At 37.0% G+C, this 1,153,433-nt stretch overlaps 3 protein-coding genes and 1 pseudogene across 23 annotated transcripts; 2 read left to right on the forward strand and 2 right to left on the reverse strand.

The window, feature by feature from the left end:
- Positions 1–2,764: 2,764 nt before the first annotated feature.
- Lin7a (lin-7 cell polarity scaffold A) lies at positions 2,765–134,016 on the reverse strand. Of its 4 annotated transcripts, none has more exons than XM_087902198.1 (6): positions 133,733–134,005; positions 89,629–89,747; positions 48,680–48,751; positions 46,260–46,469; positions 17,593–17,811; positions 2,765–7,858 (listed from the first exon to the last, which is right to left on the reverse strand). In XM_087902198.1, the coding sequence occupies exons 1-5, from the start codon at positions 133,812–133,814 to the stop codon at positions 17,593–17,595; spliced, it is 702 nt and encodes a 233-aa protein (XP_087758324.1). In that variant the 5' UTR covers positions 133,815–134,005; the 3' UTR covers positions 2,765–7,858. The 4 variants fall into 4 exon arrangements, with proteins under 4 accessions (XP_087758324.1, XP_087758326.1, XP_085539497.1 ...); XM_087902200.1 differs by lacking the exon at positions 133,733–134,005 and adding an exon at positions 48,528–48,604; XM_085683371.2 differs by lacking the exon at positions 48,680–48,751 and having other exon boundaries at positions 133,733–134,016.
- A 149,166-nt stretch (positions 134,017–283,182) lies between these two features.
- On the forward strand, positions 283,183–444,879 carry Acss3 (acyl-CoA synthetase short chain family member 3). The gene is made up of 16 exons (XM_087902008.1): positions 283,183–283,779; positions 316,069–316,213; positions 343,835–344,023; positions 348,128–348,262; positions 352,349–352,489; positions 372,108–372,188; positions 372,271–372,366; positions 391,328–391,479; positions 399,978–400,081; positions 414,636–414,731; positions 417,520–417,583; positions 426,322–426,403; positions 428,475–428,597; positions 440,939–441,038; positions 441,128–441,303; positions 442,250–444,879. Exons 1-16 carry the CDS (start codon positions 283,484–283,486, stop codon positions 442,316–442,318), a joined length of 2,049 nt encoding a protein of 682 aa, XP_087758134.1. The 5' UTR covers positions 283,183–283,483; the 3' UTR covers positions 442,319–444,879.
- Positions 444,880–447,024: 2,145 nt separating this feature from the next.
- Positions 447,025–852,029, reverse strand: Ppfia2 (PPFI scaffold protein A2). Of its 18 annotated transcripts, none has more exons than XM_048418908.3 (32): positions 851,889–852,029; positions 847,628–847,878; positions 771,884–771,937; positions 610,101–610,202; positions 600,688–600,852; positions 597,922–597,996; positions 567,459–567,575; positions 551,940–552,161; positions 542,130–542,276; positions 540,998–541,132; positions 535,660–535,743; positions 535,259–535,390; positions 534,078–534,140; positions 529,364–529,455; positions 523,113–523,248; positions 520,128–520,348; positions 514,719–514,956; positions 512,627–512,656; positions 511,287–511,417; positions 509,227–509,381; positions 504,722–504,815; positions 479,732–479,813; positions 476,198–476,398; positions 469,523–469,585; positions 468,381–468,410; positions 466,660–466,835; positions 464,203–464,300; positions 456,876–457,051; positions 456,216–456,284; positions 450,658–450,817; positions 449,370–449,461; positions 447,025–447,418 (listed from the first exon to the last, which is right to left on the reverse strand). In XM_048418908.3, exons 2-31 carry the CDS (start codon positions 847,874–847,876, stop codon positions 449,403–449,405), a joined length of 3,756 nt encoding a protein of 1,251 aa, XP_048274865.3. In that variant the 5' UTR covers positions 847,877–847,878; positions 851,889–852,029; the 3' UTR covers positions 447,025–447,418; positions 449,370–449,402. The 18 variants fall into 18 exon arrangements, with proteins under 18 accessions (XP_048274865.3, XP_048274863.3, XP_085539483.2 ...); XM_048418906.3 differs by having other exon boundaries at positions 466,660–466,853; XM_085683357.2 differs by having other exon boundaries at positions 542,130–542,288.
- Positions 852,030–1,074,524: 222,495 nt separating this feature from the next.
- On the forward strand, positions 1,074,525–1,074,642 carry LOC125390141 (small nucleolar RNA SNORA40; annotated as a pseudogene).
- The last annotated feature ends 78,791 nt before the right edge of the window (positions 1,074,643–1,153,433 follow it).

The following is a 1,153,433-nucleotide window of genomic DNA, read 5'->3' on the forward strand; positions in this document are numbered from 1 at the left end:
GTGTTAGAAGAAGCTAGAGTTACTGAGACTTGTCCTGGATTTCTTTGTGATATGACAAGTAAGAGATATTAAAGTCTTGAAATATGAAAGTAGTTGGTACTGAATTAGATATTTGATACCTAGTAAACACTCATACATTATCAATTTATGTTGTGATGACAGGCAAACAAGCCTGTCACTGTCGACGCAATCTTCAGTTCACTGTCCCTTCTGACTTCCTGAAGGTGCTGTATTCCGATATTTGCATTGTATAAGAGCTTCTCGATGATGGCTTCCTTATTGGTCTTCCGTTTAAGCTGCCACGCTTAAACACAGAATAACTTCCCAGCTGATACCACCCAAGATAGGTGGCCTTCCTTGTTATAAGGCAAGGTTTGTGGTCCTGAGGTTCTTGCAACCAATGTCTGCCCAGTGCTAATCCAGCCCTCCTTCATACATGGCAAGCCCCATTTAGTTTGAAACGTTTTATTTTGTGGCTTCTGTTTTAGTCGATCATTTATCTTATAGTGATTTGTTTTAGTAAGAGACCAGAACCAAGGAGTGTCATTCAGAATCTTCCTATAAGATACTGACACCAAAAAAGAAGAATTTGCTTTTTTCTTTATTTGTTCATGCATCATTTTTAATCACATATGAGTATGTGCCTATGTGAATGTGAGCGTAAGTGCTCAAGGAAGCATGAACCCTCAGGTCTCTGGAGCTAGAGTTACAGGCAGTTGTGAATTGCTCAGTATGGGTGCTAGGAACTGATCTTTCTTAGCCTCTAAGGCCATTTCTCCAGGCCTCAGTTTTGCTTTTAAATTCATAGCTATGAAGTTATAGGCCTGATTCTCCTGGGCATAGGAGCATGACTTGTAAGGGGAAAAAAAAAAAAAAACTGTAGCAGAACAAAAAAAAAAAAAAAAAAAAAAAACCAGAAAGAGGAGAGATAGGCAGACCTAAGGAGAGGCATGGATAGTGTCTGCTTTGGAATTGATTCATTCTCTCTTTAAAACTTGGAACCCGCTGCTGGTTTTGATTACTTGCAACAGAAAAAGAAAATCCCATCAAATCATGTTGTGGATCGAAGGAGGTTAAACTGACCCTTGGTCACGCTGTTATTTCTTCTGTGTGGGTTGACCACACACTGTGTTCTCTCGGCAATGAGGCACTTCTGGGAAATGAAGGGGACCAGTAACACTGAGCCAAAGTGCAAGTTTCAAGTGGAACTCTTTTTCTCAGTTTCTCAGAGAAAAGGCACGGTCCAGGTGAGGACTGGATTCTGAATCACCCTGCTACAAGGCACGCCCATGTGCAGCCCCTCCACGTGTCTCTGCCCCTGTGGCAACCAGTCTGCCTCTCGCTCTTCCACACCTTTTACTATTTTTTGTTTTTTAAATTATGGTGCAGTTAATAAACAAATGCTCACGGGAAGCTTCCAGGTAACAATGGGATTCTTTGAAATGATACTCATGGAAGGTGTTTTTTCTCTTGGTAATCTAGTTTAATGAAAACATATAGGCTGTAATCCCTTGTGTGAGTATTTCCTTTTGGGTATTGTAGGTTTTCATCATTCAAGTGAACGAAAGAACCAAAAGTCCCTTATGCCGACTCAATACAGGTACTATTTGTACGTGTCAGCCACTTTTGTTGTCGCCATGACTAAATATCAGAGAGAAACCAATGCATAAAGAAGGAACGTTCACTTTGATCACGGTTTTGGTGGCGTCAATTTATGGCTGGTTGGCCCTGTTGCTTTGGTCCTAGGGTGATGCAGCATTGTGATGTGTATGGGGTAACAAACCCATTGACCATGTGGTTAAAATGTGAGAAAGAAAAGGAAGGGGCTGGAGACCCAGTACCCACTTTCAAGGGAGTTCAACAACATCCACTAAGCTTTGCCACCTCCTAACAGACCATACTGGCTACTTGATCCTCTATGGGATGCTTGTCTAATTTATACTACAAAATAAATACTAATCTCAGGTAAAGCTTAATGTTGGCAACATAATAGAAAGGGTAAGGCTGAGTAAATGGTTTGAGTTTTATTAGTAACTATTTATTAGTCACTTTTATTCACCTACATGTATAACCAAAGCAGTTAAGAGAATGGCTATTAGGCCGACAAGATCTCACAACTGGAGCAGGGTAGGAGAGGCACCCTATAGCTGAGCTGATAATTTGAAATCCACTTTACTTTCTTGGAATTTCTCCCATGGAATAATGTGTTTGGGGAAAGTGGGAGATGGTGAGGGTGGGTGTGAAAAATATTGACACAAACCTCCATGCTCCTTCTGAGGATGAAAATCAGGTCAGGAAAGCTGGATGAATACGAGATAAATCTCTGTCTGAGGACCCAGAGAATAAAGTGCTATATAATCAAGAGAATGTGAGTTCAAATCCCCAGCATTCATGTTAGAAAAAAATGGCTAGGTGCGGTTGCATGGGCAGGATACTAAAACTCGGGGTTACTTCTCTGTAGGAAGCTTAGAAAGCTGTGGCATATAACGTCCAAAGCAAGTGAGGAGATTTCAAAAGTCATACTGGTACTGGCATCCACTTGTAGAATGATTTCAACAACCCCACTCTAAAATCCAGTCTCTGCAGTGAAGGGGAAAAGGGAAAGGAGACACTTGTGTTCTCTCTTTCTGAAAAGAATCTCAACCCTACACAGCAAGATCACAACTTGTGTTAGGAATACGCATAAGAGACTTCACATCCAAAGAAACACATGGCTCAGCATCCAATGATCCCAGGAATATTAATAAAAACAGTACGCCCAGTCTGGTGTCTAATACGTTTACTTCCCAGCAGCATAATACCACTTTGGTCAGGTTGAACCACTGCACACTTTTGCAGCTCTTTCGTCAAAACAACGAAAACAATTGGAAAGACACGATGTACATGCAATGCAACGGGGGAAAACGGAACAATTGGCCAATCCTTCCCTATAAAGATGAAATATCCTTGGTTCATCTCTGCACTGTGTATGTAGAAGCCCTTAGAGCAGGGGTTTTTGTTCTTTCGGTTTTTTTTGTAGCACCAGATAGACACAGTGGCTGACAATAAATAAGTCTGAAGTCATTGAAACGTTTTCACAAATAGAAATTTTCTGGATCTGAACCTGGATGCATGTCCCTGACTTAAAGTACTGTTCGTAAATGTATGCTATGAAGGAAGATTCAGTTCTAATCCTGTTTTGTTTTTATTTCTGATGTGAATTGTTGACTATCATGAGTTGTCATTTACTAACATCTTTTATTTGCTACTTTGCAAATTCAGGGTCTTTCTATATAGAATGACTCATCCATTTTAATAAAATAAGGCTCCCCAAGCCCACAGATCATGGTTAGGCACATGAACTATTGTGTCAGACTTCATGGGTTCAAGCCCCAACTCCACCAGCTAATCAGGTGACCTTGGCAAAGTCATGCAGTCTGTGCTTTCGTTTTCCTGTGTGTAACTAGAGCCTAGTGGTTAGAGCTGTCCTGGGGAGGTGTTTGGGAAAGCACTCGGCACAGAAGCTGCAGCCTGGTAAGCACTTCTGCGTGGTTAAGACTGTTACAACTGCTTCCGTCACTGGGTGGTAACTTTGCTTTATGGCTAAACGATGTGGCACAATTAAATTGTATGTTCAGAAAAGCAAGCTCACATAAATTATGCAGGAAATATTTCACGTCTCCCATGGGGTGCGGGTTTGTTGTTGTTCTAATATGTGTGAAGAGGACCCAGGGATTTTTGACCAGAATAAGCGCTAAGGAGTCCCTCACCGTGAACATTAGGATGGCATTACATTTGTCTTCTTTCGCAATGCATTTCCAGAACCTAGCAGGCACCAGTGACACAGGAATATCTGTTACATAGATCCATGGAGAGGTTTGGGGGGTGACATGGGAGCAATCTGTAGCCCAGGTACATTCTAGGAATCAAAGATGAAGGATGTGGTCGTGGAAAGCAGAAAGTTTAAAAACGATGTTTGCATTGACCATGGACTTTTGACAAATAGAAATACCACAGGGCAATCAAATATGCGTGACAATATAACTTTTTTTTTCCAAAAAGAAGCTAAAGCATGGTCTCCTGTAAACTTTGGAAATGAAGTTCTATATTTGAGGCTCCCATGCCAAGTTGTCCGAGTGCTTTTGTAAAGAACTGGGGAGATTTTTTTCTACTCCTATAAATTTCTGTAAATCTGACTTCCCAAGCACTGCCCCTGACTTAAAGGTCCTTAAATCTTTGAGATAGTTCATGTAACTTGATTCCAGATCCTATCTTTGAGAAAATCCTGGCTCTGACTATAACACATGATACTCTAGTGCCAATTAATATGCTCGCCAGGTTAAAATTAATTCATAAATCCCCTCATCAATCATTCATTTACTCAGCAAATATTCAATGAGTGCCCCACAGTGTGTCAGTCCATCCACAGGGCTGCAATCACATCCCTTGGTCGAATAGATTTTGGGGTCTAAAAAAGGACAGGATGGAGGGGAGATCTTACTCAAAGGGTTCCCTGAATCCTCAGAGAATGATTTTTATCTGTGTCACAATTTTGTTGGAAGCTATTCTTAAATATCGTCTATGAGTGCTTATAAGCAAAACCACCCTAAAAGGTGAAATATTAAAGCACTCATTCACACACCCACAGATAGTAATAGATGTTGAAAGCAATGTACCACATTTGGTGCCCTGAACGTACACCCACATAAAGGAAATAAGATAAGCTTGTTGTCACGTTTGAGGACCTCCTTTGTAAATGGGCATAATTTGTCTCTAAGTTCTTTAGATACAAGCTCCAGTTTTTAACAAGCCCCTGGATGCTAGATTTTTCATTTAGATCTTAGCATTGTCTTAAAAGATAGTGGTGGCTCTCCCCGCTAGAGAGTTCCCTATTGATTACATGATTGAGGAAGACAAAGTCTGTTATTCTTCCAAAGTCGATTGTAATTTAGGCTCATTATCCCCCTGCAGATGTTCCGTTGTAAACAGTGACAGAATCAAAATGTAAATGCTCCAATGAAGAGGTTCAGTGATTCTTTTACCTTCTGGGCTTGCCTCGGAAATTGCAGCAGGGAAAACGTGCAGAAGAAGTTTGTTGCACTGCCTAACCATCTTGACCCAGGGAAAGAACTGAGATTCACTTCATCAGATCTCTGTTGAGAAGTCACAGCTATTTCTCCCTAACTATTCACAAAGCATTTATTATATTTGTATTGAGTGGAATGGAAGAGTAGTCTATTCTGCCTTTTTCTTTGAATGGATGACATCAGCTATGGCATTGACTCTATATGTGATTCTTAGGAAGAGAGACTGTCAGGTCAAATTGTGGCAGATTTGTCCTTTCTTTTCAATCTTGCTTCATTGAAACTTCAGAGACCCATCAGTGTAAGTCTTTGAGGATGTCACTCGTGATTACAATTTTAGGGAAATGCTTGCATTTCAACAAGCTGAACTTCACTGAAGTAAACCAGCCATTTGTATGTAAGACCACTAAGACATATAACCTATCCTTGGCTTCTGTACATATGATGGACTGCTTCATCTCAACAAACAACCTGGTATACACTTATCGGCACTACACATTGTACGAATGAAGCATAAAATACAGAGACTTCCAGAAAACAACAGTGGAAAGCATCTGCTTACTTCATAGCTGCTTCTGACAATACACGTATTGATGTGAAACCATATGTTGACTTCGAGATTAACTAAACGCTTAACAGCTATGTGGAAAACGTACTCACTTTAAGCTCCAAATTTATACAATGTACTGAAACTCATTGGAGTGACCATTTTCTCACTTTTAGGGTAAGATGACCTCCTTTTATGAGAGTGTTGTGGCATCTTCTGAATAGCTTTAATATTTCTTTGTTAAATGATAACTAAAATATATGTTTATTATTTTTTTCTTATAAAAATGAGAACTATCTTTCAAACTGAATAATATTCATACAGTCTCCACTTCATCCTTTCTGTCATGCTTGTCCCTTTTATTGACCTATTTTATATAACATTCTGGGTTCTTGCTGATGCCTCCCCCAGCCTCTCTCTTGCAAAAAAAAAAAATGATGTTTTTCAGGATGGGAACCTGTTACTGCAACAGGATTGTGTTGAAATAAATTGCTGTAGCTCTTCGGTTTCTCACTCTTTGTCACCTGGTTGGTGATGTACTGTCTAGAGCAGTAAGACATTTCTGTTGAACAGCGCCACCCAATAGTGTGAAATAAAACGTGCTGGGCAAATCTAATTGGTTTTGTTTAGTTTCAAAAAGATGGCTTGTAAGCGACGCTTCAGAAATTTTTTATGTTGGAGGACTATCTGAAATATCAAATTTGTTGTGTCTTGGTGGGGAACCATTTTCTGTTTGTAAAATTGGACATAGTAAAATTTCTGACTCTATTTCAACAGTTCAACTAGGTTTAACTAGGCTGATATTCTTTTGTGTGCATGTGTGTGTATACATTTTTGTTCTTAAGGTACTTACGTGCCAGATAGTTAAAGTTTCCTTCTCATTACATTATGGACAACCATAGTAGGAGCCTATATTTACTCTAAACTAAAATAGTATTGTGTGTACAGGATGCCCTAACAGATTTTTGTGAAAGTTGAAAAACCTTTTTGGGTATTTACAAGTGGGAATATGCAAACTAAAACAGATTTCCCTTTGGAGGAAGCAGCATCTGTCATTCACAATACTGGTGCCACTGGGTTTCACATACCTCAATGTAAGCGGGCCAATACCTTTGTTACTAGACTGTCAAAATTATACAGTTTGCATTTAGGGAAATTAATCAAAACTTAGTGTGATATATCCCCTTGGATGTATATCTATGTGTACCTATTATAATTCAGTTTTATAAATCTCCAAGATTTAAAATATCAAATAGATATTTATGAAAGCACACTAATGTGTGCAGGATGGGTTTAGACTTCTCCAAAGTTTATCAATAAAAATAAATAAAATTTAACAAGAAAATATGAAGGGCTGGTTACATATATCAACTGAGGATGAGTTCATAAAGTGAAGATAATTTCTTACCAGAGCAGTAAACCTTGGCAAACAAAGAACCAAGTTAGAGCAAGTGTAGTCTGGTCTTAAGTATTTTGTGGAATAAATATACATTATACTCTGTTGAAATTAATAATAGATATAAACAATACTTAAATTTTCAAAAAGCACAGCATTGAGTTTCAACTCCTGCTTCTAAAAATTAAAAGTTCATCTAAAATATTCTACTCCGCGAAGACATTCAGAAATGGCTAAAAACAGGAAAAAAGAAAGCCAACTATTTCTAGGTTCTAAAGAGATTATGTAAGACAAGAACTTGCCATTTTCAAGAGGAGAATGGTGGTTGGGTTTATAACTAAATCAAATTCCAATTCGGACAGCTCAGCAATATAGACTATGAAACAGGTGAGGGCGAGGGACAATGGGTAGGTTCCTTTCAAGTGGCCACAACCTTGAACTGATGCAGTTTGAACTATATAGCCTAACGAAGGGTTCGCTAACCTCCGGAAGAGCCTCAGACTAAAGATTCACTTAATCCTAGCCCTGGTGATTTGTTCAAAAGTCACAGACTTTATTCTTACACTGTTTCAGTCTGCAGACTGGAGAAGTCTCTCCCTCAACACACTGGGAGTTTCCACTGCCGTGAATGGAAGGTCTGAGTGGGTAAAAAGCGATGGACAGGGGGCTGGTGCCCAGAGGAGGAAGATGTTGAGTTGCCTTGGGAAAGGATGGAAACAGCACGTGTTCACAGCTTTGTGACGGGGGCAGTCATTGGTGTTGCCTTTCCCTTTTTCTATGTGCTGGGATTCTGGAGCACGGTTCCAAATTTTTGACTGTCTGATGGTTGACCTTGTCGCTTTCCTTCAGGGCCTAAAAATGGAGTGGGGTAGTGGAAGACAGGAGAGAGAAATCAGTGATTAGGATTCATTTTTTAAACTATAAATCGCTAAAAACACCAAGAATATGCACTGCATGATTGTCTTAGGCACTCGTCTATTGCTGTGAAGAGACACTGTGACCAAGGCACCTTATGAAAGAAAGCATTTAATTTGGGGTTTGCTTATAGTTTTAGAGGGTAAGACCATGAGCATGTTTGGGGACAGTATTGCATCAAGGAGGCAGGGATGGCACTAGAGCAGTCACATAATCAGGACGCAGGGTGGCGGGGTGGGGGGAAGCTGGGTATAGTAATCTTTTGAAATCTCAAAGCTCAACCTGTACGGCACACCGCCTCCAATAAGGCCATGCCTCCTAATCCTTCCAAAAACAGTTCTACAAAGTGGCAACCTAACATTCAAACATGGAAGATGATGGTGGTGTGCTGGACAGTATTATGTGTTCGACATAGGCTGGAGGCATTTGAAAGGACGGAATCTCAACTGAGAAAATGCCTCCATAAAAAATCAGGCTATGGGCAAGACTGGAGAGCATTTTAGTGATTGATGGGGAGGTTCCAGACCACTGTGGGTGATGCCACCCCTGGGCTAGTGGTCCTGAGTTGTGGAATATATATATATATATATATATATATATATATATATATATAATATGTTACATATATATTATATATATTATACCTGTTTATGCTATGGAATATTGCTTTAGCTGCATAAAGATGTGTTACATTTACTTATGCTGCATTTGTTTAACAATGTAAGGGTATTTGTTTAATTATGTAAAGAGGTGCTTGCTTAAGGCACCTGACTGGTCCAATACAGAGCTGAATGGCCAATAGCTAGGCAAGGAGAGGAGAGGCGGGGCTGGCAGGCAGAGAGAAGGAACAGGAGGAACAACCTAGAGGCTAGGAGAAGAAAGAGAGAGAGAGAGAGAGAGAGAGAAGGAGGAGGAGGAGGAGGGGGGAGAAAGCTAGGGACATGCCTGGGGCAAGAAACCACACAACTGCCTGCCAGCCAGCCAGATACTGAAGGAAACAGGGAAGTAAGACATACAGAAGGAAAAAAAAGTAAAAGCCCAGAGGCAAAAAGTAGATAAAGGAAAACAGATTAATTTAAGTGAAAAGAGCTAAGAAAAGGAGTCTAAGCTAGGTTGAGCCTTCATAACTAAAAAGAAGTCTCTGTGTCATGATTTGGGAGTTGGTTGGTGGTCCAAAAGAAAAAGCCTGGTACAGTCCTAGGTGTTAAAAAAACAAAACAAAACAAAACAAAACAAAAAAAACCAGGCTGACCAAGCTATGAAAAGCCTACCAGGCACTCCCTGGCCTCTGCTTTAGCTCCTGCCTCCAGGTTTCTGCCCAGTTTGAGTTCCTGACTTGGCTTCCCTCAGTGGACTGTGATTCAGCACATATAAGCCAAATAAACCCGTTTCTCCCCCAGGTGAATTTCAGTCATGATGTTTCATCACAGCGATAATAACCATAACTAAGACAGGGAGGCATTCTCCTTGAAACCACCGCAGTGAGAATGGCTTGGACTATGTGGGGCATCATTGTTCATTCATGGTCCTCCACGTGTGAAAAAAACAAAGCACAACAACAAGAAAACCCTGTTATTAAGGAAGTCATTGATGGACATGACAGGAAAGGCCGTAACATTTCCCAAAATGAGATAAAGAATTTGAGTTTGGAAACATTTCAAATACTTAAACATTTGTTCCTATTAGATCTAGTTGATTCCAGTTCTCTCAATTAAGGCAAAAAAAAAAAAAAAAAGAAAACCCCAAAACCAAAAACCAAAACCAAAACCAAACCAAAACAAAAAACCAAGTAGCATTCATAGTGTGACTCTAACTAAAGCAAAAGCATTTAGCAATGCCTTTCCTGAGATGCAAACCTGCAAAGCCTTTGGCGGAACAGTGGGAAACACCAATATCCCTTGTTGGAGGCAGAAATTAAGTGTCCCCCCCCCCAAGGTCAGTCTGACACCACATAGAACAGGCAGTGTCATTTGTCTGACCAGATTTGGGGGTGCTGCTCCCCTGAACCCCTCCCTCAGAACTGTCACACTTCAGGTAGTACAGAATCATTTCTCCCAATCTCTGTTTTTAAAGATGCTGCTATTTTTGCTTCAGCCAATGACCCCAAATGCACAAAGTAGATTTCCAACAAATTGTTCTGCCTACTTTTCACTGACCCACTGACTGAAAGTCTTCTAGTGATGTGCCAGCAAGCACAGGGGCTACAGAATAAAGAGCAGACGTGAAAGAGGCCACTGGGCAAGAGCAAATTGCCTTCCTGCATTGTATAAAGTATGAATTCCATTAACATTTTAACCATTGCAGTATCAGTAGCAACGGTTTATCATGACTGGAATGTACTAAATGGTCCCTAATTAATGTATTGTATTGACTTACATAGTTCTCCTTCCTTATTTAATCTTCATGAGATAGCATTTTATTCAGAGTTAGACTGATGGCTTCCTAAAGGGACAAAACTAAGGCTGTTTTGTTTTTTTTTTTTTGTTTTTCAAAACAGGTTGTAGCTCTGGTTGTCCTGGAACTTGCTCTATAGACTGGACTGGCTTGGAACTCACAGAGATCCACCTGTCTGTACCTTCTGAATGCTGAGATTAAAGGCATGCATCACCATCTCCTCAGAGATTGACTTTTTTTAAAGTAACCAAATTATCACAGTCATATGTCCCAAAGGGATGGGGATACAAACACATTTTACACCAGCAGAGTCTTTGGATTTCTTGTATATCCAGAAGAGGAAAGAAACTAAGAAATAAACCAGTAGCTAGAACGGTAGTGGGCAAGCAAAGTTGGGGTCAGCATGACTCCTTCTGGGAGGAACCATCTGATCAATTTACCTATTCTATTACAACTCAGAAAATTAGCCATTCATTTTTAAGTGGGTTTATTTATTTGTGTGTGTGTGTGTGTGTGTGTGTGTGTGTGTGTGTGTGGTGTGTGGTGTGTGTGTGTATCTGTGTTAGAGGTCTACTTTGTGGTCTTGGTTTTCCTCTTCCATCTTCATGTGGGTTATGGGAATCAAACTCACGTCTCTAGGTTTAAACATCGAGCTAAAATTGAGCTCAGTTGGGAAAATGTGAGACTGAAAGTCACCAGTGGTTTTTGACAAGTGTCTTTATCAACTGAACCATTTTTGCTGGGTATAGTAATTCATTTCTACACACAAGCTTGGTTTGTATTTTAGCATGAATTTTGTTGAACATATTCCTTTGTCAACTCTCTGAGGGGTCCTTGTGGTCTTCAGAATTAGTCTTTCTATTCACGCCTTGATATGTGTACCTTCTACCTTGCAGGATCTGTGGGTATGAGGGATTACTCAGGTTGTAAATAAAGCATGGTTTGATAGTCAGTTGATGTCAAAACAGAAGGGATTGAAGATCATCAGAATAAGAAAAATAAGCCAGAATAAGAAAGACACATACGGCATGTTTTCTCTCATATATAGAAACCGTGTTGTGCATATATGGTAGATACAACATAAAACACGAAAAAACAGGAAAAAACACAGGAAAAGCAAAAATAGGCACGTGGAATTGTTTGAAACAAAAAAGCTTCTTCACTTCAAAGGAAACAAAAAAAAAATAAAGAGGCAAACAACCAGAAACTGGGAGAAAATACTTGCAAATAATACAGCTGATGGGCAGCTAATATCCAAAAAAATGTTAAAAAATTTGAAACATTCAATAGCAAAACAAAGACAGTTAACGAAAGAGCAGCCAATGCACTTAGATGATTATTTCCCAAAGAAGATAAATAGCCAAGACACACAGGAAGAATAAGTAAATAAAAAGCTCATCATCATGATCACTTGGGGAAATGAAATTTTAAACCAAAATGCTATCTCTTGGTTACTAGAGTGACTATTTAAAAGATTAAAAAAGACAGCATATTGAAAGCAGTGTAGACAAAAGGGAGACCAGTACTGATGGGTATGTCATCTGTGATTTACAACAGCCACTGTGGAGAGACAGCATGGAAGCTCCTCCAGCACCATGCTGTTTGGTTTATCATAATTTTGCTATACATTTTCTCCACAATTTTGTTGAACCATTCCTTTCAACTGTTTGAGTGCTTTTTCTTGGTTTTCTTTAAGGGATTTGTTGATCTTTTCCAATTATTCATTTGCCCTTTCTCCCATTTCTTTAAGGGAATTTTTCATTTCCTCTTTAAGAGCTTCAATCATCTTGTAAAGTTATTTTTAATGACGTTTTCTTCTGCTTCATCTATGTTGGGATGTTCAGATGTTCAGGTCTTGTTGCTGTAGAACTTCTGGTTTCTGATGGTGGTCTATTTCTCTTTATGTTGTTGAGTATATTCTTACCTTACGGTCTACTTGTCTTTTCTTCCACTTGGTTCAGGTGGAGAGCCTGTTCTTCTGGGGTTCCTCTTCCTCCAATTGGTGCAGCTGGGGCCTTTGACGCCTGTGAATGCTCTTCAGTTACAGGCAAGGTTGAGTGTTCCGGTGATGGCTCCTCCATATGTGCATGGGCTCAAAACTCAGATGGTCACTCCTCTTGGTGCAGGTGGGGGCACAGCTCCGGCGATCACTCCTCCAGCTGCAGGCGGTGCTTCGGTTCCAGTGCTCGCTCCTCTAGATGCAGGCAGAACTGGTGCTGAGACTCCTGTGGTTGGATAGTTTCTGGAGACCACTGTTGTCACCACGGCCTGTTGCCTGGTACTGATGCTGTCTCCCAGTGTGGTGTGGCCTGGGCCTGCTTCCTGGTGTTGACACTGTCAAACCTTTTCTCTGTATTGCCTCGTGTCTCTCCTCAGAAAGTTCTTGCTTCTATTGTTTCATAAACATTAGCATTCTTGTTACTTCTGCTCCAGATTTCTTCTTGATGGAATCTGGATTCCTCATCTTTGCTTTTATTGGGCCACCCTATGGGATCTACCGTTCCCAATGGCTGGGTCAGTGGTTTTGGCAGCAATTCCTTGGTATTAACAGGAGGTAGAGAAATATTTTGGAACTGATGAAGTAAAAGGAACAGGTGTAAAGAGCAGATGGTCGGGTCAGTGAGGCAGATGGCAAATGCCAGCTACTATGTTCATATGTGGGGGTTTGTCATGGTTTCATAGTTGATGAATTCTTCGCCCTGTCCTTGCCCAACAATGAAGTGCAGGAACAGGCTTTGGTCTTGGGACATTTCTTGGACTATTAATGCAATGGTTTAAATAAAATGGTGCAGTTCCTCGAGGGGTGGCAGTGGGCGGGTCCCCAGGGGCAGCTGGGTTCCATGAGGATCCCTAGCGGGTATGAGACAGAGATGGATAGGCACACCATGCAGAGTGAGTTTGGTTATAGTTTGTTCAGTAAAAGGAAAGAGGGGGAAAGAGAGAGAGAGAGAGAGAGAGAGAGAGAGATTGCTTGAGGGGAGAAAGAGGGGGGAGAGGAGAAGAGGACTCAGCCACCTTTTTGGAAGAGAGACAGAGCAGAGAGAATGCAGGCTGGAAGAGGAAGAAAGATCTGCTTGCCTTGGTGGAAGGAAGGAAGTAGGAGAGGGCACTTTAGAGACAAACCCTGCTCACTCCCGCTTCCTCTGAGGCAAGTTTATCTTTCTGCACTCTGTCCTGTCTCTCTTCAGAAGAGGTGGCTGGGGTCCCAACCACCCCCCCCTCTTTCCCCCTCTTTTTTTGTTTCTCTCTCTCTCTGCTCTCGCTCTCTCTCTCTCTCTCTCCCTCTCTCTCTCTCTCTCTTCCTCCCTCTTTCCTTCCCTTCCTCCCTTCCTCCTCTCCTTCCTTCCTTCCTCCCTCCCTCCTTTTCTTCCCTTTCCTCCCATAACCCAATGAATACACCCAAACCTCTTTCTGCATGGCATGCCTATTTGTCTCTGTCTCTCACTTGCCACAGCTCCTAGTGGGAATGGCTACCCAGTCTCTAACACACTGTCTCCCACCCATCTGGGACCCACAGAAGCCATGGGTGGTGGGACCTGGCTACCCATCATGGCTCACCACTGCCGCCTTTTGGGGAACTGCGCCGTTTTATCTAAACCATTACAGTTAATAAATGAAAAAGTGTTAGTGTTCCTCTTGTTTTTTTTATTCTTTGAAAATCAGAGTGAAGATCCAAATGTATACATGAAATCGTGTTTTCAAACTAAAAATCTGTATAAGATGAATAAACTCTGCAAGAAGTGCCGTCACATGACAAACCCTATAGCCATATTTTATGTTTAGATTTCTTTCATGTAACTTTGGAATATTCATATATTTACATTTTTGGAAATGATATCTAATCTAATGAGGATGAAAGACAATTTTAGTTTGGCAGAATTTAAAATTCAAGTGGGTATGGAAGATAAACCCTGTCCAACTTGCATTCCATCTGGTTTTCTTTCTTATCCGTTTCCCATTCACAGTGACTTCATAATTTTGAACTTCTCAGATAACATACATTACCTCTGATTTGGAGAATATTAAGTTATAGTTCATCTGGTAAGCAGTGAGACTGTATGTGACAGCTATTCTGATTTGATTATCTGTTCTTGACTTGAATGGCGACAAAAAATTTCAAAGCTCTGCTTCCAGTTAAGTAGATTTAATAAGCTTGAAAATCCTTAAAAATGACTGTAGTATAAATTAGTAAGTGTTATAAATCTTTTCTGACGCCTGAAAGATCAAGGTGATTAAAACATAAACAAGAGCTCATGGGGGTCTTTTTGACTGTATTTGTCATAAGAATCCATGAGTGACATGACTTGGCTGTGTTGTGATTGTCCTTAAAATGGTCACATTTAACCTCAAGGGGATGTCACTGTGTACTGCACTAGCTCTCTTTATGGGCATAGATACAAAGATCATATTCAATCAAAGAGAACTCTCCCACATTCTGTGTCAACAACAAAAGGCACCTGGTGCTTTTGTTTACTGGTAAAATATGCAAGTGGATTTCTAATGAGCAGTAGGAAGTCTTGAAGTGACTTAATGAAGACGGAACAGGGATAAGAAATACAAATGGCTGTATATGTCAACTTGTATATTTCCAAAGATAACTAAAGTAGCAAAACATGGGCAGCTTTCACGGTAAGCTCTCAGAAGTCTGATTGACACATATTATGTTCAAAATATCTCTGGGCAATTTTACTGAGGGCTAACATCATAAATCACCCAGGGGAATAGCTAGGAGCCTGTATTACCAGGAATAGAAGAAACAATAGCATTAGCAGAATGCATGTTAGCGATTGATTAGAGCATCATGGATTTCCTTTATTACCAAAAGGACTTTTTGACAAAATTCTGAGAGTACCGAATCAGTACCTGAGGATGAGGCTTTAGGCAAAATGACTAGTCCATGTCTATTCATGGTATTTATCCCAAGCACATAGTCTATGCCAATCCACCTCTTGCCTGGATCACTGTATTTTAACCTTCCAACTTGTCTCTTTCCATCATAACCCTGTAATTCTCTATTGTCACAGAAGCTGAGTTATCTTTATGGAACATAAATCAAACCATGCCACCTTTTTGCTTACAAACCTTCATCATGTCCCATTGCAATAAAATCTAATTTCTTTAGTAGGATGTGCAGGCTTTCTGTACCCAGTCCCTACACATCTTTTTGACCTCACAGACCACCACTGTCATTATCACTCATTGCTCCCACCTCTTAAGCTCTTCTTTCTGTTCTTCAAATACAAACTGCTCATACACTATCACACTGGCCATTTCTTCTCTTATTATGTCCTTGGGGGCTGCTCCTTGGCATTCAGTTTCATCTCAGATACTTTTTCTTTTGAGGGGCTCTGCATCTTAAGTGACCACCTAGCTAGAGTCCATTCAAACGGTCTCAGTTTAAATTTTCAAAGTACTACTCCCAAAAGGATGTAGACTTATTTTCTTGCTTAGTTATTAATTATCTCCTCTAAGCAGAATGCAGCCCCATGAAGACAAAGTGTTTTGCTCCCTGGACTGTGCCTGGCCACAATTGTGCTAAATGTGGTATTGAATCAAAATATTTGGGGGAAGAAATATAATTTTAAAGAATGTGTATATGTGTGTATTATTTCATTATTTAGTTATTTTATCTTTCATGTGTCTAATTGTCTATATGTCTATTATGATTGTGATGTACTTTTAGAAGCCAGAGGAAAAGAATCAGAAAACGTGGAGCTAGAATTACAGGTGGTTATGAGCTCTGTGATGTAGGTGTTGGGAACTGAAACCAGATTCTCTGCAAAGTTGGAAAGTGCTCTTACTACTAAGCCTTCTCTGCAGTCCCTAAATATACTGGGAGAGAAAAGAAAACTCACCATGTAGCTTTCATTTGTCACAGTGTCACTTAAAAAAAAAGACACATCTAATGTCTTATTCAGCATTTCTTTTAAGCAAACAATAACCAATGCGACAAAATGGAAGCTCATCATCATCTCTATTGCCACTTTTCTGTGCACATCTGAACATCCTCACCTGGACACATTTAAAGACAACATAGTACAAAATACCTCATGATAAAATTGCCCCTTTTCAGTGAATATCTTGGAAAAAAATAACTTTAGAGCATCCTCCACTTGAAGAAGGAGAACCACAATTTCAAGCTAATTCTGAATGGTAGCTAATCACAGCTTTAGACTGCTCATCTCAAAGATGTGGCTTGTGGTGGTTTGAATCGGAATGGTCCCCGTCCACTCATGTTGTTAAATATTTGGCGCACAAGGAGTGGCACTGTTAGGAGGTGTGTGTAGGCCTTGGAGTAGGTGTGGCCTTGTTAGAGGAAGTACGTCACCGTGGGGGGTGGACTTTGAGGACTTATATGCTCAAGCTAGGCCTAGTGTGGCAGTCTCTGCTTGCTGTCTGTGGATCCAGATGTAGAACTTTCAGCTCCTTCTCCAGCTCCGTGTCTGCCTGTGTGCCACCATGACAATAATGACTCAACCTCTGAAATTGTAAACCAGTCCCAGTGAAATGTTTTCCTCTATGGGGGTTGTTGTGTTCATGGTGGTCTCTTCACAGCAACACAACACTGACTAAGATGTGGCTTCAATGTTAATTTCCTTAACATTATGGAAATTAATGTTAAGAATGGGTGGTTCTTCAGAGGCTTAGGGATATGTGGTAAAGGTGTCCTAACACATAATAGATACTTCAAAAGTGATGAATTTTACTATTAACACATTTTTTTTCTTGAAAATATATGTGAAAACTAATTCATCATTTCTTGTTGTGAAGTGGAATTTGGGAGAAGGTAAGAGTCAGATGTATTTCAAACTCTTTGGGATGTCAAATTGTGTTAGCTGTCATTTTTGCTACTTCATTCTTCATGTGGAACACGTTTCCAATACACTGTATCTCTCTTGTCTAAAATATATGTAGCAAGGAATAGCACTATACTGGGTGAAAACTACCAGTCAAGGGGATGAGTGGGCACTATAATCAACTCCCCTTCCTACTTTAGCAAAAAGGATGCATTGCCTGGGTTTATAGAAATGCATCCTGGAGTGAGCATTTACCCCTGCTGCAGGACATTATTTCCCCAAATGCCTTACATATGCAGAGACTGTAGCTGAAAGACACATGGAAATGGGATAACCTGTTTATATTTTCGAAAACCATTGCCTTTCATTTGATTAATCCCTTTGGAGTGTCTCTTATGCCTGACAGTTTTATTTCAGCTGGCCCAGGAGCTACTTTTAGGCAGTGAGGTGCTTGCATGCAGGGAGGGGGGTGGGTCTCACCTATGACATGTGGTTTTGTTGTGGTTGCTGCTGTTGCTGCTGTTGCTGCTGCTGAATGAGCAATTGCTGCTGCTGCCGGCGCCGGGCTGTCCGCAGCTTTTCAAAACGAGCCTCCATCTCTTCCAGGACTTTTGGGGTGTATCTGACGACCAGCTTCACACTGTCCTTCGCAGCCTTGAGTAGCTCCACAGCTTTCTCGTGGTGCTCCCCTTCCACACTCTAAAAAGACAAGGGGAGTACTCATTTATTTCCTTTGGGGACTAATCTGAGATAACTATCCTAGTAAAAAACCAAACTTGGAGGCAGGCATTGGTCTTTTCACAAGGCTGAGATAGGAGGGTTTCGGCGAGTTCAAAGTGTGAGTCTGGACTGCATTGTAAGCTTCAGGTCAGCCTGGTTTACAATGTGAAAACCCTAGTTCGAAAATCAAAACAAAGGGCCTGGCATTGTGTCTCTGTTTGTAGGATGCATGCCTAGCATGCACGATGCTATGTAGTCTGTCAGTATCACATCCAATCAAAGCTAATCCCATGCTCAAGTCACCCTTGGCTATATAATGAGTTCAAGATCAAACTAGGGTCCAGGATATCATATCTCAAATAAAACACAATAATGATAATGATAATGATAATAATAATAATGAAAACAAAAGTTCTCTCCTACAACAAAATCCTATAAAACCACCGGCAAAACATCTGAAGTCTGCAATTTCCAGAGCACATGGCAACTAAGACAACAGCATCACCATTATTATCTGTGTGTATAACTGAACTTCAGGTTGGTTAGACTCTATTAAGATGCAGGGTGAATTAAATGATTTGAGTCAGGAGGGTGAAAGTCAGGGAAGATCTAATAATAAGCCAAATATTCAAACAGAATTTCAGAATTTCACCTGGAAGGGTAAATGAATGAGTCGATAATTTCTTTTTTTGAAGTTAAAAATTGCAATAAAGGGAAGCTCTCTCTACCAGATAATAATCCCCATTAGGCATCTACAGTGGTTGGAGTACTGGAATTTAGACACAAGGCAAAGATTATTAGATAATGATGCCCAAACAAATAAATAATAAAAGTTAATTGATATTCCTTTCTTATACTCTATGAAGAATGTAACATCTTCATTAAGAAACTTAATGCTTTGAATTTCAAAAACTTAAACTAGCCTGGGGGGGGGTCTTTCTTATCTTGCACTGAAAGAGAAGGCAGACTGGAATCTTAAAATCAGATGCCAAGAGTTTAAGTTTCTGTATTTCAAACACTGCCCAAGAAGCACAATAAAGCAGAAAAATGCTGGCAAAACAACAGGGAATTTATCGAATTTTTCACAGGGGGATCTCTTACAAATTTATAAGCAGAGTGGATCAGTTATACATGTGCTTAAATAATAAAATGCAAATGTTGCATAGACCCATGGGAAGGGAAGTGATCCATCTTCCTATTAATCAAAGAAGTAGAGATCAACATCACATATTTTATTGTAAAATTAAAAACAGTAATCTTGCATATAGTATGTAAACAAGGATGTGGGGAAAGGAACTTTGATCAATTTAGTGAACTCTAGCACAGGCTTTCTGAACAGTGCTCTTGTTACTAACTGAAAAAGTGAGTCTATTATTATAATGAGTATTTATCCTAAGAATTGCATTAGATAAGTACCTGCAAGTATGACATCACAAAAATAAAACACAGATGATTAGGGTTTGAGATTTTATTTGAACATCACAGCCTGGACAACGATTGGGAACACGGATTATTTCAAGTGAACCAAGAGCTGCTGAAGAAGACCCTGAAGAGATGCTCTAGGGTGGGAAAAAGATGTAAAAGAGAAGAAAGTTGCATTTAGGTTCATGATGATATAAAGGACACTGCCTGCTACTTCCCTATAGCTAGACAGACAGACAGAAAGACGGACAGACAATAGATAACCCTTACTTTTCCAAAATTTATGTGCAATATCTTTTTGTCTCATTATTTGGATTAGGTGCAGAGGGAAAAAAATGACGGAAACTATAGATAGAGCCTGGGTAAGTCTTAAATATTATCAAAACATCTAAGAGTGATGAAGACAAGGTGACCCTTGGCAGGTTGAGATTTCTTTTCACACCACAAGTATAATAAGAACTGGAGACACATCTATATGACCTACGAAAAGGAAAGAAGCTATTAGATCCCAATTACATCTAAAGAAACTATTAGACTTCAATTATAACTTGGGATTTAATTCAGTCCCTTGCCTTCAGGAGTCTGATGTGGGATGAAAGAAAATAAGTTTGAATTTGGCAATTTGATCAGTTGTCACTGCTGATGGTGGCGACACATCTTGTTTGTTTGACTGCCAAGCAGACAAGATGGGGTCATGATGTGGCCATAGTGAGCGGGACAAACAATTCGTGTAGCTGTGTCCCTAAGTGTGCATTAAACAGAAGGAGAGGCTTTACATGGTCTTTAGGTAGAGAGGGTTTTTATCTCAGGCTAAAGCCCAGGAAAATAAACATGCTTGTTGATTAATTCATTCTTTGGGCAATTCATTCAATCATTGATAGTCGCCAATAAGAGTTTTCTTAAGCATTCATCTTAGTGGTTGTAGTCCACAAAATTTTCAAGGAAATAAAAGACAAGAGAAAATACTGACAACAAAAACCTCTTTTCGGTTTGTTTATAATTACTTCGTAATTTGTCCTAAGGTGATTTATTATGGTGTAGACTGTTGCTTTCAAATGAAAGCTTGATTTGTTTATCCAAACCCTTCTTTATTTTTCCACATTAAAACTTAGATGGGTTCTTGTTATTGTTTGGTTTTACAGAGGTCTTATGTACCACAGACTGGTCTAGATTGCTGTCTGCAGTAGAAGGTGACTGTCAACTTTGGCACTCCTGTCTCTACTTCCAAGGGTAGGATCAAAAGTGTATGCCACAACATCAGATTTTCCTGTTTAATAGCGGCGGCACACCCACTCCTGAGGGCAGCTGCTCCACTGCCAGACTTGTTTTTGTATTTTTGTGTGATTTGCTTTCATTTAGAAAGGTAGAAGATTCTGGGGGGAGGCTCATTATTCGCCTTTCAGCATGATGGTGCTCATTCAGAGGGTAACCAGAGGGCCTAGACACTAAAGCAGGCGCTACCAGGCACTCATGACAGGGGAGGTGGCACAGAGAAAACTGAATCCCAAAGCCCATACTTGGATCCTGGGAACCACTGCCACCATCTCCAATGCCTGGCTCTGCCGTCTCTCAGGAGAACTCACAAAGAGCATCTTCCATGTTCTTCATATCTAGAAACCTGACCTAGATTGTGAGCACAAGTCTTCTTCAGGGGCTTACCAGCATCAGTAAGTCCTTTCGTCCTCTTCCACACCAGACCACAAAGCTGCCTTAGGAGCCGAGGCCTGCACTCTCTTTCTTATTTCTGCTACATGGAAACACTTACAAGGCTGAAAATTTGACAGTTCAGTTGTAGAATGGAAATAAAAGCGGACTCTAGAGGTTAACTAATATAAGTCTGTTTGCAGTTCATTTCAAATACTCTGATACTGTTTTCATCAAATGCCTTCTCGTTTGTCTTCAGGATCACTCAGGACACCACACTTGTTCCTCTGTCTCTGTCTGTTGTGCCTTGGCAGACATATGCTTGTCTCGACTTACCATGTGTTTATCCCCAGAATGCTTTTAGTTCCTCAGTAAACTGTTTAAACGGGAACAAATAGATTGGCAAGCCTCCTTTCTCCTTTTCCTTTTTGAGTTAGAACAAAGAAATGGATCACCATCCTACAGAAGTCTAGTTTTGTGAGTTAAAAGAGGCCAGAACACTTGCTCAGTTAGGGAATGTACCTTAATGTGCACTAGGACTAGGTATGTCTTCGGCCCTAAGGATGCTAAGGTATGTCTTCGGCCCTAAGGATGCTAAGGTTTAGCATCCTTCCTACTTTGGATTTTATCTATTTCTAACTCTTGCTGAATGTATCCATTGTTTCCTGTTAGTTATTTAAAATATGTTTTAAACTGGGATACATTATAAAGTTTATTTTTAAAACAAAACTGTCTATAAAAAGCTCTTTTAATTTATTTGTTGTTTTCTTTTTACAACAGTTGCCTGAAATTTGACTCATGCTGTAAACTTTTGACAAGAGTTTTCTATACAGGTAAGGACTGTGTTTCTTACATACATTGAGGAGAGCTGGAAAGACTTCCAATGTTGAAATGAAATACCTCCTCCTTTAAAAAACCATAATCATATACTTTTGGGTTTTCATTCCCTTGCTTTAAGGGTTTTATTGCATCTCTTTCAATTTGAAACAGTTTTTAGAAAAACTAATTCAACACAAGTCTTCCCAATGGACATCTACAATGAGGGTTTATAAATGTGAATGGTGATTGAGAAGGCATATGCGTATACCAGACATTCAGGAAAGGTTGGAGAGCAGTGTAGTCCTAAAACAGAAAAACACTCAAGGGCAGTGAACATTCACCCTAGTGAATCAAGAATAGTGGAAAGAGTGGACTTCCCAATCCTGAAAACATCCATGTCTGTGTTCAAATATTTAACACTTATAAAAATCAATATAGACAAGTTAAAACAACTTTAGAACTACTCTTTGAAATTCAGAAGGAAGGGCAATAAAATCCTTAATCGGTGAAACAGCGAGTGCTGGGTTTCCTGGAAGGGAAATGTATAAAGGAATGTTTCCATTCAGGAACCTGTGAAAGAAATTAGCTCATCAAATAACCCATCATACACTTGCTTTGTTAGCGATCATGTGCAGGAGAAAGTACCAGGACACTTTAGGGTTTGCTGATTTGTTGGAAACTTAGCAAAGTTGTGGTTGCTAAATGAACCAGCCCTTAAACTCGGGTACATTCTCACCTTTCAATACCTTAGCTATTGCACACAGAGAGCTATCAAAATACTATTTCTAGTACAGTTTATTTCCTAGGTGATTGAGAATGCCTCTAAAAAGGATTGGATTGGGCTGCCTGCTTGAACTTGCTCATTGTATGTGCCTCCGTTTGCGGCACAGTTACATTTTGACCTTGCTTAGATAGCACAGAGATGAGACCCCAGTTCTGGGAAGGAATACCACATATTCTATCTATGCATTATTAACTGTGAAATGCCCATGTTCAAAGTTTTCTTAGGCTTTTCTTTTCTGAAATTAAAATATAATTACATCACTTTCCCCCTTCCCATTCCTCTGTCCAGTCAGGTTTTTCTTATGGAACATATGGTTCTAACTTGACTAAGTGTGTTGTTGAATACCTTCCAGAAACAGTATTCGGTAACTAAGAGGTAGTGTGCCTCATGGGCTGTTTTTGGCATGTCCATGTTTCTAAGTGACATCTGTCATTTGGGTTGGGGGCTAGATGATGCTACCAAGGAGTAAAAGATATGAAATTATAATACCTTAGTACAGTTAAGTAGCTTAGCATGTTAGCTCTGAAGGGGCCCTTAGAAACGTTCTCATCTACCTCCTTGTTCTTTGATAATAAGGAAATAGGGACCAAATCAGGTCCCAGTCAGTTGGGACCCAACTCACTGCAGCAAGCTGTTCATTTCAGGATTTGTTACAGGCATGTGATTTTAAAACAATCCCATCCTACTTTTTACACTAATCCAGAAATGAAGCACATGGCTGGTGTATTTTCCTCTAAGGTAAAAGGATCAGAACTAAGGGGAGAAGAAGGATCTGTAGCTAACTGTGCAAGCTAAACAGTGAGGGAGCAGTGAGAAATGCCTGAAGAGGTCTCTGCTTGGAGTTACAGTTCTCAGCTTTGAAAAGGCCCTACGTGGTCACACAGAAACCAATTCTTTTCCCGCAGAGAGGATTGTGATTTTATTTTCCTTTTTACTCTTTACAGGAATATAGTAAAGTTGATAAAATGTTGAATATTCTAAGTATCATCCATCCAGTTGTCTTTCAAAGATCAAACTGCATGCTTAAGGGTGTCAGGAAAGCCTTTGAAGGTGCCCAAATAACAGGTTTATCGGCGTGTATCAAAATGACTGTTTTATCCTGAAAGTTAAGGCAAACATAGAATAAGGTATTTGTAAGCATCGTTGCAATCCAAACCCTTGAACAATTTCTACACGATGATGGAAGACTGAATTCTTGGGGGTATAAAACTGTGTTGTTGCCATGCGAATAGATCGCTGAATTCTTATGGTTTTATGGATTTGTGTTGCTTTGATGTGGTTACATTTGAATGTGTGAATTTATATATATGAATATATATGCATACATATGTATATTCTAATATGCCTACTTAGTGACAGACCTGTTTTTTGGTTGTTTTTTTAAAATGTGTATTAGATAGATGCACATCTCACAATAAGTATATGAGATAGTTCTTGGAAAAGCTAAAATAGTTGTCCTAGTTTTGGTGGTCAGAAAAACACATGGGAAAAAGCTGACATCTAGCTCTTCTGAGAATCTAAGCACTTCCTTGTGAATTGGCATTGTCAAACAAATAGTAAAAAGCAAATATAGAAGGGCTCCTTCCTTCCTTCTTCCCTCCTTCCTTCCCTCCCTCCCTCCCTCCCTCTCTCCCTCCCTCCTTCCTTCCTTTTTTTTTTTGTAGGAAATTTTTAGACCAGTGATTTCTAAACCATGGCTGCAGAAGTTTGTGAAGAGACATGACTCGATGATGGCACTTTGACTTAAGCATTTGTGAGCATGCGTAAAACTCAGATCCAGTTAGTCAGTCACTGATGGACAGCTTGTGTTTGGATGCCTTGTTCTAAACTATGGCAAACCCAGAAAAAAACCCTATGACCTCTGAAGGGCTTTTCTAGGCCTTTATTTCAGTGTGGCCAGATGTGGGAAATCTACTCATCCTGAGCTTGGTGTAGAGTGCTGCTGAGTTGGTCCTTAATTAGGACAGGAATATCTTTTGAACATTTAAAGGCGGTGTTCAGAAAAGAACTCTACAGTTCTTTGATTCTTCTCTTTTCTCAAATATGCTAATTTTCCTGTTCTAAATGTATTATCTTCTGCTTAAGAAAAGTGGCAAGTGTATGAAGTGTCACATTGATCCCTTGGAAACAATATGCTAATGTTCTCTCAGAGGACGTTTGTTCCTGCCTACATGCTAATATCCATCTCTGTGTAGTACAATTTGTCAGTTCACAATCACACTCTGCTACTTGATTCTCCAAGGGGAGATGAATCTTCTTTAGCAACCTCTGTGCAGGCTTCAATGATGAACCAAATAGTATGCAGTCAATATATCTATCTATCCATTTGTCCATAGCTCTCTTTCCTGAATGTACCATATATTTATTTAGAAATCTATTATTCATGCATCCAACTATCAATGTATCTACCTCCATCTAAGTATCTCCCCATCTATTGTTCATCTATCTATCTATCTATCTATCTATCTATCTATCTATCTATCTATCTATCTATCTATGCATAATCTATCTATCTATGCATAAATCTATCTATCTATCTACCTACAATTTATTTATGCATAATCTACCTATCTATAATATTATGCATAATCTATCTATCTATCTATCTATCTATGCATAATCTACCTATGTATGCATAAATATATCTATCTATCTACAATTTATTTATGCATAATCTACCTATCTATAATATTATGCATAATCTATCTATCTATCTATCTATCTATCTATCTATCTATCTATCTATCTATCACTTGTCTATATTCTACTAAACTAAAGAACCAGTAATTTTTGGGACCGAATTTGAGCTTTTTCATTCACCAGGTTTGTTAACCTGGAGGATCTGCTTCAGATCTCTGGGCCTCAATTTCCTTATTTGCAAACTGAGTATAGGACACCTACTATGTAAAAGCATCACAAACATTTGGAAGAATGCCTGGCATTTGCAAGGCTCCAACAAATAGTAACTCCTTGTTTCATTGCTCTTTCTTTGTCAGTCTTCCTGTATAGCTTAAGGATGGGAAGAAAAATGTAGTTGTACCTTTGAATAGGCAGAAGTTTGCTTTTTATTTTCTGGGAAGCAAAGGTTTACTACATCAATAAATAGAATAGGAGATTTGTTAGAAATGTGCTTAAAACCACTACAGTAAATCCACAGCCTTACTTACCCTCATGTAATTCAACTGCATCATTTTCATAATTCAGTGATGTGCTAATTACATAATTAATTAATATGATACAATACTTAATTACTCAAAAAATACTGTTTCTCTCAGTTCCTCCCTGATGTCATGCTTAGCTAAGGACAAGACGCCTGGGCAAATGATTCTCTTGATAGGAGTATACACAATGTGAGGGACCTTGAGAGAATATGAAATAATTGAACACTAGAAAAGAGCATGGAGGTTAATGGGGGGAGTGCACATAATTATACATATTTTTATCCTCTGAGAGTAGTTTTAAATATAAAAAGTTTTGAACCATGAAAGTGGAGAATACCATATATTATCTCTAGGCCTGGGGGGCAAAAAATCTAAATTGAGCAAGTGCTTCATGAAAAAAAAATCCTGCCAGAAATAAGAGATTCATTTGGTTGATCTCAGTCTGTGTTTCAAATCTGGGGAAGAAAATTGGAAATGTATTCTGCTGCTTCATCTCAGCAGTGATGCTTCCTAGTTACGGTACCTCATAGTGAAACTTGCTAGTAACTGTACCTTGGTTGTGATGCTCATAGTAACTCTATGGCATCTCTGCAGTGGTACTTCACTACCAGAAGGAAGTAGAGTTTTCTATAGTAAAGCTTCATAGTAACTCCACTACAGCATCATAGTCTTGTACTGAAGTCATTCTAGTCAACACTTGAAAGTCTGTCATCCACAGAGTAGGGGGAGTTTCCCAATAGTAATTGGGTTGAAGACTGAATTCTACCCTTCCACCCCCAGAGACTTATCTTCAAGTGTGGAGCTAAGAGCTGTAGACTGAGGTTTAGAAATAGAACAAAACTGCCTCGAAATTTATATTTGGCAATGAGATTTTTAAATTAATGTAACTATTTTCTTTCCCTCTTTTTATCATTATTTTTCAAATTAGCACACAAAGTAATGAGTTTTATTATGTATTTTCATACATATTTGACAATGTCGATATGTTTTGTTCCCCTCTGCCACTGCCCTGCTGCCTCTCCCTCGCTCTCTTCTTGCTAGGTTCCTGCCTGTTCCTAAATTGAATTTCTGCAGTCATTTCATGCGTATTCCATCATCTGTGTTCATTCTCCACTCTCCCCTCCCATTCCGTATAATTTCTGTCTTCTCATGGTTCCCTGTCCATTTCATGGAGCACACACACGAGAGAGAGAGAGAGAGAGAGAGAGGTTTTGATTATCAGTATCACTTTGTACCATTCCTTCATTTTGGTTGACCTGTGACAATTCCTGAAAATACAGTAATTTGGTTTCCAGAAGTAGATCTCTCCTTCCTCTAGATCCTTGCCCTTGCTGTCCAATCAGCCCCTGGTAAAGGCTGACCCTGGAAGTGCCTATCAATGCCCTGCTATTCTTTCACTCACCACTCCCTGATGATTCCCAGCGACGACCAACCTCATTCCCAAATAGGAAACTTGGCAATCACCTTCACTCATTTTTTCTAAAGTGACCAGGTTTCTAGACTTAGAGAACCCCTCCTGCTATATGTATTTTCTTCCCCGAGATGAATCCTGTGCTGTTGTAGAGTCGTTTGTTTTCTGGTCAATGACCTTGCAGGTTACATGGCAGAACTTGAGATTCTAGGAACCTATTTACAGTGGGGTTTCAAGGGAGATTTTATGCTCACCTATGTTCTCCAGGTGCATGTTGCTCAGACACCAAATTCACAGAGATTGCCTTCTGTTTTTATATTTTTCATTTAATTTTTCTCCATACAATGTACCTTTATCATGTACATTTTCTTCTCCAACTCCTCCCAGGTCTTCCCCATTGCCCTACCCATCCAACTTTATGTTCTTCTCTCTCTCTCTCTCTCTCTCTCTCTCTCTCTTTCTCTCTCTGTGTGTGTGTTTGTCTGTCTGTCTGTCTCTCTCTCTTTCTCTGCTAAAACAAAAACAAAAACAACAAACAAAACCTCCAAATACCTCTTCAAGCCTGAAGTCTCCTGATTTCTGATTTCTCCCCTTTGCCTTTCCGGTCTGGATGAACACTGGGACCCAGGGGTGCTGGCAGCAGTGGTGGGTCTCTCTCCACCTTCACCCCCAAGCTGTCTTCCAGTACTCAACACTACTATAGCTCTAGATAAGGAGTCCAAAATCATTTAGGGACAAAATTTAGTGCCCCATGCCTCAATGAGATCACAAACACCAAGCAGAGCCTGTGTGGCAGAGAGAAAGGCTGGAGATTGGCATCAAGACAGCTGGGTGTTATGTTACGAAGATATGCCAGCTTAACTGTAATCTTTAGAATGTGACCTTCCCTCTGTCCCAGTTTCCAGGTTCTTGCTGTCCTGGTTTTAGCACACAAGGATCCAGAGATTCTATTCCAGGGAAACTGAAATGATCACTAGTTAAGACTTGGGAAGATGTGGTAGAGTTGGAACAAGGCACAGCTATATCCGGTACAGAGCATTATTTCATTAATTTGAAAAAATAATTAATGTCCCCCACGGAGATGAAATTTTCAGAGGAGAAGAGGGAAAGCAACTGTTTAGGGAAGAAGGGTCATTGAACATAAACAGGACTGCATGAAGAACAGAGAAGGGCAGACCTATGGGGAAGGTTGAAAGAGGAACTTTGGGCACACCCAAGTCATTTCTGCTCTCTCTGCCAGGGGAGCAAAGGCTGATATAGTAATATGAGACATTATCTCCCCCTCCCCACACCATTCTGAGGATGGTTCGCACAGGTGAGAGCTTTGGAATACTTTGAAGCAATTCTGTAAATCAGATACTGGCTGACTGCCATGAGGCCAAATTAAAAGCTCCAGTTTTTGGTCTTCCCTGCTGGTTTTTAGGGCGAGTTGTTTGCCATTATAATTGGTATAGGTCGAAAGCTGTGAGAGATTCCGCAACCCAGAAAGGAGGGTGGAGTCTTTTGGACATCTCTTTATGACATTCTGCTATCCTAATCAGAACACAGGTCCTTCTGTGTTCTCTCCCACACAGCAGCATCTATTATGTGGCAATGACATCTAGTATTCATTTAATTGGAATTTATTAGTTTTGTCTAACATAACTGCACTCTATCAATCTCATTGAATTAATAGTTTTCTAAAGGGTATCATAGAAACAACCGATGGCTGCAATATTGCAGCTATCCCCATCAAAAGATCCATTTTAATATCTAACTGTTTTGGAATCCTGGATACCCAGACAATTAGCATGGGACATAGGGGAGAATCACAGTGTGTCTAGGCACTGGTTCTCAGAGCCTGGGGTTGTCAAATATATTTCTGGAGAAGTGTATAGCAGACATTTCTGTTACTCCGTAGCATGAATAGCAGCAGCATGTAATAACATTTAATTTAATTTCAGGGATTCAACATTGCAGCTGCCTTCTTGCAGCAGTAAAAATTTAGAGTATATATCAACTCTACTGTACAGCATCGCTTGGCTCTAGATACAAGTGTCTTTTTTGATTAAATGCATAACTACATATGAGACTTGGCATTTCTTGCCATCGATTTATACTAAGAATTTTCAGTTATTTTAAATGTTTTAACTTGCTCAAACTTTCAAAAATTCTTTTCAACTCACCTCCAAGCCTCCTTCTTTAACTGTTCATGTAACAGGATTATGCACAGATGGCATCTTTAACTCCTTCCTCAATTTATACCCAATTATCTCCCAATCTCGGTTGATGTTCATTTATTAGTACACATCGGTCTTTCTGCTCCTCCTCCTATTTTAATTATTTTTTTCATTTCTTCTGAGATTATAACATAATTGCATCATTTTCTCCTTCCCTTTCTTTTCTCTATAAATCTCTCATAACCCCTCCTTGCTCTCTTTCAAATTCATTCCCCCCCTTTTTTGTTAATTGTTGTTACATACATATAAATACAACCTGCTTAGTCTATATAATGGTACTTGTAGGTTTGTTTTAAGGGCTGACCATTTGGTACTGGATAATTAATTGGTGTGCTCTTTGGGATACATTACACCCTCACAGGTAAAGCTTAGGAATCATTTCAGAAGGGGGGGGGAGCGGTCAGAAAGATTTTAAGAGATTAGAAGATTTGCTCTGACAGAGTCATGTCAGAAGTCACACCCATAAAATCTTACCAACAGGACTTGAGCTGCCTAAAGTTGAGCTGAACAAGGATAGCAATAGACAGGATAATCGAGGAGAGCTGGGAGAGACCTAGGAAGCCACAATGCTACACAAAGAACTACAGGTAACTAAGGAATGTGAAGAGAGGGAGGGCTAGTCTGCTCTTTATTTATTTATGTCCTCTCTGAGTCATCTTGTTTTGTATGCTGTGATTTATTTAATTGTTGGTAAGTAATAACAACATGGCCCTGGTAGACACTGTCCCCAGTCTCAGGGATTTAGCTACATTACTACTTTTCCCCTCAACTCAAGAATAGTATATAGTACTCCTCCAGCATTTGCCTACCTAATGTGGAATGTGCTAGCTTTGAAGTGTAAGCCTATTAAATATAGCAAACTCTATGGTACCCTAAGAATGGTGCTCATTTCTAGAAATGAGCATTAAAATATCTTAAAAAATATAGAAATGTCCATAAATTCACTTCCTAATATTCATCTTCCTTACTGATATAACGCCATGTTGATTTTACCATAGAGCTGTAAGATTTCATAATCTCTCAGTTTTAATCATTAAGCCTACAAGAGTCTTTGTTTCCTTGTTTCAGTAAATTCTCACTCAGTGTTCAAATTCCCTTGCACATGATGCTTGGTCTCCACAATTTAACTTTCCTGCTCATCTTAAAGTGCTGGGTTTTCCCCTTCAATCCTAACAGATAAGCAAACAAAAAACCATTGAGAGATAAGTAAATATCCAACAACTGAGGATGGCTGCATCCATCATAGAACTCATGTGGCACAGATTATGCTCTAGGTTAAGGGAAAGTGTGCACACTGATAAAACCAGTTCTCTAAGACTCCTGGTCAAGAAAACCAATTAAAGAAGAATAAATATACACAAAGCCATCCATTAGAAACCTTAATGATAATATTGTCCAACATTCATTGGGTATTTATGATCAGGCACTTTTCTGATGCTTTACATATGCCAAAGGATCTTAACAACTCGGTTGTATAAATAAAGAAACAGATTATGTAAGGGGTAGGAAAATATCCAGGACCTCACACACCTTTAATGAATCACGACTCTATTGCTAGAGCCTGACCTTTCAGTAGTCACTACTCACACTCTCTCCTTTATACACTAACAAAAAAGAAAAGAAAAAAGAAAGAAAAAGAATCTAAAGTAGGAAAAACGTAAGTGTGTATGTGCACACGCATGTGTGAATGTATGTGTGTGTGTCTGTATGTGTGCATACTTCAATGATGTAGGTGGGTCTTGTTTCTATGTGTTGCTTTCATTGGTTAATTAATAAAGAAACTGCTTGGCCTGATAGGTCAGAACATAGGTGGGTGGAGTAGACAGAACAGAATGCTGGGAAGAAGGGAAGTGAGGCAGTCGCCATGCTTCTCCTGCCCAAGAATCCTCCCGGTAATCGTGGTGCTACACAGATTACTAAATATGGGTTAAAGCAATATGTAAGAGTTAGCCAATAAGAGGCTACAGATAATGGGCCAAGCAGTGTTTAAAAGAATACAGTTTCCGTGTAATTATTTCGGATAAAGCTAGCTGGGAGCCATGCGGCGGGAAGTGGCCTGCCGTTCCTTTTACACTTCAATGAAAAAAAAAGTTTGGATAACTATTCATCATGAAGATATTTCCCTAGGGGAGGAGGGAATAAATTGGAGTAATAGAATAAAGGAAATAATAAAGAACTTTATTTTTCTCTAATTTTAGTATTCATGTGTGTGGGTGTGTGTGCGTGTGCGCATGCGTGCGTGTGTTTATCTCTTTGTGAATGTTGAGGAAAACTGCCTGGTGGATCTATAATATCCTGTAGTAAACCAAGGAAGTCACAGCAAATGATGCTGTGGCTTAAACAGTGCTTTTGAGGCTTTGCTTTAAATGAATCTGAAGTAGCAGAAAATTAAAACTGTAATTGCCTAAGCAGTTTGGGGAAAAGGTAAGGACTTCAGCTGAATTCCATCAGGGATCCCGGGTGCAGAAGTGTGGCCTGTGGGGGGGTTGAATAGACTGACTCCGTGACACTGCTTCAACAGTGGCAGCCGGGTCCCTTTCCTCCCAAGACACAGACAGTGACAGGACAGAGTTTCCTCCCGCTGTCGCCGGTGAACTGGAGTGGGGGCATTTTCTTCTCCCGCCACTTCCCCTCAGCAGTTTATGTTTTGCTGCCCGTGTGTCAATAACATGCCTGGGAAATAATTCATACTTGGGCCTATTGGCTGTAAATCCATATTTTTAGGGAATAATGTTTGACTGAGAAATGGTAAGGAGAGACTGCAAAATACTTAATGTTCAAGTTTTTGCTTTTCATTGAATGGCTCCTGCGATGACAGACTGTGGTGCTTTCAATCTTGACGGATGGGAGACGGCAGAGGGAGTTACAAATCAATCGAAGCAGGAATTTTTCTGAAAGTAAAATGAGTCCGCTTTGTACTTCTTTGGTACAACTCATATTGATTCTTTTTCTTCTCTCCCTCCCCTACACAGCATTCTGTTGTAACAAAGAAATACTATTATTTCCTCCATGACAGATTCATACTGAGGTTTGGTTCTTCTCTTAGCATTGAATTCTTTCTCAGCCTGGTTGCCTTGACTCCCTCCAATTTGGACTCCTTCGAGGCCGCTCTGTCAACCCTGTAATCTCAGGAATGACTTAAAGATTCAGATTGGATTATGTGTTATTCTTGCTTAAAAGTGTTCTGTGTCCTGAGGCCAAAATCTACAATGTAGGGCAAGTTACCTATCTAGGTGTGCCTGCACTTGTATTCTGTACACTCAATTGTGGATCCTCAAGAGTCTAAACAAAAGGACTCAGGAATTTCTCTAATGCTGGAATCTCCATGTCTTGACCAGGGTAGTTCCTAACCGTCTTCACAGCTCATCATGTACTTCTCTGTGGAGAACTGTCTGCCCAGTGAACCTCACTTCCCTTGCTTGGCTCAAGGATACAGCTCAGACCTTAATAGTCTTAAAATAATCTGGGTTACAAAGCTGATACGTTTTGTTATCAGTTTCTTCTCCACATCTTCAGGTGAAATCAGAGATAAGTACCTTTAATTTTTATTTCATTCAGTAATTGAAACAATGCCAGGGGTTCCCTTTACCATTTGGATAAATAATAGCTAAACTTTATGGTTTAGTTAGTGCTCATCAATGATTTTGAAACTGACATAGGTGATTACTCTTTCAAGATTCCCATTTGTTCTTAAAACTTCATGACTTCAGCCTTCATTAGGAAACAACAGCAAAAACAAACACAATTTGCTTAGTATTTAGAGTATATTTCTAATTTGCATTATGCCATATAAATATTAAAAGTGTAGAAACTAAGTAGCTACTATTATTATCATCTCCTAGCAACACTAAGATTTAAGAAGAATTGACGATTCATTGAACTCCATGACTTACACTAAGTTTATGCCTTGCAGAGACTGTGTTAGTTAAAGAGCCTGGTGTATCTAGAGTATTTCTCAAGTGACTGGCCTGGTTGATCTCTAAGGAAGTGAAGCCCCTTCTCTTACTTTTTGGTAAATGTTGTTACTACATTTGTGGCAACTTTGTTTCTAAACCTATAGTTAGAGATGTTATCAGTAACAATTTAATGTAGTGGAATATGTATGTAGTAAAATATATACCCCTTAAGCTAATTTTTAAATTAAGTATGTACATACAGGCAACACTAACTAGATTAATTCCATTATATATATATATGTTATCTATCTGTCTGTCTTCTACCTCAATAACAATTCCAGAAGAAGAGGCCTTGAATTTGAGAACTTTTTGCTGAAAACCATTTCTTATTGCTTGAATGTTCTATTACTTTATTTTACTAAAAAAGAATAAGGAATAAAAAATTATTTAAGACAAATGTCAGTGAAATTAGGTTTACTGGTAGAGTGTTTGGCATGATTGGAGCTCTCAGCTCAATTCCTGATATCCTGTCAAACTGAGAATGATGGTGTATGTCTGGAATTCCAGGATTTGTGAGGCGGGAGCAGGAGGATTAGGAGTTCAGTCATCCTGGGTTGAAGACCTTGTCTACGCTAATTAGTTAGCTGACTAGTTAGCTAGTTAGTTAACCGTGAGCTACTATCTGTGAAATACTACAGTTACAATCAGTGAGAACTACATTTTGTCTTTGATCTGACTTCACGTCCGGTTCACTGGCTTCATTCTCACCTCTGCGGCACACAGGTACTCCTCCACAGACATCTTGCTACCCTTTTACTGGGGATGGGATAGTCTTCCTGGCACACTTATGTGGTTTCCTTCACATATTTTGGATCTGTTTTTGTAATAATAGTTTCTTTGCACCAAAGCTGCTCTGCTTTGCTGCAGGATGTATTTTCCTCTGGTATTCCTATCTTCCTTTTATGGTGCTCATTCCTTTAATTTTTTTGGCATTTGTGAACACCTATCAATTTTGTTTTTGTTTTTTGAGACAGGGTTTCTCTGTGTAGTCCTTGCTGTCCTGGAACTTGCTCAATAGACAAGACTGGCTTCAAATTCAGAGACCCACCTGCATTTGCCTCCTGAGTGCTGGGATTAATGGTGTATGCCACCACTACCTGGCTTACGTAATACCTTTATATGCATTCACTTATCTGTTTTTTTCTTACTATTAACCTCTACTAATGCAGTGTAAACACAAAGAAAGACACTTTCCTTCCTTTCCTTTACTGCAAGACCCCAACCGCCTCAAGTAACAAAAATGTAGATTCGTTAATAAATAAATCTTTGTTGAATGAATGAATGGGTAAATATTGAAGCCTCGCCCGGGAAGTAATGTACAGCCATTGTGGCCAAACCTGAGCCCTAAATGATATTTTGTTTGGCTCCATCTAACATTTTCCAAACTAAAAAATTAGTGGAATAGGTGAGCGACTAATCTGTTAGATGAATGAATGCACTGGGCATGACTGTGAGCACCTGTAAGCACAGTGATAGAGGCAGGGACACACCGAAGAATCACTAGGGCTTGTTTGCCAGATGACCTAGCCCTAACACATGGAGCTCTGAGTTCAATGAGAGACTCTTTCAGAAACTAGAGAAGAAAGCGATAGGGGAAGATACCCATGTGCTTCTCTGGTCTCCGTGTTTATAACCACACAAATGCACATGTGCATATATGCACACACACAAAACATGGCACACACATACAAGATACACATGTTAAAAAAGTAAAAGCCAATAAGAATGAAATTGATTTGGCTTCTTTCTGGAAGACCATGTGCAAGATTATATCCAGCACAACTTAAAGAAAATATATTTTAAATATTGGTGCCGTAAGATGTATGATTGACAGTCAACATCATACAGCCATGCATCATCCCCCCCATCAATGGCACCTAATGAAATAGAAGCCATGTAAAAACAGAACATGTACTAATGGTCTTGGGTGACTAGCTACAACCAAATTGTCATAGCATGGGCAACATGACTGGAAGACACCTTCACGTTGTTTAAGAGCAACTGGCAGAATAATCATCATTTTTGATTTAGACTTTGAAAATCTAAAAAGAGCCTGGAATCAAAAACTTCAGGACATGTAGCAGGCTGCTCTGTAGCCTGAATACCACTCTCCTCTCAGACACAATATAAAACTGAACAGCCCAGAGGTTCCCTGTGGACTTTAGTTATTGACTTTATTGAATTTTCTAGACCTGAGCAGAAGGGCAGAGTGGCAAACCTGTGGTATATTTCTTTTCTTGTGGCTTGTTGCCACGATATTTCTACAAATCTTTCAACGTTGAAGGCAAAGCCAGTTATGAATAGTGCAGCTAGTTCTACTCACGAAAAACTTAACTACATGCTTCTAGGGCTCTCAGGTCCAACGAGCTCCTTTTGGGTACAACCTGTTTTCTTTGAACTGTTCCTTTCCCAGTGTCAGGCACAGGGTGTCCTGATAAATCTTGTCGGCAGTCTTATTGAGAATGTTGAAGTGATATTCTCACAGGATTGCTTTCTTCTAGAGATGAAGTCAACAACAAATCTAATCATTGTGAGCTGTCAGTTACTTTGCCTTTGTCGTTCTGGTAATTAGCATCAGTTGAGATACTGGTGTCCACATGGGTATGGACAAGTTTTGGGTGATGATTCTTCCAGAATGGTTTCTATTTGTAGGTTTCTACCTGCCTCAATCTCATGGAAATCTCGTTCTCACGCAACGCATGAACTTAGTAATTCAGTTGCTCTTTGGTTTGTATCAGTTCTTTTTTTTTTTTTTTTCATCTACTGATTTAGTTGACAATTATGGTTCCCAACTAGGCATAACTTTTGCCTGTTGGAGTGGCAGATCTGATGGCACTTTTTATTTGACTCTGAGTGATTGGAGTAAGGTGTGTGTGTGTGTGTGTGTGTGTGTGTGTGTGTGTGTGTGTGTGTGTGTATGTGTATTGATGAAGACCAGATGCGGATGGATGTTGGGTGTCTTCTTCCATCACTTTCTACAACTTGTAGACCAAGCTGGCCTTGAACTCACAGGAAACCGCCTGCCTCTGCCTCCCAGGATGCTGGGATTAAAGGTATGTGCCACCACCGCTGTATTTTTCACAATAGTGTTTGATACAGGGTGTCTCCCCACACACAGAGCTCGCTCACTGGCTAGGCTGTCTGGCTGGGGAGTTGTAGGATCCTCGTCTCTCCACCTTCTCAGTGTTCAGTTTATAGATTCCCAGGACGGCACCAAGCTTTTACATGAGGATCTGAATTCAGACCCCCCTCCTGATTGTGTAGCACCCACTGTACTGGACACACTGAGCTAACTCTTCAGGTCCTGAAGACACTTTTTGATTGGTGTGTCTAGAGGGTTGGGGATGTTATGTTGCCAGGGAGAATGTTCTCCAATCTATAGAATGGTATTTCCAATAAATAATTATCCAGTTGGAAATATAAACTATTTGATGGGTAAGAAATCCTCCAGTGTGTCACATGCTTCCTGTCATGATGATAATGGACTGAACCTCTGAAACTGTAAGTGAGCCACCCCAATTGACCGCTTTTCCTTTATAAGCGTTGCCATGGTCATGGCATCTCTTTGTAACAATAGAAACCCCAACTAAGACAGATACGTAGTGAAGGATTTAAACTGAGCTGAGAAGTTTCCTCTTTCTGTGAGCAAAAATCTAAGATCGGGACAGTCATTGCATATTGTAAAAGTGTATGGCATAATGGTCGCCTGGTATACTGTCTTTCATGTAACCTTCAGGTTACCCTCGCTGGGAAGGCACTGCTTTTGTGTTTTGGATGATAAAAGAGTCACAAGATAAGTGAACAAACTGAAGACTGGGACAGTCTTAAGCTCCCAAGAAACTTTAAGAACCTGGAAATTAATAAGGCCCCTGTGGGATATTGAAATTATCAATTAAGTATAAAAATTTCCAATTTCCATTAATAGTAACAATAAAAGAAATCAATGTTATACCACAGTTATCAGATGCTATACGCTAGTCAAGTGATTTAATCATGCATAAAAAGGAATTTTATTATGGAAGAAATTGAGTAGAGATAAAACTAATGGAATTTATTTCTTAGTGAACAGCTTCAGGGACTCCCAGAAACGTGAAGCACGTCGTGGGGCTTCAGAGCTGATGTACTAGGTTATGATTCTTATTATGCCTAAAACGAAATGCAGGCTTTTGTGCACAGCTGGCAAGGATATGTTGGTTGGACTCAATCTTCTGCCTTATTTTATCTCACAGACTGTGCCCATGTTTCCCTGATCTTCTATTAGTTACATGGGAAGACCCTTGTGACCATGGACTTTCTTATACCTTGATAATTTCATTCAAACTCTCCCACATTCTGGCATTGAATTTCTTTCCCTCTGCAACATCAGTCAGAGTGTTTAATTATGATGCAGTGCTACACCCGGAAATATGAACTTGTGTTCTTCGTGTGTCATTCCTCTTCCTTCACCCTATACCTAGGAAGGACAATGGACCCCAAAAGCCCAAATACTTAAAGCATTTGCCTACAATGTAAGATGATGGCTTCATCTTTTCCTATTCATATTTCATATTACACTGGAGCCATAGGGGGGAAGAGGAGGAGACTTGTGAGTGTCACTGATAAGATGGAAATAGAAGTAGCAAAGCACCCAAACTGGGAAGGAAGAAGGAACTCACCCATGGTGCAGTAGGAAAGACTCAGTACCTGCTGACTTCAAATGGAAAAACAACATCCCTGTGGATGGTAGAAAACTCGTCTCATTCCTTAGTTTGGCAGGGCATTCTGGGTTTGTGATGTTTCCGTGAAATACAAGAGTAGGTAAGGTCTTAGGGATACCATACCGTACTCTTATGCGGGAGAATTGTCTGTATTCTGTCAATCATGTTTTAAATAAACGCTGATTGGCCAGGCAGAAGGTGTAGGCGGGAAAACCAGACAGGAAGTAAAAATGATGCAAGGAGAGCAGGAGAATTCTGGGGAGGAGGAAATTGATTCCTCCCACTCCTGTCCAGATCACCAAAGCAGCTGATCCACATCAGCTGATGTGGTACTGAGCCACATGGCTAAAATAGATCAAAATAATGGGTTAATATAAGCTACAAGACCTAATAAGAAGCTTAAGCTAATGGACCAATCAGCTTTATAACTTATAAAAATTTTTACGTGATTTTTCTTTGGGACTAAACAGTTATGGGAACTAGGCAGGACAGAAAACCCCAACAAACAGGCACCTTCATGTTACACTCTGAGAACCCATAAATATTGAAGATTTTGAGGTAAGTAATCTTGAGATTGTACTATGTTGTCTTAGTGGATCTGAGCTGCAATCATAGGCATTCTAGTTCTGTGGAAGAAGAGGGAGATTGGGTATGGCAAAGAGAGCAATGTTACCACGAAGAAAAAGATTAGAATGGGCCAATTACAAATGGAATAATAAGGCATCCCCCAGAAACTAAAAGAAATAAAACAAAACAAAAAAAAGATTCTTTCCTTGAGAATCTAGGTGGAGTACAGGTCTGTTGTCTGTTTATTTTGGGGCCAAAAAAAACTAATTTGGGACTTCTGGTCCTCAGAACTGTGACAAAAGCAGTTCCTGTCATTAAACCATCAAGTACATAAGTACATGGTGATGTATTACAGGGCCTGTAGGAAAGTAATATGCACACAAAGTTAAAAAAAAAAAAACAAAACAGATTGCTCTGACCAATATGGAGCTGGGCAGAATCTTTGGGGGAACTTTCCTTAGGTTGGGAAAGTTCTGGGTAGCTAGCTCATCATGGTTACATATTCATTTGCATGTATGTATTTGTTTCTGTCACCTATGTCTTCTTACTGTCTGTCAGACAAAGTTCCATGAGGGCCATAGGATGCTTGCTTTCATTCCCTGATCTGTATCCAGGACTCAGCTTGGCAGCTGGCACAGAATAATTGTTCTACAAATAACTGAATGAATGAAAAGCATTGCTAAAATAACAATAGCGAAGAAAACCACAAATAATGAATGGCAAAAATAACTAGGGGAAGGATTAAACCAGACACTAAATTGAATAGCCAGACAAATGCCATTAGCAATGCAAGCTGAGATTCAGCTGCTGTGACCCAGAGGTGCAATGCCGCCTTCATCTGGTGGTTGGGTCTGTAACACTGCCTGCCTGGTCGTATGTCCTGTCACTTTCTACATTTGGTGAGTTTTATCAGTGCAGTCTCAAGTTTTCTTAAGAGGTATGAGGTGGGTTTCCTGATGCTAGGTTTGCGACTAAAGTCATAGGGGAGGTATGGTGGTCCAGGCCTGTGGCTTGCAGTTCCTTTTTCTACTGAGACAGAGCAGTATTTCCTTCTGCTTTTCCAAACGTCATGAGGCGGCTCCTACTGAAGGGGGCAGTGTCAAGCCTGCTCAGTGTTTCAAGCCTCTGGTAGCTCAAACTGCAGTGCCTGTATCATCCCGAAGGTGACTGTGAAGCAACAGAATTGTACATCCCTTGGCTCATTCACAAACGTGAGTGAGGTGTCACATGATGTCATCCTGAGAACCGAAATGTTCCATACGTAACTGAAATGCCAGTCTGCACGCCTGCTTGACTCCAAGCCGAGCAATCGCCCACGCTTGGCTGTCAAGAGCGGTTAGAAACCTGCAAGTGGCTCATATGCAGAGAGAGGATGTGATAATAGCTCCATTTCAGACCTGGGAGCCAAAAGCGAAGTTTGGGATTTTCATGCTGAGCCCTTCGGGAAACTGAGGGTGGAAGCCCTTGGCTCCCCTTGCCAGTCATTGCCGGTCCTGCTAAGACCCAGATCCGCTTGCACAGTGGTTGTGAATCAGTGTTGCTCGCCTAGCTGAGGGAAGGTGATTAGCTGTTCAGGCCACACTGAGATATCCAGTAAAATGTTCACCGATGGGCGAGGAAAGTATGAAACAATTTTAGACACAATCAGGTGGAAGGCTTGTTCCCCACTCCTCAGTACCCAGAGACATTTGAATTAAACTGCACTTGTTTTTCAAAATATTACGACCTTTACTGTGGCTCTTAACTTTGGAAAGGTCAAAAGAAAGCAGCAGAGAAAAACACTTCACCTTCTCCTCACCCAAAGTATAAACCCATAAAGGTTAAGAAGTCTCGATCGTTTCTATATCGTGCGTGAAAGCACAAGTTATCTGTGGCTGTAATATTTATTTACATTTAAATTATATAGGTGGCCTGAGTTGGAACTCAAGCTCTGCCATTCAATAGTCCTAAGGAGCTTGCCTAAGGTACTGGATCTCTCTCTTTCCTCATTTATAAAACAGAAATAGTATTAACAGTGTCTTCCACAAAAGATCACTATGAGGGAAAAAAAAATACATTCATTAAGCAAAGTCCGTACAGTGGTGTCTGGCATCCAAAAATATTTATGGAGCATCATTCAGCAGGCGCTGGGCCAGTTCTAGAACTGGACATGAGACAATGGAGAAAAAATATTGTTGCCCACAGAGCATGGGTTTTATTGTAGAACATCAACTCACAGAAATGCCTTGTGATACATTTCATAGGAATTAAACCCCCGCCCAGGTTATTTTGTAATCTTCATTCCAAGAACACACGGATAAGGGTTGAGTTCAAGTCTTTTTTTCTGCTGGGATGTTAAAGCCCACAGGCTCAAATCTGACTCTTGTTTTGTTCTGTTTCTGCAGGGTGTCAAATTCAGGGCCTGTGTAGACTAGGCAAGTTCTTTAGCCCAGAGCTCCCATCCCAACAGCAGTGCAAATTCTAGATTAATCTCCACTGCCTACCTGACAGCACTCTGTGTAGCTGATTTGAGCTGTGAGTCTCACCTTTGATTTGGCATAGGCTTTTATAAAATGGGGAACAGGCCAGGTACCAAGGAGATTATTTATTCTCTTGCTTTCCCACATTTTTATTCATTCATCTGCTGAGCTTAAAAAGTAATTAGCAAGGTGCACACACTGTATCAACAGCTTGATTTAGGTTTAACTACAGAGAAGTAAATGTCATTGCAATTGTCCTGCCAGGGAGGGCTCTGAGGCAACCTCTGGATTTCCAAAGGTAGCCAGGCCTCATCTCAACAGGGCATGTGATTAGGGTTCTCATGTTTCTGTTTTATCTTTCTTTTTGTCCATTGCTGCATTTGCTATATTTGTTACCTTCCTCTTTCCCCAATAGTACTCAGAGGCTATTGTATTTGAAGGTGACTATTTAGGAGTTTCTCCTTTTTAAAAAATAATATAAACTAATTATAGCTTTATAAAATGATGACAAAGTGTAAGGGACCTCTCCTTTACCTTTACCCAGCTTTGCTCCATATTAACATCTTACGAGACTATAAAATAACAAGAACCCCAGGAAATCATCAGTGATGTAGCTACAGTGTTCATGCACATTTAATTGAGATTGATTTTTGAACAATCACTGTTTATACTCGATAATCAATTAACACTATAGTAAAGACTGAAATTTATTTCTTACATTTATCGTGGGTCTGTGAGTTTATATAAGTGTGATTACTGGTGTGTGTGTGTGTGTGTGTGTGTGTGTGTGTGTTTGTGTGTGTGTGTGTGTGCATGCAGTGCAGAATGTCTTTCTCATTTTGTAAGACAGTTTTGGGCAAACAATAGAAAATAATATGTAAACACGTTTAAAAACTTTAAGATACTAAACAATGACGTACTGTGCCACAAACCTTTAATTCTCTCATTTAAGGACAATATCCATAGATGATAGGTTGTACATACATTCAGCTTCAGAATATATGGTGGTATGTGTGGGGGAACTGGTGTGTACAGCGGAATCAACAAAAATTTCATCTAAGCTATCACATAAGAGTCACAGAGATGGCAAGGACCTTTGATCCTAATACAACAATGCACACATGACTTGTATTTTGAAATACCAAATGGCAGATGGTCTCTAATCTCTGATTGAAACTTCAGACAATGAACATGTACGCTTTATGGGTGGCTCTCCTTCTGTTGAGCTAGCTTTACACACATACAAGGTCTTTGTTATGAAAACGAGGCTCTGTTTTCCCTGCAAGCTTCGCGCACTGGTCTTGGTTCTGTCATTCGGGACCGGGCAGAGTGGAGGTCACCTGGAGAAATCATCATTCTCCTGAGCTCTCTCTCCTCTGGCCAAATGATTTAAGTCTTTTAATAATGTGCGCTTCAGGGAAACATGCTAAGTTATGGTAGCCTTCACTAGGTCAGACTCCAGTAATACATGGACTGACCACAACACCCCACACTCAAGGGCTGCACCAAGATCTTTGTGTCTGTCAAAGATATTGGAATCCATGTTCCTACAAACACATTATCACGGTTTTGTTTTTCTCTTTTATTTTTCATCCCGGTTTACTTTATATTGATTTTAAAATCAATTACTATCCCCTGAGTGTGTTTTCCAAGCTTCAATAGTCAGCCATGTCTCCCTGATTGTGTGTATACATTGTCTCTAGCATCAGAGCAGGATTTCATGAAGAGCCTTCTTAGGTGAAGCCAATTGTGCCAACTATTGAGATTTCCTTTTATCTTGGCTCCATCACTAAATATATTTATTGTTCTATTGGGTCCACCTTGCCTGCAGTCTGTAGAAATTGTCCTTGAGAAAGTCTTGCACATAAAAGGGTGAACAGGAGGCCATTAGAGAGCTATAGATTCTAACTGCAGCATTCTGACCTCCTATTAATGTTAAATTTTAATTTAGAAATTACTTTTTGCTAAGGCTTGACACAAGAAGTGGCTACACAAAATGACTCTGTATTTTCAATGAAGCTATATTAGGTGATTCAATGTCTCATTTGTAAGAACCCCATGGGAAATCTCTTTTCTAGCAGAAATAATAAAAAAAAAGAGTTGAACTGTTATGAGTTTCCTTCTGTTTTGACTTATAAGAAGAAAAAAATCAATTGCTCAATTGCTGTATCCTTTCTTTATTTCCACTTATTGATCTCCCCTCTCTCTGTTATTACCTGGCATTTCATGATATCATCGCTGTGTTAATGATAAATTTTGGCAGAAATATCAAAGCATATCATTTCTAAAAGTAACGAAGAGACAAAAATAACAAAAAAAATGATGATGCCATTAGAAGCATCATTTAAGATTCTTAGGTCCATAGGATAATTTAACATTTAATTAGATCAGTAGGGAATTGTTCTCAGAATGCTTCCTAAAGTGCCTCAACTTTTCAAATCACTTCTTCGAAACATTCACAGCTTAGAGTGCTATTTCCTGAAAATCTTCCATACTTATCTTCCCAAGGAGTACCTTGATTCAAAGCAGGCATTTCCATCACTTGATCAATGCTAACCTTGTCCTTGGTTTGTTTTTCAAGTCTTTCAAGTTCAGGGTCTCCAACCCCATTTTACTGTAAAATATTTTATTTTTGCTAAATACCGTGACCTGCATGAAATTCTTTCTACTGAAAAGACCTCGGGACCAAGAGCTAAGGGCCCAGACTCCTGGGCTTGCATCAGCTACTGTTTCTGTGACTAGGGGCAGGGCAGTAAGCCATGTAATTTCTCATTATAGAAAAATACCTTGAGATGAGCATCTGATAAAATGGACAGAGCTTTCTTTCTGATTTACTTAAAAAATATTTCTTTTTTTTCTTAGATTAATAATTCCTTCCTTCTATTTTCTCTCTCTTGCAAGTCCTCCTTACATTTCCCCTTGCTCTCTTCCAAACTCAGGGCCATTTTTGTTTTCACTAATTGCTGCTCCATAGATGTGTGTATATATGATTTAGTCTTAAACACATTAAAATAGGTGATTGCTACCATGTGTTGTATGGAGGTGCAGTACCGTAAGTTGTAGATCTAAGCTTGATAAACCAGGCTGTGGCGAGGGCAGTGATCTAACACTATATCCGAAGCAACACTCTAGCCAAGACAAGTGTGAGCATTTGTTCGCCTGACCGCAGTGAACGAATGGTGGTTTCTCCTTAACAAACTGTGTCGGAAATTTAACAAACTCTGTTGAAATTAGTGCCTTGTTCACTAACATGATATGGCCAATAAATGGAAACTTCTAGTAAATGGCAGCTTTTAAGTAAACGTGGACTCCAGAGTCGCTGGAAACATAAATGGGGTGTAAGAATACTGTCCATGGGGTTAGCAAGAATGGGAACATAAGATAAAAGTTAAACTGTATGCTTAATAGGATTTATGGTTCCCTTTTTATATAAGGATAAAAAATTAACCCTGGAATATTCCTGAGTCAGATACAGCTTTCTTCAAAGTTCATGGCTGGAACACCGAAATGGACAGAGAAATGGGACCTCACCAGCTTCACTGAAGAGAGGTGATGGCAACTTTCTTATTAATAAATACATGCTAATTTGCAAATGTGCAGCAGAATTTTCTTTAAGGTTTCTTTTCACCACATTAATAAAAGCATACTCCTGGCACTTTAAAAATCTCACTCGCTTCAACCTTCTTTACTGGTCACAGTTACTTACCAAAGGTGCACATGACCAAATCTCACGGGATGATTTCTGGCAGACAGGTGGCCTCACTAATTTTCACCAGGGCTCTTAGAATTAGCAACTATTCTGCCAGCTTGCCTTAGAGATAGCAAAGCTGGGGATTAGACACAATTAGTCGGTAACAATATGGTAAAACTAGGTCTGTTTGATTTCATTGTTACAGTGCTCCCTGCTGCTTCCCAGGTTCACCACAAGGTCACTGCAAGAATAGATGCCTGATTGTGAAATGCTTGGAGCCCACGCACTGTACTCTTCCCAAACACGTGGGCTAAGCAGAGTCTGTTTGCTCCCCTGATAGAGTTCAAAGTCAGTTTACCTTTTGGATTGATGATTGATGTCAAATGGCTATGGTTACTTTGTACAACTACAATGAGTATGCACACATTTGAGTGATATTTTTTTTGCTACCCTTCTTCCTATTTTTAAACCTGCACATTCTTTAGATCTGCAAAGTATACTCAGAGATATGATAAATTAGTAACCCGAGGCCTCGCTTGTTGTGGATCATAATGTTTGACCCTGCTTGGGATCCTCTATCAGAAAGTTGGGCTCTAAAATTATCACTGGCTACAAGCTTAGAAAAGCAATAGTTATTGAAAGGTCAGTAAGACACTTACCTCAAAGCACTCTCCTAGAGAAAGGAGAGGGAGTGGTAATTTGGGGATTGCAATGATGATATCAAATATTCATGGCCTGCTGATTTTGATGTTCATTAGAGAACAGCAGAGTCCAGTGGAAAAGCTTTTGCTAATATGGAACAGCTACTTTTGTAGTATGAAATATGGTTTTATTTTTTAAATATAAACGAATGCAGATAAGAGTACAGATATAAACAGAGAAATTATTCTATAGTTAGCAATAAAAGGTCTCATTTCAGACATAATAGGTGAAGTGTTGTGTTTTGAGCATAAACCAATGCAGCCACGAAGAACTGATACCTAGCTTAAATGTCAAACCTTACGTTCTTTTAGTAAACGTTTATAGGTCAAGGGGTAAGTGTATTTTCATAAATTCAAGCCCTGGAACTTGTGACCTTGGATTGGTTATGTTTGACACAAGTGGAAGATAAAGGAAAATACCTGTTTGTTTCGCAGGATGCTATTTCTTGGGGTGGGGTTGTGGCGTGGGGGTGCAGTACTCACCTATGCACGTGCACAATGCCTAGCATTGAAACAAACAAGCGAACGAACAAACAAAAGCAAAACAAAACCGCAAACCCAACCGCTTATCGGAATTTAGGATGAAAACGACATTGAAATCACATTCTTTTGAACACTAATTGAATAGCAGTATTCTGAGGGGAAAATTCTATGCGAGAATTTCTTGGCATTATTTTCGAACTGTTGATATTTAGTACATGTGTGCAGGATGAAGTGAGACATAAGACTATAGAATTATTGCCTTTATAGGTTTATACCTATTCAATCCCGGGAAAGTAGATGAATATGGGTGTAAAATTACTCTCTGTACTAGATTTTCAAAACTGGCTTCGTTGGTAGGGGTGGGAGAAGGCACGTACGGGGAGAAAAGAATTCCGTGTATTTTATCAACATACCACTCCGTTCACCGAAAGCAGCTGGTCGCCTCTCTTGAGCCCTCCGTGTCTTTCAGCTACCCCTCCGGGGATGATGCGAGAGATATAAATTGGGGAATTCTGTTCCTTTCCTCCCATCACGTTGAAACCCAGGCCTTCATCAGTCTTTGGCAGTTCCACTACCCGAGGGTGGGAGTGACCTTCGCTGGCTGCAAACGCTGCAACTGTTGCCTGAAAGAAAAGACGGTCTTTTGGTAATAAAATGGGAAATAAGGCTACTTAAGCGGTCTTCAGGGAGCAGCTTCTTAGACATCTCTCTAGCTGTCTCCTGTAGAACGAAGAACACAGAATGTCTACTTTTAGATGCTGTATATGACTATTTTCTTTGGTCAATCCTCAGCTAGTTATGTGTACCTTTGTAAGGCTTGTCTACTCTGAAAAGTAAAACTGAAGACAAAGCACTGTAGAATGTTTCAGCGTTCTCTCAGCTACATGGAAATCCTGATCAAGGGCTACACACAGATTCAGTACACATACTACCTAGCAGAACTGTTGAATGCATGTTGACCATTTCATGGGCAGGCTGTACCATGCTTTTGCTATGGCACACAGTCTATGTTTTTGCCTGCACATCTGTGTTCATCAATACCCATTAAATAAGCTGATGAGCACTTTTGTACACATATGGTCATGAAAATACATGTAATCTTGCTATCACTGAAGCATGGGTTTAGTAAGTGTAAGGGTTTTAAATTTTTTCAATTCAGAATTAAGTTCTGGATCAAAAGGTATCATTGTTCTACCAATATTCCATATTACTATGAACAGCGTCTTATTAGGCCTTCGATCATATCTCTCTGAATTCTGTACTAGCATTTCAGCTAGTATAATGACACAGGCAAACTGAACAGCTTGGGGCTTTATACCTAGGTCTACAAAATGTTACGTAACATGGTCATAGGTCTATTTTAAAATTAACGCGTTAGCTTCTTCAAATTCAAGTGATCAACTTACCATTAGCTCCCACCCAATATGAATAACACAGTAGTTTCAATCAAGAAAAGATTCTCTGCCTGCTTCTTGCATCCCACTTCCATTAGCTCGCCTTAACCACAGCTGATTAGATGCCTAGCATGAAGTGATTTGCTCTCAACACTGTGAAAATATTGATTCCCAACGACTGTACATTCCTTTCCCACACACAACATTATCGCATCAACTTAGCATTACGCTATGGCCTGCATTTAATGAAAGACAGTGAATGGCATGGAGATGATGGCTCGGTTTCAGCTGCATGCATTTGCGCATGCAAACCCTGCTGTCATGCAAAGGTTTTAAATGGCCGGCATGGATGCAATGCAGACAGCCCAGAAACAACCAGAAAATATTGTGCTGCTGCAACATTATGCTGCTGTCCTGCTGTTCTACATGAATAAGAAATGAGAATGGTAAAACACTCCATAATTCACTTTCCCCGTAATTAAACCATGTAGGGATCATGTTTCTCTGTGTATTCCACTTCAGAACAAGCAAAGCATGATGTAATGGTAATCACACCCTCTACTTGCCGGGGTTAGGGAGGGGAAAAAGAAACTTAAAAGTCCACAGTATTTAGTCACAGAATGGAAACTGAAAATATCGGGGGAGAAATCAAAGAACAGGTGATATAACGCAAAGGAGTTAAATGAAAGATTCGGAGTATCCTCACTTCTTGGTATCACTATTAGGAAGTTACACGCCCTTTACGAAGAAAGTTACGTTCTGTTAAAACACTTCTGTATGTGTAAAATAGGAGGCATGGAGCTGCAGGAGTGACTTCAGATTACCACTAATATTTCCTAGTGATTTATCTTCCAGAAAATATCACGATCCTCTTTCTGTACTCTTTCCAAGGGGACCTCAGTAATCTCTGGGTTTGATCCTTTGAAGAACAAAAGCGGTACCTGCCACCAAGGCCTCTCCTTTAGGTCAATGTCACTTCCAGCGAGTTACCCATCGCCCAGCGGAATAACAAAGATCATCTCTGGCTCAGAGGTGTCAGGTGAAGCCTTTTGTGTCTATCTTATATCAGGGGCTTTTGACCTGTGCAAATGCGCTCTCATGCTCTTCAGAGGACATGGGTTCTTTTGCATCCGCAGCATGTACCAGAGACCATGTAGAACTTGATACAGTGAAGCAGCAGATTTGCTTGTGCCAAATGGACATTTAGTGAGTTTAATGATGTCATTCTCCTTCCTTAAGCTACAGAAGCAGCAGAAAAAGGTCAATTTTTCCATTAGGATTTTTTACCTGGTAAGGAGTACTGGTTCTAGACTCTGGGCTGCCACTGAGGTCTAAATTCTCTTACAGTGTACACACGAGAATACCTGAAACACACACGCGCACAATCAATTACTACGTCACTGGGGTCAAGTATACTTTTAAAGTTGCTCAAGTCTTACCTTTGCTGTGGCCCTCGCACGGAATTCGGGGCAGCCGTTAACAGTGATCGTTTCATGCATGTATTGATACACCTAAAACAGTCACGTAAGAAAAGAAATGTGTAAGGATGTGTCAGGAACATCAGTTCTTTCATTACTGATAGGGCAGCAAATTTTCACTGTAGAATGATGGGTACTCTCTATTACAACTGGTGAGTCAATTATCTTGATGATTGTGGGAGAATTGTCTGTATTCTGTCACTCATGTATTTTAATAAAACGCTGATTGGCCAGTCAGGAAGTATAGGCAGGTCAATCAGACAGGAAGTAGAGGCAGGGCGATGAGAACAGGAGAAGGCTAGGAAGGAGGAAGCACATTCCTCCATTCTTGCCCAGACCACCGAAGAGGCAACATGTGAGCTGACATATGGCTAATGTAGATAAGGATAATGGGGTAACATAAGTTATAAGAGCTAATAAGTAGCCTGACCTAATGGGCCAATCAGTTTATAATCTTATGGAGTCTTGTGTGTGATTTTCTTTGGGAATTGCCGCCTGTGGGGTGCCAGGTGGGGATAGATACCCCAACAAGCTGGCCCTTCATGCTACAGATGATCTAAACCAAATATACTTTTTACTTTGTGTGTGTGTCTTGGGCCAGGGGAAACAGTTGCATTTAATCAGAAGTTTTTAATCTATCTGTGCATATTTATGAACTGCAACAGCCCTGTTATTTAGGATTTTATAAAACTCTGTCAATATTTTAACGTTTTTGTATGTATGCATGTATGCACACATGTTTGTATATATGTATCACCAGCTAAAAATAAATTATTAAGTTACAAGGACAGTTACTTCTTGAATTTGGCAAAATTTTATAAATAATTTTCTAAATTAAGATCACAGTATTTTACTTGGCTTGAATTCCAACATGTTGGGAGGTATGTTACTATTAATGATACACGTTTATACTTTTGAATGACCAGGGCTAAACATTGCAAGAAGCCAAGAGGATACTCAATTAGTCCCTTAAATATAGAGGTGAAACTGGTATTCTAGAGAAACTGTGAGATAAGAGATTTGTAGAATTAATGATTCGGCTTTCATGATGCATTGGTACTTAATACGTGATAAAACTGAGGTGAAACAGAAAGGGTGAGGCAAGCCTGGAATAAGGAGGTTGTTGAAAGCAGGCAGATTTTCTGTCTCATGGATTTAAGTTTGCACCTCATTGAGGAACCATGAGAGTGTGTGTCACGATACATTCCGCCTCTCTGCCAGTCTGGAAAATGCGTAAGGAATGTTGACTAAGTAGGTTTTAAGGGATCTGGCTCCTAATGGTACTCCTAAAGTAGCAGATGACACAACTAATGGGTGTTTTAGACACAATAGTAGGAGAAATTGTGGGACCACAGTAAATAAAAATAGTTTTCCTTCTATCAGTCTAGTGAGGAGGTCATAAAATATTTCTATCAGTAATAACAAAATTTCTTTGTCTTACGGAAGCTGAAGAATGACAAGTGATTCAATATTATTGTTTGAAGAAGATACTTGGTCATAAGAAAGGTTACAAATGTTGGAGTGTATGCTATACGCTTATTATTTTGAGTTTAAATAATGAAGTTATAAAAATCTATCACATATTGCATGAAGATGAAAAATCCTTTTGTCATTATGCTGCAGAATTTTATTTTGGAGAGAAGAATTAACCATTAATTATCTCCTGAAAGAATGAAGTAGGAAAAAAATTCTGCCATCAAACGTCTAAAGGAGTATTTCATCCTTTTAATTATTCTTATGTTAAATGCCTGAGTCAGAGGTTATTAAAAAGAACCCCAACTTTGATGAATTACCATTCGACAGCCATTTACTAAGATTTGAGGCTAGTCTCTCAGCATGTGTAGCTGGCTCCTTATTTCTCAAATGCATTTGATTGAGTCTCTGTCAATGCCGACTCAGACTAACTCGCTGATGTTCTCAGAGGTAAACTGTTACAGTGGTCTACAGGCTACTAAAATGGCTGCCAAACAAATTTCCATATTAGCCTGGAAATTGCAGCATTTTACTTCCTTGATAGTTTTTTAAAAATTTATTTACTCTCCTAGCTCATTAAGAGGAGGCTCTCTCTCCCCTCACCTGACCCTTCTGTCCATCTCATCTCTCTCTCTCTCTCTCTCTCTCTCTCTCTCTCTCTCTCTCTCTCTCTCTCCCTCTTTAATTTTGAGACAGAGTTTACTCTGTAGTTTAGGAACCTGTACTGGAATCAGCTCTTGTAGACTACTCTGGCCTTGAACTCACAGAGATCCACCTGCCTCTGCCTCTGGAGTGCTGGGTTTAAAGGTGTACACCACCACCTCCTGGCTCCATCTCAATTCCTGTTGGATGCCCTGCCCCTTACTCATGTACATAGACTCACTACCAAGCGTCAAACACCCTTCGCTACAGTCACCTGGTCAAGTGCCCAGCTAACCATGCATTTAATATGTTTTTAGAGGGTCTACTGCCCTCCAGTGACATAGTCAGGCCAGAGATCACCATGAAGAACACAAACTTTTCTTCATCTTGTGTTCTTGGCTCCTGCAATTCTCCAAACATAGCAAACATCTCCCATTCCACTTGTCCAGATCTTTGAACATCCTTATAACTCTGATTAAAACACCTCTCCACCAGGCAGGTATTAATTTATTCCACTGTAACAGGATGTTTAAGGGCCCAATTTAAGTCTCATCTCCTTTGTTAAATCCCCTCCTGCATGCAGCGTTAAATTTTCTTCCCTTTTCACTTCTGAATTCCCTGGACCTCATGTTCATTAGCATTTCCAGGGAACAAGATGTATTGGCTTGCATCCACAGATGTTTATAAGGAACATCACATAGCAAATAATTAAAAGATTGCTGTCAACTGATTAAGACTAAAGGTCATTTTTTTTTGTTAGTGAGTAACTACACATCCTTAATAAATATGGCAAATTAAGAATTTTAAATTAAAAACCGAGGGGTAGAACTGTTAGATATTTGTGTAGGCTCTGGAGGTGGCTTAAGAACAGACCCTGGCTGTGCAGCTTTCCAATTTTGTGATGTTGGTCAGTTAAGTGATTGAATTCCCTGGGGCTCAGTGTTCTCAGTTGAAAAATGTGCTGTACAATGGTACCTTCCAGGTCTTTTATGAGGATTGGATAAGATCATAACTAAAAGTTTGCTAATATCACTGTGGTCATTGTTGCTGTTTATTTGATGTTGCTCATCTTATTTGACCCTGGGGTCTTGAGGGTAAAGTCTCCCAGGATAAACAGTTTATGGACAGCTGCAGCTCTCAACTGGGGACAAATTTGCCCTCCAGACGACCTCTGACAGTGTCTGCTGCCTTTAAGCAAGCAGTAGTTGCAAATGTACACAGGGCAATGCTGTATTCAAAAAAATTCAGCACTCCAAACAAACAGTGAATGAGATAGCATTTTAAGTTTTTAAATAATGCTAACATTATTATTATCTACATTTTTATTTCTGTAAAGCACAACAGATTCTGAATATTTGGTCTTCAAACGTGAAATAGGGGACATAGGGTCTAGTGATTCAGTCAGGTCAAAATTTTGAGGCATTCCTTCTGTTTCCACTGGCTCTATCACCTAAGAAACTTCCACCCGTTTCCTAAGGGAGAAGATGTATCCTTGCATATCTTTCATGTCAAGGACAACTATAAATACATTTGGATATTTTGAAGAACGTTGTCAGGGAAAGACAGTCATTTGCTGGCTACCCAGAGAGTATCCATAGTTGTATAAGTTCCAACAAAAGGAAGTGGGGCTTATTATCCTCTGAATCACCCATCTCACATCAGCTTATAAATCTGAGCTGCAGCATTTGTAGACAAATTCCACTGAGCAGGATAGGTTTCATTCTTAGGAAGGTGAGATCATTGCTAGAATGTTTAGTACGATTTTACCTTCTATTTCAACATTAGCAATTTCCTAACTTTAAAATTCTCACAGATTCCATAACATTTTGAATATTTAGAACTTCTTCCATACTGCTGAAAATTTAGAAAGATAAGTTGATTAGACACAAACAACAAGATGGTGGCGTGTTGGCTCAGAAAGTGTACTGAATCTTGTGTTCAACCAACATTCCTTTCTGAGTCATTCTGTATTTGCTGGCTATACTAGTTTATGAAAAGACAAAGTCTACTCGCAAAACTGAAAGAACATTATTTTCAATACTGATTGGCTATTTATAATTTTTAATGAATATTTTACATTTTACTTTTCTCTGTAGAATTTTATCAATGAGAGGCTAGTCAGTACAAATGAACCTTTACCCTGGCATCAGTTTATCATTGAAGGTCTCCGTTGCATTGCCAGTTAGAGAGGGTAAAACTAAATGGCTAAGATTCTAGAATGAGAAGAGATTTTGCATTTGAACTTTCATTCGTACATAAGCTAAACACCACCATGAAAGCTTTCACTGTACACCTCCCAATCTTGAACATTCTCAACAATATACAGAGGTATGAAAGAGATGTCAAGCCTAGGCTTTGAATTTCTTAGTCTGAATACCTTTTCTAGGAGACTTTAACAGTCTTCATTTGTGAGTCTTATTTTCCACTATGTATCACACAGGCAGATGAAGAAAGACAAAATACATGACTTTGTTGGCATAATCCATGACTTATAATAAGCTGTAGTTGTAGTAGTTATAATAGCTTTTATTTCTATTATTACTAGCCCTTGCATAATTAAAGTCTTCAAAATGAAGTCTTTATTATGTAGATGTTTTGCTGGCTGAAAGCTAAAACTTTTTCTTTGCTTTTGAAATGAGATTTTCATTTTCTTTCTCTTTTTTGATCTTTTACTGTAATAGAAGAATAGTTTCATTGTCTTTTGTTTTTTGATGTTATTTAAATATTTCTATGCTCACCTAACATAATCAACATTTGCTCTCCCCATGGTAGTTTATTTTGGCAACAAAACTCAGTTGTACTCAGGTCGAATTACATTAGAATTAAGTGAGATGCCTCTAGGAGGCTCTGCTCTTTCCCCATTTTCTTCACCAGTGTGCATCTATTCAGTTATGACTGCAGACATCAGCTTCCAGAAAAGGGGCATGACAATGTGTAGACATCATGTGATTGACTGAGAGCCCCCGAGTCTATGGCATGTGTAGCTGCTCCTTTCTCTGCTCGCTCTGATAATGAAAAAATGATCTTGTTGGGGGTATAGGGAAGTTACACGGTGAATGAGAGCATGGGCTCTTCCAGAGGACCCAGATTTGCTACTGAGCATCCACGGTGCTCACAATGGTTTGTGACCTCAGTTCCAGGGCATCTGATGTACTCTCCTGGCATTCACTGGCATCAGGCGCAAGCAAGTCATAGATACTTATGTGGGCAAAATATCCATACACCCCAAACGCAAAATAAAAGTGAAAAATAGCATTTTTAAGTCAAGCCAGCAAAGTTAGATTTTTCTGCTACTCTTGGCTGAAAGAGTTCCCAGTTGCTCTATTTTCCAAGAAAATTTTGTATAGAACCCTGCTATCTCTAGTTACTTTTCTTATATTTCTTCCAATGCTGAAAGTTATGATTCTGTTCATTAGAAATTAGAATTTTCTATTATAAAAGACAAGATATGGAAGACGAACTAAACTATAACTTCAAAGAAGCCAAAATGAACTCTTTGAAAACACTGTTAGGGAAGTGAAAAAGACAAATTGAGTGGGACCAAAAGGTTTGCAAGAATCTAGCTTATCAGACAAAACCTTCTTATCCAAAATGTGTAAGGAACTCTTGACGAGGTTAATAAGAAAAAATCATATTTTAAAAAAAAATCACTAAAATATTTGAGCAGGCATGTCATCAAGGAAGATATACACGCATGTGCGAAAAATATGAAAAGATGGTCCTGAGGGAAATTAAGATTATAATTATAATCAGATCAGTTTGCAGACTCACTAGAATGTGAGGTTTAAAACATACGAACAATATAAAACGTAGGTAAGAACTTCGAACAATGGAAACTTTCAAACATTGCCAGTGGGAATATGAAACGGTACAACCACTTGAGAAAACAAGATAACAGTTTTCTATAAAGCTAAACCCACATGTACTCCAGAAATACATTCATCTACTCCTACCTATTTGTTCAAGACAAATACTAGTTGTATGCACATAAAAATGAGAGGCTTGTGCCAAATAGCTTTTTTTGTTTGCAATTGGCTTAAAGTAGGAACCATCAGAATGGCTTTTGGCAACTTTGTGAGAAATGAACATGACTTTAGACTCAGTTAGCTCATGAGTAGGAGAATTGGAAACTAATATGTGCTCAGCATAATAGGAACAAACGGAGGAGAAGCAGAGGGCACGTGAACAGTGATGTGGTCCAAAGCTCATTACACTGGGGTGTGTACTATCGCTCGGTAGATGTACAGCTTTTAATTAGAAGTGTCAGGAGCTTTTGAATGGAGTTCTTGATTCTTCAGCTTTGAAAACTCTTTAAATTACTTGATATGGCACCCGACTTTAAGGTCTTAAATATTTCTATCGCATTAAAAATAAAATTTGGACTCCATGTATTCTTTTAGAGCTATAGACCAGCTGAATAATCAAGCAACAATCAGAAAACTGAGCCCTGAGGCATTAATCACAATATGTAAAAAAAACTACACATTGTCTGAAAGTATATTTTAGCATGGGGAACATAGCAGACACGAATAACTGACTTACTGTTGCCTCGAAATTTCATCCCATTCAGGAGAGTAGAGTCTGTGACTATAAAATTAAGGCCTTGATATGAATATGCATACTAATTTGATATGACTAGACTATAACTGGGTATATAATGGTAACTTGAATAAAATACACAAAAACCTCAATTTAAGATTTGCACATAGATTTACTGATATATACTATATATCATAAATACAGTATATATGTGACAAATATTAATATTTTATATATATACACACACACACACAAACACACACACATTCACATATTCCAGGTTGGTCTTAAACCCTCTGTATAACCAAACATGACTTTGAATTTCTGATTATCTTGCTTCTGCCTCCAAGCGCTAGGATTACAGATATGGTCTACTATACTACATTCAGGGCTCTGTAGATAATAGGCAAGCACTCTGACCACTGAGCAACTTTCCCAGCCACATTTATGGTATTCTGTGGAAATAATTTCAGAGGAATCGAAAATTGATTCCTCTCCTAAACAGGACATATCCCTAAGGTAGTGATGGTTGTTCTGTCTCTAGTTAGTTCCAGTGTGAAATAAGGGCATAGCTTTAACATTGGCATAAAGCTGTAACTATGAGTTTATCTTTCATATTTATTTTTGCAAATTGTTTTGTACTTGCTGTAATCAATATTTTAAATTACAGTTTTGTAATTCTTATAAACTAAAGAATTTAGGTTATAAATTTTGCTTCCTGGAGCCAGTTCTTATTATTTTTAAGTGGCACACACTGTTTAAAAATCGTAAGTATTTGAGACTGATGTTAAGATTCAAATCAATCTAGAGAAAAGTCCAAGGTAATGAAATTCCAGCGCATATGTTTTAATATTTCTTTGAACTCATTAATATTATTAGAAGCATATCACTTATTGAGACAGATAAAGAAGCAATATCACAGTATCACAATAAAATACACCGAAGTTAAAACCTGACAAAAACATGATGCTTGATACTGAAATCTTCTGATTTGCCTTATAAGTTTTAGCTTTTGCATCCTGTTTATGTGCTTCCCTACCTGCTATGAAAGACAGCGTGCACATGTGGTTGTTCAGCACCGAGCCGTTGTATTAGTCAGTGGTTTAGGTAGTGATGGTGATAATGTCCCTAAGAGTGTATAGTCATGACACAGGATCAGCCAAAGGCTCCCTGCTCGGAAGCAGGTGTGGGCTCTACGGTCAGGTCAAACCAATTAGGTTTGATTCCGGCAGGAAGAAAAGAGAGGCTCCACCCCAGTGCCTGGTCCAAGTGACTTTCTACAATCTGTGTCGTTCCAGAAAGAGGTGGGTTAGAGAAGGGCTGACAAAGCGGCACTCTAACTCTCATTTCCTGGGCTGCTCTCACCTCGCTCCGATGGACTAATGGTGTCAAAGCAGCGAGACAGAATGCGGAAGAGGATGCGAACCCACCCAGACTTCTGGCTACGCTGCCGTCTAAACAACACTGGAACCTCAAGCCGGGTTCTCACAGTCCACCTGTGTACTTCTAAGCTCAGCTCCTTGACTTGGGCACTCTGCTGCAAAGAGGTCCATGCCGTTCACAATTTACTCTCAAGGGCACTAACGGGACTATAGTTGCAGAAAATCTAAATGGAAAACATCCATAATCTGTCGCCAATCTTATGTTTTAGAGTGAATTTGGTTGAAAATGGTGGTCCTAGAATGAAGGAAAATGTAGTCTTAAATTGTAAGTGATCTCCAATGCTGAGATACAGATGGAGATTAGGAAAATGTGGGGCAAAATGATGCTCTTAAACATATGATCATTTGCCTCCTCGATTTACAAAGAAATGATGGCTCTTTTCTGAATTACTAAGTTTACAGATAAAGTTTGTTGAGAAAAGTACATTAAGAAACTTCTCTGGTGTTCTACCACCTCAGTGACAGGGAAGAGATACAAGATTTCTTTGGGATGGTATTGGAGTAAAAGAAGATTAAATGTCCCCTCTAGCCTGGCACTTTGCTTTTAGTGTGAAAATTCAGAAGGATGCATGAGAACTGCAGGTAAGTTACATAACACATTCCTTAAAAATCTCTGCCAATTTGGAGATTTCTGGACGTTATTTATAACACTTGTATTAAGTGAATTAAAATGACTAGGCAATATACTTAATTTTCCAAAGGGAACAGAAAATACTTTGTTCCGTTTTATGGCTTCACAACTAATTATTCTGTTATATAAAAGCAAAATAATTAGTTGTGGAACTATAAAACTGAAGAATGACTCTAATTTTAAGAAAGCGTGCCATTAACCTTTACTTCACTGCTTATTTTTATAATTGGCTTATAATTCCGGTGGGTAGTTAAAACATATCACTTTCCTGAGGTGGCACACATTAATTCGTATGAATAAGTTAATAACTTCAAGGAAGAAGTAGAGAACACAAATAACAGCGAGTTTCTACAGGGTCCATGTGGCAGGTGGCCAAGCCACCAGGCAGAAATATCTTTCCTTGTAGTTCAAATAGAATATTCCCTCGAGGCAGATATTCATGGCCTGTCCTTGTCACACAGCCAGCCTCTCCTGTGACAGGAAATGCCTGAGCAAAATTTTGGGAACATGTCATTTCCAATTAGTGTTGTAGTTTTCAAAGCGAGTGGATTATCTCCACTAGCTTATTTTAAGAGAGGTTTTTTTTTTTTTAAAAAAAAAAAGCTGCAGCTTAAGATTGTTGGTGGATTGGTTTTCATTAAAAATTTCAGTTGGATTAGATGACTAGAAATCTCACCGAGACCCCAAGGCACTAAGATGTTGGTCCAGCAGTTTTAAAATTTGCCAAAAAAATGTTTGTAAGGTCTGTAAAATATGTTCCACTTTAAATACGGCTTCGCCAGGAAAATAATTCAACCATTTCCCAGCCATTAGGTATCTAATGTCGTTGTTGCCGGAGCCATATCAGCTACTCAAATGAAGACCAAGGAAAAGAACTCAGTTATTTAGAACTTGCTTGACGAGTCAGTTGACTGAAATTAAAATTATTGCTAATAAGGCTGTTGGATGTGGCAATAAAATTTCTGGATATCCAATGAAATTGGAACGCCAGACAAGTGATGAATAAATTTCTAGTTCATGTTATGCCATATATAATATTTGATATGTCTATATATTTCATAATTAATACTCCATCACAAATGCATTAAATTGAGAAGGAGAGTCTAGTCAGTTGGGAGGCGTTGGTCCTGCAGTGACAGAAGAATTTGGTTATGAGAGAAGGGAAAGTGAAGAGAGGACCAGCGGGGTAATGGTGAAGGATGTGGGATAACGATGCTAACTTGGACAATGTCATCTGTTTTCTGATCTTTAAGAGATGTTTTAGCAGGCAGCTAACTCTGTAGGTGTGGCACTCAGAGGAAAACTCTAGGTTATAAAATATAGTTTGTGAGTCTTCTGTTTAATGGTCTTACAAACCTCTGTGTCTATGTGATCCTCTCAGGGAAACAGCAAGAAATTGAGTCAAATTCAACGTGTACTTTCTATTAAATAAGCCTAGCCTTCCTCAAAACAAGCAAAGTATTTTTTAAATTGAGATAACTTACATATACTTGCTTTCAACTCAATTGTATTCCACACGAAGAAGAGACAAAAAAAGCCTCTTAAAAAGTGATTTTTAAAGGAAAAATAGTTTACCCACACTACAGAAATTGCCAAACATAGAACTATACAACCAAGAAATTGAAATACTCTCTAACTCCCTCTGAAAGAACAACCAGCAATAGCTTTTGGTTTACTCCTCTATTTCAGTTAACAAGTATCACTTGTTATTATATGCTCTTATAACCTTTAAAAAAATCTTTCAGGGGCTGGAGAGATGGCTCAGAGGTTAAGAGCATTGCCTGCTCTTCCAAAGGTCCTGAGTTCAATTCCCAGCAACCACATGGTGGCTCACAACCATCTGTAATGGGGTCTGGTGCCCTCTTCTGGCCTGCAGGCATACACACAGACAGAATATTGTATACATAGTAAATAAATAAATGTTAAAAAAAATCTTTCAGTGTGCTCTTAGAAATTATGAGATCATGGTATATATTATTGTCCTTTTTTTGATACAAGGTTTCTCTGTGTTACATTCCTAGCTGTTCTAGAGCTAGCTTTTGTAGACCAGGCTGGCCTCCAACTCACAGAGATATTAATGCCCTTTTGACCTAGTATTTTTGTGTTACCACAACACAAATAATCTTGGATTTTACAAATGTTAAGCACTCTTTCTTTGAAAAGCTCTTTGGATGTATTTATCAGTCAAAAGTATCTGCATTCCCGACATTAACAGATCTTGATATATTGTCCATTCTGTGAAGTTTTGCGAACTGCAACAGCATAAAACGATTTCATCTAATCTGTTTACAGATGGCGCTGAATGCAACCCCACTCCAGATGGACAGACCTAGATGATCACCAATGGGTGAATCAATAAAGAGAAGTATAGAATAAATAACTACTCAACAATATGAAAGGGAAGAATCACTGATTCATGTGACAGTATATATGATCTTTATTCTGAGTGAAAGAAATTGGATAGAGAAAGAACAAACACTATATAATTTATTTATGCCTAACTTGTAAGAAATCATTTAACAGAATTTAGTGCTAGATTCTGACTGTCCTTAAATTATAAGAGGAAATGGAAGCAGTGTCACAGTTCACCATTAATAATCGATTAATTTTCAGATTGTCAGAGGTTGAGAATACTCTCCAATATTAGAAATAAGACTATTTTAGAAAATTTAGCATTGAAAGAATGGATGCAAGTAATGTTATTCAAATTGTAAGGCAAAATCTCTCCAATTCATAGTCCAGAGTTCATACTAATCTCTGGGCTTTTGCTTTAGCAAAATAATTGCTGGGACAGCATCTTAAACAACACAATCGCCACCGTGCAGCTGATTGTCTGGTGACTATTTTGTTCTGATGGGATTTGCTTTCCAGTCCTGAAAGAGGTTTTACAAATCCTTAGGGTACATTTGGGTTTGTGAATGGTCCATTCCCTGCAATGTTGGCAGGGACCGATTCCTTCAGAAATCAGAACAGCTGAATAAGCTATAAATATCTTTGAATTTGGATGAACTAATTGGCTTATTCTTCACAAATGGCTTGCAGATTTTATCCTTTGAAAGAGGTAGATTAGGATGTGCTGTGTGGAGGTTCAGAGCCACATCTTGAAGTTCGGGAACAATTTCTGCAGTGTGGATGTTGTGGAAGAAGCTAACACCCTTTCGTCCTTAACTGGGATGACTAGAAATCTGATACTGTGAAGATTCGCCCTATGCTGGGTCTTCTTGACCCCCATCAGAGATTACAATTCCAATAGAAGAGTGTAAAGTCTCCTCTGCCACCTTCTTCAATAGATCTCTGTGTAGCATGAATAATTAAAAACTCAGAGGAAGATATTGGGGTTCAAACTGAAGATCAGAAAAGCAAAGTAGCCAAGCCACTAGAGAACTCTTACTTCTGTGAAATTTTCAGAGGGAAAAGAGAGTGAGTTCCTGTCTCATCCCACCTTCTATTCCTTTTTAGTGCTGGGATAAAGGTGTGCATCAATACCGACTGCCTCTAAGGCTAACTAGTGTGGCTACAGGGATTAAAGGTGTGTGCCACCACTGCCTGGCCTGTTATGCCTGATTAGTGTGACTGTTTTGTGTTCTTTCCTTCAGGCAAGCTTTATTTATTAAAATACGAATGAATTATCATTATACTTCTGAGTATGGCAATTCAGATAGAAAAGACTGTTAGGTCTGTACTGAGTTGCTGTGGAATTTCATTTTCTTCATCAGCCAACCTCGAAAGAACCGAGTCTTCCCATGCCTAAAAGCACATTCCAGATCTCAAAAGTCTAAAAATAATTTCTGCGTCTGGTTCCTCACATTATTTCTGGCTTCTAACGTTTGTGTTCCTTGAACTGTGTTCTGTATGGTCCAGAGAACGATTTAGAATAGCTGTGGTCCACTTCATAGAACAGAAGAGGATCTGATTTGTGCTATTGGTTCCTTATTCTTGCTCTTGATAAAGTGGAAGGAATTTGGACATTTCTGTCCTTCTGGCCAGCTGGATATTTTTCCTGAAGTGACTTTCCTGGAACCCGCGATGGCAAACAAGTGAGAAAAGCTGTTCTTTACATCTACAAATGTCTATCAAAAGGGTGACAGAAGTCATGCCCATATTTGATGACGATGTTGATGAGGTCACTCAGAAAACCTAGACAAGTGGGAGAGATGGCTTTTGTCTGGACACCTACCAGAACTGCCAGTTGGGTCACTTTGCTTTAAATGAAGGTCTTGTGTAAGGTTAGTTTCCTACTGGAAGGCTTAACTCTGCTTGATCTGCAGAGAGAAGAAGATACATCTTTGGATCCCCCTGTCCTGCTGTGCTATTTTCTTGCTTCAACTGGACAACTCAACATTTCTTAGGACCCTTGGTCCTCAGTTACAGAGGGTGGTACACAGAGGAGCTCCGCTTACAACCTGGCATGGTTTGTCTACCAGTCAGGTGACAAGTTATCTCCAAAGGACCAGGATATCAAGCCTAGATAAGCAGTTCTTTTGGTTAGAAATCAGATACAACTCGACGGCGCCCATAGCAGAGAGTTAGGCGATAGGTCTATGAGGTACATATGCAAGAGTTGATTCTCATTTTATCTAGATAGTATAGTCTTATATTTTAAATATAGAAAAAGTGTCCCATGAGTTTGATACTCTTCACATTATCTTAAAAATGGTACCATATTTATTTTATAAATGTGCCATCATGCGTATATGAACAAATAATTGAAAGATGTTTTATTTACTGACTGCTATGGTCTGTTTATGTCCCCTTCTAAAATTCATATATTGAAACTTTATCACTGATGATATTGGGTACACTGAAGGCTGACTGGATGATAATAGTATGCTTTTAAAATAGGATCTTAACATAGATGAATGAAAGATTTGGTCTTCCCTCCCTCCTTCCCTTTCTCTCTTCTTCCCTCTCTCCCTCCCTTCCTTTCTTTCATCCTTCTTTTTTTTTCTTCTGTCCCCTCCCATCCTTCCCCCTTCCTTTCTTCCTCCATTCTATTTCTTTCTGTGTGTAGAGATCAGAGGACAGCCTACCGTATTAGTCCCCAAGAAATGATCATCTTGTTTTTTGAGAAAGGGCCTCCCCTTGACCTGGAACTTTTCAATTGTGCCAGGGTAGCTTCTCAGCCAGCTCCAGTTATTCACAAATCTCCATCTGTCTCTATCTCCTCAGTTCTGGGATTATAAGTCTGTCCCATCACACATAGTTTTATTCTGTGGAGTACAGGAATAAACTCAAATCTTGGAAGACAAACACTCTACTGACTGAGTCATCTCCGTATTTGCTCCTTTTCCAAGGAGCTATCCAATGGCTGAGGTTATAACTGCGTTTACTATGACCAAGTAAACTTTTGCTAGCACTACACTGGGTGAAGCCATACGTCGTTGCAGGACATTTGATCACACTGTGTGAAAATGTGTTGCTGTTTTACCTTACACACGTAGGCACCTTCTGATTGGTTTAATAAAGAGCTGAACAGCCAATAGCTAGGTAGGAGGGGATAGGCAGGGCTTCCTGGGAGAGAAAACTACACTAGTGTAATCCCTAACTACATTCCAAATGCTGTCTTCATTCCCACAGGTAATTGCAGTACTCACCCCTCATCTGGGAAATGTCTCTTGCAATATTTAAAACAACTGTCAATCTAAATACAGAGTAATGGAGTTCTAATGGACACATCTACAATACAACTCCTGTACTGAAGGCCTAGGCATCATTTAGAAGGGTGTGGGAAGTTTTTAAGAGACAGAGGATCAGATCAGTACTATTAAATTGTCCCCATTAAAACATGTCCAGAATTTTCATTTCACAAAACCTCTGCAGAATTTTGTACTTATTTTGCTTTTTAAAAATATTTTTTAAGGCATTATTTACTCAGCTCTCCTTTTATTGTGTCTACCTACTTTTTTAAATCTCAAAAGGTATTCCTACACATAGCCCCAAGAGTACTGTCACACCTCTGTTTACTTTTGTGTTGAAAATGGAGCAGAAGATATAAGGATCGAGATGATGTGGTAAATCTCTTTTAGGAGTCAACTACTAAGACTAGAGCACAATTACATCTATGATTACCTCCACTCCATTCTGGACCTGCATGAGATTTTGTTAAACCTGCTTCCATATCACAGCTAGAGGGGGAAAAAGGGTAATAAAAAAGAAGTCCCTTTATTGATGCAACAGAACTCAGCAAAAGTGATGGTGGAGAAAACAATGGTTGTTTACATTCACCATGATAGGGTGAGGGCATTTGGAATTCTTGTTTGGAAAAATCTTTTCTTTTATTTGCCAGGAAGTAGGCATGCATTTTCATTAGGGAACATTGTTGGAAAATCCCCACGAAGCAAAACATCTGCATCATGATCACAACTGTCTGAAAGATTCCCTGGCATGCAACGCAGTGAGCATGCTTGTCTCAGTCAGTGGAGATGCTAACTCATTAAAAAAAACCAGGCCTGAAAATGAACCAAATTTCATTTAACATTTTGAAGCGATATGCCAGCTTTAATTATAGTATGAAAGAAGAAAGGCAAGAGAAAGCAACATTTTTATATGAAAAAAATATTCCATAGGACGTTGTCTCCCGAAAGATGAAAAGTAGGTCAGTTTTATCAATGCGAATAATGATTTGAATCTGAATGCATTATTAACCTGCCTTTGGGGATGACTAGAATCTGCCTTCATATTTTCATATCTTTCAGATTAGATCATATTTTTAAAAATGGAGTTAGTGGAGAAGAGGTAGAGGGCAGATGTGCTCAGAAAGTTTTAGTGGGGTTGAAGTGTTTCATTAGTTACCTCTTGCCATTGGATGAGTGTTACCAATTTGGGATGGACACCCAGTCTCTTTCAGGCACTGGTGATTCCTGTCACACTGCCCAGTCATTTTTATCTAAGATAATTGTTAGCATAACTCAATGGCAAGGGAAAACAATCTTTGGATTGTACATCTGTTTTACAGTCTACGGTTCCCTTTTCGTATTCTCACTACCCATCTGGATGTACATTTTAAAACCTCGTGTTCAGATGTGTAATATGATTTAATCACTTTTATTATCTATCAGGCAAATTGCCTATTATAAAATTAAAGAAATTGTATGTTGATGTAGCTGAGAGATGTGAAACCTAACGTCTGTATTTTTGAACCGAGTGGTCGGCCCTGCTGTGTGACAGGACTGGGGATGTGTGCTTACTTATATCTTTTAGATTTAATTTCTATTATTATTACTGGCAGAGAAAGGATGGATCCCATGCTTGAGAAATGAAGAAAAGGGATGATATCGACAACACAAGAAAACTATCAAGAAAGCCTTAAAACCAGGGGTTTTGGTTTGGCAGTTGTCAACTTTGAGTAGGATGCGCAATTAGATTATGTGATCACAAACACAGCTGGGATGTGAGCTGTGTCGTTGCTTCCTGCAAACTGAAACATTCGTTCTCTTCTGGAAGAAAGTACCAAAAGCTTAAGAAGGTTACACAGTTCAGAAACCTTCGAAAGTTATAAGATCGATAAAGTCCCTCTCCAATGTTATAGAAACACTAGATTACTGAGGAAGAGAAGAGTACCTGTTGGAGCTGCCTGCAGGTTGGGCAGGGAGCTCTAGGCATGTAGCTTTCATGAAGCTTCCATGACGTACTGTCTGCGTGGAAGTGGACTTTCCACTGATGCCACTGCCTTTGTGTAATTTGAACCCCCTATAAGTAAGCTATCTCAGCCATGATCCTGTAAGAAACCCCAAAGGTCACGGAGCAAGATGGGTACGACCACTTCCTCAGTTGGTGCCTTGGCTGGGGTGAACAGATGTCTGTTTGTGTCTCATCACTGAAAGTCATGTGATAGGGTCATTAGGGTACCACACGTATCAACTCATTGCGTATGCTAACACACAAACTCTCAGCAAGATGTTGGGTCTAATACCTACTAGTGTCTTATGAGGGTGAGGATAAACAGGCAGCTGGGCCTGGAATAAAGAGTTAAGAATTGACACTGTGTGATATTTATTTGAGAGAAGGTTGAGAAATTCCTTAGGGAGTTCAAAGTGTCTCTTCTTTAAGTTGGCTGGGTCTCAGAATTGCTGCCAGTAGTCATTCTGAAGTGTGGGAGTAGTTTTGCCTGTATCCTTCCAGTTGGGATGTAAGCCACAGTGGGCCATTTCAGAGATGGTTTCTTAAACAGGAATTTGTGGACTAAGCAAGGAGATAAATGCTAGAGGGGCTTAACATAGAGTGTATCGGTGATGAAAGAAGTGTGTGTGTGTGTGTGTGTGTGTGTGTGTGTGTGTGTGTGTTGGAGGAATTAGTCACAAATGACAAGGACCTCCTCCTTTTTGAAACTGTAAATAATAGAAACCAGTAATTGTTTCTATTCAATAAACACATTCTTCAAAGACCAACATTAATAAAGATAGGAGCCTCTCGCTTTTAATTATTTTACATAAATTAAAGGTTATTTGGTAGACATAAGGTTTTATAAAAGGAAGTAATCAGTGAGGATTGTCTATCAAGAGTCACAGGTCCTTGATTACATTTGAATATTATTCAGTTCGACTGCTAAGTAACCAAGAAACCCTTTTGAAAAAAAAACTGTAAGTGGCTTCTTGCCTCTTCAATGTGGCTCTTCTTAACAGTTTCTTTCTTGTATCCGGTTTCGCTATTCACACAAATACAGTCTTCTCCTTTCCATGTGTTTTAATTTAAAATTCTCTGTTTGGGTTCAGGAGAACTTAGACAGAAATGAAAGTTTTAATTCGGGATGATCCAAGGCAGATGTTCCCCAAAAGTGGCTGCATAATCAAATCACTTGGAGACCCCTAAAATAGCCCGGAGGCCCTCTGGTTCCAAATACTGACCAAACTGAAGTGGGGTGAGAATGAGGCCAAGATAATCTGAAAGCTTTTCAGTTGATTCTCATATGTGAAAAGGTAAGAACCAGTGGACCAAATACTCGGCAATGCCAATAATAGCAAGAAAGTTCTGCATAAAGCGAATCTGTGTTATTACTTTAGAGCTTTCAACTGTTCAGCAAGGTTCCAGGTGGTTAGCCCAGAGGAAGCCTGAGAATGCTTGCTTTACTTACAGACTTGGTTTTGTAATTGTCTTAAAACTGCCATCATCTCAAAACCCGCCTCTGAACGCCATACCTGCCCTTGAACTTCCATTTCCATCCTGCTGTTTGAGTCAGGACGGCTTGCCTCCCTCTGACCTAATGCTTAACAAGGAGAAAGATACCAAGGTGGCTGCCTCCGATCACGTCGATTACGTGAGGAAGAGCGACCCTCCTTGTTTGCTGAGGCATACTGAGGTCCTGTATAAGAGGCACCAGAGGGCAATCATGTTCTAGCCAACTGCAGATAAGAGTCAGACAGGGTTCCACTCACCAGAAAGCTGGCATTGTTAGTCCTGTTCATGTTTCCCACACTCAATTCCATAGCCTGATACATGCTTGGATAGTCACCCTCTCATGGAAGAATCCTGTTAATTTTCTTCTACTCCTTTTTTTAATATAGTCACCTGTTCTATATTAAGGAGAAATCATGAGAATATCAAGGCTCAGAACAATGTCGCTGGGAAACTTTTACCATTCACTCGAAACTGTGCTTTCATGAGGGCTGAGATTTTTCTAAACTTTGATTTCGTTTTGCTCTGCCCTATGTTGTGTAAGAACTTGCCATTGCAAACATCAACTCTTTTTCATTCACACTTTGTTATATGTGCCAGCTATGAGGTATACTTTCATACCTACAAACATGTAAGAAAAACATCCAAGACGTGTGTTTTATGGTGCCAATTTAATAGGAGAGCATTTCAAATTTCACTGAAGAATATTTAAAGTTTTCAGTCCCTATGGTATCTATCCTTTAAGTGTATGCTTATAGCTGAACAAACTGAAGATTAGGAACAGATGATTTGAGCTTCTTGTGTCAAAATAATAGGTGACGTGACTCATTTTTTTGTTGCGTTTCCTTCCTTTGAAAATGCTTCAGTTGCCACCCATAAGAGTATAGCAGTAATTATCAGAGACCACCTACCTAGTACCGAGGTAATCATTACCAAGGTCTTCTGACATGTCAGTATTTGCATATGCAAGGATGAAGGGACAGTTTTCCTGCTGGTAAGGGATGAAAGAAACGACAGGGGTTTCCACATTCCTCATGTAAGTGTGTTACTTGTCTTTTGATATGGTTCTCAGAAGAAGTTCTCAGGAATTAATTAATCTACTAATCAGAGAGTGACTCATGTCCATCTCATTCAACTGTCTCTGACCTGAGAGATCAGAGATTCTGTCAGCCCAGCTGTTCATCGGAGATCATTTCTTAGCTTTAATTAACAAATTGAGAATACATAACCTTTGGATATGGTCACTGGAGGGCAGGATTTTCCTCAAAACTGGTTTCATAGAAATTTACATTCAGATCCATCCTTGGGAAAATCTTAGCACAGAGACTAGTATTTAATGTCAAATCTAGATATACTACATCTCAAAATGCCCTGTACTTGACACTTAAGGAATGAATAAGCTACCCACTCAAAACAATGTTAGAATTGGTGGTTAGAAGCTAGAGTGTGAAGCAGAAGATAAAGTAAAAGTGAACAGGTCTTCACTTAGGCATAGAAAAGAAAAAGAAGGCATATAATTGCAGTGACATTTCAATTTAATTTTAATACATAAAGACTGCCTTAAGATCTGAGAGTAAAACAGTCCCCCTGGTCAGCAGACAGGTTATGGTAACACACACCTTTAATCTCAGTAGCCGTAATGACACACACCTTTAATCCCAATAGCCTCACTAGTTCCCATAGAAACTGAGCAGTGCATGACTTCAATGACAGTGATGCATGCTTTTAACCTTAGCCCTAGAGAGGATGATAAAACAGATAAAACTAGCTCTCAGCACACAGTCTCATTCTGAGATTCCTAGAGACAGGATTACCATTTTGGTCTGAGGTCGAGGTAAGAGTCAGTGGCTGTCCATTTCGCTTTTCAGATCTTCAGGTTGAACCCCAGTTTCTCTCCCTGACTTCTATTAATCATGTTTCATATAACTGATTAAACATAGGAACATGTCAACTTAATTTTCTTTGGAGGAATATAGTTCATGAGGCACATGGCTGGTCTTATTTAGCTCATATTTAGGCATATGGGAACGCACTTTGATAGTTTAACTCACGTTTTCTGCTCACACAATCAAGAAAATTTCAGTATCACTTGGAGAGTTTTTCAGCAGAGGGAGTTCTAAAGACACCTCAGTGTGTTCTGTTTTTCTAAACAATTTCAGATGCCTAGTTGGGTTGCTTAGTTGGTTGGGGTGGACTCATCTGCAGATAGAATGCATAGTACATCATCTCATCTAAGCACCTAACGTTTGGCCAAGATTCTCCAAGACTTAGAAAGAAAACCATGGTGGTGAAGTTTTTCAGCTATATTTTAGGGGTTCTTAGAATAAAAAGATATTTTTGAAGAATATACCTCCTTTTAATAATTTAATTTTATGTTTATGGGTATTTTGCATAAATATGTGTTTGTGCATCATATGCATGCTGGTACCCATTGCTCTTCTGGTACTGAAGTTACATACAGATAGTTGCCAGCCATGACATGGGTGTTGAGAATTGGAATCAGGTCCTCTGGAAGAGCACCAGTGCTTTTTAATGCTGAGTCATCTCTCCAGCCCAAATAAATATAGTTTTAATTTTCAAAATTGTTAAGAACCATACATTATGTAACAGTTTTCTCTGACGTTGAAATATCCCGTCCTGCAGAGAGAGTCCTTAAATAGGAAGGTAAACAACTCAAAAGTTTCAGGAATTCCCTGAAACCGAACAGATTCACTACTCCTCTTGCTGCCAAGACAAACTATGAAAATCTGAAATTCTATCATAAATGTAAAGAACACTTTCCAAAGAAACAGAATGGTCGAATATCCAAGGCTATAAAGCTATCAATTAGCATTTGGAAGGATTCTGTGTCACAGGCAAATGTAAGGAATCCTAGGCCAAGCATAGTAAGAACTGAGGGGCTTGTGGTTTGTAGGCTGACTTTCTTTGCTTTATGTTTAAAAACCACCTATAAGTGAGTACATGTGATAATTGTCTTTCTGTGTCTGGGTTACCTCACTAAAAATAATGTTTTCTAGCTTCATCCATTTTTCTGCAAAATTCAAGCTGTCGTTATTTTTTTCTGCTGTGTAGTACTCCATTGTGTAAATGTACCACATTTTCCTCATCCATTCTTTGGTTGAGGAACATTTAGGTTGTTTCCTGGTTCTAGTTATGACAAACAAAGCTGCTAAGAACATAGTTGAGCACATGTCCTTGTGGCACGATTGGGCATCCTTTGGATATATACCCAAAAGTGGTATTACTGAGTCTTGAGGAAGGTTGTTTCCTAATTTTCTGAGACATCGCCACACTGACATCCAAAGGGGTTGTACCAGGTTGTATTCCCACCAGCAATGCAGAAGTGTTTCCCCACAACTTCTCCAGCACAACTTGTCATTAGTGTTTTTGATTTTGGCCATTCTTACAGGGGTAAGATGGAATCTCAGAGTTGTTTGGATTTCATTTCTCTGATGACTAAGGATGTTGAACATTTATTTAAGTTGCTGACACAAGTTGGGGACCTTGGGGGATGATTGAATGGGGTTTGGAGAGGCAGGGAGGGAAGAAGAGAAAAATGTAGAGCTCAATAAATATCAATAAACAAAAAGAACTGAGGGGCTGTGTGAGCATCTCATACTGCTTCTGCTTTTCTCTTCCAGCCATTTTGGAGGACAGAGGAAGTGAAAGGAAAGAAGGTAAAGCAAGTTTGTCAGTCCTTTTTGTCTTTTTTTTATATAGGTAAGGGCAAAGAGGGGTCAATAGAGACGAGAAGGGAACAGGAACTGTCACTTGGAATTGGTGTACATCTTTTATTTTCTAAATGACCTGTGACATTAGACTGAAAATGTTTTTTTGAAAGGCAGCATCTGAAACAGTATCTCTAAAAGATTCTTTCTCTATTATCAAAGTGAAATAAGATTTTTATTCAGTTGCTTTATTTTTAATTTATTTTTTAAAACTTTTTTTTTTAAATTTTACATACCAACCCCAGTTCTGTCTCCCTCCCCACACCTTTCACCCACTCTAACCCCCATCCACTCCTGTAAGGCTTCCCATGGGAAATCAACAAAGTTGGGCATATCACTTTGAGGCAGAACCAAGGTCCTTTCTTTGGTTTCTAGGCTGAGAAAGGTATCCCTCCAGAGAATGACCTCCCAAAAGCTAATTTAAGCACTAAGGATAAATACTGGTCCCATTGCCAGTGGTCCCCCAGAGTGCCCCAGTCACACAACTGTCACTCACATTCAGAGGACCTAGTTTGGTCCTATGTAGGTTCTCCCACTGTCAGTCTAGAGTCAGTGAACTCCCACTAGCTCAGGTCAACTGTTTTTGTGGAGATCTCCATCATGGTCTTGACCCCATTGCTCATATTGTCACTTCTCCCTCTCTTCGACTGGACTCTGGGAGCTTGGCCCAATGTTAGCTGTGAATCTCTGCGTCTGCTTCCATCAGTTACTGGGTGAAGTTTCTACGATGACAAGGTAGTCATCAATCTGATTACAGGGGAAGGCCAATTCAGGTACCCTCTCCACTACTGCTTAGGCTCTTAGCAGGGATCATCCTTGTGAATTCCCAGGCATTTCCCTAGTGCCAGATTTCTTGTTAGTCCCATAATGGCTCCCTTATCAGGATTATCTCTTTCTTTGTTCTCCCTGTCTGTTTTCCCCCATCTTGGCCAGTCCGTACCCTCATGTTCTCCTCTACTCTTCCCTTCTCCTTTTCCCTTCCCTCTCCTTCTGCCCTCTCTGTATCCTCCCTTCCCCCCGCCACTTCCAATTTTCTCAGATTTTCTCAGGACTTCTTGTCTATTTCCCCTTCCCCAGGGGATCCCTGTATGTCTCTCAGAATTCTCCTTGTTACCTAGCTTCTCTGGTATTGCGGACAATAGATTGGTTATCCTTTGCATTACATCTAATATTCATGTATGAGTGAGTACAAACTTTCAAATCCAATTAAACAGTTTTGTATATTTAAGTTAGCCATGGGAATCAAGAACCTAAGTTTTTCTCTTTCTCTAGTTATCAGTATGAACATTGATACCAAGCACATTGACATAGAATTCAATAAATGTTTTTTTAAGGGACTGTAGAGATGGCTCAGAGGTTAAGAGCACTGGCTGCTCTTCCAAAGGTTCTGAGTTCAATTCCCAGCAACCACATGGTGGCTCACAACCATCTGTAATGGGGTCTGGTGCCCTCTTCTGGTCCGCAGGCATATACACAGACAGAATATTGTATACATAATAAATAAATAAATATAAAAAATGTTTTTTAATTAGAAAGGAAACTAATAATCAATTTATGAAGATGTATATATAGCTCAATTATTAATATTTTGCTTATAGACTCATGTTTAAGGAAGCATACATTATAAAATAACTTTTAAAACTAATGATGATTTTGTGTAATCAAACATTTTTATAATCTTATAATGCAGTGTAAACATTTTCATCATTGAATAACGGGAAAATGATGAGTAAAGGGAAAATGGGTTCTAATTCCTTTATATAAAATGGTAATGGTTTTTATAATAGAGGCAAAATAATTTACACCAAAATTATGTTTTCACTGTTCACTATGATTTTCTAATGAACATAAAGCTAGGATAAACGTTCTGAAATTGCCTTTAAAGCTATAACTTAGCAGAGGCCTATACTTATTATATTACAGTTCAAGTTTGGGACAATTCACTTGCATCGTTATAGGATCTGATTGTAAACAGTTTAGCTTTTGTCATTTAACCCAGTACTTGGAGTATTACAAAGCCATAATCTACACATTTTCATCACATATATATTCACTATGGCATAATGATGAATATATATATGTGTATATATGTATATATATATGTATATACATACATACATACATATATATATATATATATATATTTGAGACAGGGGTTTTCTGTAGCTTTTTGGAGCCTCTCCTAGAACTTGCTCTGTAGACCAGGCTGGCCTCAAACCCACAGAGATTTGCCTGTCTTTGCCTCTCAAGTGCTGGGATTAAAGGTGTGCACTACCACTGCCCAGCTTTAGAGTTAATATATGAAGGTGACTCTTTATTATCCAAGTTTGTCTTTCCTTAAATAAAAATTTAAAAGTCAAGTATGATTCAGTAGCTTTTTTACTTGATGTCCTAATGTCATGAAAAATGCCTCTCTTGGCTATCATAATGTACCCAAATTACTTAAGGTAAATGAACGCTGTAAATAGGCTTCTTCCTCTTAATTACTGTTTAAATAATTGCCTTTGCTTGACAAGGTATTTTGTATGAAATGTCAGCACAATGATTCGAATCACACATAATTACAACTTTCAACTGCAATAATTAATAAATTATGGTCCTCTCATGGGACTATTCTCAATCATTTTAAATATTTACTTTTGACAAGTCAACTATCCATAACTTTCTATACCATTTGGATGTCTTCCAGTCTTCCTTTCTCTTGGCTATTTTTTCTTTTAATTTCCCGGTAACTAAATGACAAATCTTTATTATAGTTGTGGGAGGGAAGATTTTCTAGCTTGTTTAAGAAAGCTTGCCACTTAATCTCCAGCATTCTTTTTCTCACAGTGAGTCATGGTTGTTGCTTAGACAATCTCTTGCACTGGAAGTAAACACTTTCTTATAAATAAGGGAACTGAATACTGTCAGAGAAATTTCAATGGAAAATACTTAAATTCAGTTTCTCAAGCAAGGAATCAATGGGTCAGTGGGAATCGCGCTCACTTTTGCTCTCTATTGATTTATACTCCTCAGGAGTCAGCTGGGGAATTCTGTGGAAAGATGTGTGTGGTGCCTTTGCCTATGTTTCACCGTTTGACTACTGACATATCAGGTTAAAGAGACCCGATGGTTTCCTGTAAAGAAAATGTGTGAGCTGGACATGGTTAGCGCACCCCTTTCATCCCAGCACCAAGTGGCGAGGCAGAGGTGTAGGAAGATTTCTGTTAGATGCTAGCCTGATTTCATAGTGACATCCAGGTCAACTGAGGCTATGGCAGTGAGGCCTGTCTCAAAAAAAGAACCGTCAAAATGATGTCAAGGAGACCAGGAATATGAGCAAAAAGTCAAGACCATGATGGGTTCATCCACTGAAACAGTCTACCTGAGCTAATGGGAGTTCACCAACTCCAGATGGACAAGCAAGGAACCAGCATAGGTCCAAACTAGTCCCTCTGAATGTGGGTGACAGTTGTACGGCTGGGGCAGGCTGCTGGCCACTGGCATTGGCACTAGGATTTATCGCTACTGCTTGTACTGGCTTGTAGGGAACCTATTCTCTTTGGATGGATACTTTGCACAGCCTAGATATAGTAGGGAGGGCATTGGACCTTCTCCAAAGAAATGTGCTTTACCCTCTCTGAGGAATGGGTTGGGGTGGGGGGAATAGGTGGAGAGAATGGGGGGAGGAGGAGAGGGAGAAGAAACTGGGATTGGTATGTAAAATGAAAAAAAGATAGTTTGATTTCCTTTAAAAAAAATAAAATAAGGATACACCATCCCAGCTACAGAGGAGGAATAACTGTACAACTATACAACTGTACAATATACAACTATACAACTGTACAACTATAGTTCACAACAACATGTATTCTTAATAAAAGCAGCAAGAAGATAAAAAAGAAAGAGTCCTTTTGAGCATGCGTACAGAGCTCTATGCTGCCAGACAGAGCATGACAATCGATGGTAGGGCCTTGGGCTGACTAAGTATTTGCCTGAATACCGGCGCAGGATGAGTGGCTGCAAGACTCTGGGGCAGGCTGTGTATTTGCCTGAAATGCTGACAGATGCATCTTGCCAGGAGTTAGGGCTTGGACCAGCAAAATGCCTGTATGCTAAATGTATTTATTCTGTTCTCTGCCTTTGAAGAATCTTTAGTTTTTTCAAGAGTCTGATGAAATTATTGGCCCCTTTTCCAGAAAAACTAAAGTGTTTAAACATTTTTCTTAAAATTTCAGGGTTTGGGCCAGGCAGTGGTGGCACACGCCTTTAGTCCCAGCACTTGGGAGGCAGAGGCAGGTGGATCTCTATGCAAGAAGATTAAGTTACAAAAGCATAGCATATACCCTGAGGGCTTAGGTCAGACCCATGCAGGCTTCCAGATTTTTGCTTCAGTCTTTGTGTGGCCCTATGGTCGTGTGTGTGTGTGTGTGTGTGTGTGTGTGTGTGTGTGTGTGTGTATGTGATGTGTGTGAATATCTGTATGTGAGTGGAGGCAGATATATACCCCTCCTTTTAACCTTATTTAAGAGTCTCTTGTTTTGCCTTTTAATATGTCAGGATAACAGGCCAATGAGCTTCCACAAATTCGGCCTCCAGCTCCCATCTTGCCTTAAGAGCAGTGGTTCTCTGAGGGCTCTAGGAATTCTAGCTCAGATGCTTGGGCTTAAGTGACAAGCTGTGTGCTCCCTGGGACATCTCTACAGCGCCCATTGTCTATTAATATTAATTACTCTTGTACCTTTTAGCCCATTCCTGCAGAAATATCCATGAGCATTTGTGGTCATCTAATGTGAGACACACGTGCATCATTCCTCAGAGTTAAAACAGGAAATAAGTCAGATGACAATCCATGGGAGGGTAGATTAAGAAGGTGTGTTATCATTCACAGTAGACTTTTAGGTGGCAGTCAAAACAAGTGAATCACCACAAAACAAAAAATATGGCTAAATCTTAGCAGTAACTATTAATTAAAAATACCTGATGATTTCATGAATGTAACTTTTATTACATTTTCAATAAATAAAATCAAAATAAGTATATTTAAAAATAAATATATATCTTAAATGCATATATATATATATATATATTTACACCCATATATATGCCTTTAAATCTGGAGTATGTCCTTTTGAGTGAAAAAGGAAGGGAGGACAGAAGAAAGAAAACAGAAGGAAATAGTTGTTTTGCATAGATTTGGTTAAATATACTGGTAACAATTTTATTTATTTTTTGATATATGTGAATCACTGTTAGAAATAAAAGAAAGCTCGTTGAGGATGTACCGATCGGTAAGCTAGCAAGTTCAATGGGATTATATAAATAGACTTGTCCTTGTCCACGTTGACATACAAACGCATGAAAAGGTTAGGTGATTTGTTCAACAGGGGGAAAAGCACTTGTCATCTACGGTGCTCAAAATAGAAGTTCTGATTCCCACTCCTGTGGTCAACAGCAGACAGAAAGCTCGCTTCCTTTGACTGATATAAAATACAGCTTCTCCAAGGAGTCTATTATTCTGAACTACTGTGTAAGGACATGTAATTACAAGCTTCTGGAACGTACTGTTTATTTTATCATTTGTAATAGCAAATAAAAGCTTGCAGTGAGTATTTACCCAACAGTGACGCTAACAGTCTCCAGTGGCATTGCACACTACTGCGAGGGTCCGTTTAGATAATTTTAAGATCAATGACCCATCAGAGCAATTGGAGTCTATGAAGGTTCCTGCCACACAGACCCTCTTCTTGCTACAAGAAAGGGACATGTTGAAAACACTTTACACATCATAAAAATAAATGTGTCTACTCAAATAAAGAAAGCCGCAGAAACAGAACTACAGTTGTATTTTAGAAATTCTTTTCCTAATGACTGAGGTAATCACTTTCCTGCTGCATTTTCCTGGATGAAATTATGAATCATATCCTTAAAATCAAGTGCAATGAGTACATCTATTCTTTGTTGTTAATACAGTTATCATTTTAATATGCATAGCATTTATGCAAAAACAGAAAAGGAAGCACATATGGCCAGTAATTATAAAAAGGGATGTTCAGCAATTTAGTGATCAAATAAATGCGAATTCTTCCTATAATGAGATGCCGTTGTAGTGGTGGATACTCCAATGCCTTCACTTTCAATTGGTGTATATTTAAATGTCTCACATACAGTTAAACATTCCATTGTGTATGTCATCCCTGTTCCATGCACACACTCACATAATGTTCACATAGTTTTATCATCCACATATGATGCTATCTTTCCATGTAGATGATATATAACCCACATAAAGAAGATTGTGTAACTACAGATTTACAGAATTGGTAAGACTCTAGAGGAGAGTAGTAGAACAATATTGTCGTGTTGATCCCTTAATGTCTTACTGGGGAACCATCTTTATTCTGAGGGTAAAAAAGGGGAAGGTATGCTATGTTTTTCAGAATCTGTTGTGTGTTGCTATGGTATGAATGTGTCCTTCCCAAATTCAAGTGCTGTCACTGTGAGAGTCCCAGGGAATACCACCTTTCAGACTGCTAAGTCATTCTTTATTCATTTGTGGAAGTAAGTCTTTACAAATGAGGCTTCATCTAGCAGACAAGCTAGCCCCCTAGCTTGTCATTCCATCTGCTGACTTGTGGGTATGAAGAAAAAAGACCCAATAGGAGCTAAGTGCTGCCACTTTGCCTCGGGTGTTCTAGTGTTTGTGCCTCATAAACTACACAGTCTCAGCTTTTTCTGTTTTTCGGTAGCACCGAAAAACTGGACTAAAGTATATTTAAGTGCTCATTTATCCCCGGCCCCTGCATTTATCCTTGATTTGTGTCATATACTACAAAGGATTAAATGACTCTTTTTGATAAAAATAGATTATTGCTTCCTGGAGATTAATGAAGCCAAATCCATTAAATCACTTATTTAAAAAGTTTAATTTTGGTTTATAATAAATTTCAGTGAGTAGCACCCTTCATCGGCTTAGTCTGATGGTAAGATTTAGAGAGGTTCCTTTTAACGAGAAATTGTTGATGTTATTCTTAGGATTCAATCACTTTTGTGCCTGTTTCAATAGTTGTGGGTGCTCCAGGTTGCAGCTTAAATGTCTTCTGGTGACAAAGAGGAGCAAATACTCATTACAAGCAGAAGGAGACACTTGAGTTTTCTAGTACACTTCAGTTGAATTCAAACTTTAGCCCATCCTTTGTCTCCGAGGGAAATGAAATCATCTTGGATAGTTGTCATCAACAGCCTTTGTTAGTCAGGAAAGGCATTTAAATGCTTTGAATTTGGATGATCTGAACAGAAGTAACCTTTGACAGAGTTTTGCCCTCTTCCCAGGTGTCTCTAGAGCATCTTGTGGATGGCAGACAATAGGCATCATCCTTTTGGTTTTCCTCTTGTAGCAGGAAAGGCTCTGGAGTTTCTATGTCTACCTTTTCGCTCTAAACATCATGCATTCAGAGTCTTCCAGCAACAGAAGAAACTGTAATTGTAAGGACATGGCACCACTATACCTCAGCTTTAATCCTAACATTTACAAGAAAGTCTCAGCACTGAAATAAAATTCTCTTGTTAAACTGTTCTAAGATTCTTCTAGTCTCAAAAAAAAATAGATTGAGACTTCTGACTCTGGTTCAGTCAAGTATATGAACAGTTTTCCTCTGGGAAAAAACATGAAATTTAATGTAGTTAAAACTATGTACTTAGTTCAAGTTCTAAGTAAAAACTTTGGAACATAATAATTTCAAAGACAAAGCTATGAAATGTCTAGGGCACTTTCAAGGGCCCGGGCAGCATCTGTTAGGAAGATGCAAGGCTTTGACACAAATGCATGCTGATGGTGAAAGCGATAAATGCCCCTGGCTCTATTCACCACACTAAGAGAGCTGGGTTTTAGATGGAGAAATTGTGGATGTACTCCACATACTCAGGCTCTGCCAAGACTTTTCTTTCATTAGGGTTTCTGCTTGATTAAAAAGCAGTTCACTGTTGGAAGAACTTGGCCTTTAGCTGTATCCGGGAAGCATCATGCATGGGCACCGCGGGTCATTAGCCTTCATACGGTACATAAAATTCAAGAGTTTTGCTGCAACAATGACAGTTTTCGCCCAGTTGCACACAGAGTGGGAAGGACACAGCTGTTATTTTCACCACAATTGGCTTCAAAATATTAGCAAAATGTCAGAGTTCGGGAGGAGGGTATGTCAAGTGAGCAGAGGTTCTACTTGAGTTTTCTTCTTTTTTCTGAACTACCCATCAGTTCAAGTATTTCTAGACCACTTGACTTGATAAAGCTCTCTAGTTTACTTATGGGTTCTTTCTCTTGGAAAAGTGTCGAAAGGTCAAATGTAAGCTTAGTAATGCACTTCCTTTTAAAGTGCGTGGATTTTCTATAGTGAAAAAGGAATCTACATTGTGTGATGTAGTTTCGACGGGTTCAGGAGTTTGCTCTCCTAACTGTGTGCTCATTGGTAGGAAACTTGGCATAAAACCATCTGACTTTCATGTTCCATTCTACTTGGCAATGCAAATCAAATCAAAGGAAATGCGCGGGCCATCAACTTTCTTTTCTTTGACACTTTCCAGTTTTAGAGAAGGAGACATGCATAACTATAAAGTCTGCTACATTTTCTTTAATTCTGTTCAATGCAGTGGTATCCTAGATGCTGTCATCCAATGACGATAGTTGTGTGTGAAGGATCCATACCACTTTACCCATACATAAAGAAGAACATTAAAAATTTACTAAACCAGAAAAAACCCAACCCCTACACATTTCACCATGAACAACTGTGGCTTTTGCAAAATAAGGTAAGGAAGCAATACTAAAAGTTAAATAAACAGTGTCATATATGTATATATACATCTATGTGATAGCTCTTGCTTTACATGTTTATACATGACTTTCAGTTTAGAAAAGTTGCTCTTACTGAGAATTCACATATGGCCCAATAATAAATTAGAAAACTCTTTCTCTGTTGAGGGGCTAATGTCTAGAATGTTCAAGAAACTTAAGAGCAATTATTTTTGGTAATTTAATATATTTGCAGGTAAATGGATGGAACCAAGAAAGATCATCCAGAGTGAGGTAATTCAGACCTAGAAAGACAAGCATGGTATGTACTTACTTATAAGAGGATATTATCTGTAAAGTAAAGGATAATTATGCCACAATCCACAGACACAGAGAGGATAAGTAGCAAGGAAGACTCTCTCTCTCTCTCTCTCTCTCTCTCTCTCTCTCTCTCTCTCTCTGTCATTTGGGGGCAGGGGGAATGTATGAATCTCTGTGGGAAGGGGAAATGGATTTATTGGGTTGACTGGGGTGGGTGGGGTTAAAAACAGGAAGCATGGGGGGTGGATAGAGAGAGTTCTCAGAGGGATGACTGGAATGGGGGGCATTTCAGATGTGATGTGGAGACATAATGCAAAGGAAACCCCCTGGAATCTTCTAGGGTGATCCTGGCAAAGACTCCTAAAAACAGAGGGTACAGAACCTAAACCAGCCATCTGTAATAGGCAAGGCTTCCTATGGGACTGGGACATCAGCATAGCCACAAAACCTTTTCAACCTACTGTTTGTCCTGCTTGAATAATGTGCAGAACTTGTGGGAGTGGCCAACCCATGACTGGTCTGATTTGAGTCCCATGCCACAAGAGGGGGTCCACACCTGCATGGATGGCTAGGAACCAGGGGCTGGACAGCCCAGAGACCTAGGATCAAAACAAACACAACTGGGCGAAAACAAAACAAAATAAATCAATGACGTGATTCTTAATGATATTCTGCTATACTCATAGACTGGAGCCTCGCCCAGTCATCATCAGAGAGGCTTCATCCAGCAACAGATGGGATCAGATGCAGAGACCCACAGTCAAACATTAGACAAAGCTCAGGGGACTTTGTAGAAGGATTGTAGGAGGAGGTCAAGGACATCACAAGAGTATGGCCCTACAGAATCAACTAAGCAGAATTCAGAGGGACTCATAGCAACTGAAGCAACATTAAGGGAGCCTGTGTGGGTCTGAGCTAGGTCCTTTGCTTGTATGTTACCGTTATATTCGCTTGGGCTTTAGTGGGACTCCTAACAGTGGGAGTAGGGGCATCTCTGACTCTTTTACTTGCTCTTGGGATCATTTTCCTCCTACTGGGTTATCTTGTCCAGCCTTGCTATGAGGGTTTGTGTCTAATCTTCTTGTAACTTGTTATGCCATATTCAGTTGACATTCCTGGGATGCCTGCTCTTTTCTTAAGGGAAAGGAGGAGGAGTGGATCTGAGGAAGAGGGGGAGGAACGGGAGAGGCACTGGGAGCAGTGGAGGGAGGGAAAACTGCAATCAGGATATAAAATATGAGAGAATAACTTTTCCAAAAATGGGTGAGAGAGCATAGTGTCTATTTCTTAAAGCATGCAAAGGCCATCATCACTAGAGAAATAAATACATGGGAAACCATAATTAGCTACTACATTACTCTAGTTGGCTGGCTGTTATCAGAGTGAGCTAAAAGGTTACTGGAATTATCCAGCATGGGGCAGAGGAGGGTTTATATGAACACTGTTGATAGAAATTCACATTTCTAAAACTACTTTGAGAAATGTCATGAAAGTTCTTCAGAAAATTAAAAATAGAACTAATGTATGATTCAGCATTTCCAGTCTGGGAATATACCCAAAGGAAATTAAATTGGAATGTGAAAGAGATGTCTGTGCTTCTATGTTTATTGAAGGATTATTCACAAGAACTAAGAATTAAAACAAAGCCGGCAAGCCAGTTCAGTGAGTGGGTAATGATGCTTGCCACCAAGCCTGACAATCCAAAATTCAATCCCTGGGATCTGCATGGTGGAGGAAGAAGAGAACCAGCTCCTGTCATTTGTGCTCTGATCTGCACACAAGTGTCATGGTCTGACCCTCCCTGCAAATACATGTAGAGGTTTCCAAAGTATTAAAACAATTCAAAATCTCCAACAAAAGAGGCATATATAGAAAAGATGTGGTACACACATACAGTGGAATAGTATCCAGTCCTAAAAAATGGATGAATCCTATTATTTGAGACAATATGGATGAACTTTCGGGGTGTTATGTTAACTGAAGGCAGCTAAGCACAGAAGAACAAAAGCAGTAGTGAATCTTGGTGGCCAGTTTGATTGGACTTGAAATTAATAGCAGTCATGCCTCTGGGAATATGTGAGAAAATAATGTCCATCCTGAGGGTTGGGGGTACTAATTTTAATTTTGATTGAATAAAAACTGGGAAAAAAGCACAACAATAAAAACAAACAAGAAAGCCCGAGGAGTGCCAGCATTCACCTCTCTGTGTTCTTACAGAGAACGCAAAGTGATCAGCTCCCTCCTCACCTACTGTATTTGGATCACTTGCCTTGTTAAAGCATGAGACCAAATCTCTCTCTTAAGTTGCTTCTTTCAGGTGTTTTGTTAGAGAAAGTAAAAGCTAAGTCTCGCAACAAACGCTGCATAATCACACTCAAATGTGAACTCTAAAAGTGGCTCGTTTGAGGAAAGAAGAAAAACAACATCTGGAGACAGGGGTGCGCAGGGAGAGGGTTACCACAGTCAGCAGAAATAAGGTCTGGTGTTTTGTACAGTAGGGAGCTCACAGTTAACTGGAAGGTTTGCTTTTCCATTTAAGAAACTTTGGAATACTGTCAACACTAATAAACGATGAATGCAGTAGATGATACTAGCCATACTGATTTGATCAATAGACAAAGAATATATGTATCAGACACCAAGTCATGTCATCTCAATAAAAATGAAAATCTCTCTGTCCTAAAGGAGCTTTAAATACATTCTCTTACTTCTGCTGTTGCTATAAGAAAACCCCTTCATTTCAATAGAACCCATTAGTGGATATTTTCATATGTTTTGGTCATTTACATCCTTCATTTGTTATCTGGTTCTTTGGCATGGTTTCTTGTCTCTCCCATTATTCAATCAAATGGACTAACAAGTCTTATGCTAAATATGATTTCTCTCCTTTTGACACAATCATTAGCCTTGCCTTGTCACTTATGACAAGCTATTCAGGTCTCTTACTATGTTACCATTGATCAATAATTGAGAAAATGCCTTACAGCTGGATCTCTAGTAGGTATTTCCTCAATTTGGCTCCTTCCTCTTGGATGACTCTAACTTGTGTTGAGTTGACACACAAAATCCATCAGAACAACTGACCCCTAGTTGGTACCAGAAGTGGGGTATTGCTGTAATAATTCTGACCGTGTTTTGAGGAAGATTGTGGAAGGCCTTTGAAATTTTGGACTAGAAGAGCCATTGGGTATTGAGAGCTCAGTGAAATATTCTTTAGAACCCTGGAAGATAAGAATGTTCAGATTAGTGAAGAAGAAGGTGGCCTGGCTTGTCTAGTTTCAGAGGGATGTTCATAGACTCTATCGGACCATTTGCTATTTTGAATTAAGATTCTATTTTTCTTGTCAGCTGGGACTAAAGAGTCATCCATGATTAATAAGAGACCAGCACCACTAAAGTGAAACGTTTGTGTTACTAGGACAATTGATGCTGGTCTGCTGAAGCCAAGAAATTACTGGTGAGTAAGAAGAGATCAGTATCACCGAGGTGAATTCTTCTGGGAAGTGTTTCCAGAGAGCACGGAGAAGATATGCTCCAGAGGTGGCAGTGGTTGTACCTCGTGTTGACAGCTGGACTTGATATTGTGTAAGAGTCACCCAGGTGATACCGGATTTGAAAGCATGAGGGGTTAAGGAGAGCAGCAGGGGTGGAGTGGAGCCAGCGAGAGCCTAGAACACAAGCCGTGTGTGCTGCAGAGGGTGGACCCAGAGGACTAGACTAAACCAGGCCTCTTGGAGGAGTCCAGAAATTAGTGAATGAATCCTAGATAAATAAACATAGAGTTCTTAATACTGTCGGAGTTTTGCTTGGTTCATATTGTGACTGTGTCCTGATTCTTCCCTTTTGAAGAAGGTATTTAACTTAAACTTGAGTTTTACAGGAGCCCATAACTGAAAGACTTTGAGCTTTTAAAAAAGATTTTGGAATTTTCGAGAGATTGATATTTTAAGGACACTGAAATTTTAATGTGTTTGAATCTGTAAAGACTGTGGAACTTTTAAAGTTATTTACATTTTAATGTGAGATCTTGGAGATAAATAAGAAAGGAATATTTAATAATGATGTGTTTGTTTGTCAAGCTGACAGGGGGTCAGTTGTTCTGACTGGTTTTGTGTCAACTTGATACAAGCTAGATTCATCTGAGAGGAAGGAGCCAAACTGAGGAAATGGCTGCGTGAGATCCAGCTGTAAGGCATTTTCTCAATTAGTGGTCAATGAGAGAGGACACAGACCAATGTGGGTCGGACCATCCCAGGACTGGTGGGCCTGGGTTGCATAAGAATGAAGGTTGAGCAAGCCATGAGGAGCAAACCAGTAAGTAGCATCTCACCATGGCTTCTGCATCAGCTCCTGTCTCCAGGATCCTGACCTGTTTGAGTTCCTGTCCTGACTTCCTTCAGTGATGAACAGCAATGTTGAAGTATAACCCATATAAATCCTTTCCTCCCCATCTTGCTTTTTGGCCATAGGTTTCATCACAGCAATAGAAACCCTAAAATTCATGCAGTGAACCTTTCCCCATTTTGCTATTTACATACTATTTGCTCTTAACGAGGCATTCTATTAATTAAAATATTTAATAGCTTATTTCACTTTATTTACTCTTTCCATGAAATTATTATTCTCTTATTTTTAAAATGGAAGATACAATAAAGACGCAGAATTTAAGTAATTTAACGATTATATAGTTAAGTGACCAAGCAAAGGAGTGAATGTCAGGAAAATTTATCTACAGTTAAACTACCACCCAAGCCCCCTTTTTAATTTAAAAAGGGTGCATGAGTATCATATCAATTAAAGGCACTGGTTATAAACATTTGCCAAAGTAAAAATTATTTGATTAAAACATTTGGTCAGTCCAGATAGCCTTGATTATACTATGGAACAATAATGTTAGGGTTAGGGTTAGGGTTAGGGTTAGGGTTAGGGTTAGGGTTAGGGTTAGGGTTAGGGTTAGGGTTAGGGTTAGCTTAAAGTCTTAAGGACTGGGAGTAAAAGCATTGGTTTCTTGCTCTGGCTATGAGTGCATTAAGGTTGATCAGAACACCTATGTCTCATTCTAACACCCTAGCAGACTGATAACATCATATCACAGCTACCTAGGAAAAGGGACGGGAACACGGCAGGTCATATACTAACTCAATGGCTTTCAGAGAGAAGCAGAGCACAAGGCTTTCTTCCATTTGTAAACCACTGGAAAAAGCAGTCGGGATAACCACGCCCCACTCTAACAAGGGTGGAGAGATCTACCTCTAGGGTGTGATAGGTAGCAGGTGAGAATTAGTATATTTTTTTTCAAACTTATAGAGTATAGAAGAGTATTATACATGTGAAGATGGCATATTTTCTTGCCATTTCTCTATATTAGCAAAATTAACATGTAGTATATGTTGATTGCCTAAAAAATAATTTGGGTGACTATGTAATTGTGGCCTATATTTTTGGTCCAAACATGCATATTACAGTCGTAAATGCTGGAAGCCATCCTCCACAGGATCCCTTCTTGGCAGTGTGTCCCACTCAGGTTTGAAGTACATGATCCTGGGGAGTGGGAAGCTCAAATGCTTTACTACTCGAAAGATAGTCACGGTTACCAAACTGCTAGTTAAGGTTTTTAATTACTTTGGCTACAAAAATATTTTAAAAAAATAAGGGAAATAATTTCTTTATATTCAGTTGCTGAAATTGAATTTCTTTCTCCCTCTCTGCTAATGGTTTAGTTTTATTATTTTTACTCTTTATTTGAGAGTTTAATTTAGTATATTTTATCATATTCTTTCCTGTTTCCCAATTGCTCCCAGATTACCTTCTCTCAACTTCATGTTCTTTCTCCCTCTTAAAGCAAATTCCAAAACCAGAGAAAAAACTTACAAGAACTTATGGAGTTCTGTTTGTGGCAGCCTGCCCTGGAGGGTGACCGCCACACATAGTATAACTCCATTGAAGAAAACTGATTCTTTTCGACTCTCAGGAGCTATCATTTGTGAATAGCTTCTTGGCTAGGAGTAGCACATTATGCCCACTTCCCTGCTTGGGACTGGGATTCTGCCTGACTTGAGTTGTGCCTGTCTTGGGTGTGCCTGCATAGTTTCTGTGTGTCCTTGTGCACATCAACCCTGCTGTGTCTGAGAGCTACAGTTTCCTTAAACACCAGGCAGCTGTGCGTTTCCGGGTTAATTGCCATTTACTTTATGTACAGCTTCTCTGCTCAGGATTGTGCGATGCACTGATCTATGAGGACAGCAATATGACGTGAAGAGTCACTTGGTTGCTGTGTTCATTAAGCAGAACAATAGCTGTAGGTCTCCCCCTGTATCCTATGATCTATCTTGTCCCAGGTTCTTGATCTCATTAACAACGTCTGAGTTCCAGCTTATGGTGGATCTTGAATCCTACAAAGAAGTGGCTCACCTCTCCGCTAGCCTTCATGTACCAGTGGCCACATCTTGCAGACAAATCATCATTTCAATTTGCAGGGTTTGTAGTCTATTTTTCTCCTCTAGGAGCACGTATGGCACCTCCCAAAACTAGGAATGGGTGGTCTCTTTAAGTACGGTTATTCACATACCTTTTTCTTTATGAAATATTAGGGGACAACATATGTCTTTGTAATCATTTGCTAATTTGAAATCAAGCATCACCATTTTGAAATCATGAAATTTGAACCTCAACTTTAAAATGTAGGTCATTCTAGGTAACTATTCAGTGTAGAGCTAAAACACAATGGAGTTACTTTTTAAAAGAAAAAAAAATCACAAAATAAGCAGGTGCTGTACAATCTTTAGTTCATCTCTCATTCAAATTGTTGTGTGAATATTCTCTTATCTACCTGTATAGATGTGACTCATTGTAAAAACATAGTATCACATATTAAACCATTTCTTGGTCGTAGACTCTGAGGTCACAGTCACAGAATGGGTACAGTTTAAGCAGAAATTGGGTTCTTTGAGGGTCTGTCAACAGAAAAGCACAACCAAAAAAATCTGCTGATATCTGTCTGTGTGTAAAGTTTGATGCTGTGTGTAACTTGGCTTATTAGTAAGTATGTTGTACCTATTTACTAAAAGAGCAACATCTTTGTCAGCTGCAAAGGCCGACAACCCCCTATAAGTACTGATGTCAACCTGTCTTGTTTTCAGATTTTAGTATTACAGATTATAGAAAAATAGTTAGAAAAATTTCAATTTTTTTCAGAGTCTTGATTTTTTTTTCACCTGAAACACATGGAGTCTCCTCAAATTTTTTTCCTAAAAACATGGTGCATAAGCCAAGAGTTGATTCAGTAGTATCGCGCTACATGTAAAGCAAAATATGAAACTACCTCATAAATAATAATTATTATTCAATTTATATAAGGCAATATTTACAAAAGCTAACCCTACCCTTTGGTTTTGAGCACTTGTATGACTTATACCTGGTTTTTCTCTGTTAGCTATGACCCATAATGCAGTTTCAATTTTAGGTAACAAATATTTCTGGGAAAAAAAAATCAGATAATTTAAGAACAAAAATCCTAAGATCACTTAAATAAAAAGCAAAGATTCCTTATTCCTTATCAGCCATACAGAGACCAAGAATGAAAGCGCTCTTGACCCAAGATTATTTAGCTTTTGGATATTCATTGCCAGACTTTCTAGAATCAATTTCTTTATTGGCTTTTGATTCCCCTGTCTGGTAACACATGCTCATATTTTATAATGTATTGCTATTGAAGGCGTTTTCCTGATGATACTATTTAAAGCTGTTGTGTTACAACTTTGTGATTGCTTCCCACATCACATGTGGGAACAATAACTACAGACTGTAGACGCGCAATCGGTTCTAAATCACTGCTACAAATGCCAGACAAGATGATAAGTACTGAATCTAAGAACAAAATTATAACTAAGTACTTAGCGTGAACATAAAAATATTCTTAGCAGTTCAGGTTTATGCAGTGTAAAATAGTCATTTTTGCTTACATTCTCTGCTTTATGAACATCTTTTTGTATTTGGGATTGTTAGCATGTATGGGCTGCATAAATAGTGTACTTCATTAGGACATTTTCATGCATGTCTGCCCAATTGTCAAGACCCAAATTCAGAACCAACAGATACTTCTAACTCTCCAACATTATGTCCTCAATTCATCAGCAATCCATTTTCGCTTCGGAAACACATGCAGCATTTGACAGCTTCCTGTTGTACTGCCGCCGCACTCCACCTGTCATTTGACATCCTCATTACTTGGTTTCTGGTTCCTGGTCTCCTGTTTTCACATATGTACCAGTATTTGTGTTAATTTTAAAATAATTAATTAATTATTTTGGTAGTAGCCAGAGAGACCTTACCCAAAGCAAATCAAGTTTGGCCAAAAATCTCCCAGAAAGCCTCACAGAGAGTAAACACCAATGTTTGTATATGACCTAAGAAGCTCTGTGTAACCTGTTCTCCAGATGTTTCTAAGGGTTGTACCTTGCCCATTCCATGAAGACTTGCTGCCTTGTGGAGTATTTATTCATGCATTGAGACCATTCTTGCCTTTGATGTTTTGCATTTGTGATTTGCTGTGCCTGAAACACCACCCTCCTCAGGATGTGTGTGACTTTTTTTAAATATTCAATTGTACTATTCCCCCCCCCCGCCCCGACCTTCCTAAATTGGTCAAGTCTTCTTCCAACCCATTCTGATCCACTTTTCTCCTGCCTATGGCATCGTCACTCACTCATGTTCTATTGTAAGCTTTCCTATCACCGTTTTGTTTCATCAGGAGTGCAGGTTTTGTGAGCACAGAGACTCAGAAATTGATCGTGAGCCGCGTGGTTACTGAACAGAGATACATGTTTTACGTGCCTTGTCCGTGAGTCCCTTCTGCAGAAATCAGAAAAATATGACACAGAAGAGATGCCTTAATTTCTGAAAAAGGAAGAGTTGGCTACAAATTCTCAAGAGATTACACAATCCAAAGGGAAAGGAAAAAGAACCTGGAGAACATAGCTGCTACTTTGACAGCATTCACATGAGGGTATGTGAGGTTATCCAAGGCTTTCTCAGCACCATATACTTTTTGTACTTAGGGGAAAATAGCCATAGAACTAGTACATTTTGAGAAATTTCCTTCAAACCCTTGCTCAACTAATAGGCCGAAATTTAGAACTATAATTATAGTTACTTATTCAAGCTTTGTTCAGTATTAACAAAAAGCAAACAGTGTCACCTGAGAAACTCTAAGCACAAACCATGTAAGTCAAACCCCCGCCAAGTCTCAACCCTAAATGCATGGCAGAGGCTACAGTTTAAATCCACAGAGTATGTGCATGCCTGCTGCAGTTAACTAGGAAGGTCTTTAGGACCTATCAGTGACCCATAAACCAGCATCATCCACTTGCAGCGTTACAAAAGAAGGTTGAAGCCTGGTGTATCTGTCCTTCAGAGGCATGTGCCTGGCACTAAAACAAACTCTTCCTGGTGTTCAGTGGGTTCATATTGCCTTGAGGAAGATACCAGTAGAAGATCCAATAGCCAGGTCTTCTGAAACAACACTATCCTGTATTTATAGACTCTGATTAATTGAGTTTTATCGAGTGAGTGACAGGTGAAGTATAAAAGTTTACTAAACAAATGAGCTAGCTTATATTTCTGAAGGATGCTTCCTTGTGAGCCATTAAATTAATCAGTTGAGTAAGTCGATTTTACCACAATCCGATTCAAGAGATTTAAATTGTCATGTGAGCACAGTTGTTTTTACCTCACTTAACAAAAACACAACTGAGCCAGGAAGCATTATGCAGATTTGCTACAAGGCATGCCAGTCTATTTGGAGGTTCTTTCATTATCACACTAGACATTGATATTTAAGTAGCCATAACTTCAATTGGTAGGAAGTTACTCTTTCAGGCCTAACCATGAAAGATTTACTCAAGTGTACCCACAAGAAATGATCTCATTAATTATGATTATTTCTACTTCAGTCTCTGGGTGGCTTCACGGGACTGCTGAGTAGTTCAGAATCCACACCACAAGGCACCTGCTGAAGCAGATCCTTCTCTGGTATCATAAAATCAACATTTGGTTTTATATAAACGTATAATTTCTGCCTGGGTCTAATTTAAGAGTGTAGCCGACTAAATTATGTTTTATCATCTGTCCAAGGAGCTAAAAACGGAAAGCAAAGATGTACTTCTAAGCTTAACAATTTCAACTGTTTATATGGGAAAACATGCTTTCTACCCAGAAGACATATGGCCTAATGTAGTTGTTAAAAATCTGTGTCCTACCTCTCGGATTGCTGTACAAAACTCACTCTGAAGCACCTTTTTGAGAGACTGTAGCTTGTGCACAGGTACTTCTCCTGATTCTTGAAGCTTTTCCAGTAGTTCAATTGCTCTTGCAACATCTGCGTGGGGGAAAGAAACAATTAACGTGGAGACAGAGAATAAATCATCACATCAGCAAAATGCCATCGTTTCAAGTGAGGGATGGCATCGTCCCAGTTGATAATCAGGTGGAATTAATTGTAAAAGCAGAACCTATAACTTGGAGCTTATTGGTGTCATAGGCCACTTTAACTTTTCAAATGTTAAGTTTCTGCTCATATATTTGATGGCAATTCTTAGCATTAAGTATTCTAAACTCAAGATCTTTCTAACATAGCTTCTTAAATACTGTGTGCCCACCACAACTTTTTCTTTTGAGTTTGTTAGCTCTTTTTAGGTGACATTTATCACAGATGCAAGGCTGCACTTATTAGCATGACGATTTGCTTGTGCAGCGCCTGTCTTTGTCTATAAGCTCTCCGAGGAAGAAATCTTACTAGTGTACCAAGGTTCCCACAGTCTGGTATGATGTTAATTGTACGTATTTGATGGATAAAATTATTTGATCAACTTTCTCCATTTCACCCCTCTTCACTGTTGCCTTGTTCTGGGTCCTCCTTATCTGTTTTCTGCACACCGGAAGTAGCTTCTTCTCCAGCGTCTTTGTTTGTTCTACAATTTCACCTTCTCAAAACAGAAATCTGATCATAGCCTCATCTGCCAGCTTTTAGAACAGTGTCAAGAGAGTTTTCAAATATCAATGTCAAAGGTTAATGGATCAAGACTTATGTTATCTTTTATAGCCAGCAAATCTTAAATCCCTGAATTATTTCACATTGCCAAGAGAAAATAATGCAACGAAAGCCCATTTAAAATTATTTATAGTGATTCCTTCCCACACAGTTGCTGTAGCCCTCATCCTACCGAAAAGTCACTTAGGCATTAAACAGTAGGATATTAAGCTTTCAATTCCTAAGCAACTAGCTACAGAAATATTACATATCACTGCAGTAAGATTACAAATCCATTCATCCAACCATTTGCTCATCCATCTATCTATGCATCTATCAATTAAAATTTCTGTGATACGTAATACAAAGTTTATCAAGAATAATATATTTCCTTTCAGATGTCATGGAATTCACCATCTAACAAGAAAAAGAAATTTTCAACAGCACAGTTACCTATGGGAAAAATTGTTTCGCTTCTGCATTTGGGCAAACTTAGCATGGGTGTGTGTATCTATCTGAAGCAAATTGCCAGGGAGGGATTTTAGAATCTCCCCCTGAAGCAGTTATTTTGCTTGCCAATTGTAGCCCAAAGTAAAACAAATCATGAAATCAATGTGACACTGTCAGTTTCCCAAGTCTGTGTTTTAGAACATAAACTGGAAGACGGCACAGTCAATTGGACAACCCCAGGCACATCGGCAATCAATAAAATACCAGGGGAGACGGCATGCATTTCCAGCACATAAAATACTCTACCCAGATACCCCATGGGCACAGAAAACTCTGTATGTTTAGAGCTGAGCTCATAATTATTTTTTCCTTGAAACCAGCTCTTCTTTTCCTGCGTTGCATATTTCCATTACTAGGACCCCGGGCAGCCTGACTCCCAGGCTGCACTGCGGCAGCATCTTTCACACCCACTCCCACACGCAGTTAGTCAGCAAGTGCTATGGATCCTCTCTACAAAGCACCTTCTGAATGGCGTTCTCCACTTCATTATTTCAGGGACGCCTTCGTCATTTCTCACCTGTGGTCCAGGAACGTACCCTGACTGATCTCCTTTCAGTTAGTCCCTTCATGTTCAGACCACCCACTGCGCCGCTTCTAGGGTAACTCCCCTGGATGACAAATCGAGGTCTTAGCCCCTTGCACATAAAACTCCACTGACATCCTGTTACCTGCTGGATAAAGTGCAGGTCATTGGGCGGTTTGTCGAAGGCCTTAGTAATCAAATTCCTTTCCTGCATTAGTAAATCCCGCCACCCCCAGGCTGTATCTTGGAAATCCATTTTTTTTTTCCCTTTCGAAAACAAGCCACAGAATGTCACACTGTCATAGCATATTTCCTGGCCGTTGGCTTACAGTCCATTCATTCTTCTTGTAATGCTGCCTTTTTCTGTGTGTGAACAGAGCCGCGCGACAGAAGATTGAGTTCCTTCTCTTATTTTGGGGACATGAGCTGTCTAAGGGTCCCAGACATGGGGTAGAGCATGTATGGCAAAGGCATATTTTATCCTGTGGGAGGTCGGACAAGAGTAACACTACAAAAACTCCTAGGTTGGTGGTGAAAACAGGAAAAGGGCGAGGAATATTTTAGGCAAACAGGATCTGAGAAGATGGAAGGCTTAATTAACAGAGTGGGTCAGTTAAGGAACTGAAAGGAACTCAGTGTGGTTCCAGTTGAAACAAGAGGGAATGTACCAAGAGATGGAATAGTGAGAGGGTCTTGTGGAGGATATTTTGGTGATTGTAGGGGAGACCTAGCTCAAAAAGCATCAGGATGTCTTCACGGATACCTGTGTTCCTTTAGTACTCCTTGTTCACCCCTCTGTTACACTAGTCCTTACTATCACTCTGTTTCAGTTTGCACACCTGTCTTCCTCCTTTATCCCTGGGATTTTACACATTTCTTACTCATGTGTTCCCAAGTTTGTGTGGTATTTGTACGTGTTTATATGTACATCCATATGTGTGCTGGTGTGCAGGAGTGTAAGATGGCTGGCCCCATTGGTCTGCAGTCTCAGGAAACAGAGAGATGAATGTCAGTGTTTAGCTCACGCCCTTCTTTCTCTTCAGCCCAGGACCCTTCCCCGGATGGTTCCAATCACATCCAGAAGGTGTTTTCTTTCTTCATTTGACATCTTCTGGAAATAATACCCTCAGACACAGACAGGCATATTTCTATGATGATCTGAGATTGAGTCTCGTTGAGAGTGAAGATTAACCATCACAGCTGTATACTATAATCATCCAGGGGGCTATCAACACAGGTGCCTGGTGCAATCACATGCACGGGATTACAGTGTGGCTGGCTCTGCATGGTATCTGGACACGAGGCTCAAATGCATCCAGGGTAGATACATCTAGATGATCTAGTGAACGTGACATTTTCAAAGTTCCTCTGAGATTATATTGTGCAGCGAGGGCTGTTAAAAACCTGCCACAGTTTAAATGGCTCTAAATATAATTGTTCCTGAGACCACTAAGAGAGCTGACTGAGATGTGGGCTCCTAGCCCTCATCCTCATTTGAGAGATGTTGATTGAGAGGGTGAGAAAATGAGACCTGAGTATCTTATTTATAAAAACTGTTCAAAGTGACCTTGTAAATACTGATTCATTTTTTCCTAAGCAATACACTAGAACAAAGTGAACTTAGTTTATTTCATCCCTAACAATCCTAAAAGCCTTGCATTCTATTATTTTTTGAGGTAGCATATAAAAACGATGCTAAATTGGGTTCTTCAAGGTGTCTCAGAATTACTGATAAAAGCCTAGGGTTTAAAGTAATAGCGTTGAGCGCCACTTTATTTTAGTACCGTAAAAAATGACATGTGAATCCTGACCAATGAACTCCGAATCCCTGAGTAGAATCCACTCTCCTTGTTTTTAAGATTCCAGATGGCTTCTATGGCAATTCAGGCATAAGAAAAATACTGTTCAATAAGATTTCTGAAGGAAACTAGATACACTTCGAGTATGGCTTACTGAATGTTAAGTTGGTTCTGTTATATTGCAGCATTAAATGTTTCCCACTCCTTACATTGGGTACCTGGGTGAAGACAGAACATTTTTGAGGAGATTTTTTTTTTGTTAATTTTTGACAGAATCACAAAACTTTTGCGTCTGCCCCATTAACCAAGGGTAGGAGGTCCCAGAAGAACAACTGGAGATTGTGGAAGTTCTGGGCTAAAGAGAGACTGACATCTATTGGCTGTATAGGCGTGGGGATCATAACCAGCCTGCCTTCTATGTCTATCTGAGCAGCTTCGAGAATCTAGGAGGAAATGGCTACTGGGCCTTGAGCCTTCTTGCTGATATCAGTACACTTGAGTCCTCAGTATGAATTCAGGGAGAAATAGTAGGTGATAAAAGATAAAGGGCTTCTAAGAACCAAACATGGAAAACATTGGGCTCTCCGTTGCAAACCAGGCTGGTGTTCCTGATAAGCAGATATAAAACCTGGACCTGTATACAGTATCCTGATTTTGTACCAAAAAAAAGACCTTCAAGATCAGGATCCTGGAAGGAAGATAAAGAAGTTTTTGAATCCTCTCAATAGTTACAACTACTGCAATGAAGAATGTGGCTCATTTATTAGAGTTCTCTTGAAGTTCTTACTGAACACGCCCCTGTATTTATTTCATAAAACCTGAATCGATTACTGACATAAAAGCTTGAATCTGCTAGTGTATCTTATGTTAGGACAGAAACTGGAAAAGGGCTGAAAGGACTGCTAAACAGCCACCAGGAAAAGAAGACGATCAAATAGTTTTTCTTGCTGAAACCTCTATTTTATCAACTCTTAATCCTGCCAAGCCACCACGAAAAGAGGACACCTGGGAATCACACTTGTATACCCATCCCACTTGTATACCCATCCACCTTATATCTTCAGCTCTGTTCACCCTCCTCTTAAAGGCAATGGCACACTGTCATTGAACATCTGCAATTCGCGACTCTTAGTCCATTTGCAGATGATTTAGGAGACTGCTGCAGACTGGCTAGTACATGAAGAACAATTTATTTCTCGAAGTGATTCTTGAGGCAGAGGAGTTCAAGATCAAAGGGCTGCAGTCTGGTCAGGGCTTTCTTGCTGTATCATAATACAGCAGCGGCTATCGCGTGGGAAGCAAACAAGACCGCGCTAGCTTCTAGAAGGGAGCCACTCTCAAGAGAACAAGACCACATCTACAACAATGGGAAACACTGATAATCACTCATGACTCAACCCTCTCAAAATGTCCTGGTTTGTATTATTGTCACAATGGCAATTAAACTTCAATATTGATTTTACAGGACAATTCAAACCATAGCATGTGTCTGTGCCTTCCTCCCATTAAGGTTCTTCCGATGTACACAATGCATTTTTTCCATCTCAAGAGCTTCAAAAGCCTAAATCCACTCCAGCAACAACCCTGGAGTTTAAAGTTCAAACTTTCATCTAAATCAATTATGGGGTGACATACAACCCATGATTGAACCTGAGACGATTTTCTTTATTGGTAAGATGTATGAACTAAAAATGTAATCTACTTTCAAAATACTGCGATAAGATCAACGTGAAATAGACACAAAAACTCCAAAAAAAGAGAAATAGGGAAAACAGATAAGACTGCAAGTTAATTATACTTTTATCGCAAATTACAAATAAGGCTAAAATGTAATAACAAAAACCACATTGAATTCTGTATTTTTTCATGGGAAGTAAAAAAAGACAGATCTCCTGAGTAAATTGGGAGCATGGGGACCATGAGAAAGGGCAGAAGGGGAGGGAAGAGGAAGGCAGGGGAGCAGAGAAAAATGTATAGCTCAGTAAAATAAAAAAAGTAAAAAATTCTGTATTTTTTAAGGTGAACATAGAGGTATAGAAATTAGAATATTATGTCTACAGGTTTATACTTTCTTTGATTTTCCCAATGTCATGTTGACCTTGGCTCCTTTCTACCCATGATAATCACTTTAGCAGATGGTTGCATGGACATCCCATTTGTATTTTTCCCAAGCAAAATTCTTTCTTTTACACATATAAATTTCAAAGTGGACAAGTCTTTTATTCTGACTTCCAATTTCCTTTTAATTATGTCTTCCATCTTAAGTAACTTATCTGCTATCTCGCAATGTATATAGTTAAAAGTAGCCATGCAGCTGCCTGCCTGCTGCTTAGATGTTTTTTTCCCTGCTAGATATTTTAGAGCATAACGCTCAAGTTCTACATTCCATAAAGCTTTAGCACATGGGCATAATTCCAGCAACTTCTTTGCTGCCGTTTAAGAAGAACGGCCTTTGCTTGAGTCTCCAGCATCTTATTTCTCGTTTTGATCTGAGGCCTCATGGTCTTTACTGTCTGTATTTCTATCAACAGTCTTACCATGACCACAGTAAATAATTCTGAGAAGTTATAAACTTTCCCTCTTTTTCTCTGCTTCTGATCTCTCATTAGAAACACCCTTTGTACTTTGTTCACAAGAACACAGCCTGTTGCTAACCTCTTCCAAACTCTCTTAGACTCTCTCCTTGGGTACCAGTTTTAAAATCTGTCTTTCATTTTCTGAAAGGGGCTGTTGCAAGAGATCCTCATCTGGATACCAATCCAGGGCTGTCTGGTCTCTGTGGCTATAACAGAAACTCATGGAGTGGGCCACTTATAAAGAAAATAAATCTATTTTTCACAGACCGAAAAGCTGCTGAGCCCCTGAGCATGGTGCAGATAACAAGGACTTTGTGTGCATTGTAACATAGGAAGAGGAAAAGCAAGCATCACAAGTCAGAATTCATCCTTACAGTAGACTTATTGAGAATACATAGCTCAATCTCTGATTAATCATCTGGATTCATAAAATCATGGCCCCCATTTATCTAATCACCTCTCAAGGACTTTATTGATTAACATTCGACTGCAATTCATTCAGCAAAAATATGTGTGTGGGGGGGGGCTCAACCTACAGTATAAAGCCATTATATGTTAGTAGTTTTGGAACTTTTAACCCATTTTATCTTCACACATACTTGTAAAAGGAATAAATTTCTATGTTGACGTCAGGGTTATGAAGGGTTTAAGTAACTCACTAGCAAACGGGAAATTCAGTTTGGAATCTGGTTCTGAGCTACACTAAACCCCATGCTTTTAATGCCCATTAGTGTTGTGACTTGCCTTTCAGCAGCTTTTCTTCTTTGACATTCAGGACTTTGACAATAGCTCTGTGCTCTGCAGGTTTTCTTGGTCAGACCCTGAGCTCTTAATTTCTTCTCTTTCAAGAAAGATTAACCCTTATGCATTTACCAGCGTACCTCTCTCAGGTGGTAGCTATTGATCAACAGGATCGCCTAGAGAGCTTTCAAATGACCGAATGGAATGGTTATTAGGCTAGGCACTCCACTGGAATTACCTGAGAATGTTGAGAAAGTCACAGAGGCCTGGCTCCTACTCACATGTATTTCTGATTTCATTGATCTTGTGTGTGACCTGGGCAACAGAATCTTCAGAGTTTCCCTGCTACCATAATGTAAAATCATATTAAGACTCACTGGCTCAGGAGCTCAGTGTATCCTTGTTATTTTAATTACAGTTAAACTCATTCTATAATAAAAAATACACAAATGCAGAGAATAAAACTTGTTCTCTAAGGAAACAGCTGGTCATGAAAAAAAAAGAAATTTGAATCAAGCAACAGTGCTTTAAAATCTGGGCTACATTTGGAATGTGGCTTTGTAGCCAACATCTAGCCAGATGTTTGTATCTGGAGGTTCTACTTTGGTATAGTTAAACATAGATACAAAATAGATTTAGACTTAAAGAATTAATGTATCCCAAATTTATGCAAATCTGTCATTATTCTATAAATATTAGAATATAACAATATTTTGTAGGGCCATTTTATTTATAAGTTAGGTATAATGAGTAACCTTGAGATGATTTAAAGTACACATAAAGAGATTCTCATGTTATTTTCAAACACTCCTCCTGTGACTTCAGTATATGAATTATCTGGCCCAAAACTAAATAACAAATCAATGGTAAAGGTAGGCTTAAAAGATACCAGTATTTAGTTCTGTTGCCCATACACTGTTTATCCCTCTAACATGTTACTTAAAATGGATTGGAAAGATACAGACAAGATTCACACAAAGCATTGTTTAAATATGATAATACCCAACATCACGAGTCAGAGCAAATATTCCTAAGACTGTCTCAGAACGTGTCTTTTCATAGTAATAACACTGAGTTGTAGAAGAAAATGCTCAAGAGTCTATTGATTACTGATAATAGTAATAGGAAAGATTTTGGAAGAGCTCCCAAGGCCCAGATGAAGAGCAGAAGGAGAGAGAACATGAACAAGGAAGTCAGGACCGCTAGGGGTGTGTCCACCCACTGTGATGATGGGACTGATATAATAGGAGCTCACCAAGGCCAGCTGGACTGGAACTGAATGAGCTTGCGATCAAACCAGACTCTCTGAATGTGGCTGACAATGAGGGCAAACTGAGAAGCCAATGATAATTACACCGTGTTTTGATTCTACTGCATGTACTGGCTTTTTGAGAGCCTAGTCTGTTTAGATGCACACCTTCTTAGACCTAGATGGAGGGGGAAGGGCCTTGGACTTTCCACAGGGCAGGGCACCCTGGCTTCTCTTAGGACTGGAGAGGGAGAAGGAGAGGAAGTGGGGGGAGTGGAAGGGAAATGGGAGGAGTGGGAGGAGGCAGAAATTTTTAATAAATATATAAAGAAAGAAAAAAAAGATTTTGGAAACACTTCATTAAAAATATTGGAATTCTGAAAGCAAAATAGCAGCATCAACAAAATTGTGGCGTTTAAGAGATGGTGGAACTCAAGTGGCACAAGCCGCCAGGGAGCTGGAGCACTCATGGAGTCACCTTTCCATCCTTAATGATGACCTTTGGCTAACTTGATTGGCATATGGAGTTTGGGTCATAATCCATCCAAAGTTGGAATGTCGCCATTTAAAGCTAATACCTACTAGGACGGAGAATATGAAGTATCTGCTCCAAAATCCCTTATGCCTTGCCACCATCCACTACAGAAAGCAGAAAATAAACACATTTCTCCTACCAGAATCTATTTTAGTTTTGAGCAAGTTGTTATGAGTACAAAGTCCAAAAAAGGAGTTTGAAATGGACAGATCACCCATGTATGCAGTCAGAAGTTTGAACTTCACTTCTTTCTTCTTTCCCATTTCTCTTGAGAGTGAACTGGTTCAGGTACCTAGAGTTGAAGCAACCATTGTGTGATCCTAAGGATGGCTCTCAGTTTCTAATGATAGGTTCTAAGGCGCCCTAACACTTGATGTCTTTACCCAGATGTTGTATCCTTAGCTGTCTGATCTTATGATTCTTGTCTATTAGAGAAATATATGCTTTACTATTTATTCCTTCGTGGTTTAAAGTCAAAAGTAAGCTGCCTGGTACGTAAGAACTTGACCTCAGTGGACCGTTCTAAATTGCAGGGCTGAGCTTATTGGGAAAATAGTTATGTCACATATAGGGGCCACTTTGATTAAGAAAGTCAAGGAAAGAAAGCCTCTTTGGGAAAATCTTATTTGTATTTGATTGTTTCTATTCACGGCAATGTGAACATGTAAAAGAGTAGACCCCCAAAAGGAACAATGTAAGTAAAGGTCCTTAAGTGACAGAAGCAAAGCACACACGTTAGAAAGTTGGAGTTTTACTGGCTTTTGGTTGTTGTGATAGACCACTGACCAGAATTGATGTAAGGGAGAAAAAAGCTTATGACAGCTTCTAGCAATGCTCCCTTTTTGAGGGAAGCCAAGGCAGGGAACTGAAGCAGAGGCCGTGGATGAACCCTGCTTACTTGCTTCTTCCCCATGGGTTGTCCATCCTGCTTTTTTTTACCGCCAAAGACCTCTTGACCAGGATTGGCACCACTCACAGTGAGATGGGTCCGTCCATATTGACCATTAATGAAGGAAATGCCCCCACAGATGCGTCTACAAAAGAATCTGATGTAACAAGTCCATAGCGGAGAGTCCTTCTTCCCAGATATGTCTTGATGTGTGTCAAGTTTACAAAAACTAGCCAGCACAGCCAGGCAAAGCGTACACCAGTAGAAATTTGCAATGGAAGCAAAGAGCAGTAACAACAGTTGTGTGGGGGTTGACGATTAACAACTAGCTCTCCAGAACAGACACTCAAAAATCCCAAAGGGTTCACTTCTAGCACTCAGTGATTTCTGTGGTGTAAATTCTCCTATCACGTCCTACTCGAAGCTACTGATATGGTATCACTGTCTTGCAAAATTTATAAATATTTAATAATGGTTCTCACAAGTCAGGGAGCAGGAGATTTGGGTAAAGGTAAAAGTCTGAGAAATAAACAAGCGCTCGGGTTCTGTTCAAAGATTTTCCAGTGGGTCTTCTTGTTGTTTCTGATGTATAATTTCTAGGTTGAGTTATTAGAGGTCATTTGGTCAAACAATAAGACAATCTGATCCAACCTTCACAAACATTCCCATGGGTGCTGTCTGTAGAATTAGTGATAATGGGCCAAGGGAGCAATAAGACACTACTTAAAAAGACAGGTATTCAAGCAGCCTTGCCAAAATAGGAAAAGCTTTGGGGAACAGGTAGCAGTGAGGACAGCAAGACATGGAGCTAAAACACAGGTGGGTATGGGAAGAATCAGTGTCTTGGTGTTTGCTACAGCTGTCTGATAAGGTCTCCTGTTAGGCAGAAAAGGATGTATTAGTGAATAGTAAAATATCGTATTAATGCTACCTCAATTATTTTGGATCTTTGGAAATCTGGATATATCTTAATTATTCTAGATGGGCAGACAGTGTCAACAAATTTTGTTAAGTATCAAGAAGGGAAAGCTAGAAGAATTGTACAATCTAAATTGTTTTTAATATAGATGATATCAAGATGATAGGTTCTTGTTAACTTCTTTGTAGTCATAGAAGTTCCTTCAAGTCAGTAAGGGGTTATATAAAGTATTTCATCACTTCATCAATCAGCTGAAGGATGCAATTAAAATCCTAAAACCAAAAAAGTTTCAAAGTTATAACTTGGTAGTACTCACTTTATACAGTTATTGTGAGATCTAAGTGAGAATGTAAGCATATTGAAGTTCTAGTAGACATCCCTGGAATACATCTACATGTGAAATATGCTTCTTATTTTCTCATTATCTCAAATTACTGTGAGCCTTCACTTCCTGTTTTATTTCTGGCAACAAAATGTAAAATTAGAGAATGGAGTTCTTAGAATTGGAAGTCCTAATTGGAAGATGGAGTGACTAGGTATCTTGTTTTAATAGACATATGCCTATGCTTGACTAGCAAAAGTTTGAATGTGACCACTAAACACAACTGTATCTACTCCTAAATTATCATTCACTATAAGGTCATTAATTGGAAAATTGACTATTAGAAATACATTCTAAGAAAAGCATATGAAACACCGCTGATTGCCTTTTTTTTTTTTTTTGATTGCCTTTTTAATATATGAAAAAGCTGTGTCTAAAGTGATCTAGCTAAGCATGGGTATCAACATGAAAAAAAAATCAGTGGTCAACAGAGCTTTGCACTTCCACTGTGGTATAAAAGGAAATCGTGCCAATTGGCAAGTTAATGAGAAATGACAATTAGTGTGTTATCCTCATTTGATACTGTCTCTGCTTTGATTTGCCAACAACTTTCTATGTTTCTTAAATGCAGACTAATTGGTTCACCTCTGGAAGAAGAGGCTCAAATTAAATGAAAATATTCCCTCATTTCGTGGTTGCAAATATTCCACTTCGTACTTATTGTCAAACACTGGGTGATCTCTTCTATACGGGGTTTGGCTCAGTACCGAACTGCTTCGCACATAGAAAAGTTTGACAATATTGAACATTTAAATGATGAATTCATATAATGACAAACCCTGGCTGGAGCTGCTCAAAAGTGTTTGCCAAACCCACTGCATCCAAGGGAACAATTTATGCTACAAAATGAAAAGCTAGAGTTGCTAAGAGATCTTCTGCAATGGAAGGTATCTATTTCATTTGGAAGTGATTACTTTGACAATAAACAAATCTTTAGGTATACAAAGCTTAAAATACAACCTTCTTTGTTAAATTGCTGTTATGTAGTCAGAATGAGTAATGAGTAATGTGTTCCTGGTTTTTCTAGGAACTATATTCAGCATTTTGTTCTTTTCCTCCCCTTTTTACTTAGTTAAAAAAAAATCATCTCGCTTTCTTTCTCAAGAAGCTATAGTTGAAACTTGATTGGCTAACCCTCACCTGGGGACCCAGAAATTCAAGTATCCCCCTTTCTCCTGCATGTATTTTCCTTTCTTATTTTATTGTTTCAGATCTTTCCCTTTCTACGGTATTTCTCTCCTCACCTTTCTAGTTAATCTTGCATCCAAGTCTTCACATGATTGCAGCCCTTCACTATGCAGTCGGTCTTATTCTTAAGCAGCGGGAAGTCAGTTTATTTCAGTGTTCTGTTTTCTGACCTTGATGACATCCATACAAATGCATACCTGATGATGGCATTTTCAGAGTTGAAGGACTGATTTGGACAAAAGCTACCTTGTCTTCACATGTCAGAAAGAAGCTGAACAAATTACTGCTCTTTTTTTATGCCAAACATTATAATACCTGTTGTGTTTCTTTTCTTTTCTTTTTCAGTTTTCACGTATGTGTAGGCATGGTATTTATGCTTAAGTATATTTGGATGTGTGTGTGTGTAGGGGGGGTGCACATGTGATGAATACACATGCATGTAGACACATGTAGGTTGGTATTGGCCTTCATCCTTCATAGTCTTTGCATTATAAGGCAAGGTCACTCAATCAAACCCAGAGCTCCCAGATTTGGCAAGACTCACTAATCAAGTTGCTATGGGGCAGCCTCTATCTCTGCCTTCCAAAGCTGGAATTACGGGAGGCAGCGACACTCACCTGACATTTACTGGGTTCTGGGGATCCAAACTTAGGTCTTCATGCTTGCTCAGAAAGCATTTTAAGCATAGTAGTCACTTCCCTAGCCCCAGAACACCAGAACACTTTTTTCTTTATATTATATAAACACTTTTTCTCATTAGCAGTGACATTGTGTCCAGTTACATTTGCCAAGATTTAGATGACAAAATATAAATTCTGAAACAAAGAAGTCTTAAGGAACTGACATCTGTCTTCCATTAATGACCAAATTTCACCTACAAATGAGAGCATCAATGAGTTTGGCTAGAAGGTAAACCACAGTTCATTTTAGCACTCATGGAAACACCTAGGAAATTCAGTTTTCTAAGCTCAGTCAGCCGTGAATCGGAAGTGCACAGTCCAAAGGACAACATTTTGTAAATAGATGTTTTTGTTTGGAAGTTTCTAGTATAATCTCAAAAATTTACTTACAGAATGAATACAGTGTGGATATATCCACTACTTAAGTGCACTGTGGCTGTGTGGAAAAATGGCAAAACAACATGAGCATGCTAATAGTATGAACGCTCAACAGCGTGCAATCAGCTTTCTTGACTGTCTGTCAATGTTGTTCCTTATTTTCAGGTCCTGTATGATGTCAACTGGTTTTATGCGGAACAAAAACAACCACACTTTCCACAGGGCATAAGTGAAATCTGTGCGTTTTACTTTTAAAGTTTAAGCAACATCTAAGCATGTTACCTTTTCTTCTACAACTTATCTAACCAAGGACCTCTTGGTAAAAAATAACTTACTTGCTGACATCTTAAGATACCAGCACAAAGAGGAGTCAGTTGTGTTATTTTCAAAGGTTAGCAAATACACAGCTAGATACTTTGTATTGTACAGTGATTCTACCTGAGCATGCAGCAAAAATGGTGTGTGTGTGTGTGCATTGTGTGTGTAACTTGGTAAACTCAAATTTCCCTTTCACTGAGCTACAGAAACTAGAAGAGAAACACGATCGTGAATTTGCTAGAGATGAGCAATGAAATTTGGTCTTTTCTGAAAGTTTGCTATAAAAAACAAAAAATTCAACTGTTTTGTCCTCAGCTCTATCCAATACTAGAAAATGGATGAATATTTTTATCTAAACTGACAGTTTGATATATTATTCGGCTATCAAGCTACTTAATAATACGTTTCCTCTTTCACCTTCTCACTACTCTATCATAACGTCTTCTGATCTCTTAGCTACTTTGGGAATTGTGTAGTTGGGTTAATATGGTGTCATCTACGTCTTTAAATGATGATTAGAGGACAAAGCAAAGCTGGTGGTTTCCACAGTAATAGTGAGCGGTGTAAGCATCTTGCTGAGCATTTGCTGATCACCAGGCAGCATCAGCATAAAAAAATAAACAAACAAGGTTTTAAACTTCTAAGTAAAACTATCACCAAATAATGAGATTTTTGTCATTATTCTAGATTCCCTGGAGCCACTTCCTCAGACTTTCTATTGATGTTTCTCTGGCAAATCAAACATTAGGAAGAGAGAAGTAAGAGAAGCAATTGCTTTGGAATCTTTCACATTTGAATAACAAATAACTAATGAACTGGTATTTAACCATGAGCATAGTTTTGTGAAATATTAAATAAATTGTAAACAGTATAAAAATTCACAGGAGTACTTTAAGTACTTTGTTTTCTAATTATAATATAAACTAGCATCTGGGAGTTTTACAGAGTAAATATGAAGCCCAGCCTTATTTATGCTCAAGATATTTCTCTAGATTCACATCTTTCTTCTGTCTATGTTGTCAGCACAATCACCAATCACTTCTTAAAAAAAAAAACAACAAAGGAAAGGCTTGTAGTATAGTTTAAAATAATTTAATTGGATAATTTTAGCTTCACATTAAAGTGCATTTAATATTATTTATTCATCCATTTATTTATTTATTTATTCTTCTAGTACTTTCATATGCTAGGTAAGTACCCTCTCGAAACTCTATTTTTAGTCCATTTATTCTTACTGTTTTGATGCTTTGTTTTTATTGTATGTGTATAAGTGTTTTGACTGTATACATATATTTTATCACAAGTGTGGAGTGTTAGTGGAGGCCAGAGAGGGTGACAGATTTCCTAAACTGGAGTTATAGATTGTTGTGGGATGTCATGTGGATGCTAGGAACTGAACCCACGTTCTCTGTAAAAGCATCAAGTGGTCTTAGTCACTGAGTCATCTCTCCAGTCCCTTTACTATTCATGTGTGTGCATGTTTGTGTGTGTATTGCATGTATATGGTATGTGTATGTGTGAACCCACACTACACACTCCTGTATGGAAGTAGAGTGCCAGAGAGATTGAGTGTCTCTATTTGTTTCTTTGTGACTTAGTACTTTGAGTCAGTGTTGCTCACTGAACCGGAAGCTCACCATTTTAGTTAGGAGAGCTGCCAGAGAGTTTGCAGAATCTACTCATCTCCTTCCCCAGTGCCAGGGCTGTAGTCACATGTAACCATGAGCAGCTTTTGTTTTTTTTATGTGAATGCTGGAGATTAAACACTTACCTAGCTATTGGTGCTGTAGGAAATCCTACAGCCAGTAGTCTTTAAATTACCCACCCACTGGGGTGCGGTCTCTTAAACTATTTATTCTGATGTAAAGCATGTGTTGCCTCTTTTCCAGCTGCTGGATTTGGTTGCTGTTCTTCATTCCAGCAGACGATGTTGATTTGTGAGTCTACCCCTAAATAAATAACCATCTATTATTCTCAATTCTGAGCTAGTGTGAGATTTCTTTTAAGCAGAAGACTTCCTTTTTCATCTGGTGCCCAAAGTGGGTAAATGGTTAATAAAGGGGGAGGGTAAAGTCTTTAAATAGAGTACAGACAGTCATAGATTAAAGGAGTAAAGATAATAAAATGAATATTAAAAAGTAATAGAGTAAGAACAAGCCATGAAAAGATAAAATATACGCAGAAGGTCTGGATTATGTATATTATTGTGTTTTCTTTAATTTTTTTGACTGTGAAGAAGCTAAGTACAGAAAGACATTATAAAGGCATCTTGACTTCAACATTTGGTTCTAAAGATATGTTGCTTTGGAAAAGAGATTCTTCTTTTGTTTCCACAGAAGATGAAAACTTGTAGATTGCTTCCAGACCAATATGGTTTGATGGACCAAGACCTCCTGAAAGGTTGCCTTGAACACCCCTCAAAAAATTACTTCGCCCTACTGCTGACTGAGATAAACCTAGCGCACGGGATACACTATAAAAGACCTCATTAATAGTGACCCCAATCAGCAGGAGGCAGTATGGACAAAACTATATCCATATTCCCAGATATTGTTTAAAATTGTTTGTTTACATTTAAAGAGAGATATGGTATAGACAAGAATAATTTACATTGGTGGATCTTGGCTTATTGATACAAATTTAAGGTCAATTTTGTTGTATGTATATGTATTTTTGATCTTGATTAAGATAATTGTGTTTGTGTAGTTCATTTAAAAATGTAATGTATAATTAAGAAATATAGGTTAATAGATACTCATCTATAATAGCTAAGTTTGTAGTCATGTTAGTTAGATTTTCTAGACAGATATATTTCAGCTAGACAGGTATTCTTCAAAGCTTTCAGAGACCTTCAGAATATGGCATTTAAAATGTTTTAATAACGTATGACTTTTCATGACAATGAGACACATTGCTCCTGGAAGCACAAGCTACTTCAAGAGGATGTTGGGCATTGAAGAGGCTCCTTTATGGAGCTGGTTAGTCATTTGGGCAAGACCCTGCTCTTGCCTGAAGTGCTTTACTGGACAAGTAGGACCTATAGAGAAATGACTGCTGGACTTGCCTAAAGGTGAGATGAATCTTTGGGGTTCCTGCTTCATCAAAGAGTCTGCTAGACATTCTGCAGAACACAGAAGAAAAAAGGGATGGACAACCTGCCCATAAAGGTGGAACTGTCTTTGAAATTTCCTGCTTCATGAAAAATCTGCTAGATACTATGGGCCTATAGGCTGAAGATGCATGCCCCATGGTACAGAAGAACTTTGGCTGACTGTCCAGGCAGCGAGATGTCTCTGTCAATTCTCGAGCTTTGGAAGTTGCTTACAATGCACTTCCTGTTTCTTTAGGTAATACCATATCCTTCTGGAGTCTTTGATAGAGTTGAAGAATTGATAATGATAGTTATAGTTTTCCTTAGTTATGATAAAAGATAAAATAGATATAACTGTAATTCTTGTTTGATACCTGTTTTGTTATATTTAATTTTATTATGTTAAAGTTAAAATTTTCTTTATTATTTAAACAGAAAAGGGGAGGTGATGTGGGAGTCCCCTCTGTGTGTTGTGATTACCATTAATCAATAAAAAAAACTGCTTTGGACCTATAGTAAGGCAGAACTTAGGTAGGCAGGGAAAACTGGACTGAATGCTGGAACAAAAAGGGAGGGAGGGAGAGAGAGAGAGAGAGAGAGAGAGAGAGAGAGAGAGAGAGAGAGAAAAGCCATGAAGCCACCAGAGTCAGACATGTCAAAACATTGCCCATAAGCCACTGCCACATGGCGATACATATGTTAATAAAAATGGGTTAGATTGATATGTAAGAGTTAGCCAACAATGAGCTAGAGCTAATGGGCCAAGCAGTCATGTAATTAATACAGTTTTCTGTGTGATTATTTTGGGTCTAAACTAGCCAGGCATCTGGGACAAACAAGCAGGCCCTCCCCCTACATATTTCTTCAGTCCCTATCTCTTTATTATAGACAGACTGTTTGTACATATTTTTTCATATACCTCAGAGGATATGATACCTCTGCTTACTATGGGACTAAGCCCATCAACATATACTTCACACCTCACCTTAAATTTGTGGTAAAAATATTTACACAAAATTCCAATAATTTGTACACCCAGTCTCTCGAGTTTACTATTCCTCTCTGCTGATATTTTGTATGCTCTGACCACTGTGTGTGCAATACATACCCACTCCCTGGAAAGAACCATTCTGTTCTCTGTTTCTGTATGCTCAATTTGTTTTAGTTTTGACATGTCAATGACATAATAGAATAGTATCTTCTATGTCTGTTTCATTTTACATAATGCTTATCCATGTTAGGGAGGTAAAAGGAGTTCAATTTTTAAAAGCTAAGCAGTGATGATCTATATATAGAGTATATTTCCTTTATTAATTTATCTTATGGACAATTAGTTTGACTCCATGATTTGGTAATGGTGACTAGTGCTGCAGAAAACTTAAGAGTATAAATCTGTCCTCAACACACCTTCGACAATGAGCTACTATCAGAGAATTGTGATACATTGTGCCTCCCCAGACTTCCATTTTACCTTTGAAAAAACTATTATGAAAGGACAGAGTATAATTTTTCTGAAGTTCTGAACACAGAGATATTTAGGGGAACATCAACATTGATTATGAAATGAAAAAAAATTACTCAGGAGAGAGGACCTCAGGCGTTGGGACTAGAAATAATGCTCGATCATGAGAGATGAGCTGTTTTTATACTACACTCATGAGAGTGATAATGTAAAGTTTACCTCCTTCGAGCTCATACATACAAATGAGGCCTTTAAATTTTGAATAGTAATATCTAGGTGCCATTTTAATTTTCTTTCTCCCTGAACACTAATGGTTAAACATCTCATATGCTTAGTCCATGTGAATCTTTCTCAGTAGAATGTCTATTCAAATCTTTGTTCAGGTTTAAGATTTGATTGACATCTTTTCTTGTTGAACTTAAGAATAATTTATATGTTATGATAAAAATCTCTTATCAGATGTATTTTGAAAACATTTTTCTTAGTCTTTTCCTCCTTTCTTCCCTTCCTTCCTTTCTCCTCCCTCCCTTCCTTTCTTCCTTTTTTCATTCCTTCCTTCCTTCCTTTGTTCCTTCATCTTTCTCTCTTTGTGTTTGTGTTTTATTTTGGACATGTGCATAGCACAGCATGAGTTTAGGAGACCGCTAACTGTCCCAGAATGTTGACATTCACCTTGAGACAGGGGCTCTTGGTGATTGCCACTGTGTATACCAAGCTAGTCATTATATAGACCTCCAAGGATTTTCCTGTCTCTATTTCCTTGCCATAGGAGTGTGAGAAAAACAGACTACACATTAATGTGGTCACACATGATTCAGGGGCGTCTAAATTCAGGTCCTCGCATATGCATGGTGACTTGATTGAGGTTACTATTGCAGTGATGAAACTCAATGACCAATTTGGAGAAGAAAGGGTTTATTTGGCTTACATGTCCACATTTCTGTTCATCATTTGAGAAATTTAGGGCAGGAACTCAAGCAGGGCAGGACCCTGGAAGCACAAGTTGATGGAGGCCATGGAAGAGTACTGCTTACTCATTTTCCTCTCATGACTTGCTTAGCCTGACTTTTCATAGCTCTCTGGAGCATTAACCCTGTGTGGTCCTACCCATAATGCGTTAGGTTTCCCCCATCAATCATTAAGGAAATGACCTACAGGTCTGTCTGCTGCCCAAGCTTAGAGAAGCATTTTTTTTTCCCACTGAGGATCCCTCCTCCTCAGTGACTATAGCTCGTGATCAAGTTGATCAAGCCAGCACATATGACATCACTTTTCATTAATTAGTTACAAATATGTATGTGTATGTAGGAAGATAATCCTAAATGCATAAACCGACCTAGTCTGTCTATATAATGTTACACGTATGTATATGTGTTCAGGCTTGTCCATTTGGTATTAAGTAACCAGTTGTTTTGCTCATCCCCGGAGAAAACTATTTCTCCTGCTCTCAATCTTTAGTTCTTTGTGTATTAGTGAGTCCTCAGTACTGCTCCCTAGTCCTCATTACTATGCCTACAGGTGTGTCCTTGCTCAGCTTCTGTTTAGGGAGTTATCGTGGTGAGACCTTATGGGTGTAGCATCTGACATTCCTAGGAAACACAATCTCTTAGGGTACTTCCTTACCTGATCAGAAGGACGGTAGTCATGCCTGGTACTGCAAATCAAACCAGCAACCTTGGCAGGAATACAAAGGAAAACCAACTACTGCCACTTCCGTAAAAGAGTATAATTCCCAGCTGTATCCTTGTCCTTATTCCCACAGATAAGGGTAGCTTCTACCACCAACCAAAGTTGCTTCTTTTTGCTGCAGATAGCACCATTCCAGGAATTCACAAAGTGGCCAAAATGTAGCAAGCTACTGACTGTGCCGTGTCCAAACTCAGTTGATATTTTTTGTTGTTGTTCATAACAAAGATTTTTAAAGCTTGTACTCAATTTACCCCAGTTTTAAATTTTATTCTTTAGACTTATCCCTTGATGAATAATCTGTCTCAGGATCTAGAAATGGAAATCAGGAATGTAACGCTTCTCTTTGTGGATTCTGCTTGCCCTGATCACATCTTTATACATTTGACTGTTGCGCGGGGTATCTTATCAACTTACCTATTTCTACCCATCTTTCTTTCTTCCCTCCTTCTCTCTTGCCTGTATTATTGAGGGTTTTCTAATTTCTATATTTCCACTTGGCTTATATTATAATCTCTTTTCTGTACAAAATACTCGTTTGATGAACAATATTTCCCCTTCAGACAAATTTAGACACTGTGCATTGCTTTTGGAATGAGACTAAACTTTTTTCTTTTTTTGTGTTCAGAAGTAAGTCCTTTATAAGCCCCATCCACTACTCCAACTTTTTCTGGCACCATGAGTTTCTTTAAAGTTTTACAACTTTCTTTTTACTATTTGGTCACCATGTCTTCCTTCTGTTTATCTTTTTTCCTTCCTTCCTTTTTTCCTTCCTTCCTTTCTTTTCATTTTGTCTTAAACATTCTTGCCTATGCTTTTTACCATTTATGATTGCTTATACTTCAGATATTAATAAATACATCACCTTCTTCTTCTACTACTACTTTTTTTTAGAACTTCCTTTGGGACAATTCCCCCCTGTTATCCCTATCATTCAGTTTTACTTTCATATATCCACCCAGCTAATATTTGCTAATGTGTGCCTTAGTTCTTTCCTAATAGCACCTATTTTGGGCTTCACATTCTCTCCTGGTTGCAATTTAACATTTGTAGTCATCATTAGGTGATGAATAACTATCTTCCAGCTTTATAAACTTCTTGAGAACAATAACCAAGAGTATACTTTAATTTTCTTAGTGACTCAGCTTCAAGCCATTACACAGTGAATAAACAAATGAGTCAAGGAAAACACCTGTCCGGAGAATGGAAACAACATTTTGAGTGCTTTTGTCAGACGGTGCCAATCAACATGTGGTGTTATTCAATATTTTTTTCTGTAACTCTGTAATCATAATTCAATCTTTGTAAACATAAAAAGTATTAGAAGGTTTTATAAACATATTTTGAGAAAGTCCCAGGAGCTTCACATTTGGTAGTCAGGAAGACAGCAAGATTGCATAGTTAATTTTACGTTTTATAAATAAAGTATTTAGATGTAAATGCCGACACCTCCTATTCTACTGTAAAGTAATTTAATATTTTCTTGACTGATGAGGAAAAGCTCAACCTATAAACCACTAAATGCCATTCAAATTATACTTGTAGCTTTTCAAATTTATGAGCCATTACGTTCTAATTCACTCAAAATAAACAAGCAAGTGCAATGAACTTACAATAGCTTGTTCAATAAAGTTTTAAACTTATAATAAATAGCTTGGTTTTATTTAATTTGGGAGAAGATTAAAATCATCTTAGATTTGTTTTACCTTTTGAGCAAGATAACTAAGATCCCACTTCTTAATTCATTTTTAAAATACAAGACAAATTACTCATACATAAATCTTATTTGGAAGGCATTAATTTTCAAATGGCTAAAACATAAACCATTCCTACTATAATTTACTATTTTTATCTTATGTTAGTGGAACCAAAGTTGGATATTTAAACTTGCATTCCAGTACTTTGTCACATTTTATCAGTGCATTTATAATTCTGCTACATTTATTGAGGATAACTCTAGCAGATAGGAAAGAAATGTACTATATCTTTCTTAGGAGTCTCTTCTTGCATACATGCATCATGTGTCGGCACTTATTAATTCACATAATGCAAAAGAAAGAGGAAGTCTTTGTGCTGGGTTAGTAAACCTGGATGAGCGGGCTGGCTTCCTATCTTCATCTGACACTTCAGTAATAGAATGCCAACTCAAATGCCAGACGAGTTTGAAAGCGGACTAAGAAAAGCACGTTGCTGACCACATTGTTTATATAAAAGGACAGTATGTTCTTCTCATGCATGGAGAGGTAGGTAGGGAGAAACACCCAATGCAATGCTTGGATGAATGCATTAGAAGAAACTGTGTAAAACGTTTAAGATCTGAAATCCACACAACTATTCTTTCCATTGCTAATAGTACTTTAAAAATGTCTATCCTAAATAAAATAAACAGCGCACTTAAGATTGCAAAGTCTCAGAGGCAGAGGTCACTTAAGCCAGCCTCAAGAGAAGAGCAAAATAAAACTACTGACGCAGGTTTCTTCACTGTGTCTCTGTCTTGATTCTATCTCGTAATAAACTGTAAAATTCAAACAAGCATTTAAGGGACTCTAAAACAATAATTCCATTCTGATCAAAAGCAACCAGCAAAAACACAAGTTTCTTGGAGACAAAAAACAGCATCAGGATTTATTGTTTTTATTTGCAATTAAAATGACAAATGCAAGAATTCACCTGGCAGGGAGTGCATTGAAGAAAACACAGGTGCCTAATTCACAAGCTACAAAAAACAGTATAAAGGTGACCATCTGGGGAAAGCTGGCTGACTTAATTTTCCTATGAGCTTACCGTCTGGCTCCATATTTCTCTTCCAAACTCCAAACCCTGACCTTGAGAATGCATCTGCATGTTTTGCTACATGTATTTTCTGAACAGAGATGCAGGTAGGCATAATTATGCAGTAAATTTAAATACAACAAAAGGGCATTGTGTGTTGCATTTCATTTCATCCCAGTTTGTGTGAATTTTAAAGAAACTAATTTCTGACAATTACACTCCAGCCTTTCAGCCACTACACACCCCTGCCCTTGCCTATGCCTGCAACTGCTGACAGGTAGGGGCTCTAAGCACATGCCACTTCGAATTGGGTGGCACAGAGCGTGAGCCCCAGAGAACGGAGGGGAGAGAAGATGGGAATTTAAAATTGGAATTCAGGTGTTCACAAGGAGGATTGTCATGCAATTAGCACAGGATGGGAGAGCAAGCTCAAGCAGGGAGGCGAAACTGCCTTGTTCCACACACTGACTGCGCAGGTACCCCGAGTGTGCCACGGGTTTAGGAGGAGGTATCTCACTTTACTGACAAGGCATATGGAATTCTTTATATATCTTAATCTGAATACTAAAAAATATGCCCAGGAAGCCCAGAATACTTACTTTTAAGTATTTAAGGAGTATAGAACTGTTACTTCTCAAGATCTGAAGGTAAACTTCATATTGTTATTTTTTTCTTCAACAACACATACTATGTGGTATTTATGCTTCTCCCATTTGGTCCCAGTCTTGAATAGTGTTCCTAGGTAAAAGCCCTGACAATTTATGCCCTGCTTCTGAAGCTCACTCAGTACTAAGCTAAATCTCATCAACTTCGCGAAGCAAAGGGTTTCCTTTTGACATTTTCCCGTCTGTATTTTCACCATTTATTAGTCAGTCTCACATCTCCTAATAGCTCATCTTTCTTTCTGGTTCTCATGACTTCTCAAAGTCTGGCCAGGTCATCCGGATACCACAGGATAATGGTCGAAATCACTGATAATTAAAAGAATAATTGAGCTCATTAAACAGTGTCCCATTGTCTGCATACTGAATACAATCTGGAGACCTACAAAAGTATATCACCGGGTAAAGACACATCTATTAATTTCAGAAAAAGAACTATTTTCTAATTCATTTTATTATAGATATTTCTGTTCAGTGATATTCCTTGAACAAAATCTCCCAGGGTAATTTTTGTAAAAACTTCGATTCTTCACATACTGTTAATCTACTCTGTCACTAATGTTCAAATTCACTGGCAAACATGTATCTCACACCCTGCCCAATTATGGAACCAGCTAATTCCCATCAAAGAAAGTTAGTGACATACATGAACCAGCGTTTCACCATGTCTTTCCTTATTTCATTCATGTCTGTAGCTCCCCAGATGCCTTGGTTAGCATCTGTTATACTACAACTTCCCAGTATCATATTGTATAAAAACGTTCCATTAAACAAATGTGCACCATAGCTCAGTAATGGAGGGACTTTTCACACATAGCTATGAACTCTGGGCAATCTGTTTTGATGAACAGATGCTGTGAAAATGTGAAGCAAATCCTACGATACAAACGAAAGAAACACACTCCTTGTCCTTATCTATGATTTAAAAAACTCTGATAGCTGACGAAAGCTACTTTTCTTGAAGATCTTAAACAAATTAATTTTTCATACTGCATGCTTTTTTTAAAAAAAATAGTGATGGTGCGTAGCACTTACACAGCTGGATCAGTTGGAGAATTGGCAACTAGTTGCAGAAAAATCATATGACCTGTGATTGTATTTCTTCACCAGTGTCTGTCAGTCTGTCTATGTATATATCTATGTATCTATCTATGTATCTATGTATCTATCTATCTATCTATTTATCATCCATCTATATTCCTGTCCAATTTAAAAGAAATGTAAAGGAAACCATCTCATAACTAAAACGTTCTAGGTCATAATTTTAACTTATATTTATTTGTCCAATTTTATGAAATTGAGCCTCTGCTTTGGAGTAGGCATCATACCCAAGAAGACAGACATAGGTGTTACCACAAGATACACCTCTTACCACTACTACAGACAGGAATTTCAATCTGGTTCTGTACTGCTTCTCATCTTGCTGCTTTCCCAATTCTCTTATCTTTGTGAAGAGCATATTATAAGTTGCTTATCTTTCCCCTAACATATGTGTTCTTAGTTCTTGCTACCTCATACCAATGAAGTCACTATATTCCATTTCAACTAAATGTTAGTCCATCACTGACCTATGCACTGCTAGATCAATAATTGATTTCTGGTTGGCATCGTTCCTTCCAATCTCTTTAAAACACTCGTGTTTGGTTTCTCATTACCACTATCTTGGCATTCCTACTGGACAATCTTTCCAATTTATATATGTTTGAACTGCTCAGAAATAAACTCACAAACTTTACATTCTTTCATTCTCCAGATGGTTTTAAATGTCATCTGTATGTTGATAACTCCAGCATTTATGGCTTCGCTCCAGATATTCCTGAGTTCCAGAACGCTGCATAGAGCTGCTAAGTCAGACTCTTCAACATGATATTTTATAGATGTTTCAGCATGTTCAAAATGTATGTTGCTCAACACTGTGGCTACTCCCCACCTATGTCATTTCCAGTCTGTAAGCTGTGGCTTTGTTCTTTTAGATTCACAGACTAGACACCCGATTTACCAAGGCTTCTTTGTTTCTCTCACATTCCACGTCTTCTCTTTCCTCAAATCATGCTAGCTTTGTCTTCTGAATCTATCCAAACAAGGACACTATTTAGTTTTTCTACTGCTACCTTGACCCTCATTAGCATCACCTTTAACACTGCAGCATTTAATACCTTTCTTCTCTGCCTCTGCTTTTTCCCGTGTCCCACACATAGGTGTGAGCTTATGTAAGCATCAGTAGACCGCGAAACTCTCTCACAAAATTCCTCTGGTGGCTCAGTATCTGAGAGACGAGCACACAGTCGTTAAAATAGGAAACCTTGACCTCAACTGCTTCCCCTTCCCACATTCATTCTCTTCAACCCTTAGCACCACCTCAGATCAGCCACAACGATATGAAGTGTGGTGTGTTTATACACTACTCATTGCTGTCGGTCTCTCACCATTCCCCCACTGCAAACACATCCAGGCTGCATCTACTGCACTTACGGCTGTAACATTAGAACCCAGCACAACCACTTCAATATGCGGGAATCTCGTTATTTCTTGAACGGTGATGGAGTGATTTTACAAAAGCGCATTAGAAGGGACTAGGCTAGCATAGGCCAGAAGGCTCTGATTCCTTGATATGTCTGAAACTTAAAAGCTAAGAAGACAGGTTGGAATCTACAAACAAGAGGAAGGATTGTGTGGAGGAGAAAGAGAGAAGGAGGAGGAGGGGAGGAATCCTCCCTTAAACAAGAATTACAGTGCCCAGATCATACATTAATTCATTAAAAAAATTATTAAATATCTACAGTGTGCCAGATGGTTGTTTAGTCATTTGAGATAAAAGTAGTAGGGAGCAAAGGGTAGAAATAAATAAATACTTGGCACATAGTGTAATCACTAATATTGACTGTCAGCTTGACAAGATCTAGAATTAACTAGAAAGCAAGCCTGTGAGAATGCCTGTAGAGGACTATCTAGATTAGGTTAGGCTCTAGGCATTGGTGAGAGATTATCTTCAGTATTTTAAGTGTGATGGGAAGACCTATCCTAAAGGTAGGCAGGAACCTTCTATGAACTGGAGTCCTGGACTGAGTGAAAAGGATAGAATGAGCTAATGATAACATTCATTGCTCTTTGCTTGATGAACGGAGACACACCATGAGCATGTGTCTCAGGCTCCTACTAATATGGACTCAACACCAAGATGGAGCCACAACAAAATATTGCTTTCTTAAGTTGCTTTTGATAGGTATACTGTCACGAAAATGGGGAAAAAAAAACTAGCACAATAAATTAATAACAATTGCAAGAAACGAACGAAGCTATGATAGACAATAGAGAAAGGCAGTGGGGGAGGGAGGAGACAGCTTTACATTGGGTAGCAAACACTTGGGGAGATGACATTCCAAAACAGAGAGTCAACTTTAAAACAAGGTATTTTCCTGAAGAAAAGGTACTCTAAGCTAGGCAGCAGCAAGTTCAGAGGAGGAAGAAGATGCTTATACGTGAAAGGAACTGAAAACGCCGCCATTAGCAACTGATGACAAGGGATGCTGGAGACGAAGCTATCAACCCAGTTGGAGGAAAATGCTGCAGAATGGCCACACCAAGGATGGTGAACACAAGGATGATGCTGAAGGTTCCAGTGTCAGTGGCGGCATTAACAGAACAGATCCGTGTTACAGAAAAGTGAACGCTAACCGGAGCTCACTCGGTTTTAACACTAAAGTCACAGTAGCTCTGCTGAAGGTCAAGTCATTTCAAAGATAAGGCTGGAGTGCTTCACTGCTTAAAGTGCACTTGACTCTTAAGAGGACCTCGTTAGCTGGGGGAGGGTACAGACAAAACAAAATCACGCATAGAAACCGTTTGAAGTTTCTAAAACTTTAACAGACAATTTAATTTCATATTTAAAATACCATTTGGCATTATCTTTTCTTCTGTGTGTGGTATGTATGCACGTTGGCATGTTTGAGAACACGCGTGTGTCGGTGTGTGTACTCATGTGCCCTTTTCAATTTTATCTGTTATTATTTCAACGTTATACACTTACTTTACACCTTCTATTTCTGAAAGTACATATTTTAGTCATACGTATATTTATGCCTCTGACTTTGATTTTTTTTTAGCAGTCTTTGCTCTGAACTTCTGTTGCCTCTGTCTGTGCCACAGGCTCATTCATGTGCTGTTTTTCCAGGCACTGACTCCTGTTCATGTTCTGTTCACCTTCTGCGTATAGATATTTCTGCTGTGATCACATATTTGACAAAGGCTATTTGCAGAGAACATTTGCCAGAACCTGGGGTAGCCAGATGTTCCCTCTTACCTTCTCTAGCCTAGGAATCCTTTGATGGGCATATCTTGAGCAAGCATGTCCAGGACTGCATGGGAACCACACAGACTGTGTGCTTTGTACTACACTTCGCTGAACAACAGTGTAGATCTACCATCTTACCTCCGCTTCTTGTGGCTCATCCGTGAGGCCTATTTTTAAGATGGGGACCATTTGAGCCCTTTTCACCTCCTTCTCTCTGCCTCTCCCTGAATTTTTATATAACTCACACCCCTGCCCTTAGGGCTCTCCTCCCTCATCTCTTCATTTCCATCAGTGGGTGATTACAATTCATTTGTATTCTAAAGTGGAGATGGTTGGTTTTGGGTTGTTGAAATTTATCCGGCCTACCTCAACGTTTGTAATGGAAGAGGTTCTGTGTTAACTCAGCCTGCCACGTTATAGATGTCTAAATTAGTGTCTAGGTTGGATTTTAATTTGAAACACGAGAAACAACATAAATAGCCTGCATATCAAAACAGTGGTTCAGGTGTGAAAATAAATACCTGAGATAAAAAATGTTTTCGCTCTGCCTTCTCAGCTAGGAAACACATGTTTTAACTCTATGACTTGTTGATAGATGATGGCTTAAAGAGAATGGCGTGCATTTTCAAAACGTAATAGTGAAGAGTACAAAAACCCTCCATGCAAAAAGGTGAAGCAAGCACAAGACCCCTCTCACCTATGGCACAGTGGGTAGGAAGAGACCTCAGAGCTGTACAAATAGGCAAGAAAAACTCAGTTTTTTTTTTAAAAAAAAACAAATTGATAGCAATCCAAGTGTGATCCAGCTAATAATTGTAAAGCATCTCTTTTCTCAAAGGGCAGACCCTTAAAAATCTTTTTTCTCCATGACCTTTCTCTGAGTAAGAAAGGTATACCATTAGAGGACTCCTGGTGAGCATGCACTACAACCAGGAGGAGAGAGAAAATCATGTGGTGCCAGGAGGGAGGTGAAAAGGAGGGGGCCCAACATTGTCGTATGTCCCAGATCCCATGGCAATACTGCGACAGGCCTCCTCACAGTAGGAAGAAGTAGAGAGCCACCCCACCCAAGAGGAACTGTAACTGAGCAGCCAAGAAGAAGCAAAGTTAAGGAAGTTCCAAGAGGAGACTCAGCATGAAAGGCCTTGCCTACACGGAGGCTCTTTGTCACTAGTAAGGTCCAAGTGACAAGCAACCGCAGTCTGTTCCTGAATGTAGGTAGATGGCAGGAAGACAGGACCCTCTGTGACAGGTGAGTGGTTAATACTGAAGGTTGAGAGTAAATCTCTACAAATGGCTAAATTGAAAGTAAATCAATACATGTTTATTTCTCTGTTCCATTTTCTCTTTCTTCTTTCTTTATTCCTTTCTTTTTATCTTTCTTCCCTTCCTCCCTTCCTTCCTTCTCTTCTTCCTCTCTCTCTCTCTCCCCCCCGCCTCTGTCTCTGTCTCTCTCTCTTTTTGGTTTCTTGAGAAAGGGTTTCTTTGTGTAGCCCTGGCTGCCCTGAAACTTCCTCTGTAGACCAAGCTAGCCTGGAAGTTGGAGATTCACCTGCCTCTGCAGTGTTGAGATTAAAGATGTAAGTCACAACCACCTGGTTCTGTTCCTTTTCCCTTAACTCCTTAAAAAGCAGGGGCTGTTGAACATCAAGACAGTTTAGGTTGACAGGCTTTCCTGTCTCTGCATCGGCTTGTCGACAGCACACCTGTAGGGTAAAATCAGCCATAAGCAAGCATGCATGGTGAAACACGGTGCAGTTCCGGGGCAGCTTTGCATGTGGAGAGTGAAATGGAAACAATCCAGGTTCGTGTCTCATGAAATAGTGTCTGGAGTTTGCAAGCATTGAAAACGGAGACAGTGCTTATAAGTCACCAGCATATGTAATCTAGAGCTGCAGCTTATGGGAAGGAGGGATTGGAAGTACAGTATGCGTAGTAACACCATTTTAAGAAAAACTTAAGCTGGGCAGTGGTGGCACATGCTTTTCAATCCAGCACTTGGGGCGGGGGGGCAGAGGCAGGAAGATCTCTGTGAGTTTGAGGCCAGCCTGGTCTACAGAGTGAGCTCCAGGACAGCCAGGGCTGTTACAGAGAATCCCTGTCTTGAAAAACTAACAAAACAAACAAAAAAGAAAAAGAAAAACCTAGATAAATTTATACTATACACTCTAGATCCCAGGGCTACCAACATGAGGGGTGCCAAGTAAATATCCAGGAGATTATATAACATCAGTAAAAATGTCAATTCATATAAGGAAATCAATCAGAGGAAGAACTATTTTACATCCAAGGAGTTTGTCATTTACAAAAAGTAAAACCTTTCAAGTCAAAGCACAATCATGCACAACCTTCATTGCTTTCCTCTTCTCCCATTTCACAGTGCTGAGGTAGGGTGTGGAGCTTGAATTCAGGGCCTAATGGCTGTCAGGCAAGAGCTCCACAAACTAAGCTACATTCACTGTCCCCAGGGAAGCTTCTAAGAGGAGACACTCTGCGTGTTTTCTTTTAAAGCTCTGAAAATAACAGAAAGTGGCTCAAGGGAAGCAACTTCCTGAAATGTGTTAGAGCGTGCATGGTGGGTAATTCTAAGCCCAGGATGGAACGTGTGAAGGCAAGAATGTATATCTTAACATGTATACATGTAAAATCGTCATGCCATGGCTAATCTGCTCGGCTAAGTAGGAAAGACTCTTTCTGAGGCTGTTTTCAGAGAAAGAGGAGAACATCATTGTCTTAGCTCTCTCCATGTTATGTTCTGATGACAACTATCCTTCCAAAAGTTGTATTTTGTACCGAGTCATGAGTGTAATGGTATTAGGAGGTGTAATACTCAGGATACAAAGTCACAACAACAAGAGCCCTCATACATAGGACTTGTGGCCTAAAAATAGAGATTCCACAGAGCAGTAGTGCTCAACTGAGTGAGTGAGGACATAAAAATAAAATGCCATCTGTGGGGAAATGCCAGGAACCAAACACTCTACTGGTGCCTTGAACTTGAGAAAGCCTCCAGATTTCTCCTGAGAGCAATGGATGCCTATTGTTCATAAAGTAGCCAGCTTTTGGCATCATGTTGTAGCCTCTTGAATGAGCCAAAGCAGACTACTATAATCAACCAGCACAGACAGTGTTCTTAAAGAGTGGAGAAGTAGTTCTCTGTAGAGCCTGGGGTTTTCTAGATGAAGGTTCTGGCAGTTCTGACCCAGAGACGATCCTCTGTATTCACACAGGAATTTTCTGGGGGTGTCCAAAGGGAGGAGAGTAGGCAGGAGGGAAAACAGAGGTAAAAGGAGAGAGATAAAAAGAAGGTGAAGCAGAGGGGGTTATAACAAAACTGCAGGAGAAAAAGAGAGGAAACAAAGGGAGAAAAGGAAGGAAGGAAGGAAGGAAGGAAAGAAGGAAAGAAGGAAGGAAGGAAGAAAGGAAGGAAGGAAAAAATAAAGGAGGGAGGAAGGAAGAAAAAAGAAGGAAGGAAGAGAGAGAAACAGTGAGAGAGAGACGTGTACACACACACGCGCATACACACACACACACACACACACACACACACAGAGAGAGAGAGAGAGAGAGAGAGAGAGACTGAAGAATATTTGTCTTGTTATAGACCAGAAGTCCAATAGTGGGAACCCCACCATCCTGACATAATATAAACCAAATAATCTTCCTCAAATTCCAACTAGGAGCAATTCACATTGACAAATACGCCTTCAACATACACATTTTAAGGAAGAAAAAACTTTCAGTCTGCCGTTGTAACATTTCCAAAGTGATAGCAATCTTAAGTACGCCTAATTGACAGTATTTAGATGTCTGGCAATAGAAGAAATTGATGTTCAAGTGGCCACAGAATGCAACATTCAGCAAGAGCATATGAATATCAACCTCAACTCACTAAACTACGTTGAAACTGGGGAAATGTGGGACTTCCCTCTGACCTTTCAAAACAACTGTCATCCCTGTTATGGATTCAGCTTTGTTGTCTTACTTATGGTATGTTCCACTATTCACTTAGTCAAAGTCCATTTGCCAGAAAATATATGCCGCAGTGCAGAAGAAAACGATATTAATCTCAGGTGTGTTATAGGAAACAGTTAATGAAAATATTTAGCTTAAAGGACTGGCTGCATGTGGAAGATCGTGTACATGTTCTCAGCACTCTGGAGGCAGAAGCAGAAGGACCGAGTACTACTAATTTGAAGCCAGCCCATGAGTGTGCATACAGTGAGTGTCAGGCAAGTCTGCTCTACAGAATAAGACCCTGTCTCAGAAAACCAAAGCACACAACCAAAGGAGACTACACAAGAACGGTGCTTCGGATTCCTTTAAAGTTGACTTAGATAGAACACCTCTTCCACGTTGAATGATGGACTGTATAGAACGTAGGCCAAGGAAATCCATACTATAACCCCAGAGCATGTATATCAGTAATGATGGGTAAGCAGGGTGTGCTTATGCACCTGAGGATACCCAAAACTACTCAGGAAGCTGGGAATAAAAGATGCTACAATTTTCTTGTTAAGCGTGCAGTTCAGGTCACGATATATCCCCAAATCCACTTTCCTTTTCCTGCTGGGAGGCAACCGCTACAGGAAAAAGAGAACTTCGGGCCCTAAAACCTTTCTGAGAACCTATCAAATTCCAAAATATGATTTTTTTATGCATAAAAGATGACTGAAAGGTCATCTGAAGATTAGTCACCATCTCTTGCCCCAATTGGTACAGTCTAGGAGAAAGACACATGATATTGCTGGTGTATTCCTATAATTCTCTTGGTAGATTCTTTTTCACCCGAAGAATAACTGCTATAAACAGCGAGCGCAATCATGTATTAAGCGCCAGCTATTTTCAAGTATTTTGTTACAATTTTAAAATACATGATTTAAATCAATCTCTCCTAGTTGTAATAGATAATATTTTTGTAAGTAAAGAGCAAATCTTTGCTCTTATTTTCTCTGTGGCTGCTCTGCACTCTCCTGTCTTCCTCTGACCTGTCTTCCTTTTGAAGCCTTTGCAATCACTGCTGCCTCTATTTTTTCCTTACAAGTTCATGTTCCTCGGCGCATGTTACGGACCTATGAACTTGTTCTTGACAATGTAGCACAGCCATCAAACCCAAGGGGTTAAGAATCAATCCAGCTGAACTAAAATGCTCTCTGTGCCTCAACTCCTGATTCTTCAAAATAACAATTCCACTTACCTCACAGGTTTGTTTGACGATTGATTGAAATTAAATTCATAAAGAGCTAGGAATAATGCCCGACGTGCAATCAGTGATCATATATATGAGCTATAGCCATACGACACAAAATGCTTACTCCTAAATTATCTGCCAAGTGTCTCCTCATCTTCAGGTACTAAAATGAACTCTTGACTTGTCAGCTATAAGATGGTAGCCGTTTTCCTGAATGGCTATGTGAAGGAAACAGAACCAAAGAAATGTATGACCATGTAAGGTAGGTGTCATCACTTTTATACAGGGACGCAAGATAAGAGCATGCAGAAATTAAGCACTACTCCAAGTCCATAAACACAGTAAGCAGCAGAGCTGTAGGACAAATACTCATTTACCTAAATCTTAAGCCTTTATACTTATTGCACCGGGGAGGTAAGCATGACCCTGGAAGAAAGGGATGGGGGATACCCCTAGCTGTTGACCATTTCCCGTTTGAGTAGGTGCACATGTACACCTGTTGGTGTATGTCTCTTCAGTTCACTTTTCCCACATCTTAATTAGATGGAGTCTCATTATTGTCAGCTTTACAGAGAAAATGAAAAGGACTGCAGAAAAACATGCTCCAGTTTTCTTTCTGCTTCTGTGATGAACGTCATGGCCCCAAAGAAACTTGGGGAGAAACAGACTTATTCCATGTTACAGCTTGTATGGTTAACGTCAAGGGAAGAAAGGACCCTAGAGGCAGAAACTGAGGCAGAGACCATGAAGGAACACTGGTTACTGGCTTGCTCTTCATGGTTTGAATCTCTCTCTCTCTCTCTCTCTCTCTCTCTCTCTCTCTCTCTCTCTCTCTCCCACCTCTCTTTCTTTATTACTTTTTCATTGTTTATAATTTTACAAAGATTTTTGTTTTACAGAATCTAAGGTATTCTCTTGATCTGCTTTAAAAACTAGACGCAAACAATGGCTTACATTTTAAAATAGACTCCTTGCACCAGTTACGCGAGAGATCTCATGCCTGTACCCAAAGTGGGTGTATCCTCTAAGCCAGTTTTCACCTTGCTTTCTAATAATATAATCCAAGATCAATTGCCTACAGGTGACATTGTCTGTAAGTGGTCTGAGCCCTTCCACATCAATTGTCAATTAAGAAAATGCCCTAAGGCAGGCCCACGGTCCAATCTAGAGACAGTAATTCCTCAGCTGAGTTACCCTCTTCCCAGGAAATTCTAGCTTGTGTCAAGTGGATCAAACCCACCCAGCATGCATAGCTCATAAGCATAATGAGGTGAGGTCCATGACTGTGATTGGAAAGGGAGACTGAACTGAGACTTTGCCGTATGGATGCAGACCTTCTCCTGCGAGCTACCACATTTGCTTCCAAAAACCATTCATCCCTTTAAAACTAAATAGCTGTTTTAAAAATGGGGAACAAAAAAATCACTTTATAACTTTTCTTCTCATCTTCTTAGTACATATTTTTGTCTCTGTGTATGGCTAACTTATACTTAGAAAAACACCACAGAGCATACCCTAAACCATTATTGAGTATATAAGTCTGTTTTGGAAAAAAACAAAGTTTGTTAATTATCCCTTTCCTTTATAATGTTCATGAACATAAGACTTGATAGTTTTAGAAGGCCCTAATTCTAATTTCGATGGAAGCAAAGTTGGAAAATATTTCTGTTTAATAAAAATCTGTCCCCTTGTGTCCTCTCCTCATTTTCTTGCTTAAAATTATGCAAGCCAAAAAAATTATGCGAGCCAAAGCAATAATTAACTCAGTAAATTTTAGGGAACACAAATATGAATTACTATGATACCCCAAAATATACAATGGTACTCCCATGATGAGATGGGAGACAGAGACCGGGAATCCCCTAGAGGCTTGGGGGCCAGCTGGCCTGTAATAGAGACTGATGAACAATAGCATCCAAAACAGAAGGATGTTGTCTCAAATTAGGCAGAAGGTAAAGACTGACAACTCCTCTTACATCCATACACATGTGTGCTCAACTTCACACACACACACACACACACACACACACACACACACACACACTCATCATTCATACATGAATATGAAAATTGTCGATGTTTAGGGTGATAGTTATGCAAAGCAATTCTTTCATTCATCTCTTATAAGTGTCCTAATGGAGTTAGGACATTGATGACCAATCAAGAAATGAACAATTTAGAGGTGTATGTATAGAGTAAGTTATATATATAGGAAATATTACCTTTAGATATCTAAACATTCCAAGAACTTCCTGCAACTTTAAAACCCCCAACTAAGTGTAGTCCCAGGCTCTTCATGCACTATGGTAAAGGAAGCATTCTCTATCCTTGCCTTGTCATTATGTTGGGATCACATGACATCCAGGACTCAGGGAAGAAATGATGACGGCTGTTGAGTATTTATTATGTGTCAGACCCAGACTGAATATGTTAAGCATATTAGAATATTAAAATCAACAAATCTACGTCTTTTGTATTACTTTTACAATTTGCAACTTTGCAGATTAGAAAACTGAAATTCAAAATAGTTAAGCAACTTCTGCGGATGTGGTGGGGTTAGTAAGAAGAAACGCTAGGATTTAAAAGTAGGCAGGACATTCCTGCCCAGAATTCTTATAAAGCATCAGGTTGCCTCTTAAATATCACGGTGCCCTTGAAACAGTAGGGAATGAGGGAAAATAATATTGCCATACACGTTTATAGTCTACGCAGACTTTGCTGTCAATACCTCCTTTGGTCCTTAAAGCAAGTATACCTCCCACTCTACACTCTTTCTCATCTCTTCCCCTCTTTTACTATGCTCTGATTTCTTCTTTCCCTTGCTTTTACTCATCAAAATGATCATCTTTGCGCTCACTTGTTCCTCTTTGTACAGTGCCTACTTCTGCTCTGACGAAGTGTTCTCTTACAGCCTTCCAGGACTCACTGCCGAAGTTGCTCTCATTCTCTCTGTACTTACTGCTGTCTGGAGTCACACTGTTTTCTCGTCTATTTAAATGTTTGTTTCTACCCTAACTGGGAGTCACGCACATCATTGAGAGAGAGACCTCATCCGTCTTTCCTTCCTTCTATCCCCCCTTCTCAAATACGTAGCAGGCATGTCAAATAGGCAGTCAAAATTTATTATTTTTCTTATTCCTGTCTTTTTATTGTACTTTGTTGTTGTAGTCTACCTTTTCATTGACCTTTTAAGCTTTCTTATTTGAATATGAGATTGCTGCTTAATTACTATTTGGATGTGTGAGCACTGATTCATGGGATTAGTGATTATCTCTGGGAAAGTCAGTTATGCCTTCTAATAGCTTTTCAATTGACTATCAAATACTCTGAAGGCAGGCAAATTTGACAGCTCCGTGTTCATAATTTTTGCTTACTTTTATCTACTAGTATTGGTTAAATCTTTTGTATTGTTCTTGAGCTTAAATATACTGTTCCATCTTTCACCTTTAAATACAGCATTCAGCATTGCATTTGATAGCTAATCTTTATCATGTTGAAGAAAACTCCTTCTCACGCTCACTACAAGTGTGTGTCTTAAAATCATATATTAAGGTTGCATTTTATGGCATAGGTAAAGCATTGCAGTAAAGTAAGCCCTACCATTTTGCCATTGTCCTTCGTAGGAGGTTCAAAGCTAAGTGGGGTCATACTTCCTTCCAAGAGGGAATCTTGATATTTAAGTCGTGTTTCTAGTTAACACCTTGAAGCAGGTGGTGAGTTTTAAACAAGCCTTTACCTTTGGAGATTCTAGATATTAAACTATCAACACGACAAGTTTAAGCCTTCTGTTACCCATTTCAGTTGACTAACTTTTCTGTGAGCATGATTGTTTTCATTGTGTTCTAAAACATCACTAACACGAAGAACATACCAAATAAGAGTGATGCCTAAATTTGACAACATTTGTTATTCTTAAAATAATTCCCCATAGATTATGGAATATTAGTATTTTATTATAGCATTGGTACAAGTTTTACATTTAACTTTAAAGAGATTGATTTTTTAATATTTTGATGATTTAATCACACAGCTTGTTTTGATGTTATTAAATTAATTGATCAATATTTTCCAAATCAATTACTCTTAAATAAGATTGTCCCCGTCATGTACCAGTGCCATCAATACGAATCTCATCACATTCTGACTTGATTCCATGTAATGAATGAAAACTACATTGAATTTTATCTGCTTCATTGTAACCTGTCATTTTAGCTAGGTACAATCTTAGAATGCTGATATTGTTGGCTCAGTTATTTCCTGTTTTCCAAATCTGTATGCCACCAACAAATTTGATTAAAATATAATTTATGGCACTCAGCTGAAATCTCAGTAACAATTCAGAAGACTGAGACCCATCCATTCTCAGAGCTTCAATCAACCACTAGAAGACCACTTCACCTAGCTCCATGTTTTCAGCAAGGCCTCTTGCACAGCTAATAGCAACCAGAGGGTGGAACACAGCTGTGCCCTACCTATGAAATTCATCCAATCCATTCTCATCGACCCACGTCGCTGCTGCAGAAGCCCTGCTTTCTTTTCTAGTGGTCCATATTTCATCATTCTAGTAATATGCCTTCTATTATGTTCTGCTAGGAGGTATCACCGAACAGTTGGTTCTGACATTCCCTAAAGCATCCTTATGCATTTTTTTCCGAAGTCATACTACCTGTTCAAGCTACCGTTCTTAAGCATCACTTCCATTAGTCTCTTATTCATAGTGTCCAATCACTCCATTGCTGTTCAATAGAAGCAGCTGTCAATTGGTGCTCACTTCTCCGCCATCTAACCTGGGGGTTTCAATCTTGTAAACATTCTGTGTCTTCTATCAATGTATCCTTTTTTTTTTTTTTTTTTTTTTTTGGTGATGGAAATTCTTTGCTAGAAGATCTTGTGCAGAATTAATGTTACTATGACAACAGTGAGCAAGTAAACAAAAAGAACAGAACCAGGTGGACTTGAAATTGCTCCAGTGTTTCTAGTCGCCGTGATTAGTTTAAACTGGGAGCTCTGGGCTTTCTGCGCAACACAGACAGATGTCTGAGTACGACTTCAAAAGAACTTTCAATCCCACGTGGCTTTTAAGTGGTTTTAGGCATATTTGCTTTCACTAGGCAAGACTTCAAGTGGAGCAAGCACATTACTGAGCAAAACCCAATCTTAAAAACTTCTTGATCCCATTGATTAGAGGTAATGAATTGGTGAGATCATTGTGACTTTTAACGACATTTTTGTCAACAGAGAGTGCTTTCAAAATAAATCTGTCTTAACCTGTCTATCATGTCATAGTTCTCTCATTCATTAATTGGTAGTTGTGAAAAAAAAATCACAGAGTAGCTCATTTTTGCATACTTGGGTGGGGCAGATGATTCTGCAGCCTGCTCTTCACATTAGGAAAGTCTTCATGGTCCTGTTATGTGACTAAATGTTGGGTCCATTCACCAACTAAAACAGTAAGATCAATGCAGAAAATGGAGAGGAGGCTATGAATATCAACAACAGGGTCTCTTATTGTTTCTGGCCATTTGCTGAGCACACAGACAGACAGACAGACAGACAGAATACATGCACGTACATATGCAAACACACACACACACACAAAACTGATAACCTAACACCACCATTGCTTGTTCATTATTTTGTGTAAATTACTCAGGAAACGTTCCTTACACTCTGCTATATGGCTAGGAGGCTTTAGTGAGCCTTAAAAGTACACCCCCCATAACAAACCCACTAATTTCATGAATGGCAGGATCACACCCCCAAAAAAATCATTCAGCAAAAATAGTTTGTAAAATGTTTATTGCTGCCTCCAGAAAATATTTGCTTAAAGTAAACAAATACTTAATGTTTCTGAGTTGAAATGTATCAGGCTGTTGATGTTGGTGAGGCTTTAGAATGAGATGCAACATTCTTGCCTTCCGTTTGTTCTACCAAGATCATCAGGCATGCATCTTGGAAACAGTAGTTAAAATTATCACACCTATTTTTCTCCTTCCTCATTATTTTTTCTGTCATAAAAATCCCTCCAAATGAAAACAAAGATAGTAAACTGAGGTTCAAGGGAAAAAGCAATTTTCAGTTGAAAATGGATTTTATAAAACCTTGTGAATGCAGTCAGGTTGGGGTGGAGCACGCCTTTAATCCCAGCACTCGGGAGGCAGAGGCAGGCGGATCTCTGTGAGTTTAAGGTCAGCCTCGTCTACAAGAGCTAGTTCCAGGAAAGACTCCAAAGCCACAGAGAAACCCTCTCTCAATAAACCAACCAACCAACCAAAAAAGCTAACAAGTGGTGAATGCAGTTGATTAGAAAATCTATAGGTTGCCCGGGACTTGAATTGGAGATACATAAAGAAATGGGCTGTGTATGAAAAGAAAAGAGAAAATGCTAATATGTACCAAATGTAACAAAAACTGTACCACCATGGGATTCTCATTGACGTTCAATATTTGTTCTCATGTTTTCCCCCCATAATATAGAAATCCACAATTTAAGATTTCTTGGTTTCCCAGTAGAAACTTCAAAGGACAAAAGTTTAATCTTTTAAAATGAGGAAATGCACTTAAGACTAATCAATAATTTAAATTATGATTAAAAGAAGCCAAGAAATAGCAGTTTCCATCTCTATTTTTGCAGCTTATCCAAACTGAAGTGGAAACCCAGAAGAGGTAGATGGCGGCAAACTCAACAATTCACCTCACAGGGCACATTGAGATCGGTCGTAACCTATTGATCAGGTCATCGAACACCACTGATTCGTAAATTACGTGATTTTCATTAACTCCTAGAAATTTATTTTAAAATATTTACTTTATTTTCAATTGCACAAACATATTTTTTTCTGTGTGGGGACTATGTCCACATAAGTGCAATTGCCCAAGAGAGCCAGAGGCAAGGATGCCCTGGAGCTGATGTCACAGGTGGTTGTGACCCGCTGGCATGGGTTCAGGGAACCAAATTTGGGGCCTGAGACCAACACTCGCTCTTAAGTGCAGAGTCATCTCTCTAGACCCAGAGAAAAATTAAATTATTCATTTTTTTTCTACCACAGGGTTTGCATTATCACGTTATGGGTCATAATTTTTAAAACCATTTTGCTTTAATGATTTGAAGGGGAAAGGTTAAGCAAAGGTCAAAATTTAACGGGGCTTTGCATATCATCCTCTCTGACCTTGAAATGGGACGTGAAGGAGAGTGGAAGCTACCGCACCCTCGGGAACGTGCCTGAAAGGACTCAGTGTTTAACACAGCGAGGCATCTCCAGGTTCTATAAAGGCGGCAGTATTCAGTATCACGGGCTGCACTCTGTTTTGCTGCCCTGAGTTTAGCTGAAAGTCATTCCTAGTTTTAGAGATTAAAATCTGGCCAAGCCAATCTCTGAACACAGGAAGAGGGTCTGAGGACATTTAAGAGTGGGAAGAGATGAATTTCGCGCTCATCTTCTTATCAGAAGTTTCACGTTGCCACGGGGGTAAATTACATGTACTGCTCTCTACACCGATGTCTATCTAACCCCAAACTAGCCAGCCCTTATCAAGACCGCTGGCATTCAAGATAAAGATTTAAGTATAGTACCATAGAAGCAAGGTTTTAGTGCATTTTTGAAAATCATATTATCATATGATATTATCATCTGGCAATAGAACATAGTGTAAAGCTAATCTGTAGATTTACTTGGGCTATATAACCAAATTTCTAACTCCTGATGTAGCCTTCTGGTGTAATTATTTTTCAGGAGTTTTAATTTTTGACTGCCTTTTTTTCTCTCTCTCAGAGTATTAACTAGATGGTAGCCAAGCAGTAAATGTGGAACTGATATTATGACGTACTTCTTTCGTTATGACTGCCTTTTTGTAAAGATCATAATAATATACTTGAAGACCAACTGAAATTTTCCCTCTCTCAGGGAGCCTTTTCTTATCAACACCAACCAAGTAGCTCTCACGTCCATAATCTCCTCTCAGACAGTTTTCTTCAGAGCATTTCACATTCTCATAGACTCTAACATCATCGTTATGAGCCACGTCATCTGGGCCCCTGGCTACTACCATCAAATACCCATTCGCTACGGCTCCTCTTTTGCGATGTGCTGGGGGCTTCCATTCTTCTTTTTTTACCCATAATTATCAACGAAGCTTGTTTCCTCCCTTTTGTCAGTGGTCTTCTCAGATGTCGTAGTCACAGGGAGTCTTTCCTTGACGTGCGTGCGTGTGTGTGTGTGTGTGTGTGTGTGTGTGTGTGTGTGCGCGCGCGCGCATGCGCGCACGCAGTGACCCGTTGTCATTTGTTCATTTTTATTTTACTCCATCAGCCTCACACTTGTATATGTGTATTCATTGTATCCCTCTCACTAGTGTGCAAACACTGTTAGATATTACCTATTTTGCTCAACTGGCACACCACAGTGCTTTGAGCAGTATTTGGAATAAGGTTGACACTCAGTAATTTTTAGTGAATCCATCCCTTACCATTTGTCTCCTTTAGTAGTCTCTTAAGATTCATAAGGGCAAAAAAAGAAAACTTTCTTCTTGCATTCCCATAGCATCGAGTATGCAACAGGTGATAAAGGTATACCAAAAGAATGGATGAATGCGTTGTTTGTGTGGCTTAAAAAAGAAACCTTTGCCTAGTGGCCCCTACTTATGACAGAAATTAGAATTGGAATTGTCATTTGTCTCATTTCTCAATATACACTTATCTCAAATAAAGTGTGACTTATAGTAGGACCTCAGTAAGTAAAGGAAGAATATCAAGAAACACTAAACAGGAATCAACTCTGTCCATTGCAGACCCACAAGATTGGAAGTGTTGACTAGAGACAGGCAGATTTCTGAGTTCAAGGCCAGTCGGGTCTCCAAGGCAAGTTTCAGGACAGCCTGGATTGCACAGAGAAACCTTGTCTTGAAAAATCAAAAAACAATGGCAAAGCCTTGGTTAGCAGCTGTGGCTGAAGGAAATCCACCAAGTCAGTAGGAGAAAGGTTCCTAACAGCCTCCATATGCGTGCTCTACCAACCCTGTGAGCTCTGCAGTGCTGAGACTTCGTGGATCGCATCTCAGTTTGGTATGAAATCTCCATAACCAACTGATCTTTATTTACCTCAGGTTTTAGTTCACTAACACCAATCTACATTAATGTGAGATTTCCACCACAAGCCATGGACTATGAGGAAATCGAAGAGGAATTCAGAAATGGCCTTATCGCTCAAGGAGCTCCACCCACTGGGGGCGGGAACAAAACTAACAACCGGTTATGAACGCTTCGGAGGGGCCAAAAGACTTTGGTGGACAAGTTTAGAGTTTATCAGACGGCCCCCCAGAGCTTGGTGTGAACTAGTCTCCTAGTCAAAGGCTGAAGCCTAAGTTAGGGTAAAACTGCACAGCAGCGCAACCGTCAGTTCCAAATCCCCAATGAACAACCGAGTTAAGCCCTTCTCAAGGACAAAGTTTAGAATACCACGTTCCATCAATCTAATAATTATAAAATCACTTGCTCAATCATGTTAAGGCACTACCACAATTAAGTAGAGGGAAGATACTTTATTGACAGTTTTCTCACTCATCGAACTTTAAAAGCCAGTAAGGCTAAATGGTTCATTCAAATATCCACCTAGTTAACCTATGTAAATACTTCCTGGGTTATTGTGTGGGTCCAATCACGGACGGGTGCCATTTGAGTCTAAACAAGAAGGCACGTTAAATCTTTGTCTGCCTAACACCTCCCCTGCACAACTGACTGGGACACCTAAGGGCTAAGATACTGCCCACCCCAAAGTGGGACAATTGTCTTAGTAATAGTAGCAGTGAGATATGAACTTGCTTGCTTGGGTATGTGACCTTCTTGGAGTGTTTGCGCCTAACGTAGTTAGAACGTGGACTGTTGAACGCAGTTAAAGTTGGGATGGTTAATGACTGTAATTTAGTAATGGGACAATATAAGAACTCATCACATTAAAACAGGAATACTTGGGAAACCCATCGTTTTTAGTAGCTTGCCATCTGCTTGGCTCTTACCAGCAAAGGATTTATCCTGCTTAGTCCAGACGATATTGGGAGTAAAATCATAGATTAGACGGCGGATTTCTGAGCTCTTCACTGTCATTAATTTGCAAGCGTGTAAACGAACATTTCCCAACACAAAAATCAATTAGGTTTCAACTCTCACCCCAAGTAAGGTTGCTATGGGCACCACAGAATATCTGTTCTGGCACCAACAGATTGAGGTAAAGTCACCAGAGATCTCTCTAAATTAAGAAACTCAAACTGAGTTTACCAGCTTTGCCACTGTGTTCCGCAGCAGGATGCTCTTTTTGCCTTGCTGGGCCCGCTAGTTTAATCCTCCAGAAAGAGAAATTTTAGAGGGACAAGGACTAAATCATTTTCTTTTGAGCACAGCATTTTCAAATGGCTGCCCCGGGTCCTAAGCTCCGCCCGCTTCGGACCAGAGCTAGAGGTGTCCTCTCTCTGCAGAGCAGGGACTCTGGCGCTCTATACCTGGACGAGGGAAAGGAGAAAGGAAACTCCTGCTCACAGTTGGGTACCACTCATGTGCACTACGCAGGCCCCAAGCTTAGAGGAGAAACCAGTAACCAGGCTTGGGAAGGTTTGAGAAAGAGGCAAATGCTGTTTCCCATGCAGCCAAAGAGTAGGACGCGCAGGTCACAGGCTAAAAGTTAAACTGTTACCAAGCCTGCGCTTTGTCCCCGCGCTGTCTTCAGCCCAAGCACGGAGGTGCACTTGGTTGGCGAAGAACAAGGTTGGTTTGGAGCAGGAGACAGGAGTTGCTACCAGCCTGGAACCGCAGGCGGAGGGAGCACTGCAAAGCAGCGACCCAAGCTGTAGCTCCGGACGGGAAGCCGGAGCCAAGCCAGGTCGCCTCCGGGATGCAGCGTCCCCTAGCTCGCTAGGCTGCCCGGGTTCCGCTCTGCCCTTTCGCCCGAGGGCAGCGCCCTGGCTTGGCAGCCCGGCGACGATGCACCCAGCTACCCTGCCAAGCACCCTACCGCCCCGGGGCGATCTCGCAGTCACCGCAGCTGCACAGATCCTGTCTCCAGCGCGGGGACAAACTTCCTCCCTCCGGGTCCTCGGGCCGGCAGTTGTTAGCTGGTTTCCCCACTGGTCCCTTTACTGGTCTGGCTGGGAGAGCTTTCTCTGCCCCCTCTCCAGTTACCAGCGCTCGGCGGTTCCCGCACATCCTCTCCAACAAAGCCGGGGCCCAGAGGCGACCCGGCAAGGGACTAGGATTGGTGGCTGGAGCATCGGAGCCCTGACAAGGCATCCACGCCCCGGCGAGCGCTGCGATAAGGGTCGGCGGGGACGAGGCGAGGAGAGAGGGGTAGAAAGTGTCCTGCTCCGGGCGCGAAAGCCTCCTAGACTGATCGTCCTCGCCCAGTTGCCCCCTAGCCGAGCGCATCCTGCTGTCCCAGTGGGACTGGGCAGGGCGAAGGAAGAAGCTGTGCGGACTCTGTGGCCTGATGTACCAGCCGCTCCCTTACCTCTGTCCAGAGTAAGCGGCTGGACCACTGTCAATGTCGCCATGTCTGCCTTGGGAGCCGAAGTGACGCTCGGCTTCAGCATCAGCAACCGCTTGTAGTGAGAAAAAGAGGAGGAGATTGGGGGCGGGGGTGGAGAGGGAAGACGGAAAGGGGGGGAGGAGGGGGAGGCAGGAAGGTGGTGATGGAGGAGAAGAAAGCTCGGGTGGGTTGGTAGCCAGATGGAGACTCAACTGTTGTGTCGAGGCGAATCTTCAGACGCCGCGCCAAGCAGGGCAGGTATCCGCGAGCGCCTGCATGGCCAGGCGCTGAAAAAGGAACGCTCAGCCCTAGAACTTCGCTCCTCCGCCCATGAGCTCTGGCTGGATGCAGCTGGTTAGGTGTCTTTCAACTTTCCACCCAAGCGTTAATGGTCAAAATGCACTCTTGTACACAGAGAAAGAGGGCACGGGAACGGGAGAGGTGGGGACAGAGGGTTGGTGTTTTGGGGGTTATGTTTTTTGGGGGGGAGTTGGCTTTTCCGGTTAAGAAAATTTTCAAACCTACTAATCCCACACCCCTTTAGATAAAAAGCACCACTGGTAATGGAAGATGCTTCTATATCGTTGTAGTTGCTGTTAATTTCTGTTGAAGCTTTTTTAGAATGTTCCCTACCAACAGTATGAGGTAACTGACTGAGGGCCGGGGTTCTATAGGTAAGTGTTCACTTAGGAGTTGAGTGTATCGCCGAGGAAATAACCTGCCTTTACAAGCAAACTTCCTAACAATGTTTTAAAATGAAAAACCAGTCTCTGTCATTGAAAAAATACCCATCTAGGACCTTTTCACACTAATCTAGCAGAAGCATGTATTCAGGGGTGTTACTTATTGAATAATTAACATACGTGAAAAGAATTGAGCCAAGAGAGTCACATACATTTACTATACACCCTAGATGCATTTTTTCCCTGTGACCTCTGATTAGGAGGGGATAATATTAAAGGGCTTATTTCAAAGTCAGCTGACCAGCATTCAGTTGCTAGAGCATTCAAGTACACTGTAAGCCTCTTCATCTCAACTTTCAGTAAATTTCTACCAAGCCTCATGGCCTTATCAAACGATGAAGAAGCATGGATAAGCCTCCTATGGGCATAATGTAGGTGACTGGGAGAGGTGTCTGGATGACAATACTGCCCATCCCTGTGCCAGCTAACTCATCATTGTGACTCCCAAGGACCTCTCAGGGGCAGACCTTGGGTTGCAGCAAAGTATTTGCATACAATCTATGCCGTGTTCTTCTAATGACACCAAGAGACAGAAGACAGTAGACTTTCACCAATGACTGAGATAGTCGAAGATGACTGACCATCTTTGACTGCTTTTAGGAAGAAGCTTGATCATGAGATTCAGCTCTTTATCGCGCAGATTATCTGACAAACTCACAGTCTCTTGTAGATGCCCAGCCTTCTCACCTGCCAAACAAGAGGAACAACTTCATTCAGTTGCACAGTGATCTGGTAGTAGGAGGAAACTGAGTCTCTTCTGCAAGGTACCTGAGATTTGTGAGCTGCCGACGGGCCTGGAAAAAGAGATAATGCTCCCGTGTGTGTGTGTGTGTGTGTGTGTGTGTGTGTGTGTGTGTGTACATACAACAACGAGAGAAATAGAGACCATGAATTTGAGAGAGAGAGAGAGCGCGCGCGAGCGAGCAAGGAACCAGTACATGGGGACGATTAGAGTGTGGAAACGGGGAAATTATGTAATTATCCATTAATTAAAGCTTAAGGAGAATGGAAAAGAAAAGGAATATACTTTATGGTGCTCAGAAATGGCACAGTAGTTAAAAGCACACATTGTTCTTGCCCAGGACTACAATTCAGTTCCCATTACAGACGCTAGGTGTCTCATAGCTGCCTCAGACTTCATCTCCAGGGGTCTCTGATATCTCTGGCCTTCTCAGGCATCTGCACTCTGGTGAACAGACCCACAATTAAAAGTAAAATAAATCTTGAACAATGAATATACTTTGGGACTAGTGGATTCTATAAAGTTAATTTAGTAGTTACTAAATTAATAATAAATTTAGTAAAGCTGCTAATTATTTATTACTAATATTTACTAGTTTAGTATTATTTATTATTATTATTTGCTAATATATTACCTGGTTACATGATAAATAATGAACAAAGAGTAGAATTCTATGCAGGAAGTGCCTGAAGCAATATCAAAAGCATGGAGACAGAGAAGCAACCAGCAACTCTAAGTGATTAACAGCAAACACAGGTACTAAAGGAGGTAACAGGAAGAAGAAATACAACTGTGTATCTTGAAAGCAGAATGTATTTCAGGGTTTTGCACAAAATACCAAAACTCATTCAATAACTGAGGATGGAAAAAAAAACAATCCTTTGGCCAGTAAAGTAAATCTTTAAATTCTTGATTAGAAATACATAAATCGGCAGCTTGATTCACCTATCTCAAAGCCTTAATTGAACCTATTTCAATATAAGTTTCAGATTGTGAGGTTTATGATGGCAGGATTTTTGACTTTTTGTTTCCTAATGAGTCTCCAGAACCAACATATTATAGCATGTTTCTTAACTTATGTTTGCTAGACCATTTTCTTGTTGTCTCCTTTTTTTTCAGGAACTAAGAGAGGAAGTGTCATTCAGCAGGTATCCATCCGTTACTATTCCCAGTATTGGCAAATTCAGTAACCTTAGCTTATGTTTAAACACTTGTAGAAAACTACTCTGTCAGCATGCATAATCAGCTGTTTTCATTGCATTTACTTGTGAACTAGAATTTGCCATCACATTTCTGAGACACGGGAAGACACAGGAAGATGTCCTGAATTTCCTCTTGTGCTTGGATATATGTGCCCATGATCAGATCTCATGCACAAGAGTCGAGTCACCTCAGTTCCAAACTTTGTTTTATCAAAGTCAGTGTGCTTGACTTATTCATATGCCATTCCTTTTCTGTTGCCAATATGTATGCATGTATGTATGCACCTATATAAAATTACATTTCAGTCCTAGATGTTTGGCTTCCCAGTCACTATATTATTTATTTAAAAGGTAAATAGTGGGTAATAATAGTATCATGTAACCAGGTAATATACTAGCAAATAATAAAAACAATACTAAACTAATAAATATTATTAATAAATAATTATTGTTAATAATATTAATTAATAATAAATTTATTGTTAACTTAGTAACTACAACATTAGTAACTTAATTTAATAAATACCTTATTAAGCACCTTGTATGCTCAATGGTTGGTACTGTGATGTTCTCCCAGTCTCTCCAGCCCTGATAACTAGATATTTTATTCCACATTGGAGATAAGTAAACTAAGCTCATAAGCACATGTTAAAGTACTTATGCAGTAATGGCACCGAGACCCAGGCCCCACTATGGTTTCAGGGAAGAAAATCCAACACTTTACCTTTTTGCACATCTAGTATTTCAGGCATTTCTTTCACAATCGCTGGTGTAAGTCTCCCTCATTGTCTCTCCCCCCACATCCAGCCATTCTTCTCCAGCTTGAGACACAGTCAGAGAGAGGCCGGAATGGATGGAGGCAAACATTCTGTTTCCACTGTAAACCAATACAGCTAATAATAAAACAACTGTCTGCTTTGAAATGTAAAATGTGTTCTTGCAGGAAATTTCATTCAAAGGTAGTTAAATCTTTTTTCCTTAATTGAATCTTTTGAAATTATATGGTAGAATCAAGAAAAGGTTTGTAGAAAGCATTAGCATACTAAGAAAATATGTTTAGTTAAGCTTTCAATGGAGTATAATAAAGCATAGTTTCATATGAGAAAAACAGCACCTTCTAGCTGAAACTCTACCAGTCGAGTGTTAGACATTGTTTTTTGATTCAAGGTATCATGATAGCTTTCCCAACAAAAAGGGTTTTGTCAAATTACTACTAAATGAAGATGGAGAATAAACCTATATTTCAGGATGTAAACGTTTTATCTCATCAATAGAAGAAAATCTGAGTATTTATTGTCTTTTTATTTTGTATTGGTAACTCCTTATCCATTGCCTCAATGGATTCTGGCTATTCTCCAGACACTGTCCTAGGCTCTTGTGATAATGAATGAAATAATTAATCCTATTGTCCCTTACTTTTTATACTACAAAGGAGAAACAGAACCAAGTAATGAGGGACTAAGTACTAAGTAGAAATTGAAAAAGTTGGCATTTAAATTAGTTCTAGAAAATTTCCGGTTCACTAAGCATAGAGGTACAACATACAGCATCTTAAGAGAATAACCGAGCCAAGCCAGGGTGGCAGATAGATATACCTGTCTAAAATCAAGAGTTTGTTGTAGACTATCAGAAATTAGAACCCGTTGAGAGTCAAAAGGTGAAAAACAACATAATTTTAAAAAATGTAATGAACCTTTGCTTCATGCCAATTACCAAACAAATAACAAATGACAAAGAAGGCTAAGGGAAATATTGGTAGCATCTACAATAAAGCTTGATAACACCAGAATGAAGAGTTACTAATTTAGAGTTGGATATCAGAAAATTAAAGATGAAATGAAAATATTAAAAGTCAATTCTCATTATTCTTAATTTACTCCAAATTAATAAAAAAACGTTTTAAAGGGAGGAAAGACGAAATCTGAATCATTATTCTTTAATTGTACGGTCTTATTTTTTCTCACATCATTAACTATTATGTAACACATAAATAAAATATTTTTACTCTGCTTCTGTGTGGGAATAGCATGATTCATAAGTTTAATGCCTTCCTGATTTGTGAATGTTTTATTTACATCTATTTGGTTCACATAATAGTAAATAATTTATTTTAAATTATCATCTTTAGTTTATTTTGTAATTGGCATAAAGTGAAAGGTTGATTTTTGTGCTGGACGTCATGTTGAATTAACAGTTTAAATCATAGGTGATATTTTAATAAAAGAATTTAAATTCAAAGCTTTTAAGTTTCTTTTTTATTATGCATCCTAGCCTCATCTTTTCTTAAATTCATTCTCATATTTTATAGGACATAAAAGAGATCCATTAAACACAAATATATATATATATATATATATATATATGTATATATCCTCTTCTCTCACAGTTTCTCCATATTAATCATCTTTTGGGCCTCACAATATTTAACATAACTTTTATCACTATGAACTTAAAGTTTATAGTTTATTCTGAGTAAAAGATTGGGTTTGTTTTAGTGATGCCGACAATTGGTATAGGGCTTCACACGTGCAAGCCATATTCTCTATGATGGGCCTACCAAGTCCCAGTCCCAGACAGAGTCAAAGATTTTACATCTATTCATGGTACATTAAGGACCTGCTGTATACCAAACACTAATCTATGGCTCTCTTTTAGTCTTGATAAAGGGAGGAAAATAAAATAGAAACCACCAATAAACTAGACACACTTAGGTAGAGGCAATCATAAACATTGACCCTGTAAGACTTGGTTTTGTGAATTTTATCTGAGGCATAGTTCCAGGAATGTCTCACTGGTAATTTTACACTAGCTATGATGACAGCAAATACTGTATGGGAAAGCGCCTCTGTTTTTCCCAGAAAGCCAATGACTCTGCACTTATAACATGGTACATGTAGTGGTTTGAATGAAAATAACACTGCCCCCATAGACTCATATATTTGCATCTTTAGTCCCCAGCTGGTGAACTATTTGGAAGGGTTAGGAGGTGTGTCTTTGTTGGAGGAGGTGTATCGCTAGGGGTGGGCTGTGAGGTTTGAAAAGCCCATACCAGACCCAATGCTGCTCTCTCCTCCTGCCCGCTGAGGGGTGGTCAATGTGTAAAGCCCTTAGCTACTGCTCTAACAACACACCTGCATGCTCCCATCCTCCCTGCCACGATGATAATGGACCAATCCTCTGAAATTGTGGGCAAGCCACTACTTAATTGCTTTCTTTTATAGGAGTTGCTGTGCTCGTGGTATCACTTCCCAGCCATAGAACAGTGACGAAGACTTTAGTCTACAAAAGACTTCTATTGTGTTTGGTAGAACTGAGTTTTGAACAACATATCCATACTATCTTTGATGTAGCCCTTACTGATCAGGACACTGTACTTGGGCTAAAGTAAGAAATAAGAAATCTTCCTCCTATTTGTTGAGGAGTTGATGAGCTAATTGAAAAGGAGGTAGAAGCACAGAATTAGAATATGATGTATTCCCAAGAAGAAATGATACTATAAATATGTATGTTTAAAATGTGTACAGAAACAAAAGGAGGAAAATCTGTCTTTAAAATTGTTTTGGAATTTGTTTCTTTTCTTTCAGGAGAAACTAGGGTATTTTTTTTCTTTCACGGAGACAAGAAGATGATTTTTCCCTTTGAGCATGAAGAGACACGTTTTCAAACTTTGATTAGCAACATCTAATTAAGCAGGCAAAATCTCCTAAGGATTTCATGGGAAACTAAGGAAGGCAGTGAAGATACCTTTGGATTTTCATTGACACTGAGAATTTACCATGGTGACTGTAACTGCTACCTTGATTATTAACAAGGACCTCCAGGCCTTATTTTGAATTTTAGCTTCGTTTCAATTATCAGTACACTTATGCATTTGATTTTGGGGTGTTTATGTGTAAAGGAGCGATATGCAAAAGGTGTCAGGGTGCATGTGCAGAGGTCAAAGAACAACTTGTAGAAGGTTTGTTCTCTTCTTCCACCATGTGGGCCCTGGGGATTGAACTCAGGTCATCAAGCTTGTCTGCAAACACATTCATCTGCCCTAGGAATGAGGGAGAGGGAAGGAATGAAGCAGAATATGATTACTAAGAGACCAACAACCTCCTGTGGATTCAGTATAACTGCACAGGTGCACACACCCTCCCTGCCACACACAGTGAACTCTCTGAATCCCAATTTTAGCCTTATTTAAAAGAGGATTCAAATAGTTTTCTCTTAAAAACTACCTCAACTTGGGGCTTTAACTTTAACTCTGGCTTACCTTATTCCAGCCAGCAGTATAATTTTTCTCTAACATTAGTGCTATCGTATTAATTCAGGATATTAGGAGGAAATGGACACAAAGGCCATTTTCAAATTCTTCTCACATTCTTTCACAATACAGTAATTGGGTAACAGAATTTACACTAGGCATGCTGGAAAACATACATGTCAGTAATTAGCACGGTTAAGAGCTAAATGCACCATTGACATGGACAGCACATTCAGGAGAATCCCACGGTTGGTTTTTAATCCCCTGCTGCTATAGTTTGGAGGGGGAAATTGCTACAGTTCAAACGGGATCCAAACAGGAAGCTTAAAAAATTCCTCAAATTTACTAGTGAGAGCAAATTCTGTTTCCTTAAAACAGAGGCTTCTCAGCTTCCTGGTTTTCTGGTCACAGTTGAGCTCTGTCCATGCAGGCAGAATTTTCTAGAGCTTGATTCTCCTGTATCTCAGACCTCGCTGAGATACTGAAGGCAGAACTGTTTCCCAAGAATGCAGTATCTCTAAAAATTTAGTCTTCAAAGATTTTTTTTGAAAGAAATTAATTCTTGCTCAAACCATTTACTCATGTATTAGATCTGCTTAAGAATTATTATGGCTTCTTGAAAATTTTACAATGAAGGACAAGAAAAAGACAAATGATAGTTTTAACTCTGGGTTAGTGTCTCAAGGTACCTATTATCTGGGATGTGTTCTGGATCAATTATGCCATGTCAAGTACATAAATATTTTTATCTATACTCTCAAGCCAAAGCTGTCCTCCAAAGTAGAGAGAATTGGCAGACCTCATGCCCACATTTAGGTAAAATGAAGTTGCTATGGCATTCTGGAAAGTTTATATTTATCCTGTTTCATTTGGGGGAGTGTTTTGTTTGTTTGTTTGTTTGTTTGTTTTGAGATCAAGTTTCTCTGTGTAGCCCTGGCTGTCCAGGAACTCGCTCTGTAGGCCAGGCTGTTCTCCAGTTCAGAGATTTTCCTGCCTCTGCCTTCCAAGTGCTGGAATTAAAGGCATGTACCATCAATGCCTGGCATAGTCAATTCTATTTCTGATAAGGGCTTTGCTTTGAAAATTTAAGGACAAGTCAGTGCATGTGGTAAACAATCCAAGGATTATTCCAGAAGCCCACTCACCATGAGTAATAACAAAGCTTTTTCATTACACACACATACACAAACACACACACACAATGGCTTGTATGTGTGACACATATAGACAAACAGGTTTACCTACATATAAAAAACACAAATAAGATTCAGATAGATATGTTTTATTTAATTGCAATAATATCGCTACATGTCCATAAGTAGAACCACATAATCTTTCTTGCCTAATTTCAAAATAATTCATCAAAGAGGTGTTTCATGTGTTTTCAGATTATTACTAGGATTTTACTCTCAAATAGTATAAAAAACAAAAATAAACAAACAATTTTTTTTTTTAAAAAAAAACACATCATGTTTTTCTTTATGCTGGACTGGGGAAACGGTTTGGGGTTAAAATTGCTTACTGCCAAACATGAGGATCTGAGTTTGGATCCCAGAATTCATGAAAGATGTGGAGTGTGGGAAGCATCTATAACTGATGACACCAGAGAGGAGGTAAGACAAGATCACTGGGATTTGTTGGCTATCAGCCCAACCAAACAACAGTCAGCCTAAGGTTCCAAGAGAGTCCCTATTTCAAGGGAATGCGGCAAAAGATGATAGACTAAGGCACCAACAGCCTCCTGTGGACTGTGGAAGCACACAAGTGCGCGCGCGCGCACACACACACACACACACACACGCACGCACTCACAGTATCCTTCTTTCTGTTTTCTTTAGGAACATGAGTTCTACTCATCTGTGGCCTTGAATGAGCCCCTTTCCACTCATGTAATTCGGGATCACTGCCGTCTTTCCATATGCCTGTCATTGCATGCTGGTTGACTCCTCCTATCTTTACAAATATCACAGAGATTTTAATTTTTAAAATCTGAAGTAATTAACATGGATGCCGCAGAATGAGCACCATATTTTTTTTGTTTAAAATGTCTATCTTACACCTTCAAGGAATAGAGTATGTCAAAGTGATTGTGATAGCTTTCTGCTAAGAAGCCACTAGTGTAAAAATTTGAAGAAACATAAAATCTAAAAGCTTAAAACTTCACAAAAATTTTAAGCTTACACATAAAATTACATATATTTAGCATGTACACATTATATTTTAAAGCATATTAACATATGGAATACGTGTGTGTGTGTGTGTGTGTGTGTGTGTGTGTGTTCATTCTACCTAAAAACATGTGGACTGTCTCACACAGTATTTTCACAGTTAGAACGTTTTATATCCAAGATCATGGCTTGGGTGAAAAAACATATACTATTTGTCATCAACTTTAATTTCCATATTGTACAATAACTCATAAATAGGTATTTGTGTACAGAAGTGTTTGTATGATTTCTGTAGGTATGAGGTGTTGGCATATGTACATATATATAGGTGCATATATGCTCATGTATGTGAAGGCATGCCTGTGCATACCTGTGCGTGTATGTGTAGGAGGATATCAGATGTCCTACTCAATTGCTTTCTTCTTCATTTCCTCAAGATAGTGTCTCTTATTAGACCTGGAGCTAGAATGACAGCAAACCCAGCATTCTTGCCTTTACTCACAATGCACTGGGGTTATTAAGGAAATGTGCCTGATCTTACCTGAACATTTATGTGGGCACTGGCATCACTGAAGCAGATTTTCATGCTTGTACACTGAACCATCTCTCCAGCGTCTAGATACTGGTTTAGTCGACTATTTATTAGTGGAAACTAATAGAAACATTATAGGTCTGTCGAAAGGACATGGAAGACTGCAGGGAGATGTTGTAGTCCCTTCGTTTTTAAGTAAGAAGAAGCCTGGCTCATTAAGTAGCTAAAATATAAAATTTAAATAATAAGGAATATGATTTTGTTAATTGTAATTCAAAGAACATTTTTAAAAGCTAGTGCATACACTGCTCTCTACTGGCCTTATCGTTATTGCAACCATAACCAGTGACATATTTGTAATTATGTGGGGTGGTGAATTCTCTATTTCAAAGGGCTCATAGAATTTTAAGTTCTATTGACTTATACAACGTGGCCATGTATACATGTGTATATTTGCATAAATATTCCTTGAATTTTTATAGTGAATTTGTCTGAGGAGTTTGTAAATATGTAGTTAACAAACACAAGTAACTATGTACTAAAAACACAAAATGATGGCTGTAGGCTGTAAATGCTAAGGCATAATGTGCTTCAGTTCAGCTAATAAACTATGGCAATGGTTACAATGCTTGCTTGTCCTTTCTTTTTTTTAAAGATTTATTTATTTATTATGTATACAACATTCCTTGCATGCCAATAGATGGCTGTAAGCCACCATGTGGTTACTGGGAATTGAACTCAGGATCTCTGGAAGATCAGTCAATGCTCTTAACCTCTGAGCCATCGCTCCAGTCCCCTTGTCCTTTCTGTCTGGAAACAAATGAAGACCTCTAAAGTGCAGGATGGGTGGCTATGAATATTCAGAGGTTTATGCTGCTGTGGTCACCACAATGGACTCCTGCTTCTCTTGCCTTCTATTTGCATTCTCTCCTTAAATTGCATTGTCTCCCTCCGACAACGTCATTGGTGCTCTTTGAATGCATAGGGGAATGTTTTAATTGTAGCACTTATGGAGAGAGAGAGAGAGAGAGAGAGAGAGAGAGAGAGAGAGAGAATGAGAGAGAGAATTCTTATTCATTGTGTAATCCCATATTAGGTGCTACAACAAGCAATAAAAACAAAACGGCATTCAAGAGTACTGCAGACAGTCAATATCCCAAAGGAATTGTTAGTATTGTTGGAATTATTACTCAGTTAAAATGGTTGCCAGTGCTGTTTAGTCAGGAAAAGGATGTGGTGTAAATTACATCCGTTTGTAATTGATCTGAGGATTCACATGGTCTAGGAAAACGCATTAGGGATTTATGATTTCACCCCAAGAGAAATGGAAGATGATAATGAGGTTATATAGGAGAGTAAATAGGACGGCTGTATTTCAGGAAGAATTATTTGAATGCAATGTGTAGAATGATTAGAGCACAGGGAAAAGGCATGCATTTGAAGAGAACCATTGAAAAAGCTATTCAAAGCCATTCAAGAACTCGGGTGAGAGAGTTTTGGTGTCTTGAACAAAGAAAATGGAATTTAAATTTGGTAAGGTGAGAGCTTACCAGACCTGTTTGGCATCACTGACATGTCTTGGTAAGAGCTTGTAGACAAGATGAATAAATCAAAGGAGATAAGATAGCAGAAAACTTTCCTAGCATATTCTGGCATGTAAGGATGGATAAATAATCTTGAGAATACAGAAGAATTGTTTAGAGAGAAGAGAAAAGATAGTTTTATCTTTGTATGCATGGAGTTTAATGTGATTTTGAGGCATGGAAATGGTTATGGTGTCGGTGATATACTCATTTTGTAGTTTTGAGAGTTCTGAGCTAAAGTTATAAATTTGAAAATAGTAGAATTATTTGAATGGAGAAAATACATAAAGGAAACTGCTGAAATTTAATGTAAAATATATTGTTAATATCTCATGAAGTCCAATAATATTTTAAGCTGTAAAATAGAAAAAAATATCAAATTTGGTCAACATTGGAAAGTAAAACTCAGAGAAAACATGTTATTTAGCTTCCTGAATTTTCCTGGTTAAATCAGAACAGGATTAAGACCATTATTAATAAATAAATAAAGACCATATATTAATAAATCCAGTGTATTTTTATTACACTGCTTTTATACTAGATTTTAAATTATATAAGTAGAGAGACAAAGCTTGATTTTCCAACATATACTCAGTGAATAGACTAGAACTGATATTTAGTAAATATTTGGGCATGAGAAAGAAAATATGTTCCAAAACGATACCATTTAGCAGACTTTCCACATTTTAAATATATTTTTAGTATGGAAAACTGACTCAACATCTTTTGACTGTTCATTTTGCATAAGGCATTTGCTCTACTATATTCTGTATGTATTTACATGAAAAGTTTAAGGAGAACATGGTCCTGCCCTACATACACCTGTCATTATTTCAATTATATACAAAACAGGTGGAACATCATATGTGTCACAGCATAGAAGGCAGAAGAATAAAGTTCATAGTACACAGTGTAACATAAAGGGGACTGCTTGTTGGGGTTTCTGTCCTGCCTGATACCCTACAGCTGGCAAGCCTCAAAAGAAAATCACACAAAGATCTCTATAAGTTATAAGCTGACTGGCCCATTAGGTCAGGCTACTTATTAGTTCTTATGACTTATCTTAACCCATTATTCTTATCTATGTTAGCCATGTGGTTCAGTACCTTTTTTAGTGGGGCAGATCACATCCTGCTGCTTTGGTGATCTGGGCAGGAGTGGGAGGAATCAACTTCCTTCTCCCCAGAATTCTCCTGCTCTCCTTGCACCATTTCCACTTCCTGTCTGGTTTTCCTGCCTATACCTCCTGCCTGGCCAATCGGCGTTTATTTAAAACAGGATTGACAGATTACAGACAATTCTCTCGCACCAACACAGGAGCATGGGGAGGTCTGGGACTGGTTCTAAACACTCAGGATTTCTAAGTCCCCTCAACTTTCCTAAAATATCCCCATATATAATTGGAAATAACTCCACTTCTTTGAAATCATTCTTATTTTTGTAATTTCTCTTATCTCCCAATAATATTAAAACATGGTGCCCGTGAAATCTCAAATAGCTTAGGTGCTGCAGATTTTTAAATTACAAGGCAATAATGAAATTGAAGTATTTATCATTGTGGTTCTTGTTGTTGCTGTTGTTGTTGTTGTTGTTGGTGGTGGTGGTGGTGGTGGTGTGTGTGTGTGTGTGTGTGTGTGTTGCTGAAGATTGAATCCAGAACCTCACATACTCTAAACAAGTAATCTACCCCCAAACTACAGCCCCGTCTTGAAATGGAAGATATCTGGTAGAGGTAGGAGGATAGGACAGAGACAAAATGCTGATACTTTACCAGGAATAAAGGTATTCATTAAGGGGAATATTCAGGGGAATAATGAAAAGGCTGCTTCATTCCAGATGAATGAAGGTAGTTTCATTTTCACTGCAGAATGAAGATGGATTTTAAAATAATGATACGTTCATTCAGTTGAAATGTTTAGAGGAAAATGAACTAGACCAAGAGAGTGTGACTGTGATGAGCCATCCGTTCTGTTGCCTTTACTATTAACACCAATCTTATAATTGCCGGGGAAGCTAGCAGCTACTGAGCCTCCAGTCAGTGAACCCACAGAAACTATATTATCGAGTAGGCATTCTTCAAATTCTACACCTTGAACTTTTCACACGTCCACCATAGTGTTTTTGTGTGTAGAGACTGACATTTTTATTCAGAGTGTTGGAGATATAATCAATGACATTTATATGTGTACAGCATACTTTAAAGATTTATCTATGGGACCTACCTTTCATTTTTATGTAGAGTATATGAAATGTGTGAGATCTTGGGACAGTCCATACATATCTGGTGTCGGTATGACTTCCACATTGTTTGATAAAGTAAAAATATTTAGGGGGTGGAAGAGCGGCAAATGAGTTAGTTAACAGTTCTCTGTAAGTGTAGCTCATAACTACAGTGATGTGAGGAACTAAAGTTGAGTCGACGGAGTGTGGGTGGGAGTGACTGCCAGGTTAATTGCTGCATTCAATATCATTCAGAAGAAAAATCGTGGAGATAAAATTGTAGCATTTATATCCCTGCCTTTCAAGTTTCCTTCATCTCTTTATTGCTTTTATTTTTCTGTTTCTATTATTTGGATCTCATGCTTCATTTTTTTCCCTCTCTCCTCTCCCTGGATTCTTTTGGAAAGAATTTAGTTCATAAAAAAACCTTTCCAGGTGACTTAAAAATAAAGAAAATGACACCCATGTCTTCATTTTCAATATAGAATTGGAAGGATAATTCCAGGGAAGATATTGTCAAATTGTCTACTTTAAGAATATGTCTTTTGAAGGGATACTTGTACTATGAGATGTATCCATGGTTTGTTATGGATACCAGCAGTTCCAAGCCTGTGGGTAATTTACATTATTACCTGACATGTAATTTCTTAGTAGATTTCCAACCATTCAGAACCCACTCCCGTGAGTGATTATGAATGTTTCTTCAAATGTAATCCTTCTCATATTTAAGGAATATTCAGCTTTACAGTGTGACTTGGAGATGAATTATGGTATAATCACGTGTCAAAGACACTATACCCTAACATGATACCAACTCCAGATTGGAAGTCTCCTTCATTTTACTGTAAAATGTTAATTGAGAAGGTTCCTGGTTGCACAAGTTAAAGCATTATTATTTACTGCCTATGTACTTTCTTTCATGTCCTCTTTCTCAAAATACCTCACATCTATGTTTGTTTATATTTGTATATTTGTAATCAGCATTAATGCCGACTTTGCCAATTCTTGCTATTTGAGAAACTCATAGTCTATTTCTGATATGCCCTCAAGGGTCGTGGGTTAAAAGCATGGTGATCTTCTGATTGGGTTTTGGATTGTCATGGCATCACAAGTGCTTTGGAATCCCCAGTGGACTAATTCATTGATGACTAATTATTGGTGGGCTCACACCTTCACGATGTTTACCAGAAGAGGTAGAAACTAGAAGATGGTGCCTAATTGTGAGGCATGGCTTTGAAGGATGTACTTTATATTTAGTTTTAACCTCTTTCTCCTCAACTGTTTCCCAACTGTGATGAGAGCCTTCCTCTGTCATGTCCTGCCACCATGATGTTTCTGCTTTGGCACTGTCCTATGAATTGCAATCTCTGATGCTGTCAATCCACATTGCTCCTCCTGTTTTTCTCAGATATTTTGTTGCAGCAACAGAAAGCTACTCTTGAGTTTGGAAATAGTTTACACATGTGACGAGAGAACTGTAACCAGCAAAAATGTAACAGAAAATCTTGTATGAACTGTCAATTGCTGTATTCCTTAAGTTCAAAAGAGCATTAGGGGCACATTCCTGCCAAGCACAACACCCTCTGTTATTTTCCTTGTTTCTCTGATAAAATACTAGTGTTCAGCTTTTTCCATCCTTTTTATTAAGTTTAGGATCCCAACCCATGGAATACTCCTACCCAATTAGGGCCATATTCTCATTTCAGTTGAACTAAACTCACATAGAGAGACCCAGAGTGTTAATTATGATTTCTTTCCGCCCGGTTCCCACAGCTGTTCAGCCCCAAATAAATTACACAGAAATCTACATTAGTTATAAACTGATTGGCCCACTTGCTCAGGCTTCTCATTAACTCTTATAACATATATTAGCCGATTATTCTTATCTATGTTAGCCATGTGGCTCAGTGCCTTATTCAGTGAGGCAGTCACATCTTGCTTCTTCTGTGGCTGGGTCCTCTCCCCAGAATTCTGTTCTCATTGCCCCACCTCTACAACCTGCTTGGTTGCCCCACCTATACTTCCTGCCTGGCTACTGGCCAATCAATGTTTATTTAAAATATAATTGACAGGATATAGACCATTGTCCCATAGCACTTCCCTCTCATTTTTTTAAAAAACAAGAACACTGAATCTAATATCATTTGTTCATCTTTTCTCCTAACCATTAGCCATAACAACTAGTAATCAACATTCTAAACAAAGGAAAATATCCATAATCTATTTTGTGTTGCTTGTATTGGTTAATGAATAAAGAAACTGCCTTGGCCTGATAGGGCAGAACTAAGGTAGGCGAAGAAGACAGCACTGAATTCTTGGAGCAAGAAAGCAGAGTCAGGGAGAGATGCCATAGAGCCACCGGAGACAGATGCTAGGAATTTTATCTGGTAAGCCACTGCCACGTGGCAATACACTGTTTAATAGAAATGGCTTAAATTAAGATGTAAGAATGAGCCTATAAGAAGTTAGAGCTAATGGGCCAAACACTGTTTTAATTAGTACAATTTCTGTGTGGGTATTTCAGGGCTAAGCTAGCCAGGTGGCCAAGACAAACAAACAAACAAACAAACAACAAACCTCCATACAACATCAGAGGTTTGTTTTTTAGGTGATTCTGGATCCTCACAAAGTTAATATTAAACATCATGGACTATGAGTTCAATTCCAGACAGTACAATTTTTAGTATTTGATTATTGTACCATAATTGTACACATGTATGGGGTAGATGCATATATACATTCTCTAAAGATTAGATCAAGTCATTCAGCTTGTACACAGTCTGAGATGCAAGCAAACTGCTTATTTATACAGCAGCCTTTCAAAGAGTCCATTGGAAAATAACTTTCCATTGAGTTACAAATTTTAGGAGGTATTTTGTGGAAATAAATTTCAAAATAAATCTAGAAAGTTCTGAGATAACGCATATTCAAGATGGAAATTACTTTGCTTCCCAATTATGCTTTTGGACAGAATCAATCCTGTTTTGGAAAGAAATCATTTTAAACTGTGATTGAACTTAGAAGAGCTTGAGTGTTTTCTGGGGTTTGAAATGCTTATATTACTATATTAATTCATTAAGTTCATGGGTAATTTTGTTGACTTTCTTTTGTCTATGGAAGGTGCAATTATTCGGTCATTTTTCTGCATATGAAATGATTTGAGCCAATTAAAATATGCTAAGGCATCTATCTACCTGAGCTTCAGCAATACTGTTATCGGCATGAGGTGAGCTCAGATGTGCATCACTGCAATGAGAATACAAATGTCTTTGTTTTTCTGAAGAAGACATTCAAGTTAAACTTCATCTTCTTGGCATGAAATTCCACTTCCTCAAGAATTTGCTTAAGAATGTCACGGCATTACTCATGTTTTGGGTGTTTTCGTGTGGATAAAGTACACTGGGCAACAAGCCACTGTCTTGTTCTACTTGTGCGGCTGGAATATTGGAAAGTAAAAAATCCAATAATTTTTACTTGAAACACAAATGTGAAAATATAAAAGCAGAACAGAGGCAACCACAACTGATTCCCAAGGTTAACGACAGACAGAATATATTAGAGCTAAACATGCCATTTTAATTATCTCCTCCTAAATGGAAAATACCACAATGACATATTCAAATTAGATTCTTGTACTTCTCACCATGCACTAGAATTTACCCACTGTAGTTCTAAAATCTGCTTATCAAGATATAATTTGATGCATCCGAAATTTATCTGTGGGTTTAAGTAAAAAATGTTTTTATCCAGCACTCGGGTGGCAGAGGCAGATGAATCTCTGTGAGTTTGATGCCAGCCTGGTCTACAAGAGCTAGTACCAGGATGGGCTCCAAAACTACAGCATAACCCTGTCTTGAAAAACCAAAAAAAAAATGGTTCTTAATTATTTGTTTGTGTTTATGAGCGTGTATATACGCAAGTATGTGTGCAGGTGCATATATATATGCATGTGTGTGCATGTGTGCATTTGGTGACCATAGGTCATCCTTAGTATCATTTCTAAGGTGCAGCCAATCTTATTTACTTTTTTAAAATATGATTATTTTGCCTACATTTATGTCTGTGCACCATGCTCAAGTCTGGAGCCTACAGAGGACAGAAGAGGGTGGAGGATTCCCTGGAACTGCAGTTATAGATGGTTCTGAACTATTGTGTGGGTTCTGGGAATGGAACCTGCATCCCTCTAAAAGAGGCAGTCAGTGCCCTTAACCACTGAGCCATTTTCCCAGTCTCCAATCTTCTATTTAATTGCGTGTGTATGTCTGGGTGGTATGTTTGAAGTGTGTATACATACATTCATATGTGAGTGGGTATACCTGCACAAATAGAGGATAGAAGATGATGTCGTGTCTTCCTTGATAATGCTCCACCTTTACCATTTATTTAGCCAGCTATTCTTATGAACCCAGAGCTCTCCATTCCGGCTAGTCTCATTTCTCATTAGCCATCTTGTTTCAGGGGTATTTCCTGTTCCTTCCACACCTGGGCTGGGACTAGAGACCAACGACCATTCCCACACAGTTTTTATGTGGATCCAAATTTGAGCAGCTAGTGATTTACCAGTTGAACCATCTTCCTATTACTCCCTTCCCCCTTAAATACCGGGTTTCTAAGGGGCCTGTAAGTTACCAAAAGTCTGTCTCTGACTCCCTAGTGCTGACATTACAGTGCACACAACTATGATGTGGCTACAAAGTAAATTAGTTCTGGGGTGGGAAGAAGAGTCTGTGGTAACAGTGCTTGTCAGACAAGAGTAAAGACCAAGGTTTGAACTGCCAGAACCCACATAAAATGGATGCTACATGTTGTCTGTAATCCTGATGCTACAAATGTGAGATGGGCAGCTAAAAAAGACAAGAAGATTCCAGACATAGTAGCAGGTAACAAAGTGACCCTTCATCAGATAGGATGGAACATAAGGACTGATCCCAAGTTAGCCCTTTGACCTCACATCTATGTGGCATGTGCACACCTCACATACATCCACCCACATCATAGATAGATTTTTTTTGTAAAGTTAATTCTATTGGTTAACATTTAACCTGATTTTTAAGTGAATCCAATGCTGAATGATAGGAAGGCTTGTTGCCTCAGGAAAGTGAGTGAGATGTTCACAAATATGACCATGTACAGGTTTTGTTTTGCTTTGCTCACAACCCTGCACATGGTTATGAATGAGTTATGAATAGAGTCAAAGAAAGGAAACAGGAAAGAACAAGAGCCAAACAGACAAGTGGACATTTCATATAGCAACAAGTGCTTATGCAGGCTAGTATTACTAAGATGTCTGGCCACTAATTAATTGTTCAGTTATTTGTGATTAATATATCTAAGCACTATGCTAAGGAGCACTGGCATCATCACATGCAACCTGTATGCAATTTTAAATATGAGTAAGATTGCTTCATAGGAGGGTTTATTTCTCAAGTTAGTAAGGAAAAAATTGCTGTTGAAATCCCTCATAGTGCCAAGGAAACTTGAGTTGAACTTTTATATCTTTATATGAGAATGTAAGAATATGTTAAAATTTGAGGTTGTGTCAAAACCATGCTCATTGGAAATGTAGCTTTAAGGGCATCCCTACTTGGGAATGAGTCTGCTTACTGTGAGTCCCTGATCCATAATTTAGTGGCTATGTGGTATTGGTCAAATCGTCCAATATCTCTTGCTTCATTTCCACACCTAAAAAAATTGCAGTATAATTGCACCTGTAGAGTAAGATGCACTGTGGGATCAAATGAAGTAATCTATGAAGTGATTTGATGCAGTATCTGGCAAGCAATGAAAGTGTTTGCTATTCCTCCCAGCTTTACGATGACAATAAAATTTCTAATAGTGGACAAATGATAGATCAGAATTTTTAAGAAAGCTCTGGATGCCTAAAGAATTTACTCTATTCCATTTTAATAAATCACACTGTGTAAACTTAATGAACACATATATAGTGTTTCTTGGGAAGAGGTAACATTGCCCAGTGCACATTGGGCGATGCTTAGTGGGTTTTAATTTGAATTTTGCCCAAGTAGATTGATGTGAACATTATTTGTAGCAAAAAACATGGAGATACACTAGGCTGCTTGCTCCTGATCTTTCTAATCTGTCAGTGTTATTAGGAAAAACCTATCGAATAGGAATCAGCTCCATGGCTTTAGCAATAAAATTCAGATTAAGTCAGGTGAGATTCTCAATCTAGTTTAAAATTAAAATATTCTGAAAGGGTAACTCTACTTCTCTAAGACCAATTAACTGTCCAACTGAAATCTTTTTAGTGCCTTCATTTTACCTGGCCACATATAATAGATTTAAAAATCCCCAAAGGAATGATTTTTCTACTTGTTTTGCTCTGGTGCTTCCAAAGTTTATTATCAAGACTGCAACATGCACACACACACACACACACACACACACACACACACACACACACACACACACACACACAGGCATGTACACACATTTACAGACATACCTGAGAGACAGGCAGACAGACAGATAAATTCTTCCTGTTCTACTCATTGCTGACACTTCTACCTTTTTGTAGGCTTTACAGCTTTCGTTCTGAGGCATTTGTGAGTTCTCAGTCTCTGTTTCTGCAAAGGTAGGGTTTCTCTTTCCCTTCTGGAAGCATGATGGCAGATGTATAATATCATTGGCACAACCAGTCTGATTAGCTCACTTAGTCAACCAAGAGTTGTTCAGTACTGCAATACTGGAGATCTTGGAGCACCCTTAACAAAATAATAGGCGAGCAAGACACAATGATTTCATGATATTGATGATCTGGAAAAGAAATTTTAAAGCATATTAAGAAAACTTTGTAAGACTATATGCTAGTGGTAAGAGTCTGATACTAACCTACTTTGTAGATTGTTAAGAAAAGCAGACATCCTACATAAATATGAAATATCTGTGTGCATTTAAGTATGTATACTACTCTTATTTGAGTGGCAAGTACGGCAATTTGGAAAATAATCATTGCTTCCTTACCCACTTCTGTCTGTGAGGGGAAGGTCAGTAAAAGTCTGGCATGTTTCATTTGTTTTTCTCATCCTGACAGTTTGTTACATGATCACTTAGAGGTCAGCCTATTCTCTTTATTTGAAACAGGACAATGAGGAAAACCTTGTTTCTCAGACACTGACCAGTGTGTCATATTTAAATACGAATTGTTATTTTCCTCATCACTTTTACTCTCACTAATGAATAAGACGAGATCTCATGTTGGCTAGAGTATTGAAATCACTAGCAAACATTTGAGCATTTTAAAAGGTCACAGCAATTTTTTTTCTGAATCCTGGTTTACATTGTTATCTCATAAAACAAGATTCATTACTGACAAAAAAGGTGAGCACTCTAGTGACTGAGGACTTAGCTGGTGTTCCAGTCACACAAAGAGTCTTTCACAGTGTTGTTTTATTTAACCGTTCTTGCATATCTGTGAAGAAGATGACATTCTCTATTTACAGATAAGGAATGCAGTCCGTGGGAGAACAAGGAACGGAGCCACTTTCTCGGGTGAGCCATGTCGCAAAGCGCATCCTATTTCCCTTATCCTTCGCTATCGCATGTTTCAGAAAATTACATTTAAAAATCTATTGTGGACTGGATTAGACAGGGTTTTCTAGAGGAAAAGAACTGACGGAGTCAATACATTTTGTGAAAAGGGGATTTTAAAAGGGATTACAGGATGCAGGCAAAGAAGTCTTTAGAGAGGCCATTTTCACACTGGTGAGACTGAGAACGGACTGACACTGGGTGCCTGTGAAGCCCTAACTTGTCACTAGTGACCTGAAGATTCCAGCAGAGTTACTGTCTGTGGGGGTTGAAGAAGCTGGCTGCTGATGTTGGCGACGATGGCGGAGGCAGCAGTAGATCCTGAGCTGGGTTAATTTTTTGTGAGCGTGACACAAACTGGAAATGTCTGGAACGAGGAAATCTCAACTGAGGAATACCCTTCATCAGACTGACCTATGAACATATCTGAGGGGGCATTTTCTTGATTGCTAATTCATGGAGAGGGCCCCAGATAAATGTGGGCAGCGCCACCCCTGAGTGCTGGTCATATGTAGAAGCTAACTGAGCAGAAGGAAGGAGTAAGGCAGGAAGCAGCATTACTCCACACTTCTCTTTTAGTTCCTGTCACCAGATTCCTGTTTCCCCTCCTGCTCTGGCTTCCTTGGTTGCTGGACTCTGACCTGTAAGTCACTTTTGGTGATGGCGAGTACCACAGCAACAAAAGACTAGACCAAGTGGCTCACCCACCAAGAAGTGAAGCTAGCGAACAAAGAACCCTTTATCTTCTTTTTCCTGTATCTTCTTTTTTCCTGTATCTGCTCTGTTGACAGTAAGGGTTGCCCACTATAGGGGAATCTTTCCCGTATCTTGTTAGTCGTTTGTTGCAATGCACTCACAAGCCCACCCCTTGTTGATGGGTCCCTTAGTAGAATGTGGATCCAACGACATTGACCACTGTGGACAATTTAGCTTTGAACTCACTGTTGAAAAGCCACTTCATCGGACTTCATCACAGCATCGTTTGGGTTAGTTTTTCCGACCCGATTATTCAAGGTTGACAATTGCTTAAAAGTCAGCATCGCGACAAGTCTTTGAATGGCTACTAATACTGTTTTGATTAAAATTCTAATGTCAGTAAAGTAACTAAGCTACCGTGACTAAAACAATGAGACCATAGTTAGATTTATTTGATGCTTCACTATGTTTCTTCTGAAAATTAACACATATATTTTCTTTAGGTTTTCTCACATGTTTATGTAATTATTCTAGGAACCAAGTGGGGGTTCAGGTATACCTAACATACATGAAGAGAAGTGGATTCATTCATCATTCATTTTCACTAAATTGTACCTCTATTAAGCTCCCATGAACAATCTTCAAGAGTTCTCAAAGCATAGATGCAAGGTCTTATATATTACTTCTGCTTTATATTTGGCAATTCCTATTACAGGTAATGGTTCCCTTTCGTTTTTGCTGTCTTGATGCTTTGTTCCCTTCTCCGAATGCCTTTGAAAACTTTGAGAAGTTTGGAAAACAGCAAAGGACCACATGCTTTCATCTTAGCTGGCTCCTTTTATCTTAGTAATATTGCTTGTCCAGTTTCAAAGGGACTTTTGACATATTTTGTTCTCTAAAATGATAGCTGTAAGCCAGTGTAAACCACAGGCATGAACATAGTATCTTAAGGCAGTTTGTTTGTAGCCATTGCCTTTCAGAGCCTCGGGGCTCTATAGCTTTCCTCTTTTATTTTTAATAATCTTTTAAAAATTGTACCTTGTAACTTTATTGTGAAAATTTGTATGTAATAACAGCTTTGAAAATTGACAGAAAAATATCGAATTTGCATCCCAAGTTATCATCTGTTCTATAAAAACAATACATAGAAGTTTAATATGATTTCTTATTTTTATTATGAGTTTATTGATGATTAATTACTATAAATCTAAATTAACTTAAAGTGTACAATGGCCAATTTTAAATGTACCAACAAAGTAGTAGGATTTTTACTGTATCTAACTTTAGATGTTTCATTGTCCACAGTGAAGAGCTCATTCCAATTAGCACTCATTTCTTATTCTTACAGACCCTGGCCCTTAACCCATCTCTCCATCTATATCTGCTCTTCTGAACAGTTAATTTGCATATGGCTTACAGTACCTACATTGTCAAACCCTTTCACACTTACTGTGATAGTATTTTAAAGATTTTTACAATTTCATAATATTTATAATGATGCCATTATTTTTTGTGTGTGACCAAACTACATTCCTTTGCATAGATATGGCACAATTTCAATTAACGGTTCAGTTAGTGGGTTTTTCGGTTGTTTCCGGTGTGTTTGTTACCGGAACAATGCTGCCATGACTATCAATGCATGAATTTTTCTGTGTTTGTTTCTTTAGTTCCCTTGAGCCTAAAACTGAGACTGAAAATTGATGTGCTGTAACACATCCCAACCTACAACATAAGAAGATGCCAGTTTTTCTACCTCTTAGCCAGAGCTCATTAGTGCTATTGTCTGCTTGTTTTATCCACTGATTTGAGATGGATGTGGTACCACATTCTTCTTTCCATTTTCATTTTTCTAATAAGCGTTGATGGTGAGCATCTTTTCATGTGTTTATTGATCATTTATGTACCTTCCTTGGATATGCTTGCGATTCCTTGGATTCAAATACTTTACTTCCTTTAAATTCAAATTTCATTTTCTTGTTTTAATAAGCATATCTGAATACAATTTCCATATTTTCAAACACCTTTTCCCACTTGGGAAATTGTTCTTTATTTTCCTGCTAAAGGCTTTTGAAACACAATTATTTTGTTTTTATTTTGATGCTATTCAATTTACTCTTTATTTTCCTTCTTTCCATCATCACGCTGTTGGTATTACATCTAAGAGACTATTGCCTAACTCAGGCTCACAGAGATTTACTCCTGAGTATGTCTCTAAGAGATGTATAAGTTCAGTTGTTACACTGAGCTCTGTGATCTAAGAACCTTTATGTTCTGCTGTGAACATTTATGTTATGATATGAAGTGTGAGGAGGGGGAGAGTTTTTTACATGTTTTATGACCCCTATACCAAACACTTTGAAGAATTGAAGAACTGTATTTCAAAGTGGCTTTAATATCTCCCCTGCAACACACAGGATTCCAATATCCACACACACTAACCCACCTTTATCATTGTCACTGTGGAAGACAGAAGAGAGTGGGCACTGAGTTTTCAAGCACCATTTGTTCAAAAAGAATTCCTTTCCATTAAATTCTCCTAGCACTCTTGTTGAGAATAAATTGATCATAAATTTGAAGTTTCTTTTTGCCTCCTGGACTTTCTACTCCATTTGTCTGTATTTCTGCTTCGTAAAAAGCATCCTCTCTTTGATTACTATAGTTTGGTAGTGAATGTGGAGGTCAGAAAGAGCAGGATTTCCAACTCCCTTCTTTTGCAGGATGTTTTAGCTTTTCTGTGCCCTCTGTATTTCAGTATGATTATTAGTAATAAGGAGAATTCTACCACCTAATGATTTCATCCATTTGACTCTTCTTCAGTATTCTACTTAATTCACTCAAAGTTCGCATATTTTGTTGATCTTTTTAGGAAAGAACTGTTTCATTCCCTGCTTTGAAATGCTACTTTTCTATTCTCTCTTGAGTTTCCACTCCAATTTCTCTTATGTATTTTTTTCTTGTTATTTTGGCTTTAACTTTCTATCTTGTTTCTCAAAGTAAAAACATAGGCTATTCACTGAAACATTTGTTATTTTCAAATATAGATTTTTACAAATACAAATGTAGCATTAATCAACATGTCAGAATCTCATAAGTTTTATTATGTTTTTTATTAACTGTTGTCTCACAATAATTTCCTTTGGAGTTTCATTTGTGTCAATGGTTGTTGAGGCGTGTCTTATTTAACATTTTTCTAATTGCAAATGTCCTAATTTTCTTCTTTTCTCTTGCTTTTCAATTATGTTTAATTGGATACACAAAATTTGTATGACTTCAGTCTTCAAAAATGCAGAGAGAATTATCTGATAGCCTAGCATATAATGTATACTGAAGAAAGTTTGAGGGTTTTGCTTTGTTTGAGACAGGGTTTCTCTTCGTAACTTTAGAACTTGTCATGGAACTAACTCTGTCGACTAGGCTGGGCTCGAACTCACAGAGATCCACTTGCCTCTGCCTTCCAAGTGCTTGGATTAAAGGTGTGCATCACCGCTGCCTGGTTGAAAGTTTGAGTTTTATTTGAAATAAATGTTCATTTTGCTATTATTTAATGAAGTAGTCTGCATGTGTTCATTGAGTCTGAAATTTTATGGTTATTTTCAAGTCTCCTGTTTTTGGGTTTAAATTTCTATCTTGCTTTTGACAGTGTTCCTTTGAGTAATTGATCTTGTTCCTTGTGCTCCCCTCCCTGTTTACTTATATGCATTGCTGAGAGTTGGATATTGAAGGCCATTGTAATTCCCATTTGTGCAAAGTAAACCTCCCTGTTTCACAAGAAAGGAATAACAAATAGCATGGAAAAATTGGATCAAAATAAGACCCAAAAGTATAAATATTAAATCATTAACACCCTTTCTGGCATTGAGATAAATTACACAGTGGTCATCATATCATGGGAGTTCTAATTTTGGGACCTCACAGTGTGATAAAAAAAATACCTTTTACATTCAAAGAAAGCTGAAACTTTGGGGTTTTGTTTGTTTGTTTGGTTTTGGTTTTTTTCAAATCAGGGTTTCTCTGTGTAACAGTCCCAGCTGTCCTGGAACTAGCTTTTGTAGGTCAGGCTGGTCTTGAACTCACAGAGATATGCCTGCCTTTGCCTCCTAAGTGCTGGGGTTAAAGGCGTGCCCCACCACTGCTTGGCGAAACTGAAACTTTGGATGAACCTCACAACCAGAGTAAATGATATACCTTGAAGTCACTAAACACTTAAGACTGCTGTCCTATTGTATGCTCAGCCTGTTTGTTTAACCTGCCTTTAGAGGAATAATGTAACACTAATCTTGCTTGCCTCGTATTTCCCACACAGCCAACATTTACAAGCTAAACTAATGCATAGATGGAATCTCCTATGACCCTGATGTGACCATTATGTGTATGACAGTCATTTGCTGAAAACAGCAAATGTAGGTTGAAAGCAGTCTTACAAAATGAATATGTACCACAAATGGTAAACAAAACACATGGATATTGCTTGATAAACACCAATATTTGGGGTACTGTTTGTTATCTGGGTCAACTGGAGTCAGTGATTTAATCCTTTGTAAAATTCTACTAAACAGTTCAAGAAAACATTCTTCCTTTCTCCTGCATTTGGTGATTTATGTGCTATTTAGTTAAAGAGAGAACAAAGTCCTTTTTTACAGACAGATATGTTCAGATGTACATACAGACAGACAGTAATAGGCACAGATCTCAGATACAGGAACAGGGCCAGATTCGCATGACAGCCTTCAGGCAGGTACAGATTCAGACTCAAAAGGCAGCCGTGGAGGATGGAGGACACCTGTCGTGCACAGTAGAGAATTTAAATATTGACTCTCTCATTGTTAAATAACACGAAGGGGAAGTGCTTTGATTTCTTTCCTTAATGTGAGGCTAGTGCATTATTGGTGACTCCGGGTTCATTATTAATATGTTTAAAGTACCACATAAAGGAGAGCAATAGTCTTTGCTTTATGACCTTACTGGTAGACAAAGCCAGCTACCTGCAGCTTCCTTGGCAAGAATCCAACATTACTGGCCTGTCCAATTTCCTGGAGCCTCCATTCTAACTTTAAATTTACTTCTACAGCTTCAACATTGTTTACTCAGCCTTCTTGCAGGGCCTCTGACTCTATCCTAAACTGCTTCTTCTTGCTTGTTTGCCTTTGATATATTAGTGAAAGCACGCATGACATCATAATTCTTCCATGCTTCTTATTTGCAAAACCAGAATCACATGGGTAATGCCAATGCCTATCACCAAGTTGAACGATGTTACTAGAGATGTTGGTGTCATAGCTGGGTCTTGGCATCTCTACTCAGTGAGGCTCAGTATCCATGCTCAGTATGCCAGTTATAGAGAAAAGTTCTGGAATCTTTTGTTGTTTGGCTTTTTTGAGACAGGTTTTCTCTGTGTAGCTTTGGTCCCTGTCCTGGAACTAGCTCTTGTAGGCCAGGTGGGCCTCACAGAAATTCACCTGCCTCTGCCTCACAAGTGCTGGGATTAAAGGAATGTGTCACCACCACCCGGTGAAAAGTACTGTTAAAAAGCAGAAAGGGGAAAAAAAAATTCATTCTAACCATATTGAGAAGTATGATAAAGATGCTCAATGTCACTTTCCCTTATATTTTTGTGTTCTAACATAAAGTTTGGGCTTAAATAGTTCCCAACAGCTGAGCAGTCCTAGTTTAGGTACAGTCCTGTCTTCAGTGGCCCAGCATTGTCTCCTGCTCAGTGAGTTCTACAAAGTCATCTGACAAATCACCAGAACTGTGTACAAGCTCCTCTTGGGAGACGAGTTCCTTCTCTACCTGGCCCCAGACTTCAGCATTTTCTTTTTTCTAGAATAAGGTTCCTGGGGAATTTTCAACTTGTTGGTAGCCAATGTTTCAAAAGTCGGAAAACAAGGGAAACAGGCACAAGTAGCTCTTTAGAATGTCTTCATTCCTGCTGGGATAGCTACAGTGTTCAGGCCTATTTGGGTCACAGTTTTATCATTCTCTGACTTTCCCAGTGGCTGAATATGGAGAAATAAATCTTAAGGAACCATGTCCCTGGCTGGCACCATCGTAGCAGGGCATCCATAAAAGTCCTCATCTCAAACTGAAACGGAAATGTCTACATTTTTTATACCACTGAGCTTGTGATATGTGCGGTCTTTTTAATTCATAAGATGTTCTCGAGGTGGAAGGTACTTGGGTTTCTCTAAACTGAGGGCCTGCTTATGAACATTTTAGCCAAGTGTTCTGCCTGCGAGTTCCTGCCTAGCCTTTTTTTTTTCTTTCAGTTTTGAAGCAAGATCCCCATCATGCTGTTCAGGCTCACTTGCTGTGGAGCCAAGAATGGTTGTTTAACTTGTAATCATCTTGCATTGACCTCTCAGTAGCTTAAATTACAGAACTGGATTCTTTCTTGTGGTGCTGATCTTTAGAAACCACGGCTTCTCTGGCTCTAACTTAAGAAGGAATCATCCCCAGCCAAAGAAAGAGAGTCTCAAAAATTTCCACTCAGAATTTTATTCTTGATACTCACCGAACATCTAACCAAAAGGAACCAGCAATTCCCCCAGCTCCCCTTGAGTGTTGTGCTGCCCCGGCATGCCTTCCACCAGATGAACTCACCAGACACCTTTGAACGTAGCTCCCTGGAGACTGAGGGCATGAACAAAGCCGAGCTATTCTTCTCCGGACTGTAACCCAGTCAGCTTTTATTCCAGCTGAACAGCGCATGGCTTCATTTCAATCCGGAACTTCATGAGCAGAGCCTTTATTGTCTACATTGTCATCTTCATTCTGGCTTGAACACAGACCATAGTCACCCCTTCAACTGTCCTTTTCTCTAGTCTGCCCAGAAGCCCCCGGCAAATTTGGAAAGGCTTTGAATCGCATGGCATGGTGTAATCGGAACAACAACTCTATTTCTTCTTATTACTTTTCGGCATTAATTGCCTTTCTGGGGTTGGGACAAAATGCCTGAGATAAATAAATTTAATTGGGGAAGATTCGGCAAGGGCATAGAGATAGATCAGTGGGTGAAAGTACTAGCCATAAAGGCCTTGAGATCTGAGTTTGATTCAGATGTGATAGTGGACACCTGTGACCCCAGTACTGTCACCTCTAGACCGGAAGCAGAAATAGGAAAATGGCCCGAAAGCTTTCAAGTCAGCTAGGCTGTAAAAGCAACATGGCAGTAGACACAAGAGAGACCCTACCTCAACAAGGGCGAGGCCAAGAACCAGCTTCTCAAAGTTGTTCTCTTGCTTCCACATACATGCCGTAGCCTACACGTGCGCACACCCACACACATGCATAGCACAGCAAGCAGTAAATAAATATAATTTCAAAATCTTTACTTCGGCTTACATTTGTAAGTGACCTCAGCCCATGGTTGGCGTCTTGGTGCTTTGCAGTCAATGAAGAGGCAGAACGGTCATGTTAGTGGGAGGATGTACTGGAGTCAGTTCTTCACATACCAGTAAGTAACCTGTACCAAGCACTGAGAGAGGAAATAGATCAGGTCAAACTCTACCTTTCAGGGACACACTGTTCTCCACGACTTTACTTCTGTTACCCAACTTCTAAAGCTTTCGCATCTTCTCACAATACCATCAGTAAATCCAGCAATAGAAGTGTTCTTGAGTGATGCAGGGTGTCCTTCTGTATATGTGTTGCTTTTATTGGTTAAAGAATAAAGATGTTTTGGCCTATGGCAGGGCAGAATATAGCTAGGCTGACAGGGATATAAATATATATATATATATATATATATATATATATATATATATATATATAGCAAGAGTAGGCAGGATCAGGAAGATGCCATGTAGCTGCTGAAAGAAACATGCTGAGATGGTAGGCCACAGCCTTGTCGTGATACATAGATTATTATAAATGGGTTAATTTAAGATATAAGAGCTAGCTATGAATATGCTTGAGCCATTGGCCAAACAGTGTTATAATTAATATAGCTCCTGTGTGATTATTCAGGTCTGGGCAGCCAGAAAGTGAACAAGAAGTCCCTGGTTACACTTGAGGGACCTTTATAGACCAGTGCATGATAGGGATCTTCCTATTGACTGCGCTTGTATGTAAGAATCCTCCATATTCCTGAACTTCTGTTGTTTTATTTTGCAACTTTCTGATACAGCTACACATGTAAAATAAAATAAGCCAGTCACACTCCAGATCTGAAAGACTACTTCATAACTTGGGTCTTATGTTTGCTATTTTTTGCCTTTAAAAATCACAACTACATTTGCTGTTTGTTTATTTAATATTTTTCTTACCTCAGGTTTGCAAAGTTTCTGCTCTTTGTTCTGTGCAGCTTTGGAATTTCTTCTCAGTTAGCTTAGTGATTAGCTAATGATTAAATAGGCATTTCCTTAATGGCCATGAACCAATAGCCAAATCTTTTCTGTATTTACATTGTAGTGGATACCTTCAGTGTCCTAGCATATTTAAAACCTCTTAAATCTTTGTTTCTTGTTTGAGCACAGCATGGGTTTGAATGAAAAGTGAGAGATTGGGACCTTCTAAGGTCATCCCTGGGCAAACATATAACTATTTACTTAAGATATGGTCTCAGTTTCCAGAGATATGTTCCCACCCCAGTGGGCTACTCATTCTCATTTTCCTTTTAAAATATTTTTTTGGTAAATCTCTTGTTAGTAGTAAATGGTTTTATTGCTTCATCTACCTGCAATAAAATTTTATTTCCACCTACTATTCTACTAATACCTTAAGATAAGAGTTATACAGAAAGAATTCTGAGTGTATGTCAAATAAAAGCAAGTCCTAAGACTAACCTTTAATTGGGAATTGCTAGGAAGATAAAGTTAAAATAACTTTCCGGGATGGAAGCATTTAGAATGCTCCAAATCGACTTGCTTTCTTTATTTTCTGCTGGTGTGCTGGCTCTTCCCGTGGCATACTTAAGAACTTGCTGACTGTCAGAGCTATTATGGAATTATGAAGGCAGTGACGGAGGAAGTGTAAGGCAAAATACTTCGATGTAGCTTATCTTTGCATAAGAACAGAGAAGTCGACCTATGGAATCAAATAGAGGACCCGGATATTAACCCACAAACCTATGAACACCTGATTTTTGACAAGGGAGCTAAAGGTATACAATGGAAGAAGGAAAACATCTTTAACAAATGGTGCTGGGATAACTGGATGTCAAGCTATAGAAAAATGAAAGTAGATCCATATCTATCACCATGCACAAAAATCAAGTCCAAATGGATTAAAGACCTCAACATTAATCTGACCACTTTGAACCAGATAGAAGAGAAAGTGGGAAGTAGTCTACAAGACATAGGCACAGGAGACCACTTCCTAGGTAGAACCCCAGTAGCACAGACAATAAGAGAATCAATGAATAAATGGGATCTCCTGAAACTGAGAAGTTTCTGTAAAGCAAAGGACACCATCAGTAAGACAAAAAGTCTACCTTCTGACTGGGAGAACATCTTCACCAACCCCTCATCAGACAAAGGTCTGATCTCCAAAATATACAAAGGACTCAAAACACTAGACACTAAAACTCTAATTAACCCAATTAAAAAATGGGGTGCTGATCTGAACAGAGAATTCTCAGCAGAAGAACTTCGAATGGCCAAAAGACACTTAAGGTCAAGCTCAACATCCTTAGCGATTAGGGAAATGCAAATCAAAACAGCTATGAGATATCATTTTACACCGGTCAGATTAGCTAAAGTCAAAAACACCAATGATAGCCTATGCTGGAGAGGATGCGGAGAGAGGGGAACTCTCATCCATTGTTGGTGGGAATGCAAACTTGTGCAGCCACTGTGGAAATCAGTGTGGCGGTTTCTCAGGAAACTGGGAATCAACCTCCCTCAAGACCCAGCAATTCCACTCTTGGGAATATACCCAAGAGATGCCCTATCACACCACAAAAGCATTTGTTCAACTATGTTCATAGCAGCACTATTTGTAATAGCCAGAACCTGGAAACAACCTAGGTGCCCCTCAATAGAAGAATGGTTAAAAAAGGTGTGGAACATATATACATTAGAGTTTTACTCAGCGGTAAAAATCAATGACATCTTGAATTTTGCATGCAAATGGATGGACATAGAAAACGCTTTACTGAGTGAGGTAAGCCAGACCCAAAAGAGGAATATGGTATGTATTCACTCATAAGTGGATTCTAGCCATAATTAAAGGTCTTTAAACCTATTATTCGTGATCCTAGAGAAGCTAAATAAGAAGATGAACCTGAAGAAAATCATGTAGTTATCCTCCTGGAGATTGGAAGTAGACAAGAGTGCCAGGCAACCTCGGGTGCATGGGGGGGTGGGGGGGTTGTTGGAAGGGGAGAGGGTTAGAGAGAAGGGAGTAGGGGAGGAATGGGGAAAGCTCGGGGGATTGCGATGGCGGGGGAGGGAGGAAGGATGGATATGGGATCAGGGAAGTATATATCTCAACTAAGGGAGTCATTTTAGGGTTTACAAGAGACTTGATTATAAAGGGATCCCAGGTCCAAGGAGAGACCCAGATTGTTCTCTGGACAGAAGAGAGGGTGCCTGAACCGGCCTTGGCCCATAACCATACTGATGAATATTTTGCATATCACCATAGAACCTTCATTTGGCGATGGATGGAGATTGAAACAGAGACCCACATTGGAACACTGGACTTAACTCCCTAGGTCCAAACGAGAAGCAGAAGGAAAGAGAACGTGAGCAAAGAAGGCAAGACCAGAGGGAACCTTTACCCGTTGATGGATGGAGATTGAGACAGAGACCCACATTGGAGCACTGGACTGAGCCCCCAAGGTCTAAATGAGGAGCAGAAGGAGGGAGAACATGAACAAGAAAGGCAGGACCGTGAGGAGTGCGTTCACCCACTGATACAAGGGGACTGATCTAATGAGAGTTCACCAAGGCCAGTGGACTGGGACTGAACGAGCACATGATCCAACCAGATTCTCTGAATGTGGCTAGATTCTCTGAATGTGGCTGGCACGGGGTCTTTCTGAAAAGCCATTGACAATGACACTGGGACTTGCTTCCTCTGCATATACTGGATTTTTGGGATCCAGTCTGTTTGGATGCTCACCTTCCTGGACCTGGAGGGAGGGGGGAGGAACTTGAACTTCCCACCGGGCAGGAAACACTGACTGCTCTTAGGGATGGAGAGGGAGGAGGAGAGGGAGGGGAGAGTGGGAGGGTGTTGGGAGGAGGGGCGAAAATGGAAACTTTTATAAATTAATAAGCTTTTATAAATTAAAAAAACAAAAATATAAAATAGAGTTGCTCTATTCTACATTGTCATCTAAATCATACTGCTTTTTCTAGTCTACCTACCTCAAGTACTAGCCAACATACATATGACTCAGAAGCCAGAATTCTTGAGATAACCTTTCTGCTTACTCCTCTTATTTCCCTTTCTTTATACTTAATCCATTACTAAGTGCATATGATTCTCTAGAAGCTCTTCATATTGACCCACTTTCCTGCATCTTCAGAGCTAACAGCATTGCTGAAGTTCTTATATGCTGACTCCTCAATTCCCTATTACCCTCTGACCTGCCTGAACCCACACCAGCCCAGCCTGCCATTTAGACACACTATACACCCTGGGGCTTTTGTAAAGCACAGAACTGATCATTTGTGATTTTATTAAGTTTTCAGTGCTTCCTGTTTCCTTAAGAGAAAAGTAAGCAATGTTACTATCATCTTTAAAGCTCGTTCACAGTTTCAACTGTCTTCTTATATACAGTCATTTCTTATATATTTCCTTCTGTAGTTATTTTCTTCCTCAAATAGAGGCCTTTTAATTTTAGCTCTAGTATGGATCCCTCAGTAGCCTATCCAAATCTCCTCAGTGAACAACAGAACAGCATACACCTGTCGTTTCTACATCATTATTTAAGAAATTTTACCTTAGTTCACATAGTTAATTCATATCAGAATGGGATATCATCCTGTTAGTTTTGTGTGGGCTCAGACCGTGATTTTCAGGACAGTTCTGGCCTCAGAGTATTTGAACAATATCTGATGCAAAGGCAGAGATCAATGAATGTTTGTGAAATTGGATATTGGTAAAAAACTGTGTCCGGGCTACCCTGAGACAGGCATAAACAATCACCGGAACCTGTCTGTTGGCTTAGTCCTCCATCAGTATTTTCCTCTTCATTGACAGAAATTTCGGGAGTAATTCTTCTTGTTGCTCACTCCAAGCAATGGTATCAGGCAGAAGCACACATGCTTAATTTGTGTGCTCAATTGGAGTTAATCAACATAATCTCATTTTGAGAGTTAGTTTGCCAATTATAGTACAATTACAGATTGTACTGATTTTCTGTTTAATTATCATGTATAACACTGGAGTAATCTATGAACATTTTCTATTTAACATACATCTGAGGTCTAGTATTATAGAATACATAGGTTAAACCACCCTTTTTAAAAAATATATATAAACTACGTGAAGACTAGCAGTGTTCCTAAAATGTATGTTTTGAATCAAAGTCAGAGTGACTTTTGAAGCTTTTCGGTTATGCAGGAGAAGGTTTGAAAGTATTGATCTGTGGTTAAGTATATTCATAACAGCATGTCACTTGGTGGGCATACCATTAGGTTCCTAAGCATTTGAATTGCTTACTTATGTTTCTATAGATTGAAAATGGGATTTCCTGAGGATTGAATAAGGATCCATCTTTTTGTTTCTGACAGCAGACAGCCAGGGTGTTGACGATACCCCTGTCGTGACAGAACTAGACACAGGCCTTCTACAGAATAAGCTTCCATTTTAAGAAGATTGTCAGCATGATTAATTGGCTTAGAATTGGCACTTTATATATGTCCTCATGGATGGCAGCTTTGTATGACTTTCCTTTAACTTTCAAAGCTTTCAAACGTCACCAGTGCTTAGGATGAACTGTGTGTCAATTTTAGGTTTATTCTTGGCATGGAAATATCCCTGTTTTATAAGCCGCATGTTTCTACCAGCCCGCAACAATTTCTCAGGAAATAACTTTGCTTTAAAAGGTTTCCACTTTCAAGCACAGGAATTTTCTCTTTCTTATGCCGATTTCCCTCCAAAATACAAATGAACATGTCATGTCATTGTGTTGCTTGCTATAATTTTTCAGAGGTTAGACTAATATTTTTGTTGCTTTTGAGTTATTTCCAATACACAATACTTGAATCCTTGCGTCCCTAGTAGATATCACCCTACAATCATATCCTTTTCTGTTTTCATACTGCTCTTATGCAGAGTTTCTGAATTACCTTCATGAACCCAGAGCATGACTGTCATTTCCTACTATTTTTGTCTTTTCTAGAAATAGAGTCCCTCATTTTTATTGAATTTTTAGGATAGGAGCCCATTAGTAATAAATAGGAAGAGGGCAGAAGTTTCCCAGTGAAATGGTTTCGAACTCTATATTCATTTCATCTTGCTTTACTAAAGCAACCAAGTTTTTACCTCGAAATATGGAAGACACACTTGCCTAGGTCCAATAAATTTAAATTTCAGGTGTTTTCTGCCAAAATTAAAAAATGAAACTTTAATGTAAAAATAGTTTTAGATTTGCTGACAGATTTAGGTTACAGAAAACAATAGATTTTGATCTGCCTCATATTTATCCTTTCCTATTATTAGCATCTTACATTTTATGATACATTTATTACAACCAATGAGATAAAATACTGTCATGATAACATTATCTAAAATTTGTTAATTAAGATTCCTCTACTACAATGGTCTCCACCTGTGGGTCGAGACCCTTTCAGGGATCAAATGACCTTTTTTAGAGGGGTCACTTAAGACCGTTGGAAAACAGATATTTATGTTGATTCAAACAGTGGCAAAATTGGAGCCATGAAACAGCAGTGAAAATGTTCATTGTCATCAGAGAACCCAGGTGCCAAGGATACCGTTTTCACACCTATATTCAGATAACTCACCATAATAAACTGTTCCACCCATGTCTTCCAGAATGCTAGGTTTGATGTAGCTTTATAAGTTTTGAAGGACTTGGGAGGTTTTAAGGAGTACTTGTGTTGTTAGCGTTCCATTAATAAAAATACCAAAGTGGGGGGGACTATTAAAAAATACTTCTGGTTGTTTTTGTTTGTTTCATGGTTCATGGTTTCAGGGATTTCAGTTCATTGTCCGCTTGTTATATTGCTCATGAACATCACGAGGCAGAAGCATCTGGGAAGAGGAGTGAGCCGTAAATCACTCACTTGGTGACAACTAGGAAGGATAGAGCAAGAGAATGAGGAAAATAACCAGGGAGAAAAGACACATTCCGATGAATGTCCCTAGTGACCTATATCCTTCCTTGTGGCTGTACCTTCTAAAGTTTCTGCGGCTCCCCAATAGCACCACCTGCCAGAGGCCAAGCCTATAATAAACTACTCACTGGGAGACAAGGCAAATGTAGACTTTAACAGCAGCAGTCAGGGATTTTGCATATTGTTTCTTAACTAGGATTTGTCTAATACATTTCTGTTTAATAAACCTGGATTATGTGCTTTGTGGAGAAAGACCACAAATGTAAAGCAGCTCCTTCATCACATCATTTCAAGGGTGTTGGGGAGATTACTTTAATTAGGGAAAGATGTGTTCCATTTGTTTATGCCATGGACTACTCAGCTATGCGAAGGTGTGTTTCATTTGTTTCTGCTGCATTTGTTTAAGTATGTAAATATGTGTTGCATTCATGTCGTCTTCCCTACGTAAGCCATCTGATTGATCTAATAAAAAGCTGAACAACCAATTGCTAGGTAGGAAGGGATAAGTGGGGCGGACAGGCAGAGAGAATAAGTAGGAGGAAAAATTTAGATGTGTGTGTGGAGGGGGAGAGAAAGGGAGGGAGGAGAAGGAAGAGGAAAAGGAAGAAGAAGAAGAAGAAGAAGAAGAAGAGGAAGAGGAAGAGGAAGAGGAAGAGGAAGAGGAAGAGAGAGGGGGTAGGAGAAGGATAAGGAGAAGGAAAAGAAAGAGATAAAAACACACCTCAGGGCAGAAGCTAGGCAGCTGCCAGTCAGACACAGAATAGATATACAGAAAGAAAGAAAGAAAGAGAGAGAGAGAGAGAGAGAGAGAGAGAGAGAGAGAGTAAAGGAAGGAAAGAGAAATAGATAAAAATAAGAGCTAAAATAAGACCAAGCATTTATAATTAATTAATAAGTTTCTGTGTCATGATTTGGAGCTGGTTGGTGGCCCAAGAGAAAAAGCCTGGTACACCCAGGTATATATCGTCAGCCTAATTTCTGTTGATGTTAGCTTTAATCGCCTGGCTGAGACAGTGTCTGTTGGATTTTCCAACTGCAAAGTTACCACTATTTCTTTCCATTCTGCTGAAGTCATCATACCTGGGCATGCTGAGCATGCCCAGTTCAGACATAAGAAGTAGACAGCTATGATTCCCTTTCCAGAAGTCAGACAGTCGATATAAATGAGCTCAGATTTCTATACTGAAATGTGTCTGGTGTCTCTATTACTTCTTTATTCAGTCATTTCTTTATATGAGCATGGGCTCATGAAGATGTATTTATATTTTGAGTTAGAACCCAATATCTTTGAGCTTCAGCATTTCTTTTCTTTCTCAGCTTGGTTCAGCTTTAGCTACTGGGAAGGTTGTCAGTTGTCTCTTTTGTCTTCTTGTTATGCCTATTTCTATTTGCTATTTGGTTTTGCTCCTATTTTGTGGCAGGCTCTTTGTTTTCTGACAGGGGTCCACAGGCAGATAGTGCATAGTTTTTATCCTAGTCCTTGGGTAAGGCATCCCCCCCCCCCCCCCCCGAATGCCCTAGTTACTTTCTTGTTCAAACTGCTAACCAATATCTTGGTATTAGTTACACTGTTACGTATTTCAAGCTAAAGGAAAAATGAGATGTAGGCCGATAGTTTCTAGCATAGTCTAAATTGGAGGTCAGCAAATGTTTCCTGAAAAGTGCCGAATGGCAATTACCATAGATTATGCAACCTTAGGTTTCTATCTCTATACCTAAACAACCTTAAAAGCAGTAGAAACAGCCAGAGTTAATATGTAAACAAATGGATGCAACTATGTTCCAATAATACCTTCCTTGTGAAACCAATAAGTGGTATATTTGACCCGCACTTCACAGTGTGATTCCTCTGGTATTTTTCTCTGACTTCTCTGGATGTACATGAAGGGAATTAGGAGAACAAAGATGAGGAAGAGGATGAGAGAAGAAGGGAAAAGCAAGGGGAGGAGGACAGGACAGTGATGGAGGGAGAGAAGAGAAGGGGGGATTAAGTGTTATAGGTTGGAGATTTAAATGTACTGATTATGGAACTAGTGCTGTTATTTGCTCTCTCTCCCTGCCACTGACTCTTCAAATTACATTCCAGGAGCGACATGTATTTCTCTTTGTCCAGCTTTCAGAAAGTAATAGACTGACTCAAGGAGGTACTAATCTGATATCCCAAGAGGTGAAACAGTGACAATTGCAGTGATTGTACACGCTGCACTTGAATACTAAATCTTTATTTGTATTCATGTGTTGCACTGTCATACACTCTAGTTCATTAATGCAAAGATAAACCTACCCCAAAGCATATTTTCTAAAAATATTGCTGAAAAAGAGTTGTTCAGAGTGCAGGCATCTTCTAGCTAATGGGTTCAATGTCCAGATATTTATAGGTCTAAGTGCATAACAAGGAGCCTGCTATCTGGAAACACAAGCCAGCATAGAAGGTGACAAATTCAACAAATGTGCTCTCCAGAGCCTAATTCGAGAAGACCATGAAGAATGATGGTCACGACAATTTAAAGACACGATTAAAACCTTAAAGAAAGACGAAGATGAGAATCAAAGAAAATGTACAAATAGGCTGATCGCCATAAGAATGTTAATTCAGTTCATTGCTAGGACAAATATACTCCCTTTTCTCAATATAATTTTTATGGAATATTCTCTGAACTATTCTCTAGTCCTAAGTACTCACAATCACAAATACTTATATAAATGTATATTTTGGATGTACAATGTATTCATCCATGTGCCTTTACCCAGATAGACCAGCTATTAGAAGCAAACTACCTTTGCTTTGCTGTGAGACAATGTTATCTGTGCAGTATATATTTTCTCCTTCAAACAGTTATTAGTCATAGCCAATCAATAAAGAGCTGAAAAGACAATGTGTTAAAGGTAAATCACACAATATTTCTAGACAAGTTTGCTTCATAGTACAGAAAGACTCTCCTATTATTGATTATACATCTTTCTAATTGTCTAAAAATCCGTATTCCAAAATGCCAGTGATCACAGACTTATTTAAAATGAACTAAATCTCTCCTCCCATTAGGCTATTGATTGGAGATGAAGATAAACCTACAGGGTAGTTAAATGAAACCAGTTCATGTAACTTTTAATTACCCACTATGGGCACTTCTTGGCTAAGGACAAAATCTCTGCAGAAAAGGCTGGGAGAAGTCGATTGCAAAAGCAGGGTAGGAAGGTGACTCTGAGAGAGCTTTCAGCTCCTGGAAAAGGTTTCTGAGCAATATAACAATACTGCTACGGTGGAAATTAACAGCAGCAGAAGCTGCTGACCGAAGTGTGCAGTCTGAAGGACAGAAACTAGGTATTTCAACTGTAGGGTGAGTTGCTGCAAGGAATTGGTTACAAAAGAGGATAGGATACAGTTATTAGTCCAGAACTGTTAGTATCCCAGGCTTAGTCCTGTTTTGCCATTAGTTGGCTGGAGACTGTCCCAGTGATAGTAACATTACAGGAGTATGTGGGAGCCAATACTTCTGTGCCAATACTACATCTGCCAAAATGCTTGCCAAGAAAAGGTAGCAATGTTACGATTTTCCCTTCTTTCCAAGCTCAGAGCAAAGAATAAATGACATGTAGTCTGCAAGCCATCGCACCTATAACTTAAAGATGAGCATAGAAAGAAAGACACAGTGTTTTTAACTAGAGAAAAACTGATATAATATGCTCAGGCATTTGAAATATTTGTCCTTAAGTATATGAAGACACACAGCAGATATAAACAGATAGATTACCAGCAAGGAAGATAGATAGATGATATCCATTCAATTTTCACAACAAACGCTGTGGAAGATAAGTTTTAATCCATATTTTAAATAATTGGGAAACTGATGCATAAATAGTTTTCTTATTTGATTAAATACCTATAGCTATTAGAATCAGAATTTGTAACTAGGACAATGTGAATGTAGTGTTCATCTTTCATATACTATGCCACAATTGAGTACACACTGATACTTTGCTCTTGGTTGCTTGACTGAAGAAAAAAATCCAACTCTTCCCAGGGCCTTCTCCGAATGTTTTTTTTAAAGTTTTTTAAAATTTATTTATTTATTTATTTATTTATTTATTTATTTATTTATCTATTTATTTATTTTGTTTACAGTGTTCTGTCTGCATGTACACCTGCAGGCCAGAAGAGAATGTTTTTTGATTGTGCGTCTGCTTGGTTATCTCACAGAATTGATGGCCCTCATTTCCTTGTTACTGGCTAAGCTGGACCTGTATCATACTTCCACTTTGAGTACTCAACAATGAAAATAAATAATTCTACATTTGTTTTATCTTCCTCGTCACTTTCCCGGAAGGTATTGCTGCTACCATCATAGGGTCTCCTTACCTAAACACTCACTCTTCTCCACCTTTTCTGTCCATGACTATCACAAATCCCTCATATACAAATGGAGCATCCCCTTGATTTAGTTTCAGGCAGCACCAGTAAAGAAAAGATTATAAATACCTGGCTATAGTTTAATCAGGCCTGGAGAAAATGAAAGTCTGTTCTTGAGTGTCTCAGTCACATGCTTAGTTTCTGCCCTTCCTATACATAGCTGGGGCTGGGTGATAGCTACCTACATGGAATGACTCCATGTCTATGTTTATAACAGTCTTTGCTGGCGATACATGCTCTAGTCATTGAGAACACCCTTTCTTTCATTTGAATATGAGATGGGATTTCCCAGGTCGTATTTTATTTTTCTTACAAAGCATCGGTCTCCAACCTTTGGGGTATAAGATGATGACCATATATCCACCCTTCTCCAAGTTCATTAGATTCTCTCAGAATTCCTATTGATTTGATTTATATTGACTATCTATAAAATTCCAGACTGTGCAATTAGGTTTAACCTTTGGAAAACTGTTCAACTGCAAATGATGTTTGTCCAGTTGAGATGCAAATGATTCTGTCTGATAGAAAAAATAATCCCAAAGGTCACGCTTTATGGTCTTGGTACTAGGGGACATTAATGGGTTTGGTATTTAATTTAGCAATGCTTTCATCCCTTTTATCTTTCTGTGAGTATACAGACTTTTGTTCTCTTTGTAACATGTTGAACCAGTTTGACCTTAGGCACAGTCTCTTATTAAGGTTTTAACTCACACACAGCATGCTTTTGTTTAGATGACTTATAATTCTTAATTTTAGAAAAGTGTTTTTGCCACTCCTAATGATTAGGTAAAAAACAAATGTCTTTTCCCCTTCTAAGCATATCTCAACATCAAGTTTACACCTGCTTCTTGTGCACCCTGGAGACCTAAAATGCAAATCTACCTATTGTATGACTTCATACATGTTATACTGAGATGAAAAATTGCAAAATTCGTTGCATGCTTCTTTGATCATTATAATAGTTAACTTGAAAAAAATGTCTTGAGCACTATGTGTTTATTGTCTTCGGACTCATAACATATTTTAAACTGATAAATATTAAAACTTTAAATTTCTTATGAAACAATAAAAACATCTTTATTTTATTTTAAAGGTTTAATTCTATACTTAAACACATCATATAGGACTATCAGATCTTATTGCATCACAGATCCTATCTACCACAGAGCTGGTCAAAGGTCAAAGGAGAATTGCATCCTTATGGCGGAGTCTCAGTAATTTAGAAAATCTTGGGGAAAACATGGAAAATATTTTGCAATGTTTAGCCCAGAATTCAGAGATTCCACAAATCCCTCATAAAATAGTCAACTGTGCAAGAATCACCTTCCTCAGCATCTGTTGAGTTCAGAGTGTGGCTTTGACATTCATCGTTTAGAAACTTCTGTGATTTTTCTTAATTCCTTTCATGTTTTTAACTTTTTGTAGCATGCGGTTGAAATTGTAGAAGCAGATCACATTTATAATGTGTCTGAGAAAGGTTAGAAAGTATCATTTACTATTTATTTTGCTATTTGGAAGACTATTTTCAGGACATCTATCTCCATGGATAGAATCCTTGCTGTGTAGATTTGAATCTGGGTCCCTAATGCTCACTACAATCTGGTATGCAGCAGCACACATTGTTTCTCCAGAGCTGGGTGAGCATTGGGTGGCAGGCCAATCTCCTCAGCCTGTTGGCCAGCTAGTGCAGCTGACCTGCTAAGCTTTACATTCAGTGGTAAGATAACCTGTCTGAAAAAGTAATAAGGGAGAGGACAATAGAAGATGATACAGATATTAACTTCTGACCTCAAGACCAGCAAACTTATATGCAGACATGCATTCTCTCTCTCTCTCTCTCTCTCTCTCTCTCTCTCTCTTTCTCTTTCTCTCTCACCACACACACACACACACACACACACACACATACACAAACAACATCAACAATAAGAAAAGAAGCCATGCTTCTTTGTAGCAGCTTAAAGAGAACCTAAATATAGAATGACAAGTTTTACTTTCTGGTAATAGTTCTGGAATATATATGTATATGTGAATATTTGGAATATTTATACACACACACATATATACACTAGTCACAACATATTGTGTTATTTTCTCCTTTTCAAATTTGTTTTTATTTAAATATCTTTTTTTTCCATTTATTTTACATACCAATCAGTTGCCATGCCCTCCTCTTCTCTCTCCTGTCCCCTCCCTTTTTCTGTCTATTCGTCTCCCCGTCTGCTCCTCCTCCATCTCCACTTAGAACAGGCTTCCCATGGGTTTGCATAAAGCATGGCAATCAAGTTGAGGTAGGACCAAGCTCTCCTCTTCTTATGTTGAGGTGGGACCAGGTAATCCAGCGTGGGGAGCAGGTTACCAAAAGTCAGCTAAGCAGCAGGGCGAGGTCCTGCTTTCACTGTTAGAAGCCTAACGAAGTGACCAAGCTGCATGATTGTTTGCGACTATTGTGTGTGTGTATGTATATATATATATATATATGTGTGTGTGTGTGTGTGGCTAGTGTATATGTATATATAGTATATGTTATATATAGTGTTCATATACATATATACATATCAGTCACATATTGTTATTTAATAAGCTTGCTCTCAAAAGTTTTTTAATTAATAATTTTAATACTTGAATTAAATCACACATCTGCCTAGCTGTCTAGCTAGGGACCTCTGTATCATACCAATATTAAGTATAGAAAGCAACATCTATATATAGAAATATGCGACACATACGGCATTTGGAAGTTTTTTTCTCAATTCAAAGCAACAGAAATAAAAGGTACAATTAATTTAAATGTATTTTATTCGATCCAAGATAGCTAAGATAATATATTAACATGCAATCAAGATAAAGCATTATTAATATATGCTATATTCTCAAAAGAAGTCTTTGGAATTTCTTGCACTTTGGCTAATAAGTATCATATTGGATAGTATCTGGTCTATACTAATCTACATTCAGGAGCAAATTTAATGTTTCATCATGTTTTCAGCTTCCATCAGTGACTTGGACAAGGACAAGCGACTCCCAGTTGGAAGGTGTCTTTGTAGTTGCAAATTGAAATAAGAAAAAAAACAGAACAGGGACTCTGTGCTCTTGGTACTAGCAAAATGGTGCCATCTAAACCTTGTGGTATAGCTGAGAGAAGGGATCTGGCAGATTCGCTTAACATACCTCTCACCACAGTCTCTACCTTCTAAAAGAGGGTGGGGTGCCACCTTCCTCAGAAGCTTAATGACAATTCTCATTGAATAAAGGGCAAGACTGAAAGAAGCCCTCAGTGGGCTCCAATCAGTGTTTACGAAATGCAAATGGCTCACAAGTGGATTAACAAAGAGAACCCAGATGATTGTACCTGCAAGCTCTGTAACTCAGGCCCTTTATGAAGGAAAAGAAAGAAAGAAAGAAAGAAAGAAAGAAAGAAAGAAAGAAAGAAAGAAAGAAAGAAAGAAAGAAAGAGAAAAGGAAACACAACTGCTCACTCCTAGGTGGGGTGGAGAAGGTTTATTGTGAATGAAAGAGAGGTATAGCCAGAGGCAGGACATCTGGGAGTGTCCAGAGTGGACATGGCCAGTGAGCTATGCCTTGTGCAGAAAGGGGGAAGGGAAGAGAGTGGGTAGACAAGGAAATCAGGTGCAACATCCAGGAGGTCCAAAGGAACAAAAGAGCAGGTAATCAAAATGGTTGGATTATACAGGGAAGAGTAGTCCAGACCTCAGGTCTGGAGAGTTTACGGCAGACAGTGGGTATGCCAGCCAGGTGGGCCTTGTAACAGGCAGGGACTAGATGCAGGGTGGACCTGGTAGCCTGGTTCACTTTGATATATTAAGTAGACCCCTCAGCCGTTTCTTTCAGGTTTGAAAGCTAATACTTTATTTCATGAGCAACCGATTCAACAAAAATACTGCCTCAACCTTCGTGAAGACAGCTAGTGCTGGACATCCTGTCGAGGAGAAAGATGGGATGGGGGAGGTTGATTTTGAACAAAAGAAAGTATGCAGAAATAAAATTCTTCTTTAAAAGACTCAACTGAGCAAGGAGGAGGCAGCATGCTTGCTTTATTTGTGTATTATCAAATACCTATAAAAATCTCCAGTCACGTAAGCTAGGCTTCAAAGTGTGAACTACGTTAGACTACTCCTCGGTCCTTTTCATGCTCCACTCTCTAAATGTTATCTGACATCGGAATACAAGTAGATTTTTCAAAGCCGATAATCTGAAATGGTTAATGGAAAGATTGTTCTACGTGATTCATTTGTAGAAGCACATTTTAAATCGCGTCTGTTCCATCCCAGCTATTATTCTAGTGGCTAGCGGTAAGCGTATACAATCTGTGCTTTTGGTCTTTCAAAATGCCATGTCGTTTTCTGGATTATTTATTGGTCTCGGTGAAGAGATTGCTGTAGATAAGGTACACGGGGAGCACAGAAGGACCTATTAGACAAATGGGCATAGCATCCATTCCCAGAGCTATTTCTCCGGGGTAATGAGAGTTAAATTCAATTCCCCACATTAATCTGCATTCATTTCTGACTATTGGCGACCTTGAAACCATGCATAGACACAATTCAACTTGGGGGTTGACCTCAGCTGGAACTCCCCTTCAATGATGTGTTAAAGCCACAAAGAAGCAAAAAAAAAAAAATTAAATAAAATTCAAGAGCAAGAAAAAAATTCAACTCAGTTACAACTACATAACTGTAATCCTCACAACTGTCCCTACGGCACACACCTGCTTATTCTCTGGCTGGATCAATGGATTGTCTGTGGCTTCTGATAACCTGCCTCATTTCTACTCTTTATTTAGGGGTGAAAAGGGGACTCGAGTAACACCATGAAGATGGCAAAAAAACACAATGGCTTTAGAAGCTAATGCTAAGCATGTAATTTGTTAGCTCTAGACAGCCATTGACTTAAGTAGAGTAAGACATTGTGTTCCTGAGCCTGGGTTCAAGACATTCAAACACGTGCCTGTGAGTCATCACTCTTGATGACTTAATATAGTAATAAAAATTGTGAAGCTGGGAAGAAAAAATATCAGTAGTATTTCTGAATAACCTTAATCGTAAGGTATAATAGTTTACTGATTTCTTTACTGAAAACATTTATGACATTCTATTTAAATAAGAGGTAAATAACTCATTAAATGTTTGTTCTATAGTTGCTCAAAGCAATGTTAGTCAAACTCACATGTTTATATAAATACACACACACTCACACACATATGCACACACATCCTTTTAAGTACTTCAAAGTGTGTTCACATGTGTTATTGGACTGGTTTCACAATAGCCCTAGAGGCACAGTGGGGTTGCTTGTATACAACTCCTTAGAAACAGGGGCTGTGAAATAACAATAGCTTATGGGAACAAAGGCAACCATAGATTTATTTATAGCTTCGAAGGCCTGCAAAATGAAATCATGCTTAGTTTACAGTTTATTTTTTTAGAAATATGACTTCCCAGATGTTCTAAAGGTGATATTTATCACCTTAGTCCTTATCTGATAATTGTAAATTGTAGTGGTTTTTTTTTTCAGTTACTCGAGAGACTCTTTTTATTTTACAAGATACAATCCACCTAAGAAAATAATGCCTGAATGATGTGTAGCTAAATTCTAATAGAATTTTGATCAATAATTAACTAATAGAGAAATTTTAATCATTTCCACATGTGCAGGAACATCTGAGTAATTAATTTATGGATAAATGTCAGCAATGCAATTCGCATTTTCTAGTGAGGCTTTACTATTCTGGACGTGCCTCACATAATCATTCACTTTCAAATGTGTCATATTGAAAGGTTTCATGAGGATGTAAAACGGCTCATATACAATTCAAATTACTTTTATAACCTTGGATCAAATCAAACACTGTGAGAGGGGAGAGTCCAATATATTTTAGTTACAGATGAAACACAACAAAAGCCTAGACAATAAATAAAGAACCTCGAAAACCTTGCATTAATGAACTGACTGATCTTGGAAGGCTGGCCTTGGGGAACAGTTTAATTTATGTCCTCATCTAACGGGGTTCCCTAAGAGGCTTTCAGCCCATGTCCCGTTTCTTCCAGCTCTTCCCGGTATTGACACTGCTTTCTTTACTGACATATAAATATAAGAATTTTTTTTTTAAAGAATCTGATTGAAGGTGACAAAAATCCCTTGTTTATTTGCTCCCTGTACTCTTTTAAAGAAGAGCACATATATGTATTATTTACATATGCTTAAAACATGGACTGTCTCTCTCAATTCGGTGCTTGGGTTGTGCCTAGTTAAATATGTGCCACAAGAGGCACTGAACTCTCTCCTCAGATCTGCAGACTGCCCTCCTGCACTGATTAACTGCACAGACTGCAGCTATGGAGCCTCCACGTCTGTTTCCTAGCAAACACAGCAGAACGACTAAGAACGTGACATGAGGCTCTGTAGAATGACAGAGACCAATGCCTAGGCAAACATGCCATTCTGACATTGAAGGGCACAGGAATAGTAAGTACCCAACATCTTGTCTGAGGAGCACGTTTAAGGGTCTAAAGAAACCTGGTTGCTTTCTCCTTTTTTCCCTTTGGACTTTATATGTCAGAGTATGATCCCTGGCTTGCCTTTCCATGTGTCCGAGGTGAAGAAGGAACAGGTTTAGTTTCCTGTGGAAAGAGGCTCAAGAGCTTTCCTCCCATGCACAGACAAGAAACTAAAACTCACTGTTTGTGAGGGTAGAGAGCTGCATCACACCTACCTTCTCCAAAGAGTTCCTCCATTTGTCATTAACACAGAACAGTATACCTTGGACTCCATGACACTTGAGCTTCATCTGGTTGACTCTTCCTCCATTTTGTTTTGATGTGAATAGCGCTTTTCCTTCAGGCCATTAGGAGAAACACTGAGGTGAGAAAGAGGGTGTCTGGTGACTGAGAGACGGAGGGCATTTTCAGATCTAGAGTGAACTGGCTTTACACGTCTATGTGTCTGGAACACTGCTCAGAGCCAAAAGCAAAGAATCAGATGGGACTGAGACTCACTGCGTCCCTAAAACTCCGTTGTTCTGCTGGAAATTATCCTCACTGGGATTGAAGCAGGACAAATATAAAAATGTATATAATTTAGGTATTTGATATTCAATATTATTCAGAAAGTTGGGATACAGGGAAAAACACCAAAATCCTAATTGGATAAACCACCGTTTACTCCACGCTTGTGTTAGCCTTGGAACTCTGAACATGATAACACAGAGATCTAAATGGAAAGTTTGTGTAGTTTGCCGGTAAAAGCAGTTTCAAGCGGGAGCTTTTGTATGTGCTTTGGCAGGAAAGAGAACGCAGATGTTGGCTGTCCATTCTGAAATTCTATCAAAATCAGGAAAAGACACGTTCAAGTGCTTCTCACGTTTAATGAAACCAAGTAAGCCAACCTGACATCACAGCTTCCAAAGGACGCATTTTTCTTCTTTTTCACGTTCCCATCTCACTTTAGTTTGAAAAATATGTGGCTGGTTAATTGTTGTAGCTAGTGTTTTTGTCGGAACTATCGGATCCCCAATAATGATTCAGAGACTTATTATAATTACAAAGACTCGGCCGATAGGTTGGACTTGTTTCTAGCTAGCTCTTCATACTTAAATTAACCCGTTTTTATTAATTTACATTTTGCCTCATGGCTTTATTACCTCATCTCTGTATAGCCCATCCTGATTGCTCTGCATCTTCTGGCATCTTCGTATGACTCTGTCCTTCTTCCCCAGCATCATCTCTGCTCTGAAAATCTTGCCTAGCTATTGACTGTTCAGCTTGTTATTAAACCAATCCAAGTGACACATCTTGACAGTGTACACAGCGATTATCCCACAACATTGACTCCTACTGTGCACAGAGCATCTACTTTCCTAAATTATAAATCAAGAGGTCGAAGGAGAGCTGCATTGTGGTGGCGTACACCTTTAATCCCAGCACTTGAGAGATGGATCTCTGTGATTTCAAGGCCAGTCTGGTCCACAGAGTGAGTTCCAGGACAGCCAAGGATACACAGAGAAACCCTGTCTCAAAAATCAACACAACAACAGCAAACAAACCAATCCACAGCCTGTGCATCTCAGTTTCACTGCCTATTTGGTGTGTGTGTGTGTGTGTGTGTATGTGTGTGTGTGTGTGTGCTCGCGTGTGTGCGTGCATGTGTATGTCTGAAGACTATTTCATCATTAACACATTGTGGTAACCAACAGCAGCAAAAGTGCTTATATGTGCAATCAAACGACCTCCAAGTGGAAGCCATGTGCTTTTAAGTTTTAAGCAGCTGAACAGTTGAAAATGCAGTTCTGCTCTTTGTAATCATGAGAGATGGCTTGGTTAATCACTTTTTACCAATCAATCACATTTACTTAAGTACATATGCTCATCATTTTGACAGATTGTTTTAATTTTGATGAATAAACTGTTTTTTTTTTCAGCTTTGGTTTAGTGACCACATAAACAGAATCGCAGCACAGGGTGAATACTAGTTAATAAGTCATGCATAGACACTCTCTAGGGTTTTCTCCATTCATAAACATAAATCCTATGTTAAAGACTTTTAAAGTAGAAAATGCAGAGCCTTAAAAATGAGTCTATAATAAAAACAGTAGAATGCACTAATTTATATTTTGACAGACTTAATAATAAAATACAGTAATTGACATTTTAAGGGACATTCCCTGTGTGACAGTCTTTTTGTCAGACAGTCTTATTTAATATTCAGAGGAGTCTTGATGCAGAGAGCATGTCACTATTCCAAAGGTGACAAGTGAAGAAACAAGGTTGCAATAACTCGTGTTAGCGCTAGTGACAGGACCATAATATTTGATCGCAGTAGTAGAGTGTATTTTTATAAATGCTCAAGAAGCAAGAGGTAAGGCTCTTGCAACTCTTCCTATAGAAATCAAATCATATGCTCTTCACAGAGAACAGAAAGCTTTGAGTCAGAATGCCCAGTGGTATTCTGCCTCTTCCAATCACACATTGAAGGTAGAACAAAAATGCATAAAAGATGCGCATTAGAGAAAGCCCAGGAAAATGACTTAGTCAGTTAGAAGGATAGAATTACAAAGAACATTTCAGACAATTCCTTTGAGTCTACCTTTGCGGAGTTGATGTTCGGAAACCATAGGACAATTCTGAGTAAGTTTTGGCTTTCTAATACCTGCTTGTGAAGAGTACTCATAGCAAAAAGAGACTGATTTTCATTGTACCAAAAGAAAGTAAAGCTCTACAACATACTGTATAAATATAGGTTGCAGAACCAACTAATATGAAAAACATAGGGTTCAAAGCCACGCATACTGGGATTGAAACAAGTTTTAACATAATAACCGTGTAACCGTGAAAACATTATATAACATGTTGAAATGCACTTTTCTAGGAATAAAATGACAATGATAACCATTCTTATCCTATGAAAATATTTGATGATTTTAAAAGATACTAGTTATAAAACCATTAGACAAGAACATTGAATACTCTGTGTTGGAAGCCATCAACTTTCTTTACTGTGAAATGTTTCAAATAGTATTAGACACATAGTGTGTCTCAGGAAATGGTAACTTCTTTTTGTACAGACACTGATCTCTCTATCATTCTGATAAATTATTTAACTCAGCCATAGTAGTACAATGTGTTGTAAAGAAAGGATTCAAACACCAGGTTGGAAACAAATACAAATAATAAGTAACCCTTATAAATTAGATTTCCATACAGGAAGAAACAGAAGGCAAGACCCCTTCTCCTCCATGTCCCCATACAAAGCCCCACCCCTCTCTTAAAAAGACCAAAGACCTTCTCACAGGTTGCAGAGAAGGAGCAATTAGATAAAAGCGAAAGCAAAGCGGTGTGGTCTGTGGATTTGGAGTAAAGCCTGACAGTCACTGGTAATAAGATAGTAGCCTTGTAGACATCCCAAATGAGCAATTCTCCCACATTAAAGATGCTACAGAAAACAATAACAGTTATCAAGGCAAGGAAGACAATGTCATGAGAAAGGAAACATGCATGGCAATAACTTCTTATAAAAGTTAACTCAGCCACCATAGCATGTTCCAGCACTGTGAAAGCTAGCCAGCAGAGAAGTTTTCGGGTCAACTCCAACTCGACTTCCTTATGGCTTGCAAACAAAGTGTGTCGTATCTTCAAAAATAAGGTCAATAATGATCTAGCAATGGTGGGCCACCATATCGGTGGTACTAGTCTGTTTTGTTGGGGGGTTTCTAGGGCCAAAAGTCCCACTGAATACTGATATATTTTCTTACTACATAACCCAGATACAGAAAGGCAATTATCACATGTTCTCACTCATAAGTGGTTTTTAAACATAAAGCAAAGAAACCAGCCTACAAATCACAATACCAGAAAACCTAGACAACAATGAGAACTCTAAGACATACATGGATCTAATGTACACGGGAAGTAGAAAAAGACAAGATCTCCTGAGTAAATTGGGAGCAATGGGACCATAGGAGAGGGTTGAAGGGGAGGGGAGAGGTATAGAAAGGAGCAGAGCAAAATGTAGAGCTCAATAAAAATTAAAAAAAAGAAAAAAAGACTCTCACAAAGAGACAACAAGAGAGAAACAAGCAAACAAAGAAACACAACACCAAAACAAAAGCAAAAATGCATCCATAATTGACAGCTCCCCACTAGATTTCTCAACAATTGCGGGGCAGTCAGGAATCCACTATATCTGCTTGCAGCTGCTTGTAACCTCAGGACAGGTGTTTTCTGGAGTATTCCCAGAGGCTCTCACAAAACTTCACATTGATTTTAACTCACATGTATTCCACTATTGCCTCAAGAGCAAAAGACACTTTTAGCCTGTTCTCCAATTTTCATTTCTCACATGAGTGGCTCTTATTGGTGAATCTAGGGCAGTGTCGTGCAGACAAGGGGGAAAAGACAGAAAGTAAGAGTCAAGAAAGGTAAGGTGTGAGCAATGTTACATTAGATTTTTTTTTAATTCAAGTAGTACGCTGTCTTACAACAATCACAAATTTTAGCTGTATGACTTTATAAAAAATGAATAGTGAGATATTTGATATTGATTTATGTGATTTTGACACATTTTTCAGTATTAAAGATATACATGCCCCATAGATGAACAATAAACAAAAACACTTCTCATTGACACTGACAGTGAGGGCAGTCTTTCCAACAAATGTGGTGAAGCAGCTAGACAGTCACCTGCAGACAAGCAAAGCCAAACCAAAACATTGTATGATAATAAAATAAATTTTAAATAGAAAAATGAGTTTTAGAAAGTAAGGTACCAATTGAACTAAAACTCTGAAACATTTTCAAGAAAATTTTTATGGCATTGGATTAATCCATATCTTAAACATGAGAAAAAAGCAAGCTTCGCAGGCTAATGTAAGTAAATTAAAAGGAAAACTTTTATGTCTTTGAATGAATGTATAAGGTAAAATCATCACAGTGGGATCAAATTACACACAAATCATATCTGATAAAGGACTTATAAATTGTGTCTAGAATGTATAAAACTATTAAGACTTCATTATTAATTTGGTAAGTGATTTAAATTGAAAATAGGCAAAGGATTTAAAAAAAAACATATCTCCAAAGAAAATGAATACATGAACATATGAGTGTAAAATTGGTTCAGCCTATGTCCCTCATGAAGGACATATAAACCCAAAACACAAGACAATATCTTTCCATATCCTAGTATGGCTGAAGGGAAAGGACAGAATGTGAAGTGCTGGTTAGTTGGAGAGAAACTGGAATCTGCGTACACTACTGAGGTTGCTGTTAAATGTTCTAACTACATTGGGAAGTAGATTGACCTTTTCCCAAATGTCAAATATAAAACTATTATATGAAACAGCCATTCTTTGTCTCTGTGTATATTCAAGATAATAGAAGACATCTGTTCATAAAATGCATATATGCATGATTATTACAGTTATATTCATGATTCAACCCAAATATCAGTCAATGGAAAGACTTTCAAATAAAATAAAGTTTACTTATACAGTGTTATTTGTTTGGTGTGGGAGAATTGTCTGTATTCTGTCAATCATATTTTAATAAAACGCTGATTGGCCAGGCAGGCAGTATAGGCGGGAAAGCCAGACAGGAAGTAGGGGTGGAGCAAAGAGACTGGGAGTATTCTGGGACACAGGAAGCTCTCTCTCCACTCCTACGCAGACCACCGAAGAGGCAGCATGTAACTTGCCCAGCTGAGAAAGGTACGTAGCCATGTGGCTAATGTAGATAAGGATAATGGGGTAACATAAGTTATAAGAGTTAATAAGAAGCCTGACCTAATGGACCAATCAGTTTATAACCGAATGTAGACTCTGTGCTATTTCTCTTTGGGATTTGCCAGTTGTGGGGTACCGGACGGGACAGAAACCCCAACAAGCCGGCCCCCTCATGTTACATTTGTTAATTAAAAAGAATGCAAAATTGAACCATGCTTCAGTATAAAAGACCCTTGAACATTGTCATATTTGAATGACATCATACACAAGTCTGCATAAATCCATTTTTATTAAACGTCTAGAATAGGTAAAGCCACACAGAAATTAAGTAGTGGTGTCTAGTGAAGGGGAAATGGATGTATAATAAATGATGTAAGATTTCTTTGGGGAGAAATAATTTTTTCTAAAATTACATAGTGATGAATATACTAAAATCGAATGCACCCTTTAAATGATTGAATTTTATGATATATGAATGATATTTCAATGGCTACTGCCTTTATGAAATAGGAGTATTGAAATCTGAAAAGATTCTGAGGAGTATAATGATTTAACTTATGTTAACAAGCTAACATTAGATATCTATGTTGTGAAATGAAGAAAATACCATACAATGATAAAAAGAGATTAAATATATTCATAGGTATGCAAAATGAGGAAAGATTTAGACTGTTTTATACATTAGATAATATACATTAGATGATACACTGGATGATATGTATTATATATAATATACACGTGAACATAGTAGATGACAGGTTGACACAGGACAATGGTTGTGTGCTCTTTTCCCTTTGGTCAATGTGACATCAATATTCTGTGATGATACGTATTTCTAATGGTTCTGCTTTCACCTGCAACATTGTTGTTTTTGGAACAAGAATTGCTAATACTTAGACCTAGCAAAATTAGGGCCCTGGCGGAGGATTCTAAATTTTAAGAAATCCATTACATTTACATAAAATATGCACCATAAAATATGTGCTATAAAAGACATACCATAAAAATGAACTATAAAATAAACACAGGTAAGATATCATAAAATAAGGTCATAAAATGCGAATTTTAAGGTGCAAAAAGAATTACTAAAGTTAACTTGGAGACAATTTCAAGAAAAACATTTTTTCTATTTATTCGTTGTCATTGAAGAAAGTTGCTTCTAAAACAAGTAATAGTTTTCCAACTAAAAACAAGAGTGTGGTGTTACTAACTCCATCAGGAAAGAACAATGAGAATTATTACACAGAAGTGCTTTGGTGTTCTCAGAACATGGTCACTCTTAGTGCAAATAAAATAACCACAGGTCTGAAAGTTAAATATATAGATATTTTGAACACTTAAATTTCTAATTAAATCTCTGATTTTTTTCCCATCAGCACTGTAGAAAAATGTAATTTTCTTCTTCACCAATAATTAATAAATAATAATTTGGATTGTTTCTCTTTGATTGTTGCTTATTTAAAAGTGAAGCCAATCGTGATAGGTAAAAGGATTGTTGGCTACTCTGCCATTCACATGAAACTAATTTAAAAGATAGCTAGTAACATTTTTCTTTCAGCTATCACGATTGTTTTATTCTTTTGGTTCCCCTTTGCCAAGAAGACTTCACTAAAATTTTGGTCAGTTTCTCCATTCTATAAGGCTCCGGGTTCACTCCTTTGATGATAATCTTTGGGTCTGGCAGGGAGTATCCTTCCTGTCCTGATATGACATCAGCTACCCCAGGTAGGCAGGATTTCTCTATCAGGTTAAATGGGGCTGATTGAACTCTTGGTGGTAGAGATTGACCGTCGGTTCTTAGTCTGTCAGCAGACTCATTATTGGGCTCAGCCAATGACTTAAGTCACTGAATACATCTGTCCAAGAATCCCACTGAGTCTAAGTAAAGGAGAGGGTAAACTCACACCCATGGGATTACTGATCATACTAGGGACCCCCGCCACACCTTGAAAAACAGTGAGAGAGTATAAGGGCTTGGAATTGAGACAGTGAACAGAGTAGCTCATTTTCAGACCGCTACCTCAGTGCCTGCTGGGCTCTATGTGAGGACAGAGCAACATTCTTATGAAGCTAGAAATTAAGTTCGCATCCTTAATGGTAGTGATAATGAACCAACAGCCAAAGAAAGGTCCCACTAAACAGTTGGGGCTGAATGATTTTGATTATTAAGCAAAAATGAGGTTATTATGCAACAGTAAGGGCTATAAACTAGAAAATACTCTCTTGAAAACATTTCCTGCCTCTTTCTGCAGTGGGGGAAATTAGTAGGAGATTATAGGATTTTGATATAGATAAGGTTCTAGGGTCTAGACACCCCACCCTGTTAGGACCATAGCAGGGAAGACACCCACTGAGAACAAGGGAGACAGCACACAACCATCAGAAACAAGAAAGATAATTAGTATCAATTATTGCTTCTTAATCACCTTCAGAAGTAATCATAGTACCCAGCCATTTTTCTGTAAGCTATAACTTTATTTGTGTATGTCAGCTTATATAATTTTAAGTGCTGTAATTTGGGAGTGAACAGCCTTGTATCTTTTGTTAAGGTTTAAGAAAATGTCTTGTTATTAAATAACACCCTGATTTAAATAGTTGATAGAATCTAGATTCATTTCTTTGTAGACAGAACCCCTTTTTGTTTGAATGAGAAACCGTTACTACATACCAGATTTGAGGTTGTCATTTAATTGTTGTATATAGGTTCTGAAGAGCCGCAGTAGTGAGTAGGTTACATAACATTTTCAAGTACGTAATTAGCATGCACTGTGGTTTCTTTGTCTGGCTGTCTTCATTTCACTGCGACTGGAGGCCTAAGAAACACATTATCCAGAATGCTTTGCCGGCAGCTTTCTGCATTAGAATCTATTAAATAGAGGCTCAAAACTTCAAAGGGTCAAAGACAAGAAGAAACTTATTCTTCATCCAGTAGAGAATCCTTGTGGGTTTCATCAGATTGTGGTTCTTTGTAACCAGAAACCCTGGGAATTATTCTCCTGCTGCTTCGGTGAACTAAGTGCATTGGGGGAAGATTCCACTGGTTCTGGAGTAATAATAGTCTTCTCAGAGCAGCCAATGAAACTGAGAAAGAGTCAGCACTGTGCGTGGATAGCCTCTGTTTTTCCAGCCCTTCTTGTGTAGCTCTTCATCACCTAGCTTACTCATTTAGTTTTTTCTTGTTTACCATATCAAATGTACAGTTGCTTTTTTTAAACTGAAATTTTCTTTCCTTAAAAAAATGTAAGAGGTTTTACTTTTATTTTGAAAGTTTCATGTATGTGTGTAATGTATCCTGATCATATCTTGTTGTGCACATTAGTGAAATAGTGGCAGGACAATCTGGATAGCCAAAAATATTTCTTTCAATTCATAGCCAGCTCCACAGAAGAGATTTCATGTCTGGTACTGTAAAGGTTGTCAAAAACCCATGGATAGTGTGAACATCAGCCCTTGGGAGGATTCTATTGCTGGCATTTTGGTAAATAATCATGTTGTCAAAAATTCTAAATATGTAAATTTAGTTCTATAGACCTGTGCTGCTTTTAACTTTGATCAGGGATGCTTCTTACTGTAATGGCCACTGGTATTCTTTTCTTAAAACCTAACTAATATAACGGTGTTACTGAAAACAATTTGGAAAATTTGAAATTTGGGAATGGTAGTAAATTCAGCTATACAATTTCAATAAGAATTTAATAGACCAACTTTTCACACTGAGAAGCTTCTAAGCAGGCATTACAGGATGAAGGTGACATAACAGAATGTTGGGAAGTAACTTCAAAATCCTATGCTTTAGGTTGGGGAGATGACTTCTGCCGTAAAGGGCTTGATGTATAAATATGAAGATCTAGCTTCAATTCCCTGAATCCACAGGAAAAAAAAAACAGACATGGTGGCACATTCTTATAACCTCTGTCTTGGGGAGGTGGGAGGGGTGATCCCCAGGGCTCAACAGTCACTCAGCCTAGCCTAATGGGAGGATCCCAAAGTACAGGCAGATGAATCATCAGGAATGGCAAGTGAGGCTGATGATCTTTGGTCTTCAAAAGCACATACACAAAGGATTACATGTACCCGTCTCACACCAGTGCACCCCCACACAAAAGAACATACACAAACCCCTACTCTATAATACAATTGCACTGAATTAATATTTCTTGAGCCCTGATGCAGTGCTAAACTGCCCTGAAATCTTCAGGAGCACTATAATTTAATTTAAACCTCGCCTTGACCCCGTGTGAAAGGTACTGTCATAAATATATGACCACAGAGGCATAAAGAAAGGAACTCATCCTTGTGTATTCCAGGAAATTTCCCTGTCACTGGTTTCTCCCTAACCCCATGCCAGTTCCCTCTATCAAAATATCTCTTTCCTTGCTATCCCTCTCTGTCCCTCCTACAACTGACCCACCCATTCCCTCATGATCTTATCTGCTCATCCCCAATCTACCTAGGAGATCTCATCTATGTCCCCTTTCCCAGGTTTACCCATGCATGTCCCTCTTAGGGTCCTCCTTGTTACCTAGTTTCTCTAGACCGGAGGATTGTAGTTTGGTTATCTTTTGTTTTACATCTAATATCCACTTATGAGTGAGTACATACTGTGTTTGTCTTTCTTGGTTTGTGGTACCTCACTCAGGATGATCTTTTTCTAGTTCCATCCATTTGCCTGCAAATTTCATGATATCCTTGTTTCTTATAGCTGAGTAATACTCCATTGTGTAAATGTGTCACATTTTCTTTATCCATTCATTGGTTGAGGAGTATCTAGGTTATTTTCAGGTTCTGGCTGTAGCAAATAATGGTGCTATGACCATAAGTGAGCAAGTATCTTTGTGGTAATATTGAACAACCTTTGGGTATATGCCCAGGAGTGGTATTGCTGAATTTTAAGATAAATTGATTCTCAATTTTCTAAGAAATCACCGTACTGATTTCCAAAGTGACTGTACAAGTTTGCACTCCTTCCAACAGTAGAGAGTGTTTCCCTTACTTGACATCCTCTCCAACATAACCTGCCATCAGTGTTTTTGATCTTAGCCATTCTGACACGTATAAGATGGTATCTCAGAGTTTTTTTGATTTGCATTTCCCTGATGACTAAGTATGTTGAGCCATTCTTTAAATGTTTTTTTCCCTGCCATTTGAGATTTTTCTAATGTGAATTGTCTGTTTAGAACTGTACCCCATTTTTAAATTGGATTATTTGATATATTGATGTCTAGTTTATTGAGTTCTTTATATATTTTGGAGATGAGTCTTCTGTGAGATGTGGAGTTGGTGAAGATCTTTTATAATTCTGTAGACTACTCTTTTGCCAGACTTGCCATGTCTTTTGCCTTACAGAAGCTTCTAAGTTTCAGGAGGTTAATATTTATTAATTGTTTATTTATTAATTGTTGTTCTCAGTGTCTGTGCTACTGGGGTAGGAAGTGGCATCCTGTGCCCATGCACGCATTCAAGGCTACTTCCAACTTTCTCGTCTATCAGGGTCAGTGAATCTGGATCTATTATGAGGTCTTTGATCCACTTAGACTAGAGTTTTGTGTATGGTGACGGATAAGGATCTATCTGCATTCTTCTACATGTCGATCTTCTGTAATGTCAGCACCACTTGCTGAAGATGTTTTATTATTCCTATTATACCATTTTGGCTTCTTTGTCAAAAATCAGGTGTTCATATTTGTGTAGGTCAATGTCGGGTTCTTTTATTCGATTCCCAATGTAGGGTTCTTCTATTCAATTCCATTGATCTACATGTCTGTTTTTATGCCAATACCAAGGATGACTCTAGCTAAGACCCCTAGAAATATTAGAAAGGGTGCCTGAACTAGCCTTCTTCTGTAAGCAAATTGATGACTACCCTAATTGTCATCATAGAACCTCTGATGTGGGATGCCCCTCTGTATGTTGTGAATATGTTTTATCACCATTGGTTAATAAAGAATCTGCTTTGGCCTATGGTGTGACAGAATATAGCAAGGTGGGAAATCCAATCAGAGACAGAAGAGGAAAAAAGATGGAGTCAGGGAGAAGCTATGTAGCCATCAAAGGAAATAGATGCCAAAACCTTACCAGTAACCCTTTACCCAGTAGCTGATGGAAAAGATACAGAGATCCTTAGCCAAGCACTGGGCCTATCTCTGGGAGTCCAGTTGAAGAGTGATAGGAGGGATTACATGAGCAAGGGTGGGGGTATCAAGACCATGATGGAAAAATCCACAGAGATAGCTGAATCAAGCTCATGAGACCTCACAAATTCTGGACAGACATGTGAAGCCTGCATGGGACGGAACTAGACCTTCTGCATGTGGTGACAGCTCTGTAGCTTGATCTATTTTTGGTGCTCCTGGCAATGGGACCAAGATCTATCCTTGTTATATGAGATGTCTTTTTGGTGCTCATTTCCTATGATAGGATGCCTTGCTCAGCCTTGATGCAATGGGGAGGGACTTGGTCTTGCCTCAGTCTGCTATGTGAGGTTTTGTTGACTCCCTGGGGAATCAATAAAGCCTTACACATTTTACCCTTTATGGAAAGAGGATGGGGGTAGGGTGGGGTAAGGGAGAAGGTGAGGGGATGAGAGGAGTAGAGGTGGGGAGAAACATGGTTGGTATGTAATATGCATAAAAAAGGAAAGGAATTTATGGACATCACATAGTTTGATAGTGATGAAATACATTGTGTTCAGGCATTCTGGAGATGACACTTTTTTTATTTACAGAAGGCAGGTGCCATGTCCACTCAGACAGTGTGGCTGGGATGGAGGTAGAAAGCATTTGTAAAGAAACTCTCCAAGGAAGATGCTCTGATTCTATTTCTCTGAAAACTTTTCCTCCCGATCACTTCAAGGCGCTGCTTTGGAAATGAACTGAAAGTCATCCCAAAGAGATATAATCCATAACAGAGGTGGGTAGGCAACAGTTGTTTAATTAGACACAAAGCCCACTCAACAGGAGGGAAGTAACTCTTAGTGGAAAGGGTAGAGAGATTGAAAGAGCCAGAGGAACAAGGACTTTGCAATGACATTGCCTTTCCTAGAACTGTCAGACCCTATAACCATGAACTCTCACCAGCATGGTTGCCTGAGTATGAGTGAATCAAGGACGACACCAGTCACGGAGAGCAATGCTAATGCAGAAGGAGGAAATAAACTGAGGCCTGAACCCTGCGCAGGAATTACGGGCAGCTAACCAATACTGAGAGCAGGAGAAATCGTCTTCCCCAGGGAAGAGTATCCTAATGGGTTCTCCAATACCACCTGGTCAGCCTTGAAAACACTCACACCAGTAGCATGATACTGACTGAAAAGTTGTATTTAGGAGAAGTGTGTGTGTGTGTGTGTGTGTGTGTGTGTGTGTGTGTGTGGCGATTAAAGAAAAAGAGACCATGAATTTAAAACAGAGTAGAGAAGGCATACATGGAAGAAGAGTTTAAAGGGAGAAAAAGTAAGGGGCGAATGATGTAAATATAATCTCAAAAAATTAAAAGAAGTAATTAATAGTTAAAGTGCATCACACAGGTATGATTAGGTTTTCTATAAATGGAAGCTTCCAGAGGTTGCTTTGGAACATGAATATATAAACTTCCCATTCATCATCTCACCTCCATTAATGCAAGGGATACAATGACAGCTAAGATTTGTGAAGCAAGCATTGGCTAGGCATTGCACCAAGCAATTCGCGTATGTGTTCTGTATCAGCCGCGGTACCAGCTAACCATTTTACAGGCTGAGAGGTGGAGGCTTAGGTGATTTGTTTGCCTGTTCAAAGTGACACAAAAATGATCTGAAATGGTTTCTCAGTCCAGCCAGGGCAAGCCTGGCACCCACTTTCCTGTCCAGCATCCTCCCAAGTCTTTCCCCAAGAAAGAAATGCTCTCTGTTCCTTAGAGAAAGGTCTAATCTCTTCAAGAGATTGAATAAATCCAAATTTAAGTTTCTTTCTCTTTCCCTCTCTATAAATACCTTTGTGAAAAGGAACTCATACTCGGGACCTAAATTAAACTAAAGTGGCAAAGAAAACGAGGACAGTACCCTAAAATAAAATCTACTTTCGGCTTTGTGGATAGTGACTTTATGAGCATCTCCTGGTTCTCAGAAACCCTAGATTTATCTCCCACAGAAAGAAACCTCTATTCCCCTAACTTAAAAGAAAGTGGAATCAACTTAGAGAATGAAAACCTCTATACTTCTAAAGCAGAGGTTTACACCTATCTTGCTGTTCAAGGTAACCGAAGACATTGACTTGTCTCTTCATTATGGTCTTTGTCAAGTGATGTGGAACACTTATTTGAGGAGATGTATGGGGGTTTGTGTCCTGGAAGTCTTTTCTGCTTCACATCCTTGAGAGGCAAAGACGTGTGGTTGTCAGCAGCTCCACCAGGAGCGCATGACCTCGTGTCTCAGTTTGGTCTGCACTGATCACGCTGGCTGGAGTTCTGCCCCATATTCACAGCTACCAGTCTTAATATGGTCGGGTTTTCATCATTAGCTACCTCTTAAAAATCCATTTTGCTTCCTTCCCAGGCAGTTATCCTCCAAGCGCCTCATTACGTGTTCTCATCACTCTCTATGCCACGTTGCGGCGCTTAGCACAATCGCTGTGCATTTATGAAACCATTCATTTCGTAGTTACCGTCTTCTTTGGCCTGGGGATTGCGTTATATTATAGAGCAGGGAGGTTGGCTTAGTCATAATTCCTGCAAGTTAACAGTGGGCGATTATAGACACATAGTAGAATAAAGGGAAAGTGAAGCAGCATGTTAATTTTTTTTCCAGGAGAAAAACTGGGGAATGGAATTTCTTATTTCAGACTCTTAATGGATCCGTAAAATATAAAAGTCATCAGGCTTAGAGCAGGATTTAAGGATAGTTCTGGCCATGCAGGCATTTCACTTATGGACTCTCAACCAACGTAGTTATATAACAAAGTTGCTTGAAATCATTTACTGTGTACACACTCAATTTTGATGTAAATCATCCAGTATTATAAACTGCATTTTACATCCAGATGGCATAGATCGTAAAGGCATTGTCATTACGACAGGAGCCTGAGGAACTGAGTTCTCTCCCCAGAACCCACATGTTAGAAAGAGAGACTCATTTCCAAAAGTTGTCCTCTCACGTCCACACTTCTGCCGGAATAGGTATATGCAATACAATAAATTAAGGCAAAATTTAAAAACCTCACAGTATAAAAACTAAACTTAAAGTAATCTAAATCATAGTCAGATATCCAAAGTTTACAGGTAAGGGGACAAATTCTTCAAATCACAGTTACTAGCTTCGAAGTTGATAGGAAAGATGGTGGATTCTTTTCTGGATCGATTCCCTGTATCAATAAGTAAAAGAGATTACTAAGTATTACAAATTTCTACCAGCCGGATTATAGAAAGTACCCTCTCTAGCAAAAAGGGAAAGTGGACTGTGATTTGCTTTAGTGGAAATGAAATCGGTAGAAGTATTTCAGAAACATGTGAAATAAAATTACTGTGAGCCAGTGTCCTTAGGGTCAATGAAAAAGCAGGCTTGGGTCAAAAACGTCAGTAACTTGAAATCAATTTACCTAATTGCAATCACTTTTCCTTTTCACTGCCAGACTGCAGCATCACTTTCAGAAGTTAGGAATCTACAAAGGTTTAGTGTAAGAAAGGTATGGACAAATCTTTCTCCAAGGTGCAGGTCTAGGGATGAATGGTAACATGCCCGTGTAGAGAAACAGTTAATCAAGCCCATTGTTTGAGCTAATACATGGAGTAGTGAGTCTCCAAGATATGCTCTTGTATTGATACCAATTTGAAAGTTCATTACTTCCTACTTTGTTTAATATTCTTAGCAACAGCTTTCATTTATAATCACTCACATTTTCAGATTTGTTAAGGTTCTGAAATTCCTCATGCTAGTTTCTACTTTAATCACAATTTCAACTCTGTAACCACAACAAAAAAGTCTAAATTGCCCAAGGCAGAATGGATTTCCTTCAGCTTATGATTTCAGGCTGTAGTCTTTGGCTCTAGACTATACTGAGGAAGGTCATTCTGATAGTAGTAGAATTACTCCCCTCGTGGCTGATAGGAAGGAGAGAGAGAGAACGAGAGAGACAGAGAGAGACCCACAGGATAAGATATTTCACTTAAGGTCATGTTGTCAGTGAATTATTACATACAATTAAGATCCACGTTTTAGCTTTTTGAGACTAACACGCTGCGTGCTACACTAAGACAACAAATGAGACTTTGTGAGGAACACATTATATTCAAATCATAACATATATCCCAGGCTCCTAAAAGGCTCATTTACATTTCCTAATGCACTTTGTACGTCTCCTGGAGCCCAGGTAGTATTAATAGTCCCAATAATGTTCAAAACTTTGGCCCCAGGTATCTTTTAAGATTCAAGGTAAACTTAATTATAGGTCCTTGTAAAATTTAAAAAAGCAACTTGGAACATGCAATAGCTCAGAATAAATATTACACTTTCCAAAGGAAGGAATCAGGGCATGAAAAGGAGGGATGGGACCAAAGTAAGATTGAAAGCCAGAAAGAAATATAAATATAAATCTGGAGATCCATATCTGGTGATTGGAGCACAGGGCGGCGTAATGAGAGTCCTGAATGGCATAAACAGCCTACCTAAGTGTTGTAGTTAGGCGGGGAGAACGAACCACAATATACAACAAACCCACATGGGAGTTTATCAATATAGCAGTGTGTGTGTGTGTGGGGGGGGGTGCTGTCCTTGGCAGTCAACCAGCAAGCAGAAGTGGTGAGTAAAGAACCCTTTGCACATGTGTACAGAGCCTCTGCACATGATGGACCCACACAGCGCATGACATAGTGACGTGTAGGGGCCTGGGGTAAGTATTTGCCCGATAAGCTCATGCGCAGCTTTAAGACCCTGAGGCTGTCTAGGTATTTGCCTGAATGCAGGCAAAGCATCCTGCCAGCTGACAGGGCACAGGGCAGCATAATGCCTGAATCCTAACACTAAGGCTTTGCCATTTTAATCCCATTGGCTCTGCTTGTTGCCTGTGTCTTCCTTTGGTAGATGTTCCGCCTTTGTGATGTCTCCGGCTTCGTAGGGTCTTTGACTGTTTCCTCATCACAACTTAATGAGTCACTATGCTGTCTGCATGAATAGCGGCTTTCAAAACGCATTGCCTGGCCCCGTGGGCTGATCCTCGAAGTCTAAGTGGAGCGTCCATAAACCTACAACTTTTAAATTTTGCATACCTGGAAAATAAGCATGATTTGGGTGATGCCAGTGTCTGGTTGGGCTTGAGTAATAGATGGAATAAGACTCAGTGCCTTCGGCATCCTAAATGAATGAACCTGTAGACCATATTTCTTAGAAAAGGTTGCCAAACAGCACTTTCGCCTCAAGGAAAAGTCTTTCAACTGAGTTTGTTATGTCATACCCTTGAATCTGCAATGGGAGAAATTTGACCAATTCTTGACATATGGACAAGGCATCCTTTACATATCATGATGCAAAATCCTTGGTCCCTTTTAAAGACAATATTTTCAGAGCCATTGCTTCTGTAACCCCACTTTCCCACTTTTACATAGAGTTTTCTGACATGAACTTCAAGTTAGTCAGGTTCTTTTTTGCTTTAGTTTCCTAGTTCCCAATGTAAGCATGGATGAAAGCAACTGATAGTAATCACACCATAGTCTAAATGCTGAGTTGCCTTAAAAGACTATCCAGCAGGTTAATTTTTCTCTTGGATAAATCCAACAAGAACACGGTGGGTGATCATTTTGATATATACCTGTATTTGGTTTGCAAGTACTTTTTTGAGAATTTATGAGTCAATGCTCATATGTGATGATGGCTTGTAGTTTTCTTTGTATATTGTATTTTTACACGGTTTGAGATTACAGTAACACAGGCTTCATAGAAGAAGTCTGGAAGTGCTCGTGTTTATTACATTAGTTATTTTTTTCCCTTTTAAAACAATTTAAGAAATACTGCATATGGATCAGGTGTAGGGCTACACACCTTTAATCCCAGCATTCTGGAGGAAGAGGCACATGTATGTCTGTGAGTTCCAGGTTAGCCTGGTTTATATGGTGTGTTCAAGGACAGCCAGAGCTAGTTACATAGTGAGATCCTGTCTCAAGACAGAACTGAACAAATAAAACAACAAACTAACACACAAACAAACAAACTAAGGACTGATTGTAGATCTTCTTTGAAAGTCTGGTAGAATTCTGCTGTGATTCTATCTAGATCTGGACTTCTTTTAGTTTGAAGGCTTTCTACTACGGCTTCAATTTCCTTGATTGTTGTGGGTCTATGTAAGTTGTAGGCATCTTCTTGGTTTAACTTTGGTGGTTTGGATGCATTTAGAAGTTTATTTCTTTAGGCTTTCTAACTTAGTGGAGTAGAGATATTTCACAGTCTTTCATTATGTTTAATTTCCTTAAACATAATTTCATTATGTTTAATTTCTATAGTGGGCTGTGTGGTGTTTCTCTGTTCATCTCTATTTCTTCCAATTCGTGTTTCCTTTATTTTTATTTTGGTTAATTGAGCTAAGGGTCTACATATCCTGTTTATCTTTTCAAGGACCCAACTCTCAGATTAATTAATTGTGGTGTTTTCTTTGTTTCTATTTCATATATAATTTCAATAAGTTAGATAAAGAAAAGTATCATTAAGGATGAGAGGATAGTTCTGTGAGTAAAATGCTCATCAATGTGGATCTGAGTTCAGATTTTCAGCACCCACATAAAAGCCTTGCATTGGCAGTGCCATTTTTTTAATCCTCTAACCAGGGAAACAAGATAAGAAAATCACTAGAGCCCCCTGGCATGTTAGTCTAGATTGTTCAGTAAAAGATGTCATCTCAACAAATAGGATTGAGAATGATCATGGAAGACATCTCATGATGGCCTCATGCCCCTATATATACACATACAGATATGTACAAACACATGCATGCAACACACACACACACACACATAATGGAAAAGTGTGTTGTTACTATTTTGACATGTTTTTCTGTGTTGGGGTGATATTTTCCAAGATATTCTGGTCAACTTAGTTGGAAATCGTAAAGAAAACATCTTGGCAATTTTGTCAACTGTTATTTTTAACAAACATTGATTTTTTAACGATCATATTTATAATTATTTGTGTGTGCGTGAATGTGTACATACGTGTGTGTGTGTGTGTGTGTGTGTGTGAGAGAGAGAGAGAGAGAGAGAGAGAGAGAGAGAGAGAAAGAAAGAGAGAGCCACTTACACTCAGCACCCATACAGAATACAGTATTGGATTCCTTGGAACTGTAATTATAGAAAATTGTGAACCACTGACTTAGGCGCTGGGAATTGAACACAGGTTCTATAGAAGAATGGCAGGTATGCTTAACTAACTCGTCTTTTAAGCCCTAAGTACTTATTGGCTTTATTTCACAGGAGTTATAAGAAATATGACAATGTTATAAATGTAAGAAAAATATCTGAAGAAAGGAGAGCAACATTCTTTTGTTTGTTTTATTTTGGTAAGAACACTTAACGTAAGATCAGCCATCTTGACAAACATTTTGCAGTGCACACACAGAATTGTTTGCAATAGGCATCACGAGATGCAGAAACTCTAATTTTGATGTTGCCAGAGACTTAAAGTTCTTAAGAAAAGGAATCATTTAGTTCTCAGAACAGCTTAAACAAACAGCAAACAACAACTTGGTTACTGTACTCAGGCATGAGTATTCAACATTTGTCTTCTTTTTATAGACAAGAGGGAGATAGTCACAGAATTCCACCATTCATGTTAATTTCCATGCTACTCTGCTAAGATATAAAGCACCCTTTATTGCCATTTATCATGTCATCAGCTTCAAAGATTGGGAAAATTATGTACACTATGCTGCAATCCTGCCTGTGTTTCATTTTCTCTATGTAATGAAATGTGAAAATAGCAAGCTAGTTTAAATGAACTCCGTAAGATCAAGGGACTATGTAAAACCTCATCACACCAACCAGCAGAGTATCTTAATCAAGAAGAATGTGTGTGTGACAAAACACAGCTGAATTCTGACCCAGGAGCTGACAAGTACATAGCCATAGAGAAGTAAGAAAATTTAAAAATGAGTTGTAATCTAATTCTGATTGACTCACAATGGAAATGCTGCAAAGAAAATCAGGTGTGAAATACTGCAAATTATAGTCTAATGTTCCATGTTTTCCTCATATCATGCATCCGTACACATTTTAAGAATTCATTGGTAAGTAAAATAGTATTTGATTGAGGCAAAGTTCAATTCACAAAGTAAAAATAAATCTAATATTACAAAAATCAGCTGTTTAATTTTCCTGTCTATATATTGCAATGAACTTTTATTAAGTGCCTTCTATGAGCACATTCGGAACACATACTATTAAATCATATACCTGGGTGATTAATTCACCTTCTGTACAATGATTTGAAATGCCAATTTGGTAAATGTGTCCCGGATGATTATATTGCAAGCAATTTGATGCAATCAGCTGGCTAAATGACTTATCTCCACCTGGCATATAGCTACTTTCTTTATCCTGTATCAGTCATAAGTGCCAAAATGAGCTATGACACCAGCTGCTTTGATACTGATGCCTCCACCCATTACAGTGTAGAGTGCTTTGTTTCATTAGACACCAAGATGACCCTAAACTCTAAGAACCCAGCTGAACTTGCAGCCTTTGTTTTCAAGCATTACACGTATCAATCAAATATTAATAAGAAGCAAAAATATTTGACAGTTTTCCTTCTATTGATTTTATATATAAAAATATGATTTAGATAATATAACCAATCAAATATAAAAGTCTGGAGGATTTTTCTATTTGACACTCAATATATGTAATGTATTCCAATATACATATAATAAATAATCTACATATAAAATATGCATGGTGAGAAATACGGTGCTTAGAAATTAGTCACAGTTAGGATTCATGAATGGAAACTTTTATCTGGGAGAAACTAGAAGCTTATTGCTTGTACATCTGATTTACTGTTTCACCTTCTTCAAACTCTCAGACTTCATAGCTAGTGTTCACCTCATCATTACACTGATAAAATTCTGCCCTATACACATGAGTCCAGAGTACTGAGGTCTGCATTCTTCTTCTGTTTCAAGAATTTGTTTTTCAAATGTCGCTTAATAAAGCCATGTGTGGGATATAGGAATTTGCAAAAAATCCTGCTTCTGTTAGTAAATTAATTTCAATGCTATGTTGCCTGTTGGTGGAGGCTGTCCATTCATTCCTGGCTGCCCAGACCTGAAATAATAACACAGAACCTAATTAATTACAATACTTTTGGGGGCAATAGCTTAAGTGTATTACTAGCTAGCTCATATATCTTAAATTAACCCATTTCTATCATTTTATGTTTTACCACGAAGCTCATGGTTTACCAGTAAGGCTTCAGCTGGAGGCTCGTGGTTGTGTTTTTCTTCTCTGGGGGCTACTCTCTCCTCCTCTATCTGCTTGGAACTCCCTCCTTGCTCTAGTCTGCTAATCCACTGGCCAAAACAGCTTTATTCCTTAACCAATAAAAGCAACACATATACAGAAGGACTTCCCACACCAGGTACCCAACAAAATAAAAATGTTTTATCAGGATATTCTTCATTACACGTTGATGCCCTCCTCCAATAGTTTATGAATATTTTATCCTATAATGTCAATCTCACTCAAGGATTGATTTCCTGTTTATGCCACAAACTTTTAGTGAGAACCTAATCCATTTAAGAAATTCTCCTAGTACTGGCTGCAAGACCATCAGCAAAGATAGACAACATCCCTGAGGTCATGAAGCTTTATGGTGCTTCCCCTTGCTACTCTTGTGACCGGAGACAGATAATACACACCTCGATAAGGTATACAAAGGGCAATAAATGCAATACAGTGAAATAATTCAGTTAGATGTGATGCATATGTTTTTTTTTGAATAGGATAGCAGTAGAAAGAATTGCTAAGAAAATAAAATATGATAAAGTCTAGAAAAAGAAATTAATCACAATTCATTATTAGTTAATAAGGAACTGAATGACTGTGTGGGGTTGTAGTTGAATTACATTAAATGAAGCATTGTTAACACCATGGAAATATTAGCATGCTAATTACAATATTATATTAATCTTTGTTACAAGTATTGCTAATTCTCATAAACAAGTTTTGTGTGATATTTGCTGGACCTGCGATTTTACCAGTTTTTAATCTCAATTTTGCAGCCTCCATCTTCTAAGTGCTAAATAGACAGGCACCCAATGCCTTATTTAGTATATATCTCAATGAAAAGAAACACACATGGTCAAGGTTCCAAATCTTCGTGATTTCAGAAACAGATTTTAAATGAAGGCAGGATAATCACAAGTTAAGGGAAACCTTATGCTACAGAGCAGACATTATTTAAAGGAAAGAGAGAGATTATAAAATATATTTCTTTTCTTGTTGTCTGGAGGACATTTCTATTTGAAGCTTAATAGAGTCCAAGATTAAAATTTTGATTTTGCCACCCACATATAAATTAGCTCTCTCAAACTCATAAAAGAACTCAGAAGTAGTTCTGTGTGTCCTTTAAATGAAAGACTGAAAAACCTGGTAAAATCTGAGACCAATACAGTGATTTCCTTAGGATCCTAAAAATTGAAAATGTTGAAATAACTCATTGTGGTTTTTTTCTTTTAGATTCATGTTTATTTTTAACCATTATTCTGCAAACGTCATGCAATTCAACAACCACTGTCAGGGCAATTCCCTAAGCATAGGCTCCATTTCACTTTAAAATTTTTTTCTTTTTTTTTGAGTTTTTTTTCCTATTTTTTTTATTTTATTAAATTATAAAAGTTTCCATTTCCGCCACTCCTCCCAACACCCTCCCACTCCCCCCAGTCCCTCTCCTCCTCCCTCTCCATCCCTAAGAGCAGTCAGGGTTTCCTGCCCTGTGGGAAGTTCAAGTTCCTCCCCCCTCCCTCCAGGTCCAGGGAAGGTGAGAATCCAAACAGACTGGATCGCCAAAATCCAGTATATGCAGAGGAAACAAGTCCCAGTGTCATTGTCAATGGCTTTTCAGAAAGGCTCCGGGCCAGCCACATTCAGAGAATCTGGTTGGATCACGTCCTCCTTCAGTCCCAGTCCAACTGGCCTTGGGGAACTCTCATTATATCAGTCCCCTTGTATCAGTGGGTGCTCGCATCCCTCGCAGTCCTGATTTCTTTTTTCATTTTCTTCATCCTTCTGCTCCTCATTTGGACCGTGGAGGGCTCAGTCCGGTGCTCCAATGTGGGTCTCCATCTGTATCGCCATCCAACGTCGGATGAAGGTTTCCTCTGCTCTTGCCTTGTTTGCTCACGTTCTCTTTCCTTGCTCAACCTCCTTAGCGATCAGGGAAATGCAATTCAAAACCACTTTGAGATATCATCTTACACCTGTCAGAATAGCCAAACTCAAAAACACCAATGATAGCCTATGCTGGAGAGGATGTAGAATGAGGGGAACACTTATCCATTGTTGGTGGGAATGCAAACTTGTGCAGCCACTGTGGAAATCAGTGTGGCGGTTTCTCAGGAAACTGGGAGTCAACCTCCCTCAGGACCCAGCAATTCCACTCTTGGGAATATACCCAAGAGATGCCCTAACATACTACAAAAGCATTTGTTCAACTATGTTCATAGCAGCACTATTTGTAATAGCCAGAACCTGGAAACAACCTAGGTGCCCCTCAATAGAAGAATGGTTAAAAAAGGTGTGGAACATATACACATTAGAGTTTTACTCAACGGTAAAAAACAATGACATGCAAATGGATGGAAATAGAAAACTCTTTACTGAGTGAGGTAAGCCAGACTCAAAAAGAGGAATATGGTATGTATTCACTCATAAGTGGATTCTAACCATAAATTAAAGGTCTTTGAGCCTATTATTCGTGATCCTAGAGAAGCTAAATAAGAAGGTGAACCTGAAGAAAATCATGTAGCTATCCTCCTGGAGATTGGAAATAGACAAGAGTGCCAGGTAACCTCGGGTGCATGAGGGGGTGGGGAGGCTGTTGGAAGGGGAGAGGGTTAGAGAGAAGGGAGTAGGGGAGGAATGGGGAAAGATCGGGGGACTAGGATGGGGGGGAGGGAGGAAGGATGGATATGGGATCAGGGAAGTATATACCCCAACTAAGGGAGTCATTTTATGGTTTACAAGAGACTTGATTATAAAGGGGATCCCAGGTCCAAGGAAAGATCCCCAGATTGTTCTCTGGACAGAGGAGAGGGTGCCTGAACTGGCCTTGGCCCACAACCATACTGATGAATATTTTGCATATCACCATAGAACCCTCATCTGGCGATGGATGGAGATGGAGGCGGAGACCCACATTGGAACACTGGACCTAGCTCCCTAGGTCCAAACGAGAGGCAGGAGGAAAGAGATCACTTTAAAAATTTTAATCACACATTAAATAAGCTCAGGGTACCTAAACATTAATTAACTTAAAAGAAACTAGTTGATGAGAAAGTTTAATTGACATTAACTTAGACCACAAGAAGATGCTATAAAAAGTATATTAATATATTTCAAAGAGTAGAAATCTCTGCAGGGAGAAAATATCTTCTTTCTTAGCAAGTGTAATGCATCATAAGTATCCTACAAGCTCAACTTTCCTAAAGTAGTAGCAATGGCTTCTCTTTCCACAACTCTCCTAAAATCAGTATTAAAAATCAAGGAGAGTTTAGTTAAGGACAGAGGGGTTACAGACCTCCTCTCTATAGCGTGTTTCTTGTAAACACGGGGATTATGAGAACTAAGTGTGTACACCAAAGCACATGATGCCCACGGAACCTCAAGGAGACAGTCACCTGGAACAGGGTGTCATGGAAGAACGAGCTGTAATGTTTGAAAACTTGTTAATTTAAAACATTCTCAGTGTCACTGATTGTTCGGATAAAAGATTTAAAAAAACTCCAATCACAGAATTTTTACAGACATAAAAAAAGGTGATGAAGTGCCTGGTACAACCAAATCAAGAAATGACTTGGGGGATCTTATGATCTTAAAAGACAATAATTTTATGATTTATTTTCCAAAAATAAATCAGAATAAGATAGTTTTAAAAGGACTGTGAGAATGAAAGAATCACACAGATTGTTCATCAATAATTATTTTTCAGAAAAATGCATACCGAAATTTATGATCTTGTTTTGGAGAGTAAGAATCAAGAGAAATTGTAGTAAAGCAAAATATAAACTGACAAGTATAATAACAGATGTCACTTTAGGCATAAAAGACACTCCTTTTCATAGCTCCAATGCATTAAAAAATTCAGATGGAAAGACATTTTTCTGAAAAGTACTACTTCTATGTTTGAATCTGAAGTGCCCCCCATAGGCTCAATTTTGAACATTTGTTCAGTAGCATGAAATTATCTAGGGGACCCAAGTAGTGCATTGTAGACAGAGGGACTTTACTTCTGTGGGTGGGATTCTGGATCCAGGAGGGCCTCTGTATCCTGCCTAGCTCTGTCCTTGTTGGTCAACAGACTGCAGTAAGAAGAGACTCAACCACCTGATTGCATTGCTATAAACCGAACTGTTCCACAAACCCTGGCTTCCCCAACATGATGGACAGAGAGCCTGTAAAGTGGGTCTTTCCCTTTGTAAGTTGTTTCTGTCAAATAGTGAGAAACATGAAAGTAACTACTTATATATAGGCTTCAAAACTAAGCTCTGAATACACTAACATTGATGAAGAAAATTTAAAATACTGTACCATTGCTATTAATGATATATTAAAGTGATGTGGGATTCCCCTCTGGGTGCTGTGAATGTGTTTTATTATCATTGGTTAATAAAGAAACTGCTTTGGCCTGTGGCAGGGCAGCATAGAGCTAGGCAGGAAACCTAATCTGAATGCTGGGAGAAAGAAGGTAGAGTCAGAGAGAAGCCATGTAGCTACCAAAGGAGACAGACACACAGACAAAATCTTGCCAGTAAACCACAAGCCTTGTGGCAAAATAAAAAGAAAATAATAGAAATATGTTAATTTAAAATGTAAGACCTAGATAGAAATATGTTTAAGCTATTGGCCAAACAGTATTGCAATTAATATAGTTGTGTGATTATTTCAGGTTTGGGCAGCCAGGAGTGAAAAGCAGTCTCTGCCTACATTAAAGTATGAAAAAATTTTTCCCTAATGACTTTGTTATAGATACACCCGGAGTTATATCATACCACAAAATAAAAAATAAAATGTGTTTCCTATTATTTTTAAAATTAAGATAATTATGAGACAGAAATGTAGAAATTTTTGTATATCATTTGTGTGAACTTGCTTATGAGTAATATACATATATTCATATTCATACAGAAATAAGGAAGCTCATAAAAATTATTAAAACTTTAATAAACTAAAACTTTTTATAGCTATATATACAGTTATTCAAAATTAAGGATAAACTGCTACTACAATATATGTTGATATCATCAATGTCTCTTAGAAAAGCTATTTCAAACCACTTATATCAAAATTTTATCTATGATATAATTACATGCTTAGAAATTATTGGACTAGGAAGAAAATGAAGCAAAAGTGCTGACACAGATACTTAGAGATGCTCGTGTTGACTTGGGAGGAGTGTGATACTAATTTGAAATATGGTACAGACAGAATGCAAACCACTGCCCTGCAGAAGGTGAAACCCTGTAAACAGTAAAATGGAAAACCTTATGTGGTTGATAGCTTCAGCAGAATGCAGGGATAAGAGAAAACAAGGAGAAAGTACTCTAAGGATGTGTGTTCATCTGTGAGATTAACAGATCATAAATGGCTGAGATGGCAGCAAATTTGTAATCTTCCCCCTTTATATTAGTTAGTGTTTATTAACTCTACAAAATAATGAGCCTCATCAGAAAGAACTGTGGTTACACTTGCCCTTCTGGTGTCTGGCTTCTCTTCCCATCTCTTCATATTCCTCAATAGTTCCACTTCTACTTTTATGACATGTTAATTCAATCCATGAAAGAAAACTTTTATGCAGGTCTTTCAGTGCCTGCTCTACTTCACTTAATATAACAATCTACAATTCAGTAACTCTCACCTTAATTATGTGATTGCCTTCTCTTAAAGGATGAGTGGTTACCTCGTTCTGTATACAAGCTAAAGGGTATTTCCTTTGTCCCTTCACTTGTTGATGGACATCTGGGCTAATTTCATAGCTTGTCTATTGTAAATAGACAATAAACATGGGGGAGCAGTGAGCTCTATCATTGGTACGTTTGATTCCTTTGAGTGTATACCGGGTTTGGTATGGAGGAATCATATGATAGTAATGTTTTTAGGTTTTAGTTAAGGAAGTTATATACCTATTTCTACAGTGCCTATCGCAATTTACCATAAAAACTTAAGAAGCTGGCATTGCTATGTGTACCTCTTCCTTGACACCCTTGCCCACTTTTGTTGTTGATTTCTTCCTTTTAATTATTACCATTGTCACAGGGATCAATGAAATCTCTGCATACTTTTTAAATGTTGAAGGTTTTTTATGTATCTATTGCTTTTTAATATTTCTTCATTCGGTGGGACTGATCTAATGGGAGCTCACCAAGGCCAGGTGGACTGGGAGTGATGGAGCATGTGATCAAACCAAACTCTCTGAATGTGGCTGGCAATGAAGGCTGACTAAGAAGCCAAGGACAACGGCACTGAGTTTTGATTCTACTGCATGGACTGACTTTGTGGGAGCCTGGTTTGTTTAGATGCTCACCTTTATAGACTTGCATGGCGCGGGTTGGGGGGGGAGGACCTTGGACTTTCCACGGGGCAGGGAACCCTGACTGCTCTTAGGTATAGAGAGGGAAGGGGAGGTGGGAAGGGAGAAGGAAAAGGGAGGTAGGGAGCAGGTGGAAATTTTTAATAAATAAAAAAATAAAAGCAAATAAATAAATAAATAAAAATAAAATAGCTTAAGGCAAAAAAAATAATTCTTCATTCGAAAACATTAGTTAGTAGTGTTTTTGGTTGATTTGTTCCTTTAGTGGTTAATTTTTTTTAGTTCTTCCTATATTCTTTTGTATATTATGTTTATTCTGGACACAATATTTTGACTTGCTTGTAGCATTAAAGATATTATTCCACTTTCCCCTATATTCCAATTTGATAATAAAGCAATACACACAATTCATGTTGCTTTTATTTTGAATGTAATGTATCTTCTCTATTTTCAAAATACTGTGCTCATTTTTCATTGTCACTTGTGATTTAATTATGTTGTTACTGAGTGTCTTGTCTACATGATTTTGTATTGAATTGCCTTTCCTTTTTTGCACCAAATTTATCAAAAAAATTCCTAATCTTGTCTGCGTTATTGTTTCCACCTCTATTTCTAGAACCTCAGTTCCAGGTAAGTCAGATTTCGTATTTATTAAAATTCACTGAGACTTTTGTGTATTTGATTTTTCCTAAGCCTATTTCCTACCTTTGGACAGCTAATTTCAGTTGCTATGCTCTACTCTCTTCTATTCTCTACAGTCTGTTGTTAGACACCTTGAAAATATGCCCAGTAGCTCCTATGAATCCTTTGACTGCTGTCTCTAACACTGTGACCACCTTAGACCCTTTTACATTATATCTAACATTGACTGACAGTGAGTCACATTTTGTGACTTCTGTGAAAATAGTACATTTTACTCCTCGTTACTCATTGTGCTGGAAAGGTATAGAACTGCCTTGTTTTGTTTTCCTATAATGGTATTTTTTCTAATAAATAGTTAAATTTGTGGTCATTGTGGAGATTTGCTTATTATTTTGATACATGCTTTTAACATCTGAAGTATGTAGGTTTCATGATGACATGGGAAGTCTATCTGAGGGAGGCTGGGAGAAGCTGCAAGAAGAAAAATGTACATTACTCATGGTTTGAAATACTTGAAAACTCTTCTGTGGTCTTCCCCAAGCCTTCTTTCTGCTTTCCAGAATTTGAGCTCCCAGGGTCCAGTTATGGTTTAGAAGCATTATGCTTGGAATAATTCCCAAAATGGAGATGCATGAATTTAGTTAACATTCATTACAATATATTATTAGAACGAATTTTTCTATTTTATTACTAATATTTTAATCTTTATGGCGCCCGGTTTATAAAATAAACTGAATCATAGCTATCCATGGGCAAGGGATAATGCACTACCCAAGGAGGATTTGTGATTAGAGGTTTTGGTCCCTATGAGAGTGTGTAGAATTGTCTTCTGTGAAAAAGGGGAAACTACTGTCCTCTCAAACTGGTAGAAAACCGCAGGAAGCAACGCTCTTGCACTTAACCATAGCGTGTAAAGCAGTCCCTGATATATACAACCCCCATTGCCCCACCCAGACGGTCTGTATATCGTTCTCATTCCTGTTTTGTTCTCCTAACATCAACAGTAGAATCTCATTCATATCAAGGCTGTAAGTTTTCATAAGTGCTCTTTACCGCAGCAGGGCTACTCTTGCAGCTAATACCTTTTAAATGCCACTCTCCTGTGGCTGCTTCAAAAACTTGGCCTGATAAGTTCAGACAGCATTAAATCCTTCACCCTGGGATTTTCCACAATACTTTAAAAGAGTGTCTATTATTGATCGTGTTCACCATCTGTCTTTAGAGGAAGGCTTTTAAGTTGTTCATTTAACAACAACTCTACCTATGTAAGGCACAAGGCCTTGGTCGGCATTCTGAGGGTGAAATGCTGAATGCTTTAGATACATCTCACACACCACACAGTCTCGTAGGAGTGGTGTCTAGATTTTAGGAATGGTGAGATGCAGTCGCAGCTGTGAACTCAGGGAATGGATCTCGAACTCGCTTCCAAGGTATAGAGCTCATCTCTATTTATTGAGCCATGTATCTGTTCATGCCTGAGGAAGTTACTTAAATTTTCTGAGGACATATGTGCTCAGCCCTAAATGGGAAATGTATGTGAAAGAGAAGGTGGAAGGAGAGAGGGGCCAGAGGAAGGGGGAGAGTAAAGTGAAGAGCTATCTTCTGGATATGACATGCCAAGTAATCATAAACATATAACAACTATGACCACCAACATAAGTTATGCATGCACACCAATACACACACACACACACACACACACACACAAACAGACACCTCACATACATGCACAGCTACATAAACACACACACACACACACACACACACACACACACACACACACACACACAGACACGTAGCTGGATTTATTTTACTCTTTGGGGGCCTACCACCCAGCTCCCAAAGAAATACACAGAGACTTATTCTTATGAATGACCGGCTTAACCTGGCTTGTTTCTAGACAGTTTTTCTAATTTAAATTATCCATTTTCTCTTTAACTACATTTTGCCTCTGGTATTTTTACCTTTCTTTATTCTATATATCTTTCTTTTCTTTTTACTCTGTGGCTGGCTGTGACAGAGTGGCTAACCTCTGGCATCCTCCTTTCCTCCTTTTCTTGCCCCTTGTCTTCTCTCTAGATTTCTCATCCTATTTATTCTCTTGCCCATCAGGTGCACCTTTTTATCTCTCCCATCTAGCTATTGGTTGTTTAGCATTCTAATTGTTCAATCAGGTGTTTTAGACAGGCAAAGTAGCACAGCTCTACAGAGTTGAACAAAAGCCACATAAAGAATGTATCACATCTTTGTAGCTTTAAACAAATACTCCACCTCATAAATGAATGTAACAGATCTTCAACTAATACTCCACCTACACATTTACAAAGAATCCAGAGCAGGCCAAAGGAAGAAAAACTAAAGGAAGGAAAAGGATGGACATAAACAGAGGAGGGGGAATATTGTGGAGAAGAAGACTATTATTAGGAGTGAAAAGGGGAGAAGGTGAGTACTGGCTTGGGGTGTGGATACAATCACAATGCATTGTTTACAGTTTATGAATTTGCCAAAGTATATAGATAAATATATAAATAAAAGTATTTAAAACATGGCAAACCTTTTACTTGTTCTTGGCACATAGGGACAAGAGACCTTTGATGGGCTGTCTTCTGTCTCTCTTATGGTGTCTAAATGTGCTGACTACACTCAATGAATGAATGGATGATTATCCATGCTTCTAGACTACAAGGTCATAGGTCAAAGTTTATGTTGTTTAGTGCTCATCTAACTGTGTTTTATACAAGAAACTGTTTAGGAAACACTACAAATGGACAATGACTATGTTGATTTTATTTGTTAAGTAATAACTGAATGAACCCCCTCTGTACTGCTATTTTGTTTTAGCAACCATTCTCTAAATATTCTCTGTATGTTTATCTCCATTGTGAACAAAACAATGTGGTAATCCTTTTCATCCAGAGTTTATAAAATTTAGAAATTTGTATGCTTTGAATTTTACACAACAAAATTAAAAGTACATAAAGAACCAAGATGGAATCCAATAATAATACATTCAAAAGAGCATATAAGATAATTTAGAATTTGTTAGCTTTAGCTGTAATTCCATAAAATTGCTAACACTTTCATGATTTCTCCTATTCATATGAAAGATTCACGTGGACAAAGACAGTAGCAGATAATAATAATATCACACGAATGAGAATAGTGTCAGTTTTAAGAGAGGGAAACCTTAAAATAAGATGAACACTTAAGATTTCAGAAAGAAGACGATTAGACTAAATTAGAAGAAAAAGCTAAGGGGCAGAAAGTGATTTAAAGAAGTGAGCCTTTCAGCATGGCCCTAAGGTATGATCAGAGCACAGCAAGGAATGATCAGAGCACAGCAAGGAATGATCAGAGCACAGCAACTGCACAGTGCACTGTTCATGTGCTCACAAAAATAGATACTGGATGCCATCGATTTAATTTCTCATGGTGTGCAACTCCCTGAAGCTGTGGAGGCTAAAAACAAGTGAACAAATAAACACGGATGTGGTACAAAGGGCAAAATGTCTAAAGACTGGTCATTCCCCAATAAGGAAGTAAGTATTGCTGTAACTGGTAAAACTTTACAGACACAATAGTAATTTCAAACATCTAAGAGTGTGTTCTGTTGATAAGTAATATTTGCTTGTGGCTATTTTGGCATACTCTAAATGCAAAGGCTCATGTGAGTAAGGTATATTTTTAAAGTTCTAAAGAAGGTCTAACACTAGAAAATTCACTTGTCAGCCAGGAAAAAAAACCTATACCTTCTTGATTTACTTAGACTCTTTATTTATTGCAATGCAGCTATATGTCTTGGAAGGTGTAGGTGCTTTTACCCAAATTATTTATTTATTTGTTTTGGTTCTTTGAGGCAGGGTTTTTCTGTAGCTTTGAAGCCTGTCCTGGAACTCACTCTGCAGATTTAATGAATAGGAACAAGGTAGAGCTACAGGACAATACATACATGACTGCTACATGGAATTAAAAACAAAACACTGAATTTAACAGAAACACTTTCTCTGAAGTGTCATGCTTAAAGTGCAAACCATTTGAATGCTTATTAAACATAGACTTTTTCATATTAGGGCTGAATTTAAGCTTTTCTCAAGTGGAAATAATGTGTGTGATTTGGGGGGATAACCCTACTTAGCTATGGGAGAATTTTGATTAGATGTTATATTAGTTTCTATCCTTCAATACTAATATCAATATCAATAAAAATATCAATAAAGATATTCTTATATTTCTACATGACATGGATATACCTATTTGTTTTCAAATAAAATGCCACATGACTATTAAAATCATGTGCAGATTCAGCAATCGTCAAGATAATTATTACTATGACTGACCAGTGCACTATACTATGGTCTATCAGCATTATTCCTGAAGACATCTACAGGGAAAAGTGAAAAACTTTGTGTTAGAGAATGAATGTGTTCTACTATTTCCTTGAGAAGCAACTGGAGATGCAACAGCATTTGAATATTATGAGATATAAACAGCTTTTAGTTTGCCTTGCCAGTTTACAAATAATAACATGATGACTTACTATTAATTAGGAAAGCATGGCCTTGGCTTAGGCTTGTCCCACTAGCTCTTATAATTTAAATTAACCCATTCTCATTAATCCACATTCTCTTACATGCTGTCTATCCTGCTTCTTCTGTGCCTCCTCTCAGTGTCTTTTGACGACTCTGACTTTATTATTTCCAGAGTCCTATTTGTCTCCGGAAGTTCCACCTAACCTTTTCCTGCCTAAGTATCTGACATTCAGTTCTTTATTAAACCAGTCAGAAGGTGCCCTGGCAAAGACACATCACAGTCTAAACAAATAGTCCACAACAATAAGGCCATCTCTGAGCTGAGATAAAGAAAGCCTTGTTCAGCCCCCGGAAATGAGGTATTTAGCTTATCCCACCTTTATACGATTTAAAGTTTTGTGCTGTTATGTTGGAGAAGAGACGCTTGTTGGTTCCTGGCCACCTGGCAAGCTTATACCCAAAGTAATCACACTGAAACTGTATTAATTAAATTACTGCTTCACCCATTAGTTTTAGCTTCTTATTGGCTAACTCTTACATTAATTTAACCCATTTCTATTAATCTGTATACCGCCACATGGCCGTGGATTACCAGATAAGTTCCCAGCATCTGTCTCCAGCGGCTCCATGGCTTCTCTATGACTCTGCCCTTTTTTCTCCTAGTATTCAATTTAGTTTTCTTTGACTACCTAAATTCTGCCCTTCTATAGGTTCAAAGCAGTTTCTTTATTCATTAATTGTAATCGCAGCACGCAGAGGGAAATCCCACATCACTCTTATACTAGATTCACAGAAAATTCTGAGTTATACAGCAACACTGAATGGAAAATACAAAGCTTGTTTTTGCCAGAAAAAAAATGATTGTGTTGTATCTTGCCTATTTCTTTTACTTCCCTATGTTAGGCTTAGCTTTCACAGATGTCCTTTATATTCATAAAAAGATATTCCTGTTTAACTGAAAGTCCTTTAAAATATGGTAGAAGAGAGGATTCTTTTTTGCATATGAACAAATCAAAAGAAGAATTAAAAAGCCATTTATTAGTTTGTTTGTAATGGATAGTTTCTAGTGGATTTCACTTATAAATCAAACAAGCATGTTCATGATAAATTATAAGCAGATTCGTAAAGAATCTACAGGAGTTGTCTTCCTGAGTCAAATGTTTACTCCTAAGCACATCCTTCCACTGTTCCCAGTGTCTTTAATCAAAGTGTTTGTGATCTTTCCCAGCTATTCCTGGAACAATTTCTCAATTGACCCTTTCCTGTAGAACAGCAGAATGCAGTTTAAGGTCTAGTTAACGAGTGATGGATGCGTGCATCTTCTTCTGGGAACTCAAACCACTGAATAGCAAACTGACAACATTTCCACATTATGGTACATTTCAGTCCTGCGTTCTATCATCAGACAAGCAAGAAGACAGCTACAGGAAAAAGCCGCCCATGAGATTATAGTTTTGTGTTAAATTTATTCAAATCTTCTCTCTTGAATTTTAGCACAAATCCCTACTCATATAGACATTAAAACAAAAGATTATATTAAATTTGTATGCAACAAAGGATTACAGTGTATGAAGAGGGCTGTTTGGTAGTATGAAGAATATCCATTATTCTCACCACCTTAAACATCGACAGGTAATTATCTAACAGAGAATGGAAATACTCAAAATGATTTTGATATGATGGGTGATATGTGGCTTTCATCCATAGTTGTGGAATACCAGTCTTGTTTCTGCATTAAACAGAAACCTCTGGTTGAACTAATTCCTCCAATAATTTCCCACATCCTTCAAAAAACCCAAAATAAATGAAGAATCTATCTATCCTTCCCTGTTTTTTTTTTGCCATCACTCTATAAAACTAAGTGAAAAAAATTTCTTTGCATTTTATTAAGGAAATAAGTATCTTTTTTAATTAGATAAGGGGAGAATGTAGTATTTATAAAGCTAGTTTCAAATACACCAAGATCTTAGTACAAATATAGATGTTGGTAATAGATCTTCTTAAATGCATGAGATACCTATGTTAGAGAGATGGATCTGTGGGTAATAGAGTTTGTTGCAAGCATAGAGACCTTATTTCAGATCCTTGAACGCATTTAAAATGTGGAGGACCAGGTTAAGTTAGAGTTCTTATCTCAAAGGGATAAAGCAAAGAGAGAGCAGGCCAACCAATGTCTCTTCTTTGTCCTCTGCACTAATACGTGATCATTTGACTCAGCACACGTGTCTACATATTCTGCCATATGTCACACAGATATACACACGATGTAATATGGAATAGTAAATGCACAGTTTCAACCTTTCTCTCTCTGTTCCAACCAACACGCATTTTAGGGATCAGAGTTCCACCTGATACTCTTTATCTATACATTTGCATATAAGAAAAAATTATTGCTGGAAGACAGCGATAAAGAGGGAAATGTGAGGGAACATATCAAATTTTTTCTTGAAAATTGGTACTATGAAAACTACAATTAATTTAGTAGAGAAATGTTACATTCATGTAACAAAGAGACACAAAGAATATGCAAGACGCTAAGAAGTATTACTAATTTGACTATACCTATCACGAAGTAAATCTTTTATTCCCAATAAAAACTCTTCAATTAAATATGCCACTTGGTTTTGGTAAATGGATGGAAATATTTAACTAGAACCAGACAAAACTTTTGGTGCTTGAAAAAAAATACTAAGCATTAAATTGTGAATCTTCAAACCATTATACTAGCCTTCATTGCCTTCTCTTCTGCTTTCATCGTTTAATTCCACCACTTCCAGAGAGAGAAACAGGCCAAACAAGATCATTTGGCTTTTAAAAAATGTGCATAAAGAAGAAGAACACATAAGTGAACCCATCACACATGTGTTTGTGCATCCATATTTATTGCCTCACTATTGACAATAGCTACAAGTAAGAGTAAGCCCAGTTGGTCATCTGATTGGTAACGAGATTGTGTTACCAATATACAACAGGATTTTACATAGCTGTAAAGAAGGATAAAATATTAACATTCACAGGAAAATGGATGGAACTAAAGATCAAATGAAATTAACCACACTCAGAAAGATAAGTGACCTGTGTGGAATTTGGACATGAATATCTTTGAGCGTGTAGAGCATGAAAATTGCAGGGGTCATATTAGGGCAAATAAAGCAAAATGAAGGGAAGGGAAATCGGGGCATTGTGACATATAGGTGATATAAGCACACAAAAAAAGAACTTCTTTCGCACGAAAGGAGACCAGGAGGAGGACACAGCGGTAGGACACAGCTGGAGGAAGACAAATAAGAACAAAGGGCAATGGAATGTGTTCATGAAAATGCCACCATGAGGCTAGGTAGTGGTGGTGCACACTTTAATCCCAGCATTTGGGAGGCAGAGGCAGGTGGATCTCTGTGAGTCTGAGTCCAGTCTGGTCTACAAAACAAGCTCCAGAGCAGCCAGGAATGTTATACAGAGAAACGCTGTCTTGAAACCTAGCCCTCCTCTCTCCCCACAAAAAAGAAATTGCCACAATGGAATGCATTATTTTGTATGCTTTAAAAATAATGTTTAAAAGTTTTCGAAACTAAATCGTAGACTGCCGAGCATGCAGTGTGATATTGCTTATTGATGTATCTCTCAGTGTTGATGTAAGTTTTCCAGACTAATAATTTTGTAATGTAATGGTTTTTATGTTCGGTGTAGAAGCCATATAATTGCAAACTACTTTCTTCAATTTGCATATTTTTGACCTATTCAACTGTGCAACCAATTAAGAAAGTGACACACGGGCTGGGAGGTTGAGATGGGTGATACACTTTACAAATCATCATATTAATGAGTTACAAAAATAGTTACTTCAGTAACCAGAAATCAGGAATGTAAAGAGGATCACTGTCAGGATGGGGGAGGGGAAGGAAAGCAATAAAGACGGGAATAGTATGGTGGTAATGATCTGATGGAGGAATTAGAAAAATGGAGGGGTTCTAATTTAGTGGGGGAGAGAGAAACACAAAATGGCAAAGTAGCAATCAGAGTGTTTGAAAAAAAATTTTTAAGAAATCTTACTATTAACTTTTAACCTCAAAAAAAAAAACCAAACCAACAACAACCTGTCTCTCTCATACACAAATCTGTGTATAAACATACATATATACTTTAAATAAAAATTTCCCCATCTGGGTTGGTGATTCTTCCTTCAGCAGTCAAAGACCACCTAACAAAAATACCATTACCAAGCAAGAGAATATTCTTTTTTTTTTTTAAATTGTTGGTCAGGTTGACAAGATATTCCGCAAACACTACAGACTAATGCTATTGCCCTTGATTATTCCTCAAGAGATATTCCTGAGGGTTATCCCTCAGTCCCTTTTGCTGAAGACACTATGCATTTCAGAAGCAGGGCCAGAGACATCTGATCCATAACAGTTTTGAAAGCCTCCTCCCTGGGGATTAGCTTTCATGGTACCAAAGGACACCATACAAGTTCCAAAGGAGAGAACAAGCAAGCTATGACTATGAGCCATAACAAACCACAGCCTGGAATGAGAGCACTAAAGGTACAATAGTGGCTTGCATACATTGGCAGCGACCAAGAGATCTCTCATTAGACTTAAGACCCACGCAACCGGAGGAAAATCATGCGTGGTACTGGAAAACTAGCCCACAACTCTGGTCTAGTGAAACCATGAATGCCAGAGGAGAATCTACAACCTACATGTTATTGTATCAAAATAATTCCTAACTACTAATTGTAAACACGTGTCTTTATATCCACAGATAAATGTAGGTCCCAATCCCCATCAAGGAAAATCTCTTTTGAACCGATAGAGAGCATTATAGAAACTACAATCAATCAAAACGCAGAGCTGTGGAACCCACCAACGAATACATCTACAATACAACTACTGCACTTTAAGGCTCACGGATCCTTGGAGAAGATGGGATAGAAAGATTGTAGTAGCTCTTTGAGCCCTAGGGAGTTTACTGTGTGGCTGTGTCTCCTGGTGATGCCAGGAGCTAGGCTCATAAAGTCACACCAACTTGACTGTCTAAACATTAACTGAAAAATAGGCCTGCTAAAAATGGACAGGGGAAAGCTGAGGACGCCTCAGCCCTAGACAAAGAACTACAGGCGACTCAGGAACACTGAGAGTTAGTGAAATAGTCTTCTTTGTGAAGGGACACACCAATTAGTTATACAATACCAAAGGCCAGCTCTAAAAATATACAAGTCTCATAATACAGACTAAATTGTACTTATGTGTTTAAATATATATATATATATATGCATATATATATATATGTAACAACAATTGTTAAAAAAAAGTCAATGAATTGAAAGAGGGCAAGGAGAAGTGTATAGGAAGGTTTAGAGGGAGTAATACAATTTCATAATTATTATAATCTCAAAAATGAAATAATTACAGAAACAGTTAATTCAGAATATTTTGACAGAGAATATTTAAAGCCTATTAAAACCACTAGAATGCATTGTATCATACTTAAGAACAAAAGTGTTATGTTAAATAAATTTGAGTCAATTATTTTATCAGTTTTGCATGTACTGATGAATGACCTTCAATTTGTAACTGTCTATAATCTCACTTGTTTGTATAATGCTCTTGGGCAACATAAATTTTGTTTATTAAAGAAACTGATACATTGTAATGTAGCTTAGTTACTTGGCTGTTACTGATCTGATACTGTAGGAAATAGGTTTCTAAAATAGAACTTTAGTAGGAGGTAGATTATCACCTTGTTGAGCAGAATTCTCAGAGGTCCACTCAAAAGAATAGGGCTATTGTCATTGTTCTTTGGTTCATCTCTAGAGTGAAATGTTAAGACCCAAGTACCAACAGCACCACACAACTCCGGTTACAGCACACAAAGAAATCAAGGTGACACTTAACTGAAATCCCTCTCCTGCTGGCTAGAATTCTGAAAGTCCTGTGCATGCTGTTAGGGGGGAAAATTCATCAGCTGTCTCACTTCGCTGTATACAGCGAGTGTTGTAATAACTAACCACTTGGTGCTTGGATTTGAGGCCAGCTCCACTGGAAAGAATATTCACCTGTAGTATATGTACATGCTCAAAAACTTAGTGCTAGGGAGAGCCTGGATCAAAGGGAGGAGCATACTATCATAGCTCTCCTTAGTGAACATGCTAAACTTCAACATATGTGTGTATGTGTATGTGTGTGTGTGTGTGTGTGTGCATGTGTGCTTGTGAAATTGATTAATGACTCAATGAGTAAGGGTGTTTGTCATTACACCTAATAACTTGAGTTTGATCCTTGGGAGCCACATGGAAGAAAGAATGAATTAACTCCCACAAGTTGTTCTATGACCTCCGCAAGTTGGTTGTGCTGTATGGGCATATCTGCAGACATACAAATGCAAACATACTTGTATACTAAATAAATAAATAGATAGGTAGATGATAGATAGATAGAAAGATAGATAAATAAATAAATGTGATATTTTTATAACAGCCTATAATGTACAAATAAACATCTCTAACAGTTCACTGCAGAGCATGGATCTCACATTATCAAGATTTGAACAAATTATACATAATTAAAATATGTTTCTTATGTTTATGTCTATTTGCCAGTTGTGGTTCAAAGTTTTAGGACAGAGACACTGCTTGTCTTCTAGAGGATGACTGCTAATGCAGAGGCTCTTATCTGGTCAAAGAGTTGAGATTACGTGATTGATGAGCACCAGTCAGATTGGTGGCATGACCTGCTCTCCCAAGCCCAGGCAACACCGCATACACAAGACTCAATGAAACTTAAGAGCCAGAGGCTGGAGAAAAGCATCAGGAAATACTGCCAACCAAATATGGCATTGCCCTTGCAACTATGAACACCCAGCAGCTGTGTGTACATGACAAGTTTGGTCTTTTCCACTTCCCATAATGGATAGACAGATGAGGTCCTGTCCATTCCTCAGAATCAGTGACTATGGATGGTTACTGGAGGATGGGGTGCCACCTCTTTTTTTTTCTAATTGGAGTACTATGTGAAATGAAGAAAGGGTTCAGAGGTGAAAGAAGAGCAATCATAAATGATGAAAGAGGTGAATAGAATCAAAATTCATTTTACATATGAATGAAATGATCCAGAATAAATAAGTCAGTAATACCAAAATCAGAATAAGGGATGAAGACTGCGGTCTCTGAGTTCGAGATACAGTTCGCTGTAATGTAAAGCCGCAGGAGTCTGAAACAGATGCTAATGAAAGAATTCTTGCTTTATCTTTTTTCACTTTTTATTGCTTATTTTTATTTTTTATTTTTCTTTATTCTTCTCTCATAACTGCAGCCTAATGACAGCCTCCCTTCTCTGCCTTCCTCATAGCCCCACCCATTTCTCTTTCACCCATATCCATTGTTCCTCCATTTCCCTTAATAAAAGAATAGGGTTCCTAATGATGTCATGCATAAAAAGATGCAAGAAGACTACCTCCAAAGCCTCATATTAAGGCTGGATGAGGCAACCCAATAGGAGGAAAAGGATCTCACAGGTAGAAAAAGAAAATAGTCAGAGACATCCTCAAATCCCACTCTTAGGAATCCCACAAAACCGCCAAGCTAAACAACCACAACATATTTAGACAGGGATTATTATAGACCCATGCAAGCCCTGTGGTTGCTGCTTTAGTCTCTGTGAGTCGCTATGAGCCCTGCTTAATCGATTCAGTGGATTGTTTTATTCTTTTGTCCTTCCTCCCCTTCTTCTGTAGGTCTCCTTAAGTCCAACTCAATATTTGGCTGTGGGTCTCTGTATCTGCTCCCATGCCCTGCTGAAAGAAGCCTCTTTGATGATGATTGGGATAAGCACTGATCTATGAGTATAGCAGAATGTCACTAGGAATCATTTCATTGATTTTTTTTTTTTTTTTGTCAGTCATATTTGGTTCTACCTTAGTTCTCTGCGCCATCTAGTTTCTGGATCTGCTATTCGGGCAGTGTCAGGTATCGCTCTCATGACTTGGGCATCAAGTTGGATCAGTCATTGATTGGTCACTCCCACAGGCTCTGAACCACCATTGCCCCAGTGCATCTTGCAGTCAGGGCAGGTTGTGGGTCATAGATTCTGTGGCTTGGTTGGTATACCAGTTCATTGCTGTTTGCCTTGGCTTGTTATAGAAGATGTAGTTTAGGCTCCATATTCTCCATTACTAGGATTCCTCACTAGGGACATCCTTATAGGTTCCAGGAAGCTTCAGTTGTGCTAGGTTTTCACAGCATCCCCTCAGTGTCCACCTACTCCAGAGTGACCTACTCTCTCTCTCTGTGTACTTTCTCCCTGTATTCCTCTCTTCCTGACCTGATGATCCTTCCTATTCCATTGCCAGTCTACCTACAAAGTCTGTTCTACTTCCCCTCCAGCTATATCACTCTTAGGAATATACCCAAAAGATACCACATCCTACTACAAGGACACCTGCTCAACTATGTCCATAGAAGCTGTATTCATAATAGCTGTAAACAAACCAGAAGTTCCTCATCTGAAGAATGGATAAATAATATGGGGTAAGTTCACACAATGGAGTATTACTCGGTTTTCAGAAAAAGTAACATCATGAAATCTGTAGGCAAATGGATGGAACCAGAAAAAAATCATCTTGAATGAAATAATCCAGATCCAAAAAGAAAAGCATGTACTCACTTAGAAGTGGATATCTGTTTTAAAGTAAATAATCATGTTATAGTTCCCAGACCCAGAGAAGGTAGATAAAGAGAAGAGGTCTAGGAAGTATACACAAATCTCCCTGCTAAGGGGAAATAGAAGAGAATTTATTTTTTTGTACACTTCATATCTCATGCTGAAGGAATCTTCCTACCTACCGTTATAGCCTGTCTTCCCACAATAACTAACATGATTATGATAATACCTCCAGACATTCTGAAAGGCTCCCTTTAATTTGGATAAATTTTCACAGGTGCATCCAGCGACTTGTTTTCTACGTGTCTAGATTCTATCAAGTTGGCAATTACCACTAATCAAAGCATACGGCATCTTACAAAAGCAGATATCAAGAGCGGAATAGTTCTGAAAGAGATTATTGGAGCATACAGTTAAAGAGCAGATTAGCAGAGAATTCAGACTTGTGGTGATTGGAATGAGAATTATAGAGGGAAGTTTCTACCCCACCTGGTCCCACAGTCATTCTGTCCCAAATAAACACACAGAGGCTTATATTAATTATAAACTGCTTGGCCTATTGTTTAGACTCATTACTAACTAGCTCTTATGACATAACTTATATTGACCCATAATTCTTGTCTATGTTTAACCACATGGCTTGGTACCTTTTCTCAGTGAGGCATTCTCATCTTGCTTCCTCTGTGTCTGGGTGGCAACTGACTCTGCCTTTCCTCTTCCCAGAATTCTCTTAGTCTGGCTGCCCCGCCTAAAATTCCTGTCTGGCTACTGACCAATCAGCATCTTATGAAACCAATATGAGTGGCAAATCTCTACAGTGTCCAAGAATATTATCCCATGGCAGAGAATGTCCCCTTAAGCTTATATATCTGAATAATTTTCCCCTTGGCAGAGACATTTGGGAAGTTCTAGGATGTGTGACCCTATGAGAGGAGGCATGTCACCAAAGGCAGGCTTTGAGGTTTCAGTAGATAATGGACAACACCATCCCAAAGTGTCTCTATACCTTTCTGCCTCCTATTCAGATCGAATTATGAGCTCTCAGCTATTGCTCCAACACCATGCATGCCTGCCTTGACAGTCAAGGGCTTTAGCCCTCTGCAAGCATAAGCCTCAAATTAAATGTTTTTTTTTCTGTCATTCCTTGTTTATGGTAGTTTATCACAGCAATAGAAAATTAAGACACCCCAACTCCCCAAAGACTGAGCTTAATATCTACTGGAGAGGAAGAAAGAGAATTTGGTTAAGAGCTCCAAATTATAACACAATTCCAAGAAAGGTTTGTTCTGGCTGATGAAGTAAGTATTTGTCCTTAAGCCAAAGCTATCAGAAAGAAGAGGCAGGTCCCTGACTCTCACTGGGATGAATCACCATACCCATAATTAGCTACAAACAACCTGAAGGAAGGTCTAAAAGGTTCACATTCATGGCTGGTGTACCACAAATAGTGATATAATTGGTTTATACTTGAAAGATTTGAATGGACAAATTAAATATTCATTAGAGTTTTCATTGAATGTTCGACATTACATTTTCATATTATTTTGATTATTCCTTTGAAACATTGATTTTAATTTTAATACTCCTCTACCTTTTCATTACTACATATGTCAGCAACAATTGAAAATTTATGTGATTCTCAATCATCAGGTAGAGTTTCAGGTTTTTGATTCTCTAATTATGGAATCATTTATATTCATAAACACATCCTAAAGGTGCAAATTATAAACTCATACAAACTCATAACCCTCACATCTTGGGTTTATTTAATCTAATCTTATCATTCCACAATGCAGATAAGGAAATCGTAGCTTGTCTGTCAGAAATTATATATCTCTATAGCAGCACACTTAGGGGCCTGATGTCCAGTCTAGTACTACAATTAGATCAATTCATGGATTATTCAAATCTTACTTAAAACTCAAGATGAATATTCTTTAAATAATTATCTATGTCACAGCAAATTCTATATTCTCCTGGAATTTATATATATTTGTTAAGATCTTAGTACATTTGTGTTTTCGTGCCTTGAGGCACAATTATACTATTTATTTATACTATTATAAAGAGCTTACTTTTAAGATATACTCTACTGAAAGCTAAGTGGTTACTTAGATTTTAATTTTGTCACATTAGGTTAGAATACTTTCATATTATGAAGATAAGGAAAACCTCAATGTAGCATTTTTTGGGGAAATGTATACATCATAACGGATGAATGATGGCAGAGATGGTGAAAAGACCACTTAGGGAGAACTCTTCTGGTGCCATGTAGACAGTCGCTTGAAAGAAAGACTAGCTCATACATTTAAATATTTTCTAACTCTGAATGGTAGTACAAGAGACTTCACTAGTGAAATTTATAGAAACAAAAGCGTTTTTGATAAATAAATTAGGACTGGAACATTGTTCACTAAGCATACAAAAGTTTCTCAATTCTATCTCCAACTTTGGGGAGATAAGGTAGCACACAGAACACAAATGAAAACTTAAATTATTTGATCATGGTTATGTCTAATTAGTTATAACAAGGAAGTCTGTGCAAATAACTAATTAACTTTTTGTTTAAAATTGGAGGTGGTGGGATTTTGAGAAGTCTTTATTAATTTGATTTGATTCAATTAGTTGGAGACAGTTAAGAAATTTGCACTTCATGAAGACTGGAATGCGCACTAGAAAAATTCCTTAACAGAGAAAACTTGAGCAGAGTGGTAGTAGTGCATACCTTTAATTCCCGCGCTAGGGAGACAGAAGCAGGTGGATCTCTGTGTGTTTGAGGCCAGCTTGGTCTACAGAGCGAGTTCCAGAACAGCCAAGGTTCTACTGAAAAAGTCTGTCTCAAAAAACAAACAAACAAACAAAAAAACTAAAACCAACCAACAGACAAATAAACAAAAACAAAGAAAAGAAAATGTTAATTTATCAAATGTAGCACAAATAGTGTCTAAAAGTACTTTATCTGTTAAAGAATTTGAATTTTTAACATAAAAGCCTCAATGTTAAGAGAGTAGTTCTTATTCTAAGTATTCTAACCATAAAAGATAAATCACATACTTATATACAGGAATCTGAAGCAATTTGTGGCCGGTGATGGCTATGTCTATAACATTGAGTGTAGTATGATTGCACAGTATAGGACTATACCAACTTTAAAAATTTGAATACAGAAATATTCATAATTCATTACCTATAAAATTTAGTCTAATAAAACTGCTTAAAATAAACACAGTATTTACAAAAATAAACTCCAGATTTTTTATTGACAAACTCCTTTAAACAAACAAGAAAAATAATATCAAGATTAAAATAAATACCTTTCCTAGGCATTTAGTACTTTGTAATGCATTTTATGAAGTTGAAATAGATTTGGCACTAAAGCTTGACAAGAACCATAAAGAAAAATTGCAGGCCACTATTTTCCTTGACACGAAGGAAAAAATACTACCATGCCAATAAGGTAATATATAAAATAAAGAATGTGCTGTGTAACAAGGAAGGATTTATTCACTAAAGGACGTATTTACCCTCAGAAAATTTATCATAATGACTATCCACATAAGAGAAGAGTGAATAAAAATTACATGATAATCTCCATTTGACTCATTAAGGACAAAATAACTTTTCAAATCGAAGGAAGGAATCTTCCAAAGTCTGATAAAGCATATTCATTGAAACAAAAACAAAAACAAAAAAAAACTACCCTCAAAGGTGCCGGCAAGAGTTCAGTGGTAGAGCAATTTCGTAGCATGAACAATGTCCTAGGCTTTTCTTCAATCCATCTAGATTCAATCTTCCTCTAGAATCCTCAATATTAGCATCATATTTAATGATGAAATATTGAGTGCTCTCCACTAAGACTAGGAACATGACAGGGATGCTGCTTGGGCACTTCTATTATACCTTAAACTGTAGGTTATATACGGTGGGAAAGCCCATATATAAGTCTAGGTGAAGTAGTAAAATGAAATAGATACAATGTTATAGATACCATGTTTTTCATACATACAGAAGCTTCTAATTTCCGCTGCTAAGCTATGTCAATTAATTTAACAACGTTGCTATGCTCCTGGTTCATGTATATTTGTTAAAGAGGACTTAGAAAATAATTATAATGTCACTGATTGTAGCTTTAAAAATTCAAATTTCTAGGAAGAAATATTTCAAGAGAAGCAGGAAACTGATATAAATAAAACTACAAGATAAAGCAGAGAGAAGTTTAAAGTAGCGTTATGTACAGTGTGGTGTTTCTCCACTGGGAGACTACTGCTTTATAGTAGGAAGAATTCCAAATTGGTTGAATGATTCCTTGCTCTTTAGGATGGACAGAGTATTTAAGTTGACTTTACTTATCAGAATATGGCAAAGATGAGGGTTATAAGACACATGGTTAAGGTATGATATACAGTAATAGTGTAGGCATCCTGCAGACATAATAAATGCTTTAAGGAGCTTAAGCAAACAGAAAGTTAGTCTAGATGTGAGTTCTTTCAGGACTGTTTTGACGGCACAGAACAAAGTTAGAAATTTTTGTCTCTTCATCCTGAAGCTGCTGTGAGTTCCATACACAAAAGGTACAAAAGCTGACAATAGTATTTGAGGGTTCACTATTATTCAAGACACTGCTAAAAGTATAAACACAGTGCATGAACTATGGGCAAAGAAACCAGACAATTCATGCCTAGAATTCTGAATGCAGAAAATGTAAGAAAACAAATGAGTATTGTTTTAATATTTTATTTGTCACCGTTTGTTTTTGCGGCATTAGTAAATTAAAATACTAAATATTAAAAACCCTTCCCCAAATAATTCATAAACTATATGCAATACAAATCAAAACCCAAGCATAATTAGTTTTTAAAATTATTAACAGTTTAATTCTAAAATTTGTAAGAAAAGACAAGGGATCCATGGAACCCAAAGAAACTTTGAACAACAAAGTTGAATTATTTATACCACCAAACATGAAAACATCACAAAACTGCTTTAATTGTATGTGATATCAGCCTGAACACAGGCTGGAATTGATGACAAAGAAGATGTAGATTGATCCACCACATATGTTCATCTGTTTTGCGATACACTACAAAATGTCTTATGAAAGCATTATCTTTTCAATAAATGATGCAAGTTCAAATAGATATAGAAAATATGGATATCCATTATGTAACACATAAAAAGTAATTTTCTTGGATCATTGCCCTACATATAAGAGAATAAAGTTTCATGAATAAAATTATGGACAGGTTCCATGTGTTTGGGGTTATATACATACACACATACATACACACAAACATATATACATATATGTATATATATCCGAAACAATTAAATAAAACAGTATATAAGAGAAAGGATTGATGGATCCTCTTTGAGATTAAGAATATATCCTCTATAAAAGAGACTTAATGAGAGTGTAAATATAAGCCTTTGCCAAAAAGATAATGACTTCACATAATGAAACACAGAACTCATCTACAGAATACATATCCCATTCAACTGATAATGAGTTTAAGACCATCAACAAACAAAAAGATAAATCTCAAGTATAGAAGACAATGGTTCAACAAATTGTAAGATTTGGGTGGTCAAATGTCATGAAAACCTGTTCAGCATCACTAGTTCTGAGGGAAATGCAATTTGAAACTGTAATGAGATCTCACCGCACAGACGCTGCAATTGTTGACTAATGATACCAATTCAATATTCTTACACATATTTTCTTTGCCTTTTTCAATGTGAGTATGTGTGTGCATGTGTGTGTCGGGGGAGTCAGAGAGGTAGAGAAAGACAGACGAAGAGAGAAAAAGATTACATGTTCACAGGACGTAGGACATCCTCGCCATCCACCTTTTCCAGACAGGGGCTTACTTTATCTGAATCTCACCGATTAAGCTGAACTGGATACTCAATGAGCCTCCCCTGTGCTGAGACTACAATGGGGCAGCCCATACCTCCATTTTTCTGGGTTTTTTTGGCTCAAACTTGGGTCCTTATTCTTGAGAGTCAAGCACTATCCACTAATCTATCTCCCCAGTCCGTAAACACCCCCTTTCAAAGAAACTGTATATTTGGGATGATTTAGGTCCTTGATTTATAGATTGAGTTTGAACTGGTAAGGAAGATTTATATTCACAAAGCAGATAGTACAGTTGGCTCCCTGAAAGAAACTCAGCCATTCTTCACCTTAACAAGAGACATTGTGGCACTGTTCAGAGTAATAAAAACTAGCCAAGAATAGAAGATACATCCGGGCAGGCACGGGTCACAGAAAAGCCACCCACAGTCGAAGTTAGCTTTTATGAAAGAACTTTTGTGAACATTTTGTCCTAGGAATTGACTAAAGTACTTCTGAGTAAAATGCAATGCATTATGGTTGCTGTTTATTTTTATTCTCTTTCGTGTGTTGATGTGTTTTAAATTAATGAGTATAACAGCAATGTTTCCATGCTTCTACAATACTCCATCTCTCTGCAGTTGTGTGTGAAGGTGGCCACTTACATGATCTTCATTCTGCTGAGTAGAAGGATCTGAGCTCTTGCCCATAAAAGTCCCCATCCTGATATAATGCAATAATCACAGAAAGATTCCTTTGATTCAAAGGATAAGCAACTGAATGAGAATGATTCAATTGGACCCGCAGCAAAATTAATTAATGAACTATAAGTAATTTATAGATTTCCCATGCTCATTACTGAAGCATTTGCGGAGATCTCCAGACATTAGCTAAGAAACTGTCTGTAAAAGAGCTTGCTTCCTTTGTGTCTGACATCAGCTGATCTCGGCATGTCCCCTTTTTCTCCATGCCTCCTAAGCTCTGATGTGATATGCCTTCTTTTTTATCAGAGACCTTGTAACAGCAAAATTAACCAGCCTGTAATATGCTTTATTCTTTAGTTATAAAGTAGAAGATTCATCTTCTTGAACATAGATGAGTGAATCACTCATGAATACTTAACCTCATCTAAAATAATCAAATTTTCTGTTCTTGGAATTTGAAACTATGATTCATGGAGGTTGGCAGTCTGTGTATAATTGAGTCTCAAATTCTAAGCCCTGGAGATGTGGGGTCTCTATATATGGACAATCATAGATATGCTAATTGAAAAGCTCCAGATCTTCAAATGTAGAATATAGTGGGAATGTGCATGATGTGTGTGTGTGTGTGTATGTGTGTGTGTATGTGTGTGTGTATGTGTGTATGTGTGTGTGTATGTGTGTGTGTGTATGTGTGTGTGTGTATGTGTGTGTATGTGTGTGTGTATGTGTGTGTGTATGTGTGTGTGTGTATGTGTGTGTGTGTGTCGTGTGTATTCTTTTGTGACAAAATAATTAAACTGAAATGGAAAGTAATTATGAAAACTGCCTCGCTGTAAATCATGGAATTGCTCAGTGTTGCGCAGTGATTGGTGTACATTGTTGTCCACATTCAAATGATCATTAAAATCTTTAACAATAAATGCCACTGTCGGGATGAAAAGAGTTAATGCATATGAGAGACTTCAGACAGTCCTTGACAAATAACAGACGTTATAGAAAGTGGAGTTGGATGAGGGGAACCAGAAACCTTTGCACTGAAAATAAGAAGAGAGGGAAGAAATAAAGTGGGGAAAATATAAATGACGCTCATCAGAACATACTTGAGAATGTTCTCAGAACAGAAAACAGAACCCCGAGGTAGTCCAGTTCTTAAGGAGATGATTGAGTCACAGTCTAGTAAGGAGTTTTCTTCCTTTCGATTGTCTGAAATATGCTTTTTAAGTTGTTGAGAAGTGCCCATTTTCTTTTAAGAATGTGTCTCAAAATTGTTGCAGTGAAGCCAACTGTGAGCACACACCACTTGAGAGTGAGCACATAAGCTTAGGCAGTGTCTGTATTTGGTACTAACAAGCCAACCGATGCTGAAGGATTAGATTTCATTTTTCATGGAAAATGAATCATGGCTCTGTAAAAACCACTTGAACTGATATCAATAACTTTTTTTTTATTGTAAACCATGTTCTGGACATAAAACAACACCAGTCTAATTTAGGTACCCTGAGTAAATATTCCACACAAAAAATATTTCTCACATAGAGCATAATATATTGTTTTGGGGTCTTACACTGTCACTATTAAAAGAAATCCAAAGTCAAATATCAGAAGCCTATTTAATGTTTATGAATTTTCATTATGCCATAGAATCTCAGCTAAATGTCAGACACAGTGTGTTTGTTTGCTTGGTTAACTGTAACTGCCCTCTGAGGTGGCCTTCAGAGGACATTGATTTCTGCATGTGCTATGGCATTTCTGTCTCTTCCACCATCATTAAGGCATTATGCAGTCCAAAATTAAGCTTACATGACCAACAATAGTATAAACTTATAAGAATACTCTCTCATTTTCATTCTTTCATTAAAATGTTTTTACGGGCAGCTGCCTCTAGACCAGTGGTTCTCAACCTTCTTCATGATGCAGTCCTTTCATGCAGTTCCTCATGTTATAGTGACCACCAACCACAGAATTATTTCATTGCTACTTAATAACTGTAATTTTGCTACTGTTATGGATAGTAATGTAAATATCTGATATGCAGAATATCTGATAGAAGACCATCAAAGGGGTCACGACCCACAGGTTGAGAATCATTGCACTAGACAATTCTATCTATATGCTTTTATTTGACAGTTGAGCAAAAATCAATTTTTCTTATTCTCCAGAGAGAGTGCCATAAGAAGAAGGGCTCAACACAATTACTACCGTTGGACTACTTTGATGACAGTTAGGATTCAGACAGAAATCTAAGAAAGTAAAACCAGATATCACCTGATATTCTAAAAATAGTTAAAAGTCCTGAAAGTTTTATTTACATGGTCAAATGTATTTTGGTTAAGGCTGATTTGAGTTGGATTTTGTGATATAATTAAGCATCACAAATTACATATTATCCTTAGTATGCAGACAAGGAAATGAAAATTCAGAAATGTTAGGTGATCATCTGAGAAATTAGTCATAATCCCTAGATTTAATATTTATATTCTGGAAAACAGCAGAGCTCTGGTATATGATTAGAAAGATGGCATTCCTAGGCCATAAGACACATTGTACTATCAACATATTTAAAGAACTGTTTTTCATTTTTCAATATACTTGAAATAAATTTTATTTGTTCTTAAGGTAACATACAAAATAAAAGATTCCATTCTGATATTTTATACATGGATAGCAGTGTTCGTTGTCACCATTTTCTGTTTTTATGTTTAGTGTGTGCATGCTTTAATCTAGAGTCAAAAGATAGATGAAATGTGATATACATCTTGTTTTTGTCCGCTTGTACACTCTATTTTTCTCCTTGTTAGCCTTTTTCCAATAACTATAGTGCCCAGATAGTATGCCTTCTATTCCTGTGTCTTATATATGCATATATTTTATATTTACATGTAAACACACCTGTGTATGTGTGTTCTGTATATTCTGAATTCCTCATATGAGAATAGACATGTTTATATGATTTTCTGCATTTGTAAAGAAATGTTATTTTTTTCTGAAACTGACTTATTTTGCTTGAGATTGTCATCCCTAGTTCTATCATTTATCCTATAAATGTCATAATTTGTTCTCCTTTGTAACTGAACTAAATTCTAATGTGCATATTTGCCAGTTTGTTAGTGAGTCTAGTTTTAATTTGTTGGAAAGTGAAAGAATTGGTTCAGATAACATATTGGATATTTTGAAATTCAAACACATGGTTGACTCTGTTTTTAAAAAGACAATTCATGTAAAACATCAATAATCAGAATAATATTTCAATTTCTCTGATGGGAAATCACTGGTGTACTCTAAGTGTCTTCCACCATTAATACATCAGGCAGTCTGTTTTAAAAAAAATTGGAAAGTGTGAGTTCAGTTTCTTTGAAGTTTGGAGACCTCTATGTTGATGAAGAATCCCTGAAGGGCTCCATGGTACCAACCAGCTTTGAACTTCAGAATCTCCCTCTGCTATAATTAGTTAATAATATTCAGTTGCTTGTTGGACCACTGAGACATGATAATACAACTCCAAGGAGTAAAAAATAATACCTCAACAAACAGGATCTAAATTATAAAATATTTTATAAAAACTTTGAATGAGAGAGAAATATTTTTAAGTCCCTAGGCAACAATTTTCATAAGTATAAACATTTATATAAATATCATATTTTATAAATATTTAGATAAACATTGCTGACAGTACAGATGTGATTGCTCAACAAAAGAGAAGAACACATAGAGCAAACTTACGTTGGACATATATGCACATTTTTGCCTATCTCTCTGTTGCATGGTGTATTGGAAAGGATTTTGACTGCGTAGACATTCTCTACAGAGTTCCACCCTTAACTCTAGTAGCTACTGAGTACACAAGTTGCTGTTCTCTCTCGTGTCATTTGTCAAAAACAGAAAGTATGTTTTTTGGAATAAATGCAAGGATTAGAAATAGATAACTTTAACCGTAACCTTGGCATAAGGAGACTATGCAAAGAGCCTTGCATACATCAAGAATTGCTTTGAAGTCTGTTCAGTTCTCTCTTCTTGCCTGACTCTCACTGTCATCCCTGCAGCATCACACCTGAATGTTTTTTTTTTATATCTGTAGAAAAGCAGCATGCTCTTAGTGACTGAAATTTATTTTCTTTAAAATTTGAGAAATGTCAGGAAACAGAAACATCCATCTGGAAACATAGTTCAAAGAAAAGTTTAAAATGAAATCAAGAACTATGTCTCTTGTGCTTCTGATACACTAATGAACTTCTGGATAGTGCCAGAAATTGGTGGTCCAAAAACTTCACCTAATCTATAAATTTAGGGCTGCTTGGAAGCCTCTGCAGAATGTTTTTTTTTTCTGAACATTTAAAATCAAATGTTCTAAGCAGTAAACTGCATGAATGATTGAATGATCATTTCATGCGGTTTCACCTCATGTGCATGCTTGCATGAAACTGCACACAGAGACATTCCATAATTTAACAAAACTAAATTACACAGATCTTAAATATCTTTTCATACACATACATTTATATATATATATATATATGAATATTTCACCTTAATAACATAAATAATTGCTTTGCTTCAGGTTTCCATTTTTCATGTGCTTCAGTCAACCTTCGGTTTCCCTCTTTTAAATTAACTTTGTTGGTTCTCCCGGTAGATTATTATGCAGCATATATTAATATGTAAAAATGATACTTTATAATGCATTTTCTGCACCACAGTAAATTAAAACCTCTCAAAGAGAAGAAGGTATGTACCGAATGCTAAGAAGTCACATGTTTATTTTCAGAGCTTTGCCTTTCTATTACAAACAATACTGATTTATTTTTTAAAAAAAGCAATAAAGAAAAAGATAGGCAGAACAAAGAAGTAACTGAAAAGAACATGCGAGCAGATGCAGAGTACCACAATATTCAGGGCAGAGTTATGGCGAGCTTTTCCTGTGGGCATTTGTGGTTTACATATTTAACATTAGCAAAGTGTCTGTGGAAAACTGACTTGAGAAACCAAGCTGGAGGTACAAGCTCCTGCAAAACAGGAACAGCGTGTGGGGACTATCATTTGGCACGTCCAAGATCAGTTCTAACAAGGGACCATATTAGAATGCAGACTCTTGTGTTTTCTTTCTCCAGTTTTTGTTCTTGGAATGAGGTATCCCCCTGAAGCTCATTAAGTCTCCTATCTCTGCAGCTGACACCCCACTCAAGCATGAATAATCAAAGGGGTAAACAGAACGTTGATATAAATATGCAAGCATGTTTGATGAAACATGGTATAATAGATAGCTTAGGCAATAAAAAAATACAGGGACAAAATGAACTTTGTGCTATTATTACATGGAATTCTGGGAAGCTGCATTAGGTGGCTGAAATGCTTGTTGAATTGCATGTTGGGACTCATGATCTGTCAGGCATCATAGAGGTGTCAGGTATTAATCCTGTGAATATTTACAGCAGAGAACTGAGAAGATTCAAATGAATAGATGTAAGTTTCATTTCCTTTATTAGTGTCTGTCACAGTCCTAGGAAGATATTTGAATGCTATCATGAAAGAAATGGTCTTGAGTTCACAAATTTATGTATACTCTGAAGAGCAACTGTTCATTTTGACAAACAATTTTGTTATTTATATCTTAAGGAAACAAAATAATGAAAAAATGACTTCATACAATTGATGCATATTTAATATTTGATAACAATTGCTGTTGAGTAGAATTCAGAGTCTATACATAAAAATGTCGATTGGAGATTTTCCTCAGAAAAAAACTGGCCAGTTGTTAATGGATTTGAAATTAAGTATGGCCTGTACTCCTTCAGATACTTTAATAGATGTAACCACAGAAAATTTGTTCTTGTGTATATAAAGATGTAAGCTATTTGTGTGTGTGTATTTGTGTGCATGTATGTGTGTGTGCATTTGTTTGTTTTTTCGAGATAGGGTTTCTCTGTAGCTATGGAGCCTGTCCTGGAACTAGGTCTTGTAGACTAGGCTGACCTCGAACTCACAAGGATCTACCTGCCTTTGCCTCCCAAGTGTTGCGATTAAAGGCATGTGCCACCACCATCCAGCTAAGGATGTCAGTTGTAGAATTGCTTGTATTAGTGAACATTTTCTTACAATGTATGTAGTATTATTTCAAAAAAGATTGAATCATTACTCACATAGTTTAAATCTGTTCCCCATGAAGGTTCATTTGCAGGAGCAGTCATTGATAAATTGCTACATGATAGATACCCATACATTTTTTTTTTATCGAGCAGCAAAGAAAAAGTACAGAATACAACAAATATGAAAACTTGTCAAAACATACACCATTGACTTTAAAGGGTTTTGTTTTTGAAAGAGACACTAAAAGAAAAACTGCCTCTATCACCCCACACGAAGGTCTGGAAACATCATAGAAGAACCAATTTAAGAGCCAGAGTGTGCGGAGGTTGCTCTACATGACATGACATGACATGACATTGTACTCTTTAACTCAGAGCTGCTGTAATTTGTTAATTTGTTTCAAAATAATAGGTACAGGTTTGGGATTTGTTCTTTGCAAATGTGTATATATAAATGTGAACATGCATGTGTCCGTCCAAAGTGCATCTTTTTTGAGTCCCTTAGTTGTATGGACAGTACATTGTATGGACAGTTCCTTGTAGTTGTCATTTATATTTTTATGTGAAATTACCTTTCTTGAAACCTTGTCTGTTTGCAAGTTATATTTTTCACATTTTGCAGAGCTCCCTCTGCTGTTTCCTGTAAGAGCTTGCTACCTAGGATTCCTGCCTCTAAGACTCCCTGAATTTTACCTGGACATCCTCTTTCCTCCCTTTCTTTGACCTAAGTCGTACATCACTTCCTGGGCCCCTGTCCTGGAATTCTCAGCAGATCATTATCAAACCATAGAAAAGACTACTGCTCAGATCACCTGTGGATTTCTTTACTACAAGTTCCTGTATTTACCTCCACTTGGCCATAGCAAACTCCTTCCAGAGTCATTTTGGATGGTTGCTTGTCTCTCAGTACTTTCAAGAAAACCTATTGGTCCCGAGATTGTTTTTCTTACCTTGATCCCATCCATAAACTTATTGTTTGACTCTCGTTTTTTCTTCCCAGTGCTCATCTTTTAATCCTACCTGAAAACACAAATACACCTAAATTATATGCATCCAGCTGTTTGTAACCTTCCCAGGTAAATATTTAAAAGACATACCACAGAAAGATTTGCATATATATGTTTATTACTTCACCATTCACAATAAGCAAGACATGGAACCAATCTATATGTCCATCAACAGATGGGTGGTTAAAGAAAACATGATATATACACACAATGGAATTTTATGTGGTTTTAAAGCAGAATTAAATTATGACAACTGTTAGAATTTGGGTGAAAATATAGATCCTTGTGGTAAGCAAAGTAAGCTATACTTATAAAGACAAATGCATATTTTCCCTCATATGCAGAATCTAGATTTAAGTGTGTGTGTGGGGGGGTTGTAGGACATGAAATTAGAAATAGGAGGATAAGAGGGAAGCAAGAGATTTAATGTAAGGTTGAAAAACGAACAAGAGAGGATTTTTAAATATAAATTACATGAAAGCACAAGACAGAGAACCAGCAAAGAGCAGAGAATTTGGATGGAACAGAACAGTGGTGGAATAAATTAGAACAAAGTATAATGACTACATGTATGAAAATGTCACAGTGAAACTCATTACTTTGCACGCTAACTTTAAAAGGTAATAAAATTATATACACAGGTCTTGCACCTCCATCTGGTCTACCTCCTATTCACTTGTATTGGGAGTATTTCCTACACCTTGTCTGAGTTTATTTTTATTTCAAAAGTTTCCTATGGTTTCCCAACACACACTTTTCCTGGTTTTATGTAAGAATTTGAGAAGATTGATAAACAAAGCCAGCATTGTAATTGCTAACTCCTCACATATGCTTTAAGTAATGTAACTTTAAAACAATGGAAACATTCAACAAAAAGGAGGCTGAGTTAACAGGTTACAATACACAGAAAATATTGTTACAATTTAAAAAAATGGATTAACTAAATTATTCTTAAATCAACTCAGAGACCTCATTTTTAAATGTTGATCTTTTTATATCAACACGACTGAGTGGATCATCATCATTTTCTTCTGTTCTAAGGATCATTTAAAAGAGAAATTTGAGCTAATGTGCATCTCTTATGTCCATGACAACACAGAACTCAGTGGCATAAAATGGCCATCAGTTATTATTGCTCCCACACCTGCCTGCTGGCCAGGCTCTTCTGGGTCAGTCTGCTCTCTGCTCTGCAGCTGTGACAGCTGTGCTTCGCACTGCAGGTCCTTGTGCCTCACGAGCTTTATCTGCTCTACCTGACCTTTATCATTTCCATAAATATCTATCATTCTTAAATAGCTCTCAAGCCAGGATGTTGCAGCAACTGGCTTAAACAGTAGAGTGTGGGTTGCAAAGACTGTGAAGATCTCAGTTTGCAGCTAGCAGACCATGTCTTTTGTTCTGACACAGTTAATGAAATCAAGCGCCACAGCTGAACTCCAGGTCAATGATGCAGTGATAATAACGAGAGGAAGAATGTGGGTAGAGGAGAATGAGTGAGACCAGATACAAAATGTATCAAAGACATATACTCTATTTTTGGAAAATCTGTGATATAAAAATAACCCATTCCATTTATTCTACATTTCTTGTAAATCTTCCCTCAGCAACTGGGCTCACATAGTAACATTAGGAAATGAACTGGATAAAAAGCAGTATTAGAGAATACAGTAGGTCTCATGTTACTAGATCCTAGAGTATATATATATATATATATGTGTGTGTGTGTGTGTGTGTGTATACTCATTATATATATAATATTATATAATATTATTATATTATATATATATAATGAGTTTTATTCACAGCTTAAATAGTCAGATTCTTTATTTTCCACCATACGTGGAAGCAGATGTCTCTATAATTTTAAGAAGTTGAAGTATAACTTCAAACTAAATCCCCAAAAGTACCAACAACCAGATCAAGATTGTTGTGATTGTACCACTGGGATTGAACGATTCTGCCTCTGTAGACACTAGAGAGCCTACTACTAAAGAGTGGCAAACATTTCATCCCAAGATGAAAGTTTACTACAAAAATGTTAATGTAGGTCACCCGAAGTCATGACTTAACCACTCATTCCTTATTTAAAAAGGATAGAGTGTGACTAATGTTAGCATTACAAAAAATGCACATTAGGACACATTAAATATAGAAAGAACAAATGACATAGTATAACTAATAATTAAAGTAGAAAAGAGATTAAAGCAATCAAGAGAATGAAAGCAAACCAAGCAGAGCAAAGGAAAGATAGAAATCCTGGTCAACTTGGGAAAGAATATAAGTGAGAAATATAAATATGACAGACACTGGGAGACACAAACGACTAAGGAACAAAACATAGGGCAGGAGTTTGTATCAGGTTGAAACAATGTTCAGTTTGAGAGACATCTCTGATGAATGCTATCAAAACAATGAATAGAACAAATACAAGAATGTAAAACTCAATGGAGTATTATTCAACCATAAAGCAGAACAAAATCTCATCATTTGAAGAAAATCTATGAAACAGTACTTTTCAACCAAAGTAAAAATGAAACTAGACCTCATTAAAAGAAAAAAGAATAGCAAAATAACAATCAACACATTTTATGGAACATACTATATTACCTGATTATTCTCATCTGTTAAGAAATGCTCAAACATTCAATAGTGCCTTTTTTGTTGATATTATATGTGGATAGAAATCAGTCTGAAATTTTTATTGTACGATATAAGAAGAACCTATAAATACTAGTGAGAAGTTACACAAGACAGAGATACTAGTTCGATATATTAATTAGTCCTACTTACGACATGAACTTCTAGTGATATAGTTTCTTTGATATTTTTCTCAAACGATGAACATGTTGTCGGATTAATATTTTTTCTCTAATAATGGCGACGTGAACAGACATGTGCTCACCCCACATGGTGCACCCAGAACAGAAAGAAAGGAAACCTGAGTACAGCTAACTGTGCTAGTGACAGAAAGACTATTTAGAGGGGAGTAGACAATGTGTAGACAGCTGCACCATCAAAGAAAATTAGTTCTCTCTTTTAGTAACAATTATCTTCAAACTCTTGGGGAGCAGTGTGGTTTCACAAACCTTATTTTCTTTTAATTCTTGACTACCTGATCAGAGTTAACTATTTATAAATCCTTGGTGGGGAGCATTGTACTGAGGCCTCACACTTTCATGAGGGAAAGTTAATGGGCCCATTTTTTTTTATAGGCCTCCTTCAGGAAATCGTTGCTGCTGACAATTCAAGAGGCCAGTCAATATGGCAGACCCAGAGGGCAGCATTCCTTAACAGTCTTGTTGTAGGCTCTAGCATTACTCTATCTACCTGTCTATCTATCTGTCTGTCTGTCTATCTATCTATCTATCTATCTATCTATCTATCTATCTATCTATCTATCTATCATCTATCTATACAACTGCATGCCAGAAGAGGGCACCGGACATAATTATAGGTGGTTATATGAGCCACCATGTGGTTGCTGGGAACTTAGGACCTCTGGAAGAAAAACCAGTGCGCTGCCCTTAACCTTTGAGCCATTTTCCATCTGTCCATTCCCGGTTCTGATAGTTTAACTGACACTATTGAGAGATCTATTTTTTTTGACATAGGTATATTTTTCTCCTTTGGAATGAATATTGTACAGACTTTTAAATAATATGACAGGTAAATTTATCTTTCTGAAATTATTTTTTGTGATTGTACGTGTGTGTGTGTGTGTGTGTGTGTGATTGTGAGTGTGGATGTAGTGTGTTAGAGTGTATGTACACCCATACACACACAGGTAGTCAAGAATTAAAGTGCAGGTACCAGGTAGGTTTTTAGGGTATTCTTTCTTCTGTTGCTACCTGCCTTGTTTTTTTAAGACAGGGTTTCAACTTAAAATATACTGTCACAGCTAGATTGTCTGGCTGGCAATGTCAATAATCCTCCTGCCTCTGTATTCCCACCTACAGTGCTGGGATTACAGGGATGCATTGTTGTTGTGCCCAGTTGTTCACATGGAGCTGGGGTTTTGAACTCCAGTCCTCATGTTTGTGCAGCAGCCCTTTAACCTGCTATGCCATCTCCTTAGCCCTCACGCGCTGAAATTAAATACAATTAACATTGCATTGCAGTCATATCATATTGAGTATCATATTTCAATTTGGAAATCTCTCTTTAGGTACTATTTATGTCACACATGAACTAAATTTGTATATATATATTGTATCAACATTTGAAAAATTTTATCTTAAATCTTTAATATAGAACATTTAGTATACACATAAATATGTGAAAGCAATTATTGCTTATTATATTGGACATAAAATAGAAGATTATATTCTGCACACATATTCCAAGTGTAAGTTATGAAAATAATGAGCAGTGTACTATTTTTTAATTTTTTTTTGAGAAAGTAATTTTATTAAATTATAAAAGTTTCCATTTCCGTTCCTCCTCCCAACACCCTCCCGCTCCCCCCACTCCCTCTCCTCCTCCCTCTTCGTCCCTAAGGGCAGTCAGGGTTTCCTGCCCTGTGGGAAGTTCAAGTTCCTCCCCCCTCCCTCCAGGTCCAGGAAGGTGAGTATCCAAACAGACTGGATCCCCAAAATCCAGTATATGCAGAGGAAACAAGTCCCAGTGTCATTGTCAATGGCTTTTCAGAAAGACTCCGGGCCAGCCACATTCAGAGAATCCGGCCACGTTCAGAGAATCTGGTTGGATCACGTGCTCGTTCAGTCCCAGTCCAACTGGCCTTGGTGAACTCTCATTAGATCCGTTCCCTTGTATCAGTGGGTGATAGTATCCCTCGCAGTCCTTATCTCCTTTTTCATTTTCTTTGTCCTTCTATGCCTCATTTGGACCTTGGGGGGGCTCAGTCCGGTGCTCCAATGTGGGTCTCCGTCTGTATTGCCATCCTTCACCAGATGAAGGATCTATGGTGATAAGCAAAATATTCATCAGTATGGTTGTGGGCCAAGGCCGGTTCAGGCACCCTCTCCTCTGTCCAGAGAACAATCTGGGGATCTCTCCTTGGACCTGGAATCCCATATATAATCAAGTCTCCTGTAAACCCTAAAATGACTCCCTTAGTTGAAATATATTCTTCCCTGATCCCATATTCATCCTTCTTCCCTCCCCCACATCCCGGTCCACCGAGCTTTCCCCATTCCTCCCCTACTTCCTTCTCTCTAACCCTCTCTCCTTCCAACAACCCTCCCACCCCCCCATGCACCCGAGGTTACCTGGGACTCTTGTCTATTTCCTACCTCCTGGCAGATAGCTAAATAATCTTCATCAGGTTCATCTTATTTAGCTTCTCTAGGATCACGAATAATAGGCTCAAAGTCCTTTAATTATGGTTAGAATCCACTTATGAGTGAATACATACCGTGTTCCTCTTTTTGGGTCTGGGTTACCTCACTCAGTAAAGCGTTTTCTATTTCCATCCATTTGCATGTCATTGTTTTTTACCGCTGAGTAAAACTCTAATGTGTATATGTTCCACACCTTTTTTAACCATTCTTCTATTGAGGGGCACCTAGGTTTTTTCCAGGTTCTGGCTATTACAAATAGTGCTGCTACGAACATAGTTGAACAAATGCTTTTGTAGTATGTTAGGGAATCTCTAGGGTATATTCCCAAGAGTGGAATTGCTGGGTCCTGAGGGAGGTTGACTCCCAGTTTCCTGAGAAACCGCCACACTGATTTCCACAGTGGCTGCACAAGTTTGCATTCCCACCAACAATGGATGAGTATTCCCCTCATTCCACATCCTCTCCAGCATAGGGTATCATTGGTGTTTTTGAGTTTGGCTATTCTGACAGGTGTAAGATGATATCTAAAAGTTGTTTTGATTTGCATTTCCCTGATCTCTAAGGAAGTTAGGCATTACCTTAAGTGCCTTTTGCCATTCGAAGTTCATTTGTTGTGAATTCTCTGTTCAGATCATTACCCCATTTTTAAATTGGGTTAATTAGGGTTTTAGTGTCTAGTTTATTGAGTTCTTTGTATATTTTGGAGATCAGGCCTTGGTCTGATGAGGGGTTTGTGAAGATCTGCTCCCAGTCAGAAGGTAGCCTTTTTGTCTTACTGACAGTGTCCTTTGCTTTACAGGAGCTTCTCAGTTTTAGTAGGTCCCATTTATTCATTGTTTCTCTAATTGTCTGCACTCCTGGGGTTCTGCTTAGGAAGTGGTCTCCTGTGCCTATATCTTGTAGATTACTTCCCACTTTCTCTTCTATCAGGTTCTAAGTGGTCGGATTAATGTTGATGTCTTTAATCCATTTGGACCTGAGTTTTGTGCATGGTGATAGATATGGATCTATTTTCATTTTTCTACAGGTTGACATCCAGTTATGCCAGCACCATTTGTTAAAGATGCTATCCTTCTTCCATTGTATAGCTTTAGCTCCCTTGTCAAAAATCAGGTGTTAATAAGTTTGTGGTTTAATACCCGGGTCTTCTATTCAATTCTATAGGTCGACTTCTCTGTTTTTATGCCAATACCAAGCTGTTTTCAACACTGTTGCTCTGTAATAGAGTTTGAAGTCAGGGATGGTAATGCCTCCAGAAGTTCCTTTATTGTATAAGATTGTTTTGGCTCTCCTGGGTTTTTTGTTTTGCCATATAAACTTGATTATTGTTCTCTCAAGGTCTGTGAAGAAGTTTGGTGGGATTTTGATGGGGATTGCATTGAATGTATAGATTGCTTTTGGTAGAATTGCCATTTTTACTATGTTGATTCTCCCAATCCAAGAGCAGGGGAGGTTTTTCCATTTTCTGGTATCCTCCTTAGTTTCTTTCTTCAAGGACTTAAAGTTCTTGTCAAATAGGTCTTTCACTTCCTTGGTTAGAGTTACCCCAAAATATTTTATGCTATTTGTGACTATCATGAAAGGTGATGTTTCTCTGATTTCCCTCTCTGCTTCATTGTCCTTTGTGTATAGGAGGGCAACCGATTTTTTGGAGTTGATCTTGTATCCTGCCACATTACTAAAGGTGTTTATCAACTGTAGGAGTTCTTTGGTAGAGTTTTTGGGGTCGCTTATGTACACTATCATATTGTCTGCAAATAACGAAAGTTTCACTTCATCCTTTCCAATTCGAATCCCCTTGATCCCCTTATGTTGTCTTATTGCTATTGCTAGAACTTCAAGCACTATATTGAAGAGGTATGGAGAGAGTGGACATTCTTGTCGTGTTCCTGATTTTAGTGGAATAGCTTTGAGTTTCTCTCCATTCAATTTGATGTTAGCTGTCGGCTTGCTATATATTGCTTTTATTATATTCAGGTATGATCCTCATAAACCCAATGTCTCCAAAACCCTTATCATAAATGGGTGTTGAATTTTGTCAAATGCTGTTTCAGCATCCAATGAAATGATCATGTGGTTTTTTTCTTTCAGTTTATTTATATGATGGATTACATTGATAGATTTGCGTATGTTGAACCAACCCTGCATCTCTGGGATGAAGCCCACTTGATCATAATGGATAATTTTTCTAATGTATTCTTGGATTCGGTTTGCCAGTATTTTATTGAGTATTTTTGCGTCAATGTTCATGAGTGAGATCGGTCTGTAAGTCTCTTTCTTGGTTGTGTCTTTGTGTGGTTTTGGTATCAGAATAACTGTAGCTTCATAAAAAGAGTTTGGCAATGATTCTTCTGTTTCTATATTGTGAAATACATTAAGGAGTATAGGTATTAGCTCTTCCTGGAAGTTCTGGTAGAATTCTGCATTGAAACCATCTGGTCCTGGACTCTTTTTGGTAGGGAGATTTTTGATAACAGCTTCTAATTCTTCACGACAGGCAGGTCTATTTAGATTGTTCACCTGGTCTTGATTCAACTTTGGTATATGGTACTTATCTAAAAAAAATGTCCATTTCTTTTACATTTTCCAACTTTGTGGCATATAAATTTTCATAGTAAGATCTAATGATTCTCTGAATTTCCTCTGTGTCTGTGGTTATGTCCCCCTATTCATTTCTGATCTTATTAATTTGCATGTTCTCTCTCTGCCGTTTGATTAATTTGGATAGGGGTTTGTCAATCTTGTTGATTTTCTCCAAGAACCAGCTTTTTGATTCACTGATTCTTTGGATTGTTTTCTGTGTTTCTATTTTGTTGATTTCAGCCCTCAGTTTGATTATTTCCAGTCTTCTAGACCTCCTGGGTGTATCAGCTTCTTTTTTTTCTAGAGCTTTCAAGTGTGTTGTTAAGTCTCCAATGTGTGCTTTCTCCGTTTTCTTTAATTGGGCACTTAGTGCTATGAACTTTCCTCTTAGCACTGATTTCATAGTGTCCCATAGGTTTGAGTATGTTGTGTCTTTATTTTCATTAAATTCAAGGAAGACTTTAATTTCTTTCTTTATTTCTTCCTTGACCCAGGGGTGATTCAGTAGTTGACTGTTCAACTTCCATGAATTTGTTGGCTTCCTGGGGGTAGCACTGTTGTTGAATTCTAACTTTAATCCATGGTGGTCTGACATGACGCAGGTGGTTACTAATATTTTTTTGTATCTGTGGAAGTTTGCTTTGTTACCCAGTATGTGGTCAATTTTCGAGAAGGTTCCATGAGCAGCAGAGAAGAAGGTATATTCTTTCCTATTTGGGTGGAATGTTCTATAGATATCTGTTAAGTCCTTTTGATTCAATACCTCCAATAATTCTCTTATTTCTCTGCTAGGTTTCTGTCTGATTGACCTGTCCATTGGTGAGAGAGGAGTGTTGAAGTCTCCTACTATTAGTGTCTGTGGATTGATGACTGCCTTGAGTTCTAGAAGTGTTTCTTTTACATAAGTAGGAGGCTTTATATTAGGGGCATAGATATTCAGGATTGAGACTTCCTCCTGATGAATTGTTCCTGTTATGAGTATAAAATGTCCATCTCCATCTCTTCTGATTGATTTTAGTTTGAAGTCAATTTTGTTGGAAATTAGAATGGCTACACCTGCTTGTTTCTTAGGTCCATTTGCTTGAAAAACCTTTTCCCAACCCTTTACTCTGAGTAGATGTCTGTCTTTGTGGTTGAGGTGTGTTTCTTGTAAACAGCAGAATGTTGGATCCTGTTTTCATATCCAATCTCTTAGTCTGTGCCTTTTTATAGGTGAATTGAGTCCATTAATATTAAGTGATATTAATGACCAGTGGTTGTTGACTCTGGTTATTATTATTTTTTGTTTGTTTGTTCAATAGAGTTTGTACGTGTCCCTTCTTTGAGTTAAGCTCGTGAAGGGTCGCTAGATGTCTGAGTTATTGTAGGCAGTGTTGGGAATGTTGGATTCCTTGCGTTGTGATTTTCCTTCTATTACTTTCTGTAATGCTGGGTTTGTGGCTACGAATTGTTTAAATTTGTTCTTATCCTGGAATATTTTGTTTTCTCCATTGATAGTGAATGATAGCTTGGCTGGGTATAGTAGTCTGGGTTTTCATCCATGGTCTCTTAGTTCCTGCAGTACCTCTATCCAGGACCTTCTGGCTTTCATGGTTTCCATAGAGAAGTCTGGTGTAAGTCTGATAGGTTTACCGTTATAAGTTACTTGACCTTTTTCCTTTGCAGCTCTTAATATTCTTTCTTTAATCTGTATGTTTTGTGTTTTGATTATTATATGGCGAGGCGATGATTTTTTTTTTGATCAAGTCTATTCGGTGTTCTGTATGCTTCTTGAACCTTCATAGGAATATCATTCTTTAGGTTGGGAAAGTTTTCTTCTATAATTTTGTTGAATATATTTTCTGGGCCTTTGATCTGCAGTTCTTCTCCTTCTTCAATCCCTATTATTCTTAGATTTGGTTTTTTTATTGTGTCCCAGATTTTTGATGTTTTGTGATGAGAATTTGTTGGATTTGCTGTTTTCTTTGATCTGAGCATTTATTTTCTCTATGATATCTTTAGACTCTGAGATTTGTTCTTCCATCTCTTGTATCCTATTGGTTATGCATGATTCTGTAGTCTCTGTTCGTTTACCTAGATTTTCCATATCCAGCCGGCCCTCATTTTGTGTTTTCTTCATTGCCTCCATTTCAGTTTTCAATTCTTGAACTGTTTCCATTACCTGTTTGATTGTTTTTTCTTGGTTTCCCAGTGTATCATTCACGGATTTACTCATTTCTTCAAACTTTTTGTTATACTTCTCATCCATTTCTTTACTCATTTCTTCAATCTTTTTGTTGTACTTCTCATCCAGTTCTTTAAGGGAATTATTCATATCCTGTTTAAGGGACTCTATTGCTTTCATCATGGCATTTTTTTCCAATTCTTCTGAATTAAGAGGTTCAAGTCCTTCTATTGTAGGGTCGTTGGGATCTGGTGATTTCATGTTGTTTTTTAGATTGTTGGAGGAGTTCTTGCCTTGGCGTCTGCCCGTCTCTTCCTTCAACTGCTCTATATTGGATCTTCTGGTACCGGGTCAGGTTCCCTTGTTATGCAGGGACTTCACTGACAGAAGGTCTACCTTTCCTCAGGCAGTCTATTGAAACACAGGCACTCCCTCCTGCCAGGTTGCACTCACAGCCCCGGCCCAGCACGCAAGGTAGCTGCTCTGGGGAGATCTTGTGGCCCCAGGGGGAAGGGGGGAAGAGAAGAAGGTGTACCTGGATGAAGGCTGGGATGGGCTTCGGGAGAGCTCCGCAAGTTGTAGCCACCACTGCAGGGCGACCAGAAAGTCGAGGGGGTGGGGAAAGTCTGAATTCCTCCTAGCTGAAGCCCTCGGGCCAGGAGAAAACTCAACCCTCCTCCAATGGATGTCTGCTAGAAGATCACTGTCTCTTGCTGGCCAGGAATGTGGCTGAGCTGATTCAGGGCCTGCCCGTCAGGCAGGCTCTCAAAGCACAGGAACTACCCCTGCCCGGCTGAGCCCACAGCCCAGGCTCAGAGTGCAAGGGAGCAGCTCTGAGGAGATCTTGTGGCCCCAGGGGGAAGGGAGAAAGAGAGGAAGCTATTTTTAATTTTTTTAGTTATTTTATTGAGTAATGCATTTTTATCTGCTTCTCTCCCTTTATCTCCCCTCCACTTCAACTCTCTCCCATGATCCCCATGCTCCTAATTTACTCAGGAAATCTTGTCTTTTTGTACTTCCCATGTACATTAGATTCGTATACAACTCTCATAAGGTTCTCATTGTTGTCTAGGTTCTCAGGAATTGTAAATTGTAAGCTGGGTTTCTTTGTTGTATGTCTAAAAGCCACTTATGAGTGAATGCATAAGATATTTGTCTTTCTGGGCCTGGGTTACCTCACTCAATATGATGTTTTCTACATCTATCCATTTGCCTGGAAATTTCAAGATGTCATTATTTTTTTATGTTGTGTATTACTTCATTGTGCAAATGTACCACATTTTTCTTATCCACTCTTTGGTTGAGGGACATTTAGGTTGTTTCCAAGTTCTCACTATGACAAACAATGCTGCTATGAATATAGTTGAGCACATGTTCTTGTGGTATAATTGAACATCCATTGGGTATATATTCAAAAGTGATATTGCTGGGTCTTGAAGAAGGTTATTTTCTAATTTTCTGAGAAATTACCACACTGACATCCAAAGGGGCTGTACCAGTTTGCACTCCCACCAGCAATGCAGGAGTGTTCCCTTTACCCCATCACCTCTCCAGCATAAGTTGTCATCAGTGTGTTTGATCTTGGCCATTCTTACAGGTGTAAGATGGAATCTCAGAGTTTTTGATTTGCATTTCTCTGATGGGTAAGAATGTTGAGCATTCCCTTAAGTGTCTTTCAGCCATTTCTGATTCCTCTGTTGAGGTCTGTACCCCATTTTTTTAATTGGATTATTTGATCAACTAGTGTTTTGAAGACACAAACATTATGAAGCCTCCGCAACCCATTCGGGACAATACAAGTACAAGCAGAGAACAACATCGTAGAGGAGAAAGCCCAGAGGTGGATCAAAACACACTGAGGTGTTTATTTTTATAGGCAGCATATGAAGTTCATGAAAAACAATGTATTATTCAGCAACTAGAGCTGTTAGAACTAGCGTTGGGTGTTCTCTTTCCCTTCATGTTACAGTAAGTTCCAGGTAAGTGAAAGATGAAATGCCATAAAAGGAAATAATAAAAAGCGCGAGATGATTTTTATATGTGACATTTTTATTGGGGCTCATAATAGACAATTTTGTTGTTTTAAAATATTCAAAATAAAATTAAAATCCTCAAAGTAATAAAATAAGCAAGTGAAACTGAAGGGCAGACAATAAAGTGAGAAAACATTTTGCAGCGCTCACAATATTCACAAATGACCTAATAAATACAAAAAGCCTTTATTTTAATATGCCAAAAATTGATAATTCAAAATAATGCAGGACAGTATTGATAAGAAAATTACAAATGGATGTTTAAAATATAAAAATACACAGTCAAGGTTGTACTAAAACTTCAATAGGGTGAATACCTGAAGTTCAATAATGTATCAAATGCTCATGTAGAAATGGGCACTTTCTTATGTTCTTTTTGAGAATGTAACTTGCTATACTTTGAGTTGAGAAACTTAGTGGTATCAGTTGAATGCAGAATTAAACAATTGTCAGTCTAAGGAATTTTACTCTGCAGATACAGCCATGCTCCTGCTACAAAGATTTCAGGGCTCCTGCCTTGTATAGGCCCTATGTAATCACAACACTGCGGAAAAGATGAAATCTCTGATTTCTCACGAGTCACATGTGGTGAGAAAGTGATGACATAGGATTTCAAAGATAAGATGACCTAAAAATCCTCTCTCTCCCTCGTTTCCTCACTATTTCATCTATCAGTATATCTATCTATCATCTATCTATCTATCTATCTATCTATCTATCTATCTATCTATCTATATCTGTCTATCTGTCTATCTGTCTATCTATCTATCATCTATCATCTATCTTCTATCTACCATCTATCTATCTGTCTGTCTGTCTATCTATCACCAATATATTTATCTATCATTTATCAATATATCTCTCTATCATCTCTCTCTATCACCTATCTATTTATCTATCATTTATTAATCTATCATCTCTCTATCTATCATGTATCTATCTCTCTATTTATCTATTGTCTATTATCTACTTATCTATCATCTGTCAATCAATCAGTCTCTCTATTTATCTGTCTTCTCTCTATCATTTATCTAACTATCCTCTATTTTTGCTCTCTCTATCACACTTATTTTTTATTCTGTAAATTCTTTCAACAAACATAATTCGACAACAGATTTTTGCCTTAATCAAAACTTTAGATTAAAACACAGGCCTAGTCAGTCTCAAATTACAACCAGGTAGGTGTTACTAAAACAGAAAGAGTTTAATCATACTTCCCTGAATTCTCAGCCAATAGAATTATTATATCACAGAAGGTTATTAGTACACATAGGTAAAAAGTATGTGTTTATACCATATGCATTTTAATAAATTATATTTTTTTCTGAAGGAAGTGAAAAGAGCCTAAAATTCAGTCAATGGAAATTGAATTAAATATTATATGGCCCATTTATCAAGAAAGTAGGAAGATTCTGTACAATAAAGAAAAGGAATTTGTTTTGTGTACTGAAATGAAAAGATAACACACTAAGTATTAAAATTCATGCACAGAACATAACACAAGCCATGCTGCCATTTGTTCACACATTAAAATATCCCTGGAAGAGCACACAAGACACTAGTAGACATGGGTACGTATTGGGAAGGATGAAGTTGGTGGTTGAGATACAGCGGTTGGAGGACTTTTTCTCTAACATTTCTCGCTAATTGACTTCAGAATCACACAATTGGCTTAGGTATTCCACAAACCATTGAAATGCTTACATAAGGAAAGTAATACCTGGGAGGCATTTGCTGTTTTAGAAAACAGAAGTAAACTTTGACTAAGAAAAAAGCAGTTGAATGTTGTGTGGTACATATACGTTTACTGGTGAGCAAATCAGAAAGAAAGGTGAGTGGGTTGGAGAACAGCCCATATGGCTTCAATTACATCTTTTTATATTTTTAGCTTCAAATTGGGTCAGGTAGATAGAGAAAGACTGGTACATGAGTGAAAATACTGATATTTGAGGCAGAGGAATTAATTTCGCCTAGTCATTCAAATATATTTAAATTTTTATTCAATTTATTTACCTATCCACCATGATCAAGTACTTATTTGTGGTGTGTGTGTGTGTGTGTGTGTGTGTGTGTGTGTGTGTGTGTGTGTGTTTGCACATGTTTCCCCCCATAGTTTCCATGTGTAGAGGTCAGAGGAAAACTTTGTAGAATCTGTTCTTCCTTTCACTATGTAGATCACAGGGATTGGGCTCAAGTTGTCTGGTTAGTGACAAGTGTCGTTTACCCCCTGAGTCATCTGACCATCCTGATTCAAGTTTATTTTCTGACTCAATACCTTTAATGTTAATGTGGTTGCTTTAAAAAATTCACATGAAATTTAAAGTAGTCGATAAACTAACGTCATTTTACTGATTTCAAAAAAATCATACAGAGAAACATGGACACTCATGCAAGAGTCTTCAGTTTTGGCAGCAGTGAGAGTAAAAATGTTAGCATCATTAGGACCCATTAGTTACAAATTACACTAACAAAACAGTCACCTTTCATGTTCATAATAAGCACATCAATTTCAAATATAATTAGAGTTGACTTGGTAAAAATGAAACATTGTCAACTCACTCTAGAGAGTAGGAAAGTAAATAAAATTGTTATTTCCAAACATCAAAGAACTAACAACACACACATAGATTCACTTTCACCAACTGGATAAGCTGCCTGATAGCTGGAACTTTGCTGTGCAACATACTAATCCCCAGAGAGAGTGTGTATGACTTTGCTGAAGGATGTTTTCCAGCTCCTATTTCCCCTTGGTTGATCCTAATTATGCCTTCCAGAATCATGCAGAGCAATGTCCGTTTCTCTCCCAGCAGTCCTTCAAACATTCTGGACTCTTTAAAGTGTCTTCTAAGTTTTCTATTTCAAAAAGGGGTTCACATCATTCTTAAATAGTTCTTTTTATGGTAAGTGCCCCAGCCTTTAGTAAATTGCTTTTTTTTCTTTCTTTCTTTTTTTTTTATTAAATTATAAAAGTTTCCATTTCAGCCCCTCCTCCCAACACCCTCCCACTCCCCCCACTCCCCTCTCCTCCTCCCTCTCCATCCCCTAGAGCAGTCAGGGTTTCCTGCCCTGTGGGAAGTTCAAGTTCCTCCCCCCTCCCTCCAGGTCCAGGAAAGGTGAGAGTCCAAACAGACTGGAGCGCCAAAATCCAGTATATGCAGAGGAAGCAAGTCACAGTGTCATTGTCAATGGCTTTTCAAAAAGGCTCCGGGCCAGCCACATTCAGAGAATCTGGTTGGATCACGTCCTCGTTCAGTCCCAGTCCAACAGGCCTTGGTGAACTCTCATTATATCAGTTCCCTTGTATCAGTGGGTGCTCGCATCCCTTGCAGTCCTGATTACTTTTTTAATTTTCTTCATCTTTCTGTTCCTCATTTGGACCGTGGAGTGCTCAGTTCGGTGTTCCAATATGGGTCTCCATGTGTATCGCCATCCAACGTCGGATGAAGGTTTCCTCTGCCCTTGCCTTCTTTGCTCACGTTCTCTTTCCTTCTGCCTCTTATTTGGACCTAGGGAGCTAGGTCCAGTGTTCCAGCGTGGTTCTCCGCCTCCATCTCCATCCATCGCCAGACGAGGGTTCTCCTGGAGGATAGCTAAATAATCTTCATCAGGTTCATCTTCTTATTTAGCTTCTCTAGGATCACGAATAATAGGCTCAAAGACCTTTAATTATGGTTAGAATCCACTTATGAGTGAATACATACCATGTTCCTCTTTTTGGGTCTGGCTTACCTCACTCAGTAAAGCGTTTTCTATTTCCATCCATTTGCATGCAAAATTCAAGATGTCATTATTTTTTACCGCTGAGTAAAACTCTAATGTGTATATGTTCCACACCTTTTTTAACCATTCTTCTATTGAGGGGCACCTAGGCTGTTTCCAGGTTCTGGATATTACAGATAGTGCTGCTATGAACATAGTAGAACAAATGCTTTTGTAGTATGTTAAGGAATCTCTAGGGTATATTCCCAAGAGTGGAATTGCTGGGTCCTGAGGGAGGTTGACTCCCAGTTTCCTGAGAAACCGCCACACTGATTTCCACAGTGGCTGCACAAGTTTGCATTCCCACCAACAATGGATGAGTGTTCCCCTCATTCCACATCCTCTCCAGCATAGGCTATCATTGGTGTTTTTGAGTTTGGCTATTCTGACAGGTGTAAGATGATATCTCAAAGTTGTTTTGATTTGCATTTCCCTGATTGCTAAGGAGGTTGAGCATGACCTTAAGTGCTTTTTAGCCCTTCGAAGTTCATCTGTAGTGAATTCTCTGTTCAGTTCAGTACCCCATTTTTTGATTGGGTTAATTAGAGTTTTAGTGTCTAGTTTCTTGAGTTCTTTGTATATTTTGGAGATCAGACCTTTATCTGTTGAAGGGTTTGTGAAGATCTTTTCCCAGTCAGAAGGTAGCCTTTTTGTCTTACTGACAGTGTCCTTTGCTTTACAGAAGCTTCTCAGTTTCAGTAGGTCCCATTTATTTATTGTTTCTCTTATTGTCTGCGCTCCTGGGGTTCTGCTTAGGAAGTGGTCTCCTGTGCCTATATCTTGTAGACTACTTCCCACTTTCTCTTCTATCAGGTTCAAAGTGGTCGGATTAATGTTGATGTCTTTAATCCATTTGGACCTGAGTTTTGTGCATGGTGATAGATATGGATCTATTTTCATTCTTCTACAGGTTGACATCCAGTTATGCCAGCACCATTTGTTAAAGATGCTATCTTTCTTCCATTGTATAGCTTTAGCTCCCTTGTCAAAAATCAGGTGTTCATAAGTTTGTGGGTTAATACCCGGGTCTTCTATTCGATTCCATAGGTCGACTTCTCTGTTGTTATGCCAATACCAAGCTGTTTTCAATACTGTTGCTCTGTAATACAGTTTGAAGTCAGGAATGGTAAGGCCTCCAGAGGTTCCTTTATTGTATAAGATTGTTTTGGCTATCCTGGGTTTTTTGTTTTGCCATATAAACTTGATTATTGTTCTCTCAAGGTCTGTAAAGAAGTTTGATGGGATTTTTATGGGAATTGCATTGAATCTATAGATTGCTTTTGGTAGAATTGCCATTTTTACTATGTTGATTCTCCCTATCCAAGAGCAGGGAAGGTCTTTCCATTTTCTGGTATCCTCCTCAATGTCTTTCTTCAAAGACTTAAAGTTTTTGTCAAATAGGTCTTTCACTTCCTTGGTTAGAGTTACCCCAAGATATTTTATGCTATTTGTGGCTATCATGAAAGGTGATGTTTCTCTGATTTCCCTCTCTGCTTCTTTATCCTTTGTATATAGGAGGGCAACTGATTTTTTGGAGTTGATCTTGTATCCTGCCACATTACTAAAGGTGTTTATCAACTGTAGGAGTTCTTTGGAAGAGTTTATGGGGTCGCTGATGTACCCTATCATATCGTCTGCAAATAACGAAAGTTTAACTTCATCTTTTCCAATTCGAATCCCCTTGATCCCCTTATGTTGTCTTATTGCTATTGCTAGAACTTCAAGCACTATATTGAAGAGGAATGGTGAGAGTGGACAGCCTTGTCGTGTTCCTCATTTTAGTGGAAAGGCTTTGAGTTTCTCTCCGTTCAATTTGATGTTAGCTGACGGTTTGCTGTATATTGCTTTTATTATATTTAGGTATGATCCTTGTATCCCCAGTCTCTCCAACACCTTTATCATAAATGGGTGTTGAATTTTGTCAAATGCTTTTTCCGCATCCAGTGAAATGATCATATGGTTTTTTTCTTTCAGTTTATTTATATGATGGATTACGTTGATAGATTTGCCTATGTTGAACCAGCCCTGCATCTCTGGGATGAAGCCCACTTGATCATAATGGATAATTTTTCTAATGTATTCTTGGATTCGGTTTGCCAGTATTTTATTGAGTATTTTTGCGTCAATGTTCATGAGTGATATTGGTCTGTAATTCTCTTTCCTAGTTGTGTCTTTGTGTGGTTTTGGTATCAGGGTTACTGTAGCTTCATAAAAAGAGTTTGGCAGTGATTCTTCTGTTTCTATATTGTGAAATACATTAAGGAGTATAGGTATTAGCTCTTCCTGGAAGTTCTGGTAGAATTCTGCATTGAAACCATCTGGTCCTGGGCTTTTTTTGGTAGGGAGATTTTTAATAACAGCTTCTAATTCTTCACGACTGACGGGTCTATTTAGATTGTTCACCTGTTCTTGGTTCAACTTTGGTATATGGTACTTATCTAAAAAAATGTCCATTTCTTTTACATTTTCCAAATTTGTGGCATACAAATTTTCGTAGTAAGATCTAATGATTCTCTGAATTTCCTCTGTGTCTGTGGTTATGTCCCCCTTTTCATTTCTGATCTTATTAATTTGCATGTTCTCTCTCTGCCGTTTGATTAATTTGGATAGGGGTTTGTCGATCTTGTTGATTTTCTCCAAGAACCAGCTTTTTGATTCATTGATTCTTTGGATTGTTTTCTGTGTTTCTATTTTGTTGATTTCAGCCCTCAGTTTGATTATTTCCAGTCTTCTACTCCTCCTGGGTGAATCAGCTTCTTTTTTTTCTAGAGCTTTCAAGTGTGCTGTTAAGTCTCCAATGAGTGCTTTCTCCGTTTTCTTTAATTGGGCACTTAGTGCTATGAACTTTCCTCTTAGCACTGCTTTCATAGTGTCCCATAGGTTTGAGTATGTTGTGTCTTTATTTTCATTAAATTCAAGGAAGACTTTAATTTCTTTCTTTATTTCTTCCTTGACCCAGGGGTGATTCAGTAGTTGACTGTTCAACTTCCATGAATTTGTTGGCTTCCTGGGGGTAGCACTGTTCTTGAATTCTAACTTTAATCCATGGTGGTCTGACAAGACACAAGTGGTTACTAATATTTTTTTGTATCTGTGGAAGTTTGCTTTGTTACCCCGTATGTGGTCAATTTTCGAGGAGGTTCCATGAGCTGCAGAGAAGAAGGTATATTCTTTCCTATTTGGGTGGAATGTTCTATAGATGTCTGTTAAGTCCATTTGATTCAATACCTCCAGTAATTCTCTTAATTCTCTGTTAGGTTTCTGTCTGATTGACCTATCCATTGGAGAGACAGGAGTGTTGAAGTCTCCTACTATTAGTGTGTGTGGTTTGATGACTGCCTTGAGTTCTAGAAGTGTTTCTTTTACATAAGTAGGAGGCTTTATATTAGGGGCGTAGATATTCAGGATTGAGACTTCCTCCTGATGAATTGTTCCTGTTATGAGTATAAAATGTCCATCTCCATCTCTTCTGATTGATTTTAGTTTGAAGTCAATTTTGTTGGAGATTAGAATGGCCACGCCTGCTTGTTTCTTAGGTCCGTTTGCTTGAAAAACCTTTTCCCAACCCTTTACTCTGAGTAAATGTCTGTCTTTGTGGTTAGGGTGTGTTTCTTGTAAACAGCAGAATGTTGGATCGTGTTTTCGTATCCAGTCTCTTAGTCTGTGCCTTTTTATAGGTGAATTGAGTTCATTAATATTAAGTGATATTAATGACCAGTGGTTGTTGACTCCGGTTATTATTATTTTTTGTTTGATTAATAGAGTTTGTATGTGTCCCTTCTTTGAGTCAAGCTCTTGAAGGGTCGCTAGATGTCTGAGTTATTGTAAGCAGTGCTGGCAATGTTGGACTCCTTTGGTTGCAATTTTCCTTCTATTACTTTCTGTAAGGCTGGGTTTGTGGCTGCAAATTGTTTAAATTTGTTCTTATCCTGGAATATTTTGTTTTCTCCATCGATAGTGAATGATAGCTTGGCTGGGTATATTAGTCTGGGCTTGCATCCATGGACTCTTAGTTTCTGCAGTACCTCTATCCAGGACCTTCTGGCTTTCATGGTTTCCATAGAGAAGTCCGGTGTGAGTCTGATAGGTTTACCTTTATAAGTTACTTGCCCTTTTTCCCTTGCAGCTCTTAATATTCTTTCTTTAATCTGTATGTTTTGTGTTTTGATTATTATATGGCGAGGCGATGATTTTTTTTTTGATCAAGCCTATTCGGTGTTCTGTATGCTTCTTGAACCTTCATAGGAATATCATTCTTTAGATTGGGAAAGTTTTCTTCTATAATTTTGTTGAATATATTTTCTGGTCCTTTGATCTGCAGTTCTTCTCCTTCTTCAATCCCTATTATTCTTAGATTTGGTTTTTTTATTGTGTCCCAGATTTCTTGAATGTTTTGTGATGAGAATTTATTGGATTTGCTGTTTTCTTTGATCTGAGCATTTATTTTCTCTATGGTATCTTCAGACTCTGAGATTCGTTCTTCCATCTCTTGTATCCTATTGGTTATGCTTGATTCTGTAGTCTCTGTTCGTTTACCTAGATTTTCCATATCCAGCCGGCCCTTGTTTTGTGTTTTCTTCATTGCCTCCATTTCAGTTTTCAATTCTTGAACTGTTTCCATTACCTGTTTGATTGTTTTTTCTTGGTTTCCCAGTGTATCATTCACGGATTTACTCATTTCTTCAAACTTTTTGTTATACTTCTCATCCATTTCTTTACTCATTTCTTCAATCTTTTTGTTATACTTCTCATCCAGTTCTTTAAGGGAGTTATTCATATCCTGTTTAAGGGACTCTATTGCTTTCATAATGGCATTTTTTCCTGCTTCTTCTGAATTAAGAGGTTCAAGTCCTTCTATTGTAGGGTCATTGGGTTCTGGTGTTTTCATGTTGTTTTTTAGATTGTTGGAGGAGTTCTTGCCTTGGCGTCTGCCCATCTCTTCCTTCAAATGCTCTCTACTGGATCTTCTAGTACCAGGTCAGGTTCCCTTGTTGGGCAGGGAATTCACTGACAGAAGGCCTACCTTTCCTCAGGCAGTCTATTGACACACAGGCACTCCCTACTACCGGGTTGTACTCACAACCCAGGTCCAGCGAGCAAGGGAGTTGCTCTGGGGAAATTTTGTGGCCCCAGAGGGAAGGGGAGAAGAGAGGAAGGTGTACCTGGATAAAGTCTGGGACGGGATTCGGGAGAACTCCGCAGGGAGGAGTCGCCTCTGCCTGGTGACCAGATTGTCGAGGGGGGTGCGGAAAGGCTGAATTCCTCCTAGAGGAAGCCCTCTGGCCAGGGGAAAACTCACTCCTCCTCCAATGGAAGTCTGCTAGAAGTTCACTCTCTCTTGCTGGCCAGGAATGTGATTGAGCTGAGACAGGGCTTGCCTGTCCTCAGACAGGCTCTCAAAGCACCTGAGCTGCCCCTGCCGGACCGAGCCCACAGTCCAGGCCCAGCGTGCAAGGGAGCAGCTCTGGGGAGATCTTGTGTCTCCAGAGGGGAGGGGGGAAAGAGAGGCAGTAAATTGCTTTTGAGGGGCTTAATTTTCTTATAAATCTGGCACAAATAATATAACTGTCATTGAGGCGTGATTTCAGAGTAAAGTATCTTTTTTTTGTTAACTGAAAATAGATCCTTCTCTTGTACAATATATACCAACCACACTTTCCCCTGCCTCCACTCTTCTCAGCTCCCACTTCTACCTCTAGTGTCCCTTCAGAAAAGAGCAGGCCTCTAACAGACAATAAACAAACAGGACAAAACAAGATCCAATAAGACAAATCAAAAGTTCTCATGTCAAGGTGGACAAGGCAACTCAGTGCATCAAAAAAGTCTCAAGAACAGGCAAAAGAATCAGAGACACATCTGTTCCCACTGTTAGGAGTCCCATTAAAACACTAAGCTAACAGTCCCAACACACAGAGGATCTGATGTATTGTAAAATATCTTAAGTGTTGTTGATAGATATTTGAAAGATAAATCATAGTGATAATAGTAAATTACATTGTTGAGAGCTGTCTTTTATACAATTTATAAACAGGATTAGCCTGAGAAAGGAACCATGAGGGTGTTAAAGGGTCATTATGCATGGGAACATTATAAAAAAGGTGAAAAACAGAGTAGAAATTATTAACTGGGAAGCTGGGCAGAGACGAAGGGCATGGGGATTAGAAGGTAATGGGAAGAAGGTTAACCCACGCTAAAGGCTGTATAGAAAAAAGCCATGTGGCAACATACTACTTTGTAATCTAGTTAAAATTTTACTACAAAAAGAGGAGGGGCTGAGGAGATGGATCAATAGTTAAGAGCGCTTACCTGAGTTGAGCTATCTGCACTCATTTTAAGAGGCTCACAACCAACTCCAGATCTAAGGGGATCCCATGTGCTGGCCTCTGAGGGCACCTATAGTCTAGGACTCACACCCAGGTGCATACACACACACACACACACACACACACACACACGCACGCATGCGCGCGCAATTAAAAATAATGTAAATTCCCCCTTTAAAGCAGTTTACAGGGAGGTAGGTGAATATTGCTGATCGCAGACGCTATAGGCTATCAACTGAGAATCCTAGTGCCCTATGAGTTGCTGGTCAGCACGGTCCCTGAAGCACACATCGCCTATTGTCACCACTCAGAACTAGATATAAGACCTACTGCCGAAGACACTTCACACTTCAGTGGCAGAACACCAGGGACAAACAGGAATTGTGCTAGAAGTTTCCTGCCTGCTGGCTAGTTTTCCTGGTGTCAGAAGGCACACTTTGGGTAGTTGAGAGAGAAAAGGCATCAATGGTTTTACTCAGCTGTAGATCCTTGGTATACAAAATTGAATTGTCAGGTGATTTGTGTATACTGGTACAATAGTCCTTGAATATTTTGACTGTAATCATATTTTTTAATTGAATTTGAGGTTTATCACACAAGAGAGCATTTTTGCATGGTACTGTGAACCTGACCAACAGTCTTGAAATAGAACCTACTACTATTGCTATGCTAAACGATTGTGTTGTGCTCAGGAAACTGCCGAATAAATACTTCTGTTTATGCTCATAGACTAGAGATATACTCAGCTTTGGTCAAAGAACCAAAGAATATGTGTCTAAGTTTCCAGCACAGAACAGGATGTCTATATCACCTCGTCTACGGCTCAGGGAACATCACGGAAGAAGGCTCAGAAAGTAGGTAAGAACAAAGAGGTGAAGAGTGCTTCAGAAACACGTCTTCCAGACATAATACGGCTTTTGAAAGCATTAACTTCTAATAGCTATGGTTATCACCATAAAGCTTCCACTCGGATGTGCTTGGCAACATTTTATCACAGATGCTGGTCATGATCGTAAGACCCCACTCCACCATGAAGTATTATATGTATGTAGCTATTGATTGCTGACTAAGTGGGAGACATTCTCTTCAGCTGTATTGCGACTGATAATTTGCCCAGACCCCGCCAATAACCCTTCACCTCATGGTCATGGAAGTAAACCTAATTAAACTGAATGGGTCACTGTCAATAAAACCTAAACTACATAAAGTAGATGGAGTCTAGTTGAGAGAAGAAAGGGTTCTGTTGGAGAAGGGGGTGGATAGGAGAAGGCAAGGCATTGAGTATGACAAATTACATTATGTACACATATGGCATCGTAAACATAAATCAATAAAAGACATTTAAAATGAAAAGAAAACTTAAGTATAATCACACAGTCAGTGGAAGTGTAGTTAACGAAAGGATGGGCAGGGAGCTACAGTAACTTTAAAGATCTTCCCTAACTAGTTCCCTGCAGCTATAGGCTGCTAATTATTTCTCAGTCACCATTCACATCATTTTCAATTTTAGCTAGATATACGACTGTTATTACCTTTCCAGTTAATCACCTGGTGGAATCCTAGCTATTAATAATAAATGTAAGAACAAGGTATTCAACATCCAGTGCACTCAGCCATTTTAACCTCTGTTCTTGCTAGCTAGAATGGGCAATTAAATCTAGAACTTCAGCAGTTACCAAGGGTTATGGATATAGCACTGGACCCAGAACCTGACAGCTATCACCATAAAGCTAAGAAGGTTGGAGCAGAAACCTGTTATCTCATGAATGGGAGAAGTGTTGCCGATTGATTATTCCGTAGCCATTCTTTTTATTGTTTTCTCTTTTTAAACTCTGAATAAATTACTCTAATTCCTTCCACCAGAGAAATGAAGGCAGATTTCTATATTATCTAAAGGATGTCTTTGAACTTTATTATTCTGTAGCATTCAGCAGAAAAATAATTGAAAATCTGTTTGAATAATTGTGTATGTCATAGCTGTTATGAAAACCTTATGTAAAAATATGATAATTCATCTACTTACTCAAGTATTTTTAAAGATATTTCATTCTAAAATGTATGATGTTCATCAAACTTAAAATGGAATATATTGCAATAGGAACGTAAGCACAAAATTCTCCTAGTTTTATTCGCTGAATGTCACACTTAAAATCCAAAAAGTAAACTTTTTATAAATATTCAGAAACTTTAAAATAGGTGACTGACATTAGCTTCCACTAGGCTAATATTTCCCAAAGTGTATTCCTTTAAATTCAAGCCTTAGATGTAAGTGAACAAAATACACACACTAAGATAAAAGAATCTTTAGAACTAAATGCCAAAAGTTGACAAGCAAAATCTGTGTATGTCTATAGAGTATTCTGTGATGTTGATTTGTGACTCTGCTTCTTCCTCAGGATTTTTGGCTGCATTGGTCCACTATGCTGGAGGGAGCAGAAGTAGAAACCAGGGTTCTGATGGCTGTGGGTATGACAGAAACAGTCTTCCAGGAGAGAGACTTGGGTGAATCGGCTCAACTTTATTTTGGAGTGTAAGGAATATATAGGATTGGGGAGCTTGGGTACCAACCCTATTTTGCACTAAGTGATGGGCCTATTACAAAGGCTCCTAGCACAAGTCTTAGTTATCTTATTTGCAGCAAGGAAGTCTTCTAGCAGGAATCTGAGCCAAGGGTCAAGCTAAAGATAAATCAGGTCTCTGGTTTAGAGACAGATTTCAGATAAGGTCAGTCCTCCAGGCTCAGGGATATTCTCCGGAAAAGAGCAGGTAGAGAGCAGGAAATTTTGCTGGGGAGGGAGGGAGTCACCACTTTGCCAAACTTTTGGAAAAAGCTGTCAGGCCATGAAAGCCTGCAACCTCTGGCCAGCAAGCAACGGCTTCCAAGATTGAATGTTTGTATCCAGGGTAGAATAATTAAGCTTTCGCTCACATTTTCTTCAGACAGATACACGTTGTGCACTGGTGAAGGAAGAGCCCCGAGCCGTCTCAAAAAGCATGTAACAGAAGCATTTCTCCATTGCCTAGATTATTTCTACAGCTCATTTATCCATCACAATATTTTTCTTAGAAGGAGACTTGGGAAATGATGTTATATAGCAAGCTTTTCCAGAACCTTCTTTTAAATCTTTCTGCTTCTCCATTTGGGGAAGTAAACAAAGCCCCAAGGTAGCAGCTACGTTTAAATCGGTTTGAGATTTCACAGCACATTCCGCAAGAAAACTGTTTGTAAACCACAGCTTGCGGCTGTCAGAGGAGAACAAAGAAGATGAGCAGGCTCTCTTCAGGCATCTCATGCTCCTTTGCCTTTGGGGCTGGGCTTCTTCTTGGCGATGCTCTCCCGTTGTTTCTCAAAAGTCTCATCATCGTTTTGTGAACCATGGTCGTCATTGGACACACACAGTTTGTGCTTTTATGTGTATGGAGAGATGTTTAAGAAGGAATTTTAGTGATTGTCTTGGGCCTTTCCTTGGCCATACATTCTTACATGAATAATAAAATATTTGGTTTTCTTTGCATCTGTAAAAAAAATGAAGCAAGAAAGAGCAGCACAATTCCAAAATAGACTCAGTACTTGAAACTGTGTTGTTTTTGGTACAACACCATGATTTTTGTTCTTTTAAGCGTGTTGTCTACCAAGAAAACAGAAGTTTTCAACAGAGACTAGGAGATACCATCTGGTAATTTAGTACGATATTACACTACACGAAAAAAGGTCTCTTTTCCTCCATTGTTAATGTGTCTAAAGACTCCTTCTTCTGAGTTTTCACATATTATGTCCATGAAACCAGGATTTTTCTTTTCTGGTTTTGCCAGTTTGTTTTTGTGCTTAAGGCAATAGGCTAAACCACCAGGAAGCTAGGACCTATTTGTTCTTCGAAGTAAAGAAGGAACAGAAACTAAGACACACACCAAGAATCAGAAACTCACAGAGTTGCTCATAGTCCAACACCTTTGAAGAACTGTTCTAAAAATGATGATAAACGTCTCTTTCTTTGGAATTTATGCTACTAAAGATCATTCTCCAGACACATGTATTTTGAATATTTTGAACAGATGGGAGGGTTTCATCATCTCATTGAATTGAATTGTTTTACAAATCAGTGACTCAAACATCTAGTAAAATTTTTATTTTACTCTAACTTGCACTTATAACTACAATGGAGTGTTAAGAACAGTTAGCAGGGCACCTTATAGAAACAGCAATGAGAATGTAGAATTATTGATTCAAAGATATTACTGGGAAGACTCAGAATTCAGTCAATCACAAGGATACAAAAATTTTTCTCAGAAATAATTGGTCAACTTCATGTTTTAAAATATCTGGGGTGAGTTATAGATGTGTTTGTTATTATAGGCACTGATAAAATCTGACAGTTAAAATATTGAACGTAGAAAATGAGGGAGAGAAAATTCCTGTAAGAAATCACATAGCAGGCCGCACCCTATGATTTTTAGTCAAATTGAATTCCATAATAACTTGAGAGGGATGGGGTACTTTGTATTATTTCTGACACTTTCACATTTTACATAAGTACAAAATGAGATGATGCATATATAACCCAGAGTGGAAAATACATTCTGCTGTGGACTACAGGGCTACAATTTCAGACTGAATTCAAATATTACCTTGCCAATAGCAATACTTTGTGGAGCCCTTGAACTTAGGAACCCATCAGTCTACTTGGATAATTTAACACGCACAAGATTGGATTGTTGTCTTGAATAACTGTAAATGAGGGGGCCTGTTCGTTGGGGGTTTTTCTGTCCTGCCCAGCCCCCCAGCTGTTTAATCCCAGAGAAAAATCACATAAGAAATCTCTATAAGTTATAAAGCTGATTGGCCTTTTAGGTCCGGCTACTTATTAGCTAACCCAATCTTGATTAGCCCATTTTTTCTGATCTATGTTAGCCATGTGGCTCAGTACCTTTTTCAGTAGGGCAGCTCACATTCTGCTGCTTCAGTGATCTGGGCATGAGTGGGGGAATCAGCTTCCTCCTCCCCAGAATTCTCCTGCTCACTTTGCATCATTTCCACTTACTGTCTGGTTTTCCCACCTACACCTCCTGCCTGGCCAATCAGCGTTTATTTAAAACATGATTGACAGAATACATACAATTCTCCCGCACCAAATAACTGCTTATGTTAAGACATGTATACACTTCAGAATATTCTATTTTGAAGTCTAGTATAATATTTCATTTCAATATTTATACTTAGCTCTCTAGGAATGATGGAGATCATTACAATTTCAAAGCTTCTTGACTGTATGTGTCTTGTCTTTACTATATGTGGTAGAAATAACCAACCAAAAATATCCTCTTCAGGGGGTCTAGCTGTATGCTATTCTATACTGTCCACTTTTTGAGAAATTATACAATCATAATTAATCTTTGTTAGACTTTAATACCTCTGAAGTAGCCTTTTGCAAACTATCATTTTAAAGATATAAGAACATAAAGGATTCTAAAGATGCAATCAAACTCTTGTTATGGTCATGTACCTGAGGCTGTAAAATACATTGCTTTCACTAAGTGAATTTCATACACAACAAGTTGTTGATGCAAATGTCAAATGTAATATTTAATTTTATCTATGCTACAAACAAATACCAATAAATAAAACAAAATAAATAAAATAAAATCCCTAGACGCTATGATAGATACCTACTGTCTTGTTTTCATAAATCAAAGAAAAATCAAGTGTAAGAATTCAGTACACTGGCTGGTATGCCTTTAGTGACAACATAGTGGGCAGAAAGCTTGAGTGTCTTGATTAGAAGATAAGAGAGAACAACAGATGAATGTGTAGCTTTCTTCCTATCTTGCCTGTATCATAACTAGCATGAAACTTTCCCCAGATCTCTATGCCTCAAAAGTAGACACTGTTTCTCATTCACATTACATAACACATGGCAGCTGTTATGACTCTGCTCTCCATGGAAATGCAGTCACCCTGTAACATGAGGTCCTGCTTGTTGGGGTTTCTTTCCTGCTCAGTTCCCATAGCCGTTTAACCCCAAAGAATCACACCGAAGTCTACATTAGATATAAACTGATTGGCCCATTAGCTCAGGCTTCTTATTAGCTCTTATTGCTTATGTTAACACATTATTCTTTTTTTATTTATAAAAGTTTATTAATTTATAAAAGTTTTCATTTCCGCCCCTCCTCCCAACACCCTCCCACTCCCCCCACTCCCTCTCCTCCTCCCTCTCCATCCCTAAGAGCAGTCAGGGTTTCCTGCCCGGTGGGAAGTTTAAGTTCCTCCCCCCTCCCTCCAGGTCCAGGAAGGTGAGCATCCAAACAGACTGGATCCCAAAAATAAAGTATATGCAGAGGAAACAAGTCCCAGTGTCATTGTCAATGGCTTTTCAGAAAGACCCCGTGCCAGCCACATTCAGAGAATCCGGCCACATTCAGAGAATCTGGTTGGATCACGTGCTCATTCAGTCCCAGTCCAACTGGCCTTGGTAAACTCTCATTAGATCAGTCCCCTTGAATCAGTGGGTGAACGCACTCCTCACGGTTCTGCCTTTCTTGTTCATGCTCTCCCTCCTTCTGCTCCTCATTTAGACCTTGGGGGCTCAGTCCAGTGCTCCAATGTGAGTCTCCGTCTGTATTGCCATCCATCAACTGGTGAAGATTCCCTCTGGTCTTGTCTTCTTTGCTCACGTTCTCTTTCCTTCTGCTTCTCATTTGGACCTAGGGAGTTAAGTACAGTGTTCCAATGTGGGTCTCTGTCTCTATCTCCATCCATCACCAGATGAAGGTTCTATGGTGATATGCAAAATATTCATCAGTATGGTTATGGGCCAAGGCTGGTTCAGGCACCCTCTCCTCTAGAGAACAATCTGGGATCTCTCCTTGGACCTGGGATCCCCTTTATAATCAAGTCTCTTGTAAACCCTAAAATGACTCCCTTAGTTGAGATATATACTTCCCTGATTCCATATCCATCCTTCCTCCCTCCCCCCATCCCAATCCCCCGAGCTTTCCCCATTCCTCCCCTACTCCCTTCTCTCTAACCCTCTCCCCTTCCATCAACCCTCCCACTGCACCATGCACCCGAGGTTGATGGCACGCTTGTCTACTTCCAATATCCAGGAGGATAACTACATGATTTTCATCAGGTTCACCTTCTTATTTAGCTTCTCTAGGATCACTAATAATAGGCGCAAAGACCGTTAATTATGGCTAGAATCCACTTATGAGTGAATACATACCATATTCCTCTTTTTGGGTCTGGGTTACCTTACTCAGTAAAGCGTTTTCTATGTCCATCCATTTGCATGCAAAATTCAAGATGTTATTGTTTTTTTACTGCTGTGTAAAACTCTAATGTATATATGTTCCACACCTTTTCTAACCATTCTTCTATTGAGCGGCACCTAGGTTGTTTCCAGGTTCTGGCTATTACAAATAGTGCTGCTATGAACATAGTTGAACAAATGCTTTTGTGGTATGATAGGGCAACTCTTGGGTATATTCCCAAGAGTGGAATTGCTGGGTCTTGAAGGAGGTTGTCTCCCAGTTTCCTGAGAAACCGCCACACTGATTTCCACAGTGGCTGCACAAGTTTGCATTCCCACCAACAATGGATGAGAGTTCCCCTCTCTCCACATCCTCTCCAGCATAGGCTATCATTGGTGTTTTTGACTTCAGCTAATCTGACCGGTGTAAAATGGTATCTCATAGTTTTTTTGATTTGCATTTCCCTGATCGCTAAGGATGTTGATCATGACCTTAAGTGTCTTTTGGCCATTCGAAGTTCTTCTGTTGAGAATTCTCCATTCAGTTCAGTACCCCATTTTTTAAATTGGGTTAATTAGAGTTTTAGTGTCTAGTTTCTTGAGTTCTTTGTATATTTTGGAGATCAGACCTTTGTCTGATGAGGGGTTGGTGAAGACCTTCTCCCAGTCAGAAGGCAGCCTTTTTGTCTTACTGACAGTGTCCTTTGCTTTACAGAAGCTTCTAAGTTTCAGGAGGTCCCATTTATTCATTGATTCTCCTATTGTCTATGCTACTGGGGTTCTACCTAGGAAGTGGTCTCCTGTGCCTATGTCTTGTAGACTACTTCCCACTTTCTCTTCTATCTGGTTCAAAGTGGTCAGATTAATGTTGAGGTCTTTATCCATTTGGACTTGATTTTTGTACATTGTGATAGATATGGATCTACTTTCATTCTTCTACAGGTTGATATCCAGTTATGCCAGCACCATTTGTTAAAGATGCTTTCCTTCTTCAATTGCATACCTTTAGTCCTCTTGTTGAAAATCAAGTGTTCATAGGTTTGTGGGTTAATATCTGGGTCTTCTATTTGATTCCATAGGTCGACTTCTCTGTTCTTATGCCAGTACCAAGCTGTTTTCAATACTGTAGCTGTGTAATAGAGTTTGAAGTCAGGGATGGTTATACCTCCAGAATTTCCTTTATTATATAGGATTGTTTTGGCTATCCTGGGTTTTTTGTTTTTCCATATAAAATTGATTATTAATCTCTCAAGGTCTATGAAGAAGCTTGCTGGGATTTTGATGGGGATTGCATTGAATGTATAGATTGCTTTTGGTAGAATTGCCATTTTTACTATGTTGATCCTCCCAATCCAAGAGCAGGGGAGATCTTTCCATTTTCTGGTATCCTCCTCAATTTCTTTCTTCAAAGACTTAATGTTCTTGTCAAATAGGTCTTTAACTTCCTTGGTCAGAGTTATCCCAAGATATTTTATGCTATTTGTGGTTATCATGAAAGGTGAAGTTTCTCTACACCTTTCCCTCCTGCTTCTTTATCCGTTGTGTATAGGAGGGCAACTGATTTTTTGGAGTTGGTCTTGTATCCTGCCACATTACTAAAGGTGTCTATCAGTTGTAGGAGTTCTTTGGTAGAGTTTTTGGGGTCGCTCATGTATACTATCATATCGTCTGCAAATAACGAGAGTTTAACTTCTTCCTTTCCAATTCGAATCCCCTTGATCTCCTTATGTTGTCATATTGCTATTGCTAGAACTTCAAGCACTATATTAAAGAGGTATGGGGAGAGTGGATAGCCTTGTCATGTTCCTGATTTCAATGGAATGGCTTTGAGTTTCTCTCCATTCAGTTTGATGTTAGCTGTCGGCTTGCTGTAAATAGCTTTTATTATATTTAAGTATGATCTGGTGCATATGGTGCGAGAGAATTGTCTGTATTCTGTCAATCATGTATTTTAATAAAACGCTGATTGGCCAGGCAGGAAGTATAGGCGGATCAACCAGACAGGAAGTAGAGGCGGGGCAATGAGAATAGGAAAAGGCTAGGGAGGAGAAAGCTCCCTCAGCCATTCCTGCGCAGACCACCGAAGAGGCAACATGTAAGCTGTCACACTGAGAAAGGTACTGAGCCCATGTGGCTAATGTAGATAAGGATAATGAGGTAACATAAGTTATAAGAGCTAATAAGAAGCCTGACCTAATGGGCCAATCAGTTTATAATCTATGGAGTCCTGTGTGTGATTTTCGTTGGGACTTGCCGGCTGTGGGTTACTGGGCGGGACAGAAACTCCAACAAGCCGGCCCACATGTTACAGTGATCCTTGTATCCCCAATCTCTTCAACACCTTTATCATAAAGGGATGTTGAATTTTGTCAAATGCTTTTTCAGCATCTACTGAAATGATCATATGGTTTTTTCTTTCTGTTTATTTATATGATGGATTACATTGATAGATTTCCGTATGTTGAACCAGCCCTGCATCTCTGGAATGAAGCCTACTTGATCATAATGGATAATTTTTCCAATGTGTTCTTGGGTTCGGTTTGCTAGGATTTTATTGAGAATTTTTGCGTCGATGTTCATGAGTGAGATTGGCCTGTAATTCTCTTTCTTGGTTGTGTCTTTATGTGGTTTTGGTATCAGGGTAACTGTAGCTTTATAAAAAGAGTTTGGCAATGACTCTTCTGTTTCTATATTGTGAAATACCTTAAGGAGTATAGGTATCAGCTCTTCTTGGAAATTCTGGTAGAATTTTGTATTGAAACCATCTGTCCCTGGGCTCTTTCTTGGTCGGGAGGTTTTTGATAACAGCTTCTAATTCTTCACGACTAACAGGTCTATTTAGATTGTTCACCTGGTCTTGATTTAACTTTGGTAAATGGTATTTATCTAAAAACCAATCCATTTCTTGTACATTTTCCAACTTTGTGGCATATAAACTTTCATAGTAAGAGCTAATGATTCTCTGAATTTCCTCTGTGTCTCTTGTTATGTCCCCATTTTCATTTCTGATCTTATTAATTTGAGTGTTCTCTCTCTGCCGTTTGATTAGTTTGGCTAGGGGTTTGTTAATCTTGTTGATTTTCTCCAAGAACCAACTTTTTGTTTCGGTGATTTTTTGGATTGTTTTCTGTGTTTCTATTTTGTTGATTTCAGCACTCAGTTTGATTATTTCCAGTCTTCTACTCTTCTTGGTTGAGTTTGCTTCTTTTTTTTCTAGAGCTTTCAGGTGTGCTGCTAAGTCTCCAATGTGTGCTTTCTCCGCTTTCTTTAATTGGACACTTAGTGCTATGAACTTTTCTCTTAGCAGTGCTTTCATTGTGCCCCATAGGTTTGAGTATGTTGTGTCTTTATTTTCATTAAATTCAAGGAAGACTTTAATTTCTTTCTTTATTTCTTCCTTGACCCAGGGGTGATTCAGTAGTTGACTGTTCAACTTTCACGCGTTTGTAGGCTTTGTGGTGTTCGAATGGTTATTGAATTCTAACTTTAATCCATGGTGATCTGACAAGACACAGGTGGTTACTAATATTTTTTTGTATCTGTGGAAATTTGCTTTGTTACCGAGTATGTGGTCAATTTTCGAGAAGGTTCCATGAGCTGCAGAGAAGAAGGTATATTCTTTCCTATTTGGGTGGAATGTTCTATAGATATCTGTTAAGTCCATTTGATTCATTACCTCTAGTAATTCTCTTATTTCTCTGTTGAGTTTCTGTCTGATTGACCTGTCCATTGGTGAAAGAGGTGTGTTGAAGTCTCCTACTATTAGTGTCTGTGGATTGATGACTGCCTTGAGTTCTAGAAGTGTTTCTTTTACATAAGTGGGTGCTTTTATATTAGGGGCATAGATATTCAGGATTGAGACTTCCTCCTGATGAATTGTTCCTGTTATGAGTATGAAATGTCCATCTCCATCTCTTCTGATTGATATTAGTTTGAAGTCAATTTTGTTAGATATTAGAATGGCCACACCCGCTTGTTTCTTAGGTCCGTTTGCTTGGAAAACCTTTTCCCAACCTTTTATTCTGAGTAGATGTCTATCTTTGTGGTTGAGGTGTGTTTCTTGTAAACAGCAGAATGTTAGATCCTGTTTTCATATTCAATCTCTTAGTCTGTGCCTTTTTATAGGTGAGTTGAGTCCATTAATATTAATTGATATTAATGACCAGTGGTTGCTGATTCCGGTTATTTTTTTTTTTGTGTGTGTGTGTGTGTAGTAGAGTTTGTGTGTTTCTCTTCTTTGAATTGTGGTTGTGAAGGGTCGCTAGATATCTGGGTTATTGTAGGCAGTGTTGGCAATGTTGGATTCCTTGGGTTGCAATTTTCCTTCTATTACTTTCTGTAAGGCTGAATTTGTGGCTACGAATTGTTTAAATTTGTTTTTGTCCTGGAATATTTTGTTTTCTCCGTTGATAGTGAATGATATCTTGGCTGGGTATAGTAGTCTGGGTTTGCCTTCATGGTGTCTTAGTTTCTACAGTACCTCTGTCCAGGACTTTTTGGCTTTCATGGTTTCCATAGAAAAGTCCGGTGTGAGCCTGATAGGTTTACCTTTTTTAAGTTACTTGACCCTTTTCCTTTGCAGCTCTTAATATTCTTTCTTTAATCTGTATGTTTTGTGTTTTGATTATGATATGGCGAGGGGATTTTTTTTTTGATCCACTCATTCGGTGTTCTGTATGCTTCTTGAACCTTCATAGGAATATCATTCTTTAGGTTGGGAAAGTTTTCTTCTATAATTTTGTTGAATATATTTTCTGGGCCTTTGATCTGCAATTCTTCTCCTTCTTCAATCTCTATTATTCTTAGATTTGGTTTTTTTATTGTATCCCAGATTTCTTGAATGTTTTGTGAGGAGAATTTGTTGGATTTGCCATTTTCTTTGATCAGAGCATTTATTTTCTCTCTGGTATCTTCAGAGCCTGAGATTCGTTCTTCTATCTCTTGTATTCTATTGGTTATGCTTGATTCTGTAGTCTCCGTTCGTTTACCTAGGTTTTCCATATCCAGCTGGTTCTCGGTTTGTGTTTTCTTCATTGCCTCCATTTCAGTTTTCAATTCTTGAACTGTTTCCTTTACTTATTTGACTGTTTTTTCTTGTTTTCCCAGGGTATCATTCACAGATTTACTCATTTCTTCAAACTTTTTGTTATACTTCTCATCCATTTCTTTACTCATTTCTTCAAACTTTTTGTTATACTTCTCATCCAATTCTTTAAGGGAGTTATTCATATCCTGTTGAAGGGGACTCTATTGCTTTCATAATGGCACTTTTTTCCACTTTTTCTGGATTAAGGTGTTCAAGTCCTTCTATTGTAGGGTCGTTGGGATCTGGTGTTTTCATGTTGTTTTTCAGATTGTTGGAGGAGATCTTGCCTTGGCGTCTGCCCATCTCTTCCTTCAAATGTTCTCTATTGGATCTTCTGCTACCGGGTAAGGTTCCCTTGTTGGGCAGGGACTTCACTGACAGAAGGTGTACCTTTACTGAGGCAGGCTATTGAAACACAGGCACTCCCTCCTTCTGGGTTGCACCTACAGCCCAGGCCCAGTTGGCAAGGCAGCTGATCTGGGGAAATTTTATGTCCCCAGGGAGAAGGAAGAAATATAGGAAGGTGTACCTGGATGGAAGCTGGGATGTCAGGCGGGAGAGCTTAGCAGGGTGGAGCCACCACTGCAGGGTGACCTGGGGGTCTAGGGGGTCAGTGAAAGTCTGAACTCTTCCTTCTAACCCATTATTCTTATCTATGTTAGCCACATGGCTCGGTACCTTTCTCAGTGGGACAGGTCTCATCTTGCTTCTTCTGTGGTCTGGGAAGGACTGTGAAATGCGCTTCCTTCTTCCCAGAATACTTCTGTTCTCATTGCCCCACCTCTACTTCCTGTCTGGTTTTCCTGTCTATACTTCCTGCCTGGCTACCAGCCAATCAGCGTTTATTTAAAATATAATTGACAGAATGTAGAATTGCCCCACACCATCATTCAGCTATTGCGTAGAAAAGTTTCTCATTAAATTCTCTACAGCTAGAGAAAAAAACAAAAAGTGAAGATAAATATCGTCCTCAAATCTTATTCAAGTTTTAGGGAACAGACTCGGAGATGGCACACATCTCAGGTGCACGTTAGATTGACTGCAACTTTATGAATCAGAATTGTGCATATCTAGAAAAAATACTTTAGTGGTAAGCATAGCAAAAATGGATATTGAGGGTGGGGATTTAGACTCTTGTTCATCTGTATAGAAATTCAGGAGACTTGGCTCAAATTCTTGGATTTTTCTGAGAAAGTAATAATAAGATATTATCCTTTGTGAATATTTTGGCTGTATTCACTGTTTATATTTAATCACAATTGATATGAAATTATTTATTGTTAGCTGCATGACAACTTTACAATCTGTGTACATATTGATCTAATACTATTATGATAAAGAAGTTGATTTAATTTTAGTAAAATCAGTTAAGTAATTGGAATTGTATTTAAATGCTGATTTTGAAGAAAAAGAAAAAGATCTCATGTAATTGATAAGATGTCAATCATTTGGTAACAAATTTAACAAGATAGGGCTTCACCCAAGCCTTACAGGTACTGAATCTGACTTGTAATCATATTTTTAGTCTTCTGTTCAGTTACATAGCAAAACAAAATGCCTAGATGGTTCTGAATTTTCAACATGGCATTTATGTTAATCACTACATGTTTCCTATACTCTCAAAATGTTATAATTAGATTGCTGGGGAGATAAATAATTCAGTTGGTAAAATGCTTGTCATGCAAGCATAAGGACCTGAGGTTATATACTCAACACAAATGGAAAAACTGAGAGTGGTGGTGCCTATCTACAATGCCATTGCTGTAGGGAAGGTTGGGGTGGAGACGATTTCTCGAGCCTGTGAGCTAGCCAGTCTATCCAGATCCGTTATCTCCGGGATTTGGTCAAAAATCTGTCACACACACACACACACACACACACACACACACACACACATACACACACACACAGACACACACACACACACACACACACACAGAGAGAGAGAGAGAGAGAGAGAGAGAGAGAGAGAATTTAAATCCAATTCAAATTATTCAAACTTCTGCTTGGGACCTCTAATTTAACTAATTCTGCATTAAAATATTGGCATTTTTGTGATATCCACTCATAATTCATTCACCCAGAGGGGTTAGGAGTAGGAAGTAGGCTTACGTTGTTAAGTGAACTGGGGACAATTTAGGGATACGAAGAAGAAGAGCTAAGATGGTCTGAACCATAAAGGGCATTGGTTAGGTGAAAGTATTTGGAGTCTACTGGAGAACAGTAGGCAAAAATAATTATCTGCATTTCTCTAATTATTCTGTCTCTGGGATTCTCAAGCTTTTTTTTTGGGGGGGGTGTCATAATTTGACTTGGTCACCCCCGTGCAGATGCGGCTATGTTTCTTCTATCATCTTCGTCAAGAGCTGTCTTACATTTACTCTTTTAACCCTCTACTACTGGGTTCAGATTTGCTTCTTTCTGTATCTATTGAACTTCTAGAATTACAGATTATCCCATTTCCACACGGACCACCAGGCTGTCTGCAACTTAAATTGATATTGTTCAATGTTGAGCATTCCATCCATGTGCCTATTTTCTCAGATGCCCGTAAAAAATCCATTGCTATTCTTTTTATCTTTAGGGTCAGGTTAGTATTGCCTAGACAAGCTTCAATTAGGGGAATAGTATCCCCCAAGAAAAATCAGTATGAATACTCAGACACAAACACATACAGACACACAGACATACAAACAGAAAACATGTTCACAAGAATGAAATATATACATGTAAGAACATATATATATATATATATATACACCATTTTGAAACTTTCACTGAGTCCCAGTTACTGTGAAGATGAGTGTCATCATACTCCTTGTGCCTTAAAGAATACTAGTCTCAACTTATAAGTCTAATTACTTTTTCACTGTGCAGATTCACCATAAATGTATGAGATGAGTTGGGCAGGCAGAGGACAAAGAATGCTCGCGAGAGATGTTATAGCATATAAAAAGAATGAGAGAAGAAGTTTAAGGAAACATATATCCAGCTGTATCTATAAAAGATTGAAGTGATTTCCAAGTGTGATTTTCGGTCTAGAAAAATTTTTAGTCTCGCTGTTCTCTGCTGGATCCTTGATCCTTATCTGTTCCTGCAGTCTTATATAAAACCAAACCTGCAAGCAACATTCACTACTTTGCCTCAATTCCCTACCCTCTTCTAGAATGGACATACATTTCCTTCTTCATCTTCTTATTAAATTGTAACTTTGATGACGGGAATCTCGATGCTGTTATATTTGTGTTAGCAACCCTGGTAAATATCTGTTGGATGCTTGAATGGACGTCGACATCAATTTAGCAACACTTTTTAAACTAAGCACTGCATTGACTGGGTGCACGGTCCTCCCCAGATCTCCAATAGTGTCATGGATAATAAGTGTTATTATCCTTACTTTACACATCTCAAGGAAATGGAGGAAATGGAGTTTTTGAATGAGAAACTTGGTCAAAATCACGTGACCAGTAAACTAAAAGGCAGATGTTGAAATTAAGATCTGTATGAAAGGTCTAACTTCTTAAATTTTATATTGTAATAATTCATTCTTGGAATTTGTCTTTATATTTATATCTTGTAGTAATTAATTTACTAATTATGCCTTTACTTTGACTGATCTGGGCTTTTTTTGAAATTCATCAAAAGGTAGCATATCAATGAGAGATTCACACCAATTAAAAAAAGTCTTCTTTCTTTTCTTTTATAAAATTACCTTCACATATTCATGGTGAGTATTTATACTTATTTGTCAATAATATTTTCATGACTATTTGGATTAATAAATAATTATAAAAGATAAGGAAGTTTATTGTGTTCACCCAGAACAGTAAAGCTATAATCATGGGATTGTTGGAAACCTTGAGTCTTCTCAGACATCCTCAGAAATAGAAAAGACAACTTGGGGGAAAAACAAGTTTAATGCCTCTATAGAGAGAGGATGGAATCTCTCCCCACACACCTGGGCCTGTGTGTTTGTGTGTGTGTGTGTGTGTGTGTGTGTGTGTGTGTGTGTGTGTGTGTGTGTGAGGTCAATCTTGACTGTCAACTCGACTGATTTTGGGATCATCTAGGAGACACATTTTTGGGTGTGTATGTAAAAACTGTCCCCATAGTCCTTTAATTCAGGAGGAAAGACTGCACTGAACATTGGTGGTACCATTTCACAGACTAGGGTTCAAGACTGAATAAAAAAGAGCAAGAGCGCTGAGCTCCAGCAGTATTTCCCTCTGCTTTCTGATTGTGGATGCACTGTGAGCGGCTGCCTCCCGCCGCCACTGCCATTTCCCCACTAGGATGAACTGTGTTCTCAAACTGTGAGTCAAATAAACATTTTTTGTCAGTAACAAGACAGGTCAGTAGCACAATATATCTCTGTCATTTGTTGTCATGCGTTTGTGTGTTCATGTTGTGTCTTGAAGCATAAATGTTCCCCCATAGGCTCATGTATTTGGACACTTGTTTTCCAGTTGATAATGCTGTTTGGGGAGGTGATGGAGCCATTAGGGAGGCAGACACCCCTGCTGGAGGAAGCACATCACTGGGGCAGGCTTTGATCATTTACAACATGGCCCAAAATTGTGTTCTCGCTTTTTCCTTCCTGAGTGAGGATGAAATATGGTCTCTCTACATCCTGTTCCTACTGCCTTGCCATCCTTGCCATTATAGACTTTCTCCCCCTGGAACTCTAAGCTAAAATGAACCCTTCCTTTAAAAACCCACATAAATGTGAATAAATGTGATTATTAATCTGAGATCCATGGCACATCAAAATGCTTAGAAAGGTTTAATGCTGTTACTGTAAAAGTCACTTTCTCTGAGTTACTATTTGGAATTTAATAGGAATTGAAAGATTTGATAATGACCTTACAATTATGTAACTGTAAGTTACTTAGAGCAATCATTACTTCCTTTCAATCAGCATGAATGCATGAACATTGTTGAACATCAATATTATTTTTCCTGCATAGAATCTTGAGCTATCACCACAGGCAACACTGTTAAAGTTACGGGGGAGTTCCTGTAACATATACTGCACACAACTACGTAACAAGTCTTAGTTGATTTTCTATTGTCCTGTGTAATCTTCAAAAGGGCAACATGTTATGTTAATAAAACATTCTTTTAATATTAATATTTTTTCTCTTAATATTGTGTCTCATTTGACATTCATATCCTCATTGCTCTCAGATCAAAGTAAGGGCTTTTTTCTGTTCCTATTCATCTAGTCCTAAGACGATAAATTGTAAAGGAGGTGACCTTTTTTTATCTGACTTTCTGCCTCTCCTTCAGCTATGGCTTCCTGTTCATACTCAATATTATCCCATTACAGTGGAGTCATATGGACAAATCATTGCTTTTGTAATAGTAATGGAAATATATATTGGGGTGGATGTAGAAGGAAAGGACATCTTTAATTGGTATTTTTATCTAAGATTAAGATCTTTCATAAGTAGGCTGAATGTACCAAACCGAGAATGTTCATTAAGGGTACTCCAGATTACAAAACAATTAACAGTATGACGGCCAATGAACTCGGGTCGTTAAGCACAATTTAGCCGCTGTTCTGGTTTTTACCAAACCCAATACAACTAATCTTGAAACTTCAAAAGGCCCAAAATTGGGTCTGAGGGAGGTATTAAAAGATCTTCTGTGGATGATCGCTTCCTATTAGCTCCCCATTGTAGGCTTGAAAGGGAAATTATCAAAGATTAAGGATGTTTGAAGTATTAAGTTCCTGTCTAGCCAGTGGGTCAAAAGACAAACCAGGGTATAGAAGAAAGGTTTCCTGTTCTTCAGTTGAAGTCAAGTGGGGAAGCAAGTTTGAACTTCTGTGATATCAGAGCAGATTAAAAAGGGAGAACACGGCGTGATTAAAAAATGTAATTTGAGAAATAGGAACAGCAGAATCATTTAAGTATTAGGTAATGAAAAATATTTCACCTTCTACACTACCTGTAATCAAGAGTGGACCAAATGAGGAACAGAAGGAGGGAGAACATGAGCAAGGAAGTCAGGACCACGAGGGGTGCGTTCACCCACTGAGACAGTGGGATTGATCTAATGGGAGCTCACCAAGGCCAGCTGGACTGGGAGTGATGGAGCATGTGATCAAACTGGAACCTCTGAATGTGGCTGGCAATGAAGGCTGACTGAGAAGCCAAGAACAATGGCACTGAGTTTTGATTCTACTGTATGGACTGACTTTGTGGAAACCTGGTTTGTTTGGATGCTCACCTTTATAGACCTGGATGGAGGGGGGAGGACCTGGATTTCCCACGGGGCAGGGAACCCTGACTGCTCTTAGGACTAGAGAGGGAAGGGGAGGTGGGGAGGGAGAGGGAAAAGGAAGGTGGGGAGGAGGTGGAAATTTTTAATAAATAAAAAAAAAAGAGTGGATGTGTAAACTTCAGCACGGCTATTATACAGTACCTTATTTATGTTTGTACAGCTTTGGGATTGTGACAGACTTCATTCTGGCCTTTACCATAAACATTTGCTCCTAATTTTAATATGTATGATATATCCATTCAACCTAAAGCTAATTTGGATCTGCTAGCAATATTGTCCTTTTAATCTATATTTTAATTTTGTAGAAGCTCAGAACTGGACCTAACTTGACTTTGCCTAACACTCAGAAACCACTCTCAGAATGCATTAGCCTGCCTACTAATCATGTGAACGGCTGAACATATATTTGAGGACAGAGTTCTAATCTCTTAAATTTAATCCTTGTGTTTCGGTATCTCATTTTAGAGATTAAATTTCAGTGAGTTTTAGAGGTGAATATTGTATTCAAACAATAGAAGAAAATAAATTTAGACTTCAGTAGGAAAAAGGGGAGAGAGAGAGAGAGAGAGAGAGAGAGAGAGAGAGAGAGAGAGAGAGGAGAGAGAGAGATTATCTCCTGGGTGTTGGACAGATTGGACGGAAGTGTATTAAGTCAATTCCCATTTCTTCTTCCTCTTCTTCTTTACAATATATTCTGCAATTCAATTTTCTATGACAAGATTCTTATATAAGTACATTGTGATGGTTTGAATATAATTGATACATTGAATGTTTAAAGGATTAGTAGGATTAGGAGATGAGGCCTTGCTGAAGTAGGTGTGGCCTTGTTGGAAGAAGGTGATCTTTGAGGTTTCAAAAGTCCATGCTGGGTGCATTCTTTCTGTCTCTGTCACTGAAAAAGTGAACTTTAGACACTTTAATGAAAAAGAAAATTATCAGAAATTAACCATTATATGTACATATTTTATGAATATTGTGTATGCACTATATATTTTATTATAATTATAATATATATTATATATAAACTTTTACAGTAAGTTTTGAAGGTACAACAATTTTCTTTCAAAAAAATCTTCATATTATATCATGGTACTATAATAGAGAGAAAAAGAGGTGATTCGAACATCTTGAACATTCTGTCAGAGTCTAAAGACATTTCTTGAAAATTCAGAGTTGAAAAAAAAGAGGAAGAAAACATAAGATTGTTTGTTTACTGGTAAGGTATAATTAATTGGTTTTTAATAGATGTATATAGCAAGTTTATAACCAGTTTCAATGTAAATCATAGTACAATTCTGTAGTCAATCTCTATGCACACATAACTCTAGAGAAATAAATCTCATATTCATACCAACATATGCTACTAGCTGAATTAAGAAGACAAATGAAAGCACCAGCAAAAGTAAAAAGATGTGATATTCTACTTTAGATGGAAAGAATTTATTGGAAATTAGAAAATACCCTGGACCTGGTGATGAAATTCACCAACATCTCGTATTGAAACAACAATTTTTAGTAATCTACTAGTGGTTAGCTGCTCAATTATCAAAAATAGAAAATAATAGATGGATCTCAAGAGCCATCTATGTCAACCATTCTTCAACTGATGGATGGGCAAAGGCATCCACGGAGTTTTCTACACTTCAATTTTTCCAGCAAATTACTTTCTTGGGATCCAAGATGTGATGGAATAGTAACTGTTGAGCTATGCGAACCCCAACGGTGTAGTGGTGGCACTAAAGCCTTAGCAGTAACCAACAGCGCTTTCCGTGGACTTAAGACCCACTAAACAAGAGAGAAATCATGTGTGGTACCAGAAATCTAGACAACTCCTTACAGATACTGGAGGAGAACCTACAGCTGACTCTACCAAACTAGAATAATCCGTTATTATATTCTAAATCTTTATACTCATAGATGATATCGTCCTCAGCCCTCACCAAGAAAGCTTAATTCAAACAGGCAGAGACTATTACAGAAGCCCACAGCTGAACAAAATGAATGCTTGTGGCGTGTAATCACAACCGATACATCTACAATGCAACTCCTGCACCTAAGGCTCCGGGATCCCTGGAAGCAAGGACAGAAAGACGGTAAAAGCTAGAGGACTGTGAAATTTGCTGTGAGATTGTGTTGCCTAGAAATATCTGAAGACGCACATCTGAAACCTCCCCCACATGGTCACCTCAGCGTCATCAGAACAAGAGTGACATGAATAGACAAATTAACAAAATAATTTAATTATTTTGTAATAAGGAAAGCTTAGGAGTCTCAACCCTGGACAAAACACTAGCAGCAACTCAGGAGTGCTGAAAGCAGGAGCAATAGTCTTCACAAAGGAAGAAAGGGTGGCTATCTACTACCAAGTGATCGTCCTGAAAGCACACACATATGAGGAATATTGTACAGACTGAGCAGGTTGTATTTGTACATTAAGAATACATACACAGACACACAACCACAACAGCAACAGCAACAGCAATGACAACGTTTAAAAGGCCATGAATTTGAAAGAGAGCAGGGTGAGGGATACATGGGAGGGTTGGAGGAAGAAGAGAGAAGAACAAAAGGATGTAATTATGATTTCAAAAGATATTATTTTTAAAAAGAATAATAACAGGGAGAAACAGATATTAATCTTGGCCAGGTTTCATATCATCCCAATGCCAAATATTTACTCATTTAATTTTCTTTTTCTTTTCCACAGTATTTCCAGTAAGCGATGCATCTACTTTCATTTTCAGCATAAACTAAACCTCTTTATTTTCCCTACACTTCCTCAGATTTGAACTACATTTCAGCTAAGTTCTTTGTCTTGTCTCTGAACCACCCACACTCTTACCCAATTTCGTGTTACAGGTCTTGTTTTGGGAGACTGGTCTCACCCTTCAATTTATCATTTAACTTCATGCATATCCACCTGACCATCAAAATACATGGACATACACACATTCACACACACACTCACTCACACACACACTCACTCATACTCACATATACTCACACACACTCACACACACATATATGTAATATGTATATATACAAATTACTGCTCAGCTATGATTATACTTTACACAACATCATATCAAAGGATGCTCATTTTCTTCTTAATCATTTGCTACCAGGACAGTAAGATCATTTCTTAGGATTACAAGCAGGTTAGTATCACACAGAAATTTTTCTTTGGAAATATGCCACAGAAATAGTCTAATTCTCCAGGAATTATCCTTACGGAAGGATTTAAAGGGACTCTTAATGATGTCGGTGGTTTCATTAAAAATTCATAACTTTTATTGGCCTTCACGGCTACGTGAATGAGAATTCTTTTTGCAGTAGCAAATTGCTGTGCAGAGAGAAAAGAAAACAAACAGAAAACAAGGATGCTAAAAATGATTGGAAATGATACCCAGATGATGCTCCTCATGTTTTTCTCAAAAGGAAACATCCCTATATATTTCTTAAGCACAAATGTTTTTATTGGATACTTTACAAAAATCTAAATAAGGATGGTAAGTATCCTGGGTCTTACTGTTAGAAATATTTCCTAACCACTCCGCCAATGCAAAATAATCCCAATCAAACCAAATCAGATCAAATTAAAAGATATCCAGGTTTAATTAAACACCTGAGCTCCCAGGTGGTCCTGAAGGGACCCGGAAGCTGCCAATGGGACCACCAGAGAGGAAGAGGGAAAACCACGTGCTTATTTACTGGGGAGCAGTTTAAATAGCCTGTGGGAGTGGTGGTCTTGACAATTCCTGGGGAAGGGTCAAGGTTTGGCAGGCTACCATGATCCTCCTGGGGAGGGGTCAAGGTTTGAGGGGCACCAGGGAGGGGCCTCTAAAGATGGAGGCCGAAAGCTGGGATTACGCTTACTTTATTTGACTGAAGGATGAGTTGGGATTTCAGAGTGTCTTCTCATGCCTTGGAAGCTTTCTTGTAAAATAATTCATATTTAGTTCAATGTCTTTAAAAAATAATGAATTCTTTGGGAATTCATTCAAGATATTCTAACTTTATTTACCCTCCCTTCAGCAACTCCTAGATTTACCTCCTCCCTACATATCCACCAAACTCACGTTCATGCTCTCTCTCTTCTCTCTCTCTCTCTCTCTCTCTCTCTCTCTCTCTCTCTCCTCCCCAGCCTAGCAGTTATCAAATGCTAATAGCTCCTCAGCTAAAGGTAGGAATTTATGCCCACAATCTCTCTCTTTGCTAGGTTCAGTGGTTAGTTTGTCAACTTGACACAGGCTCATGACCTCAATTGAGAGAAAATATGCCTCCATGAGCTTTATCTGTTGTTAAGTCTATGGGGGAATTTTCTTTATTAATGATTGAGGAAAGCCCAGTCCACTGTGGGTGGAGCCATTACTGGGTTTTATAGTCCTGGGTTTTATAGAAAATCTGCCTGAGCAAGTCATAGGGAGGCAGCAAGTTAGTAAGAGGCATTCCTCTTTGCTTTAGTTCCTCTCTCTAGGTTTCTGTCTGTTTGAGATACTGGGCCTTTAAATGTGAGTTATCTCTCTCTATGCCCTCCACTACCTTACCCTCCTATTCCCCACCCTAGAAAATCAAGCCTGTTTTATATTCATTATTGCCATTGCTATGGTGGAGAACAGAAGAAAATTTCAAAACTTAAAGTTTACAATTTCATTATATAATCTGTTTCATTTTAGAAATTGGAAAGCTGCTTTAGTTCACAAATGTCAGCATTATTTCCTAAAAATGCGTTGGCGCGTCGCGATAAGCCTTCAGTGTCCCTCCAAGCTTTGATTGCAGCTCACTTCACAGATAAGTGCTTTCAAGAACTGCTTCCGCTCACTGAGTTTTCAGTCTCTCCAGAATAGTAGGCATGTAAGAATCAAGGAACCAATGTTTGCTAGCTCTGATGCTTGCTCTGGTCAGACATTTGGTTCCTGGCAAAGTTGGGCAAAGATGATTTGTGTGTGGTCTAGAAGTAAGGTGTGTGGTATGGAATGATAAAACTGCAATCCCTCTCCGTTGGATTGCGAGTTATCAGTATCTGAGCTGTCTGAGGCCTAAGCATGCTGTTTCTCAGTTCCTTTCTTTCTTTGTTTCCTTCTTTGTATTCTTGTTTCTTTAGACTGAAGCTTTCTTCCTGTTTAAATTTTCATTTAGTTATTTTTTTATATTGTATGGGTATTGATGAGTGTATGAGTGTTTTACATGCGTGGACATCTGTGTACCACACACATGCTTGGTGCCTGAAGGAGATGGTGCTCCTCCCTGTGGGTGACCATGGGAATCGAACCTGAATCTTTTGCAACAAGAGTCCTTAACCACTGAGTTTGCTCTCCAGTCCAGTGTCCTGGCTCTTAAGCTCAGGGTCTGCTCAGGGGTTGAGTCCTCACTGCTCTTCTTGGAGGCCTTGAGCCTTGTAATAAGTTCTCCAGTTGCTAAGCCTCTTTGGGAAACCTGAGGATGATAGCCACCACTTCTTACACAGTCCTGAAACTCTCAGTACCTTACGGCTCTAAAAAAAAAGCTGGTAAGCCCAAGGTATACATGCAAGGTGTGTCAGCAACAGTCAATTCCTTCCTTCATATCCTTCAAACCATCTATATACATAATGTAGGCACTCACACACCCGTTAAGAGTTTGGAACATGGGGATAATTTGGGGTTTACCCAATCTGTATGTCAGAAAGCAGCATTGAGTAGAAAGAAGGAGGGGCAAAGAGATAAAATGGCTTTTGATGTAGGTGACCTACAGACTTCTGCTAAAAGATACCACTTGCTCTAAGAACTTTGGAGGGATGAAAACTACTATGGCTATGTAGGAAAAAAGTGGTTTCCTGCTTCTCAGTTAAATAAAATACCTGAGGTGGGCACTTAAAGCCATTGTTTTTCTGTCTTGCTTTAGATTAATGCCTGCTCGGTCCAGCCTTTATCTCCACATCATTCTCTGTCTTCAGGATCATTTGTTTACAGCGTTAATTTATTATCCATTCCAGGGTCAAGGGCATCCCACCATTTCTCACCTAAGACCTGGGAACACGTTATCTTTACATCTAAAGCTTCAAACAGTGTGGCAGAAGGTCAGAACGTGTTTGGCATGACATTAAAGCAAAAGATTGTGAATTTCACTGACGTGGGCAAGATGACAGACAGAGCCTGAAGAAAGCGAAAGCCAGGCAAGGAATTCCTACCACCTATGTGTCTTGAATTTTCTCAGCCTCTTCCTTCTTTGGATTCAGTTCCTCTTTTGATTTGATTTAGAATAGCTTCCTGAGGCACAACACACACATTGCACAATCCATTCACTTGAGGCCTGCACTTCAGTGGCTCCCAGTTTCTTCAGAGTGGCACAGTGGTTATCACATTTGGTTTAAAAACAGTTTTATGAACTCAAAGAAATTTCACAACCATGTGTTCTCTGGGAGAATGTCATAAAAACTCAAAAAGGGGCAAATTAGAAGGGAAGAAATATCCCAAGTCCTGTGAGCTCCTGCCTCTGTATGGAGAGGTGTGGACTGGCAGGTGCCTCCAGATCCCAGCTGGGCTACCTTCCCCAGTGGCCTGACTGTCAATCACTCTTGGAAGCACTCCCCAACCCTGCCTAGTAACACTCCTTCCACTCCTCCTCTCGGCTGCCAGGAAATCCTGGAACCAACGTGGCCCCGGAGCTGCTTGTGGTTTTTATTAACTAGGGCTTGAGTTGAATTTTAAGCAAAGAAATAAAATGAGTAAAAGAAAATAACACCCCAGGGACCCGGTGTAAAGGGCAGGGTTATGTGATTCTGCTGTGGGCCAGAGACACACATTTTGTTTTAAATAAGTCATTTGGCCCTTTGGCCTTATTCTAGCCGTGCTCGGGCACCTGAGTCCGGAGACGCTCTGCTAAATGACAAGTGACCCTTTGTCATGGGTTGAAAATTCGCACTAGAGTGGAGTTTAAGGGGTGACGCAACACAACTTCTGTAGAGTCCTGCCCCTTTTCCCCAAGTCTCCGCTCCAGCCTGTTGCTTTGCTAGTCGATCCAGGTCGGTTTTTATCACAGACTTCAGTTTGTCTCCCAAACTTCTGGGCTTGGGGGTTCACTTCGGACTTAATCCCCGCCTCTTGCAGGCTCCCCTCAGGGGCTGAGTCTCAGCCTTTGTGACAGCAAGTTCCCGGGCCTGCAGCTGGGGACTGAGAGGAAGAATGAAGCCATCCTGGCTGCAATGTCGCAAAGTAACAGGCGCCGGGACGCTTGGGGCGCCCCTGCCAGGGTCGCCTTCAGCAAGAGGAGCCAGTGCAGCCCGAAGGGCTTTGGTGGCCGGTCTTGGGGCCCGGGGCTGCAGGGCTCTGGCCACCTGCAATGGTGGCGAGTACAAGACCCATTTCGCAGCCTCTGTGGCAGACCCCGAGAGGTTCTGGGGTAAAGCTGCTGAGCAGCTCAGTTGGTACAAGCCCTGGACCAAAACGCTAGACAGCAGATATCCGCCTTCCACTAGTTGGTGAGTGACTCTTTAGTCAATTCCAAAATCTCCTAACTTCTTGGATGCCAAGGGCTGGAAAGTCTTGGATCAGGACTAGCTGGAGTTCTACCAGGAAAGAAAAATCAAAATTTAAGATGCCTTCATCTCTTTTCACTGTTGGTCGTTTCTATTCTCTTAGCTGTCCTACATTCTCCTTTTGAAGTACTTCGTTATCTAGAGCGATCCCAGTTTTGCATGGGCCTTTACTTGAGGTGGTAGCTCTGCTTGGCGGCAGTGGGGATGTTGAGAGGCCAAAACAAAGACTTTCCAAAACAAAGGCTTGCTGCAAGACTGTGCCTACTGGAAGTGACACCATGTAAACAAATACAGAGCATGGACTAGGCTAGGGAATAAGTCCTAGGGGATTATGGACCTGCCAGTGGTGGGAGGAAGAGGACTGAAGAAAGTCTTCAGGAAAATGTTACTGAGCAGGGTTTGAAGGGATAGGATGTTACCTTCTCAAGGCTGACATGATCTAATTATCAAAGTCCAAACACTTAGGAAACCAGCTGGAAGAAGCTGACACTGTAATCCTGTGAGTTGGAGAAGTGAGAGAAAGAGGCTTGGGTAAGAAAAGACTTAAATAGTGGGCCCAATAGGTACCAGTAAGTCAGAAACAGAGGCCTGTTTTGTTTAAGACACTCAAGCAAGGATAGCTCGGTGGCAAGGTAATGTTAGGAGTCATGATAGGAAGAAAGGTTTCCCCCTGAAGTTTCAGTTATAAAAACTTGCAAACCATATTTGTTTTATATTGCAATACACATATACACCGTAAAGGACGTTGTTATGCTATAATGAGTAAGGCCCACAGCTTGTGGAAAACCAAGTGGCGGTTTCTAAGTGTCTATCCCTTTAAGGATGTGGTTGCTGCCATCTGCTAACCATTAGGAAAGAATATATCTGTGAAATCTGGAAAAGCACTACTTGACAGACGAGGGCAATGCCCTGGTCCGGCTGACATTTGGCCTTTTGGTGGATGCCTTTCTTCTCAGAGCAGAAAAGCTGTAGGAAATTGGGTTGAGGAGGCTGTTCTGTGTCCTTGTCATGCCTCCTCTCCTCTTCCTTTTGTTTTGTGGGGGTGTTCCCAGGATGTTTCTTCCCAGTGTGAGTACCTTGCCCTCCAGTTCAACTTCGTTTTTCAGTAGTATTTGATTGACCCACATTTAATGATTGACCTGACATTCAGTACGCAGCAATGGATAAAAAAACAGTGATTGCTCTCGGGGACAGGCTGCCTGGGTTCGAGTTCTTCCCCTCTCAGCTCCTGGACTCTCAGTCAAGTGATGGCACTTCTTGGTGCATCATTTTCTTTTTCTACCTCAAGATCAAATCATTAGTTTGAGGGCTGGCTGATTAAAGAACCAAGGCCAAGGGACCTAGTGGATTAGGCCCCATAATTGTGATTAGAGGAAAAACTATCTTTTCATTTTCTTATTATAATCATTTTGGGAACGGGAAGCGTTTCTAGTGTTCTTCATATCACAACAAAGATTATCATCGGAGGTTGTTCTAAAAGCTCAATGTTCATATATCTGTCGTAAATACTGTTCTCTAATAATCTTATGTGGCTACCTTTACCACAAAACCAATATGCAGAGATTTCAGTTAAGAAGTCACTGGGGCTGGTGAGATGGCTCAGCGGGTAAAGGCTCTAGATGCCTATACTGATGGTTTAGACTCAGTCCTGGGGACTCTTATGATAGAAGGGGAAAACTGACTGCCAAAAGCTTCCTCTGATATCTGTACCCATGCTATGACACTCACACACAAAAGAGACACATACAGAGAGATACACGGACACATGGACATATGTACACAGACATGCATATACACACACAGAAAGGCACAAGCACACACATCACAGACACATACAAAGAGATGCACGCAATGTATATGCACACATACACACACAGAAACACACGGAGAGACACATACACACAGACATTCACATTCAGATATACATATACACAAACACACATACCACACAAATACACACACACACAGTAAATCAGTAAATGCAGTTAAAATAATTTTACGAAGAGACCACTGGGATACTGTAACTAAAAACTGAAGATAAGCAAATAAGTCTAGGGCAATAACAATGAGGGAAGAGACATTCCTGAGGGCTAGTGGGGTCAGCTAAGGCAGAAGAGCAAAGAAAGAGAAAGTTCTTGTGTATGTGCCCAAGGTCACTTAAGATGTCAGATCTCCTCTTAAGTAACTATTTTTCTTATTTTAAACTCCAGATTTTAGCCTAACTTTTAAAAAAAAGTTGTGCACAGAGTATACTGTTTGTTCTTTATTTTTATTAAAATTTTTTCTTTTTTTCATTTTACATACCAACCCCAGTTCCACCTCCCTCCCCTTCTCCTGCCGCTCCCCACATCCCCTCCTTTTTATTAACTCCTCAGAGTGGGTAGGGCCTTTCTTGGGGAGTGAACAAGGGCTGGTATACCAACTTGAAGTAGGACCAATGGCCCTCCCACTCCCGCACCAGTTTCAAGGCTGAGCAAGGTATCCCGTCATAGGGAATGGTCTCCAAAAAGCCAGTTCATGCACCTGGGCTAGGTCCAGCCACCTGCCACCCCCAACAACAGCTCAAGGTACATGATCTCTCACCCACATTCAGAGGGTCTTAGTTTGGTCCCATGAAGGTCCCCCAGCTATCAGTCCATAGTCTGTGAGCTCCCACTAGCTTGGTTCAGTTGTCTCTGTGGTTTTCCCCATCATGCACTTGACCTTGCCCCTCTTATTTATCTGCTTTTAATGAGAACCTTTGACAAAGGTCCTTGTATGTAAATACTTTCAGTACACTGTAGACACCAGCATTTGCTAATGTTGCTCCTGAATTATTCATCTCTGTAATCTTAGAGTCACGCTTTCTTACCTCTTTCATGGCATTCTAGAAGATCAATATGAATAATAAAATTTTTATACTGAGTAAGCTCGGAGGTCTGATTCAGTCTTGCGAAGACATTTGGTGATCAGAGTAGAGTCGAGAAAGGGACAGTGGTGGGGCGCCAAAATTCACTTTCATTCAATAGATGACTTGCGCTTGAGTTACTGTCACTATCCCATATTGTGGTGACACATAATCCTTTTTGGTTAGTGATTTCCAACAATGCCAAACACAAGGAAAAGTGAATGTTCTATGCCCTCCTATATATCTCTGTGGTCTAGGGCACAGCCAGCAGAGACTTTTAAAGACGATAGTCAAATGGTAGTGTTCTTAGATGAGAAAAGTTTTATTGATGTCTTGGAATGACAAATGAATTGATGCGAGGCACTTTCAGCTAAGTTCATCAGCAGAACCGAGAGGGGTTGCTACAGGAACCTGCATTTCCCCCGTGGGAGTTGGCGAGATGGGCGGCCCGCTCTCTGATTCTTGTTGACTTCCTACAAGCCACGTGCATTCTCTTTCACTGCAAGGCCATCTCTTCATTTTCCTAATCTGCAGGTTTTCCTCAACATCTGCAGGCTTATCAAAGTCCTAACACATCTGGCATTGCAGACTAGTCTCTGAAATGGCACAAGGTCTCCAATATCTTACTTGCACAGAATTATGAACGTGGGGGCAAAGATCTTAAGGATCTTATGCAGACTTTGCAGCCTAAGCGAGTGGCCAAATCACTTCTCTAGCGTGGTACTCTGAGGTCTCTGAACAGAAAACACTCGCTGTAAGCTCGCAAAGTATCAACTCTCCTCAGGGTTTGGTCATCACTTCTTATTGACTCACACTTTCTGGGGAGTAAAGTCTCTATTTGAAATACTCATGGGAGAATTGCAGTGACAACTGGAACAAGTAAAAAGTCAGTCATTTCTTAATCTTGGAACACAGCAGTGGAAATTCTTGGTTATTATGCTTTTTTTTTCCAAGGAAGAGCCTTTTTTTTTTTGCCTATCCTGAAATTAAAATTCAACTGTGTATCTCTCTGAAGAATTAGGTGGTGTGGAAGAATTGTCTGTATTCTGTCAATCATGTATTTTAATAAAACGCTGATTGGCCAGGCAGGAAGTATAGGTGGGAAAACCAGACAGGAATTAAGGTGATGCAATGAGAACAGGAGAATTCTGGGAGGCAGGAAGCTCCCTCTGCCACTCCTGCGCAGACCACCAAAGCAGCAACATGTAAGCTGACAGCTGAAAAAGGTACCAAGCCATATGACTAACATAGATGAGAATAATGGGTTAATATAAGAGTTAACAAGAAACCTGAGCTAATGGGCCAATCAGTTTATACTCTTATGGAGATCTCTGTGTGATTGATTTTCTTTGGGACTTACCGGCAATGGGGTGCCAGGCGGGACAGATATCCCTACAAGCTGGCCCCTCATGTTATAATTAGGAAATTCACTTTTCTTGTTATGAATTGTAATCTACTTCCTGGGCCGTCAATTGATTCCTTTCTATAGAAGCACCCCCAACATAATTTTATCTCAGTCTTATAGAAACAACATTCAGTATGAAGATTCTCAGTATCTAGGTGGTTGATGATGGTGGCTCAGTAGGTAAGAGCACCTGTCACCAAATGTGGCAGTCTGAGTTCAATCTCCAGGACCTATTTGGTGGGACCCTGCAAAGTCGTCCTCTGATCTCCACAGGTACATCTTAGCATGTTCTACACTCAAAAAAATATTTATAAAGATTCTCGGGATTTGAATCAAAGTCAAATATGTTTTTTATTATAAACTGAAAATGAAAAGGCTAAATCCATATGACTAGAAAAGTACTTAATCTAGATTAACATTCCTGTAGTGGAAACAGTGAGGACTGAAAAGGTACAAGATCTATTTCCTGCTCAATGCACAACTGTTGAGTCCTGCCAAGCCTTGAACAGAGTCAGAGGAATTATAGGCACTCATTAATCTCTCACTCACTATGTCTACACCACGTAGGCAATGATGGAAAGAAGGTGAAGGGATTCTAGATAAGGCATGAAGTACGCCATTACAAAACTGTACTGGCGAGCACTGGGTATGATAACATGCAGAGGGCAGGGGAGCTAATATGTGCCAAGAACGGCTGATGGGGACTGATAGCCCTGGGCCGCTAGATCTAGTAGAACTCTGATTGGCAGTAAGACACTTTTGTGCCGCTAGCAAAATCCACAGAGAGAAGAAAGTCCCAAGGTTCGTGGAGGATAGTTATCAGTGCACCAGTGGCTTACAGAGATTTTCTCTAAGTCGACAGTGCCTGAATGTAGAAGGTAGCCATAGGATGCCTTTGGAAGGTCTGGATAGGTAGCCAGCAAAGTCAGCTTCCTAAGCTGTCGCTCTTAATCACAGCAACGTCTGTAGACAAGTGTGATGCGCTCAGGCGATGTGTTATTTATGTGTTTGTGTGCATGTTTATTAATTTATTCTTTGGCAATTTTGTATATGTATGTTATAAATCCTGATCACGATCATCTCTCCATCATCGCTTATCCTTTCCTCACCTCCGTGAATCCCTGTTTCTTCCCAAGTCTCTCCATTCTACTTTCATACATTAATTTCTAAATTTTATTCTATAACGCTTCCTTTGTGGCCCACAACATTTAGCCAAGGTGTGGGAACAAAGCTATATCCTGGAGCATCAGTGACGCCAGTGTCTACTTCACTGAAGGCAGTGACTTCTCCTCCTGCAGTGCTTAGCTCCTCCAGGTGGACCAACCCCTTCCTCACTTATCATGGATTGTTTACTGGCTCAGTCTTGTCCTGATGCTGTACACACAGTCAGGGCAGCTGTGAGTTCATGAGTGTGTGGCCATGCCCCATTCACAGGACAACGGACCATCACACTCCTCCCTACCATCTGGCTTTTACTGTCCCCTGGTACTATGTTCACTGATCGTTGCCCAGCCTTCAAGGTGGCGGTGGTTGTGGGGATGGTGGTGCCGGTGGTGTGTTTAAAGTTAGTTTACAACACTAATATATTTTGCTATTTCATCTGAAGTTAAAAATTTTGGAAACAGGTCAATGTCGGAGCCTTTCCTATAAACACCCTCAAACTCTGCCCCTAAGAGACAGAAAGAGAGGAAGAGGGAACAGGGGTAGAAGGATCGGTAGGAGGAGGGGAAAAGGAAGGATGGGGGAAGACGGGAGGGAAGAAAGAGAAAGATAGGAGGGAAGGATGGAGGGAAACACACACACACACACACACAGAGAGAGAGACAGAGAGACAGAGAGAGAGACAGAGAGAGAGACAGAGAGACAGAGAGACAGAGACACACAGACAGACAGACAGAGATAGAGAGACAGACAGACAGATACACACACATACAGAGAGAAAGAGAGAGGGAGAGAGAGAGAGAGAGAGAGAGGAGAGAGAGGTGACTGCATGGTAACACTATTGCATCATATCATGCTCTGCCTGTTCTGGTCATTCACTTTGATCATGGCGAGCATTTTTATTTACTTTGCCTACTAGAGTAGAGTTATCTGTGCCAGTGGGATAAAATCATTATAGGTCAAATTTGACTTCATAGTTCAGTAGCGCTTGTGTGGATGATGACTATAAGAGGTTAGAGCAATCAAAGGAACCTTGACACCAAATGGTCTACCTAGTGAGCTAGAGAGAAGAAAAAAAACCCAGGAGGAATGAAAATAGGAAAGTCAGTAAGGTTAAAGAGAAGAGAACCCCAGGAATGGGAACAAGTTATGATAGCATGAGAAATTGAGTAAAGGATCAAATTGATTGGGTAATGAAAGGCAATCACCTGAAACTATGAAATAATTTTGAATTTTACATTTGAGAATAAATTGCAAAGAGGTGATATTCAAACCATTTAAAGAGGTAGAGAGAAGAAAGGAAGAAAGGGCAGGAAGGGAGAAGTCAAGAGATGGACAGAGGGAAGAATGAAAGCAGGATGGAGAGGAAGGAGGAGAACAGGGAGGAGAGTAAGGAGGAGAACAGGATGGAGAGGAAGGAGGACAGCAGGATGGAGAGAAAGGAGAACAGGGTGGAGAGGAAGGAGGAGAACAGGATGGAAAGGAAGGAGGACAGCAGGAAGGAAAGGAAGGAGAACAGGGTGGAGAGGAAGGAGAAGAACAGGGTGGAGAGGAAGGAGGAGAACAGGGTGGAGAGGAAGGAGGAGAACAGGATGCAGAGGAAGGAAGAGAACAGGGTGGAAAGGAAGGAGGGAAGACCAGACTGAGAGGAAGGAGGAGAGCAGCACACAAGGTTAAACTTTGAGGAGAAGTACAAGAAAGAAATCCTGTGCATGGGAACGGATGGGGCCTGTTTAAAAAAGTATTAGAAAAAGAGACATGCATTTTCATTTTACGATGTATAAAGAAGGGAAGAGATTTTAAAAAGTGGGAAAGTTTGTGGCGGTCAAATGCTCTAGAGATGTTTTAAGGATATTGAATTAAAAATTAGTTATTACTCTAAGAAACACTTGGTGACTTTTCATCAGGTGATGCCCGTGGAGAGACTGCTGCCCAGGGTAGAAGAGTGCATCACAGAGTGACCTGCTAGCAGGAATAGACAGTCTATGGAATTCTTAGACAGTGGCCGGGAAGAGAGAGAGAGAGAGAGAGAGAGAGAGAGAGAGAGAGAGAGAGAGAGAGAGAGAGAGAACTCTTGGAAGTTCCTGTCTCAAAGGAAAGGTAGTTTCTTCACTTGCTAGCCTTTCCCCTCTCTCCTCTGTTAAGAGAAATGTGTGTTTTAAGGCTGAAGTGAAGAAACCAAGAATGAAAAGAATTTTGTTTAATTTATTTTGAAACCCATTGCTTCAGAACTCACTGATTTTGCAAGCTGAACTTTTTGTGGCTTGTTTTTGTTCTTTTCGGTTCTACATGTTCCTGGATCAAACAGGATGGAAAAAGCTACAACATGGGATACAGAGCTTCTTAGAGGATCCATAGGGTTTACTACTGCTACTACTATTGTTGTTGTTGTTATACCCTGTAATTCTGATGAGCATTCGTGATAATAGCTAAGCATTCCATGATAATCTTGACAGAAGTTAAGATTAATAAATAGAAAATAGAGGCAATTAATTTTCATGTTGCTCTCTAAGTCATGAATCTTACAAGACAATTCTCATGTTTTTTTTAAATATCGCTTCCCTGAATGCTGCAGGGTTAGTGATGCCCATGTGCTTTTTACATATGAAGGGCAGGAGCCTGTCTTCCTAGGAAAGTATGAAGCCAGTTAGTGGAACTAACAGTGGTCCTGATCCAGAGCCCAGAATCTTTCTGTACAAGTTCCTAGGCAACCGCTGCCAAGCCCAGTGCCAAATCTTGAATCATTTAAAGGAGACTTTAGACAGAGAAATTATTCTAAATTAAAGCAGAGTAAGAGACCCGAACTTCTTGCAATAGGTCATTGAGAATTGCATACCTCTTGTTATAATTAACATTTTTTAGGATAATTAAAGAACCTAAATGGGATTTGAGGATTATGTGATTGTTATATTTCAGTGTGAGTTTCCTGAAATTGATGGTTTTATTGTGGCTCTCAAGAGGCATATCTTTGTTTGTACTAATGAGGTAATAAATTATGCTGGAGTTCTTTGGCATTGTGTGAGAAAGTCGTTGGGCGGGAAGCAAGCTCTCTTGTGCGTGCAACATTCCTGTGAGTCGGAGTCTATTGCACAGGAAAGCAGAGTAGGCTTCAGAAGGTGATCTGTTCCTGCTAATGGACTCTGATTGTTAAAACAATTCTGATTACCATTAGTGTATTTGGGAAATTCGGTCGTTTATTTTATGTTTTAAATTTAGCCTTATATAAAAGTCCCTCCTATATATCACAGTTTCTTTCCATTTCATATACTATGTCTTTATTGTGTGCACAATCTTCTGAATAATATACAGATTGCAGAGTGACTAAATTTAATTAACATAAATGTTACTTCCCATGGGCTTTATTTTTCTGTGCTAGGTCTACATGATATCCATGCTCAACATTTTTTCGAGAAAATAATATTTTCAAATATTGTCAAAATCATCTTCAATTATATTTTGAAGTGAGAGTTTTATCTGAAGATGAGACCTGTGCCCCCTTTTGACAAGCTTTAAATGGAGTGGATTCATCCATAACAGTACACGTGCACTTAAATTTGAAAATGACCTGTCTTTAGAGATATAAATATAAGTTCAGAAGGCACGTGGTCAGCATGAAAAATCACCTGCTAGAAATAATGTCCCTCCAAATAACCTCATCAAGAAAGACCAATTTTAAAGGATGGGCCCTATTTTGTATTCTGAAGGTCAGCAGCTCGGAATGTGCAGTATCTAATTTTTTCAGCCTGTCACACACCGAACCTCCAGGACAGAACGGGGTGAACTCCAGGAGCGCTGCAATTACATAAGCAAGGATGGATTGCCTGGCAAATGGCACAATCAATGAACAATGGAAATTCAATCAGCTGTGACGGATCAACTCCCAGGTGTTGGGAGAAAATCCAAGCTTAGTGCCTCCTGCTTATTTTTCCTTTGTTCTGCCTCTGTATTGTTAGCTGGAGAAAATAAAAAAAAAAAAAAGTGGAGTGTTTGGAGTTACTTGTTTCGTTGAAACAACAAATTCACTTTCATGGACAATTAGGAGCCTTTTGATAAAGGAGATCACTGCCTTCCACTGTGATGAGTCATTGTAAGAGAACGTGTAGGAGGCTAATGGATCTTGGCAATAAATATATATGAGCACAATAAACTCTGGAAATTACAGTGGTAGGAAGAACATGTGTGTGTAGGACTCAAATCCTTTATCTAAACTGTATAGCGAGATTGTTATACTAAGAGTGGTAATTATATTTGCCTTCTCTGGTATGGATGCTGAATGAGGTAAGTGATGGCGTATAAAAAGAAGGTGCTGTTCTGATAATACACGGGAGAACTAGAGTACAGGAACTCTGGGTGTGGAGTCCAGTTGAAGACAACCAAGAAACAAACAAACAAAAAAAACCCGTCCAAAACATCAGGACTTTCAAACAGTAAGCTAGAGAGGGACGGAGTTTAATTGTATGACTTTTAATTAAGTAACCAAACTTTACTAATTTAAAACAGCGAATAAACCAAGTAGATACAAAACAACTAAAACTGTAAGTTTTGGACAATAGAAATACCTTCTTTCAATAATTGGTTGTTAGAGTAATAACACTTTCCTAGTATAATCTTTTAAGATATACCTTATAAGTGTATGCATCAGTGATTAAATGTGTGTGTGTATATATGTATTATATATGTATGTATATGCTTGATAACACTAAAAAATATTGAAAAGTGAAAGAAAAGAACTTTGCAATCTCTACTGTAGATCAATATAGAAACTTGTAAAAATTTACTAGGATGGAATGATAACACTTTTCATTGTTGAAGAGACATAAAATCTGTTTTATTGATCATTTGCCAAATAACTTTGTGCTAATGAATGCCTGGGCACTGAGGACTAAGTCAACATTTTGTCCAATGTCACTTTATGTTCTCCCTGTCCTTCTTTCTTATTTGATTTCCAATTGAGATGCTAAGTACTATTTTAAACTAAAGGCTCTGACTCTTCATTCAATCAATGCAAGATAGAGTTAGGTAATCTAGGATTTCCCAGATACCCTAATTTAGGTGAATAGTACAAAATGGAAGCGAGGGCCATTAAGTGGTTTAGAATTTGTGATAGAGAACACCGGATCCATTCTTTCAACCTTAATTTGTCCCAAATAATTATGAAATGAGAAAATGGTAAATTGCATATGTGGTGCACCTCCGTGTTTGATGTCTTCCTTTCTCATGTGTTCTTTATCTTAGACTACACTGAATGTGGGCATAAGATTGGGCTTCTATGAACAAAAGTGGTTGTGTGACAAAGTTTGGTTCATATAATAATTGGAGTAAGATTTGTCATTCCAGTGTAAAATATTTCATTGTGACATGTTCAAGCCATATGCCCAGCCAAGCCAGGTTTGCTGTGGGAGCCTATGTAGGGCTGTATAAATGTGGTGACCTAGCAGAAATGAATAGAATGAACGTTGGAGAAAGTACCCATAACTACAGTAGGCAGCATGAATAGCAAACCAATATTACAACATAGTAGCATGAATCGCAAACAAATATCTTGTAAGCCACTGGAATTTTGTAATTGTCACTATGATATAACCTATCTGATTCTTGTTGATTGAGTGGAAATATTTTATAGGACTGCTGCCACTATTTAATGTCTTAATGAACACAACTTTACACACACATTACAACAGCCCACCTTTGGTGTCACACACGGGCCAGGCATAATACTGAGTGATTCAATATGTTCAATGTTATTACAACCATATGATGTAAAAAGAGCTTCTCTTGAATGTGTGCGGAAAAGGAGGTACAAAGATTACCAGAAGTGTGACTGAATGTGAAAAGCTATTAAGTAAATGACAAATCTAGGATTTGAATCCAGACTGGTTTTTGTTCCAAATATACTATATTGCTTCTATAATAATCTTAATTAATTTTAGGGTTTATTTCTTCTTGTGCCTGTTCTCTACTGAAATGGGATAGTACTAATTTATTTGTGTATATAAAATATATTTGTGTATATAAAAAAGAGTGGTATAGGAAGAATAAAAAAAATCTGGATTTGTAGCTCAAAAAACCTTGATAAATATCATATTAGTTGCACAATAATATGTACACTCTGATAAAAAAAACAAACTGTATTGAACTGGGCAAAACATACCCAAAGGCGGGGAGGGAACTTTAAATCAGCTGACAATTACTGTTTCTTGTGCAGGCGAAAGCAATATTAATCTTCTTCCTAAGAATTCCCCATTAGTTTCTGGCTTAAGGAAAATCTATAATGACCACATTATTCATCATGTGCAGTGTGCTTTAATGTTGTTTTTATGAGAAGATGGTGATAAATAGCTTAATTAATTCATCTACTTATGAATATTTGAAAGTTTTTCTTTCTTCTAAGCTCTCATTAAAATGCTAGGACTGGTAGCACGTTTGTAGTTCTGAAAGTTGTTGGTTTGGTTTAATTTTAAATACACTTATATGTGTCCTTCTTGCCACCCATCCCCATAACCCTTTATCTTGACCCAAGCTTTTTTTCTGCACATACAAGAAGGAAGGATTTAAGCAAGACAGACCTTGATAAATGACATGCTTTGTTAAGTACAGAAAGACATTTCTCAGGGATCTCATTACAATCAGCTCTTTTAGCTACAAGAATCTCTATCATCTCTCTGTCTATCTATCTACATCTACCATCAATCAATCAATCTATCTATCTATCTATTTATCTATCTATCTATCATTTATCTATCTTCTATCAAACTACTTTCTATCTATATATGTATCTTTCTATGTACCTATGTATTTATCATCTATCAATATTCTATCAATCATCTGCCTATCATCTGTCTATCTATCTGTTTATCTATCTATCTATCTATCTATCTATCTATCTATCTATCTATCTATCTATCTATCTACCTAGCTAGCTACCACCTGTCTCTCAGAACAAATTGTAGCCTCTATCAATTTTATATGTTATTCAATCAAAATTGTGGCAGTACTGGGGAAACAAATAATCTAAAAAGGTTAAATGCTACATTTCAGGGTGATAGGGATGAGCCCACATGAGAAGTAGGTTAGTAGAGTCCCTAATCATATGCAATTATTGTCTGTTTTATGCTGAGTCACTCCTCTGTGCTGATATGTTACCTCTCAGTCATGACAATCATCACACCATAATTACAACAACAGACAACAGCAAAAGCAGCAATTATGGTGCGCATGTTTTGATCAGCTCCTCGCTAGGTCTGTGCCTTTGTTTTCTTAGAGCTGACTCACGTGTTCTCTTCCTTTGCTTTCTTCTCGTGTGACTAACGATTTTAGCCTGAAATCTTCAGCAGTGATTTCTTAAAAAAAAAAAAACCACATACAATCTTGTTACCCTTTGTGCTAGTTAGCCAAAAAATGCTTTATTATATTTATCTTTATTTAATCAATAGACATCTGTGGTGTAAGCTCATGCCTATTGATGCTCTTCTCACATCAATAACTTAACAAATTAATACCAGGCAATAAGTGGCAGATTCAGATTCAGGTCTAATCATTTCTATATAGATGCTATTTTTTTTTAAATCCACACTGCAAAATGTTCAGGGTACATCAGTAGAAATCATCTTAAAACGCCTTATGTGTATATTTACCTCATTTATCACCTCAGTCATTTGAGCTCCAGTATAAATTTCATGCTGACAGTGTTTGCATTTTCCATTCAACTAGATTTTTCAAATGGTTTATATACCCTCTTGAAAGGTATCAAAGTCTGAAAGTTATGTCTTTTTCATGGGTTTAATCTTTATTCTGAATCTATCGGCTCACTTTGCTCACTGCCCAGCTGGGTTTTAATGGAGAGGGTATTTTACAATCAACATATATTTACTTTCATCAAGACTAAAATGTACCTACCACCTCTCATTTATGACATACAGATGCGGTTAAAAACAAAGAAGGCTTTGCTATAGCCATTCTCTGCCTGTAGCTCAGGACTCCCTCTTACTCTGCAAGTCAGATGTTTACATTATGATTCCAAAGAGTAGCAAAACTACAATTATGAACAACCATGAAAATAGTTTTATTTTAGAGGGGTTACCCCAACATGACAAACTTTATTAAGGTGTCCCAGCATTAGAAAGATAGAGAACCACTGGTCTAGTATGATAGAGTACAAGGGTTTCAGCTAGGAGCTTAGTTGATATTACGTTATTAGATCATTCTAATATAGAAAAGATATCCAATGATTAAAAAGTATGCAATCTTAGTTTACTTTGTTTATAAAATGATTAATTAAAAAAACCTAGGCATAGGGAGGTGAATCTCTGAGTCTGAGGCTAGCCTGGTCTACAAAGCAAATTCCAGGACAGCCAGAACTGTTACACAGAGAAACCCTGTCTCTAACCCCCACCAAAAAAAAGGTTTTAAAACTTTAATAAGGGATAGTACATTTTCTTATTAAATATCCAATTATTCCAAGGACCATAGTCTAGGGAAATAATAGCATTTCTCAGTTAAACTAAATCAGACATGGTGGCGCACACCTTTAATCTCAGAACTCAGGATACAGGGGCAGGAGGATCTCTGTGAGTTCGAGGCCAGCCTGGTCTACAAAATAAGTTCCAGGCCAGCTAGGGCTGCTACACAAAGAAATCATGTCTCGAAAAACCAAAGGACAAGCAAAAATCTCTTAAGCCAGTGGTCTTCAACCTTCCTAATGCTGCAACCCTTTAGTAAGTTCCTCATGTGGTGACCTCCAACCATAAAATTATTTTGGCTGCTACTTCATAACTGTAATTCTGCTACTGTCATGCACTGCAATGCAAATATCTCAGTTTTCTGATGTTCTTAGGTGACCCCTGTGAAAGGGTTGTTTATCCCCAGAGGAGTCACCACGCAAAGATTAAGAAGCACTTTCTTAATCCACAAAAACGAATTTTCTATATCCTTATGTATTTATGTGTGGGCTTGTTTAAGTGCGTATGCATGTTTGTGAGTGTACATTAAAGTCTATGGGATTCAAAGCATATGCTAGGAAAATAGCAATGTGTCTATAGTTCTTTAATTTCTCAAAAAACCGCACCATGTTAAACAAAAATAAATCAGGCCTTTTAGCTAGCTTGCTAGTGATTTCAGCACACAGACAGCAGATCTAGGCTGCATACTCAGGTTTGTTAGGTTGCAAGGTGCATCAGGTTTACTTTGTGTCAGACTTGACTTGGGGTAATCCTATTTTATCCTCATAATAACAATATCATGATTTTTAAAAAATCATGTGCACACATGTGTGTATACATACACATGTGTTTATGTTTGTGTAATATTTATGGGCTTGACATATTTATGAAACTATTTTCCTTGGCTCTGTAATTTACTTCTTCCTTAATTCATTTCTCCTTTCCTTTGTACTCTTCCTTTCTTAAGCTGGTCACTCATCAAATATTTATCAAGCACTTTTATGAGTCAGGTAGTATCCCGGGCGCTGGATCAAAGTCCAAATAGAGTATAAATTTAAAGAAACAATCTCATATATCAAGGAAAAGTAGTTTGTTTATAATAAGGCAGCTTAACAGATAAGCTGTTTAATAAGAGAGGTATATCGTGGTTTATAGGGTCTATCTAGCCATTAGTTTGTGAAATTATGGGTAATGAAGTCCATTTTGTTTTATAACCAGCTCTTCTATAAATTACCTTTGACTGTTGAAGTGTGGATAATGTGCACGGATTTCATTCCGGTGAGCAGTGACTGTTTCTGCAGTAATCAGTCCTTCAGCAGATAACAGAATCAAGTCGTCTTAATCTTACCCTTCTGGGGAGCCTCTCCGTTTTAGGTAGGGGTGCTAACAAAAAGTAGGAGGTAAGAAGGGAAAGTAACAAAACAGAGACTAGAAGGGAAATCATGGCGTTGGTTAGCACCAGCTGGATAATGACGTCTTGGATAATTAAGTGGGCTGCACTGTATCCAAGCTTCAGGTTATTGACATGTTAATGGAAAGTCTTTCCTTTATGAACCTGGTGTGTGGACAGTTAGCAAACATGTAGCTGAGTCCTGCCTAGCATTATTCTCTGATGATTCTGAGGAAGAAACTAGTAAAAACGGCAGGATGCAGAATGTATCTATTTTGCTTAGCAAATTTAACTTACAAACAGTAATTAATCTGGTTGTCTTTGTAACTTGGTTATGTTTTTAATCTGTGTAGAAGGACAGTTCTGTGAGAGGTGGTGGCTGAATGGAAATGTCATGGGGTTTAATTAAAAAGAGGGGAGGTTTTATAAACATAATCTCTTAGGTTTTACTGCTTAGGTTTGACTTAATTCATATTGACATTGCTTTACTTAGAAGTAATCCTGGTTGAAATTTATATCCTTGACTTTTATTCAAGTTTAACTTTAGTATTATTCGAAAATTTATGCTGACAAGCATGAGAAATAAAAAAGCGTTAGGAAAAATCCACGATGCTTCAGTATAAAAATTACTATATATAGTGAGTATTTATTATAATCCTACTCAGCCTTTTTGTTTGACTTGTGACGTTTTATCTTGAAGTAGCTCTAGACTCTCAAGAAATCTCAAAAATAGTTCAGATAGGATAATTGTACCACCACTCGATTTTCTTCATTGGTAACTGCAGTATATTATTCAAACCCAATGTGATTTGGGGAGGAACCCAGTTGGTTTTATACATGTTATGCAGATTCACCTGTTTTTGCACTCCTTTGTATTTTCATGTGTATATGTTTAAGATATATTTTTATGTATGGTTGCAGTGTTTGCCGCTTTCTCTTTCTGTTGATTCCAAAATTATTGGAGCTATATAGTTCTTATCATCTGAAAGCTAAACTTTCTACCTCTAATTAGTTTTTCTATCCCATGAGTTGAGTAAGTTTTTGTCAGATGCTGATCTATGAGTATAGCAATATGTCATTAAAAGTCATTTTTTTTTGGTTGTGTTCCTTTAGCAGAAAAACAGTATTAAATTTTCTCCTAGGCCCATGACCTATCTAGTTGTTTGTATCCATCACCTCTGGCTCTTATAATCTTTCTGCCTCCTTTTCTGCATAGCGTCCTGAACCCCAAAGGGAAGGATTTGATGAAGATATCCTATTTAGGACTGAGCGCTACAAAGTCACTCTGCATATTCCCAAATTATAGGCCTCTGTGTTAATTCCCAATTACTGCAGACATAAACGTCTCCGAGGAGATTTGAGAGTTGAGTAAGGCACTGATTGATGGGGATAGCAGTATGTTAATAAGAGTCTTGCTGTTGTCATTATGGTCCTTTAGCAGAATAAAAGTACTAGGTTTTCTCTTAGGCCATGCATGACCTATCCTCAAGGTCTTGAACCCTATTGCAATGTCAGGTATGGGTTCTATCTCATGCAGTAAATCGCACGGTTTGTAGCTAGAGATATTGATGATTACCTTTAGCCATCTGTTAGTGTACAGAGAGCCTTCTGGTACTGTGAACGCTAGTCATAGGAGTGAAGCTTCTAGTTAGGCATCCGCTTGATTTCTGTGTTTGATGACAAGGAAGTGTTGCCTTGGACAGTAGAGCCTTTCTGTCAGGTTTTTGAGAACAGTCAATAGCTTTGTCAATAGCCTGTGAAGTAAAGCGGTTCCATTGGGCAATGCTTCAACAGATTGTAATTTATTCCTGACACTGAAGGTTTTATTTTGTGGAACTTCCCACAGGGCAGGAAACCCTGACTGCCCTGGGGGACGAAGAGGGAGGAGGAGGGGGAGTAGGGGGAGTGGGAGGGTGTTGGGAGGGGGGGTGGAAATGGAAACTTTTATAATTTAATAAAATTTACAAAAAAAAAAGAAACAAGCATGAGACTAACACACACACAAAAAAAATGTGTAGTTGGGACATTGTCAGCCCTTATATTTGGCGACTCTATTTAAATTCTTTAAATATTTTAGAAAGCTTCTACAATAATATGTTTTCATATGGCTTTTGATATGACCAAAATTGCCCTTCTCCATATTCCCGCCTTTTCTCTTCCCTTCCATCCCTGCTCCTATTTCATCTTTCCACTTTAATTTTTCCTTTATTTCTCAACTTCATCATTCTATTTTGCGTTTCTTGAGAAATTGTCTCCTACCCCTAATACCTTACTAAGCACCTAACCTCTGAGGTTATTGCAGTACCCATATCAAAAGCATAGAAGCTAACATCCATATATAAGAGAAAACATAATACTTCTTTTTGGGAAGGCATAGGTTCCCTCACTCAAGATGATTTTTTTTCTAGCTCTATCCATTCACCCTAAAATTTCATTTTCTTTTTTAATGATTTATTTTTATTTTATGTACATTGGTGATTTGCCTGCTTGAGTGCCTGTGTGAGAGTGTCAGATCCCCTGGAACTAGAGTTACTGACAGTTGCGAGCTGTTGTGCAGGTGCTGGGAATTGAACCCAGGTCCTCAGGAAGAGCAGCCAGTGCTCATAACCATTAAGCCACCTCTCCAGTCTGAAAAGTTCATTTTCTTTAACAGCTAAATAGTTTTCTATTGTGTAAAAGTACCACAGTTACATTATGAATTTGTCAGATATTAATATTCAAGATTAGCTCTCACCATCTTTTATAAAGTATTTAACTATTACAAAAGCAAGAAACCCTGAAAGGATGGCATGGAAAAAAAATCTTCATTCTGTCATGTTTGCCTGGATCTTTTTACTGCAGACAATGAAACAGTGTAGCAGCAAAACTCCTTGTGAATCGTTTCCAATTCTCCATTTTTTTAGGACCAATCACAGAATAAAGTATAAGACTCAAGGGAAAGAGCCATCCCGAGGCATTTGAAATTGATGGATCACATTCTTCTTCCTTAATAACATCTTGCACTCAGCATCTCTCTGGATGTCTCTAAGTAGTGAGGGGGATGAGTTAAGGAATGGGGTTTGCCTCTGGGAGCTTTGGGTGTAGAAGATAGACTCATCAGAATATTGCATTGTTTCCAAGAATATCCTGCCCAGAACCATGACACCTAATGGAATACTGTGCCCTCTCTTTGAATATCACATTGTGTGAACAATGTATCTTTCATATTAGAATTTCTTTGTGAATCTTACCCTGGGAGCAGGAAAAACCTGAAGACTGGGTCCAGTTAGAGTGGGAGTGCACTCTTTGAAAGGGAGTTACCATAATTTTGAGTGTGTGTGAGATCAGTTTTACAAGAGACTAGAGCTGACCTTATGATGGATCAGCCATGAGAAAGACCCCACCTTGATTGAGACCATCTTTTACTTGTTTATTTGTTTGTTTGCTTATTTTTATAATTTATTTTGGATACCAACCACAGTTTCTCCTCCCTTCTCTCCTCCAATTGTGCCTTCTACTTCCTTTCTACCCACCTTCCTCACCAACCACTATTTCTCTGTCTCCACTCAGATGGAGTATGGCCTTCTCCTATGGGACTCAACAAAGCAAGGCATATCAAGTTGAGGCAAGACCAAACTCTGCCCCCTTGCATCAAGGCTGAACAAGGCATCCCATCATAGAGAATCCTTTCTAAAGAGTCAGCCCATGCATCAGGGACAGGTCTTGGTTCCTCTGCTAGGGGCTCCACAAAATTGTCACTCAGATGCAGAGGGCCTAGGTCAGTCCCATACTAACTCCCTAGCTGTTCATCCTGAGTTCGTGAGCGCCCACAAGTTCAGGTCAGCTGTCTCTGTGGTTTTCCCGTCATGATTCTGACCTCAGCTTGTTCATATAATCCACTGTCCCTTCATCTGGACTCCCAGAGCTCAGTTAAGTGCTTAGACTGTTTTGTATTCAAAACACAGCCTTATGTCATGATCTAAAAGATAGATTTCTGGCAGATATCCTCTGGATGTCTCTTTTCTCTGCCTAGTATGGATGCATTGAATAAATTTCTTGTTTCTACTTTTCTCTGTTACTTCTCTGCTCAATTGGCCTTCATTTCCAGGGTCCCTACTGGCAATAACACCTGTGGTCCCAGTTTTTCATGAGTTAAAGCCTTCGAGAGCAAACAATGGTAGGAAAGCTGCACATTCATTAGTAGATCATTTAGTCCATCTCTATATATCTGCCCCCTTCTCACTCCCACATCTTAAGTAGAATATTATAACAACGTGTAAATGGATTGGGCTCCTCTTTGATGCCATTGTTATTGTTTTTCTCATTTTTTCATTTCCCTCTTTCCTTCTTCTTCCCTCATTGTTTGACGATTCTTACTGGCACTGGAATTAAATGCAGGAAGGCATCTTTCTCCTTTTCCTCTGACAAATGTCGGTCAATATTGATCAACATATCTTACCATCAGACCACTTTCCATTTCTCTGGATTATCCTGCAGTTTCTTGTACTCCCACCTTGGGAACCTCTGTGGTAGCCTGAGTTATAGATCTGGTTCTCTAACAACGTGTTATTTGCCTATCTTTACCTCCTTGTGACTTTTTTTTCTGAGTTAGCAAGCAGAAGACCCTTGTTCCTAACACGTCATACACGCTATCATGGAAAAGCTGACTAAAGGAAGAAATTTGCTTGCCTTTAAAAAAACCACGATGTTCATTTAGCTTATATCAATTTTACTAAACAAGCAATTTAATATTTAATTGTATTTCGTCCTCTTATTTACTTCTGACCCTTAATATCAAAGTAACTATAATTTTTCTTTTCCACATTTAACTTAATCTTCTTTTTCTTCAATTCTCAGTCTGATCCTGCATTTATCTGTAGAATGCAAATGAAGCATGAGGAATTTGTGTCCTCCCCTCGTCTCTAAATTTACTGTCAGGCATGACCCACAGCCTGAGACTCTTGAAGATCAACCACTCATGCCTTTTCTCCTCATTGGCAGTGGCTTCAGTTCAGATAGCAGGTCTTGATTTACCGAAAGCCTTTCTTTCTTTTCTTCTTACTTCTGGATGCAGAGCTCACCATTGGCAGTTCATTATGCTTTAATCTGATAGGATCTGGCTGGGGTGCGGATGTGTGGGATGTCCTTTCATGCTGGAGCAGTCTAGTCCACGTTCAGAACTTGGGTGAGGGAGTCTGAGGAGAGAGACTCATGCGAAAGGGATCGGAATAAAGAATATCTCTCTATTTGCACTGGTTTCTTTGCTCAAATAATCATCTGTCTTTCAAAGGGAAGCACTTTCCAAACAATTTCCCACAAACAATATCCTAGTGGTTAAATTAACATAAGGTTATTACTCTGCTCCAAGTAAGCAATTACCCAATTTGAAGGATTTCCTGGAACAGCCAGTTGATACTGCCCAAAGCCAAGAGTCTGCAATTTGGATGGGATGTCAGTGTGTGAATAGAGCCCTCTCAAATCTGCTTCAAATGCTCTCTGTTTGTGTGTAATTGTAGTCTTTTGAGCTGGCCATTGTTTCCCCTCAACATCAAACTTTACCTCATGGGACTCTTTTCTTACTTGTGTTAATGTGTCAAAAGACTACTACTTGATTCACACTTGTAGGGCTTACTAAAAAATAAGTGTGGAACATTTAATGCATGCCCTGGATGGCTCATCACAGGTCTCTGTTTGTAGGAAGCTAAGAATCTAGCAGGGTACCCCGATTACCCAAATCAATACCCAGAGACTTAATACAGGAAAACTGTTCTAGAAATTTAGTTGATGTCTTTGAGCTCCTTCCTCTCTGTAAAGTGGGGAGACCACTGTCTACCTCAAGGGGTGTTATGCACATGAGATAATATAGCATGCATATAAATGGTAGAAGTCAGAACCTATCACATCAACAGCATTAATAACATATTTGTTTCGGCTCTACTTCTAAACGGTTGCTTTGTATCCTTGTTCCTGGTCCAAAAAGAGCATATCAGCTTGACATTTGCAGGCCATAAATCCTTTCTCTCTTTCGTAGCCACCTTCCTTATACTTGTAATTCCTTTGACTGGTCTCTCTCACACCCAGGCTTTTATTTCTCAGTATGACTTTTCATGCTGTTCAATAGATCCTTCCAGATCTCATTTTCTTGTGGAGCTCACGAGTCTTACATCCAGACAGCTCTCCAGGAGTTCGCCCTCAAATCCATTTCTGAACAGCTTTTTCTTCCTGCAGAAAACCCCTTGGTGGCTTTCTGTTTATAAACAGAGTGCTCGGGCTTTGGAGAGGAAGCTCACACATGTCTATCCTGTCCCAGCTTGAGGACTCCAGTCTTAAATAAGCACCTCCGCTTCCGAGCCTTAGAGTGCTCCAACTTCCCGTACAGAAGCCGTTCTTTACCCTATTTATACTGTTGTCTCACTAGACATCGCCACTAGAAACAGTCCATCCCATTAATTTTCAGGCCCTCTCTCCTCAGTATTCCAACTTTCAATTTCTCTTCCTGGGAACGAGGAACTAGACTTGTACACCTTGAATAGAAGACAGGACAACCCACTTGCTTAAATAGGATACCATTCAGGGCCTCAGTTTCTGCTCTTGTGTCTCGACTGTACCATTCTATCTGTGCTCATGGGACAACACAATCACTCTTCTACCTAGAGTGGTCTCCCAAAGATCATCAGTGGTAACTGTTGTTTGAATCAGTGGTTGATTCCCAACATGAACTCTCTTCAGAACCAAGCAGAAGCTCCTTCCTGGAAATTTTCTATAACTGTGATGTTCTATATATAGGTCTAGTTCCCCTCCCCCCAAAAAATGAATAAGTAAAAATTTAACTTCGCTCCTCTGTCATATTTGCTAGGTGTAGTATGGAGCTCCTGGTAAATTGCTAGGGTGGTTGAGGAAACCTATCTCTGTTGCTCCAGAGGGTGACCTGTAGGTACCTGGCCCTTTAGTGATGGGAGAATACGGTAAAGCAAAACTCACTGAGAGAATGCCGCAGGCTACATTGTGAGGTTATATCAAGTTTTGTTCTTATTAAGTAGGGCAGTGTCATGGAGTTGAGAGATAATATATTTGTTCAATTGAACTTTATTCTTTCTTTTTTTGATTTTTTTTTTTTTTTGAGACAGGGGATCTATGTGTAGCCTTGGTTGTCCTGGAATTCACTCTGTAGACCAGGCTGGCCTCGAACTCATAGAACTCTGCCTGCCTCTGCCTCCTGAGTGCTGGGTTTAAAGGCCATTACCACATGACCAATTGAGTTTTTTGTAGCAGGATAATTAATGTCGCAATTTAAATGCTATCATTTTTCCATTGATATAAAAGGCATTATTTTTAGGGATAAAGTTAGAGTATCTTTTAAAATACTTGAATAATAAGTGCATATTTAAATAACAAAGTAGCTTGGAGCACAGGGAATTTGGAAATTGAGGGGTTCAAGGAAATTGGTGGTGACAGGAACCCATGTGATTACTGTTATTGTAGCTTCTTCTTACACCTAACAATCAAGATCATGCAGCTTATTAGGCATGCCATCCCTTTAAAACTGCCTCAAATCCCACCTCATCTTCACTGACTTAGTGCAGTATAGAGAACAAACATACTGTTTGCCCGCTCTTTCTTTCTTTCTTTCTTTCTTTCTTTCTTTCTTTCTTTCTTTCTTTCTTTCTTTCTTTCTTCTTTCTTTCTTTCCTTCCTCCCTCCCTTCCTTTCTTCCTTCCTTCCTCCCTCCCTTCTTCCCTTCCTTCCTTCTTCTCTTCCTCTCCCTCCCTCCCTCCCTTCCTCCCTCCCTCACTTCCTCCCTCCCTCTTTCCCTCCTTTCCTTCCTTTCTTTGGTTTTTCGAGACAGGGTTTCTCTGTGAGATAGTCCTGGCGGTCCTGGAATTTGCTTTGTAGACAAAACTTGCCTCGAACTCACTGAGATCAGCCTGCCTCTGTCTCCCGAGTGCTGAGATTAATTTACTGGCATGCATCACCACCACCACCGTACTGTCTGCCATACTTTTGTGAACAAGGACAAAGTCAAATACAGTAGGAACTAGAGTTGTTATTGATATCAGACAGGTTAGTCAGGGTGAAGAACAGAAGAGTCGGTCCCAATCACGATTTCTGTCCAAGGGCTGAGTTCAAGCCTTTGTGCTAGATATAATCACTAAGGAAAGCTGGGTGGTGGTGGCACAAGCCTTTAATCCCATCACTCCGGAGGCAGAGACAAGCAGATCTCTGTGTATTTGAGGCCAGCCTGGTCTATGCAGAAGTTCCAGGAGAGGGTACAAAGCGACAGAGAAAAAAAAAAAACAAATAAGAAAGACAAAAGGACTCTTGAAAATTGTGTCCAGTCAGAAGTCCAGAAGAAGGGGCTGGAAGGGTGGCTCATTTGTTAAGAGCTTGCTGCGCTAGCAAGGGCATGCGTCCAGTTCCTTGCACCCACGTGGTTGCTCACAGCTGCCTGTAACTCAGTTCCAGGGGTGTGATTCCCTTTCCTGGCATCCTCAGGCACCAGACACACACACAGCATTCGTGCATATATGCAGGAAAACACTCACGCAAATTTTAAAATTTTTTTAAAAGAAAGAAAAATACAGAAAGAATTTGGCGGATCCCTGGAGACCCAGGGCAACACACCTTTCTGCAGTGACCTCAGGCTTCCCTGGCCTGAGATGTTACTTAGTGTCTGATGAATTCCTCTTAATGTATAAAGTATTGCAATTGAAAGCTTCTTTCAATTTGGCAAATGGATACACTTTAAGAGTCCTGTACTTTGACTAGAGAAGGCGTCACTGCGAGAAATGAAGCCGCCTCCAAATCTTCCTTGTTTAGAATCGCTAAGGCATGGCTCATTTATCCTCAAGTTTCTCTCTGGCTATGGAGAACTGTATGCCTGTCGTTTATCCTCACTGGAAAACTGGCTGATGACACAGATGCTTTCTCTTTACTCGCACAACATCTTTGCGTCAGTCCGGGAAGAGAAGTGACATCTCATTATTTTAATGTTCATCTTCCTGGTTGACGCTAAAATATGAAAATCATATTTTGTACTCATTGTTAGTATTTTTTCAAGAAATATTGTTTAGAGGTTCCATTTTTTTCTTTTTTAGTTTTTTGTGATTTTTTTTTGAGAAAATTTTTCTTTGTGAAATAATGCTGGCTGTCCTGAAACTTACTTTGTAGACCAGAATGAACTTGTACGTTCAGAGATTCACCTGCCTCTGCCTCCCGAGTTCTGGGATTAAAGGTGTACGCCACCACTGTTCAGTGGGGGGGTGTGTCTAATTTTTAATTAATTAATGTATACAGATGCTGTAAATCTTAGTGAAATTACAAATGTATTTTTCCTCACACAATTTATTTTGAAAATGTTTTCCTCAAACTCAGTCTTTATGTATGTATGTATGTATATTTTATTTATGTATCTATCATCTGTCTGTCTTTATATCTATCATCTACCTGTCTGTCTAATTTATCTGTTTATCTACTATTTTAGGTAGATATGCACATCTATACATATATTCATATGCGTGTCAAGATGCAGACTTCAACAATATATTTCAGAATCTTAGTGAAGTTTGGACTTAATGACCATACTCTGTTCCTGTGATCATTTGAGAGAAGATTTTAGATGGCCATGTGGCATTCATTGTATTACTGTTAATTCTATTCTACATATGTTAAGTATTTTATAGCTTTCAGAATTCAGAAACTCCTTTATTTCATAAATAAAGTCCTGCTCCATGCCAGAAAACATTTTTATATTTATGTGATAGGATATGATGTGTGTGTTCACGTGTGTGTGTGTGTGTGTGTGTGTGTGCACGTGCACATTGGAGAAGGAGTCAGTTGTCCTTAACTTTTATCCAATACCCATCTGTCTGATTTTGGAATTGTTTGAGAGGGTTATTGAGATGCAGTTCTCTTTTTGTAGCATTTTAGATATTTTTCTGTTTTAAAGAAATAGTAACCCACACATTTCCATGTGGAATAGTTCTGCAGTATGAGATGCTGTTGCTGTTATATATTTCACGAACTTTGGATTTGACAATGTTTTTCTCCCATTTACATCAGATATCAAAAAGTTACCCCTGACCTGAACTAGTAGTGTCAGCATCACTAATTATGCCACTGTTATTAGCAATCTCACATTTGCCTTCTTGCTACAGAAAAACCCAGGACATTGGACATTTGAAGTAAACACTCTAACACCAAACTGAACTTTCTAATCAATATTAATTTAGTTTCAGTTCTGTGCTTTTTTTTTGACTATTCAGTTTTACTATGAAGCACATTCAGATTTCTGTCAACTCTCTGTGAAAGTAATTTGGGGTCAATGATTATGTATCATAAAGGATATGCCTTCTTCCTTTCTTCAACAGAACTGAAAGCTGAACCAGTGTAAAAGAGAAATCAACTTCTAAATCCCTACTGTGAGAACATTCCAGCAGTTGGGTTAGAAAATTTATGTTACTAAAAAGACTTCGGTGTTTTCAAAATGCTGATACATGGGAAGAGAAGAGGACCAAGAAAGAGTGCTTAAGGATTCTTTAAAAAGTGATGCTTGGAAAACAATTATTGACATGTAAAATAATAGTTTCCACATGTATGTAAGGCTATACAGTATGTATGTGTATATATATATACAATAAATAATATAATGCATAGGTGGCATGTAACATATATTGGCTATCGTGTACAAATTGCATCTTTTCCATTTTAATAAATATTGGGCAATTTAGATTTATATAATATATTAAATAAGAAGCTTAGTGTATGAATCTTCTTAGCGAAATGTCACAGAAGATATGACAAAATTATTTATTGTATATATACAATTTTAAAATGCTTTTGTGTTAGAAAACATCACATATTAAAATTAATCAATGTGCTGAAAAAAATCTTCTAGAGCAATGTCAAATGTAAGTTCAATATTCTATAGAAAGTACTTTCAAAAATCACTATGTTGATCTCCTTAAATCTAGCAACAAATAAATAACGAAAATTATTTTAAAATTTTTGTATTAGCTGAGCAGTTGTGGCACACACCTTTAATCCCAGCCCTTGGGAGACAGAGGCAGGTGGTTCTTTGTGAGTTCGAAGCCAGTCTGGTCTTCAAGAGCTAGTTCCAGGACAGGTTCCAAAGATACAGAGAAATCTTGTCTCGAAAAAAACCAAAGAAAAAATTGTATTAAAAAAATTGAGAATAAGCTATTTTTGAAGGAATTTGATGAAGTGAAAATGCAGGTAGTGTTGTTGGTGATGTAAATCGATTTGACATTCCCAGAAACCAATTGGATTATCTGACTTTTATGTATGTATACACACGTTGAACTATAGAACTCCAACCAGAAAATACAATTTGAAATAAACAGCATGGCTAATATGTCTCTACAGGATACTTCATCCTAAGATAATTTACAATAATGATGATTTCGTGCAAGGCAATTTTCATGCTCACAGTTTTAGCTTTATCATGGAGTAGTGATTGAATAGATTATGCCATAATTCAACATGCTTTAAAAAACAATTTCAGATCTTTGGGAGGCTCTAGGTGCAATGCTAAATACAAAGTCATAGTAACACATTATCTGTACAGTGAGATATATTTATACTTTGAAAGAAAAAAAATCCTCTAAAGTGTAATTTTTAGAGCATTCGTAATCTGGAGAGACTCTCATTTAAAATCTACCCTGGGACTTAGAAGTTACAGTAGAGAGACAGCACATAGATTTTCAATTGACCTTTACTGAAATGATTTGATTTAAAGAGATATAAGCATCTTGTCATAGTAGACTAATCAAATCTTCGACCTGAAAAGTCGCTCGCAGTTCACTTGGTCCATCCACAGTCTATCCATCTCTGTATTTGGCCAGTTTGTGTTGCCGGACTCAGTAGCTGTACCTCCTAAGAGCCACAGGCTTCGTTCACCTGTGCAGCTCAGTTCTGGTGCTGCATGTCCTTCCTCATCTTTGGATTTCCTTCCTAACTGCCCCAAAGGACATTATTCTTTCCTAAATTTCTTTAAAGCATATTTTTCAAAGAGAAGTGTTAATAATGCAAATATTAAGCCATTCATAAGTTGCGAACAATTAGCAAAAATCCAAATTTTGTAAAATTTATATAAAAGCCATGCAGTGTTGAAGGGCTTGGTTTTCTTTAAGCTGCCACATTTACATAAAATGTGATTAAAAATAATGGTTCCTTCTTCAGAGGGACTTTTATAATTTTTACTATTAGTATGCTTGTGTGTATGTATATGTGTGTACGTGTGTGTCTAAGTTTGCACATGTGAGAGCACAAATGTGGAAGTCAGATGGCAATTTTTAGCAGCTGGTTCTCTTTTTCTACCTTACTTATGTTCATGAGACAGGAGTATCTCATATAGCCCAGAATGGTGTGAACTCCACCTCCAGAGTGATGGAATGACATGAACATGTCACCATGCCATGTTGGAGATCTAATCAAGGACCTTTTGCCTGTTAGGCAACCATGCTACCAACGGAGCTATACCTCAAGTCCCTCTGCCTTGTTGATGAGGCAGGATTTGTTTTATTTTTTTTCTTCCCAGGCTTGTTGGCCCACAAATTTCTGGACAGTTCTACTGTCTCCACCTTGAATCTCCCGTTAGGAGTGCCATGATTGCAGATACACGACTGTCTTGTTCATGTGTGTTGGGGACTAACAGACTATGAGGCTTTTATTCTCTGAGCATCTCACCAACATTTAGATGTTTTAATGAGTTTGTGCATATGAAGAAGTGGCCCAAGAATAAAAATTAAATAAAACTAGAGCTTTCTGGTTTTGATTCCAGGTAGAAAATACACGTCTCCTTTTCTTTATGTTAAAGATAATGAAAAGTACAGAATTTTATATTTCAAGTGCAGATAAGAAGGACGCTGACAGATGAGGGCAACCAACCAAGAATTCAGGGAACATGAGAAATGGCATAGAAATGAGGTCTCTGGGTTTTCTTTGTGCTTCTGTAACCCAGTCTGGATGCTGGAGAAGCTGACAGTCTGGAAGGATGATGGAACACTCACTTAAAAATGAGCTACAACCAAAGATTTTCTCTTGGAAAAAAGCAGCAGGAAAAGGAAAGCCTGCCTGTACAGAACATGCTAATGACAAGTGTCCTGATCCTTCCCAATACCACAGAAAACACTGGTTTTAACACAGTTCTCACCAGGAAAAGCAGAGCAGAGCAGGCATCAGTTGGTCATGGTGGGGGGAGGGAGGAGGACAGGCTATAAGGAAACGACCCGACAGCCCTGACTTTCCAGCTGATGTCTGATAAGTTATGAACTAGTTAGAACATTCATTCTTACTAAACTAAGGAGGTCAGAAGATGAAAGGTACTGTGGAGACTCCCATCTTCTCACTGTGGACGGAGAATGAGAACATCGATGAAGCTTGACCTTTTACCCCAGCTCATCTCCCAGGGATATCAAGGAATTCTATTATTAATCAGAATTTAGACCTAAGATGGGAATGAAGTGTCTGCCTTTCCACCCACACTGTATCAGCAAAACCCCAAATATTGAAAATTATATTTATATAGGCCACAGCGAGATATAATATATACAATGACTCTAGTCTAGATGTCTAAATATTTTGATTTCAAATATGACTTTCTGCCGTTCCTAAATAAGTGCCCTTGGTGTCCCTAAGTCATAGTTCACTTTATTTTTAAAAGGGGGTAGTAAGTTAACCTGGATCTGTAATGTGAAGAGTTACTGGTGTTTTAATTCATTCATTTGTCAGCTGCTCACTGAGCCCATAGTGAACAGAAATCACACAGGAGATCACTGGGTTAGAAGGGTGCCATGGTCTCAGCTCTCAGGTAGTTTATAATGTAACAAAGGAAAGATACAGCAGATCACTGCTAATATAATGTGGCAAGTACTATTATAGAAAAAACAGATGTAGAGCTTTGGAAATTCTTGTGGTTGGTTGGTACTAAGTGAAGTACAGACATGGAATTAATGACTGGATTTAAGAAGTTACCTATGTTTTTTTTTAAAAAAAATTATTGGTTTTTGAGACAGAGTTTCTCTGTAGCTTTGTAGCCTGTACTATAGTTCTTGTAGAACATTCTGGCCTCAAACTCACAGAAATCCGCCTGCCTCTGCCTCCCAAGTGCTGGGATTAAAAGCATGTACCACCACAGCCCGGAAAAGCTACCTATTTTTTAAAATAATATAATTTGACTGTATAAAATCAGCTGAAGAAAAGTGAAGCAGGGTAGACAAATCAGTTATTTATGTCATTCAAAAATACACAATTTTATCCCCAAACTTAAGGAATAATATTTAATTACTTTAAATATCACTTCATATACAACTATGCTTGGACTGGCCAGTTTGAGAATACTCTTAATGCCTTCTGCATGAATTCCACCTTGGAATATATCAAACTTTTCATATACAACACCAATACTATTCAGTGTTTCCAAAATGTTTGCCGAGACCACATATTGCTCACATGGACACTGAAGTTTCCGCCTTGTGTCTGTTGACCTTGTGATAGGCTAAGCGCACAATCATATGAATGACAAAACAGTCTCCGCTAATATCCTGCCATTAGAGTAGCCTGTGTTCCCAGTGGCACTCTTTTGGAGAAAGCCAAATTTTCATTTGCAAATGGCTATCCACTTGGAGATGGTTCTGGGTTAATGATGGGAGCATGTGTCCACTTCTTTCAGCTAATGACCCCTTCTCGTGCAGACTTTCCTCTTAGAACCACCTTTAGTGTAACCCATAAGTTCAGGTATGTTTTGTGTTCGTTTTCATCCATTTATAGAAAGTATTTACTTTCCTTCTTTACATCTGTTTTGTCCCATTTTTCGTTCAGTAGTGAGCTGTTTAGTTTTTATGAGTTTGTAATTTTTCCGGTTCTTTCTATTGTTCATATCAAGCCCTAATAAATGGTGATCAGATAGGATGCAGGGTATTTCAATTTTTTTTTTTTTTTTGGTGAGACTTTCTTTGTGTCTGATATGTGGTTAATTTTGAAGAAAGTTCCATGAAGTGCAGAGAAGGTATATCCTTTGGTTTGGGTAAAATGTTCTATAAATATCTGTTTGGTCCAGTTGGCTTATAATGCCGGTTAGGTCCAGCATTTCTCTGTTTAGTTTTTCTCAGGATGACCTGTGTCTTGGCAAGAGTGGAGTATTGAAGTCTCCCACTATCAGTGTGTGAGAGTTAATATGTGATTTAAGCTGTAGTAGTGTTTCTCTATGAACTGCAGTACCCTTTAGTTTGCTGTGTAGATTTTCAGAACTGCCATGTCCTTTCGGCAGATTTTTCCTTTGACAAGGATGTAACATCCTTGTAAATATTGTCTGATTAGTTTGGGTCGAAGCCTGTTTTGTCGGATATTAAAATGGCTACACTAGCTTCCTTCTTCGGCTCATCTCTTGGCATATCATTTCCACCCTTTTACTCGGAGGCGACGTCTGTTGGAAATCCTGTTTTATTTTTCCATTTTCAGTTTTCTCCCAGTTTCAGTTTTCTTAATTGATTCAATTTCTTCTTGCAAGTCTTGAGCTGTTTTCATTTCTTCCTGCTGTTTGTCTGTGTTTTCGTGGCCTTCTTTAAAGAATTAATCCATTTTCTCTTTAAGAGCCTGTAACATGTTCTTAAAGGCTATTGGGAAAACCTTGTCTTGTGCTTCGTCTATGCTGTGTGTCCCATGGCCTGCAGTAGTAAGGATGTTTGGCTTTAGTGGAGGACATTTTATTCTAGATGTTATCCTTTCACGCGGCTTCTAAGCATCTGGATTTTTATTGGTTGAAAACTAGGTGCTGATATCTGGTCTTGTTTTTGTTGGGTTGGTATTACATTCCTCTGTTACCCTTGCCTTGTCTGGATCTTAGGAGAGTGTGGTTACTGTGGACTGCCAGGTAGAGAACGCTTCTGAGATTCTGGCAGGTGTGACCACTGCGGTTTTAGTTAGACTGTTTCTTTGAGTTGGGAGCTGACACTTAAGGGTGGAGAGGGGCTAGAAAAGAGTTCCTGAGGGGGTCCACAGGAGGGAGGAAAGCCGGTGGTTACACCAGGATCTGTTTAGTCCCCCGAGAATGGGGGCAGAGAGGAGGAAAGGCCATAGCTAACCGTCTGCGACAGAGCTGAGTATGAGACTGGGGGATTGGGTTTAGAAGAGATGAAAACGAGTGAAAGTCTGGAGGTCAACTACCTGCCTCACTGACCACGTGGCCTCTAGAAAGGTTTGGATTGATGTAGGTTACACTCCATCATGGAGAGAGCCAAGGAAGGAACTTGCAGCTAAGAATTATAGGAAAGGCTGCAGAAGAATCCTACTTATTAGCTTGCTTCCCCTTGCTTGTTCTTGTATACAGTTCAGGTCCATGTGACCAAGGATGGTACCGTCCACAGTGCGATGGATACACCCCTGCTAATTCATAATTAATAAGTGTCCCCAAAGACATGTAAATAAGACAGTCCAATGGGAAAAAAAACCTTCAGTGAATTCTCTCTTTCCAATTGTGTCAAGCTGACATATGAAGCTAACAATGACAATATATTTCCAAGAACTAGCTTTTTAAGTGTTCGTCTATTTGTACCAGCTAGCAGAATGTCCACCTTACATCTCCTATCTCCCTTTGCATAATCTCTATTGCCTCGGCACTACACTTACATAGGATTCATTTTACCTCTATAAATATATTCCTCAGGTACTGTAGACTCCCCTTTCATCTTGAGCAATAGTATCCACAAAGCTGTCAGTTGAAAGTACCAAGTGTGTTTTCTCCATTATACATGACTATAAATCCATATTTATTAAAGTAAAAATGTTCTCTGGGTGTCATTTTAAATATGTGCTTTACCGTCATCCTTTCCCAGCATGAAAGGCTGTAGGAAGCACCATCCTACGGACAACTACAGCAGGTATAGAGCAAAGTGGTTAGACAAAAAAAAAAATGTAGTGTGAAGAGTCACTTATTTTTCTTTCCAATGTGTTTCAGGTTTGTGGAAGGGATGCTCAATATTTGTTACAATGCTGTTGATCGGCACATTGAAAATGGCCAAGGCGATAAGATTGCAATCATCTATGACAGTCCTGTCACAAACACTAAAGCAACTATCACCTATAAGGAAGTCTTGGAGCAGGTAATGTCACAAACTTTCTCACCATGTTGGTTAGTATATAGTATATAGAACATATAGCTAACATATGATCTCATTATGTAGCCATTTTAAATATCTTGGCATGCACTAATGATTCTTTATAATCTTAGAAGAAAACACAGATTTATTCTATTTTTTAAAAGATTTATTTATTTATTATGTATACAACATTCTGCCCGCACATTCTGCCCGCATGTATGCCCGCATGCCGGGGAGGGCACCAGATCTTATTACAGATGATCGTGAACTACCATGTGGTTGCTGGGAATTGAACTCAGGACCTCTGGAAGAGCAGCCAGCGTTCTTAACCACTGAGCCATGTCTCCAGCCCCCGAAAACACAGATTTATATGTGAGCAAATTTTGATTATCTTAATCCTTTAATTCATATTTTATAGTACTAAAAGGGACTCCTTTTACTTGGGAAGACAAGCAAATGTTGAGAATACTTTAAAATGCTCTTCTGTCTTTTGCTGTCTATTGTTATTGTCACCAGAACTAAAGAGGCTACTTCTCATTTTTATGTGATGGATGGTCTCTTACACAGGCTCCTTCTCACCTAGCTCTGTCCATTTTAGATTATCATCTAAATTTTCTTCTTTCTCATTTTCCTTAAAATTTCAAGTTAGCTTTAGTTATCATTTCTCTAACTGCTAAGGATGGTGAATACTTTTAAATTTATTTCTTAGCCATTTTTATGTTTTCCTTTGGGAACTCTCTGTTGAGTTTGGTGGCCTATTTTTAATTGGATCATTTGTTTTCTTGGCTCCTTGTTTTTGAGTTCTTTGTATATTATGAGTATTAATCTCCTATCAGATGTATAAACTGACAAAGATGCTCAAAGTGGGTTTCTTCTTTAATTGGTGATTTGGAGAGGTTGAGAGAAGAATGGGAAGGGAAGAAGTGATGTAATTATATTTTAATTAAAATATATTTATAAAATATTGTCATTTGGTGAGTAAAACCCTGATTCCCATGGCATATAAGACACTTTAAAATGAAGCTACAATGTCATGTCCAACTTCTATTTTCTAATATTCTTAGCCATTTGTACAGTGTCTCTTTTTTCACATTGCTCTTTCTTTTTGTATGTGGTAAATGGATGTGTATGCACATGTGTAGAACCCTGAGGTTTCTTTTGGTGTTTTGCTCTATTCTTCTCCTTATTTTTTGAGAGGAGATCTCTCACTTACTCTGAAGATCACTATTTTGGCTAGATTTATTGGTCGCTGAGCTCCTGGGATCTGATTATCTCCTATTTCCTGGTGGTATGTCCAATATGACATATGCCAACATACCTGACTTTTAAGTAGTTGCTGGGGACATGAACTCAATCATCATTCTTGTGTTGCTATTATTTTATATGCTGAGCCATCACCATTTGTACCTTTGAAGCTCTTTGCAAATCTTCATTTCTTTGTCCCACTTACTCTTTTTATGTGTGGTTCTGCTTCTGTGTGTGGTTCTTAGGTGCACTATAATGTTGACAAATGGATGGTAATACATTTTTATGTTATCGTCAAAGTAGACATAAAGTCCCAGAAATAATTACAAAGATATTTGAGTGGTGCTAAACTTGCCTAAAGTGAGATGGTCCTTAGGGGGTCCCTGTTTCATGAAAGAGTCTGCCAGACATTCTGCAGGACACAGAAGAAAGTGACTGGCAAACTGCCAATGTAGGCTGAACTGCCTTTAAAATTTCCTGCTTCACAGAAAAGTCTACCAGATACTATGGGGCTGTGGGCTGAAGATGGATGTCCCAACGAAACAGAAGAACCTTGGGTGATTGTGCAGGCAGAGAGTCTCTGTCAATTCTAGAGTTTTGGAAGTTGTTTACAATGCACTTTCTGTTTACTTAGGTAATATTATATCCTTCTAAATCTTTGATGGAGTTGAAGAATAGATATTTAAAATTATAGTTTTCCTTAGTTATAATAAATAAAATAAATATAAATATTATAACTGTAATTCTTGCTTGACCTGGTTTTTTTGTATGTAATTTTTCTGTGTTAAAATTAAAACCTTCCTTTTTATTTAAACGGAAAAGGGGGAATTGTGTGGGAAGTCCTTCTGTATATGTGTTGCTTTTATTGGTTAATAAATAAAGAAGCTTCTTTCAGCCAATAGCTTAACAGAATATAGCCAGGCTGGAAAAAATATAGACAGAGAGTAGGCAGAGTCAGGGAGACTCCATGTAGCTGCCAGAGGGGAAAGACGTAAACTGCCAGCTGGAACCTTGCCAGTAGACCACAAGCCTTGTGGTAAAATATAAAATAATGGAAATGGGTTAGTTCTAGATATCAGACCTTCCTAAAATATGCTTAAGCTATTGGCTAAACAGCATTGCAAATAATATAGTTTTGTGTGATTATTTTGGGTCTAAGAGGCTGGGAACGAATGAACAGCCTCCCCCAACAGTTGAGTAATTTAGGTCATGGGAAAATTACTCTAGGTTTGTACGCATTTTACTGTATATGATATTTTAAGGGGAAATTTAACTGTAGAAAACAATTTTTTATGTCACTAATTAACATTTTGCATCAAGTTGCCAGTAACAATCATACCTGGGCTATGATGAATAAATATGGACCCAAACATTGCTAATAATCCTGTGTTGGCAAAATTTCCCTAGATTGTGCAGCACTGACTGAGCCTTCCAATTGGTCAAGCTTAGGTCTCATTAATGGAACCTCAGGGAGTGGGGACAAAACATTTCATCCTCTTGGTTTTATATTCTCAATTGGGACCCTGCTTCATTATAGTACAGTGGTTCTCAACCTTCCTGATGCTGCGACCCTTTAATATAGTTCCTTGTGATGTGGTGACCCCAAACCATAGAACTGTTTTCTTGCTACTTCATGATTATGATTTTGTTATGATTATAAATTGTGATGTAAATATCTGATATGCAGCCTGCATGAGGGGTTGTGACTCACAGATTCTCTAGCTACTCTAGAACTTAAAGAAATTTCAGTCTTGCTAAAAAGACATTACAGGCTGTGTAGCCTAAGACATGGTCAAATATAAAACCAAAAAGGAGTGCTACTATATGGTTTGGTGTATTGGTTGTTGTTCTGAAAGTAGAAAATCTGTATTTGTGAAATGAAATTCCATGCAGGATTGACATTGGAGTCAATGTGTGCATAATTTATGAGTCACGGTGCTAATGTAAGAGGAAATAGAAACTGTCTGAAGTACTGCACTTTTTATTATAGGCTTGCATTTTCACATTTTGGAAGAGGCTTTATCTGTGGTTGAAAAAGTATTCCTGTGATTCTGGCATACTGCCACACTCTCAAATTTGCAAATTTGAAAGCTGACGATAATTGCAATTTTAATTGATGTTAGATTGTGCAGAATACAATGCGTATTCATGCATTTTTAAAGTATTATCTCTGTTGGCATATTCAATTTGGTGAACATATAAACATTAGAGTCAAAGAAATATCTTTGAGGAAAGCTTAAGCAATAAGCATGGTGTCCGTTTCTGCTGCTTTCTCTTCATATTACGTAACTGTTTAAGATCGTCACATGCACATGTTTTTCTCAGAGTCTTTCTGCTAACTCATCTCATTTCCACATATCGAGTCTGGACTCTGAGACTCTTTTGACTTCTGTGCTGGTTCACGGGTTTCAGTTCAGCCTGACATGAAAGTACTTAAGAGGGCCGTTCCTCTCAGCTGCTGTCGGCCTCTGATTTTCTGGGCTTTCTTCTCCAAAGTATTAAAGGAAGAACTGTTCCACAGAGACAGAGAGGCATTGTTCTCTTGCTTTGATTACCTGCTCCCAGCTCCCTGCAGTCTCTATTTTATTGAGTGAGAAAGACAGAGAAAGGTTTAATGAGCAATGCCATTGAGACCAAGCAGAAAGAACAATCACACCAGGACTCATTTCATCTACCTTGATTCATTTTCACTTGGCATTTTGAATAGGTAAAACTTGATTCCAGTGTCTTAATGTTTTTTTTATTTGATTAATAAACTGCAAATTTTAGGCTAACGCTCCTCGGTGATAAGAAAGATTGATAGTTTTAAAGGTGGGGTCAGAGCCTTCCCAAATGGCTATGTTATCTGAACGTCTGATTATTTTCAGCAGCCCTTTGCTAAAGTATTTGTCCAGGGATGAGAGCCCTGTTTAAGGTCAGGCCTCCATTCAGTAAATGTTTACCTTCGTATTGTCAAATTTTGTTTGGAATAAAGGATAACATAACTGGACAAATTTCTTACTGCCCTGTGCTAGGAAAACATACAAATTAAAATTCAGTTGTTATACAAGAGTCGGAGTAGGCCTAGGTTCTGTTCTCTGTAGGGAAAATGTGGAGAAGCATTGGTGTTTGCTATTCATTTCTCAGCAGTATCAATTACCTGTGCTAACTAATTTATTACTTTTATCTTTAATTTATCAAGCATATGAGTGGTTTTGTACATGTGCACACATAAACCTTATGAGGCTGTAAGAGGGCATATCCGGTCCTCTCGAACTGGAATTGGCAGGCCATTGTGAGCTGCCAAGCTTGTAATAGGAGGTGATCCTGAGGTGTCTAGAAGCATAGCCAGGGCTCTTAACTACTGAGACATCTCTCCAGCCAGCCCCTGTGACAACAAATTTATAAAGACAAAAGGTTTATTTTGGGCTTCCGTTCAAGATCACGTGGGCCTATTTCTTTGGGCCTATGTGGCAATGGCAGGGGTCGACACCATGGTGTGGTGAAGCAAACTGCTCACCTCATGGCTGGAAAGCAGAAGAAAGGAGAAAAGTCAAAGGACAATCACCTCTTCTGTAGACACAAACCTTAGTGACCCAAGAAAGCCCCGCCTCCTACAAGTTGAGTTGCTTCTATCCGCACTGTTCCAGAGGCTCAATCTTTTTTTCTTTTTTTTTTATTAAATTATAAAAGTTTCCATTTCAGCCCCTCCTCCCAACACCCTCCCACTCCCCCCACTCCCTCTCCTCCTCCCTCTCCATCCCTAAGAGCAGTCAGGGTTTCCTGCCCTGTGGGAAGTTCAAGTTCCTCCCCCCTCCCTCCAGGTCCAGGAAAGGTGAGAGTCCAAACAGACTGGAGCGCCAAAATCCAGTACATGCAGAGGAAGCAAGTCCCAGTGTCATTGTCAATGGCTTTTCAAAAAGGCTCCGGGCCAGCCACATTCAGAGAATCTGGTTGGATCATGACCTCGTTCAGTCCCAGTCCAACAGGCCTTGGTGAACTCTCATTATATCAGTTCCCTTGTATCAGTGGGTGATCGCATCCCTCGCAGTCCTGATTACTTTTTTTATTTTCTTCATCTTTCTGTTCCTCATTTGGACCGTGGAGTGCTCAGTTCGGTGTTCCAATATGGGTCTCCATCTGTATCGCCATCCAACGTCGGATGAAGGTTTCCTCTGCCCTTGTCTTCTTTGCTCAAGTTCTCTTTCCTTCTGCAGAGGCTCAATCTTGATGCAGATATCTTTGACAGACACCTTTCAAAACCACAGTATTACCTAATGCGGTCAAGAGTAAACAGGGTCAATTAAAAGTTGCTGGTTGACACCTAGATTTAGTCTAGGTGCTTCTTTTATGCTTGAAATGAGTTTTACCCTCTCCGGGTGTCTTAAGTCTCATGTTATGTCTGTTCTATTTTATCATCTCTAAAATCTTCCCTGACCATATTAACTGCACGTGTTCTTCTCCACACTGCTTAATAGCCCCCGTTTGCTTTCATTTTTATTACTTACTATTACTCCTTGGGTTTTATTTATATGCTTTTGAATGATGCTGCCACTTGTAATATGTAAGGTTTGTAAGGAGAGACGTGTTTGCTTAATCTGTAGAAAGTTTCCAGGCACATAGGGAATATTTATTGAATTATGAATGAATGAATGAATGAATGAATGAATGTACTACCATTTGAAATTTTAATGTCTACTATATTTATTTGAATGGAATTCTCTAGTGTACATTACTGGCAGAATTTGGATTTCCTAACTTAATTTTGTTCTGCTTGATCCTCCAAGATGTATAGATTCTTTTTGGGTTCTTCAAAATAAGCATCTGAAAAACCTACATATGGTTATTGTACTCTTTTCATTTTAACTATTTTCAAGTTAACAGACTATCATATTAAGCCTCAGTGAAATCAAATGCATGTGTGTTTGTATGAACACACATATATTATGCAGAATGTCACCAATTTAATGTTGAATTCATCTCTGTGTGTGGATTTTACTTTTTGCTATGCTAGCAATTATGAATTTTTATGTGTATTCACTGGATGAAAAGGTGACCTTCCATGAGAATTTTTTTCATGAACAGAGGTATATGAGGGAAATAGATAAAACAGAATGTGTGTTAAATTTTCCAGATCTAATCCACCTCAAAGTGCCTATTATCTTTATTAAAGGTAATTTTTGCAATAATTATAGCAGTAGTTGTAATTATGAAGGCTTAATAACTTAGCAGAAAAAATTACTCTCTAATCATGGGCTGTGTTTCATGAAAAGTCCACTCCCAATCTGTGCTCTTCAGAACACTCTCTTCAAAGTATGAAATCCATCTTCTCAGAAATAGGTCAGGGGAAAGCAGTCTGATGCTCCCTCATCATTGACACCAATATTATTCTGAAGCAGATACCCTAAAGTAAAGGCACAGTATTTTACATCTCTCCCTACTGGTGATGGTCTTGTTCAGGAGGCAGTATTTTGTCTCTTTTCTATCTTAACGTACCCAAATAAATACTAAAAGTCAAATAAATACTAAAACGACACAAAAAAGTATATGTCTAAGAGAGAAATGATTGTTTCCATGCTTGATAGGTAGATAAGTAAAGCTAATATATGTAAAAATTGCAGTCACTCATGTATTTCCCCCATTGTGGAATGCGTTCAGTTTTATATAAAGACAATATATATAGATTCAAGTAAGAATAAGATGACATTCATATACACTGTTACATTTTTTAAAATAATATTTGTGTATAACTAGATCAGGAAGCACAGTATTTCAAAACTACCAAAAGACCGCATCATTTCTCCTTCAGTTATGTCTCATTCAGTTCCTATATGAGTTATGAGTGTACCTCTGACGCATACAGACCATCATGAGACAAGCCCATGCTTAAACTTTATACAAATCGAATGACATAATATTTTACATATAGAATTTTTCTTTCCCAACTTTCAGTTCATTTCGTCCCCAGAGATCGTGGTTTGGTTATTTGAGAAGTTCGTGTTTAAGAGCCTTGCCAATTTTGGTGATGATATGTATTCGTTTGGATCAGGATACATTTAGAAATGAGGTGTTTGGTTCAGTTCTGTCTCAAGCAAAGGGTGATTTGTTGTTTTACAGTGGCTGCAGCTGTTTCTCTGCCTCCATGCTGGGTGAGAATATAATTTTCCAACACTGTTGACAGTTGCATGCCTATGTGATTTTGTCCTTTTGGTGAAGGTGTGTGCGTGTGTGGCAATTGCACATTGTGGTCTTAGGTCATTTTCTCCAGTGGTTGATGAAGCTGAGCCTGAGTCATCCAAGATGACCCCCCCTTGACATCCTCTTTTCAAGCGTCTTCCCTCACAGTTTTAACCCATTCATGTTTGTACAGAAATGTTGAACTGCCATGTTTTCAGATTGGGGGAGCAAATATTTTCACACTTAAGGGAAAGATTCATTATTTTTTTTAAACTCTTAGAACAAAAGATGTAGATATTTAAAACAAGTTTAATAATTTAAATGACTTTATGAATCTGAAGCTGAGAATCTATTTTTCTCTATTTTTAAAGTAAGTAATGAAAAAACTACACAATGATAGTTCTTTCAACTTGAAAAGAAGTTGAAATAATTTTGACATGAATACTTTCCAACAGACTATCTTAAGAGAGGAAGCAAGAGTTCCGGTGTTTAAGGTAGAGAAAAACAAAAACAAAGAACCCACAATGGTAATTCTGTGTTGATCCTTTCATTAATATTAAAGGGCATCAGATAATTGATTTTGAGTGATCAAGTCCAAAAATTTTTCATATCCTTTTTGTCTTTGTGAGTTTATGATGTAGTGTTTTACACACACACACACACACACACACACACACACACACATGACTTTTAGTAGAAGCACTTGTATTTAAATTAATACAAGTTATAACAAGCTAAATACTAACTTGAATTTCTCCAAAACTCTTTAAAACTAAGAAAAACTGTTAGATTTGGAAATTTTTCAAAAATAAAGGAAACAGTTATGAGCCCGATTTTAGTAGACAACACAGGAAACAACTAATAAAAGGAAGAAGCAATGGTTTAATATTTGCCAGTTTTCCATTTTCAATATTTAGAATCACTTATTTGAAATGAAAGCTGCCTGTTATTTTTACATCAATCTAAAATAGCAGCAATACAACAAACCCCTTTAATTTTCCCAGCTTGGTTTTTGAAGATGACATTATCTGTGAAGTCAAGATTATTGTTTGGAGTAAAAATCAACTTCTTTGCACTTTCTGCTGCACCGGATGCTATTTTACCAGTACGAGGCCTAAAGCACCTTCCTCATAATTTTCTCCAAAGAATATTCCATAATTACAATTCCATAATATTCCATAATATTCTTCCATTTTTACTCCACTTGTTAGTGTCCCAGTGTGATCTCTTGAATGGAGAAAAGAATCCTGAACGTAAGAACAGTATTTTATTCATCTTTTAACCTACACAGTAGCTAGACTAGCCCTCCCACAAGGAAGGATCATATCACACACTGAGAGAGTTCAGGAATAGAACGTTAAATAACGTTCATTAAAAAGTAAAGACAAATCTAGTCTGCAACTAAGAGAATTAATTATTTCTAAAAATATCATTGTCCTCCCACATTTTAATTTCCACATGAGGGTTTTTATTTTTAATAGGGTGAGCACAGTCCCTGTTCCCTAACTTTGAAGATCTATAACATCCTGCCCTATTTAAAGCTCTGTTTATGACATTTTGTCATCTTCAAAATCTGCAAAACTAGTTCATAGTCTCTATTCTTGCATTTTCTTAGTGAATTGTTCCTATTCATTGATAGACCTTACTACATGACTTATCTGCAGGATGGCTCACCTCTGAGCTACAGGCAACTCAATTCAACAAAATCAGGGGGATCTTTCCTTTGGATTCATTACTCTGGACAAAAATGATGAACTAAATGTATTTATGCAAAGCACACATGAGGTATCCCGTACAGTGGCAATTTGGATACATTATGTGTTCCAACAGTGAATGATACTGCCTTTGTACACAGGGTAAACACATTATGGTTGGGAAAATACATTATGAAGTAAAAAGATAATTCACTGTAACAAAATAAAAGAAAAACAATGGCTAGAGAGGGACTTGGGCTGCTCCTTTAGAGAGTTATTTCCAAAGTAGAGGCTTGTCAGCCGCCAGATAAACCTTGAGCCAAGTCATGAATAAAATGTCGTGAATAACATTTGAATATTTACATGAAAATTTTGTTGTGCAGAGACCGTGAAACTGCAGTAGACCTGGCCCGTTGGGAAATCTAGAGGAGAGCAGTAGAAGGTCAGGATTGGAAGACAGACTATGTAGAAATGCACAGACCAGGATCAAGGCTGTATTTATTCTCAGTATAATGAAAACCTTCAGATTGCTAAAGGACTCATTTCATCTTCTCTGTAGAAGTATGCAAGAAAAGTGGGATGTGAGGAGATTACAGTGGTTCGAAGAAGACACTGGTAGGCAAACATACCTCAAATAACCTCAGACCAGTAGCTTTCATTGACATACTGGAGAAGTAGTGTGGAGATGGTCTGCATTATGACTGTCTGGTATGATAATGCAGAGACAGCCTGTGTCGTGACTTTCTGGTGGCTCTTCCACACTTATATGTTAGCTTTCATTTCTGAAAAGATCTGCTACATTTGCAAATATCTCTGATTTCTCAGTTTACTTGCTTGTGCCCCATTTACTCTGATATTTGACGTCTTATTTTTTCACTCTAAAGGGTGGTTTGTTTCTAAGTAATTTTTCATGGAGAATCATTGGAATAATTACTTATTAATCATTTTGTTCTTTTTCTGCCATATGTATCTATACCTAAGTTTATGATAGATTCACCATCATAAACATATAATATGCCTAGTTAAAATAATTTAATTTTTTCTAAGTATTTATGCAATCCATTGGAAAGAAATCTCTTAAATGTTGCTGTCTGAAGGCCAAGCTGCCAAAATTTTAGTATTCAGTTTTCCATTGTATTTGATCCTAAACTCACACTCGTGCTAACACAACCAGGAGACAGTCTTGCTGCCTTGCTTTCCCTACCATGCTCTCAAACAGTGAGAAAGAAGCAATCTTTTCTTCCTCATAAAAATGTAATACTTCAGTAGAGTGGTTGAGTTTCTTTTGACCCACCACAATTACAGTAAATCCTATTGTACCTTCATCCTGTTCTTCATGATTGTCATTTGCATCATTGAAGCTGGAATGAAAGAAAATAAGTCCCACCTCTAAAGAAAAGTGAGAAAAGATATGAAAAGACATAGAAATATCATAGATGGCCTTCCTAGCTCTACCATTTGACCATTATCTATAAAGAAAGCTGGGAAATAGACTGTAGTCAGATGGTTTAGATGGACAGTTATATGTATCAACTACAGGGAATTATTTAATTAATAAACTAAATATCTTCCCTTTAAATAATTATATTCTATTAACATCAATAAATAACGAGTCTTAAATGATGGGTTTCTGAATATAGAGTATTATTTGATGACTGGTTACAAAGAAGCAATGCATTCTTTGGTGCAATAGTACTCTGAGTTATAGTGCAGGTTGATTTTATATCATTAATTATAGTAGGCAAAGAGGTTATAAAGATGGCTATGTTCTAATTCCTTAACCCAATTATTTCATTGTTTTTCTGGTGAGAATTACACAGAAACAGTTGAATATATTGTGATACTTCTTAACAAAGCCATATATAGTAAAGCATTAATACATTATTATCATGAAGAAAGAGCCAACTAAGGTATAGCAGTCCCCCCCACTACAATGATACATCTTTACTATTTGAATCAAGAAAGGTATATGGAAATATGTGCTTCATCCCTAAAAGTCTCCTCTGCAAGATTGTGTTCAGAGGTTGTGAAGATCCTGCCAAGACTCGCCTTTGTCATGTTTAACGATGATTTGCTACATACAATGAGGCTAAAATAGTCCTTGCTGACCATGGTTCTAGGTCTATAAGTACAATAAGTTTAATGGGGGAGGAAGATGTGTGGTTGCTAGAGAATAAAGGAAGAAGATAGGCTGATGTTAATGTTAAAAATGAGCAAAATAAGAAAGAAAAAATTACTTGCATGAGCAGAATTAGAAAGAGTTAGGGATAATTATTCCCTTTTCTGTTGAATAGCACATGTACCTGCTCCACACTCAGCTATAGTACAGCTGAACACCTCAATAACTCAGCTCCTGACCTTTAATAATTAACATGGGAAATTAGAGAATCATTTTGCCTGACATAAATGTCATAAGAAGTACAGGAAAAAGCTCATTAACATATATTGAGCAACACAAAGTGGCTATGGTGAAGAAAATAAAGGTGCCTTTTGAGTGTATGAAACAAAGAATTTTTCATGAGCCTTTTTTAATTAGATAAAATAATAACATAATGGAGATGATGTTATTAAAATTACTTAAATTAATCACACTAAAATTATGTATCACTTTTTATGTTCACATTTATGCACTTTGTAGAGAATGTAGCATAAAGCAAAATAAATTTGACAAAAGTAATGAAAAGTCACAGTAAATTGAATTATTGTCAAGATTATAGATCAGGGGAAATTGATGGCTTATTTTTTTCATGTCATTCATGCTATTACAAAACTATATAATTATATGTGGTTAATATGGGAAATTTAGTATATAAAATATTTATGGTAAGTTCTTACTGCATCTACTTTATTAGTTACTATTTTCTGTTTTATACCTGTACTTTCATCTTTAAATTCTACACAGTCTTTGCTTGAGCGATGAAATGTTATTGAAACATTTGATTACCAAAGTGATACCCTTCACTATTCCATTCATTATTCCTTATATTTTCTGATTGATTTTTATGAGTACTTCACATGTGTTGATTGACTTTTTGGATGTACCAGCAACAAAATCCTGAAGGTTAATGGGAGCTTAGTCTAGTACTGCAAAATGTGATTTGTGTGCTTAAAGAAATAATCTTGTTTGTGGAAGTGCTGGTGTTTGTTTAAATAAATAATCAGAGCATAATTGCCCTAAACGAGAATCATTTCTGATGATGTCATTTGTTTGTTTTATGCCAACCATTTTTTAAAAATAAGAAAAAAATAAAAGAATGAATCTTTTAATTGACATTCTTATCAATCTTTTTCCTTCAAAATTGTGAGACACACAAACATTTTTAAATAAAATGTGTACATTCTTTTCTGTCAGGTTCAGTATGGTTGGATTTATATTGAGGTCTTTAATCTATTTTGACTTCAGTTTGATGCATGAAGAAAGATATGGATTTATTTTTTTATTCTACATGTTGATATACAGTTATGCCAAACCATTTGTTGAAGTTGCTTTCTTTATTCCATTGTATAATAATAGGTTCTTTGTCAAAAATCAGGTGTTCATATGTATGTGGATTAATATCTGGGGTCGTCAATTCAATACCCTTTGTCAACCTTTCTGTTTTTATGCCGGTTCCAAGCTGTTTTCCTCACTGTAGCTCTGTAACAGAGCTTGATGTCAGGGATGGTGATGACCTCCAGAAGTTCCTTTATTGTACAACATTATTTTGGCTAGCCTGGGTTTTTGTTTCTCCATATGAAATTGATTATTGTTCTTTCAAGGTCTGTGAAGAATTGTGTTGGGATTGCATTGCTTTTGATAGGATTGTCATTTTTACTATGTTGATCCTAACTAAGAGCATGGGAGATCTTTCCACTTTCTTCTATCTTCTTCATTTTCTTTTTTCAAAGACTTAAAGTTCTTGTCAAACAGGTCTTTTACTTCTTTTGTTAGTGTTATTCTAAGATATTTCATGTTATTTGTAGCTATTGTGAAAGATGATGTTTCTCTGATTTCTTTTTCAGCTTCTTTATCATTTGTATATAGGAGGGTTACTGATTTTTTTTGAGTTGATCTTGTAACCTGCCATATTACTGTAGGTATTTATTTGCTGTAGGAGTTCCCTGGTAGAGTTTTTGGGGTCACTTATATAGTGGGAATTGACCTTCAATGCATGGGCACAGAAGACCACTTTATAAATAGAATTTCAATAGCACAGACACTGAGAGCAACAATAAATAAATGGGACCTCCTGAAACTGAGAAGCTTCTGTAAAGCAAAGGACACAGTCAATAAGACAAAAAGGCAGCCTACTGAATGGGAAAAGACCTTTACCAACCCTACATTAGACAAAAGACTGATATCAAAAATATATAAAGAACTCACGAAATTAGACATCAAAATTCTAAATAACCCAATTAAAAATGGGGTACAGAACTAAACAGAGAATTCTCAACAGGAGAATCTCAAATGGCCAAAAGACACTTAAGGAAATGTTCAACATCCCTAGCCATCAGGGAAATGCAAATCAAAACAACTCTGAGATACCATCTTACATCTGTCAGAATGGCTAAGAGCAAAATCACCAATGATAGCTTATGCTAGAGAGAATGTTGAGTAACGGGAATATTCGTCCATTGCTGGTAGGAATGCAAACTTGTACAACTACTTTGCAAATCAGTATGGCGGTTTCTCAAAAAATTGGAATCAACCTATCTCATGATCCAGCAATACCATTCTTGGGCATATACCCAAAAGATGCTCAATCATACTACAAACACATTTGTTCAACTATGTTCATAACAGCATTATTTGTAATAGCTAGAACCTGGAAACTACCTAGATGCCCCTCAACTGAATAATGGATAGAGAAAATGTGGCACATTTACACATTAGAGCACTACTCAGCAGTAAAAAACAACATCCTGAATTTTGCATGCAAATGGGTGGAACTAGAAATCACTATCCTGAGTGAGGTAACCCAGACTCAAAAAGATGAATATAGTATATACTCACTCATAAATGGATACTACCTATAAACAAAGGATGTTGAGCTTATAATTCATGATCCTAGAGAAGCTAAGTAATAAGGTGAACCCTAAGAAAAACATATATAGATCCACCTGACTCTAGAGAAATTCCCAGGAATCCACAAGAATGACCCCAGCTAAGACCCTAAGAATTAGAGGAGAGGGGACCCGAAGTTTCCATGCACTGTAGTCAGACTGATGAATATCTTAAATATCACCATAGAACTTTCATCCATCAACTGATGGAAATAGAGGCAGAGACTCACATCAGAATACAGGACTGAGCTGCCAAAGTCCAGTAGAAGAGTGGGAAGAATGAAAATACGAGCAAAGAGGCCAAGATCATTATGGATTCACTCACTGAAAAGCAGTAGACCTGAACTAATGGGAGCTCACTAACACCAGCCAGACTGTGAAGGAACAAGAATAGGACCAAAGTAGTCAGTCCCTTTGAATGTGGTTGACAGTTGCATGGCTGGGGGCAGACTGAGGAGCCACTGGAATTGGCACCAGGATTTATCCCTACTGCATATACTGGCTTTTTTGGAACCTATTGTCTTTGGATGGATACTTTGTTCAGGCTCTATATAGGAGGGACCTTCCTTGGACCTTCTCTAAAGCAATGTGCCTTACCTTCTCTGTTGACTGTATAGAGGTGGGGTGGGGGCTTATGTGGATGGAATAGGAGGAGGGTAGTTAGTGGGAACTTGGATTGGTATGTATAATGAAAAGAGATAGTTTGCTTTCTTTTTTGTTTTTTTTTTAAGAAGTTGTCCATGACAAAAAGAAAATGTACTTTCTTTTGGTATTGACTGACTTGTTTAAATATACAGTCAAATCTGTCTCTTTTTTTTCAACTTTCTACACACACACACACACACACACACACGCACAAACACACACTTACATACAAATCAATCTAATAAGTAGGATAAAAAATCAAACCTATAAACCATTGAACTACTTGCTATATTAATATATTAATTTACCATTGTGAATAATGTCTTCCTACAACTAAATGACTGAAAAAATGCAGTGAGCTTTGGTTTCGTGACATGCTTTCTTTAATGCTTCAATTCCTGAATCACATATTGGAGACTGAACATCAATAAAACTTTTGATGATGCAAGGTTCCATGACATCATCGTCTTAATTTACATGATACAATAAAAGTAGCACACAGTTAATTTAAATAATTGCCCAGATAATACAGAGTATGACTCCCTATTCATTTTTTAAAAAAAGCTTCGATGTTAATGAAAAATGAAAAAAATTAAGATTCTTCCAGAAAACTAAACCTACATTGCTATCGATCCCAGTTAAAGAAACTCTCAATTGAACATTTCGTTAGCTCAAGAGAAGAGAGATTTGGCTTCAACTGGCAGCATAGGTTACTACTTTTAATGGTCTGCTGTAGTTAATGAATGCAGGGTGTGCAGAGATAGAATGTGTTAAGATAATAACTTATAGAGGGTGTGAAGATGACTCAGTTGGTAATGTGGTGTTTGTATTAGAATGAGAACTTGGGGTGACAGCCTGGGCTTTATAACCCTAGAATTAGGGAGTAGAGGAAGAAACGAGAAACTTAGGGATTGCTGGCCAGCCAGTCTAATAAAATAGGCAAAATGTTTAACAAGCAATGCGTTGAGTGAGACACTTTGTCTCAAAAAGTAAGATGGAGTGTGATAGAGGAGCCGTATGTCCTTGGCATTCATACATATGAACATTACATGTGCACATACCTGTGCACAACACACACAAATAAAGTAGATAAGAAGTTCTTACCTTGTTGGTCATATACAGTAACCCTCTGCAACCACAAGCCCCTGATTAAATGTTTTATTTTATATGTTGCCTTGGAGTGACTATATATCACGAGAACCACTTGAAAAGTTATTTTAAGGGCTGGCGAGGTGGCTCAGAGGTTAAGAGCATAGCCTGCTCTTCCTAAGGTTCTGAGTTCAATTCCCGGCAACCACATGGTGGCTCGCAACCATCTGTAATGATGTCTGGTGCCCTCTTCTGGCCTGCAGACACACAGAATATTAAATATATAATAAATAAATAATTTTTTTTAAAAAAGAAAAGTTATTTTCAGAGTTTTGTGTCTAAGAATGCAATTGTTTGAAAAATGTAAAATTACTTAAGAACCCCAGAGTTTTAAAATCAACACATTGATTTTGAACCCTGGTTTTAAATTTTCTTCATGCATTTTCTAATTTCAATCTGTCTGCCCCAAAAACAAATTCTGGGATTCTGCTATGCCTCAGGCTACAGATTATATCCACAAACATCTTTGTTCATTTTAACTCTGTGGTAGTCTGAATGTAATTGGCACCCATAAGATCATGGAGAGTGACACTATTTGGAGGTGTGACCTTGTTAGAGTAGGTGTGGCCTTGTTGGAGGAAGTGCGTCACTGTGGGGGTTGGGCTTTGAGGTCTCATATGCTCAAGCCACTCCCAGTGTCTCAGTTCACTTCTTGTTGTCTTTGTGTCAGATATAGAATTTTCAGCTCCTCCAGTACCATGTCTGCCTGCATGTTGTTCGGTTCCACCACGATAATGGACTGGACCATTATAAGCCACCCTATTAAATGTTTTCCTTTATTAATTTTTCAGTGACCATGTTGTCTTTTCACAGCAATAGAATTACTAAGACACGTCTGTAATGGGGGTCTGGACTGAGCCCCCCAAGGTCCAAATGAGGAGTAGAAGGAGGAAGAACATGAAAAAGGAAGTCAGGACCGAGAGGGGTGCGATCACCCACTGATACAAGGGGACTGATCTAATGAGAGTTCACCAAGGCCAGTTGGACTGGGACTGAATGAGCACGTGATCCAACCAGATTTTCTGAATGTGGCCAGATTCTCTGAATGTGGCTGGCCTGGAGTCTTTCTGAAAAGCCATTGACAATGACACTGGGACTTGTTTCCTCTGCATATACTGGATTTTTGGGATTCAGTCTGTCTGGGTACTCACCTTCCTGGACCTGGAGGGAGGAGAGGGAGGAACTTGAACTTCCCACAGGGCAGGAAACCCTGACTGCTCTTAGGGATGGAGAGGGAGGAGGAGAGGGAGTGGGGGGAGTGGGAGGGTGTTGGGAGGAGGGGCGGAAATGGAAACTTTTATAAATTAATAAACTTTGGAGAAAAAAAGAATACTAAGACACACTGCCTGGCAAAGCTATAGACTTGGATCAGTCCTATTACTTTCCATTTTCACCCAATGTGTTTAATACTTTAGAAGAAAAAAAATAAAAGAGTTTCAGAAGTTAGTTCCCTATACATTCAGGCTCCAAAACCTCCAGGATATTGATGCTGTATTTAGTATGTTTTAAACCCCCTCAAATAAATTTTACTTCTCCCTTCAAAAATCATTTTCAACATCTGACCTTATACCTCAGGCCTCAACCATCATAGGGGAAACAAATTCAAACCTGAGAGCTGTGATCGAAACTTTTTATTATCAAACCTACAGACTTTCTATCTTCTGACTTTCCTAGGCCCACATGGCTCTTTTAATGCTTTCTCTCTGTTCACCATTATTTTGTCCTTGAGACCAGGAACGCAGTCTTTGAGATCTCTCTCTTCTCTTGTTCTGTTGGACTCTTGTAACCTCAATCAGTGCTGACTCTTTTAAAACCAGTCTCATTACACAGGGGGTTGTGCCACGGGCACCTACCATGTAGTGTGCAGCTCTCAAAGTGAGGAGATGGTGGATTTTTTCCATCAGAAAGAAACAGTAAGCGTTTAAGTGTTCAGAGGCATTACCTGTCTTTATCAGTACACAATCTCCACATGATTGAAATATCATATGAAATGTAGTTAGGAAGCAGAATGTGTATGCTCTTCTATACCAATTAAAATTCAAATTTTAAAAATAACTAAACAAAAATATTTTTCTGCTACTCCTTTAATTACTGTTTAATTTTGAAATAATAGACAGTTTTCTTTTTCCTATTTTTATCACATACTTCCTTACAACTCTCTAAAATATGCTCCTTCAGATAAAGTAATCACCATTCTATTATTATTTATACCAGTATATTGTCAATATTTTACATCTTTCCTTCATAATATCTTACAGTCTTGGAACTTCAGCTCTCACTTTTGCCTGCCTTTCTCTCCCCCCTTTTTTTATTTTTTTTTATTTGCATTCTTCCTTTGTTGACTGGAAATACTTTTCTCTCTCTCTGTCCCCTTTTTTCCCCTTCTCTCGGTGTTCTCTTGGCTTTACACATTCTACCTTGGTGTTTATTCCTGCTTCCATGACATTTGTTCACACCAGTGTGATGTGTGAAATTTGTTGTGTCCTGCTCTTTCACACCACCCCATCTCTTTCTCCAAATGCTGAGATAATTTACAGGATGCTGAGAAAGTATCCATGTTTGGTAGTTCATCTTTGCTCAGACGCAAACATGCCAAGCCCATGGTCTCCCTTTGCATCTAAACTTTGGGATTGTTTCAATTTGCATGATGCAATTAAAAGTGAAATCTTTCCTTCTACTTCCCTGAATTCATCAATTACCTTTTCTCATTCTCTATAATGGACATTGCTCATTAATTTTTAATCACAAATCACGCAACTCTAATTTATGAAGAAACAACTACATTTTAAGGATTTGAAATTATTCTTTTTACAGAGTTAGCATTTTGCAATTATTTTACCCTTTGTGTGGTTTGAATATACAGTAGTTAATAGGTCCTTATTTTAAAGGCTTGGAGCCCAGAATGGCATATTGGAAGATGCTGTGTATATTTAGATTGTAAGGCTTAATGGGAGATGATTAAGTTGTTGGAAATGTGCCTTTTAAAGGGTTATTGGACCTTAATATCTTCCTGTCTCTCTGTAGCTTTCTCTACCTCATCTTCCCAATATGCTGTACTATCCTGGCTAGATACCCAAAGCAATGTGTCTGCATATTCTTGGACTTTAAATTCCAGAACGCTGAACTGAAATAAACCCTTTTATTTGCATATTTAATTCTTCAATTATTTAGTTTTAGTAGTTGAAGCTGACTTACACAATGTTGTTCTTAGAACAAGTTGAAAATCAAGAGAACTTTAACAAGTTGCATATTTGGTATATTTTCTGACTTTTTTAACCCTCTCATATCTTCATGATGAACAATTGTTGTACCTATTGGGAATTGCTTTGACTTTTCATTCAGATGATACATACATTGACAATGATTTGGCAGAAGTTGTCATGTGAGCAAAGGTGGGAGAAGGTCATAGTTCCCCAATTACTGACACCTAGAATTCATAAATGCCAAAATGGTTAAAAGACAGAGGAAACAGATGACCTGAATCTGTCCTTACTTTTCCTTTTATTTTTGTTACACACATTGTAGTCATGCTGTTTACGTGATAGGCATCAGTGACCCTTCCCAGTCTTTAGGCTTGGACTTCTCTTTGGTGTCGAATTATTTTCTCTGTCAGTGACGGCCTGCTATGTAAGAGCATTGTTTGAAAATTAGCATGGTCTTGTTTTCAGGATGTGCTACATTCTCATGCTGTAAGTGTAGGTTTAAACATGTGACTTTTAAGAAATGGGAAAATATTACTTTCCAAGATTGTGAGCATGGAAGCCACAGAAATACGAGATTGAACTAATTTTCTGTGAAATGTAGTATAGAATTCACATTAGTGCTGAAAGCACACAGATTATTAAAATTGTAGTTATTTCAAGCTTGAATAAAATGAATTAAATAGTTCTTCATTACACTTTACTTCCAAACACATAGTATTAAAATGACTAAATATTGATAGAAACTTGCATGTGAAGAAAGTAGAAATGAGCAAAATTGTTATTATCAATAATGATATTTACTTCTTCACTGGGGAAAATTACTCTGCAAGAGGAAACAACACAGTAAATGTTTCTATCAGTCAGGTAACTATTTTAAATGTAGGAAAATATTTTATAATTTTTTTTCTTTCAAAATTGAACAGTATCATTCATAAATATAAAGTATTTATTATTTTATGCTTTAGAAAAGTAACAATGAACTTTACTCTTGAACATATATAGTATATTATCAATTATAAAATTGTTATTTTTCTTTATTTAATAACATAGTATTTCTGCTAGAATATCATGATTGCTTGAAAATTATTTCAATGTTGAATATAGTAAATTCCCACTATCTTCAAAAACTACTTTTCTAGAAATTTATAAGAGCAGATATATATGTCTGAAAAATATGTTAGATAGATAGTTTTGGTTTAATTCTGATTTGAAATAGATTTCCAGTAATGTTTTTTTTTCATAGATACTTATATGAATACTCAATTGACACATTATCAGATCATTAAAATTTAATGCTTATGAATGTGCACCTTGTGTGTAGGAATTCAGGAGCAATGATCAATATCTGATTTAAAGTAAAACGTTGGTATTTTCAGTAATTATGTATTATACACACTAGGTCATTTTTTCCCAAAAGCAGCAATATGTGTCTTTAGATAGTGCTTGTTAACTAGTTGTACATTTGGTTTTGATTGGTGAAGGGTTTCCAATATATAATTATTTAAAATGTCCATTCCTTTTTTTCTTTTAAATTCACTTTTCTTTGATTAATCCTCATAATTCATAGACTAATTCTGAGTTATTTTATAGGATGAATGTACTAAATTTTATTAAACTATTAATTGCTTATCAATCATAAGTGTAAATTTTAAAAATTTTACTTTCAAATTACAATGAAAAATTAGTGTGATTTTTGGAAACTATTTAAAAAAAACAAGAATTATCTGCATGGTGCTCATGTCGAACTTTTAGACCATTTCTAGTTTTCCAAAATGGAATGAACTGCAACAAAGTCAAATGTTCTGGTTGCCCAGAATGTATGCAGCTTAAGTTGATGGACTGTCAATCAACACAATTATTAACAATGCAGATGCTTTCAGAAGCCAAATTCGTAATATAAATAGAAGTAGGCAGGTGACTGAAAAATCAGTAATTTGCATGTATCACATCTTTTCTATAGTTATGGAACTATAGTGTAAAGATGACAGCATAAATACAAACAAATGACATGACAAATAATACTCATATTAAATGTCATCAGGTAAAGTAAGTCAATAGCTCAAATACTATCATGTTCAGTTGATTAATATCCTCTAGGACACAGGCCTGGTATTATGAAGCCTTTCCATTTTTGAAGGCATTCACTGGGTTCTCTGAATTTGTATATTGTCTTCATCTATTTTGTATTATCACAAAATATTTGAAGCTAAGTAGTTCATATAGAATAATATGTGAGAGAACAATGCCATGCAGCTGACAGGAAATAATAGATATTCATAGGTCAGGTGGTTTCTTCTTGTATTTGCCTGCTCTCACAAGAACCTGCTTGAAATGTACAAGAACTACATTTATTCCTTCCAAGAGGATACCTCATTTCCTCATCTTAGAACTCAGTGCTTAAAAGTTCTGCCAAGACTCATGAAAACATGTAACACAGTTCTGGTTCTAGGGGTCTTATTTGATAGTATATGATTTCTAGTTTGACTATTTTCTCCCCCATTATATTGTAATATCATTATATACATATTTAGGAAAATTTTTCATTAGTAGATTTCTGTAACTTTTTAAAAGGACTTTAGCCTTTCTGTCTTAACCAGGAACTGGATAATATGACATCGTTCTTTATTACCATAATAATTTAAAGGGAATATAATGACTGGAGTCTTTGATATCCTGCAGATGAAGAAGGAGGATGTACTCAAATTCCTTCCCACAGATGTACTTTCATGGTGGCAACCTTGACTTCCAGATGGAACAGTCCATCTAAAAAATGAAAAAGGATGCTATCTTCATCATAAATCTGAAGAGAATATTGGAAAAAATTGTTCACAGTTCAAGCCATTCTTTCCGTTGAGAAACCTGCTGATGCCAGCTTCATCTCCTCCAGGGACACTGGTCAACTAGCTGTGCTATAGTTTGTGCTTGCCACTGGAAACACTCTAATTGTTGGTGGCTTCACACCTGGAACTGGTACTCACCAAATCCAAGCAGCCCTCAGGGAGCCACTTCCTCTAGTGGTACCTGCTCCCAAGGCGGACCACCAGCCCATCACAGAGACCTCTTATGTCAACCCGCCCACCATGGTTTTGTGTAAGGGATCCTCCTTTGTGCTGGGTGGATGTTGCCATTCCGTGCAATAACAAGGGGTTCACTCAGTGGATCTGAGGTGGAGGATGCTGACTTGTGCGTGGCCAGTTCTTCTTATGTGTGGTCCCATCTTCTGTGAGCCTCCATCGGGCGTTATGCCTCATCTATACTTCTCCAGAGATCTGGAAGAGACTGAGAATGAAGAGCAGAACACGCCTGAAAAGGCTGAGACCATGGTAGAATTCTAGGGTGAATGGACTCCATTAGTTCCTATGTTCATTGCAGCTCAGATAAATAGGGGCAAACTGATCCGAGGGGGATGTACATGTCCTGCACGCTTATCCAGAAGTTTCCTATGGAACACTGGAGTATCCAACCAGTCTTTGAGGACTGGCCGGCAGCTCCCTCTGAAGAGACCACTGAGTGGGTTGGAACCACCAATGAGTGGTACGGAGCTGCTCTGAGGACTCTTCAGGGAAATAAAGAAAGAAGAAGGACACTAAAGTTTCTACAAAATTTTTATAAGCTAGGGGAATAAAATCAAGGTCATTAGTGTTACTTCTTCTTACTTAAATCTTTCCTCCATCTTGCCCTCTTATCCCCTACCCATTTTCTCCTTCCACTCTGAAGTTTATTTTATCTTTTTATAATGCTATATTCTATTTTCCCTTCCTTGGAAGATACTTCCGCCTTGCTGGTCCCTTATGATCTACCTAATCTCTGTGGAGCACATATCCGATGCTTAAAAGAAAGAGACTCGTCATATGGGAATGCGGCATGTCTTTGGAACGTTTGCCTTCCCTTGGGAGCATTTTCTGGGTTGCCTTGTACAGCCATGATGTGATGGTTGTCCCTAGTTTTGTTATAACTTGTTATGTTGTTATTTGGTTCATATCTCTGGGAGGCCTGCCCTTTTCTGAAGGAAAGTGGAGGAGGAGTGGATCCAGGGAGAGGGGAGGTGATAGGGAGGATTGAGAAGAGTGGAGGGGGGAACACTGTGGTCAGGATGTAATGTAGGAGAGGAGAATAAAGGAAAAAAACACAATTAAAAGAACTATCCACATATCAAGGGAAATATACAGTGTATGTCTTTCTGAGTCTGGATTACTTAATTTAGGATGGTTTCTTTTCTAGCTCCATTTACCTGAAAATTTCATTTTTCTTAACTGTTGAGTGACATGTTACTGTATAAATGTACTGACTTTGCATTATCCATTTAGTGGTTGATGGACATATAGGGCATTTCCATTTTCTGACTATTATGACTAGAACAGTAATAAACTTGGGCGAGCAAGTGTCCCTATAGTAATATCTCTCTCTCTCTCTCTCTCTCTCTCTCTCTCTCTCTCTCTCTCTCTCTCTCTCTCTCTCTGTGTGTGTGTGTGTGTGTATGTGTGTATCTCCAAGAGTGGTATAGGTGGATCTTGTGATTTATCAGTTTTCAGCTTTATGAGGATCCTCCATACTGCTTTTCAAACTATTTTGTTTTCTCACCAGCAATGAGAAAATGTTGTCATTTGCTCTAATGATCTTAACCGTTCTGACTGGGATAAATGAAATCTCAAAACAGTTTTAATTTGCATTTCTTTTGTGGTTAAGGAAACATGTCTTTAAGTATTTCTTAGCATTTGCATTTTGTCTTTTGAGAACTCACTGTTTGGTTCTATATTTTGGTTTTTTTTTTAAATTTTATTATTGGTTTCCTGGTGTTCAGGTTTTGAGTTCTGTGTATTGCCCAGATATTAGCCTGCTGTCAAATATGTACTCAGTAGAGATTATTTCCCCGATTCTGTGGTCTGCCTCTTGAATGATGTTGTCATTTGGTGTCATAAACTTTTCAGCTTCATCTTTATGAGGTTCCATTTATTAATTTTTGGTCATAATACCTGTGTTATTAACATCATGTCCAAAGAGTCTTTTCCTGAGTCAATGAGTTCAATCCTATTCTCCACTTTCTCTTTCGTCTTATTCAGCCATCTGATCTTACCTAGATGTCCTCATTCCATCTGGAGTTGAGTTTTATGAATGGTGATAAATATACATCTAAATCATTCTTTCACATTCAAATTAATATATCCATAAGAATAGATATAGATATAATCAGGGTGATAGATATAGATCTAAATAATTCTTTCACATCCATATATCAATAAGAATCACTGTTTCTAATGGTATTACTGACCCTAGACTGTTGGTAAAACCCTGCTTCTGAATACACCACATACTTATTCCATTAAACATGGAGAAATTGAGTTGGTGTTCAAAAATAAGTTCTACTCCTATTGATTAGCATTTATAGTGTAACAATATTGGCCTGTACTGTATTCAGAGCCACTGGTACAAAGTGGCAAATATGGGAGTAATCAACCACTTTTTATCATATATGAGAATAGCGCCCTGAGATAAAACCCACACATGACACTATTAAAGACGCCAAGAACCTGGGACTAGATATGGCGTAGGTCTTAGATAATGCCATATATATAAAGTCTAATAGATTACATATAATTTATGAAAAACATATATGCTAATCTATAGATTAGTGTCTCATCAACCAACATCAGAGAAGTTTCTTCTTCTAAAAGCTGATAATTTACATAGAAATCTACAAATGGAAAATGTGCAGAGAGGAGGAGACCTTGGGGTGCTTACTGCTCAATGGGATCTCTTTGTTATACCCATAACTTTAAGGCTCAGAGATTTATGTGGAAGAGGGAGGCAGCATCACTGTATGTACCAGAGATGGTGTAAGACTCTAAGAAACAGCACTCATCAAACACAACAGGGCCGATGCCCACAAGAACTCAGAGAAACTGTGGCAGTGTGCAGGAGACTTACCCCATCTCAAATCAGACAAATTCCCAACACCGAGAATGGAAAATGGGAACAAAGTCCCATCCTTATCCAAGAATCTATTTTAATTCTTAGCTGATAGAAGAGGGAAAAATCAGTTTTCTCCAATGGTATATATTGGCACTGGGTATATTAACTACACTCCAGGATATGCCTCATTCTCAAGAATCGATGATCAGCACAAAATACACTCACTTGATGCTTTTTGTGTGCTTGCTTTGTTTTGATTTTTAAGAGAGAGAAAGACATGAAGTTAGGCCAAGAGGGAGGAAAGAAGTGTAAAGAGTTAGAGGGAGGGGAAAGAATATGATCAAAATATATTGTTTGAAAATTCAAAAAAATAACTACAGATAGAATAAATAAATAAACTTGGCCAATTCATATCACCACAAGGGGACAAAATTCCTTTAAAGGGCACACTAACTCACACTCAAGTCTAACAAATTTAATAGTTGCCTACTTGTTAATATCTGACCCATTTAAACTCATTATGATGTTGTGTTTGGCCAATGACTTATCTCTATGAGATCTTTGTTTTAAAAGGAAGGCCTTGGGTCTCCTGATTTCATTGCTCTCCATGGACAGAAGCACTGTGGGCTTCTTCCAGTCATTTGTGAGTGAGACTAGAATACACAACTCACAGCATCGTTCCTAGATTAGCTTTCATTTAAAGACTATTTTAATTCAGTAACAGATGTTATTCAAAATTTTAATGTTAAAGTTGTAAACAGGTGTTTTTATTCAGAACTCTACACTAAATGTTTTAATGGGCAGTGTAATGACATGCCACAGTGATTTCTGTAGGGATTACATGCTGAAATGTTTGCCTATAGCTCCCTAGTGTTTACTTCCATTTCTGAGCTGTGTATGGAATTTAAGTTTGGGATATATATTTCCTTTGTGTATTTTTCTTATAACTTTCTTCTGGGCAACACTCTACTATACAGTTTGTAGTATTCGGAAAAATAAAACACAAAGGTTTTTTTTTCTTTTCCATTTCTTTTACCAGAGACCTTAACCTTAGAGAAAAATGGTCAGAATTCAGAATTGTTTGAACTCATCAGAAACGAGAGGTAGAAAGATGTGACGAGAACCCCTTATAGCATCCTGCCCTCTCTGTTCATTTTCTTGAAAAATCAGTTTCAAAAGGCCAGTCACAATCCTTGTGGTTGCCCACTGGGCCTACACAAACAAAAAGGTGGTTTGACAATGTCCATTCTGGTTCTCTGTCTTAAATAGCATAGTCACCGATATCTACTTATTCTTAACCTTCTACAGGTCTCTGCTAAAATGTGACTTCCTTAGGGATGGCTCGCCTGACTATCATTGGCAATTACACCTACCCTTCTCATAAGATTGATAGTATTTGAATAAAACACTTGTACTTATCTTTAAATTACATGTACACCTTCTGCTAAAATAAAATTAAATACTGATAGGGTAGAGATTTCTGTCTGTCTTATTTGTATTATTTTATTTAAAAATCGGATCAATCACATAATAGAGAGGAATAGAGACATAGAATATATATATGTATACATATATATATATGTATACATATATACGCAGATACTGATCCTATTTTGTGAGGAATAATATTTTGTGTGACAGAACAGTTTTAAAGTGATAGAATATTGAAGTTATTGTGAAGTCTGGGCACACAGCCTGCTGTAATTGGGTGCCAAAAGGTTTCTTGCAGCAAATTATATTATGTGTGTGGTTATGATCTGCTTTGCTATATTTTCACTAGAAATTGCAAAAACATGCATTAAGAGGAAAGACATTTTTATATTTGATCTCAAAATATATGACAAAAGTGAAAAGAGTCTTGTATCCTTGGTCCAAAAAATATTACTCTGTAATTATTTCATATAAATATTTAGTATAAGAAGTATAATGAAAAAAATTGGCTTGAGGTATTAAAAAGAACAAAGAAGATGAGGTCAGTAAATGTGACAATTTCCTTGCTATTTCATTTACTAGTCACGTGATGTCTGATTAGCTGTTTCTTACCACTGAGCCTCATTTACCTAGCCTATGAAAGGGAGAAACAGCATAGTAAACTCTCCTTCATTTGATTTTACATATATAGCCATGTTTTCTCTCTCAATGTATTCATTTTCATAGTTAATCCACCATATAGCTAAATTTATAGGTCTTTCATTTTTCCCTTTGCTTGCTTAACAGACTGTTAGAATACAAGCTCTGTATGGCAAGAATCGAGTTTCCTTTTTCATTATGCATCACCAGTTACACATAGCAAGTCAGACATGGTAAGCTGCTGAGTAAATGTGCTGTGTGATGAATGGGTAAGCAATGTCAGCCATGGAGTTTATCTGATAACTTGGAGGTAAATTTTCATATGCAATCGCTTAAAGTGAAGAGACACTATTGTTGTAATCATGTCTAAACCATTATCTTTATTATTAAGTACATTCTCTACACTTCTTTAATTTACCCCAATGTAGATGGAGGCCTTCTAGGTTTACTATTTCAACTTCAAATTTTGTGAAAAAATTTCTAATAAGTTCTGATGATTTCCATAACAGGTCTCGAAGCTGGCTGGTGTCTTGGTCAAGCAGGGTGTTAAGAAAGGAGACACTGTGGTCATCTATATGCCCATGATCCCGCAAGCAATATATGCCATGCTGGCGTGTGCAAGGATTGGAGCCATCCACAGCCTCATATTTGGAGGGTTTGCATCCAAAGAACTAAGTACCCGCATTGATCATGCAAAGGTAAGTGCGGTCTTAACGATCAAGTCTTTCAGTTGCCTATAGCATACCACTTAACAGTCGGGGATCCGTTATCTATTTAACATTGTTTTATGATTTGATCTTCCTTGCACATGGAATACTCAGATTTAATCCATTCTTCCTTTCTTCCCTCCCTTCCACCCTCCCTGTCTCCATCCCTCCCTCTATTTCTCTTTATTCTTTCCTTCTTTTCTCTTTTGCATGTATCTCTTCACCACACATTCATATTGAGGCTTTTGCCATACCAAACATCCTGCTTAGTATTTAGAGGAATACAAAATAGGAGATGAAATGTGTGCTTTGTGTTTTATCTTGTATGTACAGACATGGATAAGATGCCTAAGAAAAACAAGTGATAAATAATGTATTCCTCAGACATCTCTACATCTCTGAAACTTTCCTTGAATCTGGGTAACAAATATCCCTTTATGCATATTCCTTGGAACTTGGTAATAAATTATTATTCCCCAAATTATTCCCCAGACTCCTTGGATCTTGGTAACAAATGTCCCTTTATGCGTGTTCCTTGGAACTGGGTAATAAATTATTATGCCCCAGATTATTACCCAGAGAGACTGACACAAAGGTACAGGGTTAAGAGTGAACGCTTGGAACATTGCTCTCATATGTTTGAATTGGGTACTATGCTAACAAGTTCCGTAAAACTATTGTGAGAGATTCTTGAGGTGTGACCTTAAGTCATCTACTACATGATTTATGGCTTTATATGATACACGTAAAAATGTTGGACATTATCATTTCATGAGTTCAGCAGTGTTCCCCACATATTTTTCTATAATGGCCACAGAGTAAATGTTTTAGGATTTGTGTGCCACCTCGTTTCTGGGGCAGTCATATAGCTGGCAGTGTAGCTCTGGAGTAGCCATAGAGAGTGAACCCTCTGATGAGGATATAGGTGCCACAGTAAAGATTTACAGACATTGATTAGCCTTCTAATTTAGAGGTAGGGACATTTTTTGTTGTTGTTGTTGGGTAGCTAAAGAGGGATTTCTGGAAAATGGACATATTTAAGAGAGATCTGCACTATGATTTCCTTGTTGACCAGAATGAGAGAATGAGCTCCACAACCAATAAAAATGAAGAGTGAGAGGCAAGAAGGAAGAAGCGCCATCATGGAGAGTGCTGTAGATCAGTGTGATTGAATGTAGGAGAAGAGCTCACCTGATAGGATCCACTGAACCTACAGAAATCACAACGCAGTGTTTGGGGTAGGCAAGGTTGTGTTCTAAGTGATGTTAGGAAGACAGCCTCGCTGTGTGGGAGACTCTGAGAACTTGAGCAAGAACATTCAGGAAGTAGTTTATGTGTAAAGCAATTGTGAATGTGTGTGTGGGAGTGGGGGTGGGGGGGGAGAATGTTGGTGGGAAGATTGAGGAAAGGAGGAAAGAGGAGATGGCTTGCTGGACAGTTATCTAAGCCCCAAATGAGACATTCCTCGCAGGGCAAGAAGTTAGCATAGTAAGAATTCCCCCAGGGAGGCAGGCACAGGGTAAGACAGTATATCTTCATCTGGAAATCCATTAGGTAATAGAACTAGGAAATCATTTTGTGAACTAACCACCTGAATTATTTGTGGTTTTTTTGTTGTTGTTGTTTGCTTATCTTCTTTTTAAAAATATATCGAGTTAAGGCTCATAAAACAATCTAAAGGAATTCTCAGTCACTGACCTGCAAATCTGAGGGTAAAAAAAAATTCTGAAGAGGCTGTAGACTTCAGGTTTTAGCCACAGAAATCCTGAACACCATTTACATAAACATACTGGATGCATTACTTAAATATATATATATATATATATACATACACACGCACACATATATGTACACACACACATATATAAATACAGAATCTTTTTGTGCTATGCCTTTGGAGAAGTTTCATTCTGATATGCAGGCACACATGACCAACCTTAATAATGGATTTCAGGAATAATGCATCTTCTTATGTGCAAAGACATTCGTCATGTCAAATTTAACAAACTCAGAGTAGAAATGTCTGATTTTATATCATGTTTTTTTAAAAGAACTAAGAAATACTTTAACAGATAAAGAGAGAAAGGTTGTATTACTTGAAGTCTATTTAGACACCATAAAATCTCAGATACAAGCTATCAACAGGAGCATGAGAGGGTTACTTCAGACTTTCCTATTGGATTAACCTTAATTATTCAAGAGTTATAGGTTTATGTGTGTTGTTCATTTGTTGTATTTGTTCCAAATTCTAATTTTAGGAAATGTTATCTGGTGTTATGCTTACAAATATTAAAAGTACTAAAATGTGAGCCAAATTAAAATGTGTATCATTAGAATATAATAAAACAAAATAAGAATAGTTTCTATTTTCTCTATGTTTTTTTTAATATCAACTTACTAGAGTAGAATAGAAAGATTCTGAAACTATAAAACCAGTTCTCTCTGCTTTTACCACTTCTAACCTGAGGCAAGTTATGTAACTGCAGTGGGCTTCAACTCTATGAGCATTAAACGACGTTCAAAATGCAAAATTGACTATATGTGTATATATCTGACATAGTCTAAACTTTCCATAAATGAACTATATTGTAAAGATGCTACACTATGGCATGATTATCTTTTTCTGATTAATTTATTACATTACTTGTCTTGGAACAATATAATAACAAAAATAAGGGCATGTTTGTTTCTATAAATTATTGAAAAAATTGGCTTAGATTCACAGTTGATATTGAGAATTTATGATGTAGTAAGCAATGTATGAAGCATAAGACACAAAAATAATTGCCATCGTATTTGTCATTGGAGAGCTTACTATATTAAGCCAGGCAGAGTAGAGCAAGGTGGGAAATTCAAACAGAGAAAGATACATGGAGAAAAATGGTGGAGTCAGAGAGACACCAGCAGTCGCCAGAGGAGTAAGATGCCAGACCATTACCGGTAAGCCAACGGGGCACTTGGGGATACATAGATTATTATAAATGGGTAAATTTATATGTAGAGCTAGCCAGTAAGAAACCTAAGCAGTTGGCAAAAAGGTTTGCAATTAATATTAACCCTCAGAGTTGTAATGCAGGAACTGGTGGGTGGGAGAGAAACGTCCAGTTACATGTGTGAATTGTATGTGAATTGGTATGTGAGACACACCAAGCATGTTCCAAAGAAAGAAATTAACACAGACATTCCAGGGATATTTTTCAGCTACACTTAAAATATGCAGATGAGTGTACCTTAATGACAGGAGCAAGTCCTGGACTTAAGAGATTGAAAAAAATTATTTGGGGACCCTTTTAAGAAAATTAATATAAGATAGGTATAGTGGCTCATACCTTTGGCCCCAATACTTAGGAGGGAAAGCATGAAGATTGCTGTGAGTTTGAGGGTAGTCTGCTCTATGTAGTCAGTTCCAGGACAATCATGGTGAGATTTGGACTCAAAAGAATTATAATGATAATGATAATGATAATAAGTTTAAAGCTACATAATATTTATTAACATAATTCCGTATTAACAATGAGGAAAAAAATCACTAAAATCTCTGTTTTGACTGCCTTATTTTACAGTATTTAAGAGTTAACATTTATACAGAAAACCTTACAATACTTGCTACTTGTTTTGTTCTTATCACGTAAGAGATACAATACTCTAATAAACAAAAAGATCGTTTTGTGTGTGTGTGTGTGTGTGTGTGTGTGCGTGTGCGCATGTGCGCATGAGAGCATGTAGGTGCATTTGGGTCTGAAAATATGTATATACCTGTGTGTGTATGACTGTAACAGAGACTAGCATTTCTTTGGATCATGGGAGCTTTATTTGGTTTAATGAATTCTTTGGAAGGTATTTTATATAGCTCATACTTACGAGCCCTTAGCTTCATTAAGTCTATGATTTTGAATAGGGAAGTGAGATTTTATGTGTTAGCAGTTTTAAAAAAGAGGGCTTGCTGATTTTCAGAGCATTGTGTAATAGTGAACAAAAACCATTCGACTATTTCTTTCAAAATATTAAACTGACCGTCAGCACTGAAGTTTTATGATGACTTTAGCTAAGATTATTAAAACCTTTCTTTTCTATCACTTCTTCTTCCTATTTTAGCCCAAGTTGGTTGTGACGGCATCATTTGGCATTGAACCTGGACGAAAGGTCGAATACATCCCACTTTTGGAAGAAGCCCTGAGAATGGGACAGCACAGACCAGGCAGAGTTCTCATTTACAACCGTCCAAATATGGTAATTTGAAACTTTAACCTTCTTCTTGCAGATAGTGTTGTGCCAAAAATAATTTTAGTCATTTGAAAACTATAGATGTAAATGACGAAATATCCTGAAAATGATTGTAATTAAAGGAGCAAAAAAAAATGCACATGATAGTGTCTATGGGAAACTAGGTGAGAAGAACATATAATAAGGCGCACAAATGCAGGTGACAGCAATACTTTGTGTATGCTTCTCCTGGGCTGTCATTTATGACTTTAAGTTTTGTGATAATCTTAGCAAATACTAGCTACCTGCTTACTGCTTGGATTTCAAGATACTATGGATATCTTCTTCAAGATTCAAGCATAATTAAAAACAATCTTCTAAGAATTGTATGAATTAGAGGGTGCTGTTAGTCTTCTTTGAGGAAAAGGAATCATTGTGCATTAAGACTAAGTAACCTGCCTCATTAATGACAGTCCTGATTTGGCCTCCATCACTTGTGCTTTGAATGTGTATGTCATCATCTATTGGAAAGGTCTGATTTGTCATACAAAAAGTATCTTTCAAAAATTAAGGAAAGTGTTTGTTTTCTCATCCAGAGATAGACTATGTTCAGAAAAATCAAACTTGACTATTCTATACAGATGAATTAGTCTATCATTCACGGAGGATGAAAGATTACAGCAATGAAAATATTTTATACTTTTTCTTGTAACCTTGACCTGATGGCCACCTTGCTTCTATACTCAATAAATTCCGCAACTGCATACAGTAGGACCAAGCCAAGTGTTCAGTAGATCATCTTTCTTTTTGCAAAAGATAAATTACAAAATCGCAAACGCTGGTGTGTTGCTTTTTAGACCTCTTGAGAGGATCTCATCAGAAAATACTTAATTGACAAGTTTGGAGACTAGCGTCTTAAGACTGTCATTTTGATGAGCACATAACAAGAATCATTGCCACAATAAATTCCCTTGTGAAGCTTCAGTGCTGTGGTTCACGAACTGTGGCACTCGGTGGATTTAATGTTCCTACTGTCTCAGAGATGAAGGCCAAGATTCTTTCAAGCACATTTTTTTTTAAGAGACACGACTGCCACTTAAATCAAGGAACACAAAGTCAGCGCCTGAGCAGAGTGTAGGTGAGGAGAGGGATGGGACAAGCAGAAATGCTCCCACAGAAACATCCATTTGATTCTACTGTTTACACACAGGTAAGTGTTCACTTAGGAGTTGTGGAGGCCTTGTGTTACACTGGGAACAATGTGAGTTGGTTTCCAGTGCCTTTACTTATTTAGTTCTCACAGGTCAATGAGTTGGATCTTATACCTGGCTCCATTTTGCTGCTGGAGACACTGAGCCGTGAACCAGGCAATACGCAAAGTCTAGCTAATGGATAGAGCAAGGTTTGAACTGTGGTTTGATAACTTTCAAACAACAAGATATATGCTATCTATTCTGTTCTATATAAACACGTGATGTTTAAATATTCAGACTCTTTATCCACATTTTAGTGTTATTCTTCTTTCTTGATAGAATTGTTTTATCGCTTTACCCCACCTTACTGGCTCCCTTTCTTCCTTTTGGCCTTTCCCCAACTTGCCCCTCCAGTGATACAGATGAAATCTTTTAATACATTTTCTCTTTATATGAGTCCTACTATTTAGACAGTAATTAAACCCGGTGGGTTCAGTTTACTTTGAATTTAGAGAGAAACAAATTATGAGGACAGGTATTGTATCTTATTAACTAGTTGCACTTTTGCCCAATGAGTTAAAAGTTTGGCTGCTCCTCCTATGGCTCAAGGAAACTATGACAGAACCAAAGGAATATCACTTGTTTCCATGGCATTCTTTCAATGCTGTGTGATAAAAATTTTAGTATCTGGGAGGACTTGCCAACATAGACACACACACACACACACACACACACACACACACACACTCACTCACACATACACACACACCACACAACATACACACACCACACACTCTCACACCACACACACACACACACACACATACCATAGTCACACATACACACACCAAACACACATACTGCACACATACAAACCACATACACACCACACACACACTCACACACACACTCACACACACCACACACATACATACACACTCACACATACACGCACACCACACAACATACACCACACACACATACCACACTCACACGCTCACACACACATACCAAGGTCACAATACAAACAGCACTCACACATACCACACACACACACATCACACACACTCATATACACACACCACACTCACATACACCACACACACACACACACACTCACACATACACACACACACACACACACAAACACACTTTACACAGTAAATGCCAATATTGCTAATTCTCCCTTCATTTCTCTGGAATCTTTTACACATACATTTTTTCTTAGCCTAAAGAATAACCATTTTTTTCCTAATGCCCATTTCATTAGGGGCTTGTAAAAATCAAAGATGTTTGCAATCACAATTCAGTTTTCACTTTGCAATGTGATGATTTTTACAGTTCTACAGTTAGGATGGTAAAGCTTCGACAATTCGGAATTGCTTATTTTTATCTCATGCATAAAACGAAATGGAAACACAATTTGCTTACAGTTCTCTGTTGTTTATTTAAATGGTATCAGCTGCTGCCTATCCGAGGGCGGCAAGAGATGTCAGCTGTGCTTAAAATACACAAATGGTGCTTAGTTCAGATGTTTATCTACAAAATGAATTTACGCAGACATATTGTATTCATGATATTGCCCTGATGCATAATTTGTCAATGTGTACATGTAAATGAATTAAAAGTGTTTATAGACCTGGTTAATAGTGGAGATCCTAGAAAGTTTGGAAGTGACTTTCTTTTGGGAGTGCCCTGAAGCCTGTGAGCTTAGCCCTGACATTGTCTTGACAAAGTCAGTCGCTGCGTAAGTGTCTGGCTGTGTTGTTCGTTTATTCTATTAAACTTTGCACAATTGGTCTCTGCCTGTGTTTATGTATTTCTTCACTATAAACTTCCTGATATGCCAGGTGTCGGAGTGCAGGCTTTAACCCCAGAACTCTGGAGGCAGAGGCAGGCAAATCTCTGTGATTTTGAGGCATGCCCAATTACATAATGAGTTCCATGCCAGTCAGTGATACAGACTATCAAAACAAAACAAAACAAAAAGCATACAAAACACTCTTCCTGATAAGGATTCCTGGTTGTGAGAAACAGTCAACATGATCTCTTACCTAGATGGCTGTAGTTTCTCATTAAAGTGACTTTTGCTCAACCCTACTCCCTATTTAGCATTTTTCCTCCCACTTAATGCCTTTTTTGTTTGTTTGTTTGTTTTTTGTTTTTCAAGACAGGGTTTCTCTGTGTAGCTTTGGTGCCTGTCCTATAACTGCATAATTTACTTAAAGTTGTATCATTTAGATGACATGACTGTTATCACAAAATTTACAAAACAAAATATTGCTCTTGAGGGAGGAAAAACAACTTTGTTTTTTTTTTTATTATATTAATGATTGAGGAGGAGGAAAACATTCTCGGTGTTGTCACCTGTTCTTTTTGATTTTGAAGCAGGGAACTGTTTCTTGTCTGTGAAGGTGACTTGAGGTGGCCATTAGAAAGGTGACTGTAGTGTGATTCCCAAATGTCCCTGTATAAATAAAGATATTTGAAGCATTAGGTGATATTTCCTGGTGAGGACAGACCTTCTAAATTAAAGGGTCAATTGGAACTTAGTTTTTAGTTACTTGTACACATTCATATTTGGAAACATGTATGTCTGGGTTAATTAAGCTCAAGGACTTAAAGAACACGACAGAATCACTTTGAATTGCTTAGGGTAGTCTTAGAATGCAATAAAAACGTGGTTTTTATCCATGAGATGGAAAGTGACATCAAACCACTGGATTGTGTAAAAAGATAGTTCATTAAAGAATCTGACTTAAGTTGTAACTTTGAGATTTATTCATAAATCCAGTGCTCGTGTCATGAAGACAAGGCTTTCTAATGGATGTTCACACTTACAGGTTTATACGTTCCTTGGCTCTCCTGTAACATAATCTCCTATATTTACTGTGCACATTTTTACATTTTTGCTGTTTAGGAGAAAGTTCCATTGAAGTCAGATCGTGATCTTGATTGGGAAGAAGAAATGGCCAAAGCCCAGTCACATGACTGTGTGCCTGTGCTCTCGGAGCACCCGCTGTACATTCTCTACACTTCTGGAACAACAGGGCTACCTAAGGTATTGGCTTCTTTTGGGATTTCCACCATGGCGGCAGATTTTTGTTGGAGTGAATCTACGTGATTACGGAATGAAAAATTTTCAGGTTTTATCTTGATGATTAGACACAGTTCCTTTATTTCTTTAATAAATTTTGGCCACATATTCTTTAAAAGGAAACACCTTGACGCTCTTTGTTCAAATTTCCCATCTGTCAACAGTAAATAGCTGGTTTGGCGAGCTGATAATTTCAGTATGTTGTTAATCGAATATTGGTCTAATGATATTTTGTTATATATATATATAGTTATATATAGTTATATATAGTAAGTGAATATATATATGTAGTTATATATAGTTTACTGTATATAACACTTACTGTGTTTAATTTTGTGGCACTGTGCTTGAGCAGAAAGTAAAAGATATGTTTGAAAAGATAATTTTATTCTTTTAAATGAGGTGTGTGTTCTATATGCTATAAAATGGATGTATTTACATTTACTTATTTTGAATATGTGTGTTTGGGTATGTAAGGGGTGACCCTGTATGCCATAGCATACATGTAAAAGATAAAGGATAAGACACAAGAGTTGGTTCTTCCCTTGTGTCGTGTGGGTTCTAGTGATCAAACTCAGGACTTCACACTGGGTGACAAGTACTTTGATCATCTGATCCATCTTGATGGCACTCAAGTAGACATTAAACTGAAGATAATTTAATATGTTACTAGAAATTTGAAGTTGAAGTCTAGACAGTTTGAGTCAGAGACTGTTTGTCTATATTATTCAACTATTTAATTTATAAAAAGGAGATACATGATATCCTTTCATTCATCTGTCATGAAAAGTATTTTTGCAAAGCAAAAAATTAAAGCATCAATATTCAAAAATGTATCTGGTTATCGACAAATGACAGATTAGGATGATGTCTTTAATAAGACATCCTTCAAACAACTTCATATTTTCCTTGTGTGTGTCTTAATTAGATGGCTCACTACTCATTAAATGAGAATTTTACAGGGAGATCAATGTTTCAAAATCCTCTCCATCTCTTAGTGCATTTCCTTGTTATAATTAGATGTTTGGAAAATATAATCTCAAGCATATTAAGATATTGATGCCGTTAGATTTACTTTTAAAAAGAAATTTACGGTATTCCATGGAAAAGTTTTCTGTCAAAAAGAAAATATCTGGTATGAGAATATATCCATAGAGATTACGTGTTTTGTTGCATTGCTTTTTTTCATTGTATACTACATGCGGTGGATGCCCATTAATCTTTTGTTTTTTGTTGGTTGTCAAACTAGGTATGTGCATATGCAAAGTGATATTTATATTGAATTAGAATCTAGCACTTTTGTTACAACTCTAGTCATTTGAAAAGTTAATATTTCTTCATTATTGAAGACTAAGATTTTTGGTTGTATTTTAAGCAGTCCATGTGATTTATTCTCACTTCATTTTTCTTATTCATATGCTTCATGCAGTTCAAATGGACATTTCTCCATAAAATTGTACCGGGTTCAGCAAAGCTATGATTTTATATAAAAGTCTTAATATGAAAGAAAAACCCTAAGACTAAAAATGGCATAACCTCATTAAACTCAAGACAGATGATGACAAATATACCACCTTAGTTTGGCAAAAACATCTAACACACACACACACACACACACACACACACACACACTATACTGAGACTTCAGATCACCCTGCAATTCTCTGTTACCTGGATTCCGACTGATCAGAGGAACAGAAGAGCTGTTTCCATCAGAAGACTGATTCAGCCAATACGGAAGAAATGCAGTAAACTTAACAAATAGGGCACTAAATTTGAAAAACGCAGTTTGTAGCTGCCTCATGTTTTCTCTGGCTTAGAGACTTCCCTTATTGATTCTTCTCATGCCTACACTGAAAATAATCTTTGGATGTTTCTTCTATATTCTCTCTGTTCTTACATCATGGACTATCCTGAAAACAGTTTATTTCAATATGTTGGAGGAAGCGTTGCTCAGTTGAATATACATGCATTGAGTGTTCATTCTATGCAAAACAGATAAAATATGAGTAATTCATATTCCTAATCTAGGAGGATGCAAATATGTATGGCTATGAGTAATACGATACAGACAGTAATCAATTTGTGGCAGAGATACTTGACAAAGACGAGAAGATTGTTTTTCAGGCTCTATGGCTTAGCATTTCACTTAGGACTGTGCTGTGGAATAATCCTCTTGTACACTGTAAAGATTTCTCACTCAAATTCGTGTAATAGAATGCTGATTGACTAGTAATCAGGCAGGAAGTATAGATAGGGCATGAAACTAAGGATGATAGGAAGAAGAAGGGCAGAGTCTGGCATTGTCAGCCAGCTGCCGAACAAGTAGGACATGTTAAAAAATGAGGTACCAAGCTGGGCGGTGGTGGCACATGCCTTTAATCCGAGCACTCGGGAGGAAGAGGCAGGCAGATCTCTTTGAGTTCGAGGCCAGCCTGGTCTACAAGAGCTAGTTCCAGGACAGGCACCAAAGCTACAGAGAAACCATGTTTCTAAAAAAAAAACAAACAAAACAAAACCACAAACAAATAAACAAATAAAAACCAAACCAAAAAAAAAAAACAAAAAAAATGAGGTACTAAGTCATGAGATATGTAGCAAAGCAAACCTAGAAATATGGGTTAATTTAAATTTAAGAGTTAGCTAGTAAAAAGCCTGAGCTATCAGCTAAGCATTTATAGCTAATATAAGCCCCTGAATGTTTATTTGGGACCAGGTGGTCAGAACAGGAAATGTCCCTTTACAGGACAGCACAACTAATTGGCATGAATCAAACTTGTCTTAGGAGTGAGACAGAGAAGAAACCAGGAGTTTGAATTTGAGAACAGATAAAAAGGAAAATGGTCTTGATATGGTTTCTGGGGTTGGTGTTGAACATACTGTGTATGGCGTATGTTTGGGATATTAATACTAGTACAGTCAGTCATTGGAAATGAGCCTGATTCCAAGAGCTACCCTGGGAGCTGGATATAGCCCTGTGAATCACCAGTGTGTAGGTCTGGCTTTCAAATCACAGAGTGGGTGGATTTGCAAAGTAAGACATGTGGTATGCTGTTGTATGATTTTTTTTTCCTGGATAGAGGTGAATAAACATCTATTTGCCCCACGTGGGTCACTGAGACAGACACAGAAATTATTCCAGTCAATCTAGAGATCATACTGGCTTTACTTACAGAAACCAGGGATTATAAGAAGGGATTGCTTCAAGGAGCATAATGACGCAAGGCTAGCTACATCACCAAAATGCTCATATCTCACCCCTATTCATAGGAACTCCACTGGAGACTTCCCACTTCTGTGGCAATTGATTCCTGTTTTTCTATCACCCCCAAATAAACACCTTTCAAATTATATACCATTCCAATCATTCTAAGCTTTGTAAGTTTTATCATTCGATGAGCCTCTTATTTTCTAGAACAGGGAACATTTCAATTTGGAGGAAATAACCACACAATGTCCCCTACTGATGCCCAGGCTCTTTTCCCATCCACTCTTCCATCATGTACCCTGAGCCTTGCATGGGTTGATATACTGCTCTGTATTAGTCTGGCTATTTTATTTCATTTATGCTTGAGCATGAGGCCACTGTATCATGACAACAGTCACGTATTCTCTAGAGCCTGCCTTGTTATGAAAGTGCGGCAATCACCATCTGCTGGGGAAATAAAGAATTTTCCCTTCATATCCAACAAACGTTTATAATAATCTGTGCATAAAACCCAAATATTTCGAAGGCAATTAACAGACACCTCACATCCATTTAACAAAATAATAGTGACCAATCACTTTCATGCTGGGATTAACCTCCGGAGACATAGTTATTTTTCTTGGATTGCAATTTTAAGAACAAATTATTCTGTAGGAGGATCCTAAAATTGAATTAGAAAACACTTCATTGAACTTATAACACTCGTCAATGGACACATAATGGTTTGTATATTGGTGGTTTAATGTGCATGGTCCACACCAAGCAGGACAATGGGTGACAAAAGCCACCCAAGTCTTAGAACCAAAACGTGTAATGTGTTTAGCTTTAGGGACCTACTTCTAATTCTAACATAAAATCACACCAGTCAAAGCCCTTCTTTAGCATTGGTCTTTACAAAAACCCAGAAACACCTGTAGAATTTTGGTATACCTTCACCACCTACATAGGAAGGATTTTCTTTCTTTCTTTCTTTCTTTCTTTCTTTCTTTCTTTCTTTCTTTCTTTCTTTCTTTCTTTCTTTCTTTCTTTCCCTCCCTCCCTCCCTCCCTCCCTCCCTTCCTTCCTTCCCTCCCTCCTTCCTTCCTTTCTTTCTTTCTTGAGGCAGGTTTCTCTGTAGCTTTTAAGACTGTCCTGTACTGGAACTAGTTCTTAAAGACCAGGCAGGCTGGCCTTGAACACACAGAAATCCACTGCCTCTCCCTCCTGAGTGCTGGGATTAAAAGCATGTACTATCACCACCCAGTGGATACTTTCTTAAAAATTTCGTGACAGCTGTTTATCTTGTCATTACAAATATTTCCCCAACACTGAAGAATTCAAATAATATAGTGAAACCATTTTTACACAAGTTGGGCAGGATTTCTGAGGGCCCAAAGGCGTCTCTTTTATGCCACCGTCCATCAGCCTTAGATGGCTAGGGAGACACAACACACACACACACACACACACACACACACACACAGAGAGAGAGAGAGAGAGAGAGAGAGAGAGAAATTCCCTGCATTTGCATCATTTGTTTCATCAAGAGTGATATTTGTCATTGATGGATGACACCGGCCCATCCAGCCTTAAGTTTATGTAAATATAATCTACACTTAAGTTTCTATTAGTCTTCTGGCATTCAAATCTTGGGTTACTGCTACAGTGCTTCTACCGAGTGCATCCCCAATCCAGATAATCTTGATGGGGTCAGTTTGTACCTTTGGGTCTATTCTTTGCAGAGAAAGAGAGAGGCCTTGTTCTGATCTGAGTGCCAATAGAGCTGGCTTCCAAGTCTTATCAATACATTTTGGAGAAGTACTACAGTTCTTGCCTTTCAACTATCTACACCTGGCTGTTGAAAGGGCCCTGGGCAGAAGGGGAATATCTATATCCCCAGTACAAGCAAAAAATGTACAGCACATACTGTAATCACCCACACCTAGGGCAAGTTTATTCTCTCCAATTTTTTATTACTTACACAATTTTCCCACTCAAGTCTCCCATGAATCATTGCTCAAAATTTAAAAACTTCCAGATGCTCATTACCATAGCACCTAGCTTTCTGTTATTGTCTTCTCTAGGACTGCCTGGACACAGAATTGCCACATCTTTTTCACTGACCTGGGCTGAGCTCTTTTGTTTTGCCTTTTGATCATTTTTCTCTTTCTCGATTGCTTCAGCACTTTGGGAACCCGGTTTGCCATGCCAGCCTAAATCATTTCGAACTGCTAGAGCCTTCTTACTTCATGAATCTCAAGCCCCAACATGAGACTCAGCAAAGCCACTAAAGCACGACATTAGTTGGTCTTCTTGGTAGTACAAAATCCCTGACCACTCTTCTCCCCAAAAATAAAAACTAAGCAAACCAAAACAAAATAGAACATAAAATATTAAGAATAGCTTCTAAAAAGCCAGGCAAAGCATTAGGGACAGGCCTTGCTCCCACTGCTAGGATTCTCAGAAGTAGACCAAGATACACAGTTATCCCACATATGTAGAAGGCCTAGGCTGCTCTGCTATAGGCTCCCTAACTATTGGTCCAGACTCCATGAGCTCCTATGAGCAGCCTTGCCCAGCCTTAATACAGGGGAGGATCTTAGTCCCACCTCATCTTGGTATGCAGTACGTTGTTGACACCATGGGAAACCTGTCCCTTTCTGAATAGAAACAGAGGAGGAATGGATTAGAGAGGCGATTACAGACACATGCTCTTTAGTAGAGAGTTCCATGAATTCTACATATCACAAGTTAGGTCTTTGCCTGCATGGCAAATTCTTCACCCACTGAGCCCTTGCCCTAGTTCTCTAATAGATAACTTTTAAGCCTTTAACCTTTAACCCTTGTCCCCTTAGAGTTTTAGTCATTGTCGTGGTGGAAAATAAATTCAGCCCAACATCAAAAGGCCCTATAGTCTTTAGCAATCCTAACACTGTTTAAGAGTCTGAAGTCTAAGTCTTTTCTGGGAATTGGAACAATTGCTTGATGTTGAACCTTTATCAAATTAAAAACAAAAATATGTTTTTTTGTTCTATTTACAATGTCACAGACTAAGTATTTCCATTCTAACAGAGAGTAATGGGGGGCAGAACAAGGAAAAGGGAAACAAAAAGAATAAAGCTTGGTGGGTCAAACTCCATATCTTGCAGTACCATGTCAGGCACCAGATATTGTCATGTAATCACCTGGGAGGCTTTGGCTAGCTTCACTCCTCCAGATTTGCCACCTGCTCCACACATAGCCTCTCGTTTGGGCCTGCTGTGCTCTGTGTAACCAGTTTTTCTTGGCAGGCTCTCCATGGCCTTGGCATCCCCAGCATCCTGATATCTCCACTTCAACTTGGACGTCACCATCATTGCTTTGCACAATGACCTCAGGAATTTGCACAGGATAGATCTCTGGTTCACATGGCTTGGTTGCAGTGACCTTATAGAAACTTGGCATATGCTCTATGATTTCATATTGCCCTCTTGCATCTTTTATGCCTGTACACAAGTACCCCGTATGTAGCACTGTCTAGATTTGGTGTCATTTGGGGGTCGAGTCTATCCCCATGGAAACATTTTCTTTGACAGTTGTTTTAAGCATGGAAACCTTGGTTTGGTGGTCTCAGTCTACATTGTCTCTTTTCAAATCCATTTCTATTTTCCATAGCTGGAGCCCTGCAAATATAAGCTCTTGTCCACAGGAAACCTATTCTGTTGTATCAGTGCAGAACAGCAGATTTCTCTTTAACAACACTGAATTCAAGCAAGTGCTTTAGAACATGATTTATTTGTAACTTTGAATTCAGTAATCCATTTTCCCTCGACCAACCACACATTTTAAGTATCTTCTTGTTTTATTCCCCCTCCCCCATTTTCTCCATGTTTCTGTCTCTCTTTCTTTTTCTGCCTCTCTTTCTCTTTTTTGTTAGTGTGGATAAGAGCAATGATCAGTACATATAACATAACCCAAATGTTATCCTGTCTTGAGATTTCTTCAAGACATTTACTTAACTTTTGAATTTAGTCTTGCTAGAGTTCTCACGGAACCGGCAGGATGCAACCAGATTGTTTCCCAGAGCATAACACTGGTCATCTGTAGCTCAATTTCTGATAGCTTCTGGAACCTCATGAATGAAGCCACCCCTATTTGAATTTAGCATGACTTTTTTGTCCTTTGAGACCCCCACAAGAGAGCTGATTAAGCTATGCTTGTGGTCTTCAAAACCTTTTCTAGCCAATGTTCCAGACTCTCCAACATCTCTCCTAAGGCCAAAGAACTCAGGGTTAGGTTCATCACATTCAACAGCTCCAACCACAGGACAGATTTTCTGTTAGACACCTTTCTTGTTACAGTGATAAAATATCCTATTTTTGGAAGCAAATGCTTTTTATCTTTCTCTATTTTTCTCTCAGCGTTTAAGGCTACACTGACCTTAATACCTCTTTATTATGCAGTCCATGGAATGGTAAAAGACACATAAAAGACAATAGGCTTTTCCTATTTTAATTAACCTAATCTAGAAACTCCTTCACAGGCCTATGCTGAAGTTTGTGTTTTAGATAATTATGAATACTGACAAGTTGTCAATCAACGTTTGCCAGTTCAAAGCCCATGCCAGCACCCTGATATCTAATGAATCAACCTCTTCCTTAACTCTGCTGCTGAACACAATCCTATCTAGCACAGTGAAGTAACCATCAAATATATCACCTCTCTCATAATTACTTCCATTAGTAATGACTGTCTTCCTCGCTGGTCTTCTTGTCTGTGATATTTATGGAGAGATCAGTCAGTGATAACCAAGGGTCTCTAATAGCTTAGTCCAAATAAGTCAGTTCATCAGAGACTGATTTCTTCTGTCTTGCCTCTGGTTATGCATTCTTTTTTCTCTAGGAGTGAAGAAAAGTTATATCACTTCGTTTCTCTACCGCCACAGCACTGAGACTGATCCTATTAACCCACATGCCCCACAGTCTTACAAACCAGGCTATAAGAGGTGCTTTCATTCTTTCGTTGAAATTCTTTACTAATTCAAACTGTTCAAAGACAGAATATTCCCCGATTCTCATCGTTTCTTGTACTGAACCATTTTCAAAGCCCTCATCTCCGTATGGAAAGATGGAGTTTTCACTTCCTTTGTATTAAAGGTCAGACCTAAAGGGTATCTTTTCTCATTTCTATCTTATTTATTCTCCCCCTTTTTTATTGTCCAGTTATTCACGTGGGTTTCGAGAATTTAAATGTCAGGAAGGAATCTTCAGCAATGCCTAATTTATATTCTTGCATCTTGTCAGTTTTAAGGAATGACAAACTAACAAGTCAATTTCATCCTCACTTGTATTCCAACCCCACAAAAAATCAGATGCTTATGCAAAAGATATCTTATAAATATCCATTTCCATTGCAATTCTTCCCATATATGGACAATTTTCTGTTTCCTGTGAAGACTTCTCAGTCTTAGTTGCATTTCTTATCCCAATGGCAAAGGACACACAGCAGGCACTATAGCCTGCTTACTGTTCAGGTAGATATATGATACTTTCAGGGATTGCAATGTATTTCCTAGTCCTTCAGGTGTTATAAGGGCATCTCCATGCTCCTGAGGGGGACTTCACTCATGAATGAGGCATGCTACTTCACAACATATAGAGGAAGCTGGCTGTTGTGAGATCCCCTCATTGTGACTCTTTTTAAAGAACTGAAGAATTGGTTTTGATTGCAGGATTTATCATTTATCACAGAGATCATGCAGATTTTAGTTCAGCAAGAAGGCACAACATCCATTACAATAAACGGCAATGCAGCTATACAAACATTGCCTTCACAAATATCTACCCACAGATGAATCAACTTGCATAGCATCTGTAATGGACCATGCATGGACCATGCAGCTTCTCCTCAACAGCTGACCTTTGGTTCTGTCAATAACTGTCCAGGTACCAATTCCATGATGTAACTTTTGGGAAGAAGGTGTAAACAAATGCTTATTTCCTGAGACCGGGCACTGATGATAAAGCAAAGAGTTCCGGCCAAGCCTATGCTGTATAACATATGAGTTTGTTGGAGCTTGGTTATTGGAGCATACCTGATGCAAAGGCAGCTAGCCATATCATCAAAAGCCCACTACCGTGTGAGTCAGTAACAGACGCTGAACTCTTCATCCCTAGAGTTCACTGCACAACTTGTAGGCAGCTCTACTAGAGAGTATCCTTTTCCCTAGAAGTTGCTTACTGCTTGCCACTTTAGGGAAAACCTTGTGACAATTGTAAATTCCTAAGGTCTTGGACCCTTTAAGTTTTATTAGTTTTTCTAACATTATGATCCCCCCCTTCTGCATGGGAGAAATTGTTTCAGTTAGGAGGTAACTAATCCACAACAAATAACAAGATATTTATCTCTCAGATCCTCAAACATATTTTCTTCCCGTAGGGAGACTGACGATTTGCAAATGTCCCATGCCCATCCTCCCAGTCTATACAGGATAACTCTTTTGTTTCCCCTTCCCAGGGAGATCTATGAGATCTCCCTTGGGCCTTGATTGTTAGCTAGCCTCTCTAGGTCTGTGGATTGTGGCATGGTTATTCTTTACTTCACAGCTAATATCTACTTATGAGTGAGTACACTCCATGTTTGTTTTTCCGGATCTGGATTACTTCACACAGGATGATGTGAATTTGAGGGTCCAGGCTCAGGGTGTGCAGAGGGGAGAGTGCTGAGAGAGATTACTGAAAAGGGGTGCTTTACTGGAATGGGTGGAAGTCTGACGCAAGGAAAACTACCAAGAGAGCCTACAGGCTCTGGCTAAGACTCCTGGCAGCAATGAATGCATAGCCTAAACTGGTCATACCCTGTGATTGTATTGGTGACTACCTGCGTTGTCATTGGAGAGCCTGAATACAGTCACTGAGTGTTCGCAGAGGTTTCTGTCCCACCCAGTCCCTAGGTCATTCAGTCCCAAAGAAACACACAGAGGCCTACATTAGTTATAAACTGCTTGGTCTATTAGATCAGGATTCTTATTAACTCTTACATCTTATAGTAACCCATAATTCTTGCCTGTGTTAGCCATGCAGCTTAATACCTTTAATCAGTGAAGCATTCTCATCTTGCTTCTTCTGTGTCTGGGTGATGACTGCAGACTGAGCCATTCCTCTTCCCAGAATTCTCCTGTTCTGGTTGACCCACCTATAGCTCCTGTCTGGCTACTTACCAATCAGCATTTTATTAAACCCATACAAATGACAAATCTTTACAGGGTATAAGACCATTGTCCCACAACTGATGGAGGCAGCTTCAGAGACTTATGGCCAAACCTTGGACCAACCTAATAGAGTCATGCTGAGGAGGAGGAGGAGGGATTTTAGGAGCCAGACGGATCAGGGATATTTGAGGAAAATTTGCAGGAATAGCTAGCCGGATTCATGGGAATGCAGAGTCTGAACTAACAGTCAGGGAGCCTGCTAGGGAATAACCTAGGCCCTTTGCCTATATGTGACAGTTGTATAGCTTGGTCTATTTGTGGGACTCCTGGTAACAGGGGCAGGAGGTGTCCCTGGTGCTTTGACTGGCCCTTGGGAACCTATTTCTCATACTTGTTTGCCTTGCCCAGCCTGAATACAAGGGGAGGTGCTTCGGCCTTCGTACAGCTTGATACCCATGCTTTGCTGGGGTCCAGAGGAGGCTTGCTCCTTTCTGAGAGAATACAAAGAATGTATAGATTGAAGGGGGAGGAAAGGGGAGGTGGGGGAAGGGAATGGGAGAAGAGGAGGAAGGGAGGGAATGTAAAATAAATAAATTACATTAGAAAAGATTTGCAAATGTTTGATACACATTGACATCAGACTTTATTGCCACTTACCTTAATGTTCTTTTTGTATATTAGTGCACATTTTAAAATATATCTCAACTGCTTTCTTTGCATTCTAGCACTGATCTTGGAATTTGACCAAGGCAGGCCTTCAGATTATTTGTTGAACAAATTTTCTGTAGTTGGTGTCTTCCCCAGAGTCCATTTTCATTCCTATAATCATTATTTCATTTTAAAGGTATCATGGAAATTGTTTTAGAAACATTAAACACAAGGGAGATTTTGTGGATTTACCATAATGAAACATGGATGTATAAATTTTTATGTCACCATGCAGCTTTGTTACTTAGAAAACTGATACTTGAAAGTACTTGAAGTGTTTTAAAATATTCCTTCTTGAGTTGAAGGAAGGACTCAGTGAGTGAGTCGCTTGTCAAATAAGTTTGAGGACTTGAGTTCAATCCCCAGAATACACATAACAAACTTACTAGGAGAGCACTTGGGTTTGAAATCTTGGGGTGCCTTTATCTGGAGGAGGGAGGCATACAGAAGTCCTAGATGCTTACACATTTGGAAGCTTGTGGAAAGCATCAATGAACAATAGAGATTGTGTATCAAATTAGGCAGAAGGCAAGAACCAACACCAGAGACTTTCCTCTGACTTCTACACGTTCTGTATCTCATCCATGTCTACACCCACATGCATGTGCACTCACACCATACCCTCCCCCATACTGTTTCCTATATGCATATGTAAGGTATAAATGAGTTAGTCTGTTCCTTGGTGAAATTTGCAGCTATGTGTAGAGGGTATTTGCATCAACTTCTACCACCGTTAGGGGTGGCTGGGAGCTGCATGAGAGGCAAATCTGTTTGCTGCTGCCAACATTCAATCATCTATGCCTGAACTACTTCACATACAAGTTAGTTTGGTTGTGGACTTCATATTCTGTATGCTGTGCCAGACGGTCTTCAGTAGTGTTTAATAATGATCATTTCTATTCTCACTTGGTTTTGCCTACCTCAGAAGAAATCTGGTCATCAGAGAAAGATAAAAAAATATTCCAGTGCCAGAAAAAAATAAAAATAAAAGTATAATAGGGAAGCAAAAGACGAAGGAAAGACTGAAATAAAGGTTGGGAAAGAAGACTACAGAAAAAGGGTTTCATGCATTTAGTACACTTTTGTACCTTTTGCTCCTATTATATAGACTTAGTTTTCTTCCCAGCCCAAAGGGAACAAGAGAGAAAGAGCAAGAGTAATACACACAGATGAGCATATTTTTTCCATCTCTGGTACAAGTCTTGCTGCTAAAATGCTGAACTTGCTACATCTTAGCCTCTTCTCCCAGAGTTGTACAGATCAATAGGTTATTACATAGCTTCTAAAGAATCTTCCGCAGAGGTAGTCTCCATGTCCTCAAGAAGTTGTAGAAAGAGATTTTGATGAAATATCTCAAATGTAAACATTTCATCTTCTCTATGGTGCTCCACTAAGTTCTACAACTTTGAAGGCATCCTCCTGTAAAGGAAAAAAGAAAGTCTTTTTTTTTTTTTCAGACCGTTGTCTCTTTGATACAAGTGATTTCTCACTTCCCTTTTTATTTTCTTATTCACTCAGCAATGAACTAAATGTTCGCTCTGTGGTATACACAGAGCACTATCCTCCCTGCACTCAGTGTGGAAGAGGGACCACACAGAAGGTGATGTCAGACCCTCACCCCAGGAGGAAACTGACTCCTCCTCCCCTAGCAACCATCACCTGTCAGTAGCTCCTACGGTGGGCACTGGGCCTCATGAACCCAGCCCCCATCCAGTCTAGAGTGCTGAGTAGCTTGATGTGTGCAAGTCTTGTTCAGGCAACCACAACTGTTGTGAGTGTGTAAAAGCAAAGGCCAAATGGCACTGTTTCATATCAATCCTGATAAATCTGTCTCTTACCAAACTCCTCTTTCTTCCTATGCGTTCCCTAAGCCTTAAGGGAATGGAAGTTGATATAGGTGTCATATTTTGGGGGTGAGCACAGCACCACCACTGCATTTGAACAGTTTTTGAGTCTCTTGCTCATTGATGTTGACTGAAGAGCGAAACGTCTCTATTGAGGATTGAAAGACACTAATCTCTTGCTTTACAGTATCAGGACATAGAAGACAGTTCTACATTATGCCCATTTAGCAAAATAATAGAAGTAGATACTCCTCTTGAGCTCATGAGTGCTGCAGTCATGGATTCTTGGCTAGGTTTCCAGTGCCAGATACAAGTTTGATCCTATAGAGTAGCTTTAAATCCAATCAGGACTTGGTTGGTTACCCCACAACAACCGTGCTGTTATTGCACCAATAACAATCTTGCCAGGATTGTTGTTGTTGTGATTCCTGAGGTCCACAGGTGGATAAAATTATAATGATACAGAATTTTTTTCAGTGAACCAGAGCTATTTCTTTGGCTTATTAATCTTCCTTCTCCATTAGCAGTTGTATTTCTTTTAAATACAACACGCATTTCCCAGTGCTTTCTTGTTTTAGGTCAGTACTTAGCTGTGTGTGTGTGTATGCATGCTTGAACATGCAGTGGCCGAACAAAAGTGTCAGATCTATTAGAGATGGGCTTACAGGGATTTGCAACCTCCCTGAAATAAATTCTGGCAATTGAACTCTGGCCCTCTGGATTAACGCTAAGTGGTCCCAATCACGGCTCCACCTCTCCAGTTTCAGGCCTTCAGATATTTATAGGACAACCTTGTACCCCCACACAGACACACTATATAGGAATGAAGATCCTATACACTCAGTCTTCCTACACATCTCAGACTTCCTTGTTCTCACCCTTCAACATGCTTATTCCGTTTGCATGTTGCTTTCTCCAGTTGCAGCCAAAGAAACGTTGCACATTTCCTACAGTCTCATTTTCTGTCTCCATTTAACGTTTTGGTTTAGACTCTGTGGCTTTTCGTATGATAAAAAGCATCCCATTAAGTTGTAATTATTAAAGTCTCTGTGATGACTCTTGTCTCATTTCTGGGAGATAAGTAACCGTCCTTGACTTTTATGGAGATTGAGTTTGAATGTTTTCAATTCTTCATGAATTTGTATGTGGTCAAAAGTACCTGCATTTTCAGACTTCCCATTCTGAAACAGAATTCCTTCCTTGTGTTCTTTCTAGGCACTAAGCACTGTAATCACATGAAGGTTTTTCAGCTTCTCCATATCCCGAGGATTATGTTAGAGCCTGTAGAGTTCAGAATGTTGGTACTTTGTGGTGGCTATTCTGAGATTTTGTTAGATCACTAAACCTTTAAGGTAGAGTATAAGTACAAGTTGGAAGTGGTAATAGATGCCAAAAAGACAGAAATACCTTAAACTTAAATTTTAAAGGGGAACATGTGATCAAAATGAACACTCTGAACGTGGCTGGCAATGAAGGCTGACTGAGAAGCCAAGGATAATGGCACTGGGTTTTTATTCTACTGCATGGACTGACTTTGTGGGAACCTGGTTTATTTGGATACTCACCTTTATAGACCTGTATGGAAGGGGAAGAACCTTGGACTTCCCATGGGGCAGGGAACCCTACTGCTCTTAAGACTAGAGAGGAAGGGGGAGGTGAGGAGGGGAGAGAAAAGGGAGGCGGGAAAGAGGTGGAAATTTTTAATAAATAAATAAATAAATTTAAAAAAAATAAAAAATAGAAAAAAATTTAAAGGGGAAATGTTATTCTTGAATAAATAAGTACTTTTAGCTTAACCACAATTTTAAATATATACTAATATCCTCTTTAGAACCAGGTTTGGCAGACACATCTGTAATTACAATTACTTGAGGCTAAAGGCAGAGGAGAATTGCTTGGGCCCAAGTATTTGAGGCCAACCTAGGCTATAGAGCAAGAATCAGTTTTTTAGAAATAGCTCTTTTTAATTTCTGATTAATTTTTCTTCCTTAGAATGTAATTCGACACTTGGTTATTTGAGGATGATTTCTGTGTTCTGAGACTGAATAAGCTTTCTCCTTCACAGTCAATTATCCTTACCTGAAAACCATAGTTAACAAGCAAGGAAAAAAACACTTCTCCTCCTGTTTTAATAGCAAATTAATATTTATAGTAATGTCTTTTAAGACCTAATATTTCTTTCTTCTTTTACTTCTGAACTTCTCATAAAATATCCACATGGAGAATATGAGTCTATATAGTTCCATATTTTTACATCATTAAAAATGCTCAGATGCTTAAAGCCGATGATCTGAATATTTTAGCAGGCCTGACCAAATTGCATAACTATAGTTGATTAATGAACTGATGTTGACTAAATTTTTAAGGCCCATTTTTAAGGGGAGGACTGAAGAACGATTAAAGCAAAAATTATGGCATTGACTCTTGTTCATACCCATTTCAGTTGTTTGTAACAAGAATATCTGTCTAATAAGAGTAAGAGTCTCTAATTATTTAGCACTTGCAGCCACGTGAATTAAACCAGTATAGGTTAAAATAAAAAATGACAAGTTCTAGAATGAAGGAAATAATATTTAAAATTAAATTGAGGCTGGGAGTATAGCTCAGTGGTAGAGGCCATGATTACATGTGCAAGCCTCTTGACAAAAAAATAACTAAGTCTATAAACATTAGCCATTACAGTGTAAATGCATTTTTATGCATGATTTGATTAAATGGATCAGATTCCTAACTTATTTTCTTTTTTTAATATCATAGGCTTAAGTATTGAGTAATTATAAAATAATTGGGAAGCATCATGTCAAGAAGTAGTCATTTGATAATTAGAAACTTTAAATTATTCATAGTTTAAATCTGTCTTCTAGATTAATACTTAGTTGTGAATCTTTTTTTCTTCATGATGTCTAGTCAGTGCATTTGATCATCTAAAATTTTACCCTACTATGATAACAAATAATTCCTTGCTACAATGCAGCAACACTCAGATAACCCTTACATCTTCACACATGGAGAATTCTAGTTGGTTTGTAACTACAAGCTTCACTGCGTGTGTTGTTATTTGCTCTTTTGCCTTTCTGAGGGGCCCACCACCGAGCTCCCAAAGAAATCACATATGGAGGCTTATTCTTAGTTATGAATGCCTGGCCTTACTTTAGCTTGTTTCTTGCCAGCTGTTCTTAAATTATCCCGACTACCTTTCGCTTCTGGCTTTTACCTTTCTCTATTTCTATATACCTTTCTTTCCTTCTTTCCCCATGACTGACTGAGTGCTGGGTGGCTGGCCTCTGATATCCTTTTCTCCTTGGTCTCTCCTTTGCTCTTTGCTCCCCTCATTCTCAGTTCTGATATATATATATATATATATATATATATATATATATATATATATACACATATATGTATATATATATATATCACATACATATTCTTTGCCTGCCAGATCCTCGTATACTTGCTCTTGCCTTGCTATTGCCCATTCACCTCTTTATTAGGACCATCAGGTATTTTAGACAGGCACCATAACGGAGCTTCAAAGAATTAAACACATGCAGCGCAAACAAAAGTCACACACCGGAAAATAATATTTCTCAACACGTCACACCTACTGACTAGGGTGAATGATACCGAAGGCACTCTGAATGCTACCACAGGAGAAAGGAAATCATCAGTATCAACAACTATAAACTCTGTGACCTATAGCAGTGATCTAACTGAAAGTTTTACGGATACAATATAGAATAAAGGTTTGGGGAGTAAGCAGCCAGTTTTCTGTTTGGGGTTAAGGTCTATTCCACAAGGTGGATCCCATAACTGGCACTGCTAACGTGGCTAAGAACTTGGGACTAGATATATCATGAACCCAGGAAAAAGACCAATACTGTTATTCTGCTAAAGGAATGTAGCAATAAAACAAAATGTTTACTAATGGCATTCTGCTATATCATAAAACAGTGCTCTCTCAACCCACATCAGAGGAGCTTCTTCTTGCACTAGGTGGCAATTAACACAGAGGCCCCCAACTGGACCATGTGCAGAGAGTGAAGAAATTTGGATTACTTCGTCCTAAATAGGATAGCTTCATCAAATCCCTTCTCTCAAACATGGATGATCTATGCTAAAGAGGAGATGGAAAGACCGTGAGAGCCTGAGTTAGTGGCTAACTCCAAGTAAACAGCATCTTCCAGAGACAGCAGGACTGCTACATATATGAACGCACAGAGACTGTGTCAGTATACATAGGACCTGGGAAGGATCAAGCTGAACAGGGTCCCAGCACTGAGAGGAGGAATGGACACAGGGTCACACAATAAGCTATTTGCAATCGATACCTACTGACAAATGAAAATACGTTTTCTCCAATAAGTCTCACTGGGTATTACCAACCACACTCCAGAACAGGGCCCATGCCTACATGAGGTTGAGCAACACAAAATGAACCCAATTTAATTTTGTTGACGTTTTGATTCACTTTTCTTTGTTTTGACTGTTTTTTAAATTTTGTTAGTCTTTTTCCTTCTTTGCTTTGATTTTTGTTGTCATGTGCGTTTTTCTTGTCTTTCTTGTTTTTTTTTTTTATGAACTCTCTGGATGGGAGAATGAGAGAGAAAGCAAAAATTGGGTGGGTGAGTGGGTGGCAAGCATCTGGGAGGAGATGGGGAAAAACATGATCTAAATAAACTGTCTTCATGGAATTCAATAAAATAAAAAAGACTTCGAAGACTATCAGGCAAAGTACTGGGTTCCACACATTGATGCTTCTTCAGATAAAGGAAGAAGAAAAAGAAAAGACATTTTATGAATCTTCTGTATTCAAGAATCACAGAGTACCAGCGCTGCTCTCATAAAGCATTTCTTTCCTAGTAAATAAAATGCTGCAAGAGGTGTAGTGACAAGAGACCTCTAACACATCAGAACTGAAGTCGCTGCCGACTGAAATAATGCTCTCTGCTATAATATATGAAAACACACAGGATCTGAAAGAAACTGTATAGGTGTTTGCTTTCCCAAAGACTGAAAGATATTTTAGGAAACAGTGTTTGAAAAACTATTAATACCGAATACAATGAGTTCCTGGATCAGATGGAAACACGTTTTAATTAGCAAAGGAAGATGGGATGGAGTTCATCTAGAGTATTTGGATTTGGTGACTAGGTGTGCAGAGAAAGCTTGCTGGAAAGAGGCTTACCATAGCTAAGATTTCTAAGGTGAGCAAGAGAGCCACTTCATGTTAACCGTATCACAGAACATAGAAAATAGCTCACATGTGCCAATAAAGTTGCTCCTGATGCTGGCGAAGAGACCAGGTGTTGGTGCAGGATGCAATATGTTCTCCAGTTTGATGCTTATGTTTTATCAGAGGAACCCGAGGAGAGTAGCCATAGGAGCAGCTATTGCAAAGTCAGTGTTTCGCCCCCACCCCCATTCTCCTGGATCATGCACTTGTGATAAAACTACAGGGTGGTACAAACATAAGCAGCTAAGAGAACACCCGTTAATTAGGGCATGCTTACCCTTCTGAGTAGAATACTGTTTCGAAGAGAACAGTTCTAATGGTGTGCCCCGAGAGGCTGCAAAGGGCGTGTGAATCTCATATTACTGTTATTACTCAGTAGGCATTTGATGGCCCCGTTCAAAAGCCATGTCTTATTGGCACTAATGACCACTGATATTGATACTGGTGTAATAAATAGACCTAATTATTGTATTTATCATCCGCTCTTATCTTGGTGACTCACATGCCCAGTGTTCAAATATTAATTTTCTATTGAGTTTGGATAAGTTTCCAGTGTAACGGGAAGGTACTGGAAACAGATTTGTGTAATCTATGCCTAATGATGTAGTAGTGCCTTGATTTGCCCCAAATGCAACATAAAACACATCTGTTAGCCTGAAGGCTAACTCATCAGGATTCATTGTTCAGACTTCTGGAAATCATCATTAAAGTTCCCATATCGTGCTATGTGATTCCCAGTTAGCAGTGTAATCAGGCCTTAATTAGAGCACAACTTTGTTTCTTCTAAGCAGCCTGTTGTTATCACCCTTAGGAATAATGTTCTTTTGGATTCTCTATATTAGGCCAACTTCATTTAACTTTTTGTAAAATTTAATTTGGGTACTCTCATTTTTGTTCTGTTAATGCATTTGAAGCTGCAATATTGATACTCTGTACTACCATTAAAATTGCATTGTAGCCCGGCAGTAGTGGCGCACACCTTCAATCCCAGCACTTGGGAGGCAGAGGCAAGGGTATCTCTGTGAGTTCGAGGCCAGCCTGGTCTACAAGAGCTAGTTTCAAGACAGACTCCAAAGTTTCAGTGAAACCCTGTCTTGAAAAAACAAACAAACAAAAATTGCATTGTATATTACTTCATGAAGTTGTATGCTTTCGTATACTGTTAAGAAAGTTATATAACAATGGTTTTCTATAAATGGAAACCATGAACACAAACTCTCTGTGTTTTCTGTTAAAGAATTCAAAGAAATGAAACGTCAAATACCATTATATGTAAGACTACATATGTATGAGTCATTGTAATTTTCTGTTTACAGAATAGTGAATGATCGAAAGCTGTAAATTTTATAGTAGAGTGAAGACAGTGAATCTTTTAGCATGTTGTGTAAATGTTAACTTAATTTTTTTCCCATCTCTTTCAGGGTGTGGTTAGACCCACTGGAGGATATGCTGTAATGCTGAACTGGACAATGTCTTCCATATATGGCCTCAAGCCTGGAGAGGTAATCAGGATTTTACACACTCGGCCACCTGGCATTTCTCTGATAAAGACATGCAATTTATTATCCTTTTTTTTTTTTTTAGGTGTGGTGGGCAGCTTCTGATTTAGGCTGGGTTGTTGGACATTCCTATATTTGCTATGGGCCTCTTCTCCATGGAAACACAACGGTTTTGTACGAGGTAACAAAATAGAAGTGAAACTCTGTATGGAGGTTCTTTAACTTAGTGGGGTCCAGTTCTCGATGGGTAGTCCTGGGTCGCAATAGTGAAGTTTGCATGGTAGCAGGAACTATTTTTACAGCTTCTTTCGTTTTAAAAGTTATTTCAAATAGAAAAAGATTTAAGAGAAATAACTGTTAACTGTCTTAATTGTGTTGAAGAAACAGGTCAGGAAAAATAAAATTCTGGAGAACATAAAATAACAAGCCTTAAATCTATCCCAGGAGATTTCTAAGTGGTGATATCACAGGGATATGGATTTTAGAATCCTAAAAAGCATTATTATAAAACAGTCAACAGAGATTCACGTTTTGTTATTTTGCAGAATCAGTGGATTTACAAAACTATTTCTCTTATTTTAAATAAATGTTTTCCATGGCTTCTAATACAGCTATGAATATAAAAAGAGACAGAAACCTGGAGCTACTAGGTGAAAAGCTGAATGGTTGACCACTTAAAGACTCTGATATATTAATAAATGTCACCCAGAAATAAGGTTTCTATATGTGTATTAGAGAATGCTCTTGTGTGTCTGTTTTCTGTAACCCTACTAGCAGCTTACATGAAGACATATCAACAAACCCAGTTTTACAGTGGTTCTCAACCTATGGGTCACGACCCCTAAAAAGGATTGGAAAACACAGACATTTACACTGTAATTCATAACAGTAGTAAAATTACAATTATGAAGTAGCAGCGATTCATGGTTGGGGGTCACCGCAAAAATGTGAGAAACTCTATTACAGGCTCATAGTGTTAGGATGTTGAAAACCACTGGATTAGAAGATGGCTCTTGTGTAAATGTATGGAGTACCACACAGCAGGAAAAAAAAATAATGACATCTTGGGGTTTGCAGGCAAATGGATGGATTTAGAAAACATCATATTGAGTGAGGTAACCCAGACCCAGAAAGACAATGATCATATGTACTTTGATCATACAATGATCATAAGTGGCTTTTTGACATAAAGCAAAGAAAACCAGCCTACAAACCACAATCCCAGAGAACTCAGATAACAATGCAGACACTAAAAGAGACTTACATCGATCTAATCTACATGGGAAGTAAAAAAAAAAAAAAAAAAAAAAACCAACAAATCTCCTGAGTAAATTGGGATCATGAGGACCAGGGGAGAGGGTAGAAGGGTAGAAGGAAAGGGAAGAGGAAGAGAGGGGAGCAGAGAAAAATGTATAACTCAAGAAAATCAATTAAACAAATTTAAAAAGAAGATGGCTCTTAGGGAAGGTTGCTTGTCACTCTGTCTGATGAGCAAAGTTCAGACCACAGAATCCTTGTGGTAGAAGCAGAGAACTGATCCCTACTGTAAGTGGTCCTCTGACCACATGCACAGCACAAGACAGGCATAAGCATGCTTGTATACATGCTTATGGAAAAAAATGTAGTTTTTAGTATTTTTTTAACATCTGGGTGTGATGACAAACATGAATTTTCCCTAAATTATCATTTAATATGATACTTGGTTTTTTGGGACAATCTAGCAAGATGAAAAATATAGAAGTCTTTACATGCTCCTATTTAAATGGAAGCATAATGAAGTAAGTGGGCCTACAGAAATGACTCAGCAGTCAAGAGACTTTAATGCTCTTGCAGAAAAGTGGAATTTGCTCTCCCAGCAACCACGGCAGGCAGGTCTCTACAGCTTATAACTCCAGTTCTACGGTATTTCTCAGACCCTCTGGTCTCTATGGGTAACTGCACTGTACAAATCCACTTGAATATTCTTTCCTCCCACCCTCCCCCCACATAAGTAAAAAGTAAAAAAAAAATAGATTAGAATGCTTTCAAAACTTACGATAGAGATGAAATAGGAAGATCATTAGTCGTGTGTAGCTTTTGCCTCAAAGCTTCCCACATAATCTCCTATCACTGGAGCGAGCCATTGATGCATTACTTCCAAAGTATTCCCTGTATGAGGTGGCACAATCTTACTTTTCCGCATTTGAATTTTTTTTCCAGTTCACATAAGAGAGACAAAGTAATTAATTAACATCCAGAAAAGAAACGGAGGATTTGCAAGCAGTTCTTTCAAACAACATGCTTAATTTTTTGCATATCTTAAAAGCATCTTTTGATGTTTGAAGAGTTACTGCATTTTTATAGTACTACATATATAGTGTTAAGTCCTCATGATACACTGAGGGGACATATATTTTAGGAATAATCAGACATAAATTTAAATATCTGACATTGTAGTAGGATGGACAGTTTCTGAGGCTGCCTTCCATGCCGTCCATCTCTCACTATGAGATGAAGAATATCCAACTGAAAAATTGGGCATGTAGAGAAAGGTATCAGATTGTCTAGTCTAGATATTTTGTTACTTTAAGAATGGCCCATTCAACAATTGTGAAACAAATAAACAAACATGTGAGGCCATTCTCTACTCTCATGAAATTCTCCTGCACACCGCATTATTTTAAGACTCTCATCATTTTTGCTTGGTTAGTTTACTATCTCTGAAAAAATAAAATAAACTTTGAGAGAAGTGTTAAGACATCTCACACTGTTTCACTTTCCTTACAAGTGTTTTCATATCCTGCAGACTTGAGAGACATTCCGATGTTTGTAATATAACACATGAAATAATCTTGACACATCTGCTCCATCCTAAAGTCCTTGAAGTATTTAAAAAGTTTTTTTTAATCAAGATCATCATTCCTCTTGAAGAAAACAAAATAAATCCTAACAGCAATGTTTACAATGAAATGTGACATTGCCTATTCAAATGTGACAAAGCAGAATTCATTAAGTTTTCATGACTTTCAAGCTGACCTCAGACTTGAAACACTTAGAATAAGTAGATCTGATTTTTCTATTGGCTTTCCATTACTTTTCTTATTTATTTACAACATGTGCTAACTTTGTCAAGAGTGCTTGCCTGTTTATCTTGGAGTGATGTTTTCAAAAACAGGACAGAGGATAGATAAACTTCTGTTGTATGACTGACAAGAAATATTTAAAATGATTCTTGTAAACTCTGAATTTTTCTACTCCTTTCTTATAAGGTCCCATTTTTTTCTGACCTCAAAATAAAACCTCTTTTGGCTTGTACTACTTCTAACTCTTGGATCTTCCTTTTCTTCTGTACAAGCTAGACTCTGAGAAATGGTCCTCTCCAAACCACCTCAGCTTCATGCTCCTTCACCCAGGCTTCATCTTACTGTACTCTGGTTTCAGTCTGTGACACTTCATGGAAACTTCTGTCATCAGAGTCACTGTTGACTTCATAAGTGACAAGGTCAAAGGCCTTTGTCATTCTGGTTTCGTCATCCTTCTCAGCAGCCTGCAACCATCACAACCAATATCTTTCTTCATTCTTATTTATTTTCCCCTTCACTACTTGTGCAATTTATTTTGCCTCGTGTGATTTTTTTCTTTGCCACTTTTTCATGCAAAATATTTTGAGTTGTGTATGTGTGCGTGTATGTAGTGTATGTGTGAACCAATGCATTCATTAAAGTTACTAACCAGATTATGTGTGAGAAGTTAATAGTATGATCAAAGGCTATCCAAAGGCAGCTGCATCACAAAAATGCCCATCCCAACATGGTTGACAAGTTAAAAACCACTGCCTTTCAGTTCCTTGTATGACTCTCATACAAGTCAGCTGGTCAGAGATCTTTTCCATCAGTTATTTTTAACTGCTTTTCTTTCTTTTTCTCTTTACACATATATATATGTATATATATACGTATATATGTATATATACGTATATATATAGATATAGATATCTATCTATCTATATATATATATATATAGAGAGAGAGATATGTAGATATAGATATAGATTGGAAGATTTTCCCCATAGTTTTGGACAAAGCAAGGATGTCAATTTTCATGGTTCTAGTTGACATATTTATTGAATTTATAGTAGTTGAGTACAGCAATATGAAGAAATACAGGGAATAAATATCAGAAAGGGATGACAAAAATCTGTATTTACAAGTTGCATGCTTATGTAAGTGAAAAGTTACACACTGAATAAAAATTCTCTCAGCTGATGATATTAACCCAAAGCTGGAAAACATGTAAATATACAAATACTTGCTGGACTGCTACCTTCTAGCAGTGAGTATTTGTGACTAAAAGGGTCAACACAGATACCAGGGGAGGTAACTCTTGATCTTCACTGCGTCACTATCTTTATTAGATGCGGCAGCGTAGTTTTTATAAGAACTTAATTACAAGAGGCAATGCAAGTAAGGTCCATTGTTTATGTAATATTTCCTACAATTGCTGATGCTGCTACTGTTTTATGAATAGTTGGTCTAGAAGTTAAAACATAAAAACCAAAGCTTCAAAGAGTCCCCATCCCTTTAAGAACATAAATCATTTGCATAATATAAATGATCTATCTTCACAGTCTCACCTACGTTTCCAGTCTTTTCTTAGGTTCCCGGCATCCTACTTTCCTCCTCCAATACACCATAAAACCATGATGTAAATGGGCAGAAATCTGCCAGCAGTTGACTGTTTCCTTCTGCTAAGGCTCCACGTTCATTGTGCTCTGAGAGCACAGCAGCCCTTTTCTCGGGGGACTCACTCTTAAGTATTCTGTATTAAATGCCGCAGCTTATCAGTGTCGCATCTGCTCGGAGATTTCAATTTTTGCTTCTCTCGGGGTGACTGAAGTTATTTTTACTTGATACTTCCATTAAATCATACAGATCCCTTCAGCTTTGCAAAGCAGGACTGTCATTCTGTAAATTCTGTGGGCAAGGTACATTTGTCATCTCTGCCTGGCACAGTGTTTTCTGGGAGGTGGGAGTAAGAAAAATGAAACATTAAAAGATGGTTAACTGGCTCCGTGGTCGTGAAAAATGCAGAGATAGTTTTTACCTAATTGAATAATTTAAACTAAAGTTTTTAAGGTGAAAAGAATCTTGTTGTGTTTTTAGGACAGCAAACGAAAGCAACAAGATTTGTACAACTTGTGCCGCTCTTTTTTTTTTAATTTTATGTCTTTTTTTATTTATTAAAAATTTCCACCTCCTCCCTACCTCCCATTTCCCTCCCCACCTCCCATTTCCCTCCCCCTTCCCCCACTCTCCCTCCCCCTCCCTCTCCAGTCCTAAGAGCAGTCAGGGTTCCCTGCCCTGTGGGAAGTCCAAGGTCTTCCCCACTCCATCCAGGTCTAGGAAGGTGAGCATCCAAGCAAACTGGTCTCCCACAAAACCAGTCCATGCAGTAGAATCAAAACCCAGTGCCATTGTCCTTGGCTTCTCAGTCAGCCCTCATTGACTGCCACATTCAGAGTGTCCGGTTTGATCACATGCTCGCTCAGTCCCAGTCCAGCTGCGCTTGGTGAGCTCACATTAGATCAGTCCCACCGTCTCAGTGGGTGGATGCATCCCTCGCGGTCCTGATTCTTGCTCATGTTCTCCCTCCTTCTGCTCCTCATTTGGACCTTGGGAGCTCAATCCAGTGCTCCAATGTGGGTCTCTGTCTCTATGTCCATCCATCACCAGATGAAGGTTCTATGGTGATATGCAAGATATTCATCAGTGTGGCTATAGGACAAGGCCAGTTCAGGCACCCTCTCCTCTGCTGCCCAAAGAACAAGCTTGGTACCTCTTCTTGGATCTGGGAACCCCTCTAGAGTCAAGTCTCTTGTCAACTCTAAAATGTCGCTCTTTTTTAATTCTAATTACCAGTTTTATAACACATTCTCAGGGTGCCTGTGAGAGAGTGGTTCCAGGATCCCTTGCGCATAATAAAACCCACAGATTCTCAGGTTTCTATAAATAATGATGACATATATGTGTGAAATAATCATATCCTTCCATACATTTTAAATCACATTTATATTTTATGCAATAAATGATATAGTATAAATTTTATGTAAATAGTTATCATTGTGTTATCTAGAGAATAGTGATAAGAAGATATCAGTATGTACAGTATAGATACAATTTCTAGCATATTTGCTCCATGGTTATTTGAATTAATAAATGGATATGAAAAGAGAATTATTTGGTGTTAGTTTAATTTAGTACTATAAGAAACATTTCACTTAGGAAGCCACACTCCTATGTTTCAGTACTAAAACTATAGTCTTTATGCAGAAAGCATAATTTATTAGATCACTGCCATAGTTTTCAGAGTGCTAACTTTTCTTCAAAATATGGATCTATCAGTTAGCATGATCGAAATTTCACTTTTGTGCCTAGTAAACCATATTATTTCAAAGGTGTAACGTTACGGTGAATTGGGGTCCTGGTATATTGTTCTCCCTTAGTGATGAATCCTGATTTAACAAAACTGATGTTCCAAAGTACTAGGAGATTTGCAGTTCATTGTGTGGCAAATCATCTGGAGTACAAAAGTCAATTCACAAACAAAACCTCTTTTCTAATGCAAATAGCACATGGCATTTTACGAATGAATAATCAATGAGCTCTTTTATTTCAAAAAAGATAATCTACCATGCTCTAGAATTTAATTAAAATCTATAAGTACATTAGCTGATGAAATTTTTAAGAAACAAATAGTTAAAACTACATTGGTCCTTTAACATCTAGATATAAGACTATGATCTTCTAGAAAGAAGCCTGTTTCAACAATGACGAATGCAATAGACATTTAATAAGACTTTTTTTAATTCCATAAGTGAACTTATCATTCTATAGCTGCAGGGTGAAAATATAACTGAAAATTTCAGCATCCTGTTGATTTCTACATTCAAAATGCATTACTATGTCCCTCATTAAAATGAACAAACCCCTATCAATTTCCCAAATAGAATTCTGAGAGTAGCAATGGTTAGTACTGCTTTCTGCTCTCTGTCCGTCTCTCAAGGACTGTCTACACTCACTTGCTCTTTTTCCCATCTTCCACCCTGTAGTTTGACCTTTCTCACCGTTGCTCCACAACGACTGTCTTTCCTGGCATCTCATCATCTCCATTTTCCCCAAGCCTGTGGGGATTTTCAACTGTCATCACTTTTGGTAACGATATCATTTCAGAACGTGATCATCATCCCCTCCCTTTAAAGAGGTATTTTTACTTTATTTTTAATTACATGTATGTGGAAGTTGGAAGAGGGCCCTGGATCCTTTGGAGCTGGAATTTACAGATGACTGTGAGCTGCATGACCTAGGCATTGGGCGCTGAACTCTTATCTTCTGCAAGAGCAGTTGGTGCTCTTAACTGCTGAGCCATCTTTCGAGTCCCCAACCATCTCCTCTTGGTTTCTCTTTTCCTTCCTACGGCCTAACCCCATGTCTCTAGTCATCCTTCTGTTCATTCTTGTCATAGGGACTCACATATCTGTCCATTTTTTCCCCCAAACATTTTCCTGTTATACAGCAGATCACATTTCATGTACACTTCCTCTTTGATTTCTTGAATGAGATCAACCCCATTGTATAGTAGTTCAGTAAATGCATCAGGCTGACTTGTTTCTTAGTCGCAGCCCCATTCATTTGTATGTTCTTTTAGTGTGTTTGCTTGTTCCTTTCTGTTCTCAAGGGGGCTAGGGGCATTTGTGTTTTGCAGAGGATCGGTGCAAACTTCAAAGCTAGCTCTTCAAGTTCGTTTGTTTTTCAATAGATAGTTGTTGAACTATCTATTCAGTAATTGAACATTACTGAACAAAGATATCAAAAAATATTGACTTAGAAGATTTGTATTTCCCCGGAAGAGAAATGTATAATTTTAACTTTTTTTTTATCTAAGCAGTTCATGAATAGCTTATTCAGATAGATTGCATTTTTATAGGAAAAGGTTTGCTCTTATTAGTTCATCTGAATATATTTAGAATGCTCAATTTTGAATCAAATAGTTTAAACAGTTCTTTACAATCCATTTTCATATTCCTGAGAGTAAATAAATAATCAGAACTTCTTCAGATTTCTCTTTTATTAATGTTGATTGAAACAGGCTTAACTCCAGTATCAAATGGATGAGGAGAGATTATTTTTTTTATGGTAGCTCAATAACTGACCTCTGTCTCTGTGACAAACTATCTAAGGTAATCAACCTAAAATCCCAACAAAGAAATGTTATTTTTGGCTCTTGATTTCAGAGGTTCCAGTCTGTCATTGTGTGGTTCATTGCTTTGTGCCTTTAGCAGCACAATACAGGATGGCAGGGAGTGCATGGCAGCAAGAAAGAGAAGAAGGGTTCATTGTCACAGTTTCCCCTCCAAGAATGTGATCCTAATGACCTGATTTATTTTCATAAGTCCACCCCCTGCCTGACCCTGAAAAATCAGCGTTGTTTCCATCAGTTCCTATGACAAACATCAGGAGGCAATTGAGCCTTTCTCCTTAGCCTTTGAGTACACACCAGACCAAACTCTAATAACTTAATATTTTCATATAGGAATTTTGATGCCTAAGTCACTCTAATAAAAAGTAGCAGGCATAAATGTATGTGTTGGCACATGTTGATTATATACGGACATACGTTTTGGTCTGTGTTCGATTTATTGTTTGCCTACTTTTCCAGGCTGCCATCTGCAGAATCAAACCCAAGATGATTTATCAAAGACAAACAGTCCTTGTCGACCTTCATCTTGACTGTGCGACAGTTGCAAGTGTGTGTCTTATACACACATTTCCATTTCAGAATACAGGACACCCATGGGTCATCAGTGACAGCAGCAGTGTTGAGTTAAAGTCAATTGACTATTCACTGCCTAAATTATTAGCTAGGTTTAGTGAATAGTACTAGTTACTGTTTATGTTAAATCCATCTTCAGGTTAAGCCATAAACTTGTTAGTATACTTGCTTTTGACAGAATAATTATCATTTCTGTATATTTTTTTGGAGCCCTTGAAAAAGCTGGAGATGTAGTTTGTTTGATATTATATTTATATAGCATGAAAAAAGCTTGGGGTTGGATCCTTGGAACCACAAAAAGCCATCATCCCTAGATACAGGAAGACAATAATATCAATGTTATTCTCAACTTCATAGTGTGTCTGAGGCCAGCCTGGGCTAGCTAAATCCGTCATATAAGCAAATGAACAAGCAAACCTGAAAACAGAACTACAATTCACAAGACCCAGTTTACTCTTGCTTTGCATCTGCTTGCATTCCACAGATTAGAGATCTGCAAATAGCAAATCATTCTTAGAAATTTCTTCAAAATTCCCTTCAGGCTCACTTGAGTGGAAGGGTATTATTGTTAATAATTCAATAATTAACTTTAAAGGAATGCATTGTACTCTGCTTTCTTGGACAGGAAGTTGCCTGAAAAAGGTAAAGGACTTAAGATTCTGAATTATTGTGTAGAAGCATGATTTCTTGTCTGAAAAGTTTAACATCTGCCTTTATTTATCAATATGACCCTGGATAAATTCACCATCTTTAGGAATCCATTTCTCACATATGAAATGAAAAAGTTGGTACACACGCTCTAATTTCCATTTCTGCAACTTTTTTGGATCATTGTATTTTTTTCAGAATGAAATATAATATTTGGTAACATGTTTCAACCTTTATATCTGCCATTCACTCTAGTTACCTTTCCAAAGTCACTGATACTGCTGAATTTATTTGAGAAAATACTTTCGCTCGGTGAAGCCGGATGGCGTGACTCCTGACTTTCTGTGTTTGTTTGGCTTCAGGCAAAAGGCTTACCTGCTGTGACTCAGGTTTCTCATTTATAAGGATTAAGAGTAGCAATCACTTTGATCACTTAACTGATGAATCCGTGCAAAGCATGTCGAATAATTGGGAAATCGTCATAATAAAATTAAATTTCAGGTGGCTCTTGTAAGTCATTACTCAAAATACCAAGTGCCTTTCTCCAGGACAGAATACTAAAATTAAAGCAAAAGCCGTTTATTCTTCTGCGTTCCAGCCATTATAAAATGTGGAGTTTTTAAATATTCCACATGTCTTCCTTCAAAGCCGGTTTGTCCTCACAGAGTAGTGGTCACCGGAGTCCTGGAGGCAGCTCCCTTTGGAGCCCATTAATTCTCTTCTAAACCTAGCCAAAGGAGCAGCACACCAGGCACTGCAAGTTCTTGTGCTACCACCAACTTTGAAGAAAGGGGAGCAGGTGTGGGAAACTTCCCAGTGATCGGCCTGCTCAAGGATCTGTCCTTTACCGGTAGAACTTTTGAGGGAAATAAGCGCATCTTTGAAGCGTTTCATCTAAGAATAACAGCCCTTTGCATGGCTTCACCACTACCCACATTTTTTTATAGCCTCCCACTGGCAGCTGTATTTCTAGTTTGGAGGACTTCGGAACACTCAGCTTGTTAGCCTTCTTATTGCATGCTCTTTTCTGAACTCATAGAAGGAATTTAGAGTCGAGGTGACCCTGCATCCTCTTTTTATAGACAGACTCGCATGAAAATGAACTCTGCATTTTCCCGTATTGCATAGGACACCCCTGGGATAGTGTATGTGAAAGCAATTTAAAACTTCAAAGAAATATCATTTATACATGAATATGATAGTATATACATGGACAGGTAATTTGTGGCTAAATTATGAATAATTCTAATCATTTTAAAGACAATGGCTTCAGGTTATTTTCAAGTATAAAAATTTCATATTTGAGAGTATTAAAGATAAGAACTACTGGACAGATGTTTTAGTAGATGACAAACTTAGTAGCTCTCTCTAACGTCTCTTAGATGACATTCTCTGGGATATCTGTATTGTCCCAGATCTATAATTTCCATGAAGTTATGCTATGCAGTATTTTGCAAAATACTAGTGGTATTTCTTAATCCATCATCCCATCCTGGGCCTTAAAAATACGAGTGTTATCTGCTTGTGTAGTTATATTTCCTACCCATAATTTTAATTTTCACATATATTCTCATTTTTAAATTTTTCTCAAAGATAGAGCATGTTACTTCCTTTTACATGAGTAGCTGTTATTTAACTAACTAGCACAGTTTAAGCAACATACAGGCTTCTTGTTCCACTCATGTAATGGAAAATTCCTTTTTGTTTTAACTGTAGCATGTTGGCATTCTCTTTTTCTGAATGTAAAGTCATAAAAATGACTCAGTTCTTACTGTGACTGGGTTTGTATAATTTTATCTTCTCAAATGAAAAAAATATAAATCTGATGCCAACATCTTTTAGAGTCTTCAAATGGCAATTGGAACAGTGATGTTTGTTTTTGCAATTATTTTCTTTATATATACCTGTGTGTCAAGTATGATGAAGCAAGCAAAACTTTGTAATAACTCAATGTGTAATATTTATAGAAGCATATCAACATTGTTCTAGAGGCTGAAGGGGAGACAGAATAGGTATCAGATATGGTCCTTGCACTATAGGAGTTGACAGTATAGTCAAGGAATAAAAATCAATCTAAAGAACACTAAGTAAGCAAATAAAGACAGCATCAAAATAAGAAATCTCTCATACTAAATGGAAACTTCAGAGAGCTGTCAGCTGTGGAAGGTAGTCCATAATAGACTGATGTGGGACAGAGGGGAATCCCACAATAGACTCTTGAAGTTTAGCTCCAAAGTCTGTCCATCAACTTTTAGGAGAATACTATGTCTTATAAAAGGAAAGGCTTTATGTATAAGAAAGTTAAAAAATAATAAACCAGTGTTATTGATTGAGACATGGGCAATCATTACTTGTGTAAGCACTTTTCTTATCTGAATTCTCACAAGACATCTATGATCATGTACTCTGAATTTTTTGCTTACCATAATAAAAAACATAGCCCAGAGATTTTCCATAACTTTCCTAGTGGCACAAGGTTAGAAAGCCAGGTTTCCATGTCTGCCTGCAGACTAGGCCTCCTTTGCCATCTCTGCAACCTTTGCTGATCCAGTTGCTGATCAGAATGACTGATCTGAGTTGAATGTAAAGGAGTTGGCTGACTGTAGGTGTCAGGTGTGTAACATCAGAAAGGTAAGAAGGACACAGACTGTAGCTGCCATGTCTTCAGCTAGGAGAACAGGCAGAATGGTAGTTATCAAATTATAGCCCTGCCGTAAGAAGAAGGACCAGGAGGAGAGGACCTGATGCTTTCAGACTGAATCACAAGTTTCTGTGTGCTCTTCAGATACGTGTCTGAGACTGAGGTGTCAAATTTGAAGCTGAGGAGAACTTCAACAGCCAGAAGATTTAATAATGTATTTCTCTAAGTTTATGAAGAAACTCAGAGAGAAGAACACTAAGAACATTAGTTGGGTGAACCTTTGGAGGCTTGAAAATGTGAAGTTGTATAAGTAAAACATGAGAGATCTGATAGATATATCTGATAGATATAGTGAAACTGAAAATCAAAATATACTGAGAGACAGTGGGAAACAGCTGAACCCAGATGGAGACCAGCAACCATCGTTAGACAGGTGTATCATGACAGCTGAAGTGAGCTTTGGTGACCAGGGTGTCTGCAGTAGCTTTATGACAAGAATTATGGAAAATTGATGGTGGATTGTTGGGTTGATTTCACTTATTAATACAGGGAGATATAAGCACATTGGAGGCAGTGTTGGACATGGAGAAAGAATATGGCATCGTATAACCTCAGGTACTTCCTGTATCATGCTTCACTGGCCCCATAGAAGTCAGAAAGCGTGATTAGCAAGGAACCATTAAACTTCTCTGTTAATTGCACAGATTCACTGATCACTGTGAATACAGAAAAAAAATCTCAATGTTTCCCTCTAGTCCACGATAGCAGAGTGATTGAAAATCAATTAGCACAGATGAACACAGAGGTAAAAAAAAAATAAAAAAAAGTCCTACTAGAAGCTGTGAAGTACAAGCTGTGCCAAGGATCAATGCTCTCTGTGAATACTGAGCATGCTCAATATGTCAGCTCTCTAATTAGCTTAGCACTGGGGTTACAGAGTTGCCAACTGCATGCTCCGTATCATTTACTTCATGCTAACACTTCCAGAAGTAAGATTCTATTTCTGGAGATGCGTAGATGCTAATCACCTGGATGGAAGCAATGGCTTCTTTCCTGGGGATTAGTCTCATTTTAAGACTCAATGTGCTTAATTCCAAGAGCTGTGACAGGCAGGTAAAGAGGCAAATCATAAAAATTAACAGTGGACAGCTGCAGATATAAAGGGTACATTCAATTTGGGCTGCTTTAACACTATTGCACAGACTGGATAAAATGAAGAAAGCAGATTTCTCTTTCTCACTGTTTTGAAGCCTAAAGAATATGATCAAGTTCCTGGAAGGCTTGTTGTTTATTTCCAACATAGCACCTTATTGTTATACCATAAAGGGCAGATAAATACTGTCCTCAAGTGGCAATAGAATAGATAGGTGAGGGAATAAATCCACTCCTCCAAGCTCTTTGGGTAGCAACATTAATCTATTCATGAAGGTGGCTAGAGCTCCTACCACCTAAACATCGCTTCACAGGTCCCTTCTGCCACAGTCTACATTAGGTATCACATTCCTAATATGTGGCTATTATTCAGATCACATAATACCCCATGTATTTAACATACATGAATGTCTCTCTCTCACACATACACACACACACGCACAGACACACATGCATGCACGCATGCCCACACACACTCAACTACTTCTACATAGAGATTTATTCCAAAGCCCTCAGTGGATGCCGGAAGCCCTCAGTGTAAGTTCTGAACCCTGTGTGTACAATGTATTTTTCCTATAAATACATATCTATAATAAATTTAAGTGTGTTAATTAAATAAAACAAGAAATCATCAACAATCAGAAGACAGAAGGTCACTCAGAAATACTGACATAAACAAGACAAGAAGCATGGCAATATATCAATAGACATCCTGATGTGGAAATGGGAAAATTTGATGGGGTTCTAACTCTAGACAAAGAACCAAAGCAACTAATGACAGCTGGGAGAGGAAGAATTAGCCTCTCACAGGGATAAATCCCCCCAGGTTATTCAATAAACATGGTCAGCTCTGAAGTTATGGAATGATATTCCCAGTCATTAAAGTTCTTTATTTGCTTGTTTTATGTTTCAAAACGTAGACGACAAAGAAAAGTTTATCACTTTACCATTTCCAGATTTTCAAATATATATATATATATATATATATATATATATATATATATATATATATATATATATTTGTGTGTGTGTGTATACAGTAGTTAATTAATGCATTAGCAATATCTTTTCTGTTTTATACACACAGCATTGTAAAAATTAGATAACCGATTCTACATTCTGACGCTTGCCATTAAATAATAGATCTTGGAGATTTGTTTATGTGGTAGTAAATCTCAAGCTTAAATGTTGCAGGCCAAAATCCTCACGCTTTGGTAATGGCAGAGGACATGAAGTAGAAACTTCACAAATACTGTTGCCAGTTCTGTCACTGTTCCGGAATAAACAAGGCAATACTCTGCAGCACCTGTCTGCCGAAATGAAATTCACACTGGAGGGTGAGGAATGCCACTCTCTTCGCCTCAAAACCTCACTCAAAACACGCCTTGGGTGACATTCTCAGAATAGAGTTTCCGAAAGAAACTAGACATATTTCTCATTCTGCAAATACAGAGGCAAGCACTAGGCTCAAAAATATTTATGTCAAAGCCAGAAAACCACAAGTAGCAATGATCTCCACCAGCAAAATCACAGGATTTGTAATAAAGGGCTTCATTTTGTTTTGGGTTCAAAGATTTGACTTGGATATTTATCTTTCTTTGGAAGAGGGTTAATACTTCTCACTTCCCTGTTTAAAGACTTAATATCAACAGTAAATATGTGTGGACTTGTATGGTTCCTTGGTTTTCAAACCAGAACACTGTTATCTGCAGTCCGTTAATAACAGGCTGAGTCACAAAATGGTAAACAAAATTATACAAGAAAGTTAATTTCAAGGATTTTTTAAATAACTGTCTTGGTTTTGAACTGTGAAATGTTACTAACCACATTGTAAGTCTAGCTAATAATAGTAATTGCTGCTTTGTAAAACTGATGTTAAACTTCATGCCCGGTCTGGTGGGTCTGGCAAGATGAATCAGTTGGTAGAGGTGCATGTGTGGATTCCAGAGAACCTGAGTTGGACCCTGGGACCCAACAAGGTAGAGAGACAGAAATGACTCTTAAGGATAGTTTTCTGATTTCCTGAGGCATATACATACCTATCCCCCGCCTCTGACAACCTAAATCAATCAATCAATCATCAATCAATCAATAATACATACACGTAACAAATGAAGCCGTAGAATCTCTTCCTTAAACAAGTGTCAATAACAGTATTGTTTGTCTCATGCCATTTAGGCAGAACCCATAAAGCAGACTTTAATTTGGGTCATTTAAAAGCAAACATTAAAGGAGTATTGACATTAATTTGAGCATAGGCAGGTTTACATTGTGGCTTTTTGCTGCATGTTGCTTGTTTGCTTTTTCAACAGGCCAGTCTTAGAATTGTATTTTTAAATTGAGTGCTTGGCTACTGCTAGTCACTCAAATACAACCTGTAGAATTGGGGTCCTTTTCTACTGTGAGATCAGCATGGTTACTGCATTATTGAGTACATTCGAAAGCCATTACACAGATGATAGGTTGCTTATGTGCACTTGCTTCTCTATGTGTGTGCATGTGCAGAAGGATGTGAGGAAAGCATGCTCAATAAAATCAATAAGGTATTGAAGTCAGTTTCATTTAATGTTCATAAAGAAAAATGCTCCTGGGTTTGGCTTCCTTTTTTTGAACCTACTAGCAGGGAAGAGCCTGGCAATATGACACTTCTGTACTCCATCCATTTATTGTGAACACAGCCTGCAGCATCTGCTATACAATTATTTACAATATGTATACATTTTTCCATGTCCTTTTTGTCAGATTATAACTTATATTAAAGCAGGGCTTTCAGTGGCTTGTAACAAAATTGGTTCCATACTAACTAACCCATAGTACTTGCTCAGTAAATATTTATTAAACCTATGATTAATCTAATACTATTTACCTATAAAACATACAGCTGTGTTAGGTTTTCCAATGAAATGTCTAGTCAGGTCCTGTCTTATATTCACAGAGATATTTACTTACCTGAAGTATTAGTATAATATTTATTATATGCCATTCTAAATATGAATGTTATTCAGCAGGGGTGTTTTAGGAAAACATATTTTCTTTGATTTTGTCATTTTCTTCTAATCAATCTTGAGATGACATGGATATTCTTAGAAATATGTGTGTGTGTGTGTGTGTGTGTGTGTGTGTGTGTGTAATTTTAAACTAGGGAAGCATTTTATTTATAATACTTATTATTTTCTGGAAAAGGCATATTAAAATTCAAAACAACTGAACACTTTAGTCTAATTAATAAATAGAGAATAATGAGATTTTTATATACCACTTCAAAGATTTTAATAATAAGTTGATATGATGGCATTCCATGTTTTGTTCAATGAATACAATATTTTATATTTCCTTGTTATCATCAGAATTGCAGTATAGTTATAATACTGCATTATCCATAAAATGTTTACTTGAGCAACATTTTCATTATTTAGCGAATCATTTTGTTATTTTTAAATCTAGCTAGCTGAAGGCACTATAAAAGAATGAAAATATACCATCTTTTAAAATAGTCACTTATTGCACACTGATTTCATTATGACACAAGTCTTTCATTAGTAGACATAAATACAACGATCAATTTTGGTTCAGTATCATTTTCCTCTGTCTCTGCTGAGCAGTGTGAATCTACTTCAATTGACCAGAGAATCTGTTTCTTTAGTGGAGGTCAAACAATTCTGAGAAATCATCTCAGTACTATTGCCTTATCTAGCAAATATTGACAAAGTACTTTGTTCTTACTTAGGACACACGAAAATAGAAAGATAGTTAGCACAAGTCAATTGCATAAGGATTATTTTATAAATCATTTTCAGGTGGGTGACAGCAGGTCTACCAAGTGGCTATCTAGTACTCACAAGATTGATAGATGCTTAAGATATTTTGAAGAGATAAAAGTCAAGAAAGTTCTCCTTACTTTATTAGAAAGAATAAAGTTGTAATATCCTTCCTGACTGATAGTAATACAGCTTCAGAATTTGAGTCAAGCTATATACATGTGTTGCTTGTTTGTAATAGGCAGCTTTCTGCTCTTTTTGAATTTACTGACCCATATAGTAATGATATTAATGGAGGTTGACTTCTATAGGATAGCTGGGGTCATTACAAAGAACTTCAAGTCATAATGGGTGATATCTTAAGTATGAGAATAAAAGCACTCGAATTCTATAAGAGGTCTAAAAGGTTACTTTTATTAAAGAAAAGAAATAGTTACATAAAAGAACAATAAATGATGATTGTTTAAAAATAAAATCTACACTGTAATTGTGTCATGTCAAATACTTATTGTGTAATAAGAACTGAATCTAAATTATTGTCCAGCTATAACCTCCCTCAGTTTGGTTGTATTATGTTACTGTTTCCATGATAATATATCATGACCAAGACAAGTTATGGAAGAAAAGTTTATTTGGGGCTTATAGCTTCAGAGTGTTAGAGTCCATGACCATCATGGTGGGGAGCATGGTTTAGGGCTGGTATATATGAGGATAGAGCAGTACTTGTCATATCTTGAGTTATAACCTCAAAACAGAGAAAGTAATTTTGGAATACTGTGGGTTTTTGATACCTTAATGCCTTTCCTCTTTGACACATCTCCTCCAACAAGGCCACATCTTCTAATTCTTCCCAAACAGTTCCACCAACTGAGGACCAAACATTCAAATCAATGAGCCCATGGGGTTCATTCTCATTCAAACCACAACATTGACAGTCCTTTATTCATTGTCTGTTTAGAAAGATTTTTGACTTGGCTGTAAGCAAATTCTTTCCTCTATCTGCCTAAATTTAGAACTTGCCATGTGAGTTTTCTAGAACTACGGGAATTTAAGATGGGATTTAATCAGTGGAGCTCCTATAGGCCAAGAATGGTCTATCCTTTGGGAATCTATGATATACTTCAGCATATACAAGGCATCAAAAATGAATTAAGGCAACTACTTTCATTTATTTATTTTAACCTGTACTACTTTTGCTTTACTCTGGGACATGTTTACACTTTTATTTAGCATTAACTAATATTTTCAGCACCTTTCTCTAAGCATAGATCATTTTAGCCATGATGAGAAGAGATGGACAAGGGAAGGCATAGTTTAAAAATGACTGGTTTAAATTTATGATAAATTGTTCTTTAAGTTTTGCCTGTTTATTTTTGTAAAAGCCTCTATTAAAGTGTTTTTGCTTCTCAGTTTTACAATTTCTAGCATTGCTATGATTTATGCATTATTCTTCAATTGATGTGTATATCATTTTAAGATTAAAAGGCATGTATTGGTTGCTAGTCTGTGAGATTTTTTTGTTTAATTTATAGAGGTTTCTGTACTGTGGTCAGACATTTAACTGAAAAGGCCATTGCTCAGAAATCATTGTGATTTCAACTTTTAATTTTTCTCAAACATTTGAGAATTGCACTCATTGCTTTTAATATTTGAATTAAAACATGCTAATGCCAACAGCATAGCTATATTTGTTTATTCTTTTACAAAAAATTCTCTATACATAATATAATATATTATCTAAAGATTTATATTTATGTATAATATATATTCACATATATATTAATATATATTATACATAGATAATGCATAATACACATGTAATTTCTTAACATGAAAGACTCTATTATGTTTCTATTTTCAATGGATATATATTTCCAGTTCTTAATCTTTCAAAATTTTGAAAAAGACTCAATTGCAATTTAAAAACTTCCAAGATCGATCCTAGATAGGAGAAAATAGCCTGGATCATTTTCTTTTATAGTTTTAAATTATAACAGAACAAGGTACAGTTTTAAAATTAAGGTTTGCTGTGAAGCTATCCATGTTGATATTGCTGTGTTAAATGTGTAGGTACTGAACTGTCGATGACATGCGGGACATTTAGCCAGTGACATTTTAAATGAATCTCATCATAGGGAAAACCCGTGGGAACACCAGATGCCGGCGCTTACTTCCGCGTGCTTGCAGAGCATGGAGTGGCTGCCTTGTTTACAGCACCGACTGCAATTAGAGCCATCCGTCAACAGGACCCTGGGGCAGCCTTGGGGAAGCAGTACTCTTTGACAAGGTGAAGTAGAGGCGCACAGGGCAAATTACATCAGAGCCTGCAGCCCAAATATAGCTGAGCATTAGGGTTTGGTTTTGTAATGCCTTCATAGAAAGACGAAAATATTGAAAATGTTATTAAGAGTGGCTCTGTATTTGTAACTCAGATAGCTGAATTAGAAACCTCAATACACATATTTTAAAACATGATAATCCTGTTTGTTTCAATTCAACTCAAATCATAGCACTTCTCCTTTTTCCTTCCTTCTTCCTTTCCTTCCTTTATTTCTTCCTCCCTCCCTCCCTTCCTTTCTCCCTTCCTTTCTCCCTCCCTCCCTCCCTCCCTCCCTCCCTCCCTCCCTCCCTCCCTCCCTCCCTCCGTCCCTTCCTTCTTTCCTTCCTTCCTTCATCTCTCCCGTTATCCCTCTATTGTCCTGGTTACATTTGTTTGTAATGGGAGCAATTATTCCATTTTGGTTTGTAGGAACATGCGGTGTATACCTTAGATGTTTCTATGTTGTTGATTTCCTTAGTTTAATGATAGGTATCTTCAGCAGTAATTATGATTATGCCCTCATGTCCTTTCCCACACTAGTTCTTGCTGAACTCACTGATATAGGTCAATTCTGTCATAAGATAAAAGAAGAGATTTTGATTTTTCTTTTTTCTTTTTTTTAAATTTTTGTAATTTCTCTGTAGTTTTTTGGTGCCTGTACTGGAACTAGCTCTTGTAGACCAGGCTGGCCTCAAACTCACAGAGATCCTCCTGCCTCTGCCTTCCAAGTGCTGGGATTAAAGGCGTGCGCCATCACCGCCCGGCCTGTTTTTGATTTTTCTTCAAGTAAAAGGATGGGTTTCATTAAGAGAGTGAATATTTGATGTCAGATGGTATGGTATTTGAATTTTATGTTTCTGTGGTCTCAAGTAATTAAAATAGGTATCATACACGTAGCTGCTTAGATAAACAAGAAGGTTTCTGTTTGAGCAGGATCTGCTTATTCATCTTTAAAATACGTTTACATTATGAGCCAATAGATCTAGAGTTGCTAAAAATTACATAGATAATGTAAATAATACAGTTTCATTTAACAAGATGCATAATATGACTGTTGCACGACGATATTCTATGTGCCTTCATTTATCTTACTTCAGTTGTCCCAAGTTCAATGTAGAAGATAGAAAATTGATTTTGGCAAAAAAAAATATACCCTGTTAGTTATATAGTATATCTTATCTTAAGACAACCCTAGAGGCTTTGAAAAAGTGTTAATTTAGTTTCTTAAGTGTTTACTTACATAAATATACTGTACTAAGTGTAAGTGTAGGCTGCAATGTTCTTTGTTTTCCTAGAGTACTACTACTTACATATGGATTTTTAATATGTCATCTTTCACACAATAGCGATCACTAAAATCGGCACTTTTTTTTAAATGAATAATTACTCACAGAATAAGGGAATTTATCATAAGCCTAGTGAAAATATCTTTCTCCTCCTCATCTCCTGTCTTTAGGAACCTAAGGCATCCATGTTGACAATTTGTCTGTTTTAAGTTGACATGTAGGAGTGATTAAATGCTTAGTATACTTTATAAACACCCTGATCTTCAAAATGTTCATATTAGTGAGTGAACACACTGTACAAGACACAAGTGGTTCATCATCTCATTTAGCACTAGCACCTTCACATGTAGAATCTGTATACCTTATCTTTATTTTACAGTTGAGTAAAGTTAAGACCCAAGGGCTTAAATATCTCTTCAGGAAGAAACTTATTCAGCCAGTCCCAACAGGGCTCATACACTTATCTTATCCACATAGGTATAGTGTTACTATTTAGAAAAAGTATCACCTCTCATAAGCGGTTTTGACATTCATGTAATAAAAGGCTCTTTCGCTTTTTGTATTTATATGCTACCCAAATAATGCCACTATTGAAGAATTTTGATAGATTCTCACTTGCCAACTGAGAGTCCAGGGGAACCAAGCGAGTTTAAGAAATTCCAACTGTTTATTGCCAACAAAGATTTTTTTGCGGTCTACAAAGGTTAAGTTTTAGTTAAAGGCTGCATGTAGAACACTCCTCAAATATTCTCATACAACCAAATGTGTGACATTAGCACCATGTTAAAGACATTTAATTCATACTGAGTAGGTTAAAGGTAAAATAGAATACTGTTGGACAACACTAACAGAACTTAATTTTAAAGACTTTCATCAGGGAAAACCATGCATGTAGAATGATGGTTAGGGAACCCAAAGTGAGCAGTGTCACAGTGAGAAGATGCATTAGTGAAATTTTGAAACCATATGTGATGCCGTGTTTGAGGGAAACTCAAAATTATGTAAGTAAAGAGTAAAAGAAAATAATGGTTTAGAGTTATTTTCAAATGCAATGATCGTCTTTGTTGTATACTGAGAAATCACAAGAAGCTCTCTTTCACTGTGTGGATGGATTAGTGACCTATGAGATATTGGATTCACTTTAAATCTCTTCAATTTAAGAAAAAAGTATTGTGCTGAGACTAAGTTACGTTCCTACATTATTAAGACAACTTATTCACTTGACAGACAAGTGAAATGGCGGTTAGATGAATGTCGTAGTGTTAACGTTTTTATTAATTTTATTGAGCTGTACATTTTTCTCTGTTCCCCTCCCTGCCTCTACCCTTCCCTTCAACACTCCCCCAAGGTTCCCATGCTTCCAATTTACTCAGGAGGTCTTGTCTTTTTCTCCTTAGACAACAATGAGGACACTAAGAGAGACATACATAGATCTAATCTACATGGGAAGAGTGAACTATTTTAAGTAGGAAAAGTAGTTTATCTCATATAGTAAACAAAAATACATTTAAATTAGTTTAATACATAAAAAGCTATAACAGGAATAAGCTTTTGATGTCTTTCACATGTAATAAATTTTAAAGCATAAATCATAATCCATTAAGGAAAATTTTAATGAAATTTGACGAAAGTTTGAGCAATTCTCCATCAAAAGAATAAAGATTTGTATACTAAGAGATTTTTATAATATATATAATTGTTAAATATATAATTTATAAACCCTCTCACTAAGGAGCAGGCAACTCAGTAAAGAAATGGGTGGGCAACAAAATGAGTTCATGAAGAAGGATACTGAAGCATGACAAGATTTTTACTTTCATAAATACTTTTGAAAATTCAAAATTAAATGAGATTTTATTTTATTCCTACCATAAATTGAAAAGCTAAATTATATATCAGTGGCCTTTTTGATCACTGTTTTTGCATTGCTGGTGAGAGTTTAAACAAGGATCACTAGTAGTATGCTTATACCATGTGGTCAGACCTTTGCTAGTATGGAGGAATGACAGAACAGAACGCTGTTTCCTGCCTTGGAGAATAGGCTGTTGCCAACGGATGCTATTCCAGGGCCCAGAGTCAACGCCATATGTTTGCTCATCTCCCCAGAGTCAGAGCTGCCACTGTGTCTTGTTAGTATTTATACCTGATTTGCAGCTATGCCAGACTCTGCATGGCACAGGCTCTGAAGCATTTTCTTACTTTCCTGTGCCATCCCAGGGCTCTGCTTTATAACGTCCCCTAACACCATGATCAGAACCACAATTCCTTGCTGTCTTCCAGGGTCTATACTGCTGAGGTATGCCACAGACCAACACTGGTGTAGCGTGTGTGCCGTATTCACTTGCGCAAGAATAGGCAACTTGTACCTCTTTCAAAAGTGCTATTGCAATTTACGATATTCTGACTCAAGGAATCTGGCTTCACAGCTTCTTTGTGTGTTTGGATCCCAGTGCTGTTAGCAATGGCTGTAAGCCAAGTCATATTCATCAACAAAGCAACAAGAGACCCCTAAATCCTTTTGCCTAATTACCTATGCAGCCAACATCACTGCTAACAACTGCAGCGTAAATCATCAAAACATTCACAACCATTGCTAACATTATTCTGACCAACCAACCAACATCCTCAGGCTGTAAGAAGAATTCTCTCTGGAAGCCACCCTGTAATGTTTATGCAAAGTAATTACAGCCCCCTCTTTTTTTTGAAAAAAAAAAAAGATATATTTATTATGCATTCAGCATTCTGCCAGCAGGTATTCCAACATGCCAGAAGAGGGCACCATAGTTCATTTATAGATGGTTGTGAGACACCATGTGGTTGCTGGGAATTGAACTCAGGTCCTTTGGAAGAGCAGCCTGCACTCTTTACCTCTGAGCTGTCTCCCCAGTCTCAAGTGACTGCAGTCTTAAACACAGATGTAAGGAGCAGACACAAAGAACATGAAAATCAGAGACACTAGCAATAAAATACAAGATTCTCCAGCAGTTGACCTCAGAGAAACAGAAATTCATGAACTGCTACAGAAGGAGTATAAAATGAGTCCTGTAAAGGAAACTCAACAAAAAATTAAAAAATCAATAGTTCAATAAAAGTAGGAAACAGTTCATGACCTATGTCATGTAATAGAAAGATAGTTTGCAGAACAGAGAAACAATTCTTAAGGCTGAATAATTCAATTAGGTAGAATAAACAATTGAGAGTTTCAGCCGTAAATTAGAGAGAACAAAAGAAAACTTGAAACTGAAGCTGTGTTGCTTTAGTGACTTGGGAACTAAAAAGAAAATAAGAATCAAGAAGAATAAGGGTTAGTAGATGGGCACGGAGAACAGAATGTTATGTTTTTGCCAATTTTAAATATTTGCCAGTCTTATTGTCTTATGATAACAGCATATTAATCCCTCAATTTTCATCTCAGAATGTTAATAATTTTTATTGGCCATTTGAAAAAAGTTTCCATTGTTAAGTATTTAAGAATTTGCAAAGTCTTTCAATGAATCTCTTTATCTATCTATCTATCTGTCTGTCTGTCTGTCTGTCTATCTACCTACCTATCATATCTATCACCTATCTATCTATCTATCTATCTATCTATCTATCTATCTATCTATCTATCTATCTATCTATCATCTACCTATCTATCATCTATCTATCTATCATCTATCTATCTATCTATCTATCTATCTATCTATCTATCTATCTATCTATCATCTATCTATCTATCATCTATCTATCTATCTATCTATCTATCTATCTATCTATCATCTATCTATCTATCATCTATCTATCTATCTATCTATCTATCTATCTATCTATCATCTATCTGTCTGTCTGTCTATCTATCTATCTATCTATCTATCTATCATATCTATCTATCTATCATCTATCTATCTATCTATCTATCTATCTATCTATCTACCTACCTACCTACCTACCTATATCTATCTATCCTATTTATTTTCTTTCTTAATTTGTAGTTGAGTTCTCTTTCAATATCTTACTGGTAGTTTTGAGTCCATGTGTATATTTCCCTAAGCTTTCCTTCCTGTTCAGTGTTTCCTTGGACAGTTTACTACACTTTATACAATCTAATGCCAGGAGGCATTTTTCAATGTCACTGCTCTAGGCCCTTCTGATTTCACTTCTCTAATTTAGAATTAGAATCTGTCCTGCATTGACTTTGGTAAATGACATGAAGAGGAAACATATTTTTCCTTCTGTTCAGTTAAACCGCTTATTCAGTAATTATTCTTTGTCTCCAGCTCTGCATTCTAACGTTCGTTGTACTAGTGCTCACTCATTCATAAATTGGCTTTTAAGTACTTTGGTCTAGTGACTTATTTAACAGCATTTTGATACATTCACATTGTTGTGTCTGTAACTGCCGATTTGTAACAGAATGGTTATACTTCAACTCTGTCTTTCAAATTTGATGTTAATATTCTTGGCTCACTTTATTTGTATTCAGATTCTATGATTTTGCTTAATCATAGAGAGAGGAGAGAGAGCGACAAAAAAAAAAAAAACCAGAGACATTGACAAAGATACACACAGAGACACACAGAGAAACAGAGATGAGAAAGATTTTCTACTGAGAATGTGCTTGGATTCACATCGAATTTATACATGGATTTAGTGAAAACATTTCTTACTAACACATTTCCAAGTCATGATTTTACTGTAACTACCCATTTTGCACATCTTTTCTTAACTATGTCTAAGAAGCTTATTTTCCTATTTTGGTCAATGGTAATTGCTTTGTATTCTCACTTTGTTTTATACTGAACTAAAATTGATCTTCTAAATTATCTAGGTTCTGACGTCCTTTTTCTAGTTGCTTGTTAATTTCAATAATTCATCTATATTTGAATTTTTCCAATAGAATTATGTGCAGAATACCTTTACAATCTTGAATGAGATTGCAATTTTATCAAATGCTACACTTTCTAAATTTAGCTGAATTCAGTTTCCTTGTCACTTGGAAAGTCAACCATTATCATTTATTAACACTGAAAAGAATGATGGTCATCAAAATTAAAGAAAAATATCTGATGAAATCTCAAATATCAGTATAGAGAGGAACTTTGTTATTAAATAGTTAACTCTATACAAAGAATAGAACACTTTCATAATAAAACACTAAAATTTTGAAGGTTACCAGTTTATTTCCCCCTCCTCAGCAACATCATCATTTGTTTAGAAAAGGTCTCCTTGTCAATCCTGGCTCATATATAACCTCGAATTCACAGTGATCTGCTCTGCATTTGTGGGAACTAAAGATGCATCACTACCATTAGACCTTTTAATACCAGTTTAAATCATGATGCATTATGGCAAGGTACTGTCCCTATACTTCTCTGTCTCTGCATACGTTATACACATCTTTCACCACCCGCACCTCACACCACACTGATATACGATAACAACCAAATCTCCATTGATTCATAGCCACCATCACAAGTTTATAATGGAGCTTATTTTTGATAAATATTCTATGTATTTTAGCAAATACATGATGGTATGTGTCTACCATTTTTGAGTGTTTGTCCTTCATTGAAAACCTTCTTTGTCCTCTATTTTATTTTATGTCTCTAAAACTGGGAGATTTTTATTTTTAAGTGAATTATTATTAGCTTTGTTCTGTCTCACGACCTTACCCTGTTTGACTTACTTTGCCTTCCTTTACATCAACATTTAAATTTTTCTCTGATTTCCATGTTTCTCTCCTAATATTTCTTCTTAAATGTTTTTTCTTGTATCTTCCGTCATCTATTCGCACTATTCTCTATTCAATTAATTGCCTTAATCCAGAACTTCTATGCTTTTTTTCTCTCTCTCATACCCAGCTGTGCTCTTTTTTCATGTAAACCAGGTTTACCCATTAAGTCTGAAAACTATGTAGCTGGTCTAGCCCCTTTATGTTATTGTATGCACAACACATTCCTAAAACAATCATTCTAGATTTTATTCTCCACATATCACTATACCTTTGTCCGTCAATTGTGCTCCCGAATCCCAGCCCAGCATTCTTTACTTTAAGAGTCAGTCAAATCAACATAATTTTCACTCATGCCCACCTCCATTCCTCAACTTCTTTTTTGGGGGTGTGTGAATCTAGAAATCCGACAGATCTTGATGGGCATCAAGGTCATAAAGATGAATGTTCAGGAGAAGGAATAAAGGTATTGAAGGAGACGTGTGTATAGAGAAAAGAGGAAGAGAAAGTTCTGAATACAGCAGAAGGCTTATTTAATGCTCTAGGAACTGTTAAAGTCAATTCAGAGCGCAGTGAGACACTGTCAGGAGTAGACTGCATTGTTCCAGAAGAGCAGGCAGGTTTTTTGTTTGTTGAATGTTTTTTCCTTTGATGATAATGAATTACCAGCTCATCCCCACATTCTTCCTTCTGACAGACTGGCCATGAGAGCAATGACCATGAAAGAAAAACAGCCTTTCTTTCAGTGAATCACTAACAGGGTCAGACTAGGTCCATTTCTCTCTTTTGTTCTTTCTCCTCCAGGGCACAGTTTTCTCTGGCAGTGATGTTAATTCTCCTTTACCCTCCAGTAACCCAGATTCCTTGCAATAGGTGTCTGTTTGATCCCAAAGGCTACAATAATACTTCTTTATTAGCCACTTTTTTTTCCTGTATGTGCTTCTCAGAATAGAGAAAATACGTTTTTGAGATCATAGTAATTTCTCCTAAAGAAACTCATGAGAAAGAATCATATATGTGATCAAATCCATTGCCTTTGTGGATATTTAGGCGCATATTTCTGGGTATATTCTTCATAAGAATAAAAGAAGGAAATTAGGAGTTAAAAATTAACAAAGCTAATATCGAGGGGGAAAGGCTTTTCATGTTTGTTCATTAGAGGAATGTGATAGATACATTATAAAATCCGCTCAATTGCCCTTGTCAAGGCTGGGCACCCATCTGTAGTTCTAAGACATGCTTTTAAAGGACCTCAGTGTTGTGAACTGCATGTGGTTACATTTGAGTAAAACCCAAGCAATTGACTTTATTGTCCTACTGTATAATATACTTCTAAAAGGCCATTCTCACTGATGTAACTGAGGTGATTAGATTCCAACAGATTTATATTTAAAAAAAACATAAATGAAACTATTTGATTTAACTTTCAGGGAATACTTGGAATTCACTGTTTCTCTTCCACTCAGGTTCAAGACATTGTTTGTGGCGGGGGAAAGATGTGATGTGGAGACCCTAGAATGGTCCAAAAAGGTCTTCAGAGTCCCTGTTCTAGACCACTGGTGGCAAACAGGTAACTCTTCCATAAACCTTTCCTAAAAGCGGCCGAAATCCCCCAGAGCCCTGAGTGGACTGGAGGAGGTTCTTAGACATGTCAATCAGAATCAACAGTTCTATTTTTTTTTGTAGAAATTAATGCTTTGATGTCACATGGTTAATAATATTTTCATTAGTCATGACTTTCCTCTTAGACATCGATGTACACTACAAAGAACATTTTTTCTATCTCAGCTTTGATTCTTTTGTGCAGAGAGTTGCTAAATCTCAGATTTTTCTTCCTCAAATCGTCTTTTGAATTGACTTTCCAGTTATGAATGCAGAGGCAGCATCTGCCCTGTTTTACCTGTCCTTACCTCTCATCTCTTTTTCTCTGTGCTCTTTAATTTGCTGTGTACACTGCTTCCAAAGTATTTTGTTAAAGCACAGTTCCTGTCATAGGAGACTCTGTCGTCCATGTCTCATAAAAATCTACCTTCTCTCTATCACTTGTACATTAGATACATTAATTTTTTCCCAGACAATACTAATATATGGGTATCTTTCATTTATAAGTTTGGTTATTATATATTTTTCTTACAATAAGTGATTGTTGGGAATGGAATCTTATATTGGGTAAGTAAAATGTAAGCTTTGGAAAAAGAGAACAAGGGAAATAAATACCTTATTCTTTCCTCTCATTATTTTTTATATGGATGATTGGAATATATGTGAGAATGAGTCTGTGGTGGGGAATAAGATTTACTTTTCATCGTTTGCATATATTTTTATCCAACCCTCTAAACATAGCTCTGGGACATGAGGACATGGGGTAGCCTAGTAGCATCCAAATGTGAGTACCCCTCAGTTCAGCAACTTATGTTAAACCTCACACACAGACACACACACACACACACACACACACACACACACACACACACACACATATTAAAGTCAATGCCCTTAACATTTTTTGTATAGAGTATCAAACTTTGCATAAAAATTATCAAGGTTTCCTGGTGAAAATAAATAGTACCCTTAAGGAGAATTTAAACTTAGATGTGACCATCTCTAATTACGGCTACCCTTGCTTGCCTTTGGCTACATACCCCCAGGATTGCTGTATATATAGCCAATTACATTTGTAGATGGCATTGTGTTAAAATGTTGGTCCTCCTCATAGAAAAAAAAAAGTGGAAAACTAAAGGTAAAGTTCAATATTTGGTAGCTTAGATATTTTTAATTTTATACATTAATTTTATTGTCTCTTTGAATGTTGAATTTTGGAAAAACATCATTTTCTATATGTTTTTGTAATATGTAATTTAAAATAATTGATCATAGCAGATAACCTGCTCCCTGCATAAAGGAAAACAATGGGATTTCTGTTTTCTGTAGGTTTATTTACTAAAGGAAAATTGGTTACTGGTGTGCTTAAGAACTCAAATGACAGGACTTCACTTGGAGGTATAATAATACAATATATTGAAATACACTAAACATTATTATAACAACTACAAGAAAGAGTGCTTATAGTATTGGATGCTCCCAGTTATCCCTTTAAAGCTGTTTTCCTGGACATCATTCTAAGATACAGTGAAATTTTAAATAAGTTTTCCTTGCTTGGAAAAAATGTAGATATATGTAGGTAGTGTTTTCAGAAATATGAAAAAAAAACATGCCAAAGCCCATAAAACACACATATTCCTGAAAGTACTAATGACATATATCAATGTAATATCTTTACAATATGTTGACTTTTTTTCTAGCAAGGTATAGGTATAGCCAGTCATATTTAAGAACACAAGCTTAAAAGAAAGATTGCTTGAAGTTGGGAAAATTCTCCATTTTTTCAAGGCAAGAATTTAATGTAAGAATGAAGAACTTTTTTTCTGAAATAGAGGTGAATGCTAGATGATGCAGTTATCAACAGATAGTTAGATTGATGAATGTAAGTGACAGCGCCTTCTTGCTGGACCATGGTTACCTGATGGAGCCAATGAGAAATTAAACCAGGCTGGCAGAGCAAGCCTGAGGCTGTGACAGTTTTATTGAGAGCAATTCGACTTTTATCCCTTTTTCAGAAACAGAAAATACTGGTGATTTTCGGGATCAATATGGCGGTAGTTGCTAGGATAAAATGATGGGTACAAGCTATACAGGGTGCACAAGATTAATGTCTAAGACCAAACTGTCCTGTCAAGCTCCCAGGCCTCCATGACTTCTAAGGAAATATACAGAGAAACACAAAGTGGCCTGGATGCTTCACTGCCTGTGGCATTGCCTTGGTTTCTCAGGAACTGAAAGGCAAACAGGTACCCAAGACTGAGCCGTGGACTTTATCTGAATAATGTATGATGCACGCCTTTCAAGGAGGCTAGGTCAGGCCAGCTCCATGGTTCCCTGTAGATACACAGTCAGAATCTTTAGCATTAGCATAGAAAGTTATTCTTTCACTTCCAAAATTGTATGTTGCAGTAAAGTATAAAGCAGCACTTAATTTTGTAATCTGCCAGCTCTCATTCTTTTAAAAATATTTATTCTAATTTTAGTGTTGTGTTTATATTTTTGGAATTTGTGAGCACATGTGTGCACATTCTAAACAGTTACAACGAGCTATGGGCTACACCGTATGGGTGCTGGAGATCCAAATTTGGTCCTCTTAAAATAGAAGGAAGGGCCACCTCTCCAGCACCTATGTCTCTTTCTTAAAGTGGTATAATAGAAATACTAAATCCACTAGAGAAAAAGACAAATGAATGGGTGATTATTAATTCACCGAGATAGAAAAGGTCTTGATATTTTTAGCACATTGAAAATATTCTCATGTTTTACTCATCAAATAGAGGTTTTGCTTGTCTTCCTGAGAAACCTCCTAGAAAACACCAGATAACGTTCCTAAGAAGGTTAAGCTTTGACCAAAACGTGCCTTTCTTTGTTGTAAATCTCCAGTGTTCTAGAGGTCTTCTCTAACTATATACTTAGAAATTGATATTTTATACACTTATAAGACTTGATGAGACTTCCATATAAATATATGTGTGAAGGACTCATGAATTTGCTCTTTGATTATACTAATATATGTGTGTAAATGAGTTGTTAGAAAATTGTGGCATGTAATTTGAAATTAGGAAGGACTGACTGTGTTAAGTTACTTAAAAATCGATGCATAAAGTTTATTGGATCCTGTGATTTCAGCTGTTGATATGGGATGCCCTTCTGCATTCTGTGGAAAGGTTTTATTACCATTTGACCTATGACAGGACAGAATATAGCTAATTGGGAAATCCGTGCAAGGATACAGGGAGAAAGAGGGGCAGAGTGAAAGAGATGCCAGGGGCTGCCAGGGAAGCAAGATATGAGATAACAAACCATGAGCCTCATGGTAAAATATAAAATGATAAATATTGGTTAATTTAAGTTATAAGAGCTAATTAATAATAGGCTTCAGCTAATAGGCCAAATAGTTTGTAATTAATATTAAGCCTTAGACTGGTTATTCAAGAACTGGTGGGTGGGAGAGAAACATCTAGTTACAAGCTGTAGTTAATCTATTTATATATCCATGTTTTTTTAAATTATTTGTTGCTATTTATGTAGGTTTGTGTGTGTCCATGCGTGCAATGTATGAAGTAGGGGTGTGTATGTGTGTGCACACATGTATTCCTGCAGTGGCCAGAAGAGGGCTTCTGATCCTTTGGGCTTAGAGTTACAGTCGGTTGTAAGCCAGCTAACTAGGGTGCTGGGAGCTAAAGTCTGTGTACAGCAGAAGAGCAGGGAGCACAATTAACAACTGTGTCATCTCTCAACCCTGTTATATTAATCCTTGTCACTCAAGTAGAATTTAAGCTAGTGCCAACAAACCTTGAGTTATGAATATTCTCTTTTGACCTATTAATGGCAATATTCTTTGATGCTTGATTAAATGTCTACAATTAGCTAGTATCTGAAGTATCTGAGGATAGACACAGTTCCTCCCCCCCTCAAAGCAGTACTTCAATGGAGACTTTTGCTGCTCAAGACCAGTGAAGCATTAAGCATCTACTTTACATTATAATAATGTGAACATTTAATGTTATCACAAAGAAATCAGTTTTGCTAAGTCTAAAAGGTTGCATTCATTAGTCTCAATAAAAACTGAATTACCATTCACTTAAATGTTGTATCTACAGTGTAACTTATTTGGAAGATGATTGAAAACAGCTGGATTGTCAAATATTTCATTTTCATTTCAATAGAAATATGGAGGCATTTAAACTTTAAAGGAATAGATAATTAGTCCTTTAAAATATAGCATCTAATGTACAATGAAGCAGTCTGAAGTTTATTATCCTGGATTGTGTAATCTCCAGATCAAATATTGTATTGTTCAGGGTAGTTGTTAGTACAGAAAGGTGCTTTTCCAGAAATCAGGCAGGTAACTTGGTTTTCACAATCAAGGACTGTCCAGGTAGCAAAGGATACCCTTTGTAAGAACCGCTTTTCTGACTCTAGATGAGTTGAGTACATTCTTAAGAATAAATGGCCTAACAAAATTTCCCTTGCACTTTTGACTAACTCTTCAATCCAGAGTAGACCCTGCCCATTTGTAAGGCTTACTTTCCTCTCGTTTTTCCACTTCTGTTTCCCACTTGTAATAAAACATGATAGTGCATTAAAAATGATTACAACATAACATCTCAGCCTCTTACTTTTGACTATTTTTTTTGTATTTTTTGTATTATTGCCATTTTCAAAACAATGACCATTGGGGTAGAGAGACAGCTCAGTGGTTGAGAGGACTTGGCTGAATTTAAAGAGGATGCTTAGCATCCCCGTAGTGGCTCACAACCACTTGTAACTCAGGTACCAGGGGGTGTGATGCAAAACCTTCGTACACATAAACTAAAAATTAAATAAATATAAATATAAAAGAATCACTGACCAGAAACTTGTAACATTCAAGTTCTATAACAACTTTGAAAAGGGCACCTTTGTGAAGGGCTTAGTTCAAGAATTCATAACTCTTTCTAGTTGCTTGGATCTCACTTGTGCTGTTCCCATCAGGAGTTATAATGTTTATAAGAAAAAATGCTTTAATTGTTTTCATGTCTAGCGAGTTATGAATTAACTGAAATGTGATAATCACCACCTCCTTGAGTTTTCTTTCCTAGATAATTTTACTATTTGTTTATTTCATTTTCATCACATCAATGAAGGAATAAAATTCTTCGTAGCACTTGACAATGACTAAGAATTAATTTCAGTGAGAAAATGGTAGTCACCTAATAGACACTGGTAGCAATTAAAATTATTGATTTCACTCTATGTGCCTTGAGCCATCTTTGTTGAGTTCTTTTATCTTGAGTAATTATAGTATTTCTCATCCTATTTGATTGAACTGCTACAATTTAAATTGCAGTTGGAGCTCTAAAGTCACTACAGTTTATATATAGCCTAAATATTTCTCCTCTGAGAAAAAATTTGATCACTGGATTTTATTAAACTGGGGTTAAGATGCCACAGCAAACTTCAGACATGCCAGCACATAAATTCCAAGCATTTCTCTCAATGGTTCCCATACACAGTGATAACATGTTTTTAAAGGCTGTAAAAAGTAATTAAAATGACAAATATATTTTTGCTCAGTTCAGTACTGTGGTGGTTTGAATGAAAAGCTCGTATGTTTGAATATCTGGACACCAGTTGATGGAAATATTAAGGAATGGTAAGCTTATATGGCTTTGTTGAAGGAGATGTATCACTCTGACTTTTAGGTTTCAGAGGACTTGAACAAATTCCAACATGCCTCCTCTATTTCCAACTCATGGTTTTGAAATGGGAGCTCTCAGATGTTCCCAGCATCTTGCCTTCACTCTGCCATTATGGTCTCTAAACCTCATAAACCATAAGCCTAATCTAATGCTTTCTCTCCTGCTGCTGTGCTCATGGGGTTTTGTCACAGCAGGAGAAGAGAAACTCAGACAAGTAGCATCTACTTCCTGAGAACAGACTATGACAACAAGTGTTCTAATGGCTACAGACGGCAAGGCTTTCCAAATCATCCCCTTAGCCTTAAGAAAATGTACAGAAGATTCATTAGGCCAGGAATTTGTGTTTAATTTTAAGAAATCAATGCCTTTTACTTAGAAGAAGCAAACCCACACTTTAATAAGTAATTGCCTCTTGTTAACAAAAATGCTAAACAAAGATCTCTGTGGGAAATGTTGCCGAGAAACTCTTGAACTGACTTATTTATTTTATATATTTATTGAATTACTTGGCTAATATTTAAGGGTTTGACTCATAATGCATCAACATAAATGCCCCTTGTTTTTTTTCCTGAATTATTCTTATCCTTTTTACCCTCATGTTGCAGATACTGTGTCTACACATGTACAGGTTGGTCTACTTATTGACAAGGGACTTCAGCTTTATAGCAAACATTTTAAGTTCAGTCTATTAGAAGAGATGTCCTTCATTCCAGGAATTAAGCTTTGAAAGATTTAGGGTTCCTCTTATTCGCTATATCCCTCCACTCTACCCCTTTGCTGTATGAATGGCTTTCTCTCAGTTTAAACGTACTTATGTGTGTTTGTAGCTTGTGCCCCTGAGAGATCTTGTGACTTTTACTGCACCATCCTGTCCCAGAGCTGAAGCATCAGAGGCTCCTTTGAGCAGATTCCTCAATGAGCGAAGGTTTTATTTGGTGACTTTGCCTTCAGGATTTTATTTACAAATCTATTCTCTGGATATTGAATATCCAGTGCCACTAGCACATGTTTTGGTAGCTGTATATCATGGTGTAAAATGTAGCTCTAAATAATGAGGGCTGCTTTGTAAACTTGTCTTATTAACTCTTTGCTACTTTCTGTATCTGGGTTTTGTCCCATTCTCACTATTATATCAAATTTATGCTAAGGTGGAAATTTCTTCAGTGTAGATGCCTATAAACACAAGAATAGTGTATGCACAGGTGAGTGCACAATGTGTAACTCAAAGACTGGATTGGACCAATATTGTCATTGTCTGTGAACTGGATTATCAAGAAGATTCTGTTGCACTTTCAAATAGTAGACTGCAAAAAGTCTTGGGAAAATACGAATGAATTCCTAATGGATGATTCAACTTTGTCTTTCGCAGTTTCAAGTTCAAAATAGATTTTTGTTTGATTTCCTTAAAAGAAAAGATCTTTCAGATATTATAGCATGATATGTTGTGGTTGGGGAAAAGCAGTTATACAGATCATCTGTCATCTCAGTAATGTGTCACCTCAGAGACTGTGACAGTATCCATCTGGTAAGAGAGAGCCAAAATCTTGATGTCGTCATTGTTACCTGGTAACGGGGATTTTAATGCTGTCTTCATTGTTCAGAGTAGGTAATTTTTACTGATAATTTAAACACTGGAGCTTAGAGGTAAGTTACATGAATTTTGTTTTGAAATCGATAATCTTTTGTGCAATGTAGGACATTCTTGATAAGAGTCTTGTTTTGAAAGTGAATCACTATTTCCAAAGTGTCAATCCTCCTGAAAATGAATTCCCAAACCAAGCAGAAGTTACTGAATTATACATTTTTATCTTTAGAACATTTTAATGTAAAAAGGGCACCATGTATTAAAAAGTATTATCACAGGAATTACCTTTGAGATGTATAATTGTTTCTTAAGAACCTCTTTTTGTGACATTATTGTATTAGTGATAAAGTATTGGAAAGAGATAAAACATTAGGAAACTGATCAATCCTATTGCTACTTGGTCTTTAAAATATCATGTACTCGAATTCTCATGCCTTTGGCAAGGATCTGTTATAAAAAACCTACAAAGACGCGTATCATATCATGTTTATAAAGATGATCACAATAACAAAGGTTTCTAAATCTTCCCTTGAGAAGTCTTCCTCTGGAAATTTGTTTTCTCCCGTGTCACACAACCTTCTGTTTTAACCCCTTGGCCCAACAGAATCCCTCCGGGTCCGCTTTACTGTCATTCTTGCTTTAGGGAAGAGCAGGTGACAATACCGCTTGGAAAGGCAAGGTGTATAGTAGAGGGTGTAGTTGAATCTTAATAGGACAGTGTTGAAATCCAAGTTCCAGCCACGTACTCTACAGCAACAGACTCGCCCTTGATGTTTTGCTCAGTCATTTTCCATTAGGCTTCCTAGAAAGTTGCTCATGAAATGAAACGTGTGTAGAAATCATAATGATTCCCAGTTTACTATTGAAATGCAATAAATATTATTTCGCTTTTCTTTTCTTGTTATGAATAGCCTTCCATAGCTACAAGAATCACCTTTGCCCTTCTTCGCTGTAGGTACTCCAGATTCAAGCACACAGGATATAAGAGCTCTATTAGTTCACGGACAATATGTTTTATTTATGCTTTCTGCCTTTTTCGGAATAATCCTACATGAAAGAAAAGGCCATCTTTAGCATCCTGGCCTGTACATACTTCTAAATCATGAAAATTTAGAATGTAAGAGCTGCACTTAACCGAACAGAATTCTGTAAAGTCCTCGTGGTTTGGACCAGAGCTCCTATTGTTCACTGAGATCTGGGATGCTTCTTTTCTGGGCTTTATCTCATGCTTCCATTAATTCAATATTTCTCATCGAAATGAACTGCAGATTACATGTGGGATTCTCTCACAGTGTATTCAGAAGACCAACCTCATGCCTCCAACGAATGTTCTGCATCCCATACGAAAGTTAGAGTTTTTGGATTTAAGGATTGCAAACCATAACTCTAGTCTCTTGAACACAGAGATCAAACTGATTTTCTTTCACCAGCATCCAGCTCACGGTTTCCACTTTCTCTCTGCTACCAGCCATTCAAGTTATTTATAGCTCACTGTAAAGGTTCAGAAGTGGAGAGAACGATTTCTTTACAAATTGCCTCTTTTCCCACCGTGATGCTCTGATGAATATGACTCAGTAGTAGTCAGCCTGCTGATTGATTTGGCCCCAGAACATCAGCGTTGAACGTAGTCGACTACCAGGTTCTCAATGCGAATTGCCTAACCCAGTGTCTCCAGAGCTACCGGAGGGGTGGAAGAGCAGTTTACCGGATACAGCTGGGATTCTGAGACAAACAACTGGAGTTGTGCCCTTGCCATCTTGCCCATTCTCTTGACTGTCACTCGTGTTTAATGCTGATTGGTGATTTCATGACATAAATTCTTGGAGTTTAACAGACATCTCCTCTTGCTTCTTAATGTCAGCAATTACTGAGGCCTTTCCATTCTGAATGTAACTTAAGTTGGTCTCATCTTTATGGCTGCTCACCTTTGCCTTATTACCATCATACGTCTGATTTATTTCTAAATATTGGGATCGGTAATTTAGTGCTTTGGTTTGCAAGTGCAGAAGGGATTCTCTAAAGTAATTTAGCAATGACTGTCTCCATTAATCTCTGAGGATCCCACTGTCCATGGACAAACGTCCAGATTTCTAAACTTGGCATGGACAGTTCTTTGTGATTTTCCTCTCTCACTTTGCCTTTCATCCTCTCTTTTAATCCACCTGTTCTCTCTGGACTTATGCGCCACTGAACAATTAAAGTTCCAGATAGACTCTTTTCAGAATCTTCACATACGCTGCTATTTCCATTTGGTATGTAATCACACCATAGCATTCCTTTACTCAAAGAAGGAATTCTTCTTGATGAGGAGACAATATCCAAAAAAAAAAAAAATCATTGAATAATAGATCTTTGAATATCACTATTTGAAATAAAAATTATGCAATAGAAATATCTATGGTCTTTCTATTTTTGAAATCTTCAATATCTCTTTCTTCATTCATTATTTTGGGACTACAACCTGGAATTTCCTATTCAGTTTTTAAGATGTTCTGAATTCAATAATGGAATCTAAATCCTAAAACATCAGGAGTGTGCATTTGCTTGTCTGAAAATCTTTCTTTGGAACAATATGAAAAGGACTTGATTGTTTTATTCTTTATGATACAAATGACATGAAAGAAAGGTACAAAGAAAAAAAAGAGTTTGCTTCTGGTCAAAAAGGGAAAATGTCCACATCAAACTCATATAATTGTTTTCAGAAGATAACAAGTCCTCTGCATATATATTATAGCTATTACCTTTTTATATTTATGAGACTCCTAACTGTGATAATGAACAAGTCTCTGACTCTTTTTTCCTGCCCTTTGGGGCTCTATTCTTCCTGATGGGTTGCCATGTCCACCATCAATTTGATTTTTCTTTTTGCTTCAACTTATTATATTTTATTTTGCAATATTTTCAATGATGTGTTCCACTTTTATGTGCAGTTACATTAAAAACTGCACCCCAAACTAGTGACTTAATAAAAAGGACCATATCTCATGGTTTTGTGGATAGGGTCTTCCATATGTGATTGAAAATACAACTAAGTCAGTTCTCATACTGTTTGGTTCTTTCTGGAGGTCCTGAAATGTCTTTCTAACAAACCTGGTGATAACTGGAAGGCTGTACCCATAAAGCACTGTGATACTTTTGTTTGATGGATTTAGGTTTCTGTCCAGGCATCATATATGGTGACTTACGGAAAAATTCCCAGAAACCTTCATAACATTTCTCCATTCCTGGTTAAAGTACTCAAAATGACTTGAAGTTAATGAACAATGGTCAATGCTTAGTCGAGAGAGTGTGGAAGAATTTGATGACTCAAATTTTCTCACTTCAATGGGTACCTCTCAAACTGTCGGTGTAGTGCTCGGGACTCTTTACTACTGACTATTTAAAACCCTGCCAAATATAAGTTCTCTTAATATTTTGATGTGTGTCTTGTCAAGGTTTACTCAAGCATAAAATATCCATGTTGCTAATTATATAATATTTATACAAAAATGCATTTTATTGTACATTAGTTTGGTAATTTTTTTCTAAATCATATTTTATGAAAATAATTCTTTTTTGGTAGACATTCATCTCTGACCTTTGGATGACTTTGCATGATTGTTTGATTGTGACATGATTCCTACTTGCAGAAACTTTTTATACTTTGAATTAGAATATATTTTTAAAAACATCTGGTTATTAAGTATCTATTAGCTGAAAATATTTCTTTGCATCCATTGCTGAAATAAATGTATGAATATATGTGTGCATTTTAAAGTTCTTGTTTAAGGTTTGCTAAATTACTTTTCCATCTACCCTTGTGACCCCTGTCCCATCGACCACCCAAGGGTACTGGTTCTTTTGCCAATTGTAAGCATTCTTCTATAATCATCTATAGATGTTTCAAGAAGCCACCAAAATCTACTGGCCAGCTATTCTTATATACTTTCTATCTGCTTCTATATTCCCTCTTTTTCTCCCATCTGGAATTACACAATAAATCCTGTCATAGCACATGGAAATATGAATATTATGCATATTATGAAGACTTTGAAGGAACCTTATTTAATTCTCCTGTTCATGATCTCTCTGACTTTTTCTGACTCTCTCTCTCTCTCTCTCTCTCTCTCTCTCTCTCTCTCTGTCTCTCTTTCTCTCTCTCTGGTTTCTCTGTAGCTTTGGAGCATGTCCTGGAACTCATTTTGTAGAGAGGGCAGCCTGCCTCTGCCTCCCAAGTGCTGAGATTAAAGGCGTGCACCATCACCTCCTGTCCATTGTTTGTCTTTTTGTAGGAAGATTTGTGTGACTTTATTTTATTATTGCATATGTAGTTCTAAGAATTATCCCTATCAGATACTAAGTACTCAATTAACATTAGATCTAGGTAACTTGTTCCACCACGATTTCCATTTGCAAATATGAGAAATTGGGTTTACTGTCACCAAGACTTTCTTTTTTATACTAAGGTTTATCTTATGGATTCTTCATGGGAATCTCAGATGTTTACATTTTTGCCTATAACATTCATCTACCTTCTGAAATGGCTATGTGAACTAGGATAGGTTACTTAAATGTTCAGTGACATGCATTTTTACTGTGTCCCAGTCCAAAAAAAAGCACTATTTCTTTTGCAATCTTTAGTAGAACTAAATGGAATTATATAAATAAAGAGTAGTTGGCTCTGTATTATAACAGAATTCAAATTTTCAAATTCTATTACATCTGTCTCATATTTGTTTTCTCTTCAGAGTTCTGAGTATTAAGGGAAATTATTTGGTTATTAAGTCACAATATATTAAAATAGTGTGAGGTGGTAAATGACATCCTTTGACTCCCTCTAGTGTGATAAGAGGCAAAGATGCCAATGGACAGTCCTTACATTCTTCAGTCTCTGACCTTCCGCTTCCTGAAGGGGTCTCATCACAGAAATTAATCTAGCAACATGCGGAGCATTTCACTTCTTACTCTCCATATCTTTGTAGCAATTTCTTGAAATGTCATTTCCAATTCTCTTGATGAAAAATAATGTTCTGGTTTATTTAATACAGCTATTTCTTAATCAGAATGTGACATCTGGATTTCCTGGTTCCCCAGATAACAGCTAGGGAGTTAATTATAGTGTCAGTAGCATGAAGCGGATGCTGTCAGAAGATCTTCAGAGGGGAGCTTAGGGGTTGCATTTAAGGACTGGAACCTGGAGGGTGGGAGGTGGAACTTTCTCTAGCAAGAAATCTGCTTTGCATTGGGATAGCTTGATCTACAGTGTGTTCATCAGGATGGGTTGGCACCTGTGAGCTTGATGTTATGGCAGAAGGATAAGTTGTTGCATCTCAAGGTATTCATAGTTACAAGGACAGAAAACTATTAGCAAATCGTGTGTTCTGAACCCCTTCCTCCTGTCTAAGACTCCTTATTACCCTGACAGTCCTAATCACTGTCTTTTGCTGGATCTTATCCTATGCCTGTCATTAGCAGTAGTTCTTTTATTAATCCTCCAATTGAATATAAAATTTCACTAAATAGGATATTTGAATCACTAATGTTCAAAACATGAACTTTCTCTAATTGAAGTGACCAAATGAATTATTTTTTTCAGCATCCTTACTATTCTGAGTAAAATTAGTTATATAGAAAATGTGCTTTCTCTATCATAATAGTAATAATAATAATAATTATAACAACACCAACATGCCAAGACAGCTGAAAGTTGAAAGAGTATAAATAGAAAATAACACAAGCATCTTAGAAGCGTATGTTATCTTCTCATGTAGAGAAGGGTTATTATTTCTTACTAATCCTTTTCTGAATTTTCATTTAAGGAAAATTTTTTTCTTCCATCTTCTTTCAACACCCCTTTCTCGCGTGAAGTGGGAAGACCAACTTGCCGACATTGCTAATAAGATTCCACAGTAATCCCAGCTCCCTGTTACATGCCTTTATTGCAACTGACCAAGTAGGCAAAGGGAGTAAGATATCTGTGAGTTCTAGGCCAGTCTGGTCTTCATCGACAAAGAGAGTTCCAGGCCAGCTAAGACCTCATAGTGAAACTATCTAAAAAGAACCCTATATTGTTATGGTACCAATTACAATTTATTTGTTTTGTTATTTGTCATGGGATTGTTTCTTAGTATTTTAGGACACAAGTACTAGACTTTGGTAGGCACTAGAGACAGCAGGCCCTTTTTTGGATTCCAAACGTGTCTGTTAACAAGCTACACGGGTCTTACATTGCTGAAACCTCTAGAGAGTTTGAACTCTAGTTGATTAGAGTGGCCGTCTTGAAAAATTTTAACAGCAAATACTTTTTCAATTAGATTAATTGGAGCAGCTGAAGTGCAGGTGGAGGCACAGAAACCCCTAGAAAGGTCTGTTCCCTTCCCTAACATGTCCCAGTATCCTGTTAGGTTGTGTTTGTATACAGCACAGAACTTCTGCTTCGCATGCTCCCTTTAAGAATGTAACTCTTCAAGGGTATTCTATCTTTCACATCAGTTATCAACAGAATTGAGGTGACTATGTCTTTAAAACTATGAGGGAGAAAACACTGTTAATCTTCCCAATCATGTACATTTCTTTTTTATCATTGGTTGTATGTTTTGGGGAAATAAAAATAAGATGATTATTTCATGGATACAAAAATGCCATTTTTTGAAAAAAAATGAGATTATAAATGCTACAAAGATATCCGTGAATTCTCTCAAGCCTCAGAAACAGCTAGTCCTTGTTATTGACTATAATAGAAGGGACACATGCTTAGTATCTAAAACCTTAGACCAATGGTTCTCAACTTTCCTAATGCTTTGACCCCTTTAATACATTTCCGCACCTCAAGATGCAGTTCTCGAGACAACAAGCTAAACCTACTAGAAATACAGCACACAAATAAGCTTTATATTGAACAACATGATAACTTTAGATGAGTCTAGGAGGAATATCCTTTCTAGTGCTCTTTTTTCTTTTAGCCTTTGTTGCAAAGACTACAAGCTTATGTACTTTTCCATTCTTCTATCTCCTGTCCTATTACTATCCCCGCAACCCTCTTCCTTTTCTTTAGCAGAAATGCACCATATGAATTACTCTAAATATATCATCTAGTTTTAAAACTGAATGCACCAAATATTGTTGTTTTCCTTTCCTAATAATGTTTTGGGGATTTCTCTCTTATTGTGGTATAAGGATATGTGAACAGGTCCAGTATTAAAGAAACTGCACAAGTACTAAAGAAATGTAACTCAATACTGAAGCGATGTAATAAGCCATGCTTTTCCCCCTAGAGACTGGATCCCCAATAACAGCATCATGTATTGGATTGGGTAACTCCAAAACACCTCCACCAGGGCAAGCAGGAAAATGTGTTCCAGGATACAATGGTAAGTCATGATACTGACAGTTTGAAATGTGTACTGTGAATTTGATGATTTTTTTTGCCTAGTGTATAGAGTACCTGATTTTAAGAATATCATATATTCGTAATGAATACCTCAGTTTTTGCTATGACAAAGAATGCTGTGGTCTTCTAATAACTTCCTTTTAATAACTAAATCAGTCAAGTAAATATCACTTTAAGAGTCTTTTACGGATATAGGTTTGAAATTATGGCATGTGAAGTGCCCAGTATTTACATATATCATTTCATATTTTCTTGATGCATCTTATTTTGTCTGTAGATTCATAAGTATTTAAAGATGAATAACATGAAGAACACAGAAATACTCCACATCATTGCTATAGTAATATAGCGCTTTAGTTTTTCAAGAACATAGAAGTCACCATAGCTTTCTTTGTTTCATGCTTCGTTAACAAAATATCGATAGTTTCTTCCATAATGCTTTTAAAGAATGTTGAAAAGGCTCTTGAATCTTGTTGGCTAAAACTAATTGAAGAGTAAAAGATTTTAAAGGAATATTTTTTACTATGGGATTTATATAGCAATAATATATCCTAACAGTATTGATCTTTTATATTTATAGTAGTGGCCATTTTAGCCAAATAATTTCTAAGGGACTACCCTCCTTAGTTGCAATTTTTTAACTTTTTCAACATTCAATTATTATTTTTCTAAATGTCTATTATAATTGTATGGCTTCCTAGGGCTTGTGAGTTGTGATGTCATACAACCAAGCTGTTGCACAAGCACCACAACACAAAATTAGGAATGAAATCTCAGCTGTTAGTGCCACAAACACTTCAGAGATGCCAGGGAGACCAAATTGATACATATTCAGACATTCAGTGTAAAAAAGGGAAATGAAACATCAAGGTTGTATGACAGAACACACACACACACAATGTGTGTGTGTGTGTGTGTGTGTGTGTGTGTGTGTGTAGGTAATATATAAAGGTTTATATATAATTTACGTATGACACACAATTTTGTGTACTACATTTATGGGGAAAACCCAGTTTTCAGGGACAATCTGCTTAATGTCATGTACTGGCTAGTTTTATTTCAGCTTGACACAAGCTGGAGTCATCAGAAAGGAGAGAGCCTCTATTGAGAAAATGCTACCATAAAATCCAGGTGTAGAATATTTTCTTAGTGATCAATAGGGAAGAGTCCAGCTCACTGTGGGTGGTGCTATCCATGGTGGTAGTCTTGAGTTCAATAGAAAGTAGGCTGAGCAAGCCATGGGAAACAAGCCAGTAAGCAGCACCCTTCCATGACCTCTGCATCATCAACTCCTGCCTCTAGGCTTCTAACCTGATGGAGTCCCTGACTTCAGTTCCTTTTAGAATTAATTGCTATGGACTTGTAGCAAAATAAACCCTTTACTGCCCAAGTTGTTTTGGGTCATGGTGTTTCATCAACACAATAGACAGCCTGACTATGACAGGTTACATATATGTATATTTTCAGGGCAGATGATTTGGCATTGGAAAACCAGTTTATGTGCTATTCTATGGGGAAGACTATTTCTCCTACTCCTGGCTTGCTTAGTTAACTATAGTTCTTTACATCGCATTGAAGCCTCATGAGTGTTCTCTGTCCACTTTAGCTTGCCTATTGCTGTTGCCCTTATTATGGTCATGTTTCAACAATCATGTTGGACATTTTGCTGAGGGCAGATATCTGTTTTATTATCCTGTAAAGCCTAGGCTTCTCTTGCCATGGAAACGTGAAGTCATGTCTACTGAGTCCCTCATCTGAACAGTTGTCCCCCTCATTCTTTGATCAGAAAACTGGCTTTGTGTTGAGACAGTTTTAGGGGTTGCCAATTGTGGGAGATGTTAAACACATTTTCCCCTTAGTATTTCTGTTCCATTTTGATACCCAGTTCTAAGAAAGAGTTAAGCTATGATGCTTCACTTCAATACAGAAACTCCTCATTGTCTGAAAATCAGTGGTTTCCAGAGGACGGTTTCAACTGCTCTAGTTGAGGAAGCATGAATTTAATGGCTGACTTATTTTTGGTTCTTTTTATGGTTATACAGAACTTTGAAGGCATAATATAACACATAGAATTATGATAAAGAAGCAAACTACTTTGGGAAAGGAAAGGAAGTCTTTTTTAGGAAAAAGATGCAGGTGATTAATTTAATCATGTGTCAGTGTATTCTTGTAGCTGTGTAAGTAGACTGCAGAGAAGAGAGCAGCATACAGACTCTACAAAAAGAAGCTAGATAATTATGATTCATGTCTATGTTTGATACACTATAATGTGGACACATGATTTGCTAATAAAACACTTTCCATATTTTATGAGGACATCACAGAAACTATTGGAATGATATTTAGAAATGTAAATTTTCCTAATTTACATGTCACAAATGCATATTTGATTTTATCGTTTGTATATTTGACTGTATTTTTAATCTGCATCCTTTAGTTTATTAAAGATAAACATTTATGGTTAAGATTCTTATGTGGACATAACTATAAAAAGAAGTCTATGGGATTCTTAGACATATTTATTTATTTTAGGGAGGTCCTGAGGAAATTTATTGTCTTACTACATGTGAAATACATGGCCTTTTGTACTTTCATAAAACATATTTTAGCTTACCAATATATCTTCATGGTCTTACAGGAATACAAATAATATTTTGAGCTAGAAACTTCAGGATTGAATTTAGAAAATATGGGAAAATATTTGACGTTTGAGAGTTAGTGTTGTGTTCACAATTATGTTCAGACTTGTGTTCACATTTTTCTTACAGTTATGATTTTGGATGACAACATGCAAAAACTGAAGGCTCGGAGCTTAGGAAATATTGTGGTAAAGTAAGCAAAAATTTTGACCTGACCACTTAAAAAATAAAAAGAAATGGTTATATTCAGGTCAAATTGATTGAACTGCTTTGATTTTACAAGTGGTGAAATATATTTTGCTTTTGCATGATTCCAGCTCAATTGTAATCTAAAATGGAAGCCCCATAACACACAACATATTCAAATTAAAATTTAAAATGCAATTCTTGCTCTTTAAAATAACCCTTTTCTCAATTGACAAGTAATTTATAGGTGATAAAATTATCTTGTATATAAAAAATATAAAATTAAATCAATGGCCAGTCCTAGAAACATGCATACAAGTAACATTATACAAACTGAGCAGGTTATATTTAGGTTATATTGTATACATATATACAATGTTATATATATATATTAACAATGTTATATATATTAACAATGTTTTATATATATATACAATAACAATGTTTGAAAAATAAGACATGAATTTGAAAGAGAGCAAAGAGACTTATATAGAAGGTTTTGGAAGGAAGAAAAAGAAGGGAGAAATGATGTAATTATATTATAATCTTCAAAGGAAAACACAAGACAGTAGTTTATGTGCCCACTTCTCTCAGCAACGTCACACTAGTTGTGCAATGTACAGTCCTGGTGACATATCTACCACTTTGACATCATCTTGGCACACCAGATGGGATGGTGCTCCTGTAGGATTTTCATGCAAACTCCTTCCACATGCTTTTGTCTCTCTAGTGAGTGCAGCACACAAGGGCTTGGGCCATGCTGATGCAAGCAACCTACTAGTATTCTGCTAGTATTTTAAAGTGGATCATTTCCCAGTATGTATAGATTTTTGTATTTGTTACTGTTAAGAGCATCTATGTTGCCAGCTTCTGTATTCCATAACTGTATCATTCATTTATGACTCCAATGTTTACTCGTACCTATAAAGAAAATATTACTGTAAAACAGTTCAGTGTTTTGAAGTGACAGTATATTACAAATGGCATGTTTTATTCTATTAAGAAGACATGTCCAATATTTTATCTATATGATTATGTTTGTGAAAATGAGCTTTATGATGCCGCCAAATTACCTAAGGGTATATACATTTTTAATTATGTTGCATCATTAACCAATTTGTGATAGAATACAACTGTTCATTTTTTGACAAGTTTATATTGTTGACTCAGTAAAAAGTTTTATGAGCTGCAGTTTGCACTTAATCCTGTCTTAAAAGCAGTTTTGTTTTTTCCCCTGACCTTTAAATTTTTTATCTCTATTATGAAACTCAGTTCTTTTTATGCTTTTATGGTTACACATAATGCTGTATGTGGATCTCTTTGGTTTTATCTTTTCTCTTTTTCAGGTCATCTGTGTTGTCTTGAATATTTAATCATATGGAAAATCATTGAATAAAATGTAACATATTATTAAATTGCTGACAACAATAAATATAACAGTTTTTAAAAACATTTTTGCTAATCACCCAGTTAGCTGGCAAAAATACTAAAATTTGAAGTGAAAATATTTCAGTGTCCATTTGTTATAAAATACTGTAAAGCATCATAATATAAAATATGAAATGTAATTGATTAAATTGGTAGCCACATGACCTGTGACATTTAAATAATTGATACAGGCTGCCTTTTGCCTCGAACATAATTTTCACATCCTTATTGATATGTCTGAAATAGTAGACTTCAATGGGATGAGTTGTTATGAGTAAAGAATATCACATGTCAGAGTTAAAACAAGATTTGTCTTAAAATTGATTTCTATTGAATGAATTCTATTACTTGTATTTTCAGATAGTACATGGTTCCCCTTCTTCCATAAAATACACAAATGCTATAAATTTAATTCAAAGAGTTATGCAAATATATTTTTTCATGTAGAATTATTTTAATACCCATGAAATATAATACATTCCTATAAAAGTTTAAAAAATATAAAGTATGTTCTTTTAAAACAAGTCTTTTCTCATTAGACTATCTAAGAGTATATTTCTTCACCTGTTATTACAGTAACTAACTACATAAGGATTATGGAACCTTTATAAATGTAGTACATCCAAAAAGATGGAACATTTTATTATTGAATATTCTGGTTGTATTCACATTTCTTTAAATCATATTAAAAACTAAAAATAGGACGACCATATGCTCCAACTTTCACCCCTGGGCACATGCCCAAAGAACTCTATACCCTATCCTAGAGATAATCACACACCCATGTTTATTATTTATTATTTCTCTATTCATTGTAACAAAGAATTATAATCAACCTAGACATCCGTCAATAGATGAATGGATAATAAAAGTTTTATATATGTAGATATATGTATATAAAGTTCTATACATATGTGTGTATGAATACTAGGTTTCTAAAGAAAGACATATTTCTTGAAATTAATAACTTATTATATAACAACAATTATTATTATATAACAACTCTTACTATTATTTAACAACCTCTTGAGACAAAATAGGGAAAGAGTAGGGTTTGCTAGAGAAAACATGAGCCTGTTTGTGACTGAATACTCTCCAAATTTATGGAAATACATTTTTTAATTTTAAAACTCTCTATCAGTATGCACCTTTATATAACCAAACTTTAAATGAATTATCTCTATCAAGGGGATTTTTCAGAATTTCAGTGATAACATTTGAGACCCTCATAGTTTTAAACCATTTAAATGCCCCTCATTATGAGTGGCTTTGTCATGCATGAATCCATAGGTTCACAAATATAGTAATATTGCTCATGAAGTATAACTTTTGCTTATGACTTGAAGTATTATTTAAGTCCTTGAAGTTAACAGAACTTTTGTGTAAAAGCATTCCATGCTTAAACTGGCACCAGCAAGGAATGGTGTCTTCCATCTGCATCAAACAGAAATTTTAATACATAGATTCTGAGTACTAGATTTCATCATAAATTATAAAGATGTAATGTAGCAAGAAGTGATAGAAATTGATTCCTCCTTTAGTTGATGGTGAAACTATGTATTTGAAAATAAAATATTATAATAGATGAGTAAGGTAGAATAAATGAGAAAAATGGGCACAAAGATGTCTCATTTTTCTCTTTTAATAGCTTTGAAAGTTTTTTGTTAATAAATTTACTTTCAGATTCATATTTTACTAGTCATACCAATCAATTTATCAACTGGAAATTTTTCATGTACCCTAGTGCTTGCTTAACTTGTATGTGTAGGGTGATTCTTGATTAGAAGCAGTGACATGTGGAAAAATCAAACAAACCAAGTTCATACCTTCTGCTCATCTTGGATTCTGCCATTTGTTCTGTACCAATTATAACATTCTAAAAGTCATTTTTGTATGAGTGATATCATCAAAAAGCATTCTAGTGATGTTCAAACTACTGTGGGTCCTAAGACTGAATGATCAATATTCCTGTGTCCTTTCTGTTTGGTGTCAATTAATTTCATTTAGAGAATTTACATTTGTCTTAGAAGAGAAAATCCATGTCGATGTGGCTGTTAGAAATCTTTTGATTTTGAAGCATACTGCAGCCAGCTAATTTGGTGTGACAGTTATGGTGTGTGAGTTGCTATGAATACAAAATGCTCATGAATTTTAGAAGGTGCTCCTGTAATTGCATCCAGAAATCTAATGTGCAGAAATAAAACTGTGAGTCAGTAATTTTCAGACAACATAGAACAGCACATTAAAAAGATTTTAACTGCAGTTGCCTTCCTTCAAAACATGGTGCTCACAGTTATTAAAACCATTGGTCTCTGACTCTTCCTCTCTCAGGGGTATACATCTTTTTTCTGACCAGGTTCATTGCTTCTATGGGAAGCACGGCTTATCTACTTTCTGCTGTGTTCCTCTGACCTTGTCTTAAGGCAGTGATAGGATGGCAGAGACTGTGTGGAATTGTCCAAATGGCTTTTACTTCACCGCCAGCCAATTTCTCATTCTGTAGATACTGAGCTCCTGACTTTAATGTTTGTTCGTGTCGTGACAGTTTCACAGAAGTTATTCATATAGCATGCTCCCATCTGGGAAACCACCAGGAGAGCTTCCTTTGGGGTGTATCCTTTGACTAAACACGATTATGACAGAGGGTTATCATCCTGCTCTCTTCTAAATCTTTGATCCTGGTTTTAATGTGATCTTTTTTTGGCCCTGTGATAATGCTGTCCGGGAGATGAAGAGATCAGCATCTTTCTTAATTTTGACATGAAGCAAAGAGTAGCATCAGTAATAACACAGCTAGGACCCACTCAGTCTTGGTTCATATGGAGAGAAGGGGATGTTTTAGGCTTTCCCTTCTAGGAATAAAGAGTAACCTCATAGTCAAATCCCAAGAAACTGCTAACTGTAGGCACCACCAAGAGGACAAAGATAGTGTTTCATTCCAGAATTCTGCAGGAAACAGAAAAAAAATGCTTCATTTCTGAAGCCCAGGGTTTTTGAGTAGAATAGAGAATAAAGTTTAGGTTTCAAGATGATAAGGAAGCATCATGCAAAGGGGAGCTTTGTATTTGAGATAACTCGGGGCTTGGTTGCCATCTTCAGCAAGTGACATCATGGTTTTGCTTTTTAGTGACCTCATAAAACTCTGACCTTCTCACACAGAAACCGCTGCTGTCTTGGCTATTTGTTTCTCAATTCAGTTTGGCCTCTTTGGAAATGGTGTTACATTAACTGAACCACTATTTTGCAATTAGAGAAATTTAAAAAAATCCAATTCACCCTGCTTGCAAGAGTTAGGGAAAACATCACACAGTAGTAGGATTTGGAGGAGGAAAATAGAACACAACAAGATTGTTTGAATATTTTCTCACCTCCCTTTTTTCTAGCCCAGTGCATTCTTTTTATTTTAACCGTATAATGTATTAATTTTGTAAGACATTTTGTAAGTCAGGAAAATACTCCATTGTACCATTATTACTGAAGGAGGAACTGTAATTTATATAATATTTAATATAATATTTAACATATCAATAAGGTCAAACATGTTTGATTGGAATACCGCCCGAAAAAAAGTTGTCTCTGTCTTGTCCACATAAAAGCATATAACTAACTTCTGTCTGGATCTTTTGTCTCACCTATTATCTGTCTGTATGTCTATCTATCTATCTATCTATCTATCTATCTATCTATCTATCTATCTATCTATTTATCTATCTTTCTTAATGTATGTGTTTATCACAAATAATTTCAGTTTGAAACTTATCTGCTTTCTCTAACATTATAATGAAACTTGTCTCGGAGGTCTCTATTTAGGCACAATTTCAATATTCAAAGAAAAGCATCTGAATTTATCAAGATATCACATCTTGTCAGTGAGGATCAGAGAGCATTCCCTTCCATAATCTTAAAATGGTGTTGGACTTTTGAACACTTAAGCTGTTTTCTTCAAGTATTTAATTGACTTGAGCCAACCATTCTTCTCATTTCTAGTAATATACATCTTATCTTAAGTAGGGATATAAAATTTCATTCTGGAGGCTTCTGGAAATGTAGAGTTCCATTTACTGCTGTAAAATATTCTTCCCAACGTATCTTGGGGATTTTCAGTTTACATTATTTAACTCACATGGAGAAGTGACATAACGTAATAGCCTGTGATTAAAATGTAACATATTATAAATGAAGAAAGCGTTGTTAACTATCGACTTTCTCCTATTTATATTATTGAACTACTAAATGCTTCCATTTCACTTTATACTAGGATCTCCATGCATCAGAGATCATATTTATATCATTGTATTATTAATGCATGACAGGCAGAGTGAGCGGCAGCAAGCACGGAGGAAATAGCAAGTGAAGTACACGAATGAAGGAACTGAAGGTGTGATTTAGCACACGGGTGAATTTGTGAACGAATGTAACAGGTGAATAATTCCCCTGATGCTCTTTCATTTTTCACACCTCGTCTTCTCTCCACAAACTGCTTGTTGCATTAAGCCATGAAGCAACATCTCTCTTGGTTAAACACAGTACCAACATTTATTTCTAGTGTAAGCTGGGTGCGGTGGCACGTGCTTTAATCCCAGCGCTCAGTGGGCAGAAGCAGAGGTAGGTGGAGATCTTAAATTTGGGGTCCGTTTGGCCTGTACATGGAGTTGCAGGCCAGGCAGAGTCACGCGGTGAGACTCTGTCTCATAAAAGCATTCATGCTTTCTCTTCAGACCCTCCTTTGGTTATCCTGTTCATTGCCAGAAATGACAATCTTAAGGTTAGTCATAACATTTCACTTAAACATTAAGTTTCATTACTGAGTTTGGAACCCATTTTAAAGCAAAGTTTGTCCTTCTATTGAGATACTTGAACACTATTAGTATTCTCAGACTTCCTGTCATAGATACTGTGATCACCTGGTTCTAAATCATCCTGGTTTCTTGTTTGTTTCCCTCAGTTTTCTTCTTCCTCGTCTATAACTCTACCTTGGTCATCCTACTCATCCCCAAGCTTTGATACTTACCAAGACACTTATTTCTATGTGGGTTATCTTCAAACGTTTAGACATAGGATTATTATTTGTTTCTTTGTTTTACTGCAATGTGTGTGTGTGTGTGTGTGTGTGTGTGTGTATGATCGTGTGTGTGATACGAACTATTGATTTTCCTGCCTTTATCTTATAAGCGTTTGGATAAAAGACATTAGTCACACTACCTTACCAGACATGGTTTTAATCAGCATCGTAAGTGATGCCTCTCCTTTTGAAGATACTCGTTGAGTGGGGAACTCAAACTCCTTATCTCCTTACATCCCAGGCTAAATAAAATATGAGGAAACAGCAATGGCTGGTCCAAAAAGGATGCTGGTACCTAATTTATAGTTTTCTTCAGAAGTGAGGATTATTGAAGTAGAAGGGTCAAGGACATAAATCAGACTTCAAGATGAGAGGGAGAGTGTTAGACCAAAACACTAGGATATATGTGAAGATATAAAATGATGGCGCCTGCAAAGGAAGAGGGGGCTGTATTTTGAAACCTGAACAGGAGCTTCGTTAGAATAAGAGGGATGGGGTTAGGTGGGTGTTGGAATTATGGGGACGTCATACTGATGCTTATGAAATAGAATTCCTACTTTTATGTGGATACAATAAGAGAAATATGATTGTTTAACAATAGGTTCCTCAGTATGCACCGCTCTCATTACGGGGAATATGCGTGCGAAGAGCCGGGTACACATTCCTCTGTACCAACATGCTTTAAGTCTCTGTTATCCTTCCACCCGGATGGATGCCAGTCATCATTACTTATTCCAGCCTTATTTTCCTTTTTTTTTCTCATAATGTAATGAAGAGAATGTTGTTAAACTATTTGTCTGTCCAAAAAGGATACTAGGAGTGTTAGAAAGGGATCCATACCTTGACATATTTTTGTTGGAAAAATTGACAGAGACCTCATCAATGTGAATCCGCATCGGGTTTATTCTCTTTTATTTAACAGATAATCTGCTTCACCCATTATTGCTGATCCCCTGGTCCTTTGTAGGATTTGATTTTCCACTTAATGTCTATTTTACGTCTGTACTTTTGGCATCTCAATGATGCCCTTAACTTGATTATTGGACGTTGTTATATTAGTGTTATATTTCAGTGTCTGAAATTGACTTTTATTCCTTTTTGCACACCATTAGCATACTGATTTAGAACAAACTGAGAAAGCAAGGATATTTGCATGGCGATTTAGAAAGATCAGTGTAGTAAAGTCATTTGAAAGAGCCTAGGGGTCTTATCGCCTTGGCCTGCTGCCTTTAAACAGATTAAATGATGAACGCTAATGGTCAGGGTTGCCACGATAGCAGTGAGTCAGCGTTCTACAGCTTTTGCTGTTGCCTTGCATTTTGTGAGTGCTAAGTGCTTTTCCCATGCGTTTTCTGCAATTACATAATGTCTTGAAATATTAGCATATTCCTTTTTTTTTTTTTTAAAGAGAGAACTAAAAGTCCTAGTATGAGGGAAGTTGAGCTTACCGTGGGGTGACTGAACGTGGTAGAAAAGGGGAGTGCCAGAAGCGACGCCCACAGAGGTAAAACAGGTGCTCCCACTTCAATTAACATTTTCTGATACATGTGGGAATAAAATTCGGTGTCATGTATTCCTGATGTTGGGACGACCTTGTGACCCCATTACCCCCGTCTCATCAGTTTGGCCCTGAAAACATCGTGTGGGCCATCTCTTTTCAAATAACACTAATTTGATGGTAGAAAGGAAAGAATGCAGTATGGGATTGGTCATATAGAAAAGAAACACAGAACCTTGTATTTTGTATGCTCCATGTTTTCATGCGTTCAGTGGAGTTATAAAATATACAGGGCTCAGTGGTCCTGAAAAGAAAGAAGAGCATTCAGTGAAAGGCAGCTTCAAAGAGGGAGAGGAATAAAAATGATAAAAATGAGGTCATATACTAAGTACCTAAATGAAAATATTCCATTATGCAGACAAAGGTGAAAACTGATATATTGATACTTTGCAAAAAATATTTTTTTTACAATAGAAGTGTTGTTCTTATATAATTTACTTTTCCACTGATATAGTGTGCTTATTAGTATTTTGATATTGTGTAAGTGCTAAAAAACTATAATAATTCTTAAATAATTGTATTATTTTATGGTACTCTACTTGCCCTCAAATTAAACATGATCTTCCCAGCAAATTAATGGTCTGCATTTGAATGAGAAAATGTATCATTTTAGTGCAATGTAAAATATTAATAGCTATTATTGATTGTTTTTATTATTTTATTCATAGTAATTTTATCTTTCCTGTGTTTGTATAAGGCTGCCGTTACCACCTGGGGCTTTTTCGGGACTCTGGAAGAATCAGGAAGCTTTCAAACATTTATACTTTGAGAAATTTCCCGTGAGAACTTTAATATACTTAAATTTTCTGTGCTTGCTATGTTTTTTTGGGGGGGTAGTAATTTAAGCAACATGCTTCTAGGATCATGGATCAAACAGAACTCTTCAAGTTTATACAAACCAGCCTCCAGGTACAAGGATAACAGTGACCAAGTCAGAATTATCCAAACCAGTCATTTGGATGATTACTGTCATTCTCTACACACAGGGAATTTTCATTCACTCTTCCTAACTATAAGTATCAGAATATTTAAAAATTAAATCCAGTAACATTGGGCTCCAATAATTTTGGACATTTTACTGGACTCTTCTGTACGGACTCAGAGCAAGCAGCTGTTCAGAGCTAGAAAGTCATTAATTAGGACAACTCACTACACTTAGTTAATGAGTGAAGTCTAATGTATTTTCCATCCCGTTATCTAGCTTTGGCAGCCTTTCTTAATCTTTTATTTTAAAATACCATTTAAAAATAAGTAAATTTACACATTAGAGACAGTATCCATAAAGCCCAGTTTCTCACTCCTGTGACCCAGGTGACCAAGCTTGGCTTCCTGGGTGTTAGTTTGTCATTCATCTGTGCCCTACCTTCATGGCAACATGGTGAGGGTACACAGCAGCATCTTGCCCTCCCCTCTTCTTTATTATGTGCCAGGGTAAAGTAAAGGAATGATGAGAATTTCATAAAAGCCATGAGTCCGAGTATTTAGCATTCTGACTTTATTGTATGGGAGTGAAAGATGGATGCTCTACTCAACCAGAAAAATGACAAGGATTGAGTAGCTTTCTTTAGAAAGACATCTCAGAGACAAGTGACCTCAGCAGCCAAGATTAAACATTCTCCTGATCAAGTGTGGCAGAAATATTTGTCATTTGTCTTGACTCCAGTCAACCAATTCAGTCTATGTGATGGGCCACAGGTAATTCATCAGAGTACAGATACAATTCATTATCACCTAATGATGGCAAGTGATATGCACATGGGGTTTTAGCAGGATTGCCTTTAAGATCAGAAGTTTCTTCTAAGTTCCAGTGTATGGCTAAATTGCACTCATGTGCAATTTACCTTGACATGTGCCTTACTTCCTGACCTCACCTCTTTTGTCCTCTCCAGGCTTAATAAAAGCATGGGCCAAACAACTTAATCCAGCTCATTCAGGTTAGAAGAGAAAGGGTTGAGCCTAGGACCAACGTAGCCTGCCCTTCCCTGTTACTCCAAGTGGCCTCTCATAAATACTGCACACAGGAAGAATTGCAGTTCATGAGGGTGTGTGTCTACACCCGCCCTCCACCATACACCGCATTTTGTCGAACTTGTTGAAGTCTGGTAAAAAAGGACTGCATTTACTCATTTCACAGAGAACCACAGCAAGTATTAGAAAGATTAACAGATACAGAAGTCATTTATTTGGATTTGGTTTAGAGATTAGGCTTAAATACAAGCGTCAAATAAATTAGACAAATTAAAGACAATAATATGTAATTTTCTTTGTACTTTTTTCTTGATTCTTTTTTTCTATTGCGATTTTTAAACAAAGGTATATTACTTAGAGATTGGTGAAATATTATATGTCAATAATGTTTATTAAATTTCACTGAGGCCTGAGTTCAATCATAATCAAAGTCAGTAAACACGTGATTTTTTTCTATAATTTTTATAGAAAGTTTTTGAAATAGATACAACTTGAAATCTTTATTAAATTTTATTTAATAAATTTTAATAAATTTTAATTTATTAAAATTCTCTTGGTATACCAAAACGTATCAGAAATATTTAGCCATAACTTCTCCATTAAAGAAAGGCTTTGGGTTCACAAATTTTATAATTCCAAGTTCAAATACATGACTTGAACATATATAAGGACAGTTTAAATTATTCCTGGTTGTTAACTGAGCAAAAATATCTAGTTAGGATTCAAAACAAAAAGCAATTTAACCTCAAAGCTTGTGGAAATAGTCAAGTGCTCATAATAAATCAATTTTTGTCCCCTTTTATACTTTAACAAGCGTTGAAAAATGATCATGCTGTTGCCTACCACTGCTTGCTAACTAAATCTATGCATTCTTGCTTTCAGGGATACTATGACACTATGGATGCTGGCTACATGGATGAGGAAGGTTACCTATATGTTATGTCCCGGGTGGATGATGTAATAAATGTTGCAGGCCACAGGATTTCTGCAGGTGCTATTGAAGAGGTATTGATGAATACTGATGTTCTATACAAAGTAGTGTCAATGAGCCATGATGAACTGTTGAAATACTGAGGTTCAGTCATATGGAAACTGACCACACCTTCATTTATGAGAAAAGCTAGGTTCTTCTCTCTCCAACCCCTACCTCTCTCTGTCTTTCTGCCTCTTCCGCTTGTGTGGATTTTTATTTTATCCACACTTGACTCTTTCCTTCCTACATGTTTGGTGAGACATTACAAGCATTTGTACATACTTGTTCCCTCTGCAAATGCCTCTGTACATTTGCTGCCTGCTACCAGATGCTTACCCATCTTTAGCATCACAGTATAGTACTCCTTCATAATCAACCTTGCTTTTAGTCCTCAAGTTATTTAAATTTTTTTGTTTTGCTCTCAATTCCTGGAATTTTTTCAGTGTAATTTATACAAGCATCTGCAATTGTTTTTCTCTATTTAAATTTTTAATGAAATCAGGTAACACTATTGCATTGTACAAACTCTGAGTTTTTATATGTATATAGATTCTTGTATACATCATCAGAAGAAAGAATATAAGTATTTCAACATTCAATAATTCACATGAATTATTTAATATCACTTTTATATTCTGACCCTCATAATTCTTGGCAACCCTGGATTTTTCTTTGCTACTAACATACAATTTTTATAAGTAACATAAATACAGTTTTGCAACCTTTTGGGACTAGAGTTTTTATTCTAATATAATGGATTGGTTATTTATTGGAGTTTCTTTGAACATCCATGATTTTTGGTCGTTTGACATTCTGGTGTAGAATTACACTGTTAGATGCTCTGATGCATTTATGTATCTATTAATCCATTGGACAAATGGATTGTTCTAATGTGGACAATTTTATGAAATAGTATTTTGTTACATGCATTCAATTTCAGGTTTTTTTACATATAGTTAACAAAACATAAAATAGTACTTAAAATTTTAGAAAAGTCACAATATTTACATTTACTAGCAATTAGTATTTGTAAACTACTTCAAGAATATACCCTACTTTCAACAGCCTTTTCATTGCTATAGGCTGTATACTTACAGTATATTTTCTAGGTAGTATGAGAGTACCTATGTATGCTTATAATAACCTGTGAAACTCTTCCTTTTCCCCACTGAATAATCTTAGCTTATCTGCCACAAATCAACTGATGCTATTTGAGTAGTCTATTTTTAGCTCAGCTGTTTCATTAGGCTAGGAGACATTATTTTGTGTTCCCACTGACAACGTTTGGCAATTATTTCTTCTTATCATTTACAGACCTTGGTATTGTTACTCATCTTTAAACCATTAAAATAGATAGATAATGATACTTCATTATGGTATATTTTGGATTGAGGTAACCATTAACAATGTTGAACAGATTTAAGTACTTATTTGTCATATATATATATATATATATTGATGAAATGTCTGAAAAATATGCCTGTTGGTTTGAAATGTCTTGATCGGTGCTTCAGTAATATTGTTTTACCAGTATGATTTTCCTTTTCCCCGCTAAATAATCTTAGCTTATCTGCCACAAATCAGCTGATGCTATCCGAATGGTCTGTTTTCAGCTCACTTGTTTCATTAGTCAAGGAGCCTGCCATTTCTCCAGGACCAGTCTGGATTGGTATTGTAGCCCTGAGGAGGATTTTTAAAGTCAAGTAGTATGTTCCCTGCATTTGCTACTCTTTCTCAATATCATCTTAGCTTCTCTGGCTATTCTACTTTTATAGACATGATGAGTTTTTCTGCAGCTACAATGAATCCATTCACCAATGTTGATTGCTACAGTAAAACCCATATATATTACATTACAGATTGCCTTGGGAGAGTTTATATCTGAATGACTTTGACCTTCTAATCCATAAGTGTTATATCCTTCCTCATTGCTGTAGATATTCTTTGATCTTTTTTTTCATAATGTGTTTTGTAAACATATTTTGGCAGATCCGTTGTCAAGCATTTGATGTTTAGCTGTTGAAGGTAGGGTATATTCTTTAAGTAGTTTACAAATACTAATTGCTAGTAAATGTAAATATTTTGACTTTTCTAAAATTTTAAGTACCAAGCTATTTTTGCTAACTTTATGTAACTAATTCTAAATATTTTTTTAACCTTTAGGTATCTTGATATAGTGTATGTACAATCACACTATCTGAATGTAGTTTCTTTTCTCTTTTTAAATCTGAAGGTAATTCTTATTTTTATGGGCTTTTTGAACTAGATAAAATTTCTTATGTGATACCATTGAGAATGGCGAAAGTCAACAGGATGGCTAGAAGGGTTCTAGAATTGATCATTTCCATTTCTGCATTAGATATGATGTAATCCCTCCAAGTTAAGCTGTGTCAAGGCAGTATTTTGGTGTTTGTTTTGGCCTTTTTTAATATAATTTTTAAACATATTTTTTGTATTTTTTTATAATGTGGAGCTTACATAGAAGAAACTGCAGACTGTCCCGAAACCTTCCAATGTAGTGCTTTTCCTCATTTCATACCTAAAATGTGAGGAGATTTATTTATTTATTTATTTATTTATTTATTTATTTATTTATTTATTTATTTATTTATTATTTTTATTGAGCTCTACATTTTTCTGTCTCTGGCATTCGCCTTTACGCTCAGCTACACAACACAGAAGTTCTGAGGGGAGGGTTCTCAGTAAAATTTTCAGTTCTCAGACCCCTACAGTTCATTTCATGTCTTTCTACATCTGCACTTGGTCCGGCAGAACTTGTTCCAGGAAGGTGTGATTGCCTTTGTCCCCTTCTTACCTTTCCTTTTCCTGCAGTGACTTATTCTTGGGCTCCCACTCTTCAACATATCCAAAAAAATTATTGATTTCTTTACTTTGTCTCATGACTGGTTGCCAGGATAGAGTACTGCCTTTAAAGCGAATGTGGAATCCAAATATCAAGCCTTTATTCACTGTTGCTCTCATTTGCCTTTAATTGGTTTGTATATGATAAACTGACATTTCGCTTGGTCGTTCTATTACTTGGGTTCATTCCACAGTATCCTCATGTATAATATTCACCGGGAGAGAAGAGGTAAGGGTCTTTATGAATCCTGGCATGTCCTGAGGTAGAGCAGGGTGAGTCAGCAGAGATCCATTCTTGGTTTTAATAGGTCCTGATTGGGAATGCAATGAACCGTGAGCCTTTTAGTGTTTTTAGTGTGGAGTGGAGAGACTCCTGTTCTCCCTCCCACAGGGTATTCTGTTTCTCATGAGAAGAAAAAGGTTCAGCTTAGTTGATGTACAATTGGTGTAATGTGGAGAGTCTGGGAGTCAGGAACTAGTCCTGCTTTTTTTTTTTTGTAGTATTGCTATGGAGTGGGGAAGATAAGGCCCCCTTCAAGGCTTCTTCCTCTGTTTCTTCACTTGGGCCTCTGCCAAGGCTTAGCAGGTTTTTCTTGGATCTTTTTCTGTATATACTTATTGGAAGTTCCACCTTTGATAATATGTATTTATGTGGACATATAATATTTATTTCCATATATATCGGGAAATATATGTATATATGCATGTATGTGTATGCTTGGAAAAAATAGGAAATAGAAGGAGTAAAGAGTGTAGATAGGGGTAATGGGAAAGTATAGGAAAGTGAAAATAAGCAAAGTATATATGATGACCATTGAAAATGTCCCTATATGCCTATCTCTGCATATAATGAATAATGGCAATAAAATTTAAAAATTGAAAAAAAAACTGATAGCTTTGAAAAAACTGATAGTTACTTAATTTTGCCATTTTTACAGAAGAGTCTATGACTGAGAAAGGTGTTATGAAACTTCTGGTAGGTATTTTAGCTGATAAAAAGTCACTGTAATAAGTCTCATTAGAAAAGATAAAGTAGATCTAGTTATTTAATTTTTTTATTCCTATAGGAGAACTCCAGAATAGTTCCTATACTGCGTGGAATAAACACAGAAAAATTCAATGAAGGAAAACCTAAAGCTAGCATGATTAACAATTCAGTGTATCAGGATCCAAAGATTCCAAAGTCCCATTTTTCTCCTTTTAATTGGCAGGTTCATCTTCTTTAATGGCTATGCCTGACTTCAGGTCAAACTAAACAACTTAATTTTTCTTGTAATGATGACCTTATTTTTTTTATCTTTTTTTAAATGACATCTTTAGTGTCAGTCAGTGTGATGTTCTTGAATAAAAAATCACACACTGTCTTAAAATGCATGTCCACCATGTGCTATTATAATATCTTGCTATTAAATAACAACGTTTTTGTCATAACTTGAAATGGAAATTTTTGCTTCATGTATTTCAAAGTGCTGGCAAATGCTGGTTCCGCTTGTATGAACTTTTAATTTCTTGCCTCTAGAAGATTAATGCCCAAATCCATATGCTGTTCTTGGAGCCTTGCTAATCAAACTATGAAGGTGATGTTTGCACAGCCCTTATCAGTCAGAGTTCTTAGTTCCCTTACTTTTAGGATGAAAACTATTGTCATAGTCAATTATATGGTTATATGTTATGGATTTTTATGGTCTACTGACATCCTCCTCATTGTGTAGCAGAATTCAGGCAAGCTCAAATGAGCAGAGAAAGTAGAAAAATGAAGAAAGCAGACCTTACTTGTTGATTTTCAACAGAAATATTGTTACAGGGTCTTAGACTATTTCTTAGCCCTTGAATCTAACATGTCTCTTAATATAAATAAATGATTACTTATTATTGAATATTTATGCTTAATAAGAAACTTTATTTCACATTTGGCTTGTTTTCCCTTTATTTGGAATATCTGTGTAATCACTTACTCATAGGCATGTCCCTGTTTCCCATTAAATATCTTAGAAAATTAATATACAACATGTGCGTGCAATGTTCTCTCTAATATTTTTACTCTCTGTTATTGATATGCCCAACCTGATGAGCAAGGCTAGAATGTTGATGCGTCTAGAAGAAGATCATATGTGATATGTTTTAGTGAGAGGTGACTTATAACGCACTCTATATCACATGACTTTTAATGCTATTATATGATTATCTTGTTTTTAAATGGCTATGATTTGTGATAACCAGAAGCTTATATTTTAGTTTATTTCAAAAGAATGTAAGGTCCTGAATCTATTGAAAAATCCATTTCTATAAAAGTAACAGTTAATTGCTGATTTTAAGTATGATAAAAAATGATTACCTTTTTCTAGTTTTACTAATTAAAACTTCTTAAATTTTTTACATCTTATCTTTTTAAATTAAAGTATAGTTACATTGGTTCCTCTTTCCTTTTAATCTATTTAAACTTTCCCATACATTTCTTTTCAAATTCATGGCCTATTTTCATATGTATGCATATATTTCTATATATTCATGGATATATTAATATTCATATATGTATCTTACAGCATCTGTTTATTATTGTTTATGTACATGTGATTTCAGTGTTTACCACTTGATATTAGATAATCAAAGGGCTAAATAAAATTTTAAAAGGGTATTAAATTAGTGAGCATAAAAGCAGCTGATAATCTATGAAAATTACTGCCCAAAATACTTTAGAATACTCTGATCTTTCTATTCTTTGTACAAGAAAATGGAGCTGTCAAATACTTTTTATAAATTTAAAAGGACATTATTCTTGCAGACCCCAGTGCATGAAATAGCCTCCTGTGACTACTTAGCAATAAGATCTATTTTAAACTTTGATTAATCTTTGAAAGCCTAGCAAGGAGCTGGTGAACTGAGAAACTTGGAGGGAGTTCAAAGTGTCCTCATGAAAATTGGGACTGAAAATTTCTGGTTTGGGCTTAGTGAGACAACTTGAGCAGGAACCAGCATGTTCTCTCTTCCTCAGCTCTCTCTTACTGCTGTAGACAGAGACTGTGGGAAAAACACTGGACTCTCAGCCTTCATTTTTCATTTGTAGCAAAAGTTTAAGTTTGTTAATTAATCTAATAATATCCCTGGGAGTATGGGAATCTGCTCTGAAAATGCTGCCTGGGAAGCCTGGGGCAGACTCTTTGTAGATTCTTCCCTTGGATGTTTATTTTGATCAAGCACAATGTTCTGCAAAGTTAGCTATTTTGTTTGTTATTTTAAGGATGATGCCAAGACAATTGGGTCTATTTCCATGTATGTATATTTGCCCATCCTCTCTAAAGACCCCTGGAAATTTCAGTAGGCGCAGAACGTCTGTAACCATGCACTAGAGTACTCCAGTGGCAGAGGAACTGAAAAAGCTTCTCCTTTTTTTCTGACCATGGAGACCAACAGTTCTCATGAAATGACATCGAGGATGACTGACTTGAAATATTTTTTAAATTAAAATAATTTTTTAAATATCTTGTTCAAAATTATATCCTTTCCCCTTTATTCCTTCTAACTTTTTCTGTTATTTCCCTTCTTATTCCCTTCATGTCCCTCTCTTGAACTCTCAAACTCATAGCACCTTTTTCTATGATTATTATTGTTACACACACACGTACACGTGTGCACACATATACACTTCAACATTTAAATACAACCTATTGAGTCTGTTTAACATTGCTTATATGTAATATTTTTAAAAACATAACTTCAAAACTTGAGTGTGTTTCCTTAGAGACTTAATAAAATCCCGTAAATTCATTAAAACATATAGAAAAATGGCCATATTTGGAACAACAATCGCAGATATTTAGCAAGACAGTCATGTTTTATGCTGTACTCCTGTCTTTCGTCTTAAGGCAAGTTTACTATGAATAGTTCATTGACTTCATGTGGAGGCGCTGTGCAGAGAGGGCTTTCATTGTCTTCTCCATAAAATTTTGATCGGCTTCTTTTTCTCAGATATCATCAATGTGTGTTATGATGTTGTTCTTTTAAATTGTGCATTTCAAACTATTATCTACTATGCAAATATTATGAGTACAGCAACCAAGGAATTCTTCTCTCTTCCTTTATAGTACCTATTGAATGGTTGAAAAGCATAATATTCATTGTTCCAGTGAGCTTTATTTAGAGTTGACACCTGTTTATGGAAAACGGCTTTGTATTCTTACAAACTAAAAATTTACCTGAGTAGATAAAATAAAACACTTTGATATTATATTCCAGGGAATTATGTGGTTTATTCATAAATTATCCTTTCAGCTTAAAAAGCAAACAATGATATCCTATTTCAAAATGTGTCACTATTAAAGAAAAAATGTGTAGCAATTAAATGTTAAATGGAAAAAATGTACAGTGTGAAAGCTTTGATATTTATTTTTAGTTGGTGGTATTGCCATACAGACTAGGCAGCAAAATAGCTGAATAATATTTTAAATAAAAATCATTTGAAGAGATTACATCAGCATGTTAAAAAAAAACTAGGTTACAGAGGCTTGGGGCACCAAGGAACACTTCATTGATGACTCTAGCTAGTAAAGCAAAAGAGCCATTTTCATTCATCAAAACAAAATTACGCTATTTTGCCTACCAAATCTATGTGTCATTTGCTCTGAGTAAGTTATTTTATCATAATTGGCAACTGACTATAGTAACTACCAAAAAAATAAAATCAGGAAGTAAGTTATCTCTGCATTTTCAACATATGGAATTTAAAAAAATAAGGTTATAAAAACGGGAAATTTTGAGAAAAGAAACTGTAACAGACTAGAAGTTGTAGCTAAATATGTTGGCTTACAGACTGCATGGTGTATCTGCAGCAGAACTTTTTAGATTTTGGAGACAAAGAAGGAATGGCTGCTTCAAGCACTTCTTTAGCATGCCCCATTCTCTGCATTTGTAGGAGTTAACAGCTGTGTGACCAGAAACACAAGCCAGGCGTTCAGAGAAGGGATATTGTCGTGATTTGTATTACCACTTCCAGTTGGGGCTGTGTGAGGTCACACATTGGATTTGTGCCAAATATCTTGTGTTTATTGAGAGTTCCAAGGGTTTTGAAAAGAGAAAGCACAGTTTTAATATGGTTTCATAAAGGAAATCAATGGCAAGTAAAAATGAACACTTGGGTCTTAAGTGAGCACCTTCCTAATTCTGGTGTGTTTGTTTTACACACATTCCCTGCATCTTTTGGGATTTTTCTACTTTTCCAGATGCTTTTTTTGTGAGTATCCATTAGATGTTAGTGTTCCTTATTTTCTTCAAACTTTCTTTTTGCTACTTCCTCGCTCAATAATATGATCTGTGTCTACATGTGATATTCAGGTCATGAGTGTTCTGTATACAACTTTTATACTTAGGAGTCTTCAATGTATCTGAAGGGACCACCTCGAGGCAAGACACAGTGTTTTTTTCTAAGTCTAGCAATTTCAAGCTTAAAAAAGCAAAAACAAACAAACAAAAACCTGAATCTTTTCCAACCACCTACTCAAGTTCATATCTTAGGGTTTTCTTATTATCTTTACATAATCTCTCTAGATTATTCACACACAGACACTAAATACTGTCACATAAGATTATCTGTTTTGCTTCTTAATGTGATATTTTTACATCTACTACCCCAACATGAGTACACTATAAGACCCTTAGTATGTTACCCTGTCTAAACAGACACCTCCTTCCCTCAATAGTTTGCTATTCTCCATACTGATATAAAAGTTCATGTTTCTCAAAATATCTTCTTATACTTAAGTATAAAAGGTCAATCTGAAAATAGAAACAATGAGGTTATAATTTTATGGTCCTATGAGAAGGAATTGGGGTAGAGCAAAAGGATTAATGTCAAGAAGGGATCATGGAAATGGAGGAGCAATGAAGAGACAGGACATTTGGAAATAAATGAAGCTATTCTGTGTATTGTACAGTGGTGATATATGCCACAAACTGTCTGAACCTATAGATTATAGCAAAGATGTATAAATATGCACATGAGTCAGGCAGGCTGTGTACGCATGAGGGCGTGATCTATGCAGGGAGTTTCCACTTTCTGCTTAATTTATTGTAATTCTATGCCTACTCTAAATATATACCTTAAAATCTCACTCTGACTTTGCATTTCTTATTCCTGAAATTGCTACATTCCTTGCCAGTGCTTCTAAAAGTTGAATCAAATCTCCAAACAGCTCACTTTCGTAAGTAGCAGCCTCTCTTCTACCATCACCATTGTTTGGTCTCTATTCCTCAGCCTCACTCACTTATTTCATGATCTGAATCAATCTTGGGTAGTTTCACTGAGATTTTCCCTTGTCCCATCTTCCTTGACTGGCAAATGCCTACTAATATCTTCTTATTGTCTTATGCTAAGGGAAACTATCTCTGAGGTCCATATCCTTGGGTGATGTTAGCAGCTTTCAGTGTTATCTTTCATTTAGATAATCCTTTTGCAGATACCTTATCCCTTTTTATAGCTACATGGCCATAAAATTAAACATTTATGATGACTTTTTTTGAGACAGGGTTTCTCTGTAGCTTTTGGAGCCTGTCCTGGAACTAGCTCTTGTAGTCCAGGCTGGCCTCGAACTCATGGAGATCTGCCTGCCTCTGCCTCCTGAGTGCTGGGTTTAAAGGCGTGTGCCATCACCACCTGGCTTTATGATGACTTTTTAACAACTTTTTTCTCTGATAGAATAGACTCCATGTCTTAGTTAGGGTTTCTATTACTGGGACAAAATACCATGACCAAAAGGCAAGTTGGGGAGGTAAGGGTTAATTCAGTTTCCACTTTATCATTGCTGTTCACCACTGAAGGAAGTCAGGAAACAGGGCATGTTCCCAGAGACAGGAGCTGATACAGAGGTCGTGGAGGGGAGCTACCTACTGGCTTGCTTCCCATGCTTGCTCACCCCACCTTCTTGTAGAACCCAGGACTATCTGTTTAGAGATGGTACCACCCACCATGGACTGGCCTCTCCCCCATTGATCACTAAATGTGCAAATGTCTTACAGCTAGATCAACAGGAGACATTTCCTCAGCTGAGCATCCTTTTTCTGGTGACTCTAACTTGTGTCATATTGACTAAACTACCCAGTACAACTGACTCCTTATTAACCCGACACACAAACAAATCACACTTCAGTCACAACCCTTCCTTTCTTATTCATCTCCAAGATCTTAAATAACTTCAAAAGTCCCAAGTTCTTATAAATGCAAACATAGTAAAATTTCAACTCCTTTAAAATTGCCAATCTCTTTTAAAAAGTTAAAGTCTTTCAACTGTTGGCTCCTTTTAAAATCAAAATTAAATACCTTCTTCAAGAGGGAAGAACCAGGGCACTGTCACGGTCTCAACCAAGCAAAACCAAGCTCCACCAGAATAAAGAACTCAATGTCCATTTACCTGGGATTCACTCAGGATCTTCTGGACCCCTCCAGGGGCTTGGGTCATTTCTCCAGCTCTGCCCTCTGCAGCACACACAGCTTGTCTTCCAGGCTCCGGCTGGCTCCACTTCACTGCTGCTGCTCTTCTTGTCGATCTTCCCATGGTCCTGGCATTCAAACTGCTGGAGTCCTTGTTGTAACTGGGCTATTCTTTCACCGATAGCCTCTCATAGACTATCTTCATAGTGCCAAGCCTCAACTTCTTTACATGACCTTTTTAGTCCTGGGTCTTCAACGGCCACTGTGGCTGCACCTTCACCCATGGTCTCTCCTGCCCCCCTCGTCGTGCTAAACCTCAAGTGCTCCCTATAACACTTCCATGCCTTCAAAAGGGTTACGCTTACACATTACCAAATCTGGCTGTCAGCACGAGGTACAACCTTGGCCACCTCTGGAACACAGCTTCTCTGTGCTCTCTGGGAACACTTTCCAGAAGAGTTCACCTCAGTGATGCTGGTCTCCCTTATTCACCACGAGTTTCTTAGCTTCAGCTGACCAGCATCACGCATCCCAGCAAAGCAAAATTTTGCATTAGTAGTTCTGGTCTCTTGTTTATTCAGCCCCAGCTAACCGGAACCACAAACAATTTTAATTCACAATACCCAATGGTCCTGATAGAGTCTCTACACTTCCATCTGAAACTTCACAAGCCAGACCTCTATCTTATGCTGTGCTCTCAACATTCTTGCTTTCCAAGCTCCTAAAGAACATCTCACTGAGCTCTTACCACTCAATGGTTCTTCTAGCTCAAAGTTCCAAAGTCCTTTCACAATCCTCTTCCAAACATGGTCATGTCTGTTACAGCAATACCCCATTATGCTGGTACCAATTTGTCTTAGGGGTTCTATTGCTGAGATAAAATGCCATGACCTGACTGACATTTAAGCATTGGTTTCATTCCTGAAAGAAGTCAGGAAAGGATCCTAAACAGCGAAGAATCTCAGAGGCAGGAACTGATGAAGGGGCATGAAGGGGAGCTGTTTACTGGCTTGCTTCCCGTAGCTTGTTCAGCCCATCCCCTTACAGAATCCAGGACCAGCAGCTCAGGGCTGGGCCCTTCGCCACTGATGACTAAATGAGAAAATGCCTGCCAGCTGAATCCCAGGAAGAAATTTCCTCAGCTAAGGCTCCTTCTTCTGAAGACTGTAGCTTGCATCAAGTTGACACACAGAAGCATCCAGTACAATACTTTGTGCATATTTGCTCTTCAGTGAGCCTACTGCAGTAGCCTTGTAGTTTTGAGAGCATCAAGTATTTGTTGAATGAATGAATAGCAGACAGAATAAGCTCCGGGGAATGAGCTGTGCATCAAGATTCTTGACTGTTCTCTCTCGTTAGACATTGGTAAAGACAAATGTGCTTCAGTCTCAGAGGACTTTTGCTCATGCATTTGTGTCAGTCACACCTAAGTAGATAATTTAACCATAGGCATCTCTATTTTTGGTGGTACATAAATCTGTGATCCTAGAGATAATGCTCTTTTGCTCTTTATGACCTACTGACCTTGAGGTGAACACTACAGAAATTGTTCCCTATAGTGGTGATAATCTGGTACCAGGAATTCTCTTCCTGGAAAATCTCCCCTATATTTGGAGAAGCCTCTTTAGGTGGAAGGATCCATCTACGGAATAGAACACTCCATTAGTCCTCAGAAATAAATTCACTTTTTGGGGGGAGTCATCCTTGGATCCACTGAAAAACAGACTTATTAGGTAGACAGTTCTGATATCGAATCAATCACCCCTAAAGTTTCCTGTTAGAGAAGGCCTCTGGGCTCTGTTTACATACAATTTTCTTTATATATTTTCTTTGACGTCATCAACAAGCAATTAAGATGAAGAAACAATCTCTTCACTTTCCAGGGAAGCCAAGCAATTTATCTTTGTTACGGTCAGCCCTGAGTAACTACCGTGGGGATCCTAACTGTTTGCCTCAGTTGAAATGATGCGAACCTGTAGGAAATTGCAGGAAAGCAGCTATGGATTTCACGATATATATATATATATATATATATATATATATATATATATATATATATATATATTCTAAAGCATGACCTTTTTATTGCAGTCAGTCCTTTCACATGGAACTGTTGCTGACTGTGCTGTGGTTGGCAAAGAAGACCCTCTGAAAGGTCATGTTCCTTTAGCCCTCTGCGTGTTGAAGAAAGGTGAGCTGTCTCTGTCGTCCCTGACTGTTTGGATTGGAATGATTGCCATTAGTTTCGCACTTACCAGCTCACTTTTTTTTCCTCACTAGATATAAATGCAACAGAAGAACAAGTCTTGGAAGAAATCGTGAAACATGTTAGGCAGAGCATTGGCCCTGTGGCTGCTTTTCGAAATGCAGTTTTTGTCAAACAGTTACCCAAAACGAGGTCTGGCAAGATTCCACGGTCTACGCTGTCTGCCTTGGTAAATGGCAAGCCTTATAAGGTAAACCATTCAGATTCTATAATGCTGAGTCTTGAAATGATTTTGATCATGGGTGTGGCACAAACAAAATTCTATTAAATTAACATTTTCAATCATGAATTCTATGCCTGGCAAACCTTCATACTTTGAAAGTATGAGAACTTGAGAAAAAAATATTGGTTAAATCATATGATTTACTTATAGGAACTGATGGGTGAACTTTGAATTTATCAGTTTTGTACATTTCAAACAAACTTGAAGAAATTCATCTCTTTGAACTAAATGTATATTTTGCTTCATTATAATTACTAATGACCATCCATGATGAGAAATTGAAGTATTTGAGAAGTCTAAAATGTTCTAGGATATCGGTGCTAATTGATTCTACAATGAAGAGAGACAATTGTCTTAGGAAACTTTAGACTGATTCAAGTACACACACGTTTCAATGTCAATGCATGTGATGGTCATGACCATCTATAAATTCATCAATAATCTTAATATAATTATAAGAATCATTTGTCTGAGGGAATTTCAGAATAAACAAACACAAATTCTAGAGACGCCACGGACATACCAACAATTTTGCTAAACACACTATTTCCTTGACTATTCCTAAAGATTAAATTTTAAGTATTGTACTTGAAGGTCCCTACTTCGCACATTTTGTCTGTTTCTTTTTGTGTGTGTGTGAACTAATTGGTGGTATAAATCATGTGGCCTGTAACCCTAGCATTTGGGAAGTAAAGGCAGGTAAATCAGGAGCTCAAGGCTGACCACCGCTAGGTAAGGTGTTTAAAACCAACCTATACTACAGGAGCAACTGTGTCAAAAAAGTAAAAAATCCAAAGAAAGTTAAAAGCATAACAAAACAAAAAAGAGGAGTGCTAAAGCAAAGTATATCACTGTTTGTTATACAAGAAGTTAAAGGGGATATGAGCATGTGATGTTGTCTATTTCTTTCCAGGTAACGCCTACTATTGAGGACCCCAGCATTTTTGGTCACATAGAGGAAGTGCTGAGGCAGAGCCTGTGATTTTTATCTACTGTGTCCAGTCAGTCTGTCTTCATCTTCTAACTGGATTTAAGTTGTTTATTTTCTATAAGTAAACACTTAAAAATTCATTTTTAACTCAAATGTGAGCCTTAGAATTAATTCAGTCTAATAACCCATGAAAGGGCTGTATTTTATGTTATGTTATGTTATGTTATGTTATGTGAGCCAGTTCATATTGTTACCTCTTTCCTGTAACATGAATCATTATATGCTATCTTGCATATTAAGGAGCATGTCTTTGGTGTACGTTTTTATAAATTCATCTGCCTTACAAACATATTTCAGTTGAAAGCATCTGTAATATAAGCACACTTCCAGGAGATAAGAGTCAGCCACCCTTTGATCAAAATCTAAATTCAAATCAAGGTAAAATATAATTTCCATTGTTATTGTGGAACCTCAGATGTTTAATGTTTTGAAGATGACTATCTTGTTTACGGTAATCATCTAAAGATGATCATGTAAGCAACACAAGGCCGAGAATGGAGCCGTGTTGCTAGGTTCTCAGCAGCACAGGGTCCCAGAATGGACTACCATTTCTAGGTTGTCTGTGACCGGGTAAGGGGAGGCATATGTCTGCCAGAGAAATTAGACAGTTTTCCCTCAAATCTTTTGTAGAATGGAGGCTCGTCAAATCCCCTGCCCGAGTTGATTGCGTAGAAATGGAATGAAGTGATAAAGGGATTATATAAAGAAAAATAGGGAAGTTTTAGTCTTATTCTAAAAATTAGAAGATGTTCTAGATAATATCAATGAGTTCCCCCCATTCTGTTTTGTTTTTTCTTTTTCTTTCTTTCTTTCTTTCTTTCTTTCTTTCTTTCTTTCTTTCTTTCTTTCTTTCTTTTTTTTTTTTTTTTTTTTGACAAGGTGACATGTTTTCTTGGTTGGCCTCACATCTACTATACATGAGTGTGGCTGTCTTGGAAACCCTGGTACTCTAAATCTTGGTTGTTGGGATACTATTGTACTGAGTTCCAAATTAGCGTTTTTGTTTGTTTGTTTGTTTGTTTGTTTCTCTCTCTTATGGGATCAAACCCAGAGCCTTCTGCACATTAGGCAAGCACTCTTCCACTGAGCTATACTCTAGGAGATCAATGAATTTATGGTGGATTCTTGAGCCATATATCCCAACAAGGGATTTTTAATAAGAGTATGAAGCGTTAAGTACTGGAAATCATGTGTTCCATCTAGGAGGCAGCCATAACAGTCCCCAGATAAATCTGGCTCAGGAGGAAGACTGCACGAACCTCTGAGTTTCAAGAGAACCCCAAATGTCTGCTTTTACTGCAAGTTTTAACTTTGAATAAACGTTAACTCATTTACAAATTATGCTCTAACATTTATTTCCATCTACACTTCTATAAAGTGATTGAGCCTTTTCAAAAAATTGAAAATGAGCCTTTAATAAGGTTATAGAAGTATACCCATTAACTAGAGTAGAAAGAAATAATTAACGAGCTTAGAGCTCTACATGTATTATTCATCAGAGCATACATTTAAATCCAAAAAGTATACTTTCATTGAATCATTGAAAGTTTTCAGAATAATTTCTCAGTACTTCAGTTTTTGGGAAATATTATTATGAAGAGCCCAATGTTCTAACATAACCATTCAAATACATGAAATGCAGGTGGAAAGCAACAAATTAGAATTTTCCTGTCATAAAATATGTGTATTTTATATAGCTTTCCTTTGCGTAGATAATAAGTGACTTCTCAAAGGAAACTTTTACTGATTAAACTACCTTCTTCATTGATAAATCTGAAAACAATATCTTTATTCTCTTTAATTGTTTTGGTACCTTGAGTTAAATCAACTGGATATACATATTATTACTAGAACCTGTTCAGTTCTTTGAATTTCCCATTGTATGTGTAAATTTTATACATTATCAAGACTATAGGGTTAAAAACCATTATTATTTTTAATATGTTAGCATTATGGTGCAGTTCATTATTTTCCCCCACTTGAGTCAGATATTTTAACTGAATTCATCATTTTTGTTTGCAAGTTACAAACTCAGGCAAATCTAAGGACTGAAAAAGGATTATCTTCAAATCATTTGTAGATATTCCTCTTTAACAGATCTGAAGGGACACCTCTGCAAACAGGCCTGCATTATTTTCCAATTGTGGGACTCTAAGAACAAAAAACATATAAGCAAACAAAAAGTCAAGTGCATTACACTTTGGATGGAGCTGTTTCTTATATTTCAGTGAGGAACTTCTCCACTACAGTCCAGAGACAGTGGTCACATTTATGTGGATAAAATGGAGAAATGAAATATTTAACATATGCATCAGACAGTTTACAATTTGGGGAGAAAATTAAATGACTTCTTATTTTAAGTATCACTATACTATTTTTGCCAAATTTCAGCTGAAGTTTTTTGAATTGGGTGTGTCTTTGATAGCAATAATTCTACAAAATGTGACCATACTTCTATTTACCTAAATTGGTTCTGTGTAATCTTGTATTTTATGAAATTTTTAAATTTGTAAAACATTTGAAACAAAAATAAATGTACTTTAGTAACTAAAGAGTGTGCCAATTTATTTTGCCCGATAAAATACACTCAACAGATATAAATGAAACTTGTTTTACATGTCAAAAGGTAGGTTTATTTATATAAAATTGTATTTGAAAAAGCTTGGTCAATATTCCTAATGTTGGTGGTCATATGGGAAAAACAAAAAATAAAAAACAAACTACCCAGAAATTTAGACTCAAAACTCAATCCATGAAACTGGTTTTCAAATCTGACTAAAATATCCTAATACATTAAAACATATTTTGCATTTCCTTGAGGCTAAGTAGTTGGATGCAATGTATCACACTGCTAGTACCTAATACATATCACCAGTAATTTTTTTTTTAAAATGTAGTTTCTCAAAAGCAGAAACTGATTTTGGTGACTGAGTGAGTAGTTGCTAGACTTAGCTATGAAATGTCCCCCAAAACTTCTGTGCTGAGTGCCAGGCAGGGCAATGATGATGGGAAAGGCTTAGGTCACTGAAGGGAACCTCTCCCTAGGGGACTGTATGGTTCCATTCCATCAACGTTCTCCATATCCGTGGCTTTGAGATAAGCAGTTTTCTCTAGTACATGCATCCTGTCACGCCGTCTCACAACACTTGATTTCCCAAAACATGCAGATCTGACAATTCTTGAGCTGGATTATCCAAAAATATCAGCCAAAATAATTTTTTCTTCGTTATAGGTTAGATATCGCCTATCTTTCGCTATGGCTCTGCAACCTTAGTTACTGTACTGGTATATAATTTTTATATCTTAGGAGTATCTTAGTTTCTCTTATATTTCATTTAGATGAGTTCATTCTCATCACGAGCTGCTCTTTGCCCCTTTCACACCGGTTTTACATGAGCAACATTTTTTTTTTTTTAAACTCAAAACACTTCCATCAGCTGGTTTAGACCTCCCTCTAGTGGCAGACCTGATTTCAAAGAAAACTGCATTGGAAATCACTGAGTGATTGTCTTTGTAATTCGAGTAAATCATTAAAGTTTATACTACTAGAAAACAAAGCTTAAGCAGAAAACTGGAAGCATTATTTTTTTTTTATTGACAATGGAGAGGGCTTCTGTTACCATTACCTTTTGATTGAATCTGTTCAACAAAAATAGACATCAAAACAAATGTACGTGCAAATATAACAAATTAAAATACAAAAGAAAAAAAAAAGAATTTACTAATGACAGGTCTTGCACTTAATAAGACCAAGCAGCAGGTAAACAGCAGTTCGATCAATGGTATTGTTAAATAGGTTTCACTTTGAAATCTCCCATATAAACTAGAAATAAACAACAGTGACACCACCAAATAAAGCCACAAGAAAGAGATGACTCTTCTCTACGTTTTATACACTATATATTTTCATCATTCTGTCTTTTTTCCTCGGATGAAAATGAATTCAGGGAAGTCACAAAAAAAGTCATTTCAGCTAAAGGCGTAGACTTGAGTAACATTAGACTTCAGTCTGGCTAATGCCCTGTTAACAGTGATTTTAAAAAAGGGGTGGGGAGTGCTAAAGGGTTCAGTTTGTTTGTGTTTTTGTTCCTGGTGGAGATGGGCCTCCGACTCCACAGTGTTAGACACTCACTGTCCAGGGTTAGCTGGCAGTTCGGGTATTTGAATGAACATGTGGGTTCTTAATAAAGAAGGTGTGTGTGTGTGTGTGTGTGTGTGTGTGTGTGTGTGTCTGGGTTGTATGTATGCATGTCTATGTTGTGTGTGTGTGTTGTGTGTGTGTGTTTCTTGGTCCACAGGCAACAGGATTAGACAATGTTGTTTTTTTAATACAAATTTTTAAAAGCATTGCATATGATGCTTGTAAACAGAGTTTGGCTTTTTTGTTGTTGTTGTTGAAAAGGAGATTGAGCCATCACAGTGCTTTTTCGACAGAGAGAGGACATCACATCCCTGATTGCCTTGAAAGGTAAGTTTTGGCTCCAGGTCCAGGTTAAATCATTCTCTCTCTATTTTTTTTTAATTTTTTTTTTACATGATCAGAGGCAGGTGTTCAGCTGTAAGGTTTGACAGACTTAAAGAAGAAGCATGTTGAAGCATGAAACATACTTCTAGGAAACATATTGATTGACTGTAAAAACTGTGGGATGGGAAAATACAAACAGGACTGGGAATTGTTTAATGTTTTCACTCAGGACTCCATGAACCATATATTTTATTTGTTAAAAAAATCATATTTATATCCATTTACAGGAGACTTACACATTTAAAAAGAAATGATACACAGTCATACATAAATGCCTATTATATTACAACATGAAAAAACAAGTAATTCCATCTCATAAAAGCATCGGATGTACAGAATTTATGATGTGGGTGATGTTTGTATTTCAGACGACTTAAGCGTTTTATTACAATCATAATAAACTAACCAAACTTAATATCTGACTCCCCCCAAAAATCCCGTGTTTAACGTTTGGTAAACTGTTACTTATAGTATGTCCTTAGAATTCCAGTCTTCATAAAGGCTTTCTCCGTTTGTCTTCCTAGGCAGTAGTGCACTTTAGGTTGTGTATACTGAAAAGATGACATCTGCGAAGGGAAACGAATGTCATGAGTTGATTGGTAGCTCCTAACAGTGGCTCCCACTGTCCTCTGGGGTGCATAGGTCTGATCTAAAACCTCAATGCAAAGAAAGCTATCTAGCATGTCCCTAAGAGTAGATCAGTGACATTTGCTAGTCTCCACTTATTGCATTTCTGGGATGTTAAGTAGGATTTGTTCAACTTTGGCAAAAGTACGGCTATAATAGAAACAGAGATAGTCACGTAGAATGGCAGCATGCCGTCTGAATTTTTTATAGGTTGCTAATTATTACGTTGGGTTGAAATGACCTATTCCGTAGAATAGATTTAGATTCTAGTTCATATATTTTAGGGTTCTTAAAATGATGCTTTACTTTAGTCATGACAGACCATAAACCATAGCACATTTTGAACTTTCTGTTTCGGCTGTATGTATTTTACTACCAATGACAGCCATGATGTAATAGGAAAATCCCACAATTGCGCTTACCGACACAAAAGATCAATAAGAAATCTGTTTTGACTTTGTTGGTCACAACAGTCGTTTTAATTTCTCACCAAAATAAAAGTAAAGACTGCCTTCAATGAGCCTATTCATATGTTTATTCCCTTTAAAGTTTACTAACTAGGAAATATGAACTAGAATGACATGCACGGAAAAATTGCAAACAGCTCAAGATTAATTCTACGCATGAGCCTAAAGCTAAGCAGCAAGCACTACTATAAGAATTAGTCATTTATAAGCTCGTGAATTATTAAATTTCTGAGAAACTTAGTATGTTATATGTTGAATCTGTTATAAACAGTATTTTGGAAAGTCTCATACTTAGCAATATTTTTATATATTCAAAGCCATGCCTTATGAAACCAAAGAGTATATCACAATAAAAATTATATTAGCATAACATTTTGTGAAATTAAAAAATTTGTCTTATTTCTTTTTTCGGTTTTATCAGTTAGTGACCCATGTAAGGCAACATGTCACTTCCCGTGTTAGTCCTGAAGACAAGACTACACTGTACAGCGATCCTGATTTAAGACAATGAAAAAAAAAAACAGCACAAGGTAGATTGCTGCTCTCTCTTTCCGCATTCTTATCCCATCCCTGGGTACGCATGCTGCTGCAAAAATATTCTTTTCCAAATATCAGCTCATTGGAAATCATAGGGTAGTTTGGTACACCCAAATTTTAGGTTAAAGGAATTTTCAAAAATTTAAAACTTCTAAGTCTAGGAAAGCAGTTTTACTCATAAAAAAAGTTTTAAAAGAAAATTCCATGTTATGTAGATGAAATAATACCTTTCACTGGTTGGTAATTCCTTACAAATGACTTATGTCTTAGGTATATATCAAAGTTTTACACAATTTCTGTTCCCAATTCTTCCAAATTTTGTTTCTATGAATATTTCCCAGATTCTTAAAATTAATACTTGATTTCAACATATATAAATCATGGTGGTAGAGACAAGACATTGGAAATTTAATATTTTTTTTGAAATTTAATATTTTTATTTTCAACTTTGTTATTAATATTAATCCACATCTAACTTCCTGCCTCTTACACTACTTGACTGCCAACTTGCACAAATTCCTTTGTTCTGTTTTGGCTTCCTGCTAGGACAGACACTTGAAGTCTGAGATTCAAATGCCAGACTCATATTAATAAAACTATGTAGGTGTCAACATAAAATGCCACCGAAAATAATTTGCTCAGCAACTCATTAATGAGGAATGACTGAGTGGCAGGCCTAAAGTAGGCAGATCACAAAACACAGAAGACTGATAACGATAGGAAATGCTAGATGAAGGATTAGGACTTCTAGATTCTTATAGGGCCTGACCACACCTCTGTGCTGCTAGGGCCATACCAAAAGGTATGGGGTATATTGACTAGTCTCTGTAAACCCCATCTTTCTTTCTGTCGGTGCCTTGTCACTCAGCCAAGAGACACTACTCACAGCAGGTTAGCGCTGCCTCCTTTGAGTGGCTTGTCAACATGAGTATGTGCGAACAGTGGAGTTGTCTAACCTCTGCAGTCTTGATGACGGAACTGCGAAGGAGAAAAGGGCTTTAGAGGTTCGCACGCGAGAGATGAGAGAGAATAATTTTCTCTGCGAAAAGGGATCCTGGCCGTATTTGTAGACTATCTTTTCTCAGACACGAGCCACTCACGTTCCTCTTCCCTAGCCCCAGTGACTAATAAAAATTTACCGGAGTGCAATTGAGCTGAGCTCTCCAGTTGCAATGTAGTCCTCCTTAGATGAAATCTGTAACAAAGCAACTCCCTAGGGTGAGCCTGCTTTTGCTTTGAAGATTACTCTCAGATAACTTGGTATTGTGGATTGTGGTGTTTCATTTTTTTTCTTCTCTATGTAGTGACAAACTTCCATACTAATTTTAATCATGTTAAATTATTCATGAACCTTGCTAACCAGTTCCAAAATATTAACATGCTAAAGAAATGTGGATCAAAGATACTTTATGCACAGATGATTTTTAATTGCCATAACAGCTTGAAAAGAAATGAAGAGTCTAGATTATTATCTGAATAATAAGAGAAAGACTGCTTTTCCTTGACATCTCCAAAACAGAAATTTGAGGCTCCTGGTTACTATTTCAAAGCCGTCTCTCCAGAATGACTGTTTCTTTTGCGAAGGATGTAGCATAAGTCTAGTGTCCATAGAGAGATGCAACTGGGAAATCACTGTTGGTTTTGTGCATGCTTATTCTCTTTTCATGTCTGTGATTGTTTATTTTAGGCTTTCTGCCTGGTCAGAGACAAAACATATCTGATAAAACTTAATTTGAAGGATAAAACATAAAGTTTGTATTTCAACGTATAAAAGTGCCAATACAGTGAATTCCCATTTCGAGTCGGATTTGATTTCAAATCAAACCTGCATTTTATGTGGATTATTTATTTTGGCAATAGAAGAGTAAAGAAACATAAATCATGCATATGTGTATTGTTTTTTCCTAGATGTAGACGGTAGTGGAACTGTTTTGTGGAGGGCTGTAAATTATTTTTCAAATGTGTATAAAGTCTCATGGAGTCATGCATTGCCAGTTTACACATTGTCTTTTTTTGATTAAAAAAGAAAGAAAGAAAAAGCAAAATGAATTTCAAGCAGAGCAAACCAACTCAAGGAAAGAATCAATTCCAGAAGGCTATGCAAAGTTGAGGAATTATATGATTTTGTCTAAACAAGCTTTTACGCTATAGGCGGAAGTGTAAAGCTACTGTACCATCCGTCGTCATTTTTCTTGACTGCCCAGATGTTGTAGTTAACCTGAACCCAGCTGGTAATGTCTCTGAGGACCCAGGCATCATGCTGATTCCGTGGACTTCACGGGGAGGGAACTGCCTTCGCCAGGTTGAGCCACGTCTGAAATTCTTGTCATCGTTCTGCCAGGACAGAGTTAGAATTGGGTGGCATGAAAACAAAGAAGCTACAGTCCATGCATCTGTGTGCTCAGGGGCATGTGATAGCGTCTATTTAAATTCAGCCTGTCTAGTACACATAGGGATGCTATGCTTCATTTTGAACACCTTTGTTGGTTCCAGAAGGAGACAGTAAATGCGATGCAAACGTTTTTAAGATAAAATTTTAATATGATTTCAAACCTAAAGTTTGTTACCTTTAAACATTCTGGAAATCTTAAAATACTAAAGGTATTTTTTAATCTAAATAGAACATTAGATTTATTTGGTTCCATTTTGCGCTAAAGGATTTTTCAATATGAGCTGATACTTAATTACATCAGATAAGTATAGTGCATCTGAGTTAAATAATCAACAAATATCACTTTTCTATACACAAAAGATCGATAGTATTCAAAAATCTGTATTTGAGGCACACTGGTTAGCATGCGATACAATTAGCTATAATCTTAATAAGAAACGCTTAACATGTGATTTGTTAGATTTTAGGTGATGATGAATTAACTGGATTTATTTATTTATTTATTTATTTTGGAAAATCTTTGCAGCCCAGGCTCCATCCTTTCAATTAGCACACTTGATTTTAAGGTAATATTAAAAGCAAAGGATAAATCTGGTGGATAAAGATTACATACGAACGATGCTGTTCCTAGCTCCCCTCCAGAAGTTGATGTTAAGACCCTGTTGCTGAAAGCACCAGATACATGAGCCCTAAAGCATGGTGAGATTAAGCTGGAATTGTTCTAGAAACCTAATGCCAAGTGGCTAGCTTTTATAGTTCTAAAATGTACTGTGTTGATACTGGAAGAGGAAACAATCACCAATCTGTTTTATGCAGTTATAATCCTTCTGATTGGCAATGATCACTGGCCTGACAAAACATGCCCCCTGGTTCAATGGTGGCACAAACATTACAGGAGTAACCAACCACTTTCAGGTTGAATGTATGTAAGGCCCGCACCATAAGATAGGACTCACACCAAGTACCACTTTCAGGGCCAAGAACAAGAGGATATACAGGATGTGGGGAACCCACTGATCTTACTCTGCTAAGTGGACATAGCATTTAACTTACTCCTAATGACTTGTCTTTCTGCCTACAGATTAATGTAACTCTAAAACCTTATCAGAGATGCCTCTTTGTGCAGTATATAGGAGTTAACCTAAAGACTCCCAACTGGTTGTGGTATAGAAAGTAAGAAAGCATAGAATGTTAAGCCTTATATGAGACATCCATATCACACCCATCTCTTCCAACGCTCGGGGATCATTGTGGAATAAAGAGTCGAATGATTTCAAGAGCTAGAGCTGGTGGGTGACTACAATAATGCTTTCCTCTAGGTACAGACGGGAAGCCATGCATATGAGTTCACAGTGGGTGTGATAGTAGGCCAGAGATCTATGCAAGCTCAAGGCAGATAAAATTCCAGCATGGAGAAAGAGGTGATCCTAATGTCTCACTCATGGCTTGGGAGTTATTGATAACTGATAGTTGCTGGGGAAGTGGGAGAGTTAGTTTTCTCTAAATTTATGGTCTCTGAGAGGTTGATGGCCAAAATATATGGGTATCGCTTATTGGATTCTGTGTGTTTATGAAAAAGAATGAAGACCCAAATTTAGATATATGACTTCGAGGGGATATTTGGAAAGAGTTGGAAGAGAAGTGAATATAATCAAAATAGAGTGTATGAAATTTTCAAAAGAGAAAAAATGATGTAATTCTGGTATGTGTCAATGAAATTATCTCTCCTCTTTCTGTATATACAAAGTACCTGTTCAAAGGCAATTATTTTCATTTGAAATAGTAATCAGAAACATAGAATTCAATATAGTGTGTGTGTGTTTATTTTTAACAAATCTATAAATCATCCCATATAGATATTATTTTCTAAGATCACCAAGACTGAAGCTATATAGTGACATATATGTTTAGTGAGTAAACATATAACTCACTGAGGTAGCAGGGAAAAGTGAAGGGGGTAATGAATCCATCATTTAGACCAGAATAGGAAGAAGAGTTGATGGTACATACTTAGAGAGCAGTAGATTGACCAATAAGTAAAATGCTACCAAAAATACAGGTCAATTTTCTGCAGAGGTCTCCACTTGAGAGATGTCTTTTTGCTGTTAAGGTGTCTTTGGGTTCAGTCACCTGGCACATGATTTGTACTGTGCAAAGGAATATAGTTTTGATAGGGCTGTGTAGTCCTGGAAGGTTAACATGAGCTTCTCTGTGTGTAATTTCCAGTTCTGTACTGTGCCATGTAAAGAGGAACCATGCAAGTCAGGGCATTCCTGGTTAATTATAAACAGGTCAGAGGGTCAGGGCAGGGCACAGGGCACATTGCTGTATCTATATTGTGTCAGGGTACAGTGTTCTCTGATGATCAGTTTGGCATTCTGTGACACTTGTAAAAATGAGAGATCTGCTCCATGTTCTTCTGATCTAACTAGCCCGATTCCTTCCACAACACATGTGTAACTTACTTCACTATCTTATTTATTTTATTCTGATATATAGAGAAATAACTGACACCACCTATTACAAATTGTTATGGCTCTGTTGGAACAATATAACATATCCTTTAGTGCCTGTCAATTTAACTCCCACTAAAGGTCTGTTTGGGAGATAATTTAGATAATTTGCCGATTATACAGAGTTAACATTCCTATTGTCGATATTTAAATTTCATTTTTATTTGCTCGTTTTTAAGCTAAGTGATATATACTATATCAAAATGATTTTGTTTTATATTTTCTCAGATATTCAATGTTCACCGGTGAATGAAGGAAACAATATATTTCAATATAGTATGACCTCTCTGAGTTGTATATATTTGGAAAAGAGGTGTTTAATTTAAATATTGATCAACTATATAAATCCTATCTTACATTTTAAGGCTGTATGACATCTTTAATATACATGTTAAGGTGTTTTTTTTAATTGGTGAGCAAAGAGCCTCAATCATAACACTCTTTAACTTTACTTTCACCACACAAAGCAGTCTCTGCAGAAAATTAATAAATATTCTTGCAGCAATAATGTAAGCAGAATGTTCCAAGAGATACGGCTAATATGTACTTTTTTTTAGAAATGATTTTAAAAAAATATGTGTATGTGACTTTGTCTGTGTGTGCAGTGCCTGAGGAGGCCAAAAATGATATCCAATCCACCAGAGCTGGAGGTAGAGGTGGTTATGAGTTGCCTAGTGTGGATACTTAGGACTGAACTGTGGTTCTCTGAAAGGCCAGTGTATGTTTTTAACAGCTGAGCTGTCTCTATAGCCATTAAAGATACCTTTTTAATTGAAGTCAAACTCTTAGACATACATTAGAACTTCTCAGATTAGTTCAACAGGATCTTCCTCTGGCCAGTACAAACCCAGAAGTAAATTCACTATAGTTAAGGCAAGTAGCTTCAGTAGTTTTGCTCAGATTCACTAAACAAAAGGTGTTACAGGATTGCTGTTATTTAGCCTTGTGTTGTTATTGTGTGTGTACATGTGTATGGTGTATGTATGTGTATTATTCATGTGTCTTTGCACATAACATATGCATTTGTGTGTGAGGACCAGAGTTCTTTTTTATTGTTGTCTGTCGTATTTTGGGAGACAGGGCCTTTTATTATACCCTGAGCTTCTCAACTAGTTTGGGTGGCAAGCAACTCCAGTGATCCATATGTCTCAATCGCCTCAGGGCCTGAACCACAGATGTGTGATGTCTTTCCTGAACTTATATACTGGTAGGGAAAATCCCAACTCAAGTCTTGATGCTTGTATGGCATGTACTTCACTAACTTAACTATATTTTCAGCACTTTAGCTGTGTTTTGAATATACACATTCTGATTAGAGAATATTTCAAATATTTTAGAAGTTGGCTTGTGTTATGTTTATGAATTTCTGAAATTGCCGTTGCACAGGACACCATGGTTTTATATCAGCAAAGTCATCTACCTTGTTCATTAGAATAAAGAATATTTGATGTATTTTATGATTTTCCAAGTTCATTTTGATTTTATGTGTTTTGTGGAACTGGATTAAACCTTGGATCCTGCATTTTTTAGGCACACCCTTTAAACTGAGCTATGTTTTCAGCATTAAATTATTTACAACAACTCTCTTTGTAGGCAAGGAACACCAATACTTTCCATAAGAATTATGTCTCTATTTTCCACTCTATCCCAACATTTCCATTTAATTTCTCCCAGAAATATTTTATTTAAAACAATCTCAGAAGGGCTATCTTAATGTACCTGTCAATTAAAGAGAATGCAAATCTCTCATTCACCCATTCCAGGTATCTTATTACACATTCCTTGGTTTCCAAATCACTTAAACATGTGTGTACCATGCTCAGGGCTTCTTGTACTCAATATAACCATCATAGACTACAACTGTCAAGATGTTTTTTATATTTATTTATTTATTTGGTTTTTAGAGACAGGGTTTCTCTGTAGCTTTGGAGCCTGTCCTAGAACTACCTCTTGTAGACCAGGCTGGCCTCGAACTCACAGAGATCTGTCTGCCTCTGCCTCTTCAGTGTAGGGATTAGAGGCTCATGCCACCACCACCTGGTGATTTTTTTTATTTTTAAGAAAACTAAACATCCCTATATAAAATTACGAAGTTTCCAATTCATTAAAAGCATATTTTCTCTTCCTTATCATTCTTAAATTTCTGGAGCAGATGTAAAGGCACTTAGAATACAAACACATCCCTTACTTAAAAGTAGAACCTATCAATACCAGTGTTTTAGTTGCCTAGAAATTTAAAAAAAGAACCTGTTTTTTGAAACTTTATGGTCACTGTTCATGGATATGTCTTATTTTAAGTCAATTTTTGATGTCTAAGTATCGAAGTGATTACATTCAAGAATCTCGGTGCTAAACAAAAGTCAAGACTAAGAAATGTAACTTAAAATTTAAGAACAAATGAAAGTTTCTAGATGCCACACATAGGACTCGCTGCTTTGCAGCCATTGTTCCTTCAGAGCATGGATGTACTGTCTGTCGTTCTTCCTGTAAGCTGTAAAGTACTTGAAAAATTAAAATATAATTGCATCATTTCTCCCTTCCCCTTTCATTTTTCTACAATCTCTCCTATGCTCTAATCCTCAAGTTCATGGCCTCTTCTTTATTTTTGACATTACAATATAATTGCATTTCTTTCCTTACTACCTCCAAAACTTCCCAAATTGTTATTGCATGTTTCTACATATAATTTGCTCAGCCTGTATAATGGTACTTGTTTCTATGTTTTTAGGATTGACCATTTAGAATTGCACAACTGATTGGTGGGCCCTTCTCTGGGGAAGGCCATTGCAAGTTGTAAGGCACTTCTGAATGTGAGGTGACAACTCACTTCATCCAGTCGCCGCTCCGTTCCCAGGGCCAAGAGGTTATTGTACTCGCGTTCAAGAATCTGCCTGGCCTGTTGATTTAAATCAAAGTTACTGTCATCAAAGTTACATTTTATTCAAACAACATAAAAGTTTTATTTATCTGAAGACACATTACAAAAACACATTTTAGTAGAGAGATGCCCTTGCTTAAGTGGCTGAAATCAAAGAGTTCTTTGTTCAAATACTTATTTTTATTCCAAATCAGCATTTTATGTAAAATTTAAAATGTTAAAAACAAAGTCAAGTTGTATTGCATTGGATTCTATCAAGCTTACAATAGGTAATTCACAAACTTTATACTTTAGGTTGTTTCCCTATTTTTCATTTTGTTTGTTTGTTTTTAACAAAGTCTTATTATAAATACAAATGCTAGGAAGACACTATCCCAGGCTGGCTTTGAACTAGTGATCCCTATGCCTCAGTCACCAAAGTATTAGAATTATAAGCATGCTGCATGTTGCCCAGTTTAAACTTCACATATGTAAGGATTCTTGTGTACTAATTAAGATCATTTTAGTAAAAACAAAAATAAATTCACAGACCTATATTTTCCCAAGAGAAATACTTGTTATTCTATTAATCAAGACCCAGTGAAGTGCGGCACAAAAGGGCTTGCTTGCCTGAGTGTTCTGTGTTGGAATCTGCAACAATAAAGCCAAGCTGCTGTAGTCAAAGTTCTCGTCGAGGGCTATAAGTGAGCCATGCACTCCACTCTCCAGAATATTATTTGCATAGTCTCGAAGTCCAATCGCTTGTATCCAGCGAATAACTCGATCATTGCTCCACACTAAAACATCTAGGAAAAGAAATGTATCATGTCAAGATACAACCATTTGCATGATAACCCAAGTCTTGGCTGAAAGGATAGGTATCTGGCAAGTGACATTTGTGCTGACCTCTCTGATCCCGAGAGTTGTTTACCCCTTTCTGTTACATGAACATGCTGTTCTAATCATCAACCTTTGCTTTAATGAATCTCACAATAATAGTATTTTCAGAATCTTGTTATTACTGAAAGGACAGCATTCCTATCACACTGAACGCCATCTGAAAGTCTTTATTGCTACTTTTATGTCAGGACTCTGGGATCTAGCTGAAGTTGGGTGCTTTTGCCACCAGATGGGGATAGTTGTCCCTCCCTCCTTCTTCATACTCCTAATACTCCCTTCTTCTCCCCTTTTTCTCTTTTTTCTCTCTCTTTATCTATATAGACAAATATATACACACATATACACACATAGTATATATATACATATATACACAAAATACGCATACATATATGCATGTATACATATAGTAACATACACATATATACATATACACATATATAAAAACATACATATGTGTATTATAGACACATTTGCACATTTATCTATATCAACTTTCTGGTTCTAGTGCCGTTCTTTATTTGCAGCGTTTTTAACCACCACTTCAATATTGCATATTGCATAATTAGAAGATCCTCATTTTTCTCCTGATGCTACATGTAAAGGAGAATTATCAGAACTAAAAGAAAGAACCTTGATACTTTGCTATTTTATTATTATTTGAGTTTTTGAGACAGGCTTTTTCTGCGTATCTTTGACTGTCCTGGAACTCATTCTGTAGACCAGGCTGGTTTCCTTGAGATTCGTCTGCCTCTGTCTTCTTGAGTGCTGTGATTAAAGGTGTGTGTCCCCACAACCTGGCCACACTTGGGCATCAAGTCATTATTTTTCCAATAATTTACTAATAAAGAAGCTCAAGCACACAATGACACCGTAAGCTGATTTTTCTTTGTTTAAAGGTGGTATCTCAAGGAAGCACAAAACATTTAACATTAAACCTTCAGAGGAAATGCCAGGTGTGCCTCTTTGAGATAAAACTCAGAAAAAATGTGTTTTATTCATCAATTCTATCATGTCTTTCTGGTGTGGTAGGTCCTTCTGTCTCTGTGTTGCTTTTATTGGTTAATGAATAAAGAACTACTGTATTCTGGGAGAAAGAGGGTTGGGTCAGACAGACAGCATGCAGCTGTTGGAGACAGATGCTGCTCAGAACATTAGCCAGTAAGCCACAGCAATGTGGCCATACGCAGATTAATAGAAATGGGTTAAATTAATATGTAAGAGCTAACCAATAAGAAGCGTGAGGTAATGGGCCAAGTAGTGATTTAAATAATACAGTTTCTGTGTGATTATTTTGGGTATAAGCTAACTGGGAGGCCCAGAACCAACCAACAGCCCCTTCCTTTATGAACCAACAGAATAATGCATAGAAACTATAAAATTATATGTAATCATAATGATTTGTATGAAAAATTAAGGAATTAAAGATTAAATAAGAAAAAAAAAGATTTTCTCTATTTGTAGAAAAGAAATCAAAGTATTTGGAGTGTCAAAGTAAAAGCAGCATTTCTGTAAATATTCTTCTTTCTGAGTAAAATTTACACTTACATATATCTTTATATTTAATATATGTATATATGCGTAAATATATATGTACATATGTGCATACATAGCTAAAGTTTTGTTTGAAAAACTATTATCAAGATGTTCTACTTTGCCTTCGGCATGGGTGTCCTCATGCATGACATTTAAACAAAGCAATATCATGGTGCCAAGCAGGCGCACTACTCATTCCCACAGCCCCGTGTCTCACTCTGGCAGTATCTTGTATTGGCCCTTACTAGTACTTGTCTGTATACCTACATTACTTCTTATTTACATTGTTCTGTTATGGTGAGTCCTCCATATACACCATGCCAATGCTATTATTTTATTTCTGTTTGAAATTCATTAGTTACCACATCTCTATTCCATATTATTACTCAGAATATTCAACTTAAATCTGCCATCTTTATGCTTGTTTTAGCTTTCATTTTTCCTCATCTTTTTAACATTACACATTTTCTTCATAGTTTTACACTAATTTCCTATTACAGTTCTATTTTATAATATTCTGCCACAACAGTCATACCTAAAACTTAAACTATACAATTTGACTCCTGAAAGACTTCTCTATCTTGGCCCTTATATTATTTTATTGATAATATAAAGATCTCCAAATCATTTAATTTCTTTTGCCCCACCACAGTCGTTGTAGAATTTTCAGTTGCTATTTGTTGCATTCTGTGAAAATATAGGCCCCCTAGACATTATTACCACAGGAGTAAAAATAATTGTACAAATACATTCTTCGGGTATGTATCCGCCCTGTAATTTATATTCTCCTCATAGTTTTTCTTTTATCTAAATTTGTGATTCTAGTATTTATGTCCCATTTCAACTTGGTCTCAGATTCTGTTTTCCTGAAAATGTATTAATTCTGCCTGTTCTATTAGTGGACTGGTAGATTCCTAACTATTGGTTATCTCTACTGGGTAGGTGTGGGCAGGTCATACCTTCAGTTTACTTTGACTAAATGCATGATTTTTTTAGATCAATGTGATAAACATTTTTTCAAAATGATAAGAAATATCCATTTTTCAGCTTCCCAATGTGTAGATGCAAATATGTACATAAACATGCTTTTTCATGCTTGGTAGTCAAAGGTATATTAATTTGTTTCTGCAAATGCATATCAGGCAAAATTCCCATCATGCATGCAGTTAAGAATAATTAAATAAAACAATGTATTTATGGCATCGAGACAAACTCTAATTGTAACTTTTCCACTTAGGGACAGCCTCACAGAAATTGTAATATTATAATTATCTTTCATAGCAAAACTATACCCTGGCATTTATGCTTAAAAAGAATCCTCTAGATCTAAACAACAAATGGCTAAATATCAATGTCAGCTGTTTCTTGGCAACAAGTTAAAAGTTAGTACATTCTTGACACCTTCCCCCGTATCAGAAACATGCTTTCTCAGGTCAAGGTTAATTAGCACTTCTGGTTAATTAACACTTCCCATAATAACAGAGGCGTCTAGTCCGAGTTGAGAGCCATGCCTCTAAATGCCATCAGATCAATTGAAGGAAGCAGGGGCTACTTATGATCACACTGGCAGCCACTCATATGTGATTGTTTGTAATCACAGAGAATCAGAGGAGCTTCCTCTCAAGGCTACAGCCTAAGCAGCAACTGCCAAATAATAATAGAGCATTTGCTACTAGGCCAAATGTGCAATTCTCCCCCTTTAGAGCAATCTAACTGGGACCAGGCACAATGCAATCTTGTTGGAAAACATACTTCAGAAAGAACATGAGAAAGTGGTATCCCACGGATAAAATCTACTTATGAAACAAACATCTTTTGTTAGGTCATACCCACATTCACTTCTGGGGTCTGCCCTTGGATCATTAGGTCCCAAATTTTAATTCAACTGTAGAACGATACACTTAAAACAACCTACAATTTCTCAGGGTCCAAAACGAAAGAAAAAGCATCAGGGAACTTGTTTTTGACAAAGAAAGAAAAATGCACTTTTGCTTCTTTGGTAGCAAACTAAATGAAGTGATGGAAGGAACCCAATGTGTATACAAACTGATGGACAATGTAAACTTTCAAATATTCATCTTCACAAGCATTCAAGTGCATCTTTCTGGATGTTATTTAGCGTTCAGAATGGCTCGAGATAAATGTTCTGAAGTGGAAACAAAAGAATGTAAGGGAAGCCTGAGACAGGGAATATCCAACAAAACTGAATCAGAGTTAAATTTTAATAGGAGATGAGAGAGCTATATTAAACCCACCATTTTCTTTTGTAAAATAAGCCTCAAAGGAAGTGAAGATGAAACAGAGTTTTACCAACTCTGAACAGGTAATGCAGCCTAGACCTAGACAATCCCACTCCATATTATGAAATGCTTGCCCGAGTCCGGCCATGGGTGAGGGGAAATGGGACTATACTGATCAATAATTTCTTCTTTGTGCTGAATAACTTTGTGTCAATTTGACAAAACCTAAAGTCATCTGGGAGAAAGTAATCCAAATTAAGAAAATGCCTCCACCTTGATACATGAGCTAGCTTGTTGGAGCCCATTCCCTAAGGTGGGGTGCCATGTTCAGCATTAATGCAGGTGGGAGGGACTTCGTCCTGTCCCAACTTAACATGTCAGATTTTGTTGACTCCCTATGGAAGCCCTTACCTGGTGAGAGGAGTAGATGGGACGTGGACGGGGGGCGGGGGGTGGGAGGTGGTAAAGGAGGGTTAGTGGGACAACTGTAGCTGGAATGTGAAATGAAATTAAAGAAATAAGTGATTAAAAATACCTCCATAAGGTCAGGTGATAGGCAGGCCTGTAAGGCATTTTCTTAATTAGTGATTGATGTAGGAGGTTCCACATTATGACAGGTGGGGCTACTCATGGACTGGTGGTCCTGGGTTCTTTAAGAAAGCAGACTTAGCAAAACATGAGAAGCAAGCCAGTAAGTAGTACCCTCCATGGCCATGACATCAGCACCTGCTGCAATGTTCCTGCCCCATATGAGTTCCTGTCCTGACTTCTTTCAATGATGAACACTGTGATATGGATGTTCTATGACAAATAACTCTTTGCTCCCCAACTTCCTGTTTGGGCATGGGGTTTCATCACTGCAATAGAAACCCCAAGGAAGATAATATTTAAAACTTTCATCAAAAACATTTAAATACATTTTAAAAGGATTTTTCTCCTTTAAAAAAATAAGAGATTAAACAATTTACAAAAACAAAACAAAACAAACAAACAAACAAAAAACACCAGAGGCTTTTGGATGCTTATATTTGTAAACAGAGACTACACTTTCATTTCCTGGTGATCCCGATCAGAATAATCACACAAAAACTATATTATTACTACACTGTTTGGCCAAAGGTTCAGGAATATTCCTAACTAGCTCTTAAATATTAAATTAACACATTTCTATTATTCTATGTATTATCATGAGGCTGTGGCCTACTGGTAATATTCTGGCATCTTTCTCTTTCAGCAGCTACGTGGCGTCTCTTTGACTCTGCCTACTCTCTCTTTCTCTCTATCTCTGCTTAGATTTCCCACCTGACTTTACTCAGCTAAGACATTTGTTGAAGCAACTTTATTCATCAACCAACAGAAACAATTTATATACAGAAGGACATCCCACATCATATATTTTACATCCAAATTGTTTTTATTTAACAATTGAAAAGATCTCATGGTCTCTAACAAGGGAAGGCACGGTGTATTTGATTTTGAAATCATGTTTTCTCCTCTATATTAAGGTGAACAGGTATTTTGATATGTTTTTTTCTGTTCTTGATGCTTGCGATGTCATATAGGATATAATATATGCTAATGATATAGTATAGTGAAGTTAACATAGAAACTTTAAGAGGAAATTTTTGAGGGGTCCTTAGGTTAGCAGTGGTCACTTTCTTTGGCGGGGGGTAATGTGGACTTCCTTCTCATTTTCATAAGGGAGTTGTTGTAGCACAAATAATAAAAACTCAAAGACTGATAACAGGGTTCACCCTGAATATCAAAAGCAAAGCAGTCAGTCACTAGAGAGTTTTCACCTCTACCAAGGCTCAGAGAAACAAAGGGGTGATCCTATTATCCTCAGAGTGACTATAAACTGCAATGTTGTCCACCCAAACTCAGACTGCAGACTGATCTCCTGAGCTCCTGTCTCTTTCCAGTTTATATTACTCTCTTGTGCTGGGATTAAAGGTGTGCACCACCACTGCCTGGCCTCTATGTCTAGCTAGTGTGACTGCTTTGCACTCTTATCTCCAGGCAAACTTTATTTATTAAAACACAAATAAAATGCCATTATAGGTTGTTATAAATGACTCAATCGACGAAGAACTAGAATCTTATCTGGCAAGGTAATTATTTATAACCCCTGTTTGCTTGCTGAATTTTTAGCCACCATGAGGTTATGAGGGCAAAAAAAGATTCCCACAAAAATCTGTGCCATGCTGTGTGGATTTTTCAGCCTCACAAACTTAGAGATACATCGCTTCTTTCGAAACTTATATTGATATTTTGTTATAATAACTCAAAACTGAAAAAAGCATGGTTAATCATTAAATATATTACCTTTCAAATATATGTGCAGCACAGATGGTCTTTGTGCACAGAATGATTACAACAGCTAGTCTCACATCATAACAACATCCTGAATTAAAATTATTAATGGACTGGTGACTTTCAGAGAGAAGATATTTACAGAACTTCCACAGAAATTCCCAATATAATATTTATATTTATGAAAAATTTTCTGAAAATCAAGATGAAATCTATTTCCAACAATTTTTCTTTTACAATTGGAAAGAGCTAATGGTCTCTAACAAACGAAAATCTATTATACTTGTTTTTAAAATCATGTTTTCTCCTGTGTATTAAGGTAAACAGATAAATCTTTATGGTTTTAGTGTCCCACAGATTTTCCTATGTTGGGTTCTTTTTTTCTTAATGATATAAAATATGCTGTATAAAAATATCATTTTTTGTGTGTTATAGTGACAATATTCTTCTAAAAGTTTAACAAAAATTCTACAGAGCCCTTTTTTGTTTTTTGTTTGTTTGTTTGTTTTTTGGGGTTTTTTGTTTGTTTTATTGGTTTTTTGTTTGTTTTTGTTTTTATCGACACAGGGTTTCTCTGCAGCTTTGGAGTCTGTCTTGGCACTTGCTCTATAGGCCAGACTGGCCACCAACCCAGAGATCTGCCTGCCCCTGCCTCCCGAGTGCTGAAATTAAAGGCGTGTGCCACCCTGCCTGGCCCAGAGAGCCCCTTTTAACATGGAAAGAGAACATATGTTCAAAGGGATAAGTCTACTTCTAGGAAGACAAGAGTGTGTCCTCCAAATGATTGAACCTATAATTTGGCAATTTTCTTTTCCGTGTTATAATTAGGGACAAGACAGCAATGACACTTGGGACAAAAAGTGTAATACAGTCTGATAATGGTTGTATTATATACATTATTTTAGGTTTAAGATTAGAGGTATAAAATCTTCCATAGGAAAGACATTTGTTACTAAATGAGGATGTGTTACCTTTTATTTCGTGTTGGCTTGCTTCTCGTCTTCTCTCTAATTCCTTTCTGTCATAGTTCAATCTTTTCAAGCACATAATTCCATATTGTAAACTTGTTCTATTTTAGCAAAGATAAAACACATTAAATTGCATCAGCAGATGAAGAATATTCTGTTAATGATCTACATTACTTTTTAGAAGAGCCCATTTATCAGTTACATCCACAATAACACCCTTAAGTTGGGTAGGATTAAATTTTTAATTATCTCAAGAATAAACACTTTCTAAAACAGAAAATATTTAAAGAACAAGATATACATAATTTTGAAATCAATTAGACATAGCTATCCATAGTTCCATACATCTCCGTATGCATTCACACATAATTATACAGTTATGCATCTGTCTTCAATTTAGCATTTTCTATAGTACATTTTAACGAATTAGTGTTCTATTCCATCATGAAGGAATTAATGTCTCTCTTTAGAGACAGAAACAACTTTATAGGCAATCAATGATTCTTTGACTGATGAAATAATTGAGTGAATTAAGGAGTAAAACAGAGTACAGGATATGGACAAATAGCAAGTCACACTAGGAAAGACCAGCGAGTAAAAAAGACTAAGCCTCCTGAGTCTACTGAGACTGCAGAGAAGGTGCTGTGGAAGAGAAACATCATGGCACTCAACCGAGTAGGATGCAGGAAAGGCTGGGCTACTAGGGAAACAGACCATTGTATATTATACTGCAGTACTATGGATGAAATTTCAAAGATGTGGTGATATTGAGGCACACTAAATTCAGGCTATGAATTAGGTGGCAAATATCATCCCATATGGGAAATCTGGATACGTCCAAGTAAGATTTGCCTTCCATGGATGAGCTGCATTCTGGGGTAATTTTCACAGGGGGAAAGGATGATAATAAAAGGATTTCTTGCCATTTTTGTTTTGCTTAGGGAAGAATGATTCCATAATATGTATGATATAAGGAAATGATCCTAGGAGATAGAAAATAAATAAGGCCTTAGTAAGTATGAAAAGGAAACCTCACAGATACCCAGGGAGAAGAAATAATAAAATTAGACTTAATAATAATAGTTTGATTAATATTAGAAATAAGAGTATGATAGGAAAATAAAAGAATTTTTAGGCTTAAAGTAATAATTATTGACTATCATTATTTTCTTAAATATTTAGCAGTATATTCAGATATGTACAGCAAGCAGTCTATACATTCATACATACACACATACACATATATGTATATATTTCTATGTTATATATATTAATAACTATATGACACAAACTTCTGAAATCCCAGAAAAAGAACACAATGTATATCTCCCTACATGCATATATTGAAGCGTTTACCTCCGTTATCCAGAATTTGGCTATATTTGGAGACAGGACCTTTAAAAGGTAACCAATTTAAACAATGTCATCAAGCAGACCCTAATCTATTGCTATAGGAATAAATAATTTGGAAAATCACAGACAGTAGAAGTGCATACTTATAGAGGAAAGACTAAATGTGGAAACACAATGAGGATGCAAGGTCACCAAAAAAACAGACCTGTCCACACCTTGATCTTTGCCTCCACAGTCCGGAGGAGAGGCTACCAGACTACAACATAGTACTTAAAAAAAGAGTGTCATTCATCATTAGCCCTTGCAAGCCTGATAGAATATAAATGATCTAAATCAAATATTTGTCCCTTATTCTCAAGTTCTGATGGATTTTAATTAAAACATTCAGTAGTTTTTAAAAAACTAATGTGCTAATAACCCAAAATGTGAACATCTATGTAAGAACAAAAAGCACAATTATGTCCTTTATAGAAGAATTTCTTCCCTGTTTTTCTCTAGTATATCTTTAAGTTACATGGCTTATAACCACATGGATTTGTAAAGGGTGAAACTACAAATATTCAGTTGTCATTCATAGAATTTTTCTTTTTTTCTTAGATTTTTTCATTTCCTTTTATGTGTGTTTTGCTAGCATGCATATGGGTGCATATATGCATGTATGTGCTTGATACCCATGAAGGCCAAAAGCAGGCATCAGATCAGTTGGAAATGGACTTAATGACGGATGTGACCCACCATATGGATGCTGGAGCCCGAATCTGGGTCTGCTGCAAGAGCACCTAGTGATCGTAAGCACGAAAACACCATTTTCCTCCATAAATGATTCTCTAACATAAACTGAAAAAGTAATTTTAAAAAATACAAACAAGAAAAACAAAACAAAAGTACACACTATAAACATAACTTATATATGTGCCTTTGCATAAACTTCAGGCATATAGCATAAACATAGCTCTCATTCAGTTTGCTGCTTGAGTACTTCTTCCAAGTAGAATGCACAGACCTCTTGAATGAGAAACACTGACTTTCTATTGTCCTTCTATTTTGTGTTAGTTCGCTGCAGATTGTTTGTGGTTTTGCTTTCATCACTCATTTCTGAAAACCTACCGATGGAAACTATCCACCATTTTTAAATGGACACGAAGATCTTTCTTGGTGAGGTGGTCTAACATTCTTGCATCAACCAAGCATTCCATAAAGTAGCTTCTGTACTGAGGCAACCCCAGGCTGGGAAGCCATTCGTTTCCAATCCATTCGTGATTCATATCTCCATAAGCCAGGGTCTGTAGAAAGACCGGACACTGGAATTGTTTTATAGCAGTCAAGTTTCTTAACCAATAAAATGAGATGGTAAATGGAGGATATTAACGAGTATTATGATCAAACTTCATGAATATGATACATGTGTCAACAAAAAGAGAGATAACATTTAACCTGAATGCATTTCGTTTACTTTAACACAATGCAATCTCTGCACAATTTTATAGAACATTTGCCTGTAAAAATAATGAACTTCATGGTGTATTTTAAAACAATAAATTTTGGTCAAATATGTGTCTTGTTAATGATAAAAGTGAGCATATAGCTAGAGGTAGGGTGAAAACATACAGCTAGAGGTATAATATGCATTTTAAGACCAAAAATTCCATTTCTATACTGGTAGAATTCTGTTCTTTCTTTTATTTTTGAAGTACCACTCCATTTCCCTCTATTAATGATCCTATTGCTATTGTCCCTGTGTCATAGCAAACCCTGAAGTGAAACAGAAACCTCAGTAAACAACTAAAGAAAAACAGAGAGGGTGAAAGACAGCATGCTGAAACTTGGCATTATGCTTTGGAGAAGGTAGTATATTGAGTATCCATTAGGTCCCTGGAAGAATCCTTCACCAGAAATCAGTTTAGACTGTGTGTGTATATCAGGCTTGATCACAAACTAAGACAAACAACCTATTTCTCTTTTGTAATGTAAGGACTGGTCTTGCCACATAGTGTTCAAACAGGTAAAATAAAATGTTAGGTTAACTACCATTATTAAATTTTTGAGGATATTAAAGGATGGATATTATTAATTATTTAAAGGATACTATTTTAAAGAATTGTCTACTTAGTGAATAATTATGCTATGAATTCACAGTTATAGCTAAACTATGTAAATATAGTTAAAATCAGGATATCTTTTTGTTAAGAATTCTGAAATTTGCTTCAATTTCAAAATTGATTACAACCCTATGCTATAGCATGCTGAAATACAGATACTTATAAAGGTGCCAAATTTTATTTACTTTCTCAATTTATTCTCTCAGATTCTAACTTTTAGAAATGCTGAAAAATGTGCACTTTTTTGCACACGCTGAATTATTTAATATAAACTTCTGTCTCTTATGATCAGTTTAATAATTGGGACTGTCCTCATCTTATACTTGCTTTGCTAACACCTGTCCCCAAATACTACCCATGACACCTGAAAGTATATAGAACCTCAAAAAGTTTTTGTAAGGTTTCCTCAGAGATACAAATTCTATGATTATATATCTTGATTATATATCTTACAGAGTAAGTTCAGAGAAATTAAGTTATAGATTCATATTTGGGGGATTAAAGATAAATTACCCAGTTATATATACCAGTTATGAAGTGACATTCATCTTAGTGGCAAAACTTGGTGTAGAGCAGTACACCTAAAGTATATTAGATATAATACTGACATAGGTATATGTAGCAGTCTAATTACTAAGATAAGTGATGTTTTCAAATATTATAACCTTCAGTAGTTTTCAAATTTAAATTGCATATTTTACTATGTCTTAAAGTTTATGAGTTTCCTACCTGGGCCCAGCTTCCTTCCTCAGATTCTTTCTGGGTTAGCAGCAGGAAGTGATTAATAAAGCAGGTAAACATAAATTAATTTCAATTGAATATTGAAAAAATTCTATCAGAAGCATAATAGCAAAACAGTATGTTTAAAGTATGATGACAAAAGCAGACACACGTATACTTACATCCATTCAATTATTCAAACGCAGAGGAGCACACAACAGACTTTGAACTAACTCTAATTTAAACACACATAAACATACTGGAGTTTATGAGTTTTATGAAAAATTGATCTGACTATTTTGGGTTATATTTAAAATTTCATATTTAGTACAAACATAATTATATGTTCCTATACATAATGTAGAAAGGATACAGACTAGAAATTAACGAAGTTTGAATAAGTGTAGCTTTCTGTCAAAGCTTAGGGCAAACATACCCTCAAACAGCCAACCAAGAAAACCAAAGGAAGTATGCAACCAAAAATACAGTGATGCATGTGTCACTGCATTGCGACATTAGCACCATTTCATTCTAGATAACCAAATTTTTAAAGGAGAATTAAAGTGAAAGAACTTTAAAATTAAGTTGTTGAGGTAAAATACATGGTTTGTCCAACTTTGATCCTTCCAGGAAATATGACTCTATAAAACATCACATTTTTAAAGCTGGCAATTTGAAGTCATTTCAAACTGTACTTTTAAAAACCAAATCAATATAACACTTCAATATTCTTTTCCTAAGAGGTCTACTTGTGGGATATTATAGCCCAAGAAACTACATAATTACATTAAAAGTGAGGATTCCATGTAATCTTTTATACAACTGATTAAGTTTGACCATGTTCAGCGGTAGGAAGTTCTGACTATCAAAATTTCCAATGTTTCTAAATTTCCTAAATTGTTTATTACTGTTTTCATATTACAAGAGTAGACCATAGATGCTTAGGATAAGAAGCAAATGACAATCTAACATGACTTCATTTTCAATTGCCAAACAAGCATACTAAAGGAAATCTATAACCAAAATATCAGTTATCTTTGTATGTAACTACATAAATACACCACATTTCTTTGCTTTATAGTATACCAATTCCTGTCTTTTTCTACATATAATTACTTTTGTTTGGGTTCAACAAAGCTTTGAAGACTAACCGTTTTTGCTGGAGCTGCAAGGTTTTCCATTTCTTCGTGGGTCACCCAGACATTGCCTGAAGGCTAGAAAGGAGCCCAAGGGAAGCAGAGCCATCCATGGAGGGAAAACAGGGTAGAGAAAAAGGAGGCACCTCTGTCAGTCAACTGCATTGCACACACTACATCTCTCCTGCTCTACGCATGCATCATAAGTAGGCAGCCTAATGCTCTTTTTTCCCTTACTCAAGGGACTGATTGGACAGAGTCATGCTGGAAAGTTCATATTGGTAACAGTTTTTGGGCTGTTAAACAAAGCCTTCTTTGGCAAAATTTCACATTCCAAATGACTGTGATGATTGGGTTCACTATTGTAAAATGTCAAGCTCAATAAAAAATAATGTAGCTTTGCTCTTTTTCTTCTAACATGATGACCCAATTTGTGCTTATCAAGGGAATTTCATTCATATGCTTTTAGTAATCAGTGCCCTGGGAAACAATAAATTGACTGTTGCAGGTAATCCGTAAACCCCGTAGTCTGGAAAACAGCAACAGATTAACCAAATGTGTTTCTTTTTGTTGTTGTTAATATTTTAATTTGTTTATTTGTTTCGTTTTTTGTTTTTTTTTAATTCAATAGATGTGTTTTTCCCCTGCATTCTTGGAGAAGAAAAAGACCTGAAACATTACTTTGAGATACTTTTGACTTAGAAAAAAGATATTTCTCATCTTCACCAATACTGTCAAATTCCAAAACATTCATTATCTTATCATTCAGCTATATATTATAACCATTTGTTGTGGTTTGAATGTAAAATGTATGGTATAGGCTCATGTGTTTGAATACATAGTCTCCAAATGGTAAGAAACCTGAGGAAGGCTGTGGAATCTTTAAGGGGTAGAACCTCACTGGTAAACTGAGTCACTGTGGACAGACCTTGAGGTCCACTTCAGTCTACTTGTGCTTTCTGAGTATGAACACAGCCAGTCTGTGGTGTGTCTACTACCATGTTTCCCTGCGTGCTGCAATGTCTCCCTCACCACAATGGACTGTATCCCACTGAAACTGTTAGCGACACAAATCCTTCCCCTTTTAACTTGCTTTGTTGGCACCAGAATGGTAACTAAGATACCACTACACTATGCTTTTCTTGGGTATGCGAGGTAAGTGCTCTACCCAAGAGTCAAACCCACACCATGACAGAGAAATACAAAATAAACTGAAGTGTTCTCTACCATGGCCTATCATTTGGGGAAGCCTGTCCTTTCTTTTCTAGGCAAAGAATCTGGTATTAGCTCTGTATACCACATAATCAATAATGAATTTAAAATCACTTACTAACATAATATGATTTAACCTTCCTCCCATTGGATACCGCTTAATATCAGATTTCACATTTTCCCCAGGAAATCTATATGCAAAGTTCTCCAGGTCATGAAACTTTTTAGTTCCTTGTTTTGAAAGAAACAACAAAGGCAATGTCCAAATATCACAAGCTACTCCCAGAACTTTCTACACTTCACCTAAAACCATGTCTAACTTTCCTTATGAAAAATGAATAAGGTATTTTGATATAATTTTAGAAATAATTCTAGGAAAAATGAAATAATGAGTATTATTTGATATGAGAGAAATTTCACATAAATTATATACTAGTAAATGATACATGTTATTCTCACATGTATATCTATATAATAATATGCACAATGGGACTGGAGAGATGATTCAGCAGTTTAGAGCACTGGTTGTTCTTCCAGGGGACATAAGTTCAATTCCAAACAACCACATAGCAGCTCACCACCATCTATAATGAGATCTGATGCCCTCTTCTGTCATGCAGGCATACCTGCAGATAGAGTACTTATACAAAATAAAACAATATGCACAAATACATTTTTATAACAAAGATTTATACATTGAAGGTCCATAATTATAAGTAAATAAATATTAGGAGGGCCAAATATCATATGTATTCACAAAATTCTCACCCTTAACTGCTTCAGATTTTCAATGTAGCCAAGTTTTCTTATAAATTAAGATATGCACTTATGGAACAGATTTACAAGAGTCACTCAGATCATTGATGTGCGCATTTTCTCCATTGATTCTATCACCAAATAATGATGATGATCTTATTCTTTCCAAAAGGGCCTTTGCCAGTATTATCTCTTATCAGGGCAAGCTTTTCCACATGTTTTCTGAAATTCAGTGCTGGGAATTATGTGAAGTGTTCTGGGATTGGTAAGATTCTAGCAGCTATGGTTGTATAATTATCTTCACTTACAAAATGAGCACAGTCCCAGAGCAATTTGTGAAAACGTGATTGCCACACTTTTGCAAGTTGCATGTTAAGAACTTACATTTCGGGTAAAGATTTATTTTCCTAAGATGTGCTTTTCTCAGTTTTCTCTTGTGTGCATGAAACAGTGTGTGTGTGTGTGTGTGTGTGTGTGTGTGTGTGTGTGTGTGTGTGTGTGAGAGAGAGAGAGAGAGAGAGAGAGAGAGAGAGAGAGAGAGAGAGAGAGAGAGAAAGACAGACAGACAGAGAGAGAGAGCATGGGGTAGGCACAAGTTTTCAGTGTTTGAGCAGGTGCATATGTCAGATATAAGTGCTCAGTATCTTCCTCTATGCCCTTCTGTCCTGTTCATATCTGAAACACAGTCTTTCCCTGAACATGAAGCTTGAGCCTTCTTAGCAAGGTTGGGGGTCAGCAAGCTTGAGTGATCTTCATCTGTGCCCACTGGAGGATCTTAAAACATACACAGGATTCCAGGCTTGTTATAAGCTCTTGGATCATGATTCTTGAACTCATGATTATATAGTGAGCATACTTAAACACTGAACCATCTCATCAGCCCATGAAACATACTTTGGCAGAACATTTTTTTTTCATATAATTTAGTGAAATAAACCACATAAACCACTGAATATATACAGTCCACTCAGGTAACTGGCATTTGAGTCTTGGCTTTTATTTTTTGATGGCACCTCATTCTGAAGTCCTTTCCGGTCAGGATCTCACTAAGCATTCTAGACTGACCTTGAACTCATAGAGCTCACCTGCCTCTGTCTCCTGAGTCCTGAGATTAAATGCATGGACTATCATTTGAATACAGCTGAGGTCTTACTGGGTCTATTCAGTAATCAACCCCACATCCAGTAAGTAAATTAGTCAATCAATTTACTTTCTTCCCGGTAGCATAAGAGGATATAGTTCTCATCTGAGTGTGTGTCAATTAAAGTTTTGAGGCTTCAGTGAGGAACAGAACAGCTCACCTACGGGGGCTATAAATAACCAAAACTATCTTGAGCCTTGAAGACAAGGTTGAAGAACAAACCAATAGTGGTTTAAAAAAGAATAAGGACAAACATCAAAGAATCCACAGGTCTCCAAGAAGCGTACCACCAGAGTTACATATGCTCAATTCTCAAACATACATAATCTACAGGACAAAATGGAATAATCATTTTAGTAGTCAACAGTATCTGCCAGGGGACTAATAAGGTATATCCAAATTATTGTGCTGGAAGCTTAAATTCCTGTGTTGCTACTTTTTAGTATTTGCCCTAGAATGATAGCAAAATGCCTTTAAACAGCAAAATCTCCATGTCTTAGGAGGAACTAAAAGTATATATACTTCATGCTGGAAATAAAGGTAAAAGTTTACATCATAACACAAGAGCAGAATAGGATGAGGAAGTAAAGATATTCCATGAGGTTAAATTTAAGAAAGTATTAATTTTCAAAGTTACAGGAAAACATGGTTGGCACCTGATAATACTTGCCTTTCTAAACCTGGTGCTTTCCTTGGTTTGTTCTTCCCTTCAAGTGCAGATGGAGTAGACTACTTACAAAATATGACCATGTGTGAATTAGGAGGAAAATTTCTAGTGGATGCTGCATATTTTAGTCCTTACCTAATTATACCATTCAGGAAGGAACTATGGCAGGAAAATAAATATTCCATTGAATTAAAGAAAACCTCATGAAAGGTAACCATGGGAAATAACTAATTCTCTGACTGTCAACATTCTAAGATGTCAACCGACCAGACCTCAGAATATTCCAACATCTTATATTGCTCAAAGTCAATTTTGTTATTAGTTTGTTCTTTTCACTTTATAGGTGAATTACCAAGTAAAGTCACTTAGAATTTACTATTTAAATCTTCTACAACTATTTTAAAGTTGTGTATGTTTGTGAGCATATATATATGCACATGTGAACCCATGGGTATGTACACATGTGTGTGGAAAACAGTGTCGCTATTAGGATTCATTTTCCACCAGTCTTCCATCTTATTCATTTTTCTCTTTCCACCAAACCAACAGGTCCGTTATTTAGGTTACTGTTTCCCAAGCCTCTGGCATACTTTTGAATAGAATTTTATTTGAAAAAGCAAATGGCATTTGAAACATAAATGGACAAGTGGTTCTGTGAAGATGGAGTATAAGGAAGAAAATAAATGCAGTAGAGTAATTTTAAGGAATATAACTCTATTTGCCACATATATTTTGCATCAGTGTATTGCTTAATGCACGCAAGCCCTATGATTAAAGAGCTTTAAATCATTAGTAAAAAGGCAACCATATCTTTAATTCAATGGAAACACTGACAAGTTTCTGAACTGCTTAGACAACTACTAGATGACATTAAGCCATTAAGTTTACTACTAATTTAAAATGTTTAAATATTACCAACATGATAACCAATGACTAAAGCAGGAGGAATGGCAACATAATTTGACAATTAATGTGTTTCTGGACAAATATGAACTTAGACATTCAGCTAGTCTCTCTCCCCATTACCCATCTTTGCCTCCCATACAGGGCTTACAGATATGCCCCCAAAACTCACCCAGTTTCTTTCTTTTTTTTTTTTTAAATGTAGGTCTGACGATCTAAATTTCTCTCATATGGCAAATTAAGCTCACGTGGCAAGAACTTAATCCACTGAAACACTGTTCAACCCTGCAATGGTTATGTTTTAGGTAAACATTTAGAATAATTACCATGTACCTGATGATCATTTTAAGGCCTGGGGCAAACACTGGTACTTTTCTTGTTTAGTCAACGATGAGTAAAAAAAGAGATCATTTAAAAATGTCCTTTAAGTATACACAAAATGTTAATGCCCAGTAGGAAAGAAACCCAAATTTTAGGGTGTTTAACAGGAAGCTTTTTAGATATTAATAAATGAATGACATGTTGGGGAGGTCTTGTGACCCTGAAATTGGAAGAATGTTCTAGGAACAGCAACAACAATAACAACAACAAAATAATCTTTTGAGGTCAACTGCAGCTACATTCTGAATATCTCAAGCATTCCTCATTTTTGTGTGCTTTTGCAACAAATCAATATAGTTTTACCTTTAATATGCAATTTAACTTGCTTCAGCGTAAATGTCTTAGGGGATGTGATTTTTACAAAACATTTTCCAATAAGAAAGCGATTTGCTTTTGCAACTTAAAGAAATGATATAGTATGTTCCATTCTTTAAACCTGGAAGTTGGAAGTTTGACTGTTGTGATGTTTTCAGGATTTGAATATATAAAGTGTTTCTTGCTACATTTACTATTGGAAGAAGAGAGCTCTCTATAAACCAGTTACATTGCTATTTGCTCAGTTGAAAATACTCATAAAGGCCTTCTGTTCTGAGTTTGACTTATGGTAACAACTATTTTCATGGGCCTCAATTATTACTATAAGAATATTTTAAATTACATTTATCTGGAATATATTAGCAGAGTACATTCTTATCTATTTGAAATAACATTGTAAGTAGAAATTACATATATATTTCTTACACAGTATTAAGGAAGTAACTAAAATGTAAATATACAAGAAATACACACATCTTTGAAATCTTACCATACATTTCTGCCTTTAAATTCTCGTATACTGGGGAGGGGTTGTATATATAATAGACTCAATAAAACAATTTAAGGTTATCTAAGTCCTTCTTAAAAGTACATTGAAAGCTGCAATAAAGAAATACACTTTTCTCCTCCAATTTAATTTTGTTCTTTCATAGTTTCTTATGCTATGTAAGATGGTGGGCTAGAGATAGCTAGTTAACACAAGAGGTTACACATTTATCAGCAAAACCTTACGAACCAGTGGAACAAAATACCATTTGTTTCTTGATGAATATACTGGTCATTAGCAACGCCTTTTTCAGTATATTATTTTGTTGTACTAGGTTATAAAAGGGATTATAAATGGGGCCAAAGTTTGAAGTGGATAATTCCAATTTGTGTTTATAAAACATTAAATCATATACAATTTTTTATCTTGAAGTTTTTTATAAGTAATAAGTTAAACTGTGCATATTCAGAAACCTGTAATACTTTTGAACAATCCCAACAAGACGCCATATTTCATTAAACAGAAAAGGAAATTAAAAAAAATCAATAAACTTTGGGATTTTTCTGCCTTAAGGAAAATCTAAACTCCCATCTAAATGTTAGCTAACTCCGAAGTCCGTCTTGGTTGAAGCTCTCAAGATTTTTTTGGAATTAGACCTCCTCAATTGAAAACCGATTCAAAGTAGCAGCGGGGGTTAATGAAGAGCAATCCATGTCTCTTGAAAATAACTCATGCTGATAGGGAAATCTGAGCTGTCACACTTTCCTCTGTGGGTTTAGGCTGCTATGATGTCAACCTCAAGGAAAGGAGGGGTGCACATTGACTCACAGTGCGCGAGGTCGGAGGAGCTGAAGGACTCGTGAGGGAAACCATCTCCTGGATGGCTAGTCTGAGCTTTAAGCGATGCAGAGGGTTGCTGATTCCAATCTCTCTTTGGATTTCAGTGTCCGACAAAGCCGACATGATGGCTCCACTTTTCACATTGGCTCTGCATGCTGCCACATACCAAGCAGGCATTCCCAACCACAGCTGTCGTGTTTGGAAAGAAAAATATAGGTTAGAATAATCTTAGTTATTATCTGTGAAGGTGCGACCTTCATTGCAACTTGATTGGATTTTAGAATTGCCTGTGGAACACACCGCTGGGCATGTCTGTGAAGAAATTTCCAGAAAGGTAAAAGAAAGCAAGAAAGACACCCTGAATGTGAGAACAACCACCAGTGGGTGGCAGTTTCAGAATTAATAAAAATCAGTAAGAAAGTTGTACATTCTTGTTTTCTTTTTCTACTTCCTGATTGATGGTGCTTTGGACTAGCTGCTTTGTGGTCTTGCTATCATACTTATATCCTTTCTAGCCTCCCCGCCTTCCTCTCTATAATTGATCTCACCATCAAAATGTGAGCCCAAAGAGAAATCCTTTTTTTTTTTTTTTTTTTTTGCTTTGGTCAACTACTTTTTCACACCAACAGGAAAACTAGTTGATATATCATTTTAGTGTCTTTTATATCCTCTAGGAATTAAAGATAATCTTGCATATATAAATTTAACTGCTGTCTACAGCTCTGATGTGGGATTCCCTTCGGTATGCTGTGAATACCATTGGTTAATAAAGAAACTGTCTTAAGCCTGTGCAAGGCAGAACTTAGGGAGGCAGAGAAAACTAAACTGAATGCTAGGAGAAAGAAGGCAGAGTCAAGGAGTACCCATGTAACCCCGCCAGAGATAGATGCTGAAACTTGACCAGGTACGCCAAAACTTTGTGGCAATATACAAATTAGCAGAAATTGTTAAATTAATATGTTAGAGTTAGTCAATAAGAAGCTAAAGTCAAGCAGTGATTTAATTAATAAAGTTTCTTTTTTCCCCTAGGGAAATTCTTTTATTATTTAATTTTCCTTTTCTTTTTGATTTAATACAGTTTCTATGTGGTTATTTTGGGGCTGAGCAGCCTGGAACAAACAATCCATCTCCTACAACACAACTCCATGAGATAAATCCTATTATTCCTGACTAGAGAGCTAGATAATATAAAGACACTGAAGATATGGCACAGACAACAATCAGGAAGTAATTAATTTGAATTGAGATATTGTGATTTTTGAGCTACACTGATATCAATTATTAGGGAGAGGCAGCAATTTTCTACTTGTGTATAATGACAAGAACTTATCTACAAGTTCCAATGGGTCACTGGCTTGAATGGTCTTTATCTAATTCTCCTTTTGAATTCTGAATGCTGAGACAGCTTGTCTGTCATTAAGAAAAATCTACCATTGTTAGCATTGTGATTGTCACCAAAGCACGAACCTTAGCCAAACCAAATATTCCACTTAAGTAGTTACATCTAACCTATAAAACTAGTGAGATAATACATCCTTGTTGGTATAACTTGTTACTCAGGCGTAGCTAACTGATACAGACATATACTTATTTCTATATATCCTACAACGTAATAAGTCTACAATGTGAAAGACTCAAGGAAAAGAATGATGACTCTGAATCAGTGTGACTTGGGATGTGGTTGAAATCCAACATAGGATATAAAGATATAATATTGTTCTTGTATGGTCCATGCTGAGTTCCAGAAGGGGAAGAACATTAAGATTAGCCTTATGTTGTTGAGGACACTAGAGGGTACAGATGACTGGCCATCTCACTTGGAGCACAAACTAAAACACTTCAAGATAAATAAACATCTATAAACCCTCACTCATCTAAGATGTTTGAATTTCCACTCTGGTTAACATTACACAAACATTGCCAATCCATTGTTACAAATGTCGTCAATGATTAGACACTGAAGGGTTTTTGATGTGGATAAATGATGGGGAAAGGAGTAGACTGCCTCCCACACGACATTCTTTATAGACTGTGCACACCAGGAAGAGGGAAAGGAGGTAAAAGTTAAGGGCTCCCATTTATGGTCTCAGCATGCTTGTTCATCTTGTTTGTTCCATTTTGTGATTTGAGTCACATTAGGAAACGCATTAGGAGCAATTTCAGTACCCAGGATAGGTTTAATTAGCTCTGGCTCCACTGGCTGTCATTTTCCAGCACTTGAGTGTCAGGAAATCTGTTTTGTTTCTTCATCTGAAGAATTTGTTCATCCTTTGCCAAAATAGCAACTCACTCTCTGTCAAACCCTAGCTCCTTTTCTTGGAATGGCATCTGAACAAAGAAACCCTGTCATTGTGGTGTGAATTCTTAAACCTTTCCTCTCGTGCTTTAGTTTTTTTTTTTTTGTTCTTTGTTATGTATTTTTTTGCATAGAAACTTAAAGACAAGCTTGAAGAGGTAACTTTACAATTAATTACGTTGAAAGTATATATCAAAAGCAAAACTCAGTTTTATTTCAGTTAGCGCCCATTAAAACAATAACGTGTTTTTCTATCTACCTGTCTAACTGAACATATTTAAAGTACAATAAGCTTTAGCTTTTTTTTTTTTCACTTGGTCTTTTCTTAGCCCTGAATATGATACAATGATAAAGTTAAGTTACTTTATAATTCAAAATTATTTCAATGAATATTATTGTCTTGGCCAGGCAAGAAAATTCTCAATGCTTTCTCCTGACAAAAGCTATCCTATTGGCTACCATTGGACCACCTAGGAAAGGGGAATGCAAAGGGCAGTCGGTGCTGCTGATGTGTAACATGGAACCAACCTGGGGTCAAATATGCGATTCACTCACTGCTGGGGTGCTGTCTTCTACCCTGGTCAAATACTGCTTTATTTTCTACAGCATTGTATCTTAGAGGAGACACAGAATGTTGTTCTTGTTATATCAAACAACATTTAAATAGCAATTGATCAATTAATTAATCAACTTAGTAATTATAAAGTAACTTGAATGCTTATGTGACTTAGACAAAGGAGAAAAGTCTCAGCCTCCTGTTAATTCACAACTCTAAACTTAGCCAGTCTGTAGTCATTTTAGGAAATTAATTATAAACAAGGGTAGAACATTCTAGACACTTCATCAGCATTTAGTTCAGTGTGAAATGAATTTGTTTTTAACTTTTTTCTTTCTTACTGATGAGGATTGGTGGATAGGAGCTGATACTTCCTCCAAACCTCCAAACCATGGCAGTAATAATTTATTCTCCTATTCTAGTACCCATGGAGAGGACAGAACGTGGGGACACATCTATTTACATCACTGCATATTTTGTTCAGTCCCAACACAAGACAGAATCCATGACATCTCGGTGGTCACAAATTCATAGGCATGAATGTGTTTCCTTTACAAGAAGTTATATGATACAGGGAAGCTGTGATTTCAAATTGGTCTCTTTATCTGTCTTCAAATAATCAAATTAGCAATGACTGACTTAAGCCAAATCTTTGACTTGCTTTGCTTACCTCCAGCCAAGCGACGACAGTGGGTCCATCCCACTGGGCGAAAGGTAATCCTTTTCTACGAGCTTCTTCAAGAAGTTCATGCCTGAAGTACAGCAAAGACCATTAGTTAGGTAAGAAGGAAGAAGGTGCCTGTGATTGTTTTTAATCCACCAGTAAGCCCTTGCAAGCGTTTAAGGAGAGGTGATATAGAATGATCAAATTCTTTCTACCTTTAAGTCATATGTAAAAATTCCTCTTTGATTTTACTTGTGTAAAACATTAATATTTAAAAATAACTTTCTCCAGGATTCATTCATCAGGATTTGAATACTTGTTTATCAACTAAACTGAACTGTGTTATCAACCAATACCATTTCCATTTAGCAAGAAAACAGCTCACATGTTCATATGTAGTCATAGAATCTGAGACCTAAATCTGACTTTTCCATCTGTCCTTCTCCAACCCCTATATCTCTGAGTGGCAGAGGCAAAGCTTGTACGTTGAGACACAAGACATATTTGGTGGGCCTAGCCCTGTTGTCATGACGATTACTTTGAGTCTGACCTCAGAACCAATATTTGATTTTAGAAGTCAGTTCCTGGTCTCAGGTCTCAATTGTTTTGAAGGTGTGAACAACAACGAAGGAATTTGATCCTTCGACTATACAAAAACCCTCACCTCGAGCTTTTGCTTGGAATACAACATGCACTGTTTTACAGAGAACGTATTAAGATACAAGTCAAGAGCAGTGAAGGGTGCAGCAAGCCAAGAAGGAAGCTGGGTGCTATGAGGGTTGTAGCATACAGGAGATAATGCATGGCCTTAAGTCAAGAATGAAACACTGTAAGGCAAAGACCCTGCCATCTACAGACTATGGTTTAAGTCTTCTAAAGGACTGAACTGTTCTGAAATCTTACAAGCACACACTCTTGCAACTAGTCTATCTCTTTTCTCCCCTTTGATCTTTTGATTTCTCAAGGACAGCTGACAACCATGTCATATTTGAGTACTACACAAACATACGTTGGCTTCCTTCACTGGGAAGCAGTGTAAAAGTGTATAATTCAACAGAGATTTTAATTTGTAATCATTACTATTTATTAATGAAAGGGTAATAACATCAGTGATAATCATTGCTGCTTTCTGACAGCAACATCCTTTGCACATATATGTACGACTACATTTCCTCCTAAGACTTTAGATTTGACATCTGTTAAGTTTCAAACCCCGGACAAACAGCTGAGGTGCTTATTTAAAATAGCAATGCTGAACCTAGCCAAGAAGTTCCCCCAGCACCCCTCAGCCCCTACCTGTTACCAGGTATGGATCACAGCATAACTGCCCCCTCTACCCTGAACTCTCTATTCCAGAGGCTGCCCTTCCCCAAGTGGTTCTTCCCTATACAATCTAGACATTTTGGTCATCCACCCCTTTCTTGTACCTTTGGTCTCTTGACTGCTGCACCTGGTTCCCTGCTATCTCTTCTTCCTCTCTCCGTCTCCCTCACCACACAAGGCCCAACTCAGACTGGTCATGTCCACTCTGGATTTTCTCAGATACCTCTGCCTATGCTCTCCTGTATATCTATGATAAAATTTCTCTTCCATCATACCTAGGAGTAGTCATGTCCTTTCTGTTCTTTTTTATTTTTTTCTATCATTAAGCATCCATGTTCAAATAAGTTTTTTATTATTGAAAGAGTGGAATCTATTTGTATGCAATCTCAAAATATTATATATTCCTTCAGGGATTTAGTGAGGAATATATTTCTGTACCTCTGTATACGCATAATCTTATATGCACATAAGAAAAACAAAGAATAATAATTACTTTATTTCTAATGTATGTTTTTCATGTTAAAAAATATATTATAGATATCATACTGAACTTTTAGACAAAGCATGTAGTATTTCCCATTACAAATAAATTGTTTGCTTAGTATTGTAGAGTTATATATTAAAATATGTAAGAAAATGCCTTTGAAGACAAGAGGTTTTGTGTTTTACAATAGACACTATAAAAATACATGAAAAACTAGCAAGAGGCAAAGAAAATCATAAGTTATTGTAACTTAAAAGACCTGTAAGTTACCTGCTGTTTGAGCTGAGGAGACAGCAAAGTTAAATTCTGAATATAATATTCAGCAGCAGTGAATGTGTGCAGAGACAGGGATGTTCCAAACCCACAGTGGAAAGCACAAATATTCTCAAATGTAACTTTCTACCCCATCACCCCATTCCCTTGGGCTTCCCAGTGACACTCCACTGCAAGTCTGTCTCCAGTAACTTAGTCTCATTCTGACAGATGTATTTATAGAATTGGGATGAGCTATCAAGTGTCCAAAGATTCTGTATTGCGTACATGCTACAAGCTGAGACTTATGCTCGGTGACTTAAGTAGACACATGAATGTAGTTTCCAAGATTCCCTGTTAGACACTGCAAATGCATGAAATTGTCCAAATGTATTTGACACAGGAATAGATTCTTCAACCAATGGATGCATATCCTGATCCTAACAGGTTTGCTCATTAATCCCTGTTTTGCTTGACAACAGTGGAGAGAATGGTAATGGTTTTGTAGCGGTTGAGGTGGCTTTGAATAGCAAGTAGGAAATGCAAGAAGCATGCTAAGAGAATGCTCAGTGACAGACTGAATAGCAAGCAGGAAATGCGGAGGAAACCATGCTAAGAGGATATGCAGTGATGAATAGCAAGTAGGAAATGCAAGAGGAAAGCAAGCTAAGGGGATATGCAGAGATAGAATTAGCATGGAGTGTGTGTGGGGAAATTTAGAGGACTCCTCAAGAGAAATAAATTATTATTGTTAGCACATCCTATCCACTACTGAGAGGAATATACCCAGGTATACAATCTGAGTGACATTACATGGGGAGAAATATCACATATTTGTGTCGATGCCTTTATTCATTTAGTAAATGAGAAAGAAATGATAACCGCCTAAATGATTCTGCTATTTTAGGAAGTGAAAAATACGAGTAATAGAAAATATTTTTAAAAATTGGAGTGCTTTGCTGGGCAGTGGTGGCAAATGCGTTTATTCTCAGCACTTGGAAAGCAGAGGCAGGTGGATCTATTTGAGTTCGAGGTCAGCCTGGTCTACAAGAACTAGATTTTCAGGACTGGATCCAAAGCTACGGAGAAACCCTGTTTTGAAAAACAAAAACAACAACAAAAAATTGGAGTGCTTCACTCCTAACTGGTTCCCCCAATAAACAATGCAACTTGAAGTGGGAGGATTCTATTACAACTTCGGTTTGATCATATCAATTCTCTCCTGTCTCTGCCTGTACAGCTACATGGATCTAACTCTCTGACCTCATTCTTACTCTATTCCCACACCTCCCCTTGCATTATTCTTTCCCGTCTCCTCCCCTCTCTCTTCCCGTCTCTTAAGCCATGTATAATCCCACTGTCTTCTGTTGTTCTCCTTCCCAGCACTGAAGTCTGTGATCTGCCTAGGGTTCTAAAGTCAAGAGGACCAGTATTTCTGCACACACTGTGGTTTACAGATGTTTTTCAGATTTACAAAAAAAAAAGCCATCGATTGACAAATATACTCTTCAAATAGTTGTGAACATTGCATGTGCATGGGTACATGTGTACGCTTGAGTGTATATTTATGCATATCCATGTATCACACTTACACATGCGTTTTGGTGCTAGGGATAGAACACAGATCCTTACGTGTCCTACACAGTGTTCTAACTAAGTCACATCCCAAGTCTCTCTCAACCCTTTTTTGCTTTTACTTTGTTTTGTTTTGGTTTGAGACAGAGAGGTCACTCTCTAGACCAGGCTGGCCCTATAACTCACTCATTTTGAAATTCAGGCTAGCGCCAGACTTGTGGCAATCTCCCTGGCTCCACATTCCAAGAGCTTTGATTACCAGAGTGATCTGGCAAACAACTGGATGCAATTTTTTTCTTAGTTTACATATTTATTTTGTTGTGTTATTGTTTTGTCTTGGTGGAAATAGGCTTTCCCTTTGTCATCATGACTACCGGGAATTTGCTGTGAATTCTAGGCTAGTCTTTAATTGGTAGCAACCCTCTATCTTCCTCTACAGTACTAGGATTAGAAGTCTAAGACAGCATGACTTACTGTAAATATTAAACCTCATGGCAGACACCATTTGATTTAGTGAGTCTTCCATAAATTGTGTACTGTGTTTTAATTGTACTGATGTGTTTTTTTATACTCTAAGGACTATGTTTAAATTACTATGTCTGATATAGTGCAAAAATACGTTGTGTCTCATTTCTCTTTGACTTCTTTTCCCCCTCATAATACTATTGGCTCTGAGTTTAAGAACTTGGTCTAGTTTGGGGTCACTGATGAAAACCTAGTTATGATGTCAGCCAGTGTGATGAGTAGTTCTATTCTCTTTATGAATAGAAATAACGACATGATTGCGTGGAAACTTGTGGAACAATCTGGTTCCTAAGAACTTTTTGACTTTGCTTAAATCACAATTCTCATAACATAATAGCTTCAGTAAGATAACTCAAGGAATGGGACAAAGGAACTTGATTCTGCCACTGGCATCGTATTGCTAGGGCTGATTCCAAGAATGACCTTAATGTCAGGAATTTGAGACTGTAGAGGGGACTGACTGGGTCTATACATGGATTTATGCTACGTGAGAGTAATGCTAGACTTCATTAATCATAACCCAAGGGATGTGTCAGTTTTGAGCAAAAAAATATCTGTACAAGATGACTTGTAAGGAAATCAATTCTAGAAAGGGTATTATAACGTGGGCAGTGTTGAAATAAAGATAAGTGAATTTAATATGTGATGATCTCTTGAAAATATGATGGGGCTCACTGAATGGGTAGAGGATGATTATTCTTGTGAGAATTTTTTATTTTATTAATGCATTATTATTATCATTATTGTTAATATTTTGGGTTTTGAGAAGGCATTGTTGAGTAGCTCTGGCTGCTGCTGAACTATCTCCGTGGAGTAGACTGGCCTTAAACTCAAAAGTTTTGCCTTCCTCTGCCTCAAAAGTGCTGAGAATAAAGGCGTGTGTCACCATAGCTGAAAAATTTTTAATGACAAAAAACTGTAATCTGAGCTGTTAATAAAAACGGGATACAAATCAGTTGCTAAAGAGTAATGTTTGTATATGCCTGTTTAAACAAAGAAAGCACTTGAGAGTCAGATCAAGAAGGGAAGATCATGAAATTATGATCCCTGCCACCCTTCAAGGTTACTTAAAGAGAATGTCTGAAGAAATCAAGGCTCGGGTCATACTTCAGTGGTAGGGTACTTGCCTTGCATGTACAAAAACTTAGTTTAAATATCCAGGGCGTAAGAAAAACAATCAAGTAAAGCAAAACAAAAGTGAATGGGAAGTGGATAACATTGACATCGCCTGATGAGCTCCCATGTGTGAGGGATATATTCCAGAGAGCTTTCTCTCCTTAACTGAAACACAGCCTTTCAAATGAATGCGCTACCATTTCACCCAGAGCAACCTAGCTTTGAAAACTACAGCCTTTCTATATTCAGGACTAAGAATCATATGTTGGTTTTTCTTTTTTAACCCTGAGAATTTAATACTTAATAATCTTTTCCCCAAGGATTCCTAGCGCATCCTTGCCGGCATGAGCGTGAATTTTAGTTCCCAGACTTAGAGGAGACTTTCAAGGCCATTGGCTGAACTTTCTTCACAAGGAGGTAACAGGCTCAAGCTTGTTACAAGTGTGAGAACTAAAAATAGAAATGGACTAATTACAGAGGGAGCTTGATTTGAATACTTAAAACTTCTATTCTTTCTGTATTTTTAAGAGCTGTGTTCTCCTCTGCAGTAAGGAATTACTTATATACTTAAATATATATATCCTTTAAGGACCAGGAATCTTATCATCAGTGACAGATTTCTGTAATGGCATGTGACTTGTTAATAAGTCCGACCTGTGGTGAGCATCCAGGTAAGACTAACATGCATGTCCACATACAGAAAGGCACAAGGAAGCCTATACTGCCCATTGCTGGTCTTTAAACAAGAACAAAGGTTGAACACCATAGATATAATCATATGCAAAATTTCTAGTATAAAGATCAAGATTCAGGGCTGAGAAAATTGCTTTTCTGTCCAGATCACATTCTGCTTTTCCAGACACCTGTGCTCAGATCCCAGCAACCATGTCAGGTGGGTTCCAAAATTCTCTACATCTGCCTGCAGAGGATCTGACACCTCTGGCCACTGCAGGCATCTGCACTCATGTGTATATGAACCCCTGGCTACACAGATATTTAAAAACAAGTGAATAACTCTAAAGAAAAAGAGAAAATCTATGAAAAAACCTGGATACTCCCATTCAGGAGTTCTAAGTTCTCATCTAGAATAAATAATGGGTTATGTATGATATTTTCTTCAATTTTAATTTTTTTGTTGTTCAAAGAACATCATCCAAATGGAAACATCACTATTCTCTCTTTAAATCATATATCTCCCTTCAGCTATTGCATTTGTGGATATTTGGTCACGTAAAAGAAGGGAGCTCTAGCCTCATTTCTAATATCCATGAGCTCTATCTTCTCTATACTGGACCACAAGCATGCCTCGCTCCCTGCGCCATCATGCCACACTATCTTGGTTCATAAGACAGTGAGAATACTTGCCTGCATTCTCCCATTCCCCTCTCTGTTTCCTTCCCTTCCTTCTCTCCCCTCCCTCCCCTCTCTCCCTTTCTCTTTCCTCGCCTCCCTTCTACTCTGTTCCCATATTCATCTCTTATTTTATTTTTCTTATTCTAGTTCACTTCATTTTTATCCAGGGGATCATGAACCCCATGACATTACATATGACAAAAATCTATTCCCACTCATTTTTTTCTTTCTCCTTGGGGCGTCAAGGCAAATTTATGTACTGGTTTTTTTTTATAAGTATCATATTACTATGCAATCTTACCTTCTTCCTTCTTTAACATTTTTACTGATTTGAAGGACTTGCAAATTGTTTTGGCCTTCACTGTGGGTTTGGGAGCAGGGATGTTGTACCACCCATGGCTAAGCAATGAATCATCTGACTTTTACAGATCCTAGCATGTTACGGTATTCTTGCAGTATATAGAATACAGTTAATTGAATCCCTTATTTCAAAGAACATAGGTTTCAATGAGAAAGAAACATTAATATAATGACACATTAAATAAACAAATCAGATAGGGTGACACATTCTTTTGTTTGTAGCATTTTAGAAGCTAATAAAAGAGTTTGAGGTATGCCTGAGTTAACTAGTGAATGAGTTCCTGATCAGCTTGGGCTACATAGACCTTTTTTCAAAAATACTGATAAACAAAATAATCTGAGATAATCGAATGCGTGGAAAAGTAAACAGTGTTGGGGGTACTTCCTTGCCTCTTGTCTATTGGGAAGGTTCCCTTGGAGGCATAATTTTACCAACAATATTGTATTGAGATGGGATTTGAAAAACATGCCAAGGAGAAGAAAGACAAATGCGTTTCCAGCTAAAGGAGTGAAATTACATCCTTGGGCAACAAAAGGAGGCAATAATGACCATTAAGCTGGATTATCTCAAGCAGTGGGGTGAGGCAGATGAAAATGGAAAGGCAGTCAAGAGTCAATCAGGGTCATGAACCCGAGGCTGCTGTAAATAATGTATTCGGAGTACAAGGAGAACTCCGGAAAAGCTTTGGCTACTTACTAATTTCTTTACAAATAATTAATCATCATGGTTGCAGATGGTTATGAAGTTGGATCAGTGTAAGAGAAAATTCTTGGGAAAAAATATCCACCTATCACAATGTATTTGTATTTTGAACTGCCATACCTAAATTTTCCTAAGACTTTCAGATTAATTTAAATACTTGGTCCAAAAAGTAAGAATTTGTTCACAATCTCCTTCTTTCCTTTGACTAGAATGATAGATGAATAGGTAGAAAGAGAGATAGACAGGAGGACAGACAGACAGACAGACATACAGACAAATTGTCTGATTCTATCATAACTTATTTATGGTGGTGTCCTTGAGTGAATGAATACTATCAAAATTTATGAGTATGATAAAATACTAGTTTATAATCTTCTTTGAAAGAGCTGCCTTTGAGGGTAATATATTAAAATGGCAAACCAGCATGATTAGTGTTTGTGTTTGTATGTCTAAAAAACGAAATTCAATATTTGCTCAGAAAGTAATAGACCATCGGGTGGTACTGCCTTCTTCCATATTTTTCTCAACGTGGACAGGTCTGATCTGTCATTGAAAGAAGACTTTATTTTCAAACTGCTGTCCAGAGTTCATGTCCATCAGTTTGAGATGTGACTGTCTAGCTATGACACAGTACTGTTCCTTCAGCTTTTAAGTCGGCCTTTTCTTTTACCTCCCATGCAATGCCTGCCAATCTTCCCTTAGTGATCTATGCCACATCTTCCTTTTGTTTTTCACTGACTTTTTATCATTGTTTTAAATTGGTCTCTTTCACCAGGCTACTTCCAGTACCATGAAAAAGAAAATCTGCCCATATATATATATATATATATATATCAGAATGAACATGAGCTTTTCCCCTAAAATGATGTTACCTGGGCTTGATTCTGGTGCCTCTAACTCTTTTGCCTGAATATTCACATGCATGTGGTGTGGGAAATCTCAGTCTAATTCACCTGCCCATGACAGTCTTTTTACCTTGCTAAGAAGCTTACTTCTTTTTACCACTGTCAGTCATGACTCAAACTCATCCATCAGCAACAATGCATGGTTTATTCTTCCCATTAGGATGACAGGACCTCTCCAGATAAACTCATTATTTTATATATTAACACAATGTTAATAAGCTAGCTATTTTACTTTGTTTAAGATGTCAATTGATTTGCATACATAAAAATGTATTATTTATGATAGAGGTTTGTCTAGCATCTTAACTCACTAGGAGCCTGCAACTTCATAGTCTTGTGTGACTGCAATAGTAGTTTGAAAGGACAAAAGTTTTTAGATGTAGATAAATGAAGCACCATGTCTCATAAAATAAAAGATATCAATCATCATTTACTGTCTGAAGCTTTATCTAGCCTAAGTGCAAATGAGCATATATATATATATATATATATATATATATATACATATATATACATATACACATAAATAAATTTAATCTCCACAGTAGTTCACTAGAATGTGTATTGAAGCACACAGAGATATGAACACTAATGAAGACAGGCTCCTTGCAATCAGAGCAATTGAGGAGAAAAGCTAAGAACCCAACAACTTGGTCACCAAACTTGAAACATTTAATAACTAAAAAAGAAGGGTAACTGTGTTTTCCTCATTGTCAATAATACTGAAAAGATATTATCCAAGTTTTCTTTCCACGTGGCTTATGCATTTTATGTCACTAAGTGGCCATGCCATCCTTACTCTCATACATAGTGGTTCTTATCTCTATACAGTACTGAAGGAAGCATGCTTTATATTTATAATCCCTACCTGGTTCTGTATCTTGGTCAAGGATGATGGATATAGGTTATAGAGAGAAATGGAATTGATGAACTTGCTGCTATAGTTGTAGTGACTGTGCACTTGTGTCACTGTAATCTTAGAGTTTAAAAGCATGTCTTGAGAGTTAATTTGTCCCATTGCAAGTACTTAGTTACAACAAGAAGAAATAAACAGGTGGCAGTAGAAAGTGTGCACACAATTTGGCAATCTAATCATCAGCTCTTAACGTTGTGTCATAGACGATGTCTTCACTAGAATGGGTGAGTAGGAAGTATCCATCAATTCCACAGTGTTGTTCCTTGTAAATGTCTTCATCTATTAAAACCCAACAGCCTACAAAGTACAATATAATCTCCTCAGATTTTAACGGTAGAATGAATATACTGTGTACAAGCATGGCAGTAAAGGACTCTAACTTACATATGTGTGAAACAGAAGTAGTGAAATTATCAGTTTGATGCCAGCCTGGACTTTCAAGGAAGTGAGGGTGGGATTTAGAACTCTACTATTAAGGAATTGTATTTGTTGATAAATTCTGTGAATACCATACTAACAGGACGAACGAATTGGAATTTATATATGGAAATTTGAATGATTCATGGTGCTACCTAATTTCTGAAATATCTGCAAGCTTATAATATATATCTTCATTAACATAATTATTCTGAACAGGAAGACGTCAAAAATCCCAATCAGATGCTTCAGAACACTGATTACTTAAATATATAGCTAGAGTCATAAATTTAAGTTCCAGAACAACATTAACAATTTTGATTGACTTTTAAAGTACAAGGATATTATGTGTGTGAAAGAAATTATTGGGCATTTTCATACTCAGTGAAATCTATGACATTTAAGTAGAATTTATGTAGACTCCAATAACACGTATATGGCTGTTTCCGAAATAAATAGATTATACTAAGTTCTGAAATTCTTCATACTTAAACTCTCTCTTATTCTTCTAGAAGCTATGTAGTATAGGAACTAGTCTCAGTGAAGGAATTTGATGCATTTGTGAGTTTCAGCTGGGATTTACATGATTTATTCTCTCAATTTATTTTGAATTTAATAATTTTCAAAACAAGTAATAAGGAGTAAACACACACACACAGACTGTGATTAAGGAATACAATTACTGATGCCGATTTTGAAAACTAGAGGGGCTTGTATTACTTCCCATTATGTGACTTCATTTTTTACTTGACACCGTGGTCTGAACTCCCCACTCACTTCCTGAATGTAATTGAGGATTTACTGGAAAGCTTTGGTAATGCTCCAAGTTGTATGGCTACCACTTAGATTCTGTTGCTTCCCTGCTTCATCTGATTTTTGAGGCCTCTTTTGCTCAGATTGGAAGTCTTCAGTTTTCACATTCCTGTGTTTGTATGTAGTTACTAATTCCCTTACTGGGTGCAGAGAGTTGTATTAGTAAGCAGAGGGAACAATCAGGCAGCATAGGTGCATAGCAAGCAAGTGGAACTCCCTGTTCTAATTCTTAAATCCCAACCCTTAGCCTCTTCTCTCCTTTGTCATCCTTGCTGTCTATCTGCCCCCCTTGACTTTACCTTCTTCTGCTCTTGATTTGGTGGTTATACTGAGGAAGTACTTAGAAGTTTTGAAATACACAGGCCCTAAAACATTTAAGACAGTTCAGTTTGAGATTAAGAGCCAGTATGCCAATCCATTACAATAACGGCAGAGAGTCACTCTTTTTTGCTGCAGTTATTGCTTTTTAATATGTCATTCAAAATGAATGAGAAAGTTAAATCTAATTCATTTTAGTTATTTTCCTTCAGAAATGAAGGAATAATGGGAAAGCAGCAGACTAAATGTGTGTGATGCTATTCAATGTTGCTAGAGAGAGTGATGTTGAGAAGAGCTTACAGCAACCATCAGGCTACCTGCCTGTCAAGGGTGGGCCTTAGCTTGCAATGAAGCTTTGAATATTTTACAAACGTTTTCATTAATATCATGCAGTATACAAACTAAAACAAGTAAAATACTGTGAAATAATTTGGTCTAGCAACGAGAGCATATCAATAAAGTAAAGAAACCATAAACAACAGTAAATAACAGTGTGATACTATTAACCAGAAGAGTGGTAGGTGTTCTCTATCACTCTCTGCTTATTACTTTGAGGCAAGTTCTCCCCCTGAACCTGGACTTGTATTTATGTTTAGGACATACAGCCATGCGTTCAAGGGTCAGAATTCCTCTTGTGACTCTGTAGCAAGTGATCTTGGCTACTGAGATTTCCCTGTAGTCTGTCATTAAATTTATGGGAAAGATTATGTTAAGAAGAATAATACATCACAACAAACAAAATACCTTAGTGAACTGGTCATGTGCCCAATATTACAAGAGCCTACACCGATGTAAATGCTTCATAAACGTTGTACATATTCTGTCTGACTTTTACTTTAAAGCCCTATTTTATGAATGGACAACATACCCTAATTCTATTTCTAAGAAGAGGATTTTTTGTCCATTTTTCATTTTTATTAATAATTTTAAAAACTTTTTGAAATTAAAATATAATTCCATCATTTTATCTCTTCCTTTTCTTCTATCATAACCTCTCTTGCAACTCTCCTTAGCTGTCTCTCAAGGATGTGGTTTTCTTTTCTTTAATAGTTGTTACACAAAACCTGAGTCTCCACACAGCAATGCCTCCATTCCTCTGCATATGTTTTAATATCCTAAATATATGCATGCAATTAATTCAACATATATATCTGATTATATATAGAGAGAGACTTATATACATACATAAACATATTATCAGGGCTGATCACTTGGTATTAGATAACCAATCAGAGGTTTCTTCCTTAAAGAAGACGATTTCTCCTTCCCATTCATTAGTTACCTATAGTTTTTGCCTAGTTTTGGGGATTTGTGTGATTTCCCCTATTTGTGAGAGAAGGATTTTAAATTTGAAACTCTTACTTGAGAACTATGTATTTGGAACCATTAGAAAATAATCACGCATATAAGAAACAACGAGAAAAGGCATACATGTGGCTAAAAGCTAGGTCACCTTGACCCTTTGTTGAGGAGATTCATCACTTAGCCCTTTCCCTCAAAATGAGTTCTGAAAAGTGACAAATGAGTTTGTCTCCTGAATGTAATTTGAAAAACTGAACCGTGGGCCCTAGATAAGCACATTTTCAGCCAAGCAGCACAAAGAGTTGAAACTCATCTTGAAGGTAGGACTTGAGCTTCAAGGAGCTCTCATTAACTCTTGAAGAAAGACATGAGAGTTAGGGCAGTAAGGCCTGCACAGTAAATTTGCATGCATCTCATAGAACCAACCAATAATAGTTTCCAAAAAGCCAATGCAATTCAAATATAAATATTTCTCTGAACCAATGATTTCTTTCTCTGTTGGACATCATGAATTTCATTTTAGGTCAGAGGCAGTGCAGTTGGTGTTATAACCGGAAAGAGAAGTGCTAAAGAGAAAGCAAAACAAACCAACAAAAAAAAAGATGGTGCTGAAAACCAACACGTTCAGCAGCCGTTGTGAGTCAACTTACCCCGGTGTGCTTTTCATGAGATGGAGAAGGATGGATGGAAAAGAAAAGCACACAAATGTTAATGGATACATTTCAATCCAAAAAAAGGCATGGAATCAAACAATAGCATCATTTCAGAGGTGATAAATCGCATGGCAGCACAACATGGTGTCTTAGAAACCATTTCAGTAGTGGTAGGACTGTGTTTATTCCGCCACGATACACACTACGTCCACAAGTCTGCTCAGGCTGCAGGCACATCTGACCGTTGACCAATAAGTTTGTATTTAGTATGAATCACTCTGAAACATGCAGGGCCAAATTTTCTTAGCCTCTAGTACGTCCCAGGAAAAAAGCAAAGAACATTCCTTGCTTGGGAGCACAAATGTGCCATTTTATAAATAGGAAAAATTCCTTACAAAACAGCCTACCAGCTATCAAGGCCATCGTTTAAACTCAAGAAAACATGGTGAAGCAGAAAGGCATGCCTTTAGTGGAGAAGGCATTTATTGGAGGGCCAGAAAAATTGGGCTAAAATTTCATACATATTTTGTCAAAACTGTTAACAGGTGCTTTATTCAGTATTATCTATTATAAGGAAAAATTGCGAAGCCCATTATAGATGCAGAATTTTAATTCTAACAAGATTTACAATAATTATTGCTTAAAGAAGACATGTGAAACTGTATTAACAACTGAAGAATGTGTTAAACAACTTGATTAAGCTTCTCCTGTCTTATTATATTTTCTTGTATATGTGCAATAGAATATTAAACCTGTGCCAATTATATGGATTTTATGGGAGACTTGGTTACATGAACAGATATTTGCAAATGTTGCTTATAAAATATTAATTGGGTGATTTATGTATATCTGGATCATCACAAAGCCAAACTCACTCAACTTAGCTTTGAACTTAACCACTTGCTTCCTGGATGTAGTAGAGGCATTTAGAAAATATGGAAGTTAAATAATCCAACAAAAAGCAATGAGAATAACAGTTTAAAATTTCTATGCAAATAATAAACAATTCTTAGAAAAGAAACCATTGCTACAACCCATAAACTATATTCAGTATAACAAAATATGAGGCAGAAATTCTTAGTTCAGAAATTAAGCAAAGTAAAGCATTTCCTTCTATATTGCAAAACTATCATAAGGAAAAGCTTGATGTGTCGTAAACACTCTGCACATGCCTCCTCCAATAGCATTCATTCAGAGAAACAAGGGGGGCTTTGAATAAATGCATGTTCATTGGCCTCAGTTCCGGAACAGCTGCAACAATTTCCTTAAGTTTACTTAGAAACATATATGTCTAAAAATCGGCAACACAATTTCCTAAGTTACTGATTTTTCACATCACATCCAGAAAAGAAATAAGATATGACCTAAAAGAGATACATTATACACTTTCACTGGATTTCTTACCAGCACACCTGTGTGATGTACTTGGAAAAGAGACAGAGTGCAAACTCTGAGCCTTCCAGGAAAACTGACCACTTCATTTGGGACGGATTGTGAACATCAGCAAAGGAATCACCCTCCCCCTGACTGTGAATGATTCATCATTTTCCAATACACTTGTTGATTAAATTTGGGCAAAGTGAACCATTAACTGTCATCATATTTCACTTGCAATGCTTTAAATAATTAGGGATTGCAATGATATAAAAACCTTTGAAATACAAAATAAAAAAATATTACAATAAGCATGAAACAAATCTCAAAGTCAAGTTCATAGTTCAAAAAATTTTGTCTTAACAATGTATTTTATTTATTTTATGTTTTTCATCTAAAGATACCTTTATTTGAACAAAGGAATGGTAAGAAGTTATGTTGAAATTTGTTCTGTGAATTTATCTTTATTGCTTGACTTATCATCAATATCATGAATTTTCTACACTTCCGTAGTTAATGAGTTCTGAGTTGCTATGTTATTTCAGAATATCAAATATTTAAAGTCAGAAATATATTATGAAAAGCATGCAAATGGATAGACAAAAATGACAAATGACTGAGAGATTGTGTGAAAATAGTTTAATTAGAAGATAATATGTATTAATAGAGACGTTCCTCTTTTACATAAGATGTTTATTTTTTCTTTAAAAAACTCATCTCACTCTTTCCTACACTTGTTTGTTAAAATTAAGTTATAAACATTATTGTTTTAATATCTATTCTACTGTGTCTGAGTTATGATAATAGCAAAAGAAATTTTTATTAGGAATATGCTTTCTTAAGTTATGGACATTGGGATGTAATAGTCAAAGAGGAAAAAAACAAATCTAATTATTCATATATTTTTGAAAACTTCAGTTTACATTAAGCCCTAACATTTATCACACAGTGTGTGTGTGTGTGTGTGTGTGTGTGTGTGTGTGTGTGTGTGTGTGTGTGCACGAGCGCGCACGTGCACGTGCGAGTGTGCACATGTATTATTTCAAGGGTGAATCTAACCATTTCAGTTGTCCCATTTGTGATTACACAATCTGCTAGCAAATTCCAACCACTGCTTTTCTCTAAAAGAGTCCAACCAATTTAGGTAGAATATTCAAAGAAAAGCAGCTCACTCAACAAGTCTCTTATTTCTTGGTTCAAGTTAGGGAGTCACAAATATTTTAAATCATTTATTAAGCACAGATTCAGAAACTAGTGGATATTAGTTTAAATCGATGCGTGCAAAAAAGATTGCACTTTTGATTGATTTATTCATGCCCTCAAACTTACTGTTGGTGCTTTCTTAAGGATCATTAATATTCTATCTCTTTTTTTTAGATTTATAAAAGTTAGATGTTTCCATCTAGTTAAAGATGAGATAAGATTTGAAGGAATTAATCAAAAATGGCCTTGTATAATGGTAGAAACTGCTTTGGATTTGGAGAGTAACCTAGTTTTCTGGTGGTATTTTCTCTCTGTGTCGCTGACCCTTTCATTGACTCACTGATGAGCAGAAGATGCATGTTGCGTTACTGGAACAGAATGGACTCACCACCAAGAATTGAAGAAAGAGGAAAGAATATCAGGGAGAGAAAAATATTATCTCAGGAGGCAGGGCAGTCTCTACTAATGAATGTGCTACATTTTCCCTACAGAGACTTTCTCAGCAGCTCAGACAGTCCTAGCTACATAGTAGAAAATGCAGATTCACTGATGGCTGCAGACATTACTCATAAATATGACCAAATGAAAGTGGAGTAAGAAATTTAAGGTAATTTTTTTCTCATTTTACTGAATATGTGTGTATTCAGTAATAGGGAAAATGGAGGAAGGAAAAAGGACACTGACTATGGAAAGAATGACATTTTTAAAAAATCATTGCTCTAAATTGTAATAAGACTGTGGTTAGTAGAAAACGATATGGGTTGAGTGGGTGAGTTCAGAACAATAAGTAGGATCTAGTGCCTAGTGAGCCTTACTAATGAAAAACGAAAGGTCTAGAAGTTACAGATATTCATCATCACAACATCACAACACTATTTTAAATAACTTTTGTTTGTTAATAAAGGCTTCAAGTGAATACAGTTCTTTAAAGTCCATTTTAAAAGGTTATGAAATCTTTATTTGTCCTACAATTTAGCTTATTTCTTTGCAAAGAAATTTAAGGCAATCAATCCACAAATTAAAGTTTAGAATAGGTAAAATTTACAGGACACACCATTGTATGTTTGCACATGTATGTGTTTACATAGTATATAAAATTTTAAGGGAGAATCCTTTGAGTATAAAACTATGATTCCATAAAATGATGGCATGCCAGTAAGTAAACTGTGAAAAATCTAGCTCTCCAAAAACTTAATGAACTGTAGCTACTGGGAATTAACTTGTAAGAGCAAAGGGAGAGAATATCATAATTAGGATATATTATGTGAGCAAAAAATCTATTTTCAATAAAAGGCAAAAAGAAACATAGTTACTATTGTATAGGTGTTTCCTTCATACCTGCAAGTACATGTTTGGATAGTAGGGAAACTCAGACACTGGAAGCTTACAGAAATTATGAAGCCCTGAGCTCACAAATCTTAAAAGGCTCTGCTAAACCTCTACAATCGTGGTTCTCAAAGTGGGAGTGGCAACCTCAATGGAGTAACTAAGACTATTAAAAATCACAGAGATTTACATTATGATTCATAGTGGTAGCAAAATTACAGTTGTGATGTAACAGTGAAAGTAATGTTAAGGTTGGGGCTCATGACAAGATGAGGAGTTGCATTAAAGGTTGAGAAGCTCTGGACTACAAGCTGCATGGGGAGCATCTTCAGGGATCAAATTTTCATGAGTCCCCACTCATCTTGAGTTAGACTTTTTAGTTGATGGTAGCTATGTTTGAGTTACCTACACTTCTTTAGGTAACTTTTGGCTTTCCAAGCTTGATTTAGAGGGACTGTCTTTTGCTTCTTGTCAATGTTCTATGTGTGATGAACAGGTATAGGTCTCCCAACGGAAGGTCATAAAAAAGTAGAAATAATTTGTAATCCTACAACTGTAAGAACAAATATAGAGAAATAGCCTATATTGTCAGCACAGACTTTGTGATGTAACTAGTGAGTTTCTTTATTTAATAAAGAAAACCAATTACGTTTTTACTACTAAATTTTGTATGTTTTAGAGAAATAAAAACTTTAGATTGGTTCATTCATGTGTTTAAATTACAGCATGGCTTGTTTTTAGTTAACTTAAATATTCTATCAAGCAATGGAATATGTGTAATGTATTTATGTATGGATTATAACAAAAGGATTATTTTTATAAACAACCACCTCTCCTGGTTTGAATCTATAATTTTACTGCAAGTTTACTCTTAAGAAAGAATTTGTAATGCAGGTTCTTCAGAATAAGTATCCAACAATGGCTTGTCACCCACTATGTATACTACAAAACATCATATATGCCATCCATGGTCCACTTCATACTACACTATATTCATTTAAATCATTTTATAGTTAAATCATAATATGTTTATTGTGTTGTCCTTGTTTAGATCATGTATTGGCAGATAACATTGGTGTGACTTCAGGGATGTAACTTCTGACCAGTCAGGAAGACTTTATGAGAAAAACAGTTTCTAGGTCAAAGATTCTTTGTGATATAAGAGTAACACACATAAAATAAACAGAAAAATGTCTAGCATTGCACATTTCCAGTGTTCACTGTGCTTATTGGGTAGTTGATGCACATAAAACAGATATGTTCAAGATTACAATAGAAAATATGAGGAAGGAAATGAAGCAGAAGAAATGTACACAAAGCAATAGAATAAATCATAACCAATAAATTGATAATAAGCATCTAAAACTACGATGTACAACATGATATACAGAGCAATGGTAATGAGATAGACACCTGGCAATGTGAGGAGGATGTACAGGCTACTTGAAGACATTTGAAAATTATCATGATTCCAGGGAATGACTGAGGGATTTTAAGCAGTTTAGAGATATGATTTGGATAAATTTCTCTATATGAATGGTGAATAGTGGGCTATAGGAAGGCAACTTGGAACAAGAGAAACTTATATTTTATGAGAATCTCAACTACAAAAAGCATATAAACTTGTCTAAAAAATTAAAAAGAGGTGTAAACAGCAAGAATTAAAGTAATGTTAGGAGCACAGTGAGGACTCTGGACAGAGAAAAATATGAACAAAGCAGAAGCCTGGAACAAAGCAGAATCTAGTCAGTTTATAAACTGACTAGAAGTTAATATCTGTATTTTGAAGATGTAAAGATTTCCTCCTTATTCAAAACCAGATTCTAAACTTGAATTCAGATAGTTTTGAAATATATTTTAAAGGCAATGAATAAGCAAATCAGTTAGATAAAAAAGAACCCAAATGTTCTTCTGAGTATAGTTCATCTCGCAATTGACTCCAGAATCTTAGAGCTTTGAGAAAATAAAGAACATATAGTTCAATCTCTCAATGAATAATGAATAGTTAATTCACCTATTAAAATCCTACCAAATACACTTGATTGCTTAGTCTGGGTTGAATATAATTAAGGGTCCACATTCCCTTCCAGGTGGTCAGTACTTTCTTCTCTGGTCTGTAATGACCAGTGTCAGTCTTAGACTTGGCTCAAATTCATCAGTTTAATAATCTCTGCCTTTGGCTCAAGTTCTAATCAAAGGACCAGAATAGGACTTATTTGGTTAGTATTGCCCTTGACAGCACCTGGGTTCTCATTCTACACATTGAACATATCCTCAATCCTTGCTACTGGGGTTGGAAAACATGCCTTGGTGTCTTCTAACTCTTCTCAGTGATGTTCCTCTGAGTACACATGATATTCAATGCAATAATGTTTCCCAGACCTTGTTCAAGGTCCAGTTAATATCTAGTTAGTACATAGAATTTTGACCCTTCACCACATGTTTTGACTGGAAAATTCTTTACTGGGTATTGTTCATTTCCTTGTTTTACAAAAATCATGCTCCCAACTCTGAGAAGCTGTGAATATATATGCACATACATCCATTTATGGCAGTCTTGCAGTTGATAGCAGGATGAAATAAAGATCCCTACTGAAATTTATAAATGTTGAATAACTACAAAACTTATCGAAAATCTTGGGTGCATTTTTTGGGCATAGTTTGACAAAATCTGTTCTTATTTTAGCTGCTAATCATAGTGCCTTGCCCTCACTTTGCATTTCAGTCAGTCATCATCAGACCATTTGTTCAGATCCTTTTGTCACAAAGGTCATTGGTTTTAATCTTGAAGAATAAGTTTAGAACAAGAGCAATTGATGACTTTCAGGCTGAACCACATTTGCTATTCTCTCCCAAAGCTTGTGACTTAGATCAGTAGTCATGGAACCAGAAGAGCTTAAATGCAATCATTTGTCTCCATGTCTGTTCCTTTAGATATTTTTTGTCATAAATTGGGAATGTCAATAGTCTATATGACAATTATTGGGATATAACAACACTAAATGAATAAATGAAGTGTTACCACTTGCCAAAGTAATCCTGCACTCATTTTATTTAGGACTTATTTAGTCAAATTAATAATAAGCTTTTTTAGCAAAATTAATGATAGGATTTATTTAGAAAATAAGGTTATTCTAGCATTTGTAAAAACTTAGAGTTTAGTTTCTAATTAGCTTTTATTATTTAACCTTTTCTAGAGCTAAATACTTCTTGAAAGCAACAGTATGTTTGATAATATAAAACTTGATGCTTACTCTGTAATGTATTGTTACAATAATGTTGGCTCTAACTAGCTCATTTTCTTGTCTGTTTTTCTCATTCTTGAAATAGATCAGATATGTCTAACCACATAAAAAAAATTACTACCAGTTTTCTTAGCTTTGGTTTTCATGAAAGAACACAGCATTGTATTTCACGGTTAGTCTTTGTGTCATATTATTTAGGTTCGGGAAAGACTTTTTTGATTGTCCTTGGTTGGAGCACAACAGATCTCTAAAATAATATCTTGCTCTTAATACAGGCACAAAGCCACACTCTGTGCTCTGAGAAGGAAACTGGAACATATTTTGTCAAAGAGATATTGGGCTTAGGTTCCTAAAAGTTATACTATAATAGATTATTTGAGTTGGCTGTCCAACAGCAGACCCTTAGTGACTGCATGAACCCTCAGCAGTAGCATATCCTTGCTCAGTATAATTTAATTGGGTTTCAAGACTCCAATGGAGTGAGGAGGAATGGTTGTGCTTCTAAAAGCACAGTGCAGAAATATGATCTCTTATTGTTATCTAGAAGGACCTTGGCTCTGATGTCTCAGGGATCCATGAAAGGCTCAGTTTCTACCCAGTCGCTCCTTCTTTCTGCTTTATGTAGCTAAAGTCTACATAAAATATGTTCACGTCTTTGAACACAAGTTCTTGACTACAACTCGTTTATAAGTTAAAATTGGCGCATAGTCACTTGCTAAATATTTATTGAATAAAAATATTATGGAGTTTTGTGGGACCTTAGAGTATAAATAGTTTAAGTGACATTTACTTTGCTTAGAGATATGCTTACTCTGAACCTCTGAAATGCCAAGGATTAAAAGTTTAGCATCTCCAAACATAATAAAAATTATGTGTAGGAGTGGAGCCTCAGGACTGTGATGAGAATAAATTAATCATATCTATAGAGCTTCCCTTCGAGCCCTTTGAAGTTCTAATATAAAGATTCATTGGTAGTGATTAAATTTGATTGCCATGCTCCAAGGGAAATGATAGTTCTCTGGAGAGGATACAAAATCAATGTTTATTTAGTAGTGTTAACAATTCAGAAGGATGTACAAAACTAAACTATGCAATAATAATGTATCAGTGATGCTATAACTGAAAAAATGATTAATAGCTCAGTGTGTCAAGCCTCATGCAATACTTTTCAAGTATGTATTAAGATATAGGAGACTTTAAACAAATACATATATATTTCACTAAAAATGTTAGAACTTTGGCAGTCTGGGGAAAAATAACCATAAGGATTTAGCAATAATGTCAATGACGCATGATTTTGTAGATAAATATCCACTGAGTGACATCTCTGTTGGTTTTCACAAGTGTCCTACTTACTCACTTTGTCTTCAGAGTTAGAATAATAATGTTTCATTATTCCTGAAACCGTCTTTAGCTTTAGTCCAGTCAATAATATAATATGTTCTTGGGGTCAAAAGAGACACTACAAATGTGAACTCCTTGGGTCAATATGCTGAATGGTCTAATCTGACAACATCCCGGAAGGAAAATGTAAGGAAGATTGTAAAATATACATAAACTGCATAATGGGTGGGTATATAGGTCATTGCTAGAACACCTTTCTAGCACACATATTGTTCTTTGGCATTACAATAAATAAATAAATAGACATATACTAAAAGAATTTTAGAACCTCAAGCATTAAGATCACCAAAAGGTCTAAAAAAACACCAAATAATAAATTGTAATATAAATTTTATATACAATATGAATTTATATACAATAAGAATTACCATTATTAATATTAAAGATGACTGGAAGAAGAGCACTCAGTTAAAAATTATTGAGAATATGTTTAAAGCAATAATTCTGAACCTTTGATGATTATTTGATGGTTTTTAATTATAAAGTCTCTTTTAAAAATCTCCAATACCTCAGGGAATTCGGTCCTCCCTTATTATCATCACATTTCTAAGGATGGACAGATAAGAAACAACGTGCTAAATATGTTAGGGGGGGAGTGTAGAGATTAAAAATCTGATAAAATAGTAGTAAAATAAAAATAATATTTTTTTCCAAAATACTTTTGCATGCAAGAATACTGAGAATACAAAAAAGTTATTGTCTTTAGTGTATCATATTATCACATGATGAAATTTTAAACTTTACCATTAAGATGGCATAGGGTTTATACCTGAGACTTTGGAAGACGGTGCCTAGCAGCTCTCTAACTGATATGCACTCTTGCCAGATATATGCAAGCTCCATTTTAACAGCCTTATGTTGATATTTGATCTAAACTACTTTTGTTTATAATCAGACAAATTATTAATTTAGGAAAGAATGATGGTTTCTCTTTATTGGCAATGGGATGGTGAAATTTAAGAGTCAATTCAATGGAACCTAGATTCAAACATTAGGACAGACCTCTGGGTGTGCATTAGAGAAATTTTCTTGAGTAGGTTAATTGGAATGGAAAAACCAAAGACAGAGGTGGGTGGTACTTTTGCCAGGGCTGAGATCAACTTCTGAATAAAAAGAACAAAGTACTTTGAACATCAGTATTGATTACTTTCTAACTGTAGATGTGATTAGACCATCTTCCTCTTGCTCCTCCAAATATGCATTTCCTATAATTAAGGACTGTAATGCAGAAACTGCCAACAAAAATGACCTTTTCCTTTGTTAAATGACTCATGTTAAGTGTTTTGTTACAACAATGAGAAAAGCAACTAAAATAAAAGTACTAGCCAAACATAACTTTCCCTAGAATTTGGATGAATTGAACCTTGTTTAGAAATTGAGGTTGTTTTGTTTTGTGTTTTTGCCTAATCTAGTCAGCATTTTGTTGATCCATATTACTCTATGCTGTTATGTTTAATATTGGTGTGGTTATTGCTAACTTTTAAGCTCTCCTAAGCAAATACCTTAAGGTCTTAAACAACTGGCTGGATGACTGAGAAAAGGAAATGAATGAGTGCTTAATGATCAGGATGACAGACACAAAAGTGACAGTGTAAAATTCTTATTTCTATCTGCTCTTAATGTCAGTTTTAGATGAGCTCTTCATTTTCATTGTACAGAAAAATGCACCCATAATCCAGTGAAATAAGAAAGACGGTGATGGGTAAGATCTAAGCATCACAACAAATGCAAAGGGGATCTCACATGACAAACATCACAATATTGCATGAACACTACGTTTTATGAAGAAATTTCTCAACCTTTAAAGACTAAGAGAGTGAAGGCAGGAAACCAATGAAAATTCACGACTTTGAGTGAGGACCCCCAGGACTATAAATGTGTAGAATATACAAATAGTTGAGTTTCAGCCTGAGCACGAGCCACTAATATATAATGAGAATAACTAATTGGAAATAGCGTGATGTGGAGATAATTGATATATAATGAAACATCCTTTATAATAAAGGTGTAACACAAAAATACTGTTTCAAGCAAGTACCAAGTCAATGTAAGCATTTCGCCATGTCAGATCTCACTACACTGGCTATATATAATGCCACTGGGTTCTTGTTATGGAGTAGTCAATATAAAATGAAATGTTCTCCGTATTTTAATTGATTCTGTCCATTAGTCAGACTTGTTTTAAAATTTCAGGTTTCTTTTCTATTTATAGTAAACTAATCAGAACATAAACAAAGAAAATAATCATTTTTCTTAAAAGAATGTTCACCACAGATAGCCATGAAATTAGAAATTACACATTACTTAAGGATGACACACATAAAGATATTGGAAGCAGTTTATGGCAAATACTAATATTTTTAAGTTGTCAGCACCTAAATAAGAAACATTTCATGACTGACCCCTTAATCCTATTCAAGATAAAATATTCTCAAGGACTTTCTTCCCGATTGTATTTCTATTGGGTCTGGGTAGTTTGTGTAAATTGCCAGTTAATAAATTATTATGTTGATGATGTCTTGTGCAAATTCCTGTTATTGGGAAATGCCTGGAATGCAAGACAAAAGACAAAACGTGAAGTACCTGGACAAACCTGTGCTTTGCCACAACAAAAATAACGGACCACAAATTGATAGCTAGAGAAACGACGATCCTTTGGCAGGAGGACGGAGAAATATAAAAACCATTGAAACAATGCAATGAACCTTTAGAAAGCAGTGATGGAGCAGCTCAGAAGGAGACTTGATAATAACGTGAAATTATTATGCTTTTAAAGACCATGCTTTCAGGATGATGACTTTTTGTCACTAAAATGCTACTATGCTGCTAAAAATATGTTATTCATGGAATCCCTCTCTAACAGCTGTTGAAATTATAATCTTTCCAACTTTACAAGTCATTTCCATGTTCCATATTACATGTGAATGGAAAGATGCACTATCGTTTCCTGGCAGATGCAAAACAATCTGTTCCCGCCTATATTAAGCTTATTTTCAGTCAGAGGAATATTTTTTTCTTGACTTTTAAATCTTCCTTTATGAAGACTAAACACATAATTGTCCTGAGGGAAAAAAACAAAATTTCACTCTCACTTTGTCATACTAAATCAGAACTTCATTTAACTGCAATAGTGCCCTATATGGCTGCCGGTACTACATGTAAGCAAGTTAGATGTAACTCAGTTTTGAAATCAGTGCTTTTTGTCACTAGTTTAAATTGTGTGGTTTATCTTTGGGAGAGTTTACACTCATTTCTAACTTTAATTCATTATTGACACACGAACTCTGAGTTGCTTGAGCTAATACCAGGAAAGCTGTTAAGTAGGTTTAATTCCCATTCATTTTTTTTTTTCTTGAAGTCCTTGTAAAAGAAAACGGTCAAGGCTGGTGAAGCATTGGAAAAATGAGGAAAAACGATCCCCAAACGTACTTTTTCTTCAACCGTCTGTCCTTTTCGGCTTGAGTTCCAAGTTTGCCTAAGCCCAGGGACTCCTGCGCTGCGGCTTCAGTCTCCATGAAGCCCCCTGTGAAGAAACGACTTGAGATCAAGACTCAGGTATTTGTCTGTCCTGAAGTAAAAGTCTCAAAGGCTTCTTGGAGCCACTACTCAGAAACACTCTTTCTTTTAGGTTTGCCCTTGGATCACTGACTCAACAGACATCAAAGGACAGAGCTACACCTACAACATCTCTGAAATAAGAAAGTCAATACAAGAAGAAGTACTGACTGTTGTCCCTTTATTTTCCAAAGCATCCGTGTGGAAGGCAACATATATGTATGAATACCAACAGACAGCTGTACGGTACTCAATGTTCCAGCGGAAAGCAAGAGTGAATACTTGATTAGCATGCTCGCCATGTCTCATTTACTGTCAGAAAGGTTCTGCTAAAGAGAAGCCTAGACATATGCTTCTGTCCCAAGTTTAAAGAACACAGAGGCCCTTGCTGGCTTTTAAAAGTTCTGCATCTGGCCTTCCTGGAACTCACTGTGTTCAGTCTGCTAAGTCTTGTACTGTGAATCAGAAGTCTTTTGCATTCAGGGACGGCCTTTACTTTGAATTTTTTATGTGTTTGAAAAAAAATTAAGTCTTTCTAAAAGACCTTAATAAGATTATCTTCACCTAGTATATTATTTGAATAGTAGAGTCAGAAACTATAGTATATGTAATCTTGGTGTGAACAAGAGAAATTTTGTGTGTGTCATTTATGGATAAACCTATCTTACACTATTTATTTCACTCCACAATCCTGAATGCATATTGATTCATAAATTTTTGATTATATTAAAAATGAGGGCTTAATACTATACCTTACTTTCTCTTTGATATTTTGAGTATGTAAAAAAATGAAGTCACATTCAAAGAAAATTATTCATATTTTACAAGTAGAAGATAAATATATGTAGAGGCATATATATATATACATACATTTGTACATATAAATTTTAAATAGAAGAGATTTAAGTTATATTTAAGCATAAAACTTCAAATCTTCAAATAATACTATTCTAATACTAACCATAATTTAATATTTAGAAAATGTCATCCTCCAAATTTAACCAACATATCAGAAGAAAGCCATTGAAGACAATTTTACATATCTTTTGCATATCTTCTTGTTTGCAATTTGAGGACCTGACTGTGATATGGTTTCTCTCACTCACAGAATGAACTGGGAAATTAGTTAGTACTGTTTTTCATAATTTATTCTTACATTTAATTTGTGAAGCTGGATACTATTAATACAGAATCTTGATATAAATTAGCTCTTAGCCTGATAATCTTATTACTGAACTGAATAATTGTAAGAAGGTTCTTTAATCAAAACGCATCAGTTACTGTTCAAATTCAATTTAGCACTGCGAAGATACAAGGCCAAATTTATTTTATTCATTATATTCATGTGCAATTAATGCAGTGGAAAGATTTTTCTGATGAAGGAGACTCACTGTGGCTCTTACTTGGAAAGTCATTCACTGGCTAACTGAAATTCTCCTAGGAATCATTTTCAAACCTGAAAATTTCCATTATGCCTAGTGACAGAATATTTTACTTTATTTCCAATGTGCCATCCATAAATTATCATCTATAATCAGAGTGCAACAATAAAAGTGTTCTCTTAAAGTGGAGATGAAGTGAACAATTGACTTAAAACTCATAAAATTCTTCATTGGTCCACATGGTTGCACCACAAATTGATGCAGCAAACCATTCAATGCTGATGACATACTTTCAATTTTCAGGTTGTTGGATGAATCACACATTTTTTAAGAGTAATATAAGGAAAATTAACTTATGATTTAAAGTTTTTCAAGAACTCAACTTTTTATATAAAACATAATCATTTTTTAAGCAATGGAAATTTTGGAAGAAAAAAAATTCTATAATGAGACTGCACAAATAGGTTTTCTTGCTTCCTGACTTTGGAGGAGTTGATATATTTGTTACCATAATTAAGCATAACTTCATATATTCTGATCTAAAAATTCATAGTCTCTGAAAGTATAAAAACAAAGTTTAGGTTTGTAGGAGTGTGTATTTTCTAGGTTTTAAATTATATCTTTGATATCCTGATAAAATGGAATTTTGTTGGAAAAAGCCCTAATGCTTTAGTATTTTATTATCAAATTCAACTGATAATAAGTATAAAAATATTTATGTACAAAGGACAAACAAAAATATTTTAAAGAGGAAAGGTAAATTATAGAATCTCAGATAAGCATATACACTAAAATGTTAGTAAATAAAGATCTCTATTTTAGCAAACATTTAATGACACAATTATGAGTTATACAATATATAAAAAATAACAAAGAATTTGATAAAGCCCATGATAGGTCAGAAAATTAAAAAATTAAACATTTTGACTGGTATGTAAACATATTTAGAAGTAGATTTTCATTTCTGGATATCAACATGTAGCAGAATGAAAATAGCTCCATATCTATCACCATGCACAAAACTCAAGTTCAGATGGGCCAAAGACCTCGACATAAAGTCAGCCACACGGAACCTCATAGAAGAGAAAGTGGGAAGTACACTTGAATGCATTGGCACAGGAGACCACTTCCTAAATATAACCTCAGCAGACAGACACTGAGAGAAACTATTAATAAATGGGACCTCCTGAAACTGAGAGAATGAGAAAAGATCTTCACCATCCCCACATCAGACAGAGGTCTGATCTCCAAAATATACAAAGAACTCAAAAAATGGGTCATCACTTGCTATGTTATATTTCTTATTGCCTAAGGATTCTTTATGGGAAATCAAAAGCCAAAGGTTCCATTTCAACTACCCCATTCAGTTATGTTTATCACACAGTCACATGCATGCATGCATATCAACTAGTCATAGGCTATGATGCTTTGTGTCACTAAACACCGTGGATGCCAGGGAAGTGATTTTGAATAATTTTATTATTAAGTAAAATTTAAGATCAGAAGCAGAAATACTTTGTTGCTATAGCAGAAAATTATGCCCAGGTGATGGGGCATTGCTTATAAATAACCGTTTCTCTAATAGAGTAATCCCAGAAGATGTTTGAAAATCTGCATAACTCTACTAACATTTACCATTAGAAGCAGCTCAATCTTTTCCTAACAATTTAACTCTAAAGAGGAATATACAGGAAGATCTCCTCCCTTCGCTGCGTCCTGGTCAGGATGGAGGATATAAAGCTTTCTGCTCCCCACTGTGATGTTCATGGTCTAGCCTTCTCAAGCTCCTTTGCATAAGAGTTGCTTTGGTCATGGTGTCTCTTTACACCAATAAAACAGGTACGAAGAAGATATTCCATTGTATCAAAGTGCCAGTGGTTTATATTTTATTTCAGAAATTTCAATTGATAAATTGATTCATAACTTCTGTATGAATGAATGTATGAATGTGCATGTGGTCTTTCTCATGATCATATACTTACCTAGCGTCATTTAGTTCATGTATTCATATTATCAGAAACTGATAACTTATCCTAGCCAAACTTCTAAGGCTTTATTTCCTCCTGCTAATCTCATCTTTATTTCTGGGAGTTATTAACAAAAAGCTGTGATAGCATTTATGTGTCCTCCATCTTTTATCCCATTGTTATTTTGTCTGACATTATAGCTCCTATTGGTGTATGTAGGCTTTAACTCTATTTGCAAAAAATATTTTAAGTTCACATAATTAAGATTTGATATTTATAGATGTTCTAAGTGACAGCATATTCTTCTATTTCTTTTTGCCTAGTGAATTTGGGTATCTGTGTGATGTTTATACATATTTTTGTAGATGAATGTATATGAGCATATCGGTGTGCATGAATGTGTTTAAGTGTGTGTATGTATGTGTACATATGCATGTGCTTGTAGTTGTTTTCCTTAATCATTCTTCATCTTATCTTCTTGCTTGTGTGTCACACAGGGAAGTTTACTGATTTAGTTAGGGGAGCTGTCAAGTGATCTCCATGGAGACACCTACCTATCTCTGACCTTACCAGTGCCGGAGTTATAAACATTTCCCAACATGCTGACTTTGACATGTGCTCCAGGGATCTGAAATCAGGTCCTCGTAACTACTTGTTTTCCATTTTATCAACTGAGCTATCTCTCTAGCTCCTTTTATGTCCTGAAAATTACTAAGACTTTGTTTACTAATCAGTAAAATATGGATGGCAATCATAATGCTTTAGTAACTGTGTTAATGCAACTTCGTCATATTAGTTTTTAAATAGTCCAGCTATTGCTATTAACAAGGAAACCTAACAGTTGATTGTCTTACAATATTGTTTCACTGTAACTTTTATTGAGTATGAGTCAGCTGCACTAGCTTTACAAAGCTGGTTAAATTGAAAGCTCACTAGGTATGACAAGGAACTTACAGCTGAGAAATGAAATGCAAGGACACTCAGAGTGACAAATCCCACTGGGAGTAGAAAGTGAAAACCCTGTACTTACGAAGCTGCCCGAGTCGGGCCTTTTCTTTTTTACCAAACAAGCGCCCTATTGAAGACTTGATTCCTTTCTTCTTGGGGGCTTTGTGAAGAGAGTCTTGGCTGCTATTGGCACTGCCAAGCCCAAGGCTTTCTGGCTCGAGAGAGGCAGATAAACTGCTGCAAAACACAAAAGAGGAATAACTGCTCATTCTGAGGCACTATCCACAAAGAACACAAGGCATCTTTCCTTTAGAAGTGACAAAAAGGAGAAACAAGGAAATTTAAAATGTGATTTTTCCCCTTTCCCCCTCATCTTTCTCCAAGTTATTGAAATGCATCTTTCTTGGTTGCATGGGTCTCCAGATTTTCAGTAGAAAAAAAATAACATTATTTTGTTCCAGACCTCTTTTTTCCCCTCTATTTCCTATATATCATCAAATTAATCATCCACCTTAGCCCAATTTAACATCTTTATATTTAGTATCTGTTTATTGAGCATTTGGTCCATTATTATTGCCACACAGTTTTTTTAACTTTAAAGTGAATGACACAAGGCATTCTTTTAATTGTGAAATTGAAGTTGCTAACTTTTGTCTTCATTGGGGTTGCTTTATCCATCCATTCTTTCTCTATTGTTCATGAGAGACAAATTCATTTATTATAAATGCCATCCTACTGAGATCTAGAAGCAACACATTACAAATGCTCATCACTGTCCTCCTGATCTATGGCTATCAATAAAATACTATTTTGATGCACAATAAACTGAAATGACTTCCAAATGGTTGATCAATTCTCTATTCCAATAAGTATGTCTAACAGTGTCTTACAACAAGGAGTTCACCAGATATTGCTGTAACATTGTATACTTTGCTGCTCTATGTAGTCCTTAAACTTTACTCATACACCGAATATAAAATTGCGTTTCTACACTCTACCCTCCATAAATAAAAGTTTCTCATATAATAATATATAATCCTCTGCTCTTGAGAAATAAAGAAGTACTAATTTTGAATGTAGTAATTGAAACTGATCAAATAGATACAAATATCTGTCTGCATAAAAATTCCACTTTTCAAAACCATTTGTCATAAAGCTACTAATTAGAAGATGTGCTGATTTTTAAGTCATGCTGCTTGTGTTTAGAAATGCTGTTGCCATTGACAACCAGGGAGCGGTCTGGGGTGTGAGATGTAAACTGAATGCTGAGGCACATTGGTGCTCTTGATTAGAGAGACCAACCTTAAAGTTTTAGCCATTTGGATAGGAGACTATGACGAAGTCTATGGAATATGAAATGCTTCCTCAACATTTTTAAAAAATATTTTGGTTTGAGTTCATTTTAATGCTAAGGTCTTTTTACCTGAGGACTTAGAATCAATGCAGTAGCATAGATATGCAACAAAAGAAGCCCAGGAATAGATTTTTCATATCTCACTTTCTCTTACAATACACTACACATTTATAGTCTTGTCCCAGAAATCCTATAATTTCTATCACTAGTCATCGATATAATAGGAAATCTCTTCTAAATATAGAAATGTAATTTGCATATGGACTTGTCACAAAGATACAAAAATGTTATCTTGCTAATTTTAAAAGCTGAAGTTAGATATATGATTGGAAATTTTTATATGTCACAGAGATATGGAGAAAGGAAAAGCAGGAAAAGTGCCTAATAGAGAATTATATTTCATATTAAATGAAATATAATTACGTTATGAAATATAATGAAATATAATAGTTATGTACATCTTAACTTTATTGTTAATTACATATATGTATATATATATATGTATATATACAAATGTCATGTCTATACATGAGTGTAGAGTGCTTGTAGAAGCCAGTAGAGGGTGTTGGATCCCACAGAGGGAGAGTTATAGGCATTGATGAGCTGCGAAATAGGTGCTGGGAAGCAGTCTCTGGTCCTCTGCAAAAGCAGTAAGCACTCTTAACAATTGAGACATTTCTTGAGTCTTATTTTTCTATGAATAATACAGCAGTTTTTTGGACAACAGTGATGGAAGAGGAAGAATTTGGGGAAGAGAATATTTAATGTGTACCCTGCTTGGGTCTTACCTCCGGGCATCATTGTGGTAGGAAGAAGGGAGTGTATGAGTCATTCTGACGGCTCTGGGTGTTGGGGGAGGAGAAGTTTCACATTTAATTTTTGCTTTATCCTCCCGTCCATCTTCTTCCACCACTGCAATCTAGAAACAGGAGTAGTGCATCCAATGAGCTAATTATAATTTCAACCGAACTTGCCTCAAAGCAAGAATCATTAATGTAAGGGTACTAGAGTATTCTAACACAAACAAGTATGTATTACACAGGCAAATTGATATTATTAATGATGTGATTTTCATATATTTTTAAGAGTAAAAATAATATATCTTTAAAACTAATGAATTAATTATATAAAATATGGTTTAAGAGTAAAAAACTTCATATATCAATAAAGAGCTGTTCTTGCCATATATGGATACACACACTTTATTTTCAGAACTGCAGACTGAATCCATTACCTCTCACATTAAGCAAGCATGCATTTGAGCCACCCTCGCAGTCCCTGAATATATGTTCCCTACAGAAGTCTCTAAACACATTTCAGAAAATGTACTGAAAGAAAGGATGTTATGCCTAGTAAGGATCTCATGAGAAATACATCCTTACTCAAGAGTGTGGAAAAGGGGAAGGCAGAGGATAAAATATGATTTATCAGAAAAAGTGATTTAAATTAGTCAATAAATAAAAACATAACAAGCATGCTTAAAATATGCAGTGGGTTATAAGAAAGATAAATATTTTTCTGGGGAGAAAAATGAAAGGTAGGAACATAATTCCTGAAAATTGTTTGATTTCATTATGGGTAATGGGGAATTTTGAAAATAAGCACAAAACAAAACAAAAACCAGAAAAGATGAGAAGCATGTTAGTAAAGAATAATGTTGTTCAGAACATATGAAACTACTCAAAATTCAGAGAGGGAAATAACAAAATGATGACTTTAAAAAATTTGGCAAAAATCAGTGTCACCATTGCACAACACAGTTTATTTAGAGAAATCAAGTTATGGAAAAAACTACTATGAATGCATGATTCTGGGAATACACATGAGAGGTTCTTATGTGGCCACAGCATAACTGAGAACTGTGTTCTGCAGAAATGCCTTGCTTGTGTCTACACTGAGTATACTATATACATGTATATATATATATAACTGAATCTTTGCCTAGAAACCAGAAACGATGTGATTTTAAAACCTTTGCTCTTTGGATCATATTTAAAACTAAATAATACATAAACACATCAGTATTTATATTTTATGCTAGTAAAATAATTTTGAAAATAGTATTTTAAATGCTTTGTAGAAAAAAAAGATACTCAAGTAGTAAACATATAGAAGTTATTAACAGTACCTTTCTCCGATGTTTTCTTAGATCACTTGGCTGCAACAGGCAGTAATAAAAAGAAGCATAAAAAAGGACTAATTAGTGATTACCATCTGATAATATTACAGTTTGGTTAGTATCTATAACCTAGCTGTCATTATTTTTCATTCCATGCTTTCCTGAATTTATATCTTTTAATCATCCTAATATTGATTATATAAATTTTGAACTTGAACTTTTTCCAAAAAGGTTATTCTTCCCCAACATTTTATGTAGATTAAAGACCATCTTACTGTAGAACTTTATAAAAACACCAAAGTTAGAAACAGAGTTTTATTGAGTGATAAAGACATCCTGGATTACATTCATTGCTTTCCTGGCACAAATATTTCAATCACTATTTTCTTTTCAAGAGTTATCTTATGCACTAAAATACCACACATTAGTTCATGATTAGGTATTACGAGGTTGACAGATGATGTTGAAGAATATAAAGGGATGTAGAAGGGCATTGTGGGAAGATAGCAGAAGGGGTGACAGAGGGATAAATAATGTGACGATGCTTTAAACCATCATGTCAGAACATAGAATTTCATATTTTTCCTTAATATGTATTCCTATAAATAATTTAATTAAAATTTCACAGATGGGATAATATTCTTCCTTAAAGCCATAGGTTATCAAGTAAAACTCAGTGCCAGGTGTTGGATACCTCCCTTTGAGTTGTTGGTTGGTGATGTTCTAGAGACATCCAAAAGTATACAGATTACTGCTATTGTTGTGAGTTGTAAACCAGAACTTGATAATAAGTATCTATTGCTCAAGACACCACACATTTTGGTCACACGACTTGGAGTAATCAGATTCGTACCAGTAGGAAGTTTCCTCCTATTGTTAGCATTTAAAATAGTAGAAGTGCTCTTTGTCATGTTGTAAGAAGAGTGCATCAGCAGCCTTACCCATTTGTGAGCCCTGTGAGCCACAATAATGATAGGGTGGCAGGGTATGCCTAATGGTGCAATAGTGAAACAAGTGTTAGGGAGGTAACCAACCACTTCTGGATTGCGTTCAGACCTGCTGAACAGGACGAAATGCATGCCTGGTAATGTAAGACTGGCCAAGGAGCTGTGGCTAGGCCCTGGAGTAAACTCACTCCTATTATTCTGATAGGTAAACATAGTATAATACTTTCTTTCTATTCTGTATCTCTGTATCCAGAGATTGGTAAAACTCATATACATAATAGGAATTTTTCTTTATTCACCGAATGTTTGTGAATGCAGAAACTCAACAACTGATCCATGTACGGAGAGCAAGTGTCAGTGGACTGTTCAGCCACAAAGGAGATATCTACATCACTTCTCCCACAAGACTCAGGGACTATTGAGGAGGAGGTGGCAGAAAGATCAAAAGAGCCTGAGTTGAGCAGAGCTGGAGCAAAACTGTCTTCTGGCTATGCTAAGATCGCTGTATTCATGAGCTTCTTTGCCTGCAAAAGTCTTGCGCGAGGTCAAGCCAATCAGTACTCTAGTATGGGAGAAGTGGACTCAGAGGAGCAAAGGACAGTTGATGACTTTCGGGGAGTGAGAATTAGTTTTTTTGAGATTGTGTAGGTCAAACACAATCCAATGGATGGCACCATTTCTGTGAATATTCGGGCATCACAGATAGGACTCAGCAGGTTGTTAAAAAGAAAGATGAAGGTTTTCAGGAGCTTTTGGAGGGGGTGTATGGATATAGGAATAGTAGGCAGGGAAAAAGTGAGGAGTCAAAAGATCACTATAGATATCCAAATAAGCAGAGTATGAAATTCTCAGTGATTGATAATGTACTGACAATTATAATATCAGTGTAATACTGACACTAAGAATATATTTTAAAAACAAAAAAAATACTTCATCACAAAAGTATAAGTAAGTAAGTTCTACTGTTTCCTCACTCCTAATGTGATTGATAAACGTGGGAACTACTACAAAAGGCTGTAGTGGCAAAGAAATTTACACATTATTTTCATGTGTGAAGAGACAATAAAATGCACAGAAAACCAGATGAGAGGATATATCCTGTGATTAAGCACAAATAACAACAAGTCAAGCTTGTCTCGACGCATCCTCATTACCAGGGTCATGACTCCCATGCGGTCCATTTCCCTGGCAGGGCTTCTTGGTGTGAGCTTTGGCGTTGAGTGTCCACTCGGGGGAGATGAGCTGGCCAGCGAGGAGGCTGTAACAGAGGCAGTGATGGAAGTACCGGGATGGACCCTTGCCAAATTCAGGCCTTCCAAGCTTACGCTAGCCACTCTGTTCTCAATTTCTTCGGCACGCAATTCTGTAGATTCCTTTTCTTCTTGAATTAGCCTAGACGATAGAATCAATTTTTTTCTATTATGAGCATTATGCGATTGCTAGTGGCAATTGGATTTCACCCAATACACTACTCAGTTAACTACTGTGAAATTTTATTTCAAAACTGCGTTTCTGTTTCCTTCTAACATTATACAACTTTAAACTGCATGGAATTACTGGCTATGACTAAAAAAAAACTGTTCTTTTTTTCTTTATGGTATATAGTAATTAGAATTTCAAGTTTGACAGCTTTAGTTGCACAATGGAAAGTTCCACTTCAACTATCTCTTCTGTGTGTCGTGTGTAATTATAAAACATTTTCATACTTACTGTAAAATATTTATAATTAAAACACAACTTCTATATGTTTCATTAAGGCCAGCTGGACTGGGACTGAACGAGCATGTGATCAAACCGGAGTCTCTAAATGTGACTGACATGGGGGCTGACTGAGAAGCCATTGTCAATGACACTGGGTCTTGTTTTGTCTGCATGTACTAGCTTTCTGGGATCCTAGTCTGTTTGGATGCTCACCTTCCTAGACCTGGAGGGAGAGGGGAGGAACTTGAACTTCCCACAGGGCAGGAAACCCCGACTGCTCTTAGGACTGGAGAGGAAGGAGGGGAGGGAGTTGTGGGGGAGGAGGAGAGGGAGTGGGGGAAATGGGAGGGTATGGGGAAGAGGGGAGGAAGTGGAAATTTTTATAAACAAATAAATAAATTAAAAAAATGATGAAGACAGGCATGTTGGTATATAGTATATGCCTATAATTCTACTTCTTGGAAGACAAGAGAGATGTAGTATAATAATGATGTCAAAGTCAGCTTGGGTATCAAAAAGAGTTTCAGGAAACTCAAATGTAGATTCTCTCTCTCTCTCTCTCTCTCTCTCTCTCTCTCACACACACACACACACACACACACAAATCCAGACCACAAAAAGATGGATAAACTATTCAAGTTATGGAATTAAATTATTAAAATAAATCTTTCACATATCTTAAGCCTTTCATATTTAAGGAATGTACATGAATTAGAAAAGTTGTCCATGTATTTCATGAATACAGGAGGAAATTCTATTAGTCAGTCTGATTGGCCAAGAACTTAAATAAATATGTGTGAAAATTTTAACTTAAAGATGTAAGTAATAGTAATTAATTTTAAAGACAAACCCACATAATATCTATGTCTAATTTTGAACCATATTGGAGTGAAACCAAACAATCTATTGAATAATTCTATCTTTTATGATCTGAAATATTTATTTGTGAAAACTTAACCTTCAAATAGAAGAAATATGAATCACTTTTTGAGACTATTTTTTTTATTTTACGTGTGTGCATATCTGTGCACAATGTCCAAGGCCAGTGCCTATGAAAGTAAGAAGAAGGTATTAGATCTCCTGGAACTGTAGTTTCCAACAGCTTTACACCATAAGGTGGATGCTGAGAATCAAACCCTGGGCCACTGGAAGAACAGTAGATGATCTTATTCCCTGAGTCATTTATCTAGTACCTAATCAATCTTCAAAAGAAATCTATATAAAACCAGGTTTCACTTTGAAATAGGAAAGGGCCAAGTTGAAAGGCAAGTCTCAGGCACTGTTGAATACAGCAGATCATTCACAAGTATAAAAACAATCTGTATTTTTATGTGATAGTTACCAAAAAATATAATTGTGTACTAAGACTAGCAGTATCAGCATTAGTTTCTATAATTTAATGAGATACTTTCGTTTCAAATCTTTAGTTCTGCCAGGGAAGTGTAACTATACTACTGTTTTCATATGTTCTGCAATGGACTCACTAAAACCTCTACTCATTGAGACCCCAAAGGTTCCCGGAACTATGGGCTGCTGCTGCATATGCAGATGAAAGGGTAAGGAATTCAGAAGGGTGAGACCTTAATTTGATAGAGCTAATCACTCTTCTGCTCTCTTTCTTTTGTCTCACTTCTCTCTTTTTCTCTCAGTTACTTGGTCTTTCCCACAAGCCAGGAAGAGAATCTTCACTAGAAACCAAACCCTGCTAGAACTTTAGCCTTGAATTTAGTAATCTCCCAAACCATGAAAATAATTTGTATTTCCCTACTCACTCTGTGCCATTTTATATAGTTACACAGACCAACTAATACTGCTGCATTGGTATTAAATGAAAAAAATTGCTTTAAAATGATATTAAATATCAATAAAAATACAATAAATTAGTATTCTATTGTGTGATGGCAAAGTGTACAAAAAAAACCCTAATTTCACACCATTAAGAGAGCTCCATGTATTTTAATTTCTATCCCCAATATTCTTAGCTTTAGGAAAATACAAATTAAATCTACTTTGGCATTTAATTTTACCCCAGTCACTATGGCTACGATCAAGAAAACAACTGGCAACAGATGCTGGAGAGAATGTGGGGGAAGAGAAGCCCTCCTCCACTACTGATGCAATTGTAAATTGGTGCATCTGCTAAAAAAGAAAAAATGGTGCAGAAAAGTCTCAGATAGCTGAGTAGACACTCAACACCAGAGTTCACCCCAAGAATCTTTGCAAGGACATTGGATCCCATGGAAGACAATGTCCTGTTATGATGTATGCAGAGAAACCTGGGCTGTTAAAATCTTGCATGCTTTATCTAATGCTAATGGATATTTTCTCTAGTATTAGACTTTTTTCTTCATTTTATTGCTGTTTGTGGTAGGTACCATTGTAATATCATTATTGATTGAGTAAACAGTAGCCCACAAAGGTGAAACAACCATCCAGAAGACAGGTATCTAAATGTATATTAGAAATGTGAATGATATAAACCATTAAATAAGCAGCCCTTAATTTATTTCACAGATATTTTCTAAATCACCAAGAAAATTGAAAACATGAGATTTTCAGGTAAATGGTTGAAACCAGAACACATTATACTGAGAGAGATAACCCCAGCTCTAAAGATAGATACTACGTGTGCTTTTTTATCTGTGGATCTTAGTTCTAAACCTTTAGAAATGAGTATATGACCTAGAGCAGCCACAGAAACAAGAAAAATAAAAAGGGACACTGAGGGACATGAGAATAGTTGTGCAAAAATTACTTGAGCAGAGCAGAAGGAGAAGAACACACACAGAAAAAAGGAGTCAGATGCTTTAAAAATTCATAAGGAATTATTTTATTTTATGTTTGCTTAAAATCGTGTGTGTGTGTGTGTGTGTGTGTGTGTGTGTGTGTGTGTGTGTGTGTTTAAAAGAAGTTAGGACCCTTGGAATGTTAGGAAATATTATTTAAAGTGTTGACATTTGTTTATGCTGCATTTGTTTGACTCTGTGAAGCTGTTATTTTTTTTTTTTTTGCCTGTCTAAAACGACTGGTAGTCCTAATAAAGAGCTGAATGGCCAATAGCAAGGCAGGAGCAAGGATAGTCGAGGCTAGCAAGCAGAGAGTATAAATAGAAGGAGAAACAAGGAGGGGAAGGAACAAGACAACAAAAACATGAAATATCAAGGGTCAGCCACCCAGCTACAGAGCAAGAAACAGAGAAAGATGTAAAGAAATAGAAGATAAAGACCCAGAGGCAAAAAGAAGTTGGAATAATTTAAGAAAAGACGGTAAGAAATAAGCCACACTAAGGCTGGGCCTTCATGACTCAGAATAAGTCTCTATGTCTAATTTATTTGGGAGTTGGCTGGTGGGTCCCTCAAAAAGCCCAAAGGGTAAAACATCACAGAAGATGAAGTGACAACGATCCCTCCAAATGTCTTCCACTATCAAAAGAGTTGTAACATTTGGGAAAACATCCTTTTGAGTTGTTGCTCAGGTGCCAAGAGAAACTCTAAACCATATAGGCTTTTTCCAGTGTACTTGATTGCATTTCTAATCTTGAAGTTTATATCAGATTTCTAAAAAATAAGCCAAACAATTTGGACAGAGTACTTGAATGAATCGAGCTAGAACTGATATTGAAGACTTTCCTGGTAGCTCCCACAGTACCAGAATGAGCTATGTAAGCTGCCAAGGTAGAAAGTAATCAATAGTTCTACCCAACTGGAACACCTATGAACAACAATGATTAGAAAGACAAGATATCTCAAGTGGTGTACCAGCCATTTATTTGAACTTAAGATTCTCAATAGAAGGGAATTTATGTCTGGTATTGTCAACCTTTCCCAAAAACCAATAGTGAGAACTTTGATCCTAGATACGGAACTAACTACTTTCCTGAAGAAATATGTCTAACTGCATTCTAAGTACTATCCTTAGAACCACAGCTAAATATAGATTAACTTTTCAGCACATGGGGGCCATTACACAGAGCCACAACTACTCCAAATGCAGTGAAAGACTAACTATGGGTTTCATAGTCCCAACTGATATATGTAAAATACAACCTCTTTACCTAAGGCTCAGGGAGCATCATAGAGGAAGGGAGGAATTTTATAAGAGGCAGAGGACCAGGATGTTTGTTAGATACTTCCCAAAAGTGAGAGCGACATTGCACAAATGAAACCTCAAAAGCGTCATTCCCTTAATAAACCTGAAAAATGATAATGCCGGATGACTTAGCAAAGGGTATAAGAGAAATATCACAAGAGCCCAATTCTAGATGAAGAGCTACAGGCAACTAATTGTTGCTGAGAGAAAATGATTCAGTCTTTTTCATGTACTAATTTGCCAGTAGGTTATCTAATCACAAGTAATCATTACAAACCCATGCACATACATACACACACATACACACCTGCACATATATACATATGTACACACACATATATATAGATAAGCAATACTAACTGAACTCAACAGGTTATAGTTATAAATCTTTCCCTCTCTATATTCATATATTAAAATTAATAAAGAATCCACTGAGAAAGAGGGGGAGTGAGAAAGGAGAAGTTGAATGGAAGAAGCGAAGAGAGGAAATGATGTAAATACAGTACTAATATATGAAATTCTCCAAAGCATAACAATTATTCTTTTATATCATCCTTAGTATTATTACTCTGTATGTCTCATGTGTACTCTTTAAAAGAGGGTGACCTACCTTGATGCATTTTGTAATAAGGCACATTTTCAAACTGCAGGCCTGAGGGAGACTGATATTCTGCAGGTCTAGCAAGGCACCAGGCAATGCCAATCCCAATAGCTAGGGAAACGCATGTTAACTATTAAGGTTTTCTAAGCTCTTGAAACTAGCATCTTCATACCTTATTTCTTTATTGATTGCGTCCAATTGTTCTTGAAGCATCATAGCTAGAGTCTGAGCATCAGAGTGACCACTTGGTGAGAGAAGATCCATGGAGCTGAAAATTGTTTCTCTGTCATCATCATCAATATCGGACATTTCAGTGTCGCTTTCAAATGGGTGGCTGCCTAGTACTCCAATTTGCTGAGTTCTGCTCCATTCGTGGTCCCCAAGAGATTTCACCTGAATGGTAATGAACGAATTATATACTCATATTAAAAGAAACAAATCTGAAAACTGACAACCACAGCAGCAACGTCAAAACAAGCGTGTAAGCTTTCATAGAGGCTCAGTCAAATGCAGACCAAGTAGTAATATTTTAATTTAACAGTTCAACAAAATATTTTCTGACATTTTATGAGATAGTGGTGATCAACTGTTCACTTAAATCAATATTTTGGAAGGAGAAGGGATGATATATTTCCATATGATTTATATTCAATTATCTTTCAAAGTAGTGATAATTTTTAAGCTCTTTCATTACAACAACATTTTCCCTTCAGATTTCCAAATATATTATCAATCCTCATTGCAACATTTCGCTTCAGATTTCCAAATATAATATCAAGCCTCATTTAAATTCAAGCCTTTCCATTTCTTATAGCAAGTAATAATACTCACACTTTTTATGAAAAGATGAGCACATAACTATTAGCAGGTAACGTGTTGCATATTAATTGTTCTCTCAAAATTCATTTGATAGATTTGAACAAAATATTTCTTTCAATATTGAAAAACAACATAATTTCATGTCTATTGTCATATTCACTTGTAACCTCACTAAACTTTTGACACAAACATGGGTTGTGTTTTTTAAGTTAACGTAAGAATTCTTCTGAGAGTTTTGAGTAACCAAAAGATTATTCTGCCAACTGTGATCTCAATAGAGTGACCCTAGAAATTTATGCTCTTAATGTAATTAACTTCACTGCTATCATCATTCAAAATGAGTTATGTGAGAGATAAATTTACATTTTGTGGCATATTAAATTAATGATTAAAGACCTGAAGTAGCATTTGTATTACTAATTAGTTTGGTACCAAAGACACACATTTATTTCTCTTAAAGTAAGAAGAAAAGAACTGAGAATATCTCGTCTTTATTTGTTCATTTATAATTTTCATGTTTGCCACAACTGTTACATGTGACCTATTAATGCCATTTATCAACTAAAAGCATTAAGAGCTTGTTAATGAAAAAAAGACAACAGAATTTTGTATACATAGAAACGGTTGTATGAACAAAATGTACTTAGGATACAGAGGAGCCATGTTACTTCTATAAGCAGCTGCATTGATTATACAAAAAAACTGACTTAAAAGTTTATTACACTACTGAATATCAGAAATATGCCTCAGGAAGATCTGCACAGTCATAGCACCGGCTGACATGCCAACATGGGTCAGGGGATCCTACAAGGTCCTACCGCTTGATGGGGAGCTACATGCAAATAATGGTGGCTGAGAAGAATCAGTCTTTACTTGGGACAAGCGTTCTGCTAATTTGTCCAATCACAGGGGATCTCTATTAAACATATACACAATTCATCAGGTTATAGTTGTAAATATGTATGTATATGAGCATATTAATAATAATTAAGAGAGCATGGATTTGATAATCACTTGGATTAGTGCAGAAGGAGAGGGAAAATTATATATATAGTATTCATATTTGCAATGATCAAAAATTATTCTTCTATACTATCCTTAGAATCTTTAGTTTATATGTTTAATGTATGTTCTGTTATGAGGGTGATCTATCTTAATATTAGAGATACTCATGTATTCTAGATCTCCTGTAATAATGGCATGATGAACCCAGCAGGCTCTCTTGTATATTTGTGTGTGTATACATATAAATGTATGTATATGAATAATAATTATAATCAATAATAATATAAATAAATAATTATATAATAATAATAATTAAACATTTGAGAAAATATAGGGGTTATGAGAGAAACTGGATCAGAGAGAGGTAGTGAACATTGTATAAACATAGAATGCCTATGAGACTTTTTAAAAATTAAATAAAAAAATTAAAAGGACAGAGTAGAGTTTATTTAGAATGGGATTGTTGACCGAGATTTCTGTCTCTGTAGCTGTTAAGTCCCAAAGAAATAGACAGAGGTCTACATTACTCATAAACTCATTGGCCTCATATCTCAGGCTTCTTATTAACTCTTATAACTTATATTAGCCCATAATTCTTGTCTGTCTTGGCCATGTGGCTTGGTACCTTTTTCAGTGAGGCAGTCACATCTTGCTATCTTGCCTCCTTTGGGACTGAACCACAACTGCAGACTTAAACTTCCCTCTTCCCAGAATTTTTATTGTCCTTCCTCTACTTCCTGCCTGGTTCCCTGTCCCCATACTTACTGCCTGGCTACTGGCCAATCAGCGATTATTTAAAATACAAGTGACAGGGTACAGACCATTGTCCCACAGCACAGGACTTCACAGGTACTTTTCAAAGTCTGGATATTCTTTTTAAAGTGTGTTTTAAAATTGTTATTTGAACAAATTTTTTTCTTTAGTTAAAATAAAAATGTCAAGAATCTAAGCATATCAAATGTCCATTTACTTGGCAATGTAATATAATGATTAAAACATGGTCTCGTTACCTACATCTATCTCCAATTTTGAAAGAATTAGTGTGCTAGCTCTGGACTGTGGAACACTTATCCTTTCTTTGCCTAAACCTTAAAATTCCTGAAATAAAGATAAAAGATTGCACAAAATTAATAATGACAAATAGATAAATATGTGGGAAGGTTCTTGTACTTATTAAATCTTTTACACTAGTTAATTTTAAAATATGCTGTTTCCCATCCTCAAAACTAGCAAATTAATGCTGGCATTTGGGAGTCTCTTTCAGTAGAAACTTATCTAAAATAGTATCATGTATATGTAGCTAAAGTGACTAATGCCAGAAAAAAACAGTCACCTTCGGCTCATCTCTTCTCACACCCATACGGCCTCTCCTGGGTCTCCGGATTACTTTAGTGGTCCTGTAATCAGGCTGGCTGTCCACGAGGGACCCAACTGAATACCGCAACTCAGTCGAGGTGTCTAGATGCGTTCTGGAAAACAGCAACAACAACAAAATACTGAGTCTCACAAATTAAATTTGCAACTACCTGCTTCTAAATTGTCAATAGTGCAGAATCTCTCAAGCAAATGAACCTCCAGAATGAACAGTGATATTCTTGCTATGATCTTGGACATGTGTGTCATATGATGGGGTAGATTTTAATTCTTGCAGGTGTGGTACATTTTCTGATTTTAGACTACACTTATAACCTTGTTGTATACGTGGTCTTCAATGTTGTACTACAATGAAACATGTTAACATTAATAGTTAAGATTCATTGATTTAAATTCTAGATATTCTGTATGATTTTTCATTTGTCTGTATCTTAATACCTACCATTTATTGCTATATTTTTAAATGATTCATGCCGTGTTTACTGAAAATGTCTGAACCTATGAGTTCAGTACTTTTAAATTTTAAAAATTATAGAGAAATTTACTAACATTTTCTATCCCGCAATGTTTTGTTTTAGAGAAATAGAAAAATGTTTGCATTACAGTTAATAATCTAATTTTGACAAAATAGCTAGGATTTTAGCTTTGGGTAAATCATTGTTACAAGATGAAGACAAATCTCGGTAATCACACTTGATGGTGCAATTTGCTTAGAGATGAAATAGGTGAAAAAATTGCAATTGAAAAACATATCACCACATTGGTTTTCAATAAACATGATAATAAACTACACTGTAATCACAACATAGTCAGGCACATTGTCTGTGTATAGATTTACAGCAAATTCAATTTGCTCCTGTAAGAGGTGATGCTGATAACAAAAACAACTCATGCTGTCCTATAAAATGAAATCACAGTCCACCATCAGTAGGTGTTTGTTCTACAACTTTGTGCTTCTACTGAGTGATGATATCCTTTTCCTTAATCTGCTTTGAGATTGGTGATAAACTTTTATTCAATATTGGTCAAGATTTACAAAGCTTAGATGAGTTCCTACTGTTTGCCCCCATAGGTGATGATAACCCAATTTAAGGAAGACCTTGCTTTACCAGATGATTAATTAGATCAAATGAAACAAGGAATCGTCTTCAAATAGATGACACTTCCTATTTTTATAGCAATGAACATGGACTGCTAGTCCACTTGTCTAATACTGAATGAGTGATACATAGAAGTAAACTAACTAAGTCATAATCAGAAATGGTGTAGCTCTTAGACTTAGTCTTTTGGACAGACATTTTATTTTATGAACAAAAAGATTAAATTTAGTCACCATTATGCATCCAGAAAAATGTGCCTCTAGACTGGGAATATTTTATCAATTCTGGTGTACCAATGAGTGGGTAAAAGGATAGAATTATAGTTCCTAAAGTACGTACATCAAAATATCCTGAATCTGGATCACCCAATGCGGCTCAGGTTAATGTTTCTTAGGGCATCGCAGTAGTGTCTAACATTGCAACTTGCCATTCTAGAAAATGACATTCTTGTTTTGTTTTCTCCGAATTCTATTTCATTTTAAAATTATGGAACAAAGCAAAACCCACATTATCAGAATTCAGCTTATAATACCTTGGTGTTGCATTGAGGCCTCTATAATTTGGGATTTCCTACTTTATAGATTCACAATAAGTATTTACTCCTTACCATACCTCTCCACCCAGCTTACATGACTGAAATTGAAGTCCTTCAATAACTTACACTTAATTTCATTTCTGAGCCTTTGACCTTCTTGTTATTTCTGCTGAAACGGCCTCTTAGCATGTTTATATGTCTAGCATTCCTGCAGTTTCAACTTAAATGTCTAATTGCCACATGCTCTTCTAGTCAATTTTTTTCTTTTTGGTATTTTATGGTTGTAACAGTCTACAAGGTAGCATTTAACTGTTTCCTCACAGCAACATCTGTTTTCACAACCTCTGAAGCCTAGTTCATTGCTACCTGGCAAATAAAACATGGTTAATAGATCTCTAGGGAAAAAATGTGAGCCAAAACCAGTCTAGAATTGGCATTGTACAAATTTCATGTAAAATTACTTCTGCCCTCTACATTTTTTAGCTTGTTCTCTTGCAAAATTAAAAGCAAGCTACATTTCCACTCTAAATTTTCACATAATTTTATACATACACCTTGAGATTTTTAGTAAGTCTATGTAAGCTTTTTTGGTAAGTTTTGAAAATGTCTTTTATCAATGTCATTACAGGAGATGGTCAGTTCAGTGTACCTATTCACTATGGTTCAGAGTCTTGGCTGGGGTCATCCTTGCAAATTTGTGGGAGTTTCCCTTGCACCAGGTTTCTACCTCACCCCCCCAATGCATCCCTATCAAGACATCTTTTTCATTACTCTCCCCGTCTACCCTTCTACTCCCAGCCCAATCCCTTATGTTCCTGTGCTACCTCCCCCCCCCCCGCCAATCCTTAGTTTACTCAGGAGATCTCCTCTATTTCCCTTTCATGGGGAACCCATATGTCTGTCTTTGTTTTTATCTACCCTCTGAGGCTGTGATTATCGTTTACAACTAATATCCAATTATTAGTGAGTAGATACCATGTTTTTCTTTCTGGATCTGGGTCATCTCACTCAGGATATTTTTTTTCTAGTTCCATCCATTTGCTTTGAAATTTCTATATATTTGTGACAGTTGTATAGTTTGGTCTACTTGTGGGATGCCTAGCAGTGGGAACAGGCCCTGTCCCTGACACTTTGGTAGGTTTTGGGGAACCTCTTCCTTACACAGCATTGCCTTGCCAAGCCTTAATAGTGAGGAGAGGAGCTTAGTCCTACCTCAACTTGATGTACCATGCTTTCTTGACATCCCTTTTCTGAACAGAAATGGAGGAGGAGTGGATTCAGGATAGAGAGCAGAGAGAAGATAGGGAAAAGGGCTGGGAGGTGAAGAGAGAGGGGAAACTGTAGTCAGGATGTAAAATAACACATTTAATTGCCAAATGCCTTTCATTTCTTTAAGCAATGACTTGTGAGGGTCATCAATGTAACTGTATGACAGTTTTTATAAAGACTTACCTGTGATATGATTGTGCTATAAAAATCTTTTTTTAAGCTGGACAGTAGTGACACCTTTAATTCCAGTATTCAGGGAGGCAGAGGCAGGCCGAGCTCTGTGAGTTTGAGGTCAGTTTGGTCCACAGAGATATATAGGGAAACTCTGTTTCAAAAAGTAAAAAACAAATGAATAAACTGTTTCTAAAATAATCTATTAACAAAGTTGATGTGATAATCTGGATATATTACTCATGGATATTTGTATAAAAATATATTGTGAGAATCTGAATAGGACACATGATTTCCCATACCAAAGAGCAAATATGTCTGTCTGAAGTCTAGGAATATTAAGCCTCATTACATTAATGGAGCTTTACATATTTTACACGTACGATTTTATCTCTACCTCCTTCTTCACTGAGGAACTGATTTTCATGGGCCTCACAACCTTTTCTGTATATGATTGCCATGGTGTCAGACTGTTAAGAAGCCTCATTACATTAACGGAGCTTTGCACATTTCTATAATACTGTTTCTGAGACTTAATGCAAAAAGATATGGGCATGGCATTTGGACATATTAGAATACAATTGATATGCTGATTAGACAATAACTATATGAATTCACTTCTATGTTATATCAGATAGTTCTATGTCTTTATCATTCTCACCACCACCATTCACTCACTCACTTTTGTGAGAACATATCACTAGCTTACTGACATACATTATTTGAGGGTATCTCTGTGGCCACAGAACTTTATTTGACACAATAAACTGAACTGAAAAACATTCAAATATTATGCACTGTTGTAACTTATAGTTCTTATGAAAAGAGTATAAGGCTCTTTAGTGAAATTTTAATATTTATTTTACTGAATGTGTATGAGTGTCTCACCCACATGGATCTATGTGATCTGTGTACATGCTTGGTATCAATGGAAGTCAGAAGCGGAAGTCTGATCTCCTGGAGCCTGAGTAACAGAGAGGGTTAAGCAACCTCTTGGTTTCTAGGAACTGAATCTTCATCTCTGCAGGATCAACAAATGCTCTTAAAGTGCTGAGCTCTCTTTCTTACCGACCCTATGGGAACTTCTTAGTTTAGGTTTTATCACGTCATTTAAAACTTGAGTTTCTAGATAAGCACTCATTTTACCAGAAGCATACTAAAGGCGAGGGAGATTGTGCAGTGCTATAAACACAGTTATTAGCAAAGCAGGCATAAATTTTTGTCTTTTGGAGATAATATTCCAAACAAAAGCAAGTGGAGTTCTGGAAAGTTTCCATGATACCACTCCACATTTTAGAAAATATATAGCTGAATAATTTTTTTTTTTTACAGAGGCACAACCTATATTTGTGTGGGTGCTCTAAATACTAAGAAAAACAACTAGGGAAACACAATTATTGACAACAACTTTTGAAATAAATCTAGTTGATCAATGATTATTTAATACAGATTATAAACTGGTTTAGATTCTGCCATCTCCATGGCTTGGGACATTTTTCACGGGACTGGAATGAACAAAACAAATGCCATTACTGATACTTATATCTGTCTTATATATTTTCAGTCTAAGCCAATTCTGACAGTATACCTGAACAAATGGGAACATTCACACCTGGAAAATTAGGTAAGAAAATCAGGCTATATGCATAATTGTTTGTTTAAATACCTTAATATGATGTTATACAAGTAGAGTTTCCTCATAATTCCAGCTAAAAAATCCTTTTACATAGCCTATTATAATACAGATGTATATGTTTTCCTTTGCTCTACAAATACAATTTCCCATAATTTATATTTAAAACTTTGCTTTTTTTCTTTTTTTAATTTATAATTTTTTGCTAGTTTATATTTTTCATTATATATAACAATCCAAGTTCCCAGTCCCTACCCTCCTCCCATTCTATCTACATACCCTTCCATCCCTCCCCTACCCAATCCTTGGAGAAAGTAAGACACGTTGCTTTCTGGAAGGTCCAAGGCCCTCCCTATCTAAGTAGGCTGAGCAACATATCTATCCAAAGAGAATAGGTTCAAATAAATTTTATTGTCTCTAAATATGTATAGGGAAACAACTAAATTGCACATAAATTATTGTCAAATGTAGCTATCTATGATCATATGCTTAATCTACTTACTAACTGATTATTCAATGTCCTCTTTCTTTAATAATAGTATGACATAACAGTGAACATGGCTAAACTCTACTAAATGTTTTTTTTCATATGTAATTTCAGTTACCATATTAATTTTCAATTGATTAACAGGAAATGTTACACATTTATACAATGTATGGGAAGACATGCTGGATCAAGAGAAGAGGGATAGGGAAAATGGGGATGAGGAAGGGAATATGTTGAGAGATAGCTATAATTAAGAGCCACGTGTAGTATAGTATGGAAATATAATACAGTAGAATCTTCATATACATACATTTATCAACAGGATTGCTACATACAAGAACTCAGAGAGACTAAGAAGCATGCATAGGGCCTGCACTAGTCTTTATATATTATTGCTTCCAGTGTATGTTTTAAGGGAGTCCTGACTATGTGAACAAGTGGTGGTTCTGGTTGTCTATATATATTTCTTGTGCTTTCTTTGTTTAGGTTTCTTTCTTTTTTTGCCATTTTTTTTGGATTTGCCCTATTTTGTTTTGTTAATTTTTGATTTTTATTATTATATTTTATAATATGTATTTATTTCTTAGAGGTCTTTTTATTTTCTAGTTAGAAATAGCAAGGGTTGGATTCAGATAAGAAGCTATAGGAACTAGAAAGAGGAAAAGAGTAAATATCAAAATTGGTATATTTTGTGTGAGAAGAACACTTTTCAATGAAAGGAAAAATAGTTTAATGAAAACAGAACAGTTAATATTTCCTCCCGGAATAGAGTGCAATTTCTCTATATACTCTCATTTTTACATTAAAAATTCTTTATGCACTTATAACTACATACTTGTACATAGAACACAGAAGATTTCCAGTTACATTTTGAACACATCTCTTCAAAGATGACTAACATGACACTCTTTCTTGAGAAATATGAGACTCTAATCTTACTTGAGAATGAAGGAAAATATGAGAAAGTTTATTTAATGTTGGCTAAACCACAAATAAACATTTAACTTAGTATTACCTTGATATAGTGGGTTCAATTAGAGAGCCAGTTCTCATTTTCATTTGATCAAGTTCCGATCTTAGCTTCTCAATTTCTTCTGCTAACCGTTCCTAAAAATCAAAAAGCAGTTACTCTCAGGAAGGTCACTTCCAAAGGATCAGCATTCAATTGTGATAAATAAATAGGGATTTAAGAGGGAAAATTATTATAATGTATTAAAGTACACTGGATATAATCAGATAATAGACTTATGTTTACCTTTCATAATGAATATATCAATAACAGAAGTCAGCAAAATCACCTCCATTCTCTGGTGTTTATTAATGCTAAATATTTGAAAATTTGTCAGATTATTATGATCATTAATAAGGTGTTACTTCAAATGCAAAAGACAAATCATATCTTGTTTCACGTTAAATGAAGCATCTCTCCATACAGTGAGTGTGATGTTTACCCTGTAGGTTGTCACTTGACTACATCTAGAATTAACAAAAAGCCCAAGGACTGGTTTTACCTGTGAAGAAGTATTATTTTATTGCTGTTGTTCTTTAGTGAATTCATTTGAAGTGGGAAGATCTACTTTTAATCCAGATTTTTTGAGGTGGGAAGATCTATCTCTAATCTGGGTCACCTCTTCTCATGGCTGCCTGTGTAAAGGACATTTAAGAGGGAAACTTGCTCTTTGCAGACTGTCTCTCACTCTCTGTGGCAAATCTGTTCCCTCACTGGCATTAGAGCCTACTTCTTCAGGAATTTGGTGTGTACTGAAGACCAACTGAGACTTTCAGCTTTGTGAACAGAAAACCTATTAGATTCTTGAACCTTCCATTGATAGGCAGACACACACTGTGGAACTAGTTGGATCATAGCCTTTAAACCCCCCTAATAAATCCTTTTTCCATATATATATATATATATATATATATATATATATATATATATATTCCACTAGAGAACCCTGACAAATAAAAAGAAAACTTTTTCATGTTTTTCATCAGTGTTGAAGGGCACACCAGTAAAGAAAAATGATCTAAGAGAGCTGAATTTAATTTTAAAATGGAAACCAAAAATTTCAACTTTTAAAATTTCTTGAGATGTGAGTAAATGAATAAATTAAATATAAATAAGATTGGAAAGACTCAGAGTGAAAGAATGGTTGTCAATAACCTAACTACAGGCTTGATTTTGTTTGCCTATATTTTTTCAGACTAGTCTTAAATACCTAAGTGAGTAAGTTTATGAAGACAGGAGTCATCTCACAGCTATTAGCTAAGTGCTGATGAAATTATTTCATAATGTTTTAATACTTGATTCTGATATGTGTGTTAGTGAGTCCTTTGTTTCTACAGTTTCTCACTAGCCAACTCTTACATTTTATTTGATTCATATTCCTTTTTTCACCATACAATGACTGGGTTTAGTGAAAATGATCCTCATAGGTTCATATATTTGAATACTTAGTTCCCAGTTTGTGGAACTGTTAGGGAAGGGTTAGGAGGTGTAGCATTTTGGAAGATGTTATGGCACTGGGGATGGGTTCCGCAGTTTCAAAACCCACAATATTCCATATACTTGTCTGTTCTTTTCTTATTTGTGGATCAAATCTGAACTCTCAGCCACTGCTCCAATGGCATGCCTGTGCTTGCTTCTATTCCGTCAGCTATGACAGTCATAGACACCCTCTAATTGGAAGCCATAACAAACTCTGTCTTTTATGAGTTGACTTGGGCATGATGTCTCATTACAGCAATAGAAAAGTAACACTGTGATATTATAGCCTCTGTGACATTTCTATTACATGTTCGGGAACTCAGATCTAAGTATCTTAAATTCTTTTGACAAATTTGTAAATTATTTATTACTTCAATATTCTTGGCACACCTCTTATGATAGAACATCACTTCAAAACATATGATATTCAAATAATTAATTTGCTTGAAATAATTTCTTCTTCAATTTCATTATTTTCAGAAAAATATTCATTGAGTTTCTTTTCTCTACACTGAGTATAAAAGAATTGTGTTGTTTTTTTCTAAATGTACATTAATAAAAAAGACAACTTATAAGTAAAATGCACAGGTAAATTATATTGTTTGAAAGATAATAGAAGAATTATTAAAATATGATATATAACATGACAGTTGAGTGAAGTCCTGAATAAAATAAAAGAACATATTAAGTAAGAACATTGTAGATGAAAGTATATTTGGGGAGACAGGATATAACCCCTGGGTTGGTGGCTTAGAGACATCAAAGCAAAATATAGGTAGGGCGTAGATTAAGTAAAATTACCACGGAATGAAGAGAAAACCACTAATGCATCTTAAAACTCTCTGGCTTATTACTGTGAGAAGGAAAGGGAACAAAAAGGGGAAATCTGAGCAGAGAAGCATCCCTGCACGATCCCTGCAATGACTCTGAATAAAGTATTGCATGAAATTTGGAGGCAGGGAAGAAATACAACTATCTGGAGCTCTCCAACATTATAAACAGAATCATGAGGTGGATATGAATGTTACTGGGACAAAATGGATAGATTTTTATTATGTTTTGATGATAGAAGCAACAGAATTTACCCAGTAGGTTTGACAGAGGAAACTTATATAAACATAAGAGTTTGCAATAGTTTCAAGTTTGTTTTTGTAACTTGACTAATAGGGGGAAATGAGGCTAAGTGTAATTTACTCAGAAGATTGCTGGTAATGTTGGCCTGGTTATGTGGTAGTGGTGCTGCGTATATACAAATAAGGGGTAGGTAAGGTAATACCATGAAAAATTGATATGTTCAATCCGATTTTTTGTGTCTAAATGATAGCATGAGTTGGCAACTGAAATACAAAACTTCTTGGAAAAGAACCTAGTAGGTGATCTAAATTAGGAGGGACTTAATTCAGAGTGGTGTCAAAATTACTGGGAACTGAATAAGAACAACTTCAGGGAGACTGTATTTTAGATTTCACAGGCAAAAGTCACAAGGAAAAAAATAGAAACAGGAAAGATTTGATATATAGGAGCTATTGTTGATGGTGGGATGTGATCCTAGTTACTCGAGTGTACATTTGAACAATTATACATGCACAGAAATCAGCGAGTTTGCTTTGCTGTACAGGAGGACAGTCCCAAAATGAAGTTTGTTCTAGGAATACCTTTTCTGGAGATTGACATTAGCAAGGACATAATGCATATTATGACTTGGAATGTTGGTTGCTTGGGCAGATTGCTGCAGCTACAGGCTGGAGTAGGTGTTGGGGGAGTAGGTTTTCAGGATCTTGCCAGGAACCCACGGAACTTTAAATAACTTAACATTGCATAACGAGATCATGTCCAAAATTCACAATCTGGTCAGAAATAGTTCACAACACATGTAGATCTTCGAACAAAATTCTGATGATGCATCTAGTCACCCATCCTTGGTTCCTCTGTGCTTTCCATAGGGTTCAACCTCCCCTGGACCACCACTGGCCACTAAGTTTGTGTAAGAGCTTACTAAAATATAGTCTTTTTCTGTAGACTTTGCTAGTAATTCAGTAATAATTCAGCACCATCTTTTAGCTACCACTGCTATAGTGCTGAATTAAACCGCATATTAAGAGCATACACATTCCAACTCTGTAAGTGAATAACTATTATTTTCAAATTATCAAATAATATTAATAACATCCTATAAAACTGTTAAGTTTCCCATTCCTGTCTTATTTTAAGTGTCTTATATATTATTGCACATATGATAAACCTTTAATTCATTTCTTCCTGCCTTCCTTTTACCTTCTTTCTACTTTTTACTCTCTCCTTTATTCTTTGTTCCCTTCTTTCTACTTTTTACTCTCTCCTTTATTCTTTGTTCCCTTTTACCCTTGTCTTTCACTCTTCCTTTTTGTGTGTTTCCAATACACAACTAGAAGATGCTATTTTAAGCTGACATTTTAAATGATATTTTAAGGAAACAAGACAAATCAAGTAGGATACCACACATTACTAGTATTCGTATTACAAATTTTAAGAATTTTACAGTCCATACTTTGTCAGCCTTTTAAGTCACATCTCCTACAATATAAATGCCTGGTTCTCACCAAACCCCTCTCCTATTGAAAAGCATCACACTTATGCATAGCCTCCAAAACTAACAAGTACCTATTCTCAGGCTGTATGTTTTGTGCTCACAAGGTCTGCAGCTCTATGCCATTGTCTGATTTTTTAGCTGCATTCTGCATCCGCTAAGATGTTTTTTATATAATCAGTGTACTGTGATTTTTACCATCTGTGCTCACTGTATTTGCCCTTGGTTTCTGCCATTCTGAATTCCTGTTTGTAAGGTAAGCTTCTTCCACTAGGTTTTCAATTACCTTAGAAGTTGGACAATGCTAGAAAATATTTAACGACACCGTTCTTCTATATAATAGACACTTACATTGTTTTTAGAGAAATAATTTCTCAAACTACACAAAGCCTAATGAATATATTTTTATTTCATTTATGTAAATTATTTATGTAAAAACCAAGATAGATAGTGATTAAGGATGATTTTAAGTTAACACTATTTGAGTTTCCAGAGTGTTGGCTTTCAGTGCGTTCAATGCCAAACTTGTCTGATTTCTACATAAATTTATGCTCTTCTCTAAGCATACAAAGTTAATATTATTTAAGAGTATAACCAAAAATTGTTTTCATCACATTTGCTTTATGATGTATTCATAAATGTGAATAAGATAACTGGCAAAATGTTTCCAAATACCTTATCATGTAAAGATTCTTCAAGATTTTTTCTGAAGGTCTCTGATTCTTGAATCAAAACATTCTGTGGAAAAGAAAAAGAAAGAAGCAATATGCTGAATATAATTCAATCTGTAAATGAATACATGAGCACTCAAGAACCTCTTATGATCTCTCTCTCAGTATATCTATTTCCTGGTTTCTATGGAAACTTACTTTCATTGAAATCTTTAAAAGTGACACTCAACACTTTGCAAAATAAATTATTTATATGAGAAATACTAATTTGCTTCACTTGAAAGATAAACAGCCTAAATATTACCCTCTGAGCTACAACTCCAATTCTTCTCAGACTATGTTTTTCATGGGAAATAATTAAGCTATCCTTCAAATGGCAAGTGGTGAGTACCAGGCCCAACTATTAGCAATATGCTCTGACTTTTTAATGTGTGAATAAATCAAAATTTGCTAACATTTTGTTAAAATACGATCCCTATTTTTCCTGATTATATGTCAATGTAAAATGCTAGAAGAAGACAGTATTTGAAATTCTATTGAGATTCTTGAAATAATTTGTCTTCCTTAGGCTTTGGTGATTACTCTCTGGTTTAGGTCTGGGTTTGGCCACTAGCTCTACATTTGGTTGGTGTGATATTTTCCAGTAATCAATGTGACAGGCATGTTTGTGTATCAAGTTTCAGGCTGAACATAAAAGCAGGTTTCTTGAAACAATGTAGTTGGGATTAAGGGTTCCTAAATGCTCTTCTGCCAACAGCAGTAATCCTTTTACTGACATAGTCTCTCATGCGTTGACTTTCAGTGTTGGTAGTTAGCAGATTTAACACTCAACAGTTTCAAGCAGACCCACACTTAGTATTTGTTTTTGTCTTCCTAGTATTTTCTTTTACAAATAATAAAAAGATAAATGAAACATTTGTTATCACAAATCACAGCACATTTTAATACATTTGGTTCTAACAAACATACTGATATGTAATATTTATCATGTGTCATATAGCTATTTATTCAAAACATGATGTTATAATATTTTATTCAAATTCTTGACTCACTTTCTAAAACTTTCTAAAGGAAAGTCAGTTGAATGCCTGACACAAACCATGATTACAGCAGGATAGAAAAACATTGCAACTTAGATGATAGGGCTAAGCATGCATATGCTTCTCGCCCTGTCTATAACTGTACCTTCTCTTCCAAAGCGGCCATTCTTTCCTTCAAGTGCAGCTGAAGGCGCTCATTGGATTCTGTCAGAAGCCTGTCCACCGTATCAGATAATCTTTTATTATGTTCCTCATTCATTTTCTCTCTTTGCCTAGCCTTATATTTAAGAAAAAAAGCAAAATATGTATTTGGCATGAAAACGAAAACACTCAGTGTTGTTCTAAGTTAATTTTATAGTTTTGTGGTTCTGAACTGAATATAATTTTAAGCATGGTTTTGATTACATTAGTAGACACTATTTTCTTTCAAATGCTCAGAACATAAGTTTATGATTTTGAGCATGGATTCTAATTAAGAATATTTTCCTCCAGTGTGCAGTCTGTGGATTCAAAATCTAAGGATAGAGGGGAAAGCTTCATACATACTCTCTGAAGTTCCTGATTCTTCTCTTCCAGTTGACCCTCTAAGTGTCTCATACGTTCTTCAATATTTCCGTGCCTTTCCTCAGCCTGTTAAGAAATACAGAGAGTGGACCTCGAATGTAAGATGAGTTCATTCCTCCCATCTCAATAAACTGAAATAAAATGTAAAGCAAGCTACTACCAACCGCAAACATAGTTTCCAAAAATAAACTTTCTTTAAACAGGCAGCTGAACAGCATTGCTTGAAATGTGTCAGCTACAAAGGCCTGTTACATTCAAGCATCAGCAAAACACTGAAGTTATTTATGAGCAATGAAATCAGCCAAATGTAACATGCAGACGGTGCATGGTTTGAACACAAACCTGCCATTGTCCAATCTTAAGCTCCTGAAGCACTGAACTGCACAGATGGTCGATTATCAATAAATAAAAGTAAAGTAATTTTTATAAATGAAAAGAAAAAAAACTTAGATGGATTCTATTTAGCGATAGAAAGTAAAGTCCAGTAGGACTACCTTCCTACGTATGGAGATCATTTCTTGGAGTTTAGCTTCCATAACATATTGATAATCATCAGATGAGGTAGAGGAGGTTGGGTCAGACTAACAGGTCAAGGAAAAGGAGAGGGACAAAAATTGAAAAAATCAGAACTAAAGACACTGACACCAAACAGAACATAGTACAGAATGCTTAAAATAAAAGTGACAACAAATCCAATACTTTAAATAGACAAAATTTCATGTAGAAGGAACTATTCTGATATCAAGTGATGAAAATGCAGTGGATGGTTACACATGGAAGACAATGATATGCTCAAATAAAATTCTGTGCACCTGAGGTATGAAGGGTTAGTGACAGCTGGCAATGAGCGACTTTGACAAGGTGAGTTAAAGCAACTCTGGAAATGACATGTAATAACTGGAATTATGGGAAACCAAACACTAGAATGTCTCTGATAGATGCTGAAACATCGTTATCTTTTGGTTTTTCTCATTATGAGGAAAAAAATATGATGTAAACTTTGTATCTCAAGGAGAATTCTCTTGGCTATGACTCAGAGTATCATATTTGGACATGATAGAAGGCCTCACATGTAGAAATCAGAATTAAGACTAAGGCCCAGGATACGTTATTAAGAGTAAACTCAAACAGGGTTGAGTTTCCTCAGCCACAGTGAGTGGTCCATGAAAAAATGACTCCGGGACACAATGTACATAGTGTCTTGGACACAATGGCCTTATCCACCAGTGTAATTTAAAAATTTAAATGAAAACGATTAAAATTTCTCAACTTACCAGGTGATAATAATGTCATAAGGACAAAAATCTTTGTGAATGCTCAAAAATGATATGAAGGACCACATCAAAAGAATGTCTGCACTAATTTGTTACTATGGAAACAGAATAGTACCATAGAGTGAATGGAAGCACAGAGCCTCCATGAACTAGTGATTGCCTAAGTGCTGAGGTTAGTTATATATTTTGCTGTTAGAACATCACAGGTGTAGAGTGTTAATACATGGGTTATTGCTGATTGCTGAATTGTATTAGTATGTTATGCACAAAGTACTCCTAGCATTATGTCAACATTTTAATTATTATTGCAACTTAAATAATTACAACACTAAAACCATCTTATATCAATAACATAATTTTAACTCTAGAACATATCCTTTGACGTATTATTATCTCATTTGGAAACAGTGAACCTTATTTTAAGCTAATATAGGACTTTATGTAAACATATCATACAGTAACTTAAAAGGAATAGTAACCAGTTAATATGCAGTTACGATACATTACACAATATGTCCTAACTTACTTTAAGGAGTAACATTTAACATTTGTGTAAATTGTAGCTCATCATATAGACATCCTAGTATTTCCTACCTCATGCATTTATTTTATAAACATAGATTATCACAATTTGCTCCCAAGGGTCTTACACAAGTTTACAAATAGAAGCAGCGGTAAAAGCTACCATGATCCTCAAATGCAAGCAAACAAGGTTTTATTATTTAAATTTTAATTCATAGGCTTTAAATTTAATTTGTTATATTTGTATGTGTGCTTCTGTGTGTGAGTTAGTGCATGTGACTGCAGTGCCTTGGAAGGCAGGAAGAGGGTGGCGAGTCAACAGAATTGGAATTACAGGTGACCATGAGAGCCACCCAGCATGGGTGGTGGGAACTGATCTCAGGTTTTCCATAAGCAATCTCTCCACTCCTCTGTTTTTAAACCATTTAAAACTTGCAAGTCCTATTAAGAAATGAAATACAGAAGAGAGGTTGTTGAAATTGTGTATCTTAAATTTATAAATGAACCTTTGTATTTTATAGTATTTTAAGTCATTTAATTAAATAAGTGGCTGATTAAAAGGGGTGATATGGATATTTGAACTCCTAGAAGTCTCTCTTTAAAAGTACAATTTTTACATCTTCAAACCTTATCATGTTTCTTCCTTCACTGAAGATAGTGAAAAAACTTTGAGAAAATTCACTTCATATACAAAACCCAAGTATTGTCATTTTTAAATTATGCTATTGCTGAAACTTTTATTAGTACTAAAACTAATGAAATATCTCATAAAATTCCAGATGAGTTATGTTCTACTTGAGGATTTTAATTAAAACAAATAAATATACCAAATCATAACACTGGGAGTATTGAATGGACTTTGTTAATTATATATAACCATAACATTTAGTTTTTATTTATGGGCATTAATTGAGAGTTCTTTCGAAAAGTTTTACATGAACTTTGCCTACTTTGCATATCTCTCTAACTAGATGATTAAAAAAACAGTCAGAATAAATTCAGCTATCATCTCTAAGTAATACATTGAGCAGATTTTAGCCAAGGGTACCAAAATTTATTGCCTTTAGACTTGGGGATAGCACAGTTGTAGCGGCTGAAACAATTCCAGTGCTCTAGGATCAGTCTGCTTTTATTTGTCCTTGAAGAGTTCATTTTGGCTAAACTCTTTAATATGATATAGGGAAATTTCAAATGGGTTAAGGTTTTAGACAAATAATGAAAGAAATCATTGTGAGAAGAATATGAATACAAAATCTGAATGATGAAAAAAGGCTGTTCAAGAACATCTTGAAGAGAACGTTATGGTAGAGATTGGCAAAAATAAAACACACACGTGTATATATGCACATGTCAAATTAAATACTTGATTAGTTTGTGGAATATCATTTAAAAACACAAGAGAAAAATTCTGAGACATAAACTAAGCTATTTGGATTTAGAATAGTAGAAAGTTTCACGAGGAGTAGATAAAAGACCACTGATGATCATAAATAATTGTATACTGACAGCAAATTTAAATTGAAGAAAATAAAACAAATTAATTATATCATCTCTGATGGTTTCAAGTAAATCCATGGATGAGCGCAAGATGGTTGACATGAGATTGCCCTGAGGAACTGTCATACTCAGGTTATAGACATGGTATACGCTAAAGAGATAACAAAATAAAACTGTGTCGGTAATGTAAAAGCTGTCATATACACCTGAAATATGTTGTCATTCTTGAAGCTGATAGAAGCAAAAGTGATAGGAGTCACTGAATAAATTATACACTTTTAGAAGAATTTTGAGAAAGTTAAGGTTTTTTGAAATATTGACTAATCAGAGTTTGGATAAAGAGGAAGATTATTCACCAAAGTAATTAATTCCTATCTATATTATGGACTATGCCTTAACAAAGGTGTTTAGCATTACCAGATGGTAGTAATAATAGAGAAAATTTGGGGGGTTTTATATCACAAAATAATTATTTAAGACTATTTAATTTAAAGTTATGTAAGTCAATATAATTTTAAATTATATTTAATTTAAATACATCAATGGTTATTTTTGGACAATGATTTAAAGAATTTAAGGTGCATTTCTTTAGGAAAAGTTTTAAATTTTTACATTTTGTTCAATAAAATAAATATCGATGGTTGGTATATCCAAAGTCTTAGCAGATATTTTCTTATTGAATTACACAATAGCAAAATTTAACATGGTAATTCTTTATGTAAGGTACGTAAATACTTTAGATAAAACAGAACAACCATGTGTATGTCTTAATATATATTATAGCAATTTAAAATAAGTCTTTGCAAGAGAAAATACAAGACTTTTGATATGCTTGGATAGCCTTATATACCTTAGGAAATATCTTGAAGCTACATAATATATATGCTACATTTTGAGTCTCTATATTTTCCAAGTCCAAGAATTATTTACTGGTGTGGTCTATGAATATAGAAGGATTTAAATTTAATAACCTTCCCCCAACAGACTAATGTTTCATCAGGTCATACCCTAATACTCAAAAATTCACCAGATAATTTGATGATCTCCAGTCCTGCTCATCTTTGTCCAATTTTTGCTCTCTCATCTAAATATTTCATCTTATCACACAAGAACACTGACAAACAGTTCACCTTATTCTTTGCTTTACCTGCAAAGAGAGTGAGCATGCGTCCCTTTCTCAACTACTGCACCAACTCCCTGCACCAATTTTGAATGGTCTCTTTTATTAAAGTGTACAAGTTCACATGTTTTGAGTACTTATTCATTGTGTAGCCTGGACCACTTAGAGAACTGCCATGTTTTTATGAAAGTTCAGAATATGTGTGTACCTTTCAACTGACATAAAAGTAAAACATGATCTAGTGACAAAACAGGACTCTCTGGGTGAAATGGATGTGATTTCTATTCATCTGTAAGAATTAAAATGTTTCTATTAGAATGGCTTTATGATATGCAATATAGAACACCTTCAGAATGTAGAGTACATACTATGCACAACGGTACAATACAGTATACCCAATCTCATTTTTTTTTCAGAAGAAAACACAATTGTAAAAGTAGTTTCACATAACTTAATGACTTTTATCTGTAACTTTTCGACTTCCTTCAGTGTTCACCGTATTACCATATAATCTTATTCAATAGTGATTATACTTTATTGTTCTAATAGCAAATCATTCACACAAAGCTGGTTAAATTGTAGTATTTAATAAACATATTCTTACAATTTAAATAGCATAATTATTATGTGCAGAAACTACCATAGAAAATTTACTATAGCAACGATGTGAAATTTTGCTTTTCTTGTTAAAGTTTAAACAGAGAAGGAGTTGTCATACTCACTTAACAATCATTCAATGCACTGTAAGACAGATATATGCCACAAGGAAACAAAGTGATAATGAACAAAGAAAAGAAAGAGCTGACTATTGTAAGGTTCACAGACCCGAAAGAGAGTAATTACTGACTCCACTTTGATAGACAGTTATTTCTGCAAACACAACAAGGCTGACCGCGTGTGTTTGTACCTTTGTTAGGGCTGCAATTCTCTGAGCCAGTTCAGCCTCCACTTCTGGCAGAGTTTCGGCCTTTCTCATAGTCTGCTGTAACTTTTGCTCAGCCAGCTCTAAACGCTCTTGTAATTGCCTGTTTTTTTCTTCCATCTGAAATAGGGATAACGAGGGCACCGTTTAAAGAGTCAAGAGTTAGGTTAGCTAGAATGAGTCATGTGGACTTTGTGCTTTGACAATTTCTCTATATTTAAAATCAGCTATTAGCATATGTAACTATGTTAGGTGATGACTGTTGTCATGATTTCATGATTTATTTGTCAATTTTAATTACTGAAATTCAATACAATAAAATAGTAACTATTTTACCATTGGCAGCAAACAGTAAGGAAATTTCTAATAAGAATGAACTTGAACAAATGGAATATAACTCAGTATTAATACTCCAGAATACCATGAGAACAGAAAACCTACTTAAAACCATACTCTTAGACTGGTGTAAGCTAAAGAGTATAGTACAGAGGAGTCCACACTCTAGAGATTAAACAGACAACTTTTCTGTATTGGACAGATAGTATTTTAGGATTGTGTATGATATACTCTCTGGTTCAGCTCCTCTAGTATGCTGGTGTAACATGAGAACAACCACAAACAACGTTTAAATTATTAGGTGTGTATATACCATTAAAACTTCATTTTCAGAAGCAGGGAGAAAGCCACGGTTGTTTTATAGACTGATGCTCTTTCTTTTGCTGTAGGGCTGGGTAGACCTTCCAGCACTGACATTTATGATGTGTGTGACCTTGAATCATAGTCCTGTCTTTGATCCTCAGAGTATGCAGTAGAATAATTACAGCTAATCAGTAGGTGGAGGCTAGAATTAATGAAGAAATTGCAAACAAACTCCTTAGCTTCTACTTCACCTCTAGATCAAAAGTCAGTATTTGCTGCATTATTGTTGTCATATGACTGATTTCTAGTTTTGTTAAAAATAAGCTATAAAATAAAAATTCCTTCATTAATACTATTCTAAGTTTTAAAACCTAATTGCTCATCTGCTTAAAAAAAAATCCTATTTTATTCTATGCTTTTGGAAAATGACGGGAGCACACACATAGGACAAAGCAAAATCAAGACAGTGGTACTGAACCTGCCGCAAGATGGCTTCCTTGTTTGCCAATTCATTTTCTAGTTTGTCATTCATGTCATGAATGGAGGTAGATTCTCTCTGAGCACTGAGGTAACGTTTCTCCAAGGTTGTGATTCTTTCTTCCATGTCCTCCTTTTGAGCCATTGCCTGTAAATAACACTGTAAAAGTCATGGGCAAGTCTTTGATTTCATTCCCCTCAGAGCAAATCACAAAAGAAATTGTAATACAGGGTCTCAGACAGATGTAGATTCTTTATTTAAGTAAAATGATAAGATATTAGAAAATGGCCTTTTCCAAGTAAAGATAAATTCTTCAAGGGCATTTTGAAGATTCTGTGTATGCCAGGGCTGGTGGCATACACCTTTAAATCCAGTACTTTGAAGGCAGATATGGGGGAATCTCTGAGTCTGAGGCTAACCTAGTCTACAGATTGAATGCTAGGACAGCTAGAGCTACAAAAAGAAATGAACACTGTCCCATTTCAAATAAACCCAAAAAACAAAAAAATAAAAAAAACAAAACAAAACAAACTAAAAGACCCCATGTATCTCCAAGTCTCTTTATAATGTTTTGGGTTTTATTTTTTTATAATAAATTCAGGAGGGGCTTTCAAATATCTAAGAGTAGAAAACACATATTTTCCTGCCTGCTGCTGTGGAATTCAATGGCAGGTAAATCTGCTCATTATAAGGTAGAAACAAGTACAACTAGGAGCAGAACTGAAAGCCAGGAGGCTGTTACCCTGGTGACCATAGTTTGAAGACTATCTGCAAATAAGGCATAGATACCACCAGAGAGCTGGAGAGATGGCTCAGTGGCTAAGAACACTTGCTGTTTTTGCGAAGGACCAGGTTTGGTTCCCGTACCCATGTGGCAGACATGTGCCTTCTGTAACTCCAGTTCAGTATAATCTGACACACTGTTCAGGCCACAAGTCATGCACAGACAAAATACAAAGATATGTGTGCAGGTAAATCACCACACACACACACACACACACACACACACACACACACTCACACACAAAATATAAATAATGCGTCTTTACAAAAACCTACTCAGTGGTACTGAAGTCATAGTTATTAGAAGAGCATCGACAGCCAATTATTTACTCATTTAACTCTAAATAATATATAAATATTTGTTCATATAACCACATGTAACTGTAGTCTTCATTCCTCATCAAGGGAACATCTCCTTACAACAGACACAGACTACTACAGCAAACCTCAACTGGTCAAAATGCAGAGTTGTGAACCCGAGTCCCAATAGAAACATCTACAGAATGATCCTGCATCTACAGCTCAGGGAACAATGCAAGAGAAGGGGCAGAAAGATTGCAATAACCAGAGCATCAGGGAGTTCACTTCGGAGATTTTGTCTCCTTGGAATGCCAGAAGCTGCACATGTAAACTCTCACAAACATGACTGCCCAGGTGTGAGCTAAAGAAAGATGATACCAATTGACATGCCAAAGTCGATGGGGAAAAGCTTATGAGGGTTTCACCTTACAGAAAGAATTGTAGGTAGCGAAAACTATCTGGGAGTAGGAGAGACGGCCTTTCCTAGGGAAAAGAACATCAGATTTTATCCTGAATCAAATGATCAACTCTGATAACAAGCATACTAGTAACATTATATAAACAGAAAAGGATATATTTAGGAATATATATATATTATATGTATATGTAATATGTAATAGATAATAGGTGTGTCTATTATATACATATGTGTAGGCAATAATAAATAAAAAGATGTCAGGAATTTTTTAAAAAGTGGGAAGAAATGTATGGGGGAGTTTGTGATGAGGAAAAGGCAGGAAGAAATGTCATTATGATATTAACATTTGAAAAAGGAGAAAACCATCAGAAATCTGTCCTCCACACAAAGGAAATCCTGAGTGCTTTAAAATGCTAATGAGAGCTGAGGACACTACTTGGATGCAGAAGTTGCCTAGGATGCAGGAGACCCTTGGTTGGTTATTCAGAAAAAACCCAACATATTATTAATAATAGTTACCATATTTATTATGAAAGAGGGTTTACTGTATATATTTGATCACACCAAATGACTTACAAACTTTATTATATTATTCAGATGCCTTAAGTAACACATTTTAATTAAGTAAGAGCATAGAAAGCTCTATGAAAACACTACTAAGGGAGGAAATAAACTATCAGAGCACATAGAGATTCATGACACTGATAACATTTTTGAGTAATTGTTAAATAATGATAATAATCACTATTATTTTTTTCAAGACAGGGTTTTGCTGTGTAAAAGTCCATTTGTCCTGGAATTCTGTAGACCAGATGATTCTCTAACTTACAGAGATTTGCCTGTCTCTGCCTCCCAAGTGCTGGGATTAAAGGCGTGCGCCATCACCACCAAGTTTACATCTAATTTTTAATACAATAAATTTGAACCTTCCTAAGAGTTTCCATGTACAATGGTTGCCATGCAGAAAAAGCCTTTGTTGAGAAGAAGACATTGGTGAAAATTAGCAAAAGAAATAAGCTTCATGGATCTGAAATGGTTTCTGAAGACTCTAGGATGTTCTACATCTTAAGGAATTGAGGGGATTATTGCATTTTTTGTATACTATTGTCATGTTTTATCTTGTTATTCCATTCTTAATTATTGATTCCAATCTCATATTATCATTGGCATTCGTCTTGTACATATTTGTTTTTCTCCAGAGTTCAGAGCTTGTCTGCAACTCTAAATGTGGATCATTTCTTCCAAATTTCCAAGAGAAATCTAAACTTTTAAAAGGACAATCCTTTCTTCACCATCATCTACAAATATGATTATTTACTCATAAATTTTTAACTTTTTTTTCAGATTAGAAAATATTTCAGATTAGACCCACCTTCACCCAAAGAAAAATCACTGGCAGTTTTCCATGTCTACTTTGGGGACTTTGACCACTTACTGTTTCCCTCCTAAATTTTTAAGATAAGGGTTGTCCTAATTCATTTCTATTGCTTTCGCCAATGCCTTGACAAAAAACGTTGTAGAGAAGGGAAGAAATATTTAGTTTACAATTCCAAGTTGTGCCAAATGGTGGTGGCGCATGCCTTTAATCCCATCACTTGTAAGGCAGAGGCAGGCAGATTTCTGTGAGTTTGAGGCCAGTCTGGTCAACAAGAGCGAGTTCCACGACAAGCTCCAAAGCTACAGAGAAATCCTGTCTCAAAAACAAACAAACAGAAAAAAAAACCCAACAAACAAACAAACAAACAGAAAAACAATTCCATTTTGTATTTGATCATTTCAGGGATGTTAAGGTAGGAAATATGGTGACTAACTATATCACATCCACAGTCAAGAGTTAACATCCTTGATTGCTTGTATACCCCAAGCAAGATTTTTCCTCTGTTACTTTCTAGGGAACTCTTTTTTGGGAATGGGACAGCCTGAGATAGACTGGATTTCCACTAAGGACCTTCTTACAGGCAAACTTGATGTAGAAAATTCCTTATTCAGACTCTTTTCTGAGACCAGTTTAAGTTGTGCCAAATTGACAGCTAAATAGAAACAATACATTCACTTTCTGGTTATTGATGGCAATTTAAAGGAATTTTGTCGAACTATTAATGAGTATATTATGATTTAACCATAGGTTAATACATAAACAACAGAATACACACAAGAATTAGCTAATAATTAAAAAAGGAAGTTGAACATAATGGAAATTTTTATAGGAAACTACTGTTTGGATCAATTGTGTAATGTAGTCACATAGTAATAATCATGTTAACCCAGAATGCGATTTTGATAGTAATTACATTGGAAACATAAGCATAAGAGAAAGGAAGGAAGGAACGTAAGCTAAAATCCATACCTAATGCATTAATTAGAAAGACTTCTATTAGATTTAACTAAAAGAGAAAATGTCAAAGGAAAGGCTTAAGGGTTGATACTAAGGATTTGGGTAAAGGGGATAGAGGAAAATGAGATGAGAGGTTGTGTCTGCATCCCTGTGTCTCTCTTTCCTTCTGTTTGTGAGCCTCTTGAAATTATTTGCTGGTGGAAACTTATGTTTATTTCACAATAAGTTAAAAACTGATAAGTCAGGCTGCCCTTGGTTTGTTTCTCCACACACAAACCAGAACCTCTTTTGGAGCACAGGTATTGAACATCCTTGGAAACCTGACAGACGACTTATTACCTTGCTCTTGGTGTCTTTATTATGCTGCTGCTCCAAAGCCTATTCTGAATGCTACTTTGATCATACTACATCTTCAGTGGGAATCCTTTATTTATTTTCTTTTATAGTCAGGATAAAATGTGAGTCTTAAAGCTCTTGCTTTCTTGACCTAAAATATTCCCACTTCTGTTTAACATTTCTTCCAAATTTATGCCTACTCTGGATCTATGTAAATAAATTAAGAAGCAAATAAGATGTTATAGCTATAGTCAAATTAAGAAGAAACAAAGTAGCATTCGAGGGGACCTTAAATTGAATGATTGCATAGACACAGAATAGCAGAATTTGACGTTATTCTACCACTTCACCAGGAATGCAATGCCCTGTAAACCTTTACCAGAAGCTTGAAGGAGCAATGGCTATATCCATCATGACTGCCCTTAGAGAGAACCTGGTCCTGTGAAACATTGTTTGTAGGCAAAGTCCTCAGTAAATGTGAAGAAATGAATTAGAGTTGTTAAGCGGGAAGGAAAACAGCTGCTAAGGTAATGATACTTGCTAAGGAAAGGCAAGCCAGAAAAGCCAAGGTGTGTGTTGAGAATCCACCTGAGGTGGAAGGAGACATCAAGCTATATAAAGTTGTCCACTGACCTCCACAGGTGTGCTGGGATGTTTGTTCCCCCCGACACGCACCATATGACCGCACAGTATTTTCTAATGATAGTCATTAGGAGCCAATCACTTTGTATCAATCTGTTGGGGCAAGCCAAGAAACTATCATATCATTTTCACCTGGAATATGTTTTTATCCCTACTCTTTTGTGTCAAATCTTTCTGATCTTCAGGAACTTGTAAAAGAAGAGTAATTTATGTAATATTAAATTTTAAACACATAATATTAAGGTCATGTATCATCTTGGCAAGATAATTCAGATAATTTTATGAAACATTGCCAGTATTCCAGGTTTTAGAAAGGCCCCCCCCAACAATAATCATAGTTCTTAGTGGATAAAAAGATGTCTATTCATAATCTTTATTTCTGTTAGCATATATGTTTTTATTTAGTGAGTATAGTTCATGTTAATTTTCACATAGACTTCTAGAAATATTTTCCAATTTCATGGAATAAAAGAAATTTATGAATCTAACCTGTATATATAATTTTTTCTATAAATTCTGATGGCAATATCTCCAGAAATAAGAGACAATTTTTTTTCTGAGAAATGAAAGTTGATATGGCATACTCCATGAGTAAGAATTGCTGTCCCTTGATTTATAGTCATACTCTTTTTTGTTGGATGATAAATAAATACCATAAAATTACAAAAATTTAGGTGATATAAACTGTTCAGTAACTTTATATAACACCCAGAGTAGAATATACACTCATTAAATAGCCACTTTGTAATCACTGATTACAAATATTTCCATGTTTAACTGTTGAGGCCCGTTCTACACAGTTCCTTTAGGAGCTAGTGGATAAAGATTTGCAATGGCATTTTTGACTTAGTGATTCATATGAGTGATTCAATTTTTAACTGCAGGCTGTGTTACCAAAAATAAATTTTGAATTTACAAGTCATAGAAACAGCTTTTCCTCTGTGTTATTTGGAGAGTCTAAAGAAAAAAGCTTTTTTTTTTCCTGCTACATAAAAGATGTTATATAAAAAGAAAAATAGCATAAAAATACAATGACCCCCTAACCAAAGTTTATATATAACTGGATTTTTATTACATCAAATATAGTTCTATAGTAATGTAATTCATGTCTCAACTAATGTAAATGAGAATTTATATATTCATTTATTTGATTACTTTACAAATGTGAGAAGAGCTTTCAGTATGGTGTCAGAGAGATAAACTAGCTTCATTCACAAAATAAATATAGCTCAAATGCTTCACAGAAGAGTTAAGCTCTGTGTACACCCATGAAGAGAGTGATGTCTTATCTATGTATGGCTAATATCCTCTTGATTAAAAAGTAGAGGGCAAACGCACAATTTACAATTACTTTTTCAATAATTGCATGAGGTCTAGCTCCATCTACTTTCAGGTTGCTATTAATGCAAAGAGCAGCTAAAATGAAATGTCATAATTTCTTAATAAAGCAATTAAAAGAATGTCCAGAAACCATTGACTGCACATTAGTATATAACTCAGTTCAGATTTATTAGATTGTCCTCGTATACAATGTGAAACACATTTCAATTTGTAATTAAATGGTTAGCTGTTGCTCCCTGTTATCTGAGTTTTTCCTTCATTTATTCAGAGTGGTTTTTACTCATGTCATATTGACAAGCGACTGTGCTGCAATTCTGAGAGGATATAAAGCTGAATTATCTTCCTCTTTATTAAGAAATCCACAAAACTTTAGACTTTATGAGATCAAATCCAGGGATATATTAATAGGGAGCAGAGTCTGTCCTTGGAGTTTAAGTGATAAGAATTTCACATCATTTTAACTTTTGGAAAGAATGACAAAAATACTGGTTATTTAAGCGGCAGAAATCTTGTATGGAAGTTGCCATCGAGTTATGCAAAAACATAACTCTCAACTGAAAGAGAATAAAAGAATTTATTCTAAAGCCAAATATAAGTGACCATGATCCAGGGTTACAGATTTAGATTACTCAAATTTCCATTTGAATATGGTAACAGTCTGATGCTATTTTTTTATGAAACAAAATACTTTTCGAAATAGAAATGCTTTTCAAATATGTCACTGGGACATTAGATAGGAGGGTCAGAACATAGTAGGAGCTTTATGGAGACAGGCAGGAAGAGTGCACTGAGTGCAGGCTCCTTCTCAGGTCTTTTCAAGAGTGTCATTTCCTACTGTTTCACACCTAGTATTTACACATCCATTTGCTGCCAAACTCCTAAAGCATCTTCTTACAAATTCCCTCTGAAGGGGATATGTTCCTTTTTCATAAGTCTCAACTGAAATATGGCTACATGGGGAATTAGGAACCTTAAAAGTACAATTATATTTTACATAGAAATTATTTATCATAGGGGAAGACCTAAGTCGTCAAAATAGATTCCTACTGAAACAACCTCCGGCAATACAGTTGATGTCTACTGTTTGAGCTGACTTTTGGTCACCTTTATCTAAGCAGTATTTATATTAGGGTGTTATTTTAAAATGTACAATAAGGAAGGGTGAACAGGAGATACAGTAGCCTCTCTGTGATACATAGACAAACATAAAGGATATGACTGCTTAAAATGCAAATAGAGTAACTAGATCTCTGGAACTATGAACAAGAAGAACTAGAGAATGAGCAAAAGTTCAAGTATTAGTGAAAGGTAGACTTAAAGGGCTGAGATCCTAATATGCCTTAAATTACACTATATATTATGAGTTTGAGCTATAGGAAGCAATGAAAAAGCAAGCTATATCTATGAGTTCTGAGATTATATGAAGTTGTTTCATTATCAGAATTTCAGTGGAACTATGACTTCATTCTTTCTCCTTCATGCTAAGTGATGTGTCAATGAACACTCCATCTTCACATTTTAGTAAAGGATGAGAAATGTCCATTTTGTAAAAAAAAAAAAAGCTTTTTTAATATTGTGTACTCAACAGTTGTGTAGGAGGGTAAAAAAGAGAAACAAATAGGACTCAATGAAGGACATGTTTAGGGTAAGGAGGGATGTGTACTGTGGGTTTAAAAAATGGAATGTAATATGAAGGAAAGTTGGTACCTATATAAAGCAAAGTCAGGGAACACGTGTTAAAGAAAGGAGCATTTGAGTGAATGATAGAGGACGAGAAAATAAAATCAAGCAAGTCCCAGTAGCTTAAGAGTCTACTTTAATTGAGTAAAGTGGACCAGAATGACATGGTCATATTTTTCAAGCTACTTACATGGATTTATTGTTATTCAAAGTAGAATATAAAGCAATAAGAAATTTAAGAATAAAAGTAATGTGAGCCAACTGATCAGAAGGCATAAGACAAGGGCAGACCACTAAGTAGAATAACCAGACTCTCTGAATGTGGCTGGCAATGAAGGCTGACTGAGAAGCCAAGGACAATGGCACTGGGTTTTGATTCTACTGAATGGACTGACTTTGTGGTAGCCTGGTTTGTTTGGATGTTCACCTTTATAGACCTGGATGGAGGGGGGAGGACCTTGAACATCCCACGGAGCGGGGAACCCTGACTGCTCTTAGGACTGGAGAGGGAGAGGGGGGAGGGGAAGGATGAGGTGGGGAGAAAGTGGAAATTTTTAATAAATAAATAAATTTAAAAAAAGATTTCATAAAAAGAGGGAAAGCAAAGACTATGATAAATCAAATATTTGATTTATAGATTATAGAATTTACCATGTAAACAAATACAGCATGAAATTGAAAGAAAATTTCATGGAACCTCTAAGATTTAGGCCTAAGCAATATTATTGGATGAATGTAATGTTGGACACAAAGTTTTACCAGAAGAATGAGAAAGCCACGAATGCCTAGTGTTGCTGAGATATAATTTAGAGTTTTAGGTATAACACTGGGAAAGTGAGAAGAAAAAAGAAAAGGGAGGTAGAGAATGAAACTGAGAGATTATGGTTGATTTGTGTGTGGCCTATTAACCTTGATTAGCTTAAGCAAAGCAACGAGTGACTGAAAGGAAAAGACATAATGGGGCAGGGGAAGGAAAGCCAACCATTGTAACAGCTGAGGTGAGGGGAAGAGAAAACTGGAGGACATTAAAGAGAGATTGGCGTAAGGCTAGTCCTGAGAAAAACAAATGCTCCAAGGACAGAAGACACTCTTCTGAGAACTGAGAATTTATCCATTCACTCAGTAACATAATTAATAAGTTGCTTCATTACAAATACTCTCAATGGGGCAAGAGGAGCAAGTGTGATGATATAGCCTCAAGAAAAAGGAAATACAACTAATCGAGACAGATATATTAACTACTTAGCCACATAGAAACACACTCGAAGATACTAAGGTATACTTCAAAAGATACTGTACAAATAGAAAAGGTAAAATGTGAAAAACAAAATTTAAGAAATGGAAAAAGGCTGTATTTTTGAGAGCAAAAAAAAAATAAAAAGAACTTCCAACATTTATCTTAGTAGGCATTCAGATATTAAAACATTATAAATAAAATACGTTCCTGGGTAGTTTAATAAATCTAAATCCTTCCTTTCTTTTTGTTTCTTTTCTTCTCTTTTTTTTGTAGACAAAGCAATACTATGCCTAGCAAGAAAGGAATATACACAAAAAAGAAATGTTATATTATACATATGCATAGAATATTCATGAACAGGCATTCAGAGACACAAATAACAGACAAGTGAAAATAATGGTTTTGAGCACTCCTTTATAACACAGAAAACCATGATTCATTCCCAAAAGCACAGTTATTCAAATTTAAAACCTTGAATCCTTGAGATATCATTAAATCTTTACAAAGACTTTAGAGTAGCTGAGACTTGATAGCAAAGCCTTCCATTCATACATATTCAAAGGGTCAATAAGTAAACTCTTCCTATCTTACTGAAAAAGTATGTAGATAAAATAACATTCCTAATTATGATCTTTAAGAAGGTCCCAGTCACTAGGGAAGGACATGGAGAAAGATTTTTTGAACAACCTTAGAAAGTCATTCAAGAAGTGAAGACAGAGAACGCTATTAGCCACCTACCTCCCGAATGTCCCTCTGATATTTTGTGTTCATTTCTTCCGTTTTTATGAGGTCCTTTCTTGCTGTCTCTGCTTCCTGTTCCACTTCTCCCACTCGGGAAGAAAGAGCTGTTAAGCGTTCCTTCATTTGGGCCATTTCATAATTTTGTTTTTCAAGCAACTCCTGTAGCTCGACGATCTGGCTGGTGTCATCTGTTGAGTCTATGGAGCCATTGGATAGACGCTGGAGAAAGACAAAAGCAGGCCACTTAGACCCTCTTTATCCTTAACCCAAATGCATGCGAGAAAAAAAAAAAAAACCAAACAGTTTCACAAGAATTCTGAAACAAGCTAGTGCTGGGGAAAAACTATGATCTGAGAAAACTGGCAGTAATACAGAAATAACAATATATAAGAGCTGGAGAGATGACCAAGCAGTTAAGGACACTGTCTTAATGGCTTTTCTTCCAGAAGACCTGGAAGAGTTTTGCTCACAACCCCTTGTAACTCTCGTTCCATCTTATGCTGTCTTCCGGACTGCATGGGTACCTGCATACACACGTTCATAATACATCTCATATATACACATCACATACAGAGGTACATACACAGAGAACAATAATGATATATATATAATTTTAAAATATGTCATATGAAGGGTGAGAAAGCAAATCGGTAGTTTTCAATCAGGGTAACAGAAGCATCTGCACAGTAAGTTTATATGTATATATGAGAAAGCAATATTATGTATGCAATTTAGCACAGATACATATACATATATGATAAACACAACACACTATTTTAGTCAATAGATAGAGATATAAACATTATAATATTTTTATTTTTTATTCAAATTCTTTTGAACTTTGCAAGCTTTCTCCATTGTATTTTTCATTCAAGAATTATATACACTATTCGGATCATTTTCTTTCCAGTACCCCAAATTCTCCCAGAATGTCCTGCCTCCCTAATTTCTGAAAACATGGAATTCTTTTGAGTTATTCAATGACTCCTATGAGTAGGGCCTGCCATAGAGTGTGGTTAATATACCCAGTGACACTGAGTTGGATAAACTTGATTTTTCCCTTCATCAGAAGGTGTCAGCGGCAAATACCTTCCTGTAGGAATTGGTGTGCATCTCCTATTCTCAGTGCTGTGCTTTTTGGTCTGGTTTGATTGGTGCATCTTGCATGTGAAGCAAGTCTCTCTGAGTTCATATGTGAATAAGTCCTGTTGTGTGAGGAAGATGTGGCTTTCTCCTGCCTTCTCTTCCATCCAGATTCCCCAGCACAGGCAGAGGGGGGCAGCTGACAAAGATAGCACAGTTTAGTCTGTGTGCCTTTCTATATACCGTCCACTTGTGGCTCTCTTTATTAATCACGATATACTATAAGAAGAAAGTTTCTTTGATGAGGGCTGTATGATGCAACGATCTATTCACATAGGCATAAGTCATTAGGAATCGCTTTATCAATTATGTTTCTTTAGTGAAGTAATAATGTTAGGTTTTCCCTTAGGGTCTATGATTTATTTAGGATCTAATTCTTGGCAACTTTTAATGTTAGGTGTTTCCATTTATAGAGTAAGCTTTAAATAAAAGAGGGACTGCTTATTGCCACAACATCTGTGCCATTAGTGCACCATTATATCTTGCAGGCAGATCTCTGTTGTAAGTCTAAAGGCTTTTATTTGGGTGATATTGATGATTACATTTATCCTCCTGTGTGTGCAAAGTACATTCCAGTTTCGTGAATGCAAGTTAGTCAAGGTTAAACCTCTACCTGGGGACCAGCTTTATTCCTCCATGTTCAATGACCTAAATACAGAGTGTTTTCAGTAATCGGGGCATACTATTAGTCTGTGGCAAGTCATCAAAAGTCTTTACAATAGCCTGTGGTGTTTGAGCAATTTAGAGGACCATTTTAACCAATTGCTATATAAGATGTAATCTGTTACTGGCATCCTAAGTTCTGTTTACTGGATTACAGTGACTAGTTAGGGCATTTTCTCCCCCATCATGTAATATCTTCATTTAAATTATTTACATCTACTTACATATTTTAGGAATCTTCTACAATGGTAGATTTCCAAAGCACATTTAATGTCAGTTGCCCCTCCCCCATATCCCCTCCTTTACTTTGGTCTTCTGTACTGCTCGGATATAGTTTTATAAAGTGATAAATAAGTATCTAAAATTACCGTGCTTAGTTATTCAGTTTTAATGACACTCATACAAATAAAATTCATGATTTTGTTAAAAGAACATAATTTATATGATCCTGGTATCTCTGGAAGATATATAACTCAGAAATGTTGATTTCTAAATTGTAAGGATTTAAAACTTTATACATGCTACAGGGGAGTTAGCAGAAAAAAGTTAAATATTTTGAAACAATCATTTTCACTTTTTGAAAAGAATACCTAGAAAGTGGGGGAATCTATGTTTCGAAAGTATCTTACAACCCAATACTCAAAACATTTAAAGATTGATAGATCAAAGAACACAATAACAATAAAACAAAACAAAATATTAAAGAAATTTACAAGGACCTAGAAAGACATTTCTTAAGATGAGACTTATGTATGACAAAATTAATGAAAATTTTCTTGGCGGTTAGAAGTCATCAGGGAAGCACAAAATAAAGTCACAGTAAAAAAAATCATCTCATGGTTATTCTAATGTCTGCTTTACAAAAGTTAGAAGGCAGCAAGTGTTAGTAAGAGTTTACACTATGGGAGTGAATGTAAATTATACAATCACTATGGAAATTGGTAAGACATTTGCATAACAAAACATAAATGGTTCTTCTATATAATCTAACAAGCTCACTTTTCAGTGTATAGCATTCCTAAGTTTACAAAGGAATATCTACCATGTCTATCCGGTTATTCATTGTAGTATTATTCATAACAATGAACATAGGCATTAAAGTGCTTAATAAGGGATAATATGGGTAAGGAAAATATGATGCATATGCTAATAGAATTTTATGTTTTCTTTTCAAAGAAATTTCCATTTTCTACAACATTATTGAACTTAGAGTAAACTATGAATATAATGAATCAGAAAATAGTTATAACATGATAGTTTTTACATGTAGAATTTCATGTGTATACACAGTCAAACAAAACTAGCAACAGAGGCTGGGACTGAACGAGGACGTGATCTAGCCAGATTCTCGGAATTTGGCCGGATTCTCTGACTGTGGCTGGCCCGGGGTCTTTCTGAAAAGCCATTGACTATGACACTGGGACCTGTTTCCTCTGCATATGCTGGATTTTGGGGATCCAGTCTGTTTGGACGCTCGCCTTCCTGGACCTGGAGGGAGGGGGAGGGAGCTGGAGCTTCCCACAGGGCAGGAAACCCTGACTGCCCTGGGGGACGGAGGGGAAGGAGGGGGGGGAGTGGGAGGAGTGGGAGGGTGTTGGGAGGGGGGGGCGGAAATGGAAACTTTTATAATTTAATAAAATTTACTAAAAAAAAAAAACTAGCAACAGCGGGATACAATCAAAGTCAGGAGAGAAGGGGAGAGTTGTTAGAAAAAGGATATATTAATCAAAAAGCGCAAAACTTATTTTAGATGCAAGGAACATATTTTAGTGATCTGTTTTAAATGTGACTAATAGTCAAGGTATTGTTCATTTCAAAATGACATTTTGTGTCTTTCAAAATTTCTAGTGGAGTAGATAATCAGTCAAGATGATAGGTTGGTAAACTATCATTAAAGAATATGCATTGATTGTTTTTCAGGTAATAGTCACAAAAGATTGAGATTTAGCTCTTTATTGAAAAACACTTGCCTAAGTGTGGGGCCTTAAATTCAGTCCTAATCTTGTACACAACCAGAAAGTGACCAGAGAAAAGAAAAAAAAACAAAAGAAGAAATAGAAGAAGGAAGGCAGAAAGAAAGGAAGAGAGAGGGGAGGTAAGGGAAGGAGAAAATGAGCAATCCTTCCAGAGTAGCTTTGTTAATGTGCTGTGTTGAGTTTAAGTAGTACAGTGACTTGGGGCAATGATTTTCATAAGGACAACGTCAACCAAGCAGAAATGGAAGCAGAACACTACAGTTTGCTCTGCCTTCATACTTATTTAGCAGCAGGAGTTCCAATGCTGGATGTAGTGGGGAACGTTTGAACATAAATATAAAGCATGTTTTCTCCGTGTGCAATTTTGTTTCTAAGAAGTAAGGCTAAGTAAGAAAACAGTCCCTTGCAAAACCAAACTGCATACTTCCTGCTCTCTGATTACACCAGTGGACCTCAGTCCCAGACACAAGTTTTGGAAGTTTACTTCCAAGTTAATTCATCCACATCTGCCATACAAATCTGTGTGATCTTAGTTGCTTCTGCAACTACCATTTACCTATTAAAGACAACCTTGTGACAGATGCACACAATTTAAATGAAAGAGTGATCCAGGAAAGTAAAAGTCCATATTTATCACAGTTCAAAGATGCTATAATTACTATTTAAAACCCTGATAAACAACACAGGTACATCACATTTAGCAAGCGGTACCAGTGTTTCGTATGATCCATCTCTCTGTTGCAGTCCCAAGGTCTCTTCTCAGTCAATGTGCAGAGGGTTGCATAGAGTTCACAGTGACCTTCGTCTAAGAACAGTTCCTGGGTTTCTGGAGAGGAGCTCAGCACTCACCCCTCTGCAAATAGTCACCGGCAGAGTGCATAGCTACAGACTACAGCATCCACGAGAATGCCTTCCCATTTTCTTTGAGAAAGTCCAGAACCTACATTATGAGAGCACTGCTATCAAGTGTTAAGGGCAATCTTATATGGATTAGTTCTATGGATCCAACTAGTATTATAACAGAAACTAGTATTCTCTAGCATTTTCTTGAGATAAAAGGAAACATTTACTCCTACACTGTTAATTTAAAAAACGTCTTAGAAATTATAGAAGAAAAGTCTGAATTCTATGGTTAAACAGAATTATTTACAGCTTTATTTTTCACAATGCAAAACAACAAATTACTCGCAATAAATTCAAGTGAGGTGCACGCGCATACACATGCACAAGCATTACGTTACAAAAAAGAAACTAATTCCAGAGGCGGGCAAAAATACAGTTCCATTTATACAGAAGTCTGTAACAGGAAATTCTAATTAAAGGTGGCAGGAAAGCAGATTGGCTGCTGCCTGGGACAGAACGAGGAATTGAATGCACAAGGACACATTTCACTTTAAAGTGAGAAGCGATTACTCTCAGTTTGAACTGGGACGGTGTTTATGCACACAGATCTTGTTGGGAAATATTATTTTCAGGTGTATAACTCTTGTTTATGCTGCATTTGTCTTTGAAGCTGTATTACTGTGCCTGTCTAAAACATTCAGCAGTCTAATAAAGAGATAAATGGCCAATTGCAAGGCAGGAGCAAGGATAGATGGGATTGGCAGGCAGAAGGAAAATAATAAAACAGAGGAAAAATATGGAGAACCTGTAGCAACAAGAAAAGGAGAGCACACCGGGGGCCAGTCACCCAGCGACACAGCAAGCCACAGAGAAAGTAGTAAAGAAAGGTATACAGAAATGGAGAAAGATAAAAGCCCAGAGTCAAAAGGTAGTCTGAGTAATTTAATATAAAAAGGCTAGCTAGAAACAAGACAAGATAATGGGCATTCATAACTAAGAATAAGTCTCTGTGTGTGATTTATTTGGGAGCAATGTGGTAGACCCTCAAAAGAGTTCAAAGTGTAAAATATCATACAACAAGATCTCTATAAACACATAAACTATTATTTACATTGGAAGTCAATAGAGTTGTTTATTAAATAACTACAAAATCTTTAAAATTATTTTAAAAATCTTCTTATAATAGAGAAACTACACTTAGAATCACTGGATCCTACAGACTTTAGCAAACTAATATTTCCCTAGTTTTAGTTTTCTGTTGCTGTGATAACACACCATGACACTAAATAAAGTTGGGGTAAGTGGTTTGTATCAATTAAACTTTCAGTTTCAGGCCAATAACTGAGAACAGTTGGGGCAGGAGCACAAGCATGGCAGGAACATGGGGTCAGGAACTCAAGCATGACAGGAACATGTAGGCAGGAACTCAAGCATGGCAAGAAAATGGATGTCGGAATTAAAGTCAGGAGAAATGCTTCTTACTGGCTTTGTTCCCATGACTTGTTTATTCTACTTTTATAGCTCCCTACTATTACCAACGTAGAGGTGGTACTGCCCGCACTGAGCTGTACCTTCTCATATCAATCATCAATGAAGAAAATCTGATTGGCACATTTTTCTTGGTTCAGGTTCATTCTTCCCAAATTACTCGACCTTGTGTCAAATTGTCAATTGCTTAGTCATGGTGAATTGAAATGCACAACTTTGAATTCCAGGTCAGTTTGTCTACCACTCCCTCTACTCTATCTAACAGAATGTACACATAAACAGGTTAAAGTTGTAAACACTGAATAATTGAGACAAAGAGCAAGCATCAGTATATATTTATAAATCAGTATGTTATACACATAAAATATATAATTATATGTAACACAAATAATCAATTTATATGCATTCATAAATATATATTATATACATACTATATATCTCAAATATATGTGTATATATTTTATGAATATTTAGTGCAAAGTGGTGATAATTTTCTAATTAGAAAAGAAAATGCTTCAGTTCTGCACACCTGAAATCCATCAAAACCTTGTTTAATATTGTATGCTTTAATAGGCTTAAGATAATTTAACTAAATATAAACAGTAATCAGGCAGCTAAAAATCAAACCCTTTAAAAATGTTAACCTTTGAATTCATTAAGTAGCAGAGATGCATTGCATGTGTTGGATATACCTGTGATATTTAGAACATTGTATGAAATAATGCTTGATCTTCCAATTTACTTTTACCTGGCACATTCATGAAACTTATCCATTTATAAATATTCAAGCATTTTTTTAAAAAATTCTGTGCTGTGAATAAAAACCAGAGAGCGTTATTGACTTAGGTAGAGTATCATTAAGGTAAAACTCAAGTCCTCAAAATTAAAACAAAACAGTGTGTTAAAATCAGGTTAACCATACTTTTAAATTTTTGTTACTTGTTTACTGATGGTAGAAAAGGATGTTTGGTGGCTTCTTCCTATCACTAATACACTTAAGAGCTAACAGTTTATTTTCTGTTATAAAAGATTTTCAAAGTGGTTTGTGCACCCAACAACATCATTTCTACTTTATACTGCATTTTAAGTAGGTAGTAATTCTCTCACATTTTAGTTATTATTTACTGAACTTTCTAAAAGAAAATAGAAATAGGAAGATAGAAGAGTAATGTTTAAAATTGATTTTCCTAGTAATAAAAGTCATACAATAGAGACATAAATGCTTTAAAATTTACAAATACCTACAGAACAAGCACTAAACAGTTCCATTTAATTTCACAAGGACCTTCAGCATTTAATAGCTCACAGTGTATTGGTGGTTACATTGTCAAAGAAGTTATATTGAAATTTGCAAACGTTACCAGAAGTAACTATATATGAAGATAAGTCCTTAGATTATCAAGTGTCCTGATTAAAAATAATATTGTGTGTTTGTGTGTGTGTGTGTGTATTGCATATGGATACAAGCAAACCAAGCAACCAAATGTCTGCAAAAGACCAGATATCAATTACTGACTAGAGACACAATACTCTGAAGTTTAAGTCATAACTTAAGTGAACTGTATGACTGTGTACATTAGTGTTTTTTTTTAATTTCCCTTTTCTGCTCTTTTTTCTTTCAAGTATCAGAAATGTCTCCTGAGTTCAAATATTGCTGGACATATACCATGTTTTCTTTTTTATTAAAGGTTCTCCAGCACAGAATTGACAGTGGTTATTTTTAATTTTGCATTGTCTCCTTAAGTCAGTTTTATACCATACACGGCATGTGGTTTCACTTTCTGTAAACCTAGAGTTCACAGCAGAAACAGCATTTTTAATCTGTGTCTGTCAATCTAATCCATGATTATTTTTAGAATCCTCGGGAGAATTGAATAAGAGACATCGATAGACTCCATTCTGGACAACGTGAAAAGGTGAGGCTTTTCCATGTAATTACACATGTTTTACAATTTCTTTTTAGGTATTGTCAATATTTAGATAGGGGTAAGAACCACAGATCAATATCATGGCTGTACTTTATTGATTGTTGCGTCTCACTAGCCATTAAATATCAAAATAGTACAGAGTGAAAAATTAGCATAATAAGGCAGTAAAATGGTTGGCAAAGTGATTGTAATAAAATAAAAGGCTAAGAAATTAGTTTTATTCCTTTAACTTGTATCAACTAGGTATTTTTAAATGTTACAAATCATAAGGTTGTGGACATTCCTCCATCATTCCTAATTTGATATGATCAATAGTTTTTGTTGTTAAGTATACAATAAGCTTTTTCCTTATGTCTTCTTTCTTTCTTTGTTATTTTAACTCATTAAGTTCAATTATTGCTGTCCAATTGTGCATGGCAGCTGGCCTCATCCACTGGGGCGGGGGGGGGGGACCTACCCGTTCCTATACATCTAAAGATAAGTGACTCTTCTTTCCCAGCAGGCATTAGAACTAAGGAAGTCCCACCCTCCTGAGGGTGTGGCCTCAGAGTCACCAGCTCCCTCCTTCCTAGATTTTTTTGCCTGGCTAGAATTAGTCTTCTGTAGGGGACCACAGATTCCTTGACTTCTTTTGCAACCACCATGACGTGTCCAGAGAATAACATTGCACAGTTCTGCTCCCCATCTTCTGGTTCTTAAATCCTTTCTACTCCCTCTTCCCCATGTCGACCCAGACTCCAGGAAAATGACGTTAGTATAGATGCCTATCTATTTTGTTACTAGGATCATCATACTATGTTGTTCATCTTCATGGACCTGGGTGACATCAGTCAGTATAATTTTTCTTATTTCCATTCCTTTAACATTCAGTGATTTTGTGGATATGTACTACATGTTTTCTTGTTATTTTTACTAATTATTCTCACTCACAAATCGTCTAATGGAGATATAGTACATTTTATCGTCTTATTTTATTTTATAGCTTGATTGTATTCCTTTCTCTCCTTCAACTGCTTCCAGATCTTCTCCCACCTCCTTACCTTCTCAGTTCATGTTCTTTCTCTCTAAACAAGTAAAAGAAAAAAATGTGTACACACAAACACACGCGCGCGCGCGCACGCAACTTGACTGTATTTTCCAACTTCTCCTAAGAACAGGGCCTGCCCTAGATGGTTTGTATGTCTGGTATCACTCCTTTTATCAAAATGGGTTTTTCCTCTGTCAAGGAAGCTATTAACGGCAAATAGCTTTTTGGCAAGGAGCACCACTTTGTGACTGCTTTCCTTCTCTATTTTGAGTTTTTGTGTGAATTAATTTGTAAAGATCTTAGGCATAAAACTGTAACACTTATAATTCCTACCACATTAAAAAGCAAGAGTTGATCTTTGTTTTGTTTTGTTTTGTTTTGTTGTTCCTAAAGAATCTTACTGTATTTGATTTCTTTTATTCTCACAGTGTTTGAACTAGCATGTAATTAATGCCACATTTCCAGAACATGTACATTGGTAGAACTATGCCATATTATAGCGTTTTAGATAAAACTTAACCTGAGAAATTTCTGTTCAACATTTTCATGATTAGAACTGTTTACTTAGAGATAGAAAATTGATAGATGTATTCCACATTATACTGTAAAATACACATCCTGAATGACTTTTATGAAACAAAACCCTAATCTACAACTTTAATTCTTGAATATGGTTTAATAAGAAGGAAAATGAATATAGTTAATATTTTCATTTTATTTTTTGTGAGAAAGTCATTCATGGACATTCAGGAATGAGTCTATGCTAAACCAAGAACTAAAGTAATGAACTGTTCTATTTCCTTAATTGTATCATTAATGTCTTTTTAGATGTGTGTTACGATCTGTGTGTGAAAGTGGCCCCAGCATGTTATGTGTTCCAGTCTTAGGTAATTCAAACAAAGAATCAACATGGCAACTAGGTTATTATCAGTGTTACGATCACTTTGGTTCATTTATATTTTGTTAAAGATAAGACAGCTTTTCTATCTGTATCTTAACTGGGATGTGACAATTATATGTGTGAAAGATTAATGACATGTGTAAGAATTTTAAACATGAGCTAAATAGAGGAAAGTTTACATTCTAACTGTTTAAAATGTTCTTATCAGGCTAATATGTATATAACTAAAATAGAAACCAAAAATTTTATGTCTCTAGAGAAATGGTTTGCCATGACAATATCTGTCAATGAAATCAACTACATCATCTCATTGTGTGTTAAGTTGTGTGACTAAAACCAGGATCTCGGGAAAGTATGCTCGGCAAAGGCAAGCACTTTATTTACATCTGAAGCTATTCCTAGCCTCAAATAAATTACTTTGAATAGGTTAACAAATTATACAAATTTGTGGAAAGAGGACAATTTCAAATCTGATCATTTATCCCCCAGGTAGTATGATAAGTATCACAATTAGTGATAAAACACAGGTCAATTTTCATGTAAGTGTCGGTATTAAGGAAATCTATAAAGCTTGACTATTTGAAATGGTACTCTAAGATGTCAAGTAGTTCATTCTGATATATTGAGACGACTTGCAGACTCATGTGCTTGAAGTCTTAATGTACAGCCTGAGTCACTACAGGCAGAGAATAAAACGTTGAAGAGGTGGGGACTAGAGGAAGAAATGTTGGCAAATTTAGGGAATGCATGTGAAATAGATATAGAGCTTCTTTTCTTTTCTTCATTCTCTTTTGCTCACAGGTGGTAACAAAGTGAGTAAGTACCTCCAGGATGTTCTTCCCACCATGGCATGCTGCCTTGCTACATATTTAATTACAAAAGGACAAGTGACCAGGGGAGGAAAACAATGGCCCAAATAAATATTTCTTCTTTAGGATTGTATATTTTAGGCAATTTGCTACAGAATGAAAGTCAATTAATACACTATTATGATTCAACATTGTGCTAACCTAGTCACCACTAATAAGAAATAAGAAAATAAAAATTCAGAAGGAAGAGAAAATATTTTTCTTGTTTGTTTACTTGCTTAAAAATTTGAAGCCCATAAGATCTTACACATAATAGATTCCCAAGTATTCAAGATAACATATGAATATTTATATAGAAGTATATTAAATACTTGTACAAAATTGCATATTTAAATCAATCAATTTGTAGGTAAATATATAAGCTAATTAAAAATAAAAATTTAATTTTATAATTACTAAAGTATAAGTTCAAGGAGCTGTAACATGATAGGGGCTGGCTTGTTTGGATTTCTGTCCTGCCTCACCCCCAGCTGTTTAGTCCCAGAGAAAAATCACACATGAGATCTCTATAAGTTATAAAGTTGATTGGCCCATTATGTCTAGCCTCTTACTGGCTAACTCTCACATCTTGATTAACCCATTTTTCTGATCTATGTTAGCCATGTGGCTCAGTACCTTTTTCAGTGGGGCAGCTCACATCCTGCTGCTTTGGTGATCTGGGCAGGAGTGTGAGGAATCAACTTCCTCCTCCCCAGAATTCTCCTGCTCTCCTTGCATCATTTCCACTTCCTGTCTGGTTTTCCCACCTACACCTCCTGCCTGGCCAATCAGCATTTATTTAAAACATGATTGACGGAATACAGACAATTCTCCCGCACCAAGGAGCAAATATGATGTGAATGTAATAACAGCAACTAAATGATGAGAAATTTATAAATTATATGAGAAAGCAATTTTATTGAAAAATATGAAAGAATACACCGACAAATAGAAATATAAGCTACATATACAAATGATAAGACAGACAACCATGCTTCTTATAGCATTTCAATAACTTGAGAAAATCTGATTAAAATCTCAAAGGATTTAAAAGGCATTTGAGAGAATATTGTGGTTAAATTATGAGATTCAAGGCATAGAAAGCAACAAAAGTTGAAAGAATTTGATGTCTCTTCATTGAAACATGTTTATTAAAAGCAAATCAGGCCTATTCGTAAGACCAGAGACCCATGAAGAACAATGCAAATATTTTTACCCTGTGGAGCTTAATTTGTTCATAGTGTATATACGTGCATCTCTGTGTCTGACGTGTGTGCATGTGTGTGATATACATGGCCATTTACACATGTGCACATAAGTATGTCAAGGGCAGAGGTCCATCAACAATGTAAATCCTCAACATCAAACTACCCTATTTTTTTTTTAAATGAGATCTTTCATTCATCTGGAGTTCTCCAATTAGTTTAGTCTTGTGGCCAGTGAGTTTCAGGATCCATTTGTTTCTACCCAAGAGTATTTGGACCACAGATTTATGCTTAACTCTTCGGTTTGGCCTTTTATTGTGGTTCTGGGGATGAATTCAGGGTACTGACATCTCCCAGTTGCTGAGGTCTCTGCGGTAACTGTGTTGTTCTTTCACCATTAGCCTCCTCTGGATCTTCTTTAAGGTACAAAGCCTCGACCTTCTCCACGACCCCTTCAATCCTGGCTTCCACTGGGACTCCTGCTTCCTTTTCACCTGCTGCCTCCCATGGGTTCTAACACTGATAACTTTCAGCTGAGCCCTTCCAGCCTTCAAAGCAACTACTGCCCAGGAGACTATGCTGCTGTCTCTAAGGAAACACTACCAAGAAGATTTCACCTTACTGATGCTGGTCGTTACTTACTCACCACCAATTTCCTGGCTCCTGCTAACTAGCTCTCATTGTCCCAGAAAAGCAAAGGTTGTATTTGAGTGGTTCTGGTCTCTTAAAAATCACAGTTGATTATTTTCTCCTCCGGTTGACCAGACACTACCGATTCTTCACACTAAAGGCACTGTGAAGTCTTTGCTTGCCTCTTAAACTCCACAGCCAAGGCTCTGTTGTCTGTGTTTCTCTCAACTTTCTTATCTTCCATGTTCCCACCGAACAGCTTGCCAAGCTTTGAATGGCTTTTCCAACCCAACGTTCCAAGTACTTCCATAATCTGTCCAAAAATACATGGTCAGGTCTGTCCCAGCAATACCCCGCTATCCTGGTATTGATTTCTGTCTTAGTTAAGGTTTTATTGCTGTGATGAAACACCATGAACAAAGGAAAGCTGGGGGAACGAGGATTTATTTGGCTTTCACATCCAAAGTGTAGTCAGTCAAAGGAGAATTCAGGATGGGAAGTCAAGCAGGGATGAATCCAATAGGCAGGAGCTAATTTAGAGGCCATTGGGAAGAAGTGCTGTCTACTGGCTTTTTTATCATGGCCTTCTCATAGAGCTCAGTACCATTAACCTAGGGATTAGCATCCCTAATAGTGGGCTGGGCCTTCCCTCATACATTACTAATGAAGAAAATGCCCTGCAGGCTTGCCTATAGCCTAATCTTACAGAGGTGTTTTTTAAATTGAGGTTATTTTTTCTCAGATGACTTTAGCTGGTTTCAAATTGACATAAAACCATCCAGCACGAAGCACATTCTGAAAGCTGTGTGTGTGGTATTTTAAGCAATAATAATATACTGTCAATCCCAAGCTTGTCAGAAATTTAAGGAAAAAAAAGGCGCTATCTATGACCACAATGTTTAAAAGTTTTGTTTATGTTCTTGTCAAAAGAATGAACAAAACTGCAACCGTTTTCAAGTCATCAGTATCTTAGAATCCTTCATATGTATACCTGCAGCTATGAAGTCCGTTCAAGACCAAAATAAGCTGTACAGAATTCCCGATTCTCCTAGTTCTGTAGATGTAACTTGTAAATTAATCTGATAGAAATCATCTTAAGATCTTCTAATAACTGTCCATTTTAGAAGCAATATTTTGAATAGAAAAAAATATGGAGTCATGTGTTACATAAAATGAGAAAGTCTTTCGAATTATGAATAATGGATCATGAGACAATATTTTCACCTGGGAATCACAGATTAGTTACACACTAGATGACATGCTTACTACATATGATAACTGGCATCTATCACACTTTATATCACCTATCCTTAAATGAAACATCATTTGTTGATGCATAACTGTAGATGAATGTAGATACATATGCATATATGTGTGTTAAAAAGACAAATATTTGAGTTACTTATACCTAAAAGCATGTGTCAAATATTTCTTTCATCTTGTAATACACATACACAACTGTTATTTTATATTTTTGCTATTAGATGCCAGAGTAAAAAAATTGTAATATATATTTAACCTTCATAACCAAATTTGTACTTTCATAGTTTGAGCAAAATCTATTACTGATGAAATCATTTAAATGATGTCAATGACAAAAATTTATGTCCCTTTCCTCAATGTTTTCCTGGTGCATACACCTTGACCTAAAGAGGTTGATGGCACACTGACTGAATTAGCTGGGAGAAAAATGTCACACACAGCTTATAAAATCATAATTTATGTATTATTAACATTCAGCTTAATATTTCAATAAAATATGAGAAGTCAAAAATAATGGGTTCTAAATGAAGATATGTCCAGTTGTTGGACATCATGCCTGAAGGTTATCTATCCCTGGAAACTCATCTGGGCTACTGAGTTTCCTTGGCAATGAAGGAAGAAGACTGACATGCCCCTCTGTCTGTTTCAACAGCTTCAGCCAGGAAGCACTGGCTTTATACTTCATCAGGAATCTAATGCAACTTGCTGTCATTCCATCACTTCTTAATCTCTGGGTTTTAGAGCCTCTTGGCACTTCCAATTACAACAGTTTAGCTACTTAGCTCATGTGGTCTTAATACCTAAGGAGATTTGGTGTCCCAAAATATAAAGTGTTACAGGCAAACAAGTAGATTCTCCTGAGTTTTAAGCACAGTTTATGCAAATATTTAAGTAATTTTCATCTAGTTTAAGAGCCACTTACAATTTATGCTTCTCATCTTACATTTGAAACACAGTAACCATCTTCTGATAGTGGCTACAGAGACCACGTATATCCCTTTCCTGTGCCTAAATTGCATTGCAAAGAAAAATTATTTCTCTCAAAAGGTGAATGAATGAATGAACTAGTGAATGATTCAAAGTGGTAAAAGTAAAATGGCTTCATCTATTGGCTTTTACAATGTTTTATTATCAGAAGTAAGACTGGAATCTGTGAAAAAAGATAAAGAATTTAAGTGCTAAAGAAAAAAGAAAAATAATGATTATTAAGAACATTTTTCTTTGATACACTCTATGCAAAAATACCTGTAAATTGAAAACTCATGAATAGTATTTCCAAGACAGTACCATATGTCTCCACACTCTATGTGGAGTTTAAATTGTATATTTTATTTATCTTTAATATATAAATTAAATTGTATATAATAGAATTGACAGCAATTTATAAACATGTCACATATATGTGCATAACCATATATATATATATATATATACAAGACAAACATATTAATCTTTAAACTTAACAACTTGAAAGTAATAAGCAAAAAAACCAGTGTGAACTTATGATGAAAAAACTCAACATATGGTTTTATTTTTTATATTCCTATCAAGGGAAATGGCCAGCAAACATTTCCATTTAAATCAGGTCATGTGTATCATACCTTTTCATGAACTTTTTGGCCAGGTTCCATTCCTTCCAGATGCTCTGACTCTGTGGATCCCTCGCTTGATGCCATTTTTCTCTGAATATGAACATTTTGCTCACGCAAGGCAACAATCTGAAAAATAAAAGAGTAATTTCTTTAAAAGGTAAATTTACACTAATGTGGCTAATCACTAATGAAGATGGACAAAGGATTGAAACATAAAGACTAAATTTATCTCTTATTTATTTTTAAAAATGTCTGTTAGGACAATATTTTGAATAATGCCTATGCAAATTGACAACATTTCTCTTTAAAAACTAAAAACACTGCAAAAATTTACCTAAGAATGTACTTTCCATTTGGACATTCAATGGCTAATTGCAAAATAAGCTTTTAAGTTGTTGTCATATAACTCATGTTGTGTGTATTTTCAAAATGTTCAAGATATATGTATAAAAAGCATACAGGTGGAAAAATAATTTATAGTTCCAATAGCTTAACCTACAGAGATAGCCCATAGAATCTTACTGAGTTGGGCTTACAAAAATTTATACATGATCCAAATTACTACATTTAAGTAGGACTCACAGTCATTATTTCAAAGGCCATTAACAGGATTTTTTATCCAAATTTATTTAATTGAGAAAGAAATCAGCAGTAAATTCTTGTTCTCATTCAGTTCAGTTTTATGGACATATTAAAACAAAAAAAACCAGGTTCTCAAACAGTTCAAAATGTGATTCAATAATAACAGATTGAATATAAAAAAGATTTCTAAACTTTGAAAATGGTGTTTAGAATATAATTGCTATATCAAATTAAAAACAATTTATAGGATAGAAATATCATAACATACTTCAGTGGGATTTTTTATATTTTCAATTTATATGTTATGGATCTATTTCTATGATTATTTTGTATATGGTAAATACTGAATCAAACAAAACTATGAAACATTTGACATGGTGAGACCAATGGCTCACACAGACTCATAATCATAAAGGCCAAGACAAAAAGGATCTGAATATTGCTTATGTTGCTTGTCAGTGCTTCAGTGCTGGGATTTTCCATATGTGTCTATGAGATCACATGATTTCACATATGACCTCTGACATATAAATGTCTGTCGTATTGTTTTATAGAGACACATCACTATATAATAAAGAACAATTATTTAAATATTATAGTAAAACAATCATCAAATGATTAATTTTTTTAATCTATCCTTTCCCCAATATACTATCTATAAACTGACCAGTGTTATGGATAATCCTTCTGTGTGCTGTAAATGCATATTACTTTCATTGATTCATAGTAAATCTGAATGGCTGTGGAAATGCCAAATAAAGTTAGGCATGACTAACAGAGGTATGGGATGAAGAAGGGCATGGTCAGTGGAGATACAAACATTCAGTTCAAGAATCAAGATGCTAGAGGACAGATAAAGCCATGAGACATGTGGCAATACACAGAAAATAAAAATTGACTTAAATGTAAGAGTTAGTTGGTAATAAGCCTGAGCTATGGACCAAGCAATCAGTAACTAACATAAGTTTTTGTGTGTTTATGACAAGGTGGTCTAAACAAAGAACCCTACCTCTATTTATATATGGCACCCAACATGAATCTGGAATTTTCACATAAGACCTGACAAACCTTAAAAAACAATTCTAAAACTCAAAAACAGAGTCAAGAACAACTTCATAGTTTGTCTCTCATATAGGCTAAGTACAGAACCATGTCTCCTGGCCATATCATGTGAACTTGAGCTACAGCTTAGTAGATTCCCAAAGTATGCCAAGGACCATGGTACAGAGAGCTGTCTCTCAGCTGTGCACTGCATTGAGAGTTTAAGGGGTTTTCTCGTGCATAGAAAAAAGGTTACAGATGTACAGTAAGGCCAGATGCAGATGAGAAAGAAAGCTCTAAATGGGATTAAAAAGTGTTTGAGAATATTCATTGTCTTGGAAGAAAGAAGAAAAGGGGTAGAGACAGACATAGATTTAAAAAATATTTTAAAATAATAAAGTCCTTAGAAAATGAAATAGAACAATAAAAACTATGGCACATAAAATTGGGAAATACATAGAAAATCTGAGTTCCACATTTTATTGTGCTGTCTTTAGATTTTTTTGACTATCAATGAACTAACTGCTAAGAGATATTTGTTCATGAAAACTACTAAATTAAATCAACCTATATTTTAACAATATTCTGACTTCAAAATTTAAGTCAAAAGATATGTCACTTTAAGCTAGGGGTTGTATTTTTATTTTCTACAGTAAATGAGAGGTTATGGACTCATTTCAGGTTAAGGAAAATCAGGTCAGATCAAGGAAGACCCCCTGAAATTTTCACTACCGACAAGGAAAAATAAGCCTAAAGTAATTGCAAGACACATGGCATTAATTTTGCCTGTTCAAATACAAAACAAAAAAAAAAAACCTTTGACTGGCTTGAGTATGATGCACAGTTTATGTTTATATTAATACAGATATGTATGTTACCTTGAAAAGTTTACATATTTTCAGAACAAGGGGACCAGACACCAACAGAAACAGCTCAGGTGATCCAACATTCTAAACAACTTTAAGTATGCTGACTGAGAATTTCCAGCATCACAGAAAACTCCAATCAAGATGTAACAATTATCCTGACTTTCTCAGGGTCCCTCAAAGATTGTCAGTGTCCCCAATCAGCAGAAAGTAGTCTAGAAAACTATGTCTACTTTCCCAAAATTTTAGTTATAAATGTTTGATTTCATTTAAGGGAGGTTTTTTATAAATTGTTATTAATCATAGTCAATCTCTTTCTAAAAGAGTAAAACGGAGATATGACGTAGAAATATGAAGGTAAATTATTATGATGGGAAAAGGGTAGATTATTGAATCTACTTTAATCCCAGAAACAACTGCTAATCTCAAAATATTTTATTTTGGTTTATTGATACACATTTAGGGTTAATTTTGCTTTATGTATATTTCTACTCTTATTTAAGATATTATATTTATGCAAGCCATTTAAACTGCAATATATAACTAAGAAATATAGATTAATAATAATCTATAATAGTTAAATTTATAGTCATGTTAGTTAGGTTTTCTAGGTATACAAAGGTATATTTTTGATAAATAGGTAATCTTAAAACACTTTGAAGACCTACAAAATACAGCATTAAAAATGTTTTAATAACTTAGACTTTTCATGATAGTGAGACACATCTGCCCCAGGCAACACCAATGTACTACAGAAGAGATGATGGACATTGAAGAAATTCCAAATGGAGTTTGTTTTCTTTATGGCAAAAACTAGCCATATGGGCAAAGAAACTGTTCTTGCCTCAATTGCAGATCAGAATGACACAAAAAGGCAACTGACAAACTTTTTAAAGTCAAGAACAATACTTCAAAATTCCTAAAAATGGATGCACCAACATGACAGAGAAACTTTTGGTGACTCTGCAGGTAGCCTGATGTCCCTGTCATTAAATAATATTGTATTATTCTGGAGTCTTTGATGGAGATGAAGACAAGGTACTCACAGTTATGATTTTTCTTCATTATGATAAAAGGGTAAATTACATATAAAACTTAGAACTCACAAAGATAGAATGAATAATTGAATGTTTTCTCTGATTTTGTTAAATACAAATAGATTGGATATTGCAACTATAATTCTTGCTTGATAACTACTTTGTTGTATGTAATTTTACTATGTTAAGCTGTAATTTTCCTTTTTGATTAGACAGAAAAGAGGAAATCTATGGTATAATCCTTCTCTATACTATGAATACGTATACTCTTATTAGTTAATAATTGAGCTAATTGACATAAAGCAAGGCAGATTAAAGTTAAATGGATAATCAAGCTAAAAACTGAGATGAAGAAGGGCAGAGCAAGGTAACAAGAAGCTAGATGACAGATAAAGACATGAATCATGTGGCAATATATAGATTAATGAAAGTAGGTTAATGTAAATGTAATAGCTAGTTAGTAATAAGCCTGAGTTATGGGTCAAGCATTTTAAATTAATTAATGTAAACTTTGGTTTGCTTATTTCGGACTAGGCAGTTGGTACAGGAAAACTCCACCTCCATTTATAGGCTGGAATAATCTTGGCATGAATGTGTGCACATGTAAATATCTGTGTTATTGTTATATATGTACATGTTCATCTGAGTGGGTGCATATGGGTACATGTGCATCCATGTCTGAGTTTGAGAATGTGGAGGCCAGATGTTGATACTGGGTATCTTACTTGATTTTCCTACATTTTTCATTGAAATAGAGTCTCTCATTGAACATACAACCCAAACGCTTGCCTCAGTAGGTTGGCTCATATGCTCCAGGGACCATTTGTCTCTGTCTATCCAAACTACAAGTACTGCTCAGCGTTGTAGTTACAGGTGCAGGGTATAACACTTGGGACATTTGCATGGATGCTGGGAACCAAAATGCAAGTCCTCGTGCAAGTAAAGCAGGGAGTTCACCCACTGAGCCATTTCCTCAGCTCTAGATTAAAGTATCGAATATGTTATTTTATTGTGTTACTCATTTTTTTCAAGATAAATATTACTTTCTGTTTCCAACTTGTATTTTATTCATTTAGCCTTTTTGCAAGATATTGTGAATATTATTTCTGTTTTCATTAACTATGTAACTAAAAGTGATCCTATACACTCCCTAACACTCCCCAAGTTTTTACCCAAATGGTCCATTCCTGGCTTCTATTTCTTTTCTCCTCTTTTCTCTTCTTTCCCCTGCCCTCCCCTCTTCTCTTCTCCTCTCCTTCCATCCCCTACCTATCCTCTCTTCTCTGTCTTTTCTCTTCTCTTCTCTTCTCTTCTCTCCTCTCCTCTCCTCCCCTCCCCTCCCCCACCCCTCCCCTCCCCTCCGCTCACCCCTCCCCTCCTCTCCCCGCACCCCTCCCCTCCCCTCTCTCCTCCCCTCCCATCCCCTCCCCTCTCCCTGTCCCCTCCCCTCCCCTCCCCTCCTCTCCTCTCCTCCTCTCCTCTTCTCTTCTTCTCTTCTTCTCTCCTATCCTCTCTCCTTCTCTCCTCTCAATCCCTCTCCTCCCCTCCTTTCCCCACTCTTCTCTTCTCTTCTTGTCACATTTTATCTTATTGCTTGATAGCACTCTCCATCAATTTGTGTTACTCCCATAAGTTTATGGGTATATAGCAATCCACTAGAGTTATAGACAATGCACCATAGGCCACAAATTTAAAGGAATAATTCTCTCAGCAACTTTACTGCCAACAGTTCCTTGTCTCCTACTTAATCTTTTAGATTAAGCTGCATTGACCTCCTTTCTGTTGCTCAGACATTCTTGGATTTTGTTCCCCCAGAACTGATGGATTTCATTGTCTTTCTAATGAAGACATTTCTTCTAATTCCATCAACTGACAATACCCAGTTTTCAAAACCCAGCAGAAATAACTCTCCTCAGAGAGATGGAACCTCACCTTCAAAACTTTCCATATTTCTGTTCAGTTTTGATTGTATAAGACTCATATAAACTCTGTTTACTTTCTTTATTTGTTTACTTATTTGTCTGACTGAAATTTTAATAACTCAGAGAAAAATAATTTTAGAAAAGTGTTTCCTTGAAAATAGCAGTTTCATATGAAATAGCTCAACAAATTGTTACATGCAGAATATTGAATAAAATGATTATTATTTAATTAAAAAGGAATGGGTAAGGAATTTTGAAAGGCGTAAACCCAGTTAAATCAGGCACAAAACAATTGGTGCTCACAGGCAGCTTTGGAAGATTTGGAATCAGCTTTATCCTATTAGCAATGGATTGGATGACACCACATGAAAGACAAGAATGAAACAGTTTGTGGAAGTGCTTTATCACGTTCTTAGTTCCAGGATATTTGAACCACTTTCTGGCCCTTGTAGATAATCAGTGTTGCACATACATGAATGAAGACTCTCAAAACTCAAATTTCACTATTAATTCCCAGTATTTAGGCTAATTTCCATTTATTTAGTAAGTCATATTAATTTATTTATCATATTACTTAAAAAGAAGATCATTTGAACAGGTTAATGACCGAGTCACTGGATAGGTAAATTAATTTTCTCGGAAAGGTAAATTAGTTTTTTTATTTGAAAATTGCCATGCAAGTGAATGTCACTCTACTTTCATATCTTATATATCTCAAGTCTTACTCAAGGATGTATGTGACTTTGCTCCAAGTAAGACATTATGTCAGTTACTAACATGAAAACCCCCAATTTTAAATAAATTGAATCTAGGCCTTTATGACCACACAAAGATATGATATCCTCAATCAGTGTTATATAATTTTATTGTTTTCTGTTACTAAAAATAACAAATTACGATAGGTGGCTAAAGGAGTGAGCTTGCATCTTCTGATTTTATTATTAGTGTTAATAAGATGACTCTTCTTTTGTATTAGAGAAAGGAAGACATTCTCTCCCAGCATTGCAATTTTGCAGGTTATACTCTCTCCAATGTGTACCAGTGAGAGGTAAGATTATATAAGGATTATATATGTTTGCTGATTGAGTATTCTAACCTTCTGAGAAAATTTCCCCCACTACCTGAGAATTGGACTGAAAGAATGACTACAGAATTAAAGGGAGAAGGAATGTCAGTTAATGCTTTCAAAACGCTTATCTGAGTCCTCTTACTCACCGAGAGATGGCTAGAAGGACGGAAGGTGGAAGGTACAACTTTAGAAAAACACTAAAGAATGTATATGCTACTCACTACTGAATAGCATCACCCCTTCCAAACAGAATGAATTCAATGAGAAGAAGCGTTTTTATTGAAACCTCACTCCCTACGCAGTTCTTAACAACTTGAGAACATGCTGAAAATATACTGGGTGCAAACAATACCTTGAATTTTTTTATAGGGAAAATGGTATTAAAATTTTCAGTAAATGACTAACAGTTTAATTAATGAGAACTGATACAGTTGGATAAATCTACATGGAATATAAATCATCCACAGATTCATATGTTAGAACCTAATGGCCAATGTGATAAGTAGTTGAAATGATTAGGTGATGAAAATTCTGTCCTTCTGAATGAGATTGATCCTTCTTTTTTCATTGATTTTTATTGAGTTCTACATTTTTCTCTGCTTCAAGCCTTGCCCTTCCTCTTTAACCCTCGCCCCAAGGTCCCCATGCTCCCAATTTATTCATGAGATCTTATCTTTTTCTACTTCCCATGTAGATTAGGTCTATGTAAGTCTCTCTTAGTGTTCTCATTGTTGTCAAAGTTCTCTGGGATTGTGATTTGTAGGCTGGTTTTCTTTGCTTTATGTTTAAAAACTACTTATGAGTGAATACAAATGACAATTGTCTTTCTGTGTCTGGGTTACCTCACTCAAAATGAAATTTTCTAGCTCCATCCATTTTCCTGCAAAATTGAAGATGTCATTTTTTCGATCCTTCTTAAGAGGACTCTTTGGGGAAAGTAGGCCAAGCTCATCTTTAACCTTTCCGTTCTTCCTTGCAAGAGTGCAATGCTTACCACACCATCTTGGAGGAGGAGAGAACCGCGAGAGATACCATCTGGGGATGCTTGATCCTGGACCTCCTAGTTTTAAGAAATACATTCTACTATTTAGAAAATGTCCGATCTTACAGTAGAGCAGGACAAAGAAAATAGAATAAACAGTGGTTACAGGAATAGGATGTGATTATAGTGTGATATAGATGTGATATACGCCCACCTAAAGAAGTGGGAGTACTCTGTGTCCTGGTAGGAGATGGATATAGGAGCAAAGCTTTAGTGAAGTTTAGGAAAATCTTGTAATTGTTACAAGTAAAACATAATGGGAAATTCCGGGGGTACCCAAAGAAGAGTGCTATAAAGAATTTCAATCTCAGCGATCACTTGAGTCATCTATATCAAGATAATGGTGGCAATATCTATGGTAAGGCAGTTTTGATGATAAACTATGTGAAAATGCGGAACAAGATTTTGGAAGTGGAGGAAAGACTATGCTTGTTATGAAATAGATAAGACCCTGATTGGAATTAATCCTTAATCTAATATTTTGTGTAAAGCAGAAGTTAAGAGCTTTGTATGGATATCATACAAAGCATTTGGTGTATGGTATGGTTCTTTTTGACTGACTAAAGTAAAAAAAAAGGCAGAATATGGAGATGAATTTCAGAAAAACTCATAACCAAACTGTGAGAATTAGACTTGGAAAATCCTTAATATGGGCATGTGACATGTGTGACAACCATTTTAGAGGGAAAATTCCAAGTGTGTAGCAAAAACTGTTTGTAAATATTATATTGAAAATAGTGCGACTAAGAAACTACTCACTCATAACAACATAGAGAAATGATCCTGATGGCATTGTGAGGGTTTTAAAAGCACACTCTCCCACCTGTTATTACTACAGCATCCATGTATTACTAACCTTATATGTGAACAGAATGCAAAACCTTAGAGAAAGCTACTTCTACCTAAACATCAAAAGAAGGTCTCCCAAAACCTCAAATTCCCAGGCAAAGAACCTGCTTGGGTAAAGATACCACAGAGAGATCTTAATAGTGAAGAGTTCCCATGCTCTTGGGTAGGTAGGATCAACATAATTAAAACAGAAATCCTGCCAGGCAGTGGTGACACATAGGGATCCCAGCACTGGGGAGGCAGAAGCAGGCATATTTCTGTGAGTTCAAGGACAACCTAGTATATAAGTGCCAGCTCCAGGGCAGCCTCCAAAGCTACAAAAGAAACCCTGTCTCAGGACAGTCCTGCAAAAGCAATCTACAGATTCAAAGCAATCCCTATCAAAATCCCAACACAATTTTTCACAAACCTTAAAAGAACAATACTCAACTTCACATGGAAAAACAAAAAGCCCAGAATAGCCAAAACAATCCTGTACAATAAAGGAACTTCCAAAGTCATCACCATCCCTGACACCATGCTCTATTATAGAGCTACAGTAATGAAAACAGCTTGGTATTGGCATAAGAACAGACAGGCTGAACAATGGAATCAAATCAAAGACCAAGATATTAATCCACACACCTATGAACACCTGATTTTGGATAAAAGATTAAAAATTATACAATTATAAAAAGCATCTTAAAAAATGGTGCTTTTATAACTGGATATTAGCATGTAGAAGAATGCAATTAGATCCATATCGATCCCCTTGTATGAAACTCAAGTCCAAGTGGATCAAATACTTCATAAAAATCTAGTCACACAGAAGCTCATAGATGGAAAATGGGATATAATCTTAAACACATGTGCAGAGGAGACCACTTCCTAAATATTGCACCAGTAGCACAAACACTGTGCAACAGTAAATAAATCGGAGCTTCTGAGACTGAGAAGCTTCTGTACAGGAAAGAATACAGTCAGTAAGACAAAAGCACGGCCTACGAAATGGGAAAAGATGGTTGAGATGGGGTAAGACAGAGAAGGATAGCAAGGAAAGAGATCCCTTTATTGAGGGAGTCATTATGGGGTTAGCAAGAATCCTGACACTAGAGAAATTCCCAGGAACCCACAAAGATGATCCCAGCTAAGACCCTAAGCAATTGTGCACAGGGTGTCTGACCTGGCCTTGACCTATAGTGAGATTGATGACTATCTTAAATGTCACCATAGAACTTTCATGCAACAACTGATGGAAGCAGATGCAGAAATCTACAGAGGAGCATTTGCTGAGCTTTCAAAGTCCAGTAGAAGAGAGGGAAGAGGGAAATTATGAGCCAGCGGATCAAGACCATGATGGGGATACCCACCGAAACAGCTTACTTGAGCTAATGGGAGCTTACCAATTCCAGCCTGACAAGGAAGAAATCAGCATAGGACCAAACTAGACCCTCTGAATATGGGTAACAGTTGTATGGCTGGGGCAGAGTCTAGGGACACTGGCAGTGAGACCACGATTTATCCCTACTGCTTGCACTGGCTTTTAGAAACCATTCTCTTTGGAGGGATACCTTGCACAGACTACATATAGTGTTGAGGGCCTTGTTCCTGCCTCATGGCAATGTGCTAGACTTTGTTGGCTTTCCATAGAAAGCCTTGTCCTCTCTGAGGAGTGGATGGGGGGTTGAGTGGGGAGGAAGCTGGAGGAAATGGGAGGAGGGGAGGAAGTGGGAACTGGGATTGGTATGTAAAATGCGAGAAGGTAGATAATTTAAAAAAGAAAACAAAAGAGCTTATAATAGCCAAGGTAACATGAAAATCCTGGATTTCCCACTCCATACAGTCATTTGTGGACAAATCCAGTTTGCACTATAGGCTATACCTGGTAAAGGTAGATATGGGCTATCCTATGCGCTGATAATATATTCTCTAGAGCATGGTGGTAGGACAGGTATCCCCACATTAGGATTTAATGTTTTCCATTTTGGGTTTAGATTTACACAGAGTCTGTTACTCTATTAGTTTGGGGTAGCAAATTTTCTGATCACCATGGAATGGTGGGTACAACATAATATATTTAATTTCATAGCCTCACTGGTAGAGGAAAAATTAGCCTTAGTATAAAACACACATTCATGTCTCACATTTCCCATTATCTATTTATTTATTTTAATGCAGGGTTGTGCTGTATAGTTTTAGGTCAAATTGACATAGACTAGAGTCAGTTGAGAGGAGAGAACCTCAATAAAGGAAATGCCTCCATCAACCTGCAAGGCATTTTCTTAATTAGTGATTTCTTAATTGACAGTGAGAGCCCATCTCACTGTGGGTGGTACCACCCTTGGACTGGTCATCCTGGGTTCTATAAGAAAGCAAGTTGAACGATCCATGAGGAAAAAGCCAGTAAACAGCACCTTCATGGACTCTGCATCAGCTCCTGCCTCCAGGTTCCTGTCCTGTTTGAATTCCTGTACCAACTTCCTTTGATGATGAACAGCAATGCTGTAGTGTAAGTCAAACAAACCCCTTTCTCCCTAACTTGCATTTGGGAGAATGCAGGGTTTCATCCTAGCGATGGTACCTCAAACCAAGACAGGGGTCTCACATAACTAAATGTGGTCTCTAGGTCACTAGGTAGCTGAGAATGATATTGAACTCCTAACCCTCCTTACATGTACCTAGAATGGAGATTAGAGCTATGCACCACCATGGTCACTTTTATGTGGCAGTGGAATTCTAACCCTGGACACTGCATTTGCGAGGTAAATACTCTAACAATTAAACCTCAATTTGAGCCCCTCACCCATTTACAATTTACGTGAAATCCTGGAGTTTTGGGATGTAGACCTTAAAGTAAATGTTGAAATGACCCAGAAAACTGGGCATAATAAAGATTACTTAGAATTGCATGAATTTTCGGTCACCTTGGACAATGGTATGATGTTAACCTGTGTCAACCTCAGTCACTTAGGTTGAAGATGAACAGAGATAGTATTAATTTATGAGCCTTTAGGAAGTGATTAAATAATGAAAGCTCTGCTATCACAAACAGGATTAAAATTCTTATTAAAATGGTTCAAAAGAACTAGAGAGGCCACCTTATCTTTCTAGGTCTTTGTACCATGTGAGGAAAAATTGCTCCCAGCGTCATTTTGGAAATAGACTGGGGTGTCTCTTAATATTCATCTTTAACATCTTTCACTTCGACTTCTCAGCTTCTAGAATCATGAGAAATCAATCTTTGTTGTTCATTAACTACTCAGGTTTACATATTTTGTTACAGATAGAGTCATCCCACAAAATTACCTGCTAATAGATCACATAGAAATTTCTATAGAAAACAGGCCCAGAGTAGGACAGTTCCATGCCCCATCTTTACTAACAAATAAATCTGGCTGTCCCCAAAGCTGGTTATCACAACAGAGATTGGATGAGGAGAATTGGTGAATCCAGGATTCAGGGACCTTTAGTAACTTTATGTAATGGTCTGGATTGTCAGGTATTTCTTTTTGAATGCTGGCTCTTTCCTGGGTCAGTCCACTTGTTCTGGAGTACAACTTTGTCAGATTCTACCTGTCCTTTTTATGACTGTGACATGCATATTATCATTGTCCTTGCCTATAGACTTTTCCACCTGTGTCTGTAAAAACTAGAAACCTCTTGGAGATCAGCCTGTTTTCTTCTCTTCTTCCTTCCTTCCTTCCCTCCCTCTCCTCCTCCTTTTCTTCTTCTTCTTCTTCTTCTTCTTCTTCTTCTTCTTCTTCTTCTTCTTCTTCTTCTTCTTCTTCTTCTTCTTCTTCTTCTTCTTCTTCTTCTTCTTCTTCTTCCTCCTCCTCCTCCTCTTCTTCTTCCTTCCCCCTCCTCCTCTTCATCTTCTAGCTACTTCTTCTTCTACTTCTTCCCCTTACTTTCCTTCTTTCTTCTCCTTATTCTTTCCTTTCTTCTTTTAATCTGTGCCCTTTCACCTCACTTTCTGACTTCACACAAAAATTAAAGAACATGCAAACGTATTTGAGTTATTATTTTTTTTTTTACCTTCAGATCCTCACCTGTCATAGACATTCAATTCTGAGTCATGAGAGGCTGCACTCAAGGTCCCCGATAAAATCTAAATGCTTACCTAGGTTAGGACAACAGTTCTAGGCTCTGATTGCAGTACTTTTTTACTCTTGACTCACAATTTGAAATATATCTTTAAAACCTAGTTTGATGATGTCTGAAGTTCTCAAAGTTAAAAGAACATGTTATTTACAGTATTCAACATTTTAATTTATAAATTTTATGTTGCCTCTAAGCACTTAGAATAATCTTGAAAAATTCCAAACTGCTTTTTTTTTAATTAAACTCCATCCACATGAATCTACAGGGACCTTCATGTTCAGAGTTTAAATTCATATTTTCCTTTACTGATTTCACAGCAATTTTCAGGCTTTATACCCATGTGATTAACAGTGATTCATTTCATCTATTTTTATTTCAAATTCCAGGAGTGAGACATAAGATGTATCACCGTACCAACACATAATTAGCTTCTACATAGATATATATTCTAATTCTAGCTGAAATCCACGTTTATATAACACTGTGATCACAATAAACAAAAACAAAATGGGATAGAAACTAGTTAGCAGGAGAGTTTTAATGAAGCAATTAGTGTTTAGGTCTGGGTTGTTATATACTCTTGGAAAATCCTAAATATTGAGATGTATTCAAACAGAATTTAGAGTCCTTTCTATTTCACTTTAAATCTTTGGTTTTGAGGGAAGAAGAGATGTAAGAAACCACAGAGGCATATTAAGATTGTGTAAACACTTTTGTGCAGTCTATGTAAATTAATCAGTTTCACCTGTATTTCAGGAATTGTGGGTAGATTGTAAAAGTTAACTGTTCCAGTGAGTAACTTGAGATAAGAATATCAAGTTTAACTGTGAGAATGTGTTTCCTATCAAGCCAAAAAAGGTTATGTATAAATCATATACTTACTTAAACTATCCATATATCTTAATGAGAGATCAGACAATTTATATTTGGGAAGAACAGGTTCATTTTTGGTTGTCTTTATGTTTTACCCCTCTCTTTAAAATATTTATTTAAAATTTCTTTCACATTTGGCTTTGGCGGACCAGGCCCTATACTTTCTACACAGATAAAGTCTAGTGCTAACCTTCAGAAGTACATTATCTGATAGTTTCTGGGGAATCCTCGAATGGGAAATATTTGCCTACAAAGAATGTGAGATTACCTATTGCCACATTTACAACTGAACAGCTTTCATTTAGAGGAAATTGCTTTTCCTAACACCAGTATGTAATAGTCATAATAAACTAACTAGCTAACTAACAACAAATAAATTTCCTTTAACAGTTAAAAAATACATGTATCTATTTATCATGTTTGTTTATATTTGTGGGTACATATACTTGGTACCCTACCAGTGTGGAGGTCAGAGGTCAGCTTGTGGGACTCTGTTATCACCTTCTACCATGTGGATCTTAGGCCATTGGTCTGGTAGGAAGTATGTTTACTTACTATACTAACTTGCCAGGCTTAAATAGCCATTTCAAATAATATTGTTCAAGCACTGAGCTATGAAATTCTAAATTTGTTCCTTTTTAATATTTAGGTGGAATTATTTCAGGATCAATAAAATATTAATTACGCACTTATTTTACAGTGGACACATATGAGAACCACTTTCAATAACAGTCATTTTAAAAACAACTGGGCTTCTAACATGCAAGGATAGAATTTCACATTAAATTGAAATTTTCTGGTATGCTATTTTATTCACCCAATCACTACTTTTATTATATTTTCTCACACCCAGTTACCATTTCTTCTGCTATTGAAATAATTACCTTTTATTTATAGTATGAATAAAATTAAATACTGGCAATTTTGCCAGTGGTTTGTAAAGGGCTATATTAAACATAAGTAACTGAAGTTGGAGAGAACAAAAGCACATACTGCTCTTATAGAGGACCTAGAGTCAGTTCCTGGCAACGTCACGGTGGTTCACAATTTCAGGTAACTCTGTTGCGGGATTTGACACCCTCTTCTGACATTTGTGGATACCAGACACACAGGCAGGCAAAACACACATACATCATATACATAAAATAAAAGTAAATAAATATAAAGAAGGAAAAACAAAAAAAATTAAAAATGGATGGAATAATTAATAGGAATTTTTAAGGCACAAAAATGAATTTATAGTGAGCTCTGAACTGAAAGTGGCTTAAAATGGGAGATTAGTAGTAAAAACTGAATAAATTGGTAATGGATTTAAGTACCAGGATTAATTTGGAGAGTGGAAGAGAAGACAAAGCGCTAAGTATTTTTGCAAATCAGCAGAGGTATGAAAACACAGGTTTTTATTTCACTTTTCGATCTTTTGTGACAAGGTCTCACTATGTAGACCAGGCTAGGCTCAAATTTGTCATACTCTTCCTGCCCCTGTCTGCCCATGCTGGTGTTGCAGGAAAATGCTGTCACATACAGCTGGAGAAACCTTTTAACCGTATCAATGTTGCACTCTATCAAGAGAAGGCCCCCTTTAAAATCTAAAAAAGCAAGTAAAAAATGAGGAGGGGTAGACGATTCATTGAGGCACTAAGTGGCAGGGAAGTTCTACACCAAATGTTAAGTGAATGGATAAACAGTGTAGAGACTTCAGTGCTGAGTACCTAGAAGGCGAGCAGCTATATAGCTAAAGGTGTTTAATTACACAGGGCTTTGTTCTTCATTCACAAAGACGGCACCCTGGCTAGTAATTCGTCACCTTCACGGAGAATGCAAGAGATTCCTACTTTAAAGAAGTGAACTTGTTGTTTTCCAGTGAAACTGAAAAATAGAACGTATTAGATATCTTTATTATTATAAAGTACTTCTTAGAAAGTATAATAGAAAGGAATGGCATCTTTACTCAGCTACGCTCTTTGAGAACACCTACGGATTTTTTTATATCCTGAATCAACAGAGAATAAACTTTGTTGAAGTGGTTTTGCCTTTAGCCAAGGGCAAGAAGACTACTGATTATACATGAAACTTTCTCCTGCAAGATAAAAAACAAAGCAAAAAAAAATGTGGAGAGCAGGTTGTGCTTAGAGACATGAAAAAGTCTAAAGAGTTCAAGGGTAACCACTGTGCAAGCATGAGGCATATTCTTTGAATAAGATTCCCGGCTTTAAGAGTCTCCGAAAATATTTATTTTTAAATGACATGAGCAAGAGTTCTTTCATAGTTTGCTTTTCGTATGCTATGAACCATAAAATACTTGGAGCAAATATTGATTATTAAATTTAAAAGAACTAAGTCTACAATAGCCTAATCCTGTCTTCTCTTTATTCAACTATGACTGGTTTACTGTAAGGAACTTCGACGGTTTTGAATGGACCTTCTGTTTTATAACCGAATGCACTATGGTCCCATGAACAAATAGTGGCACCGTATAAAATGTCATGTTCATGACAACCTCTGCAAGGAAGGGTTTGCTGATCACGGTCTTTTTTCCCTTTCAGCATCATACAGAATGACCTCCTCAGCCAGACATGGTAATTGCTGTAAAAAGGCATTTGGGTTATTCTCTGGTTTTGTTTCCCAATCAAGGCAGAAGTGACAGAATAACAATGTTTTAGCACTATTCTTTCCAATCCTATTCAGTGAACATAAGTATCTTAAGGAAAAAAAAAATCATTTCTGTGGGTTTGAAAACTGCTTGAGAAAAACATAGGGAGCAGAAACAACATCATTAGTCTTTGCTGCGTGTAAGAAGCCACTCAGGGAAATGAAAAGGATTTATTCTTTTAGTCCCTTCCTTAGAAATAACAAAAGCACGCTAGGACCATTATTCTGAACAATTTCTTTTAAAAGTAATTCATTTGCTTTGGTTCCAGTGATAATTATTATGTGCTACGTTCATTTGAATGCATTTTAATTTTACCTTTATGTCATTTTTAAAATGTATTTATGTGACAAAATGTCACTAGGGGAAGAAAGCAGAGAGTGGTTTTAATGACCTTATTTCATGGGCAAAAAAATAAAATAAAATGCAGAGACAATGAGCAATAAACCCCTTTCCTGTTCCCAAGAAATTGCCAGTTAGACAATCCCATTTTGGCAGAGATTTTTTCGTTCTTTATTTTTGGAAACAGCCTAAACAATATTTAAAAGTATCGTCCGGGACAATGGTGACATTAGCAATATCATTATCAAGAGTGATATTTATTGAAAGGTTCTTTTTTTTTCAGAGAATCATTTCAATTTTAAGGCATGCATCAAATCACTTAAACATTACAGCCTTATATGGTGATTTCTATTATTATGTCTCAGGTAACTAAAGCAAGGGAAGTAAAGAAGGTGTTCTTGCTAGAGTTCTCCAATGAGAGAATCACTGAGGGAGGGAAGCGAGGAGTAGGGACCACCCTCTTCTTTGGCTTGTGACTTTCTCTCTGTATAGCCTTCTTTTTCAAGGTAGCATATACTCACAAAACATCAAGTCAGACATATTGCACATGATGTCCGGTTATATTTATCACTTTCTTCTAATATGCTCATATGAAGTTTTTTGACTAGCCCTAACTATTATTCATCTTTTTTTCACATTTTGTGTATTTCTACATTGAATTTCTATTTTGACATGGTGAACAAGTTAATTCTGATCTTTTATTTTTGACTAGTTAAAAAATAAAATGATGATTATATTTTGTGACATAAAAATGGTAAGCAATTGTTTCAAATGACTTTCTTTTGGAAAATGACTACAACTCTTTATATGTTCCCAGTCTCTTTCATTACCCAGGTGGAATAATTGTGCTAGACTGTGCTAGAACATGCTATCTAAAACATTGGTTAGTACCAGAAAATGTTTATGGTTGCTTGATCTAGTGACTCGTGTCTATTTCCTATCAAAACAAAATAATAAAACCTTACAAAACAAACCTTAAAAAATAAAACAAACAAACAAGAATTCATATGGTTTCTGATTTACTAGAACTTAACAGCATACTTGGCATTTTGATGGTAATGATTATATGTTTAATATAAATGACATATTGAAAATCTTTTGAGAATGGAAACTTTGTAATATTCTCTCATAATATTCTCTATATAATAGATAAACACTTTTGGATTTTAATATTATTAATTTGTTATGAGTTCATTGGGACATACTTCTACCACAAATTGAGGGGTGTGATGACTACTTATAATTATCAATTTGACACAATGTTGAATCAAGTATAAAGAGAATCTCAATGAGAAGTTGTCTTGATTGGCTTAGACTATGTGCATATCACAGGAGATTCTATTAATTGAGTTAATTCGGTTGGGAAAGTCCCCCGTGAACATGGATGGTATCATCTCATGGACTGAGTTCTGAATGATCTAAGAGTAGAGCCAAAGTAAGTTGAATAGTTTTAGAGAGTTCTGCTTTGCTTTTCCTTTATTCTTGACTCTGGATATGACACAGTAGCATGACACAAATTCCTGTCATCCTAATTTCCTGCAGTGATGGATTGCAAACTTAAATTGTGAGCTAAAATCAACCTTTGCTCCCCAAGCCAAGTTTGGTCAGTATATTTTACTACAGAAACAGAAATGAATCTTGCAGAAAGAGTATCTAAAATGTCGATTGAACAGTGATATTTTGGCTAACAAGAACATTCACAGTTTAATCACTAATTAAATTTTAGTTAAAAATAAAGCAATCGATACACTTTTTATTTCTATGCAAAGAGAAATGATTATGGTGAAAAGTACATAATTTACTCATTAAAGTTTTCCAAATTGTTTCATAATATGGATGCCTTAATTGATTTTTCAAAATAATTTAATGTTTATTATACAATATATGACACTTTTTACAAAAAGGCTAAATTGCATCATTTAATATCAGAATTATTAATATAATTAATACAACTTTGTGGCTTTTATTATAAAGAATTTCTGAACCTTGAAATAATTCATAGAAAATAAGTAGGAAGGTGCTGTGGTGGATTTAAAGAACTTAGGATATAATTATAAAAATTAATTTAAAAATTAATTATAATTTATAAAGTCATGCCAATTTTGTATGTATGAGTGGCTGTTGTCACGTTATTTATGCACTTTAACTTTCAATCACTATTGATCACTGTATTTACTCTGAACATTTTCATTGTTTCTGAAAGATAGTTGTCCTACTTTTAAAAATGCTAGTAATTACTTGGTTTTTCTTGTAGACTAATTGTGTTGATTAAAAATGTATGTATTTAGGGAAATGTAGACTTTGTAGCACAGGTCTCAGCACACAGTAATTTTCCCCAATAGTTATTTTTAAAAATTCATGAATAACTGAATTTGAAGATCATCCATAAAGCATATATAATTCCATGGAATCATTCTAATTAGAAGAAGATACCTTTTATCTAATTAAAAAGTCATTTAAACTTGAATATTTTTTAATCAGTGTTATTTTATATTAGAGGTAAAATAAAAGTGGGTAGGAAACGTTCCTATTGTCTTTGCTTAATATCTAATATTGGCCATTGAGGTCAATAATAGCAATGTAACTTTAATGCAATAATTTATTCATCATCAAAAATCATAATTCAATACTAGGTAGGCCCTGTATTTATTAATATTTATTTTATAAGAAATGAGAAAAAGAACAAAAGGTTTCAGTAAATTATCAGGAGTGACATAGCTTGGACATGATAGATCTAGAATGCAAAATTGAATCTTCTGAGTTCTGTGTAGTATTTCATCTCATTTTATTTTGTTTGACTTTGTACTTTGTCTCTAATTTAGTTTCAGTATTTCATTTCAAATGTTTAGAAGATATATAACCTTTTGCAAATTATCTCCAGAGCAAAACTGTGTTCTTTGTTAACTGCCCAACATGATGCTTTCTTTATATTATACTGAAGAATTAAGCTTGTTTTATTTTCAAAATAATATCTTTATAAACATATAGGTAAAATTCAATCATTTCTGACTTGTATGTCCAAACTGAATATTACATGTAATCTTTCTAAAAATAGAGAAAATGAAAACTATTAAATAATCACATGCAAAGGTAAAACAAAAATGACTGTTACTATGAGCCCAGGCACTCTTATGATTTCATAACAGAGATTTTCTATCAATGATAACAACTTGAGTATTTTACAGTTTCTATGTTGATCTTTATAATATAATACCATCACAAATAATAACCTAGAAGCAGAGTAAAATGTTATAGAACTACTGGCTTAACAAAGTTGAAGTTTTATGTTGGCCAATACGAAAAAATGATATATTCAATCACTATTCAAATTTTCTATTGAAATAGACAAGTTAATAACGATATATTTTTAAAATGAAAAAGAGGCAATTCCAACAGGAAAACCACATTCCTGATACGTTTGCAAGGGAACAATAACTTTAGCCTCTAAATTTTACATTGTCTTCAAGCAGTTAATTTTCAATGTGACTGGGTGCTATTGCCACATCCAAACTCTGTATTCCCTAAGTAAATAGTGTGTCTAGTCACATTTACATATATGCAGATGATTCAATAGTATCTCACTTCCTGATAGAATATTAACTTAGAGTTTGTAAGGGATTTACCAATATGATTTATTAATGATGAGTAAGCTAACCAACCAGAAAAGGTTTATCAAAACATGAAGGAAATTTGAAAGCCTTTATGAGAATAATCATTTCTGCTGAGAGATGGTAGACATACAGAATTCAATCAAGTTTTATCACACAGAAATCAAAAGTAATTAGAGTTAAAAGATCCAAAGCGAGGTTTGAAAAAGTTCGGCCAGGGGAAGTGGCTTTATTGAGAAGCACGGTCATTGAGCTTTTCTGTGGCTTTTCTAGACTCAGAAACTTCCCCTGCAGGTATGGAAATTGTAATTTAGAGAGAAAATGAGCTTAAACATTGCTTAAATTTTGCAGATAAGTGAGTTTGGAATGAAAAACGTCTTAGGAAACCTAAGTAAGCATTCATCAAAAATTGCAGTTTTTCTTCTTTACCCACAATTTTCTGGGTCATTTTCTACTACTCAAGTTTCATTTAAACAATTTAAATTTCAAACACGTGTGAAAGTAATAAGTTTATAAGATTTTAAAGTTATAATTTTTTGACAGGGTTTCTCTGTGGTTTGGAGCCTGTCCTGGAACTAGCTCTTGTAGACCAGGCTGGCCTCGAACTCACAGAGATCACCTCCCTCTACCTCCCGAGTTCTGGGATTAAAGGCGTGTGCCACCACCTCCCAGCTAAAGTTATGAATTTTTGGAGAAATATTTCCCTTCTCTATTTACTCTAGTTGACCAACATCAAAGGAAACACATTGTATTCATATTTGTATCTTTTTCCTTTTAATTATTAAATAACTTCATAGACATGAATAAGGAAACACGATGGGACAATTCCATGCTGTTTTTTGACTAAAGTACTGTAGCTTTCTCTTGGTTTGCTGCAGAAAATTTATGAGAACTCCATATGAGTCTGCAGTCATGGACTGAAATGTCCTTGCATGGCATAGATGACTCATTGGCTTATCATCATCTTATTCATACTCTCCTTATGTTGTCCCTGCCTCCCCTAGGAGACAAAGCTGGTCTCCTTAGAGGTAGAATGCCTCTTATGAAATTCCTGCATCTTCCTGATTCTTCAAACAATGCCTTTTTTTACCATCAGAGGCATGGCCTCCTTACTTGTGTCTATAACAAAACCAAGGTTCTATTCCACTGGCTTTCTACCAGTTCTGCCCTGTCTTTTGTTCCATTTTTGCTCCCTCCTCCATTGATCAGAAACATTTTCTTTCAACTCTGAAAGCTTATTTCTCAATACTTCAACTTCGGTCTCAATTCCCCTTTTAAAAAAATTATTTTAAACAACAATGAATTTTCCAAATCTCCACTTTATAAACTTCTAATTAATTAAGTTTCAAGATTCATAAAAGCTTGTAATTAATTTATATAAACTTTTAATTGATTCATAAGTCCTATTCTCACCTGTTCTCTTTTTGGTTATCACTATCGTAAGCGGTCTTTTCAAGCACATACCGTGATTGATAGTAATCATGTCACAATAATCACCCTGTAGATAGTCCTCCCAGCCTTGAAGAAATATTTGACGTATAGACAAAGTATAATCCAATCCTCCGTTATCATTTACACCACTTACTCCCTCTTCTCTTCCTTCTCCTGTCTCTGTTTGATTTCTGGGTGTTTTTTTTTCTGCTTTTGTTTTTTGGTTTTTTTGATGGGGGTTGGTGAGGTTGAGACAGATTTTCTCTAGGCAACCCTGACTGCCCTGAAGTCTGCTCTTGAGGCTGGTCTCAAACTTGCAGAGATTTGTATGCCTCTGCCTCTGAGTGCTGGGTTTAAAGGGATGTGCCACCACCATCTGGCTCTGCTTGATTTTTTTTAGAGTTCTCTGACTTGTTCCAGGATCTCTCTTAAGTTCTAAGTTGTGTTACTCCCTGTGTTAGCAACCATTCACCTTTACACTTTTTGAAAATATATATCTAGGCATTCCTTAGAGAGTTTTAATCCAGCTCACGGGATTGATTTTATTATATGATGGATGTAAAGCAATGGCTCTGTCTAAACAATAGACTGAATGCTTCTCACCTGAAAATGAATTTGATCCCTTTCATTCCTCTCTCCCTTTGGACCCAGTGTGCTTCTGAATGATGATGGAAGTTAATTCACAAGTTCTTTCTCTTCTCTTTAGGGAAATATAAGTCAAATAAGACTGCAGTAAAGGCTAACAGAGTGTTTATTTTCTTAAGAAAAATTTACTTGAAAGTTGGGAAATTAAGTGACTAGAATGAGCATGTAGAGGGTAAAATGTGCATTAAAAATACAGTTCAGTTTGCTGCTAAACAGGCTAAGTATTTTTATGTTTAATGCAGTCATGTGGAAAGCTTTTTAAACACAATATATCTGTTTCTGTATTCCCTGCAAATTAACCTGTCAATGCAAGTTTTATAGGTACTTCTGAATGATCCATTTTGTCTTGCTCAATCAAATAATTAATAAGTATATGGGTTTCCAGTAATGGCAAACACATTTTTAAGGATGTAATCTATTTTTCTTTGTACTTGCCTTGTATTGTAAGTTTTGTGTGGCTTTCTAATTTTAAGCTACAACAGAAATTACCATACAAGAAAGAATTTATTGCACTTATTTGATCCACATAATCTAGAGGCAAGTTTTAAAGATGACAACCTAGAAAATACACTCAGTGTTAACTAAAAACACAATCTCCCTATACAGAGAGGTTTTACAATTCAACAAATTTTTATTTTGTGCATATGTATGTATAATATCTTGTCTTTTCCAGTTATCTCTTCCAGAAATGAAAGGTTCAATAATACAAGTGTTCTATTCAGTTTCTTGTAATCTGTCATTGGCCTGTGATTATTTTAGGAAATTATGACAATTCCTTTTAATCAAAAATGAAACATGTTACCGATTCATCACATCTATTTTTTCCTTTACATTTTCATTCGGCTTAAAGACTTAACACATGTTCCTTTCTTCTCTTCATAAAAACTATTTGGCTTTTTATTATCTACAGGGCTAAGTCCTGGACTTTAGAAATACCCAACTCAGGTGGTACTTTCTCTATATCCTGATTCCCATCTATGTCTCTGCCTAATTCCAGCTTGTCTTTTACTTGGTAACTCTAAGGAGGAGCGACATAAATATCTTTCTAGGAAGAAGTTTGTGAGAATCACTGTCTTTCCCCACTTTTACTTGTAAAATTAGTTTCTTTTTCTTTTTCTTAAACATTGCCACATTCTGAACATACCTTAACTTTAATATTTGTCATATTTTATTTTCATTATATTTCTCATAGTATATTATAATTAACATCATATTTACAATTTTAAAGGGTATCTCATCTACATACATTGTTATTGATACCCTCAGCACGTATCTCCAGAACTTCGTCTCCCTGAATATATTTTCACTACATTAAATGCTGTCATCATTATAACTACATTGTAAGGAATCTATCTCCAACACTAGATTATAGTCTTAATTGAATCGATTGAAGTGCTAATTCCTTGTTTTAGTCATGTCCAGTACTTAATGCAATCTTTGAAAAACATACAATTGTCCTATGTTTGAATGGAAGGATGATGGCTACAATAATAAATAAGACACAATATTTAGGTGACTCTATCACATTATATAAACTCTCTAGTCTTACTTTACCTGATCTCTTATTTTAACAAAGAAGAAGACACAATATTTAGGTGACTCTATCACATTATATGAACTCTCTAGTCTTACTCTTCCTGATCTCTTATTTTAACAAAGAAGTATATAAAATACATACCATCAAGAGTTTAGTAATTAAAAAATGGAAACATACAAAATGTGCTTTTAGTATTCTGTTAAGACTTCCACAGAACCTGATTTCTCTCAACCTTGCCACTCCCATCTTCTTCATCCTCTCACATCTCGACTGTTCCTAACACAGGATCATCTGTTATTCTAAACTTGCTTGTGTGTCCCTAATCATAGAGTTTGCTCTCATTGAAACTTAGCACTGTATATAACTTATATTATATAATGATAAAATATCACAATAAAGGATTTTGAAGTTAAATCTTAGTCTTCCTGCACAGGTTTGCTCAACTATTTTCTGTAGGGTGAAGATAAAGAATTGACAAACATATTGTGACAGGGTTCATGTGACTATATTGAGTGAAATAAATATTAATGGAGAAGGTGTATTTTACTTGTCTGGAAAGAAGTGACCTAGGCTCAGACAGTTATAATACTAGCTCTCATGCTTGTTGAATGGTTAAAACACATGCTGAAACAGTGAGCCTTAGAAATTTAAACTAGAGATCAATGACTAATTGTTGGCCGGGAATCATAAACCTTCTTTAGTGAGGTGAGCTTCCATGGGGAAGTGTGATTTCAGAGTGTTTGTCAGATTAGTGGGAGATTCTGGGAGATACAAAATTATAAGTACGATCTAGGAATATGAATATATCAATATGAATTGATATAGAGAGTGGGCAACCTTGTATTGTTTCTGATTTTAGTGGGATTGATTTGCATTTCTTTCCATTTAATTTGATGTTGGCTATAAGATTGCTGCAAATTGCTCTTATTATGTTTATGTACATCTATTGTAACCCTAATCTCTGTAGCGTGTTTGTGATGAAGAGTTTTGGATGTTCTCAAAGGTCCTTTCTACAACTAATTTAAAGATCATGTATTCTTTGACTTTCAGTTTGGATAATGTTGATTGGTTTCTGTATATTGAACCATCCCTGAATCTTTGAGTTGAAGTTTTCTTGGCCAGGGTAGTTGATGTTTTTAATGTGTCCCTGGATTTGATTTGTAAGTATCTTATTTAGTTTTTTTTTTCCCTGAAAGGGCAAAGTAACTCAGGATCTCATTTATAAGTACACCAATCCTATGCCCCACCTCCATGCACCATCACTGGGAGTTAGGTTTCAAGACTTTAATTTTGAAGAGGCAAACACATTTAATTGTTTTGTGTCCTTGTTCATAAGGAAAATTGGTTTACATTTACCTTTCTTTGTTGGGTCTTTATGTTGCTTTGGTATCGGGTAATGGCTTCATAAAATGAATTGGACAATGTCTCTTCTGTTTTTATATTGTGAAATAATCTGATGAATGGTACCATTAATGCTTCTTTGAAGTCTGGTAAAATTCTGCGCTAAAACCATCAGGTCCTGGGGTAATTTTGGCTGGGGCACTTTTAATAACTGCTTTTATTTAAATTGATTACAAATATTAACTTTGGTAATTATACATTTTCTTTAGATTTTCCAATTTGGATGAGTATAGGTTTTTACAGTATATTCTTATGATTCTCTGTATTTCCTTGGTGTCTGTTGTTAGGTTTTCCTTTTTGTTTCTAGTTTTGTTAATTTGGTTATTCTCTCTCTGCCTTTTCTTAAATTGGATAGACTTTTATTAATGTTATTGATTTTTCTCAAAGAACCACATTAAAACACCAAATGAGAATTTTCATAAAGAAGTCAGAAACACACACTGTAAAAAAGACATCCTTCTCAACAAATGGTGCTGGTCAAATCAGATGGCTGCACAGAGAAGAATACAATTAGTCTAGGCTCCATGGTCTCTTAATGTCTGCATAACGTTCCCCAATCCCAGAGAACCTAGACAACAATAAGTACCATAAAAGAGACATACATAGATCTAATCTACATGGGAAGTAGAAAAAACAAGATCTCCTGAGTAAATTAGGAGCAATGGGACCTTGGGAGAGGGTTGATGGGGGGAGGGGAGAGGCAGGGAAGGGAGCAGAGAAAAATGTAGAACTCAACAAAAATCAATAAAATAAAGCATAAAAAGAATGCAATTAGATCTGAACACAAAACTCAAGTCCACATGGATCATAGACCTCAATGTAATACCAGATGCATTGAACCTGATGGAAGAGAAAATGATAAATAATCTTGAAGTCATTAGAAAGGAAAAGAATTTCTGAGCAAAACACCAGTAGCACAGGCACAAGATCAACAAAAAATAAAAGAGACCTCATGAAACTGAGAAGTTTCTGCACAACAAAAATACTTCGTTCAGACAAAGTTGCAGCCTACATAAGAGAAACAGATTCTTAGATACTATACATCTGATAAAGGGCTAATATTTTAAATATATGAATAATTTAAAATCTTGATCAAGAAAGTAAGGAACATAATTCATAAATTACACAGAATATAAATTATAAATGCAAAATATACATTCATTTATTTTAAATTTAAATCAGATCTGTCGTACAGATCTAGACAGAATTCTCAGAAGAGGAAACTTAAATGGCTGAGAAACACAAAATATTCAACATCCTTTCCATTTGGGAAATGAAAATCAAAACTGTTTTGAGATTCCATCTTATACCTGTCAAAATGACTAATATCAATAAAACAAGTGACAATTAATGCTGGCAAGGACATAGAGTAAGGGCAGTACTCCTTCATTGCTAGGAGGAGTGCAAAGTTGTATAGATGCTGTGGAATGTTCCTGAAACAATGTGCCTGAAGAAGACAGAATGAGATCTATCCCAAGATGTAGCTATATCACTTTTGTGTATGTATATCCAAAGGATGCTTATTCCTACCAAGAAACATTTGCTTAAGTATGTTCATAACTGCTGTATTTATTCTATCCAGAAATTGGAAACAACCTATATTTCTCAAAAGACAGATAAATAAAATTTGAAACACTTATGATGGGAATATTACACTGCTATTGAAAACAAAATCATGTATTTCACAAAATCATGTATTTCACATATAAATGGCTGGTACTAGAAAAAAAATCATCCTGACTGAGGTATCCCAGACCCAGAAAAACAAATATTATATGTACTTATTTACATGTGGGCATTTACTCTTAAGTCAGTGATGACCAAGCTACAGTCTTTAGAAATACTAGGCATAGGTATAGAGTACAGGACTAAAGGGTTCACATAGAAAAGAAAATTAGAATAGATATCTATGGATGCAGGTAGAGATGGGAATGGGAGGACAGTAGCAAAGTGAAAGTGGAGAGAGGGGTAGGGGAGGGGGATACAGGAAGTGACTGCTACTATTAAAGAAAATTGAAGGGTACTATAAAACTAAACAGAGTAGAGCTTCTTAAAATATATACATATAAAAAGGAGATCTGAATGTCGTTGCCAAATAATGGGGGGAAGAGAGTCCCAGTTGTTCATCTATTATAGCCAAGTTAAGTTCCCAGTATTGGGATTGGGTTACATCTAATTGAGATGTTGGCCAAACAGACCTATGGGAACCTCCAATAAGCCAAGGCTATTTCTAAGACTATCCACAAAATGCTGGGAAGGCCCCATTGCTGAACACAACAGGTCTACAACCAATTGAACACAGAGAAATCCAGATAGTGCATATATAGAGCCTTCCCACCTACGTTCTTCCTCTTTGTTACAGGAAGCTGCTGTGCACACCACCAAAAGAGAAATGTAAAGAGCAAGCCAGATGCAAAGCCCTGTGATCTACATGGGTGTACTGACTGCAAGATATGTTAGGGCAGCCGTGGCACATAGCATATGTGAGTAACCAACCAATATCTGTTTTGACTTAAGGTGATATGGAACCCATAACTGACACTGACTAGGTTACCAAGAACCATTGACCGGATTGCCCGGAGATCTAGGGTAAAAGCAAATTCTGCTGTTAAAAAAGTACCAATAAAATTATGCCTCACAACATTCTGGTTTATACTTAGAGATCAGTACTTAGTTCAGTCATCATCAGATGAGCTTCTTCCTGCAGCAGTGGGAAAATACAGAGACCCACAGCCAGACAATAACTAGAGAGAGTGAGACACCTTGGAAAAGCCAACCCTAAATGGTATGTCTATAGAAACCTCTCCCCTAAGGATTCAGGGACTCATGTCAAAGAGGAGTCAGAAAAGGCAAGAGCCAGAGGGAATAAAAGACGCTATGAAACCAAGACCCTCTAAATCAACGTGACTAATTTATGTGAGGAAAAGAAGACAAGGTGAAAGAAAATGAGGAAACCCTGACTGCTCTTAGGGATGGAGAGGGAGTGGGGGGAGTGGGAGGGTGTTGGGAGGAGGGGCGGAAATGGAAACTTTTTATAATTTAATGAAATTACTTTCTCATAAAAAAATAAAGAAAATGAGAGCTATCAAACAAGAGACACAGAGAAAATAGAGCTGAGTGAGTCATATAAAATGATATATAAGGAACTATTTGTTTGTATATACTGATAAGTATACTTAGGTGTGACTATATCAAGATATATCTAACAATCTGAACTCTCTCTGACTTCTCATTTCTAATCTCGGGGATTGAGTAAATCCCATGTATCCTGAACAGTTACTGTCACCATCAGAAACTCAGGAAATGAAAGTGATGTCCTAACTCTCTACCATTACAATGTGTTGTCAGAGAATGGTCCCTCTGAAGGGAATCTTGAACTGTGTAAGAGAAAGTGACCTGACAAATTCATCCACTTGTTGGCTTCTGCTCTTGACGGTGGGTGTAAGGTGATAGATACGCTGGTGCTGGTTGGACTCTCCCACAGGGATGGACATTAACCTGGAATTGTGAACTAAAATAACCTTTTTCTCCTTTAAACTGCTTTGGCCTGGGAATGTGATCACAGCAACAGCTAAGAAACCAAGATATTTCACACTATTCTTGTGTGGCAAGAACTTTCTGCTTGCTGACGTTTGTCTAGCTAAAGTCCATTATTTTCAAGGCTTTAATTATTAAACCTGGAGCAAACAAAAGCATAAACAAATGACTTTGTTTAAGTTGTTTCAAAGAAGCAATATTAAGTGTAGTAAACAGAACTTATTCTTTTTCTTAAATGTGTGGAAACATTCTATTAATACTAGAAAAACATCAACAAATAAAGAATTTTGTTAAATGTGTTTGAACACACCATTCCATTAGAAATCCTTATTTACTATTAAGAGTATCCTTTCACATTTTAAATTGTTGAAACTACAAGAAATATGCTTATATATTTTGTTATATTAATTACCAGTAAAAATTATGCAAATAAATTTCAACAAGTGCATTTGTAAATAAACATAAATTTAGATGTAGACAGCACTGTTTTTCAAATAAAAGTCCAAATTTGTATTTATGTGTCTATATTCTAGTTATTCCATTTTACTAATACAAAAATAGTAACTCAACACTTGTAAAGAAAATTTTAAATCTTTTTTTATCCCTTTTGTTATTGAAAGTAGATTTTTTTCTTAAAACATACTCTACTGTGGTTGTCCCTCCCCAACTCCTTCCAAATACTCTGCACCTCCCCACACAATTAATTTTTCATTCTTTTTGATTCTCTCTTTAAAAACAAACAAACAAATAACAAAAAAGGCATCTAAAAGGAAATGGAAAAATAAAGGAAATAAAATAAAAAATACAAACTTGAAAAGAACAAAACCAACAAATGTACAGAAAAGCAAAGGGGCAAGGGAAAACACAAGAAATACATAAAGACATTGTCAGACTGAAACAAAGTTCAGTATGTATATATGTATTTGTGTTGCTCATGCATGTGTATGTGTGCATGGTTATAAACATGTATATGCTGAAGTAAAGGAAATGATGGTAGTTACACTAATGTTAGGATTTAAATCAGTATTTTTAAAGGAGGAAAGAGAATAAAATATGAAGTCAAAGAAAAAAAAGACTAAGAGACACACACATAGGAATCTCAGAAAGACACAAAACGGTCAACCATAGGATGTTAGCAAAAGGCTTTTAGGGTAAGAAAAGTAAAAGAAAAAAAAAGATGGGCATCAAGAACATTATGAGACAAAAAAAAAAAATCTCCCAAAATGTCATTTAGCTCATTTTGTGTTGGGCATCTACAGTTGGGCGTGGGTTTTCGCTTTAAGTGTTGTTTGTACACTCAGTGGGACTGCATTGGAGGAAACTAATGTTTTCATTTGTAAGCAGTTATCAATTGGAAATAGCTTCTGGGAGAACTCCAGGGAAACAAAGCCTTCTAAACAGCTGAAGCACATGGGGAACTCACAGGGGCTGTGGCAACATGTCCAAGGGCTGAGCAGGTCTGGGCCTGTTGGGGTCCTAGCTCTTTAAATCATAAGCCATGATTTTAAATGATGTCTTTGAATCTTCACTGGGATGCTAGTCTAGTGGTGCCTTTAGGTGTGAGCACAGTGCTTTCCGAAGCTGAAACAGAAAGAGTCTGAGGGGAAAGGGATGCATGTGTCCATCTGAGATATTTACTTCATTTCTAGCATTTCAAAGTTTAAGAAGAACTAGACACAAATTCCAGTTTAAGGGTTGTGTTTTACTTATTTTTAGGACTGGTTTTCTAAATAGCCATCTCCCTAGACATTGGCGGTTTTCCTTTGGTCTCCTGGTGAGAGATCTGAACAGCCAGAAACCAGAAACCAGGCCTCTGGCAACACATTTTCATGGGGGTCATTCATCAACATGGACAGAATGTGATTGGTTTCGTGACAGAGTTAATGAAAGCAAACGTGTAACACAAGAGCCAGCATGTTAGCAATAGTGCACCTCCGAAGAGGGAAGTTTGGTGTGTTACCTCCTGATTAGCTGAAGCTAGTTCCTCTTCCAAGGCAGAGATTCTTTCTAAAGAAACCCTCAGTCGCTCCCTTACCTAGAAGAAAAAAAATCAAAATACGTGCCGTAATGTACATCCCAAATATAGGAACCTGTGCTGAAGCCATCCTTAACATAAGAGACAAATGGTCACATTCTTCAAGCAATTGTAGCTCTAAGATCACAGACTTATAAATCTGGCAGGAACAACATGAAAAGATTGTCACCTCAGAGGCATCGGTGTATCAAGGGGATGTCCTTATAGTAAATTCTTTTGTAGATGAACTGATAATCTTCCAACAGGGTTGGAAATTGACTGGCCTTTCTCCAATTTCTGATTCATAGCAAGTAGAGACAAAGTTCAAAAGCATAACCATGGCATCATTGCAAAATTATTGGTGTTAAAGCAAGCAAAATAGGCAAAATACATCTTTAAAATAAATGAATTTTATGCTGGTTTTCGCTGCCTAACTTCAAAGTGATTTGTTTAAAAGCAAAGAGTTCTTGAAAGCTGTAAATTGATTTGAAATTTTGAGTGACTGCAAAGTGTTAATGATTTAGGAACACCCACCTTGTATCCATATATCCCGGGGACAGGCATTGCGATTTGTAGAACTAAGTACTTTTTAGTTTGAAAGCAGGGCTGACTTAAAATTGTTTTCTTATATAGCTGAAATTTGCAGAAGTGTTTCCCTGACTCTTGCTTTCTGACTTCTAAAACTGAAGCCACATGCCAGGCAATCTCCAACATTTAGGAGATTGAGGAGAAAGACAGAGGTGAAGGACAGACTGGGATATATAGCCGGATAAAGGCTAGCTCAGTCTATTTAGTAAATCCTGGTTCAAATGAAACAAAAACCAAACCAAATCAAAATGAAAAAAAAAGTCCCAAATCATTGTGTTCTAATACTATTATATAAACTTTTGATTACATTTACCATGGGTCAATATTTACTTAATGACCTTAGTGGTTTAATTTACCTAAGTCAATAAACTATAGATTTAAGACACAATCACAAGTTTTTGATTTTTTTTATAAATTAACATATTTTCTATATAAATGTTACAAAAATTTCTCAATATATTTTCACTTTAATACTATAGTTATGTCCCTGAAAACTAATTTTGTTATTTAATTGCCTGTGTATTTTATCATATAACATTTTTCTTAAATAATAAGGTTTAAATAGGACTATAAGTAAATATATAAATATATAAACTATATAAATTTTAATGCAGAATAATTGCCTTGTTAATTACCTAAGAAATAGGGCAAGTAATGTTTTTTAACTTTCAGGCAAAATATGAATTTTAAAGGTCTCAAACATTCATCTTTAAATTTTGTTTTGGTATTGGGTACAGGTGACTGAGTGTATTCAATTGCTGCAGCACAGCCCAAATATAGTATGACATTCTTATATTTAGTGTACTAGTAACACAAAGTAGAATAACATTTAGCATTAAAAATCATCTGCACAGAATCCTTATTTAGCTCTGCCAGATTGATTGCCATGCTTCAGTGATTTAGACAAATATCAAATTATAAGATCAACACAGAATTAAATTTTGAATTTGACGTGGATGAGTGTAGACTGTGGATCTTTATAAAGAGGTCAGGTGACCCAGGTTGATGAGAACAGCCTGAAGACATTCAGTGCAATCCTTGATTTCCCTTATACTTAGTATACTTATACTAAGTATAATTATTTGATATTAGACTTAACATGGCTATTTATATGACCTGTGTTTTTAATCTTCAAAGTTTTCAGTTTTTGCCTCTCATAACCAAAATGAAAATGAAATACAACTTCTTCTTTCACTCTAGAAGACAGAATTGATGTTATTCTTGTACAGGCATTTCACATAATCCTCTGTTCAAAGAACTAGCTGAAAGACTGATGGTAATAATATATAAGAATATAAATATTAAGTGGAACTAAACTCTATGTACTCAAAACATAGATATAAACCTGCAATAATTCCAAGTTTGAATTTTAATGTTCAGAACTTGTCATGCATATTACAATGAAGTGCCCTAATTCTTGATATGCTAAATCCTAAGACTTGAAATTTTGAAATCACTTCTTTGAACTTTTTAAAAAATAGAAAATACTGTCATAAATCTTGCCTAATCTCTAAAGGTTGAACTTATTTTAACTGCAGCTAAGAGAGATTTACGACTTATTTTTGGAAAGTCAGAAAGATGAGTTTTCCTTCTAATACATTATATTGTTACCAGTAGAAACCACTGTGTACTTAAACTAAGATGTTAGCAACGTCCCCACAAGGGAGGCTTCAAATATAGATGTCTAAAAGTTAAAGCCTGCCCAAATTCCACTTCAAAATACATGTGGCTTTCAGTTACTTTTTTTTTTTTTGAATCTATGACATCTATGGACATGTACTTCAAAAACGGGAGAAGGAGAGATGACAAAGGCAGAGGTAAAGAGACTAAATGCTATTAGGCAGTACCAGAGTTCAAAAAAACCTCTGGCGTAAGTATGTAACAGGGTCTAATTCTGACAATTTGTACATTCAGTGATATAAATAAAAGAATATGGTCATTCACATGTTTAATATTTATTGAGTGTTTGTGGACCGTCCATCCACAGTCACTAAATTTTAAACTCTATTCATAGCTCAAAAGTGTTCCTTTGACCTAAGTTAGATGTTCATTTCTGTGAAAATAAAGAACTTCTGCCTAATAATGGAAGAAAAGCTTCAGCTGAAAGTGATAACTGCACTGTACCTTTTCATCCAAGGCCTTGTGGTGCTCAAACAAAGATTTCAGAGCCTTGAGAACCTCCACTTCACTGGACACTCCTGAGGGAGACTGGGCCTGTCGCTTCACCACCGTCATCCTTAGTGACCTTTCATGACGTGACACAAGGCATTCCAAGTGTTCCAGTAATAGCTGTTGGATGGACAGAAAACACGGTTATCTTATGAAGACAGCCGACCAGCCTGTTTTCATGGATATAAAGATGGCCCAGATGTCTGAGTTCTTCATCAAGAACAGGTTCAAGACTGCTGCTGCCTGAGATGATCAAGACTCACAGAATATTTCAGTCAGAACTTGATCACAACTCTAAATTTTCTTTAGGTCCCCATAAGATTATCAATATCCCCAACCAGCTGGAAGTAGCCTGGAATACTATGCCCACATTCTCAAAATATGGACTTTGGATATTTTCCTTTTTTAAAAAAAAATAAATAAATAAAAGAGGGGGAAGTGGTACAGGAGAATTGTCTGTATTCTGTCAATCATGTTTTAAATAAATGCTGATTGGACAGGCAGAAAGTATAGGCGGGAAAACTAGATAGGAAGTAGAAATGATGCAATGAGAACAGAATTCTGGGAAGGAGGAAGTTGATTCCTCCCACTCCTGCCCAGACCACTGAAGCAGCAGGATGTGACTTGCCAGCTGAAAAAGTACAGAGCCATATGGCTAAAATAGATCAGAATAATGGGTTAATATAAGTCATAAGAGCTGATAAGAGACCTGAGCTAATGGGACAATTAGCTTTATAACTTATGAAGATCTCTGTGTAATTTTCTTTGGGGCCTGCCGGCTGTGGGGTACTGGGCGGGACAGAAAACACAAACAAGCTGGCCCTGATCATGTTACAGATAAACTATTATAAGTTTTCATAGAACCCATGATAACCCAAGGGAATACAAGAGGAAAGAGAAAAGGAGCACCACTTGGTTAACTTAAGGTTTATAAAACACATGAAGGCCAAACAGCCTCTAGTCATGTAACAAATCATGGAGTGATAAGTAATGTCGTACATTTTTCAACATGGTGGTTCTCATCCTTCCTAATGCTGTGACCCTTTAATACAGCTCCTCATGTTGTTGTAACCACCAACCATAACATTATTTTCATTGTTATTTTATAACTCTAATGTTACTACTGTTATAAATCATAATGTTAATATTTGTGTTTTCTGGTGGTCTTAAGTGATCCCTTGTGAAAGGGTCTTTTGAACTCCAAATGATGTCATGACCCACAAGTTGAGAATGTCTGTTCTAATGAGTCTTAGTCATGAAATCAAAGACTTGAATAACTGTGTATGGGCCAAGAAGATAACTTCTAGATAGCATTTGTTCCTCAAATCAATAAGTACAATTGCATAATACTTTTAATGTATTATTTTATGAATCCTTTAAGAATTGTTTTCAGAAGATGTCATATTGCTGGTTCTGTTTGCTTGTTGCAGTATAAACTGCAAAGAAATGAGATCTTTTTGTGTATTTATGTAGCAGTCTTTTGAGTCTTTGTGTACTTGGTTAGCAACTCAGTTCCCAACACAAACAAGTGGAAATACACAACTCATCTTTCAAGTGAGGTCATTTTCCCTGTGTGTGTACTGATCCATGTGAAACTTAAACACAGATGGTGGGTGCTTTGTGCTCATTCTTAAAGGCTCAGCTCATCAATATGCTTATAAGAATATGCACAAGTGTTTCAGCTATATAATGTTTATGAGAAACCAAATTTTAGTATTAAATGCTTCCCGAATGTAAATGGAGTTATACAGATTCAATTAGTGTTTGTGAATCTTACATTGCCTGGTGGCAGTGTAGGACGAGAACCTCATGGTATAATCTTAACTTGATTATTCTCCCACTAGAGACAGCTGTTTTTATATCCCTCTTAAATTTCATTGCTCTGTATTCTTTAATAAAGTTCTTCACACTGAAAATTTCATTTTCCCAACACAGAGTGCATACATGCACACACACACACACACACACATACATACACACATGCACACACATCAAACAAATAAACAAACAAAAATTACAGTTTCAATTTTCTATTCTTTTATCTTTTTATTCACATAGACTTTCACTTGTGAGATAGATTTTGACATCCTTGTAAGATAGAAGCTTTCAGAAAAAGTAAAAGCATTCTTTTTGATCCTGGAGTACAGCAAAGGAATCCCAAGCCTCTAGTGACTTGGAGAAAAAAAATCTGTTTTCTCATCAGCTTTTGTAGTGAGTTTCTGGACTTCAGTTCTGAAAAGTCAGGCTATACACATTATTTTTTCTTAGCAATTTTCCCAAAGAACTAAGAATTCTTATTACTTGCAAAAGGTAACTATCTGTTTGAGATAGCCGCAGTGAATTCTGTTTTCTACAACCAAGAGCACATGAACACTCAAGTTATTTGATTCTACTTACAGTCTGAACATTCTTCTAATTGTCATAGGCTGTGGTATGTTCACTTCTGTGTTAAATATGTTAGCTTTCAAGTTATGTCAGTTTCCTCTAAATAATACCTGATTCATAATTCATGATGTTTATTATTTATTTAGGTGATTTTTACAATATCTTACCCCCTAAATTTATTAATTGTATATATTCTAACAATCTCCATTTCTATTTTACCTAATTTTACTAACTCATACATGATGATTTCTTTATAGACTCTGCCATTATCAGTAAGTGCAACCCTTTCATACTGTGGTCCTATTCCCCAGGCCACGGTTGTTATGTTTCAAGTTTGCCTATTTATATGCTCAATCTCAAAACCACATTCACTCGTGAGTCCTTGTACTATGTATATGTACATATATGTACTATGTATATCATGCCCACACTCTGTACACCACACCTGACATCTTACACTCCCCTTTCCACGATCATTCTTCTTGTGTCTGTCAACATCCAGAATTCAGACACACGCCAATACATCCACAAACGCCATGGGGGCTCAGGATTCAGTGTCTCCTCCTGATTTAGTGTAATTAACTGGAACTCACATTTGTGTCCTTTCATGCACCAAACCTCTAAAATTTACAATATAATCTCCGTCACTCATGCCTTTGCTCAAGTCCTTAATATTTTCTCATTTGACCAAAAGAAAGTCAGACTCCTTACATTCCCTAACTGAAATCCATGTTATCTGAGCTCATCTCTTTTTTCTTACTTATCACCTGCACTGACTTGGTTGCAGCATTTGTGTGTGGAGTTTTGCTTAGCTTTGTAAAATAGCAGGTATTTGCTTAGCTATATTGGGGTTTAGTGCAAAGTTCTTTACTTCTTTAACCAAAAATATTCCCCCATTTTTTGACCTGCTTGCCCTTTGAAAAGCATGAAGAATACAAGCACAATGAGGCAAACTTGATGCTTTAAATTACACTTAAAAATTAAAAAAAAAATAGGAGAGATTAACTTTCCAAATTTTAGAGCTGAGGCCATTCAGAGAGTCCCATTGTTATTTAAAAGACAATAATTCTATATAAGAGAGCTTACTAAATTTCAGAACATTATAAATTCACACCTGTAACATGTGTCTTGCATGAAAAAGCTCCCATGATAATCAAAAATAGCAGTAGAAACTGGCAAAGGGGCATTTGAATAGATCCAGGAGGGCTAGCCATATATTCCTGTGATTCTACCTGCCTCTCTGATGAAGGCAGTCCGATTCATTTTAGTAAATCTATAAAAAATTTTGCTAAGAGTGGATGTCTTATCAATAAAATCTCTGATTATCATACCCTAATATAAAAACTCTTCTTGGCTACAATTTTTAACCAGAAGAGAAGGCTTCCAAGTTATTTTTTAAGTGTGATTTTACCAGCTTGTAATCTCAGAATCCTGAGAATATATGTATAAAGAAGTCAATTGAAATCATTAGGAAACTTAGAATTAGATATTTAATTTGACTATTTCTTCTTTTATTATATCTAGCTAGCATCTAGACACACATAGCCCAGCATTTTTAGTAGATGAGATTGCTATATATACTGTCTGGGATATATAGGACACTTCTGCACTATTTGCTGGGTTCACACGCCACCTCTAAGACCATCAACATGTGAAAAAATCAAGGCAAGTAAAAGCAAGGGGACCCAAGACGTCTTGTACTCTGAAGGAGGCAGAAGATTGTTAAAGAAAAAATGGAAAATATCATAGAAGAAAAGCATGATAACAGGGTCACCTTCAGAATAAAGACAAAAAAGCTACCACAACTAAAGCAGAGAAACTAACCTCAGACAAAAGAGGTGACTGCCACAATGCCCCAAATGACAGTTCTCTCAGACTCAGTACCTGGAGTTTTAAAAGAAGGGACCACCCTAATTAAAACACTTTTAGTGATTCCTGGTAAAGTTGGACCTAGCACTCTGGTTATGGGGGCAAAGAATGTCAACAAGAAATAGGAAGTTAGTAAGGAAGAATACAATGCTGAGAGAGTTGAAGAAGAACAGGAAGAAAATTTTTGAGTTAACAGACAAAACCGTAGCTCATGCCCTTGTAACTGAGGTCAAGGGCAAATAATAGGACACCAAGATGATGACAGAGCTGACTGGGGAGGTGACACATAAAAAATTGTTGTCAACCACAGAAGCCCAATGAAAGAAAGGTCCTGCAAAGGCTATTCCTGTGAAAACACAGACATAGGTGAAGAAGAGAACAAGGGAGTGAAGGCTGAGAACAGAGTCAGAGTGCCAACGAGAGAGGAAGAGGAAGAGGAGAAGAGCCAGATGTAGAAATACCTCACAAGGGAAATTAGCACCAAGAGCATGGCTCTATCAACCAGGAATCAGGAGCTGCAGAACTAACTGCATATGTCACCCTCTCGTCAAGGCCTGTACATTCACAAGTCTAGTGTTAAAAATTGATAACAGTAATTTTTTTTTCTTTGTCTGACCTGCTTTTGCTGCTGGGCTAAGAATTGGTACAACTAGACTACATGGACTCTGGATCTGCTGAACACCCAGTGAAAAGGTTTGGACTTCGCTGCTCTAAGCCCTTGCTATTGAAATAAAACTGAAGAAATTAAAGGAAAAGACAGAAAAAGCAAGTTTTGAGAATATTCTAGGGCAAACCTCTACCTTACAAAGTCACTCAGGATGCATTGTCAGAAGTGTCAGAAGATGCCAGAAAGATCAAATTAGCCAGTAATCAGAAGATAAGTTTGCTTTTATTGAACTTAAGACAGGAACGGATGTAGAAACCAACTTCTGAAGAGAAGCAGAGAGCAAACCTACAGTCAGTCTGTCTCCCTATAGAAAAAAAATTAAAGTCAAGACTATAGATTCCCAGAAAGGAAAGTACTTGGAGAGCTGAGTCAACCACTTGTTCTAAGTGTTCCCTCTTACAGATCTATAGAAGAAACTATCAGTGTTTGGGGAAGCAGATTCAAAATGCCCTATGACCATAATGAAAAATATAAATGCTATAAATTTATAGAATTTACTTTCATGGAAGGTGACGAAGAAAGTTTAGATTCCAGTAATAAACACTGAATGGAGGGCAGAAAAATGAGGAGGGAGATGCCTGATGCTGTGAGGGATGCAGATAACCGTGCAAATGTCTGCCAAAGGTCTGTTTGAGTCCGTCATTGCTAAGCTGTTAAAGAAATCCTTTGATGACTCTGTTGACCTAAGGATAGTCACTGAATGGCAAACCAGATTCCTCAAAAGATTTAGCTTTGTTCATTTCAATGAAAGATGATGTCTAAGCTATTCAGGATGTCATGGGAGGTGGCAACATTCATGGAAACAAAGGGATCATGGACTGGGCCAAGTCTATGGAATGATAGTGGCTTGAAGGGTATGTGTTCACAAATGTTGATTTGTAAGATAAGCTGGTGGCACAGGAAGCAAGAACGCTTTTTTTCTGGCACATCCTTGGTAAACCCTGTCTAGGTGGGAAGCTTCCAAGGAGAAAAAAGGGGAAGACAACAAGGTATAAGACAAAAGGCTGAGATTATATAGTTTCTTTTCAGAATAGATCTTTCTATTTCATCTGAAGGATAGACCTCTCTGTTTGCTGCTTTTGTCTGTTGAAGATTTAGCTAGAGCAATAAGACAACTTAATGAATTGCGTGGATCTCAGCCACAATGGATCTATTTTAAACCAACTCCTGATCCCAAGGCTCAAGAAACAATACAGAAGAGGTAGAAAGTTGAGATGAGGAAGATGAGGCAGTCTGATATGAGGTTGTATTTCCTCATAGGATAGAGAATCCATGTTCTTGATAGCTAAATATTAGGGCTGCCTAAACAAGATCTGTGCAATACTAATAAAAACAGGCATACTAACATGTAAAGGGGGAGTCTTTTTTGGAGGCACATTCCTAGAAGAAGAACTACAGGTGATTTGTGGGTGCTAAAAGAGAGATAATTAACCTCTCGGAGGGAGGAGATCTCTAATTGGCTACTCAATACAAAATGGTCAGTGCTGAAATCATATACACACATGTACCAAACATATTTCAGTAGATGAGAAAATGATAATCAGAGGCCATCAAATCTCGAAGACCTGTTAAGGGTTGGAAGGAAGGGATATGAGAGGAGTTGGAGGGAGTACAAGAAAGGGGGAAGGGAGGTAGGCATATTTTAATTAAACATTTTTAATAAAAATACTTTAATTCGGCTTCTTTCCTGTTCAAGTCACTGAGTATCACCACTTTAAAAATTATTTAACATGCTCAATTTTTCCAATATATTCCTGATTATAATATCAGAACTCTTTGGAGACTGCATGGCCTATAGTTCTACTTTGCTTCTGCTAATGTCATAAATACTATGTTTGCAGTATTCTAAGTTTGTATACTAAACTCCATTCTTCTAACTCAGAAATTGTGGTAAATTATATAATTCACCTAACTATCAAGATGCAGATTACTTTCTGATTTGTTGATTTTGATGATAGCTCAAACTTCATCATTGAATCTAATAGTTCACTTTGTGCATTGGCTTTTTGTGTTATTTATTTCAATTCATAAGCAGAATTACTAATTTATTAATATGGAATGGTTTATCAGAACCCTAGAAATTAGAACACCCTTTTCCAATTAAACTCACAACCGTACATGGTCAGGAACTCTCTAATTTGAGAAGGATGTTAGTGTTGCCTTTCTGCTCTTTTCCCAGTGGCAATGTGTAAGTGTTCATAATAAGACAGAAAATAGTAAAAAAGAAATAATGTAACACACACATATCATATATAAAGCATAACAGCATATAGTAAAATACTATTATTTAAATCTATATAAAATACGGTCATATGTAATTATATCAATGAATATTTGATACAGCATTTTGGTGGAAGGAAGATAATATGTTTGAATCTTACACCTGTAGCTTTTATTTTTGTTTTAGATGGTATCCAGGATGTCTGAAGTGTTTATGTAATCTAAGAAGTCATTATATTATCAGGACTTTATATTCCATAGGATTCAGAAACAAAAACTTTTCATGTTACCCTTTTAAGAAATATAGAAAAAAATTGTTAGTTCACATTTGCTAAGTGTTAGTAGCTATTAATCTGGTTTCTAATCAACAACTTCATTGCTTTTCTTATTGTCATCCAGAAAGCTTTGTTTCCTTCTCTTTCTACTCTTAGTAAGTATTCCACGATAGGTCCCCATACCCTTGAGTCCTCTGCAGGTAAATAGTCAAACATGCCTGTGCACTCAGAGGATTTAATATGTTGAAAGTCATATGGCTACTGAAATAAATCCCAATTCAAATCAGTCACAATTAAAACAAATGACATATGCCACACAGTGGGGTGTTGACTCTTGGGTAATGTTTCATCCAAGCCATCATAAATCTTTTGAAATCCTGTGCGGGTATAATGTGGGTAGTTCTCCTAGTGGCTTCATGGATCTGTGCCAATGGCACAGGCATAGAATACAATCTTTCTAATCTTCTGGTAATTTACTCTTTGACCTTTGATGCATTTGGCTTGCTTTATCTTTAAAGAGGGAATAAGCACAGCATATTCTGCACATGGTTGTAAAATGTGATAAATGAATGTAGAATGGACAGACATAGGTGTGCAAATGTAGGTAACAAAGTAATCTCACACATTTTTATTGTGAGGATTCTTGAAAATATAACCAAAAGTGTGCATTTCCCTTAATTCTCACTTTCCTTCTCCCGCTTCCATATTTATCAGTGCACTGTTACATCAGAGAAAGCTGATTTATCTATTAAAATTCAAAATCGCTGGAGAGGGCAGAGCAAATAACATGGCAGAAATGCTGAAATTTGCTTGGCAAAGCAGTACTATTTTTAAAATTAAGAATGACCAAAATACACGAGGAGAGCAGCTAAATTTTTCAGCTCATGATCTAAAGTGCCCTTGCCACGCCTAAAAGAGGTAATCTGTGTGACTGGGTCATCAATGCCCTGATGAAAACCAATTCGCATGCACGGCGCACATGTGTGAATTCTTTTCACTGTGCAATCAGAACTTGATGAATAAAGGCAGAAATGATTTGATGGTTTCACCTTCATGCATGCAAGTTCACCTCTCACTGAAGTCACAGCAGTGTCTCTGGAGCTGCATTTGAATAACACTGTAAGGCTAAGCATAAGATAAGTTGGCTTCTAATCACACTTTGTCTGCAGAAGGTTAACCCAGGAGCACTACGGCACTTAATATAATTTCACCTTCTTAATAATAAAATGACATATATGACAATATGGAACTGGTTTCTCCTTCCATCAAGCTATGAGATTATAATAACTTTTGAGAAATATAATTAGCTATATATTATGTGAATATGTGAAATTTAGTAACATTTTATTCTGTTCTATAAAAAATGCATTACCTTTGATCTAATTCAGAACCATATATAATATATATTATATAATATATATATGGCACATCATCTGACTGACAATGTAGAGGAATTCCCAAAAGCAGAATGTAGAGTGTCTGTGTTTTATCATACAATACAATGTCTATTAGAACTATCAACCTCTACGACAGCTAATGAAATAAACATGGTAAGCCTCTTTTAATTGGTAGAGGTTATTCCAAAAGCTTTCTAATAATTTTTTTACCTTTATTTTTAAACAAGTTCTTTCTAGAATAAAATATGGATCAAATGCAAAGCACTACAGTATAAGTAGCTCATCCCTTTACTCTTTTTAAAAAACAATGAAGTAAAGGCCAGAAGAAATGGGGCCATTTTTCAGGGCAACATAGTGATTTAGCAGAGACTATAATTTTGGTTTCTTTTCTTTTTATTTTGGGTATCATACCATGTTTCCTTCTTTGCAAAGGAACTGACTGTGCATTGAAATCTGCTCAAAGTACTCCAAAAAGTTTGGAAAGTTCTCAGCTATGTGTGCTATGCTGTGACCATAGACTATTGACAGATAGCAAAATAAATAGCTAATGCTTACTCTTGTGTTGTTTCTTTCAGCTTTCAGCTCTGAGATCTCTTCTTCCTTTTCTAGAAGTTGTTCCCGGCAAGCATTCAGTTCTTTAGTCAATGCAGCAAATTCCTAGAAGGGAAATAAAAATGTTTGAAAATGTATTCATAAAAAATCTCAAGTAGGAACAGCATAATCTAGGCCATAAAATTTGAATGATAAAAACATAAGAAAGTTCATATAGTTGACTGGTCAAGACATACTGCTCTCTTTTTAAATATCTTGATTTATGGTTCCAAAATATTAACCCACGACATTTATGACTGTATAATATGTTGCTGATATTTGTTTACAAAATATATTTTAAAGTATCACATTGCATTGAACTTAATGCTAGTCTAAATTATTGTTAGAACATTTTGACTAAATTTTTGATCAATTTCCAAAATCTTAAAGGCAAAGTCGCTTGGTGATGTGTTTATACTTATTCAGCCATTCACCCCTGTAATATTTTTGATCTGATTTAAATTTTTTAGCCACATTCATATCCCTTTCACACAAAATTGACTCATGATATAATATCAGTTCCTTTAAAAACAAAAAAGTAACTTCTTTCCCATTACTGTCTTTAAAAAATTGAGGGTGACATTTCCCATATGTCATGCCATTTCTGTGTGTTCTGTGTATTCCCAGTTTGAAGATACATCTCTGAAAACATACAAAATGTAAAAGGCTCCAAGTCAATTAATTTCTCTAATTTGCCATCACTCTGCCCCAGCCTCTACATTTCTTGTAAGCTATTGTTTTATGGTAACTTCATTTTTCAACTAGAAAAACTCTTAAAAACATAGTATTATAATATTTTACATTATGAAAGCCTTGTTTTTCTGAAAACACAAATGAGAAGACTTGTACAAAATAAATTGGAATAAATAACTATGGCCAGACCCACGTGTGTGCATGTATCAGCAATAGCATCAATCTCCCCAAGTCTGTTAGATACCAGGGAAAAGCTCCCCTGCTCTGGGTCCTAATTGTGCCATCATCTTATATATTTGCATCTGAACAATGGTGATCCTGAGGAATTCATAGAGTGGGTTAGACAATCATATCTCAAATGATAACTGTTACTCCATGAGTTCCATTCACTTAGGTTTTCTTCTGTTGTTTGTTCTGTTTGTTTTATATTTCTTTATCAATATTGAGATGGGGTTTTGAAATGTAGGAGAGACGGGCCTCTAGCATATATCTGCCTTTCTCAGCCTTTTCAATTTTGAAATTACAGGCATGCACTTTCTTGCTCAGTTCCATAGTAGATTGAATCAGATTTGGTTTTGGCCCCTTCATACCTAAGAAAGTAGACATTCACTCAGTTCTTGTGGCATTTACAGTCTCTAAGTAACCTGGGTAGAAGAAGGGAGGATACAGAGATGAAGAAGCTTATATTCCTTTCTTCTCTTCAACTCAGCCCCCTTTCCACCCTGCCACCATCAGCAGCTGTTAGGCTTGCTCTAGCAAATGCAGCAATTCTACTTTTACATTATGTTCACCTTGTGCTGTAGGAATTCCCACTTCCAGTAGCCTTTAAGTTACCTGCCCGCTTGGGCATGGCCTCTTACACCATTTATGCCGATGAAAAACACACAGTCTATCTTTTTTCTTGCTGTGGGATTCAGTTGCTGTTCTCAGTTCCAGCAGAGGATTGTGATTTGTGAGTCTACCCCTAAATAAATAACCCTCTGTTATTCTCCATTCTGAACTAGTGTAGGAGTTCTTATAAGCATCCTTCTTCACCTTGAATCTTATTTTTATTCCTAATACTAAACGTAGATGATTACCTGATGCTGCTACCTTCCTGACTCAATTTCACATGCTCTATCTAGTTGAGGTTTAATTATGGAAGATGAAATTTTACACTCACACAAGCACACACACATATGTTCTCATTTACTAAATTTTTCAAAGCTTTTATTTAGTAGGTAAGTTCTTGCTTAAAAAGAAAGTCAGAAAACTATATGCCAAGAAGGGAATTTAATCTTTCTATTTCCTTTTCATGGCACCAAACAGTCTCCGGAGAAATTTCTGGAAATTTACTCACTCATCTTGATGACATTTTTAGCACTCTACTTTTCAATTAGACCTTCATTCTCTCTTTGTGTGAGTCACTTAATTAGCAAGGCCACATGGTCTTATTTTGTCAGCTATACATCTGAGTAAATACCAGTTAAAGACTCATGAGTGCCAATCAGACTGAGAAGGAAGAGGAAAAAAATAAAGGGGGAGTTGAAAATCAGGTTCACTAAACACTGTCACCACCGACCCCAACCACAAATCGGCATGCTTGTGTTTTGTTCACCAAACATTGGTGCCAATCAAAAACTAGTCCTCAGGAAACAACGTATCACACAGAATCATGCTTACCTGACCACTTAGAAGTGGATTAGATAACAACCATGTTAACTGTAATCATTTTTTATTTTTTGCATTTACATAATAATAACATCATTTCCCCTTCCTTCTCTCCAAACCCTCCCACAGACCCATTTTTGTTCTTCTATTCGAATTCAAGTCCTCTTTTCATCTCATTGATTGTTGTTACATGTATGAGTATGTATGTGTGTGTGTGTCAGCATGTAGTTTTGGAGCACAGTCAGTCCCAACGGTTTTATCTACAATAAAAAAGCCAGCACGTAGTGCTCAAGGATCATTGCAAAAGGAAGGACAGAGAGATTGTAAGAGCCAGAGGAAAACGACAAATTCCTGTGAGAGCGTGCCTACCAGGAATGTGAGAAGAAACACAGCAATCATTTAAAAGTATCTAAAAATGATTTCCTTCAGACCATGCCATCCCCATTTACTATATTTTGGTGTTTCTTCTTGAAAAACTGGCTCTTCGAATGTTTAGCTCTGTCTAGAATATTAAGTAGAAAGTTCTCATTTTTAATCTGCGTTACTTTGGGTATTATAGCACAAAATTTGCTGGCATAAAAGTAAGTATATCTCTTACAAACCAGAAGATGTATTTTCTAAAATAAACTGATAATAGAAGCATTGTATTAAAAATAACTATGTCCTTAAAACTGTTAAAAATTTAAAAGTCTTCAAATATTTAGTTTATAAATGTTTTATGGCAATGATTTTCCCTCGTAGAAATTAATGCCTTGATATTACACCATTATATGTAATGTATACATATATGGATATTTGCATTGCTGTTATATAATAAAATGTGCTACTAATGACCTCTGTTTCTATAATTGCCTTCTAGACTCAGATAAACCCAGGGAAACTGTCATCCAAAATTACAATGTAAAACAGCTATGTCTCACGGTCTGCTTCAGGCAGGATAGCTTGAAGCAAAAGTCACTTGCATAAATAATGCAATTTGACATGTACAATCAGACGAGGGAGTTTTACTGAGCTCTATAAACAAGGCTTCCCAAATTAAAAGGAAAGATACTGCAACTCTCTTCAAATTCTATTTTGTGCCTTTTGATTATTTCTGCATATGCTACCTACAGAAGTTTTCCCCTTCTTCCGAAAACGGCAGAATGGATTATTCAACACACCACAGTACCCTGACGGCTGACACAGACGTCTATGCCTAACATAGCAAGCTGCTAAGGCCTTTCATTTTTTTTTTTTAAATGCAGCTATGTTCATGAGTACTTGCTAAACTTCTGTTTTCAAAACCTTCCAATCAAGGCAGCTAGACTCCTGTAAAATATGGATATTTGTTGAAATCAAACCCTGTTGCTATCAGGCAGCCTCTGGCTGTTTAATCATCTAGCCCTGCTTCTACCATGAGTCATTCACTGTCCTCCTACTGAAATTTGTCTTGTACCCGATTTGCACTTAGCTCTGCAAGCGGTAATTTGTCAATCAGTACTTTTACATACAAACACATGGGCAGACGCCCCAGGTGGCGAATGTTCTGTAACTGTTGAATCCAGAATCACAGAGGGTAGATAATGAATGTAGATTGGTTGGAAACAAACTTATAAGAAAAATAGTTTTTTTGATTTGGAGAATTTTTTTGGCTTTTATTTTATAAGTCAAATCATCTCCCTTGCTGTCACTTTATTATGCTTTCTGAGATCCTCTGTTTTTTGCCTTCATGAATTTGTTTGGAATTATTCTGCATGTGTGAACCATTACACTCTCAGAAGACTTGGGTGTTTCTGCCCTAATGGTTATTTTTTGTGCTGACAGAAGTTGAAGTGCAGGTTGCTGGGGGAGAAAAGGCATCAATGGTATTATCCAGTTCGGGACTCTGTATGCTACAAGATAGACCTACTAGCCAAGATGTCCCCACTAGTCCAGCAGAGGCATGACTGTTATGGGTTGAGATAAAAAGTACACTCTGATAGAGTTTAACACTTACTTCAGAGGAGAGAATTTTGTATTTAACCCTATAACTTTAGCTTATCCTAAAGAGGCCCTTGCAATTCTACTTTGCTACCTGGTCATGTTGTCATATTTGACTTTCAAATGTTTATGTTTCTAGTTGGGCAGTGGTAGCCCATGCCTTTAATCCCAGGACTCAGGAGGTAGAGGAAGGCAAGTGTCTGTGAGGTCAAAGCCAGCCTGGTCTACAAGAGCTAGTTCCAGGACAGGATTCAAAGCTACAGAAAAACTCTGTCTCAAAACAAACACGCACACAAACAAAATTAACATTTCTATTCATAGACCCAGGACACTCCCAGACTTGGCCCATGTGAAGTAGGCAATGTCAAAATGCGAAGACTAGGAGACTTAGTGTTCAGCCCTAAGTGGGTTTTATCTCTCACCATAACCCCACATCACTTACCATCAAAGATCAGGAAATGTTTCAGAAAACAGGGCACAAAAAAATGGTAAGGACTTGAGGATGAAAAGTAGTACTGGGAAATCCAAGCATCTGGTCCTGATGCAGCTAGAAAATTCCTTAAACCAAGAGTAGTCCATCCATAGTCCTCCACAGATGAGGGAGCTGCTCACCTCCTTTACTGAAAAGATGCTGATAACTGTTGGGTCAAGGAAAATCATTCTTGTTGTTTAAAAAAGTGTATACGACAGTACTGACATTGGGAAGTTGACAGAGTGCCGCCACTAACTTTGAGTTATTTACAAACGATACCCACCAGGAAAGAAAAAAATTAGTTACCTTCCCTGGAGTGGTACTGTGGGTGTCAACCACACTCCAGGACAGGCCAAATGTCCAGGAGTAGCTTTTCAAATATAAAACAGAATTTCTATTTTTTTTGGGGGGGGTAATGGAGCATTGCTTTTGTCTTATTGATTTTCTTGTTTTGTTTTGACTTCAGTTTTTGTGTTTTCTTTTTTTTTTAAAGATGGGGGAGGGGAGAAAGAACACAGATTTGGGTCAGGAGGTAGATAGGGATGTTTTGAGAGAAGTTGGTAGAGGGAAACATGATCAAAATATATTATATGAAAAGAATTTTTTAAAATAAAAGTATATATGAAAGAATAAGGAAATACCTCTCTACTTTTTTTTACTTAGCAAGTTTATCCCAATCAAAAAAAAATATATTATAGACTAAACTATCAAATAGTGTTCAAGAAGATTAATGCCCACAAAGATATAAAGCTATGAAACAATTTTTGGATATTGCAAAAATTCTTTTATTTTATTTACATTTATTGTTTTTAAATAGGGTCTCACTATGTACTTCTGTCTTGTTTGGAACTTGCTATGTGGACCAGGATACCATTGAACTTACAGAGATCTTCCTGTCTCTGTCTCTCTAGTGCTGAGGTTAGAAGTCTATATTCCCGCACACAACACAAAACTGCTTTGTAATGAAAAACTCCTGTGACCCATGTCTCTCCCATTTCCCATTTTCTTCTGTCTATGTTCTTCTTCAAGACATAATACAAGTCCTCAATTAGTATGTAACAATAGCATAAAGTATATTTGAGGCATTTTCAGTGAATCCAGGTGTTTGTTCACAGAACTGTTGCTCAGGGGATCCCACCTAACTACTAGTCTGGCAAGATTCAGGGATTCCTGACACTGTCAGCAGAATTAAGCTTGATGAAGGAAATACAATCCTTAGCCTCGGGCTCTAAGTTTGATAACTTCCTCTTTTCCTAACCTGTCATGATACATATGGAAAGACGCAGACACAGGGCACTTAGAATCATGTTGGAGTTATTAATTTCAAATTTACTGTCCATTTGACCTACTTCACTTCTTTTTCAATTTTTGTTACATCCACCTAGACATGTTCTGATTATGCCAAGCATATGAATGAGGAGAGCGGAAGAGCCTCAGAGACAATTCCTCAGAGGAATCAATGTTTTAGCTTTATACTAAAATTAGTGTTATGTCTTGGATCCTGATTCATCTACATGGAAGGGAAAGGAAACAATCTTTTACCTATGGCAATGAGCAGACGGCGTCTTTAGTTATTATATGCTTGAATTATTTGGAAGTTTATTAAAATATAACCTTTTAGACGCATTGGTAAAAATTGCCAGGCCCAGTAGGCATTGCTGCTAACTCGTGTTAAGGCTGAATCCTTGCCAGCTAGTCTTTTGGCAAGAAAAGCCAGGTTTCCATAGCTCTGACAGTGTGAAGCAGGAGGCATGCTTAACAAGATGCTGTGTATTAATTTGAAAGGCTTTAGCATCTGGCTAGATAATACCTGCTGTGGAAGGCAGACAAAATAGTATTCAAGATGACTATTTTAAAAATTCCAGCAAAGCTCTAACTAAGCAAAACAAAATCAAGCCACGTCTCTCTTGCAATCAAGAGAATTATAATTACATAACCCACAACGTTTGAACTAGGATATTGTTGACTCTTCACTGAGCTAAAATGTTGGAGTGGGTCCTATTGAAGCTGTAGAGCTTATGAAAACATGTTTCTGCCATTGAGAATTTTACTGAGTGCATAAAATGGATGCTCGGAGCTTAATACTTGGTGCCCTGTACTTTGCATGTCGTAATAGTGTATAGAATTCTCCAGTGAAAAGGAAGAGGTAATAACATTAAATAACAGAGAAAAACCAAGCTGAGAAAAGGAAGCTGAATTGTTTCTACTGAGCAAGCATTCTTTTCTGAAAGAGTGTCCTGGTCCAAGGAGTGTAACTGTCTAGGACCAGAAGCACACACAAGTGTATGAGTGTTCCGGAATTATTGTAGCACTGCACCTCAGAGTCACAAAACACTCAAAGCAATATGTTTTATTCGCATGTGCACCAAAAATAATCTCAAAATAGTTTAATTGTCTGTGAATTTGAGGGATTTGTCTTTCCCACTACACTTTAAAGAAAATTTCTGCTTGGCGATTCCATTCCTTGCATCAAAGCAATAGATTGACGTTTTATTCTCTTTATTGTCTCTACACAATGGACAGAAAGCTTAAAATAACACAATCCCATAAATTATTTCTGATAGTGTAATATGCCCAATGGTGTAAAATTATGATAAATAAAAGGAAATACAATGCTATGGGATAATTGAAGTGATCAGGCTACATGCAAAACGCTTTGAGTCTATAGGCACTCTCAAAATGTGCCCTGAAGGCTGGACGTTTGTGAAGGGAGTGACTAAAAAGAAATGATGCACAGTTTTCTGATCAGAAATATATTCCTAACATAATAAAAGTATAAAACCCCTGTGATAAAAGATATGGATACATTTTAGTTTAAGCAGTGGTTCATAAATAATTATGACATCAAAAGTACATATAACTTAAGAGGAAATAGAAGAGCTGACCACCAGCAATGTGCTGAACTGTATACCCAAGATTTTATGCTGAAACTCCAGCTCTTACATGCTAAGTATTTAGAGACAAGACTTTTGAAAATTGATATATTTAGGTGAGTTTGTGAGGGTGGATCTCTGATAATAAAGTTAGTTTTCACATAAGAAAAGACACCATATTTTTTCTTTTCTATGAAAGGAAGGAGATTCTCCCCAGAACCTGATAATATGGTATGTGAAACTGATTTCTAGGCTCATGACCCATCAGAACTAAATCTTTAATGTATAAGATAACTAATATATGATATTGTATGTGATATTTTTATCATGAAAGCTCAAGAGTATATACCGTTAAAAAACCTATACTTGAAGTTAAATCAAGGAAGCAGAAGATAAGCCCATAGAATAGGAACAATTATTTGAATAATCAAACATCTGATAAGGATTATGATTCTAGAAAATTAAAAGGTCACTGCAATCTCAATAAAAAAATCCCTTACTTCTTAACAAATGGTCTATCTATAAAATGTCCAAACACAACCAATATGAATTGGGTGAAAATAAATGGAAAGCTCAGTAAGATACAACTTCATAACTCTGATGACGGCTATGAAAAAACATGGATAATAAGTATTAACAAGGCATGAAAATATTAACAACAAAAATACAAACTGGCAGGCTGCTTTGAAAGCAGTCTGGCACTTTTGCAAATAGGCAGTCATGGAACTATCGTGTGAACCAGCAATTTCACTTCTAGGTACACAGCTAAGAAACAAACAAAAAATGCCGGCACAGAAGCACATACATAAAACCATGCTCACCGTAGCACTGGCTGTTTACTTTATTTGTTGTATTCAGAAAGAGTCGCAATATACTTTCAAGATGCTCTTCAACTCATTACGTATCCCTGATTGACTCCGTGGTCTTCAAAGCCACTCCTTCCTAGTTTCAGGATCCCTGGTATGAACTACATCTATTAACCCCAGTTAAACAGTTGAATCAATCCTAGTGCCCAATTTTAAAATAGAGTGGATTTAAATGATGCTACAGAACTTTTTCAGAATTTCTTTGCCATGATAAAAGTAGTCCGAGGTCTAAAAACTTCAAACCTAAATACCCAATAACTATTGTAGGTAGGAATTATATTGTACAGATGATCTGTGGAATTTAATTCCTTGAATAATAGTGATTTTATTTTTGGAATGAGTTTATAATTCTAACATGATCATAAGAGTAAATAAATTTCTGCAAAATTTTGTTTTAGATTGTTTTGGATACTTACTGCAAAGTGGGATTGCTAGAAACTATGGCCTTTCTACCTCTAACACTTTAACTATTGTCAAACTGTTTTCCATCAGAGTAAAATCACCTTATATTCCCAGCAACCTTGCCTCAGCACTCCCTTAGTGTTCTTTTGTCAAATTATTGTTATTATTATTATGTGAGAGAGGGTTTATCATTATTTAATGTGTGTGTACAAGAAAAAGAAAGAGGGAGACACACACACACACAAACACATTCAGCAAAAGAGAAAAGAGAGAGAGAGAGGAAGGGAGCAGAAAGAGCATACAAGTGCCATGCTGTGCATGTGAAGGTTAAAAGACATGAGCTCAAAAAAAAAATCTTCTAATCATGCTATGCAAATTGTAATGCTAATATAAAAACCTTGGAAATATAATTTTTTAAAAAATTCCATCATGAAAGAACTCATTTCTTCTGATTTAAATTGAATTGTAAGTCAATATTTAATTACGGCATCTCTGAGAATTCTACAAATTCCCCAAGAAGCAAATTCTCCAGAAAGAATGTGCCTTTTTAATCATGCCCCGTGATTCAAAGACTACTTTAAGTTTAAATACCTATTATAACTTTGTACACCAGGAGCATTCATTCTGTTAGTACCTTAATTTACTTAGACATGTATTACTGGTGTCCCAAATGTATTTCTGATTACAGTGAATTCCTTCAAGTTGTTCCATTGTTGAGACTGAACCACCTTAGTGATTGTAAATTTTTCATTCCTTGATAGTTTGAAGGTCTGTCAGTTGTTGATGATTGGCTTGCAACTCCAACTTTCTAGTTGTCAAAATCAACAAATATCTCCAGAGTGGTCCAATATTCAAAATATACTGTGATTTTTATCTAGTAGTGCATTCATTATATTTTATTGGCTAATTTATTTTTGTGAATAAAAATATATATTTAAAAACAATTGCATTCCTTTTATTTGAGTTTCCTCAATGGAACAATCTTTTAGGTATCCACATTTGCCAAACAGACAAAAGCAGAAGTAAGCATGATGAAATATTTATAAATGTTGAATTCTCACACCAAATTAGCATTAAATGTTATTCATGCCATTGGGGAACTAGCTTTGGAATTTTATTTCTCTTCAGATTCTATATTTGGTGAACACATTTTAAACATGGCATAAAATATTAATGAGTTCAGATAGGAAAACATACCAAATCTAGGTTTATGTCACATACATTTGAAATGCATGTAAAATAATCCAGGAGTGAACAAAGGAGAGAAAGACACACTTGAACACTGAACTTGCTTTTTGTTAAGAAGATTGGTTTAGAGAACAGTAAAAATTCAGCCTTGGGTGGTGTGGAGAAGGAAAGTTACCCCCTACTATTTAGAAGGCTTCTTATCCCATTTTTAAAAATTTGATTATTTAGTATTTTGATATCTAATTTCTTGAGTTCAGCTTTCTCTCAGAAGTCAGTGAAGATCTTTTCCCATTCTGTCACCTGCCAGTTTGTCTTATTGACAGTGTCCTTTGCCTTACAGAAGCTTTTCGGTTTCAGGAGGTCCCATTTATTAATTGCTGCTATCAGTGTCTGTGCTACTGGTGTTATATTCTGGAAGTGGTTTCAAAGTATCCAACGTGTTCAAGGATACTTCCCACTTTCTTTTCTGTGGGGTTCAGTGTAACTGGATTCATGTTGAAGACTTTGATCCACGAGGACTTGAGTTTTGGGCATGGTGATAGATACGGATCTATTTGGCTTCTTCTATATGTTGGCACCCAGTTGTTGAAGATGCTTTCTCTTTTCTATTGTACAGCTTTGGCTTCTTTGTCAAAGATCAGGTGTTCATAGGTGTGTGGACTGAGGTCACTTTGGCTTCATAGTTCCACTTATCTGTCTTTATGACAATACCAAGCTGGTTTTTTTGTTTGTTTGTTTGTTTGTTTTTTACTTTAGTTTTATATCAGAGCTTTTATCTGGAAACTTTAAAGGTTTATCTTACATATAGAAAGAATACCATAATGAGAAAGAGGTGGGAAAATGGTGTAGGAATTCCTTCTGTTTGTGTGTTGCTTTCATTGGTTAATGAATAAAGAAACTGCCTTGGCCTAGTTGATAGGGTGGAACTTAGGTAGATGCCAATCTTTACAAGGAGAGGGTCCCTTGTTTGTCCCAGCCGCCCAGCTAGCGTACACCTGAAATACCCACAGAAAAACTGTATTAATTAAAACATTGCTTGGCCATTAGCTCTAACTTCTTATTGGTTAACTCTTACATATTAGATCTCCATTACATCTCTATTAATCTGTGTATACCGGTAGCCTCAATTTCTAATCAAAAGACATATATTAGTTTAATGGATTAAGAAAAAAATACTGTTTTTCACTTTCCCAACAGATATTGATTGCAATATCTTGGTGACAGGGGTAGTCTTTTGTATCCATATGCTGTGAATGTCTGGCTAGAACCTGTGCAGGTTTTGTGTGGCTGACAGTCTCTGTGGGTATGTGTCAGTTCTGTCATGTCTGGAGGATCCTATTTCCTTGTAGTCATCCACTACCTCTGTTTCTGGCAGTCTTTCTTCCTGCTTGTCCATATAGATCCTTGCTACTTGGGGGAAATGCATTTATTTTTTGTTTTTGTTTTTTTGTTTTTCGTTGCTTTGAGAGAAAGAACATATGAATGAAAATGTGTGGTTAGGGGATATAAAAGATCAGCAAGGGATTGGAGGAGGGGAAATCATGATCAAAATATCTGAAAGAATTAAGTTTTTTAAAAGTCCATCTTTATGTTGTCTACAGGAAACTCATGTTACTTTCCCAGACAGGGACCACCATAAAATGAAAATTTGTGATTCCTTTTTTTATACTAATTGTGAGATATGGATAGATATATAGAAGCTTGGTTTCATCACTGGCTTTAGGGAGACTTTTTTATTAAAGGAAATAAAATATGCAAACAGCCAAACAGCCTGCTGAGCTTTGGAGTCTCTGGTCTCTCAACTGGACATGGCTGGGATGGCTTATAATGTTCACCATTTACCATTAGTCTATTTACATCAACAATAAAAGTGACTTTTGGATATTGTAGTGGTTTGAATGAGAATGGCCCCCACAGACACTTATATTTGAATATGTGGTCCCATTTTTTTTTTTCCAAACTTGCCCATGTAGACTCTTCCTGCTCTGCTTTAATCTCAGTGGTTTAGGAAGGATTAGGAAGGATTAGGCCCTGGTGGAGGAGGTGTGCCTCTGTTGGAGGAGGTGTGGCTCTGTTGGAAGAGGTGTGGCTCTGTTGAAGGAGGAGGTGTGGCCCTAGGGACAAGCTTGCTGCTTTATGCTCTCTGCCTCCTGCTTTCAGAAGTCTCAGTTTTTCCCGCCATCACAGATTCTAACTACCTGGAAGTGTAAACTCAGTTTAACACTTCCTCTTTATAATCTCCCTTGGTCAAGGTGTGAAATCAAAGGAATAGGAACGTAACTAATACAGAAAGGCCCAATCAGGAAACTGGCTAAAACCTTCAGCTCTGATGGCAACTGCTCCATTTGAATCCATGCTTCTTCCTTCGCAGAGGTGAGTCCTCAAAAAATTCACTATGGTTTGATGTCTCACTTTATTATCAATTAGTGGGAAGTCTCAGATAAAATCTAGATGACTTGGGTCCTTCTGAGACCTTAAATTCTTGCAAAAGGTGCTTACAAAAAAGCAAGTACTTAATAATTTTAGCTATTTGGATTGTTATGAGAATGAATTTAAGATCTCAATTTGTCATAGTTGATTCTGTGATATAGCTGAGTGCCCACTTTTTTCTACAGGTACCTATTCTATTACATGAGCATTCAGCTTCCGAGGCTGATACCTCCCAGGTCTGTTCTCAGGCTCTTCTTAGAATTCTATTATAGTGGATTCCAATTATTTATGTTAAAGTCTTATGTCTGTCTGAATATGATGATGATTATTTATGTATAATGACATTCTGATGTTCAAAAGAGCTGGTGAAACTAGATAGATTAATCTAGAGTTCATAGAAGTCAATGATTCAAAATATATCACAATCAAAATAATGTATGTGTGTATGTATGTATATATATATATGAGGAAATATTATTATAACCTGATTTTAGGATTGACACTTCCATTTATGTATTATTTTTATTCACAAACACAGTTAAATTCACATTTCATTGTCATTTCCTAGTATTTAACTATGATGACTTCTTTTCATATTCCTATTCAGAGTCTAGCATCAGAAACATGAAAAATGGGTCACATAGGAGAGTATGACCCAAAGAAGCAGTGATTACTGAATGAGCTGGAATGTAAAATTGATCGTGAAATAATAACACAGGCCAAAAGATCATGGGCTGAACCTCCTGAAAGTGTGAACCAAATATGTTTCCATTTTAACACATCTTCAGTATATGTTAAAGTCATGGGATACTGCTCAGCAGGTACCTCTTCTCACACACCTTATAGTGACATCTAATGTTCGTTATGTTAAGTTTCACTGAACACAAACATGCCAAGCATGATATATCATATTCCTTAACTGATTTATTTGTGGTTTTTGGAACAGTGTCTTAAAAACCCCTAACTGACCTTGAGTTTATGGTACTCCTTCCGTCTTGTCATCCCCTAGAGCTGGAATATTCTATGCTACTATGCTTCACTTAGCATACATTTTGAAAAGATTAAATACAATAATTGTATTATTCCTTCAAGGACATCGAACAGTATCACAAAATTTTAAATTTTAAATTCATTGTTCTTTATTATACATCAACATTAATTTTAAAGATGGAAATATTTATTTGCCCAAATTTTCTTTCTATTTTATACATTGGCATTGTGGAATACAATTTTAAATATAAGGTCACTTAAAGATTATCTGATCTCTGCAGGTTAAATGTTTAAATAATTTTTTGAAAAGTTTGTAGTATTGGAGATATAGAGATGGCTTAGAGGTTAAGAGCATTGACTGCTCTTCTAGAGGGCCTGAGTTCAATTCACAGCACCCACATGACAACTCAGTATCTATTTATAGCTTCAGTTCTGGGGATCCAACACCCACAAACAGATATACACTCTAGCAAAACAATTTACAGAATGAAATAAATTATTTTAAAAATTCATAGTATCCTTGCATCTTATTTTCTTAATTTCTTTCCATTTGATTACTCATAGAGTATTATTAATCAAATTAATGAGAGCACACAGATATCAAGTCTTATGTTCACTCATGAAAGGGAAGTAAGTGTTATTGATCAGGTACATATAATGAAAAGGTCTGTGGGTACACACTGGCTCTATTGAGGAATATCTCCTAGATGACAGTGCTGTGCTTTGCATGAATGAAGAGTCAGACAGTTTTATAGCAGAGCCATGTACCTTAGAAAAATGTGAGGATTCCGGAGTGATGAATTTCATCTTCACCTCCTGTCTGCTTGCTGTTCTCTCTCCTTCCTTCCTTTTCTCCTTCTTTCCTTTGGTCTCTCTCTCTCTCACTTCCTCTCTCTTTGAGAGAGTCTCATTTTTACCTTGTTTTATATATAGTTCCATAACCATGAGGGGCCAGGCAGTGGTGACACATGCCTTTAATCCCAGCACTCATGAGGCAGAGGTAGGCAAATCTCTGTGAGTTCGAGACCAGCCTGATCTATAAGAGGTAGTTCCAGGACAGGCTCCAAAGCTACAGAGAATTCAGAGAAGTTTGAAATTGTCCATACAAAAAAAAAAAATCTAATCTTTGAATTTGCTTTAAATCTTAAAAACTCACAAATATTAAAACTGTTTAGGGACAAGAGTCAAGATCATTGCACTTGTCTGTTTTAGTACACTATTCTGTTGTGTGAAATGTTGTAGTGTGATTATAATACTTTAGCTGTGATATGATAAGAGCATGACTCTCACAGAACATAGGCTCTAGCTTTATAGATAAATATCAATGTTCTCTACAATTTCTTGTTTTCAAAACAATCAATAAAACATTATGGAAGGGTATGATGGAGAACAGGACTCTATGTACACTCAGCTTCCAGGCATGTTCAGAGTCTGGTGTTTCTGGCCTCCAGCTCCAAACCCAGAAGTGAAAATGAAGGAATATGCTGAGTGAATGCTTGTCTTGGAAACTTGAGACACTCGTGGTGTCTTCTTATAAGAATTAAACAAACAAACAAAATCCTGTTTTGAGGCACCAAAGTAAATCTGAGAAAGTGGGCATTTCAGGTTCTACACTACAGTTTGTTCTCCTTTTCTATGTCATGCCACAGGACAAATAAAACAGGCACACATGATAGGTGTTCGAAGGCTTTTAGACCTGCTGAAGTCCTATATATCTAGAGCAATGACTTATACAATTTTATTCAGCCAATTATTATTAATAAAAGTTGGTTGTAGTGAAAATTCACAAACCAAAAAGGTCAAACTGTATGTCCTGACCCATGCTTGGTTTCTCATGCATGCCGGCAGCTTGGCAACATTCCCAGCTCCCTAGAGACAAGCAAATGTTTTCTCCACCAATGACAGTTGTAACTATAAAAAAGGTTCTGTTGCAGAGAGCTCTATTTGATAAATGAAAATCAGAAAAGAAGCATTGCACCGTGAATATATTTTCAAATAATTTTGCTGTTATTTTTGATTTATCAATATTAAAAATTAAGAGTTAATGGAAAAACAATGAATTTCTAAATGAGGTTGGATATTTTATACTTTTCTTTCACATCTTATTACTTTTATCTTTCTTACGGCACACATTTTCTTGGCATATCAGTTTTATAAGTAAAACAACAGGAATGAACTACTAAAAGGGTTACATCTGTCCCTTGTGTTTTTCTGTAACTAAATAGGTTCCCATAATTCTTTTATGTACTCTATAAAACAAAGTTTTAATTTCAGAGTTAAACTTTTAGAGTAAGGCTGAATATCCTTTTCCATGTGGGTTTCTTCCTCAGGCCTCTGATTAAATTGAGTTTAAAGGTAGCAACACACAACAACACACACACAAACACACACACATGTGCTTGCACACACAGAGAGAGACACACACACAACATTCAGAATCACATAGCTGACTAAATATAATAATTTAAAAACCCTATATGGTTGCTATTTCCACAAACTTACAGAGACTTTTTCTTAAAGATGTTTTGAAATAATTTTAGGTTTGTAGAGGTCTTACAAACATCCTACTTTTGATATTCCCTTTATCCAGCTTTAACTAATGTTAGCAGGGTAGATAACCATGGCACGTATATTAAAGAAAGCAATACTTGTGTAGAACACATGACTACACACCATCTTCATATTATTCAAAATTTCAAGTACTCTATGGGAAAAAATTGCAAATATTTTCACATGGGAAACTGAAGCTTAGAAGTATTAGGCACGATGTTCAAGGTTTCAAAACAAGCATATAACATAGCTGCTCTTCCAGTCTCTGTTCCAAACTCGGTTTCATAACTACCCAACATCTTCTCATGGCCATTATTACTATCCTATGGACTTCTGCATCTGACTAGCTAATGCTCTCTGTAGAACATAACATGCTGTAATATAAGGACAGCAGTGTATCAAGTAATTTCTGTGAGCACACTCAAATTTGCTGGCTTTTATACTTCCCAAATTCTTGAGAGTCTAGTTTAGACACTGCCTAGAACAAAAAGTACAAATTGAATGCACAATATTTCTGTAACTACACAATCTCCAACATGTTGTCATTCTAGCAATATGGTCCATTGTTTTGCAATAGAAGTTAGAAGTTTCTATTTCTAAACACATGGCATTTTTTTCTTAATATAATTTAAATGGACACACTTAAGGTTTTCCTTCATGGTAGTATTTTACATAGAAATTACATTAAATGACTATATTAGAAAGAACTTATCTCAGACAAAAGGTTTTAGTGTTTAACACTATTAGTTTATTTGCATTAATAACGTGCCAATCTCTCATCACCGCATGTATTTGAACAGTGATTTCTTTGAAACTTGACTGCTATGTTGCTGTTGCTTCTGTTTATAAACTGACCTGGTAGTTTGACTTCTTACTATTGCTCTTCACAGTCAGATTAATTCAGACAAAGCTGCCACAGAGAAGCACTCAGAAGCATTGCCAACAATTGCCATTGCCCTACTTTTGCCTATTCTCAACAGTTGCCAACAGATCCTGTTCATGCCACAGTCAGATTAGCGCCACTGATATCTCTGCTCACAATATAGTCTTGTCTCCGACAAACTGTGATACTACTTGTTGGAACTGCCAAGGAAAATGCTACTACCTACAATGTTTTAGGCTGTTTCCATTGTCAGTAGTTTAATTTTAGCATCTTTAAACATAGCAGGAATGTGTCCATCTCAGGACCCTTGTACTTACTTTTTTCTTCACTTTCCCCCAGATAGTTTCTCACTTACATTAGTAAAGTCTTTATTCAAATCCTGAAGTCAAGGTAGTGTTTAATCCCATTACTTAAATTGCCGGGAGTTCTTATTGACTTTATGTTTAGCCAGAATTTTCTCATTTACATGTTGTTCATTTGCTTAATGGTTTCTCTACTAGATCTTTCCCAGGGCAATGCGTCTCATGATCTCTGTGTATTTGTTTGAAAACTTTGAAGCATTTAGGAATACTTCCCCAGATTGGAGATGTGATATCAATTGCTGAGAAAGAGGATGCTGTCTCTACGGGGAGCTGTCTGCAGGTTGTGTAAGGAACACTGGAAAGATGAGTTTCTTTTATGTGCCATCACCTTCCTATGACAGGATTCTTAGGAATATAGTTGCTCTGGTTTTATCTCTACTCCTCTAACACCTTGGCTTTGCGCTGAAAGTAACCCCACTGGTTCAGAGAGCTGGCCTGGGTTAGATCATTCCTTTGGTCTCTCTCTAATATCCTATCTGGAAGGAACAGGTATGTGCGCAACTCTCTCAAGGCAAAGTGATACAACAGCGCACTTCCCTGTGTTCTAGTAGAACAGTACATTTTATTTTTGTGGGACTCTCATTTTGCTCTGGTTCATCATTTTAATGAATTAGATTACTTGATCTTATTATTTGATCAAGCCTTTGCAACCACATGCAATGCAAATCCCAAGAATCGAGGAAGTGACTGTATTTCTTGCCCTACAGCTACTCTGCAGGCTTAAAGAAAAATGATGTTTCTGACTCTGTATTTAAGTATGAACAAATCTGTGCCCTAGAATAAATGAGAGCAAATTAAACACCAGTGCAAAAAAAAAAAAAAAAAAAAAAACAAAAAAACGGTCCTCTCCATTCTCGCTGGGTGTCACTCTCTTTTGGGTGCTTCTGAAAAATGTGTTTCTGGTTTGCTTAAGTCCATGCTTCTTTCACACAGGGAGAAATGTGTCCTAGCGAGTCTCAAGCATCTGTCCTTTTGATAGTTTTTCCAAACAACTTCATGTACAACTCGTTTCCTGAGAGATCCATAAGGGGAGAAATGTGCCCCGAGGCCTTTCGGTCTAGTATGCGTCACTGAATCATCTGTCTTGAGTTACACCAGAAATTTCCTACACATCCGGGACAAGTTCACTCATTTTATGCATTAGTTGATAAAATATTTATCAGAAAAGTAGAAAATATTACTGAAAAAAAATATATATACGCCGCTGTTCTATCCATCAGCCCTAAGTTAAAAACACATCATTTATTTCATTTTAATCCTTAAACTTAGAAATTCTGGAATCAAGTTAATAGTACATTTCATTATTTACCTAAGGCATATCTTAGACAAGATAAAATGGGACCACTGCCTGCAGCCCATCACAATTGTCAGTATGACTCAATTTTTTGTACATAGATATTTTTCTTTATTAGAAGCCCAGTTTCTGAGGAAATCTGAAGAGGAAGAGAGGAAGATTTCACTTCAGGACCAGGAAAACACTCAGTTGTTTTGGAATCCTGTGGACGCTGGGGGATCTCACCATTACCATCCGCTCCCATGCCCCATAACCAAGTGTCTCTCTGATTAGTCCTTCATTTTGTTTCTCTCCTCCCCACGTTACTGCCCTGGTTCAGGGGTTTGCTCAGGTTAACAGCCTCCCAAGCCATACTCCCTCGTTCCCAGGAGTCGCCTTTCAAACAGAACTTTATACTCACAAGAGATATCTCTGATACCCAGATGTGCTCTTTGTCAAAATCCTACCAAAGAGGAAAAAAACCTTAAAAATAAAAATAATATCTATTACTAGTATTTATACAATAACCATGTGGTTGAGCCAGATGCACCCAGTTTTCTACAGTCTGGTCCAGTTAAAAAGGATAGAAGCACCAATCTCTCTGTGTCTCTTCCTCCCTCTGTCTGTCTCTCTCTCTGTGTATCTCTGTCTTTGTCATTCCCTCTGTATCTCTGTCTATCTCTCTTTACTATTTAGGGGCAATGTTAGGAATGAAACTCAAGTGCTTATACACATTAGGTAAACAGTCTACCACTGAACTGTATACTCAACCATCCTTTGCTGATTTTGAAACAAGAATAAGTTTTTATTAAATAAAAAGACACAGATATTGGAGAAATTTTAGCCGTTCACACAATTTTCATAACCTTAGAACTGAAGTACAAATTTAAATTCAGTGTTTGTATGGGATTTACATTTTCTTGTCTCCTGAACAAAATGTGTAGATGATTTATTATTTCCCTTCTGTAATCCTCACAGCTTTTAAACTGACCCTGTAGCCTAAATAATCATGTGACTGTCCATGTATAAACAAGAACACATTATTTTGTGCAGAATTTATAATGCATGGAAATCCAGGGAAGACAACAAGTAATATTTAGTCTCCTAGTTCATTAAAACTAAAATATTATAGGCTGCTTAAACTTAGAAAAACAAGTGAATCCTTCTAAATAAATAATATGCATAAGATAAGGTATTTAAATTTTGCCATTGTAACTTCGGATGATTAATTTTTGTTATGTGGTTCACTCATGTGCAGTTAATAAGAATAATTTAATCATAACCTAAGTATAAATAAATTTGGTATTTTCCTAGTATTTAAAAGTCCTATCAATGCATAAGCCTCTTTTTTTCATAAATAATCTTAGTTCCAAAATCTGTAAAAGATAGGGAATAGAAAAAAGAGCCAAACTAACAAAAACAGGGGGCAGGGAGTAGTAGAGTAACTGTTTTGCCGAAACTTTATATAGAGTAAATAATTTTGGAAGACTCTAGAATCCGCAATCTGTTCCCATCAGTGGATTATTCACCCAGAGCACTTTTTGTCAGTGTGTTCACAGAGCTCTCGTTCCCATACAAATGGATTCAAATATGTTCAGATCTACAGGGGTACCACTCTTGAGATCATATTCTGTTTTACTACAGACACACCCTCAAAGCAGATAGAGCCCAGAACAGATGTACAAACCGAAGTTCAATAACGTCTACCTTTTTTTTTTCTCATTGCAATCAACTTTGTTCCACGTAGTGAAGGACCTCAGATATACATATACCTGTAAGGACCTCAGAAATACATATACCTGTACTCATCCTGGTTCCTAAGTAAAACACCCTCCACCACAAACATCCTAGTCTCTACTCTGCGGTCCTACTGATGCCCATGCCCATGGCAAAGCTTGGAGACAAAGAAAGAGGTCCAGTTGAGCGTGTAAACAGGCTTAAAACAATGGGGGACAGGATTACCAGGTTCCTAGACCACAGTATTGGTCTACAGTTAGTAATAGGATGCTTAATTGGATGTAGCTTCTGACCGCAGAAACATTTACTCTGGTGTGGAGAATTGAGGTCAAAGAAAGACCACAGAAAATCATGGCTTGCCCACAACACACAGAGCCCCAAATGAGGCTGCCTTTGGTTTCTTAGATCCTTGCTGAAGTCTGAGGATCTTCAAGCCAAGGCAGTTGCTCTTGTCATGAATTGCGACTGTGATTCAGAAGGTGGTAAGAGCAGGAAGCCAGGGGTTTGCAGGCAGAGTCATACTGGTTATAGAGCACACTTGTATGCACTTTTAGACACAGTTCTATTTTTAGTTTTGGGTCCTTCTCATTCAACATTAGAAAATATTTTTCATTTCTTATATGAAAATGTCCCAAAGTTTCCTAAAAGCCCAAGTTGACTACCTACATTAAACCATCTCTTATCCATCATAGCAGAAATATATTTAGACATCACTTGTCATATCACATTAATGCGATGCTCCCACACAATTATGATAATTATTATGCAGTTTCTCTATTACAATATAACTCAATAAGGTTTTTGAAACATAGTTCATCCATTCTTTGCCCCAAACCAAGAACTTTCTCAATACAAAGGACAGAGCTAATAACTAATGAGTTGGAAGATGAGTTGCATCTTGTTTTTTTTTATTACTATGCTCTTAATGTTTTAAAAACCTTATCAATTTCATTAAGGGAAAGATAACATATTATTCTAAGTGTTGCATTAATGAGTGTCCTACAGCCTGTAATATGACTTCCCAGACCCAAATCATTACTTCACTACTTTCAACTTTTATGTAAATGTGTACCTTGCAAATAATACACAATTTTTGATGAGGCAGATTCTCTCCCACGACATAACGTTTCTGATGTGCCACAAAAGCAGCCAAGATAATGTAGAAACAAATGTGTGTGGCCATGTCTCAATAGAACTCCACTTATGAGAACAGATTGCAGGCAGATGTAGCCCAGATCTGAACCAGCCTTTTAACTTGGTTCAAAGGGCAGGTAAATTCAATGCCTGAAGGTACCCATTTACGTACTGGATAGATTTCTATAGTATACATCCAGAGTAGTGAAGACTACTGTACCATCCAAGGGAAGCAGAGAAAATAGCTACTAGCTTCCTTTTTCTGTGCTTCAGATGACTAACCCTTGTCGACACAAATATCTGTCTGGAGATAATACTGCATTTGTGGATGATTCAAAGACCATATCACATTTTATCATACATTATTATTATCATTTTATTATTATTGGTTTTTCAAGGCAGAGTTTCCCTGTGTATCTCTGTCTGTCCTGGAACTCACTAGGGCTCATTCTGTAGACCAGGCTGGCCTCAAACTCACAGGCATCCACCTGCCTTTGCTTCCTGAGTGCAGGGATTAGTGTGTGTCACCACCGCCTGGCCATTATCATTATTTTTACAGTGATTATTGCTTAAGGCAATTCTCATTAGATCTTTCTTCCACATTGGAGTTATTTTATTGAATGTAATTGTAATTGCACATTTAGAAAAAATCAGTTTTATGTACAAGATGTGCCAAAGTAGAGTTTTCCTTGACTTTGAACTTGAAACATAATATAAAGAACTCTGTTTCTTTATTTGAAAGAGTAAGGGAAAGAAAACATTCTTGTTACTTTCCTATGTCTGTGTGAAACTTTCAGTAGAATTTTGCCTGTAAGTAACTCTTATGAAACGTTTGAATAGGCAATGCTTAATCCTTTTCTTCAGATAATATTCTCCCTTTCATTTTATTCCATTTCCTAGAAAATTATGTTTTCTACATTTCAAAAAAATATCCAGAAGATAACTACTTCTGATCATTTTTTCCAACAACCCAACTGGTTCAAAGCATCCTCTTTCTTATATATTACACCAGTAAATTTTAGAGTCATTTTAGATTCTCGTCTTCTTAAGTGCATTCTCAAGGAGCTAGAGAATGCAAAGATGGCATAGGGGTAAACTATTTCCTATGTAAACATGAATACCCAAGTACAGACTCCTTACATCTATAGTATAAAGAATGATATTCTATAAAGAATATGAAGAATTTGGGTTAAGTATTGCATTTCAAAGAGTTACATATGAGTTAGCAGCAAAATTCTAGTCAAAGCTTTACGAGACATAGGAAATTAACAAGTATGTTTTCTTTCTCTTCTTTTAATATTGGGATAGAGCTGTTTGTCTTAAGTTTCAAATTCAAAAGATAAAGATTAAGAAAAATTTACTTTGGTATAAGTTGAAATTTTTTCTTGATAATATGTCTAGAACATAATTATTAATGATAAATATTCAATGTCAAGTTATATAATAAAATAACTCAAATAAGGAAGAGAGATCTAAAGAGAATTGCTTGAAACAAAATCTCTATACATGTATATAGATTGAGTCGTCATGGCATGTGCCTGTAAATTAAGTGCTGTCGAGGGGTAATAATTGGAATCAGATCAATCTAGGAGGTTCATTGACCTGAAACCTTAGCTGAAACCAAAAGCTCTAGGATCAACACAAGACTAACTGTTAAAAAATAATGAAGAAACAATAGACAAAAATTCTTAAAGTCTATCTCTTCAAACATATATATTTAAGGTACTTACACACCATATACAATATGCACACAAACACGCCCACACAAAAAAATAAGACCATATGTTTTCCTTTGTTTTTAACCGATGTGAATATCTCTAGAGGATATGAGCTGGGGAGAGAATCTAGGCTCACATAGACTGTGTTAGTCTGTTCTGGTCTGGGGACCAAACAGGGAACATCTGGCAATGATGGATCACAAGACCCAGATTTCTAAATTTAGACTTATATGCTGTTTGTTTTAGTACTATGAATTTTAAAATCTCACAGTATCCAATAGCCTCTACCGAAAATTATGTCATGAATTAATTTTAGAATTTCTGCATCTATATTATAATATTCATATTATTCATATTAAACTTTATAAGATGACATTCAGTCATAATAATTTTGCATATATATTTTACATTTTATTTTACATATTCATTCCTTCATCTCTGAAAGAAGGTCCATTGTATAAAACCTATGTCTCTCATGCATTATCTGCAAGAATCACATGATCACATATTTATAACAGCAATTTGTTTATTTGAAAACTTCATAGATACATTTACACCATGTACCTTCCTCATTCCTATTTCCTCTTCCCTCACTCCAACTCTTCCACATCCCTCTCAACTTCATAGCCTGCCTTTTTTGAAAGAGAAACCCACTCAGTCCAGTTGGGTCTGTGGTTACCTGCACAATATGAAGTCAATGGAAAATATTGTGCAGATGAGCACAACTCCTGTACATTTGTGTGTTTAACAGCCATGCCATGTTCTGGGGCCAGAATGCTATTACAAAGGACTTCATACTACACAGATACTTGCATATCAATGTTCACTGAAACTTTTTTCATGATATCTAGAAAATGAAAACAGCCAAGATATTATCAACTTAGAAATGGATAATGGAAACTAAGAACATATATAACATGCAATAATACTTAACAGTAGAGAGACCAGAAATTGCTAAATTTGCTTGTAAATAGATGAACTGAAAATCAATTATTCACTACATGATCATCAAAACCCAAAGAGAAATCCACTGTATTTTTCTTTCTTATATGGGGGTTAGCTTTAAATTGCTAACCTGTGTGTTTACCCTGGGTATGGGTAGAAGGTACAAAACTTAAATTGGACCTGTATATTTGTATTGAGAGTGAGGATAGTATTGAATATTCGGTCAGAAAGATGAAGCAGATAATGAAATGATGAGTATGGAGAAAAACAACATGGAGGGTAAAGACTAATTAAAGTGAAGAAAAGTGAGAAAGCTACATGGATGTCTATCATCTTGTAACCCAAGTAAAAATACTAAAATGGAACATTTAGAATGCACATAGTATGAAAGGATGTTGGGAATAATAGAAACAAAATGCTTAAATGGGATTGGCTGAGAACTATGAGGGAAAGGACTGAGAACTATGAGGGAAAGGAGGAATCAGGTTCATTAACTAAAACTAAGTTTGTATAAATAAGCCGTATGAAACAACACTCATTTATAAACTAATTAAAAATAAAGACATGCACAGAACACACAGGTTATTAAATGAAAGTCTCAATGCATGGTCTAAAAATTTTAATACTTAAAGAATTACAAAAGGAATAAGACAATTCTTTCAAAGATGAGAAATGAGCATGTTACTAGGGCTGGAACCAAAAGAGAAGCTCTGTATTAATTCTCAATCAAACATTATAGTATGTCTATGGTGCATAACCAGCCTAACCTTGACTTGTGAACTTCAGATTTCAGATATGACACAGGAATTATAAAATTTTAAGTATGGTGATTAGTCTCAACTTTCAACTTGATGAGATATAAAAACATCTAGATGATGGGCATCTGTGTGTATGTATGCAAAGTGTTATATTGAATAGGATTAATATAAGGTTGGGAGATCCTCCCATAGTCAGTGGAACTATTGTGTGAGTTGGGGCTCGGAACTGTGTAAAAATAATAAAGTAGGTTGAGCATAGGTAATCATCACTCTCTGCTTCTCAACTCTTTCAGTTGAGAAGTTTCTCAGTGGAAACAACTGAACCAGCTGCCTCAAACTCCTGTGCCTATGACACGGCCACTTTAGTATACTATAACCTCAAAGAGTGAGAAGAGACTAATTCTTCCTTTTTTTATCATGGAAACTGGTAAATCAACTTGGCCAAAAAGAAAGGTTTTGTGTCCTGGGATTTTGGATGAGCAAACACTATTGAAGAGAACTTTTGCCATCGCTCCCTTCTGCATGCTGTCATAGGGTTCTGTGAACCTGTCTCAATGCCAGTATTAGGTATAGGATTCCAACAGACAGGATTTTAACTTCAAGGACTTGTGTAATGCCTTCCTTCCATTGCAGGTCTTTGGGGGGCTCTTGGTAGTTACTCTTCTTCAACAAAGTCATCTTTTATCAGGGAACACTTGTCGGCTTTCCTTTCTGAAAGAAGTCACTCTACCTAAATATCCTTTCAGTGTTAGCTCTTAGTCTGACACTCTTCATGGAGTTAAAATTGTTTTAAAACTTCTTTTTGAGACTCATCATTTAGTATCTCTCTGAACACTAAGCCTCAAACTGTGGGTAACTCTTCTCGGTCCTACACCTTGTCATAGACTCTGCAGGCATAGAACAGGTGTAATTTCTAGCCCAAACAAATAAGAATGTCAGATATTATATTTAAAACATTCTTTCTTTGCCTTGACTATGAATACTAAACACTGTTTCTATGAGAACATGATTTGGTTTTTTTTTTTCCTCATCCAATTTAAAGTAGGAGCATGCTTCAGCCTGTGATGAACATATACTATCCATCAGACACTGAGGGAAGTAAAAATATAGAAGAGGAATAAAGGAAACCATCTCGACGACTGATAAATGTAACTCAGTCACTTCAGTGGCTTAATTACTATATAAGTTTTTTTTTCTTCCTGACTGGCTTAAAAATTTATTTAAAAATCTTCTATGCACATTCTGTACATAAATTATATTTTAGAATCCTATTAATTTTAGCACATTCAAATTACTGTTCTGTATGATCCCTTAACAGTTTGACAATGAACATACACAGTAGATACGTAGAAAACTATGTATGGATGCATGTATTTCTATATAGTGGGTATGCACATGTTTGCATGTAGGATTTGTGCTTGCTTGTGTGTATTTGTGTGTGTATGTGTGTGTATGTGTGTGTATTCCAATAACACTTTCCATCAAAACCTATTCTACCTATTCATATGTTAGTTTTTCAAATTATCATTTATAAATTCAAACTTTTTACATTTGTACTTGATTTCCTTGTGTGACTTCTTTTGTTTTTATTAGTTCAGCAGTGTACTGAATTCTCACTGACTGTTCTTCCTCTTTAGTTACCTATCCATGCTTTCCACCCTTCACTATCTCCACGTCTCTTTTTCAGGTACATAGCTTATGGTTTGGTTTTGTCACCCATTACAATGAAAAGGACCATTAGTTTGACCATGAGGTTTTGAGCCTATCTGTTGAAGCCTGGCGATTTCTGAAGAGTACACCAATAAAGACAATGACATTTGTTCTTCCAGACTCTATTTCTTCCCTACATTTCGAGATATAGATTGAGCCCAGAAGTTCATCTCTTCCTTGATGGATTGAATTTGGCATACTACAGTTAACTGCAGTTGAGAGCTACTGTGTGCATGGTTGTGTAGACTCTAAATAACTGCATTTCAAAGCCTTCTCTGACTCTTATTTTATTTCCATCCTTCATTTGGTGATATTCCCTGAGCTGTAGAGAGGATAATAAAAGTGATTTATTTAGGATGCCCCACAACCATCACGTAAGTTCTGAATCTTAGGTAGGCATTCTCGGCATTCTGTGTAAATAGCAAATGGCTCTCTGATTGGGTTCAAATGCTGTGAGGATAAAGGGTAATATGTGATACTCTGAGTCTGGCTAAAAATACAGGCCTGGGAAGAGAGTATGCCCACAAAGAGAACTTATTTCAATAGTTAGCTAAACTGATATAGATTCAAACAGCTTTCTAAATACCTGAGCTGATAAAATTGGTTCTGCGACTTAATTGGAGAGGCCTTCTTTTGTAATAAACAGAGGTCACTGCAAACTCATGGCCATCTTGGTTAAGTTTTCAAATAGCAACTCAGGAACAGTGGGATCAATGTGTGAATCATTCCTCTGGGTGCCGTGAACACACCCTATGCCACTGGCTTCTTGCTTACTTAGTAACCAACTTATTTACCAGACAAAGGAGATAGCTGAACAATTTTTAATACTTAACAATCATGTTTTACTTTTAGATGTCACATACTATTCAAAAGTGTTTACCAATTCCGTTTCTTGAATCTCAAAGAAAACATGGTAGGTCTTAAGATTATACCAATTTTTAAAAACAAAAGTAGGTACAGAGTGTTATAAGTGTGTGAGGCAGAGAAAATATTTAAACACAAAAATAACTCAAGAACCAATACTTATAACTATTTCTTTTTTAAAGATCCATATTTCGATGAGCTAATCTTGTACAGTTGTCAGAAAGCACTTCAAAGAGAATGTGCCCGTAAACAAATTATTCATGACTAGAAAGCATGAAAAGAAGTCCAATTCTGAAAACATGTCCGCCCACACAAAGCATCAAACACAAACCCAGCCCGGGAAGCTGATGTGCTCATTAAACTATTATTATTCGCTGTCTTTTATTATTTTTCTGGCTGTTCATCGTTATCCTTCCCTTAGTCTTCAAACGACACTTTAAGCGATGACAGCTGTCACATCTGCGACAATGGTTCACTAAGTTTAGGAAAGCCTATCTTCCGTAGTATTTCTATTGCAGAGGGCACTTAGATGTTCTGAACGTTGTCTATATTCACAAGGAAACGTAATTATTCTTTTAATGAATTGATGCCTAATTAAATATTTCAGGACTGTGAAATATTTAATAATAAAAAATTATTGAAAACATGGTGGGTAAATATTCTGACAATTTTTGTCTCATATCTGAACATTTTCCAATAATAAGTAAATAATATTGCATTTGGAATGTGCAAAAACTATTCATATTGTTATCAGATGTTTTGCTGTTTGATAAAACCTTAAGGAATATTTTATTATATTTGTGTAAATTCATAAACAATTATCAGGCACTGGGGCTGACAATGCTCCCCACAAGAACTATAGAGTAACAGAACCTCGGAGCCACACATAACAAATCTTTGTTAGAATGGCTTGTTATAGTAGTCTAATTACTCCCCAAACAGCATAGACTATGGCTATTGTCTTCAGTTGTCATTCAGGGATTGTGGATGGGCTCCTATAGCTAAAGACACCAAATACTTTGGACATAGAACTCGGGTTGTTCTGGCTCTATCCAGCATAAAAGCCTCTTGCATATTGCTTACCTTCCATGTTACCCAAGAATATTATGCAATATACAAGGGTAGGGAGAAATTAATAGTTCTACCCAGCTGCAATACTTATGAACTACAACAATGACAAACGTGACAAAATGCATGTCAAACATGACAAAAATGGTGGCATAAGTAGCCATCACATATTGATTGTAGCCAACAGCTGTCTGACTGAACTTAGCAAAACTCAAACTTCTGAATCTCATTCTCATACTCAGTAATACCTGTAATTAATCACACTTCATCAAATAACTGTAGACAACTGCAGAAACCAAAGCAGGACAACAAAGCTGGACAGATGCAGAGGTCAACAGATTGTAGGATACTCACTCCAATGAACAAATCTATATCATAGATCCTGTATCTATGGCTCAGTGAATATCACAGAAGATGAGACTAAAAGTCTCTAAGAGTCAAATTATCAATAGCTATCCTGTGTAACATTCTCTCATAGATATGGCTGCATAAAAAAAAGACCTGAAGTTGGACAACATCAATAGATGTGTTAACTTGAACAGAGTAAAATCCTAAGGGAGCAAAACTCTTAACTGCAAGAAACTGATAACAACAGAGAGAGGAAGATTTAGTGTACCCCATAGATGGAATTCCAAAATGGGGGTCCAATATAAAGTGGTCAGTCCTAAAACCATATACGCACAAAAAACGGAAATGGACTCAGTGGGTTATATGTACACCTTAGTGCATACGATAATAATCAGGGAGGAGGCTACCAGATTGAGCAGGGTCAGTGAAGGATGGAGGGATGAGACATGGGAAGAGAGGAAGGAAGGAAGGGATGTAATTACAAAAGCACAACCTTTATTATGGAACATTTCATGGCTATCTCTGACATATTTGAGGTACCAGCATCACTGATACATTCCTTTGGGTGATTATTGAGTAAGACAATGACTACGTAGCACCAATTCATATGTCTGATAACTAGTGATCTGATAATGAATACAATGTCAGTGTATTATGGAATGAAGGATGATTGAACACTACATGGGGCAAAGAAGGAACTATATCACCTTGCTACTCAGAACACTGAATGGTTTAAACTTTATGAACTGTTTATTGCTGGAATTTTCCACTTACTAGTTTCTGCTTTCTCACAGTTGACCTTGAGTCAATGTTAGAAAGTAATAAGAGAGAATTACTTTAAACATACGGAAATAAAAGAATGTGACCCATTGTTAGTAAACACAATCCCTCTGAAAACATTGAAATATAATTTATATTCTTCTCCCAGATTTTGATTCTTGTTTCTCAAGTATCCATTAATGTCAATATATTAGATACCAAAATATCTAATACTCAGACAGGGTCTCATTATCCCTCAGTCAAAACCACTTAACAGTTCCTTGATGTCTCCATGACAAGACGTAAACATCTCATACAAATACAAAAGAGACTTGATGGATTAGTTTATTTTCTTTTCCCAACACTTAGCTGCTCTTTTATATATTTTCAGCCCAGCCAAAATTGCATATACTCAACTCTCTTTTGTTACTTTGCAGTGTTTTGGTTCCAAGTTAGGACTACAATTTTTTCTTGTAAATTCTGATTGATTGACTTTTAAAATTTACAATTTACAGGAAACATTCACTGTCCTTTCTCTTGGTGTCAAGTTCTTTAATACACTCAAGTCTCATTGGTCTCAGTTGTTGTGAAGACATTCCCTGGTATACTCAATTCTAGACTCCTGTTAGCTCAAGGCCTAGTTCTGTGTATTATTTTCATCTTTTCAGGTGTTAAGCACAATGCTCAATCCAGAATAAAGATGAAACAGTAAGTATGAAATCAGCAGACTGCCTACTTAACTGGTTTCATAGCAATTGATGAGACAAATTGAGTTTGTGAAAGGCATTTATTAAAGTGCTATATTAAATTAGTTAGAATTTACAAAAAGTGTCAGTGTTCATTATTTAGTTATGGAGGGCAACTCAGCCAAAGAATCCAACTGAACATAAAGCACATGAACCAAATTTTACAAGGCTTTTTACAAATTAGAAATTTATTGTACATAGCCATAAATAAGACTCATCTCTTTCGAACGAGTTCTTAATTGTTATCCACCCCACCTAGTGATCTGTCCCAGCTTGTTAAGTCTCTCATAAAGATACTCTAAATGCTGAACAAATGTAGAGAAAAAAGATCCAGGTGAGACGATCTCTGCTTTCCAGTCAGGAACTCACAAATCCCTGACAGCCCTGCCTCTGGCACATGGACTGGTAACATGGCGTCAGTGACAGGTCTGGATTCCTGAAACACATGTCACAGATTTCAGCAACACCTGTGCCATGTGCTCTGCCTTTCAACATTGACAATGGTGCAAAAATGCTGATACCACTGCTGCTGTTCCCCAGGAAGCTTCACAAAACTCCTGTGTTCATTGATAGATGTAGCCAAAACCCAGAAAGAAGCCCAGAGAAGGCAAGGGATCAGCCCTAAATCACACACATACAACTGAGTACAAGAGAATTAAGAAAGCGTTAGTGATGCTTTCTCTGCTCTGTTATTTGTCATGGTCCTAGAAAGAGAATAGAACAAATCTATTTTTACATTCTAATGGTAACAATAACCATACCTCCAAAATCTCGATCTCAAATCTAATATCTCATTTTCTATAACTCTCTGCTGTCACCCCTGCAAAGAGCTGGATTTCACTAATAACCCAAATTTAGAATTTGTACTATAATCATCTGTCCCTCTTTTTTCACATCCTTCTGTCTTTATATCCACCTCTTACAATCTGATTTCCCTCACGGTCCTTTATGTTCTAAGACCCACATTTATAATCACTGGGATGTAGGAATATTCACATTTCTAAGAATTCTCTCTTCCAAGAACTCTTTGGACCACTTTGCCTTCCCTGTAATTTTTCATAACTTCCTCTCACCTATCATCTATTTCAATATTTTATTGAATAAAATTTCTTCTGCTTATGGGCTTATAACTGTTTCTGTTGCGCAGTAAGAGCCCAATAAATATTTACAGAGTAAACAAATGGAAAAATTATCTTCTATAAAGCTTTATAATTATAATACATTTTGTTGTCAACATTTTATAAAATAGAGGAGTTACTCAGAATGAAATGTCCCAAATTAAGCAAACCCCTAAAGCTCTGTTCATTTTTCCAATTAAGACACAACGTTGTAAATCAATGATATGATATGGAAGACATATAAAAGTACTATCTATGCATGGTTACACAATAGCTCACATGTGTACACACGCAAGTTTCATATACACATTGTACATAGACACATATACAAAAGTAGTAGAATGAAATAAACATAAATGTCAGTATATCAATAAATATGACATTCAGATGTTTCCATCACTCTGATTGTCACAATTATACATTTTCAAGAATTATTATTTTGCTGTGCAATTTTTTTCTTTTTTCCAGCAAATTTTTTATTTTTTATTAAAAATTTTCACCTCCTCCCATTTCCCTCCCCCTCCTCCCATCCCCCCTCTCTCTCCAGTCCATAGAGAAGTCAGGATTCCCTGCATCATGGGAAGTCCAAGGTCCTCCCCCCTCCATGGGTTGAGGGACAGAGTTCAGTATTGAATGCTGCTCCTCACTACACAATTCACACATCTTACTGAAATGCTGTTTCTCACTGGCCTGGATCAGACTAGGATGATTAGGCAGTGAGCTACAGGGATGCACCCATTCTGCCTTTGCATTGCAGGTGTTATAAGCCTGGACGACTCTAAGCCTGGCTTTCTCTTTAAACTAGTGCTGAGAATTGAGGTCAGATTCTCATGTTTTTACTTCAAGCAGCTCACCAACTGGCTTTGCATCCAGGCTATTTTTATTTTAAAATAATATTAATACAAGTATCTTCCTAATTAAATTTCTTCTTTTCATTATTATTTTTGCTGTCTTTGCATATTATGTAAATTAAAAATTAAAGATAAAATTGTAAGAAAAAAGTACTATCGACTTTGTAAAATCAATGATATAAATTTATTCTAATATTTGTGCCATGGTTTAAACTTTGAACTTTTCCTAACAAATTTTTCACAATATAGTGGAAACTGATTCAATGAAGGTAACATAAATGTTGGTGATTCAAAATATTTAGATAAATCACTGGATGATATTTTAAATTGGCCAATTAAAACATATGATATTGATGTATTATTGAGCCTCTGATAATCTTTGCAAGAGACTGTTCTCTCCAATCAGCTGTTAAGGAAGAAAATTAAATGGCTTGAACATTTTTAAAGATTCATTTTAATTATGTGTTTGAGCAGTCATACAGTAGTTTCCAAGTTATTAATTATATCAGCTAAAGCACCCATGGAAATCTAGCAGTAAGGGCTTGAGAATTAAAATTAAGTTAATAAAAAACTATTTAAAGTGATTATCTTCTTATGGAAACACACATTACATTATCATGCACTAGGAGAAGTTATAAAAAATGCATTTAGGCAGGACTTGTTGATAGTTTACAGTAATGTTTCTCTCATTACTGTAATGAGTCATCTACAGGTCAAAATTATATTGAGTGGCATACAGCTGTATAGTTATTTATCTCCAGTCATTGTGTAGCTGACAAGAAATTAAACCCTGCACAATGCATATTACATGAAATGGCCCCTAGAGCTTAGCATAATGCAGTTGATGATGGTTTAATATCGCAATGCAACTTGGTGAGTGAGTACGTTTATCACTCTAGAGAGTATAAAATAAATCATGCAAAAGCCAATTACTTATTTTGTCTTCTTTAAGTTAGTGTTGGCCATTTACCATGTGCTAAGATTTGACAGAAAAATGCAAAAGAAGACAGAGAAACTGAATGAAATGCAAAGAACAGGAAGTAGCCTTTCACACTGCAAAGAGAGAGGACACAGCTAGGAATATTCGCCCAGATTTCTTCTGGCGGAAATGTGTGGTGACTTTTAGAGTTAGGTTGCTAAAATAAAAACAGGTAACAATACTAACAGCAAATGAAGAAAGGCTGTAATGAAAATCATACCCATATTATACAATTTCCGAAAGGTGAGGTAAGTGTGTGTGTGTGTGTGTGTGTGTGTGTGGTGGGGGAGGTGGATTATATGTGAAGTTAAAACTAGGGAAAGAGGAAATAGATGGCAGATATCAAGTATTGTTTAAGGTAATAAATAACAGAGACTTCATTCTGCTTATATTGCTTTATTTGTGTATAACAGTAAAGATCATATACATCTAAATATCATGGTACTTTTTAAAGAAGTGATAGTCATAGAATAATCATAGAATAATTGCTATAATATATGTCATAATTAGAGATGACAGAAAACAATGATTTTCTATTACTTATCTAGACATTAAAGTGTCACATGAAAGAATGGCATTGCTACAAGCTGCAACATTATACAGTAATTGCTCAGCCATGTTTCCACAAGTAGCTTATCAGAATCGAGGGATTCGGTAAAGGTTAAAACCAAAGGCAAGGGTTTTTGGCATTATTGCTTTGTGAGTTAACTGGCTGTCCTTTGCTGTAGATTTTTCGCTGTAGCCAGCTCCCTTTAGTTACACATTTGGGAATTAATTTTCACAGTTCAGAACTGTTTAGTGAGAACAGTTTCCCACTGGCTAGGCCTTGCTGCTCTCTCCTAGGCTAAATGCAGAGATCTGCCTTCCTGCAATTGTCTTTATCAGCAGGTATTTGGTCAGAGATTAGGGTCCAGGAAAAGTGCATCCCAACTAAGATATTCACAGATCTCCTACCACTTGCCCAAGTTGCTGCTTTGGTTTTACCCCACAACACCCACAATCATAAGAGCTGGTAACAGCATAGCCCAGAACTGATAATTTAAAGGCCTGGGTCTCTTCTTCGCTTAAAGCACTAAGTCTAACTGCAGAGCTTAACTCTTATCCAAAGAACCCAGAATTGGTTCCTAGAAATCACATGGTGGCTCACAACCATCTGTAACTCTAATCACAAATTTTATGCCCTCTTCTGAATAGATCAGGCATCAAGAACTGTCATTGTACACAGACATCTTTGTTGGCAAACATTCATACCCTTAAAATAAAAGTAAATTATTTTTAAAGTGATATTTCAGGAGGAAGAACTGAACTTATGTAGAAAATCTGCCTGAGATTTCAAAAAGTTGGAGTTAGTAGGGTAAATAGTAAATTCAAATATATGTAAACAAAAAGAAAATATTTTGATTGTAATTATGGGTAAATTCGCATTCTCATTCCTTAGACTATTCTCATATCCTATGAACTATACAATAATATGATTTTTATGTTAAAATCATCATTTGTTTGCTGCTATTTTACCAAATAAAAAGAATATAACCATATAAGCCAGTATTTTTAAAAATATGAGTTCATTTACATTTTTGGAAATTGTTTCCTAATTTTCCCTTTTGATTCTGTTAGTGAAGGCCACAGGGGACCCGAGATGCTAATAAATGACTGATAAAATCTGGTCTCAAACTTAACATGAAACTTCCTATCAAGCTTGACTTTCAAGAGTGGCATAAAACATCTTGGTGGATGAAGAGCAAAAAAAGTATAATTACATTCATAGATGAAAATTCCATAATAAAACCCATAATTCTGCATGACCATTTTAAAAATTAATATGGAATGAAAGAAAACTAGAAATAATCAAAACACAAGAAGATAGTTCTCTGATGCCGATGAAAGAAGAGATACAGTAGCTAACATATAAATATTATTTCAGGAACAGAGGATGGAGGCAGGAAGGTGCTAGAAGGGAGTCTAGATAGTGACATGCCAATGTCTTCCCGCTAAATGCTAAAATCTTGAAGACAGGAAAAGTGAAGTCATTTGAAGGATTGAGAGAGGATAATTTTGGAAATTTCTTGTCTCTGTAACAAAGCCCTGATTTGTCTCAATAACCTCAGAGAAGTTCCACGTTATCAGTCTCTGTCACCACCAGCAGATGAGGCTGTACAAGTGAGTGGAGCTGAGAGAAACTGCAGCATTATCTATCTGACTCCTAACTAAATATGAATGCTAAACTCTTTAATGTAGGGAATCGGGGAAGCACTAAGACTGACTTTGTCAGGGATATGGCAATAGTAAGTGCTGCGGGAGTACCTTCTGCTGCTTCAGCCAATAGTCGCTGAAGCACGAGCCCACAGTGCTGCGGAGCACCTTCCACTCCGTCAGCCAATAGCCACTGAAATACCAGCCCACTGGGGCGTGGTATATTTCTCTTTAAAAGAAGAGCGGCAAGCCTCTTCTCAGCCTCTTGGTTCCGGCGCTTGGTTCCGGCTCCTGCTCCAGTGACTAGGCTCCTTTCCTGACGGTTTATGTGTATGTAAGTTTACCCCCCAAAATAAATACCCCTTTAAAACATAACTGGTGTGGGATTGATTCACCATTAAGTACGGACTCTAAGACCCATGGGACAATTTTCAAAGTCATTACCCATATAGCCAGGCTCAAGAGGGCAAAGCTTTTCTCAGGTATCTTGACCATGAATGTTTATAAATGACTGATCAGAGTGTGCAATGTGTAGCAGCTGCAGCTTCTTCCTCCAAAATGGTGGGAGACTGAGACTGTTCACCCCCAGAAGACTCCTACAATGACTAGCCAAAAGGATTCCATGGCCTATACCCAATAAACATGCTAAGATTCTGTGTTGCAGAACTAGTGGTCGCAGTTAGAGACCGCCACCCTGATCCAGCTTGCGTGTGTGTGTTTATTCCTTCTTCATTCCCTTGACCAACCATAGCAAGGGCTCAGAAGCCCAAGCCACACCAGCATGCTTTACCTTAAGTAATAGAGATCAGAGAGCATGAAGATGCTCTGAGAATACTAGTGGATCAAGGGAAGCAGATTCAGAATTAAAAGGCCCAGGTTTAAGAACTTTTTATTACTGACTATATCAAGGACCACAGACATCGACCCTGAATGTCAGAACATTTTTCATACGTCCAGATGTGACCAATCATCACTCAGAGCATATCAAGTCATGTTTGATGTCCAGTTTCATGAAAGGTAAAATTTCAGTATTGCAAGTGTCATGAGTTCAGGTAAGTCCCCTGCAATGAACATTTATCTTGATACCATTAAGATATTTAAGTTTCTTTTCCCTTTCAGATACCATATTTGCAAGGGTGGAAAGGACATATTTTGTAGACACAATAGATAGATACATCTGTCTACATGATATCTGTTGAAGGTACTTTAAACTGGGAGACTAGGATCTTTTTTATGGGACTCAGATATTCTTTCATGTAAACAAATGAAAATCCAAGACTGAGAAGAGATCCTTTGTAGAAAATGAGCAAAAGCATGAAACTTAAAAAAAAAAACTTTATAAAATGTGTGAAAAATCCCATTAATTATAATTTGAAAAAATCTCCATTGTCAATTTTTTGGTCATTGCATATCTCTGTCAATCTATTCTTTATCGAGGAAACCAGGAGAGAATATAAGGTGACATCTAAGAAAAAAGCATTGGCATATGTTGTCACTGTGTCATGAGCCACTTCACTAAGTCAGGCAGGGTCGGAAGCCTAGCAAAGTCCGATCTTTTGTCTCTCAACTTTGTTTTTCACAGAGTAGCAAATTGAAGGCGTGAGTGAAAAATATGAACACTTTAAATGTAGTCACTACTTCCTTATTCAAAGAATACATTATATGACTTAATTACAAAAGCACATAAATTTGATCAGCAATTACAACACAGCTGACAGCTATTATTTACTTCTATATCAGATTAAAAGAAAATTAACAAGAAACAAGGCAGACACAGCATCTGCTCTACACTGTAAACAGTGATAATCCCTAGCTCAGCATCACTTGCAAGTTGTAACACGCTTCCTGATATCCTGATATGTACGATCATGTGGTGTCGTACTTTTAAAATCTTTGACTGTTATTGTGCCTACAAATAATGATGCTGAACATTTCTCCAATGATTCAAGTGTCATACCCCAAACTACCAATAACCTCTCCTGTAGATGTGGGCTAATGGCAACTCAGCTTCCTACATGAAAACCAAAGCACATAAAACACTTTAATTCAACTGTCTAAAGAATCTTTAGGGAATTTCTACATGTGTGCTTATGCATATTTACTTTGGGGAATATATATATCTTCACCTCTATTCTAAAAAGTAATCCGTATTATTTGCAGGTACATGTCTCTGTGTGGGTATGTGCACATGAGTGCAGGTTCCTTGGGAGTGCAAAGGAATGGGACCCTTTGGACCTGGAGTTACAGGTGATTGTGAGAAACCTGACACAGATGCCGAATACCAAAGCTTAGGCTTCTGAAGAGCAGTGGGTGCTTTGACCACCGAGCCATCCATCTGGCTCCCTAGCTTCACAATTGTAAAACTCTTCTGCGTGGTTATGAAAGGGAAGCTTGATGAAGCTTATGTTGAGCGTTAGCGGTGCTAGGTAAGAGGCTATCTTGGAAATAAACCGTAACTGCTGAGAAAGCAACATATTTGTAAAGGCTACACTTTCAGTTCCTGGATAGCTTACACATTTATAATAAAAGTTTGATTAGGTACATACTGTTTGCAGAACACAATATGACCTTAATGCCTGACTAGGGGAAAAATGGAAAAGGCTATTTTAAAAAGAAAAAAAAGTATGTTTAAATAAAGAACTTAAAGCTTCAAATGTTTGATGGGAGCAAAGAACAAATTAAGCTGAAATATTTGTGCAGAAACCAGTAAACAGAGAGGATAACTATTTGATGTGACATGCAGTTTAAGAATAATTCCTTTATGGGAAATGCGGTAGTTTGTGGATTTTAAATATTTGAATGACATTTCCAGTGATTTCATACCATCCCCTAGTTACTCATTTGCTAGAAGAAACAAGAAAGAAATTGAAGAAATAAGGGAAGACAAGAGAGAACTAAACATGGAGAAAATAATACAATGAGTTGCATTCACCATACCAACCGGTTCTCCCTCCCTTGTGATGCTTGGCCCTGTAATGTTCTTGAATTCTCTCTTGTCCTGCCATCTTTGGAAAGGAGTTATCATCTGGAAGCCCCTTCTTGAATGACATTCTGTATTTTTCACAAATATGCACAAGACCAAATACTCAAGTTTTTTTTTCAGTCACACTTTAATTTTTTTAATACCCCCATAAAGATTTAAATGTCCTGAGAGAGGGTTAGAGAAACAGAAGAGTAGAGAGGGAGAGAGTACACTCCTTAAGATGGATACTCTGTGTTCTCATTAGAAATTTCTAGGAGAGTTGTCTAGAAAGGACTGGGCTGGGCATCTAAACAGGACCAATAGGGGCTCAATAAAGTCCTAATACAGAGTCCATTGAGCAGACTCCTAGCTCTAGGGTTCCAACCTCCTGAAATGTACTGTTTGTTTGCTTCAATAAGGGAGAAACATGGAAAAAGTGCCTGTAGTAAAAACTCTTGTTCCTTGTGCACCACAGAATGGAAACCAAACCTGAGTTTTAAAACGTATATAGAAAATTGTATCTCTATTCCAGTTTAAGAATTTTGTCTTTCATTTTGAGTATGATGGGAAATTTTTGAAGACAAAAATAATTTTAAAAATTGACATTTGTTCATCACTCTTTCTGCAATATTGACAACAAACCTAAGGCAAATAAGACAAAGTACAGTTTTGGAATCATAGGTAAAAGACCATGATAAAAAATTATCTGAAAGATAATTTAGGCTAGGGGGATAATAGCATTGGTGGTGAGATATAGTCATAGTTCCTCATGGATTGTACTGTGTAAAAGAAAGATTTCAAAATTTTACACTAAGCTTTGAATTATCACCTACTGCAGTTGGGGGTTGTGGATGAGTGTAAAAGTGTAGACAGTTTGAGAGTTATATGTAAGACTTGTAAGATATAAAAAGTTAGCTATTGGCAGAATTAGTAGTGAAAATGTTAGGTAGATATCTATAAATGTGTCTGAAAAAGTAGAGATTCCTTGTGCATAAATGCTCTTGAACATCAGAGATTTGGTTATATCCAGTAAAATCACTAACTGACCAAAGTTTGTCTTTGTGATATTTTAACATTAGAATAGCTATGTAGAAGCCATCAAAGGAACAGGAGAAGTAGTCTATGATGTAAGGAAAAAGTGATGCTTTATTTCCACAACTAGTTTCGACATCAACATAAAAGAAATTGTAAGAAAAGCATTTTATATGCAGCACTAATGCCCTAATGAATCAGTATCTATGGAATAGGGCATGGTAATTTGTGTTTTAATAACCCTTTAAGTAATTGTTATATACTCTAACAATTATGAGGTGTAGCCATAGAGGGCCATTAGTTTTGTTATATAAAATAAAATGTTCTTTAATTCTTAAAATAATCACTCTATTGGGTATATATTTAGAAACTACTCGGGAATTACAGTATTTCAATCTAAGGTGTTACTACACTTTCTTTGATATATGTTTTTTTATAAATCTATCTATCTATATCTATCTATATTTATCTATTTTTTATGGATGTTAGACTCAGTTGCTCAGAGTTAATTTTATTTCCACAAGTTAATTTCATTAGCTTCAGTTTCTTTCCATTAAATCTTCTGATTGAATTGACCCAAATTTAGCGTTCCAAAAGAATTGGTTTAGTGAGATGAATGAGTGCAATCAGGGATAGGGGGAGGGCAAATCAGGGGATATAGAAAAGAAAAGAAATAGAAGAGAAAGGAGAAATAGAAGGCATGGAGACGGGGAGTTGAGTCAAAAAGGGAGAAAAGAAAGAAAGAGGAAGAGAGGAGAGGGAAGGGAATGGAGTAGGATGAAGGAAGGCAAGTGAAACTATAGGTGCTATATGTATTCATTATCTTTTGCAGGTAGAAACTACACCTCTCACTAATACTGAGATCATTTATGAAAGCAATGAGTCAACAAACAAGTAAAGACATGTAATAAAGAAGCAAAAGCAAAAGCCAGAGAAGTAGCAAAAATAAATAAATAAATAAATAAATAAACTTGAAGAGGTTAAAGGATTTTTCATAGACTTCTCAAATAATACTGGAAAGACTTGGACTGACAAGATGACTTAGTGGTCAGCTTATTTGTTCTATGTAAGAATGAGGACCATAGTTCATATCCCTAGTATCCACATAAAATTCAGGCAGTCAGGTATCATAGTCAATCTGCAATAACATAGCTAGACGATAAAAACTCATTTAGATAGCTGGACTAGGTGATATACTATGCACCAGATTCAATATGTGACCCTTCCCCACTAACCAATGCCAGGGACTATCGAGAAACTCTCTACTTCAATCTCAAGTATCCACATGGATCTATATGTATATGCACATGTGTGCCTATGCATGTAAACATATATACACACCCCACACTCAAAATAGTCATACACATACAAAAAATAATTATTTCAAGAAATGTGCTTATATTACCCTACAATAAATTTATAAATGTGATTTAACCTATAAGCATAGCAAACAATGACAATCTACACAGTGATGGCTGCATTATGTACTATTCGTCTGAGGGCTAGAATTGAAGAAGCTCTCAAATGTGAGTATGCTTTGTCAAACCAGTAAGTAAGAAAATATTATATTGATAATAAAATAAAAAAAGAGATTTTAGGACTGGAAGAATTTATTATTTACTTTAAATAAATGTAGGTATTAAATAAGGATTTCGAAAACAGTCTAAATGCCAGCTTTTAAATGAGTCACTACATGATAATCATACCATGTATTCAAAGCAAAATTCATATAAGTAATTATTTATATTCATAACATTACATTATAATTATAAAGCATATATTGACACACATTTGTGACTAAAGTGTGTTTCGAAGATTTTATCACAACATTATATTTACATTTCAAATCTGCCATAGACACAGTGTGTCACAAACCTGCGTTTATCGTTTCTAGCCCCAAGAATACCCACTACCTGGGTGTATTTTCCTCACAAGAATCCTTGTACATCCCTTGCATAAGCACATACTCTCTGTCAACACACAATATTGTGCTAGTTTGAAATGTATATAAGCTCCCCCTTTCACTTACCATTGAGCCTTTGAAGCTTATCAGTGCTGATACGTGTTGCTCAGCAGTCTTCTGTTATAAGAATAGAATCGTTTATTTATATCCTTACACAAAATGTTGGGCTATTTCCACTTTCATTTTCTCCTATTACAAGCAGAACATTGGCAGGAACTTACTTTTTCCTTTTTTTAAAAAATGAGTCCTATTCAAATGAATTCAACTGTAGGAAATTGTCCGTGACACACTCAAATTTGACAGTCCTGTCCATGAGCACCTCCTCAACACCTGCCCATACCAGTGTAAGAGAGTTTTATGTACAATTAATATTTCCGTGCGATGAACCCATGAAAGGACCTGTCCTCTGTATTGGGCAATCTAATGTCTGTGAAAAGACAAAGATGATAATAAAAAATATGAAATAAAATAAATCCATTTCGGTGGCTCCCCACATGATGTTTGTGGTGCCTACAATAATTGAGGAATGGTGCAGTTAAATTTTGTAGAAAAATGAAACCAAATTTTTACTGCCGGAAAAATGGTTCGGCATTCATCTATAATATCCATAAAGCAATTAATAAGAAAAACTATAATAATAATTGAAATGTTAAGCATAGTGTGATAAAAATAAGACTCCCCCCAATCTAGTGAAATCGAACAATGCACAAAGTTATTGGATGTTATTAGAAGCCCAGTTTTTAAATGAGTAGTTATGATCATGTTGGCAAGTTGATAGCAAAGGCTGGAACAACCAATATGCTACAGCATTGAGGTGAAATGTGTTGGTGTACATTCCATTTACTTTAACACTCAATGATGCTTGAGTGGGGTGATGGACCACCTCCTAAAGGTTGTATCTGTTTCAATTCCTGAAACATTACATATCAACAATTAAGTTTTTTTAAACATTAATCAATAAGTCTATAATCTTTAGTGTTTTTTCCGATATATTTGAATAAACCTTAAAACAATCCCAGGTTTCCTTTGTATTTGCTTGTTTGTTTGTTTGCTGTTTTTAAACTTATAATAGAGGGGGTATTGAGGCAGATAAATAAAGTATATAAACACATAAGCAGAGATGTTGTGGAGAGAAGGGGAAGCAATAACTGGAGTTACCAGTGGTTTGAAGAAGTACATATTACACTCTAAGGTAGACCTTTGGATGGTAAGAAGCTCTCTTATCACCTGAATATAGAATTTCTGGTCTTATAGCACCAGGTTGGGAAAGCATATACTTTGAATGCTTCAATCTAAGAAGACTGCAGTCATATCTTTAAAAAAAAAAACAACAAACAAATATAATGATAAGGTTGTGGGTAAATAGATGATAGACAGATGATAGATTATACACAGAAGATAGAAAAATAGATAAATACAGTAGTTAAAAATGCAAATACATTTGCTTGCTCTGGCAGCTGAGAAAGGTATAAAGTAAGCTTTCCAGCAGGCAAAGAGAATTAAACCACAGTGGCCCTTGATCCCCTTTTAGATGACTCAAACTTTAGAACGATTTTTTTTTCTTAGTGTAGAGTTTTCCTGAGAACTTTCACTTTTAGAGAACTTGTTCTTTTTCTGTTCCTTTGAGATATGCCTTTTGGAAAACCTCTGAAGCGTCTCATAACATAATAGCATCTTTCTTGAGAATCTGAAAGGTAAACTTTTAAAACACAGTCCTCAGGAAAACAAAGCCATATTCCCAGATCAGGGGTAGAGTCAGGGGTCCAGGAGGTAAGCTTTTGAATTTGTGCAGCACTTCACCTCAAGTTATAAACAAAACACTCCCAATGAACATGAGCAAACTTTTTCATTGTATAAAAACAAGTAGCATCTATGGTGGTTTAATATCCCCTCACCACAGCTTCTAAAACCTCCCAACTCTCTCTTTTGGGGAGGTTGAGCTCAGCTTGAATTCTGGTTACTCATTCCCACTGCAATTGCCTTCATTGTTTAGTTTTGCCGGGTGCAGTATGCATCTTAACACCTAGAGACTAAATTTTGCTCTCTAATGCTATCCTCCAACAAAAGGAATCCAGAGTCTACTGAGAAATAGCTTATTCTAGGAAAGAGGTGGGAAATTATGTTTGTAGGGGATAAGTATCATGTAGAGTCAGGAAGAAGATGCTGGAAAAAAAACAAGAAAACAGGAATAATAAACAAATATGAACACACACATGCACACACACATTCATATACACATATCCAAAAAAACATAATAGTCAACTAATAGACCAATTAGTGACCAAATTAGGAATATTTTGAGTAACAAAAGGAATAAAGTATTATTTGATTGTGACTCATGGTGTAAAATAAATGCCTATAAGCTTATAGGTATTTAATTTACTGATGTTAATTACCAACTGTGTAAACAAATATGGAGAACATACAAGTCTCTGAACATTTGTAGATTTTGAAACAATTTGTAGAGATAATCTTGCATAAGGACTTAAAGCCAAAGTCCCTAGTACTTAAACTTCAGTGATACTTGCTAAACATAGAAACCGTCTTCTCAAGAATAAGTATGGAAGATGGGGACAGAAACTTATTGAGAAAGCCAACAGGAACCCTCTTAGACAGGTCATCAAATTGAGCACTAGTGGTGTGATGTGGCCTAGCAACAAACAAGCAGCCTTCCTACAACAATTTGGTGCTCCGACGTGATCACTAAATCCATGTAAAACCTTAGAGGACTTGGAAAGGAATTCTAGATATTAAAAAACAAAATTTAGCTGCATTTTTTTTTCTGGATGAGCTCTGCTTGCTGGTGGCATGCTGCAGCTTCTTTAAGAGAACTCTTACTGATTCAGTGGTAGCAGAAAAAAAGCCGCCCAGTTTTGAAAGGTGATTTCCAGGACTGTGCTGTCAGGATGAACTCTGACTCCTTCTGAAGGTCCAGCTATGGATCATTTAAATGAGGTTTGTGAGTAGAATGGAACAACTTGCTTCATGGCAACATAAATGCACTGTATGTCTGAAAATGGGGCTGTGAGCATGACTCATGCTAAACTGACCTCTGTGCCACCATGTTGGACTGGGCATAGCCAAAAGACAAAGCAGCCTTAGTCACTGCTTACTGGACAGTAAAGGATCACAGATATACAACAGGACAGAGTCAGACATAAAAGACCTCTAGTGAATCACAGTGCTGGATAAATGTACATAGGCTTAGAAGACAGAGGAAAATGAGTATGGAGAATTATAAAAGGAAAGAAAAAGAATACAGACAGTCATAGATTAAAGGAGTAAAGATAATGAAATAAATATTAAACTTGTAGAAAAAGTGATAGAGTAATAAAAATAAGCCACATAAAGATGGACTATAAACAGAGAGTCTGGATGATTTATGTGATTCTTTTTTCTTTGAATATTTTAACTGTGAAGGGACTAAGTAACCAACATATATACTTTAATGTATTTTGATTTCAAAATTTGGACCTAAGTATATGTTGCTTTGGAAAACAGGTTCTTCTTTTGTTTTCACAGAGGAGGAGAACCTGTGGAATCTTTCCAGACTATTGTGGTTTGATGGACCAAGAGCCCCTGAAAGATTGGCATGAACACCCCCCAAAAACAGCTTCACCCAACAAAAAGCAGGAAGCAGTTTGGAGAGAACTACACCCAAATTCCCAAGTATTGTTTATAAAATGGGGATATGCTATAGAGATTTGCATTGGTATGGATCTTGGTTATTGATATAAATTTTAGGTCAATTTTGTTATATGTATATTTCGGTTCTTGGTTATGGTATTGTGATTGTGCAGCTCATTTAAAAAATGTAATGTATAATTAAGAAATAAGGTTGTAATCAGGTTAGTTAGATTTTCAAGGTGTACAGAGATATTTCAGATGTATAGGGATTTTTCAACTCTTTAAAAGACAACAGAATATGGTATTTAAAATGTTTTAAGAACTTAAGGCTTATCATGACAATGAGACACATCTGCTTCTGGCAGCACCAATTCACTTCAAGAGAAAGATGAGCATCAAAAAGACTCCTTATGGCATTGGCTAGCCATTTGGGCAAGAAACTGCTCTTCCCTGAACTGCTTGATACTATGCTGGCTGAACTGGACATGCAGGAGCCACAGAAAATTGACTGCCAAATGTGCCTAAAGGTGAGAATGTTCTTCGGGGTTTCCGATTCATGAAAGAATCTGCCAGACATTCTGCAGGACACAGAAGAAAGTGACTGACAAACTGCCAATATAGCAGTACTATCGTTGAAATTTCTTGCTTCATGGAAAAGTCTGCTAAATATTATAGGTTTGTAGGCTAAAGATTGGATGCCCCAATGGCACAGAAGAACTTTTGGTGACAGTCCAGGTAGCAAAATATCTCTGTACATTCTAGAGTTTTGGAAATTGCTTACAATGCACTTCCGTTTACCTGGGTAATATTATATCCTTCTGGGGTCTTTGATGGATTTGAAGAGTATATTGCAATACTATAGCTTTCCTTAGTTATGCTAAAAGATAAAATAGATATAAATACTGTAACTGCGATTCTTGCTTGATAATTCTTTTATGTAATTTTACTATGTTAAAGTTAAAACCTTCCTTTTCATTAAACAGAAAAGGGAATGTGATGTGGGATTCCCCTGTGTATGCTGTGAATATGATTGGTTAAGGAATAAAGAAACTGGCTTGGCCTAATAGGATAGAGAACTAGGTGGAAAAAACTAAACTGGATGCAGGAAGAAGGAGTCATAGAGAAGCCATGAAGCTGCCACCAGAAACAGACATGCTGAAACTTTACTGGTAGGCCACAGCCTCAAGGTAATGCACAAATTAATGGAGATGGTTTAAATTAAGATGTAAGAGTTAGCCAATAAGAAACTAGAGCTAGTTGGTCAAGCAGTGATTTAAATAATATAGTTTCTGTGTGATTGTTTTGAGACTAAGCAGCCAGGAACCAAACAAGCAGCCTCCTACAACAGTGGTGAAGTATGATGTGCCCTTCACAAGCAATTATTAGTGCATTCCATGTTAGATTACAGCATCCATCAAATCATAACCCCACTTCTAACCATGACAAAAATAACATATACCAAATAAGAAATGGGTTTCTGAACTTTAGAATTATCAATACCAAAATAAAAGGAGACAGAAAACTGTCAGAGATGAGAGGAAACAATAGATAAAGTGAGTGCATGTAGTGTCCTAAAATGCAGAAAATATAATACTATAAATAAGAAATTATGAATAAAAGTAAATCTTAGCTAATAGAACTGTGTTGATTCTGGCTTACTGATTAGTACAAATATTATGAGATATTGGATGATGCTAATAATGAAACAACTGTGTATGAATAGATATGCAGACTTTAGAGTTTATCTTTGCATTTTTCTCAAATAAGATATATTCTAAATAAAGAGGGTTTTTTTGAAAGTCCTTCAACCTAAAATTGATTTTATGGGGCATCAAAAGTAAACCATAAGTTTCCATCAAGAATGGGTAATATTTTCATTAGCATAAATGGTAAAACACAGACAATTGCATAGGTGCCTATTAAAAGAATGAATCAATTATTACTGCTCATTTCTGAATACTGTGAAGTAATGGCACTGAGTATGGATTACTTCCTTTATATTACTGTACTGTTTGACTAGAGTATCACATTGAAGATTGCATTATATATGCAAATTGACTATGTTTGCTTGAATTAATTTAGAAAGAAAAGGAGTTTTATACTGAAAAGCACATTATTTATTGTTTCAGGATTCCTGGATCAGGAAAGCTGGAGGGAATCTGTTATAGAGAATTTTTGATTTGCTGATTGTTTTCTTCTCTAAAGTGAAAGAGTTACAAGGTTGTGACTTTCCAACTCCTAATCATGCCCTGTGTCTGGCAGGGAGAAATGTGGCAGATGCTGGGGGTGGGTGTGCTGGAAGGGAAAGCGAAATAACATGTTCCAGCACCTAGAGTTTGGTGTTGGCATGGAGATTATTTGTCCATGACAAAGTGAATTTCTCTTTGGTAGAAATTGGGCAGGAACTGGTGCATTGTTCCATTGTACTAATGAAAACTGGGGATCAGAACTGGGCAAATATTATTTTATTTTGCTACTCAAAATAAAAGATTACCCTCTAGATTTATTACATATTGACGAAGTAGAGAACCACTGGGAGAACAAAGAAAATTGGGAATTTGAGTTTGATCCTGCTGTGATCTGCTCTGCGGTTCTTAATCATCCATGAAGATTCCATGAGATTAATACTTCAGACAGGACTAAAAACAATTTTCTAAGTATATCAAGAATAACTATTAGCTAGACAGAATAGAACATACATAAATAAATCTCTTATATATTTTTATATAAAGGGAGCAAAATACAATTAGCAGAGTCACTAATTAATAAATTGGACCTCACAAAACTGAGATGCTTCTGTACAACAAAGGACACTGTCTTTCAAACAAAGCAGCAGTATGGAGAATGAAAAAGGATTTTGACCAGCTACACACTTGATAAAGAATGAATATCCAAAATAGATAAAGAGTTCAAAAAATCCCTATCAATAATCAAATAACCCAATTTTAAAATTGAGGTATAAGATCTAACCAGAGAATTCTCAAAATAGCATACTCAAATTGGTGTGAACCCTTAAAGAAACCTTCAGCATTCTTATCAATCAGGTAAATGAAAACCATAACTACTTTAGGTTTTATCTTATACTAATCAAAATGTCTAATGACAATAAAATAACTAATATCCCATAGAGTGAAAATTTATACAGCACTGTGGAAATTAGTGTGGGGGTTCCTCAAGAAGATGGGTATATATCTACCTCAAGATCTTCAACATAAACCCCCAAAACTATCTTCACTCAAACACTTGCTCAAACACATTCATTGCTGCTTCCTTCATGAATGCCAGAAACTACAAACAACATGAATGTCCTTCAAGAGAAGGATGGGTTCAGAAAATATGATAAATTTATACAAAGGACTGTTATTCGGCTATTAAGCAACATGAAGTCATGAAATTTGTAGGTAAATGGATGGAACTAGAAAAAAAATCTAAATAAAACTGCCAAAATTGGGGGAGAAAGAATCACAACTGGCCACTTCTCCTCTCTAAATGAAGCTTAAAGTACAAGGATTGTTATATTTAATTGAGTTGTTGGCCAAAGGGATCCCATGGGAATCCCCAAATAACCCAGGCTGTTGCCAAAACCATAGTTTTTTCTCCACAAACTAACAGCAAATTTCCATGACAAAAAAATCACCTGCACAACTCATTGAACATGGAGATAGTAAGCTGGTGCTTACATAGTGACCTCTCACCTACATTCTAGTGTTCTTAGTACAGGAAGGTAGTCTACAAAATTACCAAAGGAGAAACATAAGACTAAGCCAGACACAAACTCTTTGATCAAAAAAGGTGTTCTGCCACTAAGATGTGCTAGTTCAAAGATAAGAGAAAGCTTGTGGAAATAACCAAACAAATACCTGATTTGACTTAAGGCTCCCTCCTTGAGATAGAATCCATACATAACACTGCTTGAGTGACCAAGAACCTGAGAGTAGGTAGCTCAGTAACCTAGCATATAACTAAAGTATTTCTTTTCAAAAAACAAAATCACATAGAAATAAAATGACTCCTAGTTGTGTTCTGCTACTCAAAACTTGATGCCTTGCTCAGTCATAGTCAGAGAAACTTCTTCCTACAATAGATGGGAAAAAATTGAGAGACTCACAGACAGAAAATGTGCAAAGAATGAGAAACCTTAAATCACTCAGTACTAAGACTGATATCTCTATCAAATCCCTCCCTCAGAACTCAGACAATTCTGTAGAAGAGAAGGCAGGAGCCAGAGGGGATGGAGGAAATTAAGAAAACAAAATGTTCTATATCAACATGATCAAACTCATATGAACTCACAAGTATTGAGAGAGCATGCTCAGGGCCTGCATAGGTCTGCAGAAGACTGCCTAATGCCTTCTGTATATATATCATGGATTCCAGATTAGTGTTTTGTTGGAGTCTTGGGTTGTGCAAATGATAGGATTTCTGATTATTGTGCCTTCTCTTGGACTTTTTCCTTTTTTTGTTGGTCTTGTCCATCTCTGATATGCTAGTTTCTGTTTTGCCATTTTAAATTATATTATATTATACAATACATTATTTTAGTATAATTCTTTAAAAGTCTGTTTATTTTCTAATGAGATACAGAAAGGGGATGGATCTGGATGGGAGAAGAAATGGGAAGAAACTGGGAGGAGTAGATGGAGGGAAAGGCATAATCAGGATATATTATATGAAAAAATCTATTTCAATAAAGGGAAAAATATCTAAAATGTTTTTTTAAAAAATAAAACAATAGGTTGAGGATTGCTGGAATAATGTCTCTGTATTTAAGAGCATTGGGTACTCTTCCAGAAGATTCAGGATTGGTTCCCAGCACTGATATGGTAGCTCACAACTTTAGGTATCTCTCTTTCCAGGGGTTCTGACACTGTTTCTGCTCTCTGTGAGGGCCACACACATACATGGCACACAAATATAAACACACACAGGAAAATATCCGCACACATACAGTAATAATATGTTAAAAAGTCTTAAGGAAGCAGTTTTGAAACAATATAGAATAATATTTGACAAAGTTGGATAATATATAGTTCTATGATATATTTTGTTTTCTTTTTTCATTATTATTATTATTATTATCTATTTTCATCCTGACCCCAGTTCCCCTTCCTTTTCTCTTCATAGAACACACCCCCACACACACACACACCTCCCTCTTCCCCACACCATCCACTCCTCCTCTATTTCTATTCAGAAAAAGGCAGGCCTCCCATGGATATCAACAAAACATGGCATATCAAATTACAGTAAGACTGACCACCTCTGCTTGTAATAAACCTGAGCACAGCTACCCAGTATGAGGGTCAGGGTTCCAAAGTCAGTAAAAGGGTCAGAGACAACAGCAAGCAAAGCTTTACAATTCAAATTACTACTAATAATAGTGATGATTATGATGATGATGATGATGAATAATGTGAAGAAACTTGCCTGTTTGAATGTCTTTGTTTCTTACAGACAGATAGAGGTTTTGCAAATTTGTTCAAAAGATGGAGAATAAACTGCAATGCATTGATATTAGTCAATGATTCATCTGTGAGTAGTTTCTAAAGACTCTTCGTAACATTTAAAAATTTTAAGTGAAACATTTAAAATCTGACATGTTTCCAAAATTAAATGTAAAGCCAGATGTAGAATTAAAAGCAAGATTGAAAGAAAATAATTGAGCTGGTTACAAAAAGAAAATATTTATTATTCATTTGAATGGGCACTCTGATTTCAAACATAAAAAATACAAGTATTTGTTTTGAAACTAAATTAAAAAGAGATTATTTGGGTTATCCCCAAGTGTCAGTTGGTAAGAATCTTTATAGAAAAAATTAAAAGGGAACTTTTTTTTTCTCACCAGAGAAATAATTTCATTGAGTTGAAGCTGGACTCCATAAATGCAGTGAATAATATTCCATCTGTTTCCAACCCAAATCGAACCCTTAGAGCTATGTGGTTCTCATGGAACAACGTTGGAAAATATATGCATCATTATTTCTCATTTATGTATAGTTCTAACTTTGTCTCTAGCTTCCTACGGCCATCTGTCTCTATGATGTTTAGTAAGGGTTATATGGTTTATTGGAAAGGTAACTGTCACTCATTCATAAATGAAAGAAAGTCTTTAATTGACTCATGGAGAAATTAATACATATTCTAATGGTATCTAATGATGCATACCACACTCACTATAGAAGTTGACCAAGTGTCTATATAAATAGGGCATACATGTCAGTTGGCTTCTTCCTTTTGGTAGCTAAGTAAAAGCAATTGCTGGTCCATGTTACACACTACAGATTTATTCCTCCTTATGTCTTAACAATACAAGCTTTCATTTTACAATAGCTTGGCCACTCTGATGTTATCTCCTCAGTCTTTAAATTCATTTCTTTCTCTTACATATTCCTTACTTGTCATGCACGTAAACTCTCTGTGTGTTTGATAATAAAATCATACTTTCAGAATAAATAGTGACATACATAAATAACAACAGAATGCGTACCAGCACCATGACTATTCATTGTATATTCTAATAATAAACTATTTATTTGTCATCATAGCAGATCTGTACTCCAGTTAGCCATTTTCCTTCAGGGGTCCCTAGTCTCTTTCTCTAGACTGGGGCTAATCGTATAACTATTTACATGAAGCAATTTATCAATATCTCTCTCAGCTTAACTAAACTATTTCTGAGTCGTTTCATGCTGCCAAAAACTGAATTTATTAAGATATACTCAACAACAAACATGCTTGTCTTTCAGAAAGAACTATATGCTTTCTGTTATAAGAATTCATTTGTCTAAAAATAAAGATAAACTTCAAACTCAAGTGAAAAAGCCCAACTACGTTACCTTAAGTACTGAACATATGAATATCAAAGTTTCCAGCTAGGAAGATGAACAGGTGAAAATTTTATCAAATAATATTCAAATTATTGCCCTACAGCCATACAGAGTATTTAAGAAAAAGGGTAAATCTGGAAAACAGAAACTCTGACCCTTGGATGGGATTTGTACAGAAGGGAACACCTGTGCAATTTTGCCTTTGAAGCTGAAGAATCTTTGATAGGCAACATGGAGGTACGAGTATTCTTCACCCTAAGAAGAGCATTCATAAAACAGTCCAGGTAAATAATTTGGACAAAGTAGCAAGAATTATTATCTCAGAAGGGTATGTTCAGGATCTTATGAACCAAACTGATAGTAGGTAAAGGGAAAGGAACATCCTTTCAAACCCTAAGTAATAAGACTGTATAAGTAGCTATAAAAGATAGAAGTGAGGTTTGCTGGTAATTGTGTTTAAGTGTACTTAGGTCTGTGGCTGAGGTTCTATATAGATATTTGGGCATCAAATCATGACTTTCAGTGAAAGTTTGAAATAAGTAAGAAAAATAAGTGTATCATTTCTGAACACTCAGTGTATCATTTCTGAACACTCTTCAGTTCTTTTGCTGAAAAGAAGTACTTAACTCATTAACTAACTTAAAGAGCATAATGGAAAGAAAAAAAAAACACTGCAGGCCCCTGAGGGGTGCGGTGACAGAAACACTGCAGGTCCCTGAGTGCCAGCAGTGAACAGTGGGCCATGAGACCATGCTGCAGGTTCCCTGGCAGGAGCAGACAGCGGATTCCTAGACCCACTCTCACATGGCTGTGAGAGACCAAGATGGATAGGCATGACATGCGGAGAAAGTGAATATTTATTTAGGGAGTTATGGAGTGGAAAGCATCATCACCTGTTTCTTCTAATTTTATTTTTTTTTTGAGAGTACCTTTTATCGAAGAGCCATTGCTTTTTTAACCAATAAAAATATGCTTCCTGGGGGAGCAGTCCTTAGTTAACTGATCTTTTATCTTTCATGTGCTTTCTGGTTTGGTTTTTTGTTTGTTTGTTTGTCTTGTTTTGTTTTCAAGACAGTGTTTCTCTATGTAGCTTTTGAGCCTCTTCTGGAACTTGTGCTCTGTAGATCAGGTTGGCCTTGAGCTCACAGAGACTCGCCTGCCTTTGCTTCCTAAGTGCTGGGATTTAAGGTGTGTGTCACCACCGTCTTGCTCATGTGCTTCTTTGTGTGTTTACTGGTACATTTCTTTTCACTCTCTCTCTCTCACCCTAATACAGAAGCAAAGGCAACATGACAATTATCATTACTAAAGAAATAATCCTCATTCCATGTGTACATCAGTATCATGACACTCAAGCACCGACTTCAAAGATTTCATGAGCATTGCTTTTTTAAAAGGTGACAGTGTAAGAAGAATAAAAACCTCACATGACTGTGTTTGAGCAAATCATAGGAAATTTATTGTTTTTAGCTCAGCATCCTCCATAGAGTGTCCCATAGAGGAAGCATTATGGCCTAATAAATTCTAGAAACACTATAGAGCATATCTCCTTGCTAGGTTTTAGACAGATATGTATTTAAAACTCAAATATTTATAGACATGTCAAAAGCTAGAATTTTATGGTTTGACAATTATTTAAAACCTTCTCATAATTTCCCATATTTATGTGCTGGGAAATCCAAATAACATTAATTTTCATATGTATTTTTTAAGATTACAAATTTAGATATACTGTGGTAAAGCCAATTTATACTATGAGGTGTAAAACAGCATAAGATATAAAATTATACATCATAAACCATCACATATATGATTAAAAGTCAATTTAAATCTGTTTTGTCTGATAATGTAATCCAAAGATTGCTCTAGGCCGAATTATTTTTCTAGCTTTCTCAGTATAATAATGCTTCATTCAACAGATTCCTTTGAATTTATAAACTATAAATCTGAGTGTAATTTTTATAAAGTGACAGAATTTTCACTATTATAAAAAAACGCTTTAATCATGAATTTCACTCATCCCTTATACCAATTTATGTGATAAACAGAATAAAACTATTAGTATGTGCTGCACAGGAATGGGTTAGAATACCAGTTGACAAACATATACTTTGTGAAAAATGAGGTGTTTCCCAATAATTATTTTAATTAAAAGTGAGGTAGAAAAATATCCAAAATTCAAACTCCTACCTACAAGTCAATAAATAACATACACTTGTTCATATGTTATAGTTACATATTCTCTAGGCATCTAGGTGTGTCATTCACAAAATCTAATGCCATTGATCTAAAAAAAAAAGAATGCAATAATGAGCAGTTTTTCACGTCTGTTTGATTATAAAACTTGATCATATACTGACACATTCACGCATGCATGAAAATGTAACGGACGATTTTTCAGCAGTAAGAATTATCTCTACACTCGAATTTAAACATGGCCAAGCACCCATGGAATCTTAGTTAATGTAACAGACAAATAATCACCTAATTAACGTTTAAACCTGAGTAATTGGTAATGTTTACTCAGTTTTCCATGAAATTTTGTTTATGCAGACAGGTGCAGAATTGTGGGAGACAGAAAATTACATAGGTGGAATATTAAGTTTTTCCATCCGTAGATGTGTTCTTACCTTCCCTCTCAGTTGATGTTGTCCTTTCCAGCTATAGTTCTGCATTTCTAGTGTTTATCTGCACAACTGACCGAACTGCCTTAGCAGAAAGAGCCTATTTCCATTATCATGATATTCTGAGAATATTGTAAGCTTCTGGTGCAGTATGGATGTCCCAGATCTTCAAGATCCTAACATTGGAAGGATATTCAAGGCACATTCTAATACAGATATACAATACTCCACTCATTTTGATTAGAATCCCCACATGCATTTTTTTTCATTTTAGCATAATGTAGAAAAAACTTTAAATTGATCAGTATTAAGAAGCTATGTAATTTTATTAGTCTCTGCGTTTTTATGTGACTGTTTCATTATGGTGGGTATAAGCATCACCCTTCATCAATTTTTATTATTAATCACTAAACACTAGTTTTAAAACTGAAAAACAGGTAAATTCCTTTGTGGGATTTATGCTAACTCATAAAGCTATACTAACTTAAGGCCATTACTCGGTGTTAAATATTTTCAGATGATAGTGAGACCTTCTCAAATTTCATCATATTTGACTCACTAAATCTGTAATTTATTTTAAAGTATTAATGACTTTAAAAAATAAATGCTTATGATAAACTATTATTACAAATTCTCTGGTCATAAATTATTCCTCTAATATCCTCTGAGACTTGCAGAAAACAATTTAGGGAATTATGTGGCCTACTTTATATGAACTTTCTCATTAACAATTTATAAATTCTCTAAGCCTTGTTGAGAGTTGCCTCAAGTATTATGTTTCTCAAGAGTCGAATGAATTATTAGTGAAATGGATGAACAAGACCTTGAAGAGGTGGGCTAATAGTTACCAGTCACGTGATTGGGAATTAGTGACTCCAGGCCATTTTAAAAATCATATCACAACTTCTTTTAGCTTTCCTGTATTTGGTCATTGTAATTTATCTTGGTGTTCAATATATTTTATTTTAGCAGAGAATAAATAGTTTAGTAATATTCTTTAAAAGCATATTCAAATGTTTCTTAATTGATTTTTAAGAATTCTCTGCAGGGCCAATGAAAATGAAATTTAACATTTGTCCTGTTTAGCTTTCCTGTTATCTAAAATGTACCATGGAGTATTTCTGATTCTCATCTCTAAAATTAGAAATGTGGGCATATATACTTGTGTATCAACTGATTTTAGAAATGAAAATCCAGAACAGAGGAATGTGGGAACAGTGTCTGAAACATTTTTTTTTTTTTACAAAGCTTCCTAGAACATCTTTAGGTTCTTGTATAATGAAGACACCTTAGTCTTTTTGTTTGTTTGTTTTTCAAGACAGGGTTTCTCTGTAGCTTTGGAGCCTGTCCTGGAACTAGCTCTTGTAGATCAGGTTGTCCTTGAAATCACAGATATCCCGGCTGCCTCTGCCTCCCAAGTGCTGGAATTAAAGGCATGCGCCGCCACCACCTGACTGGACATCTTAGTCTTATACTAAGTTTGTGAAGTCCCGCAATGAAAAGTGTGTGTCTCCACAAAACACAATGTGACTGCATTCTACACTGTTGCTGGGGAGACATGGAGACAAGCACATTGCAATATGTGTTAGGAATCAGTGTGTACCTTCCATTTTATATTATATAATGCTGTAATGACAGTCTCAAAGGACTACGTGGTATTTGTGGAATGTTGAAATGGAGGCTGAAAAGGTAGCTGAAGAGGCAAGAATATTTGCTGTTCTTCCAGAAGACTCAGGTCCAATTCCCAGCACCCACATGGCTACCTGCTTCAATCAGTATGCATGTAGTACTTGAATTCTAACACAGGGATCTTTGACTAGTTTATTTCCTTTTTCTACATCAGTCTTTGGATAAATCCTCTAAAAACGGAGAAATCTTAAAACGTTTTTGAAATCGCATATTATTACAACAGTAGAAACAATCTGAAAATATGAAGAGAAAATGCCATCTTCATTTCTCTGAGAGTGGCCTTAGGGCATTCTGAGAACAGTATAGGTAATAGCTGATAACAGCATTTCAAAATAAGATCATTAAGACATTAAGGAGCCTGGTAGTTGTTCTCTTCATAGGAATAAGAGTATGGGGATAGGAGTGTCTATGTGTATATGTATCTGCGGACCCATGCTTTTATGGGTAAGGATACTAGAAGACAAAATAAATGACCTAAGATAGTAATTCTAAAATTATTATGCATTATGAATCCTTCAAACAAAGAATGTTTTATTCTATTGTATCCTATTGAGGTAAAAAATACTTTGTGTTCAAAATTAAGTTAATGTTTTCTTGGTACATAATCAAAATTATGACTTCAACCTAAGGGGCTTTCAAAAACATATAAAATTGTAGATTAGTTACTATGAGAAGAGATATTTTTTTCTTTGGGGATGTTGATTTAAGAGTTATATATGAGTTCATTTAAATTACATCAAAATTTTGCTGACTATGTCCAAAGAAAACTATGTACATATCTTAGCAAAATTCTGTAAATCTTTAAATTGAAAATTAAGATCTTTAAAAACAATTTTATTAACCACATTGAACTTCATAGAGAGAAAGTGGGAAGTATACTTGAACACATTGGCACAGGAGCAGGAGATCACTTTTTAAATATAACCCCAGTAGCACAGACATTTAGATAAACAATTTATAAATGGGACCTCCTAGAGCTGAGAATCTTCTGTAAAGCAAAAGACATGATCAACAAGACAACACAGCAGCCTTCAGAATGGGAAATTATCTTCACCAGTTCCACATCAGACAGAGGCTTGATCTTCAAAATATACAAAGAATTCAAGAAATTGATTATCAAAATAACAAACAATTTAATAAAATTAAAGTACAGACCTGAACAGAGAACACTCAACAGATGAATCTAAAATGACTAAAAGGCACTTAAGGAAATGCTCAACATCCTAAGCCATCAGAGACATGCAAGTCAAAACAACTCAGAAATTTCATCTTACACCTGCAAAAATAGACAAGATCAAAAACACTGATGACAACTTATGCTGGAGAGGATGTTGGGTAAAGGAAACACTCCTGTATTTCTAGTGGGAGTGCAAATTGGTACATCTTCTTTGGATATTAGTATGGCGATTTCTCTAAAAATTAGAAAACAACCTACCTCAAAACCCAGCAATACCTCTTTTGGGTATCTACACAAAGGATGCTCAATCATACCATAAGGACATGTGCTCAAATATGTTCATGGCAGCATTATTTGTCATAGTCCGAACCTGGAAACAACCTAAATGCCATTTGACTAAAGAATGGACAAGGAAAATGTGGTACATTTACACAATTGAATACTACACAGCAGAAAAAAGCAATGACATCTTGAAATTTGTGGGTCAATGGATAAATCTAGACAATATTGTATACAGTGAAGTAACACAGACCCAGAAAGACAAATATAATACGTATTCACTTGTAAGTGGCTTTTAGACATAAAGCAAAGGAAAAACCACCCTCCTACAACTCACAACTCCAGACAACTAGACAACAAAAAGGACACTAAAAGAGACATACATGGATATAATCTACATGGGAAGTAGAAAAAGACAAGATCTCCTGAGTAAGTGGGTAGCATGGAGATCATGTGGAAGGGTAGAACGGAAGGTGAGAGAAAGGGAGGGGAGTGGAAAAATATATAGTTCAATAAAAACAATTTAAAAAAAAATATTTTTCAATTATTTTTCTCACCTGACATTTAGAAGAAACAAATTTTATCATCTTCTATATTATTTGCCAACTCCCCTGAACACAAGTGATGTTATCATACATGTTCTCAAATAATTAACATCCAATCATAAAAACGTACTTATACTGAATCAAAAATTCAAGAATTAATTTGTATGTTGACCCATGTGACCCAACTGGCCACCCACTGAAAACATAACAAATGTTATTTGACCTTGCAGTAGCAAACACTAAAGAGCAATGAGACTCTCCAATAATTCTTCTTTGTATGTATGTGTCTAAGTATGCATTATGTATGCATGCATGCATACAAATTTATTCTTTGAGAATATTGTACATGTATTTATCATATCTACCATTGCTTCCTACCTCCAGCTTCCCCCAGAGTGCTCCCTTTAGACTGTGGTAATAGGTAGTTGTAATCAATCATTTTGGTTCTAGCATTTGAACCTGAGTCCTCTGGATGAGTAGCCAGTGCTCTTAACCACTGTACCATCTTGTCAGTTCCAATACGAATATATTTTAAGCAAATAAAAAATTGCTAAAATTGCACACTATTTTAGTTCAGGGACGTTCTTAATTAATTGTTTAAAGTTAGGAAATCTACAAATTAGTCCTATATGTATCTGCATATATTTTTATGTAGCTTACGAAAGAAGGAAGAGTGACAAATCACTTTTCAAGAGATGAAAAATCATAAAATGCATAAATGTAGTATGGTGCCTCCTGTGCTTCAAGTTTCTTTTATGCCACTGCAACTAAATTAATTTTACCTAATAGAAATATAACATTCAAATTCTGGTATAGGGAGCAGTTTATAAAATGCAGTTAGGTACATTCTGATGAGAGGCAACTGTGAATGAATATGTAAAGATAACATAATTCAGGGTTTAAAATGTTTTTCTCTCAGGTGAAGCAAACACTAATAAATCAATGGGTCAGTTTCGAAACTGCAATGTAAATAGAATGGTGTGGGACTGTCAAGAACAACAGAAGTTGAAAGCCTCCTTCCAAGGGGCTTAATTGTCTATCCCTGTTCTATGTCCTCCCTCACATGGGACTAATGCTTGACTGTGCCTTCTACATCACACTTCCTGGAGAATAGCTTCACTGAACTTCACTCTTTTCCTTCAAAGCTGCTACCTATCATTTCATTCTTACTTAATGAGCATGTGATCCCCATTATCAGTAGAATTTTAGACAATGTCTCTGTTTTTCCTTACTATGTAGGTAGCAGCTACTCAATATAGACTGTCGTAATGAATTAAAAAGTAATACATAAAACAGTGTAGAGGCAAAGTAGCTACCCAAGTGATATTGAAAGAGATTCAGCAGAAGCACAAGAATAAGAAAGAGGCATGTTTTCTTCCCTAGGTAAGCGACAAACAAGGTTGACGAAATTTCCCCAGAATCAAGCTTCAGTGGTTTTTTAAAACTACGTTAAAGACGGACATGATGGCACTCATCTATATTGCCAGAACTTGGAACCTGGAGTCAGGAGGATCAATGCTATATGAAACTTCAAGGTTAAGTTGGGCTACACGAGAATTGGTCTTAAGTAAATGGAACAAAAAGCAATCTAAAATCACTTTATGGGGGGGGTGGGAGGGTCGATGGAGGGGGAGAGGGCTAGAGAGAAGGGAGTAGGGGAGGAACGGGGAAAGCTTGGTGGCCGGGGATGGCGGGGGAGGGAGGTAGGATGAATATGGGATCAGGGAACAATATATTTCAACTAAGGGAGCCATTTTAGGGTTTACAGGAGACTTGATTATATATGGGATCCCAGGTCCAAGGAGAAATCCCCCAGATTGCTCTCTGGACAGAGGAGAGGGTGCCTGAATCGGCCGTGGCCCATGACCATACTGATGTATATTTTGCTTATCACCATAGATCCTTCGTCTGGCGAAGGACGGCTATGCAGTCGGAGGCCCACATTGGAGCAACGGATTGAGCCCCCCGAGGTCCGGAGGGGGAGCGGAAGGAGGAGGAACATGAAAGACGAAATCAGTACTGCGAGGGATGCTATCACCCACTGATACAAGGGAACGGATCTGATGAGAATTTACCAGGGCCAGTCGGACTGGGACTGAACGAGGACGTGATCTAGCCAGATTCTCGGAATTTGGCCGGATTCTCTGACTGTGGCTGGCCCGGGGTCTTTCTGAAAAGCCATTGACTATGACACTGGGACCTGTTTCCTCTGCATATGCTGGATTTTGGGGATCCAGTCTGATTGGACGCTCGCCTTCCTGGACCTGGAGGGAGGGGGAGGGAGCTGGAGCTTCCCACAGGGCAGGAAACCCTGACTGCCCTGGGGGACGGAGGGGAAGGAGGGGTGGAGTGGGGGGAGTGGGAGGGTGTTGGGAGGGGGGGCGGAAATGGAAACTTTTATAATTTAATAAAATTTACTAAAAAAAAAAAAAAAGAAAACGCCATTTTTTAACAGTGTTCGAAATGGGCAGCTTTACAATACTGAGAGGCAATCTTGAAGCCGTCTAAAAGAGTAAATTTAAGCAGTCTTATTTATATGCAGAAATAACAGAGGAGACTAAAAGGGGAAACATAATGGAAAATACCTAAAGTGTGGCAAACTGCAGATTAGTACTAGGTATGTTAGCTTGAGCATACCTACCTGACATCTAGGAGATAAAGGCTGAATTTCCTAAGATTTTCCAAATTAAAACTTATCCCTTATTCTGTGAATTGTCCCAAGAAAAGATTTATTATACTTGTAAAGAGCTATATTATAGTCGGACAGGGAATCACATGATTTACTAATACATAAATACAGAAATATTTTACAGCTATATTATAGTTGGACAGGGATCACGTGATTTACTATAACATAAATACAGAAATATTTTACTTTTTATTAGTATTTCTTGATGGGAGACATATTAAGGCATGAACATGCTACAAGAGAAAAGTGGCTTAGTGTGTAGTCCAGCTTGACTATAGGTACCTCACTGATATTGGTCACTGAGGAGGAATAAAGCTTGTTCATTGCCAGAGAAGAATGAATTAAACATTTCCTAAGTGTTGATGAAGATGGTTTCAAAGGTGACATTTGTAAAAATTACAACACAATGTTCTGATGAAATGAGTAACAGATGCAAACCATCACCTTTCATTTTTATTCAAAAGTCACCCATTTGCTAAGCCCCACCACATTCTTTAGAGCCAACTTTGATGGTGGAGCATATTATGAAATAGCCCTCAATTGGCATAAGAATGTTTATTACAAGTCAAATTTTCTGCCTTTGGATATTTACACGTTTTACCAAAACATGATATTTAATTATTGAGCACCATAGAAATGTTAAAAGTTTTAGAAGTGAATCTAATTTCTCGGTGCATTGACTCTTTGGATTGAGTATTAGAAAGCTACACGTGTAAATGAAGGAAGAGGACCGATTTCAGTGATAATTATGTGTATCTCAAGAGCATCACAGATAGTAAAACTGGGTCTCAGAAATAAAGGATATTGAACACCTAAATCTCACCACGCTCACTTCTTTTATCTATACTCCTCTGCCATCTTTAATTATTTTCTCTTATTTTTTTTTTTTTGCACTCTTTCTCCCTGCTTTCCCTTAGCTCTCCCTCCAGTTCCCCTTGCCTCTCTTCTCTCTCTTCCCTGATTGGTAGGAAGTAAGACCCCATACAACTCCTAAATTATATGTGTTTATGTAAAACTTTAGTTTTCTGTAGTTTTTTTTTTCCTTAGTACTCTCTTAGAAACTTTAATTAGTGTTCCCAGGTAAAATAGACATTGCTTGAACTCTTGATTTGTAGGGATAAGTGAGTCTTGAAGGAAGGAAACACTGGCATTTAATGCTAGAATCCAGGTGCTCCCTCTGATAGAAAGTGACTAGGTTCCACCTGCCTCCAGAAAAGGCATTTGGATGCATCTGTCTCAGATTTATAATGACACGTTGAAGGAAAGTTGAAGCCTCAACTCACACACAGGAGACTACAGGTGCTACCCTCTCTGAATAATAGGATAAATTCCTCTGACCCCGGTGACCATACTAAATATGGAGGAATTGTCCCACCACAACAGACAGAGTAATATCCAGAGATAGCCTTCCATGTCTCAAGTATGATCCCAGTTAATGCTATGGTGACAGTGATGGCATCACGAACTGTCATTGTGGAAGTTTCAGTTGAGGATTTAATGTATTAGGCTCTGTCTCTCTCTGTCTCTCTCTGTCTCTCGTCATTGTGGAAGTTTCAGTTGAGGATTTAATGTATTAGGCTTTGTCTCTCTCTGTCTCTCTGTCTCTCTGTCTCTCTCTCTCTGGATATGAATTTTATTTTATTTTTTAAATAATCCTTTTATTTTACATTTCAATCCCACCTTCTCCCCATTCCACTCTGTATTCACTCCTCAGAGACGGAAAGACCTCCCAAGGGGAGTCAACAAAGTCTGTCACTTCACACTGAGATGGGACCAAGGTCCTTCCCCATTTATGTAGGTTGAGCAAGGTATCCCTCCATAGGAAATGGGCTCCAAAAAGTCAGCTCATGCACTAGGGGTAAATCCTGGTCCCAGGCTCTTTTAGTTCTAATTTTTAAATCTAGATCAAAACTTAACAATATTTCTATAAATATGCTGTGTTGCAGTTTTGATTAGCTTCCCTGTTTACTTACTTATCTACCTGTGTGTCCCTTTCAGGAAAATATGCTAATAAAAATTCTGATTCAATTTTCCATTGATTTTAACAAATATTTCATTTTCACGTATCTTGCTACTGAAAGGGAATGCTCATCACAGGAACTTCTTACGATGGATGTTAATTAACATGAAGACAAGTGCAAAAACTGAGAGACTTGGAGTATTCATCCAAACTGAGCAGCCTTTCCAAAACCCTTTCTCTCAAGGCCCAGAAGTCAACAGAGAAGAGGAGCAGAAAAGCTGAAACCAGGGATCGTGGATAACTCCCAGGAAACAGAATTTTCCAGACACAACAGTAGTAACTTAGAGTCTATAAACACACACACACACAAAACACACGTAGGTTAAAACTAGACAAAACCCCAGCAAAAAAAGAATGGGAAAAGACACAAGTCCTTCCTCTTCCCAAGAAGCTATTTCTGGTTGATACATTCTGAAAAACGGAAGAATCAGGTTTTTTTAATGGCATGTGCCTGGGTATACCAACCACACTCCAGGGAAGGACTCATGCCCAAGAGTACATGAACTCCATGTTATTTATTTTTGTGTGTGTATCAGAGTGTGTCTTTTTGTTTGGTTATGTTATTCTTGTCTTTTGGAGAATTTTTTGCATGTTTTAACTTTTGCTTTTCGTTTTGGTGATTATTTTGAGAAGCATAGAAATAACACAAAATTAGTAGGGGAGACAGGTGATGAATATATTGTAAGAGTTGGAGGAGATGCAGTAATAAGATCAAATATATTGTGCAAACATTTTAAAGAAATAAATTTTAATATAAAGTAAAAATAGAACCTTTAAATTTAGAAAATTTTATAAACATTTGAGTAAAGCATACGGATCAGTACCAAATTTAATAGTGTATTGAGTTTAACCCAAATGATACTACTTCGATACATTATTTCAGCTTACTTGTGTAATATGTAGTATAGTCATCAGAAAAAAATATCCTATATTTGAGAATAAGAAATAGTGATGGGTAGACATAGATTAGAACAGAGAGGAAGAAAGAGTTAATATTTGAATTTCTAGGTGTGGAAATACTTCTGTCTCACCCTTTGAGCAACTTGTGACTTGCTTTCCAAACACGAAGACATAATGTATCTGTCTTATGCTTTCAGGAATTAAAATCCTTAATTTTTATTTAATTCTTCATTTTGTTTAAAATACTTGAGTTTTGTACTTATATAATTTCCATCTCTTGCCATCCTAATTGTAGGAAGGTGACTTGCACATGGCACTGAGATTTTCATTTAGTAACACATCCTTAGGGAGCAGCATTGGCTGTCTGTTCAGGCTACTTCTGTTTCAATTCCTTCTTTACCAATAATGCTTCACTTAGCTTACGGACTATCATAGTTTCTTAAATCTTCATCATATCACCTTAGTTTTGGTTAGCCCACTCTAATCCTCTTTTTCTGAACCCACTGTCAGCATTTCCACTTAACCCCTTGTTTTCCACTATTTCCTCCACTTGTTCTTCCACACCACAGGGGTTCTACTGTCCCTTTTGCTCTTCTACATCAGATGGAAGATCATAGGTTCCCATGTAGCTGCTTTTTTATTGACTCTATTGAACTCTACATTTTTCTCTGCTTCCATCCCTTCCTTTCCCCTCTCCTTCAACCCTCTCCCATGGTCCCCATGCTCCCAATTTACTCAGGAGATCTTGTCTTTTCTACTTCCCATGTAGATTAGATCCATGTATGTCTTATAGTCCTCGTTGTTGTCTAGGTTCTCTGGGATTGTGATTTGTAGGCTGGTTTTTCTTTGCTTTATATCTAAAAACCACATATGAGTGAGTACATATGATATCTGTCTTTCTGGATCTGGGTTACCTCACTCAATATGATGTTTTCTAGATCTATCCATTTGCCTGCAAATTTCAAGATGTCATTATTTTTTTCTGCTGTATAATACTTCTTTGTGCAAATGTACCTTGACTCATGTAGCTTCTTGATCCACATTTAAATTTGATTAAACTTTTCATTTTCTCTTCTTTCTGTATCCCCATCACTTCATGATGAACTTAAGCCTGTCTGTCCCTAGTATTCCCCATTTCTACTTTCATCACACCTACAATACACTGAACTATTTCCCACAACAAATAGCTGATCACTAGTCTCCTGACATTGTTCTAGTCATTTGACAAAGTGTTTATCTATGAATGTAATTTTAGATAGACATTTACATAAGCTAGTAATACAGCAACTTTGGGGGAATTACAGAATCATCTGCACATTTACCAGATGTTCTCCCATCACAAAAGACAGAAGTCCTTTACCTGCTAATATTTACCTAAAATGTTTACATTCTAAAAATCTAGATGCTTGAGTTATTTATTTATTTCCTTTCACACTGCTAAGCTTAAATTGCACCTCATAGACAAAAAGTCTTCTTTCAATATATCTTCTATTCAATACAGAGAAATTATCACTGTTTCATATTTTCATATTAAAAATTGCTAGGATGACACAGATGACAGCAGGTACTAGCATGTGCAGAGCGTACTTCAATATGCCAGGGTTAGTGATGCCAGGATTGAAAGTCACTGAATTTTCTTTAAGTTCCCTGATGTTGGAATTTTATGTTATTGGTAACTGCTATTTTAACACTCAGAACTACACCTTGCATACTTAAGTGGGAACCAGAGGTTGATATGGAAAAACCTATAAATTCATAAATATACAAAGACAGAATATTAAAAAAATATTTAGAAATATTTCTATTTTCCCACTGTTCTGTTTTATCTTGTCTCCAGCAACACATGCACAACATCACTAATTGCTTCATAAGCTTGGAACCACACTGTTTGAACTAAAATACCAAATGTCCAGGTATTGGTTTATATCCTAAGCAAGTCACTCACCTAAGATGGGATAATTATGTCAATTACCAAAATGAATTGTTATATAATTATTAAATAGTGATGGGAAAACTGCTCAGGAGGCAATGCCCAATGTTTGTGTGTATATTTATATATAAAGCACTTATAAAATAGACCAAATTCATTACTTATTTCATATTATCGCAAAATTTATATTCATTAATAACCATTCATTCACTTATTAAAATATTTACAATATAATTTTGTCAAAAGAAATATTTATTTAATTATAAGAGGTATAATAAGCTTTTCCTATGTTATCTCTATACCCCAATTAAACTCCATTTGAAAGCGCCAAATCTAAAAATTAGAAAAGTGGATTTTTTAAATTATAGAATTAGGGCTGCAGAAATTAGTTGTCTGTACATGTTCTCTCATCCAAGTGGTTTCATGAGTTTTGGAAAACATGCTCCCAACTACATAGAAACACTGTGTATTTGCACCTGTAACTGTGTGCACGTGCATGCGTGTGTGTGTGTGGCTGTGTCTATGCCTGTGTCTGTGCAACTGTGTGTGATTGTTTGTCTGTTGAGTGCTTTGCAGCCACCAAGGAAATAGACAAACCAGGAACCTCTGGACTTAGATTGGAATTACTTTGCTATAAGAATCTGTAAAATGTCACTTGATCTTAAGTAGGTTTATTTAGTTGAGCAACAACTCATTTCATCAAAAATATATCCAGAAAGTATATTTTCTGTTGTGACAGAGGAGAGATTAATATTTCCTCGTGCATAGACTCTTTTTTTGATAAAATTATATTGGCCCTTGATGATACAACATAGAAACAACTATCAAAAAAACTTAACATCAAATGACAAAAAATGAATTCCTATTATGACTTGAGAACCAGGACGTGTGCAATATTATACTTTGACAGGGCAGGGGTTGAACTAGGAGAAATATATCTGAAGTAATATACCACAAAAGTTTACCAGATTAAGTATTTTCTCAAATCTAAGATGAGAAGTAGGAGTCAGGAAAAGAGGAGATATGCGTTCTAAACTGGCAATAATGAGAGTTAAAGACACAGAAGCTAATCATAGAAGTAATGGAGACTGTGGATGGGAGGGGAAAGAAGAGAGGAGAACAGTTGAAATTGGGAGTTCCGGGTAGCCTTGCCCAACGACATGGCTAGGGTATAGATATATATCCAGACAGCAGTAGGATGTGACTGGAGGATGCAAATATTAGACTTTACACACTTTTCCAGTGACTTTATGACAAAATTATATCCTGTTACTTAAGCCAATGGTACTTGGAACACAGCACCAGGAGCCAGAGGGGCAAACTAGAGAAGCCTGAAGTTCAAAGATAGAAAAGAGAAAATTGGAAAGCAAAGCCTCCAGTTTAAGAGCATGGTCAATAAGACTAATTTTACAATAAGCTTAAGTTCTCCTGACAACAGTCCTTTAACTCCACCAGAGAATATGGAGTCAGTATGAGTTGCAATCTACATTAGAGAAGATTCAATTCTAATGAATAAAAGGATAAAAAAGACAAAAAGACAGATATTGGAAGAAATATGATGTCAAATCAAATAGGAATTCCTAAGCAATGGAATGGCTTCGTGACTGGATGATGGTGCAATTGCATGAATCTACATGTATACCAAAAATCACAGAACTTATCCGCCAAAATTCTACATGTTAATTTGGAACTCTAATGAAGAAAATATAATGCTAGACATCTAATTATAGTTACATGGAAAACGACAGAGCTTACTTAATGAAGTTCCTTCTTTAGAAAAGTTTATTTCCCGTCAAATAGCTTGAGTGAATCATGAATATGTCATATGTTTAAGGGGAAACCAATACAAATTTATAGTCTAAATTTAGTAGTTATTATATAACACACAGTGGGAACAAATGTAGTTTGACTTGGATCATAAAAACACAATGCATTCATTTAATTAGTTCATTAATTTAACAATACACCCCCAGTACCAACGCGACTATTTTTAGATATTCAGATTGCACTGTGGAATGCTGGGAAAACAACATCTCATGTGTGCTTGTTGCAAATTACCAAGCTATAAGACAATACCCAGAGAATTCTCAAAGAATCTCTCACAGATCTTACCCTTATGTTTCCCTTGTTTATTTCCCCCCCCCCCTTACTCATTGATAGCTCAGTCAGTGTGTACATACTGCCATTGTTTTTTATTTACAGCATTAGAAAGCAGCCACACTCTGGATGTTAACACACAGGTGTTTTAAGGTAGAACTTATTTTGCCATTGTTGCGCGTTAGCAACCTGTGAAGGTCCATTTAAAGCACATTTACAGACATTCACTTTTCTGCTTCTTGAACTATTATTTGGTAACTGTAAGATTCTATTCACAAAAAGGGTCTGCAGAATCAGCATCCAGGCTCCCCACCACATCTCTTGTCTGGGTTCTTTCTGGTAAGTGTGAAGCCCCACGCTCATTTCAGTTGTTTTACCTGGTGATTTCAGTGTACTGTCCTTAAACCACACTGATCATGAAGCATCCTTTGTCGTCCAGCTAAGGCAAATACACAGAGAGAGCAGCATCCTTTCAATCACCAATGCCCAGTTCTACTATAGCTCATTGCAATGCTTGTGGATACCAAGGGTTTACTCTGCACCTCTTAAGTACCTGGGAGACTGAGGTGTTAGGATCATGAGTTCAAACCCAGTCTGGGTTGCAAAGCAAGACATTGTGTGAAGAAACCATCAAAACATAAATCTCCCATGAAAGGACAATTAATTATATTCCTTAAATGTAAAAGGTAAAATGTTGTTAAAACATGTCTTGCTAAAATGCCTGTTTATTATCCAGGTCAGGATTTCTTTCTAACATAAATCAGCTAAATACTGTCACAGAAAGAGGAAAAGAAATCCTCTCTGTAAACCATTCTAGGCTGGTGATGCTGTCAGTAAGAATGGTGCCACTCATAACCATTTTTGGAGCTGTAGTTTATATGTCAGATCTGAGGTCATGATTTGCCTTACATCCAGACAGATGGTATTCAATTGCACATTTAATGTTACGTTTTCTAATATCACAATGCAAAAAATAGCTATTATCAGCTGTGCATCCACTTTCTGTAGACTCCCAAGAAAATTAACTTTCGCAATTCCTTTTTTATCACCGACTTCTGTGTAGCCAGAAGGTTGTATGTCACGCCTCACCATCTGTTGGAGTAATGCTTGTTAATATATTTTTGTCATATTCAGGGAATTGGTATAGAAGTCTAGATATTGATAGCATAAGATAATATGATCTTAAAGAGCTAGATCTCTCTAAAGAATAAAAGGATACAATGTATTATTGACTCTCATCATGGTTTTTCAGAACAACTATCAATACACTTAATATCTCGGCATCAAAAACAAGCTTATAAAATCATATTAGAAAATGATTACAGTTGGAAGAAAACTGTTTGCTACTATATTTACCATTACAGGTATAAAACATCACAGCCTTCCTGCAAAAAATAATAAAGTCTATGCATTGCACAACCCACCAACTGCACTTTTAGAAACAGTCTCCAGACAGCCCCTGATTCTCCAGTTCTTGTGAATAAAATGTATTCAAATGAGCTTTCATCTCTAGTTTTCAATGTGTTTTCACAGACGTTTTGATTGTCTTGGTAAAAGTCCACTCTTTTTAATGGGCTCTGCTTTCATTGAGACTCCTGCCCTTTATTAGAAAGAGATTCCTAAGTTAAACGATTTGATTGTAGTTTAACTGATCTTACACCTGTCAAACCTGCTTCTTGCTACATACTCTTATGTTAGACAGCATCAGGTAAGATGGCTTGGAATATTTTGATGTCACCCCTGTCTTCTTTCATAAGACTACATTCAAATGAATTTGATTGACAACCTGGCATGTCCTTTTGTTCTGAAACCTGGCAAAACACCGAGAAGCAAGCGACATATATTTAAGTTACGTAGGACATTGAAGAATAATGACCCAGAAGGATGCCATCTGAAATTAAAAATACAGTATTTCTTGGCACAGAAATTTTTAAATCATCCAAGAACATAACATTTCCATCTTACTAGCAGGTTGATGAACACAAAGCTAGTCATTATTTTTATAGACCCCTTCTCACAAGAGAAATTGTTCCTGAAAGTGAATATAAATGTAATGAAGATGCTTGAAAATTGTATACATAGAATTTCATCTGATTAAGCTCAGACAGTGTTTTTCACACCACTTGTGATTATGTAGAAAATGTGAACATTTGCTCCCAAGCCTGGACAGCTATGTACTGCAAGAGCAATCATAGATATGACTTCCCTCAATCATTCACAAGAAATAAAAAAACACCACTTAATCTATAAGTCACTACACACTACACACACACACACACACACATTCACATACCACCCCGTAGGGACCAGGTATCTTTGAGGAATTAACATATTGATATTCAACACCATGATAGGCTCAGTGATAGCAGAGTAAGACATAGATCCCTTGATATAGAGGTTTTATTCAAAAATGAAAAAAAATGTAGTGTGTGTGTGTATGTGTGTGTATTTGCATAATGTTTGGTTGCAGGTAAAAATGTCACAAATTAAGAACCATGATAAAGAAATACTACCTTTTCTATTTTATAAAAGATTAGCAGACATAAGAAGTTGTCCACTATTGCTTACTCCATTTGGATATATTTCAACTTCATATTCAAAATGGCACCTAAAGCTCCAGCAGTCGGGTTTGCAATCCAGTTATGAAGAATGAAAGTAAAGAGTTGGCTTTTTCCATTCTGTTTGCAAAAGTGCTCTTGTGGCTTTTGTATACCATCCTCTTACACTAAAGGAAGGCTGGGGTACTAAACTAGGAACTTCATTCTTGAAGAGCAATTACATCAAGAAAATAGGCGCCCATATTTGGGGATAAGTGGCAGTATCTACCATAACCATCTTGAGAAAATAGGTTTGCATCTGACGTTCTCACCCAGAAAGAAAGAGGTGAGGAAGGATGCAGTGTACAATGTAGAGGGGTAAACAAGCTTTGTGCAGCTGGACAAGGAAGGTTTTTATCCATCAGTCTTTGATGGATGACAGAAATTGACTTCTCACCCCAATGGTACCTCTTTGTGGAACTGAAATGTAAAATAAGAAAGATTGTTTTAAAAAATAAAATAAGTTCCAGTTGGGTGGTGATGGCGAAGTGCCTTTAATCCCAGCATTTGGGAAGTAGAGGCAGGAGGATCTCTGAGAGTTCGAAGTCAGCCTAGTCTACAAGAGTTAGTTTCAGGACAGGCTCCAAAGCTACAGAGAAACCTTATCTCAAAAAACCAAAAACCAAACCAAAACAAAACAAAACCAAATTAGACGTTTAGCTATGATAATTCATTTCTTAACTGTCTAAAAACATTCCTTTTGGTAATTTTTTTTAGTGCAGGGGATGACATTTTATTAGAAAGACTTTCAAATCAATCACTCATTTCTGACACTGCCTTAGCAGGAATAGTCTTAAAACCAGTGTTGATAGTAAAGTCTCAAATATATATTTTAATTCTTCAAATATGAGCCAATAAAGAACTAGAAAAGGAAAATGCATGCATATTCAATGGTGTTGCTCAGAATAATAAAAGGCATACTATTTGAACTCAGAGGGATTATAGTGTCACTTAAGAAATGAAACTTTCTACACAAGGGTATCTTACCCAAAGAAGAGAAATGTTAGTTTGTCTCTCATAACTTAATTATTTCAATTAACAGGCTGACTACAATTCAAATTTTTCTTGTATGAGAGGAAAATTCATATTCTACAGAAATAAAATATTCAAATTTTAAAAATATTCAGTCACTGTTTCCATTCTTCTTTGTGGATCCTCTTTTTAGCCCGATTACTTCCAGCAGGAAGAATCATCTCTGAGACATAGCACTATGCAGGAGTCAGTATCACCAGCTGTGTCGGGCTTCTACCAGGAAAAAGCTACTGCAGATAGCATGTACCATGAAGTCTCATTTATTTTCTGTACAAACAGATTTAGATCACTCAAATGTCACAGGAGCTCAAAAGAGGAAACATTTAATAACCTCACTCACAATATATATGTTTATTGTGTAAAGTCATATGCATGCAACGTCAATTAATGAATAAAAAAGCAGCTATGAATTTGAAGGACAGGGACAGGTATATGAGAAGGTTTGGAGGGAGGGAAAGGAAGGTAAAATATTATAATTAAACTATAATCTCAAAGATAGACAGCATGAGAGGTAATCTTGGGAACAGAAGCTGATAGAAATTATAAAATGTAAAAGATATTAGAGTTCTAAAAAGGAAGCCTTTGTAGGGGGGAAATGTTTTTGATAATTCGAGGAGCAATGATAAATTGGATAGGGAGAGATTTAAATTTTTCTATGGAAGTTGAATTAAGGAAAATAAAATGAATACAGGGGACAAAATAGGTTACCTTCAGAACTGCTAAATACAGTTACTCTAGCGACCTTGGCAGTTGTATCAATTATCTATGGTTCCACAACATATATTCTCAAAAGTATTTTTTTTCAATCCTCACTCATTAGGACTGTGTAGGTGATGGAAATTGCAATACAGTCAACTGATTCTGCCTAGAGACCTTTCATGAGCTAGCAAAAGGTCAGATCTGGGGGTCTACTGAAGGCTTGGTTTGCGGGTTGCATTTCCAGTGTGCTTCACTCACTTGGCAGGAAGTTGGCGCTGGCAATGCTTGGGAGCCTGGGTACTTCCCTAAGTGGGCACTGCCACTTAGATATAGCTGTGAAAGGCTCAGTCTACCACTAGCATCTTATAATAAGAGTCACACAGAATCAGTTCTAATTTACTGACAGGCTCTACACAAAGTCATTGACTTTAGGAGATAAAGATCACTGGTGAATTATCCCAATATTATTTTAATATTATTATTACATTACAGATATCTACATGATGATCATGATGATAATTATCATTTTTAATACACAATTACTCTAGGGCTGAGGTGTAACTCAATGATAAAGTATTTTCTTAGTATGTATGAAACCGTCAGCTTGATCCTAAACACCATACACAAAAGGTTATTATATGTTATAAATAATAATTTATATCACTTAAAATTTTAACTATATTTCTACACTTCTACAGTTTTTTGTGGGGATAGTGAGACTGGGTTTCTTGTGAAGTTCTGGCTATCCCAGTATTTGCTCTGTAGATTCGATTACCCTCAAACTCACAGAGATCTGCCTGCCTCTGCCTCCCGAGTGCTGGGATTAAAGGTGTGCCCCACCACTGCCTGTCTATTCTACAGTTGTTGATATTGTAAAACAAATAATGCTCAGAGAAAACAGTTTGCCCAAAATCACAGAGAAGGGACCAAATTAAATGAAATCATGATTTCATTATATACTTTTTTAACCAGACCATAAAGTCACTTAAGAAATTCTTTCGCTCTGTGTGTACCTCATGGATATCATTCAACGCTGGAAGAGTAACCACATGTTTTAACACAGCAAAAAAATAAATAAATATGAATAAACATAATCAAAGCAGGATACGGAGACTTTTCTCAAGAGAAATCATTCAGGAATTCAGAGTACACTTGTATATACTAGGTTGAATTCTTTTTTTAAAAAAATGTCATTTATTTTACCTCATAATAAGATTCCCAATTTTCTACTCATTTAATTTAATTTCAAAATCAAGACACTGAGATAAGTTTCAAGTGACTGTTTTCCAAGTCAAGTCATGAACTAATGCTTCCTCCATGGCTATTTTAAAATCCCAATTTTCTCATGAGATTGTAGTGACTCTTACTAAATTTTTTGGAAATCAATTATAAGCATCAAGGCAACAACCTAGTGCATTAGACATGATGGGTCAGGGGATTTGTGCATTGTGCAGAAGTAACAGCCACACAACTCCTTTCTTCTCAGAAACAGTTGCTATGTTTTCTTTGTCCCCTTGCTTGCTTTTTTGGACATTCAGGAGACTGGAAACATAGTAAATATTTTGACACTAAGTTATATCGCCAGACCCACTTACTATGCTCTGGATTCCCAAAGTCTGTTGTAAGAGCTTGGGTAGCCTGCTTGTGGTGCTACTGAGAATTGGTAGTTAAGAGTTGCATCCTTGAGAGAGGATCACTGGATGCATGCCCTTGAAAGGGATACTTTGATTAAATCCTTTTAAATAAAACTTTTAAAGCTCCTTGGCCACCATCAAGTGAGTAGCTTAATGTGTTACCTTTCCACCACATTGGTTTGATGGTTCACAGGCCCCAAAGCAGTGAGGATGATAAACCATATGCCAATACTTCAAAACTTTGAGCCAAATAAAACTTCCATTCTTTTTAGAGTATATATATTGTTCCAGGAAATGCAGAGCAAAACACATTTGTCGTTTTAATCATGTTAGAATTAGAAGTCGCAAGTCTAATAGGGAAATTGTCACACTTCTGGTAGAGGCTTATCGAGTGTGCTTCTTCCATTTTACACAGTTTCTGAGTGACAGATGCATCATTAATTAACAACAGATGAATATCAGTCTTGACATGGCAATCTATTCTCTCAATTTGGAAACATTTTGACAAACATATGCCTTAAAGGAAGCGCTACCTAAGGGTTCTAATTACTGAGGGTTGACCCCCAATTTAACTAGTTTATTTTTTGACTCCTCAAAATGCATATATTGATTAGAGTTAAATATTGGCCCACGAGAGATATTTCTAAAGGACTTTGTCACAACAAATCAAAGTATATTTTTTTCATCAATGTAATTATACATGAAGGGAGGCTTGGTAGATATTTAACCTTCTACTTATCTCTTATCTGTTGTCCTTCACACAGAGGGCACCCTTTATAGTACTTTAAGCACTTGCTGTACTGTCCAATATTTTCCATTTTTATCATTTCAGCATATGCATAATCACCTGATATGTATTCAAAAATTCAAATTATGTGGTCCTGACATATTTTTGAATCATCTCTGGAGATGGCAGTTGGTGGCCTGCATTTGTTGAGATGATTTTGCATACGGGGATTTGAGAATTCATGTAACTCTTACAAGTATCTTTATCTTCAATTTATGAAATGTAAGAGAAATAAAAAATTCAGTTAGTAATATAAAAGTTACTTTATAAATTTTAGTCTACACTTAATAGCAGTTAAATTTCAAAGGAACAATACATTGTACTAAAATGTTTATATTTTAGTATTAAAATTAAATCTGCCTGTTCATTTGGTTTCTATTTGTGTGTCATGATTCAGTGCTAATTACGTGCATGTAGCCCCTCTTTACCTTAATGACTGTCCCTTGAGGTTGGGATTATTGTAAACCATTTCCATACTACAGATGAGAAAAATGAAGTCATAGAGAGAGAAGGCCATCTGTCCAGCACACAGTGGAGACTGAAAAGTATTTAGGTGTTTCAGAACTCAAATTTAATTGTTTTACTTAATAAGGACTTGCTGCTATTCAACATATTATATTCAAATGTAATATGTCATGGAGAAAGAAATGATAAAATAAAACTGAAGCTAATTTGAAAACATGATAGTGCACAAATAAAATAGAAATAGAACATTCAAAATTGCAAGTGAAGAAGAGTTCACATGAAGCACACAGATTTTGATAGCATTTTATGAATTCTAAAGATAAATAAATGTATTTTATTTTAAATTTATGACATGTAAATTTTATATGTTAAAATGTCTACAAAAATGATGGCTTTCAATTCATCTCCATCAAATAAACAAAGAAAGAAGTATCAACCACAACAGTCATACATATAGGAAAAGATAGATAATCAACTCAACCAGCTATCTTTGGCTTTATAACTTTTACTTCATAAAAAAAAAGGTAGCAAGCTTAATGGATACATTGCGAACATGCAGCTTGATTCAAAATAGAGTGTATGCTCTTTGAGGTAACCATATGCTTTCTTTAAATATTGAGACTTTCACTAAATATCTATGAGCATTTTTCCCTAAGAAGTTCAATTATGTGCTTAAGAAACTCATAGAAAAATGACAACATAAAGATTCATAGCTATAATAGATGTTGAATAGTTATTGTGACACAGGTAATAGCAATTTTTATGATTTCAACAAGAATGTTAATGTTTTTCATTTGGTGTGTGCCATGATTTTTCTAGTGCCCTTTTCATGGTTCAAAATACTCATATTGCATTATCTCTCCTATAAATCAAAGGTCTTGACTGAATCATTTTTATTATGTTCATTTATTTACTGTTGGGCCAAAATTATTTCAGGGCTTGTACCATGAGGCCTATAGGACAGAAAAAAAAGCCTGGCTCTAGGTTGAGTGAGGATGAGACAGCAAAAACTAGGTGGATGCCCCTCCAGCCACGGGAGCGTTTGGCTGCCTCTCATTGACTGGAGGTACCCTCACATCACAGGATGTCGCTTACCCTTTGTAAGTGGACACTCACAGTAATAAACTGAGTTTCTGCTTTGACTCAATTCCCAATTGCATCTGATTGTCCTGTGCTATGAGGCTGGATTTTCGTGGGGCTGCCGGAATGGGCTGATAGCCACTCACATTTCCCTGGGGAATAAGGAAGCTCAAGAAGCCTAGCCATTTACCATTTGTCTGTCTGTCTGTGAGTCCACACATGACACAGCAAACCTAGGGAGGGCAGAGAATAATTTACAATAGTCGGTTCACTTCTTCCCTCTTTATGTTGAGTCTGTAAATGATAATAATGACATTATACCTTAATATTTGTTTATTTTGAAAATGTGACATACTGACTAGACATAGTAAGTGAAACTATATTAATGAAATATCAGGGGACAGTACAATATTCTAGACTTATTACTGCATTTGAAATATTAAAAACATTCTCCTATCTTTTGCTTAGGTTGCGTAAAACTATTGCTACCATCATTGGGACCTGTATTGCTTCATTCACTTATATTTTCTCAACTATTTATATTTAATACTTTACTGATATTTACTTTTATCACAATATATAGCAAAATAATTAAAGTAGAGAATTACTTAATAGTTCAAATAGTCATCAGGTTATTTTATCTTTAAAACAATCCTGAACAACAACAGTAAAGCCACCGCTAGCAGTAGATTCACCGACCCAAATTTCAAGATATGGAGTAACATCATAGAACTGACTTAAAATGGACTCATGGATCAATGTAATAAAATCGACAACCCTCATGCAGTCTCACATTTCCACAGATGTCTGACAAAGAGAAGTTGGAAATGCATGTTAACTCATTCACACAGGGAAGGACTTTTTAAACAGGATCCTGGTAGCTGGTAGCGCAGGTATTAATACTAAATATTTAATGAATGGGATCTCACAAAACTACAAAGCTTCTTACAGCAAAGGACCCTACCATTCTAACAAACATGCATACAACAGACTGAAAAGAAAACACAGCAAAACCTTCATATCTGATAGAGGATTAGTATCTAGAATATATAAAAATCTAAGAAAAACATCAAGGAAACAAATAACCTTATTTTTTAAAATGGGGCAAAACTACTTTTATTTTTATCTCACCCTAGTCAGAATGACAAAGAGCCCCCAAAATCAAATGATGTGAAATGCTAACACGAAGGGAAGTATATATTAATTGCTGGAGAGAGTGCAAACTCTTTGCACCACTATGACAATTAGTGTAGAGATTACCTAAAATGCTAGCAATAGATCTACATGACCCAGTTCTACTGTTCTTAGATATATGTAAAGGCCTCTGCATTCTACTACAAAGATACTGGCTCATTCATGTCCACTGTTACCCCAAAATAAAAGGTCTTTGGCCACGAATGGATTAACTCTTTGGAGTTGTTGGATGGTGAGAACCTCCTTACTTTCAATGATTGTAGACTGTGACTCAAACTGTTCATTTTCTGCTAAGCACTTGAAGGTAAAACACCAAAAAAAACCTGAGGCATTGACTATGGGGACCAAGCCAATACCCACCCAGAACTTTCTCCCATTGTGACAAGCATTCATAGGGGTGGAATATGCTATGCACACAATTGGAGGAGAAAGGTCCCCTCAGTCTCACCCACCTATGAACACTGGGAGCTGAAGATATGACTCATCTGGAAAAACATGATCACTATTGCAATAGTGGCAAGAATATCATGAGAGTAAACATCTTTCTCATTGGATTTAAGTCCTTCTGTACAATAAGAAACGCTATCTGACATCATTATTGGGCCAAAATCCCAAGGATGCATAAGTCATCGGTACCAGTAGAGAACCTGCTTTTATTATTTTTTATTATTATTATAATTTTAAAATAATCTTTTCTCATTTTACATAAATCCCAGTTCCCACTCTCTCCCTTCCTCCTGCTTCTCCCACATACCCCTTGAACTCCTCAGAGAGGGTAAAGCTTCCCATGGGAGTCAACAAAGTCTGGTCTATCACTTTGAGGCAGGACCAAGGCTTTCCTCTTATATCTGGGCTGAGAAAGGTATTTCTCCAAAGAGAACTTGTTTCAAAAAGTCAGTTCAAGCACTATAGATAAGTCTTGGTCTCAATGTCAGTGGCTCCACAGACTGTAACTGTCACACAACTGGCACCCACATCCTACTTTGGTCCCATGTAGGTTCACCCATTGTCATTCCAGAGCCAGTGGGTTCGCACTAGCCCCTGTCAGATGTATCTGTGGGTATCCTCATCAAGGTCTTGATTCTTTTGCTCAAAATATCACTCCTCCCTCTCCTTGACTGGACTCGGAGCTTGGTTCAGCATTTAGTTGTGTGTCTTTGCATTTGCTTCCATCAGATACTGGATAAAGGCTCTATAATGACATTAAGGTAGTCATCAATCTGGTAACATGGGAAGGTCAGTTCAGTTACCCTCTCAACTACTGCTTAGGGTCTTATCTGGGGTCATCCTTGTGGATTCTTGAGAATTTTCCTAAATGTGGTAGAATACTACTCGGTGGTAAAAAAATAAAATAAAATAAACTATGACATCTTGAAATTTTCAGGCAAAAGGACAGAACTAGAAAAACCATCCTGAGTAAAGTAACCCAGAAAGACAAACATGGTATGTACTCAATACTTATATTGTTCTAATACATGGCTGTTTTGAAATGACTTTTCATTGTACTCATATAGTAACATGTCTCTCAACTCTATCAGAGATCTTATTGGAGTAGATGGTGATTAACACAGAGACTCACAGCTGTCTACAATACAGAGAATAAATAATGCAGAATTTTCAACTGTAAAGGGGGCATCTATATTTCTACTCCTCTTCCCAATGCCCAGGGTTCGTTCTGCAGAAGTGGTGAAATGATCCAGAAGGGATGGATGACTACAAGGAGACAGTGTTTTCTGGATCCTATGTGGCAACTACACATAAGTTGGCAGCAAGCCTCGTACCTGTGTGCAGCCAAGATAAGCCAAATGCCAGCACTGAGAGCGATGTGAGCATGGAGCCCTATCCCTTAGCTGAGAAGCTGTTTGGAATAGATGCTTAGGAGAGTGAAAGAGTTATGAACTCAAGTGGAAGTTCATGCACTTCAGAATTACATAAGTAGCTCAAATTGGACTTCATAGCCAGAATCAGTGTAAATAAACGTGGTCAGAATCAGTGTAAACTCACCATTTAAACCCAAGTAACTGAGAACTGTTTATTTTTAAGTAAGGTGGATACTATAGTTTTAATGTGAATTTTTCTCCCATAGGCTCTTGACTGAACACTTTAGGGTCCAGCTGGCAGGATTTTGGAGATGATTTTGGCTCCTTTGGGAGGTGCAGACTTGCTGAAAGAAGTGAGCTCCTGCTGGACAAGTCTAGGGATTTTTGTACATCAGCTCCTTCTTCCTGTGACCATCAGGGCTTTTCCTCCTTTCCTGTCTACTGCCCATGTCCTCCTTACAAGGGTAAACAACATCCCCATAAAAATGTGCATCAAAATGGACCTTTTTACAATTAGAGTGCTTTTGCCAGCATGTTGGACATGTTGAAACAAACTAGTCATTTCCGTTTCTAGCATTTTCCAGATTATTTCAAGGAACAGCTTGTCCATCAAGCCTTCTAGTGAAAAGAGAATCATACCGATATTCATGATCATCTTAAGTGACAGATTGCATTGGAGCATCTAAACATACGTATGATCAAACATGAGAATGGGGGACAACATGAAGGGACCATAACATGTTTTGCAGCTGAAGAAAAAGACAGAAAACATCTAGAGAAAGCCCCAGAAAGGGAATGACTAATACAACTTCTTAAATTAGTATCTAGATCAGTCAGACAGTGTGAGTCAAGTCCATGGTTCAAAATATTTTCTACTTATGTTTGAGGTAATTTGAAATTAATTGATGAATAAAAACCTAACATTCTTAAAATCAAAAAATGTAGTTAATTCATTCTTTTAGCATCATGCCACACTGCTTCAATTTGACCTAATATGTACTAGATTATTTATTCCTTAAAATACAAACCTAATGTAAAGCATATTCTTAGTATTTCCTCAATAAGTACACATGTATGAAAAGATTAAAATTACATTGCATCATTGTTAAAATGTGACTCTCTGTACATGGTATGCTATCCAAACACAAAATTGTATTAAGCAACCTAGTTAAATGATGAGATAAAACATATCAAATATAACAAATTTATGACATTTATTTATGAAGGCTTTTCTTTTAAATTTTCCAAAAATGTGACAAATGAGATAAATGAAAGCATAAGATGGAAGGAAACACTAAGTTTTGGTGCCGATGAATTATCTGTAGTCTGTCAATCATGTTTTAAATAAATGCTGATTGGCCAGGCAGGAGGTGTAGGCGGGAAAACCAGACAGGAACTGGAAATGATGCAAGGAGAACAGGAGAATTCCTTCCACTCCTGCCCAGATCACCAAAGCAGCAGGATATGAGCTGCCCCACTGAAAAAAGTACTGAGCCACATGGCTAACATAGATCAGAAAAATGGGTTAATCAAGATGTGAGAGTTAGCCAGTAAGAAGCCTGACCTAATGGGCCAATCAGCATTATAACTTACAGAGTCCTGTGTGTGATTTTTCTCTGGGACTAAACAGCTGGGGGGCCAGACAGAAACCCCCAACAAACAAGCAGGCCCTTCATGTTACAAAGTTTGACATGTGTCACTGTGGTAGTTTGAATGAGAATAGTGCTTGTGTGTGAATATCTGGTCTCCAGTTGGTTGAACCATTTGGGAAGGTTTATAAGGCATTTTTTTTGTTGGAGGAAGTATGTCACTGGGGTGATTTTTGAGGTTTCAAAGGACTTGCACCATTTCCAATGTCTCTCTCTGTTTTTTTAGTTTGTCTTATTTTATCATTTTTCTTTAGATACTTGTGTTTTCTCTCTAAGGAGAGACTGAAGGGTGTGGATCCAGATGGGAGAAGTAGGGAGGAACTGAGAAGAATAGGGGAAAAGGAGACGATACTTTATGAAAAAAAAATCTATATTCAATGAAATTGTTTTTTAAAAGGAGAGTGAGAGGGACTGGCAGAGAATATCCTGTTGAATGATGAGTTTTGAGGCTAATTTTTATGATTTGTAATATGATGGTATTATATAGTCTGTGCTTTTATGACCACTTAGGTTAATTTCAGAAAAACACATAGGAATTTTTTGTTTCATCATCAGTTATTATGGAATTAGAATTAGTCATGGATTTTTTTATAGTTTGTAAAAATATGTCTGCAGTGGCTTTGTAAATAAGTATTCTGCAATCTTGTATGCACTATTTTTAATCTAATAAAGTGTCCATTTAAATATTGTGATTCATGGGAGGGGTGTGAGCTCGCACATACTGCTTAAGTGCAAGGTCTGTTTGCCTGATGTTATGCTTCCAGCCATGGCGGTCATGAATTCATCCACTAAGCTTTAATAAGCTCTTTCTTCTCTAAATTGTCTTGATCATGGAGTCTTGTCACAACAAAATAAAGTAACTAAGACAGTCACTATACATAATGACGTTATCCAAAGTCTTGCTATGACACTATTTTTTCACAGAAAACAGCCACATTATATGGTTGCTTTCTATGAATCCTGTTTCCTTCAGCAACATAATTAAAGTCGCAAATACCCGTTCTAAGATTTAGCTAATGTTCGCTGCTCTTAGTAACATTATCTAGTTTACCACTTCATTGTACCAACTGCTGCTTTATGATGAAGTTTAAATTATAAATTAAGATGTTTTTAAGCGCTAGTAATAACATTGTCACTTGAAAACTCATTAATACAAACTTTCTCAGTTTTTTCATATTGTGTTCTTCTAATCTGTAAATATTTTCAAGTTCCCCATTAATTTTACAAATTGCACTTTTTAATGTAAAACTGTAAAACAAGGCAAAATAATCATGGGAATACAAGAGACCACAGAATGAATTTTTAAAAAAACAAATTTAAAAAACATCATAAATGTAAAAGAAAGCAAGAAGGAGTACATTGAAAAGATGGAAGGAGGAAAGGGAAAGGGACATAATGTAATCATATTATAATTTCAAAAATAAAGGAAAAAATTCAAAAGAATATATTAGTAAATAATATCTAAGAATGCTTTCAAAATGCCTTTAATATTAATTTCAGAAAAACAAATAATTTATAAGCAAAGGAGTTCATGGAATTAAAGATCTTAGAAAATAAATACATTTTAATATGCCAATTCATCTTTTATATTAAGTACTTTAAATTAGGCTAGTGCTCATTTAGAATTCTTTTATAGAAAGAGGAAGAAATGATTGTGAAATACAGGATGTTTATAATTTAAAAAGAATCCCAACCATTAAACCAGGGTGAGGATAATCTTATAGATTTTACTGCTGTTGACATTCTCACTTACTCTCTTCTGCCTACCTCTCTTTTCCACTAAAATCTCTTCTCTCAAAATCTTCTAATTTCATTATGTGTGTATGTTAAATCTATGCATGTATAAACCTAAATGTTACATATGAATGAAAAGAGATGAATTATTTTTCTGAGTCTGGCTAATACCACATGAATGTTTTGTATGATTATATGCAGCTTCATCCATTTTATAAAACAATGCTATGATTACGTTCTTCAAAAATAAGATAGTTTTAATTGCTAGTAAATATTTTATAAATTTTTCTATAGAATTTCAAGATTTTATATGTTCCATTTAATCATGAAGACCTCATGACTAAGCTGTGTAGTTTCCCAAAATTTAATGAGTGCACTCTAAAAACACGTCAATTGCTAATAATTATACATACTTAATGCTGTGACCTATTTATAGACTACTTGACTCATTTCAAAAGACTTAAATATGATTCTATTTAAATTTTGGCAAGTCTTCTTAATTTATATAATACTATGAAAATACATAAGGGAAAGCATGGAACATACTGTGAATGTTTACCATGAAAAAATAGAAAAAGTTTATAATGTATTTTGAAAATGAATTGTGTATCTTAATCAATACACAATGGTAATTTATGTGTATCCTAAAGTTAAAGCCTTTTGTACTTGTGCACTTAACAGAACAATATGCTACCAAGACTTTGGTGTTAGAAAAAACAAAATATGTTTTACAAAACATTAGTATAGTCTTTTTTAAAACTGGGAATTCAGTCAGGTATTTTGTGTGATTAATGAATAGAAGACTCATTCATCCATTTACTCAAAGAGTAGCAGCATCCTCTCTAGACATGCCTTAGTCTATGTGTCAGTAAACAAATATAAAGTTTTATAATAGTGAAGACATATGAAGGAAAAAACAAAATAAGGCAGGCACAGTAACATTAGTATACTCATGGTACCTAAGGAAGAGAAGGGAGAGTTCTGGTGAAAGGCTGATGACAGCCTGGGCAGATTTTTGTCTTAGAAGGATCATACTAAAGTGAACAAAAAACCTAAATGTGGTATAAAATGGTATTAGTACCTGGACATAAATATCAAATGGAAGATTAGGAAAAGATTAGAAAGATGACTTTGTAAGGAAAAACACTTGTTGCCAAGTGTCACTCTGATCCCCCCCTACATTGGACAATGTGAGAAACAAACTTTGCAAGTTCACTTCTTACCTGGTCACACATGTGGTAGCAAACACAGACTATTCACACACACACACACACACACACACACACATCAATAAACATAATTAAAAACTGAAAATAAGAACAGGAGCTTATAGCTTGAATCAGATTCTGAGATGAAATGCAGTGAGGACAATGTACATTTCATTGTGTGTCTGAGAAAAAAAAAACCACACAATTATATCTACTAAAGTTCTTCGATATTTAGGGGAGCACATAACCTGAGACACAGCATGATATTCAAGAAGTTTTGGGGGTGAGAATAAGGAGAAACATGAAAACAAACAAGTATAGAGCCTCAAAGAGTGACAAGTCCGTCTATCTGTTTCTAAGAGTCTCATTCATTCAACCCACTTTATAATGCTTCAGCCACTCCATGAATGAAAACCACTGAGACAGAAACCTCTCCTAAGAGCCAAAGATGTCTTTCTAATCGTCACTCAGTCTACAACTGAATTTCCTACATTGGTTTCTAAACCTAGCCTCCATAACTCTCTCTTTCATTGGAAATATTGGATTGTATGATACTGCCTTGAACTCTCCAGTCTCCTATATTAAAAAGCTCGTACAATTTCATAGAACATATTTCAGAAACACACTACCCGGTTAACATCCTTGCTACCTCTGCTATGGTCTAGAACCTACATATCTTCATTGTCTAATCTCTGGCCCCCTATAGAGTCTATTAATTGCTGTAATTTAAACACCATCTATACCATTCACTGATTTCTGTGTTTAGGCCCAGTGACATGGAGCATCGTTAATACTGAGTTAAGTATTTTACATGCTGAATATTTCATAGTTATGTACTTCATATGTCTTTACGTGCAATTCTAAGACATAAGTATACTAGCAACTTGATAACGAGGAAAACAAACAAAAAAACCAAACATATTTCCAACTAGGAAACTATTCTTAAATATGATATGAGGAGATGCAGTGTAACTAAATACAAGGAGGCAATTAAGAGGGAACTGTGTGGATCATTGGAGATGGGATTAGGAGAGGGGGTGGGGGACACAGCAGGTGTCCTATTGCGGAACTGGAGATGAGATTGGGGGACTGGGTTTGGAGGAGCCAAGGGAGTGGTAAATAGTTGTGGTTAGGTTATCTGCTTCCCTAGCTGAAGTGAACCAAGTATATTTAATTCTTATTTTATATCATCTAGCATTATAATAATTCCCTCCCCCTGACTCATTACTTTATCACTGTCACCAACTCGAGCAACCACTTCCTGGTACTTTCAGTCCATTCCAGCCAGCAAATCCAAACCCATAGTCTCATCCCCAGCTCTGGAGCAAACCACCTGTTTCAGCACCTCACATGCTGCTCCCAGGGACTAAGAAGTTCCTGGTGCGACAGCTTGCTTTCTTCCTTCTTGTGAAATCCCTCAGCCACTCCACCATAGCCCATCCCTATTTCTATCGGTTCCCAATACCTACAACCACATTTTACCTGGAATGCCCAGTGGACACACCTAACAAGGTCCCAGAAGTACTTTCTACTGGCCAATACACAATAACCATACTCTCCTAAGAACCAGAGAGGGCAACAGAAACCAAGGGACAGAATACACCCACCAAAGACAAGAATGTATGTATGTTACACATAATGGTAGATATATTAGAATTTCACTTGCCTTCTCAATGGAGACTCTAAATGCCAGAGGGGTCTGGCCAGATGTTCTTCAAACTCTACATACCACTTATCAAAGTTAAATGAAGATTTCATAAGGAATTTAAACAAACCTATAACCTTTGCTGAAATAGAAGCAGTAATTAAAAGTCTACCAACTAAAGCAAAGCCCAGATGACTTTGCTTAGAATTCTATCAGACTTTCAAAAAAGAATGGATGTTAATACTCTTTAACCTATTCCACAAAAGAGAAACAGGAAGATCATTGCCCAAATTGTTTTAAGAAGCCACAGTTACCCTGATTATCACACTGCATAAAGATCCAACAAAAAAGAGAATTACAGATAAATTTTCCTTTATAAATATAGATGCAAAATGTTTTAATAAAACACTTACAAACCAAATAAAAGAAACATCAATGAAGATAATACACCATGATCAAGGAAGTTTCAGCTCAGATATGCAGGCATGGTTCAACACATAAATCGATAATTTAATCTATCATATAAACTGAAAGACACAAACATGTGAATACCTTATTAGATACAGAAAAGCACTTTGACAAAAATTCACCACACCTTCATGATAAAAGGGGTGGAGCTATTAGAGATTAAAAGGAGTTACACAAAAATAATAGGCAATTTACTGCAAGCATACAGTCAATATAAACAAAAATGGAGAGAGACTCAAAGCAATTCCACCAAAATCAGAAACAAGACATGGCTATCCCCTCTCTCCATACCTATTCAATACCAGCACCAGGATTAGTCTCCATGAGGTTGTTGGCCAAAGGGGTCCCATGGGCATTTAAAAACAACCCAAGCTGATTCCAAACTAAAGATTGCTCTTCCCAAACTGAAGGCAAGCTCCCACTGTTCATTATGATACCTCTATAACTCATTGAACATGGAAAAATACAGCTAGCACCTACATGAAGCCTTCACTCACATGTGCTGGTTATTTTTTGGTACAGCAGGTTCTCTGTGTGGTACCAAAGAAGAAAGAAAATACAAAGCCAGTCAAAAATGCTTTCATATGCAATGCTGTCCTGCCAGCATAAAATACTGTAGTAATGCTGGCACAAAGCTTGTGGAAATAACCAACCAATATCGATTTGACTAAGGCCAATACAAAGATGGAACTCATGTCCAACACTGTATTGGTGAACAAAAACCTGCAACTAGGTAGTATAAAGACCTATGTTCAAAAGCAGAAGCAATACAATGATTTTTGCTATACTCATTGACCAGTGTTTTGCTCAGAACTAATCTTTCCGCACCAGATGGGAAAAATACAGAAACCCACAGCTAGACAACATACAGAGAATTAGAGACTTTGGAATACTCAGCACAATAAAAAAGGATGTCTCCATCTAATTCCTGCCCTCGGGTTCAGGGAATCTCACAGAAGAGGAGGCAGAACAGGCTCAAGAGCCAGCGGTGATGGAGGACATCTAGAAAGAAAAGGCCCTCTAAATCCACATGACTAAGGCACATGTGAATTCAAAGAGACTGTGGCAGCATGCACAGAGCCTGCATGGGTCTTCACCAGGCCTTTTTCATATATAATATGGCTTCCAGTTTAATGTTTTTGTGGGATTCCTGAGTGTGTAAATGAGTGGAGCCAGTCTCTGAGATCCTGGGCTCTTTTTCTATTTTTGCTTTGTTCAATTCCAATATGTTAGTTTTTGTTTTATCTTATATCTTATTTTAAAAATAAATAATTGAAACAGTCAAAAGGAAAATACATTTCTGTGCTCTAAAATGTTAGTATAAAATTATTTGTCTCAGGGTACCTTTGGTGCTGTGTACAGCTGCTACCCCATTAGGAAACAGATAATCTGGGAATGGGTTAAATAAAATATTAAAAATTTGATAAAAATATTAAAGTTTTGCAACACATAATTTAAGCAGGATTTTACTAATTGTTCTTTGCCATATCAACACTCTTTTGGTATGTTTTGTGATTATTTTTTTTTCTGTAAAATATAGCAACCATTGTAGATTGCATGGCTTATTTTGAAAATGAGGTGAATTGTTCTCTGCAGGTCAATTATTATTTAAGGTAATATTGAATATTATAACTACAGAGGAGTACCAAGTCAGAACCTCTACCTAAGAATCATCAAACCCAAAGTCCTAGATCCCCAAATGACAATCAGTTTGTTTGTTTTTTTAACCTTTGGATTTGTGCATTTTGTTTTTCTCTATTTCTTTGCTCTAGTTTTCATTATGGTATTTCTCTTGCCCCACAGATCTATTAGCAGCTGTAAGTATGCTGTGCCTTCCAAGTAAAACAATTCCTTTGCTGATTCTCTCTTTTCATCAGGAATGTGTACAATCAGAAGGTGACGAAAACTCCATTTCTCTCATTTAGCTGAATTTAAGCCAGTGTTACTACATAACCCAGGAGACCTGGACTGTTCCTTTTCTCATGATTGTAGTAAGGTGTGTATGACTTCACTTTTTGTTGTTGTTGTTAATCACACAACTTGTGCAAAGCCTCTTTCACAGGTATCTACAGATACATCTTAAGTTATCAATGAAATGTGTGTGAGCCCAAACACAAAAATAAAGTTGGATTCTCGGGTAACAACGAAATGATAAAATATACAAGAGCTGGCACTTTTCTAAAAACTCAGAATTACCCTATCAAAAGTTGTTTGATTATAAAGATATGTTCTACCCACCAATTACCAATGATATCTCCAGAGTAAGAGTTCTTAAGGCAATCGAGACTTCAAGACTACTCATTTTTACCTCTTACAGATTTCAAATGCAAATCTCATCTCTTAAATATGAAAATACAGTTCAATCAATTTTAAATACTCTATCTTGATGAAGGGTGATATCTACATACATCTTTGGGACTAAGAATCGGTATTAGAATTAGAATCGGAACTTAGAAATGACAATGTTTTAGGAAAGTAGCAATAATAGATTTTCCTCTAAGGGTCCATGACCTTACCAGCCATGAGTAGTTGGCTGGGCTTATGGTACAAGGCACCGATTCACTCCTATTCAGTGATAATTAGACAGCTGTGGGTTACCCCAAAATAAAAGTGCTACTATTATACTGTTGGGACTATCTTGGTGTGTGGTCACTGTTGTGGTTTGTGGGTTTTACAGTTCTGTGTGGCTATTGGTTGCTTTTCTCCCTCAGGAACTTGCTTTTTACTTGCAGGTACTATGAGAGCTAGTTTCCAAGGGGAAAGTTTTTAGTAAGTTCTTGGTCAATTTCTCCACATTCTGTGCCCTAAACGTGATAGCTTCAATAGTAGGGTCTTATCTTCAAGTCCTGTTAGGCAACCAAATTCAAGTACAATAACCCCTCACCTGCCATCAAAGAAATTTCTTTGTATAGCAGTGAGAGATTATGAAAATCCACAAACTGCTTCAAATCCGGAGAACAACTGACTGTGGGGTGCCCAACCACAAGGGATACTTCTCTAAGGTCGCCATTATACTGAGGGCTTAGTGGAAGCAGAGAAAGAAGAGGCTGAATGAGAGATGTGAGTACTACAAGACCATGGTGCCTGCTGCTCCACAACTCCTTCTGGACATGACAAGAAGGATGCACCCATGAAATCCCAGGAGTATAATTTCCCAAACAAGAGCAGAATAATGAAAATTCAAGTTGTCCTTGTGGATGTGGCAAATCTCTGAAGGCTCTGCTATTGGATGAGGTGTGAACAATCAGTGGCTAGGAAGAGGAAAAAAATCTGTCTTTCCCAGGGTTAATTCTCCAATACATTATATAATCCAAAGTGGTCAGCCCTAAGCACTTATACATATGTCCAACATTAACTGGAGTCAGCAAGCTATATAGCTTGTATATATCTATATATATATAGATATATATATATAGAGAGAGATACATACATACATGCATGCGTACAGATCAATAAATTGTAACATTAATAATTAAAGCATAAGCTGCCATGAATTTGAGGAGAAGTTCAAAGGGAACACAGGAGAGTTAGAGGGCAGAGAGAGAGAGTTGGAAATATAAGACTCACGTCTGAAGTTCACAAAAATAAAAAAATTAAACTAAAAATGACTCTAGATTAAACCTAAGGAAAAAACTCTGTAAAGAATGATAAAGACTATAAAGGAAACTGCCCAAATGATTTTGGTTAATTGCGATATAATTACAAGTACATATTAATAAGATAGAAGATTTACTTTGGTCATTCGTGTAACTATTACATATTTAAATAATCTATGTTGATCTTGTTTAGAAAGGCTTAGCATCAAACACATTTTCGTGTATGTACATGAACTATCTTGACCTATTTTCCCTGCTAACATATAGTCATGCTTCATTACCTACCTAAGTATTCAAACACATGAATTATTTCTTGTTTAACAAATCATTACTGCTTACTAAGCAGAGATATGGTTGACATCCGTGTGTTAGAGGCAAGTTAATGAAATGGCCTCACAGATTACACAGAAGTAGACTAGCTTCTTCAGTCGTGGTATGAACAGGAGATGAGATCCAAGGAAGCACGTTTAACAAAGCGCAGAGGAATTCATAAAAACCTTATGGAAAACGACAACCTTTGAGACAAGTTTTTCAGAAAACATCTTTCCAATGTGCAAAGGCAAAAAGAAGACAAGGAAGCACAAGACACGCAATTTTCTGGTAAAGAGAGCTGTGCATTGCATGTGATCTAAGTGACAAGGCCATTTGAGGACAGCATAAGAAAACGGACTTCATCCCCTAAGAAGGGATATGTGAATTAATTTAGCCACAGAAATGAGAGGTTACTCTTTTCATACTGACAGGGATGTGAGTGGTTCTGGTTGTTCTTGTGTATTAGCAGAAAGCCACTCCCACACAGGCTTGACACATAGTCAGAAATGAAAGACACAAATCATTTCTCTGTAGGAGAAATGAGGAAAGCCCATCTCCTGAGGTTAATTTCTTTTGATATGGGAAGTCTGTGGCAAATTTTATTGTGTTTTTTACAATAGCACACAGCTTTAATTTTCAATAAACTATTACAAGGAACTCTGATAAATAAAATATAGAAATGCAGAAGAAAGAACAATTACTGGATGAAAGTTGCTAAGTCTAAGAAATGGGGATATTCATATTGGACACAAGTATTTTAGAATGAATAACCTATTTTGTGCCTAGCCCATCTAGAAGTTTTAAAGAGTACATAGATGCTTATATTTACAAACACACAGTTGGAAGGGACGTAATAAAATTATGCTAAAACATGTTTGTTTGTGTGTATATGTAAACACAAAATTAGAAAAATTAAGTGCATTTTCATGTGTGTATCTAAAGAAAGTATATATAGCATATATATATATATATATATCTTTTATTAAGACATATTTTCCACTTGTGCACATTTGAATATCATAAAGTATTTTGCAATGGTGTATGTAAATATAATAATACCACTATGGTTACATTTGTTTTTAATTTTGGATCTTCTGGGGGCAATACAAGAAACTACACTCCAAGACTTCAGTTTTGACCTAATAAATATAATTTACAAACTGTGTGTTGGCATCCTACAAGTTCCAAAACCTCTGAACAGAAAAATGTAGATAGTTGTATATTCATAGTAACACAAGTGAGAATTCACACATAAAAAAATAATTTAAATTGTGTTAGCTATTTTGCACAAAATGTGTTTGCATGTATATGCATTGAAGCATGAATACATTTTACTAAATTAAAATGCAATGAAAATGAAATCTTGATCCTAGAATGTAGTTACACTTCTCATTGGTCACTCTTTTACCCTTGAAATTATTTAATAAAAATATTTTAAATGGTACTCAAAGTTTGATAACACAAACTTCCAAAAATAATCAGAATGGTTTAGATTCTTAATGAAGAGATGAGACTAAACTTCTATGTTATTCTTGCTGGAGTGTACAAATGTCCCTGCATGTGCTAATTTGTAGTGTCATAATTTTAAGTACGTCATCTTTGAAATCCTAATTCCTTGCACAAGGTTCCTCTCTGAATCATAAGGCACACTTCAATAATAGTTAAATTTGAAGAGTTTAACTAATCTTTTCACATGATACTTTTTTACATATGGTGGGGTTTTTTTACAGAATTTTATTTGATTTTAATTTTTACACTCCCCAAACCAAAGTAAAGATAATGTTTTAGAGGTTGTCACACAAGTAAAAATAAAGATTCAATTCTTCCCTTTGAAACGAAAAATAAAGTTTCACTATGAAACCTTTAGCTCATGCTTTAAGAATTATTTTATCTACCACAAAAGTCCTAAATCACAGCCAAAAGAGAAGCATCCAAAGTTAACACATTTCTTGTTACTGCAAACTTCTAGACCAGATAACATTTTACGTGACAGGAAAATGTCGGAAAAGTGAATTTATATTTGGCATCGTTTATGCTTTATCTGAATATGAAGGCTGATACCTGACTATGCTAACACATCAACAAAACATTTCCTCTGCATTTTCAGAGAAAATCACCTGCTGAGGAAGGTGTCAGTGAGATCTCTACTCAAGGAATTGTAAGGAGCCTGTGTCACGACTGAGCATGTAAGACTCATTGACCCTTCAACTTTGAGACATTGAGGTAGAATTCTGAATGTCAGAAGCCGTCTCCACAGTCAGCTTCAAGTTATTATAAAGAGAGTGTATAGCTCTGTGCACAGAGAAGAGGGGGTAATGCTTCTGTACACAGCCTCAGGGCAGTGGCATTTTGAACACCCACCACAGTGAACAGATCACTAATGCGAAAAGAATCTTCTCGGGAACAACACAGACACACGCTATCAGCAGACATCAGAGAAAAACAGGAGAGGTGAGAAGATTCAAAAAAAGAGGTATAAAGGGAACAGGAGGGAGCAATTGTATCTACTGATTACAATTTGCAAGAGCAGGAAACTTCTAGAAATTCAGTGTTCATTTATACAGAGGTCCCCTCTAACACCCCAATTAGCCTTACTAGATTTTCCCTCGATGTCTTTGTATTGATTCCAGAACAATAATTAAATAGAAGTCTTTTATAGTTTCATAATATAAACCACGCTATGAGAAGAGGCTCATTGTCTCTGTGACTTTAACACAGAATTATAAAGTCAACCTTCATACTAAAAGATACACTTTTGAGGCTTAAAATGAAGAAAAATCTTACTTGGCTTAGAGTTAAGCCTTTTCTACACTGAGAACTGATTCATTCCTGGGCAACTGAGGCATATTTGGCAGGCAACACCTTTGTAATTCCTATAAATCATTTTGACTCTTTGATAACATAGATAAATCTATCCTAATTAGTTTCTACATCGCCCCAAATTGAAAAGCAGAGAAAACATAGCACTTAAGCCTCCCGTAAGAGTGATTGCTTTTGTATCACCCGTAACAAAATTAGATAAACAGCATTATCGAAGGCCATGTTTATAAAAGAGAGCATTCTTTTCTTAGCCGAGGACTTAGTTTTTATAGTTCCATTAATGTCTTTAAATTTTACTCTGTGATAAACAAGGAACAGAACTGCCCCGCATTCTTCCATAAAAGCATTGCAGCTATAAAAATACAGGCACAACCCATCTCTCCAACTTTCTGTGACAGTATTTAAAAATCCCCAGGAAATGCAACATTCACTATTAGTTAGCTTGAATTCACAAAGCTGCCCCCCCTTCCACATTTCAAAACAGATTAAGGTGCATGCAGGTTATCCACTCAGTAGACCCACTTCATAACTTCCACACGTTCCACTCTGTTTTTCAGTATTTCTCTTTATTTAAAGTTTGACTATATATTAACTTCCTAAGTAGTGAAACCATTTAAAGTACACTTACTTGGAAAGTGTAAAACCGGGTCCCATTAGGAAGGTGCACTTTAGGAGAGCCAGAAACAGTGTTCATATCCGAGAAAATCATTTCTGATCACGGAGACCATATAATCCACACGGAGTTACAGAAGCCGAGGCGAGAGCTTAGTGTGCAGATAAATCCGTGCATGCATTGAGGGAGACTACCCGGTAAAAAGCAATCTGCCCCATCCTTCTTGGATACACAGGAATAGCTTTCGAAAGCCTTCTTCCACGTTTGAAATCTAAGCCGAAAGGGTGTCAGCTACCGACCTTTCGTGCAGCTAAGTTCTTTAGAACGTAGAGTGTTTCAAAGAAAAAAATTAAAAACACAGAGGGAAAGAAGCAAGAACCAGCGATAAACGGAGCTTGTGCAGAATCTGGCAGTGCCGTGGACTTGCCCATCTGTTCCCGGTGATAATCACCTCCCTCCACCACAGTCTAGCAGAGTGATTATGCTAAATATCCTGGTTAACCAATAACACACAGTTTCATTTCAGGGAAGCATGCACAGTGCTATTCAGAGGACCTCTTTTGACGAACGCGGAGCTTGACTCACTCGGTGCTGAAAGCTGCGTTTAGTAACTGAAGACTGGGTTTGTAGCACTCTTGCCTTTTTATAATCCTGTCTCTCTGGTACTCCCAGTCTTTTCAGCGGTGTCGGGGATTTTTGTTGTTGTTGTTGTTGTTGTTGTCTTTTCAGAGCCTTTATACAGTGAGAATTCTTTCATATAGATCAAAGTATGATACAACCAGCTACGAGGCTGGGAAGCAACAGATAAAATCCTTTAAATTTCTGTAATGCTAGGAATATTTACCAAGAAAACTCAAATGCTTTCTCCTTCCTGAACTATAAAAAAGTCATAGATGTAATATGTTTATTATCCAGTCATTTATACCTTACCTATGCCATATAATATTGATAACACCTAAAATGTCCCACATTTTTAAATTAAGCTTATTTCTTAGATGAAGCAGTTAGCAAAGGTATTTGTCTAAATGGATTTCTTAATGAAAGATTCAAAAGTGTGCCTGACATTGTTGAACATGTTTATTTTTCTACATCTGTAACCAATTATTCAGCCTGTATAAAAGATCAGATCTGGATGACTTGACAATTTCTTGAGGTAAAAATAAATGTTCCATTTACACTTGGTTCAAAGGTGGAGATGTCAGGGATAAAACGGAATGAGCCAAGAGTCTGTCTGAGCAAAAATATCTAAGTTCAAACGGTTATATATCACCGAGGACTAGGAACCACCCACACTGAAGAGACAGGGGATAAAAGACAGGATCATAAACTACTACCACCAGGCACACACATAATAGAAGTACTGGATTGGGAGGTTGAGACAAGAGGGTGACCATGAGTGCCAGGTTATCCTAGCTTATAAATCAAGACCCTTACTATAAAAAATTAAAATAAAACCAAGGAAGGCATAGTTAAATTATTATTTGCTTACACTCTCAGCACTGGGGGAGGCAATTTTGGTAAGCTGAGTTGTTTTGTTTTTTTTTTTTTTCTCTAGGATGAATGAGTATTCATGTTATGTTGAAAGGAATTCATCAGAGGTTTGCCAGAACTAAGAAGATAGCTCATTGGTTAAGGCAAATGTTGGGAAGCCCGGTAACAAGCTGATAATTTCAAAGGCAAATGGGAGGAAGGATCTCCAGAGCAAGTAAGTCAGAAGACTAGCAATGTTAGGGTGCTCAAGGTTGTTTTGGGAACTCTTGCCTCAATGTCAATGATTGCCAATATCAACCTCAGGCCTCCATATGCAGGGACAGGTACACATGCATGTGTACACACACACATACACTGTACACATACAAACGTTTGCACATACATACCATGTGTGAAAATGCGGGAAGAAAGATTTACCTAGTGTACACTACTTTTAGTAATTTGTTTATATTTATATAGAGTCTTCTATTTCTTTTCTCCTTCACAATGTTATCCCTCTCTTTTCTGTTTATAGTATATTAGCTTAAGTAAAATTTTAAATATTTTATCTCATATCAATAATTTGTTAACTGTATCTGAATTATTGCAGGTAACAATTTTCAATAATTATTTAAGTATTCATCGTATCCTGTTACTTTGGGTTGTTGTTCAGTTAATAGCTCCCCTCTTCTTTTTAATTCCTGTTGGGAGTCTCTCAAATGGGTTTAAGTTTTAAATGTGATTGTATAGACTTAATGTTGGGATGATCAGGCCACATGTAAAGATGTGGATTCTTTATTCTCTGAGACTCCATGTATACAAGGTACTTCCCAAACATTCAATTTATGCTTGTCATGCCCCCCTCCACACACATACACAAAATGTGAACTGAACGCATGTCTCAAACACAAACCTGAAATTTGGAAATTTCAGTTTCATGAGAAAAAAAAAAGTAAACCAACTAGAGCATTACACAATATGCCTTTAAATTACACCATTACATGACACCAGCATTACACAGTATGTCTTTACATCACACAAAATACATAGTCTCATGTAATTCACATAGTATTATCTCAATTCACATAGTATATACAATTCACATGATATCCTCTCGTATGTATGCTAAATTTGAAGCAGCAGGAAGCTGTTTTACTACAGCTATGAATTTCTGAAGACTCAGCCAATAAAAAGCCTTTCTTCATATTTGTTTTGTAGGGAGGGAATAAAATAGGTTATGTTTTTCTTTTCAAAGAGGCAGAAGGAAGAACCAATGATGATGCACATACTTTGTACATTTTGGTGCTTTGTTCTAAATGTAATAGGAGTCAACATATCCAATCCTTCCTCGATGTCCTTTTCTAGACAGATAGTAATGTTGCTTTTAATTGAAAATAAATGCATCCCGACGACAGTTTCCCTTCCCCTAACTCCTCTCAGCTCCCCTCAATATCCCTTCTCCACCAGTTCCTCCCCTCCCCATTTCTTCTTTGGAAAAGAGTAGGCCTTCATGAGACAACAACTAAACACATCAAAAAAAGATACAACAGGACAAGGCAAAAACCCCAATATAGAGGCTGAAAAAAGTCAGACACACACACTCCGGCTGTAAGGAGTACCACAAAAACACTAAGCTAACAACCATAACATAGGCAGATGACCTGGTATAGATAGTCCTATGCAGGCTTCTTAATTATCATATAAGTCTCCATGAGCCCATATGATCCCTGCTTAATTAATTAAGTGGCTGATATTCTCCTGGTGTCCTCCATTCTTTCTAACTCCTACAATCTTCTCTTCTGCGAGGTTCCCTGATTTCCAAGGTGAGGGACACAACAGAGACCTTAATTCAAAGTCCCTCTCTTCATAATGTTATTAAAATTACCTTGTTGTTCTGAAATTGATTTGGAAATAAATCATTTTGTTCTCTGCCTGATAGAAACTGGGTGTTCTGGTCTAGATATTGTCAAGCATGTGTTACTTGCTACATTCGCAGACATTGTCAAGGCCAAGGTTTCGCCTGCCATCATTGTGTAAGTCAGGAGCATTGTAGAAATTAGATCATTGGTCAGGAATAGTCTTGCTCACTGAGAAATGCATCTACTTTGCTTGTACACAGCAGAAAGCAAACAATGAGTAGGAAATTTAATCCACCATGTTTATACAGTTTCCTCACAGAGATCATCTTTCAGTCAGACCTAATGAGCCGTGATAGTCCTGGACAGAAGAGTCCTGAGAATTCTCAGCTCTGCTCTGGGATCTGGGTCAGACACTCTGTCTAATGATGTGGTTTTCAAACTAGTCAGTTTACTCTCTTCTATCAATAATGTTTTAAAAAACAAGGTACGACTTGTTCTATCATGTGAAATAATGTGTGCTGAGGTTTAAGTTAACAATGGATGTATTCATTTTTAGAGGTTCATCTGTTACGATAATCTAAAATTAAATTCAGCAGATGAAATAAAAACATCACTTCAATTTAATTGGCATAATCTACTTTTTAGAAAGCAAACAAAGACAAAAGCTTTTAAGACTTGAAGTCTCTCCATTTTTTTACTCTATTCCCCTTCAATTCCCTACACATTCATGGTGTGTTCACCAGAGATTCATGAGTGGAGTTCACTTCTCAAGCACAAACCTGTAGCTTCAAGGACAACTGGTTTTAAAAAATACATTATGGTACTGCTAAAGAATTCAAGAACACAATCTTATGAGCGTTGGTTTTCAATAATTCATGAAGAAAATGGTTAAATTCTGATATTTTTAGTTATAAAATAGTTCTGTTATATGGAAGAGTATAGACTTGTTAATGAAAATAATATAATTAGTGTCTTTGATCAATGATCATATAGGTAATTTATAACTGAGCTAAAAATTAACTTTGAATTATTATACTAAAAACCACATATTGAAAAGGGTACCACTGATAAGCTTGACTGGAACTTTCTCTTATATTTTTTTGAAAGTAATTTTATTAAATTATAAAAGTTTCCATTTCTGCCCCTCCTCCCACCACCCTCCCACTTCCCCCACTCCCTCTCCTCCTCCCTCTCATCCCTAAGAACAGTCAGGGTTTCCTGCCCTGTGGGAAGTTCAAGTTCCTCCCCCCTCCCTCCAGGTCCAGGAAGATGAGCATCCAGACAGACTGGATCAACAAAATCCAGTATATGCGGAGGAAACAAGGATGAAGAAAATGAAAAAGGAAATAAGGACTGCGAGGGATGCGATCACCCACTGATACAAGGGGACGGATCTAATGAGAGTTTACCAAGGCCAGTTGGACTGGGACTGAATGAGGACGCAATCAACCAGATTCTCTGAATGTGGCTGGCCCGGAGTCTTTCTGAAAAGCCATTGACAATGACACTGGGACTTGTTTCCTACACAAGATTATGTTTGTGCCATTGATAAGCTTGACTTTTGACCTTCCTACTTATGGTAAATACAAGATTATGTCTATGTTTGAAGACCTTTTCAATCACTTAGAAAGAGAACACACTTGTAAATATGTTCTTGAAGAAAACATGAGAGAAACTTCATATAAGATGGATGGTTGGAACTGACTTCCTAAGGGCAAATTATGTGAAAACATGAGAAGGAGTGAATTACTCTCACTGAGATCTTTAGTTCGCTGTTTGGTAGTGACTCATAGCCTTAATGCAGAACATGGGAGGCAAAGGTAGATAGATATCTGAGTTCGAGGCCAATCTGATTTACAAAGCAAGTGTTAGCACAGCCAGGAATACACAAAGAAACCCTGTCATGAACCCCCTCCCCCAAATTTAGACCTCCATACTATATTAATATTAAAAGTGTATCTTTCCCAAGGAAAAAGTTATGATTCTAGCCTAACAGAAGACTATGAAATATTATATCTTCTTCACCCTCTATTTCTTTTCTCCTGGAATCATACATTCACTTGTACATAAATTAATGGCTAATAACCAAGTGTATCCAGTGACTGATATTGTTCCCTGACTCCGAAAAATTGCTTCAAAATATTCAGTATGATCCTTAAAGAACTTTGTATTTCACAGGTCCAATAGCAACTAATAATAGACAGTTAACCAACTAAAGATTACAGTGCAGTGTGGCAAGTATTAATCACTGATATTACCTAAGGGATTCTAAGTGATTTGGCCCAAACAGTACCTTTGAAGGAGGTTGCATCAGAGTGACCCCAGCAAAAGCAGAAAGATGGCAGCTTCCCAAAAGATCAACAATCAAAGAGACATTGAGACATGATGTAACTAAGAAATATAGCTTGTAGTATTTCAAGGTGTATTTTTGTGCACAAATTCCCAAGTGAGATTGAGAAAAACTTTAATCGGATCAATACTTTATTTCTCGTCAACCAAGTAGAATTAGACAATCCTTATTTGATAAGAGATATGAATTAAGTGTTTTATGTTCATAGATTCATGAGTATATTTGGACATCATTACTCAGCTTGAGAAATAAATTTCCAAGGTTATTTGAGAATACTAAAAATTTAATGTCTGATTGCTTTCAATTTATCATACGATGATTAGGGAATTAACTTGAACACAATAAAACATATATCACAGATTCTGAGAAGATATCTCAATGGGTAAGAGCTCTTATTCTGCAAACACCAGAGACCTGTTCATATGCATGAATATATGCATATACCTGCACGTTCATGTGCATGTACCATTCATACATATAGTAAACGGGTAACAGAGACACACGGAAAGAACATACTATATGTAAAATCACTGGTAAGGTGTTTATAGTAACAATGCTTTTGAGCCAGCACCTATACAAGAGTAAAATAAAGGATCCATTACAATTGCTATAGATAGACAATTGCAAAACACATTCTGAAAATATACAAGGAGAAGAAAAAGAGAAACTTGAGGTTTTGCATAAATCAAATGGGAAAAAAAGGAAATATTTAAAACTTGATAGGTAAAACCTTGAATTCCAACACTGTTTTTAATTGACTCCCAGAAGTCATCTACCACGTCATTCTGCTTCTGAGAACAGTCCATGACCTTCTAAAACACATGTTACAGGCTTTCACTTAGAGTGATCCTAAAATGCTTCACAATTTATCGGTGTATAGCCTTTGATAACAAGTTTCAGCTTGAAGGTGTTCAAGATAATTTTGTCATAAGTCAATGCTTCTCTATCTATGGGCTGTATCTCCTTTGAGGGATAAAAGACCCTTTCACAGGGGCCACCTAAAACCATTGGAAAACACAGAAAGAAATAGTAGAAAAATGACATTTATGAAGTAGTGACAAGATTAATTTTATGGATGGAGGTCATCACAGTGTAAGGAACTGTATTAAAAGAGTGCAGTTTTAGGAAGGTTGAGTACCACTGATCTAAGTAGTAGCAACTGGAGAGATAGATGAGCAGTTCAAAGTATGTGATGCTCAATGATGAGGTCCAGAATTCAGCTCCCAATATCCACACTGGGTAGTTTACTAACCTTTAGCTCCAGCTCCAATGCCCAGCCTCTTTTGGCCTCTGCATGTACCACATATGTGGGTATACACAAACATATATAAAATTAAATAAACATTTTAAAAAGTGGTTGTCAGACATATTTTGCTTCATGTAAGTAATTTGCTTTTATTTCATTCATTTATGCACATGGATAAGAAGCTCAGAAGTTTGCTATGGTGATGAGGGGTTTTTAAATTTAAACAACATATTATACAGGCTGCTCATTTTCTGTTAGTTTATGATAAACTCTGAGTTGAAAAGAGGACATAGTAAAAGAAGAATGTGAAGCAAGAAAACCAGAGAGAGAAGGGGGAGGAAAGATAAGGTAGGCATATCGCTATAATTTACACTATATCACTATAGGATAACAAATAATTTTGTCAGCAAGCATTCAGTTTTAAGTCGTACCAGATGGAGTGAATGTTGGGGTCCAGAAGAACGCTGCTTATGAGCTATTCTATGTGGACTATGATATCTCAGCAAGTTATTGCTAGCTAGAAATTCAGTCTCCTTTGCCTCTGAGATAGTTATTCATTTCCAGGTCTAACAGTATATATTCTTTTGCTCAAATTGCAATTGTAAAATAAACAAAAAAAGATGACCTTATGACAAAATTAACTGTCCTGATTATTCCTCTTTTGATTATCTACTAGCCAAAAATCACATTGCCTGCATCTTGTATGAAGGACTCATTCATTAACTAATTTCTCTACCAAACAATTATTGAGATGCTATGAAATTCATAACAGTTATAGTTAAAATAGAAGTGAATGGAGAATAAGGATATAAACTCTTCATTATATAAATATGAAAATTAGAGACGTCACCAGCATACATGTTCATGGATTACAGGGACCAAAGAGATAAACATCTCTGTTACATAGACACCTCCTACCAATTTCACTGTGTGTTCTTTATAATCCATTGTAATCATCAAGATTTGTAATCAAGGAAAAAATATAGTATACTGAAATAAAATAAACAACTTGATATTCCTAGTGAGACAAATGTATCAGCTCACATTTTAATGTCTTTAAAATAACCACTTGGGTGCCTAAGTGTGTGTGTGTGTGTGTGTGTGTGTGTGTGTGTATACACATATATATGTGTGTGTGTGTGTGTGTGTGTATGTGTGCGCACGCGAATGCGCATGCTTGTCTATATTGTCTACACAGGTATACACACAGATACAAATATGTCTTCAGGACAAAATTAGAAAGATCTTAAATGGTATCTTCCTTTTTCTCATATTTTATTCCTTATATTTTCCTTAATTTTTTTATTTATTGAACCATGTCTTCTTCAGTTATTTGATGTATCTACATGCTTAAAGGTCATGAATACCTTTATACCTTTACACAATTATATAAAAAATTGCATAATAATATTGAATATTAAGAATTTTGTTTGACTCATGGCCTGTAGTACAATGGAGTACTACGCATCTTGAAATTTGCAGGCAAATGGATGGATCTAGAAAAAAGAGCATATTTAGTGAGGTGACCCAGACCCAAAAAGACAAATATAATATCTATTCACTCATAAGTGACTTTTAGACATAAAGTAAAGAAATACCAACCCACAAACCACAACCCCAGAGAATCTAGACAACAAAAAGGACCCCAAGAGAGACATACATGGATCTACATAGAAAAGTGAAAAGACAAGATCTCCTGAGTAAATTGGGAACATGGGGGTCATGGGAGAGGGGAGAAGGGGAGAAAGGAGGAAAGGAGGGTAGCAAACAAAAATGTATTGCTCAATAAAAACAATAAAATTATTTGGAAATAAAAACTTTTGGGGTACTATTTCTTTGGTCTGCTTCTATTTTACAGAAATTATTTATTTTCATGTAGTATATTCTCATTATGGTTTTCCTTCTCATCTCTTCCCGGACCTTCCCACCCATCCAACTCCAAGCCTTTTCTCTCTCTCTTTTTAGAACATATAAAAAAATTTGTCCATAACAAAATAAAGCAATCAGACAAACAGAAAAGGGCAGTTGAAACATACACATGTGCACATACTCATGTGCACACACACATGCACGTACATACACACATACACACACATACACCAAAACATAATAGGTAAGTAAAAATATAAGTAGGGTTAAAAAATGAGCAAACATAGCATTATAAGACAGAACATTTCTAAAAATGTTATGAAGTATTATTTTTGACTACGTGAAGATGTGCTACATTTATTATGCTGCATTTATTAAACAATGTAAAGATATGTTGCTTTGTCCACCAGAGACACCTGATTGGTCTCAAAGAAAATTGAATGGCCAGTAGCTAGGCAGAGGAGGGATAAGGGAACTGGCAAGCAGACAGACTATACATGACATACAGAATGAAATAAAGGTAAAAAGCCTTGAGACAAAACATAGATGAAGAGAAATGGGTTAAATAAGTTATAAACGGTAGCAAAAAACAAAGCTAAGTGAAGGTTAAGCATTCATAACTAATATTAAGTCTTCATATCATTATTTTGGAACTGGTTGGTGGCCCAAAAGAAAGCTTATTATGCAAAAATGTCATTGAATTCCTTTTGTGTAGGTGATCTATTCCTGGTCATAAGGCTTGCATTCAGTGTTCTTTGTGTATCTTATAACCAATTTGAAAACAAAAGAGGGCTGGAGAGATGGCTCAGCGGTTAAGGACATCACCTGCTCTTCCAAAGGACCTGAGTTCAATTCCCGGCAACCACATGGTGGCTCACAACCATCTGTAATGAGGTCTGGTGCCCTCTTCTGACCTACAAGCATACACGCAGACAGAATATAGTATACATAATATATAAATAAATACTAAGAAAAAGATAACAAAAGAAATCATTTTTTGCTTAGCAAAAGTTGCTAATTGGAGACAGCTGCAAGGTTAGATATGGGGACTTGTGTCTACTCCCTCTTCATGTTGGGGTCCCATCAAGCTCAGATTCTGCAAGATCCCCCTCTCTCTGTGAGGTCTTATGTGCTTCACTCCTGCTGTGTCTGGAAGGTACTGTTTCCTTGGTGTCTTTCATCCCTATTGGCTCTCATAGTCTTTCCACCTCCCCTTCCTTCTGGTCCCCTGAACTCTGAGGGGAAGAGTTTGAGGAAGACATCGCATTTGGCACTGGGTGTCCCAGTTTCTCTTACTCACTGGTCCTTAGTTTGACAAATGGCAGTTGACGAAAAATGCTATAATTCTATTACTTAAAATGTTATTATATTTTAAATGAACTCATTTTGTAGGTACTTCATAAGCTAACCTTTACATATCTTTCATTTAAATTCTAGGATTAAAGACTTTGAGTGTCTTATAGTAAAACCTTAATAGTCTTGAATTATGGCTTTACATATAGAGAAGTATGATAAAGCCTGCTCAATGGCATATGAATCAAACTTAAAATACTGTACATTAAACTTAGATATATACCATATGCTTTTCTATGGTATAGCTATAGTATAGCTTATTTATTTATTCATATATTTTGAGTGGAATCAGTTATTCACATGATAGGCAGGCATTGTACCTTACTGACATGGGTATATCCATACCGTGAGTTGCTTTTGAAATGTTTTCAGGTTGGCTTTGAACTCAATGCTGTAGCCCAAGCAAACCTTATATCTTTATATTTGAAATCCTCCTGCCTCAACTTCCCAGTTGTTAGATTCTGGATTTATACAATGAGGATGCCTTTTATGTTAAATTTCTGATATTTTAAAAATAATTGGGCATTTTTGACCAAAAAAATAAATCTCACTTCTTCACTGGGTAAATTAGTGCTTCCACATCATTCACTGAATATGTGTACCATATTGTTCACAGAAATTACTATATTGAGTACAATACCCAGTCTATCACTTAATGTGGAGCTTTTTATAACTATAAATATTTTTTCTATTAGCTAAAATTAGCTAAAATTTGAAACATAATAAGTACCTCAGTGTTGAAAAGTTATGAATTCCATGGAATTCTGAGTGTCACTAAGAAAGAGAAACATTCTATGTATGACCTAGAGCTAGTCAAATACAATAAGCATTTGGGAATGTTTGAAAGTCTTCCTTTGTCTATTTTCTTACTCTTTTTGTTGATTATATTTAAAATGAATTCCCTTATTTGACTCATTTAATATTCCTCCTGATCAAAACATATTTACCTTGAGATTCTTATAGCCATTAGATATTAGACCTGACATTTAAAAATTGAGTAAATATATTCTTTAGTACAAAATAGGCAAGATTTGGTGAATTAATGAAGACAAGAATAATTAGATATAGAGTAACTATCAGTTCTTATTATAATGAATGAATTCATTAGTGCAAAATTTCTTTAAAGTATTTAATAGTTTGTGCTATGTATAGACAACCGTTTGCCGATCTACATGTATCAGCTTCTCTACTTGTACATTTATACAAGTTCATTTCTCTGTACAACCACAAAGCATTGGGGAAAATGTCTCACTGAATAGGAGAAATGAATGTCCTGTCAAGAGTAGAGATTCTTGGCTTCTATATGTGAAACACTTGATTTGTATCATCTCATAAGAAAGAGATATAAGTGATGAAAGAAAGAAAAGAAAACAGTCACCAGATCCATAGAAAGGGCTTTGTATCACATTGTGATTAATATGAAATAATAAATCTTTGTTTATTAAAACAGCCATTGAAGTAGTTGAACATTATGATCAGTATCTCATTCACAAGAAAGATCAGAATATTATGGATGCAAGAAAAAAATCTTAGCACCACTGTGAACTAAACTAATGCCACCCTCATGCCAGTTTCTTTATTACTCTTCAGGATCTCAATGGCCACAGTTGCCATGGTAGCAAGCACATTATTTCCTGTTTAATTTTATTATTCCCAAGAGTTTTGTGCAGAAGATTAAGCCAGTAACTACCATGTTCTATTGCATTATTGAAGAATAATGACAATAAATCAATAGCTGCACTTATCAAAGGACATTGTATGCCATTGGGTTGACCTCAAAGGAATCCTCATGGAGAAATGTTTCTTCCTTTATAGTGTATATGAAAAGTTGTTTGATTGTAATCATGAAACTTGTTTATTATCACATAGATAAAATGTTTTAAAGCTTCATCTATTAAAACCCAGTGTATTTGATTTTGAAGTATCCTGTACATTAAAATAACTTCTTGGCAGTCCTGAGGAAAAAAATTGATTTGGTTTGTAACATGGGAAAAATTAGTAAGTTCCTGATTAATGAATGCATATCACATATAAAATAATTACTAAATGTCATTGTATCTGATTAAGTACTTACTTTTATTTTATGGAATTATTCAAATTTTCCTAACTCATTAGATGTGGATTTCTATGAAAGAAAAAGAAGAATCAGAGACTTTCGTCCTTAATAGATTCACATTTTCAGACTATGATGTGGAAGGATAAAATAAAACTGCGTTCACAGGAGACAAGGATTGCTTTAGGAGAACAGGGGTCAAGTCTGAGTGCTCTGCTTTCTGAATGTTGTATTAGAGATTACTAATTGTCAGTCAGTAGCAATGCCACAGGGAGAGATGAAAATACAAGTCTGAAACCGTGATTGAAAACAAAAGACTGAAATGTGATCAGTGTGGAAGTGGATACTCATAGAAAAGACATTCTGAAAGAGAAGAAATGAAGGGTAAAGCAGCAATGAATGGTATGAAAGAAGACAAGGAGATGGATATGTACTCAAAGCCCTGTCACTTCAGAAAATAGTAGTCCAGAGTATCAAATGCTCCTGAAGGGCAGAGTATATGGGGACTGAGGATTAGCAATTGACTACTGAAATGGACAAGTTACTCTGATTTACACTAATATAATAATAAATAGGGAGAACGAAGTAGAAACAATATTTATAAAGCACACACACACACACACACACACACACACATATAGGACCTGTGCAAATGTGAGCCCATGTGTGTGTAAAGTTGCATGTGCCCATCTGTGTTCCTGCTGAGAACACAACATAGCATGCTTGATCAGTCTCCACATTATTTGTTGAGGCAAGGTGGCAGGGTGTCTCACTGAGCACAGAGCTTGTCAGTTTGGCTAGTTTTGCTGTACTGCTCTGGGAATCCTTATATTCTCTGAAAGGCTCTGGGATACCTGTGGCCATTCCGCCTTCTCAGAATTTCCTTGGGTCCTAGGGATCCAAACTCAGTTCCCCCATACCTTCAAGGCAAATGCATTAACTCATGGGTTAAGTTCCTGGTCACATTAAACCTTTCTTTAGCACAAGATGATGATGAAGTATGCAAAGAAGCAAATGTCTAGAGTAAGATCACTGAGGTGGTCAGAGAAAGAACTACAGGTGGAGATAGTAGCCTGAGAGAGGAGATAAAACTCCCTTGGGTAATAGATGGAGAAGCATAGCATGCACCTCAATATTCATCATAATAATGGTGGTAAACTTTGTATACATTCTCAGAAACTAGAAAGCAAGGATATCTGCTATGCAAGATTGAGAGAATTGAGTACATACCATGCTGATCCTGTGTCTGGGATAACTCACTCAGTATGGTTTTAGTTTCATCCATTTGAATGCAGATTTCAAGATGTCATTGTACACTGAGTGATACTCCATTGTGTGAATGTACCGGAATTTCTTTATCTGTTCTTTGGTTGAGGGGCATCTAGGCTGTTTCCAGGTTCTGACTATTACAAATAATGCTGCTACGAACATAGTTGAACAAATATCCTTGTAGTATAATCGAGCCTGCTTTGAGAAAGATGAGCATGGCATGTCCTCACTCATAAGTGGATACTTCTGTACCTACAGTAAAGCTGTAAAGCAAAGGATAAGGAACCTAAAGTCTATGACCTCAGAGAAGCTAAGCAACAAGGAGAAATCTAAGAAAAACATACATAGACTCCCCATGGGGAGGGGAATAGACAAGATCTCCTGAGAAAATTGAGAGCATGGGGGTGGGTGGTGAAGGGAGGGCAGAAGGGGAGGAGGAAGGGAGAATGGAAGGTGGCAAGAGAACATGAGAGAATGGGGTAGTCAAGATGGGAGGGCAGAGACGGAGAGCAAGGAAAAAGATACCTTGGTTGAGGAAGCTAGCAAGAAGCCTGGCACTAGAGTAATTCCCAGGAAATCCACAAGGATGATCCCAGCTAAGACCCTAAACAATAGTGGAGAGGGTGCCCGAGCTGGCCTTGCCCTGTAGTCAAATTGATGGCTTTCTTAATTATCACCACAGAACCTTCATCCAGTAACTGATGGAAAGAGAGGCAGAGACCTGCAGTGAAGCGCTGGGCTGAACTCCCAAAGTCCATTTGAAGAGTGTGAGGAGTGAGACTATGAGCAAAGCTTAAAGACCACGATGGGGACATCCACTGAAACAGTTCTTCTGAGCTAATAGGAGTGCACCAACTCCAGCAGGACAGGGAAGGAACCAATATGGGACCAAACTAGGCCCTTGGAATATGGGTGACAGCTGTATAGCTGGGGCAGACTGTAGAGCTACTGGCATTGGGACTTGGATTTATCCCTACTGCTTGTACTGGCTTTTTGGAACGTGTTCTCTTTGGAGGGATACCTTGCTCTGCCTAGATATATTAGAAAGGGCCTTGGTCTTTCCTCAAAGCAAATGTGTCTTACTCTCTCTGAAGAGAAGATGGGGGTGGGAAGGTGGCGAGGAAGGTGAAGGGATGGGAGGAGAGGAGAGAATGGATACTGGGATTGGTAAGTAAAATGGAAACAATATCTTTTTTTGGTTTCATTAATAAATAAAAATAGAAAAAATATACAATACAAAAATATTGAGAGAGATGGTTTTCTATGCTCAGAGCATAAAATACTCAATTGCAGGTTTAAGCAGTATTTTCTGCCCGTATCACTAGATTATAAAAAAAAATAACATTTTCTGTGTCACGACATGAACATTGAGAAACATTGATCTGGTATACTTTTCTTCCTGTTTAAAATTTTTTTATAAAGATCTATATCTTTTCTCAAACAAATTTTGTCCTGTACCATGATAGCTCACTTCTATATCAGGTCATGTTATCATTTTCATGTTGCTAATGAAACTTGAGAAGCATATTAAGCTCCAATAACTCAAGAGAAAAAAGCTGAAATACCACTTAGAAGATAGTGGCCTCAGCATGGCTTTCCTTCACCCATTAACACAAAATTATTTAAAAATATATCCAATCATAACCTCTGCACTGGAAATATAGACACATGAAAGGCTGTAATCAAGTCTCAGTTTTTCAGTTTTCTTAATAAGAGGTTGTGAGACACAAAATTAAGAATCTACTATGTTATAAAAAATTATAGGCCTACATAAATGTATTCAAATTATCTTTCTTGTACTTGACATTCAAAACATGTAAATAAATGAAACAAACAAATATTAATATTTCATAACTAATGTAGAAAGTCTTGTTGCGAATTCTCCCCTCTAATAACTATAGGGCACACAATCAGGAACATAGTTACGGCGTTTTTAGTAGCTTTATGTACATTGGAGGTCCTATTCACACCACACAAATACATATTAATTTTGATTGAACTGATTAGTTGCAAATAACTGGATATTTCTTTGCATTCTTATTTTCCTATTATGAAATACCAACTCAGCGTAATCATTAAGTGTACTGGCAAAATCATGTCAATGTCTCAAGACTATATTTTTTCCTTTTACTTTCTAAATGAATAAAACCGTGACTTAGCTTCCTTGAGCTTAAGTTTCCTTCCCTTAAGAGTGGTTTAAAGTAAGTTTTAACTCACCTTAACGCTGTGAAAATCAAGTGCGGTGATGCTCATAAAACATTGAATGTCATTGTCACCCCCCTGGTTACTTAGAACCAAAACGTTCCAGTTTCTTTTCCTGATATGAATGTGTTGGATGTGCGCATTTTTACAATGATGGTTTAATTTTCCATGTTCTCTTTTCACTTGTATTTAAATCCAGTTTCAGTGTCCTTTTTTGATGGTCTCGCAACCAGTGTTAGGAATCAACTCTCCTTAAGATGCGTAGTGGTTCATTCTTAACCATTCCCTATTCCTGTTCCTCAACAGATATCTGTGGTACCTTGCCAGTCTCTCTAGTTTCTGATTTTGCTCAACCTAGGAGCCTATGGTGTTCGTGCACCTGCAACACCTGTAACCCAAACTGTTGTATTTCTGTATCCTCTACTCCAATAATCTTATATAATAGCTTGGATAAAAAACAAAGTCCTCCTCATAATGATGTGTACTCCTTTTGCTTGGGCCTTTACCTGGTCAGAACCAAACTCAGTCATCTTCAAACCCTCATGGCCTATCTCCAGGCATGCAACTTGCACACTGGCTTTGCTGGTAAACTCCCCAGAACCTTGCCTACCAACTCCATACCCAAGCTCTCGTTACACAGTTCCAAGTCCAGTTTCCTGGTGAGTTCTCCTAAATGCGAGTCAGCCCTCACAATCTCCACACTCTTGGTACTAGCTCCAGAGACACAGCTGTGTACCAGTTTACCTAAAGAATACACCCTGAACCAAGCCCACACAGCTTTCTCTACACACTCAGGCTTAGTTCTTATGCAGCTCCTTCACTGACCCAACCTGAGGGAGGCTAGGATCTCACATCAGACACACAACCAATGACCAAACTTCACATACAAAAGGGACATCACAAAATGCAAATAATTTTTGAAAGGCCAAGACACTAGTTTGCATCCAATCCCACTGATACTCAAGAAATATTTTCTGGTAAGTATTAGCTAAATGAAACCCAGGATACAGAATCTAAAACAGCAATAATAAACTTCATCAAGGAAAAAGGAGGGTAAAGAAGACATGAACAGAAATAGCAATGAACTTAAAGAGAATGAAAACAAACATCTGAGCCATGGCCAAGAATACACAAAAACGTGCTGAATCAAATGATGAAGGCGATATACAATTTGAAACTCTAATTCAGTAAAGAAATTGAAATATTGAAGTAAACTCAGGCTTCAATGAAGATGAAATAAAAAAAAATGACAAAAACATATCCAGTTAACAAAATCAGAGGAAGCCGAACCGGTAGAGAAGGTCAAGGAGAAGACAAAATAAAATATCAGAACCTGGAGACAAAGTGAATGGACTGGACCTCTCCAGCAGAAGCTACAAAGAAATATTAAATATTAAATCACACAAAATGAACATACAGAAACTTTGGGACACTGTGGAAAGATGAAGTATTTTAATTATAAGGCTTAGAAAAAGAAGAATCCCTGGGAAAAGGTATAGGTCTGATCTTCAATGTGTTCACAAAAGAAAACATCCTGCAAATTACGGAAAGACATACTCATACTGGTACAAGAACCACACCTAGCACCAGATAGACAGGACCAGTAAAGATACTCCCCATATGGTAGCTAAAATATTAAACATACAACACAAAGGTTAATTAATAACACCTTCAAGAGCACACTCTAGTTATCATATTAACAGTAGATGATTAAATCAAGTCTATATGGGAGAAGGTCAAAAACCAACAGTCAATTGAAACAGCATATTTTGGCTTAGCTAAGGTTTTAAATCTGAAGGTGGTAAGACAGAAATGGACTCAGAAAATATTTGGAGAGATTCAAATGAATAACTCCAAGTTTCCTAATCAAATGATAGTATGAAGCTGCCCTAAGCTATGATGGAGTAGATAATAGGTGTGTCCGCTTTAGAGGCAAATCCCAGAGTTTAGCTTTCGCAATGTCCCTTTTAAGATATCGATCATAGAGCTGTACTTCGTGTATTTGAGTACAGTCTCCCACTCTGAGCATTATGTAGTGACCTGTATTTTTGTGTAAGATTGAGGCCTTTTGGTCTTTGCTCCTTGACACTTTGGCAAGTTTACTAATATCCTCCTTGTTCAGCTCACATTCAGACAGTCATTTTGGTGAGACATTATAGATGTGGTTTCTGACATCACCAGGAGACAAGTGTAATTTCTCTTCCAAGATCTAGGACATCAGTTGCGCTGAGGAGTTGGGTTAGGTTTCCAGTACCAGGCATGGTTTTCCTCTTGTTGTATGTGTTTTTTGAGCAATGAGAGAACTGTTGGTAACCACCAAGGTAAGTGTGCCTCTACTGCAGCTTTAGAATGATGGTGTCATGCTGTTCATTATTGTGATTCACAGGACTCATGGCTGGGTAGGACTTTTAGTCACTTCCCTCTTATGAAAGCTTTTATATCAGCTTCTTTTATATCATGAAAACTAGTTTTTAAGGAAGGCAGCTTTCAAGTCCTGAAAAAATTATTTTTACCTAAATAAAGGGGAAAAATTTATAGCATAACATAAAAGTGGAACATTTGAATTAAAACAAAGTAAGTACACAGTAAAGTTTACCCAGCTCCCCCAAAAAGATGATGCAAAGCAAAGCAGATATGCATTTAAAATATTTTTTTTGAGAAAAGAAAGCAAAATAATGACCATCCTTTTTCCTAACACTCATAGGGGAGAGTTGTTTAAACAAGGAGCAAATGTAAAAATAAACCTAAGATTGCATCCTCTATCCATTTGTTTTAATCAAGTGAATTATTATGATTACCCTTGCAGACAGCATGAAGTAGAAATGTAAACAGAAAAACAGTTTTGCGGATCCCTCAAATGAAATACTGCAGCTTATTTAAAGAAGTGAGAATTTTAAGAGGCATTCAGGACAGGAAAGAAATAGAGAGGCTAAAAATGTGTGGAACATATATAAAACGTTGGACAAAAGAAATAAATGTCATGAGAAATACAAACTGTTGTTAATAGATGCTCATTAAAATAATGGGTATCTTCGTCATATTAAATGACCTTCACTGATGTATCTTTAGCCTCATACATCTATTATATAGAATCACGTCATTTCTTTTATCTTTCAAAGGAAAAGATGTACTATCAGTTTATAAATATAAAATAGCCAAATGGTGTTCTAAGGATGACAATGACGAGTCTTTTAGTGAAAGGCTCAAAGTACATTCTGTTTTCAGGATGTGCATATAATACAGCCAGAGTGATGTCTTATGGGTGTACATCCAGAACACGGATATAAATCAGTCACTGGGAATCTTACTCAAATGAAATGCAATAAATAAATATCTCCTGTAATTGGGTGGAATGAACTCAGCGTTTCCTCATGTGGAGTTCCTGTATGGAGGATCATTTTGTCTGCTCACTGTAGCATCATTTCTTCTGGGACGTCCCACAAAGAATAACAGCTGAATGCAATATTTACTGAATGACTGAACCACTTTGTAGACACAAGCCAGAGAGCATTAACATAGAGTGTGTTTTTAAAATGGCCACTTTAAACAAGCTATTAGCCTCACTAAATTATGGGCTTGCATGGAAAAGAGACCTGAAAGATATATTTACTTTCTAAGAAAAAGCATTAGCTATCTCCCAATTATAGATATCACACTGTAGTTTCAGTGAAAATAGAAACCATAAGTATGGTAATCAGAACTAAATATGCAAACTACAGGATTGATTCTCTTTTATTTGAGCTCAACATGTTCAGCAACAACAGACACACCAAAGTTGACAGGAGACAGATCATGAGGTCTCAGTCCTGCATGAAAATTTGATTTTTTTTAAAAACGAATTTCACGTAGACAATAACTGTCACTACTCAAAGAAGCTCAAAACCGTTAAACGTAATGAGGCAATGATAGAGCTTTCTGTTCACACAAAACTAGGATGAAGCAGATGGAAAGAACATGAACAACAAACCTGAGACTGATGTTCACCCCTCCCTAGAAGAGACACGGAGACTCAATACTGAACCTGTTATTTACCAGGGTGCATGTATACACATGTCTGTGAGTGGAGATCAGAAGACATCATGGGTATCATGTCAGGAACAACTCTTACCTGCTTTTAGATAGGGTCAATCATTGGGCTGCGCCTCGCCATTTAGGCTAGAGTGACGGAAGAATAAATCCAAGAGATCTTACTGTCTCTACCTTGTCAACATTGAGGCTAAAACAGATTATCAGTCTTGGCACTGTGGTGTGTGAGTGTGTGTGTGTGTGTGTGTGTATTGAGTGTGTATGTGGTGTGTGTGTTCAGTTATGTGCTGAGGATGTGTATGTGTTGAATGTGTCTGTGTCTTGAGTGTGGGTGTGGGTTGTATGTGTGTGTGTGTGTGTGTGTGTGTGTATTTTGTGTGGATGTAACAGTGTTAGTGCATGCCTATGGAGACCTAAGGCCTAGGGTATCAGTCCTTATTTTCTACCTCGTTTGTGACAGGGTATCTTGTGTTACTCACTGCTGAATAATAATTGGGCTATGAGCTCTCGGTGAGCCTTGGTGAGTTCCAGTCTGCAGTAGGATCACAGTAGAACTATAGACACTGGCAGTCCTGAATTCAGCTTTTTGTGTGTTCTGAGGATGTGGGTTCAGGTATTCAGGCTTGCATAGTACATGCTATGCCCACTAGGCCATCCCTTATCCTTATTCTTGGCATTTTTCTACGTGGATTCTGAGATCAAACGTGGATCCTCACACCTGCATGGCAAGGGCTTGGTGAACTAAGCCATCCCATAAGCTCTTTGAACATTTTGATGTAAAAACTATAACTTTAAATATTTGAAAAGATCTTGTAAGTAAGAAAAGATTGATGAATGATTTTCAACATATGGCACAGAAAAAGCCTTCATTCTTAATAACTTGGATTACCTTGGCAACAGGCAATTTCTGTGTGACTACAATGTTGTGATTTCTCTATAATGCGCAAATATTCAAAAATGATTTCTAATTTTTGTGGTGAAACATCTAGTCTTAATGGGATAATATACACGTAGGTCGTTCTGCTTATAATGTTGGTAAAATTTATATTAAAAATATTCATGTATCTAACCCTGAATCCATTATCGGTAATCAGTAATGACTTGGCAATCAGGCTCTACCTCGGCTTCCTTATCTCTAAGTGGAGACTACCAGCTTCATAAGAATAAAAGTCCTTACTCATGAGTATATCTCTTATGAATAACTGGAGATAAGCATTACAATAAAAATATGTGTATCAGTCAGCAAGTGATGAGTTCAAATGTGTCATGTTGTTAAAACTATAGACACTGGGACATAGAATATGATGTAGCTATGTTCATTAGTTTGAAAACAGTTTTACCTGGACACTTAATCTTCCCCTTAGAGTACTTAGGGCACATGAAATGTTTTAAGGAGGAATATGTTAGCTAGGGATGCCATGCTTTAAAAGCAGAAACCCTATTTTGAATCGAGAAGTGCTAACCACATCATTTCCCACCTAAGATGTGATGAACCAAAGACCGTGATATTTGGGTTCTTAAGAAAAGGCAAATTTACTCAGTACGTTTACCTTCTATAAACAAGAAAGCAACAATTTGCGTGCTTCTCAAATATTCATAGAACCCTCCCACAAAGATTCATTAATTTCATTACTGTATCTCATTTGTTGGGCATCAGATCAAAAACTGTTTTTATGTGAGAATGTGCTGACTGGTGACTGTAATCTGTCTTTCGCTTGCTGAGGGGAATTATTCAGTGTGAGACAGAGAGTAGCAAGGTGCAGGTGCAGTGGAAAGCCAGGTGGCTGGAAGAAGGGTATTCACGTCTACAAGCTCTAAATGTCAAGATGCACTTTCCTATAGCAGCTGATGGATATATATATATATATTTTTAATAATTCCATGCCACATTTTTTTAATAATTCCATGCCACATGCAGTCTGGGCTGCTTTTATTTTTATGAAAAAGCTGATTTCTGATCTACATTAAACTTAATTAAATACACTGAACAGTGAAGGATATATATATATATATATATATATAGAGAGAGAGAGAGAGAGAGAGAGAGAGAGAGAGAGAAAGAGAAAGAGCAGGTGTGCTTTTATACATTACTCATGTGCCAATGTACAAACCCAGAAAAGCAGTCATTAGCTACATGCCTATTAATTGCTGTTAACTTTATTCGCTAAGGATTATTATCTTATTTTCCATGCCCGGTCAATACTGTATTCTGTGGACTACATTAGCAATTACTGTATGACAATGATGTGTATAAATGAAGGATTTCTGATAGGCAAACGACACAGTGATGATGAGGAAATACCATAAAGATCTGCCATCAGTGTTTTGTAAGAGAGAATTTAGGGGTTCATCTGTTCTTTTACTGGTTTGGGTTTTTGTTTTTTTGTTTTTTTTTTTTTTCAGAATTCCGGTAAGAGAGGTAACCTGCAAAGGTGTAGTTTACATAAATAAAAATATTTCCATATTCCCAATATGATTATTAATGGACAAAAGGGGAGGCTAAGTCCCCATATTGCTTTAAATTATAGAATATCTTAACTTGTTAACTATGAATTATTGGACATATTTTATGTGTAATGTAATTAATTAGTGAAATGTAGAGCTTATTATGTTGATATTTCTGACATCCTTTCCTCATCTTATTATCTTCATTGGCATTGAATTTTGTTCCATATTCATCAGTTTTTAAAAAATCTAGCCTGAGCCATAGGGAAACTTCACTAGACAGTATGCTTTTTTTTCCCAAAGAAATTTTATGGAAGTATGAGAAATATGGTGTCAATCACTGAAACAAAGGAAAATTGATTCTTTTAAACAATGTTTATGGGTACATTTACACAAATACAGTGTTCCTATGGATTTAAAGATGTGAGCATATAAAGCATCTTGACCACAAAGATCAGGGCTATCTACAATATCTGAAATCTATCTCTTCTGCTTATGAGAATCGCATAAAATCTATAAGGAGGTATATGCCAGTACATGATCTAGACTCAAATCTATCAGTCTTGGAAACTATTTCCCAAGGCCACGCCAATACATTCAATCTGCATGTGCATATTTTAAGTACTTGGAGATAGATATGTATGAGAATCTTAAAACCTATATATATAAATAACTTGACATAGGAAAACTGAACTGAAAAAACATCATGCTTAACTTCGGACACACTGTTCTGAATCATTCAAGTTTTGACTGTCCAGGGAGACAAGAAAATTCAGTGTGACAGAAAAAGCTAAAGCTATGTAACAAAACCAAAGACATCAAGTTAAAATACAGGAGGGGCATCAGGAGTATTTAAGCACACACGTACACACATGTATACACATGCATACACATATCAAGTATTTTAGAAGTTTGCGGAAGCAGGGCTCATGATGCCTAGTGAGGAAGAGAGAACCTGTTATGTCTTATTAATGAATATGATGTGACCATCGAACTGACTTCAGTATTTACAACCCTAGGTCAGCACTGTTCTCAGATTTGGTAAAAGAAACTTCTTTTATTAGTGAGCACTGCTTAATTCAGGCAGTCAAAACTGGTCAAAGTATTGGGAATAAGAGACTGGGGGTTGCTTAGACCTAAACAGGACATCTATGACATCACCTGCAAGACTCAGCGAACATTGTAGAAGGAAACAAGAAAGGCTATGAGAACAGGAGGGAGAGATGGGGTACTGTGGGATGCATGCTGTGGTCCATGACCTCCTGAATTGTCAGCAGTTGAAATTATGCATGTGAGGTCGGCTCTGAATTGGGCCATTAACATTTTATCACAGAAGGAAGACGTGATTATAAGGCTTGTCTCTCCATGGAGAGTTATAGGCAGCCAATGGTTAATGGGACCAGGACTGTAATGTAGCCATTGGTAATCTATACATATTCCTGTAAACAACCCCATACCCAACTTCCTATAAAAAATACTAGTTAAGCTCATTAGGACACACACACACACACACACACACACACACACACACACACACGCATGCATGCATGGGAAAGCATGAAAATTGAAATAAAGTCGACTGGTTGGGAAGAAAGAAAGAACCAGCATACGGGGCAGAGGGACAAGAAAGTGTAATGGGAAGGGAATACTCTCAAAATCCACTATAAGCATGAGTTGTCACGATGAAACTCATTATTGGATGTAATTAACCTATGCTAGTAAAATAAAGCTTCTAAAGAATAATAGAAATTTACCCAGACTTGATTATCATGGTTGTGCCAACCAAGAAGGGTCAATTACATCTGGTCACAGAACAGGGCACAACACAACTCAGTGTGGTCATACATAGAATGGAGTAGTTGAGCCGTCTTTTTAGCAATGACAGACAGTATTGAATATTTAACAATGATAGCAGAGAGGTCACTTCTGTTCTTGGTTGTTTCTTGGAGCATCTCAGACACAGATTTAAATTTCCTGACCCCCCACATGCTAACAGTTTCTCTTTTTGCCTGCTTTGGGGTTCTCCCCGTTTTATCCCCTTGCTCCTCCACTTTGCCTTTCTGTTTGGCAATAGGACTGCCTTTGTTGATCTGAAGCATCTAATGACTGAGTGATCTCCATCAGAAACTTGCACAGCCTTCCATACAGACACACAAGCATAGAACCCAGATGGGAGACAACCTATTTGTAGTTACCTGACTTGAAGCAGGACAGCAGGGGTTGGGTCCTCTTCTGCTACACTGTGTGTTGACCCTAACACTCAAACTTAGAGGTCACAGTTTGTGAGGTTGTTAATTAGATTAGCAATTCACCTGAAAGGATTTTTTACTGTTGCTTTTATTTTTTGAAAAAAAGGTTTCTTGTTGCCCAGGTTACCCTCAAAGATGATCTTATATTCTGCATCCTTCTTCCTTTGCCTCCTAAGAACAAAGATTATAGTCCTTCAGACCCTGCCTGAGAGGGTCTTGGAATACTTACAGATGAAAAAGCTGAGCATATATTACTTAATAGGTAGTTAAATAAAGAGACTCTGGTTATATTACATTGTTATCGTTTCTTGCATTTACTGTGTGTTATTATAATTTCCTCTGTTTCCTTTCTTTCACCCCCTGTAACTGCTTTATGTGTTATTCCTTAGTTTACTGTAATGAAGAGAAAAATAGGCAACTGTTTCAAAAGAGAGAGAGAGAGAGAGAGAGAGAGAGAGAGAGAGAGAGAGAGAGAAAAGCAGTTATCAAAAGCAATCATTGTCCTATTTATTTTAAAATTCCAAGGTCGGGCCTTTCCACACTGACAACAAAACCCAGTTTCCTCATCCAGATAAACAGAGGTGGTATCTGTTACTTCTGTGAGTGTGATCTATCGGTCTTCAGATAATCACTTCATGCTATTATTATTTCCAACAGGTTTGCTCATTGACTTTACACATCCTTCTTAATTACAGGAACATTAAACAAGGTAAACAAGATATAAGACTCCAGGCTAAAGGACAAAAAAATTAAATAAATAATTCAAAGCTAACAGAATTCTCTACTAATTGAAAAAGAAAGTATTTTACAGATTTGAGTGTTATACAACAAGGAACTACTTTATGTTAATGTGGCCCATGTCACCTTATAAAAACCTGAAAACATGAAGTCATTTTTATAATACTAGAGCTATATTTATAATTAAAATTCATTTATAATTAAACATTTGATCTAAAATTATTATTGCAGTCAAAATTTACAATTCCAAATCTCGATTAATATATCCTTTGATAGAATAAATAAAAACATGTGACTCTCTCTCTCTGTGTCTCTTTCTCTGTGTGTCTCAGTTTCCCTGTCTCTCTATAACACACACACACACACACACACACACGCACACACACACGCATGCGTGCATGATTTGAGTCACGCAGCCATATATCTGGCTGGCCTGGAAAGCACTGCAAACAATAATGAAATTAATAAAAGTGTAATTTGGAGCTGAACATGAGGTTCTTGGCAAGGCTAACAGATGCTATCATGAACGACACCTGCTTTCAAAAATTCAATTAGAGGGCTTGGCTGCATCACTTTCCTAAGAGCAAAACTGAGGTGTGTTTTCTGTGATGTATACTGTGATATGATGGGATTGCTAAGGGGGGAGGGTAGGGAGCAAGGGGTTTTTGAAGTTTTCATGTAAATCATTCTCGATCCTGTAAATGTTTTTCACCTCATTGATTTAAAACAGTTATTTTGTGATCTATTATTATGAGCATTGGGAAGCTCTCAAGTGCATTATTAGTCTACCCTTTCCAATCAAACGTGTTTTAATCCATAATGGATCCTCCTTTTTATGCCTTAGTGATTATGAGGTGAATCTGAAAGTAGGTAATGGTATTCTAAGTACGGGGACCTAGGAAGTATGGGCAGGGACAGAAAGCAAAGATGCTGTCTCAGAAAGTTGTTTCCTTTGTCAAGAGACTAGCAGTGGTGAGAAAAGCCTGTTCAGGAACAAACATCAAACATCGAAGAGCCCTTAGGGACAATGGAGAACCCAGGGGTCTTTTTGAATGCCTAACCCAGAGCCCCTCCCCCACTCACTACTGACTCCCCTTTCCGGATCTTCCCTCCCACCCAGAGGGGAGAGATCAGCTCTAACAAAGGTGTTTTGTTGGTGGTGGTTTTTTATTTTGTTTTGGTCCCTTTTACCCTTTCTGTATATGATGTTTTGTCTTTCTCAAGTTTCAGTATGTCTTTCCTGAACACCTACTACGTTCCTCTCCCAAGAAACACACAGGGTTAACACTAGAATATCCCTTACAAGTGGTGGCAAATGGGTGAACAAAATCCACGGCAATTGTTAATAAACGAGAGTCTCTTTAATCACGGTAAGGACAACTATTCTCACAGAGCAATACTGACAGCACATTGCTGCTGTTAGCCAAGACAGCTTAGCTAGGAACAATTACCGGAAGTCAGTTTCATCCATCCTTTGCAACTGTTGCTACCTGTCAATCAATATCGCACAACCCATGAACCCTACGTTCCCTCTGAGAATTTTCCTACTTTGAATAAAACATTAAATTCTAATAAATTGAAACAAACCTTTTTTTATATGTCTGAGAAGAAATACAATGATTTTATAGGTTGATAAGCATTGCTAAATTTGGTATCAAAGCTTTCTTGTCTCCATAATACTTGTGTGAAAGAACAAGTCCTGGGAATGTCTAAAATTTAAAAGGCTTTCTTCGGTTGCCCTCTTGTGGCCACATGTGATACTACTACAGAAAAGAAAAATGAGACGATGCCCAAGACCAAATACCATGAATACTGAAAACAGCCATCATCCATACAGATTGCATTTTATTCAGACCTAGTAGGTTGTATTTACGTATTTAGGCATGTATACGGATATTATATATGTATATGTGCATGAGACAACAATTAATGGAAGAAGAGGCCATAATTTTGATAAAAAGCATGTATGGGTATATTATGAAGTGGAGAGGAAAAGAGAAAATATATAATTGAATTATAGTCTCCAAAAACCAGTATCTTGAAGAAGTGTTCCATGGAATTATTTTAATAATAAATTTTGTGGATTTATTAAAAATCAACTTTATAGAATATCAAGGTGAAATTTATATTGAATCATAAGAAAAATTATATTGTTAAAAATTGGTACATGATAGTATGCAATTATTCAATAAGTATAATAGTAAGTGTGAGAGAGTTTCTAGAATTATTATCTTCAAATAATGAGCATTTATGGACACAAAATGTTAGAATGATTCATTGATTTTACAAATTAAAATTAAAAAGTTGTCCCAGTGATCTAAGACAATATAAAAGAAAGACTAAAGTTGGCATGTAAAATTAGTGGATAAATATATTTTGGTTATCCATAATAACTAACCAACTGAGTATCTCTGTTCTTTTCTCAGAAAACTTAAATTCAACTTTACTTATTATTAGTGTATGTGTGTGCGCATGCAGGCACACACACGTGTGTGTGCAGGTGTACACAGACCATAGCACGCATCAAGGTCAAAGGATACGTTTCAGGTGTTGGTGTCTACATTCCACCGTGTGTTCCAAGACTCAAGGTCAGGTGGAAAGGCTTACACAGGAAGTAATCTGAACCATCTCTCGGGATCGTGTTTTTGCTCTTAACGAAGGCATGATGAATGATAACACCAATACCAGACTCTAGAGCTATTGAAAATTAGTTGAATCTGCGCGACCTCTTTTGGTCTCCTCAGACTTAGTCTTCATTTGCAAAGTGAGAGCTTGGGGCCATATGATCTTGCATGATAAATACCATGTTTGATGACCCCTATTTCCAATTGACAAGAAGTTTTCAATAATTCCTTATATTTAACCCCTTTACCTGAATTCTGTAATGTGTCCTTGTGTTGTATTCTTTACTTGTTCTTGTTTTTTAAGCCTCTGCCTCCTGTTCATATTTCTAGGCCTTTAAAACAGTCTGTTCCATTTTAAAGGAAAGGTCCCTTGTGGCACAGGAGTCTTATAGTCACCTCCCGACAGTTTCATAGTGTCTGCAGGAGCTTGCACCCATACTAACAGTGAAGAGGGTTTTCTCTTTCTCTAGTATTTGTTATTTGTGTCTTTGCCAGCATTTGCTGCCATTTATGTTTTTCTGATGAGAGTCATTTTGACTGGGATGAAGTGAATATTTCTAATCTTTAAATATCTTCTCTCTCATTTATTACTTCCTCAATTCTATACCATCCCCTTTGTTGGTTGGTAGGCTGGATAACTTCAGAACTAAATTACAGAAAGAGTATTCAATAACAAGAACATCCAAACAATCAGGGAACCTAACTTCTCTCCTCCCAAAAAATAAAAAATAAAAAACCTTGAAGAACACTAGGAGACATAGATGTAACAGATCGCATCCACACTAAACTTCACTTCAGCACCCAGCAAGTGAGGGCACACGTCACAGAAACTGAAGGCCATGGTATTTCCAGCTTTACTTGTTCTTGAGCTGTACCTATCAGAATCTAAATCACTACATCCTGTGGTAAATAATTGCAGCTGCTACTGAGGAGCCAGCGGAAAGAATTCTTGTATCAGGCAGGATAAGGAGTCCTCAAAGCAGGTGCACACCCTAATCTCTGATATTTGTAGACGTTTTATTTTACTTTGCATGGCACACAAAGTTAGATATGTAAATAAGTTAAGGATCTTGGATAGAATTGTTTTCCTGGAATTTTCAGTGTCCTCAATTGGTTCACCAGGGCCCTTGTTATAGGAAGACAGGAGGGCAAGTTGCGAGTCCAGTCCTGAACATGGGTGCCAGGAGGAATGAACAAAGGAAAGCGGAGGGAGGCAACATCTTCTCAGGAAGAGCTTCCCTGGACCAGTCAGGCTGATGATACGATTTTAGCACAGTAAGGCTACTGCCGGGTTTGTGTTCTTTGGAAGAGTGGGATGGTAAAGCGGAAGTGCCTTCAGCTACGAGTGTATAGTAAATTGTACTTGGAGAAGGGATCTAATACTTCATTAATTACTTGCTTTCTGTTCTAGTCCTGAGTGGATACATCAGCGTTGCCTGCTCCAGAGTGCACCTGCTCCTAACTGCAATGTTTGTGCGGCTTCAGCAGAGCACATTGGCTCCGGCTCCCTCTGACGTGTACATGCTGCGTAGTTCTTCAAAAATAAATGAGGGTTTCCAGTGCTGAGAGGCCCAAACAGCGAACAATATCTGGTTACTATCATACTTTACTACTTTTCTTTAGAACCTTCAAATCAGTCAGCCTTTGGGTCAGTGCCTTGAAACGTTCAAAACAAAATTAGAAGACTTCAAAAGTTAAGACTTCTGACTGAGTCTGACAGATCAAAGCAGATTCCTCAACCCGGAACCATATATACACATATTATAAAAAAGAAGGATGCTGCTTCACATAATTACACAATCTTTTATTTTAAAATTTATATTGCTGTCACATTCTTATATGAGTATTGTAACATGAAAAGGCCAGGCCTGTTTGTTGGGGTTTTTGTCCTGTCCTGTCCTGTTTCCCCAGCTGTTTAGCCCCAAAGAAAAATCACATAAAAGATCTCTATAAGTTATAATGCTGATTGGCCCGTTAGGTCAGGCTTCTTATTGGCTAATTTTTACATCTTGATAAACCCATTTTTCTGATCTATGCTAGCCATGTGGCTCAGTATCTTTTACAGTGGGGCAGCTCATATCCTGCTGCTTTATGGTCTGGGCAGGAGTGAGAGGAATCAACTTTTTCCTCCCCAGAATTTTCCTGTTCTCCTTGTATCATTTTCATTTCCTGTCTGCTTTTTTTTTTTTTTTCGCCTACATCTTCTGCCTGGCCAAACAGCGTTTATTTAAAACATGATTGACAGAATACAGACAATTTTCCCGCACCAGAGTATGTCTGTGATCAAGTGGTTGACTTTTTTAACCCAGTTCCTATGATGAAGAAATAATATGTACTGATGATTAGTAGTATACAAAAATACATTTCAGTTATACTGTTATACTGTGAATCATATAATTAAATTTATCAGTGTTTCAGGTAAAAAAAAAATACCAGCTTAACAGACAGGATCATATACTAACAATAAAATCCCTTTAATTGACTGACTATGCAGATCATTCTTCCAAAGCCCAGACTTTACATTCAGGTTTAGTCCTCTGATTATCATCCAAATGTCTGATGGTGTTATAAGATAAAAGAAAAATCATTCTTAGGATTATACAAAGTTAGTAATTGCTAAATAAGCATAAATAGGGAAAAGGAAAAATTCAAAAGTATTTCCTTGTGTTAAGAGGCTTTCCTGGTGGCAGACAGAGCTCACACTCATGAACTAACTCATAATGCACCATGAACTCAATGTTCCCAGTTTTATGAACATACAATCATGCTGCTCTATAACAGGTTCAAAAGATTTAAACAGCCTAGACCTGTGTCCAAGATCAATGCCTCTATTCCCAACAAACATAGTTTCAAAGAAGCATTTGGGCTAGTTATCACTCTGACCTATTTTAGTACAATCCTTGTTGGTGGCCATGGGAGCGGGTCAAGAGGCAGTATTGGCACTAATGAAACACAGCTGGGCGGTTCGCGAAGCCACACCTGAGTGAGCCTTGGAGCGGCAAAGCCCTGAGGACTGTGTGTTCTGAGGACTTCATGCTGCTATTCAGCAAAGCTCTGGTTGTTGCCTTCGAGTTCACTACATCTCTCATAATCTATGTGATGTCTAAAAACTCTCAAGGGGTCTTTAGCTTCTTCCTGGGCCGTGTCACTGGTACTTACATAATAGTGATTGACTTTTTCCAAGCATTACTGCTGGGGCAGATTAATTATTCAACCACCACCCTTAGAAAGAATTTAAACATTAGAATTGTTAGTAAGGTTAGGTTAAGGTGGATCTGTTAAGGATTTTGAGGTAAAAATCTTGAACAATTTAAAGTTTAGAAAGACACACATTTAATAGTTGAACAAGGGAGTAGTTGAGGTCAGCGAACAGGAACAATGGCATCCTAGCTATTGCTGGTTGATGCACCTGTCTTGCAAGGACAGGTTGGAGATCAAAAATGAAGATTAGTTACTTGTACCCATTTCTGTCCTCAGCTTCCTAATATAAAAAAAAGTTGATGAATGGGTGTGCACCCTGAAGACATAAAAATAATCGATTTTTTATATATGAAAGTTTAGATTTGTAAATTTTTAAAAATATTTTTCATAATATTACCTTTTGAGATAAATAGTAAAGTGATTAATCCTTCCTTTGTAACTGCAAAATGCAGCCTGCCAGTAAAAGAAGTGACTGAGAAAAATACGTTGCTTGCTTGAATTCTGTTAATCTATAACAAGTTCCTTGGGCATGAATGTGTGTGGGGTTATTGGAAATAATTTGGTTTTTACCTACAATACTTAAAATGTTTAATACTGTAAGGGAAATGGAAAAGATGTTACCTTTTACTTATATTCATCATAACTATAAACTTAAAAATAGAATGTAATCACACTGTAATTTGTATATTGCCTGAAAGAATTTGCTTGGGGTATATAAGTTGTAAAGGAAAAAATAAAGTTAGTTAGAAGGAAGACATCCAGAGAGTCAGAAGGAATAGAAGAAAGAAAATAAATAAAGATATGAATGACAGAGGTGAGAGAAAGACCCTAAAGGTGTGTGTGTGTGTGTGTGTGTGTGTGTGTGTGTGTGTGTGTTTCCTCTTTCCCGGCCCCAGAGAATTAAAGTTTACTCCCTCGGATGGAAAAGTCAAGTCAAGTGATTAATTTGCCTACTCTGTGGCTTCCTATCAATTCCTGAGCTGCTGAAGGCTGGTCCTCCCCTCAACAAGTCTCCAAACACATCACCTCATGTGAAAATGGCATTGTCCAGGAACCTTAAAAGTTCCTGGCATAAGAAAATGTCTTCAGAGATTTGACGCCTCACCTGGAAGGTGGTAACTTCTCAGTGCACCTTGGTTATTGATATTAACTGCAAGTAGTCACATGCAAGTTAGGTATGTATTTAGCATAAAGTGCTCAGATCCTTTCTTAAGGATATAAATTATCATTAATTACTCCATGTGATTCAACAATTTAATCCATAAATTGAAGACATCCCCAAATGGATGCTGAATAGAAATATAACTCTGGGAAGTACTGAAGTATTAAGTAACAGAAACTGCAAAGGTAAAATATTGACTTGTGTTTTCTTTTTTCTTTTCTTTTTAATTTTTTTAACAGGGTTTCTCTGTGTAGCTCTGTCCTAGAAATTGCTTTCCTAATTCTCTTCATCATTTTATTCCTTTGCCTAATAATCAGGCTAATAATATAATACAGTTACATTCTCATCTGTGGTAAGGACAAATACAGGTATCTGGAAGCTACATAGCTGATGCCTTATAACCTTTGAGCTAACGAACAGTAAGCAGGCCGTGTCCAAGGGACCCATTTTCATCTTCAGTGACAACCTTCTGTGTCCTGGACATTTGTGTGCCTACGGTTGCTGCGACTTTCTGATCACCGCCGAGTGGGCCATGGCAACCCGGTCAGTATCTATTGTAGATCTTAGTACTCTGAATTTTTCCGCAGAAATGAACCATAATTGAAACTCCAGCTTAATTTCTTTCTGGCTATAAAACATGGAGATTACATATGTAGTACAAATTACTTTGTTATAATTATTTGCTTTATTACATTTAATATTCATTCCTATGTTTCTGGAGGTACTTTCATTGACTATTACTGAGAAAAAATGAAGGTTTCGAGCTCAAAGTTTTCATAAAACCACTTCTTATAAATGGCGATTGTCGTGTTTTTAATCAAGTTTCTTCCCGAGTCTGAAACTGAGGATGATGATATTAATATTTTCTACTGAAAATAATTTCAAGGCAAAATATCCTGCACACAGTTTCCTTTTCCTCTTCTTTGTCCAGATCCTACCCATGTGCTCACCCATCCACTCCACACCTTCATTCTCTCTCTCTCTCTCTCTCTCTCTCTCTCTCTCTCTCTGTCTCTCTCTCTTTAGAAAACATAAAGGAAAAAACAGAATATATTCTTTTGTTTGTTTCTTTTATTGAAAACAGACTTTTTCAAATGATATCTTCTCTTTATGACTTACCCTCCTTAGCTTCCTCCGGAACCTCCCTACATCCTCACCCACCAAATCTATACCTTCTCTCTCTCTCTCTCTCTCTCTCTCTCTCTCTCTCTCTCTCTCTCTCTTTCTCTCTCTCTCTCATTAGAGTATAAACTTGTATCTAAATATTAATAATATAATAATAAAGAATAGGACAAAACAAACACAAATAATATATTCTTATACTTCTGGTTCATTTTTATGGAGCTATAGAAAAAAATATTTTCCAACTTAATATAATTCTAACATATCTATGGCTTTTTTACTATCCAGAAGATAAAAGGGTGCTCTCTACACACCTTAGGGATGATTATAAAAAGTCTTGTTATTGGAACGTATTTAATAACAGATTTTAGAGTCAAGTGATGTACATGAAGTTACATAGTATAGGTCTGGTGACATACTTCTTATTTTTAGTCTAACAGTGTTAAAAGAAAGAGATACACAACAATTCTAAGTCAATGATAACAAATATATTCTGGAAATTGCCTGGAGATATAGGTAAGATAACTTTGCCACGATTTTGATCAGCTTATACTGATAGGAAACCAGTGATGTAAGAAAGAGACAGATAGTGATTTGCATGTTGGTTCTTGAAAGCTAAGGAAGCCCTTGCTTAGCAAAGAAGTAGGTGTGAGACAGGGAGAGAGCATCCCTGAAATGTTACAAACAGAAACAAATCACAGCAAATGAAGGATTATACGATTTGCATGTATTAAAGAATGAAATGTTTATAATCAGATATATGATGAAAATAATTGAGAAAAAACAAGTTATAGCTCATCAAGGTAATTTTAAATTAACTAAATTAACTAATTAATTAAATTAACTAAATTAACTAAAATAATTTTAGTTGTGTTTTCGGGGAATAACTGGAGGTAGTGGGTAATGTATAGGACTTTTATATTTTTAGTAAGAGTTGAGAGAAACTCATTTTTTAAATAAAAGAATAGATTATTCATCATAGCTCAGTGGGTTAAGGTCTTGTAACATTTAAATGATGACCCAAGATTGGATTCCCAGCACCCTGAGAAGGCAAAGACAACAGAATCCCTGTAACTCGCTGGCCAAACGGCTATGAAAACCTGAGCTCCAAGCTCATTGCAAGACTGAGTGCAAACATTAGGTGGAGAATGATTGAGAAAGACAGCCTAACTCACCCTCTGTTCAACACATGCATGTACACACATGTGCTCTTGCACCCTTATACACACAGGTGCACACACATCACATGCACGTATAAGCTCTAAGAGAAACGTTGGCATTTGACAATGTTCAGAGAGAAAAATCTACTTATTACAAACCCCTTTATTAAGCTGGTGCTTTGAGATCCTGTAATGATTTAAAAGAGAAGCAAAAAGGTCACATTTTTCCAATATATTCATCGCATTAAATATGGGTCCAAATGAAAGATGATGGTTCACGTTAGAAATGGCGGTAGCCTGTACTATGGCAGGCGCTGTTCTTACAGACCTAGGCATACATGCACTGTCCAACTATTGCGTCATTTTTGTAACAAATACTGTGCTGAGGGTAGAACCTGAGGCAATAAATCTCCATTTGGCCTTTAAATGTTCCTGCTTCACATGACAAATTCCATTTTGCATGGAACCGGAGTGACTTATATAAGCTTATTTAAGGAAACGCACACACACTGAAGATTTTCATTGTGCATTCTTCAAAGAAAATGATGTCACCCAGTCTTAGTTTTGCTATTCTATAGAGATGGAATATCTAAAACCAACCTTCTGCAATTCTGAGCTTTCCATATCTTACTTGATAGTTCTTCAAGGTCAAAATCAGTTTCTTTCCCAAAGGCTTTTGCACTGACCTCTGAGATAAAAGTTAAATAAAATTTCCTTGAACAAACTATAATCCCCGTTAAAACTGTTTTCAGAACCATTGCTTGAAATATCACAATTAATAGGGCAAACTACCTTAGTGTGGTCCTGTGATTTAAATAGAAACTGTCCCCCATAGTCTTCTGCATTGAGCACTTGGTCTTCAGTTGATGCTGTTGTCAGGGGAAGTGACAGACACTTTAGGAGGTGGGGCAAAACTGCAGGAAGTAGATCATTGAAGACTTGACTTCAGAGGTTACACCAGGGGTTTACTCCTTTTCTTTTCTTTTTTCAATCTATCCTTGGATGTGTGCCTCTGCCACATGTTCCCACTGTCATGACATTGTACCTGGTAAGGCCCATAACCAATGTAGCCAAAAGATAACAGACTTAATAATAAAATTGTGCCAGGTGGTAGTGGCACATGCCTTTAATCCCAGTACTCACTTGTGAGGTAGAGGCAGAAGGAAGCCAGCCTGGTCTATAAAACAAGTTCCAGGACAGTCAGGACCGCTACACAGAGAAACTCTGTCTTATAAAACAATCAATTGGTCAAACAGTCAATACTTGAAGAATAAATAAGTAGATAAAAATTTAAAATGTTTTAAAAATGAAACTGTAAGACAGGACAAATCTTTCTTTCCTTAAGTTGAGGAGGTAAGGTCTTTTTCACAGTGACAAAAGTCTGATCAATATAATGGAAAAATTTTGTTTCAAAGATTAATCAATTAGGAAAACTCCAAATGAAGATCTCAGATATTATCCATATCTTTAAATCTTTTTTTGTTTATGTTTCTTTTCTGATAATTCACTTCCAACCCATTTCCAATGGTATTCTTGAGGTAATGTGTCCTTGGAATCATGTTGTCTGTGTTGTTTTTTTTCCAAATAACAGCTTATGAAATCTTTGATCTTCACTATGTCCTCAAAGTCATTTTTAGGTCCAGGAGACATTAGTTTGAGACATAGTCCCTTCCCTCTCAGAATGTAATATATTTTTATTTTTATTGAGATTATCTGATTCCAAAAATGGAGCAATTATAAAAATTTTAAAGAAAAAAAATAAAAATCTCCCCCAATTTTCTAAGAACACTACATTCATCTTCTAAATATGAGCCATGATGGGGACATTTTAGGTTGAAAAAACCTCAAGATGTCCCTGACTTTAAAATCATAGACAATAGAATAAATAAGTTGATTGAAAAAGTAATAAGGACGCGTACTCACTGACATTTAATTTATTCTACAAAGAGATACTAGAGGACACTGTATGAAAAATTCTCATAGGAAAGGGATGATTTTTATTTTTGAGTGGATTGAGGATTTTGAAAGATTACAATGAGGTTTCCCTGGCTTTGTTCAGTGATGTCTCCTGCCTCAATCAGGAAGAGATGCAGTGACCTACAAATGAAGGGTGAAGTCATCTGGAAGTGCTTTGTTCACGCTTGCTGCATGTGCTGGCCGTCAGCTGAGCCTCCAGCTGTGCTGTTAGCTGGAAAACCATGCCTGGCTTGCTCATGCAGCCTCTTTAAATGCACCAGTTCGGGTTTCCTTTCTGAAAAGAGTCAAATAGAAGCTCTATTCCTTTCTGGGGCCTAGGAATAGAAGCCACGTGGCGTGATTTCTAGTCACAATCACTCTCAGACACAGCAGGCACAGGGTCAGGAAAATGAGCCATCTCTTAGGATTTTAGGAAAGTCTCACTTTAAGAAGAACATGAGAAATAGAAGAAATCCCTGTGGCTATTTTTAAGAAGCACCATACAATACATATTTCCTATGTTTGGAGTCAGGAATAAAGACATCTTGCATTAACAGTCATTCTTATAGTCCACTATGCAGCTACTCAAATCTCTATTCCTTTCCTTTTCAGTCTTGTTTCTGCCAAACATGGCGGTTCTTGTTAAATGTGAGCAATATCTGCAAATGTGTAGGATGGCGTATCTAGTCTGCTTTCACGGTGTCAAAACTCTTCAGTGTTCCGGAAATTAATCTCTATGTTGCTACTCGTGCATTACGCTCAACACAAACTTGACTGTATCAGTTGTCAATGTGAATTAAAGAAATACCAGTAAAGACATGGCTTTCCTGGTGATGTTCAAGATCCTTAGAGGGAGATTTGATAACTGTTCAGACTTGCTCTCCAATTTCTGCTGTCATGCATTATCTCCGTCTAGACTTTTGCACTCAAATAACTTGGTGCCTAAAAACATACCCATTAATATAAGCCCCATGTGAGCTCACTCAGGGTACGACCTTTTCTAGTTCCAGGCCCATGGTGTGGAATCACTTTATGCAACTGTGCCTTTTAACAGTTATCACATTGTGCCTGTTCATCTGAGAAACTTGTTCCTCTGTTAGACTTTGAACTTTCTAAACCTAGGCACCAAATATTAAATGATAACAACCATTCATTGATTAATAGTGAGAATGAGAATTTTAGATGTGCAAAGGAAGACTTGAAAATGATAGCATCCAACTTGCTTTCAGTTGCTTATAAACTTGAATTATAATAATGAGACAAGACAATAATAGACATTTTTACTTTTGTTAAGAATTCCTGGGCCATGTTTTTCTCATTTATAAGGAGGTACCAATAGCTCCAAACTACCTAACATCTGTGACAAACAAAAGAAAACTATACGCATCTTATTTGAAGATACAAATAAAACTTGAATGATAATACAATTTGGCGACGTCTCAGTTTAAATGAGGAATGTCTATGACCCCTGTCGCTCTGTAGGAGGTTAATCAATACTGAGATGTATTAAAAATTACTTTGCGTGTGAATGCCTTTGTGTCGTTGCTCACTTTTGATTTTATTGCTATTTTAAATATCAAATCCTATGGACACTTGACTTTTCTAAAAGACACTGAAGATATCAATCACATTTCATGGCAAGACTCAAACCCAGGTGTGGGTGGCCAGCGTAGCACAGATCCCATGGTTTCTGTGCTACTGTTACTTTTGGTTTTGTTTGGCATTCTTGTTGGTTTTGCGTGTTTGTTTTTTGAAAGACAGAGAAAGGAAATGAAATTGGAGGAGAAGAGAGCAAGGAGTATCTGGAATGAGAAAAAATACTGCAAAAGTATCCTGTGTAAAATGTAGAATATCAAGAAACAAAAATTTATTTTTGGAAGTACTCTTGCTGTTAAATTTTCCTTTAAGGAAACAACGTGGATGGTAAAACTAGAGTCTCTAGTTACCAAATGTTTTTTTTTTCTTGCTTCCTTGAATCTCTGTAACCAATAGCAAACAACTAGCCAGACTACTCTTAGACCAGTACTAGTCATCTTGAACTCACAGATGCCTTGAAAAAACAAAGTAAATTTAGAGACTCAGTGAGAGCTGTCTGAAACCATACATACCAGACTTTCAGCTATCCCAAGCCTTGTAGAACTCTATGCAACATTACAGCTACATCCACGAGGCCTGGTAGCCTAGAAAAGGTACTCTATGATGCATGACAAGGAACAAGTTAGTGATTAGTTTAAATACAGCATCAATGACTGTGAATGCTGCTGAAAGGCAAGGATGTGGTTGCTCCAAAGGCCCCCAAACATGCCTGGTTGCTCACAGAGTTCACGGCTTGCTTAGTGCCGCCTTCCCTGGTGTTGAAATATGAGTAGCTGGGCTGAGGGGGAAACAGAGAAAAGAAGCAGAAGCCACAGAAGAGTTGCAGAGTGAATAGAATGGCATTGGTGGCAACAGCTGACAGGCTGAACTGCAGAAGGAAGCGAGGTCACCAGCTCTCGACAGCTGAAGAAGCAGCAGTGTCCTTAGCCCCAACATAGAAACTATTTTTCCCTAACTTGACCAGTATGGAGGTGCAAGAAATAACGAGACACGGTTCACACAGTCATATCGGAAGGGCGTCTCAGGCTTCCTCCATTCCTGAAGATCTACCCGCGTTTATTATCCAAAACACCTTTTATCCCCCAGGTAAACCAAGGTGGATACTCATTAATATTCTCTTTTCAGGGGACTCCGGACTACTCAAAATACCTGCAACTCAAGTCACCAGCTTTGGAATTAACACCTCATCCCAGGCGGTCTACATAATAGCAAAAGAGAAGGAGCCATACATCCTGAGTCTTTGTGAGGTGGCTAGCTTGTTTGGCAGGATTGCAGCTGCCTTGGAAATTAAGCATGGCCAGAGAGCCCGGCTGTAAATATTTTGTATGAAATGTGGGTCCACATAGCAGATGAATGATTTAAAAGTGTCCAAGGCAGGAAGAAGGACAGCTACAGGAAAAAGAGCAGCAGATGTAGAAAGGTGGTGGGAAGGAGGCAGTGATGACTCCAGGACAAACATTCCAGGATTATAAGTAACAACAACAGGAAAATTGTAGACCTGGTCATGGGATGAATCTTATAAAACTGTCAAGTTCTTAAGGCCAATGGCTTAGACTTTGGACTGAGAGCTATAACCCTGGCTGATGTTAAGGTCCAAGGCATCATAATCTCTTGAGTTGAAGCAAGGGTGATGCCACTGACTCTGACTGCAGTCAAGAGGGAAGCCATCCCAAGGCATAGTTTCCTAGTCTGGGAGTTATACCATCAACTGCAACCAAGAAGCAAAGAATCCTGGCTTCCTAAGCCCACCCAGGAGCTGATACCTGTCGGGATACGGTCTCAATACCCTGGGCCTGCAGCAAGGGATAATGCTGCCTGCTGTCACTCTCAAGTACTCTGAGCAGCTCCTTGCTGCTGTCAAGCTGCAAGGAAAACGGAAATAGCCAAACTTGATGACGGACTCTAACAGGACCCAGCATGGCAAACATGATCAGATTCTACACTCCCCTTTCCTAAATAATCCATTAGATTACATTCCTAAAGCTAACCACAAAGGCCAGTTCCTTATTTGGCTACTTTCGGGTGCCTGACCCATTCCTGAGGCTGCTCACCAAGGTCCACCAAATAAAACATCAATGTCCATCAGTCAAAACATCCCCATTTGGCTACCCTAATTATCAAACCCAACCCATTATTCCAACACAGACATCCCTTTTTTTTCCCTTAAAATTACACCTGCACATCTATGCTATTTCCACCTGATTCAGATCCAGCCACCTTGTCTCTTTGCTTGATTAATTGAAGAAATCTTTGCATTGGAAATTATTATTATTTGGGTCTGTATTGCTACTACTACTACTACTACTACTACTATTACTACTCAAATTATTATTATTAGGTTTGTACCTAATATGAATCCAGAAAGGGGCACTGTGTAGTGTGCCATCCTTTTAGACTGTCCCTTGAAGAGTTTCTTCTTGCCCACTAGTGGTTTCTATCTAAGTAGAGCAAAAGGAACCCCAATCCAACTGTCTGATTGCAATGCTGTAGTATTTATTTTTCAGTCACTAGTTTTTCTTTTTATTGTTATTTAATCCTCCTGCCATGCACCTGTTCCCCATAGCCACTTATTTTCATTTATCACATTTTAACTCCTATATATCTTGTATTCTTTTCTACCTGAACACCTATTGTTCTATATGGCTTGAAAACTGACTCAGAAAACTTATGAAATGAAAAAAAAATGAAGTTCACATCATTCTCTTTTAGGGGTGTGGTCTATTCATATGCATTAAACCATGCTTTATGCCGCCATCCACAGCCATGTCCTGATACGGCCACCACCAGGTAGAGCTTCATCCCCTAAATCTGAGCTTCAGGAAGGCAAACCCTTTATTGTCCTCTATATTGTTAATGCATTTTGTTGCAATTGTCATTGCTGATACACATGAACCAGATATACCTATGAGAAGACACTTGATATAGAGTTTACGGACTGCCATTGTAAGGGTTCTACTGATGAGGTCAATGCAGAGGTATACTTAAGGTGAAAGACCTGGATAAATCCAGATCCCCCTAGCAGGAAAACAGAGCCAAAAATCTAGCAGGAAGAGAAGAATCAGAAATCTAGGATTAACCAATTTCAGGGTTTCAAGAACTAGCTGAAGATAAAGGTAGATTGTAATCTTGAGAGTAATCTTGAGAAACAGAGAGATTCCCCTAGTAATTATCACCCCCTAGTAATTATCATTGGTATAGGAAATAGCTGATTACGACCTTGAGAATGATCTTGAGAGGCAGGGAGTTGCCCCCTTGTAATCATCACTGGAATTTTCAGAGTTTTCTGTGACATCCTCCCTGCCCCCCTTTTCGGATTACTGGGCTGTGTGGTTCTTCCTATAAAAGCTACTTCTCCCAGTCACTCGAGGTCGAACTCTTCCCCTGCGTGGGTTATGAGTCTCGGCCCCAGTGCACTGGTCCCTGTCTTGTCGTCTTGTCCTCTTGTCATTAAACCTCGTGTGATTGCAGCAAGGACGGTCTCTCGTGAGTTACTGGGCGGGGGGGGGGGTTGCATCATCCCGAGGCTCGAGTGAGATTCTCCCCTAATCGGGGGTCTTTCAAAGAGACATCAGTAATAGAACCCAGCGCAGTGACACTGAAAATAAGAGTGTTTAGATTTGAGAGGTCTTTCAACAGTTCTACTGATACAAGTTGATAACCGGAGAATAATTCAAGTAAATGGATGATTCAAGATTGACATAGAATATTTGACCTGGACTGTCTTCCTGCAGAATATTCATACTTTGATAAAGAACATATGAGAAAAAAGGGTGATGGTAGTCATGGGTTTTTGAGTGTGAGATCTGACATGACACTCAAAGTAGATCCTGAGATCAAAAAAAAAAAAAGTAAGCAAACAAACAAATAGCAAGTAATACAAATATCTATAGGCAAATAAAAATTTATAGTATATCATTCCCACGGCTATGCTAAGAGCCTTACATTTGAAAGGTCCTTTCTAAAGACACAGAGATAAAGGTGGAGCCCTGAAAAACAATTGCAGAACATAGTTCACTACTAGGAGAACTAGGCAAGATGCTAATCATTATATGAATCTGGATTCTCTGTGCAAGGACTTCTTAGACCATCATAATTACTATGGAAAATGAATAATGTGATTTCTGTTGTATTTTTCTGTTCTTGTCCTTAATTTCTCTCTCTCATGAATTTCTTTTGGAATTGCTTTCTTAGAATTTTTCTTTAGTGATTTTCCCTGGTTCCTTCTTCATTTGAAGGAAGTACTTGTTACCGAGGATAGGAAGCGTCAAAGCCCTGAGTGGGTCCAAGATTAATTTGGGAATGCTTTTCATCCCTCAGCACCTTTTCCTTGTAGAGAAACAAAACGAGACCAGGGAACAATAAGAGCTACCAGCTGAGCAGTGTAAGAGCATTTGTGACTAGTAGCAATTTCTCCCACATTTTTTTTCCACTTAAACCTGTTCCTCTGGATCGTATTTCCAAATACCATTTGCAAGAAAAACAGAATAACAGATCTCTGAGCTTAGAAAATAGAAACGACAATAGAACATTCACTCCCGAACCTGGAAATATCCCCAACATATCAAAATACCACCCACAGCCTAGAGAAATAAAATAAACCACCTACATTGCTTTCAACCCTCAGCGTGACTCACGCATACACATTCCCTTTATCCACACTTAACAAAAAGATCTACTTACTGAACAATTTCAATCTCTCCAGTGTTAGCAATAAAATATAATACAATGTACCATGCAGCCGCCACAGCCTCTGCCAGTGCTGAAATTGGCATTGGATTTAAATCAAGAACCTTTATATACGGGTTTTCCAATAAAGTTAGAAATGTACTAACGAATGTATATTCGTTCATATAATTTATTTCAGTCTGAGTGAAGGACTGAAAAAGAACACACTATTTCACTCTAGTTGGCACTGGTATAATAATCAAAGATTCTACACGTTGGGCCATCACCACTCTGTCGTGAGTAATTTGGAAAAGTCTTTCCTTTTAAAAAGCAGGACATGTCGCCTAAATAACATAAATGTGTCTTCTCTTGAAGGAATCACATGACAGCACACATCAATTACAACAGCTATTGTGATTTTTGTCAGAGAGCATTAATTACACTCACCTAAGGAAAACATTGGTTTTATTGCAATTTTGTTCAACAGAAACTTTGCTATATTAGATGATTCCCCAATATGCAAGATATAATATATAAGTATATGTGTATATAGAAATACCCTAATGCCACAATTAAAAAATATTTCAATGGGTTATCTAATTTTTTGATTCATTTATAATATGAATGTTACATCTTATTCAGTTGTGATATTTGCAAACTGTGATTTACCTACACTAAGGATACAGCAGAGAACACTTGAACAAAATCCTTGCTAAAGGATTCGATCATAAGAATTAGTGCTGATTGTAATCACTGGGAGTGGACTGAGCCTAGTTCCCAAGACAACCTAGATTGGGAAAGAGTGGAATGAACCTAGTTCTCCAAACAACCAAAGCCTCACCCCACATATCTGATCGAACTTCTCAAATCAATAATAATTATGTTTTCTAAAATCTTGTGTTTCAATCGTGTCTGCTTTGCCATCTTTCCAAGGGAGTTTTTTCTTTGATTTTCAATAAAAATCTGGTTATAGCGTCCAGGCCATCATTCCATTCACGACTCAGTCAAAACCAGTATGGGGTGGTTGTGTTGTGGTGCTGGTGTTGGTAGGGTGGTGCATGTGAATGTGAGCTCAATATTGTATTCATTTGTACATAAAGAATACTAGATAGTGTCTTCTGTTGCTGAATGCTTTATTCTTTGCAGAGAGGGCTCTCACTGAACCCAGGAACACAGTTTTTGTGTATCTGCTTGGCTGATGGCCAGTCAACTCCAGCTCTCCTCCTGTCTCTGCCTCCCCCGACTGCCCTCTTCCCTGCACAGTGCTGGAGTTACAGGCACCAGCTACCAAGTCTGACTGTTTATGTGGGCGCTGGAAATCTGAACTCAGGTACTCAAGCCATCTGTCACCGCTTCCTGCCAAACATAGCACCCTAAGCTGCCAACGGATGACAACCCACACAAGATGTGTCATCCCAATGAGCCACCAGAGTAGCCAACTTCCCTGACCCGATGGCTGATGGAGATCTCATGAACAAACCCAGCTAAACTCAACTAAGAGGAGTCCACATAGAAGAACTACCCTGCAGATTCCTTAGTAAACTTAAATTGAATAAAATAATCAGAGCCTAAATACAGATATGATAATTGTAGCACACAAAGAAAACCTACACACATGCATACACAGTCACACGTACATAGACATACTCTGATACTCTGATATACACACATAGATACTCTGACCCAACACAGCACATACACACACACACATACACACACACACACACACACACACACACACACACACACATATACACATGCTCAGCTTGCATAACAAGAAATTAAGAAACACAACAAGCAACAGAAGGAAGAGAGAAAGAGCAGATTAGTCCAATAGCAACAGTATAAACAAGGATGCACACATCTTTGTCTTTAGGCCAAAGAGTCCTCGTGTGTAAAATACTTAGTTTTATTCTGGTGCTTCTACTTATGATAATATTATTTTAGAGATCTCACAATACTTATGCTAATAAATCCTTTAAATTATTCAGCTCTTCTCACATGCCATCACCATTGTAATAAAATATTTTTATTCCAAATGCAGTACATTGAAAGTACTTCTCTCGTATGCAACATATTACCAACTAGTTATTATTTTATTACCAACTAATTATTATTTTTGATCTTAAGAAAGAGATTATTTGAAATTTATTCAAGATAAATCATGGTTATATATCATCTGTCTGAAAAACAGATTTCCAATAAACAATAAAAATTAAAAACAAGTACCTAAGATTCCTTACATACAGATAGTCTTTCATAGCGTCCAGTATTGAAACTCAATATATTGTGCTGAACACGGATTGCTAGAAACTATACAATCCAATCATTCACAATTCCTAGTTTTTCACTATTGGGATGTTTTTATTAGATGCAGTAAATTGTTGAGGAAAACATCTAGAAGTAGAAAGACTGTTTGAAATTCTTTACTAATAAGAATAAACAGATAGCATCCAACAACCACGGCAATAAAACATCTACTTCATCAATGCTTTTACAGGAAGCAGAAGTGTATACAGTACGGCGTACAAGACAACCAGGGGACAGCTTACTCCATTAAGTTGATCTGTAGTTCTCTGAAATTAGTTGACCCAAAACAAAAATCAGATTATAACTGAAAAAGCTTGCTTTTATTACGTCATATAAAAACACAAAAAAAATAGTTAGAAATTACATGTATTCAAGGCTAGAAAAGGAAAGGAATAAAGAACAGAATTCAAATTAACAAAGATTCTAATCCCAAAGAACTCATAACTGCACATTGCTCAGCAACCATTTGACTGTGATCAGACAATGTCCACCGAAAACCTTTGACAGCTTCCATTTCTGTGAATCCTCCCACTCCCTGAATCTGGTGGGTTCAGCTTTCTGCCTCAAACCACCAGCTAAGTATTGAGCAGCTGTTTGCAGCTGGCTCAGGAGGCACCAGCAGCCCTTAGACCCCACACAGAGTGAGTCAATATGCTATAGTAACCACATTTCTGTCAGAACATGACTTGCTGGGCGATGTGCCTCCTTGCTTTCATGGAATCAGATACAAAATAAAATTCCTAACTAGGACTCTAGATGATATTCTGGAAAAACACTCTCCTAAGCTTAGTGTCTGTCTCTCTGTCTCTGTCTTCCTCTCTCCTCTCTCTTTCTCTCCTGCTCCCTGTCATTCTCTCTCTCTCTCTCTCTCTCTCTCTCTCTCTCTCTCTCTCTCTCTCTCTCTCTCTCTCTCCCCATGTGTGTGTGTGTGTGTGTGTGTGTATGTGTGTGTGTGTGTGTATCTACGACAACACATTTATCTTATTTTTAATCTATCTCCCAGTATTTTTCAATGAAGGACAACTATATTCTAACATCTGATCATTGCTCAAGAATCAGCCAATCCCAAAGAAACTGATGTTATTGTGAATGTGTATGTCATTGTGTATGTCAGTAAAAATGCTAAATGCATCCACTCACCATTGAAGACTTTTGTTTATTTTTTGGATGCAAAATTTTTGGGGTTTATGTCACATAACAGTTCCTTACATTTCTATTCATTACTTTTTTCTACTAGATAGAAGATAGCAGATATTTACACAGAACTAATCATTAGCAATTACTATTTTGCACATGATTTTTATTGACTTATAAAGTATTAAAATTTGAGCTTATCTGTATTATTTTCATCATTTTAGGAAAAGAAATTAAATCTTCCTTTAATATTAATAATTGAATATGGCATACATTAGAAATATTCTAAATAAATCATTATGCCACCAGCATCTCTCTAATTTCCACTTCATGAAATCGGGCAGAGCACATACATCCACACGGTGGTGCTGTTCCTTCAGCAACGCCAAGAAGAATCCGCTTGGGTTTGTGTTTGCATAGTGCCCTCGGATAAGAAGATGCAGGCCTTGGAATACTAGAAATTCCCCAAAGGAAGTGAAATGCATTTCTTATTTATGGTTTGTTCCGATTGGCTGCTGTTCATTTTTTAAAGATGCTAATGCTGTAGCAGGTTTCGATGGCAACTTAAGTTATTGAAAAAACTATATTCATTTTTAAATGCTTAGAGTTAAAATCTGAAACTGAAATTGTGTCACGGGCCTCAGCAGGGAACAGAGACGACATAGTCAGGAGATAAGTTTAATCGGAAGCCCCTGCACAGAAATACACAGAAGCTAAACAGTAGGATGCAACATGGATGTGCATGCCTAAAACTTTATGTATGAAGCTAAACAAAAGAGTCATACAGATAATTAATTTTATTAACTGGAATTCAGCTACTGGTGGAAACAAGCAAAAATGTAGGCAGAGAATCAATGGATGAAGAACGAGAGGAGAAACTAACAAAGAACAGGAAGAACAGGTATTTCCTATTTCTGCTAGCATTTCCCCAGAGATCCTGTTTCAGGTGGAGGGGGAGGAAACAGCCTGCTCTCTTTAAATCCTCAGTTCCCCGGGCACCCTGGTATGTAGCATCTAGCCCTGCTGAGGCCTGGTCTAGCGTTGAGAATTTTATATGCTTATGTCGTCTCTCAGCAGCAGCCCAACTGTGTTTTTGGCAACAAACCAAATGTCCAACAATGTTCTAATACTGAAAACCAAAATGAAGAAGCTTTGTGTCCACTTCAGGCATAAAAAGTGTGAAGGGAGCATTGCTATTATGCTAACAATATTCCTGTTATATTTAAAAGGGGGGAAGCAAAAAGACATATTTTATTTAAAAATAAGAACGTTGAGTACTCTGAGCACAAAATGAAACAAATTACATCAAGAGATTTTCTTTTCCCCTACAGGAGGAGAGAGCCTGCTGGATCATGTAGCCCAAGCCAATCTGTTCAACAGCCTGGACTTTAAGAGCCCTCTTCTGTCCCAGGGCCCACTCAAAACTAGCAGCTTTGCTGGTCACTTGGCATAGGAGCTAGGGTATTATGCTCACATAAAGAATACGCTGGGGCTGGAGAGATGGCTCAGAGGTTAAGAGCATTGCCTGCTCTTCCAAAGGTCCTGAGTTCAATTCCCAGCAACCACATGGTGGCTCACAACCATCTGTAATGGGGTCTGGTGCCCTCTTCTGGCCAGCAGGCATACACACAGACAGAATATTGTATACATAATAAATAAATAAATATAAAAAAAAAGAATACGCTATCTCCAAACTTCAAACAGGCTCAGCAAGTTTCATGGTTTTTACTTAGTGGCAAAAGGGCTCAGGTGCTGCAATTGCTTTACAGAGGTTCTAAAGCTGTAGGCTGCAACCACCAGAAAAGTATCTCTGGTGGTCTTAGGAACCCACAACCATTAATTCACTTACGTTGTTCCTTCATAATGGTAAGTTTGCTACTGAGTGGTGTCTCAGTTCCTATGGCTACCAGAAATATGACGGTTGTGATCCACGGGTCAAAGGCTGATGCAAGAACTGTCTTAGGTGCTCCATACCACTGTAATGTTGATGTTTCGCTAAGATAAAGTCCCTTGAATTTTGGCTGCATTTACTTCTCCAAACCTGATGGGCATATGATTTATCAAATCCAAAGGGGTTCCTGCCTCCTGCTCCCCTGGTCCAATCAGCAAAAATGTCAAGATAATGGATCAGTGTGATATTTTGAAACTAACAGGTTCGCTGCCAAGTAAAATTTTACACAGGGCTGAAGAATTAATATACCCTGGAGGTGGAAAGCTAAAGGTTTGCTTCTGACCTTGACAGCTGAAAGCAAACGGCTTCTGATGGTCCCTCTGGGCACATATAGAGACAAAGACATTTGCTAGACCCACAGCTGCAAAGAACGTACCTAGAGATGTGTTAATCTGCTCAAATAAGGAAACTACATCTGGAAGAACAGCTGCAGCTAGAAATACTGCTTGATTAAGTTTTCTATAATCTGGTGTCAATCTCCATGATGTGCATGGGCCCCGCACAGGAGAGTTTGAGGGAAATGGGATGGGAGTTACCACCCTTGGGTGTTTCAAGTCTCTGATTGTGGCACTAAGTTCGATTCCTCCAGGGACTCAGTACTGTTTTGGCTTCAGTGTTTCTTTGTAAATTGAAGTGATCCTTGATTCTATTTGAACGTCCCAAGCATAATAGCCTTCACTCCACAGGTCAGGAAATTAACGTAGAATACTGTCAACTTCTAAGTATATCTCTTCCTATTAAGCATTCCAGAACCACTGTTTTTTAAAATAGTATTTAACAATGCAACTATTAATAATACTGAGGAAAGAAATAACATGAGCACCAGAAGATTCAAAAACCACCCAAATACATGGAATGCTGTAATTAATACTGTTAAAATAGTAAATTACCAGTAACGACCAATATAGGCTCACTGTAATCTAATCTAATCACATTCCTCATAGACCTCTTTCTTAAAAAAAAAAAACACTTAAAATTGATATGGAAGTACCAAACTCTCCAAATGGCCAGAGTAATTCTGAGTGAAAAGGATATAGCCCGAAGTACTAAATTACCTGACCTCAATTTATACTACAGACCAATCATAACAAAACCAATACAGTACGTACACGTACACACACACACACACACACACACACCAGACAAATAAGACCACTGGAATATATAACCCAGAAATAAATCCATAGAACTATAACCATTGAGTTTTTAACAAATTACCAAAAACATTCTTTGGAGCACTGAAGAGAAGGCACCTTTCTTAAGGCACAGGGAAAGTGGACAGTTCCATACAAGAATAAGTCTCAACCCTATGTGTAACTTTGAAAACTACTCAACTGAAAGCAATGCAGACTTCAGTAACTGAAACTTTGAAATTGGGAAAAACTTAGGGAGAACACTTACTTTCGGTATGAGCAAAGGCCACCATATACTGAAGGTGACACACACACACATACACACACACACACACACACACAGTATTAATATGCCACAGTATTAATATGCCAATTAGAAGGCCAAACTAAAAGAGATGAGATTTATTCTTGATGCACTCTGAAACATTGGAAAAGGTGTTAAGATTTTCTCTGAGATCCTGAGATAAAAGTTTTACTCTGGGGCTATGTGACTAAATGTTAAAAATACTGGTTGCTTCTTTTCCTCTTACTCATTACGCCGTCTTTCATCTACTCAATTCTTCTTTCCAAGGTGAGTTTCTGAGATGATGCTTTTCACTGTGTTACATTTATGCTTTTATGACTGAATCAGCAAGAGTCTCAGTCTTAATTTTAGTCACCAAGAATGATCACAAACAGTCTCACAATAGACAAATGCAGGTTTAATTTTATATATGAGATATCGATGCTCTGGGAGTATGAGTAGCTTTGTCTAAAATCAAAAAGCTGGTAAGAAAATAATAAAATTAATAAAACATAAGTAGGTTTATGACCATTACTCAGACTGCATTCCAAGTTCACATAACCACAGTACTTAATAAATATACTGCTTCTGTCTCCCTCTATGAAATTAGAGACTATTATTACATTTTGAGAGTAGCAATCTCTTTAGACTAATTCCACAGAGGACTGGACGTTTTAATCAACCGAAAGGTCAGAATCACTGCTCTTGGTACCACTTCTTCCAATCACAGCAAGTGACCACAGGTTTGAATGCTTAAACTGAACTTGGATGGAGGAGAAAATGCAGGTGTGTCTTGTGGCCAGCCTATCTAGCATCCTTCGCTTCTAAATAAGAAGCATGGCACGCCATGTTCCTGAGTACTCTCAGAAATCAGAACACTGAATTCTGAAGTGGAATGAATAGCCAGTAGCTGGCCTGCGGATGAGTCTGTACTCCCCACAACTTCTTTTATGTGCTTTTTCCACACAGAGCTGCCCATTCTGAGGTAACATGCTAACTAATCACACTAAATAGGTTTCCACTCTATCAATAGTAGTGTGCATGCAAGGAAGCAGACACTCTTCCTTGAAACCATCCAGTGGTTCATCCCAGCGCCCTTTCTCAACCCACAGGCATAGCAGTCTTTCTGGGGGCTGCCCCAATAACAAGGGCACTAGAGCTTACCAAATGCATAGACTGGAAAACCAGTGAGTCCCTACGGCCATTCAGTATCTACTTCCTAGCACTGGGATTATAGGTGTGTGCAACCACACCCAAATTTTCATATGCGTGCCAAGGATCCAAAAACTCTGGCACTTCTGCTTACACAACATGTGCTCTATCTAATGAACCATTTCCCCATCCCTATAATATTTTAATATATAAATCTTGTGCAATTTCCTCACATAAAAAAAGGCTAACTACCATGTCTTTCCAAAGTACTTGAGAAAAAAAGTTCTTCCATGACTCAACATGATCTAACTGTTACCTCTCATGACTCAACATGATCTACTTACTGCCTCTCTCTTTTCGTGTTTAATGCCACTTTGGCCTTAGTTAACTCAATTTCTGTCACATTTAGGTTCTATCACCTTAGGGACATTTGTATCCAGCTCTCAAGGACCGGAGAGCTTAAAGCAAAAGATACTACTTCTGTCACTGTTCTGGGCAGAAACTGTATACAACTTAAATTTCAGTAGGTTTGACCCTTTCTGTCAGTTCCAGTAAATAACACTTTCCATGTTTCTCTTCCACTTTCCTCCTATTACCATCCTCTCCATGTCTTTCTCTGTCTCCTCCCCTTCTCGCAAAGATAACAACCAGTAAATTTAGAATCCTACATACAGAGTAACTACACCGTAAAATACTTCAACAATTGCAGCTATGAAGAAGCCGTTACTAAATAATATCACACTCTGAAACTCTGAGTGGGTGTGAATTTTGTGAAAACATATTTTCCCTGTCATATATTTTAATGTTATTGCATTTGTTCTGATGATTAGCCAAAAAGAATAATTTCAATGAAACAGTTTGTATGTAAGATGTGTGTATATTACAATTACATATGAGGATATATACTAAATACAAGTATAAGCATATACTTGTATTTCATACACACACACATATATATTACACACACCAAATACAATTTTAAAGGTAAATTTCTATAAGTATGTATATATACACTAAATATAGTTATAAAGGTAAATCTATTCAAGTGTGTATATATACACAAAATACAATTATAAAGGTAAATATATACAAGTATGTTTATATACACTAAATACAATTATAAAATTAACTCTATACACGTATGTATATATGTACTGAATACAATTATAAAGTTAGAGCTTTAAAGGCAGAACTGTGTGATTGTGGGTGTGCGTGTTTCCATACTCTCTGATTAGTTAGAAACATGAGAATATTAATATAACTTAGTTTAAGTCATATGCTTAAAGGAGGGTGGCAGGGAACCGCTGGAGTATTTAAAATATAAAGAAAAACAATTTAAGTTAAACCCTGATAAATACTATCAAGAAAGAAAAGAAAATGAACAACGCACTTGAAAATAAAAATAGGCACTAAGGACGACACATAAGATGTTAGGTACAACGATCAGATTTAAAGAACTGCACATGGATGTCTTCTGGTAGAGAGGTTCTCAGATCCGATGAGAGCGCAGTTGGTTACTCCTGTGATGTCCGGCATTGCCATCATTGCCCAAGTGAAAACGTTGTGCTGGGCAGGCCTCGCTCATTGATTTAGAACTACAGCCGTCTAAGACCATATGTGCATCTTCTCTTTCAATAGCCTGCATAGTACCTTTTAGGCACTAATTCATGGAATAGGGACCAAGGCAGTGAAGATGGGAAGCAGCAAAGCTATCAAAGTTATAATACATTTAAATGAAGAGCTTTCTGGGCCACCAATCTCAGTAAGAACTATTGAGTCCTTTAAACTGAAAAAAAGATTTTTTTCCTACACAGACTGAATCCAGAGTGTCATCAATGTTTCCAGCCATCTACTCACCAATGATCTACATCTCCTTCCCTCTTTTTACTTTTCTCATTTTTTTTTTATTTTTAAGATAAAGTCTTACTAAGTGGTCCAGGTCTGGTCTTGTAACCTAGGATAGTTTTGCAATCCTCCTGCCTCATACTTCCTCCTCTTAGAGTTCTAGGCCTATGTCAGCAGGCCAGACAGACTTGGTTGACTGATTGGTTGATTCATTGATTTTTCACCCTTTTTCAAAAATGATCTCCAATGCCAAGAGCAATCACATCCGAAGGAGGAAAAGAGGAGCACAGCTTTCTTACATGTTCCTATTAAATGTAACCTTGAAAGGACACAGACAAGTTATATGTGGGTCTATGAATACTGATTGATGGGACTGAGATGGATCTATGCACGAAGCCTTCCCACACTTTAGAAAAGCTTCCACTTTCATCATTGCAGTATGGAAATACACTTGAATTCTTGGCACTTCTTCAACATTAATTCAAATGAAATTTCCTTGTGTATATCTACAGAAATTTACTTGCAATTCTACCATGAAAACAAAACTATTTTGTCTTTAAATAAGTGTTTATAAGGGTTGAAAAGAATGAAAATATGTGGGGCTACTTTAATATGTTGGGGATTTTAGAATTCTGCTTCTTACAGGTTAGTACATGGAATTCTTATCTATGCATGGATTGTTATCCTTAGAATCACACAATTTAAATTAGCAAAACACTTTTATGTATCCATGGAGGTAGCAGAAGTTTGTTATGCAGCAATAGAAAGCCAACCTTTTGACAAAACAACCTGGGGAAGTACTTCTTGCGTCTGTCATTTAGAGGAAATAATAGTTGGTGTAATCCCATCATAAATAATTGCAGAATTCATTTGAAAAAAAGTAAGAGAGTCCAAGACTATTCCTGCCCTGGAACTTGCTCATGTAGACTAGGCTGGCCTTGAAGTCACAAAGATCGGCCTGCCTCTGTCTCCCAAGTACTGGGATTAAAGGTTTGTGCAACCACTGCCCGGCCCCAAGAATATTCTTTTAAAGAAAGCTTTTACACAAAGAGTCTATTTCTTTTATGTGAAGTATTATTTGAATCTTTTTATTTTTCACATAATGTTGATTGAAGGGGTTTGGATTTGCAGGACTTTGTCAAATTTGTCTATTATGTAAATCTAAATCCATCAGTATAAATTGTGTTTAAGACTTTTTTTTTTTGTCTGCTAAAGCCTGCTGCAATTGCTTGCTGCGGGTGTTGAGGAATGAACCCAGGGCTTTGCACACGGTGAACGAATGCTCTGCCCAAGTCCTCAGATGTTATTTGTCCCTTCCTGCTGGCTTACTCGATGAATCCACAAGAGAGTTACAAATGTCAGTGCGTTTTAAATAATCTTTGTGCTTTGATTATCTTCTATTAGGAGATAATTTATACTAAATTCTGCTACTACATGCATTTTTCTCTTTTACCTGGTTTTATTTGCTTTCTATCACATTTCTTCAAACAAATATTCATATCACTGATTAACATTTTTCTATTTTATATAATTTATTGCTCTTAATTTTTAAGGTTTGGCTGCCTTCCACATAAACAGCTTAAAATCTTTTAAAATGCATTCTTTTCATTTTTAATTCCTCACTGACCAATGAGTTAAATGGAGGTGTCTGTCTTAATCACTGATATATTTAGTACTTTATATTTACCTTTTAAATTGTTTAATTTGTAACCAAACTCTAATATTGAAAGAAAATATTATGTAGTACTTCAATTCTTTAAAATGTATTTAGTCTCCATAAAAAATTCTTCTATGGTGAATTTTGGGTAAAAATGAACAAAGTTTCATACATCTCATAAATCCAAGCTTGCTTATCATATTTGTCTTTACAGATGTTACCGTCAGTCCAGCTAAGTACTGAAAGGTGGCTATATTTAACTGATGACCATAAAATGCAGGAATATTTAAAACTATACCTTTTTTAGTGTGATAATTTCATGTTGAGTCATGCCTCTTCCCATATTTTTGAAAGGACGCAATTATTGCTATTACACTCTAAACAAGCCTTTGAGAATTAATATTTCCAGGAATATATATTTGCTCACTTAGGTTTCTGGTTGGGTCATTTATCATGTCTTGTACTTTTTATAAACAACTACTTAAAAATTAATTCTTTATATTATAAGCATACAGTGTATTTAGGGAATATTCTAATTATGTAATATTCTTTTAAAAATTGGTTTTAATAATTATTAACTTGTTTTGTGGGTATGTGAAAGTGTTTATGTGTATGCATGTGAACATGCCATGGTGCTCGCATGGAGAGGTCAGAGGGTGACTTGCAAGGGTTGATTCTTTTTACCATGTGTGTTACTCTGGATTGAACATAGGTTCTAAGACTTGGAGGCCGGCACCTTTAATTATTGAGCTATCTTGACTGCCCCTCCACGTACTGCTTAATCAACATGGACTTTAATAGAAAGGAAGAACTCTGAAGGATGTTAACTTTAATTGATTATGAATATACATCAGATTCTTTATCAGTACCTATAGTGTACATAAGTAATGCTAAGTAGCAACAAGTAAAAACTGTGCAAATAATCTCAAGCATAGAATGTCCCTCTGATATCAGACATTTGAAAAACACTTTTATGTTGCAGGAGAGCAACTCGAATAAATTATTTTCCTTGCAGATAAGTGTGCCTTAAAATATAGACTCCTAGGACAAGGCTAAATGCTTTCTTCTAACATCCAGAGACATAGGGAAAAGTACGGAGAGAATTCTCAAACATAGAGTTCTGCAGCTTCTCATGCAACCAAAACGTAATAAATATTAGTGTTTGAAAAGGAACAGAACCCTGAGAATGCTGGCCTTTTCTCCACTTACTAAGGCCACACAGCATCACATCCTTGAGTTCTAGGAGAAGCAGCTGCAACTGAGATTCACATGTGGGCAGTTATCTCAAACAGTCTTTGTGTTGGCATTCACACGCTTCTCTGGGCACCATCATGGTATCTTTTTAGAATAGTCAAGCAAACAACAGCTTTAATATCTTCTTGACTAAGAAATCTAGCCTCATTGACTCTGTAAAAGTCTGTGGCTGTTAGGTTCATGGAGGGTATGTAGGGCTTCCTGAATATATCTCCCACGAATAATATTAAAAAGATATCTGCAAACCAGTCTTGAGTTTACACTCATTCTACATACATTTTTAACTCAATTTAAACTGATTTATCACTTAAAGCTTGTAGAAACATTCTCTATTAATTATTGAAATCCAAAACTTTTAAACAGTTTGGGTAGCAAGAAAAATAAATTTCTTGATTTATTCTTACCCAGAAGATTGCAATTTTGTGCAAATTATCCCTTTAAGAACTGATTCAACATTTCTCTCCAAAAAAAAGCAATCTTCCCGTAAAACAAAACTGCTCCAAATGTATGACGATTTTTATATAACTAGCTATCTATCTATATGCTACCATTTATATTTATTTCATCATTAAGAGGAAAATTCAGTAACAAATTACAGTGTGAAATTCTTTAGCCAACTTGTTACTTTGCACTTATATTCTAAAATGCCTAAAATAGTAGCAGATACACAGTAGACATTACAAGATGCTTTCTTAGTAAGCATTTATTTTTACTTCATATTTTCACATTTTAATGAGTAATTATACATATATATAGCTGTATTCAACTCTGTTCTTCAGATAAACACCCTAAATTATAGCATCTTTGATGAAAAAAATAAAAATAGCTCCACTTTATTGTGTTAGATAAGAACATTCTAATTAGCAAATGTAAATGTCCTCTACTTAGCCAAGAATTCAGAATACTCAAAGATATGTTCTGTTTTATATAGCTTGGAATATATAAATATGAATAATATATTTATACACATGTAATAAACTTTATATTTATGTATGTTATTTAAACACATAATCTATAGAACAAGCAGCTGTGTAAATAGTAAAGATGAGTCACACAAAGGCATAGACACAAAAGAGCGAAAAAGAAAATAAATAAAATCTTGATCATATAACTATAAATATAATATTTATAATAATCAGTCATATTTGTCAAAATTATGGCATTTTGAAGAGCTAATAGAGTTATATTAAGATTATTCATAGTTGATACTATATAACAATAGGTGATAAATATGTATTTCAATCAATTATAATTTTATTACATTATAATTTAGTACATTGTTTTTATGTGTGTGTGTATGTATAGGCAGGTTACAGGTAGGTGTGGAAGTAAGAACAAAATTTGCATTAGCTGATTCTCTCACAATGTGAGCACCAGGAATTGAGCTCTGATCAACAGGCTTGGTAGCAAGTATTTTTTTCAACTAAGTTCTTGCTGGCCCTCAGTTGTTTTTCTAAATCCACAACAAATAAAGTCCCCATGCCAAGTATAAGTCTCTAGCTCATTTTGATTATCATATCTTATTTCATTTGTGTATTGATTTACTTTTAACATGTTTTCTTTAGGGATGGAGATGCAGCTGAGTGGTGGAGTACTTGTCTAATATGAGTGAGGGTTCAGAATTAATCCCCAGTATCCATGTTCTTACTTCTAGTATATTTTAACAGATTATTAAAAATCAAGAGATAATAAAGCAACGGCTATCTCTAATGATTGAGTTTCTATATCATTCTAACATCTCAAGTAATTTTCTGGGTAATAGAAAAATACTACTTATCCATTATTTCCTGTCATATCAACCACCAACCAAACAAAATGTTAATCAGTATTTAAAATTGCTTTTTTTCCCCTTTGGATTATATTAAAAATAACTTCTAGATCTTAGAACATGCTTTATGTCTCCTATGAATTAACTCCATATTTATAATTCACTTATACATGTGCCATAATTTAAAGTCATTTTGTGGTGTTAGAGATCATACTCGAAGGCTTGAAGATCCTTGACAGACACTCTGCTATAGAGTCACAATCCCTAACATGTAATTTAACCTTGTGTTTGCTCATTCTAATGCATACTTTGAGTGATTTTTAACAAAATTATATATATCGCAATATCCCTGAAGAACAACCATTATTAAGGTGAACACAAGCATGGGTTAGGCACTAACAAATCATTCTAAGTTCACTCATTGAATATAGTATGCCTTGTAATCCTCATCATGAAGTTTAAGACACTGAGTCACAAGAAAAGCATAGATCACTCACTGTTGAGCATAGCTAGCAAAAGACAGAATTTAAAATAAATTTGAAACAGATATTCCAGAGGTCACAGATTTACATAAATTACAACCTGTATACAATATTGGATGTGTTCTTAACTTTTTGACATTGGGAAAGGTGATAGGATCATTTTATATAGTCCTGCATCTTTGCCTGAGTTTCCTACATGCTGGGACTACAACATGCATGAATTAAAATTGTGGGGTGGGGTTGGAAAGATGGCTCAGTGAGTGGTTAAAAGCATTTGCTTCTCTTAGAACCCGAGTTTAGTTCCTGTGCCCATATTAGGTGGCACACAACTGCCTGTTTATGCCTGACAAAGTTATTGGTCATCAGTGGCACTTCAATACTGTGCGCATACCCACATTCAGACATGCAAGCCTGTATGCATTTTTTTAAAAAATTATATATTTTTTTTAACATAATTAGAGTGGCATGGGAATTTTTACAATGTCAGAGAATTTATTAAGTGAGATGAATTAAATTCAAAGAATTAATTATACAAGTTAAATAGATCTCAAATAAGCAACACTCTGTTCTCATTTATTTTTAAATATGCTTTGTCATGGTCCTAATCTTAAGTTGGCTGATAATTTTTGTCAATTTAGAGCTTTAAGAATGAATATTATTGGGGCAATAAGACTTTTTTCATATTGAAAAGAATGTTCAGCATTGCCCAGATGAAAGCTTTAATCACATTTCAGCTTTGGACTATTCTGAGAAAGCTAAATCAGAAATAAGGCAAATCAACAAAGGAAGAGGGAACTGATCCATTCTCTTTTTTGTCTTCTCTTCACTTCATATATGTTTATCCTAAATCCTGAACAAGAATAAGATGCTGCCAGCTATGTGTCAGGCACCTAAATTCTACATTTGTAATGTGAGATTAATTATAGGCAAGTCTTTGGAAGTCTTCCCATGAGAACACCATGGGTCTTTGCCATATTTGCCACCACAGTGGTAAAATGTGTGAAGAAAACTACTTAAATGCGGGCATTTTACTTGAAATTTGTTTTAGAAGTTTCTGTCTGGTATCATTTGTCTCCATCCCAGTAGGCCTGAAGGGAAGCACAAGAACATAGCAGAATGGTGTGGTGGCACTCAGGGTCTGGAAAAGAGAGGAGAGAGTGAGAGGAAGGAGGAGAGATGGAGAAGCAGAGGGAGGGAGAGAAGGGGGGAGACACAAGGAATAAGAGGGATAGAGTAGGAAATAGAGTCAGACAGGGACAGAGAGAAGAGAGACTAGCTAGAGGCTTTGGACAAGAAATAATGTCCTCTAGAAGAAGCATGCCCTGTGACCTACTTTCTCCACAAGGCTCCAATTACTGATTGCTACCCATTGATAACGTTGGCATGCTCACGGTCCAATCACCATTCAGTAGTTCACCATGAGCTGGCACTAACCCTTTAATACGTGATCCTTTAAAGGAATATTTCATTTTGAAATCTTACCATCATTCAATGAAATTCACAGATACACCCACTAATTTAGCTTACTTCTTACCTTTAGTCTATCCCATGCAGTCACCTACTGTTTTCTGGTCCTTTAAACATGGATATACATTGCCTGATCTGAGACGCTGTTTTGGTGAAGTCTCGTTTTGCATAGGTGACACCTCTTCCCTATGTCACAGAGAGTAAAACATCTGGAGTCCGGCTTACCTGGAGATAACTGTGTTAACGGTACTTTCTTGATGTCTTTTGGATTACTGATAACTCACAGTGGCAAACCTGGCATGATCACCAGTTACTAAACTTGCTCTAAATTGAGCTTTCACCATACACTGTGAAAATATTGTTGTCAGTGTTACCGTTTCAACCTTGTTATGGTTTGGATAATGTTTGTTCCCTGCAAGATCACGGGCTCAAAGACTAAACCTTAGATGCTAACATTATTTAGGGAGGTGGTACCAGTTTCAGAAGGTGGAATCTAGCTGAAGCAAGAAGATCCCTGGGCTGCTGGCATGCACATCCAGATAAACTACTTCCTGTACACTATGATGTCAAGAACTTCCACTAGCACACTCTCCTGCCATCATGATGTTCTTCCCAAGTTTATGGTCCCAAGCAACCACTTGCCGAAGCCTCTGAAACTGTGAACTAAGATTAACACTTACCACTTTAAATATTTTGCTAGGTATCTGGCTCTAGCTATGCAAAAGTTCTAACACAGAGCTTTCAGCGAAATAATTGAAATTCTACTCCACATTTTTGGGCTTCGTATTCCTTGATGTGTTCATAAACCCAATCAAAGTTTCGCCATCTGAAGACCTACTATTACCAGCCTCGTATTCTAACTCATTTGTTCACCAAATATTCATCAGTAGCTTGTAATAGTCTAGGCATTCTGGAGAACGGTAGGCTTCTGAGAGTAAAGCGAACATACACGGAAACCGCTGCACTAAAGAGGCACAGATAAATTGCCCTCGTTCTGCTGAGTAACTCCCCACCCACGCTCAGGCAGGGAGCTCTAATTATCAGTGGGCCACATATAAAAAGAAGACAGGAATGTAGGAGGGGATGCCTTGGAAGGAAAGAAGGCAGTGGGGGAGTGAGTGGGCTATTGGGGGAAAGTACAGCGTGAAAATGACTAAAATTCATTAAATAAATGCATAAAACTGTCAAACAATTAAAAATTCAACTAAAAACAGGCAAAAAATTTTCATATCCAAGTGCTGCTAAGCAATATAGAGACAAAGGAAGTGGTTCAGTGGATAAAGAGAGCACTTACAAAGATGAAGGTAACAGTTTATATTTCCATTATCACCCCCCAAAAAAAGATAAATAAGAAAAATAAACAACAACATACAATGACACCAAAAAAACCTGCACATGACAGTGCATATCTCTAATTCTAATGCTACCTATATGGAGATACCACCCAGAGACACCATACAGAGTCCAGTAAATCTCAGAGTCTTGCTGACCAGACAGGCTAGGCTAAACTGTGAGCTTCAGATACAAGTAATGTGTCTCATAATAAAACGGTGCCAAGTAATTGAGGAAAACACTTATGTTCGTCTCAGGTGAACTTGCCTACACCTACATCCTCGCGTGAACACACAGGTGTATTCCGCACGTGCACAAAACATCACAGTAAGATGTACAATAGTCTATTTTCCATTTGATTTCATTTGCTGTTATTTCTCCTAATAGACTGCATTTTAGGCTTTCTTCGGGTCCCATTTCTTTCCTCAAGCTAACATTTCACTGTAGAGGTTTCCCTACTTACAACCGTACAGCCCCGAAGCCTGAAATCTACTTTTATCATCATTGAACTCAGGAAATTTCATATGAGTGGAAATCCAACAAAGACTTAAGCATAAATATGCCATGATCTTATTTACGTACACAAACATCTATCCTGGTGGTTTCACGAAAGTCCAATGTTAAGAAAGATTGTGGATGTGACCACTGATCTAGTCTAAGAGAAGTAGTGAGAATCTGGGGTATTTCAGAATAACTGTGAAGATATATTTTGCCATATAACTCTGAAGCTATTGCTTCCAGACAAAATAGTTATGAAGTAGCTAACTGCTGATATGGGTAAATCTATAGTAGACCTGTGAAGAGGGGTACAAAAGGTCAGATATATGGGTTTAACTTGCAGTGGTTTAAATTACACTAAATATCCCAGAGGATTTGCTAAATATTTAGTTGAACACACAAGTCTGAAATTTATCAACATAGCTGACATGTTTTCAGCTACCTATTCTGTTGTTAAGATTAAAGACTATTTAGTATTAATTGATAAAAATAATCAATCAGAATCAAGAAAGTAAATGGAAAAGGTGGAGGAAGCAGGAAGAGGGAAGGAGTGGGCACTGATAAAAGAATGTATTAGGAAAATTCTTAATAAAAAAGAAGAAAAGCATCAAAAAAGAAGGTAAATGTTGGTAGAAAAGAGAACAAGGTCCGCACAATAAGCATCCAAAGACATATCGGTTTCTCAGTTTAAAAGTTATTAATATACAATTACATGCATCCGTGGAGTGTGGTATATTATTTCAGCATGTTCTAGTCGAATCTGTGGGGATTTACATTTCTATCTTGTTAACAGTATGCTGTATTTGGAGCCATGCAAGCTCCTCTCTTCCAGTTCTTTTTAAACAGCCAGACTAATTGCACTGAGTTATAGTCTCTCCTTTGTCTACAGAACATTGGGATACATGGTTTCTACCTAAGCTCTCTGTGACCCTATTATACATTTGATTCTTCTAGCCCCTCCCACCTCTACTAGCCTCTCATGATTACTCACACATACTATTTATCTATGGTAAAGATCACTTTGATTACTGCAAGAAGCTTTTCATGGATCTTATTCTTTGTTCTTCTGATATATTCTCCAATATAGCCAAGAAGATATTATAAAGAAAAATCCAATAAAGTTGTCCTCACATTTGAAAACTCCTAGAGTTCCTTAATTTACTTCTCCCATGTCCTTCTCCAAACTAACTGTGTTAGTATTCGGTCTTAACATATCTCTCATCCAGAGATTATTCCTTGCTCTGTCCACACATGGTTATTTTACTTTTGGTCTATATAGATGCATTTTCTTACATGCCACATCTCCTCACCCAGAATTGTTTTATTCGCCCTGCAACCGTAAAGTTGTACCTTACTTTGCTGTTTCTGTGTGTTCATCAATTGGATTTGTGGCCTTTTCGCTTGGCTTACACCTGACCCTTCACCTACATAATGCTTTAATTAGTTTTTACCAAGCCGTCTGCCCATTATATTGTAAAACTCTAAAACCTAATCAAATACACAGTTCAGGATTTATACCCAAACATTCACCAGATTTGAAGTAAATAAAATGCAAAACGCTAGATGTGAGATTTGTGATGCCAAAAAAGTTAAATTAGATCAAAAATAAGATTAATATTACTTTATATCTTATTATGAGCAAACTGAGAAAACTCAAACTTAGAATGAGTTTGGGAGGTTTTAAAATTTTTAAGTCCATTTATAATTAGAAAAACCTATAACCTTCTCTAAGCAACAGCCTCAGGAAATTGAATTTAAAAAAATTCTGCAGTGTGTACCCAAATTGCAAGAACTATCGAGAAGCTATAAAATCTGAACAGAAAGTACAAAAACACAGACTGTGCAATTTCTGCTCCTCGGTGGGGGAAATTAATAGAGCTAAAGAGTGTTCAGGACATTGTGTGCTTCACGCCTGGGACAAACCGTATGGGGATTCGTTTATCCATTGCTCTCCACAACTGAAGAACACCATTGGCATTTAACAAAAAGAATCTTAGAACAATTAAAAATAGACCCAGTCCAAAATTCAGCCAACAAAAATAATTTACTGCTTATAGTGGAAAAACAAAACCCAAGGAACCACATTCCCAGTGGTATTCTTGCTGTAATTTCTGGGTGAGGCAATGAGACAGATTCAAACCCAAATTATACCCTCGAGTAGAATAAAATATGTTCCCATTCGCTTGATATGTGTTTCAATGTAGTCAGGAACATGCTTCATGTAGTTTAAGTTTGTCCCACATCACTCCTTATTAGATTTCATTCACAATGACCTTAAGTAGCATCAGTTTTTCAAGAATACGAATGCTAGTTAATAAACAGAATATATTCCAAATTGTGCTCCAGAATATAACCAAATATGAAAATAAATCCATACATCCTTCGGTACATGTTCTGATGAAATATGTGTCATTACATTTTTCCTTTTGCCAACCTGATTCTCTAAGCCCAACACGTACACTTGGATTTAGCCTGCAGCTTAGTCAAAGAACTGCCATTCTAGTTCAAGGGCTAGTCAAAACCTGTATGCTTCATGGGAGTGATGTGTCATACTGCAGGTGCCACAAGGATGTGCAACCCAGTATCCCGCTTTCCAGATGCCTAGGTCTTCACCTTCTCAAATTCTCTTGGCTCTTTGCACTGAGATTCCTAGTTCTCACCCTGGTCTTTATTGGAAGAAGCCAATAATGTAATCACCTCAGTTCTGGTGGTTCCTAAGAGCGAATGAGTATCTTTTGTGCATTTTAATTTTGGTAATAATTTTAAAATGCAAAAGTGGTATATGGTCATCTCTCACTGCAAAGGGGTGCTTGGTTCTAGGGCTCCCAGAAAAACCTGTAGGCATTCAGTTCCTTTACAGTGAATCATATGACTATTTGAATGGAACCTATGTACAACTTCCTTTTTGTCAATTACAGGTCATCTGTGATACATGTAACATGGTATAGTCTGTACAGTCATTTTTAAAATGCTATTGTTTAGCTACAATTTGCAAGAAAAAGTCTATGACCATTAAATATGAGCTCAAATCATTTTATAAATATTTTAATTTACATTGACTTAAATATATTGATGTAGAATACATACATTTCGAGGAAGGAATATATGTTATCTATTTTTAAATTATGATTTTGGGGTTAAAAATATAGCTTGGTGGTAAATACAAGCTTAGCATATGCAAGCAAGACTGTGTTTGCGGTTTTTTTTTCTCCCAACACTGTGAAACAAACATATGAGCACTATTTAGCTATTATATAGTGCTCTTTGGTTAGCAATTATCTAGTTTGCCTTATTAATTTTTCTATTTGAACATATACTAACTTTTTATGCTGCCTATTAATCTGTGATCTAATTTTTATGAGTTGGAAGCATATGTTGAATGTAGAACATCCTTTCAGAAAATTTTGAAGACAAATGTAAGTTATTATTTAACAGACAGCAATTTTCTCGGTAATAAAAGAGTTATTATTCTAGGATAAATATACAATTTAGAGCTGAAGCACTAATCTCAACACCACTATTGTTTGCTTCTCTATTTTAAAATATCCTTAAAATGTGGTATATTTACACAATGAAGTATTACTCAGCTGTTTAAAACAGTGACATCGGGAAATTTGAAGGAAAATGATGGAACTAGAAAAACATCCTGAGTGAGCAACCCAGACCATGAAAGACAAACATAGTATGTACTCTCCTATAAATGGATATTATCTGTAAAGTAAAGGATTGCGATGCTACAATCCACAGCCCCAGAGAGACTAGGAAACCAGGAAATCTGATGCAAGGCAAACTCCCATGAACCTACAAGATTGACCTCAGCTAAGATTCCAACCAATAGTGGATAGGTAGCCTAAGCTGGCCATCTCCTTTAATCAGATTTGAAACCTACCCCAATTGTTATCTGAGCCTTAGTCCAGTAACTGAGGGAAACAAATTTAGAAAACTCCAGTAAAACACTTGGACAGAAATTCTTTTGAGGAGAAGAGAGAAGGATTATATGAACCCAGCAGGGAAGAAGACATAGGGGTGGGGTAAGTGGGGTGGGTAAAGAGTGGAGGGGTGTTAGGGTCATCATAAAGGAACTTACAAAAGTGACTGCTCTGCTCATGGGAGCTCACAGACTATGGACTGTGGACCACAGCTAGGGACCAGCCTAGGCCCTCTGTTTATGTGTCACAGTTCTGTGGCTTGGTCCACTCATCCATCTCCTGGCCATGGGGGAAGAGGACCAGTCCCAAACGCTTTGGCTGGGTTTTAAATACTTGTTCCTAATGCTGGGTTGCCTTACCCAGCCTTAACACAAGCAGAGGAACTCAGTCCTACCTCAATTTGATAGTGGGTGCCATGCTTGGTTGGCACCCACGGGAGTATTCTGTCTTTTTGAGCAAAGATGGAGGAGGGGTGGATGGGGTGAGGGAGGGGAGAGGAGGGTTTACTGAGGTCAGAATGCATATTAATGAATGAATTTAATTAACAAAGTTTATCCTTATTAACATACTCTTAAAACAATACAGCCATTCTGATTTGAGTTACCTCAGAAAAAAATAGAAAATTGATTTCTCTTTCTGAGGAAACAGAGTCTTAGTGAGTTTTCAAAGTCTGTACTTAACCTTTATTATTAAAATAACTAATATCAAACATTTCTAGAGTCCTGCAAATTTAATCTTATCTGACTTGCCATTTATTAATAATATCATAGGGTACACTGATTAAACATATCCTACTCTTTGTAATAAAACAAGTTCTACTATTATTTTATTCTTCAAAATTAATTCATATGTATACCTAAAGCAAAATTTTCATTTTAATTTTCCATTTGTACTTTAAAATGTCTCAGTATCAGATTAAACTAAAAAATAAATCATTCCTGTTTTACATCCTCATAAGAAACGATTCATTCAGTAATTCACAGCTCCTGCTCACTGAATTTTACTTTTTAAGGGACTTTGAAATTCATACAAATGAAAATTCATGGCCAAAATTGGTAGAATGGTTTTATAAATATATTGTGAATACATGTACCAAAGACAACGTTTGAAACAGAAATGAGTATTTGATTATCTATTATGACATATTTTAAATTAAAAAATAAACTTCAACTAAATTTTAAATATATATTAAATATTTATTAATATTATTTATTTTATTAATTATAATATTATAAATAATATATATCAAATATTTATTAATATATTAAAATTTATGAAATTTAAATATATATTAAATATATATAAAATTTAATCCAAATTCTGATTTTCTAACTTTTTTCCTTTTAATTGTGATTTTACAGTTCTGGGAATCAAACTTTGAGACTCAGTCATATTAAGCAAGAACTCTATTGCTAGACTAAAAGGCTACTTTTTAATGAAGAAGAAATGCTAGCTACCATTTCTAGTTCATCTCCATACCAAGACTTCTTTATATATAATTTTTAAAGAGCTCAAGGAAATTCCCCATTTTAAAGTTTATGACATTATGCTTCTGCCAACTCTGCAATCATGTGAGACAGTAGGCTATTGCCTGTTAGTGAATGCCTAGATCACCTGCACATTTACAAACCATTACAGCTCAGTTGTTTCGTATTTCTCAAAGTTACAAGACAAATATATTCAAATAAGTTAAAAATAGATAAGCATAACTACAAAACACTCATTATCTCAGTAAAATATGGGGGATAAACAACCTGTGTCTTTAAAAAATACACTTAAAGGAAAACCAATTTTAAAAAGTTGCAAACAGAAACCATGTATGTGTGTGATTCTATGAGTGTGTATATGTATTATATATGTATATTTTCTTCTACCCAGTATCCAAAGTTTCATATCAAGACTCTTCCTTTTTGGTTTCAAGGAATACATAAAAGTTGCCTTTAGAACACATCTTCTCCCATGACCCTTTCCCACTAAAGGTGGTTTCATTGTTTTATTTTATTGATGTTTATTGAACTCTACATTATCCTTTTAATAGCTAGACTACCTGCACACTCAAAATTTTATACTTGTGTGTTACTATGTACACGCAGTGTATAAAGCAAAAGGTGGTGTATGTCATCCAAGCAGTCACCTATAACATTTAAGAATAACACCTTCTGTCAATCATGTCAATGGACTTTTTAAGTTCACTTATAGTTCATATGTCTGTACAAAACAATGCTGGAAGTTCTATGGACAGCGTAAGTACCTATGTGAATCCAAACATGCTTCCTGTAAGAAGGTAAAAGATGATTACAGAAAGGAAATGGGAAATGCTGGTGAGCTCTTCCTAGATGTCAGTTAGTCAGGTTGATAGTGTATCACACAGCACATCAGTGTTAGACAGGAAGCAGCTGCAATCAAAGTTATCATTTTGATTCAATCAAAGTGAATCAAAGTCATTCACTGAGACTTTAAGGGAGCTAAATCTGATAAACTTGAGCCATGTGTTGTTCATGTTTTGGTATTTCTATGATGAAACATCATGTCCAAAAGCAAGTTGGGGAGAGGAGGGATTTATTTGGCTTACACTTCCACACTCTAGCCCATCACTGAAGGAGGTCAGGACAGAAACGCAAGGGTTAGAATCTAAAATCAGGGGCTGATGCAGAGGCCATAGATGGCTGTTGTTACCCGTGACTTTCTCAGTCTGCTTTTTATTTTATTTTTTTTTTATAGAATCCAGAACCACCAGCCCAGGGACGGTACCACCCACAATGGGCTGGGCCCTCCTCATCAATCACTAAATAAAAATACACCCTAGAGCTCAAACTTACAGAGACACTTTCTCAGTTGACTTTCTCTTCTTTCAAATGACTTGTATGAAGTTGACCTCAAATTAGCCAGCACAGGCATGCTTCTTATGAAATCTCACCACATTCAGATAAAGCAAACAGTGATTAAAAATAAATCAATAAACCATTTGCTTACATAAACTGGATATCACTTATTTAATTTATAGACTCTGAATTTTGTTTCTCAAGCATGAAGTGTCAAGGAAATCATCTGGAATCAGCTGCTTTGTAAAAACTGTGATGTTCCAAAATATCAAGCTCCTCTTAGTGCTTAACCTTTATCCTTGGGGACTGAGGATATTGTTCAGTGGTTAAGCACTTGCTCAGGAATACAGTTTGGGTCCCTAGAACCTATGAAAATGCCTGGTAGGCACTATGTCTGCCTGTAATTCTACATTTAAAAGATGGACACAGGGGATTACCAGAGCAAGCTAGCTAATATGAATGGCTAGAGACATGACTTTTTATAAGAAACCAGACCCGACCTTATTTAAACGGTCAAAGAACAATTGAGGGTTGCTCCTAAAATTCACTGTGGACCTCTACATGCACATGCATACATGTGCAGGTGATCCCCAACGTGCACCTACATACATTCAAATATGTAGGGACACACATACATATGAATTGAACGTAGGGTATTGTATATGCTGGGCATGTGCTAACCAGTGAGCCACACCCTAATTCTTTATTTCTGTGTCACCAGTTTGAACATAAATTAATTATTTGAGAAATTACCATTTCAAGCCACCTGATCATCCTTAAAATCAACATTACACGTTTTCAACAAGCCTCAGTATAAGGCATGTAATAGACAGTAACTCTTTGTGAAATAAAATTCTTACATCTAATGAGGATCTAACTTACCGGTGGATCCGCCCCTTTGGAACCAGTCAGCCCTCCTGTTAGTGATTCGATGTCCTGAAAAAGGGAAAAGGAATGATTTTAAATACTCCCCAAGAGCAATATCCAGGCCCACAGGGTGTTGTCCTTGGCAGAAAAGCTTGGATGCTACAGTTATTTTTGTTTCCTGACAATATGGGATTCCACAAAATTATTAAATAGGCTACATGTAAATATCTAATCATTTACTCTAACTTTTCATAATCTGTAAATGGAAAAATAAAGATAAGCGGGCGATGTTTGTTGAAATAGGAAAAGAAAATGGCTCTAGACAGGGAGATAAATGCTTTGTCTTAAAGAGCTAAAGGGTGCACAGAACAGCGAAGGAAATAACCCCAATCAATGTATTATTCTTCAGAACATTACTTCACCATGGTACTGCATCCAGAAAACTTTTAAATTGTCTATGGTTCACTCTGTAATGCATGCATAAAATGCTAAGTGATATGGGTAGCTTTGGTGTCCTTGCAAAAAGATTAATTCTTAATGCTGAATTAACAGCTACAAAAGATAACACATCGAAAATGATTCTCCTTGTCGGAGTTATTATGAGTGGAGAAATAAAAGATGCTGTCATGAGTTTCAGAGGCAGCGATTTATAGAAATGAGTTCTAGGGCTTGATGTAATTGATACCAATCTCATAACTTTTCAGAATAAACTGGAGTGGCAGATTTTAAAATAAAATCTCACATGATTTTAATCTCCTCTCTCTCTCTCTCTCTCTCTCTCTCTCTCTCTCTCTCTCTGTCTCTTTCTGTCTCTCTCTCTCTCTGTCTCTCTCTCTCTCTCTCTCTGTCTCTCTCTCTCTCTCTCTCACACACACACACACACAGACACACACACATGTCTGCTCAAAGGTATCCTGCTACTAGCCATACTTGACACTGCCCCCCTGACAAGTAGATAAAAACACTATGAAATATATTATCTTAATCGAACCTTAGGTTTGAGGTACTGTCACATAATATCTAAGGCAGACCCTGTCCCCCATCTTACTGTAACCTGATTATCTGATGTTTTCACTAATGTGTTACACATTGTCTTTACAATGTTTTACAAATGTCTCGATTTATAACTTTCTTTTTTTCTGTTATGTTTAAAACTCCATGAAATTGTTTCCACATTGGAACATATAACCCGAGTAACACAAATCCTGTTTCTTCCGCAGCATGGGTGGGGGTCTGGCTCTTTTTCCTGTCCTTGGAACCTTTCCCCACTCTACTGTATTGGGTTGTCTCGTCCAACCTTAATATGATAGGGCCTGGTCTTATTGTATCTTATTAGGCTATATCCAGTGGATATCCCTTGGAGGCTGCTCCTTTGGGGGGAGGGGGTGGAGGAGTTGTTTCTAAGGGAGACAGGAGGTGGTGAGAGGAAGTGGGAGGAGCTGAGGGAGAGGAACAATGTAGACAAAATGTAATGTATGAGAGAAGAAAAACGTCAAAAAATAAATTAAGAAATCTCAAAATGAATCTGTGTTTCTGGGCCACTGTCACTATAAATTTGACTCTATAGTAAACTCTTGTTTCCTTTGGGGATAAGAGCTGTGTTTTGAATTGAGTAGTGAAATAAATAATAAATACATAATATAAAAATACATAAATAGTACCTTGATGGAACCCAAGCATGAAAAGTCATGTCCAACATTTTGATATTTTAATATGATGTTGAATCAAATAATCAAGTCACAAACAAAACTAAACAGTCTCCTCACCCAATCCTCTTGTGATGTTTAAATAAAGGTTACTATTTTATATTGGGCTATATTCACAGTCTCTCAGTCTCGTTTGTTTCCTGACAGAGCAGTTTGCCTTTTCTTTTGCCTGCCATCACTTTTAAAGAGTTAGAAAAAATAGTCGTTTTTCTGATAATTTTTTATAGATAAGTATAAAATCATTGGTAAATATGTCTGTTCTGTTATCTAAATGTATTCAACAACACATGAGAACAAATACAACAAATCCCAGCGTGGAGAGGAGAAAGATGGGCAGAAAGATGGATCGGAAACTTCATCCCTATCTGAGGAGCTATTGGCATTTCTTGTCTTCTAGAAGGGCCAAAGTCAGGTTCCTCTTGAAGCATAATCCTTGGTCAGTCAACCTTGCTCCAGTAGCAGAATATATATCCAGGAATATTTGGAGAGCTCAAGTTGGTCTTTGTGGAGTGGGGGAAAGATAGAAAGTAGGGTGGTGTATGCTGATTAGTTTTATGCCAACTTCACATAGTTAGTGTCTTTTGGGAAGAGGACACTTTTCCTCAATTGATAAAACATCCTCAAGAGACTGTCGGGAGTGTAAACAAACCTTTTGGATATAATTGATGTAAGAGACCTCCACTCACAATGGGAGGTGCCAACCTATGGTATTATGGTCCCTGGTGCTTTAATAAATGCAGACATAGTAAACCATGAGGAGCCAAGCCAGTGATCAGTATTTCTCGATGGCCTCTGCTTTAGTTCCTCCTCCAGGTTTCTGCTCTGAGTACCACCAGTGACTTCCCTCAGCTTTTAGACGAAACAAGCCATTTCCTCTCCAAGTTAATTTTGATCATGGTGTTTGTCACAATGATAACCCTAGCTAAGACACTTGGGGAAAAGGGTGGATCTGGGAAGAGTATGGGGAGGCAGTGCAAATATGATCAAAACACATTGTATGCCATTCTCAAAGAATTAACATATTTTTTAAATCATAGAGGCAATGATAAAATTTACTGCTGTGACATTGGCTCACTAAAACATTCAAAACCTATTATTTTTACAAGGTGTAGAATTTTCTTCACTTTATTGTACGCCTTATGTAGGCCCTTGCTTACATCTCATAACATTCATCATCTCTAGTTTTTTCTTCAAAAAATTAATAATGATGACTTCATATTAATAGAGGCCTGAATACTTTGGCAGATCTGGGAGAAAGGTAAATAACAGGGACTGAGAGTAGTTGAAAGTTGTGTAACGCTTGAATATGAAAGAATAAAATACAAGAATAGTGCTGTTTGTCAATGTCCAGCAGGCGATGGATGCCACCCTGAAGCCTCCAGCAAGATTACCACACAGCAGAGCTCAGTAAGCATTTATTGAATGCAGAACGACTGAGCAAATGAATAAAGCCTGCGATATCATTCTGACAAAATCTCTGAAGCTCGCCGTATGTGTGGTAAGACATTTCTTATTTTTATAAAAACGCATTTCTCGGAAATCATAGCACGAGGCAATAGTGTTTGCACAATGTGTCTTCCTAAAATTCAGAAATGAACAAAATAATGAATTACTTACCCAAGAACACACAGCTGGTGAATGTAGGAAAAAGCTGTTGAAACCAGTGTTATGACCTCAAGCTTAGTTTACTTTGGGTTCTATCATATATCACTAATGAGACACCCACTTAAGGGACTAGCCCTCAGCTGTGGGATGTCAGATTGAGGCATTACATTTCTATACATACTAAGGTTTTTAGCTCATGTGAAGGGATGAAATGAAAAAAGAAAAAAACCTAGACAACACACAATTTTCTCCAGATGAAAATACTGGTTATAGACATGATACCTATAACATTAGACAATGAATGAATCAATGTTTGGGACATTAGTAAAGGTGCCTAGCATAAGGAAGTACTTCCAAGTTGTTAAACATCAATAATGTTTACTTTTCTGTAATATTTTTTGTAAGTTCACAGCAGAAGGAATGGGTAAGAGAAGATATATTTTTCTTTTAAGGAATCATTCAGTTTTCACATGATGCTTAATAGAAAATAATCTTTCACTAAAAAAAATGTACAGGCTACTTAAGGCAAACATCCAATTCATAAAGTTGAATTTCTTAATGAGGCTTAAGCTGTTAGTGTTTCTTTGGCAAAATTAGAGGGTAAATTTTCTGAGGTAGGGGGCAGAGAAATAGAAAATGCATAAACCAATTTTATAAATATCACCTGGAGATGCAAAATAACGTTGCCCAAAGTTCTAAAAAACTAAGAAATTTTTTCTTTTACTTTGAGTGTAGTTCATCTCAAATCTGCATTTTTTCCAGTTCTACAGTTAACTCCTTCCATAAGTAATTGATGAGTATAAAATGTGGTTGAGGTGATATAGTGTTCTTAGGAGAAAGATAACGGTAAATAAAGTAAGTCAAAGCTTTTATAGAATTCAGAGTATTGTGGGAACTCACAATATCAAAGAAAAGTCAATCACCAAACATACTTTGCTTAACCAGCATAACGAACCACACCACACCTGAAGTATGGAATTCAGTCTGTGATACACTTCTGACTTAAAGTTTTGCTTTTTAAATCTAAGGCAGAGCCAATTCACGAAGCAACAAGTGAAGGAATTCTGAGAAGTGAAGGGTTAAAACACAGAAGTTGTCACAGTAAATTGTATAGGGTGACAGTAATTCGGAGATGTATTTTATCTCAGAATGCATATTAGGTTCCCACAGAACCTAGCTGGGCAGCAGTAATTAGCATTGACGGAGCACTTACTATGCTCAGACTGCTACTGGCACTGTCCCCTGTTTCGTTAAACAGCAACTCAGCTCTCTTTCCTGGTCTCAATTCACACTTTCCAAGACATTCGGTCTGGGTCTTTTTGTGTTGAATGACGTAAGAAAGGTCATGCAACTAACTAATAAGCAAACAGATTTAAATACTGAATCCAGAGACAATGCCTGTCAATGGCTATGGGCTCTTGCATCAGCTCAAGTGTGTGTAGGTAAAGAATTAGAAGGGCTTGCTGGAATGCTGCATAGTGACTTGGGAAAGAGTGTTAATATGTGCTAAGCATCTGAAGAACTGAAACTGGGTGAAGAAGCATTTGAGGCAAGGAAGGTCTCAGCAGGGAGAAAGAAGAATCTTTATAGGTAGGTGTATTTAACATTAAATTTAGCAAATATGTCCATGTTTCTGATTTCAAAGTGTCCGCTCCAGATTCAAATCCAAGGGTACCATATCACAGGAACCAAATATATGGTTGTGTCAATAGCGCACACTGTAAGTATTTTTCAAGGAATTCATAGATTTACTTTCCGTCTTTTCAAGGAGTGAATATTTATATCACAACTTTTCATCTCTTCCCTTGTATGTCTAGCCTGAGAAAGAATACCGTTAACAAATGATTGGCACTATCTCATCTCTTTTTCAACTTTTGCAGGTGGATGCACCTCCTGGCTGCCACAGACAAAATGTACCCAACATAAGACTGCTTTCTTCTCTTCCTTGGCCATTTCTGCCACAAATTTACTATGATCTAATTTACCATTCTGTTGATATTTCTGATAAGCAATCTTGCTATCTGGGCTTCTGGCAATCAATTGCATTCTCTCACAATTAGTTCATTGTTCCTTCTCAATATTTAATCCATCTAGTTACTTCTGTTCCTATGTTTTGTCCCTAACCAGTATTTACTACTTTGGTTTACAGCTGTGATTCATTTCCTCTTACCCAACTTTCTCAAAATCTTGTGTTCCTTGAGCTTTCATTTCCATTCTTGATCTTGTATGAACTCATCTCTAAGTCTGAAGAAAGCACCTGCATTACTCAGAGGCTTATTTCTGTGTGTTTGCTTGGCTTCTTCCCCAGGTGTGCTGACTGGCAAACTCTATGATGAGTTTGATTCAGGCTAAGGCTGAGAACCGCCGTGCCAGAGGAATGGATCCCAGGGCAAATAAGTATAGGTTACCGGTGTGGGAGGTCCTTCTGTCTATGTGTTGCCTTTATTGGTTAATGAATAAAGAACTGACTTGGCCTATACCATGGGAGGAGGAAGGCAGAGTCAGAAAGATGCCAAGGAGCCACCGCTGGAGATAGACATGCTGAAACTAAGCTAGTAGGCCACAACCTTGTGGTGATATACAGATTAATACAAATGGGTTAAATTAATATATGAGTTAGCCAATAAGAAGCTAGAGCTAATGGGCCAAGCAGTAATTTAATTAATACAGTTTCTGTGTAATTATTTTGGATCTAAGCTAGCCGGGCAGCCGGGCAGAACAAGCAGCCCCTCCTCCAGACAGGTTAGTTCAGTTCTGAACACTGAACATTCCTACCTACCCTTCTTCTCTCTGTGTGTACAAATTTACATTTTAATTTTTTCTTTTACTACACATTGCATTATACATCTATGCAATATACGTTATTTTACCCACTATTACCCTCTTATCCTACACTCTCATCGACTAAACCCCTTCTTCCACATGCCTCCTTTGTCACCTCCGACATTTGTCCTTTTTGTTTACTTATAGCCCACTTTGTTTATATAAGACTGAATGCAGGAGTATGTACTTACTTTGAATAGGGAAATTCACCAGTGGTCATGATACTTTAGAATATGATTGCTTCCCTTTTCAGAAGCAATTAATTGCCTATAGCTCCTCAGAGAGCAAGGAAGCTTCATAAGACCCCCTCATTACATGATAAAATGCCAATGGCCATCAATTGTATAGATAATTTACAGGTGGCCTCTGCTATTCTAAACTCATGGTGTCATGTCCAAAAGAAAACGCTAGTAAATGTGGGGGACCCTGCTAGCTCCACTGCAGGTATAGAAACAAACCACAAGAGGCAAGAAGGAAACTCCACTCAGCAATACTTAAGCAGTCTGGTTCAACTTTTCAGAGTCTGACCCTCCAGCAGTTCATTGTAAGCATATTTAAGCATAGTACAATCTGGAATAAAAGTTTGCTGGTGTAATAAAAAAAATCCCTCCTGCACAAGAAGGCATAATTGCATCAAAACTCCACTCAAAGTACAAGCCACTTCTTCCAAGAAGATGAGTTCTAGACTTAGGCCATCTGTGTTATCTTAAGGACAGAGGGATGAACCTGGCATGGTTTTAGTCATACAAATAGCATAGAAGCATTTGGTTTTTAACTACCTCTAATTCTGTCAATGGGAGCTTACGGAAACACCTGATTAAATAGACAATACAAGGGACATCTACACTATTAAATATCTCTCATCCTGACTGTGGAAGCTTAGGGGAGTTCCTGGACATACAGATAATACAAATGTCTCAGCCTAATAGACACCTCTGGCCCTATTTGATAAAGCCTGCCCCTTCATATAATGCAGATAACTGGGCTGTTAATCACTTTCTATTTGCAGGCTTCTGGGTGAATGCTGGATTCTAGATCTTTTTCTTTGAAAAGTCAACATAGATTGCTCAACATTCCAGGTTTCCCAAGTGTTCTGTGAATGGTAGAACCTCTGTGCTCCCAAAAAGCAATAGCTCCATTCTGGAAAATAGTACCCCCTCCAACTTCTTACTAATTTTTTTCTTTCTTTTCATGAATTTAATATATCTATACAAAATATTATCACTTTATTCTTCATTTCTCCAGTTCATCTTCCCCTAATATTTCTCCTAAAATTCCCTCTTCCGAATTTAAAGTCCATTTATTCTTTTCATAATCCAAAAAGTTTGATCAGTTCTGTTCATATGTGCAAGGCAATGAGACCTTTAATGAAAACTTCCTTGTGGTCATATCCTCAATAAAGAATGACTATTACTCCTACAACAGCTATCTACTGTCAGTCATAAGGGGTGGGGACTAGAAACAAGCTGCTCCATGTATTCCAGGATTTTTGTGGTATTGATCTTGTATAGGTCTTGTGCAAGTAACATTTGTCATTATTAGATCATAGTTCTGATAGCCATGTTATGTCCACCAGACAGCATGCCACAGTACCCTCAATCTCCTCTTCTCTCTGGCCATGAGTGGTAAATGAGTCAGTATAGATGTCCAAGTAATGAATAAGCACTGAATTTCTTTTCTTAGCACTTTGACCAATTGTGGATCTCTCCATTAACTGCTGCCCATGGTAAAAGGAGCTTCACCGACTGCTGAGAACAGTCCAGTTCTATCATCCATTTTTAGAGGGTAATTTGACAGTAGAGCTATTTAGAAAAAGAGAATAGGTCCTATACTAAGACATATGACCTCCATAGCCATTGGTTTTTTAACAGAATTATATTACAAGACTTGAGATTACCTTCAGTAGAGAAGACTTCAAATTCAATTAGAAAACAGTAGTTAAATGACTTGCCAGTTATTAGAGTGAGTTTAGGTTAGGGCAGTATTGCAGTACATAGGTTCCAGCACTAGATGAGACCATCTTGCCTTTGTCCCCCAGAAGCCTGCAGAGCACCTTCCCAAAACACAGAAGCCAGTCAGTGGGGAGGAAATTCCCCTCTGCCTTGAGATTGGTGTCTCTATGTACTTTATCAAAGAGTGTGATGTCTTCAGCAATAGGTTCATGCTTTGTAGTAATGAAGGCAACCAAGGATAATGACATCTTGTGCTGTTTTGCAGACCTTTGGGCCCTCTGTTAGGAAGAACTGATAAAGAGAAATCTATGCCTTGTACTATGATTTTTCACTTAGTAACCATGTCTTCTGCGAGTGATACTGTATGCCAAATATCATGACTCTATTGGATCTCTCTCTCTCTCTCTCGCTCCCTCTTTCTCTGTTTTTGCCTCTCCCCTCCCTTTCTTCCCTCCCCTATCTCTGCTTTGCATTTTAAATACCTCTGGAGCACAAATGAAAACTAGGAAAGTAGAAAGGGGGCCTGTTGGAAAAGCCTCTTCAACAGGGAGAGAACAGTAGATCTTATATAAAAGTAAGGTAGTGAGGAGGAACACTGGGGATGAGAAGGCTTAAGCAGGGAAGGGTGTGAGAATATGGGCTAAGGAGTGGAGGGGAGGGATTATCCTAAGATAAAAGATGCAAAAAGTCAAATGGAAGCCTACTATTTTAAAATAAATGAAGAATAGAAGAACACATGTGAAAAGAAGTAAGGGTAGACACTGGGTATTGAAAGATCATGCAGAGGCAGGAGTGGGGTCATTGGAAAGCAGAGCAGCTAATGGGTAGCTGGTAAACCAACACTAACGGTGTAGGAAAGGCCCTTATGGAAACCCACCAATTAGTAAGATAATGTCAAAGTTCACCTTATAAAGAAAAGAGTTCAAATGGGATTATCAAACATGGGTCGTCATTGTGACTCCACGAATACATGAGTTATTAAATGAAAATTGCAATACAAGGTATACGATACCACCCTATCGGTCAAGGAGGCCCAAGGTCAGTACCTTCTTTGTCCATAGGCTTTGTGAGAGGCTATTCTCAAATTATATTCACTACTCTTTCTGAAAAATTGTTCCTGCTATCACAGTGGATCCTATATTGCATCATTATGATAAATGTTTGCTTCTGAGTTTCTGCACCACAGAGTCTTCTCTTTCAAAAATAAATAAATAAATAAATAAATAAATAAAACAAAAAGCAAAACATCAAATAAAAACATTCCTGCTTCTTGCGTAAATCTATCTCTTATGAAGACTCAATCAGGCGTCATTTTCTCTCAGGAGTGTGGCCTGAGTCCCCCTGCCATGAAATTGGTTGGGGTTGTGGCTTCCCCAGAGCCTACTTCTTACTGTATCATTTATAATTATCATTTTATTCATTTGTCTTTTGCCATTCGTGTGAAGACTAAATAATATGAGTGTCTTATTTTCTTATATTTGTATCTTCAGCACTTTTATCATACAGCAAATATATGCTAATATTGATAACTTAATTTTCAATGTGACTTTTCATGAAGTTCTACAGTTATGAAACGTTATGAAAATCACTAATTGGCTGACACTAGTACTTGGAAACAATTCAAAATATGCATTATCCCCATATTAGTGGGTTTTCACTTTGATTGTGTATTGGTTTAGTTTGTACAAATAAGCCATGAAGAATATCATTATCTTTGAATTTATCAAACAAACTGAACTCTTGAGGAGCAACCTGACAGCAGGATATTTTTGGTAACACAGCAGATATATATCAAAAGGGAAAATGGCAAGGACTCTTCAATTATATATCAACTGCAAATTCTGCATGTGTGAAAACAGACAATTCAGTGAATAAAGAACAGTTTTAGTACTTAGTTTTAGTACTTCTGAGCTTTATCACCATGGATAAACGGACCAATAGTTCTTATATAAAGGAAATTCTGTCCTAGTTTCTAGCTTAGGAAGTTTTTAGTTATTGGTTATAATAATCAATGCAATTAATATTATTTTATTAATCATAAATTAAATAACTTCTACCCACATATTCAACTTGGAAAGTTCCAAGCTTATTGTAGTAATTAATAATGTTTAACATCCATATAAAATTTTATCGATAACCTATTGATAATTTGTTGAAAATTATCAGATAACAGTAAGTCCTAATATTAGTAAGATTAGGGACAAGATAGATTGCACGTGTGGAAAACCACAATGGGCTCTATGAATAGATTACATAAGCTGTAATACACTGAAGTAAACAAACAGTATAATGTACACAGATAAAATCCAGACATAGAAACACTTTGGACTCAAATTTTTCTAGGAGTTCTGAAATTTGATTTTTCCGAAAGGACAAAAATTTGTAAATTGTTTTATTTCTTCTAGTTATTCTTGTCATTGTCTATAAATTCTTGATCCATTTTGCTTTTGAATATATAGTGCATATTCTTCCGGGTAAACTATAGCAATGATCTTTCAATAAAGTAGTTATTTATCTATTGGTTATTGCATGCCATAAAAGTAGTCATACTTTTGTTTCTATTTTTCCTGCAACAATCTGCTACCATATGTTTAGATGCCGATGCAGACAGAAGTGTGTTAAAATGTGCAATATATACTAAAAAAGAGATGTAAAATATTTGGAAAACAGTACCTGGGGTGGTTGGTTTCACTTGACAATTTGATACAACCTAAAATCACATGGGAAGAATATCAATGAGGGATGGTCTAGATAAGATGGGCCTGTGGAGAATCGTCTTGATTAACTAAACTGCTGTGGGGAGAGTAAGCTGACTGTGGGTGGCACCACTCCCTAGACTGGGATTCTGGATGACACTAGAGTGGCAAAGCAAGCTGAGTGTTGACATGGCCAGATTCAACAGTCTCTCTTAGGTTTCAACACAGAAGGGAACAGAACACCTATCAGAGAATAATATATTTCCATCATTTCTAGCTGCAAATGACTATTTTTCCTGGGTGATCTGTAAATAAACTATAATCTTAATTCAAATGTGACTACAGGGCAGACTTTCTTATGAGGTTCAAACAAAACAAGGCAAATCATATGGGAAATCTATATGTACTTATCTGCTACCAATAAAACATGCTCCTAATTATAAGCATTTTAATATTTAGTCTGGCTATACCTTTTCTCTCTTACATTTATATATCAATCCAACTAAGAACAACAGTTTTTATCATGAGAACATGGCAAAAGAACAGGTGTTTTATTTTCTAACACATGAAATTCACACTTCTAAAGAAGTTAGTAAAGAGATGTTTTTTAGCTAAATATTAAGTATTTCATATTCAGATTGATTTTGGAAATTACAACCACAGGAGAATTGTATAGAGCTAAATGGTGAGACAGAAGTTTGGGTCAATATCCAAAAGTATATGACAAACTTTTTGAAAGAAGATAAAATTGAAAATAAGGTAGGTGGGGAGAAAAAGCTTAATTTATTGCTATTTTCTTATGAAAAACTAACCAAAGCCAAAGTCACGAGATGTGAATTTATATTTCTATTTTTTGTTTCAGATTTAGCAGTGATTGCAATAAATAACAGCAGGGTATTTGGTATCTCTACTTCTCTTTGGGAGAGCTGTTGTAAGTTACGCTACTAATGACTGCAATATCAATAGCACAATTTTAGAAGCTATAAAACAAATGGGAGTTTCTATTCTATGCTATTACGTTAACTGGGGTGGTAGCATAGTGCAAGGGCCTTAGCATACAGAACAATGTGGAGATTTAGCATCACTGACAGATGTTCTGTAGTTATAGTATGTTCTATAGACAGTCTTGTTTGCTTCTATCCATTCAATTAAATAAGAAATTAAGCTTCAAATTTCAGCTATTCTGTAGCTTTTGGAGACAAATTTTAAACATTTTCTTTTCCAGATCACCTCTATCCTTAATATTTTTCAAACATATTTTTAGTTATCTCTTTCTCAAATGTAATCATCAGTATCATCAGTAGTTTATAAGAAAGAGTTGGTATAGTGTCTTTCAAATTGTAATTGACAATGTTTAATGGAGCCACACACGTCGTTAAGACTTCTGAACTGCAGGCTTACTGTTTGGGATAGTGTTATGGCAAGGAAGTTGGAATCCCATTGCTTAAAATAAGCCAGACAGAAAAACAGATGGTTCTCACTTGTACAATGCAACATTAGCAGAAACTAGAGAATGGGCAAGGTGTCTTCACTTTGCATGTCACTGCATGTCACTTAGATAAAATTCCATGGAGAGTGAAGATATGGTTTATGGTTTTGGATGGTAGAAGACTGAAAATTTAGGTTTTTTAATTCTTTTTAAGAATTTAGACCAGAATAATTTTTTTATCCCCTACTCCTAGAAACCACCAGCATCTCTCCTTGGCTTATATTTCCATCTTCAATATTGAAAAGGTACCCTATTTCTAACTCTAACTTTTTGGCTTTCTTCTTTTAAGAACCCTAAGACAACAATGGATCCACCCAAGCAATAATGAGTTATCTCTACAGATCAAAGTTCTTAATTTTGCCTATTAGGTCCCTTTTACTATGAAAGGTAGATGGTGAGCAGTCTTGTGAAGTATGATATAGAAATAAAGGGAATTAAAAATTTCAGGCACCATTTCCTTGTCCTGAACTCCAGACATTTGTAAGAATATCTCAGATTCCTGGCACATGAAGTTGAGGCAGGACCAAGCCTCTCCCCTCTGAACCAAGGCTGAACAGGGCAGCCCACCATAAGGAATGATCTCCAAAAGAACAGCTCATGCACAAGGGTAAGATCCATGGGAGGTCATGCCCTTTCTGAGAAGCTGGTGGGGGTGGGAGGGGGAACTGTGGTTGGTACATGAAATGAATAAAAACTTTAAAATAAAAAAAAAAGAATTATTTCTCAGATTCCGAATAAAGTGACACTTCCAAAAACCACCTGGCAGGAAAGAAACCACCTTTTCTAATGAATTTCCGTGTTACTTGTTTCCATGGTTATATTGCCTTATATGAGCATATGGGTTCCCTTTCGTGCGTATTCTTACTCCTGAAAAAGACAGTTTTCCAGAATTCTTTGCATTTTACAGGTTCTCAATAAATATCTTTTGCTTACAAAATAAAAAAAAATCCTGGCTGGGGGTGGATGAGTTGTTCTGCTCTGAATAGGCAGTCTTGGAGATATATATATATATATATATATATATATATATATATATATATATATATATATATATATATCAAGATTTCCCTTTAAAAAGGATTTATTTTAAATTATGCACATGTGTATGGGAAAAGTATATATATGAGAGTGTAGGTGTTCATGGAGGAGACAGAAGATCATTAGATCACCTGGACCTGGAGTTATCGGTAGTTGTGAATGTCCTTATGTGGGTTATGGGAACTGAACCCATGTGCTCTGCAAAAGCCCTGATGTTCTCAACTTCTGAGATATCGCTCTAGTCACAAGTGTGGGCTTTTCTAGAAAACTCTGTGCAACTGTGTTTGTGGGCAGTAATAATGCTCTCATGATACATCATCTTTTGTGCTCTAAGGCTGTGATCCCTTAGCAACAATTGCATGATTTCATTTGAATTAGTCACCAGCCTTAAATGAATCATACCAACATCTTCTCCCTAAAGTTGAACACCTCCACTCCAAACTCATTAGGAGGAGGTAAGTAAATTTACTTTATTATTCAGACTATACTGACAGGGCCTTTGTACATAATTAAAAGTGGGTATATTGATAACAATACATTGCTGGATGAAAGCTGAAAGCAAAGTTTAATCACAACAGGACAGGATTTAGGAAAATTTCCATAAGAAGAAAAGGAGAAAGAAGGAGGGAGGTAAGGTGGGAACACTTAACTTATAATACTATTAAGAACATTTATTTTTCAGTCTCTGTCTCCTGGCATATGAGGCTTCTTTGATGAAAGATAAAAGTTATGCATTTTGTGGTAATAAGGGTAAGTGGTAAAAACACAATTAGAAAATACACTGGCTTATGAAAGTGGCTGCAGACGGTTCTACCCTAGGATCCATTACAAAATTATGCAATGTGGGAGGTCCTTCTGTCTCTGTGTTGCTTTTCTTGGTTAATGAATAAAGAAACTGTCTTGGCCTGCTGATAGGGCAGAATGTAGGTAGGCAGGGAAGACAGAACTGAATGCTGGGAGGAAGAAAGGCAGAGTAGGAGAGAGGCACCACAGAGCCACCAGAGTCAGACAGAGTCAGACATGCTGGAACTTTGTTGGTAGGCCACGAACTCGTGGTGACATACAGATTAATAGAAATAGGTTAAATTAATATGTAAGAGTTAGCCAATAAGAAGCTAGAGCTAATGGGCCAAGCACTGATTTAATTAATACTGTTTCTGGGTGGGTTTTGGGGGGGCTAAGCTAGCCAGGGGCCTGGGACGAACAAGCGGGCCTCCCTCCTACAATGCAACTGATTGAACACAGAGAAAAATGTATCATGAGGTGCCCAACATCAACTGATATAGCTACAACACAACCCTATAACTAAGGTTCAAGGAAGATCATGTGAAAAAGAACAGAAGGATGAAAGATTACGGTAACAGCAGAGGATGTCTGCTGAGAGACGGTGTGTTCAATTTGAGACAGGGAAATTATCAAAAATAGGCTAGCTAAATAAGACCTGCAGGATGGCACCACCAGTTGGCATGCTAGCATGGATATGGGGAATCTCACAAGACCCTATCCCTTACCCCTAGATGAAGAGATGCAGGCCATTAATGCCTGCTGAAATCCAGAATACAGACTTTTTCAGGGACAATACTCTGATAGGTTATCAAATTCCAAGGAGTGATCCCAAAACACACACACACACACACACACACACACACACACACACACACACACACAGAAGAAACACCAACTGGACTCAGCAGGCAGGCAGGTACTTGTGTGCCTGCGTGCATGCATTTCTGAGTGTGTGTGTGTGTGTGTGTGTGTGTGTGTGTGTGTGTGTGTAAAACAATAGTAACTGAAGATAAATCATAATTTTGTGAATAAGGTGGGGTACAATGAGGGAGCTTGGGAATGATAAAGTGGTAGAAATGATATAGTACTCTTGTATGAGAATTTCAAAAAAAAGTAATTTTTTATTTGGACATTGTGAAAGGCATTTTTTTAAAGAATCCTCAAATGGTCCCCCTTTGGTATTTTATGCTCTCGTTTAATCTCTTCTTGACTGAAACTCTGACAAATTTGCCAAAAATCATAGGATTGATCGCTCTTTTGAGGTAGATCCAAAAACTTTTCGCCCTCTCATGTCACCTGTCTCCCCTTCTCTCAAGATTCCCTGAGGCCAGAAACTAATGTCTCACACCAGTGATCAGCCCAAAGCCTAAACACACCAGACTCAAACTACTTAAATACAGCATCCTCTTTGTAGCCTCAAAACTTCTGAAGACTAAGATGACATCTGCCCCACCTTGCTCTTTGATTGCACTCTTGTGTGAAATCCTGATACAGATGACCAGCCTAAACTACACTGAGCTTCATTTTCTGAAATAATAGTTATTGTGAGCCAATAAGTGTTCATATTTACATAGGAATACATTACTAATACAAAATAGACAATCATGCATGCTTATCACTCATTTTTTGTGTACTTATCCCATAAGTATCAATTAAAAAATAAAATGATTTAGTCTAAAAATATTTTATATCAATGAACCAATAAAAGAAATAAAGTCCAGAACAAGACAATGTTTATGTTCCTATAACTAATTATAACTCATTGAGTCTACTGTTAAAATTATCAACATGACTCATAAAAATAGTTTGGACAATTTACAACATACTTGTTTGATATTTCTCTGACATTTCTATTTGCTTGACCAGTTTTAAATGTGTAAGGATCATTCACTTTTTGGCAATCAGTTTGTGGTTATAACTGTTAGGTTGACTTTTGGTACTCAAAAGCTATATCAACGCAGATTTAGAATCTTCTGAAAAATTGCTTCCCCTCAGTGATGTATGAATAGCCAGGTCAAATTGAGAAGAATTTTTTTAAAGTGCTAAAAATTTTTTCAATTAATTTTAACAGTCAGAGCAGGTTGTTCATGCATTCATTTTAAAACACGAGATACTTTATTTAATTGATTTAACTCACACTTTGGTCAATGATATAACCACATAATGAAAGTATCTATTCAATGATCATATGGTATATGGTATACCATATGGTATATATATATATATATATATATATATATATATATATATATATATATATCACTATTTATCATCTATATATCATCTTGAGGATTTTCCTTTATGGAAAATGATTCAGTTTTATTTTGCATAGAAAACCATCAGTCAAAATTAAATATCTATTCACTTTAGTAAACTTACTTTCTGCTCAGACTACAGTCAGTACATAACTGTTCATTTCTGCTACTTATAATTGGATTTTTATTTCATATTTTCCAGTTCTAGTTCCTTAGGCAACTTCATGACCTCATTCTACAATTCCCACTGCTATGTTATATAATTGTTTGAGCAAGCACAGTCCCCAAAAATGAGAATTAAAGTTTGCAGCCAGAAAATCAGCTGAAAATATAACCCAACATCAATTGACTATGATTTCAGGTCATGTAATTTAGTGTTATTAGTGCATGTGATGTAGTTCCAAACATGAACTTTCAAGCCAATATACCAATGTTTTAATGTGAACTCCGACAAAATCTAGATATAAAATCTTCAGCCGGTTCCATTACTTAATTCCCCATTTAAAAAATCATATCAAATAGTGTTAGTCTCAAATTGTTATCGGGAAGGAAAATGTGTATACACAAAAAAATGGAAGCAATTTAGCAGTAGCTTCGTTAAAATGAATTTAGTTTTAGTTATATTTTAGTTATATATAACTAAATATATTTAGTTATATTTTAGTTAAAATTAAAATATTTTAATTTCCCTAAGAAGAATCTGGGTTTGTTGGTGTCTTTCCCAGATCTGCGGCTGTGGTCTTTTCAATGTCATCACTGAATTGTAAATGATGCAGCAACAGAGCTTCCAGAAGAGACACTGTGACTGGGTGAGCCATGAGAAAAGGACTCATACGTTCATAGACTCAAGTTTACATATAGCTCACATCTGACTTCCAACCCCAGAAAGTAACTTGGCTTATTTACAAAACCAAAATGTGGTCTCAGCATTGCCACAGATTTTATTGGAACCTAATTAAACAGGGTCTTTTGAATGCTTTCCATATGTAATACCTTCAGCAAAACATTCTTGTTTCTACGGAGCAGATAGTTCAATGTTTTCATTTGATTTGCTTGATTTAGTTCAAGCAGGTTTATGAGCTAGGTCGTGAATTTTTCTCTGAGTAATGAATTAAAGATTATCTTGGACACTTATTTGGAGATATGCAGAAAATAATTTAACCTATTAAAGTGAGATCCAGTTATCCCTACTCTGAATGATTTCCTGTTGTGCTTTACTGCTCAAGATGAAAAGATATCATTTTCTAGATAAACATCAGATTCTTGAGAGTAATCAACATTCTACCTTTTGACTTTGACCTCTTTAGCAGTACACATTATTTTATATGAACATTTAAATGTTGATTTTACATTCACATCTATTATTAATATGGAATGCTTCTATTATTGAAAAGACCTATAACCTTGTAATGCTAAAGGAGAGCAGTACTTGGCTTACTGGAAAAAAATAAGGACTCTCTTGAGAGTTTAAGTTTTAATTAAAGGATGTATTTTATTTGTGTAATGATGTCAACATAAAAATAAAATGTTCCTTTCACTTTAAATGACTCTTTCTCATAAAGAAATCAGTTCAAATGACATGTCATGGGAAATATTAATTAAGGCCTTAATGTGTTTCCAATTTATTAAATGTTACATTATATGACGCTACAGAAAATTATTCTAAAATATTGAAAAACTAATTTATAAGAAAGACATATGTGTTATATTTATGCCTCACCACCAAATGACTCTCAGTTCTGACTAAACACATATTGAATTACTCTGAGGAAGGGAATGTCCAATCAGGTAAAAGAGACATTTGTAATTAGCAAAGAGTTTTCTAGAACATTTGTGCTGAAAACGCAAAGCACAAGAAGAAAAGTTTCCTGATTGCAATAGGTGTTCTTCTGCATCTGTCTCCATTACTCCTCCGAGTCTTTCCAACAAGACGAGACTGTCTGTTCATAGAGTTATTTCATGACAAATGCCTCGTCAGTGTGTTTGTTAACTATGCATTCAAACAGGACTGAGACTGGAAGAGGCTCAGTGCTTTGGAACACCGACTCCTTGTTCAAAGGACCCAAGTTTGGGTCTCAGCATCCACATGGCAGCTCACGTCTCTCAGTAGATCTTATTTAGCAAATCTAAAGCATTGTTTTACCTCCATGGGCATCAGGCACCAAAATGATGAAATTATGCATGTGAAGTTAGTAAAACAATTCTACATATAAATAAATCCAAAAAATTAAAGAAATATGAGTTTATGTTTGGGTGAATATATCTCTTCGGTTCAAATAAAACTAGAATGATCAAACAAGGGAGGGCCTAACAATAATTTTTAAACAAATTAGAAATAGTGTGTGGACCCTGAATACATATGAATACCGTAATAGTATTTGGGTGAATACTGGAGCAAATGTGATAAGAATAAAGAAACATTTGCTACGAAAAATAACTTCTATGCTGATGTAATTAAAAACTAACATTTTCTATTCTGAAAAATGGAAAAAGAAGTTCCATTGCGTGTAAATTACATACTTGTATGTGAATGCTAGTGGATTTTACTTTATCCTCCTAGTAATATTTGGAATCTAAGATTCTAAACCTTTATCTGAGATTTACTACTTTTGTAATCAGAGATTGTAAACCTTGTTATCTAATAAAGATTAATGTTCTTCAGTGTCTATAGAGTTAGAGGAAGAAATTTCATTAACTGGGGCCTACTAGACAAAAACACTTTAATTACGGTTTGTTCCAAGCCCCTTTAGAAAGTTTGCTTATCTGATTTTTCTTGTTCTGATACCTATAGAGGGAAGAAGGGAAAAGTAGAAGATGTGTCCTTTGTTAGTTTGTTTATATCTTTTTTGCTGTTCTTAAACCTATGGAGGGAAGATGGGACAAGGAGATGTATATTTTAAAGGTGCTAATTACTTTTAACCTACTTAGTCTGTGTGTGCAGGGTGGGTATGATGTTTATGTCCTTGGACTGTGGATATTTATTAGAATGTGTGTAAGGCTGCCTCTGGACATGTGTACCTGTGCACATGTCCGTGTTCAACACCAGTTGTCCATCTTACTCTATTGCCTTTTGCCATTTTTTTAAGGTAAACCTGGAGCTCAGAGCTAGTGATTCAAGGATTGTCCTGTGTCCCCAGCACAGTGTGCTCAGCCATCAACAGCTTTTTATGTGTGTTCTCTGGATCTCAATACACAGTCTCAAGCTTGTGCAACAAACATTTTGCTGACAATTACCTCCCAGCCCCTCAAAAGACTCTAGAAAGGAAACATAGCTCAAGAAATTTTAACAAGCTACTATTGATTAAATAGATAATACAACTCTTTTTTAGTGAGTTATCTGTGTTTCTTTCACTTGATCACATATAATGAAGCTATATTTATTTCTAGCAGTTGAAAAAGACATTAACTTTTGTTGCAGAATACATAGGATGCTTTTATAAGTTTGCAGGTCATAGAGAAGATTTTACAATATGGCTCTCATGAATAATGCAATTTAACTACTTCACAGTTTGGCTACATAAAATTTTTATGTTGATGTTAAAAAAGTCCTTACAATCAAGAAAATATTTCCACATCAGCCATGTTTCCATAACATTAAGCCATTAAAAACTTAATTTTTTTGTATAACAACATATTCATTAAAATCTTCATCACAGAAATTTTGGATTATTATAAAATTAAAAATCTTCCAGCCATTGCAAAATCATCCCTTTAGATCTATGGCCCATGTTTGTGAAGATGACTCGATCATGTGAGTAATGCCCATCTCTTACTTTTTTCAGTATTAGTCAGCTACTAAATGCATTGTTAATTATTATTGTGCATGTGCATGAGGAATATGCAAGAATTTGAAATATGCATGTATTCGTTCATGTATTTGCATGTGTGCATTTGTGTGTGTGTGTGTGTGTGTGTGTGTGTGTGTGTGTGTGTGTGTGATGTCATAGGAAATTGTGAGTCAGTTCTCTTCTCATACCATGGGAGAGACTGACAGAACTCGGGATGTCAGGCTTGTAGGGAAGCACTAAATCCTTCAGCTTGACTTTTCATGTTGTATATGGGAGTATTGATAACTTGTCCTTTATCTAATCTTGTGAATAAAATAGAGTTCATCGTAGAGAGCCAACCTTTACTGATGGAGCTGGGGAGATGTTTTAGGAAAGTATTAACAGCATGAACAGGAAGACTTCTGTCCAGGTACCTAGTTAATGAATTTCTGTCCCCTGCAAGCTGCCTTCTCCAGGGAGCTCTTGGGAAGTGGAGGTGAAATGCAGGAGAGTGACTACAACATTGCCTTGTATTCACATCTAGCAAATGTTATCACTAGAGTGGCTGCTGAATCTGCTCAGTGCCTGCTTGTAGGTGTTAGGGAGAGCTCTGGTGTCAGGGCTGAGGGCAAAATTATTTTGTCATTTAGAAGAACGTAATAGGACAACATCAACATCTCAAAAATGTCACCTGGTGCTTATATAGTGGTAGCTCAGGCCTCCACGTTGTGTTCTGATTTCTAAGCAGATAAATAGAACTCGAGCTTTTTAAAGGTGACTTGGGTTTAAGACTTGCCTTGGAAGTTACTTAAATGTATCCTCATAATTGAGTTACTTAGCTTCATTGTCCATGAAAATAAAAAAGAACAAAAGCCAACTAAATAGATTTTTGTAAGATTTATATGACACACACCACATAAAACCTCAAGAAATGTTCATGAAATATAATAAGATGTTCATAAATGTCAGAACTACCTGCAGTATGCCATTCTCTGCAGAATATGAAAACTTGGGGTACAGTTCTTCACCTAGACAAAGTGGGGGCTTTTGTAGCAGAGTCGTTTCATCAGTCCCATGACTGCCTCAGAAATCACAAGTTGATCCTTTTTGTCCATTTTAATTAACCACACACAAAAAAAGTTGAATGTTTGATAGGTAAAAAGAGCAAAGAAGAGAATAGTTGGAAAGCTTGATCTTCACGAAGTGTATAAATGAGAAAACAGGCTATCAAAGGAGACTAGACATTGGAAAATGTTAGGGGGTAGATTTTTGAATGTCCCCTCTAACTTGTTTTGGGACAGGAATGAAAAAAATTGGGGCAGCTGGCAAAACACATAAGAAACCCCAATGATATCATCTGTTCTAAGAGTGGCATGGTGGATCGGCTTTCATGCTGGTGTGGGTCTGCACACACCCCTGCCATAGAGAAATGCACTGACCAGTTTCATTAGCTAAGTGGTTTTTATTCCCATAGTCTTCTCCCTTTCCTCGTCTATTACTTTCCTTTACTGTAGTCACTAACAACTGCATTATAAAGGTTAATTAAATGTGTTCTTTGTTATTTTCACACCTGCATATTACTTTCACTCCCTGCTCTCTCTTTACGCCCCACATCTGCCAACTCCCCCTCCTCCCTAAAGGTTTCATTGCCATGTTCCCTTTGTTTTGTGACCCAGTGGCTTCAGTAGGACCGTGGGTGTGATCATGGGCTTTTAACCATCCAGTGGAGCCTGACAGGCTCACCAATAGAAACACAACTAAAGACAATGATTCCAAATCCATATGAAGCCAATAGCTTAGCAGGGAGGGGTAGGGACCTCAGAGTCCCTCCCTTATACTTCTGGCTCTAGAAAACTCATTGTAGGCAATTGTTGGTATTGTGATCTCATCAATGCTATTGCCATAACTGGCCAGAAGATAGAAATTTGCAGCCCTTCCCTCCATTTTCAGATTTTCTTTCTTTTCACTCATTTGCGATATTCCCTGAGCCCTGAGAAGGCAGAGTATGTAGATATCCTGTGTAGAGCGGAGCAGTCCACTCTCCCTTATTCTCAGCACTTTGAACAATCACAGTTCCACGTTCGTCACAGCTCATTGTAAAGAGAAGTGTCTCTGACAAAAGGGGACAGTGGCCTTTGTCTTTGGGCATAAACATATGGCAGCCAGTTTGGGGCCTTGACAATGTAGTTCAACAATAGTACTAAGTTGAACCCTCAGGGACAATGAACTCCTCAACCCAAGAGTTTATGACAAGATTTACACATAGTACCAAGCCTGGATTCTCTCCTGTGAGGTGACCATATACACAGGCCGAGAGTGGCTGATCTTACCCCCCTAGTTTTCCCTCTCCACTAGATTACCCACTCTATACAAACTGTCTTAAAATCCTGCCACCCCAGGGAAAATAGTCTGTTTACATCTCCAAACTATTTAAATATATTCTCTTACTTTTAAAACTTTTATGTAGAGCAATAAAACTTATAAATCAAATAGTACTGTAAGAGAATGATTTTATGTGGTTTAATCAAAAGAAAACAATATTGAAGTAACAAAATCCCTTCCCCTAGAATAATTTTTTAAATCACTTTTTATAAATGGGTGAGAAGAAAAGAGTTAGTGTCTAGTTATTTCTAATTGTTGCACTGGAGTAAAATTTGGGCCCTCCAGTTCTTCTGAGCATTATTGCAGTAGAAATCTGATGTTATTAGCCATAAACCCACTTTTCTAAATGTCAGTAATGCCTCCTAGAGTTTTCCATATCTTCTTTTGCAAACCTTGGGTTCTGATAACCACACTAACCCTTCTGGGGTTTGTCGCATGCACTATAGGAAGCCAATGAAATGTTCTGGAAAGAACAGGCAAATAGCCATTTACTCTCCTCTGGGTTTAATCTTTCGGGTGCTTTTCCTTCAATGAATTCTAAGTGTCAGCTGTCTTAAATTGAGTGCTTCTTTCCCCCTGAATCCAGAGTAAGCCCTGAACTTCAATGCTATTCTATTAGGATGTGTGGGCATCTGCAAGTAATTAGAATTCAATGAGGTTTCAAAGGTGAACCTTGATGGGATATTTAGTGCCTGTGTGACACCAGGCTGCTTCTATTTGCCAATTTAGTACACACACACACACACACACACACACACACACACACACACAAAGAGAGAGAGAGAGAGAGAGAGAGGCTCTGACGATCCAGTCTACATGTTAGTAAGTAGTTTCTTGCCAAAACTGAATCTTCACTTTCACTTAATCTTCAACTTTCCAAATGTTGAGACTTTTAGAAATAAGTGTCTGCTGTGTGAGCCAATGTCCATGACAATTTATTACTACAGAGGAACAGTAAGACACAACACCCTGTTTGTTGAATTAGAGCGGGTCGAGAAATACCAGGGTAGCTATAAGATAGACCAAGTATATTTTTCTTTACTATAAAGGGCAAACTCACGAAACAGGAACGAGAAGTCCAAGCTCAGCTATATAGCGCATGAACCACAGAGAGAGCGAACCCTGGGGCCCCTCTCATTTTTCTCCATGTACCCAAAAGGTCATGCTCCTAACCTGGTCTTATCTCTTAAGGTTCATTTACTGACAGAGATTCCCCAGCACCTTTTAACTCCAGTTATCTCCTCTCTTTTATCTGTACAGGGATTTTATACAAATTAAGAGATATTCGCATCAGGACTTTCAAAATTGGACACTTAAAAATTTTCTTCTCATCTCTAGATAACCATAAAAGTAGATTCTCTGGCATTTCACTGGGCATCTCATAAAATCCTTGAACTTTCTAACTTCAAAATTTCTCTTCAATTTTCTTATTTTTTACAGCCTCCATTAGTTTTTCTTCATTAATAGCTTCCACCATCCGACAAGTTCAAATGCAATAAAGCTGCCAGTCTCTCCTGAAATTCCACTCCTCCTCCTCATCAGCATCCTTCATATTCTGCTCCGTCAACATGTCTTCCTCAAAGCAACTGAGAATGGCAGCTTCTCTCCAGCACTGCAATAAAGGTCTGTTCCGAGTCAGTATCTCTGTCAAAGACCACCTAACTCACTGTGCAGCTATATCCTTCAAATGGAAACATTTTATCTTGGAGATAAGGATACATGTAAGATTCAGGAAGCTGCTGAAACTTAAGACACTCAGGAATTGGTTCCATCTGAGCCATTCCTATAAAGTTAATTTCTCAGTTAGAGAAAATCCTCCTTAGTAGATGAAAATATTTACTAAGAACATTTCTAATGTATGTCTTTTACTTAGTGACAGGTTGTCAAACAAATCAAACAAAGAAGTCAGAATTTCCATAGGCCATCAGGGGAAGAGAAAAAGGAGACCATCCTATGAAGTCCAAATTAATCCAGAAATATGATGACAGAGAACAAAGACATAAACATTATCCTCTGGAAATCCCATTATTGGAGATGCAATTAGTTTATTATAGTAGAGTCTAAGGTGGATCTAAAAATATACACTAGTCATCCCAGATAGTGAGGGAAGGGCACAGTGTGAGCTGCCAATAAAAAGAACTCTGGGAGTAGGGGAGCAGACATAATATTCACATTTGACAGGTAAGCAGGAGAGTTTGAAGCTCAGACTGAACTAGAGAGTATAATCCATTCTCTAAAGCAACAATAGCCATGAAAGGAAGGATGGAAGAGAAAGGGCTTTTCATTTGCTGACAAATCATAACGTAAAGTGATCCTGTCCAACCTAAGACGTCCTAGTCACAAAGTGTAGACGCAGGTTGTGTTTATAGTTTCGATGTACTAGGTGGTGCCAAATGTGTTATTCAAATAAACTTACAAGATATAGTAAGACAAAAATGCCAAGCCAAAGCAACACGAAACAAAAAGTGCCTTGGCCCACACGTATACACACACATGAATGCACCCACCCACACACACACACACACACACACAAAGCAAAAGAGTTTGTTAGTCCTTTGTATTGACAACTACTCCAAGACATCTGGCCTGACCTGCAGTGTGGTTGATACAGTCATTGACACTCTGTTGGAGAAAATTGATCCTTTCCCACTTTCCCAGCAGGCAGGTATCAATTGCCAAATAACTTTCTTGGTTAGGGTTTCGTTACTTCTTTTTTTAGAGAGAGAGGGGGTGAGGGTGAGGGAGAGAGAGAGAGAGAGAGAGAGAGAGAGAGAGAGAGAGAGAGAGAGAGAGACTGTAAAAACTGGTAGGATTGGGGTGGAATGATAGCAAAACCAAGCGGGAGAGAAAAAGAACACAAGGATGGGAGTAGAGGATGGTAAACAAAATCCAAGAACACTTGAGCGAGGGCAAAGCATGATCAAAATGCGTTGTATAAAAATGAATAAATTGATGTGCAATTCCCCTCTGTATTCTGTGAATAAGTTTTATTATCATTGGTTATTAAAGAAGCTGCTTTGGGCCTATTGCAGGGCAGAATAAAGCCAGGTGGGAAATCCTAACAGAGATCAGAGAGAGAGAGACTAGGCAGAGTCAAAGAGACGTCATGTAGCTGCAGGAAGGAGACATATGCCAGAATGCCAGAACCTTTCCCGGAATGCCGAAGCCTCGTGGTGACACACAGATTAATAGAAATGGATTAATTCAAGATGTAAGAGCTAGCTAGAAATATGCATAAGCTATTGGCCAAAGAGTGTCGTAATTAATATTGTTTCTGTGTGATTATTTTTGGGTCTGGGCAGTCCAGAAACAAACGAGCAGCCTCTGTTTACAATAAATAAAATAAATTCACCTTCTTTTTCTTGAAATACGTTCTCGGTATTAGCTTCAGTAAGCCTGGAAGTCACTGTGTAGTCTACGTTGGCCTAGATTTTGTGACTTTTCTGACTCAGCTTCCTGACTGTTGGGATTAAAGAAGTTTGATCTACACCCCTCTGTGCTCTTCTAATGGGCGTTACTTGAAAACACAGCATTATATACACAGCCACATATGAAGCTCCCGTTTCATTTCTGTTTGTTACCGCTGGTCCAAAGGTTTATGAAACAGTTAGAATTCTTTTAAAGACCAGGGTCAACAGCAATTAAGGTTTAAGGGGTTCTTGAACACTGAATCCATAAAACACCCCTTGAACAAAAGTATACGGTAAGTAAATGTGTGCCAGTTTCACACTGAATAAAACCTAAGAATTTCCCTAAACCCTGAGGTATTAGAAAATTTGCTTTTTTCTAAGAAATAGTGTTTCACTGTATTAATTAACTGTGAAGTTTTTCAGAAATTCTGTACTAACCTAGAGGAGAATTCAAAAACATCTACTATGACTATCTTTACTTTTTAATTTAGAAAGTAATTAAAATCTATCAGCTAATAACTTAAAAAAATCAAATGATATAAAATGTTCACCCTTCATTTGGAAACACTGAACCAGACACTTTGTATTCCCTTTATCAGCTGCTTTAGAAATTAACTAAAATTCAGTGAGAATTTACTTGTATGTCAACAAATCACATTCAAAACTCTTGTTATCTTGACAAAAATCACCATGTCTAAAAATAATATGACTAAAATTTACTTAGTAGAGTTAGGAAGATGAGACTGCAACATGAAGAACACAGAATTAATGATAGAGCAACATTTATTTCTGTGAACTCCCTTCAAATAAAATTGCTTGCTACCATTTATTACGTTGAGGGATTCTCTGCTAATAGATTCAATACACAGTCTTCCTCAAACACTTGGGCATAACACAGCTGTTAAAATGCATGAGATTACATGCTGATAACATTCTTTATAGAGGCACAAATCAGACCTCAAATACTAATAAACGTAATCACTAAGACTTAATGGAAGTGTTCTACTAAAGAAGCTTGACGATTATCTGTGATTCAATGGGCCTGGGAATCTCTGTTAAATTAAATTCTTGGGGAAGCCAAATTGGGTCTCTTGTTTTCCAAAGACAAAGCAGACAGTTGTATAACTAAAATTTTATTTTTTAAGCAAGGTATTGTATAAGATAAATTTTGTTTTTTTTTCCCTTTTCGTACTTATAAAATTAAATCCTGCTTCATTCTTACCTTGTACCAGGACTAAAACTCCATCGTTTTTTTTTTTTCATGCTCAAGTATTTCAAAGCTTTTGAACTGTCAATATCCCAGAATTCCCCTCCCTCTCCTCATTGATACCTTATTTCCATTGGGCTGAAGTTCTCACCCTTGTTGTCTGTCCCCTCTCCTTTTAAAAGGGTAGTTCCCACTCCTCTTAAAACAGCTTCTTATGATTATTTGTATCTTTATCCAATGTGTGATGCAAAACTCCCTTTATAATGCTCATCATTCTGTCTGACCTAGGAATTAGTGGTGTGTGTGTGTGTGTGTGTGTTACCTACAATATATGTACTGAGGTTTTATTGTTGAACTTTGCTTGTAGGTTGTATGTTCTGAGAGTAGAGGGTTATTTGAGTCATCAATTATCACTAACTAATTACTGTTAACAAACTAATCTTATACACAAGCATACATATGCATGCACACCACACACATACATGAAAAACATGTACTTACATATTTATATATTTATCTAACACAACAAATATCCTATTTTTCTTCCTGTTTGCAGTAAGTTTCCTTCTAGCAAGAATATATTATGATAGTTTTACTAATGTATAGCTGTCATGTAGTTCCACACTGGATAATTCAAATTCCCAGTCAATGAATGTTTAGGCTAGTATCATATTTTTAGCTGTTATAAGCAATAGTTTAGATTTTTCTGTGTACAATAGTACTTCATCGCTTTCCTGATAAATTCCTACTAATAAAATTGCTGAGAAAATAAAATGAAAAAGATATATATTTAAGTGGCAGTTCCTGTTGCTCATTGAACTCCAAACATATTTACTGGTATCTCCTTACATCAATGCTATGTTGAAGTGAGTCACCATACATTTAACACTACTAAAATTGTCACTACTCACAAATCCAACAGTAAATGACAAACTGTTGATTTTTTTTCAGAGTTATATATGATCTTTGCACTCTTATCTATTTGAATATTTACAATTCAAGGCAAAAGTCTCATTTATATTTGTAGTTCAGGGTAAAAGCCTCATTTATATGCGAAAGCTATGCAACAGTAAAATGTTCAATGAGTTATTAATTTTATTTCAAATTTTTCACATGTGCTTTTTCACTTTTGGGTGTATATCTTTGGTTTTTTCCAATTAAAATATTTTTCCATCAATATTTTTAAGATAACACTCTTTTAGGAGGTCTACTTTCTCCCAAGACTATGAAAATAGCACACAAATACACAATGTTCTGTACATACAACATATCACAGAACACATATACAATATGTATCTATAAACTATTCTATAAGAATAATCAGTGTATTTTTATAACTTTATAATTTATGTGTGTAAGAGGTAGGAGACATATGTATTCCACAGTATGTTCCAGGGATTAGATTTGGTGATCATGTTTGTGTAGCCAAAGCTTTTACCCCACTGAGCCATCAGTGTGTTTTTAATATTAATCAAAAAGTAACAATTTAAATATATACATATGAGTGTATAGTAAAACATATACAAAGTAAATACATACACCCACCTAAATTTACTTTGGTCTTTATTACAGTTTTATTTATTTATTATTAAGAGGCTATGAGTTTAAAACTCCTTAACTTTTTGTGGAACTGTTAAATAAAAACAAATACCCCCCAGAATAAGTACAGATTAGTAAAATCACACATGGAAGCAAATACACTAAGCCTTACTCTAAGAAACACAATACAAACTTTCTAATTTAATGTAATTCTCCACATATTTACTTACACACATATATATATTCATATATACATATATTTACTGATACCTATTTACTTACTGATATATATATTAAGTATATTTACCGTTTTTATCTTTCTATTATTATTACTGTTATCTGTATTATTCTCATTATTTGCTCAGTTTATTCTAGTATGATTTTTGTGGTCTTGTCGTAAAGCTTTTATAAAAGGGTTGCAGTTTGACCATTAAACTCCCATCTCTGCATACTTTTCCACTTATTAAATTTAATTTTTCACTTGAAGATGTTATTTGTACACAACACTAATTTGCCATAATCTAATATGTACTATGCATTTATTCTCTGTGTTATGGAATATACTTTTTACAAAGGATGAGCATTTTCAAATCTTCTTCAGCAAACATATAGAATATGATTATCTCATTGAAACATTTTAACCAAAACAAAGGAAATATAAATTTTTAAAGTAACATTTCTTCCACTACTTCTACTATGAAAAATTTAAGTCTTTATAAATGTTCATTTACATGAAAGAAATAATAATAAATATGTAATAACAAAAGGTTAATATATTATTGCATTTTACTAAATTATTCTTATATTATTTTAATCAATTTTTTGTGTAAAATATATTCGTGTGTGCAACATACATGGTAAGAGCCAACATCCAGTGCCTTCTCATTTTGTTCTTTGTCAGATAACATCACTAATTACCATGTAGGTGTGAATTCAATAAACAGTGCACCAGTATACATATAGTGCCATTATAAAAATTGTGTGCACAGTGTTTATACTTTCTACTGCTAGAGTTCAAAGAGAACCTTGGTAAAGCTGTCTCTATGGGGACAAAAATTCAACAAAAGAAAATAATAGCAACTGAGAACAAATATAAACCAATAACAACAAAAAGATATTGTTTTTTTTTTCTAGGTACCTCTAGATGTCCTGCTTTTAGTTGGGATCACAGAATTACCATCTTGCCAGGCTACAAGTCTTTGCCAAATGTTCTGATAATATCACTCATACTTCTGAATAAAGATGGTGAGCCTTTCGTCCTAACATTAATTTTAGTTTATAAAGGTGTACATGAGGGTTAGTGAGATGGCCTAGCTGACAAATAGGCTTTACAAGAACCTGAGGACCTGCCCTGGGTCCCTGAAATTGACACAGTGGAAGCTAACTATTTCAGACTGTGCACTGGCTTCCACAATGCTACCTGGCAATAGGCATCTACCCCTGTATACACAGGCACCAATAAATGAAAAGAGCATTTTCAAAAAGTCTATTGGAAAAGTTGGGTTTCCTGAACTAAAATGACAAGGAAACTTAGAGTGAAAGCTGAGATACAATCATCAATGAGAGATTATACTTCTATAGTATAAATTTTACTGTCACCTGCTGTTTTCCAGGTATTGTGAATGAACAATACAAGGCAGATACAATTTGAAATATGTTGTGAGGTACCTTACTGGCTGAACCAATCTCTTCACTTTGGTTCCACAAAGCCTCAAAGATTCATCCTTGTGTTTTAACTAGCAGGACACTATCTTTTCCTGACACTAAACAGAAAGACATCTACACGTACAGATGTGTTTCTGCCAGCTTGGACCATAGTGATGACATCCAGCAAGGTCTAAGCCTTCCTTAAATGTTCTGACATTTTCCCCTGCACACCCAAGAAGTACACATACATATACACATATGGAATTGTATTCATGAATTTCTATGTATTAAAGGTAGAATTTAAATATTAATTTCTTGTTCAGATATATTATGAAAAAAATATTAAAGCTAGGATAGCTTCCAATTATTTCACTTTAACAAACTACTGGAATCTATTACAAAGGACATGGGAAGCAGTTGGTTGGATAATGCCTACGGCACTTGATGAGAATCAGGAGGTCCTTTTGGAATATAAGGAATGGATCCTTGTATTCAGTTTCAAAATGGAGCTTTTGCATACACACGCAGATACAAGCGTGAGCACTTGTTAAGGGATAAGTATGCCTGGTAGTACTCATATAAATTACATTGGATGTCTTGAGCACATGTGTTAACTTGCAGAGCAGATTCAGAAAAAGCCTAGGTCAACTTTAGAACACATAGACATTTTGAAGCTTCAAAGATTAAGAAGATTATTTTCTTCTAATGAGATTTATAGTATGTAATATGAAGACAATGAGTTTTTCTTTCAGAATATGTTCTATACGATGTAATGGATTTTAGCAACACCTTAAAGGGATAATACACAATGAAGACAATGTACATTAATTTTAACTAAGGGGAGACTTATGATTTAATGATGAATCAGGACAAATATAAAATACAAATTTATTTTTAAATGAAAATAAAAGTTGTTAATGGGGTAACACATGTTAATTGTTAATATAAGACTTACTTCAACTACATATCAACACTTACTACTTCTGAGATGCAAGGGTAGAGTATTTGCTACAAAATTATCTGTAAAGACCAGTGGCTATCAGTACTGCGAAAGAAATAAATATGCTCATTGGTTTTGATATCACAGGTTTAAATATTTTAATAGTTTAAATATTCAAATAATTTCATTTTTGGTAGTTCGTTTTTTTTGGCTTTTGGTTTATTGAGGCAGTCTCTCATAGGCCAGATTAGCCTTGAGCTAACTATGCAAGAGAACATCTATGACCTCTTGATTTTTTTTTCTCCACCTCCTTTGTGCTGGGATTATAGACCTGTAACACCATGTCTAGTCAACTTCTTCTTCTTTTTTATTTTTGCCAAGAGAACCAGATTTTATGGATCTTTGAGTTAATGTTAATCCAAAATTGCAAACTAAACATTTGGATTAAATATTTGACTTTATAACATTAGGATTAAAAGTTGATGGTGAAGGTTGGGGAGGTTGCTCAGTATAACAGGACCCTGGTTCAGTTCCTAGCACCCACATCCTGATGCCTTCATCTGGATTCTGCATGCTCATGCTACAGATATCCATATAAAATAAATTACAAAGTTTAACTCTGGGTGCAACTGACCACGTGGAACCAGTTATCAGGTGTTCTCACTCAATCCATTAGAAACCTCGAGTTCCCACTGTAGCTTGAGTTTGCATTAACTATCCTGGAATCTAATGTGTGAACAATTAGGGAACACTTAGGTCTAGAAAAGGAATTAAAGACTTAAGGGACTGGGGTCTGTGAATGGTGCTTACAGAGGTCAACTTCTTAATATAAGTGCCAAAAAAAAAAAACCAGAAACAAAACACTCTTACATAAATATCTAGTCTTGGTGAAATTTTATATTGAATTAAATTCTGAACCATTTTCTTCACTTATACCATCTGTCTTTTATTAATCATAGGATAATTGAATCACATTAAAAATGACTGTTACAAAAATACACAGGCATAGTTGAATCTGGTATGTGGTATTAAATGTTTGCTTAACACTAAGGTTCAATGCAAAACTTCATTACTTGTTGAACAGATAATTACAGACGGGCTTATATTTTCTCAGCTATTGTCATATTCAAACCTTAGGAGAAAGGAGAGATGCCAGAAATGAGCTGCTCAGGATATGATCAATTTTCACATGATTTTTTTCACAGCTTTTTTCATATCCTTGAGAAAAATATAAAATGTACTGTCATTCTCCATGAACATAAATATTAATAAAAGGATAAATAATGAAAAACAAATTTATCACTTGAGCATGACAGCTTTTAAACTGCTTGAAAAATGTGAATTATATCAAAGAAATATGCAATCATTGATAAAATTTCATAAATCAAGGTTATTGGTAAAAATATCTGAAATTCTAGGTATTAGGAGGCTGGTGTATGAAGACTCAGAATTATTCAAGGCTAGCTAAAACTATGTAGAGAATTTGAGGCCAACTTAAACTATGACTCCCACCCCTACACACAGAAACAGAGGCACATAGACACACATATAGATACACACACACACACACACACACACAGTAGTGTGTGTGTGTGTGTGTCTGTGATTACATAGTCCTAGACAAGGTAAAGTCAAATGCTTCCTTGATCTCATGTTATCTATTTACTATCTAAAAATAAATAATTAAATCAGTTTAAAGTACTATTTTCAACACAATAATAGTTTTCATATGACTACCCTTCCTATACTTGTAACTTAAAAATTGTATGTCAAAATTCAATGAAAATGTTTAAGTAAGATACACAAACACAAATGTTGCACATTCTCTTACATCTGTGGTTCCTAGCGCCAAGTTTTCAGATGTGAATATGTAACCTTGAGTAACCAAAGAAACTGGGAAACTAAAAAGAGACCATGAGCAGAGTGGAGAAAAGCTAGAGAAAGAAATGGTGGGATAGAAATTCTACAAATTGAGATGGAAAAAATGGGAAGTGGGGGCTTTAATTGGAGAAGGTGGGGGAGGCTACCACACAGGAAAGGAAAGAGGGATAAATAACACTAAGGATTTTCAAAGAGCCACAAGAACCATAATATTTTATATTTACCTAAATTACAATATATATATATATGTAGATGAGGACATGTGTGTGTATGTATGTATGTATGTGTGAAGTCTAAATGTGTATGGTATCACTTCATATGATAATGCTTACTTCAAGAGCAAAAGATTATCCAGCAAAAAAACCCAGAACGATGCAATGAGAAACATCTTTCAAACAGTAGGGCAGGGAAGTCCAAGAGAATCCAAAAATAATGTATATAGTAGGACACAGGAGCCAGAGGGTTTGAGTTAGGTCCACCATGCAATGCTCCTACTTGAGGACCAGAGAGGAAAACAATCATTAGTATTCCCCCTCTGTGACCCCTATGAACCACAGCAATGAAGAACACAGCTAGTAAGATATCCCTACAGGTACAACTGTGTCACCCACACCTTAGTAGTAATCACCCACTAATGTGGAATTCCCCTCTGGATGCTGTGAATGTGTTTTATTACCATTAATTAATAAAGAATCTGCTTTGGCCCGTGGCAGGGCAGAATATAGGTAGGCAGAAAAACTAACAGAATGCAGGGAGAAAGAAGGCAGAATCAAGCAAATGCCATGTAGCTGCTGAAGGAGAAAGATGCTAGAACCTTACTGGTAAGCCACAGCCTCATGGTGATACACAGATTAATATGAATGGGTTAATTTAAAATGCAAGAGCTAGCAAGAAAAATGCCTGAACCATTGGCCAAACAGTATTATAATTGATATAGTTTCTATATTATTATTCCTGTCTGGGCGGCCTAGAAATGAAAGTACAGTATCCATTTACAATCAACTTTCCAGTTAAATTTAAGCACACTGAAGAGGAGAAAATAATACCTAAGCAACCTAAGCAAACACTTAGGGCTCCTGAGGTCCTTAATCCTAGAGGAGAGTCTACTATTGCCACTAGATAAGTATAATTATTAACTGCCTTCTAAATACTTACCCTTATGCATACAGATAAGTGTATCTCTCATTTCTCATCAAAAAAGCTTTCTTTGCAACAGATGGAGACCATTTCAGAAATCTACAACTGCTCAAAATACAGAGATTGATTATGAAACAGCCGACCTCCTTTGATACATCTACAACACAATCTCGGCACTTAAGACTCATGGAATCTCACAGATCAGACAGGAAGATTCCACCAGGAAAGAATGAGGTTTATCCTGAACACCCTGAACAGAACAGGCTGATAACATGTAAGGCAACATTGTCATAGGCCTTCTTTCAGTTAACTTTTTATCATCAGAAGTGATGGCATTTTTATGAAGCTAAGGGACATTGGGACAGCATCAGGCTAGCAATATGGAATCAGAAAAGACATTCTGTAGTGACCCAGATAATTATTTTAGGCGATGTGGGCCACAGGGTCTCAGTTGCAATGACTCAGCTCTATTTGCATAGCATAAAAGCAGCCAGAGGCAATGCCTAAGAGGTTGAACATGTACACTTCATATGATTTTCATGGAGGCTGGGAGTATTGATGTTTTCATCTTTCACAATCATTTTAAAACGTGAAGAAAATATATCACAAGTGATTCAAAGCAGCTCCAGACTGATTTAGATATTAGTTTGCTAATTTTGTACATGTGTAAGTTGGGAATTGTCCTGGCTATTGGGATTAGACTAATGATGGAGGGAGACACAATACCTAAATTGGGGTAATTTTTATTTCAAAGTAGTAACTTCCATTAGGTTCCAAAGAAACAAAGGTTGATTTGTTCTCTTGTAGAAGCAGTTTTATTGGAAAATGTCTTTCAAGAGGCAAGAAAGGAGCTAAGCAAGAGAACAATCTTAGTTCAACATTGGCTTGAAACTGACCCACAGTGAGATTTTTACCTGCACATCATTCTCCAGAGACAAAGAGAAAGGATCACTATGAGTGATCAGCAGAGAAATCTGGACAAGAAATTAACATCTCCTTAACAGCAAGAGAAATGACAGACATATTTTTAAGATAAATGATGCTATAAAGGTAGTGAAATAGTATGTAGAGAGAGAAGACATAAAAAATATGATCCATTGCTTTTATTTAGGATGGTCAAGAAAAAGCCTCTGAGTTGGTGTGAATCGTGAAGAGATCCAAGGAAATTGCATTCAAGGTGTGCAGTTGTCTGAAGAGAGAATATTTAAATCAAGACAGAACTGGTCCAGAAACCTTACACAAATGAGCTGGTGGGGGGAGGGTAACTGAGACAACTGAGAATGAGAGGAAGGGTGGTGACAGTTTGTATGAGGGTCACATGTCATTGTAGAGCACTCAGCTGTTATGCTAACGAGACAAAATCGCCAAGTTCCACAAGATCTCCGCGTCATAATTTTAGAACCAGAAGGGCTCTGAAAAGACATCTGGTCTAGCTTCAAATTTCTAGAGCACTTGCGCTCTGGGAAGTCTCGCTGAAACTAAAAGGCAAGGAGAGAGTTCTAAATGTGTGGAGAGTGACTTCCCACTCAGTACATTTGGAGGAAAGTCTGCTATAAATGTTTGAGCAGTTTCCCCACATCACATCGCAGTTGTTTAAGTCCTGAGTCTTAATGCCATCCCGTCATCGGCGAAGCTGTGAGAAGAGCAGAGCTGGCTTTGTGCGCAGCGTTCACGCTCACAGGCTGCCCTGAGCTTAGCGTTTACTCTAGCTAAAAATCCAACACCTTGCAGAAGCACAGAGCGATAATATTCTCAAGCACGAAAGCCCGAGTTTCCTTCCAGATAGTGGTCAGCCACTGCCAAGATGCATACGACCCACAAAGTGTGTCTACTAAATTCAGTGGAGAACATTCATTATTTTTCATTTTAAGAACGTAAAAGAGCAAACTATCTTTGAAGCACAATTTGAAAATAGCAGTGCACATGGGTGCCCAGGAGCAGTTGAGACATTGTAATTTTTTCTTTTATTTATTTATTTATTTATTTATTTATTTTTTCAGACAGGGTTTCTCTGTAGCTTTGGAGCCTGTCTTGGAACTAGCTTTCATAGACCAGGCTAGCCTAGAACTCACAGAGATCTGCCTGCCTCTGCCTCCCAAGTGCTGGGATTAAAGGTGTGTGCTACCACCGCCCAGTAATTGTATGAATTTTAAAGAAATAATTTAATGTATATTAACACTTGATTAATATAAATATTATGACTAACTTTAGGTCTATTGTTAAGTAACTGTACTGGGTGCATAGATTGCTTCGTACTTATTTCCTGCCCTCTTATGCAAAAACCTACAGCTTACTTCTTTCCCTGGAAGAGAACTTTCTAAGTTTCTGGATTTTCTGTAAACAATCCTTCCTTTACTTTAATGGTACATCTTTCCCCATGGAAGCTTTGGATTCACATTTTTCCTCCAAATTAGTTGACATTAATACCTTCTCTTTGTTATGAGTATCCCTTACCAAGGTTTCCTTTAAACTAAAGAGTAAATTTTATGTCTGTGTTGCCACAGACATTATCTTTTATAATGTTAGGTTTGTAATGTCTTCAGAGATATATGTAAGGCATATACAATTACAGGAATCAAAACATTTCAATTGAATGTGCTTATGTACATTAAATAAAGTTGCATTTGAAACAGAAATTTAATTATATATCTTAGAAAGAACCTAGACTAAGATTTGGTGTTTAACTTAAATGTAATAGATATGTACTTATCACTCTGTGGAGTACGTCATTTTACAGTAGGGTTATTAGTGCTCCCTAACAATTGAAATGTGTTATTTTCACAAAAAAATACCACAGAAAATGTAACTTAACTTACTAAAATATTCCTATTTCAAACATATACAGCAATGCGCTGTGACAGAGCAGTGTGTGATTTGTTAATAAATGATGCTTGTTCTGTGAATATTCTAATTATGTTTAGAACTAGCACATTTCAAAACTTCAATGTCATTTCGAGTCTGGCAGTCACGACTCTAAGAGATCAATCCTGATTCTTGTGCAGACAGAAATTATGAAGTAGCTGCTGAGAAGGAAGAGCCTCCATGTGCAGACACACGTGCTCTCGACGTGGTCCTTTAATTGGGAGATGAAGTGGCTTTAATAAAAGATTCCTTCTCCTTATAAAATGTGTCTTGGGGGAAAACAGCTAAAAATTACTTACACAAAAATGCAATTGAGTCTGCACATGAAATGCACAGACAGATGAGTGTCACTCATTGTAATGACTGGATTTTTTTTTTCTTTTGGATATATTATTATAAGTCATCTTGGGTCAAGATTCAAGTCAAAATGAGTTATATTGGGGATGGCACCAATTATATGATCTACCAAGGGGAAAAAAAACCAAAATGTAAAAAATGAACTTTTAATGTTTCACAGGGAACTAATATATACAACCAGAATGTGTTTTTATATGTTACTATAGACATTTTTACATGAAAGTCGATTACATGTGTGGAACTTTCTATTTGTGTTATCATGTTGTGCTTCAAACATTCCAGCAGAAGCATTTTTAAATTTGGGGGTTTTCAAATTAGAGATGAACAATTTTTGTATTTTTCTTATATATATATTTCAACCTAAACTAGAAATAGGGAAATTCCAGCAAGAGTGTCATGCCCCTGCTTTCCCTGTGCAGCCTTACTTCCTCCAACTTCTAAATAGAGCTCTACATTTTCACCATATTCTAATTAGAAAACCAGGGAGCGCCTTACAAATAGAATACATCAAGTAGAATGATGAATATCGGGACCTAAAGTAGAGGAAATAAATCATAGCAGCAAATAATGTAAAAAAATTAGTAAAACTCACAAAGGGAATATGCAGAATTGTGGGACACCAGGCAAAAAAACAACACACAATAAGCATAGTTGATGGAGAAGACGCTCAGGTCAATGGCATAGACCAGCTCTTCAGCAAAATCATAAAAGAAAACTTCCCCGAACCAAGGAAAGACACACCCGTACAGACACAAGAAGTGCACAGAACTCCAAATAGTCGGGACCAGAAAAGAAAAGCCCCGTGGCATATCACAGTTAAAGCACTGAACAGACTCTCACAAGGGCCATCATTGTCCTCTGATGGCCAAGTATGAGCCTGGCACACACACTAGTTTGTTCTATTTCTCTGACCTGTCAGGGTGTTTTATCACAGTACTAGAAAAATAAGTACAGCCCAAAGAATAAAAGTCACGACAGTCTTTAACAGCGTGGAATTCAGAGTTTTCCAATTAAAGTTCACCAATTTGTTCGATTCACTCTTACATGGCCAAGAACTAATCATATATAAATCGATCTAAAATAATAATAAAAAGAACTCTAGCAGGAGTGTCATGTATTTCTTTTCCCTGAACAACCTTTATTCTCCCCTCCTGCCAAAGAGACCTCCACAGCTCTATCACACACACAAACACTGTCATTTTTCTCTGTTTGGCCAAAGGAGACGACTTCTTCTACAACAAAATTCGTGTGTATTTAAAATCCAATGTCTTTATATAAAAACCTCATCCTACATGGCTTTGACATGCAAACAACAAAAATCTTTTAGCTATCTTGGATAAAACAATCCCAGAAAGAAAACATAAAATGACACTGATAGATGTGATTTACATAGTACTAACAGTAGCAAAGAGGGTTGTGAGTCGATTAGTCAACAAAGTATTAAAAAAATAATAAAGAAAACCAGTCAATTTTGCCTTTCAGGATTCCAAATTTGAACTCGAACACCTCAGACAACTTCCCTGTAATGTATTTTTAGGGCCAAGTGCTACGCAGCACAAACTTATCTGTTCCAAAATAAATGTAAATCCTAGATATTAGGTTACCCCAAACTGAAGAGAAATAAAAATTTCAGATTTCCAGTGATATCTCCCCAGTGATTAAAGTAATTAGGCATAAGGTTAGCCTGCCTGAATTGATATTTTAGCTTCATTGTTCATATCATCTGTAAGTATTCTCTTTACTTCTCATTTGAAAACATGAGAGAGTAGCAACATTTGCATCATGAGGGATTCATGAGGATTTAAGTGGGATATAATGTGAAATTTCATGAATTATAAGCATTTAATAAATTAACAATATAGTTATAGGGTGCAAAACCAAATGTATCTCCTGTGGTATTTGTACACTACTAGCCTCTATGTTAGATTTCTAATTTTTTCTTACTGTCTAGAAGCTAAACAACAACACAAAACAAAAGAACTACCATAAGCTTTTCAAGGAAAACCTTCAATAGTGTTCATCTCAAAAGCATTAATATTTCCTGTAGGCTATCTATTATTAGTACAATATATAAAGAGTGTCTAGCAGAATCTGGATTCTGCAGTCTAGCTTACCCCTCACTGTCTATCACAGCCCCACATTTCAGAAAGCCAAGGTTAACTAACCTAACAAAACCAAGTGATCTCAAGTATTTCTGTAATATTACAAGGCAATATACAACACCCTATGCTAAGAATTGGTTGCCACATATATCAATTTGTCTCTGATATCGATTTTTCTGTGAACAAGAATCACTGCCCGTGAAGCCAGGCGTTTATGAGAATTCTCTGAGGTCCCAGTCTCTGTATCACGCCTTTAAATCTAAATTGACGACACCTTACTTTGACCTTTATGAAATATTATTAAAATAAAAAAGAGTTAAACCCCTGAAGTTTTCTTGTAAAAGTAAAAACAAAATTTCCCATCAATCAAAAAGGACTTCCCTTATATGACAGACCCCGGGAGAAATAGGAAACCTATCTCACTTCTATTTTAAGTTTAGCTTTCCCAGAAACATCCCTTGAGAAGTGTTATCTTTATTTCCTTCCTTTTGCCTTCAAACATGCAAATAAGACACTGCTGCAGGCAGCTTTTGCTCCCACAAAGAAAGGTGTTTGTATATTTATTGTTCCAGATCACCTCATTTCAACCCTGACAAGGAAGAGCCATAGTCTGAAAAACAAATGTTTTTCTAAAACTAGTTGATGGTGCGCTTAAATGGTGTCCTGTCTGACCCGTTTATGATTTATTTTCGAAATTTCTCTTAATAAAGTTGCTATGGGTGCAGGAAGGATACAAATTACCTTCAATGTGGTAGGCTTAGCATGGGAATTACTAATCAGCTTGCACAATTCAACACCAAATTGTAGGGACCACCCTGAAGATATAACCTTTTATTCCATGTTATCGTCAAAGAGAAGTCTAGATGCACATGTGTACATGTTAAAGCACACAGAAAAACGTGTAAGAAAGCTGTTGTTATGAGCTGAGCAGACTATGATTTATGCTGTTGCTTTATAGTTCACTGTCCTACTAACTCCATGCAATCCTCTAAGCCCTCTAATTAACTTGTCAAACACTGACCCATTCACTGCATGCTTGTGGCATCATTTGAGTACAAAACCTGCAAGGGCAGGCCGCACTACATAGACAGTGCAAAGCCCAGACTTTGCCAACTATTCCAGAGTTGAAGACTGAAGAATAAATTAAATGGTCCACGACGCACATGCAGTTGTTTCAAGCACATAAAGGGCATTATTGAATAAATAATAAAGAGAAATAAATAACCCAATAAAAATTTAAAGATTAATAGCCAGTAAATAGAATAATAATTAGGCAATAAATATATGACTATCACTATATGGAAAGCTAATATACTTTTAGTGTTTTCTAAACATTGCAAATGTTTTGCTCCATGGGAAATTATCCATATAGAATTATCTGGAGGAATTAATGATATACAATCTCATAATCGCAATTGCCATTATAGTCAACTGCTTTGTCATTACTATTTGAATTTTAACAAACTGCTCCAGGTGTCAACAAAAAAAATAAACAAAACGAAACCAAAAGCATTATTCTTCTATCAAACAACAAAAAATTCATGACATTGCTTTAAGGCCTACAGCTCTCCATGCGCACAGAGATGCTCCTGGTTGAGCTTGTGAAATCCTTGCAACTATGTGTATTGCAATGTAGATTAAAAACCATAAAGATGCTACACAATTTCTGTCTATAAAGTAAGATCATTGAGACAATTCTGTGTTTGATAATAGAATAATTCCCTGCTTATGGCGCTTTATTTAAGTAAACACAAATTACAGAGAAAAACTGAGACATCTCTCCTTCAAGATTATAGTTGAAATAAATAGTAAATGATAGTTTTTGTTAAACTCATCTAAATTATCAACTAAAATAGCTCAGATTGAAGTTTATTTGATGATGTTTCCTATAATTAATAACATTTTTTTAAAAAAAGTAGTGACATTATATCCAAATAAAAGAAAAAAATGAACAGCTGTTCTGGCCTGTTTTCTGATGTCATAAAACATTGATCAAAACCAGTTTAGGAAGGAAAGAGTCCATTTTAGCTTTTAGGACACAATCCATTTAGGGAAGCCAAGGCAGGAACTAAAGGCAGAAGCTTGAAGCAGAATCCATTGAAGAATGTTTTCCTGCAATGCTTGGCTTGCTCAGCTTGCTTTTCTGAACAGCTCAGGCCCACCAAACAAGGAATAATACTGCCTTCTGTGGACTTGGAACTTTTACATCATTAGCAATCAAGAAATGACACAGGCCAAGCTGAACTAGGCAGCATATTAGAAGACATACAAATAATTCCAATAATATTGGAATAATTCAAATAATACAATAATTCCAAAACTGGGATTATTAGACACCACTATTTCTGATCAGGGTACAATAAAAATGAAAACAATATAAGGATAGTTTAAAAGACTCCTTTATTGCCAGCCACAGTGGCACATGCCTTTAATCCCAGTACTAAGAAGTCACAGGCATATAGCCAGCCTGGTCTGCAGAGCAAACTCTAGGACAGCCAGGGTTACACAGAGAATATTCTACTTCAAAAAACAAAAACAAACAAACAAAACAAAACAAATCTTCCATTATCTAAAACTATATTTCTTTGGAAACTACAGGTCATAACTTACTGGAATGAAATTAAGAATGTCAGGAAAAAAATCTTAGGCCTTTAATAATTCTTTAATAGTCATATTGATAAAAAAGAAAATAATTTAAAAATAGAGTAGAAAAAGAACAGAAGCAACTTGCATGAGAAAGATAAACACTGAAAATATAAAGGGTAAAAAAAAATAAAAGATGCTTGCATGGTGAGAGAAAGTGATTCTTGCTTTGAATAGTCTAATCAAGAAAAGAGCAGCGTGAGTAAGGATGGAAGCTGAAATTTAACATGAAAAAAAATGCCACACTGATTTCCAGAGGTCACTGACTGCACATAGTGCGTTTTGAAGCCTCCCTTCTCTGACCAGTATGTCACACTTTCTCTTCTCCACCTCACACAGTTGCTCTAAACAGATGCCCTGCTGCCCACTTCACTAGGAATACCTTGCTACTCTTTCTGTAAAAAGACAACTTTTCTCTTGAATTAGCTCCATCTACCAACTAGGATGTGTTTGCTTCTTTATATGCTCTATTTTATGGAATTTTCTTGATGCTTCTTTGAAATATCTGTTTCTAGTCAGCACATTCTCTCTTAAGCTTTTGAATCGGTATTTTATCCACCCTAATATACTGAAAATTGGAAGGAAACCTTTAGTGTGTCATAAGCTACAAATGCTGAAATTACTCTTAAGTTGAATTGAACACAATCTTGGGAGTTTTTGATGTCAAACAGTCAAAACTTTGACCAAGATCATAGATTCCTATTACCTACTGGGACCAAATATGTATAAATCACCCACCAATGCGCATATCATGATAATTGAGGATTACATTTACTACTAATAATTGTGTGATGTCTGTTTAGCACTGAGTGAATTTCCCATGTCATCGCTGCTGAGCTGGGCCTTGGCAAATTGTCCGTTAGGAAAAGTACAGCAGGTATCCAGCGGATTCATGAAAGTCATTGCATGACTGGCCATTATCCCTTCTCTTTCCCTGATGTCCCCTACCTCGGGACAGGAGCTATAGTCTTAGCTAGATCTTAGCTTGTGTAGGATCATGGAACAAACCACAGGTAAGATGAATAGCATGGTATAAAAATGGCAAGCAGTGATTATTTTATAAACTATGGAGATTGGCCTGTTGGTGATTTATGACAGTTTAATCTATCAAAACACAAAGGGCACAGCCCTGGTTAAGGGGGTTTAAACTAGTAAGTCAAAGGTTAATAGGTTTTTTATGCCTGTTTCAGACAACTGAATGTCACATCAAATAAAGAATAACACTATTTTTCATGTCACAACTTTCCTTATATAATTACAGTTCATGGACATCTTTATTTAACCATTACTGTGCTTCGCTCTCCTCTTCATCACGATTTAGAAACTTAATTTATAAAAGAACCATTTCACTAAGGACCAAAAAGGAAATTTTTATTGTGTTCGGTTTGATGAAACATTCCGTTACCAAAGCAGTAGAAATCAGTTTGGTCCAGAAGCAGAAGTTCAGGTGGTAAAACTAACCAAAGAGCACCAGAGAAATCTGACTGGGCTGTCCCGGGGCAGGAGCAAAACCAAAGCAAAACAAATAAGCAAACAGAAAAGAAAGAAAATAAAAGTTATCTAATTCTCCCAATTTCACTGCAATTTATTCTCGCAAATTGAAGTTAAGGGAATTTTTTTTATTGTTGTTGGGGGTGTTTCCTTGAATATCTGTACATTTGCTATTGAAAGAACAGCCCAGGGAGTGGTGAGGTGGCTCAGTGGGTAAAGGTGCCCTCTACCAAGCCTTTTCCGTAGATATTTTGCTTCACAGAGCTGGAATAGTGGAGCCAAGAATATTTTTTTTCTTTTCTATTTGTCTCTGTCTCTGTCTCTCTCTGTCTCTCTCTGTCTCTCCTCTCTCTGTCTCTCTCTCTGTCTCTCTCTCTCTCTCTCTCTCTCCTCTCTCTCTCATTGCTCTGGAATCCCTGCTCTGCCATCAACCCTGCTGCGATACACAAGTTCTCCATCTGTGACAGAGATGTGACCTGAACGGCTATCAGGTTGTATGAGGCAGTGTGCAAAGTGTCTTAAGGGCTAGAGAAATGAAGTCTCCAACCAATTATAGGCTTAATAAACATTTGATGACTGACTAGTAAATGAATGTGTGAATTCACATTGTATGACTCTAATACAGAAAGGAGAAATAGCGTGGAGGAATTGCATTAGGAAACAACGCTGATGGCTCGCATCACCATGCTGGTTTTGACAGCTGGCTTCACTTTCTGTTGTTTGGTGTTTCGTCTTTTGTGCTTTAGTTTCTGTCCTTTACCCTAATCAAAATTCAAAAGGAAATCACCTGAAAATTGATTAGCAGTATCTTTTTCACTAACTAATTACGATTTTCACTGATAAGAAATGTGAGGAATTTCAATGGCCCTAAAGAATACAATGTAAATTCAAGGTCAAAATATTCATTTGTTGAGAATTCATATGATATGTGCCTATTTCCTCTTTAGGACATTTTTTTTTCATTTACTTATAGAGTCTTAGTATAAAAAAAGAACATTTGCTCATACATTTTCTTTCATGCCTTTGCCTCTCTCAATTTCTATAACCAAATTTTAATGTACATTGTACTTTGTTCAATGGTATTATGTTTAGATTTTTTAAATTCCCATGGATTAAGGTTAAAATTATAGATTTATCTTACAAAAGAATATTAATATTTTATAAAATAACAATTATAATTTAGAGAATCAAAAGAATGAAAAAAAATCTTCCCTCTTAAAAATGCTTCAAATTGAACAGCTGTGTGTTATACAGAACCATACAGTGGATATGTAAAATAAGGGAGACTTACTTCTTATATTTTTAATTATCATCATTTTCTACTCCAATCAGAAAAAAAATTCTAACACCTGTGTCTTAGAGTTCCTGTTGCTGCAGCAAAACAGCTGACCAAAAAAAGGTGTTGGGGAGCAAAGTGTTTATGTAGCTTACACTTACAGACCATAGTCCATCACTGGAGGATGTCAGGACAGGAACTCAGACTTGGTTGGAACCTAGAGGCAGCATCTGATGCAGAAGCCTTGAAGGTAGGTGTTTATTGTCTTCTCATGATTTTCTTGGCCTGCTTTTTTATAGAAACTAGGGCCACCAGCCAAGGGAATGTACCACCTAAAATAAGCTGAGCCCTTCTCCCATCGATTTCTCCCATGAGAAAATGCCTGACAGCTGGATCTACTGGAGGCATTTCCTCAACGAAGACTTCTTCCTCTCTGATGAGTCTAGCTTTTGTGAAGTTGACAAACCAAGCAAGCCAGTACACACCACATACTGTCTACCAAAAGAACATGCAAGCATAGACTATCATCTTGTAAATATAAAAACATGTCTTCATTATAAAATGACAAAGTTATTTTTGGAATGAATGAATTGGTTCTTAACCCCAAGCTCTATTAATAATATCATAATACTCATGATGATCGTTAAGTGGAAACTTGACAAGCAATATATCCTTTCCTCAGAATCAATTATTTTCCACAGAACCCATGAAGTGTTTTGTATATGAATATACAAATGACTACTTAACAATGCAGTAATAGTTCCATCACAAAACTTAAATAAATGAATTTGCTTTATATAATTTCCCCCAAAGAAATCACATTGCTCATGGTCACGCTGAAAAATTTCATAAGTCATAAAACATCCAGGAACATCTGGATTGAGTTTTAAAACAAGCACAGTGCATACTTGCTAAATCACTCAAGGCATGCTTAATACGAACCTGTCAAGTTCTGGTGACATGGTTAATTCACAACGTACAATTTATTTTTTTTTCTTGTGACCAACATTGCATTTCCACTTCAAAGCGAATTTCTGACCCACACTGTGAATCTTACATACAGATTATCATTGTAAGAAATAGCCCCACCTGTGGTAGGCAGAATGCTCTCAAAAGGTATGGCACACTAATTCCTAAAACTTGTGGCTATATTGTATTTTTGGCAAAGGGAACTGAAAATGTAAACAATGGTATGAACCTTAGCCCTTAGCAATAGAGAAGGTCCTAGACTATTTGTCTAATCACAGCAGCTTCTTAAAGGTGAAAACTTTCTCAAAAACAAAACGAAGCAAACAAACAAACCAAAAAAACCCAAAACAAAAACAAAATAAAACCTCTCTTGGTTTCACTGATTCTTTGTTAAGATTTTCTATTTTCATTTCATTAATTTCTGCCTCAAATTTGTTTCTTTCCACCTACTATTTTGGGGTTGGACTTCGAATATCATGAAGTTATATTTGACTCTACATAGTCACTTAGCTCTGCTAACATTCCTCTGAGTACTGCCTCTGTTGGGCCCAATGGAGTTCGGCAAGTGATATCCACACTTTCACGCAGTTTTAGATTTTTTTTTCCTTCTTGATTTCTTCAGTGACCCATTTGTCATTTCAAAGTATATTGCGTAGGTTTCTTGTTTGTGAACCTCAAGTAGTTTCTATTATTGTTAATACCTAACTTCTTTCCATGGTGTTCAGAGAGAAGGTATGACATTATTTCAACGTTCCTGTATTTGGTAAGGCTTGCTCTGATTACCAAAACTATCTTGGAGCCTATCCCTTGGGCCACTAGAAGAGTGTATTCTTTAATGCTTGGGTGGAATGTTCTGCAGATATCTAAGCACAACCGATTTAGAGCATCATTTAACCTCAATGTTTATGCTTAAATTTTGTGCTGATGACCAGGTGAAACTATGGCTTTGATATAGCCTGCAATTACTATGTGGAAGTAAATTTCTGATATTACAATCAATTCTGATTGATTTGTGAGATTGGGTGCACCTGTGTCTAGGGCCTTTATGTTCAGAACTGTCAGATCCTCTGGGTGGATTTTCCCCTTGGTGAGGATCAAGTGACCTTCTTTCTCTCTGATGAGTTTTTTGTGTGAAGCCAATTTTGTCACATATTAGAAAAGGTATGCCCACTTCTTTTCTAATTCGACTTGCTTGGAGTATCTTTTTTTCCATGCTTTTTAAATTCTAAGGTATTGTCAGGTATTAATTCTAAAGAGAGATTCCACTGTGGCACCCCACCCATCCCCCACGACCTCAGAGGCTCCCTGGGACACAGACTGAGACTGCATAGAGCAGAACAAAAGTTGAGTGACCAGCCTGTCAGCTGGACATCCTGGTCTCTAGGCACTAGTCCCTGGGAAAAAACCCTGGGCCATTTGTTCACTTTTCTTCAGCAAAAAAGCCTCTTGCAGGCAGCCTGCTCCAACACATTCATATCACACCCTGCAATTTATGAGTTCCATTTTGTCCCCAAGCCCACCCATTTCCCCTCAATATCAGTAGCTCTCTGGGACACAGTCTGGGACTGCACAGAGCAGAACAAGAGGTGAGTGATTACCTCAGCTGGACAACTCAGACTTTAAGACCTAGACCCAGGGGGAAAACTCCGGGGCACTCTCCAAACCACCTCAGTTGTATTAACCAGACAGCAGGTAAGACTCCCGTAGTCAGGCTAGCCCAACATACCCACATTGGACCCTGTAATCTACAAGTCCCATCTTGCCCCCAAACCCCCCCCCTTGTCCACTGACACCTCAGCAGCTCCCCGAGACAAAGAAAGTGAATGCAGGGAATGGACCAAGAGCAGCTTCTTGAGACACAGAGAGCAATTGTAATTACCCTCTGAGAGAGGATTCCTGATGCAGACAGATACTGCAAAGACTGAACCAAAAGGCAAAGATAACACCTGCACCAATTGGAAGAAAAGATGGCCAGGTACCAATGGCAGAATATGCTCAACAACCTAAAGAACAATATAACTACACCAGAACCTAGAGATCCCCCAAAGAGGAAGACCTGAATACCCTAACCCAGAAGAAGCAAAAGAAAATTACCTTAAATATAACTTTATAAAGATGATAGAGATTTTACAAAGATAATAAACGAAGAATTCTCTTAAAGAAGTGAAGAAGTGAAGGAAAAAACAAAAAATGGCAGAAATCAATAAATATCTAATGAAAGTAAAGAAAATCAAGAAAAAAAACAAACAGATGAAGCAAACAGTTCAAGACCTGAAAAGTGAATTAGAGGCAATAAAGAAAACACAAATTGAGTGAATTCTGGAAATGGAAAAGCTGGGTAAACAAATAGAAAGTGCAGATGCAAGAATAACCAACAAAATAAAAAAGATGGAAGAGAGAATCTTAGGAGTTGAAGATATGACTGAGGAAATAGATTCATTGGTCTTAGAAAATGTTAAATCCAATAAATTCTTCACACAAAACATCCAAGAAATCTGGGACACCCTGTAAAGAACAAACCTAGGAATAAAAAGGATAGAGGAAGGAGAAGAACATCAAATAAAAAGTACAGAAAATAATTAAATCATCGAAGAAAACTTTCCCTGCTGTGGGAGTTCCTTCAGCTCCTTCAGCCAATCGCCGCTGAGTTACCAGCCCATTGGGGCGTGGTCTCTCCCTTTAAAAAAAGCAGCGGCTGTCCTCCACTCTCTCTTTGTCTTCCGGCTCCGTTTCCGGCCCCTGGACTCCTTTCCTGTTCGCGCGGAGGGGCTGTTGTCTGGGACGGTAATCTGTAAGTTTTTTCCCCTTTGAATAAATAACCATTATATTAATCATAATTCCAAACTGGTGTGGGATTGTCTGTGACTTACGCCTTCATCTGGCGCCCCACGTTTGGTTGTAGAACCCCCCCTTCCCCCCCACTCAACTGCTTGCTACCAGCTCGGCTAGTCACGAGACCTCCCTCAGCTGCGGCCTGTGCCCTGTGTGTGGAGCCAGCAGTTCAGTTAAACCCCACGCCTCCCAAGCTCCACAGGCTCGGGACAGTCTCTGCCTGCCTGGTTTGCTCTTTTCTGAGTTGTTTTCAAATTTCCCTTGTAAGTGCGGCGCTTTAGTGGCGTGAATCAGAACGACTCGGTCACGTGGAGGCATACGCGGCTTCCGGGTTGCTCTTTTCTACCCCTGGATTCTGGGTTTCTGGTTCCGTGTATGGAATTGATTTAATTAAACTTTCTTTCTTGAGCAACTTATATTTCCTAGTTTTTAACAAATACTAAGGCAGACACTGAAACAGGACCTGTTTAAGTCACCTTTGCAGTGGTTCTAGTCGCAACTTGGCAACAGCGCCACCAACTAGACAAGAGGTAATATGGCAGTTTTTGTTTCCAACGCCAATTTTACTGTTTTCTTTATTAATACAATGGATTATGTCATGCAAGGTTTATATGACTATGGGAATATATTAATTTACTTGTTACTAGGTTTCAGTTTTCTTTTCAATATTTTATCATTAAGAAAGATACGATTTTTACGGACTAATATTGAACAACTAGTTGAAAGGATTAAAATTATTGAAAATCAGGGGTTATCTGAACAAGTGGATACTATGATAGACTCCATGTCCAAGGGTATTAGGAAGTTACCTGAAAGGGTACAGGCTGTTGAATTTGACGTTCAGATGTTACCACAAAGTTTTGATAAGGTAACAGATGGAATGAACCTCCAGAATGGGAACCAAAAAACTGATACCTTAGTGAAATTACTAGAAACACGGGTAGGTCAGGAGATTCAGGATTTAAGGGATACAATGATAAAAAGATTAGAAATGATTGAAGAAACTATTGGAGCTGGTGAACAGAGTAAGAAGGCACAAGGACAGGATACAATGCCACCACCAGCTGTTAGAACTGGCTTACCCAGGGTCCTAACAACATACCCTGTAATTTATTCTGACAAAGGGTTAACTTCCAAAGGCTCAAAGGGAGTTAAAGAAGCTAGATGGACACCAATAGCAATGAATGATTTAAAAGAAATTAAGCAAGCTGTCGTTAACTTTGGCTTGCACTCTGCATTTGTTAAGGAAATGATAAGGACTTGGGCTTCTAATGTCAGAGCTACCCCCCATGATTTCTCTCAGCTAGTGTCTGCAGTTTTAGATGATGGGCCTTCCTTGATGTTTGGAATTTATTTCAGAGAAGAATCCAAACATATGGAACAGCAAGGAAGAGCAAAAGGTGTGGAGGTTTCCCAAGATCAAATTCTTGGTGTAGGAGCATATGCTGATCCACAGGTCCAAGCTCTTTATGATGAAGAAGTGCTGTCCTTATGTCACAAAGCAGCCTTGAATGCTTTGAATAGAATACAAGATCCAGCAAAAAGGGTCGAATCATATACCAGGGTTAGGCAGGGACAGAGAAAACCCTTTACTGACTTTGTGCAAAGATTAATTAAGGCTCTGGACATAGGGGTAACAGACCCAGAAGCTAGACGAATACTTCTTGAATCTCTAGCTTTTGAAAATGCAAATACTGAATGTAAAAAGATAATTGGGCCTTTAAGATCTAGATCAGCACCAATGGAAGAATGGATACAGCATACAATGAATGTTGAGATGTTTAGCTATAACGATGAATCCTGGGTAGGAGAAGCGATTTCCAAAGCTATGAGGAGACATCAAACTACCAGGTGTTTTAATTGTGGTAAATTAGGACATCTAAAAAGGGATTGCAGGCAAAGAAATCCTAGGAATAATATCTCCTCTGGGAATGACAAAAGTAGGAGATCTCAGCCTTCAGGTATATGCAGAAGATGTGGTAAAGGCCGACATTGGTCCAACGAATGCAGGTCAACAACAGACAGACAAGGCAACCCGATACCATCGGGAAACTCCTTGAGGGGCCTCTCGCAGGCCCCCAAGCCAAAAGTGGCCCAGTCATTCCCAGTTACAGTCGAAAATGTGTCTCACCAAGAAAATTAAAAACTCCAATGTCTGCCGTAAAAAGTAATACTGGTCTAAATGATGAATTACATGTGGAGAATGAGTCAAAAAATTCAGGAGGACAGAGTAAACGTATATTTTGGCAAACGTATATTAACGATCAAAGACCAAAGCTAAGAGTCTGTATAAATGGCATTTTTATTGAAGGCTTATTAGACACAGGTGCGGATGTAAGTATAATTACTCCAGAATCCTGGCATCCGAATTGGCCTCTTCATGAGGTAGATGTTCAGTTCCTGGGAATTGGAACCCTATCTCGTGTAAAACAAAGCACAAGATGGGTGGAATGCATAGGGCCTGAAGGGCAAATAGGAAGATTAAGGCCATATATAGCAAATATTGCAATAAATTTATGGGGCCGTGACCTGCTACAGCAATGGAATACCCAGATTAACATTCCTGTAGTTCCAGGAACTCACAATTCTGGGAAGGATATAATGAGGTATTATGGAAAAAGGTCACCAGCCATTCAGGCTGTACAAGAACACACAGCCAATAGCAAACCTTTAGAGGTACCAACAGCCCTACCTTTAAAATGGCTAACTGAGAAGCCAATATGGATCAAGCAGTGGCCTCTAGCTGAAGATAAGTTACAGGCTTTGGAACAGCTGGTACAAGAGCAACTAGATGCTAACCATATTGAAGAATCAACCAGCCCTTGGAATTCTCCTGTGTTTGTTGTAAAAAAGAAATCTGGTAAATGGAGAATGGTGACAGATCTAAGAGCTGTCAACAAGGTAATTCAGCCTATGGGTCCGCTACAATCTGGAATTCCTTTGCCTTCTCTATTACCAAGAGGATGGCCTCTTATAGTTATTGATTTGAAAGATTGTTTTTTCACTATACCTTTGCAAAAAAAGGATAGAGAAAAATTTGCCTTCACAGTGCCTACTTATAATAATTCTCAGCCTACTAGGAGATATCAATGGACTGTCCTCCCACAGGGGATGCTCAATAGTCCCACATTGTGTCAATATTTTGTTAATAAGCCACTGGAAATAATTCGTAAGCAATTTCCCAAGTCCATAATTTATCATTACATGGATGACATTTTATTATCTGATTCAAATAAAGATACTTTGGAAAGTATGTTTGAAGAAGTAAAGAAAGTTTTGCCTAGGTGGGGATTACAAATTGCCCCTGAAAAGATTCAAAGAGGAGATTCTATTAATTACCTAGGCTACAGAATAGGGTTAGAGAAAATTCGAACACAAAAGGCACAAATTAGGAGAGACCGGTTACGGACTCTTAATGACTTCCAAAGATTGTTAGGAGATATTTCCAGTCTACGACCAGCTGTTGGGATAACACCTGATCTAATAGTTCATTTAAACAAAACCTTAGATGGTGATAAGGATTTGAATAGTCCCAGAAAATTGACAGTTGAAGCAGAAAAGGAACTGACAATGATTGAGGAAAAATTACAGGAGGCACATGTGGATAGGGTCAACCCGAATCTTAGTTCCATCCTAGTCATACTGCCTTCCAGAATTTCTCCTACAGGGATTTTAATGCAGAGGGAAGATATTATTTTAGAGTGGATATTTATACCTCATAAACCAAGTAAAAAATTAAAAACTTATGTAGAAAAGGTTTCAGAATTAATTATAAAAGGTAAACTGAGACTTCGTCAACTAGCAGGTATAGACCCAGCAGAAATTATAGTGCCTTTTACTACTGAGGAAATAAGAAAGTTATGGGAAGATAATGAACCATGGCAAAGAGCTTGTGCTAATTTTTTGGGAGAAATTAGCAGCAACTATCCCAAAAGTGATAGACTTAACCTCATAAAGAGAACTTCTTGGATTCTTCCTAGAATTGTACGTGATGCTCCAATAACTGGAGCTCGGACATTTTATACCGATGCAAATAAATCAGGGAAAGCAGGTTATAAATCGGAAGAATTGAGTAAGGTGGAACAAAGCCCTTATAATTCTGTCCAGAAGGCAGAATTATATGCCATTCTTATGGTGCTAAGGGATTTTAAAGAACCTCTTAATATAGTTACAGATTCACAATATGCAGAAAGAGTTATCTTGCATATTGAAACCGCTGAATTCATACCAGATGACACAGAGTTGACTTCATTGTTTATCGAGGTACAGGACATAATTAGGAATAGGCTTTGTCCAATGTACATAACACACATCCGGTCCCATACCGGTCTGCCTGGGCCTCTAGCACAAGGTAACGCTGAAATTGACCAATTATTGATTGGAAGCGTTCTGCAGGCCTCAGAATTTCATAAAAAACATCATGTCAATAGTAAAGGCTTAAAGAAAGAGTTTTCCATTACATGGCAACAAGCTAAGGACATTATAAAGAGATGTCCTACTTGTTCTTTCTATAATCAAACACCGTTGCCTGCAGGGAGTAACCCAAAGGGTACTCAAAGGAATGAAATCTGGCAGATGGATGTGTTCCACTTTATGGAATTTGGTAAATTAAAATATGTACACCACACCATAGACACGTATTCAGGTTTTCAATGGGCAACTGCCCTGAGCTCAGAAAAGGCTGATTCGGTAATCACACATTTATTGGAAGTTATGGCCATCATGGGTATACCTGCACAGATAAAGACAGACAATGGTCCAGCATATGTATCTAAGAAAATGAAACGCTTCTTTGCTTATTATAATATAAAACACGTTACAGGTATACCAAATAATCCTACAGGTCAGGCAGTTATAGAAAGATCAAATCGTACTATAAAGGATATGCTAAACAAACAGAAAGGGACGAAAGATACCCCCAGAAATAGATTGCATAATGCTTTATTAACCTTGAATTTTCTTAATGCTAATGAGAAAGGAACAACAGCAGCAGAGAGGCATTGGATAATGGAAAAAACTTCTGAACTAAACCAACCTGTTTATTTCAAAGACGTGCTGACCTCTCAATGGAAGCCAGGAGATGTGCTACGTTGGGGAAGGGGTTTTGCTCTTGTTTCCACAGGAGAAGAAAAATTGTGGATACCATCAAAATTAATAAAGGTTCGATTTGAAGAGGAGAAACCTCTTGGAAAGGAGAAATGACAGCATCTACAATGATGATAACCATACAGGTGGTAAGAAAAGCATATAGAATGGGGGCAGGGTTCTGTTCTTATCTCCACAGGAAAACACTGATCTTTGAAAAGTTCAAGGGACCCTGGATATTTGAATACTGACAGATGGAAAATAACGGCCCAATAGGGACTATCAAGAAAACTGAATAGGTTCTGTAAGTACCATATACTAAATCATATTTCTAAATTTATAGAGCTGGTTTTAGAGTTGGACTCTGGCTCAGTCCCTCTCTAATTCCAAGCCTGTTGTTTAAAGAAAAACCCAGAGTTTCTGGAGTTTCTGTCTCATGTCAAGAGCCATGATATGGGACAGAAAGAAATATGAGTTTAGAAAACATCTTTACTTTTCTTCATATCTATCATACCTTCATTAAATATATCTATCATGTCTCTCATTGAATATAGGTATTCATGTATATGTCTATATAATTAATGTTTAAGTTTTCCACAATGAACAATGAGTTTTTCCTACAGTGACATTTGAAGTTTCCAGGAAGAAGATGGGGCCCCATAACAACAACTCCACCTGGTTGATATGACGTCATGATACTGATAGCGCTACTACAAGACCTGTTTTGGGTACCAGCTGCACAAGACGGTTCCAACGTGCTGAAATGGTGCACATCTTGTACAACATTCTGGCCAGACCTCCACAAAATACTCAGAGACTATTTGCAATTTTAAAAGACATTGATCTTGAAATTTAACCATCATTTTACTTTCACAGGATCCCCCAGAAAGAACGTCGCCCCCATGACAGCTGGAAGTAATTCTAGAGAACGACGTCCCCTCTCCCAATAAAGTTTGTCCTTGGGTTTAGGGACATCATTTAGGGGTTGGTTATAATTAGTATACGGTTGAGGGTTGGGGGAGGAATTTTATAAGCACAGGAATCCAAAAAAAAAAAAAAAAAAAAAAAAAAAAGGAGGGATAATTGGATTATGGGATAAATAGATTTGTACTTGTGAGTTATTGCTTTTAGACAAACATATTGGTATCGATTCTTATATATTGATACAAAGTTAAATTATGTTGACTATTTTATGCATGCATGCTTCATGCTTCTACCTCTGTTTAAAACATTTTTATGTATTTATATATATATATTGTATTGATATATGTATATTTACCATATTGCATTGTACACTTCTACCTCTGATTAAGATACTTATATATTGTTTATGTATTGATATATATTTACCATATTGCAATGTATACTTGCACATTGTTTATATTTGGAGGTCTCATTGTCCTCATTTATTGCACACTTGTTTATTATCTCAGTCTTTAAGTTAGATAGATATTGAGAATTATATAGATCAACAGTCATCTAAGTTTGTCATTTATAATTAGACTAATCAGGTTCTTTAGATATATAGAGATTATATTCAGTATAGATAGATAATCTTCAACCTCTTCAAAGAGCTGTAGAAAATGGCCTTTAATCTAATTCAGAGTTCTATGGTAGGGAGACACAATCACTCCTGGCAACACTGATCTATGCCCGAGAGAATGTTGAGCACCAAAGACACTCCACCTGGAGCCTTTCTTCTTGGCAGAACTGGCCTTTGGGTAAAGAAATGCTCATACCTCAACTACTGACAGAGTTACAGAATATCCGTAAATGGATAAAACAAGACTGTCATATCCTGCCAAGACAGGGTAAGATAGTTTTGAAGTTTCTTGCCTTTGAAAATGGTATGTCAGTTACATCAGGCCTTAGCCAAAGTTGGTTGCTTCAACGCTGCAAATGTGACTTTGGGTGTTTGTCCAGGTAGCCAGTTGTCTCTGCGATTTGTTACATGTTCTGGAAGTTGTTTGATTGCACTTCCTAATTACTCAGATAACATTATTTCCCTTCTCAGATCTTCGATGGGATTGAAGATTATATAAATGTAGTTACTTTCCTTTCATGACTTGGCCAAGTTATTTGTTATACAAGACTTAAGCTAGTTAGAATAGGATATTTGTATTTATTGTATATAATTTCGTAGGTTTGTACTTATTGTATATAATTGCGTAGTAGGCTTAGAACTCTCTTACTTAAACAAAAGGGGGAGATGCTGTGGGAGTTCCTTCAGCTCCTTCAGCCAATCGCCGCTGAGTTACCAGCCCATTGGGGCGTGGTCTCTCCCTTTAAAAAAAGCAGCGGCTGTCCTCCACTCTCTCTTTGTCTTCCGGCTCCGTTTCCGGCCCCTGGACTCCTTTCCTGTTCGCGCGGAGGGGCTGTTGTCTGGGACGGTAATCTGTAAGTTTTTTCCCCTTTGAATAAATAACCATTATATTAATCATAATTCCAAACTGGTGTGGGATTGTCTGTGACTTACGCCTTAAGAAGGTTATGCCTATGAAGGTACAAGAAGTTATAGAAAACCTAAAAGACTGTATAAAAATAAAGCATTCACTTTGGCATGTAATAATCAAAACACTAAACATAGAGAATAAAGAAAGAATACTAAAGGCTGTAGAGGAAAAAGTCCAAGTAACATATAAAGGCAAACATATCAGAATTACACCTGAGTTTCCAATGGAAACTGTGAAACTGGAAGGTTCTGGAAAGATGTGCTGTAGAAAATAAGACCTCATGGATGCATGCCCAGACTACTGTACCCAGCAAAACTTTCAATCACCATCGATGGAGAAAACAAGATATTCTATGGCAAAACCATATTTATATTGGCGAATCAATCCCACACCAGTTATGTTTTAAGGGGTTATTTATTTTGGGGGGTAAAACTTACATACACCATAAACCGTTAGGAAGGGAGCCTAGTCGCAGGAGCCGGGAGCAGGAGCCAGGAGCAGGAGCCAGGAGCAAGCACCAGAACCAAGAGCCGGAACCAAGAGGGCCTGATCCGGATCTGCTTCTTTTTAAAAGAGAAATATACCACGCCCCAGTGGGCTGGTATTTCAGCAGCTATTGGCTGACGGAGCGGAAGTCGCTCCCCGCTGCACTGTGGGCTCGTATTCAGCGACTATTGGTTGAGGCAGCGGAAGGTACTCCCACAACATATTTAAACAATACCTATCCACAAATCCTTAAAGAAAGTACTAAAAGGAAAACTCCAGCCCAAGGAAGTTAGCAGCACAACCAAGAAAACAGGCAGCAGATAACCACCTCACACTAGCAAACACCGAAGAAGGGAAAGACAAACCCTATCACCAAAAAAAAAAAAATAAATAAATAACAGGAATTGACAATCACTGGTCATTCATATCTCTTAATATCAATTGACTCAATTCACCTATAAAAAGCTACAATCTAACAGAATGGATATGAAAACCGGATCCATCATTTTGCAGTATGCAAGAAACATATCAACCTCAAAGATATCACCTCAATGTAAAGGGTTGGGAAAAGATTTTCCAATCAAATGTACCTAAGAAAAAAAAGCATAGATGCCCTAATTTCTAACAAAATAGACTTCAAACTAAAATCAGTCACAAGAGATGGAGAAGTATACTTCATATTCATCACAGGAAAAATCTAGTAAGATAAAGTCTCCATTCTGAGCACCTATGCCCCAAATAAAGAGCACCCCCACATATGTAAAAGAAACCTTTTTTCTAGAGCTTTCAGGTGTGCTGTTAAGTCTCTAATGTGTGCTTTCCGTTTCCTTTATGTGTGCATTTAGTGCTATGAACTTTCCTCTTAGCACTGCTTTCATAGTGTCCCATAGGTTTGGATATGTTATGTCTTTATTTTCATTGAATTCAAGGAAGACTTTAATTTCTCTCTTTATTTCTTCCTTGACCCAGGGATGGTTCAGTAGTTGACTGTTCAATTTCCAAGAGTTTGTAGGTTTTCTGGGATTAGAATTGTTGGTGAATTCTAAATTTATTCCATGGTGATCTGATAGTACACAGGTGATTACTACAATTTCTTTATATCTATGGATGTTTACTTTGTTACCAATTATATGATCAATTTTTGAGAAGTTTTCATGAGATGCTGAGAAGAAGGTATATTCTTTTCTGTTTGGGTGGAATCCTTGAGAAGCTAAATAAGAAGGTGAACCCAAAGAAAATCATATAGTTATCCTCCTGGATATTGGAAGTAGACAAGGATGCCAGGTAAAACTTGGGTGCACGAGGGTGTGGGGGTGGATGTACGGGAAGATGGGTAGAGAGAAGGGAGAAGGGGAGGATTCAGGAGAGCTTGGGGGAATGGGATGGGTGGGATGGAGGAAGGGTGGATATGGGAGCAGGGAAGTAAATATCTTAATTAAGAGAGCCATTTTAGGGTTTGCAAGAGACTTGTCTCTAGAGGGGTTCCCTGGTCCAAGGAGAGGTCCCCAGATTGTTCCTTTGGCAGCAGAGGAGAGGGTGCTTGAACTGTCCCTGTCCCATAGCCACACTGATGAATATCTTGCATATCACCATAGAACCTTCATCTGGCGATGGATGGAGATAGAGACAGAGAGCCACATTGGAGAACTGGACTTAGCTCCCAAGGTCCAAATGAGGAGCAGAAGGAGGGAGAACATGAGCAAGGAAGTCAGGACCACCATGGATTAAAGTTAGATATTAGCAATGACAGAGAAAACAAAAAGCTAGCCTTTGAGTTTTCCTGCCAAGTTGGCCTGAGGGTACAGATGGGGGCTGGGATAAAGTGATTAGTTAGGGTAGGAAGGAGCAGGAGGAAGATCTGGATGATTCAGGAAAAGTGGCAGAAAGGAGGTGGGGCTGCCCTGGGAACAGAACTTAATGATTGGATTTGGAGGACAGCAAAGTTTGTCATTTGAAACATTATTGTAATCAGAAATAGTTTCATAGCTTTATTCATGAATTCCAAGATAATTTAATTGAAAATACTAAGCATTGGTAGTAGATAGTAGGAAATGCATAGATTAAAGCTCAAAGGAAGAGATAACTCCTGGGAACTATTTCTAAACCATCCTGTCTTAAAAATCATTTCTCAGTGCTATCACACATAAAATAAGTCAGTTTTTGGTTTTGAGTTTAATGACTGAGAGAAAAGCATACAATAATTCATTGAGGTTTATGATATCTTTGGAAGGTAACTTTTATATCTAGTGAATTAAAGAAAAATGGACAACTTAAAGTGATAGAAGTATGTATACAATTATAAATTTTAGTTACTTTTTAGGTTTGCTCTATATAAGTTATATATATATTCCTAATAATGGTCTTCAAAAATATGTAACATCTAGTTATTAAATATTTGTCAATCTGTAAATAGGAATTAAGTTTGGAGAAAGTCACATGTATCTCATTCAGAATAAGGCTGACTGTATTTTCATATAAAAGTGACTTATATGCCTTTTTAACTAAGCTATACATTCATATCGCTAGTCAATCTATTATTATGATGGATCTGTAAGTGATTTCTTTGTCTTTTGCTGTTGTTTCAGCATTTTGTGATTTTAGATGCTGCCCACCTTGGTCCGTTTGCCCTCACCTTTTCTCTTTCAGTGTAGTGGTTTTACCTCACAGATACGCTCTGTGTTTAATGTAACCAAATGCACATCTTTTTAAAAATGATATAAACTTTCTCCCGCAACCAGAATCAGTTTCCATAAACAAACTTCAGGCCATAAAATGATTTGCCCTAATATTTGACACTCATTCATTTCTAACTCTTCTCGTATTACCATGAGATATTAATCAGTGTTTTTTCTTCTGTCCTTCCCTTTACTCTGGTGATCATTTTGCATTTTACTTAAATCTAGCTGGTTGGCTTACTCCTTGGTTTCCAGTTGGATCTGGCCATGGATAGATCTTTCCTGTGAGACCTGTCACAGGAAAACCAGGATAAGACAGTTGTAGATGTGGGGTCCAAAGTGTGTTCTTCCTATGTTTTTCATCCTAAAGCTGCATCTCTTACCACATGCCCCTTCCTACTGTCTCTATCTCTCTGTGTTAATTATTTGTTGGATTTCTCAACACACACACACAGAGGCATACATATATTATTATATATTCTATGCAGTATTTCATATTATATACATACACAATATGAAATATGTACACAATATAAAATACGCATATATGCATATATATTTTATGTAGTATTTATATTGTGTATATTGTGTAAGAAAAAGCATATTTCATGTTTAGATGTTATGCTGTTATATACGCATTTCCAATCTCCATACTAAGTTAAGCCTAGGAAAATTCAATGACTTTTAAGTATGATTCAAATTCAAACTAAGGATATTGTTTACATTTTCACAAAATAAACTCTCAGACTACAATTCATCCTGCGTTCTTATGATGAAAAGAAGTAACGCCTGTGTGCGTTGTGCACTAGATAGCATATAAGTGTGATTACCAAAAATCTCTTATGTAAATGTCAACAGATGTCAGGTCAGTGTTATTCCTACCAAACCTGTGTTACTCTAAACACCAGAAGATAGTTTTTTTTTAAAGGAATTAATTTGGGGAGCATACAAGTTGTATAAATAAATCCCTTTGAAGACAGAAGAGAAAAAAGAATAATAACAAAAAATAATTAAACTTCTGCATTTTCACATATGAAACTGTTAGGAACTAAAATGGCAATCTTGATCAAGATTTTAGTTAACAATATTTGTGTAAACTCTTGGATGTCTGTATCCACAGGTCCTGTTCCTCTAATTGTCATAGTCAGTATTTTCACACGTTACCATAACTGCTGCCACCAACTGCACAAGTCCTCTTAAAATTCCAACCCAAAGTTCAGCAACTCTTCTGCAACATTGTCACCTTGACCCAGTGCTAGTTCCTAAAAAATGTTTTCTTCTCTTTCATCCAAATTTCTCCTTTCTGTCTCAGCCCTGAAATTAAAGGGAGGCCTCTCATCTGTTAGGGAAAATTGAAAATATTAGATCTTCTCATTGTATTTCTGTTTATCCAGGTGGCAAATGCAAAGTGCTCAAATATGAAGGTTCAGATTATTCTTTGATCTTTCCTGGATATGGATGTATTCCTAATTGAAATTATAATTCCTCATGTGCTCTGTGTAATAATGATAATGTTTTAAATTTAGTATAGTTAAGGATATGGTCCAGTTCTTAAGGTTAATTTGTCATTTTTAAGACAGTATATAATGTATATGCAACATATACTATATTTGAATTTTATTTTATAAGGATTCATATGTAATATTTTTCCTATATATGAAATGGTTGAAACCAAATGCTTTTTATTATCATTTTTGAGTCCAAATTCTTAAATTCTTTCAGAGACATTGCATATCAAAAGTGTAATGGATATACATTTTTTTAGCTAAGCAAGATGATGAAGTTACAGAGATCTACTGCACATCCTGGAGCACACAATTAAAATTGCATTCTGTGCTCAGAATTTGTTCAGAGGCCGTGATAAGTATTTTTATAACAATGAAATCACAGTTAGTAAAACCCTCTGAGACCAATAGTATAAGAATGAAAAGCATGTTTTTTTTTTCCGAGATTTTCATCTGGCTGGGTGTGAAATTAAATTAGGTGGTTTAATCTCACAAGTCAATGAAGATGAAACATTTGAAAATGACAAGTAATGTGTTGATCAACAGATGTTTCTTTTCATTGCAGCACACTGAGTTCTGTGCTCTTACTCATGATCCGGCCCCCTCTGTCTCTGCTGCTTTTCTGTCTCTTTTTAGGGCAAATATTGGCTTAATCATCAGTCACCCCAAATAAACTGAGCAGTCTTCAAAGGAGACGTATTTTTCGTTTGCGCTACACCTGTCTTTGTTTCCGTAGATCAGCTAACTGCCGATCACACGTGTAGTTAGCCCCCAAATCAGAAATATGAAATATAAAAACATATAAAATCATTGAGGACAGGAAGGCACTATCTTACTTAGCAAAGCTGAAGCCCTGGTGGTATTTCACCTCTGGTCCCTTTTCAGTCAGCTGAGCCTAACCTGTTGATGCTGTGACAACATAGGAGAGGCTTTTCCTGTTCCCATAGAGTGGTGTTGGGACAGTGACAGGGGTTCTCCTTGTTCATATATCTATTCCTAGGCTTTCCCTCTGCACTGTGACTAGTTTGGAAGGCTATGGACCTTCCAAACCTAAAGCTGGAATCTCTTATAGTGTAAGAAATGATATTACATTTAACCATATACAGACACATCAGTTGATATTGAACAGGACAGGATTAAGAAGTTCAGTCCTGTATTCTAAGCTAGAAAGCAGAGGGAAAAAAAAGATTTATGTAAACGGGTAAGAGAAAGGAGTCCAAACAGAAATTTGACTTGAAGACATATTATAATTAATCGCTTATTTTCCAGATTGGTATTGTGTAAACCCAATCTGTGAATTATCAAAGGTAATTGACAAACACACAGCAAAAAACAAAATTTCCGGACTAAAGTTTGTCATTGTCAACAAGTACTATGAATGATTCTCATTTTCAGATGTGTCTGGAAAAAACTTTCTAGGTTATAGAGAACTATAGAAAAATATTATAAAAACAAAGAAATAATTTACAGAAGACAAAGTTTGTCCTGTTTATATGGCCAATGTCATGATTTTATGTATTGGTAATCTGTGTATTCCTCACTACAATCCACTTGGAAGCAGCCATTGTTCACATTTGGAGTTACTTTATTTGCACTCCGACCCCCCAAATTAATCTCATTTGCCTTTTTTTCCTAGATCGCTCATGGATGTAGATTTATTTCACATGAAACTTCTTGCTTAATTTCTGCAGTAATTCCAGTAGCTTGTTAGTCCTGGTTGTCAAAGAGATGTCTGTTACACACAAACATGCTGTTTTAAAATCTTATTACTATTTAAAGTCTATTTGTACTTTTCCTGCTAATGGTATGTCACAAATAATGCTGTTGTGAACATCTGTGAACAGACTATATATGAACATATGTTTTCAATCTCTTTGTTAGAGTTCTAGGAATGGAATGCATACATGCTTGATTATTATTTAAAGTAATTACTAAATTGTGTTTGATAATGATCATGCCATAGTATATGCCTATTAGCACACTTTTAAATGTCTAAAATCTACTCTAATGCATGCAATGTCTTTTTAATTATAAATTTCTTAGTGAATATGATACATGATCTCATTGTGTTTTTTATATGAAATACCTAATAACTATAGATGTTTGTAATGTTTTTCTGTATATATTGAAATCTAGATACTAAAATTAATGAAGAATCTATTTCTGTTGGTTTGAGTGAGAATGGCGTGCACAGGCTCATGTAGTTGAGGTTCAGAGATGTGCCCTTATTAAAGTAACTGTGATTTTATTGGAGGAGGTGTGTCACTGGGGTTATGCTTGAAGGTTTTAAAGCCTATACTAGGCACAGTTTCTCTGGTGCGCTCTCTCTTTCTCCCTCTCTCTTTCTCCCTCTCTCTCTCTCTCTTTCTCTCTCTCTCTTGCTCTCTCTCGCTCTCTCTCACTCTCTCTCTGCCTGCTTCCTTTTGAACAGACTGTAAAGCTCTCAGTTAATATATTAGTGCCATGTCTGTCTCCTTCCCACCATCATAATAATGGACTAACTTCTGAAACTGAAAGCAAGCCTGAGTTAAATGCTTTCTTTAACAAAAGTTACTTTGGCTGTGGTGTCTCTTCACAGAAATAGTAACCTACGCACTATTCAAATAATTTATGCATTAAAATGAATGGGATATTTTTAATAATGAATTTTGGGCAGTCTTTACTTGGAATATGTATCAGTTTTTAGCTGATACAATATTTAGAATCATTTCACCTTTTTATTCTTCAGTTTTCTTGTATCTTAAAAATTATCCTGGTATAATGCAAAGTGTCAAAGACTTTTTCATAGGCCAGACATGCTGCCACATATCTGTGATCTCAGGAGATCATGATTCCAAGGCAAGCCTGAACTATATAGGGAAACCTTGTTTGAAAAAAACAAAATACAGAAAAAATGCAATAATATATATTTTTTGAATATATATAATATATAAGTATATAATAATATATTTTGAATATATAGTTTTGTTTTAGTTAATTATCTGAATAGTGTGTCACTAAAGCAGCTAGAATTTCATGCAAATATCCAATAATTTTGGTATAATGTTTTGTAAAACCACACTGAGTTGTGTTGTGATATTTGTTGAGTTGAATTGGCATGAGTCCATGTAAGAGAGTGATTGTCCACTGTTTTGTGCTCTCCATTGGTCTTTATGTCTAATTCAAGCTGATGCAATTCCTGCATTACTATTGGCAAGATCGATAAGCTTAGCTTTGCGGCTTTATCATGATTATTTGCAGTCATTTGTTTTTCTATTCTATTCTTAAAACAAAAGCATCTTTTACTACCAAAACAAAACCATGCTGATGCTTTCAAGGATCTGTGCAAAGCTTACTAAACAATGTTAGCATCTACGACTTGAGCAGGACTAAGGCCGGGGACATGGCAGCATTAGAACGCTAACCTGGCGTGCCTAACATTGCTTTAAATCATAGTACTTCAAAAGCCAAACAGTAGAGCCAACAATAACAACTTGTTACAATCTTAAATGACCTTTATAAGCATTTGTAGAATTCTCTGGTGAAATCTTAAATATGTTTTGTTAAAATTAATGTTAATAATAGGTTATGCTTCTTTATGCTAGATATTCACCAGTCGAGCCTAAAAATGGGGTTGTTTTGTTACATTTATTTGTGACCATTTTTACACACATCTTTTTATGCATGATAGAATTAAAACAAACTTTTACATACCCATCCTTTATCCGATGATCTGGCAGAATTTGTTTATTGGTTGTAGCGAATATTCTTTGCAGACTTGGAAATATTTTGACAAAGGGAGTAACATAGCCAGATTTAAATTCCAAACAGATAATGATGCAGCTGTGAGGATGCATTCGAAGGAAGAAATACTGTAGGAGAGGCCATCATTTCCCAAGAATATTAGGACAGTTCCTGGTATCCAGAATCTTAAATATGGCTAAAATATGACAGGGCACAGACAATAGCCAGAAAGTGAACAATGCAAAATAAATGCTTAATTTTTTTCAGAAAAAAATCTTTAAGTCCCTTCTCAATTACTTACACATATTGTTCTAATGGAAGTTCAGAGACTTCTCCAGTAGCAGAAGGTTGTGGAATATGGACCATTATATGGACAACTATAAAAAATTGGGTGCTTTTTATCTTGGTTTGTTTTTGAACCAAGTAAAAAGGTAATAAAACTTTCAGAGTTTGGGAAATATGGGGAAATGAGAACTCAGTTCTAGAGGCCTGTATTCTCCAAAGTTTTGGGTGATTGTTTAGTTTTAGATTTGATTATTTTATGTTGATGAACATTTTGCCTCCATATATGTATGTATTACATTTTAGATGTCCACAGAGGTCAGAAGAAGATATTAGATTCCATGGAACTGCAGTTGAGGATGTTTGTGAGCCACCATGTGGGTGTTGGAACCAAAACCCGGGGTCTTTGAAAAAGGGTCAAATGCTCTTAACAGAGGAGATGCTTTTCCACCTTCATCCATCCAGTCTTAAAGGTGCTAGCTCAGCACCTTTGACAGTTTTTATCACTGATGGATTTAGAACTGGGACCAAGTCATGACCAGATACAGAAATCTCAGAATCCTCCCCATTTGGAGTGAGATGCATAGAGTCTGCAGCCTGAGAGTAACTGGGTGGGGCTGAGCATCACACTTTTCCAGGCAGCTGGCCAATCAAATAAATAATCCCTCTGGAGGAAAATAAGAGTGCCCTAGAACTGAAATGACTTCCACGAGGATTTTTGCAAATGAAATGACTTCCCCAAAGTCCAAACTGAACACGGGCAAGTGATGAAAAGACAGGATGAACGACAAACCACAGATGAAACCCATTATTAGAGCGCCCGGCACTGAAAGATTTAATAGCTGCTGGTCGTGTTCAGAGTGATAAAAATAAAACTGGAAAGCCAAATGTAATAAATGGGGATGGTGAACTGTAAAGGAAAAGACAGTGAACTGAACAAAGAGACAGATAAACACATTTGTAACTAATCAGTTGCATTTAGAGAAAATAGTGAACAAAGCAAATGTAAGCATCCTAGTAGAATTCCAAATGAAACAGAGAGAAAGATACTGAAGAAGATATAAGAGGAACCAAAGATCAAATAAGATGGAGATAAGGGAAAAATCATTACAAAATGAGATGAAATAGCATCACAGAAACAACACTTTTTAAAAGTAATGTTTACCCAGAATAGTAGAAAGCATTAAGTCACAACCACAATAATACTTAAGATAATAAATAAAAATAAGTACGCACATCAAGTGCATTAAAACTCCTTTAAAAGTTGTCTAAAGGCCAAAAGCAAAACAATAGTAACAACAGAACTTACTTTCAGAGTCAGAAAGCTGATGACTACCTCCCCAATATAAAAAGTTAAAATAGAGGAAAATAGCAGAATTAGTGGCCAAAATGATTCGTGACATAAACTTCTACATCACTACAAACACTCTATGTTTTAAAGACGGGGTCAAAAAAGTAATCTAAATATTGCTATTGATAGAATAAGTATGCATTATAGACATTTTCTGAAAATCCTAAGAAGAAAATTTCTCATCCAACTTGAGAAAGTTTGGCAGATTAAATAGCAGCGAAACCCAAACCCAGAAACTGCTGTTTTATATATGTGTGTGTGTGTGTGTGTGTGTGTGTGTGTGTGTGTGTGCACATACAAACTGAAGTGCAAATATAAAAGTGACAAATAATTTAAATATAACAAAAAGCGCTATTAAAAGTTGTTCTATCTCTGTGAGAGGACATGGTGACCAAGGCAGTTCTTTAAAAGGGAAACATTTAACTGGTAACTTGCCTGCAGTTGGACTCGTCCCATTTGTTATGATGGAAATCAAACAGGCACGGTGCTGGAACCGTAGCTAAGAGTTTTACCTCCTGAGCCACAGGAAGCAGACAGAATGAGAGGAAGAGACACCGGGCCTGGCATGGGCTTTTGAAATCTCAATGCCTACCACTAGTAGCACTCCTTCTTCAACAATGCCACACCTACTTCAACAAAGCAACATCTCCTAATGCTTCCTAACAATGTACCAACCAGGAACCAAACATTAAAATGTATGAGGCTATGGGGGCCATTCTCATTGAAACCACCATACTAATTGATAATAAAATAAGCAAGATAAAATCGAAAAGAAAAAATATATCTGTGAGTGAACATGGACACAGTGATAATAAAATTGAACTATTAGGCAATAGCAGTGATATCGTTAAATGAAACTAATAGCCCCAAACTATAAAAACAAAGAATAAAAGGAATGAAAATTAGAAGAACAAATCTGTAATTGTTGTAGACACTAAAATTCATGTTTCTGTGTACACAGAATTTCAGATAGGAAATTTCAGATAAAATTATCTTATAAAACATTAAAATTTAGTATAGTCATTAAAATTTGTGATTTCAAGAGGCGTGTGTTTTCTAGCCAGATTATTAATTTGATTAGCCCCTTTTAACCCAATCAACATTGACTGCTACAGAGATGAGTTGCCCCAGTAAATGCAATAAAAACCAACTGTAAACAATCAATAAGTGGGTGTTTTAGAGCTAATTGAATGCTTTTGTAGCATAAAATAATCCATCAACGACCGGGCATTCCAAGGCCAGATTAGCCAAATTCCCCAAAGCGGTAGTCTTGAATTCTGCTGAAACTTGTAACGAATGTTATAAATCATCACAAGAACAGATCAAAAAGAAAAAGAAAGAAAAATAAGGAAGAAGGAAGGAAGGAAGGAAGGAAGGAAAGAAGGAAGGATAGAAAAAAGAAATGGAAAAGATAGAGAGAGAGGAAGGAAGGAAGGAAGGAAGGAAGGAAGGAAGGAAGGAAGGAAAGAAAGAAGGATAGAAAAAAGAAACGGAAAAGATAGAGAGAGAGGAAGGAAGGAAGGAAGGAAGGAAGAAAGGAAGAAAGGCAGGCAGACTTGGAGCCTAATAATAAATGCTTTAACTGAATCAATCCTCAAATCAAACATCTGTCAAAAAGGAAAGATAGATGAACTAGTGGTTGTATACTGTAACAGATTTTATTTTCCTTTTATTTGAAAAATCCATGAGAACACACTTTAGCAATGGTGTTTATAATCTATTAGTGGTAAAGTTTGTCTTGAGGCAAGAAAAAGATGACATCTAGTCCCTGGGGACACTTTTAATTCATCACAGAATGGGGATGAACAATGAAATCAGAAAAGAAAAGAAAACAAAACAAAACAAACCTGTCATTTTCAAATAATAACCAATCACTGTGCTATGCACTAAAGGTTATGTAATAACCTCACATGGCTAGTAAGTGTCCCTATAATTTGCAGCACTTCCAATGCCTTCGAGCAGAAACTGACACAAAAGGACACTTGGGATATGTAGTGAATCAAAAAAATTATTTATTGGACAGTCATGGTTAAATTTACGCAGTAAAATGCATATCCTTAATAATAAGCTAAAATTTGTCAAATAAATGTAGAATTTTGGTAGCACAGCAGAAGATTCCCGTGCCCACAGATCTCGAGAGAAACCAGGAATGTTAAACAGGCAGGATTATTTTTCCAATGGGAAAGATGTAAAACCTGTACTTCCGTCCAGAAATCTGGGAATTGGAAGTGATTAATAGCCTCACAATCTGCTGTGCCAGGCCATATCAAGCTCCTAACACCAAGATCATAAATGGCTAGTAATTTAAATGATCCTTCCATTATCTATATATCTAGAAGCTTCCTCGAGCTCCCACCACCAAGACCAGAGGTGGATAACACCAACCCAAATGATTTCTATGCTATCTGTATGATCAAGACCAAAACAGACCTTACCTTAGGTCTTTAAGCTAGTGCAAGTAACCTGTCTCTAGAATTCATTTTCTTAGAAGAAATGACATGTACCTTGCGTTGAGTTTTAATTTAATTATGCTCCCTTGTACACCAGGGATTGAATTATACCAGGAAATGTTTCCCAAATTGTACTGTGTTTAAAAAATATGCTGACAATGAACCAACCAGCTGGCATCAGACTCCCTGAAGTCTTGAACCAGGTGGACAAAGTCAATCTGAACAAAGTTTTCATCTTCACCTCTTTGTGATTTGCTTCCATGCCTAACTCGACCACCACTGGGATCCTCCACTGTAGAAAATATTAGTAAGGACTGATTCCTTTATTGCTTATAAAAATTACCTAGTAGGCCATAAAGGATGCCAATACATAAAAAAGCACAAGTTCACTTTATCATAAATATCAGGACGTAGGTAGAATCCTTGCACAATTATATTAAGTAGTTACATTAACTCTGACCATCATTTACCCATCACATTAACAATGGCAAAAAGTTTTCCCATTAGGAACTTAGGAACAATCATGGAGATTCTTTTGATGGCCATTGTCCCAAACATACTTTTGGGTCCGATGAAACTTAATATTTCTTTTACTGCAGATGTATCACAATGAGATTAAGGAGGTGGCTAAGAGTGAAAACAAATATATGCCATTCGTAGAACCCCAACAAACTTTCACCACTGTGACCCACTGAACAAGTTTCCACTCTCAGGTATCTCCTTATGCATCCAAGAGTGCAGTTATCCCCGCAGGTCCAAAAAAAGACACTGGCTAACCTGTAGCTGAAGTGACAAGCAGTTGTGCATAACCTGATGCGGATACTGGGAGCTAAACTTGAGTCCTTTGCCTGTGCAGCACAAGGTGTGTCTGCTGAGCCATGTCTCAGCCCTTAAGAATATTTCTAATAGTAAAAATTATAGACCAGAGATACCCAAAACTTAATTAAGATTGAGAAAAGTGAATGTTTCTAGTATTCAATAATTGATCTTAATCACTGAGTCAAACGACACTGCTAAGGTTGACTAAAGACGATGTAATCCTGATGGTGATGATGCTGAAACTATAGCTTCATGTAGCATTTATTGAGCACATATTATCCGTTAGTACTTAATTAATTATTTAGCATGCTGCAGCTCATTTATTCCTCATAATGATCCAATGTAGTACTTTCTATCATTGGAATTTAGGACTTGGACCAAGGTAATTGAGCTAGAAGTTACAAGGCAAAAAGATTCAAGATAGCTAGTTTCCAGGATGGCAGTATCTTTAGAGCAAATCTGTGCATCTGTAAATTTCCCCTAAATATTTCTCATTTTAAAATATTAAAGGAAAACCACTCTTTGCCTCCATAAACAGCTTTCTTCTAACTTAATTCTTCATTGAGTTGTTCACTGCTTGTATTATCACCTTGAAAATAACAGCTGATATTTTTAATGTTTTCAGAAATACATTTATGTACCTCCTTGAAGTTCTTCTCTTTCATGAATGAAAGGGTGGTGGATAATTAAACCAATTAAAAACCTTTTAGCAAGATATACCCAAGTCTCAATTCAAATCCCTAACCTCTGGCTAGGGTCCACAGTCTTGGCCATTCAGTAAGTTACTAGTTAAACCATTCCATCTTTTTGATGTCCTTGTATTTACACTGCCTTTTGTCGTTTGGTGGCTTCACAATCCTATTTCAAGGCTTTGATGTCCAACAGTATATTATTCTCATAATAATTTTTCCTATCCTGACAATGTCCTGGATGATTCTTGGTTGCATCTGTGGTAGACCAATTACACTGATTTTCTAATGTGTCATCCCTCCCTTTCTTTGTACAGGCCATATGGTATTTTATCCAGTGAATAACTGGCCCTGAATAAAAGGTAACACGTAAATAGAGTCAGAAGCAGAATCTTAAAAGGCACTTTCGCTCTGTCCTCCCTCCTAAGCTATGAGCATGAGGACCTGTGGCACCAGCCTGTCCTAGGATTTGACAAGCCCAGAGCTGAGTTTCTCCGGTATGCACAGTAAAAGCCAAATAGAAACAGTCAATCAGAAGTGGTATCCAGCAAACTGAATACTTTTGTAGCATGGGTTAACTCATCTAAGACTGGCCAATCCAAGTCCAGTTCAGCAAAATTCCACAAACCCATAGATTGAAATTCTATTGAAATGTTATATGTAGTGTTTGTCACCAAGAAGAAAGAGATAACTAATACATCAGCTCTTTGATATTCTAGGGAGGTGTTAAGGATTAAGACATGAAGCAATAATATGAGCAAAGGAATCAAGACCATGATGGGGAAACCCACAGAAAGAGCTGACCCCAGCTAGTGGGAGCTCACTGACACCAGACTGGAATCTGAGGAACTTGCATAGGACCGAACTAGACCCTCTGAATGTGGATGACATTTGTGTAGCTTAGATAATTTGTGGGACCACTGGAAGTGGGACCAGAACTTATTTCTAGTGGATAAATTGGCTTTTTGCAGTCCATTCCCTATGGAGGAATACCTTGCTCAGCCTAGAAGGGGGAAGGGTCCTGCTTCAATGGTCCTGGCTCAAATGATATGACAGACCTTGTTGACTCCCCATGGGAGGCTTCACCCTCTCTGAGGAGTGGATGGGGATGGAGTGGAGAGAAGGTGGGGAGAATGGGAGAAGGGAAGGAAGAGGAAACTGGAATTGGTATGTAAAGTTTTTTAAAAAAAATGTTTTAATTCTGATATCATGAAGCTTAGGTAAGGAAGTAGGGGACACAGAGATAACTTATTTTTCATATGGAAAAATGATTAAAAAAAAAGCAAAATGGGAAATTGCTTAGGTTTCAGAACGGATTCCTGTAGGAGACAAAGGTTTAGTTAGACGTCACTGCTTTTGATGATGAACTATTACAAGGAACTATGAATGAAAAAACCCTTTTTTCTACACATTGCTTCTGGTCATGGTGTTTCATTAAAGCAAGTAATACTAACTAAGACACCATTAAATAAACGCCCTGAAAAGACAAGGAGTTTGTTGCTAACATATAGGTCAGCATTTTTTTTTCAAGGATACGTTATAACACTTTTATCAAATAGGAAATTTTAGGAGACATGGCAGAGAAATTTAGAGCCAGGTATAGAAAAGAGATGAAGATCTGAGTCTTAGTTGAGCATCAAACACTATGTCTCCCCTGACGAAGAGGATCAGAGATGAGGGAGTAAGAATCCTCTATAAGGATGCTTAGGTTTTATATGGGAAACGAGAGCATAATTGTGTGGTGATACTTTGTGTGTGCTGTAACGAATAAAACTTGCCTGAGGATCAGAATGTGGAGGAGCCACTAGTGAGCCATAGAGGCCAGGCAGTGGCCTTTAATCCTAGCACTCAGGGGGAAGAGGCAGACAATTCTCTCTGAGTTCAAGGCCACCCTGGATTAAACTAGATAGATCCAGTCTCAAAGAGAAACAGACCAGGTGGTGGTGGCTCACACCTTCAATCCCAGTACTTGGGAGTTAGATGCCTTTAATCACAACACTAGGGAGGTGGAGAGAGGAAGGGATATGGGAGGAGAGAGGAATATAAGGAGCTCAAGGCATTCTGTCTGAGGACTTGTAGAGATGGGGTACCCCATTACTTTTGAGGATTTTGTAGAAGTAAGAACTATTGCCTGGCTGCTCTGCTTCTCTGGTCTTCCAGTTTTTACCCCCTAATATCTGAGTCCGGGTTTTTATTATTAAGAACATTTAGAGTTCCTGCCACACCACTGAATGGAGAGTAGAAGGCAGGGGATGATTGAGAGTGGAGGGCTTTTATGAGCGTTTCTAAGGAACAGTAAAATGGATCTGTACATTAGAAGGGCAGGTGCATGGGTATATAGCTAGAAACATCAGGGCGGAATGTGGAACAATGTGAAATTATCAGTCTGCTTTAAACACTGATACACTCCAAACAGCAATGGAATACACTACAAGACAGATAATTGCATAGTTAAGATTGTTGAAATATTTCTGCTACATTTCTCCCTTGAGAGACAGGAGGAGATGAAGTAACTAAAACTGAGCTGCAATTCCTACAGTGCCCCAAAGCCTTGTGCAGTCACTTCAGAATACCTGTATCATAAAGTTTGCGTCTGTTTCCAGTTCTGCTTGCTGAAATGACTTCATTTTTATGTTACTATAGCAGTTTTCAGTTTTATAGGCTTTATTTATTTCTGCCCCAAACCTCATATTTATGGTAGCCACTTTCTCCTTTCATTTTTCCTGTAAAATGTAAATGTCACCAACAATACACTGCTTTCAAATATCCACAAAAACTAAAACATACCAATTAAAGAGCAGCAATCTACTACTTGCATGAAATATACACTCCTAATAGTATAGATTGGGCTATTAAATATTCATATTAGAAAGTAGAGTACAATCAGTATTTCCAAGGTCTATGGTTTTCCAGTGTTAATAGTAGTAACATGAAGATCAATTTATTTAAAATGTTAAGTATTATAAAATATGGCTATAACACATAATAGGTCATGATCACAATCTCTACCCAGAATTTTTTACAAATGTATCCTGAAAATAAGCATTTTATTGAAAGTGTGTAGCAAAACTAGATCTTTTAATGATGAGTCCATAGAGTTCAATTTTTCCATGAAGTGGGATTATTTATAGTGTTCTCAGAAATGTGTGTGTGTGCACATTAAATACAAGCAGAAAATTCTAACCTTCGCAAGACAGCCAGCCTAGGACCAAGGAGGCTGTTCATCAGTTAGATGTTTGGCAGAGAAGCAGCAAGCATGAGAATTGAACATATGAGTTTTATGTCATATGACATCATGTCTATAACTCCAGTGCTTAGAAAGGAAGAACAGGGTTGCTTGAGGCTAGCCAGCAAGCCAGACTAGCCACATAGGTTAACCCGAAGTTCAAGTGAAAGAGACTATGTCTCGATGAGTAAGACAAAAAGCAGTGGAGTGAAGCTCCCAAAGGCAATCTTGGGTTCTTGGGATTGCACACTTGCGGTCACACACACACACACACACACACATCCACATAGGGAAAAAAGTAAAACTAGACTAAAAATGTTGTCATGACAAATTGAACATGGTGTAATATAAAATAAAATACACATTAATGGATATTATAATCTCAATGATTTAGTTATCAAGAATCGCTACAAGTGTTTTTACTCTTATTCCCAGTATAAGCAGAAAGGGCAATGGACCTCTTTAATGAAACAATATCATGAAAACAAAATCATCGTCTTAGGTGACACAGGTAAGTAAGACATGATTTGATGTAGGACATTGCTTTACAAACACTGTGACCAACAGAAACAGTCTTCTACAAGAGTCAGAAAGGTGACGGTTTGAGAAATCACTTTATGAAGAACAGCTGTCGATACTAAACTCTCTTTTTTTAAAAAAAATCATTCCAGGTGAAGAATGGACCGCTGTTTTCGGGAATTTGCCCACGTATTTCAGGTGCTGAAATAAACCAGGGTTTTCAACACACGAGAGCCACTTAAAAGCTTAGTCCCCTTTATGGTCCGAGCTTGTGTATGTTTAGAGCAGGGATCATTTATAGGGGGCTGGGATTACCTTGTGGATAAGCCAGAGTATGGTCCGACCCATTCTGAGAGAGACAGGTACCCCAGTGTTACACAGAAAGTTACAATAACGTGGGGGTGGGGGCGTCAAAGTTTTATTCACCTTATGTAGCATAAGAATACATGTGACAAGAGAGCACTTTTTGGAGAAAAATCAACCCCTTAAAAATTGCTCTTTCATTTTTTTTTTCAAGTTTAAAAACCCAAGCATAACATTTAAAGCAAAATTTTAATTTAATAGCAGCAAATTATGTAAAATGTTAGGCAGTCGGTGATGGTGTATCTGGGGAAGCAGAGGCAGGCTGGTCTCTGAGAGTTCCAGGTCATCCTGGTCTACAGGGTGAGTTCTACGACAACCAAGGCTACACAGAGAAATCCCATCTTGAAAAAACACAAGGTAAACAAAAAAAGTCATTCATATTCTGTGCATTTTTTTCCTACCAAAACGCAGTATGATCGTGAAGCTCCTCAATAGGTGACAGATCCTTACAATTAACTCCGTAAACAAATATCCTTGGAATATTTTTTCATTTCTATAATATTAAAAATTGACAGGAACTTGTGTGAAAATAACTGAGAACATTAATTTGAAAGAGCTGTCTGCAACTTGACCTTTTCTAAGTTCTGTCTTTATTTATTCTTTTTTAATTTCTGAAAGAGTTTTGTTACTTAGACTGTATGTAGCACAGCTGGCCTTGAACACTCAGTCCTCTTTCTTCAAGTATTGGAATTACAGGTGTGAACCACTGGGTTGGCAATTTCCAAAATGTTTTGAAAGCAAAAATAAACTGCTTTGAAAACTTTTCAGAAAAGATACTATATAAGTTTAAGTTAGTCAAGTACTGTGTATTTTTGAAGATAGGCAAGTTAAACATATTATAGAGTGAATTCCAAGACTGGCTCCATTTCTAAAGACAAACAGACCACAAGATGAGAACTGAAAATAAATTATTTTCAAAGGTCATGATGGTGTTTAAAGGGTAAACTTTTGAGGATAAGATTATCTTTTACCCTCTTATTATAGCTGATAAAGAAGTGTTTTTCTATTCCCATCAAAACATAGAAGTGAAATTTTCAATGAATCAAAGTCCAGGCACTAATTCTTTCATTCTTCACACTCACACACACACACACACACACACACACACACACACACACACACAAGCATACACTTGCACAAGCATATTCACACACACCAGTATATTGTAACTTTTTTGTAAAGTAAATTTTGATATACACTAATACTTTATTATGAATTTTAATCCAAAGCACGTATTCTATATCCCAAAGAAAAGTACCTATAAGAATGAACAAGAAGTAAACGTTATTAAGAGCTTCTGCTTTTCAGTTTGACAGGAAAACCTGAGTCACCGAAGCATACCTGAGGTAGGGCTGAATTCAGCTGCCTCTGGAGTGAATCTCTGTCGTAGATGACATCCTGCAATCTTTGCTGGGCAAGTGAGAGGCTTTCCTGGGTCTCTCGAAGTGTGTCTAGTAGACGATCCCTTTCATCCAGCATATTGACCATCAATTGCTCAAAATGGGAGTCTGAGTCGGAGCCACTGCTCTGGGACCCCCGCTGGCTCATTGGGGTGTCCTCATTAATCGTGGGCATCACTTCACACATCATTGCTTAAAGGACATAAAGGGAAAGTTTTAGTAAACAAATGGTTTTCAATAATGCTTTCATCTCGCTAAAGCCTTCATAGGTCCTCAGCCTCTTTCCCCTACTACCTCCTGCCTCCAGTCAAAGCCAGAGGAGGGTGTAGACATCACTGAAATACAACCTATTGACTGTCTGCAACCTACATGGTTTCACATGTCATGGCAATCAATAGATGTCTCATGTACAATACTTAACCTGCTTCCATTTCTTCCCATTTTTGCATGATTCATCACTCATAATTTGATTTACAGAAACACATCATGTCAAATAACCACTCAACTCATTCCTCTCCACCTCTTCAAGTTGAAAGTGTCTTATAATAAACATAGCTGTACCTTTCTTGTCAATAGACAATACATCCTTGTTCTCCAAAGAGTAGAAATTATACAATTTTTCAATGAAGGACAGATAAGTGACCTAATATTCACCACTTAAATCAGAAAATTCCAAACAATGGACTACCATAGGTAATAAACTGTTATTGTCTGACTTCTCAATAGTGTTCCTCACAACTAACCCTGCTGATGTGATCTTTTTATTTATTTATTTTCATCTTCTGTCTTTCAGGACTGTGTACAGACTGATAAATGATTCAGATTGAATTAGGCATAAACTTTAAGAGTTAGTCTGAGATCCATGAATTTGTCTTGATTATTATACTGCTAATTACACTTAGCATTCCTCTAAGAACCATTGTCTGGTTTCCCTCCAGACAATTACAAACTAACACACACTCTTTCAAATACTCCACAAAACAGATCGCAGTGAATCACATTACCAAATCCAGACACTTCACATCACAGCTGCTAATCACAAACTCTCAGTCATGAAATAAAGGACTGAATTCCCGTCGAAATTATTCATTAATTTGATTTAAAGTAGACACCACCGACATTGCGTGTGATATTGTCCTGTCACGTGTGGCATCTTTAAAAATCAGAAACTATCTCATTTCCCTTTTCATTCTCTCTCTCTCTCTGAGTCTGTTTGTGTGTGTATGTCTAACTCCTGTCAATTACCGTTGCTGAGTGATGGCCTGAAGCTATTAGAGAGCTTGATTTTGCAGAAAGCGTGGTGTGAGGAAACCCCAATTTGGCTGCATGTCCCAAAGCCTTCTCATGATTTCATAATGAAAGGTCAATTCATTTTTCTGTCCACACATATATCCTTCGGGAAACTATTTATGGTGATATTTTGAAATAAAATGTCAAGATTTAATGGTTCAATATTTAATTACTTTTTACGTGATTCTTCCTGTAAATTTGATTGTTATGGAGCAAAACTTAATTATTTGTGAACTACTTGGTCATGGCCCACTGGAAATGGCTGAAAACTTTAAGAAAAATGAAAGGACTTCATTTTTATGACGAGTTACCTAGGTTAAAAAAAGGGAAAATTGGAAATTTCTAAAATAATTAAAAATGCTTTGAAACTGAGTCCATCACCTAAAACGCTGAGTTATTATTTTCTGGAGCCAGAAACTTGACTCATTTACTTCGTTTTTAACCCCACAGTAAGCTGAAGAGCAGAGGCAAAGAATGTCATACATGTACACCCGCATAGACTTTAGCATTTGCTACTACCATTTGCTATTTAATGTATACTTTATGCTTTTATCATTTTGATTTTCATCCATGAACTCTCCCAAAGGTAAAAAAAAAACCCTCCTTTAAATGCTATAAATTCTCTTTACACTAATTGAAAACAAAATAAAAAACTTTTCAACACGTTGACTTACTTAAAAGGTTTGTTCACCTGCTATGCCTGCCATTCACACATGCAACCACGGTGACGTCCTGAGAGACATGACCGTGAGCCTATGTGCTTATTTTTGACATTAAAAGTTAAAAGAAAGTACAAGAATAAGTTGTGTTATGAAATATATTTATCGAAACACTCTTCACTCTAAATTTTAAATCATACCATTGTAAGAGAAAAGTTATTACTAACAACTTTAATTTCCAAGGAGGATATAACTGTCTTCGTAACTCTAAGCATTTACATTTCTCAAATATAGCATACTTTATGTCCTCAAACTCTTAAATTACCAAGAGACATTGGACAGTCACAAGCTTGGCATTTTCAGATCAGAGAAAAAGGCGGTCATGGATTTGGTCATCGAGAAGACACACTCATGAGAAGCTTTAGTCTATCTATTCTACACTTTGAACAACTCAGTTCCAACTTCTGAAGCATGTGAAATGGAGCAAGTTGGGTTCCCATTCAAAACGTCATGTTCCCTTCCACAAGGTAAGGATGATAATCAGTTTACAAAATGTATAAAAGTTCTTTATAAAATAAAGACAATGAAAACTTGTCTATAAAATTTATAAAGTTCCCATTATGTACTCTGACCAGAAACACATGAAAATATATAGAAGATTGTTCCAAAAACCGAAACATGTTCTCTATGGCAAACTGATCACCATACATCCTTACAGAAATTATATTGTACAATAAAACTCTTGCTACTAGGCCTATAGCTATAATTCTACCAGATACTTCTGAACTCTCCAAATCTAATTCACAAAATTCAAACTCTGCATAATTACTTAGAAAATATGATGAGTGCATGCTACTTTCCCCCCAAGTCAGTCTAAATAAGCAAATCTCCTCCAAATCTGATGAAAAAAAATGTCCACATATACCAAAGCTACTTTCATTGGCCAGGTTAGTTATGACGTTAGACCTCAAACTCTGATATCAGCTCAAAATATAGTGTAACACTTCACAGCTGCACAGCTTGAGTGGACTGGGAGTAATCAAAAACCTATGAAGAAAATTTAGTAAGATGAATATCTGGAACATGGTGCAGAAAGATATGGTCATCCAGCATCTTGTGTATTACACCCATATATATCACATTTTGTTTTTACAGTCATTTCTTTGGATCTAAAATTGCAAACATTACACCATCCCTAAGAAATGAGTCAGAACACACAGTTTGTGGAGGTATTTTCATCAGCCCTCCCTCAAGCCATTGTGAGATACAATTTTATTAGCCTCATCTAGATATAGATGACTAGATCACTCAACTTCTGAAGGCTCCAGGACCCAGTTTCAGGCAATGCAAATTTTATTTTTAAGAGAGTCAGAAAAAAATAATAACCCTGATTGGTTTAATTATCTCGGTGCTTAAATTTAGCACGAATAATTTTATACCAAGAAAACCAACTCCCATGCTGTCAGCCTATAACCTTGACTGTCTTTTAAATCTCTCAGATTCCAAAATAAAAGTTTTGAATGCCCAGTGTAGTCATTCAGCAAGGATTTTGAGATCTTATGTGTTCCTTAGTAATATATGTTCTTATTAGCTATACCCATTCAGACAAGAATATTCCAAAAGACTTTTATTTCTGTAGGTCAATGACTTCATTTAATTGTATCGCTAGAATTTATCCATGACCGCAGGCAAAGAAGCAGTCATCCTCTGTAGTAAGTTTCTTCGGCAAAGGTTCAGTCTTCAAAACCCTCCCTGCTCCATCTCTGCTAACCCACAAGGAGTAATTTAGTAAGAGAGAGCCTAGCCATTGTCTGATTACATTACACGAATATTCCTCCTCCTCCTTAACTCTTTGAAATCCCCTGTCCTCAGGAAAAATTCCTACCACTTCCAGTGGAAGCGTGTTCACTTGCTTTACCCTAGCGCCTATTCTGATGGCGGAACAGCGAGCTCACCCCACACTGCTGGACAAGTTACTGTTCAGCCACACCCCCACCACCCCGAAAGAAGTTGACTTCATAATTTCCACACTAAAATTGTTCATCTGCCCCAGGAGAGAGGCGGCTAGGCAGGAGGCAGAGAAATCGGGGATGGAGAAGATGGGTAGAAAGCAAAGGTAACTACCAGTAACCCATAAGGAAGACTTTGTATCTCCTCTTCCCTGGGGGCGGGGTGGGGCTGGAGAGGTGATCGAAAAAGGGGGAAAAATGAAGCGGAAGAGAAACCATGCAACTCGAATAATAGTTTCTGTACCTAATGTCTCTTATATCAGGTCCTGTTTCTTCAATGGATCACTGACAACCGCAGTCTCGGCTGGAGGAGAGGTGAGGCTCACACCCAGCAGTCCTGGACCATTTCCCTAGCAACGGGAAGAGAAAGGCTGCTTAGACACCCGCGAGCCCCAGCGTTCTCCTGGAACGTGCCCCGACTCCGTAGCGTGGCAGCCGCTCGGCATCTTCCTGTGGCTCCGTCAGCAGCCAAAAGGAGAAGGGTCCATCGGAAAAATGGCATATTACAAATTTTGCTTTGGGAAGCAGAGCTCGGTTCAGACCATTGTCAAAGGGAAGAGAGGGGGAGGCGGTTCTTAAAGCAGCCGCGGCCCCTTTGCCGCCCAGCAGCAGCAGCCTGAGCGTGCAGCAGGAGCCCCGGGGCGGAGAGCTGGTAATCCGGGACTGGATCTGACTTTTCAGAAACTTAACCTAGCACAGCTGCTCCCCCTTGGTCTCCCGGGCCACCCAGCGGGTGAAGAAGCATCCATTCAAACATGAACTTCGGGGTGAAGTACGGGAAGTACCCTTCTGAGAAGGAAATTCTCCACCCAATACCCCACGGGGAGTCACTAAGGAGTTTATAGTAATTGCTGGGACTTTGATGGTTAAAAGGAAGTGAGTCCCCAGGGATGCTAGAAGCAGGACAGGTCTTCTTTGGGCACCCAGCCTACTTCTGTCCTAGGGTGTATCCTGTCACTTTGAGACGCTTATTTTCTGGGAAACGAAGCACACACACACACACACACACACACACACACACACACACACCGCCCCACCCCCGGACCGCCTCCCACCCCCACCCCAGCACCAATTTTTCCCCTCCCAGCTCCTCTGCAACTCATCTGCTTGCATCAGTTGGCCGACAGAACCAACCTGCTGGGAATGGGTGAGGATGCTATAGCATCCTTGCCTCATGCAAGCGGTTCCTACTCCTCCTTCTGTGTCTCCTCCCCTCCTCCTCCTTGGCAGCCTCCACCTCCTCTTCCTCTGGAACAAGGGCTTCCCCTGGAAGCTGCTGCAGTGGTTTCCACCGGCCCTTAAATAAATTCTGAAGTAATCACGTCTTTGCTCTCCTCCTCACGCACGGGCACTCGCGGATACACTCCTCGTCTCCCCCAAAGCTTCTCCAGGGCTGCCGAGGATCAAACTGATCCCAGTGCTCTCGATGATGACGAGGACCACGGATGGGCCAAAGCGTAAAGGGAGTCCACTTTGCCCAGCCTGAGCTTCTGCCACACGATCATCTTTATAGGAAAGCTGGTGTTGGCATGTGCTCTTGGGAACTGGGATCCTTCCTGTTTTGTGGCTTTAGATACTTGCGGCTTTTGGCAGCTTTCTTCCCTTAAACCAGAGGAAGGGTAGGCATGCTTGTAGGAACCTGAGTCAGTCTAGGGTGTGGCTGCGTCTGTCACTTTACGTTACCTCTTCAGGTCTCCTCCATTCATTGCCTTAGTGATGAGGATCTGGTGTTAAATGCTCCCTGCCTGCAGGACTAAATTTCAGCTTTCAACACTCTGACCACGCTAAGAACGTGTTCCAGTTCTTGTAAACCTGTCTCTGTCTTCCTTTCTGTTTCTGTCTTTCTTTCTCTGTTTCTGTCTTTCTTTCTCTGTTTCTCTGTCTCTCTCTCTCTCTCTGTCTCTCTCTCTCTTTCTCTGTGTGTGTGGGGGGGTGGGGGTGCTTATTCAAATAGACCAGGAAAAAGGAGGCAACGGTAGACAATACCAACACATACTTTAAGGACATGTCTGAGTGTTGAAGGGAATGAAAATAGAATTAAACATCAAGCATACAGTGGAAGTCCTGGCCAGTGTCCACAATAAGCCGGGATGCTTTACTTTCACTTAAAACAGAGTCCAAATTTTACGAAGAATTGGTGCCCAATGACTGAGTCACTGAACTTTGATCACCATGCGGAGTTCTGTCTTGGGAAAGAACTTAAATTAGTTGATACTTCCACAGTAAAGTTTAAGCTGAACCTTATGAGTTCTACCCCTTCCTCTTCTAGATTGGTATTCAAGTTTTGAAACTCAATGTAAGAATTAAGTATAAAATATTAAGCATAAACATATTAAAAACCATTATATGCTAAGTGGAGCACCGCTTTTCAAATATCCTCATTAGTAGGTGCTGAAACTCTAAGGCGAGAGTGAACCTCACGTGTCCACGTTTCCTGCATTACCCTATGTTTGCCTGAACAAAATTTGCTGAAAGAATTTGTGTCAGCTGAGACCAGTTGAACTGGAGTGCTGTGGAGAGATTGGAATTCTGGTTTTAGAAGCTAATTACCTTACCACAGGGCAGCTTTAGCCAAGGGGAACATACATTCCTTGCTTATTCTGCACCAGCACTAACATCCTATGGATAATAGATAAAAATGATCTTGGTATCTATTAACATAGAAGACTACCAGGTTCCCAAATTCTTTAGCTAAGAATTTCATTTGATACCATCGTGGGCTGATGGCAAAGCTCCCTTCATCTGGCTATAAACGACTCTATGCTGTACCCACCAATGTATTTATTTTAAACTTACCTTGATATATGACACTCTTTGCTTTATGAAACAATAAAAACTCATGAAACAGTTTCCACGTTGTATAATTGAACTTTTAGTAAACTATACATGTGTTTCCAGGCCATGGCCATTCAAAAAAAAAAAATAGCTCCAGAAGAAGCTATGTCTATTCCCTTTAAGAGAATGGGAGGGAGGAGGCAAGGAGGGGAGCAAAGAAAAATATAGAGCTCAATAAAAATCAATAAAACAATTCTAAGAAGGGGAAAAAAAGAGAGAGAGTTTTTTGTTGTTGCTGTCATTGTTTGTTTTTGTCGACATTGGAAAGGTCTAGAACACCCACTAAAATACTCTATGTGCGTTGTTTACATTTTTTTATTTGATGGTGGGATTTTATTGTGCAGCCCAGGCTGGTTTCACACTTCAAATCCTCCTACTTCAGTTTCCTTAAATTAAGGATTACTGGTACATGACACTGGTGGCCAGGCTCTCAGTTCACCATTGGATATAGCTTAAATGCACACAATCACAGGACACTGAGAGGCACCTGAGTCTATCGTCAAACAAACCTAACATTGCAATAGTCACATTATATTATGCGCATGTCAGTGCCCAGAACTTTCATTCTCTGGAATGGCTCACATGAGTTAAATTGTCCCTTAACGTTCACATTTTTAAAGACAGCTGCTTTGTGTGTCTGTGTGACAATCTCTCCATTATTAAACCTTGACTATTTTAGTTTTCATACCAATCAGTAGTTGCCAAGTAGAAGTTGAAAGTTCTCTTGCCATTATCAAGAGGTTCTATTTGCTTGGTTCTCATGTATCAGACACATATTCTAAGTATCACATTTACATTTATCTTACACTGATTATTTTTAAAAGGCTACACTGTAGTAGATAACACTAAAAATTGCTGAGGAAAGACAGGAAATGGCTCCAGAATAAAGAATATTTGGTTAAAAGGCCATGGTCTTCACAATCGCTTTCACCTTGGAAACTACACATTCCTACCTATAACACGGAGGCAGAGGGTATATAATATTCAATCAAACTAAGAAAGTAATTCTGTGAAAGCATTAGATTACGCCATTGGTAAGAACACAAAGATTGCTGTCTGGACAACAACTTTCTATAGCATATTTACTATCAGATTCAACATACAAGCCACTATCCAGAGTGGCTTCTTATAATGAACACTGTTCAGACTCATTCTCCACAGAATCCATCTGTCAGTGGTTCTGTCTGAACATTTCATCTCTGGTAAGTTCCAAAGTGATACTAGCTTGGCTAGGTCAACCTCCCACTTTGAGAATCACTTTTTAAATATTCAGAGACACTTAAAACAAAGCAAAAACATAAAACAAGAGCTACTAAACATTCATGCATGAGGAACATTCTTTCATGCATTTTTACATATATTGTGTGTAAACAATTTCAATGTTAAGACTATCACCTGCTTCCCTTGATTTTAAACGTTTTTAATTAATTTATTTGTTATATATACACTTGCCAAGAAATGGCACCAGATCTCATTAGAGATGATTGTGAGCCACCACATGGTTGCTGGGAATTGAACTCAGGGCCTCTGGAAGAGCAGTCAATGCTCTTAACCTCTGAGCCATCTCTCCAGCCCCATGATTTCCTTGATTTTAGTAGACAGTAAAACAAAGATTATGGTGAACTATACCTATCTCCAAATAACTGACTACATTTACCAAGTGTGTTATTATCCACCTTCTTATTATGCATATTAGTGTACAAGATCAAAGTGTGGATTTAGTTCAAAGACATATACAGGATCATGGCCTTTTGCACAATTTCAAATATTACTTTGTGCATTCATTCTTTAAGTGGAGTATAGCATAAGCACACAACTATGCTCATTTATACTATCGTGACTGATTCTTCTATTTCAACATATTCAGAATATCAAATTAAATGTTAGTATTAGCCAGGTCCTCCAAAAAAACAGACCTGATATAATGAAAATACATACATGGTTGATAAATGGATTATAAAGTGTGGTCTGGCTCTGGAATAATGTCTTTCTTTTAATGGAAAGGCTGAGGATCTGGGAGTTGTTCAGTGAATGATCTATAGGTCATAGTTGTTCTTCAATCGGCACTGGAATGCCATAGAGCTACGTTCTTGTACCACTGAAGGAATGCTTTAGCCACTGGATAGGTGAATTTGCCAGTGTAAAAAAGAGTAAGCAAGCAACACTCAACACCTTTTGTCTTCCTAGTCCCTCTTTGTGGACTAGCTACAGGTGTGGTCTGGTTTAGAGTGGGTCCTCCAATGCTTCAGTCAAGCAAGTTTATCACAGCCATGCTCAGTTGCTGGGGTTTTATTTGGTACTAAATGCAGTAAATTTGACAATCAAGATTACCCATGATAAGTCCATCATTGTCAACTTGGACATACAATTCCATCTCTTTATAGCATGCTTAATTCCTAAATGTAAACAGTAATCATTCCATAATTATGCCTAGTATGACACAATTATCCCATTTATAACCACAAATGCATTATATATTTTTATCATAGGTGGCAAAATCCATTAAAGAATGTTTGCTCTTCTAGTGTCTCATAGCTTAAAATAATAATAACCCCTGATGTTTTCTAAATTGATGCTACATTATATGATAAATAAATAAAATACAAATATCTACTTAACATACACACATATTTGCACACAAACATATTTTCAACTAAATATGATGGAAACACTCATGTCAATTATAATCTACACTTCTGCAAATGGTCAAGTGACCTTAACTAGTAGTTTCAACCATCTTTGCTATTACTCATTCTGTTTTTCTTCCACCCTTAGAAAGTACCTCAGCAGGTCTTGGTTCTTTACCTAGAGCAGTGACTCTTACCTTCATTAAGAATCTGGGCCTTCCCACCCCCATCCCAGGCAGGGAGGGGAGCAGAGATAAATGTAGAGCTCAATAATAATAATAATATAACAATAATAAAAATGTAAAAAACAAACAAACAAAAAGAATCTGAGCCTTTTGTTATCTTGCCTGGATTGAATTGTTGTAGCTTCCTGTTGACTTTAAACACAGTACAGTGATAACACCAAGAGATAGCCCTAAGAATCTCCAGCGCTCCTGACATAATCTTCCTTATCTCCATGTGAGAGAAGCAATCCAACTTCCCCCTGTAGTATTTGATTCATATAATAGATTTTTCCACACTCTTCAGCTGTGCTAACTGTGTTTTCATAGAACTTTGTTGACTCCCCTGGGAGTAATGTGTCTGTCTGCCAAAGGAATGGCACTGGCAAGATATTTCTCTCTCAGCCTTAGCAATGCAGTTTAATACTTGAAATATGCTTGCCAATTAGCCCCAGTTCACCGTGAGACCTTCAGTCTCCTGAGCAGGTCTGGCGATAGTCATAAAAAAGGTTCTGTAAGTTTTCCAGAATTTCTTTGTTCCTCCTGTGTACTCGGAGCTACCTAAATTTAAAACTCCATAGAATACTAGTAAAGCGATGCTATGCAGCATAGATAGCCTTGTGTTGAATCTTGAATTCCTTTTCGGTTCCTCTGCACAAACCACTGGTTCAATCTCAGTATTTGATAATCTGGATCAATATCCTAACCCTGTTACTCTTTGCCTACCCAATTGACTTAAGAGCATCAGAAGCTCAAAGGGACCCGTGGGAAGTCGGAACATCCAGGTCAATGGAATGTTTGCTTTGTCTCCTCACAGGAGGACTCTCCTGTTCAGAACCAAAGCTTCTAGGTCAGTAGAACTTGAGGTCACGGGAACAGGAAATAAAATTTTCCTAGTGAGTCACTACCAGTGTTGTGATAGTTAGTGGAACTATTCCCAATTAGTGAAACAAATATCATGATGTATATTAAAAAGCTTTTATTTTAATGAGAGCCAAGATGAATTTTAATGTACAAGACAGTTTAGTAAGATAGCACATCAAATAAAATAAGTAATCTAGCATAAATTATGAAAATAATAGATTTAGTAAATAACAAGTTATTTTTCCAACATGAGAATGTTTTTAATACAAATAGAAGACAAGTTATCGACTAGAACAGAGGTATCTGATTAAATATTAGAATAGGATTAGAACAGTATCTTCTGATATTAACTATACAAGTAACCATTTTGGCAAGTAGTTAATCATAATTTGCCTTCATTGAAAGTCATTAATATTATTAGTAAAATCATTAAATCAAATTTATTTGCTTATGGATTGATCTGTAAACAAATCTGTGGGGTGTTTTCTTGAATAATGATTGATGGGAGAGGGCCCATCCCTTTGTGGGCAGTGCAATTCCTAGACAGGTGGTCCTGGATGGTACAAAAAGAATAGGCCAAGTAAGCTATGGAGAGTAAACCGAGGAGCAGTGAACACTGATCCACGGCCTCTGCTTCAGTTCCTGCTTTTAGGTTCCTGCCTTGAGCTTCTGCCCTGACTTCCTTCAGCTATGGAGTGAGACCTAAGATTTATAGATGAAATAAACCCTTTTCTTATCAAACTAAAAATTATAAACTTACTATTGAATTTCAATATGGACTTATGTGTAAATAATTAAAACGATTAAAACATGCAGTTTATTAAATTGTTGTGAGAATATACATTTTATTTCTTAGAACTTTAATTTTATTTTGTAAGAATTTCATACATAAGTGTTGCATTAACATAATTTCTATCTCCCCTTATCTGCCCGATACCTCTCCTGCCTCCACTCCCCCTCAAATTTATGACTTTTCATTAGATTGTTACAAACATATGTATATAGGCATACAACATGTGGATTCCATTTAGTGTTGTTCATATGTATCTATATTTAGGGATTACATAACTTATAAGGGGCTCATCCCTGGAGAAGGCTAATTAGTGCTCTTAGCAGCCATTAATTACCTGTAGCTCTTCATTTTATGACATTGAAATGAACTAAATTGTTACAATTTCATGTGTGTAAGTCCCAATCACATATAGAAGACATTATCTTCTAGTAAACTTTCTGGTCCTCTGTCTTTTACAATTTTTTCTCCCCTTTTTCCTTGATGTGCCCCGAGTCTTAGGTGTAGGAGTTGCATTGTTGATGTACCAACTGGGGATGAGCATCCCAAATCCAGTGGTTATCTGTATTTTAACTTGTAGTTTTCAATGATGATGTCCACCTCATCCAAAAACAGTGTTATTTAATGAGAGGTGAAAGTTACAGTCCAACAATTGTCAAATGTGTAGTGCAGGATTCTGCTCCATATGCTGTGATTACCATTGGTTAGTAGAGAAACTGTGTTGGACCTGGCAGAACAGAACAGAGGTAGGCTGGCAAAGCTTAAATGAATGCTGGGAGAAAGAAGGCTGAGACAAGGAGACACCACCATGTAGCCGACAGAGGGAAAAGAAGCAAGCTGCCAGTTGGAACCTTGCCAGTAGGCCACGACCCTCAGAGTAAAATATAAAATAATGAAAATGGGTTAATTTTAGATGCAAGAGTTAGCCAGAAATACACGTAAGCTATTGGACAAACAGTATTGCAAATAATATAGCTTCTGTGCTGTTATTTCGGGGCTGAACAGCTGGGAACAAACAAGTAGCCTCCTACTACAAATGGAACTCTTACAACCAAAGACTTTCCTATACAGCAATAGAAATTATTATCCAAGTGAAAAAGAAGTTCACAGAGTGGAATAGAATCTTTATCAGCTATTTGTCTGATTCAGGATTAATATTCAGAATATTAAAGAACTTAAAAAAAAGTCAAGAAAACCAAAGACCCCCTAAAAATGAATTGTGAATCTAAGCAAGAGTTATTTCTACTGTTTAAAAGGCATTTGGTACATTGCACCTGTAGTGTATGTTTTTAAATCCAATATTTAGAATGCAGAGACAATGGCATTCAAATGTCTGACTTCTAGGTAACATGAGCTTCAGACAAACCAAAGCTACATACAAACCGTCTAATAGTAATATGTTATAGTAATGTACTGTGTTACTTAGGGGACATACTGAAAAACCCAATACATACAGTAGGTCAAACACAACTCCAATTATTTGTTTGCTTTTCCTATGTTCAATGGCAAGAATTAGTCAATGGCTCCTTTCTACTGAGAAGTAGTTCAGGCTACTTTCTGGTCTGTGCCCTGCTCTTTGCTTCTTACGTGGAGACAGTGGATGGAGCAGACTTCTCAGGAAACCTGCAACACCATCTTTTCCAATCATTGCAATAGTGAGAAGAGCTCATGAGGCAAGATGTGATTATAAGAGAGCCAGAGAAAGCCTTAGTCCCTGAAGAAGAATAAAAACATTTTGACAAAAACTTAAAAAAATTAGTCAGTGATTTCTGTATACTCTTGGCAAAAGAGGAACTAAAAGATGAAAAAAAAGATATTTAAGTTTTTACTGGTGTATAAATTTTTAAATAGGTTTAAAATTTTGTGGGAGTGACCAGATACTTTCTAACTTCATTAATACTTTTTAAACAAGATATGATCCCATAACTGATACCACCATCAGGGTTATAAATCTGCTCTGATATGTCATAAACCTAGGAGGAGACTGTTATTCTGTTAAATGAACACAGTATTAGATAAAATTCTAACGACATCATTATAACCAGAGATTAATGCATCTCTCAGTTCTTAACAGAGAAACTCCTTCTCGTCGTAGTTGCTGATTATTACAGAGACTAACTGGACACGGTGGAGAGAATAAAAAATCACAGTCTTGGTCCTAAATAGGTCCTAAATACCATGTCCGTCCTGACAAGGCTCATAATAATCATAGAGGAGTGAGCAAAACAATGGTAAGAGTCAGAGGAGGTGGATGAGTACCATAAAAAAGTATTTTTCAGACACAAGAAGTTTTATATAGGAAAGCAGAACACTTGTGACAGCATGCATTCATAAGACCAGAGAAAACTTAAGCTACACAAAATCTCATAATGGGCAGGAAGATGGTTACAATGCCTAGCTGAAGATACATTGCCAATTGGTAGCTGGAGGCAAAGACAAGGTATGGATTTCTTTTTTAAGGGAATGATCCCTGGTAGGTTGATCATGTCTCAGTGGATGGCCACACTCCCAAGATAGTATGGCTAGCACAAATGGATCTCCATGGGCCTAAAAAGGCAACAAAAGAGAAGCCAGCATGATATTGGGTGGTGTGGATGGTGGAGTTAATCTGAAAGGGCTTGGGATGAATATAATCAAATATATCATATATGAAATTCTCAATAAATTTATCAAAATGTTTAAAACAGATTAAATGGGAGTTGACCATAGGGTTGACTTAGTGATGAGTAATACCCAGGTTATATTTCCAACACTCACATGGCAGCTCACAATGGTCTGTTAGTCCATGTACATGGGATCTGATGCTTTCTAGTCTCTGTGGGCATCAGTCATGCATGAGATGCACAGGCATCCATACAGGCAAAACACCCATAAGCATAAAATGAAATAAATATATTAATTATACTACGATGACAGTGTTTATACTAAATAACGTTGATTGTAATAGTAAGCATTGTTTTTCTAGGGTTTTATGTTTTCTGCTATGCTTGCCCTGTATACCACTTGTTATCTCTCCAAAAGTGCTGTTTAACATAAAAATTACACAAAGTGCATGGTTGCTGACTCATGTACCTCCACACAAATAAATGCACATCATCTCCCATGATAAATTAATGTGTAAAAGCTGCATTAATCAGCCTTTAGGGATACATAGGATGACTATAAATTAGCAATTCAACAAATGTGTACTTGAACTACAAGTAAGAACTAATGCCATCTCAGTGTTCTTGAGGAATGTAAGTAGTTAGCTATTCTTTGAAAACATGATATAAGAAGGCATGTTACAAAGCATTTTGTAGACACTAACATAGACATCATTGGATCTAAGAGTTACACGTGTGCAGGCAAACAAGTATAGTGATGATTCTAAAAATATTTTCTCATTTTTAGAAGAAAATAGTCATTGAGAGAGAAAACTCCAGGCCTAGTATTTTTAATCCTTCTATTTCCTCGGGCTATTACAACGTCAACTATGAGAAGAAAAAGTTTCTCAGTGAATTCACTTTTAGGCCATGTGGTCATGACGCACACCTTTAACCCCAGCACTTGGGAGACAGAGGCAGGCAGACCTCTTGAGTTTGAGGCCAGCCTGGTCAGCAGAGTGTATTCCAGGCTAGACAAAGATGCACAGAGATGTCTTGTCCTTACTTTTTTCTTACTGTCATCCAATTTCTAGGTGGTTATTATGTGAACTCCATTCACATAGAGGAATAAACTAAGCTCAGTTACATTCATTCCTGTCTTGAATAAACAATTTCTCAGGACATGGCTAGACTTCTCATAGGTACTGTACACTGTGTAGCAAATGCAAACCACTTTGCATCATTGGATATTACTGAAACCAAGAGAACTATTGACTTAGCCGACAAGAAAAATAAGTAGTAAGGCTGTCTTTGTTGTTTGAGTGAGAAATCACTGGATAAAACATCAATAACATAAAAAAAATCACCATCCTGATAGAGTTCACAGAAATACTCAAGCAGGCAGAGATAATACAATGAATATAAAAATCACCCTCATGATGTAGTTCACAGAAATATGCAAACAGGCATGGATAATTCACTGAACAATGAAAATAACTGACTGGGTAGTCTTCACTTCAAATAAAGTTTAGATTCATGGAGAAATGAAGAATAGGAATATATGTTTTAGAATAATATGGAGAAACAGTAGCATTTTTTACATTAAACTAATAAGACTAACCCATTTTAGAGTCCTAGGAATTAAAGTCATGCAGAAAAATCTTTCCAAAATGGTAGGTGTATGAGCTATTGTCTTCTAATGAGCCATATGTAGGTACATGGTTTATAAGTCATCAACACTGAAAAATAAGATGTGAAAAGAGGGGAAATAACAGGTACTCTAGTATCTACTAGTGAATATTTGTTAGAAATCCCAGGAAACTGAAAGTTGAAGCCACACCCTAAACTTCATAGGACAAGTTCTGAATTAGAATTGACAAGGACACTATAATCAAATTGTAGCTAGATGTAGAACGCTGGGATTGGGGAGTACTCGAAACAGTTGAGAGTACATAGGGTTCTCTCCTGTTATCTTTGTGCACGTGATATTGGAGATTTTTCATGGAATGCTAAGAAGTGAAGGAATTTGGGCTTCATAAAAGAATGACAACTTTCAGGCAGTCGGGCACAGCAGGAGTATTCTCCAAGTAGTAAAAGAAAGCAAAGTTGATTCACATTTAGCAGCCTGCTCTAGAGTCCAATATATATACATATATATACATATATATGTATGTATGTATATATATATTACCATGGACTAATACTGGATAATAATCTTCAGGAAATCTTACTTCAAGGGGGAAGGAAAAAAATCACAGATCTCTCCCCCTCCTCCCCCCTCTCTCTCATACACACACTCACACACACAAAACACACACACACACACACACAATACACATATACACAAAAGCATCAACTCATATGGCTGATAGATTCAGTCATCCTCAGCAGGCTATTTTGTAAATGTTCATTTGCTACTGAAAACACTCAATTCTACTAGATGGATAAATCTGTAGTTTGTAAAATAGAGACTGAGATTTTAAATTATTTTAAGGATGATTTCTCCACCCAGTAAGCAAAACATTTAAGTAGAACACATGAGAATTTTTCTATATAGGATAAAGGGTTTGCAGAACATGTTAAATATACATAAAAGGGAATGGAAAGCAAAGAGAGACTTGTATTCACACAAATTCTTTATAAAACACTTTGATAATATGCAAATACACCTGAAAAAGCAAATACAGGAGAAGTTCTAAGTATTCTGGGTATAAAAGTTATGCAAGAAAAAGTTGTATTGATGAGGTTCTTATTTGGTTACCCATTGGAGACATCAAAAGTTTCTTATGCCTGGCAATGGTGATACATGCCTTTAATCCGAGCACCAGGGAAGTAGTCACAGGTGGGCCTCTGTACGTTCAAGACCCGCATAGTCTACAAAATGACTTTCAGGACAAACAGGACTGTTACACATACTCAGTCTCGAAAAAACAAATAAAAATGTGATCTTATATATCTTTCACTCAAGTAACACAAATAAAATTCATGCTGCCCCATCAAAACAGTTGGAGAGCTACATCCCATAAACAAGGTATGTCTCTCTAGAGAGTAGGCATCATCAAGTCTTGTTCATATTTTAAGCTCTATATCAGATTTTTGCTTTGGTCCTGAATCATTCCATTGGTGTGTTGTGAGTTGATGTGAAATATTCCCCGACAGGATCTTTTGTTGGAACACTTAATCCCCCACCTTGGAGTGCTATTTTAAGAGACTGTTGAATCCTCATAAGTTAGAAACTACCTGGAGGATTTAAGCCCCAGAAAGTGAACCTTGTGAATTATATCTAGGTCTTAATCTCTCTGTGTGTGGTCAGCTGTAAGCTTTTCTACCACAGACAAAGCCACAACAGCTACCATGCCCTTTTTGCCATAATGAACTGCCATTCCCTGGACCATGAGCCAAAATAAACTTCTCCTTATGTTCCTTCTGTACGGTACCATCATATCACAGCCTCCAGTAAAACAAGGACTACAGTGTGGAAAAATGATGTCACAAATAGCGTAGGATCAATGTGTGTGGATGACTCGGGACTCAGGCTTGGTGTGTCCTCACTAACTGAATACACTCCTATAGGTGATGACTTACTCCATTTTCTTTCCTTTGTTTTTAAGGATTACTCCTTAATTTCGCTTTTTACCTGTGGGTTTCCATAAGTGTTTCGTTTTGGTTGATTCATCTCATGCCACTCTCTACTCCTCTCACTGATATCTCTTCCCTCATTGCATTTTTGCCTCTGGATTCCCTCTTTCTTTTACACTCCACTGTCTTTCTCATACACTCCCTTTGAACACACTTTTTCTTCAGTATCATGGGCCTCTTTACAGTTCCCAGGCCATGTTAACTATCCATGCTTACCCACACCTGAATACACATTTATTAGACTAGGATCTGTACATGAGATGGAGCATACAACATTTGTATGTATTTCCTTGCTCAAAATAGTAGTCCTTCTTCCTGAATATACATTTACTTGGCTAGGATCTATATTTGAGATAGAACAAACAACATTCATATGCATTTCCCTTTTCAAAATAACTTGTATTTCCTCATTCAAAGTAGTAGTCAAGTTGCATCCATTTTCCTGCAAATTTTACAATGTCGTCTTTTCCTACAACTAAATAAAATTCCATGTTGCATACGTGCCACATTTTCATTATCAATTCATCTGTTGATGGCCACATAGGCTGACTTCATTTCCTTGCTGTTGTGAAAGCAGTCACAGCAAATATAGGCATACAAAGGTCTCTGGAGTGAATATAGGTTTCTTTAACAGCGGTTTAAATACTATCCTGAAAACCAGAGTCCTAGTAAAATTCTATGTCACAGAAAGTGCCTGATGTGAATACTGAGCTAATTTTCAAAGGCACATAGAAAAATGAAGAGAATATGTGGCCAAAACCAAAGTGGATCCAGTTTTGAATGTGTTCAGTTTTATTGTCCGACTGTGAGCAATCAAAGTAGAGATATTTAAAAGGAGTTTAAAAAATGACTCTGTATCAAAGAGAAACCTTGGCTTATGATAAATACTTATAAAACATTATTAAATAGTATTTGAAATCATGGAACTGAATAAAATTGATGATGATGAAGAAAGTGTAAATTAAGTGAGATAAGAAAAGAATGATAGACTCCTGTGGTTATTGCTAGGGAGACAATCACTCAAAAAAAAAAATAGGAGATAAGGTTAGTAAAAAAGAAGAGGAGGCAAATACTGTAAAAAAAAAAAAAATGGGAGGAGACCCAGATCACCCCTGGAAACAAGATAGGTAAAAATTGGACAGAGTTTTTTGGATTGAGCATCAGCAATTTATTTATTCAAGTGGTTAAGGAAAATTCAGAAAAATGATGATTGCAGACAAGAAGTCGTAATGACTCGAGGAGATTATAGAAGATGCTTAAGTGGAAATACCGACTTTCCAATAAATGTGACTGCTAATAGCATCGGAGGAAGAGGCATGCTGTAGAGAGATAATAGCAATTTTCGTCTTGATAGCCAATACAGCTCTAAGTAGCTAGTCCCACATTCTACTGAAATATGAGGCAAAATTTCTGTGTGTGTGCATAAGTGCACTGCTTTGGGATGTATAGTACTGTTATTATGTAACATGTTAACGCAATCAGAAAAAATAACTTCAGCTGTGTATATATAATATTGATTAGTGTTATACACTGTGTATATGATAAAACATGCAAGGATCTGAGTCTGTACACAACAAATGCTTATTATTAAAAGATTATTGTAGTTAGATATTATTGTTATAAGGATGACAAATATTTTTCTTTATCATAATATATGTTTTATCATGTATTACTATTACTTACTAGTATTTAATCCACCCTGAAGAACACAGAAATAACAACCTAATTCCACACTCACTATACACCCTTCTGTGTGTAGAGTAGTCTTCTGTTCTGTATTGGCCAAAGCCAGTTCATATTCGTTGCTCATGAAGTGTAAACTGAAGTTGTCATGTCCTGTTCTCCAAGAAATATGCAACGTTTTTTATAATTTGCCAAGTTCTTTTCTCCCTGCCACAGATTCAAAAGAGATGACAGCTTAAAGACAGAACAGCACACAATACATATTTCTTACATCCACACCTTATCAAGTAGTTTTGCACAATGATAGGTTGGAAATTGGCAGCATTTTCGGGATTTTGTAGCTTAGCTATTGTACAGAAAGCACTACAGAAATTCTCACTAAAGAGAATTTTAGTGGAAAAGGTAAATACAGAATGAAAGCAAAATAAACCATATATGCATATATATGTAAACATAAGATAGATAGATAGATAGATAGATAGATAGATAGATAGATAGATAGATAGATAGATAAATAGATAGATAGATGGATGGATGGATGGATGGATGGATAAATAGGTAGGTAGGTAGGTAGGTAGGTAGGTAGGTAGATAGATAGATGATAGATAGATAGATAGATAGATAGATAGATAGATAGATAGACAGATAGATATCATGTGAAAAGATAGATAAAGATAAGATAAGGTAAGATAGATAAGCTTCAGGTCTTGGCCTATAAGGAGGAAACAAAGGGATGACACAAAGTAATTTAAGCTTAAAAAAATCTTAAAACACAATTGAGTGAAATTTTGTGCCAACCAAGTGAATAATGATTGTATAAGAAACACATGTGAATTTGAATTTACATGTAAAAAAATGTTGAATATACAGACTGATAGCATATCTTTGGGACTTTGTAGAAATGGGGAAATAATTAAGTATCAAAAAAGGTCATCTGCTAAAAATGACGATTTAATATCTATGGAAAGGGAGAGGCCTTGGAACTCAGTCCTGTAGGAGAAGCTGTAGTGATTTGAATAGATATGGCCCCCATAGTTGCCTGTGTTTGAATGCTTGCTCAATACGGAGTGGCACAATTAGGAGTGTGGCCTCACTGCAGTAGGTGTGGCTTTGTTGAGGGAAAAAGATGAGTGAAGGTTCAGATTCCATATCCTCCATTTCTGAGAGTCTCAGCTAGGGTCACATTTGTAGAGGTCTGGGAGTTTTCATTGCCCTAGGTTTCTAGCTCCCAAAGTGCCCCCACTCTCCAGTTTTATTCTCCTTGTATGTTCTCCCTCTACCCCCCACATTTGATATCTCCTGTTCCCATCCCCACCAGCCCACAGTCCACCTACAGCATTCTTTTTTCAATTAAAAATTAAGAAGGATGTCCTAGGGTCTAAGATACAACACCGGTAAAAGGATTATCAGATTTCAGATTATTAAATTGTTCTAAGAGGTAACAAATTTTAGAGAGAGAACAAAACTGAAAGATATTTGCAACCAACTCCCCAAAACTCATCATTTATTTAATTACATATTAAAATAAGGAGCAGGAAAAGGAAAAAGAGATTCGAGATGATGTCTGATGGCTAAGAATTGGACATGTAGCCCAATAATCATTTTTTCTGACTAGAACACTTCCTCCTTACTCAGGTTTTATTTATGAATATTTTTATCTTATCCTAGATACTATGTTAAAAATTCATAACATGATAAGCCTTTTGTAAATGCCGATGGCAACAACAATAAACAAAAGACAAGATTATTATTCTCATAGATCTTAAATTCTTTGTTCATTGATTCCAAAATATATGTTACAGATTTCCTTGCTTGACAGTCCATCAATGCATGTATACACATATGAGTCACCATTCAACATTGCAATGGTCTAAGGACAGTGAGCTTTGTGGTGTGTGTGTGTGTGTGTGTGTGTGTGTGTGTGTGTGTGTGTGCATGTGTAGATGTATAGAAACGAGAGAGAGAGAGATTAGCAGTTAATAAGGTGGAGAGACACACTGGAGAAGACCCTAAATTTGATCTCTGATGTTTAAATGTACATATAACACATGTGCATCCATATCCTCGAGTACACTTACACACACATACAAATATCCACACATGTGGCACACATATGCATATACAAATAGTAACCTAAAAATAGTTTTAAAAATATTTCAGATCTTATTTCTAGTTTTATTATGAAGTATGATGGACAAAGATTAAAATTGTGAGTAATTTTAAATTTTGGCCTGAGTCTCTTGATATTAACGAAATATGTCTACAAAGCTGCTGTTCCTCTCTAACATCAGTGGATACATTTTTTTATCAACTGTTTAATATCTTTCTTTCAATTTTAAGTGAATTGTCTTTGGAATTAGCAAAATTAAATATCAGTCACTCAATGCCATAGTTTGATCATTAAAATTCAATTAGAATGAACTTCTTGAGCCCATAATATTTCCTTTTTAACACAATTTACTGGCTGTCTCTCAACATGAAATACTTTTTAAAATTACAATTATAACATCGTGCTAATGAACAAGCAAGTTTGCAGACATAGTGATATTGTTATAGCTCTGTTTAAATGTTTTTCTTTTGCCTCAAAACCAATGTAGCTAAAATAAAATTTATGCCTTTCCTTCCATGGATGACTCCCTTAAGATGACCCTTCTGTTTGAACTCGCCATCATCTCAAATACTAAGATTTGTCATTAAAGTCCCCACTTAATTATAAATTTCCCTTATACATAGTGTAATGCAGTACTTGGTGAATTTTAACTGCAAAATACCATTGCTTTCTTCTCTTTTATTCTACTAGAACTCAGTATTTCATATCTTATTGCTGTAAAAGTCATTTACTTGGTATTGAGGAGATTCCTCTGCTGAGGGATCTTGCAGCGCAAGCCCGGAACCTGATTTTGGATCTCCATAACCCAGGCAAAAGCCAGGAATAACAGTGTTGGAGGTAGAGAGGCAGGGAGGGGCTACAGGTAAATCCACTGTAGTCTTGGTGGCCACCAGTGTGGCCAAACTGGAAAACTTCACTTTCAGTGGGAGACCATGTCTCATAAAACAAAATGGAGGACAATTGAGGAAGAAACGTTTACTACTGTTTGCCTTATATATGTGCATACATGTGCGTGTGTGTGCTCTTGTACGCATATACCACATATACTTAGGCGTACTTGGACACTAAACTAATGTTGTTTATTGACTGTGAAGGAGTTGACCAATTTTAGGAGACAGAATACAAAAGTAGTGAATAGTTATAGAAACAGGCAAAGAAATGGTACACCAGCGAAGTACAACGTTGCAATTCATAATAATTTTAGCACAGAAAGCATTTGAAAATTCAGTCAGTACATAAGATATGTGACTCAAATAAGCAAATAAGAGCAAAGACAGCTTGTGAGGTTTACACAGATAGAGACAAAACAGAACTCCAGATAGAGAATGCACAACAGCTAGGCATAAGGTGTTAACCTATCTCAATGTGTCTTAGTATGAATATTCAGTGAACTAAACACAACCCTGGAAAAATGATTTAAACACACTGCCTGGGTAAATCTAGTCTGCTGCTTGCCAGCAGGTGTAAGGCAAAATATTTAATCTTTTGTATTTCTCATCTCGTTATGTAGAAAACAGGGATATGATAATGTCTACATTGTAGGATTAAAGAAGGGCATTCACATGGAAGGCTCAGTAAGTGAGGAGTAACTTTAGCATCAGTAATTCCTCACCTGAGAAAACTGGCAAAACTTTGGAAGATAATAGTTGAGATAAAATAGTTTAAGTCATAATAAATTTCATGTGTGTAACCAGATGAAAGTCATGGCTGATCTTAATAGATAAATGTACCTTTTTCAGTCTCTCAGTATTGTAATGTTTTATCAAGAAAGAACACAAATAACTGGGCAGTGGTGGTGCATACCTTTAATCCCAGCACTCAGGGAGGCAGAGGTGGTGGATCTCTGTGATTTCAAGGTCATCCTGATCTGTAGAATGAGTTCTAGGACAGCCAGAGCTATACAGAGAAACCCTGTCTAGAAAGAAAAAAAAACAGCAAAAAAAGAAAGTATGGAAATGAACTACATACACTTTATATTGTCATTAAAAACTGATACCATATCATCTAGCTTAACAATGAATATATAGAATGATTTTAGTATCTTTGCTAATTCTTTATCAAGATATTTATGCCATTAGTATATCTTATTAAAATAAGAGAGCAATTATTTTTTAATTAAAAACATTTTAATTAAATTGAAATTGCATTGCTTCCCTGTTGGAATACAGTGGACTGCAATCATAAGCAGAGATTTCTGAATGATTGTAAGAAAGGAAGACAAGAGTCTTGTGACTTCAGCTTCTTCAAAAATGTAACATTGTTCTTGGAATATGTTTTTATGCTCTTCCCAGGTGTAGCAGATAGAAGTGAGTTTACTTCATATTCATTACAGCTAGCTATTGCCACTTGTTTATTCTATGGAAAAAGATATTTTTATGACATGTGGCTTATCTACCACATATGGCTTGTCCTTGGGACTGAACACTATATCACATGACTCTTCTTAATCCTTAAACTAGAAATTGTCTGATGCTCTGAATAAACTTGGCTATTACATGAGACTTTAGTTTTTATTCTCTTTTTATTAATTAAAAAAATACCAATCCAAATTCCCACTTCCTCCCCTCCTCCCACTCTCTCCACACACTCTCCCTCCCAATCCTAAGAGGGCAAGGCACCCTGCCCAGTGGAAAGTCCAAAGCCCTACCTACTACATCTAGGCTGAACAAGGTATACATCCAAAGAAAATAGTATCCCAAAAAGCTGGTACATGCAGTAGAGACAAATCCCAGTGCCATTGTCAGTGGCCCCTCAGTCTGCCCCAAATGTCAACCACATTCAGAAGGACTAGTCTGATCCCATGCTTGTTCACTCCCAGTCCAATTGGAGTTGGTGGGCTCCCATTAGTTCAGGCACATTGTCTTTCAGTGGATGAACCCCTCTTGGTCTTGACCTCCTTGCTCACACTCTCCCTCCTTCCACCCTTCAACTGGACCTTGGGAGCTCAGTACAGCACTACAATGTCGGTCTCTGCCTTTGTTTCCCTCTGTTGTTGGACTAAGGTTCTGTGGTGATATTTAAGGTAATTATCAGTCTGACTATAGGGCGAAGCCACATGTTCAACTTCCTTAGCTATCAGGGAAATGCAAATCAAAACAACTCTGAGATACCACCTTACACCTGTCAGATTGGCTAAGATCAAAAACACTAATGATAGCTTATGGTGGAGAGGATGTGGAGTAAGGGGAACACTCATCCATTGCTGGTGGGAATGCAAACTTGTGCAACCACTTTGGAAATCAGTGTGGTGGTTTCTCAGAAAATTGGGAACCATCCTATCTTAGGAACCAGCAATATCACTCTTGGGAATATACCCAAAAGATGCTCAATCATACTACAAAAACATTTGTTCAAGTATGTTCATAACAGCATTATTTGTAATAGCCCAAACCTGGAAACAACCTAGATGCCCCTTAACTGAAGAATAGATTTAAAAAAGTGTGGCATATTTACACATTAGAGTACTACTCAGTGGAAAACAAAACAAAACAAAAACCGATGATCTCTTGAATTTTGTATGCAAAAGGATGTAATTATAAAACACTATCCTGAGTGAGGTAACCCAGACCCCAAAAATGAATATGGTAACTACTCACTCATAAGTGGATACTAGCCATAAACAAAGGACATTACAGTTCATGATCCTAGAGAAGCTAAGTAATAAGGTGAATCCAGAGAAAAACATATATAGACCCACATGGAAACTGGAAATAGATGAGATCACCTGACAAAATTGGTAGCATGGGGGCGGGGAGTAGAAGGAAGGAGAGACGGGAAGAGTTGAGCAGAACTTGAGGGAATGGTATAGTCAAGATGAAGGAAGGACAGATATGAGAGCAAGGAAAGAGATAACTTGACTGAGGGAGCCGTTATAGGGTTAGCAAGAACCTGGATTTCCCAGGAATCCACAAGGATGACCCCACCTAAGACTCTAATCTATAAAGGAGATAGTTTACCTCATTTATCAGCTCCACCCTCTCGATTCCCATTGCCTCTAGAGCAGTGATATTTCTCCCTCCCTCTTACCCCTTCAAACCCAATGCCCCCTTTCATTCTCTCTTAAATATGTAGTCCTTATTATTATTATTATTTTATTATTGTTGCCGTTGTTGTGACTGTAATATTCTGGCTCTTTAAGAGACAAGCCACGCCCACTCCCTTCCACCTTGCAGCCTCTGCCCCACTCTCCTCTCTTCCTGTCCCCTCTCTGGGAGAGGCAGCTTCTGCCTCTCTCCCCATTTCTCAGCTCCTCCCACCCCGTTTCTCTCTCCTCTTCTCTCTCTTTCTCTCTCTCTCTCTCTCTCTCTCTCTCTCTCTCTCTCTCTCTCTCTCTCTCTCTCTCTCCTTCTCCCCTTTTTCCTTCCCCTCCATAACCCATCTAATAAATGTCTAACTTTATTCTGTATGGTATGTTTATCTGTCTCTCTCGGGCGCCTGCCGCAGTCACATGGAACCTGCTGCAGTCACATGGAGCCTGCTGCATGGTCTCGTGCACCATCCCTGCTTGGGACCCCGCAGCCTGCAGCAAACCCATCCGCATGGTGTGCCTATATGTCTGCCCCCTTGCCCACCCGCCGCCCACATGGCTAGCCGCCGGGGTTGCCCAGGGGACCAACCACCTTGGTTTGTAGGGACCCTCAGCAAATCCATAACAGTGACTACACACACATATATAAATACATAACTACATAAATAAAACCTACTGAATTCATTTAATGTGGCTAGTGTATATGTGATTTCATAGCCAACCGTTTTGTATTGAATAACCAATCAGAGGCTTCTTCCCTTGAGAGATGCTAAATCTCCCCCTGCCCCCACCCCCTTTTTAGCTACAGCAATACTTGCCTGTAGCTTTTTCTACTGGTGGGATATTGTGAAATCTTCTCTTTCAGAGTAAACATGTTTACTGACATTGGCATTGTTCAGACCTTGTTCAGGCAGCCATGCTGTTGAGGTATCATAGGTGTAGCTTCCCTATCATTTCTTGGAGACACATTCTCACAACAGACTTCCTGGTCCTCTGGCTTTTACAATCTTTCTGTATTCATTGGGGGAAAGCAAATCAGAATTGTCCTTTTTAGAATTCAAAGTGTATTCCTAAATCACACGACTGTGTCCTACATCAGCTTATGAGACAATACCAGCTGAAATATTTCCTCAGATAACATGGATTTTATTACACAGTATATGAAGCCTTTACAAAAAAGAATAAGGCACATGGAAAAATACTAATATTAATATAATTCTTCTAGTGTATTATATGTGAGTGTTAGATAATTGGAACCATTTAATTAAAGCAATCAATGATCCATTAAACACATATTTACAGTGACAGATACAACATTTTTAAATATTATCATGACCTTTAGCAATAACCTCAATAAGAATGTAGTTTCGATAATTTACCAAAATAAATATTTAATCAAATTCTTCTAAGATGTTACTTTTATTAGATGATATAAGAAGTGTATGATAAAGTAGCCCTCTTGTAACTTAATAGACTTGATAATGATGGGGCATAGGAAAGAAAAAGTGAGTGAAATATATTTTGTATTAAGTATGCAAACACAAATTATTCACTTGAATAGCCTTAATATCTGCATTTCTCTACATTGAACTAAGCTTTAGTTGTTTGTCCCTCTACCTCATCAAGTTCTTTTATGTGAATGAATATTGTAACCATCATAGGCTAACTTCCCAGATCAAGAACAGCAGATGTGAGAAAATATTCCCATCTACCAGTGTTACAATATTGCATTTTCTTAAAAAGAATTGTTTTCATAATCTTAAATAAAATGTTACCTAATAAAATCAGTTATTTGCAAGAAAATATTTACATGATAAAATTTCACACAGAAATTACATCACATAATGATGAGCTGTGTCCCAAAAATTTTATATAATTACCACCAAAGATAAATTAAAACTGCATTAGTATTAAAAATAGAAACTTTTTCCAACAATGTGAAAATGTACCTATTAAAAATTTTACATGATAATATATTCAACACTTATATCAGTATACATTTAGTAATATCATTACATTGTATATCAAAGATTCATATATTTTATTTTAAGAACTTAAATATTTAATTTATGATTTCGTTCATCTCAGAAAAGGTATTGTATTTACATCAAATGATCTAATGTTATGTTATGAATGGATAATGAATATTAACTAAATATAAATTTAAACTGTATATGAGACGCAACACATTTTTTTAAATTGACAAAATAATTGAAAATTTGACTGACAAGATGATCATTGTCCTTTTGTATAAAGTTGGTATGCAGTTCTTGACTTTCCATATATTAATTACTCATTCCATAAGATGTTCAATGCCCATTCACTGCATATTACTCCAATCTCTTTCCATATCATTTTATGCACTATTTCCATTTCTCCTATTTGTTTAAATGGGGACTATTATTTCCTAGCTGCATATGTATGGTTGATATGCAAATGTAAATCTTGCTAGATATTACATTATAAAGTCATATTAATTGAAAAGTTTTCCAGGTAGTATTTACACTTACTTATTTACTTTTTAAATGTATTTTACTGTACGTTCCTCTCCCTAAAGGTCCTTCAAGATATTCAGTTAATTGCTGTTCTATCACAAGAAAACACATTTAAGTCATTCAAGTTGGGAAAGTATTCAGGCTCCCAGAAGGGCATCAATGTTGCCTGTTTGAAAAGCTCTAGTTATAAACCTTTGCGTAGAGAAGGAAAGGCATTTTCAGAAGATCTGACTATATTGCCACATCTGAAGAAGATGATCTAAATACCAGTTCATCTAGAGACTGCATAAGTGTGTGGATGGGCTCTAGGTGGATATACATATAAGTTTCATATAATGCATCTTTATTAGTCACTTGCCTATCAAAGAACAGAAGAGCTCTAAAGATGGACAAGCTGGCTCAGTCTAGACCAATTTACCATTATCTTGTAATGATTAGCGACTATGTAGTTCGTCCTCTAGAGAGTAGATCAGAATGTTGAGGTTAATTTTCAGATGGTGACCTTTGTTCCCTGTCAACCTCGGCTATTTATAGGCCTTGGTTTCAAGGTTAATGATATCATATCCATTATATTGTCAGTTTTCTAAGATAAATCAATTCTTAAATGATATCACTGCAAGTACAATTTCTTTAACATCAAGAGTCATTCTGATCATGCATTCCACAATGTAATCACTGTGAAAGGCAACTGAATTCAAATGCCAACATATTAAATGACACCTTTAAGCTGAGTGCCACCAAGTTTCTGTATTTAAATTTTTCATTGTTAAAAATGAAGCTACTTTTAAAGAATTTAAAGATAAGAAACCACACAAATTTAAAAAACAGCATGAGAAATCAGGTTCTTTACATATTTTTAGAATATGTATTTCAGAGAAAATAAAATGACATTTACTTCCTTCTAATGATTTTGTGTATGATCAGATAAGTGGTGAGAGATACTAAAATGGGTTGAAAATATATGAGAATTTTTCAATTTACTTGGAGACAAATTCTCATGTGGAAAGAACTTGGGAATAAGTAACTGTCATTGTGAGGACCTTTCTCATTATAATATATGCCATGACTCCACGAAGCCATTGTGAATTTTTAAAAATCAATAATCATTATAGAAAAGCTATAAGTATGAAATGACTTTTAAAATTTTATACTGACTTAAGATACTGATACAGTATTTGCTCTTGTGAGCTACATCTCTGGTATTTTAGGAACATTTATCAAGAGCAGAAATTATTTAAAAAGTAGTCATGGAAATATCATTGTATCTTGAATGTGCTGTAAAAGTTTTAAATCTCATTCTGGAATTTATATTTGCTTACATAAGTGATCACTAAAATAGGTGTGCACTAAAATATTCTTCCATGTAGAATGCATAGACGTTTTTGAAAATCTAATCAAAAGAGCTAACTGGATTCCTCATTAGCATTCTAAAGCCGAAAAAGTGGTCTTTGTTTATTTGACCATATTTATAAGAACAAGGGAAATTATTGACAAAATATTCTCAGTACATATTACTGTTTGACTGAGAGATCAAATGAAGATGCATTTATAATCTTTGAAAGTTTAGTCTGTGAGTTTTTGACTTTATACTTCACATTTCAGTAATTAATGCAATCAATTTTTTCACCTCTCTCGGACAATATCAACTGACAATATCAATACAATTTAACTTCTTCATCATCATATAGTATTGTCCTCTGTTATTTACAAAAATAGTTGACGTTTCTTATTTCACGTGCTTGTTTTTGTAACACGAACTTTTTCCAATCACAAAAAAGGCAAATGGCGTCAGTGTTGAAATTTCTCTGCCATTGCACGAATTAAGGCCACATTTTGTCATTTAATCTAGGCCTTTTTGCCACAGACTGGCATTCTTTATTTTCACTAAATGCAGTAATTGGACAATGGAAATATCTATATAAGTTATAAACAAATGTAGGACTGCTAATTAATCTGTTTGATACCGTATTTTCAGGCAGAATTTAAGAAAAAAGTATCTCTTCCTCTGAGTAGCAACCGTAATCACAATATTTAAACATCAATCCTGGACAGTTAGCCTTGGTGTTTCATCAGCCCTTCATTCTCCACAGTCAAACATAGTCTATGAATTAGAGCCATAGCTTGACTTAAGAATGCATAAAACCTTTCGAAATCTAAAAATTATCCATACTTACACAAAGTTCAGCTGTCTTCCTTTTGTATTGTACATTCATTTCATCCTGATATAAAAAATTCCTGCTGATTGCCATTCTCCAACACAATAGCAGACTAACAATAGAAATGTTCAATGAGGAAACCATGGTTACATTTGAAGAAGTTCTTTACACATTAGTCAGAGATTCTATTAATTTGTGTGTGTGTCCTTCATTGGACACCTGGTCTCGTACTTTAAACAAAATTCTGCCCTTAAAGGAAATAAAATAGATGCTTACAGAAATGCAACTACTCTTACTAGACAATATTAAACACTCGTAAATCAGATTGAAAGAAAGCAAAGTGTGTCCTTTAGTTTAGCGCATGTAAAATAGCATCTTGTTAGAGGCACCATTTGTTCCACAACAGTTTAGTGTGTGGAATGACCATTGTGTATTCTGGTAACAGCCTGATGAACACATGTTTTGCCATGTTCTTGCTCCGAGAAGATTCTTATACATCAGTATTCTTTGTACATCAAACCAACCATGGCATCTTTCTCTTAGAAGAACATAGTTGGAAAGCGTCTATGCTAGTTTGCTGGTCTGCTTTGCAGAACTGGAATTCTTTCCTAAGTCCTATACAGTTGATGCACACATTTCTGCTGAGTATTTTCAGTTTCTCCATTCTGAGTGAACCCTCATCTTTGGCCCTGGTTGTCTGTCTTACAAGCAAGGAGTCAAAGAACTCTGGGGCCCCAAATGTTCTATAGCTGATGTGGAGCGCTACTGCAATCCAGTAGCTTTGGGACAAGCTCTACATTTTCAGTTCATTGGTCTTCTCAGAAGCTGCATGTTCGTACATACCCTTCATTGCCCATTCTCATTTTAGGATAGATGCTTTCCTCCATATGAGTTAACTATCCTGCTTCCTTTAAAGTCCAAATCATCCCAAGTCAACAAAAAGAAATCCTAATACTGTCTATCAACTACTTCTTTTGGAATTGTTGGTCACTGAGGTCCCATAGATCCTACTCAGACTTTACAGGTTTTCACCATTTCTCATGGTGACCCTCTAGAACTTGATGGTGAGATCCTATTGCTGAAGACACTATGCTCTTGAGTCATAGGACATAGCAAAGTCTAACTGGTACAGAACTGCATGTTCTTCCCTGTGGTCTATGTTTCATAATTCTGCAATGTCTAATACAAGCTACTAAAGGAGAAAAACAATCATAATGTATACCTGTTCACCCTGAAAGCTACAAGAATCATTGCTCTGGGAAGACATGTTTAATGGTGCAAAAGTGACACAAACATCTTTGGCGTGACAAACCAATTCGTGCTTGGATTTAGTCTTTTGTTCCTTATCGGGTACCATTGTCAGCCTGAGATTCTATGGCTATAGAGATCACAGGCTCTGGGAGACAACCCACTGTTATTGTACTGCTAAATGAACCTAGTACTATCCTGACCAATAATGACTTACCATTATACCCTAGATCAATGTATCTCTCAAGATGAATCTGAGACACTTCCTAAATAGAACAGATAGTGATTAACACAGTGATCCTGGCCAAAGTGCAGAAATAAGAGACTGCAGAATATTTAACTCTAAATTGAACGTGTCTACTATGTTTCTATTCGTAAGGCTCAGGGATCCCTGCAGAAGATGGGGGCAGAAAGAGTTTAAGAGCAAGAATAAATGTGTGACTACAAGGAAACCTGATCACCTGGACAGAGCAGAGCAATTTAATACATAAACTCAGAGACTGCAACATCACTCATGAAATCTGTGCAATTCCAAGCCAGACTTGCACCAGCATGGAGAAGGGAGTTGGTGACACTCTTTCATCCCAAATCACGGTGGTGTTTCTTAACACTGGGCAAAAGGGAGACAGTCTTCTCAAAAAATGTAATCTTTGATGAGTCAACCACTCAAGAGGAAGACCATACACACAATAATTTGACATCACAAATTGGTCTTTAAGGGTTAAAGAATAACAAAATAACAGTAAGTACACAAAGTTGGGTGGGTAGAGAAGAAGGAATAAATCCAGGAAGGTATATATATAGAGAGAGAGAGATGAAACTCTTATCAAGCTAAAAAAATGTTTAAAAAACCTTTATATAATAGCTCTATATTATGAAAGTTTTTTTAAAAAAAAGATGATAATTTTTTTATGAAAAAAGTCATAAAAATACACGAAGTAAGAATAGAGTATTAGCAGAAGAAGGGGCAGGGATAAGAGAGGTGAATGGGGAAGGACACAAATAACAAAATTTACTGAATATCATAGAAGACTGCTAACACATAAAAATATTAATTGGAAAACTACCAACATACACTGAATACGGAGTAAATTTAATAGTGACGCTGCTGGTAAAGCTCCGTGAGGACTCAGGGGGCTAGGTCTCTGAGATCTTTTCTTTTTAACATGCTCAAAACTGCATTCCTTTCAGTTTAGCCTGTGACAGTGAATAGAAAAGACATGAACTGAATTTTTCTTGTGACATAGCAAGACAACTATGATGCTATAAGAGGACACAGGTTCCTTTTAAGACGCTTACCAGACTCACTAGATCACAGATCTTACTAATTTAAAAGACTATTTTTTACAACTAGTTAAAAGAAGCTTTTTATCAGCTACGGCATATATTCAGATATTGATTTCCTTTCAGTAGTGGTAAAAAAATAAAGGAAATGTTAAGATTTTAGGCAAAAAATTCTACCTAGTAACTGTAATGCAAAAGTTGAAATAATGGGGACGGGAAAGAAGACTCATAGGTTGAGAGCATTGACTGCTCTTCCAGAGGTCCTGAGTTCAGGTCCCAGCAACCATATTGTGGTTCACAACCATCTATAATGAGATCTGGTACCTTCTGTGGGCCTGCAGGGAAACGTGAACACAGAACTGTATACAAAATAAATAAATAAATAAATCTTTTTAAAAATGTTGATATAAAGATAGAATTGATCCCAAAGTTCTTTTACTGAAAGATTTTGCTTCCCCCAATTCCTCCCATATTGACCCACATCCATACCCATCCAACTTTGTTTTTCTCTTTCTTTACAAAACAGAAAAAGAAAAAAAAAGCAAAAAACAAAACCAGACAGACAAAACTAAACAGAAAAGAATAACCAAACACCAGAAATACACACACACACACACACACACACACACACACACACACACACACACACACACAAACATAACTCACAAAAACACAAAAATGAAAATCAAAATAAACACACGAAATATCAGGATCTCATCAAAATTTTGCCCTCTTAGTGCTGGTATCCTATCTGGCTTGAACCTGCACTCATCTTGTGCATACTCCGCAGTCTTTGTGAGTTCACGTGTGTATCAGTCCAGTGTGTGTCTGTAAGATCCTTCCCTTGGAGTCATTGTCACTTCCGGCTCTTATTCTCTTCCACTTTTTTAATCACATAAATACCTAAGCCTTCAGGGAAGGGCTTTGATAAAGACATCCCGTTAGGGTTCCCTACCCTATGGGAAGTCCAAGGTCCTTCCCGCTCCCCCCAGGTCCAGGAAGGTGAGCATCCAAACAAACAGACAAGGCTCCCACAAAGTCCATCCATGCAGTAGAATCAAAGCCCAGTGCCATTGTCCTTGGCTTCTCAGTCAGCCTCCACCGTCAGTCACATTCAGAGAATCCGGTTTGATCACATGCTCCATCAGTCCCAGTCCAATTGGCCTTGGTGAGCTCCCATTAGATCAGTCCCCTTGTATCAGTGGGTGAACGCACCCCTCGTGGTCCTGACTTCCTTGCTCATATTCTCCCTCCTTCTGCTCCTCATTAGGACCTTGGGAGCTCAGTCCAGTGCTCCAGTGTGGGTCTCTGCTATCTCCATCTATCACCAGATGAAGGTTCTTTGGTAATATGCATGACATTCATCAGTGTGGTTATAGGACAAGGGTAGTTCAGGCACCCTTTCCTCTGCTGCTCAAGGCCTGACTCCTTTTGTCCTGGAGAAGGAGGGGGAGAGAAAGTGGTGGAAGGGGGGGAGGTGGAAATTTTTAATTAAAAAAAAAAAAAACCTCGTTAGGAACTGAGTCTGAACTACAGCGTGTCCATTCTTTTTTCATACCCAGGAAAAGAGTTTCACAACCTTCAAGCCTAAAAAAGAAAGAAAAGTTGCTTGTCAAACCTAACTCACTTCCAAGTTTTCTTATTCAGCCGCCATAAAAAATATCACAAATTATTTTTGTTCCTAAAAGATCATTTTCATTCTATTTCATAAAGATTTGAGTTGATAAATGAAAGGTTATTATTTTGTACCATGACTGTGTTTATCTGAAGACTTTAATAATATCCCGGGTTTCATTTCTGCGACTATTTTGCATTTCCAAAGATGATCACTCAATTTCCACTTGAAATTTCTGACCTAATTATCCCAGCATTTCATAAAATTTAAAATCCATTACTGCCATGATCAACCTTCTTAATATCTTCTCGTTTATTTAATTCACTTTATAATGAAATTCTTTTCAAACGACTGAAAACCTCCCTTTGTAAATTATTATTGTATTCCTTCTTAATAAGTGTGGGTTATCCCTTCGCTGTTTCTGCTAGTTCCCATCTGATCTAGTTTACTGCACACATACTCAGAGGGTGCTCCAAACTCTCAGTAGGTTTTCCTTTGGTCGTTCATTAGCGTTTTGCTTTACCTTTTTCTTACTGGAAGTCAGGAACCAGCACATGGTATGGGTTTGTTTTCCAACTGCCCCTCAGCCCTCACTCCCCATTTTGTTCTAGTGACCCTCTTTCCTCTCTCCCTCCCTTCCTCCCTCTCTATCTTGCTGTCTCCCCATGCCTCCTTCACACCCTTGCTCCCTCTACCTCTTCTCTAATTATTATCAATATTATTATCCATCTCTCCACTTACTTTGAGCCATTGCTACAAGCACGTAAAGCTACTCAAAAAGGATGCTCTCCAATTTCATTTAGTCTTATTCACTCCGCAACAACCCACCATTCTCTGAGTCATGGCACCTGTGAACGTCCATGTTTCTAAGCCTCTTCAGCCTCGGCTCCATGAGTTTACAGCTTATAACGATTTCCTATATCAGAATGGGTGATTCATTGATTCCAGGCACATACTTTAAAAAAAATACTCACTTCCTTTTAGGACCACTGGAACATAGATTGTTCCTCATATGACTCAGCCTTAAAAGAGATGATGAGTAATTCACGTTTGCCAACTTGGTCATCTGTCCCCGAGTACATTGTGTACGAACCAATTTACATACTCATCAAATGCTTCCTATTTCTTGACATGTTAATTTAGAGTTCCGGAAACGCCAATCTCTTTCTTGACAGCCTTATGTAAACAGATTAGATCTAAGTGGGCGAATCGCAGAGGTCAGGCTGAAACAGAGGAAATTTACTATACTTTTTTTCTCTCACTGGTAATCTTCAAGGCCTAGTCCCAAACACTTTATTTCAGCTTCTGAAACAAAATCCAGATTCTCAAGATTTAGAGTTCCTTTTCTACCAAAGATATAATTATTCTAGCCAAGCTTCTTGCATTTCCGCTCACCTAATACCGCTAACGTGATTTGACAGTGGGTGAATATTTTGCTTCAGCCTTTAATGTCACATACCCAGACAGGTCAGAAAGGTGACTATGTCTTTAAAATACATATTAAAGAATTCAGGAGTGTCAAGCTCAAATTATTAAAAATAGATATGATTATGGCCTGGTATCTCTAAATCACGAAAGAATTGTGAAATAATAATTTTATTATTATTTAAATAATATATTTAAATAATAGTGTTTAATGGACCCTTTCATTTGTTCCTTCTGCCTCTGGGACAGGAGGAGGGCAAGGAAGAAGAGAGGATTCAGAATGTGGAAGCAAGTAATCCTGAGGGGTTTCCTGTGAATATCACATATGGTTGTGGAACAGCTTGGAGAAAGCCCCGCATGACCCCTCTCTGCTCTGTAGCTAAGCTACGTGTTTCAATTGACAAAGCTTCTTTGGCCTTGTTTTATTAAATTCAACACAAGTACCAGGGTGTGAAGTTGCTAAAGAAATCATTGGTAAACTACTTATCCTTAAATACAATTGGTTTTCTTTGGATTAATAAGTAGTTCCATACAATGTAATTTATTTCAAACCAATGATGTTATCAATCCATTTGTGCAGAAAAGTATACTTATCTCTATTTAATATTTGGTGAGCACATTTCCTGTTTGTGTTCCTACCCACTTTAGTCAGACCTTAAGTGCATTTAATTCCAATGTAAATAGCATTTTCTGTGCGTGTAATTCTAGCCTGAACGTGTCATGCAATTTCCGCAATGGGTTTTTTAAAACTCTAACAGCCACTGCTAGTATATTGCCTGACCAGCCATCAAGAGGATGTGCCAAATTGTATTTAATCAGGTGTGTGTGTGTGTGTGTGTGTGTGTGTGTGTGTGTGTGTGTGTGTGTGAAAGAGAGAGAGAGAGAGAGAGAGAGAGAGAGAGAGAGAGAGAATAAATAAAAAAGATGTCATGAATTTGAAAGAGAACGAGGAGGATTAGATGGAAGGGTTTGGAGGAAGGAATAGGAGAAGTAAATGATGTAATTATATATAATCTAAAAAAATGAAAAGAAACACTTTTTTCAAAAAAAATGAGGACCTGACAAAGATAATTACGTCATGGTGCTTTGGCTGAGAAAAGGTCACTAGCTTATGAATGTCACTGAATGTTATACACACAGGCTTCTAAAGTTCTCTAACACTTACTATCACCATCGATCATCTGGTGAAACTTGACGTTGGTCTGTATACTGATATCTCATCTTGCAAGACACACACTCGCATTCAGGTGCACACAACACACACACACACACACACACACATGTACACACACACGCACACACTGTTTCATGTATCTCCAATTGTATTCCAAACTAGTTCAAGGTAGCAACTTTGGGTTTTCATTTGGTTTCCAGCACATTTCAAAACATAGCTGCTGTGCTGTAAGGATCTTGTGCATGACCAATTCCCTAATTACAAAGCAACTAGAAATCATTATACACCTAGAAGGGAAACTAAGTCACACAGAGATCTAATTTGTGTTGTCTGTTCTGATAAATAACAAATCCAGGATTGACACTGAACACATTTAGCTCTGACGAACGTCTCTCCCCAGGAAGACAAATATCATCACTTAATAACTGAGAGATATTCTTAACTGGATTTGGTTTAAAAAGACCAAATTATTAGCAAGTTGATGCAATTTTTTAAAAAATCTACTGTGATTGCTGCTATTGTTCCTGCCTGACTTTTATAACTAGGTAGGAGAGACAAAAAAGACCTCCGTAAGCAAATGGCAGGAAGTGCCAAGCAGACTGTGCGTGCTACATGTTGTTCTTAGTTGACATACTATCCTGTTTTGGTAAATGCACCGAATTAGTGATGGTAGTGAGTCTGACAGCTAAACACATTTCAAAATGAATGGAAAGGAACAACCACCAATAACTATCATCTCTTACCATTGAGCTTCATTTCCGCGCAAAGAGACGAAGCCAGAGTTCAGCGGGTCACTTTTCCTAATTGTTGGGACTGAGCATGACTTTTCCAATAGAAGATGCCAGTGCCTTCTGGAATTGTGTTTAATGGTGTTTCATAGGCTTGTGGGAGCCAGCAGGTGGGAAGACCTGTTGCTGAAGTACTAGATCAATAAGAAACAATGAAGTGCTCGATAAATATTTGTTGTTGAATGAGCTGTCTCATTTCAAGGGCAATCTGTCAGCAGAAGCAATCACCTCTCTTCACTAATGGCATGGTAAACTTTTCCTCCGTTTCTCTCTAATTTTGGAAGGTGGCAAACATGAACTTTTGGGGACAGGTCAGTGGTTTAGAGCGCTTCCTGCTTTTCTAGAGAATAAGATTTGATTCACGGAACCATTGTCAACATTGTGTACCTCACAGTCATTGGTAATTCCAGCTCTGAGAGTGCAGCCCCTTCTGCTAGTCTCTGCAGATAACCACACACATGGACACACACAGCAGATAAATCCCTTTCTTTTAAGGACTTTGATAACGACCTAACGACAAATGGTGTGTTCACTGCAGAACTTCCCGCACATAGAGTTTATGCCTTTGAAACTTTGTTGTTGAAAGAGCTAAAGTGTTCCTCCAGGAGTGTGGTTTTGACAGCCAAGTCCTTGGCCGAAGTTGCCTGTCTCTGCCTTACCTGCCCTCTCCTGCCACATCAGTTCTCACTGGTGATGGTTTTCTCAGAATGGAGGGTCCTTGTGAATATAATGTCACATGAATTCTCCACTCGTGCATAGATGGGAAAGTGCTAAAATTCTGTTGGCAGAAAATTTGTGTTAAGGTCTTTGTCTTGTAAGAAGTCAGGCATGGGACTTACCTAGGCCCTGTGTGAGACAGTTTCGCAGCTTGGTGGGTTTGTAGGGCTCCTAGCAGTGAGATCAGAACCTGTTTTTGGCACTTAGCTGGCTTTTGGTAACCTGTTCGCCATGCTGGATTACTTCTCGCAGACTTGATGCAGGGGAAGGAGCTTGGTCTTGCCTCAACTCGATGTGCCTAGCTTTGTTCAAGCCCCTGGGAGGCCTGGCCCTTTCTGAATGAAGAGGGAGCAGGAGTGGATGGAAGGAGGGCTGTGGATGGGGGTGGGGAAGAACAGGAGGACTGGAGGAGGGGAAACTATGACTGGCATGCAAAATAAATGAAAAATGTTAATTAGATCAAATAAAATTAAAAGCAAAGAACTCAGATGTGAATAGTCTGTCAGAGATAATAGTTCAGAGAAAAATTCCAGGTAATTTTATTAATTTCTTCCCAGATAAATTTATCCATACTTTTTTAAGGCAAAAAAGTCACAGAAACAAGTAGAAAGAAAAAAAACCACTAGTGTTAGTTTTAGAAACAATTTTCAAATCAATATTCATTTTTATTGAGCTCTACATTTTTTCTCTGCTCCCCTCCCTGCCTCTCCCCTCCCCCCTTCAACTCTCCCCGAAGGTCTCCAAGCTCCCAATTTACTCAGGAGATCTTGTCTTTTTCTACTTCCCATGTAGATTAGATCTATATAAGTCTCTCTTAGTGTCCTCATTGTTGTCTAAGTTCTCTGGGATTGTGGTTTGCAGGCTGGTTTTCTTTGCTTAATGTTTAAAAACCACCTCTGAGTGAGTACATGTGATAATTGTCTTTCTGTGTCTGGGTTTTTGAGCCAAGGTCTGTTACAAAGACCCAAGCTCATCAGCTTCGCTAGAATGGCTGGCCAATGAGTCTCAGAATGCGCCACCAGGATGGCTTCTAAACGGGTTCTCAGTATTTAAACTCAGCACCATTCCTAAATGGCAAAATTTCTCTGACTGAACCATCTTCCCAACCACAGAAATGCAACATATTTTAGTTTTACTGATAAATATATTGTGACAAAATTGTATCTACTCACTAATTAAAAAGCACATAAAGCTCCACTACAAGGAAGAAACAAATTGTTAATATATTTTTCTTCTTAAGTAAAGTGATGCAATGAATCATATTGTAAATTTCTTAATCTGAAAATGTAGTTACAATTTTCAGTATAAATTACGCTGTGCAGATGTAAATTCCAGCTGTAATCATTAGCTGTGTAGGATCCTCTTCCTCAGGAGCTCCCTAACGTGTCTATGAGTAACCCTTAGAACTTTGCCCATCTTTCCCACAGTAGACAGAACTCTGGGAGGCTAACATTGCAATACAGTTTGCTAAAAGTAGAAATTCATTTTAACTATACAGAAAATCATATTAAAATACTCTAAGCACCAGCTTTTCCACCACCCTTCTTCAACCTTTATTTCCACACAGGCATCCTAGTATCCAAAGCTACCGTTTTACAACCTCTGGAATCTACACCTAAAGCTTCCTGCCTCCTGTTTCTTTCACAGTATAATTCGGCTTTGCAAATTCCTTCTTTCATATGACTTGGTTCAATATGTGTTTTGTTTGTTTGTTTACTCTTTGCTCTTTTGTGGGTCCCAAATAAATATATAGGGAGACTTACTATTATTTATGAAAGCTCAACCTTTGTTTGGCTTGTTTCCAGCCAGCTATTTTTTTACTTAAATTAATCCCATCTATCTTTTGTCTCTGGGCTTTTTTCTTTCTCCATTTCTGTACACCTTTCTTTACCTTTTTCTTTGTGGCTTGCTGTGTAGCTGGGTGGCTGGCCCCTGGAGTTGTCCCCTTGTCCTCTTTCTAGCTTCTCAGTCCCTCCTCCCAGAGTTTTCCTATTTAGTCTCTGTGCTTGCCAGTCCTGCCTATCCTTCCTCCTGCCTTGCTGTTTGCCATTGAACACTTTACTCGACCAATCAGGCATTTTTAGATAGGCTCAGGAGCACAGCTTCACAGAGTTGAACAAATGCAACATCAAAGACTGCAACACGTTTTTGCATCATTAAATCAAAGTTCCCCAACATAAACAAATGTAAGATATCTTTAATATTCTACAACGGTATGTATAGCAAGTTCCTTAAAAACTAGTGGGGTTCGAAATGAACAATATTTCTGCTTGTTTTAAATAGTGAGCTCAGATAATTATTCATGGGAATAGCTCATGGGTCAAAACTAAAGGAGTTTCAGAGCACCAATTGTTCAAATATCTTACTGCAATAAAATAAAAAGTACGGCCACAACAGAACAAACACTAGAACGTACTGGCAAATTGAGCACAAAATTTTGGTAATTTTTGGAATATGGTTGCAGCATTGACATACTTTTAATACGAATTTTGTAAAATTTAATTATAAAAGACACTGCCTTGAGACTGCAAAGTCAGGCTAGAAAATGATGATATTTTTAGCATATCATTTAAAAGAAAATGTTTAACTGGCAGAGTGGCATGTGCTCACAGCCTGTTATCCCAGCGACTCACTCCTCTGGAGGCTGAAGGAGGAGAATCACATGAACTACTTTTCTAAGCGAGCCTGAGAAACGGTGTGATGTGTGGACTTGGAATGAGTGAACAGACAATAGAGGAAACTTCTACTCAGACTATTAAAAAACAGCAACAAGTTATAGATAACCTGCTTAAATAACAGACAAAATACTGGAAAAAGGGAGAAACTATATTATGATTCTACAAGCTAGAATGGTGATTCTCTGCAGAGAGGGACACATGCAGAGGTGGGGCTTATGCAAGCACAGTCATCAGTGCATTTCAATACAAACAGGGGCTACAAACAAACAACCGACAGGTGTTTTTGTTTTTTCCCAATCTGGCATACTTTAAGTTTTATACACTTTGTGCATATAATAACATATAACTTGGTTTAAAGCCTTTAAAATAATTCCAATGACGTTTTGAATTAATTTCTGGTCATTTCAACAAAGCAAACATAAAGTTTATCGCCTTATTTTCCTGCACCAAAGATATGTAAGTGTAACTCATTCAAAGTTCTTCACTGGGACAATGTGACAATTTGTGCTTAACTGAGTTTGTGTCCTGGCACCCATTTAATAATGCAAGTGGTTTCAGGGAAGAGGAGAACATCTTTGCTTTGCTATGCTTGGTTGTTTTTTTCACTTAAAAATTATTTATCTATTATCTATACTTTTTCTTTTCTTAGATGCATATCCTGGGAACTTATCAAAGCTATACAATACAATTTACATATTGGTGGATCTTAAATATTACATTGTGGAAAAAGCAAAATTAAAAATGGACAAAGTGAATAAATCTTTCTCCAGTTGTGGATAATACACAACTTTTGGACCCTATGGATAGAGGAACAAAGGTGTATCAATACCAGTTTTCATTTTAATAAAAATATTGGCATATTGGTTTAAGGAAATGATTGAAAATTAATAAACTCATACTCATCACTTGATCTATATGATAATAGTTTCCTTCTGCTTAAGACAGATGAACCACACATGTAATGTAAAAAATATACGCATAAATGGAATAATATTACCAAATATGTTAAGGGTTACCTCCTTTTATTTTAGAAAGTTCAAGTTGTCAAGTTATTCCCTGGTAGAAAGCTTGGGAAAAGACACAGACAGTCCTTATAAAGATGAAGAAAGGATACTCTGATCAAATCCAGGAAGACTTACAATTGTACTTAAGGAACTGTGTTTTTTAAATAGAGAGTCGTTTATTGAGGAAAAGAAAAATCACATGGTCAAACTCTAAAATAATTATTGTGGTACCAAATGTTAAATTTGTCTGAACAAGGATGATCCAGGAATTTCTAAAATACGTATTTCACAGGCAGAGCAAAAGATACTGTCGCACGCACTCCCAAGAATCATCTTAGACTAGAAAAGATTTGCCATACTGTTTTCAAAATAAACTCACATGTGGTGAAAGTTTCTATCTGAAAGCAATAAGTTTATAGCATAGCAATTAGACTAATATTTCTTCTTCATTATTCCAGCATTTGGAAATCCAAAATCCACATTCCAAAGTTTGATAAGACCCTTAAAAAGCAAAGGAAGTGCTCTTACAATAGATGAGGCCTTAACATCCCATGTCAACAGAGGATGTTTGGGCTTATTTGGCAGCTTCAAAGTGCCTCATCTCTATAAGATACCTCAAAAGCAATAGGTATTATACGATGGCTGTGGTCTATTTTGATATCTTGAAGAATTCTACATTGTCTAGGTCGTCTATGACAAGAAAAATTTTGCTCATAGTGAAACACTTAATATATAACTACTGAGCCAAAATCTATTAACAGAAGATTTAGTGTTGCAAACTTTGTGGCAGTATATAATAAAGTAGCATGGCTAACTAAAAGTTTTTGTTATTATTATGTTTTAGCCACAATTTAATATTTTCATGTTTTGTGGCACACATAGACTCTGGCCTCCTTTAAGGTGCACATTGAAGTTTTAAATTGCTCAAAATTCATTTATCATATGTCCAGAAGTAATACTTTAATTTACTTAAATTTAAATAAGCAGGTAGCACAAGACTTTGTAAGAGTGTTTGCAATATTGGCCAACAGACATTTGAGACTCTCCTTACAGTGGAACAAAATGATGTAAGTATTGGAGAGAGATTCATTATCACAGGTAACCTCCCACCCACTGTCTGAGAAAAATCTACTACTAAATGTAGTCAAGTTTTTGCATTTATCTTTTTAAGCAGCTCAACCAACAAAATAGTACATAAGGGTGCATGTTACTGGCAAGTTCAGCATTTTGTTACCAAGGAAAACTGGGGCTCTGCTTCCCCTAAGGGATATGTCACATCCCACATGTTAGACTTCTTTGATTTGTCTGACTCTTATTCAACATACTGAATTTTCTAGTATAACTCTTTTCCATTATACTTTCTGTTGGTTCCTATCATTTACCTGAACTAAAGGAGGAACTCTGACTTATTTGGCTATCATCCAGAATGAAAAATATAAACTAGCTTAGGACCACTGAGAGGAATGGGTCCAGTCACTATCTTGGGATGAACCGAGTGAAAAATTCTCATCCTCAAAGACTGTGAAAAAAAAAAAAAAGATCCATCAGTATCTAAGAATCACGACTTTAAGCATGGGGTTCTATGAACTCCAAGAATGGAAGCTTGCTCTGGAAAAATCAATTTAACCCTGAACTGTAGAGGGAGAAAGAATACTGGAGAGGTATGAACGAACACAGGGAATGTTATTGCGTATCTGAAATGTCTAGTCTTAATTGTCAATTTGATGACATTTAAATCATCTGAGAGACACACCTCTGAGCAAGACTGTTGGAGTTCACAAGACTTTACCAAAGCATATCAAAAAGTTTAGATATTGTAATGATTTCTTCATTCAAAATCTTTCTTAGCTATGAAGTGAATAGTAGCTTACTTGATATCTATCAACCCCATAAATAATGATCATGAATTCTAAATGAGTACTGATGCTATGCCAGACAAGACAGTATCCACTTCATATCTATTGTCTATTTTGTTCCTCTTAAATTAATTATTATGAAAAGGCATATTATTACAATGACATTTATACCTTTATGAAGGATTTGTGCAATGCCCTAGTTAATCAAAAATGTACTTCATACTAGCTGAAAATCTTGTCTGTAATATAATTTAACATCTTAACAAGATAATTAACTTATCATGTAGAGGTTTAAACTGTCAACCTATAAGATAAACATTCTATATTCACTTTGGAAGGCAACTGCTTTGGGCATGCCACTTTGGACAAACTTTTGAAATTACTCTAAACGAGTTTTCCACAAGCATTGAGAAACTTTCTCAAGAAATTGCTAAATAATATCAGAATGGAGGCAGAAAGAAATAAACTAGAACATACCACAGAGGAAAAAAATATGTTGATATAATAAGAGGAAATGGACTCAACCATTTCATGAATGCTTTAGCATAACAGAAAGAAGAGAAAATGACCAAAATGTTTCTAGACCCAGTATAGTTCATGTCTCAACTCTCATAAGGAAAATAATCAGCATAAAGTAGGAGCCCTTCACATTTAAGGACAAAACTGTGAGAGGATGGATCCTCCTTACAATCAAATGAATTTTGATTATATATGTCTTCAGATTTTTTTACATGGCATTGAGTGCTACAATAGGAAAACAGATTAAAACTGGAACAGGAGTTTGATGGTGAAGAAAAAGACTAATGCTTCATGTGAGCATGTCTGGGGTCACTCATATACTATAACAGTAGGCATCCTCAGGAAAATGAGTGTGTATGATGTACCATAAGAGTGTAAATATTTATAGCCATTTGGATTCTCTCCTTCTCTCCCTTTCCTTCCTTCCTTCCTTTCTTCCTTCCTTCCTTCCTTCTTTCTTTTCTTCTTTCCTTTTCCTTCTTTTTTGGTGGGTGTGTGTTTCTAGACAAGTTTTCTCTGTGTAACAGAGTCCTGTCTATCATGGAACTTGCTTTGTAGACCAGGTTGGCCTCGAACTCACAGAGATCTGCCTGCCTCTGCCTACTGAGTGTTGTTATTAAAGGTGTGTTCCACCACACCTGGCTCAGGACTCTATTTTTTAAATTATGTTTTTTAGCTACATTTATCCATGCATGAGTGAGAGTGTGTGCTAAGAATGCATACTTGCTCACATGTATTATGGTTTTCTTGCAGAGGTCAAAGGACAACTTGCAGGATTTTGTTCTTCTACCATCTGCATCCTGGACAGCAAGCCCAGAGTTCCAGACCAAGAGACAAGTGCCTTTATTGCTAAGCTGTCTTCTGTCTTATAGCTCTTAGAATTCTTAAACACGATGTCAGATTTTTTTTTTCACTGATAATGCTCACACTTTCCAGTTATAGACTCATTTTCCTCCGCCTATTTCTCCGCAAACTGTGAAATTACCAGGGTTCAGATCTCCAGAACTGTGGGAGGCATGAGTGTTGACTTGCCACACTCTGGGAATAACTTTGTCTGCTTCATGACAGTGCATCATATTCCACATATATTCAAATCTGCTCAATATCTTTGATGCATAGAACAACAACAACAAAAAAGACACAAATGAAAATCTTGGGCACAGAGGCCCTGGGCATGCTCACTCTAAATTTTGTGTATGGGGCTCATGCACAGCAGGAGAATGACCTCCAACAGACGGGATCTCTGCTTTGTATCAGTGAATCAACTTTCTTCAGTTTCATTCTGAAACTCTGTACTTTCAGTATACTCTGTTACATCTAAGCACCCTCTGTGACCACATTTCCAGGAAGCCAACACCTAAATATGAACTTCACGATAACTTGAGGGGATTGTTCTGAGGCTGGCAAAAAAACTGCAAATAGTCTTAGTCCTCAACATGAAAGAATTCCATCCTTAAGGGTTAGAAGAATAAACAAAATGATAACCAAATTATTTCCTAATCTTACAGAAACAGGCTTCATAAAGCCTGCAAGACAGTAGGAATTTGGCAAAGGCTTTGTACATCAAACTGTTCTCAGGATAAATATTGGGGTGAGGAAATGTTCTGGAGGCTTGTAACACCATAGGAGATTCCAAAGAAAACGGAGGCATCTTATCAGTCCTGCACAGTTAAATATTGGTACATACAGAGTTCTGTTTTCAATAATTAAAAAATAAGCTGTTTGGAATTAGGCAGAGCAGAAATGGATTTGCATTAATGAAATAGCATAAGTATAATTAGAATATTGTCTTAACTTGGTAGAATACTCGTTCTTGCAGTGTGGAATCTCTAGACAGAATGTGGCTCATAGAATTTACTGTGCCATCATCACCAATATAGTAAAACTGTACCATGGTAAACAGAGAGAAGAAATAAATTGGGGACAGATGAGCATGTTATAAATATGACAATTATACCTAGGGAATTTAGGCAATCTCTAGATTTATCAACTCTATTTCATCTAATTGTTTAACTTTGTATAACTTCTAGTCTGCTATTAGATGACATAGATCAAATAAGGACAATGATGAAGGAATTATAAAATTCCAATAAAAGAAAGGTAAAATATAATATCTATACCATAGGTTTAAAAGCTCTACTAAGAGATAGAGTATAAGGTAGATACATGGAATAGCTACAAATTTTAGCCTACTTGAAAAAATATAATAAACTTCCTTTATAGCTAATTGTAAAAGAACAAAAAGAGAATAGAAGTGTGTGTGGCGGGAGCTGAATGTGAAGGAGAAAGAGGTAGAGACATCTAGGAAATACAGATGAACTCAAAGAACTCATAATAAAAAAATACATGTAATAATATTATTACTAAACATAATTACAGTTATAAATAATTAAACCTCAATCTATTCCACTATCAATATGCCTTTATGTTTGTCAGTGCCATATTCTTTTGATTACTGTAGCTCTATAATATAATTTGAAATCAGGAATGGTGATACCAACACTGATAATTTCACTTACAGATGTGTTTATCTATCATTTTATTCTAGTCTTTTGTGTTTTCATATGAATTTTATGACTTTTTGTTCAAATTCTTTGAGCAATAATGTTGGAATTTTGACAAGGATTACATTTACTTTGTATATTGTTTTGAAAGAATGGCCATTTTTACAATATTAATTTTTCCAGTATTTGATGATGTAGATATAAATTCAAACTCTAGAGTCACATGATTTTTTTTTACCAAGATGCCTGTCATGTGCACTGGTCATGTGCACTGGAGAAAAGACAGTATCTTCAACAAATGTTGCTGGTGAAATCGTATACTATATGAAGAAGGATGAAACTAGATTCTCATGCTACCATTCACAAACCTCAACTCTAAATGGGTCTAGGATTTCAATGTATATGGGATGTGATTTGATATTTTAAAAGTCTTAGAAAGAAAGTAGAGAAAACTCTTCAAATAATAGGTACAGGAAAATACTTTATGCACAGAACTCTGATAGCACAATAATAGAAAAACAACTAATGAAAGGAACCCTGTGAAATTAACAAAAAAAAATCTGTACAGCAAAGAACAGCATCACTTGAGTGGAGAACTCGCCTACAGAATTGGAATTCTTTCTACAGAAGATTCTATGTTGCCTTATGATTCTACAGGGGTACCCATGATCTCAGGGAGAGGCATGGCATCAGGTAAGCTGAAGTAGAAAGGTGAGAGATTACATCTTCAATCACAAATCTAAAACCTTAAAATCTAGAAGTGGAAGAAGCTATAAGCTCTCAAATCGTACTCCCAGGGACATACTTCTCCCAGTAAAGAAGAAATGGGAAAAGATTTCAGCTATATGCCTGACAGAGGAATAGAGTCTAGAATATACAAAATGAAAAGTTAGTTGCACATCAAGAAAACATACAACCCAGTTTTTAGAAAATTAAGGTATGTAACAAAATAGAAAGTTCTCAAGAAATACAAAATACTGAAGAATATTTTTGAAATGTTCAACATCCTTAGCCATCTGAGAGATACAAATTAAAACTACTATAGGATTCCATCATATCCTGGTCAGAATGACTAATTCTGGTCATTATTTTAAACATGATAAGAAATGTTGGCACCAAAGTAAGGACAAGCATTAGTTACAGCTGTTGGGAAAGCATTGCTGTGGAAGCCATTGAGCAAAGTGATGAGTTCTCCAAAAGCTGCGAGATATACTATGTCATTAAGCTCTATCATTCGTGAACATACACCCAAACAATCCTATGTCTTACTATAGATATTTGTTCATCCACATTATTAGTGCTCCATTCACAGTAGAACAAGAAATGGAAGCAACACAGATAGCTTGGACATTAATCAACAGCTAAGAAATTCGACCTCATGATTAAAATGGTTCTGCCCAGTAAAAGGCCCCATTACTTGAGTGAAGAGGCATCTGAGAGTCCATGAAAAAACTTAACTAACTACACATCTAACAGAGGGTTAGTTTTTAGATTATACGTCGAACTTAAAAAAGAAAAGCTAAATAGCAAGAAAGCAAAGAACCCAGATAAAACTGGAACTTGAATGTAAACAGAGTTCCCCAAATAGATGGCTAAAAGACTTAAGTTGAAATTTAAATGAGAACATTTAAAAATGGTCAGCACCTCATGTCGTAAGGAAAATGAAAATTCAAAGTACTTTGAGGGTTCGTTTCCCCCCTAGTCAGAATAACAAAGCCCAAAGAAACCAATCACAACAGACGCTGGCATGGACGTGGGGGAAGGGGAGCAGTTAGTCACTGCAGGTGGGAGTGTAAACTGGTAGAGCCACTATGGAAATCAGTGTGACTGCTCCTCACAACACCCAAAATAGACTACCATATGATCCAGCTCTCCACTCTTGAGCACGAACAAAGGCTTTTATATCCTACTACAGAGGCACTTGCTCACCCACGTTCAATGCTACTCTATTCACAATAGCCAAGAATTTGAAACTGCCTAGATGTCCATGAACTGATGAATAGATAATGATAATGTAGCAAATATAGAGAAAGAAACTTCATTCAGCTGAAAAAATATAAAATTATGAAATGTGACGATAAATTGATGAGTTGGAAACAATCATTCTGAGTGAGCTAACTCAGTCCCAGAAATGTGGCGTGTTTTCTTTCATATGTGTATTTGAAATTTCTCTCATATGTGCTTTGACTCTTTCGATACGTGCATTTGAACCAGAGGACCCATAGAAGACAAGAAATTAATGAGAGACCATCCTAAGCTAGGCATCGAATATAAGTGGAAGGAAGGTAGGGAAATAGCAGAACAGGAAGATTAAGAGTGGGGGATACTGTAGAAAAGCTGTGTGAAGAGATATTGCTAACACTAAAGACCTTTAAAAGAGTTGTATGAAAACTTACTATTATAGAAGTGTCCTAAATCACATATATATTAGCATAAAATGAGTTCAACTGAGGTACCCCCAAAGAGGGATGGTTTATTTCTGTGATATCATTAGCTTTTACATAAAAAGCCCAGTTACAAGTGTGGTCTACTTTTTTCAGGCTCATTCAGTCCACTCCCATAGATGTCCTCAAAGACTATTTTCATTGACCTATCCCCAGTTCTTGATGATAATATCTTAGTATTACTGAATATAGCATATACTTGTGTTATAGGATGTGAATAAATCAGTTTGGGACTGGTTTGGAAGCTTCAAAGCTAATAAACAACTTTTATGGTGCTGGAAGAAACTAAGTACCCCACGAGGGCAGAATAGTTTTCAACAATCTTATCTAACTGTGATCTCTGCAAGATACAATAATACCTGGTCTGATAAGATATGTCAACTGGTGCTATGGTGGACCGAATGTTATAGTAGTAACCAAGTATTTTCTGACTGAATGTAAGGTTTACTTCACAAGATGAGACATATGCTTGGTGCCATGCACTGGGTCAAAAACCCATAGCTGAATAGGTCATAGGCCAGAGGGAGGAGCCAAATACTAAAATTCTGCTAAATAAACATGGTATTAAACAGTCACCTAAACACTTTCCCTCATATTCATAGGTCAGTACATTTATCAAACTTCATCGGAGAAAATTTTTTAAGTCAATGATGATTAATTCAGAAACACTCTAGTGGTCAACATGCAATGAGTAAAAGACGCAGAGGGTGGAGTGCTCAGCCCTAAATAGAGTACCAATACCACTTCCCCTTCCTCCAAGGCTCAGAGATCATCACAGAAGAGGCGAAAGGAATATTATAAGAGCCAGTACTATGGATGATTGCAATGAAATGTGTTTTCCTTGAGTAATAGCGTTGTTACACACATGAAGCCAGTGTACCTTTGACTTTATGCATGGAATGTATAGAACATCAAGCTAGAAAAAAAAAATCTAAGTACACATAGAAGAGGGACTTACAAAGTCCTACCCCTAACTGGGGAGGAAATGGGAACTTATGGCTGCTTGGGCAGGGGGACTTAGATTTTCTTCAAGGATGCAGTCATTGATAGTTTACCTAAATACCTGCAGATGGTGTTCCTCTCATGCAAATACTGACAACACTAAGTGAATCTCAAAGTCTTAGGAGGTTTTTAAAAAGCACACAAAAAATTGGAATAGAAAGTTGTAGAAAAAGTTAATATCTTGAAGGGAGAGAATGGGTAAGAATTTGAGCAAAACATTACATATATGAATGAAACTTCAAATATCAAAACCAGAATAAATCAAGTTAAAGGTGAAATTTACTCAAGGGAAATATTACATCGGAGGGAAAGGATGTTGGGATGTACGAAGGGCTCTCATGAAGCAGTTTCTAAAATCGCACCTCCTATTTTAAAAAGATAATGATAATTCATAAAATAAATATTTATGGCTAGCAAAAATAGAAAACACAAAGATTCAAGAATGAACGTGTGGTGGAAGTGCTAGGGTTTGGCATTCATTCCTGCTAGGACCTGAGCCAAGCGCCTTCTTTCTGGGAACCAATTTTATTGTTGTAAAGAGGCCGCTTGTTAGTTTCCAGCAGCTCAGCCCCGAAATAATCACACAGAAACTGTATTAATTAAATCACTGCTTGGCCCATAAGCTCTAGCTTCTTATTGGCTAACTCTTACATATTCATTTAACCCATTTCTAATAATCTGTGTATCACCATGTGACTGTGGCTTACTGGGTAAAGATCCATCGCTTCAGTGGGGCTACATGGCTTCTCTCTGACTCTGCCTTTCTTTCTCCCACCATACAGTTTAGTTTTTCCTGCCTACCTACGTTCTGCCCTATCAATAGGCCAAAGAAGTTGTCTTTATTCATTAATGTAATCATAGCATACTGAGAGGGATCCCACATTGTTTTATCTCAGCTAGTAAAAAAAAATCTTTAGCAGTATCACATACCTTTTGATCTACTGTGTTCTATCCTACTGAAGACAACAAAAAGTTTGACAAAGATTAATGATGTGCTATTGCTTTTAATATGAAGATATTGAAAATTACCTATACCCTTAATGTTAGAAAAGTGATGAAACGTATGTTGACACATCCATTTTCTATCTAGGTATCTAGATTATGAATAGTTGTAAATCCTGATTGTCTGTTTGTGTTTGGATCCTAGTATTTCTTTCTTTAAGTACAAAATGAAGCTGATTGTATCACTTCAGGGCATTTTGTAGTGATACTTTTGATAACTGAGCTCCTCTCACGTTGTTTACTTGAGAGATGTCATCAGAAACAAAGCTGGTTTCCCTCAGTGTAGGTATTCTGAGGATCTGCCCTTAGGGCAGCGTGCAGATTGCAGAAGTCTTTATGATCAAGCTTTGCTTCAGTGGGCTGAATAAACGGAGTAAGTAGTAGGGTTTTTCCTTAGTTTGTGGGAGCCAGATATTGTTGTATGTTTTTAAGGAAAGAGTTTTGAAAAGAAGAAATATGGCAGGCTGGTAGACAGAAATGTGGTATCAGTTTATATATGTTCCCTGTGTCCTCAGATAACAAAAATGCATCCCCACACATTGAGAGAGTGTAACTCAGATGTAACATGAGGGCTGGCTTGTTGGGGTTTCTGTCCCACCCGGTACACCATAGCCGGCATACCCCAAGGAAAATCACACACAAGACTCCATAAGGTTATAAACTGATTGGCCCATTAGGTCAGGCTACTTATTAGCTCTTATAACTTATGTTACCCCATTATCCTTATCTATGTTAGCACATGGCTCAGTACCTTTCTCAGCTGGGCAAGTTACATGTTGCCTCTTCGGTGATGTGTGCGGGAATGGCGGAGGGAGCTTCCTGTTTTCCCAGAATACTCCCAGTCTCTTTGTTCCACCCCTACTTCCTGTCTGGCTTTCCCGCCTATACTGCCTGCCTGGCTAATCAGCGTTTTATTAAAATATGATTGACAGAATACAGACAATTCTCCCATACCACTCAGATAATGTAAAAATAAAAAAAATCTAATGCAATTCTCTTTTCAATACTATGAAGTATTAATATTGCCGAATCCCTGTGTTTATGCATGGCCTGTTGAGCTTGCTTTAATGCATTCATTGAGTAATACCAATTTATGAAAAAGGAAAAAGAAATACAGAAATGAGAAATGACTTCTCCAGAGTCATAAGCCTCACAGCTATGTATACAAGGATCCAGATCCACACAGCCTGACTTCATAGTCTGAGCTCTTGACAGTGTGCAGATATTGTTAAGACTCCTTGGCTGCAATGTTAATAGCAATAACTATTAACTAGCTCTGGATGAAGATTATCTTCTTTAATTCCCTTGTAACAAACTCTGATGTGTATCTATTTTGCTTGCTAGTACACTTTGATGACTTTCTGATGTTAACGTCTAAATTTAGAAACCAATAGACAATATATTCTCCAGCTGGCAATAAAGGAAGATCAAAAACATGCTTCCTGAGATTGTAGAATGTTTGCTGAGAAAACACTAGACAATAAATAAGCATCCTTACCTACATGCTAAATTGTTGAAAAAAATATATCTTCTGTCCCGTAGAATCCTGAACATCATTCCTTTGGAATCTAAAGTTCGTGATATACTTCCCTAAGTACAGAATTTAAAATATAACTGTCATGTTGGATGTATGATTTTATAAGTCATAAAACTTGTCATCATTTCTAAATGCCTTTTTCTATTACCTGTTTTATGAATGAGATTCCTCTTTTGTTTGTTTCGCTTTGCTTTTCTTTTTGGTTTTGGTTTTGAGGCAGGGTTTGTCTGTATAGCTTTAGAGCTTGTCCTGAAACACTGTAGACCAGGCAGGCCTCAAACTCACAGAGATCGTCCTACCTCGTGCTAGAATTAATGGTGTGTGCCACCATAGCTCAGCGAGATTCCTCTACGAATTAGAATTTCTGCTCCTATGCTGGTGCTGTAGCTCAACTGGTAAACTGACTGGCTGGCATGCAGGATTCCATAAATTCAAATCCCAGAACTTGTCCTACAGAAACTGGGCAGAAGGGTCAGAAGTTTAAGGCCATCCTTAATAGTACAATGGGTTCTAGACTAGAATGGACTACATCAAAGCCTGTTTTAAAACAAACAAACAAACCTCTGGAGGCAGAGACAGCTCAGTGGTTAAGAGGACTTGCTCTTCTTTTGTAGGATCTAGGTTCAGATTCCAGCATCCACAAGATGGGTGGATTAATTATCTTTAATTCGTGTTCCAGGGGACCATATGCCTTGTTTAACCTACCTGGGCAGCAGAGGCACATGTAATACACAAATATACATGCAGACAAAACAAATAACATTTTTTTACATGAAAGAAATCAATTACATAACAATGTACTGTCTCAAACAGTAGCTTCCTTATCTGTTGCAAAAAAAAAAAAAAGCCACAAATTTGGTGGCTTAAAACTGCAGCCTTTTATTCTCCTGTAGTACTTGAGGTCGAAGCATGAAATTAGTTGCATTTTGCAAAAACCATGGTATTTGTCTTCCAGTTGCTAAGAAACTATCTATTTTTTTCCTACCAGTATCCTACAAAGATTATTCCTGCTATTACCTTGTCCACTGTCCCTTTCTCCAGTTTCAAAGCCAGGATGGCATCTTCTTGCTTCAGAATTCACATTGCCTACTTCTGTCTCAGATTTGTATTCAAGGTCCATCAGAATAATCTAGGGTGGTCTTTTCATCACAAGATTCTTAATTTAATCATATTGGAAAGTCTACATTGCTACATAAATTCTAAGACACGGGGATTATGTCTGGGTTCTCTTGGGAAACAATTATACTCCGTCTGCCACATTTCAAAATTTGATTACTTTCAGCAATAGTGAACCATGAAATTGTAACATAGGCAGATGGAAGACAATGAGTGAGCACATAGTATTTCTAGATGCAATGGAAGATTCGTTGCTTGGTTTATCTCAAGGACCCATAACGAACTGGGAGCGGAGATTACTAAAATACAAACTCAGGGAACATGAACCAACATTCTATCCTCAAAATTACCTGTTTACATTTAAATTTCAATGTTAAATGTTTGCCTGGTAGAATATTGAATTCTCTTTGCTAGTCAGCTTTGTATTACCATGACAAACTATCTGACATGAGCAACTTAGAAGAAGAAAATGTCTATTTTGGCTCCTGATTTCAAAAGTTTAAAGCCATGGCTATCTGGTTCGCTAACTTTAGGAGTATGACAAGACAGAATGATACATTGGGTTATATATGATGATTCACTGATGCTTATTTATTGCAACTGGAAAGCAACATCCAAAAAAAAATCCTCTAAACCAACTGTGATATGTAATCTGTCTGTTAAATCCAAGTCATCATGTTTGAGTAACTTGCCAAACGTCCCATCACTGGAACTGCTACAGACAGGAATATGAATATTAGCTGTGAAAGTGTTAAGGTTCAAATATAAAACCCTAGACACTATTTCAGAACAAAAGCTGTTTCATCATTTTTGGAAAACTGCCCTGTAGTCCATCAAAAGACAAGACACAAAGGTATAATCTGACTCAGTGATTTTATTTCTTGATACGTGCCCAGAAGAAACAAGCTCGTGCGAAACATGCATACACAGATGCCTATAGCAACATCTGATTCAGGGTAGACAAAAGCTGAAATAGCTAAAGGTCAACCACCTAAGGTATAAGTGCATCATGTATGGTCTATTTATACAGCAGAATATTGTGTGCAAGGAAATAAAGTGCTGTAAAATATTACAAAAGGTAGAGTCTTGAGAGTTTATGCTAAATCAGACAATACACAGCAATGGTTCTAGGATAGAATCCATTTCTAACAAATGTCTAGAGTAGACAATCCATATGGAAGATTAATCAGCATTTGCTTGGAACTAGGAAAGAATAAGTTGAAGAGGGATATGGGAGGAGAATGCTAATAGTTGGGTGACTTCCTTCAAGGGCAACCATTATAGGTACAATCACACAACTTGGTAAATATACTAATATGTTTCAACTATACATCTATGAATGATGTAAGTTATAATTTTAATACATTAATTTTGCTTCCTAAAAGTACTAAAAGTACCGTTACAAAACTTCTTACATTTACAAACAGTGGTATCAAAATCTACAAGGTCAGTTCAAGTGACCACTGTCTCTCCCTGGGTTACATAAGATGATGTAATTCTTTGGGAGCTAGCGCCGTTTGTTTCCTTTTGTGACACAGTCATTTTTCAAGGCTAGCAGGCTCTTAGTTTCCTCAAATTGGTTTATGTGTACTTTAAAATGAAGAGTTTTCCAGATCCTGACATTCAACAAAATTCCTTCTTGCATCTACATTTTTGGTTATTTGCTTTAACTTATTACAACATACTTTATTCAGATCTTGAATGATCTCTTCAGGGGCGTTTCTGGAGTATGCAACAATGCAAATTTGTTTATGGCATTGTTTATTTATGTGATATTTATTTTCCGAGAAGGTAAATTCCACAGGGCAGGGGATGGTTTAGAAACAATCTGGCCTAGTTTAGTCATGCACAAATTTCAGTCATTTAGATTTTATTTTTATATGTGCTGATTATAGCACTTGTCAAAATGCCTTAGATAGCATGCTGCTCCCCCACAGTCCTGCTTCATCTTCACAGTTTTGCTGCTATATCAGAACTGAGAATTGTTTAAGACCCATGTTGTTACATGCCAGATACTATTAAATATATGGTCATTAGTAGGTACAAAATAATTCACACAAACCATTCTGTACATCTAAACATTATGATCCTGTTTCTTCAAGGTCTCCAAATACATTTTGCACAAAGAACAGACAAAATAATATCCTTTCTATACATTGTCATCTTCTGGCAATTGTAATCACCTTACTAGAGGTTAGCTGAAAAGTAAAAAGATACCAGATTTATTTGATTTTGGTTTTCTTTGTATAAAGACAGAGATTATTGCCAAAATATTTTAACTAGTAGATACTTTTGACAAGCATTAAATTCTCCACTGACAGTCCAAATTTTTAATTTATCATAGTCTTCAAGTGTCACTACTTTCCCCTAATATATGTCCCAACTTCAACAATGCCAATTCACAATTCATTCACTGATCAAAACACCTACTTATAACAATCACTATACATCGGCCTTCTGCACATAAAGACTGACTTTCACGGCTTTTCTTACCCATTGTATCTTGAACTAATCTCTGAAGGAAAATATCACCCTTTCGAAGCTGCCATCTCTAAAGTAGGGTAAGCCTCATTTCCCCTTTGCATAGTACTGCATTCTCAGTATCTACAGCCATAAACAATGTAGATGCAAAACAGGTATTTCTAGAATGAGTTATTGGTAGTAGCTGACGAAGAACATTGTCTGGATATTTAAGACTTAGTTGAGTATCCAGTCTTCGTGGTGTGACTGCTTCATGTCTGTAGTTCTGGAAATTCCCTACTTCTTCTAATTCCCATTATGTCTCAGTGGGTGGTCCACAGGTCCAGGTTTTTGGGATTCTGATGTTGGTATTTTGCCACTGTCTCAGTAAAAGGGGCCAAGAAAGTGCAGGTTTAATCCCAAAACACTCTTGTTGTATTTTTCTGAAAGAATCAAGGAAGTACCTCAAAATGTGTATCTCTTATTCCCATATAATAATATGTATCTATTATTCCCATATAACATATGATAATAATAATATTTCCCATATAACTATCCCTGGGTGGGCTCAGATCCACACCAGTAGTTACCGGACTATGATCTGGCATAGCGTGCTTTTTCTCAGCACCAGAGAAGTTAAAATGGATGCAGGAGCCTCTCTGCTATGCATCACACTTGTGGCCAAAAGTACAATCAAGTTGTATCATGCCCTGAGCCCATAATGGACCAAGACCAGCACCAAATCGGAGTATAATAATTCTCAAATTACTGTGAGCTATCTATTGTTGAAGAAGGTCAGTGGGCTAAAACTGCCACAATCAACCTTCCATGCTGGAACAGAAGTCCAGGATAGTGTGGCCAATGGTCACTAAGTTTTCCCAGAGTCTCTGTACACAACAAATAAGCCTGGGGCACTGAGGATGGAGGTCATTAGGAACCATCAAATATTATGTTTTATCAGCTTAACACCGAGTTTTCCGTCAAAATATCCTTTATTATCCTGTTTAATGCCGAGAAGATACAATCTTATGACAGATGATCTTGTTTTAAAGTAGACCTGCATGCTTTTCCTATGGCTGAAACTATTTCCTGATTCTCAAGACCCTCACTCTACCTCTATACAAAAGACAAAACCAGCATTTACCCTTGGCAGACCCCAGATTTCCCACAGGAGAGATGCTGCCCTTCACTATGTGTACAAACAGTCCTATCTGTTGAGGTCACACCCAGAACTCTTTCTGCCTTCCATCTCTTTGCTGTGTCTCCAAAGCCTAACAGGTCTCTTACTCGATTTACTTAGCTCTAATAGAGCTAGTCTGGTAGGTGAGAAGCTACTAAACTTGTTTCATCTCCTCTTTATCTATTCCTTTAGGTGTGCTGGCAAATTTTTTTTTAGCTATTTTTTTATTAAAAATTTCCACTTCCTCTCCTCCCATTTCCCTCCCCCTCCCTCAACTACCCACCCTCCTCTTGCCAGTCCAAAGAGCAGGCAGGGTTCCCTGTCCTGTGGGAAGTTCAAGGTCCTCCCCGCTCCATCCAGGAATAGGAAGATGTGCATCCAAACAGACTAGGTTCCCACAAAGCCAGTCCATGCAGTAGAATCAACAACCAGTGCCATTGTCCTTGGCTTCTCAATGAGCCCTCATTGTCAGCCACATTCAGAGAGTCCGATTTGATCACATGCTCCATCAGTCCCACTCCAGCTGGCCTTGGTGAGCTCCTATTAGATCAGTCACACCGTCTCAGTGGGCGGAGGCACCCCTCGTGGTCCTGACTTCCTTGCTCATGTTCTGTCTCCTTCTGCTCCTCATTTGGACTTTGGGAGCTCAGTCCAGTGCACCAGTGTGGGTCTCTGCCTCTATCTCCATTCATCACCAGATGAAGGTTCATACTCATCTTTTTGGGTCTGGGTTACCTCACTCAGGATAGTGTTTTCTATTTCCATTTATTTGCATACAAGATTCAAGATATTTCACTAGAGAAATGATGCGGGATTACTAAACATGTGACAACTCATTCATTGCCATTAAACATGATCACCTGTATAATTCACAAATTAACTGCTAAGTGATTATCATCAAACCCTTCAGAGAGCTAATATTTTAAAATATACGTTAGTAGTAGTTGTAGTATTTGGTAGCAATCACTAATAGGAACAAATTTCCTGTTGAATTTGAATTAGATGATAACCTGGATATTAATCATACAAGGAACTAATAACAAGAACTCTAAATAAAAGCTATTGGCAAGTGCAAAACTCAGGGATTTTACATACATGCATACATGCATACACACACACACACATATAAGTCAAAACAAAACGTCCCATTGTCTTAACCTGGAGAAACTCTATCATTTTATGTTCAGAATTAATACTTTTAATTGGTGCTCCATGATATATTAATACTCTGTAGAGTCTTTTTAATACTGTGTATCGAAGTATAGTTAACAACAATTAAAGCGCTTATTCTAATGGAAGTAATGTTTTCACACTGAAGAAATCTCGTGTGAGTGTGAACTTTGGTGACTGATTTTAGTCTTAGGTATCTGTGAATCTCTGTCTTCCTCAACTCTTAAGTCCAGGAAGCCAACTACTAATTATTCATCTCCACATCTTCTTAAGACTGCTTGGCTTGGGTGTTTATCAACTTCATGTTATTGCAACAAGGCAAAAGAGAAAAGGTTCCTGACCAAGTCCAAGATGCTCAGGGAGCCCAATGTTTGGAGATCTTCTTAGGATGGCATGTCAAGGCAGAAATGCTTCTAAGAACAGTTTACTTCTTGCGTGAGGAAGCAAAGGAATAGGCCATTTCAATAACCTAAAGTCTGCTCACGGGGCTTAGTGACCTGAAGGTCCAGCATACTGTCCCAATAATAACATTTTGAGAAACAAATCTTTGGTTGGGGCTTTAGGAGAAAATTATCAACATTAAACCACTCTACCAGGATACAGTTTGACCTGGAGAATATGAAATATTATACAGGAAGCTTTATTTATTGAACGAATAGGTTGATCTTTTGAAGAAAAAAAGGTTTTTGTCTTTCACCAACTTTAATCTTCTTATTTTTGTCTATGTCAATAACATGATTATCAGAAAGACAGGAGAGGAAGTGGAGGTATACACAGCAAAGAAGATGGAGCAATAAAAGCAGCCTGGAAGGTCTATCTAATGATGACATCTTTAAGAAACTTTACTAGCTTTGCTCCCTACCTTCAGATATTTGGCTGGAAAAAAAAAGAAACCATTACTTCTGCCTTGATAAATAAACTATATGAATATGTGAAGAGGATAAAAACTAAAACAGTTGCAGTGATAGAAAAAAAGTCTTAGTTTTTTTTTATTTTATTTCTGTCAATGGAAAAATGTAAATGAAAAATTATCGTTTTACTTTTAGATACCCATATATCCAGAGTTGTTCTATGGGAGAAAGGAATACTGTGTAAGCTTACTATCATGTATGTAATGTGATCTCAACTTTAAGTTTGGACAAAATAATTCCTTTACCACAGGGACTCAAGTGTCTTATTGTCCTAACAGTGGCTGACAAAGAACTTTTCAATTTTTAAATAAAAATATCAATATTTAAGTTTTCAAAACATGGGACATAAATATCCTTATCTAAGTTTTCTTCTGTAAGAACAGGCTGACAATAAGGGGTATGAATAAAAAAGCTCCTGAAAAATATGTTTATATATTGTGGTTACTATTTTGCAAATTGCAATTCTAAATGCCACCGTTTAACTCTCTCTACTTTCAAATTGCTATTTTCAGAGCCTAGCTAGGAGGTTTACCATTCATGGGTAGGGAGGAGTAGAACCTGGGGTCTAAAACACCAGCTCCATGAAGAAAATATCAGGTTTCTTCACTTCCGGTTTGATCCGGTAACAAAGAAAACAGTCATGCGCTGGGAACAAGTCAATTCCCTCAGAGATGGCTGTGCTTTATCCCTTTTTATCCTTAATAGAAAACAGCTTAGAGATAAACCAGTTTGTGTCTGTCCAGGGCAATTATAGGAACAGGAGAGAGAGAGAGGAAGTGAGATTAAATTTGGTTGCGTTTTCTTCTGTGAATTTTGGCAGGGAATGAAGATCCCACTTAGATTGTAGATTTAAACTTTGAAAATAAAGCTAAAGTTCAAGATCACCAAAGTTCTTGCGAGATAAAAGGGACCCTGAGGGTATCAGGGAGCAACTAGGGATATATCATCTGAACTTTCCTGCTCAGTAAATATGGCCAGTCAAACTGGGGAATCATTTACGGGGAGAGCCATGAAACGCTCAGTTATTGAAAGTAAGCAGCTTAGGAATTATACAGGTCAATGATTTCAAATTTAATGCTCACTAGTATTGACATATTGGCAAAGAAAAAAATGAAACTCATCAATTTTCAGCAAGCCATCTCTGTCTTTCTTTCTGCCTGCCTGATCAGTCTGTCTACCTATATTTTTGTCTGTCCATAGATATGACTGAAATGTTACACACTCATGCGGTTAAACTTGTGATTTCATAGATTGCTTAATTCTAACTCTATGGTCTTCAGTTAATTTTTTTTTTTAAAAATAATTTCCCCAGTCACTGTTTAGGGCGTACCTCTGTTTTCTGATGCAATAAAACATGCCCATTTTATAATAAATTCTCTTGCCCCAAACTCCATCTCCTAAGTTGGTAAATTGTCATCTGGAACAATGGAAGAGACCGTGTCTACAAAACGACAGACAGCAGCGACAGAACAGGGCAAGGGAGTAAGACCGGCCTTCACAAATGTGTCTCTTAATTCAAACCAAACACATCCCAAGCATAACCACTTCTATGCTGAAACTCACAATGCCAGCACCCCCTTATATTTTACCTAAGAGGTAGTAAAAATATTGGTCAGTTAAAATAGTAATTTTAACTGATTACAGTTAAATATTATTTTTTAATTAAAATTAATAAAACAGATATAAATTCAGACTGACTTGAGGAATTAAGGAAGGATTGTGACTTTTTATTTCTTCTAATGGAGTGAATGCTACTGAGGCATTTAGCTTATGTGTTTGATTCTTGTTTATGATACATATTAAATGAAAATAAAAGCAGAGAATTGCATTATTTGTTAATTTTAGTAGTTTTCCTTTATTTTATTTTCTAATAGTTCATCCTTCTGATATATAAGTAATAACAAAAACAGAAATAATTTATACAAAAAAGAAATCCATTAGTTCTGTGAATAAACAGGAATCACTCAGGGCTTGAGTTAATACTTGTATACGCACACTCACGTAATTAAGTTATATAGACGTATATCAGTAAGACCAAAATCACTCTGCGTCCTCAGATACTTCTCCTTTATAAAGCCGGTGAGTTACATAATGTGCTTGAGACATTTAGACTTCAAAATGTAGCAAGCTAAGAAAATTTATGAGAAAGAGGGAAGATTGATCAGTATGTTCTAGAATATTGTGGTCATTAATTTCAGTAGCCGAAGCATTAATCATTTGTTATCTATAGTTACACTAGAATGTTTACTTACATTTGGCATTAAAGTGATTGTGTAATAAATGTCAATATTGTCAACATGGGTCAGGGAGATAGAACAAAGGGAAATGACTTTGCTGCCAAATCAAAAACCGCACACCCCACAGCCTACAGGGTTGAAGGAGTGAACTGACTCTCACTAGTTACTGCCAGGTTTGCCTACAGAGATGTACACACATACACACACACACACACACACACACACACAGAGAGAGAGAGAGAGAGGTACACACACACACACATACAATAAAATTGAAATTCAAAACAAACTGTCAAACCCCCATTGAATGTATCTTCTCACTCATTGAAATTCAGTTTAGATTTTGCAAAATTACACAAAGTCTTGCATTTCCTATGTGAGCTTTAAAGTATGTTTTAGCCTAGATTTCACGTAATCGATAAGTATTGTTAGTCTATGGTTATTCTATAGAAGTAAGTCATTTGTTCTTCTGCAAATCATTTACAAAACAATAAAAATGATAAACTTAAACTCAAATGGAATATCATGTATTATTAGAATTAGAATTTGATTCTGATTTTATATTTGAGAATATGTAGCATATAAAGAGATGATAGCATATTGAGTCTATGCAGTAAAGACTTACTAGTTATGTACATAATATTTATCTGTACATTATGAGAACAGGGAAAATAGAAGAATTTATTATCTGTTGCTCTAATAGTGTTTAAAACACAGGCCTCTGAAAATAAACTCAGTTTTCATAGATATGAAGTTGCCTTGTGTTGATGCAGACTTCATTTAGGTCAGAATGTATTCCTTTTTTTCCTCATGTTAGCAATGAATTCTGAGGGTTTTAAGCAGCAGATTACTTTGTTTGAATAGAAATATTTTTGGTATGATTCCATTTTAAACAGTACGGCATGAGAAACATAGATAAATAGGTTTGAAATTAAGCATACGGAAGAAAACACATCAAAGGTAGTGTATAACTCAGGGAACTTGAAAGAAATAGTTCTAACAGTCAAATTCGACCAAGAATTGTTTATTAAAGAAACTAATTGAAAAAAAAAATGAGAAGGTCACAACTTTCACAGGAAGAATTCCTTATGGGAAAAAAACAAACAAACTGGTATAGTAAGCAGCTACTTTTCTTTCAGCTTATTGGCAACGGGGCAGGGTAGCTTTGGTCCCAAATCAACTAGATGTCAGAGAACAGAATAGCTTGCTAAACTGGTCAGTACAGTCTTTTCCCAGAAGTTCAAATGCAGTGATCCCAAAGAGACACACAGTCACACAAAGTGCCACATATTTCACACTTTGGTTTTCCAGTACGCTCTCCTGTGGCCCAGGTAACAGGTGTATTGCCTTTCAAATACCCAGACAGTCCCACAACCTGTCAGTTCAGTCTAGAAAATATCTATCACAGCCATTGTTCTTACAATGAAGTAAAAAGGATTAGCTAAGTATCTTATGGCTGCTAAGCCTCATTTTTGTAGTTCATTGGAAGCCCTAGGATGAGAAAAAAAAAATCTTCTGTAATCTACAGTGTGCTTACTTCATATAATTCTTTCTGTCTGCCACTGGCCAAGCCTCTCCCCATAGAATTGGAAAGCCTACTTCCCCAGAATCCTGTTGATCCGGACTAGGAACCTCCCAGTAAATGTAGTGGCTTCTTGGTATAGGCTCATTGTACAGTTGCCTTTTAGTAAGGAGACCAATAATCCCAGTAAAACCTCTTTCTGTTGATTTAGTAGGAGAGACTCAAAAGAAGTAGTAGACTTAGCTTCCAACTGCTTGGAATTGTGACTGTTTTAATAGAGAAAACATTATTGATTCATGGGACTGCTGTCTATATCTGTATCTAGGATGTGAAATTGCTCTACATTGCTGAACAAGAAGGAAAAGTCCTCAAAGGGAGAGTACCTTCACAGTTAACATTCGGTTCCCATGACTGAGCGTGCTAAGAATGTAGGAGGCAAGTGGAAATCATGTTGCTTAGTTTCCTCCTGAGATTCTCATTATATGAGCAGACAATCCTTAAATCCCATTAGTCTATTTTTGCTGCCAGAAACGTCACACACATCCTCAAAAAGGCAACATCGCCCCCAAGTGGGGGAAATTGGGTTTGGGGTATGTAAGTTTCAGCTTGTTAAGAAGACAAGTAGGTAGGGAAATAACACTTAAACTCCTTAGTAGTTACTTAACGAAACAAGATGACGAACACCCATCTCCTTCATCAGTCAGAGTCCAAGAACCTCAATTAAAAGACTATTTAAAAGCTAGGAGTATGCACACCACCACAGAGGTAATGCAATACCCTCAAGCTGTTGCTGAGGGCTATTTTCATTTGTAGGCTAAAAATAAAAATACCAGAAGAGAGGATAGATATTGGAACCCAAAGGCCATCAGTCATGTCTCAACAGCTGATTTGAGAAACTAAAAGCCCCAGTTTTGAGAGTATGTAAATACGCGCTTGCAATTAAGACCCTTTGAAGGAAAGCAACCTGGAGATATCAAGCCTCCCAAGGTCCTTTTGGCACTTTTTCTGATCTGGGATAATTTCTGGCTCATTGATCTCCACTATGTGGAAGACATTCATAGTTCTAACAATGCAAGGAACATGATGAAAAGAGACATAAAATTGAACCAAAACTTGTATGAAAAGGTTCTTGATGATTGATAGAAAAGATGGCAGACTGCAGATAGATGGATATATGGATAGAGGATTGATAAATGGCAGATATTTAATTTGGACTTGATAAAAAGAAAATGAGTTTTTTAAATAATGAATAGTTAGAAGAGACACAGCAATAAACAAAAACAGCAAACTAGTCAAAATATCTCAGACATATTGCCCAAGAATAATATAGGTAAAATTAGAAATTCATTTAGTGTGCAATTTACATTAAGTTTAAGGACAGATGATAGGTGTAAGTCGATTATATACATATTATATACATATTCTATATATTATATACATATATATGAATATTGATTGTCTCTGGGAGAAGGTATTGATGATAATGGAGTAGAGTTTCAGAGAAGTTTTTGGAGTTTGCTATCTCTGTTCTGATATCTCTGTTCATGTAGTGGCTACACAGATATATTAATATGCAGATATTCATATGTTAAAGCCATTCCAGCCACTTAAAATTGTTTTAGTGCCAAACTATAATAACTGGATACTGCTAGGCTTTCAATTGGTATAATTAATTACAAGTACATTCCAATTTAAAAATAAAAGACACACAATCAACATACACGCAAGAGAAATGCAATAGTTGTGAACAAAATCTAAATGGGGAGGAGAAAGCTATTCTGTCCCTGGGATAAGCCATATGAAGAGAAGCTAACCCCTCATTCTTAACAAATGTTTCATATATTTGGCTAAGAACAGGCAAATTCAATAAACACCAAATTATGCTACATGCTTACATTAATGCATCATGACTTCTAGTTTTTTCAGGCTTTGGGAGGTTTGCTGAAAGACCATGAATCTTTTTAAATTAATAAACTGACAAGAGAAATTACTTTGGCGGCTATGCTTTTTTAAAAATATAGTGCTTCTTTTTGAGCAATTAATAAATTTTTATCCAATAACACTGATGTTTTTAAATTGTTTCTTCCCTTTTCCTTCACAAAATGAAGCACTTGAGCATTTCTTACAGTAGTTTGTTTCATTGCATGCTTAATGTTGTATTGCAAATTGGCCTCTAGTTAAATCATGAGCGAATGAACTTAAAATAGTAGATATAACAATTGAACTTGCCATCTTCTGGATAGCTAAACATATGAACTCAAAGTAGGTGTGACAGTATGCACAGGAGAATTCAAATCAAGCATGGATAGGGAAGATGGGCACAAGTTTCATCTCCAGTCTAGTAGTTTTGACTATTTTTAGTTGCTGAGAAAAAATAAGACTCAATCTTCTTTATGGGGATAGCCTTTGATGATTCTATCATGCTCCAGTGGAAGGTTACATATTCAGAAATATTTAGGCACCGCAAATTGGTTTTGATGATATAAAAGGATTCATAGTTGTGTTGGAAGAGAAGGGGAATAGATCTGGGAAGAGCTGGGGGAAAAGGGATCATCATGATCCAAATACACATAAAATTCCCAAGGAACTAATGCAAATATTTTAAAAATTAGAATTCATGAGTCAAAACAGAATTGAAAGAAAAGTTTAAAGCATAAAGAATCACACTTGTTTTTCAATTAATGATATAGAAGAAACTCTTTTAACATCAAAATGTCAGTTATCAAGGAAAATGTGTTGAACTTTTAGATTATATTTAAAATATATATTCTAATGCAGTTATTTCACTCAGAGTATTATCTTCCTTTCTTTTTAACAATGTTATCAAAATCTAATTGTTATTTAAATGAACATATTTAATATACACAACTAGGTAAACATCTATATGTATTCAGTTTAAAAGACAATTTTGTTTCTTTTCAAATGTTAGAACTATTTAGTCTTAGTGTGCATGGAGTGAAGAGAAGAGTAAGCAATAATGTCATTTATAATATGGAACTGACTTCAAATGTGATAAATTATATTTGGATATCAAAAGCAACCTGACTTAATTTAGCAAAAATAATCAACTGGAATATAGTTAACCTTCAGTTTTGTGGCCCAAAGGAAAAGTCTGTGCATCTAAAATAAGTATGACCATTTAAAACCGATTTCCTTGCTGTCTGTCTTGTCTCTTTTTCTTTTCAAATGTGTTTCCTCTTCAAATTGAAAATTTAAGATGCTATGATAATACATTATCAATTCATGACATTTATCATACCTGTGTATTTTGTGTCTAAGATCTTGGCAAGATGTCTAAACGGAGTGAAGCTGATGTGAGTTCAGCATCTACACTGGGAATTGCACTACTGTCATTTATGAGCCTGGCTCTTGCTGTTGGCCTCTATCTACAAGCTTCTCCTTTTTAATGCAGAGTCAGTATTTTCCTTCTCTGATCTCTCCCATACCACCCAGCATTGATATGCCTATGCTTCTCTGATTTGCTTAGACGTAAAGTCGTCACACTGTCCAGTTAAGAGGTGAGGACAGAGAGGCACAGAGCTCTGCCATGAAGTTGAGGACAGATTGAAAATTCTACTTCATTCCATGGCACGTGTGAGGGTCCAGTGGACAAAGGCATCTGTTGCTGAACCAGACAACCTTAGCTTAATCCAAAGGGTTGAAAGAGAAAACAAACTCAACATGTTTTCTTCTGGCCTTGGTACAGGCATGCCCACACAAATACACATCACATATACACACTATTAAAACTTAAACCACACTACACTCCAGTTCCCTGTTTTTCCATTAGATAGTCTCACCAAAATGTATTTTCAAATAAAAATAGAACAGGTCATTTTACTTAAAGGTTTTCTTTCATAAGCTTTGGTGTATGTCCTCACGTGTGTCTGTGTGTTGGATCACCTGGAACTGGAGTTAGACAGTTATGAGCTGCCATGTGGGCACTGGGAATCGAACAGATGTCCTCTGGAATAGCAGCCAGTGCTCTTACATGCTGAGCCATCTCTCCAGCCCATATTTAAAGGTTTTCGATGAATGACTTTACTTTGGTCATAAGATCAATGCCAAACTCTTAACTATTGTTTTGATCACTTGGCCACCATCTAAGAAAGGTATATAGTTTTCAGAAATAAAGGATCAAACTGTCTGGAATAAAATAATACATACCCTACTTATATATTCTGAATAATGCTAAATAAAGAATTCCACAACAAGATGTTGGCCTGGCCTACTCTTCTCATCTTATCATTCAAGTTTTAGTGATATCTCTCTGTGTTAGTCTCCTGGAATGATAGTGCATTTCACAAGGTAACGTTATTATGACTATGCAAACAATGTATTTTATATGCAAAAACTATATTTTAAACATCTTTTACAATATGTTTAAAGAAATTAACAAATCTTCAGCCTATGCCATATATACTTTCAACTAAGAATTTGCTTGAATATCAAAACCTATACAAAGTTTATCTGAGCATCTTCAGGTAAAGATTTGCTGCTGCTTCAGCATACCAGGTGAGCTGCTGTGGTCCCGAAAGTAAAAAGTTGAATGAGTGTGAAGGTCAATTGCCTGTGTTAAATTTAAAAAGAATCATTTCCTTGACAATCATTTTGCTAGTATTCATAAAAATACACAAAGGGTAAAAAACACACTTGAAATCTCATATTTGTTCTTGTCAATCATCAGCAAATTTTAATAATTCAGTACAAATTACTTTTAAAAATTCACTAACTTATGCATCATTTATTTCTTTTTTTTCTCATTCTGGGTACAGACTTAAAAAATGTTTTCGACTGTTCTACTGTGACTAACAATTTCAAATCCTTTCTCAGTAGTGGGTAGTTTGACATGTTTTCCAAGATGCTACAAAATATGTCTCAAAAAGTGTTTTTTCCAGCTTCAATGGGTGTTCTATAAGACAAAACCATTTTTTTCTTTTATCAAATACACTTAGAAAATACCAAGAAGACCAAAATCAATTGTTTTAAAGTCTAGGTTTTTTTTTAAGGAGGGTCTTGTTTGTTTGCATTGTTTTTGTTTAGTTGGTTAGCCTTCAGTTATCAAGTTAATGTTTCTCTGTATAGCTCTGACTATATTCCAACTTGTTCTCTACACCAGACAGGCCTCGAACTTAGAGACCTGCCTGCCTCTGCCTGCAGAGTGTTGGACTAAAGATGCGTGACATTACTACCTGGCTTAATGTTCTTTAATAATCTAGTGTTCATAAAGAGTTATTAATGTAAGAGAAACTATGTTTTAGTTAGCAAAATTCTCTAATCCGGTGTCTTTTATATAACAAGAAAGCTATATCATAGAACTTTGAAAGGATGGGAGAAGCACACTCATAGATTAAATTAGCCATAATGTTTCAATTTTCACTACTAAATCCAACACAGTTGTTGTAACTTCTAACATGGATTTACCTGGTATCTACATGAAATGATTATAGGTCATTGTTTCTCTTTTCCTTGATGTAACTAAAGAAATTTAAGCCATCTTTGTAAACTTCACTCTTACCATATCATAATATAAATCTGTTCTTCCTTGCAATCACACTTTACAGCCATCATGTATGAAGTCTGTTTCCTTCAGTCTTTTCTTTTTAGATTGTCTCTTGTTATTGTCTACCCAATACACATAATGCCTTGGGAAAGCATGTGTTTGGTTATTATTAGTGAAATAAATGAATACAGTCATTAAAGAGTTCCGACTTTAAAATATTTAAGTAAAAGACAAAAATCTCACAGTAAGATATATATAAAGGAAGCTAAATCAGTGTTAAAAACTATTCTTGATTAAGGAACAATATATTGTTTTCCCCTTAGTGCTATCATTTTCTTATTAAATAAAATGATTTGCAAGGTACTCATTTTAGTGCTTAAATTATCTTTCTTTTTTTTTCCTGTGAATTTCCCAGAAATTTAATAAGGTCACAATTTCAAAAAGTTTAATAAATTAAATGGATATTACATTTTGCTAGACCCTTCTTGACCTGCATTCAACTTGAATTAACATAAGAAAATTGGAGACAAATTTTATTTATATAATTGCTTAAATTATGTTCTTTTATTTTTGTAAAAAAAAAGATAGGCAATCTAATGGAAACTTTTAGCATTAGTATGAGGAAATTTTTTTTATGTTGCTTTTAGTTCAAACTGGGACAATTTTAAATAAACAAATCTTTAACAGGTTAATTCACACAATAAATACTATGATGTACAAACTAATCTACAAAATAGGCATAATAAAATTAAATTCTTTCAAAATATGTCACTAAAACTCTCTAGTTCAGTTTTATTTGAGTCTTGACCACAGACAATATATTCATTCTCAAACAAAACAAGATTATTTTAATAAACCAAAAGAAGAAGATAATCAACAAATTAAAAATTCGCACAATAGAATTCTAAAAAGCAATGAGAATTAATTATCTATATTTATAGATACGACAAGAAATAAGGCTGTAATAAGAAGCCACATACAGGCAAAAGTGACAGAATGAATCAATGAATGAGTAAGTTACAAGAATGTGGGAAGATTATTTAATTCCTACAGCCCTCAGTTTTCTGATTTGGTTTCAATTAGCAAAATTTATTAAGCCCTAACAATGCTATATATTTTGTACTGTTAAATATATTCTTAAACTAATATTTTAATTGCTAGCAAATTTCACAACCAAATAATTATTCTGGGCAAATATTCCCAAATTTTTGTGAACTGTATAGATATTTATTCTTTTCTTTTTCTATTTTTCTGTGGGGAGGCATGTATGTATGTATGCATGTATGTGTATGCATTGTGTGCTCATGTGTGTATGTGGGTGCAAATCACACAATGGTGTGAATGTAGAAGCCAAGGCATTTCTCAAGTATCATTCACAATTTCTCCTCCACCTTCATCACTGAGGCAAAATCTCACAAACAAAACAAGAACTAGGAGACATGATCAATCACAGTAGTCGGCTTCCTCTGGGGATCTGTCTGTAGTGGGAATTGCAGGTGAACAACCACTCTTATTCTGCATTAGGTGGAACCTGGGGATCCCAGGTCCTCAAGCTTTTACAGACACCACTTTCTCTCTGAGCCATCATCTCCTCACCTCATCCTATACATATATATATATGTATGTATATATATGTATATATATGACATCCTGTACCTATATATATGTATATATATGTATATATATATATGACATCCTGTACCTCCTCCCAAAATAATAACTTGCTTTCACTATTTTATTTTTTCATAAAGTGGTTTAAATAACTAAAAAAATATGTAGAAATTGATGGTTAATAAACATGAAAAATTTTACATATTGAATCAAATTTCCAGAAATAGAATATTCTTATTTGAGAATATCTCTCCAGCCATACTAACGTGCTGTAATTTAGACAATAGTACCTTAGATGGAATAGATTCTCACTTACAACTTTTTAAAACACGTGGATAAATAATTCAGTTCAAGCTTTCAAATGTAAATTTATTTCCCTTTATTGTAAAATGGTGTAGTAGGCCCTTCTGTCTATGTTTTGCTTTCTTTAACAAATAAAGAAACTGCCTTGGCCTGTTGATAGGGCAGAACTTAGGTGAGGGGGGGGAAAGACAGAACTGAATTTTGGGAGGAAGAAAGCAGAGTGAGAGACACACCATGGAGCTGCCAGAGACAGACACTGGAAATTTTACCCGGTAAGCCACTGCCACATTGTGATATACAGATTAATAGAAATGGGTTAATTTAAGATGTAAGAGTTAGCCAATAGAAGTTAGAGCTAATGGGCCAAGCAGTGTTTTAATTAACACAGTTTCTGTGTGGTTATTTATCTGCTGGGTAGCTGTGACTAACAAGTGGCCCTCCTCCTACAGTAAAATATTGTGTATATTAAAAACTTAATAAATTATCTAATTAAAATTTCACCAACTTTAGATATTGCTTTTGTTTTCTTTTTAAATGTTTATTCTTCTCTTACACATCACATTCAACTGATGTTTCCTCTCCCTCCATTCCTCCCAGACCCTCCCAGCTGATCAATTCCTCCTGTGTTTCCCTTCAAAAGAGATAAAGAGAAACACATGGTAAGCATGCACTGATCCCACATCAGTAGATGTAAGACTTTCTGTCTTCATGGACCATTGACATTACTGCAAGTAAGTCCTCCCACAGAGCTGTTTAAATATAAAGAAATATCATAGATGAAATACACACATTATTCATTTTCTTGAGCAATGAGACATAAGGATTTAACACACTTTGAACAAATACCTCCATTTTAGACTTATTGTGGTAATAACACCTTTGAACTGGTGTGTATTTCCACTAACTAATAAGAGTCAAAACTACTACAGTAAAAGATCTCTATAGTAGCTACAATACAGGTTTAGCCTTTATAGCTGGCTAAGATTTAAGCAACTCCCTATATTCTTGCAATGCCTTGCAACTTTATGTATCCAACAAGCCACAGGTCATGCTACAACTGCCTGTCATAGTAAGATCCTGCAGAGAATCCAAAAGGCTTGTAACATTTCTCTGCATGGTACTTGTGGGAAGGATGTGTTTGCATTTTGTTTTTGGGAAGGGCAGGAAGAAAGACAGATTCTCACTAGCTGTCTTTCAGCTTTCCGTTAGGCATGATTCCTTCGCTCCTCATGTGTAGTCATCACAGGAGCGTGCTGCACCTGGCTCCAGGGAGCAGGGAAGCAGTTGAGGGCTTTGCAGTCTATTGTTTGTTAAGGACCCAATCAATAGTGCATTCTTAGGAAAAAGTAGTCCAAAGATTTCAGTTCATCCTGTCTATGAAGATGTGACGGAAGAGCTCGCACCATTTTGAAGAGAAAACGGAAGGAAAACAGTAACGAGAAGAGGCCAGAACATGATAAAGTCTCCTAGAACATGCCCAGATGACTTGTTTCCTAAATCAGGCCACACCTCCCACAGTTTTACCCCTTCCTAATAGTGAATTAACAGTTTTAACCGATCAATACATTAAGTCATGTATCATGTTTGAGCCTTCATGATCCACTCATCTCTGAAAAGTCCTTGCTGGCATGTGTAGAGGCATGTTTTACTAGTCCGTTAGGCATTTCTCAACCCGATCTAGCCTACAAACAAAATTAACCATCCTACCATCAGAGGTGTCCTGTTTTCACCATTTAACTGCTTCGGCCATTCTATGGAGTATGCGTGCTTTGCTAATACAGTCAGCCTGCCTTTTGTGAGGCACAACTTAAGCTCTCTTCTCACAATGAACAGTTTGTCAGAAATACTTTTTTATCTCTCTTAGCCATTTTTAACAGTACTGTAAACTATATCTTGGTATTTATTGCTTATTTTTTTAAACAATTGGTTGTTTTGGTAAGATAATCAAAAGAAATGTCAATCAGCCCTAAAGTAAGAGAATGAAAACAAACCCAGCCTTTAAAATCCGCGTGCCACAGTATTCAAAAGGTATTTTCTTTCTAAATAAAAAAAAACCAATTCTGCCAGCAGCAAATGCCTGCATCTTTTGTTCTTCTTACAGTGTTTTTCTGATAAATAAATGCTTCAAAATTGTGCTCACCCTGAAAATCACCTGTGTCAATGTATGACGGCCTGAGATGGTGAAGGGAAAAGAACTTATTAGAGGTTCAGCAATTGTTTTTAGCCTTGTTTAATGTTGAAGACAGCCAATATCTAAAATATCTAATTGTGAATTTGATAACATAGTAAAATCAAATTATTTTCTGGTTGCGTTTTTGTTAGGGTTGGACCTAACCTTTAATAATCCATTCAGTCATCTACAGACTGCCAACATTATTCGATACATTCTCTGCTAGAATTTGCAATTAACAGGGTGGATAAGATGTGCCATTTCTTAGAAATTTCTTCAGCGGTCCTCCCAAACACTCATACTCTATTATGAAATTACCATGGTACCCAAATAACCCTCCCATTACAACTTGATCCCCTCCAGGACCTTGGAGGCATAGGATTTCTGCTTTCCACAAAGCAGTTCATTTGCCTACTCTAACATAGTTTAAAGAAGACTAAATGGCCAAGAGTTATTATTTGTACTTTGTCCAATGGAATACATTGTAAGGCAAGCCCATGAACATGATTGCAAATAGAGTAATCAAATAGATTGACTAGTTTTCATATTTAAATCCGATTTATTCCCAACATGAAAAGGAACTTGTATTCCCAACCAACCAAATGATGCCTGAATATGGTTGTGTGTTTCAACACAGTATGGCCTTTATTTTAACGAGTTCAAATGCTAAACATACCATATGCATAAAATAGTAATGAAAACTTCTTAAAAAACCGAGTTATTAAATTTTGTCCTTGTTTGTTTTGTTTGCTGCTGTGACAGAGACCAACACAGAGAGATCAGGGTTTACGTTCCTCTCACTTCCATCATTGGAAGAAGTCATAAGAGAAATTCCAGGCAGGAACTATGGAGGAAGGACACTACCCAGCTTTCTCCAAGGCTCACGTTGAGGAACCACTTTTACATAGCCCAGGCTCGCTGGCCTAGGGATGATACTGGGCTAGAGTGTCCTAAATCAATCAGCGGTCAAGAAAAATTTCCACTAAAGTTTCCACAGGCCAAACTGATCAAGGTAATCACTCAGCTGAGAATCACTCATATAATTCTGAAGAGTGTCAAGTTGACAGCTGAATTTAATCAAAAGAATTCCCACTTACAGAAGAAAATGAGGGAACATAAAAATATTGTGTAAAAAGTAAATAAATAATGAAAATCCCTACCATGAAATGCTTATAGATCTTGTTCTTACACAAAACTATGTTAGTTTGTTTTTTTTTAAACTAGGCCGTCCTTTAAATATGAAGTAGACAGAACTAATTAACATTTAATATATGTATCATATTCCAGGCACCTTTTCAAACCCATTGCATATTTATTAAACTGTTTAATTCCTGGAGTAAATACTACTGTGGATTTTCCCTTTCCTTCCTTCCTTCCTTCCTTCCTTCCTTCCTTCCTTCCTTCCTTCCTTCCTTCCTCTCTTCCTCTCTCTCTCTCTCTCTCTCTCTCTCTCTCTTTCTCTCTCTCTCCACTCAAATTTACTCAGTATAAAGCAGTCTCCTCTGACTTCATTCATGTTGATGGCCATAACCACAGCCAAAGCCCCTGCTGAACTGAAATTCTCAGCTGTCTCTCCAGAGCCACGCTACTGTCATGTTACCTGCCAGGATAAACATGAATTAACCAACTGAAACTTAGATTAAGAAGAGCTTAAATCTTCCTTTTGTAAAAAGAAGTACTTAATTTGGCGCTCAAAGTCAACACTTCCCAGGTAGTGGTGCAATTCCCAATGTACTGACCTCTGCTACGTCAATGAAGAACATCTCCCACAGACAAGCCCACAGACAAGCCTGCTCAGGATTGTGTCTCATTAAGACTCTATTCCATGGATAACTCTAAATTATATCAAACTGACAGTCAAAAATAATAAATGTAGGCTGGCCGGTGATGGCAAATGCCTTTAATCGCAACATTTGGGAAACAGAGGCAAGCAGCTCTCTGTGAGTTCAAGGCCAGCCTGGTCTACAAAAGCTAGTTACAGGGCAAGCTTTAAAGTTACAGAGAAGCCCTGTCTCAAAAAACAAATAGTAATAATAATAACAATAATAATAATAATAATCACAGAAACCCTTCTCTATTCTTTAAAATTTTGCTAAGATTCCAACTCCTCTACAAATGGTTCTCTCAGATCCCCAACTGAATTCTATGTTCCCCAAGTTTACTAAAAAAACATTCTGTGTAATAAATTTTAAATGTGTTCCCAGCATAGAACAATACCTCATCATGTGTGATATACTGAAACTGAAGGTATGTATTGTTTCTATTTTAAAGTCCTCCAACAATATTAAATGATAAGAAGAAATCAGATGTGTGGTAAATGAACAGAAAACAAGGAGTTGTAAAAGAGAAACACCTTTTAGAAGAGAAACAGAATTCAGTTGAGTTATTAAAATCTACAACAGTATCCCACTGATTTATATCATATGTAAAAATAATCTGTAAATTGGTACCATGAAAATTATATTTACTTCATTATTTTTAAGAAATGAATGAGTCAGTCAGTAGTGACTCCTCTCATACTCCTTTAACATCAGCACTCGGGAGGCAGAAGCAGGTGGATCTCTGTGAGTTCGAGGTCAGCATGGTCTGTGGAGTTAGTTCTAGAACAGGTAGGGTTGTGGCACAGAGAAAGCCTGTCTTGAAAACCAAAAGTAAACAAACAAACAATTAGACAGAATCAACCAATGATTAGTTATATTTTCTGTCGTGTCTATATATTAGTGACTTTATGTGGCAGTGACAAAATACTTGACAAGTAGCAACTTAAGGGAAGAAAGAGGGGTTTGAGATTATAGTTTACATATAATAAAATAAAATCCAACATAGTTAGAAAGCACAAGGCTGGAGGTTCCATTGTGTACATCTAGGATTCTCTATCTCTTCTCATTCTGAAAGAACAGGAAGTAGAGAGAAGACAAAAAATTCTACAAGGCTATGAAACTTCAAGTCTGTCCTCAAGGGACACTCTTCCTCCTGAGAGATTCCACCGCATTAAAGAACCACAGCCCTCCAGAACAGTGTATCCACTCGGCGTCACGTATGTAAACAGACAAATACTATCTGTAGGGGAGATCTCACAGCCCAACCACAAGAGGCTAACACTGGAGATGTCCCAATACTACTTTCCAGTTAATAAGCATAAATTTATTTCACACAATGTTCATTGAGTGTTTAAAATTTTAAAAATCCTTTTGCATATTTTAAGGACCAGATGCATTAAAATAAATAAATTATTCAATAAATATCAAAATAAAACTTTAGTGAAAAAGGTTTTATGGTTTATTTTTTCTAACACAAAATGGAAATGAAACAGATACACCTCAACCTCAATTATTTTCTCAGTGGAAGATTTTGTCTTGTCAGTGAAAATGATGAACACTATTTTCCTTTCTACCATGTTTAGTTTGTCTGAGACTGCCTTTCTTTTATTGTTTTCAAAGCAGTGGTTAGCATTCTCTCGTGAGGAAGTGATACAACAGGGCTCTGGCCAAGGCTGAGGTGAATGCGATCGATCACACAGTCACCCTTCCAACCTTAAGTAGACCCAACAGCAATAAGAGTTTCTAAAGGCAGGGCCAACTTTGATCTGTTATCTGATTGGATCTTCCTAGTGATACATGTTTTCCATAGTTCCCTCCCATCACTAGCATATCCAACATCTTCCAATTTCTTGACTTCTTCTCTTAGGACTTTTTTCCAACCAGAATGCTCTGCCAGCTTAGTCAGATGATACACCATGTGGTGTTCTTGCTCTCTTTGAGTTCCTGAGCCTCTTCCAGAATGTAGTACTAGACAGCCTTCTTGACTCCAGGCTCTGAAACACTGTCATCTCCACCCAAGACATCCCAGAACCCTCTGAGACTTTTGCCAGAAATCAGGTGGTAGATATGGGCTTAAATATCTTTTAAAAGCACTATAAATTGCAGTATTATGTAGTACTAAATTATGTTGGCTAGTTTTATGTCTACTTGACACAAACTAGAGTCTTCTGAAAGGAGGGAACGTTACTTGAAAAAATGCTTCCATAAGGAAAGGCTATTGATTATTTCTTAATCAGTGTTTTATGGGGGAGGGCCCAGGTCATGTTGAGTTGTGCCATTCCTGGACTGGTGAACCTGAGTTGTATAAGAAAGCAGGCTGAGCAAGCCATGAGGAGCAAGCCAGCATGCAGCACCCTCCATGGCCTCTGCATCATCTTCTGCTTCCAAGTTCCACCTCTTGAGTTCTTGTTCTGGCTTTTTCCATGATGGACTATGATGTAGAAATATAAGCCAAATAAACTGTTCCTTTGCCAATGTCTTTTGGTTATGATGACTCATTTTAGCAACTGTAATCCTAATTAGGATAAAAATATAGAAAGATGAGGAAAACAGATAGTGCATGTGATCAATTTAATAATTAGCATGGTGATAAACTTCATTCTAGAACTAATATTTTGCAAAATATAACTATCTATTTCCTTTTCTAAAAGATGCAAGGATTTTCCTTTGTGTTACAAATCGCTGATGCAGAGGCTGGAGAGATAGCTCAGAGGTTCAGAGTGCTGGCTGTTCTTCCCCAGTCCTGAGTTCAATTCCCAGCAATCACATGGTGGCTCACAACCATCTTTAATAAGATCTGGTGCCCTATTTTGGCCTTCAGACACACATGCAGACAGAACAATGCATACATAATAAGTAGATAAATCTAAAATAATAGATAAATGGTCATTAAAAATGACAAAAGTATTTCTGATATAGTTTAGTTTTAGGCATGTGAGATTCTTACATAGTCAATTATAGTTTATATGAGAATCTCCCCATTGGAGCCTTTTGACATTTTTTCAGGTGTTGGATGCAATTCATTAACTAAGATGCACAGTATTGATGTTGGTGGAGCAAGGACAACAGAATATCAATCTTGATCCACATTACCTAGTATATTATAAATATAGTTAAAAAACAGAAAATCATCTTCAGTCAAATATAAAGCTGCTTCTCATACTCTGGACTATAAATATTTGTTATATCTCATATTAAGTGAAAATACAAACCAAATATGGGAATGACTACAGTAGAATTTTAAAAAATACACAGGTATTTTTTCTTTTAATTGTATTTCCTCTTGGTTTATCTCCATTTCCTTCACATTTTATTATTCTTTCTTCTCATTAAGCTGTATTATTTATAAAATGGACTATTGGTTCTGTCATATTTGCAATAATGTTTAAAGCTAATTAACATATATTAAATACACTACCATTTTGTGTTACAAGTTCTGTACTAAGGGGTTCCTCACTCACTAACTTTTCAAAATGAATTAGAGATAAGTGTTTATACCAGTTACCCTCCTTTTATAGGCAAAGCTCAGAGTGTGCAGTGTAACCATATGCTTCATTCACTTTTAGAGCCCTTTGTTAGAAGAACACCAGTATTCATAACTTATGCTTTGCTTCACCATGAACTACAAATACAAATAGCAAATATACACATTCTGCTGCTGGCCTTTGACTCTCAAGCGCTCTGTACTTTTGGAAGCATGTACACAGAAGTTATTTACACACACTTAATGGTACAGTGTGTAACTAGCATAGACTTCCATATTCACATTGCCACATTTGTGTACTGTGCACTGATATTCAACTACAAATTGATACAATCAGAAAAAGAGATACAGCACCTTACCTATGAGGTACTTTTAATGATGTTTTTGATTGTAAGTACATATGGTATTTGGTGTTGCTGCTATGCTACATGTATATTAAACAATTAATTTGTTTGATAGTGTCTCACCTCATTTTGAAACAGTCTTACTATATCATAGTGGCTTTCCCACCATGTGCTCTGTGGACCAAACAAGCCTCAAATTCAGAGGAATCTGCCTCCACAATACTTCTGAAACCAAGTATCAGTGGAAATACTAATTGCCCTATGTCAGTAGCAAACTTTAAAGTAATCCCATGTGAAAATAGTGTTGTAGGAATAACAACTTTATTTCTGATTCAAAAAGGCTACAAAACTTCAAGACTTGGCATTAATTATGTGAGACAATCCATGTCAGTTTCCTGATGCTTATGGGAATAATGGTAGCACCAATCTTCATGATGATATTTTATGTAGTATTGGGAACATTCAATGCATTGATAGAGCAAACTGGAGATTAACTGTTTAATAAAGATTTCATATATCAAGAAATTAGGCCACTTGACAAGTGCACCCTTGACCTGGTTGTCAGAGGACTCTGGTTTGCTTCAGTTGGGAGAGAGCTTGTTTCCTCCCGCTAACTGTTTTTCAGTTAAATAAAAACGGAAAACGTAATTGTTCCAGTATATTTTCCAGATTGCTGAAAGTGATGGCTTCATTTATTAGTGATCGGCAGCTGGTAACCTCACAAAGCACGCCAATCAGCTGGGCCACTGTTATCACTTGCCTTCTCTCCTTTCGGCTGCAGCCTTCCCGTTGATTGGAAATGGGGTTCTGGTTCCTTGAAGGCAGAATCAACGCGGTGGGTATGAGTCTGGGCTGGACTGCGCCTGTGAAAAGACAGGAGTCTAAGGTGTAAGGAGAATAACTCAAAGCTTATTTATTATAGAAATATGAGTGTGGTCTGCAACTTGACATAAGGCTGTTTTAATGTGATAGATTGCTTTAATATTACTTGGCCTAACATTTGTCATCTAAGCTCAGTATATGACTCTAAAGATAAAATCCAATTTTATTTCTTATCTCTAGGAAAGACCAACAAAGATTGTATTCTTGACAGTGGCTTCTGTGTGAAATGGAACTGGAAAACGGGCCTTTCCAATGGAACACACACACACACACACACACACACACACACACACACGCACACATAAATTAGTGGTCTAAAACAAGATGGAGGGGCTGGAGCGATGGCTCAGAGGTTAAGAGCACTGGCTGCTCTTCCAGAGGTTCTGAGTTCAATTCCCAGCAACCACATGGTGGCTCACAACCATCTGTAATGAGATCTGGTGCCCCCCTTCTGGTGGGCAGGCATACATGCAGACAGAGCATTGTATACATAATAAATAAATTAATTTAAAAAAAATAATAAAACAAGATGGAAATTCTCATGTGAATTATATTTAATAAAATTCTTACCATGTCCTTATCTGGTAAGTTTAATAATTAGTGATTTTAGTACAATCCTTTTTTAAAAAGAGATATCAGCAAATATTTGAGGACAGAAATTTGTCTTTAATGAGAAAATTGATATGAAAATAATTATTTATTTTATCACCAAAGACTAGCCTTGTCACCTAAGCCTTATAACTTATTGTCACTTGGCAGAATCCCTGAATAGATTAAGAATATATGATGAAGAACCATAGCATCCAGTACCAAAAGTATATTATACAGAGTTTGACAGTCAGCATGCCAAAACATGCTAGCAATAGCACCATGTAAGATGAAATTCAAGACTTGGAGGGCTTACAGCAGGTTGTGTGTCCAAGAGTATTAACTCTGTACATATATATAATTATATATATATTTAATGTCCTCCAAGATGGACCTCTAGGAGTTCCTCCTTCAATCAGTTTAATCTAATCAAGCAGCAATGTTTATTCAATGCTAAGTAAAAACCATTTGTCCTCTGTAAATTTATGATGTTTTGAGAAAATAAATATAATTTTAAGCCCATTAAACATAGACTGACTGAAAGATATAAAAATTATTTGTTTTAAAGATTATTTTTTTTATATGGAGGTGTTTATGTGTGTGTTCCCAGGAAGGCCAGAAGAGAGGGTTGGGTACCCTGGAGCTGGAGATGGAGGGAGTTGGGAATCACCTGATAAGGCTCCTGGGATCTGAACTAAAGTCCTCTGGAAGAAAATCAAATGTTCTGACACTGATTCATCTGTCCAACCTCATAAAAGTAGTAGTTAAATATACAGGAATATATTTAGAAAAAATATTATCACACTTGATAAATGAATTAAAACTGGCCTAACATTTGAACTAGCATGGTAAATATTTTATAAAAGTGTTTTCTCTGATTTATTAATAGTTTTTCTCAAATAAGTTATGAATGTGTTAGAACTTTCTATGATATATTAAAGCCATATGAGTACATAGAAGAAAGTGATTATTATGTAAATGTACAGATGAAGCACCTAATTATTCATGTTCATTGGTTCAGTGTTTAATTACTAATTATATGGTGCTGGAAATACCTTCATCATAGGGTAAAATTGCCTTTGATATGTTTTGATTTTAATATTAGTTATTTTATTCTTTAGGGCATGTATGACATAATATTTAGCACATTGTCTTAAACATAGAATGGCTCAGATTGTACCAATACATTTACAACTGTGTTACTAAAAAAAACCATAATTTGCTAGGTCTCTTCTACTAACTTAAATATGTACAGCAAATATTTATATTTTGGTACATTAAAATATTTTTGGAGAAAGCATGAATACACACATTATTTTTCTACTATATAGAAAACATATATTCTTATTTTAAAAGATGTAGCAATGAAAATAAAATTTTATGTGGTTTTTTTGTAGCTTTACCCATTGCCCTAAGATAAAAGTGACCAAGCCATCCAAACAAAAGAAGTATGTGGAGTAAATTATATCCTTATTCACATTGCATACAACACTTACACCAAAAAAATAATTATAAATAAAATGATAATATTCACTGAGTATGTGCCATTGGCATCATACAATGTTCACTGAAGTTATACGGCATATTATTTCATTAACTCTTTACAGTAGATTTTTAGTTTATTCATGATTGAAGAAACCACATACATAGATATTATGTAATGCACTTGCTAGAATGGCAATAGATATGGTATTAAAGTTTACTTTTTTTCTAAAATCAACACTTGACTTTTAAGCCATATATTTTATCACCTCACATCTCAGTAGCTACTGTGTGTATTGTGCATGTGTGTGTGTGTGTGTCTGGATATAAATGTAGTGTGTACAGGTGAATGTACATGTGGGCACATGTGTGTGCATGACAGAGGCTAATGTTTTGTTGTATTCCTCAGGAGCTGCCTGCCTTGTTTTTTGCTTGTTTTTGGGTAGGTTTGTCTTTCGTTTTTCAGGAAACCTTCCATTAACTTACTGTGTATGTATGTTGGGATGGTTGCACATATGGTTGCACAGTATGTATGCATTTGGAGGTTACAGTTATTATTTCCCTACCATGTGTGTATGGGGGATCTATCTGATGTTAACAAGTTAAGTCTTAAATGTTATCTCAGGATCGCAGCTTTCTTTCCCTGGAACCTGGAACTTGGCAATTACATTAAGCAGTGTCACGGTTCCTGTTCTATTGCTTTGAGGGGACACAAAGACCAAGACCAATTGCTAAAGGAATCATTTAGTTCGTGGTTTGTTTTCAGTTTAGAGGTAGACTTAATCATCATAGCAAGAAGAGAACAGGCATTACACCAAAGCAGTAGAAAACTTTAGATCCTGATCTACAGCAAGCATGCAGAAAGAGAGAAGTGTGGGAGAAACTGGGATTGGTGTAGGGATTCAAAACCTTAAAGCCTCTTCCCAATGACATTGCTCCAAATAAGCCACACCTACTCCAACAAAGCCCACACCTTGTAGTTGCTTTTCGTTGATTGGTTGGTTGGTTTTTGTTGTTGCAGTTCTTTTGCTCTTTGAGAGGTCTGTCACCCAGTTCCCAAGTAAATACACAGAGACTTATTCTTACTTATGAATGCATTGTCTTAGTTGGGCTTATTTTAGTCAACTTTTCTAACATAAATTATCCCCTTTTCCTTTAACTATACTTTGCCGCTGGGCTTTTTACCTTTGCTTATTCGATATATCTCTCTTTCATTCTTACTCCGTGGGTGGCTGTGTGACTATCCCTGGTGTCTTCCTCTCCTTCTTTTCTCCCATGTACCTTACACTCTTCTCTAGATTTCTTTTTCTGTTGATTTTCTCTGCATGCCAGTTCCACATATTTCTCTTTGCTGTGTAACTATTGACCATTTAGCTCAGGATCGGACCAATCAGGTGTTTTAGGCAGGCAAAGTGATACAGCTTCACAGAGTTAAACAAATGCAACATAAAAGAATGCAACACATCTTTGTGTCATTAAACACACATTCCATAGCATAAACAAATTTTTCACATCTTAAACTAATATTTCACAATAACACCTCCTAATCCTTTTGAAACAGTTCCGCTAACTAGAGACCCAACATTCAAAATACGAGTCCATGGGAGTCATTCTCCTCCAAACCATTAGAGTCAGAAAGCCTGAGAATCTGCCTGTCTCTACTTTCTCAGCTCTGGAATCACAAACATTTATTGCCACGTTCACACTCATATATGGATACTGGAGAGCAAACTAAGCCCTTTATGGTTTTCATTGCAAGCACTACAGCAGATGAACTATTTCCCCAACCCAGTACTTTTTTTTTACATTGTATACATACATATACACACACAAGATTTGCTGCCTTGACAGCTGAGTTTGACAGACTGATGGCTGATACACATTAAAAAAATTAAATTTAAGTTTTTACAGTCCTTTTTGAAATTTTAAATATGAAATTCACTTCATTGTAATAAACTCACAGAAAAACATTATTACTAGTTTTTTCTTGAATTATTTTTAATTAAAGAATATGCATTTTATTTCATTTCACTATTATCAAATATTAATAAAATATATAATTGTAGTTTAAGTTACTATGTTTGATACATGTAAACTAACTTTTCATAATCATTTGTCAAAATTAAGTTAACTTTATATTCTGATCAGATCTTCTATTGCTGACTTCTGTAGACAGCATATGTTAGCCATTAAGCATTTTTACCAAACTAATGACAATAGTTGATTCAGGTGATTTATATTTAAAAATGAGCATCTTGCTCCAAAAGAGCATGCAAAATTTTTTGGATAAATATGTTTAATAAGAAGTTTGAGCTACCAAAATGGCTCAGTGGGTTTGATCCCTGGAATGAACATGATAAAAAAAAAAGAACCAATTTCTAAAAGTTGTCTCAGAATAAGCATCAGGGTATGGGCACAAGAACACACACACACACACACACACACACACACACACACACATGCACACATACATACACACACCTTAAATAAATAAATAAACATAATAAATAAATTGCATTAAGAATTGCTTTATATTACCATAAAAACTCTTAGAAACTTCGTAGACCCTAAAATAAAACATTATGAATAAAAAAATTATAATTTTTTCTTAGTATTCTACAAATTATAGAAGCAATATACACAAAATATATGAGGCACTTTGTGTTAATCAGCTTCCCAGTACACAGACATGACATTTCTCAATAAGCAGAATACTTCAGTGTAGGGAGCAAGCAAAATACCATGGATAAGACAAAAAGCCTCCTACATTTTTTTCTTGTTTTATAACTGAAATTCTTTACATTACTTTTGCTCACGTAGCACGCATGCATAAAGAAAAGGATGCTTAATTTTTTCAGCTTAAAGAATTTTTAATTCTTAAGTGATACTCTTCCATAAATTTTATTTAAAGAAAGATACAATTTGTTGGCTCTTACTAAGCTTGAAAAGGGAAGGAAAAGTAAGAGACACAGGATTTACCAGGTTATGTGCCAGAACCCTAAAATCATTTCCTCATTTATAACGGGTACCACTTGCCCCATGTGGCACATAGGAAAGCTGGAGCCAAAGAACAGTCAGTGTAATATAGTAGCCATGCAGCTTCCTCAAAGCAAAAAGGGCGTTTTGGTGTCTCACTAACAATATGTGTAATTTTACATTTTGGAATTTGTACTTAGGCTCTGAGCTTACCCTATATGGTTTTCACTGATAACTCTAAAAATTTAAACGTGTACTTGACCACAACCTTCTGGTTGATTTCTGGTGTTTTTTTTATTGTTGTTGGGCACTATTAGTCATATAATGAATGTTTTAGTTGCTTTTACTTCCTGTCCAACTCTTCCAGTCCCCTCCTTTTCTCACTGAAATCCTCTTCCCATCCTACTTTCATACCTTTCACTTGTCTAAACCCCACTGAGTTTAATTAGCATTCTTGCCCATACGTGGGTAGGAATTTTTGTACTAGTGTATGGGCTATTTTTTAGTGGGTACACCTATGAAGCAAACGACCGCCTTTTCTCCTAAAAACTGTTAACTCTCCTCTTAGAACCCTAAAGAGGGTGGGGCTTCATGGTTCCCTCTTTTAACCAGGATGAACCTCTCGGCATGATTTCTCTTACTCTTATAGGGCTTATGAACCACCATAAAAGTAGGAACATGATAATATATTGTTCATCTTTAATGTATTTTGTTTCAAAAAGCTAGCAGAAAGCCTCTGACAAGATTTTATGTATTAATTACATTTAAAATATGTTTAAATACTTAAATTTACTATTTTGTTTCTAGTGACACAAGGTACGCCCCAGATAATTACTACAGGGATGCCTAGCTTCCCGAAAGTCGCAGAGATTCTACTGTTTCTGTCTCTGAACTTGCAAGTCAGCGTCTTACAAACTTCCATAGAAACGAAGAAAAAAGATCATCTACTGCGATGAAATGATTTCAACCTAACAGGTGATCTCATCAGGGAAAAGACACTCTTTTACAAAAGGAGGATTACACATCTTTCTCCAGATAACCATCAAGCTTTGTAAAGACGTTTTTCATTTTACCCCCTTTACCCTTCATCATTTTCTACACATTCTCTCACATGAAACCATCTCCTTATTGTTAATATATTTCAATTTAATCTCAGTAACCAAACACCAGGCGATAGTGATAATGATTTACCATCTTTTAGAGATGCTTTTAATGTTATTTAGAATCAGTAATGACAGTTTATTAGTTACCATAGCAACCTGAAACTCTATTTAAAAAGGTGACATTCCATTTTCTCGGAAGACATTTTAATTAAAACACACTCATGTTTACTGAAATGAATATCTGCTATCACCGTTCTAGAAGAAAGGTATATAATATAGCTATGTTTAATAATATAAGGAGTACTTATCACTGAAAGAAAAGTGAACTTAATCTGGAACACATCTTTTTCATGGGTTTAAATGTTTCACTAATTGGGCTAACTTCAGCTTAACTCTTCCATCATTATCAATAATTCACCACACTTTTACATCTTTTCACTATATCTCTTGGACAAATTATCATTTGAATATCACAGACTAATTCTTCTTTCACACCTTGAGTCTTCCAAATACACCTGACAAATATCTTTGTTTAACACACATACATCTTAGCTCATGTTCTTTAAGAATGTTTGATCATGTTTTACCCTAGAAATTGCTATAATTTCCTCTCTGGTGATTTCTATATATGCTGCTAGTACTAGTTTCCTCTTCACTGGGTTGATACTTCAGAATGACAGGCTGCATTTATTTCCATTTTCTGGTTCTAACCCACACAATGTACCTTCCATAGTAGAATTAGTGTTGAAATTTTAATATATGTAAGAATGGATGAAAAGAAATCAAATGAACTTTTTAAATTCTTTCACCTTATACTTCCAATATATCTTAGCTATCATTTTCATATTTATTTTATTATAATTTAATGAAGCTATTATCAAAATGGTCTATATGTATTCTAAAACATATGTTGAATGGAAAACTTAGTAAAGTAATGATGCATTCATATGTACTCTATAGCAAGTGTGTATGTATGTATGTGTGTGTATGTATCTCTGAAATAGGCATCTTCAAATGGATTTCTCAAAATATTAGAATGGTTATTATATAATGATATTAATTTTTGTCATATTGTCTTTATTCCATTTGTAAACATTATTCAAACTTTCAGATTCATTAAGTAATTTAAAATATGCTTCATGTATTAAAGTATTATGCTATCAAGTATGTATATAAAATGAAAGTATATTGGTCGAATGTGAATATAAATACTAACATTTAGTATTTTAAAATGTATTTTCCTAGGCAATTCAGTGGATTGTAAATTGTTTCATCTTTCATATAACAACAAATTATTATTCACAAATGACCATTTTGCACAGTGAGAAAACTATAATCTCTAAAATGTATATAACGCCTTTAAAATGTAATTTCCTTTCATGTTTAAAAAGCTTGTGGCTGGGAACTTGCAATTTTTAAAAGGCAAGGAATAATGGTATATAATTGAGAAGTATAACACATGAATGTTCCAGTTGATTTTGGAGAGTCTAACAAAGATTTTGGTAAAAAATATTTAAATATAGTTATTGTGGTCTTCTATTTTCCAAATTATACATGTATTGCTAGAGTATTTCCACTTTTGTTCAGCTGGCACATTGTATAATTTTCCCATGAATTATGCATTTTTAAGAGATATTAAAATTATTCTCATTATCAATAAAATAATTTTTTTCTCCATCAGTATATTGACTTGAGCGAGTGGTTTGATAATTATCCCAGTTCTGAGTTTTAGTAGGTTGAAGCACGCGCTTGAAATTTCCCACTGCCTATGAACCAGAGCAACTAAAATGACTCAGTGGTGAATCCAGCAAAGGCAGGAAAGAACGCTTTCTAAGAAGACAATTTCTGAGAGTGTACACAATGGCTCAGATGTGTAATCTACTCACATGCTTGAGACTGTCTCAGTAGTAACTATATTGGGTTGGGGGCTATAAACCTTTAGGAAGTACAGCCCAGGAGTAGGTTCTAGATCATTAAAGGCCTAGTCTCCTTTAACAGGGATTGTGGGACCATGACAGTTTCTTTATTTCATAAGGAAGCAAGACAGTTTGCCCTGCCTTACACCTCATGTGTAACTTGTCATTTTGCTATATGCACCGTGGGGCTGAAGGATCATAGACTGGATGATCCCCAAAATTATGAGAGACGGGTAAGCCTTTTTCTCTTTCTAAGTTAACTATCTTAGGTGTTTCATTATGGTGATAACTCTGATATTCTAAGCTTCCAGCTGACAAGATGAAATAAAGTCAACTGGAGAGCAAATTGAGGTAATGAATTTTGTAAGAAAAAAAGAAGAATTTGATTACTCAGATTCTGGAAATTAAATCACGTACTCGCTTCCTTAAGTGAGGACCCTAGCTTTTAATTTATAGATTTCTATATTAAGAGTGGAGTGTGTGTGTGTGTGTGTGAGTGTGTGTGTGTGTGTGTGATTAGAAGCCTGGGAGTAAGAAAAGATGATGGGGGCTGATGAGGAAGGAACAGAGTAAGTACAGAGAATAGGAGGGTAGCTGGAAACTCACCTTGTAAAGGTTTAAATAGGGTTTAAGACAAGGGAATTGGGGAAATATGGAGGGCAGGAAAGAAAAAATTCAACAAGTAGGAAACACAAGGATACAAGAAAAAACACAGAAACATAATACTTTATTCAAACTGAGGTGTACTTCATCACTGGATAATGTGCTAGACATCATGAGATTTTACTTAACAACGCAGTACTTTGTCCAGTCTACCTATGAATGAAATAATGTCCAAAGAAGGCCTAGAGAACACCTCTAAAATATCAGTGCCTATTGCCATGACTCTTGGTTGATCATCAGAACGATATGTCAAGACCCTTTTGCTGAACATATCCCACGAGGTTATAGGACACAAAGAAATCAGATGGGAAGCAAACTGGAAAATCCCTTCCTGCTGATCAACATCTATTGTGCCAGAAGATGCAATGTAAGCTTCAAAGGGAGAAAACTCATTAACGGTTTCACCCACCTGAGGACTGTGCTTGCTTCAACACCCACCTACTGGGCAAGAAACACAGACCTGTGCAATTGTGGCACAACTAAACTGAGAGTAATCAACTTCTCTGTGATTGGATTGGCAGCCTGCTGCACAGAAAGGAATACACATGTGGTACTGTAAATGTGTACAAATGCCTGCAGTTGAGAAAGCCAAGAGGGGCACCTAATACCATTGTTTTCCTAAATGGATGTGTTGCTAAGCTTCCCTTTACATTTTTATGTTCCTATGACTAGTGTCACTCTCTGGAGCAGAGAGACACCTTCTTGGAAAAGATGACAATTAATGCAGACTATGACTGATCAAAACTCTGGGAAACTATTGTTTGTTGGTTGCCCATTTCTTAATGGGACATCTATATCATCATATACATTCTTGATAAGGCCCCTGGAAATATCACAGAAGATGGCATAGAAAGCAAGTAAGAGCTGGAGGAAGGACGTGGTGCTGTGAAATGCTTCTCTCCAGATATGCTACAGCTGTTGCAGTCATGAACACAAAGCAGGAATTTGTATTTGCACAAGGCTGGGGTCTTCAACATTCCCCCATGAACAGAGAAGATGCTCTGGAGGCCCCTCCCATTCCTGAGGAGCTGTGGAGCGTTGTTGGTTCCTGCTGGAGGGGTGCCATGTTCTTCAGTGGCACAGTCATAGGAAGACTATTTGGCAAGAAAGAATTTATGAAAAGAAGGAGATGTATGAGGATAACGAGGGGCAAATATAATCATAATAAATTGTACCCACCTATCCTCCCACATACACACACACATACACACACACTCACACACATCATTTTCTTAGTTATATAGCTAATCTTATTGCAAAGTGATTTATGATTATAAAGCAACAAATGTTCCTATGTCTTAAGTCAATTTTGCTACTTATATAAGAAATTGATTTCCAGACTTTGGCATCAAATCCATCCTTCACTCTCTCTCTAATTATCTCAGAAGGTCACCAATGTTCACTTTCTATGATCTCAAACATATCCTCTAAGATTTCCATACTTGCACCATAGATGATTTGCACATAAATTGTGTTTCCTCTCTGCCTCCCTTAAGGCATTGACTCCAGACACATCCCACAGGTTCTCCTCCCTCTGTCATCTATTAATAGTGCCTGCACCCTAACCAAATGTCACTTACAAACAAGAAAGCTAGTGTTAAACAATGAAAATTTTGAACTGCAAGTACGTTGCTTGGCAAGAAATGTGATGATGACACACTATACTAATGACAGGTAGTGGTAAACCACACAATCTGGGTGCTGACAAGCTATACACAGGTCCACTGTAAGAACAGTATATGTTCTCAAATCTGAGCCATCTCTTCAGCCAGTATGTTCTTAGCAAACCATTTTAAAGAGTTTTACTTACTTAATCCTCCTGCCATTCAACAGAAAAATCCTACCGCACTACTTAAGGACAACAACTACTGGCCCAGAGCTCTGGAACATGAATACAGGCCTGTGGCTATTCAAAGTGAGGAGCTACTATATTCTCAGAGTAAAGGAGATATTTGGAAACTAATTAAATATAATGCATAAAAACAAATGTCATAGACTAATTGATGCAGGGGAATTTGAATGAAGTGGGTCATGAAATATGGACATTCCTTTACCTTTCTCAGTCACAGTAGGCATGAAAGAGAGAAAACCAAACTTCACAGACATTGCTTAGATAGCATTCAAAAGAACATTTGCCCTTTAACCTTTATTAGGTATCATGCACTTTATACTGTTAAAAAATAGTTACTAAAATGTAATTGCATATTATTCAGTTTTAAAATTATGATTATTATATATTAGTATGGAGCAAATTATGTGTATATAGAATATGAAGAAATAAGCCTTAATTTTCTTCTTAACTTTGCATCCCCGCCAAAGGTTCTTTTGCCATTTTTCATTTTGGCAACTCCCAGAGCTGGTATAATCACTCTCTTCTTGGTAACCCTGGCCCAGCTCATTAAGAATCTTCAGGGAACATGAGGGGTCATTATAGAGATTACATCATGCCCAGGTGTGAGCACAACAGTGCCCTGGAAGAGAAAGCGGCAAGACAGGTTTTGGTCCTCGTGGAGAATTTTTCTAATGTCATTGATAACATTTACCCTTCACAAATACACCCACAGAGAGTCACTTAGCAGCTCAGAAATCAGAGCTCATCCTTAAATTAATTGTTGAACACCCCACAGATTTAGATTGGGTCATTTGTATTCGGTGGCTGTGTGTTATTTCCTTTGGATAAAGCAAAGGGAGCTGGCAGGTAATCACAGGCTATTTTTAGAATCCTAGCTCTATGATTTATCTTCTTGTTTGCATCATATATTGAGTTGTGTTTGAACTGTATCGTTGTACACAGAGGACTGCATGCAGCTGACACAAAACAAAGCAAATGTACTTCTGCTTCTACAACAGCTTTGGGAGAGCACTTGAATTTGGATAAAATAACAATAAATTAATCATGAAGATCTAGCTCTTAACAAAGTTATTACAAGACGACTCTCTGATTATTGTCAAAATTTAGTAAAATGTTATACTTATATACCATGGTAATTATTAAAATAGTGTGTTATATGCAGGATTCCATGAAATGCTGTTAATATGTCAGCATTAACAATACATATTGACTAAATATTAATAACAAGAACCAGGCAATTAGAACTTACAGTAATCTTAAAAAATCCTTTGTTTAATATTTATATTCTTGCTTTTCCTACAATATAATTTATTAATTGTGTTATATTTGCTTGGCATACTACTGGATGCTTACTGTATCTGCTAGGATCCCAGTAATAAATAGACTCATATCAAAATGGAAAACTGAGCATGCACTCAGAGAGGAGCATAGTTCTCCCTGTTGATCCATTTGACATTTGTTCTGAGGCATATTCCTCCTGTTGGCATTTGTTCTGAGGTAGATCCCTATTATTTGAGACCAAGGCATGCAGGTGAGTCTTTCCCTTATAAAAATAGATAGTATTTTCACATCAGCTGCAATGTACATAGTCCGGCATTGCTTACGTTGTTTAGTGTATAATGCCATTAAAGTATGTACATGCTCCTTCTGCAACTTGCTTAATATATGACGAAGGAACCCGTGAATGAGGGAGAGCAATTGTGCAAGGTTTAAGAATGGTATAAAGAATCAAAAGATGAAGGCTATGGATAAAAACAGTGGAGGATTTAACCAGGAGACTACTGCAGCCTGAAGGAAAATGCAGCTATGGCTGTTGGGTTCCAGGAAGTTTTAACCAGTGTAATTTTCTTTTCTCTCTGATACTCGGAAAGTAGGGCCTATTGTGTAGGGGAAATCTTTTAAGCATTCTGAAGAAGCTGACCACTGGGATATGAGACAGACAAGCAGGAAACCTGCAAATAGTTCTATTGCAGCAGTCAGTACTCCAGTGTGTGCTCTTTTAGGCTATGAGTATCAGCTGTAAATGGAATGACATCCTGCAGAAGGCAGTCTACATTCTAACAGTGTAGTGAAGAAAACAAGCAGAATGAATATCTGTCACGTACGAATTACAAACAAAAGCATAGTGCAAATAGAAACCAAGTGGGGAGAAATGTTTTCCAGTAGTACTTACTTGGCTGAAAAGGTATCAGTGAGGAAGTGATATTTGATCAAAGGTGGGAAGGAGGAGGGGATGAGGCTCTGTGGTCATCTGGGGATAAAAGATCAATAGAGGGACCAGCAAAGCTGTTTCTCCAGATGGAATTACGACAGAAATCATTTAGTGAATGGAAATAGATAACCAAGATAAGTACTGCAAAAAAGTAGCTGGAGCCATGAACAGGATAAATTGTCAAGAAAAAGTAAACTCAACCAATGCAGAGCCTTGAACCTTGAACATCATGTAAAAAGAAAAAAATAAAGATCTGTTATAGTCCAAAAGCACAGATCAGCCAGCCAAAAGTTTAAATAAGACATAATACATTGATAAATCACCAGATTACATTCTCAAAATTCTCAAAAGATCTCTTTTTCTGTAGCTGTATTTCTACATTTTGATGTGCTTGTGGCATGGATGAAAAAATGCCGTCGGGAGAGTTGAAAGTGGTCCACGTCATGACAGTTATGTCTAGGCCAAGTGACAGCACTGTGTCGAGGGAAGATTGGCAAATTAATACAAATGAAAGAGCTCAAAAGATGTGTAAGACGTTGATGGACCACAGCACAGCAAAGCAGCAGAGGTGGATGTTGATGATGAAGAGGGAAAGGGTCACAGTGTGGGTAGGTAGCCCCAGCAGAGGACTATATTTTGTTCAGTATCAAATGTCAAAACATTCTGCAGACATAAAATAGACTGTAGGCATAGTACTAACATTTGACACATTCTCCTTCATTCAGTAGTGAGTTGTTCAGTTTCCACGAGAATTTAAGCTTTCTGCTGTTTCTGTCGTTGATATATAACTTCAATCCATGGTGGTCAAATAGAATTTGTGGTGTTATTTCAATTTCCTTGTATCAATTGAGACTTGGTTTGCATCCCAGTATTTGGAGAAAGGTTCATGAACTGCTGAGAAGTAAGTCTCTCTCTCTCTCTCTCTCTCTCTCTCTCTCTCTCTCTCTCTCTCTCTCTCTGTGTGTGTGTGTGTGTGATTGGATGAAACGTTCATTAAATATTTGTTTGGTTCATTTGGTTTCTGATGTCACTTAGCTCTATCACATCTCTGTTTAGGTTTGTCTAGATGGTCTGTCCATTTGTGAGAATGCGAGGTTGCCAAATGATAGATGGAGACCCAACTGCACATCTCTTATCACCAAATGAATCTTCTTGGGCTAGGAATGGGTTACATCTAGTGAGTTCTTGGCCAAAGAGGCCCATGATTACAACAAAACCACCCAGGCTATTGTTAAGATTGTTGCTTGATCTCCACAAACTGACCAAAAGGCCTTACTTTGGAAGGCAAAACCTATACAACTCACTGAAGACAGAGAAGTCAAGTTGGTACCTACCTGAGCCTATACCCCAAGAGACTAGTATTCATAGTACTGAAAGATAATCTGTATGTTATCAAATACCAATCCAGTTGTACACTCTATGCTCTACATTAATGACCTGCCTGAAAGCTGCATTAGTGCAATAGTGGTAGAAAGCTTGTGTAAATAGTCAATCACTATCTGATTGGATTTAAGACCCATTCAAAGAGATGGGACCTATACTTGGCACTATTTTGGATATCTAAGTAACCAGATAGGCCAGGACCTATGAGAAAATCAAATACTATTGCTAAAGGAAAGTAGTCATGAAAAAGGACACTCTGTTATATGCACAGATCGTATCTTTTTCAAACATCACCAGAGAAGCTGCCTCCTGCAGCATATGGGGAAAAATACAAATACTCACAGCCGAACAATGAGTAGAGAATGAAACCTTGAATTGCTCCATCCTATATGGAATCTCTCTGTCAAATCCTTCCACTCAAGGCTCAGGGAGCCCTGTAGAAAAGGAAGTTGAAAGATTACAAGAGACAGAGATGATGGAGGACACCAAAGAAATAAGTTCCTGTAAACACAGTGTAACCAACACACATATTAATTCATTGACTGTAGCAGAATGCACGGGGCTTGCATAGGTCTGTAAAAGATGGGATCTCAGGCCTGAGGGAAGAAATGGACACATACCATGATCCCTAACTCAGAACTTATCTCCAATTGATAACAACTGGAGAATGAAAAATTGTCTCCAACATAGTCCCACTAGGAACAGAAACCATTCTTAAGAGAATATCCCCTGCCCTCCACTAGATGACCAAGACAAAGCAAACTCAGTAGCACCTTTGGAGGTTCTTCGTCTCATAATTCTTTGTCAGGGCACTGTGTTTTAACCTTACAGGTCCATGGAGTATATTCTATGGCTTCCATTATGATTTTGTGGAATTCATGTGAGTACAAACAGGTGTGTTTCTGTGTGCATTTGGTTTCCTTGGGCTTTTTCTTTGACTCCTTTTCTTATTTGTTTGATTTGACCTACACTGGTTTGTTTTTGTTTCATCTAATTTTTTTTTATTATTAAATGCCCATTTGTTTGCTAAGAAGAGAGAAAGATTGTGGATTCGCGAAGTGGGGAGGTAGGGAACTTTTAGAGTACTTGAGGTAGGGTAAACTGATCAAAACATATTGAATAAAAACATCTAATGTCAATAAAATAAAAATAGAAATGAAATATGTAGAAAGTATGAACAGACCCCTATATCCCGTATTAAATCTAAGAATACTGTCAGATAGCTTCTAAAGCCTATAGCAGACATTTCTCTGCTTTGCCATAACCTGCCTAACTGATGTAGCCAACAATGTTTGAAAATTGTATTATTTTATGACTTCATTTTTTCTCTTAGTATAAAAAGTTCATGGAATTGCTGCCTCATTACCACAGTATATGGTGGTGACCTAAATCTGCGTTCCCAAGCTAGTATCACTCATATTGGTTCAAGAGTAAACCATCTCTGTATTCATTTGAGGTGAGAGTTGTCTGTTTTATCAACAATTCACACAGATGAAATTGAGTATGTCAGTGTGGAGAAGAGCAAGGGAGGGTCAGCCTTTGGACAGCTTCACTATTAATAGCAGAAGGAGAAGAATGAACTTGATAGATGTGTGTGTATGTGTGTGTATGCTTGTTAGTGTGTGTGTGTATGTATGTATGTGTGTGCACAGGTGTATAGGTACTATATATATAACAATAGCACTTGCAAATACAGGTCATGAAGTTTGTGAACTGATATAATGAACTGTAATTAGTGCAATAATTGATACATAGCACAAATATCTGTAAAACTAAGAGAGATGATAAAATGATGTGTTTTCCTCGCTAAGATATTTTCTGAACTTCAAAATAGCAGGAGTTAGCTTCCTTTGCTCTGTTTCTACCACTTTTCATTGGACTACTTCCTCTCCTTTGGTCCTCACCCCATGGCATGCACACATGCTCCTTCTGTACTTAACTACCATTAGAAGCATGTATACCAAGTATCTTCTATTCTAGCATTTTAGTCATGCAAAAGTCTAAACATAATCTTAGCTCTTCGTCTTTGTCTTTGCTCAAGAAATGAAACATTATTTGTCATTTGCAGTTATAAAGTTTGATGCCAAGGAAGACCAGGACCGTTGAAAAGCTGGTGCATAGTAAGAAAAAGGAGTGGGGTCCTACCAAAGGTAGTAACTTTGTTTTACAGTAAAATGCTTAAATTCCTTTTCTCACAAAAATTGCTGTTAAGCCTTAGTTTCTCACAATGTATCTTTTACACAATGTTCCTTAAAGGACTTCAGGATCGTAGATGCCATTTCTAGTTAGCAGTTGGGCAGATTATTGGCCCTCTTTGTCTTTGACGGCAGATTAACTGCTTTTTCTCTCTGGAGCAGTTTGTAGAAACATTTTTTAGTTATCTAGAGACCTTGATTTGATGGAAGCATGATGTCTCAGAGAAAAATAAAGTATAAAGGAAGCCAATACGCAGATAAATTTGAGACAGTAAGCTGTTAATTATTACCAAATATATTTAATGTAAAAAGTATAATATATATAATTTTGTAAAATATTTGTTTCTGGAACAATAATAAGACTATTAATGTAGTTTAAAAGTTATTGATATAAATAATCATCTTCACATTCCCCTCAAGTTAATTCAAATTTAGGCACAACTCTCTCCTATTGTGGAACCCTGAATGTCCCTTCTTAGAACATTTTCTTTAGAACTTTAACACTTATAAATTCTTTATTGAGATGGACAACTTGAATAATACAGGAATATATCTCGACAGTACTTGTTAGTCACCCTTTATCTTTTTAACTTTAAATAATTTTTAATTTAATTTTTACTCTAGGACTCTAAAAATATTACAAATTGTACAAGTTATATTCAGTGAAAACCCCCTTCATTGCTTTAAGATGCCTGTGTGTTGTAAAGGTCATCATAAAAAGAGAAGAAAATTTTATATAAATATAACTTCAAAAATAAAAAATGATTAAAAATGAAAAAGGGTGAGAATATTGAAAATATTAAAACTTTCATACACCTTTATGGTCATTTAGGAAAATGGCAAAAACTGAAGTTTTATGAACAAGTAAATATTCCTTCAATGAATTATTTTAATCTACTACATGATGACTTTTACAGTCACCCTTTTAAAATGAAATTATCTTGAAAATTCGAACCTCTTTGTCTCCCCTAGAGCAAAGGAGCCTAACTGCTGTAAATGCCAATAAAATACAATTAGCATATTTAAATTGTCTAAATCTCGTTGACTATTCTCCCTATTGGCCTAATTCTTAGATATTTTTCTTCTCTTTTCTGTCTTTTCTTTCAGTGAAATTTGCTTGTCTTTTCCCCATTTTGCAATTATTTCTCTCTCTTATTGTAATGAGCTCAAATTAAGTCAATCTTCACTGTTCAGATCTAATGCAATTTCATTTTAGCATAGCGGAAACTATGTGAATATCTGAGTCAGATGGGAAAAGATTCTCTACTGGTTATAATATAACTGTTATTCAATTAAGAAGTGCACATACAAAATTGAAAAGGACTGCGATGTCCAAACGTTCTTAACCATATTCATTATTCTCTTATTACAGATTTGAAAGAAAAAGAAGGGCCATGAAGTCATTCCAAATGCAATTGACACAACAGCAGTTAAGGGACAAAACTCCTTAAGGGAAAATAGGTTTTGTGGTTTTTTTTTTTTTTCTGGCTAAGAGAGTAAAATATTCTGTTTTAGGTGGAGACTTAAGCTTCTTATTTTGTAGGCTAAAAGACCTAGCTAAGGGATCAACTCCCTTGATCAAGTAAGGGCTACACCTACAAAGATGGTTTCACCTTAATTTATGATAAAATTTAAGAGGAATAATCAGTTCTTAAGTGAGATTCTGTTCCTTCATTCGTGGAATTCCTACCCTTTAACTCAGTTCCTACAAGCTACCATAAATTTCTGTTGTCTTCCCAACTTTCTCAGGAAGATACAATTTTTCCTTTTACTCTTCTTCCTGTCTCCTTGTTTCAAATGCTGCCCAAACTATACATGGTTTTTATGAAACTTTTGGCTACTTTACTTTTGTTGAAGACCCCTTCTCACAAAGTGATGCTCTGCAGCCATGTGGTTGACTTCCCTCCTGACTTAACTCAAACTTTATCAGTTTTGTTTTTCTCTTTGTGACCGAGCAAGACCGGTGCAGAGGTTCCTCTCTTTTGCACTCTTGCTGAGGCCATTTTAATGGTGACTGGAATTTTGACTTCCTTCATGGCAATTCCCTTGGATATTGTCCAACTCTATTCTAGGCACCAGAGGTCAAGGTGCCCCAGCTAATTTATCTTGGCTTCCATTAAACTACCTGATTGTGTAATCCTCCCCCACCAGCTAACACCTTACGATAGCTTCTGTTAAACTGCTTGCTTGTATAAAATCTTTCCTGCACCTGCCAAACAAGATAACACAAGATAGTAGGACATGCTTTTTGCCTTTAAAAGTCCCTTACTTAATAAATTTTAGCACATTGCTTTGAGGCAGGATCTAGGCCCTCCCCACTATTTCTAGGCTGAGCAAGTTATCCCTCCAAAGAGAATGGGCTCCAAAAATCCAAAACAAGCTGTCGAGATAAATCCTGGTCCCACTAACAGTGGCCCCACGGTCTGCCTCAGCCATACAACTGTCGCCCTCATTCAGGGGGCGTAGTTTGACCCTATGCTGGCTCCCTCGCTGTCACGCCAAGTAGGTGGGCTCTCATTAGCTCAGGTAAGCTATTTCAGTAGGTGTCCCCATCATGGTCTTGAGTTCTTTGCTCATATTCTCACTTCTGCCATTCTTCGACTGGAATTTGGGAGCTCAACCCAGTGCTCTGCTGTGGGTCTCTGCATCTGCTTCCATCAGTTGTTGATTAAAGGTCCTATGAGGAGTGGATAGGGAGTGGGATTAGAGAGAAACATGGAGGAAGCAGAAGTAGGGGAAGGAGTAGGAACTGGTTTTGGCATGTAAAAGGAGAAAAGATAGCTTTTAAAAATAATTAATTAAGTAAGTAAGTAAAAAAAGACAAATTCAGACAAAAAAGACACCCCTGAATGGGTCACAGTTTGGGATAAATGTACATGGTTTTAGAAAAGAAAGGAAAAAAAAGAGTACAGATGATCATGTATTAATGGAGTAAAGATAATAAAATAAATATTAAATCTAATAGAGTAAGAAAATAAGTCACATAAAAATGGAATATATACAAAGGAAAAAATGGCCCCTTGCTTTAAACACTAGAGCCTGTACTTGGGTCCCAGATATTTGAATATGGTCCCAACTGGCAGAAATAAAACATTTCAATTGGCTATAGACTATGTCTACGTGGTTTTCTCTGGTGGGCTCCCCATAATACCTTTTTTTCCTCTCTCTCTTCTCAGCTTCTCACAGCTGGTGTTTGTATTTTGAACTCTAATAAAATTGTCTGCTACTCTCCATTTAAGTCATTTTAAATTCATTCATAAATGAGACTGAGAAACTCAAGAGTAAATTTTAGTTTCCCTGGCTTCATCTGGCAACCATGAAGGTCCCAAATGTCCTCAACTTTCTAGTAACACAATCTTTTCTTTAAATTTTTACATGCAAAATCTTACCACATTTATGATGTTATTTTAAAATAGTTCAGTTCAATTTTGCCAAAAACTTGATTATAAATTATAAGATTCAACTTAAAAAGAACGGTATCCACGAATACTAATGACAGAGTCTGTAATTCTAGTTCATATTCTAGTTCTTGGGAAGCTCAAGGTAAAAAGATTTAAAGTTCACGGTTATGTTAGTGAAAAAAGTGACACTTTCTCCACAAGAAAAAGTTATTTCAACTTCAAGTACCTTGTTTTTCAAATGACCACAAGTATTAAAATAGAAATTAGAATATCTTTTATTTATTTACACATAAATTTGTTTATACGTAAGAAATTATATGTTAAATAACAAGTTTTAAAACATGGAGGCCATAACAAATACTTTTAAATTTTGACATATTAGCAATACCTCTGAAGGGAGTGGATACTTTCTGAGTGCTGAAAACAGAACTTTGAAAACTATTTATCTATACTATAAAATTACTAATAAGCATGCAATAAATATGATATAAGTTACCTCAATTTATTTAAATTCTTATCAGGGCATTAGTGGGACATGTGTTTATGTTAATAACTTCTCCATGGTACACATACTTCTCTACCTCTATACTTTCTGTCTGACTGAAAGTGCCTGACTGCGCTCTGCTTTCTTCGCCTACACCTTGAAGTCTTTGGAATGCTGAATCTCACTGACTTTCACCCGGGCTTCGGCAAGTATGCAAAAGCAATCAATCATGTGGTAATGTCTTTTCTATATGTGAAGTGTCTCATCAGCCACCATTCCACAATGTTGGTATTTTCTCGGTGTTGTAGAATATTATTTTAAAATGTGTTATATCTGTTTATGTTGTGTCACATTTGTTTTAATGATGCAAAGATGTATTGCATTCTTTTCTGTTGCCTTTGTTTTATGCTGCAAAACTGTTGATACTTTGCCTTTCTAAAACATTTGGTTGGGCTAATAAAGAGCTGAACGGCTAATATCAAGGTAGGAAAAAGGATAGGTGGGGCTAGCAGGCAGAGAGAATAAATAGGAGAAAAAAGAAGATCGAGGAAGAAGAGCAAGGAAGGGGGGACTCTAGGGGAAAACCGCACAGCCACATAGCAAGCCACAGAGTAAGAATAAAAGTAAGACATACAGAGTAAGAAAAAGAAGAAGCCCGGAGGCAAAAGGTAGATTGGAAAATTTAAGTTAAGAAAAGCTGACGAAAAACTAAGCCAAGCTAAGGTCAGTCATTTATATGTAAGAATAAGCCTGTGGTTTGTTTGGGAACTGAGTAGAAGGTCCCCCACAAGTGCTAAAGAGTTTAAAAAAAAAAAAAAACAGCCATCAACTTCTCGGAACACTGACTCTCACAGTTTCACTAGAGTGATAAACATTAGAGAAAACATGTAAATCACAGTTTCGTTGTATGAAAGATCACGTGAAAGTGATTTAGAATGGATAAAAAAATGAAGAGAGTTGAGGAATAACTGGAAATATAAACAGTGATGTCCATGACTCTTTGACTGTCAGGGTTGAAATCCAAAGGGTTGTAGGGTGGTGCTGCCCAGACATACATGTAGGGAAAATACCCATAGGCTTAAAATTATAAAATAAAACAGGTTCAAAAAAGGGAAAATTCCAAGGGCAAGATATAGGACTACGCAGGCTTCTACTGTCGGAATAGCGTGCTCCATGTCCGCTAAGGTGAAGAACCCTGCACAGCACTGGTTTCACTTGGGTCAGACTCCTGACAGCTCAAACCTTCACAGTCAGGACCATAGAGAGAACAAAGACATTCTACTAGGGAAATTAAACTCTAGTAAAGGGCCCAGCAAAGAAAACATTCTGGTGACAAAATCAACTGCATACCAACTTCTAAGAACAAAACTTAATATTCCTTTCACTTTTGAAGCACACAAAATACAGTCTTTTTATAAGGTATTATCCACAAGGTTTGGCACAAAAACACATGAAAGCGGTTCCAGCTCTTATAATGTGTTTGCAAATAAATACCGTATCCCTTCATTTCACATGTTAATGATGACACTTTTTTTTAAAACGTTCATTTTAGCGACAATAATATTTCTTGACAGTCACAATGACCTCTTCGACCTTGACTATTTCTACTCAATATTAGAACGAATAAGGAAATGGTTACGCATTCTATCTGACTTTTTAAAACTTGTTTTTGAGAGGCTAGAGAGAGAGCTCAGTCAGGGAAGTACTCACTAGTTATGCATGAGAACCTAGATTTGATTCCAAGTACCCATGTGAAGCAGCTGAGTGTAGAGGAGTAGAAATGTAATAGCAGCAGTGGGGAGGCAGAAACAGTAGGATTCCTGGGATTCGCTAGCCAGGCAGTGTAATTTAATGAGGTTCAATAAGAGAACTCTTCTGAAAAATAAAATAGAGAGCAAGGAATGGTGACATCCAGCTTGGACTTCTGTTCATCACAAAGATATACACGCAAATGCACATGCATGATGCCCTCTGTCCGTCTGTCTGTCTGTCTGTCTGTCTCTCTCTCTCTCTCACTCTCTCTCTCAGACATATACACACACATGCACAAGTTATTAATGATAATGAAGCAAAGTAGAAGTATTTTTACTGTGGTTTATAAATCTCTTACATCTCCCATACATGAATAGCATTGAATCTTAACATGCTAACATTACAATGTTCAGAAAGGTTTATTATGCCATGGACTTGAGGAAAAGCCAAAATAATCATACTCAGCTCATGCAGTTTGGTATGTCTACTGGATTTATTAGTAAATGGCCCTACATTCTAATAAAAATAAATAACATGAGTCACAAGTGACTTTCACGTTGCATGAAGATATTAAAGAATTACACAGATTTTGTGTCATTTAGATTACGTTCTCACACTCAGCTTTTTACTTATTTTCTTTTTGGTGAAAAATTATAAAGTATTTTTGGTGATTATGAAAAAAATTCTAATTCCTTAAGAATGTCCACAATGTAGACTACATTCTATAAATTCTGCCATCCAGGCTGTTCCACTCTTTTACAAAACTGTTCAAAATTCAGACATCTTCAGAATTTGGGAAGAATAAAATGACCTCAGCTGTTATTACCACTCTTCAGTTCCCTCACTATGACCTCACTGTGGTGACACCTGAGGACCACACTTTTATCTTCTGCTTCACTGCCCTTCACGATACAAATCCTGTTCTCTACCTGATATTCATCTCTATCACATTTGTTTTTCATATTCTAGACTTTTGCTCTGACAATTTTCAAGGTAGATATCTCTTTCATCCAAAATTATATTTCTTGATACACAGCACTGCTGTGTTTTCTTCTATCTTAAAAAAAGAGAAATTTTTCATGTCCGCACTATCTTTCCTCATTAATTCTGCTTCTTTTTTACTGGTAGAGGAAGAGAACAAAAGTTTTCTATGTTTAGATTCTATGGTTATTATATATGTTTCTATTTACAAACTTCAAGTAATGCATAAATCTTTTATATGTCATACCTTCATATATCTAGCCATCAATTCACTACTCACTGGGATAGTTAGTTGAAATGTTGAGTGACAGATTACCAGCCAGACATGGTAGGCAGCATTTGGAATCTACACTTGGAAGGCTGTGAGGATTCCACTGCGTCCAAAGCCAACACAGCTACACAATGAAAGTGCGTTCCAGGACGGCATGGACAGCAGAATGAGACCTTGTCTCCAAAAAATGATAAAACTGAAAAAATATTTGATAAAGTAACCATAGAACCATAAATTTAGTGACCAATCAATGCAAGTATAAGACAGCATGACACTCTAGGTACAATAGAAAATTTCTGAGAAGGCATATTAATTTTATAGTTTCTCTTGGCGTTAAAGCCCTTGTTGATACTGCTGAATTCACTCTGGGAACTCGAGATTCACCCTGACCTCTCTTCCACAGAGAGAGGGAGCCCATGCTCAGCAATCTTAATGCAATGGCATGCAAAATGTGAGCCAGACAAAGTGGCAGGTATATATAATTCCAGAACTCAGAAGGCTGAGGAAGGAGAATTGTTGCAAGTCTGAAAAAAGCTTAGGCTACTGGTTTCCATCCTCTACTCAAAATCCAATTTAAAAATGTAGAAAATTTCACAAGCAAATCACTCACCAGAATCTCCCTAATGGAACTGAATCTGAAGCATATCCCAGCATCCTCTTTGACTTTCTAAACACGTGTCAACAATGCTCCATGTGTTTTCAGTTAAAAATCTTATGAAATATCAGTACAATAATCTCTCAGGATATTTTAACAATGATGCTTTAGGCATGTGTCTTAAATTGATCACAAATATTAACAAAGCACCTAAAATATGTACCTAACAAATAGACATAAATAACATAAACAGTGAAAAAATTCTCTGCTCAAAAGTAACGTCAAGTGTTTCTTATAATTAACATCTATTGGTATTGTATTTTCCTCTTATTTTACAAAATCTGCATCAGGGCACTGGACTGAGCTCCCACGGTCCGGTTGAGGAGTGGGAGGAGTGAGAGTATAGACAAAGAGGTCAAGACTGTGATTGGGATAGCAACTGAAATATAACACCTGAGCTAAGGGGAGCTCACCAATACCAACTGGCCTGGGAAGGAACAAGCATAGGACCAAACTAGTCCCTTATGATGTGGTTGACAGATGTACGGCTGGATTAGACTGAAGGGTCGCTGGCAATGACATCAGGATTTGTCCCTACTGCTTGCACTGGCTTTTTGGGAACCTATTCTCTTTGGATGGATACCTTGCTCAGTCTAGATATAGTAGGGAGGGCCTTGAACCATCCCCAAAGCAGTGTGCCTTGCTCTCTTTGGAAAGTAGATGCGGTGTGGGGGATTGTAAGTGGAGGGAGTGGGAGCTGGGATTGGTATGCATAATGGAATGAGATAGTTTGTTTTCTTTTAAAAAAATAAAGAAAAAAACGTAAAGCAAAATATTCACTTTAAAATGAGGGGAGTTTATTGAATAAATTTTGACTACATTAGAAATGTTCAATATATTATATCAAGAATCCCCAAATTAGCTTGTGATTCTTAATTTTAGTCAATTTGGATTTTGGTCTGCTAGAGTGGAAACGATTCTGAATTTAATGACACCATTTCAGTCAATTCTCTTAGTGCCTTCATTATGAATATAATAGCTTTAATATTGTATTTCTCTTACTCTACTTGAATGGAGAAGAAAGAGAGAATCCCTATAAAAATTACAGTTAAGGCTAAGCTTCACACTTCATTCAAAGGAAAAGGAGTATGAATATTTTTGAATGATAGTGATGACACATATACTTGCATTTTCCTTATGTTATTTTGGCAGAGTTGGCAAGTAATAGACATCCTCTCGATCTGAGTTCAATTCCTAGCATCCATGTAGAGATGGAAGGGGAACTTCAGCTCCACTGAGTTCTCATGTGATGCCCACAGATGTGCTGTGCACATGCATGCTCACATATATACTACACTCTCACATACAAACAATAAATATAAATATGACATGAAAATTTTAATTCTGAATACCTGACAATTGTTTGATGGATAGACTTACTTCTGGTCATGATCACTGTTAGATTTAGCAAAATAAACACAACAATTTGCCAAAAAAGTGTGCTGATAGGAAAAAATAGGCAAATACACTTTTCCAAGAACTCATTTGTCCATATATAACTTACATATGTATCTTAATACCCCCTCACTTAAGAACACAAGCCATCACGTTTTCTTTCTCTTCCTTGTCCAGTTTTAGTGAAATACTAAACAGTGTAAAAATTAATATTGGAGGATGACTAAGTTTGTCAATTTATATTAGTCTGCTCAAGGTAGTAAAATACCATTAGAGCATGTGGGTATTATGGAGCCAAAATCAGTGCATATGTTCAAACACTAGCAATGCAAACTTAGGGTATAGGAAAATGTTTCTGCTCAGAGCTTGCTGTTTTCTTTTCTGAGGAGCTTGTTACTTATGGGAAGTGCATAATATTCCATTATTTGAAGTATTAAGGGCAGAAGAGGTGACCCAATTTGTGTTCCTGTGTTAGCTCTGAAGAACAAAGTGTTCAGTGTGTTGATGATAATGGTACATGATATGCATACAATTCATAATGGCAGCAAATCTCACGGTCAGTTCAAGTTGGGTCTAAACACATCATACACCACTGTGTTCCAAACCCTTAAATGGTTTCAATTCCAGAAAATGCACAGATCCTCACAATGGCCAGAAAAGCCACATAAGTGCAGCCTCTAGGGATCGCCTTTACTTTGCTCACTCTACTGAGTCAGCTCAGAAGATGTCTTGGAACACAATGCACACTCACTAATTTGGTAACTTCCCCATAGTTTGGTGTGGAAAAGTGTGAGTCCCTTATTATCTTCATCCTTAGTGGAAGACGTGCTTTGCCGATATCATCCCCCAAATAATCACAGTTGCATAAGAACATCAAGAGTCTTGAAGCATGTGTTGCCTACATCACTGAAAAAAAAAAGCTCCTTGCCTTCCATGATAGCTGGTGTTCTGATGCCATCCAATAAGTAGTGTGCAATCACCATACGGACTTATATACACTGAGTTTTCATTTAGTCTTAGTCTTTGCTCTTAGCGGATTGGGAATTTAGGTAACTGTAACAGATTGTAACTATTCATTCACAAATAGCACCCTACTGCTTCCTAAGCAGCTCAGAGAGCAAGGAGTCACAAACTAGCCTTCCTTCTCTTATGACATTGCTGCTATTAATTTCATTTGCTCATAGTTATAATCCCCCAGACTGTTGGGTGATATTATTATTGTGAACAAATGACAAGTTGCTAGATTAATTAATAAACAGTTGTGCTATTTTATATTCACTTATCTCTTCTCTTATTCTCCTCTTTGTGTATGCATGTTTCTCTTTTAAGGAATTTTTTTTCTTTTCTCTGAGGAATGCCTGTACTATTTCTCGAATTTTGGTGGTAAATTAATCAATATTTGCTTGTCATATAAACTATTTCTCTTCATTGGTGAAGATAAATTATTTTGCTTCTAGTTATAGAAGTGGAGGCTGGTGGTGGCTTTTTTTGTAGCATAGGTTTTGATCAGTCTAATACAATTCTTTCTTGCATTCCTCTTAAGTAAATGTTTTCTCTACCTTCTCTGTTTACCTTTAAACACAATTGTTGTCTTTAATTTTTATGCAATTTGAATACAATGTACCTGCATACAGATTCTTAACTGTCTATCTTTGAATTCTTTAAACTGTCCATATCTGTGGTTTGGATTGCGTTATGAATGTCTCAGCCATTTCTATTTCAAATATGTCTTCTGTCTTTCTTCATGTCTCTACGGTTTCTCCATTGCCCCATACACAACTCCTTATGCAATCCCTCACAGTTATGAGACACTATTTCAGATTTCTGTTTCTTTTTCTTTTAAGTTTAAGAAATCTCTGAAGACCTTTTTTTCCCAATATCATTGTATTTTTCTAAGTCATGGAGGTCTATTGATGAGCCCTTGAAAGACGTTTGTTTGTTTTTTTTCTTTTTTTTTTTTTTTGGTTTGGTTGTTTTTAATTAATTAATTTAAAAAACTATCCTTTCTCATCTACATACCAGTCCCAGTTCCCACTTCTTCCCCTCCTTCCATTCCTTCCACCTTCTCCCTGACCCCACTGCCCATCCACTTGACAGAGAGGGTAAGGTTACCAATGAGAAGTCAACAAAGTCTAGCACATTGCTTTGAGGCAGGACCAAGACCCTTCCCACAGTATCTAGGCTTAACAAGATATCCCTCCCAAAAGAATGGGTTCCAAGTGTCAGTACAAGCAGTAGGGATAAATTCTGGTCTCTGCCAGTGGCCACACAGTCTGCCCCAGCCATACAGCAGTCACCACATTCAGAGAGACTGTTTTGGCCCTAGGCTTGTTCTCCACTGTCAGGCCAGAGTTGGTGAGCTCCCATCAGCTCAGGTAAGCTGTTTCAGTGGGTATCCCCATCATGGTCTTGACCCCTTTGCTCATATGATTGTTCCTCCCTCTCTTTGACTGGACTCTGGAAGCTCAGCCCAGTGTTCTGCTGTGGATCTCTGCATTTCCTTCCATCAATATCTGAATGAACTTTCTATGATGACATTAAAGATAGTTATTAATCAGACTACAGGGCAAGGCTAGGTTAGGCACCCTCTCAACTGTTGCTTAGGGTTTTAGCTGGGGTCATTCCTGGGAATTTTTCTAGTGCCAGTTTTCTTGCTAGCCCCATAATGACTCCCTCAATTAAGATATCTCTTTCCTTGCTTCCCCTCTCTGTTCTTTCCCCATCTCCACCATCCTGTTCTCTCAAGTTCTTCTCTCCACTGCTCTTCTCCCCTCCACTTCTGCACTACCTTCTCCCTCTCATCCCCGTGTTACCTAATTTCTCTAAAGTCATAGATTATAGGCTTGTTATCCTTTGTTTTAAGTCTAAAATCCACTTATGAGTGAATACATACCATGCTTCTCTTTCTGGATCTGGGTTACCACACTCAGAATGTTTTTTATCTAGGTCCATCCATTGGCATCCAAATTTCAAATGTCATTTTTTAAAATTTTTTTCTGAACTACACGTTTTTCTCTGCTCCCCTCCCTTCCTATCCTCTCCCCTTCTATCCTTTTCAGTGATCTCTATGCTCCAAATATACTCAGGAACTCTTGCTTTTTTCTACTTCCCATGTAGATTAGACCCATGTATGTCTCTCTTAGTGTTTTCTTTGTTGTCTAGGTTCCTGGGATTGTTAATTATAGGATTTTTTTGTTTTATGTCTAAAAGCCACTTATGAATGATTACATATTATATTTGTCTTTCTGGGTTCTGGGTTACCTCACTCAATATGATGTTTTTGAGATCCATCCATTTGCCAGCAAATTTCCAGATATCATTAATTTTTTCTGCTGTGTAGTACTCCATGGTGTAAATGTACCACATTTTCTTACCCATTCTTCTACCGAATAGCATTTAGGTTGTTTCCATGTTCAGGCTATGACAAATAATGCTACTATGCACATAGTTGAGCACATAATACTAACCACACTCAACCTCATATAAGAGAAAGAGGGAAATACACTTAATGCCTTGGCACAGAAAAAACTTTCTAAATATAACCCCAGCAGCACAGACACTGAGAGAAACAATTAATAAAGGAGACCTCCTGAAACTGAGAAGCTTCTGTAAAGCAAAGGATATGGTCAACAAGACAAAATGGCAGCCTATAGAATGGGAAAAGATCTTCACCAACCCTACATCAGGCAGAGGACTGATCTATGAAATACAAAGAACTCAAGAAATTGGTCATCAAAAGAACACATAATCCAATAAAAAATGGGGTACAGACCCAAACATAGAACTCTCAACAGATGAATCTAAAGCGGTTGAAAGACACTTAAGGAAATGTTCAACATCTTTAACCATCAGAGGAATGCAAATCAAAACAACTCTGAGATTCCATCTCATACCTGCCAGAATGGTCAAGATCAAAAACACTGATGACAGATTATGTTGGAGAGGATGTGGGGTAAAGGAAACACTCCTTCATTGCTGGTGGGAGTGCAAGCTGGTACAGCCCCTTTGGATATCAGTATTCAATTTCTCAGAAAATTAGGAAACAACCTACCTTAAGACCCAGCAATACCACCTTGGGATATATACTCAAAGGAAGCTTAATCATACCAAAGAATACATTATCAACTATGTCATTGTTTTTATGACTACAACTGAGTAGTACTCCATTGTGTAAATGTGATACATTTTCTTTATCCATTCTTCACTTGAGGGGTATCTAGGTTGTTTCCAGGTTCTGGCTATTATGAATAATGCTGCTGTGAACATAGTCATGCAAACGTCCTTATAATATGACATGATTTATGTTTCATTTCTATCTCTCAGCTCACATTACCTATCAGTTCTTGCATATTTCCCATAATAATGTATTTTTAGAATTTCTGCTCCAAAAGTCCAAAGCTTTGTACCATATATAAGTCTATTTATAAATCATCCTTCATGTTTTCATACTGGGTTGATAATTCCTGCCATTTCTCGCATTTCTGTGGTTGCAAGTTGTAAAGGCACTGAGGCATTCAATTCTGATTTACCTAAGAATTAGGATATATTTACCATTTTATGTGGCTTCAATGCTGCAGGCTAAAACTCCTTTGAGAGTTCTTGCATTTGTCTCTTTCATTGCTTTGAGTTACGATAGAGAATCTTTCTGAGACAGGACCTAAGGCTTACAATTTTCCGGTTGTAATATCCTTTTATTATGCCTAACACAGTTGATGAAATGGTAAAGTATTGAGGTAGGGAGACATTTGCTAATTCTCTGGCTGTCTTGACTTTCACTGACTCTTTGTCTGTGGAGTGTAGCTTTTATTTTTCACACCCTGAACATGTGAGAGAACTTAACAGGGCTGTAACTGGATAAGTCTGTGCCTACCACACTGCACGACCCTTCAGTTGCGCTATGATAGAATTCGATTTGATGACGTTCTTAAAAATTAGCTCCCTTTGGAATAAGGTCTTTGGCAAAGCGCACACAGAGCTCTCAGTATTTTCTAGAATTATGCCTTTCTCTCCCCAATAGGCACAGAAGGGGATGATTTCTTGAGAACCTGTGAGAGTAAAATACATGAAAGTGTAGTTTCTCCTGAGGAACTTTTATCTCTGTAAGTAATCCAAACCTCATACTCAGCATCCAGTTACCCTTCAAGTCTGACCTTCTGTTCTAAGTACACTGTGACTGTTCTGTGCTCAAGTGTCTCTACAGATTTGGTGCAGAGCTTTGTACTAGAAGCTACTTGCTCGGCAGTTCTAAGAAAAATAGCAGCTCCCACTTCTGTGTTATTCTCCCCGTGGAGCTGTGAATGACGACTTCCAAGTTATCCGCATGCCAAACCAAAACTCTAAAAAGAGGGCAAATAAAAGATAAACTAAATGAACTGTATCTGATCGTCTTGGTATTTCGTATACATACCTTATTGACAGTAATTTATGCTTTTATCAACTCTTCTTCAAACAACAGACTGAAGAATACATACTTTCTTCATCAATGGCTCATTATGTCATTCATGGACCATGCTCAAATAAGGACGCTAATTGAGCTAATATTTTTGGAAATGAGATTAAATTAGCAATTTCCTAATTTTGCTATAGGAAGGGTAGAAACTAATAAGTCAATCCTAAGAACAATCTAGAAATAGTGGACAAGTTAAATTAAGAGGATGAGCAGGGGGTCATGGCTATCTCAATTCATGATTTTCTTTTGACAGTTAATGCCTACATACCCTCATATGCGCATCTCAATACTTGTAGGAAATAATTTTAAAGAAAGTATTGAATATTCTTCTAATTTTAGCAAATAGGCCATTTCCTTTACCTAATTTTGAAATCTCACCATCATATATTTTGTTAGTTTTAGGAGAATAGAAATGGTATCTTAAACTTAGACCACCAAGGATATTATCTAAGAATCTTAATTGTTTAGGATTTATAGAATTGGTCTAGCTTTTACAAATCGGACATTTCTATACTTTATTCTTTCTGGGACATAGTATTAAATTTGGTTTTGATCAGTCTCCATCTGCTTTTAAATGTTATGGTCTCCTGGGCTACATGTCTAAGAACAGTTTTATTGGGATAACTTTTAATACCTAGTTCAAGTATAATGTCATCAAAAAAACCTCTCCAACTTCTGAGTGTCATTAAAGAAAAACTCTATATCTATTCTTGTTCTTCCTTAAATGCATGATCATTATCCTCAAGTCACATAACTGTGGAAGGATTACGTTCTCCTTTGTGCTTATATATTAATATATGCAGTGCATATTTTGTGCTTTTCACATTAAACATCAACAGACAGTAAATATTGTTACTCATTCAAAATTTTATTACATAGAACACGAGACAGTTGGCCAACTGCTAGGAAAACCTAATAATAAACAGATAGGTTTTAACTACAAACTTAAACAGCAAACCAATAATCTCACATAAAATATAATATGCTAAGCTGCGTAAGGAAAAATCCACCGATTATCTTAACAAATTTTACGTGCGCCCTGCCTGTGAAGAAAAACAATGAATATGTCACGGAGTATCTTGTTGAAAATTAATTTGACTGCTGTTAAAACATTTCTTCTGGAGGATAAAAAAAAGGATTTCCCACAGTATATTTATTTGGCACTTTAGGAGATAATATTAAGTTACTGTGAAGAAACAAACAGCTGCACATGAAACTGATACTATATGCCTCTCCTGATGCAGAACATCAGGGTTGATTTCCTCAATTTATTTACAGTTACTTTTAATAGCTTTTCAGAGAATATAGAAATGGAAGCCATACATGATGAGTTTGAGTACTGTAAGAGTAAAATATGATTCTCAAAACTGACTGTGATAATATTCTAAGAAATATTTAATGGTCAAAACAGAAATATCTCTTTATTAATCATTTTCTATCAACTAATTAATTTGTATATAACATGCCATATAATAAAAATGGTATATGATAAATGATAAATAGCACTTGAGACACTAAGAAAAATCTTATAACCCAAACAAATTTAAATTTATGAAAATGAAGACTACCATATTTTTCAATAAAGCAATATAGTCAATCCAAACATTTACACATTCATTGGAAAAAAAAATAAGCCAATTGCTGAATTTCCTCCTTCTTCAATGCTACATAAATAGCAATAGAAAATTCCAGTCAGAACTTAAGTCACTTTTTACACACTGTTCAAAAATCCTAATGCATTGTGTGGTATGCTTTTAGTGTTTGTGTGTGTGTGTGTGTTTGTGTGTGTGTGTGTGTGTGTGTGTGTGTGTGTGTGTGTGTGGAGGGGGTTGCTCCCTGAAGCCCAGGCAACCACAAGATGTTTTGAAATTTTTCATATAGCCTTCCATGCATTGATAGTACTTCCTCTTATCAACAAGTACTATTCTAAATGAAGGATAAACCTGACTTTATTTAATTAGTCACTTCATCAAGTATGTTTTTGCCGCTTTCCATCTTTGAAAGTCATGTATGTTTTTGCTATGTTCTATCTTTGCAAGTCTGAGTAAAGCCACCGTAAATATGAATGAGTCAATGTGAATATACATTTTCATCCAGTTAGAAAATACAAGAATAGGAGAATTTCTGTGTCATAGAGAACGACTTTAAACTGATTAGTCTATGAAAATGTATTCCAATGTGATTTTTCCTGGTGCGATGAATTCCTGTTGTTTTACATTCTTTTTTTTTCCTTCCTTTCCCCTGCTACCCATCTTCTCAAGGATGAGATCTGCATCCAGGTATGATGTCCCTCCAGCAGTTCCCTTCCCTCTTTCTTTGCCTTCACGACCTTTGCCTGTGAACCTTATGACTTCCTCTTGCGGAACCCAACTTTAAAATAGTTGTATTAAAAAGTAGGTTTTGCTGGGTGGTGGCATGTGCCTTTAATCTCAACACTTGGGAGGCAGAGGCAGATGGATCTCTGTGAATTCGAGGCCAGCATGGTCTACAGAGCAAGTTCCAGGACAGGCTCCAAAGCTACACAGAGAAACCCTGTCTCGAAGAAAAAGCATAGGTTTCACCCAACTGTCAAGCTTTACCTATGCTGACCATTTTGGGGGGGTTGTTTTACATTCTTATTCACACTTGATGTTTTCCACATTTTCTTCTTCGAAACTTTAATGGTTATATAGAGAAAGAGTGAGGTAATTGAGCATTGCTCACTCCAATGCTTAAAAATATCTCTTAATAATATCCCTGTTAAGATCCGAAAATCACTTGACACTACCAATGTTTTCTTGCCCTGAATGTCAAGTATACCTACTTATACACATTCTTCTCTGTAAACTTAAGAAAATTCTTTATCCCACTGCAACATTCAACTTCTAGAACAATTCAAACAACGGCAGACAGTGTAAGCATTGGCGCTCTTCTCCCAATTTCTTTCTGTACTGCTAAAACTTCACTGGATGTAATGTTTCCCTCCTATTTTACCTCAGTAGACAGGTTCACTAAATATTTTGCTACAGTGAAATAGTATAGATCACTATTTCATAATACAGACTGGTATATGTTGAGCTACCAGCCAAGCACATATCATATTCATATAACATGGGTCTATGGGTGTGTGTGCATATGCGTATGCATGAGCATGTGTGTTTTGTGTGTGTGTGTGTGTGTGTGTGTGTGTGTGTGTGTGTGTGTGTTATAGAACTTTAAATTAGTTTTCTAACTTAGGAATTTATTTTAAAAAACTTGGCATATTTTATGAAGTCCCAAATCAGAGATATTTAGGATAACGGTTTACAGTTCAGTCTGCCTCATGTTTATGCTAGGTCAACGTGACATTTTGTCATCTCTTAGGTTTTAGAATCTAGAAATTCTACCTCTTGAAATGTGACTTGCCACAAGAGGCCAAAAAGAACAGGATGAATGAGGCATCATTCTCAAGGGTTCTGACTTCTCGAGGGCTTCTACTATTATAACTTGCTACTTCAACCCACTGTTTATTCAGCACGAAGCTATGTCTAGCTTCCAAGATGCCAAAATCTGACCAGGAAAAAAGAAGCAAGGTATCAGTAGATGACTCTGAGCACAACCACAAGAACAATCTCGTTTTAAGAAAACAAAGCATCCTCCAAATCCTATTAAATGCTACTTTTTAAAACAGCGAGCTTATTTTATCATTTTCTCTAAGACAGATTAAAGTATTGCTAAACGGTGGTAGATGAAAACTATGCTAAGCAGATGAAAGCTAAACAGAATGGCTTTGCATAGGCACCGATTATTGACATCAAGGATAATTAAAATGAAATGCAATGCCTACACTTTGAAAACTAACTTTACCACATACTAAGGCTTCCACAAACGTTATAATCTTTAGTGAAGATCAAAGCCATTTACAGCCTTATTTCACTCAGTATAAAGGAGCTAACAAAGAGAAAAATATAAGCTACTGTGCATCTTTTAAAACAATAGGAGATAAAAAACCAGGTAACATTAAAATATGTAGAATCAAAGAAATTCACACATATAATGAGCAAGCCTATTGTAGAGGAGTGGCTCAGAAGAGGAGAATAAGAATTAATCTTTGCCTACATTAGAAAAAAAGGAGAAAGAATTTTTAAAAAGTAAAAACAGTATTTTTAAAGCAAGTATCACATATTTTTTTTCCAAAAAAACACCTAAAGGTTTGATCAAACCAAGATACATTTTAATAACAATGAAGACAAAGCACTCTTTTTGGAAGCCTGTGACACATGAATTTAATGGTCTAAAAGTTGCAGCAGTTCAATCAATGATAACTTATTTAATTATTCTGGTTGCTCCAAAATGAGAAATGTTCATCAAAATGCTTCAATTAATTCACATATAAATGAACTGTTGAAGTAATCATCTGAACATATTTCAAATCATTGTAATTTTTTTATTCATGAGGATGTCCTCTAAGAGTTAGAAAACATACCAATGGTAACAAATACATCCTTCTCTTAAGAGATGCTATTCCTGGTAGAGAAACAAAGCTGTGAAACAAAGCTGTGAGGTCAAGAGTAGACGTATAGATCTCTGGATCTTCTCATCAATATTTCCATGAACCTAAAACAACTACAGGAAACAACTTCCATCATCTGTTGTCCTCTTTTCTTTGCAGTGTGAAGATGTCATAGTTCATATGAATTCATAGTGAGCCTTTCCCTACATTAAATAGGGATCTTAAAAGGAAAAAAAAATCTTCTTTTGTCTAAAACTTGCCTTTCTTCTCTGGATCATCCTTTCATGCATCTCTGCAAATTAGTCATCTGTCAATGGATCTGTCCATCCACTCTCCTAGTCTCAAATGTTGTATTGAGGTTCTGTTATTTGTGGCACATTACACTAGTCATTGAGGCTACAGTACTCCCAGAGAACATGTTGAGTAAATAGAAAAGGTTAACTTTGGCCTGGGATTTAAATATAAAGATCAAACGCATTTTAAGGAAAACACACTTCAAATGAAATAATCACCAACCCTTCACATTCTGGAAAAAAAAGTTCAGGGGATTTGCATTTTATTTCATTCATCATAAATGGGTCAAAATATTGATTCACAGTGTAGCCTGGCAGGGTGCCATTCTCCATTCCAACTCTCATTCTCAAACTAGAGAATACAGAGTTTATTTTGAGAAAGAAAAGAAGTAAAAAGAAGATAATGGAGTCATAAAAATAAAAGATGCTCCCTTAGCTATCTTATCAATACTTTCCAGCTATAATATTTCTTTTCTTTGTTTTCTTGGACCTTTTGTTTTATTATAATTTTTATTTTTTCAAATTATCTATTCTCATTTTACACACCAATCCCAGTTCCCACTCCCTCCCCTACTCTCATTCCCTCCACTTACCCCATTTATTCTACCCCATCCACTCCTCAGATAGGGTAGGGCACAAGGCTTTGGGGGAAGGACCAAGGCCCTTCCTTCTATATCTTAGTCTGAGCAAGGTATCCATTTAAAGAGAATAGATTGCCAAAAAGCCAGTACAAGGGGTAGGGAAAAATCCTGGTGCCACTGCCAGTGGCCAAGCAGTCTGCCCCAGCTTGAAACTGTCAGCCACACTCAGAGGAACTAATTTGGTCTTAAGCTTGTTCCTTCCCAGTCTGGATAGTGTTGGCGAGGTCCCATTAGCTCAGATAGACTGTTTCAGTGAGTATCTCCATCATGGTCTTGACCTCTTTGCTCATATTCTCATTCCTCCCACTTTTCAACTGGACTTTGGGAACTCAGCCAAGACTCTGATGCGTGTCTCTGCCTCTGTTTCAATCAGTTGCTAGATGACGGGTCTATGGTGATATTTAAGATATTCATCAATCTGACTACCGGGCATGGCCAGTTCGAGCATCCTCTTTTCTATTGCTTAGGGTCTTAGTTGCGGTCATCCTTGTAGATTCTTGGAAATTACTCTAGAGCTAGGTTTCTTGCTAACCCCATAATGGCTCTTTCCAACAAGGTATCTTTTTACTTGCTTTCATCTCTGTCCTTCCTCCTTTTCTACTATCCCATTCCCTCAAGTCTCCTCACCCCTCCCCTTCTCCCCTCCTCTTCCCCTCCTCTTCCCCTTCTACTCTTTTTTCTCCCTCAACCCCTATGTTCCCAATTTTGTCAGGTGTTCTTTCCAAGGTGGCTCTATATATGTTTTTCTTAGGGTTCAACTTATTACTTAGCTTCTCTGGGATCATGAACCATAGGCTCAATATCCCTTGTTTATAGTTAGTAGTCGTATCTACTTATGAGTGAGTATATACCATATTCATCTTTCTAGGTCTGGGTAACCTCACTAAGGATGGTGTTTTCTAGTTCCATCCATTTGCATGCAAATTTCAAGAATCATTGTTTTTTACTGCTGAGTAGTATTCTAATGTGTAAATTGCCACATTTTCTTTATCCATTCTTCAGTTGAGGAGCACCTAGGTTGTTTCCAGGTTCTGGCTATTACAAATGATGCTGCTATGAACATAGCTGAACAAATGTCTTTATAGTATGATTAAGCATCTTTTGGGTATATGCCCAAGAGTGGTGTTACTGGATCCTTAGGTAGGTTGATTCCCAATTTTTTGAGAAACTGCAATACTGACTTCCAAAGTGGTTGTACAAGTTTGCATTTATACCAGCAATGGATGAGTTTCCATAACTCCACATCCTCTCCAGCATAAGCTATTACTGGTGTTTTTGATCTTAGCCATTCTCATAGGTGTAAGATGGTATCTCAGAGTTGTTTTGATTTGTATTTCCCTGATGGCTAAGAAATTTAAACATTTCCTTAAATGTCTTTTTAGGTCATTTGAGATTTTTCTGTTAAGAATTCTGTTTAGTTCTGTACCCATTTTTTAAATTGGGTTATTTGGAATTTTGACGTCTAATTCCTTGAGTTCTTTATATATTTTGAAGATAAGTTCTCTGTCTGATGTGAGGTCAGTGAAGATCTTTTCCCATTCAATAGAATGCTTTTCTTTCTTATTGTCTGTGTCCTTTGCTTTACAGAAGCTTATCAGTTATAGGAGCTTCCGTTTATTTATTGTTGCTCTCAGTGTCTGTGCTACTGGGGTTATATTTAGGAAGTGGTCTCCTGTGCCTATGCAATAAAGGCAGCTTTCTGCTTTCTCTTCTATCAGGTTTAGTGTAGTCAGATATATATTGAGGTCTTTAATAAGTTTGGACCTGAGTTGTGTGAATGGAGATAGATATGGATCTATTTTCATTCTTCTACATGTTGACATTCAGTTATGCCAGCACCATTTATTGCTGATGCTTTCTGTTTTCCATTGTATAATTTTAGATTATAAAAAATCATGTGTTCATAGATATGTGGGTTCATATCTGGGTCCTCGATTTGATTCCATTGGTCCACCTCTCTGTTTTTATGCCAGTACAAATCTGTTTTCATTACTGTAGCTCCAAATCCCCTTGATCTCTTTTTGTTGTCTAATTACTATAACTAGAACTTCAACAACTATATTGAAGAGATATGAAGAGAGTGGATTTATGAAATCACTTCAAGTTTCTCTACATTTAATTTGATATTGGCTTGCTGTATATTGCTCTTATTATGCTTATATATGTTTCTTGTTCACTCCAAGACCTTTATCATGAAGGGGTTTGGATTTTGTCAAATACTTTTTCATCATCTAATGAGATGATCATATGGATTTTTTCTTTCAGTTTATTTACATGATGGATTACATTGATAGTTTTTCATATGTTGAACATTGACGAAATCCAGATAATTATTAGGTCATATTACAAAAACCTGTACTGTACAAAATTGGGAAACATAAAACAAATGTACAATTTTCTGAATAGATACCACATACAAAATTAAATCAAGACCAGGTGAACAATTTAAATGAACCTATAAACTGTAACAAAATAGAAACTGTCATCAAAACCCTCCCAAACAAAAAAGCTCAGGGAAAGATGGTTTTAGTACAGAATTCTACTAGAATGTCCAAGAAGAGCTAATACCTAAACTCCTCAAAGTGTTCCACATAAAGAAACAGAAGGAACATTGCCAAACTCTTTTTATGAGGCTACAGTTACGCTGATATAGAAACCACACAAAGACTCAACCAGAGAATTACAGATCAATCTCACTTGTGAACATAGATGCAAAATACTCAATAAAATACTGGCAAACCGAATCCAAAAACACATTTAAAAAAATCATCCACCATAATCAAGTTGTCTTCATCCCAGGGGTACTGCTCTAATATTTCTGGGGCAAAATAGGAGGGTTCTAGAATGACAACTAGTGATCTAGAAGTTCCTGTCAGTGTTGTATTTTGGAGTCACCTCTACTCTAGTGTCTAAACCAGATGGATTATCACTATCAGATAATGCCAAACTGCCTATAGCAAACTTGGATTTAGATTAGACCCTTCAGGCAGATTCCTAGAAGCTGGATAGCTAGACAACTTCAGACCTTCTTTGACTGTCCTGTAACCAAGTACTAGCACTGTTTTGGGATAAAATTTGTAAGCACCCCTTTTCATCTTTACATAGTACAAAAGACAAGGAGTTAGTACAAATGCTGATGTTTTGACTCTTTGGTGATAAGGAACTGTCTCTCCTTCCTGACAGGTCCATGGTTCTCTTCTTGTTTAATTTGCTTATTCGCTTTGAGAAAGCCTTTGGGGTATTGTTTCAATCTCTTTCCATTCTAAAATACAGTTTCTTATAAATTAGTATCTGGTGGGGATTAGCTTAGCTCAATTAGAGCCACCTGAAACAGTTGGCTGTTGTCCAAAATCATCATTATAAGGTACAGATGGCCAGTTGTAAGGGAAAAGTTATTTATGGAAAGTGAAGAATTGTTATAAATACAATAACCAATCAAAGATTTCCGAGACAAGCAGCCTGTCTTGCCTTTATACTCTTGACACCTTTCATTTCTAGGTTGCTCCTTCTTGGTTGTAGTTGGCTCCCTTCCCACATTTTATGCCTGCACTTATCTACTCTTTTCAAGGTCCTTCTCATACTCCTAGACCACCCTCTAGAAATTTTCTTTCCACCCCAAGTATAGATTTCATGACTATCTGAATCTATATCTCCTTCTCAGGTTTGATGATGTCAAAAGATGCAATGAGCTGGATTTAAGTGGCCTGAACCACATCTGTTCTGGGAGGTTCCCTAACAAGAATTCCTCTGTGTCAGCTAGATCAAGCTGGGATTCTTTGGTCTGCAAGTACAGGATATCCAAGAAGGCTAAAGTATGTTTCCTAATTTCCCTTGTTTTATGAAGTGGGTTCTGCCTACATGCTTTCTTTCTCCATTCACTCACAGTACATTTTATTTCTCTTTCCTTTTTTTTTTCTGTCTACTATCACTCCACAAGTCATTTTCAGTCTTCTCCAGAAATAGTCTCACGATATTCATACTATCACCACCCTTTCCCAAATAACACAACCCTGAAAACTGAATTCAGAGTGTTATCATTAGACAATTAACAGTTCACCCGAGTGCACAGAGACAAGAATCAACCCCAAGAGTCGTTTGGTTTCTGGAGAGAGATTTCAGATTACAGCGTGAAATATTGGGAAACAAATCCAACAAGGTGAGCACAAGTCCTACAATAAAATTAGCTGGGAAAACAAAAGAAATTAAAAGTTCTACTTATGCATAACCTTTTTTAAATTCTTTTAATTAGAAATTAAAAGTTCTACTTATGCATAACCTTTTTTTCACAATTTTTTAAAATTTATTTTTAATAATTAAACTTTTTTCGCCCCTCTTCCCAACACCCTCCCACTCCCCCCCGCCTCCTTCTCCTCCTCCCTCTTTGTCCCTAAGGGCAGTCAGGGTTTCCAGCCCTGTGGGAAGTTCAAGTTCGTCCCCCCTCCCTCCAGGTCCAGGAAGGTCAGTATTCAAACAGACTGGATCCCAAAAATCCAGTATATGCAGAGGAAACTAGTCCCAGTGTCATTGTCAATGGCTTCTCAGAAAGACTCCGGGCCGGCCACATTCAGAGAATCCGGCCACATTCAGAGAATCTGGTTGGATCACGTGCTCGTTCAGTCGCAGTCCAACTGCCCTTGGTAAACTCTCATTAGATTCGACCCCTTGTATCAGTGGGTGATAGTATCCATCGCAGTCCTTCGTCCTTCTGCTCCTCATTTGGACCTTGGGGGGCTCAGTCCGGTGCTCCAATGTGGGTCTCCGTCTGTATCGCCATCCATCGCCAGATGAAGGATCTATGGTGATAAGCAAAATATTCATCAGTATGGTTATGGGCCAAGGCCGGTTCAGGCACCCTCTCCTCTGTCCAGAGAACAATCTGGGGATCTCTCCTTGGACCTGGGATCCCATATATAATCAAGTTTCCTATAAACCCTAAAATGACTCCCTTAGTTGAAATATATTCTTCCCTGATCCCATATTCATCCTTCCTCCCTTCCCCCCATCCCGGTCAACCGAGCTTTCTCCATTCCTCCCCTACTCCCTTCTCTCTAACCCTCTCCCCTTCCAACAACCCTCCCACCCCACGCCCCCATGCACCCAAGGTTACCTGGGACTCTTGACTATTTCCTACCTCCTGGCGGATAGCTAAATAATCTTCATCAGGTTCGTCTTCTTATTTAGCTTCTCTAGGATCACGAATAATAGGCTCAAAGACCTTTAAATTATGGTTAGAATCCACTTATGAGTGAATACATACCGTGTTCCTCTTTTTGGGTCTGGCTTACCTCACTCAGTAAAGCGTTTTCTATGTCCATCCATTTGCATGCAAAATTCACGATGTAATTATTTTTTACCGCTGAGTAAAACTCTAATGTGTATATGTTCCACACCTTTTTTAGCCATTCTTCTATTGAGGGGCACCTAGGCTGTTTCCATGTTCTGGATATTACAAATAGTGCTGCTATGAACATAGTTGAACAAATGCTTTTGTAGTATGCTAGGGAATCTCTAGGGTATATTCCCAAGAGTGGAATTGCTGGGTCCTGAGGGAGGTTGACTCCCAGTTTCCTGAGAAACTGCCACACTGATTTCCACAGTGGCTGCACAAGTTTGCATTCCCACCAACAATGGATGAGTGTTCCCCTCACCCCACAGCCTCTCCAGCATAGGCTATCATTGGTGTTTTTGACTTTAGCTATTCTGACAGGTGTAAGATGGTATCTCAAAGTGGTTTTGATTTGCATTTCCCTGATCGCTAAGGAGGTTGAGCATGACTTTAAGTGTCTTCTGGCCATTCGAAGTTCAGCTGTTGTGAATTCTCTGTTCAGTTCAGTACCCCATTTTTTAATTGGGTTAATTAGAGTTTTAGTGCCTAGTTTCTTGAGTTCTTTGTATATTTTGGAGATCAGACCTTTGTCTGATGAGGGGTTGGTGAAGATCTTCTCCCAGTCAGAAGGCAGCCTTTTTGTCTTACTGACAGTGTCCTTTGCTTTACAGAAGCTTCTCAGTTTCAGTAGATCCCATTTATTCATTGTTTCTCTTATTGTCTGTGCTGCTGGGGTTCTACTTAGGAAGAGGCCTCCTGTGCCTATATCTTGTAGACTACTTCCCACTTTCTCTTCTATCAGGTTCAAAGTGGACGGATTAATGTTAATGTCTTTAATCCATTTGGACCTGAGTTTTGTGCATGGTGATAGGTATGGATCTACTTTCATCCTTCTACAGGTTAACATCCAGTTATGCCAGCACCATTTGTTATAGATGCTTTCCTTCTTCCATTGTATACCTTTAGCTCCCTTGTCAAAAATTAGGTGCTCATAGGTTTGTGGGTTAATATCCGGGTCTTCTATTCGATTCCAAAGGTCGATTTCTCTGTTCTTATGCCAATACCAAGCTGTTTTCAATACTGTAGCTCTGTAATAGAGTTTGAAGTCAGGGATGGTAATGCCTCCTGAAGTTCCTTTATTGTATAAGATTGTTTTGGCTATCCTGGGTTTTTTGTTTTTCCATATAAACTTGATTATTGTTTTCTCAAGGTCTGTGAAGAAGTTTGATGGGATTTTGATGGGGATTGCCTTGAATCTATAGATTGCTTTTGGTAGAATTGCCATTTTTACTATGTTGATCCTCCCAATCCAAGAACAAGGGAGATCTTTCCTTTTTCTGGTATCTTCCTCAATTTCTTTCTTCAAAGACTTAAAGTTCTTGTCAAATAGGTCTTTCACTTCCTTGGTTAGAGTAACCCCAAGATATTTTATGCCATTTGTGGCTATCGTGAAAGGTGATGTTTCTCTGATTTCCCTCTCAGCTTCTTTATCCTTTGTGTATAGGAGGGCCACTGATTTTTTGGAGTTGATCTTGTATCCTACCACGTTACTAAAGGTGTTTATCAGCTGTAGGAGTTCTTTGGTAGAGTTTTTGAGGTCACTTATGTACACTATCATATCGTCAGCGAATAACGAAAGTTTAACTTCATCCTTTCCAATTCGAATCCCCTTGATCTCCTTATGTTGTCTTGTTGCTATTGCTAGAACTTCAAGCACTATATTGAAGAGGTATGGAGAGAGTGGACAGCCTTGTCGCGTTCCTGATTTTAGTGGAAAGGCTTTGAGTTTCTCTCCATTCAATTTGATGTTAGCTGTCGGCTTGCTGTATATTGCTTTTATTATATTTAGGTATGATCCTTGTATCCCCAGTCTCTCCAACACCTTTATCATAAATGGGTGTTGAATTTTGTCAAATGCTTTTTCAGCATCCAATGAAATGATCATATGGTTTTTTCTTTCAGTTTATTTATATGATGGATTACATTGATAGATTTGCGTATGTTGAACCAGCCCTGCATCTCTGGGATGAAGCCTACTTGATCATAATGGATAATTTTTCTAATGTGTTCCTGGATTCGGTTTGCCAGGATTTTATTGAGAATTTTCGCGTCGATGTTCATGAGTGAGACTGGCCTGTAATTCTCTTTCTTGGTTGTGTCTTTATGTGGTTTTGGTATTAAGGTAACTGTAGCTTCATAAAAGGAGTTTGGCAATAACTCTTCTGTTTCTATATTATGGAATACATTAAGGAGTATAGGAATTAGCTCTTCCTGGAAGTTCTGGTAGAATTCTGCATTGAAACCATCTGGTCCTGGGCTTTTTTTGGCAGGGAGATTTCTGATAACAGCTTCTAATTCTTCACGACTAACAGGTCTATTTAGATTGTTCACCTGTTCTTGGTTCAACTTTGGTATATGGTACTTATCTAAAAAAATGTCCATTTCTTTTACATTTTCCAACTTTGTGGCATATAAACTTTCGTAGTAAGATCTAATGATTCTCTGAATTTCCTCTGTGTCTGTGGTTATATCCCCCTTTTCATTTCTGATCCTATTAATTTGTATGTGCTCTCTCTGCCGTTTGATTAGTTTGGATAGGGGTTTGTCAATCTTGTTGATTTTCTCCAAGAACCAGCTTTTTATTTCATTGATTCTTTGGATTGTTTTCTCTGTTTCTATTTTGTTGATTTCAGCCCTCAGTTTGATTATTTCCAGTCTTCTACTCCTCCTGGGTGAATCAGCTTCTTTTTTTCTAGAGCTTTCAAGTGTGCTGTTAGGTCTCCAATGTGTGCTTTCTCCGTTTTCTTTATTTGGGCACCTATTGCTATGAACTTTCCTCTTAGCATTGCTTTCAAAGTGTCCCATAGGTTTGAGTATGTTGTGCCTTTGTTTTCATTAAATTCAAGGAAGACTTTAATTTCTTTCTTAATTTCGTCCTTGACCCAGGGGTGATTTAGTAGTTGACTGTTCAACTTCCATGAGTTTGTTGACTTCCTGGGGGTAGCATTGTTGTTGAATTCTAATTTTAATCCATGGTGATCTGACAAGACACAGGTGGTTACTAATATTTTTTTGTATCTGTGGGAGTTTGCTTTGTTACTGAGTATGTGGTCAATCTTCGAGAAGGTTCCATGAACTGCAGAGAAGAAGGTATATTCTTTCCTATTTGGGTGGAGTGTTCTATAGATGTCTGTTAAGTCCATTTGATTCAATACCTCCAATAAATCTCTTAATTCTCTGTTTGGTTTCTGTCTGATTGACCTGTCCATTGGTGAGAGAGGAGTGTTTAAGTCTCCTACTATTAGCGTGTGTGGTTTGATGACTGCCTTGAATTCTAGAAGAGTTTCTTTTACATATGTGGGTGCCTTTACATTAGGGGCATAGATATTCAGGATTGAGACTTCTTCCTGATGAGTTGTTCCTGTTATGAGTATGAAATGTCCATCTCCATCTTTTCTGATTGATTTTAGTTTGAAGTCGATTTTGTTAGATATTAGAATGGCCACACCCGCTTGTTTCTTAGGTCCATTTGCTTGGAAAACCTTTTCCCAACCCTTTACTCTGAGTAGGTGTCTGTCTTTGTGGTTGAGGTGTGTTTCTTGTAAACAGCAGAATGTTGGATCCTGTTTTCGTATCCAATCTCTAAGTCTGTGCCTCTTTATAGGTGAATTGAGTCCATTGATATTAAGAGATATTAATGACCATTGGTTGTTGACTCCAGTCATTTTTTTGGGGGGTAATAGAGTGTATGTGTTTTCCTTCTTTGAATTGTGCTAGTGAAGGGTCGCTAGATGTCTGAATTATTGTAGTCAGTGTTGGCAATGTTGGATTCCTTGGGATGTAATTTTCCTTCTAATATTCTCTGTAAGGCTGGATTAGTAGTTACGTATTGTTTAAATTTGTTTTTATCCTGGAATATTTTGTTTTCTCCGTTGATAGTGAACGAAAGCTTGGCTGGGTAAAGTAGTCTGGGCTTGCATCCATGGTCCCTTAATTTCTGCAGTACCTCTATCCAGGACCTTCTGGCTTTCATGGTTTCTATAGAGAAGTCTGGTGTAAGTCTGATAGGTTTACCTTTATAGGTTACTTGACCTTTTTCCTTTGCAGCTCTTAATATCCTTTCTTTAATCTGACTGCTTTGTGTTTTGATTATTATATGGCGAGGGGATATTTTTTTCTGATCCAGTCTATTCGGTGTTCTGTATGCTTCTTGCACCTTCATAGGAATATCCCTCTTTAGGATGGGAAAGTTTTCTTCTATAATTTTGTTGAATATATCTTCTGGACCTTTGATCTGCAATTCTTCTCCTTCTTCTACTCCTATTATTCTTAGATTTGGTTTTTTTTATTATGTCCCATATTTCCTGAATGTTTTGTGATGAGAATTTGTTGGATTTGCTGTTTTCTTTGGTCAGGGCGTTTATTTTCTCTATGGTGTCTTCATAATCTGAGATTCGTTCTTCTGTCTCTTGTATTCTATTGGTTAAGCTTGATTCTGTATTCTCCGTTCGTTTACCTAGATTTTCCATATCCAGCCGGCCCTCGGTTTGTGTTTTCTTCACTGCCTCCATTTCAGTTTTCAATTCTTGAACTGATTCCATTACCTGTTTGATTGCTTTTTCTTGGTTTCCCAGGGTATCATTTATGAATTTACTCATTTCTTCATACTTTTTGTTATATTTGTCTTCCATTTCTTTACTCATTTCTTCCATCTTTTTGTTATATTTCTCTTCTATTTCTTTAAGTGAGTTATTCATACCCTGCTTAAGAGACTCTATTGCTTTCATAATGACACTGTTTTCCACTTCTTCCGGAATAGGGCGTTCAAGTCCTTCTGTCATAAGATCGCTGGGATCTGGTGTTTTCATGTTGTTTTTCAGATTGTTGGAGGAATTCTTGCCTTGGCGCCTGCCCATCTCTTCCTTCAGATGCTCTCCAATGGCTCTTCCCTCCGCTGGGTCTTCTTCTACTGGATTAGTGCCCCTTGCTATCCAGGAATCACTTTGCCTGCAGTCTTAGCAGGGGATGGCGTAGCAGGAGAGAGGGATTAGCTGGGGGAAGCTGCCCCTTTGGAGTAGCCAGGTAGATAAGGATGGCGGGAATATTGTGTGTACCTAATCGGACTAGTATGGCAGTCAACACACTTACTCCTCCACAGGATCAGAGCCCCTCGCTGGTCAGAAGACTCCCTGCCTGTGGTCTTAGCTTGCTGCAGGCAGGCTATCAGAACAAAGGGACTCCCGTCCCTTTGCACTCACCGCCTGCCCCGGCCCGCGGTGCCCACCCCGGCTGAGATGGAGGAATTTAAGCCCCGAAAAAGGGAGAGAGGAGGGGAGGGGTTCGAGCTATGCATAACCTTTTTAAGAAGTTAATATCTACTTCAGCTGCCATTACTTCTAAATCTTATTAGTAAAAGCTTTTGTTGTGAGTTATCCAAAGAAGGCCACCCAGACATGGGTTCAAACCAACTGAAAGTCATCATGAGCTGGTTGGCGATGACACTGGGTGTTTGGGTTACAAGTGCGATCTCAGGGCTTTTTCAAGGTGAGCTTTTAAGAACAGAGCCCACGTCCTGGGTTGACGTACTTCAGCAACCAAGAAGAGCTAGCCAGAAGAGGACCTGCAGAAGCCGAAAAGCAACGTTAATGCACTTATGGACTTACCCAGAATGATAAATTTTGATGGACTAGGTCTTTATTTTTCTTTTGCAGGTGTTGCTGCCTACGTACTGGGTTCTAAGACCTGAATGGCATTCCCTGCATGGCACCAGTTGTGCTGAGGTCTGGGGCCCTAGGTAGGTCTGGCAACCTCTTACATTTTGAAATGATTTTAAATATAGACACTGATCCCAGAAAATACTATCACTGAAGATGTAGATAATTAGTACCAAGTGAAGAAATTTAAATAAGATAATATTAAGTGAACAAGATCTTTAATTAAATGCATGTTTAAACACTTATGTAAGGGCCATGTTTATCTGGCAAACATAATATGCCAGCATCTTTGCTTCTACAGGCCAATGTTTTGTAATAAGATTTTACAAGCTTTTTTCAGGTTGACATGCCTAACAAAGTACATGGTACAACTCATAGTCTAGCACCTTGATATAAACACAAATGTTGTAATATAAAGAAAAATAACCTGGACAGGGTTCAATACTATTCAGACATATTTGTGTCTTGAGTGAAGGAGTATTGATCTAGCAGGAATGAGAAATTAAAGTGTTCATAAACATATAACTCTTGTATGTTGATTTATAATGAAGACTTGTACAACTTAATAATATGTTGTCATCAGGCACAAAAGAGTGTTTTAGAATATACCTCTGTAATTCAATTCAAGTTTTAAAAATGGAAATTCAATTTTAAATAGGAATTACATATTGATGATATTTTTAAATTTTAACATGGCTCTTTCTTCCTCCACCTTGTCGTCTAGCATTGGTCATGTTCTCCAGAGGATCCTGCAACATGTATTTCAACATATTTGGAAAAAATTTTGTATATATTAAGTAAAAAGAGGGATTTAAATTTTCAATCAGATAATTGCCATGCAAACATAGACAAATCTTTACAGAATTCATTTCATTGACGTAAAAAATGTACTCAGTGCATTTTGGATATACAGAAAATTTTAAAACAATAAGTTACAAAAGAGTAAATGATTGGGCTTGAGAAATGATCTGGCAGTTAAGATTGCTAACTGCTCTTCCAAGAGATCCACGTTCAGTCCTCAGCACCTTCATAAGAAAATTCCCAACAACCTTTAACTCTAGCTCCAGGGAATCTGATGCCATCTTCTAGATTCTGAGGACATCTGCACACATGTGTAAAACATACACAAACATACTAACACACACATAATTTAAAAAATAATAATTATAAATCTTTAAAAATAGGAAAAAGCAATGGATAATGCAGAAAAGGACGATTTTAACTTTAAAATTATGCAAGCAGAGTACAACATATAATAAAGGGGAGAGAATAAAATATTTGGCCCTATATTCATGGACTTTTAAAATTATTGTTCTTTGGTGGCATATGATCTTGACCTGACTATGTTGTTTCCCTGACCTTCTGTTGTTCACTCATCGGACTACAGAGGGTATTAGCTTTTACCAACCTGATCCTTTCACATCTTAAGATTCACTTTTAGTCAACAATTTTGTTCATTAAGGAGAGAAATGAACTCATTCATTATCAAAAGCATATACCCAACTTCAAACAGCATCATAGTAAAAAGCAAAGTTTCAATGGTTTCAACAGAAAGCCCACTCACCCTTTAGCGTTTTCAAATTTATCTATGAAAAGATATCTCCCATTTATTTTTAAAAATAACATACTTTAATTACCCAAAGACTATATTTTGCCATTTTCTGCTGTATTTCCTTAAGTAGATCATATATGTATGCTATTGTTGCACTAAAGAGTTAAGAATTTACAAATTGAGATGTAGCTGGAAAATACAAGAAGGCAGTAGGTGACCTAAAATTATTTAGAATGCATTTGTGTTCCATTTTAAGAAATAAAGTAAGTCAGAGAATAGTAACTAATAGCTTGCCTAGGGACACTTTAATTTATGCAACAGTGGCACTTACAAGATTCACATGACATTTGGTGTAGTTATTATTTTTCTATTTCTATCCAAAAGCAAATGTAGCAGGATCCGCCTCCTACTCTCAGAGGCCAAGCCTCACCCCAGATATTATTAAAGCGCTTCTCTGCTCCACTGGCATAAGGACTGTAGAAAACCACCTGCTGTATTCCAGTATGTAACCAATAAGAGGATTCTGCAATGCAGGCCCTTGCTAGGGAAGGAAGAGTCACAGTCAACCAACACCCTTTGCATTCTCACTTGTCGGTCTGAGATATTTGACCTACGGTAATTTTCAGTTATGATTACTCAGGTGAGTATGTCAGCGCTGTTGCCAGCAAAGTTTTATTTCTACACTAAAGATGTTATGAAGAAAATGCCATTTATTTTTTCTGGAGTACAGCATGACTGGTCTTTATTTAGCTCTTTCTTGCCCTGTAAGGATGACTTTTCCTAAATTCCCCAAAAGGTTTAAAATAAATAAAGTTTTGAAGCAGTTTTAACTTTATACAAGCGAATAGAATAAAGCATTCAAGCATTCCTCCATAATTTTCTCCTTCCCCAATAGCTCTCTGTTGCATTAATGTGGTTCATTTGATAAAATGTTGACACAACTCTTAATTTATATCTATAGCTTATGATGCAGGTCATTTATTCTTTGTGCTGTATATCACATGAATTTTGTCAAATGCATTCATCATTATGGTGTAATATGGAATGGCTTTATTGACCTGTGCTACCTCTCTTCATCCATCTCCTCACACGAAGCCTTGGCCATCAATGACTTTTCTTCTGCCTCGTGGTTTATTCAGAAGATTTCCCTAGTTAGATTTAGACAAGATGGAGCCTTTTAAGATTGACTTCTTTAGGGAATCACAATTCATTGCAGATTCCTCTATGTCATTTGTGGTTTGAAAACATATTTGCATGGCTACATCAGTCTGTTTATTCATTGACCTGGTAAGAGATATCTTGGCCCAGGACATTTTCATGTCTATCTAGAATCAGAAATATATGTCGAAGACCATGACAAAAGCTCAATAAGATTTTAAAAAAGAGGATAAAACATTTTTGTCAATCGCAGTGACCAGACATGCCCTCAGTGACAGTGTATATTTTTACACACAGGTATGAAATACAGTTGGGAGAAAAATTCTCATTGAGAAGTTAGTAAATTTCAATAAATCTTTCTTTTCTTTATTTTAGAAAGGAAAACAGCTGTTCTTGCTGTTGTCTCAGGCCAGCAGCTGAGCGAGTGCTGCCTTCTTGGGAAGCTTAGAAATTCAAACTGCTAACAGTTCTACTCACCATATGCTGTCTTACTCCCTCTATTTGTAGATTCTAAATTTGATTTAATCTTTGCTAATTCCATTTATCTTTCTGCTCTGTGACTTCACACCTTTCTGTGTAGAAGCATTTTAGTGCTGTGTTTCTGATCCGTCTTTTAATAAGGGTAACCTTTAAGATTTTTGTTCCTTATGTGGCACAGGAAATTTTGTCTCCTGGGTATTTCACTTGTTTCGATTGGAAGATACCCCACTGGCATATTTCTAAAACAGAACTACTCTGTGTCTTTTCTCTATGATTTGTCACCCCATTGGCCTAAGATTGACAAATTTCTGCTGTATTTTCCTCAAATAGTTCATCTTGCTTTGATTTGGAAGTCTTAGCTCTTGTGTAACATTTCCTATTCTCTTGTCTTTGCTTACAAGATTTTTTTTTGAGTAAATTTTATTAAATTATAAAAGTTTCCATTTCCGCCCCTCTTCCCAACACCCTCCCACTCCCCCCACTCCCTCTCCTCCTCCCTCTTCGTCCCCTAGGGCAGTCAGGGTTTCCTGCCCTGTGGGAAGTTAAAGTTCCTCCCCCCTCCCTCCAGGTCCAGGCAGGTGAGTATCCAAACAGACTGGATCCCCAAAATCCAGTATATGCAGAGGAAACAAGTCCCAGTATCATAATCAATGGCTTTTCAGAAAGACTTCGGGCCAGCCACATTCAGAGAAGAACTCAAGAAACTAGACACTAAAACTCTAACTAACCCAATTAAAAAATGGGGTACTGAACTGAACAGAGAATTCACAACAGATGAACTTCGAATGGTCAAAAGACACTTAAGGTCATGCTCAACCTCCTTAGCGATCAGGGAAATGCAAATCAAAACCACTTTGAGATACCATCTTACACCTGTCAGAATAGCTAAAGTCAAAAACACCAATGATAGCCTATGCTGGAGAGGATGTGGGGTGAGGGGAACATTCATCCATTGTTGGTGGGAATGCAAACTCGTGCAGCCACTGTGGAAATCAGTGTGGCGGTTTCTCAGGAAACTGGGAGTCAACCTCCCTCAGGACCCAGCAATTCCACTCTTGGGTATAAACCCTAGAGATTCCCTAACATACTACAAAAGCATTTGTTCTACTATGCTTACAAGATTTATTGAGAAAGAATTTACCTACTATAAAACCCACCCATTAAAAGTGTAAACTTGAAAACATTTTAAATATATTCACGGATTTGTACAATGACCCCCAGAACCAAACTTTAGAATGTTTTGACCCCTTAGAATATTTTTTCCTATTAACTAGCAATTCTCTGCCCATCTTTCTGTATTCATAGACATCTGCTATAGACATTCAGTTTTTACATGTTTTTTTTTTTGTTGTTGTTGTTATCCTTGTCACTACATACAAATGGAACTGCCCCGAACTTTTTTTTCCCACTTCTATGTTTAACATCTATGACTTCGATGCTTTCAAGGGTCGTGAGTCTCCAAGTGTCAGCTAGTCCTTCATTATTTCTAATGTGAAATAATACTACAATGGTAAAAGCATGCTAACTATTCAGATACTCATCAGAAGGACCCAAGTTTCCACTCTTGACCTATTATAATCATTCATCCACACGTATTTTTTGTGTTGTATATATTCACATTTTATTTGGATATATGTTGGGGTGAAATTAAGGGTAATATGGTAACACTATGCTTCCATTTAGATCAGTGGTCTCGATCTATGGGTCATGACCATTTTGGGGTCCCTAACCCTCAGAAAACACGGGCATTTACATTACAATTCATAACAGTAGCAAGATTGTAGTTGTGAAGTAACAACAAAAATAATTTTATCCTTGGGAATCACCACAACATGAGGAACTGTATTAAAGGGTTGCAGCATTAGGAAGGTTGAGAACCACTGATTTCGAGATACTACAAAAATGTTTCTCAAAGCAACTGCACCATTTTCTATTTCCATAGGCAATGCCTGTGGACCAGTTTCTCCACATCTTTGCAAACTTGTTGTTACCTATCTGATAGTTATCTCAGTCAGTGTATAGTAACAGGCTCAAGGCTTCAAACTGTGTTTTAATAATGATTAATTGTATTTTGGTGTGCTTATTGGCCACAAGCATGTGCTCTCAGGGAAAATGGCTATTAACCCTTCTTATTTTAATGGCATTCTTAACTTTTTATTATCAAATGACAAAAAATTTCTACATATCTTGGCAGAATTCAGATGCAAGAAATAATTTGCAAATGTACTGTCTCATTCTGCTATTTTGTTTTCCTTTGAATCTCAAAAGATTTTAAAGAATGCAGTCCAGTTGCTTGTTTGGTTCCTTTTGTTCTCTGTGTTCAGTGTGCTCCCAAGATGCTGTCGTCTACTTTAGAGTCATAAACGTTTTGTGCATGCTTCCTTCCAAAAATTGTAACGACTCAGTACTTGTATTTAGGTCTATGACCCATTCCAACTTTGGTGGGGTTTGTATAACCTTTTATTTATATTTGTTTGACTTTTGTTTTGTGTATGATCTGAGGTGAGGCTCTAACTCCACACGCATTTGCATACAGTCGTTCAGTTTCCCCAGCATCATTTGTTGAAATGACTATTTTTCACCATTCAATTTTCTTGGCACCCTTTTCAAAAATAAATTGACCATATGTTTGCAATTATGCCAGCACCGCCATATTTTGATTGCTGAAGCTTTGCAGCAAGGGTGGAAATCAGAGACTAGTAGGCAAGATTGTTCAGCTATTCTTGGTCACTTGCAGTTCCGCTTCAGATTCTTCCTAAACTCCAGCAGAGAATTTGATAGAAATTACACTGAATCTTAGATCACTTTGTAGTCTTGCTACGTCAACAGTGTTGAGCCTTCCCATTCATAAACATTCAATATCTGGTTTTAAAGTTCTTTTGCTCTCCTCTTCCATCCCTTTATTTTCCATAGTAGTAGTCTTACACTCCTCTACTTAATGTATACTTAAGCATTTTATTCTTATAATTGCTCTCATGAGTAGAACTGTCTTAGGAATGTAATACAAGTAATTGATATTTTTTTGGTTTAAGATTTTAAGTGTTGCAGACTTACTAATCTTGTTTTCAGTTCTAAGGGTGAGTGTGTATGTGTATGTTTGGGGTTCTTTAGATACAGTCGTATAATCCCAAAATAGAATTCAATTTATTTAGTTTGTACCAATTTTCATACATTTTATTCTTTTTTTTCTTGCTAATTCTTTAGGCTGGAGCCTCCATAAAAATACTAAGACAAGTAGTGAAACTGAACATTCTTGTCTTCTTGATGTAAGGTTAATATTCATTCTTTGGTTACTAATCTTAACTATTTCTAGTAGATGTTTCTTACTAAAATGTGGAAGCCTGTTTTTATTCCTAACTGAAATGATTTTTTAACATTCTTTACTATTTTTATCATGAAATGTAGTCATATTGTCAAATAACCTTGAGAAATTTATATTTTCTGTCTTTTATTCAAAAACTGGTATATTTAAATGAGCATGCATGGATCTTAAATCAAGTTTGCCTTAACTGAATAAATCTTGCTTGACCATAGGGTATAATCATTTTAATATGTATTTGAATTTGATATGCAAATATTTCGTTGAATTTTTTGCAAATATAGTCAAAAGGAAGATTCAGTTATGTGTGTGTGTGTGTGTGTGTGTGAGTGAGTGAGTGTGTGTGTGTGTGTGTGTGTGTGTGTGTGTGTGAGAGAGAGAGAGAGAGAGAGAGAGAGAGAGAGAGATGTTTTTATTTACTTTGAATACCAGGATAAAGCTACTTTTAAAGGATATAGCAAATTAATTCAAATTCATCTATTTTGAAAAATTTTGTAGTAGTTTTTTCTTGAATGTTTGTTGAATTTTAACATTGTAACTTGGATATGTATTTGGAGAGGTTTCAATAAAACTTCTATCATTTTATGCATCATTAGCATACTCAGAAGTCCAGGCAAGTTAAACATATTCAGAAACTGATGTCCTTTTTATTTGTTTATATTTATTTTTGAGATTAAATTTTAGTAACTATATCTTTCCTTCCCTTTCTCGATCCAAGCCTTTCCATATAATCTTTCCAGATGTCCTTCAAATCCATGAACTCTTTTTATATCAATAGTTATTTTATGAATATATGTATATACACACATAAACACACACATATCTATGTATATGGCTTTCAAAGAGTATTTCATCCATCTGAGTGTTATCTATAATATTATTTTCATAAATCTTTTTATTTATTTATTTATTAAAAATTTCCACCTCTTCCCTGCCTCCTTTTTCCCTCCCCTTCCCCACCTCCCCCTCCCTTTCTAGTCTTAAGAGCAGTCAGGAATCCCTGCCCTATGGGAATTCCAAGGTCCTCCCCCATCCATACAAGTCTTTAAAGGTGAGCATCCAAATAAACCAGGCTCCCATAAAGTTAGTCCATGCAGTAGAATTAAATCTCAATGCCATTGTCCTTGGCTTCTCAGTCAGCCTTCATTGCCAGCCACATTCAGAGTGTCCATTTTGATCACATGCTCCATCACTCCCAGTCCAGCTGGCCTTGGTGAGCTCCCATTAGATCAGTCCCACCGTCTCAGTGGGTGGATGCACCCCTTGTGATCCTGACTTCCTTGCTCACATTCTCCCTCCTTCTGCTCCTCATTTGGACCTTGGGAGCTAAGTCCAGTGCTCCAATGTGGGTCTCTGTTTCTATCTCCATCCATCGCCAGATGAAGGTTCTATGGTGATATGGAAAATATTCATCAGTATGGCTGTGGGACAAGGCCGGTTCAGGCACCCTCTCCTCTGCTGCCCAGGGAACAATCTGGGGATCTCTCCTTGGACCTGGGAACCCCTCTAGAATCAAGTCTTTTGCAAACCCTAAAATGGCTCCCTTAGTTGAGATATTTACTTCCCTGCTCCCATATCCATCCTTCCTCCATCCCACCCATTCCATTCACCCAAGGTATCCGGAATCCTCCCCTTCTCCCTTCTCTCTACCCATCTCCCCTTACATTCACACCCCCGTGCACCCAAGTTTGCCTGGCAATCTTGTCTACTTCCAACATCCAGGAGGATAACTATATGATTTTTTTCAGGTTCACTTTCTTATTTAGCTTCTCTAGGATCATGAATTATAGGCTCAAAGACCTTTAATTAAGGCTAGAATCCACTTATGAGTGAGTACATACCATATTCCTCTTTTTGGGTCTGGGTTACCTCACTCAGTAAAGCGTTTTCTATTTCCATCCATTTGCATGCAAAATTCAAGATGTCATTGTTTTTTACCGCTGAGTAAAACTCTAATGTGTATATGTTCCACACTTTCTTTAACCATTCTTCTATTGAGGGGCACCTAGGTTGTTTCCAGGTTCTGGCTATTACAAATAGTGCTGCTATGAACATAAAAGCAGTGCTAAGAGGAAAGTTCATAGCACTAAGTGCCCAATTAAAGAAAACGGAGAAAGCACACATTGGAGACTTAACAGCACACCTGAAAGCTCTAGAAAAAAAAGAAGCAGATGCACCCAGGAGGAGTAGAAGACTGGAAATAATCAAACTGAGGGCTGAAATCAACAAAATAGAAACACAGAAAACAATCCAAAGAATCAATGAAATAAAAAGCTGGTTCTTGGAGAAAATCAACAAGATTGACAAACCCCTAGCAAAACTAACCAAATGGCAGAGAGAGAACATGCAAATTAATAAGATCAGAAATGAAAAGGGGGGCATAACCACAGACACAGAGGAAATTTAGAGAATCATTAGATCTTACTACAAAAGCCTGTATGCCGCAAAATTGAAAAATGTGGAAGAAATGGACACTTTTAGATAAATACCATATACCAAAATTAAGTCAAGACCAGGTGAGCAGTTTAAATAGACCTGTTAGTCGTAAAGAATTAGAAGCTGTTATCAAAAATCTCCCTACGAAAAAAAGCCCAGGACCAGATGGTTTCAATGCAGAATTCTACCAGAACTTCCAGGAAGAGCTAATACCTATATTCCTTAATGTATTTCACAATATAGAAAATGAAGAGTCATTGCCAAACTCCTTTTATGAAGCTACAGTTACCCTGATACCAAAACCACACAAAGACACAATCAAGAAAGAGAATTACAGACCAATCCCACTCATGAACATTGACGCAAAAATTCTCAATAAAATCCTGGCAAACCGAATCCAAGAACACATTAGAAAAATTATCCATTATGATCAAGTAAACTTCAACCCAGAGATGCAGGGCTGGTTCAACATACGCAAATCTATCAATGTAATCCATCATATAAATAAACTGAAAGAAAAACACCATATGATAATTTCATTAGATGCTGAAAAAGCATTTGACAAAATTCAACACCCCTTTATGATAAAGGTGTTGAAGAGATTGGGGATACAAGGATCATACCAAAATATAATAAAAGCTATTTACAGCAAGCCGACAGCTAACATCAAATTGAATGGAGAGAAACTCAAAGCCTTTCCACTAAAATCAGGAACACGACAAGGCTGTGCACTCTTCCCATACCTCTTCAATATAGTGCTTGAAGTTCTAGCAACAACAATAAGACAACATAAGTGGATCAAGGGGATTCGAATTGAAAAGGAAGAAGTTAAACTCTCGTTATTTGCAGATGATGTGATTGTGTACATAAGTGACCCCAAAAACTCTACCAAAGAACTCCTACAGTTGATCAACACCTTTAGTAATGTGGCAAGATACAAGATCAACTCCAAAAAATCAGTTGCCCTCCTGTACACAAAGGATATAGAAGCAGAGAGGGAAATCAGAGAAACATCACCTTTCACGATAGCCACAAATAGCATAAAATATCTTGGGATAACTCTGACCAAGGAAGTGAAAGACCTATTTGACAAGAACTTTAAGTCTTTGAAGAAAGAAATTGAGGAGGATACCAGAAATGGAAAGATCTCCCCTGCTCTTGAATTGGGAGAATCAACATAGTAAAAATGGCAATTCTACTAAAAGCAATCTATAGATTCAATGCAATCCCCATCAAAATCCCATCAAAATTCTTCACAGATCTTGAGAGAACAATAATCAACTTTATATGGAAAAACAAATTTTTTAATTTCTATGCAGTCAATAGCAATGCCTCTTCACTCCAGTAATCTAAATTCATTTTTCTGCACTCATTGTATATAAGAGCTTGTCAATAAAATTATCATTTTCAAAGAAGCCCACATTCATTCTAGTTTTTATTTATTACTAGCTTCCTGGGTACATCTTTCTCTTTCCCATTACTTGAGACGTGTTTATTATCTATGAATCCAAAATGTGATTTCAGTTTTATGACATTTTGTAGACCTTTTGTAGTTCATTCTTTTATTGACATAGTATAATTAAACCTGGTATTTTAACTCTGGATTTCTATGTCTTGTTTAATTTATGTTTTTTATTAAATTACTGTAAGTGAAGCAGACTATATATAGTACAATACTTGGTACCTTAGTAAATATTTAAACTATTTGATTTGTATTAGTAGTTGTTCTAAAAAATATAATGTACATAACAACATAGAATCTACCTCAACCCCATTCAGACTTAAATTCCATAAATGATAGTAAAGTTGTTTTATCATAGTTGCATTTTCCCTATATTTTTCTATTAATTCTTATCATGCATAAACCTGAAGTCTACAGGATGAGATAATAAGCTGTCATAAACACAACTTCATGTAATTGTACTGTTTCAAAGACTGAAAAAGTAAGAACTTATATATATATATGTATGTATGTATAAAATATGTTTTTGCATCCATGGTTATTTGCTCTGATTCTACGTTTTTTATACTGAATTTAAAATATGTAGTGGTTTTCCTGATTCAATACGACTCTATTCATGAAAGATATTACACTTCTGCTTGATATATGCCCACTTGATGCTTCCTGCAATTAACTGTGCAGTCATTCAAAGTAGAGTACATAGTTATTCTGAGACTGTGCATAATTATTTTACAGGTACCCATTTTTCTCACGATTCTGAGCTATTGATTAGTGCTACTCAATTTTAATCTGAAGAACTTTTAATAACTATTTTAAGTTTGATCTTCCAGATACTTTTTTACAGGTTATACTTGGTAAATCTTAGCTCAATTTTATTTTTGGAACAGTATTCCTACATAAAATTTTTTGACATTTTTTCCCCTTAATGCTTTGAATATGCCATCCTGATGCCTTTTGGAGTTTTTAGTAATGCTGACTAGTCACTTTGATACAATGATTACTTTAGCAGTTGACTTTTCCAAGACTTTTTTTCTTTGTCTTTACTTAGTATTTAACTGTGTCACATCTGGAGGGTATTTGTGTGGGGGGTACTTATTTAACATTACCTTTGTTGAAGCTTTTGATTGTATATATGAATGCCATTGTAGATTGGAATTTGAAATGTCCTTTAAAGGGATATGAACCTCCCTGTTAAAAGGTTAGGTGACAGTCCGTGAGAGGAGTAGTGAACACTTTAGTAGCTGATGTGAGATTTTTGAGGACACACTCTTAAAGAGGGTGTTTGAAACTCTATGCTTCCCCTCTGCCTGTTCTCTTTGCTTCCTGGATGCTATAAAGTGGAAAGCCTTTCAATACCACACACTCCCTGACATGATATTCTTCCTTGCCACAGGCTCCAAAGAAATAGCACAATGAACTGAAACTTATTTTCTGTAGAAAGCCTTTGCTGTTTAGTTTTTCTTTAAGCTCCATTGCTATTGGTCAATATATTCTATTTGCTTATCAAAAAAATTATTCTCCTTAGCTTTTCTTTCTTATTTTACCTGCTATTTATTTTGTTGGTTTTGCGATGAATTCCAATTATATGTGCAACTTCCAACTTGCAGGGGCTCTGTTCAGTCTCTCTAGTCCTGGGATTACAGATGTGAAATGCCATGCTCAAATCAGCAATTAGATTTATACCTTAGGCATAAGGTTGTTTGGAGACTCCTACCAACGTTCTTTGATTCTAGACTACTTCCTTCCTCTTATACCTAGCACAGGAAGGTGCAGCTGATTAGAGTTTCCCTCACTGAACCATCTAAAAGAGAAAATCCTAATCAGCTACAGGGTCTTCTCGACTTCTCAGGATGGACGTAATATTACTTTAAACTGGGCTTCCCAGGAGTCGCCCAGAATGGAACAACTTACGTTTTGCTTGATTCAGTCAAAAGTTATAGTGAAGTCTATTTCATAGTAAAGCTTCAGGAATGTACAAATTGACAGGAGGTTTGGGAAAGGTTTTCTTGCCCACCCTTCCTCTTAACAATGAATGTTCCTTACAAGGATCATTCTTCCCTCTAAGTACATGGCCATAGATTTCCCAAACACTGCATTTGTTTGTGATCCAAAGAAGGTTGTCTCTAGCTGTTTCCATATTTCCATTAAATTTCTGTCAACTTTGACCTCTTGGGTATGTCAGTACACCACACATCTCTTTAGTACTTGAAATAGCATGTTTATGTCTTTTTTCCTTTGATAACCCCCAGAGATAATTATTCTTTTATAAGAAGAGAATCCCTAAAAAAAAAAAAAAGAAGAAGAGAATTCCTTGTTTTTATTTTACAGTAATATGCACACTTCCTTTGAGAATGGAGTGGCATAGTAAAACACAGATATTTAAAGCAACACTCGGAGTTGGCTGGTTAAAAGAAGTTAAACATAGTTTAATAGACATAATTCCTTGACTGGAGGAAACAGTTTACTTGGAGGCAGTCTGTCTGGATATTTGACATGAATTGTTTTAATAATGTGGGTTATTTGGCAACAGCTGAACCTCAACTTTCTCTGCTGACAGAATCCAGCAGATTCTGCTGTAGATTCAGCTGAAGAAAAACAATTTACACAGTTGGAAAGTAATTTCTTGTCTAAATGTTTAAGGAAGCCTCCCTGGAGGAGGAAGAACACTAGGTTGTTCCTCTGTTTTACTGCACACACCTTCTCTGAGTTAGAAAACATTAACATGGGTATTACTCTAAAAGTTTTTGGAGATATAATTTGAATTCTTAATCAATAATTAGCAATCTATGTCTGATATATATAAGAAAAGTCTTTTTAAAATGAAATGCAAGAATTTACTTTTTCTCTAAGGATGAGTATCATCTCATCATAAGTATATATTATATTTTCCTTATGCATTCTTCAATAGGTAATTAGGCTATTTCGACATCATAAGTACTATAAACAGGACCAAACTGAACATGAGTTTTAAACTTTTAATCAACATGGAGTAGATTTTTGAGTGGCATGTAATATAAGAATTCAATTTCATTATTTTTACGTGGATATCTTGCTTTCTCAATGCTGTGAGACGGTATGGATAATGTTGGAGAATACTAAGATGAGTAAAATACTGCAAGATGTCACTTATTTTTACAGTCTCTAAAATGATCAAAATCAGAAATCCAGCTACAATGATGTGTCCTGGGACTTCAGAGAGGCATAGACTGGGGGAGTCATTTACTTACTGTTCAGTGGGTAGATTTGAAGAATAAGGTATATGAAATGAAAATGTTGCTGAGATCTGCTATCAACATCATGAAAAGTTTATCACGTGGTAAGTTGTATGTTAAGTTTTCATAGCAAAAATAAACATTTATTTTAATAACTATGTAAACAAATCAACAAATAGCAAGCAAAAGAATGAAGTATAATGCCATTTGGCTTAGAAAAAACCTGCTTTCACGAATTTCTGATCTGAAGATCTGTGAATTTTGCCAACTCTGAATGAGATTGGAAAATGTTCTCCAGACTGAGATGAGAATGTAGACCCAGCTGACACATTGAAGTTATTTGATACCCAGTCAGAACATCTATCCAGTCCTTGCCAGAACCACTCATCCATGGCAAGGGTGAGATGGAATACTTTATTACTTTAAGCTACTAAGGTTAAAGGAGTCTGATATATGGCAGAAAACTAATGCATCATTTCTCTGTATAACAAAATACTACATTGCTACGGGCAATACTGTTCATGTGTATTTTCCAGGATTTCTTGTATAGTCTTATACATAAAAAAATAATCATTTACTTGCATAAAAGTCACTTATAAAGAAAATTTCTAGAAGCTTCTGAGTAAGTTTTTATAAAATATGACAACTTGGATGGTTTACAAGACCATATAGAAAGCCCTTATTAAAGGTCATGTGCAATATTATCTCCCCAGGCTATACAAAACAGACAGAGTAGAATCAAACTAAAACTTCAAATAAGCAATAAAAACAATCAATGATGATGAGACTGCCTGTAGAGTAGGAGAAAAATTGCAAATCTTAGACAGCATAGCACATACCCCTTACATCACGTTTGCATAGACACAATAGAAATAATTAATTTTTAAATATGTTATTATATATTTTTATAACAACATAGTCTCATATCGAAGACAGAAGTATAACATTCTAATTCTAAAAGAACAGTAACATATTCATAGCATCACAAATATAGAAAATTATCTATATATAAATTCTCTTGATTTATATCAAAAGAAACTAGGGAGTTCACACCACTATTTTTTGCAAGTCTCAGACAAGAATTTTTATGCTGTTAAAGACTGAAAACACGATCCAACAACAACAAAAAAAATCATCTTCTCACTGTTCTCTATTACAGACTTATGCATCACAATTTTACATGATAGGGACAAAAATTACATACTAATAGTAACAAAAGTAGGACTTAGTAGAATACTATTCTAAGTTAGAGCACAAAGTTTACATAAGAACTCCAAATATTGGAAATAAAACATATAAATTAAAATTTAAAATTATTAATTGGATTTATTTGACAAATATATGCTATGTAGCACAAGGTAAAGGATATTACAGTGTATAAAAAGTCTAGATTCAACAATAAATAAATTAAAAGTAACTGTTAAAATATAGTATACTAATTAACTTTTGTGTTCTCATTATCCAATACCTGACAGACAAAAACTTAATAGATTGTGTGTTTGAGTGTGTGTGTGCGCGCGCGCGTGTGTGTGTGTGTGTGTATGTGTGTTTTGAGACAGGGTTTCTTTGTGTAACCGTCCTAGCTGTACTGGAACTCACTTAGTAGACCAGGCTGGCCTCAAACTCATGGATATTCACCTGCCTCTGCCATCTGAGTGTTGGGATTAAAGACATGCACTACCACCACCACCCAGCTATAATTATATATTTTTTCATCGTTCATAGGATCTGATCCATTGACATTTTCTTGCATTTTCCCATGTCTATCAAAGAAACAAAGTATCTTGACAGCAGAAGAATATGGTAAAGGTGCTTCTTCATATTGGAAAAGAACCCCATAGCTGGGCAGTGGTGGCACATGCCTTTAATTCCAGCATTTGGCAGGCAGAGGTAAGTGCATCTCTATAAGTTCAAGGCCAGCCTGGAGAGAAACCCTGTCTTGAAAAACAAAACAAAACAATAACAACAAAAAAACCCAAACAAAACAAAACAGGAAGGGAAGAAAGAAGGATAAGTTCCACAGTTAACATCATAGCCAACATGGCCATATACGCCAATAGGTGACAATAATGGTATTAATGTCTGGGTTAATAGTAGTGGTTTGAATCAGAAATGTTGCCCATAGTCTTCCATATTTCAGGACTTGTTCTCCACTTGGTGGTGCTGTTTCGGGAGGTTCAGGAAGTTTGACTCTAATGAAGAAATATAATCCTTGTGCCAGGCTTTAAAATGTATACACAGCCTCTCCTCACCTTCAATCTGTTCCCTCTGCTTTTTATGCAATCTCTCAGATTCATGATCCTGTCACCATGGCTGGCATTTAATGCCATGCTTTCCAGTTATGACGGACTCTTTCTTGCCCACTTGTGACTCCATTTTACCTGAGAAGTTTTACATTACCCCGAGTATATAGATATGTGAAGTAAGTATACAAATTAAGCATTTATTGGTAATCAATCATAAAGAAATTTGTTTTCATTCTCTCTACTGGGTATAAATATAGCTGTGGTTGGTCAGAAGGATGATTTTTACTATCTATAAAATTCTTTTGGGGGGGTATTGTTTTGATTGAGCTATATATTTTTCTTTGTTCCCTTTCCTACCTCCCCTTCTATCCGCTCCCATGGCCCCCACAATCCAAGTTTACTCAGGAGATCTTGCTTTTTTTCTCGTTCCTATGTAGATTAATGTGTATCTCTCTTATGGTCATCTTTGTTGTCTAGTTGTCTGGGGTTGTGAACTACAGGCTGGTTTTCCTTTACTTTATATCTAGAGGCACTTATGAGTGAGACCATATTATATTTGTCTTTCTGGTTCTGGATTCCTTCTCTCAATATGATGTTTTCTAGATCCATCCACTTGTCTGCAAATTTCAAGATGTCATTGTTTTTACCACTGTGTGGTATTCCATTGCATAAATGTACTAATTATCTTTATCCATTCTTCAGTTGAGGGGCATCTATGCTGTTTCCAGTTTCTGGTTATGAAAAATAACACTTCTATGAACATAGATGAGCATTGGTATGATTGATCATCCTTTATGTATATACCCAACAGCAGAATTTCTGGGTCTTGAAGTAGATGGTTTCATAATTTTCTGAGAAATCACCACACTGACTTACAAAGTAGCTGTACAAATTTACACTGCCACCAGCAATGAATAAGTGTTTCCCTTATCCCGTATCCTCTCCAGCATAAGCTGTCATCAGTGTTTTTGATCTTGGACAATTTGACAAGTGTAAGATGGAATGTCAGAGTTGTTTCAATTTTCATTTCTCTGATGGCTAAGGATGTTGAGCATTTCCTTAACCCTCTGATATCATAAACCAAAATGAACTCTTCTTCCTATAAATTACGTTGGTCATGGTATCTTGTCAAAGCAATGGAAGATTTAATAATTAACTATTACAACAACAACCCTTTTCTTATTAGATTTAAGGCCCACTCCTCAGGAAAAAAAAATACATGCCTGGAACTACAAATTCAGTCAAAAACCCATTTTCCTAAATGGACAAAATATCAAACTAATCTCTAAACTCATTTCTCCTATATTCATAGGTTAGCACAGCTCGCAGATATCAGAGAAATTTTTGTGCAGCGATTGTCAGTTAATACAGAAGCTCACAATTTATCAAAGTTCAAAGAGTGTCAGTAGAGTGCCTAGTCACGTACAACAAGTCTATATAATTTCCTTTCCTACAAAGATTGAAAACTATCATGGAAAAAGAGACAGAAAAATTGTGACACCCAGATGGTAGAGAAAAGTGGAGCAAAACTTGTCTTCCGGGTGTGACAAGATCACTGCACTCAGGACCTCATGACAACTGTGGTTGTCTACACAAACATATACAAAACTAACCCAGCTCATCATCTTGCACAACTGTGATTATCTGCACAAGCCCACACAGGACTAACACAGTTCATCTTCTTGCATGGAGAGAAGACAGATGGACTGGAGATCTCATTCCCAACCAGATAGCTCTTGCAATCTTATGTCTTGTAGGGGGTGAGGATTTATATTTCTTTAAGGTGAAACTGAAAGACCCCCGATATTGGAAGACTCTCACTCAAGCCTTGGGATAATGCAACCCCCCCAGTAACTCACGAGAGACCGTCCTTGCTGCAATCACACGAGGTTTAATGACAAGAGGACAAGACGGGAACCAGTGCAGTGGGGCCAAGACTCATAACCCACGCAGGGGAAGAGTTCAACCCTGAGTGACCGGGAGAAGTAGTTTTTATAGGAAGAAATCACACAGCCCAGTAACTCGAAAGGGGGGGGGGCAGGAAGGGTGTCACAGAAAATTCTGAAAATTCCAGTGATGATTACAAGGGGGCAACTCCCTGCCTCTCAAGATTATTCTCAAGGTCATAATCAGCTAGTTCCTATTCTAAAAATACCAATGATAATTACTAGTGGGTGATAATTACTGGGGGAATCTCCCTGTTTCTCAAGATTACTCTCCAGATTACAATCTACCTTTATCTTCAGCTAGTTCCTGAAACCCTGAAACTGGCTAATCCTAGATTTCTGATTCTTCTCTTCCTGCTAGATTTTTGGCTCTATTTTCCTGCTAGGGGGATCTGGATTTATCCAGGTCTTTTAGAACATCTGATAGGCCTACCGTGCTTCACTGGATGGCCCCATGCCCATGACTATATGAGAATCATAATTTGAACTAGGAAAATTATTTAAAAAATAAAAGATGATATGAAGTTGGGATGTGTTTGAAACGTTGGGGGCAGATCTGAGGAGTCAGAGGGAGTACTGGGGATGAAAATGATCAAAATGTATCATGAAATTTTCAGATAATTGATAAACACATCACAATAAAAGGAAAATGATATATCAAAACATATTATAACAACTAAATTAAGTAACCATATTGCTGATGGTAATATGAAGTGGTTTGAATTCTTTTAGTAGGAATATAAAATTATATAACTGTTTTAGCATTCTCTTAATAATACCTTTAGAGCTTAATCATACATTAAGCAAATGATTTAACCACACTATATTCAGGTGATTGTGCAACAGAAAGTGTATGTCCATAAAAGTCTGATACTCAAATTTATAAGATGTTTATTTTGTATTATGCAAATTCCTGAAACAATGTAATGTCCACTAATAAAGCAATGGAATAAAATTGGTAGGGGTGGAACACAAGAGAGAATAAGGATGACAGTAATCAAAATTTATTATATATTTATATTATATTTATATATACCCGAGTGTTAAAGTATAAATTTAGTCAAAAAAAGCAAAAATAGTAAAGGTATACTATTAAATTTTGCTTAGTAATTATAAGTAATGAGCTACAAATGATGTACACAATAATTGTTTCATAAACCAGTGGAATTTTTCTTAGTTTTACAAAAATTCTTTAATATGCTCCAAAAAATTCAGGGAGAGTAATCTATCACACCAAAAAATAAGAGAAGTCACATAATGAAATCAGCAATTAGAGGTATAGTTTTCACAAAAGTACAACATTAATCCACTGCAAAAAGTCTTTAAGCTAGAAATAAATCAGGGCATCATAAATGCCAAGTATAACAAACAAAGTAACAAAAATACAAGGAAGATTTTCAGGGAGAATAAGAAACTCAAAGCCTTCTCACTAAAATGGGAAACAAGGCAAAGCTGATCCTATTCACCAGTACTTTCCAGTACTGTATCCTAAGTTCTAACCAATATAACTAAAAAAGAAATGATAAGAACACAGGAAAAAAGAGAAAGAAATAATATTGTTCTTTAACAATAATAGGATTGTAGTCAGACAGTGGTGGTGCTCTCCTTTAATCCCAGCACTTGGGAAGCAGAGGCAGGTGGATTTCAAGGCCAGCCTGGTCAACAAGAGCTAGTTCCAGGACAGGATCCAAAGCTACAGAGTAACCCTGTCTCGAAAAACCAAAAATAAAAACAAACAAACAAAAACAATAATATGATTGTTTCTATAGTTTGACAGCATCCTCTAAGAGTTCATATTTTAGACACACAATTCCATAGTAGGGCTATCTTAGCAGATGAGGTCTACTAGGAGGTATTTGGGGCACGGGCAAAAGGATTCTCACTGAATGGATCAATGATCTAGTAAGAGTTACTGATTGCTCACTTTTGTGGATCTGGGTACGTTATCTCATTTAGGGCCCTGGTCTACCCTTGCTCATGGGGTGCATCTTGAGTACAGTTTCTGGGCAGTCAGCTAAAACATCCTGTTTTTTCCTGTGCTCCCTCTGCCTCGCCTGGTGATTAGCTGTAGGGCATTGTTTCATCTTTGGTGTGGTAATTTCCCACCTGTCTGGGCGGAAATCCTTGTGCAGCAGCCAGGTATTTAAGGATTTCCCCAAAGTTGAATAAATGGCATTCGGCTGATCTCCTTTCGAATGACCCAGGTCTCTTGTGTGTTCCTTCAATCTCCAGGCTCTTGCTTGACTCGCGATGGGTACAGTGGCATGCTAACTGTACTCAGGGGGTAACACAAAATCGGGTGTTACAATCTCATTTACATAGGGCAACGTTGTTCTTCATAATCTCTCAGTCTCTCTACTCTCCACCAGGAATATGGCTCTAGCCTGAGACTTCTCAAACTCCAGAACCATGAATCCAAACAAATCATTTTTCTTTAATACTTAATTGATATTGAGTATTTTGCTGTAATAACAGAGACAGGACTAGGACAATTATCTGCATACTGTCCAAAATTTTCAATCATACCCTTCCGTAATTAATAACTGACTATAGCAAAGTTCAAGACTACAAGGTTGTTGTGCAAAGGCTCAGCATTTTCTTGTAAGCTAGATATGGGCAAGTGTAACCCATAATGTTACTTGCATTACTACCTCTTGAAATAGTGTTTCAAAAATCTAAGGAATTATTTACAGTAATTATAACAATAGAAGTATTGTTATTCCTTTGTGGTGCCTTTAAGGACTAACCACGCCCACTCCCCAGCCACTTCTGACCTCCTGGTTGCCATCTTAATCTCTCTCTCTCTCTCTATCCCCCGTCTCTTGGTGTGTACACATGTGTCTCTGTCTCTCTCTATGTTTCTCTTTATGTTTCTCTGTTTTCCTCTTCTTTAAATAATAAATATCTCCCTCTCCTCTAAATAATAAATGTTTAGCTTTATGTATAGCCTTATGTCCATTTACTCTGCTCTCCACTGCATCCAGCCGCCTGACTCTGCCGCTCACCCGGGGACCCTGCACTGCTCTGGCAGCAGCCTCTGCCTGGCTCGCAGGCCGCTCAGGGCATCCCCACATCATATCTTTTTAAAGAACAAAAAGTATGTTTGTTATGAAAACAGCACAATTCTGATTTTAAAACAATTGAACAACTAAATAAACTATGAGCTAAACCTATGGTTGAAGTCACAACATTCAATTTTTGTTGTTTATTTTTGTCATTAATTACAGAGGTAAAATACAGTACCTGTTAATATTCCAGGTAGTAATTCTGTCATAGCATCAAACTAATTCTAAACTTTATATTGTGAAGTAAAACTATATTAAAAATTCTCTTAATGTTAAAGTGGAATAGAGCCGCTAGATGATATGAAGACTTTCCGAAGCAACTGTGATCAAGACAGTGTAGTACAGGGCTGGGGAGATGGCTCAGTGGTTAAGAGCACTGTCTGCTCTTCCAGAGGACCCAGGTTCAATTCCCAGCAACCACATGGCAGTTCACAACTGTCTGTAATTCTAGTTCCAGGAGATCCAACACTCATGGCAAAACACCAATGTACATAAAATATAAATAAATAAATATTTTTTAAAAAGACAGTGTAGTACTGGTGAAAGGACAAGCAGGCATATTAAAAGAACACCACAGAGCTCCTGAAAATATATGCACATTAATATGATGACTCAACCAACCTTCAACTAAAGACAAAATGCAGGGCAGCACAGAAAAGTTGGCCATTTAAAAAATGTGCTGGAACAACAGTAAATTCACATTCAGTAAATAAGTCTAAAGAAAAAGTCTAATTTTAACGTAATAAATTTCCACCCACTAGAAAATGATTCATATCAAAATAACTACAGAAAATAAGACAGTCAGGGCCCGTGTGCCCCGACATAGAAAACTATTTTCCCTAACTGGACTGGTACCGAGGCGCAAGGAGTAACCAGACACAGTTTACATGGTCTTCACGGAAGGGCATCTCAGGAGTCTCCTCTTTTCCTGAAGATCTAACCCGTTTATTATCTTAAAACATCTCTTAATCTCCCCCCTTCCCCCGCCTCAATTGAGGTGGGATACCTCATTAATATTCTCTTTCCAGATGGGCGGGGGCTAGGGATAGCACCTGCAATTAAGTCATCAGTATCAGCAAACACCTCTCCCCAGGCGATCTATGTTTATAACAAAAGAGAAGGAGTAGCAAGCACATCCTGGCAATTGTTGAGGGCAGTGACAGGCCGGCTGCAGGTCAACATGACCACCTCAGGTGGGCCTATGGCTTCAGAGCCTGGCTGCCACACCAATATAGAAATATGGGCCTACATAAAACCAAACCATATATATGACGCTCTTGGTCCCTCATTTCATCTGTTTGTAATTCCAGTCAATTAAAATCATCACTATTGATTAAAAATTATGATCTTTAGTTGCCTGTGGGTCATTAAGAGAAAATAGAGTTGATAACGTTTTCATTATCTTGATTGTGCTAAATCTTACATGAATGCAGTAAATTAAATATTTTAAATGTGTAAAGTTTGTTGCACAGTCATCATATCTGAAGAAAATATTAAATAAAACACACCCAAAAGCAAATGAGTATTGTCACTGGGCTTTTAATGTGACAGATGGAAGGGAAAGTTAACATTGGGTTTCATGGTGACCAAACAGTGACTTCATATCAGGCACAGAACCAAATTGATGACCACGTACCATAAAGAGCTGTAAGTGTGTGTTAGAAGTATGCACGACGTCTGCCATTTGTGTCTCTGGAGGAACGATCAGAACCTCTGCCACACATTATCTTTTCTGTTAAAATGGTGGCAAGGATATGATATGGTCTCTGTGCTCCAAAATCTTTACAGAAATTCCCAGGTATGACACACTTTGTTCATTCCCCAACACAACTAAACTGGAGATTCTAAAGGAAATCATATTCTAGGATCTAGAATCTAGACTATTATAATATTAGAAATAAAGGCAGTTTGTAACATGAATTCATATACCCATATCTTAAGAGTTTCAGTAGAAGGAAGATAATATAAATATGAACTCAGAAATACACTGACCTGGAGAAGACAAATGATAACCTCCCCTTTCTTCATGCCCAGGTTCTTTCCAGTGTTTACATCATTTCCCCCTAATTGAACTCTGAACTAAGCGCAGCTAGTGACCAACAAATCTAAGTAGTTTGGAATGGGGGCACATACCATTAATTACAGCAATTTGGAGGCAGAGATGTTTGGACCTCTGTGAGATCAAGACTAGCCTGTTCTACATAGTGAGTTCCAGGACAGTCAACTGGCAGAGCAATGCAGGGACACAACTCTTTAAAAAATAAATAACAATAAGGCTACCAGAAGCCTTCAAATTGCATCCTGCTTAGAGTGCTGGTAGACACATATGGTAGACATATTAGATTAAAAATTTGGGAATGACTACTAAGGTCAATTAACAAATTAGTAGACATTAAATTCGTCTGACGAAGAAGCAAAGGGAGACAGTTGAGATGACTAATGCTATTTATAGCAAAGGCCTGAAGCTGTTTTGTTCTATCCTACTAAGTAACAGCATTACTACTCCAGAAGCACTTTGTAGGATCTCTGGTACTTGGCAAGAAGAGGGAGTTGATTTCAAGCCAAGGAGCTAACAGCATAGCAGAGCTGCTGTTGAACTGAAGAAGAGAAAAGATGGAGTAATAATAAATAATAATAAATGCACCTGGGAAGCAAGGAGTGTGATGAGCTCAGTCTAATTGCAAGTCCAAACCTGTGCCAGGGACAAGTTCCAAGGATGACTGAAAGGCGGAACTGGCACATTTGCATAGATATACACATACATACATACATACGTACGTACGTACGTATAAAATGTAAGTTAAAAACAGCCATTCCTAATAGAATCACCTAATCACCTATAGCTCCACAAGGGCAAAGCTCAGTGAATTAATTCCTATCACACACAGCCCAAACTTATGAATACAAAGAAGCAAAATCACTGAAAATGGGCCAACTGTATATCAAACAATCCATGTACTTTAGTTATAAGAGCAGGACGCAGGTTTATGTGTTATGGTTTCCATAAAACTGTTCTTCTCAGCAGTTACAGAGCAGTATATTCCAGAGGAGAAAGGCTGATATATGAAGCTAAGAACAAAATATTATGCAAAGCCACATAAGATAAAATTAATTTTCCCCTTTGTAATTAATAAATTATGTGATAGACACTCTAAGACTACACCAACACCTGTTTTTATTTCTTTAATTTTTCACCCAATATGATCAGCATCGACTGGTGGATACGGTTTAGAATACTTATTCTGGGTGTTCAGTTGACATTGTTTCTTTGACATTAACTGCACTCTCAGAAAGACATTGCTTAAAAAATAATGGTCACAGCAATTGTAGATTTACGTCAAAAGTTCAGAAATGCTGATGCAAAGAACCAGCTGCAGCAAATGTCCTAGCTACCATTTGTGTCTTTCACTTGAGTCATGTGTTACTCAACTGATGACCTTCTATGATGGGACGAAGGCCATGGACAAATAGGAGAGTTGACAGAGAAGAGATTTCTGAAAGGACAAACTTACCAGAAGAGAGAACAGACATAACACAGAGGCATTGCCTCATTAGGTATAACTATCTGTACCTGATGTGCCTTGAAACCTACATTACTGAAAAACAACTCCTAACCCTGTCAATTCTTTAAAATAATCATTTAATTTATTTATCACTGTACAAAAAAATAATATTTTAACACCCATTTCTGTCCCTGATCTAAGCTGTTATAATTTAAGACTCCTACTCAGTCCTCAAGCAACAATTAATAGAAATTTTTTTTATGATTAAAAAACAATACTTGAGAAATGTATTACATGTAAATACTCCAAGTATTATTATTATTACTCTTATCAATATATTTAACTTGGCACATATTTATGAATCGTCTGTCATATAAAATTTATTCCTAGATACAAGGAACTCAAAGATAAATAAAACACATATTATAGTTTAAGGAAAACACAGAGCAATGCTATTTATCAAATATACACAAAAACCTGACACCAAACAGAGTGTATTGAGTGCTTATGAAAGATGCATAGGCACCGTGTTTACTCTACTTGTTTGTGTAACTTAAATATTAAGCCCTTACTTAATCTTCTTTTCTTAAGTCATTATAAAAACCAAGGACTGCATTTTAATCAGGATATTCTTAAAAGATTAGCCCCCATAGGTACTGAAGGTTTTGGTTGTAAGTGGGATATTACCTTAAACAATCAAATAAGCAGATCAAATAACAATTGACTTCATTGTTATTAATGCCTTAAAAGAACTTAATCATCACAGTGAACAATGTCATTTCCACAATGTGAAAATTATGGTGTCTTTACAGGAAACAGAAGACTGTTGCATTTTCCGTGAGAAATGAAAGCCAGAGGATGTGATTTCTGTTTCCCTAAAAGATTTTTTTTAAAGAGAAAAGAAGTAGTTTATAAATAGCTTTTGAATTAAATGGCCAGATTGTTACTAAGCAACATTGTAAAGAAATTTTTAAATATGAATATAACCCTACAGCAGGAGCATGCAAGGTCCAGGCAGTGCATTTGACTTCTTCAAAGACAAGTCCATGTCTTTATAAACCAATTATTTTTAATGCTTTTTGAATGATTATGCCAATGTGTGATTGTGCTTACTCAGATAAAGTAGAGGGTTGATTATAAAATAATATGTAAATCTCAATTATAATTGGATTATTACTAATTAAAATTTCAGCTAAGCCTTATCTGTGTTAATGTGCCAGTGTATAAAACTTTTTAATGAGTTTATACGTCTTGAAGTTCTCTAAAGAAAAAGTCATCCATATGTTCTGTCTCAATGAAATTGCTATGGAAACAGAGTATTTTACAAATATTTCTGGAAAAATAAATAAATAGAAAGTATTACTTAGACTTGTTCCATAATAAATGGAGTTTTCACCAGAACACTTGTGAACAAAACTGCTCTTGACATTTAACTCAAAGAAGACTTAATGTTTATATTATTGGTTGTAAACATAGTCCTTTGTGGCCACAGGAAATGATTTAAATGTTTGTCTTTGAAATCTCTGGTCATCTATTTCTTCAGAACTAACCTGGCAAACCAGGTGAAACTGGTAAATGTTGCAGCAATCACTGTGAGGAGTAGGGTCTAAAATACCACCCACATCAAGACACACTGTGAATTCCTAGGCTGGAATAGTGAACTTGGCTATTGCACAGAACTTTTTCTATGTAAAAGTTATAATAAAAGACAGAATAAGAATTTGTCTTGGAAAACTCTTTCATGGGTAGTGACATAAGAAACTTGGGCTCAAAGTAGAGAAAGTCAAAAAAGAGACAGGAAATATCCTAAAAATGTGTAGTTCTTTGCTATAATGCAGACCACGTTGTTGTTTGAGATTATTTTGACTGTAGAATTCATTGGACTGACATTTGGATTAATTATTTAGGAAAACAGTAAGTTGTCATATACTGCATATATGACAGTATATGTCATATACTGCATATACTGCATAACACTCAGGTGATAATGCTTGAAGCCAATGGGCTTTGTTTTGCTGTTGTTGTTTCTGTTTTGTGCATCTTTAAGGTGTGACTCACTGTCTATTCAAGTCAAGTAAAACTCATCTTAACCTTAACTAAATGACTATGTAGTTCTCTATGATAGAGTCCCACACAGATATTGGTTTGCAATGTAATGGAAGTGCCAGTTAACAGTGGAAATTTACAAAATGTGAGTCAACAGTAGGAGTGTTTGGGAAATAAGAATAAAAGAGTAGTGTGATAAGACCTATAGTCAAAAGGCAACAAATGATAAACAATGTACTTTATGCTGATTTAAAAAGATTAAACATCATAATATTGAATGACACATGCCCTGTTCATGCCTTCCCAAACCTGAGTCTCCCTTTGCAAAATAACCAAATATTTTTTCAATCAGAAATTATCATTATGTAAACAAGATTACTTTAATACATAAAACTTTGACATTAATATAGTATTAAAAATAGAAGTTAAAGTATAAAAATACAGAAAGATAACAAACATCTCATTGGGTTGCTGGGTTAAACATCACGATGTCAGGAAGCATACACCGGAAACTTTTCAGCATCCCCATCAAGTTATGCCAGAATATATGGGGTGATTTTTAAATATGTTAGCATATTTGACTATTATAAGGTAGATGTTTTAAACGTCTTAAAGCAAACTTACCAAGATGTCACAGTGTATTTTTAATGTGGATATACAATTATTAAGTCATCTCATTTGGTTGCAGTAAGTACTCAAAGCAATTGCCTTATATTCAAAAATCTTTTTAAAAGTACATGAATACTAATGAATAGAGCGTTTTTCTCTTCACCTATTTGCCATCACTTCCTCATTCTTCTATATCACAGGTTTTTCATATGAAGGTACCTCAACAGAAGATTGGCATACTATATTTTTAAAGAAGTTCAGTGCACACTGACTCCATAATGTAATTTCTTTCCATTTAGTTCAATTCCACTGTAACTTCTGAAGAAAATTTTGAATGCAACGTGTTTCCCAGGCAGCTGAAATAGAATAATGGTAAGCTTTTAATATTGTAAGACATATAGAAATCATTCACTGCTCTTGTCCTTGAGCTTGAAAACAGAAAAAATAATGCGTACTTATATTTGCACATGTTCTTTGAATGTTGCTGAGGAACTTGAGAATCAACTTTAATATGACTATATTAAAACTCTTTATGGAAGGAAAAGACATTTCCCCATGAGGATTAGCAGTTTAATACAGAATAAACTTTAGCATGTGTGTAGTTTAAAAACTGAAATAGATAGCAAGAAACATAATGATGATATTCAACAGTGTACACATAGACACACACGGAAAGAAAGAGATACATGAAGACTCAAAGAAATGCTACTCAGTGGTTTCCCACAAAAAGCTTTTGGTCAGTAGAAAAAGAGTACTAATACCTTGAAACAATAAGATGTCTTTGGTAAGTATCTCATCATAGTCATAGTGTTTTAATAGAAAAGTTTGATTTTAATTTCATATTATGTAGCTGTTTTTATATTATTATCATTGTGTGTCTATGATGAACAGTATATTTCTTAATTATTACTTTTTAATGTGTTGAAACTCACTCAATGTGTATTTTCTATGTGCTCAGTAATGCTCCCTACTGGAACCTAGTTTGAAATTACATAAATTTGCTTGCTTACATTGTGATAAAGTTACTCTCAATTGCAGCAACCCATGAGTCCTAGGGTTTTGCAATGATTTTATAGAAAATTTGTTATAGATTTTGTTCAAGGTATTGAGGTATAAAGTCAAAAAACAATATGAACCAAGTTGATATTATACACCCAGCACTTTTCTTATTCAGTTCTAACACAAACTTCTCTTTGATTTTAGTAATTAAGAAATATACTGTTCATCATAGACTTGAGCCTTTCTTACAAAGTGAATAAATGTTTTCAGATTTTAGACTCTGGCAAATATATCAGCACAACTATCAGGACATTTTCTTTTCTGGACATTTAAAAAATGTAATGGTATGAATAAAACTGTCAAGCATGTCACATGGTCAAGCATTTGCACACTTGAATGACCACAATAAATAGCCATGACAACGGCACAGGGACACAGTCAAATTTTCAGCCCCTTCCTCTCATCCCCTAACCTAGTAAGTTATTATAATTCTCCTAATATGGTAGTCATGATGATACATTGCAAATATCGAACTGTAGTATCTTGACCATCCAAGGCATTGTTATTGCACTCTGAAACCCCCATAGCCTTTTCATTTCCATTTAGGCCTTATTTTAATTGACTACCCTTGACAATGACAAAGCATACAGGGATCCCAAAACAGAGTGATGTGTAAAGACACGCCTTTTATGACAGTAATCATCAGCAATATCATCAGGTTGCCTTAATGCAAGAAAATAAGAGAAATGACAGAGTTGGAGAGGGACAGTACCCAGCAGGTGAAGAGACTGTTACTCTGTTGATAAATGGTACATGCATATTTCCTGGTGCAAAGTGCTGGTACAATTACTAAAATATAATTATTTATGAATTCCAAGTCAAAAGCAGAAAATAAGCACTCAGGTAACAAAGGAATGAAATAAGGAAGAAAGAAAAGCTTGCTGAACAGCACAAGCATGCTTTGTTGAAATAATGCAAGCCTTTAAAAATATTGAGGCAAATGACTACAAAGAAAGTAGAGTTGGCTAAGTTTAGCTAAACTGTATTGATGCCCTACAGAAAGAATGAAAAATTGAAGCCCACAATGTGTTATTAATAAGTGCAAATGGGGAACGCCAGAGCCTTTGCGATAGAATGACTTATGATCTGGTATAGAAGAATGCATGGAGTGTTGTAGAAGTCTGAAGGACTAATTGTTGAAATCATTCAGCTTGAATGCTTAACCAAGGTAACTATTATGAATGTGTCAGTCAGATATATGAGAAAACTTGAGACCTAAATATATTCAAAGAGAATCAGAATGGATGACTAGAGATTTAACTCAATTAATAGAGTATTTCTTTAGCTGCATAAGAATGTGGGTTCAGTACCTAGTACCAAAATACATTCCAATATGGTCTATGCTTAGATTGAGGCATCATGGGGCATCAGCTTGTACCTAGAAGAGTAGGTAAGGCTACAATAGCCTATTTAAACACTAGAGTACAATATATCTCCAGGAATAATGAGGTATGTGTTACCCCAGAAACTCTGAGATTGTCAGGAGACTCTGTAACATGAGGGGGGCGGCTTGTTGGGGTTTTTGTCCTGTCCGGCCCCCCAGCTGTTTAGTCTTAGAGAAAAATCACACTGAAATCTCTGTAAGTTATAAAGCTGATTGGCCTTTTAGGTCAGGCTTCTTATTAGCTAACTCTCACATCTTGATTAACCCATTTTTCTGATCTATTTTAGCCATGTGGCTCAGTACCTTTCTCAGTGGGGCAGCTCACATCCTGCTGCTTCAGTGATCTGGGCAGGAGTGCGAGGAATCAACTTCCTCCTCCCCAGAATTCTCCTGCTCTCCTTGCATCATTTCCACTTCCTGTCTGGTTTTCCCACCTACACCTCCTGCCTGGCCAATCAGCGTTTATTTAAAACATGATTGACAGAATACAGACAATTCTCTCGCACCAAGACTCCATATAGATGATTGGCTTTTGTTTTTGTTTCGTTTTCTCTTTCTTCTTTTGACAGCCCAGGGTGACCTTAAACATTTTGTATAGCAGGGCATTTTTAGGGTGATATGGGAGTCAGTACTTTACCACTGGCATCATCAAATAGAGATAAACAATAGCTGGGGTAACTATAGAAGCCTAAAGTTTAATGAAAGAATGAAAATGATAATAGCCATATTTGGTAAAGTATAGATACAGGAGTTATCCTAGAAATGGAGAGAGAAAGAAAAGAAGACTGGAAATACTCAGAGGATCCAAAAAAATCACATCATTCACAAGTTTTTCAGGAGCTTGATGCTTATGGGTATACCAGTAACCAATAATAGATTTCTCAGTAGATTTCCTTGGCAATCTGAGAAAGATGGCAGAGAGGATACCAGATGTCTAAGATGATCAGATCTTACGTAGTCCATTTCAGAAGCCATGAATAAACACAAGAAGCACAGAGACAGTGAATATAATAAGTGATGGTGGTGTTGGGAGAACAGTAAGAAACGGACATTATCATGCATGAAGCTATGAAGATAGTCCATGAAATAAAATCAATAGCAGTCAATGAAGACTTTTAAAACGGAAATGGAACAAAAATGGAGAAACGAAAGACTGAGAGTTAGAGTAAAAATTTCCATGCTTTATATTTTATTCTGAAACTTAAGCCCACTTTCAAAACTTGATACCCATTAACTAAAAAGCCATTCAGTTCTCTGGAGAAAACAATCCTACAACATTGTACCAAGAGTAAAAAATAAAAAAAAACTGTCTAGGGGAATTTTATTAGTTACTTTTCTTATCTTTACAGAAAAATATCAACATAATGAAGATATAATTTACGTTTTAAGGCTACAGACAGTCTGTTATGGTGGAAAAGATATGAAGGGATTTTTTGCAGTGTGCATTGCAGGCACATCCTTGTAGATTAAAAAAAAAGAATCATGAATTTGAAAAATAGATATGGTAAAATGGAAGGGTTTGAAGGGAGAAAAAGGAAAGGAGCAATGTTGAAATTGGTATTATAAATTAAAAAAAGAATAAGAATTGAGTGTAGTCTTCCAAGGTCTACCCTTGGTGGCTTATTTCTTACAGATAGGCTCCATGTCTCACAAGCTCCATAACCTCCCAAAATAACATCACCAACTATGGTACAAAAACATGAGGCTGTGAGAGATATTTCTAACACAATCTATAGCAGGGACCTATTTATAACCATTTATTCGAGTTTCCTATTAAAGGAAAATAACTAAAATTTTTATGAAAATTAGATAGGCTGATGTTCTTAATTGATTAAGATGCTTAAAAATGGTAGTTTTATTTTAAAAATACCCTTGTCAGATGATAGTCTATGGGAAACAACTCCATCTTAGAATGTGTCCCTTGGGCCCCCAAACTTAACACTGTTAATTTCTGTCCATTGGAGAACACTTGGATTGAATACCCTTGACCTTAGGAGTACACAGCATGAGGGTAATGACAACCACTAAGAAAGACACAATCAGAACTTTTGAAAATGTCCACTGTTCATTCATCTACTTGCTAACAAGACAATACATGAAAACCACCATCTTATCTTGCAAGTTATGGATAAAAACAGCATTGCTAAGCTAAAGATACAAGTTTCATGTACCATAGCATATTGCTGCTTAGTTTGCTAATCATAGCCCCTCCCAAATGAGATAAATACAGGAAACAGATGCATATTTAATAAAAATTTAGTGTTTCTACCAGCTGTCATTCTGGACATGTATCATCACTACAGGAAATTATGAAGGCCTCATTATTAAAGAGTCCGTGGACATTTATTGGAAAAAATGTCATTTTCACACTTCTATTATGATTTGTCTCCATTTTTAGCTTGACTGAATTCAAAAATTACCATGGAAACACACCGTCTGCTCTGTGTGTGAGAATATTTCCGGAAAGGTTCAAATGGAAATAGAAGAGTTACTCTGAATGTGACGCATTATCCCATGGACCAGGATCCAGAACTGAATGCAAGGAAAATGTCAGATGAGAAACTGCATTCATCTCTCTCTACTCCATCACTCTGGATGCAATGTTATATTGTCTCCACCACAATAGACTGCACCATCACACTGTGAGCCAAAATAAGACCTTCCATTCTTGAAGAACTTTTATTGGTGATTCTATCACAACTTTGACACAAGTAAATAATACATATTCCAGTTAAAAACACATGCTATCAAACGGTTCATTCATTTTCCATTGATGATTTTGTCTTAGGGTTATGTCACAGTAAGGTTGAAAAATCTGTACAACAGAGGTAGACCACAGAATATCTCATTCTGCCTTGACTGGATAGGTTAAGCATGAGAAGCTAAAAACTGTGATAAGCAGTGTATTCTAAGCTACAGGAAATGAAGCTTAAATGATGTTTCAGGGAAGTTCACCTCCATTAAAATTTTAGAAGCTTAGTTCCAGGGGCCTGTGGAGCTTCCCCGAAAACAAAATAAACATCACATTCACTAGAACAAAAAATGACATACAATGCCTCAGAGGCAAAAATTCTAATGTCCAAGTCTTATGGGGGCACTTCATTAAGTCCAACACATTCCACTTCCTTGGTCCCATAGTCCCCAAATCTTCTACACTCTTCCAAAAAAATCCACATGGTCAGGACTGTCCCAACAGTACCATGACCTTGGTAATGATTTCTATAAAAGCTACGTTCCAGCTGCTGTGATAAAACACCATAACAAGGATTATGGTTTACTTTGAGATTGTGGTTCCAGAGGTATCTTAGGATTTGTATTGATGTGAAGAAATATCAGGACCACACCAATTCTTATTAAAGAAAACATTTAATTGAAGTACTTTTATTGGTATTATTTTCAGAGGTTTAGTCCATTATCATCATGGTGGGGCATGTCAGCACACAGGAACACATGATGCTGTTAAAGGAGATGATATAGCTTGATCCATAGGCAACAGGAAGTGAACTGCATACTGGAAATTATTTGAGAACACATGAGACCTCGAACCCTACGCTCATACTGAAACCTTTCCTCCAACAAGGCCACACCTTCTTGTGAGAGCCCACAGATGCCAGCCTCTTCTACCTTGATTGAAAGCCAGAGAGCCTGCTTTTGTAGCCACATCTGCAGGCTCTCTGGCTTTCAATCAAGGTGGAAGAGGCTTGCATCTCTGACCTAGGGTATGGTTAATTAATATTTGGGGTATAGAAGTGGATCTGCTTCACCTGAATCAAGGTCAGAGAATTCAAGTTTATCCCTTTTATTATGTTAATGAAGTCTGTTGTCTTCTCCCTCCCCCCTTTGGAGAGAATTATATAAGCATGTGGAAAATTAATATAAACAGATTCAGGATCCAGTATTCACTGAATTTCCCTCCCAATACTGTTCTCTGTTTCTGTCATTTATTTCTCTCATATCTCTGGTCCTTTTGCTTAAAAATTCTAATCCTCACACGCCTATGTGTTTCCTTAAGACTGGTCTTTGACACCTGCTGATTATACCTCTCCCTATGAGCCAAACGTTCAACCACAAGAATCTATGGTGATCATACCTATTTTACCACCACAAGAGGGGTAGCGTTCATGATGGAAGAGTTGAGATAGCAGGTGGTAGGCAGCTAGAGCAGCAGCTGGGAGCTCACATCTCAAACCACACACGGGAAACAGAAAGGGCTAACTCAAAATGATGCAGGCTTTCAAAGCCTTCAAGCACAGCCCCAGGAAGGAAGTTTCTGCAGCAATGCCACACCTCCTAATCCTCTCCAGATAACCACTAACTGATGTTCAAGTATTCAAATGGTAAAAATTTATGGGAATATCTCACACAAACTACCGTAGACATGGTCTTTTATCACAGAAATCGAAAACTAATAGTACAATTGACAGAGAATTTAGAAAAATACAACAATATGAGAGAAATTGTTTTTATAATTTTTATTGTTTTAATTGTGCTATATATTTATGTCTGCTCTCTTCCCTCCTTCCCCTCTCCCCTTCTTCTCATGACCCACACACTCAAAATTTGCTCAGAAGATCTTGTATTTTTTCTCCTTCAAATATCCATGTATGTCTCTCTTACGGTTCTCTTTGTTGTCTAGTTATATGGGGGGGGGTGGACTGTAGGTTGGTATTTCTTTACTTTATATCTAAAAAACACTTATGAGTGAGTACATATTATATTTGTCTTTCTGGGTCTGGGTTACCTTACTCAATATGTTTTTTCTAGATCTATCCATTTGCCTGCAAATTTCAAGATGTCATTATTTTATACTGCTGAGTAGTACTTCATTGTGTAAATGTACCACCTTTTCTTTGTCTATTCTCCAGTTGAGGGCCATCTGGGTTGTTTTCAGGTTTTGGCTATTATGAATAATGCTACTATGAACATAATTGAGCACATGTCCTTGTGGTATGATTAAGCATCTTTGAGCATATACCCAAAAGTGGTATTACTGGATCCTGAGGTAGATTGTTTCCTAATTTTCTGAGAAATTACCATACTGATTTCAAAATTAGCTATAGAAGTTTGCACTCCCATCAGCAATGGAGGGGTATTCCCTTATCCCACATCCCCTCCAGCAAAAGCTGCCATCACTGTTTTTGATCTTGGCTATTCTAACAGGTATAAGATAGAATCTCAAAGTTGTTTTGATTTGCATTTCTCTGATTGCTAAGGATGTTGAGCATTTTTTTAAGTGTAACATGACGGGGCCCGCTTGTTGGGGTATCCATCCCGCCCAGTACCCCACAGCCGGCAAGCCCCAATAAAAATCAATCACACAGAGATCTCTATAAGTTATAAATTGATTGGCCCATTAGGTCAGGCTACTTATTAGTTCTTATAACTTATGTTACCCCATTATCCTTATCTACGTTAGCCACACGGCTCAGTACCTTTCTCAGCGGGGCAGCTTACATCTTTCCTCTCCGCTGGTCTGGGCAGAACTGCAGAGGGAGCTTCCTGCTTTCCAGAATACTCCCAGTCTCTTTGCTCCACCTCTACTTCCTGTCTGGCTTTCCCACCTATACTGTCTGCCTGACCAATCAGCGTTTTATTAAAATATGATTGATAGAATACAGACAATTCTCCCACACCACTTAAGTGCCTTTCAGGGAAATCTTAAAATCAATAAGACACACAAAGATTACTTAATACCTAAAATCATATACATAAAAGCAACAGTAAATAAACTCAACCTGTTGTATTTATATTATATCATTATGTCTTTAAGAATAAAACAATAACAATTTTTAAAAGAGGACATGAATTTGAGAGTAAATGATGTGTGACATGTGAGGGATGGAAGGGACATAAAGGAAAAAGTAAAAAAATGTAATCATATTTTAATTTTTAAAATTAAAATATTTTTAAGTATAGCTTGGTCTGGAAAGATTCCTCAGTGAGTAAAGGCACTTGCCACCAAGTCTAATGACCTAAATTTAATCTTTAGGATTCAAATGACCTAAGGAACAAACAAACTCACTCAGGTTTTCCTTTGAACTTTACAAGTGCACCAACATGTACGTATATATGTGTATTGACACACATATGTGCCTATAAATCAACATACAAATATAAAAAGCAACAAAATATAGCTTAACAAAAACATGAGTGCTGGTTTTAGATCACAGAAAAATATTAAGATATGTTAAAAGAAGCTTTGTCCTACATTGACAAAAATTGACCGTATTCAAAATAGACAATGGTTATATAGTCTTTCATTAATTTTAAAATAAATTGTAGTAGAAGCATATATAAATACAGTAATCCAAAAATAATCATCACAAAGACAATCATATATTCTAAATCCTGTAAGGAAACAATGTGTGAAAATAAAGATAATGATATATATCCAATAATACAATGAGTTGTATTTTCAAATTAGCAGCTCCAGTCTATTGAAATTCTTTCTGACTCATGAAGGATAATTGAGACCCAGATGTGAAATGTCATTGAAAAGTTTGCTATACCAGCATGAGGCAGCGGCACAGTTTCAGCTGCTTAAGAAGCATTCAAATTTCAAGGACAGTTGCTCTATTTCCTAAATGAAAAGCAGGCAATATCTCTATAGAGAGGTAGCAAATCATAGAACCACAGCAGCGAAGGTACTTACGTCAAGGATGAAAGACAGCAGTGAATGCATGGATTGAACAGAGAGCTTTCTCACCGTGAAAATAAAATTTTCTTTCAAAGTGTTCTAATGTATTTGGTGTTTTTATCCATGTTTTCCATTTGCCTAAAGAAAATTTCACCACTTAAATTGTGCATATTACAACTTTCATTTTACATATAATTATTAGTTTGTATTTCTGCTAGTACACATACTCACAGACAAATATGCACATTCATTAACTGAAAATCTTTTTATGGATTAGTATTGTTAGATTTTTAAATGAGAGTAAGTTTTCAAGGGCTTGAACATCATGTATTTGAAACATGGGATTGGATGATGCAATGTAATATGGAAAATGGTATGGGTATTGATAGAAGCAGAATTTTGAACAGTAAATGTTGGGTTTAAAGAAAAGATTTATAGTTATGTGAGTTTTGATTAAGGGTATTAGATGATAAATGTTAGTCTTGGAATGTCTTGAAGCAAGAATTGGAGTGAACCAGAGGTTAAAGGATAAGACAAGCAGAATATTTGTGCAGAATATTTCTATAGAATAACAAAAAAAACCAAAAGATATTTCAAATTGGAAAATGATGCAATCAGTTAGGATTTGGATAGAGAAGGCTATACTTCATATAACAGATTAGAAAGAGTCTGCTTTAAACCAAATTATGAAAATTAGTTTGATCCAAGATGCACCCTGTACTGGGTTGTAAGAACACGATATAATAATAATCAATCCTTTTTTGTCTAAGTCAGATTTTCAAACAATAGAATGTTACTTATGCTTATCATTGATGAACATACTAATACTCTGGTTTTGATACGAGTATTTTAGTAATACTCAAATTATAAGTGATTTATTACGAGACTTCCTTAAAGTATAAGGATTTTAATAGATACTACTAATCACAGCCTTACTTATAGAGGATTACCAATATTTCATAAATATTTATCCATATAATTTGTAGGTTTTTATATAGATGGCTTTTGATCCTACATTAAAGATGTAATCCACATATAGATGTCTTTTGATCCTGCATAAACTATTTGGCATTAAAGATGTAATCCACATAGTCAAGAAAACAACTATTAGAAAGAGTAGAGAAAGTTACATCTCAATCAATGAGGCAATTTCATTTCAGGCAGTAAAATCCAAAAGGGAGAAATTAGTTGACTTGAAGAAAGCAACGGGAAGCCTGCTGCAAGCTTATTTTATGATTACTTTGTCCTTCACAGTGAGAGAGTTGACTGTGGAGGCAATCATTAAACACACAAAATTCCTCTCATCGTGGATGCCTATTTTAGAGATATTGATTTTGATAGGAAAATTTCACAGTGTTTTCTGAAACCAGAATATCTCCCAAAAAGCTTATTCTACCAATTCAAGACAACGTGAAATGAAACAAATGCAGAAATTCTCTGTGTGATCTGCAAACTGACAAATCAATTACCCAGTTATAGTCCGATGTGAGATTTTCCACTAATGTTAAAAATAAAAGGACTTTGGCTTTTCTTTCATTTCATTTCAGGCATCTTTCATTTCTGATTTGACATTGGTCAAAAAGAGGATCTAACTTGTATTGTTATTACTCTTAACAAATATTTGCATAGTATTGATAAGGGAGAATTAAAATGTATTAGGAAAGGAAAGCTGTGTATCTTTTCACCAAACATAAACATAATGAAAATAATGCTTAAAATTAAGTTAGATTGCCAATTATATACATTATTTGTTAGGTGATAATATCCCAAGACAAATGGAAGAGGGAGTCATGAATTACCTCAACTAGCAGAGAAGCAATTGACAGCTAACAGTTTTGGCAGGAGAGAGAGTCAGTTTTCTTCAAGGTTGTGGCCCTTGAAAGGCTACCTATGAATAAGAGATGGTCATAAACCAATGCACATAAAATTAGCACTAAGTAGACACAGTGGGTTTAAAGAAAAAGCATAAGAAGCTAAGAGGGAAACGTGATCAAGAAATAGGGAAGGAATGGGAGACAGTTTGAAAAAAGGACATTATTTATACATAAAATTATGAAACAATAAAAATAGGAGCAAAAGTTTCAGTGTAGAAAAAATGAAAACTAACAGTAGGTAAACAAAAAGGATCCAGGAGTTAGTGACGCAATTCAACATATTGTAAGTGCATAACTAAACCTTTTTGAAAAGAGATTTCATAAGATTTTATCAGTAGTTTTCAATAAATCATTAATATTTTGTTATTTTTATCATTTTCCCCATAAATCTTATTAATATAGTGGTTCCTTAATTTAACCAAGCAACTGCTTATATCTCCACTTCAATACCATATGTCTTGGTTGCATGACATTGAGAAATCAAATTGAAACTGAGCTAGAAATCTCATCCCCTGCCAGCTTTCCTTAGCAATACTGAAAAGTGTTATAAAGACAGCTGGGGAGAAAGATTCTCAACTGGTCTTCCTCAGTAGTGAGCCCTACACATCACAATGCTAACCAGGCAGTCAAGCTGTGACCGCATGCACAATAGTGGCATGACTGTTATAGGGGTGCCAACCACTCTCTGGTTAGATCTGAGTTCCATTCCACAGGTGGTAATCAATACTTGGTACAACAGTCCACTCAAAAATCTCATCATGGGAGTTGCCATAGGCTTTGGGAGGGGTTGCTAATTCTGTTGTTAACAAAATTCACATGAAATCAAACCACAGTGTGTGAAGGGGTGCTTATACACATAGACAATTACCCATCTCAGCCTTAATTAGAAAAGTCTCTCTCTGCAGTGAATTGTGCTTAGTGTAGAGATGCCTGGCTATACATAGTTCTGACAAAAGGTAAAAACAAAACAAAATAATGTTGTAGAATAATCCTTCTGTAGACTGTAAAAATGTTTTGCTCTCATTGTTAAATAAAACTGATTAGTTGATAGCTAGGCAGGATTTGGGGGCAGAGAGAATGATGGGAATAAGAAGGGCAGAGTCTAAGGCATCACAGGAAGATGCAGAGAGAAGCTAGATGTACATGTTCTGAAAAAAAGGTACTGCCATGTGGCAGAGTGTGATAAGAAATATGAGTTTATTTAAAATGTAAGAGCTAGTTAGTAACAATACTAAGCTATTGCCTGATCATTTATATTTAAAAATAAGTCTCTGTGTCATTACTTGGCAACTGCTTGGTGGGACAAAAAGTCTACCTACAAAAAAACCCAAAAAAAGCATTGAGTGATCATCTTTCATCAAGACATTTGTATCATCCCTTCCAAGACTCAGTGAACATCACAAAGGGGGATTCAGAAAGCATGTAAAATGAAAAGATAGGGAGAAGTGAACCACACATAACCATTGCACTCATGACCCCTGAATAGTTATAGGTGAATACAGTGGGTTTATGGAAAAATGGGCCCATCAAAAGGCAATCAAGCATTGGGTATGTACAACGTGAGACCATGTTATGGCTAGTTTTGTGTGTCAACTTGACAGAAGCAAGGGACATCAGAGAAGAAGGGGCCTCTGTTGAGGAAATGTCTCCATGAAATCCTGCTGCAAGGCATTTTCTCAATTAGTGACCAATTCTGGAGGTACCAGCCCATGGTGGGTGGTACCATCCCTGGGCTGGTGGTCCTGGAATTTATAAGAAAGTAGACTTGGCAAGCCAGGGGAAGCAAGTCAGCAATCAGCCCTCCTTCATGCCCTCTGCATCAGTTCCTGCATCCAGGATGCTAAACTGCTAGAGTTCTTGTGCTGCCTTTCTTCAGTGGTGAACAGCAATACGGAAGTGTTAGCTGACTAAGCCCTTTCCTCCCGAACTTGTATTTGGTTGTGGTGTTTCCTCCCAGCAATAGAAACCCTAACTAAAACAGAATCAATAAAGCAGACGTGGAGAAGGGACTCAAAAAATCTTAATCTTCACTGTTTGAGTATTAACTAATAGATTCAGTGAGTGGTGGAATCACAGCCTTCACCTAGGTACTCACTGGTGCACCTACAAGAATATAATGAAGTACCATTTATTTATTGTTGTTCTCAGTGTCTGTGCTACTGGTGTTATATATAGGAAGTAGTCTCCTGTGCCCATGCATTGAAGGCTACTTCCGACTTTCTCTTTTATCAGGTTCAGTGTGGTAAGATTTATATTGAAGTCTTTAATTTATCTGGACTTGAGTTTTGTACATGGGGATTGATATGGATCTATTTCCATTCTTCTACGTGTTGACATCCAGTTATACAACCATCATTTGTTGTTGAAGGTTCTTTCTTTTTTCCATTGTATAAATTTAGTTTCTTTGTCAAAAGTCAGATATTCAAAGGTGTATGGATTAATACCTGGGTCTTCGATTCAGTTCCATTGGTCAACCTGTCTTTTTTTATGACAATACCAAATTGTATATCAAAAGACATAGTCAATAAGACAAAAAGCAATCTACTGAGTGGGAAAAGATCTTCATCAAATCCACAGCAGACAAAGAACAGATCTCAAAAATATATAAAGAAGCCAGGAAATTAGACATTAAAATTCCAAACAACCCAATTAAAAATGGGATACAGAACTAAACAGAGAATTATCAAATTCTCAACAAAAGAATCTCAAATGACTGAAAGACACTTAAGAAAATGTTCAACATCCTTAGCCATCAGGGAAATGCAAATTGAAACAACTATGAGATACCATCTTACACCAGTCAGAATGGCTAAGACCAAAAACACCAATAATAGCTTATGCTGGAGAAGATGTGGAATAAGGGGAACACTCCTCCGTTGTTGGTGGGAATGCAAACTTGTACAACCACTCTGGAAATTGGGAATCAACTGACCCTCAGGACCCAGCAATACCAAAAATGCTCAATCATACTACAAGGACATTTGTTCAATGTTGTGAGAAGACCACTTGTTTATTTACCAGCCACCGGGCAACTCAGACCTGAAATAATCGCACAGAAACTATATTATTTAAATTATTGGCCCATTAGCTGTAGCGTTTTATTTGTTAACTCTTATGTGTTAACTCATCTCCATTAATCTGGGCATCACCACGAGGTTGGAGCCTACCAGCAAAGCTTCAGCATGTCTTTCTCCAAGCAGCAGCTCCATGGCTTCTGTTTACTCTGCCTCCTTTCTCCCAGCATTCAGTCTAGTTTTCCCCATCTAGCCTTTGCTTCCTGAGTACTGGGATTACCACCTTTTTTAAAGTAATTTTTAAAAATCAAATGTAAAAATACAAGGTATTTCCAATAAAATAAGGACTAACTTGAGCCACAAGGCTAATATTTTTTGAGAAAAATCAAAAACATTCTCCTTCAACCTGTCCCTATTTTTCTCTTTTTCTCTTTGGTGACTGAATGCTATTTTTGCTGTGCATAGTTAAACTTCATAGGTTGCAGCACAGAACCTAAACCAGCGCATATAAATAAATGTATGTAGGCATGATTTCAGAAAGAACTTAAAAGTTTCCCCCATCTATAAAAATCGGAATTATTTTTCCTTTGCAGCATTGTACAAAGAAGGACAGTCCATAAATGGGAGTATTTTGGCCAACCATGTCAGCTTTCAGACAAGATTAGCATCAAATTGTTGTGGAGGAAGATAATGTGGGCTGATGCTTTTATAGCATTTTTGAAAACTATTTTCAAAACCATTGATTTCTCCTTTTGCTGTTTGGTTTTTAAGATTGTATTTAATTACGTTTCTCCCTTTCTCTTTCTCCCCCTAAACCTTCCCATAAAACCCTTCCAGGTCTCGTTCAAAATTATAGCCTCTTTTTACATCAATTGTATATGTATTAGTCTATACATATATGTTCCTAAATATAACTTAATACTACTTTAATATGTTTCCAAAGCTGATGACTTGGCACAGGAAACTTGATTGGTGTGTGCTTCCCTGGGAAGACCACATTTCTTGGTTACTCCTTTTAAAGGAGGTTTGATCTCCGAAGAGCTAACATAACACTAAAGAATATTTATTCTGCTGGGAGTGACAGGCAGGTTAGGAGAAAGGCCAGCAAGAAGAACGTAATCACTAACCAAGTGTCACATAACTGAGGCTTGTAATAGCAAGAGAGGCAGGAATTCAATTTCAGATGGATGTACATGAAGCAGGAAAATTTGGTGCCATAACTCAAAGAAATAAGTCCAGCACTCTGTGTGGTTGACAAGATAGCCCTCAAAGAAACTCTGAGAATTCTATTGGAGAGTTAAGAATGTCAGCAGTATGAATTGTGGAGACTGTGCCAGGGGAAAGAATCTTTTTTTGGTGTTGTTGTTGGAAAGAAAAACAAAGTTAAAAGGGAAGATAGACTGTCATAATATGAACTTCATATATTTTCACATTGTGAACTTCCTTTAAAATCTCTGTATTTGAAGATACTACTTCCAGATTAATAGCACAAATGGGCTCCTTATGAGAAACTGATATCCAAGACAGTAAAATTTAGGAATATGATCTCTAGAGTCATACTAATTGTAATCAAACACATTCTCCACTCTTCACACACTATGCCAACAAGTTTCTGGGACTCAGCATATTTATATATAAAATAGGATAAGTTAAACTTAAGGGGATCCAGTCTGTCTGGATGCTCACCTTCCTGGATCTGGAGGGAGGGGGGAGGAACTTGAACTTCCCACAGGGCAGGAAACCCTGACTGCTCTTAGGGATGGAGAGGGAGGAGGAGAGGGAGTGGGGGGAATGGGAGGGTGTTGGGAAGAGGGGCGGAAATAGAAACTTATATAAATTAATAAACTTTGAAAAAAAACTTATAAGCTAATTAATTATATAATAATATACATAAATCACTTAGAAGAGGGTATGAAATACAATAAGCACAGAATAACTCTATCCATTATTGTCATATTTGCATAAACAGTACACTAATAAGATATGTCAATGTATTAAAGCAAATTGCAGGTAATTTTGAGTTAGTCTCAGTATATTGACTATAGAAAAAACTAGCTAATAACAATCAAATATTTTAAATAAACCCATTGAAATACAACAACTAGTGCTACTTAAATGAATAACTATGTGTTATATAACATTCTTAGAATATTTTTCAAGTTATGAAAATAATATTATTTGAAAGCACATATACACACACTTACAGATACATAGAACATTTTGGAAAAAATACAAAAGTCTGTCTATCATGAACATCTCTGAGGAAGGAGACATTAGTACATATGTACTGAAAAAAATTTAATTTTCTTAAAATGTGTTACAATTTCTATTGGCATTTTAAATAGCATTTTAATTAAATAATACAAAATATATTTGTTTCCCTGTATATCTATGTTTATCTTTATGCATAACGTAGATTTTTGTTTGAATATTGTTTGTTATACTAGACACAATCTTCAGAAGTCAAAGATATGTACTGAATTATGTATGAACATTACGTACATGTTTAATTCGGTCACTGACAGCAGTGTACTGAGGTAGGGCAGGAAAACACCCTGTCAATTGATGGCCCGTCAGACAAAGGTTCAAACAGTGCTTATTGCCAAGAGGGGTATTCTCTGTTCCAGATTATTTTAAAGTATATAGTTTTCTCATACAGAAATCTATATTGGGATCTTAGGACCGCTGTTATCTCTGACATCAGTGACTCAAAGTATGTTTGGAACAAATAAAAGTGATGTATCACCAGTTTATAATGGATGTTTTTCATTCAAGGGACCAGGATTCCACAAAACCAAGAATACGATATTATTCAGAAAGGAGACAACAGATAACGGAGGGCTTTTGTCTTTTACAATTTCTAGGACAGCTGTAGAAGGCATCTTTGTTATAAAGTGTTCACACTGTTATCTGTAGGTATTGAGGGACAGACACTTCTATTTCTTATTTGTAACATCTTAGTATCAATCATTATCTAATTTTGAACTTCTGATGTAAAAGCACTTCAAGCAGAGTTATTTTAAGACATTAAAGTTAAAACTAACTTTGGGGAATAGTTGAACTACTCTGTCCTATAAAAAGGAGTTTAAGAAATATAAATTGGAATTTCAGTTATTAACAAACATTTTATAGGATCTGTATGTAGTTATTTGATCTTTTCTAGAATATTTGAGTTAATTAGGTTCATAAAAACAACCAAGTTAGTTGATAACATTAACAACTATGAAAGAAAAATGATTTTGTCTTATTGTACAGTTTAATAATCTAATCAACATTTCCTGTATTTGCAGAGAAATTAAATTTTCTGCAAAATGAACTAGTTTTACTAGGTTGAGCAAATTGACCCCAGCGAAAAATCTTACATGAAAATTTTGGTTATTAGTAATTTTTATCTAACAAAGCTACTTGAGATATAATTTACAAATTTGTCATTATTTGAATATCATCCCCATCCACCAGAGAAATGATAAAAAACAATTGCTAACAACAGAAACTAAAAATGTTCCTATCTTTTTATTTTGTTAGCTTTTTAATGAAGTCTCTACAAGTACTCAAAGGAATAAAATTGACAATGGTTCTTTCCAGTTTAATGGGGGACTGAGAAGCCAAAAACCCCTCAGATAAAAGCACTTGAGACAACGGCATGATTTTTCTTCCCCATGAACAAGCACGCAGATCACCACTTCCACGCACAGCCTACGTTATAACTGGCTATGTACATGGCTTCTTAAATGAAAGAATCTAAAACTCTTTTAACTTTTTATTCTAACTTTTCCTCATATACTCTTCTCTCGATGTTTGCAGTCTTAAAGATGATACTTGAAACGTGTTAATTTTCACGTTGTTTACTTGAAACATCTTTACTGCATCTTTCGAGGTTGTCATGACTACAATCTTCCGGAATGGTGCACAATTGTTTTAAGCACTTTAATGATGTGCTCCTGCTGACATTTTGCCCTCTATACTGCCTTGGAGAAATGATCCAAATTTCTGTTCCTCATTCCAAAACACTCTTTTCATGACTCCTTTCAAATGTTTTGTTTTGGTTTGTTTTTTTGTCATTTTATGCTTACCTTGGCTTCTTTTAAAGCCCTATGCTACAAAGCCCTTGTTTTGTTACCTTTCATCAGCTCAGGAACGTTTTTTAGCAGTTTCCTTCTTAAATGTTATATCGGTTCTCATTCTTTCTCTTTTTACTGTCAATCCAACTTCAACGATTTTATGATGTTTATCCATAACATAAGGGACATAGCTTATTGTCCCTTTCATAGTTTCGATTTTGTGTGTATGTTTAGTCTGGCAATTTTCCTTCTTGAGCTCACTTTCCTCTTTGTCTACAATTATTTTAAAAACTATACTTTAGTTTCATATTTAATCCTTATTGATTTATATCTACAAATTTATATACTTACCTTCCTTAATGTTATGAAATAGTCATATATCTTAAACTACATTTTATCTAACTTTGATATCTAGATACATGTATCTTTTAAAATATTCTTTTCTGTTTACTTTCACTCAAAATATGTCTTGTGTAAGTTACATTTGACTAAATACTAATGTTATATCTGAAAAAAATGTAGGACTACCTTGAAATTCCTGATAATGTTATATTCTCTCATCAAGGTTTTACCTATGACTATATCCAATTACTTGTTGGAGTTCTTTCAGACACATTTCCTTGGACTAACACAACTGAAATATAAAATGGTATACATGTTTCCAGCACATCAGATAAACTAAGTAATGCAACACCACCATGCTCCTGTACCTCTCCCAAAAACATTTCCCAATGCCAGAAAAACCTGTCCCAAAACAATCCAGAGAATATCTTAAAACTGCAAGAAAGCTATTCCTTTTTGGAGAGTTTAACGATCTGGTACTGTTATAAGAATCTTAACTAAGATGTAAAATTAAATTACCCAACAAAACCAATATTTTTATTTTCCTACAATAAAGATGAATTACTCTTTATGTTTAAAATGTACAAAAACAGGCGTGACAGAGTTATTAAAAATGCACATGGTTATAACATGAATGTAAGTAATTAGGAATGTATTTTCATATGAAAACAGGCTACCTACAAACTTGCTTCATATCTCAGGAAAAATGATAATTATATATAAAATTGTAAAGCTATAAGGTAGCTATATTTTCTTTTCTTTTTTGTTATAAAATTTATTTTCATCAAGTCCATCTACCATTTCCTCCCATCCCTTCCCGATCTATCTTCATTACTTTCCCTCCTAAAGTCATGCGTTTTCCCTGACCACACCTTGAATTCCACTTGGAACTGCCTGTGTGTGTTAGGGTGTAGGGCTATCTACTAACACATAGGTAGCTTGCCAGTACCCATATCATTTACTTAAACTAATGCAACCCTCTTCCACACCCATTAATTGCCAATAGCCTTTCAGGTAATAGTATGATTTCATGAGCCCCTCCCCTATATGTGAAATCATACTATGATTTGATTTTGTGCAGGCGTTTGGCATACACTCATAACCACTGTGAGTTCCTGTGTGCAATGACGCTGCCATGTTCAGCAAATACTATTCTCTGAGGATCCCCTCTATTTCTGGCTCTAACGATCTTTTTGTTCCCTCTTCCATGATGGTTACTGAGCTTAGGAGGGAGTATTGTGGTACATATGTCCCATTTAGAGCTCAGTATTTTATAGTTTCTTATTTTCTGCATTGAGCTCAAATATGGGACTCTGTATTAATCACCATTTATTTGAAAAAGCAGCCTCTCTGACAAAGGTTGGGAGATGCACTAATCTATGGTTATAAAGAACTTAGGGGAACAGTTTATTATGATGTCCATTTAGTAAAGTAATAGTATTAGGTTCACCCCAGGACCCAAGACCTTATTATTAATAGGATCAAGGGCCCATTTTAAAGCATCAGACATGAGTTCCATCTTATCATACAGTGATTGGTTTTTTTCTCATAACATCTGTGCCACTGATGCACTAGTAAGTCTATCTTGCCTAGTCATTTGTCATTGTAGTTTGCAATATTTAGACCTGGGTCCAATTATTGAATTCTCTCTGGTAGTTTAAATAGAACCTGCCTGCACTATGAAAGCTACCCAGTAGGAATGAGGCTTCCAGGTCACTACCTGCTTGATTTCTCTGTTTCCTATGACTTAAGTAGATGCTCTCTTCAGAAATGTGGTCTTACTGTTAAGTTCTGGAGATTAATAAAGATAATAATAGGCTGTCATGAGCGTCCTACAAGACGCTATTGACCAAAAACATCAAAAGAGGTAACCTATACCTGACAGTGGGCTTTTTACTTGATAGCCTATGATGTCTAGGAGAGTCATTAACCCCTTATTGTAGGTTAACTTCATTAAACATATATACTACTTATACATGTTATGTTATGTTATATATATATGGTATATATTATATATGTAATATGTACACCTTCAGCAAAATTTCTATATGACAATTTCAAAGGTTTTACTACTAAGATCATTCCCCATACTCTGTTCTGTACCTGGCCCTCCCATTCCTCACCCCATTTAACCCTTCCTGTTCCATTCTCCTACTTTCCATCATCAATTCACATGTGACCTATCCACTTCACCAACCCCTCACCTTAGCAGTTCCATCCTTCTATGTCAATTCCAATTTAAAGACACATATCCAAAACTTCAAATACAACAGGGACATATGAGAGCAAATGGGTCAGGATGACTTTGCTGATAATGATTCTTTCCAGGTCCAGCTTTTATCCTGACAGCTGAATAAGATTTTATTCATTGTTCATTTATCTGTTGGTGGATATCCACTTACATTCGCAGACTTTTGTGAATAGAGCAGCAATGAACATGGATGAGCACGGATCTAAGTAATAGGTTATAAAGTCCTGAAAATAATACATTTGATATAACACACTAACAAATCTAGATGTAAATACAAAAGTGCACACTTAAGATGATTTTGTTAGTCATGAATAATTCCTAAGTAATTTTTGCATGTTTTCTCAGTGCTTTTCTGTTGGCTTGAGGTTCAGCTGCTTCCAGTAGCAATAAGATCAGTAAAATCCTCTTTATTTATTCCCCTCTTTCCATAATTTTTTCTTCATTCCATGCTTCCTCTGTGGTTCCAGAACAATGTTGCCATAAAAATCTACTTGCATCTCAGTGCCTACATCAGTCTCTGCTCTCTAAACTAAATCAAAACAAGGTAGAACTCCTCACACTAGTCATGAATGGAGATGAATTAAAATTAGAGTTTACCTGTGGAATACTAGTACATATTCACTTCATGCTTCCTCCTAGATTGAAACCCTTCAGAAGACTCTAGTCTGGAATTGTTGACTACTCTTATATCTGATACCAGTACCCACCATCTTATAATTTAAAATTCTCAGCTTTTGAATTGGCAAATGCCTCCGTTCATCTTCAAAGTAATCAAATAGATGCGTCCATCCAAATCTTTGCTTCTTAAACAAGTAAGTGAATTTACTTGTCTATTATTGTATAACCTTTCTGTTCTGACTAAGAAAGTTGGTATCAAATTATTTTTCTTAAAAATTTCATCCAACAGTGTAGGAGTGTTCCCCTTACTCCTCATCTTCTCCAGCATAAGCCTTCATCAGTGTTTTTGATCTTAATCTTTCTGACAGATGTAAGAAGGAAAGGATAACCAAGCTGCAGTCCATACCCCCAGAGAAGCTAAATAACAAGGAGGACCCTAAGAAGGAGGCATGGAATGCTCTGGGATGTGAAATAGAAGAGATCCCCTGGGTAAACCAGGGACAAGGGGGCAGTAGAGAGGAGGTGATGTGGGATGAAAACATGAAGGAATGGAATTGTTGAGTTGGGGTAGAGACAGAGTGGGAGAGCAATGAAAGAGATATCTTGATAGAGAGAGAGCCATTGCAGGGTTAGGGATAAATCTGGTGCTAGGGAAATTCCCAGGAATCCACAAGGATGATTCCAGTTAAGACTTGGAACAACAGCAGAGATGTGCCTGAACTAGCCTTCTCCTGTAATCATATTGGTTACTAGCCTATGTGTCATAACAGAACCTTCACCCAGTAACTGATGAAAGCAGATCTAGAGATCCATAGCCAAGAACCAGGTCAAGTTCTGGGATTCCAGTTGAAGAGAGGGAGGAGGGATTATATGAGCAAAATGGTAAAAGATCCTGACTGGGGAACCCACAGAAATAGCTAATCCTATCTCACAGACAATAGATGAACAGTTGATTAGCCTGCATGTGACCAAACTGGGACCAAACTAGGCCCTCTGCATGTAGGTGACAATTGTGGGTCTTGGTCTGTTTGTGGCCCCCCTGGCATTGTGGCCAAGTTCTATCCCTGTTGCCTGAGCTTGCTTTTTGGGGTCCATGCCCTATGGTGAGATGCCTTGCTCAGCCATGATGCAGGCAGAGGGTCTTGGTATTGTCTAGCCTTCCTGTACCAGGCTTTATTGACAACCCATGGGAAGGCTCAAACTTACTTTGGAATGGAAAAATCTCAAATACTTTCAAAATTTTCATATGCTGAAATGTAGGGGATAAGATATAATTTAGTTAGTAGACTGCTTAGGTAACATGAATGAAGTCTAAGTTTCCATCTCTAGAACTACATAAAAATGAGTCCACTGAAGCACACCTATAAACTCACTACTCACGTGGTAGATACAGTAGAGTCAGAAGTTCAAGGCTATTCTCAGTTACATAGAAAGTTTAAGGCCAGCCCTACACTACACGATATGCTATCCCAAGAGAGAAAAATAGAAATCCAGCAGTATTTTGTAAATTGTAATTTTATGCACTATAACATATAAGACTTAATGATAAAGTATCTAAAGAGTCACTTCTAGATTGGAGTCACTAGTTTTGCCTAAATCCGCTGGTAGTGAAATTTCATACCTAGCTCTGGCTGATATGAAATTGTGATTTACAGCCAATTGTTGTCCTCTATTCAAAACAGATGCAACTTGAATTATCAGTGTCTTAATGTAGCTGACTATTGGTGAGAAAATAATGGTGTTAGAAGGAAAATTTGCTTGGTATTCTCATAAGAAAGATGCTGATCCGGTATGCAGCCATTTGAGATAACAAGCAAAGCAACGGCTGCTTTTGCATAGGCTGCAGACTTGTTGCATATCTGCAGCTGATACTCACCCGAAGCCTTTGCTGCAGTAAAAACGCAGAAGGAATTATCTGTAAGATATACTGGTTACTGTGTACATTGTCTAAAGATGAAGGCCTGAATTCTAGCTTCTTTGAATCTTGGCAGAATGTCCTGAGATAATCCTGCAAGAGAACAGGATGAGAGCTCCGCAGGCAGCTATTACAAGGCCATGTTCGCATCTGTCTCTTTCAGGAGGCTAGCCGCAGACGGTTTGTCATCTCTGCGTTTTGATGAGGCATGGAGCTGTCTGTCTCAACCTCCTGGTAATTGTGTCTGAATATAAAGTACGTAGTCTGTTTTCTGCTTCTGTGTTCCACGGATCTCACTGCAGTTTTCTGACTTTTGTTGTTTAATGGCTTCCTTTTCAATTTGTTTAACAAGAAACTGATGTGTTTGGCTAACCTGCTTTTCACTGACTATCCAAGTTTTGTTTTGTTTTTAAATTTTATCTTTACCTAAAAAGTCAGGCCTTCCAGTAGGATTTTCATTTCTTATGTGCTTACATGACAGTAAAATAATGTATAAATCAAACATAAACATGAGATGTCGTGGAGAAGGCAGTGGGAGTAATCAGTAGAATTGAAATGTCCAGGTAGTTTGTATGGGAACTCAATTATTAGTTGTGCAATACATTTTGTTCCCTCTTATTATAAACATCATTTGGTAAATACTTACCAAAGCTCAGTAGCATACATAGTAAGTTTGTAATCAACTCATGAGGGCGTGTTAGGCTAGCATTTGTAAACCTGGTTCACACGGAGATGAGCTCCAATTCTCTACCTGTGTTGATCTCTACTGGGTTCCCATGCTGGACAGAGGGATGGCTGAATTGGAGGCAACCCGGTTTGGTTGGCTCCACTCCACGTATCTTTATTTGCCTTCCTCTGGGACTACCATGTCACCTCAAAGCAATGATAAAAATAAAGGAGGAGGGTCCAATCATATATAAATGGTTTCAAGTCTTTTTTATATTATACTTGTTATTATACAGCAAAGCATGCTTTTTCCAAGTGAAGAACCCAGGTTGAGATGTATGGTTTTCTCAGCAGTGGCAGAACAGGTCAAAGGCATGTGGCAAGTGTCACGGATGTCTAATCCCATTATTAAGGAGGCAGTAAAGAGATGTCACAATAATGCAGTCTGCCAAATTCTCCCTGGCTATGTAAAAGATGTGCTTCAATGAGTACAATCTTATGTACTCAAAAGACTGTAACCAAATCAAAATTCATAAAAATCAATGTGTGTGTGTGTGTGTGTGTGTGTGTGTGTGTGTGTGTGCGTGCATATGCAAACATATTCATGTTTTTGGGAGTCTTGGAAGGAAATGTGGAATAAGCTATTTGTCATCAGATAAGAGCTTTAATCATACACTCCAAGCATTCGAATTTCTTATGCATTAGGGTTATTATCCCTACACATTATTAAGCAAAATGTAACTTCAAAGCAGGGCAGAAAGTCCTATGGATATTAGTTGAACTTAAAAGTACTAGGGAAAGCTTATGTGATAGAAGAAAAGTTAGAATTATAAACTCTATTGATAACAAACCACATAAAAGTTGTAAAATTAGGCATGTAAATGTGTAAGAAAACTGTTTTAATTATGACCAACTGCCTAATTCTGGAAACCTTTATCATGTTGTCAAAGTACGTTGTAAAAGTAAAGTACATTTTAAAGTAACTGAACTGAAGAATGTTTTTATAATGAATGGATGATTCCAATCAGCAAAGAGTGGCACTTACCATAATCTGAATATACTGGAAATACCCAAAAGTCTGTGGGAAAAAGAAAAATGGAGTAGAAAAAGGAGTTTATAAAGGTCCTGGGTTTCGAAGGAAGCATAAAATGGATCAAAAAGCCTAAGTATATGGCTCAAATATTATTAATGGTGTCTTTCATGAATAGGGAGACAGGATCAGTTTTTCTTCCTTTGGAACAACAACAAATATACATGAAATAAAGTCAGTTTGAAAGCTTGTTACCAAGGCAGTATGTCATGCTAATTTTGGCCATTGAACTAAGGAGGGAGATTAAGAGATACTTGATAATAAATCTTAAAGTAGTATTAATGGGCTAGGGTAGACAAAATCCATAGGCTAGGGTAGACATAGGTCCTAGGGAGAAACACAGTAGTGTGACTCTGCTAAATAAAGATAGTTGTAAACAGCCCTCTTGTTTATAATCTTTATATTTTCTTAACCGCCATAGAAAAAGCTTTTGTTTATGCATGTAAGATGGTGTTTAACAGAGAGATCCACAACTGATTAACATGGGAAGAATACAAGACTGGTAAGTGGTGGCAGGCTAAACTCTAAACAGGACATCTACAGCACATTCTCTCTCTCAACGATCATTGAAGAAGAGAGTACAGAAAGATTGCGAGGGGTGTGCCCACTCACTGTGATGGTGGGGCTGATCTAATGGGAACTCACCAAGGCCAGCTGGACTGGGACTAATGGAGCATGTGATCAAATGTGATCAAACAGGACTCTCTGAATGTGGTTGACAAGGAGGGCTGGCTGAGAAGTCAAGATGTACTGGCTTAGTGAGAACCTAGTCTGTTTGGATGCTCACTTTCCTCGACCTGGATGAAGGGGGGAGGACCTTGGACTTCCCACAGGGCAGAGAACCCTGAGGGCTCTTTGGACTAGAGAGGGAGGGGGAGGGGGAATGGGCAGAGGGGGAGGGAAATGGGAGGAGTAATAATAATAATAGTAATATAATATATTATTACATAGTATATAATATAATAATAATAAAAGTTTAAAAAAGAAATATGCACCAAACCATATTTGTCAGATATGACAGTTTAGTTGCTCACATAAACTCATGGTGGCTGTGTCGTTATGTACAAGACTTGTACAAGATCAAGCCAGCCAAAATCCCAGCATTGGTGGGGGGTGGACCCATAAATTCCAATCCTTAAAGCTGAGAAGCCTTTGACAATAATGTCTACCAAAGGAAGCAGAATCAGTTTTCCTCAGGGATGCTGGTTCTGAGTGGCCACTCATGCTCCAGTAAGTGGGACCACAGTCTTACACAACACTAAGCAGACTAAATGGATACTAAAACAAGAAGACAAAGCACATAAAATTGGATGGAAGAGGTGATGGGGGTGAGAGTGGGGGTTGGGGGAGGAATCGTAGGGGATAAACGGAGAATGAATTTTATCCAAGCATGAAATATGAATGTGAGAATATTAACTGAAGTATTTTTAAACTGAATTGTAAATATATTCTAACTTTCAAAATCTTCACTAAGTGAACAAAGAAGCCTGAAAAAGAAATTTATTTTAATTACTCCCCAGGGTGTTGTAATGTTGGAAGCTCTAAAGGATCCAGGGTTCACAGGCAGTCTCTGTATAGGTGCTGGGAGGAAAAGACTAAATGGCAGTTGAATTCAGACACAGATGAACCACAGGGGTTTGCTATCTCACTTGAACTTAGATGAGGTCATCTTGCTTATGACTCCACATTCATGGTGCCCATCCTATGAAATTCATCCTTCGATCACCAAATGCTACCTGATTTCAGGAGACAAGTAGCTGCCTATAACATATACACCTCAAAATGTCTCATTCAGTTAAGTGAACTTGTCTATACGATGGATTTCAAAATATTAGCTCCTTAACTCTTTGTTTCATAGATTACATAAGATGAAAGGGGTAATTAAATTTGTACCATTGAATTTCCCCCAAATATCTTTATAAACAATATTAAGTGAACCTAAATGCAAAATTCAAAATCATGGAGACAAATGAAATGAAAACAGCATATTACAACTTATGGAGAGAAGCTTACCTGAAAGAAGGAGGAAAGATCTGAAATGAGAAACTTAACTTTGTATCTCAAGGAGCAGGGAAAAGAAAAAAAAACCTCAACATTGTTAAAAAGAAAAAAAAAAGGAGAAGCAAACACTTAAATAGAATCAAAATTAGAAAAATAAACTGAAGAGATAAATGAAACAGATTGCTTTTAGAAACGGCAAGCAAAATTGACAAATTTGGGGAAAATGAGAAATGGAGACTAAAATACAGAAAATTAGAGTGGCACATGTATGCCAAGGCTAATAAGAGAGTGTGAGGAGCCTGAACGTGTGAATACCTAGAATAAAATGTAAATGTGTGAAGATCATCTTTCTAAATCCAATCATGAATAAACAGAAAATATGACTGAAGAATATAAAATAAAGAGAATGAATCGCTAATTGAAAATCTTCCGGCTGAGAAAACCTAGCACCAAATAGTCGTGGAGGTGAATTATTTAAGCAAGCAGTTAGGCAACAATTAGTGCCAATTCTTTTTTTTTTTTTTTGAAAGTAATTTTATTAAATTATAAAAAGTTTCCATTTACGCCCCTCTTCCCAACGCCCTCCCACTCCCCCCCTCCCTCTCCTCCTCCCTCTTTGTCCCTAAGGGCAGTCAGGGTTTCCTGCCCTGTGGGAAGTTCAAGTTCCTCCCTCCTCCCTCCAGGTCCAGGAAGGTGAGTATCCAAACAGACTGGATCCCAAAAATCCAGTATATGCAGAGGAAACTAGTCCCAGTGTCATTGTCAATGGATTCTAACCATAATTAAAGGTCTTTGAGCCTATTATTCGTGATCCTAGAGAAGCTAAATAAGAAGACGAACCTGATGAAGATTATTTAGCTATCTGCCAGGAGGTAGGATTCTCTGAATGTGGCTGGCCAATTCTTTTTAAAATATCTTCACATGCTTATGTCAGAAACTCAAGTTTCAAAGTGACCTCAAATGAAAAATTCAAAAAACCACAGCCTTATAATAATTAGTTTTTGAGACTACTTTTGGAGAACAAAAAGTAATTCTTCTTTCTAGTCCAAGAATATTTTCACACCCAAACTATTTAGAATCCAGACTATTTAGATATCCATTATCTACTTCTCTTACTTCTCTTTGATTACAAAAATGTAACTTGTTTTTCTTCTCTTGGGGGGCTTAAAATGGTATTTTGGCTTTATTTGAAGAATTGCATCTGTCTTAATGAATTTTAAGTTTTCTGACTATATAGTAAGGAGAAGTGCTATGTTGTTTGTTCGGCAGAATAAAACTGGTTAAAATCAGCCAGCGGCCAGGCTGCACTAGAACATTGACACTTTAGATGCATTGACTCTTTTGGCACGAGGGAGTAGGAACAGTAACAAAAGGGACAAAGGCTAAGGTTGATGCCTACATAGACTAGTAACCAACAAGAATTCACCTGCATACGCCATCGAGGTTCATTGTGAGACATTTTGAACCAGCATTTAATTTACACTTATCACATCAGATGACATCGTCTGCATTTCCAAACTTAATAAAAACAGGAAATTCTTTGCTAAAAGATATTGTAACTTAATAAAAAAGTGTATGAGATAGCGTCTTTTCTTCTATGTTGAAGTTATTCTTATCAGGGACAAGATCTTGTTCACCTCAGCACCCACCCAGTGCTGCACACAGGATCTTAATGCAATAAAGACTCCTGTACTGTGAAGATCCTCACCACACTCTAGTTTTTAAAAAGAACCGTGATATAGGATAATGGGTAGGATTTAAAACGTAGAATTTTCAAAGAAATCAATTCACATCCCTACACTCAATTTTCCCTTAAAGAAAATGACCTCTTACAACATCATAAAGTTAATCAAACGATACAAAGAATAGTGAATGACTGAAAGTTGTGCCTTAACTTCCCTGTTAGCACTCTAACTACGAGTACTCAGTAAACTATAGCATCCAAATACTTTTGAAAACTATATAGAAAATATAAAGACAAAGAGCCCATTATTGTGATAGGTTTTAATTAATGTTACAATATCATTAAAATTTACCTTTGGTTGTATCCTGGCATAAATATTCCTCCAAATAGCAATAACACTAAATTACCGAGGGCAATTCAGTTAAATAACATGGAAATATTCTGAGATTAATATTTTAGCTTGTCTTTGCTGCTAGTTCATTTATGTCCTCTGCCATGTTGGCAATTATTCTATGTAACTAGCTTTAATTCTTAGGACGTCGGTATATAACAAGACAAAAGATTTCCATTCATCATGACTGTGTTCTGAATCATAACAAAATAGGGTTTTGAGTTTTGTAGAGCTTAACTTTAGTGTTGATTGTGTATATTTTATTTGAAGGGTGCTGCAGAATATGCAACAAAAAATAGAGCATTGTTGCAACTCTTTGAAAAGACTTGGAAGAAATGAAGGAATAAATAATAAACTAGAAACTAGGACTATGGTGGGTTTATTACAGCAAAAGGAACAATACATAATGGGACCGAAATCCACTGTATTAACAATTAGCATCGCAATTTGTCTTTCAGTTAAACCTTGATATAAGTAGTTCGTTACTTTTGCCACATGTAGGAAAATGAAGGGTTGCTGTTTGCCCAAGAACCTTCTGCAGAGTCAATATTGTTCATGTCTAAATCCAGGCAAGGAGAAAATTGTAGCATGCCAAAAATTCTAACAGCCTCTTTTTATGTTGATCATTTCTGGGGGCTACCTTAATGTTTGTTGAATTTTCTAGATAGTATCCTTAAATACTGTTTATAAAACATTTTATTTCCACCATATAACTTACAAGGAAATAACACCTATAATTATAATCATCTTTCCATTTATTAGACTTCAATATTTTCTTTCAAAAATTATAGCTTCGGATCACATGTGGCTGGTCCTCTGTTGCTGTCTGCTGAGCTCCTGATCCTCTCCACTTGTTTAATAGCAAGGTTTTCCCAGTTCCTCCTCCACAGTGTGTCACCATCCACAAAACTGAGCTCGGTGTTTCTAATTTTACCCCTAGTCTCAACCCAGTGCATCCTCCAACACACTGCTAAAGGGAACTGAACCATCCCAATCGCTCCAGCATTCCCTAGCTCCTGAAAATAGACTTTAGACAGAATCCAGGAATCCTTTTTGCTAAAGCTGCGTAACTGCTCCATTTTGTTCACTCCATTTTTCTATCATATCCCTCCCCACTCCCACACAGACCAACATTTGCCTTCTCTCCTTCCATAATGTTCTTCTAAACCCCAAGTTCTCTACACATATACTTTTCAGCTGGCAAAGTGTTCTGTTTATCACGCTGATCCCTCATTCATTGGATCTCAGGAATTCAATCACACTCGAGGAATGTTGAGAACTGGACTGGTTTGCTGCCTCTGTGCTGTCCTCTCACCTCTCCTTAGACTTTCTGACATTAGCTCTACCCAAGCAGAGAAACAGCTTATTAGTCTGTTAGCAAATAGACATTGATTGCGGTACTCGGGGCAAAGGCAGAAGAATCTCTGTTAGTCTGAGGTCAGCCTGGTCTATCTAGGGAGTTCCAGGACAGCTAAGGTTACAGAGTACAAACAGACATGTGAAAAATAATAAAGGAAGAATTATGTATTTTAAAATGATAGGGGAGGGCGTATGCTTATAGTTCCTGCACTTTGGAGATTGAGGCAGAAGAAATGCTATGATTTTGAGGCCAACTTGGGCTACATTGTGAATTTCAGGGAAACATAGGATGCATGGTATGTCAAAAAACACAAATTATTAGAAAATACTTGAATCATTCTCTGAACATATTATTATATGGAGTCACCTAATGATGAAATGGAAAATTATTAATGATGAAAAGGTCATCTTAAAAATACTTATGTTGTATGTCACACAGGGGTGAGTCTTAAAGTAGAGGCAAGCTTTTTTTGGCTTCCCCAGACAAGAGCTATAGATGTGCAACATGTCATTCACCTTGAAACACTTCCTTTTGTAATTAAAAGACCACTAAATTCGTTAAATATATGAAGAATTTTTAAGGATGTAGAATTAGTGTGTGGTGTATGTGTATTTCCAAAGGAGACAGAAACAAAGCTCTTCTTACCCCAGATAGTCTACCAGTGATAGCACAAAGAAACAGTACCACTAATGTCCCATTTGAGCAACCAAATACTTCACTTTGCTCTTTAATAGAACATGGGTATAAGGTTACTTATAGCAGCATGGATAACTTAAACAGAATCACAAAAAAAATCCTAACAGCATGAATGGCAACTCTGTAACGCTGCATCACTGGGACTCCCTCCCTATAAGACTTACAGGTGTATTGGCCACGGCAAATCCTCACTGCAGCCACAGTTACTACTTACATAGCTTGGGAGGTGCCTTATCCATCTAAGGTTTCAAGTTTCTGAGTTTTATACATCTTGCTTGTTTCTGATTCTTATGAGCCTCCTTTCTCCCTCCAGGAGAGGATATTCTAATTCAGAGAATATTCTATACAATGATGAAGATGCCATGTCAGTTGAATATTAATGTCAAATAAACATTGGGAAAATAATAAAAAAAATAGGTGGCGCAATGGAAAATTAGCAACCATACCAACAAAGTGAGTGTTATTCTGAGTGAAAAGGAAATACTTGGGAAATTTAACATTAAAATAAAACACCTAGGATTAAATTAATTCTTTCAGTTAGTTACTCCTTTTTGACAAAAGGAAGTCTTTGAGGTTCAATTTTCTCATCAACAAAATAGGTGAAAGCAATGATTTTCCTTCGACAAATTTGGGAAGTTGATGACCCATTTTTACAAAAGTAAGAGGCTATCTGAACAAGGTATAAATGTATTCAGTGATAGTTAGCAGTACAGAATAGATTATAGACAATATTATTATGAATTAGATACTAGAAAGGATCTTATTCAATAGTTCAACAGGCTTTGAAGGTGGGCAAACCTTGGGAAAGTCACAAGACAAATCAGTCAGGCTGAGGCTATCCTCTCTAACGTAGCACTTCCTTCTGACCGCCTTGTCTACTTTCTTTGTAAGTAACAAGATTCAAGGATTTTCAAATTTCTAGGAGACAAAACCCTACTCTGCTAATTACTTGGCAACTAGAAGATAGTAGGTTGATAGTACTTTCTTGCTACCAGCTTTAAATATCTGTGTAGGTGGTTATCTGAGACTAATAATTAAAGAGAAAACTAATTTGGGTAAGGCTCAGTTATGTAGAGCTCCCCAAACCAGGCAAAGTATGTATACCCAATTTTATTAACTATTTTAAAGCAAACTCAAGTAACTGATGACTGCAATAGAAAAATTATCAAATCTGTAAAAAGTATCCTAATTAGAACTCAACATGATTCCTGTGGGGCTAGGATAATAATTTGAAAGATCACACCTGGTGCGGGAGAATTGTCTGTATTCTGTCAATCATGTTTTAAATAAACGCTGATTGGCCAGGCAGGAGGTGTAGGCGGGAAAACCAGACAGGAAGTGGAAATGATCCAAGGAGAGCAGGAGAATTCTGGGGAGGAGGAAGTTGATTCCTCCCACTCCTGCCCAGATCACTGAAGCAGCAGGATGTGAGCTGCCCCACTGAAAAAGGTACTGAGCCACAAGGCTAAAATAGATCAGAATAATGGGTTGATCAAGATGTGAGAGTTAGCCAGTAAGAAGCCTGACCTAAAAGGACAATCAGCATTATAACTTATAGAGATCTCTTGTGTGATTTTTCTCTGGAACTAAACAGCTGGGGGCCGGGCAGGACAGAAACACAAACAAGCAGGTCCCCCTCATGTTACACACACCAAAGAAGAAAGATAAGATTGACACTCATTTTTAAAAAGAAACATACTATGGAAATAAACATAAGAGCAGAGAATACAATTTGATGCAATGAAGACCATATCACACAGATAAAAATGGAATAAATTTCAAACATATATTGGAAAGAGACCATGCTAGGCCAGTTCTAAGGGACTATGAAGGTCAGACACTAAAGGAAACTGTTTCCGGGAGCAGAATGTGAACTATGTAGGTCATCAAGCTTTTTGTCTGAAAAGAGAGATTCCACAAATTAAGGAATCTTTGTACTAACTATCATGGACTTGAAAAAAATAAGGTTACATGCCAACCTGGCATACAGAGAACATTATTGAAGAAGTACTCAGTGAAGCACTTCCACAATGGAATTTATTCTTTATAGAATGGTATATAGAATCAGCTGCTCTGGACATTAACTAGCCTCCTTTTCCACATAAAATACTTTCTCAGTACATTTAGAATCAAAACATGTGGTCCTAAAGCCATGGACATAGACTATACAAAAGTACTATAGAATTGCCTTCAATTCTGCCAGTGTTTTGGATACATGACTACTTCAATTTTCTCAGCATGATTTCATGCTTCCTTGATAATATCCTTCTAGATAATGGCAGACTGTCCTTTCCATAGTGAAGAAGACAGGCCGTAATACAGAGTCATAGACACAAACACTCCCTTTCTTAATGCCAATTTTTTTGGCTTATTTTGCTTCTATAAAAAACACAACCCTTGAACTTGCTACATGCATAAGGCATCAACATATTATTCCATAAAAATACTTCTATCAGACAAATGAGAAAGTACCTGGGCAAAGGACTAATAGTCATAGATTTATAGGTGCTATGACCCATAAGGCAGTGGAACGGCTGGGTGAATGCTCAGTTATGTTCCCAACAGAAAGACAATATGTCAAGAGATTCCTATTGTTACCATTCTTTGTGACTTTTTATTCATTCTATTATTCATGTTTAAGCTTATTTTAGAGATAAAAATTGCATTTGTTAATATATTCCCAACTCTAATAATGATGGGGACAGAAGAAAGTAACATTTGTAAGTATATATATGATCTGATTCATAGAATGAAGTCATTTTTATACATGATGAAACAGGCTCGCCACTGTTAAACAACAGAGATGGTGTATAGTTAAATGAATCCATGTTTTTTTTTGTTTTTGTTTTTTTTTTATCCCAGCGATGGAGATTTTCTAGTGTGCTGGTTGAAAGAAGGCTAAACAATTCCTGTAATAGAGACATTTTAGCAAACATTTAAAGAATAATAAAGGACAACAGAATTTGTACATGCTTCAAAGAACATGTAGTACCTCACAGACTTGGAAAATTACATTGCGGAATGGCATTGAGAATGAATGATTGTAAGTAAACATATTTCTAGAGTTCCTTTGTCGGCTCATTCTCCACATCTTCTTTTAATATAAACTTCATGGGAACAGCAGCATTATCTATCTTGTACACAGATAGCTAGAGTTTCTCATTCAGTAGATGACACTCAGAAAATGTTCCATAACTATCTATTATGCAAATGGATGACTTCATTAAACATACTCTAAATGATGTATATTGATCCTCCACTGGCCTTCCATGAATCCACATTTCTACAACTGACAGTCTGAGCGTACTATCTAAAGGGCTTTGTGGTGATTAATAAGCCATGTTTATGTATCTTGTGCTAGATGCTATTGAAGGACTTCTTGTTTGAACAATGACTTTATCTATATGTCTGGGCATCCAAACATGACAATGGATATTAGAATATTGTAACCTTAGTACTGATTTTTCCTAGTAAACTGTGAGGTATTGAGAAGAAACACAAGGAGCTGTTTTCTTCATTTGCAAAATGAAGTTTAGAAATTACTCTTTCGGTTAAGATCACCCCCATAATCAAAGCTTCCTTTTCTATTATTGACCCTTTTGTTTTGATTGTAGCTGTTGTAAGAGTGGTATTGTACTTTCATTCAACCTATAATTCAACAAAAGAACAATCCGATTGACTGTGTTTACATTCATTTTACTTAGTTAGAACATGCAACAATAAAACACATTACTTGTAAATGTAAATTATATAAGTAGAAAATACAGTAATAAAAAACAGAACAGAACAAGCTGATTTTCATCGAATGAAATAACTTTCACTTTTTCTGATCATGTATTTTAGATGCAGACTGTGTGTAGCTACATTCCAAAATGTACTTCATGACAAAACTGCTGATGTTATTCAACTTTAGAGATGCATCATGTGTTGTAAAACAACAGCAATCAAAATCTTTTAAAATACCCGGCAAATAGATTGATAACTTCTAAAGGTCAATGGTATTCAATTTTCTTAAACGAATTAAAAATACATAGAAGGTATTTGGTTTCACTGACTTCTTAAAGCTCCCTGATTAACATGCCAGATGCCACAAGTCTTCAACCTTGATGAAGGCTCCCTGGAGTTAATGTCCTTTAGGCGGTTGTTGCCAGACAACTGAAGCAGATTGTGCAAGGCTGCATAATCATATGATTTCCTTCACACTGGAGAGTCGCTGCTACAAGAAAAATCCACTATCTTGATGAAAATAAACTTAGCATATTAAAGTATCACACACTGCAAATTCAGGCTAGTGTTATGACACTCCCTTGACATTTCTGAAGCCTTTATTTGAGTTTTTCCTTATATATTTTACCACTAGTGTATAGTTTTAAAAACCTCAAAATGGAAAATGCTGTATTGCAGTCAGACTAGATACTGAGGGAGATGCTTTGATAGTGCTGGCTAGTTGTTTAGATTACTAAATAAAGGTCTGTGGTAAAGAAAGTTAAAAGGCTTGAGCCTTTCATTTTTACGTAATTTTAACAACCTATTTACTAAGCCAGATTGTCATTAAAGATCATGGACACAAATCATCTAATAAACCTGAACATTCACACATATATTCACACATATGTATGATATGTTAGGACCCCTTTTTTAAACTGTATCACTTCAACTAATATGGTTAGTTATAAAAGTACTATTCATCCCATACAGCGTCCATTTTCTTCTCTTTTATTACAGGATGTTATTTTAGTTAATGGAACAATATGGCAACTATCTGTACTTATTTTCTGCATTTCCAGTACTTTAAATGCCTGACAAAAGAAACTTAAGGAAGGAAGAAAGGGGCGTTCAGAGTCAGAGTTCAAGGGTACAGTGCCACATGGTGGGAAATTCTTAGGCACCACATCAATAAGTCAGAAAATGCAGAGTTGAACTATAATGCTCAGTTAGCTTCCTACATTTTATCCAGTCCAGAACAAAAGCCAAGGGAGTAGAGCTGTCTAACTTCAGGCTGTTCCTACTTCGCAGTTAGCCTAGTTAAGATAATTCCACACAGGCTTGGCTAAAGGCTAACCTAATCAAGATACTCCCTCATAGCTTTTCCTGACGGCTTGTCTTCCAGATGGTTCTTGGATCTTATGAAGTTGACAACCAGTTTTAACTACTATAACATCCTAGGGATGGATACTGATAATCAATTATTGTCACAATTTCTTTTTCCCATCCTTTTTCAGTCAGTACTAGATAAAGAGCCTTCTCTGAAGAAAAAAAAATAAGAAGAAAATTGCTGAAGGGTTTTTAGAAAAGTGTTTACTTTATAACAGTGGACTAATGACATGTCATATCATTATTCCTGTTGTTCAATAGGAAGAGATTTCCCAAAGAATAACAAAGATACTTGTCAAAATAATCTTTAGAGTCTTTGAACCAATTATTACCATCAGTTACTTCCAAGACTGGTGGTGTATAAAAATAAAAAGTAGATGTTGACTACTTCAACTTGTATCCTCTGATATTTGCAGGCAAATATCTGCTAATTATTTACCTCCTTAGAATTCATCTTACTTTAACCATTTCTACTAGAAAATCAGCATCTATTACCTGAATGGTGAGCTAACCAATCTTATCACCTGTAGCTTAATCCACTTACCACCAGAAGATTCTCTACAGTTCCAAATTTATCTGTTCAAGTCAGAGGAGGTTAATGCCTAGAACATTTTAGCATATAAAACTCTAGATTGTCTATAAAGGATTTTACAGGCTTAATTAATTGAATTGGGTAGACACATGCTAAAAGTAACCAGCAATGTCTTCTGGGCTCTCTTAGACTAAGCACAAATGATAAAGTGAGTTGACCACCAGGTTTTATTTCATCTGCTTCTTTTTTTTTTTTTTGTAAATTTTATTAAATTATAAAAGTTTCCATTTCCGCCCCCCCTCCCAACACCCTCCCACTCCCCCCACTCCCCCCCTCCTTCCCCTCCATCCCCCAGGGCAGTCAGGGTTTTCTGCCCTGTGGGAAGCTCCAGCTCCCTCCCCCTCCCTCCAGGTCCAGGAAGGCGAGCGTCCAAACAGACTGGATCCCCAAAATCCAGCATATGCAGAGGAAACAGGTCCCAGTGTCATAGTCAATGGCTTTTCAGAAAGACCCCGGGGCCAGCCACAGTCAGAGAATCCGGCCAAATTCCGAGAATCTGGCTAGATCACGTCCTCGTTCAGTCCCAGTCCGACTGGCCCTGGTAAACTCTCATCAGATCCCTTCCCTTGTATCAGTGGGTGATAGCATCCCTCGCAGTACTGATTTCGTTTTTCATGTTCCTCCTCCTTCCGCTCCCCCTCCGGACCTCGGGGGGCTCAATCCGGTGCTCCAATGTGGGCCTCCGACTGCATAGCCGTCCTTCGCCAGACGAAGGATCTATGGTGATAAGCAAAATATACATCAGTATGGTCATGGGCCACGGCCGATTCAGGCACCCTCTCCTCTGTCCAGAGAGCAATCAGGGGGATTTCTCCTTGGACCTGGGATCCCATATATAATCAAGTCTCCTGTAAACCCTAAAATGGCTCCCTTACTTGAAATATATTGTTCCCTGATCCCATATTCATCCTACCTCCCTCCCCCCCATCCCCGGCCACCAAGCTTTCCCCGTTCCTCCCCTACTCCCTTCTCTCTAGTCCTCTCCCCCTCCATCGACCCTCCCACCCCCCCATGCACCCGAGGTTACCTGGGACTCATGTTTATTTCCTACCTCCTGGTGGATAGCTAAATAATCTTCATCAGGTTCATCTTCTTATTTAGCTTCTCTAGGATCACGAATAATAGGCTCAAAGACCTTTAATTATGGTTAGAATCCACTTATGAGTGAATACATACCGTGTTCCTCTTTTTGGGTCTGGCTTACCTCACTCAGTAAAGCGTTTTCTATTTCCATCCATTTGCATGCAAAATTCAAGATGTCATTGTTTTTTACCGCCGAGTAAAACTCTAATGTATATATGTTCCACACCTTTTTTAACCATTCTTCTATTGAGGGGCACCTAGGTTGTTTCCATGATCTGGCTATTACAAATAGTGCAGCTATGAACATAGTTGAACAAATGCTTTTGTAGTATGTTAGGGAATCTTTAGGGTATATTCCCAAGAGTGGTATTGCTGGGTCCTGAGGGAGGTTGACTCCCAGTTTCCTGAGAAACCGCCACACTGATTTCCACAGTGGCTGCACGAGTTTGCATTCCCACCAACAATGGATGAGTGTTCCCCTCACCCCACATCCTCTCCAGCATAGGCTATCGTTGGTGTTTTTGACTTTAGCTATTCTGACAGGTGTAAGATGGTATCTCAAAGTGGTTTTGATTTGCATTTCCCTGATCGCTAGGGAGGTTGAGCATGACCTTAAGTGTCTTCTGGCCATTCGAAGTTCATCTGTTGTGAATTCTCTGTTAAGTTCAGTACCCCATTTTTTAATTGGGTTAATTAGAGTTTTAGTGCCTAGTTTCTTGAGTTCTTTGTATATTTTGGAGATCAGACCTTTGTCTGATGAGGGGTTGGTGAAGATCTTCTCCCAGTCAGAAGGCAGCCTTTTTGTTTTACTGACAGTGTCCTTTGCTTTACAGAAGCTTCCCAGTTTCAGTAGATCCCATTTATTCATTGTTTCTCTTATTGTCTGTGCTGCTGGGGTCCTACTTAGGAAGAGGCCACCTGTGCCTAAATCTTGTAGACTACTTCCCACTTTCTCTTCTATCAGGTTCAAAGTGGACAGATTAATGTTGATGTCTTTAATCCATTTGGACTTGATTTTTGTGCATGGTGATAGATATGGATCTACTTTCATTTTTTTACAGGTTGACATCCAGTTATGCCAGCACCATTTGTTAAAGATGCTTTCCTTCTTCCATTGTATACCTTTAGCTCCCTTGTCGAAAATTAGGTGTTCATAAGTTTGTGGGTTAATATCTGGGTCTTCTATTCGATTCCATAAGTCGACTTCTCTGTTCTTATGCCAATACCAAGCTGTTTTCAATACTGTAGCTCTATAATAGAGTTTGAAGTCAGGGATGGTAATGCCTCCAGAAGTTCTTTTATTGTATAAGATTGTTTTGGCTATCCTGGGTTTTTTGTTTTGCCATATAAACTTGATTATTGTTCTCTCAAGGTCTGTGAAGAAGTTTGATGGGATTTTGATGGGGATTGCATTGAATCTATAGATTGCTTTTGGTAGAATTGCCATTTTTACTATGTTGATTCTCCCAATCCAAGAGCAGGGGAGGTCTTTCCATTTTCTGGTATCCTCCTCAATTTCTTTCTTCAAAGACTTAAAGTTTTTGTCAAATAGGTCTTTCACTTCCTTGGTTAGAGTAACCCCAAGATATTTTATGCTATTTGTGGCTATCATGAAGGGTGATGCTTCTCTGATTTCCCTCTCTGCTTCTTTATCCTTTGTGTATAGGAGGGCCACTGATTTTTTGGAGTTGATCTTGTATCCTGCCACGTTACTAAAGGTGTTTATCAGCTGTAGGAGTTCTTTGGTAGAGTTTTTGGGGTCGCTTATGTACACTATCATATCGTCAGCAAATAACGAAAGTTTAACTTCATCCTTTCCAATTCGAATCCCCTTGATCCCCTTATGTTGTCTTATTGCTATTGCTAGAACTTCAAGCACTATATTGAAGAGGTATGGAGAGAGTGGACAGCCTTGTCGTGTTCCTGATTTTAGTGGAAAGGCTTTGAGTTTCTCTCCATTCAGTTTGATGTTAGCTGTCGGCTTGCTATATATTGCTTTTATTATATTTAGGTATGATCCTTGTATCCCCAGTCTCTCCAACACCTTTATCATAAATGGGTGTTGAATTTTGTCAAATGCTTTTTCAGCATCTAGTGAGATGATCATATGGTTTTTTTCTTTCAGTTTATTTATATGATGGATTACATTGATAGATTTGCGTATGTTGAACCAGCCCTGCATCTCTGGAATGAAGCCGACTTGATCATAATGGATAATTTTTCTAATGTGCTCTTGGATTCGGTTTGCCAGTATTTTATTGAGAATTTTCGCGTCGATGTTCATGAGTGAGATTGGCCTGTAATTCTCTTTCTTGGTTGTGTCTTTGTGTGGTTTTGGTATTAGGGTAACTGTAGCTTCATAAAAGGAGTTAGGCAGTGACTCTTCTGTTTCTATATTGTGGAATACATTAAGGAGTATAGGTATTAGCTCTTCCTGAAAGTTCTGGTAGAATTCTGCATTGAAACCATCTGGTCCTGGGCTTTTTTTGGTAGGAAGATTTTTGATAACAGCTTCTAGTTCTTCACGACTAACAGGTCTATTTAGATTGTTCACCTGGTCTTGGTTCAACTTTGGTATATGGTACTTATCTAAAAAAATGTCCATTTCTTTTACATTTTCCAACTTTGCGGCATATAAACTTTCGTAGTAAGATCTAATGATTCTCTGAATTTCCTCTGTGTCTGTGGTTATGTCCCCCTTTTCATTTCTGATCCTATTAATTTGCAAGTTCTCTCTCTGCCGTTTGATTAGTTTGGATAGGGGTTTGTCAATCTTGTTAATTTTCTCCAAGAACCAGCTTTTTGCTTCATTGATTCTTTGAATTGTTTTCTGTGTTTCTATTTTGTTGATTTCAGCCCTCAGTTTGATTATTTCCAGTCTTCTACTCCTCCTGGGTAAATCAGCTTCTTTTTTTTCTAGAGCTTTCAAGTGTGTTGTTAAGTCTCCAATGTGTGCTTTCTCTGTTTTCTTTAGGTGGGCACTTAGTGCTATGAACTTTCCTCTTAGCACTGCTTTCATAGTGTCCCATAGGTTTGAATACGTTGTGTCTTTGTTTTCATTATATTCAAGGAAGACTTTAATTTCTTTCTTTATTTCTTCCTTGACCCAGGGGTGATTTAGTAGTTGACTGTTCAACTTCCATGAGTTTGTTGGCTTCCTGGGGGTAGCATTGTTGTTGAATTCTAATTTTAATCCATGGTGATCTGACAAGACACAGGTGGTCAATAATATTTTTTTGTATCTGTGGAAGTTTGCTTTGTTACCAAGTATGTGGTCAATTTTCGAGAAGGTTCCATGAGCTGCAGAGAAGAAGGTATACTCTTTCCTATTTGGGTGGAGTGTTCTATAGATGTCTGTTAAGTCCATTTGATTCAGTACCTCCAGTAAATCTCTTATTTCTCTGTTAGGTTTCTGTCTGTTTGACCTGTCCATTGGTGAGAGAGGAGTGTTGAAGTCTCCTACTATTAGTGTGTGTGGTTTGATGACTGCCTTGAGTTCTAGAAGAGTTTCTTTTACATATGTGGGTGCCTTTATATTAGGGGCATAGATATTCAAGATTGAGACTTCTTCCTGATGAATTGTTCCTGTTATGAGTATGAAATGTCCATCTCCATCTCTTCTGATTGATTTTAGTTTGAAGTCGATTTTGTTAGATATTAGAATGGCCACACCCGCTTGTTTCTTAGGTCCATTTGCTTGGAAAACCTTTTCCCAACCCTTTACTCTGAGTAGGTGTCTGTCTTTGTGGTTGAGGTGTGTTTCTTGTAGACAGCAGAATGTTGGATCCTGTTTTCGTATCCAATCTCTAAGTCTGTGCCTCTTTATAGGTGAGTTGAGACCATTGATATTAAGTGATATTAATGACCAGTGATCGATGAATCCGGTCACTTTTTTGGGTAGTAGCGTGTATGTGTTTTCCTTCTTTGAGTTGTGCTTGTGAAGGGTCGCTAGATGTCTGAGTTAATGTAGGCAGTGTTGGGAATGTTGGATTCCTTGGGTTGTGATTTTCCTTCTAGTATTCTCTGTAAGGCTGGATTAGTAGCTACGTATTGTTTAAATTTGTTTTTATCCTGGAATATTTTGTTTTCTCCGTTGATAGTGAACAATAGCTTGGCTGGGTAAAGTAGTCTGGGTTTGCATCCATTGTCTCTTAGTTTCTGCAGTACCTCTATCCAGGACCTTCTGGCTTTCATGGTTTCCATCGAGAAGTCTGGTGTAAGTCTGATAGGTTTACCTTTATAAGTTACTTGACCTTTTTCCTTTGCAGCTCTCAATATCCTTTCTTTAGTCTGAATGCTTTGTGTTTTGATTATTATATGACGAGGGGATGTTTTTTTCTGATCCAGTCTATTCGGTGTTCTGTATGCTTCTTGAACCTTCATAGGAATATCGTTCTTTAGGATGGGAAAGTTTTCTTCTATAATTTTGTTGAGTATATTTTCTGGACCTTTGAAATGCAATTCTTCTCCTTCTTCTACTCCTATTATTCTTAGATTTGGTTTTTTTATTGTGTCCCACAGTTCCTGAATGTTTTGTGATGAGAATTTGTTGGATTTGCTGTTTTCTTTGGACAGAGTGTTTAATTTCTCTATGGTGTCCTCAGAGTCTGAGATTCTCTCTTCTATCTCTTGTATTCTATTGGTTAAGCTTGTTTCTGAAGTCTCTGTTCGTTTACCCAGATTTTCCATAGCCAGCCGGCCCTCGGTTTGTGATTTCTTCATTGACTCCATTTCAGTTTTCAAATTTTGAACTGTTTCTATTACCTGTTTGATTGTTTTTTCTTGGTTTCCCAGAATTTCATTTACGGATTTACTCATTTCTTCAAACTTTTTGGTATATTTCTCTTCCAATTCTTTACTCATTTCCTCAATTTTTTTGTTATACTTATCTTCCATTTCTTTACGGCAGATTTTCACCTCCTGTTTAAGTTCCTCTATTATTTTCATAAAGAAGCGCTTAGAGTCGATTTCTTCTATTTCTTCTGGAGTAGGGTGTTCAGTTCTTCTAGTTTCGAGCTCCCTGGATTCTGGCGATGTCATGTTGCCTTTCAGGTTGTTGGAGGAATTCTTGCATTGGCGCCTGCCCATCTCCCCCACTCTGGATGAAACTCCTCAGCACTTTCTGGATAGAACTCCTCAGCACTCTCTGGGTAGGACTTCACAGCACTCTCTGGATAGAGCTCCTCAGCCCTCTCTGGGAAGAACTCCTCAGCAGGGCAACAGGGCTAGCTGGTCTTCCCAGGACCCAGGAGACAAAGGGCCCGCAGCAGTGGGGGGAGGGGAGGGGTCCCTTGGAACACCGAAGACCCTGCTGCAGAAGCTGAGGGGGGCAGGGCTGTGCTCCCTTCCCGGAGAGGCAGGCAGGCTGCCCAGGCTAGCACCCACTCACCTCTCTGGGAAGAACTGCTCAGCAGGGCAACAGGGCTAGCTGGTCTTCCCAGGACCCAGGAGACAAAGGGCCCGCAGCAGTGGGGGGAGGGGAGGGGTCCCTTGGAACACCGAAGACCCTGCTGCAGAAGCTGAGGGGGGAAGGGCTGTGCTCCCTTCCCGGAGAGGCAGGCAGGCTGCCCAGGCTAGCACCCACTCACCTCTCTCTTCATCTGCTTCTTGACTGGGGACATAACATGACCAGCTTCCCTACCCTCCTGGTCAGAACAAACTGCATCTCCTTTAACTGTAGTCAGATAATAGAGTCAGACAAAAAGAGAGGCTATGAATGATGTGGACAGAGGTGGAGGGATAGGAATGTCCATACCCTTTGTGTACAGATGATGTCATTGTGAGACATTCATGAGAGACATGGAGCTCCACAATTTACAGTTTTCCCTGATGAAGTTCTGTCTCACTTTGATATTATCTTTTCTTGCTTTGTCTCATGCCTTCCTTGGAAGTGTGCAACTTGGTTTTTCATACAGGCTCATAGTTAATATATTGCCTCGAGCCTCAGAAGACACTTTGGACCTTTGATTGTGTTGGAAGATTATGGTATGCATTGAATGAATTTCACATTGTGGGTTAACCATGAGCCTACAGGTAAAATATGTAGAATATTGTGACTTAAAAGTGATTTTTTGGATGTTTAAGATGACAAGGAGTAGACTTGCAATGATAAATATTGATTGTCAATATCAAAGGATCTAGAGTTGCCAAGGAGATAAACCTCCCAGTATGTTTGTAAAGGATTTTCTAGACTGCTTTAATTGAGTTTGGAAAGACTCCCTTCCCAATGTGACAAGCCCCATAAGCTGAATAAAAAGGGAGAAACCCGTACACCAGCTTTCTCCTCTCTCTGATTTCTGGCTACAGACCTAATTTGAGCATCTCCCCCATATTCACTGCTCTGAAGAACTGTGTCTCCTACATAGTAACTCCAAAGAGAGCTTTCCTTTCGATGGATTTGTCAGATTTTTCCTCACAGTAATATGGGAAAAAAAATGACACAAACCCCTTCCTTGTGAAGCCTTTCTGTGTCTCCTCAGTTGTGTTTTAATGAAGCTTAAGTGTCCTACCTTAATTTGAATAATAGTTACAGTGTGTGTACAGCTCGTTTCATTTATTCATTTGTTAATTTAAATGTCATTGGTTAGTCATTCATTTCTTAAGGATCTGGTTACTATGTGACCAACACAACCCTGACCTACATGGTCTCCATTTTATTACAGCTTGGAATGTTGAGTAGTCAAAAGTATGAACCTGCTCATGACCCCATTTTAGAAGACTTAACCATCCAGCTGTTTTGAATTTATTTTTGAATCATTCTATTCAGAAAAAAACATAACACAATTTCTGGTCCTCAGAACATGTAATTGAAAATATTCTCAGCAAGAATTATTCTTAATGTTAAAGTACTTATGTCATATAAAAGAGTACTAAAATTAAAACATGGCCCCATTAAAGTTATATAAACAAGTAGAAGACCTAGTCTTCAATTTTCTTAATCAGTTGTTCACTTCTCTGTGAAAGGAAATCAATAGACTGTATATGAAATTATTCAACTGTTCACTCATTTAACTACAAACATTTTAAACAACTACCATAGTAAATACGGCAGCTTGTAAACCTGCCATTAGTAAAACAGGTTTACTGTTTACTAATGAGAGAGAGAGAGAGAGAATCACACAACACAGTCAAGAGGAATAACTTCAAACATATTTTGGTATTAAGCAAAACAAATTTGATATTAAATGAAGCAAATGATACACAGAAATACACTTGGGTAATGCCTCAGCAAATATTAAACAATCTAAAAATTATATGCATATTTATACAACAATTTGTCATATAAGATAAACAAATATAACCCAAAATAACATTAACACATATATTTTCAACAGTTTAAAATTACTACTTCCACATCCTCACACTTCAGATAAAATCACAGTGGTAACACTGGGGCTTGAAAATCAATTTTCTCACAGGAAGTTTATATAAAAATATTTTTAAAATAGATTCTCAATGTAAAAAGTAAAAATATATCAGTATTTAAGTAGCTAACAGATATATTGTAGACCACAAATTGACTTAACCAGAAAACTTACTTCTCATAGTTTCAGGAGATCAAAAGTCAAGATCATTATGTTGGCAAGCACAGTGTGTAAAGTCTTCCTGTTAAGTGCCTTTCAAAACAGATGTAGTTGGTTATGTTCCTCTTCTCCTGAGGACACAACCTCACCATGCCCTCCTCATTTACCACCTCATTGTCTCCCAATGGTCCTGCCTCCTCACACTATCTCACTGGAGCTTAATATTTTAAGACATTAACTGTGGGGAAGAGATCGCAGATAAGCCTAAAATTCAAAGTACCTTGTGAAAATGTACAAACGATTAAGCAGATGGCTACTAAAACTCATTTTGCATGAAGAACGATAAACTCCACCTTAATCCTTTAGAAAATAGGTACTGAGTATCAGCCACATACGTATAAATATAGTATGTTTTATATTTACATGGTGCATGATAATTTACAACTAGGAAATAGTTGGGCTTGTTTTTTATTTTATCCTCAAGTCATACCTATAAATTATGATATTTAATTGATTTAAATTGTATTCTATATTGAAACAGACTCTGATGACACCAGAACAAATTTAGTCCCTATCTCATGATCTTAGATCTGATTCATTTATTTAGCATATTCTCTGTTATAAAGTTGAAGTCATGAAACCCAACACTCCCGTGTTTTATTTCTGACTATAAAGTGTTTTAGTCACACAATCCAAGTTTTATTTTCTTACCTTTATCTCTCTCTAAGACATATTTATGGGCTTGGGAAAATTATGTCTGAGAGAATGTGGGCTAATTATTCTCCATCTCATGGAAGAATGGCAAAAAGAAGTGTTCCTGAGCTCACTCTAAGAATAAGCTTCAGTTATTAAAAATATAATTATTCTGATCCCTTGCAGTGTGTTTTTAAAACCAAAAGAAAAATCTTAAGTAATTTACAGGTGTTTTAAGTTATTTTTGCTACATGAAAAAATATGCAAAACATAGTATGTTAAATTGATAAGGTGTACTATCTCACAATTTTCCAAAGGTCATAAATTCAGGGTGGGTTAGGTATGAATTTCAGCCTTCCAAACTCCCCTGACATTGAAGTTGAGTTACAGTAGTTGCGGGGATATGGAAGATGCTGAGAAACTAACTTTCAAGTATTCTGAAGAACACCCTGACAGAAGTTTCCTATTCTTTATCACAGACTCCTCCAAGAGCCACACAGGCAACAAGGAAAAATTCCCTCACAATAACTAATTCAAGGATGATCCCAACAATAGCTGACCATTTGGTATTGGACAATCAATTGATGTGTTCTTACCTGGGTAGGACTATTTCTTTGATTCTTAATAGTCCTCCTTTGCCTGTAGTTCTTTCTGTAGCATTGAGACCTCACAGACTTTTCCTTGTACAGTTTGGAATGTCCATAGATATTCAACTCACATTTGAGCATTTATATTGGTGAGACTTTACAGGCATAGCTTCTGACATTACTAGGAGACACAATCTCACAGCAAATTCCCTGATTCTCTGGACCTTACACTCTTTCTGCACCCTTCTTTTTCAATGATCCCTGAACTTTAGGAGTGGGAGTGCTTTGTAGGTATATACATTGAGATTAATCTACAAAATACAATTCTGTATTATGATTGGTTGTAATTTTCTGTAGTGGTCCCTGCAATGTTTTACAAGCTACTCTTGGATATAATGTATAAAAGAGTGTGTAAACATTAATAGATATGATATAATATAAGCATCAGTTCTGCCCTTTTCCGTTGATCACGCAGACAACCCAGTACACTGTAGAAGGAGATCCCACAAATGTGTAGACATGACTAAACAAAAGCATCCGGCATTTTGCGAAAATGAAGCATGTTAGGTTTCCTTTGTTACTATGTTTAGAAACATTGTTAAACAGGAGCTAAACTAGTATTTATGGTATTTTAGTTTCAATTTCATGGCAATGAAGGTTTTAGAGCTCTGCTCATATTTGTGTATTTTTGTCTGAGTTGAGCATAAAATCCATATCTCTGTAACTTCCTTTTTGTTCAGCACTTTCAGCCACTGAATTATGCAGATTCCATTTTCACAGGAATTATCATGCCAGATCCTCTTTGATATTTAAACTCCAAGACAGCAGATAATACTCTGAAATATTTAAGCAAACATCTTACTTGGGATCAAGTGTGTTTAAATCATGGTCCTCTCCATGCATTTGTTATATTGGTGTGCTAGAAGAACTGTCCTTCTCTTCCATAACACTTTCAGCTGCTCCCTGAGTTGAGCTGCAAAAGCCATCTCAACATCAGAAACAGAGAAACACTTGCAACGCAACTCATGGGATTTCCGTTCACGAGTTGCATTGAGTAGTCACAGCTATTGAAAGCAATGTAACTAAAAGGTTTTATTAGATTTGCTTGCACAATTGGAAGCTGCAGTCGAAGAAAAGTCATCTACACACTGAAGGTCCAGGCTTTCCAGCAGCTTCTCTGTTCAAGAAGGTGGAAGCCTCAGAGAAAGAGGGAACAATAGTTTAAATAGTCACAGTCCAAGACTGAAGACCTGAAGAATCACTGATGTGAGTCCACATGGCAGATGAAGAACAAGAAGTCGGACATCGGGAGTTAAGTTCAGTGTTCCAATGTGGATCTCTATCTCTATCCATCGCCAGATGAAAGTTCTGGCCCTCTTGTCTATTTCGAGTCTCCAGGAGGATAACTACATGATTTTCTTCAGGTTCACCTTCTTATTTAGCTTCTCTAGGATCACGAATAATAGGCTCAAAGACCTTTAATTATGGCTAGAATCCACTTATGAGTGAATACATACCACATTCCTCTTTTTGGGTCTGGCTTACCTCACTCAGTAAAGCGTTTTCTATGTCCATCCATTTGCATGCAAAGTTCAAGATGTCATTGTTTTTTACCACTGAGTAAAACTTAACTCCCTAGGTCCAAACGAGAAGCCAAAGGAAAGAGAACGTGAGCAAAGAATGTAAGACCAGAGGGAACCTTCATCCGACGATGGATGGCGATACAGACGGAGACCCACATTGGAGCACCGGACTGAGCCCCCCAAGGTCCAAATGAGGAGCAGAAGGAGGAAGAACATGAAAAAGGAAATAAGGACTGCGAGGGATGCGATCACCCACTGATATAAGGGGACTGATCTAAGGAGAGTTCACCAAGGCCAGCTGGACTGGGACTGAACGAGCACGTGATCCAACCAGATTCTCTGAATGTGGCTGGCCCGGAGTCTTTCTGAAAAGCCATAGACAATGACACTGGGACTTGTTTCCTCTGCATATACTGGATTTTTGGGATCCAGTCTGTTTGGATACTCACCTTCCTGGACCTGGAGGGAGGGGGGAGGAGCTTGAACTTCCCACAGGGTAGGAAACCCTGACTGCTCTTAGGGATAGAGAGGGAGGAGGAGAGGGAGTGGGGGGAGTGGGAGGGTGTTGGGAGGAGGGGCGGAAATGGAAACTATTATAATTTAATAAACTTTGAAAAAATAAGAAAGAAGTCGGACATCATTGAGCCCTAATTCAGGAAGAGTAGAGCTTCAAGAGGCTGAACTAATTCCACCCTTTCTACTTGTATTCAGTCAAATACCTATACTCTTGATTAGTATAGCCCCCACTCAGGGCACGTCTTTTCTCCTCATTTCTTCCCACATGCTTGTTATCATAGTTAGGGTTTCTATTGCTGCATCATGACCAAACATCATGACCAAAGAGCAAGTTGGGGAGGAAAGGATTTATTTGGCTTACACTTTCAGATCATAACACATCATTGGAAAAAGTCAGAACACGAATTAAAGAAGGGCTGGAACCTGGAGGCAGAAGCTGATGCAGAGGCCATGGAGGAAAGCTGCCTATTGACTTACTTCTACTGGTTTGTCAGCCTGTTTTCTTATAGAACCCAGGACCACCAGTCCAGGTATGGCACCACCTACCATGGGTTTGTCCATCCTCCAGTGAAAGTCCATTGGGAAAATGCCTTACAGCTTGGTCTCATAGAGGCATTTTCTCAACAGGTTTTCCTTCCTCTCTGATGACTTTAGCTTGTGTCAAGTCGACACACAAAACCAGCAGTACACCCTATTCTTTCTTTCAAATCATCAGAGATGTGCTTTACTAATAACCTGGACATCTCTCAATTCAATCAAGTTCAAAATCAAGCTTAACCATCACAGACATATGGTAATATAATTATGTTGCAAGGAGGGCCTGCTTGTTCATCCCAGCTGCCCAGCTAGCTTAGCCCTGTAATAACCACACACAGAAACTCTATTAAGTAAATCACTGCTTGGCCCATTAGCTCTAACTTTTTTTATTGGCTAACTCTTACATCTTAGTTTAACCCATTTCTATTAATCGCCATATGGCAGTGGCTTATCGGCTAAGTTTTGGCAGCATGTCTTACTCTGGTGGCGGATCCACGGCATCTCCCTGACTCTGCTTTCTTCTTCCCAGAATTCAGTTCTGTCTTCCACACCTACCTAAGTTCTGCCCTATCAACAGGCCAGGACAATATCTTTATTCATTAACCAATGAAATCTGCACATGGACAGAAGGACATCCCACACCACAATTATGCTACTTCTTACAAAAAAAGGCCAAGATAAAATATTATGATACACTAGATATTCATGTTAACATCGAAAAGGTCATGAGATCTTAAGGAAAGCAAAAATATATAAATCTATACATAATTTTCAAAGGAGCATATTAAAGAGAAACAAAGTGTTTTGCCAAAGTAGAAATTTGTATTTCTGAGTAATTATAATCCAAAAATTAAATAGTTAGGATATATTTAAGGTCAACAGTCATAACAACAACATAACCTCCCTCTTTGCTAGAATATATTTATCTATCTAGAAAAGTTAACTCAGGCCAATCCAGAGAGTGTAAAGTCTGTCACCTCATTTTCCAGCCCTTGTCTTTAGTAAGGCTACTGACAAAGCAAAGGCTTAAAAATAAAAACAAGGAGCTGCAGAGATGGCTCAGTGGTTAAGAGTACCAGAGGTCCTGGGTTTAATTCCCAGCACCCACATGGCAGTTCACAACTATCTGTAACTCCAGTTCCAGGGAATCTGACACCCATGGCAAAATACCCACGCACATAAAAATAGCTGTGTTGCAGGGAGGCTGCTTGTTCTTCCCTGCCGCCCAGCTAGCTTAGACCCAAAATAACCACACAGAAACTGTATTAATTAAATCACTGCTCTAGCTTCTCATTGGTTAACTCTTACATCTTAATTTAACCCATCACCATTAATCTGTGCATCACCACGAGCTTGTGGCCTACCAGCAAACTTTCATCACTTCTATCTCCAGTAGCAGCTCCATGGCATGTCCCTGACTCTATCTTCTTCCTCCCAGCATGCCATTTAGTTTTCCCTGCCTACCTAAGTTCGGCCCTATCAACAGGCCAAGACAGTTTCTTTATTCATTAACCAATAAAAGCAACACATAGACAAAAGTACCTCCCACACCATAGCTATATGGTAGTGTACACCTTTAATCCCAGCATTTTGGAGACAGGTGCAAGTGGATCTCTTGAGTTCGAGGCCAGCCTGGTCTACAGAGTGAGTTCCAGGACAGTCAGGAAAACCAAACTAATAAGTAAATAAATAAACAAATAAATAATAAACTAGTTCCAGGGGAGCTAGGGATGTTACACAGAGAAACCTTGTCTCAAAAAATGAAAATAAATAAATAATTTTTAAAAATAATATATTTATATAGATTTTTACAAAGGTTTCAATGCTGGAGACTGGTGTAATTAAAACCACTGCAAACTTGCCATGGACTGCCACCATTTCAGCCTTGTCTCTGAGATTCTTCTATACGATCATTTATTACTAATGATTCTGGAATGAAAAGGTGAAAGTAATTTTGGGAAATCATTTTAAAGGCAATTTTCAGCTGACAAATTCTTTAAAGATATGACTGAAGGATTTAAATATTCATGGTTTTCTCTATATATTATTTAATAACTTTTAATAACTTTAATAACAATCTGAACCATTCCAATATAGTAAATAAAATTCTACAAGACAATATTACTCGACTGGAAGCTTGAAATTAATACTTATAGCCAGTTGTCGTGTTACACAACTTCAATTTCAGATCTAGAGAAGTAAAGGGAAATGGATGCTGTGTGATTCTATAACAACTGAGTACAATTTGATAGAATATTTGATATTAACTGAATATTAATTAGCAGAAGTTCCACTTGCTCTGTCGATAAAATTTTGTTCCATAGCTGTGAAATCCTAATGTGTTTTTCTCTCAGGCAAAGGTTAGGAGGAAAGATGAAAATACCATGAGTTTATGATCAACCATCTGTGTTTTCTCCAATAAATAATATAAAATTATACTAAATAATCCATGTGTTGATGTATGGATATAGAATAGAATACAAATTAAATACACCCAAATTTAGTTAATAAAATGTATGTATCCAAATGAAATACATCAAGGTCAAATAATGAGGCAGAGAAGGAGAAATGAGAACAAGATTAAAATGAATAAATATTATTCCTACACATACATTCCAATGTGTATACAGAAAGGAAGCATTTCTGCAGAGGGCTGTGCCCATATGATACAGTCCTGAAAGACAGTCAGGCACTAATATCAGCAGCTGCAGTATGCAACTGATTCAGCAGCAGATGTGAGACAACACGCCCTGTTTCCAAATTTGCTAGAAGGATAAAACCTTGTTAAAAAGGAAGCTGAATCTGGGTTATTCAGTAATGAGATAAACGAAAGACAGCAAAAATTTACTACGGAATAAATCAGGATTTCACTGTAGAAAAAAGTAGAGGAAAAAGGAGGTCAAGGGACAGGAAGTGAAGTAGAAATAAGAATCCTAAGCACAGAAAGGAATATTTCTATAAATAGACCAAATTTAGAGGGTCAGTGTCAACATCTAACAGTACTGTGTGTGTGTGTGTGTGCGTGCGTGTGTGTGTGTGTGTGTGTGTGTGTGTGTGTTTAAACCCTATTTTAATAATATTTTCATTGTTGTTGTTTTCGAGACAGGGTTTCTCTGTAGCTTTCAGGCCTGTTCTAGAACTAACTCTTGTAGATCAGGTTGGCCTCAAACTAACAGTGACCCACCTGCCTCTGCCTCCTGAGTGCTGGAATTAAAGGCATGCGTCACCGCCACCCAGCCTGTTCTAATATTATATATAAGGTCTTGAGCCAACATCTGACAAAGCCACAGAACAATTCCCTAGCCAGTTTGCAAAAGCATGGCAAACTGATTTGGTTGCATAATGCCTCAAGTTCTAATCTCAAAAATATACTTCTGATACCAAAATGGCCTGTTTTCTGAAAAATGTTGTTTTCCTACTGTGCAGCAGTTCCACTATGGCTGTGTTTCTTCTGCAGTGGATGTTTTTCAGGTGCTGATGCCAATCCCAGAGTCTTATACAAGCAAGGCATACACTCTATAGTTTTGTTTTTCCTTTTAGGATTTCTAATAATAATTTCTTCCAAAAAAAAATAAACCTCACTTGAGATATACCAATCCACTAGTCACATTTTATTTTTAAAATTATATAATTTTTTTCTCCTGTAGGCCAAACGTGACCTTATGAAAATTTGATTTTGGCATTGATTGTCTGTGCTATCACCCTTCACACTACTAGGATTCTTGCAGTTTCCCAAACTGGAATCCTATGCTAGAACACAGGGAAATATCATTCCTGACTGCCAGGACACGTTTCCATGTGAAGACCGACTTGTAAAATCGTTTTCAGAAATGTACTAATTTACATATTCTAAATATTCTAATTGTAACTGCTGGGTTTTATTTTTTTAGTCATTGATTTATTATCAACAGGAAAATAAACAAATCACAATAAAATAAACTGAAAATGCTGTGTTAAGTGAAATAACTGAGGCCCAGAAAGACAAGGACCTCAGGCTTTCTCTGACATGTAACTTCTAGCTTTGAGGTTTTAGGTTTGTGTGTCTAATTGGAATGAGGGCAGGGTAGGAACAATGGTGGTCAAAGACTAAAATGGGGGCGGGGGTAGAAGGATTAGTGAAGGCAATGAGAGTGGGTATACCAAACCGAAGAAGATTTTCAACGTGTGTGTGTGTATAAAATGTCTTTATGGAAACCCATCAATGTATAAGCTAATTAAAAACAATAACTTAATTTTTAAAAAGGAAAGGAGTTTCAGCAAAGTTAAAATGCGTGAGTAGAGAATGAGTAGAGATGGTTGCCCCCCCCTGAAAGACATGTGTTATTACATGAACTTCTCTAAGCTACCTCTACATGAGTTCATCATATGCCCTCAGAACATCATCAACGACCACTCTTGCTCTAGGCTGCCCACCAGAACTAGGTGGTAAATTCCTGTTATTGGTAATACAACATACTTTGCTTGAAGCACATAGAGTAATCAAGTAGAACCAACCTGGGTACCTTTTGTTACTTGAACCGCAGTGGGGATCGGGGGAAATCATCAATGAACTTACCCAGACTGGACTTTACATGCTGCCATATCAACCTGCCAGGCCAGATATGCCTACTGGCACAATAGTAGAACGATATTATGGGAGTGATCAACTATATTCTGAATGGGTTTGTGGCCAAATCCACAAAAGAGAATATATGCCCAATACTGTAAACCTAGTCACAAATCCCATGACTGAGAAGGTCATAGGCCTAGAGCAGGGGGTGTGTAAGGAGCCATCAGGATGTCGCCTTGGTGAGATAATGCCAGCGGTCCTACAGCCTGGAGATATACAAATCCTTTGATGCTGCCGCACAGGCCAGAATGCTTGGGGCCTGTGTTTTGCATTTCAGAGCCTTGGTCCTGTGGCCCTGGGCCCTAGCAGAATGGCATCAACCAATCAGCATTTGAGCCTCTCACCCTAGAAAAGCGGCTGCCTTTGGGTTTCTCTCTCTCTCTCTCTCTCTCTCTCTCTCTCTCTCTCTCTCTCTCTCGTCATCCCTTTTCCCCATTCCCCTTTTCAACCGAGTGCTCCAATAAATTGTGATTGAGAAGGATTCTTGATTTTGTGATTGTTCCTTCTTGTTGAACAAGGAGTGCATGTCACATTTTGGTGCCGAAACCCGACACGCCGGATTTGAACAAGCCAAGGAGGGAGCAGAATTCAGAACTCAACACAAGGAGCGGTGAGTGACGTCAGTTAAATCCTCTAGGTAAAGGGGAGGAAAAAGAATGGAAAGAATACAGGCCTAAGAAAAGGAAAAAAAAAGAAAAAAAATCAAAGGAAAGGTATCTAAAAGAAGGTACTAAAAGTAACAGGGAAGAAAAACCCCATAAGTTCAATGCAGGAGGAGCTTAAAAAAACAGCAGCCAGATATGAGTAAAAGCAAGGTAACTGAAGGCGGGACTATAAGGATGATGGGGTACGGGAGACCGCAGCTTCCGCCCCCTCTCCGTCAGTCCCTCCACCTGCATACTCGCTGGCGGCAACTGGGGACTGTAGTTGTGTAGGGAGACAGACGTGGTATATGTTTGACGACTGCCTTCCCAGTTCTTAAACAGCCACAGAACTTTTTGAGGTGATTTTCGCCTAATTTTGATAAGAGAGCTCAGTCTCTGGCTCTCACATACAGAAAAATTTAGGAAAACATGCCTTTGTCGGGCCATGCCGAGTTTACCAGAGGCGGAGCCGCCACCGCCGCCGCCGCTGTCACAGCCATGGACACAGCACTCCATGCGTCAGAGGGGAAGCCGCGGCCGAAAAAAATTCAGTCAGAAAGAAACATTTATCCCCCAAAATACAACGTCCCTTTTCAGCCGAAAGTAGCCAGACAAGACTGTCGACGCCCATTTTCCCTCAAAGACTTCAGGCAGGACTGGTCGTAATTATCATAATAAAAACACAATCAAGGTTTAGATGCAGCAAGCAGACAGTACCGTATTCTTTTAAAGCAAAGAGCAGCTGCTACAGTTTGCCTGTTTCCTAGGCAACAAAGGTGGATCAATTGCCTGGGACAACGGGTGGAACAAACAATGCTAGACCTAGAGATTTTCCATCTGAATAGAGGGGCCTGGAGAAATGGCTCAGAGGTTAAGAGCACTGCCTGCTCTTCCTGAGGTTGCAAGTTCGATTCCCAGTGACCGCATGGCATCTCACAACTATTCAGTTTTAGACTAAAGAGGGGGACTAGCAGTGACAGCTTCCCCCAGAGAAAGGATTGCATTCTTTACACTTAATTTTTTAATTCAAAATATTGCTGGAAAAACAGCAACAGACAGGCATGCCCTGTTTGATACCTCTACGGAGCAAGATTTGGTCATGTGAAAAGATGTATTGATTAATAAATGATATGGACCAGATCCGGTAATTACCAGATCCAGGGGGACAATTTGCGTTTTCCCACAAAATCATAAGGATCCAATCTGGGTGCCAGCGAGACTGACAAGAGAAATAAAAAAAAAGATGACCCAATGGATGCTAAATGTCCTGCTGTGAAAGAATCGTGCAGAGGCAGCAGAGATGACCCTCTGGGCGGTGTCAAGAGCAGCTGTTTCACATCATCACCTTGAGCAGCACCCTGTGCAGCCTCTTACCTTTAAACAATTTTCTATTCTGCCTTTTTTCCTTCCTTAGGAATGGGTGGGAACAGAGATATTGTTGGCATGCTGTCTAGGTGGATGTACGGTATGTCTTTGATTATATGTGCCATCTGCTAGCCCAGATGAAGAGAAACAAGGTCTTTATGGCACAGGCCTTGGCAGCCTTGGAATGTGTATCCTCACCCCAAGTTTGGCTCTCAGCCTTAAAGAACTCATAGGCAATTTGCCATACATAGCCTTTGCACCCTCAAGGGACCAGATAGTCCCACTGCACAGAGGAAGGTATACATAGGTGGAGGATGTGCAGACACAGCCCTCACACTCCCAGGGAAGTAGTTGTCCCATTGCACGGGAAGGATGTGTCTTGCTTTTCTTTCCTTTAATCGGTCCACACATTATGAGATGGGAACCAAATTGGGAAATAATTTTGCCTTATTGCTCTTAAAAACAAAAAAGGAGGAGCTGTAAGGAGCCGTCAGGACGTCGCCTTGGCGAGATAATGCCAGCGGTCCTACAGCCTGGAGGTATACAAATCCTTTGATGCTGCCACACGGGCCAGAATGCTTGGGGCCTGTGTTTTGCATTTCAGAGCCTTGGTCCTGTGGCCTTGGGCCCTAGCAGAATGGCATCAACCAATCAGTATTTGAGCCTCTCACCCTAGAAAAGCGGCTGCCTTTGGGTTTCTCTCTCTCTCTCTCTCTCTCTCTCTCTCTCTCTCTCTCTCTCGTCATCCCTTTTCCCCATTCCCCTTTTCAACCGAGTGCTCCAATAAATTGTGATTGAGAAGGATTCTTGATTTTGTGATCGTTTCTTCTTGTTGGACAAGGAGGGCATGTCGCAGGGGTGATCTACTGTAGTTGTTTTACAATAAGGTCATGGTGTTAAACTGCCCCATCAATATTTATAATTGTTGCTGTAGAACTGGACTGATCTCAATCTTGATCAGAGAAGTTTCTTTCTGAATTGGGCACCAGTCAATGTAGAGATGTGACTTGTTAAAAAGCTACAGATAAGTTACTTATTACTGAAGGGTCAGTCCTAAATGGGACATTTATATCAACCTCCACAACCTCAGGGAACATTGCTAGCAGACAGGTAAAATGAACATAAGATACAGAGAACTGGAAAGAGTGCTGCAAAATGCTGTCTTCTGAGCACCATGTGGCTGCGGCAACTCTTGAACTAACAGCAGCCCTGGTTACCTTCATAAGACCGCACAGAATCATTCCAGTCACATCAATGATGAGGATTGGATTATGAGACCCCCATCTAGGTGAGAAACTATTGACAATTGATGGCTGATAGGGGAGAGAAGGAGACACACTCCCAAAGTGTGGCCTCTGTTGGCTTCTGTAGATCTCACTGACTGGAGTATGTAGGTAATAAAGAAGATAAAAGAGGACATGAAAGTAGAAACAACAACAACACGTGTTTCTGGAGATCTGATGGAGAAGGGAGTCGGGAATGGATATGATCAAATTTTATATGTGGATATGATCAATTTTTATATATGTATAAAATTATTAAAGAATAAGATAAAAAGATAATTTATAAGATGTCTGGTTTGTAGAGATGTTTCAAACACAACACATTCTTTCTGCCAATAAAATTATAAAAAGATCTGAGCACCCAAATATTTAAAGATACTTTTAAGGAAATGACATGAGATACAGAAAGTACTCATACGTGAAATTCTAAATAAAGAAATTAAAAATTAAAAGAAATCTAGGAAGAATGGAAGGGGCTTCTCTAATTGGTCATAGTATCTTTGCAAACTGGAATAATAATAATGCATGATATTATATAAAATAGTGTTTGTACAGTACTTGACATATATAATTGTTTTGGCAAATCATTTTACTTAACACCCCATAACACATCTAAACATACTAGTACATACAAAAAAATGAAGTAGATACCAAAGATCTATTAAATGTTGGAGTTGATATTCTGACCATCAATGAATCCAGAGAAAGTAGGTTTAACTATAATATTTAAGACGGTTTTGCATTTGTTACAAACACAGATATAATCTATGTAAATTATAGTGAGGATTTAATTTATTCACACATCCTTTTGGATCAGTCAATGAAATACAGTACAGCCTGTTAAGACATGTTTTACTGAGTAACAAGTAACTAGTTATATCATTTTAATGAACAAGGGTGATGATCTAAGACTCTTGGCACCAGAAGGTAAATCTTAAAGGTTCATGCCTTGTTTCAGGTATGAGATGTGGACACTTAGAAAACGAAACCAGGAAACAAATTAGGCATATCCACTGAAGCAGGTCAAAGCTATTACAAGCAGCAGTTAGAAACACAGTTGGGTTGGAATAGAATTCAAATAGTAACAGCTATGTGGCAATTCAGGTAGGTGATACAACATAGGCAGGAATCACAGATGTCCTCAATGGCAGGCGTAGAAACAAATACAGGAAACCTGGTTGCAGAAAAGATTAAAGAGTGATGAGATAAATTATAGAGAACTCAGTGTAATTCCACTAAAATGACATGAATGCACTTAAAAATAAAGAATCTTGTCTTTGGAGCATGAAGTTAGTGAAATAACAATGGTAAGGGTGGGAATGATGTTGGCTAATTGTCAATAATATTCCACACAAACTTGCCTTACTGCAGGATACATAATTTCCGTGCCTCACTCTACTGACCGCAGACATTACAAAACACTCCTTTACTTGGGATGACTCCTAGTATCGGCATCAGCAGTTCTGTGAGTAATTCTTTTATTCCCAGATGCACAAGTACAAAGTTGATCTTAATTTTTGAAGATCAAATAAGCTATAAAGGGAGAGCCAGAATAAAGACCAATACTCTCTATTTCTGGAGTCCAACTTTACAGCCAATAGAAAGAAATATGGTTGGATTTTTTTATTGTCCCTCAAATTCAGGCAGAAATTTGCACTGCATCCATTAACAGGTAAGAGCTTTGAGGAATGAGATCCAGAAGGCTTTATCCTGATGAATAAGGTTAGAGATCTTAACAAAAAAGCTACATAAAATTACCAAGCCCCTGTTTTGCAATTCTACCAAGGAAAAGCACAGCACACATTCTTGTTCTGTGAGGATACAAGGTGCTGTCATTGCAACAGACTGGACTCTCAGAAAATACTAAACCTACTGACACCCTGGTCTTGCCTCGCAGCCTGACAAACTGTTAAATAAAATTCTGTTTTGTGTATCTTGCCATCTCAGGTCTTTGACTCTAAGAACAGGAATGGCTGGATATCAATCTTGCATCAGAAAACAAATAGCTGATAACAGAGAAAGTGGTAGTAAATATCACAATCTAAGTGAAAAGATGCAGAATTTTATGAGTGGAGACAGAGTTCTGGTCTATGGCACAATGGGTCTAAACTACGAAGCACATAGTTTGATAATAAATATCATTGAGGAAGTAACAACTATTATAGGCTGAAACACATCACCCTTAAGTTCATATGAAGTCTTAATCAGTACCTAAGAATATAAATATATTCAAGATAGGATCTTTATGGAAATGTTAAGCCAAAAGGAAACTATAGATGGCTACTCTGCCACATGCCTCGGTCTCAGACTTCTTTTCTTTACTATTGTATTAGCTGGTTAGTGGTGCTTGGTGACGGGAACCCTAGAAAACTAACACAGGGATCAAGATGTAGAAAATAACTGAATGAGCAAATACTTGATGATAAATTTTGATCCAAAAGAGATCACGTCCAAAAATGATCCATGCAACTGAGATTAGATTACATCAAATATGGCAATTATGTGTCTGAGACAAAAAGGAAACAATAATTAATATCTAGAGCAGTTCAATCATAAGCTATAGCTCTACAGCTTCTTATAATAATAGGACTAAAATCTAAGGAAAAGGAAGAGACATTAGCAGGGACCTGTATAGTAGAGACACCAATGAGCCGGTACTACAGATATTCGTTGTTTATGGCACATGCCAATATTAAGTGCGTGGAAGCAATCTTACTGTTTACATCCTTCTAAATGAACCCACAATAGATGTCAGGATCAAACTAGGTCACCACAGCTGCGTTTATCTTGCTACTTTCCCTGATGAATGCCTCACAAATAATGGTGAAAAGTCCCTAGAAATAATGTAGTCCAGAAGTCTGTAAGTCATGTAGAACACTGAGTCTTGCTTCGTTCTTCATTTCCACTCATGAACTTCATTTAGATAAACACCACTCTTTCTGCTATTCACTCAAGATTTTCTTTTCAAACATTTGGGTGTCTTTAACAGCATCTATATCCAAAGGTGAAGAACATGTGCTGGTTCGAATCTATAGAATTAATTCAGGAGGATAAAACCTAAAGTCCTGGTTTTCATTACTGTTATGGTCATCATCCTCATCTACAAAATCTAAAACAAAAAAGTGTCCAGCAGGATCTGAGGGTGAAATCTCTGCTCTACTTCCTCTTTTTGTAATATACACAGGCATATCTCCTTTCATGAACATGCACAGTATTACATGACTAAACTTAGTTGCTTTATTTTTATAAAAAAAAAAAAGCAAGCCAAAGTCAAGATACACAGAGACATATGCCTACTGCACCATGGATAGCCAAGGTTTGACTACAAAAGAAATGAATTTGGGGATTTCCTCAGTGAGTACATAAACAGTAAGAAAATGCTGCTCTACTGTCTCTGATTTGCAGTTAGTGTACCAGGAATGCTATTCACTCAAACCCTAGCCTAATGTAAATCAAGTATGCATTCTTCTTAGGTCTATGAAGGTGAGAGAAGCAAAGCAATTGAAAGAGAAAATTTTAATGCCAGGAGTGGTTATTTCATGGGGTTTGAAAATAAAGCCATTTGAATGCCATAAAAGTGCAAGATGTTGAGGCAGAAACCACAGCAAGCTTCCTAGCCAAGACAAGTGATGAAGATGGACATATTTTAAAAAATGTCACTCTCAAATGCAACAGCCTCCTATTGGAAAAAAAAACACATGATATCTCAGATTTATTTTTATAGAAAAGACAAAGAGCCTGGAATTGGGGAGTAGAGAACAGGGTGATTTCTGTTAGAGACTAATGGAGCTGACTGTATGGTGAAACTAATACTTAGTTCCCATTCTGAAAGCTCTGGAGTCCTTTAAAATTACCCTACAGCTACACATTCTATGAATACAAAAGGAAGCGTGAAGACGGAGTGACAGAACATCTGTTTAAAACATGATTTTTTTTTTGCCAAGTATCTAAGCATATTATTAAGACCTATTGCACAGGGGAAAATAGATCCTTTTCAAACTATTACTGCATTGTCATTGCAACTCAAAGAAAAATTTGGATGGAGAAGGCTTGATGCCTGTTACTATATTTTCCCTGCCATTGCTCGTGGATCAAGAAATAATTTTTGATTTCCAGTATTATTATTCAAGAAATATATTTTATATGGCTGTATCTGACATAATGATTCATTTAGTGGGCATAGGGAAAGTATCTTGCAAACGCTGGAGGGAAAAGTCATCATTCTAGATGCCATTAAGTGCGTTTGTGTGTCAGAAGAGTAGGACAACACCTCAAGGTGAAGAAGGACTTGGGAGGATCTGACTCCAATACTTAAGGATGACTCCGAAGGATCCACACATCGGGGACTGCTGCAGTTTCTTCTGAGTTCTACATCCAGAACACCCTCAAGACTGCTGACTGAGATGACCCAGCCTTATAGAATACTCCAGTCAGTACTTGATCATAAACCTCAGTTTTCTTTGGGTCACCATAAGATTATCAGCACCCCAAATCAGCAGGAAGTAGCCAAGAAAATTACGCCCACATTCTCAAAAGGTGGATTATGGATGTTTGTCCTAGAGCTAAAAGAAGTGGATCCATGCACTCATCCCTAACCCAGAAGTTATCTCCAATCGGTAAACTCCTACAAAAGAAGTTTTAGTTTTCTCCAGAGTCTCACCGGGAAACAAACTATTCCTTCCTCAAGGTATGCTGCGGCACCAGTGGTAGATGGCCCACAAAAATGAACTAAATGGCATCTTTGCAGGTTCATTTGGAGGCCTCATAATGTATTACCAGGCTGTTGGGTTTTTTGTTGTTCTTTTTGTTGTTGTTATTTTAATTTTTCGTATTTTTACTTTTTAAATTTTGTTTTGTTTGTATACTTTTTCTTCTCTGTTTTTAGCCTATGGATTTAGATTATGACCTCTAGTTCAGTGTTTTATGGGATTCTTGAGTGTGCAAACAAGCTTGTCTCTGGATTCATATCTGTTTCATGTGCCTTTTTCAGGCTCTCTGTCTTCTGTTTGCTTTGCCCTATTCTGATTGTTGCTTTTGTTTTATCATATTATATCATATCATGTTATTTAATTATCCCTAAGAAACCTGTTTGTTTCTAATGAGAGACAAAAAGGGGGTAGATCCAGATAGGAGGGGAACTGGGCAGGAACTGGGAGGAACAGAGGGAAGGAAAACAGCAATCATGATTCATTGTGTAAGAAAATTTCTATTTTCCATAAAATGAAAAATAATTAACAAATCAATAAAAGAGAAAATTATAAACATAGCTTTCATGCAAAGTATAAAACTCTAAGGAAATACCCTGACTCATTCCATTTTAATAATATTTTCATGGTAGTTTTATGGAACTGAACCCACACTATGTGAAGACACCTACATTATATGTACATATCTTTTTAAAAGTTCCAATGAATGCAAGTTCACTAAAGAAAATACATGGGATTAGAGCTTCAGGATATAACTAGGAACATATACTACAGATTGATTCATAGTGGAAGCCGTTTAGAAAATGGGCTTTCCAACCATTCTATTTTGCCTTTCATAAGAAAAGTAGCCCTGATACAAAAACAAACAAACAAAAGTCCTCCCATAACTTTTAGGCATGCTGTACCTTTCCAGATAATTCAGTAAATATTTTCTTTTACAATTGTAATAGTGAGAGTCAGTCAAAAATTCATATGCCAAAATGATGCCATCATTCAAGTGTAAGGAAACCTAAAATTGGTTCACATCAAAGCAACCCAAAATATAAGGGATATTGACACTATGCTGGCCTTTTAACTAAAGAAATATTTAGGGACTTCTCTTACTTTTTAGGACTTTACTGTTTAAGTGATGATTTTGAAATTTGTGTAGTATATCTGTTTATCATCCGTAATTGAGGAAACTATAACATTATACAGCTACACATCCTTCATGATACCAAACATCAATTTCTTCTTCCTTTTCCTCCACAGAACAAAAGAAAGTAGCTTTTCTAACCGCTACTACACAATTATCATGCTAATTTTCAAAATGAATCACAGAAATCCATTAAAGAGAATTTTGTCATCCACTAGAAAGTGAACTAAGCAGAAAGGAGTTTTGCCACATTGGAGCTACTACCTGTCTTTGTGCTCTGTTGCGACAACAGAATACATGGATAATGTGTAAGCTACAAGTTGTTTTGGCTCATCTTACTGGATTTTATTAAATCCATCACCATCTAGCAAGGCCTTTATACAGTATCACCCCATGGTAGAAGGAAGAAGAGATTAACACACTTTTATCTGTATCTGATGTCTTAGGAAACCAACCCACAGCACCATTAATTCAGGCAGTATGCAGAAATAGTATGGCATAAACCTTCCTTAAAGCTCTCACCAGTCAATGCTCTTATATTGTGCATTAATTTATAACACCTGAACTTTAAGGTACATGTTAAAACCATAGTTGTTCGGCCTTCCTGGGAAGCTGGGACAATAGTAGTGAGGAACTGACTTTGAAAATGTCAGAGTGTTATACTGACAGCTTTCACCCTACCAATGTACAAAGGAAGGTAAAAAACAGCCGTGGGCTTCTTAGATTCCAGTCATGTATGTTTATATTAAAATGGCATTATTAAATCCAAAGAATAAAATTAATGAATAAACACAGAGTATATATTTTGATCATTTTTAGAGCTCACATTCAAATAAGAGTCTGCAGGCTTCCTTTGATCTTTTTCTGAATATTCCAAACCTCTACAGATATACCACTGACTTTTACGTTCCACAGAATTATATATTTTTCTCAAATAGAGGTTGTTATCTTAAGAAAAGACATGCTGGAGACTGAGGATTATGTGTATGCATAAAAGAACAATCTTACCCTCAAAGATTTTAAAAGGAAACTACAATATGAAAAACAGTTTCAGCATATTTTATTAATATGAATTAGAATCCTACAAACACAATAAATATTCAACATTTTTCTTTGCTTTACAGTGTGTATAATTTGAGAAAATAGGAAAGAGACTATGTCTGAATGTTTTGATTTATTTAAGTTACACTTACTTTAATCTCTGAGTCTTAGAAAGTAGTCTTTTATGAGTAGATAAAAGAAATGGAAATGACAAAGAAATTATCCCTTCTATTCACTGTTAGGTATTCCGTGTCAGAATCAAGTCTTTTATACAGAGGGTGGAGTGAAATTCCCGGAGCTCCCAACCAGTGCATCTTTGGTATAACTATTTTCTTCGACTATTTCAGTAAAATCAACCAATTTTCACCTATTTTTAGACTTGACTGTGTGTAGCTAGAAGATAGATACTGGTACCTGGAACCTGAAAGCTCTTCCTTGTTCTTCCAGAACTGAAGTCAACTCAGTTCATCAGTGATGTACAGGCCTAGATTCATGCACAAAGATCCACCTATCTCTTCTCTGCATATCTTTGTTTTAGGCTCTTCCCAAATTTAAGACCTATGAATAAAATATCCTGATGGTACCAAAGCTCCAAGACTCTTGTCAGTCATCCCAAGGATGTGGTCTGGGCCCTACTTTATAGAAAAAGAACCCAAGAAAAATAACTTCTGTTGTGGGAAGACCTCTTGATGGTTCCTAGCCGTTCAGCCCCAAAATAATCACACAAAAACTATATTAATTAAATCACTACTTAGCCCATTAGCTCTAGCTTCTTACTAGCTAACTCTTACATATTAATTTAACCCATTTCTATTAATATGTGTATTGCCACATGGCTGTGGTTTACCAGTTAAATTTCTGGCGTCTGTCTCTGCAGGGCTACATGGCTTCTCTCTGACGTCATCCTTCTTTCTCCCATCATTCAGTTTAGTTTTAACTGCCTAACTAAGTTTTGCCCTGCTATAGGTCCAAAGCAGTTTCTTTTATTCATTAATCATAATCACAGCATACAGAGGGAAATCCCACATCATTTCCCACTCAAAACACAATATCATTGCTTTTGTAGAACAACTTAAAATTGTGCTTTCAGAAAATCCTTGGTACAAGCCAAATGTGATATGCTTACCCACATTGACTGCACAGAGGATTCAGGGCTTTAGGCTGCCATCAGCACACAGATGACAATCTACATTGTACTTATGTGTCAAATATTATATTAAAATATTTAAAATATCAAATAATCATGTTTTAACCATATTTTGGTTGTTGATCTATAGCATCCATGGGTAAGACTAACTTTCCTTAATTGCCTACCCAGTAATGACACCCTCTGGATAAGTTAACCCCAGTACCCTCAATGCCACCTGAAGAAGATGGTTTAGGATGGGTGTACCTGTCAAAATCCTGAGACTGTTCTTTCTGTGTGTTCACGTATCTCTCTCTCTCTTTTGCTACTTATAGCAAATATGGTGATAGATGCCATATTATCTCAAAGGCAGCAGAGGCAGCAGTTCTTGACTAAATAGAGCTACTTTTCTAGTTCTATCCATGGCCCTTCAATTCTTTTTATAGTAAAGAAACTATGGGATCTAGAGAGACAGTTTGATAGTTAAGAGCACTGGTTCTTTTCCAGAGGACTTGGGTCCAATTCCTATCATCGACATGGTGGCCAACAACCCTCTTGTAACCACAGTTCCATGGGATCTGTTGCCCTCCTTTGGCTTCTGCAGGGACTGCACCCACATTAAGGGGGAAAAAATCTAAACATATAAAAGGAGATAAATACTTTTTTAAAAAAAAGACTCTGTGTAAAGTCCCTAGCAAGCTATTGAAGGAGAAAAGACTTTGTTCTTGAGAACACAATCATCTCTAAGAGTATTTGCTGGACATTGTTTGCTGAAGAAGAGCATTTATTCCATGTTAGGTGTTTGTGTGAAAAAATCCATGATATTTTATTTTTCTTTAAATGAGTGTCTTACCAGGATAGAGATGTTCATCCACTTAATTGACAACTGTTAAACTGTCCCTATTTCTCTTCCACTCAGGTCAGTGGAAATCAAGGTTTCTTTTTGAGGCCTTGAAGTCACCTCATAATGGTTTCAGGAGGCTACATTATTGGGGTTTTTTTTGGTTTTTTTTGCATGACAACTTTTGAAGCCCCACTATAGCCATTCCAGATGTTCCCTGCCTATCTTGCACGTGCTATCAATGAGATCATAAAGAAGGGGACTCTCAATCACATTGCAGAAACAGGCTATTCCAGTACACCAAGCACTGGTGTGACAATGCAAAATGTTTGTAGATAGAAGGTTAGCTAACAGAAAGCGTGGACACATATTTCTGGCTTTATATACAGCACTCATCTCATTTCCCTTGAGTCAGTCTGGGAGACCTCCATTCTGTCCTCTGCAGGACTGCACCTTAGGTGCCCCATAAGACTTCTTCTGAAGGTTTTTGTTGTCCACTTTGTTTTTTCCTTTTCTCTTTTTTAAATCACATTTAGAGTAGACTGACCTGGTAAGCACTAAGAACAAGCAATCCCTACAACCATTAGTTCTGTAACACCCAGCGACTACAATGCAATTCAAGAATTCAAGAAAATATCCAGGAGCAGAGATTTCAATAAAACTGAGCATGTAAGGAACTGTATAGGTGCTGAAATATAAGAGACTGAAATTCTGTCAGCAGATTGCGGAGATTGTAAAACTGCTGGATGCGAAGAGCTACAGCAGAAGAATCACAGAGTTACTGCCCCAGCCACCAAAGGAGCTCCAGCATGTCACCACTGCCCATCGGGGGTTAATGGCTGCTAACAGAGCTGTTGACGCTGGCAGACCGGGCTCTAGTCTACCAGCACTCAAGGCCCAGGGCTGTAACCCTGGGATACGAGGGTCACTGGCGTTGACTCTAAAGGATCTGCCTTTAACTATTCATGATTCCCATCTGAACAGAGTAGAGAAACCTCTGCCAGTTTGAAACAAAGGCACAGATGCACAGAAACAAGACCCCCAAGTAGACAGCTCTAATACCACCTCAGTGTGTAAATTTAGGCTGTGGCAATTACCGCTGCTCTAGTACTCATATCACGCATGTTTGTAAACATCTGCTCCCAGCGACCCCCTTCTTCCTGTCTTGCTTTATATCATTCTCTTATACTTAAGCTTAAGCCACTCACCAGCTCCTATTCCCCCTCTCTGCTTCATGAACGTTCTTCATTAATTGTGACTCTGATACTGTGTATCTAACTTGTTTATCTGAGCCTCTTTATACTGAAATGGAAGCATCACAGTAGGAAGGAATTTATCTCTTTATTAACTTCTACACCCTGAGCACCTAAAATAGTGGTGGATGTAAAAGAAGTGCTGAGTAAATATTTGTTGAATGAACTAATGGCATCTACTTTGCAACGCCTTAAAAAATGTATTTTCATTCCAGTCCTTTCATACTGAACAATAAAATCTCTAAAATCAAACTCCTCTGGAAATAGTTCCCTGAAGAATCAATGGTGGTTTGCAACAAAAACAACCTCCTCCACTTAATTGCATTTATAATTCAAGAAACAACTTAAATTTTAATGTTTTCAACATCTCTTGTACCTACACTTATAACCTTCTCCATTTTTCTTTTGTTTTTCCATCACTTTAAACATGCTTCTAAAAAATCATCTCAAATAGTTGATAAAAATGTTAGGTTCACATGTATGTTTTCTCAATGATTTTTGAAGTAGACCTCTGTCTTACATAAAGATATGTAACTCAGTGCAATTTGATTAATCTACAGTCAGACATACAGGAGTTTGGAGTTACATGAGGTCACCGACCATTTACTAGATCTAACTATATCCAGTGTAAGCTGTTAAATAATGGACTCATAATCTTCACCCGGAAACTTGAAAACCTTGCAGTATTCATATAGCTGTTACTGTGCTTCCATAATGATGTCGATAACTGAAGTCTTAATCGGGGTGTACCAGGGTGTACAGGCATATATAAACACTGATTAGTTAGTTTTCTGATGGCACTGAAATAGAAATCATAGAATATGAAAGTAATGTCTTATTTAAACTTTTTATTCTATAATGATTACATTCATGGAATGAGATTGTTTTCAGTGTTGAGTAAATAAACACCTGCCTTTTAAACAGTGTTTTCAAGTATGAATTATGATTTATCCAAAATCCAAAGAATCCTTCATGGACTCATTTTTAATAACAGAAGGTACAACCTGATCTTATTTTCAAACAGTATGGCCCCACATCCTCAGCATCATCAAATCTCTTAAAATGTCACACATATGACAAGATCCATTATTCAATGAAATTTATATTTCAAGTGAAATAATTCAAACACACATAGACAAATACCACAGGTTCTCAAATTTGTGAAAAAAAACTGCTGATGTCATTGAACAGAGTGGAATGGTGCTTGCTAAAACTTAAATAGAAAATGCTTTACTGAGTGAGGTAACCCAGACCCAAAAAGAGGAATATGGTATGTACTCACTCATAAGTGGATTCTAGCCATGATTAAAGTCTTTGAGCCTATTAATCGTGATCCTAGAGAAGCTAAATAAGAAGGTGAACCTGAAGAAAATCATGTAGTTATCCTCCTGGAGATTGGAAGTAGACAAGAGTGCCAGGCAACCTTGGGTGCACGGGGGCGGGAGTGGATGGAAGGGGAGAGGGTTAGAGAGAAGGAAGTAGGGGAGGATTAGGGAAATCTTGGGGGATTGTGATGGGGGGAGGGAGGAAGGATGAATATGAGATCAGGGAAGTATATACATCAACTAAGGGAGTCATTTTAGGGTTTACAAGAGACTTGATTCTAGAGGGGTTCTGAGGTCCAAGGAGAGATCCCCAGATTGTTCCATGGACAGCAGAGGAGAGGGTGCCTGAACTGGCCTTGGCCCATAACCATACTGGCTTATGCATATATTTTGCATATCACCATAGAACCTTCATCTGGTGATGGATGGAGATAGAGACAGAGACCCACATTGGAACACTGGACTTAACTCCCTAGGCCCAAATGAGAAGCAGAAGGAAAGAGAACATGAGCAAGGAAGGCAGGAGCAGAGGGAATCTTCACTCGATGATGGATGGAGATAGAGACACATTGGAACGCTGGACTGAGCCCCCAAGGTCCAAATGAGGAGCAGAAGGAGGGAGAACATGAACAAGAAAGGCAGGACCATGAGGAGTGCGTTCACCCACTGATACAAGGGGACTGATCTAATGAGAGTTCACCAAGGCCAGCTGGACTGGAACTGAACGAGCATGTGATCAAACCGGATTCTCTGATTGTGGCCGGATTCTCTGAATGTGGCTGGCACGGGGACTGTCTGAGAAGCCATTGATAATGGCACTGGGACTTGTTTCCTCTGCATGTACTGGCTTTTTGGGATCCTAGTCTGTTTGGATGCTCACCATCCTAGACCTGGAGGGAGGGGGGAGGAACTTGAACTTCCCACAGGGCAGGAAACCCTAACTGCTCTTAGGGCTGGAGAGGGAGTGGGGGGAGTGGGAGGGTATTGGGAAGAGGGGCGGAAGTGGAAACTTTTATAAATTAATAAAAAAACATATGAAATTAAATTAAAACATGGGAAAAGGTAAAATAGCAGAAGGTTAGAGAGGAGTAATTGCTTCTAGTTTCCTATGGCACAAATTAATAAAACAATATATAACTTATTTTAAAATGCTAAGAAGAGTATAAAATTTCTGATACACAGAATAATTCATGTTGGGGCTAGAAATATGGCTTAGTAGTTAGCATGGCATATTGCCTTTTCAGAGGACACAGGTTCATCTTCCAGAACCCACATCACATTACTCATAACTGTTTATACCTCTTGCTCCAATAGGATGTGATGCATACTGCCTCCATAGATGCCCGCAATCACATTCACATATCCTTACACAGATATACACACATGTGCACAAGAAAAATCATAAGCATAAATCTTTAAAAATATGAACATTTTAAGAAACAAATGCTTATCAGCCTTATTTTATGATTATATAATATGTGTAGATATCATTACTACAATAGAATCATAAAGATGGAAAACATGCCTCAATGAACATTAACATTTTTTTTCTCAACCTCAGGAAGATAGAGGTCTTACAAAATATCCAGTCTCACATTCAATTGACTTGATGTCATCTATAGTAGGCCAATGTATTTATAATATAGTGTTTTAAGAGGCAAGGATGATAATGTAACCAAAATACCTAAAACTTATGGAAACAGCTTTGAAACTAGGTAATGGATAGAAACAGAATTTTGAGGAACTGTTAGGAAAAGCCTAGCTTACAACAGATGGGATTTTAATGATAATTATGGTACAAGCTCCAAAAGAAATGTCAGGCTGCAGAGAAACATTCAGTTTTCGTAGAGAACACCTAAATGAAAATAGAATGCAGGTAGAAGGGTTGATGATAAAAGGCCATTTGGAAAGGTCTCAGACAAATACAATGAATATGTTATTGGACAACAGATAAAAAGTAATCCTTGTTATAAAGTGGTGGACATGTGACTGGACTGTATTGTGTGCTAGTGTTTTATGGAAAGTAGAACTGATACAATAAAATTGGATATTTAGCTAAAGAAAATGTTTAACAAAAAATCAAATAAACTGCTTGGTTTCTCTTGGCTGTATTAGAAAATGCAAAGAGAGAATAATTATGAACAACAATTCTAAAGAAATATGAGGCATCTGAATGGAAATCTGAATCCTTTCTGCTTTGAAATTGTCTTCAAATTGTTAACTCTTTTGTATAGTTCAACATCTTCTGAGTAATTTGTCCAGAGAAGCCTAACTCTAGCCCTGTGGTAGTTTGAATGTGATTGGTCCCATAACATCATAGGGAGTGGCACTATTAGGAGGTGTGGCTTTATTAGAGTGGGTATGGTCTTGTTGAAGGAAGTATGTCACTGTGGGGGTAGAGTTTGAGATTTCCGATGCTCAGTATACCACCCAGTATGCCAGTCAACTTCCTGTTGCCTGCAAGATACAGAACCATAATAACTACTCCAGCACCAAATCTGCCTGTACACTGCTATGTTCCCCATCATGATGATAATGAACTGAACCTCTGAAACAATAAGTGAGCCACCCCAAATAAATGTGTTTCTTTATACAAGTTGTCATGGTAATGGTGTCTCTTCAGAGCAATAAAAGAAATTGGAACCAGAAGTAGTATATTTTTGTGATTGGTTTGATTGGTTTTTTTTTTAAATAACAAAGACTTTGGGTGTTTGGGTTATGAAAGCAGTGGAAAGCTTTAAGTGTTGCTTAATGGGCCATACTAGTAGGAGCCTGGACACCAGTGGTGATAGATGTGATTTGATGAATTGTGGGAATGAAGAGGTTTCAGAAGAGAAGAATGTTAAGTTGTGACCCTGAAAGTGACCTTGTAATATTTTGATAAAGAAAATGGCTGGGTTTTTGCCCTTGTCTCAAAAGTGAAGTCCAAAGTGAAGAGTTTTGGATTAATTCTACTGGCAGGAGAACTCTCCAACAGCTTAGTATAGACTTGGTCTGTACTTGGTTATGAGTATTCATGCTCTAAAGATTTATAATGAAAAAGACCGAGCTGAGCAGTGGAAAATTATAAAATGTAAATTTTGAGAAGAAACGGTCCCAGGAAGTAAAATGGAAATAAATCCTGTATTCAAGGAGATAAATGGAGTAAGAAATGAACTGGAAAGCATGGTGACCTCAGAGCAAGATGCCACCCAGCTAAGTCTCTTGAGGCACATCTTTAATCCCTGCAATGGGAAGGCAAAGAATATAGGAACTCTGAGTCTGAGGACAACCTGATCTAGAGATCTTACAGTTCTAAGACAGGACAACCTTTGGTAGTGAAGAACAGAAATCTGGTTAAGATGCAATTGAACAGAGGTTCATGTTCAAGCAGTAGAACATGGCAGGTTCAGCCACATGGTTCTGGCTTTAGAGTTAAGGAAGAAGAAATGAGTTATGGAATTTACCATAACCAATACCACTGAGGGTCCAACATCAATAACGTAGCAGAAACCAGAGGCCTCGAAGCAGATCAATGACTCCCTGCAAGTGTTAAAGAACACTTGCAATTAAAGATACATGGATAAAAGGAATTACTGTATGACTCAATATATCACACTTCAGCTTCTATGATGAGATTGACTTTTTTCTTCTCTTTCTTTTTCTTAAATTTAATTTAATTTTATTTTGAGGGGAAGTTTGCAAGGGAAGAGGGTAGATATAAAGGAATGGAGAAATGAATGGGATGGAGATGTATACTGTGAAAGACACAAAGAATAAATAAAAAGGAGGAAAATTTTGCCTCTGTAAATAGCTATTAATCTATAGATCGAGGACTGGCAATGGGCAGTCTGATTCCAGTGCCCGGGTTTTAAATTACAATACCCATCTGGGAATGTGTTGTGAATTTAGGTGGAACAGGGTGTAAAAGGACAAAAGAAATCAAAGCAGAACTTGAACATGGATTTAGAAGAGGCTTAACAGCCATAAATTTACACTCCAAAAGCTAAATGTTTGAAATCAAATTCAAGTGTACCTCCTTTAGTTAAACAGTTTTCTAAAATCCATTGTTATTTTAATGATAAATACTCATATTTATTATTTTGTCTAAAGTGACTTTGTAAATCTTTTAGAATTAAGTGAAAAGTAAAAGAATCCTTCTTCTCCAAGCAGATTGAGCTCTGTGATGCTGTACTCCCTCATGAGATAACCTGAGGTCATAAAAACAGCTGTTATGGTAAATGTTTAGCTATTGGAGTCATATCTGCACTCGCATGCAGAGTAACTTTATTAATAACATGACATTAGACCAATCTAACATTCAAGACGACATTTCCAATATAAAAGCATTAGTTTCATGCTTACATAATGACAGATAGGATTGGGTGATGCCGTTGAGTGATCAGTTTGTTATTGGAGAATTCAGAAAAGATCTTCCAAAATCCCTAGAGTCAAATGACAGCGGAAACACCAGAACAATCTGTCTGTGAGATGCAGACAAGGTGTATAGCTGTGAGTGATTGTATTGAAACAGCACATTGGAGACACCACTTATGAGTATTTATGTTAAACTGTGGACAAGGACTCAACAACAGGTGCAGCAAACCCACTTGTCATACAGAACTCATTACTCAGTATGAGTTTTGATACACATAGGAAGTAAGGTGATGAGACTCCTGAAAATTCAAAATGATAATGGCATAGATATTGACTGACTGATTTAAAAACTACCTGACATCTAAAAGTACTTAAAAACAGATATTGGTAAATAACTTGTTTATTCAGTTCAAATGAAGAAAAAATGAGCCACATTCAAAACCAGGAGAAGAAAAATAATAAGGATCAGAGTTAAAGTTAATGAAACAGATTCTAAAGTAATAACACAGAGTGTCAATCAAACAGAAAGCGAATTTACAAAAACAAAAACAACAAGCATATAAGAGGTTTGAGAGATGGTTCAGTACCTGTTGGCAGAGGCTGCTTGTTCATTCCAGACTGCACAGACCACAAAATAATCACTCAGAAACTATATTATTTGCAACACTGTTTGGCCAATAGTGTAAGCATATTGCTAGCTAGCTCTTACATCTAGAATTAACCCATTTCCATTATTTTCTATTTTACCATGAGGCTCGTGGCCTATCGGCAAGGTTCCAGTTGGCAACTCGTGTCTCTCCCCTCTGGTGGCTACATGGTGTCTCTCTGACTCTGCCTACTTTCTCTGTATATATCTCTTCCAGCCTGGTTATATTCTGTAAAGCCATTGGCTGAAAGCAGCTTCTTTATTCACTAACAAATAAAAGCAACACATATACAGAAGGACTTCCCACACCAGTCACCAAATGTGTATACTGTTCTTCCAGAGGATCAGTGTTCAGTCTGCAGTACACATGGTGGGTAGCTCACCAGAACTTGTAATTTCAGTTCTAGAAATTCTTCAGGTGCTTCTTCTTACCTCTCTAGGCACCTGCACTTTGTGCACACATACTATCCCACCACATACACACACATACACACACACACACACACACACACACACACACACACGTATATATGTGTGTATATATGTATGTATGTATGGTTGACTACTCCTTAACCAAGCTAAATAAAAGAAATATAATTAATGAAATTGGAAGAAATTGTAGAAATTATAACATATACTACTAAAATACACAGGATAATTATTGATTGCACGTGAAACAACATGGCTCCTTGTCAAATAAACCTGACATTCCTGAATACTCTGGTTTGAATAATTTTTATTATTTTTATTATACCATATATTTTTCTCCACTCCCATGCCTACTTCCTCTCTCCCTTTTTCACTCCCCTGTGACTCCCCACCCCCATGCTCCCAATTTACTCAGGAAATCTTGCTGTTTTCTAGTTCCTATTTAGATTCATGTATGTTTATCTTAGGGTCTTCTTTGTTGTCTAAGTTCACTGGGATTGTGGATTATAGGCTGGTTTTTCTTTGCTCTAAGTCTAAAAAACTCTTATGAGTGAATACATATTATGTTTGTCTTTTTGGGTCTGGGTTACCCTCACTCAATATGATTTTTTTCCTAGATTCATACATTTGCCTGCAAATTACAAGATGTCATTATTTTTTCCCATGGTGTAGTACTCTATTGTGCAAATGTACCACAGTTTCTTTATCCATCCTTCAGTTGAGGATCTTCTGGGTTGTTTTCAGGTTCTGGCTGTTATGAATAATGCTGTTATGAGCATAGCTAAGCACATGCCTTTGTGGTATGATTGAGCTTCCTTTGGGTATATACCCAAAAGTGGTATTGGTGGGTCTTGAGGTAGATCGTTTCCTAATTTTCTGAGAAATTGCAATACTGATTTCTAAACCAGCTTTATAAGTTTGCACTCCCTCCAGCAGTGGAGGACCATTTCCCTTACTCCACATCTTCTCCAGCATAAGTGGTTATTGGTGTTTCTAATCTTAGCCATTCTGACAGGTGTAAGATGGAATATCAGACTTGATTTGATTTGTATTTCTCTGATAGCTAAGGATTTTGAACATTTCCTTAGGTATTTTTCAGTCATTTGAGATTTGTCTGTTGATAGGTCTCTATTTAAGTCTATACCAATTTCTTTAAATTAGACTATTTGGTTTTTTGATATCTAGTTTTTTGAGCTCGTTGTATATTTTGAAGACCAGTGCTCTGTCCAATGTGGGATTGGTAAAGATCTTTCCCCATTCTGTAGGTTGCTGTTTTGTCTTGTTGTCTGTATTCTTTGCTTTATCGAAGCTCCTCGGTTTCACGAGGTCCCACTTATTAATGTTACTCTTAGCATCTGTTCTACTGGGGTTATATTTAAGAAGCGGTCTCCTGTTCTAATGCATTCAACTGTACTTCCCACTATCTCTTCTATGAGGTTCAGTGTGATTGGTTTTATGGTGAGATCTTTGACCCATTTAGACTTGAGTGTTGTGCATGGCGATAGATATGGATTTATTTTCAATCTTCTACATGTTGATATCCATTTAGGTCAGCACCACTTGTTGAATATGCTTTCTTTTTTCCATTTTATATTTTTAGCTTCTTTGTCAAAAACCAGGTGTTCGTAGGTCTATGCATTGATATCCAGGTCTTTGATTAAATTCCATTGATCCTCCAGTCTATTTTTATGCCAATACCAGACTGTTTTCATTATTGTAGCTCTACAGTAGAGTTAGATTATGAATCTCCAGCAGAGTTGAAAACAATCAGGCCAGAATCTTGAAATAAAAACTAACAAATAGCTACCCTAAAAATTCCCAAAGCACTAACACCACACAATTGAGAATAACTTTCTACATTTCATAACATTTTATTAAACATTATATTAAAATAATAACATGTGCCAGATATATGTGAATCTATTTAATTGAGCCTCCATAAGGGTCCCACAGATCACACTCTGGTGAAAAACAGCAATACTCATATTTACACAAATATTGTGAATGAGAAACAGAAAGAATAACCAAACAAGATAATTTTATTTTTGAGACTTTCAGCCCCTGAAATTATTAACTAAATGTTTTTATAAGTGTGTTTTAAATAATTATACATCTATAATTAAATATTAAATACTGACATCAATAAATGCATATATAGTTTAGGAAAAAACTAAACATGCTTAATCTGCACATTCACACGTCAATATTAAACTGAAGAATGTTAATGATCATGAGAAGCAACCAATTAGCAGAGAAAGATTTTACAGAATAAAAGGATGACAGATGACATAAGTCTTATTAGCAATAAAAACTCCATTTATTAAGGAAAATAATGGTAAAGAATTTTATACATAGATAAATTATCATGGTAAGGATGAGAATGAAATAGAGTCATTGTCAAAAACATGAGAACTTGAAGATTCAAATTAATAACAGGTTGACGAGTTCTCCCAGTTAGTAGGGATAAAGAAACACTCCAACTTGATTTCTGGGAAAACAAAGTTTGCTTTTACTCTCTCCTGATTAGTAGCAAGATAGTTTTTAAAAAACGTATTAGACATCTTTGCCAAATCATTGTCAAAACTGCTAAGTAGGACACAATAAAGTCAATGCCTTGTATGTTGTGCAGTTCTCATATTCGGCATGATTCCTCAGAGATCATACTTGACGCCTTGCTTTTTACATTACCTCCCAGCCCTGATACAGAATCAGCTAACGAAGGTCTATGCATTTCAGCAGCAGAAACAATTAGCTATCACATTTCTTGGTGGGTTATTTTCCCATCCAGACACCCCTTAGTTATTATTAGACCAAATTTCCTTTGCCACTGAGACTTCCATCAATTTTCCTCTCTTAGCTTTCGGTTTAAAATTCTCATTTTCTTATGACAAGCATGGGCGTAATAATACTTTCAGAGTCTCTTGACATTTTTGAGAAAAAAAAATTACTGATGCCAGGTGCTAGCCTCTCTGATGGTTCTTAAATTCTGTTTTAAAACATAAATACTTCCTTCTAAACTTTAAACTTGCTAAATTTTGTTCATCCGCTTATGAATTTCTTGCTCTCTCTCTCTCTCTCTCTCTCTCTCTCTCTCTCTCTCTCTCTCTCTCTCTCTCTCTCTCATGTGTGTGTAGATGTTCACATGCACAAGTACCTATGTGTGCAGGCCATAATTTGTTCTCCGATGTCATCCCCAGTCTCTCTCCACATTAGTTTTTGAGACAGGATTTCTCAATGAACCTGAAACTCACAAGCCAGGATAGCTGCTCAATGAACTCTAGGAATCCATCTGTCTCTGCACCACTAGAGTTATAGATACAGGATGCTGCATCCTGCTCCGTTTATTAGTTCTGTGAATCAACTCACATGCTAGGGCTTCCACAGCATGCCCTTTACTAAGTGTGGTATCTCCTTAGCCTCTCTTGGACCTCTTGCACAGTTTAAATCTTATGAAGAAAAGCATCATGGGTTGTCAGGATGGTTCATTCAGAAAAATGCTTGCAAAGCAAGGATGAAGGCCTGAATTTGGACCCTGAGTACCCGCGTAAAGAACCTATGCCAGATGCATTCCAGTAATCCTAGTACTAAGGAGACAGAGACTTTGGGTCACTGGTAAGCTAGTCTTACCTTATGGGTCTTGCTATATCAATGAGCTCCAGGTTCAATGAGAGCCCCTATCCAAAAGTAAGTTGGAGAGAAAGAGAGAAGGAAATCTAACACAGACCATTGATCTCTGGTCTTCACACATACACACACATATGGACATATGGACACACACACAAACATGTACAACTATGTATAAGCATAGAACACACATACACACACACGAGAGAGAGAGAGAGAGAGAGAGAGAGAGAGAGAGAGAGAGAGAGAGAAAGAGAGAGAATACTGTGGACTCAATAATGCTTTCCCAATTTGTTCACATGACCATTTTTGCCCTTTGACATGTAAAAGAGAGTTTATACTGACCCCACTGATAATCAAAAGGGAAATGTGTATCCTAGTCTCTCAACCTTAAGGAGATAAATTTTGTCAACCAGAACAAAATCCCTGGGTTTGCCTTTCTGAAGAGAAATCCAGCTATACAGATTTTTGATTTATCAGCCAGTGAGCTGATAAATGAGTGTATTTAAGTCACTCTTGAGGTAGTAATTTGTTGTTGCATCAATAGAAACTTAACTCCCTTCAGTTGTGAGCACTGTCTCATGGGACAAGCCTGCATTTTCCCTTCCACAGCAGACTTCACAGTAGTCAGATGCACAAGCATAGTTTTCTTTTGTGGCAGTTTGAACCTGCAAAATAGCTTTGCTTGCTTCTCTCTGGCTGTCCATGTCTTCTGTCATGTCAGTTCTTTGGGACAGCGTCAGAATCAGAAGAACAGTTTCTGTTTTTGTTCTCTGCCTTTGGGGAGATGAAGTCACCAGCAAGACAAATCCATAACATGCCGGATACTGTGACTTTAGCCAACAGACTTCCAGCAGATGTCCAGAAAGCCCTTCACTTTGCCTCTGTGCCAGCTCCTTAATTTGTGTCAGGAACACATCATCCACCGCTCCATCTGGTAGTCTGTCACCTTCAAATGTAAGACTCATGAAGAAAATGCATCTATGTATCTATTTCTTCGATGGTAATAATGGGACTCAGTCGCCTCTCCTTTCATGGTCTCACAAGCGCTACCCAAATTGAAGTCGTTTTAAAAATACGTATATTTGTGACACACAGCACCATATTTTGATGCATGTGTGAATTTGGAATGACTAAATCAAGTTAATCAGCATATGCTTGGCCTCGCATGTTTATCTTTTTCAGTGGTGAGAATGCTTACATCTATCCTCTTAGCAAATTTCAAACACAGAAGGCATTATTATGAACTGTGGTCACCACGAGCTAGAATTGAGCTTCTGATAGCCTTCCTCATCATTAAAACTTGATGCCCTTGGACCTACATCTCTCTAATGATTCTCCTTCCAATCATCATAGGCTCCCTGCTAACCACCATCTGACCTTCTCTTTCTATGAGTTCAGCATGCTTAGATTCTATACAATGTATCACCACATAATAATTTTTTTCTACCTGGCTTATTTTACTTAGTGTAGGTTTCTCAATGCTCATCCACATTGTCACCAATGGCAGGATTTTTTTCTTTTTTAAGGGATAATAATATTCTACTATGACTGTATATATTTACAACTTTCTAGCCAGTCTTTTATTGCCGAGCATTTATGGTGATTCCACATCTTGGCTATTGAGAATAATACTGCCTTGAACAAAAAAGAATGAAGGTTCATTTTCAGACAATTCATTTCCTTGGCTGCATCCTCAGAAGTGTGTTGTCTAGAACAGATGCTAGTTCTGTTTCTAAGTATTTTCCATGATGTCTGTGCTAACTTACATGACCACTCATTGTGTACAAGGATCTTTTTTCTGTGTTCATTTCAGTACTGCTACCTTTCATTTAAAAAAATAATAATAGTAATAGCCATTTTAACAGGTGATAGCTCATTTGGATTAAGTTTTCTTTTCCTAGTGATTTCTGAGGTTAGATTTATTTTTATGCCTCTTTTGTCCATTTATTTGCCTGTTCCTGAGCAATAGGTTTTGAACCCTCTGCTCACTTTAAAACATGTTTTGCTTTCTTGCTGCTGAGTTTTTTAAATGTATTTCAGTAATTGACTATATCTCTTTTTTTGGAGGGAGTTCAAGACAGGGTTTCTCTGTGTAGCTTTGGTGCCTGTACTGGGTCTCTGTCTCCCAGTGTTTAGGTAAAAGGCTTGTGCCACCACTGCCCAACTAGTCGACTATATCTAAATCTATTTTCTCTTACTATAATAGACTATAACAGAATACCTGAGGTGAGGCAATTTGTTTTTTCTTTAATCCCAGACATGTATTGATTTATTTCACACAGTTAATAGACCCGGAAGTGCAATAAATTAAGGAGTCTTTCTTAAAGCCCTTCTTTATGCATCATAACATAGCAGTAGGTCACATGACAAGGCTAAGGGTACATGTATACTCATATCTCTCCTGCTCTTCTGAAAGAGCCACCTATCATACCTTGAAGCTTCCATCCCCATTCTCATCCAAAACTAGTTAAGTCATAAAGGCCCTGTCTTAATTACCATCAACATATTAACTTGGGAATTAAATCTCTGACACATGAGGTACTTAATTTAAATCAGAGAAAAATTCCCTTTCAGATGTATGGTTTAAAAATATCCCTTGCATCCTGTAAATTATCTTATCACACTTGATTGCTTTCTTTCAGAATTGTTTGTGTTTGATATAATCCCATGTATCTATTTTTTGCTTTTCTACTTTCTTTGGGGGTCAGCACATCCCACAAAATAATCTCCACGACCAATGTCTTAGAAGATTTTCTTTACACTATCATTTTTTCAACTATTTAATGTTTAAGTATTTACACCATCTTATATTTATTTGTTTGTATGTGTTTCTGTGTGTGTCTTGAGGTGGGGGTGTGCTTCATATGTGGTGATGAGAGGGCAACTTGTGGGAGTCAGTTCTCTCCTTCATTCATGGGGTCCTGGGATTGAATTCAAATCATTAGGTGTTATGGCAAGTATCTTTATCAACTAAGCCATCTCACTGGCCCCAAAGGTAATACTTTTACTAGGACATGAAAATTTACTTTTGTAGATGATGTGAGATTATGTTCCAATCTCATTCCTCCATAGGGGGCTATCCAGGTCAAGTAACCTATAGTCATTTAGCACAAACCAATAATCAATGAAAGTTTAGATATAATTCCTAGTTCCCTGCCCTGTTTCATTGGTAAATGTGCTGTTGTAATTGCATCATACTGTTTTTATAATTTTGTCTTTGTCAAGCAGATTTTGAAACCAAATACAATAACAACTCATTTTATTCTTTTTTAGAGATTTATTTATTTATTATCATTTATTTTTATTTTATTTACATTGATATTTTGCTATATGTATGTCCTTATGAGGATGTCAGATCTTGGAGTTACAGACAGTTGTGAGCTGCCATATGGATGCAAGGACTTGAACTCAGGTCCTCTGGAGAGCAATCAGTGCTCTTAACCACTGAGCCATATCTCCAGCCCCTCATTTTATTCTTTTGATCATGATTTCTTCATCCAGATAGGGTCTTCTGTAGTGTCTTATGAATTTTGGAATATTTCTTATTTTATTTAAAAGTTTACTGGAATGGTGACTATGATTCCACTGAATCTGCAGATCTCTACGTTTTACAAGACTTTTAAGAATATCAATTATTCAAGTGCATAAACACTAATTGTCTTCACATTTATTGGGGTATCCTTGTATTCACTTTATCCATTTTTTATAGTTTTCAATGTACACAGCTTTTATCTCATTCATTACAATTACTTCTAGACTTGTTTAGGGAATATCTAGTATAAATGGGATTTATTTACTTGGCTTTTCCTGGTTCTTTAAGTACTACTAATATATAAGAATGCTATTAAGTTTCTATTCTGCAATTTTTCTAAATTTATTCCCACTAAAACTTTGAAGTAGTTTAATAGAGTTTCTCTTTATATCATAGCCTCTGCACACAGGAATAAATAAACATTTCACCTTCCAACTTGGGTGTCCTTTCATTCTTTGGCTTAAATGCAGCTGTATCCTTCCTGTTATTTAACCAAAAAAGTGATTTTTTAAATGAACCACATTTATCAGACTCTATTTTATAAGAGAAAATATAGGAAATTAATTTATCTGAGACCTAATTTAGGAGGGATGAATTATACTGCGTAGTTGGAACTACTGTTTTAAAAGAGAGGTAGGTGTGCATGGGTTTGTGACAACACCATTCACCTTGGAAGGAAGAGTAGGATGGGAAAGCTGAATTATTCTTGCCGTCCCAGATTTTTCAATTTGTTCACACTTTTCCCAAATGAGAATCTAGGCTCTATTTATTTAAAAATGCTTGATTTGCTTGAGTAAACTAGCAAAAATAGACTTTAAGATATTGACCCAAACCCACAGAAGACATTCTGCTACAGGGGGTAATTTAGTTACTGCCAGGAAGACATTTTGCAGAAATAATTAAGAAGTCAAATCTTAAAAGAAACAGATTAAGGCTGACCTAATTGCATGAAACTATTAAAGGCAGAGAATTTATTTCTGTTCACTGGAGATGGGAAAGCTGGGGGCGGGGAGATTTGCGAGGGAGGACTTCAATATGAAGTAATTTCTGCTGCAGGTAAGTCCATTTGTCAAGGTCACAGCACCTTGAACCGCCAGAAATAGCTTCAGATTCAGAACTAGTGAAGAAACAGGTTGCCCTGTTCTTTAAACACAGAAAATTGAAACCAGAATGAACATGATAGGAGGTTTTGTTGTCGGTTTGTTTGGGTTTTGTTTGTTTGTTTTTACAGAGAATCTAGATAAGAACCTAGCTTGGCTGACAACTGATTCCAGCATGTGAACCCTGATTCACACTTTACCACCAACGCACAAAAGATACAGTCGAGGCCAAATGAAGTTCTGAGCTGCCTGGTCCATCAGATTCACCTTCCTGAAGTCACTCAATTGCATTCTGCACTAGAAAAGCCTGTATTGCTACTACACTCATTGCAGGGGAGCTCCTTGCTTGATGCTACCTTTGGTGTTATAATTTGCCTGTGACTAACTTCTCTTCTGTGGTATAACTTTTCGCAAAAGCAAAAGAATTTTGCTTTCAAAATTCTTATTTTCACTTATAAATATTTACAATGCACACACTCGGGTCACAAAACATGGAGAAATAAAGCTGTTTGCTAACCCAGAAGGTTTGTTTTTTTTTTCTTACTAGCTGTCTGTCATAGTGCTGGAAGGTTCTATACAGGTTGGAAGACAAAAGACATCATCTACAACATTACCTAGATGCAAACACTGCGATCTAAAATAATAACCACCTCATCAGTGGAACAGTGGCTTAAATGTCATGGGTGTGACCAACGACTTTTGGGTTGGATTTAAAGCCTATTCCACAGGAGGGAATTCATGCCTTACATTGAAAACCACGCACAAATCCTATAACGGAGGGGTAATAGTGCTACACTTACTACTTTCATTTTTGTTAAATGCTCATACTGTAAAACTGCCTTTCATATACTTATTCTTTTATACACAGGTGTGTGCAGCTCTCAACCCTCATCACAAAAGCTCTTTGCAGGCAGTGAACGTCAAAGTCACAGTTGCTCAATGTGCAGAGAATTAGTGAGTGTGGAGTGCATAGCCCTAAATGGAATATGGAATATATATATATATATATATATATATATATATATGAACATATAGTTCCCTTAGGTACACATACTATTTCTCTATTTCTGCTTTGCTAATGGTTGCTCAATTATGTGGAGCAGTCATGTTTGGCAGGAAGAACACATACCTAAACACTCAAACCACACAGACTTGATGCTTTCTATATAGCCTTGAGCAGATCCTAGTGGTTTTGAACACATATTTTCCTCTATAAATGGTAGTAGAGATTTCTGCAGTAGTAGAGATACAGCCCTGTATTTTAATTTTCAAACTCACTGGAGTTTACAATATAATAACTCTAAAATTTCCCATCTACCACTCACATTGTATTCGAACCAATATATGAAATTCTAAATAATTTTCTTTTTACTATTTTCTGACCAGGTATCTGAGACCTTGATTCTTGTTTGTGATAAATTTCTGCTTATGAAAACAGAAATGACTAGAAAATAGCTTCGTCTATCAAAGAGCTTGGGAACTAAAGATGTTTCCTCAAACTTGATATCAAATGTCAAAGATGAATCCCTCACTATATATTTAAGGCACTAGACTGAGGTGCCTTCTGCTATGCCTGTGATGAACTTCCAGAATCAGAATGGAATTTCAACTTTTAAGAGTAAATTTCAGCAAGAGGAGCCCCTATGGCTAGCCAGTAATCATTATGACTTAAATCAGCATTTAGAAGTGACAAACCCTGGATGCTGCATCTGACTATGAAAATGTTGTATAGCAATAAGCAGTCCTGATAATAAGTGATACTCAGCTTATCAATAATGGGTACTGGCTGCTATAAGGATTAGCATTTCTACAAGCAGCCTGGAAGAAAATAAGTCACAATCCTTTTGTCTATCTTATTATAAGGCAGCACTGTGGGACACTGGAAGCAGAGAAGGCAGACCTTCATCAGATACTAAACCCAAATGCACATTTAACATGGACATTCAACTTCCAGCAATGTGAAAAATAATCTTTCTTTATACATAATGACCCAATCTTAAGTGCTTGGTTGTAGCAGCACAGTGGAGCGTCACGAAAGATATATGATACAACTGAAATTCACTTCAATTGTGCAAATGATTTCTCTAACTAGAAGGATTATGCTTAAAGCATTACATTCTGATTTGCCCTTTTTATATAATTTTGAAGGGTTTAGCAACAAGTGTTTATTCTTTTATCATAAAATAGAAACAATGACCACTGCCCTTCTGACAACTCCTCCAGTTCTCTCTCTAGTTGTCAAGGAACAATTGCTTGCCAAACACCAGGAAATTAACAGCAATTATCACCAGCGGCCTAGCTGCTAGGAATAGTCACCGGACTATAATCTACCCAGCATGAGATAGAAAACCTTGAAGGGATAAGGCTGACGATTAATCAAAGTTGAAATATGAACATCTAGGGATCACGTCTATGAAGCTGACCAGCTGGGCACAGAATTACCAATCCTGCAGTCGCAGTGGGTGATTTCATCAGGATCAGAACGCTGCTGGAGCCTGTTCACGGTCCACCTTGGGGAAGAGGAATTAATTTCACTTATTTGAATCATTTCTGGAAATTTAACAGAAGTAAAATAACTTCTTGGAACAAGTGACAGCAATGCTGTGTCCTCGCTATTTTTCCACGTATTGGACTCCAGTGCACAAAAGGCCGTGCTGGACAGTGTGAAAATGGACCTTTGACTAAAACAGAGACAGAATTTCTTGTATTCCCTACAACCTAGGCACACATTCAAGCCTCTCCGAGTTGACTGACATGTATGTTGACCACATGAAAGCATAGTAACCTTAATTTTCAACTTTTAAGGCAATGTTATGAATAGTGCCCTGCTTTCCTGCTCAAATTCTGATCTAGTTTAAACTAAATGAAGCTGAAGGTAGTCAGAAAACTAAAGTCAGGCAAAGCACTTTTTCTGTGATATCCTTACTGATCTCCTATACGATCTTACTAATATTAGAGTCAGTCATAGTTCTGATCCCAGAACAAGGAAAGAAGCTTCCACTTTCAAACTGCTAGATGGAGAAAAAAACAAGACAAACTTAAACTGCCTTAAGGAAGAACTGTAGAGTATCATCAGCTCTCAAGGTATGTGTTCTGAATCAGCAACCTCAATATCACCTGAGAAATTGTGAAGAAAAGTTTATGTGCCTATCCTAGGAAGACTATACCAAATCTCTGAGAAGGGAAGTCATAGCCTATATTTTTTAAAGAGTGTCTCTAGTTAGCTAATGATGGTTAGTTCTGATATTCTGTAGGAACACGTAAGGCTGTCGTCCACAATAATTCATTTTTGTTTCCAAACAATTAGAAGAAAAAGGCTTAAGTTCTCTGGGATTAACAATGAAGACACTAAGAGAGACTTACATAGATCTAATCTACATGGGTGGTAGAAAAAGACAAGATCTCCTGAGTAAATTGAGAGCATGGGGACCTTGGGAGAGGGTTGAAGGGGAGGGGAAATGCAGGAAGGGGAGCAGAGAAAAATGTAGAGCTCAATAAATCAATAAAAAAATAAAAAAGAAAAAGGCTTAAAGTACTAACACAGAGAAATGCTAAATGTTTACAGGAATTGAAATGTTATTGATCCTGTTTATCCTGATTTGGTCAAACACATGTGTGTGTGTGTTATATTTTTATTTCCATAGTAAAATTTTCATTGTGTATTCTATGAATATATCATGTTTCAAAAAGCTTAAATATATCATTTCTAGGGGACTTTGATCCATAATTCAGTTTTAAAATCACCTAAAAATAGAGGATGAGCAGGAAACAAAACTCTATGTGTTCGTTTTCTCTTTTGGAGTTCTGCAATGAGGTCATCCGCTGCACACTTGTGGAAAGTGAGCATGGGAGTGTCAAAAATGGGCTAAGTGTTTGCTCCATTTGAACATCTCCCAGTTACCTACTAGCTCTCCTCATTCACTGAATTTTAACATCACACCTATGCTGAAATATGGCATTCTGGGGCTGGAGAGATGGCTCAGCCTGTATGAGCACTGGCTACTGTTATCAGAGAACCTCAGGTTCAATTCCCAAAACCGACATGATAGGCCATAGCTGTAACTCCAGTTCCAGGATCCCTGACACTCACATACAGATATACATGCAGGCAAAACACCAGTGCACATATATTTCTAAAAATATGGCTTCATTGTATGCATTCTCTGATGGAAATTACCAAAGAACCATGTTGATGTAGGTTTCTCTTTCATGGAGCAAGCTCATCCCTTGCCTGCCGTTCCTTGTAATCATTATGTCATCCTGAAATCACTGACGGACAGTATAGATTTTATTTCTTGGCGTTTCTAAAAGGATTTAAAATAACAACTAATTAAATTGGTCAAGGATTTTTTTTTTTTGTAATTCTAACTGGCCCTTCCAAAATGAAAAGTTAGAGGCTAATTCTCAATGCTATCAGTTATACAGGGTTATACACGTGCATACTTCTTTTTTTTTAAGACAAGTGAAGAAAATCCTCATTTTTAACTCTATGGCTTTGTGAAATTAACATAGAAGAGTTATCTGAAAATATCCCAGACAAACATTGAGATCAAGTTCAAAGAACATAGTTGTGCAATGATAGTAATGTTAGCTAATGAAATACGTAGCAGGAAGTTATTCCTTTTTCTTAGCAAGAGAAATGATCTATGGCAAAAAAAAAAAAACCTATCAAATGGTATAATCATCCATGTCATAATTGATCCTTTAAAACGTAGAATTGTTTACACAACTGTATAAAACAGCGCACTGTCCAAACCTAAAGCACAGAACCACCACAAACTAAACATGATGGTTTTCTTCTTATGTCAAAACACATTGCTATGCAGGGCTGGTCATTTCCTATTCTGCTAGGAATTAACTCTAAAGGCATGCTGTGCCCTAAGCCAACAGTGTGGTTTCACTTCTATTTCTCGTGTCAAATTATTTCTGTTCCTCTTGTCCAATATAAACTATGGTTCTGCATATAAGACTAAATACAAAATAAAAGCCATCAAAGAATCCTAAAGTCTGACATTATTTTTCCTTTGTATATTTTTAGGAAGGAATTAAGATGCAACCATTAAATCTTGGTATAAATTAAAGAACTCAAAATCCAAGTAAACTAAAGCTTCGAATTAAACCTTCTTATGCTTATTTTTTTAAGTAAAAAGTTTTAAAAGATATGATTTTTCCTGATTCATGCAAGGACCTTGAAAAGGCTCTTGTTGATTCCATTTTAAAGAGCTGAGAATTCTGCATAGGCTCACAATGAGAATCTGTGAAATACATGGTACAGTCACACTAAGACCTCAGTGTGAATTGATCTCATATGACCCACTTTCACAATTCGGGATAAACAACAGGAAATTGCACAGCACAGCTGATAGATATCTGAAAGATCTACCAAAGAGAAAACACTTCTAGATAAGATTTCCTTTTAAGAGATTATTAAAGAAGCTTACTATCTATTGGAACTCAAGAAATCTGAATCATCATTTCTCTGTCTAAAATAAGAAAATTATAACCTATGATTTGCACCCTGAACACAATAAAGATAATAACAAGGGTAGAGAAAATATAGAGCTACTCATAATATTGATCCAAAACAAGTCTCCAAATTTGATATCTCTAATGGGGAACTGAAATAAAAGGTCCTTTTTTTTAAGTCTAGAACATGTTTATTCTAATGGGCATGTTCAACATTGTGACAAGACGTTATCATTTATGAAGTTATCACTTGAGAACTACACAATCAAGTCAAGAAAAATTACAAAACCAATTTACAACAAAGACCCCCAAACCTCATAATGTTTTCAAGAAAATTTTTGGTTTGAGGTTAAACTATATTCATGGATTCCTTGGGCTGCAACTGGCCCAGGGGTCATAGGTTGGACATTAATCACTCTACTACCTCTGGGGACAGAACAAAATGCAATTCCCTTTTCTCTCAAAATGAATAGCCTCAATATTTTGGAAACTGAGATCCTCAAATTTTCAATTCTATTCAAGACAGGCTCAAAAACAAAGGAGATCAAAACCATAAGAAATTATCAAGAATAACAAAAAGAAATCACAACACAGATTGGAACCTACTAAGATATCATTTTTGCTAGTTTGTCAAACACAGCTATGTTTTAATTACCAATCACCAGTCACAAAGTCACCTGTCAATTTTGTGGCTTCTGCCTTTTTATTTCTCCAAGTTTTGTGGTTTAGGAATGTGGGAAAATCTCAGCTGCCTGTTTCACATCAAATTCACTCAAGAGCACTGGCAAGGTATGTTCCACTTCCAAATAATTCTCTTTAGTCACATGACTGGGATCTTGATGGTTTTTTTGTTTGTTTGTTTTCTTTCTCACTCCACATGGTGTTTTATCCTCTTAGATCTTGCCAGTGAATGTGGCCTTCTGACTGCATGAAGTTTCAATGTAATTACACTCCTGCAAAGTCAGTGGGTTTTCAAGTAGGTTGCCAGATTCGGCAAACAAAAATAAAGGACCCATGTGTTCTGAATATCAGATAATCAAGGAGCTTTTAGTATCAATGTCGTGAATACTAATTATTAGTACCATTACTTATAAAATGCAAAATCTACACTCCCAAGTCCTTATGTGTTCTGAATATCAGATAATCAAGGAGCTTTTAGTATCAATGTCCTGAATACTAACATTACTTAGAAAATGCAAAATCTACACTCCCAAGTCCTTATACAATCTTATTTGAAATTGAAATGATGTCCCAGCCAAAATTACCGGTCTAGATTTAAGATATGTAAAGATAGGCAAGTGACAAATCCTCACATCTTTGTTTACAAATGTACTATTCAAAATATCCAGGAAATGAAGCCACCCTAGATGCATATAAAGAGGGGAAAGGTACATATAAAGGATGGAATTTTATATATCTACAAAGTAAAATAAAACCAGTACATTTCCAGGGAAAAAAATGGTTGGAACTGGGAATCATTGTGTTAAATAGTTCAGCTCATGCTGGGCCGTAAGTCAAATCAGATATTACTTGGTTACTCCCACAAGTTTCCTGACGTTATTGCACTAGCATATTCTGCAGGCAGGATATCATTTTCAATTAAAGGTTTGTGGCTGGGTTGGTGTTTACATTTCTCTTTTGGTAACATACAGAGTACTTCCTTTACCAGAGACACTAGAATATGACAGCTCTAAGTAGGCACCAGAGTGGCTCCTTGGCCAATGACTTATGTAAATGTTGTCTTCAGCAAATGGCCTTGCTATCAGTTTGTGGCGAGCAACCTATACAGTCTTGGCAACAGTCCAGGACTGCTTTGACCAACCAAACACTCAATCAGATGTAACCTGTTCTAGATACTGGATGTTTCATTTGGTAAGAAAGGATAGCCAGTTGGGACTCTGTCTCCCCAAATATTTGATGATTTCATTTAGGTCAACATCATATATAAATATATTTTAGAAATCATCTACTGTACTGGATCTTCATACTGCCCCTCAAATGCCCTTAATTTTAGCTGTCTCTCCCTTGTCCTTTTTTTCTATTCATTTTTCCACTTTATCCTCCTGTTCCGGTCCCCTTATGGATTGATGGTTCACATGGGACCAGGTGTGGGAAAATTCTTTATTCTGTCAATCATGTCTTAAATAAATGTTGATTGGCCAGTAGCCAGACAGGAAGTATAGGCGGGACAACCAGACAGGAAGTAGAGGCAGGGCAATGAGAGCAGGAGTATTCTGGAAAGAAGGAAGTTCTGTCCACAGTCCTGTCCAGACACAAAAGAAGCAGGATGTGACCTGCTCCACTGAAAAAAGTACTGAGCCATGTGGCTAACACAGATAATAATAATGGGCTAATATACATTATAAGAGATAATAAGAAGCTTGAGCTAATGGGCCAATCATTTTATAACTTATGTAGACCTTCTGTGTGATTCTTTGGGACCTAACAAGCAGGCCCACATGTTATAGGGACCTCTTTGACTAACAACTCAGCTAGATATAACCCCATCCATCCATAACTAACTTATTTCCCTTTCTTAAAATGTGGTCTGTTTGCATCCCTTTCCTGCCAGTCTTTTACTCTTTGCCTATCCTCTGTGATTCTTCAGATTACAGCCTGGTTACCATTTGTTTAAAAGCTAATATCCATGTATAAGTGGATCACACCATATCTGTATTTCTGCGTCTGGGATATCCCAGAGGGTGTAAGTCTTAGTTACTGTTACAGTGCTGTCAAGAGACACCATGATGAACATAACTGTTGTGAAAGAAAGCATTTAAAAAGGGGCTTGCCTGCAGTTTCAAAGGTCTAGTCCATCATCATCATGACAGCGAGGATGGTGGCATACAGTCAAGCTCCAGAGCAGAAGCTGAGAACTGCATCCTGAAGTGTAGGGATAGACTCTGGGCTTGGCATGGGATTTCGAAACCTCAAAGTCCATCCACACTTCTGCCACCAAGGCCACACCTCTTAATCATTTGAAATAGTACCGCTCCCTGGTGTCTAAGCATTCAAATATCGGCGCCTATGGGGAGGCATTTTTTTCAAACCACCATAGTATGTATTTTATATGTGTGTCATAGAACATCAAAGGTGATTACGGGGGTGGGTGGAGATTTTATAGGAAGTGGGAAACAGAAATTTTATGGAATTCTCCAAAGAAGTGTTTTCCAGGTTCGGTTAGTGGAGCGCTCAGAAGGAGCTGCAGTTGCAATAGGAGAAGGTAAAAGCACATCTTGAACTGGCAACAGAATTGTCATTTGTCTATGTGATGCTGGATTTTTTGACATAAAACTTCCAATGTTATAAGGTCATTGTAAATTGTACCAAGGTATAGATGCATACACATACATACACAGAGGATGAAGAGACATGCATACACACACATATAATTTAAACAAAACAAAATCTTTTAAAAAAAGAAAAAAAGAAAAGGCTTGTAGAACAGAGTCATTAGTGATCTGCAGTGATCAGCAGCTCTTTAAATTTTTTCAACCTGCCAGGTAGTGGTGGCATATGCCTTTAATCCCAGCACTTGGGAGGCAGAGGCAAGTGGATCTTTGTGAGTTCAAGACCAGCCTGGTCCACAAGAGCTAGTTCTATGACAGACTCCAGAGCTACAGAGAAACCATGTCTCAAAAAAAAATCAACCCCAGAGATGTGTATATATTGTCCACAGACAATATCTGACATATCCCTCATCATATGGACCTAGGAAACATGAGCATATTTCTCTCAGTTATTATTGTCATGGTCCGATATCAAAATTTATCTTATAATACGATTTATCTTATGATGATTCTTATTCGGTTTAGATTTCATACCACTGGCATATGTAAAATGAAATTCTGATATTCTAATAAGACTAAAGCCCATGAGAAGATTTTTTTCCATTATATTCTTTTTAACTCCAATACATGAGTCTTACGTTGTGGAGGGAGTGTCAAGGTTTCCAAACTCAGTGCATCTTGAAAAAGATTTATACTCCCCTATATTCCACAAGACAGTGGTCACATTAAAGATTATGCATTCAATACCTCAGCTTGTGATTTCCTCCATAGTGTATGGACGCAATAAGTTCTAAATTATTCTGAATAGAGAAATCCTATCAGCTCATATTCAAAAGAGAAGATTATAATAAAATTTGGGGTTTGATTTCTTTGAAATTTGATAACTGGGCATATGAGCATATGATATTAGACAGTAATTTTTTGCATTTTTATGCTGTTTGCCTTAACTTGCAATAGGGTTTAATATCTGTAAACGTCAATTACTCTTTAATGATTGATTGAATATAAGGAATATATTTTAAAATGTAGAGCCTCTCATTGTTTACATATCTTAGTGTTGATATTTGATATTTTTATGAAATCTTGATAGATTTTGTTAAAACAACATGTCTGAAAACAATTCAGAAGAAAAATAGACACTCAAATGAATTTTGAGTGCATCCAAGTGTGACTCAAATGTTAATTTAAAATTGGGCCTACTACTCAGTTTCTCAGTCTTGTAGCAGCAAAATGCTACTGACCATTTGTAGTCTCAAAAAAAAATATCAAAAGTATCTGTGATTTACATAAGGGGCATAGCCTCATGGAACAGAAAAGGGCTAAGTAAGCTCTGTACCCCAAGGAGAAGCAACCATAACTAGTAATCCATGAGCTCATGAGTTAAACTCAGGGAGCCATGAGAAGAGCTGCTAAACTCTGAAAGGAGTAGACCGACCTCTGCTCTTGTGGTGTTTACTGATGACAGGAACTCCCCATTATCTCCTTTTGCTCCACCCTGTCTCCACCAATGATCTATGAATTTCTGTAAAGTAATTTGGCACATTTAACCAGCCATTTATTCTCTTTTATGATGGGGATGATGTGTTTTATTCTGATGTTCCATATCATAAATGGTGTCCAGGAGGAAGCTTCTTTTGCCAAAGGTTCAGGTTAAAAAAAAAAATGCTTTCACATGGTGAGGTAGAAAAGGCTGTAGGTACAAACCCAAGTCATCAAAGGCAGCTTGAGATCAGCAGGTTCGAAGATCTGCTCACTTCTAACAGTGACTCAAAGGTGCAGTCGGCTTTTGTATTGCTATTGTGCATTTGAACATGTGGCTTTCTGCTTATATTGCTAAGGTGAAGGAAAAGTACTATAGTGTTTGAATGTTTTGGCATGGAAAGGGCAAAATCAACTGCAAAATATAGATGCTTCATCTCAAAACAGAGAAGAAGTATAGGAGGCATTGAAGAGCAGAGGGAGACTTGCTGAGATGTTGCTAGCTCTGTCACCAAATATTCGTAATATCTTAGGAATTCATTTAGCCTTCACATTTTACCAATATCACATTTGTCAGTAATGACATAATATTATTTTTCTCTTGTCTTGATCATTTGTTTTCTAATTGCTTCAAAATTTAGGCTTAATTTATACTGCCAACCTATCTAATACCATCATAGAGTGCTAAAAGGTTAATTAATGAGGAACTAAATGACATATATATATATATATATGTGTGTGTGTGTGTGTGTATACACATATATACATTTATATTATACAGCACAAAGATAGATTACTACAAGCTAGACGAGACTTAACCTAATATTAGTAAGTATCCAGTAAGACTTAACCCAGAATTAAAGGCCATTAAAATAGTTTTTAAACAGAGTGTATTCGTATTTCTTAGCCTCTTTTTGTTCCCATAAGTGTAATTCACAAAATATTTTTTTAAACCTATTCATTTTAGTTAGATAGCAACTAGAGAGAAGTGGAAATGTCAATAAAATAATACAGACATTGTCAGAGCCTTGAAATGTAGGCCTTCAAATGCAAATTACTTCACTTCTACATGGTACAAAACCGTTATTTTCACAATGGCTCAGTGGGATTGTGTTTAATAAGTGTCAGACCACTGCAAATTTATACAAGTCTCACTGCAAATTTCAACTTAAAGAGATCTTAAATAACGTTCAACATGTCCTATTTGCTAAGAGTATTCAGAGACATTCTATCTGATCCATACCTATTATTTATTTTCCCTAACACTCTAGCAAAATATATTAGGTTTATATAATATAATATAGGTTTATTTTGCTATATGATATCATAGGACATAGTCCATGTTGGTAGAGAAAGAATGGTTTCAGGATCATAAGGCAGCTGGTCAATTAGGAAGCAAACAAAAGTGAAATTATATGTGAAGCTTGCATTTTCTTTTTTATTCAGTGTAAGACTGATTAAAGGAAGGATACTCCCATATCCATGTTGCATCTTCCTCCTTGGAAGGTTAGCCTAATCCCATGCCCAGAGGTTGGGTTCCATGGTTATTTTAAATACCATCATATTGACAATCAAGATCGACCATGATAGTGCTTCAGCTCTTCCTTTCAATATACTGTCTTTTCCTGTAACAAAATAAAAGCAAGTTTTTCAGTTACCCTGAATATTCATCTAATATTGATAGCCATGGTAGTGATCCCAACAGAAGACTTTCTATGGAACATTATAAACGAGGTTCTTCTCTGAACACTGTCACCTCCTTACTCCATGTGACTCCTTCAAGTCAGTAAGTATGGCAAGTGATTTCCCACAAGTCTAAGCCAGGCGTATTCCAAACTTAGTGTTCATTTATCTCTACAAACATTAGCTTGCTCTTTGTGGTGAAAAATACCAACAGTTTGTCTGTAGACAACTTCCTTTCTAAACTAGAAATTATAAATTACTAACTCAACTTCAATGGGTACATCATACACAATGAGTTTCTTTATTAAATAAATGCTCATTATATAATGATTTCCTTCAGAATATGGAGCAAGAAACAGATAAATTTTAAGATAGGAGCAGAGAAGTATATGGTGCCCACAAGTGTGTGTGTATGCGCATGTGTGTACAAGCACACACACACATATGTATGCATAGCGAGTGTGTATTTGTAGGAGGGGGTCACACACCTGTATGCCCATGAGGAAGCCAGGAGATGTCCAGTGTCCTGCTTTATCATTCCCTATCTTCTTCCCTTGAAACAATGACTCGTACTGAACTGGGGCCTCACTTATTTTCAGCAAGACTGGTAGCCATCAAGTTCCAGTGAGCCTTCTGCCCAGAATAATCCCCCTAAGTGCTGCTGTTCCAGATGTGTGCCGCCATGTCCAGCTTTTCATGTGGGTGCTAGGTATTTGAGCTCAGTCTTCATGAATGTGTAATCAGTGTTTTTAGCCTTGGAGTCATCTCCTCAGTCCCCATAGGAGAGTTTTTACATAGTTGTTTGTCTTATAAATATAATAACGTTTATTAAGGTTAAAATATTCAATATGTGCTATTTCATAGAAATTACTTAATATTGAATGTTTTAGAATTAGTCTCACATTTCAGTACTATGCATGAATTAGTATACATTCAAATGTTTTTATAGTAAGACTATTATTAAACACTGTCTTCATTAGCACTACCCCACATATCAGTCAAATGACAAAAGACAAAAAAAATCAAACATCTAAATAAAATAAAGCACAAAGATGAATGAAAACATAAAAAGCAAAAAAAGAAAATATAATGGCTCACTAGATGGTCCAGGAGACTTTCTTTCCTGGAATAACAGTGTGTTACATATCTCTAAGGAAATAGAACCATAAGATATATGAAAATGTATATAAACACATGCACATGCAAAATTGGAGCTGGGTTATATAATCACAGAGGCCAAGAAATCTGAAACTATCTACTGCCTCCAAGATGGAGGAGCAAGAAACACTATTGTGCTGTGATTAGTCTGAAAACCTAAAGCTGGGTAAGAGTGAGGTGGGAGGCGGGAGAACAGGTGATATTTTTTAACCTCTAAGAATAAAGTCCAAATCTGAAGAGGCAAGAGTCAGAAGCACTAATGTCCAAGAGCACGACAAAATGCCTGTCCCAACTAAGACAGGAAGAATTGACCCTTCCTAAGACATTGTCTTTTATTTGGTTCCTCAACAGTTTAGGTAATGCCTGTCCATATTGGAGGCAATCTGTCCTATTCTGTGTGTGAGTTTAAAAGCTAATCTACCTGTAAAAACACTTGCAGATGCAGACCAAAATAATGTTTACCAGATGTTTATGCAGCACCTCATCTATTCAAGTTCATATATAAAATTGGTCATCACATCTGAATTGAGGTTTCAATTTCACTCTCCTCTCTCTCTGTTTATCCTTCTCTGTGTCTTGCTCTCTCAAAATGCATAACTGTATACAATGATGTAATATACAATGATACAATGTTAACTATATCAAATCCACCCACTACTCAGTTCCTCAAATGCCCTCCAAATCCCTTTGTACTTCTGTCCCTGACCCCCATTTAAAAAAAATCCACTCTGGGTTTCCCTGACCATTAATTCCTAGGGAGGTAACCCAGGCCTGACACTGAGATTTTTATTTAATAGCCTATATCTTCTGGGAGCAACAATGACCACCCATGGGAGGCTCTCTGCTCACATTCCTTTATGTTGTGGTTGTTAGTTGTATGTTTAATTAGCCTACAAATTAATGAGGTCTTAAAAAAACCCATATATTTATTTCCCATTCCCTGGTATGCATTTCTGTTAGCACCAAGTCCAAAGTGGTTTCTACCCCCTGCTCTTTTGATCCAATTAGCATAGTAACAATATAGTAACCAATGCATTATTTTGTTGGAGAGAAAGATGATCAAGATTCCTTCAAGCTGAATTATGGCACAGTGCTGGAGAGGTAATATATCCTTGATGTAAAACTGTAAAGGGATATTGCTGGCATTGACAACTGAAAGCAAATTGCTTCTGGTGGACCTTATGGGAAAAGTACTTAGAAAAACGCATTTGTGTCCCCAGAGATGTGTTAATCTTGCTCAAGTAAAGACAAAGCATCTGGTACAGCAGCTGCACTTGGAGTCACTACTTGATTGAGTTTTAAATAGTCAACTGTCATTCTCCATGATCCACCTGTCTTCTGCATTGTCAGAAAGGAGATTAAAGGGAGATGTGGTGGGGCCCACCCCTGAATCTTTCAAGGCCTTCATGGTGGCACTAATTTCTGCAATTCCTCCAGCGACGCGACAGTGTTTGGGAATCACTGTTTTCCCTGGCAAAGGCTGACCTGAAGACTTCCATTTGGCCTTACCAACCACAAAAACCCTCACTTCACAGGTCAGGGAACCAACGTGAGAATTCTGCTAACACTTAAATTTATCTATCCTAATTATACATTCTGGAACTAGAGAAACAATCACAGGATGAGCTTCAGCATTCACCACACCTGTTGGGTCTCATGAGGCCCGGGTGTGAGGCCCAGTGTAATTTCCTGATCTTAACTTGAGCTGGCATGATGTCTAGTATAACTTCCCAAGCCTAGCAAGAGTTTGGAGTTCTGTCTCTGACTAACTGACCTAGACCTGCCTCCACCCAGCCACTTCTAGTGTGGCAGAATATTACTGGCCCTTGTTCCTTGCTCTGCCTTGGCCCATCTCCGGATTCTCCACCGCTATTACAACCCTATAAAAGTCCCTGCATGATACCATTAAATTAGTTCCTGCTTTGACAGATTCCTGACTCAGTGGGTGTGTTTCTCCCCTGGTGCCCAGAAGGGAGGGCTGAGTTGCAACTCACCATCCCATTCAGTCCCAGGGAGAGCCCAGCGGTCCGGCTCTACCCTTGCTCTTTCTACCAGAGAACCCAGCAGCACCTACTATGAGTTGGACTTCAACTGAAACCCCATTGATCACCTGACCTCCATAAACCCCTACTTCAACTGGAAAACCACGGTGTTCCTTGGAGTTTCCAAGAATAAGTGACTGTTCAGAACCAGCACCCAAAAGACCCCAGAAAGTCAAATTGTTACCTTTCCCCCAGTGTACAGCTACCCTTGTAAAAGGCCATAAGTCTCTCTGGAAAGAGAGTAGAGTTTACCTTGCAGTAAAGCTCTCAGGCTTTAAAGATCCTTCCTCAGGGGCAACTGGTCCTCCCTTCATTCAAAGGGTTCTGGGTTTGCAACTCTGGAAATTCATTCATGGGCAAAGATTCCCTTTTGCCATAACCTAATGGAGCCTTTCTTTCATTTGCTTGAGCATTTTACCTTCTGTACAGATCAATCAAAATTCAGTAAGCCCATTCCATACCTGGAAACAACATGATGGATTAGCCAAAAGTTCCTACAAGTCATGTCCCCAGAAAAGCAGCTTTGTCTGGGCTGTTCATTATGGATGAGGCCTCTATGGACATTGCTTTTCCTATACAGCTCCTTATGACAACCGTCACCTTGCCTTTGGTGAGTCAATGCTGCCACTTCGGGGCCCAGTTAAAGGCATCGCATTTAATTCATTCAACTGAGCTTTGAGTTTCTGACCTGGCTCTTTTCTCCATGGGGGAAAAAAAGTAACAACAAAGCTCTTCAAAGGTTCTGGTTCTCCTCTCGTCATTTTGTATCTTTTAAGATTAGTGAAGGTCATGTCTTCTGGGCCTCTACACTGTGGAGAATTTGATTTTACACAGCGTAACTACTCTAGCATTGTAATTTCTCTGAGCCTTAAATCTCTTCCTTCACCCCAAGCCAAGGTCTATTGATGGACCAGTCTATCTCCATCCTAAGGTCAGAAGCAATTTTGTCGTAAAATCAAAATAAGTTCGCTCCTGTTTTCTATAAAATTTGAGCTCGACCATGTTTTGACCTGTTTTCTGGAATTTGGCATGCTCCATACTCTATATTTTGACCTCCCCCATGATAAGATAAAGTGTTCTGCCAAATAATTTTGAGATGTTTTGTGAAGTTCCTAAGTAACCCAAATCCCTTGCGAACCTCCTAGTCTTGCAGTTTTGGGGGGCTATGTAAGTCTTACTTTTTTCTATATTCAGTGCTACTTTTTCAAACCCTACTTCATGGAAATAGAGCTGTCTGCCAAAAAAATAAAAAAGCAAAAAACAAACAAACAAACAAACAAAAACCTTGCTTAATTTGAATTTAAGTAATGGTCTTTAGTCTTATATAGAGGGATTAACAATATTAGGCATTTCCAACTCCTTTTCAGTAGGCCATCTTTTGACAAATGCTTCAGGCAACTGTTCAAACTTTTCATATCTTTTGTAAACTTCACGTTATTCCATATTAAACATAGAATTTACACTCAGTGGGCCCCATATCAATAAATTCAGCTTGATCTGGTTTTAGTTCCTTCCACCATGATCCCACATTCTTAAAAATCTTTTCCTACACATATTCCCCACATTACGCCTTGAATAATTAGCAAACTCACTAACCCTTTAGCATACTTCCTCCCCTCTAGGAGTCTGTTTAGCCTTAAATCTTGTTGTAAGTCTAGATGCAACTATTGGTGGACCCCATTCTACAACAGTTTTATCTTGCCTGGCATTTCCATCAGAGAAAGTCACTGCTGGTTTAGCGAACAAAGGAGGATGACAAGGCAGGAAAGGCAATGTTTCAGGGAGTGGTTATGTGAGTACACATTTCACTAATGATGGAAAGACTAATTCCTCAAGTGAGATAATCCTTTGAGAATCTGAGGATTCAGCCTTCATCAGCTTCAGTCAAGCTCTCCCACACCTCTCTGCTGTGCTTCTTCCTCTTCCTGGGGAACTTTGGCCTCCAGTCCTCCAGGGAGGAGGGAGCTAAATTGGGGAAAGGGTTCAGACAGCTGTGGATCAGATAGAAGATAACTCTCGGAGAGTTCAATGAGACAAATCAACTATATTCCACAGTGATGGGAATATAAAGGATTGGGGGCATGAGGCAGGGCAATAGTGTAAGCACAAGCAAGCTCATGCAAACTCACAAGGAATAAGCAAAATTGGCCATCACAGCCTGTCAGCAGATCAAAAGCACAGCTACTGAGGCACACCCCTGGCCAATCACAACATGCCAACAGTGACCACGGGTTTCAAAAAGACCAGCCAAAAAAAAGGTCCTGGGGCAGCTTAATTTTCCTAATCCCACAAAAACCCCGAACCTATTACGATAAATAGCTTCTGCATTGAAATCTCCTGGAGTCTGTGTCCTTGCCTCTGTTGCTTCTGTGTCTTCTCACCCTCTGTCCCCTGGAAATGGGGATCGCACAACAGGCAGCATCAACAACTACAACTGGTGCCGAGCATGGATGGACCTTTTCTTTTTGCTCACTTTTTGGGTCCTCCTTACCTTCTTTTGTGTGGGGGTTGCCGTTCCACGCCACCCACCTCCCACGAGTTCCATATTGTCCTAGGGGTTAAAACACAAGACGCACACACACAGATACAGAGTTCCAGTCATCCTCAAGAAGAGAATGCCTAATTTATTCAACTTAATCCAGGGCTAAATACTTTTGGCCCCAGTAAAGAAAAACTCCTCCGACCCAGAGGGGGCTGGGGAAACTGGCCTCAGGCAGGTGGTCGAGGGTGCAAGGCAATGTCAGACAGGTCAGATGGACCTTGGTGCTTCTTGACCAAGCTTGGTGCTACATTGAGCTTCTTTTAGGCAGGTTGAGAAATTACCATTTTAAAGTAAAATAGACCCCTTAGGCTAATGTACCAGGCTGTAGCAGAAGCAAGGATGGAACTTAGCAGGAAGCTTAGCTGGTTAGCGTAAACATTACTTGCATCCTGTGTTTTTGCCTCAAGGAACAGGGAGGACAGGGCCTCACACTTTTGGGCATTTTTCTTTCTTGCTTCCTGTCCCGACTGCTGTTCCCACCCCTCCTCTCCACTGGTGTCTTGAGTTCACCCCCTTCGGCTATTTTCAGTGAGTTCACCTCAATTTTCATGTTCTAAGTCCTTGGTGAGTTAGCGCTTTCTTTCCTACCCCTACATTTTCTTTTCTTTCCCCTGTTTGTCGTCCTGGTTAGGAACTCCATCATGCCTCGGTTTGGTCTGGTACCTCCACATAAGGGCTGACCACCCAGAAGGTAGAACCAATAAAGGACCTTCCTACAGGTCCTGTTTTCCTGGAGACACTGTGTGAGCATACCGCTGTTGCCTAATAATATAAGTTACAAGAACTAATAAGAAGCCTGACCTAATGGGCCAATCAGCTTTATAACTTATAGAGATCTCTGTGTGATTTTCTTTGGGGCTAAACAACTGTTTGGTAACCGGGCAGGACAAAAACTCCCAACAAGCAGATTGCTCATGTTACAGAAGCAGGCCCCTTCATGTTCCTTCATGTTACACATCGCCCTTCCCCTGGCCATGGGACCTCCTTCCTTACAAAGGATAACACAGACAGCCAGGAGTTGCCCTGCCTGAATAGTTCAGAGCGTCTTCCTAACCAGGGTCCGCTGCTGAGACCAGCTAGAGTAATGACCGCCTGTCACAGGGGTTTATGGGAACCTTTCTGACTGGCCATCAGTGTCCTTCTCCTGTAGTGATGCCTCCATTGCTGCCTCCCATTCTGATTGAATAGAACTGCTTCCTCTGGAATTGTGCCTTCACATTCCCATTGAGGACGAGACCCAGTAAGGACAGTTCATCCCCACTCGACCTCTCCCCTACCCTGGATACTCCAGAAGCAACCACAGGGTTATTCCTGTTTCAGAGAGAGCCAGAGGGAACTGAGGGGGAACAGTCCCTTTCAGCATATTCTTGGTTCCATGGCATGCTCTCTCAACTCAAGGCTGCCCAATTAGTGCCAGAAAGGGGCACTGGCTCTCATGGTGTCTTCCTGGTATGTCAGAGTGAGACAAGACATGGTGAATATGTCCTCACTTTCAACTTCAAGGGCAAGGCCAAGCTTCTGCATTTGTCACTGAATGAGGAGGGTCATTGCCAGGTCAAACCTCTGTGGTTCCAGTTCATTTTCAATATGCTAGAGCACTTTTGGATGCATCCCATCCCTGTAGAGTCTAGAGGCTCCAGTGATGTCCTCGTCAGCTATGTGCCTCTCCCCACAGTGGCAGCTCCCAGTCGGGAGCTGTCTGGGAGCCATGTAGGAGTGTGTGAGGGAGACCAGTGCTACCCCGATTCTCCTTATTTTGAGCAAGTAATTAGACAATGGGTCATTCAACTTCAAACCCATTATGATTGGTCCTCCATGTTGAAGGCAGCCCTTGACCCCTCAGTTTTCCTCTAATGGTGCTCTGCTTATGGTGATGCAGCCGAGACCAAAGCTCATGCAAATTTGCAATTTGGACTTAATATTACTCTCAGCATACTTACTGGCCATGGGAAATACATTGATCTTGTCTCAAAGTCCATGATTGGTCTACGTGCCTATTTCCAACAAGTGTCCGACCTAACCTTCAAGGCCCTCAGACTTCTATGCCCCAGGACAGTGTAGGTTATTTCCATAATCTTGTCCAGCAGCCTACAGCACCGTTTCCTAAATTTTTGACCCATGTCACCAATGCCATTTAAAAGCACGTCCCATCTGGCCCTACCAAGAATATCCTTATTAAACAGCTAACCTGGGAGGAACTCAACACCATCACCCATAATGTCATCGCCCCTGTTAGAAATGAAAATATTCATAAGTGGGTCTTGGGTGCCTGTGATATTGACACACAGAATGGGTCCATTTCTGTCCTTACAACTTCCATCAATGCCTTGGTTAACGCCAAACAGGGATGATAATTCCACTCTGCCTAAACATATTTCCCAGGGATGTGGATAGTTTGGTCACTTATGTATGGATTTTCCCGAGGCTCAGCCAAAGACCAAATGCCCTAAATGCCAAGGGGGCTGTCATTGGACACAAGACTGCAGAAGCTCCCAATGGGTCCTGATATGAATGATAGGCTATACAATGTCTTCATACTCATAGTGCACAAAAGTAAATGGTGTGTCTTTGTTTGCAATGGTTAAGGCAAACTGGTTCTCATCAGGTGGGAAAATCTCTTCAATTTCAGAAGTGGAGTAGATATCATTTAAAAAGATGGATTGCCCAAATACTTTTGTTCTCTCTGCTGAGGATACTTGAACAGCAATATAATTAACCTTAATAGAGACGTTGGTGCCTTTGTGAGCTAGCTTGAGAGCATTGTGGAACGCCTTTAGATCCTCATCCAGAGCCAAGGTGGCAGCAGGAAGATTCTGTTGCTCATGTTCTGTGTACTCAGCCAGCTTTCTGGGACAGTCCATGAAAATAAGCCATCTGCTGCCCTTCCGGCCAGTCAGCAGTTGCTTGTGGTACTTGGTGCACTCCCGGACCCAGGAGTTACAGTTATAGATATAAACTACAGAGACAGTGTCATGAGAAAAGCCAGGAAACACAACAAACCACTTAGAGAGGAAGTCTGTTTTAAAGTGATTGCTAGGTCCAGTATGGGCTCGCTGGATAAGCATTTCCCTCAGGACTGATGACTTTCTGCCCTCCCTCTTTTAAAATTAAAGATAAAAAATTATGCCACCCCATCAAAAACTGCCATCCCTCCAGGCCGTGATAGCCTTTACAGATACCAATAGCACTAATTCTGGATTAATAATAATAGGAGTTAATCTTAAGGAAAGGGCCTAAACCCAACCTATCTTGGATCAGTACAACTAGGAGAGTTAATGGTAGTTCTTGAGGTATTGGAAATGACCCAATCGGAACCTAAGCAACTTAACTTGACATGAGTCGAGCCATTGGATTTGTCTACCATGTTCTTTGGCTAAGTATGGGATCACATAAAATCCAAGCTAGACCCCTCTAAACTTGTTGCATGGTGCCTTATGGGACGGGTGGTCGTGGCTCTAATATTTCTGCTTAAGTGTCTCCGACAGCTAAGATCCTGACAACAGCGGGTGAACAGAGCATTTCAGATGTTAATGGCTATGGAGTGTGCAGTACCAAAACCTCCAAGGGAAGTGATCTATGCTTATCTAACACAAATACAGGAGGCCATTTAAAGCCCTAGTTCTCCTAAAAGTCTCCCCTTGCTTCTGACTTCTTGGGCCCTTTCGGAAACCGAACCCTTCGAGGACTGGAAGTCAAAGACAGGTACAAGCCTGTCCAGCAGGTCAACCTAAGATAGTCACAGCCCACAATGCTGGGGGGTCCCAAGGTGGGGTTATAACTCCCACTAGGTTGCCCAACGAAAGTAAAATAAAAAGGATGAGACAAAACGGGGCAATAGCGCAAGCACAAGCAAGCTCATGCAAACTCACAATGAATAAGCAAAATTGGCCGTCACAACCAATCAGTGGGTTGTTGATCACTAATGCTGTGATGCACCTCCTAGCCAATCACAACACGCCAGCTGTGACTACCAGTTTCTAAGGACCAACCAAAAATGTTTCTGCAGCAGCTTAATTTCCCTAATCCCATATCCCCCCCACCACCACCCTTTTACAGTAAAGAGCTCCTACATTTGAATCTCTCTGAGTCTGTGTCATTGCCTCCATGTCTTCTTACCCCTTGCCCCACGGGATATGGTATCACACAACAGGCAGCCACAACAAGCCTGCAACAACTACAGGGATGGTAGCTGAGGAATTGCCTAATTTGTATTAACAGCATGCTCCTGTCATAAAGCAGTAGGTTCCTATAGCAAAGCTCCTAGTACAAGTCTTAGTTACTATACTGCAGCAGGGGAACTCTTCTAGCAGGGAGCTTTGCCACACTAGAGATAAATCAGGCACCCAGGCTTAAAGACAACTTTCAGATAATGACAGTCTCCTGCTGCCTAGAGGTATTCTCCGTATAAGAATAGGTAGCGATTAGGAAGGCTCATTGGAGAGGGAGTTCCTCGTGTTTTTGAACTTGGAAAGAGCTGTCAGGCCATGGTAGACTGCAACCTCTGAGGAGTAAGGCCTTGTAACATGTACCTCAAGTTACAGAATTCCATTCTTTACCAATTAATGTTTTCCTTTAATCATCAACCTTCCAAGGCATGAACTTGACTTTTGTCCTTCAGCCGACCTTGAAATGAGGACCTCAGATTGATTTTTTTCTCCCACAGCTTGAGCTCTGTGTCTGCTGGAGAGAAGATTCTCTTCCAGAGAACAACTGAAAACTTTTAGACTCTTTACAGGAATCTAGAACTGGTGAGTTTTATCACTGCCGTCACTGCTATCCTTCACCATATTCTGAGACACTAGAAGTTGGTTAAATTTATCATTAACCAACCATTATTTTCCTTTGTAAATTTATCCAGCAATGCTAGGATGAACCAACCAGCCTCATTGTTTCCTTTATTTTTCCCCAGGTTGTCAAAAGTTTTATTTATATGCTGTCACCAAATCCCTTGCCTCTCACAATTGGTGAATCAGGATAACCAAAACCATTCGTCTCTGTAATTTTGTAAAATACTTCACACCATGGGCTTTTGATTCCCTCCAAGCTTCTAGGAGACAGATTTCAGTAACAGTAGATGCCAGCAAATTGGAGCACCTAGTCCAAATACTTTAAGTATTCATCCTTATACTTCTGTTGCTCTGGAACCGCTTCTGTTACTAAAATCTGTATTGCACAGGGCTCTCTAGTGGAGCAGAATTGACAGAAGGAGTATATGTAAGTGACATAATGGACTTTGGCAACAAAAGCAAGGCAAGCAAAGAGCATGTCCTTTATATACGCTGCCACCAGAAGGTATGGCCCAGCTTAAAAGTGCATCTCCCCACCTCCAAAGTTCCAGATTAAAGGTGAATCTCTCCTTGGACCTGGGATCCCATATATAATCAAGTCTCCTGTAAACTCTAAAATGGCTCCCTTAGTTGAAATATATTCTTCCCTGATCCCATATTCATTCTTCCTCCCTCCCCCCCCATCCCCGGCCACCAAGCTTTCCCCGTTCCTCCCCTACTCCCTTCTCTCTAACCCTCTCCCCTTCCATCGACCCTCCCACCCCCCCATGCACCCGAGGTTACCTGGGATGCTCTCTGGACAGAGGAGAGGGTACCGGAATCGGCCGTGGCCCATGACCATACTGATGTATATTTTGCTTATCACCATAGATCCTTCATCTGGCAAAGGACGGCGATAAAGTCGGAGACCCACATTGGAGCACCGGACTGAGCCCCCCGAGGTCCAAATGAGGAGCAGAAGGAGGACGAACATGAAAAACGAAATCAGTACTGCGAGGGATGCTATCACCCACTGATACAAGGGAACGGATCTGATGAGAGTTTACCAAGGCCAGTTGGACTGGGACTGAACGAGGAGGTGATCTAACCAGATTCTCGGAATTTGGCCGGATTCTCTGACTGTGGCTGGCCCGAAGTCTTTCTGAAAAGCCATTGACTATGACACTGGGACCTGTTTCCTCTACATATACTGGATTTTGGGGATCCAGTCTGTTTGGACACTCACCTTCCTGGACCTGGAGGGAGGGGGAATGAACTGGAACTTCCCACAGGGCAGGAAACCCTGACTGCCCTGGGGGACGAAGAGGGAGGAGGAGGGGGAGTGGGGGGAGTGGGAGGGTGTGGGGGGGGGGGCGGAAATGGAAACTTTTATAATTTAATAAAATTTACTTAAAAAAAAATAAAGGTGAGTCTTCCCACTTCAAATGATTTAATTAAGAAAAATCCCTCACTGGTCTACCTAGGCACCTCCATTTTTGTTAATTCCAGATACAGTCAAGAGGACAAACAGGCATAGTTACTGGATTAGGAGCACCTGTTTCAAGCATGCAGTGACACTCAGTAAGACAGGACAGTCTCTTCTTGATCCCAATGGATGTGAGTCAGAAAGTGTTACATTTCTTTTAAATAATCTTTAAAAAGCAGCTGCTTTGTTCGATCCTAAACTCACATCCTGGGTAACAATATGATTTCTAATTTCTATGAGTTTTATTTTTCATATTTTTTGGAAATAGATGTTTTATCATACTATATATTCTGATTAATGTGTTCCCTCCCCCAAATACTCCCAAATCCTTCCCACTTTCTCACTCACCGAAATGTTTACGTTTCTTTCTCTCTTCTTAAAATACAAAAAGCATCTAAAATAATAATAATGAGGTAAATAAAATAAAAATAAACTGTAATAGAACCAAACAAACAGAAACAGAAGAAAGCGTTAAAGAAAAAGTAAGAGAAACACATACAGATGCTGAAACACACACATTCACACACAGAGAAAATCCATAAAATACAAAATCGGAAACCATACGATCTAAGCAAAATTCTGTAAGTTTGAAGAAAAACAAAAACCTCCAAAAATGCCACTGAGTTTGTTTTGTTTGTAATCTACTGCTGGGCACAATGCCTGCCCTTAAGTGTGGTTTGACTTCCCAGGGAGACCATGTTGGCAAAAACAGATTTTTCTTTGTAAGTGGTTATCAGTTGGATCTAGCTTGTAGGTTTTCATGCTCTTTCACAGCGCTCTCTTCATTTCCTTCTTCCACAACCCTTACCAAGCAGGGGCTGAATATCTATGCTTCACATTACAATGGAAACTGGCAGTTTCCGCATGTGTTTTTATGGGCAAGAACTTGCAGTGGATAAAAGAGCAATTCTTCACCAATGCACTGTTACATGCAATCATTTTTGCCATCAAAGCAAAGGGAGAAGGAGAGATTTAAGGAAGAAGCCTCCACACTGTGTGCCTGTGTGTCGTCAGGTCTTGCACCAACACTGCATTTTAATAGATTGTTTCATGCAATTATTCTACTTACATCAAATCTCCTTAAAGGTGAAGCATGTAGGTTTCAGTGTGGAAGCATGTATTTCCATATGAAATATCTTATATATTATAGTATATATCATATATAAACATGGACATTGGCATAAAGATGTATGTGTTCATATTTAGTTCTATAAGTAATATTTGGAGATTATACATTTAACTGGATGGCTGCATGTAGAAGAATGAAAATATTTTCATGCTTATCACCCTGCACAAAACTCAACTCAGCATGAGCCAAAGATCTCAACACAAAACTAGTTAAACTAAACCTGATAGAAGATAAAATTGGGAATAGCCTTGAACTGGCACAGGAGAAGACTTTCCGAGCAGAAAATTGTTAACAGAAGATGCTAAGGTTATGAATAAGTAAATGGGACTTCATGAAGTTGAAAAGCTTCTGTATAGAAAAGGACACCATCATTCAGACAAAGCAGCAGCCTATAGAATGGGGAAAAGTTTTTACCAACTGCACCTTTGATAGAGGAATAATATCCAAATATATACGAACTCAAGAAATTTGATATCAAAAATCCAAATAACCCAATTAAAAAGTGGAGTACAGATCTAAACAGAAAATTTTCCATAGAAGAAATTCAAATGGTTGAGAAACTAATAAAGAAATGTTGAATATCTTTAACCACCAGGGAAATGCCAATCAAAACTACCTTTAGATTCCATTTTATATTCGTCAGAATATCTGACAATAGATCAATAATACAAGAGACTACTCATGCTGGCGAGGATATGGAGCAAGAGGAACACTCATCCATTGCTGATGAGAGTGAAAAATTGTACAGCCACGAGAAATCAGTGTGACAGTTCCCCTGGAAGACGGGAATCAACCCACCTCCAGACCCAACTATACTACTCTTGCACATGTACCCAAAGGATACTCAATCGTACTACAGAGACATTTGCTCAATCATGTCCACTGCTGCTCTATCCATAATGCCCAGAAATTGGAAATAGCATAGATGTCTCTCAACAGATGAATGGATAAAGAAAAAGTGGTTTGTTTACACAATGGAGTATTACTTAACTCTTGAAAAAAATGACATATTGATATTTTCAGGCAAGGGGATGGAACTAGAAAAACTCATCCTCAGTGACCCCGACCCAGAAAAATATACATGGTATGTATTTAATTACATATGAATATTAGTTATTAAATAAATGATAACAAAGCTACAACCTGTAGACCCAAAGAGGTTAGGCATAAAGGGGACACCTGGATAACCCTGGGAGTGGAGTGGATATGAGGATTGGGGGGAAAGGACAAAAACAGGAGGATCACAAGGAAAGTAGTAAGGGAGATGAAATTGAGGGAAGGAACAAGTGGACAAATGGCTAAAATTGTAGAGCATTTGAGTGGCAATATGGAAAGCTAGTGCAGACGAAACTTCCTATAATACATGAAGGCATTCCTAATGAAGATAATGAGAGGGGAAATCTCTACTGGTCATCTCTTATCACCAAAGGAAGCTTCCAGTGCTGTAACTAGGTTTCATACAATTGAGTTGTTGACCACAAGGGTTCCACAGAATTCCACAAACAACCCAGACTGTTGTCAAGAAAATAGGTTCCTCTCCACAAACTGTCAATAAGTCCCCTTTGCTAAAGACAACACCCGCAGAACTCATTGAACATAAAGAGTTTACATTGGTACCTGTATAGAACCTTAACCCACATGTTCTAGTGTCTATGGCATGGAAAGGTACTCTACATGTTACCAAAAGAGAAACATAAATACCAAGTCAACCACAAAATCTTTGACTTAAACTCTGTCCTGCCTGCAAAAAGGAAATGGTGACATATACCTTGTGGAAGTAACCAACCAATGTCTGATTCACTTAAGGCCCACTTCATGAAAGTGAACCCATACCTGACACTGTTTGGGTGGCCAAGAACCAGAGGTCTTAGGGTAAAATCAAATACTACTGACAAAAAAGAAACAGCAATGAAATAATTACTAATGATATTCTGTTATACTCATAGATCAACAATTTATTCAGCCATAATCAGAAAGGTTTCCTCCTGAAGACCCACAGCAAAACATCAGAGAGGGATGGAGGAAGGAAGGGAGGGATGGTGGAAGGGATGAAAGGAGGGAAAGAGGGAGAGGGAGAAGGGGAGAGAGAGAGAGAGACAGAGAGAGAGAGAGAGAGAGAGAGAGAGATCTTGCAAGATACAGCTCTAAATGAGATGTCTCCATTAAATCTCTTCCCTCAAATCTCAGGAAACCCCACAGAGGGGAGGCATTAGGAGTTGGGGAGACAGAAGGGATGAAGGACAACAGGATAACAAGGCCCTCTAATACAACTGAGCCAAGATCATATGAACTCATAGACACTGTAGCAACATTTAAAAGGCCTACACAGGTCTGGATCACGTTCTCTGCTTATTGTTATTGTATTCAGTTTAGTGCTTTTGTGGGATTTCGAATCTGTGAATGAGTGGGTCTCTGATTTTTGTGCCTTCTCTTGGGAGTCTTTTATTTTTCTGTTGGCCTGTCTTGTCCAATTTTGATATTGTAGTCTTGGTTTTACTGTATTGTATTTTATTTTGTTATGTTTTATTGTCATCTCTTAGAAGCCTGTTCTTTTCTAATGAGGGACAAAAAGGGAGAGGATCCAAAGAGGAGGGTAAGTGAGGAGGAACTGGGAAGAGTAGAGGGAGGGCAAACTGTATTAAGATAATATTGTATGAGAAAAGAATCTCTTTAATAAAAGGTTGAAAATGATTTTAAAAATTTTATACTTAGTTATGTTGCTTAAATTGAATCTCTTCCATATCATTCCATAAATCATACTAATAAAAGGAGTACATGTTGATTTAACACATCCAAATATCCCTTGTTCCATCTGAAATTAGTTATATTCATACTTTTATTTAAATTTCATAACAACTTCAGTAAAGACTGTTGTGTAATCACCATGTTTTAAGTAACTACTGATACCTTTGCCTCTGAAATATAGTTGATCCTGGTACAGATGTAAAAGATAATTTCATGATTATGATGATAAGTAAAACAAGTAGAAGGGACAAGTGCAAATAATCTGTCTATCCAACAAATGTGATTTTCAATTCTAAAAGAAATACATAGCACAAGCAGAGCAAGGGGAAAAGATATGTGTGCCGCTTTTAAATCTGTCAGGAACGTCATCTTGCAAATGAACTGAAAACTGTAAAATTGGTGATTAAATCTTTAAAAGCTATAATTTGAGAGTTGACTTTTAAAGTCTGTTTTACTAATCTACCACGAGCCTTCTTCACTGCTTTACCAAAGAACATCTTAGAGCTGTTATAAGTAACTGTCTTCCTTCTCAACACAAACACAGTGCTGAATATTAACTCAATGGAAAATATTATCTTTCAAAATTCCACAGCTTCCATTTTTTAACATGGAAGAAGATTCCTTCTGAATGGCGTTCAATTGAGAACAAATTTCTTGGTATTTCATATTTCATTTTTACTCAGAGAACATTTGCTTAAGATGTCTGAGTTCTTTTTTATCTCATGTCTAAAGAAATTGTATTCATTATTTGAAAAAATCCTCTGTAGTGACTTTCTCTACTTCCAACATACACACACAGACACACACACACACACACTCACACACACATACTCACACACATCTCATCTACACACTATTATAAGTTAATTTACAAGGGAAAATGTATTTAACATAGAAGTATAAGGAAAAATCTAATATTGTAATACAATGTGTCATATACGAAATTTTCAAAAATAGTAACCACATAAATCTCAAGTGCTTATGGCAACAGTGGAGAAACTGTTTATTCAACTAATGCTGGGCACACTTTATGAATCTCAGTGACCTGACGTTCTTTTTAACTTTTTATTGATTCTTTATGGATTTCACATTATGCAGCACAAGGCCACTCATCTCCCTGTCACTTTGGATCTGCTCTCTGCCCTTGCAACACCCACCAACTAAAAAAGAGAAAAATCTCACCATGAAAGCTGTAATATGTCACAGTAAGTCATACAATATACCTTTCTGTGGTACATCTTTACTTGTAACTGTTCCTTGTGGTGAGTCATTGGTCTCGTCGGAGGCCTCTGGCTTCTGCTTACACTGTCAAGGAAGGAAGGGCTTTCACTAGAACTCCTCTTTTATATCTTGTTGTTGCTCTGGGTTATGGAGATCCTTCACCTTGTGTCTACAGGACCAACTCCCTTCAGATATTCCAATAGTGCAGAGATGGAGTGGATGTTATGGTAGGGCCAACTCATAGTCCTGGATTTGGGCCTGGGTGGTAGCTGAGATGGTCAGTCCACCAGCTCTCTCACATTCTCATCATCAGGATGAATTCTCTGATACTGCTGCCAGGCTACCACACCCAATGACACAGGCAACAAGGGGTAGGGCCAGTTCTCTTGTGCGCATGCCCAAATATTCATACCTTCATATCATACATCCTATTGCTGTGTTTTGCTATTTTATTTTTCCAAATATTTTCCTCATTTGGGTTTTTGTTACTGAAATTAACTAAAATTACAAGCAGCTGGGGATACCTGGATCATTTGAGGTGGGAGAATCCACCTTCCGTCCAAATCATTAGAAGTCAGAAGACTCACCTTAAATATGGGTCATTCCTACTTGTAGTAACCTATATAAAGGCCAAAGAAAAAGGCTTTTGTTTTTGCCTGTCTGCCCTCATGATCACTTCCAGGAAGAGCTAATACCTATACTCCTTAACGTATTCCACAATATAGAAACAGAAGAGTCATTGCCTAACTCCTTTTATGAAGCTACAGTTACCCTAATACCAAAACCACACAAAGACACAACCAAGAAAGAGAATTACAGGCCAATCTCACTCATGAACATCGACGCGAAAATTCTCAATAAAATACTGGCAAACCAAATCCAAGAGCACATTAGAAAAATTATCCATTATGATCAAGTCGGCTTCATTCCAGAGATGCAGGGCTGGTTCAACATACGCAAATCTATCAATGTAATCCATCATATAAATAAACTGAAAGAAAAAAACCATACAATCATCTCACTAGATGCTGAAAAAGCATTTGACAAAATTCAACACCCATTTATGATAAAGGTGTTGGAGAGACTGGGGATACAAGGATCATACCTAAATATAATAAAAGCAATAAACAGCAAGCCGACAGCTAACATCAAACTGAATGGAGAGAAACTCAAAGCCTTTCCACTAAAATCAGGAACGCGACAAGGCTGTTCACTCTCTCCATACCTCTTCAATATAGTGCTTGAAGTTCTAGCAATAGCAATAAGACAACATAAGGAGATCAAGGGGATTCGTATTGGAAAGGATGAAGTTAAACTTTCGTTATTTGCTGACGATATGATAGTTTACATAAGTGATCCCAAAAACTTTACCAAAGAACTCCTACAGCTGATAAACACCTTTAGTAACATGGCAGGATTCAAGATCAACTCCAAAAAATCAGTGGCCCTCCTATACACAAAGGATAAAGAAGCAGAGAGGGAAATCAGAGAAGCATCACCTTTCATGACAGACAAATTCATATATCCTGTTGCGGAGGCATTCCTCCCTGGATATAACAGCCTGCTCCTTCAGGAAACAGGAGACAGCCATTGCTAGACCACCATCTGAAAAGCAGTCTAATAAATTGCCCCTTTTATATACTTAGACTAACTCTAGAGAAAAATCCTGATGAATACAATAGGACATTGAAATTACTTCAATAAAATAAAGACAATTCAAGTAAATCTGAGGTTTCTGTCAGATTCTTTGTCATTCTTTCTCCACAGTGCAGCTATGGAGCGTCTCCGAGGTGCGTGGGTAGGTCCAGAAATCGACATTTGCTGCAGTGTCTCTGTAAAGCCACTAAAACTCCACTAAGCAGCCTACTTCCCCATGTGTAGTATATCCTCAAAAAAAATTTGTTAAATAGGTGGATATATGAGTTACTGAAAAATAGACACATTAGTACTATTAATAATAACTATCATTTGTAAGAACTTGGATTGACATATATGTAAAATGAAAGGCTCTTTAACCACGAAGCAAAAACACACAGCTCACTAAACCACCTTCATTATGATAAGCTATAAGTGATCCTCACTGTCATACATATAAAATGTGCATATTAATAAACTACAAAGTTACAAATAATCTTACAGGTACAAATACAATAAAATTTAACGTGACAGATATTTATTTCTGAGTAGGAAATGATGGAAGAATACTTCGAAGTGGAACTCAGGGTTGCCAATATTAGCACTTTATATGTCATTGTCATTTAATTTCGTGATGAAATATCAGAACCACAGCAAGTGTCTGTGTTATCCTGCAAGGGTAGAAGCAGAAACTAATCAAGCTAATAAAGTCATCAGTCTTCTATAATACAAGGTTCTGAAAAAAGTTAGGGTTTCCTATGTGGTGCTGTTTGTAACCTTTGTATATTCTAAACCTGTTGAAATGTAAATAGCACATAACCTTTATCATGTCTCGGGTCTACAACGCATTGAAGCTAATGCTTTGAAACGTTTTCACATTGCTTCCTTATTGTGCTGGCTGCAAAATTAACACAGCTGTCACATTTGACGTTAAAATTAAGTATGGTTGACAGTTCCATGCATTTATAGATGGAGCCCCATCATAACATATTTGACAAAATATTAGATGATCCTCCGGCTGCCTAAAATATATGTAAACGCAATTGAATCACTTCATGTCGCCGGGTCTCAAATTTCTTAAATAAATGTAGACTCTAGATTAGCAGCTCCTGGAGGTCCACAGAGAGGCCTGTTACTGACATGCTGTAAAAACACTCAACCGGAAATCTGATTAAAGACTGAGACTCTAAGATGAACCCCAGGAACAGAGTGAGAGCCTCAAAGCCTGTGGTTTAAGGGATGCTCTGGTTTATTAAGTTCCAAAATCAAGAGTGGAATCACTAGAATGGACAGGACGTAGCCCTCTCTCAGATGTCTAACTCTAGGATATTCTGGATGGTGTGTAGCGCTCATCTTACTAATCAAAGTCTTAGAGAAGGAGATTATTCACCTTGACTTAACATCTAATAAGCAGGGGATATATCTAGGATTGGAGCTCATCTTTCCTTTAGATCCCATCTCGTCTCTTTGATCTCAATCTGATGGCAGCGAAAGTTCCAAGCACAGCTAAAAGAGTAGATCTGCCTACTAGAAGCCACTAGAAATTTAGAAGCTCTGAGCCTTCCAACTGCTTTCAGTTCATTGGCAGGTCCATACGTTATGAAACAACAGGCTTTATACTCAGGTTAAATTATGATAAGCCTTCGATGGAGACTATTAGATCCAAATCAAATTTTACAATTTCTTCAAGATAAGAAACTTAGTCTTTCTCTGCATGAACCATATGTTGTGACTAAGTTCAATTATGTTAGAAAATATTGAGGTCACCAGAGCAGTGAGTTTAAAAGAAGTTTAAAGAAGACTAAATCTGCTGTGTTCTCTCTCTCCCCTTCTTGTCTCTTCTCCATTTTCCCCTCTGAAACACCAATACTGACAGTCATGATTAATACACACTTGGATTGATAATCATTCTAAAGCCCAAGCCTGTTTCCCCACTCACCTCCCTTCCACCTTCTTCCCCCCTCCACAGATAATTAGTAACACGAAGACAACACTCTAGTTACTTAATGAGATCTCTCAATAAATATTGCTGACGATACAACTAGCCTGCAGGATAATTCCATGTAGAGTGCAAACATAATTTTACCTGAGTATAAAGCCTGTTGTTTCATAACGTATGGACCTGCCAATGAACTGAAAGCAGTTGGAAAGCTAAGAGCTTCTAAATTTCTAGTGGCTTCTAGTAGGCAGACCTACTCTTTAAACTGTCCTTGGAACTTTCACTGCCATCAAATTGAGATCAAAGATACAAGATGGGATCTAAAGGAAAGAAGGGATCCAATTCTAGATATAGCCCCTGCTTATTAGATGTTAAGTCATGGTGAATAATCTCCTTCTCTAAGACTTTGATTAGTAAGATGAGCGCAGCACACCATCCCTGAATCCTGGGGTCATTAAATGCAGCAAGTGATATATCTTAAATTTTCATAGTAATGCCTTTCACAGAAGAAGGACTCTCGATACTATATTTTAATGAAGATAAAATAAGTTGTACATGAAAATCCCTTTAAACTATATAATTTGTGATTTCATTTGGTTATAAAATTACTTTTATTCAGTTTTTTTACTGTAAAAGTATGAAAGACTCTATGTATAATTTTAAGCTCTTATCTTGATTTGTTCTATTAGACATAAAATGATGTGGAAGTCTTCATCATTCTTGACTGCCATGCACCAAAATAGTCTTCTTATTTTGGAAAATTGTAAAATAGAAGAAGACAGGCAATATAACCGAGATGGTGAAAATGCTGAGTGCTGGTAGGTAGAAATGTCTTGGGAAATGCAAAGTTTCTACACCTGTCTGCTTCTGGCCTAGAGAGTTAGGAATGGTCTACTTTTAAGACCCTGAAACTATACTTCATCACTGGGCACCCAAACTCTGCACACTTGTTGTCTCTGTTAGAATCACTGGTTGCTGCGATGAAACACCATGACCAAAGTTAATTTGGGAAGGAATGGTTTATTTCATTCACAGTTCCATGTAACAGTTCATCATTAAAAACAGTGAGAGCAGGAACTCAAACAGGGTAGGAACCTGGAATCAGGTGCTGATGCAGAGACCTTGAAGGAGCGCTTCTTACAGGCTTAATGCTTACTGGCAGGTGATACATCCATTCTTAAACATACAACCATTGAATTTAACCAGGACCATTTGTTGAATATGTTGTCATATTTTTTCCAATGTGCATTTCTGGCTTCTATATCAAAAATCAGGTATCCATGGGTGTGTGGATTTAAATATTTAATTTGATTTCTTGATCAATATGTCTATTTTTGACAATACCATGTTATTTTTATTACTCTAGTTTTGAAGTGCAATTTGAGGTTGAGAATGGTAATACCCGCAAGAGTTCTTATTCAGAAGTATTTTATGTTTTAGGTTTTGTGTGTGTGTGTGTGTGTGTCTGTGTGTGTGTGTGTTTCCATACAAAACTGAAGATGGTTCTTTCAAGGCCTGTGAATAATTGTATTGAAACTTTGATGGGGATTACATTGAATCTGTACATTGTTTTTGATAACTTTTATTATGTGAATTCTACCAATCCATGAGCATGGGAGATATTTCCATCTTTTGATATCTTCTTCAATTTATTTATTCAAAGTCTTTAGGTTTTTAATCATATAAATCTTTCAATTGCCTGGTTCAGATACCCTGAGATAAGGGTTAATCAATCTTATTGATTTTCTCCAAAAAGCAATTAGCCTCATTGATTCTTCGTATTTTGTTCTTGGTTTTGTTGTTTCTACTGTGTTGATTTCAGTCCTGAGTTTCTTCATTTCTTGCCATTTACTCCTTTTTGCTTCTTCTTTTAACTTTAGAGCATTCAGGTGTGTGTATCACTAGGTTAGTAATATAAGTTCATTCCGGTTCATTATGTAGTCACTTAGTGACTGGGTTTTCACTACTAATTCTCACTCTACTTTCAGGTCTTGTACTGTTAGCAGCATTTGACAGTGTTTTCATAATGGATTTTTTTTCTCATCCACTTTAAGCTCCTTGAACATATTCATAGTAGATATTTTGAAGTTCTTGTCTTGTGTTTCAAATATATTACTTTTCTCAATGGCTAATGTAGTAGGGTTGCTGTGCTTGGGCGAAGACATATTGCCTTTGGAACTAATGACTGGCTTTGTTGTTGCTTCGTATTTTGTTTGTTTTTTGCACTGATGTTTTTGCACTGTTGCATCTGGGTTTGGGTGATCTTAAATCTAAGTGTCGTCTTTATTGGGTGGGTATGCCATTCCTGTCTTTATTTTGCCATCTATGATCTTTGTAAAGTATGGTGGCAGTGGGTTGCCTAATAGAGTGTACCACTGAGTCCCCATCAAGTGTGGTCACTGGGTATCTGGGTAGAATGTGCTTCTGGGTATTGGGAGCTGTCAGGAAGGAATGAGGATGGCCTAAAAGAGAATGGCTATGAGAATCCACAGGGGGGATGAAAGCTTTGTCTGCCATGAGGATCTGTAGCATGTACAGGGAATGGAGGCAGAGATCATGGATGGGTTCCCACAAGTGAACTGCTAAAGGACTGGAAATGAGATTGAGTAATTGAAAACAGAGAAAAGGAACGAACATGAAGTTGTCTACCTAACTCCTAGACTGGTGTGACCATTGGTTTCCCAGATAGAGAGTATCTCTTGGTATTGGAGGCTGAAACAAAGGGATAGGGTGAGGAAGGAAGACTAGATCCAGCAAGGATCTGCAGAAGTTCAAGCCAATGCAGATAGAGAGGGAGAACATGCCCCTCCAAGTGGTCATTTACTGAGCTGGGGATGAGACTCAGAAATTGGGAATGGCGGATAGGAAGGAAAGTGAATGTTCTCTATCTGATTCCCAGGCCAATGTTGGCAGTGGGTTCCCAGGAAGACAGTGAAAGGTGACTTTCAATTATCGTTTTCAAACTAAAATGATTCCTAGTTTTTGGAGGCAAGGCTTGAATTTCAGCACCCATTTCTCTGCTCCAAGATGGAACAAGTAACTAGAATTTTTTATGCAGTGGTCCTTCATGGAAAATTAGTTTTCTTCTTCCACTATTGATATTTAATCCCAATATCAAGTAAGCTATTTCATTTGACAAAGTCTTTTAGCATCATAGAGATATTAATGGCAAAAATAAGAAACGTTTCTAATATATAAAGTATACATTGTTAAATGTATACTCTGTAAAAGCATACCAAATCCAGGTAAGAAAATCATGTGATGGAATTTTGAACAGACAATAGTGTTCTTTTATATCAAGGAATAAACCACTAAAATACACCTGCCAGGAGGGTATTGCATGTAATAAGTTTAAATTTGATTAGTTGTAGGAATAACTTTAGTATGGTCCAGATTCTTACTATGCTGTTGGAGATTCGATCACTTTATATTCTAGAATTAACTTTTTAAATCTCTAAAGCTAGAATGTTTGCTAGATTATCTCCTACATCCCTTCTAGTTTGCAGGTCCTTTGATTCTGGTAAGAGAATGGATTGAAATCATGAGGTTCTGTAATGAGAAATTAATGAAATGTCAACATTTACATCCTTATAACTATTTACAGAGCTAGCTATGTCTCACTGTACTCAAGCAGCTTGGGGAGATTTTCCATAAAATATTCATTCTGCCTCTTCTATGTGCTAGAATTCACTCCCTTTATTCTGGTTACAGAGAATTCTATATAACAGAATGAAGAAAATTGTGTGTAAGCTACAGGGAAACAAAAGGAAGATTTTAATTTGGCTCTGGTACATTGTATCCAGGAAAAATAGGGCAAAGGATAACAGACTCCTTGTATTTGCAGACAACAAATAATTATGCTTGAAATTTACTATTACTTATATTACTTTAATTTCATAAATTAAATTCCATCAAACACAGCACCAAGAATATATTATCACAGAATAGGTCATAATCTTCAACATAATTTACTTTTCCAAATCAATACAAAGGTGTCACTAATTTTTCACAATAATATAAATAAGATTACAAATTCTTCATTTCCTTCTCTTGGACACATAACTGTGCTCCATCTCCCAGATTCCCACATGTTTAGATTCTAATGTGTTTGTATTTTAAGAAAGTCCTGTGAATAGAATGTGGGCAGAGGTAACATCCCACAAATTAGAAGAACAATACTTGATGCCCTAAGATATTTTTCAGCTCACACACACACACACACACACACACACACACACACACACACACACACGTGAATCTGCAGATGTAATGAAACAAGACCCTCAACTCTTAAGGTATATGCTCTCTGACTAATCATGAGGAATGTCACATAAGCAGGCATACTAACTGTGGTCTGACATTTAAATGAGATATGCAAGTTTAGTGTGTAAGACAGAGATATCATGGTTTTCTTGCTATGGCAGTAGGATAATTATCTAACTAAATTATCACCCTACCTCTCGTCATGGAGACATTTTGAGTTCTAGGGAAAGACAAATATGAAAACACTTATTTACTCTTTCAAAGCTCATTTGATATGAATTTGGGAGACAGAACCCTTTTCTGTCATCATCTCTCTTAACATCAGCCCTAACTCTTCTTCTAGCCCCCACTTGTTTAACTAGTTGCCCAAGCACTAGCTCACAATTCATAATGAATCACCCCCTTCTTTAAGAAACATTTCTGAGCATCTGCTCTGGAAGTGAGCGGGGTAACTGGCAGACTCTTTTACCAACATTAAGTCATGTGTTTCTTTCTCAAATTAAAACAGCCTTTTGAAGTATTTCCCAGGGTTCACATGCTGAATGAAAGTTTTAACTTCATGATACTGCCAGCTATCTTTTTTGATATGCTGAAATCAGTATGCTGGGTTGGATTGTAATAATATGATAATCATCACTGTCCTTGGGAAACTTATTATGTAGTGGGAGCCACAGATACAGCTGTTTAAGTAATTATTTCTCCATTAGAGTTATATAAAAATTCTTATAAAATTACAGACGCACAAGCAATTAATTTCCCTGGAGCACTCTGTTAAATGTATGTAAGAAAATGATTCCTGAAGAAGGAAGTGTTATGTATAGAGAAGAAATTGTGTGTCCAATGACAAACAGCCACCCGAATCAAAAGTGCTCAAGGAGAACTCAAACAACTTGGTTCAAAAAGAGAAGTAAAAGCAGAGGAACAAAGGGATCACTTTTCCAAATACAATCTGCAACACCCAGACTGGAAGTCATAAAAGAAGCCCATGATAACTCTGATCTGGCATAGTCTTGGCAATAAGCAAGCTATTATCTTAGCAAATACCAGCATCCAACAACCATGACTTCTCAACCACATCATTTTAATCACCCTGTCTAATCTATGACCATCTCTCTCCGACCAGCCCCTCTTCTGCTTTTCACTCAATTACACATATTTGCAGAAAAATTTCCTTAATGGGCCAAAATGCATAATGCCATGTTCACTGAGATGTATAAATACCCTTATTGAACATTAAAAAGTATCTTGAAGTGAGTTGTAAGGCTCCATGCTCTCTGAGGTTTGTTTACTTGTTAAGCTCCTTCACAGTCAAAAAATTCAAAGAAAAAACAATAATATACATAATCCAGACTCTGTATATTTTCCATCTTTATGTGGCTTATTCGTTTTTACTCTATTACTTTTAATATTTATTTTATTATCTTTACTCTTTTAATCTATGACTCTCTGTACTTTTTTCATATTACATTTACTGTCTCTACTCTTTTTCTTCTCTCTCCCAAGCCTACACACATTTTTTAAGCATACTGTGTCTTGTTGAGAGGTCTTTTAGGTCTGAATCTGTCTTTATTGTGTATCTGTAATCCTTTTCTGACCAGGACAGCTTCTTAAAATGTTAAGTCGTGGTGTGACTAGGGCCACGGATGCTTTGCCTTTTAGCTCTGCTCATTCTAACATGTCAGAGGCAGGTTCATTGCCTCTGCAAACCACGCAGACCGCCCCAGTTCCAAGTATGCAATTGTTCTATGTCTATGGGGCACCATTAAGAAAGTTGTAGCATGCTGCTCACAAAACTCATTTAAATGCTCCATATCCAGACCTTGTCAGAGTTTATACTGGCAGCACCTCCCAAGAAACTGCCATTTCAGAATTGTGTGGCTTTTGTTCTGCTACCGCTAAATCAGGAAGACCTCTCTTAAAGGAGCTGTGGCATGCTGCCAGCAGCCAGCAAAATGCTGGCTACCAAGAAGCCGTGCTTAACTCTATTCTTTTGTGTCTAGAATTATTATCTAAGCTTTTTCAGGTTTTATGTGGATATAGTCCACCATGGTGGCACACCAATTTGTAGTAGGAGGCTGCTCATTTGTTTCCAGCTGCTCAGACCAAAATAATCACTCAGAAACTGTATTAATTAAATCACTGCTTGGCCTATTAACTCTAGCTTCTTATTAGCTAACTCTTACATCTTAATTTTCATTAGTCTGTGTATTGCCATGAGGCTGTGACTTACCAGGTAAAGTTCTGACACTAGATGACTTCTCTCTGATTCCACCTCCTATCATCCAGCATTCAGTTTAGTTTTCCCCACCTAGTTCTGTTCTACTCTATCACAGGCGCAAAACAGCTTCTTTATTAATCAATTGTATTCACAGCATACAGAGGGGAATCTCACATCAGATTACCTCACTCAATATGATATTTTCTAGCTCAATTCATTTGCCTGCAAATTTCAAGATGTCATTATTTTTTTTATGCTGTTTAGAATGCTATTGTGTAAATGCACCACATTTTCCTTATCCATTCTTTGGTCGAGGGGAATTTAGGTTGTTTCCAGGTTCTGGCTATTACAAACAATGCTACTGTGAACAAAGTTAAGTACATGTCCTTGTGGTACAACTGAGCATCCTTTGGGCATATACTAAAAAATGATCTTGCTGGGTCTTGAGGAAGGATGTTTTCTAATTTTCTGAGAAATTGCCATACGAATATCCAAAGGGTCTATACCAGCTTGCATTCCCACCAGCAATGCAGAAGCATTCCCTTTACTCCCACACCCTCTCCAGCATAAGTTGTCATCAGTGTTTTTGATCTTGGCCGTTCTTACAAGATCTTTTGATCTTGAAAGATGGAATTTCAGAGTTGTTTTGATATGCATTTCTCTGATGGTTAAGGATGCTGAACATTTACTTAAGTGTCTTCCAGTCATTTTAAATTCCTCTGTTGAGAGTTCTTTGTTTAGGCATATACTCCATTTTTTATTGGATTATTTGTTCCTTTGGTGACCAATTTCTTGAGTTCTTTGTAAATTTTTGAGATCATACCTCTGTCTGATATGAGGTTGGTTAATAGCCTTTACCATTCTGTAGTCTGCTGTTTTGTCTTGTTGACAATGTCCTTTGCTTTACAGAAGCTTTTCAGTTTCAGGAGGTCACAGTCATTAATTGTTTGTTTCAGTGTCTGTGCTACTGCTACCCCACATTTTTTAATTAATTCTTATATGTCTTTTACTTGGGATGCACCAAATTAGAATTAGATGTTACTGAAACAGATTGTTAGCCAAGATGCAGGCATTAAAGCAAGTACTAGCTACAACCTATTTTCTGTAGTTAGATTGATTTATTTAAAAATGGAGTTGAGAGCAAAATCCATCTTTATAGAGAAAACAATATATCTTATTGTAGGGACAATGTGACAATTGTAAATTCAAATATAAATATCCCCCATAATACAGCTTCAAATATATAAAGCAATTTTTTAATCAATTGAAAATTGATGTTGTGTTTAATAAAGCACTCTTCTGAGAATCACAAACAGTGTAAGTCCTAAGAATTAATAATACATAACAAAACTCATCAAATCAAATCATAGCATATGTAGTTCACTCTTAAATTTTCGTAACACTGGAATTTTTTTTAACAAAGGCATTCATAGTTCTATAGACCAGCTCCTCTGATATGTCCCTTTTCCCACTAGAACTTTCTAAATAGTACAAATGTTCTATATCTACTGTTTAATTGGAGTAGTTGCTAGCCACATGTGGCTCTTAAGGGTTTGAAATGTGTCCAGTACAACTGCTCAGTTTTTAATGGTATTTCATTCTGATTAATTTAAGAATAGAGAACTAGCTTTAGTTAGAGGTCAAGAGCACTTTAAATTAACTCAAAGAGCATTGTTAAATGCTCCATTACTCCTTTTTATTCTCCTTTGAAAAGACTCATTAAACTTTCACTCAGTTTTCAAAGACTATATCTACTGTTGCCTGATCTCTTTCGAACATTCCCATCAAGCCTAAATCCACAGGTTTTGATCATCTGTATTAGTTTCTCTTTAAAAGACTAATTCTGTGGCTGGGGATATGGTTCCATGGATGAAGTATTTGCTGCTCAAGCATAAAGACCAGAGTGAATCCCTACCATCCACACCAAAGCTGTGGCAGACATGGCAGCCCACAAGTAACTTTATGTGCTTAGAAGGAGGGGATTAGGGATTCCGAGGGCAGACTATTTAAGTAGCTGAGTCAGTAAGTTCCAGGTTCAATGAGTGACTTTACCTAAACAAGGAAAGTGGAATACAATCAAGAAAAACACCTGACACCAACCCTACAGACACATGCATACACACACACACACACACACACACACACGCACACACACACACACACACATATCCATACCATTCACACATACATGTAAAAACAAACAAATACCCTCTCAGTGTTTTGTCTCTTATTTCTAGGATACTTTGTGATCTCCGCTAAAACAAAAAGTGACAGAAACTCCTTAATTACCAATTACCTGAGTTATAATTTGGTTGCTTCCCTAGACCATGGGATGAACTAGAAATATTGAAAAATAAATAATTAAAAAAAAACAGCTCCAGCTCCATTCTTCTGGGAGAACATGTAAAAGCTCTTCTTCCATGGGGAACTCCAGGAGTTTGTAAGAAGACGAACACTTGATCAGATCTGTGCTTTCAAAACATGACTCTGGCAGGACAGCAAATTCGATAAGCTCCAGACTTCTTTAGTTTTTCCCTAAATAAAACAAGACTTAAAGACATGTTTGGTTTTAAGAGTTAATTTTGTTTAATATTCTTATAGCTGTTAAATTTGCTGATGGAAGTTGCACGTTTTCTAAATCACAAACAGACTCACGACACTCTTTCCCTCTCAGCTTTCCAGTGGTTTCTCTGGACTTTTAGTATCAAATCAAAATTCAGTGGATTAGTGGTCTATGAGGTTCTATAAAATCTATGAGATTCCTCGTGCTCAGTTCCTGCCTCGTGCCTGACATCATTGCTTTCCTCACAACTTCTTGCTCAATGTGTTGAAGCCAGACAGAACTCTGTTCACAGCTTTTCCATAAATCACCAAGGATACTGCTGTCCCAGAGCCTTGCACCTCTGGTGTTTTACTAGGAATGCCTCTCACTGGCATGTTATTAGGGTGAAGTCCTAACTACTCCAATAAAGACCCACAGCTAATCATATGACATAACTATCCCCTCCAGTTAAGTTCCATGAGCTCATGATAGCCATCATATTTCCACTGTCAACAGAGCCTCGTGTCCTTTCTATTGCGAAATCCTTCCTTCCCTAGAGAGTCCGTTTACCTAACTAACGTGGTGCACTAATTCACACTGTCACACCAGAAGTGCTTCCACCTACATTTACCCAAGGAGTGTAGGAAATGTCCGTTTCTATTTCAGAAGATGACACAGTGACTAGACATTATTTCCACTCATATCCCTTGGACACGTCTTTTGTCACATACTATTATTCCTAGCAACAATGACACTGGTAAAAAATATCTTTGTCTGTGGTGGTGAAGGATTTCTCAAACTACTAATGACAAGTTCTATAATTCCACTACCATGGCTGTTGGGTGATAAAAGATTATGGGCACATAATTATTAACTTCATTCACCATCTAGTTGATAATCCCCAAACCTAAATATACCTTGCTTTCAGCACATAAAATGTGTCCCCATTGCAAGCGATGCACTAAGACATTTAGTGCATCTATTAAATTCCCCACGCATTCTGCTACAGTCTCTTAGCGTCACCACATCTGGTTGTAGTTATATAATTAATACACGTCTTTAAAAGCCTCCCCAGGTAACCGATATAAAGGGAAATTGGATGGGGATAAAAATGTAAGCTCTCATGTGGAAATGATTAAGTGGAAAATACTAGTAGCCATTCATTGGTCCATAGCAATCACCAATTCCCACTCTTGAAAACTTACAAATTCTACACCTAATTATAAAGTAGTTCCTTGGGAAAGTGAACTGCCATCACCTAATTTTATTCTTAGAGAGTAACTTTTTTAGCTTGCCCTCCATGGTCCTAAGCTTGAATCCAGGAAGTTGTTTTTATTTTTAATATCTTCCATGGGTACCAGAAGTGAGTTCGGGAAACTATATAGGCTTTAGCGAATTATGAAGAATAAAAATTCAATATTCATTTTGAAAAATTTGAAGCAAGTTCAAAGAAAACATGACAAGGATAAACACTGATATTACGGGCATAGAAAATAAAAATACAGGTATCCCTAGTTAGGGTTACTATGGCTGTGATGAAACACCGTGGTCAAAAACAACTTGAGGAGGACCTGGTTCATTACACTTTCATATCATAATGTATCCTTGAAGGAAGTCAGGACAGGAACTCAAACAGAGCAGGATCCTTGAAGTCGGAGCTGATGCAGAGGCCATGGAGGTGTGCTTCTTACTGATTTGTTACTCATGGCTTTTCAGCCTGCTTTCATTTTTGAAACATTTTTATTTCATTTTATCCCATCACAATTCTCCCTCCCACCCCTCCTTTATTCGCCCCTTGTCTCCTCCCCCCACCAAGTCTACCTTCCATCCACTCCTCCCAGGACCACTAACCCAGTGAAGCCAACACCCACAATGGTTTGGGCCCTCCCCATCAATTACTAATAAAGAAAATTCTTTAAAAGCTTGTGTATCACTTGATCTTATGGAGGTATTTTCCCAAGTGATGTTCTGTCCTTTCAGAAGACTCTAGCTTGTGCCATGTTGACATAAAACTAGCTATTACAGAGATCAAGGAAATGTTTTAGATATTGATTTCATAATACTTACAGAATAAACAGATCACTTAAGTGCTTAGAAATGAGAAAGAGCAAAAATACACAAGTATAGGAATGAGAAATGAACCTGGCATCACGTAATCATAGTCACAAGGAAGTAAAATGATATACTGCTTGCTACCTATAAATATATAGTAATTTCAAATTCAAATGGAAATGTCTTTGTACTAGTCATTATATGTACACTTGCATATATAATAGATATGTATGTGTCTGTATATATGTATATGCATATGCATACATTTAGATATATAATAGTCAAATATCATGTATATATGACAGCATTCTGTCTAAAATAACACTCAACTCTATCTTCTCTACCAGTTTCATGTCTTTATTATACTTATCACTACCTTGTGTGTATGTGTATAAAATTCTGTTTATTCATTGTTTTTCCATAAATATGAATTTGACCTGACTGATGTGGAAGTTCTCTAGTTATTAGACCAGTTCTTAGCACAGAGTGAGCTTGTAGCAAATAGTTTTCTAAACCAGTGAGACAAGTTTCTTTGTGTTCTCATGGAGTTTTAAAAGTCTTTTTCACACTTAAAGGTTCAACATCCTTAGCCATCAGGGCAATGCAAATCAAAACCATATTCAGATTTCATAATATAGATGTCAAATAGTTAAGATCAAAAACACAGTGATAGCTCATGCAGGTGAGGATTTGGAGCAAAGGAAACATTCCTCTATTGTTAGTGGGAGTGCAAACTTGTACAGTCACTTTGGAAATCAAAATGGCAAAATCTCAGATAGTTTGGAATTGACCTATCTCAGGACCCAGCTGTACCTCTACTGGACATATACCCAAAGGATGCTCCAACATATCACAAGGACACTTGCTCAGATATATTCATAGAAGCTTTATTCATAATAGCCAGAAACTGGAAATAACATAGATATCCCTCAACTGAAGAATGGTTAAAGAAAATGTGGAACACAATGAAGCATTACTCAGCTATTAAACACAAGAACAATGAAAAATTTGCAGGTAAATGAACGGAACTGGAAAAGGTCATCCTGAGTGATGTAACCTAGACCCAGAAAGACAAACATGGCATGCACTTATTTGTAAGTGGAGATTAGCTGTTAAGCAAAGGAGAATCCTGTTACAATCCACAGGCCTAGAGAGACTAAGGAACAAGGATTGCTCAAGGTAGGGATACATGGATCTCTCTGAGAAGGAAAAATAGAATAGATTTTTGGGGGTGAACTGGTGGCAAGAGAGGATGTGAAGAGGAGTTATCAGGCTTGGTGGGGAGGGACATAGGGAAAGAGTACTGAAAAAGACGACTAGAATTGGGGGACATTTGGGGAGCAATATAGAAAACTAATGGAATGGAAACTCCCAGAATTTATGAGAGGGACCCTAGTGAAGGCTCCTGGTAATGGCAGAGATATGGAGCCCTAACTGGCTATCTTTTATAACTAGTCAAGGCTTCTAGTAATGGGACTGGGACATCAACCCAGATACAAAACCTTCAAACTACAGTTTGCCTTGCCTGCAAAATATACCAGAGTAATGATGGTGCAGGACTTATGGGAGTGGCCAGCCAATGACTGGTCCAACTTGAGGCCCATGCCACAAGAGGAAGCTTATGCTGTACACTGACTGGATTGCCAGGAAATAGAGGTAGGATAACCCAGAGATCCAGGATAGAACCAAACACATCAAAAAAAAGTGAATGAAATGATTCTTGATGATATTCTTATAGTCTCTTATACTTACAGATCAATGTCATCTCAAATATTGCCAGAAGTGTGTCACGCAGTGACTGACGGGAGCAGATGTTAAGACCAAGAGCAAAACACTAAGTGGCACAAAGGGAACCCTGCAGAAGAAGGGAAGGAGTAATGCAAGTAGTTAGCAGGATTGAGGACACCAAGAGAACACGGCCCACAGAATCAACTAAGCAGGGCTCATAGGGGCTCACAGAGACTGTAGCCACAACCGTGGACCCTGTATAGGTGTGAGGTAAGCCCTCTTCATATACCTTACCATTGTGTAGCTTGGTGGTTTTTTAATTTTACTTTTTACATTCCAACCACAGATCTCCCTCTCAACCCCCCCCCCACTACTATCCTCCCCAGCCCACCACACAGACACTCTACCCAAAGGGTAAATTAGGGCTCCCATGGGGAGTCAACGAAGCCTGGTCCATTAAGTTGAGACAGGACCATAGCTTGGTGTTCCTGTGGAACTCTAACAGTGGGAATGGTGGAGGGGCTGTCTGGAACTCTTTTGCCTGCACTTGGATTCCTATCATCCTACTGGGTTGCCTAACCCAGCCTTTATATGAGAGTTTGTGCCTAGTCTTAATGAACCTTGTTAGCTAATCTTAGGTGGACATTCCTAGTAGGCCTCTCTCTCTCTCTCTCTCTCTCTCTCTCTCTCTCTCTCTCTCTCTCTCTCTCTCTTTCTCCCTGTTTATCTCAAGTCAGGAATAGTGGATTCCGGAGCAAAAGGAAGGAAGGGTATTAGGATTATGCTAGCCTTCCTTGTCATCTGGCAAGATGAACCCAGACAATAGGATGCCCCTTTAAGAGACAAGCTCCGCCTACTTCCAATTTCTCTCTTTTCTAGGAATGCTCCTCCTGGCCCTCTCTACTCTCCACTTCTGAAGAGGCAGCTCTCTGTCTCTCTCTGTCCCCTTCTGTCTTCTCTCCTCTCCCCTCTCTCTATCTCTCTACCTCTCTTTCACTCTCTTTATCCCCCACTCCCAATACTCTCTAAATCAATTCTCCACACCCAAGCTTTCTGCATGACATATTCTGTTTCTTGCCCCCTCTCCTCACTTGCCATGGTACCCACTGAATCTTTCAGGGGGACCTAGGGGAGTAGACAAAGACAAAGAAGGGAAACTGCAGTTGGGATGTAATGTATGAGAGAATGATTTTTTCTAAAAAAAAAAAAAAAAAAAAAGTCTGTTCTCTTGCCTGCCCAGTTCCACAATACATCTTCCCTAATTTAAAAGCCTTGATTCTGTAGACTATATTCAAAATATAGCATAGTAACAAAAACAGGAATTGATTTCTTCAATTTCCAAAGAAAGGCTTAAATCCTACTCTACGTTTTCTTCTGACATATAATGTGAGGGCACATTTGCACGTAGACTAAAGCAAGCTATTCGCAACCCAAAGTTAGAAATTTTCAGGTTATACAGGGAAAGAAATCTCATTAAAGGAGAAAATTAGCATTGTAAGGATCATTTCTTTCCAGATAAAAATAGAACCACTATTAAAGTCTCATAGAAAGCATACTCCTAATAAGAATTCTACCAACAGAGCTTTCAAAATGAATTCAAGGAAACTACTGCACATCACTTCATTATAAATAACCATTAATGTCCACCATTCTGCATTCTAATGAGTTGTCTAAAAATCCCTCTTCAAAAATTCATAACACTTAAGTTTCTGAAAAGAGGACATGACTTGAAAATAAGCTGACTCCCCCTCATATTACACTGTGTGAAATTTCTTTTCTTTCAGAATATAGGAAAATAAGACAGGTAGACAACATAAGAGAAGTGATTCACAAAGAATCAATCATCAAAGACAATAATCACCATCTTTCTCTTAAGTTTAATTTGCATTTATTATATCAAATATCACAGCTCCACCTAGAATTCCTTAAACAGCTATGGAGCGCTTACATTAACATACAGTGGGGCAAAGTCATCTAACACAAAGCCCTTTTTATTTCACATATTTTAGATAGTCATTATATTTTACTGTATTTAATTTTTATTTTTTGTGTCTTTCACATCATACATCCTGGTCCTACCCATCTCCCATCTTCTCACACCTACCCTCTGACTCTGCAACCTCCAACCACCACAAAAGAAAGCAAAATAAAATTTAAGATAAAAAGAACCAAAAAAAAAGAAACCTTTAATCTTCTTTTAACTTTTCTTTTTACATACAAATCCCAGTTTCCCCTCCCCGCTGTCCTCCTGCTCCCCCCACATTCCTCCACCCCACTCCACCCCAAGTTGCCCTTCGTGAATGGTAAGGCCACCCCTGGGTTGTCAACTAAGTCTGTTCCATCACCCCATTGAGGTAGGACCAAGACCTTCTCCTCCATTCCCCATCCTCACCCCCATCCCTACCTGTGATGTAGCAGATCACAGATAGAATGGATATTGGAGTGTGCCAATACATACCCCTGATTTTGGGCCTGGGTACAAGCAAGGTGGGTCAGCCCACCAGCTCTTCCCTCTCAGTCTTTTCCAGATAAAAGCTAAGATGGCAGATCCGGTCTTTACAGGCCTGATCTACTACTGTGATGTCACTCAAGTGGTGTGGGTTGTATGTAGCCTTGCTTAGTCGAGCAAATCGCTGCAATTGGAAATGCGAAAGAGAAAGACAGTGTTGATGAACGCTAAGGTAAGATATCAGAAAACCAAACTGGGACTAAACCAGTGCTAGAGTTGAATTAAAGACTGGCTTACAAAGGGTTTTCCAAGTCACGAAAACATCTTTCCTGTGGAGGAAAGCTAAGTTTCCCTAAGAACTGCTAACAAAAGGGATCGATTCCCTTTTGTTTTAGTCTGTTTGGGCCTTTATCATTTGGGGAGGGGTGTGCTATTTGTTTTGGTAGCTTAGTGAGTAATAACTTTTAATGGACAAGTCATCAATGAATATGGGACCCTCGTGCTTCTCACTATAACATCCTGAAATTTAACATGATGCATCCATTTGACCTACAACCCAGAACCTGGAAAATAATTTTGCATTTAAAAGAAAGAAAACAATAAAAACAGATAAAGTAAATTAAATTTCTAGATGACAGAGGTACCATTTTAGTTTCCTCCACGCCTTATCACCCCAGCAACGTAATTTTTTTGAAAGTACAATTAACCTCACAAAATAATTTTAGAAAATAAAGCATGGTAATTTCTTGCAACATTGTTCTAAGTGATGAAAATATAAGTGCAATGTAAAAAATGTATATAATAAACACAAATTGAAGGAAATCTGGCTACTTGCATAAAGTATGATTCTGTTATTAGAAATTCTGAAAGAAACTCTACTGAGAAATACTTTATATATTGAAGCAAATATAACAAAACACTGGATAGGACATCATTAAAAATGTAATTGTAGTTCTAGGTAAAATTGACAAACTTTACAAGACAAATTTAAAATAAAACCACTTATGCCTTCATCAAAAATAAAATATGTTCACAGAACACTCAGCAGTAAAATTTAGCCCTAATCGAAACTGTAGGCAGAGTGGTAATGATGTGCAGAGCACACTTCCTGGCAGTGAGAAATCAACACCCTAATGAGGAAGGTTGCGCATGTGTGAGGTTAAATTATATTGGGAATCTCCGTACTTTCTCGCCAATTTCCCTGCCAAACCCAAAACTACTCCTTAAGAAAATTTCAATTGAATGCAATCAAATTCACACGAAATGTTCTTTGAAATAGCTGTATAAAAGGTAGTACTTGATCAACTCAGATATGAAACAATTGACTCTACTAGAGTGTTTTTTTGGGGGGTATCAAGCAATAAGTCTTCTAGATAAAAACGTGTGAGGGTGAACTTTAAACAGCAATATGAAAAGGTGTTTAAAAGGAGGGAAACTTTAATGATGTAGAGACATGAGTTACAATAGCAGCCAATGGTTTCAGATTGCATACAGAACCTTTATATAAAAATATATGTAAATATATATAAAGATATAAAAATAAGCTAAGAACAAGAAATAAAATACAAAATACATAATAATGCCACATAAGGCAAATGCAAATTTAAAACATTGTCAAAGGCAGACGAGGTGGTTCTTTGGTTAAAAACACTTGCTGTTCTTGTAGAACACAGAATTAAGTTCCTAGTACCCACAAGGCATCTCACAGTCATCTCCAAATCTCGTTCCATGTTATCCAATATCTTCTTTTGGCCTCCAAAGACAATGTACATGAAGGTTGTGTATTTATGTACATGCAGGCACTCGTACACAAAATTAAATCATTAGAAAAATAATGTGTTGTTACCTGCACAATATCAAGCCATTTAATATTCCAGCATGGACAGGCTCTCATGCATAGCTAAGGATTTATTGACAGTTGATGACTTCTGGAAGAGTTTGCTTTCTTTAAAGGTAAAACCTTTGGTAATTTAAGCACACTCCAGTAGATGGCTCCACACTGGGGTGTACTTGAGCAACACAGATTGGATAAAGTTAGGAGAGGATGGAGGTGAGGTTGAATCTGAGGAGGAGAAAAGGGAGGAGTGGGTAATGTGTATGAAAAGATGATGGGGAATTTCCCCTCTGTATGCTGTGAATATATCTTATTACCATTGGTTAATAAGGAAGCTGTTTTGGACAATGGCTAGGCAGAGTAAAGCCAGGTGAGAAATCCTAACAGAGATATAAAAAGGGAAAAGGCAGACACTGAATTCTTACCAGTAAGCCACAGACTTGTGCCAGTCTATAGATTAATATAAATAGGTTAATTCACGATGTAAGAGCTATCTAGAAATATGTCTGAGTCATTGGCCAAACAGTGTTGTAATTAATTTACTTTCTGTGTGATTATTCAAGTCCTAGTACCTGAGAAATAAACGAGCAGTCTCTACTTACAATCAGAAGACTTTCTATGTGTGTACAAAGTTCTCAAAGAACTCAGAATATTATATTAAATAAAAAATGTCTAGGAAAAGTGTGTCAAATGGAAGTTCTCAAATACTAGTATCGATACAATTGATAGACTACAAACTGTCATATTTTGACAAAATTATGAAGCAACTAGAAACTCTCACACCCTATTGGTAGAACTGAATATGATTTAAACATCTGGAGAAATGGTTGGGAAATTACTCAGTCATATGTACATATAAGTTCAATAGTTAATAAAATGTCATAAGAGTTTTTGAAGATGGTTTTCTACCATAAAGTATGGATCCAAGAAATGCATGTGTTTGTGCACAGAGGGGCATGTATAGGTGTGTGCAGAATGTGTCTAAGAGCTCAAAATGCATAAAGCAAATGTTTATCTGAAGTAAAATGGTTAAATGCACCTTAGTAAATTTATCAAATGGAATATTAAAGAGTAATATAGATAAAACATCCAAAGAAATCTGTTAGCATAATTTTGAAATAAGTAAAATGATAGGCCGTTTTTACATGAGTATGTTTGCTATATTATTGAATTACATATACACGCTGTACATGTAAAAAAAAAAACCAGGTGTATCTGAATTCGCGTTTCTACTGTTGTGATAAAACACCATGATCAAAAGCAGGTTGGGGAAGAGAGTATTCATTTCAGCTAATAAGACTCACATCACAGTTCATTCCTGGAAAAAGGTAGGGGAGGAACTCCATGCACGATCATTGTTTACTGGATTGCCTCCAATTGTTCTCCCAGCTTGCTGTCTTTTACTGGGATACCCTGGATACTACGGTGTCATCTCCCATGGTTGACTGGAGTCCATTATATAAAAAATTAATCAAGAAAATGCCCTACAGATTTGTCTACAGTCTGTCTGATAGAGGAATTTTTCTCATTTGAGGTTCTTGTTTTCAAATAAGTCTAGCTTGAATCAAGCTGACGAAAATAAAAATTAAATTAAAAAGAAACAACAAACAATTATTTTATGATAAAAATAATTTATCATACAGGGCCCCTGAATTGCAGCTTAAAGTAGATAAGCAGGTAGTAGATGTGAAAAGACAGAGGAAGGGCTTCTGGGATTCTGATAATATTTCATTTCTTGATTTGGGAAACAAAAATGACCAACATTTTATTTGTGCATCTTTCTGTGTTGTATTATGTTTTTAAAAAATGTTCACAGTGATATTTTAACTAAAGAAAGCATTTTTTAAGAATTTAGGGATTATATAGACAAGAAACATAAAAATAAGAAAGAACTAATAAATAGATTTAATGAATAATTAATGATAATAATATAGGTAAGTTAATAAATTCATAGATATAAAGTATGTTTTAAAACTTGATCAAAGAATATGTATTGATGTTTTATGCATATATATGCACATATACACATAGTTGGAAAGAGCAACAAGAAATGTGAAGGACTTCCTACTACAATTTATCAGACATAGCCAAAAGCACATTCATGAATAAATGTATACAGATGCACTTGTTATTAGGGAGAAAGTCTGAACCTAATCAGCATAGGATCTAGTTTGAAAAATTGATATAAAAATAGAAAGTCAAAGACCTAATAAGTGAGCATAAAGACTAAATCTAAGAAAGCAAAATATTCATTTTTTTAAAAACTGGACAAAACTATTTTAACAATCACATGAAATAGCAAATGCTAAAAACAGACAATGAGTAATTAAACAGAAAGAGTTAAGACTATTGGGCTGAGGAGTTTTTCTCAAGTGATTATAAGGCCTTACCAGAAGGTAAATACAATTAGTCTGGAATTTCAGAGGTTAAAGAGGAGAATCCATATGTTCAAGACCAGTTTGGGTAACGTAGTGAGACCCTGGTGTATATTTAAACTCAAAACTACGGAGTTGAGACTGGTGGTTCAAAGCTGTAATCCCAGCACTCTGTAAATTGAGAAGACTGTACGTTTAAGGCCAGCCTAGGCTACAAAACCAGACCCTATGAAAAAGTGAAACTATAATAATAATAACATAAAAACAGGTGTCATAATTGGAAATCAAGCAGTGAAACAGAACAGAGATGCTCAGACCCCACTCCAGTACCTCCCTGACTGAAATCAGTGAAAGAAATATCTACCCTCTACTACAGCAGAGTTGGATTTCTTTTTCTGTTTGCACCTCAAATCACAGCACTTAAAATGTAAAATATTTTAGACTAAAATGGATTAAGAATTTGATGACTAAAAGCATAAATTATTAAAAGCAGAATCAGTGTCTGCATTTAAACTCAAGTATTTGAAAAAAAACATCACAAAGATGGGAAACAATTTTTTTTCTTCAGTTTGACAACACAAAATTGAAAAGGGAAAAGGCAAGAAAGCACTTGATTAAAGCAGAGTCTCAAGATCAGCACTGTGAGCATGGAGTTGGAATACTGCTTTGTTATGGGATCCAACTGTACAGTGTAGAATTATAAGTGACATTCTTGGCCTCCACCACTAGACTCCATTTGATAACTCTACCCTCCCTCACATCAATAAAAGTAATGCTTCCAAATATTGCCAAATGTGATCACATTTTTTAATCCATTTAAGAATATTATTCCATCTCAAAAGAATCCATTACCTTATCTGATTCTTTTATCTGATCTTTTTTTCTGTCCTGGGTCATTCCAGAGGAAGAGTACTGTATCACAAGAAAAAAAAGAGAAAAAAAATGCAATCAAGTCTTATATTTGCATCAGAAAGGAAAAATTATTGTGTGCACCAGTGAGTTTGCTGTTTTTCCATCTTTATATGTTTTAAAGTACATGGTAATTATTAGTTTTAAAGTACAGCATGAGATGCCAGGTTGAAATATTTTTCTTTTTTCTGGACGTTCAATCAAACCAGATTCTTTTCCAGCATTTTGAGGTCAATTTAGAATGCATAAATTAAGTTCAATGGTAAAATAAAAACTACATTCTTTAATCAGTTCTACTAATGAACTATCTTCTATATTTGGCAACATATTTTGTCTAATTTATAAGATGTGCACAATAAAATTAATTATCTCATTGTGGTGACAATGTACATAATAAAAACAACTTAAAGAAGAAAGGGAATGGGGGCACAGTTTGAGTTTATAATTTGTCATGGTAAGGACATAGTAACAGCAGAACCTTGAGGCAGCAGGATCAATAAATACCACAGCCTATATTCAGTCTGGGCCCTGAACCCATGGAATAACACCACCCATATTTAGGTTGTGTTTTTCAGCCTCAATTAACCTAATCTAGATAATACCTCACAGATAAGATTCATGATTTTTTTGCATTATAATTCAGAATTTTTTCAAGTTGATGTCAAGATTGGTCATCACAACAATGGTCCTAAATTTATTAAAGTGTGCTATTTTAAGAGTATGGGATAATTAGTTTAAAACTTGATAATTTAAAAAATACTTTTATAAATTCATAATTCACACAAAAAAGTCATTTACCAATTGATGATGTCTACCTTGAACCAGGAACAAAGACTGTCCAAGGAATTTAAAATAGTTTTTATCTAGTTGTTTATTTTTGGCAATTTCATACTTGTATACATTGTATTGTGACCATCTCTTCCTCCAATTTCTTCCTCTTAATCTCCCCCATTCCTGAAGACCCCCTTCTTTTCCTAATGAGTTACCCTCTTATGTTCATGTCTAGAAGTCTGGGTATGTATGTAGCTTTTCAACTCTTGTCTATTGAAATTACAATGGTCATTCCAATCCAGAAAAGAGCATTTTATAATAATCTGCTCCACTCTCCAACTCTTGCACATTCTCTATCTCTTCTACGATATTCCCCAGGTCTTGGATTGGGTGATGCAGTTGTCCCTTTTAGGGATAAACACTCAGTATTTTTCTCAGGTCTTTGATGAGACACGTGTATCTTCTTTGACCATTATCCACTATTGTAACAGGTTTCTATAAGGCTAGGCTACAACTGTCTATGAGTCCAAACATAAGAATTTAGAAGATAGTTTCACTATGTGTCCATTTAATAGAGCATCTGTAGTTTATCCCCCCCAAAGGCCTATGACCTTCCTAGACACAGACTTTAGACCATATTTACAGTAACAAATATTTTTCCCTTCCATGCAATAGGATTTATATTCAATCCTAACATTTGATTACCCTTAGAACAGTAATGCCAGTTTTATATCTCTAGGCATATTTTGGTTGGTAGAACAGTGTACTTCACAGAGTCCAAAGCTGCATAAGATTGTTGATGTATTTTCTTCCCAAAAAGCTTACATAACTCCTCTTGCTGTTCCCTCTACTTCCTGTTTGTGGGCTGTTGTTTGCTGGTGCTCTACTGCCATGTTTGCCTGCCTGCTGCCATGCTCCCCATCATGACAGTAATGAATCCCTAACCCTCTGTATTATAAACCCTTCCTTCTTTCAATTGCCTTGATCATGTTGTTTTATCAAAGCAGTAGAAAAGTATCCAATACAACAACCCAGAGTAGTGGTAGTAGGCTTTATTGTTTTGGAAACTTCTGAGCCAACAACTAATTGGGAGATACCCCACACCCAGCACTGGGGTTTTGTTTGAAACAGTTCTACATGGAGAGCAAGGGTACTGGTATTATTGGGACACATGCACTTTATCAGATTAAATTATTTAAATTTACTACAATTGTTATGATTTCTAAAATGAGTCAGGATTTTTATCAGTTGTTGATGCTTTTAATTTGATTTCCTGGTGTAGAATTCAAATCAATCAGCATTAACCGATTTGTCTAGGAGCACATATTTTATCAACATTACTATGAAAGACCTGGATGAATCCGGGTCCCTCTGATGAAAGGCCTGAATAAATCCAGGTCCTCCCCCCTAACAGGAAAAAATAGAGCCAAAAATCTAGCAGGAGGAGAAGAATCAGAAATCTAGGATTAGCTGGTTTAGTGTTTCAGGAACTAGTTGGAAGATACAGTTAGACTGTAATCTTGAGAATAATCTTGAGAAACAGGGAGTTTCCCCCTTGTGATTATCATTGGTATTTTTGGAATATTGTGTTTCAGGAACTAGCTGCTTATGACCTTATCATCACTGGTATTTTCGGAATTTTCTGTGACACCCTCCCTGCCCCTTTCGGATTACTGGGCTGTGTGGTTTCTTCCTATAAAAACTACTTCTCCCAGTCACTCAGGGTCAAACTCTTCCCCTGCATGGGTTCTGTGTCTCTGCCCCAGTGAACTGGTTCTCATCTCGTCGATTAAAACCTCGTGTGATTGCAGCAAGGATGGTCTCTCATGAGTTACTGGGGGTGGTCATGTCATTCCAAGGTTTGAGTGAGAGTCTCCCCACACTGGGGGTCTTTCAACTACTGTGAGTTTAACTTAGTCCCATGTGATTGTAATATATATATATATATATATATATATATATGTGTGTGTGTGTGTGTGTGTGTGTGTGTGTGTGTGTGTGATATTTGAAAGGATACATCTTAGAAAGTCAGGTATGGTGGTGTAAACCTGCACCCTAGCACTTGGTAACTCATGTAGCAAGGCCAAAAGATTCAAGAAAGCCTGGGCTACATAGTCAATTTCAGGCCAGACCAAACTTCAAGAGGCAAGGACCAATTCATCCACAAAGGCAAAACAATCACAATAACAGCATATTTCTCCACTGAAATACTGAAGGCCCAAGACCTTGGAATGCTATATTTCAGGATTTAAAAGAAAACGAGCAAAAGAACAACAATAAAACTTTCCAAACTACATCACTATACCCAAGAAAGCTTACCTTCTGACTTTCAGACTCAAAGAAAAAACAAGAAAATACCTCAACATAAGCATGAAGTAAGCTAATTCCCCACCATTATCCCAAATTGCCTGTCATACAAAGGAATCACCTATGCAGAAGAGGGAGAGAAATCATCAGAAGAACAGAAGAAAGGATAAATCTTGCCAGAGCAGTAGAAGAACAAACTAAACTAAATGGTAGAAAAACATAAAGCAAACAAAAGATAGGAACTGCCATTTCTCCGTAAACAATACCCTGAATAAATATGGTCTTTCTTCTTCAGTTGAAGAACACAGGTTATTTGAAAGGATTAAATGCACATATTTGCAACCTGAAAAAAAAAAGTCCCACTGAGAAAGCCATCCACAGAGGGAAAATTAAAGCATTTGCTATATATTTAATTGCTCACTAATCAGTCATTTAATTGAATACTATGACATTCCCATGTGATGCTAAATTCTGAAGGACCCAGCCATGACAAGCTTAACAGAGGCCTGAGTCTCAGGAGTTTACCCTAAAGCAATTCCTGGTTCCAAGAAAGACCCCAAATTGAGACTATCCAGGCACCACCCAGGAACAGATCATCTAAACGAAATTTCTAATGTTCCAACCAGTGTAGATAGGATCACCTGACAGCACACACCCATCACTTTTCACCAGGACACCCCTAGGAAAATGTCAGCCAATTAGGGATCCTGAACCTTGGAACTCCCTCACCCCCACCTTTGTATTTTTAAAACCAAACCCCAACTGAGCTATGGGCTCTCCCATCACTCCAATAAGTTGGTCACATGGAGAGTCTGAGTTTGCAAATTTGTGTAAGAATAAAGGCTTGCTGATTTTACTTACAGGACTTGGTCTCCCAGCTGGTTTTGGGGAGGACTCATTCGTGATCTAGGCATAACAAGTTCAAGGAGACTAGAAATGAAACTGTTTCACTCACTAATATTGTCTTGTTCCTTTGCTCCAAGGGAAAAAGTTTATAAAACGTGTCTCAAGATTAAACATTTGTTTACAGTTATCATATTTTCTTCCATACAAAGAAACTTATAAAGGCACTTACATAACTTGTTTCATAAAACAATATAAAATTTAATCATATTAACTAGGTCTTAAGATATCTTTAAAAACGAAGTTAAAATTATTCAAGAAATATTGAAGTATTAGTCATGAAAATTTGGTTTACTCATCTTTTTGTCCACATAACAGTAAGATTTAGAAGTATTCAGACAGAACTGGGTGTTTATATTTCTACAATTTACCTGCAATTTTATTTAATCTATATAAAATTAGGTTTCCACATTCCCTTTATTTTTAAAAAAGCAAGATCTCTAACTAGCAATGCACAGGTTTCTTTTTACGACTGGGAAGTATGCAAATAGAAAACTGAAGATAGTGTTTAGTATATGGTAGGCTCATAATAGAGGGTATGTTCTGAATATTTTATTATGTAAATGAAACTTAATTATGTTAAAATTGAGTTCTGTGACTTTTATCTAACTTTGATCGTTAGCATTCCTAATCTCAGTCCATCACAAATATAACTGAGTGATGCAGTTTGGGGAAAGGAAGTTCAATTTTTAAAAAATTTGAAATTATACTTTCATATTCTGCTATTTGCCTTCTTTTTTATTTTAAATTTATTGCAAACTGCTACAATAATTTATTGTCAGCAAACGGTAGCTATGAAGATGACCCAGTCCCCTTTATGCCCCCTCCCCCAAATGAGAGGACAGGAAGTTTCTAATTATTATAACTAGTTGCTTTCGTGGGGAGGGGAGTGAGGTACAGAAAAGAACACATTTCTACCCTGCTATTTGCCTTCTTTTTCTTGATTTATACACACTTGTTAGTAGAAACTTTGAAGCTACTAATGATTGCATCTATTAAAAAAGAGAAATATTAACCAATTTGATTACTAATACTTTAATAAACAATGTTGTTTTTCATATATGAGTGATAATGTATAATGAAAAAGACAAATACTGCGTAAACTCTCAGATATACATGGAGATGACATGAAACTAAAAGGCAAAGTACTTGAGATAAGGGATTAGCAAATGGCGGCGAAATGGGGCCAAGAAAATAAAGGGGGGACAAACATGAGTCAAGAATACAACTCAGGGAGACATTGAAATGAAACCTCTAATTTTCATTTCTCGCCACAATTTGTGAGCATTTCCTTTTCCCCAGTACAACTTTCTCTTTAAATCATAGGAAAGAAAGAAACATTGCACAAAACTGAGCAAAAGACGAGGAGGTGATTCCATTGACTTGATTTAACATCCATCTTACCTCATTCTCAGATCTCCATTTACCAAACATACAGAGTTACCCGGTTACCGCCACCCAGCATATTGTTTGATATCTGATGTTTTTAAGTTGACAGTGTCCACGCTGTTATTTTGTTATTTTGCAGTTTTAATGTCTCGTGATATTCTCTCACACTGAAGTACGGTAAGTTACCAACCTTTCCCTTTCGTTGAACAATAGGATTTTATTTTTTAATCATAAGTATATGTCATAGTGAATATCTTTGCACATGAACCTTCTTAATGTTTTCAATGCACATCCACTAACACAATCATAAGGAGAAATAAAGAAAGCCTTGAAGAAACCAGTAAAGGCCATCAGTACTCAATGGGATTATAACATTAAAATGAAACTTCATGGAAATATTGTTGGGAAAGTGGACTCCATCTTTAGGAGACACTATGGCAGGGGGGCTGCAAGAGGAGACACTATGGCAGGGGACTGCTGCAGGAAACAGTGACAAAAGCTGTACTTCTCACTTAACATCATGCTGCATGTAATGAAGCCCAAATAGCCATTCGAAACTTAAAAGAAAAATCCACTCATTCGGTATAAAATAAGCCATTGCAAATTGAAGACCTTATATTTTTATGCTGCAGAATATTTTTCACCAGTCACTGACAAAATTCTCAAGAGAACATCAACTGCTACCAAAAGCGTTCCAACTTTACCATATGTGAAAGACCCAACCATTTACCAAGCAAGTCACTTTGATTAACCTTACACCCTAGCTATGAAGAGTTTTATGAGGAAACGCTTCATCGATGTATGCATATAAAAACTGCAGTTCGGTTTCTATCTCTTTGCAAGAGATTTTTGTACTAGCCATGCCCAATCAACCACCTGCTTGAAAATTATGATCTATGTGGTTTCCTCTAACACTAACTCTAAAACTACCCTCTGAACATCTCTAGAATATCAGATAATGAGACAGAAGCTTAATGAATTTTACATGTGGGTTTCTTAGAATGATTCATGTACTGTATGAAAATAAAAACACCTCCAATTGGTCTTCAAAATGCACTCTAAATGCCTTCAGCAATAAACCCACAAGACACTAGAAGATAGACATTCATTCAAATCACAGAATCATCAAAAATAATTAAGAACAATCTGAAGTCACCGGCATTTGGAGCTATTTGACTGTGGAAATAGTAGTTTATCACTAGAAATATGGGAACAGGGATAAAACAGAGTAAAGGTTATTGCTTTCGAGACTGGCAAGTTAGGAGAAGCTAATAAGGCCGCTAAGAACCAACATGAAGGAAAGAAAGCTGGAGTGATAAAATGATGACTTGCATTCTGTACCTAGCAACTCCAAAATGGTTGATAGTGATGCTAATATAAAAGGCATCCCTAAAAACTTTGAGGTTTTAGCCTGATTGTATAGTCAGAAATTAATACACCATTATTATAAATCTTTGAGAGTAGATTCTGAAGACTAATCAGAAAAATATACATTTTGACTCAACATCCTCCTGAGGTCATATTCATACTTAGATGTTCTTATGATGTATCTTTTTTTTCTGCAGTTCATCAGAATAAATCCAAGATAATCAACCTCTGTTAGTGCTTTTGTGCTATGATTCTGTTTGGTTTGATTTTTTTGTTCCTGCTATTGTTGTTGTTTTCTGGTTCAGTCAATGAAGGCATCACGGCATCACATTTGATTAACCTAGAATATAGAGAGTTATCCTTTGTAATTGAAAGGTGATCAATGTCTGTGTTCTTTCATATTCAAAGCCAGAGAAAATGCATTAATAGCTCCAGGGTGAACTAACTCTATCTCAGTGAAACATTCCTCCTCTGGAGTCACACTTTATTCTTCTGTATTATGTCTGACATTTTCCTCTTACTTTCACATTCACTCATCTTCTAGCTTATGCTATCAAGAATCCCTTTTACAGTAGTTGAATTTCATACACTTTGGTAGAGGTATTTAAGAAGAGAAGAGTTATACATGTAAGTTTCTTAAGACTTTGGAAAAAAGCCTAAATCTTATGCAATGCTCAATTAATTCTTGAGTCTGTATTTTAAGAAATATTTTATTCATAAATTTTAGGTTATACATGAAAAGGACCTCTTGAGGTATCTGAAATATCATATTTCTAGAAATGGATGTAAATAAAGAAAAATAAACATACTATATTATATATTTTATGTAGTAATTTATATATATATATTGTGTGTGTATATATATACCATGTATTGTATAGATATAAACATACACAATATAAAATATTACATAAAATACATAACAATATATGTATGCCTTTGTGTGTGTATTGATGGTATGGGACCATGGTCTGTACTCTGTCAGTTATATTTTAAATAAATGTTGATTGGCTAGTAGCCAGGCAGGAAGTATGGACGGGACAACCAGACTGGAAGTAGAGGCAACTCAATGAGAACAGGAGAATTCTGGGAGGAAGGAAGCCCATTCCTCCACAGTCCTTGTCCAGCCACAGAAGAAGTAAGATGTGACTGCCTCACTGAAAAAGGTACTGAGCCATGAGGCTAATATAGACAAGAATAAAGGGGTAATATACATTATAAGAGTTAATTAGAAGCCTGAGCTAATGGGACAATCAGTTTATAATTAATGTAGACCTCTGTGTAATTTCTTTGGGACTTAATGACTGTGGGAACCAGGCAGGACAGAAAACCTCAGACAACAAATGGCACCCACGTGAACAATTGCATCTATATAAGCCTGAGAAAGCTTGGGAAGTAATTCTAGACTTAAAATAATGGAGTTAAGAACAGCTTACTGATAGCAGCATTTTCTCAGGTGGACTCTGCTAGAGGCAAATGTGTCTCATTAAGGAGAGTCTTCCTGACTCAGCTTTAGCTGTAAAATCTTGCAGCTCTTTTAAGAGGCCCTGCCATGAAACACTTAAATGGTGTTGATGAAAAGCTGACCACATGCTTTTGGTTTTCAGCCACAGCAGGAAAAAAAGCCACGCCATTTTAAAATGCCGACTTTCTGGGCCATCCTGCCTGCTCAAACTCTGACTCTTTTAGGCAGGAGGTCCAGCTACAGAGCATGTGAATGTGGTTTGTGAGCACACTGTTGCAGCTTACTTCCTGGGAAGGACCTTGAAAGGCCATAGAGTTGTGGCAACAAACATGGATACAGCCGGTACCTATGCCATGAGGCTGGAATCTCAGAAAGCTAAGATGGGCTGGATCTAGTCATCAAAGCCATGGCTTTAATCCTACCCATATTGCTTAGCAAATAAAAGACTCATGTGGTCAGAAAGAGAGAGAGAGAGAGAGAGAGAGAGAGAGAGAGAGAGAGAGAAAGAGAGAGATACAGTAAAGAGAGATTCAAAGATGAAGAAAATCTCTAAATGGTTTACAGTGTGTTAAAAATATATGCAAGCTTGGGAGAGTAAAGAAAGAGGTTAAAGTACTTAAAATAAAAAAGAAAGAGTAGTTGAGTTTGGTGGTACACACCTTTAATCCCAAAACTTGGGAGGCAGAGGCAGACAGATCTCTGTGAATTCAAGGTGTGGTGGTACACACCTTTAATCCCAGTACTTGGGAGGCAGAGGCAAGAAGATCTCTGAGAGTTCCAGGACAGCCAAAGATATACAAAGAACCAGTCTCAAAAAGCCAAAAATGAAATATAAAAATAAAAAAGTAGAGGTTAAAATAAGGCCATGTAAAGATGAAAAATACACAGAGAACCTGGATACTGTACGTTATTGTGTTCTCTTTGAATTGATTGAATGCTGAGGAAGGAGCAACAGCTGCTAAAAGATATTTGTTTATAAATGCTGCTGAATTAATCCAAGATAAGTATTTTGAAAACACCTTGACTTCAAAATTAAAGTCAAAAGGTATGTTACTTTGGAGAAGAGATTTTGCTTTTGTTTCCACAGGAAATGAGAGGCTGTGGATTCATTCTGAATTAAAAAAATAAATCAGGCTTAATCAAGGAAGACCACATGAGAAATTTCCATAGGAACTGATGGCCCAGATGTCTGTCTGAGTTCTGCATCCAGAACAGATTCAAGACTGCTGCCTGAGATGATCAAGACTCACAGGATACTCCAGTCAGGACTTGATCATAATTCTAAATTTTCTTTAGGTCCACATAAGATTATCAGTGCCCCCAGCCAGCAGGAAGTAACCTGAAAACTATGCCCATATTCCCCCAAAAAAATGGACTATGGATGTTCTTGGGTTTTTGTTTTGTTTTGTTTTAAAAAAAGGAAAAAGAGGAGGAAGTGGTATGGCACCATGTTGAGAAATCCACCAAATAACATGAAAACTTCAGCAAAAAGAGAGGTAGTAATCAATACAGAGAGATAGAGACAGCAGATAGGGAAAAGTGGCAAGAGCTGCAGCCTTAGGATGAGAAACAGGAAAAACACACTGACCCCACATCTAGAGCTGTCTTATCCTGGTGTTCCTGTGACATGTCTCACAGGAAAGATCTACCCGTGGCCAGATCCAACTGGAAACCAAGGAGTAAATCAACCACTACTTAAAAGTAGTGCAAAATGATCACCAGAGTAGAGGGAAGGACAGGGGAAATGGCATTGATTAATATCTCATGGTTATATGAGAAGAGTTAAAAGTGAATGAATGTCAAATATAAGGGCAAATCATTTTATGACCTTAGCTTTGTTTATGAAAATTGATTCTAGTTGTGATACAAAATTATGTCATTTAAAAAGGTGTGCATTTGGTTACACTAAACACAGAGCGTATCTGTGAGGTAAAACCACTACACTGAAAGAGAAAAGGTGATGGCAAACGGACCAAGGTGGGCACCATCTAAAATCACAAAATGCTAAAACAACAGCAAAAGACAAAGGAAACACTTAAACATCCATCATAATAACAGACTGACAAGCGATTTTAATGTATAGCTTACTTAAAAAGTTATATAATTTCCTCTTAAGTATGTAAAAATACAGCCAACCTTATTATGAATGAGGTACATGTACCATTCTCACATACATGACTTCTATTTACAGACTGACAAATATTTAAAAATTAGATACTGCATCGTCCTGATGACCATTATTAGGAATATATAAAACTCATATGGAGAAAAGTGGAGAAGTATCTAAAATTTATAACTGTATAAATACTTTTATCGCTTAAGTTGTCCATTTTTCTTTCTTTGGGTACAAAAGTCACCTTGCAAAGATAGCATAAGCCTCAAAGAAATATTGCAGGCTTTTCCCTTAGTCACTAAAGTAAAAAACCAAAAACTGACTTATTTTACGTGTGATATCACTGAGCCATGACTCCTAAGGCACAATAATGCTATAATTATTAAGGAAGGTGGTTCAGAAATAGTTCCCAGGAGTTATCTCTTCCTCTGAGCTTTAACCTATATATTTCCTACTATCCACTACCAATGCTTAGTATTTTCAGTTAAATTATCTTGGCATGCTTGACCAAAGCTATAAACTATTTCTGAATCCAATATTGCTTTAAACGACAAACTGCTCTCCTCCAAATCCACTCATTCAGTTCTGTTCCCAGGGCAGCCCCGCCTCGTTTCTCCCACTTCTCCAGAATCATACAGGTCTTTTCCCCCCTCCTTCCTACCCTAACTAATCACTTTATCCCAGCCCCCATCTGTACCTTCAGGCCAGCTCACCAGGGTAACAGAAAGGTTGGTTTTCGGTTGTTTCTGCCATTGCTGATATCTAGCTTTAGTCCATGGAGGACTGATAGAATTCGGGGAGTTATTTCAATTTTCTTGTGTCTGTTGAAACTTGTTTTGTGTCTGTGGTCAGTTTTGGAGAAAGTTCCGTGAGGTGCAGAGTAGACGGTATACTCTTGTGTGTTTGGGTGAAATGTTCTGTAAAGCTCTTTTAGGTCCATTTCCTTAATAATGTCTGTTAACTCTAGTATTTCACTGTTTAGATTTTGTCTGGATGACCCATCCATTGTCTGAGAGTGGGGTATTGTAGTCTCTCACTCTCATTGTATGAAGGTCTATATGTCACAGGGATGAGACTTTGTGAACTGGATCAGGAGGAGGAGACTAGAGATGTGTGTCCACCTTCAGCCTACTTGATACTCTGGCAGGAACAGTCCTTGGGTTAGCAGTGCGTGCCTGCTGGGGTTGGGACTGGGACAAAGCAAAAAGGTAGGGGAGGGATTAGAAGGGAAATCTCCAGGGGATTCCCAGAAAGTGGAAACAATGGGGCAGAAATGCTATCATGGGTGTTCTGCATCAGAACTGGGATGAGACTCAGAACTGGAATTGGAGAAAGAGCATGCCGACTTGTTTTCTAATGACAGTCACAAAGAAAGAAGACCTGGATCGGAGGAGAAGTGCAGAGGAACTTGGAGGAGTGGAAGGAGGGGAAGTGCAGAGGAATTGGAGGAGTGGAAGGAGGGGAAAGCGTTATCAGAATCATGTACGAAAAAAAAATCTACTCTCAACAAAAGAAAAAGTTTAAATGTCAGAATTTTTTATTTTCTTTCTTTGCTGTTATATCAGAAAGTATTAATCAAATATCATTTGAAAGACTCTATGCCAAATTTTGGAGTCATAAGTGAGTAAGGAATGATGACAATTTCAAGTAGCAGGGTGTTCTACCTACCAAAAGCTGCATAAAATACCAACCCACCCACGCCAGATTTCAAAGATGTAAAGCCCAGACTTTACTTGATTCATGAATGTGCATCCTTTTTTGGATTTGGCAAAAGTCTGACTCCGCTTGGCAACAAATGGATCGGCTCCAGCAGCAGAAGCTAAAAATCTGTGCCAGTACCATCATCTAGTTGAGGCTATTAACACCGACTGATGTCACCTAGAAACCTGAAGTTTGCCATGGCACAAGTGCAGGAACCAGCAAACTCAGGATAACAAGGGTATTTATTAGTTTATTTATTAATGAGCTTGTTGTTAAACATTTAAGCACACCACTGCAGCACTGGCACCAAGTAACTAGAATTTGCGACTAAAAATTCCCACGTGCAAAACTATGAATGGCAAACGCATTTCTGAATGTTGCAGATGAGATCTGGAATTGAGCAAAACTAACAGTGCTGGCTCTTTATACTTCTTTCCTAAACCCTTTTGAACACATCTGGTATAGTGTGTGCATACTCATAATTGTGTAGTAAATCTGTACATGAACTATTTAGGTCTGCATGTTTATTTAGAATACATTTTATTCTCTTTTCCCTTCCACATAAGTGTGTCAAGAAATAAAATAAGACTACATAGTAAATATTTCCAGAGCCATACTGCCATAAAACTTGCCCAACAATTTGCCATATTACCTTGGTAAATTTTTCCATAGCAGCTTTCTTTACTTGGGATATATAAAAACTATTGCGTTACTCCAACTTTTCGTTTCCAAAACAAATAACTGAGTGAAGTAAGGAAGGTGAATATTTCCTCTGGGGTTTAAAGGTTTCAGTCATTGGATACCTTGCTCCACGTTTCATGGTTAGACATAAGATACAAGTCTCTCTCATAGTGAAGCAAATTCATTCCTCTGGTGATGCTGAGGAGCAGAAAAACACCAAGGAGCCCAGGCAGGATAGGCTCTTCAAATACATCCTCAAGCAAACCTTCCTCCTCCCAACAGGCCCCACCCTCTAGTAGTCTATGAATTTATCAATGAGTTAGCTCAAAGGTGAGCTAATAATCTTCAACAACTCCATCCACCAGTCAGGGACCAAAACCTTCAAGACGTGAGACATTGAAGAGCCACGTCATATGCAAACTGTAGCTATTGTCATTTGGCTGGGCTTCTTATTTTCACTCCATTTCGCTTTTTATTTCCATCTTTTTATATTGAGAAGCTGCATTGTGGCTCCTAATAGGATGCTGTTTCAGATGTCATACGAATAGAAAGGTTGGTAGTTCTTGTAAATCTTTTTTAAAGTTTTTAATAAGGTAAGCGTATCGAACTTCTTTAATGTGGCATTTGGAGTAAGTGACTCTGTGGGATCAGAATAACTTAGTGTCAGTGTCTCATGAATGTTTGAAGAATAAAAAATAAGAATTCAGCTTTAAATTCCTTTACCTGCCTAAGGTGAGTGATTGAGTGACCCTATTGTGCAGTGTTCTGGCTATTAGCATTATGAACTATTAACCAGCAACCAAAGCTATAGCACTTACATATGGGAATATCATTTCTGCCTGCAGTAGTCAGCGCTGACTTACTCACCTCTGTCCCTTGTTTCTACTTCTAGCCTTTCACAGACTTCTAGCAGGTGGTGCTAGCCTGTGTTTTTACAGGCATTGGCTTTTAGAGGGAGGTGCTGTTATCAGAAAGTTAAAACCAAAAAAACAGGAAAGATTTGTTCAAGAACACAGAGCTATAAGACATTAGAATTGAAAGTAGGTCTTAGGTAGTTTCTCCCTCCTGCTTCCTCCACCATCCTTCTGCTCCTCTGCCTATACAAATAAGATAGACCAAACGGGGCAGAAAACTTAGTTAAACCTGTTTTGGATTTCCAATATGGCTGATGCCTTCATTTTTAGTGAACAAGATTGCTAAAGTTGTGTATAATCCATAATATATGTTAGTGTTAGGGAAGCAAAGATTGACAATTTAATCTATTCTTGTCCTTGCAATTAAATTTGAGCACTGACAGGTTTATATTATTCAGGAATTCTTAGACTTTGTTACTTGAGTTTTCCTCCCCAAATAACCTATGACATATGGAGCACAGCGATGCATTTGACAAACTCAGAGTATAATTATTCCGAGAGCTGGCCTCACCAGTTTGCTTTCCCCTAGTTCATGAATCATTAAATCCCCATATAAATATCGGGAAATTATGTCCTAATTCCTGAGATCTACAACAGTCAAATTGTTGAATCTGGCAGAATGGCATGGGGAAGGAAACCTAAAAGGCATGGGTAGTAATGTTTAAATATGAAATCTATTTCCGCAATTACTCTCTCCCTACTTTAAAGGTTAGGAACTTCCTTCTTTTGGATAACCTATTTAGTAGTTATAATAAGCTAAGTCTATACTGATTTTTCTTTCTACAGTGATGTACTGTGGCATACTTCCCAGAGTTTGTACGTTTAATTCACACTCGTCTATTTTATAAATTCAGACTTAGAAGAGACTCTAGCATGACAGCCGTTGTAAAGCTGCATGCACCTAATTCTCCACAGGGAGGTCTGGTAGTGCCCTTTCCATATTCACACCTTCTGTTTTCCCTACAAAATAACACTTGATGTTACTCAGCAACCAGTTACTAAAAGCACAGAGACAAGAGCTGGAGGGAAGGAGGTACCTGCTTCCAAAGATGGCATCTCACAGAGGAGAAGACAAATAAATCGTTAACGAGCCAATCACAGAGGGCAGAATAATGACTCCTTAGAAGCATCTGTGTTTTCATTTTGGGAGCTTGTGAAGAGATGAGCAAAGAGACTCTGAGGTTTCAAATGGGAATAATTTTGGTTAATGAATTTAGTTTAAAATTGAGAAAAAAAATAGGACCAGTGAGATGGATGATCACAAGCCACCAAGCCCAGTGACCTGATCTAAATCCCTGGGATTCACAGATTCCCACAGGTATACCTCTGACCTCTGTGCATGCACTATGGTATGCATGTGCAAACACACATGTCACACACTCACACACACATACACACAAAATAATAAGTAAGTAGAAGGAGCCAGAGATGCCAGTCAGTTGGAGGAAGACATGAGTGGATAAGGAAGACAGACAGGAAGGTGAGAGAACAAGGCTTTAATGTAATGATGCTGGAAGGGGTTAGGAACTAATTTTTCCCTAGGTCTCCAAATTGAAACTCTGCCTTCTTGATGTCTTCATTTTAGCCAAATAAAAACAACACTAGACTTCTGTTCCACAGATCTATAAGGTATCTATAGTATAATATATTTGTGTTGTTTGAACCACATTTGTGGTGGCTTGTTGTAGCAGAGATACGAAACCAATACATCAAGGGCAAATGCTATATCAAAGAAACCCCTGGAAAAGCTGAAGAAGCCCAGAAATATGCTCTTAGCCTTAGTGAAGTATTGCTCTCTGAGTCCCAGGAGAGCAATACAGTAAGGACCAGTTTGCAAACATTCCCTCCTAGTTCTCAAAATACTGAGACTATCTTACAAGATCTCTGTTAATCTGTTACATGTTTAAGAACATACAGCTGGTACAAACCAATAAAGCTGAATACATTATATTCTTAGCAGATCCTTATTTTAAACATAATGGCAAAATTTATCAAGATAGATAAATTTGAAATGGCTTCAATAGTTTAAAAAATGAGAGAAATGTTTCTCCTCTCACCAAATATGAACAACTAAGGTCTGACTCACATTACAATTTTCACACATGTTTGAGTGGATAGTGTACATTTATGTGTGGGGGCATACATGTGTGTAGGGGTGTACGCTTATGTGTATATAGAAGCTCAAGGTTGAGATGAGGTATATTATTCCCTGTGGCTCCGTTATAAATATGGAATGAAATAATGAATGAAAGCTCTGCACTGAACCCAGCATTCACTTATACACCAAGTCCAGCTATCCAGCTTGCTCCAGGGATCCCATGCCTCTGCCTCTTGTGCTGGAAATGCAAATGGCCACCATGACTATTCAGCTTTCAGTGGATTCTGAGCATCGTAGCTCTGGTCCTCACACTTACACAAGGGCTTTATCCACTGAGCCAGTTCCCAACACCCCCCCCCATTTTAATGTTCTATATAGCTATAATGCTTGCTTTTGTATCATTTTTAAGGTCTTTGAGGCTCCGAGAAACATTGCATTGCACAGACTTTTCAATGCAATGATGTGCATACAGGTACATAGGAAATAAATTTAAAACAAAGAAGTTCTCAGAAAAAAAAAAAACCAGAAGCCACAATGCAGCATCATGGCCTCAGCCATGTAGCCCGTGCAGAAGTACAATGCGTAGAATGAAATTGTACATGAATGTTTCAGAGAAAGGAGAAAGAAACTGTGTTTATTAGTGGCACACATTATAATGTGTGTCAGTGTTTGACTATATGTTCATGAGTGGAGAGCATGGTACGTGCGTGGAGGCTAGAGATCAATAACGTATGCCATTTTCAGTGATTCTTCACTTTAGTTCCTGTGACACTTTCTTACTGAAGCTGGAGCTTGTCAATTCAGCTAGACTGATTCCCCAGCAAATTTCACGGATCTTTGACCTCAGATTCCTTAGCACTGGAATTACAGGTGAATGCAACCATTCCTAACTTTAAAATATGTGTGTGTTGCGTGCATATATTGTATGTGTATGTGTATTCAATTAAAATAGAATTAAAACATTTCTCCCTCCCTTTCCTTTTCCGTTCCTCATAGATGCCCTCTCTTGACCCTTTCCCATGTTCACACACTTAAGTTGATAGCCTTTTTTTCTTGGATAATTATTGTTACACATGCGTATGT

Source organism: Myodes glareolus, chromosome 26 (genome assembly GCF_982192425.1).
Source record: "Myodes glareolus chromosome 26, mMyoGla1.1, whole genome shotgun sequence".
Taxonomy (NCBI): Eukaryota; Metazoa; Chordata; class Mammalia; order Rodentia; family Cricetidae; genus Myodes; species Myodes glareolus.

Bases quoted from the DNA above. Each gene is read 5' to 3' on its own strand.
- Lin7a (XM_087902198.1), bottom strand. From the start codon at position 133,814: ATGCTGAAGCCGAGCGTCACTTCGGCTCCCAAGGCAGACATGGCGACA. The intron at 89,748-133,732 runs GTAAGGGAGCGG...TCCCCCACGCAG, and splicing joins GCCGCTTACTCTGGACAGAG to ATGTTGCAAGAGCAATTGAA. The intron at 17,812-46,259 runs GTATGTTGATAA...TTGTCTTTTTAG, and splicing joins TGCTTTCGGTGAACGGAGTG to AGTGTGGAAGGGGAGCACCA.
- Acss3 (XM_087902008.1), top strand. From the start codon at position 283,484: ATGAAGCCATCCTGGCTGCAATGTCGCAAAGTAACAGGCGCCGGGACG. The intron at 283,780-316,068 runs GTGAGTGACTCT...AATGTGTTTCAG, and splicing joins TATCCGCCTTCCACTAGTTG to GTTTGTGGAAGGGATGCTCA. The intron at 344,024-348,127 runs GTAAGTGCGGTC...TTCCTATTTTAG, and splicing joins CCCGCATTGATCATGCAAAG to CCCAAGTTGGTTGTGACGGC.
- Ppfia2 (XM_085683356.2), bottom strand. From the start codon at position 847,876: ATGATGTGTGAAGTGATGCCCACGATTAATGAGGACACCCCAATGAGC. The intron at 529,456-534,077 runs GTATTTGGAAAC...TTTGATTTTTAG, and splicing joins AAGAATCTTTACATGATAAG to GAACGGTTAGCAGAAGAAAT. The intron at 468,411-469,522 runs GTTAGTCTTCAA...CTGCTAACCCAG, and splicing joins TTGCAGCTCCAGCAAAAACG to AAAGAATCTGAGGAAGGAAG.